Source organism: Aotus nancymaae, unplaced genomic scaffold, assembly GCF_030222135.1.
Source record: "Aotus nancymaae isolate 86718 unplaced genomic scaffold, 86718_ANA_hifiasm-v0.15.2.pri h1tg000003l, whole genome shotgun sequence".
Classification (NCBI taxonomy): domain Eukaryota; kingdom Metazoa; phylum Chordata; class Mammalia; order Primates; family Aotidae; genus Aotus; species Aotus nancymaae.
The window spans coordinates 60944426-61906127 of NW_026988414.1; the positions used below are offsets into that span (position 1 = coordinate 60944426).

Sequence of the window (961702 nt, forward strand, 5' to 3'; positions counted from 1 at the left end):
TGAGCCTTTGTGTATCCCTGCATGTGAGATGGGTTTCCTGGATACAGCACACTGATGGGTTTTGGCTTTTTATCCAATTTGCCAGTCTGTGTCTTTTGATTGAGGCATTTAGTCCGTTTACATTTAGGGTTAATATTGTTATGTGTGAATTTGATCCTGCCATTTTGATGCTAGCTGGCTGTTTTGCCCATTGGTTGATGCAGATTCTTCATTGTGTTGATGCTCTTTACCATTTCATGTGTTTTTGGAGTGGCTGGTACTGGTTGTTCTTTTCTATGTGTAGTGCTTCTTTCAGGAGCTCTTGTAAAGCTGGTCTGGTGGTGATGAAATCTCTGAGTTCTTGCTTGTTCACAAAGGATTTTATTTTTCCTTCACTTATGAAGCTTAGTTTGGCTGGATATGAAATTCTGGGTTGAAAGTTCTTTTCTTTAAGGATGTTGAATATCAGCCCCCACTCTCTTCTGGCTTGTAGGTGTTCTGCTGAGAGATCTGCTGTGAGTCTGATGGGCTTCCCTTTGTGGGTAACCCAACCTTTCTCTCTGGCTGCCCTTAGCATTTTCTCCTTCATTTCAACCCTGGTGAATCTGACGATTATGTGCCTTGGGGTTGCTCTTCTAGAGGAATATCTTTGTGGTGTTCTCTGTATTTCCTGGACTTGAATATTGGCTTGCCTTGCTAGGTTGGGGAAGTTTTTCTGGATAATATCCTGAAGAGTATTTTCCAGCTTGGATGCATTCTCTTCGTCACATTCGGGTACGCCTATCAAACGTAGATTAGGTCTTTTCACATAGTTCCATATTTCTTGTTGACTTTGTTCATTCCTTTTTAACACTGTTTTTTCTAATCTTGCCTTCTCGTTTTATTTCATTGAGTTGATCTTCGACCTCTGATATCCTTTCTTCTGCTTGGTCAGTTCGGCTGTTGAAACTTGTGCATGCTTCACGAAGTTCTCGTGTTGTGTTTTTCAGCTCCATCAATTCACTTACATTTCTCTCTAAGTTGTCCATTCTCGTTAGCATTTCATCAAATCTTTTTTCAAGGTTCTTAGTTTCTTTGCATTGGGTTAGAACATCTTCTTTTAGCTCATGGAATTATCTTATTACCCACTTTCTGAAGGCTGATTCTGTCATTTCATCACACTCATTCTCCATCCAGTCTTGTTCCCTTTCTGGTAAGGAGTTGTGATCCCTTGTAGGAGGAGAGGTGTTATGGTTTCAGGTGTTTTCATCCTTTTTGCGCTGGTTTCTTCCCATCTTTGAGTATTTATCCACCTGTTGGCTTTGTAGTTGTTGACTTTCTGATTGGGTCTCTGAGTGGACGTTCTGTTTGTTGTTGATGAAGTTATTTCTGTTTCTTTGTTTTCCTTTTAACTGTCTGGCCTCTGTGCTATAGGACTGCTGAGGTTCACTCCAGGCCCTGCTTTCCTGGGGATCACTTGCAGCAGCTGCTGAACAGTAAGGTGCTACCAGTTTCTTCTTCTGCTTTGTCCCAGAAGGATACCTGCCAAATGTCAGTCTGAGCTCTCCTTTATGAGGTGACTCTTTGGATATACGGGGGTCAGGAGCTGCTTGAGGAAACAGTCCTTTATATCATCTCAGGTGCTGAGCTGTGAGCCCCATTGTTCATTCAGAGCTGCTGGGCTGGTAAATTTAAGTCTGTAGCAGCAGAACTCATAAACCCCCTTTATTTTTTCCCAGGTATTCTGTCCCAGGGAGTTAGGGCTTTATGAGTTTCCACTGTACTGCTGCCTTTTTTTTTTCTTCAGGGCTGCCCTGCCCACAAGGAGGCAGCCTAGTCACTCTCAGCCTGCAGAGGCTTTGCTGAGCTGCTGTGGGCTCCGCCCAGCTGCTGTGTGAACTTTCCTGCAGTCCCGTTTATATGGGTGTAGTTAGAGCTGCTTCCGCAATGTTGGCCCGCCTCTGTAATCATGGACTTTCTCTGTAATGGCAGGTTGCTGCAGCAATGGCAGGCTGCCTCAGTAATGGCGGATGTCCCTCCCTCACAGAGCTAGACCATCCCGGGTTGAGCTGTGTTTGCTGTGAAACTCTCAACCCAGAGCGTTTCCAATTGCTGTTTTTTTGTTTTTGTTTTTGTTTTTGTGGGCGTGGGACCAGCCGGGCCTGATCTCCTGGCTCCCTGCCTCAGAGCCTTTTATTTTTTCATTGAATGGTCGGCCCTCTCCCAGGTGTCCTGGTCGCCTGTTGAATAGGCGACGAGATCTGTGTGATTTCCCATGCGGCGCCCACTGCGCCGCTGAAACCACGTCTCTGAGATTTGTGGCGCTTTTTTTGCCCGGGAGTCTCCTGGCCTGGCTCCCTGTTTCAGCTCCCCTTGCTGGCTAAGTGGGAACACAGACCTGTTTACTCTGCACTGGGAGCGGCTGTGCCGGGCACAGGCAAAATAGCCGCGCCAGCCAAAACAGCCACGCTGGTGACCCGTGGGGTTTTTCCACCTGTGAATCTCCTGGTCTGTGGGCAATAAAAATCCATCTGGAAATGCGGTGTCCACTCACCCTCTGCACTTTCACTCGGAGCTGCAATCCTGAGCTGTATCTAACCAGTCATGTTGGAACTCTCTCCAATTTTATAGTTTTGAGTCCTACATTTAAATCCTTAATTCACTGTAAGTTGATTTTTATATTTGGTGAGATATAATAATCTAATTTTATTACTCTGTGTATGGATATCCAGTTTTCCCAGCACCAGTTATTAAAGAGAGTGGCCCTTATTCAATATATGTTCTTGGCATCTTTTTTGGAAAATTGGTTCCCTGTAAATATGTGGATTTGTTTCTGTGTTTTCTATTTTGTTCCACTGGATAAGGTGTCTATTTTTATACAAAATGAATGTATTGTAGTTTTCCTCATAGACATTTTATACCTCCTTGGTTAAATTTATTCCAGGGTATTTTTTGTAGCTACTGTAAATGAGATTTCTTTTTCAGCTAGTTAATCATTGGGATATGAAATGGTAATGATTTTTGTATATTGATTTTGTATCTTGTAACTTTACTGAATTTGTCAGTTCACTAAGTTTTTTGTTTTCTGGTGGAAGCATTAGGTAGTACTATGGTTAAAATTATGTCACCTGCAAAAAGGGACAAATTGACTTCCACTTTTCCTATTTGAGTAGCTTTTCAATCTCTCTTGGCTGATTGCTTTGACTAGAACTTCAATATTATGTTGACTAAGAGTAGTAGCAGTTATGTTGTTTCCATTTTCACTTCTGACCTTATTTATTTGAGTCCTCTTTCCTGGTTAGCCTAGCTAACAGTTTATAGGTTTTTATCAAAAAAAAAGAAAAAAAAGACTTTTTGTTTTTTTATTCTTTATATGTGTTTTTAACTCCAATTTTGTTTTATTATTCTCTCACCTTTATTTCTTGCCTTCTGCTAGTTTTGGGTTTGGTTTGGTTTGCTCTTGCATTTCTAGTTCCTTGAGATACCTCTAGGTTAACTTGAAATATTTCTTCTTTGTGATGTAGGGATTTATTGCTATTAATTTTCTTCTCACCACTGCTTTTGCTGTATCCTGTTAGTTTTGATATGTTGTGCTTTCATTTTCATCTGTTTCAGACATTTTTTTTTTAATTTTCATGATTGACTCTAAATTCAGTAGGAAGCATATTGCTTAATTTCAATTTTTATAAGTTTGTTGAGACTTTTTGTGTGTATATTAACACACAGTTAATCCTGAAGAATGTTTTATATGCTAATAAAAAAATGTGTATTCTAAAGCTGTTAGGTGAAATGCTGTGTAAATATGTGTTAGGTCCATTTGGTTTATGGCATAGTTTAAATCTGATCTTTCTCTGTTCATTTTCTTCTGGATGACTCATTCAATACTAAGTATGGAGTGTTGAATTCCCTAACTATTACTGTATTGGAGTTTCTTTTTTCCATATATCTAGTAATATTTGCTGTGTGTTCTGGTTTTAGGTGCATATATATCTAGAGTTGTTATATTCTCTTGTTGAGTTAAGCTTTTTATCATTATATGGTCACCTTCTTTGCCTCTTTTTTACTTCTATTGATTTAAATTTCATTTTTTATAAGTATAGCTATTTCTGTTCTCTTTTGGTTTCCAATTGCATGGCATATCATATTCCATCCCTTCACTTTCAGTCTCTGTGTTTCTTTATAGGGGAAATAAATTCCTTAAAGATAGCATATAGCTGGGTCATGTTTGATTTGTTTTTTAGTAATTAATTCAACCATTTTTTATGTTTTAAGTGGTTAATTTAATGCATTTTCATTCAGAATTAATATTAATTTATTTTCATTCAGAGGACTTGTTATTCTGTATATCCTTTGTTCTCTTCCTTCTCTCTTATTGTTTACCATGATGGTTTGGTGGTTTTTCTTATAATGGTGACATTTGAGTCCTTTCTCATTTGTGTGTCTGCATTACTAGTGAGTTTCGTATTTTTTTTATGATGAGAGATATGATCTTTTCACTTCTAGTTGTAGGACTTTCTTCAGCATTTCCTGTAAGATTGGTCTAGTGTTGATGAATTCCTTTGGTTTTTGCTGGTCTGAGAAAGATGTTATTTCTCTATTAGTTTTGAAGAATAGAATTTCTAGGTATAGTATTCTTGGCTAGCATTTTTTTTCTTTCAGTATTTTGGATACATTATTTAATTTTATCCTGGCATATAAAAGTTCAGCTGAGAAAAATGCTATTACTCTGATGAGGCTTTCGTTTTATGTGACATGATGCTTTTCTCCTGCTATTTTCAAAATTCTCCTTGTCTTTTACCTTTGACAGTTCAACTATACTGTGCCTTTGAGAAGTCCTTTTTAGATTGAATCTATCTAGAGTACTTTGAGCTTCCTGTAATTGGATAGCTATGTCTTTTGCAAGACAGGTGAAATTTTCAGCTGTTATTCTGTTAAACAAGTTATCTATGCTGGAACACATCAAAATTTTAATATTGGGTCATTATATTGTGTTTCATATGTAATGTAAGCTTTGTTCATATTTTTAAATTATGTTTTCTTTTTCTTAGTTTCCTTTCCTGGTCTGATTGGGATATTTTAAAAGACTTGTCTTCTTTCTTCCATCTTTAAGCTCTCTATTGTATTTTTTATTTTACTTAATGAATTCTTCATTTCCAGGATTTCAGTTTGGTTCTTTTAATTATATCTATCTCTTCTATCTCTTATTGAATTTCTTATTTATATTCTGAATTTTTTTTATTTCTTTGTGCTTTTTATCTGTGTTTACTTGTATCTTATGGCACTTATTTAATATTACCATTTCCAATTATTTTTAAGCCATTTCAGAGATTTTTGTTGTTGTTGGAATCTGTTGATGGAGGATTACTATGTTCCTTTGGAAGTGTCATGCTTCCTTACTTTTTCATGTTTCTAGTGTCCTTATATTTATATCTGTGCATTTGGTGTAATAATCACTTCTTCTAATTTTTTGAATTTGCTTTTCTTGCGGAGAACATTTTCCTCAAGATGTATGTATGGTGTTGGTTAGGTTGGCTATTATGGCTTTGATTCTGGGTGTTTGTGGTAGTGTAGTCTGTGTATGATTTCTTTGGCCGTAATCAGTATCAGTGGTGTCTGTGAGTTCCTCAGTGGCTTAGGCTATGTTTGCCTGTAGATTCTGTGATGAGATTTTGCTGGGAATGGGGACATCGGTTGTGCCAGTCCTTGGGCTTCAGTGGTGGTGGTGGCAGGATAAACATGCAGATTCTTGGGCTCCCTTGTGAATGCACAGAAACCAGTGGTACTGGTCTGAGCAGGCTGATTTTTGGAACCTCCAGATAGCTTGCTTGAGTGCCAGCAGTGACAGCAGTGGGTCAGGCTGTCAGGTGGGTTTATGACTCTCTGGGTGGCGTGCACTGCGTTGGTGATGGCAGTTGTGGTGTTAGGTTGGTGATGGCAGTTGTGGTGTTAGGTCACCCCTCAGGCCCCCAGGCAGCACATACTGGCATCAACAGTGGCCATGGCAAACTAGATGATTCAGTCCACAGGCCCTTAGGTGATATGTGCATGTTGGTGCCAGCAGTGGTGATGGCATCAGGCTGAAGGGACTTGGGGACAGAAGGAATGTGCAAATGCTGTCAGTGATGGTTGGGGAAGATTGATCCCCAGGCCCTCAGACAATGTGCATATGCACTGGCAGGGGTGGCACCAAGTAGAGCAGACCCATCCCCAGGGCCCCTAATGGTGTGTGCAGGTTCAGGCTGCAGTGGATTGGGTTGATAAATCACCAGGCTTCTAGCCAGCAGGGCAAGCCCATGCCCAGGTCCCCAGATGAGGCACATGAGCACTTGCAACAGTGGTTCTGGATGGGGATATCCTGTCCTTAACACCCCCTGATGGTGTCAGTGAGCACCAGCCAGTGGCAGGCAGGGTAGATCAATCCTTAGGCTCCTAGATGGCATGGAGGCAGTGGCAGTGAAAGTGGGAAGGGCTGATTTTCAGGCTATTTAAATGCCCATTCAGTTGTGCAGTGTCCCTGAAGCTAGGGGTGAGGGGTGCTGTTAGTGGCAGTAGCCCAAGGCAGGTGGCTCTCAGGCTCTGGGAAGCACATTCTTTGGCTCTTTTTGTCCTGGGGGCAGCCTTTCCAGTGTGCTGCACCTCCCTTTTTCCAGATGGGCTAGAATGCTAGGCTCTTGGCCACATTATTGATTCTGGCCAGCATTATGATGCTGCAGTCTTCTGGGTGGACATGGGGTGATGCCAGCAGGGATCCAGAGACATGGAAATGCAGGGATTCTTAGACCCTGGGGCAGAATGTAGCCTTGTTGGGGCTGGGGTCTCAGAATTACACAATCCTATGGTTGCTTGGGTCTTGGGGGATATGTAGGACCCAGCATGAGCTTCCTCTTTGGAATGGTGCCATTGCATGGACACTATGCAGATCCCTACACAAGCCTCAGGGCCCATGAGGGTCAAAGGGCTCTGCTGGTATAGCAGAAATCTAGAATGGGAATGTGAACTGATGTAGATCTCTCACCTACCTTTTACCCACAGTGGAAAGTTTCTCCTGGTTCTGAGCCGATGCTGGCTAAGTCAACCATTTCACTTCTATCTCTTTCTGTGCCTCAAAGCCTGAAGTTCAGAGCTGGCTTTTAGATGCTGTGTTCAACATGTGAATATCTACTCACTTCTATGGTCCTTCTTTGCAAAGAATGCGAGTGCTGGGTAACTCTAGCCAGCCACCTTGATGGCTCCCTCCTTTTCCTTTTTTATAACATTTTCTTTATATTTGATGATCTAGAATTTTATTAATATATGCAAAGAAATTACTATATTTTTGTGAATCCTGCTTGGCCCCTTTGTAGTTTTTATCTGAAGGCACAGAATATTTTCTTTAATTCTGGATCAACCATTGGGTGAAATATACATTTGTATGATTATAAATTTTCACTGCTTAGATAACTTGCTGGATACTAGAGGAAAAGTGTAATTTTCCCATGGAAAAGATAAAGCAATTACCCTTTAACCCAACAAGCATTGTTACTATCACCAACAGGGAGACAGCCAGACATCACATGTCTCCGTTTGCTCCGTGTTGTTTCTTCTCTTTACAGAGTCCTAATTTCATACTCATACTGTTAATAAGAAAGATGCTTTCCTGAGACAACTAACTGTATAAACAGCACAATCGTTTCATGTGCAGAAAAGTTATCTAAACTTAAAAGAGAGTAGTTTAGTACCTAACTACTTATCCTCTAAAGATGTGATATCAACTCAAAAGCTTCTAAAATTTTGTTCACAAAGTGCTCACTACTCTCATTTTACTACTAACTCAGAGCAACAATGCAAAGAGGCGATTAGGGAGGACTTTATCCTCCAGTGATACCTAAAGCATTCCGTATAGTTAAAAACAATGTGATTCTTATGCAAATAAAGTATGAAGTATCATTCATAGATATAAGAGACATGTCACCAAACTGTTATCACCAAGCATTTACAATACAAAAATAACTAGAAAAAATAGTGCCACCTACATTGCCAGTTATTCATTTCTTATGAAAGGCCTATTATCACTTGAGATCATTTGCATACTCTTTAATTTTACTCTTCTTTATTCCTCAGGCACACTCACAATCCTGATTGGTTAACTTCCAGAAAATTTTGAAGTCTTAAACACGTTTCCTGGCTCCTCACACTTAAGTCAGAACTCATGGTTGCACATATCTTTTCACAGGTTGTACTTTTTTACATAAAGCATGATAAGTGTTCAATATTTAAGAATTTTTAAGCCCTATAAGAAAAAGTAAGTATATATTTTATTTACTACTTCAGTCTAGTGCTTAGTAAAATGCCTGGCACATGATGGGAACTAAACAAATATTTAATGAATAACTGAATGACTCAATTGAAGCTATTGTGAAAAATGGTGTTTTAAATTTTTTCTCTAAATTTATATGTATTGTCCAAATGCTTAATAAAGAAAAGGAGAAAACTCACTGATGCATCACCTAATTTGCAATACATTCTCATTTTTATACAGTTCCAACCATCTCTTGACAATAGGGTGATAAGAATCATAGCTTAGGAATAGTTTACAGTTCACATAATTTTCTCATTTGATACATATTTGAATATGCTTTAATGTCCTATTTTCATGAACTTCAGTAAACTTTGAATTTGAAGCTGGTTAACTGTTATTCATTTTATATACTGGATACTTTTGGTTATTCCAAGTGAGAACAACAGATGAATCTAGTAATGGATTCATCCTTTGTGACATTCATCTCATACGTATCAAGAATCTAGTTCTTATGTAATTTCTCTATTCTCTGAGGGCAAAATACTGATAATTGAAATTATCAAGAGAGTCTTATCTATAACAAAGAAGTATGTATTTTCATAATAATCAAAAAAAAATCTCATGGGAAACAATGAGCAGGCAGTGTTGTGCACGTAGTTTGGCCCCAGGTTTGTGTGTTACTCACTGGGTGCCCTTGGGAAATGGTTATTTCAACATTTTCAACTTAATTCCATCATCTAAGTGAAACATTTACTACTTACATCTTAAGATTGTTGGGAGATTTTTGGTATCACTTTTCTTTTTAAGTTTTAATGTTACTTCAGATTTCATAATCAGCAAATTCATTTGTTGTTACCAATGAAACAACACAGCAAAAAGCTTATAATTTTCTTTCTACCACTACTTTCAATTCCATCCAGCACTGGAAAGTGATTTTCATTCCCTGGTACATATAATTATATGTATATGTATATATGTGTGTATACATATATATGTGTGCGTGTGTATATATATGTGTGTGTATATATATGAATTTATGCCCTGGCTTGCCAAAGTCATTAATGACGCTCATTTAATCTCAAAAACATCCAGACTTGGCTGATAAATTACATAGTCAATTGTTTTTTTTCCAATGTTTGGTTTTATTTACCTGTAACTGTTAGCATAGTACTCACCGTTTGGTAAGCAACAATGGCAGATGTTGTCATTAGGATTTTTGTTTCCAAAGCACCTATAAACCATTTAATAATGCATCTATAAAGGTAGTAGCTTAGTAGTATTAGGACTTACAGTTGAATTGGAGAAATACAAGTTATTAAAATATTTTAGTAACTTTTTTTGAGATTGAGTCTTGCTCTGTTGCCCAGACTGAAGGCCAACGTGGTGTGATCATAGCATACTACAACATCTATCTCTGGGTTCAAGTGATCTACCTCAGTCTCTCTAGAAGCTGTGACCACAGGTATGCACCGCAACTCCTGGCAATTTTTTTTTTTTTTCCTTTTAAAAATGAGATCTCACTTGTGTTACCAAGGCTGGTCTTGAGCTCCTGACCTCAAGTGAACCTCCTGCCTCAGCTTCCCGGAGTGCCAAGATTACAATCATAAACTACTGTGCCTAGCCTTTAATACTTTTAAATAGGTAAAATGTTATGCTTTTTATTAAAAGATGAAAAAGTTAATTCTATAATCATTCATCTACTTTATATTCTTAAATTGAGGGTAGAGAGGAACCTATGTCATACTGAAGTTACAAGGTTCAGAAAAGTTAAGTGATTTTTTTAAGGTTACACAGATCTTAGTGTCATTGTCTAGCTCAGCTCTCTCATTGGAAATACATACCATGTTAGCAGCATAGGTTGAGACCCTTTAATTTATTCAGCGATTTTAAACTAGAATATGACTAATTTAATTGGGCTTATCTTGTGGTACATAGATAACTATGATTTTTTAAAAATATTGTTTTCTGTAGAAGGAGATAGGCATTTTCAGATGAATAGGCAAATCTAAAAGCATGAGATATAAGGTCTCACTTACCAGCCAACCAGACAGTAGCATAAGCCTCTGCAGTAGCCAGGTTTTTCAATTGATTTGAATATTCAGCTGGCCAGTTTTTAGCCTGTGTTTTAAAAGGCTGTTATTTTACTCCATCAACCACTGTTCCCTGCCCTCCAAATATCACTGGATAATTTTAAGGAAAGTTGGAGAGACAGAACTTTTATAAAATAAATTCATACAGTGATTCAAAAACTTATTTTTTTCTCTGCTTGCTTGTATTTTAAATTTTCTTAGTCAATTTCAACTCTACCTACCATATTTTATATGGACTGAGTGTAATATAAAAGTAAAAAGGTATTACAAGGGCAAATATGCTGCATTGAAGTACATAAGAACACATTTTTTAAAAATCAAAAGGAGAGATATAATCAGGGGCTTGCGGATGAAAAACTCATTTTGTTTTGAAATAAGACATATTTCCTCAGTAATTTTGCAAGTTTATTGTCACTGTAGTTAAGAAGATAAGCCATGCTACTGAAGGATAAATAGAAGATATATTTGAAGTTCATATAAAGAGGAAAATGAAGTATGCAACCCTTGATGAAATAAAATGAAAGAAAACGGGGAGAGCAAGTATCAATATTTCAAAGATAGAGAAATAATGAGAGAATGAAAGATCCTCATGAGAAATTTTCAACAGGTTTGAAAGTTCAGGTAAGATAAACCTCTCTAAATTTAGATGCTCTGTGGAATCATATTCTAATTTTTGAAGGAGCTATTTTTTGTCTTTTTGCAGACAAAATGAGCTAACTTCGTATGAAAACCCATGATCTTTTTGCCTTGTTATACTTGAAAATTAACTACATTGTTCAATAAGCTTTCAAAAAGGCCTATCAGCTGTACTAAACATATATTTTTATTAAATATATACATTTATCAGTATGCTTTGGATGTTGATACTTGCATTCCAGGAAATGTGTGAGTCCTAATTATCTTGCTAAAAATGATAGAAATAGTCAAAAATAGTAAGTGTAAGCAAAGGTTTTAAACTTCTTTTTTATTTTTTATGTTTAAGTTTTCCCAAATGTACCTAAGAACAATATTTTTTGAGTGGTAGTCAAAAAATTTTAAGACCATTTGTTAACATTTATGAATACATACTATAGGTTCACATTTTCTGAGCATATAATATACATTGTCTCATTTAATCCTCTAATCAGTCTATGAAAATGAATATCAATTACTTTTATTTTAGAAACAAGGAAAATAAAATTGGATCTAAGTTAAAGTAGTTTCACTGCTGGATCTAGGTCCAGATAATCTGATTCTATATTCCATTTGTAATTATGTGATGTAGTTTATATAATGCAATCCTCCTCTATGTACAAAAGAACCAAAGTGCACATACATTAAGCAAACAACTCCATTGTTTCCATAGCCTATGTTCTTTCCAATATTGCAGAGTCTGATGACATTTTTATTTGTGTTACTTTTTACTACAGAGTGAAATGGATCTGGATATTTACCAAAATCAATAAATAGCCAGAAGACTCCCAGTTTTTAAATAATTGGTTATTTATATAACCTTTCTTTTCAACATTTGAATACATGTTTGTCTTCATAAATACACACATCCACACACATAGAGATATATATGTGTACACATATTCATATGTGTCTGCATATAGACGTATACACACAATGTCTATTAGTCTCTCTGCTCTGAATTATTGTTACAGAAAGAGGAAACTGGTACCCAGTTGCTGCCATCCGTTCCCATCTTTAGTCCCTGGAGTTATCAGGCTATGTAGTGTCAGTCACCCTTCTTCGCATGAGACTCTATGTTACTATCCTAAGTTACTTCATGTTGTTGCTGGATCATTCCTAGATAAGTATTCCACATAACTTTTTGACAACAGTCTTGATTATTCATTGACTTTAATAATTTTAAATAACTTTTATGTGAGTTGCTTTTATATAGTCAATATTTATAAAGTACAGTATTGCAGAAAATAGATAACCACACATCTTTGTGATGTGTTTGCATTTTCTGTAAAACCAATCAATATAGAATAAAATGGTATCAAATTAGGTCCTTTGAATTTATGACACATATATGAAATGCATTTTGCACATATGAATACAAATGAATCTTGTAGGCTATATTCTGGTTAGTTGTTAATGAATAGGCAAACAAGTTTTAGAATGTAATTTCAAATAATATAGTGGGAGGAAGACTCATCTTGGAGTTAAATACCCCTCAGTTTGAATTCTGACTTGGGAAAATTAGTTGATCCTGAGTTTCAGTTTTCTTGCCAACAAAATGGAGAGAATTATAACAACTACTATTCTGGTTTATTGTGTATCGTATAGTAAGATATCATACATACTAACTAAATTTTACCATATAAAATTTACATGTAAATTGTACATATAATAGGAAATAGGCTTGCGTTTGAAGTACTGCAACTCAAATATATTCTCTGTAAATATGCTTCGTCTGAATGCATTTTTTTAACATATAAGATAATATAATGCAGATTTGTATTGTTTGAAGTAATTACTTACCATCTTTTCCTAGATGGAAACCTTCTTGCCCCTCTTTTTGTCTTTGCAAATTTTTCTCAGAATTATAATGTTTTATCTTTTTTAATGTCTGGAAATTTCTTTTCTACAGTATTACTACAATCTAGAGCACTACTCTAAATGGATATCCATAAAGTAGATAGAGGGTGTAGAAAGTATTTGTTTCTTACAATGACCTTATTTTAAATACAACCAGAAGGAACATTTCCAGAGATGCAAGATGATTGTCTATACTGTAGAGGTGATGAGCCATGCTTTTATAGCTTAAAATGTCAAAGCCTTCCATCATAGTTAAGAAGATTAATACATAAGAAGGTCATATGTCAACATTCCAGTTTATGAGAATATATGATCTGTATTAACTAAATAATTGAAATTTTTGTACCTTACAAATTTCTCATGTATAAAGGATCATCATTCAACACATTGAATATTGATAGGATATTTTTTAAAATAAGACTGCTGAAAATGTAAGTTATGGTGTATAAAGAGATTATTTAATATTTCCAGAATTACATAAAGAAAATATGTAAATCAAGGAAATATTCTTAGACATTTATAGAAATTTAAGAGAGTGTAAATATCTAAATTGTCAGAAAGTTTCAGGAAAAATATAAAACATTTTAATAGAAAACTTTTATTTCAAGAATTGTACATGGTTTAAGTTTGACATAAATGTGTGTTCTTTCCCCTATTTTATTGCAGGTTACCAAAATTCTGGCAGATTAATAGTACATTTTGATACAAAACTTTTGGATTTAATATTTTTTACTTGCATCCAAGGAATCAGATAGATAGCTAGCCTGGCAATGCTGGTGGATGTTTTACTAGAATTGTGATGCCCTTCTTCAGAATTGTGTTGGAAATGGTCTTCACGGTAAATGATTACTAAGGTGAGATAGCTAATATGAAAGTTAAGAGCCAAAAATTGAAAACTTGAGCTTTATAAGCCACTTAATGAATAAACTGCAACACATTATATCAACCTAATAAAGTAATAAAGTAATAGTTAATCGGTTTAATTTTAAAAATTGAGTCTTTGTCTATGCTGTCTTCCTTGATACATACGTGTACCTTAAAAAAATAAGGCTGCAATAGGATTAAGGATTTACAATGGACAGCATTTAAGATACTTTTCATGCAACAAAACCATCTGGACAATTTTTAACTTCTAAAATTTAGTTTAAAAACAAAACAAAACAAAAACTCAACATTCTATGAATGCTTTTATATATTCGCTTTCAATACAATTTGTATTTATTTTCAAAACTGTTAAGAACTAAGTGTGTTTCTTTCCTTCATAAATAAGATATACACTATAAGCACCATTGAAATGCACAAAGCCAATTAACTCTATTTCAGAGCTACAGTAAAAATGCTGCATTTTGCTTCTTATATATGGCAACAAGAAAATGTTTTTTCCTTTATCAAAGTTCAAAGTTGTTTCAAAGCAGTGTTGCTATTTTGTAGAATAGAAAAAGCAGTGACCTTGGAATTCTAATTCCAGCACTGGCCTTCATGACTGCATTTCCACATATTAGCAAAATGACCTTGCACTTGTCATTTAAACTTTATGAGTCCTGGTTCCCTTCTGTATAAAAGAGGGATAATAACTGGCCCTTTACAAGATTATGGAGAATTTCAAATGATATAGTGGATATTAAATCACTCTTCAAATTAAAGCCATATTGTGATTATTATTACAGCTCTGTTGTGTTTGTTTTTATACACCTTTAATAAAAGGATGTACTTTAGATAGCCACTGAAATTATGTTACTGTAGTGAAAGAAAAGTTATATATAAGAATAGCTAAATAATCATTTACAATGTTGACATCAATTCTGAATTGATATTATTGAGCATGTAAGACACTTAAGAGAACATTTAAGGATACCTGACAAAACAGGCATTATTATATAATATAAGATGTTTTATTCATGTTAGTTGAGCAATGTTGAACAAGTTAAAAGTGACATTTAAACCAGAGTGGAGGAGTTAAGTGTGAATCAAACTTATATTTGCCAAAATAGGTACCTGGTAGTCTTACAGATTTTATGGATAAAAATAATTTTAAAAGTTTATTCACACTAGATGTATTTTTCTTCATTTAAGGCCATGTTTTAAAGGCTATTACTACAACAATTGTTTGTACTGAGTTCATTCAACATTAATATTATGATGAAATTTTAGGAAATCTGGAAACCCTCTATTGATGAAAAACTGTAGTTATTAGGAAAAATAGTGGAAAAATAAAGAGGTTCAATTAGTGACATTTAGAAAAGACCAATATTATAAAGAAAAGGAAAAATTGCAAGATGAAAATTAATGTAACCTTTCTTTAAATTCAGATTAAGGCTAAAAAACCTGAATATCTTAACTGACTCTAAGTCTAAAGGTATAAACCAGAGCAAATTTTAGATTTGGAAATAATATTGCTGAAAAATGTGTTTGAAATATGCTGCTGCTTCAATTATTTAAAATCAAACAGTGGGTTTGCTTCAGCTAAGTGAATCTGAAAGATTCCCTTTACTAAATTCTAAAAGAAAAAAGAAAACAAAAGAAAAGAAGAAATTCCTAGAGGAAATTTAGGTATCCAGTTTAGATAGTCTGAATATGATGGGTATTAAAAACGCTGTTGCCCTAGGAGTCGATAATTCTATGGAAAAAAATGAATTCTACTTTCATATCCTTACAACTTCAGTTTCTTTGAAGGAAAAAGAAAATCAGTGTAAAGGTTTTGTTTGATTAAAAATGTGTACTTTATGTGTCCTTTCTAAATTTGACTTATTTTCAAGTATCTTTCTTCAAAATAGTTTCATTGTGAGGGGAGCGGATTAGCAAACTAATGCTTCCTTTCTCCTGCTCAATAAATAATTATAATTTCATAATTATATTGACAGTAAATGAAAACCATAATATGCTAAACAACTTGCGATTTTGCTTTGATTGTAATAGACTAAAAATTGAGTTTAATATGCATAATATGAAGAATCATCCTTATTTAACTTTATATCTGTTACTCTTAATTGGAGAAGCAGTGAATGCAACATAGATGGACTATACAGATTTTTTTCTTCTGTTCTACAGACATTTAAAAAATCAAAAGGTATATTTGTAATTAATATGAAATCATTGGTTTGGAGACCGAAAATACATGTTTAAATGTTTTTCTTGCCATTTGAAGTTTATAATTTAAGAAAATTATCTACCTCTTTTTTTTATCATCGGCAAAATAGTGCCAGTGACCTCACAAAGTTATTGCCAATTTTAAGCCAAAAGCAGCTTATAAAATGCTACTGTGACCATTGTAAATACTGACATAAATGTTAGTTGTTGTCATAATATTGCTGTTAGGTGAGTACATAAATAATTGGACATGACAAATGCAAAGACGAAGAAGCAAAACCAGTCCAACATAGATAGAATCCATGTGTTCTGATACCTTGACTTAATGGGATTATGTCAGCCCAATTCCAGCAAAAAATAAAAATAAGGGTATAAATAGGGAGAAGTGTGTGGACATACCTTAGAACAACTGAAACAAGAACGTTAATTTATTGCTATTCAATAAAAAAGTGCTAGTGAGTTGAGAACACCATCCGGGAAGAATCAGCAAAAGAGATCCCGCTCATCTTTCTGTCTTTGAACATCTCTTTACTATATTCAGTGGTTAACCTAAACTTCAGACTCTTCAAGAAAGCACACACACACACCCCTCCTTATAGCTCCTTAAATCTCAGTGTCCAAATTCCTGTCTGTGGCAGGAAACACAGAATGCAGTTTGGGTATGTTCTCTTTCTTTTTACGTGGGAAAAGAAACTTCAGGGATTGCATTATTGGCACAACTGTGCTCTGCATTTGGAGCTGAAGGGTGGCAGAATATGTACCTCAAAATGTGCAACCTTGATATAAGGATTACTTTTACCTAAAGGCATTTGAAAAAGAGCAAATGCAAGAAGGGCATTCTAATCTCTCCTTTCTCTTGTTTTCTTTCTGAAAACTGGAGATAAAAACTCTCATGTGAAAGATGCTCTCCCTGTACCAGAAGAAAAACATTATTTCCTGGGGAGTCATATACAAGAGAATCTGTAAAGATAATGTTAAAGTGAACTTCTTCTTCCCTTAGTATACCCAGATAATACAATTACTTTTACACAATTGACTCTCTTTGATCAAACTAACATAAAACCTTTAGGTTTTGCCACTTCTTTGAAACTTTATTTCCTTATGAGTATTTCCATGTGACATAGCTTGGGGTCTGTGTCCCCACCTACATTTCATTTCAAATTGTAATCCCCAGTGTTGGAAGATGGGCCTGGTGAGAGGTGATTGGATCATAGATTTCCCCCTTGCTATTCTGGTAATATTGGGTATGTTCTCACAAAATCTGATTGTCTATAAAGTGTGTAGCACTTCCCCATCTCTTTTCCTCCTGCTCCAGCCATGTGAGATGTGCCTCCTTCCTCTTTACCTTCCACCATGACTGTAAGTTTCCTGAGGCTTCCACACCCATGTTCCTGTACAGCATGCAGAACTGTGAGCCAATTAAACCTCTTTTCTTTCTTCATAAATTACATAGTATCAGGTAGTTCTTTATAACAATGCAAGAACAGACTAATATACCATGTCACATAAAGCCCATATTAAATAGTATGCTTTTCTCATGTTACTCTAGCTTATGCCAATTTAATTCTCAGGCCCAGTCAGGACCCTACAAGAGTAGAAGTAAAGTTTTGCCTCCCCTATAGAACAAGTAGAAGACTGGTTGCTGTACGTTGAAATAATATTACAGATCACAGTACTGACAGAGAGTGGGATTAGTGTGTTGTGGGGCTTACCAGGACTCCCTTGGGCTGAATTCCGACAAGATGATGTCCTATTTAAGTTATTGAACTTTGAGCAGTAGGATCTTGCCTCATCAGTAAAATAATGCATTATTCCAAATAATTTCAATATCTCATATTTAAAGGGGCTTGAAATTTTGTGACTATACCAATACAATTTGATGAAAGGTTCTTATTATGTCCTCAGAAATGAGAACAATTTACATTTCATCCTTGTGCTATATAAACCAAAATAGATGTGCAGTGGATTCTTCTATCATTATCTATTTCTTTCCTGTCAGAGAATCCATGTAGCATATAACTTAGGTGGCTAAGCACTTAGCCTTGCTTTTTCTGGTTAACTATCGTGCCTCTTGATTCTCTTGCCTCATGTAATCGGTACTCTATCACTTGGTTCTTGTTTCAGTAAAATTACTTTAAAGTATTAATCTTTGTTTATGCTCCTACTCAGAAAACAATATTAACACTTAAAGTCTTTATTAATGTATTTCTCCATACATTTTGGCTGCCTTTCAATTGACTGTTGCTAAGTAGTGCAGGAGATTTCAACTATAATCTAAACCCTGTCAATCTTTGTTTCCTTGAATAAATTACAGTCTCTCCTGGAGTGCTCTTTTGAGTTACAATAGCCATGTATGTGGCATTTAAAGACAGATTCTTGTTGACATGGTATGATCTGTTCAGTTAATACCTGTTGAAAATCTGATATATGCCAAGCTTATCAGAGAAGGAAACAGAAAAAAAAAATTTCTGTCTTGGAGTTTATGTTCTAATGAAGAATAGACATAAGCAAATAATTAATAAAAATATATGCAGACAGCAATGAGGCAATGGGGAATAATAAAACAGAGGAAAAGGATGTGCCAAGAGGCCACAATCTAAATAGTTTGGTCAGAGAAGACTTCACTGCTAAATGGATGTTGTGCAAACACATGAAGGAAGTGATACAGAAATGCAGGAGGATATATGTGACTAAGCATCCCAGGTAGAGGAAATAGAATAAACGGCATCTCATAGATGCATGCTCACAGTAGCATACTCGATATCCAGAGAAATTAAAAGTAATTCCTTACTGATGAGGTATAGCATTCAGAAAGAAATCTACAAGAAGATAAAATTAATAAAGTAATGTACTGGAGAGTGCACTGTAGATTTTTACTTTTACAATCAATGAATTAAGAAGCTATTGAGTGGTCTTGAGCAGAATATTTGTATAATTCATTCATCCATTTAGCAAATCTTTATTGGCAATACCTAACACTATTCTAGGTATTAAACATGCATCAGTAATTCAATAAACGAAAATTTAAGCCATATTAGTAATTACATTCTAGATGAGAGGGTATAACATTTTTATATATTTTTATGCTGTGACAAGTTACTACAACTTTACTGGCTTAAACAAGACAAATTTATTATATTTTATATAAGACAGAAATTCATCAATGGACTAAAACCAAGGTGTTGTCAAAGCTATGCTCTTTTCTGGAATCTCCAGGGTAAAATCTGTTTCTTTTCCTCTTCCACTTTCTAGAGGCCAGTTTTCCACCTTCTTTCCTGGCTAATGGTCTTCTTACTCCATTATCAAAGCCAGCAATGTTGGGCCTCATTTTTCTTACACAGCCATCTCTATCATTCTTTTGCTAATTTCTTCTTCCACACACAAGGACCTTTGTAATTCCATTTGGCCCATTGGATAATCAAAAATAATATGAATATTATTAGATCAGATGATTAACAACCTTAATGCTATCTGAAATCTTAATTTCCCTTTTCTATATAACCTAATGTATATGCATGTTTTTGTAGATTAGTATGTGACATCTTTGGGATGGCATTATTCTGGCTGTCACAGGGAGGAAATAAGTGTAATTCATGGGATAAATAAAACATGCTGATATATCTGTTAAAGTAGATTATAAGGTCAAGTCTGAAGCCAAAAGATTAGTTACCATGAAACTCACATTGCTATGTCTACTAGCCAGATTGTAGTCAACCAGAAGGCACTGCTGCATATTTTTTTCTTTTAAACCTGAGTTGGGATTAGAGTTATCTTGTTTTAAACTGTAGCCTTTCTTCCTGTGTTCTAGGGAAAGCTTCATAAACTTAATACTTTAAATACATTAAATTTAAAATAGTATATTTTATTTTGTCCTGCAGTTGACCTTAGCAAAAGTATTAGAATACTTGAGGAGAAAAAATATACTTTTCATAGGAAAGTGTATTTACATGATGTAACAAATTTACTTATTATTACACTTACAGTAAAATCGAAACACCTTTTCTTGTCTCTGGCCCTAGAAGTTCTCACTCCTGCCTACCCCTTCCTTCTCTTCTTTACACTTGTTTGCTTAATTTCACTCAAAGAAACCTTCCTACTGTTACTGAAACACACTGAGATTGTTCTTTTCAGACCACTGAGTATAAATCTTCCCCTCCCCAACCCAGACCAGTTGCTGTTATTCAAATGACCTTTACATTTTAAAAATTGTTTTTATTCTAAGCACTTATCACAAATATTTCTTACTTGTATAAATATCTTATTTAAATACTCTTTTTCTCTACCCTTAAAAGTAAGCACTGTCAGCACTGCTATCTCCCCAGTGCTTAGAACAATGCCTAGCACATATTAGATGCACAAAATAAATGTGAATGAATTAATGAAGTAATACAAGATTTCCCAAATATCCTATCATTATAAGTGGTTCCGAAATAGTTCACAGTTGTTAAAGGCTTGATGGGCTTTAGAGCACTCCCTGGCAAATACCATTTTCCCCTGACTTTTCTTCCAAGAATAAATGTTGTAGTTAGAGCTGTGGCTCCAGGATTTACTATCATATGAATTTGGGTTAAGTTATTTAAACTTACTAAGCAACAATTTTCTCATTAGAATAATGGTGATAATAAAAATAGACATAAGTGTAACATAGCAAGGATTTAATCGAAGAATATATGTCATATGTGTGTATACACACACACACGTCACTTAGAAGAGTGCATATAGTTAAGTAAATTTTCCAATGTTTTTAATTGCCTTATTTTCTTCCAGTCCAAGAGGAGGAAGTTGAAAGAAATAAGCTCTTTCTTATAACCAAACAGAAAATTGATGAAAAAATGGAATAAGGTCAAGAAAAACAAGAGAAGGTAGGAAACCTCTCAGGCCCTATAGTTAAAGCATATATGTCTTTATTACTATAAAATGTACCACTAAGATCCAATTGGATATAGGCAAGGGCAAGCACAATGTTTATTGAACAAATTAGTGCCACAAAGTTTCCAAGGGACCTATGCTTAGCCAGACCCAACTACTGAGCTACTGAATATGAAACTCAATACATATGATTCACAAACTGTAAAGTACTAGACAAATATTAGTTTTTGTTCTTGAAGCACACACCTGTAACCACTTTATTTCAGCGTCTTTATATAGTGTGCCCTCCGATAAGTAAAATGTTTTAAGATGTTCACTAGCTAGCCTGCCTTGTTTCCCAAAATTCATTTTTGAAATGCACTGAATAAAAATTTTAAATGTAACATGACAATATTCATTAAGTTTCTATGAACCATTCATTCATAAATATTCCCAACTTCTAGGTAGCCAGACAAATTTTTGTTTTGTTTTGTTTTAAACAAAAGATAATATGTTAAATAACACAAATAACATGAATTGTGTGTCAGAGCTACCATGGTGCTTCACACTTCTAAGTTCAAATCCCCAAATCAAAGTGATAAAGATATTACTGATATATTCACTTAATAATGAAACGAGTAGTGCACTAGGACTAGAATTTGGAGAGTTAGCTTAAAATATTGCACACCAATATATTCAGTTGCATGGAACGTAATCTGGAGTTCTATCATATGTGTCCTACTTTAGAGCTGACTAGAAGATGTAAATTTTGCATTTTGCCTTCCTCTGGCTTGTCTCCAATAATTATATCTTCAACAGGGTACCAAATAACTGTTTCTATGTTGTGGAAATATGCAAATTTAATGAAAGGTCAAACTAAGACATGAAAGGATATAAAATTAGTCTTAATCCTTGAAAAATTTTAGTTTTCACAGTTCTTCAAGGATAATCCAAATATGGAGCCAATAATTAGGAACTGTTGATTTTGATGGCTCAGTTATAAATGAGGTTGGAAAAGAATCCAAGTAGCCAAGCAGCCAAAGTTAATTTCAAATAATTCTAGTTAATTTTCCTTTTCATATTTTGAAAAAATAGTATTTTTATGTTTATATATAGACATACCATGTGCAGAAAATATATAAAACTTCTTACAATTCAATAGCTTATAACAACAACAGCAACAACAAAAGACATTTAAAAGTAAATTAAGCAATACAGAAAAATCTATAAAATACCTCAGAGTCAATTTAACAAGAAAAAACAAGGACTATATGCCAAAAACTATAAAACTTTACAAAAGGGAACAAAGAATACCTGAATGCATTGTAAAATCTACCATGTCTCTGAAAGGGAAGAATTAATTTTTTAAATATTTAAGTCCTCTGTACCTTCAGTTAATTGATAGGAAGTATAATTTCAATAATGTATCCAAATTGTTTGTTAATATAAATTTCTTCTCATGTTCAGTTGGAAAAAATTAATATACCAGAATAGAAGATGAGCCAAAAAAAAAAGAAAAAAGAAAAGCAAAAAAAAATTGACAAAAAATTTTAAAGCAGAATTTGAAAACACAAAATGATGGAAATACACTATACCAAATGTCCACACATTATTTCAAATTTGCAGTAAATACAAATAAATCAGAACTTATGAAAGCATTAAGAAATAAATATATATTTCTATAGGAATTTAGTGATTAACTGTGGTAGGGAATATATTGGTTATTCTACAAATGATATTGGGGAAACTATATATATATATATAGAGAGAGAGAGAGAGAAAATAATTTAAAATTCGATTTTTTCTTACACCATTAAAAAGTTCGACTGGGTATGTGGACTAAAGAAAAATTTAAAACCATAGAAGTACTGGAACAAAAAATAAACAATATATATTTTTTCCAAACATGGGTTGGAAAATCCTTCTAAGGTATCAATAAAATATAGAAACCATAGTGGCAAAGATATTTTTGACAAAAACAAAACCTAAACAAAAATAAGAAACTTGAAACTTGCATAAATAAAACTGGAAAGTGCATCAGTTCATATTAATCTAAAAGCAAATACCGAGTCACAGTTCATGGTAGGGTGTTTAGACACCATGCTGGAGACAATGTGAAGAGAAAATAGAGGAGGCTTAGGTAGGAAGAGTCTAATACTTTCACGTATATAGTTATAAGATAATTTTTGCCAGCCTGATGGAAAGTCTTCAAGCCAAAGTCACACATAAAGGACTGGTAATTCTCACTAGAATGAGCCTGGCTTCATAGTCCCTGCTGCTCAGTCATTGGCTAGGAGCAGCTCTTGAAAAGAATCCTATGGGACCAAATGTGGCAGTAGATCCACAGAAGCAATGCCCCCAAATTACCAATAGTAGTCAATTGACTACTATTACCAGTAGTAATCAGTATCGCTCCCCGCAGAGAAGACCTGAGTGATGTATTTTCGTTTTCATCCCAAAAGAGAAAAAAAAAGAGAGACAACTATAGATCATTAGGAAGAAAATAGCAATGGGTAAGAATATGAGCAAATCTATATGTAAAACACATATTCATGTCATTTAAAACTCTATGAAAATATACTTAATGTTTTTCATCCAAGAAAGATAAATTCAAGTGTTAATTGAGTTCAAATGTTTACCTCTCAGACTAACAAAAACGTTAAAAGATTTAAATTAGTCAGTGTCATTTGTGGACAGTAGCAATTTTGAAGGACAATTCTAAAAATTAATCTTATAATTCTTTTTATGGTAAAAATATTTAAGCTATCCTGAAAATCCAGCACTAAAAGAATGGTTAGGTAAATTATTGGGGAAAAAAACTCAGTTTGCCTTGTTTACCCCATCAATAAAAGAGCTACAATATTAATTCTCACATCATAGATTTTTTTGTTAGAATTCATATATTCTGAACACTTTAAATGTAAGTATTCAGAATATTAACCAGCATATAGTATATGCCCAATATTTGGTAGTGTTAATTAACATGATGGATTATTATACAATTTTTAAAATCTGAGCTAATTAGCATATACTACTTAAAAAGAGAAAATTCTTGATTTTTATTGCCTGAATAAAGCAAGTACCAGAGAAATGCTAGTATGATATTTTAGTAGAATCAAAATTTGAGAGTGTTTGAGTATATATGCATATATAAAGAAAAATATCTAAACAGGTATTCTATAAACTTTTAACAGTGACTCTTTCTGGGGGATGAGAAGGTACTAGAGGCTAAGATTTTAATTATTTTACTCAATAAAGTTGAGTAATTCTTTTATTATTTATATAATAAAATATATAAAATGCTTTATTGAGTAATTACTCAATAAAGTATTTGGAGTTGTTTTCATTTTAAAAAGCACATTTTTAAAATTTGATGAAATTTAAAAAAGGATACAATTAGAAAAATTACAGATAATATGGGACTACATTAAATATAATACATATTTACTTAAGGAACATGCCAAAACTAAAAATATGTTCTGAAACTGAATATTTCATTTAAAAATAGGTTGACTATAACCAAAATATAATTTATTTAGCATTTCATTCAACCTTTTGAAGGGACTCTATATTTGGTCCTTGTTTTGTATTTTCTCCCTCTGGGCTTAAAATTTTTAGGTGCTCTGTATATCTAGATCAATATAAGAATAAAAATAGCAAGTGTCAATCAGAAATTAGTGAAGTAGTTCCAAGTTAAAAGATGAATATAATAAATTCTGTAATCAAAAGTTTTAGCAATATTCTCACACAGTCTTTGGCATCTGTTGGTGTGTGTGTGTGCCTGCGCTAGGCTTACCAGTTCTACAAAAAAGTGATTACTGTAGAAACCAAATAGTCCCTCTCTTATTTTGTGAAATGCTTCTTCAAGTCACTTGGTTTAAATGTGTTAAGCTAATCATAGTTCCTTCCATTACGATCGGTTTGGCTGTGTATATGATTTGAACTGAGAAAATAATAATATTACATTTATTTGGACAGCATAATTAAAACATAAATCATTTATGATCCAGACTCAACCAACAGGAGTACTTTTACAGGAATTTTTTAATTTGAAATTGTGGGAGAATCTCTCTTCTAGTTGCTAAGCCTTCCCTGTATGAATCAAACCCAAATCTGGTCATGTTCCAATGTCTCATAACTACCCTGGTTTGAGTGGGATATAAGGAAACCAGTATGTTTTTTCTGTTTTTGCTTTTGTTTTTTAAGTGAGAAAAAGACAAGGGACAGAGATTTTAATGATACTCAAGTTCCTGATTTGTTTCAGCTGAAATTTCTCCTATGTTCTTTTATCTGCTTTGTTTATGAGTCAACACATCTACCCCTTTTCTATAAACAATTGTGAGTTGTGTTTCTGTTGTTTGCAATCAAATGGTCATATAATCCATAGATATGTGTGAATAGAGAAACTTACCTATAATTACGAGGAGTTCTTCAGATCCTTAAAACTTATTATGGAATTCATAATATGAGTCACAGTCATAGTGATTACTCTGATTGTCTATTTCTTTTGTCTCTGATAGATAATATTATTATCCAATATAGGAAGAAATCAATATTCTTCACATCTCTCATCTCTCTCAAATCATGGACTGCTATTCTTATGGTTACCCTTGACTATGATGCTTGTCCTGAACTGATTGTTTTTTCAGCCATATAATCACATTCCTTTAGCTGTGTTTTATATTAGAAAGTAGTCTCTCAAAGGAGAGGGAAAGAAGCAGTTAGGCATATACAGAGGGGGAAAGGCGGAAAAATTGTTCAGAATAGCACAACTCTTAACCCTTCAGAAAATAGATTGGGAACTGTAGGGTTGCTTGCTCATATATATATATGTATGTATGTATAAAATCGCACTTTAGGTTCTGCGGTACCTGTGCAGAACATGCAAGATTATTGCATAGGTACATACATGGCAATGTGGTTTGCTGCCTCCATCCCTCCATCACCTATATCTGGCATTTCTCCCCATGTTATCCCTACCAAACCTCCCTAGCCCCTGCTGTCCCTCCCTTATTCCCCCCACAACAGACCCCAGTATGTGATGCTCCCCTCCCTGTGCACATGTGTTTTCATTGTTCAACCCCTACCTATGAGTGAGAACATGCGGTGTTTGATTTTCTGTTCTTGTGTCAGTTTGCTGAGAACAATGGTTTCCAGATTCATCCATGTCCCTATAAAGGACACAAACTCATCGTTTTTTATGGCTGCATAGTATTCCATGGTGTATTTGTGCCACATTTTCCCTGTCCAGTCTATCGTCGATGGGCATTTGGGTTGGTTCCAGGTCTTTGCTATGTAAACAGTGCTGCAATGAACATTCGTGTGAATATGTCTTTATAATAGAATGATTTATAATCCTTTGGATATATACCCAGGACAACATTCAATCTATAGACTAAGACAAAGAAGCAAACAAAAGCCACTCAGGTGAGTTAAAAACCTTTTGCATGCTGTTCCCATAAGTAATTGGTTAATTTGTCAATCAAACTGTCTGTTGTTTCTATTTATCTTTAGTTTATGACGTTAATGAAAAGAAACTTTGTCGAGGAGTTGCAGTGTCCTTTGAGTTTCAGAAAATCCGAGAAAAAACAAAGGCAAATTCTTACTGGTAAGAACTTTGTAAGTTTCATTGATCTCGTGGAACCAAAGGATGCCAAGGGAACATGCAATGTAAAATATCTCTTTCATCATAATTTGACAGATGAATATATAGCATTAAAATAATCTCCTTTAATATGCAAAGAAATGTCTTTAATGTCTATTGTTATTTTAAAAATTAGCTTTGGAAAGGAAACAAGAATGAATTTGTATTAACTATGCCTTAGTTCAAGATAATTTGCTCCTTTCTATGCCCAAGTGAATGAAGGATTCTAAAGTTACCAATGTGCCTACATGCCTTTATATTCTCATATTTCAATGTTAAAACTCTACTACTGTTATTCATAGTTATCGTTTTTATAGTTTTTTTTTTTTTTTTTTTTTTTTTTTATTGCATTTTAGGTTTTGGGGTACATGTGAAAAACATGCAAGGTTGTTGCTTAGGTGCATACGTGGCAGTGTGATTTGCTGCCTTCCTCCCCTTCACCCATATCTGGCATTTCTCCCCATGCTATCCCTCCCCAATTCCCCACCCCCCCGCTGTCCCCCCAACTCCCCCACAACAGACCCCCATGTATAGTGCTCCCCTCCCTGTGTCCATGTGTTCTCCTTGTTCAACACCCGCCTATGAGTGAGAACATGTGGTGTTTGATTTTGTGTTCTTGTGTCAGTTTGCTGAGAATGATGTTTTCCAGGTTCATCCATGTCCCTACAAAGGACGCGAACTCCTCGTTTTTAATGGCTGCATAATATTCCATGGTGTATATGTGCCACATTTTTCCTGTCCAGTCTATCATCGATGGGCATTTGGGTTGGTTCCAGGTCTTTGCTATTGTAAACTGTGCTGCAATGAACATTCGTGTGCATGTGTCCTTATAGTAGAACGATTTATAATCCTTTGGATATATGCCCAGTAATGGGATTGCTGGGTCAAATGGAATTTCTATTTCTAGGTCCTTGAGGAATCGCCACACTGTTTTCCACAATGGTTGAACTAATTTACACTCCCACCAACAGTGTAAAAGTGTTCCTATTTCTCCACATCCTCTCCAGCATCTGTTGTCTCCAGATTTTTTAATGATTGCCATTCTAACTGGTGTGAGATGGTATCTCAATGTAGTTTTGATTTGCATTTCTCTAATGGCCAGTGATGATGAGCATTTTTTCATATGCTTGTTGGCCTCATGTATGTCTTCTTTTGTAAAGTATCTGTTCATGTCCTTCGCCCACTTTTGAATGGGCTTGTTTGTTTTTTTCTTGTAAATCTTTTTTAGCTCGTTGTAAATTCTGGATATCAGCCCTTTGTCAGATGGGTAGGCTGCAAAAATTTTTTCCCATTCTGTTGGTTGCCGATTCACTCTATTGACTGTTTCTTTTGCTGTGCAGAAGCTGTGGAGTTTGATTAGGTCCCATTTGTCTATTTTGGCTTTTGTTGCCAATGCTTTTGGTGTTTTGGTCATGAAGTCCTTGCCTACGCCTATGTACTGAATGGTTTTGCCTAGGTTTCCTTCTAGTGTTTTTATGGTGTTAGGTCTTATGTTTAAGTCTTTAATCCATCTGGAGTCAATTTTAGTGTAAGGTGTCAGGAAGGGGTCCATTTTCTGCTTTCTGCATATGGCTAGCCAGTTTTCCCAACACCACTTATTGAACAGGGAATCCTTTCCCCATTGCTTGTTTTTATCAGGTTTGTCAAAGATCAGGTGGTTGTAGATATGTTGTGTTGCCTCCGATACCTCTGTTCTGTTCCATTGGTCTATATCTCTGTTTTGGTACCAGTACCATGCTGTTTTGATTACTGTAGCCTTGTAGTAGAGTTTGATGTCTGGTAGTGTGATGCCTCCTGCTTTGTTCTTTTTGCTTAGAATTGACTTGGCTATGCGGGCTCTCTTTTGGCTCCATATGAAGTTTAAGGTGGTTTTTTCCAGTTCTGTGAAGAAGGTCATAGGTAGCTTGATGGGGATAGCATTGAATCTGTATATTACTTTGGGCAGTATGGCCATTTTCACGATATTAATTCTTCCTAACCATGAACATGGAATGTTTCTCCATCTGTTTGTGTCCTCTCTTATTTCGTTGAGCAGTGATTTGTAGTTCTCCTTGAAGAGGTCCTTTACATTCCTTGTTAGTTGTATTCCTAGGTATTTTATTCTCTTTGTAGCGATTGTGAATGGCAGTTCGTTCTTGATTTGGCTCTCTTTAAGTCTGTTATTGGTGTATAGGAACGCTTGTGATTTTTGCACATTGATTTTGTATCCTGAGACTTTGCTGAAGTTGCTTATCAGTTTCAGGAGCTTTTGGGCTGAGGTGATAGGGTCTTCTAGATATACAATCATGTCGTCTGCAAATAGAGACAATTTGACTTCCTCCTTTCCTAATTGAATACCCTTTATTTCTTTTTCTTGCCTGATTGCTCTGGCTAGAACTTCCAGTACTATATTGAATAGGAGTGGTGAGAGAGGGCATCCTTGTCTAGTGCCAGATTTCAAAGGGAATGCTTCCAGTTTTTGCCCGTTCAGTATGATATTGGCTGTCGGTTTGTCGTAAATAGCTTTTATTATTTTGAGATACGTTCCATCGATACCTAGTTTATTGAGGGTTTTTAGCATAAAGGGCTGTTGAATTTTGTCGAAGGCCTTCTCTGCATCAATTGAGATAATCATGTGGTTTTTGTCTTTGGTTCTGTTTATGTGGTGAATTACATTTATAGACTTGCGTATATTGAACCAGCCTTGCATCCCCGGGATGAATCCTACTTGATCATGGTGGATAAGCTTTTTGATGTGCTGTTGTAATCGGCTTGCCATTATTTTATTGAAGATTTTTGCATCTATGTTCATCATGGATATTGGCCTGTAGTTTTCTTTTCTTGTTGAGTCTCTGCCAGGTTTTGGTATTAGGATGATGTTGGTCTCATAAAATGATTTGGGAAGGATTCCCTCTTTTTGGATTATTTGGAATAGTTTCAGTAGGAGTGGTATCAGTTCCTCTTTGTATGTCTGGTAGAATTCGGCTGTGAACCCATCTGGGCCTGGGCTTTTTTTGGGTGGTAGGCTCTTAATTGCTGCCTCGACTTCAGACCTTGTTATTGGTCTATTCAGGGTTTCGACTTCTTCCTGGTTTAGGCTTGGCAGGAGGCAGCTGTCCAGGAATTTATCCATTTCCTCCAGGTTTTCTAATTTATGTGCATAGAGTTGTTTGTAATAATCTCTGATGATGGTTTGAATTTCTGTGGAATCTGTGGTGATATCGCCTTTGTCATTTTTTATTGCATCTATTTGGTTATTCTCTCTTTTCTTTTTTATTAGTCTGACTAGTGGTCTGTCTATTTTGTTGATCTTCTCAAAAAACCAGCTCCTGGATTTATTGATTTTTTGAAGGGTTTTTCGTGTCTCTATCTCCTTCAATTCTGCTTTGATCTTAGTTATTTCTTGTCTTCTGCTAGGTTTTGAGTTTTTTTGATCTTGCTCCTCTAGCTCTTTCAATTTTGACGATAGGGTGTCAATTTTAGATCTCTCCTTTCTTCTCATGTGGGCACTTATTGCTATATATTTTCCTCTAGAGACTGCTTTAAATGTGTCCCAGAGATTCTGGTATGTGGTGTCTTCATTCTCGTTGGTTTCGAAGAACGTCTTTATTTCTGCCTTCATTTCATTGTTTATCCAGTCAACATTCAGGAGAAAGTTGTTCATTTTCCATGAGGCTGTGCGGTTCTGGGTTGGTTTCTGAATTCTGAGTTCTAACTTGATTGCACTGTGGTCTGAGAGACTGTTTGTTATGGTTTCCGTTCTTTTGCATTTGCTGAGGAGTGATTTACTTCCAATTATGTGGTCAATTTTAGAGTAGGTGTGATGTGGTGCTGAGAAGAATGTATATTCTGTGGATTTGGGGTGGAGAGTTCTGTAAATGTCTATTAGGTTTGCTTGTTCCAGGTCTGAGTTCAAGTCCTGGATATCCTTGTTAATTTTCTGTCTCGTTGATCTGTCTAATATTGACAGTGGTGTGTTGAAGTCTCCCACTATTATTGTGTGGGAGTCTAAGTCTCTTTGTAAGTCTTTAAGAACTTGCCTTATGTATCTGGGTGCTCCTGTATTAGGTGCATATATATTTAGGATCGTTAGCTCTTCTTGCTGCATTGATCCTTTTACCATTATGTAATGTCCTTCTTTGTCTCTTTTGATCTTTGTTGCTTTAAAGTCTATTTTATCAGAGATGAGAATTGCAACTCCTGCTTTTTTTTGCTCTCCATTTGCTTGGTAAATCTTCCTCCATCCCTTTATTTTGAGCCTTTGTGTATCCTTGCATGCGAGATGGGTTTCCTGGATACAGCACACTGATGGGTTTTGGCTTTTTATCCAATTCGCCAGTCTGTGTCTTTTGATTGGGGCATTTAGTCCGTTTACATTTAGGGTTAATATTGTTATGTGTGAATTCAATCCTGTCATTTTGGTGCTAGGTGGCTGTTTTGCCCTTTGGTTGATGCAGATTTTTCATTGTGTTGATGCTCTTTACCTTTTCGTGTGTTTTTGGAGTGGCTGGTACTGGTTGTTCTTTTCTATGTGTAGTGCCTCCTTCAGGAGCTCTTGTAGAGCTGGTCTGGTGGTGATGAACTCTCTGAGTTCTTGCTTGTTCACAAAGGATTTTATTTTTCCTTCACTTATGAAGCTTAGTTTGGCTGGATACGAAATTCTGGGTTGAAAGTTCTTTTCCTTAAGGATGTTGAATATCGGCCCCCACTCTCTTCTGGCCTGTAGGGTTTCTGCTGAGAGATCTGCTGTGAGTCTGATGGGCTTCCCTTTGTGGGTAACCCGACCTTTCTCTCTGGCTGCCCTTAGTATTTTCTCCTTCATTTCAACCCTGGTGAATCTGATGATTATGTGTCTTGGGGTTGCTCTTCTAGAGGAGTATCTTTGTGGTGTTCTCTGTATTTCCTGGACTTGAATCTCGGCCTGCCTTGTTAGGTTGGGGAAGTTTTCCTGGATAATATCCTGAAGAGTATTTTCCAGCTTGGATCCATTCTCTTCGTCACATTCAGGTACACCTATCAAACGTAGATTAGGTCTTTTCACATAGTCCCATATTTCTTGTTGACTTTGTTCATTCCTTTTTACCCTGTTTTCTCTAATCTTGCCTTCTCGTTTTATTTCATTGAGTTGATCTTCGACCTCTGATATCCTTTCTTCTGCTTGGTCAATTCGGCTGTTGAAACTTGTGCATGCTTCACGAAGTTCTCGTGTTGTGTTTTTCAGCTCCATCAATTCGCTCATATTCCTCTCTAAGTTGTCCATTCTTGTTAGCATTTCGTCAAGTCTTTTTTCAAGGTTCTTAGTTTCTTTGCATTGGGTTAGAACATGTTCTTTTAGCTCACGGAAGTTTCTTATTATCCACTTTCTGAAAGCTGATTCTGTCATTTCATCACACTCATTCTCCGTCCAGTCTTGTTCCCTTGCTGGTGGGGAGTTGTGATCCCTTGTAGGAGGAGAAGTGTTCTGGTTTTGGGTGTTTTCATCCTTTTTGCGCTGGTTTCTTCCCATCTTTGTGGATTTTTCCACCTGCTGACTTTGTAGTTGTTGTCTTTCTGATTTTGGTAATTTTAAGTCTGCTGTGGCAGAACTCATAAACCCCCTGCTCTTCCCCCGAGGTGTTCTGTCCCAGGGAGTTACTGTTTTCTGATGTTCCCCTGTGCGGTTGCTGTTTTCCCTGCCCACAAGGTGGCGGCCTAGTCACACTCAGGTTGCAGAGGCTTCGCTAAGCTGCTGTGGGCTCCACCCAGCTTCCGTGTGAACTTCTGGGTGTAGTTAGAACTGCTTCCGCTATGTTGGCCCGCCCCTGTAGTGACGGAGTCTCTGTAGTGGCGGATTGCCTTGGTACAGAACAGCAGGGTGCCTATGGAGAACGCCCCTCCTCCACAGAGCTGGACCGTCCCGGTTTCAGTTGTGTTTCAGGTCTTCTTGCTGGGTAAGAGGGGACACCGTCTCATCCGATCTGCCTCCGGAGCCGCTGCGTTGGCTAAAGCCGCGGCTCTGAGATTCGTGGCGCTGGCCTGGCTCCCCGTTTCAGCTCCCCTTGCTGGCTTATAGGGGACTCAGACTCTCTCACTTTATAGAGTGAGCTGTTGCCTCAGGGTGCCGGCCCAGCGGCTGCGCCGTTCAAGCCAGCGGCGCCAGCGGCGCTGGCGACCCGTGTGGCTTCTCTGCGTGTGAATCTCCTGTTCTGTGGGCAGTAAAAATCAGTCTGGAAATACGGCGTCCACTCACCCTCTGTGCTTTCTCTCGGAGCTGCATTCCCGAGTTCCTCCTAAGCGGCCATCTTGGATCTCCCCCACATTGTATTTTTCAATACCAACACTAGGAAAGTGTTGAGTATGTGGGTCATAAAGGCTCCTCTGGTTTACACATTTTTTGAGAAAGCTTTATAGTTATTTTTAATTGTAAGTTGGGAGAAGACAATTCAAGTACTACTAGCAACAGGAAATAAAAGTTGTCCTGAAGTTGACATTTTTTTTCTTAAATAATTGAATTGAATGAAGGTCAGTGGGTAATTCCAGTGCTGTTGTAGTACTCAGTTTTTGCATAATGGATAAAATAAGTTGAACAGTATATTCTTAAAGTTCCTTTTTAACTTCAAAATATCATGATGTGATGATTCAAAGTATACAGTTTAGCAACTGAATAATAATGGCTTCCATATTATTTAGAATGAACACATATCAATCAGTTGATCTTTCAAAAGTGTAATTGTTTTAAGTGGTTTTATCTTATTACATTCTTAATGTAGATTCATGAACTTCATCTGACATAAATCTAACAAGTGATCTTAAATTAATGCAGTAAGCAGATCATTTGTGAAATCAAGTTGGTAACTAAAATATTTACTCCTTACAATCTTATGCAATTTTCATTTTTCCCTTTGCTTTCTTAGATTTTTAACAATCCACAGATTAATAATAAAACATATATGTGTATGTGTATATATATGTGTGTGTGTATAGAGTAATAAAGTAAATGATGAAAATGTGCACATTGCCCTAACAAAGGAAGGGCTTCTGCTTGTACTGGTGTCTTCTATTGGGGAAGCTTAAAAGGAGGGTTCAAACTGAAGCCTGGTCAACGATACTCATGTTGAACCTGACTCACTGATTCTACCCTGTTTTCTATTTTTCTCTTCTTCCTTTGCATGCATGTTTAACATATCTGCAGATTAACATTTTAAATTCCATTCATCTTAAAATATTTTGCATTTTTCTTCATCTTTTTTATATTCATATTATTAAATAACTTTAATAACAATTCACTTATCTCTTGATATTAGAATTTTGAAATGCACTGGGATAGGAGCCGAATTCCATCATGATCTGTTGAGGGTTATTGAGCAAAACATAATCAGATCTGCCTAGACAGAGTTTGTGGACTCAGATGCATGAGTCCAGGAATTCAAGACCAACCTGGCCAATATTTCGTGAAACCCTGTCTCTACTAAAAATACAAAAATTAGTCAGGTGTGGTGGCAGGCACCTGTAATCTCAGCGACTCGAGAGATGAGGAAAAAGATTCACTTGAACCCAGAAGTTCATCAGTTTAAGTGATGAACACTATTGGCTGTAGGCATAAGAATGTTTAACCAACAGTGTCCTACAATGATAAAGACTTAGTTTCTACATGGAACAAGAAGTTAGGAATCTGGCAGTCTAGGGTTGACTCAGTGGTGATAGCAGGCACCAGGATGTCATTTATCTTTTTTTCCCATTGGCCTTTTCTGTATCTTTCAATCTCATGGGCATAGTGTCAAGGTTCCTGACAAGAAGTCAGAGTTGAAAAGGCAGAAGAGAGCATGAAAACTGAATATGTTCTTTTGTCATATATTTCCAGAAAGCCCCACCAGGGGACTCACAAATTTAATTGGCCAGAATTGTTTGCCATGGGCAACAATCAGTAAGGGTGTTTGGAAGATGACCAGTTTTATCTAGGCTTATTTCCCCATCCCAAATGCACTGAAATTAATAAGAAAGAATATGAGAATAAATATGGGGTAGTCAATTAGCAGCATATACCACAACCCTATTGTCAGTGCCAAGGGAACTGGAGTATCTTATTCTGAAAGAAGGGCTCCAAATATAAATTCAGTGACTGGTCGTTAGTCACTGAAAGGCAGATTCTCTCACATTGGTGATTAAGCTTTCATTTGTGGTTTAAGTTTCCTTAATGTGCACAGTGACGTTCTTCTTTACTTCTTCTTTTGGAACATGGTTTTATGGTGAATAGAGAGGACTGAATTTAGAGAAATGGTGAAAAATTATAAAATATGAAAACAAGATTGATTATATAGGCTTTTTGATAAAATTTACCACTTTGAGCTGTGTTTGTTTGCTTTCATGATGGGTAGCTGGCCTTGTAGAGTTTGTAAACATTTCCCAGGATTCTGCTAGTGAGATATAGTTGTCACAAAAATTTGGTGACATAGTAAGAGTTAGTTTTTATTAACCCTACCTTATAGGTGAGGAAACTGATATTAGAGAGGTTAAGTGACACACCCAAGATGATAGTCATTATAGAGCATGAAAGTTATAAAGTTTCTTTTTTTTTTTTTGAGATGGAGTCTTGCTCTGTCACCAGGCTAGAGTGTAGTGACATGATCTTGACTCACTGAAACTTCTGCCTCCAGGGTTCAAGCAGTTCTCCTGCCTTACCCTCCTGAGAAGCTGTGAAGGTGTGTGCCACCACGCCCAGCTATTTTTTTATATTTTTAGAAGAGGCAGGGTTTTACCATGTTGGTCAGGATGGTCTCAATCTCCTGACCTCATGATCCGCCCGCCTCGGCCTCACAAAGTGCTGGGATTACAGGCGTGAGCCACCGCGCCCGGCCAGATTTCTTATAAATTAACTTAAGAATTCACTAAGGATTTAGGACTTCCTTTAAGACATTATGAATCCCTATTATAATTGAACGGAGTAAATGCTGAAACTGTTCATACTGTGAGCAGAAAAGGAGTTATGTTTTAAGTGCGATGTAGGATTGAGAGATAGGCCATTATAAAAAGTGAGCAAATAACCATTACAGAGGTCTGATGTCCCTCAATATCTGATGTGTTATTAAGAAATGTGAGCTACTATGTGGAAAAACAATAAACAGTTTAATAATGAATAATAATTTCAAACAATTTAATAATAAATAAGGAATAATTGCAATAAAATCTGGGCTAAAATCCTTGTATTTTTTGAAGCTTGTTGATTGAAGCTACATCTCCATTTCTCTTTTCATTAAAAAGCTCAGTGATTGGGAAATAATTATAAAAATCATTATAAGAAAAAAATAATGTTGAGCCCTTGTTATGAATCAGGATGGGAACCTGGGTCTTCTTGAGGACAAAGTCCTTAATCTTCCTAATAACCCTCCATGGTAAACATTGCTATTAGGGTGAGAAAGCTGAAATGAAAGTAGAGATAAAGTCATTTGTCTAAGGCAGAATTAGGATTCTGCCCCAAATCTATTAAAAATAACCCTTTGAGTTTTTTTTATATTGTGATTTGCAGGCTTCCTATGATGTTACTGCTTTCACTAAAATACAGGTATCATCATCATCTCTATCATTTTCTCTTCTTGCTAGGCTTCTTCTAAGTCTCTGAGTAAACTGATATGGCCTTGTCAACTACGTAAACATGATGTTGTAGAAGCCTACCTGTTTTAAATTGTCCCTTCTAAACACTTCTATAGCCTTTTTTGCAAACTTTATTTTTCTTTCTGCTTCACAGTCGCTCTTCTTTCTTGGCTTCTTTACAAATATCTATTGTGAATATGAGAGAAACAAATTCTTCAAAAGTTTATTTTCAGCACAGAAATACATGGCATTGCCTGGAATCAACTCACCCCTCCCGTCCTCCACACTTTGTTTATACTTATCCCGTAATGCATTTTTCACAGAATGATATGCTTACAGTTCTGCAATGTAAAAACACCTGTTTGAGGCAGAGATCATTTAGTTGGAAGATACAGAAATCACTCATCCAAGTTCAGATTCATTAGGTGAGCACAGCTTTATTTAAATTCATGTTGAGGAGACAGATTTTTGTCAGCCTTATTACAAGGTTAAATGGGGTAAAGAAGGAGAGTCAGGGGCTGAGACAGAACTCTCAATAACTGCATGGACTCTCTTCTCTCCCCATCTCCCAGGTGCTTTCTTCCTCTTCCCTTTTTGATTATTTTTTTCTGTGAATATATGGATGAATAGGTTTGCCTGCTCCAAGTCCACAAAACTTCAGAGTTCCACAATACATTCCCTTTAGACTATTTTCTGAATCTCTTTAGTCAAATCCTCAGAACATGAAATGTAGCAAATAAGATGTTCTGTTTTCCCGTGGATCAGCTTTCTCTGCCTAGATAATCAGCTGTGACCACCTTGTAGGTGATGCCGATAGAGTTCATCAGCTGGAAATGCTGGTGAGGAGTAATTTCTCCAATAGAATCCCTATATTGGGAAATGCTGCTGAGGAGTAATTTTAAAGCAGAGGTGTGGTTTTGACAGACCCTCCAAATGTTAGCTACTTTGAACACTTAAAGAAGAGTACCAGTGAAAGAGGAAATGTCTGGCAAGGGAAACTGAGCAATATAGTTCCTGCATATTCTTTACCACATCAAGAATTAGCTCTCATATGGTGCTTATCAGTCATCATTTCTTTATATGTTATATTCCTAGCAACAGTCCTGTGACTTAGCTATTATTACTATTCTCATTTTTACAGAGAAGGAAACAGGAACATTTACCATGCCCATTTTACAGAAAAGTTATTTGGAAGCAAAGTTAAGGAAATATACTCTCAGAGAGACCAAATTATTTACGAAGAGTTAAACATCTGGCAAGTGGAACAAGGATTTGAACCTAGGCAGTTTGGCTCCTGAGTTCACACATATACACAGTATATTTCATTGCCTTCCATAATTGTTTTTAAGGAAAGTAATTCTTACTAAATTTGTTACTTACAATTCAATGCAGAAAAGTGAATTATCTTCTGCTGATTCACCTGCAAAATGGGAGCAAGAAACTCTGAATCGCCAGATAATAGGCAGGTCTTGGAACAGATCTCTGTTGATATTATTCAATCTCAAAATATTTGGTTCACTATTTTGGCATTTTAGTGTGAGATCTTTGTATGTAGACCTTAAAATATGGGGACATAACATCAGGCAGAAAGAAAGACTTACAAGCAAAAATTGTGAAACTATATTTTTCAGAGAGCTGAGGTTGATGGTGACTGAAGCCACTTGAGTCTGATGGCTCTTTGGTGGTCTATATGATACATACTGGTGGTTTCTTGCTTGTTACTCCTGGACAAATGTTCGAACCACTAAAACCACTTAGGAAATTGGCACTTGTAATAGGAAAAGTCAGTTCCTTACCTTGGGAATCCTCTACCATGGAGAAGAATTATCTCAGAAAGCTTGCACCCACTGAAAACTTCAAAAGGGAAAAAAAATAGCCCACACATTTTTTTTTTGTTAAGACATCATCTTCCTTAAGAGATTTCCATTTCAACCGGTAAAATGAAATAAAGTAATACAATGCAGATTAACTACAAGGACAAACAAGCCCCACCCCCATTTTTCTCTCTCTTTATGTTTGAGAAAATTAACTACTGCATTCTTAAAATACTGATCTATAACATCTTAACTTTAATGACTTATAAAATTTAAAATTAAAACAAATGAAATTTGTTAGTGTCATTTACCTCATTTTTGTTTAGAAAATATCTCATAGGAGCATATTTTTATAGTTAGAATTATACTGACTGTAGTTTATCAAAAATAAGCTAGAAATCAAGCTGTCATCATATTCATATAAGAAAATAATTATTCAGTATTTTGCTATGGGCTGATTGGTTCTCATTCTGTGCTTGAAAATTATTGGCTTTAGTTCAAGAAATATAGAGTGATTTATAGAAGTTATATCATAGTTCTTCATCTATTCTAATAAAATCTCATAAGCCCAGATCAATAGGTTGCAATCTCCATAATGAGAATTAAGAGTACTAAGCAATAAAATATTTTTTAAAAACCCCACATTTAAATGCATTCCATCATTTATGTGCCCAGTATTAAGTGATCCCTCTAATAATTTAAAATTCTGTTCTCAATTTGGATTTTTAAAATCTTAAATTTTAGCGGGCCACTCAATTTGAAACAAATTACCTTATAAATTTTGAAGTTTATTCCAGTAGCACAATTCTGATTAATTTAAGTAAATTTAGAAAAATAACATGTATGTGAAAAAATTCAAAGTCCACATATTTGAACTTTCTTGAACTATTTTATTTCTGAAACTACTTAGTTATCATTTTGTTCCTTTTAACACTAAAAACAATTTTTGTGAAAAGAAACATTGTGTACAATCTTTACAAATTTTATTATAGAAGGAACATCTGAAGATACTTAAAAAATATACAAAGACTTTCTTCCAAATTTAATTTTGTGAAACTTTTCAAATAAGGTGAAACACTTGTTTTTCCATCTTTTACTATTTAATATATACAGCAGGGTTGAAGGCACAGTGAAAAATAGAGAAAGTATTATGCAAGTAGGCTTATTGCAAACATTTGCATATAGTAATTAATTTAACCTCTCATAAATTCTATATGGATTATACTGGAAGCAATGTGAATATTTTAAAGTAAAAACACCAACTCTCAGAATGTATTACAAATAAAATTTAAAATTATATCAATTTAAAATGTAATTCTGATAATTAAATCATTTTCTTTTAAAAAATACAGACAAAAAGTTTAACATAGCTCTAGATATTGTAGTACATACTGTCTTTTTCTTTGCATGTATATAATAATGATGGATGGATACACACACACACACACACACACACACACACACATACATACCTGTTACATTTTAATTAACACTACAAGGGGAACATATTTCAGTCTTTAAATAATGTTGAGAAATGCATTTAACCAACTGCAATTTTCTGTAGTATGAATTCAACTATTTAGAAGCACTTTGATATCTGGACCCACAAATTTTCATTGCTTTCTTACTCACTAACTAGCATCTGCTACAAAAAGGAGACATGCTCGTTCCTTTGTTTTAACATGCACCAGTGCTGCTTATTTTCAGTAGTGCATTGTGCTCATGCTCTAGGGATTTGTGGAAATTTGAACTTGAGAGTAATGATTTAGGGTATATGGCAGAAGAAATATGTAAGCAGCCAAGCATTCAAAATGTTACCTGGCTGCTTCTAACAACTTATGCTCATATGTGTGAGCAAATAAATCAAACTACATCTGGAACTTATATTTAAAAGGGAAGTAGAGTGTTCAAGTTTGGAAACTCTGTAGCCTATGTAGGAGATAGAAAAGAAAAGCCTTTTTTTAATGAAGGAATTCAAGCTAGCTGCAAGATTTGCATAAGTAAAAAGAAGCCTAGAGCTAATATCTAAGACAACTAGGAAAAGCCCTCAAGGGCATTTCGGAGATATTCATGGCAGCCCAACCATCATAGACCCAGAAGTGTAGAAGAAAAGAATGGTTTTCTGTACCAGATGTAGGGTTCCACCACTCTGTGCTGTCTCTGGCCACTGTTCCCTGTGTCCCAGCCACTCCAGCTCTAGCCATACCTCAAAGGGGCCCAGGTACAGTTGGATCACTGCTTTAGAGGCTGCAAGCTATTAGACTTGGCAGCTTCCATATAGTGTTAAGCCTATGGGTGCACAGAGTAAAAGAGTTGAGGCTCAGGAACCTCTGCCTAGATTTTAGAAGATGTATGGAAAAGCCTGGATATCCATGCAGAAGCCTGCTGCAGCAGTGAAGCACTCTCGGTGAACCTCTAGTAAGGCAGTGCAGAGGGAAAATCTAGGGTTGGAGGCCCCATGCAGAGTCCCCACCTGGGTATTGCCTAGTGGAGTTGTGATAAGAGGACCACCATTCTCCAGCCCCCATAATGGTAGACCCACCAGTAGCTTGCATCCTAAACCTGGAAAAGCTACAAGCCAGCCTATGAGAGAAGTTACAGGGGCTGAACCTTGCAAAGCCACAGGGGCGGAGCTGCCCAAGTCTTTAGGAGCCAACTGCTTGAACCCATGTTTCCTGGATATGAGACATAAAGTCAGGTGAGATTATTTTGGAACTTTGAGATTTAAGGACTGCCCTACTGGGTTTCAGACTTATGCAGAGCCTGTAGCCTTTGTCTTTTGGCCAATTCTCCCTTTTGAAACAGGAGTATTTATCCAATTCCTATAATCCCATTTTTTCTTGGGAGTAACTAACTTATTTTTGATTTTACAGTCTCTTAGGTGGAAGGGACTTGCCTTTTCTCAGATGATACTTTCATTTGAACTTTTGAGTTATTGCTGCAATGAATTAAGACTTTGAGGGACTGTTGAGAAGGCATGATCATACTTTCCAATGTGAAGAGACATGAATTTGGAGGGGCCAGGGGCAGCATAATATTGTTTCCATCTATATTCCTACCAAATCTCATGTAGAATTGTAATCCCCAGTGTTGGAGTTTGGGCCTAGTGGGAGGTGATTGAATCATGGGGGCAGAGTTCTCATGAATGGGTTAGCATCATTTGTTCTATGCTGTTCTCATGATAGTACCTGAGTTATCATGAGATCTGGTTGTTTAAAAGTATGTATTACCTCCCTCACTCTTGCACCTGCTCCAGCCATGTAAGATGTGCCTGTTTTGCCTTTGCCTTCCACCATGATGGTAAGTTTTCTGAGGCCTCCCTAGAGGTGGAGCAGATGCCAGCATCATGCTTCCTATACAGCCTTCATTAACGGTGAGCCAATTAAGCACTCTTTTCTTTATAAATTACCCAGACTCAGCTATTTCTTTATAGCAGTGTGAGAACTGATTAATACACTCTCACAACATATGTTTAGTTAAATCCACTAAAATTGGTACCTCCTTCTAACTATACTAAAAGACACATAAGTTGTATTTTAAGTAAACATATGACAGGCCTGTATGGCTTTTGATCTTATCTATCTGCCACCTGTTATTGGTAACATGGAAATGCAAGAAGGAATGGAAATTGTAACTGGTATCTCCTTTGTCTGGATGAGTATATTCCAAATTTTTTTGTATCATGAGTGTGCATAGGACCTACTAAGCAGAGATCGAGGGTATAGCCTTTGAAAACAAAAATATCTAAGAAGCATGGGTTTAATTCCTCAAAAATAATTTTGCTTTCAATAATTTTTGCATTTCTACTAGAGTAAAAATGAAAAAATAAAGTAATACTTTATTTAAAATTTAATTTCTTTTGTATAAATATAAAAAAGAAATTAAAATATTTTATTACTTATTTGATTATATTTTATTAATATTTATGTGTAAACATTTTGTTTTCAGAAGCAGTATTATAATTGTCACTAAGGATTTTTAAAAATATTATTTAACTAAAACTTCAATTTAGTGTATTTGTGTTATTAAGAAAAAGTACATTTAGGTAAAATATTAAGAAAATGTGATAATTAGAAAAAAATGACATTTAATATAAGTGAAACATTTATCCAATCTATGTTAAAATTATGGTGATATCTTTTAAGGTTAATCACATATTCAAATCAATTTATAAACTATGTAACTTTGTAACCTATGTTTGCTTGCTTGAAAACTATGTAGGTCCCAGTGTGTAATGGTGTATGTGTGTGTGTGTATGTGTGTGTGTAAAATTCCCCCATATTCCAGGCTCTTTAAGGTATGATGTAAAAGCTTTTGATTACCCAAATAGACAAAAAATTTAAACAAAAAAGTAACAGAAATGTGATCCAGTCTTCAATAATGAACCCTTCAAAAAAAAAATTGAGTTCCTGCTTAAGTGATACTTCTATAACACACCATGTTTTTCTTATCTTTCCAACTTTTCCATAGCTTGTGGTTCCTTGAAAGGTTATAACTGCCTTAAATCTTATCTTTCCAATATGTATTTCCAGAAACACCTGGTCTGAGTCTCTTCATACCCATTCAGATTTCTTTCCACTTCTCCAATCTGATTTGCTTATTTCTGCATGAATAACAGAAGTCTGAGAAACAGAAGCAAAAGCCTTAGAGCTCAGGATAGGAGCAAAAGGGGTAAGCAAGGAAAAGTGCAACTTTATTTGCTCTGAGTGTGGATGCCTGGATGTGCATGCATGTGTGTGTCTGAGAAAGTGAGGCCTGATTCAGGAGGAGATATTTTGGGGAGGACACACTAGCATTAATATATCCTTTCCCCATTATCACATTCATATTCATATTGTACATCTATAATATATTCATGTTTTCATAGCTTAGATGAAACTCTGCTAAATAGTCTGATTAATCTTAGGGATAGTGAAAAAGTGCTTGTAAAGATAACTCCTCACTAGGCGTACCATTTTACCACCCTCTATAGAAGACTTCCTGGTAGAAGTCATTCTTGATGCTTTGCTTTTTTTTTTAACATAGCAGCAATTTTTTCATTTCTCATTTTAAATTTGTTTAAAAATTTAATATGGTAATACTTTTTCTTAAAATATGAGAGAGAGGGCTTAGGAAAACACACACATTGTAATTTAAATAACAAAAATTCCCTAAATTTAAATAAGACACATATATTCATATAGATATCTTTAAAAATACATTACATGTAATATGTTTTAAAATTAGTACTATTCTTTAAATTATGATACGAAGAAAGGATGCCCAGAAATAGAAGGGCCTCAGTCACTCATTAGTCATATAAAAAGAAACATTTCACACACACTGCATTTAGTAGCATCAACTGTAAAATGAGGTTAAAGCTTAAGATGCTGGGTAAAATCATCTTTTGTGCTATAATATTGATATATGAAAAATAAAACTTGTATAGACTTGTTATTTTTATTTACTTTACATATCCTTCCATAAAAAGAAAATAAGTTTATAAGTGGCTTATCATCTGTAAGTATAGAATGCTAAAAAAAAACTTATAATGATATGGTTGTCATCTTTGTTCCTTTTACTTACATTTTCAACATTTTACAATTTTAAATATGTAAAATGTACACAAAGCCTGTGGTATATATAAATGCTATTGTATTTTTTTCCTGCCATAATATCATTACATATAAACAAAAGGTCAGTACTAAGTACCTGGAAAACATATTATCTTTCACTAAAACAGGGGGATATCTTATAGAGGTTCCAGAAAAGTTGACCCCTTATTATAAAATAGAGGCACTGGCTTTACATTATTTTTGTTCGCCTGTTTATAAATGAAAGTAGGAAAGAAGAAAATGTGAATAGATACAAACAATTGTACAAAAGGGAAAATTAGCAAATGTAGTAAATTATGGTGATAGAACAGACTTGTAAATAATTTTGTAAAAAAAAATATAAATTTATTTAACCCTTTTCAATATTATTTTCTATTATATCATTAGATATTATGTGGAACACAGAAGATGATTGATTATATGAAAATAAATAAAATACAAAATGACTCAAATAGAAATATGAATTAAACACCCACTTTAAAAACTGAAACTTAGTTCTCTGAGAGGATCCCACAATTGTCCTTTGGCACCAGCCCCACCCTGTAGTCTCCATTCACTGAAGAGAAGTTTTTCACTTTCAGCTAAATTTTTCAGAAGTCTGTGAACTTGAGAAAGAAAAGGCATACACAGTTGAGTGAACAATTCTTATGACATTGAATACTGGTTAAGCATAGAGACTCAGGAGCCAGATTTTTTTTTAACAGTTCCATTTAACTGTTCCATGACCATTAATCAACCTGTTTTCTCAACCTGGGTTTTGATAGGTCTAAAATTTAGATGGCGTAGTGTTAATATACCTGAAAAAGTTAGGCTGGACACAGTAGCTCACACCTGTAATCCTAGCACTTTGGGATGCAGAGGCTGGGAGATTGCTCGAGCTTAGGAGTTCGAGACAAGCTTGGGCAACATGGCAAAACCCCATCTCTACTAAACATTAAAAAAAAAAAATTAGCCAGGTGTGGTGGCACTCACTTGTGTGATTGCCACCACCTTAGGAGGCCGAGGCGGGAGAATTGTTTGACTCCAAGAGGTGGTTGCAGTTAGCTGAGATTGTGCCACAGGCTGGGCAACAGAGCAAGACCTTGTTTCAAAAAAAAAAAGAGGTGAGGGGAAGTTAGAACAACCTCTGGAATGTGCACGTATGGTTGCGATCATCCTTATGTCTCATTTATAGAAGAAAAGGCAAAATTACCCAGGATCAGAAGAAGCAAAATGTACAATGTCTTAAGTAGATATGTATAGGTAAGACCTTGCATTTGATAACTATTTATTAATTTTTAAGGTCAAAAACAGCCAAAAACTGATAGGAACTATTAATTTTTCTCCTTAAAATTATATTTAATATTTTACTTTGATTAAGGAACTTGCCCTGATATTTGCTAATTTATATGATGTTATTTTTAAAACTATTTGCATAAAATAACTTGGTAGATTGAATTTTTTAAATCCATCTCTCATTGTCCTCTTTCTTTTCATAGGATATGCATAATGCAGTGATTTTGGGGTTATCATTGATAACTTAGGCTTCCCTTTAACATCCTTATTGTAGGCTTTTAAAAATAATGGAAAGAATGGATACATACATAGTTTTGATTGCTACTTCAGTTTCTAAAGTTTATGAGAATTAGTGTACCTTACAAATTATGATTGTTTCATCAACTAATAAATACATCATTATCGTAATGTTGCAGTCAGCTACCATAAAATAGTGACATACATGTTTTTAAAAAACTGAGATAGTTTCATAATTTTGATGAATCTGGATCACTTATTTTTATTTTTATTGAGACGATGTCTCACTCTGTCACCCAGGCTGGAGTGCAGTGGCACAATCTTGGCTCACTGCAACTTCCACCTCCCAGGTTCAAGCAATTCTCCTGTCTCAGGCTCCTGAGTAGCTGGGATTACAGGTGTATGCCACCATGCCTGGCTAGCTTTTTTTTTTAGTAGAGATGGGGTTTTACCATGTTGGCCAGGCTGGTCTTGAACTCCTAACCTCCTCTGCCCACCTGGGCCTGCTAAAGTGCATGGATGCATGGATTATAGGCGTGAGCCACTGCATCTGTCCTTGGATCATTTAATATACAGAGACATGACACTTCTGTGGAAAATATTAATACATTGTTATTATTTAGCTATATATGCCAGCTCATGTATAAGTCAGGGTTCTCCAGAGAAACAGAACCAAGAGAATATGTATAGATATATAAGTGGCAATTTAATATGAGAAGTGGTTCATGCAACTATGGAGGCCAAGAAGTTCTACAGTCTGCCATCTGCAAGGTGGACAACCAGGGAAGCTGGTGGTATAATTCAGTCTGAGGTCAAATGGGTGAGAACATGAGGAACCCAATTGTGTAACTCCTGGAGTCTGAAGGCTTGAGAACCAGGAGCTCCAATGTCTGAGCACAGAGAAAATGGGTGTCAGTTTCCAGATCAAGGAAAGATGGGGGGAGAGAGAGAGAGAGAGAGAGAAAGAGTGATATATATATATATCACTCTTTTTATATATATATCACTCTTTTTCTCTCTCTCTCTCTCTCTCTCCCCATATATATATGGGGAGAGAGAGAGAGAGAAAGAGAGAGAGAGAGAGCGAGAGCGAGCACGAGCGCACAAGAGAGGTAATGCACCTTTCCTCTGCCTTTTTGTTCTGTTCTGGCCCCTAGTAGATTAGATGATGCCTGTCCACACTGGTGAGTATGATCTTCATAACTCAGTCTTCTGATTCAAATACTAATCTCTTCCAATTCACCTTTCCAGATTTACCCAGAAGTAATGCTTTACTATTTATCTGGGTATCTCTTAGTCCCCTGAAGTTGACACATGAACTTTACCATCACAGCTGTACCATCAAATATTTTCTTGTGGTATGTTACAGTTATTTTCATTTTGAGTAATGATAATGTTTTGGCACTTCTCAACACATTAGACAATATATTTGTTAAAACTGGGACAATTGGATAAAGATTATATCTTTGAATACCTTGAATTTAAAAAACAGAAATGAATGATTTAGGGTACCAGGAGGAAATGGAAGGCACAATCAGGAATCATTTTAAAGAAAATTTAGATCAGGGATGCTTTCCAGAAGGGCAGCTGGGTTATGGGATCCCATAAGGGATACTGGGTGTTTAATTGCTAGCCATAATGGAAAGCTGAAGGAGCAAGGGATACAATGGGAATATTGGGAGGAAATATGAGCTGGAGCTATGGAAAGGTGGTGACAAGGAAAGACTGTAGCCACCGCCAGAAAGAACTACAGTGCCGCATTATACTGCAAATAGGGAAATGCAGCCCCTCTTTTTCTTTCCTCCTGCCCCTTTCTGGTGCCTCTCATTGACAAAACCCAAACAGAAACCAGGGGACAAGGGAAACCAGGTTGATGCAATACCTAAAGATTAACCCTTAGGGCATGGAAAAGAGCACATGAGGGATCTGAGGTTGGGAATACATAGGGGGGCAGGGATGGAAAACAACCAGCACAGTAAGTGAGAAAACAAGTGTATACCTTATGTCAAAATCTGATGCTTTTGGATTTTGTGCAATTTAGCATTAGCTACATCATGCTTTCCATGGAATAACATCTATACCTTGTACCTACAACCATCACAAATATGACCTCATTCATTAAGACTCATTAAATTGGATAATTATGTAGACACCTCATTGGATAATTATATAGTCAACTCATTTTTCCATTGTGCTGTAAGGTTTCCTGAGCAGCTTTCTTGGTAGCCAACCATCTATAAGAAATTGGGTAAATTATACCCATTTAGTCAATTAGAATTGTGCTCCCACTGGCCAAATAAAAGCTAAAGAGTAGGAGATTATCTTTTCCCACATGAAATAAATATGAACAGTTTGATTCATTAAGTACATGGTTTTCTGCATGATTTTATGATATCAGTATTAAATTGTTTCTACTTGTAGTTTCTGCCAACTGGAATGAATTTAGAAGGAAAAGTGGAGAAAAGGGAGAATAAATTAAATGTACACCATTACTGAGACTGAGGCAAAACAGATTAAACAATAGACAAAATGTGAGAGACTACAGCTGACAAATCCAACCTACCCACAGAGTGGGCTTGGAGCACCTCCTAGATCATTGTTTCCTTTCCAACAGGTTACTTGCTCTTCCTGGCTTCCTTATTACCCTGTTATCTCTTTCTTCAATTCCACAATATGAAGTTATCTTTTTCTTCAATTCTGCAACATGGAGTGCTAGATAATTAGGAAATTTCCTCATGATGCTATTAAACTATTTAAATAACATATTAGAACAGGAAATTATTGCTGCAGAGTTGCTATTTATGTATTGTTATTTCTAATTTAAAAACTGAGTCAAGAAGGAAATTATTTCCCTCAAAAATCCAAAATACAAATGTTGATTTTAGAGATTTCTTCTACTTACAGCAGACTGTTAAAGTTAATTATAAGCCTAAATATAACAAAGCTAAATGTAGATTTGGTAAACAAAGAAATGTGATAAAGAGAACCTCAAAAACAAGTGATATTCAGGACCATGCTTTGTTGGCCCCATTTCACTGACCTTCCTTTTTTTTTTTTTTAACAGGATCTTACATTTATTATGGTTGTTTTAAACACATGGTCCACTGACAACAACCAGTTCAGATATGTTACTGATTTTTAAGAGTAAATATGTGGCAATAACATATTTTAAGAGTAAATATGTGGCAATTCAAATTAAAATTTGAATACTCATTTTCGTTGAAGGAGAAATAAATTATAATGTTACAAGAAGTTTAGATAGTTAGATAATAAAATTTTCCTAACTCCTTAAGCTTGGTGCAATCACCTTCAAGTGAGATATCTCAATCCAATTCTCAGATGGTAATTAATAATAAAATCTCTACAATAAGCTAATCACATTGAACACTTGTGGTATTATTATGTGAGGAAGGGGTGGCAGGAAGGGGGTTGAGTATAATCCTGACTCTTCCATTGTTTGAAATACCCTGTGTTCTTCCAGAGGGCACCAAAGGATAGCTGTACAGAAGCAAGCGTAAATCAGCCCCAGGGAGCACTGTCTCTGTGAGATGCCAGCCTTGAGCTAAAGTAGAGATGAGTTTCAAGTTGCTGAACACCCCCATGCAGCAGTAAAAAGATATGATATCGACACGCTCAGCTACATCTTGTTAAAAGCTTCCTGCGGGTTGGCAGAATGAAATCTTTATTTAAAACACACAAACTATTGTCAAGGGAAAGATGGAAAAGAGAATACAGTAAAAGGGCCAAATGCTTTGCTTAACCCACCAGAAGCAATAGAGAGAAATGGTCACGTTGTCTTGCAACAACTACAGAAAAGGTGACTAACACCATCACATCGGCATCCATCTGCTCTTCCCATGGTTTCGAGATGCATTATTTCTTTTATTATTAATTATATGGGTTTCCAGGGGAGGGAAAACACATTATTCTGACTAGCAAGGGTGGAAATCATTTCTGCTGCCACTTGGCATTAAGTACAGTAGTGTATGTAAGTATGTAATGACTCAGGGATGACAGGAAACAGCCTGGTCTCATTGAGACCAGCCTCCCTCCTACCAATCCACTTCAACTCGTAGTCAGAGGCTGCCTAACAGAAAATTCATGTAAAACCATTATTGAACACTGACAGGAAGGAACTGAGACAGGAGTGAGTGGTGTGTATTTGTGCAGAGAGGGAGAAGGAGGGGGGAGACAGTATGAGTTAGTCATCATCTTGGGCAGACAGCACCTTAAGAGGGGCAAGTGCTTTGTATAATTACAAAAAGATGTACACATGTACACACACTTGCACATATGGTGTAAATTTTTTTCCTTCCTATCATCATTTCCAAGAACGGTTTTAAGTGATAATGACTGCGCATGGGAACCTTCTTGGATGGGTGAGCTCTGTGGCTTTAGGGAGGCTGAACAGGGAACCTAGCAGAGCGTGGGTTCAGGAGAAGGGTCCCTTTTGAAGAGCAAAGGGACATAGCAAGCAATGAAGTAGGCATGAAAAGACAAAGATGAAAGGACCCTGGGGAAAGTATCACCTATATTGATTAAGCTTTGTTTCTCTTCGGGAGAAACTGACATTTCTGCGATTAGATCATGGACATGTAAGGAAAGTAGATGGGTCACTGTTTTCATGTTATTCTTTTTTTATTTGTTTTCTTCTACAGTGCTTACAGCACCTTTGACCAGATGGTACCTGAAAGGCTCTTTGTTGCATTATTACAAACAGGATAATTATTCTGGCTTTTTAAAAAACACACCGACGTGGTGACATTGCTCTCTGTTTAGCAAGAGATAGAGCATTTGTTGCCTATAGCTGTGTGTTCTGATGAGACCTGAAAGATGGTAAAGTGACAAAAGCTTCCTGCTGTTTTTCTCCCATCCTGCCCACCTTCTCCCCCAAGCTTCAGTCCCCATTTCTAGTTTTGCTGGGGATCTAAGTTCCTCTTCCCTTGTCTCCGGAGTCTGGTGCACACCGTCTCTTATGCACTGACCACTCTACCTTGGGATACCGAGGAGATGGGCAAGAATCCGCTCCCCGCATCCATGTCCGGGTCCTCTCCTCTGCAGCGAGACTGATTTTCAGCAACTCCTGTACAGGTTTTCCCTTCTCAGTTACCACCTTGGCAGAGCTCTATTCCTCCCTCAAGCCCAGCCAGACGGCCAAGCGCTCCGAATGAAAACTCCATCCAGTTCAGCTGAAGTACACCCTCTCCGCTAAGCCACCCCTGTGCCCCGGCCCTACACCTGGCTAAAGTCTGTTCTTCCTAAGCATGGATTCCATTGCAAATCAAATCTACAGCCCTCACCTGCCCTCACCCACCACCCGTTAGCTGCTACCGACAGCCTCCCTCGGAAAATAATAATAGCAATAATAACCGAAAACGCGAACACCTGAAGAAGCACAACCAGGATCCGCATATGGACCAGTCCTCTGTGGCTTTAGTGATGGGGAATAGCCTGTTCCTGACATGTCCTCCTGTCCCCGCGCGAACTGCTTTACCCCGGAGCCCTGGAATCGCGCCAAGACCCCCGGGCAGCGGGGTCCGCCCAAGCCGCGTCAGGCAGCTCCGGGCCGGTGGGTGCCGGGTCTCCCCTCCTCCCGCCCCAGCCGGCGCGCCCGCACGCCGCCGCAGCCGCCGCCTCTCTTCCCGTGCGGGCGCTCGGAGCATCCCGCGCCGCGTCCTCCCCGCCCCGGCCCCCGCCCACCCGCCCGAGCGGGGCCCGCACGGCTGGCAGCCATCAAGTGGCTCGTTAAGGAAATGCAGGTGAGTGTGTGCGGCCGAGCGGCAGCTGGTGCTGAAGACGTGGGGTGTGTGCCTGTGTGTGCGAGCGAGCGAGTGCGGGAGCGGCCGCCTCGGCTCCCCGCCCAGCCGCGCCCGCACCCAGTGGCCGGAGCGCGTGGGGCAGCGCCTCGCCCTGACAGAGCCTCGCCTCCTCCTCGCCTTCTCGGCGCTGCTCTCCGGAGCCGGGAGCCGCTCACCGGCCTCCCCCACCCTGCGCTCCCCTCCCAGCTAGAGCCCTCCCGCTCCTCTTTCTCCTCCTCCTCGCGAGCCTCCTCCCTTCGCGCGCGGCGCTGACAGGCAGCCTCGGCGGGGAGAGTGCAGGTACTTTGCCTTCAGAATAATTTGCAGGACCCGAGTCGGCTTTCGGAGCGCCCTTCTTCCTTTGCCCCCTCCCTCCGGAAAAGAAGATCCCACTTTCGAAACAATCAGGACCCGAAGCACCCCACCAAAGCCAAACCCTGACGGGTGCTGTGCATGTGCCGCCCCTTTTTGCAGTTTTTTCTGGGCCTGTGTGGAATAGAAAGACAGACAATTCTTTATTTGACTGGTAGGAAAGAAAAGAGAAGACTCCTCAGGGTTTCCAAGGAGGACTGGAACGGCTGCTTTAGTAAGTAAACTGTGCTTCTGTCTTTCTTGCTAAAGTGAGATATATGCTGATTGCTTTTCAATGTCCAATGTCCAATGCTGTGGACAGTCTATTCAGTTACCTGGGAATAACTTGACTTATATAACTTCAGTAGCTTCTATTTGAGAAGTGGTTCGCTAAGCATCTCTTTGGAGGAGCCCTTAGACGACTTGATATGGGTTCAGAATGGGCAGCCTTACTGATAATCTGATATTTAAACGCTTATTGTTCAAGGGCTATTGGAAGCCTGCTTTGTGAAACATTGGTTGCTTCTAAGATTTAAGGATGGTTACCTTGAAAAAGCTTGAGAAATCGAACCCTACTGGCTCACTTCTCCTGCCACCTTCAACCTCAACCCTCATCCATGCTAACTCCCACCCTACTCTGACTTCATTTGGTTGGTGGTTTTATCTTTAGTTCTGAAAAGCGCTAGCCAAAAAGAAAAAGAAAAGGGAAAGGGAAAGTTATTAACGGTGGTTTGAAAGATGAAGTGAACATTCTGTTGAGATTTCTTTTATGCCTATAAGGAGATAATTCGTGGTGGAAAACCCTGAAGCTAGAATAGTTGGATAATGTGAATGAACTTAATTTGGAGAGAGAATGTGAAAAATGCTTTGGAGAGGGCAGGGGCTGAGACTCTGACTTTGACACAGCAGGTTATAAACTCTGACAGGACTCAGCAGCCAGTGACGGGTTTAAGGTGTCTCCTAAGGCTGAATATCTCTGCATCAAAAACTTTTGCAGGCAGTATTCCTCTTGGGGCTAACATCACCATGTCAGTAGCTGCAGCATTTCTTTTAAAGCAAGCAGGACACTCTTCTTTCTACGAAAGGGTTAATGAGTTATTTATATATACATAGAAAAAAGAGATGTAGTCTAACATTTGCCAACATTTTGTAATATCTAAATAAAACCTTTGTGTTATGTCAGGAAAAATATAGTTGAGTCAGTTTGTTTTGCACAAGAGGGAGAGAATCAATAACATTTCAGCATTTTTTTCTTTATCACTGCCAAATGGATTCTGAATCTAATTCTTCTTGCATTGTTACATATACAGTAGATACAGTAGGAGTTGCAATTTAGACAAATCAGACCTGATTTTTAACAAATCCTAAGTTTTTTGACATGGTAGCACTTATATTGACTAGAGTCTAATAGTGATTAGAAAAAGTTTATCCCTTTTGTCTCTAACAGTCAATTTTCTGTCTAATAACACACTTTTCTAATAAAAACCCTTTATAAGTTAAAAATTGGATTGAAAAGTCAAAGTGCTTATCTCAGAGAATTTCAATAAAACAGCTCATTATTAAATGATACCTGAGGGCTTTCTTGTATTTAATAGTTGAAAATGGTAGAGTGAAATATTTTTACCTCTTTATTTACTTAAGTAAGTCTATAAAAGCATCAGTATTCATGGAGGACTGGTTTTAAAAATTATAAGAGTAAACTAAAGTACAATTGTTACAAAAAGGTAGAGATCCTTTAGAGTTGATAATTATTACTCAGTGTTGAAAGCTCTAAATATCTTGGGCTATAAGTTTTTAGGGTAATGAGACAGAACGAAAGGACAGTTAATGAATTTGTTGACATGAAGTTATCAAATATGAAATCCTTTGAGAAAGATGTGTCATTGTTTCTTGATTATTATTTAATTTCTTATCCAAATGAGTTTTCTTAGAGATATTACTGCTTTTAGCTGACATTTCTATTATTGGTTTAAAAATAAATTTAAATAATTTAAAATGAAGCCCTTGGTTGATCAGATTTGGATTATAACACGTGACCTCTACTCATTTCTGACCTCACATGTCTGAGAGGGTATCTGCTATTTGAAAAAAAATAATCAATTATTGAAAAATAAAGGGGAAAACTGTACCTAAGTAGGGCAAATTTAAGAGTGGTTCAAACATGTTATTACGTATATTAGTATAGGACATATTTTCCACAGTAGAGAAGACATGACAGATTTGTTCATCCTTTTTGAATTTCTGAAAGCAAATATTTGTAAGTAACATTAAAGTTAACCTGAGATACATTCTGCCTCTGTTGTAATTATGTCATAGTGCTAAGGAAGACAGCATGAATGAAAGCTGTTTCTAGTAAAGCTTGCACATGTATTTGATCCCTATCTCTATATAATAGATAAAAATATCAAAGCTGGATGGGTAATTGAATTGTCACATTTTGGCCACCAGCTCTCTATCCTGTACCGAGGTGGTTGCAAGTTTAAAGTTGAAAAAAAGTTGCTAGTGTCAGCAGTAATGTGTTTTATTATGCAATTGTTCTTGTTATTCACATCAGATAATGGCCCGATGAAATACATAAGCAGTCTGCAGGGAATGAATGATTAATTCCTCTAACATGTGCTTACTAAAGGAGTTCTTTCTAATAAAGTGCTGTATACCTGCATTTGCTTACAGTTGCAGTTGGTGAAGGCAAATGTACTTTTCTTTTCTTTTAATATTAACATAAAATTTACAAGTCTACTCTTGTAACTATAGCAACATAAAGATGATTTTGTTGACCACATGGTGTTACATGTTATGGAACTCAATAGATGATTACTATTTGCTAAAAACGCTTAATTTAGAGAGAAAACAATACTGATTAGATGTAATATTGGAAGGTTGAGCTATTCATAACTTTTTTTTGGTTTTATTCTTTATGGAATGCCATTCTATCTTTCCTGTGTATTACTATAGTAGGTTGCAGGAACCCAAAAGTATGCAGATGCAGAGTTCTGCAAATGCACATTTTTCTTTAATAATGCTGAGAGTAAGTGAAAAGCGAAAATATTACTAGTTATATCCAAGAATTAGCAGAATACTATGTTAAAATTTTAGGAATGGCTAATAGTGCACATGACAATCGTTGTGGTTACCACTGGTGTAAACTGTTTTGCACTTAGAGAAGTATGATTAGTATAACTTTTGATATCTTTACATTTCTAAAACTGGATTATGATGAAGGGTGGTGAACAAACAGATTTTATATGATAATTTGAGAATAGGTGACCTGAAATGCATGTTACGTGTTTGAAACTTGCCTCCTTAATGTCTTTTTAGAAATTTCTGAAAAAAAATGCGATTTTCAAAACTTCGTAATTAAATATATCTATCCATATGTCTGTATTGATCTATCTACTGCCTATGCATGTCTCACATTTAATATAGCAAATAACTTTATTCCAAGATCTCTCTGTTGTTTGGAGGAAATACTTTAATTTCAAGAATATATTTTTGGGCTTACACCTATCCTGAATTTAATACACTTTAACAATGCAAATGATATGATAAATATTCAGTAATACTAATTTAAAAGTTATAATGAAAATTAAATGAGTAGAATTTTGTACACAGTTGAATGCCATTTGAACTTACCTTCTTATGTATTAATGTGCATTTTCTTTACCACTACTGTTGGTTCACTGTTTCATTATTTTAGGATTTTCAAAAGCATTTGACACCAGTAAAGAATAAATAAATCTCCCCTGATACAATCAAACAATGTAAATCAACTGTACTTGCAAAAAGCTTTTCAAAACTCTTAAAATTCATTGCTATGAAGAAGAATTAATGAAGAATCAAAAAACGAACTTTACCCATTAGGAGAATACTTATGTGATTGTGGTAACAAAGGTTTTGAGTTTTTCTTTTATCACTACAATTGGAAGTGTGACCCTAAGGAGGTAATCTGGACTCTCTGTACCTCTTCTCAGTATAGAAATTGGTTTAGCAATTTAAAAGTCTTTAGAGCTAAGTGACCTACTGAATATAACTGAAGTAGCATTTTGCAAATCCTCAAATTATACTCTGGCAGTTTAAGAATTCTTGTAGGAGTTAAGGGCGGCCATCTTGTTTGAAAGAAGGCTAAGGAAATTGTCCTGAAGTCAGGTTAGCAGTAGCTGGACACTCTAGTTATATAGATTTAATATTTATTTGGAGTGTTTTTGAAGGAGGATGGAGATTATGGAAGGAAGGTGGTGGACCCAAGTTTCTCTCAACCACCCTATGCCCCTGCCACTGAGAGCATATTACATGGATAAGTATTTTTGGATTTTATTACTTTATTCAATATCAGAAGGATATGAGAATAAAATAAGTAAAAGGGGATGCTTAGAGTCTTTGGTCTTCCTTTTTCCCACTGAAATCTCTGTAGATGCTATTTTACAAGATCACATTTGGATAAATATGCACAATTTAAATAAGTGTATATTATTCCTTACATACATATTGTAGACTGTCAGAGCTAGAAAGAACCATAGAAAATATTTTTTGAACCCTTGTATTTTAAAGAGGAAATAGAGAACTTCAAAAATTAAAAGATATCAAGGTGTGTTGAATTTCCCAGTTTCATAGGGAGGTTTTCCATCCCAGTTCAGAAGCATGTATCATGATATATTGCCAAGTAAATACATAGACAATAATTTAAACACCTCTAGCTACATTATCAATAGAATAGTTCCAGTGATCATGTAGGATACAATACATTAACTTTAAAAAATGTAATAACAAAACTTCTAATCATGGAAAATGAACACAGAGAAGGAATATACACAATGTTAATTTTAAATGCTTGCTTTTCTTAAGGAAAGCCAAGAGTTTATTTCTTAGTATAATTCATATAATGTAATTGATGAAATTGGGAACTTTTTTTCTTCTAGGAAAATCATTATGGCCAATTGTTTTCTTTATGTGATATAAATATTTGAGTTGTAAAAAGTAGGCCTGTGTCTCTCTGAAATGTATACTTTAAATCATTGAAGTCTGGGAGATCATGCTATACTTATATTTTTAAATTGTAAAATATAGTCAATATAGCTGATTAATTGTAAAGATTTTATTTTGTGTTTGCATGTGGGCATTTATGTATGCGTGTGTGTTTAAATACATTTGTTCTCTTCAAAACAGATCTTAGTGAAAATGGTGTATTCAAAGTTTAAAAGTATATGTACAATAATCAAATAATCAAAAAGAAATGACTTAGACTAGTATGCAACATAACAAATTGCTTTCTGAGTAGTTCATAAATCAAACTTCAACAATACACCATATTACCAAAGCCTTGCCTTTTATAAAGAGTCCATATATTTTCTAAATACTGTATTATAATAAGTAAATATTTTAAAGTCAAAATAACTGTAAAGCAAAAAGATTTTACCTCTATATACTAAAATACATTTACTTAAATTAGATGCTAAAAAGGAAGAGAACAATTTCATATTCAATTATGTACATTTCATATGAGATTAGAGATGGCTTAAATTAAATGTATGTATTTTCAACTGGTATGCATATATAATACTATCTGATTTACTCTGCAAAGGAACAATTAAAGTATTGTAATTAAATACAGAATTCACGAACTTTTGAAATAATTCCTTTTTAAGTTTGCAAATATTTAAGTAATCAGCTATAGAAGTCTCAATGCATTCATTATTTTGGAACTTCTGTGAATTACAGATTTTACAAACTGTCCAAAGTTATATTTCTCAAATGTAGTTTGGATTAAAAAGGGGACTCCTTCAGCAGCTACATGAACACAGAATAAAGCCAGGCAAGCTTGTGTTCACATGCATTGTTTACTACTCCACACATGTAATATGACATATGTATCATAGGAATAATTCTGTTCCCTTGTCTGGTTAGATAGTCCTTGGTCACTTTGGACAAAGGCCTAGATATAGCTTCTTTACACCACAAAGATAATAACCCAAATCTGATGTTCTGTCTCCAGTTCCCAGGAAAAGTTAATTTAGAGCACAGAATCAGGAAGAAAAAAAAAAAAAAAAAAGCAAGAGTAATCGAGTGTTTTCCTGTTTCTAAAGTTGAATCAGTGTAGGCCACTTACCAAAGATCTTTATTTAGGTTAGAGGGAAAACAATCAGCTAAGCTGGCATCTCTGGGATCTTTTTCCCAATAATTGGCCTAAAATCTTTATAATCAAAGTTAGAAATTCTACTCAGAGAAAAAGGATGGAGAGGGTAGAGGATAGTACAAGGAGTGACTCATTAATCTCATGCTAGAGACAGAATTCTTTCATTTCTTATTCTTCCCTGAAATGGTTATCAGAATCAAAGATAAGTCTTTTTGGCTGGGCACGGGGGCTCATGCTTGTAATCCCAGCACTTTGAGAGGCCGAGGTGGGACGATCATGAGGTCAAGAGATCGAGACCATCTTGGCCAACATGGTAAAACGTCTTTACTAAAAACACAAAAATTATTTTGGGGTGGTGGCTTGCGCCTGTAGTCCCAGCTACTTGGGAGGCTAGGGCAGGAGAATTGCTTGAAGCATGGAGTCAGAGGTTGTAGTGCACCAGGGTGGCGCCACTGTACTCCAGCCTGGCCACAGAACAAGACTCCACTTCAAAAAAAAAAGCTGATAAGTCTTTTCACCTTGGGGTTAAGTGGTCATCAGATTTCTAGGGAAGTCTGGCTCATACCTTTATCTTGCCACTTTTCCTTTTTTTGCTGTTGATTACATGCAACCATCTGGAACCATTGAGAAGGACAGTTTATTCATGAACCATAGTAATACTTGTTTTATTTTGCTACAGAAATCAAGGGTAGGACAATAATTCAGGTACCATATTCACATTATGCACTACTTAGAAGTTGCACTCTCTTTATTTTCAAACTTGTACGTGTTGTCAAGGCAAAATCACTAGTCAGGATTATGCAATATGCATAATTTGGATTATGCATAAAATATATGGATTATGACAGCATAAACTGTATAATGTAGTCTCAAATAAGTCTTGAGTCTCCTACGTGTCAAGGAGTGCTAAGTAAAACAGCTATGTGCTAGCAATATAAAACTACCCAATTGTGACCATCTTACGGTCTTATGAAACATATTCAGATTATCATAAAATGTTTGATTCCATAGAGAAAAAGGAATCTCTTCCTTATGGCATTTTTCCCTTTATGTGACAGAAAATTTTCCAGGTACATGCTTACATTTACCTTATTGTCCTTTTCCTTTGCTGTCATCCTGAATCACAGGTATTGCTTTTAGAACCTGGGTGGAAGCCGTGTTGCTTATTAGGCAGTTGCAGTCTGTGCTGTTTTTCCACTGGAATTTTTTGGCACTCTTCATCATCTTATCACTCCAGTGCTAATTCCTTATGTCTGTTCAACTCTCCAAAGTTCTAGAAAGGCAGTAAAGCATGATAAAAATACACCTTACTATCCTCATATTGACACAGTATTAAAACACAGATAAATCTCCAGACCACTGTAGAAGTTTACAGTCTATGCACCAGTCCCTTATATTTCCAAATTCATAGAATACAATACCAGTAACAGTCAAGACTCACGTTATTTTCAGCTATAACCAAAGCATAATAGCAGAAGTGCTTTGGTTTTCTCAGGAAAGAAAATAGACAGAGAAAAATGAGGAAATTCTTCCTGTACATTTTGAGGTGAGATATTTTTATAAGAGGCCTTATAATGTGGACTTTGGATCAAATAACAAAAGAGGAAGGGAAAAGTGTAGTTTAAATGTTTAGTAATGTAGTGGAATTGTTAGATATTGCTGAAGTTAATGGCTTACCCTAGGCTCACTTCTTGATTTCTCTTAAAAAAAATCATGGAAATATCTCTGACTTAAGTTTGAAGAGTTTCTCTTTTTATTCCCCCTGAAAACCCTTATCAAAGTACTACTCAACAGAAACTTTGTAAAAAACAGTGCCAGGATGATATATTGTTTTACCTTCAAAAAACTTTTATACTTGTAAATTTTCAAGCTAAATTATATACATCACAAGGATAGAAAAATATTTCCCATTTGTAATTTCATATTTTATTATATAAGACATTCAATTAGTTCTCAATTAACACTTATCTATAGTACCTATTTCAATGGACCATGGCTTATAATTTTAGTGTGTAAGGATTCCGGTGGCTTCTTCTCTGAATAGATGTATTTATTCTGTGACATATGTGCTATCCATTTGTGTTCCCCTAGGAAACATGTGGTCAGCTCTGCAAGAGTGGCTTAGTCTCATCATTTATACCTGTGTGGTTGAAAGCAAAAAGACTTTCTTGCCGTAGAAGTGTTCTCAGGGATTAAGTCTAGTGCTTTATTCTCCCCCTTTCCTGCCCCTCAGGAAGATAGTTCTTCCTTTTTATTTATTTATTTATTTATTTAGGAGCTTGAAGTCTTCTTATTTTCCCATATACCTCTCCCACTGGGAAAACATGTCAGGATTTAATAAAACAAATTACACATTCACTAAGATACATTAATACTGGCCTTTGAAGTATAACATCAGTGCATTCTAAGAGATATTATGATGGTATCATTAATAGAGTTATAGATAGCTATTTTAAGAGAAAGGAATTTCAGGCCATGTTCAAGAAGGTTTTGGTATGAATCAAATGCCTGCTGAATACAGACTTGAAGAAGCTAGGTCAGAAGATATTATATGGTCCTTACCATAGCAGGCTTTTTTTTCTCCCTTACTCATCAATTCTCTTTCTTCCTATTTCTGTTTCTACTGCCAAGTTCCCCTCTTCTGCCCATTTTTTTTTAACTTCATGGGGACCTGTGGTGTTTCAGACACACAGGAATGACTGTGTTGGCCTTATGAACATATAAAAAGGTATGTTATTAACATTCTTAAATAGATAATCCTATTGTCTGTATTGTTCATTTCTCTTACAACTCATTCATCCCTCTCATCAGTATAATAATCCATATTTCACATGTAGTGTATCACTTCTTGTAGTGGAATTAAAAGAAGTATGCAATTACAATGTTTGTTTCCAAATCAGAGATGGTTTCAGGGTCACTATGATTTTTTATTTTCTTCTTGGTTTCTTGAATTTTATGTCCTGTATACCGTCTCATGAGTTCTTGAGAAATCTTCAGATAGAAGGTGATAATAATAGCCAGCACTTATTGACTGCTTCATATCTGCCAGTCAATATTTTAAGTGCTCTCCATGCATTAACTTATTTATTCCCATATCAGTCCAGTGAAGTTAGTACAATCATTATCTTTGATTTATAAATGAGGAAACTAAAATACCTAGAGGTTAAGTAAGTTGCTAAAGTTAGTAACATATTTTCCCAGATGTACATATTAGTATAGAAGTGAAATGTTACAGTTGCCTAGATTCTGTACATGAAGAGTAGAAAAAGTGTGAGATTGTGGATATGCTTTTATGATACAAATTCTTTCAAATGAAGTGGATACAAGTGATCATAAGTAAATAACAACATATGTGAATGCAGGAGGGCAGACAGTGTAAAAGTGCTGCCCAGGGGAACAAAGAGACAGAGGACAATTCACATCAAGGAAAACTAACTCCAGTGTATCTCCTCCCAAAGTTGAGAGTTAGGCATAGCACAAATGCTTCTCAGTGTTTTTTTTTTTCTTTCTTTCTTTCTTTGGGATTTCCAATCCTGCAGAAAGAGAACCCGATGTGCTCTCTCCTTTTCCCTCTGGTGGCCCTTCAAGCTCAGGTCTCTTTGCTTGGGGAGATGAATTCATTTGGTTCCCACCACATCAACCACTACAGCCTCTTAGCCTCAGATTTTATGATATATGAGCTCCTTAAGCACCTTGCTGTACTTGATGATTCATGACCAAAAGCCACAATTTTTGAGCCAACCAAGAGTTTTGAGTTAGTTCACCTTGTATGAGAGACATAGTGGAACAGTACGGAAGATAAGCTCATGGTGGAGTCGAGTGATGTTTAGGATCAACAGGGTCCCATCTGCCAGTTACTATAATTCAGAGTATTTTAATGCATGCCTCACAAAATAATGAAATGAGACTGTTTTGATTAACCGATGCAAAATAAAATGTAAGGATACTCATTATAATCAACAAAGAAATGAATAAGAACCAGAAAACCAAAAATTGGTCTTCTAAGAGTCATTTTAATTGCAATTATTTGTGTTGAACTATTGATTACCTATGCCTCATTGCCATCCATCCTATCTGTTATTAATATCCCTGCATCACATTGTATTAAATTTGTTGAAATTTTACTTGTCACTGTAAATTACTTTTTTTTTTATTTGTCTTTCTTGTATGTTGATCATTGTTCTTATATCTAATATGGCTGCTCTCATGACACAGAGTTACAACATACCTCATGGTTTAATCTTCAGATAACCTGGAGAGAAAAGTTAAACTGTTATTTCTATATTAACCAACATTTTCTAAAATGTTGAATAAAATAATCCTCAGTAAACATTTATTGGGCTTCAATAAATGTATGAGAAATGCTGCATGCATTGAAACCTGGAGCCCTAATTTTGAAAGGACAAGAGAAATGTCTTTGTTATATGAAATTATTAGAATTGTTATATGACTTTTAAAAATTGAATAAAAAATACTAGCTTTGCTCTCACAATGTATTGGATTAACACTTCTTATGTCTCAGGTATACATTTGTCAGGTTACAGTTTTAATTAATACCACAAGATGGCAAAGCACATACCAAAATTGCTTTTCCCTATAGTGGGAGGGACACATAAAATAGATACAAAAGTAGAAAGTTAGACTACACAAAATAGAAGGTTAAAGTTGTTTTGTGACATATATTTCAAGAGCACCAAATCTCTTCCTTTCAAGTGTGAAAGATACATAAACACTTAGTGAACAGGGTAATTGGATTATCTTTTCCCCTATGAGACAGCTCGTTTTTTCCCTAAGGTCTTCTGATTACTTGTTAAGAAAATTCAATGGATTTTCAGTTGTAAGTGAGAATTGAGGAGTAGAAAATATGCCAGGCTGGGCAGTTTTTTATGAGGCAAACTTGTCTACTAGAGACTTCCATAGAACAGCTAAATTCTAAAACTGTTATGAGCTAGAGTTTTTGCCTTCTGTCACTGAAAAGCTTGCAGGGGAGCAGTGGTTAAAAAGACAACACAAAGAAGCCCTCAAATACTTAACACATCAGCAATACTATAATTTCATTTTCTTTCTGTTTATAAAAAAAGAAGATATAAAATTCAGGTCCAAAGTTTTTGTTTTGTATTCATTATTCTAGAAATGTAATAGAATCATTATATGCCATATAATTTGAAAATACACTATATATAGTATAAGATATCTTGGATTAGGTCTCCACAGGCAAACAGATGTAGTAGGCCCTGTTATTTAGCTAAAATAAGCAAAATTTGCAACTGTAAGACAGCATACTACTTTATAAGTCTAAGTTGTCTCATCAAATTTATGGTAGCCTCCACATAGAGCACAGTAGGGGCCTACCATAAAAATAATACCTATTAGTGATCAACCCCTATCAGGCCGTCTTTCTTTCTTTCATTCATTCTTTATTTTTATCAAATTCTTCCCTTTGGACATAACTTTACTTCAGGGTCTTACCAAATATTGCCTGGATGGCTGTCTACTGTCTCCCTGACTCTACCTTACAGTCTCTATTCTTTTTTTCTACCACCAATGTGAATTTTAAAATGCAAATACAATCATGATTAAAATATTATTATTAATTTCACATAGAGTAATGTTAAAAAAATTATTGGTGTGACATAAAGGAATCTTCATTACCTACATTTGCAAACTGCCTTTTCATCTTTATTTCTTGCTACTTTTTCCCCTGTAGAATTTTATAATAAAGCTAAAAACACCTTGAAGTTTAAATTGAATAATTTAGGTAGCTTATGTGAAAATGATGATGATAATGAAGATTTACAATTGCATTTTCTCCATTGGAGGGGCTCTCATGTTTTGTAATATTATATGCATTTTCTCTTGACACTAATTTTGAATCTGATTTCAGAGTTTCATATATAGTACTCTGTATGAGACTTCTTTCTAGTTAATAACATATATACCATGAAATCCAACTTTTGAGGAACTTTCTTGTTTTTTGAGGATTTGCTCATGATGAACCACCTACTATATTATTTCTGCAAAACAAATTGATCAGCTTTCTGTTTTTTCCCAGCAGCAGCCAGTGTCTGTCATACAAAGTAATGGTCTCTAGCAAAATTTTATGTTATGTCTCTCCTGCCAACTCTGAAATGGTCAGCTTCCTTTGGCTCACCATCCTGGAGCTGTGTGGGTTTCTTACTTAGCCTGGCCTTTGGCTCACCATCCTGGAGCTGTGTGGGTTTCTTACTTAGCCCGGCCTCTGTAGGCATGTACTTTGTTGCTCACAGCTTGGTTGAGCTCCAGGTCTTTGTTGCTGGAGATGTTGCTGTAATGTCTGCTGAGTATGGTGTGTATGGAGTTACTCTCATCAATCTTAAGAATTTGGGTGTACTTTCCAGGCTTGTGGCACACATTGTACAACATAAAATCTATCTTGAAGAGAATGTTGCAGATTAAAAAGGTAGAGTATATATGATATGATTTTTTTTAATGTAGCTTGATAGTAAGAAATTCCAGCAAACTCTTTTTTAATATTTATATAATATATGACCAATTTTCTGTGGAATTGCCAATTTAAAAAGACCTTTAAGGAAAATTGGTTTATATAATGGTTTAAACAAATCATTTTAAGTTGATCAATTTTGATTTGTCTTAGGAAAGGTAACCCAGATTTAAAATACTATGTCATAACATAAAGTATGTAATATAACTACAACCTCAATTTCTGTATTTTAAATATATTACATGAACACTTACTTTAGGTAACAAACCAAAAATAATGTGACAGATATAAAAATGTTGATATTATCAATAGTAAAATATTCCTATGATCTAAAGAAACCATAATATTGGGAGACTGCTTCTTTGAGTCTGTGATTAAGGGTGATGATTATTGATGCTGATCTGTTGGGGAGATTAAAATAACTGGGAAGTGTAAAAGCCTCTGATTAGAAGGGGAAATAATCAAGCTCTTCTGTTATTGGTGAAAACTTCACAGAACTAAAGGAGAAAAATAGGCTATTTTTTTTAAATAGAGCAATCTTGAATCATTTCAATCTGTGTAAAATCTTGAAATTGTGTTTTCTGATTAATTAACTTAACAACCAAATGAATAGAAAAATAGTTTGGAAAATTTCATGACCAAGCTTTGAAGAAAAAGTTGCAACATTTGTCCTGCCAAGCAATGGTTCTTTGCTTATTTGTTTATTTATGCCCATAGAATAACGAGTCTAAGAATTCTTAACCATGCACCCCCAAGTTTTGGGGTCATATGTCAGAATTTCTGAGTAATATGAAATCAAATACATTTAAAGTACTTGTTAACCCATATGCTACACTGCAGTAGAAAAGTAAATCTTATAATTTAAATATTCAACCTTCATCGTTGTGTAAGTTAAAGACTAAGCTACTGTAACCATAAGACTCCCAAAACAAATATCTGAAACCAGTAGAATTATTGGTCATTATAATCATTATATTCAGATAGTAACTCAATTATAATCATTTAATGCCTTAAGATGAGTAGTTCAGGCTGATGGGATGACATGGTTTTTTTCAAGGTCATTTGTAGATCCAGGCTTTTGCCATCATGTTGCTCAGTTATCACCTAGGGAATGGTCTTCATCTACAGGGTCAGATTTGGATCATAGACTAAATTGAAATCACGGAAAATAGATAGCTCCAATTTCCTTGCACAAAGCAATTTCCATATCATTGCTATTGAACCTAGATAAGTGGTCACACCTAGTTGCATGTGAAGCTGGGAAATGTACCACAGCTGTTTAGTTATGTACCTAGCTAAAATTTTAGTATTTCTGTTATTAATAAGAGGAACAGGAGAATAGATTCTGGAGTTTGTATTCTCCAGTTTACCTGTTTGCTCCTTATCATATCAAAAATTGGTAGTGTCATACATTCTTTCTCTTCCTTTCTAGCTATCATCTACTAGTCTCCTTTACTCTCTGAATCTATAATATGTGGTTCAGATATTTTGTTAACTACTCTAGTTTGGATTGTCCAATTATGTACCTCTCTGCCTATCCATCTATACACACACATACATATAAATGGTTCAAAACATTTAATTTCACTAGTGAGGAAGAAGAGGCTCCATAATGTTGAATGCCACATTGTTATGGCTAGTTTCTCAAAAGTAAGGTGAAATTAGAATCCAGGTGACAACCTCCAGTCCAGCTTTCTGTGAGATAAAGAATGTAACTGGCCTTTTGAATAATTTTATTTTCTGCACAGAATAACCTAAACATATAACATTTTAGAAAAGGTTTCTAAATTGTTGCTGTGATTTCTTTACCATTATGCCCCTTCTATGCTGTTGTATCAGCATTTGCTGTGTTGGTGATTTCCAAGCAGAAACCATGAGCAGAGTTTTATTTACTTAAAATTTTAATATTAAGCTAATTTTACTTTCTGAAGAAATATTTACTTTGAGCTTGCAAATTCAAAATGCATAATTTTATGTAAAACAATATAATATCTTCAAGTTCTAAGTAACATCTAAGAGAAAATCAAATAATAACAAAAACATAACATTGATACTCTACAGTTGTAATTCACACCTCTTTATGTGTTGTTTTCTGCATTTAGAAAACTGGACCTCAATTTGTGGTTTGCTTGTCACTCCATACGCAGTGCAATTGTCCGATAAGACTATCTAAGTTTCCTTTGAGTCCTGCTGGTAGATTTGATGAAGGCAGCAAATGCCTATATATCACGTCACACCCATCCATCAAGAATGCATTAGCCTTCATGCTTTCCCAGCAAAGAGTTTTTATGAAATTGTCCTGATAATCAAAATACCATGAAAGCTTATAGAAGGCCCACCTGGAAAGACCCAGTGTTCAATAGAAGTTATGTTATGTTCTTAATATAAACTATAGAATTACTCACCAGAAAGTTTATGCTTCTTGCTGACATTCTAGGTGTAAATAATGCAAGAGTAAACACTTTAATAATTTCAATTAATTCTGAAGTGTAGCTTTAATTTTTCTAATTACGGCCGATATTCCTAAATCTGGGACTTCTGGCGGAAGTTAATGAAATCTTTGCTTACCACTGCAGTTACATTATAGAACCTGCTGTTGAAGTGCAGAATGCGTTAATTAAAAATATTTTCCAATCTGAATGAGCTGTTTTAACTCCTTAACAAAGTTTCAAGTCATGCATTATTTTAAAGTGGATATTAAATGAAGTCCAACTGCATTTTTTGATTTCTACTAATTTGATATTTTAACGCTAATATCAGTTTTTCTTTTTGGAGTCAAATGGTGAATCATTACCTTAAGTCAGTAAATTTATTTGAAGAATGAAACCCTGACAGTCCTCAAAGCATACTCATTCAAAGCATAGCTTGCTATAAATTTCCTTTTGATAAATAAAAGCAAATATTGAGTTATGGGATATAAAGATAATCACATGTATATTTGCATATGGTAAACAATTATAAGGGGCAGTCTTGGTACCCAGTAATGTATTTTGGGGAGAAATTTTGTTGGAGTCCTTTAATGTCCTAACTTATTCTTTGTGCTGTTGGCAATGAAGCATTTATTTTCTCCAGCAAACCTTAGTCTCTTATTATATATATATAAAATAGTGGAAAATAAATCCGAGAATATAACATAGATAAGACCCCATAATAACCGTCATGCAAAGATAGTTACATAATGTTTTTACACTGTTAGAGGCAGCTCTTTTAAAAAACATCTATAAATATTTATGTTTTATTTGATTAACTTGGCAAAATTATATATACTACCTAAGACTGGGTTTTTACTACCAGTCATGTCTCATGTATTGAACATATTACTCATGTTCATGCAGTGTAACCAAATGCTATACTAATATTAAAGGCAGATGCTATTAACAACTATGAGACTAGTACCTTAGAGGTCAGCTGGTTCTCACATATATAAATCATATTATCCCTGTTAAGATAAACTTCTTCTCTTTAACTTCCCATTCTTGACTACCAGCTTCTAATTTTTCACATTCTACCAGCTCTTAGGGATGTTTATCATTACACTCAATGTGGAATCATGAGTTAACTTACTTAATGCTCAGCTTATTACAAAATAATTAATGTAATTATTAAATTATGCTATCCCATAATAGTCTACATTTAAATACATTTGCTTATTCTTTGTTTCTTTGTATTTTATACTGCCTTTACAGTTAGTTATTGTTTATAACCATAAAATATTGCTTTAGAACAAAATATACCTTCCTAGTTACTTGACTGTGCATTCTTAATCTAGTGCCTCTGTGTGACAGGGACTCCGTAAATGGGAGTAAGTTAACTAGCATATATGTGTATGTACATGGGTGTAACATATATGTTACTTATAAATATAAAATGCTTTGGGAAATTTTAACGACTTTTACTTTTTTGTGTGTTCAGTATAAGTTCTGTATTGTTACAGAACCTGGAATTTAAAAATAGTCAAACTCAGATTTTCGTTTTAGCTTCAGTACTCACTGGATTATTGAACTTGAGACAATTATTAGTGTCAGAAAACTTCCCTTTTCTCATCTGTAAAACAGACATCCTGTTATCTAACTTAATGTGTTTTTATAGGAATACGTCAGGAGGCAAACATAGTTATAAACACATATATATTTGTGTATATATAACTGGTGGGTTAGAAGAAAAACGATTTGAAATGAAAAGAGCTTTAATTATTTTTTAAAGAAACACATTACAAATCACATGATTAAGGTGTGAAGGCAATGACAGTATCTGATCCTTTCTCTTTTAGACTGCAGTCTTTAATATATACTCAACATTCTTATTATAAGTTTCTTAATTTTTAAAACATCTAATCTTAGATGTATAATGGAAAAAGTACTCTGGTATATAATGGAATATTAGCTCCTTTCCCCCGTAGTAAAGTAGCTAGAGCTTATAGAAAGAGTATTTTATTGTTGGTTTTTTTTTTTTTTTTTTTGAAGAAAAAACAAAAGGAGGAAAGAAAGGGAGAAAGAAAAAGAAAAAGAATGAAGAAGAGGAAGAAAAAGGAAGAGAAAGAGGGAGAGAGAACGGGAGTATTGCTTTATTGCCCAGGCTAGAATGCAGTCTAAAAATAGGAATTGAAAACCTCTTTTATGCCAATAATTGTGCTTAACAATGAAGACAGGAAGGAATAAGGGAAGAAAATAACAAACAAGCAGCCAACCAATATTTCATTTAAACCTATGAAATGCTATGCAATTATTGAGGAGTGATTTACTTCCAATTATGTAGTCACTTTTGGAATAGGTGTGATATGGTACTGATAAGAATGTATGTTTTGTGTATTTGAAGTGGAGAGTTCTGTAAATGTTTATTAAGTTTACTTGTTCCAGGTCTGAATTCAAGTCCTAGATATCCTTGTTAATTTTCTATCTTGTTGATCAGTCTAATATTGACAATGTGATGTTACAGTCTCCCACTACTATTGTGTGGGAGTCTAAGTCTCTTTATAAGTCATTAAGAACTTGTCTTATGTATCTGGGTGCTCCTGTATTGGGTACGTGTATATATAGGATCGTTAGCTCTTCTTGTTGCATTGATCCTTTTACCATTATGTAATGTCCTTCTTGGCTTCTTTTGATCTTTGTTGCTTTAAAGTCTATTTTATCAGAGGTGAGAATTGCAACTCCTGCTTTTTATTTATTTATTTATATTTGCTCTCCACTTGGTTGGTAAATCTTCCTCTGTCCCTTTGTTTTGAGTCTTTGTGTATCGTTGCATGTGAGATGGGTCTGGATACAGCGTACCGATGCGTTTTGGCTTTTTATCCAGTTAATAATATATATGAGTTTAATACTGCCATTTGATGCTACCTGGATATATTTTTGGAAAGGCTGATACTGGTCGCTCCTTTATATGTGTAGTGCTTCTTTCAGAAGCTTCTGCAAAGCAGGCCTGGTGATGGTGAAATCTCTAAGTACTTGCTTGTTTGCAAAAGATTTTATTTTTCCTTCGCTTTTGAAGCTCAGTTTGGCTGGATATGAAATTCTGGGTTGAAAGTTCTTTTCTTTAAGGATGTTGAATATCAGCCCCCACTCTCTTCTGGCTTGTAGGGTTTCTGCTGAGAGATCTGCTGTAAGTCTGATAGGCTTCCCTTTGTGGGTAACCTGACCTTTCTCTCTGGCTGCTCTTAGTATTTTCTCCTTCATTTCAACCCTAATGAATCTGACAATTATGTGCCTTGGGGTTGGTCTTCTTGAGGAATATCTTTGTGGTGGTCTCTGTATTACCTGGAGTTGAATATTGTCCTGTCTTACTAGATTGGGAAAGTTTTCCTGAATAATCTCCTAAAGAGTATTTTCCAACTTGGATTCATTCTCTTCATCACATTCAGGTACAGCTATCAAACGTAGATTAGGTCTTTTCACGTAGTCCCATATTTCTTGGAGACTTTGCTCATTCTTTTTATCGTTTTTTTCTCTAATCTTGACTTCTCGTTTTATTTCGTTAAGTTGGTCTTCGAACTCTGATATCCTTTCTTCTGCTTGATCAATTCAACTGTTAAAACTTGTGCATACTTCATGAAGTTCTCGTGTTATGTTTTTCAGCTCCATTAATTCACCTATATTCCTCTCCAAATTATCTATTCTCGTTAGCATTTCGTCAAAACTTTTTTCAAAGTTCTTAGTTTCTTTGCATTGGGTTAGAACAAGTTCTTTTAATTCACAGAAGTTTCTTATCATCCACTTTCCGAAGCCTGCTTCTGTTAATGGAAAGCACTCGTTCTCCATCAGAGCTCGTTCCGTTGCTGATGAGGAACTGTGATCCCGTGTAGAGGGAGAGGCATTCTGATTTTGGGTATTCTCAGCCTTCATATGTACATAATTCTAATTTTTATTTATTATAAAATATATCATAATAGTTTCGAATCAAGTAAAAAGTAGCCATAAATGTTAAATGATATAGGCAAATTGTATTTAAAGCATAGACATGATTCCGTATCTGTGTACCAAAATGAAACCCCCCAAAAAAACCCGCTTGCCATTGGAAGATTAGCCTATTTGGTATACCAACTGAGAAGAAAACATTTCTTTTTAAAGGGTACTAGTTTGCTTTGCTTTGCAGAAATTTAGAGCCAAGAAGCTTACTGAATTATCACTGATTTTTCCAACTTATTTGAAAGTAATTATTGGTTATTTGAGGGAAAATTTGTGTAAAGCTATTCAATTAGTTGTAAATTGCCTCATTATCTTTTATAGTTCATCTCTTTTTATTTTAATTTACTTTTCACCATTAATTTTCTTTAATTAGCAATTAACACTAAAAAAACTCTTTACATCAGCTGCCTAGATAATTAATATAGTCCTATGGATTTCTGTAGACACAATATGTTAATGAATGCTTTGATTTGACCTAAGCCTCATTTTCACTCTGAAAATTGTACCTCTACAAATTGTACCTCTACAAGTTAGACAAGAAACACACAATATAGCAAATTGGTTATTGTAAATTCTGAGGTTAACATATGGCCTAATTATCTCCTTATAAATAGTTATCATTTGAATAATTAAGTCAACATGTCATTGAGCTTTTGGGGGTAAAATGTTTCCTGAAATTTCCCCCCACCCACTCCTTGACAACATGAAAGTAAAATTCGTATCACTTCTATCTCTTTAAAGTGCAAATGATTCCATAACTATGTAGCATTTTTCATTTAATTTGGTACTGTGACAAAGATCGGCTCAGAAATTTGTATCTGTACTTCAGTGCAAGGACATCAAATATTTTATCCTCAGCTGCCCTTACCACACACCTTTGAACTAGTAGATTTCTTGTGACACCTCATTAGACAGAATAATTGTTGCAAGGGTGTGACCTTGTACCTCTGAAGCCATCTCTCATTCGATGGATAGTGTGAATGACTAAGTGGGTCAGTCTCAGAAGATCATAAGCCATTCGTTCTCATTAGGCTGCCAGCCGTCAAATTCCAACAACATAGCAGGTTGTTTGAGAAATGTAGCAATTTATTGAAGGCATTTCTATATATGTATTTCAAGGCAATCAGCAGTTCAAAGAACATATATTAACTGAAAACTCAGGTATAAATAGCATCAGTTTATTGTTGCTATATTAAGCTCCTTGCTTGTGTTTAAACTGATTTGGTATTGATCATTGATCATAATTCCATAGGTACTTTATCTTTTTGAATTTAGTTCAATGAGGATTGAAATGTAAAAGGGCAATTCTAATGTCACTAATAAAGATAGCAAAAGCATTATCCAGTTCAATTTTACTCAAGACATGTGCAATATAATTTCTCCTTTATTTGTATTTAAGGGAAATAAATAGAGAACAAACGTTTTCTTAAAACTAGAAGTAGAGTCTTCTGTAATTATAGTAAAGTAGATTATATAATCTGCTTGTTCAGGCATATTCTATATAACAGGCTATAATTTCTTTGGAAGGGGATGGCAACTAATATAAATGATCTAAGATAGGTAGAAAAGATTGAAGCACAACACAAAGAGTTTATTTCTTATACCGAGAAAGGGAAAACTTTCAATACTTCCAGCTTTAATAACTTAATTTTGCTATGTGCTGAATAAATGTTTTTAAAACAAAGCAGAAGACTGTAATGACATTGAGAGAGAAATGCTTTGTATGAAAAGAGAAAGCACCATTTGGGGCTAGAGGAAATATTTTGGAAATTTTAGATTTCCTGTGTTCTGTCTATGCAATAAGAAGAAAATATACATTTTTTTCAAGGTTGCAAATAGGCTTAGTTTTTTTGTGGAAAGCATATTTTGCTTCAAGATTTTCCCTTTATTTTAAAATAGTTCATTAACATTTCTCTGGATCAAGATCAAAAATGTTGTCTGTCTGCCAAATTTTTTAGAGAATTCCCAATATCTTTGTATTAGTGTGAGGTCTGTCGTATGTATTAAAACAGGACTATTCATGATATAGCCTTAAATAAATATAGACATATTTAGAACAAGAACACAGTTCTGAAGCCAATGGTGACTTCAAAATTCCTACTCTCTTCTGTATGTCTGTATATTGTTGTTCTAGGTTTAGCCAGTCCATTAATATAAAATGAAGTCATACTTGTAATAATACCCAAATATATATGACTTTGTGCTCCCACTTTTTTAATTCTAGGAATTTAGGTTTCTAATAATGTTCATTCCAATATTTTATTTCTTTATGTTTTCATGAGTAATCACTTTTCATGTGCTGTATAAATTTATTATTCAAATTACAGTTTATGGACAGTAGTATGGGTATCACTTGGGAGCTTTTTAGAAATGCAGAATCTTAGGCCTGACCCCAGACTGTCTGAATTATCACCATTATTTAACAATTATCACCATTATTTAACAAGATCCCAAGTGTTTCCTATTATGGTTTGAGAGGCGCTGTTTTAGGATGCAACTCTATGTTCTTCTTATTTGCTTCACTTTTCAAAGTGCCACATCACATTATATTCTACCTACAGATATATTGGCCACTGCTTGGCCATCTATTACTGACATGGCTGTTACCTGTAGCTGGGTTCCCAAGTCTTTATTCATGAGATGCTGTAATGTTCTGTCCTTCAACACCTTCTCCCAGCCATGAAACAATTTTTTCCACTCAAGAAAGGAGAAACCAAGCTGTCATTTTAAACAGCCTTTTCTAAAGTTTTGGTGATAACAATGAGTAAGTTTACCCAAAGGGTAATTAAATCAGTTGTTGCATTTGGCCAGTTTTAGTCTACTGGCTCACATGTGTAATGCTGGGTGGGACCTTCTAGGACATCGCCCCACTTAGCTCACAGCTCCTTCCCATTAACCTTTTCCATAAGTGTCATATAGCTATGTTCCTGGGGAGTTTAGACCCAATTCCTAGGAATTTTTGGCAGAATAAGATTCTGTCTCACTTCAGTCTTAACACTCAACACTAGAGTTTCTGTGATTTGTTCTAGGTTCAGCCTTCTGTTATTTATCTGTTGTTGCATAACAAAGTACTCTAACACTGAGTTACTGAAAACAACTAAAATTCATTAACTAAAAAGTTTCTTCGAGTGTCTCAGCTGTGTGGTTCTGGCTCAGAATCGCTCACAAGGCTGCAATCAAATTGTTAGCAGTGGGAGTTGGGGTCTGCAGCCATCTCCAGACTGGCTCAGTCTAGAGGATCCACATCTAAACTGCAGCTCCTTGCCGTGTGGGCTTGCTGAGGCTGCCTGTAACATGGTAGGAAATAGAGGTGGAATAAGCATGAGCAATGGAAAGAAATGCCACCCTGCCTTTTATGACCTCGGTAGAATTGAGTCACTAAACACAGCCTACACACAACAGGTGGGAATAAGAAAGTGTGAGAATTCCACGAGGCTGGGATCTTTGGGACCATATTGTAGGCTGCCCAACAAAGTATTTTTCTTGGGAAAGTAAATAGTACTTCCCTCAAGGTGTGACCTCAATTTCTGTTCCCAACAAGGTGATTTTTACCAGATCTTGCAATGAATAAGAAATATGCATTAATGGGAGGGGAGGGTCTAGTTTGCACTGTTTTAAGTAATCTGCAGCATTACATGACAACACTCCTTGAATTCTTTATGAAATCTTTTCATCCCTGTGTTCACATCTCCTGCAAACAACTCTCAACGCAAAACAAGACAAAATTAAGACAGCTCCACAAGAGCATTTGTCTTCTCAAAGCACATGCCAGTAGTACAGGCCTGGTGCCTTTTACAGTCAGTCACACAAAATAAATTAATCTTTATTCTTTAAATTTGTCTGCTACTGTCAAACCATAGACTTACACACATACACATGCATAAATAAAAAATAATAGAAATAGAAATGGAGTAAGCACAAGCAATAGAAAGAAATGCCACCCAGCCTTTTATGACCTCGGTAGAGTTGAGTCATAAAGCAGGGCCCACACACAACAGGTGGGAAAAAGAAAGTGTGAGAATCCTAGGAGGCTGGGATCTTTGGGGCCATATTGGAGTTTGCCCACTAGTCTTTTTCTTGGGATAGTAAGTAGTCCTTCCCTCAAGGTATGACCTCGTTTTTATCCACAAAGAAGTCAATTATGATCCTTTTTTAAAAACATCTTTAAATCAGCTTAACTTAGATATAACTTATATACAATGTAATATATTTATATAATTTTTATACATTTTATATAATTTGCGTTACACCAGGTATTCAGTTTTCAGTATATAATATTTACATTCAGGCTAATAGTGACCTTATGTAGTTTTCCACTAGGAATAATGAGTGGGTTTTTGTTTTACATTTGTGAAACTAAAGAGAGATTTTGAGAGGGTGACTATACAGAGGAGGAGCTTGTTTCAAAAATGAATTTGACGGGGAATGAATAAGCACATTGCTGTATTTCCATACAATGGAATACTATACAGCAATACAAAAGAATGAAGCACTGATACATTCAATAATGAAAATGAATCTAAAAGAATGTACGTTTACCAAAAGAAGCCAGAGACAACATATTATATACAGTATGGTTTTAATTATATGAAGTTCTAAAACAGAGAATATTAGATTTATAGTGTTAGAAATGACATCAGTGTTTGCCTACGGGAGGGGAGATGTGGAAGACTGACTGAAAAGGAGCAAGTGGCAATTTTAGGATAATAAATATATTCTATCACTTGGTGTAGAAATTACCTGGGTATATGCGTTTGAAAAACTGCTCACTTAAAATAGGTACATTTTATTGCATTTAAGTTATACCTCAATTAAGCTGATTTTAAAAATCTACAAAGAAGTCAACTATGACAATCCTTTATTTTAACATTTTAAAAATTATAACTAATACAGTGTATTGTATTGTAACTAATACATAGTTACATGGCATTTTCCAACTTCTACCTGTTATTACTAAATATTGTAGACTTGTTTTCAGCCTGAATACCCTGATTTGTATCATCGTTCTTAAGGCAATAAAATTTGAATCTTGCTAATTATCACTTTGTACTAGGGCTCAGAAGTTTAATTGTGAAACTACGATATTATAGATTGTTGCTGTTTTCAACTTATTGACATGTTATCAAACTTGGAACATTATTAGACTTGGTTTATTTTTATTTTCAATTTGTTTATATACTTTTTAATGTCAATTTCTATGTCTTATAGGTGGTTTCAAATGGAGTCACATTAATAGTAATAACAAATTAAACTTGTTCATAAAATTTTCTAGCTTATGCATTTCTTAGTCTTCTGCAAAACATGCTAAGTATTCTTAGAAGTTCCAGGCAGATATTTCATGTGTTCACATATAAATTCAATCAAAAGTTGTATCAGCTGTCACTGACCTCCACTAATGCTTGCTTTCCTCATCCTGATTCTCAGCCTTCTGCTGGCTATTTCTTTGAGCATCTGCTATTCCATAGATGCTACTGTATCCATCAGTTTCTGCTGTCTTCTGTCAGAAATTTGCTGGGTCAAGGTTTTCTCCTGTTTCATAGTTGAGGCAAGGAAGCCCTTCATAGCTGTTACCACAGTAATTCATTGCCAAGATTGGCAAGAATGCCTCCGACTCTCCCCCTTTAGTTTTTCTTTTATACTTTACTAGAGGGTGGCTACTTATGCTCTAATGCCTTAGTCATTTACTGAAACAGCTTCTTCAGTTTTACTTCCAAGCTCCTTTTCAACTCTGTTTGCTTCACAGGACTCAGATGTGAAACTTAACCCAGATTAATCTGAGTGACCGGTCTCATACTTCACTGATAATTTCCTTTCTTTTCCTGTGACTAAAACATTGTTATTGGGTCAAGTTCAATGTGTATTCTTCACTCTTATAGGCTGTGTTCTCTTTCATAGAAATTCTTAGTTGTTCTTTATAACAGGATTTCTCCAGATCTGTTTGACCTGTTTATCTGACCCACACAGACATTTCTGAAATCCTTTTATAGGTTCATATGAGGATTCCTACTATGTTTTCTGACTTTCAGTTATATACGATTTCAACTTTACTACAGCTAAAAACCTGAGTTTAGGTAACATTCTATATGTGAGACAACTCTATCCAGTTATGACCCTAAGAAGTCATCAGCAAATATATACTCATTTTCTTTTGTGAAATGAGAAGGTTCTACAATGTTACTCAGTAAGTTATCTTCCCCTGATGAGACAGATTCTAGTGAGAGAAATAGACCAAATAAAATGTTAAAAGAAAAAATATATTAGATACTGTTACCTGCTAAGGAGAAAATAAAATAAAACAGTAAAGGGAATACAGGTAGTATGGAAGTAGGGTATACAATTTGAAATAGGGGGCCAGAGAGACTTTTGCTAATAAAGAGGCATTTGACTAGAGCTAAAGGAAGAGGTAACCTTTTAAGTGCCTTCCAGGCCCTTGTTTAGAGAATATCAGAGGTGATAATTTCTCACATTGAAATATAATTAGTAATTTAATATTCAGTAGACATTTTAAAATACTAAGCAATAGTCTTTTACTGAATGTTTATTTCATAATTTTTAGCATTATTTCTTTGAAATATAACTATAGTGATCTTTTAATATGAATATTACGAGTTCTGATTCCATGGCTAGGCCATTTATTCAGATAATTTAGATTGACATTTATTTTTAGGTTTAATTGTTTGGATAACTGTCGTGTGTGTGTGTGTGTGTGTGTGTGTGTGTGTATACACCAAGCCAAAATGACACCTTCATGGTCCTACATTGACTGCTTGCACACTTAACAGAGTTTGTAAGATAGCTAAGCTACTAGGTGGAAAATTCCTCCTTGCAGAATATTTGTTCCTGTCATAAGCATCATTTTACTCATGTATTTTCCATTACCTTACAAAGAACGCAAACCTTGGAGTCACAAAACTGCAGCTATAAAACTGAGAACTCTCATTAATATGTCATTGAGCCGCTCTTTGAACTAGGCACTATGTAAAACACTGGGCATAAAATAGAATCTAACAAGTTATTATTATGGAGCTCCTACTTGTCTGACTAGTAAATTAGTCATCTTATTCCCTTTCTAAAATACTTTTTATATAACACTTTAGAACTTACATAGCATTATCTTCTATGATCAATTAGCTACTTGGTATGAGAGATACTGGAATTATCTTTTGTGAGGATAAGTCTAACATATGATCTGTATTTTCATCTAGCAAACTAGGAATATGAACTTCTTGCCAGAAAGATCTGCTTAAATTCCATTTTTTTGTCTATCTCCTATTTTCAGCTTTCCATGAGTTGTCCTTGCTTTTTCCCTCATCTGTGTTTATACAGCCTTTATACCTACTCCTGAGTTCTGTGGGTCCTTTAACTAGACTAAAGTGTGTAAGGCAGAGACTGTATCTTCAGTTTTACATCTTGAGTACCTTGTTAAGTGCCAAATACATGTTATATATGAATTTAGTCCTTAAGTGAGCAGGTATAAGCCAGAATGGGCTTCTCTGCTGACAAGCCACGTGCTCTTGGCCATTTGGCTTCTCCAAATCTCAGATAATGTTTCTGAAAGAGTGATATGCGCATCAGTGAGGAAATGCAGTAATCTGGATCAGGCATTTTTAACAAAGCCAACTGCTATTAAACTTTGCTTAAACATTAGCATCTCCCCTTCTCCTCTTTCCTTCTGCAACTCTTCCTATTTATTATTATGATTACCATAATTTTCATTCTTAGGATATGGATTCTGTTTGAATTAAATTCAAAATGTTATATATACCATAAATACTCAATAAACTCCAGTCAATAAATTATTTTTATTGAGCCTTCGTTAGGTCCATAGAACTTGTGAATGAATGTAATTTTATCTCCAATATAGTTTAGTGAAAAATGTTTTAGTGTTTCCTGCGCAGGATAAATTTATCCTATAGGAGGCAGGGCAGCAGATGCCTGAGCTATTTTTTGCAGTATCCTCATGGCTGAATATAAGGACCTTTGCTGTCAGCTTATTTGACTTGTATTCACATTATCCATCATAATAGGTCTCTTCATGATTGTACCTTCACCACTTCACTTTATCCGTGTAATAACACCTCATGTGATTTGTAGTTAGTGGTAAATATCACTGTGAAATTTTAACACTCATCTATTTATTAAATGTTATGTTTCTAGGATCTTGATGGTAAAATAGCCTGTCTTTACCATCTACCCTTAATTTTTTAGATAAATACAGCCAGGATATTATCATGTAAAATGCAAAATGATGAGCGAAAGGGTGTTAAATATTTTGCAGAGTTAAAAAACAAAGGAAAATCTACAAAATAAGAGCAGTCCTGAATCTGAAAGCTTAATTATATTGATGACAAAGAAGCATGGTAAAAAAAAAAAAAGTTTTCTATAAAAGAGTGTGTATGTGCAAACACAAAATTTTGAAGAATCGTTTCAGGGTTGACAGTAACTTACACTTTTCTAGATAGTAAGAAGGAATAATTCATTCTCGGCACTGTAGTCATTGCTTCATTTTACTTTTCAAGAAAGCATTATGCCCACAAGCAAACCTTGTGAAAGATATATAAGAACGCAGTTCATTCTTTTTAGATTCTTACTATCATTGTCTGTTTCCCTCATGACTAACTGCAGTAGATTTAGTCTCACAAGGTACTTTATGTAGAATTTCCATGTAATTTTTATGCTTTCTTAAAAAAAGTGCTTTTGACATCTTTTTTGAATATTTTCATTCTCATGAGTATTCTTTTCTATGTCACTTTTTATCGAGCTGAATATAGCAATTTGAGGTTGGCATGATACCAGTCTATATTTAGCATTCTTTCTTGTAAAACTCCTCTCACCATCCTTGTAAAGGCTGCAAAGATGTATGGTTCACATTTTTTTCCTCTTGTCCTCATATTTCATGCTATTTAATTGTCATATAAATAATTATATGCTCTTGTTGAGTGTCTCTGCTATGTCTTTCATTGCAGATTGTGGAGAGACATTTATCTAATAAACAAAAACAGGATTCTCAGAAAAATTTTTGAATGCTTAAATCTCTTATAATTTACTTTTATGTAAATTTCGTTACTGCACTGTGTTTTGAAAAGAATGTATTATCTATCTAGCTTCAAATAAATATCTCATATTAGGTATGAATTTCTCATACAACATTTATATTTATAGCTTTGTATTCACACTATATTACTTTCCATTTGTCAACATTAGATTTCAGGTTTTTCTTGATAACCTAGTTACATCACTGAGTGAAATTCATTTTCATATGACTTTTCCATGCATGTTGTTTTCAAATGTGTAAAATAGGTTATTTTTGTAACCAAAAAAATTTGTTAAAAATATCAAAACTAGAAAAAAAATCAGGCATTATCCTGCAAAGTCTCCATTATTTAATAAGAACCTTTATTCCCCACACACTTTTGTGTGTTATGTATGGTGTGTTTATGTATGTGAGTGTGTATGTGTACTATTTCCCTAATTCTCCTTTGATTGCATTCCTAGAACTTAGAGATACTTTAAATTTCTCCCTTCACTATATTTTTTAAAAAGCAACATATAAAATATTACATATTTTAGGTTCAGTGTATTTATTACTGCTTTATGTAACATGGCATGATGTGAGATTTCTCCACCAACTTTCCACCCCTAAAATTCCTTGGGTTTGAAGTATTCATTTTCTAAAAGCTTTCTGGAGATATGTGATTTTCTTTTTTTTTCTGAGTTGGAGAGTATGCCCGTCTTTTGACTTCTAAAGATAAATTTGTTAACTGGTTATCTCCTAATGAGATGTCTGGATGAGATTTAGAAGAGTGTGAAAAGGTAAAGTATAAGATACATTCTAAATATGGCCTTCCATCAATGGGAGCATTGCATAAATAGCAAATATCTGAGAAAAGGAAGAGCACACAAAAAAATAAGTTATTATTTCAATATTATGAAAATAAGATTAATATTAAAGTGTTAATAACAGTTACTACTGTTTTTAGTGCTTCTCCTTCTTCCATTCATCACTGTTTGTGTGATTCTTACCACTGATGGAAAACTACATTTAATATTACTAAATTATAATATTATATATTTATTATTATTATAAACTTATTTCACAGTTTATTTAAGGGGAGTCAAAAATCACATTACATGACTAAAAAGGAGATAAGATTAGTTTGCCATTTTACATCATCATCAGTTATTTATTGTCTGAAAACTCAAAAATGTTCAATTATATATCATGCTAATTATGGCCTGAGAGTAGTTTGGGTGATGGTTTAAATGTCCATCTAAGATAAGAATGTTCCTTTAGTGATGGGATCAAATTTCTGGTTCAGATATAGTTCAGGAAGCTTCCTTTCATTGAACAACTGGAGTCAGATACTTCTTATCGTTTATTCATATATTCATTCATTGAACAAATGTGTACTGCACACCAACTCTACATCATGTCTTTGAACAGGTAAACAAGATTTGGTTTTTGTTCTCAGTGGCTTATCTCTACTGATATATGTCATTATTCAATTGAGTGACATAAATCTAGGTAGTTCAAGCAGGAAGAGATCATACATAGTAAAAATAGTACTTGTAAATCCTTTACAAGAGCTGGAAGAGGATATGTGAAGAAGTCTACCATTAGTTCTTGGGTTCACCACTGGCTTTTGAAGAATCAGAAATGTCAGCGGAAACCCAGATCTGGAACTACAGTAGACTCTATAAAGTGATCGTGTCAACTTGCAGCACTGAAGTAGGTATTTTATTGAGGAAAATATAGAGGCTACTGCAAATTCTTTTTTGTACTGAAACCACAATAACTATATGCCATTGTAAGAAATGATTCTCTTTCTCTACTGTGTTGTACCAGTGCATCTCACTGGTGGAAACCAAGTTGTATTTTGATGGATCCATGTTGGGACAGGAGCCAAATACAGTTTCTAGGCTTAAGCTTTTTCATGCACTGACCAAGGAGGAAAGAGATAAGAGCTTTTCTTTTTTTTTAATTGTCATGCCAGTCATGCTAGAGCACCTGTGATAAAGGAGAGAGAAAAAAGGAATAAGGATTTCAAGTACTGATACACAAGCATTCATCTCAGGCTTAATGTGAGAAAGACATTTCTAAGAGAAAATGTCTCCTTGTTACCTCACAATTCACCAACAGAGGAAAGCTCCTTTTAGGCTAGCAATGCTCAGAATTGTTACTTGTGTACCCTATACCATCCCATGTTTTCAATGTGAAGAAAGGTAGACATTACCTTAAGCAGTCTTCTCTCAGGTTTCTAGACATTGACTCAATGCTTTGGCATTATTTAATGTACCTCGGACAGCTGCCCTTCCGAATAACATAGCTGTGCTTTCAATGAACATAGGTATCACTACCATTGAACTATATAGAACATCCGGTCCATAACCACAACCACAGGACCTCCTTCTGCATTTCATTTCACTTAATCATTAGTCTCAAGTGTTCCGATATCCTCCAAGAGACTGGCATGAGTGAAAAAAAAAAAGACTCTTCCCTCCTTAGTCAATACAGAGAAAAGCATACCATCTCACATGTTAGCCTTTGTCCTCTTCTAAAAGGGAGGTCACCACTGTTTGTGAATCTGGATGCTGACCCAACTACTCATGAACTTCCTTCTTCCAAAATAATTTTACTTCACTTCCTGAAACTTCTACATTGTGATACTTAACAAACAGATAAACAACAAAAGAACAAAGGGCCTTACTCTGCTGTATCACCCAACTCTTCACTGCTGTGTGTTTTTTTTTTAATGCCACCCACTCCCAGACTTTATCATCCAAAGGCCATACTTGCTGGACTGAATTATAGATTAGCCTAATATAGGTATTAGTTCATGCTCTTTCTTCTGTCAAATACAATTCTATTTTTTTCCTCCCTCTACCCTATATCATTTCACTTTTATTCTTCCCTTATGTGTTTCCTAAATATTACTTCCTACTAAGAAAATATTCTTTGTCACTGAAAACTGGGTTAGGTTACACCATTATTGACTGTCACAGCACCCTGAATTTCTTCTCCACAGTATTTATCCCAATAGTGTGTGTAGTTTTTTGTTTAGTATTATTAATTCTGTAATAATATATGTTTTTTGTCCGTACGCCTGCATTTATCTTTTTATACAATCATCTATGGCACTGGAACACTTCATAAGTGTATATTAAATGGACAGATAGATATTAAATATGCCCTAAAATGGAAATATTCAAGGTTAGATGGCTAGTCATCACAGATAGGTAGTAGAGGAGACTTTTAGGGTGTTGTCAAATCCTGAGATGTGCTTCTGCTAAATGAAAATGAAAGAAAAGTTAACATATCTATTTAATATGGATAAAGTGGAAACATAAGCTTAAAAAATATACAGTTGGGTCATGTGGATTTGAGAATACTTTTAACATTGATTCTAAATTGAGATTAGCGTAACTTTAATTTTACATTTTGTTGAAACCTTATGCTTGGGAGTAGGAAAGAATACCAACAGTACAGGCAGAGCTAAAAGAGAAAAGGAAAATATGAGGACAGAAGTATAAAAAAATCGAGGACAGAAGTATAAAAATATCAAGGTCAGGTATAGAAATCAATCTTCATTCATGGAAAACTGATAATGGTTCATGCTGCTTCTTGTTGATAAACAGTTTTACCGGATGGCCATTAATCCAGGGGCATCTTGAGCTATATGCTAACTCTAATATTTGTTTAGATCCCACATGGCATGCTCTAATTTCTGGGTAGAATAAATAGCAGGACTGCCAAGAGGCACCTGACTAAATTCCTAGAAGAACTTAATTTTTCATGGCTGCTAAAAGAATATCTTATTATCACCCAAGTTTCCCACTCCAGAATTCAGGAATCCTTGAATAGCATAAATGCTTAATTCCAGGTTGTTGTTCTGAATTTATTTGTGATCATGATTGAAGATTCCACTTTCTTATGAGTGATGTAGCTTAATGGTGCTTATCTTGCGATAAATACTATTAATAATATAAGAATCTGTATTTAAAGCATCTGTCTGTGGAGAATTTAAATATCTTCACTTGTTAAAAAACATCATTTAATTTCTGTTTAATACCCAGCTATTCCTCAGAAATGACCTAAACTGCTGAGACAAAACTGAGGGATGGTGAAATTAAAATGGTGATTTACCCAATTAGCACAGCAAGTGAGTTGTCTTGTTCCAGCATGTGGTGGATAATTGTACACAAAATACACAAACCCTGCTATGGGTACTGGCATTAATTTGGTTCCTGGTAACTATCGTTGGGAATAGCATCAAAGTTCTAAATTAGCTGAAATTATGAATACTTCTGCCTCATCAGTCTTTGAATATTAGCTCAAGAACTTTTTGACAAGCGTTTGCTTTCTTAACTGCCCCTACCATGTTATTCATCATAATATTGAAAGAGAAGGTTTAAATTGTTTGTTATAGCTATGAATAAACAGATGAGCAGTCTATAAACTTGTCAGTCTCCTTTCAAGAGTGGAATAGATGTAAGACAAATATTTTGTCCTGCATTTCTTATATATTCTTTCTTTAGAATTTGGAATATAACTTAAACAATCTACTGGTTTGTTTTAATATTGACACAGTTGTTTCAAGACTTAATACTGTTTTTTATTTGTTGAACAAATACTTCTACAGTGCTTAATATGCATCAGGTAGTGTTATAAGTACTTCACAGATATTAACAATTAATTATCATAATAGCCCAGTGGGGTAAGGATGATATTCGTCTTTATGTTAGAAAAGAGGAAATTGAAGCCCAGACGTGGCATTTGTAATTTGCATAAGGTTACCCATCTGGGAAGCGGCAGAACCAACATGGGAACACATGCAGCCTGGATCCTAGGTTTGCAATCTAGGCTCCTGTGTTCTGCTGCCTTTTACTACGAGAGCAGTGCTTCTCTGACAAACATTTTCTATATTTGAGAAAATCAATGAACTATCTGGTTCTCATTAGACATGTACTCTATGATATATTAAGATCTATGTGTGTCTAATGGTACTTTAAATGTGTCAGATAAAAGGATATGGTGAAAGAAAAATTTATTTAAAGATCAAGTACTCCGACTCTGAGACTAGATGTGCTACCAGTGTTTTACACTGCAATCACTTTGTCTCTCTGAGACCTGGTTTATTCTTCTTTGACTGCTATAATTTATAACTTTCATGTTTTATAATTCATAACATTTCAGAATATGGCAGTTATACCCAATACTACTACGATGATGATTATTAGTATTTTTAATACTCTTTAACCTAGATTGCTAAATTCCTGACAGCATGTCTACTCAATCCCATATCTTAAAATAGAATGATTGAAATAATTGATATTAGCAAAAATTTATATAATTTCAAAAAGTAAAGCAAGGGAAACAAGAAAATATAAAGTAATAAAAAATGCTTTAATCATCATTGAATTCACATATGTGCATAAACACATATAATTTACTTTAAAGGATGAATACATTGGTGCAGGTTTATACACTGTTGATTGAAATAAAAGCACATTACCAAGACACAGAATGTAATGTTTTATTTAAAAAATGGCATAGTCATATCAAAATTATTTTCACACTCTAAGATGTGCTGAAATGCTTATAGTGATGCCAATGTTATTGCTTTGAAAGTTGTTTAACCTTAGGTAAGCTACAGATTTTACTAAAATGTGTTATTGCCACTGTTATAGAGAAAAAGAGGGAGGCTAGTTTCTCCTGAATTTAATAGAAGATACATATAAAGTGTTTCATTGTTAGAATTTGTGCTTAATTAAACTAGAACAGCAAAGAGTTAAACCACGGATTTTCAGGTTTCTGTACGTTTCAGAATTGAGTGAAAACTAATATTTAGAATTTATAAGGAACTTAAACAATTTAACAAGCCAAAAAAATTAAAAATTGACAAAGGGCCTGAACAGACACTGCTTTAAAAAAAAAAAGGCATTCAAGCGACCAAAAAAATGCTCAACAATGTCCTTCACCAGAAAAATGCAAATCAATACAACAATGAGAATTATCCCAGCACCAGTTAGAATAGCCATTATTAAGAGTATCAGAAAATACTAGATGTTGGTGAGGTCTTGGAAAAAAAAGGAATAGTTATATACATTGATAAAAATGTAAATTAATTTAGCCACTGTGGAAGGCTGTTTGGAGATTCCTAGAAGAACTTAGAACTACCAGCTATCCCATTATGGGTATATATCCAAAGAAAATAAAATGTTCTATCAAAACCCTCATGCACTCATATGTCAACCACAGCACTACTGACAGTAGAAAGGACGTGGAGTCAGCCTAAGTATCCATCAACAGTGAACTGGATGAAGAAAATGTGATACATATACACCATTAAATACTGTGCAGCCATAAAAAAATAACAAAATCATGTTCTTTGCAGCAACATGGATGCAGCTGGAGGCTGTTATTCTAAATGAAATAACACAGGAACAGGATATCAAATACTTCAGGCTCTCATTTATAAGCAGGAGCTAAACACGTACACATGGACATAAAGATGGGAACAATAGATGCTAGGGACTACTATGCAGAGTGAGAGGGCAAAAGAGCTAGTATAGGGTGAGAATATGTGGTGTTTGATTTTCTATTCTTGTGTTAGTTTGCTAAGAATGATGGCTTCCAGTTTAGTCCATGTTCCTGCAAAGGACACCATGATCTCATTCTTTTTTATGGCTGCTTAGTAGTCCACACAGGGAAGGGAACATCAGGGCCTGTTGAGGAGTGGGGGACAAGGGGAGGGAAAGCATTAGGACCAATACCTAATGCATGTGGAGTTTAAAACCTAGATGATGGGTTAAGAGGTCCAGCAAACCACTATGTTACATATATACTATACCTATGTAACAACCCACACATTTTGCACATCTATCCCAGAACTTAAAGCGAAATAAAATTAAAATAAAAGATAAAATGTGGGTTTAAAAAAATGATTATTGGGTACTATATTCACTGACTGGATGATGGGTTTGTTTGTACCCAAAACCTCAGAATTATACAATATACCCATGTAACAAACCTGCACATGTACCCCCTGAATCTAAAATAAAAATTGAAATTATTTAAAAAATATGAATGAAAGTGGCAGTGCTGTAGTGTGTTACTGATTCACACAATACTTTTTGGCATGACATAATCTCAATTATTTACTTCTATAGGAGAAGAGGTGAGTTTCTGTGTTCCCAGTTATTGGTCAATCTCATTTCTTTGTAATAATATGAATGACTCATATAGCAGCAGAGCGAAGACTAGATAATCAATAATTTCTATTGGACCTTTTCTGTTTTTGAATTACTCTAATGATGTATATCATTTGTATCCCTGGTAATCTGCATTTTTGTATAATACAAATGAAAAATTTGTAAGAACCCCTAAAATAAAATAAAGATATTTAAAACTAATCGTAACTTTTCAGATAATATGTATAATTTTATAAGTATTATCCTGGTTCACTACATACGAGAAACTTACACATATTACAGTGTCTTCCTAAACTCAAATCATTATCATCTGTATATATAATTGTTTTTAGAAATTTTAGGAGACATTCGATAAGTCCTCATTGAAATACCTTGTACTGGGCCAGGAACAGTGGCTCACGCCTGTAATCCCAGCAGTTTAGGAGTCCAAGGCAGGCAGATAACAAGGTCAGGAGTTCAAGACCAGCCTGACCAACATGGTGAAGCCCTGTCTCTACTGAAAATACAAAAATTAGCTAGACATGGTGGTGCACACCTGTAATCCCAGCTACTCAGGAGGCTGAGGCAGGAGAATCGCTTGAACCGAGGAGGTGGAGGTTGCAGTGAGCCGAGATCATGCCACTGAACTCCAGCCTAGATGACAGAGTGAGATTTTGTCTCAAAAAAAGAGAGAAGTACCTTGTACTGAATTGTATATTTAGTTTAACTCATTCCTGCTCCTATACTATAAACATAAATTATAACTATAATGTAGATTGCTTTTTGTACTTCAAAGACCTTCAAAATATGTTAGTGATGATGTAGGTGTTTTATGTGTATAAGTTTGCTTGTTTTAATCAATAAAATATCTTAAGTTCTGTGTTGATTCTTAGTTTAAAGGTTAAGTGCTTAACCAGTCGGTCTGGTAAATCATATCTGGTCAGTGTATTAGTTTCCTATTGCTGCTGTAACAAATTGCTACAAACAGTTGCATAAAACAATTAAAATTCATTATTTCATTTTTCTGGAGTCTTTAAGTCTAAACTGAGACTCATTGGGTGAAAAGCAAGATGTTAGTAGGGCTTCATTCTTTTGGAGGCTCAACAGAATAGAGTGATAAATACTAGATAGGACAAGATCCAGTCCATATCAGTTGAAGGTTTTAAAAGCCAAAGCTGATTATTAACATCACAGGCTCAGATATTTACCTTCAATCTGTAGTTTGATTCACCACTAAATATGAATGATCAGTAGCTCAGCAGTGATAACAGACATTAGTGAATGGATCATAATTAGTTGGTAATTATTAACGTTTTCTGGTTCCATAGACTAAAGACAAGGCATATTAGTTTATAAAACTAAACTAAATATTTTGAATGTTCGTTTGGTATGGGAGTGTCATTTAACTTACTTAGAAATAGATGGCCTTGTTAAAGAATAAAGACATATAGTTTTCTTTATTTTTTCCATAAAAGTTACCCCAGTGTGCATAGTGGTTTAAAAATTAAAATTTACAGTTTTAAAAATAGGAAAAGGATTGGCGCTCTAAATTATTTTGATGACATTTTAAAGAACAATTTATTTCTTTGAAACAGATGTTCTCCATTTCTATTTCAAGCCCTTTAAATGTTAAAAAAAAAAAAGTAGGAATAAAATTGCATGAAAATAAGTACTAGAGACATGGCCATATGAACATATTAAAGATAAGGGTGAGTGTTGGCAATTAAGACATTTTCCATTTGGTAATATCTACCCTTGTTAACAATGATGTATTTAATTTGGTTAATTTTTTGTTCACAAATCTTTATTTTATATTTATAACCACCTGTTGTGTTTATGACAAAGTGAAATAATAATTAAAATATTCCCTTGGAGCTATTGAACATATGGCACATTGAATCCTCTGTTGATTTTACTGTGACACTGGTTCTATTTTTTATATGTTTTCTCAACATGGTTATTTTAAGTTTTGCTGAAGCTTCAGTGATGAGACAATCATTTAGGAGGAAAGAAAATTAGTCAACCTTTACTAAATGTAGCCTAGTCTAAGAGATGAGTCCCCAATGCTCTAATGTCTTTCAGTCTGCAAGGTTACATTTTTGCAGTAACAGTCAGTCTTTTATGTGGACACTTAATTTCTTGCCTAAAATGCATGTTTTGGTTTCAAATATTGAGATGCTATTTTTAAGGAGGGGTAAATTAAACTCTAAAATGCATGAATCCAACGTTTCATTTAAGAATTTAGAGTTCTGGAGAGAGATCCAAGATGGCTGATGACTAACAGCTCAGGATTGTAGCTTCTAGTGAAAGTGCAGAGAACGAGAGGACGCCACAGTTTCAGACGAATTTTTGTTGCTCACGGACCAGGAGATTCCCAGCAGAGGAGCCCCACGGGTCACCAGCATGACTTTTGTGGCCAGCGCGGCAGTTTTGCTGGTGCCCCAGCGTGGCAGTTCCTGGTGCAGAGTAAACGGGACTGGGTCCCCTTTTGGTTGACGTTTGGAGCTCTGGGAAGGCAGAGTCACCTATTCAGCTGATTGAAAAAGGGACTCAAGAAGGAAGCCAGACCCCAGATTCCCAGTCAGAAAAGCACCACGAATCTTAAGGCCACTGGTTTAGCCAGCACAGTGGGTTGCTCAGGTTCCAGAGCTGGGAATCAACAAGTTTGATGTCCACTCAGAGACCTAATTTGAAAGTTGGTAATTACAAAGACTACAGGTGGTTAAATTTACGATGATGGGAAGAAACCAGCGTAAAAAGGCTGAGAATACCCAAAATCAGAATGCCTCTCCCTCTACAGGGGATCACAGTTCCTCATCAACAAGGGAACAAGGCTTGATGGAGAATGAGTGTGTTCTATTAACAGAATTAGGCTTCAGAATATGGATAATAAGAAACTTCAGTGACTTAAAAGAACATGTTCTAGCCCAATGTAAAGAAACTAAGAACCTTGAAAAAAGGTCTGACGAAATCCTAATGAGAATAGACAATTCAGAGAGGAATATAAGTGAATTAATGGAATTGAAGAATACAATACGAGAACTCCGCGAAGTATGCACACGTTTTAATGTCGAATTGATCAAGCAGAAGAAAGGATATCAGAGGTCGAAGACCAACTTAACGAAACGAAACGAGAAGACAAGATTAGAGAAGAAAGAGTAAAAAGGAATGAGCAAACTCTCCAAGAAATATGGGACTATGTGAAAATACCTAATTTATGTTTGATAGGTGTACCTCAATGTCATGAAGAGAATGAATCCAAGCTGGAAAATATTCTTCAGGATATTATTCAGGAAAACTTTCCTAACCCAGTAAGGCAGGACAATACTCAACTCCAGGTAATACAGAGAACACCACAAAGATATTCCTCAAGTAGAGCAACCCCAAGACACGTAATCCTTAGATTCACCAGAGTTGAAATAAAGGAGAAAATTCTAAGGGCAGCTAGAGAGAAAGGTCAGGTTACCCATTAAGGGAAGCCTATCACACTCACAGCAGATCTGTCAGCAGAAACCCTACAAACTAGAAGAGAGTGGGGGTCAATATTCAATATCCTTAAAGAGAAGAATTTTCAACCCAGAATCTCATATCCAGCCAAACTAAGCTTCGTAAATGAAGGAAAAATAAAATTTTTCGTGAACAAGCAAGCACTCAGAGATTTCATCACCACCAGGCCTGCTTTACAAAATCTTCTGAAAGAAGCACTATACACAGAAAGGAACAACCTGTATCATTCATCCCAAAACTTACCAAAAGGTAAAGAGTACCTCATAATGAAGAATTTACATCAACTAATGGGAAAAATAGCCAACTAGTATTAACGATATTAAACTCACAAATATCAATATTAATCCTAAATTTAAATGGATTAAATGCCCCAATCAAAGACACAGACAGGCAAATTGAATAAAAAGTCAAAACCCATCGGTACACTGTATCCAGATTCATCTCATAAGCAAGGACATACTAAGACTTAAAGGGTTGGTGGAAGACGTACCAATCAAAGGAGAGCAGAAGAAAAAGGAGTTGTAACTTTCGTCTCTGACAAAATAGACTTTAATAGTAACAAAGACTCAAAGAAACAAAGAAGGACATTACATAATGGTAAAAGGATTAATGCAACAACAGGAGTCAATGATCACAAATATATATGCACCCAATATAGGAATACCCAGATACATAAGACAAGTTCTTAATAACTTATAAAGAGACTTGAACTCCCACACAATAGCGGGAGACTTTGACACCACGTTGTTAATATTCGATGGATCAACAAGATACAAGATAGAAAATTAACAGGGACATCTATGATTTGAACTCAGACCTGGAACAAGTAAACTCAGTAAATATTTATAGAATTCTTCACCCCAGGTCCATAGAACATACATTTTTCTCAGTATCACATTACACCTATTTTGAAAGTGACCACATAATTGGAAGTAAATCACTCTTCAGCATTTGCATAGCATTTCACAGACTTAAATGAAATATTGGTTGGCTGTTTGTTTGTTATTTTCTTCCCTTATTCCTTCCTGTCTTCGCTGTTAAGCACAATTATGAGTATAAAAGAGGTTTTGAATACCTAGTTTTAGATTGCATTCCAGCCTGGGCAATAGAGCAAGACTCCTGTTCTCTCTCCCCCTTTCTCTTTCTTTCTTTCTTCTCTTTTTCTCTTCCTCCCTCCCTCTTTCTCTCTCTCTCTTCCTCCTTAAAAAAAAAGAAAAAGGAAAGGAATACTACACATCCATAAAAAAGAACAAGATCATGTCTTTTGCAGGGACATGGATGGAGCTGGAGGCCGTTAACATTAGCAGACTAACACAGGAACAGAAAAGCAAATACCCTACGTTCTTATTTATAAGTGGAAGCTAAATGATGAGAACACATGGACACAGAGAGGAAAACAACAAAACAACACACACATACACTGGGGCCTTTCAGAGAGTGGAAGATGAGAGGAGGAAGAGGATAAGGAAAAATAACTAATGAGTACTAGACTTAATATCTGGGTGATGAATAATCTGTACAACAAACTCCATGACACAAATTTACCTATGTAACGAACCTGCACTTGTACCCCTGAACTTAGAATAAAAGTTAAAAAAAGAAAAATTAAAAAAAAAATCAGGTGGGTGATTTTTAAAATCCTGATACCCAGTTATACCCCAGACAAATCAGAATATTATAGATTGGATCCATGCCTCAGTTATTGTTTTTGAAACTCCCTGGTTGACTGCAAAGTGCAACTCTGACACTTAACGGGCCTTTCTAGTGAAACTCAAGTGTATGATAAATAGTTCCTAAATGACCTATCTTTTTGTATAACCCAATTTGCCTCAGTAGTTTCAGTCTCTCTGTCTACTGTCATTTCCCTTGTGTATGAACTCATTATTTTTGTAGTTACTCAGTATAGGTGCCTATAAATTACAAATAAAGTAACACTAGAGTTTGGTTATCTGGCTCTTAGGGTTGGTGTGTGTATTACTTTCCTACTGCCACTATAAGAAATTACCACCAACTTAAAAAAAAAAAAAAAGAATTCGGAGTTCTTAAATGTCCCATATTTTTTTAACAATCAGCCTAAAAAGTGACAGAAAGTTTCCCTCAAAATCACAATATATTCCAAGCAGTTATCATTGGTAAATCATTCACATCCTTTTCCTCAATACTGAAAATTCTTATGAGATATCATTAGACTCTTACAACTTATAATGGAAAAATCAATGCAGTAAGAAAATTAAATTTTACTGATAGCCTTTAGGCAAAATGCAATGTTAAAATGCATTTTAGCTTCCCAAGTGGTTCTTAGGCAAGGGAAGAAATGGAATCTGGGTTAGCTGTCAGTACAAAATATTTTTTTTAGAATCCAACAGGCCTGCCTGTGAACCAAACTCTTTCCTAATGCATTTGTTCCTTGATTACTTAATAATGTGAAAATAACCATTCTAATCTGATCATTTAAAAGGTCAGAAGTCTGTTCTACTCTTAAAAAAAAATTCTGTAGTCAAAATCAATGAGGAGATATTCCATCTTCCCAGGAAGAGGACTTAGCAGAAAGAAAATGGATTCATCTCCTGGGCAATGTAGTAATGATATTGGAACCCCTAGGGAGAGAAAGTGTTAGGGAGAGGAACAGAAAAAGGATGTAGAAGAGAGAGACAGAGAGAGACTGGAGCTAGAAAAGAAAATACATCAAGTGATGCTACCTGTCTCTTGTGAAGATATGACATATAGACTTCAATTGATGTGGTTTGTAATCACAATCCTGATAAGTGACCACTTTCTTTTCTTGGCAGGCAGATATAGCAGGAATTGTCTGTCATGCATTTTACTCATCCTGCATCTAAAATAAAGCCATACTTTATAAGACTGATTTAAAAGAGAACTTTTTTTTTCTTAATTGCCAAGGAGAATGTGCACAGTTAATTTATAGATCATAAACAAAGACACTGATGTTTTACAACTGCTTTTCTACTTTAGATCATGACTAAACAATCTATTTGTTGCCCTCATAAAATTCATTGACTAGGTAGAGCACATCATTCGTTCCTATTTGACTTTAAGAAAGAGCTTTTTCAATGATCCTTTTGAATTTTGTTGTTATTTAATGAATGGCAAATATTAGTATTTTTCCCAACTTTTAGATTCTTCAAGATTATGTGTTTAATTATAATTAGTATTTGGGAAATTGATCTTGATCATCTTTAAATTCTTAATAATGATGATTATTAATCTTTGAAAGTACCTAGCTATTTTTGTTGATGTCTATAGTGTCAAATAAATTATTTTATGTTTTCAGGTAAAATAGCCAGTGATTTCAGTAATCTAAAGGATGTTGGTCATGCTGCCTAATCTTATCACAATCTGAAAAATATTTCTTATATTTTAAAAGTAGTTTTTGTATATTTCTCGATGATTTTTTTCTTTGTTGATCTTTTAGTCTACATTGCACTTTTCTATAGTTCCTGTGAGATTTATTCTCAATGACTTCCTGAAAGGCATGTTCAACTCTTTTTTTGGAGACAGTCAAATGGGAAAAGGTAATTTCTTTAGGTAATTATTTTTAAATGGGGGGAAGAAAGAGAATCTAAGATTTTATATATATATGTATATATGCACATATATATACATATATACATATGCACATATATATACATATATACATATATACACATATATATGTTTGAACCATATATAATTTATCTAATGTAATATGCATTTGATATAAATTAATATAGAAATAAAAGCATGGTTTCTTAGATCATATAAGGATTCATTTTCTCAATTTTGCTATGAAAACTTCCTGTGTAAGCTATTGAAGATCTTAATGAACTTTAACTCACAGATTTATTTGGATCATAAACTTTCCCTGTCTTCGCCAGATCTTAGAAATGGTACAATTTTTCCTTTCTCCCGAGTTGCATTCCCTTTTACTGATAAAAAACTGAAGACAGAGACGATGTGTATTTGTCTGTGGTCACGAATTTGGAATTATACCTGTACCAACTGCCTCAGAGTACAGTAATTATTTCAGTATACTATGCTGCTTTATTTCCTGAGAATGGATTAGCATTTTGAAGTTCAATGGTTCCTCTTAAGCTTTCCTGAAAACCTGGGTAGAATCTCTGTAATGAGAAACTTAAAACTGTTAGTTAAAAAACATAAGATTGGAGGGCAGATATAGACCCAGAAAACTTAAAACAATACACACACACATATACATCTGTCATCTGTCATCTCACTTCTTGCAGACTTCAATGAGGTAGTTACAAAATCATCGTGCTTGTTATACATGTCTTACACAGGATTATTGTCCCCTCATTTGTTTCAGTATCTAAATCTCTATTTGAATTCAGATTATATAGCTCAAGTTACTGATTTTAACATTCTGAATTCTTCCTTGGCAAACTCCACACATGACCCATGCCTGTCCTCTTCCATCCTGCTTTACTTTCCTGGGTTTTTTTTTTAATTTGTCTTTCTCACCCTGCCATGGCTTTACTAAAAACAATTCCACTTCTCTCTCATTTGCTTTTCTTCTCTTTCCCAATCTTTCAATTTTCTCATTGCCTTATTTATTATTATTTCTTATTTTCAGCAAATATTTGAGATACAAATACTATTTCCTTTTCACTGGGTGCCAGGAACGAGTCCAGGTATGCTGTAGCCCCATGCAGGGTTCCCAGCTTTTTCCCGTTTCGGCCTAGCATCTGTGTCTTCTCTCTGCCTGCTCTCAATGCCTTCCCCCTGAAGATCTGCTAGGAGTGTGTCAGTCTTCCTGATGCCCCAGTCCCTTGGTGAGAGACCTTCCTCCTGGCTATGTCTAGCTGGCCATCTCGCCTTCCTCCATACAAATTCTATTTCTTATTCTTAACAAAATAACTGGACCTATGAATACTGTGAGAATATCCGAACCCAAATGTGAATAATTACTGGATATGTATACAGACGTAAATTTGTGGTATTAAGGATTTTGAGTTGGGGTAACTTGCATTTGGGAACATGTATTCAGGAGCAAACATGAATACATTTATTGGGATTAAATAACATTCAACATTAGTGTGTGGTTTTTACTGTTAAAGTAAAAACAATTGAAATGTACATATATAAAATAAGTTTAATTCTTTTTGTAAAATTAGCACATATTTCTAAATTCAGGACTTTAGAATCTTGTTCTATTTTTGTGGGGAAGGTGTTGGAGACATCATATATTGGGGACTACTTGTATACTCACAAGTAAGGTATCTGCTAATTCTGTTGGTGATGACACAGATCTCATCAAATTTCAGTTGATAACACAATGATCACTTTTCCACCAGAAATCCAATAGTATTTCTTCTATACAGTACCTTATCTAGAATGGATGCACCCTGTTAATTTACTGCACATATACTATAAAACAAAAGCATCAGCAACTAGGTTGAAAAAAATTAAAAGTTTTTAAATAGGGAAAAAAATATATGGCAAATGGGAGTGAGCTCTTTGGATGGACACTGGTTCATTCTGATTCTAAAGAGTCATCAGTTTTCCACCAAAAGTGGCATTGGTGATTAGTAAAAACTATTTAGCACACTCATGTCTGGAGTCATTGCATTTACTTGATTCAGTGGAGAGTTGAGTACATAGAATAAATATTCTATGGAAGTAAGTCTTAAGATTTATTTCTTATTCTGAATTAAACACACATCACAGGCATGGACAACTGCTTTTTGTAATTCATAAGAATAGCTCTTCCTCCCCCGTCTACATGCTGACAGCCTTATGCTATGGATTTTGCTTGCAATTAGCTTCTTTCATCACTGTTTTTGGTCTTGAGGACATCATTCTTTGTCCCACTTTACCTCATAGAAACCAGTTTAAAGAGTTGGTCAAATCACTTTTTTTGCACTGTGATATTGAGACTGTTTGTCTGTAAAACAATGACCCTCGATGACTTATTTAATAATACTGTACTTTTTGTTTAAACAAGGGTTATTCTCCTCCAGGAATGACATTTATTAGAGAATATAAATTGTGAGTCCTACATTAGAGCTAGATATACCAGCCTGATTATCATTGTAATGATTTCACAGCTTTAAACCACTCATTTCATTGTAGTTCTTTATATGGCCCTTGAGTCTGGAAGAGTTAATGATTTTTCAAAAATATTATATTTTACTATGTAGGTACATGAGTTCTTAGTCATACATAGTGAGAAAATATGGCTTGTTTCATTGTCTAATAATTGTGCCCTTAGAAATGTAGAGTTCAATGTTTCCTGTCACTGTCTCACATAGAGTCATATACTAGGAAGCATGCACAGTATTTCAAAGCCTCTTATATTAGGGGTCCTCAGTCCCTGGGTTGCAGACTGGTACTGGTCTGTTCTGTGACTTACTAGGAATGGGGCCCCTCCACAGGAGGTGAGTGGTAGGTGAGCAAGCATTATTACCTGAGCTCTGCCTCCTGTCAGCTCAGCAGTGGCATTGGATTCTCACAGGAACATGAACCCTGTTGTGAACTGTTCATGTGAGGGATCTAGGTTGCCTGTTCCTTATGAGAATCTAATGCCTGATGATCTGAGGTGGAACAACTTCATCTGGAAACTGTCTCGCTGCCCCAGTCCTTGGAAAAACTGTCTTCCATGAAAGTTGTCCCTGGTGCCAAAAATGGTTTGGGGAACCACTGTCTTATATGATTGGCTTTTTACATACACAGTTTTATAGTAACATTCTCTGGTGGTGGTCGTGACTACTTGACAGAGAGGGAACTGAGGTTCACAGAAAACAATAAAATTCCAAGATCTGTCATTCCATAAGTAAGGGAACCTAGATTTAAATCCAGGCCTGTCTCTGAAAGCTAGTTTCTTCACTATATCATGGAAACCATTAAAACTTAACACAGCATTTATGATATCTGATGGCAACATATAAAATAAAGGTATCATTCTCTAATCAAAAAGAAAATACCAAAGTGTCTTGAAAATATTTGAGTACTAAAGATAGGTATAATGTAAATGTCAGAGGGCTGTGGCATCAGTTTTTAATTAAGTGTAACAAAGTCAAGTAAATGTTTCTAAATTAATTTTTTTATATCTACTAAAACCCAAATGTGATCTGATGGTGCCTTCATAGATGAAAAATCAGATATAAAAACTGCAGTCAATAATTAACATCACATATTTTAGCTGATTTATTTTCTTAAAAATAACAAAATATGCTGCCTGTTTTCTATAATGCCATTAATATTTTAAAATACTACACTATAATGCAAATATGCATAAAATAGTAAGGGAAATGAATGAAAATGCCACAGAAACCAGCAGCATGATCTTCTGGTATATTCTGCCGCACATTGTTGTGGGTTTGAAGCATTCATTTCTATCCCTTAAAATGCCCTGGAGTAAAAGAGCAATATAAAGAAAGAATGGTAACACAGTAAAAACAAACAAACAAACGAAATAACAAAACAAAGAAACAAAAGCACTTCACCTTATTTGCAACTGGGCATGACTCCAGGAATATTGACTACATAGGAGATAATAAGCCAATAGAGCACTTGAAGCCTGAGCTCCAGGCTTAAAGACAGTGACCTGCAATCTCCAGTAGAGTGGACTAATACTGGACTAGCAAAATGCTAGTCAGGACTATCTGTCAACTCAACTCAGCTCCCTCCTTTGCCTGAAAATTTACAAATCTGATTTTTCCAAATCTAGGACATTTGGAGAAAGGTGGGCCTAGCCATGGAATAAAATTATAAGGTCCCATCCCACTGTGTGTGAGAGTGTGTGTGAGTCTGCATATGTGTGTGCACTTTTCCAGCACCTGATCTAAGTTCTTGAGAATTCCAATCTTGCATAAGGTTTGTTCTATTCTTCTCCTTGTACAATCTCTGTTTATCAGTATCTGTCCTTTCAATATCTTTTTTCAGTAATTATGTTCACTTATTTTAGAATTGAGAGGACACACTCCTGCTATATCTAATCTTGTTTAGCAATTTAAGCTCCCCATAATCATTTATGACCTTTGGGCCACTTTCTTGCAGTAGCCAGGTGGTAATATTCTTTGGACTTCTTAATAAGTCAGTCTGATAATGTATTATTACTTGAATGGTAAGACATGATGGATATCCTTGGAGATTCTAGTTTATAAAAATGGAGAGTATGGATAACAAATGCAAAAACAGATTACATAGAGTCCACTGATTTGTGAAGGAGTACGACAGGTGAGAGAGACCCATGAACAGTGTTCTTAAGATTCTTTTTTTCTGGAAAATCCAGGAATATGAGTTAATAATTTAATTTTGCACTTTATACATTTGACAAAGATCATAGTGTTATATGAAAGTGGTCTATTTAGTATGTATATGTAATGGATTAAGGTTTGCTTATTTTATAGATATATTATATAGCATAAAAAACACATTCAGAGCAAGACATTGAGGATATCTGATGAGTAACCCTGGAATTACTGTGTCACTTTAGAGCATATACTATTTTGAAAACACTTTTCTTTCCATCCATAAATATACCAAGATCATTACTTATATGTATTATTTTAATTTATCCAAGGTAAAACACACCAAGATATAACTTACCTATTGAATTGTTGTTACTTGATTGAGTAAAAACAATGTATATTTAAAGTTTGTATTTACTGTTATAGAGAGTCAAGATTTTTGCACTTTATTCCATTTGACTGTCAGATTATGAAATAACTTTAGAGACCAACTTACGGATATCAAGGGAAGACAAAAGGGTAGGGCTATAAGCACCCACTCTAATACAACCTGACCTGCTTCAGATTGTCTTTCAAAATAAGATCATATTATGGTGGTGTTCTTTGGAAACTGCTTACAGATAATATACTATAAAATTACAAGTGAAAACTTATCACTTAAGGAAATAGTTTTATATTCTACTTATCTTTTGAAGAAAAGCTATAGTATTTACCATATAGTCTCAAAAAGTGAAATCTGTATAATTATGAATATGCGACAGGTTTTTCTTTGAAACACATTTCATTTTCATTCTGAGACCACAGTAATTTAAGATTTAGTAAAATCTGGATTGTAATATCATTTATTTTAAAAATGGTTCTAGGCATATGAAATATAAAGACTACTTACTGTATCTCTGTTCTTAAAGGCACTGGTAGTTCACTGACAGAGGTAATATTTAGGCTTTCACAATACTAATTAATAAATACCGGGAGAGAGGAAAGCAAGCATACTATGTAAATACGTGTGGAGAGTCATGTACCACGGGGATTGCTCAAGAAGGAAAGAGAGAATTTCATAGATGTAGTTATAAAATAAGTAGAACATTTTAACAGAGTCTTAAATTTTGAGTGAGAGATGAAATGTGGAAATGAAAAGAAACTTTTCACTAGTGCTGGAAAAACTGACTATTCCTATGAGAATAAGGGAGAGAATGAATTTGAACCCATTCATTGCACATTCAAATCTGTTCCTGGAAGGTACCTAAAGAAGTTACTTTAAAACTGTTGGAAGATGCTATGAGAGTATCTTCATGACTCAAAGTAAGGGAAAATTTTTTAAGTCATAAGAAAAACCATGAAGGAGAAGAAGCTGACTTCAGCTACATTAAAATTAAGAACTTCTGTCCAGAAAATACCATAATGAGAGTGAAAAGAAACGTCACTGAATGAGAAACCATATTTCCAACTAATGAACTAATACACAGAACATGGAACTCCTACAAATCAGAGAGGAAAACAACTACCTCAGGCATTTCACAAAGAGGAAATCCAAATAACCAATTATTATACAAAACTCTACTTAACTTTTTAGAATTACCTCCCAGAGGGGTTGCAATAAGTCTAATAATACTGTTACTGAGATTGTAAAACAATTGGGAATTTTTATACACTGCATTTGTACATGTAAATTAGCACATCCTTTTTTTTTTTTTTTTTAATTGCATTTTAGGTTTTGGGGTACATGTGAAAAACATGCAAAGTTGTTGCATAGGTGCATTCATGGCAGTGTGATTTGCTGCCTCCCTCCCCCTCACCCATATCTGGCATTTCTCCCCATGCTATCCCTCCCCAACTCCCCCCCCGCTGTCCCCCCCACTCCTCCGCAACAGACCCCCGTGTATAGTGCTCCCCTCCCTGTGTCCATGTGTTCTCCTTGTTCAACACCCTCCTATGAGTGAGAACATGTGGTGTTTGGTTTTGTGTTCTTGTGTCAGTTTGCTGAGAATGATGGTTTCCAGGTTCATCCATGTCCCTACAAAGGACGCGAACTCCTCATTTTTAATGGCTGCATAATATTCCATGGTGTATATGTGCCACATTTTTCCTGTCCAGTCTATCATCGATGGGCATTTGGGTTGGTTCCAGGTCTTTGCTATTGTAAACTGTGCTGCAATGAACATTCGTGTGCATGTGTCCTTATAGTAGAACGATTTATAATCCTTTGGATATATGCCCAGTAATGGGATTGCTGGGTCAAATGGAATTTCTATTTCTAGGTCCTTGAGGAATTGCCACACTGTTTTCCACAGTGGTTGAACTAATTTACACTCCCACCAACAGTGTAAAAGTGTTCCTATTTCTCCACATTCTCTCCAGCATCTATTTTCTCCAGATTTTTTAATGATCGCCATTCTAACTGGCGTGAGATGGTATCTCAATGTAGTTTTGATTTGCATTTCTCTAATGACCAGTGATGATGAACATTTTTTCATATGTTTGTTGGCCTCTTGTATGTCTTCTTTTGAAAAGTATCTGTTCATATCCTTCGCCCATTTTTGAATGGGCTTGTTTGTTTTTTTCTTGTAAATCTTTTTTAGCTCGTTGTAAATTCTGGATATCAGCCCTTTGTCAGATGGGTAGGCTGCAAAAATTTTTTCCCATTCTGTTGGTTGCCGATTCACTCTATTGACTGTTTCTTTTGCCGTGCAGAAGCTGTGGAGTTTGATTAGGTCCCATTTGTCTATTTTGGCTTTTGTTGCCAATGCTTTTGGTGTTTTGGTCATCAAGTCCTTGCCTACGCCTATGTCCTGAATGGTTTTGCCTAGGTTTCCTTCTAGTGTTTTTATGGTGTTAGGCCTTATGTTTAAGTCTTTAATTCATCTGGAGTCAATAATAAACTTAAAGAGAGCCAAATCAAGAACGAACTGCCATTCACAATTGCTACAAAGAGAATAAAATACCTAGGAATACAACTAACAAGAAACGTAAAGGACCTCTTCAAGGAGAACTACAAACCACTGCTCAACGAAATAAGAGAGGACACAAACAGATGGAGAAACATTCCATGTTCATGGTTAGGAAGAATTAATATCGTGAAAATGGCCATACTGCCCAAAGTAATTTACAGATTCAACGCTATCCCCATCAAGCTACCAATGACCTTCTTCACAGAACTGGAAAAAACCACCTTAAACTTCATATGGACCCTAAAGAGAGCCCACATAGCCAAGTCAATTCTAAGCAAAAAGAACAAAGCAGGAGGCATCACACTACCGGACTTCAAACTCTACTACAAGGCTACGGTAATCAAAACAGCATGGTACTGGTACCAAAACAGAGATATAGACCAATGGAACAGAACAGAGGCGTCGGAGGCGACACAACATATCTACAACCACCCGATCTTTGACAAACCTGAAAAAAACAAGCAATGGGGAAAGGATTCCCTGTTCAATAAGTGGTGTTGGGAAAACTGGCTAGCCATATGCAGAAAGCAGAAACTCGACCCCTTCCTGACACCTTACACTAAAATTGACTCCAGATGGATTAAAGCACATCCTTTTTGTAAAATACTGAGACATTCCGTAGAAAAGCTAAAGATAATACACATACTACATACCAGGAAATTCTACATATAAATTTAAAAAACTATTTTGAATAGGCACCATAAAATACACATATATGTATGTATCCAGCAGCATTGTCTTAAAAATCTGAAATGTCATAAGTGCTCATAAAGGTTGAATTGTTGAATAGTGACAATTTAATGTGTTGAGTACCTGAGCAAATAAAATTATCAAATTACTGTAACTCTAAACAAAATTGTTGAATTTTACATGATATGAAATAAAAGAGAGGAAACACAAAGGAATGCACATAGTATGTTTCCATTAACATAAAACTCAAAAACGGGTAACCTTAGACCATAATGTTAAGGATGTAAAATAAGAGGCAAAATTATGAAGAAAAGCAAAAAAAGGTGAAGCAAAAGTCAAATTAGTGGTTAACCTTGGAGAAAAAGGAGGAGTTTGAACATTTATATGTATTACATGTACTGCGTGAGTGCATGTATATGTATTGTATTTTTCTGTGTATTTAACAAGAAAAAAACGATGAAGTAAAGGTGTACCAGAGTTAAGAAATGGAGTGTACAAAGGCTCGGATGAGTAAAAGAGTCAGAGGAAGTCTGAAAAACATTAGGCCTATAGTACACTAGGTTGCTACATTGGGTATAAGTTAGGGATTGGTAAGAAAGGAAGCCTGGTTACTGCTGATGTCTTTACATATTTTCCATAGTGTGTGTGTGTGTGTGTGTTTAAAAATTTATGCAGTTCTATAACAGCATTTTAGAATTTTGTAGTACTTACCACAAACTCAATCTACTAAATTATTTGTTGGGTTCTTTTTCTGAAAGTCAATTTTCTTTACCAGATCATAAACTATATAAAGTCAAGATTGTGTCTAATTCAACATTCTTAATATATTATGCTTGTTCCATAATTTTTGCTACAAAAATTGTTGTTAAATTATACAGATAAATCTTAAAGGCAATGATGAACCACATCATTTACAGTACAAAAAGAGCATTAAAATGATGAAGTTCAGCGTGAGGGAGATTACTTAAAATTTTATTTTTATAATCTAATTTATGAATAATCTTGTTTCTATCTGAATGATTTGATGGATGATAGAGTCTTTTGGTGAAATATGTCTTTAGATAGAAATATGCCCCTACCTTTATATATACAGTCTGGTGTATTTCAAGTGTAATCTTTTACAAATCACATTTATTATATATATCACAGTGTCTGTAGGCAAATAATGAGCAATACATGGCTTATAAGAAATACGTTACATTAGGAAGTCCCTCATATAATAGATTAGAAAATTTGAGGCCTAGAAAGTTTTAAATCTAGCCAAGTCATCACTGTTGGAATTCATGCTCTAATATAGTTAACTGGTTATTTATGAAAGACAAAAGGTGAAGTTAGGTTATTAATTTACCGAATAGCATGTACAACTTTCTCATGGCTATATTCAAAAACAAAATGAAAAAGAATGCCATGTGAGCATTTGTTATGGTCTATTCATTGAAAGGAAAACTATTTTAGGTATTTCAAATAAGAAGGGGGGTAGTTAATACAGTAAATTAGTCATAAGAGTTTGAAAAGATAGAACAGGAAAAGGGAGATAGAAGTGGCAAGTTTGGGAATCAAAAGTAATGTTGGTGAGCCCTTGGGTCTGCACCCAATTTTGTGCTGTTAGTCTTGCAGTCAGCCATGGATTCAACAGGGATGTTACCTCCATTGAGGCAAGAATGGCTCTAAAGGATATGGCTCTTCTCAGGCTATCTGCCCTTGGAAAGAATCACATTAGCCCAGCTAATATGGCCATTTTCAGGAACTATCATACTGCTGAAACCAGAAGCAGAATATTCCCCCCCACCCTTTTTTGACCTTGTTAATTCCTTCCAGTGCCTCCTATTGCCAAAGTTTAAAACAATTCAGTTATGAAGAAAACCTGGAAAATATAGTTCACTGGAATCTGGTTTCATCCATTTTTAAATCACGAATATGAGGCTAGACTCAGTGTCTCATGCCTGTAATCACAGCGATTTGGCACTCTGAGGTGGAAGGACCACTTTATCCAAGGAATTCCAGGCAAGCCTATACAATACAGGGAAACCCCGTTTCTCAAAAAAAAAAAAAAAAAAAGCCCAGTATGGTGGTGCATACTTGTAGTCCCAGCTACTCGGGAGGCTGAGATGGGAGGATTGCTTGAGCCCCAGAGGCTGTAGTGAGCCACGATTGCACCAGTGTTCTCCAGTCTGTGCAACAGAGCAAGACACTTTCTAAAAAATAATAATAAATAAAAAGAGGATGTAGGTTTGGGAAACAACTGGCACAGATGATGTTTCAAAATAAATAGGTTGTAGAGTATGTCTTTTCTATCAAACAATTTTATAGATCTTAGTTACACAGGATGTGTCTCTTTAAAAATACCACAAACCCATCTGGACCTGGGCTTTTCTTGGGTGGTAGGCTCTTAATTGCTGCCTCGACTTCAGACCTTGTTATTGGTCTATTCAGGGTTTCGACTTATTCCTGGTTTAGACTTGGGAAGAGGCAACTGTCCAGGAATTTATCCATTTCTTCCAGGTTTTCTAGTTTATGTGCATAGAGTTATTTGTAATAATCTCTGATGATGGTTTGAATTTCTGTGGAATCTGTGATGATATCCCCTTTATCATTTTTTATTGCATCTATTTGGTTATTCTCTCTTTTCTTTTTTATTAATCTGGCTAGTGGTCTGTCTATTTTGTTGATCTTTTCAAAAAACCAGCTCCTGGATTTATTGATTTTTTTGAAGGGTTTTTTGTGTCTCTATCTCCTTCAGTTCTGCTCTGATCTTAGTTATTTCTTGTCTTCTGCTAGGTTTTGAGTTTTTTTGATCTTGCTCCTATTATAAGGACACATGCACACGAATGTTCATTGCAGCACAGTTTACAATAGCAAAGACCTGGAACCAACCCAAATGCCCATTGATGATAGACTGGACAGAGAAAATGTGGCACATATACACCATGGAATATTATGCAGCCATCAAAGACGATGAGTTCACGTCCTTTGTAGGGACATGGATGAACCTGGAAACCATCATTCTCAGCAAACTGACACAAGAACACAAAATCAAACACCACATGTTCTCACTCATAGATGGGTGTTGAACAATGAGAACACATGGACACAGGGAGGGGAGCACTATACACTGGGGTCTGTTGGGGGGAAATAGGGGAGGGACAGCGGGGAGTGGGGAGTTGGGGAGAGATATCATGGGGAGAAATGCCACATATAGGTGAAGGGGAGGAAGGCAGCAAATCACACTGCCACATATGCACCTATGCAACAATCTTGCATGTTCTTCACATGTACCCCAAAACCTAAAATGCAATTAAAAAAATAAAAATAAAAATAAAAAAAGAAAAAAAAATACCACAAACCAATGCTATTTTTTAAATAAATATATAATTATTCTACTCTAGATATTATATAATACATTTACTTCAAAAATTGTTTTACTCAACATCAAAAGCAAAACCTCTTGTTTATGCAGTCATTTAGACATGTAAAGCAAAGTCTACAGAACTCCCAAATTTAAAAGATAAGAAAATAAAAGATAATGATGAACAACAACAACAGTGTTTCAGTAACAGTTAGGATATTTAAGCATACTTTTGGAAATTGAATTTCTACATTGAAATATATTTGTTTAAATATAACAAATTTATTAGAAATAATTACGATAAAGGTTGGAAAGTCAGGTAGGATTAGCTAAACTATTAAGAGAGAAATACTGATTTCCATACTCAAATAATGAGAAATATGATTTGAGTCTTAGGACTGATGGGGTACGTATCTGTGCCTGTGTCTCGTGTACATATGGCTGGATAGTTTTCTGTCTCTGTTTTTCTCATCTCTTCCTTCTGGTTATTTCCCTGACCTGGATCCATGAGAAATGAAAATTAGGACTTACACTTTCATAACTTTATGTTCAAAAGAAAGGATTCCTTTTCCTAGCTCGATTTTAACAAATCTTAAGGAAGAGTTCTTACTGACTCAATTTAAGTCATGTGACCAACGCTAAGAAAACCACTGCTGAAAGTCAGAAATACGGTATTTGTCCTAGCATCGTTCTGCTATTGAGAGCAATTTTCCATGAGAACTGGGGAATTACACAGATATCATCCCCTAGGGAACGTCTAAAGGATAGGCACTGCCACAAATGGTGTCTAGATTCTGTAGTAGTCTTACTTCCTTATTTGGCCTTCATTTCTCACCATTTCTATGAACTTTTTTTAAATTGTGAATCTTATATATTAACTACATACTTTAAATATAGTTAAAACAATCATGGCTGGGTATCTATATATCGCTTTTTTTCTACATTTTACAAAATGTGATATAAACCAAGTACGCGAGCAAATCTTGACTCTTAAGTCTACAATGTGCTTACAGTCACGTGGCTGAAAGGAGGCTTAGAAATGGAACTGCAGTACAGGCTTTCTGACTCATTGTGCTGTGTTGTTTCCACTACTCTTCGCATGTAGAAAATTTGAGTTAGTGAAATAATACCTGTTTGAGTGGCACATTACAATTAACATTACAGTTTTCTATAAAATATATAGAAAATATATGTAATGACACTTGTATTAACTTTCTGAAAGCATATTATTCATGTATTCATTTATGTGATATCAACATAAATATTCAGGATTTCAAGATGTTTCTATTATTAAAGTTTTGCATCATTTGTATTTCAAATATATGCATGAACTAAAATGCTTCATTAACTTTCAACTTTTGTTTTTATATTGCTGCTCTTCCTTTAACAGACAAACACACAGAAAAGTTTTCTCAAAGAGCTTTTGTTACTTCTAATTGTGGTGATTATAGATGCTGTACATACAGAAAGCAAAAAAAAACAAGTTAACAAACATTTCATTACATTATAAGAGATCCTCCATTACACTGAAGAATAACTTAATACTCACTAGATGTTTCTATTTGAGTTCAGAGAAGTGCTTGTAGTACATAGGTAATAAGAACACTTTGCAAAGTGATTTATATTGCAAGACACTATCATCTTCAGGTTCTTGGATACATATGGCTCACATATAGAATGAAGGGATTCATAATGAGGTACAACAGTAAATAAAGAAGAGATAATGAAATATGTTTCACTCCTTAATGTTATCAGTTTATGTTTTTGCAAGTATTATTCTTTCTTTCCAATTACTTGTAAATGTAGCGTTAAATATTCCTTCTTCAAACAAAAATATATAAGAGCAGTAATACAATTGAGACATTCTGTGGCATTAATTGACCTTTGAAACATAAAATATATACTGTTTTATAAGCCAGAGGATTTTATTATCCTATGTCCTGTGGGATCTGATGTAGTATAAGTGGGGGAGATATTAATATTAAAAGCCAAGAGTCAGAGAATCAGCAGAAGTGCTGATGGATCATATAATCTCAGTTCTTTATTTTACAGAGAAGGAAATTGAATACATAAAGATTATGTCACAAAACAAAAAGTGAATCCTTCTGAGGACAGAAAGATTATATCACAAAACAAAAAAATGAATCATCATCTTTTCCATCATCTATTGCTCTTTGCACTGAATTGCTACCCAGATTTGGGAGTCCTGGGTTATACTCCTGAGTTATATTTGCTCTGTATGGAATCTGTAGCCTTGAATACATATTCATTAAACAAATATTTTTTGAAAGACTGATGTAGGCTGTACAGTATTCTAGGTAATAGGGATATAAAGATGATAGGTGCATATAATCATGTTTAATATGATCAAGTTGTAGTGGAGAAATAACACAAATTATTCAATACTGTTAATTAAAATTAAACAAATTGAATTTTAGGCAACTCCAGGTCAAAAGTGTCATTACATTTGCTACCATATCTCAAATATTATTAAATAAGTGCTTCAGGTCTTTTATGTCCAACTTATAAAACAACCCTGACAGATACATGCTACTGTTCCTACTTTTCAAATGAAAATGTCAATAAGCTGCCCTAACGTTTCACCCAGCTTAAAATAGAAAACATAGATTTCATCCATGGGTCTGTTTAAAACCAAAATCTAGACACCATCTAAAATACAAAGCTACTATTGGTTGTCATTTTTGCATTGAAGACAATTTTATATATTCATGAAATTAGCATTTGGAAGAATTGAAAAAAAGTCAACTTAAGGCTCACTAAGAGATACTCATATTTACACTTTCTCTGAACAGAATCTCTCCTCACCCAATTCACCACATTCACCAAGTTCACACTTCTAGGATAAGCATTCTCTGGGGTCTGTGTCAGCCCTGTCAGCAGAACTTTCTGCAGTGATGGACAGGCTCTATATTTACACTGTACAGTATGGTAGCCACCAGCCTCCTGTTGCTCTTGAACACTTGAAATATGGTTAGTGTGACAGAGGAACTAAATTTGTAATTTTAATTGATTCATACTTCATTTAAATGTCATTTACTCATTCTTCCTTTATTCTGACTGTTTGGTACAGCACTTTCTGCACTATGTTCTGGAGATTGGGTGTATGATATTTCTTTCTGAGTTTTGCATGTCTGTAAATTTCTTTATTCTTACTCCATATTTGATCACTACCACATATATCAAATGCTATACTGGACATCAACCTTCACTTGATTTTTTTTTAACTTTTCATTAAATTTCAGTATTTTATTTTAGATTCAGAAAGAGAGCTTAGTGTATCAGCGGTGTTGTGACTATGAGAGTGTATGTCTAAAACAAATTAAAAAATAATTTTAAAAATGTAATTTGAAGAACTATGTATCCATTAAGTATTTGGAATATGAGTGGTGATGAAAGAACTGAATTTTTAATTTTAGTTTAAATAATCACATTTGGTTAGTGGCTAGCAGAATGGATGAATATTACAAATCTATATACATTTGGATGTACATGAATAAATTTTAGAGGACTTGTGGAACCCCTACAACTGAATACTATAAGTTGTGTGCATATGAAATGTCCTTAAGGTAGATTTTTTTCATCAGATCCTTATAGGATTCTTAAAACTTTTGAGAAACATTTCTCTTCAGGGGAAGCATTTAAGGTCTTCATGTTTTTTATATTCTAAGTCCTGTATTTAACTCATATTACATTTGATTTTACTATCATGAAGTTGATTCTTACTCAACCTTGTCTCCAAGCCTCTGGATATGGAAACCTCACTAACAACATATATAATGTAGAAATAGAATTTTCAGTAATTCTGGTAAAAGGTGATTAGTTTTTCCTTTCACATACATACCTTTTAAAATATAATTCCTAACAAGACAAGTGAAAAGAATTCTAATTCCAAGACTGTTGTTTTTCTGGTGGTTATATCTTTAAGCAAATGTTTTGTTCTGGCTTTTAGTAAACTAAGGAATATTGTTTTTACATGCTTACAAATTCTCATTGAGTGAATCCATTCATCCATCCATTCTTCAAACACTTGTAAAGGTTGAACTATGTGCTGATCACTGTATTTGGCACTTGTGATACAAAAATAACAAAGAAATTCCCCCCTTTAGAAAGAACCTACCAAATAGTCTGGTAGGTAGACAAAAAGTGACACTAATTGTAAAACATGGTAAGTGCTATAATAAAATAGCTACGCTGAGAAATATTAAGTAGATTGCTAAGGCCACATGGCTAAGTAGCTGCACCTACTGTATTCTCAAGCTGGAGAGGTTAGAGAGGGGTCAGAGAATTTTTAGAGAAGATAATGAAATGTATATGAAGGTACATCTCCTTGGTGGATTTGCTAAACACTAGGGATTCAGGAATATTGTCAAGAATCTTATAGTCAAATTACTTTTACCGTGACTCTGAAAGCTTTATTATTTTTTCCTCCATCGTCTACTTATAATTAATATCCCATCTAAATTGATCTATATCAAAGATGATTGGATTCTAATATAATTTAAGATGAATGGTGATACTTCATTATATTGAGTGTATTAGCATAGTTTGAAATTACTGTTTTAGAATGTCAATAACTACCTTTATCTTCTGTTGTTCAGGGCACTGAGTCCGAAGGAGTGAAAAAGAACACTCTTTCAGCAGATTAGCCATGTCCAATTTAAGAAATTTGTGCATTTCAGTAGCAAGGACTGTAGTGAGATACGACCGTAGAAATTATGGGGTCCAGTATGAAATGAAAATGCAGGAGCCATTTGTTCAATTATTATTAAGAATTTCAACAAGGTTACAGCAGAGCACATGTGTTGGGCTCTTCTCTGTGCAGAATGCTGTGCAAGGTCACAGGCTCATGAAACCAGTCCCGATAATAATAATTTTGCTATAAAACAGTTATATGTTTCTTAGAATGTGATATAAATATATGTGCTATGTAGTAAAGAAGTATGAAACACTTCTCCCTCAAACTGTATGCCTTCTCTTTTGAAATGACCTCCTTAGCCTTTCCCGAGGAGCTATCCCAGCTGCCTACTTTTTCCTAAGGTAATTTCCTATGTTGAATTATCTTTTTCTAAGGTAATTTCCAGGAGACTGGTCCAGGGGTAAACATTTAATCCAAGCTGAGCCCATCTGATTTCTCTCTTGAAAATTCGAACCAGGAACACAGAAATATACTCCAAGTTTTGGAAGCACTGAAACTGTGTAAAGGTTTGGAGATTTGGGGACAATGATAGCAGAGCAGCAGTCAAAACTGTAAATAAAGTGTTATGGGAAATCTGATTTAACACTGTTAAGCAGGTTTACATTTTCCTGAGTTGTACAGCCCAGTAAAAGGAAAAAAACAAAACCAAAACCAAAATCAAACATAACAATAATAGAGAAAGGATAGGGAGAGGGAGGACAGAGGGAGAAAGAGAGAGAATGCTGTGTTGGAGACAGGTATTCACTCTCTCTGCTAATCTTTTGACAGTACTGTGTTATGCTGACATTTTACTTTTTTAAATCCTTTCATAGAGTGGGGCATCCTTTTAAATGAGAGACAGAGAAAAAGTAGAAAACAGATGCTTATGACTTTATAATGTCTATGAAATTCTTTCCATCACATGTTTTTTGTTTCCTTAATATAAATCTTCTATTACTCCTGATAATTTGACTGGGTTTCACTTCTTTTAATCAAATGATCCTTTATAGTAAAAGCCATGGTGTAATTTCAATTCCGTGTTTGAAAAACTGAATTAAAAGTAAATTCAGCCTGTTTTTCACAAGTCACATAACCATACAGGAATGTTGCCCACCTGGTATATCCGTAATTTCATAGGATGTCTGCTATTTGACAGGAATACTACTTGTACTTCTCCATTTCCTTTATATTATTGTTTTCAACATTTCTAACCAAGTTAGCATCTTTTTCACTCTTGATTGTATTGGCTAGCAAATCACTTAATCTGTTGCTTAAAATTAGTTGAGGTATTTTTACTGTTTTTTACCAATCCATCTTCCTGCAGTTAATTTATAAAATATAATTAAGTTCATATTTAGATTTTAATTCATTTATCTGCCCACATCTGTTGTTAAATGTGTTTCTTCTGTTTTCAGATTTTCATTAAAAACTCAAGATCTCATAGAAATAATTGTCAACAAAATACATATTGGTGCGATTTCAGGGCTTTGTTAATGTCAACAAAATATGAGCATCTGAATTTAAATTAGGAAAAGTAACAAAGAATTATTAAGGACTTTTAAACTTTTGTGGGCCTTTCTTTAATTAAGAGGTATTTAAACATGTGACTTTCAGTGTTTTCCACATTTGTTCTTGCATTTTAAATAGGCATGTAAGTAATGTATGTTCCCTATAGAAAATACAAAATGTACCTAAAATGATATAGCATCATGGAAAAACACTCTTTTCATAATATCCCCCATTTGTAACCAAGTTTAGCATATCTCCAACCATGGTTTTTTTTTTTCCTAAATATTTACCACTCTATTGAGATCACATTCAATGTAAAATTTTGAATTCTTCTTAGAATTCAAAAGACATTCTTGATTTTGTATAGCTATTATATTGAAAAGAAATGATCTACTTAATAATTTCTCTAAAGTTTGACATTTAGATCAGTCCTTTTCTTTGTTTTTACTACCAAAATACTTTTGGGTAAACATCTTCGGTTGCAAATACTGATTTGAATCTCAGATAACATTTTAGGATAAGGCCTCAGAAGTATAAAAACCAGTTGCAAAAGCTGTTTAGATTTTAAATACTATTTTGTTAGTTATTAAAGTTTGTTGTATTCTGAAGGTTTATAATTAACATGTATTCTCATTAACTATGCCGTTTCATTTTTGCTTCACTAGCATACATTTTCCACCTATTGTCTTTCTCCTCTTCATGATCTTTATTCCTCTGCCCCACCGTGGCCTTGTAATTTTATTTACTAATTTGGTATTTTCTTAGTACTCAATCTTTACAATGTCTTTTACTTGAAGGAGTCTTAGAGGGATTTAGTTGCTTATTTCTTTAGCAGTGTTTATTCTAATGATTGAGTTTAGTGTTTTTTTCTAGCATTTGTCTGTAAAACTTATTTTCAATTTTTTAAATTATCTCAGCATTTGAAATTTTAGAGCATGTTTGTTTTCATGTAATAAAAAGATTTGTCCCTATGCAAAAAGGAATACATTTTCAAGGCTAGTAATTAGAATGTTGAGGATTCTGCCTTTAGTAGGAGACTGGTTTACTCTAATCTTATTTGACTGAATGTATTTTTGGAGGTGAAGAAAGGGATACTTGGGATGCAAAAACCCAAGTGCCCCTAATAGCTTGGCTTTCCGCCCAGAACTGCAAGGGAATACCCCCAATCAAGTTTGAAACACATCTGAAGACTGCTATTGTATAATAGGTAACATTTTCCTTCTTATTGATACAATTTGAAGTAAGTAGGAAAACCATTCTTTCAGTATATGATAAAATGTTTTGCTAATTTTGTTTGTTGTACCTATAACTGATGAGTTTGTCTTTTTCTTTTCTTCTGGAAACACTGCAAAATGCTCCTTACTTTGACAAATATGTAAGACTTGGTTTTATGTATGTAAAACTGGATAACATATGATTTGGAATCAGGTCATTTTTAGATATTTTAGGTTGCAGTGGGAAGGTTTTCTGACTGTAGTTAAAAGGTTTTTGGTATGTTGTTTGTTTTTGACTGATCTTTTACAAAGACTCTAGCTGAACCAGTCAAAGAAAATATACCAGTTTCATAATTAGGTCAATGAAAATGGGTCGCAATTTAATCACTATTCTAATACATTCTTATCTAAATGGTAGACACTATCATCTTTAGAAATATATAAACCTTTTAATCATCTTTAGAGATGTATAAAAATATTAATAGCAATGGTTAAATAATGTATTATCCTGGAAATTGGAATTCTTAAATACCTGATGCTATTATGAAAATAAAGGGTTAAAGAAAAAACTGTGATATTCAATAATCAGAAAAATTAAGTTGGAATATTTAAATTAACAAGGGAAGAGAGTAATTACTCTGAAAGTTTCTAAGGATATTTTAAAGCCACACAGATATGAAAAAGTATGGAGCTAAGAAGTTTGCACCTGGAAATTGTCCTGGAAATTATTTATAGTTTCCATCTTATATTTTGTTCAGGTAAAGAAGCTAAAGGTCCATAAGATTATTGAATGACTTCACCAGAAAAGTAAAATTCATTGGCAGAAAAATAGCATCCTGAAAAAGAGCCAGTTTAAGTGAGGAATCATATTTCCATTTAAGAGTTAGTTAGGAACAGTAGAGTTTAAAGGCATGCAGAAAGGGTTGAGTTATACACTAAAAGTTCTCATAATTAAAAGCTCTTAATCCAGTATATTTGGAATGAGTATTTGCATGGGATTAGGAGTTTTTAAAAAATTAACTTTGTGATTTTCTCATATGGAAATCAGGTCAAACTTGTTTCCCACTCTACTTCTCCAAGAAAATATAATAAAGGAGATATCAAAAGAACAATATTGGTAGGAAAAATTAAAAAGAGCAGTCTTCCAGAAATTGATAATACCAAAATGTAAATTTTTAGCATACAGCAATTTAAACTCTATAAATCTAACAGATATACCTGTACAAGTTAGTAAAAACATATATTAATTGCATTCATTGACTGATTTGTGTAACTGTAAGATTTTAAAACACTATAAACATTATTAATAGGAAAACTAGCTATATAATTCTCTGTGTATATGTATGTGTGTGTGTAAACATTTATATTCACAGTTCTTTAAATGAATTGGATTTATACATGCCACTACAGAAAGAGTCCTAAAATATATTGACAAGTAAATAAACCCAGGTGAAACTCAACTGCATATGAAATGAACTTATTTGTGTTATAAAAACAAAGTACACAGTGGAATGTCTATCCTTGTAGGAGAGGATATGTACATACTTGCATATTTTGGAAAAATCTCTGGAGGTGTGTAAAACAAACAACTTATAGCTGTTTATTTTTGAGATACAATTAAGGGATGAATTTTAATTATTTTTTGTGAATTAATTTATTTGTAGGATTTTTTTCAGTATAACCATTACATGTTTAAATAAAAAGATAGTTAATTCATGAGTCTATGACTTGAGCCATCTCAAGCATAATCACAAAAGTTTCAGCCTTCTAGGGGATTTTCATTTTCTGCTAGGACCTAAGATATCAAATGATCTTCCACATGCAGCTCTTACATTGCTAGCTGCTGCCTTCTGCCTGGCTGAGGACTGGTCTGTATCCTACTACATTCTCACCTCCTTAGGCTGTATAGACCGGAATGTAACAAAGATGTGCTTCTGTGATTCTCAGCCTGGAGGTATTGCTAGTGATGACTATGATGGGCTCAGGAAATGCCCAGCTGGAGGCACATACTCCCTAAGCTGAATTCTTTGAACTGTAAATGAATCTACTGTAGGACACTTTGTATTCAAAGTATTCACAGCTGAATACTTTGAACTGTAAACAAATCTACTGTAGGACAAATAGTCATCATAAACCCCATCATCAAGAATGACTCTATCAAGCAACTTGAATTTCCAGTAACTGAATTATATCTATTGGGAGAGACATGGGACCCAATCCAGGACAAGAATGAGTTTCTCTTTCCCCATACAGAGAAGATAGAATGCCTCAACCTCCGCTGTTGCCATGTGAAGATCATGCTGCTTATCCAATGTGAGGGTATTATTCCTCCTGTGGGAGAGCAGAATGGCCAGTTCTTTTTCCTTTCTCTAGAATACTGAAAGAAAATAGAAATCTCTTGCATTCAGATATATTATTTTTTTAACAACAAAGTGGAAGTTGGAGGGAGGAAAGAGGAATTGTTTGATCCAGAGTCCACAGTGGTAGGGATATAAATGTGATGCATTATGGGATTCTAAGATGGCTAGAGATAGGAGGAAAAACTGAAAAACTTGACAAAAGGGTCAAGAGACTGTTACATGTAGTCATGTAGGAAAAAGATAATAGATGAATGAGAAGAGTGTGAAATGTTAAGTTTGGGTCAAGAGCATGATGGAGTTTCAGGTTTCATAATTCAAAAAAATTCTCTGTGATGTCAAAATTAAGAGTATGGGAATCAATAGGTATCCAAAAACATGGTGTGATAGTTCACTGATATTTAGAGAATTTAGAAACTTTTGGACTTTTAAGAAACTTTTTAATAGAAAAAAGCCAACCATTAGTTTGAGCCAAATGATATCAAATGAATCCTTTGAAAAAGTAAAATTTGTGGGAGAGATGTTTGTTTGAATTCTCCAAAGCGCCTCCATAGAGAAGTGAGTTGGGATTAGGTATTGAAAACATGCGTGCAAAGTAGAAAATTAGACTGAGTGGATGAATGTGCAGTAGGGAGTACTTCTATTAGTACACAAAGATGGTAGAAGTAAAAGACAGCATGTTTCCAAGCTTAAGATTCTGAATAACATAAAGTCATTTTTGACTAGTTTTTTTTTCCTGCTTAATATTTTTTTATTATTATTAAACTTTAAGTTCTGGAATACATACATAGATCTTGCAGGATTGTTGTATAGGTACACACATGCCATGGTGCTTTGCTGCTTCCCTCCCCACGTCACCTACATCAGGCATTTCTTCCAATGTTATCCCTCCCCAACCTCCCCACCCACCACTATCCCTCCCCTAGTGTGTGATGTTCCCCTCCCTGTGTCCATGTGTTTTCATGTTCAACACCCACTTATGAGTGAGAACATGTGGTGTTTGGATTTCTGTTTTTGCGTCAGTTTGCTGAGAATGATGGTTTCCAGATACATCCATCTCTCTACAAAGGAAATGAACTTATCTTTTTTATGGATGCATAGTATTCCATGGTGTACATGTGCCACATTTTCTTTATCCAGTCTATAATTGATGGGCATTCGGGTTGATTCCAGGTCTATGCATTGTAAACAGTGCTGCAATGAACATACGTGTGTTTGTATCTTTATAGCAGAACAATTTATAATCCTTTGGGTATATACCCAGTAATGGGATTGCTGGTTCAAATGGTATTTCTATTTCTAGATCCTTTAGGAATCACCACACTGTCTTCCACAATGGTTGAATTAATTTACACTCCCACCAGCAATGTAAAAGTGTTCCTATTTCTCCACATCCTCTCCAGCATCTGTTGTCTCCTAATTTTTTGATGATCGCCATTCTAACTGGCATGAGATGGTATCTCAATGTGGTTTTGATTTGCATTTCTCTAATGACCAGTGATGATGAGCTTTTTTTCATATGTTTGTTGGTTGCATAAATGTCTTCTTTTGAAAAGTGTCCATTCATATCCTTACCCACTTTTGGATGGTTTGTTTGTTTTTTTCTTGTAAATCTGTTTTAGTTCTCTGTAGATTCTGGATATTGGCCCTTTGTCAATAGGGCAAATAGTAGATCCCAAAATTTTTCCCATTCTGTTGGCTGCCAGTTCACTCTAATGATAGTTTCTTTTGCTGTGTAGAAGATCTTAAGTTTAATTAGATCCCACTTGTCTATTTTGGCTTTTGTTGCCAATGCTTTTGGTGTTTTAGTCATGAAGTACTTGCTTATGCTTATATCCTGAATGGTTTTGCCTAGGTTTTCTTCTAGGGTTTTTATGGTGTTAGGTCTTATGTTTAAATATTTAATCCATCTGGAGTTAATTTTAGTGTAAGGTGTCAGGAAGAGGTCCAGTTTCCGTTTTCTGCACATGGCTAGCCAGTTATCCCAACACCACTTATTAAACGGGGAATCCTTTCCCCATTGCTTGTTTTGTCAGGTTTGTCAAAGATCAGATGGTTGTAGATGTGTGGTGTTAATTCTGAGGCCTCTGTTCTGTTCCATTGGTCTCTCTCTCTGTTTTGGTACCAGTACCATGCTGTTTTGATTACTGTAGCCTTGTAGTATTATTTGAAGTCAGGTAGCGTGATGGCTCTCCAGCTTTGTTCTTTTTGCTTAGGGTTGTCTTGGCTATGTGGGCTCTTTTTTGGTTCCAAATGAAGTTTAATGTTTTTTTTCTAATTCTGTGAAGAAGGTCATGTCTTCACAGAAGACATGGGGTAGATTAATGGGGATAGCATTGAATCTATAAATTTCTTTGGGTAGTATGGCCATTTCCATGATACTGATTCTTCCTAACCATGAGTATGGAATGTTTTTCCATCTGTTTATGTACTCTCTTATTTCCTTGATCAGTGGTTTATAGTTTTTCATGAAGAGGTCCTTTACATCCTTTGTTAGTTGTATTCCTAGGTATGTTATTCTCTTTGTGGCAGTTGTGAATGGGAGTTCGCTCATGATTTGACTCTCTGTTATTGGTATATAGAAATGTTTGTGATTTGGCACATTGATTTTGTGTCCTGAGACTTTGCTGAAGTTTCTTATCATCTTAAGGAGACTTTGGGCTGAGACGATGGGGTCTTCTAAATATACAATCATATCATCTGCAAATAGAGACTATTTGTCTTTCTCTTTTCCTAATTGAATATCCTTTATTTCTTTCTCTTGCCTGATTGCTCTGGATAGAACTTCCAATACTATGTTGAAAGGAATGGTGAGAGAGGGCACCCTTGTCTAGTGCCAGTTTTCAAAGGGAATGCTTCCAGTTTTGGCCCATTCAGTATGATATTGGCTGTGGGTTTGTGGTAAATAGCTCTTATTATTTTGAGACATGTTCCATCGATACCTAGTTTATTGTGAGTTTTTAGCATAAAGGGCTGTTGAATTTTGTCAAAGGCCTTCTCTGGATCTGTTGAAGTTATCATGTGGTTTTTGTCTTTGGTTCTGTTTATGTGATGGATTACGTTTATAGATTTGTGTATGTTGAACCAGCCTTGCATCCCTGGGATGAATCCTACTTGATCATGATTGACAACCTTTTTGATGTGCTGTTGCATTCGGTTTGCCAGTATTTTATTGAAGATTTTTGCATCTATGTTCATCATGGATATTGGCCTGAAGTTTTCTTTTTAGTTGAGTCTCTGCCAGGTTTTGGTATCAGGATGATGTTGATCTCATCAAATGAGTTGGGGAAGATTCCCTCTTTTTGTATTGTTTGGAGTAGTTTCAGAAGGAATGGTACCAGCTCCTCTTTGTATGTCTGGTAGAATTTGGCTGTGACCCATCTTGACCTGGACTTTTTTTGGTTGGTAGGCTATTAATTGCTGCCTCCACTTCATACCTTATTCTTTGTCTATTCAGGGATTCAACTTCTTCCTGGTTTAGTCTGGGGAGAGTGCAAGTGTCTAGGAATTTATCCATTTATTCTAGATTTACTGGTTTATGTGTATAGAGTTGTTTGTAGTAATCTCTGAGGGTAGATTGTATTTCTGTGGAATTGGTGGTGATATCTCCTTTATCATTTTTTATTGCATCTATTTGATTCTCCTCTCTTTTCTTTTTTATTCGTCTGGCTAGCAGTCTGTCTATTTTGTTGATCTTTTCACAAAACCAGCTCCTGGATTCATGATTTTTTTTTTCAGGGATTTTTGTGTCTCTATCTCCTTCAGTTCTGCTCTGGTCTTAGTTATTTCTTGTCTTCTACTAGCTTTTGAATTTGTTTAATCTTGCTTCTCTAGCTCTTTCAATTTGATGATAGGGTGTCAATTTTGGATCTTTCCTCGCTTCCTATGTGGGCATATAGTGCCAAAAATTTACCTCCAGATACTGCTCTAAACGTGTCCCAGAGATTCTGGTATGTTGTGTCTTCATTCTCATTGAAGAACATCTTTATTTCTGCCTTTATTTCATTGTTTATTCAGTCGTCATTCAGTGGCAGGTTGTTCAGTTTCCATGTGGTTGTGCAGTTCTGAGTGAGCTTCTTAATCCTGAGTTCTAATTTGATTGCACTCTGGTCTGAGAAACTGTTTGTTATGATTTACATTCTTTTGCATTTGCTGAGGAGTGATTTACTTCCGATTATGTGGTCAATTTTAGAGTAAATGTGATGTGGTGCTGAGAAGAATATATATACTGTGGATTTGGGGTGGAGAGTGCTTTAGATGTCTATTAGGTCCACTTGGTCTAGATCTGCATTCAAGTCTGGATATCCTTGTTGATTTTCTGTTTTGTTGTTCTGTCTAATATTGATGGTGTAGTGTTATAGTCTCCTATTATTATTGTGAGGGAGTCTAAGTCTCTTTGTAGGTCATTAAGAACTTGCTTAATGTATGCGGGTGCTCCTGTATTGGGTGCATATATATTTAGGATAGTTAGTTTTTCTTATTGCATTGATCCTTTTACGATTATGTAATGCCCTTCTTTGTCTCTTTTGATCTTTGCTGGTTTAAAGTCCATTTTATTAGAGAGTAGGATTGCAACCCCTGCTTTTTTTTTTTTTTTCTTTCCGTTTGCCTGGTAAATCTTCTTCGCTCCCTTTATTTTGAGTCTATGTGTGTCTTTGCACAAGAGATGGGTCTCCTGAATACAGCACAGTGATGGGAGTTGACTTTTTATCCAATTTGCCAGTCTATATTTTGATTGGGGCATTTAGGCCATTTACATTTAACATTAATATTGGTCTGTTTGAATTTGATCCTACCATTTTGATACTAGTTGGTTGTTTTGCCTATTAGTTGATGCAGTTTCTTTATTGTGTTGACGGTCTTTACCATTTGGTCCATTTTTGCAGTGGCTGGTACTGGTTGTTCCTTTCCATGTTTAGTCCTTCCTTCAGGAAATCTTGTAAGGCGGGCCTAGTGGTGATGAAATCTCTCAGCAATTGCTTGTCTGTAAAGGATTTTATTTCTCCTTCACTTATGAAGCTTAGTTTGGCTGGATGTGAAATTCTAGGTTGAAAGTTCTTTTCTTTTAGGATGTTGAATATTGGCCCCCACTGTCTTCTGGCTTGTAGGGTTTCTGCCAAGAGATCAACTGTGAGTCTGATGGGCTCCCCTTTGTGGGAAACCCAGCCTTTCTGTCTGGCTGCTCTTAGCATTTTTTCCTTCATTTCCGCCCTGGTGAATCTGATGATTATGTGCCTTAGGGTTGCTCTTCTTTAGGAATATATTTGTGATGTTCTTTGTGTTTTCTGGATTTGAATGTTGGCCTGTCTTGCTAGGTTGGGGACGTTCTCCTGAATAATATCCTGAAGAGTGTTTTCCAGCTTGGATTCATTCTCCCCATCACATTCAGGTACACCTATCAAATGTAGATTAGATCTTTTCACATAATTCCATATTTCTTGGAAGCTTTGTTCATTTCTTTTCACTCTTTTTTCTCTAATCTTGCCTTCTTGTTTTATTTCATTGAGTTGGTCTTCAATCTCTGATATCCTTTCTTCTGCTTGATTTGGCTATTGAAACTTGTGTATACTTACTGAAGTTCTCGTGCTGTGTTATTCAGCTCCATCAAGTCGTTGATGTTCTTCTTCAAGCTGGTTATTCTTATTACCATTTTGTCTAACCTTTTTTCAAGGTTATTGGTTTTTTTGCATTGGGTTAGAACATGTTCCTTTAGCTCAGAGAAGTTTGTTATTACCCACCTTCTGAAGCCTGCTTCTGTCAATTTGTCTAACTCATTCTCCATCCTGTTTTTTTCCCTTGCTGGTGGGGAGTTTTGATCCCTTGGAGGAGGAGAGGTGTTCTGATCTTTGGTGATTTCATCCTTTTTGTGCTGGTTTCTTCCCATCTTCATGGATTTATCTACCTTTGTTCTTTGAAGTTGGTGATTTCTGATGGGGTCCCTAAGTGGACGTCCTTTCTGTTGATGTTGAAGCTATTTCTTTTTAGTTTTTAGTTTTCTTTCTAACAGTCAGACCCCTCTGCTGTAGGACTACTGGAGGTTCACTCCAGACCTTGCTTGCCTGGGAATCACCCACGGGGGCTGCAGAAAAGCAAGGATTGCTACCTGTTCTTTCCTCTGGTTGCTTCATCCCAGAAGGGTACCTGCCAGATGTCAGCCAGAGCTCTCCTGTGTGAGGCATCTTTTTGGTTATACGGGGGTCAGGGAGCTGCTTGAAGAGGCAGTCTGTTCCTTATTAGAGCTCAAATGCTGTGTTGGGAGCTCCATTGCTCCCTTTACGGCTGCTTGGCAGGGACACTTGAATCTGCTGCAGCAAAACACAATAGCCCCTTTTCCCAGGTGCTCTGTCCTGGGAAGGTGGGGTTTTATTTATAAGTCCCAGACATGCTGCTGCCTTTTTTTCATAGATGCCTTGCCCTGCAAGAAGGGAGTCTAGTCAGTCTGCCTGCAGAGGCACTGCTGGGCTGCCAGGGGCTCAGTTCAGCTGCCGTGTGAGGTTCCTCTGGCTTTTGTTTACACAGGTAAGATTAGAACTACCTCAGCAATGGCGGACACCCTTCCCCGCAGCAAGCTCGATAGTCTCAGGTGGAGCTTGAACTGATGTGCTGGCTGTGAAACTCTCAAGCCATAGGGTTTCAGTTTGCTGGTCTTTGTGGGGTGGGATCTGCCAGGCCGTATCACTTGGCTCCCTGCTTTCAGCTCCCCTTCTTTCTGGGTAGAGGAAACTCTGTCTCGCTGGTGCTCCAGGCACCAGCCAAACTGTCCAGATTTGCACTGACAGTCCGTGGTGCCGGCCAGAACAGCTGCTCAGATCTGTGCTGGTAACTCACACACTTCTGAGCCCAGCGCGGTCTCCTGGTCTGTGGGTTGTAAAGACCTTGGGAGAAACGCAGTATCTGAACCAGAGTGCAGGAGAGGAAAAGTCCCTGATGGCCTCTGTTCGGTAGGAAGGGAGTCCTCCAGCCAGTTGCACTTCCTGGGTGAGGCAGTGCCCTGCCCTGCCTTGGTTTGCCCTCGTTGGGCTACACCCACTGTCCAACCAGTACCATTGAGGTGAAGTGTGGAGATCACTCATGCCTTCTGTGTTGCTGTTGCTGGAAACTGCACTCTGGAGTTGTTTCTATTCGGCCATCTTGGCAGAAGTCTCTACTAGTTTGTTTTCTGGGAATATGCTGGTACTTTCTCAGCCTGGATCTTGCCAAAGCCCAGCATGAATGGTCTGGAAGCAATAGTGGAAAGCAAATTGTCTTAGTTCATTCAAGGTGCTGTAACAAAATGCCATAGACTGGATAACTTGTAAACAACAGAAATTTTTTTCTTTTAATTGTATAATAGAGTCTGGAAAGTTCAAAATCAAGGTACTGGCAGATTCCATGTCTAGTTCATAGATATAGACTTGCTGTGTCCTTGCATGTGGAGAGGGCAAGACAGCTCTCTGGGGCCTGTTTTACAAAGGCACAATTACCATTGATAAGGGCTTCTCCTTTAGGACCTTAATAATCACCTCTTAAAAGCCCCACTTCCTAATATTGTCACCTTCAAGGTCAGGATTTCAACATATATATTTTAGAGGAATATAGACATTCAAACCATAGCACAAGGAGCATGAATCATGGTGGTAAATGTGCAATTTTTATTTTTATTTTTTCTATTTTTTGAAACAAACTCTCCCTGTGTAGTCCAACTGAAGTACAGTGGTGCTGTGATGGCTCACTGCAATCTGGAACTCCTGGACACAAGGGATCCTCCTGCCTCAGCCTTCCAAATAGCTGGGACTACAGGTGTGCACCACCATACCTGGCTAATTTTTAAAAGTTTTGCAGAGTTAAGGGTATCACTCTGTTGCCCAGGCTGGTCTTGGACTCCTGGCCGCAAGTGATTCTTCCACTTGAGCTTTTCAAAGGACTGGAATTACAGGCATGAGCCACTGTATTCAGCCTACTGTGTAATTTTAATTGCAGAGTCGTATCAAATCCCTATGCTATCAAGGGATACTGAGTTACAAAAGGCAAATTTAGAAATGTTTGTATAGCCATAGGAGAGTGAAAGTTAATACTGAAGTGAAAAAGGCCATAGAAACCATAGCAATGTACACAATAATATGTGGAATGACATTTAGAAAGAGAGGTAGAGGTGGAGAAAAAGCTCTCATCTGGCCACCAGTGGCACCTTTCGTTTGCCCAACCAATTTCAGAAGAGCTGAAGCTGAGGCAGTTAGTTCTTTGCATCTTTCCAGCATCCCAGCTGAACCACATACCATGGAGTATTTCTGCTTTTCTGCCTTATGCTTTCTCTAAAAACATACTCTCTCAGCTGCAAAGTGTGTGTGCCTGTGGGTGTGTGCACATTAATGCACCCAAGGAGCATCTTCAACCAATGGGGGAACGAGTCTGTAGATAATTTTAGCAGCCTTCCTGTCTTTTAGTGTGATAATTCTAAGGTAGGTTCTACAGGACTCCTTAGGGGGGTCTCCAAAAAGATTGATTTCCATTTGCCTAAATCAGCAACCAGTTTAATGAAGCACACTTTGTTGTCTTTCATCCTTTCCTACTCCCCCACTTCTGTTTTCTGGAATTAAATCTCAGTCTTACTTCACCCAAATCATCTTGTCAAACTCTGCTTAACAGAAATCTAAATTATACCTCAGCATCATCAAAATACCCATGTAACAAACCTGTACGTGTATCCTCTGAATCTAAAATTAAAAAAATATATATATATATATATAAAGAAAGTACTTGATTTATTTTGTCAGTTAATAGTTTAGCAATGGACGTTTGTGGATCATAAAGAATGCTTGCAATAGAGAACTATATTGAATGTTATAGGAAATTGATTAGCAATGGGTTATTGTCAGGAGCAGCTTTGCATTTGCGTTTATAATCTGACAGTCCCTTGAGTCAGTTTTCTTTCATCTGTGATGCACTTAGATTTCATTGTTCTGAAATTGTCACTGATGTGATCCAACCTATCCATCTTCATCAATCCTGCCAGAGGGGTGAAATGCTTGGAAACATTCAAGGCACTATGCTTAAAGGAAAGATGAGGATGGGTAACTCAATAAAGTTGGGAAAACAATTTTGAGGAATGACAGAAGAGACTTTGGTAGGGAGCAGGGGATTGTTCTAATGAACTATTATCTTTCCATTACCTTTTTATCAAAATTTTTAAAAAAAGTCTTTTAAAACCTTGTCTATTGCAAGTATAGTGGAATACTCCCAAGAATTATCAGATAGTTTTTATGAAGAAGACAAAGAACATAAAAGTACACATGGCTTTTCCTAGATCTAAAGATTTATACTCTCAGACTAGAAGCTCCTTAAGGAAGAGAGATAATCCTCTGTAGTGGATATAAACTGATGAATAGAGACTTGGCCCTCAGGGGTCTAAACATAATGATCTGTGTTATGTTCTCTCTGTAATTCTCAGCCTGACTCTTATCTTGCTACATATGTATTCCAAGTCGCACCTAATTTCTGCTGGAATGAGTCCTGCTACCTTCTTCCTATAGCATAGCCACTTTCTCTTGCAAGGATAGTGGAGAAGGGGATTAATTTAGACTAAATGATAGATTTTTTTTCCATTTTCCAAAATTTCCCCTTCCTTTTTTCCCTTCAGTTAAAAACTAAGCCTTCGTTAGAATCACCTCCTGAAACTCTAGAGTCTGACCAGTGATTAGAGGACTGCTTGGTTTGGATGTAGAAGTCTAACAGGGTTATTTGATGCAACATTGCATATGTTCGACTATTTTAAAAGAAGTACTTACATTAGTTAATAATACATTGTTAACAACTAGGAATATCAGGAGAGAGTTTTTATATGCTATCCAGTACAATTATTCTATAATCCTGAGTATTACACAGAATATATATTGATAAGAAAAAGTGGCAATAAGTTGATATAATTAATATAATAACTTTCCTTTAGAATTAAACAAAGCTACACAATGTAAACTTGCCATAATTGTCTCATACATGAAGTTGTTTGTGGGAAATGTTCAAAGCAGACACATGCAATTTTTTTTCTCTTATTTTCCTGTGCCATTTATTGGTTATGTGTTCACAGTTGGTTAATATCCAGAATTTTATGCACATTAACAGTGTCCTAAAGATCATTTTCATTTCTCTAGTGAGATACTGTGCTTCTTTCCCCCATGGAGACTTCATAATTATGCTGAAACCTTTTGTCTGTGACATTGGCAGTTCTCCTGGAGTGCACACTTCTCCCAGCATTCTACAGATGTTGCTCAAAAGTTAATCTGGTGGCAAATGATACCCGGTTTTGTTCACATTCTGGAAATCACTAGTGAGAATCTCAGTGCTACCACTTTTATCTTTGTCTTTAGAATTTGCACAAGTTATTCAACTCCTCTGTGTGATGCCAGGAGCCAGAAACACCACGTGGTCAGTGCTTATGATGAGACTCTAAGCTATATTTTTAGGTCTTTCAGATGTTTCACTTTTCAAGGCTTTCACAGAACAGCTGAGCCTTCATTGGTGGTGGCTGAGCCCCATGGGTTCCCATTTTCAAGTACTTAAGCTCCTATAGTGATTGATGCCATAGATGAAAATACATCAGTAGGCTTGATATATGAAGTAGAAAATGTACATTTCTTCATTTAATAGCTGTGTGGCAGACAGTATCTCCTTCTATGTATGATTGATAGCCAAGGTCTCCTTATTCTTAGGAGGAAAGAAAGCAACAACTTCTGTATAGAGAGTAAAAGTTCCTTACGTTTAAGAGGAGAGCTTATTCTGTATATGTTCTAATATTGAGTCAATTAATATATGAGTTTCTGTCACTTCCCAGACTTGTGCCCAGCTTTAAATATGGTTAAGTATTCTAATTTAAATTTCGTTTACCCCTTTTTTTCAAGCTTTTTAAAAGCTGAGGTTAATTGTCTCAGAGCTTGGAGAGGCTCATAAAATGTTTTGCCTTACACAGCAACTGCTAGATCTCTGTCTTTTCTCTCTCTCAATAGCCCATCAGATTAATCTGAATTATCATGATTGTAAATATGTCTTTAGCTCCTGATTGATTGCAAACTTAGAGAAATCCATTACCAAAATTACCATGCTACTACATCTCTATTAAAACACTATCCCAACCAAACAGCATATTATTCCTCATATAATACCAAGAGATGAAAGATAAAATACCAGCATTCATCTCTTGTTTAAAAATAAAACAATCTGTCATTGTAACTTCCTCTATTGCTTTGCATCTTCCACCTCTTCTATATTTTTAAATTTACTAAGCGTTGCTGTATGTACAAGTGTTTGTTATGTCTACAGTTTTGTGAAAAAAGTCTTGATGGTATACAATACTACTTATTAGAAAAATATACCAGAATGAAGCATATAGTATAAATACATTATTCGTATATGAATTTCTTATTTGTAATGTAGGTATCAAGGAAAAGGGGAATGAGGTCACAGATCAAAGTTGCGGTAAAGAAATATTTAATAGACAATGCTTTAACATCTGAGAAAGTACCAAAAGACTAATGTTTTTCGCAGACTCTACAGCATGGTTAACATCTTCATGTATCTACTATAGGCCAAGGTCTGGTGCTAAAGTTTTGTAGGTCTGGAAACAGACTTAGCACCAAATCTAGCAGTGATTAAAGAAGTTGTATTGCTCTCTATTACCCGCACCTTGCCCCAATTCTTCTACTGATACTGAGGTATGTTATAGGTTGACTTGAAATAAGAAAGTTCATTTGTTAGCCTATATTTAGAGAAAAAGTATCATATGACCTGTAGGACTATTATATTGAAGTCTTAGTGAGGCTTAATGAACCGTACAGCAGATGAACTGCCTCCATTGACAGCTTGAGTGGTCTCTCACGTGATTCGAAAACTCTTACCCTAAAAGTCAAGCCTGGTCAAATTTTGCTTCAAGAACTACGGCTAATATACTTAATATATTAGTTAGAGTTGTAATGGGGAATTTTCTATTTTTCCCTATTTTACTATGTATCTATCTGGCCATTAAAGTTTTGGTACAGTGTAAACATTGTAATTCATATGTATCTCTTGCAAACAATGCTTTTATATGTTGCTAGAACCCTTTCTGTAGGGCTCACATTAATATTACTAATTGAATATCTATTATGCTTCATTGATAATGATGCAACATTCAATATAAATGGATCCTATCCTAGAAAGGCATAGAATGCTTTCCATATTTTGATCCAGGAAATTGTATCAATTAGTATCAATTGTTTGCACAACATTTGTTCTTTCCTCACTTTTAACTTACAAACTCCGATGTTTCCCTAGGTGACAATATGTGAAATTTAAAAACGTTTTATTTCCCAGACTTTGCAGTAAAGATTTCTCTGTGACTTTGCTGCAACCAATGAGCAATAAACTAAAGTTTGCTAAGGCTTTTTCAGAAAATTTTCTTTCTTCTCTGTCATTTTCTTTTCTCTTTTGCATAAAAGACTGATTTGATAGCTAGAGCTATTGCTTCCATCATGGAAACATGAGGAAATTGCTAATGTAATATCACATATCAAGGCTTTAATATACACATGAGCCACTGACCTCAAACTAAGAACAGCTACTTTCCAGAATTTTTGTTACATAGAAAAAAACAAATATATGCACATATAATTTGCTTATAGCTCTGTTTGTGTTTTCATTTACTCATAGGCCAATACTCTCCCTCACTAATAGAGTAATGTTGGTCCCAAGGGATATTTAAAGTTACTGGTAGGATAAAGCTAATGATAGTAGTATCCCTTTACTAAATAAGAGTTGCTGAAAATATTTGGGGTTTAAATAATGTTATTTGTTTGTGTGACTTCTTACATAGTCTAATGTGCTAAGATGCATTCATTCCTGAAGATGAGGCTCAATTATGATATTCCAGCCTGATTTGATCAGTTTTATCAAGGAGGTTCTACTGTGCCTTGTGTTCTGTGGAATAATAGTACAAATTTAGGAAAACTCTGTATAAAAATAAATATAAGAGAGGAAATGAAGAGATAAATGCAAATAATTCTATTGTCAAGCAATGGGAAAGAGCTTGGCTCAGCTTGGGGTTCTTCCAGAGAAACCTTCTGAAAAAGACAGCTCCTCAACAGAACTATTTTTCCTTTATTTATACATCTACATTCAGTTATTTCTTTACACTAGTTTGTGCAAGTTTCTCTTAGTCTATATGCATAACTTATTTTTTGAATAGTTGGCCAATTAAACATGATATGCTTTGAATGGAAGAGCAATATTACCTGGAGCAAAATAAAGAAAAAATGAATAAATAAATAAATGAACTAGGAATTAAAATAAACTTTAGATTTATAATCCCTGTGCTACAATCAGCTGAACTAATTAGCCATAAACCAGAATGTATTAAGACCTGTGTGTATAGTGTAAATAGCCCTTTTCAAAAGCATGCTAAAATATCTAAATAAATGACCCCTCAGTCTTGAAAACTATGTATCTAACTTAAATACATCTATACACTTTTCATCTTCATAGTGGTCTGTGAATATATCCAGGCATGCAGGGAAAGGAAGGAATTCCCTCTCCCCAGTTTGCATCCTCAATCACTACCTTTTGAGTAAAGTTCTAAAGACATCCCTGACATGTAGCTTCTGGACAAGTACCATATGTAGACCTTGAATGAAAGTGGGGTTCCATAGAAACCACAACCTTGTGGGAATTTGCTTTGCCCAGTTGTCTTAGAAGTCTCTCCATATTTAAAGTAGAACAGTAAAATATGTCTCTAATGCAGTTCAGTTTCTGGACATTTCTACCTATTACTTATCCAAAGCTTAAACTTTGGATAAGTTAAAAAAAAGAGAGATGCAACCATTTCCTGATATGGAAAAAAAGCACCTCACATGTTATTTATGTGTTTGTTTTTCTAGGTAAGTATGGGACAGAATTTGAGTTCTGAAATTTTATTATATATTTGAGGAACACTTCCCTATTTTTGTGTAGTAATGTACAAACTTATTTTGTCATTGAAATATAGGACCATTAGCCATTTTGCTAATAAGCATTACAGTGAAATACACTCGTGACTTTGGCTATTCCTATTTTCAAGCTGCATTTGTTCAGTAGGAAGGAAACATGCTTTTCAAACAGAGGATGTTGTCAGATTACACACTTGATATTGAAGATTCTTTAAATTGATTGTCAGAGCTGATGAGCATTCCAAAGTATAGAGTGGTTATAGTCTTAGAGCTTTAAATACTGGTTGCTGGTTAGCAAATGATGGATAATAATTCTTTTTTCTTCAGATGTAGGATAAATCACTAAAGAAAAATTGCTTTATCCCATTATTGAGAGATATTTAAGTCACATTATCATTTAAAATGTGTTTTTAAGTACACTATTGAAGAAAAAAGCAAAAATGAAAAGGAATTCTATTATAGTAGTATGCTGATAAGCTGTTGTATCACTTTTGCTTCTGTTAAGATGGTACATTTTTCTCTTCTCATTTATATAAACCTCTTTCAAAATAACATATTTTAGACCATCTTATGAAACTGTGTCCCTGTGACAATTTTATCCTTAGCACTTTATTTCTAGGGACACCATACATAATTTTAAAGATATATTTATGATATATAAAGATATGTTTATCTCAGAAAACTTATATATGGAAATGGAAGTACATAAATATGTAGAAAGAGCCTACTTATAAAGTAAGGAAGGACAAATATTTTTTTCTTATAAACAGTAGTCCTATTTGTTTTTCAAAGTTATTAAGACTATGATGATATAGTATGTTAGAGGAAGCAGTTTGAAAAATGTGATTGAAATAGTGGTCAGATCTTGAGACATGCATTCATTGGATGTAACTTATCAGTATGATTGCTGCCCTCCTCTGCCTTCAATCAGTTTCCTCATTGGATCTTTTCTATCACAAGCAGATTCCCCAACATCTTAGCACTTGGATACACCTCTGATATGGTTCAAACACTGTATTGCATGTTTCTGTTAAGATGTTGCATTGTGGTTATATACTACTATCATTTATGCCAACATTGGAAGGTTGTTGATTGTGATGCATTAATAGCTCTTGGCCCCAGAGCCAGCCTTCTCTATCCCCTTGCAAGTTATGTTGCAAAGCTTGGAGGTTACTATAGTTCAAATATCCTACTTCTAAGGAAGAGCCCATCTAGTGTTTAAGCATGATGATTTACGATAACATAATTTCTCAGCTTATTTTCCAATAATGCTGATAGATCAGGAATATATCTGTGGTCATAAATATATATACATATATGTACATATATATATATATAAATGTATATATATATATATATAAAAATGTGTGTGTATATATATATATATAAACTCTTCAAACTAGTAGAGTTAAAGAAAGGAGGGTTTTAGATTTACTAACACACAAATTCTATGACTAATTTTTTCAGTTCTGGAAAGAACTCTTAGCAATTGGAATTTGATATTGTTATAAAGGTGTCTCCAAAATCAAATTATAAAAATAAATTATATAATATTACATAAATTGTTTTAGACAAATTTTTAGCTTAAAAATAAAGTTAGACAAACTTTTAGCTTTATGCCTTCCCCTTTATTATGTTGTTTAAAATGGAATATCTATAGTGAATATTTATCAGCTACAATATTTCACTATGAAAATATGTATTATCAATATAAAGGTAAATGATCAATAACTATTATAACTCTGAGAAAAAATAAATAAGAGTTGCTTATAAGGTGAAATAATCACAATTAATTATTTCTAGCAATAAGAAAACATTTGTAGGTATTTAAGTAATTTTATCAGATATGAGCATGCTTTTAAAAATTTAACAAAGTGTATTTATAACTATATAAAGTATTAATGGTCTTAGTTGAAAATGACCAAATTCTAATATAGTGTACTTGACTTTAAAATATTTTAGATTTCTGTTGTGTACTTTTCTTTAAATCCTTACGTATCAATTAAAGCCAAGCAACAACTTAATAGTAAGTAGAATGCCATCTTTCAAATCCTTTCAGTGAACTTATAAAAAATTCATGTTGTTTTATAATACAGTATGAGCTGATGCAGAATTACCAGGGATTGGCAGGAGGAGGCTATTCTTAGTACAAAGCAGCTGTGTTTATTAAGTAAAATTTGTCATTATAACTGCAAGTATATTTTGATTAAATTTATTATATCTGAAGTCTTATTAATCTTTCCAGATAAGAAAGAATTACAAAACTCTACTTTTTAAGACTTTATTTATCACTTTGAGAAATAATTGGCCACGTGCATTAATTTATCAATGGCTATGTTTATAAATGAGGTTATAACCTGTTAGGATACAAACACTTTAACAACATAATAATTATGCCTATTAATGGAACTTCAGTTTAATCTGACAGGGGAAGATATACAAATAATTGATGAAAGTTGTCAACTGTCTAACACTTTTATTGGTAAAAATATCATTTTTTATTTTTGAGACAGAGTCTTGCTCTGTCACCAGGTGCCAGGCTGCGGTGCAGTGGTGTGATCTCGGCTCACTGCAACTTCCGCCTCCCAGTTTCAAGCAATTCTGCCTCAGCCTCCAGAGTACCTGGGTCTACAGGCATGCACCACCATGCCCAGCTAATTTATATATTTTAGTAGAGACGGGGTTTCACCATTTTGGCCAGGATGGTCTCAAACTCTTGACCTTGTGATCCGCCCACCTCGGCCTCCCAAAGTGATGGGATTACAGGCATGAGCCACCATGCCCAGCAAGAATATCATTTTTTATTAAATATATTTAACCCATTTTGGAAGTGTCTTCAGTTGCATGAAATAGGTTACATGTTATAAATGTATCTTTATGTTACCTTTTATAGAATTTATATTTCCATAGAATTCTCTTATTAAAGAATGAAACATGTTATTATCTTTTAAAAAACCTGTGGTGATATGTTTATTTAAAATTATAGTTGTCAAGACAAAAAATACATATAAAGAATAACAAAATTATATTCAATTAGAATGTAATAATGCTATTGAAATTTTTCTTTATTGACATGATTCTTTTTATTTGTGTATTATATAAAAATATATCTAAAGGGATAAGAATCAGAAGATACACACAATGCATGGATTTATGATGTTAACTCTTTAATAATCAATAGACAATTATTGAAAATGCATTTGCTTTAAGAATTTGGAACATATAATCCTTTTAGAATTAAATGAAATAATATATATAAAGGTCTTGGTGACCATATAGTACTGGAAATTTATAACAGTTAAAAAAAAGTTTCATTAATTGGATAATCTTTTGTATGGAAATGGCAGGAACTGACTTCTTTCCTTTTGGTTGTCCTGTTCTTTCATAATATCTTTAATCAAGGCAGCTTAGATTGATGTTGCAATCCTTTCCTTATATCAGCATTTAAAGAATCAATCTTACAGGGCACTATCTATGGGAATAAAATAGTATAATTAAGTCCTGTTTTATGCTATAAAGCAGAGAAGTAAAGGAAGCATATGGAAAATAGTCTCTTTTTCATCCTTGGGTCAATGTGTACTGCACATTAATGTTTAATGGTTTCTTTTTTTACTTGGTTCAATTTTATCGTGCATGAACATGAGGGAGTAATTGCAGGAGCTAAAACCAGGCAAGCTTTCCCATATACGTCTGCCAGTGCACTGACCTGCAACACCCCTGGTATTTCATTCCTTGGCCTCTGCTAAGGGGAGCCTGCCAGTCATTCTAAATTGTGCCAAGCTGCATAGTAGTTTTATGATGTGAAAAACATCCATTAAGTTCTAGTTTGAGTCTACACACCACTTCATATTACTTGTAAGCAAAGCCAAATTTCAATCTCAGCCTTGAGAGTTGTATGCTTAAACAAATAAACAAATAAAAATTACCATATTCTTTTTTAGCAGGGAAAAATGCAAACACCTAAACACTGGATTTGGAACACATTACAACTTTTAACCTAAATTATAATATTAATATAAACTACAAATGTAAACTGAACATGTAGGAATAGATGAAAAGAAGCCAGCAAAGTGAGGTATTTTCAGATATATTGGTTAAAAACTCTGAAATGACGACTTAGCATATTATACATGGGAAAAGGAATAATAAAAGATAATTTAGTGGTTTGGGGTCTTTAAATCTTCCTCATACAAGATTCAGAAAGATGGTAGGCACATGCAGACTAATTGAGGATAATGGAATTTAGGAGTGACAATCCCAAATTTCTGACTTTTACATTGAACCCTAATTTAAAAGAATAGTTTGGCTGGGTCCAGTGGCCCATGCCTGTAATCCCAACATGCTGGGAAGCTGAGACAGGTGGATCACTTTAGGTCAGGAGTTCGAGACCAGCCTGGCCAACATGGTGAAACCCTGTCTCTACAAAATATACAAATTAGCTGGGCATGGTGGTACACACCTGGAGTCCCAACTACTCCGGAGGCTGAGGGAGGAGAATTGCCTGTACCCAGGAGGTGGAGGTTGAGTGAGCCAAGCCCATGCCTTTACTCCAAACTGGGCAACAGAGCAAGATTCCGTCTTAAAACAAACAAACAAAGAAACATAGTTTGCCTCGGTATGTTGATTTAGTTTATCTGAACATGAAGAGTTCCAGAGAAATATTTAAAACATTGTTGCTTAATTGGCATACAATAGTAATAATGATTGTTGTGGATACCCCTCAGAGGCAAGATGAGCCCCTTGCCTAAAATTTGAGATGTCAAGATTGATGATGCCACACATATAACAACAAATGATGAAATTCTTATAACTCATGTTATGAGGCTATTTGGGAAATGGAAGGCTGCTTCCAAAGCAGGTCTGAAAATATCTTGACAGAGAACAAAGAAGGGCCACACCATGGGTTTTCATAGTGGTTAGTGGGTAGAACCAAGATGAGGGGCTTTTGTGTTCACAGATTAGGGCTTTTGTGTAGTTTTAACTTCAAGTTGGCACCAAAAAGGGAGCACACAGACTTTCTTATCAGTTTGGCCCTGTGTGGGGCAGAAGGGTGAAGGGAGTGGTGGGATTTGAAAGCTGTCAGCAGTCAAACATACAAGATGGAGTTAGACTCTTTATTAAAATGATAAACAATAATGATAAATTCAAATGCTGTTTTCTCTTGAAAGGATCGTCCCTAATTTTACCTATATAAATAAGTGCAAAATCTGGATGGAGAGAAAGGGGTATTTTCAGTTCTCAGGAGTATTTTCATTAATGTGGAAAGAGTAATTCTTTGGACCTAGGGAATAGCCAATACTAAAACTCGACTCCCTGGGTAAGGTCCTCCAGGTACAGGCTGGTGACCCAGAAAATGACTACATAACTGAGTGTTAGAAGTTTAGTATTAAACTTCTGAGAAAATAAGGTAGAAGAAGCTCATTTAATAAAGTCCGTGATACTACATATCAAGATTCAAGATATTTATCAGGATTTTCAATGTTAAGATCTGTATCCTCAAAACATAAATTAAAATACATTTGTTACGCATTTTAAGAAAAAATAAGATTATGTCTCAAGTCCTTTATATGATTTGGATTGGAGTCTAAAAGATAAACAGGATTAATAACTTGAAAGAATTTATTAAGTACATCCTATATATGGGAGAACTTAACAAAATGCGGGGGAGATGAGATGGGAAAATCAATGTTTCTGTCTTAAATAATTTATAGTGGGGTCAGAAAACCAATCATATAGGAGAATTGGCATGGAATCATCATAAAGAAATCGTATAAAGATTGTATTTTTCAAATGTGGCAAAATTGTGTATATATAGAGAGGTATTAAAGAAAACTCCTGAAAATAACTGATTTTTATTCAAGTCTAGAAGAAAGTAAATAGTTACAGATGCTTAGATGAAGAAAAGAGAGAGGGAAATATGAACAAAGCCTTTGAGAACAGAAAATGTTTTTCTCCACCATCTCCTTCTTTACAGAAGCACTCCTCTTCCTTTTCTTGTGAACAAGATAGGGCTTTCTCACCTCTCTATCCACAGTGTAGTCTCATGGCCAGGGATAGATAAGCCAAACAGATCCTCCTATTATTTGAACACAGCGACTGGGTAGGAATAGGCTCTGTGATTCAAGCTGGGATAATCAGAATTAAGCAATTTGATTAAGACTATGCAAGTTGAAAAGCCTAAACTCAGATTCAGGTCTGTCCGACATCAGGGAGCTGGGTTTTATATTCTACACCAGAGGTTCCAAATTTTAGTTAGAAGGCTTGTTAAAACATAGATTGAGAGGTATCATCCTCAGACTTTCCAATTCAGTTCCACTGGGCTGGGGCCTGGGAATCTGTATTCCTAACATGTTTCCTGGTTATACTATACAGGTACTGATCTGGCAACCATCTTTAGAATGCCTGTATAAAGGAATAAGGAAGAGCCTGAAATGCTCATTTCAGTTTAAGTCATGTAAGATTTAGTTATTAGGAAACTTTTATCAGATTATAAGAGAGAATTTGAGATATGATGATGACAAATATAAATATGGATATAATCAGAAACTCACTGAAGGCGTGTTCACTGAAGGAGAAAAACGGATACATTAGCTAAATAGTTGAAGGAAAACATGTAAAGAGAAGCACAAAAATTTAATGAATAAGAGAAGTAATAGTCAATGGGGTGACAGCTCAAGAAAAAAAAATTTAAAGAAAGAGTTGAAGTAAATACTAAAAATCATTGCGGTTTCAATTTTAACAATTTTTAGTTTATATTAATGCACAGTTTTATGTAGCTATTTTTTAGCCAATTATGATTTTACATACTTGATCTCACATTATAAAAATAAGTACAACACAAATTAACAGCAGCAAAAACAAGTTCAAGAACAAAAATAGGAAACAAACAGAATGTGCTGTTGAGCTCTTCAACAGAATTTGGAATTCGAGCTGACATTACAAATCAGTGTGTGAAGAAGGCTGAATTGTGAGAGATAGCAGTCAGCTCTAGAATAAACTCTCTTAAGCCACTTAGATTTTTAAAGTCATTTCTTTCACATAAGAAATACATTGTTAAACCATATGACCTAATTTAGTGATTATAATCTGATCGATTTTGCTATGTATTTGGTGACAATAATCCTATAGTTTTTAGAATTATTTATTTCTAAAAAGGAATGAATGCTGTTCATCCCACAAAATGCTATTTCAGAGCTGGAAAAGAAATGCCCAACTCAATTATGAGAGTGTTTGAGATTCCCCAGAAGGAAAAGGAGCTTTGAAGCTTTCATTTGAAATACTTAATAACGTACTGCTTTACTATTAGTTGCTGGCTTAGGTGAAACTCTAATAGCTGGAAATAAAGCATTGCCAATTACTAATTAGATTTAAAAGAAAATTGGTATCATGAAATAGGGCATGATCCGATGGTTACATTCAAACCTCAGGTAGAAGAAGAGGAGTTCTGAGGTATTAACCTCACATTTAATGAGATAGTTGATTTTTTGCTTATGTTATTTTATTCTCTGCAGTTTACCCTGGGCCAATATTTATGCAAGCAATGCGTTCTTTGTTAAGCAGGAACAGGCAGTGCTTATCAGTGTGGAGTGTGCATTTCTAACACTTAGAATTGCATAGTTCCAACAAAACATAACCAGAAAGCACATAGATTGAGTCATTCTTAATCTACTTGTAATGGATGGTATTTAGGTAAACATACCTAGTAGGCTAGGGAATTTTATGAAATTTACTTAAAATTACTATTATGAAATTTCTCTTAAACATGAAAATAATAAATGTATGAATTAGTCTAGATTTTAACTTAAAACAAGTTGTATTCTTATGATTGAGTCAACAGCAGCAGAACAAAAGAAGAAATATTGAAAGGACAAGGAAGAAAGGGATAAGGCAGAAATGAGAAGAAACCAATAAAATTCTATGACTTCAAGAGAATCTCTCTGAATCACCCGATTTTTTAAATATTCAGTATTTGTGCACAGATGATGTTACATTTATATTTATACTTTTTTCCTATATTATTGCATTAATAATTCACCCATATGTATGTATCACAGTAATATTTGGAGTTTCTTAAACAGATATATTCCGTGGTACTACCTCTGAAGAATTTTTATTCTATGGATTAGGATTTGGTCCAGGAATCTACATGGTAGTCTAGCACTCCAACCGCTCACTCACAAGTAATTTCTTTGTAAGAGGTTTTCTAACCACTGGGAAAAAACTCTTTTATACTCTCTTCACTGTTATCATTTCCCCAAATACTTTCATTTGATTTTTGAAGCCCAAAACCAACTGTTTGAGTATTAAGACAAGCATACCTGTGTGAACCTTATGTCTGTTTTCCCACTGTGTGACAATAGAAGCATAAAAAGGTAAAAGGGTATCTTGGGACGTATTATACCGTATGCTTGGATTCACCTACAACAGGGAGAGTTGCTGACATAATGTTAGATATCAATTTTCAACTTGCTGCACATGGTTTTATGAGACTGAGATGAGCTGCTGTTTTCCCTTATAATAATGTTTTATATGTAATGAGCAAAGTCAAATGTATTATACTTACTTAATGCTTATCAACCATGACATCCCTGTGAAATATTCCTGTGGCTTTATGTATTGGCTTTTTTTTTTTAAAGAATGCTGTAAAGACTCTTGCTGTGGTGACTTGATTATTTCATTTTATGGGAAACAATATACATTTTCCAATGCCCATTATCAAAGCACTTTTTCATTAGACACATTTTTTAAAGAAGTTGGCATACAGTAAGCTCACTAGATCACAAATAAATGGCATTGTTGAAACAGCTCATGACAGTAAGTAGATGTAAATTTTCTAATGAATCAGCCCCAAGCCATAAAATATTTAGTTTGTTTAAGAGGGAGAATGAGTTGTTAAAAAGGATTTTCTATGCTGAAATTTGAGAATCATCAAGATGAAGCAAACACAAACAAAATAACATTTGGACTTTTCCCCTCAATTTTTTTTTTACTTGAAAACCTGACTGAAATCCACTATTCTACATTAAAGCAGCAATCTGCTGCAGAGTGGATGAATTTGTGATAAATGGTGCCTTGGGGTTTATAAAACATATTCTCCATAAAACAAGCCACAATATGTTTCTTCACATTAGTCAGTTCCTGACATTCAGGCTGCTGAAGCTCCAGTCCACTGTTGGTACCTGCCATCCCCCAGCTGTAAACAACTCTTTGTTTATAGCAGCAAAGCTCATACATCCATTTCGAGGCTTTACAGCGATAAAAGGCTGACTGCCTACATAAACTGAAGTGGGCTGCAATGTTGTTATTTTGTTTATTGCTCTTTTATTGCAATGGTCAAATAGTTCCTTTGAGACCAGATACCAGTTTTGTGCCATCTGCACAGTCAGTGTCAGAAAACTTGTATCAACTGAATCACTGTGGAAAATATTTATAATGAGAGGTCTAATTAAATGAAATGTTGTCTTTCAAATTGAAGTGGAAATGTAGATGATTAATAGCAAATTAAAAGTAATCTCCTATCTTTTTTTTCTTCTTAGTAGATAGTAACATTTGCCTTTGGGGATCTTGAAAGGCATGACTTGTGTCTTCCACCCTAACAAGGACCAGTTAAATAAAAATTTGGTCCTATTGTGTTAAGTTTTTCTGTTTCTATTGTGAAATTTATATCTAAATGCTTCTGAATAATTTTAATCACATATTTATGTTAATGGGCTATACATACCTACCCAGGAAGCTAATATCAAAACTTTTGTTTTGCCTTCAAATATGTTGTCTGAATTAGAAAGATCAAACACTAAATCATAATTTTAAAAGTAAAATTTAGTCACACAGTTATATTTAAATAAAATATTTTATCATGAAGGTTAATAATGGATGACGTAATATATTTTCTTGCAGACAAAATCATTGCATTTTAATTTGAAATAGGGAAATTTATCTAATATGCTGTATTTTAAGTTTTAACTTTGGAAGATGGTCCTATAGTGTATTTTTAACATCTTTTTAGAACTCTGATATTAACATTTAAAAGATACGAAAAGAGTATTGCCATCTTTGAATCATATTACAATACAATGCTGACATAATCCTTAAACAATCTGACAATAATAGCAAGGTTTTCCCTTAATAAAATATTTTTTAGAACTCCTCTAAAAAATTTAAAACTTTTAGTGGAATTGGTTTTAAAACTTTCAGTGGAATTGGTTTCAAATAAAAATACATTTTACTATGAATATTGAAAAAGGATAACAAATATTTCTTATTTATTAATAATATAAAGTCTTCCCTTAGAAAAACAAAGAGTACAAATTTAACTTTTAACTGAACAATTTTAATCAAAAATGCTTCCTAATTAAAAAGAAAGATGAAACTAGTTATATATCATGAAATGCTTATAAAACAGTGTTTTCATTATAAAAGAGGGCACTAGTTTTCAGATGAAAGTATATATCAAATATGGCTTTAAAAACATAGATAATAATGAAAAGTTTTTAATTTAATATTATATTCATACAAGTCTGTCAATTCTTTAAAAAAGCTCCTAATCCTCTGATTTATACAATAGGATGCATATTAATAAAGATGGAAGTGTTCATATTATAGTTATTTATTATTACTTATAGGTGTGTGATATGAAGTTTATGTGTACCACACTCTTTAATACATTACTGAAAAAAAAAAAAAAAGTAAACTAATTTCAACACAATGGAAATAATCAACAAACTAAGACTCAGGGAGATAGCTGAGTGTATATAGCCACTCTATGATTGTAAATTTCACCCCCAAAGAATTTTCTCATGTACAAATGAAGACACAATGTAAGGATATTTTTTCTTGTCAACACTTAAATACATAAGCGATGTACACTGGCTGGATTGTCTTAGTTCAATTTGTGTTGCTGTCACAGAATTCCTGAGACTAGGTGACTTATAAAGAAAATAAGTTTATTTAACTAACCATTCTGGATGAGGAGGTTTACAACTGAGCAGTGACATCTGGTGAGGGCCTCAGTCTGCGTCCACTTATGAAGAAAAGCAGAAGTGGAGCCTATGTGTGCAAAAAGATCATGTGGGAGAGAGGAAGTCAGTCAGCAAAACCCAGGATGCCAGACTCCTTTTAATAAACCAGGAACGAATCTATTCCCAGGAGAACTCACACCATCTGGGGGGCATTGGAGGGCATTGATATTTTCATGAAGGACCCTTATGACCCAAATAATTTCCTCTTTGCCCTACCTCCCAACACTGCCACATTGGGAATCATGTTTCAGTGTGAGTTTTGGTGGGGACAAACTAAAAAAATAGCAAATGGCTTTCTGAAAATTTACATGAGGTGCCATAAAACTGAAGAATCAGATAAATACATGAAAACCACAGCCTAAGAGAATTTCAGTCTTGAAGCATTACATTTTGTTCCAAGAGTCCTTACAAAGTAAAAAAGAAAACTATTATTTATTATGCAATGCTCATTGCTTAAAAGAATAAAACCTGTTTTTTAAGAGAGATTCCCTGGTACAATATTTTTTAAAGAAATATCTAGTATTATATATCTACACACACACATATATATATATAGCGCTAAGGTTTTATACATGTATGTTATATAAGGGATTTTTATATCACAACCATGGATTTCAACAGGTCATACAAAAGGTGCACAAACACTTCTTCTGGCCATATGGGGAGGGTCATTTATATTTATTTATTTATTTTAGTAACACTAACCAATGTGTCATTTGTTCATTTTTTGCATTTGAAGTACTTTCCAGTGACATTCTTGCCCTGAGATTCTTTGCCATACTTCTTAACTACTATACAACTACAACCAACCACTTTATGAGGTTGGCCCTCTCTGTCAATTTTACAGAGACCTACTCATTTCCTCAGTTTGTTGTTGTCATGGACCTTAATTAGAGTGATTTGAAGTTCAGCTCACAGGGCCTCCACTAACTTGACATACATCAATTCATCATAGTAGGATGCAAACACATAAAGATGAGTGTGACACTAAAGTAATCTAAAAGCTTATATGCTTCTGCAACACACATCTACTTAAAATTCCATTAATTTAAATCAATGCTTGTTTTGCAAACTGCTAAATGAAATTAGGCTCCCCAACAAGTGGGAGAGTCATTTTAAAATAAAGTATTAAATCAATTACATGGCATGTAACACAATTATTCCCATTATTAAATAAGGGGTTAACTTTGATCACTTGGTTAGGGCAGGTTCTGTTGGAGTTCTCCATGGGAAAGTTACCATTTTCCACTTTGCAGTAAGTGGAAAATTATTGCACTTCTTTGAAAATGCAAATTTGTTGCAATGCTATTGATACATCCAGAAATTATTCCAGCACAACTACAATTGTGTTTGTTTATTTGTGATTTTTGTCATTGAGAAACACTAAATGAACGCAGAAAATTGCACCAAATTGAGTCAGAGTATGTAGGAAGACATAAAATGCGTACATGCATACACCTTAAAGCCAGCCATATTTGATATTACAACTTTGTATCCAAGTCAGAGAACTTTCCTTTCACCACTTCACAATGATTTACAAGCTACAATTCTTCAAACACCCATGACTATATGTAAATTTCAAGTCTTTTTCAAGGTAAAGTGCCATATTTATTGTAGTTCATGTATTTCTTCATTATTTAGTGTGCTACCATTTTTATTAGACTCCCATCTATTTTAATCTGTCACTGATGCTGTCTTTGAGTGTTCTGTCTCTAATTCACTTCCCTATTATCCCTATGTTTTTTATTGTGCATTTTTGCATAGTACGGTGATTTTTAGAAACACTTAGTCTGTTATAGCAGAACTGACTGTAATATGCTATAGGTGCTTTAAGGCTGTGTATATATCCTATTTTCTATCAAAATTTTATCCACTGGCTGGGCACAGTGGCTCATGCCTGCAATCCTAGCACTTTGGGAGGCTGAAGAGGGTAGATCACTTGAGGTCAGGGGTTTGAGACCAGCCTGGCCAACTTGGTGAAACCTCATCTCTACTAAAAATACAAAAATAAGCTGGGCATGGTGGCTTGCAACTGTAATTCCAGCCACTTGGGATACTGAGGCAGGAGAATTACTTGAACCTGGGAGGTGGAGGTTGGAGTAAGCAAAATAGTACCATGGCACTTTAGCCTGGATGACAGAGATAGACTCTGTTTAAAACTAACTAACTAAATAAATAAATAAATAAAAATTATCTACTGATTTTAGCATCCATTGCCTGTATCGATTAATTATAACTATGGTGGATTTCGCAGGGAATTTTTTTCTAATATCTTCTACCTTTGCTAGTGGTAGTCTGCTGTAAGGATGAACTTTCACTATTCTTCTGTTTATTTATTTGATATCTGTGTTAACATGTGAATTATTCTTCTAGTTCAATTCTTTTTAGTTCACTGTCATCATTATTTATTTTTGCTTGGCAGATTTCCTAAATTAAGCCTGAGAGTTCTTTTAATCTGGCTGCTATTATTATTATCATTTTGCCATATTCCCATTATTTACTGAGCTCTATGTGACTTTCTCACACCGCTTACTATTGCAGGCTCATTATATGCTTTCCCTGAATCAGCAATGGGATTAGTTGCTATCTCTTATTGACTTCTTTTTCTGACAATAATACTTAGCATTCAAAACCTGGTAAGTGTGCGAATTGCTATTAGGGGCAATGTAGAGGTCACTTGTTCTGAAAAAGTACACTTTTTGCAAGACAAAAGTGAGTTTGTAGGAAGAATGCACTCCATTTGCATGGGGTTTAAGCTTTTTCATTTCTTACTTTTCATAAGCTGTAATCATTTTAGAATTTTTTCCTGTAAAATGCCTAATTTGGTACACCCCTATTTTGCCACTAGACACCTTTAAATAATGAACTGAGTATAAAACCTACTCTCGAACCCATGGATATATAAATTAATTTTGAGTCTAATATCAGGCCACAGGAATTTCAGGCTGCAAGAAAAATGTAATTTTACTATAGACTTTATTTTAGAAGTTGTATTGTCTAAATATTCTTAACTATGAGTGGCAATCACTGTAATAAAGTTTTTTAAAATTTTTATTTGACTTTTTTAAAATCTTACTTTAACTTCTGGGATACATGTGCAGGACTTGCAGGTTTGTTACATAAGTATGCATGTGCCATGGTGGTTTGCTGCACCCATCAACCTGTCACCTAGGTTTTAAGCCCCACATGCGTTAGTTATTTGTCTTAATGCTCTCCCTCCTCTTGCCCCCACCTCGTGACAGGCCCCAGTGTGTAATGTTCCCCTCCCTGTTTCCATGTGTGCTCATTGTTCAACTCCCACTTATGAGTGAGAACATGCAGTGTTTGGTTTTGTTCCTGTGTTAGTTTGCTGAGAATGATGGTTTCCAACTTCATCCATGTCCCTGCAAAGGACATGAACTCATCCTTTATTATTATTATTAATATTATTATACTTCAAGTTCTGGGATATATGTGCAGAGCATGCAGATTTGTTACATAGATATACATGGGCGATGGTGGTTTGCCGCACCCATCAAGCCGTCATCTACATTAGGTATTTCTCCTAATGCTATCCCTCCCCATCCCCCAGCCCCCGACAAGCCCTGGCGTATAATGTTCCCTTCTCCGTGCCCATATGTTCTCGTTGTTCAACTCCCACTTATGAATGAGAACATGCGGTGTTTGGTTTTTGTTCCTGTGTTAGTTTGCTGACAATGGTAGTTTCCAGCTTCATCCATGTCCCTGCAAAGGACATGAACTCATCCTTTTTTCTGGCTGTATAGTATTGTATTCCATGGTGTATATGTACCATATTTTCTTTATCCAGTCTAACTTTGCTGGGCATTTGAGTTGGTTCCAAGTCTTTGCTATTGTGAATAGTGTTGCAATAGTGCAGGTGTCTTTATAATAGAAAGAGTTATAATCCTTTGGGTATATATCTAGTAATGGGATTGCTGGGTCAAGTGGTATTTCTGGTTCTAGATCCTAGAATAGTTGAGTTCCTGCATTTAAAAGAGATATGTGAACGCATCAGCCAAAATAAATCAAGGATATCAAAGTTCTATTCCATTTTCATTGTCATGAAAATGAATGATTTTATAGCATGAACAATTTTAAAAGAAAAAACTAAACTAGGAACTTCACTAAACCTAAACCATAAATTTTTTAGGCACATCTATAATTCTTAATTAAAAAAATCAGTCTCTCTCTTTCCCTCCACCACAAAACTAACTCTATCCACACAAACATATATAGATATATATCTGTTTTAATTATGTTTAATTTCTTTTAAAAACTTGAATAAGTAATATGAATGTATAATTATAAAAGCATCATTTTATTTTGGATAAACAAGCAATTGTTAGAAAATATTTAAAGACAGTTACAGTGAACTCTCAATTGCCTTCAGAAGAAGCCAGGGTTATAAAAGCAAAATATATGCCAATGTTAATTAATGCCTAAATTACTGGACAAGGAGTGTGTCGACTTATGTGCATACCAATTAGGTGATAAAACATCTATTTATACAGCATCAGTTGTCAATGTGTGCTGGCCGTTGGGCTAGGCCCTGAGTATACGGATAATACAAATGCCATACTTTGTGTATATTTTAGTAGAATGCATATTCCTAAATTTGACATTCTTGTGGTGGCAAAAGATGTTTTAATATACTGTAACAGGTTCCATAGTGGAGGTGGTCTCCACATTAACAGTAGTACCTAACAGTGTAGCATGTATTATGTGTCAGGTACTGTTTGAAGCATTTATGTATCTGAACCCAATTTACTCTCTTGACACACCTACGAGGTAGATTGGCAGATGTGGAAACTGGAGGTGGGAAGGTCCAGAGAGTCCGACCAACTCATGCACAGATGCGCAGCAGGTCTGTGGTAGAACTTGGAATCAGACCCGGGATATCTGGCTGGAGCATTCTGTTTTTAACCGTTTCTCTCTATGGCCTCATGATGAGAACAATAAGAAAGAACCATTTCTTCTGGGGGGATTAAGAGCAGGATTCATTGTAGAGATCTGCATCAGGTGCCTGCCCTTGCTGAGCTTTCAACTCAGTGTGTGTGTATATTATAGGGTGTGATTTGAAGAACTCTTGTCAAGGTTTTGTGAGAAAGGACATTGATTCAATGGAAGGTTTAGGCTATGGTTAGTTTTCATTTTGAAAATTATTATCAGTATTTACTATGGATTATTTAGAATACAGTGTATATAAAAGCTAGAAAACTATAATCAAGGATAATTCACTTGAAAGCCACATAATTATCTTTCTCATAATGCCATAAATATTGAATATTCAACTGTTAACTACGCAGAATTAATTACATCCATAAGTAATTATTGCTAAAGAAAAATCCCATTCTTTGATATAATGACTCTACATGTTACATAAACTTAGAAAGCAAATCGTTCTAGTTAGTGTTAACAAAATTATCAGTGTGAATCTTCTTATGGTGATTAAATTTCCAGATCCTTAAGAGTTGATTGAATTTCAGGGGAAATTCTCAAATTAACCTCCTGTTGTTTACATCTCTAGTATTGTCTGTGTTTTTAAGCTATTTTACATGAATTTACCTTAATGCTTTTTAAATTTTATGAAAATGTACCAGCCATTTATGGCTTGTCTTTGGAATTGTCTTCTTCCAGTCTACCTCATGCATATGGAATTAGCTTATGCTTTTATTCTCAGTTCCTCTTTGTTACTGGATATATCATCTGCATTCAGTAGTCCATGTGTTTTAAAATAGACCCCTCAAGCTGTGTCACTAGTTATTGCTACCTAGTCTCTTATCTTAGTTGTTTGAGACAGGCTGTTTGAGGCATTCTTTATTGCATCAGTCATCAATGCTCCTGCCTTTGTAGTGGAAGGCATAGCAGACTTGGGAGCATATTTACTTGTTTTAAGGAAAGGAAGAGAAATGGCAAGCCCTGAAATCAATTAAATTGTTTATTCTTAGTTTCTATCCATTCACACCATAGCCTGGTGATAAATAACACTCTTTCCAGTTGTATTTATCTTTTGCCTAATTTATTATTCTGAAGTTGGTGAGAGCTATGTTAAGGAAATAGAATTGCTTTTCAATTGTACATTTATATTAAGTAAGACTTTCCTCGGAGCAGGCTAAGAGGAATAAGAATAGTAGTTAGAAAGGAGGAACTAGATTTTTGGACTCATGTTCCTCAATTTGTTGCCATCCTGCAGATGAGGATGAAGACATAGATCATGAGGCTTTTCCTCAGAGACACATAATATGCTTGACTTAGCCATTCCCTTGTTTCTGAGGTTTACTAGGCAATTCTCTCATTGAGAATCGACAAGTTAATACAAATTCCTTTTTCTCTACTGCACTATTGTAACTGTAAGGAACCTCAATACTATATCTATTGCCAGTAAATATGGGTGGAAGAAATTATTTTAAAATTTGGGTGACTCTTTTATATAAATAGTATTGAAAGATAATTAAATTAAAGAACAGGAGTTAGGAGAGTAGCTTGTAGAAACTTATTAAGAGTATCCTAGAATAAAGAGATTGGGTATAAGAGACTTCTGGTGTGAGAACTAAAAGAAGTTTTGTATAACTACCTTCAAAATGTTCTCCTTATAATCTCCTAAAATAATTTTTAAAAATATATACCTCCTTATACTTATTTAGCCTCAAATCTATCATTTTCCTTATAAGATGAAATTGGCATCAGTATGATTTTCAGTAATTATACATTTGTTTAAAAATAACTATTATACTTAAAAATGTATTCAATGATACAGCCACAATTTAGCGATATAATACTCATAGTCATCCGTTTTTGAAATATGTGCCCAAGGAATTATTGTGAGAAAGAATACATAATTTTCTTCTTTAGTTTGCATTTCCTTTTATTTCTCAACAGAATTTTATCTGAATGAAATGTGATATTTTATTCTTCAAAGACTTAGTTGATACTGACCTGTAGTTGGCAGTGTTGGTTTATATTGCCCCTCAGAGGGACTTTATATCTTAGAACAGTGTTTTTCAAAAGAACTTTCTATGACAGGAGGAATGTTCTAATCTTCACTGCTTAATACAACAGCCACTAGTCAGATATGTCTATTGAGTAACTTGAAATGTGGGCAGTAGGCTGATAAACTGAATTTTTAACCTTATTTAATTCAATTAATTTAAATATAAATAGCCATATAAGGTTAATGACTATGTCTTGGATAGCACAGTATTAGGGCAATGCATTTAACACAGGATGTTTGAGAAGTGAGCTGTACTTTTTGTTAAGTGGGCGAAGAACAAATGTAAAACCAAAGGTGGAAAGCGAGAACCTTGTGAATGACTCTATGGCAGATGATTCTCCAATGTATCAGTTTTTCTGGGAAATACACACACATACACACACACAGCCTTTGAAAATCTTTGTGGATCCTACCCTGACTTGTGAAAATTGCTGGCTCAAGCTTTCTAGACATGTGTGGAGAATATTTTTATCCATAATTTAATTTTACGATTTCTAAAATGGGTTAATTTCCTGAAGAATCTGGAGTAAAACAATAAAGAGCCTGCCTAAAGCAAGAAGCAAATAACATCAATTTAGAAGTATATGATTAGAAACTATAAATTGATTACAGTTGTTTCAGTTGTGCCCTGAAATCTTAAGTTTTTGTTGGATTAATTTTCATATCATCTGTAATTTGTACTAAGTGTACAATGATTGGGTGGCTTGATATAGAACAAGTGCTCTGAGCAAGATTAGGATACCAAAACCAAGCAGGTGAAAATTCTCTGCTATTCTTTGCATTGTGGCATCAGGTTTAACCATTATATAGGGAGATTTTATTTGAAATATATCTACATGTTTATAATGTTATTATTGCAGGCTTTCTTCAGAAGTTTGTAAAATGAAATATTAGAATCATTTATAAATTTCTTAATTTATATGGCTCGACAAATCTGATAACTAGAATCCTGAGAAATTAAATAATAATTTGGATAAATGTGCTACCTTTATTCTGTTGGAATAAAAGAACTGTCAAAATCATACTTCTTCCTGACAGTATCCCTTGAGAGAAAGTAAGGACCGCTACCCTGAAAATAGAAACAGAAGCATTTGCCTGCAGAGAAGAGACATATGATTTAGGTCTTAGTATTGTAACCTACCCTACTGTGGGCCCACCAAGAATATATTAGACTTATTTTGCTTTTTACTATCACATTGTAGTTTGTCTTTCCAATTTATTCCTGTCTTTTTAAATTTACCCATAGCTATGATTTAAAAACCTTCTTTTACAATGTAAAAATGAAATAAAAATAGTCTATAATATGAATTCAATTGAAAATTGTTGTTAGTAGTTGTCTATGAATTTGATTATCATTTCTTAAAGTGAGATTATAGGTTATTAGGGCATAAAAAATGCCTCTTGACTGAAAAATAGTTGACTGCTTCAATATAAGCTGAATTCAAATGCTAAAGAGAATATGAGCTCTCAATGGTAACACACATCCTTTTTAAAAAATGGATTTCTTTAAAAGATTTTTGACAGAATCTGACATTGACTTCATAAAAGATTTGGTCTGTTAATGAAATGATTTTTTTTCTGAAAAATATTTTTATTTTGTAGATTATGGTATTAGAATTTCATTTTCCTATTTTATTAAGTTATAGATACGTAGGCATATCATATTAGTGTGTGTATGCTTCAGATGTAGTTGCTTAAAATTAAAAAATTAAACTAGTAATAGTTAAACTTATTGTACAGTGAGCTATGTATAAAACACCATGCCTTTGAGTTTACAACAGCCTCTTATTTAAATACTGTTATTGCTATCATTTTATAGGTGAAGACAGTGAAGCTGATTGATTTAAAATGTACATATTTTTAAAGAATTTGTACGAGACACAGCCAAGTCTCAAACCCAATGCCTCATGCTTCAAAATTTAGGCAGTTAATCCACAACTTCCCTGCGTTTAAGAATCAAGTTAAGTGAAATCAAATTGAAAGCCTCAGTTGTGATGCTTCTAATTATTTGTATAGGAATAGTAAAAATGCACCTATTGGTAAGAGTAATTAATAATTCTAATTAATATTTTTATCTTCTTTCACATAAATGGGGTAGTTACTAAGAATGGAAAAATAATGCTAATAATATGAAATTTCAAAATTACCATTAAGTGAAGTTGTACAGTATTGTCTCCAAACATTTGTCATATAATTTGCATAAATGATTACATAATTTACTTATATGTATGTTTCACAAAAGCAACGATTCCTGCCTATTTTATTTATAAATATGTATAGATTCCTAGAACAGGGTATGCTGTATAGTAGGCATTCAGTAAAATTTGCTACTAAATTAAGTAATAAATTTTCTTTCCATATATGAGGACATTCTTCATAAATTTTTATTCATCCCATTTATCCCAGATGTTTATGTGTGTGACCAATCTGTCATATAAACACAATATAAGCAAATAAATTGAACTTGGAATCAATAAAAATGTACTTGAAAGTAAGTGAAATGAGAATTTATATTTCATCATTGTAATTTGCAGAAAAAAGTTCAATGTAGAATTCAGCTTAGGGTAGATGTTCTTGCACTAGTTTTTATCTCTTGTAAACAAAAAACTCTCCAATATGTTGCCAGCATTATTCCAGATCTCCACATTTTGCACTGCCTCCAAACAAATGTAAATCTTGCAGCTAGTGGTATGACAGCTGCTCCCAAGAGCCTAGTTTCTTCAGAACATGCTAAGGATTGAACGGCTCCTAACACATCACATTTATATGTTGAATCCCTTATGTGACTGTATTTGGAGATAAGGCCTTTTTATAGAATTGGTAGCCTTAGAAGAGGAAGAAAGAGAGATAGTGTGGGAAATCTATGCATGCACCAAGGAAAGTTCATGTGAGGACTTAGTAAAGACAGACGCCTTCTACTAGCCAGACAACTACCTGTAGCATAAACTGACCATGTTGGCACCATTACCTTGGACTTCTAGCTTGCAGAACTGAGGGAAAATATGTTTTGGTCGTTTCAGCCATCATGCCTGTGAAATTGTTTTATGGCAACCCAAGCACACTGAATGAGCATTTTACATTTCATTAATTAAATGGTAAAAATTATTGGTATCTAGAATATATGGTTAGGCCCCTGAAATCAAAATTACTAGCATTATGTTTGACTTTTTTACTTCTACCAGTAGGCACGTGCTGTTTATTTTCAAAATAACATAAAGAGAATCAATAGCCATTTACATAAAATTTCACCTGTGAGCAAACATATTACAGCCATTTGCTCTTATATATATATATATATATATATATATATATATATATATGTATATGTGTGTGTGTGTATATATAAATATATATATATATATGGATAGATAAATATACTTGGAAACTATTGGGAGGATTTTATTAAAAACCTATATTTTTTTCATACAGTTCTACCTGATTGTTTATATTAAAGGGTTAATGTCAGACTTATTTTCAGGAGGATGAATACCTTCATTGTGATTGCAGGGCATGGCTGAGGAAAGAAAAGACTGAAGTGGGAACAGGAGGAGACTTGCTGAGCTAGGAAAAGTGATGCTTAAGACAGTTGATTTGTCATAGATACCTAATATATCAAGGCATGCGGGAAATACACATGCCTTCTAAAGAATCCAGGCAGGCAACACAAGTGTTGATTAAGTGAGCCTCCTATGTGTTACTATGTAGTGGTAAATCATAGCATTTGTTACTTGATTTCATATAGGATTTTGCAGTCCAGATACCCTCTTCCTTAAATTAAAACATCATGATATGTACTTAAAACATATTACTGTATATTTCCCAAATGTTCTAATTCACGAGATCTACCACTCTGATTTTATTTTTCAATCACAGAGAAATTTTGGTGAAGCATGTTGATTAGGCTGCATTAATTATACATGCAACAAACATGAAACAGGTGTTTGGCTGTTAGAGGGATATTTAATCAAAAAATTGATTGTAAACTAGTATTTTATATTATATACTTATTTATGAACCCTCTCACAGAACATGAATGAAAATTATGATTAAAAACCCAGCTTCTCATTTAGGAGATACCCCTCTTAGATGAACACTGTTGTATTTACACTATAAAATAATTAATATTTATACTTATACATTCAGTTTTCATTTTCAATTTTTTTACGTTTAGCTTTACTATGCTAATTTCATCAAAATTGAGGGTTCATAGACTAAAAGAACCCTCAGTTTCTCAGTTTTCAGTCTGAAAACTGAAATTATACTTTAACATGTATCATCATATTGAAAATAAATATAAAGTAAAACATATGGTGGTTCGGGTTGAGTCTACGCTTTATAGTAGGTCACAGTTGGTGCTTTCGGAGTTATAAACTTCTCTCTGTATTATCAGTTCTTTCTGTAAAATCTGGATTCAATTTTTGCTATTACTTTTAAGAGGCACAAATTCCAAACATTCTGACATAGGTAAGTAATCAGGTATGTTTATTTCTTTAGAAAGTTCAAGCTTTTGAAAATTACACCATGTGGTGAGAAATCTTAAAAAATAAAACAGCCTTTCTCAGCCTTTAGTAGAAAAGGATCTCTCAAAAGCTTTGTGCAAATTCTGAGTCATGTATAAACTCCATTGAACAGGATGCTTGTGATGTCCACACCACACACTTGAGGGCTGTGTATTCAGAGCCTCACATTATACTGACCCAAGATTTTGCAGATATTGGCCCTGGCATTAGTTTACAAAGAATAGTCCCTTCAGGGACTCCTTAGTGTTAAAGGCACAATTCCTTCAATATCCATTGTGCATTGAGTAGCACTGGGAAGAGGTAAGTCAGGAAAAGCAGGTTTTTAGCTATTTGAAGTCATGTACCACATGTACCTTTCCTCCAAACCTAATCTCCCTCTTTTCCCTAAATATTATATCTGTCTGTGACTGTGTGGGTATACATACATGTATACATCCCTCCTCTAACAGCTTGTATATTTGTGGATCAAAAAGACAATACAGATGTACCTCAGAGACAATGCAGGTTTTAGACCACCTCAATAGAGCAAATATTTCAATAAAGCACATCATACATATTTTGGTTCCCCATTGCATATAATAATTATATTTAAACTATACTGTAGCCTATTAAGTGTGCAATAGCATTATGTTTAAAAATATATATACATACCTTTATTACAAATAGTTTATTGCTAAAAATTCTAACAGTCATCTGTCCCATCAATGGGTCATGTTTTGCTAGCATAGGGTCCTGCCACCATGCTGATTGCTTTTGACTAATCTGGGTCGTAGGTGCTGAAGGTTAGGATGGGTGACTGTGCAAAGTCTTAAAAAAATACTGATTCGTTGCATTGATTGTCTCAGTTTTTCACAAAGGATTTCTCTGTAGCATGCAATGCTGTCTGATAGCACTTTGACCACAGTAGAAAGTCTTCAAAATTGGAGACAATCCTGTCACACCCTGCCACTGCTTTATTTACTAAGTTTATGGAATATTCTTTTTTTTAGAGATGGGATTTCACCATTTTGGCCAGGCTGGTCTTGAACTCCTGACCTCTTGATCCACCCATCTCAGTCTCCCAAAGTGCTGGGATTACAGGCATGAGCCACCATGCCTGGCAGTTTATGGAATATTCTAATTGTTTATTGTCTTTTGAAAAATATTCACTGCATCGTCACCAGGAGTAGATCCCATCTCAAGAACATTTTCTCATCTCATCCATAAGAAGCAACTGCTCATCAGTTCAGGTTTTAACATGACATTGTAGCAATTCAGTCACATTTCAGGCTCCATTTCTAATTCTAGTTCTCTTGCTAATTCCACTACCTCTGTAGTGACTTCTTCCATGGAAATCTTGAACGCCTAAAATCATCCATGGGAATTGGAACCAACTTTATTCAATCTACTGTTAATGTTGATATTGTGACCTGCTCCCATAAATCACAAATGTTCTCAACAGCATCTGGAATGGTGAATCGTTTCCAAAAGGTTTTCAGTGTACTTTTCCCAGATCCATCAGAGGAATCACTATCTATGACAGCTACAGCCTTATGAAATGTATTTCTAAAATAATGACTTGAAAGTCAAAATTTACTCCTTGATTCATAGGCTACATGTTGTATTGTTACTGAGCATAAAAACATCAATATTTCTGTGCATCTCGATAAGAGCCCTTGGGTGACTAGATTCATTGTTAATAAGCAGTCATATTTAGAAAGGAATATGTTTTTATCTGAGCAGGGTGGTCTCAACAGTGGGTTTAAAAATATTCCATTAACCATGCTGTAAACAGATGTGCTGTCATCTAAGTTTGCATTTATAGAACATAGGCAGAGTAGGTTTAACATAATTCTAAAGGGCCCTAGGATTTGGGGAATGGTAAATGTGAATTAGCTTCAACTTAAAGTCACCAACTGCATGAGCTCCTAGCAAGAGAGTTGGCATGTCCTTGGATGCTTTGAAGCAAAGCATCAACTTCCTTTCTCTAGCTGTGAAGGTCTGAGATGGCATGCTCCTTCTGAGAGAAGACTCTTTCTTCTTAATTAAAAATCTATTGGTTAGTGTAGCCAATTTCATTAAGTATCTTAGCTAGATCTTCTGGATAACTTGCCTTAGCTTCTACATCAGCATTTGCTGCTTCACCTTGTACTTTTATGGTACGGAGATGGCTTCTTTCATTAAACCTCATGAACCAACCTCTGCTAGTTTCAAGATTTCTTCTTCACCTTCTTCACCTTTCATTGTCTTTGTAGAATTAAGAGAGTTAGGTTTGTGCTCTGGTTTAGGCTTTAGCTTAGGAAATATGGGTGGTTTGATTTTCTATGTAGACCACCAGAATTTTCTTCATATCGGCAATAAGGCTATTTTACTATCTTATTATCCATGTGTTCACTGGAGTAACACTTTTGCTTCATTCAATAACTTTTTCTTTGCATTCACAACTTGACTAACTGGCACAAGAGGCCTAGTTTGGGGGCTGTCTTGGCTTTTGACATGTTTTCCTCACTAGGCTTAATCATTTCTAGCTTTTGATTTAAAGGGAGAGATGTGTGACTTTTTTTTTTTTACTTGAAAAGGCCATTGTTGAGTTATTAATTGGGCTAATTTTGTATTTCAATAGTTTTGGAGGTACAGGTGGATTTTGGTAATTGGGCTAATGTTAATATTGTTGTGTCTCCAGAGAACAGGGGTGCCCGAGGAGAGGGAAAGTGATGGGGGATGCAGGTCTCTGGAGCAGTCAGAGCACATGTAACATTAGTTAATTAAGCTTGCTGTTTTATGTGGACATGGTTTGAGACTCACCCAAACAATGACAATAGTAACACAAAAGATTTTCTGATCACAAATCACCATAACAGATATAATAATAAGGTTTGAAATTTTAAAAGAATTACCAAAATGTGACACAGGAACATGAGTTGAACACATGCTATTGCAAAATTGGCACTGACAGACTTGCTCAATTCAGACTTACCACAAACCTCAATTTATTAAAAAATGCAATAGCTGTGAAGCACAATGAAACGAGGTATGCCTGTATGTGCTAAGGCACATTCTATTCAGCTCCAAGAGGGTATTTAAAATGGAATTGACTCAATTTCTGTTCATTTAAAATTCTGCTAAGCATTTTGTTTGGCATATATTGGTTAATTGTTAGATGTTTGAATATCTTTATTATGCTATTTTTATAATGTGTTTTTAATCATCAGATTTGTATAGTCTTAGTAACAGTACCCAAATATTTAATGAAATGTCTAGGGCATGGTACTTTCCACAGAGGAGAATTTGCAGGTCATTAAATTTTGCGAGGTTGCTTTTTTTGTGGAGGAAATGAGAGGAGTTCTTCTAATAACTTTTCCTGCTGAATAGAATGACCTAGATTTTTTTGTGTACTGGCAAAGCTGGAGAAGGATATTTTTACATTGCCATTTTGTCCTCAAGAGTTATCTAACTGTTTTCACCATATGAAATCCCTTTCAAATTTCTTGTCTGACAATAAGGATATGCTGTAGGATTTGTAGTATCAGAAAGCTGGAAGGCAAAAGGTAGGAGTTAGCTGAAAATAGGAGATAAGGTGCAGGTTTCTTCTGACCATTAAAAAAAATTAAACAGAAAAAGAAAATTAGTACGGCATCATGTTGCCTTCATTATCTTTTATGTATAAAGACGATTTATTTTAATTATTTTGAAATGACTTTTAAAAATCTTCAATTATTATTAAAAAACAATGTAAATGATCTCAACATAAATTTTAACCTTGACTAAGCTGTACACATTTGCCTTTTAATTCCTTAAACTTGATGGAATGAAACGTCTTTATTTCACACTCAATTTCCACTGGACTGATTGCCAACATGGTGCTTAATTTTTTCCTACTTGTAAAATTTGCCCTACATGTACATAATTAATAGATATGATGAGTGAATTTACCAGTCTGTGGAAGTGAGATGTACAAGACCATATGCCAGGCTCTTGAGCTTCCCTAATGAAATATTATTCATGATTTATGTATCTGCTAACTGAAAGATATTGAACCATTATTAAAAATAGAAACATAAAAGTATTATCCTTAATATTCTCACATTCATATCAAATTTCAATTATTTGTCAGGTGATCAGTACACGGGTATTCAATTACAATGCTATTATGTTCTGGTAAAAACAATGGAATAGAACAATGAATTGTGGTCATTGAGTCCAGTCACCTATGTGACAGTTTTTTTCTTTCTTCTCTAAGTGGTTATAGAATTTAAACCTATGCATATTTAGTAATAATGAATCCAATAAGTTCCAAAGTCTCTTCAAAACTCTCTACTTTAGAACCAGTGGATCTCTTTCAGCATATAGAAAAGTAAGATTATTCACTTTCATTGACTTATACAGAATCTTTAAACACACATTTTAAATTTGAAGGGTAAATATCTATAAATTAATATTACATCAGTGGAGAAATATATTTATTAGAAAGATTACTGGTGTTAACATTTCCTACTTGGAAGCAAAGACCCTTCCTTCTATGTTTCTATATTGCACTCTCACCAATAATTGCAATAACATTATACACAAATGAGAGGTGTTATATACATGTACATATATATATAGACAGTTATAACTATAGATATTGATACATTCATATATATATACTACACACAATATTAATGTAGTTCTGAAAATTACATTTGACAAAATACTTTGTTTTATTTCATTAATCTGAAAACTAGTAAGAATAATATACAAAGGAAAAATACAAATGACATGATCTTATATATAGAAAACCCTAGAGTCCACAAAAAATGCCTTTAGAAACAATAAATAGAGTAAAATTTTAGTAAATAAAATCAACATGCAAAAATAAGTTGCATTTTGATACACTAACAGAAAAGTATCTACAAAAGATACCATGAAAACTATCCCATTTACCATAGCGTCTACAAGAATTAATCACTTAGGAAGAAACTTAACTGAGGAGGTAAGAAACTTCTACATTAAAAAATAAGCAACACTGATGAAAGAAATTAAATCAGACACAAACAAATGGGGATATATCCCATGTTCATAAATTGAGAGAATGAATATTGTTAAAATGTCTGTACTACCTAAAATTATCACAGATTCAGTGCAATATCTGTCAAAATTCAAATGGTATTTATTAAAGGAATAGAAAAAAACAATTTTAAAATTCATGTGGAACCACAAAGGACCCTGAATACACAAAATAACTTTAAGAAAGGACAAAACTGAAGGCATTAAAATTCCTGATTTAAAAATATGTGACAAAGCTACAGTAATTAAAACAGTATGGTACAGACATAAAGACACATATAGGCCAATGAAATAGAATAGAGAATCCAGAAGTGAAACCACTCATGATTGGTCAATTGACCTTTGACAGGGTCACCAAGCAAACACAATTGGAAAATCATAGTTTCTTTAGCAAATAGTACTGGGAAAACTAGGTATACAAATGCAAAAGAATGAAATTGGGCCCTTATCTTACACAAGACACAGCAATAAACTCAAAATGGATTAAAGAGTTGAACATGAGACTTGAAACTCTAAAACTTCTAAAAGAAAACATAGAGAAAAAGCTTCATGATATTGGTCTTGTCAGTGATTTCATGGCTATGACTCTAAAAGCACAGAGAAAAGAAGAAAAAATAAACAAGTATGTCTACATAAAACTAAAAAACTTTTCTCACAGCAAAGAGGACAATCAAGAGAGTAGAAAGGAAACCTAAGGAGTTGGAGAAAATATTTCCAAGCCATATATCTGATAAAAGTTTTAATTTCTAGTATATATAAGGAAATCCTACAGCTCATTTCCAAAAATCTAATAACTTAATTAAAAAATGAGCCAGGGGTATAAGTAGACATTTCTCCAAAGAAGACATAAAATGGCTAACAGATTATAAAAATATTCTCAACCTCCCTAATTATCAAGGACATGCAAATCAAAACCACAATGAGATATTGCCTCATACTTATTAGGATGACTCTTATTAACAACAACAACAAAAAGACAAGTGTTGACTGGGATATAAAAAAATTGGAACCCTTGAATGCTGTTGGTAGGAATATAAAATGGTGAAGCAATTACGGAAAACAGTGTGGAAGTTTCTCAAAAAATTAAAAATAGAGCTACCATATGACCCATCAATCCTATTTTGGATATTTTTTCAAAATAATTTAAATCAGTATCTTAAAAGATATTAGCACTACCATGTACAATGCAGCTCTATTCACTATAGCCAACATGTGGAAACAACCTAAATGTCCACTCACAGATGAATGGATGAGAAAAATGTAGTATATCCATACAATGCAATCTTACTCAGGCATAAAAAAGAAAATTCTGCCAGGTGTGACAACATGGATGAGAATATTATGCTAGGTAAAATCAGCCAGTCAAAGAAGGACAAGTACTTTATGATTCCACTTATATGAAGTATCAAAAATAATCAAACTAATAGAATCAGTGAGTAGCATGGTGGTTGCTGGGGTCTGAGGGAAAGGAAAATATGGAGTTCCTATTCAACAGGTATGTACAGTTAAAGTTAGCCAAGATGAATAAGTTCTAGAGATCTGCTGTGGAATATCATGCTTAGAGTTAACAAGACTGTATTGTACTTTTAAAAATCAGTTAAGAAGGTCGATCTTATATTAAGTTTTCTTACCACAATACAATTAAAAAAAACAATAAAAATGTAAAAAATGTTACATGGGCCTAAAGTAAATCATACTGAAACTATGAAAAAAAAATTTAAACATTATTTATAAGATCATAGCTCCTGTGTTGTACTTTTTCCTGTCTTCAAGCTAGCAGTAGTCAATAACACCAAATGCTTTACTCTTTTATGGTAATAGAAGACCGAGTAGTCTATAGTTTTGTTTGTTGACCACAAAGGCTTTATCATTAGATATCCAGTAACTTCAACTTTTATCACTTTTCAAAAGACATGAAGCATAGAAATATTATATTTCTCTTCTTTTCTCATAGTTGATGAGAGTTGGTGTCTGAGAAGAATACATTACCATTAGCAGCAAGGATCTATTGAAGTTATACTTTGCAGTGTGTATTTGGTGCTGTGTTAGAAAGTTGGTATGAAACAATGGCTTTTATGTTAAAAGGCCTATAAATTAGACACAGATTGAGAAATTATGGGCTGGATAATATTGTATGTAAAAAAGCTTTATTCTTATTTTGGTAATTTTTAGGTTATTTTACTACATCACTTTTAAAGTACAGTCTCTATTTTTTCATCTTCAGAAAAAAATGAATCAGATAAAAATCATCAATAATTTTATGTGAATTCATTTAATCCACCTTTTTACCCTAGTTCCCAGAAGCATTTGCATTTTTTAAAAATAATGTCTTTTGAATAGTGAACTACTATGTAAACACATATGCCTCTAGTAGTAGAAATTCAGACTTTTTAAAGAACCACGTGGATACATTTTGGGACTACTGTGATGCCTATTAAATCTGGATCCATCCGCAACAACCTATCTTTCTTATATGTACATTTACCTAGTCTCTATAAAGAGTATATGTGTTTTGCATTGCTTTTTTTTAAATCCCCAAGAGGAAAAAGTCACTTGGTTGACTATTCAAATAAAAGTTCTTGAAAAGTTACTGAATTCCAAAACGATGAATAATACAGAAAGATTAAGTATACTTTGGAAATAATTTGAATATTTACTTCAATGAAATATAAAATGTTCATTGCCTAAGAGAAAATCAAATCACCTTTCCATTTATAAAAATGTTTCTTATATATGTATAACTATGTCTATATTTATAACAAACTATGTTGTATATATACTAGATATGATTACATGTTCAAATTATGAATGCTAAAGACTGCTAATGATCATATTATATTTTTATCAACCAAAGTTCTAAATGTAATTGTAATTGTTGAAATTGTGATTTTGCTCTCCAAAGAAGTGATTTGATAAAAAGACACAAAAGAAAAATTAAATATGCAGAGTTTAGAAGTATCTATACTTGTATAAAAATGAACAAGTAAATATATGTATATACGTATAAATTTGTATTTAATGATTGGTAGTTGATTATTAATTTTATAAATATGTTTTCCAAGTTATAAACTGACCTTTACACACTTGTTCCATATGAATAATTTATTTAAAATGTAGATTGGATTTGTTAGATGATATGAATTGCGATTAATGTAGTATAGTACTGATCTACAAAGCTTGCACATCAGGGAACAGTTAGCATTGTCAAGTCACTGTCATTTGATTCTCCATCTGTGTGCCTTCTTTGACGTAGCTTTATTTCCATGGTTTTTCATGGCTAGGGACTCTGAGAATATCATGGCTCATCCTGGTATCATGCTCATGTTTCAGTCAGGAGGCCTAGGTTATGCTGAATTTCAAAAGAATTGCCAATTATCAGTGATTTTACACAGTTTTAAAATTTATTTTGCATGCTGTGTCCAATATGAGTTTCCAGGGAGGCCCTAATCATTGACTACTGCCACAGTGAGATAGAGACTTGGCAAATCAGGTTCTGACTCTCGAAGTATTCACAAGGAAGTGACACACATGACTTTCCCTCACATTACATTAGCCAAGTCAAATCACTTGGACATGCCCAACTTCAAAGGAGATGAAAACTACAATCTTACCAAGTTCCCAGAAAAAGCAGAATTGATTTGGTAACGAGCTCTAATGACTAACTTATCTACCTATTCCTATTTCCTGCATGCTTGCAATTGCCACTGCCCTTCTTTGATGATTCTTCCCAGTCCTCCTTTCTTCTCTCACTTTAAACTATTTTCATTGTATTTTTGAAATTCCATTCCATAGTAAACACTCTTAACCACATCCAAGTTGCTTAACACTTCCTCATAAACTAACAGCTGAGTATCTCACAAGAAAAACTGCTTGTCCTGTTACCCTTATAGTCATTCTCTGTTATATTTCTCATACTGTTGACTACAGTTTGGACATTATCCTTATATAACTTCAAAATGACATTTTAAAAATAAAAGCTTTATTACACACACACACACACACACACACACACACACACTCATAAAACCAAATAATAACTATGACAAAAACAAAAACAAAATACTCATCACTTTCTATCCTTCCCTAATGTCAACTGAAGATCATTTTCTCCCCAGCTTTCAGCAGGTTGCCTTTGGCTCTGCTAACACAAGAATCAATACAATTATGTTCATCTTTCCTCCAAACCATTAGTTTTTTCATTTATTCAAATAATATCTATCTTAGATCTCATGGTAAATAATTTCAATCCTCTTTACAGAACCCTCAAGTTTTTTTTTTCTTTCTCTTTTACCATATGGACAATTTCAACATCAGTGCAATAAAAAGATCAAAGATTTCCCTTCTCTATTTATACTTTAGCACTCTATTCCCTGGTTTGCAACCTTAGGTTGGTCCTCCATGTGCTTGTCAATTCTTTTGTGTGATTTTTACCAGGTAGTTTGGATTTTTCCCCAAAACCTCACCAAAGTCCTCTACTTCCCACCTACCACCTTTCTTCCATTTCCTCCTTCCCTCTCAACAAATTGACCTATTTTCCCTTCAGAAATAAAATAGAAGCCTGACTCACCATGAGAAATGAAGGTACTTAGGCATTCAGCTTTGACTGCTGCTTTCTGTTAAAGTAGAAATTAAATAAAAATCATTTGTCTAAGCTCCATTTCCTTTACCCCGCCCCCCCCACCAATGCATACTTATGGATCATGTAAGCATTATCTCTCTGTATAGCATCTTCATACCTTTCCAAATGCCCTTTCCATTATCATTTACCAGTGGTCAGCATCCTTTATACTATGGAAACCCACCTTTCTTGGCAGTATACCTCCATCAATGATTATAGCTTCTCTTTCTTCATTTCACAGTTTCTTGAAATCATCTACTCACATAGTCATACATTCTCCCTTCCTCTCTTTCCAATTTGTGACATTTCATTACTTACTCTATCAATGTAATTTATCTTGCTGTCCTTTAATTTTTACTGATTCTTTGTTAAGCTAAATAGTATCTTCTTTGTTTTTGCAGGTACATCTAACAGCCTGTCTTCCTATTACCAGGCTGTCTATTGCCTGATCTGGCAACATCGTATATGGTGGTTTTTCTATGTTTTTTAGTCCTAATCATAGTTTTTATTTCATATATAAATATATATATATATATATATGTAAATACACACACACAGATATGTATATGGTTCTATGGTTTTATAAGATGTATATGGAGAAGTTGGGTAAAGGACATATGGTAAAGGGATATATAATCTATAATGAAATGCCATTACACATCTATAGAATGTCTACAAAAATTTTAAAGAAATAGCAGCTGGGTGTGGTGACTCACACCTGTAATCCCAGCACTTTGGGAGGCCAAGGTGGCAGATCACGAAGTCAGGAGTTCCAGACCAGCGTCACCAACATGGTGAAACTCCATCTCCACTTACAATAATAATAAAAAAACAGCTGGATGTGGTGGCACACATCTGTAGTTCCAGCTACTCAGGGGGCTAAGGCAGGAGTATTGCTTGAACCCGGGAGGCAGAGATTGCAGTAAGCCAAGATTGCACCACTGCACTTCAGCGAGACTTTGTCTCAAAAAGAAAAAGAAAAAAGAAATGGCAACAGCAAATGCTGGTGAGGGAAAGTGGTACCGCCACTTTGGAATATAGTTTGGCAGTTTCTAATAACATTAAAGATATACCTATCTTCTGACTTGGCAATCCCACTCCTACGTATCTGAGAGAATTAGAAACTTATGTACACACAAATTAACTTGCCTATGAAGTTTTTTGAAAGTTCATAATTGCCAAAAAATTGTAAAACTCAGAAAAACTTTGAATATAAAATGAGTAAATAACCTCTGATATACATATATATTCTATACATTGGAATTCTTCTCAGTGATAAAAAGGATAGACTATTGATTCACACAATAACATGTATGAATTATAAATACATTTGCAACAACATGGATGGAAGTGGAGGACATTATGCTACATGAAGTAAACCAGTCACAAAAATACAAATGTCTTTTGTTGCCACTCATATGTAGGAACTAAAAGTATTTATCTCATGGAGGTAGTGAATAGAATGTGATTACCAGAGGCTGGGAAGGATAGTGGGGAAGGGAGGATGAAGAAGGGTTGGCTTATAGATACAAAAATGCAGTTAGGTAGAAGGAATAAGATCTAGTGTTTTGTAGCACAATAGGACAACTATAGTTAACAGTAACTCACTCTATATTTTAAATTAACTAGAAGAGTAGATTTTGAATATTCACAACACAAAGAAATAATCAATATTTAAAATGATGGATATCCCAATTACCCAGATAAGATCATTACACTTTCATGCTCTTGTCAAAATATAATGTGTACTCCATAAATGTGTACAAAAATTGTTTTCATAAAAATTAGAAATAAAAATTACACAAAAAGCAAAGCAAACAAAAAAGCAAGATGTCGAAGGAAACATACTACATAATTCCCATTTATATCATGCTCTTAGAAAAGAAAACTCTAGGTAAAGAAAACACATCATTGGATCCTTTATAAAGGTATAACAGTGAAAGTTCTGAGGAGAGAGAACTGTTCTATATGTGACAGTTGTGAACTTTGCTTTTCAAACCATAAAGCTGTAAAATATAAAAAGTGAAGTATGTACATGTGACTTTTAAAGATCAATCAGATTGTTGAGGGTGTACATGGAGTGCAGACGGTGACAAAACAATTCTAACTGTATTGACAATGAATTATAGACCCACACTGAATGGTATGGTAAAGAAAGGAGCAAAACTAACTTTGGCAAAAAGACATTTGACTACAAGGCCCAATACAAAGAAAGAGTTCCGAAACACTGTACTCTAATTGATAATTTCGATTCTTAAAAGGTTATTGGTTTAAATTCTGAAATTAATTTACATGTATACTAGAGATGAGCAAATTATTAAATATATCTTAAGAATTAGGATTTTTCTCTTGTGAAAAGAAGCTACAAATAAGGAAATGAGAATGCTAGAATGAACCTCATGATGCTCATTGGCATTGGAGGTATTGAAATGGAATTATAATTTTAAAATTTATATACAGATAAATGGAGGAATAAATAAATGTGTATATACACGAGTTGGTACACATGCATATGTATCCTAGCTCCATATACTGATAGGTGCTAGAATTTGTAACATTCCCATAACAAGGAATATACTAGCATCCCGATCTTGGTTTTGAAATACTGTTCCTGTATCATGGAACCAGGGCTCCTTGGACATACAGTCAATCATAAGACTGCAGCAGAGACAACACAAGGTGAGTGAAGGCAGAAAAAAATGCAAAATAAATCTGGAGAATCTTGTGATGCCAGAAAGTAAGGGAGTGAAAAAATATATAAATATTATATACATATAATATTTATTAAATATAAATATATATTTATTATGGATAAGTCAGTTGTAATGATCATTCTATCTATCTATCTATCTATCTATCTATCTATCTATCTATCTATCTCTATGTAGAGAGAGAGATGAAAAGGGCACAGGAGTCAACATGAAAGAGTACCAAGTGGATGAAGATGAAACAACTTGAACAGTAAAATAACCATAACATAAGATTAGATTCCAAAGAATAAAATCCGTATCTATGAATCAAATATGATTATAAACAACTGAAGGAATAAATGGCAAATTAATTACTACACACAGGAATCTCAAAACTGAAGGATGAATGAGGAAAATAGAAAACTTTATTACAGCATATTATTCTGCAATAATTTTTAATATGGTGTTGCAGGCAAATTCCTCCTATGGATCTTCAGATAAGTAGGTCAGAATTTATATGCACATATAATATGTGCATAGATCCTTATTATATATCCCTAAATATTTTATAATTACAAAGGAAAAATAGTAAATTTACAGTGGAGAATCACAGCAGGTTTTCCTTTAGCCATGGGATCAAAGTTAGTATCACTAAAAACACAAATCAACATTATATGCCCCCAATTTAATGCACAGAGAAGGGTAAATTACCTCTGTGAATAACTTCCCAGAAATATCTAATCTCAATCTAATCATGAAGAAATGTTGCAAACCCAAATTGAAGTACGTTACAAAAATACATTCTAAAATATAGTTGACAGTGTTCTTTAACAGAGTGAAGGCCATGAAAGATAAGGAAAAACTGAAGAAATTTCACAGAATGAAGGAAACTGAGGCTGCCTGACAAGCAAATAGATTGTACTGGTCTGGATTAGATCTTGGAGCAACAATTTTTTTAAAACTTTAATTTGTGTGGATATATAGTATGTGCCTGTATTTATGAGGTGTATGACATTGACATATGGACATACAATGCCTAATAATCACCTCAGGGTAAATGGGGTATCACCTTGAGCATTTACCCTTTCTTTATGCTACAAACAATCCAATTACACTATTTTAGTTATTTTTTTTAAGTTTGATTTTTTTTATTGCATTTTAGGTTTTGGGGTACATGTGAAGAACATGCAAGATTGTTGCATAGGTACACACATGGCAGTGTGATTTGCTGCCTTCCTCCCCTTCACCTATATCTGGTATTTCTCCCCATGCTATCTCTCCCCGACTCCCCACCCCCTGCTGTCCCTCCCCTGTTTCCCCCCAACAGACCCCAGTGTTTGATGCTCCTCTCCCTTTTAGTTATTTTTAAATGTACATTAATGGAAAAACTGGTGGAAACCAAAGTTCTCTACTTTGGTTAATAGTATGGTACCAAGGCTATTTTCTTTGTTTGACTAATGTCCTATGCTTATAAAAAATGTATATGGAGAAGTTGGGTAACAGGTATATGGTAATTCTTCACACTGTTTTTGCACACCTATTATAAAGCTATATTATCCAAAATGTTTTTAAAAAGTGAAAAAAAAATCTTGAAGCTTTTTTCCCCTTACCCTTTCATTCTTCTGGATTCACAGAGAATCTTTACATTCTTCTATGAAATACGCATTAGAGAAACTTTGCTACTTGCAATAGGAAACTTCATACTATCTATTTGTCTTTTAATGGTACCTTGATTCAATGTTATTTATTTATTTATTTCTCCCATCTTGGGAGAAATGTGAGTAAATGATCATTATAGCTGATGTACTTCAAGACTGTGATCACTGAATTGATTCCCTCATATTTCATACACCTTCTTATTGATTCTTTTCCTGCTTATCTATTGATATATCTAATTAAAATATTGCTCAAATTTTAAGTTAAAGTCTTATGTAAAACATAATTCTATTATGAATCATTTCTTGTTCGCTTTTATACTAGATGAACATGCTTTCTTCCTCAATAGCAATGATATATACTGACTTAAAATAGTATTTCTTTGATAACGTGGAACTATAGCTGGGTTGAATCTGCATTTTTTTTTCCAATTTTTTGTTGTTGCTGTTCAAGAAAGATGTGGCTTTGGAGCATGCTTGCTTTAAGCCATAGTGTGTCTCGTGACTACAGAAGGGAAAGTTTTACAACAATCCAGTATTTCCTAACATACTTTATTCTGGTGTTCTGAAGGTATATCTTTCAGTTGTTTCTTGATTACCTACTGCTGACAGGTGAGAGCTTTACAGCTGTTCGATTCAGTGACTGATATGTCTATTCTTTGAGAACACAATTGGCAGTTTGGCAGTCAGCATTCTTAAATGATCAGTGGAGCTCAAACAGGATCCCTTGTTTTATGCAGCTCTTTCATGAAGACTACAATATGTTTATCAGCTGAAAAATATCATATATAATGAGCCCTAAACTTTAAATCTAGTGAAGCCTAATTGCCTCTCTTCGGAATACTGTTGCCAGTGACTGCAACAGCACTTTTGCAATACCTTACATAAGCTGAATGAATTTGAATTACACTACCTTAATCACGTTGAGAAGTCACAGAGTGGAGGACATTTATATTCTTGTACCAGACATATTACCTGCTACCCAAACTTGAAGCCTGCTCATTTTAAGGTTTTGCCTTTTTTCTTTTGCAAGACCACAATTTCTGACAGTATCCTAGAATCTCTGGCTATAATAGCTCTTGCATTAAGATTGGCATGGTGTTTGAGCAGTTCAAAATTGCTTGTATGTATGTAGAGCCAATGTTGTAGCATATACACTACTGTTACAAGTCAGCTTTATAGGCACTCAGCAACCTGTTTTCTCTGTTAACATTAAGAGCCAGGCACACATCCATCTTCTAATACAATAGCAAGAGAAAATTTCATCTTGGCGGGGAGAAAGCATGTGGGGGAGTGAGGTAAATGAATTGAAAAAAGACATGAATTAGGAACAGGAAGACACAGATTTTGAGACATAGTTATTTAATAGTTAGCTTTATGCCCATGGGGAAGTAATTTTAATTTTCTGAATCTCAGTGTCTTTCTGTTTAAGATGCTGATAGAAGGAATTGTCTTGTTTTCCTCATAGGGTTGTGCCATTGATGAATTTGGAAGAGATGCTATGTAAAATCGAAAGTTCCAAAGAAATTTATCTTGATACTGCTGTTGTTATGCTCTGAATTGATATGGCTCTCCCTCCTGCTTCTAAGTTCTCATCTTTGGCAATTTCCAGCAAAAGTTTCTAAATGTCCACAGTTTCTGAGGCCATAATACCATGTGGCAATCAAAATTACTCTAATTTTATGGAAATTAAGCCTATGCAGAAGTCTACTAAGCAGAATAAACCCAAGTTTTCTGTGAGTTGGAGCTGTGGGTGGATGTTATCTAGATATTTAAATTAAAAGTCTAGAGAGTCAAATTGATTACTAATCATAATACTGGCTTGCAGTGATGTTCATTTTGAGACTGTTTGTTTACATGCAGAAGGGAGAGAGTTCAATGCATAGATCACACTTGTTATAGCAATAGTTACATCTTTTGACTTTAGACTCAAGAATCATTCAGGGACACTTTCCCTTCCTATCTTTTCTAAAATTACAGTCTCTTTCCTTACCCCGGACATCTATTGTCCCCTATTTGGCTTTATTTTCCTTCCTAGCATTTATAATTATCTCACCCACAATATGTTTTATTCATTTATCTTCTTTAATGTTTGTCTGGCCTACTAAAGTATAATAATGTCCAGGAGATAAGATAGTTTTGTCTGATTCTTTACTGCTATATTTTCAGAACCTCCAATATCCAATAGCACTAGCCAAAGCCTCTCAAAAACATTTGTTAAGTAAAAGATAAAGCACTAAAAAGAATTAGGTTAAATATATTTTTCTCTCTGTCCTTCCCCTCTCTTCTCCAATTAAACATTTCAAATGTCTTTAGGTACTATTAGAAATCTTAATTTTAAAAATAAAAAAATTGAATTGATTCTTTGTATTTATTATTTTTAGTAAATAATATTCAGGTATTTATTACCTTTGAAAATTAAATCACTTTGAACTCTAACTTATGGTCTTATAAACAAACCTTCTTCTGCTATGTATAGTTTGTTTAGTAATATTAATGATCGTGACAAAGTGACCGTAATTTATTCACTTAATTCATTAAATTTTTTAAACTTTCCTGGGAAAAAAGATTTTTTTGTCTTTTGTATTGCAGCTGTATCTCAATGAATTCTACACTGTTCACTCTCCAGATAACCCATTATTTTAATTCTGTAAATCATCACAAACTGGGGAGACAAAATGGGTGTATTGGACCCAGTTGTGGTAACCATAGTTCAAAAAGAAAGTTGACATTCTAAAGGAAAACAAGGATTATCAATGATTAAAGTTTCAAAATAAAGCAAATAATAAATTTATAAACTGATGAACAATGCAATGGAAAGAATACAGATACTGAATCTATGACTTTCTGCTATGTATGTTTTAGAAGGAATGCTATGAGTGTGTTAGAATGTTTTAGAAGAAGGATTAACTACATACAAATTATCTTCAGACAGTCAGATTCAGTGATTCTATTACTATTAATATGTTATTCTCTAAAAAATAAATGATTATTTTATGGGTCAAATGCTTTCTCTACTAGGTAACTATAAGCAACAGTGTAAGATACATATTTACATTTTTAAAAAATGCTTACATATATTACAGTTTTTGCATATGTGTCTGTACGTTGTGTACATTCACAGTGTTTCTTTTTTGGCCTGCTCTAGGCAGTGGGATCCTTGAATTTGAGAGGTACTCAATTTATTCTGTATTTTCCCACTAACTTGCTCATAAAAATATATTTAAGCTGGCAGAACCTATGAGAACATCTGACCTTTAATCAAATAGTTAGGTCAAAATTATGTCTTGTGGAGTCAACTTTTGTTACCTTCTTGTGTATAGATATTAAGACTAACAATTTTAAATTTGCAAATAGCTAAATTATTTATAATAAAATATGTGATTCTTGGGTTCTCTGTAAAATCTCTCCTTTATAACTCGTATATACTGCTTGAATTTTCATTTATCAAAAATTTATATGTTCTTTCTCCTTATGATATTTTGATTATTTGTATAGTTACAGTTTCTCTAATATAATTCTAGTTCCTTTTAATTTTCTGGCCATCGGGAGACTATTTTTTCTCCTTCATCATGTTAATATGTTTTTCTTAATTTGACAAAATTTACTTGAAAACATCTCTCTTTGCTAATTTGAACTCTACCATGAAATGTTGGTTTTCTCTTCTCTTTGTAGGGACCTCTTTCACTATTTAAAAAAAAAACAAGCCCAAGTTTCTTCTTACTGGTTCTTCCATAGCAGTGGTTCTCAACTCTGCACACTAGAATCTCCTGAGGAGCTTTAAAAGCAGAGTGATGTCAAAACTCTATAATGGACCATTTAAATCAGTATCTCTCAGGGGATAGGATCCTAGATCAGGGTAATTTTTTAATACTCCCCATGTGATTCTATTGTGCTTCCAGGATTGAGAAGTATTAGTCTATACACTCCGTGTTGAATTTGTCAGCAAAGCAATTAGAGGATATTTTTTCTGTAACTTGAATCTGAGAGTTAATGAATACTTAAAGTCCCACTCCATTAATATATCCGAACTTTATGTTGTTTACTAATCAGCATTAGAAAAAAATCAGTGGAGAGTAAATAATATATTCTTAAGAATACTATACCTTTGTCTAATTTCCCCAAGTTGTTTTCTCTCATGGTTTTATGTAACTTTTAGTATTATTAATTAATGATATGACCTTTAAGTTCAGTTAAATCTGCTGGGTTTGAATGATTAGGAATATCTCACCTTCTTAATTTAATAATTGAAGTCAACAAAGTAAACAGGGAGCCCACAGAATGGGACAAAACATTTGCAAACTATCCATCTGACAAGGGGTCAAGGGGTCAATAACCAGAATATATAAGGAGCTCAAACAACACTGCAGTAAAAAAAAAATCTGATTTAAAAATGGACAAAATGTCTGAATAGACATTTGTCGAATAAAGACATACAAATGGCAAACAGGTATATGAAAATGTGTTCAATATCATTGATCAGCAGAGAAATACAAATCAAAATTACAATGAGATATTATTTCACCCCAGTTAAAATGAGTTTTATCCAAAAGATAGGTACTAACAAATGCCAATGAGGATGTAGAGAAAAGGGAACTCTACTACACTGTTGGTGGGAATGTAAATTAGTACAACCACTAAGATAAACAGTTTGGAGGTTCCTCAAAAAAACTAAAAATAGAGCTACCATACAATCCAGCAACCCCACTGCTGGGTATATACCCAAAATAAAGAAAATGAAAGAGACATCTGTATTCCCATATTTGTTGCAACACTATTCACAATACCCAAGATTTGGAAGCAAGCTGACTGTCCATCAGCAGATGAATGGATAAAAAAAAGTGGTATATATACAAAAGAGAATACTATAAAGCCATAAGAAAGAATAATATTCTGTCATTTGCAATAACATAGATGGAACTGGAAGTCATTATGTTGAGTAAAATAAGCTAGGCACAAAAAGACAAACTTCTCATCTTCTTGCTTATTTATGGGAGCTAATAATTAAAACAACTGACTTCATGGAGATAGAGTAGGATTGTTACAAGAGTGTGGGAAGGGTAGTGAGGGAGGGGACGGGGAAGTTGGAATGGCTAATGGGTACAAAAACGGAAAGGATGAAAAGATCCAGTATTTGCTAGCACTACAGAGTGATTATAGTCAATAATAATTTAATTGTGTATTTTAAGATAACTGAAAGAGTATAGTTGGATTGTTTGTAACACAAATAATAAATGCTTGATGGGATGGATGCTCTACTTACCCTGAAGTGATTATTACCCTTTACATGCCTGTATCGACATATTTCACATAGTCCATAAATATATATACCTACTATGTATTCACAAAAATTAAAAATTAACAAAAGAATCAAGGTTGTCTATGAACCCTCTGAAACTTCAAATTTCTTTGCATTTTTATATTCTTGAGTTTTTCTTAGAAAAAGAGAGTACACTTTTTTTTTTTCGGGTTCTGAATGAAGTCTGTGGCCTTCAAGGAGTTAACAGTTTCAGGGCTAGGACATCTTTCAATGCATTTTTTTACAGAAAGTTAGTTTTCTGACCTGAAGATTGCTTGCAAGAACCAAGTGTAATACATATATATGAAAGAAGTTATAACTGGAAATACTAAACAAATGTATAATTGATACCATAGCTTCTTATGGGATAAATCAGTTAGTAGAAATGTATATATTTGATGACTTAGAAAAATATTCCAATATTGGAAAAAATGTTGTGGTCTTGTAAAGAGATTTGGTTGGGGGACAGAGAAAGAAAATGGTTGGCACAAGCAATACTCTAAAGCTAATTATGAGACTTTTCATCCATCCTCTAGGAATCTGCTTCTGAAAGCAAATTGTAAAATTTTAAAAAGTAACATTTTATTTTTAGAAGATGTATTGATAGCCTGGTAGGATAACCACTTGAAAAATAAAATTCCACCCTTTGCCATGTGAGAATAAATATTATGAAAACGTTTTTGGTTAGTGGAAAATAATAACAAGAGACTTAATGTGAAACATGATAATCTTAAATCAAGGGAAGAGAAGAAATCTACAAATTTAGTTTGAAAATAAAACCTCAAAATTGATTCACATCTGGGATTCTATTACATCTTTAATTCTGGTGGCTTGTGCATAAAATTAGAAACAAGTTCATATCTATTTATAAATTACAGAGCAGTCATATAGGATTTGATCAATCACACACATTTAGAAATGCTTTTCAAACATTTTCATTAGGCAATTCTGGCAAAAGCCTCACAAACAGTTAATAGTTTAGACCTTTTTTGGGAAAAAAATGAAGTGTCCAGTATGATTGATGGTAGCAGATTTTAAGATGTTTTGTGCAGATACAAAAAAGATGGTGGCAGGTTGAGTATATGGTCTTTGTTTATCCCTGGTAATAATGATCTATTGAGTTTAGTAAGGACTTTCTCATTTTAAACACCTCAAGTTTAACATGTATACAGAAGGGTAAAACTAATGACGGCTGGGTAAACAGTTCAGCTTAATTAAATGCTTGAATCTTGCTGAATTTTCTTTGGTAACAAATGTAATATTAACTGAGATATAAAGTTTCCCTAACTTTTCCTAGGGGAATAGATATCAAAGATTTTAAGTATTTTTATCTCATATATTTATTGTTGCGAAAATTTTACTTTAATTGCCATTTATAATATGCAATACCAATTGTTGTTATCTATTTTTTTTCTGTCTCAGGCTGTATCTATTATAGTCAAATAACTGAAAATGTTGGTTCATACAAAATTGCATATATCTTAAAAGGAAGCTTTCTTTGTCATTCTGTTTATGGATTTGAGGAGATATTTGAAACAAAAGAGAAACTTGATGCGACCTGTTTTAACCCAGGTGCAAGGAAGCCTTCCTTTAATGTAGCAGAACCAATTAACTTGAAGCAAATGATAGGATAATTATTAGTGCCAATAAAGCTAACAGTTAATTTTTTTTTGGTATACAAACATAAATACTGTTTCATAGTGCTTATTTTCAATTATAAATTCAGATTATTTTAAAGATAACTTTTCTCATATGCTTTGATAGTTTTGTTCACCTGCTAGGCCCTTAGGAGGAAGTCATAACTTCATTTTAATGTATTGAGACTCCTTTCTTTAAAAAGCTAAGCATCAGAATCTGTGGTGGCATGTTAGGTAGCATGTCATGTCTTGCTACTCATTACAAACAGTGTCCTTAAGGGAGTTAAACCAAATCCATAGAAGAGCTGAATGTTAATTGTAATATTGCTCTGCAGCTCATTTGGTTCAAATAGATTATACATTATGCATGAAGCAAGCAAAACACTAGCAATATTTCTGTTAACTGAAGTCATGACCTTCTTTTAGCTAATCTTTTAATGTGAAGCTAATAATAAAAAAGTCCAGATATTAACTAACAGACTAGATAAGCAATACAGTGTATGGTACATAATGGTTCATTTTTAAACATTTTGTTGGATATTAATACTGTTTTTTATAGTCAGAAGACTGTATTTTTATAAAACAGTAAATATTAATTTTAGAATAAAAGTAGAAGATAACTGTAATAGCAAATCTTTTTGTAAGTATATATTACATAGTTAAATACATGCACACATATTTATATTCTCTTTTTTAAGCATTATAATTTTATATACTCAACAATGAATTTGCTTAAAGTTTCAAAATAATTCAGTATATCCATCATTGTTTATTATAAAAATAAGAATTATCCTTGTACCACAACACATTAAAGAATATCTAAAAACCAACTTGAATTACAGACTTTTAAATGCTCAAATAAAATATGTTTGAGTTATATTTATATATGTCTGAAAAATCAATGACTAACCTCATTGAATCATTCATTAAATTAAGATTTCTTGAGCATGAACTATGTACCAAACAATATATTAAAAGCTGAGAGTACATGGTTAGAAGAGATACGTATACCCTTGGTTTATGGAGCTTACAATCTAGTATACATATGTATGTCATGTGATAAAATATATAGAAAAGAATGCAAGATTTTTAAATTAAAATTTAATTTTAGATACTGGGGTACAGGTACAGATTTATTACATGAATATGTTGCATGATGCTGAGGTTAGGGCTATAGATCCTATCACCCAGGTGGTGAGCATACTACCAATAAGATGGGTTTTGCACCCAAGCCCCCCTTCTTCTTCCTCCCTCAAGTAGTCTGCAGCGTCTGTTGTTTCCATGTTTATGTCCATGTGTGCCCAATGTTTTGCTCCTATTTATAAGTGAGAACATGAGATATTTGGCTTTATGTTCCTGTGATAATTCACTTAGGATTATGGCCTCAATCTGCATCCATGTTGGTGCAAAGGACATGATTTCATTCTTTTTTATGGCTATGTAGTATTTCATGCTTCTGCACAGAAATAACCAGCAATGCAGTAAATAGACAATCTACAGAATAGGAGAAAATATTTGCAAACTATGCATCTAATAAAGGTCTAGTATCCAGAATCTATAAAGAACTTAAAGAATTCAACAAGCAAAAATCAAATAACCCCATTAAATAGTGGACAAAGGACGTGAATAGACACTTTTGAAGAGAAAATATCCAAGCAGCCAATAAGCATATGAAAAAATGATCAACATCCCTAATTATCAGAGAAATGCAAATCAAAACCACAATGAGATACCATCTTACAGCAGGTAGAATGGCTACTATTCAAAAGTCAAAAATCAACAGATGCTGGTGAGGCTGCAGAGAAAAGGGAAAGGTAATACACTGTTGGTGGGAACGTAAATTATTTCAGCTACTATGGAAAGCAGTTTGGAGATTTCTCACAGAACTTAAAGCAGATATTTAAAATATTAATGTTTCATATGTCAACTATTCTTAGTGTAAAAACAAATAGATTTAATAAATTAGATGCTAAATAAGGTTACTATATTTTTCTTGATTTATTATATAAAGCACAGCTTATATATCTTTGCCTGATGTTCCAAAAATGCAAGAATGTGAGTAGTATAGTGAATATTCAGAAAATTTTAACTTTCTGTATTTAAATGTGTTATTGTCTTAATTGGCAGTTTCATGTAATAGCTTCAAGTGCTCTTACAAAAATTCAAAGAATAATACCTGGAATGAGGTCTGCATTAAATACGTTTTTTATATTATTGCTATCACTAATAAACAAATTGTGGTTGTTTTTCTCAATATTAAAATATTACAAAATTATGGATTTTTTTCTCAATATTAAAATGGTAACGTATTATATATTATGAGCAGTTATCTAGATTAAGAATATAATAATTTAAAAATAAATCTTGATCATTTTTCAGAAAACATGTATCATTGATGTTATGAAACATGTAATACTAAAATACAAGTTTGGTCAGGTAAAAACTCAGCCAATTTGTATTTCTGTATATGGTATTAAAATACAATTTAACTGTTCCTCCTAATCAGTGAATTTAAGTGGCTAAATAGTCTGGTTTTAAATAGACTACAGATTCCATGTAACATATACCATTAAGTAATAATTTTTCACGTTTAAATGTTTCACATTTTAAATGCTGTATATCAGCAATCATGTTGTTTCTTAGAATTTATTATTAAATTGTGTATATATAGTTTATACAGTGTTTAGTGCATCTCTGTTTCCACTTAAGAATTATGTATTAGGTATATTAGAATATGTTCCTCCTTTATCTTATTGAAATTTTTAGCTCAATTATATAACTGCCAGAACTTACATGAGACAATGAATATAAGATACCTAAAATAGTGAATAGTACATAGTAAAAGCTGTTAGAGTTGTCAGAAATTATTATCAGAGAGGATAATTCTAGGCAGACCAGATTCCTATAGGAGGATAATAAAAGGTGAATGGGAATTCATTTTAGGTGAGAAATACTATCACTATCAGCTGATATGTGGAAGCCCAGATTTCTCTCTTAACAGCAGAACAATTGTAAAATCAGGATTGGAGTGAATTGGATTTTCTGTTTAAATTCCAGTCTTTATTTACGTCTCTGAAGTGTAGGTGATTTCTGACTTGACTTTGTAGGAAAGAGATGTTAGATCAATAAAGTAACCAAGTGCACTTCTTTAATTCTAAGACACTATTACTGATTTCTGATAACTCTACTCGATTTCTCTATCTTATTCTCTCTGTGATTGAACAACATTGAAAAACTGAGGCATAGGTGACAAATAAACTTCTTTCCTATTAAAGGACTATGTATTTCTTTAATTCACATTTTATCATGTGATAAAATAAAAATCATGATACATGTGAAAATTTAGTTCACATTTTATCATTTATTTACCTTGAGCATGACTTAAAATTATTAACAATATTCTTATTTTAAGACAGATTTTTAGTGATGATTTAGGTATATATGGCAACAATTAATTTGATCACCAAATCTGCATGTCAACAATATGTCAAATGCATCTTCTAGAATTTTACAATACATTATATGCTATAATTTGCCCAAAGCTAGAATTTTTAAGAATATAATTATATCAAAACAATTCTTTTTAAATATACAGTATCTGAAACTGACATTAAATAAACTATGATTAATATAATCTTACAAATCATCAGATTCATCTGTAAAATAATTATATTAAATAATATGTTACATTTGTACTATAATAGAAAATATTTTTTAAGATTTACAATTACCTGTGTTTAAAAACAATTTGTTAGAGTGAAAAAAAAAAAAAAGGCCTTGTACTGAGAGAAAAGACCTGAAATATGCCCTTACATACAGCAGGTAAACAAAACAAAAAAATTATAATGCTAAAATTTAAACTGTCTTAATCAAGTCATCTAACCTCTTGAACCTCAATTTCCTTAGTAGTTAAATGACACTAATACCATCTAGGCCTACTTCCAAACAACAATATAAGGCCAATACTGTTAAAATGCTTATCAAGCTATGTGCATATAATGATGTGGATATGATTGTGTTGACAGAAATTAGAGCACATTATCCTTGTTATGGTCTTATATATCTTTATCAGAATAAAATCACATATTTTTTCTTTTAAAATAGAAATGCATGTAATCAGAGAATTTGATGTTATGTTCATGATAAGTGTTTTGATTATAAAAAGAAGAAAGAATTAAATTTCACCTTAATTTACTTTTAAACTATATTTAGAGAATATTGCTTATAAAAATGTAAGAAGAATGTATAATCTGGGCATAAATTGAACTGATTATGTAAATATATTGAAAATGAGTTGGAGGTATAAATCACAGATGTCGACTTGATGGAGTTCGTTACCAGCAAAATCTACTTCTCACAAATCCCAGCATGTTAATTACAAGAAGGCATCTGGTATACAAATTTATGCTAAGCTAAGAAACATACAGATTAATGTTGAATACAGTGTGTCAAATATATGTGGCATCATCTACCTTCACTTGGTAGATGTATTAAGCCATAATTGTTACATTTGTTAATGTAACTAAAACAGATCATAGTTATTATGTATAATTAATAGTATTATAGGCAAAAGAGGTGTATTTGTGTGTGTATTGCACACATAAATTATAGTTAAAGAGTTGAGAGTCTAGGGAGAAGTAAAAAGATGTTACAGATGAATCTATTCTATGGGAAAAACATTTTTAACTTTATAAATTTCTAAAGCTTTAGAATGTAAAAATTTAAGAATAGGAGTGTTTGATGTCATGTGGTATTAGCCAAACACAGTCTGCAACAATTTATCAAATGCTTTTAAAAGAAACCCTGTGTTAATTTTTGTATAAGGTGTAAGGAAGGGATTCAGTTTCAGTTTTCTGCATATGGTTAGCCAGTTTTCCCAACACCATTTATTGAATAGGAAATCCTTTTTTCATTGCTTGTTTTTGTCAGGTTTGTCAAAGATCTGATAGTCATAGATGTGTGGGATTATTTCTGAGGACTCTGTTGTGTTCCATTGGTCTATATCTCTGTTTTGGTACTGGTACCATGCTGTTGTGGTTACTGTAGCTTTGTAGTATACTTTGAAGTCAGGAAGGGTGATGCCTCCAGCTTTGTTCTTTTAGCTTAGGATTATCTTGGCTATAAGGGCTCTTTTTTGGTTTCACATGAAATTTAGAGTAGCTTTTTCTAATTCTGTGAAGAAAGTTAATAGTAGCTGGATGAGGATAGCATTGAATCTATAAATTACTTTGGGCAGTATGGCCATTTTCACGATATTGATTCTTCCTATCCATGAGCATGGAATGTTTTTCCATTTGTTTGTGTCCTCTCTTATTTCCTTGAGCAGTGGCTTGTAGTTCTCCTTGAAGAGGTCCTTCACATCCCTTGTAAGTTGTATTCCTAGGTATTTGATTCTCTACATAGCAATTGTGAATGGGAGTTCACTTGTGATTTGGCTCTTTGTCTATTATTGGTGTATAGGAATGCTTGTGATTTTGTATCCTGAGACTTTGCTGAAGTTGCTTATCAGCTTAAGGAGATATTGGGCTGAGATTTAAACATAAGACCTAAAACCATAAAAACCCTACAAGAAACCATAGGTAATATCATTCAGGACATAGGCAAGAGCAAAGATTTCATGACTAAAGCATCAAAAGCAATGACAACAAAAGCCAAAATTGACAAATAGAATCTAATTAAACTAAAGAGCTTCTGCACAGAAAAACAAACTATCATCAGAGTGAACAGGCAACCTACAGAATGGGAGAACATTTTTGCAATCTATCCATCTGACAAAAGGCTAATATCCAGAATCTACATGGAACTTAAACAAAATTACAAGAAAAAGACAACCCAATCAAAATGTGGATAAAGAATATGAAAAGACACTTCTCAAAAGAAGACATTTATACGGCCAACAAACATATGAAAATAAGCCCATCATCACTAGTCATTAGAGAAATGCAAATCAAAACCATAATAAGATATCATCTCACACCAGTTAGAATGGTGATCATTAAAAAGTTTGTAAATAACAGATGCTAGAGAGGATGTGGAGAAATAGGAATGCTTTTACATTGTTGATGAGCATGTAAATTAGTTCAACCAGTGTAGAAGACAGTGTGGCGATTTTTGAAAGATCTAGAACCTGAAATGCCATTTGACCCAGCAATCGCAATTCTGGGTATATACCAAAAGGATAAAAATCATTCTGTTATAAAGACACATGCACACATATGTTGATTGCAGCACTATTCACAATAGCAGAGACTTGGAACCAACCCAAATGCCCACCAATGATAGACTGGATTAAAAAAAATGTGACACATATACACCATGGAATACTATGCAACCATAAAAAAGATGAGTTCATGTTCTTTGCAGGGTCATGAATGAAGCTGGAAACCATCATTCTCAGCAAACTAACACAGGAACATAAAACCAAACCTGCATATTCTCATGCATAAGTGGGAGCTGAGCAATGAGAAAACATGGACACAGGGAGGGGAACATCAAACACCGGGGCCTGTCAGGGGCCTGGGAGGCTAGGGTGGTAAGGGAGGGATAGCATTAGGAGAAAACCTAATGTAGCTGGCTGGTTGATGGGTGCAGCAAACCACTGTGGCACGTGTTCACCTATGTAACAAGGCTGCATGTTCTGCACATGTATCCTAGAACTTAAAGTACAACCATAATAAAGAAAACCCTGAAAATTATTTCCTATCTTCTTAGAAATACTACATTTTCTCCAAAAGCAAGCTTCTTTTAATGGGGCCTAAATTTCTTTTTATCTAGTTGTAAATCATCTATGTGGAAACGTTATTGCTCATTTTGCCCTTGATAATTTTAACGATTTTTATGTTTTATTTTGTGCATCATGTAGGTTTGCAATAAAAATGGCAGAGCATCTATACTTAAATAGTTCATGTTAACATTTATTTCCTAATTCTTTATAATTGCTATTACAAATAAAAACTGACTGTAAAATACAGAAAATGTTATATCTTCAGAGATCTAATTCTTATGTCTTACCTGACATTAGAATCCAAAATTATTAGAAACATGTATTCTTCAATGAAAGGAAAGGTGATCTGGTCTATTAAATTTCTGAAATGATAAGCCAATAGTTTGTGATTATAGGTTACATTTTCAAATACAAGAATGAATCCAGTCAATATATCACCTTTAACATTTATTTGTGATTACTCATTTTCATGTACTCATTTATCAATTATTTATTGAACACAAGATATCCTGGGTATTCTTATAGGTGCCAGGTATATAACTGCAAGCAAAGCAGTTCAAATCTTTGCATTCAGGAAGCTTGCAGTCTAGTGGGAATATAAGATAAAATTTTTGAAAAGCAAATAAATTTTTTGTCTTTGTATATGTGTATAAATATAATGATTATGTGTGCAATATTAATACAGAGAAATGGAAAAGTGATTATAACCCCACTTCTAACCTATTCTTCCAGAATTTAAACAGTAGGAGTAGTAGAGTTGTTAATAACTTTTTAAAAAGCAAAATATGCTAAATGACACATAATTTCAAATAAATGTTCCTTGGAGGATCAAACCAAGTATGAAAATGTCTGCCTAAAATGTATAAGGGAATGTTATGGAATTAATAGGTAAAGCCTTATGCATGGATAAAAACTACAGTGTCAGATATGATTTAAAGACTGGAGGAAAACTATAACTTAAGTAAGGATAATATAGAGAAAAATTAAAAAGCAAATTGAGACCAGATTGCAGAATCATTTAAGTTTCAAGCCAAACTAATGACAAATAGACTTAAGAAATGTCAAAGTGCTTTAGGCTGATTAATCCAGTGATTTTATCCCCGGTTGATTTGAGATAGAAAGAAGAGAAGTATCTATAAAAGTAGAACATATAATAGGATGGTTACTGAAAACTCCATGCATAATATGTAAGACCTTCTATTAGGATGATGGTAATAATTATTTTTATGAACACTGACTTTTACATCCTATTTTCTTTTTTTTTCATATTATTGTTGGTAAGTACATATTAGTTGTCAAATTTTTAATTCATTTATTAATATAAAATAAAAACTCATAAATCTATTATTACACACTGCTTTTGCAATTGTATCTAAATGATATCATTGGTTTCCTCATATTGCTTTTTTTCCTGTCTACCAATTTAAATTTCCATATAGAGAAAACAACTATATCCCTCCAAAAGATTTCGCTAATGGATCGATCACTTAGACAATTAAGCTCACTTTAAATTGACTACTGAGATAGGATAAAGATGGGAAAATAGAAGTCTCTACGAATTGTCCTCTTCCCCGACAACAACAGCAATTTAACAACTATTTACATAAACGCACAAAAAAATGCACATTGATAAAAACCAAAAAATTAGGTGAGCACTCAAAGTCCATGGTTTTAACTTTATACTGCTGAAAGAGGCCCTGAATAGGTAAGCAAAATAGTCTGGAATCACCAGCGCCACCCCTCTCTCATGCCCCAGCACCTGCAGCTTGGTGCATGGAGTGTTTCTGTGTGCTGGGGAGAAAAAAGTACACTAATTGTAAAGCATTAAACTCTGTGCTGCCCTATCATAATAGAAAACAAAACCAGACCAAACTCAGCTGATGCCAAACCATGGAGGGCCCATTTAAACCATCCCTAGCCAGAGGAAAATTGCTGATCCCAGTAGTCCGAACTTGAGTTTCTGCAAATCTTGCAGCAAATGGAGAGGTACTACATTGATGGTAGTCTCCCCAAGTCTTGGCAGCTGCAGGCCAACGTGCTCTGGAGCTCTAAGTAAACTTGAAAGGCAGTCTAGGCCACAAGGACTGAAACTTCTAGATGAGTCCTAGTGCTGAATTGGGCCCAGAGACAGTGTACCGGGCTCAGAGACAGTAAACATGTGACATACTGAGGCACTAGCCAGGGCAGCTAAGGAAGTGCTGTCATCATCCCTCCCCTAACCCCAGGCTGCACAGCTTGCAGCTCCAAAAGAGACCTCTAATCTCCACTTGAGAAAACTAGTAGTTTTCTTTGTTTGTTTATGCAAACAATGTTAAGTTGTTATCAGCTTAAAGGGTTATAAGATAATATTTGCAAGCCTCATGGTAAACTCAAACCGAAAAAACACACAGTGTATGCACCAAAAATGAAAAGAAGGAAACTAAATCATATCGCAAGTGAAAATTAACTAAAAGGAAGACAAGAAGGAAAGAAAGAAGAAAGAAAAGATCACAAAACAAACGGAATGGCAGGAGTAAGTCCTTACTTATCAATGATAACATTGAATGCAAGTGTACTAAGCTCTTCAATCAAAAGACAGAGTGGTCTAATAGATAGGAAAACAAGATCCAATAATCTGTTGCCTATATGAAACATACTTCGCCTATAAAGATACACACAGACTGAAAATAAAGGACCGAAAAGAGATATTCCAATGGAAACCAAAAAGAGCAAGAGTAGCTATACTTATGTCATCACCAAATAGATTTCAAGACAAACTACAAGAAGAGAAAAAGAATGCCAGTATATCAAGATAAATAAGTCAATTCACCAAGAGGATATAACAGTTATAAGTATATATGCACATAACACTGGAGCACTCAGATATATAAAGCAAATGTGATTCGAGCTAAATAGAGAAGTGAGCCCCAATAAAATAATAGCTGGAGACTTTGACACCACACATTCCACATTGGACAGATCTTCCAGACAGAAAATCAACCAAAGAAACATCAAGTTTAATCTGTACTAAAGACCAAATGGATCTAATAAATATTTATAGAACATTTTATCCAATGGCTTCAGATACACATTCTTCCCCTCAGCACATGAATCATTTCTCAAGTATAGACCACATGTTATGTCCCAAAAAAAGTCCTAAAGCATTAAAATAATTGAAATAATATCAGGCATCTTCTCTGACTACAAATGGAATAAAAATAGAAATCAACAAAAGGAGGAGTTTAGGAAACTATTCAAATAAATAAAAATTAGATAATATATTCATTAATGACCAGTGGGTCAATGAAGAAACTAAGAAGACATATAGACCAATGAAACATAATGGAGACCTCAGAAATAACACTACACATCTACAGCCATCTGATCTTTGACAAACCTGCCAAAAACAAGCAATGGGGAAAATATCTCCATTCAGTAAATAGTACTGGGAAAACTGGCTAGCCATATGCTGAAAACTGAAATTTGACCACTTCCTTACACCTTATACAAAAATTAATTCAAGATAGATTAAAGACTTAAATGTAACCCAAAACCACAAAATCCTAGAACAAAACCTAGGCAATACAATTCAGGACATAGGCGTGGGCAAAGACTTCATGACAAAATGCCAAAAGCAATTGGAACAAAAGCCAAAATTAACAAATGGTATCAAATTAAACTAAAGAGCTGCTGCACAGCAAAAGAAAGAGTGAACAGCCAACCTACAGAATGGGAGAAAGCTTTGCAATCTGCCCATCTGACAAAGGTCTAATATCCAGAATTTACAAAAAACTTAAACAAATTTATGAGAAAAGAAACACAACTCCATCAAAAAGTGGGCAAACGACATGAACAGACACTTCTCAAAAGAGACATTTATGTGGCCAATAAAGATATGAAAATATGCGTAACTTCACTGATTAAGGAGATACTGCAACTGATACCACAGAAATTCAACGGATCATTAGTGGCTACTATAAGCAATTATATGCCAATAATTGAAAAATCTGTAAGAAACGAACAGATTACTGAACACATACAACCTACCAAAAGTGAACCATGAAGAAATCCAAACTTTGAACAGACCAATAACCAGTAACAAGATTGAATCTGTAATAAAATGTCTCCCTAAACAAAATCCCTGGACCAGTTAACTTCACTGCTAAAACCTCCCAAACACTTAAATAACTAAAATAAATCATACTCAAAGTATTCTGCAAAATAGAAAAGGAAAGAATACTTCCCAACTCATTGTATGAGGTCAGTATTGCCCTGATGCCAAAACCAGAAAAAAATAAAAAGAAAGAAAACTACAGGCCCATATCTGTGATGAGTATTAATGCAAAAAATCCTCACTAAAATACTAGCAAACCAAATTCAACAACACCTTAAAAAGATAATTCATCATGACCAAGTTGAATTTATTCCTGAGATGCAAGGATAATTCAACATATGCAAATCAATCAATGTGATACATCAAGAAAATGATGGAAAAAATGCATATTCATTTTAATTGATGCTGAAAAGCATTTCATAAAATTCAACATTCCTTCATTATAACAACTTTCAAAAATGGGGTATAGAAGGAATGTAACTCAACATAATAAAACCTGCAGATGACAGTTTCACAACAAATATCATACAGAATGGAGAGAAACTGAAAGCCTTTCCTCTAAGATCTAGAACATATCTGTTATTCAACATAGTATTGGAAGTCCTAGCTAGAGCAATCAGACAAGAGAAGGAAGTAGAGTGCATCCAAACTGGAAGGGAAGAAGTCAAATTATTCTGGTCTGCAAATGATATGATCATGTATTTGGAAAAACCTAAAGATTCTACCAAAAATCTGCTATAACAGATAAAAAAAATCATTAAATTTTCAGGATACAATATCAACACACAAAAATCAGACCAGTGGAACAGAGAATAGAATGCAGAAACAAGTTTACATACCTGCAGTGAACTCATTTTCAAGAAAGGTACAAAAAAATACACTGTAGAAAAGACAGTCTGGTGATTAAATGATGCTGGAAAAACTGGTTATCTATATGCAGAAGAATAAAATTAGACCTCTATCTCCTGCCATATACAAAAAATCGAATAAAAATGGATTAAACACTTAAGTCTAAGACCTTAAGCTATGAAACTACTACAAGAAAATATTGCAGAAACTCTCCAGGACATTGATCTGGGTAAATATTTCTTGAGGAATATCCCACAAGCCCAGGTATCTAAAGGAAAAGTGGACACATTGGATCACATCAAGATAAATAGCTTCTGCATGGCAAAGAAAAAAAAGTGAAGCAACAACACACAGAGTAAAAGATAATATTTGCAAACCACACCTTTCACAAGAGATGAACAACTAGAATATGTAAGGAGCTCAAACATCTGTATAGGAAAAAATATAATAATCTGATTAAAATGAGCAAAAAATCTGAATAGATATTTCTCCATGGCAAACAGACATATGAAAAGGTACTCCAAATCATTGATCATCAGAAAAATGCAAATCAGAACTTTTATGAAATATCATCTCATCTCAGTTAAAATGGCTTTTATCCAAAAGACAGGCAATAACAAATACAAGAATGTGGAGAAAATGGAACCCTTGTACACTATTGGTGGGAATGTAAATAATACAACTACTATGGAGAACAGTTTGGAGGTTGCTTAAAAATCTACACATAGAGCTACCATTCTATCCAGCAATCCCACCACTGGGTATATACCCCAAATAAAGGAAAGCAGTATATGAAAGAAACATCTGTATTCCCACACTTGTTGCAGCACTATTCACAATAGCCAGGTTTTGGGAGTAAACTAAGCGTCCATTTGAGATGAGTGGATAAGGAAAATGTGATGCATATACACAACGGAGTAGTATTCAGCCATAAAACAGGGATAGAGAGCAAAAGGAAGGTTACTAGACATAGGTAAAGGCAGTGGGAGGGTGAGATGTAGGTGGGGATAGTTAATGTGTACAAAAAGTAGTTAGAAAGAAGGAATAAAACCTAGTATTCACTAGCACTACAGGGTGACTGTAGACAAGAATAATTTATTTGTATGTTTTAAAGTAAATAAAAGTGTATAATTGGATTGTTTGTAACACAATGGATAAATACTTGAAAGATGGATACTCCATTTAACATGATGTAATTACTGTGCAAGCATGCCTGTGTAAAAATATCTCACATACTCCATAAATATATAATATTTATGTATTATGTACTCACAAAAATCAAAATGTTTTTTAAATAATAAACTGAGTCCTAGTTAACACTAACATCTCTCATATAACATAGATATCAATATATTTTTGCTAGATAAGAATGTATAAAATATGTAAAAATATGTAAGAAAAATAAAACATGAAGGAAGTGATACAAAGTGAAGTTAATCATCATGGCACAGTAGAACAGTTTTATTCATTCTGGAACTCTCAACAGTTGGAGATCTGGTGTAGTTAACTAGGTAGCATTAGATGAAGAGAAAAATGACAGGAAAGATCAAAACACATGTACTACAAAAATGGAATAATTTGAATATAAATTTAAAAAAACCTTGGGAACATGAAGAATATTCAGAATATTTCTTCTAAATGGTTGAATCTGTTGTGAAAATCAAATACAAAAATTTAAAACATTTAATCATACACTGTTTTTAGAAAAGTTGTGAAAAAATCAATACTTAATTTTTGACAGGTTGTTGGTTTATCATTATTATGAGAAATTCCTATTACTTCTGAGTGGAGATACAGGTCTCCTGTTTATATGACTGTTTTTCAGCATTTTGTGTTATTGACATATTTTCTTTCTACTTCAAAGTGTTACATTCATTTATTTCTTGCTTGTCTCTGTCAGTAGAATGTAAGTTTTAAGTGGGCACAATCTTCTTCAGTCCTAGCCATTGCAATATCTCTACTGTCTAAAACTATGCAGGCTTATGGTGTGTAATCATTAAATATTTAATGAAATTTCCTTGAAATTAGCCTATAATATCAATGTAATATAGAGTAAAATTGTCCTAAAATTTATTTATTTATTTATTCATTCATTCATTCATTCATTCTTTTGAGATGGAGTCTTGCTCTGTCACCCAGTTGGAATGCAGTGGTGCAATCTCAGCTCACTGCAATCTCTGCTTCCTGAGTTCAAGCGGTTCTCCTGCCTTGGCCTCCCAAGTAGCTGGGATTATAGGCGCATGCCACCATGAGTGGCTAATTTTTGTATTTTTAGTAGAGATGGGGTTTCACCATGTTGCTCCGGCTGGTCTCGAACTCCTGACCTCAGATGATCCACCCACCTTGGCAAAGTGCTGCGGTTACAGGTATGAGCCACCATGCCTGGCCAAATTGTCCTAATATTTAATATATTATTTAAAAGCATAATTATTTGACTAGCATCTTTTTATATATTCCATTTGTGAATTTCTTAAACGTTGCCCAATTTGCTTTTTTGTTATTAGTGTATTTCTTACTGATTTTTCACAGTTATTTGTTTATTAAATCTATACCCTTAATTTGCCACATCTATTCAACATAGTTGGGTTCCTATAGCTGAAAATTTAAGTGAAAACCTAAAAATTGAAGCAAGATAAATCTGGAGGACAGTTATAATGCTATTCTGATTATGTATTAAAGATGATGGTGTCCTAAATTTTGGCAGTGTGATGGAGGGAAGTGGATTAAATTTCAGGGTTTGCATGTGGCTGAGGATGGAGGAGGGAAGGATAAAAGATAAATTATTACTTTTCTATCTCTAAAAAGGAAGGGAAAAACTTGTAAAATTTTGGAAATTGGTGATGACCAAGAGAAATTCAACTTGAATTATCTGTTATGCAGTCTACAATTACGGCCTGGAATATAAAAACAGTTCTTAGCCAGCAATTATTTTCAGTTTCCTAGCATATAGGTGGTTTCCAAAGTAATTATAGAATATAAAAACACCTAGGGAAGAGATGATAGATTGAGAAGTAAAGCAGCCCAGGGACCAAGTTCACACAAACTTCCACATTTAGAGATTGTGTAAAGAAGCTGAAAACCAGACCATTAAAGAATATATACATATATAAAATTAGATATAGATGCATATATTCTTTTTCCAAACCTGAAGTGTTTTCCACAAAACAACAAGAGAGATATATTTGAAAGAGTTGAAATTAGTCAACTGTGTAAAATTCTGTTGAGAAATGAATTAAGAGGAGGACTAAAAAAATCCATTTATTGTGTATACATGGGAATAGGAAACAGCATTAGTGACTGAAGTAGGAATAATTTCTAAGGATTAGTGGAGGAGGTGGAGGCACTCCTAGAGTGGGTTAAAAATTCAGGATGAATTGAAAGAAAGAAATGGCTTCACATACATAGGCAGTAATGTTTCTATACAGTTGTAGCCAGAACTGGTAGTAGAGAAAGACACTGGTCATATGTTATAATATTTTTGTTGATATTGATGATAGGTCACTTGTTTTTGCTTTTGTCCATATAGCAAATGTCTTGTAAATTTAATCATACCCAAAAGAGGTTTAAGTAAAAATATTTGTTAGTATTCTCTCTCTTAGATTTTTGCCTTTATATCAATTCCATGCAAAATTTTCCCTATGATGAATGTATTTTCTTTTAATGTTATATTTTTTGCATTTATAATTTTTGACCATAAAAATTAATATTTATATAAGAAATCAGATGTATTTTATTTTCTTTTTCTTTTTAAAATTTGTTTATTATTTTTGTTTTGTTGTACTTTAGATTCTGAGGTATATGTGCAGATCATGCAGGATTGTTGCATAGGTGCATACATGGCAAGGTGGTTTGCTGCCTTCATCCCCCCCATCACCTATATCTGGTATTTCTCCCCATGTTATCCCTCTCCACCCTCCCTACCTGCTGCTGTCACTCCCTTAGCCCCCCTCAACTGACCACAGTATGTCCACATGTTCTCAGTTTTCAACACCTGCCTATAAGGGAGAACATGTAGTGTTTGGTTTTCTGTTCTTGTGTCAGTTTGCTGAGAATGATGGTTTCCAGATTCATCCATTTCCCTACGAAGGACACGAACTCATCATTTTTTATGGCTGCATAGTATTCCACAGTGTATATGTGCCACATTTTCCTTGTCCAGTCTATCATCAATAGGCATTTGGGTTGGTTCCAAGTCTTTGCTATTGTAAACAGTGCCGCAATGAACATATGTGTGCTTTTGTCTTTTAATAGAACAATTTATAATCCTTTGGGTATATACCCAGTAATGGTGTTGATGGGTCAGATGGTATTTCTATTTCTAGGTCCTTGAGGAATCGCCACACTGTCTTCCACAATGGTTGAACTAGTTTACATTCCCACTGGCAGTGTAAATGTTTTCCTATTTCTCCACATCCTCTCCAGCATCTGTTGTCTCCTGGTTTTTAATGATCGCCATTCTAACTGGTGTGAGGTAATATCTCAATGTGGTTTTGATTTGCATTTCTCTAATAACCAGTGATGATGAGCATTTTTTCATATGTTTCTTGGCCTCATAGATGTCTTCTTCTGAAAAGTGTCTGTTCATGTCCTTTGCCCACTTTTGAATTGGTTTGTTTTTTTCTTGCAAATCTATTTTAGTCTTCGTAGATTCTGGATATTAGCCCTGTGTCAGATGGGTAGATTGCAAAATTTTTTTCCCATTCTGTTGGTTGCCAGTTCACTCTAATGATTGTTTCTTTTGCTGTACAGAAGCTCTAGAGTTTAATTAGATTCCATTTGTCTATTTTGGCTTTTGTTGCCAATGCTTTTGGTGTTTTAGTCATGAAGTCCTTGCCTATGCCTGTGTCCTGAATGGTATTGCCTAGGTTTTCTTCTAGGATTTTTATGGTATTAGGTCTTATGTTTAAGTCTTTAATCCATCTGGAGTTAATTTTAGTATAAGGTGTTAGGAAAGGGTTCAGTTTCCGTTTTCTGTACATGGCTAGCCAGTTATCCCAACACCATTTATTAAACAGGGAATCCTTTCCCAATTGCTTGTTTTTGTCAGGTTTGTCAAAGATCAGATGATTGTAGATGTGTGGTGTTTCTTCTGAGGCCTCTGTTCTGTTGCATAGGTCTATATCTCTGTTTTGGTACGAGTACCACGCTGTTTTTATTACTGTGGCCTTGTAATATAGTTTGAATTCAGGCATGATGCCTCCAGCTTTGTTCTTTTTGCTTAAGCTTTTTGATTTGTTGTTGCAGTAAGTTTGCCAGTGGCTTATTGAAGATTATTGCATCTATGTTCATCATGGATACTGGCCTGAAGTTTTCTTTTTTAGTTGAGTCTCTGCCCGGTTTTGGTATTAGGATGATGTTGGTCTCATAAAATGAGTTGGGGAGGATTCCATCTTTCTGTATTGTTTGGAATAGTTTCAGAAGGAATGGTACAAGCTCCTTTTTGTACATCTGGTAGAATTCAGCTGTAAACCCATCTGGACCTGGACTTTTTTTGGTTGGTAGACTATTAATTGCTTCCTCAACTTCAGCCCTTGTTATTGGTCTATTCAGGGATTCAACTCCTTCATGGTTTAATCTTGGGAGAGTAAAAGTGTCCACGAATTTATCCATTTCTTCCAGATTTACTGGTTTTTGTGCATAGAGTTGTTTGTAGTAATCTTTGATGTTGGTTTGTATTTCTGTGGAATCAGTAGCGATGTTTCCTTTATTGTTTTTTATTGCATGTATTTGATTCTTCTCTCTGTTCTTTTTCATTAGTCTAGCTAGTGGTCTATCTATTTTGTTGATCTTTTCAAAAAACCACCTCCTAGATTTCTTGATTTTTTGAAACCTTTTTTGTGTCTCTACTTCCTTCAGTTCTGCTCTGATCTTAGTTATTTTTTGTCTTCTGCTAACTTTTGAGGTTTTTTTAAATCTTTCTCCTCTATCTCTTTCAATTTTGATGATAGGGTGTTGATTTTGATCTTTCATTGCTCCTCATTTGAGCATTTATTGCTCTGAATTTCCCTCTGGAAACTGCTTTAAATGTGTGTCCCAGAGATTCTGGTATGTTATGTCTTCGTTCTCATTGGTTTCAAAGAACATCTTTCTTTCTGCTTTCATTTCATTGTTTTTCCTGTCAACATACAGGAGCCAGTTTTTCAGTTTCCATGAAGTTGTGAGGTTTTAAGTTAGTTTCTTAATCCTGAGTTCTAATTTGATCGGACTGTGGTCTGAGAGACTGTTTGTTATGATTTCCATTCTTTTGCATTTGCTGAGGAGTGATTTACTTCCAATTATGTGGTCAGTTTTAGATAAGTGTGATTTGGTGCTGAGAAGAATGTATATTCTATGGTTTTGGGGTTAAGAGTTCTGTAAATGTCTATTAGGTTCGCTTGATCCAGATCTGCATTCAAGTCCTGGATTTCCTTGTTGATTTTCTGTCTCGTTGATCTGTCTAATATTGACAGTGGAGTGTTAAATTCTCCTACTATTATTGTGCAGGAGTCTAAGTCTCTTTGTATGTTGTTAAGGCCTTGCTTTATGTATCTGGGTGCTCCTGTATTGGGTGCATATATATTTAGAATAATTAGCTCTTCTTGTTGTATTGATCCTTTTACCATTATGTAATGCCTTTCTTTGTCTCTTTTGTTTTTTGCTGGTTTAAAGTCCATTTTATCAGAGACTAGGATTGCCAACCCTGCTTTTTTTTGCTCTCCATTTTCTTGGTAAATCTTCTTCCATCACTTTATTTTGAGTATGTGTGTGTCTTTGCATGTGAAGTGGGTCTCCTGAATACAGCACACTGATGGTTCTTGGCTTTTTATCCAATTTGCCAATCTGTGTCTTTTGATTGGGTCATTTAGTCCATTTACATTTAATGTCAATATTGTTATGTGTAAATTTGATCCTGCCATTTTGTTACTGGTTAGTGGTTTTGCCCTTTGGTTGATGTAATTTATTCTTTGTGTCGTTGGTCTTTACCATTTGGTTCTTTTTTGGAATGGCTGGTACTGGCTTTTGCTTTCTGTATTTAGTATTTCCTTCAGGAGCTCTTGTAGGGCAGGTCTGGTAGTGATGAAATCTCTCAGCAATTGTTTGTCCGTAAAGGATTTTATTTCTCCTTCACTTATGAAGCTTAGTTTGTCTGGATATAAAATTCTGGGTTGAAAGTTCTTTTCTTTAAGGATGTTGAATATTGACCCTCACTCTCTTCTGGTTTGTAGGGTTTCTGCTGAGAGTATTGCTGTGAGTCTGATGGGCTTCCCTTTGTGGGTGACCCGACTTTTCTCTCTGGCTGCCCTTAGCATTTTTTCCTTCATTTCCACCCTGGAGAATCTGATGATTATGTGCCTTGGGGTTGCTCTTCTAGAGGAGTTTTGCTGTGGTGTTCTCTGTATTTCCTGTATTTGAATGTTGGCCTGCCTTGCTAGGTTAGGGAAGTTCTCTTGGATAATATCCTGAAGAGTGTTTTCCAGCTTGGATTCATTCTGCCTGCCATCTTCTGGTATACCAATCAAGCATAGATTCGATCTTTTCACATAATCCCTTATTTCTTGAAAGCTTTGTTCATTTCTTTTCACTCTTTTTTTCTCTTCTCTTGCCTTTCTTTTTTCTTTCATTGAGTTGATCTTCAATCTCTGATATCCTTTTTTCTGCTTCATCTATTTTGCTCTCAAAACTTGTATATGGTTCATGAAGTTCTTGTGCAGTGTTTTTCAGCTCCATCAAGTCATTGATGTTCTTCTTTAAGCTGGTTATTCTAATTACCATTTTGTCTAACCTTTTTTCAAGGTTTTAAATTTCTTTGCATTGAATTAGTTCATGTTCCTTTAACTCAGAGAAGTTTGTTATTAACCTTCTTCTGAAGCCCACTTCTGTCAATTTTTCAAATATGTTCTCCATCTTGCTTTGTTCCCTTGCCAGGGAGGAGTTGTGATCTCATGGTGGAGGAGAATTGTTCTGGTTTTTGATGGTTTCATCCTTCTTCCTCTGGTTTCTTCCCATCTTGTTGGTTTTATATAGCTTTGATCTCAGGTAGCTGCTTGGGGATGCGGCCTTTCATTTGTCTGCCTGAAGAGGCACTACTGGGCTGCCACAAATTCAGTGTAGCTGATGCGTATTTTTCCTGCATCTTATATTTACTCAGGAAAATTAGACCAGCTTCTGCAATGGCAGCTGCCCTTCCCCCTGCCGAGCTCAGTCGTTCCTGGTTACTCTCTAACTGGTGTCCTGGGTGTGAAACTCTGAAGTGAGAGTTTTTTAGCCTGATAGGCTTTGTGGCAGAAAGACGCATCCTGCCATATGCCCTGTTTCCCTGCTTTCAGTTATCCTTCCTTCTGGGGGATGGGTAGCTCCGTCCCACTGTCTTTCTGACTTTCTCACCATCAGCCAGTGCTTCCACCTAGATCTATGCTGACATCCCTGGCACCAGTTGAAGTTGCTGTTCTGCCCTGTTCATGCAGCTTGCTGAGGCTTTTCAGCCCGGCAAAGATCTCCCATTCTCTGGGTTGTAGAGGGCTTGGGTGGAGCACAGTATCTGAGTGGGAGATCCCCCAGTCCTCCGGTCAGTTGCATGCACCTCCTGGATGAGGCAGTGCCCCATCTTGCCTCACCTTACCTTATTTGGTTTATACCCACTGTCCAACCAGACCCACAAAATGAACCTGATACCTCATTTGGAATTGTGGAGACCACTCAGCTTCTGCATCTCTCGCTGGGAGCTGCGTTCCAGAGCTGCCTCTTATTTGGCCATCTTGAGACCCCCCTATTTTTCTTATTAGTTTCTAGTTTGTTGCATTATTTAAAGAAGTACATTTTGCTTCTGCTTTGGAAAGTCATTAAGAGTTCCTGAGCAGTATAACATAATGTCGGGCTTTGGTAATATTCAGATGTGATTGAAAAGAAGGTACATATTCCATTTATATGTAGTTAGATTATACTTAGAAGATGAATTTTATTAATTTGATAATTCACATCCTTCATAGGAAAACTATTATATTTGACCCCTCCAGTTTTTGAATGCAGTTTCTACTATATAAAAAATTCTTACTGTTTACATCATTTTGAATTATATTTTTAATTTTATTAGACATGTAAAAGTCCATGACCACTAAAGTTTCAGTTTTTATAGAATGTCTTTGTCCCATTTCAGTTTTACATTTTCAAATTTATCATTTCCATTAACATTATGGTATCTTCTTTCTTTGTATTTGTGTGATACTTAACCTCTCTACTTTACATTCCACATTTTTCTGATTTACTTTATTTTACCTGACTCTTGTATATAACATACAGATTTGTTGTTTGCTTTTATTTTCTTTTCTTTTTTCAATTCAAGTGATAATACTCTATTCCTGCTTGTGTTTTTGTTTGTTTTGGTAAACTCCTTTTTCCTTCCTCCCTTCCTCCCTCCCTCCCACCCTTCCTCCCTTCCTCCCTTCCTCCCTTCCTTCCTTCCTTCTCTCCTTCCCTCCTTCCCTCCTTCCCTTCCCTTCCCTCCTTCCCTTCCCTCTCTCCCTTCTTCCTTCCCTCCCTCCCTCCCTCCTTCCTTCCTTGCTTCCTTCCTTCCTTTCTTCCTTCCTTAGCCCTTCTTTCCTTCCTTCCTTCCTTCCTTCCTTAGCTTTAGGAGTACAAGTGGTTTTTGGTCACATAGATGAATTGTATAATAGTGAAGTCTGGAATTTCAATGTATTCATCACTCACATAGTATATGTTGTAACCCAATAGGTAGGGGTACAACTGTCTTCCTATACTCCCCTCTTGTGAATCTCCCGTGTCCATTATACCACTCTGTCTGACCTTGTGTACCCATAGCTTAACTCTCACATGTAAGTTAGAACATGTATTTCGTTTCTCATTTTTGAGTTAATTCTCTTAAAGACCTCCAGTTCCATCCAAGTTGCTGCAAAGACATTATTTCATCCTTTTTTAAAGACCAAGTAGTATTCCATGGTGTATCTCTCTGTGTGTGTGTGTGTGTGTGTGTGTGTGTAAAACATACATGCCATAGTTTCTGTATTCACTCACTGGCTGTTGGACACTTAATTTGATTTCATATCTTTGCAATTGTGAATTGTACTGCTATAAACATATATGTGTGTTTTCTGATATGATGATTTAATTCCCGTTGGCTAGATTCCCAGTAGTGGGTTTGCTCAGTTGAATGGTAGATTTACTCTCAGTTCTTTGAGAAATCTCCATATTGTTTTCCAGAGAGGTTGTACAAGTTTACATTCTCATCAGCATGTTCCCTTTGTACCACTTCCATGCCAACATCTATTGTTTTTTGACTTTTTAATAATGGCCATGCTGGCTGAAATAAGGTGATATCTCATTGAGGTTTTAATTTGGAATTCCCTGATGATTAGTGATGTTGAGCACTTTTTTTCCCTTATATTTGTTGGCCATCAATATATCTTCTTTAAGAAATGTCCATTCATGTTCTTTGCCCACTTTTTAATGGAGTTATTTGATTTTTGCTTGCAGATTTGTTTCCTTGTAGATGTTGGATATTAGTCTTTTGTCAGGTACATAATTTACAATTTTTTTTTCATTCTGTAGATTGTCTCTTTACCCTGATGTTTATTTATTTTGGTATAGAGACACTTTTTTAGTTTAGTTAGGTCCCATGTATTTATTTTTGTTGCAGTTGCTTTTGGGGTCTTCATCATAAATTATTTGCCTAGACCAGTGTCCAGAAGAGTGTTCCCTAGGTTTTTATTTAGAATTTATGGTTTCAGGGGTTAGATTTAATTTTAATTCATCTTTAAGTCATCTTGAGTTCATTTTTGTACATGGTGAAAAATAAGTATCTAGTTTCATTTTTTCTACCCGTGGCTATCCAGTTTTCTCAGCAACATCTATTAAATAGAGTGTCCTTTCCCCAATTTATGTTTTTGTATGATTTGTTGAAGATCAGTTGGTTGTAAGTATTTGAGCTTATTTCTGGATTCTCTATTATGTTCCATTGATCTGTGTATCTGCTTTTACCAGTACCATGCCAGTACCAAGGTTACTATAGCCTTACAATATAATTTGAAGTTGAGTAATATGATGCCTCCAGATTTGTTCTTTTTGCTTAAGATTGCTTTGACTATTTGGACTCTTTATTGGTTCCATATGAATTTTAGTATTGTCTTTTCTAATTCTGTAAAGAATGGTATTGGTAATTTAATAGGAATTGGATTCAATCTTTCAGTTGCTTTTGTCATTGTGGTCATTTCCACAATATTGATTCTTTCAATCAGTGAGCGTGGAATGTATTTCCATTTGTTTGTGTCATCTGTGATTTCTTTCAGCCGTTGTTTTGTAGCTCTCCTTGTAGAGATCTTTTGCCTACTTGGTTAAGTATATTCATAGGTTTTGTTTTTGTTTTTGTTTTTGTACTTGTTGTAAAAGGGATTGAGTTCTTGGTTTGATTCTCATCTTGATCACTGTTGGTGTATTAACAGTCCTACTGATTTGTGTACATTGATTTTGTAACCTGAGACTTTACTGAATTCATTTATTAAGTCTTTTGAAGGAAGCTTGAGGGTTTTCTAGGTATAAGATCATATTATTGTCAAAAAGATTAATTTGACTTCCTCTTTTACAATTTGAATGTCCTTTATTTCTTTATCTTGCCTGATTCTCACTACATTTATTGGTATAACAGTTATTTTTTATCTTATTTCTTTTCATTTTACTTTTTATTGACTTTTTTCTGTTTTTATACTTCTTCCCTCTTTTTTTTTTTTTTTTTTTTTTTTTAAACTCCATGCTTTCTTTCAATTTTGCCCTTCTGGAAGTCTGGAGAAGATAAAGTCTATCTCTTAAATACAATTTTTTTCCCTTTAAAAATTAAGCTTATATTTTTACACTTAATTTTCAATTGCTATATTTAAAAAGCAAATAGAATTTCCTGGTTGTCCTCTATCTCTCTTAAAAGATAAGAAAATATATGTAGTTACACATTCCCATTTCCTTACTTCAACTCCACTGCTACTGCTCTTCAGTTTTGTCTCTCTGTATTCTGAGATTTTTAGCCCAGTGTAAATATAATTCAAGACATTTTCACTCTATAGCATACCTATGAGGATTTTTAACATTTAATGGTTATAGACTGAGTATTTACAGTAAGTTCATGGATGTCATTATTTCTTTAATCATTAAATCATTTATTCACTTATAATTCATTCAAAAAATACATTTTAACTTCTTTCTCATGAGGCTAAGAGACATTGAAAACAGACAAAGCTGGCAAATTCTTGTCCTCTTAAAATACATCTGTGATTCTTTTTTTGTGATTCATTTTACATTGCTCGGTTATGTATTTCAATAAGGATAAATGGATAATACTATCCCTGAGTCTATGAAATCTATGAATATGTTTTTATATTCAATATGAATAACAGATTAGCTGTAATTTCAATCATATAATTTCTCCATGAAAATGCTATTGAGATACTTTTGTATTGTTTTACTTTTTATTATGAAATATTTCAAATATGCACAAGCGTTTACTAAAGTTAACCCAAAATGCCCCTCACCCAAATGACATTCATTGACTTAATAATATCCACATACCATCTATGCCCTTACCCAATCCTGCCACTGGATTTTTTTTAATGGAGCAAATCACAGACACTGCATCATTTTATCCATAAATATTTCAGCATATTTCTCCTTTTTTCTTGAGCAGGATAGATATGTAGTGATCATGTATATCAAAAAGAACTGTTTTTTTAAAAAACTATATATATGTTATTGTGCTTTAGATTCTGGGGTACATGTGCAGATCATGCAGAATGGTTGCATAGGTACATATATTTCAATGTTGTTTGCTGCCTCCCCCCGACTATATCTGGCATATCTCCCCATGTTATCCCTCCCCAACATCCCTGTCCCAAATGTCCATCCTCTAGTCCCTCCCAACACACCCCAGTTTGTGATTCTCCCCTCCCTGTGTCCATTTGTTCTCATTGTTCAACACCCATGCATGAATGAGAAGATGTGATGTTTGATTTTCTGTTCTTGTGTCAGTTTGCTGAGAATGATGGTTTCCAGATTCATCCATGTCCCTATGAAGGACACAAACTCATCATTTTTTATGGTTGCATAGTATTCCATGGTGTATATGTGCCACATTTTCCCTGTCTAGTCTATCATCAATGGGCATTTGGGTTGGTTCCAAGTCTTTGCTATTGTAAACAATGCCAAAATGAATATAGGTGTGCTTTTGTCTTTTAATAGAACAATTTATAATTCTTTGGGTATATACCCAGTAATGAGATTACTGGATCAAATGGTACATCTATTTCTAGGTCCTTGAGGAATCGCCACACTGTCTTCCACAATGGTTGAATTAGTTTACACTCCCACCAGCAGTGTAAAAGTGTTCCTATTTCTCCACATCCTCTCAAGCATCTATTGTCTCCTGTTTTTTATTTATTTATTTATTTATTATTTATTTATTTATTTTTATTTAGAAAGAAAGAAAAAAAGGAATGAAGAAGAGGAAGAAAAAGGAAGAGAAAGAGAGAGAGAGAATGGGAGTATTGCTTTCTTGCCCAGGCTAGAATGCAGTTTAGTAATGGGTATTGAAAACCTCTTTTATAACAATAATTATACTTGATGTAGACAGGAAGGAATAAGGGAAGAAAATAACAAACAAGCAGCCAACCAGTCTTTCATTTAAACCTATGAAATGCTATGCGATTACTGAGGAGTGATTTACTTTCAATTATGTAGTCGCTTTTGGAATAGATCTGAGGTGGTAATGTATGATTTGTGTATTTGAAGTGGAGAGTTCTATAAATGTTTATTAAGTTTACTTGTTCCGGGTCTGAGTTCAAGTCCTGGATGTCCTGTTAATTTTCTGTCTCATTGATCTATAAAATCGTTAGCTCTTCTTGTTACATTGATCCTTTTGCCATTATGTAATGTCCTTCTTTTCCTCTTTGTTGCTTTAAAGTCTACTTTATCAGAGGTGAGAATTGCATCTCCTGCTTTTTGTTTATTTGTTTATTTTTACTCTCTGTTTGGTTGATAAATCTTCCCCCTTCTCTTTGTTTTGAGTCTTTGTGTATCGTTGCATGTGAGGTGGGTCTGGATGCAGCATACCAATGGGTGTTGGCTTTTTATCCAATTAGAATATATATAAGTTTAATACTGCCATTTGATGCTAGCTGGCTGTTTTGCCCATTAGTTAGTGTAAAATTTTCATTGTGTTAATGCTCTTTGCTTTTTGATATATTTTTGGAAAGGCTGATATTGGTTGTTCCTTTATATGAATAGTGCTTCTTTCAGAAGCTCTTGTAAAGCAGGCCTGGTTGTGGTGAAGTCTCTAAGTACTTTCTTGTTCGCAAAAGATTTAATTTTTCCTTCAATTATAAAGCTTAGTTTGGCTGGATAGGAAATTCTGGGTTGAAAGTTCTTTTCTTTAAGGATGTTAAATATTGGTCCCCACTCTTTTCTGGCTTGTAGGGTTTCTGCTGAGAGATCTGCTGTAAGTCTGATAGGTTTCCCTTTATGGGTAACCTGACCTTTCTCTCTGGCTGCCCTTAGTATTTTCTCCTTCATTTCAACCCTAATAAATCTGGCAATTATGTGCCTTGGGGTTGGTCTTCTTGAAGAATATCTTTATGGTGTTCTCTGTATTACCTGGAGTTGAATATTACCCTGCCTTGCCAGGTTGGGAACATTTTCCTGAATGATATCCTGAAGAGTATTTTCGAACTTGGATTCATTCTCTTCGTCACATTCAGGTACACCTATCAAATGTAAATTAGGTCTTTTCACATAGTCCAATATTTCCTGGAGACTTTGCTCATTCCTTTTTATCATTTTTTCTCCAATCTTGTTTCATTTCACTGAGCTGGTCCTCGACTTCTGATATCCTTTCTTCTGCTTGATCAATTTGACTGTTTAAACTTGTGCATACTTCGCGAAGTTCTCGTGTTGTGTTTTTCAGCTCCATCAATTCATTTATATTCCTCTCTAAATTGTCCATTCTCGTTAACATTTCGTCAAACCTTTTTTCAAGGTTCTTAGTTTCTTTGCATTGGGTTAGAACAAGTTCTTTTAATTCACAGAAGTTTCTTATCACCCACCTTTTGAAACCTGCTTCTGTTATTGGAACACACTCGTTCTCCATTAAGCCTTGTTCCGTTACTGATGAGGAATTGTCATCCCCTGTAGAGGGAGAGGCATTCTGATTTTGAGTATTCTCTGCCTTTTTAGGTTGGTTTCTTCCCTTCATTATATATTTATCCCTCTGTCGTCTTTGTAAATACCGACTTTCTAACTAGGTATCTGAGCAGATGTCCAACTTGTTGATTCCCAGTACCGAAATCTGAGCAATCCACTGTGCCAGCCAAAACAGCAGTGTTAAGATTGATGGTGCTTTTCTGCCTGGGAATCTCTGGACTCTGCACCAAGAACTGCCACGCTAAGGCACCAGCAAAACCACCGCGCTGGCCACGAGATTCGCCCTGGTGACCCGTGGGGCTCCTCCACTGGGAATCTCTTGGTCCGTTAGCAACAAATATTCATCTGAAAGTGTCACGTCCTCTCATTCTCTGCACTTTCAGTGGGAACTACAAGCCCGAGCTGCTAGTAATCCGCCATCTTGGATCTCTCTCTCTCTGTCTCCTGGTTTTTTAATGATTGCCATTCTAACTGGTGTGAGGTAATATCTCAATGTGGTTTTGATTTGCATTTCTCTAATGACAGTGATGATGAGCATTTTTTCATATGTTTGTTGGCCTCATAGATGTTTCTTCTGAAAAGTGTCTGTTCATGTCCTTTGCCCACTTTTGAATCAGTTTGTTTGTTTTTTTCTTGCAAATCTGTTTTAGTTCTTCTTAGATTCTGGATATTAGCCCTTTGTCAGATGCATAGATTGCAAACATTTTTTCCCATTATGTTGGTTGCCAGTTCACTCTAATGATTGTTTCTTTTGCTGTACAGAAGCTCGGGAGTTTAATTAGATTCCATTTGTCTATTTTGGCTTTTGTTGCCAATGCTTTTGGTGTTTTAGTCATGAAGTCCTTGCCTATGCCTGTGTCCTGAATGGTTTTGCCTAGGTTTTCTTCTAGGATTTTATGGTGTTAAGTCTTATGTTTAAGTCTTTAATCCATCTGGAGTTAATTTTAGTGTAAGGTATCAGGAAGGATTCCAGTTTCTGTTTTCTGTACATGGCTAGCCAGTTATCCCAACACCATTTATTAAACAGGGAATCCTTTCCCAATTGCTTGTTTTTGTCAGGTTTGTCAAATATCAGATGGTTGCAGATGTGTGGCATTGCCTCCAAGGCCTCTGTTCTGTTTCATTGGTGTATATCTCTGTTTTGGTACAAGTAACATGCTGTTTTGATTACTGTAGCCTTGTAGTATAGTTTGAAGTCAGGTAGCATGATGCCCCCAGCTTTGTTCTTTTTGCTTAGCATTGTCTTGGCTATGCTTGCTCTCTTTTGGTTCCATATGAAGTTTAAGCTGTTTTTTTCAAGTTATGTGAAGAGGGTCATATGTAGCTTGATGTGAATAGTGTTGAATTTGTAAATTACTTGGGATGGTATGGCCATTTTCACGATACTGATTTTTCCTAATCATGAGCATGGAAAGTTTTTCCATCTGTTTGTGTCCTCTCTTATTTCCTTGAGCATGGTTCATAGTTCTCCTTGAAGAGGTCCAAAAAAGACTGTTAAACAAACAAACAAACAAACAAACAAAAGTCCCAAATGTGATGTAGGGCTGATCCTGCTTGCATGATGTTATTGACTTGACTTGAGTCACTGGAGTAAATGAATGGCTTCCCAGAACAATTTCCAATCTTATTAAAATCAATCAAAGAAGAGTTTAAGCATTTTTATCAAGAATACTAATGTCTTACAGTATGATAGTTTCTCTAGCATTTAAATAAGCTGTGGAAATGCTGAATATGGTTATTTCTGAATTTTGTAATTAACAGAGTTAACTCTCCTTGCAGGTTTGCAGAACTCTATCTTTTATAGTTTGGTTCAATGATATAAATGTCATTCTGTTTACTCATTTTTACTTTTGTTTCTTTAGAGTTCACATTGAAAAAATATTCCTATATTGTGTAAAATTGTATTTATTTAATCTTTTATAAATGTGTTAATATTTTATTCTGTTCTTTGAGCTTTTTTTAAATTATCTTTTTCTATTGTCTTTTGCATGCTATGTTTCTTCATTCCTTATTCCTTCAGAAGTTTCTAAAAAGTTTCTTGCTTTTTTTTCTATTTATTAATCTTTGAGTATGGCATATGATTTGCCATCTAAATAGAATTTGTAACATTGCATTGACTCACCTTGTCAGGTAATACTACATTATAATACGTACTTTATTCCCCTTGTAATACTAGCTGGAGAGTGAGAACATGATGATCTTTATTCTCTGCTCATTTTTCTCAGCTGCCTGGTAGAGAATGAACAGAACTTGTGATCCTCAAAGTCACACTGCAGGAAATTAGATGTGTGCTTGTCTGTTGAAACTTCTGTACTGAGGACAAACCAAGTTGGGCATAGAATAGGTCATTATCTGAATTTGGCACATTTTCCATGGGGTTAAATTTTATCTTCTGTTTTATTTATTCATTATTTATTTTGTTGTTTTGTTTTGTTTTCTCTCTGTCCAGCAAAATAGGGCATAAAACCATTAGCTAGAGAGGCCTATTTATTGGAGTCTACTTTTACAAGGACGAGAACAGGCAGTCATATCTTCCTGACAAAGCTTGCTTCCAGACTTCTCCCTTTTTATTAGGGGGTAGAAAATTTGATTCTTAAACACTAAAAATTTTAAGACCATGGATTTTCTTTAGCATCCCTGCAATAACCAGCCTTTTCAGATTGAAGGCTCTTGAGAGAGTCATTAGGAATATAGTTTTCACCAACACAGCTCCAGAGTTTGTTCTTTTTTTGAGACAGGATCTCAGCCTGTTGCCCAGGATGAAGTACGGTGGTGCAGTCAAGACCCATTGCAGCCTGGATCCCTGGGCCCAAGCAATCCTACCTCAGCCTCCCAAGTAGCTGGGAATACCAATGCATACCACTATGCCTGGCAAATTTTTGTGTTTTTTTTCTTTTTTTTGTAGAAATGGGGTTTCACCATGTTGCCCAGGCTAGCTTAATCTTGGTTCATAGAGTTATAACCTGATTCCTGGAGTCCTGTTCAACATTTTCAAAGGATATTCTATCTGCATGTTACTCTTCAAAATGTGTAGTATGAAGCCAAAGTCATGCCCAGTTAAAGTGCAAGTTAAGTTTGAGTTTCCCTTTTTGGTTTATTTTATCCCCATCCCCACCACCAGTGGCTTTCAAAGTGATGGTGTATTACAAGCATCTCTGTTTGTTTTCTTCTTTCCTGGATGATATGTGTTACTGTTTATTACTATTATTATTATTAACTTCTAAGTTCTGTGTTACATCTGCAGAACTTGCATTTTTGTTACATAGGTATACATGTGCCATGGTGGTTTGCTGCACCCATCATCCCCTCATTTACATTAGGTATTTATCCTAATGCTATCTCTCCCCCAGCCCCCCACCCCCTGACAGGCACCTGTGTGGTGTTCTCCTCCCTGTGTCCATGTGTTCTCATTGTTCAACTCCCACTTATGAGTGAGAACATGCGGTGTTTTGTTTTGTGTTCCTGTATTAGTTTGCTGAGAATGATGGTTTCCAGCTTCATCCATGTTACTGCAAAGGACATAAATTCATCCTTTTTGTATGGCTGCATAGTAGTCCATGGTGTATGTGTGCCACATTTTCTTTATCCAGTCTACCATTGATGGTCATTTGGATTGATTCTAAGTCTTTGCTATTGTGAATAGTGTCACAATAAACATTGCGCATGTGTCTTTGTGGTAGAATGATTTATAATCCTTTGGGTATATATCCAGTAATGGGATTGCTGGGTCAAATGGTATTTCTGGTTCTAGATCCTTGAAAAATTGCCACACTGTCTTCCACAATGGTTGAACTAATTTACACTCCCATCAACAATGTAAATATATTCCTATTTATCCACATTGTCTCTAGCATCTGCTATGTTCTAACTTTTTAATGATCGTCATTGCTCTTTAAAAGCCTGAAATCTGAAAATTAACTAATGATCTACACGTGACACACAAGTAATTCTAAGGTTAGTTGTTGTACCGTGTGTATAAATGCCTAGGGCAGATTTGGAATATCCTGTAACAGAATGTGCCTGGAAATTCTGTGCTGTTATTTCTTAGCATTCTGAGAACTATACGATGATGTCTATTATATTTATTCAATTTATTTTGGCCAACTCAAACATTCTGTATGGAAAATAGGAAACTTTGTTTCTGACTTAATTACACTGTGAATTCTGTGAAGCTTGTATAATGTTTGAAAACACTTAATAGATTTTGAAGGGCTTTTTTAAAACTTTTAATCCAAACCTTAATATTTCTCTTAAAAATAGAATTATGTCTGGAGAGGCATAAAATATTTATATTTTAGGTTTAAAATTTCATTTTAAGATCTCACTGGGAAATATATACTAATATTTTTCTATATTTTTTACTTGTTAAATTTCAGTTATCATAAGGGAAATGCAACATTCAAATCCATAGGCAATAGAATTTGTTTCTGAAAATTTTCTCAAGTTATATGAGTGAATATATATATATATATGTATATGTATATATACAGACTTCCTAAGTGTATTTTGATATGTCATTAAGTTAAAAATCAGCAACAGAAATTGTAAAATGGAAACTTTAATGTACTTCTCAGCTGGAAAAGAAATCAGACAAACTGAATTGCTTCTCTAGTTTACTAATATAATAAAATATGTTAAATTTAATTATATGTTGCTTAACTGTCTCATCTTTATAAAGGACACAGTGCAATAGAAAAATGCATCTTCTAGGCATGAGTCTAATTAAAGGAGTGATATGAATAGCTTCCACTGGGAAATGCTAAGTAGTTTCCAAATATGGGTATTATCTCCTCTGTACAGATGTTAGTGCTGTGGCTCAGAACACTCAGATTATATGCCCCAAATCACATAGCAAATGGTAAGCTTAAAATGAGAACTTTACATTTTATATAACATGGGATAATATGTAACTGAAAAAATGGACTTCTTGCCATTTTACTTATAAGTGTAATAATGTTTATTAGGTATTTAATGGGAAATAATGACTATGTACTTTGTCTAGTTGAGTATACTGTGATTTGGGGTGGTATTCTGATTGAAATGTATATTTTTTTATTTTACTTTAAATTATAGGAAATGTGCTGAGTGTGCAGGTTTGTTACATATGTATACATGTGCCATGGTTGTTTGTTTCACCCATCTACCTGTCATCACAGTTTTATGCTTCTCATGCATTATTTGTCCTAATGCTCTCCCTCCCCTTTCTCCTCACCTCCCAATAGGCCCCAATGTGATGTTTCCCTCCCTATCTCCATGTGTTCTCATTGTTCAACTCCCGCCTGTGAGTGAGAACATGTGGTGTTTGGTTTTGTGTTCCTGTGTTAGTTTGCTGAGAATAATCGTTTCCAGCTTCATCCATAACACTGCAAAGGACATGAACTCATCCTTTTTATGGCTGCATAGTCTTCCATGGTGTATATGTGTTGCATTTTCTTTATCAAGTCTATCAATGGTGGGCATTTCGGTTGGTTTCAAGTCTTTGCTGTTGTGAACAGTGCTGCAATTAACATACACGTACATATTTCTTTATAGTAGAATGATTTATAATTTTTTGAGTATATACCCAGTAATGGGATTGCTAGGTCAAATGGTATTTCTGGTGGTTCTAGATTTTGGAGGAATCACCACACTATTATATTCCACAATGGTTGAACTAATTTACACATCCACCAACAGTTTAAAAGCATTCCTATTTCTCCATGTCTTCTCCAGCATCTGTTGTTTCCTCACTTTTTAATGATCACCATTGTAACTGGCATCAGATGATATCTCATTGTGGTTTTGATTTTTACTTCTCTAGTGACCAGTGATGATGAGATTTTTTTGATATGTTTGTTGCCCACATAAATGTCTCCTTTGAGAAATGTCTGTTAATACCCTTTACCCACTTTTTGATGAGGTTGTTCATTTTTTTCTTGTAAATTTATTTAAGTTCTTGTAGATTCTGGATGTTACACCTTTATCAGATGGATAGAATTCAAAAATTTTCTCCCGTTCTGTAGGTTGCCTGTTGACTCTGATGATAGTCTCTTTTGTTTTGCAGAGGCTCTTAGTTTAATTAAATCCCATTTGTCTATTTTGGCTTTTGTTGCAGTTGTTTTTGGTGTTTTAGTCCTGAAGTTTTTGCCCATGCCTATGTCTTGAATGTCATTGCCCAGGTTTTCTTCTAGGGTTTTTATGGTTTTAGGTTTTATGTTTAAGTCTTTAATCAATCTTGAGTTAATTTTTCTATGATGTAAGGAACGGGTCCAGTTTCTGTTTTCTGCATATGGCTAGCCAGTTTTCCCAACACCATTTATTAAATGGGGAATCCTTTCCCCATTGTTTGTTTTTTTCAGGTTTGTCAAAGATCAGATGGTTGTAGATGTGTGGTGTTATTTCTGAAGTCTCTGTTCTGTTCCATTGATCTATATATCTGATTTGGTACCAATAGCATGCTGTTTTGATTACTGTAGCCTTGCAGTGTAGTTTGAAGTCAGGTAGCATGGTGCCTCCAGCTTTGTTCTTTATGCTTAGGATTGTCTTGGCTATACTGGGTCTTTTTGGTTCCACATGAAATTTAAAGTAGTATTTTCTAGTTATGTGAAGAAAGTCAATGGTAGATTGATGGAAATAGTGTAAAATCTATAAATTATTTTGAATAGTATGACCATTTTCATGATATTGATTCTTTCTATCCATGAACATGCAATCTTTTTCCATTTGTGTCCTCTCTTATTTCCATGAGCAGTGGTTTGTATTCCCCTTGAAGAGGTTGTTCATGTCTCTTGTAAGTTATATTCCTAGGTATTTTATTCTCTGTAGCAATTGTGAATGGGAGTTCACTCATGATTTTGCTCTCTGTTTGTCTGTTATTGGTATATAGGAATGTTTGTGATTTTTGTATATTGATTTTGTGTCCTAAGAGTTTGCTGAAGTTACTTATCAGCTTAAGGAAGTTTTGGGCTGAGATGATGAAGTTTTCTAAATATACAATCATTTCATCTGCAAACAAAGACAATTTGACTTTCTCTCTTGCTATTTGAATACCTTTTCTTTCTTTCTCCTGCCCTGGACAGAAATTCCAATAGTATGTTAAATAGGAGTGGTGACAGAGGGCATCCTTGTCTTGTGCTGGTTTTCAAAGGGAATGCTTCCAGCTTTTGCCCATTCAGTATGATATTGTCTGTGGGTTTCATAAATAGCTCTTATTATTTTGAGATACGTTCCATAAATACCTAGTTTATTGAGAACTTTTAGCATTAAGAGGTGTTGTTGAATTTTATCAAAGGCCTTTTCTGCATCTATTGAGATAATCTTGTTTTTTTTTTGTCATTGTTTCTGTTTATGTGATGGATTATGCTTATTGATATGCATATGTTGAACCAGCCTTGCATCCCAGGGATGAAGCCAACTTGATCGTGGTAGATAAACTCTTTGATGTGCTGCTGGGTTCAATTTGCCAGTATGTTATTGAGGATTTTCACATCAATGTGCATCAGGGATATCGGCCTGAAATTTTCTTTTCTTGTTGTGTCTCTGCCAGGTTTTGGAATAAGGATGGTGAGGGCCTCATAAAATGAGTTTAGAGTTTCTTTTTCTTTTGTTTGGAATAGTTTCAGAAGGAATGGTAACAGCTCCTCTTTGTACCTCTGGTAGAATTTGGCTGTGAATCTGTCTGGTCCTGGACATTTTTTGGTTGGTAGGCTATTAATTCCTACTTCAATTTCAGAACTTGCTATTGGTCTATTCAGGGATTTGACTTCTTCCTGGTTTAGTCTTTGGAGGCTGTATGTGTTCAAGAATTTATCCATTTTCTCTAGATTTTCTAATTTATTTGCAAAGAGGAGTTTATATTATTATCTGATGGTAGTTTGTATTTCTGGGGGATCAGTGGTGATATCCCCTTTATCATTTTTTATTGCATCTATTTGATTCTTCTCTCTTTTCTTCTTTATTAATCTGGCTAGCAGTCTATTTTGCTGATCTTTTTTTAAAAAAAACCCAGTTCCTGGGGTCATTGATTGTTTGAAGGGTTTTTCGTGTTTCTGTCTCCTTCAGTTCTTTTCTGATCTTAGTTATTTCTTGTCTTCTGCTAGCTTTTGAATTTTGTTGCTCTTGCTTCTCCAGTTCTTTAAATTGTGATGTTAGGGTGTCCATTTTTGATCTTTCCTGCTTTCTCATGTGGGCATTTAGTGCTATAAATTTCCCTCCAAACACTGCTTTAACTGTGTCCCACAGATTCTGGTACATTGTCTCTTTTTTCTCATTGGTTTCTAAGAACTTCATATGTTTTGCCTTAATTTAGTTATTTACCCAGTAGTCATTCAGGAACAGGTTGTTCATTATTCATGTAGTTGTGTGGTTTTGAGTGAATTTCTTAGTCAACTTCTAACTTGATTGCACTGTGGTCTGAGAGGCTGTTTGTTATAATTTCCATTCAAATGATTGGCATTTCCTGAGGATGATTTTGCTTCCAATTATGTGGCTGATTTTAGAGTAAATCCTATGTAGTGCTCAGAAGAATGTATATTATGGTGATTTGGGGTGGAGAGTTCTATAGATGTCTGTTAGGCCCACTTGGTTCAGAGCTGAGTTCAAGTCCTGAATATCCTTGTTAATTTTCTGTCTCACTGATCTGTCTAATACTGAGAGTGGGTGTTAAAGTCTTTCACTATTATTGTATGGGAGTCTAAGTCTTTTTGTAAGTCTCTAAGAACTTGTTTCATGAATCTGGGTGCTCATGTATTGGGTGCATATATATTTAGGATAGCTCTTCTTGTTGCATTGATCCCTTTACCATTATGTAATGCCCTTCTTTGTCTTTTTTTATTTTTGTTGGTTTGAAGTCTGTTTCATCAGAGACTAGGATTGCAACCCCTGCTTTTATTTATTTATTTATTTATTATTTTTTGCTTTCTGTTTGCTTGGCAAATATTCCTCCATCCCTTTATTTTGAGCCCATGTGTGGCTTTGCATGTGAGATGGGTCTCCTCAATACAGCACACTGATGGATCTTGACTCTATCCAACTTGCCAGTCTGAGTCTTTTACTTGGGGCATTTAGCCCATTTACCTTTAAGGTTAATATTGTTATGTTTAAATTTGATCCTGTCATCATGATGCCAACTAGTTACTTTGCACATTAGTTGATCAAAATAAGCAAGTTGATGTAGTTTCTTCATAGTGTCACTGGTCTTTATATTTTGGTGTGTTTTTGCATTGGTTGGTACCAGTTGTTCCTTTACATATTTAGGGCTTCCTTCAGGAGCTCTTGTAAGGCAAGTCTGGTAGTGACAAAATCCCATTTTCAAAACTTTCCTCTCAAGGGGACTCTAATATATAATGAAATAATTTGAACTTAATTATCAACACAATTTCCAAGAATGTTTAGCCTCCTTAAATGTCTCTTTAAGCTTTTCAAATGTTAGGATCACTGAATACTTTTGTTTATTTATTTGTATTTGGAATACGTGGTAGGATTTGGAAAATACTGAATTCATAATAATGTCAATCACAAGTTATATACCTACTCAAAATAAGCAGGTATCAACATTTGGTATTTTAGTTACAAAATGAGTAAATTTAATTCTAATGTTACAATTGCATACAAACACATATGTGTACACATACACACTCACACCCATGCATATGCAAGCTCTAACTTGTTCATTGTTCATTAGTTTTTAAATCTGGAACATGAGATGGATAGATTATCTCTTCTTCAAAGTTCACTGTTGTCAATTAATAACACTGAGACATCTCTAGATAAAGGTGAGACATGGTAGTATGCAGACACAACCGTAACTATGGTGGCTTTCCAACTACACAGATATTGAGAGGAATACGTGCTTTTTGGTATGTGAATGTGAGAGATGTTTATACTTTCAACATGAATTTTTTTCTAAGTCATGTCTACCTCTCCATGGTAACCATTCTGGGTTCTGCTTGATTCATATGTTTATTTCCTTAACAAACACAATTATACACAGCTATTTGAATTTAATGTGGCCACATATGTCAAATCACAAGGACACCAAATTTCTATGTAGGCCAGTTTGAAGTGCTTAAAATAATTTTGGGTACTGGAGTGTGATATAACAATTGAAATGTCATATGGTCCTACACATTAAAATTATCTCAATGTACTAAATAAGCTTAATATTTAACACATTAAGAAATAATGTATTAAAAAACAATTTATATGCAAAGTAACCTCTTGCTTACTCTCTTTTAATTGTTCTTAAATGCTAAAACATTTTTATTTAAAAATTTTCTCCTTGTCACTTTTTGAAATATTTCAAAATAACTTCAGTTCTAATTATAATGATTGTTTTCTCAGTAGGTAAAAGATTTAGGTTTGCTATATCAGATACATGTTTAATTTGAGTTTTCTAGGATATCGTAAGTATTCTCCATGTATAAGAGAATTCTAGCCACCTATGTACAGAGGAAAAAAGAAAAAAAAATCTGTTTCTGAACATCTAGAATTTTTCCAGATATTGAGTACTATGCAAAAGAAGGCTGTTACTGTACGTAGCAGTTATCCCAAACATTGTGAAGATGCCCAGGAGCTCCTGCTCAGCCTTGTCAACAGATGACTGAAGGCAGTTTTGATTCAAAACTAGGGAGAAAGGCACTACTATTATCGAAAGGGTAAAGCCAGAAATGTTAAATGACATACAATGCAGAGGAGAACACCCACAACCAAATCCTAGTTCATCCAATTTATTTCCCCTCTCTTTCTCCTGAGAAGTCACCACTATCCGCAAGTTAGGGTAAATTATCTCCCTGGAAGTTTTCATACTTTTATTACATATGTATACACTGAAACATAATTTCATGCATTTATATTTTATGTAGATTGCATCAGACTGATTATTGTACTTAGAGAGTTTTTTTAAACTTGACATTGAAATCCATTTACTATGATAATTTTATCTACTTCAGCTATATAATGGATTTTGATACTTCTCTGGTGAGTTAACCTTTTCTTTTTCTTATATTGCTATTTTTGAGTCTTTACTGTTCCCTGAGGTTTATTTTTTAATTTTTAATTTTTTTATAGATCCCAAATAGTTGTACATATTTATGTGATGCATGTTATATTGTGATACAAACATATAATGTTTGATCATCAAATGTGGGTATTTAGCACACCCATTACCTCAAATCCATTTATCCTTTATTTCTGTTAGAAATATTCCAAATCTTCTTTTCTAGTTATTGATATATACAATAAATTATTGTTAACTATAGGCCCCCTATTGTAGTACCTAAACACTACCTATTAACCAACCCCTCTTCATTCCCCATTCCAGTTACCCTACTCAGCCTCTGGTAACACCAACCTATTCACTACCTCCATGAGATTTTTTTTTCAGCTCCCACATATGAGTGAGTACATGCAAATTTGTCTTTTTTTATTATACTTTAAGTTCTAGAGTACATGTGCAGAACATGCAGGTTTGTTACATAAGTATACACATGCCATGGTGGTTTGCTGCATCCATCACACCATCATCTACATTAGGTATGTTTCCTAATTTATCCCTCCTCAATCCCCCAGCCTCCTGCTATCTCTCCCTGAGCCTCCCAAACCCCTGACAGGCCCCGGTGTATGATGTTCTCCTCCCTGTGTCAATGTATTCTCATTGTTCAATACCCACTTATGAATGAGAACATGCGGTGTTTGGTTTTCTGTTCCTCTGTTAGTTTGCTGAGAATGATGGTTTCCAGATTCATCCATATCTCTACAAAGGACATGAACTCATCCTTTTTTATGGCTGCATAGTATTCCATGGTATATATATGTGCCACATTTCCTTTATCCAGTCTATAATTAATGGGCATTTGGGTTGGTTCCAAGTCTTTGCTATTGTAAACAGTGCTGCAATAAATATATGTGTGCATATGTCTTTATAATAGAATGATTTATATACCCAGTAATGTGATTGCTGGGTCAAATGGAATTTCTATTTCTAGATCTTTGAGGAATCGCCACACTGTCTTCCACAATGGTTAAACTAATTTACACTCCCACCAACAGTGTAAAAATGTTTCTATTTCTCCATATCCTCTCCAGCATCTGTTGTGTCCAGATTTTTTAATGATCACCATTCTAACTGGCATGAGATAGTATCTCAATGTGGTTTTGATTTGCATTTCTCTAATGACCAGTGACGATGAGCTTTTTTTCCATATGTTTGTTGGCCACATAAATGTGTTCTTTTGAAAAGTGTCTATTCATATCCTTTGCCCACTTTTTGATGGGGTTGTTTGTTTTATTCTTGTAAATTTGTTTAAATTATTTGTAGATTCTGGATATTAGCCCTTCGTCAGATGGGTAGACTGCAAAAATTTTTTTCCATTCTGTTGGTTGCCAGTTCACTGGCAACGATAGTTTCTTTTGCTGTACAGAAGCTCTTAAGTTTAATGACATCCCATTTGTCTATTTTTGCTTTTGTTGACATTGCCTTTGGTGTTTTAGTCATGAAGTCCTTGCCTATTCCTATGTCCTGAATGTTATGACCTAGGTTTTCTTCTAGGGTTTTTATGGTGTTGGGTTTTATGTTTAAATCTTTAATCCATCTGTAGTTAACTTTTGTATAAGGTGTAAGGAAGAGATCCAGTTTCTGCTTTCTGCATATGGCTAGCCAGTTTTCCCAACACCATTTATTAAATAGGGAATCTTTCCCCATTGCTTGTTTTTTTCAGGTTTGTCAAAGATCAGATGGTTGTAGATATGTGGCATTACTTCTGAGGGTTCTGTTCTGTTCCATTGGTTTATATCTCTGTTTTGGTACCAGGACCATGCTGTTTTGATTACTGTAGTCTTGTAGTATAGTTTGAAGTCAGGTAGCTTGATGCCTCCAGCTTTTTTTTTCCTTAGGATTGTCTTGGCTATGTGTGCTTTTCTTTGGTTCCATATGAAGTTTAAGGTTTTTTTTTCAATTCTGTGAAGAAAGTCAATGGTAGCTTGATGGGGATAGCATTGAACCTATAAATTACTTTGGGCAGTATGGCCATTTTCATGATATTGATTCTTTCTAACCATGAGCATGGAATGTTTTTCTGTTTGTGTCCTCTTTTTATTTCATTGAGCAGTGGTTTGTAGTTCTTCTTGAAGAGGTCCTTCACATCCATTGTTAGTTGTAGTCCTAGGTATTTTATTCTCTTTGTAGCAATTGTAAATGCGAGTTCACTCATGATTTGCATCTTTGTTTGTCTGTCATTGGTGTATAGGAATGCTTGTGAATTTTGCACATTGATTTTGTATCCTGAGACTTTGCTGAAGTTTCTTATCATCTTAAGGAGATTTTGGGCTGAGACGATGGGGATCTCCAGAATATACAATCACGTTGTCTGCAAGTAGAGACAATTTGACTTCCTCTTTTCCTTATTGAATGCCCTTTATTTCTTCTTCTTGCCTGATTACTCTGGCCAGAACTTCCAATACTATGTTGAATAGGAGTGGTGAGACAGGGCATTTTTCTTTTAATGCCTGGGTAATTACACTTAACATAATGTCTCCTGGTTTTATCCATGTTGCTACAAATGTCAGGATTTCAGTTTGCGTGGCTGAATAATATTCCATTATATATATATATATATATATATATACACATACACACACACACATATATATATATACACACACACTACATTTTCTTTTTCCATTTATATATATATATACGTATATATGTATATATATATATACACACACACGTATATATATATATATATATACACACACACACATACACACACACTACATTTTCTTTTTCCATTTATTCATGGACACTTAGCTTGATTCCTATATTGGCTATTGTGAATAGTGTTATGATAAACATGGGAGTGCAAGTATCTCTTATTTCTTTTATATGCAGTTTTTCCTTCTTTTGGATACATACCCAGTAGTAGAATTGCTGGGTCATATAGTAGTTCTATTTTTAGTTCTTTGAAGAAGCTCCATACTGTTTTTCATAATGACTGTACTAATTAACCTTCCCACCAACAGTGTTCTCTGAACTTTAGTGTGAGCTTTTCATGTTTCATAAAATTTCCTTTGGAATTTTGATTGAAATTGCACAGAATTTTGTAGAATTAGCACATTGTTATCTTTAACGATCTTTCCATCTAATAATGCAATGATTTTTGTCTATTTATGCACGTCTTTCACTCTTATATCATGTTTTTAATGTTTTTCAGTTATTTTGTTAATTTTTTTGTGATATATTTAGTCACTTTTATAAATGCTAACTTTTATAGTATTTTCTGGTATTTTGTTTCTTATGTAGAGGAATGAAAAATTGCTGAATATTCCAAAGGTTTGCTGGGCTTACTTCATAATTGGTTGTTTTTCTATATAGCCAACCATTATATTTGTCTGTTGTTTCTTCCTTTTGAATTGATACACCTTTTTTGCTCAGTATGAAATCTAGTATATTATTCAATAAAGGCATGAGTAGTAAACACACTTACTATATCCCTATCTGTAAAGAGGATAATTTTTACTTTCACTATTAAGTGTTTTATTTACTATAGGTTTGAGTCGTTGTATTTACAATGTTAGAGATTTTTTTTTCTACTTCACTTTCTTCTACATCTATTCCATAAATGGATATTGACTTTTGTCAAACTGGATTTATATATCTATTGGCAAGAATATATGACTTTTCTTCTTTAATATATTACTTTGAGTAGTTAAATGTATTCATTGGATAACATTCAACCATTTTTGCATTCCTAGTGACCATTTATTTTGCTCATAAAACATTATATATGCATGAATATACATAAACATTAACTTCTGAATTTCTCATTGAGAAGAAGGACACACTTTGAAGAGTTTTGTTTTGTTTTAATAAGTCTTCCTCTCTGACTTTATCTTATTTTAATTTTTTTATTATACTTTTAAGTTCTGGGTTACCTGTGAAGAACATGCAGGTTACTTACGTAGGTATACATGTGCCATGGTAGTTTTCTGTACCCATCAACCCATCATCTACATTAGGTATTTCTCCTAATGCTATCCTTCCCCTTCCCCCACCAACCCCTGATAGGCCCCAGTGTGTAATCTTCCCCTCCCTGTGTCCATGTGTTCTGATAGTTCAACTCCCACGTATGAGTGAGAACATGCAGTGTTTGTTTTGTGATCCTGTGTTAGTTTGCTGAGAATGATGGTTTCCAGCTTCATCCATGTTCCTGCAAATGACATGAATTCATTCTTTTTTATGGCCGTGTAGTATTCCTTGGTGTATATGTGACACATTTTCTTTATCCAGTTTATCATTGATGGGCATTTGGGATGCTTCCAAATCTTTCCTTTTGTGAATAATGCTGCAGTAAGCTTGTGTGTGCATGTGTCTTTGTAGTAGAATGATTTATAATCCTTTGCATATATACCCAGTGGTGGGATTGCTGGGTCAAATGGTATTTCTGGTTCTAGATCCTTGCAGAATTGTCACACTGTCTTCCACAGTGAGTGAACTAATGTATGCTCCCACCAGCAGTGTATAAGTATTTCTATTTTTCTACATCCTTTCCCAAATTAGTTGTTTCTTAACTTTTTAATGATCGCCATTCTAATTGGCATGAGATGACATCTCATTGTGGTTTTGATTTGTATTTCTCTAATGACCAGTGATGATGGGCTTTTTTTCATATGTTTGTTGGCTACATTAATGTCTTCATTTGAGAATTGTCTTTTCATATTTTTTACCCACTTATTGATGGGGTTGGTTTTTCTAATTGTAAATTCGTTTAAGTTCCTTGTAGATTCTGAATATTAGACCTTTGTCAGATGGATAGATTGCATAAATGTTCTCTTGTTCTAGATTGCCTGTTCTCTCTGATAATAGTTTCTTTTTCTGTACAGAAACTCTTTAATTAGATCCCATTTGTCAATTTTGGCTTTTGTTGCCATTACTTGGGTGTTTTAGTCATGAAGTCTTTGCCCATGCCTATGTCCTAAATGGCATTGCCTACATTTCCTTCTAGGGTTTTTATGGTTTTAGCTTTTACATTTAAGTCTTTAATACATCTTGAGTTAATTTTTGTATGAGATGGAAGGAAAGGGTCCTGTTTCAGTTTTCTGCATATGGCTAGCCAGTTTCTTCAATGCCATTTATTAAGTGGGGAATCCTTTCCCCATTGCTTGTTTTTGTCAGGTTTGTCAAAGATCAGATGGTTGTAGAATGTGGTGTTGTCTCTGAGGCAACTGTTCTGTTCCATTGGTCTATATGTCTGTTTTGGAACCAGAACCATGCTGTTTTGGTTACTGCAGCCTTGTAGTATAGTTTGAAGAGAGATAGCATGATGCCTCCAACTTTGTTCTTTTCTTAGGATTATCCTAGCCATATGGACTCTTTTTTGTTTCCATGTGAAATTTAAAGTAATTGTTTTCTAATTCTGTGAAGAATAGCAATGGTAGCTTGGTTCAGTGCCAATCCCACCTAGCTGACTAGCTTTAATATCTTCCTTTGGTTTTCCACATTTTTTCCTAGGATATTTCAAGGCATAGTCCTACTTGAGACATAGTTGAAATGTTCATTTGGATAATTCATCATTTTCTTCACTTCAGCATATTCTCTGCCATTATCTCTTCATGTTTCTTTTTTCCTTTTCCGATCTCTCTTTAGGTAGAAAATGTGACATAAACTATTACTCCTTTCCATATTCCTTGTGGACAAAACCCTATATTCTAGATGATTAAGACAGCCCTATCTGTGAATCACAAATTCTCTCTTGAAATATATTGGATTTCAATTTTAGTTATAGGTTTTATATTGAAAATTCTTATCACATTTTGTTTTTATCTTTTAATTATTTGACTTTTATTTCATAGTGCTATTTTAGAATTTTATTATTATCTTAGGCTTTGCATTCCTATTTTTTGTGTCTGCTGATACTAAAGACAGATTACTTTTCTTATTTTTTAATGATATATTTTTTAAAGTGTATATTTTTGTTTCTATTTGCAAATATTTTGTGGTCTGTTGTGGAATAATCCCTTTGGAGTGTATTTGTGTTTTCTTCTACTAAGTGTATTAGAAGAATTTCTATATCAAGATCAAGTTTTATGTTACGTTCTTGACCTGTTGAATTCCACATCAGAAAATAAGTGTTAATGACCAATTTCTACATTGAGGCTTTTTTTTTTCCCCACCTTAGAACTCAGGTAGAAAAGTACATATTTGTTTGTTTACAGTCTCACTGATCCAGAGACAAGATTTTTCCAGTTTAGATTAATGAGGATATCATTTTAAGTAGAAGTTGTTTCAGCTCCCAGCCTATATAGGCTAACTGCTTCATCTCCTGTTCTTATGTGGGCATTCAGTATCAAGGATTCAATCTCTCTTCATTCCACTTCCTCCTCCAAACCTACCTAAGAATATCTGCTCACACATTAATGGCTCTTGCTTTCAATTTCTTTGTTTTTGGCACCTTGGATTTCTGTTTCAAACTCGTACAAAGCTTTGTATGTTTAAAAGTTTTTACTGAGGTTTATTAAAGGATACAGAATTATAGAAGAAGGTTGTAGTATTCTATACCACCATAGGATGATTATGCTTAACAATAATATACAGTTTCAAATAGCTAGAAGGAAGAAATTGGATGTTCCCAACACAAAGAAATGATGAATAACATGCTCACTACCCCATTACTATACTATAAACATGTAAAATTATTAATTGTTGATTTTATATTTTTTAAAAAAGTTTGATAGGTTTGTTCAACATGACTATTTGCTCATTAGTGAGAGAACCCCTGCATTAGTTTTGTTCTTCCACTTTCTGTAGCAGGAACCCTATAGAAAGCAGAATTATTGTTTGATCAGATGTAATCAAATAGCAATGTCATAATATTGTCATTTTATAAAATATAGTTATTAAAAGGAAAATAGAATAAAGCCAAAAATTGTCTTATAAATTTCAACAGCCAAGAATCTATTATTCTAACACAATTATAAGTTAATTTATAATATGGTTTGCATACTTCCTTCCACATATATACTTAATTTATCAGAACTGCAATTTTACTGTATATGGCACCAAATAGTATGCTTTTTAAAACATCATGTAGATTTTTCTTGGCTTCTCATAAGTATATTTAAAACCTGTATCAAAATCAATTTGTAGGAATTTATGGTAATTTATTACAACATCATCTCCTAATGTTGAATTATTTCTTGCATCCGAATTTTGCTATTACATATAATGCTGCAAATAACATCTTTAAAAATTATCTGTTCATTATGTTTAAATTTATTACTTTAAAACAAGATCCTAAAATGAAATTTCTATGTGAAATGACATGATCATTTTTATGGCTCTTCTTACATTTTGCATATATTATATGTCTTTTAACAGTATTGTGCAGATAGAGGTACCACCCCTGAATAGAAATGCCAATTTTCATATATTTTATCTTCAGCATTGACTTTATGTGTTTTACTTGAATGATCACAAAAATAAATTAGTTTTGTTTTTAATTTCTATTTCTTTGCATTAGATAAATATCTTCTATGTGGTTTTCTTTTTGTATTTTTCTTTGTTCTCTCTTCTCTCTCTGCTCAATTACAATTTGCTTTTCAAGTGTGCTCTGTGCACACATATATATATAATCCATTTACCTTTTTGAAATTTATATTTTGTCATACATGTATATATTGATATAATTGAAATTTTTAATTACAACTCCACATGCACACACACACTTTTACATATTTTAAAAATTGTGTAAGAAATAAGTTTGTGTGCATACAGTTTCCCCTTGATTCACTTGATCTTAGCCAAAAGGCCGAGAAGCGATAGTTTCCCCTTAATTCGAATGAAAGAGTGTCTATTAAAATTCATTATTCGTTTTGAGTTTCAGTAATGTGGGTAGGATGCAGAGCATGTGCAGTAAGACTTGTGGAAAAGATGATATTCTTATTGCAGAAGCCAATAATAGTGATTTTGGTTACCATCATATTCATAATAAAATAATAGGAAAACAACTTAATTGCTGTTTCAGGATTTATGCAGATATTTTACAAGCAAATTATTACAGATTCTTAAAACAACACAATAAACTGACAGGATTATTCCCTTTTGGCAGGTGCCAGATCTAACATCCCACAACTGTTGAGAGTAGAGGCAAGTTTTTTATCCGCCCCCATAATAGTGAAATTGTGTACTCTTCTCACTATACTCTGTTAACATTGTGTAGTAGAATACAGTCTTCATGGTGCTTGGTCATAGCACACATCAAAACAATTGGCAATGCCTTCTGAGTGAGGATGGTCACAGATCAGAGTGGATTGGGTAAAGTTTGATGGAGGGTGCCATCATCTATGTGGTCCCAGGGGAACTCTAATATTATCATAGTGTTTGCTATCATAGTTTCCTAGAAAAGAGTGCATCCTCTGGACATTCAGCGTCTATATCACTCTCTCTCACAACTGCTGGGTGGTAAGTTTCATAGTTCAGCCTGAAAATTATTTTAAAGCCTTATGTGAATTGTGCTTCTATTTCTCCCTTTCCTTGAATTGCTCTTTAGGTTTTGCCACTAAGCCATCCAGTCATAATTCCCCCTTTGTATTTGGGAAGCTTACTTTATCATTTTTAAAACTTTATGTGAAGTTTTCGTATGGTTGAAGTCTGAATTCTGCTTTACATGACTGATTTTCACTTTAGTGCTATACATATTGTTGTATAATTTCTTTTGTGATATTTATTATTTCTCTACAAATAATTGAGAGAGAAACAGTCAAGTCTACCTGCATTCAAATCCTGACTCTGTTATTTCCCTAGTATAATCTCAGGCTAGATATTAGTCTTCCTGAGCATCAGTTTTCTCATCTAATGAATAAAACAGCAAAACCATCATACAAGTACTTTCCTCATCTGATTGTTGGAGGATTGAGACAAATACTGTGAAGAAAAGATTTATCATTCAACAAATCATAGGCAAGAGGCATCACAGTAGTATCCCCAGCTACAACAAAATAAGAATTACTATTTTTAATTTCATTCATTCATTTGTCCACATACCTTTTTCTTTCTTTCTTTCTTTTTTTTTTTTTTTTTTTTTTTTTTTTTGTGACGGAGTTTCGCTCTTGTTACCCAGGCTGGAGTGCAATGGCGCAATCTCGGCTCACCACAACCTCCGCCTCCTGGGTTCAGGCAATTCTCCTGCCTCAGCCTCCTAAGTAGCTGGGATTACAGGCACGCACCACCATGCCCAGCTAATTTTTTGTATTTTTAGTAGAGATGGGGTTTCACCATGTTGACCAGGATGGTCTCGATCTCTTGACCTCGTGATCCACCCGCCTCAGCCTCCCAAAGTTCTGGGATTACAGGCGTGAGTCACTGCGCCCGGCCACCTTTTTCAACCAGTAATTATAATTCTAAAACTTTATTTTGATTGTATTTGAAATTTTCCTAAACCTATGTATTTTTATATTCATATAGTATTTACTATTGGGAACTAAGTAGCAGTAGTTAATAGGATTTAGACTGTATAAACAGTAATCCATTGGTTAGCAATGAGGATATAGACTGATAAATGCATAGTTAGGTGAGGTCAGCATTGTGAGAAATTGAGAGTGTACTTACACAAACCTAGATACAGCCTACCACACACCTAGGCTATATGGCATAGCATATTGCTTCTAGGCTACTAGCTTGTACAGCATGTTGCTATACTAATACTGTAGGGAATTGTAGCACAATGTAGGTATTTATGTATCTAAACATATGTAAACATAGATAAGGTAATGCTTTGTAGCATGAAGTTACAATGGCTAAAATATCACCAGGTGATAGAAATTTTTCAACTCCATTATAATCTTATGAGACCACCATTGTATAAGCAGTACATCATTGACTGAAATGTCATGTGGCACATAACTACAGTGTTTAGTATGTGGAATCGTGGCAAGCCTATATATTTACTATAGTGATGCAGTATTAATAGAGTCACCCAAGTTCATTATATGTATTTCCATTTATTTACATCTTCTAGAACTCAAAAACATTTTGTGAACACCTCTTTTATTGGGGGGTTATCTAAAAGAACTTTGTTGCTGCTGGTGTGACAGGTGACAAAGATTTTTCCTATCATGTACATATGCTGTTGTTATAAGTAAATAAATATCTGTTGTTTGTGTTAATGGTCCTGGCTGAATTACATGAATGTTTTTGATTTTCTATTACTAACCTCCTAGGATTCATTATGGACTTTCTTTATTATTATTAGTGGAAATTTATCTGATACCTTCCAAGGCATGCAGTGTTGTTTATAAGTAACAGTATTCACCTTTATAACACATATTTTTATTTGTTCTGTCTTTTAAATTAGCAGGATTCCCTATAATATTTAACAATATTGGTTGTGATTCATAAGCTTGTTTGTTACTGAATTTGAAGGGGTCTTTCACCATCATTTTGTCATCGATTGTAATATTAGTTTTAGGCTATATGACTATTTCTTAAAAAGTATTTTATTTTGTTGTTTAAAAGTATTTTATTGGGAGGGTTGTCAAATTTTCTCTTGAATTTTTTAATGATTAACAATTTAATTTTTTCAGTCTACGGACATATTACCACTGTTACATTGAAGTATCCTTTTATCTCTGGGTTCCATGATACCTTGAGTTTGTTTTTCTTCTATCTTAAAAAATATTAAAACAAAAAAGTTAATTTTTATTTTATAAGATTGGATTATAGTCATAATTAAGTCACTAGGAACTTTATGCATTTCTATTGTAATTTTTATTTTCTCTTTTTTTAATCTCTGATACAGGGGTATACATAATTTTGTATGCTCTTTTCACACATGCACACAAAGTAGCTGTAATGGTCAGAAACTTTTTTTTTTTTTTTAAGATGGAGTGTTGCTCTATCACCCAGGCTGTAGTGCAGTGGCATGATCTCAGCTCACTATAACCTCAGCCTCCTGGTTTCAAGTGATTCTTGTGCTTCAGCCTCTCCAGTAGCTAACATTACGGACATGCACCATCATGCCCAACTTTTTTTAATTTTAATTTTTAATTTTTTTCAGTAGAGATGGGGTTTCACCATGTTGGCCAAGCTAGTTTCAACCTCCTGACCTCAAGTAATCCACCTGCCCCAGCTTTCCAGAGTGCTGGGATTACAGGCCTGAGCCACTGTGCTCTGCTACATTTTTCTTTCTTAATCTAATAACTTTAATATGTTTATAACCATAGCTGTTTATAGCTATAAGTATTTGTACTTATACTTTATGCTAATAGAGGATAATCTTTTTTAAAATAATTTTTCTGATTTTTGTGTATAGTAGTAAATGTCCATGTACAGAAATTCTCTTATTTATTTATAATTTTATTTTATTTTTTCTGCCTCTGCAGAATAAAAGGGGTATTTTGGTAGTAAATTTTATGAAAGTTCACAGGTCTGAAATCATTTTTTTCTGTCATCTTCACATATGAATGACAACTTGCTTGGGTAAAGCAGAATTCTTGGATCACACCTCTTTTTTTCTTGGATCACACCTCTGTTTTTGTAAGACTCTGAAGTTATTCCTCTGTTGCTGTCTGATGTTGTATGTCACAGCAGTGAACTCTGAAACAATAATGCTTTGACTTCTTTGAAAGAGTTTGCTTTTGTTCTCTTACGGAGAGAAAAAAACCTTTTTTTCCTTGAAATTTAAGACTATTTCCTTGGCAATTTTCTTGAGGTCATTGTGAATTCAATCTCAGCACTTTTTTGGAGTTTTGAAAAGTTTTCTTTAATTTTATACCTTCAAATCTTTTTGTAAAGAGTTATAAGCCAAGTGAATTGCAATGAACAACTTATTCTTGTTTATTAATTCAGTTCTGCTTCTGTGTTCTGTGTTTTCAATATCTGTCATCTCCTTTTTCATCCTCTGTGTCTATTGAATTGACTTTTATTTTGTATTCATCATCTGCTTAACTTCGGGTAAACTGATACATATCTAAGCAGATGAATTCTAATATATACTTCTCTCAATCATTTCTCAAATAAATGCTTGTTAAAAATATAACCAAAAAAAGTTTATAATCCCAACGCTCAGGAACAAGTTATAATTATCCCATATTCAGAAATATATAAGCTTGTGATGGTGTCCTAATGTACATATAATATATTAGAGACCTGAATCCATTTTGACTCAGCATATAGCAGGCATTACATACATCATCAAAATGTAGACATTTTAGAAAAGCAACAGGAAAACATCATTTGTGATAACCATATCCAGATAATGACTACTACTAAAATGGGTATGACCAATGAGGACATATATACAATTTATGTAGAGTTTCTATATTCTGTGAATTTTATTGACTTAGCATATTTTAATAATTTCTGTAGCCTTAATTTTTTTTGTATTCATTTAAATGGCTCTCTAATATTATGCTCTTTTATGTACTAGTATCTCTTTATTATATGTGTAAGTATATATGTGTATGTGTGTATATGATATACATATATGTATTATGTATATATAAAGTAAAATTATGCATGAGACATTGCCATACAAAAGTAGATTCAGGCATTTTTAATCATTCTCTTAGCAAAGATTTTAGAAATAGCAAGGTTTATATTGTTCTTGCGGCTATTTCCATATCAGCAACATATTTGGTATATTGTTCTGAGAGTAGATAATCATTCATATATACACAGATATATATTTGACTTCATTTAATTACTAACAGAATGAGATGAAAAGTGAACTATCTAGGTTTGACATCAAGTGACAATTGAGTGAAGTTGGACATGCCTATTGCTATATAGCTAAAGGGCCAGTGAAACCTGTCTTGCATGTAGACTATGGAGAAAGATGAGAACCCACCACCTTGTAACTATGCAAGTTTTGAGCTTCTGCTGTTTGTTCTTCTGGACATTGATAAGATTATTAGCAGTATTTTCTGCATTGGTAGAGCAGGCTTGGGTGGTGCTTTAACCCTTCTGCTTATAAGATCATAGCATAGTTTGTCATTCCAGTAACTGCCTGCAATTACTTTTCCTCACCTAGTATCCAAGGCATATACTTTCTGTGTCACTTTCCCCTTCTCAGTGGAATGGGAGTTTGTGTTAATGTTTACAAGAATCTAGACTTTTAAAGTACTTAAAATTATATTTCAGGCCTGGCGCGGTGGCTCACTTTGGGCAGCTGAGGCGCACAGATTGCTTGAGCCTAGCAGTGCAAAACTAACCTGGGAAACATGGAGAATCCTCATCTCTACAGAAAATACAAAAATTAGGCTGGGCGCAGTTGGCTCGCACCTGTAATCCCAGCACTTTGGGAGGCTGAGGTGGGCAGATCATCTGAGGTCAGGAGTTCGAGACCAGCCTAGCCAACATGATGAAACCCTGTCTTTACTAAAAGTACAAAAATTAGCTGGGCATGGTGGCATGTGCCTGTAATCCCAGCTACTTGGGAGGCTGAGGCAGGAGAATCACTTAAACCCAGGAGGAGGAGGTTGCAGTGGGCCGAGATCACACCATTGCACTCCAGGCTGAGAGACACAGCAAGACTCCATTTCAAAAAAAAAAAAAAAAAAAAAAAGAAAATACAAAAATTAGCTGGGCATAGTGGCACATTCCTGTAGTCCCAACTACTCAGGAGACTGAGGTGGGACTATGGCTTAAGCCTGAGAGGCCAAGACTGCAGTGAGCTGTGATCCTGCCAGTGCACTATAGCCTGAGCAAATGAAGCAAAACCGTGTCTCTAAAAAAAAACATATTTCAGTACATGTTGCATGTTTCAGTGTGTATGCTAGAGTGTATGTGAATTTATTTATATCACATAGGTTTTTACTGGTGATAAAGGAAGAAGGAAAATGAATGACAAAAAGGAAAAATGGAACCTATTTTTCATAGTTTTGTAAAGCTGTTGATAGGTACTCTCTGGAAAACTGTTCTCTTGTCAAATAATTTTTAAAATGTTATATAACACAAATTTAAGACAATTATATAGAGGAATTAATACTCTAAGTTGTGTTTTAATTTCCATAATTCACTTTACAATGTACTACTTTCTCAGAACAGCAAGAAAATACCTTTTGTAACTAGTGTTTCTTTCAACAGAGTTTGTGAAATGGAGTATCTTTTTTTACCTATATTCTTATTTTTCTTTACATAGTCTTCCTTCCTTCTCGATGAAGTTCCAATAATAGCTCACTCTCACTGTTCAGAAAGTAGGACTGGTGGAAATAAGCACATCTCTTACTCTTATCCAGAGAAAAATGTTTCTGATACCTCATTTCCCCCAAGATAGTTTTTCTTATATCCTGGTTATATCTTATATTATGTGCCCCACAGTGTAGAATGCTCTGAAGAGCACAGGCTTTTGAATGAGGCAGACTAAATCTGGTGCCTCCTGAGCACTTACAAGATGTGTGATGTTTAGTGAATTATTTTACCTCTCAGGATCTCATTTTTACCATAATTTAAGTGTAGATCTTATTACCTTTCTTAAAAGTCACTGGGATAGATAGTAGACTCATTTCTAGATTATATAAAATACCTGACACATTAGAATAAAAAGTAAACGACCAATATTCATATGTAAATGTTTTCTACATGAATTCCTAAAGAGAGAAATGCAATCTTATTTTATTTTTTAAAATAAACTTTATTGTGTACTATCGTCTCATATATTTACTTATTTTTGCCCCCTTGTGACAAAAGCAGCTATAATTTACTCACTTACCAAAACTCCTGAATACAATACCCTATTATTAGGTGTCATTTCTCAGGGTCTACATTAAATCTTTCTACATGTTAATTCTAAATATTTGATACTCTATGTCATTTGAACTACATCTCCTATATCATCTATCTCCCACATCCTGACCCTGGTAACCGCTATTTTATCCTCCACCTCTAAGTATTTGATTGTTTAAAAAATTTCACATCCAAGCAAGATCGAGTGGGTGGGGTAGCTCACACCTCTAATCCTAGCACTTTGGGAGGCTGAGGCAGGTGAATTACTTGAGGTCAGAAGTTCGAGACCAGCCTGGCCCACGTGATGAAACCCCGTATCTACTAAAAATACAAAATTAGCTGGTTGTGGTGGCTCATGCCTTTAATCTCAACTACTCTGGAGGCTGAGGCTGGAGAATTGCTTGAACTCAGAAGGTGGAGGTTGCAGTGACCTGATATCGTGCCACTCTACTCCAGCCTTGGAGATAGAGCAAGACTCCTTTGAAAGGGAGAAAGAAAGAAAGAAAAAAGAAAGAAAGAAAGAAAGAGAAAAGAGAAGGAAGGAAAGAAAGGAAGAAAGAGAAGGAAGGAAGGAAAGGAAGGAAGGGAAAGAAAGAAAGAGAAAGAGAGAGAGAAAGAGAAAGGAAGGAAGGAAGAAAGAAAGAAAAGGAAGGAAAGGAAGGAAAGAGGGAAAGAGGGAAGGAGGGAAGGAGGGAAATGGGACTCTTATAAAAGGAAGACTATACAACATTTTTTTTTTTTTCTGTGTCTGGCTTATTTTACCCAACATAGTGTCCTCCAGGTCCATTCATATTTGGACAAGTGACAGGATCTCCTTTTCTAAAGGCTGAAAAATGTTCCAACTTTAAAGAACCTACTATGGTTTCTTTATCCATTTATTCATTAATAGGCACTAGGCTGTTTTCATAGCTTAGCTATTGTGAATAATGCTGCACTGAACATGGGATTGCAGATATCTTCATGAGGTAGTGATTTTATTTTCTTTTGTTTTCTTAAAATTTTTAATTTCATTAGGAATCTGATGCTGTTTTCCATAATGCCTGCACCAATGCAGTACAAGAGTGTCCTTTTCTCCCCACCCTTGCCAACACTTGTTATTGTTTATCTTTTTTTATAATAGTTATCCTAGCAGTTATGAGGCTACATAGCAGTTTTGAATTGTATTTCCCGTAGAATTAGTGATGTTGAGCAAGTTTTCATGTACTTGTTAGACATTTTTATGTCATCTTTGGAGAAATGTCTATTCGAGTCTTTTGCCTAGGTTTAATCAGGTTATATGTTTTCTTACTATATTAAATTGTATGAATTATGTGTAAATCTTGGATATTAAACCCTTATTTGACATATAGTTTGAAAATATGTTTTTTCCAGTCTGTAGATTGCCTTCTCATTTTGTTGGTTGATTGTTTTGTTGAGAAGAAACTTTTTAGTTTGATGTCCTTTCTTTTATTTATGTTTGCTTTTGTAGGCTTTCTTGTGTGATACCCAAGAAATCATTGCTAATGCTAATGTCAAGGAGCTTTTCCTCTATGTTTTCTACTAGGAGTTTTATGAATTCAGGTCTTATGTTTAGGTCTCTCATCCAATTTGAGTTGATTTTTCTGTATGGTGTAAGAGATGGATTCAATTTCATTATCTTACATATGGCAATCCAGGTTTACCAGCAAATTTATTGAAGACACTGTTCTTTCTTCATGTGTCTTTTTGGTGCTCTTGTCAAAAATTAGTTGACTCTATATGTTTAGATTTATTTGAGGACTCTTTAAACTCATCCACTGGTCTGTATATCTGTATGCCAGTATCACATTCTTTTGATTGCTATAGCTTTGTAATATATTTTTAAATCAAGAAGTGTAATGCTTCCAACTTTTTTTTTTTTTTCAGAATTCATTTGGCTCTTCAGGATCTTCTGTGGTTTCATACAAACTTTAAGTTTTTTTTTTCTATTTTTGTGAACAATGCCAGTGGGGTGTTGATAGGGATTACATTGAATCTGTTTATTGCTTTATGTAGTATTAAATTTTAGCAGTTAGTTCTTCTGACATAGAATAGCTTTTCACTTATTTTTGTCCTATTTAATTTTTTATCTGTGTTTTATAGCTTTCAGTGTACAGGTCTTTCACCTCCTTGGTTAAGTTCATTCCTAAGCTTTTTATGCTATTGTAAATGGGATTGTTTTCTTGATTTATTTTTTGTCTAAGTTGTTATTTATGTACAGATATGCTACAAAGTTGTGCAACCATCACCATCATTCATCTCTGTAATTCTTTGACTATACAACATCATGAATGTGTTTAATACCACTTAAATGTACACTTAAAATTGCTAAAATAGTAAGTTTTATGTTGTATATATTACCCTTAATAAAAAATTGGAAAAAATGCAGTTAATATTTGAGGAAAAACTATGCTATTACATTTCTTTTTTCAATATTATTTCTTTAAAATATTTAATTCAATACTAATAAACTTACTTTTTAAAGTTAAATAATAAAAGAGATGATATGATGTTTTGCATGTTGATTTTGTGTTCTGCAACTTTACTGGATTAATTTATTAGACCTAATAGTTTTTCGGTGTGTCTTTGATGTTTTCTACCTGTAGACTATCATTTGCAAATACAGATAATTTTAGTTCTTCTTTTTTTACTTGAATAGCATTTATTTCTTTTTCTTGTGTAATTACTCTTTGTAATACTTCAGTACTATGTTAAATAGAAGTGGCAAGAGTAGGCATCTTTGCTTTGTACCAGATGTTAGAGGAAAAGCTTTCAGTTTCTCCACATTTATTATGATGTCAGCTGTGATTTTTAAATAAATGACCTTTACTACATTGAAGAACTTTTCTTCCATACCTTCACTGTTGAGAGGCTTCAAGAAAGAATGTTGAATTTTGTCCAATTTTTTTTCTGCCTCAGTTGTTATTATCATGTGGTTATATCTTTCAGTCTGTTAATGTAATATGTATCCATTGATGATTTGTATATGTTAAAACAGCCTTTTAGATAGGGATAAATCCTGCTTGATCATGACATATAATCTTTTGATGGGTTGTTGAATTTAATTTGCTAATATTTTGTTGAGTAATTTTTACAATAATGTTCTTCAGAGATACTGGCCTATAGTTTTCTTTTCTTGGGATATTTTTGTCTGTCTTAGGATTCCAGATGATGCTAGCCTACTAAAATGTGAAAGTATGCCCTCCAACTCTATTATAGAAGAGTTTAAGAAGGATTAATATTAATTTTTACTTAAGAGTTTGGTAGAATTTAGCTATAAAGCCATCGGGTCCTGGACTTCTCTTTCTTGGGAGGTTTTTAATTAATACTTCAATCTCTTTTATTGTTATTGGTCTGTTCAGGCTTTCTATTTATTCCTGATTCACTTATTTAAGTCATATTTTTAGTAATGTACCAATTTTCTCTAATTTATCAAATTTGTTTGTGTATAACTGTTAATATCAGTTTCTTATGATCCTTTTTATTTCTGAGTTTATACATGAGTCTTCTCTATTTGTTTAGTTAATCTGGCTAAGGGTATGTCAATTTTATGTTTTCAAAAAAGGTATGCAAATTTAAATTACAATGAAGTAGCACAATATGCCCTGTAATGTGTCTATTTACTGACAACATGTTTTGGCAAGAGTAAAGAGAAATAGGAACACTTATACCTTTCTGGTGAGAATAAAAATTGCCACAACCACTTTGGAAACTTTTTGAAAATTTCTGGTACAAGTAAACATACACTGTCTCTATGATCCAGTAATGGTTAGTTTAGAGATTTAAGTACTCATAGCAGCTTTATCTATCATGGCCCTGAACTGGAAATAACTTTAATGTCTGTTGATAGTAGAAGAAATAAATGAAGTGTTGTGTATTCCTAAAATGGAATAATACACTACTAATACATGAGAAGACATTGAAAGAAGAGTTCTCAGAAAGAACCAAGACGTTATAGACTATATGATGACTGATTTCATGGATATAAAGTCATGAGCAGGAAAAGCCAATTTATGGAAATAGAAGTTCAAATGATGGTTACTTCTGTGGAATGGGGCAGGTATTACTGAAAAGAGGCAAAAGGAAACTTTCGCTATCCTGATCTAGGTAGCCATTTTATAGGTGTATACACATATAAAAATAAATTGTTTAATTGTACACTTAAAATGAATGAATTTTATGGCATGTAAATTATACCTCAACAAAACTGTTACTAAAACTCCAGCTCTGCATTTAAGATATTTGCACTTTAGGTAGTTTCTGAGAATATGCATTAGCTCAATAAAAAATGGAAAAAAGTTATTAATAATGAGATATAATGTGCATAATATATAATATTTGTGCTGACATTTAATAGAATCTCAAGAAATTGGAGCTATTTTGGCATTTATTTAATCATTTAATTATTTTTATTTTTATTTTTGAGATGGAGCTTTGCTCTTATTGCCCAGGCTGAAGTGCAATGGCATGATCTCGGCTCACTGCAAGCTCTGCCTCTTGGGTTCAAGTGATTCTCCTGCCTCTGCCTCTGGAGTATCTGAGATTACAGGCGCCCACCACTATGCCTGGCTAATTTTTATATTTTTAGTAGAGATGGGTTTCATCATGTTGGCCAGGTTGGTCTAGAACTCCTGACGTCAGGCAATCCCATCTGCCTTGGCCTCCCAATGTTTTGGGATTACAGGCATGAGTCACTGGGCCAGGCTTATTTTGGCTTTTATAAGTAATTCTGAAACCAATATACAGTACTTCATATTATACCGTATTTCATATAAAGTCATTTTAAAGAAAAAATATGCTTAATATTCCTAGCTACTGATTTAAAAAATTAGTTTTTGGACTACTACCTGTTTATGAATTGGGGACAGCCTATATATATGCAATGAATTTTCTAACAAGGGAAGTCCTAGATACAGAAATGAGTTCTATTCTGTATCATCTGCAAAGCTGTTTGAAGAAAATTAAGGAAGTATATATAGACTATAAATGTGTTTCCATTGCATTGCCTGTAAGAGATGGTTAGTACAAAAAGAAAGCACACTGAAAAAGATGAATCTCTGAATCTGGGACAAATCTGGTGTGTCTGAGTCTGAATCAAGGCCTGGCTTACTGTTTTGCCAGAATTTATGTTCTTTTTCCAGAGAAAAGTTTTATCTATTTGATGACTGATCTATAACATTTGTTAATGAAAACTAGCAAACAAACAAGAAAAAAATTGATTTTCTTAAACTATAGCCCTAATCTCTGGATTTAATGTGTCTCTAGAGTTAAAGTTCTCACTTTGATCTTTTAAACAAACAAAAGTAAATTGAAATGTTTCCACATCTAATAGTGCTAACCAACACCATCATGCTTAGTGATTGCATTGCAAGTGCAATATGCATTATGCAGAGGTTTTGATTCACTTGGTAAATGGAGCTTCAAAAGTTATTATCAGGTTTTTAAACACCAATAGCTATGAAATGGTGTGTCAAAACAGTGCTTTAAAACTATACCCATTTAATTTGTTCTATTTTTCTGTTACAATTTTATGAGTTCCTATTTCTCCTGCTGCTGAAATTGCTTGGCCTTATCAGGTTTTATGAATGAAACAGAATCTGAAGTAGTTTATTTAATGAGTCCAGTCTATCTGTATTTCATCTTTATGTAATAAGCAAAGACCGCAAGACTGCTTTCTACTTGGTTCTAGTGAGCCTGAGGCATAAACAATTTTTGTTTGGCTCATAACAAAGACAACTATATAATATGAGTATTAAAACAGAAATAGAAGAACAAGGGATTAGAAATAAAATTCTAATATGTTTTTTATAACTTCATTAAATCTTATTTTGTGATTTCCTAGCAGTCAAAGCAAAAAAGGTAACACAATTGGTTATACATATTTTATAATCTATGGAAAGTAATCATATTCAGTAGGAGTAATAGTTTTCTCCTTACAAACAAATGATGAAGAAATATTTACATCATTGAAATTTTGAACAACTTAACGAACAGAGGTTTTACCAATCATTTCACAGAACTTGGAGAACATATTCTGTTAGTTCTCAACAAAAGATGAATGTGTCCCATAAAGTTTCTATCCACATTATAGGCTAACAGATAGAAGAGGCAAAAGGGAAGATGGAGAGGGAGAGAGATCGTGAACAGGAGGAATTAAAAACTACGGTGAAGTAAAATAATCTGGGTGATGTCAGGTTTAAATAATGTTGAGTGCGAGGTGTGGCCAGGGCATCAGAGTGGAGATGAAAAAAAAAGGTCTTTGGACATATAAATATGATTTAAAGGATAGGTTAAGACAAGAATATAGAGCTAGATATTTCTGCATTAAGTGATAGTTCAGGATCAAGTAGAGGACAGTAAAGTTAGGGAACTAAAACACTGAAATTACAGATATAAAGAATTTTAAGGGTCAAAAGGAGGATAAATAACTCATTAACTAAAAACAGATAGAAGAATAACAAAGAGAATTACTTCACCTAAAGTAAAGAAAGAAAAAAAATTAAGAAAGCTCTCATCAGCAGTGCTACAGAGATTCCAAAGGAGACTGAAAAAAAATTGTCAGTTTGCGTCAAGAAGATCATTGGTAAACTTTGAGTGAGCAATTTTCTTAAAATGTGGGGAGACAGAAAACCAATAACAATGTGATAACAGGTTAGTTGAGTGATGGTATAGAATAGAAAATTTTAAAAATTATTCTTTTAAAAAATTATTCTTTTTTAAAAAATCAAATATACACTATGCATCTCTGGAGAAAATATTCTAAAAATATTTTTGTGCTCTCAACTTTAAGTTCTTGCCTCTTACTGAGGTTTTGAACATCTTTATCTGTACACAGTACATTCAATCACATTATTTAATTTAATCTTCACAACAACTCTCAGAGCTTTCTATTATGTGTATGTGTGTGTGTATGTGTACATAACTGTGTGTGCATGTGTGTGTGTGTGTAAACATTTTTAGAATTAAAGAAAAATCTCACATATATGCTTTGGGTACAGGGAAGCAAGTAAATGGATGAAGGACCCAAAGGCAAGAGGAAACAATGCAAATTCTGAATTAAGTTAGGAATGAAAAATGTAAGCACAAAGAATAATTTCAAGGTGAATACATTCTGTTACAAGAACTACGGGAGAGAAGAGATTCAAAATAGGGAATATTTTTAAGGTGGAACAACGATTGCTAGGTAGTGGTTTGTATCTTTTCAGTAAAGTAAGGAGCATAGTCTACTGTGAGTTACAGTAGTGAGCATGGTGGAAGTGGATGCTGAGAACAATATGTCTTGCTACAGCTGTTTTTGGTGATGATAAAGTACAAGTAATCATTTTCCTATTTTTTACAAAAGTATTTTGAGGAATTTCTTGGCTCAAAGATCTTAGAGAAGATGTATTGTCATGATTAGACTGTAAAACCCTGTACTGTCTTCCAAAATCATCAGCACTGTAAGGATTTAGGTGAGGAATAGAGAAGGGTAGTTGTATCTAGTATTGGGAACAGATGGCAAATGTTCAGGAAAGTGAGGAAATATGTGGTCTTTGTAATTAAATAATAACTAGCTGAAATGATAAAATGGAAATCAAGGTATCCAGATTCTGGTTATCAACTATAATCTGTTAACTATGGTTTGGTAGGTGTAGTTTGCTATTTTTTTTGTAGAAACAGACTGTAATGACAGATAGTTTTCTTTATAATAAGGCATTAATAACTGATGGATGCTATCTTGTGTTATGCTTGTTCTCAGAAAATACATAGTTAACTTACAAAAGAACTTTAGATACCAGCCTATTGTTTGGGGTAGCCTCAACATGGTAAAGGCCAAATATGACAAGCCCACCGCTGACTCATGCTTAATGGTGAAATGCCGAAAACATTTTCTCTATTATCTGGAACAAGACAAGAGTTATCACTCTTAACACTTTCATTAAACATAGTACTGAAAATCCTAGCCAGAGCAATTAGGCAAGAACAAAAATAAAAGACATCCACATTGGAAAGGAAGAAGTTACATGGTTTCTGTTTACAAATGACATAATCTTTTATAGAGAAACCTAAACACTCCCCACCCCACAACACACACACACACACACAAATGGTAAGGCATAAAAAATTCAGTAAAGTTGCAGGATTCTAAACCAACATATAAAATTGATAGCATTTCAATACACTAACAATGAAATGTCTGAAAAATAATTTTTAAAAAGTAATCTCATTTACAAGAGCTATAAAAATATAATACTTAGGAATACATTTAACCAGGAGATGAAAGACACTGACAACTATGATGGAAGATATTGATGAGTACACATAATTGGAAAAAAATCCCGTGTTTGTGAATTGGAACAATTAATATTGTTAAAATGTCTATACTATCTAATGTGGCCTACAGATCAGTTCCATATCTACCAAACTTTTTATTTTTGAAATTAAAAAAAATTATGAAATTTATATGGAACCACAAAATATGAATAGTCGAAGAATCTTAGGAAAGAACAAATTGGCAGAGACATCCCATTATCTGATTTCAAACTATGTTACAATGTACAGTAATTAAAACAGTATGGTATTGGTATTAAAACAGACACATAAACCAAAAGAAGAGTATAGGGAGCCAGAAATAAAATCATATATATATATATATATATATATATATATATATATATATGGGCAACTAATCTTTGACAAGAGCTTAAAGAACATACAATGGAGAAAAGATAGGATCATTAATATAGGATCATCAATAAATGGTGTTAGGAAAATTATATATTCACATACAAGCAAATGGAATTAAACTCATACTATACACAAAAATAAACTCAAAATGGATCAAAGATATAAGACCTGAAACCATAAAACTCCCAAAAGAAAACATAAGGAAAATGCTCCTTGACATGCTCTTGACAATGATTTCATGGATCTGATTCAAATAACAGAGAGAACAAAAGCAAAAATAAACATGGGACTACATCAAACTGAAAACCTTATGCATAACAGTGGAAACAATTCATAGATGAAAAGGCAACTGATGTCATAAGGGAAAATAATTGCAAACCATGTATCTGACATGAGGCAAACTCCAAAATATATAAGGAACTCATACAACTCAATAGCCCTCTAAACAAAATGAATAACCTGATTTAAAAAAAAATGAATAGATATTTTTTCAAGATGACATACAAATGGCCAATAGGTAAATCACTAATCATCAGAGAAGTGAACAACACAACACTAATGATCAGGAAAATGCAAATCAAAAGTACGATGAGATATTCCCTCCCACATGTTGGGGTGACGATTATAAAAATAAGATAACAAGGTTGGTGAGAGTGTGGAGAAACTGGAACTCTGCCTACTGTTGATCCGAATGTAAATTGGTATGGCCATTATGGAAAAAAGTATGAACAACTCTCAAAAAAACTAAAAATAGAACTACCATAAAATTCACAATCCCTCTTTAAGGCACATATTCAAAGCAAATGAAGTCAGTATCTTAAAAATATGTCTGGACCGGGCGCTGTGGCTCACACCTGTGATCCCAGCACTTTGGGAGGCCGAGGCGGGCGGATCACGAGGTCAAGAGATCCAGACCATCCTGATCAACATGGTGAAACCCTGTCTCTACTAAAAAAATACAAAAATTAGCTGGGCATGGTGGCGCGGGCCTGTAGTCCCAGGTACTCCAGAGGCTGAGGCAGGAGAATTGCTTTAATCCGGGAGGCAGAGATTGAAGTGAGCCGAGATCGCGCAACTGCACTCCAGCCTGGAGCCTGGTGACAGAGCGAGACTGTCTCAAAAAAAAAAAAGTCTATACACCCATGTTCCCTGAAGCATCGTTCACAATTACTAAGGTATGGAAACAGTCTGAGTATCCACCAATGAATGAATGAAGGAATAAAATAAGCCATATATATTTATATACACACAATAAAGTACAAAGTTTTCCATATGTATTCTCTTATTTGAATGTAATAAACTTTGATAATACCTCTTCAAAATAATTTGGAATTGCTCTTGAACTTGAAGCTTCTTCTATTAGTCTCACTGATGAAATTGTAAATTATAAAGTATGTAAATGAGAAATGTAAGAAATTTTTAATTCAGAAGCTAATGGAAAAGCTCTTTCTTTGCTCCAGAGGTAGGCTTTCATATTTGCTTCTCTTTCTTCCCACAGAAGAAAAAATTAAACTTTAACTGAAAAATAATACCTTGAACTGATGCTATGAAGTTACTGTGGTATGTGACACACAACTAGGGTAAAGTTTAGTGTTGTCTCATTTGTTCAGATGAAGGTTTTAGAAGGAGCTAAGAAAGCATTGGTATTAAGGACAAGTAAATTAAAATGAGCCTAATTTCTAATTGGAAAACACACATAAATACTTTGAAAACCACTTTATTAGCGAAAATTGTTTACAGACTTCAATTTAACAAGGATAAGAACACTTTTATAGTACCTGCTTTGTGCCACACACTGATTTCACTGATCTAGTTGCTGAATGTGCCAAATTCATTTAATCCTCGAAACAACACTATGAGGTAGATAATATTTTAATCATCTGATTACAGATAATGAACTGGGCTGAAGATAAGCTCCAGATCACACAAGTGGGAAGTGGAAAGGGCCAAGATTCAAACCCAAAGAGGTCTCATTAAGGATCTCATCCACAAGGCTCAACTGCATTTCATTATTAAAAAAGAAAAAGCCACAATTGCCATGGGATTGACTTTATTATGTAAAACAGAACGATGACATTATTTGTAGTCACAGACTCAGTCATTTTGTTTCAGAAATTAATTCTCTAGTGAACTAAGGAAATAAGCAAATGTAATTAATAAATTGTAACAATAATTTATTTCTCTCCTTGGCCCCAGCACACCTGAAACTGTTTTGTTCAAAAGAGAGCCTCCAATTTATATTTTATAATGTGTATTTTGCCACTTGAGGTGTTTTAAACTGTGTAGTGAGTCAAACTAATCAGAAATATCAACATATGTAACTTAAATATTTTTACAACCTTTAAAATATGCTGGACTAAAAACATACAAATCTTGACTTCTTGAGTAAAGTGTCAAGGAGTTACATGTAAGTGTGTTGGGGTTTTGACTTCTCAGAGTGCTTAGAGATGTTTATAAATCAAATACCTTAAGAGTGACTAAAAATGTTGAAATCATAAATAACCTGTCTTTTTTCTTATCCAAGATGTAAGTGCCCCCCCCTCAAGATAATAACAACCAACAATTGTATAAGACTTGAGGGTAAAGCAGCTGTCATATTCGCTAAAATTTTTTAAGTCTTCCAAATTAAGCCTTTTCAAAGAAAGAACGAAGGCCAACAGAATGGTTTTAAATAATGACTACAAACTGATCAGTGCATGAACTGGGGAAAGCATATTTGCCAAACAACATGTCAGTAAAATATATGATCAAATTTTAATATTATAGTTATTTTCAAGGGTAATAGCTTAATTTAAAGTGGAACTGGACTCCTCTCTCAGTTTTTGCATACTTAAGTATTCATAAAATATAAACTACAGATTAGGGACTATAAATTCTGAAAGGCTTTGAATAAAGCAATAAATAATTGTGGTGCACATTCTTGAAAATTTCTCTGAATTATTGACAAATAGCATGCCTTAAAGAATACAAATTGCTTATAGTTCTCAAGAGCAAGCTGATATGAAAATTAAAGAAGTTAAGCATATATTTTATTATATGGCATATACATGATGCATTTTTAAATTATGTTGGTCTTGTCTTAAGTTCAAAGATATGAGTAAGTGCTATTTTCATTAAGTAGAACGATTACTAAGTTAATGAAGTATTTGCAAAGACTCTAAATTTGGAAAAGCATGAAATATTAGTAAGAGATAATAATGTGGTAAGTGGATCCATTCTCTATTTGGAGAGAATGAGTTCTTTTGGGCATGCAAAATGCCCTTGGGTGTGATTTGATGCATTCGACAGAGCATTGGGCTGGGAGTACAGACACAGACTCTTCGTACTGTGCCAGCCTAATGGCTGGCTCCTCGGCCAAGTAAACTAAACTTTCTTAGCTCCAATATCCTCAGATGTACAACAGGAAAAGAAGTAATCTCATTTTAATAGATGATATTGAAGAAGAGATCAAATCATACAAATCATGCATGTATGCATGTGTGTGTGTGTGTATGTATGTGTGTATGTGTGTGTGTGTTTGAAATAGAGTCTTGCTTTGTTGCCCAGGCTGGAGTGCAGTGGTGTGATCTTGGCTCACTGCAACCTCCACCTTCTGGGTTCAAGCTTTTCTCCTGCCTCAGCCTTCCTAGTAGCTTGGACTACAGGCACCTGCCACCGTGCCCAGCTAATTATTTTGTATTACTGGTAGAAACAGGGTTTCACCATGTTGGCCAGGCTTGTCTTGAATTCTTGACCTTGTGATCCACCCACCTCAGACTCCCAAAGTGCTGGGATTATAGGCATGAGTCACCGCACCCAGCCCAGGCATGTAAAGTTTATACCATTACTGGTAAGGTATATTTAAGGTGTTCATTACCACTTGCTATTTTACCCACTTTCTATCATATTTCATCTCTATGTTTTAGATGAACCACCTTTTACTCCATATTATCCTTAGCACTTACCTGATTTATATGATTTTGATTAATATGACAGGCAAGGAGCCTTTATGGCTATCTTCCTTTTACTATAGTCTTTTCAGAGACACTCAAAAGCAGCAGCTGTCTGTATATATAGAAGTAGACCTCAGTGCTGCCTTCTGTTTGGCCAGTTTGTCAAGAGCCAGGCTATCACCAACTCTCTAATTACATGTTGTCTGTCATTCAAGCCTTAAAAGTTGCAAGAGTCAAAGCCTTAAATTAGGAATTTTTCCATACTGTTTAGTTATGGTAATATAGTAGAGTTAATGCTGTCATAACACTCGAAACAACTTGAATTTGTAGTTTCAGTTACAATTGTGTAATGATCAATTTCATTATATTGGGGCTCAGTTTCCTCAGTGTAGAGATACTTATACACACACTTATAAACACACATTATAAACAAAAATACACTAACACACACACAAGTAATTGTAATGGGGACTATGTGTGCCAGTCTCAAACTGTTATACAGTGTGATTATTCTCAATATTCTCAGCACATAGGTTGTGCTTGATCTCAAGTTTCCCTGTTAATGTGAAGTCTGAGTAGCCCATTTACCTCTTCCATTGTTTATATTACTTAGCATGTCACTTATACTACTTTGCATAGAATAATAGAGAAAAGAATAGAAAGAATAGAGAACCTGAAGTCTGGCCTTCTTACTTGAAGAATGAGGAAAGAAACTGGATGGTAGATCAAAGGTCTGCTCACATGCTTCGCTGGGATGGAGCTCTCTGGGTTCTTAGTCTTGCACTTCTCTTTTCTGTATTCCTTTTTGATAAAAAGCAAATATTTATATATAGTATGATTAGTTATATTGTTGTTTTTCAGTGCTCTAAAACAATAAATGTGGTGGGTGGGAATAGTGGGACACAATTTGGTCTGAAGAATGATTTAATTTCAGAAAATGCTGGCAAAACCATATCTGATGGCAGAGGTTCAGGTTTCCACCAAGTCCCCAAAAGCCAGAGTGTTCAGAGAGAGTTATGTGGAAAGCTGAGAACATGAACAGTAGCAAATGAGAGCCCGAAGGTACCCTCAATTAAGGAAGATGATGGTGTAGGATCTGACAGAGGATGTGGTTAACTTAAAATAGAGTCTTATTAACTTCCATGACAATTATTTCTCTGTATGCCATGTGCTCAAGTGCGGATTGCAAAATTAGCTGACTTGGCACTAAATTTTGCTGCACACAGACTGAAATGGATCTCTTGTTATCTGCCTGTGAAGGTTAGCTACCTTGCTGAACGTGAGGAGATCTAGAAAGGAGACTCTTCTTCCTAAAAGCTGCTTCTACTACAGGAATTGCCCTGCCAGGATACATGGGATGAAAGCTGGCAAGGGTTTTCTCTCTAAACCACTAAATCTCAATTACCTATGTAAGCAGATTATTGTTATTATATTCTGAAGTGCCTATATTTATCAGAGTATGTTTGGGTAAATCGTCTCACTAAATACCCTTTGCACTGAGATGGAGTTCTGTAAATGTGTCCTTGCTTCTACATATTCTGCGTAACTGGAGGTATATAATCATGGGCGGTATGCTGTGGCACAAACATTAGGCCCATGATTTCGGAAAACCTTTTTACAGTTGTTTTCAAAGTCATCACTCTCTCCATGGATCCAGTTTCCTTTTAAACACACATAATATTAAAACAATTTATCTCTTTGATATGCAAAAGTCTCCTGAGGTTTACTGGTGACTAGGGCTGCAGATTTCCTTGCACGTAGATCAAACATCAAGTGCCGTGGCTTCGTGCCATGTACACAAAATGTCTAACAACTTCACTTAGGCACACTTAGGTCATATTTTATTTAGTGATGTCTTGCTCGTCAGTTTGAAAAGGACACATTTATGATTTTTTGAAATTTAGAGTGTAGTTCTATACTATTTGATTTTCTTGGAATTGTTGAGAAGTATATTGGGTGCCACTAAAAGAGGACAATTTCAGTCTTTTAACTCTGCAATTGTTGTCACAGCAAAAGAATCGTTTTAATAAAATGCTCAGCCAAAGCAGCACTACTCTTCAATAGTTCTTACGTTCATCTCTTCCTAACTCCTTTGAATATGCCATAGAGCTACAGTTTCAGACCTTTCCCACTGTCTTCATAACTCCATTTATTTCCTACACTTCTTTCCCTCAATGTATTTTTAAAAACCCATTATTAAGTCAAAGCTGTCAAATGTGACTCTCCCAAGTTTCCTTCATTTTATCTCAGACTATCTGTATCATCAAATCCTTTCTCCTCTTTCTATTTTAAAGAAGGAAAAATGGTTTTCTTTTACTAAAGGCTGACCATGTGGGCTTGAATTTGGATACGGAAACCCCTGGAATGAGACTGAATCCTGCGTTAAGAATCTTCCCTGAATCTTTGGTCTTACTCTCTCCACTGGGCCCTTTTTACTTTTGAATGCACACACTTTGGTTTACCTGCTCCTAGATGAAAATAAGAAACTAACAAACAAACCAAACTCCTACCACTTATTCAACATGTCTTTTCTGTGTTCTTTTTTTTGTTAGTTTTTTTTTAGCACTAAACTTCTTAAAAGTAGACCTCACTTGCTTTCACTCCTTCACGCTTCTCATCTTGTCTTGACCTCGTTACGCCTGTGCTTCTGGTACCTATGCTCATTTATAGGCATGTTGTTTTTGTTTTACTTTCTTGTTAGTACTTCCCAAATTAAGTGTTCCATCTGCTCAGCCACTGTTCTCAAGCCAGCCCTTGTCCCTGACTCATTCTATCTTAATGGTTTCATTGGTCTACCGGTCATACAAACCAAATTCTAATTATACTTTATTCTCTTCTACCCAATTTCTATTTGGTTACTAAGCCCTATATGTATAGATCTTCTATATATTTTTCAAATGTATTTCTTTCTTTTCATTTCTGTTGCCATAGCAATAGTGTAGACCTCCATTTACTTCATTGCTCCTATTGCGCACACGTCCTCAGTAGATTCCCTGTTTCTAGCTTCTCTCTATACCTAAAAATGCAACTCCACCAGTATTGCTCTTCTGCTCAAGTGCTTTGAAGTCAACAATTGCAACTTAAAGTAGTTCTAACTTCTTCAGAATTGACAAGAACTTCTGTGATCTGGCTATAATTTGATCTTTATGGCCTTAGCTCATGCCATTTTTCTATAATTAGTTCCTCCCGCAACTGCAAGATTTTTTGATTTCTGGTAATTTTATGCTCACTTTTCCTTTTTGTTTTGTTTTTGTTTTTTTGTCCGCAAGACATTGCTCCTTGTCAAACCAACTTATTTATCCATAATGTTTGAAATCCTCAATACCTTTGCTTTTTCCTGAACTTCTCAACTGACCTCTTCATCCTGCCCTTTCAGGCCAGTAGCAGGTGCCCTTTGCTTAATAACATTTGTATTTACTGCTTTTTATCTTGTTCTTCTGTATACGTGTACAGTTTCTCCTACTCTATTTTTCTGCGAGAAAAGTGGCTTTCTAGTTGTTAACATGTATTATATGAAAAAAAATTAAAAATTAGGAAAAGATAGTTAATTTTAAATGCAAATTCTAATTTATTCAGAAAGATTATCTGAACATTATGCCTCCAAAATCATGATACAATTTTATTACACTTTACTGTATTTAAATTGGAAATTTCCTTTAGATCTTTTTTTTTGTCTTTGTTAGATCTCATGGGATCATAAGTTTCCAAATAACATTTCACTTCCATTACCTTCCTAAACAAACTTGTCATTAATCTTTCTTCATATTTCATATAATTGCCATAGTAAGCATGAATCTTGTCTTTAGTGGAATATTCATTCTATAGATCCCATTGATTAGCTCCAGCAATCAAGGATCTATAGAATGAGCATAGAATATTCATATTTATTCTATAGATCTTTGATTTCTGGAGCTACAATAGAATAATATCATGTGTCCTATAATATCAGTAAAGAAAGTTAACAAAAATTGATTACCCATTAATATGGAATTGGAAGAGTTGAATAATTTTGTCTATATATTTTTAGTATTTATTTATGTAAAGGTGTTTTTATCCACTTGTCACTATGGAGCCATATTCTTCTTTATGAGTCATTAGATATCTTTTATTACTTATACTTCAGACATTTTCTATTTTGAAAGCAACTAAATTGCATATACATTAAACCTCATAGAATAAAATATTTCCGAGTAAAACAAAACAGAGGTAATCAAAGTAAGGGGAGAGAGTAGGTGATACAGGTACCTAACATGAACTGATGGCTTTTATTGGTTTTTATTTGGCTTCTGAGTATTCTGGCAGCTACAACAGAAATGTAAGCATGTTGAGTTAAATAGTCACTGGATAATTATTGACCCTTGACTTCAATTTATATAATCTAACTTGGCAAGAATATGAATGTTGGGCATCTGGTTTAAAGAAAGCCACAATCACCACTTAGTGTGGCCTATTAATATAAATAGAGTAAAGCAACTTATAGGAGATACCAACAAGTATATTGAAATTTAAAAAAAAATGAATTCTAGGATATCTCATAAGAGATTGCAAAAACATTTTTTGTGTATTTGAGGTAAATAGTTCTGTGTAGTCCTAAATTCTTAGCTTTTTTCTTTTTTAATTAACATCTGCTGAAGCCAGGCACTTTATGAAATAGCATTGTAGTTAGCAGCTAATGGACTCTAATACTGAGGAGAATTCCTCAGGGAAAGGGAAGCAGACCTCATAGGAAAGCCTTTTAGTAATAAATCTTATTTGATATAAGAATGTCTATCTGCATTCCACACAACGGAAAAAAATTCTGTGAGGCATCAAGTAATGTAACTGTAAGGTATAAATGGATATCTACTGAAGTAATGGAGTATATTTGAAAGGGAATTTCAATTACTTTATTCAGAATATTTCTTTTTTCAGTATTATTGCGAGCTCTTTGTGACCTCATATAAGAGATAATTTCATAGGGGGATACTAGTATATCAAATTTCATTTGATTCAAGGGACATTTGGTGAACACTACATTGACTCTGGCTTGCAGGCTATGTGAAGTTAGTTTAGAAGATTTACTACTATAGATTGAATCTAGCGGCTCACCATAAACCCAATTTATCATCAGACATTACTTTATTTGATAGTTCCACAAGGTAGAAAAATTATGCTGCAGTTTTCATTAATTTTTTGGCATATGTGACTATATTTTAAGAATATATAGTCTCAACCTGAACATTTTATACTGAACTGACTTTATTTCAGATACTCCACATTAACACATGACTCTATCTCTAATTTAAAAAAAACACAAACAACAGACAGGACTTTTTTTGTCTGATATTGCTCAAATTAGAAGACAGAATTCTATTCCTCTCTCCATTTTCTTAATTATCTTAAATGTATAATTGTATGCCAAAGGAGAAAATTCTACCTGATGCTTCATATAAAAGAAATCCAAACAGACATGTGCCTATACATTCTTTTCTAGCTCATAGAACAATTACATAATACATATAAAGGTAGAGTAATTTGGCAGTTATACAAGAAATGTAATAAAGTGGCTCCCAGACTGTATATTATACTCTAATTATTGGTGTATCCAATTTTCTCAGCAAGCAAAAAATAGGACCATACTACTACCAATTTTAACTTCTTATCATCATAAACAACATTTAACAATGGTTTTACAAGCAGAAGTAAAGATTTATGCATGCCTCTTTTTTACCTTTAAATGTACTCTAACCTACAATTTTTTTTTCTTTTTTTATTATATGTTATGTTCTGGGGTACACGTGCAGAATGTGCAGGTTTGTTACATACATATACATGTGCTGTGGTGGTTTGCTGCATCCATCACCCCATCATCTACATTAGGTATTTCTCCTAATGCTATCCTTCCCCTATCCCCTGATCCCCTGCTATCCCTCCCCACCACCTAGTCCCACACCCACCTACAGGCCCCAGTGTGTGATGTTCCCCTCCCTGTGTCCATGTATTCTCATTGTTCAGCACCCACTTATGAGTAAGAACATGCAGTGTTTGGTTTTCTGTACTTGTGTCAGTTTGCTGAGAATGATGGTTTCCAGTATTATTCATGTCCTTGCAAAGGACATGAACTCATCCTTTTTCTATGGCTGCATAGTATTGTATTCCATGGTGTATATGTGTCATATTTTCTTTATCCAGTCTATCATTGATGGGCATTTGGGTTGGTTCCAAGTCTTTGCTATTGTGAACAGTGCCACAATAAGCATACATGTGCATGTGTCATTATAATAGAATGATTTATAATCCTTTGGATATATACCTAGTAATGGGATTGCTGGAGCAAATGATATTTCTATTTCTGGGTCCCTGAGGAATCGCCACACAATCTTCCACAATGAACTCTAACCTACAAATTATAAAATGAACATTTGTTTGCAAGAACTCGACAATGTCAGGGACTAGTAATTTACCTATCTAGAGGAAAAATAAAATGAGCAAATCAGAGATCCCTTTGCTAACCTATCTGTGGCTTTAGAAACGTCTTTCAGAATCAGTTGGATTACCCTTCCGTATGCCTCCATATAAACCAAAATCAGATCAAACTTATTCTTATAGGTCAAACTATCTGTAATATTCTCTTATCCTTCAGACTTACATAATTCTGTAACTTTTGAACTAATCAAATTAAATTAGCAAGGGCCACCAAAACCTATTTACAAATCTTCTCTACTTCCTTCAACACCCTTTTTCCTTGATTGTAGATTTGGTCTCACATCAAAAGGATGATAACTTTACAAAGAAATAATTAAACATTGGTAAAAATAAGGATTTAAGAAACATTTTAAATTACATTTACTCAATCGGTAAGAAATTCTACATTTAAGTTATTTTAGTTAAGGATAATAAGCTCAAATCAAATGTATTTGACTAAGCTCAAGAACTAGATTTTGTAAAATTTTATGAGAGGATCAGCTATAGTTAGTGATTATGTAAGGTCTTCAAACATTTATATTTAGCCTATACTAAAATAAAAAATAAGCTCTAAAAACATTTTCAACTTTTTCCTCCAGTTTTTTTAGTCATCAGACATGATGTGTCCTGTGGCAATAGACATATTTAGTCTTGTCAACTGATAGGCAATGATTGTAATTGATATGGTGGTATGTATGCAAATACTAAATGAATAAACTAGAGAACACCTCTTACATACTAAATAAGTATACTACTAGTGTATTTATTTGCTGAGGATTTATTTGACTTGAACCACTCATTCATTTATTCATTTTGATTTATTAACTACCTGCTGTATGTGCTAGATACAAACAGATATTGCAAATATATTTAAAATTTTGTCACTGACCATTCATTGACTTATGGTTAAATGTAAATACTAACTTATGAACAGATGAATATTGTATAGTGATAATCACAATCATAAGGATAAGTTGAGATGTGATAAGAATAGAAAGGAAAAAATACTTTTGGAAAGGATTGGAAACTTTTTACAGACATGATGACATTTGAGCTGAGGCTTGAAATGTAATAAATATATTGGGTATCAAAGGGAAGAAAAGCATTCTGAATAGAAAATTTGATTTGAAAAGTAAGCAACATGAAAGAACCTGGCACTTTTGAGAAAATTCAAAATATTCAGGTGCCTATACTGCCTGATACATAGGAAAGGGTAGAAGAAGACTATGTTGGTCTCTTAGTACTTATAAAGAGATAAATACAGATCAAATCAGGAAGGGCCTTTTATCCTATGCTCCAGTGTATGGACTTTTATTGTGGAAAGCAATTAAATGATTGTCAGGTAACTAATATGAAAGATTTTCATTTTAAATGCATCAGCTTAGTAACTTTGTGGATGGCGGACTAGGAGAGAGCAAAATTGGAGGAGACTGGATAGGAAGGGAAAGCCAAAATTTGGGTTGGAAATGATGAAGTCCTAAATAACGTTATGGCTTTAGAAATTTGAGAACATGTGGACATTTTCACTATGTAAAATGTTTTTGCTATTTCTTTGAAGTTAAGGGTAAAAAATAATTTTGATTAAAATAGAGATGCTAAGTGTGTGGACACTGGGATTCGGATTCAGAGGTTTCATCTCCCAGAGCCTATATTCCATCTTTCATTATCCTTCTACTTATAAATTAATCATTTAGAGCAATTCATGGCTGTGGAGATTAGTGCTGAAGCCAATGGATCCAGACAGGTTTTGTGTTCCTGTACAAGCTTAAGATTTGTTTTAATTTGAGAAACTGTCCACACCTAATAAAATATAATCTATTACAATTGGCTGTTATTTCATATTATTGGCTATTGAAATAATCTGTCCATACTTGATTTTTCATTGCTTTCAAGTTTGGTCTGCATTTATCATTAACACGTTTACTTTTGCAGTAGTTCCTGATTTTAACCCCTTCTCACCAGCTCCTCTGCTGTTATCTTGCTCTGTCTTTCTCTATTTCCCTTTAACAGTTCTTTCTCCTTCTTGATATCCATTTATTTCCATTCAAATCTTCATACCACTCTTTCTTTACATATGAAATATCAGGAATTTTCCAACTGTTGCTTAAAATATTTCTATGGAGTTTTCATATCTATGCTGATATGATTTATATGATAATACTGTATATTTTATAGCAAATTATATTTTGAAGACATTCTTTTTAAAAATTCATAGCACTAACTTTAAAAACTCAAATGACAACAAAAATAAAGCTTGTGAAGTTTTAGAAAACATTGTTTTAACTTATTGAGTATTTCAAGGCATACCTGATGCTACAAACCAGAAAAATAACCTGTTTGTTATAGTTTTCTATAACACATTCAAGATTATTCTAGTAAAATACATATATTATATTACCAGAGTAGCTGTTATTGTTAATAGTAATAATAGCAATAGTAGATTTTTTACAATTTGTGTAAAAGCTTGATTAGGATGTTTAAGTTGGTAGACCCAAAATTTATATTTGAAACTATTATATTTCTAACGTTATGCAAAAGTTATGTTACAAAAACATACCAACACAGATAACAGATGAGCACTTGAAAGATTTCAACACAGTTTACAAATTAGGGAAGATTAAAAATAAACAGTATAGTATAAATGCATGTACCAACAAGAAATATTATATATTAAGAAAAATGTGGATTTTCATTCTTACCCTATTACCTGCTCCCTTTGCTCCTCCCACCATCATCACAGAGAAAGTAAGAGAGGGAGAGGGATGTGAAAACCAGGGAAAATAATTGTGGAAAATTCCATACAGTCCCTGTCTTTCCTATTTATTTATTTTTTTGTAGTGGTTATTTTGTTCTTTTTTAAAACTCATTTTATAGTTTGCACAAACACATCTCACCTTTGCTTTGGTTCCAATCATAGCAGGCATTCTGCCTGACTTTTAGTGAACTCTTGAGTTCAGAGAATTTCTCATTTGATTCTTCACCCTTAAATATGTGCCAAAGACCACTGCATTGTAAATAAATGTCCAGTATGACTTCAAGCTTAACAATCCTGTTTATATTCCTTTTTCATTCTAGTACTTTTTCCTTGAATAAAATTTAATTTAATAGAAGTAATCCAGATGTAGGCTGTTGTTTGTTTGCTTGATTTTTTACAGCTGGCCGTGTACAGCATGAGTTGCCAGCATTGCTCTAGACTTAGTAGTGACAATGCTTGGACATGCTTTTCCTCCCTAACTGGGTCATGAAAAATCATTCCAGGGGAAGCATTCTCAAACACATGACTGACACAAAACATGCCCAAGTCTGAACCAAGGTCTCTGTATTTGTTGTTTATTGCTGTGAAACAGACTAAATAGCTTAAAACATGTTGTAAGTTGACAGTTTAAGCTGGTAGCAGAGGAATTCTCAGCAGTAAGTGAAGGTAAGCTCCAATGGACCAAGCACTTTTCAAACCTTTGCTGTACCATGTTTGTTAATGTCCCATTGAGCAATCAAGTCACATGGTCTCTGTGGTCAAAAAAGGGGACTGCAAAAAGCATTGATGCAGAAAGATATGACTTACTGAGACCCTTGGCCTCACGTTCTACAGAACCTCTCTCATACTATTTCCTCCACTTTAGTTTGAGGAACTGTGGTCATAAAATAGCAGATAGGTACCCATCAAACACCTAGCAAGTAGATATAACACTTCCTACAAATGATGAAAATCTGAGCTCTCTACTACAAGGAGAGACTGAATTAATGAGCTTTATAGTAAAAATATTTTGAAAGTGTTTATATTTTTTCTCCTTTAGTATGCCAGTCCTTTTACCAAACTCTGAATACAGAGGTCTTGAAAGAGATCCACTTATATTGCTGAAATGGGAATTATATAAATAGAAATAATAACTCATTAAAAATAAGAACTATTATGATAATGGAATGTGAAATCAACCAGTTGTCAGAAAACTTGGAAAAAAATTGACTTGGAGTCCAAAGACTCGTATATTACTTAGTTGAGGTCTATCTCTGATTTTCCTTAATTTTCTCAATATGGTGTTGTATACCACAGTACAGATGCTCCTTTATTTACAATGAGATTATGTTCCGATAAACCCATCGTAAGTCAAAAACATCATAAACTGATAATGCATTTAATAATCTGATAAACCCATCATAAAGTCCAAAAATCATAAATGGAATCATTATAATTCCAGATGCTCCTTGACACATGATGAGGTTACCTCCATCACTAATTAGAATACAAAGTTGTAGACTATCTGTACAGGCACTCAGTAATTGTTACATGAATGAAAAATGAACCAAAAACGAAAATGAAAATTGCTTACTTAATAAATGGAACTCCTTTGCTGAATCTTGGCCCCAGCACTTCATAAATATGCTACTTTGAGTAAACCAAATTTTTCTGAACCACGATTTTGTCTTTTGTATTATAGGAATATGACCTTCACTATATATGTGTGTGTGTGTGTGTGTGTGTGTGTGTGTGTGTGTATCAGATAAAATGAAAATGGAATATTCTATGTAATAGATGGAATTTTTGAAGATAGAACCATGTCACCTTTTTTGAAGATATCTACTTCTTAGCAAGGTCTTACACTGTAGATGTACTCAATAACAGATATTATAAAGTAGACAAACACAGACATGCAAATATTGGCAATATTCAGTGAAATAACCCTCATGCCTTTAAGAAATAGTATCTCAAGGCTTGAAGAATAATCAAGCATCATTCATACATAACCTAGCATTCTTAAGGTAACTTCTGATATCCAGCTACATTCGTTTTTGGATTAATGTTCCATGCTAATTTTGTGCTACGTGATCTGAAAATCAGATTGGAAATACCACATTAGTGCTGATCATGTTTAATTGGCAACACCTTAAACAGTATCTGGAAATTCAGGAGGGAAAAAGCTATCAATTTGAAATATCTTGAATACATGTACTTGTGCAATCTATTTAATTTATGTAAAATTTTTAAAGCTGGTTTATTGTTATTGAAATATACTCCTAAAAAGTGCTTTATCTTAAAAAATATTTGCTATGATTAAAATGTGGATTCCAAAACCTATTTCAAATTTCATAAAGTCTCGTAAGGATTACTAATGACAGAAAGCAAGAATATACGGATGACGGGTCCTGTAAATGTACCATTCTTCAGGGAAACACAGGAAATTATAAAATTAGGTCAAGTTGCTGTGCTAAGAAAGTGGTTATTGCATATCTACTTATCTAAGCAGTTAAGAGACTGCTTCCGAAATGACTACCCAGTTAAGCTCAGCCCACACGTTGACACTTAAGTGACAAGTTGGCACATATAAGTGGACATCTTGCATCCACATTTAGTACATGTTTAGTTCCCTGAGTATATTAGCTCTGAAACTCTGTTTTCAAGACCCTACTGAACCAAGCCTCAGGCATTAGTTCTCCTCCATTCCTCCACAGCAGTCATGAGGAATGTTTGACAAGCTTATGGACAGAAAATCTCTCTGTCAGAATTTTTGACAAGAGATTCAGCCAAATAAAACAGGCAATGGTAGAGACATGATGAGGAATAAAATGTTTAAATATTTTTAATTGGTTAGAACTTATTTCAGGCCCAAGACAGAATAGTAAGTTTTATGCATTATATACATATGTGTAGGGGTGTGTTTGTGTGTGTGTGTGCACATGTATGGAAGAGATAGTAAGAATACATGCATTTCATATAACATATGTACTGTATACATATGACAAAATGTGTTGGAGACTAATTTATAATGCTTTAGTTTATTTCTCAAATGGTGAATGTTAATTCCTGTATTATAAATTGTCACATTGTCTTATCATATTGTCTTATCACATTGCCTTATACAACGTGACACAAACTTTGAGTGAAAGGCATTTATAATGAGGGGTGGGAGAAGCACATAGAGTGTCCTTTTAATTTCTCTTCATTTATAATGCTAATGTGGGTTAGGAAGAATTAATATCGTGAAAATGGCCATACTGCCCAAAGTAATTTACAGATTCAACGCTATCCCCATCAAGCTACCAATGACCTTCCTCACAGAACTGGAAAAAACCACCTTAAACTTCATATGGAACCAAAAGAGAGCCCGCATAGCCAAGTCAATTCTAAGCAAAAAGAACAAAGCGGGAGGCATCACACTACTGGACATCAAACTCTACTACAAGGCTACAGTAATCAAAACAGCATGGTACTGGTACCAAAACAAAGATATAGACCAATGGAACAGAACAGAGGCATTGGAGGCGACACAACATATCTACAACCACCTGATCTTTGACAAACCTGAAAAAAACAAGCAATGGGGAAAGGATTCCATGTTCAATAAGTGGTGTTGGGAAAACTGGCTAGCCATATGCAGAAAGCAGAAACTGGACCCCTTCCTGACACCTTACACTAAAATTGACTCCAGATGGATTAAAGACTTAAACATAAGACGTAACACCATAAAAACACTAGAAGGAAACCTAGGCAAAATCATTCAGGACATAGGCGTAGGCAAGGACTTTATGACCAAAACACCAAAAGCATTGGCAACAAAAGCCAAAATAGACAAATGGGACCTAATCAAACTCCACAGCTTTTGCACGGCAAAAGAAACAGTCAATAGAGTGAATCGGCAACCAACACAATGGGAAAAAATCTTTGCAGCCTACCCGTCTGACAAAGGGCTGATATCCAGAATTTACAATGAACTAAAAAAGATTTATAAGAAAAAAACAAACAAGCCCATTCAAAAATGGGCGAAGGATATGAACAGATACTTTACAAAAGAAGACATACATGAGGCCAACAAACATATGAAAAAATGCTCATCATCACTGGTCATTAGAGAAATGCAAATCAAAACTACATTGAGATACCATCTCACTCCAGTTAGAATGGCGATCATTAAAAAGTCTGGAGAAAACAGATGCTGGAGAGGATGTGGAGAAATAGGAACACTTTTACACTGTTGGTGGGAGTGTAAATTAGTTCAACCACTGTGGAAAACAGTGTGGTGATTCCTCAAGGACCTAGAAATAGAAATTCCATTTGACCCAGCAATCCCATTACTGGGCATATATCCAAAGGATTATAAATCGTTCTACTATAAGGACACATGCACACTAATGTTCATTGCAGCACAGTTTACAATAGCAAAGACCTGGAACCAGCCCAAATGCCCATCGATGATAGACTGGACAGGAAAAATGTGGCACATATACACCATGGAATATTATGCAGCCATTAAAAACGAGAAGTTCTCATCCTTTGTAGGGACATGGATGAACCTGGAAAACATCATTCTCAGCAAACTGACACAAGAACACAAAATCAAACACCACATGTTCTCACTCATAGGCGGGTGTTGAACAAGGAGAACACATGGACACAGGGAGGGGAGCACTATACACGGGGGTCTGTTGGGGGGAGGGGGGATAGCGGGGGGGTGGGGAGTTGGGGAGAGATAGCATGGGGAGAAATGCCAGATATAGGTGAAGGGGAGGGAGGCAGCAAATCATACTGCCATGTATGCACCTATGCAACAACCTTGCGTGTTTTTCACATGTACCCCAAAACCTAAAATGCAATAAAAAAAAATAATAAAATAAAATAAAATAAAATAAATAAAAAATAAAAATAAAAAAATAAAAAAATATAATGCTAATGTGAACACTGAAAACAATTTATGTGATTTATATATGTGTGTATACATATACATATATATTATACATATATTTTCATATGCATATATCTATGTCTATAACTATAGAGAGAATTAATTGTCTTGATTGTAAGCTCTGTCTTTTCAAGAAAACATTACATTAATATTTTGACATATTATCATCTTCTAATGTGTTCTAAAAGAGCAGTTTATTGAGGGTGTTTTTCTTAAGAAACTTAACAAATGGTCACAGTGATACAAATAACTTTTCAGCCTTCTTTTCCTTGTGTTTACTTCTTTCATCATCTTAGGGAATCAACAGTCCAGAAATGGTGTGTTCTCCATACAGTGTATTTGTGTGTGTACGTACATTTTTGAAATACAAAATAGGTAAAGGTCTGAATACATGAAAAGGAAAGACAGCCTCATCTACTGTCACTATATGGGCCATAAGCCACTAGAAAACTCACTTCTGAATAATTGATTTGTTTTAGTAGACTGATTTTTATAACTCGTCCTTTTCTTCCTTTGTCTTGTCTGTGAAGTTGCTGATAGCCAAAATGTGTAACCCTCATTAAATAATTATACAGGATAATAAAACATATTTTATGCATGATTATTAGCTTATTTTATATTCATCTAGATATTCATTTTTCCTGCTGTGCTGTAAGCAGTTCTTAAAGTGTCTTCAAATATTTTTTGAGTGAATAAAATACAATATAAATAAATAAGAATAATTTGAAGTAATGATTTATAACAGAGGTCTAGATCATTGATGAGCACATCGATATAGGAAAAAGAGCAAAGCAGCAGGAGAAAGAAAAATTGGGATTGTAAAGTTGGCTCTGTTCCTCTTTCCTAATAAGACCCTGAGCAAGTCACTTCACCTGTGTGTCTTTTGATTTTTTCTGTGAAATGGAATATATAAAAATACTTGTGAAAATGAGGGTGACATGTTTGAGAAACTTTGCATTCTGTATGAGTAAAGTGCTATTAGGATACCTTATTTCAATGTTGTCAAGACAGCTCCTTGTGGAAGATATGGATTTCCTGCTGGATCCGGTTTATTTGCACTGTTAGCATTGGCTCCAATTGAGGGAACAATTGTTCTTGTTCAGTTTCCACAGATTGTACTTTTGATCTTTGTTCAAATAGTGCCAACTTGTATTGACTTCCTTGACTCCTTGAAGCAATAATGCCTCTTCTTCAGGAAATAATGAGCAAAACTGTCCTTCAAAAATATTCTTACTCTAGATTCCAATAAAATTGAAAAACTTCACAGTTTAGTGATTCATATTTGCTCTCTGAGTTTTTTCCTCTCATTTACCAACTCTTAGTCCAGCACTTGGAGTAAGCATAGAGATTATACATCACTCCCTACATGAAGCCCCAAAATTAAGATGTACTACATAAGTACAAAGGCCAGCAACATGTTAGCTGGGAGCCATGACCTGTCCAGATTTATAAGATTTATGGAAGTTGCAGAAAACAGAGACTTAACAGCACATAGTAAAGTTCTCATTGTGAGGAACAAAAAATAAGCTATTTTTTTTTTTTTTTGAGACGGAGTTTCGCTCTTGTTACCCAGGCTGGAGTGCAATGGCGCGATCTCGGCTCACCGCAACCTCCGCCTCCTGGGTTCAGGCAATTCTCCTGCCTCAGCCTCCTGGGTAGCTGGGATTACAGGCAAGCGCCACCATGCCCAGCTAATTTTTTGTATTTTTAGTAGAGACGGGGTTTCACCATGTTGACCAGGATGGTCTTGATCTCTTGACCTCCTGATCCACCCGCCTCAGCCTCCCAAAATAAAAATAAGCTTTTACAGAACAAATTACATGCAGAGAAAAGAATCTTCTCTACCAATAGCAACCACATGGGCAAGTGTTTCTATTTGAAAGGACAGTTATTTAACTACTGATGTTTTCAAATAATCATTTTAAGTATAGGCTTTGTTGTGATTCTGTTAGTCTTTACTCTGAGTGAGGACATGTTATAGTAGATACTGCTGATCAGTATTGTCAAATAAAGAGACATTCTTTCTTAAGATAAAAAATGTCTGATGCTTCTCTCTTAAACTCTTGAATATTTAGGTTGCTAGAATACATATTAAATGGAGAGCTAAGCAAAGCAAACCAATGATAGTTATTCTCTAATTTAGATTATTTAACTTATTTTCTTAAGAGTTGACTATTAATTTTAGTTATAGTGAACCACAAAGAAGTTGTGAAGATTTAGAGAAAGAAAAGAATAAGACAGAGATAATTTGACTTTCTCTTTTCCTATTTCAATACTCTTTATTTCTTTTCTCTTGCCTAATTGCCCGTTCCAAAACTTTCAATAGTATGTTGAATAGAAGTGGTGAGAGAGGCATCCTTGTCTTGTGCCGGTTTTCAGAGGGAATGCTTCCAGCTTTTGGCCATTCGGTATGATATTAGCAGTAGGTTTGTCATAAATAGGTCTTGTTATTTTGAGATACATTTGATCAATACTTAGTTTATTGAGAGTTTTTAGCATGAAGGGGTGTTGAATTTTATCCAGGGCCTTCACTATGTCTATTGAGATGATTATGTGGTTTCTGTAACTGGTTCTGTTTATGTGATGGGTTACATTTATTGATTTGTGTATGTTGAACCAGCCTTACATCCCAGGGATGAAGCCAACTTGATCATGGTGGATAAGCTTTTTGATCTGCTGCAGGATTTGGTTTGCCAGTATTTTATTGAGGATTTTTCCATCAATGTTCATCAGGGATATTGGCCTGAGATTTTCTTTTTTGTTGGGTATCTGCCAGGTTTTGGTATCAGGATGATGCTGGCCTCATAAAATGAGTTAGAGAGGAGTCTCTCTTTTTCTATTATTTAGAATATTTTCAGAAGGAATGGTACCAGCTCCTTTTTGTACCTCTGGTAGAATTCAGCTGTGAATCCGTCTGTTCCTGGGCTTTTTTTGGTTGGTAGGCTATTAATCACTGCCTCAATTTCAGAACTTGTTATTGGTCTATTCAGGGATTTGACTTCTTCCTGATTTAGTCTTGGGAGGGTGTCTGTGTTCAAGAATTTGTCCATTTCTTGTAGATTTCCTAGTTTACTTGCGTAGAGGTGTTTATAGTATTCTCAGACAGTAGTTTATATTTCTGTGGGATCAGTGGTGATAGCCCCTTTATAATTATTTATTCTGTCTATTTGATTCTTCTCTCTTTTCTTCCTGATTAAACTGCTAGCAGTCTATCTATTTTGTTGATGTTTTCAAAAAATCAGCTTCTGGATTCATTGATTATTTTGAATGCTCTTTCATGTCTCTATCTCCTTCAGTTCTCCTCTGATCTTGTCTTCTGCTAGCTTTTGAATTTGTTTGCTCTTCCTTCTCTAGTTCATTAATTGTGATGTTAGGGTGTACATTTTATATTTTTCCTGCTTTCTCTTGTGGGCATTTAGTGCTATAAATTTCCTTCTAACCACTGTTCTGGCTGTGTCCCAGAGATTCTGGTATGTTGTGTCTTCGTTTTCATTGGTTCCAAAAGAACTTATTTATTTCTGTCTTAATATAATTATTTGCCCAGTAGTCATTCAGGAGAAGATAGTTCAGTTTCCATGTAGTTCTGCAGTTTTGAGTGAGTTTCTTAATTCTGAGTTGTAATTTGATTGCGCTGTGGTCTGAGAGACAGTTTATTATTATTTCTGTTCTTTTGCATTTGTTGAGGAGTGTTATACTTCCAATTATGTAGTCAATTTTGCAATAAGTGGGATGTGGTGCTGAGAAGAAAGTATGTTCTATTGATTTGAGATGGAGAGTATTGTAGATGTCTATTAGGTCCACTTGGTCCAAAGCTGAGTTCAAGTCCTGAATATCCTTGTTAATTTTCTGTTTTGTTGATCTGTCTAATATTGACAGTGGAGTGTTAGAGTCTCCCACTATTATTGTGTGGGAGTCTAAGCCTCTTTGTAGGTCTCTAAGAAATTGCTTTATGAATCTGGGTGCTCCTGCAGATGACATGATTGTGTATTTAGAAAATTCTAGTATCTCAGCCCAAAATTTCCTTAAGCTAATAAGCAACTTGAGCAAAGTTTCAGGATAGAAAATCAATGTGCAAAAATCAGAAGCATTTCTATGCATCATTAATAGACAAAGAGAAAACCAAATAATGAGTGAACTCCCACTCACAATAGCTACAAAAGGAATAAAATACCTAGGAATACAGCTTACCAGGGAAGTGAAGGGCCTTTTCAAGGAGAACTACAAACCATTGCTCAAGGAAATAAGAGAGAACACAAACAAATGGAAAACCATTCCATGCTTATGTATAGGAAGAGTCGATATTGTGAAAATGGCAATATTGCCCAAAGTAATGTATAGATTTGATGCTATTCCCATCAAGCTACCATTGACTTTCTTCACAGAATTAGAAAATTCTACTTTAAATTTCATATGGAACCAAAAAAGAGCCCACATAGCCAAGACAATCCTAAGCAAAAAGAACAAAGCTGGAGACGTCACGCTACCTGACTTCAAACTATACTACAAGGCTACAGTAACCAAAACAGCATGGTACTGGTACAAAAACAGATATATAGACCAATGGAATAGAACAGAGGCCTCAGAAATAACACCACACATCTACAACCATCTGATCTTTGACAAAACTGACAAAAACAAGCAATGAGGAAAGGATTCCCTATTTAGTAAATGATGTTGCGAAAACAGGCTAGCCAAATGCAGAAAGCTGAAACTGGACCCCTTGCTTACACATTATACAAAAATTATCTCAAGATGAATTAAAGACTTAAACATAAGACCCAAAACCATAAAAACCCTAGAAGAAAACCTAGGAAATGCCATTCAGGACATAGGCATGGCAAGGACTTCATGACTAAAGCACCAAAAGCAGTGGCAACACAAGCCGAAATAGACAAACGGGATCTAATTAAACTTAAGAGCTTTTGCACAGCAAAAGAAACTATCATTAGAGTTAACCAGCAACTAACAGAATGGAAAAAAATTTCTGCAATCTACCCATCTAACAAAGGGCTAATATCCAGAATCTATGGAGAACTTAAACAAATTTATGAGAAAGAAACAACCTCATCAAAAAGTGGACAAAGGATATTAACAGACACTCTTCAAAAGAAGACATTTATGCAGCCAACAAACATAGAAAAAAACTCATCATCACTGGTCATTAGAGAAATGCAAATTAAAACCACATTGAGATACACCTCACACCAGTTAGAATGGCAATCGTTAAAAAATCAGGAGACAACAGATGCTGGAGAGGGTATGGAGAAATAGGAATGCTTTTACACTGTTGGTGAGAATGTAAATTAATTCAACCATTGTGGAAAACAGTGTGGCAATTCCTCAAGGATCTAGAAATAGAAATACCATTTGACCTTGCAATTCCATTAATGGGTATATACCCAAAGGATTATAAATTGTTCTATTATAAAGACACATGCACACGTATGTTTATTGTGGCACTGTTCACAATAGCATAGACTTGGAGCTAACCCAAATATCCATCAATGATAGACTGGATAAAGAAAATGTGGCACATATATACCATGGAATACTATGCCGACATCAAAAAGGATGGGTTTATGTCCTTTGAAGGAACATGGATGAATCTGGAACCCATCATTTTCAGCAAACTGACACAGGAACAGAAAACCAAACACTGCATGCTCTCACTCCTAAGTGGGAGTTGCACAATGCGAACACATGGACAAAGGGAGGGGGACATCACATACCAGGGCCTGTCAGAGGTGGGGGACTAGGAGAGGGATAGCATTAGAAGAAATACCTAATGCAGATGACGGGTTGATGGGTACAGCAAACAATTATGGCAGGTGCTTCGAACCTGCATGTTGAAAGAAAAGAATATGACAGTTGTTAAGAGCTAGAGATGCCAGCTCTTGGTGGAGAATTAGTGTTGAGGGAACTAATGAAATTTAGGAAAATAAGAAAATTAAAGGAGAGAATCAATAAAAGAGAGTTTCAGAGCTCTCTTGAGAGTATTATGTTAATGGAGCTGAGAAATGTCTGCATTGTCTATGATTTCAAATATTATTCCTGTTAGTTCATATATACTTCTAACTAGCTTACTCTGTGAAAAGCATTCAATTAACATTCAAATATTCTGCAGTATGAATTTTTTTCCCCCCAAGACAGTCTTGCTCCATCATGCAGTGGCACCATCTTGCAATTCTCCTGTCTCAGCCTCCCAAGTAGCTGGGATTGCAGGCATGAGCCACCACGCACAGCTATTTGTGTGTTTTTGTGTGTGTATTTTTATTAGAAACGGGGTTTAACTATGTTGGCCAGGCTGGTCTCGAACTCCTGATCTTGTGATCTGCCAGCCTCAGCCTGCCAAAGTGCTGAGATTACAGCATAAGCCACCATGCCCAGCCATGAAATCTTAAATAAGGTTATAATTTGTATTTATTTAAATGTATTACTTAACAAATATTTTTAAACACTTTATAATCATGCATGCAATTGTGGAAAATGGGTGTATGATTTTTGAAAGAATATGGTTTTGCTAAAATGTGTTCCCTACCCCATTTTTAGTAAAAAAATATATCAGTTAAGTGGGTTTAAAATAAATAAAATAATTCACATGGAGGTAGGCGGTGGTTTTAGTGGCCAATCACTCATGCAAAATATTTTAGCAAACATTTTCCACTCAAGTTGATTTTTCTGTTTTGTTTTATTTTGGTTTTTATTTGTTGCGATATCCATGGGGAGCTTTCCAGTGAAAGTGAGTAATATCTAATTGGGACAGAAACTACATGTCAGTTCAGGCTTTGATCCCCCTTTTTAGTGAGTGTTTTATGACTGGCATATAGCTCTAGTGAGTTTTGCCTGAATGACAGTTATCAACCATCACTGGACCATATGCTGTGATGGGTAGAATTGCTGTCAGCTGCCAATTGGCCATCTGGAGTAATGCTTACGAAGTAGTCTAAAGATTGCTCAGAAGTACAGCTGAGAGCCAGCAGCCATTGAAGTAGGTCTTGATCCCTCCATACCAAAACCTGGGTGTGGCCTTAGCAATTAAGTCTCTAAAAGGAATTATAAAAGGTTATTTTTCTTGACAGTGTTTGTTATAATCATATTTAGTAAGGCATAGTTTTGACAGTGACATGCTGTGCTACACTGTATTTTTTTGGAAGATATCTAGACATCTTTTATCAGGAAGTTATTCATGAAAAAAATGATAGTATAAATCCTAGCCAAAAGCATGGTCACTAGTTTTTATATGCTGTCATAGCTGTTAAAGGAGAGGCTGTTACTTTAAAACATAGATTTACCTATTGAATCTACGTTTTACTTGCTTCAGAGACAAGTGATGCATATTCATGTAATTAATAAATTAAAAGCAGTACCCCAGAAAATAACTCTTTCCAGCAATAATACAGAGTTCTTGTGAAGAAATCTCTTGTAAGACTCATTTAATTTTCTTAGTATTCATAAATTGGTCCACTTTGTCATCTTTGCTTTCTAAAGCATGTTTGAGAAATGTGTTTACCTTTGAAATTTATAACAATAAAAGATTCAGGAACACCGACAGACCTCCTTTGCCAACTTGTGGACACATGAGCAGAAGAAGAATGGAAAGCTGAGTGATGCTTTTTGGCTATAGTATTAATCAGGCCAAAATCCCAATTTAAGGTGATTTTAAATTTTCTTCTCTGCGTCTGCAAATAAACTATAGTGCACTTTAGGAAAATAGAAAAGTGGCATTGTTAGCATCTGAAGAGATGGCCCTTACTTTGGATGGTTGATGCTGCCGCTGTTTCTGCAGTCGGAGAGAACACCTCTTTGTCAGTGTGAAGCTATACTGCTATCTTACCCAGTTTCCTTAAGACTGGAGCTCTATAAGGTATCTAGAAAAGAGGTGGATGTAAACCAATGGCTTTTAATCAAAGCCATGATTACTGGTTTTCATAGCAAAAACCCTAAAATTTATGCTTTTGGTGATAATCATAGATTTTTCTTAGGAACATTATGTAGAATTATACACTCAAGTCCTTTGAAATTTGGGGGGCTCTTTGAAGAAAATGAGTACAAGCAAAGTGACTGATAGAAAAAGCAGGAATGAGGGCTCAATTAAATGAAAACAAAATAACTCAGAGCAATGAGATTACTCATGAAATGAGAATTGATTACCCTAAACTTGGAGTTTAATTCAGCACCCTTTAACAAAGATGAATTTTGCCATTTTTTAAAAAGCAAGAATTGCTGATTATAGCAATAACACCAAGCTAAAATAGGGAAAGCAATATACACAGGCAAGGGAAGGTATAGAAAGAGATTTCTTAAGTATTGGCTTTAGTATTACATCATTACCTGTTCTAAAAAAGCAAACAGTGGAATGATCCATATCCAAAATGTTACATTTTTAATACAGTGGTATTTATAATAGTGTCAGTGCATATTCATATGTGTGTATAGGTATATATATATATATATATAGTCTTGAATATTTTATATATATACTAAATATCTGCAAAAAGTAGTTCAACTTAATAAGATGTACAGGAAAGTAAATAAAAATTGTATATGAGTTATGATTGTAATCACATGTAATCAGCATGTGTTTTAATATATGTTAGAATAGAGTCAGCCTGCTATTAGTTTAATTAAATTTTTTACACCTTCTTGATTAGACTGCTAGTTTAATGACATCTTCCACACTTAGAGCTGTGAAGTGTGGCTCATTTTAAAGTTTTGTAATGAGAAAGAAAATGTACATCTGATGAACATCTCTACAGACTAAAAAACAAATTTTAGTTTTCACTTGTGGAAAAACAACAGAATCCAGAGATGATTAACATTTTGCTTAAAACAAGATTGAGTATGATGTTATTGACTCTTATGTGGGTAAAAACCTTTATAAGGGATCCTATGCTTTAGGGAAATACCACAGTGCTTGGAGAGCAAAGTAGTACAATAAAGATGATAGAAGTATCACGGGGAGAGAGATAGAGAGAGAAAGCTTGCTTTATCTTTTCGCAAATAATACTATTATAAAGTTGAACAAAATGAGAATGTTCTGGTGACTTTGATAGCTAATACAAGTGGGACATATTGTTTTAATGTATTGTAAAGTATGTGCAACACTGGGGCTAAAACGTGATTGGATTTTTTTTTTTTAGCATTATAACACCTCAGTAATTCCTTTATAAAGCAAACATTTGAATAACTCTAATGAGCTGACTGTAAGCTGCCAACAAACACAGTAGCCGTTTTATATTTACTAGACCATTATCATTGGTCTCTGGGGTTGGTTTTATTTATAGCATGAACCCCAAAACTCTTCTCAAAACCCTGCTTTTTTTATATTGTTCTGAAATACACGGATTTACATGTAAAACTATAAACCCTATATGTAGGTACTCTATTTTCATTAAGCTAAAGAAACTGCAGAATTGGCATTGCCTTTGCATTTTAACTTGGAACGCAACACTAAAGTAATATAACACATGAATTCCTACTGTTTTGGATAGAGTATGACTATTCATTTAATCATTCACATTATGGTTAAAAAAAGTGATTATTAGAGAAGCAGAACCAGCATGCTACTCAGTAATAACTGCAAAAAATATTAGCATCTCTTACATTTTTTAATTTATTTCCAGCAGGGTTTTTGTTTTAGTTTTTAAAGGGAAATATAGCAGTGAATATTGAACGCATAAATCCTTCTAGTGGTCATTTACCATTTATGAACATTAAAAACTCAGCGACTCTGGGTTTCCAAACCCCTTTGCTTATTCTTGGTTGCATTACACAGATCCCTGTCATAGTTTTCCTCATTTTATTATCCACTTGCCCTTTGTAAGAGAGGTGGTAGAGAGGACAAATAAGTGTCAGGAGAGCATCCACATGAGACTATCCCTTGTCTGACTGCTGATGTGTTATTTTTTGACAAATTTATAGTTTTCAATCCCTCCTTTTCAAATGGTGAATAAAGATTTCTATGATAGACCATTGCCACAGAGACTCATTTATGGAAAGTTGCTGTTATGGGAATAATAGTTCTGAGCAGTTACCTAAAAATATAATAACAAATCTCAAAATGCCTGAGAGAGGAAAAAACGGAAACCATATTATCTAGTTTATTTATGGCCATTTTGATTTAGATGTTCTTTTTTTGCCAATGCTTATTAATCATTCTACATGATAGATTCATAGCATAGTAAGTATCAAAGTATCACACATACCACTTTCATCTAATGTTAATCTATTTTTGTTCATAAAGTCCCTGGATATGACCATAATGTTGCCACCAATTCTTCATTTTGAACTTTAATGCATACCTTTAACTCAAACAAAATGTTTTATATAATCTATTTTCTTTCTTCTAAAACAGACAGGACTTTTTTAGTCACTAAAGTAGCTTTTTGCAATTAATTTATTAAATTCTGAAAAAGAACATACCCTCTACTGGATAATCTTAGTGAAAGGTTCAGACTTGAGAATTCAACCTTTCATTAACGTTTTTTTAAATGGAAAAATTCTGCAGAAAAATTATAGGTTCCAACTTATTTCCAAAATCTAGCAGGTGCATCCCAAACTTAAAAACATGCAGCAGAAATCACCATGTCTGTATACTCACCATGGACTGAAACACTGATTTTAAATATGATTTTCCAGTATGAGTAAACTTACATTCAAGTAGTTAACGCTTAAATTTTATTTAGGGGCATACTTTAATGCTACACAATTGCTGTGTCTCTGTGTTAACAGCAAAATCTCTGAAAAACACCTTCTTACTACATGCAATGTTGCTACTTTTCACTCTGCCATTAAAATTTGCTTTGAATGCCACTGGGCACTGTCTTGGAGAAATCTGCTAATAAAATGAATCAAAAGAGGGAATGATACTAGCTTATTTTTGTGTAGAGATGTCACCATATTCTCCTTTAGAACAGGGACTGAGTAGTATTAATCTTTAAATTGCAGTACCTGGAGCATAGTAGATACTCTTTGAATATTTCTATAATGAACACATTTTTGTACTTAAATCATTCTCCATACTAAACTATAATTTTGTATCTGGATCTATCTTTCAAGGTTTCCTCAGAGTTTTTTGGTTGAATAATAAAGGACTACTGTTATTGGCATATAACAAAATTAACCAATGCAGAAAAAGAAATTAAAATAGAAATATATTAATTAAGATTATAGATAAAATGGAGCACAAAATGGAAAGAAAAACAGGAATAAAGTAAACAAAAGTAAAAAGCAAGTTTCTATGAAAGAGATGATTACTGATATTGATAGGGAGAAGAGAAATTTAGAAATCCAATCTGTCACTAATGCCTATGTCAAATGATACCTTTCTAATATATGGTGTACAATGCTTTGTAGAAGTAGTATAAAAAACCTGAACTGGATCACATGAATAAAATTGGACTGTAAAATCTGTTGTTATAATTTATCATTATCTCCTTAAAGTGATTCAGTAAAAATGGAAATGGTATTTTATTATCTTTGGTAGTTTTTATAGCCAATCAGAAATGGCCAAATAATTTACCAAGAAGTATAGTTGATATCTCTTCTACCTGGATATGGTTTTCATCAACAGAACCTTGCTCCATTTAATCTAATGTGGCCAACATTGCTGTCAATATTACAGTAGAAATAAGAATAAACATAAGTGTGTGTATTGCAGGGGTGAGCAAGGAAAAAGGAAGGAAAATATAGTTAAGTATGAGGTCTAAATGGTATGGGCACCTAGCAAGGGAACTTCTCTAGTAATCCATCATGCAGAACTCCCTGAAGTAGTGAATTTTATTGTAGATCAAGCTTGTCTAACCTGTGTCCCGTGGACTGCATGCAGCCCAGGATAGCTTTGAATGCAGCCCAATACAAATTACTAAACTTTCTTAAGACATTATGAGATTTTTTTGCAATTTTTGATTTTTTTTAGTTAATCAACTATCTTTAGTGTTAGTGTTTTTTATGTATGGCCCAAGAAAATTATTTGTCTTCCAATGTGGCCCAAGGAAGCCAAATTATTGGAACCCCTGTGTAGATAATAAATGCAAGTTGGCCTCCTCAGTGAAGAAAGCATGAAACAATTTCTGTAACAATAAAGAAAATGCCAGAGTCTTAGAAATAATATCCATTCATTACAATAACTGATGAAGAATAAAAAAAGGAAGTACTTAACTCTGACAGTATAAAAGCACACTGAATTATGTTAACATATCTAAGTGATAAAGGACAGATACTTTAGAATGAATAAAAAAATGTAGCTCAAATCTGTTAATGTTTGCTGAAGTATAAAACATGTTATTAGTAGACGTTTGAAACCACTCCAGATAAGCAGTAGGAGTTCAATTGAGACTTTGGAATAAGAAAATAACCGAAGGGTATGCCTACTTTTTGGAGAAGAATATAATAATTTACTCCTGGCCCTTTAATCTGGCTCAGCTCACCCATCATTTGTACCTTGAGGGACTAATAAAAACAAATAAACCAAAATGGAGAGTAGTTGCTCAGCAAGAGATTATTTCCCCCTCCAAGCACTCTCAACCACGGCCACCAATCTCTATGTCTTCCCTAATTTAGTTCTATCTCTAAGTATAGATAAATTATATCCTTTGATGATGAAATAATTTAATTGTTGAGCCACTTTTAAGATCATCTGAGAAATACTAAAGAATTTTAAAGGTGTCAAAGGACAAGAGATTACTTGTTTTTCGTCCAAAAATTAAGAGAGAAGATACTCTGTCAGAGACAAAACTCAATGTTAATTCCTGAAAAAAATTATTTAATACATGCAATTTGTTTAGAATTCTTGACACATAGTAAAGACCTCCAAAACAATGACAGCTTCTAATCATTTTCCTCCTTCTTCCTCCTCTTTTTTACTCATTTTATAATAATTATTAGTGCCATTATTTTATCATCATTTTCATCTTTAGACATTAAACAATACAAAGATGTGGAGAGCAGTATTTTTTATCTCTTGTCTCCAATCAATGAATTATAAGCCAGGCACAGTTGCTCATGCTTGTAATCCCAGCACTTTGGGAGGCTGAGGTGGGTGGATCATGCAGTCAGGAGTTCGAGACCAGCCTGACCACCATGGTGAAACTCCCTCTCTACTAAAAATACAAAAATTAGCTGGACATGGTGGTGTGTGCCTGTAATCCCAGCTACTCAGGAAGCTGAGACAGAATTGCTTGAACTTGGGAGGCGGAGGTTGCAGTCAGACAGGCAAGATTGCACCACTGCATTCCAGCCTGGGCAACAAGGTGAGACTCTGTCTCAAAAAAAAAAGAAGAAGAAAAAAAACTTATAATATAAATCTGATTACCTATGCCTAGTAAAGTTGAGCAATTATGGAGCTGAGCCTTCTAGTGGGGGTTTCTAGAAGCAAATCTTAACCAAAGAAATAATAAATATATAAAGTATGTTTAAATATTGTACGTTCTAGTATTAACTAAAGTATCTCATTAAATGAACAGATTGCTTTGAATTATTAATGCAAATAAATTTCATATTGTACATAATAATAATGAGCTCACAGTAAATAAGAAAATGGCATAGCAGAATCCTTTCTAAATTCTAACTGGACCTCTTCATTGGTACCTTATAGGATAAAAATGATCAAGAGATCAGGCTAAAGGTTTTTAAAAAATTATCAAGAAACCTGTTGAAAGCATAGATTTTCATTCATTATTATTAACAATATATCTTAAATGAAGTGTATAGTGTATATTCTGACCTGCTTTATTTACTGATGATAATATAAAGCCATTGCAATTAGACAGCATTTAGAAATATTGCCAATTTATCATTATCTCAAGTCTTTTTAATTTTATTTTTATCTGGTGTTTATAATGGCCATAATATGTCATAAGATAGAGTTTTAGGTAAAAAGAATGGAAGTATGCCTTGTACTCTTTTACAGCTCTGATAATGTAGTAAACATCAGTAATGTTAGGAGAAAAGAGACCAGTGCTAGAAACGAAAGGGTAGAGTCCAGTGTTCTGGAAGTCAAAATAACAGAAAGCTTAAAAGATACATGGTCATCTTTGTTGACCACTGATGAGATACCACAGGACGTGAGGCCTGAAAATCATTTACGGGATTTTGCAACATGAATGTCATTAGTGATTTTTACACAAGTGGTTTCTTTATTGCTATGAAGTTTTGTCCTCAAACAAACATAGGCCCTACATAGGACCATTTTTTGTGTAGGTAGGACTGAGAGTACTGCAGCACTAATACCAGGCTTAGCGCTGTCCTTGACCACTTACCTGCTAAGTCCTCTTTTAAATTGCTCAGTCTCATGAGAGTTCAGGAAAAGGGATACCAAGGAAAAACAAGTGAGAGTAGAGGCAAATCCCAGAGGAGATCCAGCTCTAGGCCCTCTTTCCTTGATGCCATAGTGAAATAAAAGTGAAACAGGAAATTCTTTCTAGGAGGGCTTAGGAATCTAACTCTGCCCCTCCGCTGTTTATCTCTGTTGTCTAATTAATGACTCACCTATAGCAATAATTTCCTTCTTTTTTCCTTCCAATCATTGCTTCCTTCTGCCTCTTTTTCTGCAGTTAATATTAATGAGTACCTATGTGTGATAGATAGTGACCTAGGCCTTGGCAATAAAGCAGGGAACAAAACAATGTTCCTGTTATTATGTTGCTGGATATTCTAATGTGGAAGTGGGAGTGGGAGACAGAAACCTTAACCAAACAAGGAATAGCAAAGATTTAAAATTAACGGGTATGTCAGATGGTGATAAATGCTGTGGAGGAAATTACAGCAGGAAAGAAGGATATGAAGAGTGTGTGTGTGTGTGTGTGTGTGTGTGTGTGAGAAAATTACAGCAGGAAAGAAGAATATGAAGTGTGTGTGTGTGTGTGTGTGTGAAAATTACAGCAGGAAAGAAGAATATGAAGTGTGTGTGTGTGTGTGTGTGTGTGTGAAAATTACAGCAGGAAGGAACGATATGAAGTGTGGTATAAGTGTGTGTGTGTAGAGGAGAGGGTTTCATTTTAAATGGTGTGAAAGGGAAGGCCCAACTGAGTGGAGAAAACTCTCACAATGGAATCCTACTTTCTGTTTAATTAACCAAGGACAAAGGGATACTTAAAAACATTAACCAAGGGCAAAGGGTATATTTTTCATTTATAGACAATGTTTTAAATTATACCATTGTGAAATATATAATGTTGTTATATTTGTCATGAGCTCGATATGAACACAATATTGCTGCATTAATAGATAATGCTTTTGTCACGGAAGAACTTCAAAGATTTAGACCATTAAACTTCTTTATTTTCACTGCCTTTTAAAACAATAGCAAGCACCATATATTTCATTTTGCCCTGTAGTTTTAATTAAAAAAAAATCCTTAATTATTTAATCATTTGTCTTTCCTCAAACAAACATAGGAAATGGAAAAATGGATTTCTTTTCCATTTTTCCTTCCTTTTTTCTGCTTAGGCGATGTCATTAACTAATTTCTTAAACTCCATAAATAAGTAAAATGATATATTCACAGTGTAAATGTTTCAAAACTTAAAAAAACCATCTAGTGTCATTTAATGAAGTCCTGAAGACATGTTAAAAATGAAGTGCTGCTGGGAAGTTAATGGAAGATTTCAATATGCAAACAATGAAGACCAGAATGCTTCTCGCATTAGGATCCAGTTCATATTGGCTATACTCAGAGATCCTTGTCTTAGGTCCTGATTTTCTCATGTATTCTTGCTACTACTATTCCCAATTTTAACTTTAATTCTTTGTTACTTTCTAATATTAACTGATAACATGCATTACTAAATGCTTCAGAATCTACATTTATTTTTATATATTATTGATATATAGTTATAAGGCAAATAAATATCACCATGCTTATTATTAACTATACTATTTAGTTTCTTTTAAGCTAAAATGTGCAAATCATAATAAGCAAAATGACATCATACTTGTTGTTCTTAGTTATATTCACAAACTAAATGTATTTATGTTATAAAGAAAGAGCACAGAGTTAGGGGACCAGGCAAAGATAAAGAGTTTCTTCTGCTATCATTTCGAGGTTTCAATAATGAAGAAAACAAAAAATCTAAGTAACTTTATAAGGTACTCATAACATTTCTAAAAATCAGTGCTCACCCTTTCACTGGAAGAAGGTACACAGATGGATTATTAGAATATGATGAGTTCTGAAGATTTTGAATGTTTGTCTTAATAGCGCTTGATTGACTGAGATTGAACTATGTTTCTTCAATATCATCTCTTCCTAGGAGAGAAATTCATGCTATAAACTAGAAACATACCTAGTTCTATTTTTTTCAAGTGAACGGAGTGAGAGCAAAAACATCTGCAACCCCACAATTATTGTCTTCACTAACACAAGTTTATTATTCTACTCTCTTCATCAACACCCTCTACTATTCAAGGAAACTCTTGCCCAGAAGATAAAAGTTGTTAAAAGCCTAAGGATTTGTTTCAGAAACCTCCTGCAATACCCTTTTGCTGTGCAATAATTGTTCTCCAGGACTTTTAGAACCCTTACCTCAGAACTCTCTCCTTGCTGTGACCATCGATTCTACATTATTATAACAGCATCCTTGCTCAGTATGAATTTAGCCAGTGTATGGAAACACCCACCTTCAGCCAAACCCCCAAAATTATAAATATCTTGACGTCAACATCTCCACAGAGATACTCTTAAGTCTCTGTCAGGGTACCAGACTGCTTTACGATAGTAAGAAAAATCTCACTTTTGCCATACCAAGAGTTGTTTTCCAGTATTTTCTGAAAACTTAGATTTGGCAGTGTTCACTATTTGTTTGCTCGTAAGCTGTTCTTTCTCTAATTGCTTTCTTTTTTAGTAACACATGCTTTATTTTCCCAGTAAAAGCTCTACATTTTCTACCTATTTCTTTTACATTTGTTCTCTTCTTTCATATTCTTTTTTCTTTATATCTCTCATCTTGAGCATTTCATCTTGAGCATTTCTATTTCAAACAATTTTTTTTTTTTGAGATGGAGTCTTACTCTTATCCAGGCTGGAGTGCAGTGGTACGATCTTGGCTCACTGCAACCTCTACCTTCCAGATTCAAGCCATTCTCCTACCTCAGCCTCTGATTAGGTGGGACTACAGGTGACACATCTGGCTAATGCTTTTGCAATTTTTTTTTTTTTAGTGGAGACGGGGTTTCACCATGTTGGCCAGGCTGGTCTCAAATTCCTGACCTCAAGTGATCCGCCCACGTCGGCCTCTCAAAGTACTGGGATTACAGGCGTGAGCTACCATACCCGGCTTATTTTGTATTTTTAAACATTTTTTTCTTATATTTGAAAAAAATGTCTTTGTGTCTCTCAAAATTAATTGGAATTAAACTTCAATAAAGATGTTCTTTAAAAGATGCATCTTGACTGTGCTGCCTAGGCTCTTCTGTAAATGTTCTCTGTCTAGATTTCTTTCTCTCAGCTCTTTCTTCTCACTTCATGCATTGTTTTCATTGTCTTTAGTTTTAAAAATGTCCTTATAATATTCTTTTTCTGTACAAATCACCACCTCTTGGCTCTCTAAACCCTCCTCTTTCTCTGACCTGTTTTCTTTCACAACAAAGAATTGGGGAAAATAAGATTTACATATGTTGCTTCCACATTTCAGCAATGATTCACTGTTTAATACTTTGCAATTTGGCCAAATCATGTCTCCCTATCAAAACCACTTTCAGAGATATCCAATGGCTTTCTAATTGCCTAGCTCTGGGCAATTAGATATCTATAGATAGATATCTATAGATATTAGATATATTAGATATCTATCTATAGATATCTATAGATATTAGATATATTAGGCCTCTATAGATAGGTATATCTAATAGCTATAGATAGATATCTAATATATAGATATCTACATGTATTTATATATAGAGAGATATCTATATATTAGATACCCATAGCTATTAGATATATTAGATATCTATCTATAGACATCTAATTGTCTATTTATAGATGTCTAATATCTATAGATAGATCTATATCTAACAATATCTAAAGATAAGAAAACAAATAGTTTTCTTATCTTTAAGGACAGCAACAGTTAATCAGATAAAGGCACCAAAAAGCTGTTGCCTAAAATTATATTAATGAATCTCTCTCTTCCCTGACTTATTAATACTAGTTTGAATTTAGGAAATATTAAAATGACAACCATTCAAATGGCAAATATAAGAGTCAGTAACTGTTTTTAAATAATAAAACAACCCATTTGTCCTGGGCACATATAATAGTACAGTATCAAAAATTTTACCAGAAATATTATATATTTGTGCATATATATATTTGTATGTATGTGTATAAGACATTCTTCTTCTCTGAGAAACACAGTGCATACATATAGTACTTTAGACTTCATATATATATATTATATATATATATACATAAATCTCAATTACCCTTTACAACAGCATTGTGAGGTATATTTATTTATTTAGTTAGTTATTTTTAAATTTTTTTTGAGACAGAGTCTCGCTATGTCACCAGGCCAGAGTGCAGTGCTGTGATCTTGGCTCACTGCAACCTCCACCTCCTAGGTTCAAGCAATTCCCCTGCCTCAGCCTCCCGAGTAGCTGGGACTACAGGTGCACACTACCACTCACAGCTAGTTTTTTGTATTTTTCATAGAGATGGGGTTTCACCATGTTGGCCAGGATGGTCTTGATCTCCTGACCTCGTGATCCACCTGCCTCAGGTGGTACAATGAATATTCATGCGATGAACATTCATGTGCATGTGTCTTTATGGTAGAATAATTTATATTCCTCTAGGCATATACCCAGTAATAGGATTGCTGGGTCAAAACACAGTTCTGTTTTTAGCTCTTGGAGGAATTGCCATGCTGCTTTCCACAATAGTTGAACTAATTTACACATCAACCAACAGTGTCTAAGTGTTCCCTTTTCTGCCCAACCATGCCAGCATCTGTTATCTTCTGACTTTTAATTCTGACTGGTGTGAGATGGTATCTTACTGTGGTTTTGATTTGCATTTTTCTAATGATCAGTACTATTGAGCTATTTTTCATATGCTTGTTTGCCTCATGTATGTCTTCTTTTGAAAAGTGTCTGTTCAAGTAATTTGTCTACTTTTTAATGGTTTAATTTTAATTTTAAGTTCCTTATGGATGCTAGATATTACACCTTTGTCAGATGCATAGTTTGCAAATATTTTCTTCCATTCCATAGGTTGTTTCTTACTCTGTTGATAGTTACTTTTGCTGTGCTCAAGCTCTTATGTTTAATTAGATCCTATTTGTCAATTTTACTTGTATTGTTACTGCTTTGGCATGTATCATGAAATCTTTGCCCATTTCTATTTGCAGAATTTTTTTGCCTAGGTTGTCTTCCATGGTTTTTTATAGTTTGGGATTTTAAATTTAAGTCTTTATGCATCTTAGGTTGATCTTTCTATGTGGTGTAAGGAAGGGATCCAGTTTAATATTCTGCATATGTCTAGCCAGTTATCCCAGTACTATATATTGAATAGGGAGTCCTTTCCCCATTGCTTGTTTTCGTCAGCTTTGTTGAGGATCAAATGGTTATAGGTGTGCAGCCTTATTTCTGGGGTCTCTAGTCTATTCAGTTTGTCTGTGTGCCTGTTTTTGTGCCAGTACCATGCTGTTTTGGTTACTGTAACCCTGTAGTACAGTTTTCAGTCAGGTAACATGACGCCTCCAGCTTTGTTCTTTTTGCTTGAGATTGCCTTGGCTATTTGGGCTCTTTTTTTGGTTCCACATAAAATTTTAAATAGTTTTTCTAGTTCTTTGAAGAATGTCATTGATAGTTTCATAGGAATACATTGAATCTGTAAATTGCTTTGGGCAATATGGCCATTTTAATGATATCGATTCTTCATATTCATGAGCGTGTAATATTTTTCCATTTGTTTGGGTCATCTCATTTTCTGAGCAGTGTTTCATAGTTCTTATTTTAGAGCTCTTTTACATCCCTGGTTAGCTGTTTTCCTATCTGTTTTATTATTTAAGTGGCAATTGTGAATGGCACTGCATTTTTGATTTAACTCTCAGCTTGGTCATTATTGATGTATAGGAATACTAGTGAATTTTGTACATTGATTTTATATCCTGAGACTTTGCTGAAGTTGTTTTTTAGCTGAAGGAGCTTTTGGGCTGAGACTATGGGATTTTCTAGATATAGAATCCTGTCATCTGCAAACAGGGATTGTTTGACTTCTTCTCTTCCTGTTTGGATTCTTTTTATATCTTTCTCTCTTGCTTGATTGCTCTTCCTAGGACTTCCAATACTATGCTGAATAGGAGTGGTGTGAGCGGGCATCCTTGTGCCAGTTTTCAAGGGGAAAGCTTTCATCTTTTCCCCTTTTGATATGATGTTGGCTGTGGGTCTGCCATGCTGACTTTTTATTATTTTGAGGTATGTTTCTTCCATATCTAGTTTATTGAGAGTTTTTAACCTGAAGGGATGTTTAATTTTAATGTCTTTTTATTTGCATCTGTTGAGATATTCATGTGGTTTTTGCCTTTAGCTCTCTTTATGTGATGAATCACACATTTATTGATTTGTGTATGTTGAACCAACCTTGCATCGTCGAGATAGACTCTACTTGATTGTTATGGATAAGCTCTTTGATGTGTTGCTGGATTCAGTTTTCAAGTATTTTTTTTAGGATTTTTGCATCAATGTTCATCAAGAATATTGGCCTGGATATGTGTGTGTGTGTGTGTGTGTGTGTGTGTGTGTGTGTGTGTGTATGTATGTGTCTGCCAAGTTTTGGTATCAGGATGATGCTGCCCTCATAGTTGAGGAGGTGTCCCTCAATTTTTAAAAAACAGTTTCAATAGGAATGGTACCAGCTTTTCATATGTCTGGTAGAATTTGGCTATGACTATATCTGGTCCTGAGCTTTTTTTTGTTGTTGTTGGCAGGCTACTTATTACTGATTCAGTTTTAGAGCTCATGATTGGTCAGTTCAGGGAATCAATTTCTTTCTGATTCAGTCTTAAAAGGGTATGTGTGTCCAGGAATTTGTCCATCTTTTCTAGGTTTTCTATTTTGTGTGCATAGAGATGTTTGTAACAGTTACTGATGGTGATTTTTATTTCTGTTGGGTCAGTAGTAACATCCCTTTTTTCATTTCTCATCATGTTTATTTGGATCTTCTCTCCTTCTTTATTAGTCTAACTTATGTTGAGAAATTAGTCTTCAAATTCTTCTCATTTTGTTTCAAATATTCCTTCAGGCTGTTTCTAATACTCTTCAGAGTTTACATAAATAGAATTTATCAAGAAATGGACACAGCATTAAAAACATCAAAAATTATGATATTCATTTTTATAGCTGCATATCTAAATGCATGCTAGTTTTGAAGTATAGTATGTTTGTTATATTAAAAATAACAAGTACTTTTCATCCATATGCATTCTTAATTGCCATCATCAACATTTGAAATAGTTTTACCTTAATTTTATTCATAAATATGTGATTATATGCGATATTTAAGAGTTGGTTTTCAATGTTTTCCTCTGATTATCATCATTAAACATCTAATAATTTTTGGCTTTGTTACCTAGCGACCACTGCGATTACTAATGCTTATATGAAGTTCTATTAAACCAATACAGGGTATATTAAAGCGTTATTAGTAGCTAATAAGTAAAAACAAATCAAATATCCAATTACTACAGCAATTTGTTTATTACCTGTTTGCAAATTCAGGTGCAATAAAGCAGAGCAGCAAGTAACTCTAATTCAAGGGGTCAATTTAAGAATATAGGATGATGGTTATTCTGCCAAGTTTAAGACAGTTTCCAAACTCATTCTGAATATCACCATTCTGGACATCAAATAGCAGAAGTGTATAGTCAATGATTTCCCCTTAAGCAAGTGAAAAAGAAATTAAACATAATTCAGTTATACTTTATTGATAAGAACTTAGACATATGGTTGTATCCTTTCGTGATGAACTGGGAAATCCTGTTCCTGACTGGAACAGGATATACTTCCTTCACTACATGAGGATTAGAGGGTTTTGGTGGGTGGAAAAGTAGTAGTATCCTTCAAAATTGGTCTGGGATACAATTGCTTTTCACTAGGTGATTTAGAGGCCTATTGAAAATACAAAATATTCCAGTTTAAAAGTCTTAGAAGTTCACTTAGAATTTTGCATCATTCAAATTATCTTTGTCATAGCTATCTACTATTAATTTTGTTTTGAACAATAATGTAAATATTAAAAATAAATAAATAAATAAGGTAACAGGCAAACATTTGTTCATCTCTTACTATGTGCCAGGCTCTGTACTAGTGCCTGAGTCAAATTTTCTTATTTATTCCTAAATGAAGGAGATAAAACTCATCCCCATATTAATGATAAGGAACTGATGCCTGGAAAAGCTAAGTTGCATCCAGGATAATTCATCTGGTAAGTGTAGCTGTGTTTTAAACTTAGGCAGACTGATTCCAAACACACTAATCTTAACAACACACTAATATAGTCAGTAAAACAGTAGGTGAAATTTAGTTGGCTTTGGCATTTCCAATGAGCAAACTCTCACACTTCTTTATTTCATATCTGTTGATCATACCTATTGAGGTTGGGAAAAATGGTTTCATTTAAAGATAAATCTTTGCCTGAATCAATATTATTATTTAGATTATCAGTGACTGTTTCTTTTTATATCACTTGGTACAAGTACATTTTTATTCAGTTAATTAAATAGATTTGATGTAAGAAGCTATGAATACATAAGAGATGGTCTTATAATTTTATTATGTTTGTATCAATGTCCCTAAATTTTGGAGGCATTTACTACATCAACAGTTTGTGTCTATCACCATCTTGATAAGTGTAATTAAAATATGATTATCAAAGGCAAACTATCAGCAAATGTTCTAGCTTACTGCTGAAAGTCATATTATGGAGCCTCTACCCTTTGAAGATTGTTTGGGTTGAAGACTTAAGATAGAGATGCAAAGAGAGGACTATGTAAAATATATTATAAATTTATATAAAATATGTCCAATTAGTTACCTGATTATTAGCACATTTGTTTAGTGATAGTCTTTAGAAAAGAAGATGAAGTTTATTTGAACTGTCAGAGCTCAGGGCTTTGAATAGAGAGAAAATAGAATCAAAAATTGTTCTATCATGGCATTGATCAATATATTATATTTATTATCTATTGCTGTATAATTATTCCAAATTATCCCAAGAATTAGTGGTTTGATGCAACAATAAATATTTACTAATTACACAGTTTCTGTGAGTCAAGAATTTGGGAGCTGCTAGTTTGAACACTTCTGGCTCAGGGTTTCTTATGAGGTTGTAGTCAAGGTATCATTTGGGGCTGCAGTCACCTGAAGGCTTGAATGGGGCTGCAAAAACTGCTTCCAAGATGGCTCACTCATATGGTTGGCATTTTGGTGCTGGCTGTTAGTGAGAGGCCTTAGATCCTCTCTCTATGGGTCTCTTCAGAGTGTCTTCAACACATAATGACTGGTTTCTCCCAGGGTGAGATGTACAATGGGGAAGGAGCAAGGAGGAAACTATTTTTTTATGAACACAACTTGAAAGCAATATAACATCATTTCCACTATTTGTATTTATTAGAAGTAAATTTACACATCTGGCCTACATAAAGGCAATTGAGACTCTATTCTTCAAAGAGAAAAGTGTCAAGAATGATGTGGTCATGTTTTAAAACCATAATGTATATGCATAAATGTAGTATTTGGAGTACAGTATAGCTGGAATTACATATAAATGCCTTAGAGAAGTAGGAGATAAATATTAGAAATGAGTAACAGTTTAACCTTAAATATTGATGAAAGAATTTGAACTCAGTTCTTTAGTTATGTACAGATTTACAAATGTATTTTTGAAGTGATGTTATAACAGTGATGCTATAGGGTGATTAGTATGACCATAATATGAAGGATTAACTGGAGACGGAAGGAACTACCAGAAAGGATATTAGCTTATTAAAGCTATACAGTTAGTTACAAAACCTTATAAATTTTAGAATTTTACCCAATCATACTAAAGATTTATCAGGAGAGTTTTCTAGATTTATCTCACCAAAAGATTTAAACATAAGACCTAACACCATAAAAACCCTAGAAGAAAACTTAGGCAATACCATTCGGGACATAGGCATGGGCAAGGACTTCATAATTAAAACACAAAAAGCAATGCCAACAAAAGCCAAAATAGACAAATGGGATGTCACTAAACTTAAGAGCTTTTGCACAGCAAAAGAAGCTGTCATTAGAGTGAACTGGCAACCAACATTATGGGGAAAAAACATTGTGATCTACCCATGTGACAAAGGGCTAATAACCAGAATCTACAAAGAACTTAAATTTACAAGAAAAAAAGAGAAACAGCTCCATTAAAAAGTGGGCAAAGTATATGAACAGACACTTCTCAAAAGAAGACATTTATGCAGCCAACAAACATATGAAAAAAAGCTCATCATCCCTCATCATTAGAGAAATGTAAACCAGAACCACATTGAAATATGATCTCACACCAGTTAGAATGGCGATCATTAAAAAATCAGGAGACAACAGATGCTGGAAAGGATATGGAGAAATAGGAATGCTTTTACACTATTGGTGGGAATGTAAATTAGTTCAACCATTGTGGAAGACAGTGTGGCAATTCCTCAAGGATCTAGAACTAGAAATACCATTTGACCCAGCAATCCCATTAATGGGTATATACCTCTTACAGGATTATAAAACATTCAGTTATAAAGACACATGCACACATATGTTTATTGTGGCACTATTTACAATAGCAAAGGCTTGGAACCAACCCAAATGCCCATCAATGATAGAGTAGATAAAGAAAATGTGGCACATATACACCATGGAATACTATGCAGCCATAAAAAAGGATGCGTTCATGTAGTTTGCAGGGACTTGGATGAAGCTGGAAACCATCATTCTCAGCAAACTGATGCAAGAACAGAAAACCAAACACTGCATGTTCTCACTCATAATTGGGTGTTAAACAATGAGCATATAGAGACACAGGGAGAGGAACATCACACACACCAGGGCTTGTCGGGAGGTTGGGGGGTGGGGCAAAGGAGGGATAACAGGAGGTGGGGGCATTGGGGAGGGATAACATTAGGAGAAATACCTAATGTAGATGATGGGGGGATGGATGCAGCAAACCACCATGGTACATGTATACCCTTGTAACAAACCTGCACGTTCTGCACATGTACCCCAGAACTTAAAGTATATAAAAAAAGATATTTCTATATTTTTAACAAGAAGTAATACTGTATACATATAGCAGGAGCTGGCACACTTTTTCTGTAAAATGTTAGATAGATATTTTGTGTGTCGTAGCCCACATATAGTTTATGTTACATATTTTTCTTTGTTTTATTTTGTTTTTTATAATCCCTTAAAAATGTGAAACTCATTTTTAGTTTCTTGGAGGTACACAAACAGGCAGTAGGGCAGATTTAGACCATGGACTGCAGTTTGACAATCTATATCTATAGTCTTGCATTTAATTTAGTTTCATATTAATATTCAGTATATATCTATTGAACAGATTTATTGTCAGAGCACTTTCTAAATGCTAATGAGCAAAAGGATGAAAATAGCAATATCTAACATATATTGAACACTAAAGTTTCCAGTTGTCTTGCAAAGCATTTGACTTTATTTCTTTAATATTTCTTTAATTTCCACAGTGTTCTAAGATATAGAAACTTAGAAAGGTGAACTGAGTCTTAGAAAGACTCCTCTGCCCAAGTGAAGGAGTCAAGGATTAAACCCAGGTTGTTAGACAATAAATACAGTACCACTAGAATGCAAAGAAGAGTCATATCTGCCACTTTATGAGACCTATACTCTGTAAGAGGTAACAATTATCCATAGAAGTGTTATCGTCAGGCAAAGCTATAAATGCAATTTTAGAGGTCCACGTTAGATTAAGCAGGGATGATGAAATAATGTGATGAAATACAGATGAGATTAAGCAGGGATGATGATAAACTTGTGCCTACAAGTTTATCCAGCTAGAAATTAAGTCATTGAAAGTCACTGAAATTCCATTACACAATCTTTGAAATGTACTTTCTTATTTAAGATGCTTTTTATTACAGACCATCAGCTCCTTGACTATCCAAGGATATAGTGAAAGATTTTAGCCTTATATAGCAGGCTAACTCCAAATTTCAAGAGACATAGACAAGCAGAATTTAGCCCATAACCACGTTCTAGAGAGAGAGACTTAAAAATACCCAGTTTAGGAAGGCTTCGTTCTTGGTCCAGAAATCATTACAGGAACCAGAACCTTAGGTTAGTTATTACTTGTTTTCAGAGAAGTGGGAGTCACAAGAAAGGTAGAAGAAATACAGAGCAAAGGCAGCAAGGCAGGGAAATGCCATGGGGTTCATCACCAGAGTCAAATATAATGTTCTACCCCTTGTCTTACCACATATGGGTGTGCATGTGCGATATGTATACACATGTAACATATAAGATCTTACGTATAGCATTTAGATAAAATAAGCTTTTGAGAAATCATCACCTTCTTCCACAAGTTTCCCCATGAAAAAGTCTTACTATAAGTTGATAATTGATATCCAGCCACAATTTGCTAAAATTTAAAAAAATGAAGCATTTGCAATATGTAGCATTCTAGAACAAAATATGTTTTCCTTCTCCTTTATCTAGCAGATTACCATTTTATTAGAAAGATGTCTATACATACATGTCACTTATCAAAATAGGTCATGAATTTAAACATGCTTGTGTAGAAACCCTATCATCAGCAAACTAAGTTCACTAAACAGAACAGTGTGGGCCAAATCACTGGGAGTTTCTGACAGCTTTCTAAAATGTTGTAAACCTTATGACTTAGAGCTTAACCTTTCTTCTACCTAAAGAAAACTTTGGTGGGCCAAAATGGTGTTGAAGCTGTTTGCAGCTGATTTATATTAGGAATGGGGCAAGCCAACCAACTATTTTAGTAGGTAAGATATATATTTTCATTCATTTTTCAAAATTTCATTCTTAGAATAAATGGAAGTTTCTAATAAAATGAAACCCAAGAACATGAGTTATGATGAAAATGAAGATATTCTCACAAAAGTATTCACATTTGTGAGTTTTGAGTGGCATTTCTTCTATGTATATATAACATTCATTCAGTTATTACATCATATGCATTTTAAACCCATAGCCTAAGACATTTTTGGGTATAATAACATAATTATATAGAACAATATTATTTAATTTTATAATCATAAATTAAATCTTCAGACTATTTCAAATGATGAAGTTTCCACTTATCTACATGTTTGCCTTGTAACAGAGGTATTTTGGCAGTTTTTAAAATTTATTGGTGAGAAGAGGTTGGGCATTAGAATATTTATTTGATGAGTTTGTAAGTAATTATTAAGAAAATGCTATAGGAAATAGTGTCTATGGTCTGATGACTTTAATACAAAAATAATTGAACGTTGCCCATTTGTTGTAAATACTGAGACCACTGAAGATGACCATATATTTTTCTAGTAAATCAGTAAATAGGTGATTGCCCCTGTCTATTGCCATCCCTACTCACCATGGGGATTCTGTGAAATCATGAGATTGAAAAGGACTCTATGAACATCTTTAGTATAATACTTTTCAAAATTTTTTTACATCTATTTTTCTTGCTCACCCATGCTGACATGTGAAAACTGGCTCTCACTTTTGATTTTGTGCTGATTAAACTGAAACCACCTTTAGAGAAAATTGATATACACATGCTAAGAGTGAAAATTCTTCTGTCATAGATATTTACAGCTAAAGTTGCAGTGTATGGGCAGACCTCTACACACCAGCAATGTGTTTCATGTTGGTTGCAGATATTTTGTTTTATATTTTATGGTGTCTTTTCTTGCAGTAGAACAGGTGATGCTGAGAAGCAAATTGTTTTGTGGGGTATTGATGTGTTTTTCTAGTTTCCAAAGTCAGAATGTTGTCAAGATTATAGATAGGATATGCCCAATTCACTTTTGTCTTTATACAAATGAAGACTATGAAACTTGTGTAGACATGACATAAACATTCTTACTATTTCTCAATTTTCCTTTGTTACTCTACTATAATTTTAGGTATTTTGTACAAATGTGATATTAGATAGATTTATAATTAAAGCTAGTTATATGGTAACTTAAATGGTTACTTATTAGATGAATGGACTAATAAAATGTTCTCTTTTTAGATTATGTGAACTGCTGAAATTATAACTCTATCATATATAAATAACAAATACCATCTTTATTTCTACTTTTATTCAATATTTCTTAGCTAGAGGAAATAGTAACATCAGTAATTTCTAATTAATATATATTAGAATATCTCTTTGCAAGAAACATTGATCTGAGCTAATGTATATTATAATGGATAGCTTACAAGTACATTTCATGATTAAGCCTCATAATAGTCACATAATAATGTATATTGATATAGTTTAACAACATTAATATGCTGTAGAACTCAACACCTGAGGTAGTTAAATCTTTAAGTTTTTATTCCCTTATTTTTTTTACATTACATATTCCTATAAAATAATTCTTGTAAAATTTATTTTAATAAAATCTTGATGCCCATCAACTTCCTTTGAATTGATATAATTGGCTTCACCAAATCATCTTATTGTTAAGTTGGTCAATATTGACTAGTTGAAGTTATCCTTTTGGTCCATATTAAATTATTGAGTTTCCATTTTATTACATTTGTTTGCAGATACAAACTTGTTATTCAATCATTACAAAATTTCTGTACATACACTTCCTTAATTTTTAAATAGTATAAACTAATATATAAGTGACTGAGAAGATTCTGAACCAGACAAGGAAGAATATAGATGATTTATATCAGTTGCTTTATTTCATTTCCTTGTTAGTGAATTATATTCTACATATGTTGTACTGTGGCAACTGTGATTTTCCCTAACCCTTGCCCTGCTCTTCTGGTGGCAGTATTATTATCTGTTTTATTGTCTCCCCTACAGGACCAGAAAGTTTACTTTTCTTATTAATAGATTTGTAGAAAATAACAGTAAGAATCCCAAGTAACTGTCACTTAAACAAGATGATTATTTTAAACTACAAAGCTGCTTGTTATAATGCTGTAATCGGACCAAGATGCATGATAGCTTTTGAAGGCCTTAGATTCCTGCCAAATTCTCACTATTAAGATAATGGTCTGGCATTTTGACATGAATCTATCTAAGAGCTGACCTCATTTTCTTTTTTGTAAGGTTAATTTTGTAGTTCCATTAGTGCTTGCCTGCCAATTATATGCCAATAGCCAGTTAATTATTGGTTCATCCAAGCATGTGATGAAATTGCTCTTCTGATTGTTCACAAGCAAGAAGGGATGAAATTACATCAGTCTGAAACTGGCCCTTTCCATTGGCACAGGGTTTAGTGGCTCACACATGGCTGTGGAGGATGAGATTAGTGTTATCTTATCGTTGCTGTTCTCTCATTTTTACTAGCCAATTCTCCTCAGTAGTTTAGAGGGTTAAGGAAGAAAGTTATATCCTAGCTCACTACAACAAAAATCAAGTTAGACTTGTTTCTGTAGACACAAATTTTAGCTGATACATGTTTGCGTGTGCTGAGGATCTGAAATTGTCTTGGGAACTATAGAGCTTTCTCTACTTGCAGATATGAAAATGCCTTGTTATTAAGATTTAATATGTAATAGTGATTTTATAAATATACCTTGATATTCCAAATAAGATAGATGCCAGAAGATAAAATGACAATTTCTAGAAGTTTTTATCCAGTAGTTACTACTTGTTATTATTTTATGTTCATTGGTTGATTTTGGACATATCACCAACATGACTTAAGTTTAAAATAGAGCTGCATTTATAAATAAACATCATTTGTGTACTATGATTATTTAAACTGTTTAACAAAGATTATATACTTCTGAAAATATATAAAATAAAAATTGAAATAAAATAAGAACTCATCCAATAACTCTTGACTATCTCTTTGCAAGTGTTCTTAACTGTTCTGGAAAAAAAATTATGAAAGTTTTGAACTTCTCTCAAAACATCAAAAAATGCACCTATGGGTATATTAAACAATTTCACAAAGAATATGCTGAGACCCTTAACCTAAAAATAACTCTTTAGAAATCTTTAACCTCCGGGGCCAGGTGCAGTGGCTCACGCCTATCATCCAAGCACTTTGGGAGTCTGAGGCGGCTGCCTCACCTGAGGTCAGAAGTTCAACACTAGCCTGGCCAGCATGGCGAAACCCTGTCTCTACTAAAAGTACAATAAATTAGCTGGGCAGGGTGGTGGGCGCCTGTAATTCCAGCTACTTGGAAGGCTGAGGCAGGAGAATCGCTTGAACTGGGAGACGGAGGTTGCAGTGAGCAGAGATTGTGCCATTGCACTCCAGCCTGGGCAACAAGATCGAGACACTGTCTCAAAAAAAAAAAAAAAAGAAATCTATAACTACCTTCTACTACCCCTGGCTGAGAATCTCAGCTCTGCATTATTTATTTATTACTTTAAAGTTTTTTTTTTTTGTCAACATTCACAGCAAAATTTGAACGAAAAGTACAGAGTTTCCATAACTGTCTATCTTCACATATGCATGGCCTCTACAACAGAGATCATCCTCCACCACAGTGGTGGATTTGTCATTACTACATGATACATCACTATCATCACCCAAAGTCCATGGTTTACATTACAGTTCGCTCTTGCTGTGGTACATTCTGTTGGTTTGGACAAATGTTATAATGGCGTGTATCTACCTTTATAATATTGCGCAGAGTACTTTTACTGCCCTAAAAATCCTCTATGTTCTGCCTGTTTATACCACCCTTCATCCTAACCACTGGCAACCACTGGTCTTATTACTGTCTCCATAGTTTTGCCTTTTCCAGAATGTCATATAGATGCAGTCATATGGTATGTTGGCTTTTTTATATTGGCTTTTACTTGGTATTATGCATTTAATTTTCCTACATGTTTCTTTATGGTTTGATATCTTATTTCCTTTTAGTGCTTAGTAATATTTCGTACATACATTCTGTGTGTATGTACTACAATTTGTTTATCTGTTCACTCAGGAGCTGACTTGCTGGATCCTATGGTCACAGTGTCTTTAGTTCTGTAAGAAACTGTCAACTTGCACCATTTTGCTCTCCCACCAGCAATGAATGAGCGTTCATGTTACTGCATATCCTGGCCAGTGTTTGCTGTGTCAGTGGATTTTGTCAATTCTAATAGGCGTGAAGTGTTGTTCAATTAGAAAAATTATTTAAAATTAAAAAAAATTAAATTGACTAAAATTTCAAAATATTTAAAGTATAATTTAGCTTATCCTTTCTGTGTACTTACATTTTCATTCAATCTTTACAAATGTTTAAAATATCAGGAGTGACGTTCTTAGGAAATCGATCATTCACTATAATTTTTATTATATATATATTTACACATACACACACACACACACACACACACACACGAAAAACAAAAGCAAATGGAAAAACAAAAACAAAGCCCTGAATGCCAAAGCTTTATTTTTATGTTTGCTTTTGTTTTTCTGTTATTAAAATCTAATACACCTTTATTTCTATATCTAGTGTATGGCAATACCTATTGGTATGGCTGGGTTGAAAATATTTAGGTTAATATGAGGAACCTAGACTGAGAATTGAGTTACCCACCAGTTTCTTTAGTTGTTTCTAAAAATTAAATAATTGATGTCCTGTGAGGAAGTGGTGAAAAGTGAAAGAAGCACACCAATTCAAATAGATCTAATGGCTACATGGGAACATAATAAATGTCTACCAGCCTACTCCTTAGGCCCCAAGGCAATAAAGAATTCATGGTTTTGGAAGAAAGAGAAGCCTTGGTATTTTCCCCGCATTAAATGACTGGAGACCTTAGAAAATTCAGTTTCAATAAAATGAGATGAGTTTAAGGTATATTGAAATCTGTCAGAGATGGAGAAAATTAGGCTGGGAAAAAATGATTTATTCAAGCTAGCAAATAAGATATTTATTTAGTTTAGTTTCTTTATGTAAATTCAGGAATAGATAACAATATTCTTGTCAAGGCTAACATAATTTACAACGTTTATGTTCAGATACACTGCAGTTAATAAAAAGATATTTTACTATGACTTTTACCACAAGATGTTTTTCAGAAATCTTCAGATACTAAATGCTTTACTTTGCTTTATGGATCTGCTATTTTCTCATCTTAAAAATTAAGATTATAATCTGATGCTTAGTAGATATAAGATGTATTTCCAAATGCATTAATATGGGAATCACAGATTAAATTTGCCCTTTAAAATGTATCTTAGAAGTTGGAATATGATTCCCTTCAGAATCCCAGAGAATTCATAGAAGTGTAATTGCTATAAATATTTTTTTCAGTTCTGCAATCTCAAGATATTTAATAAATCCCCATATATTTATTTATTGCATGGGCTTGTCCATAAGACAATCTGAAAATATCTAAGTAATATATAAGTATTTATTGTTTTATGAAACAGTGACTAGCCTAGTATCTGCTCTGTAATGACATAGGAACATCTTTTACATTTTATACTGTTTTTATTTTGATTTTTTTCCTTTAAAACCACAGTTATTTTACTCTGATTTTAAAGTTTATGAATATTTTTTAAATCTCATTTTAGAATTGGATTTCTTATAGGTTATTTTATTCCAGTGCTATATCTCTGGAATAGGCTCAATTTCTACATTTAAACTTTTTATTTTGGGCAAATTCACAAACTGGCAAATATGATTATGAGATGTAAATATATTAAAGTGAGGGTTTGATTCAAACTTAAGAATCTAAAGAAACTGGTGAAAGCCTCATATTAACATACACTTTTATAAGGGTGCAACACATATGAAATTTTTATTTTGTAAATTATCCTATCTCTTTGTAATGATACAAAAGAAGAAATTCTAGGTGACAATTTAATACTGTAGATATACTGTTTTATAATAGACATACTTTACCTTTTTATATACTGTGAGCTTTTGGAAGGCCACACACCATTTTTATATCTAATATTTTTTGTCATAAGACCAATGTTATCCATTTAGGAGTAATACTCTCCCCATTGGAAAAACATGTTCTGGACTATCTCTCTAGAAACTCCTTTTTTTCAGCTAATGTCTGCTTAATAGATTTATCATCTAGCGATCACTTCAAGTAAATTACTGCAAGCAAGACAGAACCTAGCCCCTGTCCTAGACAAATTTATGATTTCCAGTGATGCTACTGATGTATTAAATAAAGTGCATAATTGCCAGTGCAAAGTAAGATGGTTTAGGCAAAATTGAACAAATGGAAAACAGAAAATGGTCATTTTTAGATAGAAACCTTAAGTTTCAAATTAAAAATTGGTATGTAGAGTGAGGTACCTAATTGAGGATTAAATTTAAATGCCAGGCAAAGCATTTTTTATTTAATCTAGTTAAACATCTAGGCCTATGTAAATGGGCAGTAGTAAGTTTTGTTTGGGTCTTGACCTGACTGGAAATTGCTTTGTGAGGAAATAGTTAGAGTTGTAATGGATAGTGTTTGAATATTTTTTTTATGGAGTAAAGAAAGGAATTGGAGGAACACAAAGAAATATAAAAATAGCATTGAATACAAAGAGAGCATAAAGAGAGAAATACCATTGAATACACTTTCAGCTCCTAAGTAAACTATCAGATCATTGGTTATGAGGGACAATAATATATAATTTAAAAATATACTATCAGTGAAAACTAAGAAGGAAATAGAAAAACACATTTTCAATTATTTTAACATGTATAAGTTTAAAATTACACTGATTAATTTGATTTAGAAATTTGGTTGACATTTTAATTCAGGGAATTTTTTACTAATCCTTTCAAACTTGCTAAATTTTCGTCAGTATTCCATTTGATGTTTCTTAGTTTGCCTGGAGTGAGGCAAATTCAAAAGCTGATTTTTACAGATTTATTTCATTTTCTACTTTGATCCCCAGTGAATGCATTTTAAAACAATTTGATTACTTTTGGTGCTAGCTATGGCTTACCTGTTATTAATTTGCAAAAACACAAGGAGTTACATTTCTATAAAGAAAATAAGTCAACTAATTACATGAAAATTGTATTTCTTTTAAACTTTAAAGTACTTGTATTGACTAGAGAAAATGATGATAATAATAATAATAATACAATAACCACAATAATTAACCCCATTTATTGAAGACTTTCTCTGTTATAAATATTTAATATGTGTTATCTCAATTAATTCTTATAACAGGCCTGTGAGTGAGAACTTTTATTATCCTTCTTTTAGAAATGAGAAGAGTAACTCACAGAGGCTTCAGTTGATTTGCCCAAGGACATAACTACTACATAAGTAGAGACAAGAATTAAATCTATTTCCTCTGGCTTCTATGAACACATGCTTAACCACTATATCAGAGTTATAATCTATAAAATAGGAAATAACTAATTTTTTTGTCTAAAATGTAGCTTTTGAGAGATAGGTATTTCTGAAATAAAAATCTGATGTTACTCTCCTACTTTTAATGATTTATGGTTTCCCATTGCCAACAGGATAAATCTAACATCTTTAAAATGGCACACAAGGCCTTAAGGTCCTATTTCTATTTCCTTAGTTATGCATCCTCCTGCTCAAAGACTCCTTTTCTTCCCAACACTTGTAGGTTTCACTCTAGAACTGAACTATTTTCAGTTTCTTTAATATATCATGCTCTTTCTTATATTCTCACTGCCTGGAATATCTTTCTCCCACATATCATCTGCCTAAATATTCTTGATCAGTTTTTAAAACTAGTTCAGATGTCACCTCATTTCTGAAATATTCTCTGAACAAGCCTCCATCTAGGTATAGTTAACTTTGTCCTCTTATGCCCCTTACATCTATTTCTAATGAATTATACCATCACTAGATATTGTTATCCAAGAACGTGCATCGCTTCATGAAGCCTCTTAAAACTAGTTTCTTGTATTTCTTTTTTTACATTTTCAACATCAACACCACTGCCTGAACAAATTTTAGGAACTCAGTGTTTATTGTGTTGAATAACACTTATGGAAATGTTTTGGAGTTTTTAAAATAAAAAACACACTCAAATTTTAATGTTGTATTTCTGCTTAAAATCACTACTGTGTTTCCTGTGAATAGTAACATATAAGTTTTCAAAGCATTTATATAAAAGTGTTTAATAGTGGAAACATTTGAAATCAAAAAAGTATATCTAAACTTTCCCCATTGTCTGTTAAATACAGTTTTATCAGTTGTCTCATCTTTGCATATCATTCTCTAATTTACAATCTAGGAATCTTTCAGTTTCTCACTGCACAGGTCTTGATGAGTATATTTGGTTTGGTAATATCATACTGTTTGACAATCATTCTATATTTAAATGAAGACCTCATCTCTGTGGGAGGCAATCACTCTCAATCTCACTTTAGATAATATTCTGAATGAGATCCTGCAAAAGAGAAGTCAGTCTGACATTTATTAGGCATTTTCAACATGCCAGACACCATGTTAGGAGATTCCCATGTGGGAGATAATCAAGCACAATTTTTGGCTCAAATAGCCTAAAGTCCCAGTTTCATGATTTCCTAGCAGTGTTATCTTAGATAAGTTACTTATTCCGTTTATGCCTCAGTTTTCTCACTTCTAAAATGAGGATAAAAATAACCTCCTCATAGAATTGTAATGATTATATGATGTAGGCACATATCACCATGCCCGGCTAATTATTTTTAAATATTAAATATTTGTAATGACAGGGTCTCACTGTGTTATCCAGGCTGGTTTCAGACTCCTGGTCTCAAGCACTCCTCTGGCCTCCACCTTCCCAAGTGTTGGGATGACAGGTGTGAGTCCACTGTACCTGGTCCTGGTTAAGATAGTATATAAATTGCTAAATGCACAAGCAGAGGAAGGCCAGAAAATAATGTTTTGATTTGAGAGATGGTAGAACAATGGAAGATGCATGCAATTCAGTTAATGTATGAATATTTACCTGCTGCTAATGAATGCCAGTCATGTGTCATTCATTGTGTCATGTGCCACTTAATGACAGCAATACATTTAAGAAATGCATGGTTAGATGATTCGGTCATTGTGCAAACATCATGGAGTGTACTTACACAAGCCTATATGATATAGCCTATTATACAGCTAGACTATATGGCATAGGCTATTGATCCTAGGCTACAGGCCTGCACAGCACATCCCTGTACTAATTACTGTAGGCAATAGTAACACAAGGTAAATATTTGTGTCTTAAACATATAAAATATACAGTAACAATACAGAATTTTAATATTATGGGACCACTGTTAGATATATGTTCAGTCATTAGCTGAAATGCTGTTGTGCAGTGCATGACTATATATGTAAATAATTTTAAAATTATGTCAATTATTATTAGTCCACTATTATTTTCCTTTTTGCCTTATTCCCTTTCCAAAAACAAGAGGATTGAGGTCAGAATTATAATAGATTTACAAGAACAACGACAACAATAGCATTGCTGAGTAACAAGTACAGCACTTTCATGACCTAGTTACTTGCTGGGACATTTACGTGTTGTTAAACTGACACAACAAATGTGTGATGGATGTACTCTGACCATGTCCATTATACAGCTATGGAAACTACAACAGAGTCATTAATTTGTGACAAGTCACATAGGTGTTAACTGGTCAATCTGGTGTGCAAATGCAAGAAAGTTCCTGTCATTATTTAAATTTTTCCCAATTATCTTTGTTGGCTTTTAGAGAGAGAGAGCAAGCTGTTAATCCTAAAAAGGAGGCACATTTTCTGGAGTACAGTTACCCAGTGGTGGTGTTGGGAGCAAGTGGTACATATTTCTCGGCTATTTTTAAGAGCCCCCACATCTGCCTTTAGTTTCCCCAGACGTGTAGCTAGGTATATGACCTGCAATTGTCAGAAAGATTGTTTGACTGAATGTATTAAGTGTCTGATTCCTGAGATTCAAGTATGGAGGTGGTGCCTGCAATGTTAGCTATGTAATTTTGTTCATAGCTCCCTTCAATCTATGCCTGCCTCCCCACTGGGCCAATTTATACCGCAGTGTAAAGTAATGAACAGTTACAGTGTCCCTGGAGAAAATCAGCAAGTTTTACTCAGTATTGCATTACAGAAAATTGTTATGTATACTTCCCCATTAGTCATGTTGAACAGACATAAATGAAATCTGCAGTTATTTCCCAAATCTCATTAAGACAGCGCTTTACCCTTATTTCCACCAAATCTTTTACTAGGTGCCTAAGAGGTAACCAGATAGATTGATTTCAGTTACACTGTCGCTCTAATTCTCTTCCCAGAATCTGGCAGAGGGATTAATAGGATTAAAGCTAGTTTTGAAAGAATTGGCAGAAGAGTAGAACTAGGGAAGGAGAAAAAGAAAGGATGATTAATAACTTAGATAATTAGATCCTAAATAATCAACATGTTTTACAACCCTTCCCAACAGTTTGAGTCCAATAGGCCAATAGATCTTGAAGAATTGCATGGTCTATTGCCCAGTCAGCTCCCTCAGGCTTCCTCAGCATCTCCCTCCTCAAAGCACAGCTCATTCCTCCACCTTACCAGTGATCAGAAGATTTTAGGGAAAGTAAAATAACATTGCTATTTCTGAGATAAAGTCTAGAGGCTCCTAATATCCTTATTAGGTCATATGTTTAACTAAAATTATTGTTTGTAAGTAAAGAATCCATCTTCCATTACACAGAGTAAAAAAGGTGAGGAGGTATACCGATCTGAGGGTTTTTCATGGAGTCCAAGGACAGGGATGCATTCAGGCTCATGAAGGATTGGAACCAAAAACTAGAATGTCCTAAAGGTGCCAGAAAATCATTACCCCTCTCCCTCTACCTCTCTCTCTCCCTCCCTCTCTCTCTCTCTCTCTCTCTCCATGTCTCTCCATGTCTCTCTGTGGCTTCTTCTTTCTCTGCTACTTCAGGACCCCAATGTTTCCACATCCTTCTCTAGGAACAAGCAGTTCATTGATTCTCCTGGGAATTGCACCATTTTTCGCTGGTTTGTTTGCCTTTTCCTTCCATACTTGTGATTACTACACTTCATTAAGCTATTTAAAATTAGGATTTCTACATCCAAGTGTAAATCTCTGGAAGGGAGAACTTACTTGGTCCCCTTGGATCAGTGTATGTGTATGAATATAATGAATTTGGCCCTCAGAGGTGCATGGCAATCTATGGGATGGCAGGACAACAATTAGTCATTAGTTATATACACATTTGTTTCTCAAAACATGAATATCTTTGTGGTCAATAATCATCTTATTTCTCATTGCTTTGCCTAAAATCTGACATAATGTCTTGTACTGGATAAGTTTGATTGAATGTTTTTGTCAGTAATGATAATATTTTGAAAGAAATGAAGGGGATGATCACTGCCTTTAGAAAGCTTGCGGAATTTGAGGTTTCACTAAGAGATATTTCTCAGCATTTACCAAGCAGTAGGAGAACACATGTACACTGATAACGTGAGGCAGCAGAACCCAATGTTACTGAGAGCTGACCAAAAAAAAAGAAAAAAAATGGTGACAGCACCTAAGTGAGTTCAGTAAATGCACATTAAAATCACATTCATCAGCACCATAAAAGCGTTAACTTTGTAGTGACCATCTTCATACCTATAATAGATTACATCACTTAAGTTTCTAATTTTATTTGATAAAGTTTTTATTGACAGTTTATTTAACAAAAATCTAAATTATTAAATAGTTAATTTTAAATCATTATATGTTTACTATTTAGAGTAAACAAAATTATGCCCCAGATGTCGTTAAAGCCTATTTGTATGAAGGTTATTAATCACATGACATTGAGTGACTCTTAGGTTGTGTGTGTTACTGACTTAAGGAGTGTTTGTATAGACTATGTGGTTTTGGAAATTTATTTGCATCTTGAGGTTACATGGGAAGCATTCTCTTCTATACAGTGTCACTTAGTTTGTGTAGCAGTTAGTATTATTGATGAAGATGTGTACTCAGAATTGGTGGGTAATTTTGCTAAGATCATACTGCTTCTGAGTGACAGTGTTTGTCTTTTGTATGTTCATAGCTAAGAATACATTATTCATTTATTGCCCAATTATTCAGAATAAAGGCTTGATCCAGTTGTTGAAAGCTTAAATTTTATCTAAGTTACTAAACTAGCTTTCAAGTTTTCAAAAGAAGGTATATTGAAGCAAATGATAATTTTACTTATGTAAGACAAATACTTAAATTTTCTATATATTATATAAAATAGAAATAGAAATATATAGTATATATATTCTCTCTCTATATATGAATAAGACCTCTCTATATGTACATATATATATTTTGTATATATATAGAGAGAGACACTCTATTGGGTCTCTCTCTCTCTCTCTATATATATATAAGCAAGAACTCTCTCTCTATATATATACACGTATATATACACATATATATACGTGTGTACATATATATGTATACATGTGTATATATACGTATATATATAGTGTCTATATAGTGTCTATATAGTGTCTATATATATATACGTATATATACGTATATATATAGAGAGAGACACTATATATACACGTCTATATATACATATATATATACACATATATATGTATATATATATACACACACATATATATATACGTATATATATCTCTCTCTATATATATACTTATATGTACATATATATAGAATGTCTATATATATATGTGTGTGTATATATATATATAGAGAGAGACTCTCTCTATATATATATATACACACGTATATATGCATATATAGAGAGAGAGACACTCTATTGGCTCTTGCTGTATTGCCCAGACTGGCCTTGGATTCCTGATCTTAAGCAATCCTTCCTCCTTGGCTTTCCAAAATGCTCGGATTAGAGGCATGAGTCATCATACCTGGCCCCATCAGTTTCTATATTACACATTTCTCTTTCTCTTTTGCATTTTTCTTGATATTAAAGAGAAACTAATATAACAAATATAAATCAGAACCCTAAAAGAAATGGGTCTAATTTATTAATCTCATTGTGATATGGATCATAAGAAACATGTACTTATACATAGTTTCTGCTCTCTTTGGTTCTAACCACACACACACACACAAAATAGCACACCAATTGTTTTTTCCTTTTAGTACATTTTTTACTAGTGATCATATTTATTCTCTACAGTACTTTATTACTATGGGATACTGTATCAAAGATTTTCAGATCTAAATATTTTATAATGGATATTTTGAGCATCAAGATAGATGAATTTCTAGTGACTATATGCGTGTCACACTACAAACTACAAACACCGTTGTATAGAAAAGACTAAGGGTGAGCATCAGGAGTTCAGTGTAAGAGTATTGACACAGCTAGAATTTGGCTTACAGTGGAAGGTCCCAATTCCCAAAGCTCCAAGACTGCTCCACTCTGCTACTTTGAGAACTGAGAATCCAGCAGACCCCACTGTGATGAATCACCAGATTCTATACCAAAACCTGCCTACTCCACCCACTGAAGACCTCGAGAATCTGCTCCGTTCTTTCTATTCTGGCAAATGTCTGAACTTCCCGAATAGCACATGCTCCCTTACATATCCAAGCTTTGCCCATATTCTTCCTTCCACCTGAATGGTCTTCTCACCAATCTCCTTGCTAATTTTTCAGTGAACTCCTGCTCATTCATAAAGCCTCAAATAAGACATCATATTCTGGCAGAATTCAGAACTCCCTTCTGTGGATTCCCATTAAAATGCATGCTCTAATTCTGTGAGGGTATTTTCATCCCATATTATATTGTATAGCCATCTAACTTGCATTCTAACTTATATTGGAAGAGACCACTCTTGCTGTTAAGTGGTGACAGAACTTTCTGGGGAAACCAACTAGAGGCAGAGATCCAAGTAATCAGTAATGTTGATTTGGAGCAAGGAAAGATTTGAGCAATGGTTAGATTCAGGATATATTTTAAAGGAACTGTTGACAGCGATTTACTATTGACTTTGCAGGCACTCATATCTGTCTTAGCTATAAGAAAAAGAAGCAGCTTCTAACAGACAGGAACTGTCCCAGTAGTGTCAGCCATTCCTTTTAAAAACTTGACGTTTCCCTAGCACTTAAGGCAAGACCATGCTCAGCAGGCTGTTCTGTTTAGCATAAACAATATAACAGAAGAACATTACATTAGACCACTCTCTGACTTTGACGGATAAAGATTAAAAAAAAATCACATTTGAATGCAGATAAAAATGTGAATATTGTCCAAACCACAAAAATAATCTAATATCTCTTATCCTGACATGTTTCTTCTTTACCAGTTACAGCTTTGGCCTAGCTTTGTTCCTTCTGCTTCCATATAAGAATTTTTAAGATACCTAATAATATAATTACTCCTGATTTCCAAATGCATCCAATGCAGAGAAAAGGCCTACTTTATTTAATATTTCCCCAAGTAATTTAACACAATCCCCGATACTGTAATGAGTCTTTCCAACAGTCTTTCAGTGAGACATTGCACAGTTCTTCATGGTGAGTGTTCTCCCCCATTGTGAAGTCAAGGGACCAAACTTCATCAACCATTTTATTATTGGTGACCTTTGCCTGAGGACATTGACAGGGATTGATAGTGGACCAATAATATTATAACATTTTGAAAAATTTATCTGTCTATTTTAAGCCCCAAATTCTATAGCACAATCCATATTAAATATCTTAACAAAATAAGTTTAGGCTCAAGTCTAGAACCTGCAGAAATATGTCATATGAATAAATCAGATAAAACCAAGCCTGGGGAACTAGTCTATTCCAAGAAATTGCTATATTCCTAGAAGTGTTTAGTCTCAGAGAGCCCCTTTCTTGCACTTATTTCCTCATCCTGAAGACAGAAGTATGTTCTGATCTCAGAGGTCATGGCCAAAAAGTGAAAATGATTTCATTATCATTCTTCCAAGTTTCCTTAAGCTTCGTAGTCAAACACTGACCACTCTATTAAGATTACCTTAGGTTTCACACACGGCATGTACATTCCTTAGGAGAGACCTACTGTTACTGCAAACTCATGGGCAGGGATGAGCCTCCTTTTAACAGTTTTCCCTGAAGACTGTGTTTCAACTGCCTTTACCCACCCTCAGGTAACGAGCATCTTCACAGGCTGGTGTTAATCCAGAAAAGAAGAGATGAGGCTGGCAAGCTGAGCCTCACTTGGATTTTAAATTATGCCTGTGGTGTATTGATTATAATGAGGTGATGGAGGTGATGTGGTGAAAGCGAAGGGTGTGGCAGAGTCTAAGACCACATGGTATGATTTTGGGTGTAAGTCTTTTAGCTATTTTGAATGTTGCTGTTCTTATCTGTAATATAGTGATAAGTAAAATATGTAGCATACGAAATAATATATATGTACAAAATCAAGTTGTATTTAATCTATACTGTATATGTGTCCTTAGAGTACAACCATATTTATTTCTGTATTTGCTCCTAATGGGTGATTTATCAAGAATTAATTGTAATTGTGAGCCACATAAAGTCATCTAAAGAAAAAAAGAGAAAATTATCTTGAGCTCATTAAATATCAGCTGTGCACCGACTGTAACATCTATAGATTCTCTTAATTAATAATAGAATGATTAGATAAAAATATCCCTTGTCAGCAATGGTGAGCTCCACCTGTGTTCTACTTCTAAACGTGTCTTCAAAGTCAAATAAGATAAGGAAAAAAAGGATCTGGAATAGATGACTGCTAAAAATTTAAAATTACATGAGGAAACTGAAAAACTAATATGAATGCATGTTTTAAAGTATTTTATGTTGTATTTGTTATAATGATGTGGAGGTGGTGTCCATGATGTGTGATATGGGGAAAATCAAGGATGTGGAGTCAGAACAGAGGCCATGTGCTGTGATTTTGGCCGCATGTCTTTTAACCATCTGAATGTGGGTTTATTTATCTGCATTACAGATATAAAGACAGTGCAGAGCATACACATAATGTATATGAATTATTTTGTCCAACAAAAACACTATTGAAATGTTAACAGAAGACTTCTTGGCTGTGTGAAACAAAGGGAACAGTTAAGGGTGATGCCAAATTATCGTGTGTGGATTGCTGGCATTGACCTCTGTAGATGTTTAGCTTAAATAGATAACAGTAACACGAGATGTCTTGAAAAATAGTTTGTAATGTTATATTAAAATAGCACTCTGATAAGAAATCATCTAATTTCCAAAATGTCACATCTATTCCTAGGGAGTAATTCTCACATTGGGAGCATTTCATTGTGTCAATAATATTTAAATGAGTCACTGTTATTTGTAAACCTTTCATTGTGATTGCACAAAATAACATGTAAAAAACATGATTATATGGTTACCATTCTGTTTAATAGGGTTTTTAGCCTTCATGTACACATAACAGCTGCTGAAGCAATGCCTCAATTAATTTTACATAACAGGAGCAATTTTACACAATTACTTGAAAATCTTTGGCTGTGTTCCATTTCTCTGACATAAACATATGGGTCCAAATCACAAGAAATGATTACTGTGATGGGATCTCTTATAATAATACTTATATTGGAGTAGTTATTTTTCTCGATTAAATCTTTCAACTTCTATACAATTTCATTTGATGTTTAAAAGCTTTTTTCATATTGATAATACTTACTGGTTATTATTAGAGCTAACCTTTATTGAATGCTTACTAAATTCTAGTCTCTTTGCTAAGTATTTCAAATGGATTTCCACCTCTAATCCTCACAGTTCCAGAAGAATAGGTTCCAACATTATTTTGACTTCTTGATTGGAGGAAACTAACTTAGCAAAGTTAAGTAACATGACTAAGGTCACAGTGACCAATAGGCAGGACTCAAACTCAGGTCTGATGGTGTCTACAGCAAATTTTCTTAAGCCCAAAGCTTCTGCTTTCCTTTTGTCATTATAGCATGTTATTTGTCAAAGATAAATTCAATACAAGATTTTTATTTCTAACTATAATTGCAAATTACTTCAAAATGCATGTGTTTATTAGCCATGGTGATTAGTAAAATCATTTAGGCACCATTAGCTTTTTTTTTTTTTTTGGCTAATTATCCATTTAGACATTCGTTCCACAAGTATTCATTAAGCATCTACTATAGTCAAGTCTCTCCTTGAGTTGACAAATTCAGTCACTTCTCCTGCCAAGAAATGCAGACGTGTATTCCCTAGTCAGGAAGCATGTTTCTTTTTAATCATTTTATCTCAGGATGTACTTCCTTCCCATTTAGGAAGAGAATAATTATAGTTGAGTCCAGATTCTATATATAGAATCACACTTTTCTGTTACCTTCCTATTTCCTTACCTTACAAATACCCACATCATAGCATCTTTTGTGCTGAATTGTAATTTCTATTATGTTTCCAGTTTCCTTTTTATTTCATTAACTCTTTAAGGAGAGAAATGGTGTTTCTCATGTTTTCACCATGAAGATTACAATTCTCTGCTTAATGAATTGTACTGTCTGAATGCATGAATGAATGAATGAATGAATGAGTGAAGTTCCTAGTGTACTCCAGAGAATTTAGGATCAATCCTGGAGACAACTCTATAAAGAAGACAAAATCGCTGGGCATGGTGGCTCAATCCTATAATCTCAGCACTTTGGGAGGCAAAGGTGGGCAGATTGCTTGAGCTAAGGAGTTCGAGGCCAGCCTGAGCAACACAGTGAGACCTCCTCTCAAAAAACAAAAAGAAGACAAAATCTTTTTTTTTTTTTAAATCTTATTCACCAGGTATCAGTAATGATTAGCTCAGCTTTAAATGACAGAAATGGCCTCAAATGTGCTAAACTGTCATGCAAGGTAAGTCCTTTTGAAGCTTCCATTTGTCATGTGCCAAGCTCTCAGGATGAATTGTACAGTGACACAAAGTATGGTTTAAGTAATAGGCTTTAGTGGGGAAATCTATTATTTAAAGGGAAGCAAGAGAAGACCTGGTGAAACGGATCTACAATGTCATTTCCCAGGGAGGAAAGGTGAGGCCAGGTCCATTGCCAGAACACCTATTCTTACCGTGTCCAGCCAGCCCCCTTTAGCCTCATGGTGGGAAGCTAATGAGGATGAGGAGAGCTATACTTTCCGGTACAACTGAATCCTGGCTTACGCATTTCCCCAATAAAGCCTTTTCCTTAACCCAAACTTAGTTCTAGTCCTAACTGGTAAACTATAAGGCATCAACCTATAAGACATAAAGAAAAAATATATGTCTCATGCCACTAAAAAGACACAGGCATTATTGGAAACTATACAAAGAGTTAAACAACGGTGTTAGTTTCCTATTGCTGCTATAAATAATTACTGCCAACTTAGTGGCTTAAAACAACATAAATCTATTACCTTGTTTCTTGAGCTCAGAAATGGGTCTCACTGGACTAAAAGCAAGTATAGGTAGGGCTGTGTTCCTTTCTGGAGATTCTTGTGATCAATCTTTTTAAATTATTCTCCTTTTCCAGCTTCTAGAGGCTACCCCCATTCCTTGACCCATGGCCCCCTTCCACATTGACACCAGCAATGGCTGATAGAATGTTTGTCATATTATATTATTCTGACACTGACTCTCCTGCCTCCCTCTTCCATCTTGTAATGACCTTTGAATTACATTGGACCCAAGAGGATAATCTTTCTATCTTTATGTTAATTTATTAGCAGCCTTAATTCTGTCTGCAGCCTTAATTCACCTTACATCTAACATAACATATTCACAACTTCAAGGATGTGGCTATTTTGGGGGATCCATTGTTCTTCCTACCACAGAATTGTCTCTCCTCTCTTCTTTTGTATGTCTCACTTTTTTTTTTTTTTTTTTTTTTTTTTTTTTTTTTTGGTCCTAGAGCTTTTTTAAAAATTTCTAAAAGGCAGCAAAATGACTACTATAAGCTAATGGTCTACAACCTCCTAGATTCAGGTTCAACCAGGAAGAGAAAAGTGTCTTTCCTTCCAATAACATGAACTTGGTTACTGTACTTACCATTTTCTGATTTGTTTCATGTGCATAGTCCATGTGGACAGCAAAATACAATGCCCTTTATCCCCAGATTTAAGTCGTTTCCTCAACCTTATGTGATAAAGATTGATGATGGAGGAAGAGATAAACATAGGACAGGGAGGTTTCTTCAGGATACTAGTTAGGCTAAAATATAAGAGAATGAGAAAACCAAAATATCCATTGTATAGCAATGTGGAAAGGAGGGGAAATTTCAGTTTCTACAGAAAAAGATGTCCATTGGGCTAAATAAGGTTTCTCTACACGTGTGTGTTGGTGGTTTTTCCACCCACCATAAGTCAGAAATATAAACTTACTCTAAACCTTGGGTCTGAACTTGGCTCTATGTATTTTATCATATCCAATGTATTTTAATTTCTGGATAATAAAATCTGCTTGCTAAGTAAAGACTGGATTTCATGCTTTAGATTTTTAAATTAGTTCAAAAAATTGGGTCAGCATATTTTTCTTTCTTTCAAAGAAAAAAAATCCAAAGATAAAGAAATATGCCAACCTAGAGAAATAATTGTACAAAAGATGCTGTTTTAATAAAACAAAATATGTGATATTTTTGCTAGTATTATTTTATGTGTAAAAATGTAATTATCTCTTGTAATCATAAAATGTATTATTCTAAGCTTTACTTTAAAGAATTTAGTGTTTACATTATGGACCATCTATCAACTTTCACCAGAGAATCTCATAATGTCCATTTCTTTTGTGATAACCTTCTGTGTCTCAGTTGGTAAGCTGAACTGTTTTATATTTTCAATTTGCCATTTACGATAAACCATAAGTTAAGTATTATCTACATTTTATAAGTGAATGAACTGAAGCTGAAAGAGATTAATTTGCTCAAGACCACACAGCAGTTAAGTGGAAGTCAGGTTTCTCCAAGAAAAAGTCCTTCATATTCCACAATAATATCTTTCATTTCCATGAAATAGAATATACTCAAACTTGGAGCTTACATTCTTTGAACTTACTTACCGTAAGGGTCACTGAAATGTGCATTCTTTTTTCTTGGTCTCTCAGTAGATAGACATTTTTGCTGAATAAATGAATTAGATATGTTATGTTCCCATGATTCACAGATTTGTGCCCTCCACTGTGAAGAATATATGCTAGAGCCTACAGGGAAAAAAATAACCATTAATTAGACTCTAATAGTCTTAAGGAGCTTATAATTCAGTGGGAACGACAAGACACACATACACAGTCCATGTATATAATCAGAACATGAGAATATGTATGATATTTTCCCAGTCAAAGGCACAAAGAACTTTAAAAAATCAAAAGGGAATAAACTTAGTTTTGGCTGAAGTAATAAACTTTTTGAAAAACAAAGTGGTATTTGTGGTTAGCTTTGAAGAACACCTAATATTCCAATATGTAAAAATGCAAGAGGGGACTAATCCAGGTTGAAAAATAACCCATAAGGTTAGGAGTGGTGAGAGATATAGATGGAAGAAGGAGAAATAACCCTGTGAGCCATTTACATTGTAAACAGAGAGAGAAGTCAGGGAATTGGATATTTGGGGCTGAGAATAATGTTAGGATCCCAGTGAGAGTCAAGATTTAAGTTATAAATCAGAGTTTAAGTTATGGTTTAAGAAACAACAAGAACAATTATATACATCATTAAAAATCAGATTATCCTTTGCAATTTATTTTAATTGAAATTTACCTCTTTAAGATGGAGAAGCAGGGTTTTTTTTGACAAATTTAGAGATTATCCTTTTTTCGTTTTTAATTTTGCATTATATATGCTTACAGGGTTTCTGCTTTTAAATCTATCTTTGACAAATTTTCTTATTTCTTATACTATTTTTTAAACTAATTCCACTTTTTAAAAATTTCTGTTTTTATTTTTTGGCAAATTTTGTGATATTTTATTCTGTTGACTAGGAGAATGATGCCTACCATGTTTTAAAATGTTTTATATTTTAATTTTTGTGGGTACCTGATAGATATATATATTTATGGGGTACATAAGATGTTTTGATACAGGCATGCAATGCATAATAATCACATCATGTGAAATAGGATATCCATTCCTTCAAGAATTTATCCTTTGTGTTATAAACAATCCTATTATACTCTTTTAGTTATTTTTAAATGTACAATTAAATTATTATTGACTACATATAGTCTCCCTGCTGTACCATCAAATACTGGGTCTTATTCTATTTTTTTGTTTGTTTGTTTCCATTAACCGCCCCCATATCCTCCCCACTCCCTGCACTATCCTTCCAGTGTCTGATAACCATCCTCTTTAATGAAGATTTTGAAATGATATTTTCAAACCTCCTTGGTAGATTAAACCTATGGTTAATATTCTTAAGATGGATAAATTCTCCTTTGCTTATGCTGTAATCATGATTTGTTGATGTTCCCATTTCCAAAAGATATCAGCTAAGCATACTCTCCTAGTTCCATCATGTCTATTATGCTCACTTATGATTAGAATCAGACATTTGAATGCCTGTGTTTCTTTTGAAGTCTATAGGATGACAATGACCCAAAATCTTATTACTAAAGATTGTATCTTGTCATTTGCAATGAATTATTACTTAAAAATGGTGCAGATGAAAGGCATTCAACACTGTAACTCTGTTAATACTGTGCTTTGATGATCTGATAAGGTGTCATCCATTTTCAACCTGAAACTAAAAAAAGAAAAGAGGTTAAAATAAGAACAGCTGAAGATGTCAACTGCATTGTCTTCCCAAAACGTACTCCTTTCCATTTGAAGTAAAGCATAAGCCTTATCAACCATATTATTTCCATGCATTTATTGCAAAAGAAAGGAGCAAAGGAAACATGAGATACAGTTACATCCTTTGAAATGTGTTGTAACTGAAATGAGAACATTAGGGCATGAGCATAAAACATTATCTGTTGAAGGTGATTTTAATCAAAAGCATTCTCTTTCACCTCAAATTGCTTGGTTATTAAGGACTATCGTGGTTCTTGATGTTTAACTAATATTTTGAAAATGGTTACCAACATTTTATCTGGTAAGAATGTCTTTAATAACTGAACAGAAGATATTTAAATTGTGAATAATGCCTAACAGTCAATACCTGTAAGTTTATAGATTCTATTATTTTTAAGATAAAAATATAAAGACAAGCCAAGTGAATATGTTCACAATATATTTTCATGTCCCTTCATTATGTGACTATTTAAAAATATGACCAATGTCTTAAGACATCACTAGCCCATAAATACCAATGTGATGATATTAACAGTAGTAATCTAAATATCAGTGTCACTTTCGAACTCATTCAGAAGCTCACTGTCCCTGGGAAAACTAAAGGGAAGGTTTCTCTCCTCACTCTACACTACATTTGCACACTATAATCCTAAGGAAGATTCTGTAAGTGGCTTTTAAGTAAAAAATTTTAAAATAGCCCCATTATTTTTATTTGTGCTTTGCATTTTGTGCAGGGGCCATCTTTTTGACAAATGCCATTATATTTCTTTTACTCATGCAATTTAATGGATAAAACTAGATATCTTAGGGTTGCCTGTTTCATTCACTATCTCAGGCATACTTGTATGAATTCTGCTTTAATATGAAACCTCCTTCTATGATATATACTAGTATTCTGATTAAGAACTTTATTTTAAGCAAACTAATTGCTCAATATATGTCATCTGGGACAGTAGACATGGGGGTATGATGGTGAACCTGTCATAGTCTCTATTTTATCCTATTCTACAACATAAAAGCAGGAATCATCCATTCAGATTGTATTTCAGTAATTCTTCATAGATGAGGTAATGTTTCTGTTGTGAAAATAAAAACGGGTAATGGCTAGTCACTTCCAGAATCCAGAAGTTCCATGTAAACAATTACAATGCAGAGGCACTGGTGTGAAAAGTAAAGCATGTAATATAAAGATAACTAGAAATTCAATAAAGCTAGATTCATGTGTGTTTATGTGTCACCCCATAAAAGGAAGAATACAAACAAGAGTTTGAGAAAGAAAGGCTTTAAAGGGCTTTACTAGAAATCTGAAGTTTCACATGAAGTTGTTGAAATTAAGTGACAGGGTTAGTTATTATGTATTAGAAGGATCAGTTTGGCATCATTGTTGAGAATTAAAGCAGTCCATACTCAGATTTTATGACCAAATAAGTACAGTTTTAGAAATAGCAATGACAGTTAATTGCAGATATTAGATGACTTACTGGATTTGTAGAATAAGAAGTTAGGTGTAAGAAAGGTTGGTTTTTCACTTGTGAACCAGGAAGATGGTGAAACTATTCCCTGTTACAAGAAACAAAAGAAATAATTTTATATAAATTATATATATTACAATAACCTATGGATTTAGATATTACTATTATCACTTTTTACATGGGGAAAACTGAGAGCTACAGAGATTAATTAAGTTATCCCCCAATAACTCCACTTGTGAAATACCTAGCTGTCATAATAAATCATTCTGTATGACATAATATTATTTTCCTCCACACTAGTGATACACAAATATAATATATAAAAGTCACACAATGCCAAAAATCTGTAGATCACTTTGTATGTGATAAATAACATCCTAGTTTCCTGAAAGAATTAAGTCCTTCAAAAAGTGAGAGAATAAAGTGATCCCTTTCCAGTGTTAATGTGTGCTAGTCTTTTATAGCCAGATAACAGATTAGACTAACAGAAGCAAAATAGTTGCTTGGTTTGTGGGACCATGAATATCAAGAAAATGATACTCTGAGTCATTTTGGGAGTACCATAATTCTGTGCTTAAGCTGTCTGGAAATCTGTTTGACCCATTTCACTCTATTGAAAGCATGATATGGTAACAAGCCAGTTGGCTAGAGTCATGTGCTCTGCTGAAGACTTCTGCAATATAGAAATGATGAATCTGGCTTACAGAGGGAATTTGGTGGTTAAATGAATTCCTGCTATCGCAGCAAAACCTTTATATGTTTCCTAGGCAACTAAAATACTTAAGAAACGGTGGCAGTTTAAGTAGAAAAGTACTTTACAACTAAAGAAAAGATAAATTTTCTAAAGGTGATGTGTGGTCAGAAAATAATAAAAAAAATAGCGAGTAATCATCCATGATGTTTAATTGGTAGTATTTAAAAAATAATACAGCATTTGAGTTACTGTGTCTTATTTTTATATTTTAAGTCTTTTGTATTTGTGTTGATTTAATAGACTACTTTATGATTACTGAGTTTAACTTCCTACTAATCTCTTTCTATTCTAAGCAGCCTGTGGATTTTTAAAAATCACTACCATATGTCAATTCTCTTTGGAGTAACTGTCTAAGTGTGAAATATACCTGTGAAAAACTATTTCCAATGTGTGAAGTGCATTTTTCAAACTGGCAAAGATGATAAAACTATTCTGATCATAGCATAATGGACTCATCATAATTGAACTCAAATATATTTGGCACAGAATATCTGAAAATCAAACTAGGAAAAAATGGAAATTTGTTGTGGTATTTATTTGGACTGGGGTGACAAGGGTTGCAGAAATAATTTTTCTAGGGTTATGTTCCTATGTCAATTTTCAAACTTTTTTTTTTTGCAATTACTAGTGGATTTTGTTCCATGGACTTCAGAATACTCCACTAATTTCTCAATTTTATAAAATGCCTGAGGTAAATTGGATTAAACAGTACTTTCCTTTTGAATAAAAACTGTGGGACAGATGATGACAATTTTTGTTTCAGTCCTGTTAGTAGAGACACATTTTGCTGATTGGTGAAGGATACTATGACACATCCTTAGTTTTCAAAGGCCTGCTAAATAAACCTTTCCTTTGCAAGGAAGCTAAAAATATTATTCCTAACATTTGAAGGATAGAACTGCAATTGAAAACCCTGTTCAAAACCATCTTGCTGTCATATTTTATTCTTAAGATTTATATTGACCTATAATGTAGTATACACGTTTTGCTCTCATGGATCATTGATTTCCAGAGAGCATCCATGAAATCTTAAGTTTGCATACCAAAGCATTGTAGGAAAGACAGTGTTTTCCTTTTTGGTATTATGCTTTCAAAAAATGCAACATCTCTATGTGTTTCTTTCTGGTTGTCGTTGAAGGTTAATTAGAAATCAAAGTGGCAAAGCAGCTTTATCAAAAGAAAGAAAGAGATCAGTGGCTCCTGCCTGTAATCTCAGCCACTCTAATGACTGAGACAGGAGGACCACTTGAGCCCAGCATTTCCAGCTTGCTGTGAGTTATGATTGTGCCACTGCGTTCTAGCCTGGGCAACAGAGTAAGACCTCATCTCTAAAAATAAAAAAGAGAAAAAGAACAAAGGATAGTCTTATATTTTATACCAAGATTTTGAGTATATAAATAGAAATAAAATACATTAAAAAAGAATCAGACATAAAATACATTGTCCATAGCAACACTCAGATATTTGGCAATTTCTACACAAATTTATGAGTAATGTACCACATAGTTCAAACTACATTATGTTCCTCTAATATTCTTGATCATAAATAAGTTAGACATAAAAGTTTTAATGCACAATCATCAAACTAGTGCAGACATTTTTATTTATAGTTTTTAAAGATATATTCTTTTTGAACTGTTACACTTTAACAGAACCAAAAATGGCTAGACATAAAAATGTATTTCTTTAAGTACTTACAGTAGAATTTCATGCAAGTATTATCATATATTTAAATGTTGGAATATTTGCATGATGTTGAAAAATTCATATGGAATAAGTAAAAATGATACCTAACCTAAGTGAACCTCAAGAATCATCCATTTTTAAAGCCTTTCCTCTAAGATCTGGAATGCAACAAGGATGCCTACCTTCACCACTATTAATTGACATAATACTGGAAGTCCTAGCTAGAGCAATCAGACAAGAGAAAGAGATTAGGGGCATCTAAATTGGAAAGGAGGAAATAGAATTATCCTTGTTTGTAGATTATATGATTTTATACTTGGAAAAACCTAATAACTCCACAAAAAACTATTAGAACTAATAAACAAATCCTTTAAATTTGCAGGATACAAAATCAACATACAAAAATCAGTAGCATTTTTATATGCCATCAGTGAACAATCTGAAAAGAAATTTTAAAAGTAATGCCATTTACAATACTACAAATAAAATTAAATACCTCCAAATTAACTTAACTGAAGAAGTTAAAGATCTCTATAATGAAAACTATTAAACACCAAGGAAATAAATTGAAGAGGACACCAAAAAATGGAAAGACATTTCATGTTCATGGACTGGAAAAATCAGTATTATTAAAATGTCCATACTAACCAAAGCCATCTACAGATTCAGTACAATCCCTATGAATATACTAATAACATTCTTCACAGAAATAGAAAAAAAACAATTCTGCGATTTATATAGAACCACAAAAGACACAGAATAGCCAAAACTATTCTATGCAAAAGGAACAAAACTGGGAGATTCACATAACCTGACTTCAAATTCTTATACAGAGCTATACTAACCAAAACAGCATGACAGTCATAAAAACAGAGCTATACTAACCAAAACAGCATGGCAGTCATAAAAACAGACACACAGACCAGTGGAACAGAATAGAGAACCCACATACCTATAGTGAACTCATTTTCGGTAAATGTCCCAAGAACATATGCAGGGGAAAGGCAGTCTCTTCAATAAATGATTCTGGGAAAACTGGATATTCATATGCAGAAGAATGAAACTAGAGATAGGGATCTGCTATCTGTTTCCCTACACAAAATTCAAAGTGGATTAAACATGTAAACCTAAGACCTCAAACTACAAGGAAACATTGGGAAAAATCTCTATAGAACATTGATCTGGGCAAAACTTTTTTGAGCAATACCTCACAAGCCCAGATGACCTAAGCAAAAATGGACAGAAGGGATCACATTAAATTAAAAAGCTTCTTGCAGCAAACTAAACAGTCAACAAAGTGAAGAGACAACCCACAGAATGGGAAACTATATTTTCAACCTGCTCATCAGACAAGGGATAAATAACCAGAACATATAAGAAGCAGGCATATGAAAAGGTGTTCAGCATCACTGATCATTGGAGAAATGCAAGTCAAAACTGCAGTGATACATCATCCCTCTCCAGTTAAAATGGCTTCTATCCAAAAGATAGCCTATAATAACAAGTGCTGGAGAGGATGTGGAGAAAAGGGAACCCTTATTCACTGTTAGTGGGGATGTAAATTAATACAACCACTATGGAGAACAATTTGGAGTCTCTTCAAAAAAATAAAGAAGTACCATATGATCCAACAATCCTACTCCCACGTTTACAACCAAAAGAAAGGAAATCAGCATTTTAAAGAGATCTGCATTTCCATGTTTGTTGCAGCACTGTTCCTAGTAGCCAAAATTGAACACAACCTAAGTGTCCATCAGTAGATGAATGGATAAAGAAAATGTGATACTTAAACACAATGCAGTACTATTCAGCCATAAAAAGAATGAGATCCTGTCACTTGCAACACCATGGAACTAGAGATCATTATGCTAAGTGAAATAAGCCAGGCACAGAAAGACAAACATCACATTTTCTCACTTATTTGTGGGATCTAAAAATCAAAACAGTTGAACTCATAAATAGAGAGAGTAGAAGGATGGTTACCAGAGGCTGGAAAGGGTAATGGGGGGTGGGGTGGGAGGTGGGGATGGTTAGTGGGTACAAATAAAGTAAAAAGAATGAATAGGACCTAGTATCTGATAGCACTACAGGTTGACTATAGTAAATAGTTGTACATTTAACAATCACTAAAAGAGTATAACTGGATTGTTTGTAACACAAAAGATAAATGTTTGAGGGTATAGATATTCTATTTTACATGATGTGATTATTACGCATTGCATATGTGCATCAAAACATTTCATGTACCTCATAAATACTTACTATAGATCCAAAAAATAAAATTAAAAAATAAAGTGATAACAAGTGCTATAATTGTTACATTTACTTTTTGTTATAAGTAATTATAATTGTTATAATTACTTACATAGTAAGTATACTTACTATGTATCCAAAAAATAAAATTAAAAAATCAAGAATCTAAAAAATCATCTGCTTTGAGGATTTATATAACCAAAGTAAATTTTAGAGTTATCTTCTTTGACCACAAAATTACGTGGCTGTGTATTTAAATAGCATTAAAGAATAATAAATAGATTCATTTAGGTCATGATACTCTGTTTATGAAAATAAGGGGATGAGTTTTCTGCCTGTCTTAATTCAAGTAATAATTGTTTTCCTCCAATCAACTGGTTATGTTTATCTTATGGACAAAATAGGTAACCAATTGTGTTTCCTTTTATGTATTTTTACTACTTACAAGTTTAGAATGAATTTTGAGGCCCCTCTAGAAAGCAAGCAGAATATCAAGGCATCCATTTAATGTACTAACATTATTTCTTAAATAACAATATTTGTCCTTTGCTCTAGTTTTCTTATTCTGTACATATCAGTTTCTTTATTGAACAGGATAGTGCACAGTAGCTGCATTGTTCGAATACGAAGTTTCCAAGGTAATATAGCAGAGAATAGAAAAAAAAAAAAAAAAGGTGGCATATCAGCAATTAATAATACCTGATAAGGAACGACATCATTCGTTTTGGCTCATCACAGTTCAATATTAACTAGTCTTATAACCTCTATCTAATTACAAGATATTCTTAAAAATGTAGAAAAGCATATTAAATATGAGGTGAGCACCACTTTCTCAACCATAGTCCTTTCACAGAATAGGCAAGCCAATAAAATATCTGTGACAAAAATATTGTGTGAATAAGAGCATATGACATTATAAAAAGAGGCAGAGATACAATGTTAATGAAGAAATCGTAGAGACTTAAAAGAACGCTAGTTAATATGCAATAGATTTGAAACAAATGAAAGGATAAATGCAAATTCAAAATAGGACATGATAAGCTAATCTCAATATTTAGAAAAATTTGAAAAATAGTAATTGCTCCATATTGTGAACTCTCTCTTATTCTGAAGAGACTACCCAAGATTTTCAGTCACTTGGTAAAGAATCTCAAAGGTTTTCCAGAGATTCTATCACCACACATCATAACTTCAAGTACTCTTCTCCTCAAAGGGAAAGTAACAAAGCAGAATTATTCATTGGGGATTATGGTGATAAAAAATTCACAGTTCCCATTAAAGCAATAATGTGCCAGTTTTTAAATTACTGAACTATTCTGTTTGTTATTTCCAAGGGAATCTTATTAGCAAAGATAGAACATACTAACATGGTTTTGCTTTGGGATTCATCACATGTCTGATTAGAGAGTATTTAAAAATGTATTTCAGATATCTTCTCCTCATTTTCTATAAACAGACTGAAATGACAATTAATAATCTCAGGGTTATTAAATTCAGAGGACATGAAGGTACATTGTAACTTGTGAAGTTGAACCAGCAATGCACGTAATAATGTAGACAGTAAAAAGAAATAAAAGGATCAGACTCATAGTTTTAAAATAGATCTGGTTCTGCATGCATAGAATTATCCCCCAAAGTATTCTGGATATAATTTTAAGCATACAGCATCACCTTTGTCGAGCAACATGATAATGCAAGTCCAAGTCTCCACTTTTCTATTTTTTTCAAATTCTTTGAACCTTGTTTATTGATTCAGCCAATTTACATAAAGAACCCATTCTAATATAAGCAACCCAGTTCTATAAACCTGTAGTTAACAATAATTTAAAGACATTTTATCTAGTTCTATGTTTCCATAGTTTAGCATAATTATGTGAAATAAATATTCCATGCTGCTTTAACCCAATGTTTCATAGCAGTTTCAAATTGTTGAGCATAGGATTAATGTTCAAATTTGAAATTTTTAATTACTGTTTAGTGAGAAGTCACAAATTACATCAGTACTGTTTTCAAATAGTCACATGTACCACCCTACCCCCACCAAAATCAACTGATTATAGAAGATGGATCTTCTACTTATGAATTAGAAGAAGTTCATTTTTTTTAAATCAAGTGGGTCTTTTCTGATCATAGAGAATATGGAGCTAGCAAATATGTGGAAAACAACATTGTGCTTTATGTTACCACCTCCCACTTCTTTTAAAATAAAGGGAGAGGGCATTAAATGTAGGCAGGATTAGGTTCTCCATTTAAATTCCAATTCATGTATTAATTTAACGATCTGTGGGTTCGAGGCATCTGAGTGTGGCTCCTGTCGCTGGGAGCTCTCTCCCCAGTGGGATGTGTCCTGAGGTTCTTGGCCTCCCTTGCCCCAGGAATGGGGAAGAGGGCCCTGGCACCTGGTGAGCTTACCATTCAAGTAAATATTGGACCCAAAGAGTTTAGTAGAAAGCGATTTATTAGGCAAAGAGAGAGAGAGAGAAAGAGAGAAAGCTCCCGTGCTGCCATGAGAGGGGAATCCGAAGGGGATATCGGCACAGGTAGAGAGGGAAAGATAGCTCCCACGTTGCTGTGGTAGGGCATCCCAGAGAGGGAAATACGCGCAGGTAAGGTGCAGTGGGGTTTTAAATTTGAAGTTATTCCCGCCCCGTTCATGTTCTTGTACAATGAGAGGAGTTCTTTCAAACTTCCTCTGGAGTGATTGATCTTCAACTTTGATGCTGGATTGGCTGTCTGGTCCAGAACAGAGGCCCTTCCAGAGTTTTTTGAGGGCTTTTTTTAAACAAAGGAGCACACCTGAAATTTTACCTAGTCTGCACGAGAAAGTTAGACAAAGAACTCTAGGTTCTGGAATGGGGAGGTGGATGAAGGCATGGTGCTGGGAAGTTCTTGCCTTTGAAACCACACCCTTTGTGGCCCCAGAAAGAGGAGTTAACTTAGTCCCTTACTATGATCGGGAAAGAATCATTCTAGGGCAAGTTCTAGCAGGTGGAACAGGACAAGCATGGACCAGAGTGCTTGTCTTGTTGCATTAGCCTTTCCCTGAAGGAGTATCAAGGGAAAAGCCTTTTGTGTAGTCAACTGGTCTACTTACGGTGTTTATCAAGAGCAGCCAAATATTTATATGCACATTTGACCCTTAGATAATGCACTGTAACTTAAATACAGTTATAATTCTTACATTGCACTTGCCTGCAAATTCGAGCCTGTATTTTGACACAATTGCATCTACATCTTTATGACTTAAAGCCTATAGCATCAACAAACCCGCGAGTAATTTTGATGACCAGAGAAGGAAACTTTAATAACTAATAACTATGTTGGTATTTGCAAAGAGTACATAGGACCCTCAAAAGGGCTTTCCTAAGGATTCCTATTTATACATGACTACCTCCCAGCTAAAGAGGCATAAAAAGTATTGGTACTAAATTAAGTCCTGCAACTGTTGATATAAACAGATATTTCTGGGGATGATCTAACCAAACACCAGTCAGGTGGATATGCTTGTGATTGATGTAAATAATATAAATAAATGAAGTGGATAGGGAGTAAAATAGGGTAAAATGAGGAGCGTACTTTCTGGCTTCAGGAGTCCACTGCTATTAAGCTCCAGCTAATTGTTGACATGTTGAAACATGAATTTGGTATTGACAAATCTTCCTTTTTTACACAAAGTGAGAAATATGGCAAGGCATAAAAGTGGTATGTCTAAAGAAAGGTAAGAAGAACAGATATTGGAAAGAGAAAGTGAGAAAAGAGAAACTGAGGCAAAAATCATCAAGGTGCATATAGTTGGAGAAAAGGCTCAGGTTTCTGCAATAAGGGTCATAATTTTCTATTTTCCTTTGACTTCACAAGGTGTTGAAAGGGATCAGCTTAACTAATGATCCAATGTCCAGTTATAGCTACTTATTTCAAACACTTGTATGCTGTTTCACAAGGTGATGATTCAATTAATGGTGGATAAATAATAAGGGAGGCCAAGAAAGCTCATAAACTAAAAGTTAAATTGTATTCAAATACAAAATAATCTGAATGTTAGATTCCAGGAACTGTCCAAGTGTGGAGAACAAGGAAAGTTCCTTGAAAATATAAATAGGTTTTGCATAGAGGCTAAATTCCAATCAATTCATGCAATGAAATTTTTTATTTGACTCTATAAAGTTGATTGCTTTTATTGGGTATACTAAGAATATGAATAGATTGACCTCATTTTTAACTCATTACATATATGTATGCTTTATGTTGAATTTTTGTAAACTTCATCAATTTTTTAAAGTATAAAGACAGGCTGGGTACAGTGGCTCATGCCTGTAAGCCTAACACTTTGGGAGGCCAAGACGGGGCGGGGGGGACTACTTGAGGTCAGGAGTTCGAGACCAGCCTGGTTAATATGATTAAACCCTGTCTCCACTAAAAATACAAAATTTAGCTGGGAATAGTGGCAGGTGACTATAATCCCAGCTACTTGGGAGGCTGAGGCAAGAGAACTGCTTGAACCTGGGAATCGAGATCTCAGCACTGCACTCCAGCCTCAGTGATAGAGCAAGACTACATCTCAAACAAACAAACAAAAACATAAAGTATAAAAACAAATATTTTGTATACTTTTGTTTCTACCTTTAGGCCTACATGCTAGTCACATTTTGTAATGAGATTTTGTGCATATAAATATTAATAAGAATGCTAGCTAATTCCAAACTCATGAAGTGACTGAACTTACAATTGATATATTTTGTAACATACTGTGTACTCACCAGGAGCCAGGCACTGATGGAGGCTCTAGGATGCAATGGAACATGTAAAGGTTTAGAGTAAAAGGATAGTCAGCAATGCAAATGTAACAGAAAATGTCATAGGTATGAAAAGTGATAGTGGCAGACAAAGTTAAATTTAAGGTAAAAATCTGAGGGAAGAAGCAGCAAGACGGCACCCTTTTACTAATAAGTGATATGAGCTACAATTCCGACATGTGTCATTGACATCTGAAGTCTTGAGTTACATGATAAATTATCTAAGCAAAAACCTTCCAGGCACAAAAGGAATGATAATCAGAAACATGAGGACATGTGGCACCTTTACAACCTTCCCAATACCTGCCAAATAATGCGAACAACAAAATTGAGGGCATTGATAAGAAAAATTTAACATATAATTGCTTATTACTAATAAGTTTACATGGAAATCTAGAGGAGAGAAAGGGAGGTCATTTTAATAAAGCAGTTATTAATGAATTTCAAATTGAAAAGAAAACTGAATATATTGTATTAAAGTATGTTTTAAAAATTACCCTCCTTTTCCTTCTTTCTATTTTCAGCTGACTTTGTGTTGGCCCCATTTTCTCCTGTCATTATTGGCTTCCAAACTCCTTTACAAACTGTGCCCTACTCCCCACTGTACATGTGGTTGATAAATAGCTGTTAGCCATTAGCATCACATCTTTCAACTAAGATGTAGTGGGATCATTTTCATGACCCAAGAGATAAAGTAGATCACATAACAGGAATGAGAATCAAAATGGACTCAGCTATTTTACCAGCAACACTGAGAGGTACAAGACAGTAGGTATGCAATTCTGGGATATACACCATATGCTCCCAAAATATTCCAAGAAAACGGTTTCTATACTAAATTTATACACTCATCCAACTTTCTAATCATGTAAATGATCAATTTCCTCTATGCTATATTACCAAGTGTGCACATTTACTTCATGTGCATATTTGCCAGGAAGATGTTCTGAGATGACCTCCCCCAAAATGGAGTAGTGTGACAAGAAGGAGAGTTGGATTAAGGGAATTGGTTATTCTCTACAAGAGAAAAGAGATGAAATTTCCAAGATAATGATAACTAGAAGTCTGAAGAGGACTCAATAGATAAATAACTTGTTCAGTTTGGAGCAGGATAAAGTGCTCTGGTAGCTAATAAGAGATGCCATTAATTTTAAAAGTAAGATGTAAAAAATAGAGCAAAACAGTGAGTACAAAGTTGTACAAGAAAAGAAACATCATACTAATAGGCAGTTCAATTCAGTTTTATAGCCAAAGACACTAGCATAAACCCTCAGTAGTAACCTGACCTGGTTATGTCACTAGACTACATTGGCTAAATGGAGGAGAGCAAGTATGTGTGGATGAGAGAGTGCAAGATATTTAAAATATATATTATTAATATTAAGTATTCAATAGACAATATCGAACATTCAAAATTTTTGAACAAGAACATAAGCCTATAATTTATAAATATAAAGATATATAATAATCGAAAAAAGCTGAAAGTATTGACAAATATGATCACTGGGAAGCATGAATTTGGTTGGATAGGGAAACTGATGCTTTTCATTATAACTTTAAATTGTAAACTTACCCATATTATTTTGGGAAAAATATTTAAGTTATTTTTGAAAAGAGAGAACTTTTCTGCTAGCTCCATCAAACAGAAATACTTCAGGCAAAGATCACATGCCTAACTCCTCTGAACACTCACTCAGACCAGGGGTGAGGATTATTGATCAGAGAGAAACTCATTATATGTCTGCATCTGTGATCTTAGGGGAGAAGAGATCTTTTATCAAAGACAGCATTAGGTAGGAGATGAAACCATCACACTGACCTTTCAGACTAATTTAAAAAGGGATGCATGTAGGTAGAATTTTTTAATATTTAAGAAAAAATCGAGCTTATAATTATGAAATATTATTTAGACACAGTATATTTTTAAAGATTTTGAAATATATTAAGTGAGTAAAATATTCTGTCTGCAGAAATTTTACAGAAAGACCTCAATGCAAATTCATTTTTATTTAATTACTGATTTGACTAATTCAGTTTCAGTGTATTTCAAAATTCTACATAAATATTTCCCAAGGCCAAACACGTAGAAGTTTAGTACAGAACCATTTGATTTTCAGGTTGACATGAAACAGTGAATATTGTACTATGTCAGAGAATTCTTACCCTAAAAATAGAATAGCCTCAAGAAAGGAAAATATTTCACAGTGTTAGAGTCTTTCACTGAAAATCAAATTAATGCATTCACTCTTCAGTTGAAAATTTTAGTAAAGCACAGTTAAGTAGCTTGCTTGTGAACATGTGTTATATTTCCTTTCTTTGATTATTTTCATTCCTTTTTTTTTATTATACTTTAAGTTCTGGGGTACATGTTTAGAATGTGCAGGTTTGTTACACAGGTATACATGTGCCATGGTGGTTTGCTGCATCCATCACCCCGTCATCTATAAGACTGAGGTTATAGAACATATAAAGAACTATGTAAAGAAATAACGTTCTGAAATATGTGACTTAACAACACCTTACTGAGAAGCAAACCATCATATAAGTGATGGTTTAAGTCTCTTGTTTCAGTCTTTGTTCCATTGCGAGCTGTGACACCTCATTAATGTACTTGATCTTTCTCTGTCCCACTTTCAACATCTGTACAACAGGGATAATAGTGCCTGCATGATAATATGGCTATGACTACCAGATGAAATAATATATGTATACTATTAGGACAATGCCTGGCATATAATTAAGCACAAGCTCACTACTTGTTCTCATTATTGTTCTTTTTTTTGACACTATGTTTCTATTTAATATGACATGCTATTTATGCTTTCTTAAAACTTAACTGAGAGATAGGTAGTTTTTGTTCATTCAGAAATTCTAATGTGCTGTGTAGCTCACTTAATGTCATTCTTTTGGAAAATATTGAAAATTGCTTTCAGGACTTACTGTCTGATCCAGAAACCTTCAGTCTAGTGAAATATTCAGTCTACAGAAAATGAGAATGGGGTGAGTAGGCAGCAGTAAGCAATTACTTAGAAGAAGCAAATTAAATGGGCTGATAGTTAGAAAAGGAATTTTTTCCTTGTGGGGTATTTCTTTAAAAATCATCTAGTTTCATTTCCACTAGCCTCATTCTTATACATACTAGAAAACACTTGGCTTTCAAAGTTGTTTTTAGGTACTTGCTATTACAATTGTGGCTGTTCATATAAATGCACTCAGATGTCTCACCTGCTTTCTCTGTTCTCTCCCCACTGTCTTCACTCTGTCCTCGCCATTACCACAACACCAGCAGGACAAGAACACTTGATGTCTGGCTATGAGAATTGAAGCACACCTGTCATTTCATGTTTGATATTTTGGGAAAATAGATGTGATGTGCTAATTGAGTAGAAAACAAACGATAATGGTATCTTGAACTGTTAAAACTGCTAAGAATTTTAGAAAGTATTTTCTGAGGCCAAAACTCCTTATTTTATCATTAAGTAAATGAATCCTAAGAGGCAAAATACTTTGTATAAGTTTTATTAGCTAGTAAATGGAGAAACAAGAACTAGTCTTTTCATCTTTAACTACAAATTTAGCACAATTTTTTTTTTTTACCATGGTGCATACCTAAGTTGAGAGACTTGGTACTGTATTCTTGTTTTGCTTAATTTTATCAAACATAAAAAAATACACATATTCCCCACAATAAATATGACTGAAGCCATTAAAATGGGTAAGATAGCCCTGTCCTGTGTATTTTGCTGCTTCATCATGTCCTCTGGCTACTTACTCTTTTTAAAATCAAAAAAATCACTAATTTAGTTAGGTAATAATGTTCATGAAATGTCCTTTTATGAACAGGAAATTTTTGTATCATGATTTGCCATATGTCTTTCCATTACCATTCCAAAATAGATCTAATTATGCCAAGGCTGAGTTTTGTAATATTAACATGATCATATGTTTAAGAAAAGATTAGGCTAAGCTTGATCATAAGTCTTTTTAGTTCCTTCCCATAAGTAAGATTAATATCTAGTAATCACAGCCTACCTTTAAAAGGACAAAAACTACTCAATTACAATGCTCTGTATTCTTTCTAGTATTTCTGTATCCTGCATTAAAACTCTATTACTTTAATGACATTGCTTTCAAATAAACACCTCTAACTGATTGATTTAAACAAAATTTATTGCATTGAATGTATTTCTGAGAAAGGTGAGAGGTATTATTTACTGTCCATCATGTGTTATTTCATTTTAGTAGGTGAACATGGAACAAAAATAGAAGGACAAATAAGGTGTCATCATTGTAACTAGAAAAGAAAATCCATTTCTAAGTCTCCCATTAGGTATCTTTAGAAGATGTTGTAGATCTGCTATGTCTGAGTTAGTAACTTCTTTTTGTATTAAATTTCCCCTATTTCTTTCAAAGTACATTGTAAAATTAATCAATATCAGTAACATACACTACTGAAAACAAGATATAAAGAAAAAAATTCATCATTTTTATCTTACGTATTTTAAAGGAAACTTATCAATATGTGTCAGAGTCAGCACATGTAGCCTCTAAGGCTATTTCTGCTTGCACTCGAATTATGCTTGTCTGTGGTTGAAAACACCTGCGATAGCCTTAGCTTATTTCTAGGTACAGATACAATACTAACAAACATAAAAATGATAGTAATTAATAATAATAATGGCTGTTACTAATTGATCACCAACAATGCGCTGATATTTAATTACATATTTTGTCTCTAATAAGTGAAATATATCTGAAAAGCAGATTTTCTTAATCCTTTTTCGTGGCTGAGGGAGCTAAAACACAAGGAGGTAAAGTACTCTCCTACAGGTTCCAATCAAGATCTGTCTGAATTTAGAGTAGGTAATCTCTGTATCCCATTTTGCCTTTCTTGACATAAAATAACACTTTGAACACTCTAAGAGCTCAGAGGAGAGGAGAATCAATGGAGTAGTAAAGAAAGGCATCTGTGGCAAGTGAGAACAGCTTCTCATATACTCTCTTCTCCCGCCTTCTCATTTTCCACTTTTATTCATATCGACTTGCCTCCTTTAATTCTTTTTACTTATACAGTCATTGCACTTTTATTTTGCCTCTGGCTTATTATTTATTTCCCCATTGGGCTTTCAGGATGTGAAACTTGCAAAATTACTTTACTCAAGTATTTGTGTTCCTTGTATCCCCGCAAAGCTGCAAACCACCCTAGTAGCAGTGGCTGGCTTGGAGGATAACACAGTAGGTAAAGTTGTAGGCAAGGAAGTGGGCACAACTCTTCCTCTTATGGTTATGACATCTTTCATTTAAAAAAGATCTGATGACATCTTGAGTTCTTAAGAGGGTTTTGTAAGGTAAACATCAAGGATTTCTTAATTACCCTTTGGGTAAGAAAGACAGTGTAGGGTTTTGACACAATGAATTTTCTCCTTAATTTCTCTCTTAACTTCCAAGTTAAATATATTTTTGTCATTATTCTAAGTGAGTCAATTTATCAATAATGACTAGCTACTCTATACTGTAAACCTATATCTATCAAGAGGATGGAATATATAAGGCACAGGTCTTTTTTTTTATTTTTATCTGTGTTTTTTCTTTTGTGAAAATAAACTATGTATACAGAAAAGTACACAAGTTATAAGTCTGCATCTAGGTGAATTACAACAAAGTAGACCCACCCATGTATTCACCACCCAGGTCATAAAATAAAGCCAAGGAACTTCCTTCTTTCTAATCATTATCCTGGTGGTCTTTTCTTTTTTTTTTTTTTTTTTTTTTTTTTATTGCATTTTAGGTTTTGGGGTACATGTGAAAAACATGCAAGGTTGTTGCATAGGTACATATGTGGCAGTGTGATTTGCTGCCTTCCTCCCCTTCACCTATATCTGGCATTTCTCCCCATGCTATCCCTCCCCAACTCCCCACCCCCCTATATCCCCCCCTCTCCCCGCCAACAGACCCCAGTGTATAGTGCTCCCCTCCCTGTGTCCATGTGTTCTCATTGTTCAACACCCACCTATGAGTGAGAACATGTGGTGTTTGATTTTCTGTTCTTGTGTCAGTTTGCTGAGAATGATGGTTTCCAGGTTCATCCATGTCCCTACAAAGGACGCGAACTCATCGTTTTTGATGGCTGCATAATATTCCATGGTGTATATGTGCCACATTTTTCCTGTCCAGTCTATCATCGATGGGCATTTGGGTTGGTTCCAGGTCTTTGCTATTGTAAACTGTGCTGCAATGAACATTCGTGTGCATGTGTCCTTATAGTAGAACGATTTATAATCCTTTGGATATATACCCAGTAATGGGATTGCTGGGTCAAATGGAATTTCTATTTCTAGGTCCTTGAGGAATCGCCACACTGTCTTCCACAATGGTTGAACTAATTTACGCTCCCACCAACAGTGTAAAAGTGTTCCTATTTCTCCACATCCTCTCCAGCATCTGTTGTCTCCAGATTTTTTAATGATCGCCATTCTAACTGGCGTGAGATGGTATCTCAACGTAGTTTTGATTTGCATTTCCCTAATGACCAGTGATGATGAGCATTTTTTCATATGTTTGTTGGCCTCATGTATGTCTTCTTTTGTAAAGTACCTGTTCATATCCTTTGCCCATTTTTGAATGGGCCTGGTGGTCTTTTCAAAAATTAGTAGTCTGTACTCATAGTCTTCTCGTCAAAGATTGATATCAAGTAAAATGTTTTCACAAATTCTATTTTGTCAAGAATAATTATGAGGTTTCTTAGTGCATGTGTATATGTGGCATCAAAATGTGGAGCAAGTAGGTGGCAATAAATGTGAACAAGATAGGTTGTGTCTTGATAATTGCTCAAGCTGAGTTGTGAGCAAATGGAGGTTATGACATCACTCACCTACTTTCAGATGTGTTTCACAACTTGAATTTCCATGATTATAATTATAAAGATAGCAAAAATATAAAATGTGGCCATTTTATATTGTGAGTCTACATACATCAGTAAAAGCTCTATTTAGTCTTAAGCATAACCATTCGCTACTTTACAGCTCTGTATTTGCTTATCTCAAGATGACTAACTAATAGAGTGTCTCCCACTTTGTCTGGGATAGGGTGCTCATTCCACAGTTTCTAGCTGTCCTGGGAACAATGTAGTGGAACTCCAGCAATGAGTTATAGTGCGATATCAAACCAGTGCACCGTCACCATCTATAGATCAAAATTATAACTGCAAACTTTCTCACCTTTATGAGCCTTCCATATTCTGTATAAGCTTTCCAATCTAAATATAGGTAGCAGTTTCTGTGAATGTACAGAAAATAATGTTTGCTATTGTTTTCTCTTCAGTTGGGCTTCCAGAAAGAGATCATGGCACAAATCATGAACCACCTGTATTTACAGATGGCATAGGAAAGCATACATCGCAGAGTCATATATCAGCAGCACTACAGCATGTTTCAACCAAAGACGAGCCTCCCACATGTCAGACAAACCACCTACAGTGGGACCACAGCAGTGACAGTGTTTTTTAGCACATTCCTGATAATGAAATCTATGTTGAACTCAACATGAATGGCTTTTCCTTTCTCTTGGCAGTCAACAGCCTACACCATTCTGCATTTGACTGTTTAGTTTATTCCCCCCTCTGAGGAGGCATGACTATGGAAATACAGTACAGGATATTTTGGGGATTTATGAAACTATTAATAGAATTTATTCCCATTGCCGTGCTCTCTATAAATATCGCCATTTTCCATCCAAATTGGAGAAATTATTGACATAGTGATGTGTGAGAAAAAAATGCCTTATTAATAGAATTAATATTATTTGTATTATTAACTATTTAACTATTATTTAAGTCTTAAAAGTTATAAAGTAGAAAGTAGAAAACCATTGGTTAAAACTAATGGTTTTTGTTTATTTATTTATTCAGTAAATGTTGACTGAGCTCCTCTTATGTGCCAAAAACTCTGAGAGACTTTCTTACCTGCTAGAAGTCCACAATCTGAAGTGTCTCAGAAAATACATTTAAAGTACAATAGAAAGTCAGTGATAAAGTATATTCTACTTAAGGAAATAGGAAAATACTTCAAATATAAAGAATCATCTTGAAGAATGCATAAAAACTGTCAAGCTGAAAATATGGACAAGAACATTCTAGGCAGAACAAAAATGTATGTGCTAAGAAGATTTTAAAGGGCATGGTTTGTTGAAGTTAGAAGCTGATGTAGCTGCTTGGGAGAAGAAATAGTTGGGACTGTGCTGGAAACATAGTCAGGGGTTACATTAGAAACGCCTTGTATATTTTACTAAGTAGTTTGGGCTTAAATCTATAAGCAGAGTGAACAACTTAATTTCTTTTTAGCCTGCAAGTGGAAAGACTGTCTATCTGTGGTTTAAAAAAGCGTATCTGATGAGAGTATCAAAGAATAATTGGAGAACTGGGAGTCATGAGAAGGTCAGGAGGTACTGCAATAGTCTAAAGAAGAGATGATGAGTTCTTCAGCTAATGTAATCTCACCTGAGGTATAATTAATGTTGGTTGGTACACTTTGATGTAATACAGTAAAAAACAAAGGGAGAATTGTGAAGTTGTCTGTAAGATTCCTAATTAATGAGCAGATGGTAACATCATTATTCAACACAGTTATTATTGGCTTATTACAACAAGGAATATTTTTGCAGGAGAGTGATGTGTTGACTTTCTCTTACCATTGTACAAAGGTGAGTGGGGATGTCTAATGCACAAGTGGCAATATATTTCTGAAATTCCAGGGAGCTACAACAATATAGATATCATATGGTAGTAGTGATAATAGATCAGCTTATTATAGCAGAGTATCCTCAGTGAAAATAATTGTGAGCCTAGGAGATATGATGGAGAGGAAAGACCATGCCTCACTTCCCTTGGCAATTTTGTAGGCCCGATGGTTTTATATCTTAATTATTTGTTGATATTCTATTTGCGACATGTAAGTTGCTAGAGGAAGTCTGATTCTTGAGGTTAATTAAAGATATAGTTGGATATAATATTTCAACTCTTTGAAAATTTCAAATATATTTTTCTAAGAAATACATAGAAGCAGGCTGGAGTACAGCAGTTAAGAGTACAGATTTTCTAAATTTGTATGAATATATGGGTTACAAGTATAATTTTGTCACATGCACGGATTGTATAGTGGTGAAGTCAGGGCTTTTAGGGTACAGATGCTGAAGCCAGGCTCCTTGAGATTAAATCCTGATTACCCCAACAAATAGATGCTCTATCTTGGGTGACATATTTAACTTTGCAGGGCTTTGGCTTTGTCACCTAAAACATGGAGGTAATAGTAATGGCACATATTGATTGGGAAGTTATACATAGGAAGCCAATTAATATTTATATAATACTTAGAATATGTCCAGATGCAATTAAATATCATTAAGAGTATTTGCTAAGTAAATACTGATTACTTTCTTTAAACTTTCCATAACATCTGTCTATATGTGTGAAATGAATGGAGTCAAGCCTGACCTTTTCATTGCAAAAAAACATAAAGGATCACATTTTCTTGGTTTATTTGACGATGGTTATCTATTTAAATCCTGGAATGATGAATGAATCCAAAAAATGTTGATGTGGATGATTTTGCATTTTTCCATTCTAATCTTAACTGTAAGATAGCTTGCTTTTTCAAATGGTTAAATATGTGTTGATTTGTGTTTAATTCATAGAAAATGTCACACAAAAAAAAACATTTACACTTGGAGATACCCAGACAAAGCATTACAGTATGTCCCAAAGTGAAGCTTGAAGAATTTAACATCACATGTGACAATTCCAGTAGCAGTGAGAAATGTCACTTTTCAGTTTTTCCTAAAATAATAGCAACAGTGTAAATAAGAAGGGGAGTGTGTAAAAAATATCTCGATGCACACAGTGTTTATTTTCAGTTTCTTATTATAACCTGTATCGTAGCTGTGACTGTAAGTCACATCTATTATTTACTTATAAGACTTTGATACTCAAAGAGTTATCCTTGAACCAATAGCCTTGACCTCACCAGGTTAAAAATATGGAACCTCAGGCCTCATTCAAGACCCTCTGAATCACAATCTGCATTTTAGCAAGATTCACAATTTGTTGTATAAATATTAAAATTTGAGAAAAACTGAATAAGGAAATCTAGAGATTAGCAATAGATTGATAATAGAGTTGCCGGAGAATCAAAACTAAACAAAAAACTTCACCTTCCAGCTCTACTTCACTGAATTTCTGATATAAACCTACTTTATAAATAATAGACTTCTTATTCCAAAAATATTTATTAAAAGGCTGTTCTGTGCTAGCCTTTGTTCTGGGCTCTAAAAATACAGTGGTGAAGAAAGTAGGCAAAGTTATTTTACTCCAGTTGTTATCACTCGATTGTGCTCTGAGAGAGGTAGAGAAAATTTGTGAGTAAGAGTAAGAATTTTAAGAAGTAGGCTTCTCTAAACATATGGAAATTTTTCTAGAAAAACTTGTACATATTCAGGTTGTATATCTTTGCCCAGATTCAGTCATTGCTCAGTTCCTTTTCAGCTACTGGAGCCAGACTGCCTGGGTTTAAAAGTTCTTTTCCTCGTTTCCCTCATCTAGAAAAAAAAAAATGCCTCTATCAGACAATTGTTACGAAAATCACTGGGGCTGAAATACACAAAGGACACAGGGCAATTCCTGATATATAATAGGTTCTATGTAAGTGGGAGAGATTGTTACTGTTATTGTTATTGTTATTGTTAGCGAAATAAACATTTCACTAGTACCTTTATCTTCTCTGAATTTGATTTTTGAGAAATTGGCTCAAACTTTGGAATACGTACAAAATTTTTGATGAAATCAGTCACCAGTGGATCCTGAACCACCTCATTAGTTAAACTGTGGCAGTTGCTGACTAGATGTTGATGGAGAAGACCCCATTCTCCAGATTCTGTCCTGGACTGAAAACATGAACATGAAAATACTGACATCTTAACCATGATGCATTTCCTACATTTTTGCATAATCAGAGATTACTTTTTTCTGTTGTTCTCCACACAGAGGAGATATGTGTGCCCATCTCTCATATCTTTAAGCCTTGCTCATGTCTCCAAGCTCTTTCTCCTTAATCTCTGCTTCCTCAGTGCAGTTTATTAGTACATGAGCAGGAATTTTGCTTACCTTGGTTCCTTATCATGAGTGTTAGTAAAAGTGGTGACTCTTATCCTTTGATATAATATAATACTATTCAAACCTAACAGGAATGGTAAAACTTTATAAATAATTATGTAATAGTAAGTGTTCTCAATAGTGATTCTAATCATAGAATTTTGTTTCCTACCCAAGTGGAAATGGGTATCAGTTAATTCAGATCCTTTACTGACTCTCCATGCACTTTGAATGCTTATTTCCGGTGTATAGTAGACACAACTGCATACTTGCTACCTGTGGTCAGGGATTGGCCTTTCGGCCCCTTTTTTTCATGCCCTCCACCCACCCGTCCACTCCACTTCTCAAAGCACAGCATTTTGTAACTTACCCCTGTGCCATTGCCTCTATCAGTGGTTCACAAAATGTGGTCTGAGAACAAAACTCTTTCAGTGAAATCTGTGACATCAAACTGTATTGACAACACTAGGGAGTTATTTGCATTTTTCACTCTTTTCTCTTAGAGAGTACAGTGAAGATTTCAAGAGGCTCCATGACATGGCATACCACAACAGATTGAAAGAAGATGGAAGAATCTACCTGTCTTCTATTAAGCCATACAGTATAGAATTTTTAAAAATGTAAAACAATGCCAATCTTCTCAATATTTTTTGTCTTTCAGAATAAGGGGTTTTAATGACAAATTTTACAGGACTCTAAGGAGATTACTTTTATCGGTTGATACAGTGTAAATGTTTTCAAAGCTCCTCATTTTAATACTTAATACAGTAAATATCATTAGATACAAACCATGTGAAAGAAAGCTTTTGAGGGTCCTCAATAATTTTTATGACTCTAAAGGGATCCAAAAAACAAAATGTTAGAAAACTTCTGGTCTGTAATATTTTCTTGACTGCTTAGGACAAGAGAAAAGGCGGTGCTTGCCATGTAGTCATTTATTTCTCGTGCTCTCTGACAACTCTATGTACTTGCCAGTACTTTGCCTTTGCAAAGTGAAAGGGAAGGAGAATGATAGAGGAAACAAAATCTGTTGTGGTATCCCATGTCATGGAACCTCTTGAAATCGTCACTGTACACTCATAAGAGAAAAGAGTTAAAAATGCAAATAACTCCCTAATGTTATCAAAATAGTTTGATTTCACAGATTTCCCTGAAAAGGTTTTGTTCTCAGACCACACTTTGTGAATCACTGATGTGGCACAGGGGTAAGTTACAAGAGATGCATGTGGATTAAGGTCTTTTTTCTAGACAGTGACGTGGCTGCAGAATGTCAAGCGATGACATGACATTATTATCTGATTTAGTAAAATACATGGAGTAGCATATAAAACTAATCGTGATGAGTTTTGTGATGTACTTAAAAAACCCTTTCTAAGCTTTTATAAAAAGTGTTACACTGTGTTTCAAAGCAACTTAAGCCAGGATTGATAATCCAACTTGCTCTGAGTGACTGCCCTGTTAGTGTCCAAATCAAGAATCAGAACTCAAATTTCCAGCCTCTAGTTTTATTATACTATCATTATTCACACAAAATTGAATATCTCTATTCTTCAGTAGGACAAATTATGACAGTAGTTATGTAGAACTCAATGCATAATGCGATTTTTCCTAATGAAAGCCTAGCATGTGAACTAACAGATGTGAAAAGTAACATTGAGAAAAATGTAAAACTGTAGCTGATATTCAGCAAAAATTAGGTATAAAAGATTCAACTGCAGCTTTCAAAACAACATATACAATTCTCCCTGTAATTTGGCAAATTATTCCAATAGCCTGTAACGCTCTTGATTTGGAGCTTCTATGGGGGTTATAATTATGTCTCAACTTTTAAAACCATATCATTATCCATTCGGTTAATAGAGTACATTGATAAAAATCACAGTATCCCCTAATGTACACTAAAATTGTTAAGCAGAATAATTTATGCAAATTACTTATAGAGTTAATATATGTTAAATAGGTTTAATTACACTGCAGAACATAGTTCGCTGCAGCACACACAATTATTTTTAATTATAAAAACAGATATTTTTGAGATTTATGTTCAACCCATTACACTACCAGTTAATACTGCTTTTCTTCTTTGCTTTCAGAAATAAAGAGATTAATAATTTGTGCCAAAATCTTCTTGTTACCGAAATGTTTATGTACATATTAGTGTTAGCATTCTTTGAGATTTAAAAGTGACAAAATGTTCTTGGGCTTTATTTAAAATATATACTTATTACCAAGAGATGGGAAGGAAATTAACAGAAGAAACAACTTAAAGATGTAATAATTTTTACAACTGGGGAGCAAAACTGGAAGAACAAAGGAGAGGAGAGATGCAACTGTTTTAATTATAAACTCTTCTTTATTACGTAACTTGTAATCATATATGTATTAATTTGCTTAAAAAATTAAATGTACATGTACATACACCACATTCACCCACAGTCTTTGCCCCTACATCTTCCCATTATTTTGATTTATGTAGAAAGGATGGCTGAACAATGAATATTAAAATGTTAAGGATAGATCTCATGATATAAATAAAATTAAGGATTTCCAGATTTTTGGAAAAAAATCCATTTGCACTGGTACTGTTGTTCCACATTGTGACATTAGGTATTAGATTTGTAATATACATACACACATAGGCAAAGAAAACACAACATAGCCGAACTCATTTTAATAATAATATTAAGGCAAGATGTGACTTCTATGGCAAAGTATGAGTTTATAAATGACCTTTGCATCTGCCTGCAGTATACCAACCATAAAACATGGAAGATACACATATTCGCTAACTAATTATATGGAAAACAATATACAACATCATCAAATATGCATTACTCAGTGAAGCTCAAATATATAATTTTAGTGGGCTTATTTTTAATGATACTAGTATTCTATCAAATGAACAAGCAATTCTGTCAGGCACAGAATGCAATTATGTTACAATGTAACATTTTAGATTAAAAACTGCTTATATATATTTGTGTACTTTTGTTAAGATAGTGTATACTGACCTAATAGTAGAATGTAATTAAACACAGAATATCTTTTTCTAACTCTAAAACCTTCAGACAGTTTGCTATTTTGAATGTGATGCTAATCAACACAAATCTTCCCAATTTAATTCAGAGACATTGCAGCTATTTAATAAAGAAGTTTTATAAATATTAGGGAGCCAAAGTAAATGTAAAATCTAATATTTTTAATTAGATGTTACAATAAAGATTGCTTCTTTGATCAATAAAATTATAGTACTCTACAAAATGTAGAATGCAGAATAATTAATAAAACTTACACATTATTTATTTGCTATCTTTATTCCCGAATATGTTCACCATGCATTAAATTTATTCTAATTAGCATGATTAAAGATGTTAGTTTTGTATCTGAAGAGTTTCTGGACAAAAATATCTTTCGATTAAGACAAACCTCTGTTAATTAATTATGTGGAATCTTATCTCACCATGCTATATTTTCATAGATGCATAATATATATACATATTTGGGGGTAGATATGACAATATGATACCTTAGATAATCAAATCAGGGTTTTGTCCTCTATCTGATATATAGCTTTCTTGCATTTTTAAGACTGGTTTTCTTATGAGGTTTTTCTCATCCAAGTATTGAGCACTATAGTTAGTGCTTTTAACTACAGAGTATCTGGAGATGTATCATTATTGCTATTTTATCAATTCGATCAGTATTGTTGTTTCAGTGGCTTTAGCTTGCAAATATCCATCTGATTTATCTTCATATAATTCTCTCTTTTTCTTTAATATACTAAAGCACTAAATGCCAAGTTCTGATTTACCAAAAAGTCCCTAGTGACCTTATGGGTTTATTCTAGATTACAATGCATTTTAATGTCAAGGAAAATTCTTCACATCATCGCATATAGTCGGTGCCCATCCTGGCACTTGATGCATAGTAGTTATTTTTTTAAATATTTGAAAATCATCTCCAGCCATTCTGCCTATGGAGTAATCATTCTTTTGTTTCTTTACCTCTCTAATAAACTTGCTTTCACTTTAAAGAAAAAAAAATCATCTTTCCTACCATCGGAAAGGAGATAATAAGGCTGATATCAAACCAGTATGTTTTCAACATTTACTATATGCCAAGTTCTGTTTTAAGCACTTTACATATAAGCTGATTTATTATTCACAACTCTATCATGTAAATGCCAGTCTTATCCCCATTTTACAGGCACTGAGTAGAGGTTAAATAATTTGCTTTTTGATATACAGCAAGTAAAAGCCAAGTCCTGAAATCAGGGCATTGAACACTAGAATTCATTCTGAATAATAGTGCTAATTATTATTAAAGAGTGAATCCAAGTGAAAATACTTTCTTCTAGTAGAGAGTTCTCAAAAATGTGGTTTTGTGATGGTTAAATCAAATCAAACACAGACGAATCTAATATACACACACCCTTAAGCAGTGTTCTCAGAAATAACTGGTGTACACTGCTGGAGTATATAAAATGATCTACAGGGTCTGGGAGAAATAGATGAGGATTTCTGTTTCTATTATATTTGTTGGTTCTTCTTTTCTTGTTTTTTGAAGTGTTTTCTGCTTTGTTTTAAAGACATACACACTAATATAATTTTCTAGTATATTTACATCATTTATAAGTAAATAATGCACTAATATTGGTGGTGCCTATGTACTTTTTAACGTTTTTATCAATACACAAACCATAAGTTTGGAAATTATTGTTTCAAAAAAACTCTCACAATATAAAGAAAAATGAGATGTAAGGTAAAAAGGTGTGATATTCCTCTCTGCTATAAAATGTAACTGTAATTAGATATCCTTTTTCTGAGTCTTCTTTTCTGTATAATGGAAATATTAAGTGCCTATATAGTTTTATTTAACAATGACAGAATGAGTGAAATTTGTGTGAATTTAAAAGCATACGTCTCTACAGAACAACTAAACTCAAATATCACTGGACAACACTTTCAAATAGAATTTTGAGTATATAGAACTAACCCAGTTGAGATAAACATTTATTCAGTGAGTCTTCTGTACCCCATCATGGTAAAGTCATCAGATTGATCTTTGACTTGGGTTGCATGGAACAGACAGCTCCTGAGAGACAAATAATCTCCTTGAGGTAATGTCTTCACCACTTTACCTCCTGTTTCTGATATTTCTGAAGTGCATGAATAGGCTTTTAGGAAGCCACACTAGCCTCTGGCAAGGCAGGTCTGAACTTGGTTCATACAAACAAAACAAATAGCTGATTAAAAAAAAAAAAAAGGTAATTTTCTCTGTTATTTAAAGCTCCCTCCAAACCCTGACCGTCAAAAATGGAAATCAAATGAATTAAAAATTTAGAATGTTAATATCGTCAGTTAATAGATATTAATATTTTTAAGTATCCATATCATTCCCGGTGTACAACTCAATGTACTCTCTAACAACTTTAGATTTTAACTTAGTAAACACAGTCATTCAATTTCTCCTGACAATATTTACTTACATTTTAACATCTCAAATTTACATGCTAGTTAAGATGAGTATACCATAGAGTGTTTCTTCCATATTCTGTGCTTTAAGTATATACTTAAAGGATTGAAACATAGCAGCATTTCCTAAAGTGTGGTCTATAGAACAGCATTCTATAAGCTCTCAATTGTTAATAACACATTCAGTGGTACAATATGCTTCAGATATATAGCAGTTCACATTAGCAATTTATTTAATTTTAATAGTTATCGGTTGTGTTTTTGTAATAATTTTCCAATGTAATGTGGAAAAGAAATACCAAACCATATTTTCTAATAAATCATTCCAATGTCCTTTTTTTGGACATAAGTTTAAAGGTAATGAATAGAGTTTAAATTATATTTTGGCATAAGTTTGTTACAAAGTTTAAATTCATTTCAAACTGCTTGCTCTCATTTTGTGAGAGGTAGTCTTGATTTTTAAACAGTGTAAGATTATTTTGACTCTCTAATCTTATTTGCAGTCTTTAAGAGACTCTATATTAATAACTTATAAATGTCTTCCTCTGAAAAGTTTTACTCATCCTCCCTATCCCTCCAAATCCTCTCTTCTCCCATGCAGAGGTTGGCAGGAGTGATAAGAAATGTTGTATTGTTGAGAACATAATTGTGGTGATGCAAACCAAATATTCAATTAATATTGATGACTGAAAAGTGCTCTTAGGGGGTGGAATAAACAAGCTCTGGAATAGTCAAATGCCAGGAAAAAGAAAAGCATTAGATTTTCTCCTTCGTGGTTCCATTATTATCACAGGACCATTATTGTAAGCTTTTCACAGAGGATTTGGTACAAACATTAGGACTATCTCAACAGCATTAATATGACCACAACTTCACCACCGAAATCATAATTTTAAGAGAGGAATAAATTCAAATATAAAGTGATTTAACTGAGCGTATGGAGATGATTATTTTAAAGAAGATTATTCTATTTTGAATTCAAGTAAACTAGCTGATAAGTTGTTTGCAAATTTGATTTTCTGGTAATTTTAAAGGTCTTGTTAAAGGCAATTTACCATATATACCTTGCCTCACATACACACCCTGTGTGACTTCTCGATTTTATGAGGATTTAACTCAACCAAGAACTGTTGAATATGTTAATCTTTCTTTTATGATAAAAAAGCCACCTAAAGATATTGCAGCATTTAAGAATCAGTATTATGCTTAAAGAGTGGCAGAGAAGTGAGAGTTAATGAGGATTTCACTAGATAAAATCCTGCATAAAAGAGATTTTAGCCTATTTTGCAAATTGTACTTACCTTTAGTCACTTAGATAACATATTAGATTTAAATATTATAGTGAGTACACAGTGTAATAGGAATATAACCATTTCATCATTGAATAATAAAATAATAATAGATTGTAAGAAAGGCTTATATCCAACACCTCAAAATGCTTGAACAAGCAATACATTCAATTACCTATGCTCTTGGAATTATAAATACACATGTTCATGCATATATAGCTATTACTACTTGTGATCTATATTTCATTACTTTGACCTTACATATAAGACAATTGTGTGTTTTATATGCAGGAGCTCAGCTGCTCTGTCTACAAAGGTGATGTAAAATTTCGACTTGAATAGCAATAAATCATGTTAATTCAGCCCTAGTCAAACAAAATGTGGTAGAGAGGATGGAAGAAGAATAGGGATGAGAATGGTCAAGACAAAAGATCGAGTATAAAAATCTGCCCGATACAAGTGATGTACTAATATTAAGTCAAGTACTTCCAGCAGTGAAACAAGGACTCAGATCAGCAGGAGTGTTTGGATAATTGAAATAATCTATTGATAGCAAAACAGGATAAAGTAATTTTATATATTTTGATTTTAGTACAGTGACTTCTTAAAAATCCACTGAAGAAAACTCAATTAATTTTTAAAATGTGGTGAAAATGAACTGCCTGTCAAAGGTTAATGAGGTAAATATGATTTGTTTTAGAACTACAAGCCAAGTCCGGAGATTGGTGAACTAAGAAGCCACTTTATTCAGTCCTCTTTCTACTACATGTGGTTCTCAAAATGAATCTTCATGAAATAGGATTTACCTATCAATGCCTTCAAAGCTAATTAGCATACATACCTAATACTGACTCGAAACTCAGTCTGTCTTGTAAGGCACATTTTCTAAAGGAGGTTTGCTGATCTATCTATGCCCATCTCCACTTTTGACCCATCCCCTTTTACTATCAAAGTACCATCATCTGGGAAATGAACCTATTCTGTTCTAGGCTGCTACATTTTCCTGGGTTTTCAAATTTTCATTCCTCTTATACCTAAGAAATTAAGAAACAAAGAGAAAAAGTTTACATTTTTTTTCTAGTGCAAATGTGACACGAAATTTTAGGCATCCTCTCTGTCATAAAAAAGTTAGAATTCAAAATATTAGAGGTACTAATCTCTTATTGCCCCGTATTATATCTTGGATAAATTATAGCTTTTGATCCTTGCTTTCCCACAGTTAAAGGCTAAGGATTCCCTCTATGATTGAATCCATCGTGGCTATTCAGCAGCCAGTAATCAGTTCATGCCCCCAGTACAATATATTTTCTTACTGGTGAATAAGAGGTCCCATTTGAACAAATCCATTCCCTTTTCTACAAAGAAGGTTTGTATGTGACTCTTAATCTCCACCAAAGTGTAACTGGGCACTAAAAGAAACAGATTGGTTATCGTCGACTGTGTGATAGGCAATGTGTGGATCCAAGAAAAGACATGATTCACTGATTTTAACAATGTTCAATACTTAGTCAACTCGGTATCTGCATAAATAGAGGGTGACGGTAATTTAGATAATCCACTAGAGTAGATGATTCATAACAACTTACAACTGAGTTTACAAAGCATATTTTTCTGTAATACATTTGTCACAACTGTCTTTTAATGCTTAATGCCTCATATATTACAATTCTTTAACACTTTATAATTATAAAGTGATTTTATGTATGGTGACTTCTCTTTTTGGTATCTGCCTAGTGAACCTCCTTATATGTATCTTAGCTCAAATGCCATCTCCCTAAAACTGACCTTTGGTTCCTTTCTTCAGGATTGTATCTCTGTCTTCTCTGCTAATATCATAGCTCACTGTACTTTCTTTTTATGCCAATTGTCACCATTTTATGGATCTAAGGAATTATGATGTCTTTCCATCTATCCTGTAAACTCCATAAGGCTAGACACCTGTCTGCTTGGTTCATAGCTGTATCCCACCAGGCTCAGTATTTAGTGGGCACGTCTGAAGTGCACAATGACCATTAGTTTTATGAATGAATGTAAGAATGAATGCATGGATGAATTTAATCCTAATTGTTGTTTTGAGAGACTGCACAGTAGCCTTTATTATCCTTTTATGTACAGTATAATACAGTGTAGACTATTTTGGCAGATGGTACATTTAACCACTAACCAATATCCTGATCTTAAAAAATTACTTATCTTTTGGTGCCTCTGTTCCATCATCTGTAAATTAGAAATAATGACAATATGTTTTGCATATTGTAATGAGGATTAGATGATACAATATATGTAAAAAGCTTAGCAGAGAGACTCAAAGTACATGCTCGTTTTTTTTTATTTTGTAAAATAATGGTATACTATTAATTAAAAGTAAATTGAAATCTGGAAAAGATTAAGTGAGCCACCCTAAAGTATATTATTTCAAATAAATATCTTGTAAAATAAAGGTAATATTTTAGATAACAGAATTGTTTAGAATGCTTATTTGCAAGATTCCCTTGACTATATTTTGACAACAAAAAGAGAGTCTTTGCTAATTAATGCCTGAAACATTTAAAAACTGATAAGTCCTCTATGCTGCATCTTTCTTAAGATGTAATCCAGGGTGCTGAGGAGTAAAAAATATGTATACTCTGCACACTGAACAAAATGGGTCTATGTTAATTCATGAAGTATTGTCTAATCAATAGTGTCCCATAGACTTTTCTAGTCTGTGAACTTGTATTTTCCTCTAAGCTAGCTTGACCAATCTAGTTGCCTTGACAAGCATTGCTGTTTCTCTTTTATTATTATTATTTGAGATGGAGTTTCGCTCTGTTGCCCAGGTTGGAATACAATGGCGTGATCTCGGCTCACCACAACCTCCCTCTCCCTGGTTCAAGTGATTCTCCTGCCTCAGCCTCCCAAGCAGTTGGAATTACAGGCATGAACCACCACGCCTGGCTAATTTTGATTTTTAGTAGAGATGCGGTTTCTCCATGTTGGTCAGACTGGTCTCAAAATCTCAACTTCAGGTGATCTGCCCGTATCCGCCTCACAAAGTACTGGGATTACAGGCATGAGCCACTGCACTCGGCCTCTCTTTTAACTATTTAAAAGAAAAAGGATCCTGGCTAGGCACAGTGGCTCCAGGCTGTAATCCCAGCACTTTGCAGGGGCTGAGGTGGACAGATCACCTGATGTGAGGAGTTGGAGCTAGTCTGGCCAATATGATGAAACCCCGTCTCTATTAAAAATACAAAAATTAGCCAGGTGTGGTGGGATGTACCTGTAATCTCAGCTACTCAGGAGCTGAGACAGCAGAATTGCTTGAATGAGAAAGGAAGGGAGGGAGGTCCAAATGCTGAGTTGTTTTTCAACAAAATGATCCTAAAACTTCTCCAATCTTACCAAGATAAATTTCTGATGGCATCAAATCACGTCCTCTGCTTGTCTTTTCTGTCCAAGTCCTCATTATATTAAAGATCTACAAATTCATTTTCTGTACATGAGATAAGCCCATTAAATAGTGTCTATCCCCTCTAGGAGCAAATAGCTTTTCTTTATTAACTATTTTTAAAAGATATTAAATATGGACAAAGATTGTGAATAGATATATCTTCAGGGAAGATATATAAGTGGAACAATATAAGCTCACAGACTAGAAAGAGCTACGGGGCACTATTGATTAGGTGATACTTCATGAATTAATATAGATCTATTTCATTGGGTGTACAGAGTATACGTGTTTGTCCCCCTCAGCACCCTGGATTATATCTTAAGAAATATGCAGCATAGAGACCTTATCAGTCTTTAAATGTTTCAGCTAACTCTGGATTAGCTGGAGATGAAGTCATTATGTTGGATTACTCAAGTGAGTCCAATATATTCACTAGGGTCCTTATAAGTGAGGGAGAGAGGGGTAGGAGAGAAAGAATCAGAGTGACATGATGAGAAAAACCCCACCAGCCACTGCCATTGCTGTCTTTGAAGATGAAAAGAAGATATGAGCTATGGAAAGTGAACAACCTGTAGAAACTGGAAAAGACAAAGGAATGGATTTTCTGCTACAGCACTTGGAAAGAAATGCAAGTCCTTCATGAACATTATGCACAAGTTTTTTTTTTTTTCATTATTATCCTTTTTTTTTTTCTTGAAATGTAGTCTAGCTCTGTCGCCCAGGCTGGAGTGCAGTCACGTGATCTTGGCTCACTGCAACCACTGCCTCCCAGGTTCAAGTGATTCTGCTGCCTCAGCCTCCCAAGTAGCTAGGATACAGGCACGTGCCACCTTGCCTGGCTAATTTTTGTATTTTTAGTAGAGATGGGGTTTCTCCATGTTGGTCAGGCTGGTCTTGAATTCCTGACCTCGTGATCCACCTTGCTCAGCCTCCCAAAGTGTTGGGATTACAGGCATGAGCAACCATGCCTGGCCTACACATATTTTTTTATATACCTGGGAGTGAAATTGCAGTAGATGGAATATAATAACTCTGTTTAATTAGCATTTATAGAAGCTGCCAATCTGTTTGCCAAAGTGAATGCAAAATTTACATTCCCATCAACAATATATGAGGATTCCAGTTGCTCTATAACTCACATACTTGCTATTGCCTTGCTTTCTTATCATAATCACCTTAGTAAGTTTAAAGTGGTGTTTCATTGCAGATTGTTTCATTTTTATTTTATTTTTAGTTTTTTTTGTGTAGATAGCAGGTATATATATTTATGAGTTTCTTTAAATGTTTGGAATCAGGCATGCAATACATAATAGTCACTTCATGGAGAATAGAATATCCATCCCCTTAAGCATTTATCCTTTGTGCCACAAACAATCCAACTATATCATTGAAGCTTTGATTTGTATTTCTCTAGTGACTAATGATGCGAGCATTTTTATATACTTATTGGCCATTTCTATATCTTCACTGAAGATATGTCCATTCATATCCTTTGTCCATATTTAATATCTTTTAAAAGTGGTTAATAAAGAACAACTATTTGCACCTAGAGGGGTTAGATACTATGTAATGGGCTTATCTCATTTATACAGAATAAAATTGTAGATCTTTAATATGATGAGGACTTGTACAAAAAAGACAGGATGTGATTTGATGCCACCAGAAATTTTCCTTGGTAGGATTGGAGAATTTTTAGGATCATTTTGTTGCAAAACAACTCAGCATTTGAACTATTTTTCTTTTAAATAATGAAAATAAAAACAACAATGTCTGTTAAGGCTGCTGGATTAGTCAAACTAGCTTGGAGGAAAATTTAAGTTCACAGAGTAGAAAAGTCTATGGGACACTATTGATTAGACAATACTTCATGAATTAATATAGACCCATTTCACTGGGTGTGCAGATTATGCGTGTTGGTTCCGTTGATTAGGTTAACTGATTTTAATTTCATCTACCGCTTTAATTTCTTTTTGCCATGTAACATAAGATATTCACGGGTACTTAGAATTAGCATGTGAACCTCTTTGTGGTGCCATTATTTAGCCTACCAAAGGTGATTTTTTATTTATTTTAAGTTTTTATGATTATTTTAAAATTAGGCCAAAATTCAACAGATATTATGAAATGAAAATGACGCTTTATACTTTTTTATGTATTCACTCAGTCAAAATTAATTTTAACTTAATGCTCTATTCAAATGACACTAAAAAAATACTGAGGAACATGAAAACAAATCCACAATATATCAAATAGAGAGGTTTATGTATATGCATTTGTGTGTATGTGTCTGTGTATGTTTCTTGTTTAGCAACATATTTATTTAGGTATGACAGATGGGAACATAGGCCACAATGTTAACTGGAATAATTTATCTGCATGGCCTGTAATTAGAGCTAGAAAATATGTATAAATATGTGTTTGTATGCTTGTTTGTGTGTGTATGTCAATCAAGGAAAATGACCCAGGCAAGTCTCATTTTAGGAGGTTTATTTGTCAAAGTTAAGGATGTCCCTCCACTCCCCTGAGACAGTTCTATGACTTTCCCCAAAGATGATTTTGAGGGCTTCAATTTTAAAGGGGAAAGGGCAAGATATTGAGAAATACACAGTTATCATGTGAGATTGGGATGGGGGGAAATATTCATGTCTTTGTCCTGCTCAGTGAATCTGCATTTTTACATAAGATAACATAGACAATAGGGCAGAGAAAACAATCAGATATACATTTGTCTCAGGTGGCAGAGGGATGACTTTGAGTTCTGTCCTATGTCCCCTGTACCTGCAATAATTGATATTTTTATCGATTATGTTGCCATGGTGAACTTTGACTGATATGCTTGAGGGTAAAAATCTTGGGGCCCACAAGGAATTTACTTATGGGCAAAATGCGTGGAAGGTATGTAGCTTTTCATCTTTGTAGCCATCTTAGTTAGGGACCAAAGTAGCAGGCAGGTTTGCATGACCCACTTCCCAGCTTGACTTTTCCCTTGAGCTTTGTGAGTTTAGGGTCTCAATATTTATTTTCCTTTCACACATATATCTAAGTTCTGTGATTGCATTTTACTCACATTATTAGAAAAACTTTATAAGATTTCGAAAATGAAATAATGTACCAAATGCTATATGCAGCAGGGGAGGTAAACTTTTCTTCATTTTTCAATACCATATACTAAAAGGTAAATTTTTAATACAGGAAAGACAAGTTTTATGCTTTATCTGACCAAGGGAATATTACTTAGAGGATTCAGAGGCTGCATCCTTGCCCAGAGGGAAGGAATTTTGACTGAGTGTTGAGGCGCACCATGTAAGGGGCAATGTTTTACCACTTGCAGTATATGCTTGTTGTCCCTGTTTTAAATAATTGTGGTTGTTTTTTGTCCCTCTAAATGCCGTTTTCTGACATTCATTTTACCTAAAATTTAAACGGCCCTCTTAGAAACTTAGGTAACAACATTTCATATTAAGAAAGTAGATCATTGGCATAGGTGAATGGATATTTTAGAGTTTATAGTTAAAAGTGCAGACCAGTCTTAACATTGCCTTATAAAAAGGTAATCCTACAGAGGCCAGGAAGGGCAGCAGGAAAAGGGAGAGGAAGAGAAGTTGATTAATGGGTACCAATATAAGGTTTGACATAAGATAAGATTTAGTGTTTGATAGATCAGTAGTGTGACTATAGTTCACAAGAATCTATTGTACATTTTTTCTTTTTTAGAGGGAGTCTTGCTCTGCTGCCCAGGCTGGAATGCAATGGCATGATCTCAGGTCACTGCACCCCCTGTCTCCCAGGTTCAAGCAATTCTCCCTGTCTCAGCCTCCTGAGTAGCTGGGACTACAGGCACATGTCACCAAACTTGGCTAATTTTTGTATTTTTAGTAGTGATAGGGTTTTACTATGTTGGCCAGTTTGGTCTTGAACTCCTGACCTCAGATGATCTGCCCCCCTCGGCCTCCCAAAGTCCTGGGGTTATAGGCATGAGCCACCATGCCCGGCCTGTTGTACACTTCAAAATAGCTAGAAAATAATAATTAGAATATTTCTAGCATAAAGACAAATAGCTAAGACAATCAATATCCCATCTTTACAAATTATACTAGTGAATTAAATTATCACATATATTATCACATGTATTATGCATCAACAAAAATTTGTTTACAAAGAAATAATTTGAGAGAAAAAATACATGGAGAAAAAATAAATGCTCATAGTCGCGAGGTCGAGACCATTCTGGCCAACATGATGAAATCCCGTCTCTACTACAAATACAAAAATTAGCTGGGCGTTTGGCACGCGCCTGTAGTCCCAGCTACTCGGGAGGCTAAGGCAGAAGAATCGCTTGAACCCGGGAGGCGGAGGTTGCAGTGAGCCGAGACTGTGCCACTGTGCTCCAGCCTGGCGACAGAGCAAAACGCCGTCTCAAAAAATGCTCACAGAGGCAGGGCTAGTCTAGCCCCACTGAAAAACAGTGGCAGACATTGAAGTGTAAAGACAGGAGTGAGAAAGGAAGAGTAGAGAAAGAAAATTGGGTGTGTGTGCGGAGATCTGGGCTGAAGAGAGTGAAATTTCAGGGAAACTAGGAGAGAAGGTGTGCTTTATACTAAGGACAGAAAAGAGAATTGGTTTTTGTTTTTATTTTTGTTTCTTTGTCATGGTCTAGCATGTGGCCACCTGAAAATTAAAAGTATTTAAACATTTACTTTATTGTAATGACATCATAATTATGCAACTCATAAAACTATAATTCTTTATTGCAAGATTTCTAACAAATTGATAATTAGACAGATGGATTGATCTAAGATTACTCAAAGCTATGACACTTGCTGTAAGGCCTATGTCAGATCACATATTCTGTGGAATTACATTACCTCTTGTTTTGAGACCCACACCTGTGCATTCTTTTCCACCTATTCACTTCTCTGAATTTAACACAAGGACAGGAAAGCAAGATATCCCCTCTCATTACCAAATCAGTTTATAGGCATAGGGAAAAAATGCTGTCAAATATTAACTACAACTTGAATCTTAGGTCACTGACCTTAGAATGGAAAAAGATAATGCCTCTTCATGGATATTTAAAAATCTACCTATGCAAACATACTTTATTTTTTCTGAAATTCTCATATCACATGCTGTTTAGAAAAAAAAACATAATCTTTTGAAACTGCAGCACATACATAGTTTTTTGGTATTAAATTGCTGTATCATACTTTTTATGTATTTTTTCGGTCTTTGTTTTGTTCTCCTCATATTTTATGCATCAATTCCTAAACATTCTGAACCTCATAGTTGATTGATTCTTTCATGAAGGCATTTAAAACATGAATTGAAGTCTCAAAATGAACCAGGTGTCATGTTCATTCCTGGTCATAAAAAGGTCAATAAGACATATATTTTGCTTTCAAGGAATACAGTTTCTTGTTTTAGATAACATTAAGAACTAGGGAATATGTTTGCTTCTAATTCTTTTCATAGACTTCCACCAGTTTTTATATGGAAACATTTATTTCAGCATTTTGAGCTTATAATCCTATTTCTTTCAAATACTTCACTGGCTGTACTGTTTTAAATTGTGTTCCAGTATAATTGCTTAAATTCCATATTTTTTTGTGTTGTCATATACAAAAGAGGTTAAAAGATTGCTATAAATTTATGTTCATCGAGGCACTGTTTATAACAGCAAAGACCTGGAACCAACCCAAATGCTCATCAATGATAGACTAGACAAAGAAAATGTGGCACATATACACCATGGAATACTATGCAGCCATAAAAAAGATGAGTTTATGTCCTTTGTAGGGACGTGGATGAACCTGGAAATCATCATTCTCAGCAAACTGACACAAGAACAGAAAATTAAACACTGAAGTTCTCACTCATAGGCGGGTGTTGTACAATGAGAACACTTGGACACAAAGCGAGGAGCATCACACACTGGGGTCTGTTGAGGGGGCTACGGGAGGGATAGTGGGAGGGAGGGTGAGGGAGGGATAACATGGAGAGAAATGTCAGGTATAGGTGATGGGGGGATGGTGGCAATAAACCACCGTGTCATCAATGTACCTATGCAATAATCTTACATGATCTGCACATGTACCCCAGAATCTAAAGTGCAATAAACAAAATCATGAAAATATAAATTGAGGTTGTCTGAAATATTATCAATTAAAATTTATAATCATTTTGATTATTTTAAATTTTGATAATTTTGAATTTGCCCTACAAGTATTTATTGACCACTTGCTATGAATCAGATACAATGGTGGGTAACTGAAATTCATCCGCATACCAAAAAGATAAGTCTTTTTTAGCCTTAGCCTTTACCACATTTCCTTTCTATGAGAGGAGAGAAAGCATGTAAGGCTCAGAAAAAAGAATTAGATTATTACAGTATAATAGATTTATATGATTTTAGATTTATAATAGCATCTAAAATAAATGACATAAATATGAGACAGCATAGAAAGCATGGCATGAGAAAAAATTTTATTTGATTCTGATTTTGGTTTACTTTTTTAAAAAGTGTGTAATGAACAAGAGGTATGGAAGTAGGGCTATTTAAATGGAGAGGATATTTTACTTTTAAACAATTATTGTCCCTTTTCAGAAATTCAACCTTTTAAATTTGTTCATTCAAAACATTTATTTAATCTCTGGATGGACATATGCTGGTAAGTAGACATATAGAAGAAGAAAACACAGAGCACATTATTAGTCTTAATGGAATTTACAGTCCAAGGGATTGCTTAACTTATTTTGCTTTAGTCTCTGAATGTCTTATATTCATTCAATAGTTATACAAATTGTGCTGGAATTTATTACATACAAAACACCACATGGAATAGAAGGTACTGAAATTAAGAATAGTAAACTAATATTGCACTCCAAGTAAGTGTATTTCTATATTTGAGCATAATGGTTTGGCTCTCTTTTACAGATTAATTCAAATAATTTGCCATGAAATATCTATCCTGTTGTGTTTTCTTGTGTATAAATTAGTTGTTATATGAATTTTTCTAGTGCTACAAAGATTCATTAACAATCATCATTCTTTACAATGTCGATGCCTTTGTTATTTCTGAATTAAGGTATATTTTATTAAGTGTATAGAAATGTAAAAAGGCAGGCGACAGTATTGAGGTTTTCAAAGCTGTTAGAGTGCTTATTTACAAACATGTTGAATTTCTTCTATATTCTAACTTGATTAGAAATGCTGACTATAATCTTGAATAAGCAAAGTAAACAAATGAAAAGGATTTGTTACCTGTAAGTGACACAGGTCAACATCAAGGGCACACTCCTGATGTGGATAGGAGTCAATACGATCTGATGGTCTCCCAGTGAAATGCAAGTGAAGTCCATACTAATTAGCTTATGAATCAGACTGAAACTCAAGTTTATTTGGGCCAAAAAGACTACCTACTGTCAAGCAATCAAGCGCTATCCCTTTAATTGCAATTTATTCCAAGAACCACAATTTATTGATCCTAGCATACACTTAAGCCACAGCAGTATCATTATTTGACTTTATTTTAACAGCTTCAAAAGGTTAGAGAGTTAGAGACCACTGTGAAAGATATCATTAAAAAGTTGGGTTGCTAACATTGCTTAACACTATGCTGAGTAATATTAACTATATATGTGGAATTTCATAAAAGGCAAGGGAAAAAATAATATTAATTAGGAATTCAATATGAGCTGGTGCTTTCTATACCAAATATTGTTTAGTAATAACAAAGCAGATGAAAAGAAGATCAATATAGCTATATGCATTTTACAGATAAGTAACAACTTAGAGTGGTTTTGCAAATTGCCCAGAACTGTAATGTTAAAATCTTAAAACCATCTATCAGACCCTAACGCACATGTTTAATTTCTTACAGAATTTCTTGCGTAGTTTTTGCACACTGACCATTCTACAGTACTGTGCCATCTTGACACACACTTAACAATATTAAAAATGTGAAGACATGACTCATCCATATGAATTTTGCACCCAATATTGTCTTTAAAACACAAAACGTTAATGTCTGATCACTCTTATTTATTTGGTGTATTATCTTTTATAAGCCACGTTTTTTTCTTTATTCAATCATCAAAGTTGTATAATTTCACCTTGTAATTTTCAGCTAATTATAAAATGTAGTCAGCATAGTTCTTGTAGCTTCAAAGACTATTTTTCTTTAGGTAATATTCAGTGAGTATAAAGAGTGGCTTAGAGTCTGACATTTCTTGTATGTACTTTCTGAGTAAGCCTTAGTAACTGATTAACTATCACAATTCTTCATGAGTCCTCTGTTAACCCTGGACTAGATTTATATAAAAAGGCGGAGGCCCTAGATTTTCTCTGTATTACTCAGAGCAACTTTGCTTTTAATGCTTTCACATTTTGTACTTCCATAAAATTTTATTCACAGAATGAACAAACCAATACTTTTACAAAATTAATGTAAAATAATGGATCTAGCCCAATGTTCTCATTTTTTCAGGTGAAGAAATGAAGAATCAAAGAAGTAAAGGACCTGTCTCAAAGTCACACAACTAGTAAGTAATATCTGCAAACTAGAAATAGATAATAAGAAACTGAATTCTATCCATTGCATAATAATGGCTTCTCATTTCCGAAATGACATTTAAAACATGAAACTATGTTCTTATCCCTGTTTAGATCACATATGGTCAGTGCACTAATGGTGTGCCACCTGGGTTCAGTCTTGCTATATACTTTGGAGAAATCTTACAAAGAGAATTATGGAATCTTCTGACAGTATAGCTCATGAAATGTTGGCATCCATTTGAGGACTTTCCATGTCCTAGATTCTTAATATGAATCATCTAATTTAATCCTCACAAAAATATTGTTAAAAAATGGTTTTATTTTTATTGTAGAAAGAAACACTCTATGGTGGTTGGTAGTTTATCCGTATATGTAGGGCTATTTAATATCTGAGCTAGTTGTTAATTTTTAATATCTCTGACTTTGAAGATGCTCACCTTTGGTATCATACGATTTTGTACTTAAACCAACAAAAAGTAGAGACCAGTACAAATAGTATATAATCTCACACTGGTGTGATTTAGCCAGCTGTAAGATACAGTGCATAGTTCAAGGTGCTAAGAGAAAACTAAATTGTGAAAGATCCACTTGGGTTGACACTGTATACACTGTAAAGATCGATGTGCTCTTGCTATTGACTCCAGCTAGCAATTCTTTGAAAACTTACATATAATGATATTTACAGACATGGGGAAAAATATTGACAACAAATATGCCTAACCGTATCACAGGTAGACACTGAGAACTTGTCCAGATAATGTGGAATAACCATTTAAAAGATAGAGGCTACTTTAGCTCATGTAGTGCAAAATAATTATTGAAAGAGGTAATTAGCATTTTTTGCTAGATGAGATGTACATAAGTGGAATTAGATGAAATCATTTTCCTTAGGAGAGTATGAACAGAAACATGAATGTGGAAAAAAATAGGGATATATTGTCAGTATGGCATATGCTAAATCATAGAATATAGTTATGAAGAATAAGGTGTTATTTCAGAAGGTGGGAGTGGGATTTGTTGATGGAAGCTTTTGCAGCCCAATTTTCAAAAGGTATTTTTACTTTATAAACAGTAAATAGACATTGAAGATATGTTTTCTTCTTATTGTTGTTCATTGGTTCTAATGTACATTGCTATCATTAGAGCAATGTGGAGAGTGAAAAAATAATGAGAGCAAGGATTCCTGTTAATCTCTGAAAGATAACAGGACTTCTCCCCACCCTTGTAACTGTAATCACCCAGGTTTCTATAGTAACTCTGAGGAGGATCCACTATCCATTTTCCTCCCAATTGCCCTGTTCTTCATAAATGTTTGTTGAATGAATGAATTCCCCTTCTATCTTGCCCATCCACCTTTAAAATCCCTGTCAAATAAGGGAGAGAATAGACATAATGATAGCTTTTTATTATCCTGGAATCGTATTTCTTCCAAGATAAGAAGTCTTTCAGAGTGAAAATCTTTTTGTGCTTTGAAGACTCCTGTTTACCTTAAATTTGCACTTCAGATGAAGGGAAGGAAAAGTAAGCTTACTTTTTCCTCAAAAGCAAAACAAACAGGAAGAAGGCGATTGTATAACAAAAGAACAACAATGAAAAAGCCTTTATGCTAAGAGTTATTTAGCTCCTAAAAGGTCAACTGCTTGGTTGTAATGCTCAGATAGAGAAGAAAGTGGTCTGAAACTTTTCTGCCCTAATGTTAGATGACCAACACTGGGCAACTTCTGCTCCTAATGAGGATTCCTTTTTAATCTTTAGCACTCTCCTCATTTTACAACCTTTATTCCAGGACTTATATTTATCCACTAATAAAGCTAAACAATATCACCTCAATACTCTGCTGCTTATTAACTATAATTTTGCAAGTAATGACAGCTGCACTCTGAACAATTTACTTTGTTCTTGCTTAGTTGAATTTATACCCATGAATCTTTCTTCTGTGTTGAGTTTTTTTTTTTTTTCTTTTGGTCTATATTATATTTATGACCTTGGGTCCTCTTTAGCAATGTACTCTATTTAATTTATATTCAGTATTCCAATAAGCTATATATCTGCAAAGATTATCCATTCTATATTGAATCTCTGCTCTACTTTCTTAAAGAAAAATGTGTATTTTTTCCTCCTGTTCCGAACATGGGCTATCTCTCTCAAAAGCAATACCTTTGCCATTAGAGTTCTTTTTGCTAAGTCAATACATATTAACAATTTTGAGCTTCTAAGAAAGCAGCACTTTGATGTAGGAGCTATTCAAGAAAATTCTATATATAAGGTTTGACATTTCCTTTGGCCAGGTATTTGCAATAAAAAGATGAGTACAGTTTGAGGTGGGAAAGAAAGATAACACTATACCTTTATCTATAGATGTGATAAAAGTCAAAATAGGCCAACCTTGTGAGGGTTTGGTGTGAACACTGAATACCTGCAGTATGTGCCTGACACACAAAACATTACTTGTTGAAATGCATTATTGGCTTGTAACTGACAGGTCTTTTGTCAGTTTTATTTGTCTGTGTGTGGAAGTACTATCAGTTGAAGGTTCTATTGGTATGGATAGAAATGTAGCATTAAATTTCAGGCACCTGTCTCAGGAATCAGTCCTCTGCTTCCTAGAATGTCACTCATTAGCCGAAAAGGTGAATTTGTGTAGGCACTGAGCTATTGCACTTACTCTACATGACTCCTGGTCGCCGATTGTGCTGAGAACTGGCAATGAACATGGTTTCTCAGCACTGTTTCCTTACATAACTTTGATACTGCTAGCAAGACCCAGTGGTATTCCATATATAGTCTTCTTTTTATGCATTCTCAATTGGTCTTTAAACTGAAAATAGAATGAAGCTCATATGATAGAAATAAACTTACTTCATGACTCTTTAATACTTGATATGGAGAAATAAGTGAAAATGTCTGCATTTTTCCCAACAAGATAAATTAATAAATGTTTGAAACTGTGAAAATTTGAAGAAAATGCAATTGTTGAAAACATATTTTAATATAAAAGACAAAATATGAGAAGCAGCTTGGCAAGGAGATCAAAAGCATGGATTCTGAAAAAAAAAAACAACCTTAAAATGGGTGAAATTGTGGGTTCCATCATTTACTATTTGTACAACCTTGAAGAAAAGGGCTAAGCCTCATTTCCTGCACCTGTAAAAACATCTACCTCATAGATTGGCTCTAAGTGTTAAATAAGTTAATGCATGTCAAGTTTCTGACACATATGTATAAATAAGAGTTAGTTTTGAGTATTACTAAACAGTTTTATGACTTAAGCATTATTTTAATTATATATAAAACTGCTGGTTTCTTTAAATTCCGAAATTACAAAGGAAAAAAATGAATGAGTGAATATACAAAATATTGTTTTATATTAAAGATTGCAAGAACATAACCTCCATATGTTAAAATGTTATAAATTTCTTTAGGACCTATTCAATTATACTATCTCTGTTTTGTTCACATAAATTTCCTATTCAAATGCATGAAAAGTGAATAGATAGATAGATATGATTATTTGGAACTATATCTAAATCTACTTGGTATAAGTCATTAGGAAGAGTAAAGTGTGCTATACTGAATAGTGTATCTGTATCTATATCTACATGTATGCTCACCCTTCAGATTAACATTGTAATTGGAATTTATTATAAAATGTATACCTATATAATAATGAGGAGGAAAATTCTGTTTTATAAATGGTGTTATCAAAAGTGATTTAAAGTAATTTAATATAATATCTTCCCACATTTAAGAAACCAAAACTGGGCCACTCAGTTTTAGGAATATAAAATTGAAAAGGAAAGGTTTTTTTGGTTGGTTTGTTTGTTTTAATAAATTAAATAAGCAAGGTTTTGTAGATGCCAATATTTGCTGAAGTTGCTGCAGTTGCAAACCAACTCATCTAGTCTAGTTTATCAGATGGTTCCTTGACTGTGATCTTGAATGGATACCGTCCATTCGGAATTTCCTAGGCTATTTGTTTCTCGTTGCACGTCTGGAAGCACTTCGACTCTGTCTATAGAGAATGACTTTTATGCGTAACTCCAGTTTCCAAAGCTCCAGTTGTCCTTCACAGTCTAGTTGTAGTATTACTTCCCAGATTTCATAAGTGGTACTCATACCCTATTCCCTGTGTTCCCTTAGTACTTTGTTTCCAATATAGCTTTTAATAGTGCCTACCTATTGTTATTTGCCAACATTTTTGTCTCCACTTCCCCCCCCCCCAATTTATTTCACTCATTCTTTTTATCTTCAACCTTCCAACCGTCTAAGACAGACATAAATATTGCGTAGACCTAACATTCTTGGTTATTGGAGCACCATTCTTGCTGATCCTTGTTCTTTTCCTGTTATATTTTACTTGTGACTGAATTCTGGCAAATGCAAAATAGGCAAAATTATGTGTACCTGTTCTGGCCCACAAAAACTCCCACCAATAATTCTCATGCTTGTTTGCTTGTGGTAATAACTTTAGGAGCCACGCAAAACTGGTGTTCTCTTTCTACTTACCAATCCTCTTCTATCCAAACTCTGAGATTCAGTCTTGGCTTTCACTTATTTTAGTGTTCATATTTATTAGTTAGAAGTCTACCATATGAATGAAGCTACTATAAACATCTTATGAAGTTTTCTTTTGTGCGTGTGAACATAAGTTTTCAACTCCATGTGGTAAATACCAAGGAGAACAACTGCTGAATTGTATATCAAAAGTATGTTTAGTTTTGTAAGAAACTGTCAAATCTCTTCCGAACTGGATGTGCCCTTTGCACTCCCACCAGCAAATGAATGAGGGTTCCTGTTGTTCCATATCCTTGACAGCATTTAGCGTTTTCAGTGTTCTGGATTTTGGCCATTCTAATAGGTATGCAGTGATGTCTCATTGTTGTTTTAATTTCCTTTTCCCTGATGACATAGTGACCATCTTTTCACATGCTTATTTACCATGTGTATATATTCTTTGGTGAAGTGTCTGTTAATGTCCTTGGCCCATTTTTTAATGAAGTTGTTTGTTTCTTAGAGTTTAGTTTTAATTTTTCTTTATATATTTTAGATAACATTCCTTTGTCAGATATATCATTTACAAATATTTTCTCTCAGTCAGTGTCTTGTCTTTCCATTCTCTTGACAGTGTCTTTTTCAGCTGGAATTTTTTATTTTAACTAAATCCAGTTTATCAGTTCTTTGTTTCGTGGATCATGCCTTTGTCATTCTGTGTAACATCATCGCCCAAACCCAAGATCGTCAACATTTTCTTCTGTTATCTTCTAAGAGTTTCATAATTTTGGATTTTACACTTGAGTCTGTAATACATTTTGAGTTAACTTTTGTGAAGAGTGCAAGATTTATGAGTAGATTCATTTTTTGGTTTGTTTTTGCATAATGGTGTCTATGTACCAGGCACCATTTGTTGCAAATGTGATCTTTTATTCATTGTTTTGCAATTGTTCCTTTATGAAACCTAGTCTGTTTCTAGTCTAATCTGTTTCTAGGTGCTCTACTGTGTTCCATTGATCCATTTATCTATTCTTTTGCCGGGACCACACAGTCTTGAGTACTGTGGCTTTATATTAAGTCTTGAGGTCAGGTAGTGTCAGTCCTGGACTTCGTTCTTCTCCTTCTATATTGGCTTGGCTATTCTGGGTTTTTGCCTCTACATATTAGCTTAGCAATCAGTTTGTTGATATCCAAAATATAACTGGCTGGGATTTTGATTGGGATTGCATTAAGTCTTTAGATTAATTTGAGAAGAACTGATATCTTGACATTGAGTCTTCTTGTTCTTGAACATGGAATATTTCTCCCTTTACTTAGATTTCTAATTTATTTCATCAGAGTTTCATAGTTTGTATCATGTATATCACCTACATATTTTGTTAGATTTATGCTAAAGTATTTCATTTTGGGGGGCACTAATGTAAATGATATTGTATTTTTAGTTTCAAATTCTAGTTGTTAATTGCTGGTAGATAAGACAGTGATTGACTTATCACTGTCAATCAAAGAAAGATTGTCTTTTCTTTATTGACCTTGTATGCTGAATCCTTGCTACTATGGTTTTTTAGTTCCATGAGATGTTTTTGTTATTGTTTCTTTTGTATTTCCTACATAGGTGATCTTGTCATCTGCAAGCAAAGACAGTTTTATTTTTTCCCTTTCCAACCAATGTAAATTGATTTCCTTTTCTTATAGTATTATCTGTGATGTCCAGTATATTGTTTGAAATGAATGGTGAGATAGAATATTGTTGCTTTATTCCTGGTCTTAGAAAGAAATCTTCAAGTTTCTCACCATTATGATGTTTTCAGTATTTTTTTTGCAGGGAGGGTAGATATTTTTTTACCAAGTTGAGGAAGTCCCTTTTTATTCCTAGTTTACTGAGAGATTTTATCATAAATGGAAGCTGGGTTTTGTCAAATCCTTTTTCTGGATCTATTGGTATTATTATGTTATTTTCTTATTTATTCTATTAATGTGATAAGGAAGAGTCACCTTTTAACATTTGATATAACATATTGGTATATTTTCCTATTATCTTAAAGCCTTTTTTCAGAGTCTTCTTTGTTAACTAAGTTGAGGAATTATTTTCAGGCCTTCCTCTATCTTTAGTTTGTACTTACTTTATACACAATACTTACCTTTGGCACCTGGTTATTGATATAATAATGTTTTATGTACTAAGTGTATTTCTTCTACTATGTACACTTGCCTGTTTAGAAATTTAGTATTTCATTTTTTATGTTAAAAAAAAATGGGTAAACTTTAATATGATTCCTATTACATTTGGAATGAGGGAAATTTTCTTCAACAACAGAAAATATAAATGTAATTTTATTTAATTCCTAAGTTCAAATATTGAGAAGGTAGCAAGTCTCAGTCAAGGGCATAGATGCAAGATCTAATTCCACAACAATCCCAGAGAACTAGGTAGACAAAACCTGAAATGTACAGAAGAAGAAATAAGACTTTTCTAACAGCATCGTGCTTCTTTAATTTTAGCAGCATTTTCACAAGGATCAAGTAAAATCTTCATAGGTATCCTGGTGTATGCCATGGAAATAGCAGATGTTAATTAAGTGGGCTGAGTTTAAAATTCCTTGCTAAGATTTTACCTTTTTAAATGGAAGTAAATATTTTCTTTTTTCTAGCCTTTCCATATTCTCAAACACCCTCAAAAATGAAATTAGAAAACAGCAGATTCCACTTCTTCAGGGCAGCCAATTAAATGGCTGAGGGTATCTGTTTCTGTGTTGTTTTCAGAAATAATTGTATCATTAAATTGCTGAAATTGTAGTGTCAGCAGGAAATAGAGAAAATATCTGCCAAAGGAAGAAAAAAAATATGAACAATACAGCTACTTTGATGTCTTCTTGCCCTCCTTTCCAGTGTCTAGTGCTGAACAAGCTATAAACAAAATGTGAGGGACAAAAGGCTCATGTGATTGTTCCTGGGTGACTTCAACCTCCCTTTTAGGGAGATCTGCTCACTGATTTTTCTGCTCCCACCTGACACCTTAGGCAAACTGCACTAATCAGAGTCTCAGAACAAAGCTGCTACTTCCATGCCTCTGTTTCTCTCCCACTTACTGTTCACTCACTGAGTATCCTCTCTTCGTATTTTACAGAATTCAGTCATTTATTTATTCAGCAAATAACTATTAAAGTCCTAGCTTATGTCAGGCATGATTCCAACTGTTAAAATACATCCATGATCAAAGCAGATTTAAAAATCTCTTCCTTTGAGGAGATGACTTCAAGGTAGTAGCAACAAACATTATATTATATACATTATAAATATGACAATTATATGTTAAAAAGTGATCACTACAGCTTAGAAAGGGAAATCAAGAGTTAGGTGCTGCATCTTTTAATCAGGTGACTAGAGATTTCTGACAAAGCATTTTGCTTAAACTGTCTTAAGAGACTCATGACATAGTGGTTAAAAGCACAGACTCTTTCACTGGACTACAGGAGTTTGTAATGCAGCTCTGTTGTTTATTTATTAATTGTGTGACCTTGAAAAACTTACTTTATTTTTCCAGTTCTCAGTTTTCTCATCCCTAAAGTGAGGTTAGTATTAGTACCTACTGAGTTTTATTTTACATATAGGATTTAGAACGTGGGATGTAGGTAGTACATATTACATACCGCATATAGTATGTCAGACTAGGTGAAGTCTTTCAATGTTATTTCCTGAAAAGAGCGTACACTTCAATTTAGAGGCATATGGGTTCAAAAACTCAAAAGATATTTTTTTCTCTCCTCACTAATCTGAACCTTAGTTGTACGATCAGGGAAATGAAGATAATTCCTACTGCTGAAAGCTGTTTTGAGGATCAGAAGAAAGTTCATATTATATATGGGTAGGAGATCCTTGCTGAATGTCATGCCTCTTTGCTCTCCTCTTCTAAACCCTGTTGAAATTCTTTGTAGTCTTCTTATATTATCTCGGCTGGTGAAACATTTAAGTCTCCTGGAATCTCTCATGTTATTTATTTCATATTAACTTGTGCAATATTGTAGTTTCTCCTTTCTAAGACATTATGGATGATTAGAAGCCATTGTCGATTTACTAGCAAGTTTTCAAGGGAAAAAAAGAAACACTTTCACATGAAATGCATCCATCAGTTATATGATGTGCCTTGATTTTAAAACAATTTAAATGTAAACAATAAATGCATTATAGAATCAAGGAAATGTGTTAGTTTCTGTCTACATGTCTCATTGCTGCCAGTATGTGATTACTCAGAAAAACTGTGATTCTATGTATCCTTCTCCCTGCTTAAACCCCTGCCTTGCACATTAAAAGAACTCAGTAAATATTTCATAGATGATTTAATGAATGACTGCATAATTTATTGAACAAAATAACTTATTTAGGTTTATACAGAAATGCCAAATGAAAGTGATCATGAGTTTTTATCTAAGAGGCATTTCTTCATCTAAAATTGCATAAAAATAAGTAAGGACACAGTAAAGTAAATTTTTTGGCATGAATATGCATGACAAAAATTTCAATTATTTCTGATTGGTTAGAACTGTTTTTGGTGGCAAGTTACAAAAACCCAGTTTGGCCTAACAAGCACAAAAGGAGATTTTCCTCTAAGCACACAGGTTTCTAGAAGCATAGTATATAACTCAAGAGCAGGAAAGCAGATGCAACTCTGACTGCTCCACTTTCAGCACCAAATTCTTTATGAACCATCTCTTACAATTTCACCAACCACTCCAAGACTAGTTAAAAAACAAAAATCCTGTGGATCAGAGCATTCAGACAGGGAATGGGGAAATGTTTTGCCTCTGCTCCACAGTGTCTGGGCTTTCAGATGGAAAGCTTAAGTGCTGGCTTCTCTTCATTTCACACCTGACAGCCTCCTTCAAGCTAGACAAGCTTCTGTTAATAGTCTTCTCAATGCCCTTTTAGCTTCTTCACACTGCAGGGGTCCAAAGCCATGGCCAGATGGTTTTACTGCTCCAAACTATGCTGTTTTTTATTACAGTAGCACTCATCTTCCAAACCAGTGTCTGCATTAGGCAGTATTTGGTAAGAGAAGCGGAATCACTGTGATGATACACACTATGGGATTTTTTTTATAGAGATTAGATCTTATGGAATCGTGAGAGTTGATGGAGTAGTTTACACAAGGCTACTGCCTCTGCATCTGGTGTTAAGAATGACATTGCTGTAAGTTGGCTGAACCATTAGGAAGGAAGAATGATTGTGAAGTAGAGGAGAACAAGGACAAAACTGAAATCCATCAGGATGAACTGGGACCCATAAAGATAAATTGGAATTCATGTATGTTTCTCGTCACCACCAATATCAATGGTATAGATGACCTGAGAGAGAAGTTGGCTAACTTTACCAGTGACTTTATCATGGACTTGATGCAAACTTAGAGAAGTATAAGAAGGAGAATCAAAAGAAGCTTAAGGCATTACATGGCTTTTTGCTGCCCTCTGCCTATATGTTAAGTCAGTAATAGGCCAGGGATGCATGCCAGCTGCTCCTGAACCTAATAGCCTACATCCACCTTTGGAGAGTAAAAATTACTACCAATTCTCTACCTACAAAATCATGTGCAAATTTCTCTTGTGGCCAAATCTTACTTCAAACCATATAGGAATGAAATGATGGAAAATTCAGTTCCAGTGTAGTTGTGACACAATAAAATACACCACAAGCACTATGCATCAATAGCCTTTAAAATATTGTTATCCTTTGATTATAGGCTTTTGAAGTTATAGAAACCGAATATGGAAAAAGGAACAAAAAATGTATTGGGGGGCGATTGTAGTAAAGATAAAATACTCCTCAGTTATCTTATAATAAAACACAGTCAGGAATGCAAATCTACCCAGGAATGGGTCTCTGTGAGAATCTGCAACATGCTTTTATTCTCTGTCCTTTGTTACTGTTTCTCTTTGTATATTTGTTTTATTATTTTTCCTCTAACACCAGACATGTTTCCTCTATACACTCAATCCAGATGTTGGAATACACCATCATTAGCTGTTGAGATATATAGTACAAAAGCACAGAGCACAGTAAGATCAATCTCACAGACCCAGTTAAAATTCCTCAGAAAAGTATTTAAGTTTACCGTGACAGGGGGCAAGTTCTTGTTATGCAAATTGACAGTTGCCACCTCAGCTATGTGGATGAAATAAGGTAAATACAATTTCCATAAAAAAAGGTAAAGGAATACAGAAAAAATGTTCAATAGATTTCTACTAGAGTAGTGAGATTACTAAAATAAAACTTAGTTTTATCATCAAAAAGCAAGAATCTGACACTGAAGAACTGATATAGCATACATTTTGCACAGTGTAACCATATCTGTAGAAGGTAGAAACTATCTCAAGCCACGTTAATGAAGGTGCAAAAGATGGATTGGTCAGAGATCTTCCATCGAAATGACATTTTGTTCCATCAGAGTTGAAAGCGAGCAAGATGCCATAAAACCAAAAGGAATCACCTTCTGATTCTAAAGTTCCCCAATGAGTTGGACTTCTGTCTTCACGTTACCTCTATTTCTACTGTTAATTAAGATATTATTCTTTTACTGCATAGAGATTAATTTATTCCCATCTGAAGGCCTAAACTTATGGAACATATAATCAAGTATTTTCTCCAGGTGTGTAACATTCTTAAGGTTTACCTCCAGCAAGTCATTCACAGTCTCAGGAAAACTCTTTACAATGCTACATTGACTCGATTTCTGGAGATAAAGTGTCTTTGTTTCTCTATGCATTTGTTTAAGTTGCTAACAAGTTCCTATGGGCAAAGAGAAGTTTGTAGGGGGTGTGCAATGCACATTTTTAAAAATTATTTCTCTACTCTCAAATCTTGAAAAAAATATAAAAGTTGCTCTTTTTAAAGTAAGAGCACCCCAGAAATCCCCCCTACCAGTTTAATAGTCTCCTGTGCAAATGCATTTTCAAGTACCAGGTGTAATTCAATAGACATCATCATGAAAAATAAGAAAATAAAAAACTGAATCTGTGTCTCTGAGCTACTAGAAGAGTATTCAGGAATAGCCCCAGCTAGATATAAATCATTGACCAAAAAAATGGCTCTCAACATTCCTTAGGATTTCTAAAATTTTCTGACCTGTATAGGGTCAATTGAATCAAGGTTTTTCTGTTTGTTTAGTATTGTTTTGCTTTTAAGATGGAAGCTCTTCTACAGGAGCAGGAAACTTACAACAGGAATGGAAGTCTTATCTCTTTATTGTGTATCTCAACTTACAGATAGATTTTTTAATAATAAAAACTCGAGAAATTTTAACTGTCGTGTACAGTTGCAAGGACCCAAGTCTTGTCCTTCTAAACAGATATCAAAGAGTAGACCTGAGTTCTTCAGGAGCCCTGGGACTACCAGACAGCCCTTACAGCGGACCCTCTCAACAAACTTGTCTTGGTTTGAGTTCTAGAAATTACTGTACTGATGTGAATGACAGGAAAATGAGTGATCACTTTTTTGTACCTTCTTCATCAGGAGGTTTGGAAAGGAGAAAAAATAGGTTCAAATATACTTCTTGTAAATATCCTGAGGTTTTGCCACTGAAATGTTTTTCTTTTCCTTCAAATTTGTTTAAAAAATGTTTTAATACATATTTACTTTATGCAAGAGCTCTAGATTTTGTTATGTCTGTCCAGCAAAGTGTTTCCAAACCCAATGATATAGAATATTCTAGAGATTGGTTAAAAAATGATAGTTAATTTTATTAAACATTTCTGGTACACATACAGGTAAGACCTGATAATAATTCCTTTAATTACCAATTATTAGGAAGTGATAGAGAATAGTATTTAGAAACACATATATTTTATGATCAATTTATCTCAAAGACTTAGGTTAACTCAACAAATGATGAATGATCTTGTCATTTCTGTTAGATAAATCAACTGCCACGAGAGTAAGTATTTTATTTAGGGGTCACATTAAGCTCTAAATAAAAATGATTGTCTTGTTTTTCATTTCCTGCTGAACAGCAAGATTTACAGAATAGTATGCTATCACATATATATGTGCACAAATGCACATACATACATATATATCTGTAACATTTATATATGTAATGGATATGATAAATGTGCATGTTTACTTGTCTTCAGTGCCTAGTAATTGTCTAGTAGAAAATCAGTTAATTTATCATTCAAACAAATTAAACAACCACAAAAAAATTCTGAGGTTATTTGAACATAGATTGTCAGGTGTGTAGATGTTTCCTATCAAAGTGTTCATTGAAGTTTTTGTTCTAATATTTCTATTGTATTCCAAATAAATTTCAGATTCAGAGAATGGACATTGCCTAAAAGAGCTTGTCATGTTGATATCTCATAACCATAATTAGAAAAGTACATTTTAAAAGTTAAAAAAGCATAACAAGCCAATATAGAGCCCCTTTTCCTATTTAGAAATATTGTAATGTACAAAAACATAAATACTTTAAAAATGGATGAAAGAGATGTTTTCTGAGAGCAAGATGTATAGGTGATTTTTTCTTCATGCTTCACATTTTCTAAGTTTGCAAAAATTATTATGTATTATTTTCATAGCATGCAATAAAACCAAAATGTGAGGCAATTTGAAAGTGAAAAAATGGGTCTGGTATCAATTTATGTATAATGGACTAGAGATTTAACAAAAATAACAAACAAATATTCAACTTTTTGGCTTTGGCTTATTAGCGTACTTCATAATATCCAACTAATTTTTATTATTATTTAATCAAAATTTTATACTAGGAGGATACTTTAAACTTTGCTTAGTTAATAAATCAATCTGTTCACACAAAGAATATCAAATTAGGCCGGGCGCAGTGGCTCAAGCCTGTAATCCCAGCACTTTGGGAGGCCGAGGCGGATGGATCATGAGGTCAAGAGATCAAGACCATTCTGGTCAACATGGTGAAACCCCGTCTCTACTAAAAATACAAAAAAAAAAAAAAAAAAAAAAAAAATTAGCTGGGCATGGTGGTGCGTGCCTGTAATCCCAGCTACTCAGGAGGCTGAGGCAGGAGAATTGCCTGAACCCAGGAGGCAGAAGTTGCGGTGAGCTGAGATCGTGCCATTGCACTCCAGCCTGGGTAACAAGAGCGAAACTCCGTCTCAAAAAAAAAAAAAATAATAAGAATATCAAATTAATGGATTACAAATATAATACACATGACTTTCTGTGTATAGTCTGATTACTAAAATGACCATGTCACCTTAGAGGACCTTTTATTTGGACATTTGGCATTTGACATTTTACCTGAATTATGTGGCAGCTTTTTATTAAATAAGACAAAAATTGCCTAGTCTAGCTGCTGGCTTTTCTTATTTAAACTAAGAGTTTTGAAAATTGTCCAGTCAAACGTGGTAGATTGCTTTTTAGTTTAGTTTAGTTTTTATTTATGTAAAAAAAAAGTCTACCTTACAATTAATCAGTAAATCAAAAGCTAGGTTTGGACAAACTTATCTTTTTAGACATTTCCTCAAATATATTTATCAATGTGAAAACAAAATGATCTGAAAACAGTTTCTGTTTGTTGCATAAAAAGTTATTTTACTGGGGTGTATATTTTATATTCACTTTAGTGAGTTAAACTACTGAAAAACTATCCTTATCATTTTATAAAATTGTTACTATACATCTATAGTCTATCCAAAATCAATTTTCAACCCAGGCAAAATTCTTCCTTTAGTTATTATTTTGATAAATCAGGCATCAATTAACTAATTATTGGATACGATATGTATCTTACAGGTTAAACAAATTTAATCAGCTTGGAGTTGGTTTTGAAAGGTCTAGCTTTTTTTTTTTTTTGATGTATTCAAACAATTAAACATATTTTAATGCCTCATGACTTCTCTTTTATTTTGTTATAATAAATCTTTTAAACTACCAAAAAGTCAGCAAACTAAAAATAAATCAGGGACGTTGTTTAGCAGTCTGCAATTCCTCATCGTTACTCTCTCTTTCCTTGTAATTAAGAGATAAACCTAACTTAGTGTTAACTGTTTAAAGACGGTAGGGTTAAAGATTTCATGTAATATGAAAAATAGTCTGTATTGGTATATTTGCTCAGAATTCATCATCCCCTCCAAAACAAAAAGAGGTATAGCCAGAATGGGGACTTATGTGCTGCCTCAGTAGAACACTAACCTTTTTAAAATTGTCTAATGTATAACTAGGCCTTGTATCTCAACTTGTGGCCAGCATAACAACAGTATCAGCAATTCTTGGGTGCTTATCAGGAATTCAGAGTCTCAGGCCCACCTCACACTCATTGAAACAGAATCTCCCTTTTAAAAACAAGACCCCCAAACTATTTGTTGGACCTTAAGGTTTGAGAAGCACTCTTCTAGAATACTTGTCTTCATTTTACACTGAGTAGTACATTGGGGAAGAGGTGAAATCTAGAGCTATCTGGACCTGAGTACCAGCTTTAATGCATAGTAGGGAAATATCATGTTGTTTAACAATAACAACTTAAAAAATGTGTTATGAGCTTCATTTAAATAAAGTACTGAAAGGTACTTTATATATTGATTAAGATGGTATATGTGTTGATAAAATTTGAAATTTTGATTTGCTTCGTTGACTTATACGTTTGATTGTTAAATCGTTCTAATCTTTGAGAACATGTAGAGCTTTCTGATAGGAAATCTTATAGTAAGTGAGGTATCATTATTGGTGAAGTATTTCAGAAGCTTGGCATAGAGTTTATGTTTTCAAAATCTAATAATGGTTATACAAAAAGACTGAGCGTTTCTTTGAAGGCAGGGATGATCAATAGGAATAACCTAGATCATGGCAGATTCTGTCAGAAAATGTGCTACATTTGGCAAAATATAGGGATCTTGGAATACATATGAAGCCATTGAAAGAGTGTCATCTGACTCTACAGTCTGAATCAGCTCAATGAACTCTGGAATCAGTGGAGTGACAGCTGTCTCAGGCAACTACTCTGCATATCCTTTTAATAATATTGATACTAACAATATTAACTGTCTACTTGTTGGCCAAGCAGAAAATATAACTTGTTTTTGAATTTCATTTTTGCTATGAAGTCTTATCTTATAAGACCTATAAGACTTATCGTCAATCATTTCTGCATCAAAAATTAATAAAATCTTCTAAACCTGGTGTGTTAAAAATCTTTATTCAAACTACTACCAAGGAAATATTATAAGGTATTATTAATATCTACATTGATATTATTGGTTTAAAGTTTGGTCTAGAGAAGGGATAGGATATCAGTATCAAATAAATGGGATTTATTCTTATAAGGGGTTACATATTGATGAAGTTCATTTGTGAAATCTGTTTTCTCTCTCTTTAGAGAAGAGTCAATTCTCACTGTTCTTATACTTCATAATTACAGGAGAGTAAGAGAAGAGGCATTATAATTTGCGAAGGGTTTGCTTTGTTTAAAAAAAGACATGAATCAATATCAGTATCAAATAATTGGGATTTATTCTTATAAGGGGTTACATATTGATGAAGTTCATTTGTGAAATCTGTATTCTCTCTCTTTAGAGAAGAGTCAATCAATTCTCACTGTTCTTATACTTCATAATTACAGGAGAGTAAGAGAAGAGGCATTATAATTTGCGAAGGGTTTGCTTTGTCTAAAAAAAGACATGAATCAATATAGCAACTCGTTTTAAATGTTTCCAGGTTCTGCTAACTTAATTCAATGGAAGGCAATTATTCAATTTATTTTTAATTTCTCTTAAAAATTCTCACAAGTGAATTATCAGAATTTTTTTTTCTTTAGAGAATAAATGCTCTTCTAATCCGTCCCTCCATAGCTTGTCTTAAAATCATGTTTTGAGTAGCTGCCCTGATCACTTGTAAATAAGCATGTTATCTCTTCTTTTTGATAAAATGTGGAATAAGTAATATACTTATTAATATACTATATCCCGATATTAAAAATCTCCAGACAGGAAAGTATGCATAAATCATCTTTCACTAGACAAAATTTAAGATTAGAACTAAATAACAACTACACATTAAACTGATAATATTTATAATTCATATTAAATTGCCAGTTTAAGTCATTCAATGAACTCTCTCCTTCTTCTTTATTGATGCCCCTCCATCTTTGCCCAGATGTAGAAAGATTTTAAGTTACTTTGGGAGGCCAAGGCAGGAGGATCTCTGGAGCCCAGGAGTATGAGACAAGTCTGGGCAACATAGTGAGACCTTGTCTCTAAAAAAATAAAAACAAACAAAATTAACTTGGCATAGTGGCTTGCACCTGTAGCCCAAGCTACTTGGGAGGCTGAGATGGGAAGATTGTTTGAGCCCAGGAGGCTGAGATTGCTGTGAGGCAAAATCACGCCACTGCACTCTAATGGAGTGAGACCCCATCTGAGAAAAAGAAAGAGAGGGAGAGAATTGATGTATATTTAGATTTTAACTAAATAATTAAAATGTTTATTTTTCCTTTTTAAATGTATTTTCAAGTAGATTGTTTAGAAATAGAAGCAATACTTTCTTCAATAACTTGTTAGGTAAAATTATGAATCAAATAATTTTATTGTATTGCTTATTTTTAAGAGAATCCATATCCTACTCATAGTTACTTTTTTTCCTGAACATTCCCCCACATTATAATTGGTTTTATTCAGACCACTACCCTAGGTAACACACATCAACATCTTCCTTCCCATTCCCAGATGAGGAATTCCTTCTTGATGGCATCTTGGCACTTGGATTTCTTTACCCTCCACAAGTTCCAATGTGTTTATTTTAGTCCTTTAAAATGTACCGTTGCTGTCTCTCTGCTAAGTGAAATCTCAGATACAAAACCAGTTGGTACCAATGTGCAAGTTGGTTGATATGTTAATTGCCATCTCCCCTCTTTTTGAATATATTTTTGCTTTTTAATTTATTTCTGCATATTTTAACCCAAAGAATATCACCACGGAAACTAGACTTATAGTAGCAAACATATATTAAGGTTTGAAGGAGAAAATTGATCTGGCATTTCTTTATTAAAGCTCAATTGTAGATGCAAATATGTAAACTAGGTTTGAGTGTCCTAAAATCACTGTATATTATAGGTTTGATATATTGTCCCAAGATAACAGAAAAATCCTTAGTTTCTATGTGAAATAGACCTGTAACCTCCTGACTCAGCCTGCAGTTGTCTTCCGAACATAGCTTATTGTATACTAGCTTTAGTTTGCACTTGTTATTTTGTGGTTTTCTTCACCTTTTTTTAATGCAGTTAGGATGTGCCAACACTGCATTATTTTATCATGCATAATCTTTTTTATGGGTCTGTCATGCATTAAACTGTCTGCAAGATGTTCATATTCATGGTTGTGAAGAGTACATGCTGGTCTTTCACAAGCTGATCAAATATTTAATGGGGTGTTGGTTTGAGCTTGTGGGAAACACTAAAATAACCCTGACACGGATGGCTCAGAGCATAAATTTTCCTCACTGTTTTTATTTGAATTTGTTTTGAAATCCTGGGACACAGTCTTTACTATACTACCATTTCTTCCATTATATTTAAAATTTCAGTTATATTAATATGCATCTCTAACTAACACATCTTTCTTGGCTTTTTGACACATTTATTTCAAAGTTAAAATGCTTAAGAGAGTAAAATGAAAGTTTTTCATCTTCAGGAAAAAATTGAAACATTTAACCATGATATTAGGTAATGTATTTGCAATGATCCTTTGAGTTCCATAGGAGTCAGCCATTCTAATTAGCTGGTTCTTAATTCTATATGTTAATTTACTTGGATGGAAGTTTCGAATGTAAGTGTATCCTACATAAATATTATCCCACCATTTTAAAAATTTTTAATAAACAGAAGAGTTGCTTTTGTTTTAATACTTAAAAATTACCCCTTCAAAGTCATTTCATTGGTCTGATTTGAAATGAAATCCATACTCAGACAATTTGCAACATTCTACTTGGTGTTGTTCTTTTTCCAATATAATCTTGTTCATCTTATCTTCCAGACCATATTAAGCTTCTCTAGGTTTCTTTGATGCTCTAAGTTTCTTTTATTCTCTTTGTAATTCTGTTTTCTGTTTGTTGTACCTACTACTCATTCTGCATTTGCAATTCTTTCCTCAACTCTTCATTTGACCAATCCATGCCCCTCTCTTCTGAATATTGCAACTTCAATATTATTTCCTGAGATACTTTTTCTCTGACTCTGCAGTTCTGACTCTCTAGTTGCTGTTAGAAGTATGCCAGACACTCTTACAGCAGTTCTCATTTTTTTTCCTTTGGAGTAGTTATTATTATTGTAAATGATTGCTTAAATGATTATTAATGTTGCTGAAATCCTTATTAGTATAAAATATGTCACTTTACTAAAGCTGTATGAGGGCTGAGGCTGTCTATCTGGATTTCCACCCAATGTCTAAATTTTAGCCAGTACTCTACATACATTTGGTGAGAGAATCAATGGGCCAGGTGCAGTTCCTTACACCTGTAATCTCAGCACAGCACTTTAGGAGGCCAAGGTCAGATTACCTGAGCCTAAGAGTTTGAGACCAGCCTCGGCAATATGGAAAAACCCTGTTTCTACAAAAAATTGTTAGGCATTGCTGCACACATTTGGAATCCCAGCTACTTGAGAGGCTAAGATAAGAGGATCACTTGAGCCCAGAAAGCAGAGGTTGCAGTGAGCCAAGATCATGCCACTGCACTCCAGCCCGGGCAACAGAGTAAGACCCTGTCTCAAAAAAAAAAAAAAAAAAAAAATCAATGAATGAATGAAAGAAGCCTCAAATCAATATTCTCTGTAGTAGTTTCTAAAAACTGGTGAAGAGAAAACAATAGCATTAGTTGAATATTAATGATGTTATTAAGATATGGGACCTCTGTGGGTTATAGGATTGAATTCTTTGGGTGATAATAACCTAAATTTTACACTAACAAAAGAGATGTTGCAATATCAGAAGATGCATTAGTTTTTGCAAAAAGTGCCTGCCAAGCACATGACAAAGCTGCTGCCTAAAAAAATTATGATGCTTTATCCTATCTTTTAGGAGGAAACATGGCCAAGATTTGCTAAATTCTCCATCCATATATTAATAAAGGTTACTGTGATTAAAAGAGGGAAAATATTCAAGCTTACGTAGTCAGCTTTTTTTCTCTCAGCTGTAGGCTTTGCTGACTTAAGCAAGTCTGAGACATTATTTATCAATATTAAGTGCAGAACTCCTCAATTGCTAGTTCTTCATAATGCAGTGTACATGTGTAACTGGAATCATTATTTATAATTGAAATTGATGTTCAGACATCCCTTGCTAAATAGTTGTATGAAGATGTAAATTATTCTGCAAAAAGTCAAGATTTTAGAACAGAAGCAGAAATCTATACCATGTAAAGATTTTAGAATTTCAATTGGCAGGCTACTTACTGATCCACTGAAATGTCAGATAATGCATTTTCGGCATTTTATTAGACTTTCCGTGAGAGATGACATTTGGTGTTTAGAAATAATTCACTGAAAAATATATTTTTTAGGTTGGCACTGTTTGAACTGAGTAGGTTGATGATAATATGCATTAAATTATGGTAGGAAGGGAAAAAATGTTATTACCAAGCATTTTAGCTAAACTGCTAGCCTGACATCCTGTGTTGTAACAGAGTGAGTTTTTGTACATAGCTATCTCTCATAATCTCTCTTTAAGTATTCTTCATTGCTATGAATTAGTTTTTATTAATATCAATAAGAAAGTAAAAGCATAGCTTTTACAAACACCAGATGAGTAGTTATACTTCTAACTGCATTCATCATTCATTCTCAATTCTGTATATCCATTCCTTTATTTTAAAAACAGTGGTGAAAACTGATTTTATGTTAAAATGTGACTTTCTTTAACAAAAACTAATTCAAAGACAGAGAAGATATCTTTACCCCACTTCCTTGGTTTTCCTTACAAAAAATATAATCCAGAGATATTAAAAATTAGTTTGATAGTTGAGGGTGTAAAATGAGGTTCTAGAGAACACCCACAGAAGCTGTCATCCATATAGTGGAGTAGATAGTGCCTTGCACATATTTTGAATTTCATATGTACTTAGTAGTTGAGTGAATCTCAGATAGGAAATCTAATGCAATAACTGACTGTAAACCACAATTTGAAATGAGCACTAAGTCATCTGCAGAGGAGAAGGCTGTTAAGTGCAGTTGTTTGCAAGCTTGAAGAGACAGAATCAGAAAGTAATTACAGTTTCAGAGACTGATTAATAATGCATTACAGCTTAGGTAGGCACTGTCCCCTGCCCATCTTTTTGAATCATCATGTAGTAAGTAGCTTATGCTGGTGGTGGCTTGCCAAGAGACACAGTATGAGTTGCCACATTTATTTCTATTTTTCTATAATGAATTATTTCTTAAGAGTTGGTCACATGATTCCATAAAAGAAGGAAGGGGAGAAAGGAGAAAAAGGAGAGGGAAAAGCCGCAGCAACAACATGTTTTTGTTTCCTGGCCGATAGCTCTCAGAAGTCTTGCAGTTCTTAGCCTTACTTTCAGACTTATGAGTAGAATCACCATGGCAGGCAGATACTGCTCAATGCCTGACAAGGAAACATTGTCTCCTACTACATAATGTAATCTGATTTGAGGCAGCAATGTTCCCATTAAAGACAAATATAGCTGGGTGCGGTGATGACTCTTTCTACCCCCAGCTACTCAGGAGACTTAGATGGGAGGATCACCTGAGCTGGGGGGCAAAGTTTGCAGTGAACCGAGATGGTGCCACTGGACTCCAGCCTGGGTAATAGAGTGAGACCCTCCCTGTCTCAAAAAATAAAATAAAATAAAATAAATATAAATGAACTTTCTTCCCTGGACTCCCACATAGTTAGCAATGAATCTATAACCCATTTCTGGTTGGTGAGAAGTGAGGGAGCATCCACAGAATACGGGTCCTAGGAAGGCAATTAATTTTCTGAGTGAGAGGCACTGATAAGGCCTGACAGGAACCTGAGGCCCTTCAATATGTCCTCTGTTTTACTTCCTTTTACCCTGATTCCACACCTGGAGGTGAAGTAACTATATTACAGGCATAAAGATTAAAGTTGAGAATCAATTATACACATGAAGACATTTGGTCTAGTCTAGACCCCTGGTAATTTTCTAAGCAAATGCTGATGCCCATCTTCTGATTTCTTGTTATGTGAGAAAAACAGTATTTTGTATCATTTTGCCACTAGGATTGGCTTAACCAAAGGCAGTCAAGTGCAGTCTTTATGGATGTAAACAGGAGGAATGCAGAAAGAGCAAGCCTCCATTTTGCAATAGTCATGACTTCTAAGTAGATATCTATTCTGTCAAAATATTAGCCAAAGTTTGTAAGTTTGATTTCATTCACTAGGAGAAAAACGTACCAACAGAACAGGTAGTAGACATATGTAAAATGACTAAATAGTTAAATTTTAGATTTTAAAAAAAGGCATGAAAAACTAGATTTAAACAGTTATTCAAGTGTTGTATCTATTTTGAAAATTAGAGAAGTGAAGCTGGAATTTAGTAACTACCAAGTATTAAAAATCGTCATTTTCTTTACATATATCACATATATGAGCCAAAGGTAAATTTTCTAGTTTAAGTAGAATAGTCAGATGTTGTCTGTGGCCAGCTTAAAGATTACACTGGGCCCAAATGAGATTGACCTGAAAGTAATTTATTTTTATTTTTATTTGCTTTAAAAATTTTGCTTTTTAATTTTAAATTTATTAGTATGCTTCATCATTTAAAAATTAAGATTGCTTATTAAAAGATATTTTTTAAAATATTCTCTCAAAAACATTAAAATGTTTAGCAACATGGTCCACCTTCCAGTAAAGTTGAGTTGCAGTTGAAGAGCAGCTGCATGTTCTTTTAAACTTGCTGTGTTATCTCATATTTCCTATTACTTTAAATTCTCTTCTTCTTCCTTCTGACTCTAGTTTCTAGACATTATACTTTACTTTTTTTGCTCTATATAAAATATTCAAAGCTGCCAAATTTGTTTGACAAAAGAAATTTTTACCTACATGTGCTATTGAAAGTTTGGTCTATGAGCAAATGTAAAATTAAAACATAATCTGTGTGGTTTCACATTATCTTTAAAAAGGAGAAACTAATTCAAATCTACTTTCAAATGACAGCATAAAAATTTAATTAACTAATTAAATTAGGCAATATTGGCAAAAATTCCTAACCCTCAATTATATTTTTGTTATTTTTTTAACCTCTACTTGGCAAATTATATAGACTAGCTTTTTGCATTAGTGTTTCTATACAGCTCAAAATATTAGGCTTAATAGCCAGTGTCACAAGGGAAATATACCTATTGTGTATGGAATTACATTTTCTATACTATGTATTAGCAAACCAGTAGGGATCTCTGTTCAGAAAATAGAACTGCTTACTTTATGAATGCATACATGTTTTGTTTTTGATTTTTAAAAAATATTTAGAGATTCCTTAAAAAGCCCTTGGGATTAGGTTTAAGATCTATAATTAAAACATTCAGCCTACAGTGTAAATTGTTAGCTTCTTATTCACTTGGGAAATTACTTTGCTGTTGTTGAATCTGTGTTTACCATGCCAAGATTGAAAATGTTCTGGCTGCAATGGTAAGATTTGTTTTTAAGATTAGAATAATCTCTTACTAATATCTAATAGCAATTGCTGTTAGTAGTATATGTGAAAAAACGTAAGTGTATGCCAGAAAAGGTACATTAAAGAGTTTCTAATTTAATATTTTGAAATTGTGTTGATTCACTATAAAGCTGACTTTCAACATAAAACAGTAGTGAATTTTCTGGGAAAAGACCAAATAAAAACTTTCACAATTAAAATATGAAAATATAGACCAAACATATTCCTTTGGCTTTTCTTTGTGTTTTCTGTTATTTATCCAATATTATTTAATCTTTGATAACCTGAATCATAATACATAACCCACTCATGCAAGGACTATTCTGCAATGGGATTTTTCTGCCATTTGCCCCTCAAGTATTAGTTTGTTAGAAAAGTAATTGTGATGTCTTCTGTTACTATAACTGCAGTTGTATTTTCCAAATGTCGAAGACCCTTTACTGTTATAGTAGAGGACAATATGCTAAATTATTGAATTATTGGGAATACTATACTAATTTTTTTCCCACTTTGTATAATAGTATGCAATGGTCTTTATCATATATGTGTGTGTGTATATATATATACACACATACTCATTACCTTAGCACCATATATATATTACAGCACCATTGTAAATTTAAAACCCAAATACTATGTTCAGCTCACTTTGTGTGTTAAATTATTTCTTATTTTCTTATGAATTCTAAAGTGGCTTATCTGGATCCAAAAGAGATTTTCAAGTTTTATGATAAACCCAGAGAAAAACATTGTGAAATTGATGCAGCATGAAACTTTCATGAGAAAAAATCATCTCTTAAAATATACTACTATTAATGGCATAAGCCATCAGCTAACAGCTGAGCCACTCTCTAGCGACCAACCAGCTTGAATGCAAAATTGGTAGAGGCTGCAAAAGGAAGGTTAATTCTTCTTAATAGTTCCATGGGGCCTACTGCTGTGCCCTGCTGAACTGTAAAGGGCTAATGGAGCAAGGTATGTTTTACTTTAACCCACACAAATTATTTGTTGTATCTTAGGAGACATATTAAGGAGAAATCAATGTTAAACATTTATGATAGTAAGATTGAGACACTCTAAAACATGCATAGAAATACAATGCAAATATATTGTTTAAAAGTTTCAGAAATTTGGCTTTGAGTTACTACTGTCAATATTACATATAATAAATTTAAAAACAACCCCCAATTATTAATCTAATTATTTATTTCATATCTATACCTATAGTTTCATATAGCCATTCCAATTTCAGAAGAGGTAAGTATGTTGATAGATGTAATAAAGTCAAGACATTTATGATACTAGGTACTGAAGTTTAAAAAAGTAAAACAATTTCTTCTGCTGGTGATTTAGATTTATCTCATATTTTCTAAGTGTGCATGCATTGCAGCTGGCTGCCCAAATCATGCAATCTGGGATTGACCTTATTTTAAAAAAACACATGTTTTTTAGATGAATCTGAAAGTTCAAATGATAAAAGTAACACAAGCGTAATAATCAAGCCATTTATTCTAGATCTCTCATATAAAAATGAATCATAATTACATATTTTCTAATCATGAAAATGAACTACATGTACATACATTTTAATGTCAACTTGCCATGTGTCTTTCTTTTATATATGTTTACAAATCTTTTCTATCTACTATCACATCATTCCCAGATGTATTTAAATGGCAAGGAAGTAGAGTTAGGAGGTACAAATCTATATTATCTTGTCCCAGAACCCAGAAGAAATTTATTACCAAGTCCTCAAATGCCAGAGGAAACCTGCAATTCTGAAAGGATGAGTGTGATACTGGGCCATGTAATCATTTCAAAAGAGAAAACTTGGGATTCTAGCCATAACTTCTAACCCTGCCTCAACCATTCACTCAAAATAGTCTATCAATGTGGTTAGTGGATAGTACTGATCACAGTTGTTATCTTGATTGTTTCCCCCCTTAGCTTGTGTCATGTTACAGGTCCATGATTATATGTTTATCTGTATCATCTATTATCTATCTATATATCTAATCTGTAATCTATTTATAATTTCTCACTGGCACAATGAAACATACTATCAAATATATATTTCAGCCTTGAGCTCTCTCCCAAACTTCAGGAATGCATTTCCAATTGCCTCACAGTCCCTTCTAATAACATGTACCAACATAAACTCAAATTTTTTATGACAAATCTAAACTCATCATCCACTGCCTACCCAGGAGTTCCTAATTCTTATTTGTTTACTTGTTCCTGCTGTATTTCTTTTCATTGAGACTCAAAATCTCAAAGTCATCTTCTCACTTCTTAAATCTCATCTTTCACATTTAAAAAAGTGACAAATCCTTTTTTTCTGTTTCTAAAATATTTCATCATTTTCATTCCAACCTTGTCCTAGTTGGGGGCTTTTTCTCCTGTCCTATCATAATAATTTTCAATCTGTTCTATACACTTCCAGTATACCCTTTCCCATACAAATGCATTTTGTATGTCCATATTAATATTTCTACAGAATAATTCTGTTTCTTTTCTGTTTGGTAATATTCTGAATATCTTCTCTACCTGAAGATTAAAATTCAAATTTTTTAGGCTAATGATAAAATTCTTTTAAACTATCTCTCACTTATAAGCTTCTTTTTCCACTACTCTATCATCATGTCCATTTATCAAATCTCCATAGCTTAAAGACCACTACCTCCATGAAGTTGAACAGAAAGCACTGGAGTGATAAATGATCTGTCTAGTCTCAACCATGAGACTTTCCTTACCTCTTTCCCTACACCTCTCTTATGGCACCTATCATAATGGCCCTTACATAATTGATACATCTCTGTCTGCATAGTAAGGGAAAATATTATGGAAGGCCTCTAACAGGTGGTGTTAGTTTAGCTAAATTTTGAATGATGACTGAAATTCAACACACAGCAAAATTCAGTAAAAACACACTGGAAGCAGATGAAAATACATCCAAGTAGCTTGTCCTGGGAACTGGTAGTAGACTTAATGGCTATGTATATAGATTTGGGTGGAGTTTATGCCAGATTCCAACCTAGGAGCTACACAGAGATGGCTTTGCCTTCCTTGCTAAGAAATAACTACTTTATTTTCAAGCTGATTAAGAGCTATTTGCAGGATTTTAAATTTTTGAAATCCTATGATAAGTGATAGTATTGTCTTGGGAAAACTATTCTAGTAGCACTACAAAGTGAAAATGAACAAAATAAGGAGTGTTAGGGACTTTTCAAAAAAGTTGGATGCATGTATATATATGTCTCTGTACATGTTGTACATTTTTAGGTTCGTATACTCTCTCTTTTCTTCAAATATATAATTATGAGCTACAGCAACCTATATGAATATATATGAGAGAACGAGTCCAAATTAACCCTGTGAAACTGTATGTAGTTATCTGGATGGTTTCCTGGACTGAACTGCCAAATGCTGGAAGTTCTGCTCTTACGTAGGCTCCTTTCAGCATTACTTTTCAAATTCCTGTTCCAATCTGGTTTTCAGACACATTTAGCCTGTGGAGATTGCTCACAGTAAAGCCTATGGAGAGAGGTAGAATAGAGAGAACATACATCTAATCATTATTGATAATCAAGGTTGTGTCTGGTTATCTTCAACAACTATGTTTTCATAGTGTCAGGACCATTGACACACTAAAGGTTAGGTTTGTTTTTCTGTGTACATATTTATAGTTACCAAGAGTGTGTTTGCTCTTCACAAAAAGTAATATAGATGACAAGAAATTCTATATTTCATAAAATTACGTTTCAAACCTTTCACATTTGCTCCTGAACTTTAGAACAAATACAGTAAAATTTCTCTTTCCAAGGTCAGTGAAATTGCACCTTTGAATTTCCTTAGATTGTTTTTTGGTGACTTGCTACTTTAGCGTCATTTTAATTTTCTTACTCTGCCTCTTTTCTGTTTATATGTTTGATGTGCTTTTATATATCAAGCTCTTATGTTTTAGAAATAGGTAATATATGCTATTCAGTTACACAAACATATACAATAAGAATGTTACTAGTCATCCATTTTCATATCAGGTAAAGGATGGAAACAAATCTTTTCTTTAAGTAGGAGTTTATAAATTTTAAAACTTCTCATACTAGGTTTTTATAAAATGCCTTATTAGAGTTTTCTTCTTGAAAATCCATTTCTAATCCAACAAAACTAAAAGGAAGCTATGTATTCTACTTCATGTTAGTAGTAATCAATACTTCCATATTCCTACAACACTAAAATACTATTTAATTGTATATGTGCTTACTTTATCAAAAACAAAATCAATGTTTTAAGAAATCAATGTTCTTTACAAAATAGCCTTAAATGGATGAGGAAGAGTGAATAGCCCAAATATGCAGAAAGAATTGACTTTGCCTTTTTATTCCAACGTTGGCACGGGAGTATGTAATGAAAAATCAATTATAACATAAAATCTCATAATAGGCATTCAAAGATTCTCTCAGTAAAATGACAGTACAAAATCAAGTCTGACTACATTCCTTCTCACTAGACTGTGGTTATTTGTATTTCCTTTAAGTAGCAACAACTGTCAAAGGTGAATAATAACAACGAGGTGAGATGAGATCTTCTTACTGGTCACTGTGTGAGAAATCCAAGCAGGTAACTGCCAGAACCAGATGTGTCTGTGAATGTTGGAGGCAGGGAAAGAGAGAGAGAGAAAAAGTGGTAAATAAAACTCTATGACATCTCTCCCAAAGGGCATTCCTGATAATTCTATCTCACACCAAGCTCACCTGAAAAAGCATTTTTGTCATCAGAATTACCGCAAGTGGTTAACAGTGAGGATGGAAAGCACCTTATGGTTAACCTAGTTACCTTTGTATTGTAAACTGATCTTATACTTCCTAGAGTGGAGTCTGATTATATAAGAAATAATACAATGCCACTACTGTCAGTAGCCTGAAGAAATACGCATAACTTGTCCTTTTTCTTTGGGGGTGGGAGTGGGGGAGGATGTTGTTGTTTCATTTTGTTTTTTTGAGAAGGAGTTTTGCCCTTGTTGCCCAGCCTGGAGTGCAATGGCGTTATCTCGGCTCACTGCAACCTCCGCCTCCTGGGTCAAGCAATTCTTCTGCCTCAGCTTCATGAGTAGCTGGGCTTAGAGGCATGCACCACCACACTCAGCTAATACTGTATTTTTAGTAGAGAGGGGTTTCTCCACGTTGGTTAGGCTGGTTTCAAACTCCCAACCTCAGATAATCCACCCGCCTTGGCTTCCCAAAGTGCTGAGATTACAGATGTGAGCCACTGCACCCAGCAACTTTTCCATTTTAAAGGTAGTTTTATGTGCTTTAATTATCATTTGATCCTCACGGCAGATTAGTGCCTGTTGAGTACATAGCAGGTACTCAATAAATAGTTGCCAAATAAATGTGTTAATGAAAGACAGAATGAGCATACAATATCCCAATGAAGTAGAGAGTGCAATTATATTTATCTTGATTTTGTGGAAGAGAAAACTGAATTTCAAAATAAGATGAGGGTTTTCTGAAAATTATTTGGCAAAATAAGTAGCAAAGCCAAAACTAATACTTAGGTCTTAGATTCTTAGAGTATATTGCATTTTTTAGATTTTTTTTTATCATTTTTAGTCATTCAGATACATATAATTATAAGCCTTCTTAGTTCTTTCTTGATCAGTATGATTAACTTTAAGTTTGGAAGAAAGCATTGTGAAATCTAAATTTTTTTTTATGAGTTAGCAATATTAAGAAGGACAAAGATAAGACAGTATAAGTAAAACCAGCACCTTGCACTAGGGAAGAGGAAGGGAAGGCTGAAGATTGCATACCAAATATAAAGCATAAGTAAAGTAAAAAAAAAAAAAAACCTCAATATAAATATTCTCAATTTGAATATGCAAAATTGGATCTTGCCTCCACATTTATAGGAAAGCGGCCAAAAGAAGTTTGCAATCAAATTGGTTCCCATTTACCACACATGCTCCTTCTGTGACAAAGAAAGTTTGAAAGCATAGGTACAGCAGGTGACAAGAACAAGCAGATTATTCTCAGAGCTCTTTTGGACTCAGCTGTTCTGCCCAGAGCAACAACATATTAATGGAAAAATCATCTTTGCAGGCTTTTGTGTTTAATAATTATTCAGATATGTCAAAATTTCACTATAGTTGTCTGTATTCGAAGACCACGTTACAAGGACGTCTATTCAGGAATGCATAAATATACCAAAGGCTTATCTACAAAAGGAGACAATGGAGTTTCAGCCAAAAGCTTTAACGTCCATTGGGATTTGTGGAAACACTTTCCCTAAGCACCTGGGAAAGATCCAAACTTCCATTATTCCTTTCCATTTAAAATTACTTTTTTTTTTCTGACTCTCAGTGAATATGTTCCTTCATTTTCTTTTGTCACAGAAACATTACATTCCTCATCAACCTGTTTCCTAAACCTTTCATTTATTTGCATGATATTTATATTCTTAACTAGATTTTATACTTCCTTATTGAAATAGGCATGGCTAATAACGATAATGCTGAACGTTTTTTATTCTTTCGATAAGCCTCTGTACTTCTGGAATTATGTTTTCTATTTTTGTATCACTTAGCAGAGGACAGGAGAAAGTATATGTATGTCTTGACATTCTTTTCCTGTATGCATTAATGAACAATTTTTTCCTTTTATTGGCTTTTTTCTTAAGTGCTACATACATTTCTCCTCATACCATTTTAGAATCTTCAGTTTGTACCTGAAACAAATTAGAAGAGTTGGACATAGATTTTATTGCTTTTCACTATTCTTACTTGATTTTAAGTCTCCTTTAAGGCCTCTTGTTCATGTGGGCAAAAAGAGAGTAATTGGTTAATAAAACACCATTTTACTAATTGTGAAGAAGAGTTCCCAAATTTGATTGTCTGATACCTCAGGGGATCTCCAGTTATCTCAAAAATTAGTAGACTCTGAACATAGTATTTCATTAAAAGGTTTATGCCATGCTGTCCATTTTGGAACAAAAGAAAAGTGACAGAATCAACGATAACTGGTGATAAGATGCTAACACAACTCAAAGAATGTTGTCAAATACTGCAGCAGCTGGCAAAATTGTGCCATTCTTAGTTTAAGTTTCTTCTTTAAAAAATATTTCTAATGATTTTTTATGTTTAAAGTAATGTTGAATTTATCATAGTCAACATATATGTATGTATCTATATTTACAAAGTAGATAGGATAGTGTTGGTTGTGATAAAGATGAAGAAACAGTTTTCAGAAAGAAATCAGTTGGGGCTGGGCACGGTGGCTCACACCTTTAATCCCAGCACTTCAGGAGGCCAAGGTGGGCAGATCATTTGAAGTCAGGAGACCAGCCTGACCAAAATGGTGAAACCCCATCTCTACTAAAAATACAAAAAAATTAGCCAGGCATGGTGGTACCTGCCTGTAGCCCCAGATGCTCTAGAGCCCCAGATACTCTGAATCCCTTGACTCCAGGAAGGGTAACTTGCAGTGAGCCAAGATCACACCACTACACTCCAGCCTAGGCAACAGAGTGAGACTCTATCTCAAAAAAACAAAAAATAAAAATAAATAAAAGAAAGAAATCAGTTGGATTTCAAAGGAATAATATTTATAAAGTGAATAAGCCATTTTTAAAGAGAAGAAGAAAATAAGAAAAAAAGGAGAAAGACAGTGGAAAAATTACAAGAACATAGTTTTTCATCCCTAGTTCTCTTCAATTGTTTAAAAGTTTGAAGGATCAAAATGGAGGTGAAATTCACCATCTCTAGGTACATTTGAAAAGGATGCTGAGTTGCTTAGGATTTGTTAAAACTAGTACCCATATATACTATTGATAGGAGAGTGAGGTGATAAAATACATTGAGAAAAATGTGGCTTTATATATCAAAACTAAAATATATTTCTTAGACCCCGCAATTTCACTTTTATGATTTTTCCCCATAATATGTTCACAGAAACATGTAACAATTTTAACCTTAAGCATATTTATTGCAGTATTTTTATAATAGTAAACAGTTGGAAACAATCTAACTGCCCATTGACAGATAAAACTGGTTAAAACAATTCTTCTACTTCTGTGTAGTGAAATATAGTGCAGCTATTAAAAATAATGATAGAAATGAACTGCTTGGGGAGGTGAAAGAGCCCTGCAAGGAAAATTACATATCAGTAATCAAAGAAATTGAAAAGGATACAAACAAATGACAAGACATCCCATGATAATGAATCAGACAATGTAATATATTAAAATGACTATGCTCCCTAAAGCAATGTGAAGATTCAATGCAAACTCTATCAAAATTCCAATGATATTACTCACAGAAATAGAATAAAATCTTGAAATTTTTATGAAACCACAGAAGACCCCTAACAACTAAAACAATCCTGAACACAAAGAACAAAGCTGGAGACATCACACTATGTAACTTCAAAATATGCTACAAAACTATAGTAACCAGGACAGCATGGTATTGGTATAAAAACAGACACATAGACTAATGGAACAGAAAAGATAACCCAGAATTAAATTTATGTATTTATAGTCAAATATTTTCAACAAGAACACATATTAGGAAAAGGACATTCTCTTTAATAAATGGTGCTGGGAAAATTGGATATCCATATTCAGAATAATGAAGCTAGATGTTATCTCTCACCATGTAAAAAATCAACTCAAAATATTAAGGTCTTAAATGCAGGATCTTAAATTATAAAACTATTAGAAGAAAACATAGGAAAAACACTTCAGGACATTGATGTTGGCAAAGATTTCATGGCTATAACCTGAAAAGCATTGGCAACATAAACAAAAGTAGACAAATACAACTATCTTAAACTAAAAAGCTCTGCACAGCATAGGAAAAAAAAATCAAGAAAGTGAAGAGACAACCTGTTGAATGAGAAGAAAATATTTGCTAGCTATTCATCCCATACGGAACTAATATCCAGAATACAAGGAACTCAAACAATTCAACAACAAAAAATCAAATAATGCCAATAAAAACTGGACAAATGATACAAACAGATATTTTTCAAAATAAGACATACAAATGGCACAAATTTAAATTTTAAAAAAGTGTTCAGCATCACTAAACATTAAAGAAATGCCAATCAAAACCACAATGAGATATCATCCTACCCCAGTTAGAATGACTATTATCAAAGGACAAAAAATTAAAAATGCTGGCAAGAATGTGTCTTATACATCTAGTATATAAGGGAACTGTTATATACTGCTGGTGGGAATGTAAATTAGCATGTTCATTTTGGAAAATAGTATGAATATTTCTTTAAAAAAACAAAAACTAAACTAAACTAAATAGCACTACCATATGATCCAGCAATCCCACTACTGAGTTTTTATTTGAAGGGAAAGAAAGTTGTATATAAAAGAGATATCTGTACCTCCATGTTTATTGTAGCTCTATTTATAACAGTAAAGCAATGAAATCAACCTAGGTACCCATCAATAAATAAATGGATAAAGAAAACATGATGGAATACTATTCAGTCATAAGAAAGAACACAGTCCTGTCATTTATAGCAATATGAATGGAAATGTAAGTCATTATGTTAAGTGAAATAAGCCAGGCACAGAAAGACAGATGTCATATGTTCTCACTCATATGTGAGAGCTAAAAATGTTTATTTCATGGAGGTGGCATGATAGTTACATTCTGGGAAGGATTTGTGTGTGGAGGTTCAATGGTGGATGAAAAGACTTTATTTAATGGGTAAAAACATATATTTTGATAGAAGGAATAAGTTCTCATGTTTGATAATAAAGTAGGGTAACTATAGTTAACAATGCATTATATATTTCAAATTAGGTAGAATAAAGGACTTGAAATTTTCCAACAAATATAAATGATAAATGCTCAAATATCCAGACTTGATTATTACATTTTCTATGCAAATAACAAAATATCACATGTACCCCATAAACATTTACAAATAATATAAAATGAATTGCTTGTATTTGTACTGCAGGGTTTTATTATTTTGTGTAAAAATAGTTTGAGAAGAGAAAAAATGAATTACAGCAGATTTATAATTAGGATGCCAATGGGATAGTACTAGAACTTGCAGAAACTGGACACCTGAATTCATTTAGAATACACACATTGTATCACAAATTAGCTCAATGAGGAGCTATTGATATTTGAAGCAAGTGAATTCAAGGCAACAGGTAATATTTTGAGACTGGTTGGATCTAAAGAGAAACACATATTCTTATGGAAAACTGAGAAATTAAAGGTTCTTAATCTTAATATTAAGTTTTTTGAGAAAAAAATGATTGGGGAACTTAAACTCAAGTGATTAGGTTAAACTCTCATTATTACCTTAATTTCTACATATTGTATCACATATTTGAAAAACTTTGCTCTGAGTGATGATGGGAAAATTATTGAGAACTAATTAGAAAAGTTACAAGCCATATTTTCTCATTAGAATTTTAATCATACTATGTGAATTTTATGCTTTGTTGTTTTCTCACTTCTTCTGTTTATCAAATGATTAATCACTTACTGATTCAGACTATCAGGATGGAATGGAAACATTTAGAATTATATACTTTTTTTTAATTTATTTTTTATTTTTTATTTATTTATTTTTATTACATTTTAGGTTTGGGGGTACATGTGAAAAACATGCAAGGTTGTTGCATAGGTGCATACATGGCAGTGTGATTTGCTGCCCCCCTCCCCTTCACCTATATCTGGTATTTCTCCCCATGCTATCCCTCCCCAACTCCCCACCCCCCCGCTGTCCCCCGCAACAGACCCCCGTGTATAGTGCTCCCCTCCCTGTGTCCATGTGTTCTCCTTGTTCAACACCCGCCTATGAGTGAGAACATGTGGTGTTTGATTTTGTGTTCTTGTGTCAGTTTGCTGAGAATGATGGTTTCCAGGTTCATCCATGTCCCTACAAAGGACGTGAACTCCTCGTTTTTAATGGCTGCATAATATTCCATGGTGTATATGTGCCACATTTTTCCTGTCCAGTCTATCATCGATGGGCATTTGGGTTGGTTCCAGGTCTTTGCTATTGTAAACTGTGCTGCAATGAACATTCGTGTGCATGTGTCCTTATAGTAGAACGATTTATAATCCTTTGGATATATACCCAGTAATGGGATTGCTGGGTCAAATGGAATTTCTATTTCTAGGTCCTTGAGGAATCGCCACACTGTCTTCCACAGTGGTTGAACTAATTTACACTCCCACCAACAGTGTAAAAGTGTTCCTATTTCTCCACATCCTCTCCAGCATCTGTTGTCTCCAGATTTTTTTTTTTTTTTTTTTTTTTTTTTTTTTGAGACGGAGTCTTGCTCTTGTTACCCAGGCTGGAGTGCAATGGCGCGATCTCGGCTCACCGCAACCTCCGCCTCCTGGGTTCAGGCAATTCTCCTGCCTCAGCCTCCTGAGTAGCTGGGATTACAGGCACGCGCCACCGTGCCCAGCTAATTTTTTTGTGTTAGTAGAGACGGGGTTTCACAATGTTGACCAGGATGGTCTCGATCTCTTGACCTCGTGATCCACCCGCCTCGGCCTCCCAAAGTGCTGGGATTACAGGCTTGAGCCACCGCGCCCGGCCTGTCTCCAGATTTTTTAATGATCGCCATTCTAACTGGCGTGAGATGGTATCTCAATGTAGTTTTGATTTGCATTTCTCTAATGACCAGTGATGATGAGCATTTTTTCATATGTTTGTTGGCCTCATGTATGTCTTCTTTTGTAAAGTATCTGTTCATATCCTTTGCCCATTTTTGAATGGGCTTGTTTGTTTTTTTCTTGTAAATCTTTTTTAGCTCATTGTAAATTCTGGGTATCAGCCCTTTGTCAGACGGGTAGACTGCAAAAATTTTTTTCCCATTCTGTTGGTTGCCGATTCACTCTATTGACTGTTTCTTTTGCCGTGCAGAAGCTGTGGAGTTTGATTAGGTCCCATTTGTCTATTTTGGCTTTGTTGCCAATGCTTTTGGTGTTTTGGTCATAAAGTCCTTGCCTACGCCTATGTCCTGAATGGTTTTGCCTAGGTTTCCTTCTAGTGTTTTTATGGTGTTAGGTCTTATGTTTAAGTCCTTAATCCATCTGGAGTCAGTTTTAGTGTAAGGTGTCAGGAAGGGGTCGAGTTTCTGCTTTCTGCATATGGCTAGCCAGTTTTCCCAACACCACTTATTGAACAGGGAATCCTTTCCCCATTGCTTGTTTTTTTTAAAATTATACACTTTTATTTTAGAGATTTTAGCAATGTATAGGATTTATTAGTGCAATGAATGTAAGATTCCCCTTTCAGAGATATATTATAAAATGAAAATAAAATGAGTCAAATTAGTACACCAAGTTTTCCAGATGAGAGAGAATTGACACTGGACTGGCAATATTTGATTGTGAGTTACTTTATGTATTAATAAATTTAATGGGAAAAGACATCAATTTTGATAGAGATAAATCATAGCAATGTAAAGATAACAAATTATTTCCACCAGAGTATGTACCTTACCATTCACATGCAAATATTTAGTTTTCTCGACTATTTTATCAGTTCTGAATGTATCTGCTTCCAGCAAAAAAACCATCTGTTAAGACCTTTGGTGACTCCGGGCTACCAAACAATCTTCTGATGAATTGCCTAATGTGGTTGATGGTCTACAGGGTGAGAGAGCACTGCTTTGGCCAATGTGAGGTCTGCTTTGCAATTATAATGTAAAATTTACCTTTAGGAAGTCAGTATTCTTCCCTTACAAGAACCTTGACTTCACAACCCCCCACACACACATTTCTAGAAAGATCTGCACATTCAAGATCTCCAATTTACATCTGAAGATGTTAAATTCTACATATGTTAACATTTTTTTCATAATCATATAGCTAGTTTGTAGGATAGCTAAAATCAACATCTCAGTGCTTTACCTCCCAGGAAAATTCTTTGTCCTATCCATTCTGATGTTGAAAGCACACAAATTACAGCTTTCTGACTATTATAAGTTAGAAAAATAGACAATAGTCCAAAATATTCTGCAGTTAATAAGTTCTCAATGATTATCTATTGTTGATGATAATAATGGTAGTTCTACCCAATATTTATTGTGATTTTACTATGTAAAAGTAAGTTATAAATGTGCATAATAAAAACGATAAATGTATATTACATTTACAAATGTAAAACAGTAAGCCAAAAAAAACTGCTGACCAACATTTATTGAACATTTACTACATATTGGGCACTCCACAATGCCATTTGCATGTATTCATTAATTAACTGGCTTAACAATGTAATGATAGTGAGGTAGCTTCTATTTTACCTTAGTTTACAGATGAAGAACCTGAGCCTTAAGAAAGTTTCTAGGTACTCTCTAAACAATGAAATGGATGGGCAAAAGATGATTAAAGTATCTCTTTGCCTTCAGGAAGTGGCTGGTGTCTGTTTTCAGTGCTCAAATATACAAAGTCTTGTAATGCAAGTTAGAAATTAAATGTCAAGGAAATAGTAGAGAATGCCTTTCAGTGACAGTAATACAGCACATTATTATATAATAGTCTAACAATCTAGGTCTTGCTACTCATTGTATATTATTATATTTGTTAGATATGGCATGTCTTTCAGACTGTGCTAAATATATACATAAAAATATATATTTTAAAATATATATAGTCTCCTCTCTTCTGCTATATATATTTCAGAAATATATAGTATATATATTCATAAATTTATTTATATATTTATATGATTCAAATATTTATGAAAAATAATGTTATAGGCAGTGCCACAAATTAAAAGTGAAATTCAGTTTTCTCATGCAGACTCTCCAGTTGTGCTCTATGTTCCCTGGAAACTCAAATTCACCGTGCTTTATTATTAAGGGCTTATCACTCAAAACGTGTGAGTAGCAAGGGTTGAAGTGGATGGGCATTGTCATATATACATAAATTTATATATATGAAATATATATAATATGTATTTATAATATATATGATATATATATTTGATTGTGAGTTTATGTACATATTTCATATATATGAAAATTTTTATTTCTTTGTTTGAAAGAAGACGTCACAATCATGGGAAACAGGTATCCCTTGTATTTTGTCTATAGCTTCGTATTTTATTTATTGTGTGATAACAAAAACTAATTATTTTTGTCTGAGAATGTTGGCAATTAAGTGAAAAGTATAAAACAAATGACTGTACAGCAGCAGAATGTAAAGGTACATTTTAAAATCCAGTTTGCAAAGTTCTCTTTGAACTTAACATATTCTTTTATCGTTATTGGAAATTGAATTCATGACTTGGCAAGGATCATATGTGTGCTATAATTGGAATAAATGGAGCTCTAATTTGGCAAATAGCCTTCTTTGTTGAGTAATGGATATTTTACAATATATTAGTATTGGAAGCTGTAATGCATTCTTAATTTTAACTTTTCAGGAGAGGCAACCTGATTTCTATTTTAGGGTATAAGCAGTTACATTCCCTGACAGGGTAAAAACCTATTAAGAACTATTGCAGAAAATAAAGATGATTGGTGTTCGATTTAGTAGTGACAAAAAGGAAAATTCATGAGATAGGATTTTATTATTTTATTTTTCTCTTTAATGCAAGAGCCTCCAAATAAAAGGACAACCTTGGACTGCCAATTTCTATGTTTTGCATATATCTTGTCACTCTTGGGAACCATCTTTTTCTGTCTGATATTTTGAAGCATTACACGTAGTCATGCACATATTCTTTAGACGTGTTTGCTTTAGAAAATTCCATAGGAAATAGCCATAGGAAATAGCCATCATAGTAGTAGAGCTTTTTAATATGAAGGATGTCTTGGGAATGCCGTATTTGTATGTCTGAAATGTTTCCAATAGTTGGACTAGAGCTGACATAATCAGACATAAACATTCAAGGAGATACTTACTGTACCAAAATTCCTGTCATTTTCCAGTAGCTGTAATTAAAGAGCTAGAGCTGAAACTCGTAGTTTTACTTTCAGTACACAGCCAAGAATTAGTCACACTACTCCATATGAATATGATTTGTAAATTGACTGATTATTCAGTTATGTATTCACACATTAACCTATTCTAGAGTGTATATCAGCAACTTGTATATTTTTAGAAAAAAACAAATAATTGATTATAGACGTGGGCCATCTCTGTAAGCATCACTGTTATTCAGGCTCACCCTGGGAATTTACTTTCCCTACTGGAACAAATGCTTGCTGGAAGAAAACCTCAGGCCAAACAGAGTATGTTTACCTAACTTCTGATTTTTCTTTGAATTAGAAGGCAAGTGAAAGAAAACAGTCTACGTCTATGCCTCCCACACTTGGTGTGCAAGGGGATATATAAAATTGGAAGACAAAATGGTACAGCTTCTTGTAATTAATTTTTATTTATATGATTCAAATATTTATAAAAAATAATAATATAGACAGTGCCACAAATTAAATTAAAAGTGAAATTCAGTTTTCTCATGCAGACTCTCCAGTTGTGCTCTATGTTCCCTGGAAACTCAAGTTCACCGTGCTTTATTATTAAGGGCTTATCACTCAAAACGTGTGAGTAGCACTGGTTGAAGTGGATAGGCATTGTCATACTTTTCTTCTCTAATGGAGAATAGGAAATATTGCAGCCTTAATTACAGAAATAAAATCAATAAATTTAGGGAATTCAGAAGAACCTGAAGTGATCAACAAAAACTTGAGAAAGGAACAATCTAAAACAGGTCAATCATCACTATATTTATTCTTGCTACTGGAAGCAATGTCAGTGAAAATCATGCCTGGATTTTGACTACAGTAAACTGAGGATTCTGCAGAGGCTGAGCTGCTTTATCTCATTCCCAAATACCTGAGGTGTCCCTTCCTGTGCCAGTGACACCTGTTATTGAAACGCTGCTGGTTCAATCTAGGTCTTGCAACTCATTGCACAGAAAACCAATGACTGAGACAAGGAGTATAGTATTGCCAATAAAGAAGGCCTTTAATAGGGTGTTGCATCCAAGGATATGGAAAAGTAGTCTCAACTCTGTCTCCCTAACTGACTCGAATTAGGGGTTTATATAGCAGGGAAGAAATGTGACCATGTATTAGAAAATAGGAACTAGGTTGGAGTAAAGAAACAAAATGAGATGTCTGGCATCTCATTGTCTAAATGAGTGATCTGGTGTGTCTTAGTTCTTGCATGCTTTTTGGGAGGTATGACTGGATGGAGGAGGAGGGGTCCTTTCCTGAAGAAGGAACTCAGATAAAACAAATGAAAGTTTCAAGCTTCAATACCAGAAGGGTCAATTTCTATTTTTATCCAAAAGAACCACTTATGGGATTATTGGGTGGGCTTCTATATTAATTAATGAAGTAAATAGAAATTTAAAGAATCCATAAGTTATTTTTACACAGAACAAGAATGAAATTAAGTAGAAAATAGTTTATTTAATATTAAATCAGCTGATTGTGTATACTTTGAATCATGTTTATGGGCATGAACTTGTGCTTTCTCCCATCTGTGGTTCATGTTTAGTGGTGATAAACAGTTGTGTATACTTGTGTATTAATGTTGCCATATGGTTCTGTCTGTCCTTTAGAATCACTGTCTGTAAGGAGCCTTACACTGAGAAAATGTAGATTATTCTCTTGGTCAATGTGAACAGTTAGTCTGAGATCTGAGAAAATGGTTGATTGCTCTCCTTACCCAGAGAGTCAGCCTTGAAGGGTAGTGGCAGTAGGTATGTTAACATCCCCAAAATTTCCTAAACTTAATCTGGTTGTTAACTTGGATAATCTAAACATTACAAACCCAAGACGCATCACTTTAGCTTCTCTTAGGTGCATTTAAAAAATATATTTTTAAAAAAACAGCTTAAACAATATACCTAAACATTACAGAGGGCTGACAAAGAAATAGTGATATATGTAATCCCTCTGCTATATAATACAAAAGATAATTTTCATTATAATGTTCAGTGCTGTTATTTATAAGCCTTGTATAAAACTATGCGCTTTTCTTGATGAAATGAATAGTGTAATATATCTAGATGATGAGACCTATATATGACATTTTTTTTTTTTTTTTGCTTTGCCTGACAGAATGTCCAGTGTTAAATTTGTTTTCAGATAGTGTAACTTGCTCCATCCAGTTAGGGCCACACCCTTCTTTTTATCCAAGTTTTTTTTTTTTGGTTGGTTTTGTCATGGGGCCTTATTTTACATTGCTTTTATTGTAAGTCTCCTTATATTATACTTGAAAATAGTTAGATTTTAAATAAAACAACTGAAAACAAGATGACAAGAATGTAAGAAGACGGAGAATTATCTTCAGTCAATAAATTGTACAGATCATCTATTATGTGAGAGATACTGTAAGAGATCAAGATAATGATCATGATTAGAAATTTTCTCTGACCATGAAGAAGTAGGTTTATTGTATTTAGTTATATTTTTAAAACTTAATCTAGTTTTCTATGTTGCTGTAAAATTAGCATAAATTTACTAGCTTAAAACAACACAAATTTGTTATCTCACAGTTTATGTCAGAAGTCTGGGTTGGTTTGATTAGTTCCCCTCCTTTAGTCCTTAAAAGTTCAAAGTCAAGGCATTTTCCCATCTGGGCAGTTCTCTCGGGACTGTGGGAGATAATCCGTTTTTCAAGCATTCAATTTGTTGGAAGAATGATGTTTCTTAGGACTGTAGTGCTGAGGCCTTCTTTTCCTGCTCATTATTAGTTGGGGGACTTACTCAGCTTTTTAAGGCACCTAGATTTCTCATCACATGGTCCCTTTCATCTTCAAAACAGCAAAGGTGTAGAAAGCCCCAATACGATTCAAATTTGACTTCTTCTGCCACATCTCTTCTGCTCCAGCCAGGAAAAGTTCTCTGCTTTCAAGGCTCAGGTGAACAGAGTGGGCCCACCCATGTAAGGGTAACGTAGGACGATGTCAATAATACATCTGAAGAATTTAATTATATCTGAAGAATTCCTTTTGCCATGTAAAATAGCATATTTACAAGACCCAGAAAATAGGATATGGATATACTGAAGGGCCATTCTGGATACCATACTAAAGAAAAAGAGCGTGATATAAACAAGTAAGATATTTAATTGAAGTATGTGCATGCTGTGCAGTCACAGAGAGGGAAGAAGTTGGAGAACCTAAGAGGAAGCGGGTCTTACTCAAACTGGTGGAGTTGGAACTGGTTTGATTTTGTTGCTTTGGCTTATCACAAATACTTGAACAACTCCTTCTCTAATTGCTGGTAGTTGATATTCTTGGTAATTTCTTAGTGTGCTAAAAGCAGTCACCTCAGTTTTTAATAAATTTGAAAATCACCTACAGATTGGGTGAAGTTGAAGCTTAGCTGTTATGGCTCATGCTCTTTTACCAATGAAACTAATTTTATGTTTTTAATTAGTGTTAACTGAAATCTTAAAATGTCCAGAACTGTTTGATAGTTTTTGTTTTTAGGAAAAAGGGGCGCATGGCACAAAACATAAAAGTGTGTGTGTGTGTGTGTGTGTGTCTATACACCCATATACCCTTTACCTTTAGCATTTGTATATACATGTATATATACACACACACACATGCTAAAGTAAAGGATATAAAGTCATTAAAGTGATACATTTATACAATGTCCTTTTAGAGATTTTCAACAATTAAAGACTTTTAACACTGTTTTTGTAAAGACGTTCAACAATGAAGTTTTCCTCTTTTATCAGTATGTTATATTAAATCATCATAAATGTATTAAGAAAAATTCATCTGACTAGAATATCTTACTACTGTAAATTGAAGTCATATTTATTCTTAAGGAAAATAAACAGATGTCAAACTATACAATAAAGAAGCATGGTGTTCCAAAACCTATTTTCCATTATTGCTAATTCATTTAGTATTAGTAAATACACATTTAATTTGTTATTTACATTACAAATAAATAGCACTGGGCTTAAATGAAAAGATAAGAATTACAATCCACCTGCTTTCTGATACATTCTACCTACATAATTTACCTCTTAGACAATCTGAGTCTATCTGCTTATCTCTACAAAATAGAGGTTAAATTAAACAGTCTCTGAGGTCTTTTCCAACTATAAATATTTAAAATTTTCAAATGAGATAAGAGAAGTTCCAGAAAAATGTATGTATAAAATCAACACAAATTGATACATAAATCATTTTTTGAGAGTTTGACTGTTTTCAGTTAAAAATGCAAATGTTTTCTGGGAAAAAAAATGAAGGCTTTTGAGTGGACTTTGATTTACAGTCATTGTCCAAATTGTAGAAAACACCACATAAAGTAATTGCTTTTAATGGGTTTTATGCTTTAGCTTGTAACCATCCAATAATGTGACTATTTTCCTTATCTTTTTGCCTTTTCCAATTAGATATTTTATCTTAATGGAATTTTTTTCTTCCTGTATTTTCAATATGAGATGAACATCTCATTGTATTTAGAACCACTGAATATTATCAATTCATTTGAGGTTTAGCCTGGCTGGTCTCTCTCTTACTCTCTATCAATAAACTTAGAAAATTAGGAGGAAAAAGTTGTTTGGGCAATGTTTACTGAAACCCTCAGTATAAAAATGAGATATGGACAATTTCCTATCAAGACACCAATTCTAGCCAAATGTTTCATATATTTTACGATAATGTTGAGAGAACTTTGTAGGTTCCTGGACACTTGTCATGCTCAATGTTTATTACTGGATATGTTGTAAGTAATGGAAAATCAGTGAAAATCTGTCACACATTTATATTGCGGGTTTGCAGAAGGCATATTACTGAGCAACCACAGTAAGAAGGGCAGAAAACATTTTGCCCACAATATTTATTCCATGTTCTTCTTCAGAACATTTCAACAAGTCAGTCCTAAGACCTATCTAACTCCATGTCTCACCTTGTTGTCTTTGCAAAAGTCATTTAGCAGTCACCATGGAGACAAGTGGCTATTTTTTCCACCAATGAAGGCTAGAGTTATATCTCAAAACATCCCCAGTAGCATAACTTATCAGTGAATTTTCTCAAACTTGGAAAATGGATATATAATTTCAGCATTTGCCATCTTCGGGAGAAAGGCGATTAATAAAGTTACTGCTCACTTTATAATGGAGTACTTCCTTTCATATTCATGTTAGACTGTGTAATCTCTCAAGGAATGCCCTAAACTTAATGATGAAGCAAGTGCGAATAAAGTTTTTCTAACATGATTTAACGTCCTTCATGCTTTACTTTTTTAGCCTTTATGTTTGTTTTGTCTGAAGAATCTACATTAAATCAGATAAAATGCTGGATCTTCCTCTCCAAAACATTGTTGATTCTGTGTATCTTGAAACAACATCCGTTTCCAATGCGTGCATCTGTTTTTAAATTACTATATAGAAGAAAAGCTACATATTAGTATAAGGAAAAAAATAATAATTTACAAGTTAAAGAAGTACAGAAGTTCCCAAAGTTTTTTCTATACCTCTTTCAAGGAAACTCCAAGATTTTGTTGAACTTTCTAGTTGTGTACTTAATTTTGATTTGGAAACAGTAAGCAAAGAATTCAAGGCTAGAGATTTCAAGAATGAAGTTCTGTATCAGCCATTATCTGCATGATCCTGGTTATACTACTTACATTATAATATTTAAAGTGACATCAATAAAACTTCCTTTGTGGAGTTCTTATTATTTCCTTCATATGTCCAATTTATGAGAAATTATTCATTCACTCAACAAATATTGAATGAACATCTTAATATAAACAAGATCATCTGGAATACAGAAGTGGGTAGTATTGGCCATTATTTATAGTCATTTATTCTTTTATATAACTTATTAACTAATGTAATATTAATTTATATACATACATTATAACACTCATTAAGTGTTCCTCACTCAGTAACATTAAATGGGAGAAACTGCATTTTATGTGTTGGGGACTTAACAAAATAGTGGGAAAAAAAACCCAGAAAAATCCTATAGTCATTCATCAGGAGAGTGCCAAAAAGTTACATAAGTTAATTACTGTATGATTTCAGGTGGTTAAAAAAAGAAGAGAAAAGGGATCTTTTTGACATGTTTTGTTTGATTTCACTAGATTTTGTTGGGTAGAAACCAACCCTAAGATTGCCCAAAAATAACAGTTGGTTCCTCTCTTATGTTACAGGTTTTCTGTGGGCTATTCTGGGTCAGTCTTAGTTCTGAGCTTAGCTTGTGTCTTCCTCACTCTGATATCTGGGCTGTACAGATCATGTGGGCTTTGTAGACAATTTTTGAGACTTTTGCTTTTATTCCAGGAGAGATGAGAAGGCATTGGAAGGTTTCGAGCAGAATGACATGATCCATTGTATATATTTTTTTAAAGGATCACCCTGCATGCTGTTTTATAAGGGTGATTTCGGGAAGAGCAGCTGAAGGCGAACACTATTGTGTAGATAAAAATAAGGTGTTTTGGACTAGGATGGTGGCATTAAAAATGGGGAGAGACAAGTAGTCTGATTTCAGAGACATTGAAGGCAGAGCTGAAGGATGTGCTGACATTACAGGTTAGGTGCGAGATAAAAATAGATTCAAGATGTCGCCTCTGTATCTTCTGGGCAATTGAAAATATGGTGCTGCCTTGCATGAAGATAGCTTCCAGGATTAATTACAATAAAATTGCAATGAATGATTTAAATTTTTCCTGGGTTATAATTAACACCTTGGAATCTTTCATAATATAGCAACCAAAATTATTTAAAGTAATGGGGAGTTTAAGGCTACTTTGTGCATGGAAATTTAGAAGGTTCAGTAACTTCAGCAAAAATGTAAACCCATTAACCGGATCTTTACAGTATCATCAATGCCACTCAGATAATTTCCCAGTGCACCTGTCAGAACTACAATTGAGTAGCTCCAAGGTGCATTAATTCAGTGGTTCTTTCAAATTTCCTTTCCATCTCCATTAGTTTCCTCTGGCTTCTGCAACAAATTTCCACAAACCTAATGCCTTAAAACAGCACAAAATTATTTGTGTACTGTCCTGGAGACCAGAAGTCTGAAATTCGTTTCACTGTGTGAAGTGACAGTATCTTCAGGGTTGCTTTCCCTTCTGAGACTGTAGAGGAGAATTTGTTTCTTTTTGGTTCCCAGATTCTAGAGCTGCATTCCTTAACTTACGGCCTCTTCCTCCATTTTTAAAGCCAGCAATGTAGCATCTTCAAATCTCTCTCTGCTTCCATCACATTATATTCTCCTCTCTATGGTAAAATCTACCTTTGCCCACTCTTTATTAAAGACACTTGTTAGTATACTTAGGGTCCACCCAGATAATCCAGCTCATCTTCCATCTCAACATCTTAACTTAATCATCTCTGAAAAGTTTCTTTTGCCCCATAAGGCAACATTCAAAGATTCAAGGATTAAAATGTTGACACATTTTGGGACCATCATTCCATCTACCACACATTCTTTCTACTTTGCCTCTTGCAGCTGGTTGACATTGTCCTCAACTGTCACTCCTGATGACTGCATGATGGCTGCTCCTTTTAGGAAACTCATGTAGACTCTAGTGTTCAGTGGAAGAAAAAAGGCCCCATCTGTCTATGTGTCTCTACTATTCAGTGAAGAAGCCTTTCTCAGAAGCCCCTCAGGAAGTTTTTCTTCATATCGCAAGAGGAATCTCACTATATGCTTGTTTTTAAAGAAATTACCAGTAAGGAGCAAAAAAAAAAAGGTAGACTCTCTTAACAATGGAATTTGTTTTTAAAAAAGGAAGTTCAGTTAGATGGGTCAATATTAGCTAAACGAAGAACATTTCTGTAGCTTTAGCCTAGCACTTGTAGATCAAGAGGGTTTGTTTTATATTCAGCAGTATCTGTAGGATTTTGCATGTGTACTGCCTTTGTTGAAGTAGTTTTTATTTAATTATGATGCTAATTTACAATAATTCCTCCCAAATAACAATGATACTTCATGACCTTGACATTTATTATACTTTGTTATCTAGAGAATGTTCCTTTTGTTTTTTTGTTTTTTTTTTGTCTCTTAAACATAATACATGTCAGCTGTAAATGCATTGTTAAATAACACATCTCCTTTGGTCTCTTTAATTAAAATAAAAAAAAATAGCATAAGAAAAATTAACCTATTACAGGAGTCAATAGTATAATTCCTGATTTCTTACTCCATTTATATATTATAATATATATCATTGGAGTCTGTAATTTTTAAACATATGGAGGAAAGTAAAAGAGAAACTTTCCAAAATTAAGCTGCACTGTGTTACAACTACAGCTTTCTCGTGTAGTACCGTAATCCTGAAAGCAAATGTCTGACGTTCTCTTTCTTCAGTGGGAACCTGATTTATGGGTTTACTCCTGCCGCAGTGCCTCCTTTAGATTGTTGCAGTATGAAAAAGAGTAAAACAGGCAGCTTAAGATTGTCTTTGTCAACAGTTCTGGAAAAATAATAACCAGCCTGTCACACAAAGGGAACAAGATAAAGAGTACTGAGGGAAGAAAGATTTTGACCACTACTGAATAAATGAACAGTATTTTGGATACTTTCTGATGTGCAATTTGTGGATAGCAGCAACCACCCGCTGGAAATCCGTTTAATGTAGTTATTTTTACACATCTTTCGGGAAGCTCCTGGATAATAGTTTGAGTATTGAAATTTCAGTAATGTATCATGGTCATCCTATCAGCTCTTCTTTGTTAGTTTAATACATGATAGGCATTTAGGATAAATCCAAATTGACCAAAATGCCAATTTTTAAATTTCACTGAAACAAATGAATATATGAAAGTTTAGCTAGAACCCATTTTGCTCTACCGCTCCTCGCCACCGGCACATAAAGGATCCCTTTTTCTCTGAACACCCCTTAGGATTTTATCTGTAGCTCTCTTTCCCTCCATTGTATTCTATTCTTTATTACAATTTCTGTGTGCATATCCTATTTACCTTACTATATTTTAAACCTCATATGCATAACAAGTACTTAAAAATACATATTGAATAAATGCTTAATGCCAAATTATACTGCAAGATTTCCTGTTCAGCCATACGTTTACAATGTCCTAGAGTGTTGTGATGAATAAAGAACCTTCCAATATTAGAAGTAATTTTCTTCTTCTTTTTTTTTTCCTCTTTTTTCTAATTAAGGGTCAGTTGAAATATTAGCACAAATGATGGTGGGGACGGTGGTGAGAAGCAACTACCAGGTTATTTTCACTCATCTTTCAGATTTCAAGACAAGCAAATTTCTCCTTATAGTGACTATAGGTGTTTTGGGGACCAACTTTGCCTCAGTACTGTCTTTGATGTTAGGCAGTCACATCAACTTAAGCAGGGTTCTCCTCTGCATTCCCCTGTGCATCTCCTGCACCTCAGCTGGAGCTTGCTCTGTAGTTTACACTCAGTAGATGTTCATTGAAAGACACATGAGAAACAAAAATACAGAAATTGCTGCCTTGCTTTCTTAAACTGAGGGAAATGATACATTGATTCTGTTAATAAATACATAAAATAATACATAATATATAAATAAGCCCATAAATTAGAAGGTTGTGAATAAATCTACCCAACCTTTGCATAACCTACCTCATTTCTAGAGCCTTTCAACTTTAAAGCGTACGCTTTTATACTCATCCCATTCCTGGCAGCCTTTTCATTAAATTTGAATTTGGCCTTTGGCTTTCCGGAGAATATAAAAAAGAAACCAAAAGAAAGGAAAAACAAAAATCTCCATCTGGATTCGGAGTAAGTTAGGGAGCATTGTCTTGGTTGTTCCACATCTTATATTCCCATTTGAGTGCCTTATTGGTGCCATATTATATAGTCAGTTTTTTTAAGTACAGATTAAAGCAAGGTTAGACTCCTCTCTACTTTATGGTATATTTTCGTATAATCCAATTTTAGTGTCTCTGAAATAAACCCTTCAAAAAGGAGAAAAAAAGTTTTTAATTTTCCAATTCTAATCTGGGCTATTGCCATGCCTATATTTTAGAATTTGTAAAGTAAATGAGGCAGTGATAAAGCTTTCATGCCAGAGATGCTTTTAAATACCAAAAGCATGTCATTACTGTGGAGCTTCATTTTTCTCCTAATTCTTTAATTAGATAGGATAAGAACTGCATGTGTTAAGCAAATTCTCTTGCTGTTCTTTCCTGGCCTCTAGAGGATCTTATATATATCATATTTTATTTGTAGTGAACTTGTAGATATTGCAGATTTTTGTTCTTTCATGCTATACTTGACCTATAAGTGAGTTCTAGTTCTGTATTTCTAAAAACAAAAGCTAAGTTGTGTTGTTTCTTTACTTGAGTCATTAAGGTAATAAACTAGTGTTTATAATCTTATAACATATTTGAGAATAGGCAATGGTATAATTGTTTTTAAACTAATAATCCAGCTGATGATCAAAGAATTAGGTACAACAAATAGCATTTTTAAAAAATCTAGGATAGTTTTAACTGGATAATACAAGTAAGTTTTGCTTTTCTTGGCAGTTATGGAAGCTTTAAGTTAATTTTTTTAAAGTTTTTCTGTTCTTAAGAAAATGAAGACAAAATTAACTACCATTCCCACCCGACCCCCAAATTTTTTCTGCAACTGATTTTGTGTTTCCAAGTCTTCCAATAAAGGTTTGTGGTCAAATTTTTTAAATATTTTAGAAAAAAATTCCTGAATTCTTAATTGATTCATATTCATCTCCCAACCTTAAAACTAGGATTGCTTTAGTCATTATTGAATTTGAGGCTTTGCAGGTTATTCAAACTTCTTAAAACATAAAGCATGCAACGTAGGTACAGGAGAAATACAAATTAGGGGCTGGAGGCAGAGTGCATCTTAAGAGAGAAAACTCCCTGTTTGGCAAAACACTCTGTTGGTCATTTTGGCTGAAGAGTAGCTCTTGAACTATTGGACAGTGATTTAAAAGTGACAAGGAGATAAAGCTTTTCTGCCTAAGGAATGCTCCTAAAGAGCGACAGTTGCTAGTTAATGTATTCAAGAATAAAGGAAACAATATCAAATGTGAGAGAGTGCCCAGCAATATGGCAGAACCTGAAGCCTAAACAGAAAGGATAAGCAACAAAAGCCTGTCCAATAGAAGAGAGAACAGCTTCTACCTGGCACTTGAGACTTCCTGGTTGAGCTTGTGTTACTGCATTTCTTGCAACTCTGCCTGACACCTTGATACTCTCCCAAGGGAGAGGCCTGTTTTTAGGATACATGCAGTAGTAGAGGTGGCATCATTATGTAGATGCTTTCCATGGCACTCAGATTCTCAGGGTGCATGGGGTCATTTAACCAGAAATGGTCTTTGTCGGGGAGCTGAATGCAGGAAGAATATGACAGCTATGAGACATCTCATTTTTGCTATGAGACATCTCATTTTTGCTATGAGTGTATAGGTTTTTGCTATGTAGAGGCATGTTATGTAGGCAAGTGGTTTTAAGCCAGTTTGGCCCTATTCACTAAGCTACAGGGTCTAGGCCTCTGCCTGCATAGATTTTGAGAAATCTTTATCTAAAAATATCAATTAGCACACATACTCCATGTACTAATTGTGACCCGACCCTTGTCAATTTTTACCTATGGCTCAAAGGTGGAATTTTAAAGGTCTAAACTATAGAAACCATCTTTGTTGTGTAATTAATGAGCTCCTTGGCTTCGCTAATAGGTTAGTAACCTGAATAAAACATCCTTTATATTGGCAATGCTTCCTATCTTCTCTTACTTATTTGTTACCCTGTTTCCCACAAACTCTAAGTTTACTTTTGCATTTTCAAGTTTGTTAACCTTACATTCTGGTTTTTCTACCATGCTTGAGATAGCAGTTTTTGTGTGTAAGTTGATCCTAACATTAAAAACAAACATTTATAGTAGCTTGAGTATATGAATACTGTTGGCTTCAACAGCGTTCAATCTTACGCACTTTTTCCTGGAGATTTAAGGCTAAGAACCGTTTATATCAGGGATTTTAAATTTTTAAAAATTTTAAATTTTTAAAATTTATATATTTTGAGATGGGGTCTCACTCTGTCACACAGGCTGGAGTGCCATGGCATGATTATGGCTCACTGCAATCTTCGCTTTCTGGGCTCAAGCAACCCCCCCACCTCAAACTCCTGAGGAGCTGTGACTGTAGGCACATATCACCATGCCTGGCTAATTTTTGCATTTTTTTTTTTTTTTGTAGTGATGGGGTTTTGCTATGTTGCCCATGCTGGGATATTAGAGAGTTTTTACAACAATATTGCTATTATTGTTGTTTTTGTGCTTTAATAGCTATTTACTGATATCCTTATTAGGTACACACATACACAGCACACATCTAGAATTGAAAGGCATAATTGTATGTATGGATTAAAAATACATAATTATATATTTAACACAAACACACATGCATACACATACACATATATACCCATATCAATGCTAACTATTAGGCTCTTTCTCAGTATATAGAAACAAATGTACCTAAAAACTTAATCTTCTACATAATCATATTGAGGCCGGTAACTATTATATGCTTATTTTATTGCTAAGAAAGATGAGACCCAAAATAATTTGTAACATGTCCAGTGTCATATAACTGGTTGGTTATTGATGGCACTGGGATTCAACCCAAACAGCCTTGCTTCAAAGGCTGTGTGTGCTTTTTAAAAATCATCAGATAATGTGTCTATAAGAATAATTAACTTCAGACACAAGTTAAAATGTTACTTATAGGTATTTTGCCACAAAGAATGAAATTGGAAGTGAGAATATACAACATCTTGAGGTACTGAACCTCAACAAAATGCTTTTTAAACTTCATAATGTAAAAGAAAAATAAATAAAAATACAGACATTTTGTAGATATTCTTTCTAAACAAATAAAATCTCTTGCTAAGTTTTACAAAAGTTGTATTTTTACAGTATCATATGCAAGTGGTAAAGCAGGTATTTAGGGGACTAGGTTATTTTACATTTTAACTTAAGACCCTAAGTTTCAAGAGATTCTTAGAGTTAATAACCGATGAAAATATTTATTACGTTATTAAACCAATTAAAAGTAAATTTTTAGTTCCAGTAAGCAATTAAAATTAAATATTAATGACTTTCATAAAATGTTCAAAATGGGAGTTAAAATTAAACATTAATACCATTTGGAATGGTGTCCAAAATGAAGTGCTGATATAGAAAACTCATATTCAGATTATGTTGTAGACTATGTGTGAATGTGGTATGCAAAATTCTAAGATGAATCTCAATTCTTTACACCCATGCATATTCCCTCTATCCTTAAGTGACCTTACCAGGGGAATCTTTAAAAGGATTCACAAGATAAGAAACTAGAAGCAGCAGATATTCTCTCTCTCTCCTCCTGGCCTTGCAGAAGCAAGGTTTCATGAGTTGTACAGCTGCAAGGAAATAAATGCTGCTAACAATCAAATGAGCTTAGAAGACCCTGAGCCCCATAAGAGACTAAGCCTAGCCAAAACTGGGTTGAAGCCTTTTGAGAACCTAAACAAAGAAACCAACTAAGCCATGCCTGTATTTCTGACCCATAAGAACTATGAGATAATAAAATAGTATTATTTTAAGCTGCTAAGTTTGTAGTAATTTTTTACACAATAGAAAACTAATATGTTATCTCTTACAGAAAAATATAGAAAGTTTTCCAAATAAAAGCACTTTCCGACTTTGATAATGTTCTGTCATATGCACGTATATGGTATTTCTACCATGCTTGATACATCAGTTTTTGTGAATAGGTTGATCCTAACGCTAAAAACAAACATTTATAGTAGCTTGAGTATATGGATACTGTTGGCTTCGGTAGTGTTTAATCTTATGCATGCTTTCCTGCAGATTTAAGGCTAAGAACCTTTTCCAAAAGAGATTTTTAATTTTTTTTTTAGTTTTTAAAGCTTATTTGTTTTGAGACAGGGTCTCACTCTGTCACACAGGCTGGAGTGCCAATTATGTGCACATATACATGTAAGACTAGGACACCTAACTCCACAGAATTTGTAGGAAAAATCCAAGCTCAACAATTATGTGTAAGTAATCCTAATAATCACAGAATGTCAGGGATAAGCGGAGCAGAGATTACATCCAGTCTAAATTATTTCTTTTTTAATTAAGAAATAAGAGCAGGAAAAAGACTGAGAGCTTGCCAGGGCCACACAAACCATGAGAGAAGGAACTGGCGTAAGAGTCAATCCTGTGCCCTAGAACCAGACCCAATTTCCTCATGGTTCAACATACAGAACTTGTGAATTCTAGTCAAACTGCCCCTAACTGTTTCAGAATGGCAGATAACTCAAAGATCTGCACATGTAAAATTCTGTAATCTTGCAATGCATAAGGATTTAAATGACTTTACTTCAGAAGATACACAAACCTAAAGGTATTAGGTCAATCAGATGGAAGTTTTTATCCTATATGGCAGCTTTCAATGAAGAACTGTACATTTTGATACCAGAGACAGTTTAAATTTCACCTGTATCAATGGAGACCTGACCTCTGTTTACTGATGAATAGATTACTGGACCTGAATGAGTCTGGATGATTATATAATAGTGAAACTAATTCACAGAAGAAATTCATAGCACCAATAAACATAATAAAAGCTGCACAGGGGCCGGGCACGGTGGCTTACGCCTATAATCCTAGCACTTTGGGAGGCCGAGGTGGGTGGATCACGAGGTCAAGAGATCGAGACCATCCTGGTCAACATGGTGAAACCCCGTCTCTACTAAAAATACAAAAAATTAGCTGGGCATGGTGGTGCGTGCCTGTAATCCCAGCTACTCAGGAGGCTGAGGCAGGAGAATTGCCTGAACCCAGGAGGCGGAGGTTGCGGTGAGCCGAGATCGCGCCATTGCACTCCAGCCTGGGTAACAAGAGCGAAACTCCGTCTCAAAAAAAAAGAAAAAAAAAAAGCTGCTCAGATTTACTAATAACGAAATAAGCCCAAATAACAATAACAAAGAGAAAATTTAACTGTCAGTTAACTTATTCAACAATTATTTATTGAATGTTTATTGTGCTGAGGACTTTGTCTTGTTTCTAGGGATGTATAGCAAAAACATTGTCTTTGCCGTCATGGACTTCACATTCTAATGGTGGAGATCTATGTTAAACAATAGATCATAGAAATAAACCTAAAATTGAATTCTTGTTTCTTAGTGATGAAAGGACCAGGGTCTATGAGCACATATATCAGGACATGTGACCTAGTTTTGGGAAATTCAGAGGAATTTTACTGGGAAAAATAATTTTAAATGTAAAATATAAATTAATTCGTTGAGTGGTTGTGTGTGTGTGTGTTTGTGTGTGTGCGAGCATGTGTGCAGACAAGTGTTGAGGAATTATGATAGAAGAGAAAGTCTTAAATTTCAAGCTGGAGCTTAAGAGATCTTGAAAATTTGGAAAATGGCAGTTTTCTTAATAGAAATGAAAACCATGCAAAAGGACAGATATTAATGAAAAAATGAATTTGATTATGAACAAATTGAGTTTGAAGGTGTTATGTGATACACAGACTCACAGAAATAAGAGAATAGCGTTTTGGTGAGGGACTTTGATGAAGGACTCTTTGAGGTACACGTGTATCAGTGTATTCTTGGCCCAGGAAACAGAATGGGATTCTTGCTACTTCTGATCTTAAAGTCCCTTATAGCTGTCATATTTATGGCTTTCTTTGAAGCTGGTGGTTCAAAACCCTGACTAAAATCAGAATCACCATGCAACTTAAAAAAAAAAATCAGTGTAAAAGCCATACTTCTTAAATATTCTGTGTAATTCGGGAGGTGTATTTTTTAAACCTGCTCAATTGATTCTAATGTACAGCCAGGGTTGAGAGCCATAGCCTTCAGATATTTCACAGCTAACATTAGGGTAATTTATCTGCTACAGAATCTTAATATCATTTAAATTGGAAATTTCTTAGAGCAGCAGTTTAGAATATAATAGAATAATAAAATAAGTGCCCTGGGAAATCATCTAACTCAACCCCGACATTTTATAGATTAGCAGACTGAAGGCTTATCTTGTCTAAATGACTTATCTGGAGTGAAAAAGTAGCCTTGTTTCTTTTCAGTTAAACCTATTTTAATCATAGTCCACATACAAAGTTCTATATTGAACAATTAACATTCATTCTCAAAAAGCATGTCCATGTTCATTATGAGTCAGACACTGTGCTATGTCAATTAAGTTACTGTCTAATCCTCTAAGGTAATTGTTATTATTTCCATTTTAGAGAGCCAAGGACATTAAGCAAATTCCCTATATCATGGAGCCGATAGGTGGCGGAGTCTGGATTCAAACCCAGTTCCACCAGAGTAGAAAGTCAAGACATACATGAGGCCAACAAACATATGAAAAAATGCTCATCATCACTGGTCATTAGAGAAATGCAAATCAAAACTACATTGAGATACCATCTCACGCCAGTTAGAATGGCGATCATTAAAAAATCTGGAGACAACAGATGCTGGAGAGGATGTGGAGAAATAGGAACACTTTTACACTATTGGTGGGAGTGTAAATTAGTTCAATCATTGTGGAAGACAGTGTGGCGATTCCTCAAGGACCTAGAAATAGAAATTCCATTTGACCCAGCAATCCCATTACTGGGTATATATCCAAAGGATTATAAATCGTTCTACTATAAGGACACGTGCACACGAATGTTCATTGCAGCACAGTTTGCAATAGCAAAGACCTGGGAACCAACCCAAATGCCCATTGATGATAGACTGGACAGGAAAAATGTGGCACATATACACCATGGAATATTATGCAGCCATCAAAAATGATGAGTTCGCATCCTTTGTAGGGACATGGATGAACCTGGAAACCAACATTCTCAGCAAACTGACACAAGAACACAAAATCAAACATCTGATGTTCTCACTCATAAATGGGTGTTGAACAATGGGAACACATGGACACAGGGAGGGGAGCACTATACATTGGGGTCTGCTGGGGGGGAGTGGGGGGACAGCGGGGGGTGGGGAGTTGGGGCGAGATAGCATGGGGAGAAATGCCAGATATAGGTGAAGGGGAGGAAGGAAGCAAATTACACTGCCACGTATGCACCTATGCAACAATCTTGCATGTTTTTCACATGTACCCCAAAACCTAAAATGCAATAAAATATAAAAAAAAAAAAGAAAGTCATGATCTTTCTATGAATGCTTTCATGGTCTCATTTGGTATCTCCTCATATGCCTAAAATCATCATTGGAAAATTAGTCGATTCCTACAGTCTTTCATTAAAGGCTTATTTTGCACTTTTTTGATTATTTTAATTACCTGGGCCTCCAATATTTTTTGGAATTGTATAATCATGAAAGATAAGCTCAGGTTTCACATGAAAAATAGGTCTAAAATAGTTTGTATTACATGATAAATGCAATAGAATGCTGGTCCTTGTTCTAGAAAATTTCAGTATGTTCACTTAAAAAATCTTTTGAGTCATTTTTTAAATTGTAGTTCTGACCTTTAGTAAGTGTTAAACAGGTTTTTTCAAAATTTAATGAGGATGAGTTTTCACATGATAGTCATTTTAATTCAGAGTATTACGAAGGATTCAACAATTTTAGTATAAAATAGCAGAACTTGTTACATATGTATAGTCTATTACTAGCTCGGGCTAAATTTTGCGCAACTATGTCGTTTAAAATTCAGTTGGGATTACATCCAACTTTTTGTTTAAGTAGCATAAGTGAAAAAAAATATAGTCTAAAATGAACCATAGTTTGAGATTCCATTCTCTTCTTAGCCACTTTCTGGCTTCACAAGAACAACTGTAACTTTTGGGTATTAGGTGAGATTTGGAAATTTCCATAAAGCAAAGCATGAATAGAACGCTGACCACCTTTCACCTGATCTCATCTATTAAGTGTGAAAGTTGAGAGCCAGGCTTATTTTTGTAAATGTCATGATTTCAACATGTAGTAAATGATCCAACTGAAAACTAATTTTTGATATCTACATTATGTTTAGAGTTAACATCTAGACTAACCACCATTTTCCACTAAAATATTTATTTAAATCCCTGGAAAACTTTAACCATTATTGTTGACTTGTTTTTATTCATTTTCAGATGTTTCTTTTTATTTATTATTCACTGATTAGAATATTCACTTTGTGTAAGGAGAGATTACTGTTCCTGGAGATATGAAGACTTCAAAGAGTTTACAGATTTGCTTGGGAAAATTAGAGTATCATAAATGAAGCAAAAACTGCTAGATGAATGTGCTGGTTTAGGTATAGAATTTGTTTATTTCTAGACCAATGGTTCTCAGTGATTCCTGAACCACTAGCATCAGCACATCTGGGAACTTGTTAAAAATGCGAATTTGACCTGGTGCATGTGGCTCACACTTGTAATTCTAGTACTTTGGGAGGGCTAGGAGAGAGGACTGCTTAAGCCCAAGGTTCAAGACCAGCCTGGACAACAAAGTGAAACCTCATCTTTACAGAAAACCAAAAAATTTGTCATGTGCTATAGTGCATCCCTATAGTCCTAGCTAGCTACTCAGGAGGCTGAGATAGGAGGAGCACTTGAACTTAGGAGGTCAGGGCAGCTGTGAGCTATATGACCTGATTGTGTGACAGCACTCCAGCCTATGTGACAGAGTGAGACCCTGTCTCAAAAAAATATGCAAATTTGGGGTTCTATCCTAGACCTACTGAATCAGAGGCTCTGGGAGTGGAGCCCAGCAACAGGATCTTCAGGTGATTCTTGTTTGAACACCTGAAAAATAAAGTATGAGAATCACAAACACTCATTTATTTATATTATTTAATTATTCTGAACTCATCTTTATTGCTGTAATAATTTGGTAGAGATGGTCTATGTTTTTAGGCATCTTAGAATATATGTCTTATGTATATATGTGTATGTGTATATGTATTTAAATATTTTTCTCCTACTTCATCTACTTCTCATCCTATTAACTATGTTTCTGAGAATCTAGAAAAAATTTCAAGCTCAGGTAATTGATTATTAGTTAATTTAACTATATTACCCTTTATTATTAAAACTTCTTAGGTAATGATGAAAGGAAATTTCTACTGGAGACAATGGTAAACAAAAACAAACAAAAAGAACTAAACTTTTCAAGCTAGATCTACTGATCTATTTGAGTCTCTCAGCAGTTATGTATATATAACTGTTCATTTTAATAAACATATATTTAACAATAAAAATTACATTGCTTTCATTCCCATAGTATCATAAGGGACTGAGAACGCTTATGATAATTTTAAAAACTGGAGATTTCGGATGAGCTATATGTCAGTACTGTCGTTCAGAGGAAAGGCTTTTTTTTTTTTTCTGTTTTGCACTGTATGCTCATCAGCTAGCACAGTGTCTAGCATATAGTACCTAGGTACCTCATAAGTAGTTTTGAACACATAATGAAGATTGAGTAGGCATTTGAAAGTAGCTTGAGTAGGATATAAATGATGAGCCACTAGCAAAAGAGTTTAGGTAGTATTCTGAAAGTTTTATCAGTGAAATGATCAAAGTGATATTGTAGGCATGCAGATCTAGCAGGAAGGAAGATTACAGTAGGTAAAGAAGGGACACCAAGAAATCATTGAGGGAACTGTGAGAGTTGACCAAGCCTTATGAGTGAGGAACAGGTCTAGGGCCAAAAAGGTCATGCATTTCTGTTCTATTTCCTAAATCACCAAGCTATTATGTTGATCATGATGAAAAAGCACATCTGTTTTCATGAAGGTGATGTCTGCTTTTTCCTCATTTTCTACATTCAATTTTTTTTTCAGTTAAGCTCTGCTATATGTGGATGATCACATGCCCTTGAACTACACTTGTTATATGTCCTAACTACTGACCTGAATAGATGGATGAATCGGAGAATAGTGAGAATTATGACTGATTATCAAAGAAGAAGTGAGGATCGAAGCAGAGAATTACATTAAAATCTTTTACCATATATGAAGATAAGATATAAGTTTACATAAATATTCAAACCTATGGATTGGCATAAAAATCGTATCTTGGAATCAGTAGTAACATTTTATCTGATTTGAAAATTTACGGTGTTTTGTTTATATTCTAAGTGAGGAAAATGTGAAACCTAGATCAGCAGTTTGAACTTTCTGGAGCAGCATCTCACACACACACACCGACACACACGAGTTCTTTCTTTCCTGTTCTGCAGTGGAATCTTACTTAGAATCTTATTACTATGTACAAATTAGATGAAGCCAGAAGTTGTCTGATTTTGGAGGAAGGCAGTGAAGCAAGTCTGAGTCTCTCCCTCTACTGACCTCAAGTTCACCTCCAGGACCTCCTGAACCACTTTATTTATACACCAGGCTCCCAGGAAGTTGTGGAACCCTGTATTTTCTTATTAAGGAAAGGTATAGACTGTCATATCTTCTCTATACTAATGAAACAAAATCCGAAAGATGAAAAGTGTGTTATAATTATCTTCTCATACATATTTTCTAATAACTTTTTTTCATATTTGTTCCTAGGGGCCACATGTTGATCAAAGCACCCTTTTAAAATATCTCTAATGTACTTAACCTGTGGGCCAGTTGCCAGAATCTCCTTAGAATCTACTTCAGGAAAGATTTAGTTTTCATGTAACTCCACTATGTAGGTGATACTTTGACACTTGAGGTAAGCTCTACATAGAGTACAGAAACATCACAGAAGAGTGTATATTAATTGAATCATGTGGATTTCATTACTGTAGGGTGAGAACTCAGATACCAGTAGTTATACAAGAACCAAGAAACTTAACTTTCAAACATAATCATGACATTATCCGGTAGGTATTCAATATTCTGTATCAGACACTCAGCTAATCAGTTTATATAATTATCTTAAACCTACAGCTTCATATGTTAGGTTCTATGATTATTCCCAATCTACAAATGAGAAAACTTGTACATAGAGAAGCAAAGAAATTTCTTTAAGTTACACAACTAAACTAGTGGTACAGAGAGTCAGGGCTGGCCCTGGATCACTGTAGTTTTTGGTCTTCTAAAATTCCAAATTTTGGTGGAAGATTATTTTGGAAAAACAAGTAAGAAACATGGATTTGTGATAAAGGCACCAGACGGTATATATTGTTCAGTTTGTTTAGAACTCAGCTCAGGTTTTGTTATTGTTGCTTTTTCTGATTTCAATAAACTAATCCAATAGGTCAAGTTTATAAGACTTAAAGATGATATTGCATCAGATACTAACCTCTGGATCAGCTATAACATGACTAGAAGCATGATGAATCAGAGGCTTTTGTCTGCCACCTGGTTCAGGGTAGCCCTCTGCTACTTCCTTTCTCTTACTCTCCTATGCCTGGCCTTTGGATATGCTGTGAGGGAGGTATCTGGGGCAAAATAATTGGATTATTCTTTTTTTTTTTTGAGATGGAGTTTCACTTTTGTTACCCAGGCTGGAGTGCAGTGGCGCGATCTCGGCTCACCACAACCTCCGCCTCCTGGGTTCAAGCAATTCTTTCTGCCTCAGCCTCCTGAGTAGCTGGGATTACAGGCATGTGCCACCATGCCCAGCTAATTTTTTGTATTTTTAGTAGAGATGGGGTTTCACCATGTTGACCAGGATGGTCTTGATCTCTTGACCTCGTGATCCACCCACCTCGGCCTCCCAAAGTGCTGGGATTACAGGCATGGATTATTCTTTACCACATCTCACTGATAAGTTCTCATATTACATTTAGACTCTGATTGTACCAAACTTTGTATAAATTGTGTACTCAAAGAAGGGTAGAGAAAGTCAAGGTGATCTGGCCAACAACTCTAATTTGGGTTGGCTTTTTCTCAACTTGAAAAGGATTAGACCTACAACTTTTAACAATAAGTGTACTTTACTTTCTCTTCTGCCTGGCCTTCTGGTCTCACATGATTAGTCCTACTATTGACAACCATAAGAATAATTTACTTTCTAGGCATATGCCAGGTGCAATATATGTGCCTTTTAATCAATTAGGTAGATGTATGATATACAAGACTGAATTTTATAGGCTTTAAAAGTTGTATCTTTATCTACTCTGACTTTCTATATTAGATTATAGAAGTACCTAGAGGCTAATGCAGTGAATTTGTCTGAAGATTTGTTGCTCAAATGAATTTTTTACAATAATTTTAATGGCTTTGTCTTGATTTACCAAGATACTATACATATTGAGATCCAGTCATTTCTCAAATGGCTGAAATTACTTGTCATTTTCAACTAAGTTCTCTTTTAATGAGCAAAGTAGCTGCTCTTCTCTTGTATTGTCCTTGGGGGCAAGTAATAGGAGCATCAAAGGAAAGAAAGAAAGTGCAGGATTGTGTAGCTGTGTCATGTATTTGTTAATGAGCTGAACGTGTGACATTTCCTAAAGAAAATTAAATATGCAAATGAAAGCAGTGTCTGGATTGACGCCTGTTCATATGTTTAACCTGAAATCCTCTACAGCAATTATTTTTTTAAATGACTGTTTTATAATATTCATATTTTATGGTTATTATATGTCCAGGTGACATTGCTGTAAAAAATTATTGAGAAGTTTAGGTGTCTCCAGCAATCATGTGCTGAAAAGATTAGTATAGGGTCACTAATGTCCAAATGAAAGGGGCAAGATACCTGAATATTTGTCAAATACTTTTAAATGTATTTAACACTACAGCCTGAAAGAGGAAATGAGTCACTCATTAAAAATTACCCCAAATTACAGTGGCTCCCAAACACCTTGTGCCATATTGATTTTGAGGTTCTCTCCTTTCATTTCTATGTCCCTCAGGGATTTTTCTCCACTTGGAGCATCACAAGTGTATTTCTAAGGCCTGCTATACTTCTGGCTCTACCATTTCCTGGCTCTATGTTGCACCTCTCTGATTTGTCAAAGTGATACTTTATTTAAATGCTTTTAAGAACCATCTCTGCAATTCTAGGACATGTGAACTTAACCTAGTTTCTAGCAATTTCTACCTCTATTTTAACTTGAAAGAGAGGGAATGGATGTTAACCCCCTTTTTGGTAGTCTATCCCGATAATGAAATAGAATCTTCCCTTCATTTGTTTCCTGAAAATGATACCAAATATTTATGATCAATACCTGATTATAATACCAGTAGGTAATATGACTTAATCTTGAAATAAATTTATAAGCACATTATCTCTCTCTCTCTCTCCCCTCCCCTTTAATTTATTTACTTATTGACAAAGGATGAAATTAAGTTTCAAAGAAGTTAAACTATCTAAAGATTTAGATCTCAAAAATAGTGTATCTCAGATGCTGGACCACTCTAGCCCATATGGTATCTTTTTATAAATAAGAAAAAAAAGAGTTTCTTTTACTTAAGAAACTTCTATCTTTCAGAAAATTATCAGAATATAAAGTTTTTTGTAAAAAGAAAAAAGACACTTAGCTGCCACCTAGAGGAAGGTTTTGTTGTAATTTGGGAATCTATAATGACTGTGATACAGTGTCGCCTTAGATGTACCATCTTTGTGAAGATAAGAGTTTGCACAAACACCGTCCTGTTGCAATGTGAAAACTAGTGCTCTGATTTCCAAGCCCTTCTGCTTAACTGTATCATAAACTTAGAAATATCTAAGCAATACCTAGTCACATGATATTTGTAAATTTTCTAGGTAGAACTGTTCAAGCTTTGTGGCTCCATCCCTAGTCACTACAATGCACAGTTGCCTTCTATTCCACCATCATTACTCCTGAGGGCACATTTCCATTGTTGCTGTCTAGATCCTGAATATCCTAAGGACAAAAGGGACTTTAGAAGGAGAGGTGACAGAAAATAAATGGAGTTACAGAAAAATGTAAATGTAGCTTCTAAGTCATTTAAAAATATTTAAATGGAATAGCTTTCATTTCAAAACTTACCGCACAATCGGAGAAATGAAAAAGAAAATTAAGTTCCATTGTTCCTTAAGCTACTAGACATATGTAACTATGAACAACATCTGAAGACAAAGTTTGTGAAAGGTGGTGAATGCAGGCCCAATATTCAGGGCATTTGGTTTCTGTTTTAAATTGTCTGCATTTTGGCCAGACCCATACTTGTCTTCTAATTTAACTATCAATTTAGATCATACTAGCTCAAACCAAATCCTCCTTTTTTAACTTGAAGAATGTAGATGCACTAATGGTTGCAGGAAACTATTTGGAGAATGTCGTTTTTGAGGCACTATGTTTAGAGACAGCCTCCTGTTGTCATAGCACTCCTGGTTCGAGTCCAACTGCCAGAGGATTCAGTCGCTTGCTAGCTATAACCCTTGTCCTCAGAAGGGATTCCTAGCAAGTCAATCTATTTTCATTTCTCCCCAATCTCACATGCAAAAGTTATTAATAAACAGTTGAAATTGCATTTCTGTCTGATACGATCCAGTTTTAATGGGCCTTACCTGCCATCTAATTTTATACCATGCTTTTCCCTGCAATTGGAGCACTAAATATCAGAGTTGGACAGAACTTTAGTGGTTAACTGGTGCGCAGAGCTTTCATTTACAGTTGAAGAAACAAAAACCCACAGCCATTAAATGAATTTCTCAAGAATGAAGTTCTGTTAGGAGAATACAAACAGAAGTAGCATATCTGTCTTGTGACTTAAAGCATAAGGATTTATAAAATTGCATAGTTATTGTTACACTGAGTCAGCTAAAAACTTTTGTTTTCAAAAAGAAGCACAGTGTATTGTTAAATAAATATTTGTAGCTCCAGAAATGCTCCATTATCTCAATAAAGTACATCAACATATAAGCAAGGCCACTGTGTTTTAACTTTGTGGCATGCTATTACCTGATAACCATAGTCTACACTATGACATTTAATACTGATTATACAAATTTGACTACACACCAGGAATCAAAAATAGTCTTCTGACAGCTAGGCACACTATTCCCTTCATAGTGATTCTTTGGACAAAGAAGTCATTCTGTATTTCTATCAATTTCTATACTGTGGATTGTATATATCCTTGGAAAAATTCTGATATACAATTAGGAGTCACCCTAAGATAGTTTTGACAAAATAAATGCATTTCTAATGCATCCAAATTTTTGGCTTGGACTTCAGTCAGGTTAAACATTAATTTGTACTCATCTACTTTTTTCTTTCTTTAAATTTTTTATTTATTTTATTTTTTATTTTTATTTTTTTATTCCATTTCAGGTTTTGGGGTACATGTGAAGAACATGCAAGATTGTTGCATAGGTACACACATGGCAGTGTGATTTGCTGCCTTCCTCCCCATCACCTACATCTGGCATTTCTCCCCATGCTATCTCTCCTCAACTCCCCACCCCCTGCTGTCCCTCCACTGTTTCCCCCTGACAGAACCCAGTGTGTGATGCTCCCCTCCATGTGTCCATGTGTTCTCATTGTTCAACACCGACCTATGAGTGAGAACATGTGGTGTTTGATTTTCTGTTATTGTGTCAGTTTGCTGAGAATTGTGGTTTCCAGGTTCATCCATGTCCCTGCAAAGGACACAAACTCATCATTTTTGATGGCTGATAATATTCCATGGTGTATATGTGCCACATTTTCCCTGTCCAATCTATCATTGGGTTGGTTCCAGGTCTTTGCTATTGTAAACTGTGCTGCAATGAACATTCGTGTGCATGTGTCCTTATAGTAGAACAATTTATAATCCTTTGGATGTATACCCAGTAATGGGATTGCTGGGTCAAATGGAATTTCTATTTCAAGGCCCTTGAGAAATCGCCACACTGTCTTCCACAATGATTGAACTAATTTACACTCCCACCAATAGTGTAAAAGTGTTCCTATTTCTCCACATCCTCTCCAGCATCTGCTGTCTCCAGATTTTTTAATGATCGCCATTCTAACTGGTATGAGATGGTATCTCAACGTAGTTTTGATTTGCATTTCTCTAATGACCAGTGATGATGAGCATTTTTTCATATGTTTGTTCGCCTCACGTATGTCTTCTTTTGTAAAGTGTCCGTTTATATCCTTCACCCACTTTTGAATGGACTTGTTTGTTTTCTTCTTGTAAATCTGTTTTAGTTCTTTGTAGATTCTGAATATCAACCATTTGTCAGATGGGTAGACTGCAAAAACTTTTTCCCATTCTGTTGGTTGCCAATTCACTCTAATGACTATTTCTTTTTCTGTGCAGAAGCTGTGGAGTTTGATTAGGTCCCATTTGTCTATTTTGGCTTTTGTTGCCAATGCTTTTGGTGTTTTGGTCATGAAGTCCTTGGCTACCCTATGTCCTGAATGGTTTTGCCTAGATTTTCTTCTAGGATTTTTATGGTGTTAGGTGTTATGTTTAAGTCTTTAATCCATCTGGAGTTAATTTTAGTGTAAGGTGTCAGGAAGGGGTCCAGTTTCTGCTTTGTGCACATGGCTAGCCAGTTTTCCCAACACCACTTATTAAACAGGGAATCCTTTCCCTATTGCTTGTTTTTGTCAGGTTTGTCAAAGATAGGATGGTTGTAGATGTGTTGCATTGCCTCCAATGCCTCTGCTCTGTTCCATTGGTCTATATCTCTGTTTTGGTACCAGTACCATGCTGTTTTGAATACTGTAGCCTTGTAGTATAGTTTGAAATCCGGTAATGTGATGCCTCCTGCTTTGTTCTTTTTGCTTAGAATTGACTTGGCTATGCGGGCTCTCTTTTGGTTCCATATGAAGTTTAAGGTGGTTTTTTTCCAGTTCTGTGAAGAAGGTCATTGGTAGCTTGATGGGGATAGTGTTGAATCTGTAAATTACTTTGAGCAATATGGCCATTTTCACAATATTGATTCTTCCTAACCATGCATGGAATATTTCTCCATCTATTTGTGTCCTCTCTTATTTTGTTGAGCAGTGGTTTGTAGTTCTCCTTGAAGAGGTCCTTTACGTTCCTTGTTAGTTGTATTTCTAGGTATTTTATTCTCTTTGTAGCAATTGTGAATGGCAGTTCATCCTTGATTTGGCTCTCTTTAAATCTGTTATTGGTGTATAGGAATGCTTGTGATTTTTGCACATTGATTTTGTATCCTAAGACTTTGTTGAAGTTGCTTATCAGTTTCAGGAGATTTTGGGCTGAGCTGATGGGGTCTTCTAGATATACAATCATGTCGTCTGCAAATAGAGACAATTTGACTTCCTCCTGTCCTAATTGAATGCCCTTTATTTCTTTTTCTTGCCTGATGCTCTGGCTAGAACTTCCAGTACTATATTCAATAGGAGTGGTGAGAGACGGCATCCTTGTCTAGTGCCAGATTTCAAAGGGAATGCTTCTAGTTTTTGCCCATTCGGTATGATATTGGCTGTTGGTTTGTCATAAATACCTTTTATTATTTTGAGATATTTTCTGTCAATACCTAGTTTATTGAGGGTTTTTAGCATAAAGAGCTGTTGAATTTTGTCAAAGGCCTTCTCTGCATCATTTGAGATAATCATGTGGTTTTTGTCTTTGGTTTTGTTTATGTGGTGAATTATGTTTATAGACTTGTGTATGTTGAACCAGCCTTGCATCCCAAGGATGAATCCTACTTGATCATGGTGGATAAACTTTTTGATCTGTGTTGCAATCAGTTTGCCAGTATTTTATTAAAGATTTTTGCATCTATGTTCATCATGGATATTGGCCTGAAGTTTTCTTTTCTTGCTGAGTCTCCGCTGGGTTTTGGTTTCAGGATGATGTTGGTCTCATAAAATGATTTGGGAAGGATTCCCTCTTTTTGGATTGTTTGGAATAGTTTCAGAAGGAGTGGTACCAGCTCTTCTTTGTATGCCTGGTAGAATTCAGCTGTGAACCCATCTGGACCTGGGCTTTTTTTGTGTGGTAGGCTCTTAATTGCTGCATCAACTTCAGATCTTGTTATTGGTCTATTCAGGGTTTTGACTTCTTCTTGGTTTGGGCTTGGGAGGAGCCAAGTGTCCAGGAATTTATCCATTTCTTCCAGGTTTACTAGTCTATGTGCATAGAGTTGTTTGTAGTAAGTCTGATGATTATTTGTATTTCTGTGGAATCTGTGGTGATATCTCCTTTATCGCTTTTTATTGCATCTATTTGATTATTCTCTCTTTTCTTTTTTATTAATCTGGCTAGCGGTCTATTTTGTTGATCTCCTTCAGTTCTGCTCTGATCTTAGTTATTTCTTGTCTTCTGCTAGCTTTTAAGTTCTTTAGATCTTGCTCCTCTAGCTCTTTCAATTTTGATGATAGGGCGTTGATTTTAGATCTCTCCTTGCTTCTCATGTGGACATTTATTACTATATATTTTCTCTAGCGACTGCTTTAAATGTGTCCCAGAGATTCTGGTATATTGTGTCTTCATTCTTGTTGGTTTCAAAGAACATCTTTATTTCTACCTTCATTTCATTGTTTATCCAGTCAACATTCTCAGTTTCCATGAAGCTGTGTGGTTCTGAGTTAGTTTCTGAATTCTGAGTTCTAAATTGATTGTACTGTGGTCTGAGAGACTGTTTGTTATGATTTCCATTCTTTTGCATTTGCTGAGGAGTGATTTACTTCCAATTATGTGGTCAATTTTAGAGTAGGTGCAGTGTAGTGCTGTGAAGAATGTATATTCTGTGGATTTGGGGTGGAGATTTCTGTAAATGTCTATTAGGTTTGCTTGTTCCAGGTCTGAGTTCAAGTCCTGTATATCCTTGTTAATTTTCTGTCTCATTGATCTGTCTAATATTGACTGTGGGGTGTTAAAGTCTCCCACTATTATTGTGTGGGAGTCTAAGTCTCTTTTTAAGTCATTAAGAACTTACCTTATGTATCTGGGTGCTCCTGTATTGGGTGCGTATATATTTAAGATTGTTAGCTCTTCTTGTTGCATTGATCTTTTTACCATTATGTAATGTCCTTCTTTGTCTCTTTTGATCTTTGTTGGTTTAAAGTCTGTGTTATAAGAGAAGAGAATTGCAACTCCTGCTTTTTTTTGCTCTCCATTTGCTTGGTAAATCTTCCTTCCTTCCCTTATTTTGAGTCTTTGTGTATCCTTGCATGTGAGATGGGTTTCCTGGATAGAGCACACCGATGGGTTTTGACTTTTCATCCAATTTGCTAGTCTATATCTTTTGATTGGGGCATTTAGCCCATTTACATTTAGGATTAATATTGTTATGTGTCAATTTGATCCTGCCATTTTGATGCTAGCTGGCTGTTTTGCCCATTAGTTGATGCAGTTTCTTCATTGTGTTGATGCTCTTTACCATTTGGTATGTTTTTGGAGTGGCTGGTACTGATCGTTCCTTTCTATGTTTAGTGCCTCTTTCAGGAGCTCTCGTAAAGCAGGCCTGGTGGTGATGAAATCTCTGAGTACTTGTTTGTTCATAAAAGATTTTACTTTTCTTTCACTTATGAAGCTCAGTTTGGCTGGGTTGAAATTCTTAGTTTGGCTGGGTTGAAATTCTGGGTTGAAAGTTCTTTTTTTTAAGGATGTTGAATATTGGCTCCCACTCTCTTCTGGCTTGTGGGGTTTCTGCTGAGAGATCTGCTGTGAGTCTGATGGGCTTCCCTTTGTGGGTAACCTGACCTTTCTCTCTGGCTGCCCTTAGCATTTTCTCCTTCATTTAACCCTGGTGAATCTGACAATTATGTGCCTTGGGGTTGCTCTTCTTGAGGAATATCTTTATGGTGTTTTCTGTATTTCCTGGACTTGAATATTGGCCTGCCTTGCTAGGTTGGGGAAGTTTTTCCTGGTTAATATCCTGAAGAGTATTTTCCAGGTTGGATTCATTCTCTCCATCACATTCAGGTATGCCTATCAAACATAGATTAGGTGTTTTCACATAGTCCCATATTTCTTGGAGACTTTGTTCATTCCTTTTTACCCTTTTTTCTCTAATCTTGCCTTCTCATTTTATTTCATTGAGTTGATCTTCGACTTCTGATATCCTTTCTTCTACTTCTTCAATTCAGCTGTTGAAACTTGTGTATGCTTCATGAAGTTCTCGTGTTGTGTTTTTCAGCTCCATCAATTCACTTCTATTCCTCTGTAAGTTGTGTATTCTCTTTAGCATTTTGTCAAATCTTTTTTCAAGGTTCTTGGTTTCTTTGCATTGGGTTACAATATGTTCTTTTAGCTCACAGAAGTTTCTTATTGCCCCCCTTCTGAAGCCTGATTCTGTCAATTCATCACACTCATTCTCCATCCATACTTGTTCTCTTGCTAGTAAGGAGTTATGATCCCTTGTAGAAGGAGAGGCATTCTGGTTTCGGGTGTTTTCATCCTTTTTGCACTGGTTTCTTCCCATCTTTGTGGATTTATCCACCTGTTGTCTTTGTAGTTGTTGACTTTCAGATTGGGTCTCTGAGTGGACGTCCATTTTGTTGATGATGAAATTATTTCTTTCTGTTTCTTAGTTTTCCTTCTAACAGTCAGGCCCCTCTGCTGTAGGACTGCTGAGGTCCACTCCAGGCCCTGCTTGCCTGGGGATCACCTGCAGTGGCTGCAGAACAGTAAGGGTTGCTGCCAGTTTCTTCTTCTACTATCTTTGTCCCAGAAGGATACCTGCCAAATGTCAGTCTGAGCTCTCCTTTATGAGGTGACTCTTTGGATATATGGGGATCAGGGAGCTGCTTGAGGAGACAGTCTGTCCTTTATAGGAGCTCAAGTGCTAAGCTGTGAGCTTCATTGTTCATTCAGAGCTGCTGGGCAAGTATGTTTAAGTCTGCTGCAGCAGAACTCATAAAACACCCCCCCTTTTTTTTTCCCAGGTGCTCTGTCCCAGGGAGTTAGGCCTTTATTTATAAGTTTCTGTCATGCTGCTGCCTTTTTTCAGGGCTGCCCTGCCCAGCGAGGAGGCAGCCTAGTCACTGTCTGCCTGCAGAGGCTTTGCTGAGCTGCTGTGGGCTCTGCCCAGCTGACATGTGAACTTCCCTGCAGTCCTGTTTATACGGGTATAGTTTGAACTGCCTCAGCAATGGCAAACTACCTCCATAGTGGTGGACTGCGTCAGTAATGGTGGATGACCCTCCCCCACAGAGCTGGACCATCCTGGGTTAAGCTGTGCTTGCTGTGAAACTCTCAATCCAGAGCATTTCAGATTGCTGTTTTTTTTGTGGGGGTGGGACCAGCTGAGCCTGATCACCTGGCTCCCCACCTCAGACCTCTAATATACCATATGTAATGTAGTTTGCCACTGGGAAAGCATAAATTTCTATTACAGTTTTAAAATAATGTTCTTACAGTCTCAGAAAATGTGTTCTTTACAATATTCCTTCATTTATTCACTCAATAAATATTTAAAATCAATATGTACCCCATGGTGTGGCAATATGAAATCAGAGATCTATAAACTGAGGAACTGAAGAGGGACACAGGTTCTAGAGCTGTATTTCATCTATAAGGGCATTTCCAAGCTCTCATGTGCATCATAAATCCTTAGTGATATTCCCTTGTGGGATTATGTATTGTCGCATTACAGGTACATCATCTGCAAAAGGTAAGTTCTCTGAATATCAGAACTGGAAATTAAAGGAAAACAGCTGCATACACATTGTGCCAATCATCAGAGCATTTCTGGGAAAAGACAATTTTTCCTATGGGTTTGCTCATCAAATCTTTCTGAGTATGTTTGACAGTGACATCAGGCATTTTTCATTTCTACTGAATTGAGACAGAATACTGATGGACAACATTTCAATTGCTCACCCCACAGAAGAAAGACATTTATAGAAGTTAAAAGACTTCAAAAATTCACACATGACTCATGTGTGGTATTCACTCAGTTCTCTTAACCATATATTAGAGTTTTAAATAGGCAAATATTTCTGTTTATAGAAAAATGTCAAGTTGAATATGGCTTACTTAATTTACTGACTGTCTAAACAGGTTCTCAGATGAAAACAGTGGATAAACCATTACTTATGTGAGTTCAAACACTAGGGGGATTTGTGAAATGGAAAGAGAAAGTTGTCGCTTTAAATTATGTTTTACAAACTTCACAGGAACAAAATGTAGTGCTGTCTCTTAAAAATATATATATAGCTTTTTTGTCAGCTATTAAGAAAATGAAAATTACATGAAGCAAATAGGTTACAAAAACTATGTGTTTAACAGTGAGTTCTTCTGTTTTCAAAAGACAAAGCATTCCATGCCTGGTTATATATTCAAGAAAAATGAACATATACGTCCACACTAAAATTTGTACATAAATGTTCACATATGCACTATTTACAAAAGCCAAAAAGCAGAAATAACTAAAATATTCATCAACACCTAAATGTAAAAATAAAATATTTTGTCTATAAAATGGAATATTGCTGGCAATAAAAAGAAGTGAAGTAGTGATACATGTTGCAAGATAAATGTATCTTGAAAACATTATGTTAAGTGAAAGAAAACAGTCACAAAAGGGACCACATATTATATGATTTTGTTTATGTGAAATATCCAGAATAGGCCATTAGATATAAAGAAAAAGCAGGTTTATTATTGCCTACTGCTGGGAAGGGATTGGGGGAAATGGTGGGTGACTGTTAAAGAGTATGGGGTTTCTTTCTATGGAACAAAAATGTTCTAAAATTTCAAAACTCTGTGAATATAACAAAAAACATTGAATTGCATATTTTAAATGGATGATTGGTATGGTACAAAAATGTCATCTTCATGAAGTTATTACTAAATAATGCTTATAAAATAGACTGGAAGAGAATTCACACACAGACAAATAAAATAAAAAGAAATAAAAGAAGAATTCAATGTTATAAGAAACAATTGAGGCCCGGGCACAGTGGCTTATGCCTGTAATCCCAGCACTTTGGGAGGCCAAGATGGGCAGATCACCTGAGGTCAGGAGTTCAAGACCAGTCTAGCCAACATGGTGAAACCTCCTCTCTACTAAAAACACAAAAATTAACCAGGCCTGGGGGCAGGTGCCTGTAATCCCAGCTACTCAGGAGGCTGAGGCAGGAGAATCGCTTGAACTCGGGAGGTGAGATTGTGCCACTGCACTCCAGCCTAGGTGACAAAGCAAAACTCCATCTTAAAAAAAACAAAAAGAAACAATTGAATTTATCAGTATTGGTTAGTGATGCTTATTAATTTATAAGAAAACACTTGACATAATTAAGATTTTTTATCATTGTTATTTTTGTGACGTTCAATGGTCTTTGAAGTATTAGATTCTTAGAAGTCATAAAGAGACTCTAAGTAGGTTACTCTTTAAATTTTAATTACTCAAAAATAAACAGTAGATTTAATGTATTTGTTGGTGTTAAATAGTATTTGTAACACCTAAAAATGCAAAAGTACATACATTGTTTTCTGTTTCAAAAACATTTCAAAAACAGGCACTATTTATAAAATAATATTTTAAGGAATTAAAAATAGTAAATATTAAAAGACTTTAAATGTAAGTATGGAAAAATATGGCTCAAGTGTCTCTACAGTTAGTTTTATCTATTAAAATATTAGGTACAGGCCAGGCACTATGGCTCAGGTCTGTAATCCCAGTACTTTGGGAGGCCAAAACAAAAGATCACTTGAGACCAGGAGTAAGACCAACCTGGGCAACATAGCAAGACCCCATCTCTACAATTTAATTTTTATTTATTTTTATTAACTGGGCATGGTGGGGCACTCCTCTAGTTTTGGGAGGCTGAGGTAGGAGGATCACTTGAGCTCAGGAGTTCAAGGCTGCAGTGAGCTATGATTACCCCACTGCACGCCAGACTACAAGAGAAATATAAATAAGTAAAATAAAATCCTGTGATAAAGAATTTACCTAATGTTAGAAAAAACTGTACAATGTATATTTCAGATAATTTCTTATAGGATCAGAAAATAGTCTATATTCTGGTCTTACGGTTGAAAGAAAAATACATTTAAGTCAAGATACATTCCATATATATTCAATACCACATTTTTTATGCTGCAGAAAACTTCCATTTGAATTTAATTTTCATTATTGAGCCCGAAATGTTTTCCAAGGAGTTGAAGATCAAAAAATCTGGTATGGAAGTAAGGTTTTTATTTTGGTTTTGTATGGCAGTTCCGCATTTTACATCTTATTCAAATTAGGCTTTCTCAATATCTGGCACAGCCCTCTCTGAAAGATAAAAATTGATTTGTAGAATTATAGGAGGCAAAAAATATATACAACAAGGCTCATTTAGTTTGCTTTCGAACTCTTTAAAATCCAACTTGAAATTATATTTTCTTGATTTGAGACTAATGCCCTGAGCTTGAAATGCATTGCCTTATCACATTTTATTTTACCAATATGTTATAATATGAATGCTACATCAGCACAATAAATTTTTATTTTCAAAAAAAGTATTGCAACCATTCTTTGAAAAAGCATTTATGATATAATTACGCTTTTTGATAATTTAAGGAAGATGAATTAAAGATTTTAGAAATATATGTATGTAAGTATATTTCCATAAGTTTAGGTATATTTGTTGACACTTTTTACTATTTAAAACTTACACATGCATGTATATACATGGATACAAACAAAACTACTAGTCATTAGGAATCATTTTTATCTCATTATTGGCTAAGTATTTAGCACCATTGTAATATGTATTTCCTACTCTCAAAATGCTTACATTTAATATTTTATTTTGAATTTCCCCATTAGTATCTTATAATTTCTATCATAGTATACATACTTGGATTTAGATGTCAAATTTAATATTTACTGAAAAAAATTAATAAAAGTATTAAAACAGTTTTTGATTTTTAAAAGTTTACTTTTTAGAATTATGTTTTACTAAATATAATTTTTCTTTGTTCAGAAGATTTTTATAGAATTGTAAAGATATGTTTGTAAAACACAAGTTCTGAGAACATTTTATTCTCAGTGATTTAGAAAGTTTCGGCATGTCATGTGCTTTTAAAACTTGCAGTTAATAAGGACTATATCTTGAACTTTGTACAAGACAGCACTCTGGAAGGTGGGTGAATAAAAGATGTTGACAACACATTGCTTGCCTTTAAGCAGCTTACAGTCTTATTAGGCAGAGGAAAAAAAACTGTAAGCAACGGTAGGGCAGCCTCTCTTTTCTTAGAAATCAAAGGGCTTTCTTTCTCAGGTAGTTGAATGATGATGAAAGCAACCCTCTGGACAGGGTAAATATGTGGCCCAGCCCTTGCTTGGCTTCTTACATGGATCAAATAGATTAATTCTTGGTTAGGGCAATTAGAGATTGCATTAGACTTCTTACAAGAGCTAGAGCTATTATTTTGAACAATGCTTATTTTTTTCCCTGGAGTGTTTAATTTGGTATGTTTAAGGTATGAGGCTGACACCAGTCAGCTTATGGAGTGAAAATCTTTTGATTGGAGGAACAAAAGGTTTGAGAATGTGAACCTTTATGTTTCCTCTTAAAGCCCTGGTTCTCAGCTAGGGAAGATTTTGTCCCCGGGAATATTTGGCAGTGGCTGGAGATATTTTTGATTGAGACACTGGAGGGCGCTACTGATTTTTGATGACTAGAGGCCAGGGATGCTGCTAGGCATTCTACAATGCACGGGACAGCAAATAATGCCAATGTTGCTGAGACTGAAAATCCCTGCCCTAGATTAGCAAATATATTTAGCCAACCCTCTTTACCCCTTCTCTTTTTTCCCTTTTTGTAAAGGCCAGTTTAAGTTTGTTTCTATCTATCACTTAGAGTTGAAAAGGTAGCATAAAACAGATGGTAGATGTTAAGAGAGTCGTTCACCACTGTGGTTAAATAGGGATTCTGGGATGAGAGGATACAGTACTGGGAAGGGGATTTCAAAGGTCAGGAATGAGACAATGGGAGTAACAGCTGAGGTGTTTTGCACAAATGGAGCTCAGCAAACTCCCTGTACTAGAGAAATACAAACTTATGGTGAAAGAAGAAAGATCAGTCTATCTGCATTAGGTGGAAAGGAAGAGTGGGAGAAGGATCAAAAGTTGCTTAATAACAGATTGTTAGCCTTGAATGCCAAACTAAGGAGCGCTTTAGAGTTTTTGAGTTAGAAGGAAAAGTATTTTCAGAAACCTTATTTTTAAATTCCTAAGAAAATTATTAGTATAATACATAGTTACAAATTTAGAACATTTTAAAATAACAAAGAAGAAAATGCTACCACTCACTTGTAATTACTATTATCATTATTATTTATAGCAACAGAGTCTCACTCTGCTGTGGAGGCTGACTACAGCCTCCAACTCTTGGGTTCAAGTAATTCTCCAGTCTCAGTCTCTTGAGTAGCTAGGACTAGACAGCAGACTATCACACCCAGGTAATTATTTTTTTAAAAATGATAGAGACAGGCATTTGCTATGTTGCTCAGGTTGTTCTTGAACTCCTAGCCTTCAACAATTCTGCCAGGCATCCCAAAGTACTGAGATGATAGGGATGAGTTACTGAACCTGGCTGTTAATCACTGTTATTTTAGCATATTTTTTACCACATTTTCTCTATGAGTATATATTTTGAATTAAAAAAACTGTTATATATTTGTGATTTTTATTTCACTTTTACCATATTCACCTAATAATAAGCATAGAAACTATTCCAAAATTTTAATGGCCAGATAGTTTATTAAATGTATATGGCATTTTCTTATTGTTGGCCTTCCTGTTTTCATCAATTAAAAAAAAATAAGACCTTAGTGAACAATTTTGTGCATAATATTTATATTTACTATTATGAAGAGCGTCTGATTAAATATATAAGCATGTAAGACTCTTGATAAGTAGTGTTAAAATGTTTTAAGAAAGATTGTACCAACTTATATTCCTTTTACCAGTCCAAAAATAAACTCTGGTTATTCTTAAAATGTAAGGTAATTCTTAACCAAGAAATGCCTTGGGCAAGAATATTCTTTCTTTCTTATATCTTGATACTAGGTGCCAATCATTTGCTATTTGTGACTGAAAAACTTAACATTAAAAACCAATATGAATTCTTCTTTTTATTCATAAACCACAACTCTAATAAAACATTAACATACATTTTTTTCATTCCTTAAACCATAGTTGCTTCCTTTATAAATTTGTTCTTAACACCAAGTGTTAAGATGTTAGCGTAACTGAGATACTACGTGCCTATCATTTGTATATTTATTTTTTATTTACATTCAACCTACTTCCAAAAGGGTTGATAATAGGCTGCTTCTTCTTCTTTTTTTTCTTTTAAACCGAGTATCACTTGGTCACAGGGGCTGGAGTGCAATGGAACAATCTCGGCTTACTGCAAAGTCAGCCTCTCAGGTTCAAGCAATTCTCCTGCCTCAGCCTCCCGAACAGCTATTACAGGCACCTGCCACCTTACCCAGCTAATTTTTGCGTTTTTAGTAGAGAAGGGTTTTCACCATGTTGGCCAGACAGGTCTTAAACTCCTGACCTCAGATGATCTGCCCACGGCCGCCCAAAGTGCTGGGATTACAGGCAGGTGTGAGACACGGCCCCCGGCCCCCTGACTACTTTTAAAGGCAGGAATTACTCCCTAGTTTCTTCATGAAGTCTTCTGACAATAGTTTGACAGCTTCCAGAATGTTCTTGATGGCCCTTATACTCTAAATTTTTTAAACCAGGTAGATTGCAACAGTAAGTTAGCTAGGTTAGAGATTTTTTTTTTCTAAAATTAGCCTGCAATGCAGAGCTATTCTCACTCTTCCTGAAGCTATAGTTTCCTCTCAAACTCAATTCAAATTGTAGTCTTTGCTAAGTATTCTCTTTCCACTCTCTCCTATCCGCTTTGCATACCCCATCCCACGCACATACACTTGATATTATCAGTTCACTTTCACAGTAAAAATACTACCCTCAGTTAATAACATTAAGTGAATTTCTTTAAAGATATATTCTGCATAAATTATAAGTGACATATTTGGATCAAAATTATCCTCATGCAGTATCCACTGACATCAAGGTCTTTTAGAGTTACCATGTTCCTTACCATTCTCTTCTTGCTGTCTCTTCACTCTTACATTTTAGAACTACGTTTACATCTGGCATATCTTATGAAGGACTACATTTGAAACTTTATATTAAATAATAATATAATACACATACTAAGATACTTACAAATTTTTGTTTCATTATTAAGGGCTATTTTAATTCTTAACACTCCTTAGATTGCTTGGTTTATAATTTTGCTTAGCATTTTAAAGCACACTTAACTAGTGCTTTTTAAAATTTTGTTCTAACTTGGATCTGTGTGTGTGTGTGTGTGTGTGTGTCTGTGCACGTACATGAGCACGTGTGAAATGGTGTTGGTCTCATGGGGCCATGAAAAAGGTACTGGGTGAAGTTTCAGTTATATTTTTCTAGTTAATATAAGTATAGTAATATATTCAAAGTTTTACATGTCACTTGCATTAAAAATAAATTTGGAGAAAAGCAAGCATTTTCTATTCTATTCGGTGATGAAAACTTGATATTTTTGTGGGACTTAAACTGGATTGCTTTAATGCCAATTTCACTTATAATGCAACTTCTAATGACAGAATTTTAATACGCTCATCTTGATCAAAGTATCAGTTAGCTTTTGATATATAACAAACACTCCCAGAACTTACTGCCTTAAAACAAGTGTCAGCAAATTATTGTGTATGGACCAGGTCCAGATGCTGCCTGCTTGTTTCCTTATTTATTTTTTCTGTCTGTTTTTGTAAATGAAGTTGTATTGGAACACAGCCTTGCTCATTGATTTACTTGTTGTCCATGGCTGCCTTTGTGCTACAATGACAGAGTTGAGTAGTTGTGGTGGAGACCACATAGCCCACAAAGCCTAAAATGTTTACTCTCTGGTACTTACAGAAAAAGTTTGTGTACCCCTGAACTTAAAACAATAAGCATTTGTTAGCTCATAATTCTGTCAGCAATTAGGGCTCAACTCAACTGAGCAGTTATTCTACAATGGTTTTTCCTGGACTCACTCATGCGGCTACGGTCAGCTGGTGGGTTAGCCAAGGTTCTTGGTTGAAGAGGGCGTCAATTACATGTCTAATGGTTGTTGCTGGCTGTCATTTGAGGCAGTCAGCTGAGTCATATGTTTTGTATAAGCTAGCCCAGACTTAGTCATAGAGATGCTGTTGTAGGACTTCCAGAAGCAGCAAGGGAGAGTAAGCTCCAGAGGCAGGAAGTTTTCAAGCCTCTGATTGTTTCATATTTGCTATTTTCTCATTGGCTAGATCAAGTCACCGTGTCACATTGTATTAGTCTGTTTTCATGCTGCTGATACAAACATACCCAAGACTGAGTAATTTATAAAGAAAAATAGGTTTCATGTACTCAGTTCCACAGGACTGGGAAGGCCTCATAGTCGTGGTAGAAGGTGAAAGCCAAGTCACATATGATGTCAGGCAGGAAAGAATGAGAGCCAAGTGAAAGGGAAAACCCCTTATAAAGCCATCAGGTCTCCTGAGACTTACTAATTACCATGAGAACAGTATGGGGAAAACTGCCCCCAAGATTCGATTGTCTCCCCCTGGGTATCTCCCACAACATGTGGGAATTATGGGAGCTATAATTCAGGTTGAGATTTAGATAGGAACACAGCCAAACCATATCATTCCACCCCTGGCCCTTCCCAAATCTCATGTCCTCAGATTTCAAAATCAATCATGCCTTCCCAGCAGCCCCCAAATGTCTTAACTCATTTCAGCATTAACTCAAAAGTCCACAGTCCAAAGTTTCATCTGAAACAAGGCAAGTCCCTTCTGCCTATGAGCCTGTAAAATCAAAAGCAAGTTAGTTACTTCCTAGATAGAATGGGGGTACAGGCACTGGTTAAATATAGCCATTCCAAATGGAAGGAATTGGCCAAAACAAAGGCCCCATGCAAGTCCAAAATCCAGCAGGGCAGTGAAATCTTAAAGCTCCAAAATGATCTCCTTTGACTCCATGTCTCACATACAGGTAATGCTAATGCAAGAGGTGGTCTTGGGATCTTGGGGACCATTCCCATGGTCCTGGGGAGCTCCGACCCTGTGGCTGTGCAGGGTACAGTCTTTCTCACAGCTGCCTTCATGGACTGCTGTTGAGTGTCTGTGGTTTTTCCAGGTGCATGGTGCAAGCTGTCAGTGGATCTACACTTCTGGGGTCTGGATGATGGCAGCCCTCTTCTCATGGCACTGCTAGGTAGTGTGCCCCAGTGGGTACTCTGTATGGGGGCTTCGATCCCACATTTCCCTTCCACACCACAGAGGTTCTCCATGAGGACTCTGCCCTGCAGCAAACTTCTGCCTGGACTTCCAGGTGTTTCCATACATCCTCTGAAAACTAGATGGAAGTTCCCAAACCTCAGTTCTTGACCTCTGTGTACCCACAGGCTCAGCACCATGTGGCAGCTGCCAAGCTTTAGGGCTTGCACCCTCTGAAGCCACGCCCTGAGCTGTACCTTGACCTATTTTAGCCATGGATGGAGCCTCTGAGATGCAGGACACCAAGTCCCTAGGCTGCACACAATGTGAGGGCCCTAGGGCCTGGCCCACAAAACTATTTTCCCTCCTATGCCCCTGGCCTGTGATGCGAGGGGCTGCTGCAAAGGTCTCTGACATGCCCTTGGGATATTTTCACCATTGTCTTGGTGATTAACATTGAGATCCTTGTTACTTATGCAAATTCTGCAAATTTCTGCAGTGGGTTTTGCTTTTCTATTGCATTGTTAGGCTGCAAATTTTCCAAACTTTTATTTTCTGCTTCCTCTAGAATACTTTGTCACCTAGAAATTTCTTCCACCAGATCCCTTAAATCATCTCTCTCAAGTTCAAAGTTCTACAGATCTCTAGGGCAGGGGCAAGAGATCTGTCTTTTTTGCCTAAGAACCGTGATCTTTACTCCAGTTCCCAACAAGTTCCTTATCTCCATCTGACACCACCTCAGCCTGGACCTTATTTTCCATATCACTACCAGCATTTTGGTCAAAGCCATTCAACAAGTCTCTAGGAAGTTCCAAACTTTCTCACATCTTCCTATCTTCTTTTAAGCCTTCCAAACTGTTCCAACCTCTGACTGTTACTCAGTTCTGAATTCACTTCCACATTTTCAGGTATCTTTACAACAGCACCCCACTTTACTGGTACCAACTTTATTAGTTTGTTGCTATGCTGCTGATAAAGACGTAACCAAGATGGGGTAATTTATTAAAAATAAAAAAGATTTCATAGACTCACAGTTCCACTTGGCTGGGGAGGCCTCACAATCATGCCAGAAGGTGAAAGGCACATCTTACATGGTGGCAGCAAAGAGAGCATGAGAGCCAAGTGAAAGAGGAAACACCTTGTAAAACCATCAGACCTCCTTAGACTTACTCGCTACCATGAGAACAGTGTGGAGGAAACTGCTCCCATTATTCAATTCTCTCCCCCTGGGTCCCTCCCACAATGTGTGGAAATTATGGGAGCTACAATTCAAGATGAGATTTGGTGAGGAGACAACCAAACCATATCACACATCAAGCATCAGTGTGCAAAGGATCTATGCAAAGGTGTGGATACAGGGAGGCATGGACAAGCTGTGGGCTATTGCAACTATCTATCACAGTTGGCTTCCTAATTTTACCAATAAGGAAAATGTGTGTCCCAGAAAAGTGAAGTGATTTATTCATGCTTAAATAGCTAGTTAGCATCTAAGCCTATATTTGACCCAGAATCCTCTGCTTTGCAGTAGTAATGTCTTTGTTTTTGTTATTTGTCAATACACTTGAGCTTATCATCAGTGAGCAATTATGTAGCCTACATGGATGGTATAGTACAGTAGTTAACAACCTGAACCTGGATTTCAGAGCTCAATTTTAATCACGGCTTGCCTATTTCTTAGGTGATTTTGAACAAATGACTCAAAGCTTCTGAACATATTTCTCCCCTGTCACATACAGATGACAGAGCCTACCTCATAAACATGTCTAATGAGTAAGTGAGATGCACTCTGTAAGGTATTGTGATAGTATCAAACTGGCATATGTGCTCAAAAACGGTAGATAGCATTAGTGTTATTATCCCATTTCATAGTTTATAGTCTCTTCTTTGTATCGAATATATTTTTTGTTCTTTAACATTTTTACCATTTCTTGAAAAGTACAAAATTAAATTTTTTACATTTTTCTTTTACTTTCACCTTTCTAGACCACTGATTTTTAAATAATTTCAGTCTTAATCTTTACAGCCTCAGTTGTCAGTTAAATGCTTTAATATACATATAATAGATAGCCTTGCCATATTAAGTAGCATCTTTAGCCTTCACTTATCTTCCCTGCTTGATTGTGGGGCATTCTCTATGGGGGAGACAGATGAATTCCCTAAAGCTATATATTTAGCTTCAAAACACTCTAAGAATAGCTGTCAAATTGACTATGTTCTAGAAGATAGAGCTTGTTTTTTTATTCCCAGCAGGCCAGGATACCTCAAGGCTTCCCATCAACTTTGATACCTGGTGTAGAAACAATTCTATTTTCTTGGTCCTATATATTCACTATTGCTTTATGCCATGACCACTTTTTGTAAGACAGCTGAGTTCAAGGAGTGATCCCATTCCTTTCTTACTCTGTTAAACCATGTTATTAGCATAATTATTTTAGATTAACTGACTTGGGTTTTTTAAACACTAGAAATTATACTGTATCATTATTTTCTCTGAAGACTATATAAACATACTAGTATAGTCTTTCTTAGAAGCTTAGATTGGATCAAATTGACAACTCTATATATGTGTGTGTATATATATACATATATATGTAAAAAACGTTCCTTGACTTTGTTCTCATTATTTTACTGAGCATTTATATTGTTTTATTTTTATAAAATTATAATGTCTTTCTTTCTCTGTATCCATGTCTGATTTTAATGTCCTCATTCCAGTACTCCATTAGGGTAGCTCAGTATCAAATGTTCATAACATTAGCAATGCCAGTCATTGAGATATTATTCTTTAACATATATTATTTCAAATGACATTTGTCATTTCATTTTTTTTCCATTTGAAAAGCATGTGTCACATGAACTCTAAGATTCGTTTTATAGCATGTGTCTAGTTTCTATGATCCTCTAGATTTTTTGTTTTGTTTTGTTTTCTCCAAGTTGTTTGGATCTTTTGGATCCAGTCTTTAAAAGTTAGTTTCATTTAAATAACAGAGGCTTGTAATTTATTCAGAAAAATGACTCCATATACATATACATATATATATATATATATATATGCCCTAAATAATATAATTCCCTTGACTGTATGAGAATTAAAAAAAGCAGCAAGAAAATCACACTTAAAATGGTAGTTTCTTTTCAAAACTGCTGGCAAGGGACACACAAGGCTATTAGTACAGACTTGTAATCATGTGCAGGATAATACTGCCATAAAAGGAGATTTACAGGTGTAAGTACAATCTCCCTTTTGTTAATTATGTTAATGGGAAGTTACATGCTCTTTCTCTGTCACTAAAAACTTAAGGAATGTAGAATATTCTCATGTCATCAAGATAAGTATCACCTTGTAGTGACACATTCACTACCACACTAACGCATGACTACAGATTTAGACATTCTTAAGAAGCTCAACTCTTGAAGACATGAAAATATGAGATCTAAGGATTTAGGACCACTAGATAAAACTGGGTTTTCTATTCAGAAATGCTGAGGTTTTAGGGAGAAATAAATCTTAATATAAAATGTTGACTTGGAAGACACTTTAGAGATTACCTGCGGAAAACTCTTCATCTGTTGATGAAAAAAACTGAGATCTGGAGTACAAAAATGTTTTCCATAAAACTTCAGTGTGAACTACTGATAATAAGATACAATTAGGACAGGACTGTGGAATTTAGGACATGACTGTGAAATTCGATATTATATTTCAGTGTTTTCTTGGGCTGGGTAAAGTTCTGAAACTGCCCAAGGGATTGTGTGTATTTGGTGCTGACCCACATTCTGCACATGACTTCCCTGGGGGTAATATAGGGTCTAAGTAACAGTCTAGCCACATTTACACTTCCCACAATTAACACATAATAACACAGGGAGCCTAGTTAAATGCTGATTTCAGATAAACTGATTTTTTTTTTTTAGTATAAATATATGCTAAGATTATTTTAGTATAGCAGAGAGTTTCAAATTAAACCTGCAGCTGTCACCACCACAAAGGCCTGGTGGGAGGCAGAAGGTGTTGAGGACTGTCTCAGAACCTGAGGAGGTTAACTCAGCTCCACTGTGAAAGGGAGCGTGGTTGAAACGGGCCTGATGCTTGTGCACATCCACTCTGGTGGGTCAGTATGACAGAGGGAATCCATTATCTGCAGACCATCTTCAAAAGTGTGACATCACATAGTAAATTCCCAGCCTGGGACTTTGAAAAGCAAGACCTGAGTGTCTGAAAAAGGGAGCTAACAGGAACCAGGCAGATCATCAGGGCCTGGGCTAAAAAAGCTGAGCTTCTGGGCTGTTTTATAATTCAATAAACAGAGGTGTTTGATGAGGAACTAAAGTTGATACCCACTTTTTATTAACTAGGCCAAAATGATGACAGTTTAAAGGAAAATTATAGAGAAAGTGTATGAATTAATTTATTGAAAATGAAAATGATCACCATTGACACTTTTCCCACTTGGTTCATATTGGGCCAGGAACTGTATTGGGCTCACCCTAAAGGTGAAAACCAGCAGCAACTCCCATTTGGAGGATTTCTTAAGTCCAGAGTCAAGAATAGAAGCAGAAGCCTTTGTGTATGCCAAGTTATTATCCATGGCTTCCATGTGAAGGGTGTGAAGGAAGTCATCAATCAAATGATGACCATGTATTGGTGAGGAAGAAAAAGAACGTCAGTCACTACACATAAGAAGCAAATATCTTTAAAAATGAAAACAAATAAGTCAACAATACTGTTTTAAAGTTGAATTTATCATATTTTATGTATATAAATCCATTCTTCACCATACAGCAAATGATTTTATTGAATTATAAATTAAATATAAAAAATAACTATAGTATATTCAGTTGTTTTCCCTACTGTGAATTTTAACCACTTGTTTTTCCTTAGGATTTGAAAGAGAGAGATAGAAAATGACACGACTAAAAACTGAAACCACTAAAAACTGAGTGCCTATGTGTATACTCTATACAAATTTGGTATTTCTATAGGCAATACCAAAAAGGATGTATGTACAGATTAATATACAAAAGTGAGTATTCAGATGATTATTGGCTTCCTACTATTTTGGATAAAATTATGACTTTTTTTCTGATTTTTATAAGCATTGCTAAATGAAAGTGTATGTGTAAAAATACCTCAATTGCTTACATAAATCACATCAAGTTTCCTTATCATCTAAACACATTATTAGTAGTCAGCACTCTCAGATATAATGATAAGCTAGCCTCTTATAAGCCTATGTTCCTCTGTTGTCTTATATCATACTATTTTACCTTCACCCCTTCTCATATTTCAACCTGGTGAAATCGCATTAATGCAACATTTTTCACTCTCCCAAAAGCCCTCAGCTCCCATAATCAGGCATAGGGAATCAAGTAGAGGGCTATCTAAGCAGAAATGTGTCAGAACCTGAGTTCTGAATCACTACCTCAATTAATGTTTGAATTCTACCCAGTCTTTCCTTACTCTCTTGACCCAACCACAACTAGTTTGGACAAGAAAGGATATCTGTTTGGTTAATACATCCAGTCTTTGGAAGACCATTAGTGGAATTGGCTGAAGCATGGCTAGAATAAGGGACAGTGAAATCTACCAATTGACACCTTCCTGCCCACTTCTCCCCCACACCTTCCTTCCCCTGCCACCTACCTACTCCTTCCCTTCCTTTCTTTTGTTGTTGTGCCTACACACACCTACTTCTTACTCTCTATGAATGCTTCTATTTATTATTTTCTGCCACAGAAAGGGTGTTTTTTTGTTTTATTTTAGTTTTTTTAATACCATGGATGCATATGATCATTAGCACCTTAAAGTTTTAATTGACCTTTTATTATTTAACCTATTTACCTTATCCTGAGTTTTAAAATTCTCAGAGGAGGATTCAGCTTGGCCTAACTTGGGTTACATGCCAATGCATAGACCAGTTGAGGTGGTTAGGGGGTTGAGCACCTAACTGGTCCAGGTGGGGTCAAATGTCTCTCTTCTCAGATATTACAGCTATTCTAGCAGAGAGAAAGTGAAGAAAGAAATGTATATGGCATCAGGTAAATCATTTTGATCTAGAAAGTCAGCCTAAATTGTACCCTTTGTAATCTCTGTGATATTCTTATCATTTCTCTTTTATTTCTGTGCTTGCCTAACCAATTGGATATGATGCATACTGTTTGCCTCCTGGCTATAAATTTCTGTCTCTGATGGTGATCTTGAATCTGCATAGCAATTTTGCTTGGAAGGATGCTCCTGGCTTGCCTTAGCCCTAGCAGCCTTTCTCTACCAGTACCTCCTCTCTACTTGGAGGTCGAATATGTAATTACTTAAAGATTTGAGTGGAGCAAGCAAAGTAACATTGTGCCCAGGACCAGATACAGGCAAATTGTAACTTATAAGCAAACTTTTCTCCTTGTATCACAGGCAGTTAATTGAGAAGCCGAAACCTATCTAAAACCAGTATATTCAGTCATTAATTTATCTTCCTATTTTATTAACATTTATTGAACATTAGGCCAGCCACTTAACTCAGTGAAGAAAAATTAACATTTTTTTCCCGTGCTTATGGAGCCTTTAGTCTTGAGGAGTAAACAGATACTAACCAAAATTCACTCAGATATATTTGCTCCATGGCATGAAATTGATTGATATGAAGAGTACATAATGGGGTATTTATCATAATTTGTGCAAAATGAAGAAAGAATGGTAGAGGAAGTGATGGAACTAAGATGTGAAGAACCAACAGGGGTTAAGTAAATAAAGTAGGGTATTTGTAAGAAGTGGGTGGGGTAGGGCTAGAAATTCTCGTAGGGGAAACATCATGTGCAAAGATGCTGTGGCAGGAATAAACCTGCATTTTCAAAAGGCACATGATGAATTCTGATCCTGGAGAAGCAGGTAGAACAGATAAAATTTTGGCTGACACCTTAGGGGCAAGGGTGGTCACTTAAGACTTTAATGGGGAGGAGACTTGGTCAGTTACCTGATACTGATTAGTTGAATTTCTCATATCATTGACACGACACAAAGTGTAAGGCAAGGATAGCTCAAAGGAAATAATAAAAAGCCACTTGACAAAATTGCAGTCAAGTGCCATATAATGACATTTCACTCAGTGATAGACCACATAAACCCCAATGGTCCCATAAGATTATAATGGAGCTAAAAATTCTCCATAACCTTTTATATAGTATACTATATTTTCATTATTATGTTAGAGTGTACTCCTACTTACATAAAAAAAAGTTAGCTGTAAAACAGCCTCAAGCAGGTCCCTAAGGTGTTATTCCAGAAGAAGGCATTGTTATCATAGGCAATGACAGTGGCTTGTGTGTTATTGCCCCCGGAGACCTTCCAGTGGGACAAGATATGGAGGTGGAAGTCAGAGATAGCGATGATACTGACCCTGTGTAAGTCTCAGCCTGCAGTTTTTGGCACCAGGGATTGGTTTTGTGGAATACAATTTTTTCATAGACAGAGTAATGGGAGAGGGTGGGATAGTTTCAGGATGAAACTATCAGGCATTACATTCTCATAAGGAGCACACAACCTAGACTCCTCACATGTGCAGTTCACAGTAGGGTTTGCACTCCTATGAGAATCTAACGCTGCCACTGAACTGATAGCAGGCAGAGCTCAGGGAGTAATGCTCCCTGCCTCACCTGCTGCTCACCTCCTGCTGTGCAGCCTGGTTCCTTATGGGCCATGGACCTGTACTGGACCAGTACCAGTCTGTGGCCTGTGGGTTGTGAATCCCTGGTCTAGGCTACTCTGTGTGTTTGTGTCTTAGTTTTTAACAAAACAATTTTAAAAGTAAAAAATAATAATCAATAGTAATAATGATTAAAAATTTTTAAATGTATAGCATAAGGATATTTAAAAAGAAATTTTTATACAGCTGCACAATTTGTGTTTTAAGCTTAGTGTTAACCCAAAAAGTAAAAAGTTTAAAAAACTTGAAAGTTTATTATCAAAAGGTTTTTGTAAGCTAAGTTTATTACTGAAGAAATAAAAATACTTCTATATAAATTTACTGTAGCCTAAGCTTTCAGTATTTATAAAATCTATAGTAGTGTAATGTCTTAGGCCCTCAAATTCACTCACTTCTTACCTAGAGCAACTTCCAGTCCTATAGGCTCCATTCGTGGTAAGTACCTTATGCAGGTATATCATTTTTATCTTTTACTCTATATTTATATTGTACCTTTTCTTTGTTTAAATATGTTTAGGTTCACAAACACTTACCATTGTTTTATAATTGCTTATGGTGTTCAGTAGTACCATGCTATGCAGGTTTGTAGCCTAGGAGCAATAGGTAGGCTATACTATATAGCTTAGGTGTGTAGTAGGCTGTACCATCCAGGTTTGTGTAAAAGCACTCTGTGATGTTTAGATAGAGAATAAATTACCTAACGATGCATTTCTCAGAATGTAGCCCCCTCCTTAATCAACATTTGACCCTATTTTCAATCACCTTGTGTGAAAGAGCAACTCTTTGAGGTTACCAGAGCCAGATATAAAACACTCTGTACTGTACCTGGCAAATTAAAATTTCTTGCTAATTGTTGTTGTTATTGTTCTCTTCCTTTTCTTTGCATCATATCTACAAAGCCATATTTTCTAAAGATATATTGGAAGTACCAGGATTTCAAAAACAGGAGGTTTTGTAGAGCACATAAGAAGCAAGTGAAAAAATTGTAATATATATATGGATTTCTTAAAAGTCATCAGAGAACACAGATTTGATCTTTTTATCTACTAGACACTACAATTGTTGATAAGTCTCCTGGGAGACAGGCACCCGCCAAAGTAAATACAGTTGATAGAAATTCTGTCCACGTTTGAGTCTTTGTGACCCCAGAGCAGGACAGAAAATGATGTCAGCATAGGTGTTTAGAAGGATATCCTCTAATCTCATTCTTTCCTTCCCGCATTTGGCAGTCAAAAGGATCCCCATCCTTTTGGAAATCTTTTACTCTATTTGGAATGTGAGGACTGCAAAGATAATTAAAAGTCTTCAGTCATCTCGATTGTCACTGAGCACACACTTCCTTCCTCTAAATAGCTGATGGGGCTAAATCATCTTTATGCTTTATTCCTTTGCCATCTACTGAAGATATTACAACACACAGAGAGAGATGGCCATCAGCCTGGTAACAGGAAAAAATAAAGTCTTGGCTATTTGACAACTAGAACATTCACTGTGAATAATAAAAAGTTGGCCCAAATATTAAACAAAGATATTTTATTATGTAATTCATATTGTTTATTACCAGGAGAAAAAATCCAAAACACTATTAAGCATGTCTTGATAAATCAAAGCCTTACAGTTATTACTTTTGGATTTTAAATAACTTATTTTATATATCCAATTACTTACTTTTATATGCATGCACCCACAAATGATTTGCTAGCTTACAATAAATACCCATTTGTAAATGATAAAATATAAATAAAAATTTAAAACTATGGAGAAAGCAAAGGAAAGTATATGATTGTGAGTTAACTTGTTCTATATGGACAGTATGATAATTAGTATGATAATTAACTAAATCTCTCCTTTTCCAAAATTTGCTCAGAAAACATGCTTTCTTTAAGATTAAGGGGAAACTTATTATTATCTTCAACATAATTACATATATATTTCTATAGAATTAGGGTTAATTAATCATAAAAGGTTTTTTGGGGGGAATTTTTTAAAAGCTGCATTGCCAACAAAAGTGATATTCTACTTTATTCTACTTCATTGAGTTATCGTGGGCTTCTTTTCTGACTGAAGAGCAACCGTTCCTTATAGCCAATGAATAAAAGCATTTCATTCCCTGTGAATTAAGTTTGCCTATTACAATGTACATACAGCTCTACATTCAAGAAATTCCTTTTTCTTTTTTTCTCATCAATGTATTTAATGCAGTAAACTTCTCTTTATAGAATTCCACTGTATGGGGGCTGATACTCCCCAAGCAAATGCCACTCTGAGAGATTTTTCTTACTTTGTCCGACAGATTTTTCTTGAAACAGTTGAAAGCCTATAGCCCTTATAAATAAAGCTGAGTGATGAAACTCAATTATAATTAGCATCTGGAATTCAGACATGTACTATGTTTAAATTGGAGGAGAAGACTTGGCTTTTAGTTTTATGTGTTAAAAGAGTTGGTTGGTTACATTTTCCTGAGCAGCTGAGCCCCTGAGTGGATGCTTATCGTCAAAGTTTCTGGGCAAGTTAGCTACTGCATGCCTTGTCCTGTTTATTAAAAGAGTCAGAACTTTCTCCAGCTGGCCCCGTAAGAGGAAAAGCATGAAATTCCTGGTACTATGGCAATTGCTGATGGAGATACTCGTTTCTTGGCCTTAGAAGAAGGATTCCATTCTATGAAGACCCACAGCCCCTTAAGATATGTATTTGTGGTTGGGTGCAATGGCTCATGCCTGTAATCCCAGCACTTTGGGAGGGTGAGGCTGGCAAATCACAAGGTCAGGAGATTGAGATCATCCTGGGCAACATGGTGAAACCCTGTCTCTACTAAAAAATACAAAAATTAGCTGGGCGTGATGGCGCGTACCTGTAATCCCAGCTACTTGGGAGTCTGAGGCAGGAGAATTGCTTGAATGAGGGAGTCACAGGTTGCAGTGAGCTGAGATCACACCATTGCACCCAGCCTGGTGACAGATTGAGACTCCATCTCAAAAAAAAAAAGTACGTATTTGTCATTTTTGTTCATAATCTTATGCCAGACCTCAGAGTAGTGATGGGTCACCCCCTTTATTTCTATATATTAGAAATTATTTTAATCATCAAATTTAATTGTGAACCTCTGTATGTGTAAAAGGTCTATTCATTTAGGAAAAAAAAAATAGAATACAAGACCAGGTGCAGTGGCTCATGCCTCTAATCCTAGTACTTTGGGAGGCTAAGGCGGACAGATCACCTAAGGCCAGGATTTCAAGACCATCCTGGCCAACATGGTGAAACCTTGTCTCTACTAAAAATATAATAATTAGCTGAGCGGCCGGGCGCAGTGGCTCACGCCTGTAATCCCAGCACTTTGGGAGGCCGAGGCGGGTGGATCACGAGGTCAAGAGATCGAGACCATCCTGGTCAACATGGTGAAACCCCGTCTCTACTAAAAATACAAAAAAATAGCTGGGCATGGTGGTGCGTGCCTGTAATCCCAGCTACTCAGGAGGCTGAGGCGGAAGAATTGCCTGAACCCAGGAGGCGGAGGTTGCGGTGAGCCGAGATCGAGCCATTGCACTCTAGCCTGGGTAACAAAAGTGAAACTCCGTCTCAAAAGGGGAAAAAAAATAATAATAATTAGCTGAGCATGGTGGCGCATGGCTGTAATCCCAGCTACTTGGGAAACTGAGGCAGAAAAATCGCTTGAACCTGGGAGGTGGAGGTTGCAGTGAAATGAGATCATACCACTGCACTCCAGCCTGGGTGACACAGTGAAAGTTTGTCTCAAAAAAAAGAAAAAGAAAAAAATATGCTTCAGCTTTGTGACTGTGTATGTATTTGTAAATCAAACTAATCTGAAATAGAATTAGTCTTTTTAAAGTAAAAAATAGTGAAAAAGAAATCTTGGTGATGGTGCTAATTTATTTATTGCTAAACAGTTTCTTAAAACAATACTGGTCACTCATTTGTGTCTCTTATAATTCTGGGAGTGACTGGGTTGGGCTTGGTTGCTTTCCCTCAGGGTTTCTCATGACAATGGAGCAGACAATAGAGGAGGATGGTGTTACTTTAAAGGCAGTTGATGATGGCAGCTGGCTGGAAACTTAACTGGTGTTGTTGGCTCGAAAGTCTACACATAACCTCTATACTTGTGGCCTGTGATTACTCACGGCATGGTGACTGGATACCAACAGCAAGAACAGTTAGAGATGGAGATGAAGGGGCAGCACACAGACACTATTGCATTTTGTGGTCTAACTTTGCAGGACACATAACTTTGTGTCCATCATGCTATATTGATTGAGGCTGTCACAGAGTTTCATGCAGCTTCAAGGAAAGAAGACGGGCTCTTTCTCTCTCTTTTTTAGTTTAAAAAATATTTTTATTTTTAATTGGTAAATTATAGCCACCTTACTCTACAGTAGATACCAGAAATTCTAACCCTGAGACCAACATTTCCCCTTTCCCTAACCCACCCTCTCAGCCTCTAGTAACCATCATTCTACTATTTCTATGAGTTCAATTTGTTCAGATTCCACAAATAAGAGATAATATGATGGAGAAATGGCAAGGTCACATTGCGATATGAGCAGGTGGACTACTGCTAAGGTCATATTAGGAAACTATAATCTGTTCAAAGTGACTCACTAAGGATCACAGAGTGAATTTGTAGTAATATTAGCTAACATTTATTCCATGGTTGCCATGTGCTCCGTGGTGTTCTATATGATTTATTATACATGTACTGTCATTCACATTACACAGGCTCATTCATATAATGTGGATTTTATTGTTTTTTTCATTTTGAAGATTAGATAACAGAGCTAAGCAACTTGTTGAAGATCACATAACTTGAAATGAAGATACCGAAACCAGCACTTAACCTCTATGTGATACTGCGTCTCACTAGAAAAAATAGAATGAAAAGAATTTAATATCTTTTTTTTTGGAGACGGAATCTTGCTCTGTTGCCAGGCTGGAGTACAGCAGTGGCGCGATCTCAGCTCACTGAATCTCCACCATCAGGGTCCCAGCGATTCTCTTCACTCAGTCTCTTGAGTAGCTGGGACTACAGGCACATGCCACCAAGCCCAACTAATTTTTGTAGTTTTAGTAGAGACGGGGTTTCACCATGTTGACCAGGATGGTCTTGATCTCTTACCTTGTGATCTGCCTGCCTTGGCCTCTTTTATTTTAGAGGACCTACTGTTTAGCCATATGACCCTGATTTACTTAATTTTTACCTGTGCAAGGTAGAGAATCATGTCTAAAAATCTGAATAGTGATAATGAACTTTTAGTGTGATTGTGAAGGCTAATTTATAATGTTCATGTGAAAGTGCCTACCATAGTACTGGTCACATAAAGGTTCCCCAAAACTGACTGTTTTCTAACATGTTTTTTAATCAATTGAACATGTTATTTAATTAATGGGATGTTTTGTTTTTCTATTAGTTTTAAGTAATTTGATATTGCTAATTACCAAATTTGGACAATACCAAACTTCTTCTTGTTCAAAGACCCCTATTTAGCCCTACTAGTTCAATTAATGATAGGTAATACAAATGATAATATAAACAATTGCGTTTCTGACAAATGAAAAACTTGCATTTTGTAGCACTAAATTTTGGTATGGCATATTGTTTTATAACCAAATATTTTTCAGAAAAAATGTGAATACAAGTATACAAACATTTTACCCCATAATTTACATATGATCATATATATACAAATATATATAATTATGTATAGATCTTATTCCATATATATTATTATATATATATAGTAAAACATAAACAGTTTCTTCCCTGAACCCTTGTACTTCTTAAAGCATATACTTGAGAAAGTGAACCAACATGTAGCCTACAGTTCCCTGGCAGAATTGAAGTGAAAAGGAATTTATCTGTTTTTTCCTTTGACTTAGATTTTATTTTCTCCTGTGTAACTAAAATGTTGTATGTTTAATGAGTGTTTGTTGATTGATCAAAGGATTTTAAATCTGAGATTAAGCTTCAAGAGGGATTATTGCTTGTCTCTTGCTAAATATCATTTTGGGAAAAGCTTGAAAATAACCGAACCCATTTAAGACTCCAAATGTGATTTGATGCTAATTTAAGCTTTATAAAGAATTTCTAGGCTTTTTGACATTGCAAAATTTGGTTCCAGTATGTCTTATCTTGGCAGGAATTCAAAAGCATATAAACTGTTCAGCTGTCTTATAAAATTATTGAGGTTAATTTAAAATTTGATTATATAAATGAATAAAGGGTCAGAGAACATACATGGCATATATTTTATTACCCTAAACTGAATTTTGAAGGAAATTACTTGCTTTTTTACTTTTTTATAGTCACTTTTATCAGATTCTTCATCACCTCTTAAAGTTAATGCTTTAAAACAATAAATGTTCACTTTTGCTGTGCTAAAGCTATTATAATCCTCAGATAATATATACTAAGTACTTTCATTTAAATAGAATATGACAAGTACAGTAACTAGAATAAATGCTGAGGTCCTATCTTAACAATATTCCTTTTGGACAAATTTATGACAGATTTAGGTATCGTCATTTTTGTCATTAACAATCAAAATCAACATTTTTATTAATTGGCAGATAGATGCATGTGTCTCTAATTGTGTTTAGAGAAAAATATTTAAGGGTTTTATTTATTTTTATTTTTACATTTTTTCCAGTGTAGCAGTCATTTTTGTAGCTTATTGCAGGCCCTGACTCTGATGCTGTCACCTAAATGTACTTGAATTCATAGATAGCTCTGTATGATATTTGTTACCAGACCTTAAAAATGCAAAACAATGGCATTTATGGTAGGACATTAATATATTGTCTAACTGTAGAAACAGGAAAAAAAAATTGAACATTAGTGCTTCTCATAAGAGAAACCAATGGGAAAATATGTTGGGAAAACAAAGCAATAAAATATTCAGAGAAACTATTCATTTTTAAATCTGGGACATAAATAAAATTTCAGATAAGTTTCTCTACCTAATTTATAGTTGGCCAAATGGCATGCTTTTCTTAATTATCTAGACAGTGTGCTTTTGCCAAATGGTTCGATCTTGGCTATTGCCAGGTCAAAATTTAAACTCTTTCTCATGGTTCCTGCAGATCTTGAAACAAGAGAGATGCTGAGAACTACCATACCTGTTAGTCATGGAAAAAAATCAAGTACAATGATGTCTTTTTGTTGTTGTTGTTGTTGTTATGGAGAGCATGCTGACCACAACACGAATGAGAGCTAAGTTTACTTTTCACGAGGGGAACAATCACTGGATCTTTTTTTAGTGACTAATGGCTGTAACTTTTTTTCTAGCTCCTTCTCAGTGCAAGCATAGGATGGGAGGTAACAGCAGAGATGTCTCAAAATCACTTTTAGTCACTTATCTGTTGGTGAAGATTTTGAAACGCAGGTCAAATTTGCTGACTTAAGATATATAGGATCTGCAGAAGAAACATCTTTGCTTAAAGTCGAAGGAACAAAGAAGCAGTAGGGATTCACTGTCTGATTTAGGCGATCAAAGTTCTAGGCTACTACTTATTACTGACCCCTGTAACAGACTATAAAACTGCATTTGAGTAGAAATCCAGTATCAATATTGCTAAGAAAGATAAACTATCACCCCTGTGCATAAGAAGCTTATGTACAGGGATCATATTTTAGTCATCTTTTTATTCTCAATGCATGGCACATGGTTTTGGAGCTACCCAAACTCTTCCAAACAATTTCTCACCCCATGGGAGAAGAGCATGCTATTAGTTTAAAGAAGGCACATTCAAATTACATTCTAAAGAGCTTACATCTCTCAAGCAACCTCATCATAGACGTTCAGATTGACTCTCTTATTCATGATTCTCACAACTTCTCTGGTACAGAAACTGATTTTGCTTATCCTACAATCTCCAAATTAATTTGGTCAGATAATCTATCATTTTGGTTTTTCATTTTTTTCTATATGTACCCTTTGACATTCTGTAGAACTAATGTCTAACATGACCCATGTTGGAAAGTAACATTTCTTGTTTTGATGAATAGCTCATTTTTGCCCATTCCCTAAGTTTCTTTTCCAAGTTTTTCTTCAATAAGTGCTTTGTCTGCCAAAAATTCCTAACTTAGAGGCTGTAGAGTGGTATTAATTCATAATTCTTTATGTATGTTCTTAAGTATGAGGCATAATTATTTACAAATTTCTTAGGGTCACCCCAAAAAACATCGACTCAGAGCCTCCTCTTGACATGATTTAACCCTTACTGTTTACCTCAACTCTGTATATATTAGTCCATTTTCACACTGCTGATAAAGATGTACCCAAGACAGGGCAATTTATAAAAGAAAGAAGTTTATTAGACTTACAGTTCCACATGGCTGGAGAGGCCTCATAATCATGGCAGAAGGTGAAGTCCACGTTTCACATGGCAGCAGACAAGAGAGAGAGAGGGCTTATACAGGACAACTCCCGTTTTTAAAACCATCAGATCTTGTGAGACTGATTCACTATCATGAGAACAGCATGGGAAAAATCCACTCCTGTAAGTCAATTATCTCTCACTGGGTCCCTCCCACAACACATGGGAATTATGGGAGCTACGAGATGAGATTTGAGTGGGGACCTGAGCCAAACCATATCACTACATTACTTCCCATTGCCTCCTCATTTTATTTATTTGCCTTCTTTCTTCCTCTGCCATCAGGGACATAATCCTCTTATCTCTCTTGCCACTTCTCTCTTCCCTCTGGCTCCCAGGGAAGTCAGCCAAAACAGAAAGCAAATAAACATGAAAAACAGTGAAATGTCTGAATTTTCTTTTGTTTCTACAATCCCATAAAGCAACATTAAGTGCAAAAATAATGTTAGGACATTTAGGGGAAAACATCTGTGGGAATGACACAAATGTGACAGCAACTATAACTGGGAATAATGCTGAATTTATAAAATGTTGGATCATAAAATGTTTGCAGTATATAATAATTGTGTAAATTATGAAAATAAAAATTCCACTAAAGCATGTTTAAAAGTTACTGTATAAAACTACAGTTTGTCTCTAACTTATTGTTTGGGTATTAATTTTTCAGATAATTAATAAAGCTTTAATAGGGACCTTCTTATTTTAATATCTCTAGGAGGAAAATGTACATAGCTTTCCTTTCCATTTTCTGAAGCATGAATCTTAATCATTTCTGATTAAGTTCAAGTTGCATTTATGAAGTCTGACTTTGGGAGTACCATTTAGGCAAATTTGAGATGCCATTGTCTCTCTAGGTATATAGGTTTCTCATTAATATGAGCAATTAACAATTGTAACTAATCAAACTATTTTTACTTTATGTAACACCTTGTATTCAAAGATTGAAAAGGTTTAATTTTCCAGTAAAGTTACCTTACATTTTATGCATATGAAGATTGTTTTCTTTTTGCCCTTAGAACCATTCTGTATCTTTACACAGTGCTCATAAAGTTAATGAGTATTTTGTGCTCACAGTACATCTACCAGCATTAACTGCCTTACGATATATGTTTTATTTTATTTATTTATTTTTTTTGAGAAGAAGTTTTGCTCTTGTTGCCAGGGGAGTGAAATAGTGTGATCTCAGCTCACTGCAACCTCTGCCTCCCAGGTTCAAGCAATTCTCCTGCCTCATCATCCCAAGTAGCTGGGATTACAAGCACCCACCATCATGCTGATGAATTTTTATATTTTTGATAGAGACAAGGTTTCACCACGTTGGTCAGGCTGGTCTTGAACTCCTGACCTCAGGTGATCCACATGCCTCAGCCTTCTAAAGTGCTGGAATTACAGGCATGAGCCATGGCACCTGGCCAAGATATATGTTTTAAAATAGTTCTAATTCCTGCAGAGTTCAAATAAACAACAACTTAGAGCAGGAAGATTGCTAAATGATGATGGTGATGAAGAAGAAGGAAAGGAAACTAAGTCCACTTTTTGGGTTTTAGCTTGTGCCTGGGACTGTTTACTTATCTTTTAGATAATCCTTAAAGCAAAATTTTCAAAGCTTATATATCTAGTAGTGGCATAGCTGTATTTAAAAGTTAGGTTAATGTTTTAATCACTGTTGTGGACTATGTTATGCAAAAACAGGAGAAGAAAAAAATCATGCTCAGGAGGCCAAAAGAAATACAAGTGAGGCCGAGCGTTGTGGCTCCCTCCTGTAATCCCAGCACTTTGGGAGGCCGAGGTGGGTGGATTTCCTGAGGTCAGGAGTTGGAGACCAGTTTGGCCAACATGGTAAAACCTCATCTCAACTGAAAATACAAAAATTAGCCAGGCATGGTGGTGCACACCTTGTAATCCTAGCAACTTGGGAAGCTGAGGCAGGAGAATCACTTGAACCCAGAGGCAGAGGTTGCAGTGAGGCAAGATCGCACCATTGCACTTCAGCCTGGGTAACAAGAGCGCAACTCCGTCTCAAAGCAAAACAAAAACAACCAAGTGAGTTAATACTAATGTTTCACTTTATGAATGCAGAGACTCACACTTGAAAAAGTTAAATAAATTTCCAAATTGCATATATGTAGTAGTTGCATAGCTGTATTTGAAAGTTAGTTTATTCTTTTAAACATTATTGTGAACTGTGTGATTGCTAGAGGGTTTAAAAAATAAGAGAAGAAAAATAAAACATGCTTGGGAGGCCAAAGGAAATACCAAGTAGGAAATTTTTGTTTCCTAATGTGGTTTAATTGATTTCATGTTCAATTCTTGCTTTTTGATAGAAAGTGTTCTATCACTGAATTGACTAAAAGTATGTGTCAAAATTTAATTCTTCGAAGTATCTCACACGCCACCTCATTCTTGAAGCTTTAAAAAAGTCCTTACTTGATACTATCTCTTCCCTATTTGAGCTTAGGTAGCTTGCACCCTTTGTAGACTGCCTCGTCTACTTCATCAATTTCCCTGCCACGTCCGTTTTCTCCTGTCCTCAATATACACACAAATGCGCACAGATTAAATGCCTTCAGGACAGTTTCTTATTTCATAATTTGTTTATTCATTTCATTATTCACTCACTAATTTATTCATACATCTCACATACCTATACCTGTATTAACCACACACAAGAAACAAGTAACTTCTTTTTCTATCAATGTGCTTATGGTCTATTGAAAGAAAAGAGCGAGTACACCAATGTTTATAATGTAGTGCTTGCATCCAGCACTCTTGAACATGGTAGACCTTCAATGAGTATTAATATCAGTTAATATTGAACAGATAGGTATGCCTTGTGTACAGAGTCATTTTGTTGAAAATACTAGTGTAATTTTGTTTGAGAAATTATAGATAATATGATGTGACTAAATACTCTAAATTATTAAACACATTGATTATCAGATTACCTATGCACTATATGGCTTTAAGTTGTAACTTCAGGCCATTCTGTATGTAAAGGAATATATATGGATTATATTTAATGCTTTCTCTGCTATACACAGGTTTTTATAACATATGATTATCCTTGGGGGAAAATAGGTCCAGAGTATGTTGCAATCTACATTTTGCTCAGCTGAGTGATGATGAATTTTCATTTCACTATGTTTAGGGTAAAATGTCTGTCAATAATGTGGAAAATGCTACACTTTATGTCATAATTAGGAATAATATTTCTGTTTGAAAAATTAGGTACACTGTGTGAATGTTCTAAAATGCTTTCATTATTGTTTCATTTTCATTATTAATGATTAAGAAATGGGAAAAATGAGAAGAGTTTTCCAGTATACTTATAATCAAAATAAATTGTGTAATAAACTCTCAAGGCGACTCATGTCTGTAGTCCAAAAGATTATGCCTTGGGCTTAGACAAGTCAATATAGAAGCAGCTAGAAAACAACACGCTCCAAAAGCAGAGCCTTGAAAAGAAGGGCATGCATTCTAAAATCACTGTTACATTAAGGAAGATGCAAACCTAGTTTTCTGCCTGTTTTAAACATTGTTTGAACGTCAGTTCCTTTAGCCAATTTTTTTCTAAATGGGCCATTATGTTTTCAACAGGGTCTCAATGAGATTTGAACTGGTATGAAATAATGTTTTAGTTCCATCTTAAGCATGGTAGGATGATTCCCTGCTCATACCCAGAATTCAAGAGGAATTTTATTCCCACTCAACCTAATAAACTACTTTTAATATAAAAATGAAATCTGAATTGACTATAAACTCAGATCTTTCTGCCTGTATCTCTTCAGTGTCCACAAAAATGTTCTCAATTGGCCCTCATGCCACACACTTCAACATACTTGTAAAGATGAATTCAGCAGCCAGGGTCTAACAGACCTTTATCAACCATCTACCATGTGCAGTGCATTGTTGTGGGCACAAGAAATGCAGACTGCATAAATCAATATCTCTGCTCTCAGGGAGATTACAGTTTAATGAGGATGCATTGAAACAAATATTAGAGCCCAGTGAAGAGATAATGAAGATATATGTTTGATGTAAAAGAATAGAATGACTAACTGTAAGGGAGGCCAAGTAGTGATTCACAGGCAGGTTGATTTTGATTCAGAGCTTAAAGTTTGAGTGGGATACCATTAGATTACTACAATTAAAAAAAAGTGATTAGTTGTAAACAGTGCTTGTAGGCTCTCTATAGTCTCATTCTATGCATTTACATATATTACCTCATTGAATCCTCCCAAACCTATGAGAAAGCAAAATTATTATCTCAGTTTAGAGATGAGCAAGCTGTAAGGAGGTTAATTTACCCAGTGTTATACAATAAATGATTAAACTTTGATGTAAATCTAGCAATTTGGTGCAGGGATCTGATTCTGGACAGAAAAAATTGATTATTCCAGGACATAAAATATGCATAAATATATGTCTTTAGGTTTGGGAGGATAAAGGTTCAAAGGGTGGATGACTTCTAAATATGGCAGGTGAAATTGGAGGCTCAAATTAGAGGTTGGAGCAAGACTGTAATTAGAGGTTGGGGCAAGATTGTATATAGAATTATATATCAGGTGTTTGTAGTTACTACTGTTACTATGTATATATCCAACAATAAAGAAATTATGCAAATCTTTTTTTCAAATATCACAATGGGATTTCAGAAGAAAACTGTGGTAGCAGTGTGAAGGGGGATCTTACAGGACATAGAATATAAAATGTTTATTGGAAATCCGTTAAGTGGAGTTATGCAATTGTATAGGTGGGAGGATACTGATGAGGACTCAAACCCATAAATATAAATCCGTAGTATTATAGAAATACAAGTTCTGACTAATAAAATGATCTTACGGTAAAACCTCCACAACCAAGAAGGAATTTTGCAATATACAAGGTAGACAAAATGGTAAACATAAAAACATTAACATTTAACATGGAAAGAAAATTAAACGGGTCTCAAAAGCAATAGCCATTTTAGCTGTGGCCAAATGCTTATGCAAGATAGCATATAAATATGGAAACCATTCAGTTTTCATCATCAAAGGAAATTTATTCTCAAAGCAGTAACTTTACATAGAAATAAGCAACACATTAAAGAAGCCTCTCTGAATAACTCCCTCCTCAAGAGTGAATATCCTTGGATTTTGACAGGGATCTGTTAAATTGTTCATAAAGTGCAAAAGGATGATGGAGACTAAAGTGCCTCTGGCTGTGAAAATGAAAGTTCTAGTTTAGAGGCAGTTACAAAACCAGAAATTTGTATTAACTATTTAAACTTTCCATTTTCGAAACATAACCCTATCTTTGTCTTTGGCTAGTTCTCTCTCTCTCTCTCTCTCTCTCTCTCTCTCTCTCTCTATCTCTCCCCTCCTTCCTTTTTTTCTTAAACTACAGCAATTTGCATTTTCCGCTAGAAAAATGTTATGTCAAATTTCTTGGTCACATCCAAGAATATATGGTCACATCATATATTACAAGTAGCAAGGTTGTAATATAATCAGCTATTGGATCACTTAATTAGTGGTAAATTGTGTTGTTTCCTCCACCACCAGAAGGACAAAAAAAAAAAAATCAATTGATCTCATCCAAGCCCTAGAAGGAGGAAAAAGGAAAAGAAAAATTGTATTCTAGGCCTGTCTCTAACACTCAATCAAAGCAACACATCACTCTATCCCTGGATCTAGCAGAAAGCCTGGAACATAGTAGGGAGTTACATATTTCTGTTGCATGAATAGTGAACATTGATCCTGTGATCTAATTCATATGAATTGTAGTATCCAAATCTATTATGTGAACTGAGTGATTATACAAAAATGTGTTTAAAATGAGTCCTGGCACTGCCCTATTCTAATCTCTCCTTTGGCCTACTATAGTCAAATGGCTTTAACATTTCAGCCTAAAGTTATTTGGTCAGATGAAATTTATATGGGAACTTAAAGAAATCAAACAAATGAGAAGCAGGTACTCTGTTACTGGGAACAGTTTAGAAAACTGAAAGTGATCCTGTCCCCTGCCCTAATTTCCCTGCAGCCAGTCATAGGGTTCTGAAAAAATGCAGTTAGAAAGCTAATGGTACAGACGATATTTATGCTAGATTGATCACATTCCTTTTATAGTCTTATATTTTCAGGTTTTCCTTTTCACAGGTTGTATAGTCTTTAATTCATGGCATCTTTTTCCTCTTGTATAAGTTTCTTTAGCCTTTTACTCCACTGCAGACATGAAAACAGCCGTGTTGTTTAAATTAAGTTTCAACAAGATGAGACAATTTGTTAATAAGAAATATAACTTTGGTTTCATGTGTCATTTGTTATTTTAACTTGCTGACTTCTTAACAACTTACCTTCATAGAATATCAACTTTACAGCTGTATTGCAGTATCGGTGACAACACAATGAACTGTTCCTATTTAAAGTGTATGCAGTTGGATATGTTTTGATGCATATATTTATCTATGAAATTATACCCACATTAAAATAATAAACAGATCCATCATCCTCAAAAGTCATGGTGCCCCTTTAAAATAAGCCTTCCTCCACCAACCCTAGTTTTCAGGAAAAACACTGATCTACTTTCTTTCACTATAAAGTAGTTGCACTTGCTAAAATTTTATATGAATGAAATAATACAATATGTTTGTATTTTTCTTTCAGTAGTCATCATTATTTGAATTACCTACATTGTTGTATTTATCCATAGTTTGTTAGTTTTTGTTGAGGAGTAATAGTTCATTGTATGGCTATATTATTATTTGGTTTTCCTTTGACTTGTTGAAGGCCATTTACTCTTTTCAGTTCTTGCCTATTTACAAACAAAGTTTATGAACATTTATTTACAAGTCTTTGTATGGACACGTTTTTTTCAGTTCTTGTGGGTAAATTTCTAGAAATGAAATGATTGGATCATATGATAGGTGCATTTTAAAATTTTTATGAAACTGTTAAAATATTTTACAAAATTGCTGTGCCATTTTACATTCCCACTAGTAGTATATGACAGTTCCAAGTCCTCTGACTCCTCACTAACAGTTGATACAGTCAGTTATTTAGCAAATGTAATCAGTACAGAGTAGTATCTTATCATGGTTTAATTTGGAATTTCTTTAATAGTTAATGATATTGGGCATCTTATTATGAGCTTATTTGTAATTGATGTATCTTTTTTGGTGAAATGTCTGTTCAAACCTTTTGTCATTTTTTTTTCTACTCTGGTGTTTATTTCTTTCTTTTCAAATTGTAAGATACAAGACATTTGTTGCCTATGTTTTACAAATGCCTTCTCCTAATTTGTGTATTGAATTTAAGTAATGTATCTTTTAATGAGCAAAAGGTTTAGGTTTTGAAAAACTCTAATTGTTTTAATTTTGATGTAGTCTAATTTAATTTTATAGTTCATGAATCAAAAATCCTATCTAAGAAACCATTAACAAATTCAATGCCAGTAGGATTCAATGTGTGTTTTCTTTTTGTAGATTTATCGTTTTAGCTATTTTTTTTTTTTTGTTAGGGGTTATTGACTTATATCGTAGTTAGCCATCGATCAATTTTAAAAATTAACATTTTGTCATGTTGTATTATCCTTTTAACATATTGTTTTATATATTTTTATAGACTTCCTAAAATTGTGTAACTAAGTTTACATCTATGTTCATGAGTGAAGTATGTCTGTGGTTTACTTTTGCTGTAAGACAAAGAAGCTGATTTCTTACCCACTTTATAGCACAGTGTAAAGGTGATCTTTTATCATGCTTTCCTCAGTCCCAGCTCTGATTCTCTTTTCCTGCACTTTAAGTCCTTTTCCTCACCTTTCTGTCCTGGAGTTTCTGTGTCTCTAGGTGTGAAAAAGGGATGATCTCTTTCCTCTCTATTATAAGGGTCATGGCTGAAACACCTATATCAAAAGACAGGTCAAAAAGGTGAAGGCATAAGAAGTGTATTTGATAGTTTTACATAGCCTGGGAGCCTTCAGAATGAAGACTCAGAGATACAGAGAAAACTATCTGTTTTTATTTTAGTTATATGAAGTATAAACAGCCACAAAGAAATAGGATTGTACAAAAAGTAGATAATCTAATGCTAATAGATTGGATGGGAAAACTCAGCAAGGCCTGTCTAGATGTTTCTTTGTCCCTCTGTGTGACACTTTTCCCTCATCAGTATGGGGTAAGATCCTTCTGGAATGAGGGTCTTAATCTCTTAATGGCCAGTTGTTACTCAGAAAGAAGTGGAGAGAGGTTAGAGTAATATTTTTAGGTTTTATAGCTGGCTTTGGGGAAAAAGGGTTCTACTTTCTAAGATCAACCTTGAGGAAGCAGATTCTATAGCTTACCTCAGGGGAGACTGAGGGGCAAGAAGCAGGAGGGTAGGAGATCAGAGAGAAACTGCTTCTGAGGCTGCTTTTTAGGCCTTCAGTTTGGGGTATCATCTTCTGAGACTCCACATATCCATAACATTTTCACTATCGTCTTTTTTTTTCTGGACTCAGTAGTTACCGTATTTCCTGTAGGTCACACCACTAAGCTCTCAGCAATGATATGCACAATAAGGTGTTCATTATTATTATTCTGCTATCACAGCTGTTCTCAACCCTATTAAACTTATGCATTTTATTTTAACATATATTTTGCAATTCCCTTTCACTATCTGGAAATGAAGTATAAGTTCAATCGTACCGATACAAATCCCCCACTTATAATGAAAAGGAGAAATAAAGGGTAATTTACAATGAAATAATTAAATTTATTTTATTGTGCTCATGCTTGCTTAGGAAATACTACTATGAAGACCTAATGAAGTAATTATATGCTTGTACCTATACATAGAATGCCTTTAATGGGTCAGCTACAAATACAGATTTATTTTATCACATTTATTACATCATTTTAGTCACATTCATTATATCATTATATCAAACATCACAGCAGTATTTCTATAGAGGTAATGTGAGTTTGCCTAAGGGAAAACAACTATTGATTTAAAGGAAAGTTTTTCTAAGATTAATCTTTCTTGTATTTAGATAGAGATTGCTTCATGGAAACTTAGTCTATAAGTTAAAATGTATCATAATGCTTTGCGTCTTATGTAAAACAGGGTTAGGATTAAGACTCAGATAATTCTAAACAGATTTTTTCTTCCTCTTGTTGCCCAGCCAGATATTCAAAACCATATTGGACATGGAAGCCTTCTTTAATGTGCAGGACTTACCTACTAAAATTCCCATATTGTCTTAAATCAATCTGACAAACAAAACACACTGCCTCCCAAGTTGTCAAAATCTCTCTTAGGAAGTGGTACTGCTTTTGTGAATAGTCACCAGAATAAAGTTTAAATAAAAATTACATTTGACCTCACACATTATTCAATTATCCCATCTGTCATTTCTTCAAAGCTCATAATTAACAAAATGAGCTTGGAGAATATTATTTCTAGGCATAACATAGTTTGCTATATATTATTATCTGCCATTTTTAGATACGATTTTTACATCTACGTATTAATCCCATGAATATAGGTTAATTAGCCTCTTTGGGAATCTCAAAGAATTTGTATATATTTAAGGAAAAGTATATGCTTTCAACAGCTAACGTCAAAGTCAAAATATAGAGACAAACCTATACATTTTAAATATTGTATTTTGGAAGCAAGTTTTGCATTTTGTGGTATATACACAGACTGGATGATCTTTGTTATGTCCAAAGAACAAAGAAAGGTTGGAGATTTTATAACACAGAGAAATGTTGCATATTGTTTTGAAAGAAAATCCATTGGCACTAGTAAAGTCTTTGAGGAACTGGCAAGTTCTCATTGGTAAGTGATGGTGGTGGGAAAACTAGTCATAGAGTCATAGTAGGTAGTTTCAGTAGCTGTTAGATTGGTTTCAAGTTACAACAGGCAGTTTCAGCAGCCAAATTTGGAAAGAATTACATGATTGAAGCAATGCTATGTGCCCTGAGTGCTTTGTCTTCCTGCCCTTTACTCTAGGTATGACAAGAATGACCCCAATTTGTATGATCAGCTTTCACACTGACATTAAAACAACTCTTTCTCTCATGTGAAGTAATACAGAATTGCTCTATTACCAGTTGTTTTCATTTGAGAATCAGAGACAGGATTATAAAAAGAAAAGAAAAGAAAGCAAATGAGAAAATGGGAACTTGGTTCTTTTGCTGCAATTAATAGGTAACCGTGTTGCAAATGCATAATTTTTGAATGTATTTTAAAAAAGCATTTTAAAAAATAGGTTGAACTTTCATAAGCTATTCAGAAATACTGCTTTTAAGGCAAGATTTTATCTATTTGGAAGTCTTTGTGATAGGTGCTAATTTGCATGATGAAATTTGTTCCAACATGGACACTATACTATGGTAATGCTAAGTTGCATCATGTTCTCCTTAATGGCAATATGATTTCTCTTAACTGTCTTCTGGATTTTGTTTTTCATTTAACATGTTCCATGTCAGGGGCAGAAATCAGATGCTGCAAAAGATTTGCAGATCTAGGAAGAGAAGGGTCAAGGAAAGAGGTGTTGCACTTAGGCACTATAGTACTTAAAGCAGTTAAAAATTTGGAGGTTTGTTCAAGTCATGTTTCTTTTGAGTAGTAAGAAATCTTAATTAGAAGGCTTGCTTAAATTTTTAAACAAATAAGCAGTCAATGTTGCTGAATAAATTGTCTACAGTCTTCCTTCTCCCTGTTGGTATGTACCTCTTAAGAAATTTTCAGTCACAATTTCAGGAACAGTAGTCTGGAGTTCTGTTGTTTAGTTTAAAACAAATTGTGGCTTTTCTTCAAGACTGTTTTTTTAGAGCACCTTTAAATTCACATCAAAACTGAGGGGATGGTACAAAGATTCCCAACACTCCCTACTCCAACACATGCATAGCCTCACCCATTATCAACATACCCCTCCAGACTGGCATATTTGTCATAATTGATGCATCAATACATCATGATCATCCAAATACCATAGTTTACGTTAGGGTTAACTCTTGGTATTGTACTTTGTGTGGATTTGGACAAATGTATAATGACGTGTATTCAACATTATTGTATCATACAGAATATTCACACTGCTCTAAAAATTATCTGTGCTTCACCTATTCATCTCTTCTCTCCACCCCACAAGAATGATGTTTTTAATGCTTAATGGTATAGGTATTTTTTATAGGTTAATGGTCAGTTTTAAACAAAAATTAACCTTAAAATATTAAAAATTATACATAGTTATTGGATTATGCAATATCCTAACATAAAAATATATTGTGAAGTATTTTTTAACTAAAACATGAAGGCTTATTTCAAAATAGAGGTATTAAATAAGTTTAAGAGATAACATAGTTGAACTTAGAGTGTGGTAATTAATACATTTTCAATAAATCCTAAATGCATAAAGCTTCCAGGAATTTAGGATTCTGCAAAGAGATCCACCATATAGAAAATATAATAACAATATATGTTGTGTATATTTTTCAAAATGAAATTATAAGGGAAACCTGATAGACTGCAAATATAATAGAATGTGCTGGGAAAATGCAATTAAGAAAACTGTGGTAGTCAAGTATGCAAATTATGCCCATCTGTTGAACAAACCCTTGGGATAACATGGAATTGATGGAAAAAAGTGAATGATTATATTCCAAGCATTCCTGTCAGAAGTCATCCATTTTAAACCTAACTGTGAAGACAGGAGCCTTTTCTAAACATTCTTAGCCAGAATCTTTCCCTGGTCTGAATGACTTAACAAGCTCAAAAGACAGAACAAGAACCAGATATAAATTCGGATCCATTTGTTAATTAAATCTGCATCAAAGTTGAGCCAATTCACTCTCTTAAATGGCCTTGGCAATAACTTAGCTTCCTGGCTAGAACTCTCTGTAGAGTGCAGGTATATCTATTTCTCAGATAGTCAGAGGTTAGGACATGAAATGAGTTGTAGGAAAAAACCCTGGAGTTTTGAAAAGGTCCTTTTTGAAAAATGACTTTAAGACCATTTTCAAGGGTCAGAAAATTATCCTGTTTTCTAGTATAAATCCACATTAAATCACAGCTTTCCTCACCCAGTTGCAAGTAGGCTAGTTCCCAGAACCATTTTATTTGAGAATAACTACAGACCCTGAGGTTCTGAAATGCACTAAAATAATTCACACACCAAAGGTTATGTCTCACACAAAGAAGAAGCTATGTGAGTCAGACTGCTAATACTAGAATTGCTTAATTTGTCTTTTAAGTGGCCCTATTATAGGTCATTTTCATTTTAAAATTTCATTTCAGTTGCTCATTAATTACTTAAGCATGTGTACACTTGTTAGGATGCTTTTTTTTCTTATATAATCTGTAAAGTAAGATCACGAGTAGATAAAAGACTTTAATGACAGTGGAATTTCTCACATATAAGACATATTATGAAACGCCAAGAGCTCATAAATGTTGACTACCAGACCAGCTGGTGTTTGGCGGTTTTCTTTTGTGCCAGCATTTGTTTTCCTGCAGGAGTCCAGAAATAGGCTTAAATGATATCACCAAGTGTCTTCTAATTTAAATCTCTCCACAATATGTAATGGTTAATGGTTAAACGGAATACCATAGCCTTCCTGGTTCCACCCTTTCTGACATGAGCAGTTAAATGTACTCTTTAGTGTACTGAGACTTTCTGATACACAACACGGGAATTTTCCTTAGTAAATGGAACACAGTGATAACTGTTTTTAAGTGGTCCTGGTACATTTTGGCATACCTACATGATTTCACACTGGGTTTATCATTGTCTTTTATGTGGCAGTGTTAAAATAAAATTATGGAAATTCAGAAACTGCTTAAGAAAAATGTAATCCATTTAGCTAAATGCTTCACTAATAATCTGTAATTGATTAAATTAATAATTGCAATATTTAAACATTCTACCATTGAAGGAAATTTATTGTTAAAACAAAATAGAGGGTATCGAAAGGGTAAAAAGTAAGGGCTACCTAGAAAATTAATATTATTGATGATCTCAGTACAAAAGATATACTTCTAATATTGTGTAATGATGAAGGCTAAGTGTTCATATATATAGCCTTATATATAAACATACACATAATAATGAGTGTTGCCTTAAAATATTTTAAGGCTCTAACTATTATAATCTTGCTTCATAAATTAGAAACATGTATTAAGGGTACTATATAAGAAGAATTGCAGACTTAGTTTAGTAGTAAGTTATTTAATCTCCCAAAGTATATTTAGAAATCCATTGTAATAAGTAAAGTATATTTCTGTTTGGCTCTTCTTATTGTTGTGAGATAAACAGGAATCACTTCATTCTCTACCAAACCTCATCTTGATATTAGAAGCAAAATAAAAGATTTTTATCATTTATTTATTTAAATAACAGTTAAACACATTTTAAAGTATTAGTTAACAACATTTGTAGCTTTGAAATTTAGTAATGTATTTCCAGAAATTTTCATCTCTTCACTCGAATTTCTTGAATAATTCTTAATTGTTCCTTGTTTTGTATTTTTGGTTAGTAAATTTTTAACTGCTTTGATAATTCCATATACCAATTTTAGGTATACATGTAAACATTTCCTATCCTCTAGGATTTCATTCTCTAGTTATCAACGAACTAAAATAAAATGATATGTCATATCATATTATAGTTGAGGGAACTATATATGTTAAGGAAAAGCAACAAAATTCAAGTTTGGGCACTTTAGGGCCAGTAAAAGCCATTAATTTAAAAATATGTGTTCTGCAGATCTCTGTTAGTGTTCTTAATAGGTCTATTTAAAACCATGATTTTGTAAGATAGTTTATTTTAAGATTGAAGGGTATCTTCATTTTTTAAAAATTTATTTTTATTTATTTATTTATTTCGAGATGGAATCTCTCTCAATGTCACCAGGCTGGAGTGCAGTGGCCCAATCTCAGCTCACTACAACCTCCACCTCCCAGGTTCAGGTGATTCTCCTGCCACAGCCTCCCAAGTAGCTGGGACTACAGCGGCATGCCACCATACCCAGCTACATTTTGTATTTTTAATAGAGATAGGGTTTCACCGTGTTGGCCAGGATATTCTCCATCCCTTGACCTCATGATCCACCTGGCCTCCCAAAGTGCTGGGATTACAGGAATGAGCCACTGCACCTGGCCTTATTTTTCACTTTCTATTTTTATTTTTTGAGATAAAGTTTCACTCTTGTTGCCCAGGCTGGAGTGGAATGGTGATCTCTGCCCATTGCAACCTTCACCTCCTGTGTTCAAGAGATTCTCCTGCCTTAGCCTCCCAATTAGCTGGGATTAGGGGCACCTGCCATCATGCCTGATTAATTTTTGTATTTTTAGTAGAGATGGGGTTTCACCATGTTGGCTAGGCTGGTCTCAAATTCCTTATCTCAGGTGAACCACCCGCCTCTGCCTCCAAAAGTTCTGGGATTACAGGGATAATCATCGTTCTTTCATTCTGGGTGTTTATTAAGAGTAAAGGGAAATTAGAAGAATGCACATGGGCACTATTTCAGTGATTCCAATTAAAGCTAAAACTTTTTATTTGCCCCTGAGTCCTCTTTCTAGGGCTACCCATTTTCAGAATGATATATTGATTCAAATCATGATTTTCTTAAATATTCAAATATTTAAAAATGGTCAAAGCATTTTGTTGCCTGTTATATGAATTCCCAAGCTGAATATGAAAAATATTATCTTTCATTATTTGAAAAATTAGCTTAGGCTTTCTCAATTTTCCTTCACATTTGTGACAGAACTAATAATGTCTACATACTGAACTGTAGATTTTATGAGTAGCTTGTTTCTAATTGGCAAGTAAAATATAATGAAAAAAATCTGTTCATTTCTTGGTATTGCTCATAACTTGGCTTTCTTGAATAAAAATGTTCATATTTTATTTAATCTTTTTTTTTCTTCCAAATGGATGAAACTAAAAAGGAAAAGAGACAGAGATCTCAAGCTGTTGGACTTTGAAATTTTGGCAGAGAATTATATTTTATGAAAAAATTGTTGGATGAGAATTCAAAACATCCTCCTCTTTAGCCCTCTTCAGGCTTCCATAATGCTGTCTCAGAGAACACAAAACAATGAAGGACCTAGCTTATCTTGTTGGGAAATTTATTTGAAATGTTGGCGTGCAAGCAGAAAGAATTTTAGCAATCCCCGTGTACATCCAAGCCCCTCACTTGCCTTCTTAGACCTTAATCACTATCATTTCTATGAAACTAACAGAATTATCTTCATTGGTATGCAAATGAATGCACCAACAGTAGCCACACTATTCATTTTCCATGTGCTTTGCAAGCCAGAATTCTGAAGGGCTTCAGTAATGTAATACACAACACTGTCAATGAATTTTACTAAAAACAGTCAAGGAGCTTCACATTATACTACAGTAGTTTGTGGAGACCTTGACATAGTCCTGATGCTTGTTTTGTTTTAAGTTTGTTGAATGCCACTGAGGTTTTTTCCTTTTTTTTTTTTTTTTCAAGTCACATTAAATGTATAGCATAGTTGACATTTGAGCTATAAGATCAAGTGGAAAATGTTGGTCCTGTTTTGTGTGAGTTGAATTTCTTTTTTAGCAGAGCAATTAAATTGTCTTTCCAATCCAGACTACTCTCACTCCCTATCAGCTTGTTGTACTCTTCCAAGAGTAATGAAAATTGAAACGGGATACAGATTATGATAATGGAGCTTAAAAGGAGGGGAAGCAGAAGGAATTTACTCCTCTTCTTTTCTATTTTCCTTCTCCTAATTTTTAAGGTAATTATAAGACTCTGGAGATGCAAACATCTTTATTTAATCTATGCAAAATGCCATCTGCTGGAAGCATATTTTGCAAACCTGCAGGGTCTGAATATGATAAAAATCAATTTAGTAGAACTGATGCTTTGTTGTACTGTTCCTCTACTCAAGTGCCAGACTTCCCTTAGGTATCTCAAGAGCTCTGTTTCTAGGAAACTCAAAGGGAAGTGGGAAACATTTAGAGATTTGACTTCATCCAAACCCCACTGTCATATTCTCCTTTTACTAATGTTTTAGAGCCGAGTATAATTTCTGGATTAGTGGATCGTTTCAGTTATCTCATGAAGAACCTGTCTTAGTCTGTTTAGTGTGGCTATAACAGAATACCTGAGCCTGGGTAACTTCTAAAGGAAAAAAGTGTATTTAGTTCAAGGTTCTGCAGGCTGGGAAGTTCAAGGGGCATGATCCTGTCATCTACTCAGCTTCTGATGAGGGCTTTTGTGGTAGGGCAAAATATGATAGAAGGGCAAAATATGATAGAAGGTCAAAGGGGAAGCAGACACGTGGGAAGAGGGACCAGACCAGGAGAGGAATCTCGCTTTCTAACACCCAGAGAGCAACTCACTCTCTCTCTCTCTCTCTCTCACACACACACACACATATGCATGCCCACACACGTGCACACATACACGCAGGTTCTCTCTCTCTAATTCATTCCCAAGAGCAATTATCTCTCTCTCTCTCACACACACACACACACACACACACACATACACACACACACACACACTCTCTCTCTCTCTCTCTCTAATTCATTCTCAAGAGAACTAATACAGTCTGGGAGAGTGCAAGAGAACTAACTACCAAGAGAATGCCACAAAGATGTTCATGAGGTATCCACCTCCACAGGGCCCTGCCTCCCAATACCACCATATCGGGGATCACATTGAAATGTTTTGGTGGGGACAAACCACATGCAAACCATAGCAGAACATTTCTTTCAATGATTTGCAAATTATCATGAAGTTAAGAACTGTAAATGGCTAGCCAAAAAGCACTCACTCAAAAAGCATTTAGTAAACCCTTGCTATTTGTCAGGCAGATTGCCTAAGTGTTGAGGATGCAGAGAGAAAAACACACAGGCTGATACAGGCATGTGCATGTGCACTGCCTCCTCCCTAACCCACCTCTGTCTCCACCCCCATCCCAAACATTCTGCTGTCCAAGAACTCACCAATTAGATCAGCAGAGAGTATACAATAATTTCTAGAAATTTACAACCAAAGTGATAATAATATGTCCTTTTATACTTAGCTTGACTGATTTTTAGGTAACTGCATTTTTTCCCACTTAACTGACTTACATTATCCCTTCCCGCAAACACTTCCATTGTGTTTCTTTGTTCTCTGAGTGTTTTTCCTCCTCACAGGCTCTCTCTATTATTCCTCATGCTGTCAGTCTTGTTCCTTTTCCTCTTTTCTCTTTTTTATTCTTTCATATATTTTTCCATCTTCCTCTACATGAAACCATACATTTCTACGCCATGCTTGATTAAAATTGAAAGCCTAATCTGAATCAACTGTTACTTCTGGTTTATAATTTATCTCTATAAGAATCCCTAAGACTTACCAGATTTGGCTTTTGAAGATTTTCCACTTCAGACTAGGTTCTCTGTCTTCCTTTTGATCAGTCTGGTGGGTATTTTGTCAGACAGATGACTAGCAGCCCCACGCCCTCCTCATAAGCATCTTACCCAAAGGAACCTCAAGCAGATAAGATTCTCAATAATCTACCAATGTATGTGACAGCCAAGAGTTATTATCATAAATATGTAAAACAAACTTTAAATAATAGAACCACTCTAGGCTGGAGAGTGCTCCTTCTACAACCAATCCAAATAAGTAAAAACTTAGGTAAATAACTACTTAAGTAAATAAATACATATAAGTAACAATGGTAGAGAACTGAAACTTTCTATTATAGGTCGGTACCCATATTGAAAACGGTTTTATATCCTGTATCTTAAAAGCAAAAGCAAAGATGAACAGACAAAAAAACTTGGATGAAACTTCAAGAACAACGACAGTATTTTAATTTGGATTTCAAAGCTGAAATGACTAAATGACTTCACTTAGTGTTTAGGGCATATTAGGAAAAAGAAAAACAAGTATAAACCTCTGGGCGCAAGGAACAACAAATACCTTTCTCTGATCTCAGTTCTAGATAGATAGGTAGGTAGGTAGATAGATAGATAGGTAGATGATAGATAGATAGATAGATAGGCAGATAGACAGATCGATAGATAGATTATATTTTGGTAAGAAAAGACTAAGAAGATCAGAGAGATCTCAAAGATACACATTATATTAGTTTGTTACAGCTGCCACAACAAAGTCCCATAAATGGAATGGCTTAAACAACAGCAATTTATTGTCTCAGAGTTCTGGAATCTGGAAGCGAAAAATGAAGAAGTTGGTAGGGTTGGTTCCTTTCAAGGACTGCAAGGGAGGGATTTGTTCCACCCTTTTCTCCTAGCTTTTGATGATTGACTGGCAAGCTTTGACATTCAGCTGTTGCTAAATATACTGACTATCCTCACTTCAATGTATTATCCATGAGGTCTCTGACTAATAAACCAGTTTATATATGAAAGATATTACTATCAAGAGCCAAACTTGAAAATTGAAATGTATACAGATGCACGCAACAGTTTGCCATCCATGGGCAAACCCCAAATATACACCAGCATATTAATTATATATGTAATAATTGTTCTTTAATATGAACTTGTGAAGTGCAGTTAAAAATGATCTTTGTCTTATTTCTTATATCAGAGTCATTGCTTATAACTGGTTGATGTTGATCTCATATACCTGCAAAATATCAAGCTTTGTTCTTAGTGCTTCTGAAATGTCAACACTGAAGAATTAAGAAGCAATGCCTTATTTAGTGTTTTTACATTCTCACAGTAGACACTATTTTGCAATTACAGTTTGAATATAGTCTGAGGTTAACAAAGCTAGCAGAATTTTAATTTGGAAATATCTACAAGTGAAGATAAACTTTTGTATCTATATAAAGTTATATATAAATAATATAATTATATATCATTCATATTTATACACATAATATATGAAATAGTTATATATACTATATAATATAACATAATGTACATAATTTATACATAGAATATATATTCTATCAATAGCTTTATTTACTTTTACTTTTTTTTAAAAAATTACCCTCTTTTTATTTTAAAGAAATACAGAAATGATGATAGAGCAGATGAAAAAATATACCTTTACAAGAATCGTGAGGAGTAGGTAGTTGCTGGCAAATATTTACTGTGCTCTAGGGGTAGTTCTGATGGATTTTCTTATATTTGAAAAGTCACTTTCTACCTAACACATGTTTTATGTTAGAGCTAATTGTAGTTTTTAAAGTTCTATGATAAGCAATGGACTAATGCCCATTATTATCCAGGTAACAATCAATATTAACCTGAAGGCTGGCTAATGCTAAGCATTTAATATACACAAATATCCTGTGGATGTGGGAACACCTTCTCAATCTTGAATGTGCCTTTTCTAATTGACTTAAGCAAACAAAATGTGAAAACAAAATATTCAAACATTAACAGGAAAGCTTCCTGGAGGTTTAATGTTGTACATAAGCCCATTACTTGTGCAGTAATTTCTATAGATGCACAGATCTCTTCCCTTCCTTTTAAATGAGTTGTATTCCAAGAGTTTATTTGAAAACTAATTATCTAGAACTTTGGATATTTCCTCTATTTTTAAAAAAATTTTAAGTAGCTAAATTTTCAGGTACCTCAAATCTCATTTAATCAAAATGGGCCTAAAGCATATAATGAATGACCACCTATATTACAGTCAGAATTTTTACTTTAGCCTTTATGTAGTTATATTAACATGAAAAATTTCTAGGCCTTTCTGAATTTTAACTGGAAAGAGTTTTCAGTATTTATGGATTGAGAAGTTTTGATGATGTATAGGGAAATGTCTTGCCAGTCCTCAGCCAGGTAGGGCCAGACACAGCAAATAATAACTCTGGCCTCAGATAGAAAACATATGCCCATTCTCTCATTCACTCTTTCATTCATTTAGTATTGAATGAGTGTTTTCTATTTTCTGGACACACTAATAAACACAGATGAAACAAAAACAAGCAAGCAAATAAACAAAATATACAGATGTATGTTTTTCCTGAAGTTGCTGATAATCAGAAGAGAGCATTATGAACACTTACAGCATAATTTGGTAAGGATGAATGAAAGATGTACCCAGGACTCCAGGCAACATTGAAGAAGATCACCTTATCTAGCCTGGAAGTAGAGAAAAACAGACAATGCAAATAAGGAAAGTGATTTTTGAGCCAAATCTTGGATAGCTTAACCACAGAGAGATTGTATAGGAAAGTTTAGTGGGAAAGAATATTTTTAAGTTGAATTAGGTAATAGAACTTATTTAAATTATTTCTGCCATGCTTCTCCAAAAAGTACCTGACAATTGATTTGTGTATTTGTGAAATCCCTTACAACATGTTTTTAATCCAACTTCATTTTTGACCTTGCATTATTTAAATGGTTTTGTAGAAGCTGAAACTCTCAACTTCCCATACCATTTTATATAGAGGGATTTTCATCATGCAATTTCACATCCCCTCACACTAGACCAGAGATGATGGTAATAGTAAACAAGTCTGAGCAAATGATGGCCACATGAAAAATATCTGCAGCTTTGACAAGCTACAGTATTAACTTTTATTTTATAACTTTTTCAATAAATTTCTCATGCGGTAGTCAATATTGAACTTGAAAACTTGAAATTATGTATAGATGTTGTCATCACCTATTTGTTGATGGGACAGAGTTTTGATAATTTTGCCAAGGATGTTTATATTTCATAAGTCCTCTATACAAACGTTATATTCCTTCTATCTATTTCTTATTCTAACTTTATATTTAACCCCCAAGTAGTTGAAAAATAAGGAGTATATTATGAAACATTTTCCATTAATGTAATGAGTGGTAAATATATACAGGCAATTAGACATAGGAGAAAAAACCCAAGTTAGAGTTTAAACTTTTGATCTATCCCTGTCCCCTGATCAGTCCCTGCAACACACACACAGATTTTATCTCACATTGACAAACAGACTTTGGGAAATGCTATAATTTGTAAAATGGGAAAAGGGCTAACTTCATGGGCAAGTGAACAGTATGGTTGCACAGGGCCAAGTGCTTAGTACTTGGGATTTAATGCTCCTTGGTTCTCATCTTGAAATTCATATGATTTTATCTTTAAATTCTTGTTTAGCAAGTTGAGCTTTTAGGGAAATGGAGTATGCTTTGAGTGCTTGGAGCCTCATTCCTGCACTGCTCTACCTCATGCAGCCTCTTGGCCTCTGGATCTAGGAGAGTTTCTCAGCTGCCTCCTCCTACTCAGACTCTTTTTCCTCTGTCCCTTCCTGTAGCTGTTGCCACCCTCCACCTGGGGAGAAAACTGGAGGGAGGCCTATGTTTCATTGCTGTCCTCCACTCTCATTGGGAATACAGACATGGTCACAGGGCAAGGAGGCATTCATGAGCTCCATGATGTTTTGGAACAGAGCAAAGCTGTGGTCATCCCATCCATTGGTTGACTGCCACACTGTACGTTCAGTAAGTGAGTTGACAAAGGCCTCTTAGACCCTCATCTGGGTACTAAGTGCACCCCAATAGGAGTTGTAATTTTTTTGGAGTCATCCATCCACCATCCATTGGGGTGACTGGCCACTGGAAAAGGGACATTGACTTGCCCATCCCAGCTAGGGTCCTGTGTCTTAATTTTTCTCTGGAACCTACAGAGCAGGCCTGCTGTGTAGCAGGCCTTGAATGGAAATTATGCAAACCTTAAACTGCAGTAGGAATTAAATAAGATAGATGTACAGTGCCTAGCATAAGGTCTGGCATAAAATAAAATAAGTTCTCAATAGAATTGTTATTCTTCTCAATGACTCATTTCCTTTCTTCTTTGCTTTCGTTAGCTAAATTAGATCCATCTATATTGGTGGATAAAGATCTCTTATTCCAATCCACCTTAACTCATTGTCATTGAGAACCACGAACATTAGCTTTTCAAAAGGAAATAACATTGTTTATGGGATTCATTTAATATTTAAGTAATGCTCTTGCAATGGAGGCATGTATCCACAGCATTGAATATGACAGTTAATGAATAAGATGTTGTTCCTCTTGGAGTAGATTTTTCTTGTTCCTAGATTGGTGTATTCCAAAACTTTTGCAAAAGAGAAAACCAGGAGTTGAATCAAGTCTCAGTGCAATCATCCAAATAATCAGCACACCACAGCAGCTTCTGTTCATGGTGATATTTAGTTTTCTCATGCTCTACTCCCTAGCCAATAAAAGCAGTGCCTATTTTTCACCCATATATCAACCTCTATGCTCTTACATTGGAAACACAAGCTAACTTGTCATTAATGTCTCTGAAAATAAAATAAGTGGACAGTTAATTGATATCACCTCTTATCTTGCTTAAGAAGGCTACATACATTAAACTTAGGAAACAAATTATGGTGTTTAGTACTTCAGAGTTGTATAAAGTAGTTTGTTTTCCTTTATCAATGTACTTTAAACTTACAATTATGGTAACCATAAAATCTAAATATTGTTCTATTTCTTTAAAACTATCTGTTTATTATAAAATACTAAAATATAATGATACAAGACTGTATTCATCTCTTTTTATAATAAAATATAAATTTTAAGTTAAAATTTTGCAACATAGTGTTACAGATTAATGTTATAAAACAACAATACAACTGTCCTTTGAACAATGTGGAGGTTAGAAGTGCTGACCCTCATATAGTAGGAAATCTATTTAAAACTTTTGACTCCCCAAGAGCTTAACTATTAACAGCCTACTATTGACTGGAAGCCTTACGTATAGCATAAACAATCGATTAACACATATTTTGTTTATAATTTGTATTATATGCTGTATTCTTACAATAGGTAAGCCGGAGAAAAGAAAATGTTATTAAGAAAATCTTAAGGAATAGAAAATGTATTTACTAGCTGTTAAGTAGAAGTGGATCATCATAAAGGTCTTTATCCTCTTTATGTTCATATTGAGTTGGCTAAGGGGGAGGAAGAAGAGTGAAATTGGTCTTCCTGTCTCAGGGATAACAGAGGTGGAAGAAAACATGTGTCAGTAGACCAGCACATTTCAATCGCATGATGTTCAAGGGTCAATGGCACATTTATTTTTTTCTAAGAAAAAACTGTCATGTCAACATTATATTTTAAAAATGGAAAATGGCTTCAGATTTTAAAGTATCACAAAAGGATAGGCATGGAAGAATTTTGACAATTCTGTAAGTGTTTAAGTAGAGAAAAATCATATGATAATTTAAACAACTATATAGAGTTGTAAAAATTAACATTTTTTTCCTACCATTTAAGAATAGACAATAGTAAGTTCTAGAATTAATCTGACATAGGCATGAGTCTATCCTCTCTTTAATCCATTTGAATTTGTACACATTTTATAAACTCTTTATTTGAGTAATCGGTTCATGTGAAATATCTACCTCATAGGGTAGATAGTATAGAGTAAATATTATCTTATTTTAAATAATTTATATAGTGGTTTGCATAATGTAACCATTCAACAAATAGAATGGATTCTATGATTATCCTTCTTAATATTTGTATTGGTAGTATTATTCTCAAGAGGCAACTGAAATTAACTTCATAGACTTAATATTATATGAAGATTTGTCACTTATTGTCATTTTATTTTAGAATATATGATTTAACCTATAATATTCAAATCAACCTAATCATATGCTATATATTAATAGAATTCTTCAATAAAAAGTTTCTAGCCTACGAAAACCATTGGATAGTCTAAACCAGTATGTATTTGCTGTGATGAAGACTAATATGTATAGATTAAGTCATTTATTTTTTCTTGTAGCACTTTTCCAGGATTTGCAAAAACCTGTTTCATGTATATAGAAGCTATTATTAGAAATAAATTGCAATTTTCTTTCACTTCTGTTACCCAGAGGTGTTATTGTTTGTTTTAATGGAATACAGTGCTTTAACTACTCTATTTTATTATTACTATTATTTTTGATACAAAGTCTTGCTCTGTCACCCAAGCTGGAGTACAGTGGCATGATTGTGATCTAGGTTCACTACAACCTCTGTCTCCCAGGTTCAAGTGATACTCTCACCTTAGCTTCCTGAGTAACTGGGATGACAGGCCCACACCACCACACCCATATAATTTTCCTATTTTTAGTAGACACATGGTTTTGCCATGTTGGCCAGGCTGGTCCTGAACTCCTGGCCTCAAGTTATCTGCCCACCTTAGCCTCCCAAAGTGCTGGGATTACAGGTTTGAGCCACTGCGTCCTGCTGGGTTAACTATGTTAATAACCAAGACATCCTACTTAAGCAAAACAGGAGGTTCTGACTTTCAATCTAGTATTAGTTTAGTGCCAGGGCATGGGGATAAAAGGAACAAAGGCAATGGAAAATAGGGTAAAAGGCATAGAAGAAGCAGAAGTAGGAGAAGGAGGAAGAAGAAAGGAAAAGAGAAGGAAGGGAAAGAGAAGGAGGAGAAAGAAATTGACTAGCGAGAGAGGACATATTAGGAAAATGCATGAGGAAAAGAAGGAACAAAACACAAAGAAACATAGTAATTGAATAGAGCAGAAACAGTGAAAAGAGAAGATAAAGAATTTTAAGAAAATAAGCCCCTTTATTTTCTAAAATTGTTGCTCATTTGTACTGTTCATTCTCTGTCTTTTACTTCTTTCCCTCTGGCTAGACGTAGAACCGAAACACCTCTCCTGACCCCACCACCACTGCCCTTCACTGAACACACACAGAGACACACAACACATTTTCATCTTTCTTTGAGATTTTCAAAAGCTTTAGTTAATAAGACTCTAATGGGATGGAATAAGTATCTTTCCTTTTCTTTCTTTATTGTCCTTTCAGATCACAAAATTTCTACCTATTTTCATATACTGAAGAACAATACCCATTAGGAATTGCACAGTCATTTGACCATGGCTTTTTAAACTCATGTCTATATTTACCTCGATGAGCCACTGATGGTTTACCTCCATGAGCACTTACAGTTTCTGTGCCTTGGGCTACTCCAAAATAAGTTAAGGATATATATACAGTATTGATAAGGATGATACATAATACTGAGTAGGAAAAGTCTATTCTACATTGTAAGATGTTTCCAAACATCCACTCATATTAATTCACTGCATAAAATGGCTTGACAGCCGGCTTTGTTGGAATTGAAAATAAGAACTGACAATAAAGATATAGAATGCTGTTAAGAAGGTTCAGAAAACTGAGGTAAAGTTGACTCAAAGTATTGTTTTATTTGTTTTTGTTTTAGAAACAGTGGCCAATTTCTATTTTCTCTTTTACACAGATTTATGATTATTGTATTTTAATAATAAAACAACAGATGAACACAACAAAACACTGTAGTAAATACTTTTATATAAAACTATTCTTGTGTGAAATATGAACTTTCATAGCAGAAAAAGTTGTCACAGATGAGAGGAAAAGTTCTGAGTTAAAAATAATTTTATACAAATATATTCACATCTATTTAATTCTGAAAACTTTCAATTTCAGTAATAAATGAAAACCAGACAATTTTGCATACTATGATTTTATTCATTGGATAATTGGTAATTTACATTTCTGTAACCTGAAAGTTTAGCTGGCATTTTTTTTTCTCACAGTTTTCTGTCTCTGCTATAAGTAACAAGTGTGGTCGGTTGAAGAGGAGTGTTGTTAGCCTATCTAATTGTGTTCGTTATAAGATTTGTTTCAAGCTTAATAATTATAAAAATAGCATTTTCAGATGAAGGTAATACAAAGCACTCATGTTCTACTGCTCAGTGTTTGTTTTCACAAGTGCTCGTGTTATAATGATATACCAGGTAAGAAGTGAGATGGGAAAATAACAGTATGCTAGCCATGAACACTAGTTTAATAATTTAGTTGCAATACATTGATTTATAAAAGTGAAAATCATTGGTTAAAAAAAATTATAGATGTACTTAATACTTCTTAAAAATACATCTGTTTATACACACCAGAAGGGAGCAATCCCTCAACTCTAACATAAAGACATTGTATGCAGTATTATTTTTAATGTATTCATAAAAATAAATACATACCTATTGGCTCCAGGACTCTTAAGGAATAGTGGATAAATAATTTGATATTACTACTTCACAACTGCAGAGAACCTTAAAAATTGTTGTGTTCAATATATACATTTTTATTGAAAATACAAATTAAAATTGGAAGCTTAAAAAATTCCTTAGGAATAAGGATAGTTCTAGAATCCACATTTTTAAGATTTTTAGCCTAATGTTTTCTCTATTATATAAAAGTGATATTGATTATGCAGAAGTGTGTGTGTGCACATGCACTCAGGCATGAGTGTGTTTGTATCTGAGCTCTTTTTCAGTACCCTAATTCTGTGATTTATTTCTGCACACATTTATGTATTGGTTGGAAACAATAACAAAGGGAAAATACTTTCGCCTTGCATGTTTATGTTCTATACAGGAAGACATTGACAGGGAAATATTTCACCAACTTGTTTTCCTGGTGAGCATGGACTCCATGATAACATAGGCTTATACAGCTCACTGAATCTGTATGGGGGAAAAGGAAACAGCATCTCGACAGCTCAGTAAAACCCTTCTTCCTCTGGGAATTCTTCCTGCTATTCACAGTGACCTTATGTGCACCATTTTGTTTTTATTTCTTCATATATTTATTCCTTTGTTTTATTTATTTACTTTTTCTCCATTGTTTCCTTGTGCCCTTTAGCCTTCTCCCTTCTTTTCTGACTATCTCTTAAGCCCGGATCTCATACTTCAAAACTGCATAAATTGAATGCTATTTAAAAAATTTATATATTTAGCGAAAGAGAAAATTCCTTGTATCAGATAATAATGTGCATATATCGCATATGCTATCATACATAATAGATAGCATATGCAATATATGCACATGCTATTATCTGATACAAGGAATTATGTATGATATTATGTATGATATGCACATGCTATTATCTGATACAAGGAATTATGTATGATATTATGTATGATAGCATATGCAATATATGTTTTATAATAATATAAAAAGGTATGATTTTTACAGTGCACCTATGTTCCTAAGAAGTTTTAGGCTATTTTATGTCTCCTAGGCAGGTACAAAATGTATTATATTTATATAAATTTAAAAATGAATATAAGAGGACAGCTGTCAATTAACATTTTTAGTTTGTAATGACAGCTTATGATTTATTAATCATTTGACACAAAATGTTTTCACTGTTTAACTTTCACAAGTATAGCACAGTGAAAATGAGCTTGACTCTCGAGTTATACTTGTCTGGGTATTCTTTTTGTTCCACCAATTACCATGTAAACTTAGGTGACTGGCTTAAAGTATTTGGTTCAGTTTCTGAATCTATAAAATGGGCATAATTTCAGTGAATAGTTTGTAGGATTGCAGGGAGAGCTTGTATAATTAACATATGTAAGACTAATAATAGTGCCTGTAGCATAGTAAGTATAAATATTAGTAATTTATCATCACTTTTAAAACTTAAATTATGTTAATTTTCTTTTGTGTTATACTGTAGTCTATTATTCACTACCTTTATAAATGAAAATAATCTTGAAAGTGATATTTAAAAAATTTTAATGCCACTCTTTTTATAAAAATTGAGATAGTATTTAAGATAAACATGTTAATGGGGATAAAAATATGTAAAATTATTTTCCAATCTGTTATTCTGTGTGTGTAAACCTTCTTGTTATAATTGTGATTTTTGTATTATTAATTTCTTCATTTTATTAAATTATAGAACTCATAGATCATACTTCTATCCAGATTGTATATTAAGATATAGCTCTTTTGCTACATTCAAATTATTCATTTTTGGTATTTATGAAATGAATCTTTAGGGTTTTTAAATTATTTTGTTACTTCTGTGTGACTGACAGCCACAAACTAGTAAAACAAGATAATGAAATAATTTTTAAAGTCAACTTAACAATATTTTTAAGCAATGTAGTAAGGATATTAAGCTCTTACTAGTTAAAAAGAGATTTAAAATTACTTGTGATTGACTGGATCCAAGATGGCTGAATAGGAACAGCTCCAGAGTGCAGTTCCCAGCAAGAACAATGCAGATGGTGAGTGCCCACCAAATTTCCAAACAAATTTTCACTGCCCACAGACCAGGAGATTCCTGGGCCGAAAAGTGCCACAAGTTTTCAGCATGGCCAGCGTGGGTTGATGCACAGAAACTCACACAAATCTGGGCGGCCATTTGAACTGGCACCTGGAATGCCTGGGAGACAGAGCTGCCCATTCAATTGAAAGGGAGGGGGCAGAGACAGGGAGCCAGGCCATCTGGCTCGGCTGGTACCACCCCCACAAAACAAGCAATCTGAAATACTCTGGACTGAGAATTTCACAGCAAGTGCAGCTGGACCCAGGGTGGTCCAGCTCAGTAGGGGGAAGGACAGCCACCACTACTGAGTCAGTCCACCAGTACCAAGGCAGTTCATACAGCAGCTGGGCAGAGCCTGGGGCAATTCAGCAACACCTCTGCTGGCAGACTGTGACTAGACTACTCCATGTGGGGCAGGGCATCTATGAAGAAAGGCAGCAGCATGACAGGAACTTATAAATAAAGCCGACCTTCCTAGGACAGAGCACCTGGGAAAAGAGGCAGTTATAAGTTCTGCTGCAGCAGACTTAAAAGTACCTGCCCAGCAGCTCTGCATGGAACAATGGGGCTCCCAGCACAGCGCTTGAGCGCCTATAAAGGACAGATTGTCTCCTCAAGCAGCTCCCTGACCCCCGTATACCCAAAGTGACACCTCATAAAGGAGAGCTAAGGCCAACATCTGGCAGGTACCCTTCTGGAACGAAGATAACATAAGAAGAAACCAACAGCAATCCTTACTGTTCTGCATCCCCTGTGGGTGATCCCCAGGCAAGCAGGGTCTGGAGTGGACCCCCAGCAGTCCTGCAGCAAAGGGGCCAGACTGTTAGAAGAAAAACTAAGAAACAGAAAGAAATACCTTCATCATCAACAAAAAGGACATCCACTCAGAGACCCCATCTGAAAGTCACCAACTACAAAGACCACAGGTAGATAAAGCCACTAAAATGGGAAGAAACCAGTGCAAAAAGGATGAAAATACCAAAAACCAGAATGCCTCTCCTCCTTCAAAGGATCACAACTCCTCACCAGCTAGGGATCAAAGATGGACAGAGAATGAATCTGATGAATTGACAGAAACAGACTTCAGAAGGGGGGTAATAACAAACTTCTCAGAGCTAAAAGAACATGTGCTAACCCAATGCAAAGAAATTAAGAACCTAGAAAAAAGGTTAGATGAGATGCTAACTAGAATAAACAGCTTAGAGAAGAATATAAACAACTTGATGGAGCTGAAAAACACAGCACGAGAACTTTGCGAAGCATACACAAGTTTCAATAGCCAAATCAATCAAGTAGAAGAAAGGATATCAGAGATTGAAGATCAACTCAATGAAATAAAACAAGAAGGCAATATTAGAGAAAAAAGAGTGAAAAGAAATGAACAAAGCCTCCAAGAAATATGGGACTATGTGAAAAGACCTAATCTACATTTGATACATGTAACTGAATGTGATGGAGAGAATGAATCCAAGCTGGAAAACACTCTTCAGAATATTATCCAGGAGAACCTCCCCAACCTAGCAAGCCAGGCCACCATTCAAGTCCAGGAAGTACAGAGAACACCACAAAGATATTCCTCAAGAAGAACAACCCCAAGGCACATAATTGTCAGATTCACCAGGTTGAAATGAAGGAAAAAATGGTAAGGACAGCCAGAGAGAAAGGTCAGGTTACCCACAAAGAGAAGCCCATCAAACTCACAATGGATCTCTCTGCAGAAACCCTACAAGCCAGAAGACAGTGGGGGCCAATATTCAATATCCTTAAAGAAAAGAACTTTTGGATACACAAAGACTCAAAACAAAGGGATGGAGGAAGATTCATCAACCAAATGGAGAGAGAGAAAAAAAAGCAGGAGTTGCAATTCTTGTCTCTGATAAAATAGACTTTAAAGCAACAAAGACCAAAAGAGACAGGGAAGGACATTACATAATGGTAAAAGGATCAATGCAACAAGAAGAGCTAATGATCCTAAATATACATGCACCCAATACAGGAGCACCCAGATACATAAGGCAAGCTCTTAATGACTTACAAAGAGACTTAGACTCCCACACAATAATAGTGGGAGATTTTAACACCACATTGTCAATATTAGATCAACGAGATAGAAAATTAACAAGGATATCCAGGACTTGAACTCAGGCCTGAAACAAGTAAACTTAATAAACATTTACAGAACTCTCCACCCTAAATCCACAAAACATACATTCTTCTCAGTATCATATCACACCTATTCTAAAAGTGACCACATAATTGGAAGTAAATCACTCCTCAGCAATTGCATAGCATTTCACAGGTTTAAATGAAATATTGGTTGGCTGCTTGTTTGTTATTTTCCTCCCTTATTCCTTCCTGTCTCCATTGTTAAGCACAATTATTGGCATAAAAGAGGTTTTATAATACCTATTTTTGGACTGCGTTCTAGCCTGGGCAGTGGAGCAAGATTCCCGTTCTCTCTCCTTCTTTCTCTTCTTTTCTTTCTCTCTTTCTTTCTTTCTTCTTTTCTTTCTTTTTCTTTCTTTCTTTTTTCTCTAAAAAAAAACAAAAGAACTTTCAACCTAGAATTTCATATTCAGCCAAACTAAGCTTCATAAGTGAAAGAGAAAGAAAATCCTTTATGGACAAGCAATTACTGAGAGATTTCATCACCACCAGGCCTGCCTTACAGGAACTCCTGAAATAAGCACTAAACAAGGAAAGGAACAACCAGTACCGATCACTCCAAAAACGTATCAAATGGTAAAGACCATTGACACAATGAAAAAAATGCTCAATCAACAGGCAAAACATCCAGCTAGCATCGAAATGGCAGGATCAAATTTACACATAACAATATTAACCTTAAATGTAGATGCCCTAATCAAAAGACACAGACTGGCAAATTGGATAAAAAGTCAAGACCCATCAGTGTGCTGTATTCAAGAAACCCATTTCACCTGCAAGGACACACATAGGCGCAAAATAAAGGGATGGAGGAAGATTTATCAAGCAAATGAAAAGCAAAAAAAAAAAAAAAAAAAAAAAAAAAGGCAGGAGTTGCAATCCTACTCTCTGATAAAATGGACTTTAGACCAACAATGATCAAAAGAGACAAAGAAGTGCATTACATAATGATAAAAGGATCAATGCATCAAGAAGAACGAATGATCCCAAATATATAAGCACCCAATATAGGGGTACCTAGGTACATAAAGCAAGTTCTTAACGACCTACAAAGAGACTTAGACTGCGACACAATAATAGTGGGAGTCTTTAACACTCCACCGTCAATGTTAGACAGATCAACAAGACAGAAAATTAACAAGGATATCCAGGACTTGAACTCAGACCTGAACCAGCAGACCTAATAAACATCTACAGAAATCTCCACCCCAAATCCACAGAATATACATTCTTCTCAGCACTGCATTGCACCTACTCTAAAATTGACCACATAATTGGAAGTAAATCACTTATCAGCAAATGCAAAAGAACAGAAATCATAACAAACCATCTCAGACCACAGGGCAATCAAATTAGAACTCAGAATTAAGAGACTAACTCAGAACCACACAGCTTCATGGAAACTGAACAACTGGCTCCTGAATGTCAACTGGATAAACAATGAAATGAAGGCAGAAATAAAGATGTTCTTTGAAACCAACGAGAATGAAGATACAATGTACCAGAATCTCTGGGACACATTTAAAGCAGTGTCTAGAGGGAAATTTATAGCAATAAATGCCCACATGACAAGCAAGGAAAGATCTAAAATCAACACCCTATCTTCAAAACTGAAAGAGCTAGAGGAGCAAGATCAAAAAAACTCAAAAGCTAGCAGAAGACAAGAAATAGCTAAGATCAGAGCAGAACTGAATGAGATAGAGACACAAAAAACCCTTCAAAGAATCACTAAATCCAGGAGCTAGTTTTTGAAAAGGTCAACAAGACAGACCGCTAGCCAAATTAATAAACAAAGAAAAGGGAGAAGAATCAAATAGATGCAATAAAAAATGATAAAAGGGCTATCACCACTGATTCCACAGAAATACAGACTACAATCAGAGATTACTGCAAACAACTTTATGCACATAAACCAGTAAACCTGGAAGAAATGGATAAATTCCTGGACACTTGCACCTTCTCATGCCTAAAACAGTAAGAAGTAGAAACCTTGAATAGACCAATAGCAAGGGCTGAAGTTGAGGCAGCAATTAATAGCCTACCAACCAAAAAAAGTCCAGGTCCAGAAAGGTTCACAGCTGAATTCTACCAGATGTACAAAGAGGAGCTGGTAGCATTCCTTCTGAAACTATTCCAAACAACACAAAAAGAAGGAATCCTTCCCAAATCATTTTATGAGATGAACATCATCCTAATACCAAAACCCAGCAGAGACTCAACAAAAAAAGAAAACTTCAGGCCAATATCCATGATGATCATAGATGCAAAAATCTTCAATAAAATACTGGCAAACCGATTGCAACAGCACATCCAAAAGCTTATCCATCACCATCAAGTAGGCTTCATCCCAGGGATGCAAGGCTAGTTCAACATATGCAAGTCTATAAAGGCAATCCACCACATAAAGAGAACCAAAGACAAAAACCACGATTATCTCAGTAGATGCAGAGAAGGCCTTCCAAAAATTCAACAGTCCTTTATGCTAAAAACTCTCAATAAACTAGGTATCGAAGGAATATACCTCAAAACAATAAAAGCTATTTACAACAAACCTACAGTCAATATCATACTGAATGGGCAAAAAGTGGAAGCATTCCCTTTCAAATCTGGCACTAGGAAAGGATGCCCTCTCTCACCACTCCTATTCAATAAGTATTGGAAGTTCTAGCCAGAGCAATTAGGCAAGGAAAAAAAAATAAAGGATATTCAATTAGGAAAAGAGGAAGTCAAATTGTCTCTATTTGCAGACAACATGATTGTATATTTAGATGACCCCATCATCTCAGCCCAAAATCTCCTTAAACTGATAACCAACTGCAGGAAAGTCTCAGGATAGAAAATCAACGTGCAGAAATCACAGGCATTTCTATACACCAATAACAATAACAGAGAGTGAAATCATGAGCAAACTCACATTCACAATTGCTACAAAGAGAATAAAATACCTAGGAATACAACTAACAAAGGATGTAAAGGACCTATTCAAGGAGAACTGCAAACCACTGCTCAAGGGAATAAGAGAGGTCACAAACAGATGGAGAAACATTCTATGCTTATGGTTAGGAAGAAACAATATCGTGAAAATGGCCGTACTGCCCAAAGTAATTTACAGATTCAACACTATCCCCATCAAGCTACCAATGAACTCATATAACTGGAAAAAAACACCTTAAACTTCATATGGAACCAAAAGAGAGCCCACATAGCCAAGACAATCCTAAGCAAAAAAAAAATAAAGCCAGAGACATCATGCTATCTAGTTTCAAACTATACTACGAGCCTACAATAATCAAACAGCATGGTACTGGTACCAAAACAGAGATATAGACCAATGGAACAGAACAGGGGCCCTGGAGACAATGCCACACATCTACAACCATCTGATCTTTGACAAACCTGACAAAAACAAGCAATGGGGAAAAGATTCCCTGTTTAATGAATGGTGTTGGGAAAACCGGCTAGCAGTGTGCAGAAAGGAGAAACTGGACCCCTTCCTGATACCTTACACTAAAATTAACTTCAGATGGATTAAAGACTTAAACATAAGACCTAACACCATAAAAACCCTAGAAGAAAACCTAGACAAAACCATTCAGGACACAGGCATAGGCAAGGACTTCATGACTAAAACACCAAAAGCTTTGGCAACAAAAGCCAAAATAGACAAATGGGACCTAATTAAACTCCAGAGCTTCTATACAGCAAAAGGAACAATCATTAGAATGAACTGGCAATCAACAGAATGTGAAAAAAATTTTACAATCTACCCATCTGACAAAGGGCTAATATCCAGAATCTACGAAGAACTAAAACAGATTTACAAGAAAAAAACAAACAAACCCATCCAAAAGTGGGCAAAGGATATGAACAGACACTTTTCAAAAGAAGACATATATGAGGCTAACAAACATGAAAAAATGCTCATCATCACTAGTCATTAGAGAAATCAAAACAACATTGAGATACCACCTTATGCCAGTTAGAATGGTGATCAGTAAAAAATCTGGAGACAACAGATGCTGGAGAGGATGCGGACAAATAGGAACACTTTACACTGTTGGTGGCAGTATAAACTAGTTCAACCATTGTGGAAGACAGTGTGATGCTTCCTCAAGGGCCTAGAAATATAAATTCCATTTGACCCAGCAATCCCACTACTGGGTATATACCCAAAGGATTATAAATTATTCTATTATAAAGACACATGCACACATATGTTCATAGTGGCACTGTTTACAATAGTAAAGACCTGGAACCAACCCAAATGCCCATCGACGATAGACTGGACAAGGAAAATGTGGCACAAATACACCATGGAATACTATGCAGCCATAAAAAACGATGAGTTTGTGTCGTTTATAGGGACATGGATGAATCTGGAAACCATAATTCTCAGCAAACTGACACAAGAACACAAAATCAAACACTGCATGTTCTCACTCATAGGCAGGTGATGAACAATGAGAACACATGGACACAGGGAGGGGAACATCACACATTGGGGTCTGTTGTGTGTGGCCAAGAGAGGGACAGGGGGTGGGTGGGGAGGTTGAGGAGGGATAACATGGGGAGAAATGCCAGATGTGGCTGAAGTGGGGATGAAGGCAGCAAACCACCTTACCATGTGTGTACCTGTGCAGTAATCCTGCACGATCTGCACATGCACCCCAGAACCTAAAGTACAATTTTAAAAAATTACTTGTGATTTTTATGTATGAAAAAACTATAAGATTAATGTGTTTTTTTAAAAAATTAAAAATGTTTTAAATTTTTTTTGATTAATAGGAAATCCAGAACCAATTTAAGGAAACCTTTATCAAAAGCTTTGCTATCCAATTTACTTGGACCTTTCTCTCTGACATTTTACCTTGAAAGAGTTAACTCTACAAAAATGCGCCTCTCATTCTTGCTAGAATTTAAATTACATTTCCTTGCTGGTAAATCAGAAGGGGGTAAACCCAAATAATGCCAGTGACTTCAGCATGAGTAGAAATTAACTCCCAAATCTCAGGCTGGAAGAAGAATCTTTGATAGACTCATGCCCAAGAAAAATTTCTATAAGAGCAGGTGTGGAGCAATATTTACCTGTAAGAACTCATAATCTAATGCTTAGAGAACTTGCAACGAAATTGGGATAGGCTATTTGAAATACCTCCTTCTTTAAATTACGTTAACTATAAACCTTTACTTGCTATTGAGGGTTTGATTTATTGGAGTATTCTTTTGGAGAATATACATAGGTTTACTTACCCCTCTTCATTTTGTTTTCACTGAGAGATAAATGAAGGTATCTATCAGACCTCCCTTCATTCCTTTCTGATTTAGTATTGTTTGAATACATCTTTTATTAAGTGGTTACCGTTTGTGGCAGAGCTTTGAATTTGGGCTTCTAACTTTCATATGGTGCCTCAATTTGTTATTAGTGCAATGTTAGTGGGTAAATAAAATGCAGCAACAATTTTTCTTCTTACTTTTAATTTTCTCCCTATATATTATTAAATATATCAAATCCAATATTCTTACCATATTGTTTAACTTCAAGACTTGTCTTATATGCATATGTCATTTTGCTTCATATTAAGAACCTTAACTGTTTTTGTAATAAGTATATTACTATTATTAACAATTCAAGCCACATAGAAACAACACGTAGAATGTTATAAATCACCAAGACCAACGCTCCCTATTTATAATAGCCAGTGTATTTGGTGAACATTATACCAGACATTTCTTTATGCCTATTAATGGAGTATACTCTCTAATTATTTTGTGAATGGACTCAGACTACATGTTCTTGTAAGTTTTCTTATTCTGATTTCTAATTCTCTCTAATCCAAGGTTGTATACACTGTCTCTCTTAGAGGGAACGTTAAGTATGTGACTTTGCTTATAAAAACCACTAGAACATGACATTTATATTGAATAAGGTTTATCAAATGCACTGCCTAATTAAAATACTAAAGGCTAAAAATGTTGAAGTGACAAAAGTAATACTGCTCCCATAAGATAAATATTGCACTTTAAAGTATTTTATTCTAAAAACTAAATTTTAAAATTAAAGGTAACTAAATTTCTTTCAAACCTCTTGTGTGGTGAAAATTAAGAAACTATAGGTAAAGGTGAGACAGATACAGAGAAAATAATTTACTCTTTGGATTTTTCATTTGTTTGTGTGCTTGCTTGTTTTTAATGTGTGTTACATTATTTGTATTTTTAAGTCTGCCTTTACCAAGACCCTATACATAAGAAAGAATATTCAGAAGTCTGTGCAAAGGCTGTTTCCAAAAGCAGTCATTCTCCATGTTTTCCTTCTTTATTAATAAAATTATAATAGTTTCTGGTAAGAATAGAGTCTATTTAATAATCGTGTCTTCTCAATCACTAAATTTGTTATATTAACAGAAAAATAGAACTAACCCCCCCTGAAAAAAATTACCACAGGTTTTGTGTGTGTTATGTCATAGGCCTTTAAACAGAAGCATCTATGGGAAGAGAGAGGTTTTCAAAGCTGTTGCCTGCTCAATAAGATTCCAAGGGCCAATGGAGCATCTTGAAACCTCCTTAAGCTGCTCCACTTTCTTAAGCACAGGGTTTTCCACAATCATTATTCCCCTTGCATCCCCTTCCTAAATGGAGCTTTGTTTTGGTTAACTCCCAATGGCCTGGGCATATGATAGGCCATTGTTATACATGTGGTTAAGTTTCTTACATCATGACTACTGTGAAGATTTGACCTTAATATGACAAAGAGCTTTAGACTGTTTAGTTGAATGAAACTTGTGGTGGCCTCCTGCAGTAGAGTACTTTGATACTCTTTTCATGGCTAAATGGAAAGAATGCTGTGCTCAATTTTAAATGTGTGGTATGCTGAGGAAAGATCAACAGAAATATACTTGCCTTCTGTTCACAACCCTCTTTCAAGACCTCAGCCCTGGGAGTACAAACCACTCATTAACTAGTTTTGAGCTTTGCAGGAGGAGGAGGTTGAGTTAGGTTTCTAGTTTTCTTTCAGGTCTCAGAGGCTAATCTTTGTGTAGTGTGTGTGTTTGTATGTATTTGTGCTACTGTGTATGTGTTGACCTGGAAGAGGCCAGTAAAATGTAATGTCTGTACTAGATGTGCCAAAAATAGAGTATAACTTAAATCTAAATCATTTACACGTTTCACAAGCAATACAACTTCTATAGAAATTTGGGGTAAAGCAAAGTAAAATCTGGTAGAAAGCTAGTTTGAGTCCCACTTGAGCACTTAATGGAAATAAGGAACAAGAGCTTCAAGTAAATGAGAATGAAAAAATTCTATACTATATTGTAATATTATTGTCCTAATTGTAGGATTACAGTTGCAGGCCAATAACAATAAAGAAGAAATGACCTTGTAATGAATATGTTCTGGATTTTTATTTTTCAACTAATAGAGGAATGAATGAAAAGCTATCACTAGAGTGAACATCCCATGGAAGACAGAAATTGAATACATGAAAGATGCCTATTCTTCTAATGAACAGAAGTGCTGGAGAATTTTGCTATTGAAATAGAAAGAGATAGAAGAGTTGCACTTACATGTCAAATCACTGCTTTTCAGGATTCAAGAAGTAAGAAACCACAGTCGAAGTGAATTTACTCCTTATACTTCTGATACCATCAAAAAATTCAAGAGAGCTTTATTGTGAACAGAAGTAAGTTAGGTGTTAGAATAAATTTTATAAGCATCTATAACATTGGTGGATTTATAGGAGAAACATAAATATGTGCATTTTTAGTGTTCCCTTATTATTGGCCCAAACAAAAATCATGGGTGATGTGTGTATACTATTTAATAATAGACAGCAGATGTCTAATAGTTGATTTGTAATATACATTTAGAGCATGTAAGTTAATCATAATTAATTGATCTTTTAAATTCATTTTAGTTTTAATTACATATATAAAAACTGTGTATAAGATATATGGAAAGTTTCATAAAAAATCATTAAGTGAACTCCACCTGTATCCATACCTCAGAATAAGAAATAGAATATCAACTTTTTTTGTTTTAAGATAGAGTCTTGCTCTGTCACCCAGGTTGGAGTGCAGTGGTGCGATCTCAGCCCACTGCAACCTCCGCCTCTCTGGTTCAAGGAATTCCTTACCTCAGCCTCCTGAGTAGCTGGGACTACAGGTACCCACCACCACACCCAGCTAATTTTTGTATTTTTAGTAGAGACGAGATTTCACCATCTTGGCCAGGCTGGTCTTAAACTCCTGACCTTGTTATCCACCTGCCTCAGCCTCCCAAATTGCTGGGATTTCAGCCATGAACCACCGTGCCTGGCCAATATTTCTGAAGCTCTCTATCCCCTTCTATCCTTCTCTCTGTCTCCTTCCCTGAGGCTGAAACTGCAGTGAGGCCAGGTAAGCTCACTCTCAGGCCCCAAACATTAAGGGGGTGCCAAAAAACAGTAATCAAAATCAGTAATGTTTTAATGCAATATGTTAAAATAATTATAATCAACTTAGAAATACATAATGAGGCCGGGCGCGGTGGCTCAAGCCTGTAATCCCAGCACTTTGGGAGGCCGAGGCGGGTGGATCACGAGGTCGAGAGATCGAGACCATCCTGGTCAACATTGTGAAACCCCGTCTCTATTAATACAAAAAAAATTAGCTGGGCACGGTGGTGCGTGCCTGTAATCCCAGCTACTCAGGAGGCTGAGGCAGGAGAATTGCCTGAACCCAGGAGGCGGAGGTTGCGGTGAGCCGAGATCGCGCCATTGCACTCCAGCCTGGGTAACAAGAGCGAAACTCCGTCTCAAAAAAAAAAAAAAAAAAAAAAAAAGAAATACATAATGAAAAAGATATCAACATTTTAAATAAAGACAGCATTAGTAAAAAGAAAAAAGGGAAAAATAAAAAATGCTAATTCCATATTTTAAAATTTTCCTAAAATTGGTATTAATTATGCTTTCACTTTTCTTTAGAAAAAGTTTCTCCATCTTGCCACCATTGATATTTAGGCCTAAAATGTGTTGTGAAGGTCTGTCCTGTGTATTATAGGCTATTCAGCAGCATCCCCAGCCTCTATTTTGTTTTTGAATCTTATATAAATAACATCATAATATATGTTTTTATGTAATTTTCTTTTTACTTCAAATTATACTTTTTAATTTTAAGGATGTTGATATACTTTGAATTGAACGAATATACCTCAATTTAATTAATCATTCCAGTATTGACAGACAACTGGATTGTTACCAGTGTTTGTTACAAATAAGACAACTTTGAACATTCTTAAATATTTATTGATATGCATATGCAAAGCTCACCCCTGGTATATATCTAGGTGCTTAATTCTTGGGTAATAGGGTGTGTCTATGTTGTAAATTACTAGATAATATAAATTATTTTCCAAAGTTGACATGCCAGTTTTCATTCTCACTGGTATGTAGGAGGGTCACTCATTGTTCAGTATTAATTAACTTAATGTTGCCTGACTGCAAAATTATGTTAACCTGATACATATTAAAATGTATCTTACTAGGTTAAATTTACATTCCCCTGATATCTAAGAAGATTGAAAATGTTTTCATATTTTAGTACCTATCCTTGTTTCTTCTGTTGTGAAATGTCTAATGTACTGTTTAACCCATTCATTTAGTATATCATTTAATTATATTCTTCATTCCTAGAAGTTCTTTGTGGTTCTTTTTTTTTTTTTCCCCCAAATCCATCAGTCAAATCATACAGTCTCTTGTTTTGTTGTCCTATCTTCAGGCTGTTTAACTCTTTAATGTTCTATTTTTCTCACTGTCATTTATAGTACATTGTTTTCTCATTTGTTTTGTAATTTGTGTCCATTATAATAGCTATCTTAGAGACGTTTTAAGGATTAAATGAGAGGATATATGCATAAATAACAAGATTATGATTACGCAGCAGGTAATAAATTAATGTCACTTTTGTTTTTTTCTGTCTAACTTACTCAATCCCACCACCAAAACATAGGCCATCTATCATTAGTATTATTATTAGGTGTGTATATTTAAGATATTTTAATGTGTTAATATACATATTTCTAAAAATTTTGTTCATCTTCTATGGGATTTATTCTCTGGTTTAATGAGTACAAATTACAGTTCTACTTATTTGAAACTGATAAAATGTTTCTGAAAATAAAGTTAAAGTAGAAATACTTCATGCATGGGGGATATCTTAGAATCTTATTTTCACTTGCATTTCATGCAGTGTCTACATCTAAGCCCTTTGCTGCAGATCTCTCTTAAAATTTTGAGAAAAAAAAGATTGTGCTTGGAGACAAGGTAACATTTTGGGAAGAGCACAGGGTACATTTTAAGACTAGAGTATGGAATCACTTTCTACTGCATTATGCAATGTAAGATTCCACCTATCCAAAATATCTCATCCAGCCCCTATCCATTTCCCCAGAGATATCTAAAACTCAAATTTCAACAGACATTCCTGGAGTAAAGTAACCAAGATGTGTGAATCCCCTTAGAGGACTCAGAGCCCATTCACGTAAATGTGAAAGCATCAGACCAGTCTCGTCCCAACAGTAAAAATCCAGTTTAATATATTAGCTACATGTTGGCAAAGAGACGAATAAAAAAGGGATAATGGAGAAAAATATTTGCACAAAATTTTTCATTCTGGCTGCTTTATCTGAATTGTGATTCTTCATAAAATGCTGGACTGAAGGATTACGTAGAGGCAGGCCTTGTGTTAGGTGATAAATATGTTTTTGTAAAGCAATACCTAAAGCTAATTTTCCTACATGGAAGCAAAATTTCCAGTAAGAATTAATAGTTGGCTGTGTGTGCATAATCCCAGCACTTTGGAGGCCAAGGCAGGTGGATCACCGGAGGTCGGGAGTTCGAGACCAGCCTGACCAATATGGTGAAACCTTGTCTCTACGAAAAATTTAAAAATTAGCCAGATGTGGTGGTGTGCACCTGTAATCCCAGCTACTTGAGAGGCTGAGACAGGAGAATCGCTTTAATCCAGAAGGCAGCTGTTGCAGTGAGCCAAGAGCTGAGATCATGCCACTGTACTCCAGCACTCCAGCCTGGGTAGTGACAAAGGAAGACTCTGTCTCAAAAAAAAAAAAAAAAAAAAACAGAGGGAGGAAGGGAGGGAGGGAGGAAGCGGGGAGAGAGAGAAGAAGAAGAGGAAGAGGAGAAGAGAAAAGAAGAGAAGAAGAGAACTCGAAGTGGGCCAGGTATGGTGGCTCACGCCTGTAATTCCAGCACTTTGGATGCTGAGGCAGGTGGATCACCTGAGGCCAGGAGTTCGAGACCAGCCTGGCCAACACGGTGAAACACCCTCTCTATTAAAAATACAAAAATTAGGAGGGCATGATAATGGGCACCTGTAATCCCAGATACTCAGGAGGCTGAGGCAGGAGAATTGCTTGAACCCGGGAGGCAGAGGGTACAGTGAGCTGAGACCATGCATTGCACTCCAACCTGGATGACAAGAACAAAACTCCATCTTAAAACAAACAAAAAGAATTAATTGCAAATGAAGACAGTTGTGGATGTCACTGATACGTGAAAATGGGAACTTTTTTCTAGCATTTTGCAATATAATTTCCACATTTAAATGGAATGATTACGTATGTTAAAATAGAAATTAAAGTGATGCACACTAGTAGAATTCCTTCAGATTTAAACATAAGAACACACCTGTAAAATGTCCTTCTTTTACATATATGAAAGGCTTATTGGAGGATTTGATGAAGATATGCTTTTACAGCTGTGGGGTTAAAGAGACTGAAATAGGGAAGGAGGGATCCAGCAGCCAGAGTTTTTTCTTCCCAGCAATATGCTGTAAATGTAACCATCAAGACAGGAATGAAAACATGTTATGAAGCTTGTATAATCTCAGTAAGTATTTCATAAATTAAATGAATAAGAAAAATAAAGGTGATAACATAGGAAGTCTTACTCATATGGAAAGAGAAATTACACCCTTGTATTTTGGCAACACCAAGAGTGTTATTTTTTATGCCCAGGACTCATTCCAAAGCAGAACTTACGTGGATAAATAATGTAACACTTAAAATAAGAGGAAATAAACTTACGTTATTTTCAAGGGAAACAAAGAAAGTCAGCATTAAGCATTTTTGTTAGAAATATGCAAACTGGCTTAGTGTATAACCTCCAACACTTTAGTGGTTTATCATATTGGAAGATTATGTCTTGCTTTCGTAACAATCTTGTTAGCAGGTAGATTTCCTCAGACATGTGATCCAAACGTCCCCACTCTGCGTTATTCCATCTCTTAGGACCTCAAGCCCTCTGCATCCACCTGGCGGATGGTGAAAGACAGAATATGAAGGAGGCAGAGATGCTTCTTTTAAGCCTTGGTCCGGAAAGGACACATGCCACTTGTACACAAAATTTACTTCCTCTCTGAAGCATTCCCTGATTTTCCTGGGCCACAACCATCCTTATTCTCTCAGGATTTCAGGAGTAGTTTGTTATAACTCTATTTTATAATGTTTTGACTTGCTTACTCTGCCATCTAGTGAATACAATACAGAAATCCAAGTAAAAAGTAATCTATTTTGTTAAAAAACTAAAGTACCAGGAAAAGAAAATGGTTTTGTTAAAAATAAAAGTGCATTTTTCAAGATACAATAAACTTACATCTCTATGGTGCTAACGGTATATCATCACCTGAAAACTTGTGTAGCTTTAACCTATATTTGTTGTTATGCATTTAATAGCTTTTAAAAAGCCAAACAATGATATAAAGGGTAACTATTAGAAAATGGTAGATTAAGCTTACTTTGTGCAAAATTCTAGCAATAACTTCATTGCATTTCTGAGAGAACTGTCTGAGACAAATAGCACTGTCATGCACATCTGCCAGAATTCCTTAATAGTCTCAGACATGCAATCACTCAAGCCTGGTGGGAAAGAAAGAGTAGGTTACAAAAGTAGGCTTCTTGATTCTGTAGGTGAAACTTTGTAGGACTCTAGCAGGTTCAGCTGTGAAATCACTGTCTGCCTCTTGACAATACAGTAACAAGATTGTAAAATGTTTTGAACAGAGGCTATCAATGGTGACCTGGTTTATGGGAAAAAGATTAAAGCACACATCTAGAGAATGATTAAGGGATTGCAAACACTTATTTTTAGGCGGATAATGAATGATAATATATCTATGCTTCTGAGTAAATATTTGAAGCATTTAAACTATAGGAAGTCATTTTTATCATGATCTGTATTAAAAAAAAACTGTTGGAATAAAGGGAAAAAATGCAATCAACTGAAATTTCATCTTTAATATTGTCTTCAAACTGACTTGATCATATGGAACCTACATATTCTGCTCTTTTGGTCTAACAGCCTTTTATTTCATCATAATTTATTTATTACTATATAAGACTTTTGTCTTATAAGACATTTATGCTTAGCTGCTACCAAATGATAAATTAAGATGCCTTGATATCAATTTTGTGAGTTCCATTTTTTTATAGTCTTCTTCTTTGTTTCCATTTTTTTATAGTCTTCTTCTTCATTTTCAAAATGCTTGCACAAACATTTTGTTTATATTCATCTAAGAAGGCTACTTGATTTATGGTTTATAGTCATATTAAGTGAGTGTCAGGGCTGTGAGAAAACCTCTGAAATTGTCACTGAGAGAATGGCACCGTATAAATTGAACAATGACTGCTAGATAGAATTGGAAAGGTCATTCCACTGGTTACTGTCCTCCAAGTCATATTTAGTCTTTCTAAACAACATCTACTCAAATTTTATCCAAACATTCAATAGTATGGATGAAATTGACCTGCTATATTATATCTTTTAAAAAAATTAAGGGGTACAAGTGCAGTTTAGTTAAATGGACATATTGCACAGGAGTGAAGTCTGGGCTTTTAGTGTAACCATCACCTGAATAATGTACATTATACCCATTAAGTGATTTTTCACCCCTCAGCCCACTCTCTTCTTCCTTCCCTTCCAATTTCCCAGTGCCTACTATTCTACACTCTATGTCCATGTTTACACACTGTTTAGCTTCCACTTCTAAGAAAGAGTATGTAGTCTTTGAGCTTCAGTTTCTGAGTTGTTTCCCTTAAGACAGTGGCCACCAATTCCATCCATGTTGGGGCTGAAGACATTATTTCATTTCTTTTTAGGGCTGAATAGTATTTCATTGTATCTTTAACATGTTCTGCTGTGTTCTGGAGCATTTCTGTTGGCAGAGATGAAGCAGCAGCAGATCTGGTGGGAATTTACCTTTCAGTATATTTATTGAGTGACACATGCTGATATGATCATTTTATGCCTCACTGCTTCATCCATGGTCCTCTATTCAAGAACTACAGCTCCCAGATTAGCTCTAGGTGACCAGCTAAATGTTTTGACTTTTGAAAATCATATTTGAAACACTAGTGTAGACTAAGTCATACCTGAAATTTTTCATAGATTTGTCCTCAGATGCTTTTGCCCTTGAAGATGCATTATTTTTCTTTGATTTAGAATTTTAGAGTTTTCCTTTCAAAGTACTCTTCAGGCACTTAATCAAAGGCTTTTATTTCTGTTACTATGAACTTATATTTCTTCCATGGATGGCATTACGATAAAACTAAAGGAAATATAGAAATTAATTACCCCAAAGCATCAGCTGTTTTCATTTTTTATTTTTACCATTCTCCCTCTTTTCCCCAAGATATATTAAATATTTAGATAATTGTTTCATATAGTAATTTAAAACTTGTATACTATGTCTTTTAAGCATATTTTGTCATTTATTTATTTACACAAAAATGTGTATCTTTTTCTCATTTATCTGTTTGTCATTGTGTATAGGTAAATTTTATGGAATAACCTAATTTGTTTAGCATCAGCTCTGTACTTGCAAACCTGGAAAGATACATCACAATTGATCAAGCAGAGTAAGAAGTAGTTTGAATGTATATGCATATATATATGCATATATATATGCATTGAGAGTTTCTAAATATCCTATCATGACATGAGTAGCTTTATTGAGTCCTTTTAAGTAGTAGAAATTGATGACAAATATTCAAGAAGCCCCCTCCTTGGCATTCTTTCCCATACCCCAAGAGCTAGAAGATATTGGTGATCTCTTCTAAGTGGTTGATTTAGTGTCTACAAGATGCTACCTTAGTTACTGATTCATGGATAATTGGTCATTGTTTCCACATTTTCTGGATACCTATGAAAATGCCTTAATTGTGTTTTCATATTATTATTTCTCCATCTCTTCTCTCTTTTGTCTGAGATCTCGACATTTTTTTCTCTCCTCTGTATGGCTTTGAGAAACAATATATATAGATGGAATTCACAAATGGATATTATTCCCTTAAATGTCAATTGGTGAATCCCAATAGTATAAGTTACATATGGTAGTTGATATTTTTCAATGCTGTATTTTAATAGTTGGCATAAAGGTCATATGAATTGGTAATTCATTTGAATTTTTTTTAATTTTTAGAAATTATTTTAATTTCTTAAACTTTTTAATTTTTCAAAAATAAAGTTTTTCACCTTTTAAAATTCTTTCTGCATAAACTTATAGGAAGGAAATATAAACTGAAGATCTGAATTGATCTTCAGCTGATTCTTGGTGCTGATTGATCTTTGATTGATTCTTGGTGCTGATTGTTAGATTGTTTTTTAGGAAAATTGTACTTATTTGTCCTAATCAAAACAAAAGCACCAGATTTACATTATTTCTGGTCTTTAATGTTCTCATATTTGGAAGAAATAAACTTGTAGATAATTTTTACAATTTTTCCTATTTTGATCACTGATGTAGAAACTATATTTCTCATTTAGTTCTAATTCCATTTCTCCATTATATATGTTTGTTCATTGTCTTTAAAAGACTTCTGTTTTTTTTTTTCCTTTTGAGATAAGTAAGATAATTGAGAAATATGAGATCAAAGGCCCTGGTGTACCAGTGCACAATTAAATCCAAAGAAAATCATATAGTATAAAAAAATAAAGTCAGGTAGAAAAGTTATAACAACTTAAAAAAAAAAGCTTAGGAGCTACGGATCAACTGTCAATCAATGTTATTGGAATCCAGTTCTATGTGGGAACATGGGAGCACAAGAGGAAAAAAAACAAGTTTGAATTGATTGGACTTCCCTCGTGGCCCATTATCAAATTGCCTAAATGAAGAAATTCAATTGTCACTAAGCTGAAGAGAAATATAATTTAAAAAATGAGATGGATTAGTCATCACAGAGTCTTAAAAGAAGCCACTTAAATTTTATTTTTCATTTTCAAAAAATTTACTGTTATATAGATTTGCTGCAAACAATGGATTAGTGGATTTGTGTTTTCATAGGTTTTTTTCTCTCTCTAGATATTTTACTTCTTTCCAAATCCTGGCTGTTATTATGGACTCTTCGTAAAAGTTGATTCTATACTTAAAGCAGAGCTGTATATCTTCTTTGCATATTATGTGCAATAAAACTTCATAAATAATATTGTAGTCATACAGTTTCCAGTGGAAAAAAACATACTATAGTGTTCTTGAAACTTAAACATAGAAGTCAGATTATTCCTTAGAAGAGCAGATAAAACCAAACCAAGTAGTGTTCAAAGTTTAGAAAACTGAAATCTTAGCTCTTTTATCATTTTGTTTTGTCACCTTTTCTACTGCATAAGGTGTCTGTTGCATAATAAATAAATGGTCTGGTAGGATAAAAGCTGTCTAAATTCTTCACAGCTGGTGCAATATGTCTCAGTGCCTTGTCATCACCTGCCCACACTTAATTAATAAGCATCTGTTTCATTTTTATATTTACTCAAGATAGTGACTTAATTTTATATTCCTGACTTTCTACTTATTTCTAGTAATAAACAGATATTTTCTCTTTCCTATTCCTTCCCAAACAGCTTATATTGATGAAAATTCAGGGCATGTTTGTTAAAACAGATTGGGGGAGCAGACTACCAAGGATTTAGAATTCTAGAAATTAAAAGATGAAATAACTTCTGGATAAAACTGCAGTGAATTTGTTTGCATTTTATGTGTTCACAGTTTCTGTTCCTGTTCAAGCAGTTTTAGTCTTATACCTCTTACCAGATGCAGAATATCAAAAATAAAGTTTATGATAAATTACAAGGTAGCACAAGTGTTTCCCAGAGAAGGCTTTAACAGCAAAGTCCTCATTAAATAGGTTTTGTTGTTATTACTCCTGGGAACCAGAAACTTGACAGCCTAGAGCTATATTTAGGTTTGTGATTGACAACTTCTGATGCTCTGTTTATGTTGTGTATATGCAGGTCCGGTGGGGAAAATGTTAATAATACAAAGCTTCTCCAAGAAAACAGTTCTGAATGTGTGGGAGTTGATGTGCTCCTAAATGTAGTAACATAGGTAAATTACTTTCTTCTTTTTTTTTAATTAGTTTTTTTCCCTGTTTTTTTCGTCTCCATATGAGAAGGTATAACACGTTTTGTTAGTGTTTTCTACTTCCAGAAAATTTTTTGACATTTATACTCACTCTTATACAATTGATTCAAGGGCTTGTGAGTTACTAAATATATATATATTTGTTGTAACAGTGTGAAAGAGAACAAGATATAAATGACAAGTTTGTTGCTCTTCATCAAAATATTAATTTGTAAAAGGGTATTTAAAAAACTACTACGAACATATATTCTGAGTCAAGTAGTGTTTTAATGAAGCTAATGTTTTTATTGAAATAGAATTACTATTTAGTTACATAATAAACTTTTTTCTTCATTAGTGAATTCTATCACATATTTTAGAAGGAATTAATACCAGTTCTTCCCAAAATATTTTTAGAAACTAGTGGGGAAAGAGTGAATCTTTCTAGTTCTTTTTATGAGGCTAGCATAACCCTAATGCCAATAAATATCTGATAAATACATTAGAAGAAAATGAAATTAGAGACCAATGTCTCTCATGAACATAAATGCAAAAGACAATTAACTGTTGATACATACAAAACCATAAAGCTCAAAAATCTTATGCAGAATGGATGAGCCCAGACAATGCATAATGTATAACTCTGTAAAAGTTCAAGAAAATAAAACAAATCTAAAGTGGGAAAAATTAGATGTGAATTTCTTATGGAGTGAAGAAAAGAGGTGGTCTTTGGCCAGGAAGGGGCATAAAAGAACTGTTTGGGATGCTGGATATTTTCTGTATCATGATTGAAGTGATAATTATATAGATATATAGATAAAATGGATGATAAATAGAATGAAGCTCATCAGGTCATATACTTAAGATCTCTGCATTTATTTCCTTCTGTATACATTTGACCTCGGTTTTACAAAATGAACTTTTATAGTGTTGTCTGTAACTGAACAGTATGGAAATCTGATAATTTTTAAAATTTTTAAATTGTGATGATATGCTCCAGTATTTACTGGTATGCTTTTTCTCAGTTTCTAGTCAGAGTTACACTCAATCTCACCCATTTTCCTATTTCTATTCCTTTTTCAAAATGTATGTAGCTACTAATGATTTATAAGTCTGTGTCCACTCTATAACTTTTTGCTATGATCAGGACCTACATATACCAAACTGTGAATGGATAACACCATCTGGATATCACAAATATAATTCAAAATATGTATTTAAAACTGAGTTTGTTATATTTGCCTTACAAAACTTTTTCCTTGTCTCCACCATCACTGAGATATAATTCTCCGTGGCTCCCAATAAGAACATTTAGAACTGTTCCTGTATCTTCACTTTCCTTATCTAATACATTCAGTAGTTTTCCAAAGTTATTAACATCAAAAACAGATAGTCTTAATTCTTTTCTTCTTATTCTAATTGGTTTGACTCTCCTGAGGACTATTTCAATAGCCTGATATATAATGTCAGTAGTGTGGTTTTATGAAAGGTATGTCTACTGGGAGGGAGGTGGCTTTGCTTGATTACTTCAGATGACTATCTAGTGCCCTTAAAAAAGAAAGCAAGAGACTTTTTGGTATGAGATATAACACTAACCCTTTGTGGTCTGGCATTTATGTACATCCCCAGCACCCTTTACTACTACTTGGCTTTCATAAATACTAAGCCTCTTTGGGTTTCCAAGACATGCTGTGATATTTTATTCCTCTTTGATTTCACATGTGCTGTTTCTCCTTACGGGAATGCTGTTCTCCTCTTATCTACTTGCAAACTCCTACTTTTTCTCTGAGACACAATTAAAGCTTCATGTCCTGTAATGTCCTCCCTAGTACCTCTGGGTTTCTAATACTTTTTTTTTTTTAACATAAAGCTATTAGTGGAATTGTTGATTTGTATATCTGACTATCCCACCAGATTAAAAGCTCATTGTGAGCAGAGCTGTATCTGATTCATCTTTGCTTTCCCAGTGCTTAAGACAGAAAAGGCACATGCCATTCAATCAGCATCTTTGCAATAAATCAAAAATTGAACCCAAGGTTAATAATACAGTTAACCCTATTTTTAAGTTATAGTGTTTCTTTTAGTATTATTATAAAATAGTTGAATTACTTTTAAATTCTCTCTCTATATATATTATTTCAAATCAATTACCAATGACTGTATTGCCACTATTTATGCTGATGTGCTATGTTTCAGTTTTAAAAATGAATCAGTCTGGGCATGGTGGCTCATGCCTATAATCCCAGCACTTTGGGACCAAAGTGGGCAGATCATTTGAGGTCAGGAGTTCAAAACCAGTCTGACCAACATAGTGAAACACTGTCTTTACTAAACATATAAAAAATTAGATAGGTGTAGTGGCTTACACCTGTAATCTGAGCCACTCCAGGGGCTGAGGCAGGAGAATCACTTGAACCCAGGAGGCAGAGGTTTCAATCAGCAGGGATCATGCCACTGCACTCCAGCCTGGGCAACAGAATGAGACACTGTCTCAGAAAAGAAAGAAAAAGAATAATAATAATAATTGTGGCCACAAAAAGGAATCTTTTACAGCTTTATTAAATTAATATATCTGACCTTTTCAAATTCACTGTTCATTTATATTATATAAATTTAAAGTTTTTGTTGTATTTTTCGCAATTCAGAAAAAAAAATCTGAAATAAAACTTTAATGATAAATCCTACATCAAAGATTTAGTATTCAATACTAAAATTTATAAACTTGATAAAATTTGTAGTTACTTCTACTGAGAATTTATAAATAAATACACATATACATAGATACAGCATATGGCTGACAGCTACTTTAAAACAAGTACAAAGCTTCTCAAAAATAATGCAGTTTTGCAGAGCTTGTTAGAATAAAAATAGAATTATAACATTCAAAGTTTTAGTTTGTACTTAGATGTTCCTTATTAAAAAATCATAGAATAAAGTAATTATATTAGATTTGGCACTTCACAGACTATAGGCCTTTAGTAACTAATAATTTTAGAGACAAGTCCTGACTGTTGAATCCCTGTGTGCATTTGTTACTTTGGGGCCTAAAAATTGTTTATAAATTTGGCATCTAGAGACTTGTTTCTAATTTGAAAATATGTTTTTTGATAGAATTACATGTATTAGATGTTAATTTTTCTAAATATAAACTTTATTCTCAGATTGCACACATTTTTTTACAATGAAATCTTCCTCTAGTAAGACAGTCTTGACCAGTCATAATTTTTAGATTATTAGTCCTGCCTTTTTCATAGCTAAGCTTGAAAAAATTGAGTCTAGACTTATGAATCAGAACAAATAATATGTTCTTTGTATTTATTGTACCAAACTATCATCTTGATGTATCTGCTTGTTCAATAAATATTTAATGCTAGCCAACTAGATGATGGAGATTCCATTCTCTGGAAATAGCCATGAATGAGGTCCTTCTCCCTCAGATGGGAGTGATAAAACTTAGTGTGGAAATACCTGGATTTTGATGTATTTAGAGGATTTTTCAAAATCAATAATGCCATTCTCTAGTATTATAAACTGTCATGATGTGGAATGGATACTCTGAGACAGAGTTGACCAAGACTGAGTTGGTTTTTTTCAGAACACATAGAAGGAAGCAAACTCAAAGAAATTTTCATGTAGAGGGGGAAGTCTGACAGTCTGCTGCGCACACTGAAAAACTGAGCGATTGGGAAAAGGAAGGAAGAACATTCAAATCTCATAGAGGTCAACTCCTTCAAAATTAAGGCATGGGAAGGTTACCAGGAGAGCATCTAGAAAGCCAATGATTTAACAGCAATGACACAAGCTGGCAGATTGGGAAAAAAAAATTAGAAGCTGTTTTCTTTTTTCACTATTGGGGAGTGGGGGAGGAAAAACATGCATCTGATTCACAGATTCTGCCATCAAATCCTAACAAAATTGAGGCAGAGATAGAAATGATAGGATTTAGCTTCAACTTTGCCCCTGCAAATTTGTTTTCTTCAATTTTCATAATTTATGGGTTAGCAAAATCACAATGTGATCTAATAGCTTAAGATGAACTCATTTATTTTAATTATATGTTATTACCAGACTAGGCTGAGACATTTGTAATTTTGAATGGTTCTGTATCTGTCACAGACATATACAAAAGCAATTCTTTTCCATATTAGGTATGTGCATGCACTAAAGATAATTTTTAGTAGGGAGAAGCAGAATTGTCCCAATTAAGGATCTATATTTCTTGGAATAGTGGAATAAATGATGGAATCCTGTATCCAGAGAGCTTATCTAGCCCCTTGTTTGTGAGCATATGGCTATGAACAGAACTGATTCTAAAACCACAAAATTACCAGAATGAATGATAAATCTATTAAAATATAAATGCCTTATGCTCTACATTGGAGTTTCTGTTTCAAAATTTGAGTGTGGCATTTTCATCAATGATACTTTACCAAATCTCTACCAAATATCCTCGTGTGTAGCCACAGTTGACAACTGTAGTGTAAAATACCTGTAATAGCTGGTGTTAGCTAGTGTTAGGTTTATTTTCTTGTGAACTCCAGGAAAGTCAATTAATTTTAAGCAGCTTTCAATTTATAGATCAATGATTTATTGAGTGCTTCCTGTGTGCTATCCAACAAGCTATCAGGTAAAAACCAAAATCACATAGTCACTTCTTTCCAGAAACTCACAATCCACATAAAAAAGAGGGAAGACAGTAAACAGGAACTGATATCTCAGGAACTCACTTGGATAGAAATCCACAGTGTCCCTCCTCTCTTGTACATCAAGTGAATTACAAGTATATCCAACTATAATTTATATCTTATCTGTATCTATATCTATGTATCTTAGTTTAAACTGCTGTAACAGAATACCATTGTCTGGGTGGCTTAAACAACAAATTATTTCTCATAGTTCTGGAGGTTGAGTGGTCCAAGGTCAAGGTACCCATAGATTCAGTGTCTGGTAAGGACCTGCTTCCTGGTTAGCACCTGCTACCTTGGACATCTTTTCTTTGTATCTTTACACTGGCAGAGAGCAGAGAGAGGAGAGAGGAGAGAGAGAGAGAAAGAGAGAGAGAGAGATCAAGCTTTTTCTTTTAAGTTTTGGGTTAGGCTGCTTGTGAAAGATGAAACTGCATCATACATTGACACATAATTAACACATGTTAACTCTTCACTGGCGCATACATATACCCATATGAATTTTTATAAGTAGGCAGCCAGGTGCTATGGCATTTGAAGCACCTCAAGACAGCCCTTTTAACTCCCTACATGACAATTTAAGTCATGCAGTCAAAGGACAGTTTGAAGAAATGCACATGTTGTAAAAAGAAATGCAAATAATCATGGCAGCTAAATAAAGAGATGCAAAGTTATTTTTTTCATTTTATTTAGTCTCCTTTTTAATGCCAGTCCTGTACTTACAGTAGCATTTGGAAGTGGGAAAAGCATCTTCGACTAAGGCTATCTCAATTCTATTCCCATAAGAAGCTGGAATCTGTGCAATAATATTATAGGCAGAGGGTCAGTAGTCTCTGTTTGAAAATTCTGGTTGTAGAGACACTCCTGCTTTCCAAGAAATCTGAGGATGCTATGACTGTATTATTAGAATGTTATTTTTGTAATAAGCCAAAGCTCTCTTTGTGTAAGCTCTCTATTGGAGGCTATGGTTTTGTTCTCAGGAGCAGCCTACATTTTACTACATTCCTTTGAATATAAAAGCACTGTAGAAATTTGAGAGCAGCTACCATTTTCTACATTGAGCTTCTCTTTCTCTGCCTAAACAGCCTCTATTTGAAAACACATCTAGTTTTCTCACTGTTCTTATTTCTTTCATCAGAATGATCACCAACTGGTCAAAATACATTGGAAAACATATTGACCATTAATTGAAAACAATAATTCAGAAGTGGCCTGATCCATGTAGAAAACTTGGAGAACAAAGAAAACACAATGGAAAAAAGAAAAAAACACAAAGTTTACTGAAAACTCCACCTCTCAAATTTAACAACTGTTAATATTTCTTATTTCAAAAATAAGATTTTGATGTATTTTCAATGCATTTATTGTTTTTTTGTTTTTAAAAATGTTACAGTTGACAAATCATAATTGCATACAGTCATGGGACACAGTGTGATGCTTTGATATGTGTTTGCTTTGTGAAATGATTAAATCGGGTTAATTAACATATCCAGCACCTTGCATTATTCACAATACCTAAGATATGGAAGCACACTCAATGTCCATCAACAGATAAAACAGATAGAGAAAATTTATACACACACACACATGCACACACACACATATGTGCACATATATTTAATGGAATATTATTCAGCTTTAAAAAGGCAATTAAATGTACTCCTATGCATAAATAGCATGTTACATTTTATCCCAAAATGGCATTATATAACAAAATCATTTGTAATTTGTTTTATTCATCTAGCAAGAACTATGCTTTAAACATTTGCCAATGTTGAAGGACTTTAAGTATGCCAATTTATATTTGGATAGATTTTTTTCAACTTTTGAAAACCATTTTTTATCATTATAACTAATGCCATAACTAACACATTTGTACATATTTCTTTTAAGTGACTTTGTCTTATCATCAGATTTTCTAAATCCAAGTTTCACACTTTTATGGCTTTCTATACTGTGTTCCCTCCAAATGTTCCATGTTGAAATTTTTTCCTTCACAGAAGCATAAGAGTATGTACTGTTTTCTTTCAACCATTACACTGCACTGTCTTTTCCAAGCAAGAGTCAGATGTGCCATTATGTATACCATTTTTATAACTCCAAACATTTTGTAAGTCCAAGGCTATGATCATCTGATATTTGCCTTTTTTATGCCTCACTGTTATATGTTCCTAGGCATGCCACCTGAGCTTAGTTCTCTCAGGATTCCAGGCATCTTTCAACTCTTTTCCATACATAGTGTTGATTCTCACTAGAATTGCTTTTCTGCTCCTCCTCAAGTAGTCTCAACCTATTAACTCGAATGACCTCAGGGCATAAATCATCATTGTATATAATTATTCATTATGGTTTAGAATAATTGTAATTTCTCCCTGTCTATCAAATTAGCTCTTTGAGTACATAAGCTATGTCTTTTATTTCTAGGTGCCAATGACTCATGATTAATAAATGCAAGCTTGTTTTAATTTATTAAAAATTAGAAGGAAAAGTTACTTAGTTTCCTGGTTCTTCTTAGTCTTTTACAACCATTTCTGCAAATATGCTAGATGTTTTCAATTGACAATAATTTATGTTTACTTTTTTCTCATGTAAAACTCTACCGATAAATTGAACAAATAAGTAGTATCTTAGCTGTAACATTCTGCAAATATTTTTCACCCCCTTCCTCTACATGGCTGTAACTGTTTACAAACACCTTCTAAGTCCTTTCTGTAATAACTTCCCTTGGGAATATGTCTTTGTGATTCTGCTTATTTGCCTTCTTGAGAAAACGCTATGAATCTGTTTCGTTTGTTGTAACTAGATAGCCATGAAAGTTAATCACATCGTCTTATCCTTCTAAAACGATGTAAGCATTAGCATTTGGTTTTTCAGCTGCACTATTAACATTTTGGCCTAGATAATTCTTTGTTGTTGGGGATTCCTTATGCCTTGCTTAGTGTTTAGCAGTATTCCTGGCCTCTGTAAACTGTCAATAGCATCTTCCTTCTCTCCTCCACAGTTGTGACAATAAAAAACGTCTACACATATTACCAAATTTGCCCTAGGTGGAAACAATAATTCCCAGTTGAAAACCACTGTTCTACATGTTACCAGTCAGCCTAACAGTCTATGGAAACAGAGTTAAAAAATAGATGGATACATACACAGAAAGACAATTTTTCTTAGTCTCTTTGTTAATTAGCATTATGTCAAAGAGGTGAATTACTGAAACACACACACACACACAAAAGAGGGAGGTAAAAGAAAGCATGAGCCTTTCAAGGGTTCAGAAGTAGACATTGCATGTCACACAATGTGTTGACCACTAATATTACATGATGTAAAATTTTTATACATCTATAGAAGAAAAATAGTAAAAAAAATCTTAGTATGCTAGAATAAATTACTGTATTTTAATTCTAACTTAAAATAATCCTTGAAATATATTTGTTATTTCCTCATTATGAAGGATATGTGTGTGTGTGCACACAAGTGTGTGTACATGTGTGCTTGTATTAAGTAGTAGTAATGTTGGTATTGCCTCTACCTTTTTACTTTAATGATGTCAATGTTTATAGTTTTGTTGGAAAGATAGGGGATCAAAAACATGGACCAATGTGCCAAACGATCTGGTGGATCCAGGCTTTGAAGTCAGACTCAGGTAGGTTAGAAATTCAGATTTGCTCCTTACTGGCTTTGTGTTTTAAAGGAAGGTATTTAGTATCTATTCTTAAGTAATAAATATTGTATTATCCACATCTGAAAAATAAGGATAATACAATATTTAACTTCCTAGGTGATTAAGAGAAATAAATAAGATGACCTGTATAGAGCCCTCACCCATTTCTTGACACATAGTGGGTTCTCACTGTTTCTATTTCCTGGTCTCTGTTTTGATTAGAAGATAAAACAATAGTGTCTGATGCCTAAAGCTTTCCTGATAAAGGACAGAGGTGGGCAAGTATCATGTGAATAATGTCAGACTGCCCATAAACATTCATCTGTCAATACTGATTGTGGAGTTTCTGCTATCATTATATGTAGATCATTTGTAGGGATGAGAATAGTGAAAATCTGATTTCTCAGTGATAATTGTCATATGTTAGAAAGAACTAAATATACACTAAGTAATTATGGTAAGAAATAGGATGCTTTAGATCATATATTGATTTTTAACAAATATGCAAGGAGATATAAATTATAAAATAAATGAGAATCAGTTCAAATAGAGCATATTGTGAGCACTGCATCCACTCTTAAGAAGTGCCAGAATGTGATCTCTCTTCAGTGCCATGAAAGAGGATTTGAAAGCCTGAAAAAACAAAAATTGGAAAGAATTAGGAAAAAGAAATTTCTATGTAGGTATCTTATGCCAACATTATGGATTGTCTTCTCTTAACTCTGTGAACATCACTTAGCAAAATTTGAACCATTAAAAGCTTAAAAGGACAATTCTGAAAAATAGTGACTCTTAACCCTCTTTAACATGTGTCTTTTTATTGTCAACTTGTATAAAATGAGCAATTAAATATAAATCTCATCTTATACATTTGCAATGATAATATTCAAGTCAATTTTAGAAACGTATTGCTATATGATAAAATAAATTATCACTGGGCACAATGAAGTCATTTTTTTCTATCTTTGAGAACTAAAAAAGCTTATTAATCTATTGCAGAATAGGTATAATATTAAGTACCTTTTTAGTTGTTTATCTGCTTCCAAAGTTTTGATTAACCACCATCAGTAAAAAGGAAATTTCATTTTATCTTTTCAATGTTACCTTTGTCCTTGCCTCTAACAGTTCTGTAATGGATTTTGCTTCTCATTTTTTCCAATTATGCCCATAATGCTAATGCCTTCAGGCATCAAATGTCCTGTGAATCTTTTTTTGATCCACCTCTTCAGGCAATCATTGCAACTTTCAGCTTCTATTACTGTACTCCATTTGTTACTGCTGCTCATACTTGGCCATTGGTTGTCAGACACTGCTGAACTCTATCTTCCTTTCAGGCACCATCATTCATGCCTGACCACTACTCCTTTTTTTTCACAGCATATACTCTGACCTGTCAGTATTAGTACTGTTAAAATTATCATATTGTACCTAGTCTTTCTCCTTAACTATACAGTAATGCATTTCTTCGAGATGCATTCTTGCTGTTAGTTCTTCTTATAGGTTTAATTCGCATGAAGTTAATCCCTCAAAATATTTTATTTTTAAGGAAAACAATGGGTATCAATATGCATACAATATGAAAGTGCTAATTTTAATGTAAGATAGGTATTTTAAAAAGAGGTATTCTTCTATTCAATCAAGAAGCTTTTAAAAACTATATGTATAGAAGAAATAAGTTTAAAAGATTAAATTATCTCTAGGTGAGAAATAATTTCAATGTTCAGAAAACTTTTGAAGTTAGGAAACATGGCTTAACTTCATAGATGTTTTCAGACATATTTTGTTATGATTCTGAGATGCCATCGACTTTATCTGAATGCTATTTTTTGGGTCTTTGCTTACTTATCTGAGTGCTTGTTCTTGTCTCTACTTACTTCTCTGTTCACTTTCTCCTCTAAAACTGCCTTACAGACCTATTCCTCCCATGGCCTACCAGGCCACTGAAGAAAAAGTCTTCTCAAGTGCATGTCTCAGCTGTCCCATAAAAGCGTTCACACCTCTACTTTTTCTGAAGCTTCTACCATGGCAAAGACTACCTACTGGTGAAATATATTCTTTGATTCCTGTATCTGTTTGTGCCTAATTGTGTTACATAAGACCACTGACTCTTTCAAAGGGCTGATTTCTTCCATATAAAGACAGTCATAACATACCTTTTATTTCTTACAGAGATATAGTTACCTGTTATAAGTAAAGCAGGAATTTGTTAAAAGGAAAAATATGGTAAAATTATATAGATTTTTTTTCTTGGTGGCTCTCTCCTATAATCCCAGCACATTGGGAGGCCAAGGCAGGTGGGTCATCTGAGATTGGGAGTTCAAGACCAGCCTGACCAACATGGAGAAACCACATCTTTACTAAAAATAAAAAATTAGCTGGATGTGGTGGCACATGCCTGTAATCCTAGCTACTGGGGAGGCTGAGGCAGGAGAATCCCTTGAACCTGGGAGGTGGAGGTTGTGGTGAGCCAAGATCATGCCACTGCACTTCAGCCTGGGCAGCAAGAGCGAAACTCCATCTAAAAAAAAAAAAAAATTATATAGAGAGTAATGCCTCCTGTTGAATTGTTCAAGCAAAGTTTTTATTGCCCTGTCAAAGAAAGGAATGCAATTCTATTAAAAGGAATGATCTCATATCTCTATTCTGTCAGAATTGATTCATATCCTCTGTATACATGGCTGCTGTCATACCTTAAACTCAGTTTAATTCCTACCCAGTTTTCTCACTGACTAACTTTATAAATAGAGTCTCTGTCTTATCCAAAGTAAAAGTAAGTTACTTTAAATGGAATGCATCAAAAGAGGAAAGGTCAGGCTAGAGCCAAAGGGAGTGGTGGGATGGGAGGCAAAGTGCCAGTCTTTCAACTTCAAAGTCTTGACTGTTTGGCAACACGATGAAGTTTTATTTCTACTTCTGTGCATCTTCGTTCATTCAAATGTCTATAACAAAATAGCATAAACAAAGGGGTTTATAAAGAACAGAAATGTATTTTTCATCATTCTGGGGACTGAAAATCTGTGATCAGCATTCCAGCATGGTCAGGTTCTGATGAGGGCCCTCTTCGTTGCTCACTGAGAACCATCTTCTCACTGCAACCTCACATAGCAGAGGGCAAGGGATCTCTCTGCGGCTTCATTTATAAAAACACTAATCCCATTCATAATGGAGGGGCCCTTATGGCCTAATGACTTCCTAAGGACCCCACATCTTAACACTATCACCTCACAGATTAGAATGCTGACCTGTAAATTCTCAGGGGAAGCAAACATTCGGTCCACCCTACTATGAGGTTGTTTGTTTCATGTATATATTAATCCTGATGTAAATGTGGCTACCATGATGTATTTTATTCAGATTGTTGGGTTGAATTATTCTCATTTTTTATATGCATTTTCCACTGAAGGCAATTCCTTTAAATATACTGCAAATTTTGGCTAGCCATGTGTAGAGAGCAGAAACTGGACCCCTTCCTGACACCTTACAGTAAAATTAACTCCAGATGAATTAAAGACTTAAACATAACACCTAACACCATAAAAACCCTAGAAGAAAATCTAGGCAAAACTTTCAGGAAATAGGCATAGGCAAGGACTTCATGACCAAAACACCAAAAGCATTGGCAACAAAAGCCAAAATAGACAAATGGGACCTAATTAAACTCCAGAGCTTCTGTACAGCAAAAGAAACAATCATTAGAGTGAACCAGCAACCAACAGAATGGGAAAAAATTTTTGCAATCTACTCATCTGACAAAGGGCTAATATCCAGATCTAAAAAGAACTAAAACAGATATACAAGAAAAAAACAAACATCCCCATTCAAAAGTGGGCAAAGGATATGAACAGACACTTTACAAAAGAAGACATATATGAAGCTAACAAACATATGAAAAAATGTTCATCATCACTGGTCATTAGAGAAATGCAAATCAAAACAACATTGAGACACCATCTCACACCAGTGAGAATGGCGATCATTAAAAAATCTGGAGACCACAGATGCTGGAGAGGATGTGGAGAAATGGGAACACTTTTACACTGTTGGTGGGCGTGTAAATTACTTCAACCATTGTGGAAGACAGTGTGGCGATTCCTCAAGGACCTAGAAATAGAAATTCCATTTGACCCAGCAATCCCATTACTAGGTATGTATCCAAAGGATTATAAATCGTTCTACTATAAGGACACATGCACACGAATGTTCATTGCAGCACTGTTTACAATAGCAAAGACCTGGAACCAACCCAAATGCCCATCAATGATAGACTGGACAGGGAAAATGTGGCACATATACACCATGGAATACTATGCAGCCATAAAAAATGATGAGTTTGTGTCCTTTATATAGATGATCCTGGAAACCATAATTCTCAGCAAACTGACACAAGAACAGAAAATCAAACACCACATGTTCTCACTCATAGGAGGGTGTTGAACAATGAGAACACATGGACAGAGGGAGGGGAGCATCACACACTGGAGTCTGTAGCGGGGATATAGGGGAGGGACAGTGGGGGGTGGGGAGTTGGGGAGAGATAGCATGGGGAGAAATGCTAGATATAGGTGAAGGGGAGGAAGGCAGCAAATCACACTGCCATGTGTGTACCTATGCAACCATCTTGCATGTTCTCCACATGTACCCCAAAACCTAAAATGCAATAAAAAAAGAAAAAAAGAAAAACTTCCCACAGCCTATCCTGCTGAAATGGATGCCCACTCTTATACCACATAGCTTTTGCTGAAGCATTTACTATAGTGCATGATCCATCATAAATTTTAATTTGGTAATGACTGTATAAATCTTGAAATCTTTCATAGGTGTTATAGTCTTCTTTGGAATCAAAATTCTAATGCCAATATCACCAATTGTAGAAAAACAGAGTGGACCTTAGAACAAATAATTTTGATGTAGAAGTTAACAATTATTTTGGAATCGAGGAGGATTCATTCTAATCATATCTAAGAGGGTTTCCCTGGGCCAGTTTTGCTATTTCCTTGTAATCTGCAGCAGCTTCCTCATGATTTGGGGGCCCTTCATAACATGAGTGACGTAATTTGACTGTGTCCCCACCCAAATCTCATCTTGAATTGTAATCCCCATAATCCCCACATGTCAAGAGAGGGACCTGGTGGGAGGTGATTGTATCATGGGGGGCGGTTTCCCCTCTGCTGTTCTCATGATAGTGAGTGAGTGAGTGAGTTCCCATGAGATCTGATGGTTTTTTTTTTTTTTTTTGAGATGGAGTTTCGCTCTTGTTACCCAGGCTGGAGTGCAATGGCGCGATCTCGGCTCACCGCAACCTCTGCCTCCTGGGTTCAGGCAATTCTCCTGCCTCAGCCTCCTGAGTAGCTGGGATTACAGGCACGCGCCACCGTGCCCAGCTAATTTTTGTATTTTTAGTAGAGACGGGGTTTCACCGTGTTGACCAGGATGGTCTTGATCTCTTGACCTCGTGATCCACCCGCCTCGGCCTCCCAAAGTGCTGGGATTACAGGCGTGGAGATCTGATGGTTTTATACATGTTTGACAGTTCCTCCTTTACACACTCATACTCCTTCTGCCTTGTGAGGAAGGGGCCTGATTTTCCTTTTGCCATGATGGTAAGTTTTCTAAGGCTTCCCCAGCCATGTGGAACTGTGAGTCAATTAAATTTCCTTTGTGTGTGTGTGTATATATATATATATATATATATATATATATATATAACAAATTTAATGCTAATTTATCACCTTACTGTAACAGATTGGTAGTTGCTGTCTTTGCTTATAGGAAGTGGTAAGTCATTAAACCAGTACCCAGAGTCCACATAGAGAGGTGATACATAACATTTTCTCTTTTGAGGAATGTTCAAGTGACCTAAGAATGTAATTTAAGAGTCATAGTAGTGGCAACTAATACTTCTGACACTTAATTTGTGCCAAGTGTTTTCAAAGCACTTTATATGTATGTTGACAAATTTAATATTCAAAATAAAACATTTTGAGTGAGGTCCTCTTATTAGTTACATCAAAGATCTTGTAACTGATTATATGTCAATCTCTACACAGAATTTAAAAAAACTCAGAGGGAAATGGTGATTCTCAGCTAAATAATGTTGCAAGATATTATACTTTATGTCATATTATTAAAACATTACTTATGTACAATAGAGTTCATACTGTTTAGATATATGGTTCAATGATTTTTCATAAGTGTATGGGGTCTTATTTTTCTATAAGTTTATAGAAAGAGCTACTATAAACTAGTTATGAAGTATGTTCATCCCCCCATAGAGTTCTTTTTTGCCTTTCTGTAGACAATCACCCTCCTCCACTTCCAGTCCTTGCAAATCACTGATTTCATTTTTATCACTGATTTGCCTTTCAGCAAAGTAGTACAAATGTAGTCATACAAGGTGTAGTCTTTTTTGTCTGTCTGCTTTTACTCAATATAATGCTTTTATGATTCACCCATGTTGGTAGATACATCAAGTGTGTCTCTTTTTATTTCCGACTAGAATCTTATGTGGAACCTAGCTTAATTTTCATAATTAAATTATTTCTGGCTTCATCTCCCCCACCCTTCTCCATGACTTCTTCATTGCTTTATATATATTTTTAAATCTTATTTGGTACCATATCCATCTTTGCAAATGACCTTGAATTATTTTTGGTGCAGGTGAAAAATAGATGGTTGGATGACAGAGGGATAAATTATACCTTATACTAAAGTTGAGCTTTCAACAAGTATTTTTAACAGAATGAATAAAAACTGAAGGGAATATTGTACAATGCCAGGCATGAGCCTTAATGTCTCTATGCCTCATTTTCCTCATTCACAAAAGGAGGATAATAATTGAGCCTACATATTTAGAGACTGCAGTTAGTTTTTCTCAAAATCCTTGCCTTCTTCTGTTTTGTTAGAGCTCTCAATTTTACATGGTTAAATGGCCTCTTATAATCAAGATTGCATTTTCTAACTTGTTTGCTGTTACCTTGTCCATGTAACTGTTTTCTGGCCAATGAGATGTGGCAAGTATGTACCAGTTTCTGGGAGCCAGGGTCTTTCACATGAGACTATTCTCAGACTACCTACCCAGATATTTACTTGAAAGGGAAATACGCTGGGCATAGTGGCATGGTGGCTCAAACCTATAATCTCAGCTCTTTGGGTGACTGAGGCAGGTGGATCATGAGGTCAGGAGTTCAAGACCAGTTTGGACAACATAGTGAAATGATGTCTCTACTAAAAATGCAAGCAAACAAAAAAAATTAGCCAGGTATAGTGGCAGGGGCCTGTAGTCCCAGCTACTTGGGAGGCTAAGGCAGGAGAATTGCTTGAACCAGAGAGGTGGAGGTTGCAGTAAGCTGAAATCATGCCACTGTACTCCAGCCTGGGCAACACAGCAAGACTGTCTCCAAAAAAAAAAAAGGAAAAATTTTAAATGAAAATTCTTGTCATTTTTTTCTTCTGTCAGTGACTGCTGAACTTAAGTCTAACTAATAATATAACATCTCATTAGAGTTGTGACTGTGAAAGGAAATGATACCTAAAAAGTATAGAAGAGTGTTTGAAATACTGTCAACTGTTATAATCAATGGAACTAGAAAATTATTAAGATATAGAAAAATACTTTCATATTCTCTTTAATGTTTAAGTTCTTTGAACATTGTAACCAATGTAATTGTGTAGGAAGTATTTTTAGATTCAGTTCTACATAGGAGAAATAATTTATAGTGCTCCTATTAGCATATGTGATATGACTGAAGTGAGTATAAGGTCGGTTCATGTGTTAACAGATTGAACCAGAATAGGATAATTAAAATATATACCAGTTGTATGATTTTGCAAATAATTTAACATCTTTCAGCCTCAGTTTCCTAATCAATAAACAATTCTGACTTTATACTTATATAATCTCTAACAGCCATTCTGCCAATTATAAAATATGAATGAGTATAGATAGCTATATATGTATATATATGTATACATATATATATACACACATACATATATAGTAGATGCTCAGCAAATGGTAGTTAATTTGGTTGCTGTGTAATTTATTTGATATTTTCTAAAATGATGGTTAACTACAGTAAATTCTGATAAGGGACAGTCTAGAATAAAGAGGATAAAGTGAGAAGCATGAGGGGAAGAGGCATCAACGGTAAACTAAGTGTAGAAAAATTATATTGGTGACTGATTTTAATCCTCCAAAATTGTATTTTGGCTGAAATACTTGCTTTGAATACTGAATATGTATTTGTGTGTTATCATTTATTTTAGAAGTATTTTGAAGAAATAAGTGAACATCAGTAAATAGGAAAATTTACAGTTTCTTTCTTTTTTCTAATTTTGAGCACAGCAATAGTTGATCACTAAGCATCTGACAAAGCATGTGATTCTATGTTTTCTTAATTCAACTTTTTTCTTCTTCAGTGCCCCTACGAGTGCCAAGTTATTTATTCTTTAAAGTAGTTGAAAAATATATTACTTTGTGTATCTGAAATATTCAATTACTTTCCTAAATCTCCTTGTAGATACTATGCATATTACCCAAAATAGGAGAACCTTTGCTACAAGAAGAAGTGCTAATAGAATCTTACATAAAAATTTTGCAGCAGGTTATTGGCATCCTGAAAAGAATCTTTTTGAATGTATTCAGAAACACTACCTCTTGACATTTTAAACTGGGAACAACCCTCATTCCTGTATCCATTCACAAAATACTGCCAATACTTAAAGGTGTTGGTTCCCCACCACCCCCAATTTTACATTTGTTTGCCTTTTGATAATTACTGTGTTCCATGCTGATAGTTTATTTAACTCTTGACCTCTCATGGGTAATCTGCAAGTTTGTACTTCTTTAATAGATCCTACTCTACTTCCTTCATCCTAGCCCCAACACACACAGAGCCTTTAGATTTTAAACACAATCTAGGTGGGATGTCTGAGCAGAATTTTTTCCCCAGGTCAAGTTTAGAAAGTCATAAATGAAGTAAACATTTTCACGAAAAGAACCTGGAAATGCAACCCATGTAAAATATTATGTAAATAACATAAAAGTTTAAAAAGGAAAAAAAGATAAAAAGACAATAATAGTCTCTAAAGACCAGAGATCATTTAACAGGGGAGGAGATTGATAAAGGAGGGAGTAGGAAATTGAAAAAAAAAATCTCTGGAAATTGACAAAGCTATTTTTGCTTGAACATACCTGCTGAAAAAGAAACAAAATTGACCTATACTATAATAGAGAAATTTGGATTTTATGTAAGGCAAAGGGAAAATACTTAAATATTAGAAAAGGACTTTTATGATGCTTTTGGAATTCAATTCACAGAGCTCTTAAGAAATAAAGTAGATGTCTCCCTGCTTAGGAAGCTTTAGGCTCTTATCCTTCTTAGAATCGTAAGTATGGACTCACACATCCCTATTGTACCATTTTGCTCTTGTGATTCTGAAATCCTCATTAACATTGGTTTCAGGCTAAGCTTATTTCTGTCTACTGGGATCCACAGAAAGTGGTTATGTCTCTCTAGCTGAGCTATTCCTTTCCAAGCATGTGTTTTCATAATCTGAGAGCAAGGTTAGGATTTGGAAGGTGGCAAGGGATACAAAAGACTAGGTTCAATGTGGTCTTCCTATGTAAATCTTATCCAATTTGAGAACATAGTCATTTGAATAGTGCAGAAAACATTTTGCTTTAAGCAGCATCATTATCTTCCTATTGAAATCACTAAGTTGTTGGTCTGCTTCTGTACGGTATTTTAAAGAAAGGAACAGTAATGCTAAAATGTAACAGACTTCTTTTATTTTTTTAACTTTATTTATTTATTTTTTCTGAATCGTGACCTTGCCAATACATTGACTTCTACCCAGTGATACTCATCTGGGTTCTGGCCTCCAGAACTGTGAATGAATAAATTTCCGTTGTATTAAGCTACCAAGTGAGTGGCAATTTGTTATGGCAGCCATATGAAACTGCTACAGAGTTTTTACATAACATCACAAGCAATTGAGTGAGCTCCATTTATTCACTCCACAAATCTTCACCTCCTTTCACAGTGCTGTGGATATCTGCCTATTAAAAAATAAAAATGCCACCAGCTTATTTAACCTCAGGGTCATTACTCTTGTTACTTTGCACAAAATTTCTTTTGAAATTCACAAATGGGTCAGTTATGATAAGATATGTATCACTGGACTTGGCTAAGGTCATATTCTTAGTTGTTTTATCCATCTTTCTTGAGGTGTTCATTTGATTACCAACAAAGCAGTTCACAGTAACTCAATCCGTACCTATGATTTGCTAACCACCATCATCAGCTTTGCGGACACACTGTTCAGTATATCTTGGGAACTTACACATTGATACCCTGTTTCTACTAGAAACTAATGAAAAGAAAACATCTAAGTAGTTTTGCTGAAGTCATATAGAGTAGAATAGAAAAATAAGCTAATTGATCAGAACAATGTAATAAATGCTTCCTACTACTGCTACTGCAGTTGTACATTTTAAAAAAATACTGTAGGGACACTGCAGAAGCCACTAAGAGCCTGGGGAAATCATAGAAAGATTCGCAGAGGAAGTGGAATGAGAGGGTCACTAAGTAACCCTCTGATCAAGTATATTTTGATGGACATTTCAGGGAAGGAGAGAAATACAGACAAATTATAGGGGTATCTAAAAACTGAATTTGTGTGTGGGATGGTTTTCTATTTTTAGAAAACTAAACTTTGGAATGTGTTGCAGAAATTTATGGAAGAATAGAAATCGCAAACATTTTTTCCTTCTGCTGAACTTGATTACCCTTACAATTCCTTCTTTAAATTTCTAAATGCATAAAATAGCATTAGGCCCTCCAGGAACCCTTTAATTTCTATATTAGTAGTAGTAGCTGTAGTAGTAATTAATACTTAAAACAATGTCTATTGTTTGTATTGGTCTTATAAATTGGTTGTAAAAGAAAAAAGAGAATATATATTTTTTCTTTGTTTTTAAGGAAAATGATTCACTGATATTAAGAGATTTCTGAAAGGTAAAAATTATATTTAAATTTATCCCTAGCTTTCTCTTTTTGTTTTAATTCTCCAAATGTGTAAAATATCTTTTCTCTCTTAATTCAGTTGAGCATAACTTATGAAAAAATGTCACATAAATTTTCAACCTGATGTTATTAACAGTCTGAGTCCTATTCTTTTCTTTTGTAATTACTGGCACCCAAAAAGTTGAGAGGCCAATTATTAGTGAAGTGGTCCAATCTCCTTTGGCAACTTGTCTTCCATTTACTAAATAAAGGGATCTTATAGTATGTTATTGCTTTTCCCATTCCCAGTAACAACAGTTAGCTGGTGCCTTAATTAGATTCACATTTACTTAGAGCCTGCTCAAGACAGAGAGGCTGCTGGCTGCTGATAAACCCCATATCCTCTGTATTACTTCAGTAGTCTACTTATTTTGTTGCTAGACTCATAAACCTCACTTTGTGCTCCAAACTCCATCTTGAGTGGTTTTTCTAAAATGCTGATCTTAACATCACTTTGACTTATTTTACTTTTTTTTTTTTTTTTGAGACTGAGTTTCCCTCTTGTCACACAGGCTGGATTACAGTGGCATGACCTCGGCTCACTGTACCCTCTGCCTCATAGGTTCAAGAGATTCTCCTGCTGCAGCCTCCCAAGTAGGTGGGATTACAGGCACCTACCACCACATCCAGCTAATTTTTGTATTTTTAGTAGAGAGAGGGGTTTGCCATGTTGGTCAGGCTGGTCTGGAACTCCTGGCCTCAGGTGATCCCCCTGCCTCAGCCTCCCAAAGTGCTGGGATTACAGGAGTGAGCCACTGTGCCTGGCCTACTTTAAATTCTCTCTCTTTCTCTCTCTCTTTTTGTTGCAGTTTCCATCATTCAGGCTAGAATGCTGGAGTACAATAGTGCGGTCTTGGATCTCGGCAGACTCAGCAACCTCTGCCTCCTGGGTTCAAGCAATTCTCCTATCTCAGCCTCCCAAGTAGCTGGGATTATAGGCACACATACCACGCTCAGCTAATTTTGAATTTTTTATAGAGCCGGGAGTTTCACCATATTGGTCAGGCTGGTCTCTAACTCCTCACCTCAGGTGCTCCACCCGCCTTGGCGTCCCAAAGTGCTGGGATTACGGGCGAGAGCCACCACGCCCAAACCCATTTTGACTTTTCTTTTTTTTTTTTTATTTTTTATTTAATTTATTTTTTTTTTAATTGCATTTTAGGTTTTGGGGTACATGTGAAGAACATGCAAGATTGTTGCATAGGTGCATACGTGGCAGTGTGATTTGCTGCCTTCCTCCCCCTTCACCTATATGTGGCATTTCTCGCCATGCTATCTCTCTCCAACTCCCCACCCCCTGCTGTCCCTCCCCTATTTCCCCCCAACAGACCCCAGTGTAAATTAGTTCAACCATTGTGGAAGACAGTGTGGCAATTCCTCAAGGACCTAGAAATAGAAATTTGATTTGACCCAGGAATTCCATTACTGGGTATATATTCAAGGGATTATAAATTGTTCTACTATAAGGACACATGCACACGGATGTTCATTGCATCACAGTTTACAATAGCAAAGACCTGGAACCAACCCAAATGCCCATCGATGATAGACTGGACAGGGAAAATGTGGCACATATACACCATGGAATATTATGCAGCCATTAAAAACGAGGAGTTCACATCCTTCGTAGGGACATGGATGAACCTGGAAACCATCATTCTCAGCAAACTGACACAAGAACACAAAATCAAACACTGCATGTTCTCACTCATAGAAGGGTGTTGAACACTGAGAACACATGGACACAGGGAAGGGAGCACTATACACTTTGACTTTTCTAATCTGTTGGCATCTTCCCCTAATTCTCAGAGTTCAACTCTTTAACAGGATGGCAATGCTCTTTGGATTCTGGTGTCCTCTTTTTATATCTCTTACCTCCATTTTCTGATGCTCCTTGCAGTGAACATCCTCTTGCTTTCTCTTCCATGCTCTGTTTCGTTTCCAGGCCTTTATGTATGCCCTGATGTCCCTTTAATTCAGAAAACTCTCTCTCCCATTTCCTCATTATCTGCCAAACTAACTCCTACTCCTTCTTTGAGTCTTGGTTTATATATGACTTTTCTAGAAAAAATTTTCTGATTTCTCAGAAAATTTAGTGATGTACTTTTTCTACATTGTCTTATAGTGCCTTGTAATTGCCCTTTTAAAATATTTGTTACGGCCCTTGTTTTTTTGTTTTTTTTTTTCACTTGCTTTTATTCCTTACTGCTTTCTGTGAGGGCAGGATTCATGTATGTCTTGCTACTAGTTGTGGAACATTGCAAAACATGCTACAAATTCCTCCCATGCACACCTCCTTTTTTAAAGTAAAATTATACTAGCTCTCTTCCAAGGGCGGAATATATTGCTCCATCCCATTGAATCTGAGCTGGATTTGTGACTTAATTTGACTTATAAAATGCTGCAGAAATTATAAGGTCGGGCCTTAAGAGGTGTTATCATATCACATTTAATCCTAACTCTTTCTGCACGGATAGACCCATGTAAGGAATTCTGGGCTGGCTTCCTTGAGGATAAAAGACCCATGCATATTGAACTCAGCCAGCATCAACTCAACATGTGTGTATGAGAACATGTTTCCTCCTGCTGAGAGATGGCATTTGACATAGAAATCAAATGCTGTGCTGTATTCCGTTTCAAAAAAGGGTGAGAGAGCTGATTCATCTATTCATCCTATTTCACACACAATGCTGTGTTGCGTGCTATGAGAGACAGAAAGGTGTAAAAAACCACAGCATTTTAACTGTGAAAGAAAAAAGATCAGACAATAAAATTAAGAACAATTTTTAAAAGAGCATTTATGTATTATTAGCAAGAAGAAAATTGTAAAAATTGAATAAAACTTGTTAGAATTTTTGTGAAGTGCCCAACCCTTTCCTAGATGAGACCAGGTGGGATTCCAAAGAAAGACTCACTAAACTCCAGGGCAATCAGTCCAAAGCATTTACTCAGGGAAGTTATAAAGCGAGGGTGCAGCACGTCCTCACAATGGACATCAGATGTGCTACCTGGCAGGTAAGAGAGTGGCCAAGGCACTTTCTATTTCTCAGTCAGGACACAGAAAAAAGTAATGGAAACGTTTTTCTGTAGACCCTACATTTTAAGACTAGCCACTATCTGCTTCAAATGATTGCAGCAGCCTGAGTGACCCCAGGTAAAACAAGTTAATTTGCCAACCCCCAGGATCATACAATTATTGTGTTAAGTTCCAAGTTGTGGGGTTGTTTTGCCTCATAACTAACTAATACAATTATTGTATTCACAGTGCCTTTTGTATTCACAGTACCTGGTATATTGTAGTATAAAAATTAATCAACCTATTTGCTTCTGATGAACCTTATGTCCTCATTCTCTAAATAAAACCTCCCATGCAGTGCCAATGACATGTGAATGCTCATGCACACACCCATGGTTTCTACTATTGCCCATTGAGATATATGCTTTCCAAAACATTGCCATTCCCAGAGTTAAGAATGACAGTTCTACTTATAAAAATGATATTATTTCTCTAAATATTATAAAAATGAAAAAATATGATTAAAAAAAACTAGTTATTTCCAAGAAGACTAAGTTGAATGATTTGGAAAGTCAAAAAAGTAAAAAAGTTTCTAAGATGTTATAAATTAAATCTAGGAATGACAGCTATAAAGGATTCAGGTGGAATTCCAAAAGTGGTGAAGGATTTTTCATTCAGATTACTTTACTAGTAATTTCTCACTCCTAATAATTTGTATATTATTTAAGATTAAACAGAATGTTAGGATATGCCATTATCATGCTTTCATGAGTTATGTTTTAATACTGATTTTCAATTAATAAATCAATTACAATTATGTCATCTAGGATATTTGACTTACTGAATGCATATCCATAAAATGAATGAAAATAAGTAGGATTGGCAGGAAAAGGATGAATAGCGTTCCTGATTGGGACAAACTGCATAAATGAAATAACCATAGCATGAAATACCATGGGTTTTCCAAATAATGTTAAATAATGTTAGACAGCAGAGATATTGAACATGAGAAGAAATAGTGTAGTAAAGTGTTTCCAGAAAGATGCAATGGACCTCTTTTGTAGAGATCTCTCTATGTCAAGCTAAATAATTTAATATGGATTCCTCAAAGAGAAAACTACCAATTTTTGACAAGTGGAATAAAGTGACCAATCTCAAACTACATTTAGGAAAGATAATTCTAGCCAGACTGTAAAGTATGAATAGGAGAACCAGGTTAGGCCAGTTGGGGGACCTTTGCCACAATCCTAGTGAGAGGTGATGAAGTCCTGAGGTCAGCTACAAAGAGTTATTTCTACAGATGTGGCAGAATAACCGATGAAAGCAGAGGAGCATCTTTCTAAAGCGGGGAGCCTCTGCTGCACCTGGTTCCACCCCAAGGGCAGATTTTCCTTCATGGCAGAAGGGAGAAAACTTTCAGTATTGGAGAGTGATGTACCTACTGTTTTTGTTTCAGATTTAATGGTGTTCACAACCATACAGGTACTCACTGCAAGTTAGAACTGGAAGGAATTTTAAAGGTCAAGTTAAAAACTCTCAGTAACTAAATGGGACCAGTTGGGAGTCCAAAGAAAGAATCACTAAACTCCAGTAAACTCTGAAGTAAATTTTTGTTGAGAGTCTTCCTGAAAATGACTAATTGATGATAATTTGGAAGCTCCTAATATAATAAAAGTCATGATCCTAAAGATATGTAGGAAATGTAGATAGTATTGGTTACATCTCAGTTTTTGGTAAACTGCATAGAAGTCAAATGCTGTTCTATATTCAGGTGTAAAAAAGGGTGAGATAGCTGATTCATCTATTCATCTTATTTCACACATGATGTTGCGTTGCATGCTGTGAGACAAAAAGGTGTAAAAAGATACAGCATTTTAACCATGAAAATGAAAAAATTTAGACAATCATATAAAGAACAATTTTTAAAAATTTTTTAAGAGCATTTATGGATTATTAGCAAGAAAAATGTGTTTAAGTTGAATAAAACAGCATAGAGTTTTTCTTATGTTGATTACTTAAAAAATAAAATACCTTTTCTCTCCTGGTATGATCTGTGAATATTAAAGCAAAATACCTTTGTCTACTGGTATGATCTGTGAATATTACGACTGTTACTGCTTTCAAGAACATTAATCACGGGGGTTTCTAAACATATTAACAACATGAAGTCAATAGGTTTCCTAATTGTGGAATTATTTAACGTGGATGCTAGTATTTTAGAGTTTTGTTTTTGTTGTTGTTGTTGTTTTTGAGCAGTAGTCTTTCCCAGATGTTAAAATAATCTGAGAAGTCAATTTTCTGTATCTTGTGACAGTAGTCTAGGCTCTGTCATACGGTTAAATAATTTATACATTTGAGAATGCCATTTTGAGTAGTGTACTTAATGTTTCACACTTTAGTGATTCCTGATACTGCATTTTTATAGCATTCAGTGATTTTATTTTTTTCTACTAATGTTATTTATGAGCCAAAAACCTATCTTGGCAAGGCTAGTCATTTTAGAAACCTCGCTGGAAATGGTTCAGTGTTAATTTTGTTTAGGGAAGGATGCGTAAAAGATGATAAATGCATTGTGTTATAATAACCTCATGCTTTCATCTATCATATTTTAAATCCAATTGCAAGTGTTACATTAATGTGATAAAATGCTTTTTTCTTACTTTTTCTTTTAGTCATTTAAGAACTGAAATCAAATGAGAAAATTGGTCCCATGTAAACAAGATTGCAAAATGTTTAATCTATACAATAATAAATTAAAAGCAAAAGATTGATTATATATCTTTAAAGTCACAAATTATGCAGAGAATATTAATGCTACATTCCGTATAGGCCAACTGTGGGAGAATAATTGACTCTCAGGATGATTTAATTATGTTTGACTTTTCCAATAGTCTGAATTGCATCAAAAGTTTGTTGAGGTTGAGTCCCTTACTTTCATATTCCCCTCAATAACAAAGAATATTGTTTATTTCTACCATAACTATCTTCCATCACTGTGCATGTTCTGGTATACAAGTGAAATTGTTAAAAACCTGAGCCATTATTTTGGAGAATGATGTTCAAATGTTGACAAACAAAAGGCACTGCTAGAAATCACTCTGGAAACTCTTTTCCTTTATGCTGAAGGCTTTTTATTAAACACTTGCCTTCTCCACAAGAAATAGACATGGCAGGTTTTATTATCTATTCCTGCATCATATTATGATAGAAGGTTACTATGCTTCACAGGAAACAAGTTAGGTCATAACCCACATATGTAGATTTCAAGAGTAACAACAGGGAAAGAAAACTCCTGCTTCTACAGTGAATTTATGTTAAAACATTAATTATAATCTGCACTATAAATATAAAAAGATGATAAATGACATTTAAAAAACACAGGTTTTAGAGTCAAATTAGCCTGTTTTCTAACTGTTGTCTTGCACATATTAGCCATGTAACATTAGACAAGTTATCAAGTCTCCCGGCAGTGTTTGTAAAATACAGATAACAGCCATTCTGTAAGGATTATGTGAGGATTAACTGAGATAATTAATAAATGTGAAGTGCCTAGGAGAGTTTACTACAAAGGAGGGAAGATATAAATGCTAATTTTCTTTCTCCCTTTTCTTCAGGAATAGTGACAAGACTCCTCAAAGCAGAAAGCAAATTTCTCATTGTAATAAAAGGTTATGTATCATTCCAAACTGGAAAATACCATTGAAATTATTCCTTCAGGTGTTTAGTGGCTTTTATTTACTTCTCTTGCCTTCAAATATATCCTGGTAGTTGAAAACCACCTTGGGTACTCTAATTAAATATAGGAAATCTTAGGAAATCAGAGTTCACTAACATCTGGGACCTCATATAGAAAACATTTTCACATTCTGTAAAGATTAACAGTGAGATCATTTTTAATACTGTTCTGATAATAGTGTTAGAAAAGAGCTGGTAGATTTCTTAAAAATATATTTTTACATTTTCGTGCTGTTGTTTATATTACATTAATCTCCTTGACTTGGGAAATATGGTGTCTGCTTTTTTACACAAAAGGTTATGAATGTGGCAATAATTTGCACTTTCACAAATATTGCTGTGGTTACAGAACTTTATTACATGTGCTTTAAGTCTTCCTGCCCTTCAGGTGTGACGCGTGAAAAGGAATAAAAAAGCTCACTGCAAATTACAGAGTTTTCTCTATGTCAAATAGAACAGCAAGGGTTTCACATGCCTTCTCTTCTTTGATCATCAGAAAACCTCCCATTTATCACTTTGACTTACTGAAGAGATAGTGCTTGTTCTGCCCCCACATATTAATTTTTTATAAACCAGAAGAGAGGTGATAGCAATAAATGAAATGGGGGAAGAAACTAAGAGTATGCAAGTACTTACCAGGGAAAGAGGTGGGCATAATTCTACTATTCACCAAAACCTTTATTTAAATAATGAAGGCTAGCAAAATGCAGAAAATATTTTCCAAACATATACTGTATTCTATGTACTGGGCTAGTGCTGGGGGTTCACACATCATTGTACCCTAATTCTTGTCTCAGGGTTTTAGTGTCTAGGTTAATTCTAAAATTTATTTTCCTTCTTTCCTTCCTTCCTTCCTTCCTTCTCTCTGTCTCTACTTTTTAATATGCATTTGCTTTTCTTTGTTTGCTTACTAGTTTATTCATCACTAAAAAGACTGATTTTCTTGGAGCTTTTTCTTTGACATTTTATTTTCTGTGAAAAAATAACTTTACAATTGTTTCTTGTGTCTTCATTTTGTCCCCTTCAATTCCTCTCATTTTTCATCTCTCCTCTCTACCTTTTTTTAATTCCAGCCTTAGATGCTGTCTAGATCCAAGTCCTTGAGAAAAGGCAAAAAAAGAAAAAGAAAAGAAATCAAATAAATCAAAACACCTGCAACAGCACTGCTTCTTCTCATACTCTCTGTCTCTTTTAAACAATTTCTCATGCTGATCTAGTTATTTTATCTTAAACAGTAGTTAGATGAACACATTTAAAAAACATTAACTGTCTCTGCAGTTACTCAACACTGTAATCATTCAGAGATACACAGTCCTTCTCTTAAGTACTTCCTTTGCACAAAAGATTGTAAATATAAATTGAGCATAATCCTAGTTCATGGAACAGTTATCATCCATCCATGCAATACAACTCTTATTATTATTGTTTTCTTTTCTCCTTCCCTTGCTCTCAATCATAGTCATCTGTTTTCCAGAGGTACCCATTCTAATATATTTAGTATATCTCCTCTCCATTAAGGGTTGATAAAATGTGTATTTTTTTTTTTTTAAAAAAGACTAACATAAATTGATCACTTTACTATGTGCTACAATATGAGCTAAGAAGTTGTCGTAGCTAAAACCTGTAAGAACTCTAACAAGCAAATATCATTATTCTTATATTCTTATTAACATCATTATTATTCCCACTTACCTTTTTCTTTCTTTCTTTCTTCTTTTTTTTTTTTTTTTTGAGACAGAGTTTCGCTCTTATTGCCCGGGCTGGAGTGCAATAGTGCAATCTCCTTTCACGGCAACCTCAGCCTCCCGGGTTCAAACGATTCTCCTGCCTCAGCCTACCGAGTAGCTGAGATTACAGGCATGCACCACCACTCCCAGCTAGTTTTGTATTTTTAGTGGGACGGAGTTTCACCATGCTGGTCAGGCTGCTCTTCATCTCCCGAACTCAGGTGATCACCTGCTTCGGCCTCCCCAAGTGCTGGGATTGCAGGTGGGCCACCGCGCCCAGCCTTCACTTATCTTTTTTATTTTGTTCTTTGTTTGTTTGTTAGTTTTTTTGAGACAGAGTCCCACTCTGTCGCCAGGCACCAGGCTGGAGTGCAGTAGCACAATCTCGGCCCACCTCAAACCTCCGCCTCCCGGGTTCAAGCAATTCTCCTGCCTCAGCCTCCCCAGTATCTGGGTCTACAGGCACCCAAACTACACCCAGCTAATTTTTGTATTTTTAGTAGAGGTGGAGTTTCACCATGTTGGCCAGGATGGTCTCGATCTCCTGACCTCGTGATCCACCCATCTCGGCCTCCCAAAGTGCTGGGATTACAGGTGTGAGCCACCGTGTCCAGCCCTTATTTTGTTTTAATTTAGACAGCAAGAGATTAAGTAACTTAGCCAAGAACAGAAGGCAATATATGGAAAAATACATTAAATGAGTCAAGTAGTTTGGTCGAGAGCCTGTGTTTCTAACCAAGTATGCGAGGTCATTTAAGTGTTGTCTTCATATTTTAGTGCATAATAGCTGGTAGGCATGGAATCGTTGGGTGATATGCATATGTACTGTCATGAAGTATTGCCATATTATTTCTAGGATGACTACACCAATTTATAGACCCACTTGAAGTGCATGAGTCCCAGCTCCTTCTGTATTTGGAACTTAATATTTTCTTCTGTTACATTTTTTGCCAAACTACTGTTTATAAAGTGAAAATCAAGAGTTTTAATGTGCATTTATTTATTTCCTAGTGTGTTAGAATATATCTTCAAAATATTTATTTTGGTTTCCCCTTCTATAATTTTTATATTCATAATATTAAACAAGTAAATAGATATTAGACACTTAGAGATATTACCGATAAATAAGAGCTCTGCATCTGTTGTTGTTACTGTTATTATTATTGTTATACTCATTATATTTTTCAATTTGATTTCCCATATTTTCCAGAGAATTGGAAGATTCACTAATTCCTGTAATTTAGACATTCCAAGTATATTCTCTGACTCTTTTAATCATACATTTATTTCATGATGCCCTTTGGTTAAAAATCTATAATTTGGATGCAATAAATGCATTCCTTCTTTTTAGTATTTATGATACATAGTCATATTTAAGAAAGGTTTTCTGCCTCAGAATTCCAAACAGAGTATCTTATACTATGTTTTGTTATCAATGTAGGTTTTTCTTTCACGTTTTACTATTTTATCCATTTAAAGTTAATTTTCATATATGGCATGAGATCAGGTATTTTCCTCCATGTAATGAGAAAATTTTTAAACACCATTTACTAATAGTTCTTTTTTTAAAAATATATATATATTATGTGTTTTTAGGCCATCACTTATGCTACTAATTAAGAAGTACAATGCTATCTTAATTACCAAGCTTTTTTTAATATGCCTTAGTATCTGACAGAATCAGCTCTCTATTTTTGCTCTTATATGTCAAAATTGTTTTACCAACTGATGATCTTTAACTGAAAAAAAAAATGTTAGCATTAGTGAAGTCTCTTAAAACATCCTGAGGTTTAGACATGAATTGAATTAACTGATAAATGAATTTAGGAAGACAGATATTCACAATGTTAAGTCATTTCAGCTGTGAATATAGAATTGCTCTAAATTTGGGGAGTAATTTTACGCCTTCTAATAGAGTTTTAAAATTCTATATATGCTAATCATATCCTCTACTAGGTTAGAAAAAGCTTTTTAAAAAGCTTTTTTGTAGTTTCTCTTGTAATTGTAAATGATAGCTTACATTTTCTGGTTGAAAATTGCTCATATAATATTATATTATGGTAAACAACCTCCTATGTTTAGCTCTAAAGATTAGATGACTGTCCTGAATTGTATATAAGAATCATAATTATTAATTAACTTTTTATTTCATCTCTTAATTTCAAACCTGTATGATGTATTTGTTTTTCTTGACTTGCCACATTACCTAGGAACTTCAGTTCTGTGCTAAACAATAGGGGTGATAGAAGACAATCCTGATGCTATTCTTAATCTTAATAAATTCTAAATTTATTCATTGAATATGATATTTACTTGAATTTTTAGAGTATTTTATAGGGTGATGGAAGATTAATTCTAATCCAGTTTTCTATTTTGCTTTTCAATCATTAGTATTTTTTAACTTCATAAAATCATTTTTCTTTTGCACAAATGAGATGATCATGTGATTTGTATCCTTCGACTTATAAATGTAAAGGCAAAGGTGACTCAACCTTTGATTTTACATTTATAGATAATCAAATGTTGAGTCATCTTTGCATTTCTGGGATAAAGCATATCGTTATGATGATGTTTTAATAATATACTGTTGATTTGGTTAGCTAATCTATTTTTTTAGCATTTTTAAATATAGTTCATAAATAAAATTAACCCATGAGTTTTTTTTTTTAATTTCTATTTTTTACTTTATCTGGTTTTGGTATCAAAGTTAAATTACTGTCATTAATTTAGGATAGGCAATTTTCCTCTTCAAAATTTCTGGAACAATTAGACGGATTCTCTTGAGAAGTTTGTTAGTGTTCATCCGTGAAATGATCCACCAAGAATATAACATTTTTTCTGGGTTTTCACATTTATTTGAGCTGGTGTGGCTCAAGCCAACTGAACAAGGGGAAGAGTAGAAGGAAAGGAGGTGGGTGATGAAAGGGAGGAGGTGTTGCAGATCACATGGGCTGCTTTTATTTCTTTGAGAACTTTGGTTTTTATCCTCTTGTTTCTTTTAGCAATGTATAAGAAACATCTTTGTGCTTTATGTCTTTTTGTTGCCTTAAATTTCCTGTTACTTGAAATAAAATGTCTATTCTACATATAATTTGACTAAAATATTTTCTGATATTTTTAAAAAGTATCTTTTAAATTTTCAAATATTGTATATCTTTTGGAACTATATATGAAGGTTAACCTATGAGTTTGTTTTAAGAAGGTAATTGTGAAGTCTGTCTTCTGAGATAATTTAGTCTATTAATACTTATTCTAATTGCTATCATGTTATTATATCTGATATCTTACTTTATATTTATGATGTTTTTATTTTTTAAGACTTTTCTTTCAATGAAATATTCTAGATTATCAGATTTAATATTGCTAGCTAAAGAAAATAATATGCTTATTTTTCCAATCATTATCTAAACCTAAATAATAATATCATCTAGTCACCTGTAGGCTTACTACTGAAGACTGTGGGCTCTTTAGCCAGGCTGGCTGGGATCAATACTAACCCTAGCCAAGTTAATTAGTCTCTGCTTCAGTACTTTATTTTAAAATAAATAATAATACTTATTACCTTATTGTGTTTTAATGAGAAATGAATGGGTTAATATAGGTGACACATTTTGAAAAGTGCACTGCATGCAGTAAACCTGTAATAAATGTAGGTTATCATATCCCTTAAGTGTAGGTTATCATATCCATTAAGTAACAATCTTAATATGCTCTTACTTCCCTGTCTAATCCCTTCTCCTCAAAATAATCTTCTTCCCAAGGAGTATATAAATACTATGTTAGTAAAATTTGAAATTAATATTCTGGACATTTATGGATATATTTTATCATTACTGTTGTTAATTTAGACAAAAGCAAATTTACTAACTTCTTTATTCACCTTGTTTTCCATATCTCACTGAAGTCTTTTAGATTGATTGCTTCTTATGTTGGCAATATCTGCTAAGAGTTATTTTAAAAAGACTTTTGATATTTGTGCTTTGTAAAACTTTTTATACCAGATACATCTATGTTTTGAGCTCAAATTTAATCATTTTCTTTTAAGCTAAAAAGAACTCCTGGCTAAAAGTTCTTTTTCTTCAACATTTAAAATGTTATTTTATTGTCTTCTTGCATTCACTGCTGTTGATATGAATGATTCTATATGATTCTATATTTTAGGTGACCTACTTTTAGTTTTTGAAAATTATGACCATTAAAAATTTGGTTTAATATTTAGCATTTTACCTATAGCATACCTAGATATTATTTTTTAATCTAACTTATTTGATAGTTTATGAACTACTTCCATAATATTTCATTTCTTTTTTAATTTTAGAAAATTATTGTTCCCTTTTCTGTATTTCCTCACCTGTATTTATTATTTTGGTGAGACTCATTAAAGTACATTTTACCTATAAATCTTAGGTTCAGTTGGGACATTTTATCTCCCATTTGTAAATGTCCGAAAACATCTTTGGCTGTTATAATTTGAGGGGTACTCCTGACATCTAATGAGTAGAGACCATAATGTTGCTAAACATGATATAATGCACAAGAAAGCCCTTCACAACAGGCCAGCCGTGGTGGTTCATGCCTGGAACTCCAGCACTTTGGGAGGCCAAGAGGGGTGGATCACCTGAGGTCAGGAGTTCAAGATCAGCCTGGGCAACATGGTGAAACCCCATCTCTACTAACAATACAAAAATCAGCCAGATGCGGTGGCACACACCTGTAATCCCAGCTACTTGGAAGGCTGAGGCTGGAGAATAGCTTGACTCCAAGAGGTGGCGATTGCAGTGAGCTGAGATCTCATCACTACACTTCCAGGTGACAGAGTGAGACTCTATCTCAAAAAGAAAAAAATGCCCCTCACAGCAAAATATTACATGACCCAAAATATCAGTGGGACCAACTTTGAGAAACCCTGATATATCTGAACTCTTCACTTATTTTGTCATTTTTTTCCCATTTCATTGTGTAGAAGGCCAGCAACTTGATCTTCCAACTTAATAGTTTGTTCTTTTTTGGTATATATTTTGCTATACTACTCATCTGTTGAAATCCGTATTTCATCAATTACATTTTTCAGATCCAGTTTTCTCTTTTATCACCTGGAAGGCATTCAAAAATTTTTATCCTTTCCTACTAATTTTAGCTCCTCTAATTTGGCTCCTCTCTTTTAAAACAAATTAATCAAAGTGCTCAGAACCCTCAGATGCTTTGTATTTTTTTCATGTGATTCCATCTTTTATTTCCTTAATATCAGCTGCCTGGCCCAGTGATATATGGGTAGGGAAGGTGGAGAGGAACAATATCCTGGGCCCTGGATTTTATACCTCTAAGTGAATATGGGAACTTGGGGAATACTCTAGGTTTCCATTGGCACAATCCTTCCATGTGCCCCAACCCCATTCCAAGTCAAGTAATGTCTTTTACAACTTAGAAACTCACAGTCTCTCCATTCCAGGCATTCTGGTGGACAGCCAGTCTTCATTGTAATTGCTCACTAATGGAGTCTAGAGGATAAATAAGAGAAGTACAAGGAAAACAGCGCAAGTAATGATCCACTAAGTGGAGGAAAGAAAAAATTAACAACTTGAAAGCTCTCCTCTAGTTTAGCTCTTACTAGCCACCTGTCTCTGGACTGCTCCCGTTTTGGTTTGCAGTTGACTATTTCTGGTACCTTAGATCTGAGGGCGATAATCATTTTCTTATCATAAAAGGAACTGGATAGTAGAAAGCAACCACTTTGAAATGTACAATGAAAATAACTACTGACTTGAAATTTACAGATGAACCAATATTTTAATTTGACCCCTCCTGAACATAGGCAGAGCTAAGAGAAGAAAGAATAATGGTCAAAAGAAAATACCCCAACTCAGAAAAGAGTTAACAATCAATTATTAAGTCCCATTAATTCTACCCTTTAAACTATATCTCCAATTCATTCACATACTTTAATCCCCATTGACACTAGCCTAATTTGGTCCCCTATCATAGTTCTCCTCAAATATGAGAAAGCCTCCTAATTCATCGGTTTTTCCTCTGATCTTCCTGTCCCGTCTACTTTCCATTTGTTTTCTATACTGCTGCCAGTATGTTCTTTCCAATATGCAACTTTTATCATGTCACTCTTTTTTTGTACAACATTTTAACAGCTCTCCTCTGTTCTGAAGTACAAACTCATTATTCTAGCATACGACGCCATTTGTTATAGCCCCTTGGTTTTCTACCTCTTCTACCTGTCCTTGTCCTCTTCACCTGTGCCCCTCTGGATTTATTAGGCATCTTCAATTTGTCATTCTCTTCCCTGAGCTTCCATATTTATGTTCTTCTCTTTCAACATTGGCTTCTTACTCACCTCCCCTGGAAATTTCCTACTCATCCTTGGACTCATTTTAGATACTGGAAGCACTCCACGATGAAACCAAGTACACTACCCCTCTAGAATATTCTTCACAGTGTGAAGCAGCTTTCATTTCCATTTCTTTTTCTCAATTCTTTTTTAAAGTATAGGATTTGTGAAGGCAGAGACTCAGTCATATTATATCCCATGTACCTAGCATGTTTGTTGTAACATGTGTAGGTTATATAAATGAGTAAAAAAATGAAACAAACATCAACAAAACTGCATAAGAGAGCTACCATGCAATAAATATGCTGTGCTTGCTGGTTGTCTTTTGTAAGAATGTGCTTCAGTGAATAAATAAGAAAAACTGATCCCAAGAAATTTCTTGATTAGAAAAAAAGTAGACATTAAATATTTATTCCCTATCAGTGGTGCATTGTTTTAACTTTTCTGTTCACAGTTTTTCTTCTTTGGAATGTAGCACTTACATGGTTTACTCAACTGGAGCTTGTCTTTTATAGAGATGACTGTGAGGCTCATAAACATGGTTGAGGATCTCTGGAGGCTACTCTTAAAGTAGTTCACTTCCTAAGCCCCTGTCATCTCGGAGAGATAATTATTTGTATGATTTATGTGCTTGCAAAAAAACCTTTGTTCAAGATAACCTCTTCCAATCACTTTTATTATGTAACTGTCAAAGTACCGTGAGATTTGGGATTTCTTTCTGCCTGCATGGATCCTCTTTTGGTTTACTTACAGGTCTGATAATTGATTTGATTTTTGATATATAGGTCAAAATGTTGCCTTTTTCTTCCTTGTATTAGTTCTGGACAATTTTATGGATAATCTGAGTGATTTGATTTAGACTGTTGAAAGATAAACTGCCTAAAATTTTCTGTTTTTAAAATGTCTAGCTTTTTATATTCTTAAAGTATGATTGAGACTTCCACCAAATTTGAAGTAGAAAAAAAAACCCATTAAAAATCTTAGTTGAAACAAATTTATATAAAAATAGTTATTTGTACACATAAATGACGTTCAAATAAAATACTGGATTTACATGTAATATTAAAAGATTAATACAAAGCATTGTGCTATTTTGAATAAGAAGTATTTAAAGTAATGTAACAATTCATGCTCCTCAAAGAAAAAGAATCTTTGCTTTTATGGCTATTTTCCACCAAATAAAAGAAAATATCCCTAATAAATATTGTACACAATACATTGCATTTCAAAGGAACAATAACAGGCCATTTGCCGTTTAGTTTTATGTGTATTGTTACTCTAATTTGCTCCAAAAGTATAAAAAGATGTTGGAAAATGCTATTAAAAATAGCCTTCCTTTATATTTTATATTACCCATGTTGAGTTTGTTTTTAATTTTAATTTGTGTTCTCTTTTCAATTCCAATTCCAGACAAAGTTGTGTTATTGTGTTGAGTATGACATTATTTATAACAATCTCATGCATCAAGGCTATATACGGTCATACTATTCCACATACTTTAATTTAGTGGTTTGCTTTAAAGAAAGTTTTTTGGAAAAAAAAAACTTAGAAATTAAATCAAATAAAAAGAATATTTTAACATACCTCAATATTTAAATATAACAGTCTGCACCTCAGGGTGACTTTAGTTTGCTAATGAACCTATGACCTGTATATTAAGTAATTGCAAGGTTTTCCATTATATTCAAAGGTAACAAGTAAAACGTCTTAGGCCATCACTCTCTCTGTTCAGATACCTACTGCAGAAAAGTATTTAGTATTCTTAATCATTATATCTTAAAGTGTCCATATTTAATATGTCATGTATATTTCATTTTTCTTATGTTTTTAAATTTAGATAAATAATTGATTTGTTTGTTGATAGGATGTAGACTCAAATAATAAGAGCTACCATTCATTAAGAGCCAAGGGTAAACCAGATGCTTTTTCTTAACATGATTTCTAAACCTCCTATTTTCCTTCTGATAATAGATAATAGTGGTATATTAGTTTTACAAAGGAAGAGACTGAAATTTTGGTGAGGTTAAGTGACCTTATTAGATTTAAGAGAGCTAGTAAGTAGCAGTACTATGGCAGGGACAGCATTCCGATAATTTTTGGTTGATCCGGCTTCTTCCATTGAAGTTCTTATTTCTGTTAACCCAAGAGGTAATAATTAAGACTATTGTCAAAGTAAGAAAAACCATTTTTCATCACTAACTTAGCAAATGAGTCTAATCCTCACTATTAATTGCTTGTTTTCAGAAACATATTCAATAATACTTAATCTCAAGCTAGCTATTTTCCCAAATAATTTCAAACATTTATTTTTGCTAATGTAATTTTACTGATTATCATTAAGGATTTCTATATTTTAGAATAGCTGTAACAATGTCTAATTCCTGAATCAAAAGAGAGTAGAATAACTTTAACATTAAGCATAGAGGTAAATTTACTATGGAGTTACTTTTTTTATTGTTGGTTCTTAATAAATTATGCCTCTTTTATGGTTATTCTATCAAAATTTGTTGAAATTACCATAGACATCTGTATATATATATATATATATATGCACTTATGATTAGTTGATTTCACTTTTTTTGTGAACTACATACATAGAATACTTAAAAAATGTAAAAAAAAATTAAATTCCAAATCTTCGGAAAGAAAGCTAGAAAAAAGTATCTTCTGCTGATGTTTGATAGTTGGCATAGCAACATTGGTGTTGCTAAAAAGACATACCTGAAACTGGGTAACTTGTAAAGTAAAAAGTTTCTTTGGCTCACAATTCTGATGTCTGGAAAAGTTAAAAATTAGGCCTCTATATCTGGTGAGAGCCTCATGTTGCTTCCACTCATGGCGGAAGGTGAAGGGGAGCCAGCCTGTGCAGAGATCACTTGGCAAGAAAGGAAGCAAGAGAGAAATGGATGAGTTTGTTTCCAGGCTCTTTTTAACAGCCAGCTATCATGGGAATTAATTGGGTGAGAACTCACTCAGCTACAAGGGAGGACGTGAGTTATCCTCCCCCATGACCCAAACACCTCCCATTAGATTCCACCTCCTACTTTGGGATCCAATTTCAGCCTGAGGTTTAGCAGGACAAACATTCAAACCATAGCAATAACCAAAAATTCAAAATATTTCTGTGAGCAAAATTTTTAACCCTCACCTTTACAACATTAGGCAAATGGTCTTAATTTAGTAAGTGATGCCAAATAAAAGCTAATTACTGCTCAGACATAGAGTTCTAAATAGATTACTTAATTGTATATGCATACACATATGGCTGACATTTATTTTTGCGCACGGTAGGAAAGAATTTTCCTCAAAATTGATCAACACTAGTATAGTACTAAGTCAAACCTTGGCTATCTTAAATCTAACATTCGAGGTTTCACTGTTTGTGTGAGACTACAAAGCTCAAGGCTTGTTATTACTTGTAATTGTCCTGAGATTCAGCATTCAATCTAGTGTGCTATGAGAGCAGCAGAAACAAAGGCATTTACCTCAAGAATGAGGCCTGACAGCTGCACAAGCACATGCATCTCTATGAGTCTTTGTTGTTTTCTGTTTATACTTAGGTGTGAGATATTCTCTTGTAAAGTACTAAAATCTCATTTTGTGTGTTAAAAAAAATGCCCTGGAAATATTTTAAGGCCAATTGTTATTTGGAAATGGTAGGATAAAGGAGAACATTCCTATATAAATAACAACACTGGTCAATCTGGGAATGTGCAAAAATCTGGTGACATTATCCTTCTGGAACATGAATGACTTCAGTTTTGATGAGATCATAACAGTATGTAATAACCTATAGGGGAATTCTGACCTTACATCTTACTAGCTGTGAGTCATTATAGGCAAGTCACTGAAACTTTCCTTAACTCAGGTTTTTGTTCTTTACAATATTAAAAATTATACATTAGCCAATTTAATAAGTATCCTGTAACACTCCATATTTATACTATTTCGTTTTCTAATTTCAAAGGATCTTAAAATTTTTTTGTTTGTTTGTTTTTGTTGTTTTTTTGAGAGGGAGTCTCATACTGTCACCCAGGCTGTAGTGCAATGGCACAATCTCGGTTCACTGCAACTTCTGCCTCTCGAGTTCAGGCAATTCTCCTTCCTCAGCCTCCCTGTTAGCTGGAATTACAGGCACCCGCCACCACGCCTGGCTAATTTTTTATATTTTTAGTAGAGATGGGTTTTCACTATGTTGGCCATTCTGGTCTGGGGCTCCTGATCTCGTGATCCACTCACCTTGGCCTCTCAAAGTGCTGGAATTACAGATGTGAGCCACTGCACCAGGCCTAAAGTTTTTATACCTAACAAACTTTAAAAACAATACCAAAATATGCTAAAGAGCAAACTCCAACACTTCACAATAAATATCCCCTTCACAAATGCATGTAATCATCATAAAATATTAATATATAATTCTGCCATCTGGAATCATATTCTGATGTTATATTCCAAATAGAGATAAAAATGGCCACATTCTATTCTGTAATATGAATTTGTTAGGTAAGTAATACTCACCAATCCATGGCTTCACATTTACAAGGGAAAAAGGAGACTCCAGTCATATTTATGTGACAATAGAACCTTGACCTTTTCACTATTAGTTTTATTTAAGTTAACATTTGTATTTATAAGCTATGCATGGGTATCTCCTCTGTAAGTTTCAGCCATCTAGTTAGCTGGTAAGCTTTATCTCTGATTCCCTATACATTTTAGTTTATTCCTCCTACGTGCATACCAGAATACAACACTGAATGCTAAGTGGCCCAGATTTCGCTAGCAGTCCTGTGATAGGACGTAATCAGCAGATAGCAGAACACAATTGTTCTCTGTATTATAGGTGTTCTTGGAAAAGTTCCCAGCATGTGTCATAGCCACTTTGTGCTCCTGTTCTCCTAATTCAGTTCAGCATTAAATGAGTTTGAAGAAGAGTCAGCTATGAATAGGTTAACCAGCCCCATCAAATATGACAGAATTAGAATGTCAGGTCCCACCAAGGCGTGATGTGGTGGCTCACATGGAGAATTGTGGATGGAAAGCAGTTAGGTGTTAGGACAGATTCAAATAATATCACTTCCAAGTAATTCAGTATGTAATATTTCAACTACTTGATTTAACTTTTATAAATTTGTATTATTAATAACATAATATTTTATTAACTGTCTTTAAGAAGATCAAAATACAATGTTATTCTTAGAGGATCTCTCCATATGGGGCAGTGATACTAGTATATGAACATTTATAAGAGATAGCCTATAAATATATTATAGGCTACAAGAGATTTTGACTTGTCCTTCAGTTGAGATTTTAGCATTCACAGTCTGACAAAAACTAGAAGATCATTTATACCACTACCTACAAACAAAAATCTGCCACTAGAACCAACTAACTTTTTCAGTTGATCATCCTTTAGATTTTGACTCCTAAAGAGGACCATCATGTGTATATGGTATTCAGTATAAACATATTTTGATTGCTCCATCATTGAAATAAATTTACCAACCAATCTTTGGAACTTGAAATAAATTCTTATGAGGCTGGAATGATATCATTTGTCTCCTTGGAATACTGACCAAGGAAAACATAACACCATGTCTTGTCATTCCTAAATAAAAGAATGATTCTGTCCTTTCTACTGCCTACTATTCCTGCGTTAGAAAAAATCAGCATGATGGATTTATTAGTCCGTTTTCACACTGCCAATAAAGACATCCCAGAGACTGGATAATTTATAAAGAAAAGGAGGTTTAAGCCAGGGTTCCAAGTGGCTGGGGAGGCCTCAAATCATGACAGAAGGTGAAAGACACTTTTTACATGGCAGTAGCAAGAGAGAATGAGAGCCAAAAAAAGGGGTTTCCCCTTATGAAATGATCAGATCTGGTGAGACTTATCAAGAACAGTATGTAGGAAACCACCCAATGATTCAATTATATCCCACTAGATCCCTCTCACAACATGTGGGAATTATGGGACCTACAATTCAAGATGAGATTTGGGTGGGGACACAGCCAAACATATCAATGGGTAAAATGCATGTTTAAGAAGCTGAACAGTACAACTCCCAGGTATAGATATAACTCCCTAAAGACTTAATTCACTTCTGCAGTGAATAAGCCTTTATAAATGTTCATAGTTGCTGTTGGGGGCATTTGACTCATGTATTTCAACAAATATCTATAGACTGCCTAGTATGTGCCAGGCACCAAAGTGTAATGGTGCTAGACGGCAGAAGTAATTATTGCAACTTAGCGAAATCAAGGAAATGGACTTGATGAAAATTGTACCGTATACAGAAGAGTAATGAGGGAGTGTTCTTGAATTAGTGTTCAGTCCTAGTATTTAAAAAATATTGTTATGAATGTTTCCGCATCCGTAATGTCTGTTAATGTGATGATATACTATAGCTAATCAAAAAGAAATATAGAAAGGCAACTAGAAGATAATGGGTTGTCAAAACCGATAATGTTTGTTTCTGGAATAATACAAGGTATGACTAACTGTATTATTTAAAAATGATTTCTAAATTATGATTTTATGTCTTCTTTCAAAGAATATTTTCAGTTGAGAGTCCTCTAATGTAAAAAGCTTCCTCAGTAAAATATGCCCATCAGAAGGGACCTTGCCATTTCTTTCAATGGCTGCTTTGAGAAGAAAGAAGTCTGTGCAAATGAGGTAGTTGTCTATATTCTCAATAATACTCCCTTCAGCAGCTGGAGATTAGATCCTGAGCTAATGCTTTTAGAAGCTTTGTCCAGTGATGCCTGCATATCATAAAAGTTTTGGCACACTTGATGTACTATAGTTTCTCTATCATTCTTTGAAATTCTTGATATGAAAAAGTCCCTTCTGTTTTCTGTGTTACATGTCAAATTTGAAGAACGTCTCCTTGTATTTTGTAATAGGAGAGTATCATATTGAGAACATATTTTTTCTTAATCATTTGAGTGTAATTATCTTTTCTTATTTGAATATATTTATTTTAGCTGCTTTGAAGACTGTAAGCTAAATCTAATATCTGGACTTAGAATCACCTTCTATTGAATATACTAGTATGGATTTTACTTTCTTATTTCTTTGCCTGTCTACTAATTTTTGATTGAAAACTGGGAATCATGTATTATACAATTTGGAGATTTCCAGCCTGAACACTCATCTACAGCACCTTTTACTGGCAAGGATGTAGAGTTTTGTTCTGATATTTCCTGCAGCTATATATGTAGAAGTTGGACAGTGACCTTAGGTCAGAAAGCCACACTCAAGTAGAGTTTCCTTTGGATTCTCTCTACAATGGGTATTTTACAATATCTTTAATTAGTTTACCTATTATTTTCACATTAGAATTGTTATTTGTGGAAGGTACATCCGCCTCAGTTCTGTCATTGCAAGAGATGTGTTCCTACTCTTTTGCTCTTTTCCATAGGTTTCTCTCTATTCGTTGGATTTGGACACCAAAACATCAGTGTGGGTGGAAGTAAAAGGTTAACCGTTATTAGTAACATTGCTGTTTTCAGGATTATCCCTCCATCCCGAAAGATATCTGTATATTGAACCAAGCTGATTTCCCACAATTTTTAGGATGAATTATTTCCCAGAAATTACCATTGTTCTGCAATAAACTCCTGACAGGTGGATTGGCTTCTCCAGTCTGTAAGACATGACAAATCTTAGAGGAAAACAAACCAAGAATTAAATTCTGTTTGCCCTACTTCTAGATAAAGTAAGCATTTTTAGATTTAATTGCTAGGTCCATATATATATATTTCATTTTTCTGAAAGAGAACTGAAATTTCTAGTTTGTTTTACTTTTGTCTGATACTCAAAGTGAAAGTAAGTTTAAACTTGTGTAGTTAGTCATTGAATTAGTGAGTGACAGATCTAATTTCTTTTAATAAATACACTTTTGGCTAAAAACTTTATATTGAAAAATGAAAGATTAAAACATTTCTTTCTTTCTTTTTTAACTATGGGAAGATACACTGCTGCTTTGGTATTTCCAGAGAAAGAGAAGCACAAAAGATGCTGTTCTTGTGATTTTTCTGTTAGATCTCTACAGAGATTTTAAAAGGCAAATGTTAGGAATAAGAGCCCATGCCGAGGCAAGGTATCATAAAGGACATGGCTGATTCCAGCCATACAGCAGCTGTGAAAGCATCATTTGTGCTGCAGATAATAGTGTAGATCGTTACACAGACATTTTAAACCATACTACCTATTATAATGAACACTGGATTTTTAAAAACAAATTAGTATAGGAGCTCTTTTACATCTCATGATCTATATAAACTTCATGACAATATCTCAATGTGGATAAAATGACTGAATAAAATTATAATTTTATACTATAGATTTTATTATATTACTATGTAAGATCTTTGATTTATTATGACAAACACAATGCTCTTTTCATATATTTTGTAATAATATTTTAGAAAATGTCATCACCTGCAAAGATAAATATTCAGTACTTCAAGATGTTTTAAACATTTTTAAAAACATAGCTTCAGGAAAAAACATTGGAATTGTCTCCTTTCACTTCCTACCCTCACTTCCAAGGATAATGGTCACTGAGGTACAATGAGCTCTGTTCATACAGCTCAGATTGAAACTCAAGTCTCAGTGCACTGCAGGCTCCTCACAGGGTTGTAGCTCTGCACAGTTTGGTCTCTTCCATCACACAGTAGCAACTCTTACAGCTGAGTTGGGAGAATGTGAATTCGGGCTTTATCTAGCTTCACAAGAAGCAAAATGGATAGCCTCAGAGGCTTTGGAAGTATGCTAAGTATAAGTATTAACAGAAAACTTCATAAATCATCCTGTTTTAAAACTTAGTACAACCACTTCTAATAAGATATCCCACATGTGTATACATAATACTTTCCTAAAAATTACAGTTCATAAAAGAATATTCGGTTTTCTGATAGATTAAACAGATCATGGAATTCTCTTTCCTGAAGAGGACTGTGGATCACCTGTACTATGGAATACATATTCGTATTTTTATATGCTGAATCCAAAGAGCTTTGAGTCCTCAAGAAGAATTAGTAAAAGGGAACTATGCAATTTAGCATTTCGCTATGTTCCTTTGTTTCTAACCTACTGATAATTTATTTAGACATGCATGCATGAGCCTAAAAATCTCTAGCATCAGATATAATCTTATATTGCCAAGGGTGCTCAAAAAATGGGTGAGAATTAGTTTCACTATTAGAGAAAATCTCTGGATTCTCTCTGAAATACACATCAGCCTCCATCCTACTCCATAAACCTCTGTTAGCCTTAGATTTGCTATGAAAAAAATGTCTAATTTTAGAGTGTCTAAGCACCTGTAAACTCAAATAGGTAAATTCTGTATTTTATATTAATAGGAATGTTGATTTTGAATGCTTAATAAAAATCTTGAAAGTGAATAATTTGTTTTAACCAGCAATTCCATAAATAGTTCAAATCTTTTAGCAGAAAGGTGGTAGAATAATAGTCTTATAGAATTTGCACATGTTGTTGGGTATGGTGAATAGCTGATTATTTTATACCTGCAAGATATAAAAGAAATCACCATTATATGATGGAAATAAAACTACTAAAATATTACAGAAGCTCTTAGTGCATGGACAAAGCATCTGATATTGTGGAAAAATTTGACGCCTTATCATCTTTATTTTAATTCAGTTAAACATATTGCTATCCTGAGTTTCTTGAAAATGTGTTATTATTATCTACTTGCAAGTTCTAGGGAAGAAGAACAATTTTGTTTACTCCCAGGTGGTTCAACTTTGATTTGAACTCACAGCAGAATTTACGCTGATGAATAGCTTTTCATTGAACATGAATAAATTGAGAAATTCAGATTAGTCAGCCACTTTTCCTTCATAATTTAAATTCCAGAGAAGAAGCATTTACCAAAAATAGAACACAAAGGGTTGTACAATTGATGAATTGCACCTGATGACTAGCTGAATTAATAAAACTATTAATGAACTAGACAGACACCAAAGCTGCTTTTTGGATATCTATGAAAATGATGTTTTAAGTAAACAAACAAAAAAATCAGCATTGGCATCAAAAAAGAGCAAGTGCTTTGTTCAGTTAATATGCAGGATAATATGATGTTAGACAGATTTAGGCTTTCAAACACACATTTTTTTTCTCAGAGTGTGAGTGGTTTTTTAAAATTTCTGAGTCTCTTCATTACTAGACATCTCTAACAATCAAAATTAAAAATTCAAACAGTATCATTCTCTATTAGTAAATGATATATATTATGGATATATCTTTTTAAAACACAGTATATATGTACATATATTTTAATACATGGGTTTACATGTTTATATATTATGAATTACTTATATATGCATACATGTATATATATTTAATATATATGTATGATACATATTATATATTATATATAAATACTTATATATTTTAATATATAGGTTTATATGTTTATATAATACATAGGTTATTTTACATAAAACATAGACCATGTCTGCATAGATCTATAGATTGAAAAATACATATTTATATATTTAAACATTGTTTTATTTTACAGAATTCATGCCTTTAAAAGTTTCAGATTTCTACAAATATGTAAACATGATATTATATTCAGATGGATATAATTATTTAGGGCATTTTTTTAGAGAAAATATTTCTATAAGTATTATAAATATTTCAGAAAAGTTTGGCTCTATAATAAACATTTAAATTTATCTTCTATTATTTTAATTCATCAACTATTCCAGGTGTTATTATTGTAATGCTAAATTTGGCCATGATTTATTCTTAATTTGAAAGCACTGAGTCTTTTAAAACATTAATCTTTTACTATTTGGCAACTAAACAAAACATTTTACTAGCCATATTTTCATATATAAGAGTAAGTCATTGTTATACAATGAAGCTATTTATTTTCCATGCAGAACTAAATATTTTTCTATATTTGACACTACTAATTTTTTTCAGTATTTGATTCTATCTTTTATTGTATATATTTCATTCTGTTTTAACTTAGAAATCTTACAAGTTAATACGTTTTGGTGATTCTTAGTTGTGACTTCATGTTTACTTAAATTCATGCATTCAGACTCTCACTGAAGACAAAAAAAGTTAGTCAAATGCTCTGAAAATCGCTCTTGGCAAATAAAAATCAAATGTTAGCTGTCAAAGGATTAACTTTATGTTGCTTCCAAGCAAATATAAGACATAATAGCCTGTTACTGGGTGGTAATCTTTTGAGCTATGTAAATAAAGCCTATAGGTTAGGACTGTGGGCTGTTCCATTGAGATTACTGAACTGTGCTTTGATTTCTGTAGGCCACTAGACCCTGAGAATTTCTTTAGTTCTGAGATATTTCCTATGTCTTCTAATTAAACATGTGATTCAGTCCATCAAAGATGAGGCAATTTTCTTCCTCATTCAATAAATTGACTTCATTTCTATTTTTAGTGTGTAATCTTATGACCCTCTTGAAGCCATTTAACTTAAGTGCTAAAATAGATTTGTAGGTTTTGTGGAAATGAAACCTAAAGATATTATTTTATCTGTTTGCTGTTCTGTATTTTATAATCCCTCAAGATTATTACTTATTAGTGTAGGTATTTTCATGCACTGAAATCCAGATATCAGTTGAACATTGTTTTTAAAATTGCATTTCCCACTTGAAAGGATAGTGATAATATTCTTCTATCCTGTGCTTCAGGCCAAGTGATTTTTTTGAATTCTGTGTCTACGTTGTGTGTGTTAAAAATAGTTCATTGCCATATAGATTAAAATACATATTAATTTTGTTAATATTTTGAAAATAAGCTATAAAATATGAAATAAAAAGGACTATTCAAGTTACAAAAATGATAATATGCTAAAGGACTCTTCAAAAAGAATGTCAATCAATTTTTTGTCTTATTGTTGAACATACATATGACTTGGATATTTGGCATTAACCTGCACAAAAATAGCAATATCCAGGCACACTTGATTTTCGATATATTTCTGAAGAGGATTACCAAGAAGAATATTCTTTGAGAATATATTGTACTTTGAGCTGTTGACCTTGATCAGCTCAAGTAAAAATTGTTGTTCTAACTTGCCTACCATTTGAAATATACTGAGTTGATTTTCAATCTTGTCTTTGACTCTCTATATAGAAAATAAACTGATGGCTTGAATTTGGAAATGGCTTATGAGATGAAAAATATATTTTAGTATATAAAAATAACAGCAGCTTTAATGGAATTGTGGCTGATTGAGGCATATCTATTCTAGTCAGCTTAGAAACTCACTCTCACTTTATAAAAGTGAATATATTCACATAAGAAAAAAGTCTAATGTAAGTATTTTAGAATTCTATAACAGTTAAAGGATGTTTTTTGTCTACATTTATTTCAAATGATGGCAAAAGTATTTCTAAGTTATATGTGGTAAATTTTCACAGACAGTAATTAAAATCAGATTGAAATAAAGGGGGGATTTAAGGTCCAGGGAAAAGAGGGCAATAGTAAAACTGGCCTCCATGAGAAAGTTATATACTTGGTAAGTTAGAGAATATAATTTAAAATCATTTTTTAATTAGGAAAATCAGAATTTACAAACAATGACACTCAGTAGAGTAAGGGTTATTTAAATAAAAATAATCACTTTTAAAGTTTATTTCATGGTTCCTTTTCTTATTTTTTTTTCCTTTCTTTCTGTGTTTTTCTCTTTCTCTATAGAGAGATAGACATGTAGATAAGTAGTAGATAGATAGATACAGATATAGATTTGCGTTATATATTCCTTTTGGAGCCGATGTAGTTGTTGACATTAATACATCCTGCTTACATTTGCTTCCCTGAAGTACTGGCTAATGAAAAACAGAATAATAATATGCATGTGACAAAATCAAACAACCAAAAAATGTTTGTATGTAAGATGGCTTATTAAAGTAAAACTATACAGTATTGAGGGGTGATTAAGGCCACCGGCTCCAATGCCAGACTGCTTGGATTTGAACAAAAAAATCTCTACTCACTGAACATTTGACCTTGAGAGCATTTCTTTGTCCATCAATGAAACTAAGAAAAGGGAGATAATTATATGATGATTATTATAGTCTCTACCTCAGGAGTTCTTGTTAGTGTTCAATGAGATAATGCATCTATTTGGCTTGATAATTAGGATGTACTCAATAAGTGGTTGCTGTTAGTAGCAGACCTCCTTTTAAATCTTGAACAAGCATTAGACAATCTTGGGAAAATAATTTTATTTTCTGAGCCTAAATGTCTTTATTTTAAACTAAGACAAACAACTATTTCAGGAGTATTGTAAAAATTAGAAATGAGAGGTATGTAACCGATGTCTGTTACATACTCAAATATTTTGGTTTATTTATATTCTTCTTCTTTATTGTTATTATTTTGACTCTCCTCATTACTGTATAGAATAAAGATAAAAGAAAACTGCCCACAGAACATTGTTGGAAGTGGTTTCGTGGGGGAAGAGCTACTTCTGAAAATTGGAAATAAAAGAATAATACTGAATATGAGGTGAAAAATGGAATGATACCTTCAGAACAATAGATGGACAAGAGTTCAGAGGACAGTGCCGGTAGTGGTTAGAGATATGAAAAGTAAAAGATTCAAAATAGGTTATTCAGTGGACAGAGAAAACTGGATCAAGAGAGCTAACGTATTGGAATTTGAAGTGGTAATGCTAGCTTTAAGATTGTAAGCAGAAGCTGATCTAATAACCAAGCAGTGGAATGGTCTCTTTAGTTGTCTCCATCAGCATAAAGATTGAAGATTTATTAGACTCACTTAGGGAATGCTAAAGCATCCACAATTTTTTGAGCAGCAAGAAGGTAAATCAATAAATAGTGAAGTAGACTTTTTTTTTCAGTTGCTTATTCCTTGATTGGCTAAACAAAATAAATTACTTGTTTGATTCATGCTTATTTGCAAAGGGCAGACAGGTAATAGTGAATGCTTATTATATAATTTATGCAACTTTAAAAAATCAAGGGGCTTATAAATATGAATTTTATGTTAAGCTTTTGAATTACTGTAAAGTTTTGATTAAAAACATTCATTAATATTAAAATTATTCCACTATCTAAGTTTGTGACTTGAATTATTTATGTTGAATTGGGATTTTAAATAAATTGTTTTTAGAGTAGAGTACATGTTACTTTATATTTATTGTTGCAGTTAGTAGTCTCATAAATTCCAAGATAGTGGACCATATAAAATCGACTTATTTTTCATGTTTTATCTATAGGAAAATGTATACCATGAACTTGCCATTGCCTTTATTAAATATATAAGTACTCCATGTTTCTCATAGGAAATGGAGTGTGTACAGTCATTAAGGAAGTAGAATTTCAAGAGTTAAATGGACTGTCCATCCAGATCTTGTTAGAAAAAGCTTTGTAATTGATGGTAATAATTATTGTGTTCTTCCAACATTCTCTCTTTATTTTCAGGGATGTTTAAAACTAATCTCACCTAAATCCCATTCTGAGCAAAGCTAAAGTCAACTGAACACTGGACAAAATAGACAGCATGTTGTGAAAAGCTCAATCTTCTGTACACTTTAGTTTTCCCTCACTGAATTTTTTGTTCCTAGCCCAGATATGATACCTTCTTTTGTGTTGTATCAACAGCACCTATTGAAATGTACTCTTAAATTTATTCTTAAAATATAAATGAATACTTTGATGGATGGACAGAACAGTGAATAGATTAATAAAACACAAAGGAAGGAGAACACCAATAAAATGGATAAACTCTAGCCAGAATTCTAAGTAAAAGTAAATAGACGACACAAATTGCCAAGATCAGGAACATAGACACTGGATCACTGCAGACTCCGCAGACATTAAAAGAATAGTAAATGATATGATGAATGCTTTAAGCCAATAAATTCTGCAATTTAATTTTGCAAATATTTGAAAAGGGTAAAATTACCCAAATCTCACCCAAGAAAAAATTGTTAACATGAATACTCCCATAGCTGTGAAACAAATTTGGGGGTCCAAGTGGCTTCACTGATGAATTTAACCAAACATTTAAGGGAAGAAACAGTGCCAGTCCTACACTAATTATTCTGACACATCCTGTGATAAGAGCTTTACCCTGATACCAAAACCAGAGATTGATAGTTCAAGAAAACTATTGTCTAATATGCCTAATGAACATAAATGCAAAATTTTTAATTTTATTTTTTATTTATATATAACATGTACATATTTTCAGAATATAAATAATATATGCATATATTGCAAACATTGAATCCATATAATTGAAGTATTCATCACCTTTAAATATTTGTCTTTTTTATGCTAGAAGCATTCAAACTATTTTCTTGAAGCTATTTTGAAATATACAGTAAATTATTGTAAACTATAGTCAGCCTACTGATCTATCAAATACTAGGTGTTATTTCTTTTATAAAGCTGTTAGTTTGTACCCATTAATCAATCTTTCTTCAACTCCTTCTACTCCCTACCCTTTCTGGTCTCTGGAAAATACCTATTTACCATCTAGCTTTATAAGATCTCCTTTTTTAGCTCCCACATATGAATGAGAATATGTGATGTATGTCTTGCTCTCCTTGGCTTATCTCACTTAATATACTGATATCCAGTTTCATTAGTGTTGTTGCAAATGACAGAATTTCATTCTTTTTATGGCTGGATAATATTTCATTGTGTATTTGTATCACATTTTCTTTATCCATTCACACATTGATGGGCAATTAGGTTGATTCCATATTTTGGGTATTGTGAAGGGTGCTACAATAAACATGGGATGCAGATAATTCTTTGATTTACTCATTTTTTTTCTCTTGGGTATATACTCAGTAGTAGAATTGCTGGATCATAAGGTAGTTGTAATTCTTGTTTATTGAAGAACCTTCACACAGTTATCCGTATTGGCTGTACTAATTTACAATTGCACCAACAGTGCACAAGTGTTTCCCTTTCTCCACATCCTCACTAACATCAATATTCTTCTTTTTTTAATAAATACCACTTTAATAGGGTAAAATATTTCATTATAGTTTCGATTTGCATTTTTCTGATGATTAGTGATATTAAACATTTTTTAAAAATATACTTGGTCATTTGTATGTCTTCTTTGAGAAAAGTCTATTCAGATCTTTTGCCCATTTTGCAATTAGATTATTATATTTTTACGATTGAGATGTTTCAGCTCCTTATATATTCTGGTTATTACTCCTTGTCAGATAGATAGTTTGCAAACATTTTCTCCCATTTAAGTTATGTCTTTATTTTATTGATTGTTTCCTTTTTTGTGCAAAATGTTTCTAGCTTGATATAATCCCATTCAGCTATTTTTGCTTGTATTACCTGTACTTTTGAGGTCTTACACAAAAATTCTTTGCCCAGACCATTGCCCTGAAGCATATCATTATGTTTTCTTCTAATAGTTTCAGTGTTTCAGGTATTTGATTAAGGTTTGCAAGTCATTTTGATTTTATTTTTATATATAGTGGGAGATATGATCTAGTTTCATTCCTCTACCTGTGTTTATCCAGTTTTCTCAAAACCATTTATTGAAAAGATTGTCCTTTCTCCTGTATGATTTTGGTACCTTTGTTAAAAAAATGAATTGGTGATAAATGCTTTGGTTTATATCTGTGTTCTCTTTATTCTGTTCCATTGATGTATGTGTCTGATTTTATGCTAGTACCATTTACTATATCTTCCTAGTATGTTTTGAAGTCATGTAGTGTGTTGCATTGTTCTTTTTGTTCAGAATTGCTTTAGCTATTCAAGGTCTTTTTGTGATTCCATAGAAATCACAGAAATTTTAAAATTTGTGCGAATAATGTTGGTATTTTGATTGGGATTGCATTAAATTTGTAAACAACTTTGAGTAGTACTGTCATTTTAACAATATGAATTCTTCAAGTTCATGAACATGAAATATCTTTCCACTTCTGTGTGTTCAATTTCTTTCATCAGTATTTTGTAGTTTTATCCTATAGGATTTTTGTATCTTTGGTTAAATTGATTCCCAGGCATTTTATATTTTTTGTAGCTACTGCAAATGGAATTGTTTTATTGATTTCTTTTTCAGATTGTTAACTGAAGAAGTATATAACTGCTACTTTTTTTTTTTGATGTTAATTCTGTATCCTCCCACTGTACTGAATTTATTTGTAAGTTCTAATTTTGTTGGATGTCGTCTTTAGGTTTTTCTAGGTATAAGATCATGTTATGTGTAAACAAGACTAATTTGAGATTTTTCTTCCCAATTTGGATGTCTTTTGTTTCTTTTTCTTGACTAATTTCTCTGGCCAGGACTTCTAGTATTATGTTAAATGAAAGTGGTAAAAATGGGTATCCTTGTTTTGTTCTAGATATAAAAAAGGCTTTCACTATTTCCCTATTCTGTACAATGTTAGTTGTGAGCTTGTCTTATATAACCTTTATTTTCTTGAGGTATGTTTTCTCTATATTCAGATTTTTTGAAGGTATTTACCATAAAGGAATATTGAGTTTTGTTGAATGCTTTTTTGGTATCTATTGAAATAATCGTATGGTGTTTGTTCTTGGTTCTGCTATGATCTTTGAGTAGAATTGGTATTCTTTCTTCTTGAAATGTTTGGTAGAATTCAACAGTGAAGCCAAAAGATTCTGGGCTTTGCTTTGTTGGAAAACTTTTTGTTATGCCCTCAATCTCATTACTTGTTCTTGGTTTGTTGAGGTTCTCAATATCCTCATGCTTCAATTTTGTCAGGTTATACGTGCCCAGGAATGTATTCAATAGGTTTTCAAATTTATTGGTGTATAGCTGTTTCTAATAGTCTATTTTACTCTAAGTATAGCTGCTGCTGCTCCTCCTCTTTTTTTGTTCTAGTTGTATGGAATATCATTCTCTACCCATTCATTTTCAGGCTACATGTGCCTTTATTGGTGAAGTGGGTTTCTTGTAGGCATTAAATATTTAGATCTTGTTTGTTTTTAATCCTTTCAACCACTCTATGACTTTTAATTTAAGATTGAGTCCTATCTGTTCCTGGATATTTATCACTTTGTCAAATTTTAAAATGTTTTATATTATTGTTTATGTGAAAAACTTTCCTTCCCCTCATTCTTGCTCAAATCCCTTTTGAACACCAATAATTCTGAGATTTGGCCTGATGAGGTTATTTTCTATATCTTACAGCTTACTCTCCTTAATTTTCTTTTTTTTTCTCTAACTGCGTATTTTCAAATAACCATTCTTCAAGCTCAGTAGTTATTTTCTCGGCTTGATCCATTCTGCTCTTTAGGGCCTCTAATAAATTTTTTAGTCCAGCAAATTTATTTCTCACTTCTGAGATTTGTTTGATTTAAAAAAAATTATTTTTTTTATAATTTATCTGATACATTTCTGAATTATTTTTCTATGCTATATGGGAGATCACTGAGTTTCTTTAAAATGGATATTTTGAATTGTTGATCAGAGAGTTCACGTATTACTGTCTTGTGAAGGTCAGTGATTGATGCATTGCTTTGTCTGTTTCTGGAGGTCATGGTTCCCTATTTGCTGTTATTTTTTGTGCATGCACATCTATTAATGTGCATTACAAGATTATTTATTCCAGACTTCTCTGTCTACCTTGTTTTATTTTTTTCTGAACATACTTGCTTAGAGATTCTTTTTAATTTACCTGTTGATTCTCTTATTTCATTTTTATTTTCATTAATTTATTATTTCTTCTTTCCTTTTTCTCCAGAATTTGTTGTCTTTTTTTGCAGTAGACAGTACCTTAAACCCGTGTTTGCCTCAGTTCTAGTAAGTAATTAGAATATAGTCTGTCTGGAATATGGGATATTCCAAAGACAATTTCCAGGTAGTGTGAGAAGGCTTGCTAGGTGTTCATGCCCAGGGGACCAGTGGAACAAACCTGCTACAGCATGGTGGGCTGCTGAACAGCCACTCTGTCCTGGGGTCTCCTTTGACAGAGTTATAGAGCAGAGTTTCCAGGGCTGAGGATGGTAGTTCCATCTCCCCAGGTTGTCTTTGGATATCCTCAGGGATATTTTGCCCTTTAGGCACTCCTGATGCTTCTTGTGGATTGAGGAAAATACAGATATCCTGCCAGTGAACCCAAGGTAGTGGGAAGGCTGGTTGTCCATCTCAATCTCATTTTTAACAGCGTAGAAACAATAAGTTAGGGGGAAATTTTCCATGCAGTTAATGCCAGGCAAATTTGGACAAGGGGTCATGGATATTTGCTGTGTCTGTCCCACAGACCCTGGCAGACCAACAGATAATATGAGTACTCAGACACAGGTATGCAGTGTAAGAACAGCTAGGGAACTGCCTGGCACTAGTGGCCAAAGGGCAGCAGCTGCCCGAGAGGCTGGAGCTGCTTGCTTTTATTCAGTGCAAGCATAATGCCAAAAGTCTGGAGCAAACACAACCTGTAGGTAATTAACATTATTGGTTCCCTGAAAGGGAATGTTGCATGGATGTTCAAAGGTCAGTTCCTGGTCAACATAAGTTAACAAGCCTGTTTAAGATAAATCCCCCTACACTCCCTTGTACCTACTCCTTGCCCTCTGCATCAGGGTTAGAGAACAGCTGACTTCAGCTATTTTGCCCTGATGCTATGCAGAACCTTCCAACCTTTCAGAAGGCCTGCTTCTTTCCCTATAGTTCCTCCCACCACTCTGACTGATCTCCTACAGATATTAATATTTGGTTCTTTTACCATATGCTCAGAGTACTTATACTTTTCTGTAGCCCAGGGAACTGTTTCCTCCCTGGTTTTGAATCCTGTGATATTGATGATAATAATCAACATTATATATTTGGTTTTGGTTTTCTGTGAGTGGCAGTAAAGCTAGCTTGCTTCTAGGCTGCTATTTTGGTACTAGAACAGAAATTCCTAACAGAATTTTAGCAAACCAAATCCAACAGTGTATTAAAAGAGCAATGCATTATTACAAAATGGGGTTTATCATTAAAATGCATGGCTGATTAAATGTTTAAAAATTAAACATGGTAAAACCATACAAGAGCTGACAGAAAAAATAGCCAGTGTAGAAAAGAACATAAACAACTTGGTAGAGCTGCAAAACATACTACAATAATTTCCCAATGCAGTCACAGGCATCAGTAACAGCATAGAACAAGCTAAGGCAAGAATCTGAGAGCTTGAAGACTGGATTTCTAAAATAGACAGCCAAATAATAATAGAGAAAAAAGAATAAAAAAGAATGACCAAATCAATGAAAAACATGAGGTTATGTACAGAGGCAAAAACTATAATTCATTTTTGTCCCTGAAAGAGATGAGGAGAATGAAGCCAACTTGCAAAACGTATTTTGGAATGTCATCCATGAGAATTTCCCAAACCTAGCAAGAAAGGCCAACATTCAAATTTAAAAATGTAGAGAAACCCAGTAATATACCTCAGAAGAAGATCATTTCCAAGACACATAATTATCAGATTCCCAAGGGCAAAATGAAAGAAAAAAGTTAAAGACAGTTAGGGAGAAAGGTCAGGTTACCTATAAAGGGAACCCCATGAGACTAACAGCAGACCTCTCAGCAGAAACACTACTATTCAAAAGAGACTGAGGGCTGATATTCAACATCCTTAAAGAAAAGAAATTCCAACCCAGAACTTCATATCTTGCCAAAATAAGCTTTATAAGCAAAGGAGAAATAAGATCCTTTTTAGACAAGCAAATGCAGAGGGAATTTGTTGCAACCAGACTTGCCTTACAAGAGCTCCTGAAGGAATCACTAAATATGAAAGGAAAGACCTTTACCAACCACTACAAAAACACACTGAAGTATACAAACCAGTATACTTAAGGAGCTTCACAAAGCAACCACAAACATAAGTCTGCATAACAACCAGCTGACATCATGATGACGAAATCAAATCCACACATATCAATACTAAACTTGAATATAAATAGGCTAAATTCCTCCAATTAAAAGGCCCAGAGTGGCAAAATGGATATAGAACCAAGACCCAAGGGTATTCTTTCTTCAAGAGACCCATCTCAAAGGCAGTGACACTCATAGGCTCAAAATAAAAGGATGGAGAAAAATCTACCAAGTAAATGGAAAACAGAAAAAAAAGCAGGGCTTGCAATCCTAGTTTCAGACAAAACTGACTTTAAACCAAAGTTTAAAAGATAAAAGACAAATAAGGGTATTACATAATGGCAGAGGGTTCAATTCAAGAGAAGATATAACTATCCTAAATATATATGCACTCAACATATGAGCACTCAGCTTCATAAAGCAAGTTCTTAAAGACTCTCAAAAAGACTTAGACTCCCATGCAACACTAGTGGGAGATTTCAACACACCACTGAAAGTATTAGACAGGTCATTGAGGCAGAAAATTAACAAAGATATTCAGGACCTGAACTCAGAACTGAATCAAATGTACCTGATAGACATCTATACAACTCTCTACCCCAAAACAAGAATACACACTGTTCTCCTTGCCAGAGGGCATATACTCTAAAATTGACCCTTCAGCTGATAAACAACTTCAGCAAAGTCTCATGATATAAAACCAACATAAATATATCACCAGCATTCCTATGTACCAATAACAGTCAAGCTGAGAGCCAAATCAGGAATGCAATCTCATTCAAAATTGCCACAAAAAGAATAAAATACCTAGTAACACAGCTAACCAGGTAGGTGAAGGAGCTCTAGAATGAGAAAAACAAAACACTTCTCAAAGAAACCAGAGATGACACAAACAAATGGTAAAACATTCTATTTCATGGATAGGAAAAATCAGTATTGTTAAAATGGCCATACTTCACAAAGCAATTCACAGATTCAGTGATATTCTTATTAAACCATAAATGACGTACTTCACAGAACTAGAAAAAAAAAATTCATATGGGACCAAAAAAGAGCCTAAATAACCAAGACAATCCTAAGCAAAAAGAAGAAAACTAGAGGCATCATGATACCTGACTTCAAACTTTACTACAGGGCTACAGTAAACAAAACAGCATGACACTAGGAAAAAAACAGGTATACAGACCAATGGAACCGTGAGCCTAGTAATAAGGTCACTCTGCTACAGCCATCTGATCTTCAATAAAGCTGATAAAAGAAATGAGGAAAGGACTCCCTATTCAACAAATGGTGTTGGGATAGCTAGCAGAAGATTGAAACTAGAACCCATATATAAAAATCAATTCAAGATGGATTAAAGACTTAAATGTAAAGCCCAAAACTGTATGAAGTCTGAAGACAACCTAGGCCATACCATTCTAAATATAGGAATGCATAGAGATTTCATGAAGAAGACATCAAAAGCAATTGTAACTAATGAAAAAAATTGACAAATGACAGCTAATTAGACTAATGAACTTCTGCACAACAAAAGAAAGTATCCATAGAGTAAATAGGTAAATAACCTACTGAATGGCAGAATTTTTTTTCAAATTGTACATCCAACAAAGGTCTAATATACAGCATCTATAAAGAACTTAAACAAATTTACAAGCAGAAAGCAACCTCATTAAAAAGTGGACAAAGAACATAACAGGCATTTTTCAAAAGAAGACATACATGCGGCCAACAACCATATGAGAAAAGCTTAACATCAGTGATCATTAGAGAAATGCAAATCAAAACCACAATGAAATAACATTTCTCATAAGTCACAATGGCTATAGCCAAAAAGTAAAATAAAAAAATTACAGATGCTAGTGAAGTTGCAGTAAAAAATGAATGCTTATACACTGTTTGGGGGAGTGTAAATTAATTCAACCATTGTAGAAAGTAATGGTAGACTGGCTAAAGAAAATGTGAATGGAAGGCTATGCAGCCATAAAAAAGAACAAGATTATGTCATTTGCAGAAACAGAAAACCAAATACTGCATGTTCTCATACGTGGGAGCTAAATGAAGAGATCACATAAAGGAGAACAAAAGACACTTTGGCCTCCCAGAGGGTGGAGGGTGGGAGGGAAAAATTTAGGAAAAATGACTAATTAATACTAGGCTTAATACATGGGTAACAAAATAATCTGTACAAGAAATCTCAGAGATAGTAGTTTACCTATATAACAAACCTGCACATGTATCTTGAACTTAAAAAAATTGTGATTCATCATATTAACTGATATATATACAAATACAAAAATTTTATAAATATAGATTATATACCTAAAAGTAAACACTAGAAGTGTAAATGTTCTGGAAAGATAAAATTTTTTTAACCTTGGGTTAAGCAATTTTTTTTTTCAAACAGAGTCTCGCTCTGTCACCCAGAGTGGAGTGCAGTTGTGTGATCTCAGCTCACTGCAACATCTGCCTCGCAGGTTCAAGCGATTCTCCTGCCTCAGCCTTCCAAGTAGCTGGGACAACAGGAGTATACCACCACGCCTGGCTAGTTTCTTGTATTTTTAGTAGCTATGGGGTTTCACCATGTTAGCCAGGATGATCTTGATCTCCTGACCTCCTGATCCACTTGTCTCATGCTCCCAGAGTGCTGGGATTACAGGTGTGAGCCACCATGCCTGGCTAGGTAGAACAAATATTTTTTAGATACAATATGAAAGCAAGACTTACAAAAAAAATTACAAATTTTTTATCGAAATTAAATGCCAGCAATTTAAAAGACATTTTTTAAATATTTATTTTTAATTGACAAAAATTGTGTATGTTTATGGGGTACAATGTAATATTTTGATATATGTATATATTATAGTATAATTAAATCAAATTAATTAATATACCTATCACCTTACATGCTTATTACTTTTGGGGATGAGATTAAACTATTTTCAGCAATTTTCAAATATACAATATATTATTAATAGCTATAGTTTCCATGCTGTAAAATAGATGTCAGAACTTATTCCTTCTGTCTAATGGAAACTTTTACTCTTCAACTAACATCTCCCCATTCCTCACACATCAGCCCTGATAAATACAATTCTATTCTCAACTTCAGTTAGTTCAAATTTTGAGATTCCACATATATATGAAATTATGTAGTATTTGTCTTTTTCTGGCTGTTATATTTCACTTAGTCTATAAAATATTCTCCAGCTACATCTATGTTGTCACAAATGTCAGGATTTCCTTCTTTTTTTAAGGCCAAATAATATTGCACTATATATACATGCCACATTTTTCAAAGACATTTTTATGAGAATATGAAGACAAAACTAAAAGAAATTTGTGAATCACATATCTAATAAATGATTTGTAACCAAAATATATGAAGAACTCTCAAAACAATAATAACAAATCACTAATTAAAAATGAGCAAAATGTTTGCATGGAAACTACCAACATACAAATAACACATAACCACATAGAAAAATGTACCCACAATTATTTTTCACTAGGCAAATACAGGTTGAAACCATGAGATAACTACACCATTACTAGAATGGTTAAAACTTTTAAAACAGTTACACTAAATGATGCCAACAATAAGTCTCATGCTTTGTTTGTGAGAATGCAAAAAATAGTACAGTCACCTTGGAAACAGTTTGGCAGTTGATTACATAGGTGAACAGAATCTTACTACAATATCCAGTAATACCATCCCTAGGTATTATGTAAAATATAAACATAAATGCAGGTGTTTATAGCAGCTTTAGTCATACTTGCCCCAAATTGAAAACAACCTAAATATCCTTCAGGTCATGACTCAATAAATAAATTGTGGTATATCCATAGCATAGGATAGTACAAATTATTGATACACACAACATAGATTTCAAATGTGTTATATGAAATGAAAGAAGCCTAGCTATTATAGGATTCTGGAAGAAGTAAAAACAGACCAATAGTTTCCTGGGCTTAGAGGTGAAGAAAGATCTTAACAACAAATAGCTGCAGCAACAATTTTGGGGGTTGGGAACTTGGGACAATTTAATATCTTGATTTTGTGGTAGTGGTTGTTCAACTATATGCACTTACCAAAACTCACAATATTTGATGCTAAAAATCGTAAACTTCCTATATGTAAATTAAACCTTAATTTTAAGAAGAGACTTAAAAGTTAACAAAAAAGTCTAGAAAGTATACACACATACACTCAATTATACTTATATTATGCCCACAACTCACCTCATACAATGCAGTATTGATAGTTGAGTGACATCAAGATTAAGATTTTAAAGTGATCATTTCCTTTGTTTAAAAGCAAATTTAAAATTTTTAAGAGAATTTGGGGATACTATAAAATTTTTATTGGACTCTGAATTTGTGGACTGAGTGTTCATTTCAACAAATTATCTTACTACCCACAGTAAAAGTTCTGAGGGGAACTACATCATGTTTTCTAATAAATACCTCGGACTCCATGCCACTGATTTATCAGGATTTATTTAAACATTTCTTATTGGTAAACATTTGTGTTACTTTTTGTTCCTCACTATTATAGATAATTTTTGAAAATACCTTTAAACATAAATATTCTGAATTTCTGAAATTAGATATCTAAAATTCAGTATGCAGGTTTAGAAAATATAGGTAGCTTTTTGCCTGACAAGTTTTAATTATAAAAGTAATGAATAGGGCCAGATGCCATGGCTCACACCTGTAATCCCAGTACTTTGGGAGGCCGAGGCAGGTGCATCATGAGGTCAAGAGTTCAAGAGTAGCTTGGCCAACATGGTGAAACCCCATCTCTACGAAAAATACAAAAATTAGTCAGGCATGGTGGCAGATGCCTGTAATACCAGCTACTCGGAAGGCTGAGGCAGGAGAATTGCTGAAACCCAGGAAGCGAAAGTTGCAGTGAGCCAAGACCATGCCACAGCACTCCAGCCTGGGTAACAGAGCAAGACCTCATCTTGGAAAAAAAAAAAAAGTGACAAGGTATTGTGCCAGGTCATTCATTTGAATTGTCTACTATTTTACAGATAATAGTGAGCTGGAATTATAATCTATTCAGTCTGGCTCCATAGCCCTGGTCTATAATCAATATACCAAAGTCGTAGAATTCCAGCAACCATGGAGACCAGGTGGGGGTATGATAAATGGTGTGTGCCAGGTAGAGGACAGAGGCGAGCTGGAGGGCAGTGCCTTGCCTAAATGTGCCATCTGCTATTCATCTAAAGCCAACTCTTGTCATGTAAGGACACAGACTGTCTAAAAAAAGGTGGAAACTAGGATTTGTTCATGTTGCACATGCATAAAATCACCAAGTTTCAAAACTTTTTGTACACACAAAACAAGAAACACCTCTTGGGAAGATCTGGTCCAGATTCTCCCAGTTTATGCCTCTAGTAGCAAAGTTTGCTATCTTGAGCTGTTGACGTTAGATTTTAGTAAAAACATTGGATGAAAAAGTGGCAAATAGAACTTGTGTTGCAACATGACTGCCATAGGATATATAACTTAATGGCAATAAATTAATATCTACATTCATTTTTATGTTTGAGTAATATAAATACTGTTTCTTACTTGAAGTTTCTACATGGTCATGATATGGAGATAGTTCTGCTTCATTTAAATGTAAATCATATATTCTCATGTCCTTCTATTATGAATGAACTGCTTTTCTGAACAAGCTGCAGGAAGCACACTGAAATGCCATTAATTTATTCTCAAACCACATTTCTGTTCTCACATACAACACTCCCTGCTACTATTCAGCTCTAGCAGTATATAGAAAAGCTAAATGTAGACCCAATTTTCAAATGTCAATATTCAATAAAGAATGCTTATTTAAAATGTGTCTGAGGTAGTGGGACTCAAACTTGGCTGCACACTGGAAATACTTAAGGAGCTTTAAAGTATACAGAGACATGGTTCTTACCCCAGAGATTGTAATTTAATTGGCCTAGGTGTAACCTGGGCATCAGAGGCATCAGAGTTGTTAAAAGCCCCTAGGTGATTCTACTATCAGCCAAGATTGAGATTGACTTGTCCAATGTATGTTTTGCAACATAATATTTGATGTATGGTAACAGTTGAGTTAATAGCACCTATTTGTAGAATTGGTAATTATTAACAGTATTTTGATCTCTTCCTCGAATCAGTGTATCACATTATTGGTTTTCCTTGAATCTTCTTGAGAAGTGATACATAGCATACTGTGATGCCATTATTTTTTAAAATTAGAGAGCTGCCTAATCAAGTTCTATTTCTTTCATTGTAATCATTTTCTAGACTATAATCTTTTTGAAGAAAGGGACTCATTGTTGTCTTTTTGTACCCAACACTTAGCATTATGCCAGATACATGCTATGTACTTTTAAAATTGTTAGTTGAATAAATGATTATTAATAGATCTATTTGTTTCTCATAGATGAGAATAGTAAAATAGATTAAGAATAGACAGATACCATCTGTGAATGTGGCCTTAGTTCCCTGAAAGCCACTAAGAACTAAAGGTACAGGAGCAAGCACACCAGCAACTCCATCGATTTCTTTGGCTTGTTTATCGCACTGTATAGCTGTCACATAGTCATGCACATTCCTTTCTTCCTAGTTGAAAATAAGGAAAGGTAGAAAAACTGAATTTAGAAAATCCTATTTCTCTTGACTTTTGGATATCTCTGAAGAAACAAAATGTGGATCAAAGCCCTTAACCGTACACTTTACATTTTTGAATGGGCTCAGACCTTGTTACCGCAATATTCACATGTGCAAAACAAATATGGCTTATATATCTTTTATTTTTATTTATTTATTTATTTTTGAGATGGAGACTCCCTCTGTCTCCCAGGCTAGAGTGCAGCGGCAAGATCTTGACCTACTGCAACGTCCGCCTCTTGTGTTCAAGCGATTCTCCTCCTCAGCCTCCTGAGTAGCTAGGGCTATAGGAGCCCACCACCATGCCAGGCTAAGTTTTGTATTTTTAGTAGAGACAGGGTTTCACCATGTTGGTCAGGCTGGTCTTGAAATCCTGACCTCAGGTGATTCACCTGTCTCGGCCTCCCAAAGTGCTGGGATTTCAGGCGTGAGCCACCATGCCTGGCCAGCAAATGTAGCTTTTTTTAAAAAAATATTTTATTGTGTTTCAGGTTTTGGGGTACATGTGAAGAACACGCAAGATTGTTGCATAGGTACATACATGGCAATGTGGCTTGCTGCCTTCCTCCCCATCACCTATATCTGACATTTCTCCCCATGTTATCCCTCCCCAACTCCCCACCCTGCAGTCCCTCCCCTAGTTCCCCCCAACAGACCCCAGTGTGTGATGCTCCCCTCCCTGTGTCCATGTGTTCTCATTGTTCAACACCCACCTATGAGTGAGAACATGCAGTGTTTGATTTTCTGTTCTTGTGTCAGTTTGCTGAGAATGATGGTTTCCAGGTTCATCCATGTCCCTACAAAGGACACCAACTCATCGTTTTTTATGGCTGCATAGTGTAAGGTATATTGCCGAGTCAAAATGAGGAAACTGAGGCCAGTGTGAGAAAATGAGAATCCAATTTATTCAGCTCCTGGGCAAGGTTCTGTGGTCCGGGAAGGGGCCAGAGAAGTCGCACTGGGCTTCTCAGGGTGCAGGGTTTTATAGGGAGTGGAGGTAATTGATTGGTCTTTAGGGAAACAAAGAGCAGACAGTTTCATTGGTGAGGAGGGTTGACTGATTATTAGGGAAACAAAGAGTAGACAGTTTCATTGGTGAGAGGGTTTGATTGATCACTAGGGAAACAAAGAGCAGACAGTTTCATTGGTGAGGGGAAGTCAAGGTGCCGATAGGGCGAGCTACCATTGGTTGCCAGGTGGGACTACTGGTGGGTTGACCGGCTGGGGAGGTCAATGTTAAGCTGCCGTTGGACAAATCTTTGGCGGGCTTTTTAAATTTTGAAGGGGTCAAGTGAGGAATGCAGAAGTGGGTGTGTGGAGCCTGCATAGAGAGACCAGATAGGAGTGGGTGTGGGGAGCCAGCATAGAGAGGCTGGCACGGGGAGAGATAAGTGTGTCAGCATGGAGAGGCCAGCACGGGGAGAGATAAGTGTGTCCATTTATCTCCCGGCATGGCAGCCGGCCTTACACATAGTATTCCATGGTGTATGTGTAATCTCTATAACTCTTCTTCCTTTTAGACCTTTCTTTTGGCTGGGAAAAATCAATTTTGACTAGGGGAGTAAAACTCAGTGTTATTTAAAAAGTAAAGGCATTTTTAAAATGTAACTCAGGCTTTTAGAATTAAATGTTGTTTTATGGATTTTTGCCTCCCCCAGTATTCCTCTTTAAAGCACCTTCAGAGTATATAACTAGTCTACTTTGCACTCCACGGACAGCATATTAGAGAGATGGAGAAGGGTTCATTCTCCACATGGAATACTCTAGATCCCTTCTGGTATCCACTGTAAGTAACTGGGTTAGTTTGCTCTTATTAGCTCCTATGACAATGTTAATGATCTCATTTTGGCACAGGGTAGAATATTCCATCGGCTGTGGTCCCAGGCATTTATTTTCAGACTCAAAGTCACCGCCTACATCTCTGGACCTAAGGTCTGGGCTCATCAACTGTTTCTGTCAGCCACACTTTCATACCACCATTGAGCGTCCCCAAATCTATTAGATATTGTTGAAGGCTTCTTGAAATTCTCAAGGTATTGCTTGGACTCCAAGGTATTGCTCCAAGATGTGGAGACTAAAACTTCAGCGTCTTAAATCTCCATTCTCCCTAAGTATCTTCTTTTCTTCTCACATTCCACCAAGGGTGGAAAAAAATAAGATTTATAATGCTCGGTTTCTTGGCCTGACTTTCCTCTCCCTAAATGAACAGGGCCAAATAAGTATAACTCTAAATAGCCCAAGCTAAAGGGCTTTAGAAAACCCTCCCCTTTCCACCTCACAAAAGATCAGCTTTCAACACTGTTTTTTTTCCTAGGGACATGTTAATACAACTTACCTATGATCTTTAACTTCTCACCAAGATCTGCATTATTATGCTCTGAGGTCATAATTCAACCCATTCCTGGAGTGGTTACTTTCAAAGTAAATATCATTATCTGAATTTTTTTTTATATATTTGTCTATTTATTAGTTGTCTCGCTCCCTGAAAAACTGTAATTTATATGAGGACAGGGATTTTATTGGTCTTATTCACCATGCATACTTACCACTTAGGATAGTGGTTTTTGGCATAGATAGTATCATTAAATTGTTCATTGATTTACATATATAAAAATAGATGGATGATTTTACTAATTTACTTTTCAGCTATGGGCTGAGAAGAAACTAAGAAAATAAGACATAAGGAAAAAATGAAATGATACAGGTTTCATAGTCTAAAAATATGACATGCATACTTTTATTTGCTATTATGTTAAAATAAATCCAATAGAATATTTGATATTTAAGGTTTAGAACATATAATTTTATTTTAATTAAGTATTTATAAACATGGATACATATACATTATGTAATAAATATATTTGTATTTCTATATTTGTTTAGATAAATTATAATTAATTTGGATGAGATTTTGAATAATTTTAATTTGTCATTGTACTTACATGAATTTTTCAGATTTTCTACCATCATATTTTATTATAACAGAAACAAGTAAAGCATATCATATCATACTTTGACTTGTTTCTGTTATATATGTCTGTGTGTGTATACATACCTGCACTACATATATATAAGCACAAACACACATGCTGTTGACTGTTGAGCAAAGCAGAGGTTAGTGGTACCAATCTCCTGCACTGTCAAAAATCCAATATAATTTTTGACTTCCCAAAACTTAATTAATAATGGGTTACTATTGAGTGGAAACCTTGTTGATAATATAAACAGTTGATTAACTCATATTTTATAAGTTCAATATATTATATTCTATATTCTTCCAATAAAGTAAGATAGCGAACAGAAAATGTTATTAAGAAAACCATAAGAAAGAGAAAATACATTTACAATTTATCAGGTGGAAGTAGATGACATAAAAGTCTTCTCATTCCTTGTCTTCACATTGTTTAAGCTGAGGAGGAGGAAGAATAGGAAAGGTTGGTCCTGGTATATCAGGAGTGGCAGAGGCAGAGGAAGATGGACCCATGCAGTGTAAAACTGTGTTCTTAAAGGGTCAAAAATACATATAAACACACGCAAGCTTTCATTTTAATATACCTAAAATTATATGTGGCTTCATCAAGAAATTGATGTGGTCTTAAATGAATTCCTATGGAAACTAAAATATTAATTTTTACAATGTCTTTGAATAGTTTTTAAAATATAATCTAAACCCTCTGATATTCATTGTCATAGGGTAACTGTAAATATTTTGGGGGGGGATTTTGAATACATATAATAATTTTGTAAACACTGGATGTGTTTATTTTCACTTTTTTTCCCTGAAAAATGTGGAGACTTTACATTTTTTCTGTAGGTGAGCTGGCTAGTTTTATGTACTTTTCTTGTTGATTGAGTTATAGCACAATACTGTAGTTTAACACTAATTTTATTTTTCAAATTTTAGCTAATAGAAGAAAAAAAATCAATATTATCCCAGATATGTATAAACTGCATGCCAAATTTTATTCTGAAGTGAATTTTTTGTTAGCATTATAATCCATTAGAGAGAGATTTATAATGGGAATGCTGACAGATCGCTTCAGCAGCCATATGGAAGCTCCTTAGCTGATTCATTAATATCTAACGAAGCTAGTCCCATGTCTTTACAAATCAAATTCTTCCTCTCCAGTGGAGATAGGTCAAAATATTGAAGAAGGCTTGTGCTCTCTATAGAAATGAAATAGATGATGCTGACACCTCCATTGGTTTAATGAGAGTGTGGCAGCAGAGTGCTGCTGGATAGAGTGCTTTGTCAAAGTGGACTGAGGTCTATTTTTAGACAATGTGGGTTGCCTTTTATATTCATCCTACCTAAAAGCAGGGGGAATGCAGCAAGTTCCTGGTTACTGAAATAGAAAAGGCAGGATTGAAAGCAGCTCAAATTTGATCAGCACCTAAGTCCACCTAAGTGTCACCAATTCTTCATCTTACCTTAAAAAGATTTTTTTTTTGTTGCTATTATGAGACTTCCATTGTCTTTCATTTAATATAACAGCAATCCTAGAGTTGAACCTCATTAAAATAACCTACTTTGTGATTTTGTTGCTTTTTTTCTCCTATAGTTCCAGGTGTCTTGTGAAAAATTCAGGTTGGTTTGACAATTTTTATATATCTTTTCAGATAGAATTGGGTATGTTGTCTTAAGGAGATTTTTAAAGTGTTAAAAATTATACTGAAATTTGCTCACGTACTAATTTGTATTAAAAGTACAAACAATTTAGAATCTGTGCAATCAATATTGCTAGTTTGGCCTTGCTTTTAATGGCTTGTGTATTAACTTTTGCATCTGTGGATATATGTGCCATTCTTAGGAGCTTTTACTTCCTGATCCTTCATTGTGCATAAGTGGGAAAATGTAATTCTATATTGAGATATCAATAGGCTTAAGAATATATACATTATAGTGCCTAGGTTCAAAACCAGTTTACCACTTACTAAATACATGATCTTTTGCAAATGATTTGACCTGTCTTTGTCTTGTTTACCTAATTGGAAAAATGGAGATGTTAATAAATGAATACATGAAAAACACTTAAAGTAGCGCATACTTCATCCTAAATACTAAGTAAATATGACCTTTTAAATTCAAAACTGAATATTATTACACCAGTCACTATGTAAGATAACTAACATGCAATGTGAATTTTGTAAAATAATTCTCATGTAAAATTTAGTTTCCCATTTTGAATAAACTAGCAGTAGTTTACTGGGTTTTTTATAGTTGTTGTTGTTGTTTAGTTTTGTTATTCCTTTTTGTGGAGATGGGGTCTTGCTATATTGCACAGGCTGCTCTCACACTCCTGGGTTCAAGCTATCCTCCCACCATGCTCTGTTGTTTGTTTTTACTATTTTGATTAACAACAACTACAACATGTGCCCCACAAGTAGGACACAATTTTATAATTGTAATTATTTTCTCCAAAGTATATAAGTAAATATTTTGAGCAAGAATCAAGTGTCACATTCCAGGTACAGACATTTAGCTGTGAGATTTCAACTAAGTAACTGGATTTACAATGTGCTTTCTTAATCTGAAACTGGATTAAAGTGAAGTTTTAACATTTGCCTGTAATGGTCATCAGTGAAAGCTCATAAAAATAGTGCATCTCTCCATAGATGCAAAAATTAACATATGTACCATTAACAGCAAGATTAATGAAGCAATATTTATTATGTGCATTCTAGTATTTAGTTTTTATCCTACATTAAAAGTGATCTATCTTTCCTAATGCCTAGTAAATGAGGATGGAATATAAAATGATTAACTAATTGTGTTTGATGTTAATTGCTGCATTAAAAAGTCCCTACACATATTGACTTTAAACAATAAAATCATCCTCCTAGTTTCTGTGAGTTAAGGGTTAGACAAGGCTTAAATGGGTAGTGTGGCTCAGAATCTCTCATGAGTTTGCACTCAGATGTAACCTGAAAGCTTTGGGAAGGTATAGGGTTCTATTACAAGGTGTCTCCTTTGCATGGCTGGGAAACTGGTGCTGGTGGTTGAGGGGAGGTCCCACTTCCTCACCACGGCTCTCTCCTCACACTGAGTGTGTCCTAATGACATGGCTTTTGGTTCCCCCTAGAGTAAGTGGCCCCAAAGTAATCCAGATATATATATTTATATTTTCTAACGTCATATAGTAACACTTCTGCCATATTCTATTCATTAGAATCAGAAGACTAAATCTAGCCTGGGTACTGTGGCTCAAGCCTGTAATCCCAGCACTTTGGGAGGCTGAAGCAGGCAGATCACTTGAGGTCAGGAGTTTGCAACCAGCCTGACAAATTTGGTGAAACCCCAACTGTACTAAAAATACAAAAAAATTAACCAAATGTGTTGGTGCATGCATATAATCCCAGCTACTTGGGAGGCTGAGATATGAGAATTGCTTCAACCCGGGAGGTGGCGGTCACAGTGAGCCAGGATCACACCACTGTTCTGAGTCTGTCTGACAACAATAACAACAAAAACAAACCAAAAAACAACAACAACAAATAAGTCCAGCCTACATTTTATGGGCAGTCAATGGGGGAATAGTCTTTATAGTCTTTACCTTTTGGAGAGAAGAGTGTTAAATAATTTTTTGGAATAGTGTGTAATGACTACACTAATCTAATTGTATTAAACATTGCAAATAGTTTCTTAAGGTTTGTTGAAAAGGTAATTTGTGAAAACGTTGACAATATAATATATTTAGTTATTCTCATTTTATTTATTTTTTAATTACTGTATATTTTTCTTTAGTAATTAGAAATGTGAATTTTATTAATTTATTTTTTTCAACTTTATTTCAGAATCGTAGGGTACAATTACAGGTATATGATAAAGGTTTATTACATGATGCTGAGGCTTGGAGTATAAAAGAACCTATCTCCTAGCTAGTGAGCATTGTATCTAATAGATAGTTTCTCAACCCTTGCCCTGCTTCCTCCCTTTACCCTCTTGCATCCCCCAGTGTCTGTTTCCATCTTTATGTTCATGTGTACTCAATGATAAGTTCCCACTTACAAGTGAGAAAATGCAGTATTTAACTTTCTGTTTCTGTGTGAGTTTGCTTAGGATAATAGCCTCCAGTTGCATTCATGTTGCTGCAGAGGACATGATTTCATTCTTCTTTATGGCTGCATAGTATTCCATGGTGTATATGTACTACATTTTCTTTATGCAACCCACTGTTAATGGACACCTGGGTTGATTCCATGTCTTTGCTATTGTGAATGGTGCTGCAATGAATGTACAAATGCATATGTCTTTTTGGTACAATGATTTTTTTTTTCCTTTGTGTATATACCGAGTAATGGAATTGCTGGGTTGAATGGCAGTTCAACTCTTAGTTCTTTGAGAAATTTCCAAAATGCTCTCCATGATGATTGAACTAAGTTAGATTCCCAGCAACAGAGTACAAGTGTTCCCTTTGCTCCATAGGATTAACATCTGTTAGAGTTTGACTTTTTAACAAAAGCCATTCGGACTGGTATAAGATGATATCTCGCTGTGGTTTCAATTTGCATTTCTCTGATGATTAGTGATGATGAGCATATATTCATGATTGTTATCTGCTTGCATGTCTTCTTTTGAGAAGTGTCTGTCCCTGTCCTTTTCCCACTTTTCATGGTGTTATTTGTTTTTTGCTCATTGTTTCATTTAAGTTCCGTATAGATTCTGTATATTGGTCTTTATAGATTCTGGATATGGTATAGTTTCTGAATATTCTCTCCCATTCTGCAGATTGTCTGTCTATGAGTTTCTCTTGCTGTAAAGAAGCTCTTTAGTTTAGTTAGGCCCCACTTGTTAATTTTAGTTTTTGTTGCAATGGTTTTGAGGATTTGGCCGTTAATTATTTGTCCAGGCTGATATCAATAAAGTATATTCTAGATTTTCTTCTAGAATTGCATAGTTATAGTCTTACATGTAAGTCATTAATCCATTATGAGTTAATTTTATGTATGATTGATAGGTAGGGATTCACTTTCATTCTTCTGCATATGGCTAGCCAGTTATCCTCACACTGTTTATTGAATAGGGAATCTGCCTCATTCCTTATTTTTGTTCACTTTTCTGAAGATCAGATGGTTGTAGGTATAGAGCTTTATTTATTGAATTCTATTCTCTTCCACTGGCCACTATATCTGGTTTTTCTTCTAGCCTCATGATGTTTTTGTTCCTGTAGCCTGGTAGAACAGTTTGAAGTCAGGTAATATAATATCCCCAGCTCATTTTTGGTTCGTTTTATTCTTGGAAATACCTTTTGCTATTCAGGTTTTTATTTTGATTCCATATGAATTTTAGAATAGTTTTTTTCCCCTAATTTTGTAAAAAATGACATTGATAATTTGGTAGGAATAGCACTGAATCTTTAAATTGCTTTGGGTAGTATGGTCATTTTAACAATATTGATTTTTTTCTATCCATGAGCATAGAATGTTTTTCCATTTATTTATATAATCTTTGATTTTATTCAGCAGTGTTTTGTTATTCTCCTTGTAGAGTATTTTTTTACCTCCTTGGTTAGCAGTATTCCTGAGTATTTATTTTTCATAGCTATTGTAAAATTTGCATTCTTGATTTGGCCCTCAGCTTGACTGTTATTGATGGATATAAATTCAACTGAATTAAATGCATTTAGTTTGTATCCGGAAGCTCTACTGAAATAATTTATCAATTGTAAGAGCCTTTTGACGGAATCTTCCTGGTTTTCTAGGTATAGAATTCTATCACTAGCGAAGAAAGATAGTTTGACTCCTTCTTTATCTATTTGGATGCCTCTTTCTTTTTTATCTTGTTTGATTTCTCTGACTAGGACTTCCCATACTATGTTGAATAGCAGTCATGAGAGTGAGCATCCTTGCCTTGTTCCAGTTCTTAAGGGGAATGGTTTTCAGTTTTTGCCCATTCGGTGTGATGTTAGCTATGGGTTTGTCATAGGTGGCGCTTACTGTTTTGAAGTATGTTCCTTTAGTGTCTAGTTTGCTGAGGCTTATTTCATGAAAGGATGTTGGATTTTATCAAAAGCTTTTCCTGCATCTATTGACATGGCCATATGTTTTTTTTTTTTAATTTGGCTTATGTGGTAAATCACATTTCCTGATTTGCATATGTTGAACCAACCTTGCATCCCAGGAATAAAGATCATTTGGTCATGGTGAACTAATGTTTTGACGTACTGCTGGATGCAGTTTGCTAGTATTTTGTTGCAGATTGTTTTGTCTATGCTTATAGGGGATATTGTCCTTATATTGTGTCTCTGCGAGATTTTAGTTTAAGGAAGTTACTGGCTTCTAGTTAGAGAAGAGTGCATCCTTCCTTGATTTTTTTGAATGGTTTCAGTGGGATTGGTATCAGTCTTTGTACATCTGGTAGAATTTGGCTATGAATCCATCTGGTTCTGGGCTTTTGTTGTTATTGTTGTTGTTGCCAGAGTATTTATTACTGATTTAACTTTGGAACTCGTTATTGGTATGTTAGATTTTTAATTTTTTTCTGGTTCGATCTTGGGAGGTTGTGTGTTTCCAGGAATGTATCCATGTCCTCTAGACTTCCTAATTTGTATGCATAGAAGTGTTCATAATTGTCTTCGCAGATCTTTTGTATTTCTGTGGGATAGGTTATAATACCATCTTTGCCTTTTCTAACTTTAGATCTTCTCTCTTTTCCCTTTGTTAATCTAGCTAGGGGTCTAGCTAGATTTATTTTTTCAAATAAACTTTTGATTTTGATTATCTTTTCTATGAAATTTCACATATCAATTTTCTTCAGTGCCTCTCTGATTTTTGTTATTTTTTTTCTTCTGCTAGCTTTGGGATTAGTTTGCTCTTGTTTTTCTAATTCTTCTAGATGCAATGTTAGATTATTAATTTGGAATCTTTCTAAGTTCCTGATGTAGGTATTTAGCACTATACATTTCCTCTTAATCTTGCTTTAGCTGTATCCCATAGATTTTGATATGTTGTGTTTCTGTTTTTATTAATTTCGAAGAGTTTTAAAATTTCTGCTTTAATTTATTGTTTACCAGAAAGCATTCAGGTGCAAAAGTGGCTTAATTTTCCTCTAATTGTGTAGTTTGAGATCTTCTTAGTATTTATTTCTATTTTTATCATATTGTGGTCTGAAAGTATGTTTGGTATAATTTTGATTTTTTGGAATTTATTAAGACTTGCTTTATCATTGAGCATGTGGTTGATCTTAGAGTATGGTCTGTGTGCAGATTAGAAAAATGTGTATTTTGCAGTTGTTGGGTTGAGTATTCTGTAAATATCTATTAGGACCAATTAGTCAAGTGTTGAGTTTAAGTCCAAAATTTCTTTTAGTTTTCTGCTAGTTTCTATCTAGCACTGTCAGTGGAGTGTTGAAGTCTCCCACTATTATTGTGTATCTGTCTAAATCTTCTTATAGGCCTAGAAGTACTTGTTTCATAAATATGGGTGCTCCAGTGTTGGTTGCATATGTATTTAAGATAATTATGCATTCTTGTTGGAGTGAATATTTTATTATTATGTAATGTCTTTCACTGTCCTTTCTGACTGTTTTTGGTTTAAAGCTAGCTTTATCTAATATAAGAATATTAACTGGGTGCAGTGGCTCACACCTATAATCCCAGAACTTTGGGAGGCCAAGGCAGGCAGATCATCTGAGGTTGGGAATTTGAGACCAGCCTGAACAACATGGAGAAACTCTGTCCCTATTAATAATACAAAAATTAGCCAGGCATGGTGGTGCATGCTTGTAATCCCAGCTATTTGGGAGGCTGAGGCATGAGAATCACTTGAACCTGGGAGGCGGAGGTTGCTGTGAGCCAAGATCACGCCATTGTACTCCCACCTAGGCAAAAAGAGCAAAACTCCTTCTCAAAAAAAAAAAAAAAAAAAAAAAAAAAAAAAAAAATTAACCTGTGTTCTTTTTGGTTTTCCATTTTCCTAATAGGTCTTTCTTCATCTCTTTTCAGCCTGTAGGTGTCATTACATATGACATGGGTCTCTTGAAGGCAACAGCTGGTTGGGTCTTATTTCCTTTTCATTCAGTTTTCAATTACTTGATTTTTAAGTCAGGTTTTTAGATCATTTCCATTAAGTTTAATGTTGATCTGTGAGTTTTGATCCTGTCATTGTGATGGTAGCTGGTTGTTTTTGTAGACGTCATGGTGTAATTGCTTTATAGTGTTTGACTGCTATGTACTTAAGTGTGTTTTCATGGTAGTAGGTACTGTTCTTTCATTTCTATTTTTAGTATTCTCTTAAGGACCTCTTGTAATACTAGTCCAATGGTAACAAATTTATGTATTGTCTGATTGTCTGAAAAGGATTTTATTTCTTCTTCCCTTATGAAACTTAGTCTTATTGAATATGAAATTCTTGATTGAAATTTTGCTTCTTTAAGGATGCTAAATATAGGCCCTCTATATTTCCTGGCTTGTGATGTTTCTGCTGAGAGGTCTGCTATTAGCCTGAGAGAGTTTTATTTGTAAGTGATCTGACACTTCTTCTTAGCTGTCTTTAACATTTTTTTCTTTCACATTGACCTGGAGAATCTGATGACTATGTGTTTGGGGGATGTCCATCTTATATAGTATCTCATGGGGTTCTGTGAATTTTTGGAATTTCAGATTGGCCTCTCTAGTGCAATTGGGAGATTTTTACGGACTGTATCCTCAAACACAGTTTCCAAGTTGCTTACTCTCTACTACTCTCTCAGGAATGCCAGTTTGTCTTAGATTTGGTTTCTATCCATAATTCTGTAATTTCTAAAGGATTTGTTCATTTCTAAAAATTCTTTCTATTTTTGCCTGACTGAGCTTATTCAAGATCTGCGATTGTCTTCAAGATCGTGAAGATTGTCTTCGAGATCTGGGATTCTTTCTTCAGCTTGGTCTACTCTATTGTTAATGCTTCAGACTGAATTATGGAATCCCTGTAGTGAAAATTTTAATCCAGGAGTTCAGTTTGGTTCTTTTAAAAAATGTCTATGTCATCTTTCAACTAACTCTTCGACCATTTCCTGGATTCATTTGATTGGGTTTTGACTTTCTTCTGAATCTTTGAGCTTTCTTGCCTCCCAGATTCTGAATTATATGTCTGTCATTTCAGCCATTTCAGTGGTTGAGCTATTGTGGATCTATTATATTATGGGGAGCTATAGTGATTGTTTGAAGGTAAAAAGACATTCTGAATTTTTGAATTGCCATAGTTAATGAACTAAATTGTCCTCATCTGAAAGGGATGGTGTTCTCTTATCTTTTTACAGCTGCTTTTGTTTTCATGGGGCTTTTTGCAATAAAATTTTTATTTCTCTTAAGAGTTTGTAGTGTAAGTTGAGTATAGACAATTGGCTTCATTTCTGGATACTTTCAGATGGCTAAGTATCTGTACAGGATATGTATTTGTGGTTAGATTCCTGCATTGGATTTCACAGATGATGTATGCTGGAAAAATTGGTTTTGGTGGTGTAAATCAGGCCGTGTCCTGGTAGGCAGCATTTAAGAATAAGACCTGGAACCAACACAAACGCCCATCAATGATAGACTGGACAAGGAAAATGTGGCACATATACACCATGGAATACTATGCAGCCATAAAAAATGATGAGTTTGTGTCCTTTGTAGGGACATGGATGAATCTGGAAACCATAATTCTCAGCAAACTGACACAAGAACAGAAAATCAAACACCGCATATTCTCACTCATAGGCAGGTGATGAACAATGAAAACACAGGGACACAAGGAGGGGAGCATCACACACTAGGGTCTGTTTGGTGGGGCAAGGGAGGGAGAGTGGGGGTAGTGGGGAGGTCTGGGAGGGATAACATGGGGAGAAATGCCAGATGTAGGTGATGGGGGGATGGAGGCAGCAAACCACATTGCCATGAGTGTACTTATGCAACAATCCTGCATGATCTGCACATGTACCCCAGAACCTAAAGTACAATAAAAAAAAAGAAGAACAATGGCCAGCAGTTAGGCATTTACATAGGTGCCTGCCTATCTTGTATTTCAACACATTTGCAGCAGCGTTCTGTGGTTGGGGAGAAGGTAGTCAGTTGGGGATAGATGATCCCCTTATCGAGTTCATCCATGGGCCTTAGGGACCCCCCAGTCACTGGTGCCACACTCATATTTCCTTAACCCCAATGAAAGACCTGTCAGACTATGCTCCTTTCTCTCTTGGGGACAGCCAGAGCCAAAGTTTAGGTCACCGGGAGTACTGCAGCTCTCTGGAGACCCACCGGTCCTCTTTGCTTGGCAGAGTCAGAGTGGGTTATGGTGTATGTCTGTGGGTGATGTACTGATGCTCAAGGGTGGGAGATTTCTGGGCAGGATAGTGTTGCTATGAGTGTGCAGCAGGGGTGGCACTCATGGCCTGTGGTTTTTTGCCCAGTAGATGGCTGTGGAGACTTCCCAGCCTGCATTCCCTCAACCAAGTATTCCCATTTTATATACTAGTTTTGACAAAACAATACTTGAGCGAAAAAAAGTATGTAATATAGCAACACCCCTCATTTATATGTCACTGTGATGTATGAAAAAAGTAATTAAACTCAACACATTTTACCAACAACAAAAAAAATCACATAATAAGCACTAAGCACAGTGATGATTATGCAAATACTATCTTTCCAGACCATGTATTTTTCAACTGAAGATTAGCATATCATTTATCAAATTCATTTATGAAATTTAAGCATTCTTTATTCAAAAATTGTTTAAAATGGTTACATATTAGTTAACTTTATTTGTTACTATCTATTGGTCAATATATTACTTGTTTTTCTACTTTACATATTATTTACTTTTATTATAGTGGACTTATGATAGTTATATTTCATACTATATAGTCATTAGTGATTTTATATTACAAATTATATATTAGTTTATATTCTGATACCACAGACCTTTTATCTGTTATTTATGCACTTACATATTTATGTACTTATATATAATGTACAAGTATACACTTTTATATTTTAGTCTTGTATTATAGTCATTTATGCATCTGCTTTGCCCTTTCTGAAACTGGATGTGAGCTAGGACCACTCTCACCTGCAGAGTTAAACATTGGACACAACTCTAGTTTTTTAGCTATAGGAATCTAGTCCATATTTGATGTTCTTTCTGCAATTTCCCAACAACTTTTTTTCTTATTTTCTTCTAACATTTTCTTAGTCTCTTTGACATCTGTGAGTGCTGTTTCAATTCTCCTCTGTATCGCTTGGACATATACCTCAGCCCCTTTAGTGACCATTCCCAAAAATGCCAGCACCACACATGTTCTAGGTTATCACCTTTACCAAACCTGCTAAACAGCCTCAGTGAATGTCATCATTGGCTGTGTGCTGCAGGTTCAAATTCTTTGCTTCTATATCTACATGGACTACCTGAATGTTCTCATGCCATGGAAGCTGACTTCCTCTAGAACAAGTAACGAGAAAAGCATGAAAGAGAGATAATGCCAAGGCAGCAGCTACCAGCTTTTGTAACAATCTTGGGAGTGACACATCATCACTTCTGTTGTACCCTATTGGCCATATAGGCCAAAGTGGGAGGGAATTGAATAAGGGAATGAACACCAGAAGGAAGAGCTCCTTGGAGTCATCTTAGATGCTGGCTGTCATAGTCTGGCCTCTGGTCCTCTATATCACTTGTATGTGCAGGTTATATTTACCTCATTCTAAGGTTACAAGGAGCAGGAGCATGAACTACTAAAATATTCTGCACAGAATGGGCTTCCATGTACCTAATCTCTTACTCATTTATCTTCTGTTCTCTACTTTCTCCTGGAATCAACCAACAAATTGCTCCATATATTCTGAGCATTGCAGAGCTGTTCTTACTGTGGACGTGCCAAATTACTAATTCCTTCTCCGAGTATGTGTACCAAAATTTTTCTCAACACAGGTAGCTATCTTCTTAAGAAAGATTCTGTATCTATCTATTAAAATAATTTGTTCCCATTTCAGTATATTTTGATCTCCTCATTCCCATGTTTAACATAATCCTCATCATATGGCAGGTGTTTGTTAAATTAAAGTGAATAATTATTTTCAAGAGAGTGAATCTCAAGTAATATATAAAGTTTTTTTATTATACTCTGAGAATCAAGTTGAATTAGCATAACTAATGATATATTAATATTAAACAATGGTACATTAGAATGAAGTGGTAGGATGTAAGCAACATTTGGTACAAGGAATCTTATAATTTCTGAAAAGTCTCAAACAATTTTCATTATTCTGTGTACAGCTTTTTTTAACCTCATAATCTATAAAAAGATCACAAATTACCAGATGTCTTAAGATCAATCATTACTGCCGGGCATGGTGGCTCACGCCTGTAATCCCAGCACTTTGGGAGGCCGAGGCGGGTGGATCATGAGGTCAAGAGATCGAGACCATCCTGGTCAACATGGTGAAACCCCGTCTCTACTAAAAATACAAAAAATTAGCTGGACACAGTGGCGTGTGCCTGTAATCCCAGCTACTCAGGAGGCTGAGGCAGGAGAATTGCCTGAACCCAAGAGGTGGAGGTTGCGGTGAGCCGAGATCGTGCCATTGCACTCCAGCCTGGGTAACGAGCGAAACTCCGTCTCAAAATAATAATAATAATAATAATAGTAATAATAATAATCGTTACTAGTAGTAACTGCTGATCACTCATAGAAACTTTGTCAGCGATGAGTTTTACCTCAATACTTTTAATTTACTCTATATCATTGTCAACTTTTATCACTGTAGTTATTGTAAACAGCTAACCAAATAGTGTGTAGTTGAAGAGAGGCTAACCCAGAATACAGCATAACCTTTTTCCTCACCATCTCTTACTTTTAATAGGGTCTATGTTGTTTGAGCATATTTTTTGATTTTCAGTTTGTAATTACCTGTATTGATGTCACAGAGTGATGGAAAAACCTCCAAATCGGTGTGAATTCTAAGGTCGGTGATCAAATCCATCTTTACTGCATCCTAAAGCTAGCTTTAGACAATTGTGACGTAGTGCATCTTCCATGACTTCCTACCGTTATTGTACCCCTCACGATTCCACACACAAACGTTTCTGAGTTAAATATTAGATTCAATTATGAAAGATACTGAGTTGTGGAGAAAGTGCTAAATAACTTACATCTTCTTTCATATATATAAAATAAGGAGAGATATTTAATATATAATGTAAAATGGCACTCTAAATATTTGCAAGTTGTTTGGGACTTCTGAGACATTACATGTATTATTTTATTAGTGTATTTTTACATTTCTTTTCCTTATTCAAAACCTTGACTGTGGTATCTTAGACATACTTTAAAGACTGAAAATAATAAGCAATATTTGTTAAGCACTTGAAAATACGGGCTTTATGTGAAACGGTTGAATACCCTCTCACTTTGTTGAAATAGTGCACTGAAGGAAGCGCTGCGACTGTTCCCATTCTACGGAGAAGAGTGCTGATTCATAAAAGTCACACTACGATGTCTAGTGCCTAAGGGGCAGAACTTGGAGATGCATCCAGTAGACTTTCATCTCAGAGCTTTGACTCTTTAAATGCTGTTTGATAGTAACATCAGATGACCAAAATTAAAACACGACAGTTGTTTTTCTTAGAGATTTGCTCACTCCTCACTCTTTTTTCCTCCCAGAAAGCACACCCAGTTTTCCATGACCCCCTCTGCAGCCCAGCCTCCAACAAATGCAATACTTTTTGTTCTTGTTTTGTACTGCTTGACATTGCTATCACCTTATATTTCTTTTAGCTTGCATCTGATGGTAGCTTATAGAGCTTTAGGGATCTATTCTTTCCTTTTTTTTCTGAATGTTCTGTGCTCCCAGTCTCCTCTATTCTAAGAAGAGCTGGATTACTTTGTACAGTTCTTTGTAAAGGAAGGTCTGAGAGCCTTGTTTCCCAGGTCACTTCAGTTTCCATTTCCAGTGCCTCTGCCTAACGTAAAGTATGATTTGGCTTTGAGGAAAGGATCATATCTGCACACTATAGTTCTAGCTTATTTTTTTTCAGTTTTGTCTTCTATATAATACCTTTTCTTGTTCTGATGTTCTATTACTTGTACTATTTCCATCATTCAGTAGTGATTTACTAGATTTGTTTTTATTTATAATTGCTAGACACTTTTTCCTATTTTGAAGCGTGTAACTGTATGCACAGAAGACAGACCTTTGTGTTTAATGCACTTCAGTTCTGCCAATATTTGATTGATGCCTAAGTTATGCCCTGTGTTTGGTAACATGAGGTAGACATTAATATTTGATCTCAAAAAACTCATAGTTAAGTAGAAAAAATATTTTCAATAACTATACACATGGTATCATTATCATTTTAAAGAGAGGGCAAATATTACATAGGTTAATGGGAAAAGATCAATGACAAAGTGGGCTTTGTGCTAAAATTTGGCACAATTTGTGATATCAGGAACAGAAAAAAAATGGGATGTTATTCCACATGGAAGATCTTTGAAAACAATCACAGATACTGAGGTAGGAAATTCAAATATTTGTATGGTTGTTGAATAAGCTATCTCAATTGGAGTGTAAATCTTATGGCCCAGTAGAGAAGAAAGAGCCAAAAATATATATTTGAGTCAGATTATGGAAAGCTGTTAGTGCTAGTTTAAGAAGTTAAAATTTATACAAGAGGAATGGGAGCCATTGAGGTTGTCTGACGTCTATAAACATCCTTATCAAAATCAAAAAACAAATCAAACTATACTTTTCAGTGCACCTAGTTTTCAGCCATCTTATTTGCAAGTGACTATAGCATAAAAGTCAAACTGTGAAGGGACAGAATATTAAAAAAAAAAAGTTTTGGTTATTTCTGCCAAACAAAATGATAATTTTTATTTTCAAATAAGGTTTTGTTTAGATATGTTTTCTCTGATGATGTTTTAAGCTAAAGATAGTAATTATTGATTATTATTTATTAATAATGTCAAAAGTCAGCCAACTTAGCTAATTAAAAATAGAATATTTAGGTGGAAAAATACACAAATGACATTTACATGCAAAAGAGTTTACTTTACTACTGACGGGACAATAATTATAATGTACCAGCTTGTGTACTGACTAAGAAACCATGGGAAAAATGTATCTGGAATGAATTTGGAGTCAGAGGTCAGACCTGGTTGTCACCAGCATTTATTTGGCTACTGATTTCTTGATAGTAGGTGAGATGGTAGGCAATGGAGAAGGAGCAAAGAAAAGAAAGAAGAGGTCAGATAAGTGAGGAAAGAAAAAAGAGAATAAAATCCAAGTGAGAAAGTAATTTGTGGTCTAGAGAGTGGTCAATCATGTCAATAGCTTTTCTGATTCAAGTAGGAACAGCAGTGAAAACAGAATATTAGATTTTGAAATTAAGAGGCCATTAGGGATCTTAAAAAGGACACTAAACAAATTTTGATGATTAAAGAAAAGGTTCTCAAAGTGCTCTTGAAAATCTGTACATGCCATTAGTATGCATGGACTTTGTGAAATCTGTCAACGATAATTAGGTACTTTTGTGTTAGTAAAACAAAAATTATGTATAAACAAAGCGAGATGAATATCACCAAATAGTAGGCTTTTAAATTCATACACAAACAAGAAACAGAAATGTCCAATTGCTTTGTTTCTCAATTCATATCAGGAGTTGAAATGCATTATTTATTACATTAGAAAATGTCTTCTCTACCCTCGTTGATACTAGCTGTTATTTTATTGTCTTGCAACACTTATTTTATGTATTCCCAAAGCCAACATCTGCATTCTCATTTACTACAGGTATTCTATGTTGAAGATAGCAGCCACAATGACACTCTAATTCAGCTTTGTGTTGAAATATGTAAGACTGTATTAAAAGTCTGGCTTTTATTTTTAATTAATAAAGTCACATGTAATATCCTCCAGGGGACTTATTAAGTACTCTTAGGTGTTTCAAAAAAATTGAAGTTTTCCAAGAGCTCAGGCAGCAGAAAAACAGTTTGTGATGGTTGTGAAACTTGGACTAGTTCTTAACAGTGAGGGAGTTCCTAAAGAAGGCATTGCAGGGAGGAAACAGGCATTGAAATCACCATGTGCTTAGTGCGTTTAAGGATTTTATTAGTTTGCCAGAATGCCATAACAAAATGCCACAAAATGGGTGGCTTAAACAACAGAAATTTACAGTCTCACAGTTCTGGAGGCTGAAAGTCCAAGATCAAGATGTCAGCAGGATTGGCTCCTTCTAAGGGCCGTGAGGGAAGGCTCTCTTTCATGCCTCAGTCATAACTTCTGGTGGTTTGCTGTCAGTCTTTAGTGTTCCTTCTGCTGCATCACCCTGATCTTTGCCTTAATCTTCAATGGTGTGCTCCCTGTGTATATGCAATGTCCAACTGTCACCTTTTTTTAAGGGCACCAGTCATATGGGATATGGGTCCCATCAGTATGGCCTCATCTTAACTATTCCATCTGCAATAGTCTTATTTCCAAATTAGGTCACATTCTAAGCTATTGGGGGTTAGGACTTCATATGAATTTGGGGTACACAATTCAACCTATAGCAGAGCTCAATGAACCAATTATTTTGACTCAAGCAAAGGACCTGTGTGGACGAGAAGTGATACAGAATATTAGAATAAAAGTTGGGGCCAGAATGGAAGAACCTGGAGTTGAAAAGAGATCTAACTTCATCCTGAGTCAGCTAACACTAGTGCTTTTACAGACTTATTGTAGCTACCAAGGCCTTTCTCCAAACATGATGTCAAACAGAAGCATAATATAAAATGGATAAAAAGCAGAGTTTTTCTGGGGATCATATGATTTGCAATCTACCACTCTCCACACCCTACACCACATCGATCTCTGAGATAGTGACAGGGTATTTTAGGGCTACCTGTTACAGAGTTTAAAAGCTTCCACTTTGGAAGATTGATCTAGAAAAATATGTCAGGCAGAGAGGAACAGGAGACCAAAATAGATTATTGCAGTAGTTACAGATGAGAAAATGAGGCCAGACTGGGGTGTCACAAGTGGGAAAAGGGAAGAGGTTAATGACTTTACCAGTGTAGGTCATACATTTTATATAATATTTGATAAATAATAACAGGATGGTAGAGAATAAGGAATAATAATATTATTAATATCATAAATAATTGCAGTGTATTAAATTTCCATTCCGTGCCAAGCTGTGTCCTACTTGCCTAAGTTCATTAAACTAATACATTGGGATTTGAATTTAAAGATGGGATAGAAATATGTTTGATTTCAAAACCTCTCTTCTTTATATAGGTCTGTTGTTCTCTCTAGGATCACCTTAAAATGTTGAATATAAGTGAATACCCTAAAGAATACTAATATCATTTTTAGAATTACAAAGTGCTTCTATTAAATTAAAGGGCATTATTTTCTTTTACCAAATGATTTTGAGATAATGGCAAGACATCTAACAAGAAATGTCTTGGAGGCCATTACAGACAGAGGAATCATCCTCAGGACAGAGGTCTTGTGTGCCTGTACTCTGGCACCATTTTTGTCAGTGGTCCCACTACTATGTGAAGTTCAATGCTTTACTAGAAGAACACATAGGGCTCAGCATATAGTTGTACTCATGTATGATATTTATTACAGCAGCACAATAGGGATACACAGCTGTATTAGTGAGGGAGAAATGCATATTGCACTGCTTGAATGAATTTATGTGTATGTTTCCCATGCTTTCCCTGAAGAGGCCACACTGAGTGTCCCCCTAGCCAGAAATGAAATGTAATAGCACATATGCAGTGTTTCTGCAAAAAAAAAAAAAAAAATTCCAATTGAGACTCGGTCTAAGGCATTTTGGGAGATGTTTATATGCAATTTCTACCTACTACTACAAAATTCTAGAATGCCGGGAGAAAAGCACCATGAATCCCATTGTTTGTACAGTTTTGGCAAGCTAGAACAGTGAAACGACCGTATCAGTTAGTGATGGAGGGAACAGTTCTAAAGCAAAGTTTCCAGATGACAGTCAATAGCCATCCCTGTGAGCAGGCCCTTCTGAAGATCTAGACAGCTATGTTAACTTTTTCCTGAACATATTGAAAAAAAAAATCTGGTGTTCTGGTTGCCAATGAAAGCTAAGTGATAAGCAACCAGTAAGGGGGAAATAGAGAAGGGTATAAAATAATTATTGGGTTATAACCACACTGATGTCATATATCTATACAAAATTGTAACAAATTGATTCTAAAGTTTTAGGTGGCTAGGAGATATATAGATATAGATATAGATATAGATAGTTTTAGATGGCCAGGAGATATATATGTAGATAGATAGATATAGATATAGATATAAATATAGATATAGATATATCAATATTAAGGAATCAAATTAAGAAATTCGATTCTTTAATACATATATATATAAAATACTGATATATACTGAGATATATATATATATATATCAGTATTATTTAAGGAATCAAATTTCAGGATTGAATCCTTAAAAATGAGTAAAAGACTATGAGTTATTAAAAAAATTAAAACAAATATGGAAATATGTGATATTAAATATTAATGGAAAAGTTTAACTGGTACAATATGTAAATACCATGTTGTGTAAAACAAGGTGGTAATTGTAAAGCAAGTAGAGAAGGAGGTCAGAAAAACCAGGCTCACTTTTACTCAACTTTAGTAACAGAATGAATATATACTCATGTTTGTTTCACAATCTGATTACTGAATTGTTGGACTGTTAGTTGAACCACTAATTTTGGATACATGTCAAATACTAAAGAAAACCACTAATGCTGAATACCTGCCAAATACTAAAGCAATATGCATATTGCTTGAAAGCTTAAATTAAAAATTTCTATTTCTATTCTCTTCCTAAAATGTGTTTCATAGATTTTAAATTAACAACATATTTTACCATCATATTGTTATAGTAAAATTATTTATGCACTTTAATTGGTTTTTGAGTCACACAATATATTATAAGTTTCAGGAATTTTACATGCTACATCTATATTTACATCTATAACCACATTTATATCTATATCTATATCAATACCAACATCTGATTTTCCTGTTGCTTACTTATAGTTTTGCTAAAATAAAAAAAAAAGAAATGATTAATTTATTTTCCTTTGGTTCACCACATTCTTCCTCACAACCACTTTACATAGCACAACATGTATGTATAAGGAAGTATGAGGCAATAATGTGGATTGAGAAAACAGCTAGGGACTATGAAGATGGTATAATAGTATCCTAACAAAGATAATTGATTATATTGTCTTGCACAGAGCTCCCACCTTTAAAATTGTACAAATCCTACTTGTATTCAAATCAGTTCTACCTCCGAAAATCATCAGCATATTTACCAAATGAGACCCTAAATACAGTTTGTAAGGTAGGCTAACAACCACCTTCACTTTCTTAGCGATGATTATTCAGTCATTGCCTTGATGTATTTTTACTTTTCTGCCATGAGCTATGTGGCTTCACAGCCACTTGCAAGGGTCCTCCACCATTTCTGAAGATGGTCTTTTGGAGACCAGTGTACTCTTTTGACATTCTAGCCTTTAGATTACCCCTCCTCTAAAACATCCACAGATGTATCTGTTTCTGCTATAAAATCATACAAAAATTTCAGAAAAAACACTCTATAAAATGATGATCTAAATAAAATGATTAATCAGAAAAATACATTGAGAGCAGAGCACTCAAAGCCCATGCAGCTTTATTATTACAGCATTAGCAGAAATAATAATAATTAAACAATAATTCCAACAAAAATGGTGTTAATAGCATAGTTAAAAAGTTATTCTAACTCCCTAATAAACAAAAAAATTACAGTGTATAGAAAAAGTATAAGAGACATGTATATGGCTTGATAAGAAGGAGGACTAAGGAAGGGCTAAGACCTAAGAACTATGGATATGAGAAATAAATATTAAAATCTTTGGATATCTATCCACAATAAGCACTTGCATTTCAGAGCATGTGGCCAAACTGAGGCAAGAAAAGATATGTTGGGTGAATAAACATGGTGTGTTGTATTGTATTCTTCCACAGATTGATGCATTTAGCTGCATAATGTATTTTTACTTTCAGGATCAATACTTGGTGGCACAAACTATTAATGTGTTAGGAAAATTGTAAATTAAGTAATACCTTTAATTCACTAAATGTATATGAACTAATTCTTATTACTTGAATATGCATGAAACAAGTAACTTCCCCTAACTTGTGTTTTACATTATATTAAAAATTCAATTTACAATGTATCAAAGGCTTTGATTCATTTTATTAGAGTCCTCCTACAATAAAACTTAAGCATGAATTCCAAAAGATACACAAGCACCCTATCAAAGAGCTATCTCCGAAATAAACTCTATGTGTAACCAATTCTTGTTCCTTGACCTTAATCCTCAACCCTGTCTTCCATCAAAAGACCCCCAGGCTCCTCAACTGAGTAAATGGGTTTCAGGTTAAGTCTGACCAGTTCTCTAAATGCAGCTTGGGTGCATTGGAACTTACAGTAGTAATAAAACAGATGTTCCTTCCACGGTTTCCACTCCACATTCAAAATTAGCTCCATACCGACATTGTTTGGCAAATTGTTATAAATAACTAGTAACATGAATATCAGTATCATTCAGTCCACAAACATTCACCAGATACTTGCTATGGCCTTGGCACTATGGACATGGCATTGCATACACAGAAGGTTACTCTCTGGCTGGCTTACCTAACAGTTTAAGCCATAAAGTAACTAAAACACAGTACTGGCAATAATGCAGAATTTAACACCATGAGCATCATTTTGGGAAAGATATACTCGCTATTCCAACTTAGAACTAATGCGGTCATTTTTTTCCATTTCTGTTTTCCAAAATGACGGTGTTCTTTTATTGGTCCGCCCACGTTCTTCTCTCACCTTTTTAAAGTCTCTATGAGTTGCTGGTGGATTCTTTTTCACAAGCTACTTTTGTCAGTAGTTATATAAAAAGATGGTTCATGAAGGACAGGGATAGAGATCATAGAGAATAATTAGGAGAGAGGCTTTAGAAAATCTAGGGTCAACTTCTAAGACATTTCTTCACTGGTTTTCCTGTAACAAAAGAAAAGGCAAATAAAAGCAAATACTATCTTTTATAATTCAAGACTTCATAGAGATGACTGCAAAATACAAAAGAGCTAATATAGCCGTCTAGAAAATGTTAAATGTTTCTTCATCTCATAAGCTCACACACTAACAGGCCATATATTAATCACATAGATAATTTTTATAATTAAAGTCTACTGAGTCTAAAGGTGGCCATATCCTAGAAGCAAATTTAAAGGATAGGAAGGAGCGCCCATGTAGCTTCAATTCACTGTGTCCCCTTTCTCAGTATCTTTTTGCCTTAGGGAACTTCTACTCTCAGCAATAGAGTCCTGTGGGACATGCCTCTGCTGTTCGTTGCTTTAAATGTTCAGCTTTTTACTATGCTTTGTTTAGCCAGGTGTTTCACTTTAATTCTCCTCCTGGGACTGAGCGAACATGCAGACAACCTCATCAGCAGATGTGTAAGTTAGGCAAGCATATTTGTTAACAAGAGAGCTGCTTGAAGGAAGCTCTGCTTGCTTTATATCTGCCACAGTCTTTTTTTATCTGTTTCCAGGCTGCCTCTGTTAAGGAAATTCCTCTCACCAACAGGTTTCAGTTTACAACTGCTATATAATCACTGTGGTTAGCCAGCTGCCAGGTGATGGGTAAGTCAGGATTGAAGGTGTCAATATGATTTAGATCCCTTTCATGAATATGGCTAGTGAGGCCTAAGGATATTTGAAAATAACTATTTCTCTCTATATGCAAACTAGAGCTGTAATTTAGATGCAGAAATTTTAAGGATAATTTAGAAAACTGAAGATTCTCACTAATGTTTAATTGAGCCCAATGTCTGGTATGATAATCAAGTGTTTATTGATATACTAATGTTCAGTAGGCAAACATAATTTCCATTTCAGCATGATATCAACCAAAAAGATTTTTTTGCTTGTTCTTCATAAACTTCCAATCTTTCTCTGCATTCTGTTGTTCTTAAACATCTAAACTCACACTTCTTGATACCTGTTAATTTCTATTTATTTGAAATAAAATAATTTTGATTTTATAAATTATTTTGATTAACTTTCTAAATGTGGTATTTCATATATGATAATTACATAACTGAGAAAACTTAAGGTTGCTTTTTTTTTTTTTGAGTTGGAGTCTTGCTCCATCTCAAATTGAGTGGCACAATCTTAGCTCACTGCAGCCTCTGCCTCCCTGGTTCAAGTGTTTCTCCTGCCTCAGCCTCCCAAGTAGCTGGGATTACAGGCAATCACCACCATCCCTGGCTAATTTTTATATGTTTAGTAGAGATGGGGTTTCACTATGTTGGCCAGACTGGTATTAAACTCCTGACCTCAGGTGATCTGCCAGCCTCGGCCTCCCAAAGTGCTGGGATTACAGGCATGAGCCACCACATCTGGCCAAGAACTTAAGTTTAAGTACCTAAAAGCCTGAAGCTATTGTGAACATCTAATTTTACTGAAACTTAAGGACTGATAGAGGAAGACTAAGCAGATGTAGCACCAAATTAAAACATAGTATTGAAAAAAATTAGTACCTTTTTCAGAGAAATGTCTCTCTGGTAGACACAGCTCCAGATTTTCTAGGGCCTGAAGCTAATACAAATTGTGTACCTTTGTAAAAAATATAAATAAATAAATAAAAATAAAAACAAGAACACAAAATTATGAAGGCAAATTTGCCCTCCTGGTGTTGGCAGAGTCCTTGCAGACAGGTTGCCCTGATGCTTGTTCCATTAGCTTCTTTCTCTGCTCTCTACTCCTTTTTGCCCACATCTGTCAATTTCAGAATCCCCTTGGTCCCCTTAGAAACAGCTGTGTTGGGAAAACTCTAGGATTTCAGTTTCTCTAGTACACAGAATTACTTAACATCTTTGCCTCAAACCCTCCCATTGAAACTAGCCCTTCCCTTTTATAAGATAGTATTCCAAAAACAGTCCCATCTATTTTTAAGTTACTCCTGGATCTCCATAGTAAAAAAATAAAATACAGATGTACGCCTTATTAACTGACATGTTAAAAATTAATATGAAACTATTAGTGCAGTATCCAGCATATAGTACATACATGATAAACAATAAATGATGGTGGTGATCACATTGTTAGTGGCAATAGGAATAATAGTTATTATAATGTATCAATAACAGTAATTATCACTACATTTGCTGAATGGAATTTAATTTCATGTTTTTCTCTATACCTCGATTTCAGCCCATAACTATATTTTCTGTTTAAATTTTTTTATTGTTGGCAACTACAAGAAAACAGGAAGTAATACAACCCTTTGTAATGCCATACTTTTTCACTATTTCATCACTAATTAGAATGACAAAGTCCATACTTTGAGATACACACTACTAAAGTAGCAGACATTTCAGAAATACATCGAGTGTGAGATTTCTCTTAAAATTTTGTAACGTGTTGGTATGGCAGGAAGGATGTGAAATCAGATCTAACTCAGAGTGAGGATTATTTGGGAGATAGCAGTAGAGAATGTCACACTTCACCCTCAATCCTCATGGTTGGAGAGAAAAAACATCTTGGAATTCACTCTGGAAGTAGGATGGTACCTAGATAGGGTGAACCAGAGTTATTGCTTAATAACCAATGTAAGACATGAAGCCTACTTTGAAGATCGTGTAAGATGCACATAAGTGAAAATGGAAGAGTCTCATAGACAGAAACAACAGCAGCAGAGCAGGAATTAAAGATAAGTTAGACCCAACTCTAACTGATGCCATAAATTGAATATTCTTGGATAGGCTGTAAATTTCCTCCTTATATATTTTTGTTGTTGTTGACATTATATTGCTCATGTTTTGTTATGTGTTGTTAGTAGAAGAATCTACAGCCCAATCTGACTTGCTCTTACCAAGGACAATGTTTTTGGCCACATCAATTCCTTATTGAATACTATTTGCCTATTTTAATTTTAGCCTAAGCAAATGTAATTAGGAAAAAAAAATCTGCTTCCAAATTAAAATGTATCCCAAAGCCAACTCTAAAAATGTTGGAATCATCAGTAGTTAGAATTATCCATGCTACCACTTCCTTCCAATTACATGGCTAAAGAAAGACAACTTAAAACACAGCCTCTATAAACATGGCATATTTAATCAATAAAGCAGTGATTAGATTAAATTACCTTTGATGATCAAAACTCTTACCCATAATACTGTACAAGCTAACAGTCAAGTATAAAGAAGAATATTGAAAATATTAAGGGTATTGTTAAAACACCTTTGACCTCTTAGAATGATATATTTTGGTACAAACCATAATCATAATACAATTCTACAACCCTATTTAGTTAATAAAAATAATAATTATGCTTTATCAAATATAAATAAAATTTTACTGCTAGTAATGTATTTTGAGCCCCTCTTCAATGTCTATGTGAGCTTTGTCTATTTTTTCTTTCTTTTGAAACTATTGAAACTATTACTATGGAAGAGGCATCAAGGAATGATAGGAGAGACTGACAGCAGGGTTAAACATTTGGTCTGCAATTATTATGATAAGTGAGTCAGAGAAAGCTCTCTGCTTTCATAGGATTATCGTTGGCTCCTTGAGTAGGATTTCTTGAGGAAGAAATTTCATATTTGGTTATGAATTCTTACTAAATATTTATGTTTTTAAGCAAATTTTATTTTCAAAATTAATATAATCATTGATAGATGTATAGAACTATAGAATCTTTTTGAAGATCTAACAGATTTAATATTTCTCTAAATGTCTAAGACCATCATAAATATATTTGCAATAAATTTACTTCAAAATGCACTGACATTATGACTGACAGTTTAGTTTAATATAATAATAATTATGAGAGACAGTTTGTAGAGGACCTAGATTGGGATCTTATGATTTGTGTGACCTTGAAAAATTAATTGAACTCTTTAGTTCTCAATTTCCTCACCAATGAAGTGAGAATAAAGAGTACTTAAATCAGATCAGTGGTTGCTTAGATTAAAAGAGATAATACTTAAACAAATACTTGCGTTTCAGTAACCATTTAACTACAAGGAGATATTATTATTTCTTTTACTGATGCTACTGCTATTGTATTATTATGACTAGTAGGAAAAATTATATGAAATAATGCAAATAAGTCATTTGCACAAAGCCTTACATACAGAAAACACTGTAATTATTCTTTGTTGTTATGAAGTGTAAAATTCTGAGCACCAAATGTCAGTGCAACATACAAACATCACCAGGACACTGAGTAGTTTAGTGTAGATTGCCATTACCTTTCCTGCTACACAGAGCTAAGTTTCTATCACTATCCTGCGATTTCCAATTTATGTGACTTGCACAATCATAATCATAAACACTTAAAGAAAACATTATGAAGGATTTCGAAGTGGGCCAAAATGGTTGTCTTCATTGGAAAGCTAGATGTTTTCTAAGCATGCCCCCCTATGTTTTCTGATTCAAATAGGCCTCGGTACCTCTCATTATCTTGGAGCTATTTTACAACTCTGTACATTGTAGATAACGGATAGCAATGCACATGATTGTTTTTATAGACAGGAAAATAAATTCTTGTTCTAACAAAAGATGATGATTTCCCTTCTTACTGTGGAACATATCAGTTTCGCATCTATTTGTAAATTCTTTCATTATTTCTCTTTGTGTCGGGGGGCTTGAATTATCACAATCAGCTTTATCAACCAATATCTTACTGGTTTCCTCACTAATAAATGACTTGAATAAAATCTTTGACACATGTTTATTTTATATATGAATGAGAGTTATGATTGTATTCTTTTATAAAAATTATCCTTTTACACATTCAATATTGTATTTTAGCAACTCTTACTACCAGGACTGTTTTAAACATTTTTTATGTACTAACCTTAGAAGTCCGATGTACTACAGTCTAGAACGCATGATATCCTTTTAAAAGATTCTCAACAGATGTGGTCAATCCAGTGTACCATAGAAGGTAAAGACTATGGAGGTGGTTAAGACAGTAAGTTTAGAATATTTTTTTGGGTGATCATAGGCAAATCATTTATATTTCCTTCTCCAGGGTATAAAGATAATAATCTTTGCCTTATAGGATTATTGTGATTGATCGTAATAGTTTAAAAAGAGGGGATTTTAGCTGTGTTAATCAACAGTATTTGTCATTCTTATGGAAATTTAGTGCTGACAAGGTAGTCAGTTTCACTGCTCGGCAGGACTATTACTTAGAAAGTGTTTCTTACATGGAACTCTGTGTTTATTGTAACACTCATGCCCTGGTTTATTTGTCTGTTTCATTTGGTTTGGACTTGTTTTACTATTTTCTAAATGACCATTATTCAGATTATTGAAAACAGCATCAATTTTTATCCTAAATATCTATCTCAAGCTAAATATGCCCTCTTCCTTCATCTGAGACATATATAAATATATATATAAATTTATATATATAATTTATAATTTATATATTTAAATTTATAATTTATATATATATATAAATATATACTTGATCTAAGTGCATAAAACCACCCACTCTAAAGATGCCTAGAACTCAATATCAAATTCTAGTTGTGATTGGACTAAAATGTAGTGTTGAGTCACCAACGATTAGGGCACATTTTTCCAATAATTTAACCCAACGATGCATTAGTTTTATATTATATTACATTCTTAGCTAATTTTGAGCTCATAACCAACTAAAATCTTCAATTCTTTTACTCTCCTTTTTTTAACTTGCATATTTACACTTTTGAATCAAAAATCTAAAATTTATGTCTCACTTTTGATAACAATGATAGCCTATAATATTAAGTAATATATGTTGAGTGTTTATTATGTGCCAGGTATTATGTGAAGTATTTGGGGCTCACTATTTAATTTTTTAACACAAAACACCTCTTTAAATTAGGTGGTTTTGTGCATTTAGATCAAGTATATAGGCATATATGATTTCTCTTGATGCTTACTAAAAGATATAAATGTAAATATGTTATATATTATATGAAATCTAGAGATATAGAGATAATAAATGTTTTTATATGTAGATATAAGATAATAGATATATGTAGATAGATAGATCAATAATAAATGTTATAAGTTTCCTTCAGTCATTGAGTAATTACACTCTAATTTAATGCTTCTCTTATCATGGCCATTGTAAATCTCATAGGAAGGTGAACTTTTGCTTTGATATCTCCATGTGGCTGAGACAAGTGAACTATTGCCCCTCTAGAAAGAAAGTGATATCCATTCATTAAACAATTCCTGTCACATTTTTTCCAGGGGGAATATTATCAGGTTATAGTTCCAGGTTTATAGATAGTTTACCTCTGGCTACAAATCATTTTGTTTTCCTTAACAGCTATTAGAAGTTCCTCCAGAATAATAAGGCACATAATTCTATGAAAGCATTGGGAAGACATAAATCTCCTTCTCTGGAGACAAAGGTAGATGAAAATATCAGTTTCTTTAGACAGAAATTTCAAGATAATTTTAAAAAATATTCTGTCATTAATTGTTTCACCAAAATATATGTCCAAACCTCACTTGTAGTACTAGTGAAAATGCCCTTATTTAGAAATATGGTCTTTTCTCAAAGTGAGATCATCTTGGTTTAGTGTGGGTTCTAAATCCAATGACTGTTATCCTTATAAGAAAAAAATAGGGGGAGATTTAATCCATACAGGGAAGACAGCTAAGTGAAGGAGGCAGATGGAAGTTAGTACTGCTGCAATTAAGGAATGCAAAATGTACGTGTGCATGTGTCCTTATAGTAGAATGATATATAACCTTTGCGTATTTACCCAGTAATGGGATTGCTGGGTCAAATAATATTTCTAGTTCTAGATCCTTCAGGAATTGCCACAATGTCTTCCACAATGGTTGAAGTAATTTACACTTCTACCAACAGTGTAAAAGAGTTCCTATTTCTCCACATCCTCTCCAGCATCTGTTGTCTCCAGATTTTTTAATGATTGCCATTCTAACTGGCGTGAGATGGTATCTCATTGTGATTTTGATTTGCATTTCTTTAATGACCAGTGATGATGAGGTTTTTTTCATATGTTTGTTGCCTGCATAAATGTCTTCCTTTGAGAAGAGTCTGTTCATATCCTTTGCCCGCTTTTTCATGGAATTTTTTTTTTCTTGTAAATTTGTTTAAGTTCTTTGTAGATTCTGAATATCAGCCCTTTGTCAGATGGATAGATTGCAAACATCTTCTTCCATTCTGTAGGTTGCCTGCTCACTCTTATGATGGTTTCTTTTGCTGTGCAGAAGCTCTTTAGTTTAATTAGCTCCCATTTGTCAATTTTGGCTTTTGTTGTGGTTGCTTTTGGTGTTTTAGTCATGAAGCCTTTGTCCATGCCTATATCCTCAATGGTATTACATAGGTTTTCCCCTAAGGTTTTTATTAATTAGGTCTTATGATTAAGTGTTCAATACATCTTGAGTTAATTTTTGTGTAAAGTGTAAGGAAGGGTTCCAGCTTCAGCTTTCTGCATAAAGATAGCCAATTTTCCCAGCACTATTTATTAAATAGGGAATCCCATCCTCATTTCTTGTTTTTGTTAGGTTTGTGAAAGATAAGATGGTTTTAGATGTGTGACGTTATTTCTGAGGCCTCTGTTCTGTTCCATTGGTTTATATATCTGTTTTGGTACCAGTACCATTCTGTTTTGGTTACTGTAGTCTTGTAATATAGTTTGATGTCAGGTAGAGTGTTGCCTGCAGCTTTGTTCTTTTTTGCTTAGGATTGCCTTGGCTATATGGGCTATGTTTGGTTTCATATGAAATTTAAAGTAGTTTTTTCCAATTCTTTGAAGAAAGTCAGTAGTAGCTAGATGGGAATAGCATTGAATCTATAAATTACTTTGGGCAATATGGCCATTTTCATGATATTGATTCTTCCTATCCATGAGCATAAAATGTTTTTCCACTTCTTTGTGTCCTCTCTTATTTCCTTGAGCAGTGGTTTCTAGTTCTCCTTGAAGAGGTCCTTCACATCCCTAGTAAGTTGTATTCCTAGGTATTTTATTCTCTTTGTAGCAATTGTGAATGGGAGTTCACTCATGATTTGGCTCTCTGTTTGTCTGCTGTTGGTGTATAGGAATGCTTGTGATTTTTGCACATTCATTTTGTATCCTGAGACTTTGCTAAAGATGCTTATTAGCTTAAGGAAATTTGGGTTGGGACAGTGGGGTTTTCTAAATATACAATCATGTGGTCTGCAAATGGAGACAATTTAACTTTCTCTTTTCCTAGCTGAATATCTTTTTTTTCTTTGTGGCACTGTTCACAATAACAAAGACTTGGAACCAACCCAAATGCCCATCAGTGATAGTCGGGATAAAGAAAATGTGGCACATATACTTCATAGAATACTATGTAGCCATAAAAAATGATTAGTTCATGTCCTTTGCAGGGACATGAATGAAGCTGGAAACTGTCATTCTCAGCAGACTAACACTAAGAGAAAACCGAACACCACATGTTCTCACTCATAAATGGGAGCTGAACAGTGAGAACACATGGACACAAGGAGGGGAACATCACACACTGGGGCCTTTAATGGGGTGGAGAGCTAGGGAAGGGATAGCATTAGGAGAAATACCTAATGTAGATGACAGGTTGATGGGTGCAGCAAACCACCATGGCAGGCGTATACCTATGTAACAATCCTGCACATTCTGCACATGTACCCCAGAACTTTAAGTATAGTAAAACAAGAAAAAGCCACCAAAAGCTGAAGGAAGCATGGAAGTAACCTCTCCTAGAACTTTTGAAGAGAGGATGTTCCTGCTAATGCTTTGATTTTGTACTTCTAGCCTCCAGAACTGTGAGAGAATAATTTTTTCTGTTTTTGTAAGCCACCAAGTATTTGGTAATATTTTATGGCAGCACTAGGAAGTTAATACATTGTCCATAGACACTTTCAGTTAACAAGTATGCTAAAGGAATAACATCAACTTTCTGTCTAACTTCTCAGGTTCTACATTTAGCAGTTCTAAAAATGAGCTAATTTGCTGTCATGCAGGCAATTTACTCTGTTTTCTTCCCATATTGTAGGTGCCATTTACTTTTACATATCATTCTTTTATTCCACGAATGTTTATCGAGCACCTAAAATGCATTATAATATTGTTGTGAACAAAACAGGAAAAAAAAGAAGATATAAATTCCTGCTCTGATGGAGTTTGTATTCTAGGAAAGGGTAGATGTAAAATAAACATAGTAAATTATGTAGTATGCTTAGCAGCATAAGGGAAGCAAGATTGTATGGAGGAATGTGATTATGAATAAAAGAGTTAGCTTAGATCTAAATGAGAAGGTGACATTTCAAAGAAGTCTAGATGGATGCAGATGAGTACATCATGCATATATTGGGGAAAATAATTCCAGGCAGAAGGAGAGCAAGTACTAAGGCTGTCAGTTGGGGATATGCTTAATATGTTTGAGAAACAGAGTGATGAGTTTGGGGCTAATAGTGGTGGAATCCAAAGGGCTGCAGAACTTCACCATGAGTCAAGTTAATGGGGAGCTTTGGAGGATTTTCAGAAGAGCAGTAACATGACCTGACCCCTGCTTATGACAGGTGCATTTAATCTTTTGTGAATTCCTGCAGCACTCTGGACTGTTTGAAAGAATGTTTTAATGTACATTAAATTAAAATGTATAGGGAGTACAAAGTAATCTATTTCACAAATTTGAGATACAGTAGTTTATATTTCACTAAAAAGCTAACAATGTGTGTGTTCAATGCTATAATATTGAAATAGCGATGAATATAAATGGTATGTTAACATATCTGTGACAATATTATTTGATATGAAAATATCTGTGATTTCTTTTGGTGACCAAAAAAGATACTGTTTATGTGACTATGGCTTATTGCCTATATTCATAATCAATTAAGTGACCCCTGAACAAATTCAAAGTTAATGACCATTTGTCTGTATTAGTATTGTACTTAGTCAACAATAGAAGCATAAACAGTAATAATCCATGTAGCATACAATCTAATTCAGACTGATATTTACCAGTTAGAAATAAGATGATGTGGCTATTTCAGTGTGCAACCGCAAACCTCCTATGGTCTTAATATTCAGATATTGGAAAGAAAAAAAGCAATTATGTTTTTTATGTTGAATTTTACTCCTGTTTGTTAAGTCTGATACAATTATAGATACAAACATAAAGACAGGGTGACTTTGTTCCCTAATAAACTATAATATGATTATGTCTATATCTAAGTCATTCATCTCTCTTTTTTCTATCTTAAATTATGTGTTGCATGTTTTCATAAACAACCAGTTATTCAAATTCTAAGTCATACATGCTAAAAGATATTTGTTTTTACTTAGGAACATATTTACTTGGGATACACACATACAGTGTGTATTTTAGTATCTAGTTTTTGATACAGATTTATCCTCCTATATTTAAAAGGAATCTGGACAAAAGTAACTTATTTAAATATGTCAATAACCCTATTGTATCACACTATTCCAGTTATAATCCAAACCTAAACCAGTTTAGTTTTCGAAAGGAAATACAGCTACACAAATTTACATTGAATCTTTTTCTTATGCGGGTCAGAAAGAAAAAGAAAAAAACACCTGTAAAATTTTAACAAATATAATTTAACTTGAAATGCCTTATCATTATGTAGGTCTTAAAACACATCAATCTTGAAAGTATAATTGTGGACATTAAAACACGGAAAGTTGTGGGTTAACTTTCAGTGTTCCTTGGCCAAATTGTAAAGAAGCAAAGAGATCTGGTTTTTAAATTTCATAATGTAACTAATAATTCTCAAATTACTTTGGTCACCTAATTACCTATAGGCAACATAATTTTATAGACTACATTCAAACAATTCACTCTCAGAATGTGCCACAATGCACTACATTTTATATTCCACATTATAACTCTGTATAATTCAATACATATATATTATATTTAACCATATTCACAGAAAGACTGTGATAAATGTACAACATTAAACATGGAAAAACTTATTTACTTGATTGTGAATTTCATATTTGAACTGTTTGTGTGTACCTAATCCACATTTTAAAATCTCTAAATACACCCAAAGGAATATAGTGTGTGTCTTTTCTTTTTAGTCCTCATATTTTTAGTGCTTCTGTACTAGGCATTGACCTAAACCTTGTCCTTGCCACAGGCTGTGAGAGATAGCACTTTGAAGGCTTTTTTTCTTTCTTATCCAATAAGTCATGGTCTGAAAAAGAAGCCTTCGAACCCCTCCCTTTAAAAAGTAATAAACTTTCAAGCAGGGAAAGGCACAGTGATAACAGCAGACCACTATAAATCCTTAGAAAAATTTACAATAAAATTCTGTATCTTTCCATATTGCTATTGATAGTCGAAAGCAGGGCTTGAGATCTAAAAGTTGGGACTATAACATATGAATCAGCTTAACACTTAACAACATGCATTATTAAAAATGTGTTGTTAAAATGTCATATTGTAGGAGCTACATTAGCATTGTTTTAAAGGTTAGCGATATTACGTATCTTTAGATTCTCAAGGAATCTATAAAATTTATCTATATATGCATATGTGAATATTTCATATTGGTAAGCACTTATATTTCATATCTACAAACCTCTACATATATGCACAAATATATGTACACATTTATACATATACACATCTATATAATACAAGCATATATATATATATGTATACATGTATAAGTTTGTAGGAATAGAATTCATATATACAGAGAGTGAGAGAGAGAGAGAGACTATAATTTTATAATAATGAACAGGTATTGGTCCTGCGTAGCTAGTAAGTGGACAGAGTGAATGTAGTGATTTTGTAAATTGCCTTTATAACCTAAGAATCAAGAAAATATAGGAAAGCTTTTCTGCTGCTTTGGCCGACAGTGGTTATTTGCTGGATCCATATCCTATTTCCTTTGACCCCTTCAATAGGGTGGCTCAGCTGTTCTTTGCTTTCATGTCTTATCTCATTTTATCCTAACAGCTCTATAAACGCACATATTATTCTCGCCAGGTTGTGGGTGATAAAACCAAGGGATTGGATGACTTATATAATGGCACACTGCTGTTCTTTCCACCTTCACAGTACTTTGATTTCCACAGCATTTTCTGTGTTTATCAATGGAAAGTGGGGCTGAGAACCATCTGTATCAGAATCAAATCACTTGAGATTACTTATTTAAAAAGTAGATTCCTGGGATCCCAAGGTGACCGAATAAGAGGCGGCTCCAGAAAGCAGCTCCCAGCAAGAGAGACGCAGAAGCTGAGTGATCTCCACAATTTCAAATAAGGTACCAGGTTCATTTTGTGGATCTGGTTGGACAGTGGGTATAAACCAAATAGGGCAAGTTAAGGCAAGGCGGGGCACTGCCCACCCAGCAAGTGCGTGCAACCAACCGGAGGACCAGGAGACCTCCCCCTCTGGGACTTCAGTTTGGATACAGCACTCCACCCAAGCCCTCTACAACCCACAGAACAGGAGATCTTTGCCAGGCTAAAAAGCTTCAGTGAGCTGCCTGAACAGACAGAACAGCAACTTTGGCCAGAGCCAGGGCTGTCAGCATAGATCTAGGCAGAAGCACTGGCTGATGTGAAAGCCAGAAAGCCGGAGAGACAGAGCCACCTGCCCCCCAGAAAGAAGGGGAACTGAAAGCAGGGAAATAGCCCATAGGGCAGGACGGGTCCCTACCCTCCCCACCACTGCCCTGCACAAGGCCCAGCAGGCAAAAAAACTCTCACTCCTGAGTTTCCTGGACACTTGGACTCTCCCAAGACTAAACCAGGAAGAAGTTGAAACCCTGAATAGACCAATAACAAGGGCTGAAGTTGAGGCAGCAATTAATAGCCTACCAACCAAAAAAAGTCCAGGTCCAGATGGGTTTACAGCTGAATTCTACCAGATGTACAAAGTGGAGCTGGTACCATTCCTTCTGAATCTATTCCAAACAATACAAAAAGAGGGAATCCTACCCAAGGCATTTTATGAGACCATCATCATCCTAATACCAAAACTGGGCAGAGACACAACTGAAAAAGAGAACTTCAGGCCAATATCCATGATGAACATTGACACAAAAATCTTCAATAAAATAGTGGCAAACAGAATGCAACAGCAAATCAAAAAGCTTATTCATCATGATCAAGTAGGCTTCATCCCAGGAATGCAAGGCTGGTTCAACATACGCAAGTCTATAAAGGTAATCCATCACATAAACAGAACCAAAGACAAAAACCATATGATAATCTACATAGATGCAGAGAAAACCTTCAACAAAATTCAACAGCCCTTTATGCTAAAACCCTCAATAAAGTAGGTGTTGATGGAACCTATCTAAAAATAATAAAAGCTGTTTTTGACAAACCCGTAGCCAATATCATACTGAACAGGCAAAAACTGGAAGCGTTCCCCTTGAAATCTGGCACAAGACAAAGATGCTCTCTATCACCACTACTATTCAATTTTGTATTTGAAGTTCTAACCAGAGCAATCAGGCAAGAAAAAGAAATAAAGGTTATTCAATTAGGAAAGGAGGAAGTCAAACTGTCTCTATTTGTAAACAACATGATTATATATTTAGAAGACCCTATTGTCTCATCCCAAAATCTCCTGAAACTGATGAGCAACTTCAGCAAAGTCTCAGGATACAAAATCAATGTGCAGAAATCAAAAGCATTTCTATACACCAATAACAGACAAACAGCCAAATCAAAAGTGAACTGCCATTCACAATTGCTACAAAGAGAATAAAATACCTAGGAATACAACTAACAAAGGATGTAAAGGACCTCTTCAAGGGGAACTACAAACCACCGCTCAACGAAATAAGAGAAGACACAAACAAATGGAGAAACATTCCACGCTCATGATTAGAAAGAATCAACATCATGAAAATGGACATACTGCCCAAAGTAATTTACAGATTCAATGCTATCCTCATCAAGCTACCAATGACCTTCTTCACAGAAATGGACAAAAACACTTCAAACTTCATATGGAACCAAAAGGGAGCCTACATAGCCAAAACAATCCTAAGCAAAAAGAACAAAGCTGGAGGCATCATGCTGCCTGACTTCCAACTATACTACAAGGCCACAGTAATCAAAACAGCATGGTACTGGTACCAAAACAGAGACATAGACCAATGGAACAGAACAGAGGCTTCAGAAGCAACACCACACATCTACAATCATCTGATCTTTGACAAATCTGAGAAAACAAGCAATGGGGAAAGGATTCCCTGTTTATTAAATGGTGTTGGGAAAACTGGCTAGCAGTGTGCAGAAAGCAGAAACTGGACCTCTTCCTGACACTTTACACTAAAATTAACTCCAAATGGATTAAACATAAGACCTAAACACCATAAAAACATAAACATAAGACCTAACACCATAAAAACCCTAGAAGAAAACCTAGGCAAAACCATTCAGGACATAAGCATAGGCAAGGACTTCATGGCTAAAACACCAAAAGCAATGGCAACAAAAGCCAAAATAGACAAATGGGATCTAATTAAACTCCAGAGCTTCTGTACAGTGAAGAAATCAATCATTAGAGTGAACTGGCAACCAACAGAATGGGAAAAAATTTTTGCAATCTACCCATCTGACAAAGGGCTAATATCCAGAATCTACAAAGAACTAAAACAGATTTACAAGAAAAAAACAAACAAACCCATTTAAAAGTGGGTGAAAGATATGAGCAGACACTTTACAAATATGAGGCCAACAAACTTATAAAAAAAAAATGCTCATCATCACTGGTCATTAGAGAAATGCAAATCAAAACCACATTGAGATACCATCTCACACCAGTTAGAATGGCGATCATTAAAAAATCAGGAGACAACAGATGCTGGAGAGGATGTGGAGAAATAGAAACACTTTTACACTGTTAGTAGGAGTGCAAATTAGTGCAACCATTGTGGAAGACAGTGTGGCGATTCCTCAAGGACCTAGAAATAGAAATACCATTTCACCCAGCAATCCCATTACTAGGTTTATACCCTAAGAATTATAAATTGTTCTGTTATAAAGACACATGCACACATATGTTCATTGCAGCACTGTTTACAATAGCAAAGACCTGGAACCAACCTAAATGTCCATCAACGATAGACTGGATAAAGAAAATGTGGCACATATACACCATGGAATACTACACAGTCATAGAAATTGATAAGTTTATGTGCTTCATAGGGACTTGGATGAATCTGGAAACCATCATTCTCAGCAAACTGACACAAGAACAGAAAACCAAACACCACATGTTCTCACTCGTAAGCGGGTGTTGAACAATTCAAACATGTGGACACAGGGAGTGGAGCATCATACACTGCAGTCAGTTGGTGGGGCTAGGGGAGGGACAGTGGAGGGTGGGGAGAGTGGGGAGGGATAACGTGGGGAGAAACACCAGATATAGGTGATGGGGAGATGAAGGCAGCAAACCACCTTGCCATGTATGTACCTATGCAACAGTCCTGCATCATCTGCATATGTGCCCCAGAACCTAAAGTACAATTTAAAAAAAAAAGTAGATTCCTGATATAACTGTCCTTGTCCAATCAAATCACAATATATAAGAGTAGACACTGGAATTTGCGTGTGTTATGAACATTCTAGGTGATATACGTGCACACACACACACACACACAAACACACACACACACACGTATATATAGCCAAGTTTATGGCTGACAGCAAATGAACCTCATATCCTAGACAGCTGAGTCTTTTCCCAGAGCCTTGCTAGTCAAAATGCGGTCTGTGTATCAGCAGCATTGGCACCACCTTGCAGCTTGTTTGAAATGCAGAATCACAGGCCCCACTGCTGCATTTTAATATGATCTCCAGGTGACTTTCTGCACATTAAAGAGTGAGAAACATTGTCTTGAAGACTTTTTTTCATTAATTACCCCTATTTGGTGTTTGCTAAACTTAACTGATAATAAGAATGAATGTTCTGGAGGCGCTTGAAAACTGTCACTTTGTCTTCATCTCTCACTGGAGATTGTTTCTCTAGGTCTGTATGTTTATTAAGTACCCCACATGATCATTATCATTGGATAAGTTTGAAAAACATAGCATCCTTTATCTTTAATAAAAAATCTCTGGCATATTTGATTTGACTGCTGAAATTGGAGGTTGGTATTTGAATTAATGAGCAGCAGTTTTAGCAACTTATTTGTATCTGTGCAGAGGAAGCACAGTGTGGGGATGATAAGTACATGGCTTCATCGTGAGCCCCATGGCCTGAGAGTGAAACTAGCGATGGTACTTCACTTCTCTGTCTCTCAGTTTCCTCATTTGTAAAATGAAGACAATCATCAGATATAATTCATAGGGTGACTGTGAAGAATAAATTAATTTTATGAAAAGCACTGCAAACAGTTCCTGTTTACTTATTACAAATATATAGCCTCCCCCATAAACCTTTTTGTAACGAGCTCATGATTTTTGTACTTGCATCCTTTTAAAACACTGTAGACAAAAGTTGGCTTGATAAAAGTGAGTGTTGAGAAGGAACTTTGAGTGTGACACAGAAATTGTCTCACTATAACCCAGATGATGGTTGGCATCGGCAGACTCAAGCCTTCCTGTGTCTGGGCAGGATGAATCGCCACTTTTGGCAAGCATCCCTCACACCTTCCTTCCAGCTTTAAAAATAAGCCATGTGGCTTAGAACAGACTAGCTCTAAAATATCAGAGAACTGGTCTATACTAGTCTCATATAGGTAGGGAATTCTATTTTAAGAGAAGACGTGAATGTTGGTCATCCTTAGGAATCTACAGAGAGGTAAGGAGGTAAGGGGAAACACGTTTGAGAATCATTGCTCTGGTTCTTCCTAGCAACTGAATTATCTTCTGGCTCATTTGAATTCGGAAAACTAGCCTGTATGTATTTTGTTTAATTTTAGATTTTCTGTTCCCTTACTGTGACTTTTAGAATCTGGATCCAACAAATTAACTTTATCTGAGAAGTCTGCCTCCTCCACAACCTGGGCAGGGTTAATCATATGCTGTTACACATCTAGCATTCATCCTGGTTGTAAAACAGTTGCATGTCTACTCCTCTTTCATTATGATTCGATATTCCTAGAAAGCAGTGACCTTCATTTACTTATTTTTAAAAAAATCCTCAGTGCCAAGATGAAAGCTTGACCAAAAAAAAAAAAAAAATACAATAGATAATTGTCAGTTGGAAGGTACATCACTGAACAAATCTTTAAAAATAATACGCCTGTTTGTTTTTGGCAAGGGAAACACAGAGTATCTGTCACTACTGAGCCTCATATTAACTCCATGCATAAGATAATAAGAATTAAGCTGTTCTGCAAACTACATGCTCCAAAAACTCTGGAAGCTCAGATGTGACCGGCTGTCTTCCTGACTAGTCTGCTTCTGGTGGCATAAAGACCATTTCACAACTGACCATTCCAAAAAGGGAATTTGCTTGTCAATTCCAGAAACTCAAAAATGCACTTAGGGCAAAAGAGGAAATCTGGCATGCTTCTTCTCTTCAGGTACCTGGGTATTCATTGGCCTACCCATATTATTGTTTATTCACAATTGATTTAAATGACCACAGTCAATCAGTCAATCAGTCAATCAGGCCTACCTGGCAAAACCATATGGAAAGAAAGTACATCTGCTGGATTTAGCTAAAATGCAAAACTGATAGAAAATAAAGAAAAATACAATGCAGCTAGTCTGGGTGTACCACTGTCTTTATGTACGCTATCTTTCCAAATTCTCGTGCTTCCGATATATAAATGAAGTGAGCTTGGGGAGGCTAAATGTGTCTGCCACCATACAGCTAAGGGGCGGCAGTGAAATTTACTTGCAGATTTCTTTGATTCTAGAATCTATAACCTGTCTGATTCTAAAATCCATGATATTTTTATTACAACAAATTTAGAATGAAAAGTAGAAAACCTACAAACTCCTAGTCATTCAATTGTCAAAATTACCTAAGAAAGGATTGATTAAAGAGGAAGAAAACTTAGAGGAGTCACTGAAGTGAACAATATTATAATAATACAACTGAACCTTCTATTGGTGTAAGAAATTAAACTGGAAGCTCACAGATTGTAAACGCCGTTTTCATTTGCATAGAATTATTTACAAAATGTCATGGCATTCATTATCTAATTTTATCTTAATAAAACCGTAAAGCATTGTATTCTCCCCTTTTTACAAGTAAGTTAAAGGTGGTACAGAAACTCGAAGAATGTGTATAAGGCCATAGAGAAAGTAAATAGTTCTAGAACCCAGCACTCTCTCATGTGCTGAATCCAGTAGGGCAAGTCTATCCCCAAATCAAAAATCTTCATATGTCAAATACAAAAGGAATAGCAGTACAGATTGTGAGGGTCTCTTTTAAAAAATTCACTAAAATTCTGATTAAGCTTCAGCTAGTCTGAAAGTCAGCTAAATGAGACATTATGAAATTAAGTCTCATAATAAACTCTACCTAATATTTCAGGAAAAGAGGCCATCAAATTCTAACTGCTTTTTCTCTAAAGTAGCCAGAAGCTATTTCTGTATTAAGTGACTTTCCCACATTAATTTTTGCTAATCTTTTACTGATTGAATAGGCACAGTCATTAAGCTTTCTTTTGGCAAGCTATAGCCCCTAATTGACCTTGATTAATTTGGCAAATTGAGGCAAAATTGCTCATCTCTTCTCCATTAACCACATTGCCATGTATGTACCTATGTAACAATCTTGCATGTTCTTCACATGTACCCCAAAACCTAAAACGCAATAAAATAGATATTTAAAAAAAAAACTCAGGCAACCAAACTTTCTCATGTTTCTTTTTTCCCTTTCTCCCCTCATTTTCTTTTCAAATTCTGTCGGTGATTCACTTTTTCATTTATTAGTGTTTGCTGTCGTTGCTGTTGCTGGGGAGGAAGGCAGCTGGGCTGTAATGGAGAGCTCATGCCTTTAGCGTCAGACAGAAAACCAAATGTAAAAGTACCGTGACTGCTTTTTAGTCATGAGGTGTTGAAGAAAGGACTGAACCTGAGATACAGTTTTCTCATCCTACAGAATGACAGCAATGATAACAACTTCACAGGGAGGTGGTGGAGAATGAAATTCTGAGTTTGTGCAACTAGAGCACAGAGCCTGGAATGTAGGGGCTACTTCATAATTAGATTTAGTGCTGTAGATGAAAGAGAGCTGTGTACGTTTGCTTTTCAACTTTGCATCAATAAGTACTTAGCAGAAGGTTTGTGTCAGAGTGCTCTGTCTTATTAAGAGGAAATTTAATCATTCCTCAGAAAGATTGATAACAATACATAATAGCCTCTACATTTTTCCTCACACAATGCACAGATATATTGACATCATTTTTGAGAAAAGAAACTTTTCTTCTTTTTTTTTTCTTTTGGCATAAGACATCTGCATATATCAGGAGACAGCTGAAAAATGCTAGGATTTTGACAGTTTGGGGCTGCTTGTCCTTGTCTTTTTATTCCTGTCACAATCATTCTCGAAAATAGTCTCCTTGCAACAATGAAAAAAATATATAACCAGGTAGTTCATTTCCCAACTCCTATTTTTCCCCATGAGTTTCAGAAAATTGGACCCTAGAGGCCTGGCTTTATCAACCACTAGTAATACTGCCATGGAAATACTATCAGACACCCCATCACTCAACCCTTTGTCAGGTACCAATAACAGCAGTGAACACATTCACTTAAATATGACTTGGGTCAAAGAAGATGAACATAATAATAGTTAGGTAGTCAGCACCTTATAGAAAATCTGAAATAGAATTGCCTGAGTAAAAGTAGATTATTTATATTTGCCCTGGTTTATGGCTTTCAAACTTGCTAAAGAATTAGTTCAGAAGGCATTTATTTAAAGTAGTAGATACCTGTTAGGAAATTTCTTGAGTACAATAGGATTTGGTAATTATGTAATACATTTTATTTTATTTTTCTTCTTACACCAAACAACTTAAGAGCTTTTATAAGGAAAAACTACTTAGTTGCCTAAAATATCCACTAGCCAGCCAACTTAACATCAACTGCTTCATTATTGGCTGTAACATCATTCACCAGCTTTAATACCAGTCCTATTCTCTGCATCTCTATGAGAATACGGTAGTCATCTATCAGAAAAAAAACTTTGCAGAAGCAGGAAATCAAAACCCAGTAACAGAAAGAAGTTGCTTGTGGAAAATCTCTTTTTAGCCTCCTGTGTAGATTTTTAAGGAATCAATTTTGCTGACTCCTTAAAGAATATGGTAACACATTTACATTCTTTCTTTCTTTGTTTTTATGCTAGTTGGTTTCTGATACAGTAGTCTGTTTTAGTGCCTTAGCTCATCCTTAAAGTGTGACGTGTGAATGATATGCCAATCCTAGTGCTACTGAAGGTATGGAGGCTTTTCCGCTAGGGAATCTGGAAAGGACTTTCTCAACAATAGGTTGAATATATTATTATAGTATGGCATAAGTTATGCTGAAGTAACAGAAAAATCCTTCTTTTCATGCCTGACTTAATTCACTTAACATAATGTCTTCCAGGTTTATCTATGTTCTTATACATAACAGACTTTCCTCTTTTTTAAGGATGAATAGTATTCCATTGCATGCATATACCACATGTTTTCCCATTTATTCACCGATGCACATTTAAGTTGATTCAATATCTTGACTATTGTGAATAATGCTGCAATAAATATGAGAGTGCAGAGATCTCTTCAACATACTGATTTTATATCTTTTGGATAAATACCCAGTAGTGGGATTGCAGGATCATATGGCAGTTAGATTTCTTTATTGTTCGAGAAGCTCATTTATATATTGTATCTCAGAAGGTCAAATTCACAGAAGCAGAAAATAGAATTTTTTAACTGTCTCTCTAATCCCCAGCCCATCCCACCCCAGAGGCAAAAATATAAAATTTCGGTTAGACACAAGGAATTAGATCAAGAGATCTATTGTACATCACAATGACTATAGTTAATAACAATATACTGTACACTTGAAAATTGCAAAGAGAGTAGATTTTAAGTGTTCTGGCTGCAAAAAGAAAAATACATTTGTGAATTTATGTATAGGTTAATTGGTTTGATTTAGCCATTCTACAATGTATAGGTATATCGAGACATCATGCTGTCTACCATAAAACTATGCAATTTTTTATTCTTCAATTAAAAAATAAAGACAAAACAAAAAAAAAAACAATATAACAAATTCCTAGTGTTCTAAAGTGGGAACATTGGCTTCACTCCAAGAATCAGGTTGATTGTACACCCATGAATGTTAGTTATTCCCACAGCATACAACCTCTCTCAATCACAGGGCAGCCAAAAAGTGCAATGCTGCCATTTGCCTCAAAGTGCAGAGAATCATCCATCTGAATGACCAGAACCAATGACTGTTACAGTAAGGAAATTATTAATAATGCCAGATATAAAGGGCAATATTTGTGAGTATGTTGAACTAAGAAAGTTAATAGTAACTTTAGGCCATTGAGAAAATGTCTTCAGGGAATTATCCAGGATGGATGATGAGTTTAATCATATTACAGTTGACATTCCAGTTGTAATGTCTATCTTATCCCAGTCCTGAATGCAACAAATGTTTATTTAGCACATACTACATATAAGTAATTTACCAGATACTGTGGAAATAATTAGAGTAAAAAGCAATGAATCTGGATTCAACTTATATTTATTGAACACTTACTAGGAATGGTACCAGGTACTATTATGTGCATTATGTTGTGTATTCTCGTAACCAACATGTGCACTTGGTGTCATCATTCATGTTGGATGGATGAGATTGGTTAAGAATAGGCAGTAAACTTGCCAGGGCTTACACAGCCAGTAAGTGGCAAAGTCAACCAATAAACTCTGGGGGCCATTCTAATGGCAATTCCAATGCTGCTTCTGTAAAATATCTATTTACAACAAAAAATGAACCATGTGAAAATATAAACTAAAACCAAACAATTACGCACTCCTGCAGCGTGATCTTTATAACCAAGATTTTCCATACACTGATTTGATTGTTTCACATTTTTATTGGCGCCTCCTCTTCCTCACGTCTCCCAAATGTGAACCTTCATTAGATTTCTTAGATTTCGCCCATTTACACAACATTGCTGCCCACATCTAGGAGAGAGAGAGAGAGTTGTGTGTGTGTGTATCCATTCATCTCTGACCAGTATTTTCTTTACTGTTTCCATCTGCCAAGCCCACTTTCAGTTTTGTTATCCCATTACTCTTAGTGTTTTAAAGGTAAACACATATGTTTTTCCCTGAAACCCCCATGTTCCCTCATTTATATTTTAGTTAGCGCTCTGCATATTTTCTAGTTCCTCAGGCTCAACCCCATAGTGTCATTGTCGATTTCTTCCTCATGCTTTCGTTCAAGTTGTTAATAGCTCTTCCCTCACGGTGGCTCTTACCTTTTCCCCTTCTCTGCCAACCTCCCTGCTAAAACTTTTCCCCTGATGACCTCAATTCCAAACTTTGGCGGTAGTTTTCACACTCCCTTTCCTTTCTGCATGTCATTGACGAAAGTTCCAATTAAACATATAAACCTTTTACATGTTTTAGCTGACCTTAAATTTTCTGTATATTTTCCCCTCATGTTCTTCCTGCTTTTTTTCTGTCATTTTAAAAAAGAGAAAGAAAGACATATTTTTATTTGAATTCAAATGGTCAGTTATTTTCTTCTAAATACATGTCAATATTTCTTGTCACTATCCTTCTGATCATGTTGATTGTATCATCTAGGTGGTCCTCTCATACCCTAAGTCTTTTAAAACTCTATCTATTGTTAGAGGCTGAGATAAATTCACTCTTGTGTTTCATTTTGTTTGGAAATTTCTGTGTCTGTCACTTTCACAGCTCAGTAAGTTCTTTCTTTCTTTGTGTTACTATAGTTTTCCTCTTTCTGCATTACCGTTTCAGTAAGCATGCCATATTCTGCCTTGAACCCAAAGCTTCTAGGCCAAGTTCTTACATACAGTAGGTACACTATAAACATCAGTAGGTAGTGAATAAATTATTAAATTGTTAGACTTTATGCAGGCCAAATGTACAGAACTTATCAAAAAAATTAAATGTGGACTATCTTTAACATCAAAATGTCATTTCTAGGAGGTCCTTGAATAGTATATTACAACATGGAAAGATGGGAATTAACCTTATTTTCTACATGAAATAGTGGTACAGGAGAGGGCTTGTTAGCACATCTGTGGTCTGTTCACAAAATTGAATTCAAAAACTTATTGGAAATGCTGTAATACTTTTAGTGCCATGGTAAAATATGCACAAATTAGGCCAGGGAAAGAGGAGCAGGTTACAAAAAATGTCCTTTTTTTTGGGGCGGGGGGGGGGGGAATATGCAACAGATCAGGATTCTTGTTTTGTCTCTTTTTGGGTATTCTTCCCTTTGATGACCATATGACTTGCTTTGGCCAATAAAATGCAAGTGGAGGTGAGGTGTGTGTTTCCAGGTAAAAAGCATATTCAATGGCATGTAAGAGAACCTTGGCTACCTTTCCCTACTGCAGGGGTCCTGAAATGTGTGCCTCAGTGGTGATATCATGAAAGACTGGTGTATCCATCAGACCAGCCCCTGCAGAGGCTACAGTTTCACTTGTGCTGCTTTTGAAATAAAAATAGAATAGGGTTTTCAGAAGCTTCTTATTTACAATAATAGGAACACAACCAGCATGTTAATGATTGAGACATCTTTCGGTATTCAAAACCTGGATTTTTAGAAAATAGCAAACTGGTCCAGTTCAGGTTGGCACAGGGAGTGAGAGATGGGCGAATTACCAATTGTTAGAATCACAAAGCCGCAAAAATTTGAGAAGTCATCTAACTGAACTGCCTCATCTCACAGATGAGGAAATAGAAAGTTGTAGAATATAGAGGTAAAAGTACAGGGGTAAGAATCATGCTTTCTTGCCTTCTAATCCCATGCACTTGCCATACAACACTGCCGCTGAAGGAATAACATTGCTCTCTACATTTAGCTTTCTACCTAACTATTCTTATTAAAAATTATGTTGCAACAATCATAAAAACAGTAGCATAAAAGGAACTACGTGATTAGACAATTACTTCAATAATAGATATTAACTTATACTGCAGGATGGATTAATGTGAGTTTCAAATATGAGCCATTGACTAATATTAATCCCTCAAGACTAATTGAATTCTTTTTTTTTAAATTGTACTTTAGGTTCTGGGGTACATGTGCAGATCATGCAGGATTGTTGCATAGGTACATACATGACAATGTGGTTTGCTGCCTTCATCCCCCCATCACCTACATCTGGAATTTCTCCCCAAGTTATCCCTCCCCGACCTCCCAACCCTGCCCCTGTCCCTCCCTTGACCTTCCCACAACAGACCAGTGTGTGATGCTCCCCTCCCTGTGTCCTTGTGTTCTCTTTGTTCATCACCTGCCTATGAGTGAGAACATGTGGTGTTTGATTTTCTGTTCTTGTGTCAGTTTGCTGAGAATTATGGTTTCCAGATTCATCCACGTCCCTACAAAGGACACAAACTCATCATTTTTTATGGCTGCATAGTATTCCATGGTGTATATGTGCCACATTTTTCTTGTCTAGTCTATCATCAGCGGGCATTTGGGTTGGTTCCAGGTCGTTGCTATTGTAAACAGTGCCGCTATGAACATACATGTGCATGTATCTTTATAATAGAATGATTTATAAACCTTTCGGTATATACCCAGTAATGGGATTGCTGGGTCAAATGAAATTTCTATTTCTAGGTCCTTGAGGAAGTGCCACACTGTCTTCCACAATGGTTGAACTAGTTTACACTCCCACCAACAGTGTAAAAGTGTTCCTATTTCTCCACATCCTCTCCAGCATCTGTTGTCTCCAGATTTTTTAATGATGGCCATTCTAACTGGCATGAGGTGGTATCTCAATGTGGTTTTGATTTGCATTTCTCTAATAATGAGTGATGATGAGCATTTTTTCATATGTTTGTTGGCCTCATATATGTCTTCTTTTGAAAAGTGTCTGTTCATATCCTTTGCCCACTTTTGGATTGCTTTGTTTGATTTTTTCTTGTAAATCTGTTTTAGTTCTTTGTAGATTCTGGATATTAGCCCTTTGTCAGATGGGTAGATTGCAAAAATTTTTTCCCATTCTGTTGGTTGCAGTTTCACTCTAATGATTGTCTCTTTTGCTGTACAGAAGCTCTGGAATTTAATTAGGTCCCATTTGTCTATTTTGGCTTTTGTTGCCAATGCTTTTGGTGTTTTAGTCATGAAGTCCTTGCCTATGCCTATGTCCTGAATGGTTTCACCTAGGTTTTCTTCTAAGGTTTTTATGGTGTTAGGACTTATGTTTAAGTCTTGAATCCATCTGGGGATAATTTTAGTGTAAGGTGTCAGGAAGGGGTCCAGTTTCTGCTTTCTGCACACTGCTAGCCAGTTTTCCCAACACCATTTGTTACAGTTTCTAATGTAGAGAGTAGTTTGGTAGGCATTAGAAAAAACAGTAAAATAATTAATGATAGTAATTCCCATCCTCAAAGAGTCCTCATTCCAATGGTAAGTAATAGAGGCAATATCTATAATAAAATACTGTATGTGTAGTGCTATTTCAGAGTTATGTAAAACAAAAGAAAGGCTAGTTCAGGAAAGATGTCCCAAAGGAGACATTACTGGACTGAAATTTAAAGCATTATTGGGAGATGTTTTCACGTTTTCCAGATATTCAAAGGCAGAAAAATGTGTTGTGAAAGCCAAGCATGTGCAAAGACATTGAAAAGTTGAAAAGTATGATACAGCTGCCACAAAATGAGTGTGGCTGGAATATGTAGCAGGAATTGCAACAGGAGACTAAGGCAGGAACAAATCATCATCTATGCTAAGGAGCAGTATAAAGCTGTTGTTTCTTAAATACTTGGATTATTCCACCTACATGTTGGATTTTAAATATTTTTGAACAAATAATTTTGACCATTTTATTGTATTGACTTTGAATTTAAAAGAATGATTTTCAGAAAAACAGAAAATTTAATATGGCTTATAAGTACTGATGTTTTAATATAAAATAACTTTTAAATAGCATACATGAGAACAATCAAAGAAAATGTTATTACAAATTGCATTATAATGTAATGACATAATATATACAATTACTATGCTAAACAATTCCTTTGTAGTTATTTTCATAATTTTGACTATGAATTACATAATCATATTGCATGTAATTTTAACTTGTCATATAACAGATAAAATTTGTGATTTCTATTATTATAGACCTGCATCGTGTGTGTGTACATGTGTGTGTTTGTGTGTGTGTATATAGGAAGTTGAACAGAAATTTTCAAAGAATTCATCAAGCCATTAAATTCTTTAACTCCACTTTTAATTTTTCTAAAATCTTGAGAACGCCAAGCAAAAACATGATATATTGCCCTGTGGAAGAGCGTCTGGATGAGTCCTCCCTCTGCTCTCTGTAAGGATAAACATCCCTAAGACTCCAGAGCTCCATTTGGGATGAGAAAGAAAAGATCTAATAGAACTTGGTGGAGGGGAGGGATCAAGGAGAGGCAATGAACCCTCAGAACTTCACACTGGGAGTATCAAAATGAAGCCTAAGACAAAAGCACAACCATATAACCACAAAGGGCTTTAGGGGGATTATATTGTAGAATTCCCTTTCTCTAATGAGGCACTTGGGTAGTTTCCATTTTGCTCCAGATATTTGAGGTGAAATTTTTTGCCTATTTTTTGCTAATTAAACCATAGTGGAATGGGATTTTTATTCATTTTTAAGGCTTTCTTACTATAATGCTCTTAAAATATTTATATATATTATATTATACAGCTTAAAATGTCATAACCCAATGGCAATAATCTTGTCAATGTCTATCTTACTTCCTGGTTTTAGGAAGAAAATTGTGATAATCAGGAGATGTATAGATGGTTATGAAAAGGGAATTCTAGTTTTACTTAAAAAGGACAAGCTATATAAAGTAACTAAAAGCATGTGCAGAAGTTAGTGCTGTGTAAGTAAAAATTATTTGAAAACAATTCCAAGATGTGTGCTCCTTGTTCAGCCGTTTTTCTCTCCCTCAGCTATACTAGGTCTACAGACCTATTCCCTCAGCCCTTGGTAATCCCTTTAACATGTCATTTACATTATTAAATTTAACTTGTTTAATTGGCTTCTAAAGATTAAGTCCTACTCTTATTCTTCTTGACATCTGACATAAAGTGTGTGTTTTGAAGAAGAGATGTTGAAGTGGTGAATGAAGAAATGAATTTAATTTTTATAGTAATGAATGTGAAATATATTGGGAAAATTATCAGAAAAATATAGCTTTTATTTTGTGTGTTGTTTTCCATTGTAAGAATTCAACTAGAATATAAGCCTAATGTTTTTGATATTTTGTAAACGTAGTTTTGAAAACCCTTTTTATGAGATAAAAAATTTTTCTTTTTACTCATTTTGAAGCACTTATTGAGTAAACTGAAGACGTATGTCAAAGTGAATTGGCAAAATTAATAGACAGTGCTACTAACAATATCATCTTAGGGGAAATATTTAGGAAAACATCTAAAATCCAGAGGCTAAAACTGTACATAAATTAAATATTTTATTAGAATCTTATTAATGTTTTATTATTTTATTTTTGAGCATTTTATTAATATAAGTAATATAATAATAAACCAGCAAAGGATGGTAGATGTTATGAACTGTTTTGTCTATCTGAGATTAATAGGCAGAATAATAATATTGATATTCGTTCTAGGGAATTTTAAAATTAATAATAAATTTAGTAGGGTTTTTATATTGATATCCTTCTAGCAATAATCTGAAGCTTTTTGTATCTGATTTTTCTTTACAGTTGTTTTTGTTTTCTACTCACAAGGAATGTTTCATCAAATTCAATACCCCAGGCAACAGAATATATTGAAGGATCTATGGCAAATTTTAGATGGAATAGCTTGATCCAATGTGAGTCTCAGAAAATAATGCATATTATAGAGTGAGGGAGAATGAGTAGCAATTTTACAAGGCATGAAAAGAAAACCAGTCATGTAATTAGTGTAGGGGAAACAACCAATTTTAAAAAGCTCTCAAATATGTTATTATATGCATTTGTATTTATTTAAATGGATAAAAATCTAATATATCTGTGATTAATCAACATTAAAATCTAAATTACAAATGCACTTCCATTTTAGAATTTCTATAAAACATGGCATGTATATGGCTGGCCAATTGATATATGGCTTGTCTTCTTGTAGCTAGGAAGTTAACAGTGTATCCTTAAACACATGTTTCCAATGCTGTCCCTTACAGCACCTAAAACCAGGTCACTCAGCACTGTCCCCAGAATGGATTTGCAGTTGTTTACAAATGTAATGTGTAGCCTCTAATATACTGCAGCTGTGGCTAGGATTTATGATTTTATATAATTCTTACTGAGTACAGTTGAGGTCACCTTTCCATTGCACAATACATCTTCCCATATAAAATTAGCTTTTATTTGTATATGGTTGCTTTGCCCTTAAAATATACCATATAGGTGGAGTAATAGGAACTGTGGCAAAGCATCTGTGGAAAAAGCTGACTATATGACCTGAAATGGTGGTAAGAACAATATCTATCATTGAAGCTGATCCTTCTATGGTAAAAGCCTTAGTGGGCTCACCTGTAAACCTTAAGTTGGCTCCTCATGTCCAAGGACATCTCTTGACATTGCTCAGTTTGTGCCCTGTTCAAAGGTATGTAGCAGAGGAGGGAAGCTGAGATACTAGCCACACTACTTGCCTGGTACTACATGCTAGGATGACAGTATATTAGTAGTGAAAGGACTGTCATATTGCAATTTATCCTCTTGCAAACTGGGTGACTTTTTGCATTTTATCTACTTGAGGAGGAATTTTTTAAAGTTCACACCTACATCAGTTTCCGCACCTTCATTCCGTGCTTTCAGCAAGTCTAATAGTAAATCTACTTTTACTTGCCTTGTAGGCTAACACCTACTCCACTTCTTGGGATTCCTCTCACTCGTGAGTCAAGCACGGTTTCCCATATGCCCCACTTTCTAAACTATGTTATAGGGGAAACTTTTCAGTCAGACCCATCCGAATGTAAAACTTGCAATTAAGTGGAATTGAGGTTTCTGGCCAGGCTGTCTAGAAACAGACAAACTTTGTAAGATTTTATATGAATGATAATGCCAACTTAAAAAGCCCATCCTAAGCAAATGAGGAGGCAATGATGTAGACCAAGTGAAAATAATCTCACAGACCATAGAGCTTTCTGGTTATCTTAGTATGCCGTCTGCCCTTTTTAGTGTTTGTTTCTTTACTATTGTTTGATTCATTGGCAAGTTACCTAATAGTTTTAAGCTTCAATTTTCTCTTCTGCCAAACAAGGAGGATAGCCTCCAGCTTATAAGATCAATAGGTAACATAAGACCATGCAGGTCATAGAGGAACAGAACATGGCACTTAGGAAGCACTCAATATATATTCATTCTTCTTCCTTCCCTACCTGTGCCACTCCAACATGTACATATTTGAAGGTTTTAATTTCTTTTACCATTAGTGTTAAAGCTATAAATAAAAGCAAAGAGTCTCAGAGTTATAAAACTCCTATGAAATTTTCATTGTTACCTATTTCCTGTGGTTGCCGACTTCTTTGCAAATGACTTCCAGTGGCTCTGAGATCATCCTCCTTTCTAAATATATTTCTGAGTGTCTAGTTTATCAGATATTCTTGATTCTTGCAATTGCTTTCTCTATCTGGAGAAATAATGGAGATTAGACTAAGAGAGTAGGCTTTGCAGCTAGACCACTGTGGTTCTGAGGGAATGTGTTCCCTTTCCAGGTCCATGAGGGGGCGGAGTTTTAAGGGCAAGAACTTCCCAGCACCATGCCCCACTCCCATCTCTCTCCATCCGGGAGATTCAATGGTTTATATTTGAATTTCGCTGGCATGGTAAGAAACCAAACGTCAATCACTCCAGTGGAAGTTCTAAGGAATTCCTTTCACTGGCCGGAGGAACTTGGGAAGGTGGGAATTTCTCCCAAGATAAATTCCTCTGCTCCTTCACCTATGCTGGTTTTCCAGCTCTCTGGAATCCCCTCCCACATGGTGGGAGCTTCCTCTGGGATTTCTCCTCTGAAATCCCCTTCCACACTCTTTGTGGAAGCCTTTCTTTTCTTCTCCTTTCCTTCTCTTTTCTCTACCTAAATAAAATCACCTTTCTGCAACACTTCTTGGGTCCAGTATTTACTTTTATTAGCATACGGTGGCCCCACCACTTATCCTTTAAAAGGTTGGAGGCCAAAAACCCACAAAACATGTATCTGGCCAGCACTCAAGAAAAAGCCCGGTTACAGTTCAAATTTCCCTTCTTTATAGCCAACTAAACTTGGGATGGATATTTAAACTTTCTCTATCTATAGATTGAGGATAACATGGTATTTAGACTTTGCATCGTTCTGTCTATTAAATGAGATGGGTGAAAGGTGCTCAGTGAAATGCTGTGTACTAAACATTCTCAGTTTGTTGCTGTTATCATTTTCTACCTCATTCCTTAGGAAAACCCATCTGTTCAATTATGGAATTAAATCTAAACTAAGAAATAATACTTGGTGTAAACTAGGTGCAAGCATTTCTCAAAATGTATCCTATGGAAGAACAGTTAATAAATGTTACTTATTAAGGTTTACCCATATGCATACTCTCTCAAAAAACACATACACATTTAGGAAAAGATGGATTTATAAAATCACACATGCTTCTATATGCTGGATGAGTTTCAAATCCTTTAATAAGTTAATGTGCATTCGTAGATTATAGAGGATGCAGTATGTCTTATACTAATTTACATATGCTATTATTTTATTCTTATAAACTCTCTTTCATATAATGTCTTCCAATCTTTTTTTTTTTTAATTTCTAATCTTACCCAGTCTTCTTTTAACAATCAGGAATGAGTAAACTTGCATCTTTAAGACAAATTACTCCACTTCCACACTTTTATTACTAAAAAGAGCATACCCGACATACTATAATAGCCGAAAAGCTCTACAGACTGTGAGATCATTTTAACTTGGCCTTCATTGTTTCTACTGTATTTGCTTAGGATGGCCTTTTCGACCGAGCATTATAATTAGTATGAAATAAATCAAAGTTTTATTTGTTCCTAGATAGCATGCCAGACCTCAAATAATTTCACTTAATTGCAAATTTTGCAAAATAGAAAATAATATCAAACACTTCAACTGTATTTACTACATGCTGGGAATTTACATATATTAACTCATATAATTTACTATAACTCATGTAGTAGTACAGTATTTAATTTTTATTCCTGCATTAATTTGCTTAGGATAATGGACTATTTTATTAACTCATGATTTTCACCAACCCTTTTGAAGATGCAATTTTATTCCTACCTCACAGGTGAAAAAACCTGCATCATTGAGAGGTTAGGTAGTTCGCTGAAAGTTACACACTGCCCTTAATGTAGCTTTTCTGGGTTTGTACCCATGAAGTCTGATTTTAGACCCCAGGCTCTTAATAAGTACACTTATGCTGACTTTCAAAAAATAACCTTGAAATTAAAACCATAACAAAAACTACTAGTCTCAATAAGCTTCTATGGAAGTCAAGAGCAAAGTCATTTATTAATGAAATTATGACAGGGCTACCACATATTTGTGTAACTGAACACAGCTTAGAATGTTCCAATGGATGATATTGTCAAAAGAGAGTACACTCGTTGTTCTAGTTTGATCAATTTTGCTGTCTATGAAATTTTATTTGACTTTTGCTCTACTTTTTAACCTGTAGAAATGAGTAAAATATTGTATATTGGTAGCTGAAATGGTGAAGTGCAGTGATCTTTAATCATATGAACAGAGCTCAGATTTCAAATCTGCATGCCTTTGCCATTCAGCTGGTTTTATGTGCAGTTTCTTCATCCACAAAGTTAGGATCATAGGTCAGGGCTTGAATTTAGAACATTCAAAATGCACTGAAGTAGGAAAGCTACTTGAAATGACCAGTGTCTTTCTCCTAAAACAAAACTGTGTTCTGCTCTTTTACTCTGCTAGTTTGAGAAAACTATGTCTCAGAAAGACACCCCTACCTCTTCCCACTGAAATGTGAGAATGTGTGCTCAAGCAGGGCAAGAAGTATGATTTTTTAAACAGCTTCTGTCAGCCAGTTAGAGAAAAAGGGTGATGTATAGAGAATGTTTCTCGCTACTTGGTTGTTTTACAGATTCAGTTTTAAAAGATAGCTATGAAAGAGAGTTGCAGATAACCTATATGTATCTCCATTTTTATTTTAGTAGCTTTTTCTGTTGTTCTATATGTCTGACCAGTACCCAATTCTAGTAGTGTACCATAGAAGAAATAACATTATTGCCTGAATGACATTTCCTCCATTGTTCAAGATGGTGCTTATGGTGGTATGTAATCAGAATGGTCAATCCAAACTTTAATGCTGTAAGCCTACTGAATATTACTTGTGGTTCAAGGTCTCCTCAGATGCGGATATAGGGCAAAAAAATATACAGAATTCATAAAGAATGGAAATAGATGTGTTGACCCCAGCAGTGTCAAATCCTAAGCATGAGATATTAGGTATACTGGCAAGAGACCTACTGGTTTTTGATAGGAAAAAGTACATATGACTGTGCTTTAATATGATCAATGTCAGAGGTCTGTGTAGATAGGGATCATGGCAATTTAAATCATTCAAACTATCATGTATACATGTATTTATCAATGAAGGAGGATGCATTTTGGTTGTATAAAATAATGCCATTGATAATAATTATGTGGAGACTAATTAAGGCTAATTATTATGTAACATGTAATGACTTTAAAGTTTAACTGTTTCAGATTAATATTAATATGTTTATGCGTTAAGTTAATAAAATCTATGCATGTCATCTCAGTCTTCATTATTTTATCAAATGTCATGTTTGTTATTCATGCCATCTGGTATATAGAAAAGGCATCACTGTCTAGTGTTCTATATTGAAATGCAGTTGGTGATTATGAGTAATGAGAAGGGATAAGACTGCATTCATGTCAGCAGGGCTGATCTATTTTCTGTAATGTTGCATTGCCAGTATCAGAGATGACATGCAGGTATGGTGTGGATAATGCATTCATAGATTCTGAAGTAAAATATGGAATAATTATGGATTCCTGACCACCATTTCCAGACTCTAGGAAAAAGTATTGAAATAGTCTATATTATTCTCCATCTATGGAATATTGGGTACTTTTATCTTATCTATCTTTCACTGTGTTTTTCGGACTTAGCATTGAAAAAAGAAAGAATATATAAAGTTAAATCCAGTAAAGTAAAAGAATTCCTCTACTATTTGAGGTATCAGTGTGAGATTCATACATATAGGATTTGTTTTTTGCAACAAAAAAATGAGAAAATATCTCACCTATGCCTCTTTCCTCTTTGTAAATTGCGCATGGTTTTCTATTTTTTTTTAATTCTATGCTGATACCTTAAGCCTTGTAATACCCTGCTTAGAAGTTTATTATTATTGTAATGAATCCTAAAACAGCATATAGGACACTTTAAAGTGTGAGAAACCTTTATGTGAGAATGGAAAACAAATCAGTAATGCTAATATTCTTGCATTTGAAGAAATCCATGATTACTAATGCATAAAAACCTGGCACTTAGTGTAAGACTGAAACAAGGATGAAAGCTTTTCACTGTTGATTGTCAAAACATTTTTTGAAATTCTTAGGCCTGGAAAATTAGCTTACTGTCATCACAGCAGTATTTTGCCATGGGAGCCATTATTTTAATTCCTTACTTCAATTCCTGTTGAGAAGTCAAGCTCTGCAGTATCTTGTTTTACATAAACCAAACATGATTATAGATATTGTATGTCTCCCTATGACAGATGTGGGTAATGTCAGAAATGGGAAATTAGATCATGTATTTTTCTGAACAGTTACCCTGCCCTACTTCACACACACAAAAATAAACTTTCGTGTATTTGTCTCTAATAATTTTAATTTTGCTCTGGTTTCTTAGGTGGGTTAAGACATGAATGATTATTTAGGAAAGAAGGAGCATGGAATTGGTTTTCAATGCCTTTTCTTCAAGTGGCTCTATGAATTGGGAAAATCATGTCAAATTTATATTAAGGACCTTCTCTTCTCATTCAATATCCAGTGACTTTGAGTTGTGAGTAATTTTACATTAAAACCATCATAATAGGTCTCTTAGGGGTCAGAATTTACTAAGAATATTTATATATGAAGAAAAAAGGAAAAATTATTTTAAATAAATAGGAAGATGGAAAGAGTAAAATATTAAAACCAAGACAGCTGTCAGCTGATGCTATAATTCTGGAAGCTTTAAAAATGTATTTCATTTTATTTTTTAACTTTGATTTTGGATTCAACAGTTACATGTGCAGGTTTGTTATGTGAATATATTGCATGATGCTGAGGTTTGGGGGTACAGATGATCCTATCACCCACGTAGTGAGCATAGTACCCAATAGGTGCCTTTTAGCCCACTCATCCCCCTCTCTCTCCCTGCTCTAATAGTCCCCAGTGTCTAGTGTTCCCATCTTTATATCCATGTGTAGTTAATGTTTAGCTCCTACTTATAAGTGAGAACATACAGTATTTACTCTTCTGTTCCTGCATTAATTTGCTTGGGATAATGGCCGCCAGCTTTATCCATATTACTGCAAAGGACACAATTTTGTTCTTTTTTGTGGCTGCATAGTATTCCGTGATGTGTATGTATATTTTCTTTATCCAGTCTACCATAGATGGGTATCTGGGTTGATTCCATGACTTTGCTATTGTAAATAGCACTGTCATGAACGTATGAGTACATATGTCTTTTTGATAGAACAATTTATTTTCTTTTGGATATATACCCAGTAATGGGATTACTGGGTCAAAAGATAGTTTTAAGTTCTTTGAGAAATCTCCAAACAATTTTCCACAGTGGCTGAACTAATTTGGATTCCCACCAACAGAGTATAAATATTCCTTTTTTTCTGCTGTCTTGTCAGCAGCTGTCATATTTGGACTTTTTAGGAATTGCTATTCTGACTGGTAGCATGAGAAAATGTTGCATTGTGAATTTGATTTGCATTTCTCTGATAATTCATCATGATGAGGATTTTTTCACGTTTGTTGGCTGCTTGTATGTCATCTTATGAAATGTGTCTGTTCCTGTCTTTTTCCTATTTTTTAATTTGATTATTTGATTTTGCTTGTTGATTTTTGTAAGTCCCTTGTAGATTCCAGATATTAGACCTTTGTTGATGCATAGTTTGCTAATATTTTCTCTCATTTTGTAGTTTTTCTGTTTAGCCTGTTGATAGTTTCTTTTCCTGTGCAGAAGTGCTTTAGTTTAATTAGATCCCATTTTTCAGTGTTTTTTTTTTGTTGTTGTTGCCATTGCTTTGGGGGACTTGACCACAAATTATTTGCCAAAGCCAATGCTGAGACAGGTATGTCCTAGGTTTTCTTCTAGGATTTTTATAGTTTGAAGTTTTACATCTAAATTGAGTTAATTTTTGTAAATGGTAAAAGGCAGGAGTCCAGTTTCATTCTTCTGTGTATGCCTAGTCAGTTATCCCAGCACCATTAATTGAATAGGGAGTCCTTTTTCCATTGCTTATTGTTGCCAACTTTGTTGTAGATCAGGTGGTTATAAGGTATGTGACTTTATTTATGGGTTCTCTATTCTGTTCCATTGATCTGTATGTCTGATTTTGTACCAATACCATGTTGTTTTGGTTACTATAGCTTTATAGTATAGTTTGAAATCAGGTAATACGATGCTTCCAGGTTTGTTCATTTTGCATAGGATTGGCTTGACTACTTGGCCTAATTTGAATTTTAGAAGTGCTTTATTTTTCTATTTCTGTTGAAAATGGCATTGTATTTTGAAAGGAATCATGTTGAATCTGTAATATTTTGTATAAAATTTAAAATTTGAAGTTTTTATGGGACACATTTGGCAAATAATGATTACAGGTAATTTTGACCACAATATAATATAATTTAAACCATTTCCAAGTTTTCTTAGCAGAAAAATTACTTCAGTGATGCTTTTAGAGAAGCATTTTGTGGCAGTTATATAATTAATGAATTAGTCTACAGTATTCTGTCAAGTTAGGCATTCTCACCTGTTCAGAATTCAGTACTTATATGTGTGCTATCTAAAATTAACTAAAGAATAACAGAAGCAGATATGCAACTATATATCCAAATGGATGTTTTGCTCAGAAATGCATGCTTATTTATCGCTTGACACACAGGAGGCTAGTGTTTCTTTTCTTTTCTTTTCTTTTCTTTTTTTTTCTGAGATGGAGTCTTGGTCTTGTAGCCCAGGACAAGAGGAGTCCAATGCCACAATTTTGGCTCACTGCAACCTCCGCCTCCTGGGTTCAAGCGATTCTTCTGCCTCAGCCTCCCAATTAGCTGGGACTACAGGTGCACACCACCATGCCTGGATAATTTTTGTATTTTTAGTAGAGACGAGGTTTCACCATATTGGCCAGGCTAGTCTCAAACTTCTGACCTCTTGATCCGCCCACCTCAGCCTCCCAAAGTGCTGGGATTACAGCCGTGAACAACTGTGCCCGGCCATGTTTCTTAGATCAATATTTACATGAGACATACGTGGTGTGGTAGACACAGCTATTCTTTTAAGCTCTACTGTCGACTTTTTGCCTCTTTACGTTATATAGTTTCTTCCTTTAATCAGCACTTCCTTCATTTTTGACCCTGTGGACAGGAGTCAAGTGTAGGCCAAAACATACCATCTCATTATAAACCCTAAATTGTCTATGCTCATACACACCTTATACTGTAATACAATTCTGAAGCCAAGGTCATTAGGAGTAGTATTTTAAAGGATTCATTAATAATTTCCAGGGGGGAGCAAAAGGACAGGTCCTGGTAACCAACTGCTTTTGAACTTGTTTCTTAATAATGATGATGCTACTTTTGAATAAGCTGGATGCCTTCCTTGCTTCTTCTGGAAAATGAGAGATACATGTTCTTATTTATGAAGAATATATGGATTTATAATCATGATCTGTAACATTCTTATTAATAAATGACCCTGCTTTCTAACCTTTGCAAAAAATTGTCTACATCAAGTATTCCGAAAATATATTGTTTTGGGAACTATTTCCTGTCGTTTAATTGACATGCAGTTGACAATTCCAAGCAGCAATTATTTTGAACAAACTTGAAAACATTTAGACTGTAAGCCTTTGTGATACCAATCAAAAGGAACAAATATTTTAAATTTCTATTTTAGGAAGCAGTATTATAATCTCATTTGAAATGTGTATTTTTATATTTTCCATATATAACTCTACTTGCTAATATTTTCAAAACAATTTAAAAATCAATTTCCAGTACTGGATAGTTCAGTAATGAATTGGTCAGTAGAAGGATATATTTTAAATATAGTGACTAAAATTCATAACTATTCCCAATGATACATTTTCAAGTAATTCTCCTTTTACTATTGAGACATCCCAGTCTTGCCGGAGAGACATAAATCACTGTTTTCATTTTATGAAAGAGAGTTAAAAGATTATCTCAAATTATGCAGTAATTAATAATAGTACTTGAATACCTCTTATAAATTCTAAATTCAAGTTCAAATCTTACATACTTTTTATAATCTATGCATTTTAAAAATTGCTCATTGAATTTTTTCTGTTGAGAAATTAAGCTCTGCCATTATTTGCTTTACATTTACAGCAGCAACTAATGTCAGAAATAGAAAATGAGGCAACATTTTCCTCTGAACATTTACTCTACCACGTGTGTGTGTGTGTGTCCTTAGATTTGTGTAGGACAAAAATTACAGTTTAAGATATAACATGGTGATTGATACACTAAGATTTTATATTTTTCTAAGAAAATTGCTGCCAATCAAAAGATGTCATTGATTGTAATATGCTATTCTATTTCTGAGTTAACGTGTAAATAAGTTTGGAGCCTGAAACCAACTAAATGTAATATGATAAAGACTTCTTTCTACATTTAAAGAATTATTTACTTTATTTAATCTAATTCTTAGTTGATGATTTTTTATTTAAATATATACTTTAATCTTTTGGGCTCCAAGTGAGTATTTTGCCATTTACTATGAATATGAAACTTTAAAAATATATATCAAATGAAAATAGTTGACTAAAACCAACCAAAATGAAGTTGTTAAAATCATGCTGCATGGCTCTTTTTTCCCCAGAAGTTTTAAAGAATTACCATTGCAGATTTTTCCCTTTAAGAATTGACACAAATCAATATACATCCTTCACTATAGTGTTTGAGACCTGAATAATTATAATTCTTTATTTTGTCGATCAAATTCTGCTGAATGGCTTAGTACTTTGTGAATAAGCTAGTCTGGCTGATTCCAAATTGTCTCAAGTTCTTGATAGTAGAACAAATAAGGACTAAATCATTAGTCAGTGAAATTTAGATTTTGCCACTGTTCTTTAGAACAACCATAAAATTTTTTAAATATGGAAACGGAAAAGCAGATTTTAAAAAATGAAATAACAGTTACTTAGATGGAAATTCCTACTATACTATATGGATATGCTCAGTTTTACTCAGAAGTATGTTTTGAACTGTCCATAATTTCCAGATAACATAAGCAATTTCTTGTACAATCTTGTAGATATTATCCTTTACTCTATGCATGTGTTGACATGTCTTGTGAAAAATAGATCTAAATAATAGACTATTTCATTAATAACCTTAACTTTTAAACACTTTCTCAGGATATTTTTAATGACATTATATGTTTGAAATAGTAGGTTAATAGCTCACACAGTCAGATGTCTGATGGTTCTAACTTTGAACTAATAGATTTTACGAAGTTTTCTGGCTGCTCCCATGCCCCTCACCTAGTTCATTTAATATATGTAGAAAAGTTAGAATTTGGCCCACGTACAATCTGAATTCCAAATATTGGGTATTATTTAAATTACTAACTTTCCAATGACACTGGGTTTTTTTGATTGTTTGTTTGTTTTTTGAGACAGATTATTGTTCTGTCACCAGGCTGGGGTGCAGTGTCATGATCTCAGCTCACTGCAATCTCTGCCACCCAGGTTCAAGCGATTAGCCAGCCTCGGCCTCTGGAATATCTGGGATTACAAGCGTGCACCACCACACCCAGTGAATTTTTTTGTAGTTTTAGTAGAGACTGGATTTTACCTTGTTTGGCCAGGATGTCTCAGTCTCCTGACCTGGTGATCTGCCCACTTCAGCTTCCCAAAGTGCTGGGATTACAGGTGTGAGCCACTGGCCGACTACTTTTTTAATAGTAGCTCAATTGGCTTAGAAGCTATACCTTATTCTATTGTATGACTCCTCAGTATTGACTGCTTTTAGCAATATACAGGTATACTTAATTACCTAAATCATGATCATAAAATCATAGCAAATCTTTTTAACTCAGTTGACTTCGTCATTGTTATCACATTCATCTAATCCTTCCTGTTGCCAACTCCACCCACCATTATTACAGTTTATGGTATAATTGTAATAATTCAATCTTAGGATAGCCATTACTGTGTCAAAACAGTTTTTACAGACTTACGTGCCATACTATTTTAAAGCAAAAAAGAAGGCAAAATAAGTCTATGCCACATACAGGATATTTTGAATTACTAGCTTGTATTATCATAAATACTCTCATAGCTAAGCATTTTTGTTTTTACTTGAGATGTAATAAAATTTTGCGTAAAATGAAATTCACCATTTTATTTATTTATTCATTTATTCATTTATTTATTTCTTTGTTTATTCTGAGACTGATTCTCAGTCTGTCACCAGGGCTGTAATGTTTGGCAGAATCCTAGCTCACTGCAACCTCAAACTCTTGGGCTTAAGCAATCCTTCTACCTCAGCCTCCTAAGTAACTGGGACTACAGGGACACCATGATGCCTGGCCAATTTTTAAAAATTTTTATAGAGATGGAATCTCGCTATGTTGTCCAAGCTTGTCTGATTCCTAGCCTCAATTGGTCCTCCTTTCTCGGCCCCTAAAATTCACCACTTCAGGCGTCCAATCTATTGGTAGTAGTATATTCAGAAGGCTGTGCAGCCATCACCACCAGAATATTTCCATCACCCCCAAAATTCCATAATATTTCCATCACCCTAAAAGGAATACCATATCCATTCAGAGTTAAACTTTATTGAGTATATTTTGCGATTAGCTATGATGCTGACCAGCTTATGTGTATTATACAAGACTGATAACATCCAAAGATGTAAATAGGAAAAATGTTTCTATTTTATAAACAGGGAAACTAAAAGAGAGACTGATTAGTTTTGCTAAATATCAGTAATGCTTGACTAATGCCCCACCTTACAGACATCTTATGTTCAATAAAACTCCAGTTCCTTTATCTTCCTGAAGATGAAATGTACCTAAAGAGTCACCTTCTTCCATATAGACAGAAAAGATATTAATAAGTTATGGAACTCATTTTTCTTCATCTTTATACTTCAAGAATGTGTATCTTGTATTTTCTAAGAGGATCCTAATACTAAATCATTTGTCCTGTTGTCTGATCATAAGTCTGAGATGTGTACTCGGGGTCCATAGACCTGAAAGTCTTATATATTGAAGAATTGTTTCTAATAGAGGTATATTCAGTTCTTTCAGCACAGCTGGAAATTCCAATTACATTTTCCTATGAAAAGCCATGGTATTTAGGTAAAGACGAAATTTTCTACTGGTACAATATACTTTGGTAGGTATAAAGTTCATTTTGTGGATTGTCATGAAGATATAATCTAGCCTGATGCTATTGCAATAGAAAAAAAGATGGCTGTCTCTAACTGCAAGTTTGGAAACAATGTTTTTTTTCTTACTACAACTAGTTACTTAATAAGTATTCAGTGAATAAGTAAATTCATGAATGGATGAATACATAAATAAGAAGTCAGAAGTTGCCTGTACTGTCATAAAGTGATTCATCCTAAGTTTTGCAAACATATTAGGACACATAATTGAAATATGCCTGATTGTATCTTGGGAAAAATTTATACTTTGCCAAAACAGTAGAGACTGATTTCGTAATCTGCAAAATGATTATACTTACAGGAGAAGTATTACATTAAAATCTCAGTCTTATAAATTTTCCACAAGGACAAGTTTACACTTTTGGATAAAGTTACTGTGATAGTTTCTATTTTCCCTCATAGTAAATGCCTGTTTGTTTGTATAGTGGTGCCAAGGGCGTCCCATAATAATTGTTGCAATACTAAGCACTCATATTCTATTAGTACATTCAGTTATAAAACATTGAATCTCCCGTTTCCACCTACAAAGCAAGATGAACACTTAATTTCCTCTGGGTGCTCTGTGAAGGGATGTTTTGGAGAGTTCTCATAGCACTCCGGAAGATCAGTTATTATAATATTAGTCTCTTAGTGTTACCAGATTTCTTCCTGGTCCCTCTCTGCCTGATAACACTTTATTCAGGTTTGATAGGAGGCTGTAGTTATAGTGATATAATGGATGAACTACACTCTGAAGGATCAATATTGAAAACAGAAGTTTCCCATATCTTCAATAGATACTGTAAAAACACTTAGCATTATTGGAACATCTAGTAATAATACTTGTAGGTATTACTTTTATGTAAATTCAAAATTTTAGTGACTTAAAATTCAGTCCTAATGCTATCTTTGTACCAAAGTGAAGATGAGCATTTCCATTTGGGAGAATTTTAAATATAAAATGAATGCAATATGCATATATGTATGTATAAAGTTTAGTTTAAGAAAAGTGTAACTTTTTGCTAACTCTTCATTATGCATATTACACTACTTTTCGGTTTCTAAAAAAAAAACCTCTAAAACATATTTGAGGGAAAAAAAAGCATTGTTTGATTCTTTTTTTTTTCCTTAAAAACATTTCTCCCAGAAATTTTTAAAAGGCTTATAGCAGATTAGTTCAATTATCAGCAAATGATACTGCTGAGGCCTAAATTAAGTGAGTCCTTTTGGAAGTCAAAAATCACAGTCTTATTTCCTAAAAGTAGAGACTTCGATAAACTTTTTATGTGTATTAATTGATTAAATTTTATAGATTGTTTTATAGATGGATATACACATACACAAAAGGCATTTAAGTTGTAAACAGTAGAGCAGAGATTTGAGCCCGTCTCCTAAAATGAAAGTGAATTATTATAGAAAAGTTGCAACAGCTAAGTTGTGTTTGGATTTTTGTTTCATTTGTCTTAAACAAGATACAATAAAGAATAAATTAGAGAGCTCTTCCGAGGGCTGTAGTTGATTGCTTCAGCATTGCCTCTATAGTTAGACATGGGACCTGCACGCTTGAACTTAATCTCAATCCTCATAATTAGCAAGGAACTCTTATTCACTTGCCTAAAATGAGGATCACAGCATTAAAAGTATTTGTCCAAGCTCATAACAGCTGGAGAGGGGCAGAGATTTCAAGTCAAGCACAGACCTGTCTAATATGAAATGGATTCTCTTTCCACTCTATACCACTGAGAAAGGCAATAGTGTGAACTAGGACTTAAGGGACTGAGCTCCGGATTATGGGAAATTTTCCTTTAGTGGCAATCACAGTGGCTGAAAAGGAGACAGTAGTTGAATTGTTCTACTATTGATAAATTGTATGGTACTATGGGAAACAGACTCCCAGACAGTGTAGTACTGATGGGGGATCAGGCATATACTATTTTATGTTGAAGTTCACATACATGCATCTAAAATTGCAAATAAGGCTACAGCACTGTTACACAAATGATATATTTAGGATTTTTACTATTAGATTTTGCATTTTCACTATGAAATTCACCCATTTTTAGCTCTCATTAGATGCCTCCAATATGCCAAACCCTTTACCAATTCTTACACATTTATAGTCAGATCATTTTTAAAGTGTTTTCCAGCTATCCTAGCAATTAATTTCTATTTCTCCAATTAGATTGGTTATATAGTCATTAAATTGCACCTCCACTGGTTGCTTAATATGCTACTAGAATTTTATTTTGTTTTTATCTATTTAACCTCATATCATATTAGATTTAATGGATCAGAGACTTATAGAGTAGGGTCGACAGCTCATCATACTGCCATGAAATATACTTGAAAAACATTTACCAATGTTACAGGTGTCCTCTAAGGAAACTGATAAGACAGAATGTTTCTACCTAAAAAATAAATGGCAAAATGATGATTTTACCCCTACTTGTTTTTCATCTGGGGAGTTGCTGCTGAGCAAATAGCCATCTTTGTCTTTGTGCATGTGTGTATGCGTGTGTGCATGTGAATTGTGTATTTGTCTATGAATGTGTATGATTGTTGTGGGAGATGTGCACAGGCAGGCACCAGTATTCTTCATCAGTCTTTCACTTTTCTTCTCTGTGTCTTGTTTCCTGAGATTTAGCTTATGATCAGCATCTCTTTCCCTTTTCTGTTTACATCTCTCATGACATATTTTGCTGCCTGGAGTCTTATTTCTCAACACAGAAAGATGAAATGACCAACAGAAACAAGGTGTCTCAGTGAAGAACCCAATCTTTCTGTCACAGGCTTAAGATCCTGAATGCTATTCCTATTGCTTAAAAGTATTTCTGGAAGTTATAAATAAATTTATTACCTCTCATATTCAAAATTATTTTGGCCATGATGTCAATATTAATTAGGAACTTCAAACTAATTTGTTATCCAGGCTCCACTGATGTAGTGTTTTAAAAAATTCTTGCCACATCAGGTGAAAAAGGCTGTTGTGTCCTGCAAATTAGTATATAGTTACTTAAAAAATACACAAATATGATTCATATAATACTGTACAAATAGAAATGTTAAAAGAAAATGAAGGAGAAATTGAAATATTTTATAACCATTCCTAATGAATGCTCATATACTAGCCCACCATACCATACACCAAAGGACATCCTTCGCTTTAAAAGACATTGATATTGGGCCAGGCACGGTGGCACACGGTGGCTCACACTTGTAATCCCAGCCCTTTGGGAGGCTGAGGCAGGTGGATCACAAGGTCAGGAATTTGAGATCAGCCTGACCAACATAGTGAACCCCGTCTCTACTAAAAATACAAAAATTATCTGGGCATAGTGGTGGGTTCCTGTAATTGCAGCTACTCGAGAGGCTGAGGTAGGAGAATCACTTGAACCCAGGAGGCAGAGGATGCAGTGAGCCAAGATTGTACCACTGCACTCCAGCCTGGGTGACAGAGCTAGACTCTCTCTCTCAAAAAAAAAAAAGACATTGATATTTATTTCTCTGGACTATTTCTAGTCATTACTATGGTTTATATCTGTGCACCTTCATGCCATCATCCTGTGTTTTTATCTAACAGAGCTGAGACTTCTGTTGAGATTTTGTATGTATGCTAGGGTTTCTGTAAGATTTATGCATTATGTTCTAAGTATGCTGTGTTGAACTAAATAGGAGCCAGGAAACTAAAGCCTGTAAACCAAATTTAATCTACTATTGAATTTTGTCAATAAAGATGTAAACACAACCATGACTGACGTTTCACATATTATCTAAGGCTATTTTCACACCATGAGGCAGAGTTGCAAAGTTGTGTGTCTTGTAAAACCTAAAAAGAGTTTGTTGACTCCCAAACTCAATAATCAAGTATTCTTTCCAGCTAGTGATACATATAAGGAAATTAATATCAATATCTTAAGAACTCCAGTAAACACTGCCATAGCTACTAATGCCAAATAATATGTGAGTGGATTAAAACTCTGGTGTAGTTATAAATAAATATATGATAAACAAAAATTGATTTAATCATGGATTTGATTTTTTTTTTCACTTCCATCATTTTATTTGTAGTATAGATTCCTATATTTTCTTCAGTTCTTCACAAATTTAACAGAGATACAATTTGGTGTATCTCATTATTTGAAAGTTTGCCATAGATTTCCAACATAGTAACTAAAAAGTAGGCTTCATATTATCTTTGGAGAAACAAAATTTAAAAATATACTTTCTGTGCTTCTGAAAAGGTAGCTACACATGAAAATGTTATAGCTGAAATAATCACTCAAACTTATTTCTAACAAATCAACACTTTAAAAAATTGTGGAACATTATAACATACTAGTATTTTTACTTATATCGCTTAGTACTTACAACCTAGGAGATAGTTACAATGCTTATTATTAACTGTGTTTCTACAATTAGGATATAGAGGCTTAGGAGATTTTAGGAAGTTTAAATGATCTATCCAAAGTCACATGGTCATTAAGTGACCAAATTATAATCTTGAGCTTGGTTCTTTATTCAGGGTTCCGCAACCCCAGGGCAATGGACTGGTGCAGGTCACAGGCTTGTTAGGAACTGGGCCACGCAGCAAGGGGTGAGTCTGCAGTGACTGAGCATTACTGCTTGAGCTCCACCTCCTGTCAGACCAGCTGTGGCATTAGATTCTCAAGGCAGCATGAACCCTATTGTGAACTGCACATGTGAGGGATCTAGGTTGCGTGCTCCTTTTGAGAACCTAATGCCTGATGATTCTCATCTACCCCCAACTCCTTCCATGGAAAAATTGTCTTCTATGAAGTTCATCTCTGTTGCCAAAAAGGTTAGTAACCACTGCTCTAGATGAGTATAGATTTCTGTTGGTCTGGTGTTGACCCATTTGTGAGGGCTTCTTCTACTATGTCATCTTCCACTGTTAAATAACCTGAATTTGCATTTATATACTAAGTTCTCATTAAAACTTTATGCTTTTATTAAAATGTGTCTTATAGACATGAATTTGCTGATAAAAATTAGCTCTCTAACAGTTTATCCAGGCTTTGAGAAGCAAATGGTTCTGAAGTATTACCTATTTCTCTTTACAACAAGCATTGTGTATCATGTGATGTCCTTTTCATACGGTCATATGTTGAAAATCTAATCTGTGTATATGAAAATCTACGCAGGCATTGAGAATGCTTAAGAGTTATAAGGCTAGGCACCTACCTGTAAAAGGACTTCTTATCCAAATGGAGACCAAATTTAATACAATGTAAAATGACAAGCTATTACAATAAGATATCATATATGAGTGAGTTATATAGGCTGTATTATAAGAAATCAGAAGAGAACAATTTCTGGGGACTAAGAGGATCAGGGAAGTCTTTAAGGACAGAGTATGTTTTATAAGGTACAGAATATCACCATAAATAAAGAAGCAGAGAGAAGAAAGAAAAAGGTATTATAGATGTGGAATTTAATTATATAGGTTCAAAACTTCAAATAAGAAAGAATTAAAGAGGGAGAAAATAATCTTTAATGTTGACATTTGAGTCTTTGTTGTGGTTGTTGTTTTCTTAAAGTAAGAACCGTTGATTAGTTTCCTTCTAAATAATCATTAATGGGAACAAATAATAGACTTTTCCTATTGACAACCCAAAAAAATATGTAAGGTGTGTGTCTGTGTGTGTGTGTGTAGACGAGGAGGATTAGATGAAAGGGTTGGGCTTTCCTTCCTAGTACAGACTCCCTGCTTTAATTTAATAAAATACTTTCTCTCATGGTTAAATAAACATCAAGCAACATATTCAGTTTTTCAGCTGTTCTTAAGTCCACATATTTAAGTGGACAAGTAGGGCTCAGGCATCATTTTTGTCTTACTTTTTGGCCTTATAACCTCTCAAATGCTCAAACTTGAAATGCATAGTAAGTTTCTATATAACTTCACATCTCTGTTTCTTTCCTTCTCTTTCTCTTTCTGTCTTGTAATTTGTAATTCACAGTACTTGCTAATTTCTAGTTGATAGAAGTATTTGCTGGCACATCCTGCAGCCATATAAATCAGTAGACCCACACTCTACAACATAATTGTGCACATGCCTTGTCAGCGTCAAAGCAGCAACTCTTACATAAGATGATTGCTCTTATGATATGCTGGGCATCCTGACCACATTTGGGACATCCCCAAGTTACAGGTCAAATGTGTCAATCCATTTGATAAATGTGAAAAAGATAATTCTAAATCTGTACCAACTAATCAATCAAATACTATATTTACATACTTTAACATTTATTATTCTAACTTAATTAAGTAATTAATTCCAGGAATGTGGATTTGTGAAATTGCTTTGAAGATCTATGCCGTCATTGGATGTTGGATTATAATGAAGAGGTTCATTTTGTATGGAGCCAACATATTTGTGTCTTCCAAACCAAGTCACTTACACACAGATTTATTGTTGGTATTTTAAGGAGATATAACCTTTATAGTCAGCCCAACGGAAGCTGAATAAACTTAGCTTCTCCTAAATTCCTCTGTGGCGTAAGTGTAGATTTTTTAGCTTATTACAAAACACTGGTTATGCCTACATTATAGTATAAATAATCAGATGAGAGGTATATGACTGCATTATACCATAATCAGATGATTAATAAGTACCAGCTATTTTTATAACTAAGAAAAAATTTAAAACCTGCATAAAATTGGTGAATTTAGAAACTCCATCTATTTGTGATACCAAAACATCACAACAAATGCTATTTCCTTATGGCGAATATCCAATAACACCCCTGTCTTACTTTAGCCATTGCTTTGGCTGCTATAACTAAGTACTATAGACTGGGTGGTTCATAAAAAACAGAATTTTTTTTCTCAAAGTTCTGAAGGCTGAAAGTCTCAGATCAGGGCCCAAGCATGGTCAGGTTGTGGTGAGGGCCCTTTCCTGGCTGGCAGACAGCCATCTACTCACTTGGCAGAACGAGGGCAAGAGAGCCGTAAAGGTCTGTTTTATTAGGGCACTAATTCCAGTTATGTGGGCTCCACCTTCATGACCTAATTGCCTCCCAAAGACTTCACCTTCTATCATCACATTAGGGGTTAGGATATCAAGATATAAAATTTGAGTAGACCCAAACATTCAATCCAATTGCAACCCCCATTTCCTTTTTCTTTATAATTCATTCAAATCTTTAAAACAAAGTCTTGGTTATCTAGGTAACAATTTAATTATTGATGTATATCAGAATCTTAAACAAGCACCCTGCTGTATTACAGTAGTAGTATTTTGAAAGTTATTCATAATATTTAAAATAATGTCTATAAATTTCAGAATTAATAGTTCTTTCAAAGAATTAACTAGAAGCATGTTTATTTATCCTTATGACTTAACTATAAGATGAAAATACCAGGTTTAAAAAAAGAGAGAAAGAGTAATATTCTTAGTAGATATTCCATATAAGTAATTTGGGTGTTATACTTTAAGAAAAATTATCATTTACTCAAATGGTATACCTACAGTCTCTTAAAATAAGAGATAAATGTTCCTGAGAATAGGCGAGAAACAAATCTATAGTCATAATTTATTTTAATTATTACCAGATGTATTTGTTCCAATACTCATGTAATGTTTTTAGAATAGTCATACCAATCACAGTATGTCTAATTTGCCAGAACTATAACTTTCAAGATGATAGCTTTTAAATGATCAAGAGCATAAAAGAGTATTTTACCACTTCTCTTTGCCTCCCTAGTTAGGAACCTTTACAAAGAAAAGAAAGAGGTTTATTTTCATTTTTAGAAATACATATAATGTGTATGATAATAGATTCTATCTGGCATTTAATATTGAGATAAGGCAAAGCCTTTTATGTTAACTGTACTGTTATTTGTATGTAGAACATGATTCTTAATGGTTTCAGACAAATAAATATGAGTCTTCTGCAAGGCCAGGGCTAGGAGTTTAAGGAGTTTAAGCAGTTTGAGCTTGTCAGTCTTCACATTCCCCATGTTCCTGTTTCTTCTAATGCATTCCTAATTTCTCTACTTTTCTCCTTGTGTCATGATTGAATTAAAGTGTAGCAATGACAAGTGGTTTGAATACCAATGCCTCCCTATCACATGTACTCTGCATACAGTGTTAACATTTCAGGTTTAGTCTAATAAAGGAGATACAGCATTTTGTCCTCTGGTGAAATTGTCATTACTTCTATTTCTATTTCGGGTTTGCCTGCTGCTGTCTGATTTTCCTTTAGTGTGAACTGTTTTGCTACTCTGTGCTACCAGCTATAATGGTGATGATTTGAAACTAGTTTCCTTTAGAGGATGTGTAGTCAGGCTGTTACCGAGAGCTTTCTTAACTTATCATTTAAATGTATGCTGTTCTCTTTGCACTTAGATTTTGCTTAGGCCATTAGTGGAATTTTTCCTTTCTTCTCTGCTTGTGGTTGTTGTCTCCTAAGTGGTGTTCTCTACTCTTACAAAATGCCTTGTTTGTTCTGTCCACACATTTGACAGTGACATCTGTTGGGAAGGGGTTGTGCATACCAAGCTGGAAAAAAAAAACCAAGGATTGAATTATCTTGCATACTCTGAAGTTTTATTCATGTATTCACTGACAATTATTCATAGTAAACATCTGATCATATGCACTCCCTATCCTTTAGGGTCGGTGACAATAGACCTATTTGGCAGTAGATTTCAGAATGATTTTGCATTTGCTGAGTATACATCACAAAGGTGGGGAAAGGAACCTTAATGTTTCCAAAGCCAACTCACAAAATAACTAGCATGAAGATTTACAGCTGTAAAAGATCTTGGGGTTTAAGAGAAAAAAACAATTGAAATGAGGGAAATCAGGGTTGGTTTCAAGGTACCATATTTAATTCAATATCATAGTATTGGCAGCAAGGCGAGAATTAAAATCCAAATCTCTATCCTTGATGCCTGCACTCAATGTGGCAGTGTGGTGGCATGGTGAAAAAGAGCTATGTGAAAAACAAAGGGTCTTGATTCTGGAGTGCCTCCTGCCTGGATGCTTCAGGGAAGGGGAAAAACAAAAAAACAAATGAAAAAACAACAACCCAGGGGTGGCCTCGGGCTTTCATTCCTGCCAATACATATTTGAGTTTAAAAGGAGTATTATCATTTGTTTTAATGAAATCCCTGCATACATGGCCAACAGTGAATTTGCCATCTGGAAGAGTAAAGCCATCAGAGTAGCTGCAGTGGGATGCCTGTCTGGATCAGATCAGCCTAGATGAGACAGGAAGGCACAACCTTAACCTGCAAACATGGAGTTCAGAAGATTGCCAGTGCCATTTTTACCTTTCCAGAATGGGTACTTGAAATCAGCTTAGAGGGAGGCATAGCAGTAAAATAGTTTTTGGTCTCTTAAGGGAATATTTTAAGCTTTAAAATACAGGTACACTCAGGTGTAAAATACAAAGATCTGAAAGTTACTGCATGTAATTACTTGAATTTCAAAGAAAAAAGAAAAAGAAAGAAACATTCTATTTATGTTAATGATTGAAAGTAGATTTATGCTGGATAATGTGCAACCAGAAAAGTTTCAGAAGAAGGCAACCAGATGGTGAGGAGTCTGAAAACCATGTCTTATATTTAATGTTGTCAGGAGGAAATGTGTAGGGGGAAAATACTAAAACAATCTCTAAAATATTTGAAGAATTTTCACCTGAAAGAGGAAGCAGACATTTTACAGAAGAAAGAATAAGAAACATTGAGTATAAATTTTTAGGAGGCAAATTTTGAAAGAGTAACCAGAAGAGAACTGTGGAGATTTGTTATACAGGCTATGTTATGAAGTCGGTAAATGATGATTAACTCACTGTCTGAAAAGTAAAGAAGATACTAGATGACCAAACACCCCTGTTTGGGATATTTAATGATGTCAACAATGAGTAGAAGGCTAGATAGGATTATATGGGTTTATTCTTTTTTTTAGACGAAGTCTCTGTGTTGTCTGTCACCCAGGCTGGAGTGCAGTGGTGCCATCTCGGCTCACTGCAACCTCCGCCTCCCAGGTTCAAGCGATTCTCCTGCATCAGCTCCTGAGTAGCTGGGATTACAGGTGCACACTACCACGCCCGGCTAATTTTTACATTTTTAGTAGAGACGGGGTTTTACCATGTTGGTCAGGCTTGTCTCAAACTCCTGACCTCATGATCCACCCGCCTTAGCCTCCCAAAGTGTTGGGAATACAGGCGTGAATCATTGTGCCTGGCCCTGGGTGGGTTCTTTCTAACCTTGAGATCTATGATTTTACATAATTATTGGTATAAGATATTTGCTTATGTTTAGAGATTTATTCTTTAAGTTTACAGATTTTTTTTTCTTTTTTTCTTATTTTGGAGTTACCCACTAGGTTATTTTCTAACATTTCTCAAGGTCCTTGGAATTAGTCCATCTGCAGTCATTTCTCTGTAGATAGTTCATTCTCATTAAAATTGAGAATTTACAATATATCAATTACTATTTGTAAATGTAGAGGAGATACAAAGATTAATGTGGTGTCCACAAGTTACTTAGAATATAGTAATACTAAGATTATGGTAGATGGATGACCAAAACCGAAATTAACAGAGAAGGCTATTTAAAATGCAGATTCCACTGGGCAACCATTAAAAAGAAAATGAGATCACGTTCTTTGCAGCAACATGGATGGAGCTGGAGGCCATTATCCTAAGTGAACTAACTTAAGAACAGAAAAACAAATACCAGAAGTTCTTACTTATAAGTGGGAGCTAAAGATTGATTACATATGGACACAAATAAGGGAATAACAGACATACAGACCTACTTGAGAAAGGAGGAAGCGAAGATGGTGAAGACTGAAAAATTGCCTATTAGATACTATGCTTATTACCTGGATAGCAAAATAATATGTACACTGAACCCCAGTGACATGCAACTTACCTGTATAATAAACCTGCACATATACCTCTGAACCTAAAAGTTTAAAAAAGTAAGAAATACTTCAAACATACTCTTTAAATGCAGATTCTGAGTCTGAATCTAGCTCTAATTTTAGAATCCTAGAGGTAAAGTTTAAAAAACTACGTTTCTAAAAGCTTCACAAGTGAATCTTAAGCAAATGAATGTTGATAACCACAAGTTAGGAAGCTAGAGTACATTTGCATGAAATACTGGAAATATGTGAAGCCTGTGACATATTTTACAGAAAAGTAACATGTTTACATATGGATGGTAGGGATAATGGATAAAAGGGGTGAGCAGGAAAAGGATGATAAAATATTACAAAAAAAAAAGCAACAGGTATTTCTATGTCAGTAATTCATTCACATAATTGTTACATAACATTCTGTCAAGCACTGTGTATGAGGAGTGGGAAAGAAAATGAATGTGAAGTTTTATTCAAACCACAAGTTGCTTAGTGTTTATAGTAAGTCTCTGGTTGTAATGTGTTTTATTTTCAGCTGTGGACATCAGAATTGGTTTTGCAAGGAAAAGGAAAATAATGTTGAAGTCAGGTTGGACACAGTATGTACCAAGCTATATGGATAAGCAAGGAAAGAATCACTGGTGCTGGTGCTGCGACATGTACCCTACAAACGCAGCAATGGTCTTGGTTTCAAACTGACCTTCATGTTCACAGGGCAGCATCAGCTGTAATGTGTACTAGTCTTCTTTAGGAGTAAAAAAAGAATTTAAGACTGGAAGAAGAGCATGTTAGCATGATTTTATCAAATACATTTTCCTCTGGAGTTCTTACAGCCATCTTGGCACTTCGTCCCAGATGGCACAGGGGGCATGCTCAGTTTTAAGGGTTGAGACCCCACAGTAGATGATGGTCATTTCAGCCTATGCAAGGCTCCTATATGACAGCCCGTGAGAGGAGCTAACAGACCTGCTCAATGACCATGCTTTTTCCAAGAAGCACCATAACAGTGAGGTTAAGGCTTCCATTTAGTGCATGTTTCTGTAGAGTTTTGTCATGTAGACCTTCAGGGTCTGTATGTCCATTCACAGTCCTCCCAGTACAGATGCATTTCTCCAGTCAGACTTAATAAGCAACGATGCCTAGTAACACAGTTTCCTGTTCCTATATTTCCAAAGAAACATAGCTGAGAAAGGTAAATCTGAAAAAATCTTTCCACAGAGATAAGGTTTACACCTGCTCTTAATCCTTTCTCCCGAGCTGGTTTTTAAGCATTATAGGATAATGAGTACTGTGGTTCAAGAAGACAGCTTGTAGCAGTATATGTGGAAGTACTGGAAATAAAACTGGAGATGACAGGCATAGAGGTAGCAGGCAGTGATGACATAGACACTCAAGCCTGAACTCAGGAAACAAAAGGGCCACATACAGTAGTTTAAATGACAAATAATGGGAATATGAAGATGTTGGCAGTGACAATTGGAAGAGGGAATAGATCTGGTACCATGATGGAGGTATTGAGGCCAGAATTTAATAACCTTTGTCAGGATCTCATAATGGGCTATTAGTTAAACTGATTCAGAGAGATACTGTGAGTAGAATATTTTTGCTACTCCAGAGAAAGAAAAGTGAATATGAAGACTTTAAAGCATTTATGTAGAAGAAAACATATTAATAACATACTACTGTAGAAGATGAAGCAGATATCTTGGATAGATGATTATAGAAATGAAAAGAACCTCAGCCCTTGGTTATTTGTTAAATTAGTATGGTTAAAATTTAAGGTAGACTCTAAAGCTTTAATTTTACAAAGATCCTTGAATTGTATGTCTTATATAATAACTCACTTTTATCCTTAACCCAACCAATTCCCCCCCGAACCCCAAAAAATGAGAGAAACAAAGATGTAAACAATAATGTATTCATTCTGCAAATATTTATTGCGTGCCTTCTATATACAAAGTACTGTCTAGACACTTGTGATTTATCAGTGAACAAAAGTAATGAAAATCTCCTGTAATCATAATAAATAAATGATGAATTAATATAAAATGTTATTTATTTCATAAAATAACCAAGTGTATAAATTAAGTAAATTATAAAAAGTTATGTCAATAACAAAATGAGAAGTACTGTGAAAATGAATGAGCATGCAACCAAGTGAGTAAATTTACTTTCATAGTTGGCTTGGATATGTTTTGAATCTGTTTTTTACTTAAAATAAAATCATCCTGGATACTATAAAAATAAAATGGGGAAAAAGTAGGTATCAAATAATTTACTAAGTTTTTGTTTGTAGTTAATAATAATTATGCACCTTTGATGGGGGGCCTTTTCTTTAACAAGTAGGTTTTCAGTAATAAAAAATAAATGTAGGTATTACAAGTACTCAACAAAAGATACAAGCCTTATTTCACTGTATTTTATTCCTTGGTAGAAATGAATATAACCCACTGGAAATCTTAATGTGATGCAAATATTAATATTTGCATCAATAGCTTATTTCTCCATTAAATCCACTTAGTATATATTCAGAGAATGAATATATAAATTTGGGATTTATTCAACTTTTCTTTTTCTCTCTCTTCCCCTACCTATCTCCTCACTTAATTAAGGGAAGGGAAAGAAAACCTAAATCGTTTGACTAAATAAATATCTCAAAAACTCCTGAAGAAATAAAAATCCTCCATAAAGAGGTTTAGGGAAACAACGCTTCCATCATTACTGGAGGCCTGAAATGGTGGCTACATTACAACATTTCAGATGGTTTCAGATTGATGCTATATATACTGTGTGTGCTTCAGCATAGCTTATCATTTCCCTCCCACTACCCTGGTTTGGAAACATAAGCTGAATGCACAACATGTGCAGGAAGCTCACAGGAGCCCACTCTTTCCTCTAAACCAGAGCTGGTACAGAAGAATTTCTGAATAACCTCAAAAACTGGTGACATTAACTGCTATCCATGGGCTTTAGTGGGATCAGAGAAAACATCATGAAATCAAGTGAAAAATATACTGTGTCTGTGCATTATTTTTTTCTGAAAAGAGCATCCAAAACATTAATCAGATCCTCTAAAGTTCTCACACCTTTTAAAAAGGATAAAAGTACTATTCTTCTGGCAGCTTTAAAAGTTCCAGAGATCCAAACTGAGCCAATAACACCCTGAATACATTGGTGCGTGATGAGGGACTGGAGAAGAGCCATATTCTTTTATTTCTGTGTTTCTAGACATGGCAGGGGCTTTGGATTTGGGCTGACAAACTACAGGCTATTTTGCATTGCTGTGGATATTATAGTTATCTAAATGTTCTCAGGCCACTATAGGAGCCTGCAGAGATGAGAAAGAAGCCAACTGGCCCATGGTCTTAAATGGCACATAAGCAGGCCAATGAGAGGAGCCAAATATTTTATGATGCCATGATTCTATCCAGTAAATAGCAGCAGAATTGAGTAGGCCATTTGAATAACTGAAATTGTGGGGGATATCTGAAATACCTCCATGCAAATTCTGTGACAGCTTCCACCAGGTAAAGGTTCACCCTGGAGGATATTTAGTTGATGATCATAAACATGATTATAAGCACTACAGTATTTTATGTGCATTTTACCTCTTAGCAAGAATAATTGAAATTTCTCTTTAATTTAATTTTTTACCTATGCTGGTTTCAAAAGTTATATCAGTCCATAAAATTTACAAAAGTTTTCATGTATATTTTAATAAAATTAGTCTCTTATTGAAAAATCTTTCAAAAATCATCTGAACCCAATATAGTGGTTCACTCACGAAAGGGAGTAGAGGATAAATGTGACATCATCTAGTTGAATAATCTAGATCTTGCCAATAAGAGGCTTTTAGTTCTTCAACTATTTGCAGCCATCAACGATGTAGAAATGAGGCATTGTCCAATGCATGCTGTTGAGGCCTCTTCCCTCAGAGTAGGAAGAGCACTGTATTCAAAAGCAGAGGAACAGGCAGGGGAACTAGTCACCAACCATCTTCCAGCTGCCAACCTTCAGCTCTGGGATTTTCGAGAATTTAAAAATTAAAGAAATCCAAGTAAGAGGCACTTTCCCTTTTATTAACTAAAGTGCCTCTTACTTGGATTTCTTTAATTTTTACCTAATATCATGTCTCTATTCTACCACCCCATCCAGAATACCATTTTTAATTATCATGTCTCTGTAGGCCTCTCTTAGCTGTGACAGTGACAGACAACTTTATCAACTATTGAATAGTATTTATGTGAAATTTCCTTTGCTTTTAGTTTTAGAGACAACATTCATTTCCTAGGTTTCTTAGGTCAGCACCTTCTGCTCACCCCATGCCCTTCAATGAGATTGTTTCATAACTTTGTAATACAATCAGTCTTATATTACATATATTATATTTATATTTATATTATATTTATCTTATATTATATATATATATATATATTTTTAAATTAGCCTAAGTTAAGGTTCACTCTTTGTGCTGTGAAGTTCTATGAATATTGACAAGTGCATATGGCCACACATCTACCAATACGATATCATAAGGTAAAGTTTCACTTCCTAAAACCTTACGGGCTTCATCTATCAACTTTCTCCTCTCCACTAACCCCCATATAACCACTGATTTCTTTACCATTGCTATAATTTTACCTGTCACCATTTTGGACTGGTTTGTTTCACTTAGTAAAATGTATTAGTCTATGTTTTGTATGGCTTGATTGTCTATTTCTTTTGTAATTGAAGTTTTCTACTCTATGGCTATACCACAGTTTGCTTGTCTGTTCACCTACTGAAGGACATGTTGGTTGCTTCCAGTTTAAGGAAGTTATGAATAAAACTGCTTTAAACATTTTTGTGCACATTTTAGGGGGCTACATATTTTCAAATCAGTTAGTAAATAACTAGAAATGTGATACCTGGATTGTATGATAAGACTTCATGTAGCTTTGTAGAAAACTACAGAACTGTCTTCCAAACTGGATGTACAATCTTGACTTTCCACCAGCAATGAATGAGAGTTCATGTTGTTCCATATCCTCACTAACAGTTGATATTATCAAGATTTTTTCAGATTTTAGCTACTCTGCTAGATATACAATGATGAGTCATTGTTGTTTTAATTTGCATTCCCCTGATGGGAAATATTGAGCATATTTTCATATACTTACTTGCCACCTATATCTTTTGCATATGTTTTGAATGGCTTGCTTTTCTTATTGATGGGTTTTCTTATTGTTGAATTTAAGAATTCTATGTGTATTTTATATACAAGCCCATTATTAGGTATGTAATTTGCAAGTATATTCTGCCAGTCTATGGTTAACTTTTTTCTTCTTACAACTTACCAGTTTTTTCTTAGGCCATGCTCATGGTGTTATACCTAAAAACTCATCACCAAATCATAAGTCGTGTAAATTTTCTCCTGTTTTATTCTAGAATTTTTAGAGTTTTATCTTACATTTAGGCCTATAATCCTTGTTGTAGTTAATTTTTGAGTTGTGAGTTATAAAAGTTATTAGCTCTATGTCTAGTTGTTTTCCTTTTTTGTTTTTTGGCATATGGACATATACGTTTCAGCACCATTTGTGATAACAATTTTCTTCCACTGAAATGCCTTTACTCTTTTTTCAAAGATGGGTTGACTATATTTGTGTAGATCTGTTTCTGAGCCCTCTATTCTGTTCCATTGATATGTGTGTATTCTTTCACCGAAATCCCACTGACTTGGTTGTAGTAGCTCTATGGTAAGTCTTTAAATCAAGTAGGATAAGTCATATAACTTTGTTCCTCTTGTTCACTGTTGTGCTGGCTATCCTATCCCTTCTGCCTTTCTCCATACATTTTGCAATCAAGAATCAGGTTGTCCATATATACAAAATATCTTGCTTGGATTTGGATGACAATTGTGTTAAATTTATAATCATGTTGGGAAAAATTGACATCTTGGCAATATCGATTGAAACTTACTACACTTACTTGTTAGTTCTAGGGATTTTTGTGGATTCATGACTCTTTTTTTTTGAGATTGAGTTTCACTCTTGTTGCCCAGGCTAGAGTGCAATGCCACAATCTCAGCTCACTTCAACCTCCACCTCCTGGATTCAAACAGTTCTCCTGCCTCAGCCTCCTTAGTAGCTGGGATTACAGGCATGTGCCATCATGCCCAGCTAATTTTATATTTTTAGTAGAGATGGGGTTTCTCCATGTCAGTCAGTCTGGTCCTGAATTCTCGAACTCAGATGATCCACCCACCTTGGCCTTCCAAAGTACTGGGATTCAGATGTGAGTTACCCCAACCAGCTCTATTTTTTTTTTTTTAATCTACAAAATAAGGTAATAATAATCTCTTCCTAACAGTATGGCTTAAAAATTAGCTATAATATATATGATAGTAGCCAGGGCAGAGTCTCACACATAGTAAAACTTAGTAAATAGTAATTGAAAACATCATTTTAACAAGAAACATTGATGTAAAGACTGATTTCATAATTTTTTGAAAAATCCAAAGCAAAATATTTTCTTAATTATTTCTATTATTAAAATGTAATCAAAGAATTATATAGTAATGTGATTTTATGTTTTCCATAACTGATTGTTTTAATTTTATTCAAATATAATGCTGTTAATTTATGTATGTTTTAATTATTCTTAGTGTTACTTTCTGTCACAGCATTTCTCATGTAAAGAACTGAAAATCTTTCATAGAAATGCATAAATTATTGTGCTAAACATTACTCTTAATGCTACAAAAATGCTGAACCCAACTTAAAGAAATTGCAATCTATAATTAATTTTATTAAGAGGTACATACAAAGGTTAGAAATAAACTTTATAATCCTCTTTCTTTGACTTTGTCCAGTTTCTTTGAATTCTGTTTAAGTAATTAAACAGCAATGAGGGAAAGAAAAAGCTTGAAAAGCTGCAGGGGTCAAAAATGGTGCAATGGACAAAAAAGTGGATAAAAGGGACAGTTTATTGCCTAAGCCAGAAGAGCCAGCATAAAAACCGGTTTCCTCTCTGTACCCAACTGACCCACATATTAGTCCTATATTAGTAATTTCCTTTTCTATGGAGCAAGGGAATTACTTTTTTGTTATTATGAATCTTTCACATTCCCATGCTTCACACTAAAAATTTGGAATCAATAGGTCTTTGTTTTACCACAAGAATATATGTTTTAACAATAATCAGTGTGTTCATGGGACATATTTTGAAAAAGTATCCTAAAGCATCATTTATACTATGTGTACTAAGTATCAAATACACAGGATCTCTTCCTTTACAGAATACCTAATTTAGTAGACATTAATTATAAAAAAAGAAGAAAAAATTGAAGCAAGATACAGAAACATATCAACACATATCAGCTTGTTCATTTCACAATTTTCATAATTGTCAAGGTTTATGATTTCTGATTCTTGACTATCTCTGTTTTTTCTCCTGAAACTAAGAATATGAGCCATTATACATATGAACTACTTTTATTTTTTTAATTTGAAAATTGAAATTCTTTTGTATTGGGGTCAAAGGTGAGTCTCAGTGGATAATTATGTTGAGTGTTGAGCTAACTGATCAAACACCAGACTTGCGTACCATAATTCTGAATAACTGTATCTGGTTTTGCGAGAGAAAGAAAAAGCATTATTTTCTCTAGAGAAATCCTGGGAGCAACTCCGCTGGAGCTATTCACAATTGAAAAATGGTCAGGCAGTTTGGAAAGGTATGTAGAGGAGAAAATCCAACTCCAATAGGGATCCTGGCATAGTATAGCAGTACAAACCAGCAAGGGGCTAATGTTCACAGCCTGATTCCTGCAGGTGCTCAAACTCCTGGAATTGTAATCGAGTATCACAAAGGGAGCAACTTCTTGTTTGCACTCTGCTTAGTAATGAGACTCATTGACCTTGTTGTCTTCTTGTAGTCTAGGGTTCTTATAGTCTGGGTTGCCCTCTCCAGCCTGTGTCTGTTCAGAAGATTGGGGGAAATGTCTTATCTCCCTTCCCTGTCAGATAAATGGAGGTTACACAATGCCACAGGGGTAGGCAGAATAATGAAAGCCATTTTGTGAAGAAACCATGGGTTGATACAATTAAACCAAGCTGCCAAATCCAAAAGGCTGAATAGGATCTGGCAGCCAAAAGAGGACAAAGAACTAATTTTGCTGATGGGTAAAGATTATAATGATAAACAAACTGGCTAATATTGTAGGAATAAGCTGAACTTGAAAGAAGTTTGAAGGCAGTCTACAAAAGCACAGGATGGCTTTTATTTCAAATATCACTTCTTCTTTGTAGAAATGTTGGGTGCATTTAAAAGGGCCAAAAATACAAAGGCAACATGTGTACTAAACAAAGTGCAAAAAAGGGAGAGTATATTTCTGTGCTCATTCTTCTTGGCATTTCACTCTCTTTTCACTGTTAGTGGCCTTCCACCTGGTCCAACTTGGTAACAGAAATGCCGGTTCAGTAGTAGCAGAGGTAATAGACACAGAGTAAAGATACATCAAAAGCTCTGGTGGTTACATCAATTTCTATATATTAACCTATGAGACGTTGATCTCCACCTGCGGAAGTCTGTCTTGCAAACCCTGACTCAGCAACGAAGGAAAAAATACACTCACACACGCAGTCCAGTGAATTGAGTGGGCTAGTGAGGTCATCAGCTGCTCTCAAAGAGCGATTGCAACTAAGGGACCCCTACTCACTGTTCCTCCTCACATTTATTCAGTATAGATTTAAAACAGAGGATCTAAGTCAACATGCTTGCGGATAATTAACATGATTAAAAGAGTGGTTTTATGAATGATAAAAGTTTTTGTTTCCAGGGCCCAGAGTAAACACCATTAATGGGTAATCCCCCTTCGATCTCCCTCTGAGAGGGCCATCTGGCACCAAGGTTAGTGAGTTATTCAGATAAAGTCCCACACAAACCCTAACTATTTGCTTTTCTCATTAACTAAATGTTAAGGAAGTTTCTACTGTTTTCAGCCGAAACTTCTACTGAAACTAATGCAAACCCCTCAGCCTTCCAAGGAGGTTCATTCCTATAACCTATAACTATCTCTTAATATTTTGCCACCATCCTAAGTGAATTCCCACAAACCTAGAGAAGCTGAAAAAAGAGGGGTGAATATGGTTCAGTGGTTGGAAACACAGCCCTCTCCATTGTATTTCTTGCCTCTGGAAACTCTGTGTTATTTCTGTGTTTTTTTCTTATACTACACAGATAAAATTAAGTAGTTTGTGTGTAAAAGAGCATGGAATGTGTAGCAGACCAATCCAAAGGACCAGGAGAGTATCACCAATATCATTTACACTCTATATCTTCTTCACATTTTTATATATAAAATACTTCAGAATGGATTATCTTATATGATACTCACCTTGAAGGCAATTAATATAGGGTTACTATATTCATTTTTATGATGAAAAAGCCAAGTTCCAGGAAAGTAAAGGCTTTTCACCATATTTTCTACATTCAGTTATCCAGCAAGTGGTGGATTTGGAATGTAAGCTGAGATCAATTCGTACTCTTTGTCTGATATGCTTTCTCCTGCATCCAATTGTCCTTCTCACAAATCAAAAACAACTCTATAAACAGTGTTCCTGGATGTGTTGACAATTTAAATATACCTGTTGAATCCATTTTTTTTTTTTTTTTTTTACCAGAACTGGAAGGCCTAGAGCAAAGGAACTCAGGGTTGTATCAGAAATATAGAAGGAAAAGTTTGAATTGAGATTCAGTATGGTGCTAGAGTCAGCTAGCATAGAATCCCAAGAGCCATCTCTTCCCAACTCCAGGTTCAGTAACATCACATGAGTAGCTTGAAATTGATCCTAATGGGAATATTTACACCAGAGAGACTGGCAAATGCTACAATCCTGGTTTTTTCATCCAGAAACATAGTTATTAAACATTTATTAGGTCATCACTGCATCTATCTCGCTTGTGCTGTTGGGGTGAGAGATAGGGATATGAGTAATGAATAATGATAAACCATGGTCTTTAGAGTAAAAAAGGCTTTGGTTTGAATTACAGCTTTACCATTATATAATGAAGTGACGTTGGCCAAATTACCTACCTTCAGAGTCTCTAATCCGTCCTAAGTATAATCATACTTAACCGTTAACAGGAGATAACAATACCATCTCACAGTCTCAGGATTAATAATCATGTATGTAAGTGCTGACATGTAAAAAGCAGTCAATTTTAAATGCTAGTATTAGAATGATTAGATATCTCACTGCTTGTTTTCCTTTTGTGTCTAAGTTTCCACACGAGTAAAGTTAAAATTACATCAGTGCTCTGTGAAAGATGTATGACAGTGGGGAAAATATTTTTGAAAACCGATGACAGTTCTTAAAATCTGTAAGACTCTTTAGAAACAGGTACGGTTAGAATTTTAGCTATTTACTGTTAGCACACAATACAATAAAATATCAAATCCAGCTAGGAGAGAGCTTCATTTGCCAAATTGAAGTAACAGGAGGTAAATGGTACTGCTCTCCTCCAAAGGAACTATGGATTTATAAACTGGTAGGAAACATAGGATTTTGATTATTTTGTTTCATAAGATTCACAGTGCCAAGCACTGCAATCCTAATTTTATCCTGGACCATCCATTTAGTACTTACTTGGAGAGAATAGTGCCGCCAACATCGTCCTCATAAGCACACCAAATGCCCAAGTTTCTTTTTCTTGTTTGGAGAGGAATGTGCTCTAGAGAGCATCTTCTGAAGCCTAAGCTATTATTTTTTTTCCCAGAGGGACAACCAACTCTTACATCAAAGCAGCAGTTTAGGCAAGGAGTGAGATTTCCATAAGATATATTTTACTCTAGACTTAAGGATGAGACAGTACAAATATTGTGAAATCTTCAAGAATATATGAGTAAACACAGTAGTATTGAAACCGGCAACAATCCAGAAGCAAAAACAAGCACACAACAATAAAAGAATAAAAAATTGCTTTTGTTTAGTGAAAGTGTCCAAGAGTGTGTCCTGCTCTGAGTATCTCAGACTTAGGGAAATCTGGCACCTTTTTGGTCCTTCGGGCTTATTGTATTGAAGAAGTTTAAAGGCAGCTATGGTACATGCCAATGCCATGGAGAATAAGCTATGCAGTAGGAAGTCCCCCCATGGAGGCATGATTTCATGTTAAAAACAACACTTTTGAGCTACTCCATTTCACCTTATTCCGTGAAAAGAGCTATTAAGTATCAAGCCATGTTGAAATGACTCATATATGTGGTTATGCATACATTTTTTGAAACTTGGTAATGAAATTATAAATAAAATTACAATTAATGCTTTGATTAATGAAGTGGTTAAGGAGCCTCTCCTCAAGAGAAGGAACCACAGTTGTAAATCAGGAATCCATTGAAATGGGTGTTAAATTTGCCACTGCTTCTTTTTATGCAAATGGAGAAACATAACCACAGGACAGTGGTTTGAATTTTGAATTGTGAGGCTTTATTGGTAATAATAAACTTGTTTATTATTCATGACAATAAACAATAAACATAAGGTATTTTTTATTGTGGCCTTTTTAAAGAGCTGTACCAAAATTGTTGCCTTTAAAAAGAAAAAAGTATCCTGGAGAATTGCCAAAAAGCCCAACAATCCACTAAATAGGCTATTCACTTTACTAGGAACAAATATTTCACTTTAAGTTCCATGGGATATGATATTTTGCTGGAAGATATTAGCATCAAATAATCTGAACATTTGTGGATGATAAAATTTAGCTAACTTTGTGCTATCTCCAAAATAATTTCTTAAGGAAATTTTGTGGTTCCTTAATTTGCTTTGAGATATCAGTAACATCAAAGAAATAACTAATAAAGAAGAAATTGGTTGCAAATAGATATCAGCTTTCTCAGCCCCTTCCTCCAGTATAATTGGTCATGATTAATTTCCTTTATTTTCTTAATTACTGAAAAAATGTTTTTCTTTTTTTTCTTTCTTTTTCTTTTCTTTTTTTTTCATATATATATATATATATATAATTGCATTTTAGGTCCTGGGGCACATGTAAAAAACATGCAGGATTGTTGCATAGGTACATACACGGCCATGTGGTTTGCTGCCTCCATCCCCATCACTTATATCTGGCATTTCTCTCCATGTTATTGCTTCCCAACTCCCTACCCCGCACTGTCCCTCCTCTAGTCCCCCCAACAGACCTCAGTGTGTGATGCTCCCCTCCCTGTGTCCATGTGTTCTCATTGTTCGACACCCACCTATGAGTGAGAACATGTGGTGTTTGATTTTCTGTTCTTGTGTCAGTTTGCAGAGAATGATGGTTTCTAGGTTCATCCATGTCCCTACAAAGGACACAAACTCATCATTTTTTATGGCTGCATAGTATTCCATGGTGTATGTGTGCCACATTTTCCCTGTCCAGTCTATCATCGATGGGCTTTTTGGTTGGTTCAAAGTCTTTGCTATTGTAAACAGTGCTGCAATGAACATATGTGTGCATGTGTCCTTATAATAGAATGATTTATAATCCTTTGAATATATACCCAGTAATGGGATTGCTGGGTCAAATGGAATTTCTGTTTCTAGGTCCTTGAGGAAGCACCACACTGTCTTCCACAATGGTTGAACTGATTTACACTCCCACCAACAGTGTAAAAGTGTTCCTATTTCTCCACATCCTCTCCAGCATCTGTTGTCTCCAGACTTTTTAATGATCGCCATTCTAACTGGCATGAAATGGTATCTCAATGTAGTTTTGATTTGCATTTCTCTAATGAACAGTGATGATGAGCATTTTTTCATATGTTTGTTGGCCTCATATATGTCTTCTTTTGAAAAGTATCTGTTCATATGCTTTGCTCACTTTTGAATGGGTTTGTTTGTTTTTTTCTTGTAAATCTGTTTTAGTTCTTTGTAGATTTTGGATTTAAGTCCTTTGTCAGATGGGTAGATTGCAAAAATGTTTTCCCAATCTGTTGGTTGCCGGTTCACTGTAATGATTGTTTCTTTTGCCGTGCAGAAGCTTTGGAGTTTAATTAGGTCCCATTTGTCTATTTTGGCTTTTGTTGCCAATCCTTTTGGTGTTTTAGTCATGAAGTCCTTGCCTATGCCTATGTCCTGAATGGTTTTGCCTAGGTTTTCTTTTAAGGTTTTTATGGTGTTAGGTCTTAGGTTTAAGTCTTTAATCCATCTGGGGTTAATTGTTTTCCCAGTTTCTTTGGGAAAGCATTTAAGGAGCAATAAGAGGGCTATTATATTGCTTTGTTTCTTGACTGGATTTTGCAGTCCTTCTATCTGAACCTTCCAGCTCTTTCACAAATTGGTTGATATTTGAGGTTTGCCTTTATAACTACAGCAACTTGTAGCTAAGAAAATTTTTTAAATGAATATTTTCTCTCAGGCCATAGGGAACACAAATGTATCAGACCAAAAATTCCATTTTATTTGTACTGAAAATGGTAGAGCACCATAACAAAAATCAAATGGTCTAGTGGTGCAAGCAAATAAAATAGGCCTTCTCCCAGGAAAAAATAAGCCTAATGGAGTTATTGTTTCAAAGCATGAAAAGTAAAGCCATTTGACCATGACACACCTGCATGCTATTTTGTTTTGTCAAAAAGTTTGACTTTTATAGGGCTGGTGGCCAGTAACAGAAAGCAACCATGGATCCATTGACTAACTTTGTGCAACTCTGCACCAGTTACCTTGGATTAGAGTTGTCTTCTCAGGGAATAAATATGTGTACAGAAATGATAAGTTTCTGGATCTCTGCCAAGCATCCTTTTCTTTCTTTCTTTCTTTCTTTCTTTTTTTCTTTCTTTCTTCCTTCCTTTCTTTCTTCTAAATCCAAGTCCCAGCAGAATATTAGGCAGAAGATTTTATTTAAAAATTTCCAGAGACAGTGTAGCATTCTAGATAAGGCACATTATTGTGTATGTTTGGAAATATCTTTTTATACCTAGTTGGATTTCTTTGGTTCTTAATTAAGTGTTACAATTCAAATCACTATTGGTTGAATAAACTGGAAATTTGAGGAAAGTAATTGTGGAGCTGTTAAATTTAGTGCAGCCTTCTCCTTTAATATGTAAGATACTGGCCTAGACCATAAAATAGCAACTCCAGTTTTCTTTTAAATAATTCAACATTTATTTATTTAATATATAATTTCAACTTTTATTTTAGATTCAGGGAGTAAATGTGCAAGTTTCTTACATGGGTATATAGCATTACGCTGAGGTTTAGGGTATAAATGATCCTGTCACTCAGTTTGGTGGTGACATATGGTTTTGGTCATATGGTTTTGTGGGTTAATTGCTTAATGTCTCTAAAATACATCTCCCCTTTTGTAAGAGGGAGGGTGTTTGGGAAATAATAAGACCAAACCTACCCTGAGCTTCTTGGAGAGAGTCAAGCTTGTAGAATTTGTTATGATGTTGTTTAAAAATAATAGACCATTAACCACAATTCCCTGATGGAAAGGAGTTCGATTTCATTGGAAGACAAAAGTAGATATCAGAGATAAATACATTTTCCTGCCTTCAACAACATGAAATAACAGGATGTCTATATAGATTTGATTTAAGTCTTCTCATGATTTTCACCTTTTTTGAGGTAGTCTGGGTATCATAATATCTATTATTCAAATTTAGTAAACATTTGTTGTACAACTAATTAAGGTTCAAGTACTCTGTTGGGCATTAAGGGTTTAAGTTAATACAGCATTGTCATGCCCCTCAAAACAACTCACTGTACTATAATGCAGAATTAAATAAATGCCAACTTGTGGTATACAGAATTTTTAAGAGAAGCAAAGAGGAATAATTCTGATAAGGATAAGACAGAAAAAGTGAAAAAAATGTCTTTTGAATTATACATTGAAGACTAAAAACAAACTAAATAAATGAAGGACATTCATTACATGCTAAGAAAAGTATTCTGAAAAAAAACCCAGAAAGTTTACGAAGAGTTAGGGAACACATTTGGTGTATTTTTACTATTGTGTTCTATTAATAGCTGTGAGGGAAGGTTTTTAGTCATAATACTGGCCAATAGTCATGCTCTTTGAACTTGGTAATTTGAGGACTATCCGCTGGAAGCTAGAGATTCTGAGGTGTCATTTTTGTTTTTTCCCTCAGTACTGCTACCTGTAATAGATGTTTCACAGTCTAGTTACCTCGGAACTTGCTGGTATTGCTACATTGCAAGAAGTGTGGGGTACTTTTCACCTACCTTCGTACCTCAGATTCCATATGTGAACGCCATAGGGCTTTCAGAGCATAATTTACCAAGTTTTATATATTTGTAATCAAGTACCTATGATGTTGATATGTTTTGTATTAGAACTGATGATTCTCTTATTACATATGTGATATTCTGCCATACAGTAGATATCTGTTCAGTTCAAAGATGTGAAAGCTAGGACTGAAGGAAGTTAAAATATTTCCAAGGTTCACCAACTAGGTGTTTATAGATTAGATCATAAACCCCATAATTTCTCCTTTTGCTCTTCATAACATTTTTCTCTTAAATTATACTTTTAAAGCACCTATTAATGAAAAAAAGAGTAATAAAATAAAAGTATAATTAAACACAATTTGATATTGACAACTGATATATAGTGGAACATTTATTTCTTAGGAAAGGATGAGAAATGCTTTATTTTCTCTTGTATTGATAGGTTCAGTTTTATAACTGGACTAGCTATGTCAGTATGAATTGGTTAAAACTTTGACAGAAGTGGAACAATTGAATTTTGCTGAATTTACACAATTCTTTGCAGAACTGACCTTGTTGCATAGAATAACATATTAGTGTATTTGCTGTATTTGGTACCGTAGATTCCTACTGCTAAATGAGCAGAATTTCACTTCCATGCGCATATCTGAAAATGACATCAATTTATTGGTTATACTAAATATTCAAAAGAATGGTATTCTATTTTCACAATCTTTTCTTAACATATTAATTATTAGGGCAATAAAATGTTCACATAGTACCTATAAAATAAGACAAATCATTTCATCTCTTTCATTCCCATGTTGTCTTAACTAATTGATTAACAGAGATAAATTGGGAGCAAGACTGAGTCATGGGCTTAAAATGAGTATGTTGAGCTGGCATGACTCAGAAATTCCAAGATGAAGGATGTTTAACCATAATTAGCCTTTGGGAAGCATAAGTTATGTAGATTGCCAGGAAAAAACATATGAAAGATGTTGAAATGGGCAAATGAGCGAGAAAACAAAATTACTGTCCTAAGTAGGGTACCTCTTCCTAAGCGCCATTGGCTACTTAACAACTCTGTTGTCGAAGACCAATACTTTTTTTTTTTTTTGAGACTGAGTTTTACTCTTTTCACCCAGACTGGGGTGCAAAGGCACGATCTTGGCTCACTGCCACCTCTGCCTTACATGTTGAAGCGATTCTCCTGCCTCAGCCTCCCCAGTAGCTGTGATTACAGGCTCCTGCCACCACGCCCGGCTAATTTTTGTATTTTTAGTAGAGACAGGTTTCGTCATGTTGGCCAGGCTGTTCTCAAACTCCTGATCTTAGCTAACCTGCCCACCTTGGCCTCCCAGAGTGCTGGGATTACAGGCGTAAGTCACTGCACCTGGCTGAAGACCAACAATTTTATAAATGTGCCATAGAAAGGCTAATGGATTGTGCTTGGTGGAATGCAATTGATTATCACCCTGTGGATAGAACAGTCTTACATCTTATGTAAATTTATTTCAGCATCTTTTATTGCCTAGATATGTGTAGTTATTTGAGTTCTCCTTTGAGCTGGTTGTAACATCCTACCACTCTCCTCATTAGTGACTTAAGTAAACTGACACATGATTATTGAAAATTGTATGAGAATCTTGATTTTAGTTATTTATTAAATCTTTTAACAGTATAAATCAATGGTTCTCAAATTCTGGTGTGCATTATAATCCCCTCGAGGGCTTGTTAAGGCTTAGGTCACTGGGCTCCATTTCCAGAGTTTCTGATTCAGTATTTGTGGGTGTGGCCTAAGAATTTGCTGCATTTCTAGCAAGTTCCAGGTGATAATAAAACTTCAGGTCCAGAGACCATACTGTTGAAATCACTAGTATAAACTGTAGTCACTTAGGCTGATAATTAAAATTCCCCAAAACCTTCATTTTACATACGTGAAAAGATGTTCATTCTAACATCTATTCTGCAGCCCTCAACTATTTTCAGATTCCTCTGTGAAAAAGAATGTTTCTAGCCCTTTCATTTTTCCCCTTCTGGCTGGATAAATCAGCCTCTTGAATTTCCTGATTTGGGCATTAGAAATAGTGGCAGCTTTGATCAAGTGACATGATGGGGAATAGGAAGGTATCATAGAAGACAATATAAGATTCACTCTAGACTAATTATGTAGTTAATTACTCTAGTGTGTGAACTTAGCCTTCAAAGCAATCTCATTTGAGCTGAGGAAAAAGCTACCACAGACAATTATGGGATGTGTGTCATGTGAGAAGGGGAAGGAGAGCTATTGCTGGAAGAACAGTGTAAATGCTAAGCAATGTAATCTGAAACAAACGAGTGAAACTGTGTTTTCCCTAAGCTATAAGCTTCAATGCATAATAGGTCCTTTCCATTCTAATTTCTTGATTCATTTGCTCATTGGGACGAGTTATATATTTTTCTTCTTTCTCCTTTCCTGTTGCAGGATATGCACTGTCTTTCCCTATTATGGCTATAGAACTCATTACGCATTTTCATTGTCAGATAGGAGGGTTGCAGTGGAGAGTAACTTAAATGAGCAAGTGTCTCTTTTCTATTTAAATCAAAAGGAAGATATTATACCCATGGGCGAACACCATATATCTGACCCCCAAAGTTACCGTTGTTTTTCTTTTGTATTTTTATGTTCTGAGAGATAGAGAGAAAAGAATGAGAGACAGAGAGCTGGAGAAGAAAGACTGTAAGAAGATGAGAAAGAGAGAGAGAGAAAGGGAAAGAAAAAGAAAGAAAGAGAGAAAGAGAGAGAGAAGGAAAGAAGGGAAGGAAGGAAGGATGGAAGAAGGAAGGAAGGAAGGAAGGGAAGAAAAAGACCTGTTATTGGGATGCTGATAGTGGGAAAAATAGAGAATGCGCTTTCAAATATAATACTTTTTAAAAGCCTTTGTGAACCTATAAAACATAAGGTAAATTAAATCTAATTTGCATGCAATTTGTCATGTATTTAGAGGTTGGTGGCAATTAAAAATGCAATTTGCTTTTAACACTGTATTTCTCTTTTACGCACATTAAAAAACATGGACACATTTCTGTCATGTTCATGAGATTACAATAGTGCGCTCTAGTGGACAAGTGAAATTATACATCATATATTTGTAGAGTTTTCATAATTTTACAAACATGAGCTTGACCTATATTTAATTCAAATAAGAAGACAGTAATGACACTTTAAGTAGGCAGAAAATGATGTGTTATTTTAATGGGAAGGAGTTTGTGGATGGGACAATGTATCTGTGTGAATTTGCATTTAGAAAGTAGTTTTCTTTCTCCCCCATTCTTTTCTTTTCCTCCCCTTCCATTTTTAAAAATATTCTTTTAAACAATAAACCTTCAATTTAACATTATAAAGCAAATATAAAATTGGTACTTGAAAGCTGAGGACATAAATGAAATGTGTTATTATCTTCAAGTTTAAGTCCATTTTAGGAGGTTTTGCTTTGGTAGACAAAGCTATTTTAGAAAACGCATTATGCAGTCATACCTCCTCATATTCTTTGAATATGGGTTGTCAGGGAAATAGAATATCAGAAGCATCTAACATAGAAATTCATAAAGATTTTTTTCACTGGTTGATATTCAACCCTAATATTAGAAGGAATAAAAATATCTGTGCAATATAATAATCTTACATTTTTATGTCTGAATGCAGCAATATTTTGAGAATAAGATTTTTGCCATTGTCATTCTCAATTATGTAGTAATGAGGCATACCTTATTTTAAATTTTCCAAAGTAACCTAATTTTCCATACTTTTTAAAAATAGTCACAGGTAAAACTGAGTGTTTTTTTTTTTTAAATTTCTAAAGTATTATCTTACAGTCCTTAACCAATAAGATATTTTATGTTTATGATACTTTCATATTAAAAATGATTTGAAACATAGTAATTTGTTAATTCTCACATCTTTTGTATCCATAGCTAAAATATGAGAAAAATAGAGAAAACAATAAAAGACATGAGTTTTACAATCTGTTCCAATACTAAGCACCTAAATTCTCTAACTCAAAGTAAGGTCGTAGTCCATAAACAAAACCTCTTTCTCTTGAGCCTTTGATATATACCAAGGCATGCCTCCGAGAAGCAAACTACACCCTAAGTGACTTACCTCTTTGCATATTACTGTAAGGAATGGTTAGTACAAGCAACTGCCTTGTAGAATAGAATGGTCCAATGGATGCTGGAATTGTGACTGTGGCCTCCCAGGAATACATGTAGCCATATGTTTCTCTTAAACTTACCCGACCGAGGTTGATATGCAAATCCTTGAGAAGCCCATGAGTATTCTATAACATAGAAGTTGTAAATATTGGCAGGCTGCTGAACATGAGTATGTGAAGAACATATCTAAACTAATCCCCTATTCCAGTTCAGGCTCACTCTTGAGACTCAGCTGGCACTAAAATAATCTTAAATTTGAACTTACTGCTTCAGGCCAACACATAATGCTATTAGCCAGGGAGGTAGCTGCCTCTGCGCATTCTCACTGATCCACTTCTATGGAATTTTGTCAAAATCAACTTAGTATGTACATACCTGTTCAATGTAAATAAACTTATTTATATGTTTTATTTTGCTGACTTTAAAACAGCTCTAATACTGAGTCAGTAAAAGGAATTCTGACCTATTTCAGAGAACCAGATATTATGCTATGTGCTGTCTCAAAGTTATTTTATTTCAAACAATAGAAACAAAGCAATAGACATGTTAAATATTTAGAATTAAAATGAGGTATATACTAGAATAATTCCAAAATTGGAAAAAAAAATGGTGCATAACCAGTGCCTGGGAAATATCAGTGCTGTGACTGAGCAGGGAATATCAGTGCCACAAATTTATGGACCTTCTTTTGAATTCTCCATTAAATAACTCAATATGAGAAGCTTTTCTGTCTGGAAATGTTTTAAATTCCCACAAGAGAAAATCTAATTGGCCCATCTTGCATCAAACACTACCACCTTAGTGCAATCTTCATGACTCAGTTGATAGCAGGATCCATGATATTCAGGTTCATGGCATCAATCTAAAAGGAAGAAATAGAGGCAAAATTAACATAAGTAGAGAGTTTATTTGGGATAGCTTGAAAATTGTAACCTGGGAACATAGATTTAAGTTGTCTGGAATATACATTTTGATGAGTAGCAGTTACAAGTAGTTTTCTTTTCTTTTCTTTTCTTTTTTTGAGACAGAGTTTCGCTCTTGTTGCCCAGGCTGGAGTTCAATGGCGTGTAGCGTGAGCTCAACTAACTCAAACTCCATCTCCCTGGTTCAAATGATTCTCCTGCCTTAGCCTCTTGAGTAGCTGGGATTACAGGCATGCACCACCATGCCCAGCTAATTTTGCATTTTTAGTAGAGATGGGGTTTCTCCATGTTGGCCAGGCTGGTCTCAAATTCCTGACCTCAGGTGATCTGGCAGCCTCGACCTCCCAAAGTGTACAAGTAGTTTTTTAAAGAGAAAGGAGGGCCAACTCTTGAGTTGTTTACCAAGAATTTACATCAAAATAACATAAGCTATTGATTGGCTACACATTGTTAAGCTATAATGTATGGGTTATAGTGTCTGGTGTGGCATTATTAGGTTCATTTATAGTTACTTGTTTATAAGAACCAGTTTTGCTGACTTCCAATTTAGTATCTTTTAATTTCTACTTTGCCTTATATTTATAAACATTATATTTCTGCTTATCTTTACAATTCTCTACTTGATACAAATTTACCTATTTTTGTAACCAAAAATAACAATCCCAAAATGAATATGTAGGCGGAAATTTCAAGGTTCAACAATTTATACATTTTAAGATGGATTGTCTGTAAGTCCCTGCTTCCATGCAGTAAATAATACTCAAGTGACCTATGAGAGTTAATACAGCTTGCAAAAGAGCTTAATTTATTCCCAGGATATAACCCATACAAAGGGAGAATGTGGCTCATTAAATCCCTTTCAATGACTCCCAGTAGAGAAGTTTGTTTTTGGATCAATATCATGCCCCTCTGGACTTAACTGAATCACTATTACTCTTGGGAATATACTAGCTTTTACTTTTGGGTGTGGGCCTCTTTGCAAAGATGGATATTGTTCCTATGGTTATTCATAGTCTGTTTAAAAATCAAAAATACTTACTATTAAAAACAAACAGAGAACAGAGTAAAGATTTTTTTAATTAAATATAAAATAAAAACACTAAGACTTCTTTATTCGATAGTTTTTTTTTCTTTCCAGCAGCTAATAAAAGAAGTTATCCTTCTGTTGCTATCTTGCCTTATTGCTATTTTTTGCAAGTGAAGAAAGATACATCTTCAGCTAGTCAGATTTTTTATTAGAAACATTGTATTAAATGATGCATTCTTAAGAAGTACTCTCAGAAATCAAAGACTACAGTGCAGGAACAAGTGTGCTTCATTAGAGGCTACTTTATCTTATTTCTCTTTCCTTCATATTAATCAGATGTTGCAGCATGCACACACACATATGTGTGTATACACACTCATGTATACATTATACATTATATATACATAATGTATATGTTTGTATGTACATAATGTATACATTATACATTATATTTATATATAATGTTCCTCTGAACTTAACTGAATCACAATTACTCTTGGGAACATGCTAGCATTTCCTTCTGGGTGCAGGCCTCTTTGCAAAGATGGGTATTGTTCCTATGGTTATTCATAATTCAGTATATATACACACTGATTCAGTATATATATACATAATTCAGTATATATATATACTGCAAAATAAAACTGTGTTTAATGATATTGGACAGTTTGATGAAATCTCAGATATTGTGATAATTGCCCCCATATATCATAATGAAGTGATTGAGAGGGAGTGTAACTGGGTTGCGGGTTGGGATGGGGCTCAGCTCCCTTTCCTAGGATGTGCCTGAGGTTCTTGGGCTCTCACTCACCCAAGAATGGGGAGAGGGCCCTGGTGGCATGGTGAGCTCATTCAAGTAAATATTGGACCCAAAGAGTTTTGCAAAGAGCAATTTATTAGGCAGACAGAGAGAGAGAGAGAGAGTGACAGAATTAGAGAGAGCTCCTACACTGTTGTGAGACGGGATCTAGAGATGGAGTCCATATAGGTAAGGTAGTAGGGGGAGATTTTAACCCCAGAGTTACTCCATCCTCATTCAAGTTCTCATTCAGTGAGAGGAGCTCTTCCAAACTTTCTCTGGAGTGGTTGATCTTTGACTCTGATATTGGATTAGTTGCCTGGCCCACAATCAAAGCCTCCTCCCTCAGAGCTTTTGGTGGGCTTTCTAAACAAAGGAAGCTCACCTGGGCTTTTTACGCAGCCCACATACGAGAAAGTAAGACAAAGAACTCTTAAGTTTTCCTAAGTTTCCTGATGGGGACGTGGATGAAGGCCTGTCGGGCATGTCAATGGGAAATTTCTGCCTTCGAAACCACGCCCCTTGTGGACTTGGTTTTCATTGACACAATTCCTCAGGAGGACCCTAAAATCAGATTCCTGTGTTTAAATCCTGGATGGACCATTTATTAGATTTGTGGCCTCAGGAAAGCTATTTTGTGTTTCCAAGTCTCAGTTTCCTCATCTATATACTGAGCTTAAAAATAATATCTACTCCATTAAAATGCAGATGAGAGGACTAAATTAAGTGAAAGAGTATATGGAAAAATGTCTCATATTCATAAGTATTCAATGGATGGACACTATATTTATTATGCAGATCTTTGTAAACCCCATTATTTTCAAATGCACAAGTAGAAGCTCATTACTATAGTGGGTGTCAAAAAAAAGTTGCACCAGACCAGTAAAGCAGGCAAGTGTCTTAGACAGCATGTACTTCTATAACAAAATACCATGTACTAGGTGGCTTAAACAATAGACATTTGTTTCTTACCATTTGGAGGGTGGAAAGTCAAAGATCAAAGATTAGGCAGATTCAATTCCTGGTGAAGACTCTCTTCACCTTGAAGAGGGCCACCTTCTTGCTGGGTCCTCACATGGCAGAGAGAGAGAAAAGGAGAGGGAAAGAGAGAGAAATCTCTTTCTTCTTTTCTTATAAGGACACGAATCCCAAGATCATGACCCAGAACTCATGACCTCTTCTAAACCTAATTACCTCCTAAAAACCCCACCCCCATATACCATCACACAGGCTATGAGGACTTCAACATATGAGTTTTGAGGGGACAAAAATATTCAGTTGATGAGGGCCAAGATGACTTTCTTTAACACTATTTGCAATAGGAAAAAGACTGTACTCAACTTTACTAAAATGAAAAGTAGGAGGATTTTTAAACACTTGACATTAGGGAAAGCCTGGTCAGTGTGATTAGGCCATCTGTGTTTGCTAATTCCTGCATATTGAAGTTAGATTCCGACTCTCCCAGAAAAACAGAGAAACAGGGGCCCTGTCTTGACAGCATTTCAAAGGAATGGCTACTGGGTCCTTGAAAAAGATGTTTCTTGGTTGTGGGAGATTTACATGTCCAAAGGTCCAGGAAAGAATTTACAATTACAAGTTTTCTAAAGTAAGTGCTCTAAGAAAATGGAAATCAGGGGAATGTAGTTAGAAGGAAGCATTTCTATAGTGTAGTCAATGATGGGAAGCCTTAAGGCCACCTTGGTTCTTGGCAAATGTTAATATCCTAACAATCCCATCTTTAAAAACAAATCTTGCAAATTTTACAGATCATGTAGGTGAATGAGGGACACACAAAATTTCTCTATTGGTAGCTACTGACTGCCTCTTCAAATTACAGATATTACGAAGACAAATAATATCTATAGTTTATTAAGCACAGTATCATTTGTGTCATTACCACGTATCTGTCAAATATTTTGTTTTCATCATTCGCCATTGGGGATATTTTGTTATGATTCTGACTAGTTTAAAATAGGGTAGACTGGTGACAGGCTTTTATATTTGAAAAATTAAACAAAAACAATATTTGAATCAAAATTGTAAAGTCACCAGGTGTGGTGGCTCATGCCTATAATCAAAGAGCTTTGGGAGGCGGCGGCGGGAGGATCACTTGAGGTCAGGAGTTTCAAACCAGCCTGGCCAACATGGTGAAACCACGTCTCTAATTAATACACAAAAATTAATCCGGTGTGTTGGCGTACACCTGTAATCCCTGCTACTCAGGAGGCTGAGGCACAAGCATCGCTTGAACCCATGAGGCGGAGGTTGCAGCGAGCCAAGATCACACCACTGCATTCCAGCCTGGGTGACTGAGTAAGACTGTTGCCAAAATTAAAATTGTGAAGTTGTACTATTTCCTATACAGAATGAAGACAGAACTAATAGCATAGCTTTTTAGTATCTTCATAAATTAGAATGATAAAATGCATCAAGTATTCTGTGATGATTATAAGATATGAGATATTGCCTAAAAACCTCAATGAGCTATAAAGAGTTGCCAGGGTTCAACTGCTGTTCATGTCTGAGGTCATTGCTTCTTGATGGGATTAATTATCGATAGTGGGTATACAAATATATGCTTCCAGTATTTACCTGCTGAGAATATCCATAGCCTTATTCTTCTCTCTTTAATTACAATACACCATGACATTTCACATTCCTCATGAAATATTTAAACTTCTGACCAAATGCCTCCGTCCAGTTCCCTCACTTGTAAAACCCACTGATATCCATGAGAGACAAAAACTCAGCCTACCTCATCTTGGACTACTAAGAACAAAAGAGAATATGATTGCAGAAATAAGGCATTGGGTTGCTTTGTGTTTTCTAATATGTGCAGCCAAAATATTAAATGCCAAACAGCTTTCAAGGCTTATCGTACACTTAAAAGTCAGATCAGCTCTGCTTATTAACAACAAAGCATCCTTTTAAGCATACATGAATCATAAGTCAATCTTTCTTGAGTTTCATGAGGTTTGTCTCTATATGTTGCTTACATCAGCATCTCAAGGGCAAAACATTCGCCTTATCTGTTTTGCTCATGAGAAAATTTGTTAATATGCTGTATATGTTCGTTCATTATATGCATTATGCACATCTTACATCAGTATGCCATTTAGTTATTTACATGTAAATATATGTAAAGTATTATTAAAATATAATATGAAAAATATATTCTTCACAGTGAGTTCCTGATATTTAGTGTAGTAACTGGTTCAGAGTAAATGTTCAGTATGTCTTTGCTAGAGGAATAAAGGTGAGACAGGAAATGGAGAGGGAAAGAGGGAGAAAGAAAGAATAAGTAGATGAATAGTTGGATGGGCGGACACATTTTGAAAGAAGAAAGTTTGTGATATTTCATTGGGAAAAACATAGACTTTGAATGAGATACATGTGTTTGAGCCTGGATCTTTCTTTAGCTGCGTGACCTTAGCCTTAGTTTTACACCTGTAAAAGAGTATAAATAGAGATGGTAATAACTATCTCATGTGTTTTCAGAATTAAATCAGATAATGTGTGAAAATACCCAGTTTTACAATACCTGAAATATAATAGGTGCGCCATAAATGTCAGTTTCTCCTCTTTTGCATAGCTTGGCCTGATTTTACCTTAAAGGCAGGTTTCTCAGTATTCTGGTTACAGTTGAACAGATGATTCGAAGGTGGGGAATGACACAATTCCAACTCTTAGCACATCTCCCTCCTGTGCTGCTTCTTTTGGGAGTTTGCCACTAAGCAGGCGCCTTTTTTAACCTCAGTGTTTGAATGAGCTCATCTTTAGAGAAAGTTTCCTTCTTGTACTCTACTTTGTTCTGTTAGCAGGCAATAAATGATTTGTAAAGGCAGGTGGAGCAGCCCCTGAGGCATATGACAGTGCTATATGAAGATAGGATTACAATGTAAATAATAACAGCTCTTGACCAGCCGGGGCAACATGGGGAATATCTGTCACTACAAAAAAAAAAAAAAAGAAAAATTGGCTAAGCATGGTGGCACCTGCCTGTGATCCCAGCTACTTGGAAGCCTGAGGCAGGAGGTTCACTTGAGCCCAGGAGGTCGAGGCTGCAATGAGCTGTGATCACACCATTGCACTCCAGCCTGGATGTCAGAGCAAAACCTTGTCTCAAGAATAAAGACAAAAAGAGAGGAATCTAAATAATTAATTAAGTAAAACATGTGGTTACTCTGGTATATCTTTAAGTAATAAATGAATTTCAAAATTAAAATTGTTTAGCATTTCTTATCTGAAGAAAAAGAGAATTAAAATGTAACCATATTTGAAAGAGAAGAGTAATTGTGTCCATTAATGAAGATAATGTTCTTTCTGGACTAGAGAAAAGGGGTAGAGGATGCCTGGCGTAAACCAGGCAATACACCATTCCTTGACCTAAGAAAAGAAAGATTATAATATCACAGATATCATGGAGGATAAAAAATTCTACAGATGACTAACAGCAGGAGAAGATGAATTAAAATGTACTAGCTGTAAGAGGGCTCACAGTAGGAGAAGAATGAGTACTGGTTACTATTTCTAATACTTTAAAAAATACTACTAAGCAGTAATTACCCAGTGATAGTTAAGTCATGTTTTCCTGAAACAGAACTCTTTTCTTCAAAATTATGGATATTCTTTTCTTTTACTTCTCTAACATAAAAAATGAACTCTTCACTTAAAAATAAAAATGACTTCATTCTATGCTTGTAGAAAGTAATATATTAGGTACCCAGAATTCAGTGGCTTCTGCATTTTTTTTTTCTTTTCTATGTGGGTGTCAAATCTGCTGTGAGAATATAACAACTTTTATTATGCTTAAAGTACATTTAGCATAACATGGGATAATATATATTGTACATTATTTAGGAAGTTTTAATATTTATGAAAAATAAGCATTACATATGCTTACCCTTTTCACAATGTTGAAACAGGAAAGTGAATCAACATTTGACTTTATGTAATTTTCTAATAGATGGTTAGAGCATTTTTCAGAGCCCATTGTGTATGGAGACCCACAACTCACCCAAAATTGGACAGAAAATTTAAGGTTAAGAATGAAAGGTTCAGGGAGGATCTGTACTCAGATTAAAAAAAAAAAAAAAAAAAAGAATGAAAGTTATGGTAAAATAAAATAAGGTAGGGATATACATTTGGGAGAGTTCCATGGATATTTTTCTTATTATTGGTTTATTGGTAACCATTTACTGGAAATATAATTTTGCATATTTTGAACAATTCTTTAAGGTTTGTTAATTTTATTGTACCCAATCAAGTCAGTTTTTAAATTGACATAGAGTCATAATTTCTTAAAGGTCATTGCAGGGACCTGCAAGTGTGGCCAAGCACATCCCCACCTACTGCCTCTGAAACATAATTGCTTTGTCTGCCTCTTTTCTTATCACTCACCCTCATTCTTGGGGATCAGCTCAAGCCTCATGCCACAATCTTCTCAAATTCCCACTGGTCCTTTAATTTAACAGATATTTATTTTGAACCTACTATTCCAGGTGCTGGTAAATAAGGAATGGCACTAACAGATAAGATTTCAGGCTTCACAGAACCTTCATCCTGATGAAAATGTAAAGCAGCACATAAAAAAGTTTGTCATAAGTGCTAAAATTAGATTGTGATATGACAAAATAAGTCACTTGATTCTGAGACAGGTCATGCTATCCTGAGATGAAACTTGACTAATTGACTCACACCAAAGTCTTTGTCAGCTGTAAATGTTTTGCCATTTTAGGTGAGTACCCGTACAGACTTGGCCTACAAGCGTTTCTACTCATCAAGCATGAACATGTCACTAGAATGTTTACAGATAGCACTGCTATAAACATTTTATTTAAAAATATTTGAAATAAAATCAGCCCTACTTGGTATTCACTAGTCTTTCCGAAGAATGTCTGAAGATTCTTATAAGCTGCAGAATATTACTGTTGGAAAACTATGAATATCTTTCACATAATATATATAGCAAATTAACTTTCTCTTAAAAGATTCCCTTATAACTCTATTAACAATGACCTCAAATCTTTTGCAGCATTACATCACTTGATATAAAAAAAGGGAACCTGACTTGAAGTGGAAAAAGTAACAGATGGCAAAGTGTGTTCTACACACATATAGAAGGGTTTTTTTCTTCTTTTTTTCTTTTCTTTTAAAAAAAAATACAGAGAAAATGCTTTTCCTTTTAATCCAGTTCAGTGTGTTCTAAAGAACCAACTATTTCTGAAAGTATTGAACATGCAGGGCCAGTTTCTAAGTATGGACCCACAACAAGCAGAAAAATAATGATGTATGTTAAATGTCTGTCCTGGAAAAATGAGGAGGCTGCACTAAAGGATCGCAGAGATCCCTTCCAGCCCGAGCAATCCATGCCTCCTTTTTCCGCAACGCCACATGGAACTGGTATCAGTGTCTGCTCTAGCTTCCAATTGACATCATTCCTTTTTTTTTCTCTAATGCTCAGCTTTTCTCATTTCGTTTATGCCACTTACATTTTAAACATCTCCATCTTTTCCTCAAACCTCATCTATATCCAATTCAAGAACTGCGGCTCTCTTTTACTCTGAACTAACCTAGTGTCAGGCCTCCTCCCTAATCACTCAAATACCTTATAATTCAAGGCATTCTAATCCTACTTAATGATCCCACCACCACCACCTTTCTGTTCTTTCTGCTTACTGAACTTGACTCTGTTAAAAAACAGATATTTTTGGGGAGTTTACCATTTAAGTTACTATAAATTGTTACCGTTTTAGTAAAAGAAATGCTTGATAATAGGATTTGTTTTGGGAAAGGGAGTTGATGGTCAACATTAGTTTTCTGTGTTGATAAGGAGCTAAGAGGATTGAATATATGAATGGAAAGTTATAAGAAACTACTTTCCTTGTCTTACATGCTAATGGTCATAAATCCTACCTCCTTGAAGAGTTCCCCCCTTCAGCAGTTTCTAGGGTGGTTTTAGAGTATTAATGAAATTAGTAGTATAAAATATGGGAATCAATCCCTGGAAGAGTAGGGATACAAGATATGTAATAAAGCTGGAAACCAAAATAAATCAGTGAATATAAAGACAAGAAGAGAGCTGGAATGAATTCAGATAGCAACGGTCAGAAGCATAGGCCAAAGATTTTAAGAAACTAGTACCCAGGGTTTACACCAAAGTGGAAGGTCACTATGAGGTCATGGGTATAAACAATATAAGGAGTCAGTAAGCAGACCTGAAGTACTGGGGACTAGTGAGCCTTGAATATTTATTGACCAGAACTGAAACAGAGATTGGAAGTAAGAATCGAAGAAGGAAAGGTTAGCAAGTCAGAACAAGGAGTACAAAGGACAGGAGGGCTGACGTTAAGGCAAGCAATAAAACAATGCAGAAGGTCAAGGAACTAGTCCCTGCTAGATGTTAGAAAACCAGGCAATGAAAATGTGGCAAACATCTGTCTCACGTAGGATACTGTATATATTTTCTGCTTCGCAGCAAGAAACAGATAGCTGGATTCAAGAGCAGAGCTAGCACACAACTCAGAGGCAGCTAATGCTTAGTTAGGAAACTTTGTTGTGATGGGAAACTATCAGAAATGAGGATTATTTGGCAATCCTGTTGGAATAACAGGAAAATACATAGAATAAGGTGGGTAGTGAGAGAAGCTAATATTTCTGTGCTAGGCTTTTTACCTCTATTAGCCCATTTAACCATGCTTGCACCAATTTTGAGAAATTAGTAGTTGTCTTTGGTAGATGAAATAACTGTCTAAGTAAAAGTAAACGAATTGCCTATGGTCACCCAGCTGATTTTTTAAGGAAGTCAGCAAATTAACACTGAAGGAAAAAAATTAATTTCCCAATATTATCCTTTTTATAGTGATATGGCACATGAAAAATGAAATTTCAATGTTTTCATAGTTATAGAGTCAAAACAAAATTTTGGCAGGGGTATAAATTTTGGAGCCGCAGTAGTGGAAAAAAGAAGTATGTGGGCAGTGTTGAAACAAAAGACCAGGGATGCTAAATTGCAAACATAAGAAAGATATTTTCCTTGGCACATTTTGTAGAACCTGATTTGCTCTTTAGAATTTTATTTCTTCAAACTAATAAAATGAAATAAATAATTATAATGTATATCTAACAATCACTGTGTGTTCACTAAATGCCAGATATGCTAAAATCTCTACAGGCATCACATACACACACACACACACACACACACGGATAGTTGCTATTATTATCTTTATTTTACAGATGAGGAAACTGACATACCTATAGATGAGGACACAATCCTAGATTGACGTCTTTATTAAAGGTTTGGAGCAGAGATTTGCACACAAGTACCACTCCTTCACATTGTAGTCGTCAGATATTGTAATTTTATGTTCACAAAATAATATTTTTAACTTACATATGTTATAGGTGGAAGTATTCAAACTATAGGTGAGCTGACTCTTAAAGATCATTCTTTGTTATACAAGATGGCAAAAGATGTTTATGTAGTAAAATATTCATGGGAAAAAAAATCCTAGTCATTTGAAATTAAATATACAATTTCCATGCATATTTGATCTACTTATTATCAATAAAATATTTCACTTTGGATGTTCACTGAGTGTGAAAAACAGATTTTATATGACAGGTGTAGTGACATTTTGAGACTAGAACAGTTTTTGTGGTATTTCCATTTTTAAACAAGGAAGGCATTTGTCTACACTAACTTGTCTTCACTATAGAAATATTATCCTGAATAACAGCATATACTTGTGAATATTCATTAATTGAGTGAGGAATATTAATTGCTCTCTGAGTGGAATCATCCATCTTATCATTTCCAATAAATGGTCCATGTTTAATTGAATTTATTTTTCTCTAAAACAAACCATTGCATAGTCGCAAGTAAGTAACATCTATATTTAGATATGCCTTGTTTTCTGAGAACCATGGAAGCATCAGAGGCAACTTCCAATATACTTTCATATTTTTCATTCTGTTTTTCAGACTGTCATGTACCTTGAAAAATCAACATAGTGAATTTTGAAATGTAATTTTTTAAAGGTTAAAAAAAGATTACAGGATTATTTTGGTTTTAAATGTGCATATTTTTTCTAAATCCCTGGAACAATTTTGAATATTATGGCTATAATTTAAGTTTCTAAAATTCCTCAGTGAACTATAAGAAATTTTTCTGAGATAAAAGGTTAGAATTTCAAAGATGTAATAATTGTGTTTTACCTAGGGAAAGCTTACAACTTTTATGGATAACTGAGAAAATAATTACATAAAACAGAATATAATATTAAAATGATCTCTAATGGTTTGTACATTTTTGAGTTCATCTGTAGTCACTAATGAAGTCATCTGGAAAAGCCACTTAATGATGGTTTGTTAGTAATGTGTGCAAATTAGTTGATCATTAGCAAAATCCAACTGCTAAAATATTTTTGTATAATATATCAAAGGAAGGTATTATTTTGTAGCTTATCATGCTTCATATTTTCTAATTTAACAATAAGTATTAAAAATGCCATCTTTCTTGGATTTAGAAACAAACAGGACCATTGATAGATTTATATTTTGTTTTAATTGAAGATTTTCCCCAATATCATAGAAAATAGAAAACATAATTAGGTATCATACAGTTGTGATTCTTAACACAGAATAAATGCAGCTAACTCCTTAAAAAAAAAAAAAAAAATCATTTGATGAAAATAAATGTTTCTTATACAACAGCACAGACTAGTGGCAAAACATTTGTAGCAAATGTTTGCTTAGTTATAAGATGTCTGAGGTAGTCATCCTTATATATTATGCAATTTTATCAAATAAGTTATATATTTAAAATAGTAGTGATTATAATACAATATAGTTTTATGGATCTTAAGAGTATATTAGCTAAATCTATTTTATTCATTCTATTTTACCTTTACTCTGAATACCCTAGAAATTATTCTCAAAATGATAGCTGAAAAATATATGCATAAAGGCAGATAGTGAATATAAAAAGTATCTTATTGTTTAGATAGATACATCTGAGGTCATATTTATTGTTTTAAAGTTGCAATATAAACAATTCTTTATAAGCAAGGCTACTTTTCATTCAGATTAAGTACTATAGAGTAGCCTTTATATTCTGCAACATGCAAGAGATTCTGGAACCGTAACTATTAGTTGACTCTTATTGTAATGACTCATGGACCGTAAAAGGGAGAGATAATATTGAATGGTCCCAAAAAATTAGTGGGTACTAAGCCCATGATAACTAAAATCATGTCTATTTTCCGAAGTTGCAAAACCTATCCTATAACTTCTGAAGGTTTGCATTGCTCTATGATTATAATAATAATAATGTTAATTCGGGTTTCAGTGTCAGCTCTATTACTTATTCTCTCTGAAAACTTCAGGAAATTGGCCAGACTCTCTAAGCTTTAATTTCTTAGTCTGTGTATTGTGCATGATATTAATGATCTAATAATGTTCTAGTGAGAGTAGAGTGAGATAATGTTTGAGAATACCGAGAAAGGCAAAATGAGAGCAAATTATTTGATTATTCTCAAATCTAGATTATTTGTATTTGTGGCTACTTTGTTTCTACATTTGTTCAGATAGCAGTGATTTTAACACTTCTGTCTGATGTCTTTTTATAAAGAAATATAAGTATCAACTAAGTTTGATCCCATTTTTATACCTGCAAACATATACTACTGGAATATAGAGCCAGCTCAATAAATTAGAACAAAGACATCATTGCGGCACAATTTTTTAATATAAAGAAAACTTTAGTAGCATAATTTATATCCTCTAAAATTTAATAACAATCTATTATGTCCTCTGTATTATTCAATCACAAAATATTATTTTAGAGAAAAACTCATAAACATTATTTCTTCTTCCTGTTAAGTAATATTCATAAACACAATTATAGGGAGAATATTCATTCCACACATTCACAATTCCAGTGAATTATAGATGTCTTCAACAGTAGATGGCCAGGGTGTTGAACAAGACAGAAGTTCTCTTGGTACCTTCCATGACGTTCCGAGGCGGACCTCTTCTCTCTCATGTTAGACTCTCTTCAAAGAGAACTGGGGGGCCTAAATATTTGTTACAAATTCTGAGCTTTTGTCCCTGTGTTATAAATAATAAAAAATACCTGATAATCAAGATAGAAGAGTTAATATAAATCAAAATTGTCGTAGCTTATAATCAAAATACTTGTTTTAGAACAGCAAGCCATTGTGCACACTCACTACTTTGGATATTTCTCTTACTAAAGATAAAATAGATTTTGGAATTTTTCAGCTATGTGCAGGCAGATCCTACATGAAATAATCAAGGGATGATTCTGCAGCACCAGTGGCTTCATCGTTACCTAGAATATCTCCTTGGAAACATTATATTTCTTCTAGTTTCTTTATGTCACTTTGATCTTCAGGTGTGAACCATCACCTCAATTTTTTACATCATAAACCACTCTGAATTGCAGACCTAAACTACAAAACATCTTTAAAAAATGTACATATGCAATTCACACAAAATTTTACAGACTTTTTTGGAAGGCTCATAGGAACTCCAAAATAACCTCTGAATCCCATAGAGTTTCATTGAGAGAAGGTAGAGATCTCTAAGCTATAGGATTTTACTCCTTTACCAGTTGGTGATAACCAGCCTTTGTTACTCCTCATGGATAAATTATCACATTGAAAGAGAGGGATTTATGGTTTGAATATCAAAATGGCTTTCTTTCTCAAACATCATTCTGATCTCTAAGTAAAGCAATGGATGTGCTACCTTTCAAACCTATATTCACTTTGATTGTTTAACTTCTTACATATATAGATTTCAGATTTTGTAAAAACTAATGCCTAAGTGTATCAGAGAGGCAATATCAAATTTGTATTTTTAATTCACAACCAGAAAACATTTTATTTTCTGTAGCTTTGTGTCTTTAGAACTTTATTGTATCTTAGAGATTACCTGCTCTTACTGTCCTGTCTGTGTAGATAAGAACTTAACTCTAATTCAGAAATATCCAATGAATGACCACATTTGATTTGTGTTAGAACTCAGATTCCATAGATAGATAGATAGATAGATAGATAGATAATATATATATAGTATATATATATTATTATATAATAATGGTAGAATTGAAGTATTCTCAGTTAAAATTCAGATTCTTTCTTTACTGATCTCTTAAACTCTTCAACTGTTTACATGCTACAGGGATTCAAAGACTTTCACAAATGCATTCATATTAGGTAAAGAAATAATCTCCTGGAAATTTTCTTTTTGTTTGCAATAAAATATTGTCAAGATTTTTTTTAAATTCTGGATAATTACTTGTCATTTAGATTTATTTGAATGAGGTCTGGTGGGGAGAAAAACAGTGTACATGAGTGTTGGTGACAAGCTACACCTACCCATGTAGTCTTCAGTCCTTCTATTTGCATCTCCCTTTCTGGTGGTTCTCCAATGGTCTCAGGTTCTCTGTATTTTAACTTCCACAATCAGCATCATCTCTGTCAGTTTCTTCACCAACACTAATGTACTTAGTAGTCCTGTTAGCAGCTCTGCTTGTTACCTTTCCCGAAAGTAACTGCATCTTAATAAGGATCCCAGCATACGGCAGTAGTGTAAAAGTGCTGAGGGTAGAATTCTACCCCAGCGCAAGGATAATAACATTCTGGGCTCTCAGGAACTGGTCTGGACAGATAGGTTTCTTTTCTGCAGCTCTGTAGAGCTACTTTTGTGTAAGTTGGCAATCTATGGTGCTTTAATAGATTGTATTTAATAGATTAATCTACTTTGAGGATTCATCTCTGAGTCTTCTATCTCCGTATGCCTCTTTATGCTGATTCCTCAGAACTGCATAATAGTAGGGCAGAAATGGAAAAAACTTTAAATTACACATAGAGACATGACCCCTGTGGCAGCTGAACAGGTGAAAAGGGGGTTGAATTTGCTCTTATCTTTTATATGCCTACAGGGCCTTATTTGCTGGTGTTTAAATCTCTGGAAAAAAGCAGTAGAAAGTTTTAGTATTTTGCTACCTCTGCTACTGTGTTCCCACAGGGGCAGTGCCCTATTTCTTACCATTATTCATTGTCGTTCTGCTTCTAAACAGCAATACTTCTGAGGATGATTGTGTAGTGCTGCAGATGCTGCTTTACTTCAGTTAAGAATACATTCCAGAAATTCTGTCACTGAAGATGTGCTTCTAAGGAGGATGTTATTTTGCCATGAGCAGATGAGATCATATGTTATATTTAGGATACATAGGGAAGGCAATGTATTGTTCAAATGGGTTACAGCATAGATCTAAAGTTTATATCTTATTTAAGTTACATTAACTTTAAGAAATGAATTTTCTTCTTTGTCCAAGGTAAAAAATTTTGTAAAACTGCTTAATCATTTTCTGTATATGATTGTGCGAAGAAAATTATAATTTCAGCAAAATTCAACCAGTTAGTGACATTTCCATATCCTTGATACCTAGACTGCTGAGAATTTTTTGTTGTTTCTTGCTCATATTACATTTTTTTAGTGAATCTAATAGAGCCTCTAATATAACAAGACAATTAAAGGATTTTGCACCTTCTCCATGCTTTAATTTTATACAGCAGAAAATAAAAAATTTGAAATAGTTGCTCTAAAATATAATATGCTTATTTCAGTAGTCCTATCTTATTTTAGATCCTTAAAAAGCAAGTTATTGACCTACTCAGAAAACTATTTTCTATAGATAAGATCTAAAAGTATGTTTTTTTTTTTAAAGCCTTATTTTCCTAGAAATCAATTCCACTGAATTTCACATTTCTATTTATTTTCTTTCTAGCACATTCAAAATTAAAATGGAAACATCTTCGAGGATATAGTCAGTCTTTCACATAATTTCAAACTACCTCAAGATACAACTACACATTTCTCAAATGACAAATTTTTGTGTGGGCATGAAAAAACAAAATATCATTTACAATAGTTATATTTAAAGCTGTTTTCTTTCACTAGCTGTGTAATGTGCTTTTGTGAGTTGTTTAAATATATATTTCTTTTAGAGAAAGCATGTGCTTTTTATGAAAAATTATGTTTTTCCATTCTTGTTTTTCAAAAACAGTGAAATACATTTACTTTAAGCAAAGGAAAAACATTTTAAAATGTATCACTCTTCAAAACAACAAATAGAAATTGTGAAAGAAAAACAATCTCGCCCACATTACAGTAAATTTGGTTAGCAAGAGGGTGGAGTTGCACAGTAATAGCTTTTAAGCAGATTATCTCATTTTCGAATAGCACATATTGCACTTTGTGTGAAACTGAGAAGAAGAATACATTTCAATTTGATTACATACCTTTAAAAGTGAAGTTTATCAGTGCTCAATTTAATTTTGCATTTAATACATTTTTACTTGACTCTCATTTTTTCGCTCCCATTTTGAAAATAATCTTTTCTTGCAAGGGAAGAAAATGCTTAAGCCGTTTTAGCCTATGACCACTGATTTAGGAAAAAGTTAACTATGTGAGTTCCATAAACAAGCCTGCAGAAACCAAATGTAGCCTCTGGTTGCTAAGTAGTTTGCTGTTGATTCTCCCTACATAGCTGGATAGTCTTTAAGTTGATAGGGTCACTAATGTTTATTTGGAAAAACAAGGGTGAATAAGCAGTGATTGTATCCCACACTCGGGGTAGTGGCAATTAGGTTATAGTAATTTGGCTGCCTGTATAATTGGAATTCTCAGTATGTAGTTTGGGCAGAAGCATATCTGTTCCTTGGAGCCCTTATTAGGTGTATCTAAAATGTTTCTGCCAATTGTTGAATGTGCTGGACAGCTATCCATTTATTCAAAGCTACATTCAGCATGCATAAAAACTGTCAGTGTTCCTAATTCAATAACATCAAACTACAACCAAATGGGAAGACTTTTGGATTCTCTGGTCAACAGTGCATTCATTTTTATAAATCCATTTAACAACAACAAAAAACTTGCTTATCTCACTTCTTTTTCTAATTTGAGCTTATTTTTCTAGATAAGAGTTTTACCTACCAAACACTGGTTTTGCTGCTGTCATTCACTATTTTCATTCCAGTCGTATCCTCACTTTGCAGCAAAGACATGCATTACTGAGAACAACGAGCAGCATGCCTTTGAAATTCTGATTGCTATGCACTTGAACTAAAGGCAATTTAGGAGAATGGCATTTAAGCTTCTGAATTTTTTCCTTAGAAATTAGAATAATTAAAATTGTGAAGCTCAAATTTTAAATCACAGATGTCTCATATTCTTTGTTTGCCAAACAGACATAACATTGTTTTATTGTTTACATCTTTAAGTTTTGTCCTCTCTATGTTTCACATACCAAAGAAATTGCATCCAGTTTGATAAATTCATCTGAGTCAGAAGGTTAGAGTAGAATAAAAAAAGGTCTTAGGATTCATGTAGTACAATCCTACCCCTTTGTAGTTTTCCCCCAGAAAAGAAAACTGAGGACCATATTTAGTGACTTTCCTTAGAACACAGATAGATAGGACATTTTAACCCAGGAGTTTTAGTTTATAAGATAAGCGTTCTTTATATAAAGAAAATGTTTTTCAGGTGGAAATTAAAATGTGTTTAATTCATAATTGTAATCTAGCTTACTTGGGTAACTTTCCCCATTTTGTATTGCAACTTCTATTTTATATATGTAAATATACACAGATAATAGAGACTTATATACCTTACATTTTGGTAGAGAAAACTCATAAGCCCGTTTTTCTCCAAATTTTATTTTGTCATAGCATTCAAATAATTGTCTATAGGGACATGGACAAATTGGATTTTTTAGTCTTTATGTGACAAATAAATCATTCTTTGTATTCATTTTCTGTTGATTCAAATGAAAGTTTTAAATTGCCAAAGTAGAAATAGGATTGTAACCAGGTGCCCCAGGTTCCTGGCTTCCCCTGCCCCAGGAATGGGGGAAGAGGCCCTGGAGGTGCAGTCGGCTTGCCATTCATATAAATATCACAGACCCAAAGAGTTTTGCAGAGAGCAATTTATTAGGCAGAGAGAGAGAAAGAGAGAGGTAGAGAGACAGCTCCCACACTGTTGTTGGAAGGGATCCCTGAAAGGGAAATCGGCACAGGCAAGGTGCAGTGGAGTTTTAACTTTGAAGTTATTCCCACCTCATTTATGTTTTTGTCCAATGAGAAGAGTTTTTTCAAAGTGATTGGTCGACTCTGATGCTGGATTGGCTTCTTGGCGCACAATTAAAGCCTCCTCCCCCAGAGCTATTGGTGGGCTTTCTAAACAAGGAAGTTCACTAGCCCGCACGTGGGAAAGTTATACAAAGAACTCTAGGTTCCTGGATGGGGAGGTGGATGGAAGCATGGCACTGGGAAGTTCTTGCCTTTGAAACCATGCCCCTTGTGGACTCGGGAAGAGAAGGTAACATAGTCCCTCAGTCCCCACTCAAAACGGGAAAGTCCAACTGCTGTTGGAACATGGGTGTTGATTGCTCTTTAGCTGCTCCTGCTGAAGTGGGGCATAGAAGGGGCCCTGCAGTTGAGGTTTCCTCCAGAGGGGAGTCTTCCAGGGGTGCAGGTAGATCCAGAGGTCCATGATAGAACTCACGATCAAGGACATCCGGGGGTACCATTTGCAGGATCATTTGTGGCCTTATGGCTTTAATTCTAGAAGAAACAAACTTGACAAGAAGGTTAAAGATGAGAGGCCCGAAGACCAGCAATAACAGAATGGTTATAAACAGGTAAAGGAGAGGGTAGAGCCAGGACAGCCAGTTGTTAAACAAGCCCCACAATTTTGTTTCTTGAAGGTCTTTAGTCCTGTGTTTGATTCGGTCCCTGAGTTCTTTAAGACAACACTTAATTGGTTTATAAAGTAGCAGCATTCCTTTCATAGAAAGAGACGGGTTCCTTCTTTCACTGCTGTTAGCAGATTTAGGGCCCTTCTACTTTGAAGAGCTATGGCAGCTAAAGAGTTAAGCTGTTTTCGCAGAGTGAGATGCCTCTACAGAGAGAATTAGCAACCTTTTCCATGTCATCATTTAACTCCTGAGATAGCTTATAGTAACTGACCAGAGGTAGTAACTTTTCTAATGCCAGTGCCAATTTTCCTATTTTCCACCCCCACCCACCACCACTATGAAAGAAATAATTGTGGTTTGAGAGTCCGGTGGCAGATAGCAAAGTTAAAAGCGATAGTCCTATTAATGCTAGGATGTAAATTAGACTCTTGAGTAGTTACTTTACTGGGGATCTTGCTGAAGGAGCAAATGTAGATCCTCTAACGCTTGCAGGTGTGTGAAGGGTCATCTCCTGGGACTTCAGGCTGTGGAGTGGAGGGCCTATGATTTTCTTCAGGAGGTGTCCAAGGCTTCAGCCGAGTGTGATGAATCCATGAGTCAATTCCCACCACATTAAGTGCTGTTAGGGTAGACAAAATAACCAAAAATGGTCTTTCCAAGATGGGCCTAGAGAGGGAGAGCCTGAGGGGTGAGACTTAACAAGCACCAAGTCTCCAGGGCAGAACAACTCTTTCCCTTTTTCTCTAGGGTGTCCTTCAGGTAAGGTTCTAAGAACATGTTGGTACTTAGCCAAGGAGGTTATATCTTTTATTAAATCTGCTGTTTCCTTGTCTAATACAAGATCATTAGTAAAAAAGGCTGTTCACAAAGCATCTCATAGGGGCTGAGTCATATATTCTGAGGAGAGTTTGGAGCCCTTAAGAGTGCTATTGGTGATAGAGAAGGCCATAGGAGGTGAGTTTCCTCTGCCAGTTTCTTTACATATCTTTTAAGAATTTCATTCATCTTCTCCACTTTCCCTGAGGACTGAGGCCTCCAAGCACGGTGATGATACTGTATTCCTAATGCCCTGGAAATTCCTTGGGTCTTTGCAGCTTTGAAGGCAGGGGCATTATTGCTTTGAAGACAGGGAGGGAGTCCGAATCTAGGGATTATTTAATTAATCAGGACTTTTATTACCTCTTGGGCCTTTTCTGTTCTGCAGGGGAAAGTCTTAACCCAGTTAGTGTAGGCATCTACACATACTAGCAGATATTGTTATCCCTAAGACTTAGACATATTGGTAAAGTCCATTTGCCAGTCCTCACCTGGATAATGACTGCCTCGCTGTTCCCAGATTTGTGATGTGCCAAAGGATTATTTTTCTGTCATATTTCACATCATTTGACTATGTGTTGAACAGCCTTGAAGAGACCTTTTTTTGGTAAATATAGATTTGGCCATCCGACATGTATTCTCTATACGCATATGGAAGGTTTGATGCAGGGTTTTAAGTACTTTCCACTGGCTGGCAGCAGGTAGGGGTACTTTTTCTTCCTCCGTAGCTAGCCATCCTGAAGGAAGAAGATTATGTCCCTGGGAGGTTGCCCACTCTACCTCTTTGGATGAGTATTGAGGTCTAGCTCCCTGGAGAGGGTTCTCCCATATTAAAGGTCCTTCTCTAAAATTTCCTTCTGATATTTAATGGGAGTTCCCACTGAGGTTAGGAACTCTCTTTCCTTCCATATGGCAATATGAGCGTGCAGAACCAGGTAAGCATCTTTGGAATCTGTATATATGTTTATTCTCTTTCCTTTTCCTAATTTTAGAGCTCGAGTGAGGGCTAGTAGTTCTGCCATCTGGGCACTAGTTCCAGGAGGAAGAGAAGTACTTTCAAGCACTGTTTGATCACTGACTACTGTATATCCTGCCTTTCAAACTCCATTCTCCATAAATGAGCTTCTGTCAGTGTATAGGTTAAGGTCAGGATTGGCGAGAGGAGTTTGTAAGAGATCCTCTTGAGATGCCTAGTTCTGGGCTATAACCTGCTGACAATCATGTTCTGTGTCTGCTCCTACCTCAGGAAGAAAAGTGTCTGGACTGAGGGCTGCACATGTGTGCAGCTGAAGTACAGGCCCTTCGAGCATTAAGGCCTGATATTTGAGTAGGCGGTTGTTAGACAGCCATAAGCCTCCTTTAGAGGCCAGAATTCCAGTTACATCATGTGAAGTCCATACAGTTAGATCCTTCCCTTGCCCTATTTTAACAGCTTCTGAGACCTGTATAGCCACTGCAGCCATGACCCACAAGCAGTGTGGCCAGCCTTTTGCTACTGCACTAATTTTCTTACTTAGGTATGCCACTGGTTGCGGTGTGGTCCCCGGAATCTGGATGAGAATCCCCAGTGCCACTCTTGACTTTTCTGTAACATATAGGGAGAAATTGTTCCCTGTAGGAAGGCTTAGATCTGGAGCCTGCAGTCATGCCTGCTTTAGGTCTGAAAGGCTGCCTAAGCTATAGGGTTCCATTGATTGGATGAGTGTTAGCTTTTTGGGTTTCCTTAATTAGAGTTTATAGGGGTTAGTATATTTTACCCTATCTGGGAATCCACAATCAGCAGAAACCAGTTATTCCTAAGAACCTCCACAACTATTTTAAGGTCTTTGGATGAGGGAAGGCCAATATGAGTTGGAGACGCTCATTTTCAAGGGCCCAAGTGCCCTTAGACAAGACTAGCCCTAGGTATTTTACCTCTTGTCTACAGAGTCAGGCTTTCGGTTTGGAAACTTTATATCCACAGGTGACAAGAAAGTTTAGGAGGTCCTGGGTGGCCTGTTGACACTGGATTTCTGAGCTTGCAGCTACAAGTAAGTCATCCATATATTGAAGAACCAGGGTACCTGGATGTGAAAAATTACTAAGGTCCTGAGCCACAGTCTGGCTAAACAAGTAGGGGCTATCTCAAAAGCCCTGGGATAACACTGTCCAGTGAGTCTAAAGGGTCTTCAAAGGCAAACAGAAACTGGGAGACAGGATGTAATAGAACACAGAAAGGCCGGGCTCAGTGGCTCATGCCTGTAATCCAAGCACTTTGGAGGCCAAGGTGGGTGGATCACCTGAGGTCGGGAGTTCAAGACCAGCCTGACCAACATGGTGAAACCCCATCTTTAAAAAAAAAAAAAAGAAAGAAAACACAGAAAAAGACATCCTTAAGGTTCAGGACTGTGAGCCATTGTGCCTCGCCTGGTATTTGAGAGAGCAAAGTATAAGTGTTGTGTCCAGCTGAGTATAAAGGGATTACAGCTTCATTAATAAGCCTGACATCTTGCACCAGCCTCTATTGTCCATTAGGTTTTTGTACTCTTAAAGCTGAGTATTACAAGGGCTATTACAGGACTTTATTAGACCCTGAGCTTTCAAGTTCTTTACAGTGTTCTGTAGCCCCTTTTTGGCTTCCAGTTTTAGGGGATACTGTCTTTGGTAAGGAAAAGAGGTGGGATCCTTTAGTCTTATTCGAATTGGGCAGGCATTCTTTGCCTGTCCAAATTGTTTGACCATTGCCCAAACCTCAGGATTAATCCCTTCTTTAAATAATGGGAAGCATAGAGGGATATCCTCCCTGATGATGTTCACATAGATAATGGCTCCTGCTCTGGCTAAGAGGTTTCACCCTAGTAAGGGAGTGGGACTTTCTGGCATGATGAGGAAGGCATGGGAGAAGAGCATATCTCCCCAGTTACAGCTTAGGGGCTGGGAGAAATATCGGGCTCAACCTCCTGGACCTCTATGGTTAGCTTTACCTGGGGCTCAATAAGGGTGATAGCTTGTGCTGGTGCTTGCCCTGCGCACCCTCAGTCCTGCTGTTAGGTCATCTGGTTGGCCATCTCAGGCCCTGGGAACCTTTGTCCCCTGGGACATTGTGCCTTCCAGTGATCCCCTTGGCACAGTGGGTAAGGACGAGGTGATGGTCCCTTTCTCTGGGGAAAATATCTTATAAAATGTTTCATTAGACAAAAGTGGTAGCAAGCTTTGCCAGACTAGTGGCTAAACCCAAGCCTTCTTCTCCTCTGAGCCCCTTGGGTCTGCTTGCCTGAAGGCCATGACGAGGGCTGCAGCTTTTCTCATCTCTCCTGTTCCTTTCAGCATGTTCCTCTTGGTTTCTATTATAAAACACCAAGGTTGCTAGATTTAGTAATGATTCTAGGTTCTGTTCTGGCCCCAGGGCCAGCTTCTGGAGCTTTCTCCTAATGTCTGCTGCTGATTGTATAATAAATTTGTGCTTTGTATTAACTGACCCTCAGTGGAGTCTGGTGATAGGGGAGTACACTTTTTTAAGGCCTCCCATAACTGCTCAAGGAAAGCTGTTGGGTTTTCTTCCTTTCCCTGAGTTATGATGTATAACATTGCATAGTTCATGGGCTTCTTCCTTAATCTCTCAAGTACACAGGTTAATAGGTGCCTACAACTCCAGTCCCCCTGTTCTGAGTCAGGATCCCAGTGACGGTCTGTGCTAGGGACTGCCTGTCTACCTATAGGGAATCTATCCTTCTCCTCTGGCATCATTTGGTCATATATTTGACTAAGGTACTGTGTGTCCCCAAACTCTTGACCTGCTACTACAGCAGCCTCTCTCCCATTGCTGGTTAGGGTTTGACTAAGCAATAACATATCTTTCCAATCTAATTCAAAGGACTGACCCAGGCCTTTAAATTAGATTGGAAAGATATTATGTTATTGCTTAGTCAAACCCTATATATATGCTTGTCAGGGTCATCTGAAAATTTTCCTAAGTCCACCTTGATTTGCTTTAAGTCAGAAAGTGAAAAGGGAGTATGTACCTTGGTTGGGCCAAATTCTCCTACTGCCTATAGGGGCAAAGTTGGGACACCTCAGTAGCTTGAGGTGCTTGGGCTGCTTTGGCCTTCCCTGATTTCTCTTGGGTGGCAGGAGCTGAGGAGACCTGGTCAGCTTTAGTGGAGGGAGGAGCTACAGGGAGTCCTAAATGTGGAAGTAGTCCTGAGGAGGGGCCAGTAGGGTATGGGATACAGGCCTTACATAGCTGAGGATTATTCCTTACAGATAAGAAAACTTGCACATAGGGAACCTCAAACCATTTACCTTCGCTCTTACAGAACAGGTCTAATTGTACAATGGGGGTGTTGTAATTTCTACTTTCCTTAGGAGGCCAGGATTCTCTACTTGGAAGAGGGTATCACAGCCACGCTGTTTGGCAGAGAAAAATGAGCTGCTCCTTCTTCAAGGATCATGTGCCACATTGGTCCCAGTTATCTAGGATACACTTTAAAGGAGACTTTGCCTTGGGAAGAGTAGTGCCCATCTGCAACTGAACACAGGAATGGCCACATCCCTGGTTATTCCTTGCAACTGCCAGGCCTCTAGTATCCCCCATTTATGGTGATAGCCCTGTGGATTCCCCCAATTATAGCACCTTGTAACTTCCTTGGCCCAAGATGCATGACCATCTTCTGGGGCCCTCCTGTGCTGGGTTTAATCATGCTTACCAGCATCATGGCACACGCTCACTGTCTACATGTCCCTACTGACCACCATAAGGACATGGAGACTGCCTGGATTAGTGGTCCCTACTGGCATTTCCCTGAAACCTAGGCCAGTGAGGCTTGGGCAATGGGTACCAATATTCCCCAGCAAGAGTTGAATTAACATAGGTCTAATTTTAAAACTGCCCTAGGAGGGTAAGCTCCTAGGGAGGCACCACTAAGCACAACAATCCTAAAGAAGGCTGGATGGCCACATGGCCAAGGCCAAAACAATGCCCTCAGGACTTGGGCCTCCTCCCTTACCCCACTCTCCATTATAGGAATATGGCCTAGGGTTATGGGGCCTGTGATTAACTATTTGAACCCTGGACCAGGTCTGACTATGGTATTCTAGATAGAGAAGCTTTGACATATGGAGAGCTGATCCTAGGCAATACAAATTGTACATTATTAGATTCTGGCACCATTCAGTTGGATTGGGGAATTTGTGGATGACAATAAACAGAATGTTCTATAGCCCCTTAGTATCCACTGATAAGACTCTAACTCCATTAGGACTTAATCTAGCACTGCAGACTAAGGGAACTGGCTCTGTGCATTTATACTGCAGGAGGTTCTCATAGGCATAAGCCAAAGGGCACTGCAGTCATGAGTCACTGGGCTGCCACTGCCGGGCCAGGGCCAGGGCACCAAAACCATGCCCACCCCACACAGTGCTGCTGTTCACCATGGTCATGTGCGTGTATTGGGCCCATCCCTGTGCCTTTGCCTCCTCCCAAAAACGGGCTGCAGGCCACTCCCTCAATGCACTGGGAGCAGCCAGACTCCCTGCAGGCCCTTCCCTGTGGGCCCCTCCCTGCGGACTGGATTGGGTTAGTTTGCCCACTCCACTTCTCCCGGAGTGGCAGTGGCACCTGTACCTTTCAAATGCTGGCAGCCACGCTATTTGAAAGTGGGTTTCACAGCACGTGTGGCACCCTGCTCGGGGGCTCAGTTCATGGCCGGGACTGCACGGCCAGTGAGCCAGCAGGCCTGGCATTCCTGGGTTAGTGGGCCAGCTCAAGGGGAGCATGCTCCTGCTCCACTCTGTTCAGGTGGTGGGGAGCACTTCAATATGCAGAGCCCCTGGGCCTGGCCTGTCACACCCCCTCTCCCTCATCTGTGCCCTCCCAACCATAGGCAACTGGCCCAGAGAAAAAGTACAGCCAGAAAAGGAAGCTGGTTTGGAGAAGGCTGAGTGATGTGCCTTTAAAATTTGGCTGGTATTTAGAGGCTGGGTGGAGCCTTATTGGTGACCGTGCCTGTCTGACCCAGCTGTGGCCACTTGGAGCATGCCCACCTAGCCCAGCCACTGCTGCGTGCATGGCCCAGCACGGGCCTGGCCACTTGCTTTCTGCAGACAGCATCTACCTGGTCCCACCTCCAGTACTGTGTGTGGTCCCATGCAGTCCCGGCAGCCCTGCACTGGATGCTCTCCCCCAGCAGATTCAAGAGAAGTGACTAGGACAGATGGGGGTCCCAGGCACTCACTGCTCCAAAGTAACACAGTCTCCCACAATGTTTCTCCTGGCTGGCTCACCATAGATGTAACTGGGTGTCCCAGGTTCTTGGGCTCCCTCGCCCCAGGAACGGGAGAGAGGCCCTGGCCATGGTGAGCTTACCAGTTAAATAAATATCAGACCCAAAGAGTTTTGCAGAGAGCAATTTATTAGGCAGAGAGAGAGAGATAAGAGAGAGAGAACTCCCATGCTGTTGTGAGAAGGGATCCCAGAGAGGGAAATCTGCTCAGGTAAGGTGCAGTGGAGTTTTAACTTTGAAGTTATTCCTGCCCCATTTATGTTTCTGTCCAGTGAGAGGAGTTTTTTTTCAAACTTCCTCTGGAGTGATCTTCGACTCTATGCTGGATTGGCTGCTTGGCCCACAATTAAAGCCTCCTCCGCCAGAGCATTTGATGGGCTTTCTAAACAAAGGAAGTTCACCTGGAATTTTACCTAGCCCGAGCATGGGAAAGTTAGACAATGAACTCTAAGTTCCTGGTTGGGGAGGTAGATGGAGGCATGCCACTGGGAAGTTCTTGCCTTTGAAACCATGCCCCTTGTGGACTTGGGAAGTGAAGTTAACACAATCCCTCAGGATGATCCCTTTTATTTCATAATTTTTGTAGATGCTTTCAAGTTTTTTGATAATTAAATTATAATTTTGATTATTTGAATTTAATTCCATAGGAAATGGAGCTACAGAGGTAGAAAGAGTTTTGTAAATAACAAAACTGTGCATATGCCTATACACCTTTTTTATGTAGCCAATTGAAAACTAAGATGGCATTTAGGGTAAGGTTTTTCATAGTCACACATTTTTTTACTTAGACACATTATAAACAACAGAAGAATAAAGTGTTTGGAATCAAGGTCAGAGATGAAAATTTATCATCAGTTGTTAGGGGTGAGTATAAAGGGCAATCATTGTTAAAACAATCTGGGAGAGAAGTGAAGATCTAAACCAAGGTCAGGGCCATAAGCATGGAGGAGAGGGAATGGATACAATAATAACACAAGATTGTATCCCCATAATCTAGAGAAGTAAGTGACTACAGTTCTCTGAGAATAGGTGAATAAAAGAAAAATATAAAGTGGGTCCAAATTATCTGATTCGTGCAACCGGGCAAATATTCCAAGGTGTAATGGTGAAGTGTATGGGCATTCTGTTTGAGTCCCAGCTCTAATAATTATTAGCTGTGTGAATTCAGACAAATAACTTTATCTCTTTGAGGATCATTTCTGTCATTTTCAAAATGGTGATAATATTACTATCTCCCATATGAGGTTGTGGAGTAACTACATTAAGATATTAGAAGTGTATGATGCATTATAAGTGTTTAATCAATGTTATCTATTGTTATTGTTCACTGAGATAGAGAACACAAAATCAGATTAGTAGAATAAGGGTAATTGGATATTTTCACAAGTTGAATCAAGGGTGTCTTTGGGACATTCACATAAAAATGTTCAATTTGGGGGCTATAGATTTGGGATTTATCAGGAGTAGGTTATTATTCAAGGCATGGCTTTGTATTAAGCCATTATGAGAGATGTTATAGAATGAAAAGGGCAAAATGTTAAAGATGAAGTCCTGAGAAAAAATATGAGATACACATGATCGATAATTAAGAAGGCATAAACAGAGTTATAGAAAGAAATCAAGAGAAAAGTAGCATCATGGAAGTCAGGAGATAAGTTGTAAAATGGTACCAGTGTTCAGTAGAACCAAACATTAGATGATATCGATAAAATAAATTTAAATCTGCATTTGGAATTATCAATATGAAGGTCATTGGCAATTTCAGACACATGAATATCAGTAGAAAGACTCTCATTTACAAGGTGTGATGAAAGGATTTGGAAATAGAGGTATTGAAATTAAACTACTTTTTGAGATAACATGACTAAAAAGCAAATGGAGAGCATAATAACCATATAGGCTGCAAAGCCTATAAGAGCTTTGTTTGTTTCCTTTGTTTTTCTTTCTCATTTAAGATGAGATATTTGAGCTTTCTTTAAAGCTGCCTTCAGTGGAATTATTTTCTAGATATTAAAGTTGCAGGTTAACAAAACAGCTTTTTGCATGTAAGATAAATGACATAGTTTCTAAGAAAATAAAGATTGTTGCTCTCTCAAATATTAATAGTCAATTCCCATGGAAAACTTTTCTTGTTTAAACCATCCATTAAATGTAAAGTGAATGTGTGTTAGTTTCTTAATTAGCTTGTTGTCTCAGTGCAATAAAGAAATACTCAAGACTGGGCAATTTATAAATAAAAGAGGTTAATTAGTTCACAGTTTCACAATATACAGAAGCATGACTGGGGAGGCCTCTGGGAGCTTTTACTCATGGCAGAAAGCAAAGCTGGAGCAGGCATCTTCATATGGTTGGAATGGGAGGAATGGTACGGAGAGGTGCTGCACACTTATAAATGACCAGATCTCATACTTACTCACTCTTGCTGCAATACTGCCAGGGGAATGGTGTTAAAGCATGAGAAGCCGCCCCCATCATAATCACCTCCCACCAGGCCCCACCTCCAACACTGAGGATTATTTGATATGAGATTTGGGTGGTGACAAAAATCTGAGCCATGTCAGATTTTATTTTAAATATTATTTTGTGGGGCATAGTGGCTCACTCTTTTTTTGTTTTGTTTTGTGTTTGTTTTTGTTTTTTTATTGCATTTTAGGTTTTGGGGGTACATGTGAAAAACATGCAAGGTTGTTGCATAGGTGCACATGTGTCAGTGTGATTTGCTGCCTTCCTCCCCTTCACCTATATCTGGCATTTCTCCCCATGATATCTCTCCCCAACTCCCCACCGCCCGCTGTCCCCCCCACTCCCCCCAACAGACCCCAGTGTATAGTGCTCCCCTCCCTGTGTCCATGTGTTCCCATTGCTCAATACCCGTCTATGAGTGAGAACATGCGATGTTTGAATTTGTGTTCTTGTGTCAGTTTGCTTAGAATGATGGTTTCCAGGTTTATCCATGTCCCTACAAAGGACGCGAACTCATCGTTTTTGATGGCTGCATAATATTCCATGGTGTATATGTACCACATTTTTCCTGTCTAGTCTATCATCGATGGGCATTTGGGTTGGTTCCAGGTCTTTGCTATTGTAAACTGTGCTGCAATGAACATTCGTGTGCATGTGTCCTTATAGTAGAGTGATTTATAATCCTTTGGATATATACCCAGTAATGGGATTGCTGGGTCAAATGGAATTTCTATTTGTAGGTCCTTGAGGAATCACCACACTGTCTTCCACAATGATTGAACTAATTTACACTCCCACCAGTAGTGTAAAAGTGTTCCTATTTCTCCACATCCTCTCCAGCATCTGTTGTCTCCAGATTTTTTAATGATGGCCATTCTAACTGGCGTGAGATGGTATCTCAATGTAGTTTTGATTTGCATTTCTCTAATGACCAGTGATGATGAGCATTTTTTCATATGCTTGTTGGCCTCATGTATGTCTTCTTTTGTAAAGTATCTGTTCATATCCTTCGCCCATTTTTGAATGGGTTCGTTTGTTTTTTTCTTGTAAATCTGTTTTAGTTTGTTGTAAATTCTGGATATCAGCCCTTTGTCAGATGGGGAGGCTGCAAAAATTTTTTCCCATTCTGTTGGTTGCCGATTCACTCTATTGATTGTTTCTTTTGCCATGCAGAAGCTGTGGAGTTTGATTAGGTCCCATTTGTCTATTTTGGCTTTTGTTGCCAATGCTTTTGGTGTTTTGGTCATGAAGTCCTTGCCTATGCCTATGTCCTGAATGGTTTTGCCTAGGTTTCCTTCTAGGGTTTTTATGGTGTTAGGTCTTATGTTTAAGTCTTTAATTCATCTGCAGTCAATTTTAGTGTAAGGTGTCAGGAAGGGGTCCAGTTTCTGCTTTCTGCATATGGCTAGCCAGTTTTCCCAACACCACTTATTAAACAGGGAATCGTTTCCCCATTGCTTGTTTTTATCAGGTTTGTCAAAGATTGGATGGTTGTAGATATGTTGTGTTGCCTCCGATACCTCTGTTCTGTTCCATTGGTCTATATCTCTGTTTTGGTACCAGTATCATGCTGTTTTGATTACTGTAGCCTTGTAGTATAGTTTGATGTCCGGTAGTGTGATGCCTCCCACTTTGTTCTTTTTGCTTAGAATTGACTTGGCTATGTGGCTCTCTTTTGGTTCCATATGAAGTTTAAGGTGGTTTTTTCCAGTTCTGTGAAGAAGGTCATTGGTAGCTTGATTGGGATAGCATTGAATCTGTAAATTACTTTGGGCAGTATGGCCATTTTCACAATATTGATTCTTCCTAACCATGCACATGGAATGTTTCTCCATCTGTTTGTGTCCTCTCTTATTTCGTTGAGTAGTGGTTTGTAGTTCTCCTTGAAGAGGTCTTTTACGTTCCTTGTTAGTTGTATTCCTAGGTATTTTATTCTCTTTGTAGCAATTGTGAATGGCAGTTCGTTCTTGATTTGGCTCTCTTTAAGTCTGTTATTGGTGTATAGGAATGCTTGTGATTTTTGCATATTGATTTTGTATCCTGAGACTTTGCTGAGTTGCTTATCAGTTTCAGGAGAGTTTGGGCTGAGATGATGGGGTCTTCTAGATATACAATCATGTCATCTGCAAATAGAGACAATTTGACTTCCTCCTTTCCTATTTGAATACCCTTTATTTCTTTTTCTTGCCTGATTGCTCTGGTTAGAACTTCCAGTACTATATTGAATAGGAGTGGTGAGAGAGGGCATCCTTGTCTAGTGCCCGATTTCAAAGGGAATGCTTCCAGTTTTTGCCCATTCAGTATGATATTGGCTGTTGGTTTGTCGTAAAGAGCTTTTATTATTTTGAGATACGTTTTGTCGATACCTAGTTTATTGAGGGTTTTTAGCATAAAGGGCTGTTGAATTTTGTCGAAGGCCTTCTCTGTATCAATTGAGATAATCATGTGGTTTTTGTCTTTGGTTCTGTTTATGTGGTGAATTACATTTATAGACTTGCGCATATTGAACCAGCCTTGCATCCCAAGGATGAATCCTACTTATCATTGTGGCTAAGCTTTTTGATGTGCTGTTGTGATCGGCTTGCCAGTATTTTATTTAAGATTTTTGCATCTATGTTCATCATGGATATTGGCCTGTAGTTTTCTTTTCTTGTTGAGTCTCTGCCGGGTTTTGGTATCAGGATGATGTTGGTCTCATAAAATGATTTGAGAAGGATTCCCTCTTTTTGGATTATTTGGAATAGTTTCAGTAGGAATGGTACCAGTTCCTCTTTGTATGTCTGGTAGAATTTGGCTATGAACCCAACTGGACCTGGGCTTTTTTTGGGTGCTGGGCTCTTAATTGCTGCCTCGACTTCAGACCTTGTTATTGTTCTATTCATGGTTTCAACTTCTTCCTGGTTTAGGCTTGGGAGGAGGCAACTGTCCAGGAATTTATCCATTTCTTCCAGGTTTTCTAGTTTCTGTGCATAGAGTTGTTTGTAATAATCTCTGATGATGATTTGAATTTCTGTGGCATCTGTGGTGATATCCCCTTGATCATTTTTTATTGCATCTATTTGGTTATTCTCTCTTTTCTTTTTTATTCATCTGGCTAGTGGTCTGTCTATTTTGTTGATCTTTTCAAAAAACCAGCTCCTGGATTTCTTGATTTTTTTGTAGGGTTTTTCATGTCTCTATCTCCTTCAATTCTGCTTTGATCTTTGTTATTTCTTGTCTTCTGCTAGGTTTTGAGTTTTTTTGATCTAGCTCCTTTAGCTATTTCAATTTTGACGATAGGGTGTCCATTTTCGATCTCTACTTTCTTCTCATGTGGGCACTTATTGCTATATATTTTCCTCTAGAGACTGCTTTAAATGTGTCCCAGAGATTCTGGCATGTGGTGTCTTTGTTCTCATTGGTTTCGAAGAACATCTTTATTTCTGCCTTCATTTCATTGTTTATCCAGTCAACATTCAGGAGAAAGTTGTTCATTTTCCATGAAGCTGTGTGGTTCTGTGTTGGTTTCTGAATTTTGAGTTCTAACTTGATTGCACTGTGGTCTGAGAGACTGTTTGTTATGGTTTCCGTTCTTTTGCATTTGCTGAGGAGTGATTTACTTCCAATTATATGGTCAATTTTAGAGTAGGTGTGATGTGGTGCTGAGATGAATGTATATTCTGTGGATTTGGGGTGGAGAGTTCTGTAAATGTCTATTAGGTTTGCTTGTTCCCGGTCTGAGTTCAAGTCCTGGATATCCTTGTTAGTTTTCTGTCTCGTTGATCTGTCTAATATTGACAATGGTGTGTTGAAGTCTCCCACTATTATTGTGTGGGAGTCTAAGTCTCTTTGTAAGTCTTTAAGAACTTGCCTTATGTATCTGGGTGCTCCTGTATTAGGTGCATATATATATTTAGGATCATTAGCTCTTCTTGTTGCATTGATCCTTTTACCATTATGTAATGTCCTTCTTTGTCTCTTTTGATCTTTGTTGCTTTAAAGTCTATTTTATCAGAGATGAGAATTGCAACTCCTGCTTTTTTTTGCTCTCCATTTGCTTGGTAAATCTTCCTCCATCCCTTTATTTTGAGCCTTTGTGTATCCTTGCATGTGAGATGGGTTTCCTGGATACAGCACACTGATGGGTTTTGGCTTTTTATCCAATTTGCCAGTCTGTGTCTTTTGATTGGGGCATTTAGCCCGTTTACATTTAGGGTTAATATTGTTATGTGTGAATTTGATTCTGTCATTTTGATGCTAGCTGGCTGTTTTGCCCATTGGTTGATGCAGATTCTTCATTGTATTGATGCTCTTTACCATTTCATGTGTTTTTGGAGTGGCTGGTACTGGTTGTTCTTTTCTATGTGTAGTGCCTCTTTCAGAAGCTCTTGTAAAGCCGGTCTGGTGGTGATAAAATCTCTGAGTACTTGCTTGTTCACAAAGGATTTTATTTTTCCTTCACTTATGAAGCTTAGATTGACTTGATATGAAATTCTGGGTTGAAAGTTCTTTTCTTTAAGGATGTTGAATATCGGCCCCCACTCTCTTCTGGCTGTAGGGTTTCTGCTGAGAGATCTGCTGTGAGTCTGATGGGCTTCCCTTTGTGGGTAACCCGACCTTACTCTCTGGCTGCCCTTAGTATTTTCTCCTTCATTTCAACCCTGGTGAATCTGATGATTATGTGCCTTGGGGTTGCTCTTCTAGAGGAATATCTTTGTGGTGTTCTATGTATTTCCTGGACTTGAATATTGGCCTGCCTTGCTAGTTTGAGGAAGTTTTCCTGGATAATATGCTGAAGAGTATTTTCCAGCTTGGATGCATTCTCTTCGTCACATTCGGGTACACCTATCAAATGTAGATTAGGTCTTTTCACATAGTCCCATATTTCTTGTTGACTTTGTTCATTCCTTTTTACCCTGTTTTCTCTAATCTTGCCTTCTTGTTTTATTTCATTGCGTTGATCTTCGACCTCTGATATCCTTTCTTCTGCTTGGTCAATTCGGCTGTTGAAACTTGTGCATGCTTCACGAAGTTCTCGTGTTGTGTTTTTCAGCTCCATCAATTCACTCAATTCCTCTCTAAGTTGTCCAGTCTCATTAGCATTTCATCAAGTCTTTTTTCAAGGTTCTTAGTTTCTTTGCATTGGGTTAGAACATGTTCTTTTAGCTCACGGAAGTTTCTTATTATCCACTTTCTGAAAGCTGATTCTGTCATTTAATCACACTCATTTTCCTTCCAATCTTGTTCCCTTTCTGGTGAGGAGTTGTGATCCCTTGTAGGAGGAGAGGTGTTCTGGTTTCAGGTGTTTTCATCCTTTTTGCACTGGTTTCTTCCCATCTTTGTGGATTTATCCACCTGTCGACTTTGTAGTTGCTGTCTTTCTGATTTTGGTAATTTTAAGTCTGCAGCAGCAGAACTCATAAACCCCCTTTTCTTCCCCCCAGGTGTTCTGTCCCAGGGAGTTAGGGCTTTATGATTTTCTGCTGTGCTGCTGCTGTTTTCCCTGCCCACAAGGTGGCAGTCTAGTCACACAGAGCCTGCAGAGGCTTCGTTGAGCTGCTGTGGGCTCCGCCCAGCTTCCGTGTGAACTTCCCTGCAGTCCTGTTTATATGGGTGTAGTTAGAACTGCTTCCGCTATGTTGTCCCGCCCCTGTATTGATGGAGTCTCTGTAGTGGCGGGTTGCCTTGGTTACGGCAGATTGCCCTGGGAACTGCAGGGTGCCTCCGTAATGGAGGACGCCTCTCCTCCACAGAGCTGGACCGTCCCTCGTTCAGTTGTGTTTGCCGTGGTGCTTGTTTTTGCCCGTTGTTTTTGCCCGTTGTTTTTGCCCGGGAATCTCCTGGCTTGGCTACCTGTTTCAGCTCCCCTTGCTGGCTACGAGGGGACACCTTCTTATCTGCTCTGCCCTGGGAGCCGCTGCATCAGCTGAAGCCACAGCGCTCAGATTCGTGACACTTTTTTTGCCTGGGAATTTCCTGGCCTGGCTCCCCATTTCAGCTCCCCTTGCTGGCTTAGCGGGGACTCAGTCTTGCTCACTCTGCACAGGGAGCCGCTGGGCAGGGCACAGGCCAAGCGGCCACGCCAGTCAAACCAATGGCGCTAGTGACCTGTGGGGCTCCTCTGCCTGTGAATCTCCTGGTCTGTGGGCAGTAAAAATCCGTCTGGAAATGCGGCGTCCACTCACCCTCTGCGCTTTCTCTCGGAGCTGCAATCCTGAGTTCCTCCTAACCGGCCATCTTGGATCTCCGCCACACTCTGTACCACTTCATGCTCTTGTCATTGGTCAGTAGAAACATATATCAGAGGATGAATGACAGCTCTCTGCTAACCTCCATCATCTTGGAGCTCCACTTTTAGCTACTCTCTCCCACATAAACCTCTTGTGTGGAACCTGCTGCTCCTCGGTGTCTCACTCTTAAAATCTCAGCACTTTGGGAGGCTGAGGTGGAAGGACTCCTTGAGTCCAGGAGTTTAAGACCATTCTGGGGAACATAGTGAATCCCCCTCTCTAGAAAACAAAATATTAAAAAATTAACTAGGCATGGTGGCGCATACCTGTAGTCCCAGCTACTTCAAGGAAACTGAGGTGGGAGGATCCTTTGAGCCTGAGAGATCGAGGCTGGAGTGAACCATGATTGTGCCACTCCACTCACCTTGAGCAACAGAGTGAGGTCCTATCTAAAAATAAATAGATAAATAATAAAAATTATTTGTGCTGTTTGTGGAATCCTGGCAAAGTGTGTGTGTGTGTGTGTGTGTGTGTGTGTGTGTGTGTGTGTCCTGCTGCTGTTCAATTTGATATCTGAGTGGTCAGTTCTCATTTTATGGTGGGCTACAATCTGAGTGTGATGCTTAAATGCTGAAAAACTTGGTGCTCAATAGGCACATGGGCTTTAGAATGTTTATCCAGGCTTGGCAGTCAAAAACATCAGGGAATCAAGCATGTATGTAACACGCTGATGCCCATTTACCTGTCAACAAGCTATTATTTATGTGTCATAGATGTCAAGGAGAAAGGGATCCAAATAGGGCTGAGAAAGCAGAGATTCCACTGGTATATGTAAACTGTCAGGACTAACCTGTCCTGACTTTTATTAAAATAATTAATAAATTCATATCTTTCTTTGAAACACCTAATACTGCATTTATTTGGGAGATAAGCAGTGTGAGTTTCAGTGGGTGTACTGCCAGATACCATTGTTGAATATATCTAAGAGTGAAGCTTATTTTAGACCTACAGGCCAGTGGGAATCTGAAATGATCATTGGTCAGGTATGTTCCACTTCATTATTTAGACAGTCACCTATGTCCTGCTAAGTTTTAAACAAAAACAAATGAAGATATAGGCTTTCTGCTTCCTGAACATGGGCCAAAGTTAGCTGTCAGAAGCATGCTATCTTGCTGGTATTTATTCTTTATCTTCTGCCTAATTTTATATTAAGTAAATTGTTATTAATCAGGAAACCATTAAAGGAAATTTCATTAATAAGGAATTAAAGCTATCATATTTGGGCACCATAAAATTTGGGATGGGGGAAATGGACTGTAAGATTGGTCTGGAGTTGTTAATTAGCAGGATGGTGAGACCGAAGGAAGGCTGAAATGATGAGGGTGTGGAGCGGTAGACCCAGTGTCAATCTGGATAGGGAACTAAGAAGAGCAGGAAATTAAAAGCTTAAATATAAAACCTAAAACCGTAAAAACCCTGGAAGATAACCTAGGCAATACCATTTCAGACATAGGTGTGGGGAAATATTTCATGAGAAGATGCCAAAAGCAATTGCAACAAAAGTAAAAATCAACAAATGGGATCTCATTAAACTAAAGAGCTTCTGCACAGCAAAAGAAATTATCAACAGATAGACAACTTACAGAATGGGAGAAAATTTTGGCTAACTATTCCTTTGACAAAAGTGTAATATCCAGCATCTATAAGGAACTTAAACAAAATTTATAAGAAAAAAATACCACTTTAAAAAGTGGGCAAAGGACACGAACAGACACTTCTCAAAAGAGACATACATGCAGCCAACAACCATATTGAAAAACAGCTCATCATTAATCATTAGAGTAATGCAAATTAAAGCCACAATGAGATATTATCTCATACCAGTCAAAATGTCTATTATTAAGAAGTCAAAAATAATACATGCTGGCAAGATTGTGGAGAAAAAAGTAATGATTATATACTGTTGGTGGGAGTGCAAATTAGTTCAACCACTGTGGAAGACAGTGTGGAGACTCCTCAAAGAACTGAAAACAAAAAATAACATCGACCCAGCAATGCTATTACTAGGTATATACTCAAAGGAATATGAATTGTTCTATTGTAAAGACACATGCATGTGTATGTTCATTGCAGTACTCTTCATAATAGCAAAGACATGGAATCAACCTAAATGACCATCAATAATAGACTAGATAAAGAAAATGTGCCACATATATATCATGGAATGCTATGCAGCCATAAAAAAGAACAAAATCATGTCCTTTGTAGGGACTTGAATGGAGCTTGAGACCATTATCTCTAGAAAACTAATGTAGGAACAGAAAGCCAAATACTGCATGTTCTCACTTATAACTGGGAGCTAAATGATGAGAACATGTGAACACATAGAGGGCAACAACATACACTGAGGCCTATTGGAGGGTGGAGGTTGAGATGAGAGAGAGGATCAGGAAAAATAACTAATAGGTATTAGGCTTAATACTCAGGTGATGAAATAATCCTCACAACAAATGCCCATGACACATGTTTACCTATGTAACAAACCTGCACATATACCCATGAACTTAAAAGTTATTTGAAAAAAAAAAAAAAAAGTAAAGCCAGGAGTTGAGACAGAATGCAAGGAGAAGAAAGAGTAAAAGTCAGGAATTTATGTGGAAGAAACAATTTAGAGGTTAAAGAATTGGAGGTTATTGGAAGGAAGATAGAATTTCAGTATGATAAATTTAATTTTAGCTTTATTTGTGAATTGAAGGCAATTGTTTGCATTATTATATTTATGATTTTTATGAGGAGTTCATAACAGGCATTTTATGTCTCTTCATTATGTGCATAAAATTTAGATAATTAGGTATATTTCATATCTGTTTACAGAATTCTTTTGTTTACAAAGCCTAAAAGATTTTGAAGAGAAGCGTACATTTTGTCTTTTCAACTTTTTTTATAATTGTAGACCTTTATAACCCTCAGAAACCCTGCCTTTTATATAATTTATTTGGCAATTAGAGCAGAAAACATACTTTGTAAATTTTCCTTTTTTCCCAAAATTGCATGTCTCCTTAACTGCTAGTGTTTGTAAAATATTGCATACTCAGCTCTAGTGTTCTAAGAATTAAAATTAGTGGCTATGGGATAGGATTTATTTTGTGACTTAGTTGCTCATGGAAGTTTTGAAAATGATTAGTATGAATGAAGAATGATAAATTGGCTTCGAAATTTGTAATAACAGATCTTATGTAAGTAGTGACTTTAAAGGTAAACAACACTTTTTACACAACACATGTGTTCTTGTGTGTGTTTGCGTGTGTGTGTGTGAGAATCTGTTATTCACTTCTTTTTGTGAAAGCTAAAAGCAAAGTATGAAATGCCAAAAAATCAAAACAATACAACACAGAAGAAATAAAACGAAAAGAAACAGCAGGAAAGCCAACTTATAAGAGCAGAGAGTGAAAAAAAAAAAAAAAATCAAGCTCTTCTAAGAGTAAACTGTGTAACATCAGGCTGTAATCCAACCTGCTTAAGACTTGTTTTCCTAACCCTTAAGTGGGGAGGGTGCTGTAAGCTATATCCATCTCTAAATTAAATACATCCTATAAATATTGATAAAATGATTTTTATAATAAATCTAATAACTTGTGAAACATCTTCCAGAAAGAAAAAGAGTATTCATATGCAAAAGCTTCAAATACTATTAATATTAAATATTACCTTATTTCTGGAAAATAAATGGCTGGTTTAGGAAAAAGGAATGGTTTGGGAAAATGTGAAGTTTATAGCACAGAAAGCTCAAAATTATATTCAGGTCTTACAAATACCATATTTGTTAATGGTAATACACAAACACTGAAGATGTTCAAGAACAGAGCGATTAACGTAGACGTTCAAATTAAGAGTCATTTAAAATCTTACTTAAAGGCTGGGCACAGTGACTCAAGCCTGTAATCCCAGCACTTTTGGAAACTGAAGCAGGCAGACCAGGCAACATGGAGAAACCCTGTCTCCACAAAAAATAAAAATAAATAAATAAATAAATAAAAATTGCGACTCACACCTGTATTCCTAGCTACTTGAGAGGCTGAGGTGGGAGGATCACCTGAGACTGGGAGGTTGAGGCTTCAGTGAACTGTTATTGTATCATTGCATTCCAGTCTGAGGCAGAGTGAGACCTGGTGTCAAAAAAAAATTTTTATATAATTAAAATTCTAATGTATTATAAAGAGATGTTTGATAATGTTGAATGCTGATATAGATATTCAGATCTTATGTAAGTAGTGACTTTTAAGGTAAACAACACTGTTTACACAACACGTGTTCTTGTGTGTGTTTGGAATGTCATTTTTCTTTTAAACTCCCCAATACAATCCTATATATTTATATAAATACATATATATGTATATGTGTATATATACGTGGATGTATAACTTTTTGGCCTATTTTCAAGGAAACATTGATTCTAAGATTGCCTGAGGTATGTTGGGGGAGAGTTACAAAGGGCAGAATCCTTTATAAATGGCTACTTTTAAAATTTTCAGTTCTGTGCTTTGATGATTTGTAAAATTATCTTTCCCGCTCTTTCCTTCTAGCATTCTTTTCCATTTAGTAGTATATGTAATTTGTAGACACAGCTAGCATATTAGTGTAGGTGGAGTGAAAGGCTCTCAGTCAGATTGCCTGTTCTACCAATTTACAGACCAAGAGGCTTTGAGCAAGTAACTGAAATTCTGTTTGCCTCAGGTTTCCCATCTAAAAAAGAGAGAGAAAGAGAGAAATAAAAGGAAATCAACAGTAAGTCCCTTCTACCACATTAGGTTGCTCTGAAGATTAATATGATATATATAAAGCACCTGGCACATGTTAACTGCTCAATAAATGTCATTTGGCTTAGGTTCTGAAAAAGTCAGCAGAAAAGTATAGTAGTACCTTGCACTTTTTAAAACATTATTCATTAAAGGCCTGTAAAAATATTAGATTTCATTTTCTACTAGTCCTAAGCAAGAATTGCAGTATTTTCCTTTGAAAACCTTAAGTCATTTATAAGTCAGTCAATGGATATTTTGGCAGTGATCATTTCAGGCATGGGTAAGTAGGACTCTGACTCTTCAATTAATATATGGGCATGAGTAGATCTTGCCCTTGCTAAGTAGTCACAATACCAAAGTTCTACTGTGTTTTGAATACACACAGAAGAGAATCAGATTGCTGAATTAAAAATTTAGTAGAGGAAATAAGGCAGATCCATGAAAAAAGCTAAAAGATAGATGATGGAATGTGGTTAATATTAGAATAAACCTATGAGTAAAATAGAAATTTAAAAATTATGGCTTTCTGAATAGGTGAAATTAGAGCATGGTTTAGAAAGAGTAACATTGGAGAACAGGCAGCAAGTGAAGAGTCTAGGAAGAAAGAAACGTTGAAAATGTAGGTGTCTGTAGAAAAGGGGTCAGATGTGGATAATCACAGTGAACCATAAAAGTTCATTCCTTTATTGTCAGTATTGACTTAGATGTGACATAACTGTCAGAAAATGTGAATTAAAGCTATCTCTCATTTTTCCTTTCAGGGAAATCTTGAGGAGTTTGATACTTTTCATCCTCCAGCCATAAAATCATCTTGTAGGGGGAGGCTGCACATTGGTAAGTCTCACTCATTCTAATTTTTCTTTTTAATGCTCATTTTAATACAGTCTTTGTCTTTGTTGTAATGTACAACTAGCATGATTCAAAAGACGTCAACATCATTGCTCAGCTAATTATAGAATAATTATTTTTAAAAAAATGGCCAGGCACAGTGGCTCACACCTGTAATCCCAGCACTTTGGGAGCCCGAGGTGGGCAGATCACGAAGTCGGGATATTGGGACCATCCTGGCCAACATGGTGAAACTCCATCTCTACTAAAACTACAAAAAAATTAGCTGGGCATGGTGGCACACACCTGTAGTCCCAGCTCCTAGGGAGGCTGAGGCAGAAGAATTGCTTGAACCCAGGAGGCAGAGATTGCAGTGAGCTGAGATCGTACCACTGCACTACAGCCTGAGTGGCAGTGCAACACTGTCTCAACAACAACAACAACAAAAAATTTATAATATCATGATTTTACTTTTATTTTTAATTACTCTAGTAATAGGAGTGCTATTAAAACTTGTAGATATAAAATTAAGCTAGAATGGAAAGTAGTATTTTTAATTTTAAAATCGTGTTAGTATTACTTATAGTTAATGTTTAGAATATTATATATATTGACACCTTGGCCCACAAGCAATAGTTGAGTGAGCATCCATGAAGAGATCTGAAGTCACAATTTTAAAAAAGCTAATAAATTATATTTATTATTTAAATGTTATGTCATAGAACCAAATATGTAGCTTTTATGCTTCAATGCATTGTTTCTCTGTTACCAGTAAATAGCATTAGTATTTCTTGGTATCATGTTTCTGAGCAACACTCATCCCCATTTGCCAACTCTCTCTCTCTCTCTCTCTCTTTTCTACAGGTACATACACAGAAACACACTTATACACACATACACTTACATAATCCTTAAAATATTTGTCACATCCAGGCTACTATTAGTTAATTTAACTTTCCCAATTCATATAAACTACAGACTCAGCAGCACTTCTATGCCCTCACTTTCTGATCAGTGGGAGGTTTTGATAGAACACTTCATCAGTTAAAAATGCTCAATCTGCACTCAAGGTAATGTGTACATTGCTATAAAATCACATAAATTTACTGCTATCTTTATAGATAAATATTAGTAAAAAATATAAACTGCATACAATTGAAATGTAAGAAGATATAACAAAAACAGTTATGTACAGAAATTAGTTAAAATTAAATTTTGGGAATACCAATCCTAAAAATCCTCTGATTTTCCTGATTTTTATCAACTTCCATAAGTTCTATTGGACATGCAAAGACTATACAAAAACACTAATTCTAAGCATTAGATTGAATATATTGCATGTTACAAGGCAGCCAGTGTGTTTTTACATTTAGGCTTGTACATGTGGCTGATGTGGAAAAAATTCACTGGATCAAGAGTTTGAGGAGACTTAGAAGAATCCTCAGGGATCTTATCTGAATATTCATGTTCTGAAAAGTTTAGGGAGTGAATTTCAGGGAGGTAGTTATAGAGAATCAAAGAGCCAAATAATAGGGATGAATACCTAGTGTCCCATAGAATATCTCCAAAGATACCTTTGCAACCTTTTCAAGTTGCCATCTGCTGACACACCCATTTATGATTACTGTATTGTAGAATCCCTTAACCATAGATAAGCTTACCAATTTTTTTCTCAGTAGTGTCTTTAGTTTTGGGCTATCAGATGTTATACTGTGAGAAGAAAAGAGGAAAATTAAAGGCTATAGTAAGAAACTATTTAACCCAAGTTGTTTCTGCAGTTGTAAACCAACAATTCTATAAAATAGTTGTTTTTCACACTGTATCAGATAATTTCCTGTGACTGTTGAGTATTAATCGACATCTCCCATTCCTACTCCTTCCAGTAGTAGCTCACATTTAATCAACTCTTAATTCAAATCCAAAATCAGGCAGGTAGGATATTAAGTGACAAATTCAAGACATTCTAGACTAGCCAGCCTTCATTACATCTTTAATATAAAGGCATTCCTAATTCCTGATTCCATTTATTTGGGACTTCTCATTCAAAACCTAATACTGCTGAACCAGTTCAAAATCCATTTAAATGTTCTATTATCCAGGGACCAATTCACCATTTCTTGTCTTCAAAAAAAAATGCATACCTTTCTGAAATACAGATACATTGTGTCTACATCATTCCTTTGATCTACAAATCTAGTAGACTGTATAAAAAGAATTAGGCTCTGCTGGGAAAACTCTGTGTATCTTAATGACATATCTGTATTAGGGTTCTCTAGAGGGACAGAACTAATGGGATCTATATGTGTGTGTGTGTGTGTGTGTGTGTGTGTGTATATATATATATATATGAGATTATTAAGTATTAATGTACTGATCACAAGGTCTCACAATAGGCTGCCTGCAGGGTAGAGGAGGAGGAGAGCCAGTCTCAGTCTCATAACTGAAGAACTTGGAGTCTGATGTTTGAGGGCAGGAAGCATCCAGCATGAGAGAAAGATGTAGGCTGGGAGGCTAGGCCAGTCTCGCCTTTTCACATTTTTCTACCTCCTTTATATTCTCTGGCAGCTAATTAGATGGTACCCACCAGATTAAGGGTGGGTATACCTTCCCCAGCCCATTGACTCAAATGTTAATCTCCTTTGGCAACACCTTCACAGACACAACCAGGATCAATACTTTGCATCCTTCAATCCAATAGCATTGACACTCAGTATTAACCAATGAAGTATTGATTATGACATTTTCACAGGTCACCCAGCTGTTAGATAACTCATTTACATTCAACTATATTTTGAGGATCAGTAATATGCACTGAGTCATAGTGCCTATTATTTAGCTTTCCTTAAAAAAATAATTACTACCTGGCACTATGTTCTCTATACTTGGACCCTGGAATTGGTCCATATTTTTTCTCTACAGAAAGACAAGGACAGACAGATTAATTTGTTTAGCTTCTTCATTTTGTATTGGATTTTTTCCCTGAGTAGGCATTCCCTTCACAAAGGTATCTGTGTTGTCTACTATCTACCAAACACTTAAATAGGGGAAAGTTAGTTTGCTACCTTCCCAGAGCACAATGAAGACTTAAGCAGCTTTGTACTCAAAGTTCAAGGTTGCTTGTGAATAAAATGACAAACCGTAGAGTCCAAAGGTGAAGATGAAGCAGGATGTAAGTATGACAAATTACTTGATTTGTACCTTCACTAAATAGTTCATGGGCAGTGTTCAGGACACAGGACCCCATTGATCAAAACCAGAATTTTCTCAACTGGAATTTTTCTATGGGATAGATTCTCCACATGGACTCCAGTCTTTTTCTCACCCATCACCAGGGCCCTGATATATTTGACCCTTCTCATTTCCCCAAGCCTTCCCTGCAACCAGGTATCCCTCTTAGGAGTTCACATTAGTCTAGTCACTCATGTTTCTTTTCTTTTCAGTCTATAGTTTTTGTGGTAGAACTTATCTACTCTTGTAGCTTCAAGGGTCATTTCTATCTCATGGCACTCTGATCAATATGTACACCTAAGGCCTCAATTCTGAGAAACAAATCAACATATCTATTTGATAGCACATTAGCTTCTTACCTTCTAATATATGAAAATTGAATTCACAATGTTCTCCCACAACCCCCCTTTTGTTTTCCCATTTCTGTGATTTAAAGGGTCGTCTACCCAGTTTCCCCCTGACAAAAAACCTAGAGATATATTTGACTCCTTTCTCACCTATCTTATCAATTCACTCACAAAACCTTATCAATCCCATTGTATTAGTTCATCTTCATGCTGCTGATAAAGACATACCTGAGACTGGGCAATTTACAAAAGAAAAAGTTTTAATAGACTTATAGTTCCACATGGCTGAGGAGGCCTCACAATCATGGCAGAAGGTGAAAAGCACTTCTCACATGGCAGCAGACAAGAGAAGAAGGCTTGTGTAGGGAAACTCTGTTTTTTTAAACCATCAGATTTCATGAGACTTATTTACTATCAGGAAAACAGCACAGAAAAGTCTTGCCCCCATGATTAATTACCTCCCACCTGGTCCTTCCCACAACATAGGGGAATTCAAGATGAAATTTGGTTGGGTCGGGGGGAGACACAGCCAAATCATATCTTTCTGCCCCTGGTCCCTCCCAAATCTTTATGTTCTCATATTTCAAAACCAATCATGCCTTTCCAACAGTTCCCTAAAGTCTTAACTCATTTCAGCATTAATTGAAAAGTCCACAGTCCAAAATCTCATCTGAGACAACCTAAGTCCCTTCTGCCTATGAACCTGTAAAATCAAAAGCAAGTTAATTACTTCCTAGATACAATAGGAGTTCAGGCATCTGGTAAATATAGCCATTCCAAATGGGAGACATTGACCAAAATAAAGGAGCTACAGGCCCCATGCAAATCCAAAATCCATCAGGGCAGTCAAATCTTAAAGCTCCAAAATGATTTCCTTTGACTCCATGTCTCACATCCTGGTCATGCTGATATAAAAGGTGGGTTCCCATGGTCTTGGGCAGCTCTGCCCTGTGGTTTTGCAGGGTATAGCCTCCCTCCCAGCTGCTTTCATAGGCTGGCATTGAGTGTCTGTGGCTTTTCCAAGCACACAGTGTAAGCTGTCAGTGGATCTACTATTTTGGGGACTGGAGGATGGTGGCCCTCTTCTCATAGCTCCACTAGTTAGCACTCCAGTGGTTACTTTGTGTGGGTGTCCAACCTCACATTTCTCTTACACTGTCCTATCAGAGGTTCTCTATGAGCACCCTGCCCCTGCAGCAAACTTCTTCCTGAACACACAGGTGTGTCCATACATCCTCTGAAATCTAGGCAGAGGCTCCCAAATTCCAATTCTTGACTTCTGTATAGTTGCAAGCTCAACATCACATGGAAGCTGCCAAGACTTGGGACTTGTACCCTCTGAAGCCATGCCTGATCTCTACATTGGCACCTTTCAGCCACCACTGAAGCAGCTGGGACACAGGGCACCAAGTCCCTAGGCTGCAGATGGCCAAAGGATCCTGGGCCCCACCCACAAAACCACTTTTTCCTCCCAGGCCTCTGGGCCTGTGATGGGAAGGGCTGCTGTGAAGACCTCTGACATGTCCTGGAGACATTTTCCTTATTATCTTGGTGATTAGAATTTGACTCCTCATTGCTTATGTAAATTTCTGCAGCCAGCTTGAATTTCTCCTCAGAAAATGGAATTTTCTTTTATGATCTGCTTTCCTTATAAAACTGAATGCCTTTACCAGCATCCAAGTCATCTCTTGAATGCTTTCCTGCTTAGAAATTTCTTCCACCAGATACCTACTGGTATTAATTGACTGTATTAGCCCATTTTCATGCTGCTGATAAAGAGATACCCAAGACTGAGCAATTTACAACAGAAAGAGGTTTAATGGACTTACAGTTCCATGTGACTGGGAAGGCCTCACGATCATGGCAGAAGGTAAAAGCAATGTCTCACATGGCAGCAGAGAAGACAAGAGAGCTTGTGCAGGGAAATTTCATTTTTTAAAAACCATCAGATCTCCTGAGACTTATTCACTGATACAAGAACAGCACAAGAAAGACCTGCCCTCACAATTCAATTGCCTCCAGCCAGGTCCCTCTTACAACACATGGGAATTCAAGATGAGATTTGGGTGGGGACATAGCCAAACCATATCACCAATCAAGGGGCAGATGTGAAATATTACAGGAAAAAGAAAAAATATATTCCAATATATTTTTAAACCATGTTTAAAATTTGTCAGTGGAAACAAAATCCATTAGGAAAACCAAAATAATCACCCTCATCTAATGGAGAAAAAGGCAATTCATATCAAAGTAAGAGGTAATGCTGTCACATTTTAACATTTCGTTCAATGCCTTTTACTGGAAATTTCAATCTCTATTATTTTATTTCATTAACAATTTAGCAGTTTCTACTACATATATGTGCATATATATAAATATTTTTAGAAACATTATATTATTTGCCATAACCATGACAAGTTCAATGCTCAAAACTTTTCAATAGACAATATCAGAGAGAATAAACTTATGTGCCCTATATTATCATAACAAATGCTTCCACATATATTGAGTGAACATGTATGTTCTTCTCTTATCCTTTTATATTTTATAATATATGTGACATGCTTAAACTTGACAAGATATTAATCATGTTTTAGTATTTTTGTACAGAAACTTAGTATAGCCAAAATATTGTTGGAAGGATGTACCTGTGCATCTCTCTATGATGGCAGGCCATGTTTGTGAACTAGGGAATCTTTGTTTCCCTGACAGCTTGGTAAAGGTCAAATTCTATCTACCTCTCTTCCCCGCCAGCTTTAATGCCTGTGCTTTTATCTCAAACAACTATTTTGAACAACATGATGAAAAGTTCCCATTCATTCACTCAACATATATTTTAATTACTGGAAGATGAAATTATGGTTACCTACAGACATATGATACAATAAAATCATTCACATTGTATTTCACTTTCTCTTTATTTATAGTAGACATTTCCCCCTAAGTGTAAGATTTTCAGGAATCTGACTCTGATTCCTATCAATGGCCAGAGTGAGCTGAATTAATAGAAGGAATTACCCCTTTTTATTTATTTTACCAAGGCCAAGTCTCTAGAGAAATGCTTCATTATTGCAGACAATACATTCTCTGGTTTGCTGGCTGGCTTTAATGGGATGTTAAAATCGATTGGAGCTATCTCTCTGTCACTTGAGAAGCACTGTAGGTTTTGTGGTGTGTTGTAATTTTATATCCTTCTCACATCTTTTTTTAAAAGACACTCACTAAACCAAGTGTCTTACTTGCTTGTGAGACCACAACTTCCTTTTTCTGAGGAAATAATTATTGTAAATGTATAATGTATCTGGAATCCAGGTCCCACCATGATGGTTGTGTCAAAGTCATGATAGGTAATATTGTATACTGTGAAAACTACACGGAAATTGTGGGGAGGTTCAGATTTTGCTGTTTGCAATTGCTAACAGTGCTCCTCTATTGAGAAAACAATGCCCCCATGTGATGGCAGGTTTATTATTGTAACTGTATTGTAACTTCTCCAGAGGATGAGCACAGATTATGGGCTAAGATAAACAAAAATGATTTTTTGTCTACCATTATCTTTTTTGATTCACTCTATTAAAACAGTTGTTTCCATGACTCTTGAGAAACTTAGGCAGGCAACTTGACTTTTCTGGTAACTTTTAGATTCTAAAAAAAAATGTTCACAATCATTTCAAATCTTTAAAACAATGTCAATTTATTTCCAGTGCCATGGTTATTTAATGTTGAGACCCCTCTTCTCTGCCAAGTTGGTACCATTTGTAGGCTAGTAGTCCAAGAAGGATGGAGTGATCATCTTCTTTCCCTCTCCTTGTTCAATCTTTGTACTATTTCTCCTCCTCCAGCTTGCCCAAGGCAATGTTTGGCTTCAGGGCATGATGAGAGAAATATATGAGGAGCACTCAAATTCTTAGTTAAATGGCATTGGCTTGGACTGGTCATTATTTAAAGCTGGCACTTTCTCATCAGTACATTTGTTTACTGAGATATATTACAGCACCATTGGCTATGCAAGTGGTGAACTCTACTGAGATCCATTGCTTAACCCTTCCTTAGCCCTGAGTTAACTCTAGTTTTAATTTCTTTCTTTCTTTCTTTCTTTTTTTTTTTTTGAGACAGAGTCTTGCTCTGTTGCCACACTGGAGTGCAGTGGCGTGATCTGGACTCACTGCAACTTCTGCCTCCTGGGTTTAAGTGATTCTCCTGCCTCAGTTGCCTCCCAAGTAGCTGGGACTACAGCTGCACGCCACCATGTCCAGCTAAGTTTTGTATTTTTAATAGAGACATGATTTTACCCTGTTGGGTAGGATGGTCTCAATCTCTTGACCTCATGATCCACCTGAGCATCCCAAAGTGCTGGAATTACAGGCATGAGCCACCTGTAAAGTTTCTCTTTCTTGAGATCTGTTCTTGCCTGCCTGCTCTTCCTTTTGTTAGGATCTTTTCTTACCATTTGTATTTCTCAAGTGGTGAGGTTAAAATGTTCCATGAACTGTAGCACAGGTGTTTATTTAATCATCCACATGGTTTCCTCAGAGTCTTTCTATGTTGACTTGGGATGAGTAGGTTACACCTCAAATTTCTTTAAAGTCAGTGGGGGTGGCACAGCTCTCTCCAAGGAAATCGTCTTTAAATATCATCTAATTCCTTATTTCCTAAAAGTGGGTGAGGGATTTAAAGGTTATCTAATTTTTTTAAAGTTTCTTGGATTTATCTAAATTTGCATCTTATTTGAAATGTGCTTAGCCAAACACCTATTCTAAATCTCTTTTACATGCACCAAGAGAGTCGGAAAGAAATATGAATTCTCCTATGATGAAAGTTGGCAAGATCTGGTAAAACCAGCTCAAATCTGCCTGTCAAATGGTTTGTATTATGGTTATGTATGTGTATACATATTTTTATAATTATCATTCTCAGGCAAAATTGCTTAAAAATCATACAATTTCTAAATTTCTTGAAGGATTTGGACAAAAGTGGAAATGTGTAAGCAGTTCGGAAATGAAACACTTGAGACTAGTGAATTAGGACATCTGAGTATGGTGTTGAATACAACACAGCATGTCATCTTTTCCTTAAGTATCACATTATGAGAGTTAATTATACAATTACTATAAAAGTGTCCAGTTTGTCACAAAAGACTTATACAATATGAGCTTCCATTTTCTCAAGACTCTAGGCATTCACACTGAGCAATAAAACACAATAAACAACAAATAAAAATGATTTTCAGGGGAAAATTGCCTTCCAGGTTCAGAAGCAGCTAGAATTTATAAGTCTTTATTTATATAATAGTGTGCAAACTTACTCTAGAATAAATTAAATGCATTAATTAAAATACTAATAATGTAACTATTTTTAAAATGCTTGCCATATTCAAATTATACAATACTGAAACATTTGTTATCTTACATTAAATACATCTTATGACAGTGGCAAAGCAAATATGACTTTCACATGACATTTGGAAATATATCTAAAAACGATTGAAAATATATCAAGTGTTAATATAAAAATATAGAAAGTATTCATGATTGGAAATAGACAATAAACTATTTTGTTAAAATCAGAATAATTAGAACATATCAATTAAAGCTGTCATTGTGAAAAATATGTATTTGAAGTGATTCGTAATCGTTATATTGCAAACCACTGAAGTCATTTTGAAGCATAAGATGAAAGCAGTATTTTTCATAACAAACACTGGCATATCTATCATGATTGTGAAGAATGTTTTACCTCTATTAAGTGAAGTTTATTTTTTCCCAAAGCTCTTTTTTTTTTTTTTTTTTTTTTTTAGGACTTAATATCTCTGTAGCATTTTTACTTAGGCCCTAAATTGTAATTCAGTATATAATTGAATGTCAGAGGCTAATAAGAAAGCAAACTTAACACTTAAAAAATAGGAAAATAAATTTCTCATACTTCTGTAGTAACTCTCACACTTTATTAGAAAAAAAATGTGTTCTATTTGACATCTGACAAAATACATGAGAGATCATGATCATATGGAGACAATAAAAGAAAAAAAAGAAGTGAATACAAAGGTTTGTGAAATATTTGACGATACAGACACAGAAGTTAGTTTTATTTAGAGAAAACATACAGAAATTTACTTTCTCAAGTGCATGGAAGAAATTATGTGCAGAATTGATTTTTACTTTCACAAAAGGTTGGACAGGAGTTCTTACTTTTCAGTTTATAATACCCCATTATTCGGGCACGCGTGTGTCTGTGGCATGGCTGGAGTGGCTGACTTTCCTTTCTCAGTGGAAGCACTGAGTTTTCCTTTATTGGAAAAATTTGTAGATAAATTGTTGTCTATTAATTTATGATTGGCTATCCTCTTAAAATGATTAATTCTAATTTGCTTAGTCATAACAGAGATACATTTATGTATATACACACATATATATGTAGAAATATATATATATGTTTAGTGATTTACAGAAATCTAATTAAGTTTTGCTTGTGATCACTGTGTGAAAAATCTTCCATGTGAGAATTTGTAGTATATATATAAAAATAGGTAAAATATCATTTTAATTTTATTTTACATTTTAACACTTGGACAAAGAATATATGCATCAGTACAATATTTTCTGAGGCAGAAGACAATTTCATTTAAAGACAGCTTTATATAAAGCCAGTAGAAGATGTTTTGGAAGCATAAAAATACTGAGGCATAAAACATGCTAAAGGAACAGCCTAATTATAACCATATAATTCAATGGGCGATCTGCTCTATAATGTTGAATTATTGAGAACAGGAAAACAATTAATGGAAGAAATCATTTTTAAAATGGGAATTCAGCATTTTGACTCTCCTTTATAGCACTTTATTCATTCCAGTGGTGAAAATAAAACTTAGTCAATGTAAATTGTAACTGCTACCCAATCTACATAAACTACAATAAATTAGTTAAATGATTTTTTTCTATAGTTTACAATGAAATATCCACTGTGTAAAAGTTGTGTAGGTTGTTTTTTACTCTGCACTACAAGTGCCTTTTGGCCTTATTTTCTTTCCAGTTATTTGTTAAAATGTAATGCCATTACTTTCAATGGCCAAAAACTGCAACTGCTTTTGTAGCAACCTAATACTAATATTCCTGTTAGGTAGTATCTGAATATGAAAGGGAAAGTGATTCTCTATTGCTTTCGTTCAACAAACATGTATTCATTGCTTTCCATGTGTGCCAATAAATTAGAATGCTATGTATGAGAGCAGTGTATCAGAAATAAGAGCTATGAGACCCAAACTGCCTTGTGTCAGAGGGGTTTATCATCAAATATAACAAGAAAGGAAGTTCAGATTTCCAGGTTTAGTTAATCCTATGACACACGTCATGGAGGATTCAGGAAACGTCCTTCTTGTATGTAACTCTGCTTTCCTTAGATTTGTGTTCTTGGGTTTATTTCCCCACAGTCACAAGGTGACTGCAAGATGACTGCCACAAAGGCACTGATTTTTCTCACACCTTCAGAAATGTCCAGGCAGGCTCTCTTAAGTGTGACCACATTTGGAAAGCAGCATTACAAGATCAAGCGTCTCACATTTCCATATTCTATAATGGAAGGCAGACCTATTAGAAGGGAATGCAAGTGTATGTATGTGGGCATGGGTTGGCTGTTGATGAGCAACCAGAAAAGTTTGATATAGGCGATCTTCACAATTTATTTTTATTTTTTGGCAGAGCTAGCTGAGGTTTTATTTTGGAACAACAACAACAACAACAATTGAATTTTTTGTAGCTGGAGGCATGGGCAAGGGGGTGTCCCTAGGCAGCAACTCCCCCTCGGGTGGGTTGAGGGCCAGGGCTGAGCCTCAGGTGGGTCTCCCATTCCCCGGGCTTCCCTGCACAGTGGCCTGCCTTCCAGGCTCTGAGGCAGCCACAGGAGGGGCAGGCTAGGAGGGGCTGCTGCAGCTGTTCACTTAGGCAAGATGTCAGAAGACTCGGACACCAGCTTCCCATCGTGAGTCTTGATCTTCTTCACAGCCACGACCCTGGTGGAGCTGGTGCAGCTTTAGGAGCTGAAGCAGCTTTAGGAAGACCACCTGCATAGCCACTGGTGGCCTTTGTATGGATACCCATGTTCCGCATCCCAGACTCCAGCTGGCTCTCCTTGCCCTCCAGCAGCTTCCTGTAGGTTGCGATCTCGATGTCCAGGGCCAGCTTGATGTTTATCAGCTCCTGGTACTCACACAGCTGCTGCACCATGTCCTGCTTGGCCCACTGCAGGGTGGCCTCCAGCTCCGACAGCTTGGCGTTGGCATCCTTAATGTCCAGTTCCCCACGCTGCTCAGCATCTGCAGTGGCGGCCTCCAGGGAAGACCTCTGGCCTTTGAGGCCCTCAATCTCAGCCTGGAGCCAGCTGATATTTCAGTTCATCCAGGAGATCTGTCTTTGTATGCTGCAGGTCATCCCTGTGCTTCCCAGACAGCATCTGCAGCTCCTCATCCTTGATCTGGTGCATGCTCTCAGTCTCAGCCCAGGTGCTGTTAGCGATCTCCTCATACTGTACCTTGACCTCAGTGATGATGCTGTCCATGTCCAGGGAGCAGCTGTTGTCAATGGACAGCACCACAGATGTGTCTGAGGTCTGGGACTGCAGCTCCCAGGTCTCCTCCTCATACAGCTGCCTGAGGAAGTTGATCTCATCTGACAGCCTTTCCAGGCAAGACTCCAGCTCTGCCTTGTTCATGTAAGCCTCATCCACATCCTTCTTGATGAGGACAAATTCATTCTCCATCTCCTTACGCTTATGGATCTCATCCTCATACTTGTTCTTGAAGTCCTCCACCAGCCCCTGCATGTTTCCAAGCTCCACCTCCAGCTTCAGCTTCTCCTGGCCCAGAGTCTCCAGCTGCCACCTGAGGTTGTTGATGTAGCTCTCAAACATGTTGGTCATGTTGCTTGGAGCCGTCTTATGCTGTTGCAGGAGTCTCCACTTGGTCTTCAGCATTGTGTTCTGCTGCTTCAGGAACCATACCTTGTCGATGAAGGGGATGAATTTGTTGTTGAGAATCTTGATCTGCTCCTTCTCCTGGGTGCGTGTAGCCTGGATGTTGGGTTCCACCTCCAGGTTAAGGAGGCTTAGCAGGCTCTGGTTGACCATGATGGTGGTGATGCCTCCCATACCACTGGCCCTATCATAGTCTCTGCTCAGTCCACCCTGGAAGCTCCTACTGCCCACTTGGGAGAAGCTCAAGGAGCTGATGTGGGCACTGGCCCCACTTGTGTAGGAGTGCCTGCTGAAGGCCCAGGGGCCAGAGGTGGACACCTTGTAGAACTTCTGGGTCACCCTGATGGACATGGTGGAGGCAGGCAGGCTAAACCAGGCGGAGATTCTAGAAGGAGTGAAGAAACTGCTTCTTGGTCCAATTGTATTTTTACAGAGTTTAGAACCATACTGGTGTGTATAAGCCTAGCAATTTTCACAGAGAAGGTCATGCTTACCATGCAGAGGATGAGTAAGAGTTTTCAGATAAAGCAAAGGATTCATAAGTGAGCAGTGATGATTAGAATTATAGGATTTTCTAGTCACATTCATATAAGTCACATTCATATAAGTGACTAGCATCTATTTCTAAGAATATTCTAGTGGCATAATAAATGCGAAACAGTATTGATATGCATTTAAACTAGGGGAGGGTATTGTGTCACACCGAATTGTTGGTTCATTTTAAGCACAGAAAAAACAATGTCCAAATAAAATAGTAACATCCTGTTTTGAATACTGTTTGGTTATAAAATGGTTCCTCTTTCAAAGTAAAAGATACTATTCTTATTATTAATAAATATTTAACTCCTTAATGACAAAAGTAAGATTGTTAAGAACTTTAATCTTTCTTCAACATCTGAAGCTGAGTTACACATAACAAGAGTTAAAAACATTGTGCCAAACATTGTAATAAACCATTTATATACATTAACCTTTATATGAATTAACTCACAGTGCCACTAAGAAAGCACTATAATTTTTCTCATTCTACAGATTTGAAATTTGAAGTGCAAAATAGGCTTTATCGGAAGTTGGCATTTTCTCTTTTTTTAGTTCTTTTAGTTTCTAATTTATATCTTTTAGTTTCTAAATCAAATCTTACCTCTTAGAAAACCTTACTGAGAAATATTTAAATAAAATTAGTCTTACAGATTAACTGCATTCAAATAGCATTTCCTTAAGGGATAAAATTTAATACTTCAAAAGTTGGTATAAAAATAAATATTTTTGTAGAAAAATACCCTTAAAGTATTGTGCATTGACAATGTGTTTATTAGAAATGTATTTCTTAAATAAATCATTTTAGCAGAGTAATGGTATATTTGAGAACATATTTTTTTTTAAAGCTTAAAATATAAAAATCTTATCTGGTATTTATATCACATGATAAACATGAAATGTATAAGGGAACATAGATGTAGGCAGTTAAGAAAGCTCTGACACTGGCAGGTACACTGAGACCATCTACCTGTATCTCGTGACTTATTGCTTCAGATTTCTTGGAATATACAAAAGAGATAGAAGGGGAAAAAATCCCAATCAAAATCTTTAAATTCCAGGAATTTTTTTCCCTTCCTTTTATTTTGTCTTCCTCCCCTTCCTCCTCCTGTTTCTTTCCCTCTCCTGCTCTTCCCATCCCTCCCCTCATATTCTTCCTCTTTCTCTTCTGATTCTGGTTCTTTTGTGTTGTGTATTTGTGGATGAGATGGGAATTCATAACCTAATAATCTGGTAATGAAATTACTATTCAAAAATAAAGAGTCAGGAAAAGACAATACATAAAACCTAACTTATGCTATTAAAACTAAAAAAATAGCTCTACTTGGGTAGGTGCTAAGTGCTAGAATGTACCATGGGGAATGTTTCTGGGGAGGCTTGCTGTTCTGGGACTTCATTTGAGTGTTGTGATAAGTGAGGTTATTCAAATGTTTTTAGTCTTCATTTGAGTGTTGGTTACAATTGTACATGAGGACATTCAATTGGAGAAATTTCATCAAGACGTACTTGAAAAATTAATTATCTCAGATATCAAAATATTAATTAAGTATAATAATTAAGAAAACGTGTCATTGGTTTAGTAGTACACAAATAAGTGAAGAACAGAATACAGTTTCCAGAAAGAGATGTGATTGGCAGAGAAAAGATGGATTATTTAACATATGTACTAAGGACTGGCACGGTGGCTAACACCTGTAATCCCAGCACTTTAAGAGGCCGAGGCGGGTGGATTATCTGAGGTTAGGAGTTTGAGACCAGCCTGGCTAACACGGTGAAACCCTATTTTTACTAAAAATACAAAAATTTAGCCAGGCGTGGTGACACGCACCTGTAATCTCAGCTACTCAGGAGGCTAAGGCAGGAGAATCACTTGAACCCAGGAGGCAGAGGTTGCAGTGAGCCCAGATCACACCATTGCACTCCAGCTTGGGCAACAAGAGCGAAACTCTATCTCAAAAAAAATACATATATATATAATATATGTACTAAGATAACTGAATTTTTATATGGAAAAATTAAAATTGGGCTCCAACTTCTCACCATTCGGTCTAGATGAACTAAAGACTTAAACCTGAAAACAAGAAATCTTGTTTTATAAATCTTCTGTTTATAAAACATCTTTATAGTCCATAAAGAAAATAAAGCCAAAAAATTAAGTATATGCAACAAATATAACTTAACGAACAATAAAACCTACAAAAAGGACTCCTGAAATTGACAAACAAAAAGAGAAAATAAATGGACAAAGAAATGAACAGGAATTTTACAAGTTAATAGCTTATGCCTTTATGAAAATATGCTAGCAATAAGATAAATGCAAATTAAACACAATAAGAAATATTTGATGCCTACCAGACTGACAAAACTAAAAACATCTGGCATATGACTACTTGTTAGTAAACATGTATATGATTGGGAACTTTATTCACATTACTGGTGGGAATGTAGATTGGAACAGTTTGGGAAACAACTTGGTATTTTCTTATGAGACTAAATATGTTTCAAACATGACACAAACTTCTCACTACTAACCTAAAGAAATGCTTACAAATGTACGATAGGAGGGCATGGTGGCTCACTCCTGTATTCCCACCACTTTGGGAGGCCAAGGCAGGAGGATCTCTTGAGCTCAGGAGTTTGAGACCAGCCTGCGAAACATAGTGAGACCCTGTCTCTACAAAAAAAGTCAAAAAATTAGCAGGCATGGTGGTGCATGCCTGTTGTCCTTGCTACTCTGGAGGCCAAGGTAGGAAGATGGGTTGAGCCCAGGAGAATGAGGTTGCAGTGAGCCACCATCGTGCCACTACACTCCAACCTGGGTGACAGAGCAAGATTCTGTCTCAAACAACACCATTGGAGACATTTCCGGTAATATTTCTAGTAGCATTGTTTGCAGTGGAAATACAGACAAACTTGGAAACGGTCTCCAAATTTCTCCACTTTAAAATTCCAATTTTCCTTTAATAATTAACAAGTATCTTATAAAGACATGTTTTAAAACTAGATACTATGTTTTCTCTACTTTCCTCCTAGTTTTATCTTTCTGTGATGATTTACAGACTCCATCATTTTATCTATATTTCTCAGCATACTGCAATAAGAAAGAATTTCCCTCTCTCCCTCCCTCCCTCTCAATCTCTCTCTCTCTCTCTCTCTCTCTCTCTCTCTCTCACACACACACACACACACACACACACACACCTCTCCCTGGACACATGGATAGCTACTTTATTCAAACAGTTATAACTCACTACTGTAAATTTGTTACTTAAACAAGTGGATTTTAAAATAAAACAATGTCATTAGCAAATTTTTTAAAAGAAGCATTTTTCTAATACTTGCTAAAATGAAGAAAATAACAAATGTACATATACAAACCTCCCAAAATTGCATACGTATTTGGGGAGATCACATTAGGCCTTTACCAACTACATATGCTTTAATTCAGATTGATAGCCAGTATATTTCCAGATTCTGAGGGACAAAGACCAATAGCGGTCATTAAAGGTGGTTGTAGTCTGGTGCCCACCTCAGGAGAAGTCAATTCAAGTGTATTGTCATGTAAGCAGGGTGTGGTATCAGTCAACTGGTAATTAGAGAGAGAGGTTTATGAGACACACAGTACAGACTCTTAAGATCAGGAGAGCAGTACTTCTCAATGTGATCCTGAAATGAAATGTTTCAAAATGACCTTGTAGTATCTAACATTATAAAACCTGCTTAGTTTCTAAATCCTACCAGAGGAGAAATAATTTTCTTAAGATACTGTAATAATGGTGGCAGCTGCTGGCTAATATCATGGTACCCCCACCTCTTCCTCTTCTTTCTACTACTACTCTTCCTTCTCATTCTTTTCCTTTTAATAATACATCAGAAGTACCTGGCTTTGTGTTAAAGGCTTTGCAAGTACACAATTTACATCTCACAGTGATCCCCATTTTAAAGTTGAGGCTAGGATTGACTTCATCTTCTTCAGTATCCTATAAAAAGCTAACTGCCTTTATATTTCTACTATGTCCTATACATTGTCACAGTCAATTGTTAGTTGATTGCAGTTTCATCTTTAATTGTTCCCAAAGGGTTTCTTTCAAAAGAGGCATAATTTGAGTGTAAAGTATTTTCACATAGACACACTGACTTTGTGCTACTGTGGATGATTTTGCTCTACAGCCATGGTTTTCTTAACTACTTAAATATTTATCTAGTGTAATAATAATTATAAAATCTAAGTCAGCAGCTGTTAGTGCACATATTTTTGTTGCTGGAAATTCAATTAGAAGCATTTCTAGCTAAACCAATGAAAAAGCAGGTAACTCTGAAAAGGTCAATTCTGAGTTATTGTTGCCCATAATCATTTCCCAAGCCATTAAGCCTATAAAATCCAATTGAAACTGAAAGCCATAAAAGTAAATTATAGAAAAGATGCCCAGGTAGGTGGTGAGAGTTCCATACATGTGAGTAAGACACTTGTCTACAGAAATTACTTCAACTGGATTATCCATGATAGAACTACTCTAGTGGATGCTATGTGGCTATTACCATTTACAGATTCCATATCTTGAAGACATTTTAATTACTCAACCCCAAATAATTCAGTGAGGTGAAGTGCTGAGGCAGTTTTTAACTGCCCCATTAAGTGGGGCAGCAAGTCTCTTCAATTTAAGGATAGAAGAAAATGCACAGTTAAATATAGAAATAACTATGCACTGAATCACATCAAAGGTCTTTTGCTGCAATAGAGATTTATGCCAAAATAGGTCTATATCATATAATTTTAGTGGATAATTAAAAATATGTATTTGTTCCAAATCAAAGTGTTTCTGTCCTTTCCTTGTTCTATTCTTATTTCATGTTTCATTTCTCATCTGTAAAGCCAGCTTCCTCTTATCATTTATGACTTGTCGAGGCTCTGTCTTTTCATTAAAGTAAAATATACTGAAACAGTGTAAATGTCCTGTAAATAAAATATAATTTTGTAATGAAATGCATTATTTCTAGAGTGAATACAATTGTCTCTTGTGATCCCAAGTCGTTAGAAAACAAGCATTTGAACACAGCAATAACTCTCAAAGTCAAAGTGCATCTAGAATGCTTCATGGTCACTGGATCTTAGGCAGTTAACAGTCTACTTAATAAAATGTGAACAGTAAATGTAACATTTCTTCTTGGAAGAAAATGGAGAAGTGGAAAGATTCTGGGCTTTGCAACCTAATTACCTGAATTGGAATTGCAGCTCAAATTACTTAGCCTCACTGAGCCTTAGTTTCCTCATCTGTGAAGTGAGGAAAACATTTTCCTATACTTTAAAGGACATTTCATCATCATTACTGATTGATGTCAGCAAATTGGATTGTATTATATTCAGGACTGAATTGTTATGTAACTTTAAGCAAATGACTCTCTAATCTTTTAAGGTATCATTTTTCTAGTTGGCAACTAAAAATGGATGATAGAAGAGCTGACGTGAAGATTTATTCATTCAGAAACTCTGAAAACCTTGGCGATAACTTTAGGGAATAAAATAAATAACACATGTTTAGAATTACAGATTTGTCCGTTGTTTCATTCAATACTATTAAGCAGAAAGATGTAAAACCTCAATTTTGAGAGCCATACACAAAGGAAGAAACAACAACAACAAAAAAACCTGTGAGATGACTATGCATGTTAACCAAAAATGTCAAATTCTATAACATTATGATTTGAACCAAACAATAAAATAGCTAGCAGAAATTTAAAACATAAACAGTTGAATATATCTTTCATTGAAACAGCACCTTGAAAAACAATTCTCAAATTGTCATCAACATATCTACATCTATTTTTATTAAAAATCCAATGAAGTATTTCATCCATGTTTACTAGAGTCTTTGTAAAATTTATTACACTTAAAGTAATTGCCATCAATTACTTGTCTATGTTGAAAAATTTTTTTCAGCTACTACTACATTTTCTCTGAAATAAATGATCTTCTGCTTGGTATACTGACTTTACCTCTGAAATTAATTAGTAAAAAATTCTGAGGTGAATCTCTCTTTCCTGCCCTTTTGGTGTAACTTGTTATGAGAGGAAAAACGGAGTACCTATATAGTCTTAAGGGTTTAAAAAATATATAAATAACATAAATCAGGACTATTTATTCATAAATGGAATATTTATTTAATTAAACTTATGTTTTAATGCAAATTAAATTTTGTTTTTTGATTTCTGTGATAATTGTTTTTCACCAGCATTAGCACAGTAAATTTCTCTAACTAGAGGTCAGAGACCTGATGTCTCTTCCAGTGCCCACCTGTGGCCTTGGAAAAGTCATTGAAAAAATTCTGTTGGTTTTTATTCTTTTATAAAATTATGACAATAAAGATTTATTTTAGATATACTCACAACATAACATGGTAGAAATAATACTGGCTTTCAATTTATGTAATTGAAGTTCACATCATTTCTTTGCCACTTCTCATCTCCTACGTTTAAATAAAGTATTTTAGGTTAGTGAATTTAACATCCCTGATAACATACTGATAATAATAATGGCACAAGATTGTTGATAATCAAAGAAATCTATTCTCTAGTGGATATGCTTTTCTAACAGATCATGGAAATAAATAACAAAATATTGAAGTATTTTATTTATCTAGTCATGATCTTGAAAATTGCATCGATCATTTCTAGGTAATAATTTAGTCTCACACTCATTGATTTGACTCTGTTTGCTGGATTGTATGTCTTCTGTTATTTTGTGTTTTGGAGTTTACCTTCTAAGCAGCTATCCCAATTACATATAATTCAATACCTATGCAAGCAATTTGGAAACCTTTCTATCAGGAACACACTTGGGGTTTTCCTTTTCTCTATATTTAACACATGACTCAAGTATTGAGCATTGCAGTGTTCTTATGATAGGTTTAAAACCTTACACTGCAGAATTATCATGTTCCAGTAACAGTGCTAGGCTTGGGTGATGAAATTGTGAGTAAAATCTGACATTTTCCTTTAGTAGTCTCATCTACTAGACTTTTATAGTTTATGATCTAATCTATGTGATTATTTATTTTTAAAAAATAAATACCTTCTATAGTTATATGATGTGGTGAAGGGATTGTGGAGAATAACTATTTTGAGAAGATGGGAATTACTAAAACTTTAAAAAATAATCTCACACTTAAGTGAAAACTTGCAACTATGAACGTACTCAAAAGAACAGTGGAAAACACGATTTTTTTCCATCCACTTTTTTTTCTTCCAAATATTTTTTTCTTCTTGCCTGAATCTTCCACCAGTCCTACTCCTTTTTTGTTATCTCTTTCTTCATCTTGTGATTACAACCTCATTTCTCTTTGGTCATATAGATGATTATCCCTTTAATATTCTATTACGTACTTTTTTACAGTTCTTCCAAATTCTTGCAAAGTTCCATTTGTATACCTCTTACAATGTTTAACAACTTTGAAGAGTTTGATAAATATTAAAAATCATTTGATGAAGGGAATTCTTACATATGTTTATACTTTTTACAAATAGTTATACCTACAGGTTACCTGTCAATATCAATATTTATTATTGAAAAGGAAGGATTTAGTGTGATAAAAAGTTAATTAGCAAAACAAAAGTGAGTTTGGGGAACATACAAAGACCAAAACAATACCATTGACCAGACACAATGGAAGGGACTCCATGAAGATTTATCCTCACTGTCTCTCCATCCTTATCTCCAAAACTTGGGGTACTGATTACAGATTAAGTACAATTCATTTTAGGAGGTGATTTATAAGACATAAGAAATGCTTCTATAAACTCAAATTAATGTTTTAATAGAAAACTAAGAGACTGAAGGATTCAGAAATTCTTCTCAAACTCGTAATCATAAATTACTATTTCAAATCCCCAAATGCCCAGAGTTCAACATGTTACAATGTATATTTTTTGTAAGAATAAGCATATAACCATTTTTAAGTAAACCAAATAATATAATATGACATATAACTAGTATATATAATATAACATAACTTACTATGATTTATAAATGTCAATTAGAACTAAGAACATAATTGTTCTTAGGTATAGAAATATGATGAGAAAATAAATATATTTTTCTTTAACATGTCATTGATCTTAATAGAATAACTTAAATTTTACTGAAGTAACTATTGGCTAATAAACAAAATTTGATTGTTATGCATCAGTTGTAGCAGATAATTTATTTCTAACAAGTTCTGATTTTGGACAGCAGCTATCTAAACCAATCTTGCACTGGGTATTTGTCAGCAGTGAAGGCATTATGTTTTGATGCTAGTCTATTTATTATTGTGCCTTGACTTTTATTAAATAAAGTAGAGGAATCAATGAAAACTAATTTAAGAAATTTATGCATTAGACAGGTAAAAGTGAGTTAGAATAAGCTCTTTTTAAATTTGTTTTGTTTAATTTTAAGTTCCATATTGCTAGAAAATGCCAACTTCTTGATGTCTCTTTAGATATGTAGTGAGTTAGCTATCAAGGGAAGGAAAATTGGATTGAAGTTAACTAAATTCAATCCAACCAACCAATGTTTTACAATTAAATGCTTTTCCAACGATCAGATCTTCAGTTTTTAGTACGTGAAATAAAAGTTAACAGCTTGGAACACTGTCAACGTTCTGCTGAACCTTCCAATCCAAGAAAAATAATCTGTGTGATTATGTTCTTTTAAAAATAATTGCCTTCTATAGGTATAAGGTGTGCTGCAGGGATTGTGGAGAATGACTTTTCTCTTAAAGCAATGGTTTATGTATTCATTTATTATTTTTATGAAATAAACAACTTTGCAGAATTTGCAGAATTTACTGTATATCCATGTCCCAACCAGATGAAAGACTTTGGTATTGGTTTCTTGTCCATATCTAAGTTTCCTGATAAAACTAGAATATTTAAAATATTACCTATATATCTTTTTTCTTTTGATTAGAACAATTATTGCCTTGGTTTGAATGCAAAAACATATCTAATGATTGGGAATGTGAAAAATGTTATTAGTGTTAAGTTAGTTTTAAAGCAGATGTTTCATAGCATTCCCTTTGGCCTCCCCATAACCATAAGGATCTAAATCAGATTGTCTTAAAACCTAAATTTTTTATTCCATTGATTTCTCAAAATTTCTCTATTTATGTGCACTTGTGTGAAAGAACAGAAGGTGGGACCTAATGGTTACCTCTGGCTTGGAAATCCAGCCATTAGCTGAGTTGAGTATACAACTAACCTGAGTATTACACATGGCCACTTGAGGGTACACCACACTGACCCAGGTATGGAACTCAGCCTGTGGAACTCATCAATGCTTGAATAAGTTCTCTCTCATTTTCCACCAAAAATTAAATTAAATTTAATTTAAAAATGAACACAAACAGACATTACTGATAATATGAGGCAAATAGGGAATTATATAAACGAACACATTAGAAGAATTGTATACATCTTGCTTATGTATTTTAAGAAAATTACTATGTAAATGTATTACATTTTAAAATAATTTAAAATCTATACTCAGTCTCTTTCCTCTGACGTCATGGTGTTTGGAGACATGTGGATAGCAGTTTCTCTTCTAGTTTCTAGTTAGGTGAACATGGACAAATAAGTTTATTTCCTAAATTTGATTTCTCAACTTAAAATGAAGATAATAATACCAACCCATTCGATTGTTCTAAAGATTAAATGTGTAAATAAAAAATAAAATTCCAAGACTTTCAACCAACTGAATGGACCCCTCCTCTTGGCCAAGCGGATTGCAAAGTATTCCTGAAAAATTAATTCAAGCCATGATGGGAAGGGGGAATTGAATATGCCTCATTATACTCTCCTCCCTTTAGAATTTAGGCACAACTGACCAGCATTACCATTAAAACAGAGATCTTAAGACTGAAAGAACAGACTGTAGCAAAAAGATACCAAATTCCAAGCAGACTCTATTATAGCATTACATGAGAGCTTTGCAGGCCCTGAAACAAATTAAAATGTTTTATCCCAAAAGGTACTTTGACATATTTTGAAATGGGCTTACAAAGCTGTCCTTTGTGGAACTTTCATTCTGTAGAGAATCCCCTTCCCTTTCCAGGTCTTTTTCTGATCCTAACGAGACTAGCTGAGAGTCTAGCACTGTTTAAAGATCTAAACAGGAAACATTTACAATCTATTGGCTCTAAGGGTGGGCACCTATGAGACTTCATCTACGTAATGAGAACCTTGGTTTCCACAACTCCTTACCTTAAACCGTACACTCCTTTTTATTGCTTCTAGGTCTATAGATAATTACTTAACTCTTTCAATTGCCAATCAAAAACTCTTTGAATCCACCTATGACCTGGAAACCCCTGCATTGAGTTGTCCTGCCTTTCTGGACAGAACCTATGTATACCTGTAGATATTGACTGATATCTGCCCATCTCCATAAAACATATGAAATCAAACTGTAATCTAACCACCTTGGACACATGTTTTCAGAACCTCTTGAGACTGTGTTTTGAGCCTTGGTCACTCAAATTTGACTCAGAATAAACCTTTTTAAATATATCACAGAGTTGGACTCTTTATTGTTGACGAATGTATAGCATACATCAAGCACCAAGCAAAAGCTTTAAGATTCTGAAGGCCTTCCTTATTGCCAACAGAATTGCACTAATTTAACTTTCTATGACATTAGATAATTGATTTTTTCAAAGCAAGTTTTCATTAAAGAATTTTAAAACCTTTCTTCATGCTTCATTATTAGAGAACAAGATTGATTTGTCAATCAGCAATCAGAGAAAAAAAGCAAAATAAAATCCAACCATTTATTATTTTCCATTAACTAATATTGATTGTTAATTATTGTTTACATTATTGTTCATCAATGTATTTACTCATTTTCAACCATTTTCTGATTTTTCACCAGAGGCAAGAGTGATTTCTTTATTTTGGTCTTTCTAGAATTTGTCATCGGGAATTACTGGTTGACTAGAAATTAACCTTTATCAATTGAAGTATCATGATCTTTTTAAATTTGTAGAGAAAGCTTCATTCCTACAATGGGTTACAGCCTAGAGGCTGTCCATCCTGCAGACTGGGAAGCTTAGCTTCGGGCAAAAACCAGATGCAGACTCTTGAAATAAGGAAGGATCAGACAGGAATTTAGCTGAATGGATTGGCTAAGCATATATATGTCCAACAGGCTATAGGAGGAGCTATGAATATGCATGGAATGGGGCACACACATGCATGCTTAGCAAACATACATGTTATACATACCGAATATTCACTTTGGGGTGGAGACTTAACATTTAAATATATTAAAATTAGGCTTTATATGTCAAAACGTGAAACAAAGGCCACAGAGGTTTCCTATGTTCAGTCTTAAGTCAGACACAACTAGTCCACAGTTGGTGGTCTTTCATCAGGAAGGAATGGTGGTTGGTTATCAAGTTGAAACCACAAAAAGGAAGGGGAGTTCAGCAAATCTTTTGAAAGGGCTGGTTTCTGTTTAACCTTTAGGAATGAAAGCCTACTGATAGTGAGAGAGGGGAGATAGTGAGGTATGTGTGACCCACCATTCCATTTTAAGGTTTCTCTGGGGTTCTCTGGACCAACAGGGAGTTTGTTAAGTTGGTTGAGGGACTTAAGATTTTATTGTTATTTCTCACCTTTTGTCAAATTGGAAATGCCAGCTCCCCCAGATTTGCAGGATTGCCTTATGAATGTTTCCTCATAATACAGTTTATTACTTTATAAATTTACTATGATTTATAAATGTTAATTAGAACTAAGAACAAAATAGTTCTTAAGTATAGAAATATGATGAGAAAATAAATATATTTTTCTTTAACATGGCATTGATCTTAATAGAATAACCTAAATTTTACTAAAGTAACTTGGCTGATAAATAAAATTTGATTGTTATGCATCAATTGTAACAATAATATCAATTGTAACAATTGTAAATAATAAAATTGTAATTTATTTCTATCAAGTTCTGATTTTGGACAAACACCTAATATATATTTTAAATGCTGAAGCTATTCATAATTTTATTTAATATTTTAGCCAAAACCTTCCTCATATGCATGGCATTGTAGGTGGCTTATAAACAAAATCTTTGCCTGTGTCATGTTTCTCTCAAAAGAACAATTTTGATGTGAAAGAGATAAACACCACTGAAATGGAACCATATGACCAGAAGGCATTCAAGAGATGATATGGTTCAGCTCTTTAATACTTTGCAAGTTAGTACCCAAACCATCCAAACAGATGGCCTTTCACCTTATCTAACTGGCCCCAAGGACAAGTAATTCAGAACACCTTTTGGTAGCCTATTCTCACTGTTATAATCAGAACATTCTTTACTCTTCCTCAGTGTTGTTTTTAGTGTAGTTAAAGCACTTTACTGTTTATTAGGTCATCTTCCAGAGATATAAATAAAACTTCCAATTTTTAATGAATTTTAAAACTCAAACTACTTATATTCTAGATTTTCCCTCTGATCTATTTTTTTCAAGATGATAAAGTAAAAGGAATAAAAATGAAGCAAACTGATGTGATGTCATTGACAGTATATCAAAGGTTTATATAGTTTAGCACAGAGATACAAACCTACATTTGAATCCTGGACCATATCATTTCTGACTGTATGTCCTTAAATAAGTTAAACTCTTTGATCTTTAATGTTTTATTTTTTAAAACAGAGACAAACACTTCTACCTTAGAGTGGTGTTGAGGAGATGAAAAACTATAACGTTATTGTCAGGATGGTTGATATAGTGTGGGGATTTGTTACATTAAAATTCTTGCTATTATAACCAATAGTGATTATACCAGCAATAATATCATTATTATTGGAAAATAATTTTAAAAGATATTTTAACTATTGAATGTCAAAATGAAAAGTGTCAGAATAGCCTTGTTTCATATTTTCTTAAGGTTATTATACCACTAGATAGAATGGAAGAAAGCTGTCAATAGAATATATCTAGATTGTAGTAAGTCTTTGACCAGTATTGTTTGGTGTTTTGTTGATAGACTAGAGCAATACTGTATAAATGGTAGGAAAGATAGAAGAAGTCCTACCTAATCAAGTAAATATATTGGCTCTGATTATTGGTTCAATGTAAAGGGAACTAAATAATGTCTGACATAGGGATACACCACACCCTGCTCAGTTATTTGAAGAAAAATGTTAATTATATTCTGATTATATTCATGCATATTCTTTCCACTCAGGAGAAATGCTATTACCCTAGATTCTATAAAACAGGAATATGATCCAAATATAACTTCTTCTGACATTGGGAGGATATATGGACTAGATCATAAAGAATCAGTAAGAGTTTGCTAATATAAAAGAATTAGAAAGCTATAAAGGAAAAGTAAATTTTAAGGACTTGGGATTAGCATAAAGCATAGTTTTCAGTCTCTATTTGTATTAAATCAATGAAAAAAATTATAATAATGGGACTAGATCTGCATGGACTAGTCACATCATCCAGGACTTGTATCAAATGTTAAGTAGTTGAGTTATCCTGTAACTAGCAGGGAACCGATGCAAATCATCGATGTATTAAAATGATTAAATTCTAGGATTATTTTCCCAGGTTTTACACTTATTTACATTTTTAATGTTTCTCTTAAAATTCTGAAAGCTAACAAGAGCAACAGGAAACCATCAACTGCAATATTTATTGTTTCTCATCTCATTTTTTGTATAATATCATCATTTATTTGCATAGGTACCTGTGCGTATATTTCTAATTGCATGCCCTGCATTTTTCTCATGTCATAAGCATTTTTGATATTATGTTTACATTTTAGAATTTTAATTTTATTGCCACATAATAGTTCCTCCTTTGATTATTTAATTATGTATTTACCATAATTTTTTTATTTTAGTACAGTTTTGTTCTTTTATAACTAATACTATAATGAAATATCTTGTGAATTTGTGTGTATTTCAGATTCTTAAATGAGGAGAGGGTCTCTCTAAGCGCAATGACTGGGTTAAAGACTATGTATATTTAAAATTTGTCAATATGTATTACAAGATAGCTTTCCGGAAGGCTTTATAGTGTCATGCCAGAGCGATCACATAGGAGAGGGAAAAGCTGAATTTGATTAATGACGGCACATACCCATCTGCATATGCATTTCTGTCCCAGACACTTCTACTATTTCTTTAGGAAGAAATAGGAAAGGAAATTAAGCCACACTCTTAAATTCTTGACTTTCTGATAACCATTTTTGAGCTGTCTGAGAAAGAAAGAAAAAGCAGAAACAATAATAATTTTGACAAAGTTTTACTACTTGTCCAGACTTCCTGCCAAGGAGAGAGGGAACTGCAACGTAGCCAAGCAGCAGTCCCCAGGAACTGAGCACAGGAGGCCTACAACTGCTGTTTGACAATCTTGGTCTTAACTATTGGCCTCCAAAAGAAATCGCCATCATGATACAGAAATAAAGCCTAGTATCAGAATTATCGAATGGTAGCATGTTTCAGGGTCTCTTTTACTTTAAAAAGCTGGTGGTTGTGTGCTTTAGAAATGCCAAGGTTAGCTTTGTGCCTTATCTGCTGCCCTAGGACAGTAACAGTTATTATAATCCTCCAAAGGTTATAAAGGTTATGCAATGACCTTTAAATGGGCTGAAAATAAAAGAAAAAAAAAACTCTTAGGAAATATTGTCCACACTTTACACTTAGGTATTTATTTTTCATTGCAAAAAAATATGATCAAGCTAAGAAAAATAAAGTGTTTTACTAATACTAAGCATGGCACCCAACTAGCATTTACAGATGGACTCCTTTTGGGTTGGTTAATTTTAAGACCTTCTGCTAGAAAATACCAACGTGGAAAAATTTGCTAGATCCAGCCCTTTGAGGGAATGAGTGAATGGTAAACACTGATCTGCTTTTAAACAGAACTAATCTCAATTTGACAACTTTCAGTTGATAAATTCCATCATTTATTGAATATACTACTGTAAACTTAGTTTGCTTACTGAAAGACTGTACTTAGGAACTATTGATTTTATAAAATTTGGTGTTTATAGAATAAATGACACCGGTTGCTATTTTAAAAATAGAATTATCTAAAAACATGTTTCCTCGTGTGTGTGTGTGTGTGTGTGTGTGTGTGTTAAAATGTGAGCTAAATGGCACTGTATCAGAATATCAGAGAGCTAAATGGCACTGTAAAGTTATTTATTTATTTATTGAATTATTTGTGGCTTAAAAAATATTTTGTTTTCTGCTTATATACTTATTCTTTTGACTGGTGGGTAATGACTGCATATTTTTATGTGAAAAGAAAGGGATGTGAATAATCTGCCATACACATATAGAAACATTACATTTTGGGGACTTGGGTTCTGAAAATATTATTTAAATACAAAATTTATTAGTTTGCTGATTGTTCAATAAATAGTTTTTTGAAATGAGTTTCTCCTTTATTTCTACATGGTAAGTTCCTTTTTATCGTTCATTATGAAGCTTTAATATACCCTGATGATTGCTTTTATTCTTCAGGTATATCTAAAAATATTATCTTCTGGAAAAACAGGACACATATATTTATACACCCTATACAAATTTTTTTACATGTATTTTACATGTTTTCTCCATCAAACTTAAAACGTTTTTATGTCAGGGACTATAAATTTCTTTTTTTTTTGTAGCCACATGCTAAGTATAATATTTGATGAATACTAGTTCCAAGATAAATATCCATTTTTTGAAGACTATTAATGTACCAGGATCTAGGCAAAAGTAACCTTTGAGTTTTCTCAATTCCAATCTTTTTTTCCTCTTATTTATAGAGAACTTACTATTGCAAGGCAATAATTCATTTCAAAATTATTTTGAATACTTTGTATTAGGGTCTGTAAGCAAACAAATCAGATATGTCGGCTTATTTTATTTGGCCATTAGGATGTTAAAAAATAATTGTAGAATTTGAAGTTTAAATTCAAATTGGGAAAAATAACAGTAGCTATTTTATAAGCCTGTTGTGAGGACCATATGAAATGTTATATGTAAAGTACTTAGAATAGTATTCACAAATGGCTGTATTATCATTAAACTGTTTCATTGCTGTCATATGTTTTATCAGCCTTTTGGATATTAATCTTATTGGGTTATTTTAGTATTAACTCTATCTTATAAAAAGACTTAACAGGCCGGGCACGGTGGCTTATGCCTATAATCCCAGCACCTTGGGAGGCCAAGATGGGCAGATCATGAGGTCAGTAGTTCAAAAGCAGCCTGGCCAACATAGTGAAACCCCTCTATTAAAAATATAAAAATTAGCTAGGCGTGGTTGCGGGTGCCTGTGATCCCAGCTACTCAGAAGGCTGAGGCAGGAGAATGGCTTGAAACCAGAAGGCAGAGGTTGTAGTGAGCCGAGATTGTGCTGCTGCGCTCCAGCATGGGCAAAAGAGCAAAACTCTGTCTAAAAAAAAAATCACTGGATTAGGTTGAGATTCTGTCTTTTAATAATAGCACTTTAGCACTTTCTCTTCTCTAGTTTCACTATCTCTTATATCGTCTTGGCCCTTTTTAATCTAATTCAGAACAGACGATTGTTCTCATAACTGGATTCATATATATCCAATCAACTCATCTCCAACACGTTCTCCTTAATATCCCCCAACTTCAAATTATCTTCTAAAATGTAATTTTGAGTCTATTGTTTTATTGCTTAAAAATTATTCCATGGTCCTGCATCACCTATGCATAAAATCTAAGCATCTTAGTAGTTTGTCTTCCTTTCTAACCTTTGTCTCTCTTCCTCATTCCTCATCATCCCCATAGATCCAGTATTCCAGGCACATAAATATACGTAAGTCTGTGGATGTGTCATATCCTTTCAATTCCATAATTTGGCAATATTCTTCCTTCTGTCTGGAATTCATTTCTCATGTCGCTTGATGAACAGAAGACTATTCTTTAAGACACATTTTTTATGTCACCTTTTCCATAGTGCCTTTATTTCTACATGATTATTAACTGTTTCTCTTGTAATTGATTTTTAATTTTATCCCATTTTAGTTGGAGGTCATTTAATTTAAATTTTAATCGTTTTAAATATGTTGAGGCTTACTTTATGATATAATTAATAATGTCACATCCTGGAGAATATTCCATGTGCACTTAAGAAGACTGTGCATTTGACTCTTTTATGAAGTATCTTCTACAGATTTTCGCTAGGTCTATTTCATAGTGTTATTGAAGTCTTTTTTTCATCATCTACTTTTTCATTTTATTTATTATTGAAAGTAGAGTATGAGAGTACCTAATAATTGTTAAATTTTCTATTTCTCTCTCTGTTTCTGTATGTTTTGAGACTCTGTCATTAGGTATATATATATATGTTTGTAGTTCTTATGTCTTCCTTAAAGAGTGACCATTTTATTATTATAAAATATTCTTCTTTTGTGATAGTAAAATTTGGTGTGTTTACATCTATTTTGTCTGATAGTAGCTATAGATGCTTTAGTTTTCTCTTGGTAACAGTTTTCATGACACATATCATCCTTTTATTTTCAACTGATTTGTGTCTTTGAATTTAGCATTTCTCTTTTAGATAACATATAGGTAGATAAAGTGTCGATTTTTAAAAGTAATCTCCCAACCTCAGCATTTAAATTGGAATTCTTAGTTTATTTATATTTAAAGAGAAATTATACAGTAGCATTTATGTATGCCATTTTATTATTTTTTAATGTCTTGTATCTTTTTGTTCCTATGTTTCTCTAATATTGCCCTTTTTTGTAATAAACATTTTTAGCATACCAGTTTAATTCCTATATTATTTATTCTATTAAATTTTTTGCGGGGGGAACATGGAGTCTCACTCTGTCACCCAGGCTGGAGTACAGTGGCGCAATCTCAGCTCACTGCAACCTCCACCTCCCAGGTTCAAGCAATTCTCTTGACTCAGCCTCCCAAGTAGCTGTGACTACAGGCACACACCACCATGCCTGGCTAATTTTTGTATTTTTAGTAGAGAAGGGGTTTCACTATGTTGGCCCAGCTGTTCTTGAACTCCTGACCTCATGATCTGCCCACCTCGGCCTCCCGAAGTGTTGGGATTACAGGCATGAGCCACTGCACCTGGCCTATTATAATTTGTTTTAATCTTATTTTCTTAGTCATTGTGCTTGGGATTACAATTAACTTCTCAATGTAAGACAATCTAGTTCAGGTTAATACAATTTAATTTCAATAGTATACAAAAACATTGCTCCCATATAGTTCCTTTCTTTAGCTTCTCATTTGTGTTAACATTGCTATAAAAATTACATCTTTATAATTTTTAAACCCATTGATAATAATTTTGTAGTCTTTGCTTCATGCCATTGTCTCTTAGATAGGAGAATAAAAGTTTTTTAAACAAAAAATATATTTACATTATCTTTGATATTTCCCTAGTTGTTTGTCTGTTCTCGCTATTCCTCCATGTGGATTCAATATGCTGTTTAGAGACTTTTCGTTTTAGCCTGGAGGACTCTCCAGTTAGTATTTCTCATGGGGCAGCTGTCTTAGTGATTAATTCCTTTAGTTTTTCTCTTTATTAGCATGGCGTATTAGATTAATTAACTTTTGTGTGTCAAAGCATTTGCTTTATTTTATTATTTCTCCTATGTTTTAAAAAATAATTTTGTTAGATACAGAATTCTTATGTGATACTCTGTTTCTTCAGTGCTTTGAATATGTTATTCCATTGCCTCTGGCTTCAGTGATTCCTGAAGAGAAGTCAACTTTTAATCTTATTGACAGTGACAAATACATGGTAAGTCCCTTATCTTTCTGCTTTCAAGATCATCTCTTTGTCTTTGTCTTCTGGTAATTTGACTATGATGTTTCTATTTGTGGATCCTTTTCAGTTGATCCTTAGAATTCATTAAGCTTCTCGGATTTATACATTGTCTTCTTACCAAATTTGGGGAACTTTTGACTATTATTTCTTCAAATATTCTTTCTGACCCCTTTTTCTCTCCTCTTTAAGGAGTTTCATTTTATACATGCTGATAAACTTTATCTCACAGGTTTTGGAGGATCTGTTCATTTTTCTTTACTCTTTATCTTTCTGCCCTTCAAAATGGATGAGGTCAAATTGATTCATCTCCGATGAATGGAGGAACACCAGGGTCCTTGGTCTCGTGCCAATTTTGATAAATGACACGGACACATGAGGAGTGGTTTTAAGGAGTGGAGAATTTAATAAGCAAGAAAGAAGAAAAATGCTCCCCTGTACAGGGATAGAGGGAGTGGGGCTCTGAAAGAGAAACCCCCTGTGCAGCAGAAAAGTGGTCCATAATATTGAAAGGCTGAAGGAGGAGGTGTCTGATTTGCATATGGCCCAGGAGATTGATTTCACCAGGTCTGTTATTCATGTAGCCCAGAAAAATCCTTGCCCTCTCAGCCTAGCCTGTTAATATCCTAATACCACTACCATGCTGTCCTACACATGTGGAGCTCTCTGGGGGTGGCCATATGCCTGGCACACGTGGTGAGAAGGAGAAGAGGGTGAGAATTATCATGTTGGCCGTGTTGGGTGGACCTAGTTTCTAATCACCAGCATTAGCATATCAATACTGGCCAGCCTGGTTTTTCAAGCTGCCTTTCTGTTAGACAAGAAATGTTTGGGGAGCTGTTTCTATGAAAATAAAAAGCCTTATTAAGAACTCCTTTTACCCTTTCTATCTACCTAGAATTATTTCTTAATAACTCCTGTATTATTCCTACCTCAAGAGAGAGAAGTAAATCTAACTATTGTAAGGGGATGTTGGACGAGGATTCTTTCTGGCTACTTCCTTCTGAAAAGGGGCATCGTGTGGAGGAACAGCAGTTGGGCCTTCTGCTGAGGTTGATTTAAGGGATCTTTGAAAATGGTGTGTCCATGCGGGGCTCTGTTTGTAGCACCATTTTGAGTTTAATGGCTTCTAGGTGAAAAGAGATACATTTTACAAGAAAGTTAAAAATATAGGGTTAGATTATGAATATTATCACCGTTAGTGGGGGTCCTATAGACTATGACTGACAGTAGAATTTGACACCTGTTAGTTACACACATGGATAGCAATATGTGTGCCTCCACTAGATGTTTCTGTACATTACCAGAAGCATTAATATAAAACTAACATTTTCCTTCAGAAGAGTATACATTTCCCCCTTTGACTTGCCATTAGAGAATAACTTTAGGCTTAGGCAATTTTTATAACTTGCAATATGATTGGGAGAGATCCGTTATTGGGTGGCTAAAATAACTTTAACACTAATCTTGACAATCTCTTTCTTTTAATTATTAAACCTTTTCATGACTTTCACAGACCCTTTTATAAGATACTTAAGCTTTCTGACTTGTCCTAAACATTCTTCCTTTAAACAACCGATCATTTCCTTTTAGGACAAGAATTTACTGTACAAGATCCTTCCTTAAAAGGATAAAATCTCTTTCTTTATAACCATCTTTTCATAGGTTAAAGTGCATCACATTACCACCCTTCTGTAAAAAGTTCCATCAAATTTAATGAGAGTAAAATACCATTACTCCTGCTGTAAGCAAAACACCCTTGACTAAATCTTTCCTGAAATTATTAATCCTGTTCTAAGTATGATAATTAGGCAAATATTACAGCAATTAGAATTTTACAGCCAGAATTCCACATTATGGGTACCACAGTGTATGGTTCTATTGCAAATAGTAGCGTGACTATAACAATCCCCATGAGAGTGATGTAGTGAATCATTTCCGTTTAAAACTTTGCTTACCAAGACTACATTTCCCTTTGGGGATCTGCAAAGTTACAAAAGCAATTCCATGTATAGTTAATTCTCCCTGCAAATATATGTTAAAAAGAAGTTTTAATATTTGGTGGCAAATTTTGAGAGGAAAGGGCAGAAATAATAAAAAGTATCTGGTGAGGTAGGAGTGGGACTGGGTGAGTTGAGTAACAATTCCTCAGTTACTTACCTTTTGTGATTTTCAGCTTGAGGTCTTCTGTTTCTCCACACTGAGATTTGTGGCATTCCTCTGGGCTGTCAGGGGTGGCTCCGTCAGTGTTTTAGGCTTTGACTTGAGTGCGATGCATCCAGGAGTTGATTCCTGTATATTTTATTGCCAAAAAGATCAAAAGAAGAACAATGTAGGGCCTTTCTCAGCGTGGCTCAGGAGAAGAGACAGAAATGAGAATTTTCACTAATACCAAATTTCCCAGGTTAAATAAACGTGTTTTTATTTCCTGGGTTTGGGCTTTTGCTAGTTGTGCTAATGCCTTGAGGCTTCCTTGCAGCTGACTTAGCTGCCTGATTAGCTAATATATTTCCTCTGGCTACCTCATCTATTTTCTTTGGATGTCCCCTGCAATTCATCCCTGCTATTTCTTGTGGAAGGAGAAAACTGAGGATAACAACCTGTTAATTTCCTGGTGCTATTTTATGGGAGATTCATTGGTGGTAAGAAAATGTCTTTTCTTCTAAATGGCAGCATGAGCATGGAGAATTAAGAAAGCATACTTGGAGTCAGTATAAATGTTAGCTACCTTTCCCTTGCTTATTTCAAGTGCTCTTGTAGGAACTATTAGCTCAGCGAATTGAGCACTTGTGCCTGGGGAGAGACGTTATTTAGAGCAACTACTGCTTATCCTGCCTTGTGTATGTCTTGCTTTACTGGCTGTTTGTTAGCTTAGAGCTCCCCCTAGAGGACAGTGATCCTACCACATGATGTTGAGAGTAAACAGTTAAATTATTTCCTAGGGTTAAATTGTTGTTGTTTTTTCTTTTTGACTAGTAGAGCTATCATGATAATGGCTTGGAAGCATGTGTCAACTAAGGTTGAGAAAAATATTGGATTAGGGTTTTTCCTGAGACACCCCTTACAGTCATGCTATGGGAAGAGGGAAGCCTGGATTAGAGAGGAGAAAACAGAGCCTGGCTCTAATGTTTAGAAGGAGGTCCACTTTCTTTCCTTCAATTTCCAGAATCACCCAGGGCTCCTGTGCTATATGGCAGTTTGCACCACTGGAACCAGAATTTGAGCCCCGGGACCCATGAGTCCGGCTGGACCATCTGTGAGACTGGTCCTGATCCCAATGACCTCCACCCCCAGAGGCAGTTCTGTCTCCAGTGGTCTCTGCCCCAGGCTGGACATGGTCGAGATGGTTTTGTCTTGCAGCCTGGGCATTCATTCTTAAGATGTCCTGGCCTGCCACACTGATAGCAACCAGTGGATGCGTGTCAGGGATCCTGGACTTTGCAAGCCTGCGAAGCTGCTGCCAGAGCCTCTGTCCTTTTCCTGAACTTGCTTTCTTTTGGGCCTCCTCCTGGTCCCTATTATAAAATACTGAAGTGACCACCTTCGGGCAGTTCTCTAAGGTGCTATCTTGTCCTATAGCTTGCTTCTGTAGTTTCCTTCTAATATAGGGAGCTGCCTGTGTAACAAACTTATCCTTCCCAATGAGTTGTCCCTGGACTGAATCAGGGGATAAGGAGGTGTGATTTATTAGTGCCTCCCTCAGCCTTTCTATAAAGGCTGCAGGATTCTCATCTGGCTTTTGGTTATCATAGACCGTTTAGAGTAATTGAGATTTTTGGCCCTGGTTTTCTGTAGGCCCTCTAATATACACCTTAAAAAGTGCTTCCTTTTTCCACTCATCTTGAGTTATTAGGGTCCCATTTAGGGTCGTTTACCAGAACTGCTTCCCTCCCAATTGGGAATGGTGTTTCTGCTCTTTCTTCACTTTCCCTATCTGCTTTTTTCCCTTTTGGTGTGCTATAGGAGATATATTGCTCATCTCCAAAATTCTCTGCTTTGTGCAGAGCTGCCTGCTTTACAGCTGCAGTGAGGGGTTGGTTCAGGAGCAGCATGACATCCTTCTGTGTACTGAATTCCACTCAGGTGACATATCTGAGTGAAATTTTGGAAAGCTTCTCTATAACTATCAGGGTCTTTGGAAAATCGGCCTAATTTTCCCTTTATTTGTCTGAGGTTCTGTAATGAGAAGGGAAATTAAAGGCACCCCAAATAAGGGAAATCCTCAGACAGTTCCCCTGGTAGTTCCCTCTTTAACTTTAGGGAACTATTTTCTTTGGGCCTACCTGATATGATTGCTAAAAGAGCTGGGTTGACCTTATGATGTTTGCAAAGGTTTAGTAAGAATATCATGCCCTTGTGGAAAAGAAAATAAGGCACTTTTCTCTTCAAAGTCCTGAGGTTAAGGAAGTTCCACTGCTTCAGGGTGCACTCCAGAGGGGTGCAAGCTAAAGATAATCTGTTACCCACTAAAAAGAGAAGTGACAATAAAAGCTTCCTTTTAGTCTCTTTCCTTTCCACATGACCCAGGGTGGAGAAGAAGGCAGGTCCCTAAATGGGACCCGACTCTTTTCCTCCCAGGTTCCTGGGTCCCAGCACCCTGTTAAATGTGCCATCCATGGTTGTTGGCATGATCCTCAAAGCCACAGAACTGGATGAACTAAGTGATGGGACTCACTACACCTTACCCACACAACCTTAGCTTATCCACTTTGTGTGACTCCTCTTTGACTTCCTAAACCTTTGTGATCTGTCTGGCTCCCCAAAAAGTGGATCTTCAGAGAGACTGTGTCATTTTTGGGCAAGGCTCCTTTAATAGAGGCAATGTGCTATATTGCCTGCTATTATGGCCTGTGCTAAAGCATTTACCCTCAGAAAAATGGCTCTGGTTAACTTCTGAACTTAAATCCTCTTACTAATTAAATGCCATTTAAATAGGAAACAGACTAGGTGTCTTAAAAGAGCATAGGAACCAAATGGCCATTTTTCTGCTTACGGGACAATATTGAGAGTAAAATTTGGCTACAGAAGACCTTTCATTCCTAACTGCTGAAGACAGAACTCTCCCGTTAACAGGAGTAGCTTAAAGCCTGATTTCTAGTGGTCTATAAGGAAGCTCACTGCATGGCAAAGGACCACCAATGGGCCTCATGAAGAGGATTTCTATTTCCAGTAGGTGGTGCTGTTGGCTTAGAAATACCATGAGCTTGCCAGCGAAACCATAGAGAGTGACATTTATTTAGAGTTACCTCCTGCCACATTTGCCAATCTTTCCTAACAGACCTGTTTTCCTGAACTGTAAAAATTCTCACACATTTCACACAGAGAGAATAAGGGACCATGGATGGAGAAAGAAAGAAAGTCTGGCGACAGGATAATAGGAAGAGAGCCTTGAGATTAAAGGACAGATTTGAGGTTGCGGTTCACTCCTTACTCACCACTCCCGTGAATGAATTCCCGGCCGCGCACCAAATGATATGGCTCCGATGAGGAGGAACACCAGGGTCCATGGTCTTGCACCAATTTAGATAAACAACACGGACACATGTGGAGTGGTTTTAAGGAGTGGAGAATTTACTAGGCAAGAAAGAATGAAAGTATCTCCCCCATACAAAGACAGAAGGAGGGGGACTCCAAGTCAGAAATCACGTGTGCTGCAGAAAAGTGGTCGGTAATATTGGGACGCTGGAGGAGGCGGGGTCTGATTTGTATATGGTCCAGGGGATTGGTTTCAGCAGGTGTGTCATTCACATAGCCCGTGAAAAAGGTGGCCCTCCCACCCTAGCCTTTGAAATATGCAAATTCAGGCCACCATGATGTCCTGTACAAGTGGAGATATCTGGGGGTGGCCATGATGCCTGGCACACATGGTGACAAGGAGAAGAAGGTGGGAGTCGCCATGATGGCCATGTTGGGTGGACTTCGTTTCTAATCGCCCACATTAGCACATCAATACTTGTAAGCCTGGCTTTTCAAGCTGCCTTTCTGTTAGGAAAGAAATGTTTTGGGAGCTGTTTCTATTAAAGGAAAAAGGCTTACCAAGAACTCCTTTTACTCTATCTGCCTAAAATTATTTCTTAATAACTCCTGTATTAAAATTGAATGTCTTCAAGTTTGCTGATTCTTTCTTCTGCCACTTCAAATGTTAGGTCTTTCTAGTGATTTTTTTTTTTTTTTTTTTTTTTTTTTTTTTGAGACGGAGTTTCGCTCTTGATACCCAGGCTGGAGTGCAATGGCGCGATCTCGGCTCACCGCAACCTCCGCCTCCTGGGTTCAGGCAATTCTTCCGCCTCAGCCTCCTGAGTAGCTGGGATTACAGGCACGCGCCACCATGCCCAGTTAATTTTTTGTATTAGTAGAGACGGGGTTTCACCATGTTGACCAGGATGGTCTCGATCTCTTGACCTCGTGATCCACCCGCCTCGGCCTCCCAAAGTGCTGGGATTACAGGCTTGAGCCACCGCGCCCGGCCTTTTTTTTTTTTTTTTTTTAATTTCAGTTCTTTTGCTTTCAATTTTAGAATAGCTACTTGGGCTCATATTTATAATTTCTAACTCATTATTGAGGTCCTCTATTTGGCAAGATATTATTTTTAGGGTTTTCCTTAATTATTTGGATATGGCTTCCTTTAGCTCTTCAGTTATGTTTACAATAGCTAATTTGAAGTCTTTGTCTAGTAAATCCAGTGCCTGGGCTTCTTCAAAAATAGTTTCTACTGACTGCTCCTTTTCCCGCATATAGGCCATGCTTCATGGTTTCTTAAATGTTTCCAAATATATGTTTTTGATAACTGGATATTTAATCTAATATAACGTGTCAACTCTGTAAATCAGCTCTCCTTTCTCTGAGGGTTTGTTGTTGATGGTTGTCTTGTTGTCATTGTTCTTGTTGCTATTATTTTATTAAGTAAACCTCCTGGATGAATTCTGTGAAGTCTGTATTCCTTGCCATATAAAGCCACTGAAATCACTTCTGAGGACCTTATAGTGGTCAGCTAAAGATTAGACAATAATTATCTTAAATGCTTTGAATTAATAGGTCTCCTAACTCTTGCAGAAGGCCTCTCTGTTTGTAATATAGCACAGCTTCAACACTTAGCTAGGCAGTTTACATCTTTTCCTCACCTTCACTTCCTGCTTGCACAAAGCCTCCAGGTCAGCTAGAAGTAAGAGATTAGGGACCTCTCAGGTCAGTCCTAGGCATTTACACTGCCTTGCCCATGTCCAGGTCTTCCTGATCCCAGGCACGTTTACATTCTCTCAGTGCTCTCTGTGGACATTTCATTTGCCAGTATTTTGTATTTTGTTTTCTTTTATTTTTGGCAGCCTCTCCCATACTGAGAGCTTATCTTATTTATTCAGTATCCCAATTCACTATGGTAATATTGTTTAACAAATTCCTATTTTGTCTTCTGAGAGGCTTTTGAATCAATTTAATTAATAATGATTAGATATGAAAACTCTCTTCATTTACTAGAGTAACTCCCAACTTAAGTTATGAATTAATATCAGGGTAGGATATCAGACCAATATAAGGATATCAGTCCTTTATTTATTTCTGGGCAATACATTCTATGACATATAGTCACAGTAGAAAGATAATATGTTTTAATAATTTAATACATGTGTCATGAATTTCAAATGAAGGAAATGGAAATATCTGGAAATAATGAGACTTGAGCTGGAAAAGTAGGTAAAAAATGAAACAGCAAAACATTATGGTATAGTAGAATAAAAGAAAAAGATAACTTTATAGAATTAAGAGCTGGTAGAAGTAAATGGATTGCTTTGGGAAGGGGAAGTAGTGGGCTCCCAGTCAGTACTTCCGGTTGTTCAAATGAAATCTAAATTAACAGTAACTAATTAATAGGGGATTTAATTGTGGGTTTTCAGAGCATTTTAGGACCTACAAATATAAGAATATAATCTGGGCGCAGAGAAGTATCAAATAAAGTAGCAAAAATAAACATGTCTGTCAGTGTCTCAACAAGAAACACCATACACTGTAATTGGGTAATAGGAGGTAGGTAGAGTGAAAAGAAATCATTCAGAGCTGGAAACAGCAGGGAGTTACTTCTAATGCCTAAGAGGAAACAGGAAGAAACAGCTCCTTGAACCAGGAGGTGTAGGAAAAGGCCATCTGATTAAAGTGGCCACTGCCAAGCTGCTGCCCAGAAATCTTATGTATAGAGTAGGGTGGAGAAAGGGAAGAGTGGATCTGAAGAGGCAGGTAAGTAGCACATATGTCCGTGTGGGTGATTTATAAACTTTTATCCCTTAGATCATTTTTAATCTCTTCACAGGACATGTACACCTCAGGAATTAGGATCAAACTAACAACTTTTAATTGGAGTTGATGGAGGTCTTGTTCTTATTTGACTGTTCATTTTTATTTTCACCATCTACAAATAATGGGAAGACAAAATATCTTAGAGAATGCTATAAAAGCCTTATTTTACCTAAAGAAAAGTGAAGTATGCTGCCAAACCAACAGTTCCATGGCCTTTAAATTTCTCTGGAGGCGTTTAGCTTTTGCTATTAGAAAATAGAATGATAGCCTTAGGCAAAAGGTAGCCGGAATAACATTTTCCCTTCCATTGTATGTTTCTACATAGTAAATGGATTAGATTAATTCATAAAAATCTAAATTCAGTTTACAAAAATAGGCTTAAACTTAGTAAATTCATTTTCCTTATATATGTAAATATACCTGTTTTTAAGCTTTCAAATTTTAAATGTACTAAAGAAATATTAATTTAAAAATACTAGTAAATATTGTGGTATTTAAAAAGTATGGACACAGTGTCAAATATTAATGTTATATGTAATATGCTATTTGGAGACTTAACTTTACTCACCTAAAAATATTTTAGATGAAGCAAGAAGTTTTCATCACTAGAAAAACAAAACAAAAAAAATTGTTTGCCTTCTAAAATTAAAATATAATACAATTGATAAATACTTTAGCTAAATGTTTGTTCACTTGTAAATATATTTTGTGATTTTTTTTAAGGTTGCACATGGTCTTTACTGAGTATTAATAAACTGGGCATTTCATAAATAGCCCCATTTTCTCTCTTTTATTTTTAAAATTTTGTGTTTTTTTCTTTTATACTTTTCAGTTTTGTTCTTTTTGACAAAGGACACTGTTCTTTGTTCACAGATTGTATTATAACAGCTGAGTTCAAAACAGTTATTTATTGGGCATCTATGATATACCAGGCAAAACAATCTACAGATGGAGATAAACAGATAAGATGACAGTTTTGAATTTTAATATAGAGTATGGGAGAAGAGATAAACATAAACTATTCTAGAGAGGAAGTGAAGTTTAAATAATAAAGTACGTTGGTGCTGAATGTTATCTTTTTAAAGAAACCATTTTATAATTTTAATATCCATACGATAGAATTGATTTCAAAAGATAGAACAAATGAGGAAAAGGGGAGGATACAGAAAAGAAGCATCCAAGAAGGTGAGCTCTTAAAATGTGTGTAATAAAATCCCAAATACTTGCTAGAGCAACAGATTAGCTCCGAGGTTACAGACAGTGACTTTAGAGCCAGACTTCCTGGTTTTAAACTCTGGCTAGCTATTATCTGAGGCAGTTATATTAATATTAATAATTTTGTATCTGTTTTCTTATGTATACAATGGGGATAAATTACTCCCCACTCAAAAAATTGTTGCATTAAAATGAATACATATGATTTATAATAGTGTCTGGTGCATATATATAGATTGTACATATTTGCAACTTGTAGTGTAGTACTCTTAAAGGTGGTTTATACATCTAGCTCTAAGCTTTCTTTGCCACGATCACCATGATCAGTTACATGATTCACTGTGTCTGTATCATTCTTAAAAATATTGTTGGTGGAGAAAGCAGACTCTGATTTACTCTTAATTCAAGTATAACCAAAAAAATTACAAAAATCACAGATGTTCAACTCATTAAATTTTCACAAAAGTGACCAGATACATGTAATTAGCATTTAAGTCAAGGAGTACCATATCACTCTTGTTATATTAGCTCTGATAATCACAACCTCCCGTTTCCTCTCCAAAGTTAGTCTAACTTCCAGCATCACATAGCAATTTTGTGTTTCTAAATTATATATAAAATGAATCATATAAAAAGTATTTTTCCTACTTTGGCATCCTCAATGTTATAGAGCATTTATCCATATTGTTATACATGGTTGTAGCCCATCTATTTTCACTGCTGCTTAATATTTTATTATAAAGTCGTCCCACCACTACTTATCCCTTGAAATACTAATGAATATTTGTGTTGTTTCCAGTTTATGCCTATTAAAAAGAGAAATACAACCTTGAACATTCTTGTACACACTTTGATGCAAATGTTCATTGTTTGCTCTTTGGAGGGAGATGACAATATATGTACCTAAGAATGAAGTTGCTAGGTCATTGTTTATGCATATGTCCACATTTAATAAATATAACCAAATGATGTCTAAAGTAATTAGACCAGTTTATACTCCCACCAGGAGAATATGAGAATTCCAGTTGTTTCACATATTTGCCTACTCATGCTACTGATTATATGCCTAAGAATGTAAAGGCTGCGTCAGAAGAAAAGGCTTTTCAGCTTCAGTTGATGCTTTCAAATGTTCTGAAGTGTTTATTTAACCACCACCTGTGTATAAAAGTTCACATTGGCATCTAATTGTTATTTTACTTTATGATGACTGATAAACAATAATACATTATTTTTCTTTATCATGCAATTTTTATTATTATAGTTTTTTATTTTCATTCCACCTTTAGTAGCTTTATTGAGATAATACAATTTAAAGCACATAAAGTTCAATCATTTAAAACATACAATTCAATGGTTTTCAGTATATTCTCTGTCATGCAACCATTATCACTATCTCATTCCAGAATACTTTGATCACCCCAAGAAAGAAACCTTTACCCATGAGCAGTCATGTCCATTCTACTGGCCACACCCTCCAGGTCTAGAAATTCACAAGTCTACTTCTAACTCTTATGGATTTGAGTGTACTGGGCATTTCATATAATTGAGACAATGAAAATCTGTGGTCTTTTGTAACTGACTTCTTTCACTTAGTGTAGTGTTTTTGAGGTTCATCATGTTGTAGCATGTGTCAGTACTTCATTCCCTTTTACTGCTGATTATTACTCCATTGAATGTGTATACCATGTTTTCTTTATGTTAATGGCCATTTGGAGTGTGTGTGTGTGTGTGTGTGTGTGTGTGTGTGTGAAGGGCTGTTGAAGTCCCTTGCACATTTGTTATTGGAATTGTCTGGTTTTTGGCAATGATTGGTAGAAGTTCTATTCATTTTGTGAATATGAGACCTTTGTTATATACATCACCCATATCTTTTCTTTCTCTCTGACTTGACTGTGCACTGTTTTAAAATTATATTTTGATAATGAGAATCTCTTAATTTTAATGTTGTTTGGTTTTTTAGTCTCTGTTTGGGTTAGTGCTATTTGTGTTCTGTATAAGAAATTTTTCCAATCTACAAATTTATGAGAATATTTTACTCAGTCGGCCGCAGTGGCTTGTGCCTGTAATCCCAGCACTTTGAGAGGCCGAGGAAGGCAGATCACAGGAGGTCAGGAGTTCAGGACCAGCCTGACCAACATGGTGATACTCTATCTCTACTAAAAATACAAAATTAGCTGGTGTGGTGGTAGGTGCCTGTAATCCCAGCTACTTGGGAGGCTGAGGCAGAAGAATTGCTTGAACTCTGGAGGTGGAGCTTGCAGTGAGTCAAGATTGAACCACTGCACTCCAGCCTGGTCAGCAAAGTGAAATTCTCTCTCTCAAAAAAAAAAAAAGAATATTTTACTCATTTCCCTAGGTTTTACTTTTTCATTTTAGAAAACTATTTTGGTACTGAGACAATATATCTCTCCTGAAGACCCTCATAAACTGGGCAATATATGTGGACAGTATCTCATGTGGTAAGCACATCTTTTCTAATATACTTAGAGTAACATGACAATAAATGTAATGGGGATTCTTGTAATAATGCACAATGTAAGCAAATGCCATTTTGTCAAAGTAAACTTCAAGAAAAATCAATGCAACAGGGCTGAGTTGGTGGGTGGCTCGCCCCTCACAATCATCCCAGCCCAGAGCTAATCTACTTTCTACTTTCTAAGAACAAGTTACATTTCCAGCCAACTGTGTGGGGGCCCTGGCCTCTGAGATTTCCCTGGGGCCTGGGTGGTTTGCACAGCTTACTTCCACTCTGCTTGGCCACTGGTCACAGTACATGCATGGAGTGGGCCCACGCAGATGCTCAAGCCGGAAGGGGAGTGGGTGAAGAAGAGAACCACCATGCCCCTTAGGTGTCTGTGGCTGTTGGAGTGAAAATGGCACCTCCAAGAACAAACAGAAATCACATTGTTCTGAACTGCACATCTGATGGCTGAGCCAAACGTACATTGTACTTAGTAACATTTCAGTAGTTTGCAGCAAAACCCTTAACATTATGAAAGAAGAGATGGGAGCCATTTCAAACCATGAGAGAAGGAAGGAAAGATACCATAAGAAAATCTGGGGACCTTGGCTGACACCTTCAGTTGCCCCAGGACCTTGTCCTGGTACCACGTGACAACTAAACCTCTGTGAAGGGAATCTGAGCCAACATTCCTTTCACCCATAGAAAGAGAGAGATGGCAGGGTTTCCTCCTGTCTCCTGTAAGTGGCATAGCTCAGAGGGAAGTCTGAGGACAAAGAGAGACAGATCTGAATGTTACTCACCCATCTGATGAATCCCAGGAAAGCTCCCAGTTGAGATGGGATAGTTCCCTTGGCCCCTTTGTGGGACTCATGAAGGGGTGGCTTGCTTTCTTAGCCCACAATGTTCAATACCTTTGCGGAAGAGGGAGCATGCAGGTGAGCAGATGCGGGAGCTGTGGCAAATGACTTTGGGCACCAGCAAGAACAAACGCTGTAGGGGCCCATGACAGTGCCTAAGCATTGCCCACACCCCCTGGAGACTCAGAGTATCACAGTGTGCTCCTTTAGCTTTGCCATCCATGGACAGCTTAAATGTTAAACAGTTCAGTGGAGAGGCAGTGTAACAGCCTCCTGCACCCACACCTGGGTCCTTGTCCAACATCTAGGAGGAATGAGGTTGTGTGAAAAAATTGGAGGGTGGTGAATGTGGAGGATTTTATTGAGCAGTGGAAATTACTCTCAGCAGGAAGGGGATCTAGAAGGGGGATGGAGTCGGAAGCTAATCTTCCCGTGGAGTTCGGTTGTCCCCTGGCTGAACTCTTGTCCAAAGACCTGTCATCAAGCTGATCCTCCAAAGTCAGGCTGCTTCTCTCCAATTTCTGGCTGCTGCTTCTCTTTTTTCCTTCTAAGCTGCTTTACTCTGCTCCTCTGCCAGTGGAGCTTGATGTTTTATGGGTACAGGATGTGGGGGCAGGGCAGGCCAGGATGGTTTTGGAAAACGCAACATGCAGGTGGGAGAACATGAACAGATGTTCTCATTTAAGGCCATGGGTCCAAGCTTGAGGGTGGAGCTCTCACCAGGGACCCTACCCGCTTCTACCCAGAATTTCCCTGCTTCCTGTCTGTATCAGCACTTTCTATGTTGATACATGTAAGAAATATTTTTTAAAAATGTAGAATCTACAAGTGAACTTCTTAATTTTGGTAGAGGATGTAACTCCTACCCAGAGCAACTCGTCAGGTGCAGCTGTGTAGTATTTCTTTTTTTTTTTTTTTTGTCGGGGAAACCAAGGGCTCTTCTGATGTTTGGGAGAGAGACACATTGACAGTAGCTATTTTATACAGGCATTGGTGCAGAAGGCAATTGGTCCCATTTTGGTTTTCTCTTTATTTCTCTAGATTTCAAAGGTCAATGGTTTATATTTCCTTATTGAAAGTAGATTAAAAGAATATCCCTCCTATAAGGTGTGGCCATAAAAAGGAAATAAAAGCCTTCCTTTTAGAACTAAGAAAATAAATGTATGTATCTTAAAAGTTTATTAATATACTTTTTAGAGTTTTTATATACTGAATTCTACTATATCTAGTTATGTAAACATCATTTGTTATTAAAAATTACTCTGGTGTTTTTTAATAAAAGCAAAAGAACTGACATCATTTGGGCTATTTTACTTTGCTAGGCAGAAAAAATGTTTTAAAATTAGGCATTAATGTAATGATACATTTGTGATTGATAGATTTAGGTCTGGCACTTTATCTTTGAGACATATATTCTACATGTCCTTAAAATGTAAACCTAGAGGTACAGATACCAAATCCAACTTAATAGATAATAACATCAGTTCTCTTCGAGTAAGTCAGTTTGAGCTGCAAGGTTGGAGGTCAAGGAACTCCTGAACTGATCAATTTAATAAAGACTAGAATGTTGGCATTCATAACAAACACAGTTGTCAAGTCTGAGCTTCTGATAGAGAAAACAAAATATTAAATAACAGACAAGAAGAAATTAAAGAACATAAGTTCATAAAATATAATTTTTGAAAACTAACCAATATGTACAATATATTTTTCAAAGCAGTTTTGCTTTATCATATTGATGTTCAATAGATGATTATGTCTGTTTTGTAGCAGAGTATAATCATTGTTTGTGTAATCAATGCAAGCCATTTACTCTTGAAATAAGAGTTATGATAAATTTAGCTCTCAAACACCCCCAAATAAATATTCTTGTATTTTCAGATACCTGTTGTAAAAGCAGATAAGTACATAACTGCTTTGTTATTGATATCTCTTAGAAGAAATGTTTTGACTTGATTATAATGAAACTGCTGTTACTGCAACTATGCCAGCTTAATGTTACCATAAACCCGCTTGATAGTATTTTATCACTTATTATAGTAAATAATACTCCTTCTGCAAAATGGTAAAAAATAAAAAGTTTAAATGAACCAGATTATCTTCATCCAATTTGCAATTAGCATACTGAAAAAAATATATAAGAAATAATTTATTCCATACATTACTATGCTGCTGGGCAAACTGAGTATGAACAATTAAATACTATTTTGAGATATATACAGAATATTAAACCTTTACGATAAACTTAAGTGACATAACTGAAGGAATTACTTTTGGGAATGAATCTTTATTAAGAAGTGATAGGTGTAATCAGTTTTGCATTTGATATCGTTTGGCTTGTGTCCCCACCCAAATCTCATCTTGTAGCTCCCATAATTCCCACATGTTGTGGGAATAGGTCTTTCCTATGCTGTTCTCATGATATTGAAGGAGTCTCCTGAGACTGGATGGTTTTTAAAACAGGAGTTTCTCTGCATAAGTTCTCTCTTTGCCTGCTGCCTCCCATGTAAGACATGACTTGCTCCTTCTTGCCTTCTGCCATGATTGTGAAGCCTCCCCAATCATGTGGGACTGTAGGTTCATTAAACCTCTTTCTTTTGTAGATTGCCCAGTATCCAGCATGTCTTATCAGCAGCATGAAAATGGACTAATACAGCATTACTAATTCTAATCTATGAAATTATTATTTAATGTTAATATATAAGTACTAATCATATGTTTTAAAACTAGGTTGGAGATTCACTACCCATGTTTATTATTTCCATTAATAGTCAGCCTACCCAGAAAAAAGGTTGTTGGTTGGAGTTAAAAAAACATAATTCTATTTAGTTACACTCTAATCTCTGTTTAATCATTGCTATATAGCTTCCTCCCCAGCCAAGTTCTATAGATTTCACTTTTTTCATCTGTTATACCTTAGCTACTTTTCTGAATTACTCTCCTATCTCTAAGACTGAATTCAGTTAAAAGTTATTCCTGTTAAGGAAATATGGACCAGTTTAAATATTCAGAATTCCAGAGATTATCTTTCATTTACAGTAAAAAATATATAGTATGAAATCTATACTATTAACATATTTTAAATGTACAGTATAGTACAGTTAACTATATGCCCATTATACAGCAGATCTCAGGACCTGTTTATCTTGTAATATTGAAACTCTATATCCATTGTACGGTAACTCTTGAGAATGTTTTAATTACAAAAGAGAATTAATTATTTTCTAAGTGATAAATTTTAAAAAGTAAATGTGTTAACCCAGGTGAATGACTTCTTCCTTAACATAAATTTACCTTTTGTTTATTATAAAAATAACATTTATCCAACCTAAAAATTTAGGTAACATAAACACATATCAAGAAAATAATAATAGCTTCTCATTGCCCCACAAGTGGGAGGTAACTATTGTTAATCATTTAGAGATTATGCTTTGAGGCTTTTGTGTTTATACAAGCATACCTTTTACTTACAGCAATGATATTATTTTATAATTATAGTTTCTAATCTCATGTCACATCAAACTAAATAATATTATTCTACAATATTATTTTAATAGATTCATAGTATTCTGTCAATAACTTATAATTTATTTAATTTCCTGTTGATAGACACTTAGTCTATCTCACTTTGTCGTTATTATACTAATAGCAAAAGGTGATGTTTACACCTTTTACTATTTAATTATTTTCTAGATGTGGAATTTTTGGGTCAAAAGAAATACAACATTTTAAAACTTTTGACATTCTGCAAAATTCCGCTGAATTTTGTACCAATTTTTATATCTCAGCAGTGTAAAAGTAGGCTTGTTCTCCCAAAACCAGCTAACAGTTAATATTCATTCTTTGTAAATTTTGCCTAATAAATAAAGTTGTAATTAGTGAAAAGTTTGGAAGGGAGATTTTTGAATTACAAAATTCCTGGGTGCCTGTTGCTGTCCTTCTTATTCCCCAAACCAAATTAAGTAGTCTTCCAGTGTGTAAAATGAATTTTCTTTATTTTTAGAGTTTTCAACTCTACCTATATGTTAATTTTCATGGTTATAAACAATTACTGGCTTGTTCTAACCCAGTGTTTCGGAGAGGGAGAATAAAAGTTTGCATAGCACAATAGTATTCTTTCAAATATAATAACTCATTAACTAATAATGTAAAATGTTATTTACCAATGTTTCTCATAATAAAAAACTGTTGTTGTAAATAGTAATATGTTGTCAATTTTTCTAATATCACTTATTATATTTATGCCATTTGGACATAATATTTTAAAAATATAATTGTTCCATAATATAATGAAAGATAGTGTATCTTTAGAATCTCCAACACAATAAGTATTTAAAGTTCCTTTTATTATAAATCAGTTGTTTGGATTATGAATGAGTCTTTAAATGTAGAAATCATTTTAACTACCATCTGGATCACTAGCACAACATTTACTTAAATATTTGAATATTTTCTGTAAAAGAACATTTCCCAAAGATTATAGGGCATGGCCTCAGCATGCCATTGATGAAAGAGTTTGAAACAGCTTGTCTAGCAGGGTAGTAATGGCTACAGTTCAGAGAATGGAGAGGTATAAAAAACTTAACTGTATTGTATATTGCTAATTATTAATGATTGTTCCATTTTAACCCCTCAGTATATGCTGCGTGATAATGAAATTCCTTTAAGCATCTCTCCTTTATAGTGAGCATGATGTTAAGCTTCCTCGGTAGATGACTGTAGGGAATGTTGCAGGAGGAAGGGGCTCTCCTTTGGTCTGTGGATGTGCATGGTGGGTCAGCAGTGTGGGAGTGAGGACACTGATGATGCTTGTTCAGCCATGCCTTTAGAATGCACTGTCTTCCTGACATGGATACTGGGTATTCCAGGCCTCCGGCAGATAGCAGCACCCTAATTCTCTCTGCTGCCTCCTGTTTGTGTCCCAAGGTCTTCAGGACACTGTGGTCCTCCCAGCAGAGATATTGTGTGTCAGTGCACCTTATGTACCGGTTCCCCAACTCCCTTTAAATGTAAATATCCATGTGCCCCTCCTCTAGCTATAGCTTGCCTGACATCATTTGTATTTCAGAAGGTTGCCACTGGGCCCAAGTCACTCTGTGGCACCCACATACCCACCTTCCAGTTGTGGCTCACCTGCATCCAATCTGCACTCTGAGTGTTGCTTTCTACTTGTCTCATGACTACAGATCATGTCCATTCTGGGCACACCCATAAATTTCTCTATCATCCAGTGGGTTACAAGTTCATCTTCTATAATAAGGTCTGAACCCCAGCCTTGAGAAGGGAGTCTCTTTCCAAATTTGTCCTTCTGTGGTACTTTTCCCCAGTCCTAGTGTACCAGAGATATAAAAGTTGTATTATATTCTACAATCACTCTTTTATTATGATTTAGTAATTTTTGCATTAAATGTCCCCTAATGAAATCACTGTGTGGTTTCTTTCTCATGATCAGAGTGAGACTATTATATGTAATAATCTTTAGTTTGCAGTTTAATTATTAATTAATGCTATTTTATTTTTGTTCACTTCTATTTAAAAATTTGTAATAAGAAAAAACAATATGAATAAAACAATGAAAAAGTCACTTTTTCAATCACTGCTTCCTGCTTCTCAATTTTTTTGTTTTACTTGGATATCTGATCTTCAATTACAGGTTGACTCCATGGAAACAAAGAAATAGGCATACTAAAGCAAACCTTAGTTCCGTCTCTGAGAGGGCACTAGAGAGTAAGTGGTGGGACAGGATGATACTATAAATGAATGATTAAATGAGTGAACTACTACCTGTGTCATTACCCTCCAAAGATTAGAGTTGTTATTCAAATGTTCCTAGTTCTCAGTAATGCTCGACTAGGCATCAATTAAGAAATTTAAATCCTGCATGGACTTTTTATGACAGTATTTTTCAAACTGTCAATCACATTAATTAGTTGTGAAATCAACTAAGTATATTGCAATCTTTTTTTAACGTAAACAGAATTAAAGTAGAGAACATATAAGTGTTATTTCATATTATTTAACTTTTCAATTTGTATTTGTATGTGGGTGTATGTTTTGGTTCCCATGTGAAACATAATTAAAGAAATAGCTGCCTAGTGGCTCTATACATAGGGCTTACTGTGTAACTGGTACTAAGTGCTTTGCCTATATTTTATTGTTGGTTGTAATAAAGGACTTTACAAAATACTTGCCGACTTTTGGCTGGCAAGTATTTTGTAAAGTCCTTTATTACAGCCAAAATGACTTTGCATAGTTTTACATGCAGAATGTTTGTTCTGTTTTTCCCATCTTTTGGAATGACACTTTACTACAGTGTATTTATTCTGTAGCTTAGAGATTCTTAAGAAAGGCAGTGGTGTTGATTCTGCACTGAGATTCCAAGAACTCTGGCAGAAATGCTGTGGAACTCTTCTAGATCCCCTTAGCAAGGAGGCTGCTGCTGCCACCATGACTCTACCCAGAATGGGGGTCACCTGTGGGGCTACCAGCACTAGCAAAATCAAGGCGCTCTTTCCCACTGTAACCTATTCTGAATCAAAGTCTAGCATAGATACATTTGATTTGCATCCAAATCACCTATCTGTACTCTAGTAACAAGTGAGACCCAGTAATACAATTTTTTGTTTTGGTTTTTGTTTTTTGTATAGCACATTTAAAGTATTTGATTTACACTAAAGGGAATCTATTAAACTATAGAATATTCCATTGATTTTAGGCAGCCGTGTATCCCAGATACTCACCACATCACTTTGTTTTCCTATACAGAAAACGTTAGAAGTATACAGAAGTCATCTTTTTCAGAATAATGTTTAGCACATGAATCATTATCAGGCTTGATTTGTAAGGAAGCTGAATATAAAACAGAAAAGCATTGTACATAGAAAGCTATGATCAAGAAGTGACATCTTGTCCTCCTTGGCCAATTAAGCTTATATTTTATTTTATTTTTCAATTTTTAGGTTAATTTTTAATTTTTAGCTATCTGTTGCTCTAAGACCCTAACAGGTAGCATCAAATACAAAATAAAAAACTAATCATGGGAAAGCCTTGATCTAACTTCTGGCTTCTTGCATAACCTTTAATAATACACAATGCAACTGGAAGTGTTGATTCTTATCCTGAGGGAAGAAAGAAACTTACCTAAAAAGTCACTTTTATGTGATCATAAATAAGAGAATTGCAATTAGTTTAACAAACACAGACACGTGAAACAACAACAACAATATGTGTATTTATGTATCCATATTTGAATATAAAAGAGATTTTTGACAACTTACTAACAAATAATTTGTGTAGCTTCCATAACTAGCACATGAATAACTGTGGCCTAAGAGTGCTGTCTTAGCTTAAAGACAATATGTTGCAATATTACATCCATATGAAAAATATGAATGTTGTTTGGTCCTTGTGATCTGTTCAGTGACTAAGATGAATATTAAGACTACTGGCTAAGTCTCTCCAGAAGCCTTGTCAAGCTTAGGAAGCCAGAGGTTTATTGGCACAGCTCTGTATTTTGGCAACCCTTTCTGAATTACAGGAAGCATAGATGCCGTGCTTCACCATATGCTCAGCTCAAGAAGCTATCCACCAAGGAGAGGCATATTGTTTCCACTGAGCCTGCTTAGGGGAAGTAATCTGGTAAAGCAAATTATGTTAAATTATTATTGCTCATTTACTGATGATTCATCAAGTAATTTTCACCACGTAATAATGTGTCATGCCCTGTGGTCATGCAAAATATATTTGTGTTTGAGACACCTTGAAACACAACATAAAAGCCCTATCTTTATGGATCTTTCATTATAAGAGAGACATATATTAAATAATAAACAAGTAAAATAAATATGATTTTAGATAACAGTTGTTATGGAAATAAAGGGAACAGAGTATGCTACAAGTCAAAAAGACTCCTTTTAAATTTCTTCTCCACATTCCTGATGATTACTTCTGTTTCTTTTCCCCATTGGCACCCAATTTAATGCGTCTGCATCCATATTAAGAATGTAGAATTGTTTAATGTGAGTATATGTTTTAAGTTTACCTAAATGTTATTGGCGATAAATGTTGTTCAGCATCTTACAATTTTAAAGTTAAATTTGTGTTTGACACATATCCATCTGACTGTGTCTGTTCATTTACTTGCTTCTACCTGCTGCCTAGATTTCCATAGTATACATCCTCTGCATTTTATTTATGTCAATAAGTAAACTTGTATTAGATGTTTGGTTTGCTACGAATTCCTCCATCCAAAAATAATAACAGGATGTAGTCTTTATGAAGGTTGATCTTACCATCAACCTTTTGAGAACTTCATTAGGAAATAGATCTTGGAATGGAAATCCTGGTCCTAAACATACTCAACTTAAATGAACAGTGTGAGATTGTTCTGCAGAATGACTGTACCGATGGATACTATTACCAGGAGTACAATGAATTCCCTTTGCCCTCAATAACTTGCTATTATAATGAGTGTAAGATTATTAAATTAGCATTTTTACTGCAAATAAGCTTAAACATTTAAACTCCTTTTCTGTGAACTACCTAAAAATATGCTTTGCCTAATTATCTACTAATTTTCCTGCTTTTATGTGACCCTTTTCTCTTTATCACCTTTTCTGTGAAGCTTTTAGAGACCATTTTTTCCTAACAATTCTGATCCATAGATCTTTTCTTTTTCTTTTTTCTCTTCTCTCTCTCTTTTTTTTTTTTTTTTTTTTTTTTTTGAGACGGAGTTTCGCTCTTGTTACCCAGGCTGGAGTGCAATGGCGCGATCTCGGCTCACCGCAACCTCCGCCTCGTGGGTTCAGGCAATTCTCCTGCCTCAGCCTCCTGAGTAGCTGGGATTACAGGCACGCGCCACCATGCCTAGCTAATTTTTTTTGTATTTTTAGTAGAGACGGGGTTTCACCGTGTTGACCAGGATGGTCTCGATCTCTTGACCTCGTGATCCACCCGCCTCGGCCTCCCAAAGTGCTGGATTACAGGCTTGAGCCACCGCGCCCGGCCTCTTTTTTTTTTTTTTTTTTTTTTGACGCAGAGTCTCACTCTGTCACCCAAACTGGAGTGTGCAGTGGCGCTATCTCGGCTCACTGCAACCTCTGCCACCCACCCCACTTCGATCAAGCGATTCATCTGCCTCAGCCTCCCGAGTAGCTGGGACTACAGGCATGCGCCACCACACCCAGCTAATTTTTGTATTTTTGGTAGAAACGGGGTTTCGCCAAGTTGGCCAGGATGGTCTTGAACTCCTGATCTCTGGTGATCTGCCAGCCTCGGCCTCCCAAAGTGCTGCGATTACAGGCATGAGCCACCACACTGGGCCAATACACGAAGTTTTAACACCACAGATATGTTTTCTATGTTCACATATCACAAATACATCTGTGATTTATATATTAAAAAGTATATTTTTTTCTAACTAAACTACCATTTTTGGCTATTATAGTGTCAATATCAACCCTATTGAGAATTTATGCTGTAATCAGTCACTTACTGGTTTTAATATTTTAAAGTAACTTTCTATTATGGTAATCCATTAATTTTTGTTTATCAAAATAGCTAATATTTTCATATCTGTTAAATTTTGTTGAACAAAATGCTTAATTTTGAAATATTGAGTTTTTCCAATCTTATGAATTATCTTTTAGTTATTGTTTAATACGTATTTTCCCATTTGTCATTTTATTCAATTTATAATTTTCCTTTCACACATAGACTACTAATACAATAAGAGTCTATGGTCAATATCCAGTTTTACTTTTCTCAATGTCATACTGAATTTTTTTCAATTCAATTTATCAAGCATCCTATGTTTTGCCGATTGCTGTGCCCAATCTCTTATATGTATCTAATTTTCACTTGTATAAGGACCTATGTCTAAGTTAGCTGGGTTTTCCCCTCCCCCATCAATCTGTACTCTTTAATACTGTGTGTTTGCAGCATGTTTTAAAACCTGTTTGGGTAAATTCTGACTCGTTGCACTCTTTAGTCAGAATTTACTTAATTATTCACAATCTATAGATTATTCTCTATTTTCCATAGTTTGTTGAGTTTCTCAAAAATTTCACATAAAATTCTGATGGAGATTGCTTTGAATTTGCCAATTGAGATAATTGTTTTCCTTATGTGTTATGATTCCATCTTTGAATTTTATATATCACTTTAATTTTTCAACCTTTATTTTTTATTTTAATATCTAAAAAAATTCAAGAAATAGTACATTTATTAAAATGTCTCTCATTCTCTCTCCCCCTCCTTATGGACAACCACCACTATTCAATTTTTGTATATTTTTCCAGAATATTCGCACTTAATTGTTAAATTTTAAAAATCTTATTGAAATTATTATTGGTTTTATAAAAGTTATTCATCTGGAAAAGCAACATACATGAAATTTCACTTTAAAATATTGCCTTAATCATTCATAATACTTAGAATGAGGACAAAAATTTTAAGTCTTTTATATTTATACCCATGTTTACCATTTCTGAACTCTTTATTTCTTTGTATAAATCCAAGTTTATGTCCCATACCATATTCCTTCTGCCTGAAGGACATCCTTTGACATTTCTCATAGTACAAGTGTGCTAGCAATAAATCAGCTTTAGTTTTTTCTGAAAACTATTTTATCCTTATTTTAAAAATGTATTTTCACTGAGAATAGAATTACTGGTGGATAGCTTTTGCTTTCTTTTAGTACTTGAAAGATGTGACTGAGTGTTCTTCTGGCTCGTATGGTTTCCGATAAGAATTCTGCTGTGATTCTTTCCTTGTTGTTGTTTACATTCCTGTATGTATCATGTGTCCTCTTTTCTTTTTTCTCTGGCTGCCTCAGTGATTTTCTCTTTTGGTTTTCCTCAGTGTGACTGAGATGTATTTCAGCGTGTACCTGTACTCTTCTATGTTTATTTTGCTATTTACTCTGCTTACTGGTTTTCTGAACTTCTTGGTTCTATAGTATGCTTTCTTTCCTTCATTTCCTAAGATTCTCAGTCATTATATCTATTCATTTGTGCCTGTATTATATACATATATACACGCATGCATGCATTTGTTCTGTTCTCGATCAGTTCTCTCTGTGGGACTGAAGGATATTTATGATATATCATTTGATGGTGTCCCCTGCCTCTTGATGCTCTGCTCTTTTACTTATTTTTTAAGTTTTATCTTCATCTATTTCTGTCTATGTTTCAGTCATTTCTACAGACATACCTTTTATTCTTTCCTTAGCTAGATGGAGTCTGAACACTTATGTATCCACTGAAGAAATTCTTCAATGCTTGTGTTATGCTTTTACTTTTAGCATTTCCATTTGATTTTTCTTATAGATTTTATCTCTCTGCTAAAGTTCCCCATCTTTTAATGTATGTTCTCCACCTTTTTTTTTTACTAGATCATCAACAGTGTTCACATAGTTATTTTAAGGTTCCTACCCAATAAATAAATACATTTAGGTGATCTACGAGTCCAGTCCTGTTGATTGTCTTATCTCTTTTCACTCTTTTGTGTAGGTTTTCTAATATTTGATTGAATCATTCTTACACACTTATATGTTACCAATCACTTTCTCCTAAGTGTGTGTGTGTGTGTGTGTATGTTTTACTTTTGTTTAAGTGGTTGCTTTACAATATCAGTTATCTGATGGACTTAGGAAAAGTTATACATTGGTAGTTTTCTTTGACTTTTTCTCATTGTTTTGTTGGAAGCAACAGTTTTTCCCACTGTGTGCTAGATGAAAGCAAAAGCACACAACATTTCCCTGCCCCCCAGAAAGATATGTTAAATATACTTTTTTTCAAATGACTTATTATGTCAGAAGAAATATTAATTAGTTTAACATTTAAATAGACCTTTAAATGTCTGATTTTTCTATTGCCTCTTCAAACCAGCTTTGGTTGCATTATAACCACAATCAAATAAACCCTAAGTTCCCTTCTTTCTCACTTTTATCTTTAAATAACTCAAAGCAAAATAACAATGAATTCATTCATGCTGGATAATTATTAAACATAATGAGAATCATCAAAAACGCATTGATATTTCCTTGTCAGTCATATTCATGGCAGTTTTCATTGTATTCACTTATCATTGCTAAGCCAAGTTGTTGTATCTTAATATCTTTTAACAAAGGCTTGGAAACACCTTAATAATCACCAACCTCCTTGTTTCATGGTGTTGAAGTCTTGCTACTTATGATAATGCATTTATGCATTTTTTTAACATTAAAAATTTAAAAATAGATCTGAGAGTATAAAACTGTGCTTTCTACATGCATCTAGGCTCTTTTCCTTCAGAAATGTTGTTGAAATCTGACATATTTATAAATATATTAGGGTGCCAGTAGGGCCTTGAGGTTAAAGACATATGCCAAAAACTGTTGTACTTTCTCTTTTTATTAAGCCAAGGATGCACTTTTGAGCTTCAAATTGATAAGCTCTACTTTAGACTCCCCAGTGTCTTACAGTAGCAGGGCTGGGAGTCCACCTATCAAGGTCCTGAGCTGACATCACCAACGTGCAATCTGCAAGCTTCAGAGATTAAAACTTAACCTAATACTCTTACATTTTTAGATTGACATCTGAATTTTATTTATTGTTGGTTTACTAGTCATAAATATTCCATTTTGCAAGTACTATATATTTTTATGTGGTTAAAATATATCTGCAAAAACTTTTTATCTTCAGCATTAGCTATTCAATTTATGGAAAAATATCCTAATGAACAGCAAAATTAATCCTTAGTGCTAAACCAGTCGCCAAATCAAATGTATTGTCAGAAAAGACTGACTTCACTCTTTAAAATTTATATTTAACTTGTTATTATTCATCACGCAGACAGACATCTCATCTCAGGTGTGAACTGTTTGCCTAAGATAGGTAGCCAGAGAGGTAGCTAGAGAATAAGGACAGAGACTTGCCATTAATAGTCACTCGGTGGCTGGGTGTAGTAGCTCACACCTGTAAGTAATCCTCGCACTCTGGGTAGTCAAGGCGGGTGGATCACCTGATGTCAGGAGTTTCAGACTAGCCTGGCCAACATGGTGAAATGCTATCTCTACTAAAAATACAAAAGATTAGCCAAGCATGGTGGCGCATGCCTGTAATTCCAGCTACTTGGGAGGCTGAGGTGTAAGAATCTCTTGAACTCAGGAAGCGAAGGTTGCAGTGAGCTGAGATCATGCCAGTATATTCTGGCCTGGGCAACAGAGCAAGTCTCTGTCTCAAAAAAATAAAAATAATCACCTGGATAATGCATGAAAAGTGTCTTTGTGGTGACAAAGTATTTGTTTTGTGTGTTTTAAATTCAGAGCAATATACCAGACTAAAATTTAAAATGACTGGGAGTTAAGTTTCTATTTTGTAAATTAGGAGGAGGACCTTTGTGAAAGAAAAGTTGGAAAAGGAAAAGAAAGGCAAAGCTCACACACTACTCAGGCATATCAAATTTTAATTTTAGATGAATTACAAATGGATATTGGGGATCTGAAAATGTTCCACTTAATATGAATGGTTCCTATGTTTCATCTGGAATTTCTTTAGAAGTGTGTGGGCCTCATTTGAAGACTGCTGTTCTAGTTTACTCCAATTATCCAAAGCTGATAATGACTTGAAGGGAATGCCTTCTACTGCTTTTCAGATCCAGTTGACTTAACGTTAGTAGCAATAACTAACTTTACTGAGGGACACTGTATGCCAAATGATGCTGTACACCTCATAGAAATCTTACAGATTTGGTTATCAGTATCCCCACTTCAATGCAGTAAACTGAAGTTTAGGCATAACAAGTAATGCAATCAAGGTAACAGAACTAATAAGTGTTAGAATCCAGGTGAATTGACTTCTGAACCTGTGTATGCATGGGCTCTATTTCCTCCTCCAGGAGGCCTTCCTTATCTTAACAGACATCTCTCCGTTGGTGCTGGTGTGTATTTTAGTAGGTTGATATAATGTAGAGCATTCCATCACAAACTTTAATGCATGTGGGAGTTACATAGAGAATTTTGTTAAAATACACACTCTGTTCAGGAAGTCTTTGGAAAAGTCTGAGATGCTGTGTGCCTAACAAGTTCCAGGTGATGCAATGCTGCCAGCCCGAGATCCTCTCTCAGAGTGGCTCAATAGTGCAAAATCCTAAATACACAGCAGAATCGCTTACTGCATTGTCCACTACCGAAATTTGAGGAGAGGTGAAAAGCAACTAAATTTTGAAAGGCTCTCATGTGCTATTCAGGATAACAGTGAGAGCAAAGAACCAGAGTTAAGTGTTTATGTCTGAAACTATACGAAGGGTTGGTTCAAAGAGGGAAACTAGAGGATTTGTCTTAAAACTTACCTGGGAATCTAGATAGAGAAAAATAAAGGAGTCCATGGAAATGGTAAGACTGAAGTCCTCCATCATGTCAAACCACATTCTTACTGTGTCTACCGCGCACAGCTGTCAACATAATAATGTGCACTCTGTAAATGGGAGTGCACATTTACAAAAAGATAGTGGGAGAATGGGTTAGAAAGAAATCCCCAGATGATTCTGAAATGACCTTCTGCTGTGCTTAGAAAATCTCACATTTTGAGCATTTATTATGCTTGCTTTTCAATTGTATGTAGTATTTTAATTTTCTTCCCCAGTTTTACTTCTCTCTACCCTTTAATGTACTATAAATACCTCAGAAATAAGGCTTATGAAATTTTCTCCCCTTCTCCCACTGAATGAAAGAACTCAGCAAGTTCTCACTCATTGCACGCTGCACTTATTAATTTATGAATTCAACAAGTATTTGCTGTGTCAACAGATATTTTCCATGCCAACCAATAGGTAGGAAATTAACTGTGTAAGACCCAGTCTCCATCGTCAAAGAGATCACAGTCTAGTTAGGACAGAAGGAGGAGTAAAATATGCTTTGATAACTGTGTATGGAAATGTTTTGAGGAGGTTTTCAAAGGATCTCAGAAGCCTCAGAGAAAAGCCCTCAGCCTAAGAAATTTATCCTTAAATTAGTGGCATAATTAGGTCTAGATTCAAAGATTAAGCAGAGGTTTATTTAAATGTCATCTTCAAACAGTGAAAAACATAAAATATCTTTAAGTCAGGTGACCTTATTGGTCAGAGTTGTTGATCTGGAAGTCAAAGCTCTGCTGTGGAAAGGGGGACAAAATGCACTATTTTACTTGTTAAGTGAATTTTATTCTCTGTCCACATGAGCCCATAGGCAGTTTCTTTAATAGAAAAGGAGAAATACGTTTTGTAAACATTTTGGCATCGTTTAGTATTAGCCAGCTGTGCATATTTCTACAGAAAAATAAATGTTTTTACTTGGTGATTGTATAATTTAAATACCTCTGGAGACTTAAGCAGTTTAAAATCAAACATTGAGGGTGTGTAATCATGACATATATGTCATAGATCACGTAAAACAAAACAAATCTCTGATACATAGAATAGAAATTGAGAATGGCTTCTTCATTTTTTCTGCAAGATGTTAACCAAGCCTAATTCTAGCTGCCTGAAATAAAAGCTGCATACATAATATAATTGGAAGCAAATTGTCCCAGGAGTCACAATTTCTAAATTCCTATGATGGGAACAAATCTATTTACAGAGCAATCAGAATATGTGCTCTCCTTCTTTAAAAATATCAGAGCAATGCCACTGGTATAGAAAGCTTGTGATCGCCTCTCAATTTTCTGTGAGCTCACTTAAATGTCTTTCTATCAGAGCACATTTGCACTTACTGGCTAATTAGAAAATTGCTAAAAATAAGATGAGGAAAAATACAAATAAAACTCCCTACTCTGTACCAAGTAACATATTTTTACACGAATATATCCTTTCTTAGCTCAAAGTAAAATGCTTGCTCCTAAGCTATAAATTTGCCACAGAGGGCACCTTGCCTTAGACTCATCTATCTGTGAGTGCCTCACGTACTTGGTTTTTAAAGAGATAGAAAGAATGCACCTTTTTCCTTTCCAAGCCAAGAAAGTTAGTTTTAGAATGCTAAAGTCAGTGAGGAATTAAGGCAATTTTCTGAATAAAAAAGACTAAGTCAATCTCCAGTTGTCATGAAAACATCTTTTTTTTTTTTTTGAGACAGTGTCTCTGCCACCCAGGTTAGCATGCAATGACATGATTTCAGCTCACTGCAAATTCCATCTCCTGAGTTTAAGTAACCCTCCAACCTCTGCCTTCCAAGTAGCTGGGATGACAGACGCAAGCTACCACACCTGGCTAATTTTTTTTTTTTTTTTTGGAAAGACAAGGTCTCAGCACTAAGTTGCTTAGACTAGTCTTGAACTCCTGAGCTCAAGCTATCCTCCTGCCCTGGCCTTCCAAAGTGCTGGAATTACAGGCAGGAGCCACTGTGTCCAGCCACATGTACCAATTTTTAACTTAGTAAATTTAACCATATTAGGGAGAGAGTGTGTGTGTAAAATGACGATTCCATTCTCGTAGGAGTAACTAAATACTAGACTTATTGGAACTTTCTAATTTACTTTCCAATATCAGTTTTGAATGTGTTGTCTCCTTCTCTTTGGGCGTGCTTGCATTATGTCCTGGAAAAGTCTATATCTTAATTTAAGAACCTGTGAATATGCTACCTTACAAAGGCAAAAGGGGCTCTGCAGATGTAATTAATTAAGGATCTCACAATGGGCAAGCACGATGGATTATCCAGGTGGGCAAAATGTAATCAGGAAGATCTTTATAAGAAGGAGGCAGAGGCTTAGAGTTGGTAGTAGGGGTTATGAGAAAGGAAGTAGGAGCTAGAAATGATGTCAGAAGCCACAAGACAAGAAACACGGGAAGCCTCTGGAAGCTGAAAGAGGTAAGGAAATATACTGTCCCCTCAGGACCTCCAGAAGGAACCAGCTTCGCTAACACCTTGACTTTAGCACAATGAGGCTGTTTTTGGAATTCCGACCTCCAAAACTGTAAGATAACAAAATTGTGTTCTTTCCAGCTACTATATATGTAGTAATTTGTTATAACAGCAATAAGAAACAAATTCACTTGGACATTGTGCAAATAGGCGCTCAAGTAACTTCTATAAAATGAAGGGAATGAACGAATTTAAATTCAGATTGCTAACCCGAAAGAGTAATGTGGGAATAGGAGTAAATTTCACCATAGCCTTACTATCACTGTCATGAGAGTTACTGAAACGGAAAAGTCCAAGGGGGTTCTCATGATTTTTTAATTTGATTCCTCTTGAGAAGGGTAAAAATAGGGGCAAGCTTTCACTCTGGAAGAGAGGTAAGGAGGAAATGTGCATATTAAACACTGCATGTTTACTGTTTAATGTGGCAAAATAAAGTGAGAACACTACTGGAAATGTCAAAATACACTTGATCATTTTCTTGCACTAGATCATGATTTAAAGCCAAATTTTTGATGTCAAATTCTATGTAAGCAGATAAATAGGATATACTTTAATTTTTGCATATTGTCAAATGCTGCAAACGTGGCTTATATTACCGGAAAAAATGCATTTCATTCAGATGAAGAAAAAGCTTTTTAAAGTCAAGAACTTAATATATATATATTTTAAAATTCCATTTTATTAATGGATAAATTTTGTTACTAAAACTGAAGCTCTGATATGTTGCCAACAATGTTTCCAAAGAGAGTTTTACTCATGAAATACTATTTACAAAGTGTGAATTATTGACCCATCCCAAATACGCCCTGAAAGCACTAAGTAGTTATACAGTTTAAAATTTAAGTTCACAAAGAGGATAGGGGATAAAGTTACATTTTTTGAAATTATTTTTATTCAGTTAATGTGAGTCATAGATGACTTCTCTCTAAATAAATCATGACAGCTGCTTGGTGGTGCTATTCACACAGCGCAGCCACCACCAAACCAGTGCAAAGATCCTTGTCAAAGCACGTTGAGTGTTTTTCTATACAAATACTAAAAAGCAATTCTCTAATTTTCTTAGAGAATCCAACACAAATCAAATTCTATGCCATAATATAACTCATTAGTTTCTAAGCCTGAATTCATCATAGTTGAGAAGTTTTGTTTTGTTGCTGTTTGTAACAGCTTCTTCTTGGAAAAATCAAAATACAAAAGTAGAGAGAATTACACTGTTTTCAACCTGATTTTATTATAAAATTAAAATAATCTGCCTTCAAAACTAACAACTGTGAACTCATGGTGGCCTAAGTCATTTCAGCTATTGTTCTTCCTCCAAATAAGCCACACCTGTTATGCCTGGTTTCTACTCCAGACCTAGTGAATTAAATCCGTCTGTATTTATTTCAATCTGTTCAGCTGCTTTTGATAATCAGACTTAATAATTACCTCAGAGGAACTTAATCTTACCTGATGTTTTTAATTAGCTAAATTAGTTTATTGTTAATCACATGGTGGTTTTATTTTTAAAAAATATTTCTTTTTGAATACTGAATTTATAAACATTCTTTAGGCAGCGTGACAAATAGAACCAATTAAAAATTTTCTATCTTAGATTGGTACCTAAGAATTTAAGATATTCTAAATAAAAACACCTGAGATTCTTGAATAACATTCTATATTTAAAAGGATATTTCATTAAAAATAGCAACAAAGCTGAAAGTTTAAAGTTTAGAACAATAAACTGTCTATATTTAACTAGCAGTCCCTTAGAAAATAAGCAGATTGTTTAAATTGGCACTGTGTTCCCGTGTGATATTCCAGGCTTATTTGTCTCTAAGTCATGGTTTTCTGTGGCCCAGAGCAATGCAGAAACGGTGATGCAGATATTCCAGAAGGCCTGCCTTTGCATTTAGCTAAGCCCAGCTGCTGAACTGACCAGGAGTCTATTCAGTCAACCAGCAGAAGGCCTCTTAGTGAATGTCCTTCCTTTTATGTTCTCTGTAACTACCTAAACAAAGGACTGTTTTACAGATCCATACAGATTTTTTGCAAACATTTTTAGCCTGTCTGCCCTGTGTGAGGAAGGAGGACAAACGTTTTTCTTACTGGACATATAGCTGCTAAACGAAGAGCCATGTCTGATCGATAGTCTCCACCCAACCAGATGAAGTAATTAAACGACAAAAGTAATTCTTTCAAAATGAAAACATGTCTGTGACACCCTATGACTAATACCATTTGCTGGTTTCTTATTATCCTTATAATTAAAACTCCTTAACATGGCCTTATAAATACCAACGGGCTCCTTTTCACCTTAAGGCCCATGTAGGTGCCACTGTCCCCATGCACCCATTTCTACGGAATGACAGTTCTCCAGCCACATCTTGAATCAAAGGAATGGACAGAGATAAGAAAGCACAGCACAGTTAGCAAGCTGAGGAGGCTTAGAAATGCTAGAGACCAAGAAAAAAATGTATACAAGTTCCTGCTTCCCCACAACAGCTTTCTGCAAGCAATAAACTGGGCTTTCTGCAAGCAATAAACTAGGGAGACATGTTAATTTTTAAAAAGTTTGAAATAAAAAAGGTTGATAACTTTAATTACAGATTTGAGAGGCATTGCCACTTAAAATGACTGTAGGAATTATTTCTATTCAAAGTTGAACAGAGAAGCCATCTGGGGTAGTAGAAGCAGCCCCAAGGAGCATATTTAATGAAACCACAAAATAAAATGTAAACTTGTTCTCTGATGTCATTCCATGCTTTGTGTTTACAATATAATGTCTACACTGAATTAGACTGAAAAGTCCTGAAAGTGACTAAAGCTTTTTGCTTCTAAGACTTGAAACTGTTAAAAGCAGAGGTTGGGGAAGTTGCATTTCTGCATACCTGGGGTTTTTAATAAGAAATCAATTCCTGTCACTTTTGACAATAGTGTCCTCTATCCCCTTGGCTGAAACCTTTCAAGGGCACCCTATTGGTGGGAGTTGGAAGAAGAAGTTTAATGAGGCCACGAGATCTTAAAGGAGTTGGTCCTTCAGAATTTGGAAAGAAAGGGACTGATAACTGGATCTGGAAGACTATCCCTTCCTTCCATTCTTGAAGCACACCACCACACTAAAGCAAAGACCCTCTTTTTGGTGCTTTCTGCTTCTCTCCCAAGTAAAACATTCTCTGGACCACTGTGTCAAGATAGACTAGGTGTTCTTTACTTTTGCATTTAATTCTTTATTGCCAATTTGAATGGTTATAATTATATATGAAAATATATTTTCTTGATTATTTAACAGATGTATTTTTTAATCTCTTGCTGTTACATTTACTCAAAGTATGTCTTGAAATTTGTGTTCCTTAACAAGACAGTGCAAAATGACATTTTAGGGATTGTGTTACTGAATGAGGCTACTAGAAATGTCTATATCACTTTTAATCAAATCCGATCTGTTGCTCTCCAGCTTCACTAGAAGTTGAAACTTCTGTGGCTTTCAGATGTCCTATCAAATGGGACTAGCATTTATAAGATTTTGTGGAGGCAGTATTTAAAGGGGTTTATTCAGTGCCTGTTAGAATGGAGATGAGGAGTAAAAGTGAGCTATTTCTGTTAATGGTTAGAAACAGCCAGTTTCCTTTCTTCTCTTCCTCTAAGGTATGTCTAAAGCATTTCTAAGTTTTTTTGTTTTTGTTTTTGTTTTTTTAAGTTAATCTTTTTCCCTTCTCCATGATTCCTCGGGAGCAGTTAACAATGACTGAAGGAGTCTACAACTGAAATCTAACATCATTCAGATGATGGACTTTGTCCCAATACCACTTAACCTCATTCATGACTTTTTTTTAAAAACAGTTTGCATGGCTCAATGTGACTACAAAATACTTAAGTGAATTCAGGTAATAAGCAGGACATATCTCTTTAAAATGGTTTGCGATACTCTTGTTGTGGAGATCCTTATTTTAATAGCTCAGGATTTCATGGAGAGTTATTTGTTACTCACTTTGAAACCCTTTAGCTCTACAATGGAAGCAAGAGCTTTTACTGATAAGGTAACTCCTTGCTGCCATAGCACATGCCTAAGTTAGAAATAGTTTTAGTAAAATTTACTTTTAACAGAACATTGGATGTGTCACAAGGAAAAAAAATCACTTGGTCTATGAACCTGGAAAGTCTGGAGATTTGAGTAAATATGACTGACAATATGATCTTCGGTGATTCCATAAAATATTTTCTTGATAAATTAGAAGTGAGAATAAATTTTTCCTTCTTGTGTTGCTAAAAATACCCTTTGGTCTTTATTTTTTGTACAGGTGTGCAAATAGAATTGTCAATTTAAGATGGTATCCTTTTATCCTTTATTAAAAAACCAAAAGCCAGCAGAGTCAAAGGCATAGTTTCTCTGTGTAAATACCAAAGGGGAAAACGGCAGGGTTCCATGCAGTCCCAAGCCTCTCTAAAATGAGTAATAAGAAACTGACTTTTGGTATTTGCTTTTAGAATATACTCAAAAGCAAACAAAAGACAGCATACATACATGCGATTATCTGTTAATATGTCAAATCACACAACATGCTCACTAAGGAAAGAGACATGCTAATAAGCATAAACAAATAGTATTCATTGTATACCTACTGTATGCCAGGCTGTCTTAGATAATTTTTAAGAGCTATAAGTTTTAATCTTGACAACCTAGCATAAGTGTTATTAATACTTCACTTAACAATTGAGAAATCTGAAGAGTGGAGGAGCTTAAAATACCCAAGTCACACAGCGCAAAGTTAAAAGCAGATGTTTCAACTCACATCTGTGCGGCTCCAGAGATTAACTTTTTAGTCTCTTAGAATCCATAGGAAACAAGTGGTAGGTCAGAGGAGAAAAAACAGAGTAGGTAATAGCCTTTCTTTAGTAAATACTATTAGAGTCACAGAAAGCTGACTCCTTAGCAACAGCATAAGGTCTTTTTGAATTGGCCTGTTGTCTACATATTCGATCTCGTTGCCTAACATTATCTCCTGTCCCTGTCAAGCGCTCTAAGTCCATCCTGAGCTGCTCCCTTTTCTGCTAATCCATGTATAAAGTCTTTATACCTACCTGAATTCCTCCTTTTTGAAAACCTTCTCTCATTTGACAACCAACTCACATACCATTACTTCTTAAAAGTCTTCCCTGTTCCTTCTCTTAAATACACCTGTTCCATTCACTCCAAAGTAAAATTGACAACCACCCCTGAGGTTCCACAGTACGTTTTTTTTCATGATTGTATGGTTCTAGCATTTCTAGAACTAATATTCTTTCAATTTTTAAAAGCAGTTTGAGTTTATCCACATGGTGAAAAATTTGCTAATTTGGACTCTGTCGTGTGTGTGTGCGTGCGTCCTCATTTTTGAAGGTCTATTGTAAATAACAGACTTCTTTTATTACACATTGTAGCAATAAGTTAGAATCCTAATACCAAAATAAAATTATGAATTTTTGTTAGCATCCTATTTTTTAATGGACTTATTTTCCTTTCCAAGTGAGAGAAGAGAAACCAGAACAAAAATAAGTATTATTTATTTCCTTATATTTCAAATGAAAAAAATGAGTTAGATCCTGGAGTACACATTGTACTTCCTGGTTTGAACACAATGCAAATTCTGTATTTATCTTGACAAACAAAGCCTTTAATTGTTGATTACATTTTTAAAATGTTTCACTTTTGAACACTAAGTCATAAGCAATAGAGATAAAAACAAATATATTTTTCCTGAAGAAATGTGAATATCATCTAGCCTGCTAACCATAGTTCAAATAGGCTTATAAACTAAAGATTCAAAAAAAAAAACTTTATAAACTAAAAAGAAAATCAAACCCATTGTAAGATTCTAATGGAAAAGCAGGTTTGCCCCACTCCTAACCCACATCAAGAGGATTTACTCACATTTCCACTATGAGTCATGATTAAGTTAAAATTTTCTGTTTTTTCCTGCTAAGAAAATTATTGTCCTATCCTACTAAGCTTCTTTAGATTTTGCTCTACATCCTTAAATATATGTGGAATTAGACAGAAAGAAAACATTCTCATTCTCTCAAAACTTTTCTAAATCTTAAGCAACATATTTACCCCGTGACCTGCACCTATCTTCAACATACATCATGCATGTTAAAGTAGAGAACATGTTTCTAACAAGCCTCCTATCATGTTATTTATTGTCCTAGTAGCAGTTAAATATTTGTTAGATGATTCCCTCACTCCCAAACTAAATTGAGTATTAACCTGATGACTCCTTTTCCCCCCAATTTGAGAAACCCTCAAATTGAAGTAGATATATTTATGGTCATATTTCAAAAGCCCAGACAGGCCCCTCTCTCTGCCCCTCTCCCCTCCCCCGGTCTCTTTGTATCACACTCACTCACACACACTTTAAATCTCTGATGTGCCATATATATATCCATGAAAAAAAATGCTCATAAAAATGGAAACGGGGACATTGTTTCCTTTGGAACAAGCAGAATCATTTGTAAGTAAGAACTTCACTTGGGCTTAAAATGTTTGTGAATCCAAGTGTTTAGTTCCCAGTGTTGCTTTGGCAGCTTTCTAATTATGGTGAGGTAGGGCATGGTCCCCTTCAGGAATTAAATTGAAGCCTTAAGTTCATCTCTATATATCATCTCTAAAGCTTTCAGTTGATAATTGCTTTATCTTGATTTGAATTTGGAGTTTTCATTACCAAAAAAGAAAGATTGTTACACGTTTAAACATCAACTGGCTCTACGTATCCAAATATCATTGTTTGACTACATAGTTAGTTCATGCTGCCTTTTTTATAACAATAAACTCTACGTTCGTGGAAAGTGATATTGCCACTGTATTTCCTTGATTTATTCGATGATGCTACAGTCTGGTTTCCGTTACAATCCAGTCATTCTCGTTGAAGGAATTAAAACATCGAACATAGAAAATTGAGTAGAAAGCAGAGCCTAATTATAAGGGAGAAAACTGTTTACACTTAGAGGCATTTCTTTTTTCTCAGTGCCCATAGAATTCCAATTACTGTTAATGGGACTTATGGGGATCTATTGAGTGGCAAATAGATTTAAAGTTTTAGATCTTAGTAATAGAAAATGAAATTTAGATGCATATGATTCAGTTTAAAGGAGTCAAATAAGTTTATCTGAATTTGACAAGGATTGTTTATATCTCAGTATTAGGGATTTTTTAAAAACATTTTATAAAAAGGAAGAAGACATTAAATCTGCCTGATTGACTTTTCTACCAAACTTGTCGCTAAATTCAAATTCGCTGGCTGTAATAATGAATAAGAAATATTTTAAAAATCCCTAGGCTCATCAGATAATCTTTGAATACTATTATTGTATATAGTACCACTATATAAAGTACTGCTGTACTATTACCCATTATAGACTCCCATTATATTTTTAGTGTTTGTTGTCAGTTTATTCATTTTCATTCAGTTGCTTGACTCAAGTTATGATGCATTACAACTTGAAAATCATGTTACTATATTTTCTTTTACTTTCAGAACGATCTTTATTGAACTCCTATATTTCCACTAGGATTCTAAGTCAGATATATAAATAGGAAACTTGTTGAATGTGTAGTTTCAGCCAGCAAGAGACGTTCAGCTTCATCTGAGGTGACAAGATATGGATATATAAAACAATTAGAGCATAAGACAGTTTATGCAGAATGAAGTATAAAAGGTGGCTGAATTGACATAGTATTTATGTCTACCTTTAATCATAGCTTTTAGACAACTGAAATAATGCTGGCAGTTGTAGAAAAAAAGGGCTACAGATTTTACAAAGACAATTTTCTAAACATTGACTGTGGCTTAATGTTTGAATGGATTCCTCTGGCTTAATGGCTTAATGTTTGAATGGATTGTGCTTTAAATGTTCTCACACAAGTGAGAACATTTATATAAGGTTCAATATGCTCAACCTATATTCACTCCAATTTTCTTTATAAAGGACTTGTTTAGCTGGATGGATAGAAAATCAATTTTTTGGTTGGTAATTCTTTAATTAACTGCTGCCTTTAGCTTCCTTTATTGTGTTTGTCTATAACTTAATTATTGTTTATTTGTTACCACTTTCTCACTTTGGTTGTCTTAAAACGAACCTCAAACTTAACATGCTTTTCTTTCTCCTAGGATAATGTGACCAGTCCTAAATTTCTGATACACTTTTTATATGTTCTGTCCTTCATTGCTTGGTTTGTGATTTTAGAAAGCTAACAGTCTTCTTTAATCAACAAGTTTTTATAAAGTTGTTTCTGCTGTCAGAAGCAAAACCCAGGATGTTCTGCAACTTAGGTAAACTAAAATTTGCTTATACCTGTTTCTACATATTCTTTTCTTCTACCTGATTCTAAGATATTTTCTATGAAATTCTTTTCTTTTCTTATTTTTTAATTGATACATAATTGTATAAATTGATGGGTCAAATTAGGGTAATTAGAACATTCATCACCTCAAACCTCCATGAAATTGTTTTTAAAAGCACTAGTGGAAATAATACCATGACTAATAAGAGACATGTATGATAATTTTGTTTTGCATGTTAATGGACTGTGACTTCTAAATTTTAATGTCGTTACATTTTTATAATTGAATATCATATTTGCCAAGCACTGTATTACAGTGCCTTATTTCATCATCTTATTTTATTGTTAGAGTAAGTGAAGGCATGGAATTGCCCTCGGTGTTGCCAGCATCCTGCTTCCCACACTCTGTCATAACATTTCCCACATTCTACTGGCAGTTAAGTAATCATCGTCAGGGCAAAAATACTCCTTTCTTCAATATTTAACCGCCAAAATGAAGCACACCAATTGCTAATAGCTAGCTTCATTTGATGGTCCTTGAATGAATCTTTACTAATGCTCCTGGGAACTTTCAACCTTGTATGCAAATGAGCAGACTTTATCATATTAAATAAAAATTCAAAACAAAAGGTTCATAAGAAATTATTCTTATTTGTTCTCAATTTTGGTTATTTATTAAAAACCACTGTTTCAGCAAATACATTGCCTATTGTTAAGGAGAAGATGATCAAAGCATGTTGTTCCTGCCTCAAATTTCTTGGTTTCGAAAGTTCTAATTCCAGGTTTTCATAGAGAGCAAGAAACATATAGTAATCCTTATTCTTGAAAGAAGAGAGTATGTATCTGCCTGTGAGGTATATTTAAATAAATACATTTTAAATATATGCATACATATGTATATACAAGTGATAGCAGTTATTCATTTAGCCTAGTTTTAATTCATCTTTGAAAGGAGATATGGGTCCTACACTGATAACAGGGTTTTTGAGGGTTAAGATAAAACACATGCTAAGCCCTCAAAGAATATAATTGGTAATATCTGTTATAATTTATATTGATACATTTTCAATGGATAACAATCATGAGTTAAGGTCAAGTTCCTCAACATGACACTTTTTATATTTCTATCATTTTTCCCTCTCTTCTGTCTCAAAATGTGTGTTCTAGGAACACACAACTGTTTGTTGCTCCTGGAACACGTCGTGATGCTTTTTATCTTCCTGTTCTGATCATGCTATCCCGTTTACCTGGAATGCCCTCTCCTCTATAGTCACCATTTCATTGTTTAGTAACTAGTTAGAATACCTTATGCTGCTGTATATCTATTGCATAGTATCTTTGCCTTGCTCTTATCACGGTGTACTATATCTACATAGCCCTCCATCACTCTTAGCACATTATACTATGCTATTTATATGATTGCCTGTTTATGTGGGTTTTAAGGGAAATGATGTCTTACTCATTTTAATGTTTCCTACATCTATATATGCTCAATAAATGATGAATGAAAATATAAATGACAGATGAAAGGTGGAGACATTGTAATATCCCTTGATCTTATATAATTCTAACCCTAGGGATAATGTCTGAACTTTGACCTTGACTGTACATGTGAGACAGTTAAGGTTCACTGATGGATCTCAGAATACATCCAGTATTTCTGGTTACAGTTTATTCTGTATTCTTAACATATAATATGACTATATATAGCATTGAATATAAGGACATATATAAGGATGTATGGGCATACAGTTGAAGCAGTAGATGGTGAAAATTCTTAAATCTTGTAATACTTCTTTAGCTCAGTGTGGTTTCCAGATTAATTCATAGTATGGAAACACTTTGCTTTTAGACAGTAGAATTATATTCAAAGGGATTTCCCAAATAAACTCCAGACTTCTATGCCTCATTTTTTGAGTTTATCTTTCTTTGTGGGTCCAGCATTTTAGGTGTACCAGAAAGAGAAGAGACGTAAAGTCCTTATTTGGCATAATAATAATGAGAAAAATAATAGTGTTAATATTAAACCTAATTGAGAAAAATATTAAAGCCATATATGATTAATCTGCTTCTTTTCCCATGTGGAAAAAAAAAGTAATGTAAAAAGAATTGCTTTTTAATACAGTTATTAAAATCTTGAAAGAAGTGGTGACAATGTGAATGCAAATTAAGAAAGTTTCAGAGCAATGACATTTTGTAAAGGGAAAATAAATGTAGGGCTAGATGAGTTTAATATCTGTTACTCCAATCTGGAGTATCTGTTAATCTATAATAAATAATTTTCACATAGAAATGTCATAGAAATTATAGACTAAACTTATTTGGGAAATTAAATTAGTTTCAAGCAGGTATGCCTGAATTTATATTTTTATTCTAAGATACCTATGTTCCTCCGTGCAACTAAATGTAAATTATAGTTTAAAATGTGAATAACTTATTCAACCAAATAACTGATAGGCTTTGTATAAATTCTTCGTCCTTGAGTTCCTGCCATTGCAATTGTTTTTGACAGGATTTTTAAAAATTTCTTTGAAAAATTTTAAATTAGAAAAATATAAAAATTGTACAGAGAATTTCCATATATTGCACACTCACTTCCCATCTTAGGAATATCTTGCATTAATAGGTCATGTTGTTGCAGTTAATAAAGAAATATTGATACATTATTATTAGCTAAAGTCCATGTTTTATTTGTATTTTCTTAGTTTTTGCTGAGTGTCCATGGATATTTAGTTAATGTGTCTTTAGGGTCCTCTTGGCTGTGACAGTTTCTGAGTTCTTTTCTTGTTGAGTATTGATCGGTCAGGTATTTTGCAGGATGCCCCTTTGTTTGAATGCGTCTTACATTTTTCTCAATGTAAAATGAAGATAATTGGTTGTTGGGAGGAGAGATCACAGAGGTAAAGTACTATTTTCATCTCGTCCCATTAAAGGTACATGCTATCATACTGATACTGGCCTTGATCAGCTGGCTGATGTAGTGTGGGTCAGGTTTCTCTACTGCCAAGTGTGTCTCCTCCTGTCCCCACTTTCCATACTGTACTCTTGGAAGCAAGTCCCTACGTAGAGGCCACACCTCAGGAATAGAAAGTTATGCTCCACTTTCTTGAGATAGAGTAGCTGCATACATTACTTGGAATTATTCTACATGGATGGTTTGCCTCTTCACCTCTTACTTATTTTGTTTTTCAAATTGTCACAGCTTTGGCCATTGGGAGCTATCTCAGTTGCTCCTGGGCTGCTTTGACATACCCGCTTGATCCTGGGCTCCTTTGACATACCCCCATCAATGAGTTCTTTTTTCGTTTTTTAAATTTTTTGAATATGTCCTTATATTCTGCCACTACAGATTGTTCCAATGCATGTTTCCTGCCTTAGACCTAGAATCAGTCATTTATTTAAGAAGCCCTAATTTCTTTTATTAGAGAATGTTACTAGAAACCAGAATCGGAGTGCTAGGCATGTTTATTGCTACTGTCTGCCATTTCTTCTAGGCCCTCTAGGCAGAGAGAGCAAAGAATATATATGCTTAATAGTAACCCATGGATAGACATCTCTCTCTAAAATATCTCTATGTAAACATCTGTGTATTAAGCATGAGTTCATACCACTGTCTACAACTCTAATCCATCATCACATGTGTCAGTCTAGCTTCCTCTTTTTGTTTATCTGAAAAAGCTCATTCCTGGTATTCACTATCCATTTATTTAGTTGTTTCATTCTAATACATTCACATAGCAGTATCAGACTGTTAACCTGTACCTTATGGAAAACAACTTGATCAAGTACACTGTTTCTGTGTGCCTCCTTTGCCTTTAGCATTACAGACTTGACTTACTTTCATACTTAGGTCAGCATCTTTCTTCCTTATTCTCTTCAGTGAGGTTTTTTCATATATTTGTAATACAGATAGATTTTCTTGTTGCAGTATGGTTTTTCTAGGATCATCCAACCTGCTAAATTTTTTAAATGTCTATACATTAAATTTTACTCTGTGCTATAAAATTCCATGGGTTTTGACAAATACGTACTGTCATGTATCCACCATTACATCATTTGGAATAATTTTACTGTTCTAAAAACCCCCTGTGCTTTACCTATTTACCCCTTTTCTTTCCTTTCGAGGCTCGGGAAACAAGTGATCTTTTTATTTCTATAAGTTTTGCCTTTTCCAGGATAACAATTTTAATCATAAATATGTCAGCGTTCAATATTGGATTATTTCACTTAGCCATTGAAGGTACATTTAAGATTTCTGTGGCTTGATAGACTGTTTCCTTCTATTGCTTAATAATATTTTATTATACAGCTATACAACAGTTTGCTTGTCCATTCACCTGTTGAACAGCTTAGTTGCTTCCTGTTTTTGGAAATTATGAATAAAGCTGCTGTAAACTTGCGCAGGAAGGTTTTGGTGTGAACATAACTTTTTGGAGTAACTGGGTGTACACCTAGGAGTATGACTGTTTTATTAAATGGTAAGACGATGTGTAGTTTTGTAACAGCCTGCCAAATTGTTTTCTAAAGTGGCTATACCATATGCATTCCCACCTATTGCCCTACATTCTTACTAGCATTTGGTATTGTCGGTATTTTTAGTTTTCACCCTTCTAGTAGGTATATTAGTGTCTAATAGGTGTGAGGTTTTATGATACTGAGCATAATTTAATATTTTTGCCATCAGTATATTTTCTTTAAAGTATCTGTCCGGATATCTTAGGCATCTTAAATTTGTTTGTTTCCTTGTTGCTGAGTTTTAAAAGTCCTTTGTATATTTTGGATAAAAGTTCTTTGGCACATACGTGTTTTCCAAATAAATGACCCAAGCTGTGGCTTGTCATTGATTATTTTACACAGCATAAGCTTTTTTTCTTTTTTATTTTTGAGATGGAGTTTTGCTGTTGTCATCAGGCTGAAGTGCAACGGCACAATCTCGGCTCACTGCAGCCTCTGCCCCCTGGGTGCAAGTGATTCTCCTGCCTCAGGTTTCCTGAGTAGCTGAGATTGCAGGCACTGGCCACAACACCTGGCTAATTTTTTGTATTTTTAGTAGAGATGGGTTTTCACCATGTTGGTCAGGCTGGTCTTGAACTCCTGACCTCAGGTGGTCCACCTGCCTCAGCCTCCCAAAGTGCTGGAATTACAGGTGTGAGCCACCACGCCCGGTCACAGCATAAGTTTTTAATAAAGTCTCATGTATCCTTCCTCCTTTCGTAGATTGTTTTTGGTACTGTATCTGAAAACTTCTTGCCAAACTTAAGTCACTTATATTTTCTCCTGGGTATCTTCTAGTTTTTTAGAGTTGACTTAATATTTAGGTGTTTGGTGTATTTTGAGTTATGCTTTATGAAAGGTGTAAGCTCTGTGTCAAGTTTCTTGTTTTACACACACACAGAAACGGACTTCCAGTCATTGCAAGATTTGCTGAAAGATACCTTTTCACCATTGAATTGCCCTTGCTGTTTTGTGAAAGATCAGTTGACTGTATTTATGTTGGTCTGATTCTGAGATCTCTTCTATTTTTTTCCTCACTTTGTCTTATGATGCTGATCTTCTATTCTGTTGTTCCATGTATCTTTTGTTTCGCTAATACCAGGCTGTCTTGATTACTGTAAATTTTGAGTAAGTCTTAAAGTCATGTTGTGACAGTCTTCCAACCTTATGCTTTAATACTGTATTAGCTATTATGAATCTTATGCCTCTTCATATAAATTTTGGGATTAGTTTGTCAATATCACTAATGTTTTGTTAAGGTTTTTTGCTTTTTGTTTATGAGAGATACTGGCTTATAGTTTTATTATTATTATTTTGCTATGGTTGTGATGACATTAGAATGAGACAGAAAGTATCCTCTCTGCTTTCCGTTGAATTTTAATTTCAATGTTTTTAAAAAAATTTTCGATGTTCAGTGTTGTAATTTTTTGTAAATATGCTTGCTCTTTTCAGAATTAAACCTTGTTTATCCGTTTTCTCCTTCAAAACATTAATAATTTTAAGTGTTATTGTCTGCATCTGTACAGGTCCTTTCTTGTTAAAGTTAGTATCCTATGTCTTTTGTAATTTTAGATTGTACTCTGTTTGGCAGGATTTTATTTTTGAGAATTGCATATGCTTTGGATTTTTGAGATATCTTAGAGTTTTCTTTGCCTCTGTTAACATTCCCATAGATAGTAGTAGCCCTGGATGACTTTTTATGTGTTTTTTGTTGTTGTTTTGTTTTAACAAGGGAGGTATTTTTTGCAGTCAAAATGAATAGAGTGGGCATACTTTTTCTCATTAGTGGGTATGCTTTTCTCAAACAATTTTTAATTAGATGTATATTCTCCATGAGCTTCAGCTATATATGGAGTTCTCAAATCCAAATTTCAACTTAACTTGAGCCCAATGTTATCTCTTTTCACGTCTGACCCTTAGCTAATTAGGGACCCTGATTTCTTTTTCTACCATTTATGGGTAGTTATAAATATCCACTTTTCTTTTCATCCAATATGTGTTTAAAATTGATATTGAATAGTTTATTAATGAATTTTATGTGTGTTCTATTTTAGTGATGTGGAGAAGATAGTTATTTAGATTCTTCAGTGCTAGAAAATAATCTCATTGCTCTCTAATTTGTTAATACTAATACATTGATCTGTCTGTATTATTAGGTAACTAGCTCCTGTGAGCCATTCCTTTGTCTGAATCATCTATGTCCCACCTCAATTACCTGAAATAACTATTTGTGAAGAATAGATACTTAAAAGAATACAAATGTGTGACAAAATGATAAAACACATAATAAAACATAAGTATCTTCTGTATTAATTTTGAATCTTTTTAATATTATGGGTTTCTCCCCACTTGAAACATAATCCACTGATTTTGAAAACCCATAAGCACATATTAAAAACAATGAACTGGATTTCTGAACTCAGGTAGCACTTACTTATGATTTTTAAGCTTTCAGGTTCATGCAGAAATAAAAATTTCTGATCATCTGACTCACAGTCTTAATTGAATCACTATTCTACTTTTGTCTTGTAACACTTTAAGCAATTTGGTAGTTTTGTTTTGTAAAGTTTGACTTTAATCAGGCTGAGGTAAACCTTACCACAATCTCTTTCTCAATCTCAATCTCAATTTTCTTTCCTAAAAAAGAACAAAAAGTAACTCAAGTTGATGGCAAGAAAAATACCTCTACAAAGGAATATGTGTTATATTTATGATGAATGGAGGACTGTGTATTAGATTGGACACTTCTAAAATATGAGCAAAATCGAACTTTTTTAAAAAGCTTGAATTTAATATGTGATCAACAGGTGATGTGTTGGTACATTTGCAAATAAATGTGGCCTTCATCAAATATCTTGTAAGATTTTAGTCCCCCACCCCTGCAATACTGCTGTTATAATTTAAAAATTTCTTGATTACTCTTTACTGAATAGTGCTTCTCATACTTTTTCAGGAACATGTAGTTACATTCAGTTTTGGAAAATCTTTATTCTTTGAGAGTAATATGAGTATTTTCTTAACAGCCCAAATATGCAGAGTTCAAGGTTGTGGCCAATGTAAAGTTGGGTACCAAATTGATAAGAAGACAGGACTTTATTTTAAAATTCATAAAATGTTAACCAAAAAGAGAAAGTAAAAATTTATTTAAGAATGCAGATTAAATGCACACACACCCTTTACTGCTTTATGTTCTTGTGGTTTCTTTTAGCAAGGTAGTCATTTTACACTTCTACCATTTACTACTCATTCACCTATGCACTCATTCATTCATTTGTTCTTTATCAACTGCAGCTTCCCTTCCAGTGTTACGCTGGAGATAATTTCCTTTGTTTGCTGTCGGTACTTCAGAGGACCTTAAGCTGTTAAGCTTTCTATGTCTACTATATGATGCGAGTAGATTGCCTCTCTATCTTCTTCATTCATTGCTTCACTAAACTTTGGTATTTAGTTTGATCTTTAATCTTCACTTTTTAGTGGAGGCCTTTCACTTTCCTTCCGCAATTATTTATAAAGTGAGCTGAAATGGGATCTTTATCTTAATAGGATTTATATTAAAACTGAATTTTGTTTGTTTCAGAATCTCATTCTGAATAAGATGCAAGTTGATCTCATCTCTTTGTAATATTTTTCTAGCTAATCAATATAGCCATTTGAAGGAAAATTCTACTTATATTAAATTGTATATATAGTTACTTGTATCTAGTACTCTATTAATCTATGTTTCTATATACAAATAACCTTGTGGAGATACAGAAGTTGCTATGAAAAAGGAACTGCTTGTTTCAGGTGGGAGGGAGGATTACTATTTACTTCATATGTATAATGATGTTTATTATGTAGATGTTGTAGTATTCCATTTCTAAAAAAACTAGTTAATATTCATGGATTTCATATTGTGCTGTCAAAAATGACAGATTTTTCTATTTTGCATTATTTTATATTGTTTTAAACCATGAAAAATTTGATTATATTTTATAAGTAATGTTTTTATTAATAGTTCTCATATGAGGCATTTTCATAATGTTAAAACATTTAAAGTTGTTTAAAGTTAGTAATTTTTAGAATAAGTATAGAAAATAGGAAAAAGAATAAGTTAATAGAAAAAAGATGATACAATTATATTACATGACTCTCTAAATGGAAGTTTATTGGTAAGATAGTTTATTGTCTATAAAAATAAAAAAAATAAGCTTAAAAAATAAGTTTATTGTTTATAGGACAATGATCTACACACACACACACACACACACACACACACATTTTTCCTTTGAGACAGAGTCTCACTCCGTCACCCAGGATGGAGTGCAGTGGCACGATCTCAGCTTATTGCAACCTCCACCTCCCAGGTTCAAGTGATTCTCGTGCCTCAGTCTCCGGAGTAGCTGGGATTACAGGCACACAACACCACACCCAGCTAATTTTTGTGTTTTTACTAGAGTCATGGTTTCACCATGTTGGCCAGGCTGGTCTCAAACTTTTCTCAAAAAACATTGGAGGGTGCCGATTTTGACAGGAGGATTCAGAGGAATTTATGGGTTCAAAATTCTTCATCTACTCAAATGTCCCTTTCTCTAGGACATAGTTTCTCACGTGTTTTTTGTTTTTTGTTTTTTCAGTAAGAGCCATAGCTTTGTCATGGATTTATCAAGGCTAGATGGTGTTTACAGTTCTCCTACCTTCATAATTAAAACCTAGGCCTAATTTTTAGCACAGTGGACTTTTTAATTATAGGAGGTAAGAATATCTTCAAACACTGCCATAGAGGCCCTTAGGCTTCTACAGCTTGCCTTGGATTGGAGGTGGATGCCTGCAGACTATCACTTTTTTTTTTTCCCTCAAAGCTTCTAATTCAGTTAATAGAAGCTAGAACTCATTATAGTTCCATTGTCCCTGAATTTATTCTAATTAACCAGAGGTGAAAATTCCTAGTTCTTGTGATGCATTTACATTCCATGGATTATTACCACTTCGGCTACCACCAGAAATGGAATCTGTGTTACTTTCATACCAGTGAGTAATCCAGCCCCAAAATCATATTTTTAAAGTTAACTTTCTTCTGCTATGCCCGATTTCAAATGCCTTAACCTGGTTTTGCCAGAAATTAGAACAGAAACTATGTGCTACTACTGTTATTTGGGACCATACTCCCATGTAAGAGGAGAGAGGGAAGGAAAAGAGGAGAAAAGAATAAGAAGCTGCATTATTGATTCAGGGGTACAAAGACAGTTTGATCCTCTACTTTCTTCTTAAAAGCCAAATAAACTAGGCCTTAAAACAGTTGTTCCGGCCGGGCGCGGTGGCTCAAGCCTGTAATCCCAGCACTTTGGGAGGCCGAGGCGGGTGGATCATGAGGTCAAGAGATCGAGACCATCCTGGTCAACATGGTGAAACCCCGTCTCTACTAATACAAAAAAAAATTAGCTGGGCATGGTGGCGCGTGCCTGTAATCCCAGCTACTCAGGAGGCTGAGGCAGGAGAATTGCCTGAACCCAGGAGGCGGAGATTGTGGTGAGCTGAGATCACGCCATTGCGCTCCAGCCTGGGTATCAAGAGCGAAACTCCGTCTCAAAAACAAACAAACAAACAAACAAACAAAAAAAACAGTTGTTCCAAGGAAAGAAAAGAGAAATTTCTCCACTAGCTTCCCTAGCTCATTTGTCAAAGTTGTGCCTCTTGGGAAATAAACTCCTCACAATTCTATATGGCACATATGTGCTGTCTGAACAAGATTTCACAGCATCCCCATCTGGATGTCACATGGAAGTCCCAGAGAGAAGATGAGGGATGTGCAGCACAGGTTTAAGACAAATTATGAGGTTAGGTCAGCATAAAGTCAGCCACAGTTCACACAAAGGTCATTGTCACAGTGACAACTGGGACAAAAAAACTAGGCTGGTGAAACCTGAAGAGTGACACAGGAAATGTGTCTGTTATCTATGGGCTGGGCTATGATGATGTGTTAAGAATAACTAAGACTTTAATTACGTCAAGAGTCAAACTTAGGGAAATAGTTTGGTTGTGGGAACCAAAAATCAATTTCACATGGACTTACAGAAAAAGGGAAATTTATTGACCTTATAAACAAATTTTATGATAATACCAGCTTCAGAAGAGCCACTATCCAGTAACTCAGTGGGGTCATCAAAGATCCAATTTCCTTTTTTTGACCTCTACTTGCTGCTCTTCAGAGTGTTGGTTTCAGTCTAAAGTTGATGTCACACCTGATTGGAAGATAAGACATGACCTAAATCTACATACTTGCTCCTTCTCATTCATCAGGAATGAGAAAGCGGGTTTTTCACGAGAGTTTCCAATGAAAGCTTAGAAATCCAGATATGCCTACCCCTTAGATAGGTAGGACAAGGAGTCTGGTTGTAGTGATTGACTTAGTGTAGGTCTATGATTTTTCCCTTTGGTATGTGAGTAGCGTTATCCCTAAGAAAATATATCAGTAACTCCCAACTAGAGCTGTTGTAAAGAAGAAATGTCTACATGAACACTGAGGAAGGAAAACAGGAGTGATTTTCCCAATCAGTAAGTTGTTGCTAATTGGTAAAAATCAACTAAATAAAAAAAAAAAAAATCACAGAACGTGGATTTCATCAAATAATTTTTAAGAAGGTGTTAGTGGGAGATAATTTTTTAAGTCTTAGAATGCTTCAAAGGTTAGGAAGATGCTGTGCTTTAGTCTCAAGTTTAAAAATCTCTGAAAAGTGTTTAGAAAATGGCTAGCATTTTGCCAAAAATATAAAAAATGAGAGATTCATAAATATTAATGAAACACTTTTTAAGTGAATATTTTCCACAGATCATGGAGGAGATCATTAAACATAACAGAAAATCACTGCTTCCATCTGTTCTCCTTACATTTGAACTTTCTCTGATTTTGAGACATATGAACTATTCTTACAATATTTGCTATACATCTTGTTTTCTTGTATTGTTCACCCTTCATCCCACCACAGAAATCTTAGGCTCCCCATCCTGACATTGCATCACATGTAGTGTTTCTCATTACACTGTAACATTAATTTATTTAGATAACTCTACCGAGTGTTTTATTTTTATTTCAAATAGCTTTTAAAATTTATGATTGCCATATCTTGTTCTTTGCTATTTTCATTGTCATAAAATTTGTCTCTACTCAATCTTTTTCGCCCTTATGCCTACTGTTGAGATCGGATCTAATATAATACTACCTATTTATTCGATTAGGCTAATAACTCTCCTTTCTGTAATACTTTTAACAATGCTCCTAGAGTTACTGCCATTGGATTACAGAAATTAGGTGAATTCACTTCTTGGAGTTTTGGTTAAATATTGCAGACTTACCCTTAAAATTCTACCTTTGGGGAAAAAAGTTTTAGCAGAATATTATATCATCAGATATATAAACCAGTCACCAAAGAGGTGAGCCTAAAAGTGTGTAGCTATTTGACTTTTAACTTACCTCTAAATTTAACTTTTACTATCCTTTGTGTCTTACACTTTTAAAATGTTCATCATCTGCCATTTATTCATCAAACATTGAGTAAGACTTCCTTTTTTCCAGGCACATTGTTTGATACTGGGAGTGACGTAGGATGAGGCCAGATTTGGGGAGAAAAGAGTGACGGTGATAAGGAACACACAGTCTTTCCTAGAATGCCCCAATCTAATGAGGAAAGATAGACATACTTCTAAAAAACTGAAATACAGTGAAAATCGTGTTGACAGAGAATGGCAGTGCAGTTCATAAGGATAGTGATAGAACAACATCTGTGCGTTAGGGAGGATAGCCTCATCTTCAGAAGGAAAGTGACTTTGAATAGGGTCCTGAATGATGAGCAGGCCTCCACAAGGCAAACAAGTGTGACACATTTTATGATAAAAAATAAAAATCTTGACTACTCTTGATGTTCTGAACTTTATCCTTTTTCCTTTGTCTTCATTTTTACTTTTCTTCTTCATCTATCTCCCTTCTTGATAAAGTCAAGAAGAAAACAAAGCTTTAGTTCTATATAAAAATAGATACATTCACTCTCGGATGTGGCTGATTTAACAAAATAATCTTAGTAGGCAGCATTACTTTTTTTTTTTTTTTTTTTAAGGTTCATGTTACAGGAAAAAAAGTCTCTTGGAAGATGAACTACTCACAACAGTGTTAACTTCAAGTATTTTAGTTCTTAGAACCAAGAACGGGAATGAAAATTTAACTTGACCTTTCACTACCTACATGCCATGGTATTTTTTATCTCCAGAGCACATGTTAAGTATAACAAGAAAAGAATTGGGCTACCTAAAATTTACCATTATGTTCCAAGGTTTCTTACTGAAAACTAAGTGAGAAAATATCTGTATAGTTGAGCTACTCATTGTACTGAATAAGCCTCTTGTACATGTAGGAATACATGATAAAGGAATGTGTCAACTTTTCAGTTGTTCCAAGTTATTTTTTAAAAAGATCATTTCTTTTGTAGTACTTTGGGGCTCTTGGGATAAAAATCTCATTTTTATCAGGCACTTTCTGATCTTCACAAGCAAATAGAACTCTATGCATGGCTTCCAGAATCAGGATTTTAGTATATATAATGATCATTCAGTCTGTCATTTGCATTATAAAAATGATAATGTGTCAGCACATATTCGTAGTTCTGCCTCACGTAATGCTGCGCTTCGATTAAAGCATATTTTAAGTTTCAATGGAACCACTTGAGTTTTTGCTTTAATTTTCTCATGGAAATCTCTTGATGTTTTAGGGGTAGGTTGAAGTAAAACAACATTTTGCTCTCAGAGCTTAGATGTCTGTTACTGCATTAGAGGGTCTCTGTATTTCATGAGATAATTCCCAGTTTTTCCTCTGATTAAGCTGTACTCCCAGAAGCCAGTATTAATGCAGGAGGGTTGGGGGAGCAATGGCCTGGAGACCTACAATAAGGAAAGAATATTTCCCTTTGCAACAAGAATGTGCCTTGGTAAGATCCAGGCAAAAAGGCCCAGCTAGCCTTAGAAGTGGATCCCTTTGGGGGACTGACAAGCAGCTATTGAACCCTGCACTCTTTCTGTAAGTTTATTTTGCAGCACTTTGGAAAAGGAGTTAATTTTTTAAATTAATTCAACACAATTTAACTTAGAAGCTCTAACATCCCACCACTAGGCTAAATGTTTTCAGCCATATGTAGCGCTTTGTGATCACTCAACTATACTTATTGTAATATGGTTAATTGTCCATACGTTCATTTACCCAATCATTAGATAAGCAAGTGTTGAGTACCTCCTATTTGCTAGGTATTTTGCCAAGTGCTGGGAATGAGCAAGATGTATAATTGCTTGTGTTTAAGCTGCTTGTATTCTAGTGAAGAAAATAAGCACAAGGCCATACTGTCGTAGGAAGAAGGTGCAAGAGAATGATGAGTATGCATGGCAGATTTTTTAAGTACTCTTCTGTAAACAGTATCCAGCTTGGGAAAGTGAAGGATGACAAGTAGGAAAGGATCTGAAAGGCTTCCTCAAGTTTTAACATACAGTAGTTTTTATATCATTTAATTTAACTTCTTTCATTATTTACAAATGTAAATAATAAATGTAAATAACCAAAAATTAAATTTTCAGGTATGTATAGATTTATTTGTGTGTGTGTGCACTTTTTGTTTCTGATTTTTAACTTATTTTAATCATGGTCAGAAAACATGGTCTATTGTATTTCAGTTTTTGGAACTGTATTAAGGTTTGCTTTTCAACGTAAATCTGGTTGACTTTAAGAAACGTTCTATTTGTGCATGAAAATAATATGTGTAGGTACTCTAATTTCTCCCCTCTCAAATTATCTTGATTACAATCTAGCATCCTCCTTGGTATTTGAACTAATAGGGAGGTAGATAAATAAATCTGAGATTAAGGGAAAAATATGCCTGGAAGCATAAATTTGAAAGTCGTTAGGGTATCGGTGGTATTATAAGCATTGAGATCACATGAGGTCATCAAAGGTAAGTAGAAAAGAAAAGAGGTTTAAAAGAAAAGAAGTTTTCCTGTCTTGCAGCTAACAGGCTAGGCCTTTCTCCTCTATATCTACTAGTCATGGGGCTCAGGCTACCCTTGAGTAAGACCTTGGTGAAGTAGCATGGACAGCTTAAGGCAATTTGCAGGTTGGGGTGAGAGCTGGCGCTAGTAGTCCAGCACCACTCCCAGCAGCTGGGAAAAGAATCCTTTAATCCTAAAAGGGATTTTTCAGTTGTCTACTGTACTTACTAAGCATGCTATGGCCGTAAGGCTGTTTCTACTTCCTGGAAGGCTCTTCCTCCAGAGAACTGCACAGTTAGCTTCTGTACCTCCTTCTAATTCTTACTCAGATGTTGCTTTCTTGAAATGACTACACTTTTTCTCTTTTAAATTTAAATATCCCCATCTAACAGCCACAAACACACATCTTCTAATATCTTCAAATATAGCATATTATTTGCTTAATTACATGTTTGCTGTTCATTGTCTGCTCCAACTAGAAGATATGTTCCATGAAGACAGTAATTTTTGTTGATTTGTTCAGTAACGTAAATAACAAATACTTAGAACACTAAATATAGTATTCCAAATATTCTGGGAATGAATGAATGAATGAATTACAAACTTCTTTACTGACCTGACTTTGATATTTTGAATACTTAGAATTCCAGAGACTGATGATAGCCCTTTTAATTTTACTGCTGTACAGGGAAGAATGAAGTAGAGCCTGACTGTCTAGAACAAACTTCCACTGTAGCCCACTGACAAAATATTCCAAGGCCATCTTTTACAACAAATAGGAAGGAGATAAATCCTGCCTATTACGACATCTAACGAGTTCCAGGCACTGACCTGGTTCTTCAAGGATTAAAGCAGATCTAATACTTCTTCATTTTGAGTATGATTATACTACCACATTGTCTCAGGACCAAGGAGACTTGGTTAGGCTAATAGCCTATGCAAGACTGACATCAAGCTATATCCACCTTCAGCTTTTGCCCCAAGAGTCAGTGCAGGGAAGATGCAATGGAGCACAATGCCACCAGAGGGCAGTGTGGCACCTCTTTGTGCTGTTCCGCTTTCATGTATGGGATTGCAAGAAAAGCTTGGGATAAAAGCTCTAAAAACTCAAAACAGAGTAATGTTTTGCTGATATAGTTAATGGCTTTCACTCATTTTGAAAATGCATAGGATAATAAAGAATGTTATAAATTGCAACTTAGATAAACAATGGCAAAGCTGTTAACAGAAAAGTCACAGAAAAAAATACGCAAATGTCCTTTAAATGTTATGAAAACATGCTCGACCTACCTTACAATTTTTTAAATGCCATTTGAAATGCAGTGATGTAGAACTTTCCACCTATCAGATTTGCAAAATTCTAGAAGTTGGCCCACCCAAGCAATCTTGTAGATGGCTAGTGGAAGCACAAACTGCTTTGATTCTCAAGGAAGGAAATTGGGCACTATATCTGATAGTTAAAGATTCCTTTGTCCTGTGACCTTCCTGCACATAGTGATAGGAACCTATTCTATGGTTGTATCTCTTATATACAAATTCATGCATAAATAGTAACTTACTATAATTTCTTTAATAGGTAAAGGGATTTTAAAAATCATTTTCAGGAGAATTCTGGTTAAATTTTGGCATATCAGAAAAATAGAAAAACAAGCTGAATATATGATGAAGGTGCTTTTTATCTACTGATATAATACACCTCCTGATTTACTTTAAGTGAAAAAAGCAAGGGCCATAAAATTGATAAAGCATGCAATTCTTTTTTTTAAAGAAGGTGGAGAATAAGAATATACATACGGTCCTATTCATTTGTATTTGCAGAAGGAAATTTTGCAGGGACACAGATGCCAATCAGTGTGATTTTAGTGAGGGTGGGAAACGGGGAGGATGGAGGCAAGTGTTGAGAGTAAGATTTTGTCCTGTGCACTGTTTCCTGAGGCGTAGATTCATGACTCACAGGAATTCATTACCTAGTCACAAAGCGGAATAAAGTTTTAAAACAATTGTTGGGTAAAACTTTTAGCTGGGCTTTCAGAAAATGTTGGAGGTTCAACTCTTTATTTTAAATCATTCAAATACAAGAGATACAGAGAAATACTTGTCATAGTTAGCTAGTAACTACTGATTTTTTCTTCTGGAAATCAATTAATTCTAGTGTTTTTGGCAACCTTGGAATGAATGAATTTTCTAGCAAGACTGCCCAGAGAAGTTATAAAATGAGTGGAGTTTCTTTTGGGAACCTCTTCTCGAGAGTCATTCTACTCTCCACCGTGCATCAGTTGTCACAGGCTGATCTGCTCTTAGGGAAAAGAGGAATAAAGTTACTGAACCCTTTCCTTACACTGTGACAAACTTATACATATGCACATTGGCCAGGAGTTGTGGCTCACACCAGTAATCCTAGCACTTTGGGAGGCTGAGGTGGATGGATCACTTGAGGTCAGCAGTTCAAGACCAGCCTGGCCAATATGGTGAAACTCCATCTCTACTAAAAATACAAAAATTAGTGAGGTATGGTGGTGGGTACCTATAAACAAAGCTACTTGGGAGGCTGGGGAAGAATCACTTGCACCTAGGAAGCAGAGATTGCAGTGAGTCGAGATCATGTCACTGCCCTTCAGCCTGGGCATCAGAGTCAGACTGTCTTAAAAAAAAAAAAAAATAGATTTATCCATTCACTTTGTTTTTTGAATACTAAGAAACTGGCTGTGAACCACCTGTTGAGGATACAAATGTGTCGGACATAGCTTTTTTTCTTCCCTCATAGTCATACAGGAAGCCAGGCATGATCTAAATTAAACCTTTACATCCTGTGGGCCACAGGTTGGTAGCATGAGGCCCAGGACAGCTTTGAATGTAGCACAACACTAATTCATAAACTGTCTTAAAACATGAAAAACACGAGATTTTTTCATAATTTTTTTTCTGATCAGCTATCATTAGTGTTAGTGTATCTTCTGTGTGGCCCAAGACAACTGTTTTTCTAGTGTGGCCCAGGGAAGCCAAAAGATTGGCCACCCCAGTCTATGTGATTTGTGGAGTGCTATGTGCTATGGAAGAACAAAGAGGGAATGGTCACCTTTTTTTTTTTTTTTTTTTTTTTTTTTAATAAAAAGCTGGAAAAAGCCTTCAGATCATATTTCATCGACTGGAAAATATGAGTAAGAGTTTTCTAGGCAAACCAGGGTTGAGATGTAGGAAGATGAATCAATCTTAACTGGAGAGAACAACCCTTATAAAAGTGCGGAAGTTTGAAAATACATGACCAGTTAGAACAAGTGGTGAAGAACTCAGCATGACTGGAGCGTATTAGTGTGTGTTGATTTATTTTTGTATTTGACAGGAGAGCTACTTCCACTATTAATATTATGGGCTTTCTAGGTATGTTATGCCATTTAACCACAAAACTCTGAAAAATGTATTATCTCTATTGTACAGATAATGATACCAAGATTTATAAAAGTTGAGTGATTTTCTAGAATTATACATCTAGATGGAGGTAGGACTCAAATCCGATTTCAAACCCCATTCTCTTAAGTATGAATAAGAGTATTAACTAAATATCTTTTATTTTTCCTTTCAAGTCACTCTTTATCTTTTTCCAACCTGTACCTTAACCCTGGCAAGTAGCCTGTTGGAGTTCATCAACAGGCTCCAAAGGACTTGGGCTTCCGGTGAGGTTTGTCTCGTAGGTAGTCTAGACAACCAGAGGGAAGGGAGAAGATGAGAGGCGTTTGTCCTCACACTTCCATCTCTGCTGCCATCTTACGCTACCTACAACTCCCACACCGAGATCACTGCTCCTCTCCAGGAGGCCCTTTCTTCATGTCTGACTTTTAGATGTTGGTAACTGCTTCCTACCCTCATCCCTGCAGGTCTAGAGGTGGTATTGGCTCCATCACACCTTCCTTGTGGTTTCACCACATACAGCCCACACTTTTGTAAATGGGATTTTTATTAAGCTCTATCCAAATTACCCTAATTTAAAAGTACCATCTGTTTTCAACTGGCACAAGATCCATATTCAGGAAGTTTTTATCTATGTGAGAACTGACGAAGTCTATTGTGGCAGTAGCAGAAGAAATGAAGGCGATAAAGTAGATTCCAGAATAATCTGAGATTAAAAAGGGCTCCAAGGAGAGAACAATATTTGCTTTTAAGGTTTGAGTTACATAAAGCAGTACTGGTGGGAATTTCTTGAGCCCTTCACGTCGTACTGCATAGAAAAAAAAAACTCTTAAACTAAATGAATAATAGCAAGATGAAACAAAATAAGTGGTTCCAAGATTGACACCAGAAGACAGATTTCACTGCATTTGTTAAAATACACGGAGCCACATGATTCACAGAGGGTGTTACCACGCATCAGGTGATGATCCAAACAAGCAGTTAATACCGAGTAGGTACAACAAGAGGTAAATGGGTACTTTGGCAGGTAGATCAAGAAATGGGGTTTATTGACCTGGTCAGTCCTGGTTTTGAAGATGAGCAGTGAGCATCAAAAGGAGGTAAGCAAACTGCAGGATCTTCATCACAAATTCAGCTCAGTGCCAAACTCCAAATCTTGGGGAGGAGGACATAGACAAAGCAAAGACTGCACAAACCACAAAAAGACTGCAACAGTGGCTGCATCTCCTGCATTTTTAGGGTGCCTTACAACCATCTAGCTGTATACCAAACTGGAGCAAGGCTAAAATACTAAATGTCAGTAGCTCTATTTGTGGGCAGTTGGAGACCCCACCTGGCACACTCCATTCATACAGGAGCCCAGCTTTGTGGTTTTTGTCAAGCCAATAATTTTTATCATGAGGTCAAACTGTCTATTTCCGTCTTAAGTGCATAGTAGCAACACTCTGCATTTGAGAAAACATCAGTGTTCTTCATCAGTGTCTCTCAAGTTGAGAAATAAAAAAGCACAGGCATAAAACTAATGGAATTGCATTATTACATTCTGTTTCCTACTGAGATTCCTTTTCATGGTTAAAAAAAAAAGGAACTCAGAAAATGAATTATTTTCAACATCAGCTTCTCTCTGGAGTTTAAAAATGTATTTTGATTTGCAGTTTGCAAGGACACTATATAGAAAGTGGCTTCATAAATTAACACATCAATTACTTAAACCAGATGGATAGGAATGATTGTGCTCCAATAATAAATAACCTTTTATAAGGAACATTTTATAGGAAATAAAATATAGATGGTCCCTTTGACTTATACAGGTGCTATATTAATCACTCAGGTGTAAATTACAGAGGTGAAGAGTTTATGCTTCTTTCCTTTGTGTTGAGCATTCTGATAAATGAGTATCTAATGTGACAGGAAAAGATAACATAATGAATATCTTATCATGCTTCAAGGAACATGAAAAAAAATGACTGACACTATATTTTTTTCCAGGTAGAAATAAAAGGCAAGCAGTTCCTGGCCCATGAGATTCCAGTTAGAGGTATCTGACTGACAGCATGTTGGCACCAGCACCGAGGGAAGCGATGGGCTTCAGCTCCAGGTAAGTTCAGTATGACTGAGTTTGCTGGTTTTCTTTGACACAAGGTGTGTGTCTTTCAGATGTTTATCTACAGAATTAATGATGTACTTCCATCAACCTTTTACTCTTTCAAAATATAAACACACTGCATTTCTTTAAAAGATTATAATTTAAAAATTTGATAGTGTCTTTAAGTCAATGCATATACTTTTTAATCCACCTAATTTGAAGTTGTAGAATAGGTAACTATGAATGGATTTCTTTCTGAACTGAGGATCAAAATACTGGAGCTACAAGTACAGTAAATGATGAAACTTCGTAAGCGTGCAAGCTGTTTGTAGTAGTGATCAAGAGTCGGAAAACCAGTTACTTTTAAGCATTTCAACTGGCACACTGTTCAGTGCCACCTTAATGATAATAACCTGAGGGCTGCATTACCCTTCAGGACATCAGGTTTTGTCACTTCCAGAGTTGGGCAATAAGGGCAAGCAGATAATCCAGTAACTCAAAAGACTCCTCAATTCCCAGTCTTAGCATTACAAGAGGTAAGAACTCTGCCTCCAGTTCCAATTATGATCCTCTCCAAATCTGTGCCTTCAGGAATCCATATCCAGAATATATTCATCACATCATGTAGAGACATTAATAAGAAACTTTGGTAAACTGAATAGAATAACAGTTTGGGGAATGACATATACATATTATACAGCCTTTTTTTTTTTAAGACTTTTATACACTGTAAGAACTACATGGTAGGCCTATACATAACTTATGCATAATTCACATGAAATCTGTCTTCCACAGTTTCAAAGAATAGTAAGGAAGATAAACTTATCAACACCATTAGGACAAATGCTATAAAGTAGATACAAGAAACATGCAATAAGTGTTTGGTCTATGTATCAAATACCTCAGTCCCTTCTCAACAACAATTCTGTGTCTTGTGATTTACTATAAGAAAATAACTAGGAATGTCTAAAAATATTTAAATAAAATCAAGGTTTTTATAGTCATTTTAATGCTAGTGAAAGTTAATAAATAGCCCAAGTATATACTTGTATAAAACTTATAAAAGATTATTTTCTAATAGTAAAATTTTACAGAACTAGTAAAGCACATGCTTGAGAAAAAATACTTCTGACATGAAAGAAGGAGCAGGCATGTATTTAAATTTTGGAAATCAGGTTAAAAAGTCTTTATAACTTTTATGTGTATATAGAGAAAAAAGATAAAAGGAAAGATCAATATAGTAATTTTATTTTTAATTCTCTATTTTTAAGGCGTTTTCACAGTGAAATTTTTTATAAGAAAAAAATTTAATTTTGAAAATGGTCATTGAAATTGTTTCATAAAAATAGGATTATAGAAGAATAATGAGGTCATGAAGAAATAGTCACCATATTTTTAGAGGTGTTAAAATCAAATTATACAGAATTGGAGTAAAATTCTGTATTTAGGTAAAAAGCATATTTAAACATTTTTATTTTGTACTAAGGAAAAATAAACTCTTGTTTAAATAAGAACATGGGAGAGTCAAGATAATAATTCCTATTTGACTGGGTGCTGTGGCTCACACCTGTAATCCCAGCACTTTGGGAAGGCAAGGCAGGTGGATCATGAGGTCAGAAGTTCAAGACCAGCCTGGCCAAGATGGTGAAACCTGGTCTCTGCTACAAATACAAAGATTAGCCAGATGTGGTGGCATGCACTTGTAATCCCAGCTACTCAGGAGGCTGAGGCAGAGAACAGCTTAAACCTGGGAGGTGGAGGTTGCAGTGAGCTGAGATTGCACCACTCTACTCCAGCCTGGGCAACAGAGTGAGACTCCATCTTAAAAATAAAAAATTCCTATTAAGTAAATGTGCAAACTCCTTTTAAAGGAATGAAATTTGAGTAGGGCCTTTAAGGGTAACTATACAGAAATGTGTGCTTTTAATAGTATTTATAATAATTAAAGGTGACCAGTTTAAATGGATAAACATACATATTATGCTCACTTATATTGCTACACTTCATTTTGTGGAAAAGTATAAATAATACATGTTTCATAAATTTAAATACTGTATTTGTGTCAAGCTTAAGCAGAATAGCCATTTTGATATACTCTGCGCTATGTTTTATCATACACTTAAACTTTATAATTCATTTTTAATAAAAATTACACCATTATATAATCACAAGAAGGTACATTCTTCATCAAATGTTGAAAGTTACTTCTGTTTCAGTGCTTTTTATTTCCTGCAATTCTTTCTTTAGACTGTGGTTTCCAGGTCCATTCTTGCCCTTCTTACTCTCAGTGTGTATTCCATTTGAATGATCTCATCTATGTCCGTGGCTTCGATATTCCCACTTCTGTGACTCTAACCAAATCCACACTCTAATTGTGTACTAGATCAGCATACCAAATGAACAGCAGGTATCCTAAACTATTTCCAGTGCTGATGTCTGGTTATTCCTTCCTCCCTTGACGTCTCATTCGTGTATCTTCTTCAGGAAGACTCTTCTGGAGCTCCCAGCCCTAAATGGAGCATTTCTATAGCTCTGCTTTATCTCATAGTACTGCTTATGCTCTGCGTTTTTGTTTCTGTGGCTTTTGTTTCCTACAGACTGAGTATGTGACTCCTGAACTCGGTGGCAAATAACCTCGATTATGAGTACTGTCCATTACCTCTGGGTGTCTTCATAAAATTGTGACTTGGGTCATCCAAAATCTAGAGCAGTACTATGACAAAAGAGAACAGCCCAGCTGTAATTTTAAAATAACTCATAACTCATATTCTCTTTTTTGAACATGATGTGTTGTACAAGTAGACCACGTTCATCATGTAGCCCGGTGGCTCACACCTGTAATGCCAGCACTTTGGGAGGCCAAGGCGGGCAAATCATGAGGTCAAGAGATAAGGGACCATCCTGGCCAACATGGTGAAACCCCGTCTCTACTAAAAATACAAAAATTAGCTGAGTGTGGTGGCACATGCCTGTGGTCCCAGCTACTTGGGAGGCTGAGGCAGGAGAATCACTTGAACCTGGGAAATAGAGGTTGCAGTAAGCTGAGATCGTGCCACTGCACTCCAGCCTGGCGACAGAGTGAGACTGTCTCAAAAAAAAAAAAAAAAAAAGTGTTTTCTCCTTGGGCCTTCCCCATTATCAAGTTTCAAAAAGCAAAATACTCTTTGATAGTGAGAGGTGTAGATGAAGGGCTGCCCAGGCTGATTGAGCAGGCTCAAGTTATCCTTAATGGTCAGAAAGGCAAGTTTGTGATTATGAGCATATTAATTGTTCTCCTTTTCTTTCTGTGTAATTAGTGAACTTACTCTTGATAATTCTTCATTCATTCTTCTGTTCTTCTCCCCTAATATGCACATCATAAATGTGGGACCTAACAAACATTCAGTGGAAACTAGAAGGATCACAAAGAAATGACTGCAATTATAGTTTAGAGTTAGTGACATAGTAAAATGGGTGTAGCGGGCAGATATGGTATCCATTGCTGAGGCTCAAATACCTACTCCACTATATATGAGTTACACAGACCAACGCATGTGAGTCTTTTCAAACCTCTGAGACTTAAATCATTTATTTGTTCCAAATTGTTTCCATTTTATGAATCAACTAGTATATTTGTGAAAGCCTCTTACAAATATAAATGTTGAAGCATTTTATAGGTGTGAAAACTAATTGGTATTACCAAGTGAAAGTAATAGGTTACCAAAGCATCAAGTTTAGAGAAAATAAGTGTCTTCGAAAAATAAATTTTCTTCCAAAATGCAAATTGTGTGTGTGTGTGCATGTCTGTGTGTATATAGAGAGAGCTGACTGCTACTGAATTAGGTGCAAAATTAACTTTGTTCTTTATTTTCTTTCACCAAATACAAGGTCAGCTATCACTAGTCAAGTTTACAAACAAAATATTCAGATGAGTTAATATTCTAATAATGTTAGTAGCAATGGATTTTTCCATGTTACTCATTTTTCCACTTTATGGCACTGTGAGTCTGTCTTCATGGTTGTTGTTCCCATAGTAAAATGTCTCTTTACTTTGTGTAAAGGATCTTTATGTATTTGCAAAGAAATTCAGTCCTTTTCACTTTAATGTAAGTGGTCTGCCCATTAAATCAGCATGGTTCAATAGTTCATAAGGTGTCTCTCTGTTCTTTGATAACAAAGGGAATTCGTTTCTGGACAAAAACCCAAGATAATGAGCTTGGCAACAGAAAGCAACTTCCTTTTATGCAATCCACTCACAAAATAAATGTATGAAAACTAAAGGCACAGAATATTAAGATAGCATTGATTCATTGATCTGGAAATTAATTCTAACCATGTAATATTAATAACATTCCATGAACTGAAATTTAAGCTGCAGCTAACATCATGCAGCAACAAAAGTTATTTAATATTGCCAACAACTATAGTGAGGTTGAATTTTAACAGTTGACATTGTATTTTCTGGAGCACTATAATATTTTTCAAAGTATAATAAAATATTGAAAATGATCAGAAGATGAAAAGTTGTTCACATGAAACAGAGTTCGTTAGTCATTTAAGAATATATGCCTAGAATACATAAAAACAAATTCTATGTTAGTTGTACTCAAACAGCTTAGACTTCCAAACAGTATGTAGTAAAATCTGGGTGAATTAGCTTGAAACTAACCATCCTTTCAATTGCATTTTCTTTCTCTGTATCTTTTATTCACATATCTCAAGAAAATGCAAATGACATGAAAATAAGCTAGAGCTGGAAATATCAGGCTGACTCTGAAAAGGATCGCTCTCAATGACAAAAGAAAGATAGAATATTTCAAACAATATTAAGAATGTACTATGAACATTGCACTGCACTAGATGTGTGGGAAAATGTAGATATTTATAATATACTTCATCATGTAATGTATTATCAATCATAGTGGATACTCAGTGTATTTAGATACTAAATACTATGTTATGTACACACACACACACACACACACACAAACAAACACTCCTTTAAATAACTATACTGTTAGTGTTTGGTGTTAAAGGATAAGGAGAGAGAAAACGCCAATTGTTGTCCAGAAGACAGACTACTAATTTGCGTTAAAGCAACTGAGAAAGCTTCTTGAGGGAAGTTGAATTTCATATAAAACTAATAGGGCAGATGTTTGTGCTGGGAATGGCATTGCAGATGTTGGAAACAGTACATACACAAATAATGAGTTTGAATGTAGAGGATACGTAGGAAAGGACAGCTAGCAATGTTTTCATAATAAAGGAAATTAATTCTGAAAAGAAAGCACAGAGATTGATTTAGGTTGGTCTTAAGTGTTCACCCAAAGAGTTTTTCTTTCATGCTCTTCCTCCAGCAATGGGTGTAGTTTACATTGTGTTATACCCTCAGTGAAATCATAAGTAACTTAATATAGAAATACTCAATATTTTATACTAGTTAGGTATATAATGTTTATTCCCCAATCTGTGACGTTTATAGCAGTGCTTAAATATCACAAAACTAATAAGCAAAATTATCTCCTAAGGCATATAAAATATAAACTTCAATGAAGACTTTTTCCAACAATAATTATATTTAACTTTCCACAACACTAAGTCTCAAGGTTACAAATCAACAATTGTTGAAACTATTACAACAAATCTTGGCGTATTACAGGAAAACTTTTTTTCATTTGTAATAAACAAAATTCCAATTTATGATGCTGAAAATGTATAGCTTACAATACAAATTTTATTTCAGTGACCTTTATCTTTGTAAACAAATGCTAATGAGTAAACTATATCTTTGCTTTATCAAAGCACTTGGATCTGTACATCTTTATTAACGTTTTTCTTGAAATCTTCACATTAACCCTAGTTAGAAACTTTGACTTTAGCTTTCAACTATCATTTTTGTCAACAATAAGTCATATATATTTGAAGCTTACAATTTTTATTTCTACCATTTCTGTTAAAGATAAAATAATCTTCACATTCAGCAAAATTTTAAATCGAGTGTTTTTTCTTTGTCGTTTCTGTTATTTTCCTCTGTTGTGTGCATTCAACTTGTATTTCCTGATGAAAACATTGTTCCATGATCCAAGTCCTCTTTCACAGCCTCTTTTATATCTTCCTTTTTTCTTTTGTTAATTTGCACTATCATATAGCTACCATTCTCAAAAAATATTCATGTTTCTTTTGCTCATACTGAGTTTTTGAGAGCTTGACTTGGTGGGAAAATACTAGGTAAATATACGATAGATAGAATTTAGAACTACAAGCCTGAAACTTACATGAGAAATCGACCAGGCTCAGTGCTGACACCTGTAATCCCAGTGCTTGAGGAGCAGGAAGCCAGAGGATCGCTTGAGGCTGGAAGTCTAGACCAGCCTGGGCAACATAAAAAGACAGCATTTCTAGAAAAACTTTAAAAAATTTGCTAGGCATGTTGTCCACCTGTACTCCCAGCTACTTAAGGAGGATGAGGGAAGAGGATCTCTTTAGCGCAGGAGGTCAAAACTACAGTGAGCCATGAGCATGACACTACTCTAGCCTGGGTGATAAAGCCAGACCCTAACTAAAAAAAAAAGTTGGAGCTTAGCACATAGATTTGAGATTGTTTCTCACAAATAATTATGTATCTAGCATTATAGTGAAACAAAAGGAAAAAACATGCTAGAATAAAATTGTTTTGAGACATGGACATTAGAATTTAGCATAATGAGCGAGAGAAGGAAGAATCTCAGTTTAGAAATGCAGATTGGTTAAGGTAGAAGAGTTTTTAAAAAAAGTATTGTCATCTGAATGTTGAAAAAAATGAGAACTGAAAAAGATCACTATATTTAATATTACTGTTATAATAAAAACATGCTTAAAAAAACTACTGATGTGAAGTGAAGCAAATAATTTTTTACTTACCCAAAACCATAAATCACTCTTCAAAGATTATATAATATAGAACTTTTTTAATTACCAAAAATTCAGCAGTCACCCTCCTATTCCCTAGATCTATGCCTGGTAGAGATGATGGACTACCTTAGAAGCTCGACTTTGACTATATTAAATATAGACAGTTTTGTTTTCCTGGAAAGGGAAATTGGTGAATTTCTATTTAATAAGGCAACAATTTCATCTGACCCTGTGATAAGAACCTCCTCACATTTTTAGGCAGCACATGGGCAATTACTGCCTTTCTATAGTATAATAAGTGATCATTGCCACTAAAATTTGTGAGCTAATTGTAGATGTGTGATAGTTTAATTTTGTAGTGTTACAACCTGCTATAATAGTTAAATAACACTATCTGTAATATATATTATTTATAAGATAAACACTGTAATATAGTCCATTATATACCAGCTGCTAAAGTCAAAGGTATTGCTACTGGATATTGACTATTTAGATATTATAGTAAACGTATTTTATTTGTGGAAATTTACAAATTCTGACTAACACATGAGGTGATTCCTATTTCATGCACTCTAGGTAAGAGTTAAAAGCAAGGACAGAAGGTGCTTCATTCAAACATATTTTTAACATTAGTAGCAACATACTTCATAAAACGTAGAGATACGTGGTATGCCTATCTTCGTACTGAAATCCACAAAACTTTGACTTTCGAGTATCTGTCAAAAGGTATATCCTAATTTTTAAGGCAATTATTTTTAGAGATACAAAGGACAATACGAACATCTAGGCTCTTTTTAAAAACTCCTTTTGATAGGAGATGGTTTTTATTTCAAAAGCATGCTATATATAACTTGGGACCATGTTTCTTTTAAAAAGTTTCTAAACAAAGAACTTGGGCAAGGAAAGTGTCATCAGTGTACTGTATTGTTGTAATGACTTTAGGGCTTTTGTAGCAACATGAATTGTTTTAACTTTAAAATTTGTTTTTATTTTTATAAATAGAAGCTCATGCTCTAGTAATCAAATAGTATTAAGAGGCATAAAAAGTAACAGCCACAGAATAATGACACCTAGCTTGACACTTCTCTATACTATAGTCCTGTTCAATAGAGAAAGCAACGTTCAGCTATTGTATCTGGTTCTTTTGGTAATTACCTAAATTGTTTTTAATTTAATATGCTTGTATTATCTTGATTAATCAATTTTATACATTACCTGATAACTTCCTATTATGATACCTACATAAGAATTAGAACAGGTACACTGATTACAGGACTCTCTTCCCACTATTCTTTCAATGTATTGTTTCTGGTGAAATCAGTATTTCCTATATATATGATTATAACTTTGTAAATACTGTTTTCTAGCTTTACATTTTTTAGCGTATTTTTGTTTTTCCTGAAGTTTGTAAGGTTGTCATTGACTATTTCAAATTTCAAATAAACAAAATCAAAATATTTGAGTTCCATTCTTCATATGTTTAGATTTCACTTCTCTAGCCTTTCATCCTTCTGCTCCCATCTCACTGGTTGCTCTCTAAGACTAACTGTCTTTGCTTTTCTCTGTTGGACTTCTTGTTCCTAGATTGCATTTCATTCTTCTTGATTTTAGTACCTCATATTTGCAGAAGTATAACTTCTAGTAGCTTTCTAAGAAATATGGTACATGAGAAGTGTACATTTTAGATGCATACTTGTGTTCAAAGAGCTTGCCTCCAGCCTTCCATCTACTTGATTGAGCATTTTCTTGAGATTGTAAGTTGCAGATTATTCTTGCTCACAATTATGAAAGCATCACTTTGATGCCAGCCTGATTGCCTTTTTGTTTGTAGGTGACTTGTTTTACTTTTTAAATTGTTTTGTTGTATAGTTTTTCTTTGTATGAAACTTTTTGAACATTTCTGAATTTCTTAATATACCTCTGTAAGGAACTAATTTTATTTGGAGATGGATTTTTTTATGTGTGCTCAGAAATTTTCTTCTGTAACTTCATTGATTCATTGATAATTTAGTCCTACAACTGTCACAATTTTTTTTTTTAAATCAGCCATTGGACCTTTTGAATTGCTCTCCTTTTCCTGTCTTTTATCATTTTCCATCTCTTTGTGTCTTTGTTTTAACCTTTTAGATTTTCTTGACTTTTATTTTCTACTCTTCTACTCATTAAAAAAAATTATTTGAAAAAAACCTCTAACCTACAGAAAGGATGTAAAAATATACACCACTGCCTCACTACCCTTTACCCAGATCACCTGTAGAGTTAACATTTGCTTTATTTGCTTCCTTTTTCTGTATACACACACACACACACACACACACACACACACACACACACACAGAGTCCTTTTTTTCCCCTTAGTGATTGGTAAGTTACACATTTCATGGTCTTTCACTGCTAAATATTTCAATACGTATTTTCCAAGAATAAAGATAGTCTTACTTAACTATGGTAGGGTAGTAAGATTCAGCAAATTAACATGTATACAATACTTTTAAGTAATACACTGCTAGCATTCTATCAGTTGAGCCAATTCTTTATGGCATGATTTCCCTCCAGTATGGGGCCCAACCTAGAATCATGGATTGCTATTAGCTGTCATCTCTTCAGTCTCCTTCGATCTGGAAAATCTCTTCAGCTCTTCTTGCCTTTCAAGACAATGCCATTTTTTAAAGATATAGTCCCCCCTGTTTCTAATAGAATGTTCTCCTTTTTGGTTTGTCGTATATTCTACTGGTTTTTACATTTTATTTATCATACTTCTCCGATAACTTTTCCTGTCCCATTTTTTTATAACATTCATTTTTGATGCATTATAACACATACTGTTTTCTCGTTCCAATGTTGGTTATGTGTAATTTTTCCCTGTTCTTTGATTCTAGACATCATCTCTGTCTCAGTCCTTTTTAGTTGTTACTGTAGGTCTCAGCTACTCATGCTAAAATTTTACATCAGTGACTGATGATCTGTGGCTCTTCATTTATATTTCACAAGGGAATTTTAGGATGGGACTTGGGTAATGTAATTGGTGTTCTAGAAACCAAGAAGGGAAAGAAGGTTACAGGTCCCTTGATTATGTGAACTCCTAGTAATAGCTCTGATCGAAATCTAATGTTGACCAGGTTTAATTTCTTCACAGAATAGTATACCTCAGATTCAAGGGATTCAGAGAAAGGGAGGTGATGGGAATGGAGAGGTAATTGCGCACTGTAGAGGAAGAAAGAGCAACCACTTTAGAACTTAGGTGTTTTACTCTCTTCAGAACTGTACTTCATTCATGCCTTCCAAAGCACTCATTTTTTCCAAGTGGTGAGCTACTTGAAGTTTTTCTGAGTGATTTGCTAATTTCTTATGGTGGCTCCACACTGTGGGCATATAGGCAGTACTTTCTCAGCCCTGCTGCATCAATCACTTCTCCATCTGCTTCCCGTGCTCCACAATTTATTAAATTACGGCACAGGGCTTGAGTGTATGATTTTAAAACGACACTTCTTGGACTTGAATACTAGCTTTGCCACTTACTGAATATGTGATAATCAGCAAATTGCTTAATGATTCACCATTTCCTCATTTATAAAATGGAATTAATGGTAAGAATGTTATGGATGCTAAATGAGTTAGAAAGTTCCCGACGCACAGTGTCAGCTGCTCTCAATTACACTATTGTCTTTTCTACTATCTTTAGTTTTTTTCACCTCTATAAACTGGCTTATTAAAAATTATTTTGCGATAATTTTTCTGAAGTTCAGAGAAGAAATAGAGATTGATACATCCTGTTAATTCATCAGTCTTTGTTAAAAAAAAAAAAAACAGGGCTTTTAATTTTATTCTTAGTCTACCATTTTTTTCCCTGAGCACTAAAACTATTATGTAATTTGTAAATTCTCTTGAATATACTCCTTTTCATCTTGAGAGCAGAAAGAATCAGGACTTTCTTGATCTACATGTAAAAATTAATTATTTTCTTAAGATACTTTGCTAGAATTAATTACACGTGTGAGAGTCACAACTCTTAAATCATTGATCATTGTTTTGAGATACCACTATTCATGTGAGAATATATGTTAAGGATGAATTAAGGACACATTCTTAATATTATATGTAACATTACAAAAAAAGGATTTTTATTTTACTATGTATTAAATGGGCAAACAGAATCCCTATTTTCTGTGCGCAGATATTTATGTTACAGAAATTCAGTTATTTAAATATTTATAAAATAAGAGCTGAAAGCTGCACTTTTGAAAAGCAGTTAATAATGAACAGACATCAAGGGAGCTATCATTACAACAGCAAAGTGCTTTGCAACTCCAATAACTTCAGTGGTGCAGAAGCAGGCCATCAAATTTAATTAAAAGCAGTCAAAAATAAACTGAGAAATTGAACTGTAAAAGGCTGTCCTTTGCCAGGAGCTAAAGGCAAAAAGAAAGCAAGGTAGAGCCTTGAAAGTAGTAATGAATTGATAAGCCTTACTGCCTGCAACTTGTAATTCGCTCTGTCAGATTTTAGTATCAGTTAAACTAGATTAATAGAGCAATCACTGATTCTCCATCTTAAATCCTCCTTCGTCATCACGTCATAGGCACCCATGATAGATGGAAGCCGGAGTGGGTCAAAATTTCAATTCATTTCTCTGCTTAATCAATTTTTAAATAATGCTGGCATCTACATTTGCTGGACACTAAAATTCTGATATGTTAAAAGCAGGAATAAATTTAGTTATTGGCAGACTATAGCTCTCATTTCCAAAGAGGCTTACCTCCTTTTTATTCCACTGAGGAAGAAATCCCCCGGAACGTGAGCAGTGAGCAACTGACATCTCCTTCTACCACTAGGGGCTATCATGGTGAAGTGAATGATAAAAAGGACATAACAAATTTATTGTTGCTTTAAACGTTCAGATTAATGTGGATCTGCAGAAACAGTACCACAAGGACAAAAACAATTTGCCCTCGATCATTTTATTTTTATAATAATGTTCTTTAATGAAGCTAAAGCCTCCCTGCTGTGACCTTATTATGTTTTTCAACATCAGTGAGAAATAGATTCCTCCCAATTGTAAGAGAGCTCATGAAACAGCAGGGATATTGAAGTAGAGGATCAATTACTTTTTTTGCAGTAATTTTGAACTTTAAATGGCTATAGCACAGCCTGTGTAAACAAGAAGACAGACCAGCTTATTGAAAAGCAGTGTGCAAATTATCTAGACCACAAAAAGCTGAGGTAAACAAACTGTTCTGTTTTCTAATATCCTTCAGTGTTTGCACAGTGTCTCATCAAAGAGCAAGTACCCGAGACACTGTTTTAAAAGACGCAAACCAAAACTGAAAATAAAATTTTGTTTGTCACTGATTTAAATGTAAACCTTAAAACATGTCTAAGAAATTTGAAAATTGATAAGATTGCTGCTTGTGGGTGAAATCCCGTTCACTGTAACCTCAGGAAAAGACCTTTGATATGATTAAAAAGTCAAGGTATATATGAAAATAGAAAGAGAAAAGTGTGTAGGTGTTATAAATGTAAAAATTACTGCATTTATAAAATATTCTAATTTCTGAAGTGCCTTTATATCCACATGTCACTCAACCCTGGCAGCATCTTAGTAAGACATGAGTTCAAACAGACTTGATATCTTATAAATGCTGCAGTAACGAAGACTGAGGCTCACTCAGGCAAGTTAAATAGCACCAGGTCATACAAGCACCTGAAACTATCTAATATAGCCCGTTGTTCTTTCTCTTTAGTATATATGAGAACTCCCAACTTTTGAAATGCAAATCATTAAGCTGCAATATAGTCTGCCTTATCAGAGTCTATAATTTCCATTTCCATCTGCTGCATTCAGGCAGGAACTTCTCATTTGTGCTGATACTGGAGTTACATGAATCATTGGGCCTTTAAACAATGCAAGCTCTTAAGTGTACTTCATTTGAATAAAATTGTCTGTATGCGGCACATGCAGGACTCCACAGCCATCTAAAGGGTAGGAAACTGAGATCACTGATAAGGGAGCTGTCTGAAAAGCTTCTGCAAAAATGGCACATGAGTTGAAAGACACATTCCGTCCTGTGTGCGGACTTAGTTTCCTGCTGGAAGAAGGATGAGGGTGAGGTGAAGTTTGGACCAAGCCACCAATTCACCCAGCTCAGTGGAACTGACCTAAAGAGAGAGATGACTGGGTGTCAGGGTAATAGAGTCCTGAAACCAGTTAGAAGGAAGAAAGGGGTATGTTTTTTGAAAGGTGCTAAGGTATCACTGTGAAAAGTAAAGAAATGAAAATTAGGAGCAAGAAACCCAAGAAACCCCTAAAATTTAAATAATATGATTCTTATTCATTTTATATAAATGAAAAATTGCTATTGATTTGGGTATTGTATCTTTTTTAAAGTTATTTTTAGTTGTTTAATATTAGCAAATAAAAGGCTGCCAGATACTATTCTATCTCCTCAGCATCAAAATTAGTATGAATAATTAAAATGCTAATGAAAATAATAATGGCATTCATTGAGTTGTAACTGTATGCCATTTTTCTGAGGACTCTATTGGTATTAACTGTTATATACATAAATCATTACTCTTATTTTAAATGTCAAGACAATAATGTATAGCAAGTTTAAGTAGCTCTCCCAAAAGAAACTACAAAACTCTAATAGGTGGCAGATTCAGAAACACATAGCTCTGCAGAATTCACTCTTACCATTTTTCAGGCTACGATCTGAAAATAATAATGAATCTGCTTGCTCATTTACTAGGGTTTTGTTTTTTATATGCATTTAAAAATTGCATTTTGGTTAACTCAAGAGTTAATGTAAATTCTAAATCCAAATGATACTGCTTGAATATTTCCAATTTTATGTCGGAACAAAGACTGTTTAGCTTTATGAGATAATGGGATGTAAACAAAAAAGTATCCAAGACAGGGCTCAATCAGTTTAGAAGTTCATTTAGCCAAGGTTGTTAAAGACATGCCCAGGAGACAGACCTGTGCCTTTCTCCAAAGATGATTTTTGAGGGCTTCAATATTTAAAGGAGATAAAGTTGGCTGAAGGGAAAGAGGAGGGTATGATCACATGACTGAATCTACATGTTGTAAGAGAAAAGGAGCAGGTAGGGGAACAGTCAATTATGTATGGTACAGGTACAGACTAATACATAATTTACATTAGATAAGTGAACATAGAATAACTACCTGTGGAGATATTTAACCATTCGTTAGTAGTTATCTGCTTAGGAACAAAAACAAAGACGGTGTCTTTCATGACTTGGCTTTCAGCCTAACATTTCTTTTTGGCTTAGTGAATCAGCATCCCAAGTTTTTACTTTTCTTTCACAGGGAATTAAACAAATTTTGCATTCTTATATTGTGATTCTTTTAATTTCCTAGGAAATTCATCTAATAACACTGCATAATCTTATGTAAGAATGATTGCCCTGATGCATAAAGTGGTATAGAAAAGCCTATAGTCACATTACCTCTTTAAACATGGAGTTAAATTATTACTACCTACCAGAACATGGCTTTCACCATGTTATAGACTCTTATTAAAAAAATTTATATAGATAGATCAACTTTATCTACATGTATACATACATGCCTATGTATGTGTATGTATGCACATATACAATTGATCTTCATATGTGTAAATTTGCCTGCTTGCTATTTATTGGTAACTCCAAAACCAGCACTTAGGGCACTTTTGTGGTCACTTGTGGACACACACAAAGCAGTAAAAACCTTGAGTCAGTGAATACACATCGCCAACTAAGTTGACAAGGTGACACTCTGCCTTCCTGTTTCAATCTTCATATTATTAACAAGTATTTTGAAAATTTAGTGCCACATTTTTCACATTGTTGTGTTTTTTAATGGTCTTTTCAGTGCTTACAAAAGCCACCAAGCATAATGAAGTGCCCTAATGTGCTTTATGGAGAAAATACGTGCATTAGATAAGCTTCATTCAGGCATGAGTTACAGTACTACTGGCTGTGAGTTCAGTGCTAATGAGTCAACAGCATATTAAATACAGCATCTTTAAACAGAAACAACTGTAAAACAAGGTTAGGTACAGATTCGTTGATAAAAATACTGTGACTGAGGCTGGCAGGAACCCAGTCCTATGTTTCCCCTAGGAGCAGTGCTTCAGTTTTTACCAGTTTAGTGTTCCCGTGACTGAATAGAACATGACTGCTACAAATAGTGATATATTCTGGCCAAAAAATAGTACCTCATTCCAATCCATTCCAATGCTAGTACCTTTCTAGAGGGTGTCCCAAATCACCTCTACCATCATGTCAGGGCCCTGTCTCCGTTTGCTCTCTGGAATATTGTATAATTTTCCTTTATAGAATAATCTCCATTACAGCATAAAATTGTGTTTTCTTCCAAACAACTCGACTTTTGTCATATAACCCCAATATCTATGCAACATGGGTTGTGTAGGCAAGCAAAATGAGGGTCATTTATCACAGAATTAATGTATTGGTATATGGCCCACATGTTCAGGTTAAAGTAGAGAAATGAGGGAAGGGGAGGAGAAAGAAATAGTTAAATAAGGACCTAGAAGAAAGCATAATGAATGAAATCTATGGTACAGTACAGACATCAGCCCCAGAAAGGAGGACTGTATTTTCCTTAAGACAGAAAAGACAAGGAATGGAGACAGAAAAAATGAAGAAGTAGAAAATACAGAAAACAAAAAACTTGCAAGTAGATAACTTACAGGAGTTTGGATTGGGTGATTTTATTTCCAATTAAATTAAGGGCAAAGTCATGTACAGCTTCAATATTTCTTGAAAACCTACATTGTACATTATAGATAACAGATGAAAAGAAACATAAAAGCCTATGATGATCTTTCTGAAAATACAGTTAAACATTGTCCTTTTCATTATTATAATTCAGAAGCTCATAAGGGAATGCAGTTCTCCTTAAAAAGTATGTACATGAAAATATGCACTTGGAAAGTGAAGTCATTTGTGATAGCTCTTAATGTTTCTTAAAACTTAAGAGTGGTGAAAGGCTTGTGTACCTTTTCTATCATTTTAATTCTATCAGTAATTATAAAAAGCTGATGAATTTTGGGAATTGTAATGAAATGGGAAAAAAGATTATTTTATGAAAATTCCTTAGAAAAACATAAGCTGAAAAATTTTATTGTCCCTGCAGTTTATTCTTTGCAATTTACCATAATGTGTTTTTAAGTTTAAAAATGTATTTATAAACCAAACTTACTGATACTAAAAATATTTAATAAAATGAATATTTTATAATTTACCTTTATTAACTTTTAAAAACGTGCTATTTAGAGAAATATAGAAAGTAAAAATAAGCAAAAATAATACTACAGTATAAAATTCTTCTAAGTTCTTAGAGATTACTATGGATACTATTGATAGTTCTAGATTTCTGTGCATGTGTGTGTGCATGTCTATGTATGTGTATATGTGCATGTGTGTACATGTGTGTATGTGTGAATGTGTGTGCCCGTGTGCCCGTGTGTGCGTGTGTGTATGCACGTGTGTGTGCGTGTGTGCACGCACCTGTTTTTGCTTCATTGTCATTGCTAGCATTTATTTAAAGTGTTTGGGAAATTTACTCAACATTATTTCACCTGAATAGTCTCATTTTATCATATATAAAATGATATTTAAATGTACTAAAATTATTTTTAAATAGACTGAATATAATTGATGGAAACTAGGAAAAAAAAAACACTAATGCCTAGGGCTGTCTAAGCCCCTGTGACAGTCACTTGGTAGCAGAAGTAAGATTTAGACCAGACTACCTTAAACCTGTGTCTGTACTTTTCATCAATTTCTCTTTTCAATAAGAGCACATTGTGAACATATTCCTATGTCTGTTATATAAAATAAATTCCTAATGGTTTAATAAAACCCATGGCCAAAATTTATTGCAATTTTTAAATTAGTTCCCTTGATTAGGTATTTTGATTGTTTCTAATTTTTCTTTATTAGACAGAGTACTGTAATGAGAAAACTTACATGAATGCCTTTGTTAATTTGTCCTTCTACTTTCTCTGGATAAATTCCTAGAAGTAGAAACACAATTGCTGAATTGGAGTCTGTGTACCTCTTACCCTGTCAAATTGCCCTCTAGGTGACTATGCCAGGTTATACTCCAACAAAAAGTCTATATAAGTGTCTCTCTCTCTACACTTTTGCTAGCTCTGGGCATTACGTTTCTTTTCCATCTTGATCCATTTCATGCAATTCTATTTGAAAATAATAATAATGTAAATGCACTCTTCCCCTAAAATGTTAAGCACTATCTGAGAAATTACACAGAGTGAGGAAGGAATTCCTGAAAACCTTTTCCAAGTAAGACTTGACATTCTTTAGAGATCAGTTTTTCACCAATACTGCAATAAATCCAGACATTTCAGATTCGTTCATTTTTATGTCCACCAGTTAGTAGTTCAGACTAATAAAACTATACCCCTGTTTGGGAGGGGAATATCACACATTGGGGCCTGTCAGTGGGTGGGAGAGCTAGGGAAAGGATACCATTAGGAGAAATAGCTAATGTAGATGATGGGTTGGTGGGTGCAGCAAACCACCATGGCATGTGTATTCCTATGTAACAAACCTGCACATTCTGCACATGTATCCCAGAACTTAAAGCATAATAAAAAAACTATACCCCTGTTTGACTTATTAAATAAATGACAATTTTCCTGATATAAAGTTAAAAATATATATTGACTAATTCGATTTTAAAAATTAAGTGCCAATACATCAGTTCATAAGACTTTTTCCGATGAATTTTCACTTAAATTGTGTTACTTCAATGACATAATAAAGAAGAAAAGATTTGACACATTTAGAAGTGACTTACTGGATTATAAAATATTACTCAGTTCCTAAAGGTCCCGTTGTACCATTCTGAATCTGTTAAACAGTAAGAGTGAAAAAGGTAATTCACAAACTAGTTCAGATTACTAAAACAAGGGTGGATCAACCTTGGCCTGCCAATATATAAGTATTTCCAAGAAAGAGGAAATTCACATAGATTGCTTCTGATTTTTGCATTATCCTGGCAATCTTAATTTGCCATCTGCCATTATTACCATGGTCCATTCTCTTCTATCTGACTTGTAACATTAGTCAAATATTTCTTTTATTACATGAACAAGAGTATTGATATTCTGGTCATGTATAACTCACAATCACCTTAAACTCCATTCCATTTTAGGTACAGAGATGTGCAACTATTTTTTGAGAATAATTTAAGCCAAGACACAGGCTGTTCCAGAAATGTGTAGTAACTAATCTTCCCAAATTCTTCTCAAAAGTTCTTTTGTGAAGGAAAATATAAGCAAAGTAACACTGCAAAAAATTCTAGTCAGTTCCCCAAATACTCTACATTTTATGTTTAAATAAGGCCTGAATTGTACTATAAATCACAAGATACACAGATAGTCATTATAAACGACTCTATCAATCTCCTTGCCACATTTCACTATAAGTGTCTACTGGACTATTTATGTAACAAAATTAATCTCATTGGCCTTTTATGAAGGCCATTGAGCTACAATTAAGTGAGATATAGCTAAGTCACTGCATCATAGCCTGGGTGACAGAGTGAGACCCTATCTCTGGCGTTCAGTCTCTTAAACCCAGTCCCTTTTATAAAGGCCAATGAGATTAATTTCTCTTGGCCTTTAGTGCCACATAACACTCTCTTCCCTACATAACATGAAAGCTGGTGTTTTTTATGTTATAGATATTATGTATCATGTAATTGATATTTCCCTTTTTGAGTTTGCTACTAGGACACCCTAAAACAAATTTACAATTTGTTTGTAAAAGCATACAGTGCCTAATGACGTGAGTGAGTGGTATTAACCTCAAATTTTCTTTACTATTCTACTCTTGTTTTTTTTCTTCTGCACATATGATTACTTATAAGGCACCTCAAATCCCTTTGAAAATTAGTGGGATATGAATACTTTTACAATAAATTTATTAACTGTCTCATTTCAATGTTGAACATATGAAGCATTTTTATAATTCTCTTTAAAAGAAAGGGAAAGTAAGGTAAGAATATTGGATTAGGAAATTAGTTTAAAGCACCAACCGTGTATATAGAAGATCGCATGGGAATTAAAAATAAAACAAGTATAAAAATCTGACTTGCAGTTTGAGACATTTATAAAGTCCCATAAAAGCCAGTGGGTGACAATCACTTGAGTACCAGGAGTTTGAGACCAGCTTGGGCAACACAGCAAGACCCCATCTCTACATAAAAAAATTAGCCAAGCATGATGTTACATGCATGTAGTCCCAGCTACTCAGGAAGTAGAGGCAGGAAGACCAATTGAGCCCAGGTGGCGGAGGCTAAAGTGAGCTATAGTTACATTACTGCATGATAGCCTGGGTGACAGAGTGAGACCCTATCTCTAAAAAATTTTAAAAAGGAGAAGGGGAAAAATGAGAACAACACTGGCATTTATTTGGAAATATGAAAGGACAGCTGTAATTAAGATGAAGAGACCTCCAGGGAATTCTGGCATTCAGTCTCTTAAACCCAGTCCCTAGGAGAATGTCACTTGACTAACTTACTCTGCATCTTGTTTCCTAAAGCCAGGACCTCACCTGGAAACCTCCAGGGACAAATTAGACAAAAGGCAAGGCGAGTAATGGAGTCAAAGTTGTAATTAGGGCCTGTCAATAAATTATATTAAGTACCTAAAAAGTCTATTTCAGGACGGTTTTGACAAGGTACTGAAGTGAAAAGTATCTCAAAGCCCTCTATGATAATGAATGACTGCCTCTTACCTATCTCTTACTCTTTCTCACTGCCTCCTAGAGCCGTTCAAGTTACATCTTAAATAGGGAGCCTTTGGAAAGGTGAGAGAAACGTGGACAACCAGCGCCATCCCTGTAAAATGACATAGGATGGTACAGCCAACTGAATAGCCTACCAGCTGCTAAAGTGTGAAAATAGATTGAGGTAGAATAGGGGAATTCTCCAAGGCTATATTCTGTGCTTGGCAATGGAAGCAGTGTGTCTAATCAAAGAATACCAACGTTTTTAGTCTGCTAAAAGCTGTATCATAATTCTCTCACTCTTTAAATGAAAGTTTTTAGTCACTTAACCTCTTTGGATGTCACGTTTCTCATCTATACAGTAGAATACATAAAATACGTGAAAAGTATCAGGTACCAATCCTAGCAGAAAATTGGTCTTCAAAACAGAAAATTAAAAAAAAAAAAAAAAAAAAATCATTCCTTTTATTCCTGTTGTTTCCAGTCCAAATTTTTGCAGCTAATCAGATTTCCTAATTACACTTTAAGAAAGCACTGCATTTAGGGGAATAAGCTTACAATGCCATAATTCTAATACTCCTTAAATGAGACAAAAGAGTCAATATATTCATTTAGAAATCATTGGTAATGTCTTCATTATAATTTTTAGTGTAAATTTCCAAGGCTACACAAATGGGAAAAGTTTAGTAATTTATATAGTTAACAAGTTCCCTAGGTACTGTCTGAGGAAGGCATTTGGGAGGCACTGATTCAGTTAACCACACTGTAGTAGTAAAGAGAGCTGACACTTTCACAGTGTAATTTAATGGAACGAACACACACACACACACACACAATCTTGTCTGTTCTCCAGAAAATGGCAATTGACCAACCCTTTCTGTAATTCATTTTCCTTCTTTTTAGTGTCTCCTTAATCTTCTCAAACGTTTTCTGCATCTTTATCAAGTTTCTATACTGTCTTCTCACTCAGCATTCATTTACTTTTCCAGCTGTAACTTTTGTCTCAATGCAAATGCATATTTTTGTCCCAACTTTTCTCCTAAGATGCATTCTTTATCTCTGAATCCATATTGTACACTATTTGCTTCATGTCCCACCATCTTTTCAGACCTTGCAGTGAAAAGCTGATCTCTTCCCTTAGCATGATCTTGACACTGCTTATTATTAGGACAGAATTTAAAGCAACAAGTGGGAAAAGACTATGTCCAGGAGGTGTTTAGTAGGAGGACTTACCAATCCAGACCAAAAGGACTTGGTTGGCAGGCCTGACAGATGAGAATATTTCTAGGGAAGATTGTAGCTCTATAACTTGATGAAAATAACAGACTTTGAAGACAAAAAAAATAGTATTGTATTTCAAAAAAAACCTGTAAATTCTTTAAAAAACTTAAAGTAATTCATACTCAGTGAATAGTCTGGGGGGAAAAAATACCACAATGAAATAAAGGAATAAAGAGAAAGTCAGTTTTCTTTCCACTTTGTCTGTTCCCCCAATTCTACACTCTGTCGTTAACACTTTTTTTTCTATTTTCTTACACATCTTTTTTTAGAAATAGGTTCTGCATATAGAAACATCTGTATAATGATAAACTTTTTGTTTTATTTATAATTTTTGTACCCTATGCAAATTTTCTTCATCTGATCTTAAATCTCTCAGAAAAAAGGATTGACCCTTTATGTAATTAATAATAATCGAATGGTCACAGTTAATCTTTGTGAATTGCTTGTTACTTTGTGTCAGGCACTATCTAAATCCTATATGTTAGTATTTAACTTTCCCTAGCTCTCCCAAAATAGAACTATTATTACCTATTTTCTGTCAATGAAGAGACAGAATCCTCAATAAACTAGTTGTTAAAACTCAATCTGTAAGGGCAAAGCCAAGGTTGAAAGCAGGTAGTAGGACTCTAGATACTACTCCTTATCCATCATCCACTACAGTACACTGATCTGAAGCAGATTAGAGAAAAATAACATAGAAATTTCCTGAATTAAATATCTTTAGTAATAGTCTATCCATTGAGTTACAATAAATGGTGAACTTTAAAAGATGGGCAGTGTATACATATATATATATATAGATACACACACACACACACACACACACACACACACACATATACATATACATAAATATATACACTTTCTGTCCCTGGCACATAGAGATTTTCTTTTTTTTCTTTTTCTTTTTTTTTTGTTTGAAACAGAGTCTTACTCTGTCGCCAGGCTGGAGTGCAGTGGTGTGATCTCAGCTCACTGCAACCTCCAGCTCCCAGGTTCAAGTGATTGTCCTACTTCAGCCTCCTGAGTAGCTGGGACTACAGGCGCATGCCACCCTGCCCAACTACTTTTGTATTTTTAGTAGGGACAGGGTTTCACCATGTTGGCCAGGATGGTCTTGATTTCTGGACCTCGTGATCCGCCCATCTCAACCTTCCAAAGTGCTGGGAGTACAGGTGTGAGCCACCGCACCTGGCCTTAGAGAGTTCCATGAAGATACGTAGCACCATCTCCTTTTGTAAAGAAATCTTTTTTGATGTTGAGATCGCAACTGCAGTAAGTTGGGGCAGCAGGAAAATGAGAAGTAGCAGGAGAGAGAGAATACATTTTTAATCACCAGAGAGTGTGGATAAGGATAAAAAGATATAAAAAGAACTTCAGGGTTAATTAGGAGTCCTCTGGAAACTAACTAACTTGTTTTTAATGGGGAGCAGCTTTTGTGGAGTGGGTATTAATGGAAAGAGCAGGCTCATCCAGTGTTCGCTTTCAACATCCTGGGTTTTACAAAATAAAGAGTTGCATTGATAAGGAAGTATAGTAGAAGACTGGGGTTAGCTGCTGATTGAAATTGTAGAAGTATGAAAAATTCAGTATTCAACTTACTGTCTCAAAATACTTTATCACAGATCTTAGAAGTAGGAATTTAAAAATTAAAACTGATGCTATATTCAAACAACATTTGTATAGACAGAACACGAAATAGGTTCAAATTCCAGGCATAGAGCCTTCACAGATTGTGTACCTGGATGAGATTTTCAAACCAAACCTACAAAGTCATGGGAAATGGTAGAGTGGCTGGAATGAGTTGGGCAGTTGAAGTGAAAAATAGCAGTTTGGCAGACTTTACCGACATAACGGTTGTGGCTGAAGGTAATATGACCTATTGGAGTTAATTCCAACTTTTGAGAGAAATGGGTTTCTCTGGATACCTTTTTGTTTTTAGAGAAACAATATTTCATAAGCATATAGGATATAGGGTAAAATAAAAGATTTAACAAAGTCAGATTGTATATTCAATTGTTACTGGCTAGAACATAAATAATATGTAATTTATAATTTCCAATTGTAAAATATGCTACAGAACATTTGAAAGTAAGAAAAAAAAACTACTGAAAATACCTGGGAATTTATTCATGGATAGAAATATCTATAGATCAGGTTACTCTGTATCCGATTAATAAAACTGGCCAAAGTCGAAGGAGTTATCTACTCAAGTTGGGAGACACTTCAAAGCAAAACAGGCAGAAAAAGAAGTGAAGGGATACAAAATACGACCAAATATATCTTTGACGGGATTGGACAGAGAATTCAGCCTAGTCAGAGAATCAAATGAAACCAAAACGAACTGATGAACAGCAACAGATTACTATGCTACTGAAGATGAGCATGAAAAAGGCAGAAGGATAACCAAGTCCTTTCAAAGGACAGTTTGAGAGATTTAGCATCTTAGAGGAGGAGAACTTCTCAGCATTATGTTCAAGCATGTAAACATTCTGGGAAATTTCTGAGAGGAGACAAGACAAGATACTTAATTTTAAGCATTATTAAGGATACTTTCACATATCTTAGTATATTTAATCTTCATAGAAATTTTCTAATATGCTTATTAATGTCTCTGTTTTACAAATGAGAATACTTATACTCAGAGAAAAAGAGAAACTTCCCTAAGGTTATGTAAATATTGAGTGAAATAACATTGTTCCAAAAAACCTATTATGTCCACCAAAGTTCATGTGAAATGAGAGTTTTGAAAGGCTCTCAAGTTGAATGTTAAAGTAAGTGTTCAAGTATACCTAATAACATGAGCCTGTATTAGTTGCAGAGTTGACATTGATGAAAGAATGATAAGGTAGATAAATAGAATAGGTCACGCGTGTATTGAAGGCCAAGTTACATAGGAAAAGCAGATTTGTTCCTATATAAATTGGCCTTCAATACATATGAGCCTATGGTAAATAAGGGAAGCAAGATACTCTGATACTAAATTCTAAACTTCAATTTTAAAAAATAATTTACTCCAGAAAATAAAATTTATATATATATATATATATATATATATTTTTTTTTAATATTTATCCCACAAGAACACATGCTCTTGGAAATGTTAATCAGTGTTCTGTAGTCTAATGGCTAAATAGGTGGCAACTTGATTTGGAAGTGAGATTCATAGTGCACGTTAGCTTAGTAAAGGTTCTGAGAGGTCCTATGGTAACAAATTTGTTGAAATGATTTATCTCATAATTGTCCAATGTATTTGTTCATTTTTTAAAAATTAACAAATAATATCAGTACATATTTATAGGGTTCATAGTGATATTTTGATGCATGTAATGTATAGTGAGCAGATCAGAGTAATTAGCATATTCATCTCAAACATTTATTCGTGTTGGGAACATTCAGTATCTTCCATGTATTTTAAACTATGTTAACTACAGCCATTCTACAGTGGTGTAGAACACTAGAGTTTCTTCTCCCTATTTAGCCATAATTTTGCACTTCTTAACAAATTTCTCCCTATCCCTTTCTTCCCAGTACTCTTCCTAGTTGCTAGTATCTTGTCCCTCTGTCTAACAAAACAGGATGTTTTTGCTATGATTTCATTAAATATGATTTTCTCACCTTTCTTCTTCTTTTATTCTTGAATGTCTATAATAAAATATTTGTTCATGCTAGGCACAGTGGCTCACATCTGTAATCCCAGCACTTTGGGAGGCCAAGGTGGGTGCATCATCTGAGGTTAGGAATTCAAGACCATCCTGAACAACATAGTGAAACCCTGTCTCTACTAAAAATACAAAAATTAGCTGGTTGCGGTGTAGTCCCAGCTACTGAGGAGGCTAAGGCAGGAGAATTGCTTGAACCCGGGAGGTGGAGGTGGGGGTGGCAGTGAGCCAAGATCATGCCACGGCACTCCAGCCTTGGTGACTCCATCTCTGAAAAAAAAAAAAAAAAAAAAATTGTTCACTTAATGGTCTCCCATAAATCCTGCAGGCTTTCTTCATTCTCTCTCTCTTTTTTTTTCTTTTTGCATGGTTCACTTAAAAATAACTCTTCAGGCCGGGCATGGTGGCTCAAGCCTGTAATCCCAGCACTTTGGGAAGCCAAGGTGGGTGGATCACGAGGTCAAGAGATTGAGACCATCCTGGTCAACATGGTGAAACCCCGTCTCTACTAACACAAAAAATTAGCTGGGCATGGTGGCGCGTGCCTGTAATCCCAGCTACTCAGGAGGCTGAGGCAGGAGAATTGCCTGAACCCAGGAGGTGGAGGTTGCGGTGAGCCTAGATCGCGCCATTGCACTCCAGCCTGGGTAACAAGAGCGAAACTCCGTCTCAAAAAAAAAAAAAAAAAAACAACTGTCTTCAAGGTCAGAAATTTGTTTCTTCTGCCTGGTTTAGCCTGTTGTTAAAGTTATCAATTGTATATTTTTAAAATTCATTGAATTTTAGTACTTTAGCACTTTAGTTTGGTTCTTTAGTTTGGTTCAGCTTTAGTACTTCTGTTTGGTTCTTTTTTGTGATATCTACCTCTTAGTTTAGTTTCTCATTCGAATAGTGAATTGTCTTCCCGAATTCCTTGAATTGTTTATACATATTCTCTTATATCTCATGGAGTTTCCTTAAAATTTATTATTTTGTATTCTTTTTCTGGCATTTCATATATTTCCTTATGTTGGTGTCTGTTCTCTAGAGAATAATTATTTCTTTTGGAGATGTCATGTTTCCTTTATTTTTTATGTTTGATCTGTTCCTACATTGATTTCCATGCATTTGGTAAAAAAGTAACCTAGTTTAATTTTATACAGTTAATTTCATAGGGAAAGATATTCTTACAAGTGGGTCTTGGGGTGTCAGTTTGGTGGGGTGTGTTGGTCTTTGTTCTAGGTAGACACATTTTGTTTTCTCCATGTAGTTTCTATAGCTGTGACCCATGTTAAAGTCATTTGCAAGTTGCTCAGTGGCCTATGCTGAGAGAGTTTGTGGTGATAATGAAATGGTTTTGCTGAAAATTAGCTCACTGGGCTATTTCTCAGGTTAGAGGTGTATGTGTGCACACAGTGGGTCTGACAACTTGGTGTCTGGCTCACTGGGTTTCAAGCCACAGGGCTCTTACTCTGGCTAAGAGCATGGGCATGCAGTTGTTCAGCCAGCCTGGAAGAATGTCTTCCAAAGGCAGCCTGTGGGGCTGTTTATTCAGGCCCACAAAGGAGCAGTTTCGTAGCTGGCTTGAAGGCATACTTCCCTAAGTGGCCCACAGGGCTACTTCTCAGGCCTGAGCTATAAGCTCAAGCAGGCTCAGCTGGCCCTGGTGATGTCTGCTGGTGGTCAGCCCATTGGGATGTTTTCCAAGCCCAGAACACAATCACGTGCTTTCTGGGCTGGTCTGGATGCATGTTTGCTGTGAGTGGCTTACAGTGCCAGAACAGAGACCCTGAAAACAGGTGCTCAGAACACCAGCACCCAGCTGCTCAGCCAGCTTGCATGTGTGTCTTCTAGGGGCAATCTGCAAGGCTGTAATTCAGGCCTAGAATGTAAGAGAAAGGCTGTTTTGCCTCTAGTTGTGTCTGCTAAGCACAGGCACAGGGCTATTTCTGAGGCCCCTGACATGGCTACATAGCTACTGAGCATGTCCACTAGGGGCGGACACCTGAAGCTCAAGGTTCAAGACTTATTCTTTGCTGTTTAGCTGGCCCATGCATGTGCCCACTGAGGGAAGCCTTTGGGACTGTTTCTCTAACCCTGACTGCAGGCACAGGTGTATTGAGCAAGCCAGAGACATGTCTGGAGCAGGAGGGGTTGCTGTGGGGCTATTTCTCAGACACCGAATGCAGGAACATAGCTGCTTCACTAGTCCAGGGTTATATTAGCTGCTCAGAGCCTCTAAGTTCTTTCCTGCTTTGGGAAAGGGCATGCAGTGTTTGGCTAGCTCAAGGGTGGATTTGCCCAAGGCAAGACTGTAAGATTATTTATCTGGCTAGAAGGGTGGTGCCAAAGATTGGTTTCTCTACTGTATAGGACCAGAGTCTCAGTTGATCCTGGGCCCACGGTCCACATAGCTGGGATTGCAGCATTCAGTCACTGTTGTTGGCTTGTCATAATGAAGATGGTGCTCTGTGTTGGAGAGGTATGGTGGCTACTGGACCCCAGAATAAGGCATATTCCAGAGGTGGCTCTGATCTTGAGATGGCAATATGCTGCAGCAGCTTGGCTCATTGTGGGGAATGAGCAGTGGGGGGTGGAGGGAGAGAGTACACACTTTGTGCTCCGAATCCAAGGTAATGAATTCCCAGCAGCTCTCCAAACCGGGCTCAGGATTTGTGTGGATTGTGGGGTTCTCTGCTTGTATGAGACTGTAGCTGTTTACATCAGTAATGGGGCTTCTGGGGTTGTTCTTACCTTTTCCCTGCAATAGGAAGTCCCTCTTGACTTGGCAAATTAGATCAGGGTTGGGGAGATGGGACTGCAGAGTCTAGGTGCATCCATGCCGCCCTCCTGAATCTCCAGTCACTATGGGTGCATCTTCATTGCCCTTTCCCTTTGACACTCCAGTCCAATCTTAGCTGTTTACTCATTACCTTGGTCCTTTCTTGTGAGAGAGATGAATGCCAGGCAGCTATAGTCAACCATCTTTATGACATCACTCTGTTTTGTTTTTTCCCTGTTTGATCATAAAGCATTCTATTCCTCCTGCAATTTATATAGCTATTTATTTATTAGTATTCTTTTACTCTGGGATATACTGATGCTGAATAAATTCACTATCACTGTTGACTAATATCAAGACTCCTTATGGAAGATTAGGAAATTTATGTTCAGTTTGGCTCTATAGCTAACCACATTAACAGTCAAATACTATGCATAACATACTTTTCTTTTTTTCCTAAAACATGAGTTTTTGTAGCAATTAGAATGTAATTTGGAATTATTTTTCATTGGAACTATACTGTCACCTTCTCTGTTAATGTCCCAGGAAATTTATGATCGGTCACATATTGATATGATCTTATAAAATGAAACAAGCAGACTTTAAAAAACTTAAAATTTTAAGAATTTTTACAGCAAGTCTGATTGTTATTTAATGTGCTTGTGTTTATTTGCATTTATAAAGAAAGGGAGAAAGAAGGAAGAGAAAAGAAGTGTCAGTTTTTAGGAAATTGTAAGATGCATTGGTTATATACTCTATTTTTATATTCTTTGCTATGGGGAAGTAGTTAGGACATTGGCAAGATATAAAAACTCTTGCAATATTTTGAGTGCTATTGAATTACATTTGTTTACAAAAAGAAAAAATCTTTAAATTTGGAAAGTCTAGGGAATATCATTCACAACTTGGGGTTATTAGCTTCTGGCATCATTTTATTAGTGCAGTTGTAATTATGAATTATAATACCTACTGGCTTTTCATTTCTCTCTGCCACCAGAGGGAGATGGAAACTCACTTGTAGGGCTTCAGCACTGATTGCCAGTGATAACATTTAATATTATCCATCTCTCTCTCTCTCACAGGGAGCTTCACTATCAAATTATTTCTAGGCATGGATAAGGTAAAGCCTGTGCTATTGAGGAGTGTTAGTGCAATCTCAAGCTTAATTCATATGACAAAAAGAACATCATTTTATGTAGAACAGTCTAAGAGAAATGGTGGAATTTATGGCGTAATCAAAGTTGGTGTTTGACAAGGGAGACCACTACCTCATAATAAATGAGTTGACTCTCAAAATTTTGGACACGTGTTACTTTCAGTGTTGCAGTTTGCATTCTGTAACTCAGCAAATAATGACAGTGCTTTGTTTTTTCAAGTTGAGCGGCAGGTTTTCCAGAGGGGCTGAACTGCTCTTTTAACTTAATTTTAAATTAAAGGATAAAAAATTCTGTGTATTTATTTGCTTTCACTTTTACTTCTAAATATACTTGATGGAAATTTACTGAAATTTCTTTTTACTGAATATTCCTTTTTAGTATTTTCCCCCACATATAACATATTACAGATAAATCAGCAAGACTGTAGATTATTTACGTCATCTTTCTTATTCTTGCTCGACATTATTAAATTCATAAATGAACGTTATTAAGATCTCTTATTTTTAAGTCTAATAATGTATTACAGTAGTATAAGCTGGTTCCACAACATTGACAAAAAAAAAAATCTTGTGTTTTAAGTAAAAATGACCTAGCCACTTTTGAAGATTTAGCTCTCCAAATGTGCTTTTATTAAACAATAACACGGCAGGAAATTTTTAAAAATAGATTATTAATATTTTCTTTATTATCCTGAGAATTTTACTTAAAAGTAGAAATAAAAAATTATATTAATTTTGCTTCCTATATCCTACTGTTACTTAGCCCAGTTACTTGGCATTTTGAATGTTATGAAAGTTTATATCTAAATGGAAATACAAAAGCAACACTTTTTGGAAGTCTGGTAAAATGCATTTATAGATGTGAAAGTTTATGTGTCAAGTAAGAAACTTTACCAAGATGTCAAGAGAGTAGTAAGCAGTTGAGCTAGCATTTGGACCAAAGGCTATGACTCCAGAGACCCTGTATTTGCCATAAAATAGTAACACCAAGGAATTAGAACTCTTCTCTAGCTGGTAGGATGATTTTGTCATTTGCATGCATGCCTTTTCTATTATCTGTGTTTTCTACAAGGAATCTGTATTACTTTTCTATTAGGAAAAAAGTATACAGCTAGCTGCATGTTAGGGAAATAAATGATTGCACTTATAGGCAAAAACAGATGTTGAGTCAGGTCTATTGAATAGGGCATGCCTATGACGAGAAAACGTTGAATAAACAAATAATAATGTCCCAAAGGCTCACATGTCTGTATATTGAAGTGAACTTAGTCAATTTCTTAATTAGTTCATTGAAGTATAAATGGAATATAAAGAAAAGGAAGTCTAACAATATCAAATTGAGAAACTTAAAAAATAGTTTTACATTTTGACATATTTATACCAATTAAACTGCCTCACATTTATATCTCATTTTACAATGATGTCTAAGATAGTGCCTAATAAAATTCATATACATATATTAACCAATTATGCATTTGGAGTGGAGGGGTTAAGGCCTATGTTTAACTCAATAGTACACTGCTTTTTTCAATTGTCATTTTTAATATATTTGCATTTATATATATGTAAATATTTTTAAAGTCCTTCCAACACTACTTCCTAGCAGCTGCCCCATCTGCAGCAAACTTGTTAGTTAAATTAATAGGAAAAGCAGTAAAAAAAAAAAATAAACTTCCCGATTGAAAACTAGACCTAAAATCCCATTCATCAGCATGCTGTTCATCCATAACAATATATGAAAGAGAAAAAAATACACACTAAGCACACAACTGACAAATATGCCATTTCAGGTAGAAATGTGCTGCTTCATTTAATTTTTGATGAACAAAATATGTACATCAGCAATCAGAAATCATTAAATTTACCCCCTCCTCCATAATTAAAAAGAAATCCTGAGCTCTGTAATCTGGAGTTGGTTTTCAACCCTAGAAAATATGTGAAGAAATCCTTTATTTACCTTAGTGATATTGACAGAATATAATGTTAATATATGATCATGTCAGTCTTAAAACCACTTGCTATGTAATAGTTTCAGATAAATTGAGGAATATAGCCTATATCTTCTGTCTGTATAATGTTTTGGTTTAACTGACCATTAAACTCCAAAGAAGTGTTACTGATCTAGATACCAAAGACATAATAGAGTTTGATTCTTAGACCTAACATTTGTATGAGTGCCTGTTTTCAAAAATTTCCCAAAAATAAGTTTCATAAATGTATATGTTATCATATTGTGTTTGTCCATCATTCCTGAAATACTCAAGGTATTAGTTAAGCACTCAGTACAAAAAAATATAAGCAAGAAAAATTCACATATTAAATAGCAAATGAGTAGAAAGTATATATTTTAAAGACTGCATTGGCAACTAAATCTTTAAATCCCATTTCCCTCATCCAAAACATTTAATTCTTCATTTTATCTCTGAACTACCATTTGAGAAATACTGTATGTTAACACCCCTGTGGATGACACATACTCCCAGGGAAAAGGATGCTTAGCAAGTATAATTCTGTTTCCTTTCAGACCCACAATGAAAATGTCCTTAACAAGGTGTGGATCCAGTACTTTCAAAGGACTAGTCTTAAGACAGTCCTGACAGACCCCTCCCCACTTGTTCACCTGTTCTGGTTGAAGTGGCCTCTTTCCCCTTCCTTGGCACTCCCCCTTTATGCCAGCTATTGATACTATTAGTGTGGAAGAATGCTGAGGTGATAAAGCAACCACTGCCAGCCTAGGCATATTGAGTAGGAATGTTCTATGTGCTAAATGCCAGAGAGGTGTTAAGCTTAATTTTTATTCCAGAATTCACCATCTTCTCTCAATCTCTATGGACTTTTCCTTTGCCCCTCTATATACTATTTTTTCTGTTCATTTTCTTTTCTCATTTCTATTCTGAGATTTTTGTTTTTTTTGGTCTTAATGTTTCTTGTAGCCTAATCTCTGTGTATATGTTCTTATATTCTAATCTTACTGCATGTTATATGGTCCTTGAAGTATGAGATGCTATAGGTCAGGTACATGATACATTAATACATTACACTGAAATAATTATAATTTGCAAAAATTGTGAATTGTTATACCTGTTTTCCATTGTCTTAAAATAATTTATAAATTCTGTAATACATGTTACTGATATGAGGGAAAATGACAACTATTCATTAAGTGATTCACTATTTTCATTATAAGAATTAGAAGAGTTTTGATTTTAAAGAGTGCTTATGGTTAGGAGAATTGCATGATTGTTGGGGGCCATGTTAGCAGGGATCACATTTTCTGAAATTGGTTAGTGATCATTTTTATGGATTGAATTGTGTATCTCTGAAATTCAAAAGTTGAAATCCCCAATGTGACTTTATCTGGGGATAGGTCTTTAAAAGAAATAAGGTTAAATGAGGTTAGAAGAGTGGGACTCTGATCCAACATGACTGGTATCCTTATAAGAAGAGGAATAGACGTCAGTGATGTGTGCACACAGGGTAAATGCCATGTGAGGACATAGTAATAAAACAGCCATCACCAAGCCAAGAAGAAAGGGAGGCCTCATGAGAAACCAAACCTACCAACACCTTGATCTTGAATTTCTAGCCTCTTATATCTGTAAGAAAATAAATTTCTATTGCCTAAGCCACCCAGTTTGTGATATTTTGTTATGACAGCTCTAGCAGACTAATGTAATAATAATAGGATGTTTTCTGCAATAATGCTTATATAAGAACCCAACAAGAGAAATAACAGACTCCAAAACCTCCGGGTAATCATCATGTATATGACAATTGCACATGACCTAATTAGACTGTGTTTATCACTGCAAAACAAAAACAAAAACCTGAGTTTGGGGGATAGACAAAATAGAACACAGAACTCTTGCTTGGCATAGGGTAGCTGAACCCCTCTTAGCATTAGGAAGTGACCATATAAGTATTTGGTGTGTGTTGGGAAGGACATTTAGGGGATGAGATTTAAAATAAGAAAACTAAGGTAATTTGTGCTAAATGTCTGCTGTGTTCATCTTAATCTTGGGAATGAGGCTTTTTCACTTTTGTCAGCACAGCTGAAATCTTGGAGGGCCGTAAGTGTAGCAAATTCAGAGTATGTTTTATGAGCCAGATCTCAAATTAACCTATCAAGATTTTTGATTCAGAAAGAATGTATTAGATTTCTTGAAAGAGAATGATCTTATGAATGTACTTTGAAAATTGACAGTGGTATGTAACAAAAAATTCCATCTGCATATACTTTTGAACAATGGGTTTTGATTTAATTAAAAATACTGAGTTTTCCCCGCCTATGAACGGTCTACATATAATACATTCTAAGCCTTGAGAAATGCTGATTATATGATAGGTGAGTTTAAACATCATAAATAAATTCTTTTTGGAATTATTTAAGTGTAGTATTTGATCCAAATGTCTCATAGAAATGTCTGTCTTGAACTAACTTAATTCTTTATTAAGCGTTTATGTAGGATGACCAGTATTAACTGTCATCATGTAATAAAAAATAAACAAAAAGCTTCAACCATTTGCCGACTGATTATGTAAGCACCAGGTTAACCAGGGTAAGATAAGATAAAAGCAATGATTATCTGTATAGTGTAGTCTATATAAAATAAAGACAATGATATTAATGAGTATAGAGTGAAGTTGAAATTACTAGAGGGACCTAGAGCTGTATCACATAAGAACAAAAGCACCCTTCTCACATCCAAGGTGAAAAATTTTAAATGAACTCACTTTTTCCTTGTCTTAGTATTTTATAACCAATATGTCATGAAACTGCTTGTACTTTGAAAAGATTCTCATATCTTTTCTTTTCTCTTCCTTACTGGGGCCTGACGCTCTCTTCTTTCCCCGGGGCTAGATTACTTGAAAAACATGTATGACTCCACAAAACTCCAGGAGTCTGCCTCTCAGGCATTCTGTATTTTTCCTATTCTGTGCCCTCCTAAAGCTTTACATCATGCCTCTTAGCTGTACTTCAAGTTAGGAAGACTTCTATTGCCTAGAGTGCCAGGTTTAAAATTTTCTCTCTGACAACTAAACCCATCCTAATCTTGTCCCACCTCATAATAGTCTGTGAATTCTATACACACATGCTCGTCGAGTCAAGGCGGGTTCCTCATGAGTTTGCACTTAGACCTCAGGCCCCTAGGTTCTGTTTAGTTCTCTCATTTGTCCTTGTTGATGTACTTTTTCCTGACTGCAGTAATGTCTGTATTTTTTGTCTGCTTATCTACTGTTCCAGTTTTGGTTTACTTTTCCTCTTAGTATCTCGAATTCTTCTAACCTATATTAATATTGAACATATAGTGATAATTATGCATGTAGAAATTTAATTACATGTTATCTTGGGTTTTGTTCTGATTTTTATAATATGTGATTTATAAAATCTCTGAGAATAGGGACCAGTCAATTGTTTTTGTGAAATGTGTTTGTATAGTTATTTTATAAAATTTCCTTTATTGATTAACTTTTAAAATATCTGACTGGCTTGATAACTAGTATATAGATATATAGAACCAAATTTTTGTATGTAGCCATAAACCTTGTTAATGTATATGAGGATGACATATGTGACTATATAGTTATTTGCAGACTTAGATTTAGAATATATTTTACATGCTCTTTAGAGTGTTCATTTACTAGTCAATAACAACAATTGAGCTAATTATTTAAAACTCTACCTGAAATATGATTCTGGTTAAAAACAAACCAAAGCTGACTTTCAATAATCAAACTGCATTTAGGGTGACTATTTGTTTGCAAAGTAAATGAGGAGCTATAGAGGAAGTGTAGATATAAAGATACATAAGTATATGTAATAATTAAGAAAGAACTTAAAAAAAAAAAAAGGCCTGTTCAAGTATGAACCAAATTTGCTAAGGTCAGGCACAAGAAAGTGAGTTACTCAGACGGTATGCTGTCATTAGAAAGGAAAACTACTGAGTAGATCACAATGAATATTAAACAGAACATTGATAATATATGCCTCACTGATTTGCATCTTTAGGAAGGTGATTTAAGCACACAAAAAAAATCCATGTTTATGCATGTTGTTTTTTAATGAACTGAATAAAAATATGGGACAGATTAAAGGCACTTTCAGCATGAGAACTTAAATCCCTGCTTTGTGATTTCACTAAGGCATATCACTTCCCATCTATAATTTCTTTGAGTTTTATCTTGGGTGAACAAAACTTAAGTGAACTTCTTTTATGTCATCTATTTTCCAAATAAATTTGGACGTATCATTACATTTTTTCAAATTAAAAAGATGTTTAGGCTTTATTCTCTTTGTCTTTTTAACCTTATATTTTGCCTTATGTTTATCTAATGGTTTGCCTTTTTTGGAACATTTTTAAAATGCATTGTTGCATTTAATCCTTTTGGAAACAAGATTTTTCTGTTTATTTTGTAGGTGTGAAAGGAAGCTAAAGCTAAAAAAAATTACTTGTGGCCATTTTTAGTGATACAGTTGAGAGCATAACCTTTGGATTGTGATCTTTCTCTTCGAGATAATTACAATCCAATTGAGGACTCAGAATAACAAAAAGTGAATAAACTTTAAAATATTAAAATAACAGTACAAATATTTCAGTTACAGAACAACTGTAGAAGAGGTAGTCCTTTTGCCCCAATCTTCTAATCCCAAGTGTTTTTTGTTCCCTTTCCTGAAATCATAATTGTCATATTTCAATAGTTGGTGCAAGATAATTTTAGAGAAGTGACCTATCTTAGTGAGCATCTGCCTTCCTGAATCTCTTTTCTTGGAGTTCATCGAACGTTTAGACTGAAGACGTATTTCAGATTTAGAAAACAAAAACATCTCCAGCGTTAGACCTAGACATACTGTTCCACCCATTTTTGTCTGACACAGAGATTCTTTGTGAGAAGAGAGAAGTGAGATGATGAAAGGAACAAGCTATGTTTTGGGAAACTGTCATTTCACTATCATCAGTGCACCTGGAGGTCTGAACTTTGCCAGCTGTGACTCCATGGTTTGCTGATGATCCCAAAGGTGAAGCAGGTGCTTTGACCCAAGATAGAGGCTAATGTTACTACTAATGTCTGTATGTTTGTGAGTCAATGACCCTATTAGTTGATTGACATATTTTGAAAACCAAGTTTATTGTCATGATCAAATGTAACTTAGAACACAGTTGCTCTGAAACACATTGAATAAGATGCATAGTCATGATGGTGCTGCATATTAATTAGATAGGGTTAGAGAGGTAAGATGATCCAATGAAAAGCTTCAAGTACTTTAGAATTTCCTGGCATTCCATATCCTAGGGTAAGATGGAAAGAAGAAAGAGATAATGTTTTTAAACTGTGGACTTCCACAGACATCAGTCATATTGATTTTTTAAATTACATCTTATTTTTCTTGTATAATGCTATTCTTTGAGCAAATATTCACAGAGCTGCTTTTCTGTCTCAGGCACTGTGTTCTATGCTGGATATGTAAAGTCAGTGATACAAAGCTAATCTGTTTCATGAGAAATGCCTATTATTTATTGGGTACCTGATCTGTGCATAATGGAATACTAAGTGCTTTATCTATATTTTCTCATGAACTCATGAAATTGCTTCTATGATTATCGTAGGTTTACTGATGTGGCAACAAAGGCACAGAGGCCTGAGGAGAAACTTAAATCCAGACATTAATTAAATGTATTTATGGTAGAAGATCCTAACAAAGTGCCCCATATGTTATGAGTATTCAATAAATAATAATAAATGCTAGATTTAAAAATTGATATGGAAAATTAGAGGGGTAGATTGAGGATTTCTGAGGTTCTTACTAGATTATGGGTGAATAGAATCTGTAGTCAGAGTGTTTTTATTCTACTTCTAGTTGTGATTTGAGCAAGTTGTGGATCCTCTCACAAACTCATTTTTTTTTTTAATGTTTATAATGAAGGAATAATTGATGTCTTGTAGTGTTTTTGTGAAAAATGATGAGAGGTGATATAAACAATGTTGTTGGTATAGACTATATCCCTAATAAATGGTGCCTATTCTTATTACTACATTAGGTTTACAATAAACTTTCAATGAAATTTGGTGACTGGACTCGATCCACAGATACGGTGTGTTTTATACTCCATTTTGTTGATTTCCTTATGAATGTGCTTCCTCCTATTTTTATTTAGTTATTAGGATTGTGTGATAAGTAATTTTCTGTTTAAATCTATTTCACAGTTTATATCATATGAACTCTTTGAAATCACCCTTCCTAAAATTTAGCTAATAGGTCACTGTTTTCATGTAGTTGATATGTGTTTTCCATCAGCCTTATTCTTGATCCCATTTTATAATCCTAAGCTTGTGTGTGCGTGCATTGGTGCCTATGTATGGATGTCTGTATTCTTTATTTCTTTCTCATCTACTTTTAATTTACAGTTATCTCACAGTGTTCTAATTTACGTATCTTTGTGAGCACTTAAATAATTTTTTAACATGGTGTAAACCAAAGAAATGAAGAATTTTAGTTTCCTGTACCATTAATGTAATGTTTTCATTTCCTGAGTATGATGCTTTAGTTTCTTTTTCTACCCATGCTTTACTTTTGAATAAATAATCATATACCAATCACTAAAATACGAGAGTTGTGCATCTGAAGTCATGTATGTTGATTACATAACAGTGTAGAAATTTGGTCTTAAGGAAACCACAGTACTTAAATCCTTAATTTTACATTTAAATAAAAAATAAACTAGTGCATTTAGAAACATACACTTCAACTTTGCTCACCTGACTAGCATTACATGTCTACTTGTTTACTTGCTGGCTTGTGAAGGTATTACTGATAACACATTCAAAGTTGGGCGTGATGATGAATTCAGATACAGATCAGTAGGTAGGATGATAGATACATTAGACAGATACATAGATAAAACTCAGGTGCACTTGGATATGTAAAGATGAACTAGAGCCACTTTCATTCACAAACTTTTCCCGAGTACACTGTAGTGAGTATGAGTTGCATTTAGACATTTAGGTAATAGCAATTTTTCAACACATAGCAACATTTTCTGCATGTATTTATTAGTGTAAAATCTAAAATGCGACTTTGGCTAACAGTGAAAATAAAACTGTAGGTCATTGTAATTCTGTCAAAATATCCTATATTTTACTTCAGAAATAGGGCTCTGTCTCATACTGGTTTTTTAAAGGAAAAATTTTGTGACCTCAGATTGCCACATAAATGTTATAGATTGAGGGCATTTTACCTAGTGAAAACCATCTAAAATTCTAGTAAAAATAAAAGATTTTACATATGTACATGGGTATTTGTAAAAGGGTATTTGAGCTAAAGACATATACTTATTTAACCACCTATAGCATAAAATAAGTAATCAAATGTGGAAGAAGCCACTAATTTATTGAATCAAACAATTTTCTTCCAATGATTACATATCTCACATAGCATAAAGATTGTATGATAAATAAATGAATGTATTTGCCTCACTTTATTTGCCCCTTTCCCACTTAAATCTACATTTTTCTGTTTTCTTCCCTATGTCATATTTAATTTTTTATTTTCTAAGACTGTATGTGATCATGAACTTCAGTTGTATTTTAAGCTATTGCTTTAGATGCTTAAAGACCGTTACCACTCTAACAAAAGTTGCCATCATCATTATTTAGTACACACTTGCCATTGCTGCATTTCCAAGGTCCATATTGTGCCAAACTGGTGTAATGTCAACCTATGTTGAGTTGTGCTTGAAAACAGGCATTATAAAAATACTGTGGTTAGTAAATAAAATTAATGTGCTTTAACATTAAACCATTGTTAGACCTTATGTTAATTAAACTGATTTCTCATATTCCGTTATTAGTTCATCTGGCTTGAGTTTGTTAACAACTCAAGTGCAGGAAATGCAAGCTCAATGGGTATAAATCTGGCTAAGATAGGTCTTGACCTAGAATTCTTTCAGCATTTCCTATGTAAACTCATCATGAATGATACAGTTTGTCTCTGTATCCTCACCCAAATCTTACGTTGAATTGTAATCCTGACATGTTGGGGGAATTGCCTGGTGCGAGGTGATTGAATCATGGGGAAAACTTCTCTCTTGCTGTTTTCATGATGGTGGGTGAGTTCTTGCAAGGTCTCCTTTTTTGAAAGTGCATAGCACTTCCCCCTGCTCTTTCTTGCTCTCTGGCTCAGACATGTAAAGTCAGCTGACTTCCCTTTTGCCTTCCACCATGATTTTAAGTTTCCTGAGATCTCCCCAGCCATGCCTCTCCTACAGCCTGCAGAACTGTGAGTCAATCAAGTAAATTTCTTTTCATTGTAAACTACCCAGTCTCAAGTAGTTATTTATAGCAATGTGAGAACTAACTCAGTGAACTCACCACTAACTTCAGAAAAAGGAAGAAGTCAAATTTCTCTTGTTTTTTAATTAAGAATTTATTAATTTCATTAAGAATTAAAATATTCTGACATATTTTAAACAAATGGCCTTATTCTGATAAATAAAATATTTAAGCATTAACAACTGTTATTGCTTAAATATTTAAATTTTTTTATAAATATAATAAATATATTTTGTTTATCAGAAATTACTTAGTGTAGGATCATCTTTTTGTGAAACCATAATGGAAGGATTATCTTTGCAATGCTTTTCTTAAGATTTTATCTCATCCGTAATTATGAAAACTTATTCCATGAGTTGTCTCTAGGTTTTAAGCACTATATCAGGAGATTGAACATTGAAGGTCTATTGAGATTCACTCAGGGTGGCTGGCAAAATAATAGGGAAATACTAGGAAAATTACAGATTCATCCCAAATCTTTTGAAAGGCCAAAAGAATTTACTGAGACAGGTTGAAGATCCATCCATTACATTAGGGAAAAGACAGGGACCGTAAAAGGCTTTCCCAGTTTAAATCTGTTTACCCCACATCCCTTTGTCTATACTCTGCTCATGTAAACTTTGTGCTAGATGGTCCTCTCAGGGGGAGGTCAAAAGGCAATTACCTGTTAATGGTGTTTACTCTGCATCCTGGAATCTAAAGTTTTTATCATTTGTAAAATCACTCTTTAAACCATGCTAATTATCCACAAACATGTTAACTTAAAACCGCTGTTATAAAATTCATACTGAATAGATTTGGTGATGGAGAGGGAGTCTTGGTCAATTGGCTGCAGTCACCATCTGAAAGCAGCCAATGACCATTCCTAGCCCACTTGAATCACTGGACCAGATGTAAAAGTGCATTTATTCATCTGTCATTGAGTCAGGGTCTCCAGTACAGACCTCTGCAGGTGGTAATCGACATCTCAGGTGGTAACCTCAACATGATTAAGGTCACAGGTGGTGCACTGTGTGAGGAGAACCATGTGGGGAACCCGGTGGGAGGTGAGCCAGTGTGAGAAACCTGGTATGAGGAGACCCTTGCCACAGCTGGTCCTGCAAAAATCGCCTCACCTAACAAACTCATGGCTAAACACATGGGTAACTGGCAATCAACAAAGCCTAATTTCATTAAAAAGAAAAAGAGAGAAAAGCCTAATAGTTTTTAAGAAAACATTAATGAAGAACTCTGAAAATTGTTTTATAATCATAATGACAGAACTTCAACAATATTGTGTGCTAAGCTTCCCTAAAACAGTGACCACTAAAGGGTAGTCAGAGACATATAATTGGATGGTTATATCAGCAAATCCAGTCTTGCTTCCTATCTTGCCATGTGATGCACTGGGTCCCCCTTTGCTCTCTACTGTGACTATAGGCTTTCTGAAGACTCTCCAGAAGATGGGCAAATGCTGGTGCCATTTTTGTACAACCTGCAGAACTGTCAGTCAAATAAACCTCTTCTCTTTATAAAGTATTTGGTCTCAGATATTTCTTTGTCACAATGCAAAATGGACTAACACAGAAAATTGGTACCAAGGAGTGGGATGTTGCTATAAAGATACCTGAAAATGTGGAAGTGCCTTTGGAACTGGGTAACAGGCAGACTTTGGAAGAGTTTTGAGGGCTCAGAAGAAGACAGAATGAGGAAGGCAAGTTTAAAACTTCTTAGAGACTTGTTAAGTGGTTGTGACCAAAGTAGCCAAGAACTTGGCTACATTTTGTCCATGCCCTAACAATATGTGCAAGTTCGAACTTAAGGGTGATTATTTAGCATATCTGGTAGAAGAAGAAATATCTAAGCTGCAAAGCATGCAGTATTTGGCCTGGCTTCTTCTAACAATTTATGATCAGTGATGGGAGCACAAAATGACTTAAAGTTGGAACTTTTACTTGAAGCAGGGCATAAAAAATTGGAAAATTTTGCAGCCTGGACATGTGGTAGGGAAGGAAAGAGTATATTCAGGAAGAGAACTCAATGAAGCTGTGGAACAACCACTTACTAGAGAGATTTGCATGACATTAACTGTTTCCCTCCACGAAAACACAACATTTCTTCAATATTTCTTTTTGTTTGTTTTTCAACTAGCCTCTGGTATCTATTTTGCTACTCTCTGCTTTTATGAGTTCACCTTTATTTAGATTCCTGTCTTTCTGTGCCTGGCTTATTTTACTTAACATGATGTCTTCTAGGTTTTTCTATGTTGTCACAAATGACAGGATTTTTTCTTTCTTAAGGCTAGTGTTCCATCAGTATGTATAATAAATCTTCTTCATTTATTGATGGACGCTTAAGTTGTTTCTATATCTTTGCTATTGTGAATAGTGCTGTAACCAATGTGGAAGTACAGATATCTCTTCCACACACTGATTTTATCTTCTTTGGATATGTATCTAGTACTGGGATTGCTAGTTTAGATGGTAATTCTATTTTTAATTTTTGAGGAATCACCATGCTGTTTTCCATAATGGCTGTACTAGAATTACCACCAAGAGTGTTGTATAAGAGTTTTCACATCTTTACATCCATACCAACACTGGTTATTCTTTATCTTTTTGATAATAACCATTCTAACAAGTGTGAAATGATATCTCACAGTGGTTATAATTTGCATTTCCCTGATGAACGGTGATACTGAACATTTTTTCATATACTTGGTGGCCATTTGTGTATCTTCCTTACAGAAATATCTATTTAGATCCTTTGCCCATTTTTAAATCAATTATTATTTTGCTATTGAGTTGTTTCAGTTCCTTATATATTGGATATTAACCCCTTATTAGATGCATGGTTTATAAAGAGTATTTTTTTCCCCATTTCATAGTCTGTCTTTCACACTCTGCATTATTTAGATCTTTGATTTCTTTCATCTGTTTTATAGTTCTCTACATACAGATTCTCTACATATTTTGTTAGATTCATTCCTAAGGACTACTTCTTGGGGTATGCTATTGTAAATGTTACTTATTAAATTTACAATTCTAATTGTTCATTGCTGGCATATGAGAAAGTAATTTACTTTTGTATATTGACCTTGTGTCCTATGACTTTGCATAACACATTAGTTACAGAAGATGATTTTGTTTTCTGGTTTTTTCTTTTTTTTTTTTTTTTGAATGCCAAAATATTACACTTACTCTTTTTTCTTTTTCTTTCTTTCTTTCTTTCTTTCTTTCTTTTTTTTTTTTTTTGAGACAGTCTTGCTCTGTCACCCAGGCTAGAGTGCAGTGGCATGATCTTGGCTCACTGCAACCTCTGCTTTCCAGGTTCAAACTATTCTCCTGCCTCAGCCTCCTGAGTAGCTAGGATTACAGGCACCTGCCACTGCGCCCTGCTAATTTTTTTGTATCTTTAGTAGAGATGGGTTTCACCATGTTGGTCAGGCTGGTCTCAAACTCATCACCTTGTGATCCACCCACATTGGCCTCCCAAAATGCTGGGATTACAGGCATGAGCCACCGCGCCTTGCTCACTTATTCTTAAATGATTTTGAAAACAGTAATGACAAAGCCTTGGACGCATGTCAACTGGGCTCTTCATTATTTAGTTCGAATTTTTATGTCTGAAGATACTAGTTGCTGTCTTCGGTCATCTTTTCTTCCTTTTGTAATATTCTTCCTGCTGCATTTAAATTCTTTAAAGAAGATCTATTTGTGACATGCTTTAACATCTAACTTTATCTTGATATGTAGCTTATATTTTGTTTCTGCTGCTTTTTCTTTTTCTTTCTTTATTATGCTTTAAGTTCTAGAGTACTTGTGAAGATCGTGCAGGTTTGTTACATAGGTATACACATGCCATGGTGGTGGTTTGCTGCATCCATCGCCCCGTCATCCACATTGTGTATTTCTCCTAACAGTATCCTTTCCCAATCTCCCCACCCACTGCCATTTTTCCACTAGCCCACCTCCCTCCAGGCCCAGGTATGTGAAGTTTCCCTCCCTGTGTCCATGTGTTCTCATTGTTCAACACCCGTTTATGAGTGAGAACCTGCGGTGTTTGGTTTTCTGTTCTTGTGTCAGTTTGCTGAGAATGATGATTTTTGTTAGATAGATTCTTTGAGATTTTTTTACATAATCATGTATTTCATGAATAAAGACAGTTTTGTTTTTCCTTTCAAAAGGAAACAAGAAAATCCTGGAAAATATGGGATATATATAAACTCATAGTCACTATGCACAGAGATTTTAATCCAGTGAATTTGGATATAGGCTAATATACGTCTTTTTAAAAATCCACTAAGAAATTCTAAAGAGGAGATATGAGGACCAGAGTGAGAACATTGGCCAAGTGGAATATATTGCAGTATGTGGTTTCTTAAAATATATTTAAGAACATAGTGTTTCTACGCTAAAAATCTTAATCCATTCCTGAAGTTCATATAAAGCATATGTGACATTATAAAAACATTACAACACTTCAGTGCAGCAGCTGCAAGTATCTTTTTGTGATTTCCTGTCTCTAATGTCTAAGGATTCCTTAATTTGAAATAGCATGCAAATCTAGAACATAATCTAAAGCTTCATATGAAATCACATGAAGTGATCCTTGATGTTGTATCTTTCCCTGTTACGTAAAATGGCGCTGAGTGCGGAGGCTCACGCCTGTAATTTCAGCACTTTGGAATGCGAGGCAGGCAGATCACCTGAGGTTGGGAGTCTGAGACCGGCCGATCAACATGGAGAAGGCCCATCTCTACTAAAAATACAAAATTAACTGGGCATGGTGGTGCATGCCTGTAATCCCAGCTACTCAGGAGGCTGAGGCAGGAGAATCGCTTGAACCCGGGAGGCGGAGGTTGCAGTGAGCCAAGATCATGCCACTGCACTCCAGCCTGGGCAACAAGAGTGAAACACTGTCTCAAAAATCGTATATTAATTAAAAAATAAAAATGTCAATAAAACATCATTAAGTGTTTGAAAAAACTTCACTGGGAATGAAAAGGTGTGAGTCCCGCTTTTATTAATAATCAAGTGGTACTGACATAGCAAGGCATCATTACCATGTATCTAAACAGCTAACTAAAATACGTTACTTTCATTAAATAGGCTATCACACCATCAAATAAGGAATTCACTACCTCCTGTCCTAAAATGGAATAGTTTTTTAAATTTACTGAAATTTTAATTGTCATATTGATAAAGACCTCTATATTTGTGTGTCAATCTCTTAATATTGGTGACCTATTTTATCCCTAAAACCTATTTAAAATTGTAGAAGTTTTATACATTATGAAAAAAATTAAAAACAGTAGAAAATAGACATTTCTTATAGTTTATGCTGTTGAAGTTAGAATTCTTACTGTGTCAAAATTTAGATCAGAGTTAAGTAAACTAGAGCTTGTGCACCAAAGCCACCTGTTTTTATAAGTAAAGATTTATTGAAACATAGCCACACTTAATTGATTACCTATTTTCTGTGACTTTTTAATACTGCAGTCAAAGTTGAATAGTTGCAACAGAGACCATCTGACCTGTGAAGGCTAAAACAAATACTATCAGGCTTTTACAGAGAAAAGTTTACCAATGCTGAATTTAGCTAAGAGTCAAAAAAAAAGGGTCAAGTATATACTGTCTACATTAAAAAATACTAAGTTTAAAATAACAAACTCAAAAGTAGTGTAAAATACTGTTTTTAAAAAGAATAATATATGTGACGTTATACTTGTTTTTGAGTAAAATCCTATCAATAAATAGGTAAATCAACAGCTATAATTTAAGTTGTCCATATTACATTGTTTGCAATGTTGTATATATTCTCAACATAATCAGAAAGCTTATTTTATAATAAAGTACAAGGATATTCCCACTGAAGTATTTTAAAATAAGTTACAGATATTTTAAAACAGATATAGTTCTACTGAAGAAAAAATAGGTGAAAAATAACTATATTGCAAATAAACTTTTTTTAATTTCTTAAAGATATACTGTAGAGATAAACTTTCCCTCAAATATGTTTTTTTACTTATAAAATATAAATAAATATTTTTCTTTTAAAAACTCTTGGTGGAAATGTGTAGGTTCATAACACTGTCTTTATATAGTCTTTGGTTTAAAGTATATGGATTTGATCTAATAAATCAGTAAGTCAGAGACAACTGCAGGCTGTTTACTTTGAAAGCTCATACCTCTGCCTGTAGATTTAAGCAATAATTCTGAAGTAGGCACGAGACATTACCTTTACCACCCCCCAGGGGGTGTTTAACCATGATGTGTGTGTGTGTGTGTGTGTGTGTGTGTGTCTGTCTGTCTGTCTGTCTATGTGTGTATAGGTGTAAGAGATGTTTTTGTTTTTATGACTGGGAAGACTTTACTTCCCAGGAAGGAGAAATGTCAAAATTGTTGTGATATATGGCAAATCCCAAAGGGAAAAATCGTTCTCCTGAAAATACCATTAATGCCTCTATTGAGAAACTCTGTAAGTGTAGAGATTATTTATGAGAAACTACAGAAAGCTTTGAGATTGCAAATATAAATCTGCTCATGTTCACTCAATTTTTATTATTGTCTCTTAGTAAATGGATCTTCAGTTAATGATTTTTCTAATATGTTATTAAAAGTGTTTCTCATTATAATCCAAATAAATGGCAACTGATGTCAAATTTACATTATACTTATATTTGAAAATGTACTCAATTATGATAATTGCTCATATTTCAATTAATACCCAAAGCAACTGTACTTTCTGATACATCCTTTAAAATATTCTTTTGTAATCCATAAGTCAGTTAGCTTCTTACGCTGATCCTCTTAAAATTGAATTCCTCAGATCTAATTCTTTGGAGGATATTCTTTTGTAAAAGAAATATAAATGTTCTGATGATTTTTGTGTTGTTCTTTTGCTAATCATTGTAGATTTTCCCCTGCCTTTTTAAAAAAGTGTTTAGCTATCAAACTGTACTAGACCATTTCTCAGTAGTTACACTAATAAAATTCAAAACACTGTCTAAGAGTAAACAGGAGAGGCCTATTCCAGTTTCACCTGCTTCAAACCTGGCAATTGTGAAGATTTACTCACCTTAAAAAATTACTTGAAGCTGAAAAAATAAATTTGAAAGGTTTGACATTCTATTTGAATCTTTTTCTTTGCCCATGACTCTTTTCCTACTTTGTCTTTAAAGCTTTGCAAAGTCTTTCATTTGCTTCAGCAAAATAGAGACCCTGATGTCATGGAAATAGTCACATGTTAGGTGTGTGTTTTTAATAAGACTTTCACATTTTCACATACTGTGTATGTGTGTATGGTTGTGTGTGTTTAGGGAAGACTTCAGCCCCCTTCATTTGTAAACTAAACTTCCAAAGAGAAAATAAAAGATGAAAAAAGTTAATCTATCTCTGTAAACAAATGGATGGGCCCTAAGCTTTGCAGTCATCTCGTTTGCAGCAGATGAACTGTGACAAACAGACCCTTTAGCTACCCATCATTCATGTTCTGAGTAAGTTTAGCTTTTAGCTACGTACCATATAACCTCAAGACAGACAGACTTTCCATTATAAATGAAAAATGACTTTATTCATCACCTTTGTGATAGACTCAATTTTTAAGTTATTTATCGTAACTATTAAAAATACCAAGTGTATAAATCAATGAGATTTTAAGGAACTGCATGCCATGAGTACTAAATTGAAATTTAGCTGCTACCAGTCCTTCATTTTACAATTTGAAAAAACAAAAACAACCACTCCTTCTTACCATTTTTCAAGACTATATTGTTGTTAACTGTAGTCACCATGTAGTATAATAGATCTCTTAAACATATTCCTCCTAACGGTAAATGCCTTTGACCACCATTTTCCAAACCGTCTCCTCTAACAGTCCCAAGTTCTGGTTATCACTGTTGTATTCTCTACTTCTTATTTTCATTATGCTGCACATGACAGTCTATATGTTAATTTGAAAAGTTACTTAAAAACTTATTCTCTATAACAGCAAAAATTTAAAAAAGAAAAGAAAAATTTATCACACATTCTATGGAACTATTCAAATACATGTAAGGTCTCAGGCTCTGATATAAACGTGCCTTGCCTCCATCTCTTTCCTCTCAATTTAAAATTCCTTGGTAGAATTCTTCCCCCTTCCCACTGTTACCACCTAAGGTTTATTTTGTATTTTATTTTCTGTTCCTTTTTTCTCTTACTGGTAACAACCAGAATCCCTGGTGTTATTGGCATATATGTTTCTTCTTGAACTTTAACCCAAATGCATCTTTTGAGTCAGGAACAAGTACTTGCAAGGAAAGAAGACAATTTTAATTTTTATCATCTTATAGCCAGCCAAAACCTCAAATTGCTTTGTAACTCACATCCCTCATCTGGATGAAATTTAGAAATATATACGCATTGTTTGCACATTGTTTCAACCCATTGTGTACCTGAAGACTGTACTTTGTTTTTTTCTAGAAGTATTTTAAAGAAAACATAAAAGATTAGTGATCAAGACAGAAATTGAAACCCCTTTTGGCATTTTCTGTTTTTTTGTTCTTAGAGTTAAAAACACAGAAACATCTCAAAAAGAAACAGAAGTGTCAAAAAAAAAAAAAAAAGACATTTTATTCAAAAACATTTATTACCATGTATATACCAGGTACTAGTCTGGCACTAGGGTTACAATACTGAGAAAAAAATTAAGTCTCAAAATGCATATAATATGTAGGGTAATAAAAAAGATAGATATTATTTAACTCATCACCCAAATATGTGTGAAATGGTAACTGTTATGAATGTTCTTAGAAAGGCATGCAGTGTGATGAGGGAGTCCAGAGGGAATTTAAGGAACTCATTGAAAAATCTTGTGGAAAAAAAAGATGGTGTGGAACTGCAATGCAAAGGGTAAGTGAAAGTTGATTAGGCAAATTTGGGAAGAAAACGGGTGTATCAGGAAAAGGCAAACTGTGGCAGGAGGGGACATTAAGTGTGAGTTAAAAATTGAATTAAAAAAAATCTGATTAAAGCACAATGAACTAAAGTCGAATTGTAGAGGCAATGAGTCCTGAGAGAGGTAGTAGAAAGATCACACAGGGCCTTGAGGAGCCTTTAAAGAATGTTGGTTTCAATGTGCACATGGAGAAAACTGTGAAAACGTTTTAAGTATGAGGAGTTACTATAATCTGAATTACTTTCCACAATAAATCGGGGGCTAAGTGGGGAACAGATTAGAGAGAACCATAACAGAGGCAGAGACCAGCCAGAAGGCTGTTGTGGGAGTTCATGGGAGAAATAATAGATATTAGCTTGGAGGTATAGAGGTGTGGGAGGTCATGTGACATATTAAAAAATAAAAGGGTTAGGAGTGGTAGCTCATGCTGGTAATCCCATGGCTTTAGGAGGCCAGGGAAAGGCAGGAAGAACAATTGAACCCTGGAGTTTGAGACCAGCCTGAGCAACACAGTGAAACCTCTTCTCTAACAAACAACAACAAACACAGGGTGTGGTGATGTGCACTTGTGGTCTTAGCTACTCAAAAAGCTGAGGCAGGAGGATTGCTTGAGTTTAAGGTTACAGTGAGCTATGATTATGTCACTGCATTCCAGTCTGGGCAACAGGGAGAGATCTTGTCTATAATAAAAACCTCAAAACTTAAAAGGAACAGCCTAAAAGAAACAAGGTGGTAGCTACAGGAGGTAACTAAGCTTGAATAACCAAACTTCTGCTGTTTTTAACATGATAAGTGATCATGTTTAAAAGTCATTGGGAAGGATCTTAATGGTATTTCAAACTCCCTTTCTCTCTCAACTTGGTCCTTTTAATAACTTTTAAACATGTTCAACTCTGCGGTGTCACAACAACAGAAGCAGCTTATTCAGTACTAGCTATTCAGTTACTATTAGCCCTTGCATTAATTATATATAAACTTTCATATTTGCTACATGTAAGTTCTATAGGAATTTGGCATTTCATTATTAAAAGCAGAAATAATTCTATTAGACAATTTTTTTTCTGTTTTCTATTTGCTTGGTAAATGTTCTTCCATCTCTTTATTTTGAGTCTGTGGGTGTCATTGGATGAGAGATGGGTCTCTTGAAGACAGCATACCAGTGACTCTTGGTTCTTTATCTAGCTTTCTACTCCGTGCCTTTTAATTGGGGGCATTTAGCTCAATTTACATTTATGGTTAATTGTATTTACAGTATATTTATTTTTTATAAATTGTATTTATGGTATATTACATTTGTGGTTACTTGTATTTACAGTATATTTATTTTTCATAAATTGTATATATGGTATATTACATTTATGGTTAATTGTATGGTATTGTTATGTGTGGATTTGTTCCTGTTATCATGATGCTAGCTGGTTATTTTGCAGACTTGTTTATGTGGTTGTTTATAGTGTCACTGGTCTGTGTACTTTAGTTGTGCAGTCATACAAAAGAACAAGATCATATCTCTGGTTATAGTCTATATACTGATATTCTCCAAATGTATATATATCTCAGGCTTGAAGCACTCTCCTGAACTTTATACTCTTACTTCCTGCTGCCTACTCAATGTATCTAATTGAATGTATGATGTCCAAATTTATCTTGTCCAAAACCAAACTCATGATCTAACACCCTTATCTAACTCTACTCCTACAAATTTTCTCAACATAGGTTATAATGAATCTCTCCTTTTGTTTTTTCAGACTGAAAGCTTTGAGTCATTCTTGACTCTTTTCCTCTCTTATGTACTATAACCAGTACTTCTGTAAGTCCTTTTAACGTTACCATAAACTAGTATTCAATATTATGCCACTCAACCTCTCCATTACTATTTCCCTGAACAAGACACAATTATTTTTTGCCTGGTTATGATAACAGGCTCCTAAGTAATGCACCTCCTCTCTTGCTCACCCTCATGCTTCACCAGAATCTGTCTCTGACCAGCAGATCGTAGGATCCTTTAAAATATGTAGTGAGATCATTTACCAATTATTTGGCCCAAAATGTTCGACTTTTCATCCCACTAGTAAAAGCCAACATCATTACAAGTGTCCACAGTGTTCTGAATCATTTGGTTTCTATGCTAGATCTTCAAACTTCTCTACTTTTACTTTTCCTCTGGCTCACTGTGCCCTAGATCTACTTTCTCTTCCCTGAGCAGAGAAAGTACACATACCCTCAGGATTTTTGCATTTGCTGTCCATCAACACTTCATCCCCTCCAGGCATAGATTGCTCTTCTTCTGAATGCCAGCAGGGACTGTTCCTTCACCTCTGTTATGTCTTTGTTTAAAAGTTATCTCTATAAGGCCTTCTCTGGCTATTTTTTTTTAATTGCATTTTAGGTTTTGGGGTACATGTGAAAAACATGCAAGATTGTTGCATAGGTGCATACGTGGCAGTGTGATTTGCTGCCTTCCTCCCTCTCTGGCTATTTTATTTAAATATCCATTCCTTTCCTTCTTTATCCCTTTTCTTCCTACTTGTTCCTTTTGCTTATTAATTTTTCTTCATAGAATATCATCAGCACCTGCCCTAAAATAAATTTTACTTTATTATTTGTTTATTTACTATGCCTGGAACATGATAAACACTCAATAAATATTCATTTTATAAATGAATGTGTAAATAGAAGAAATTAAAAGTAAATTTTAGTTTAGTGGCCTCTCAACTTATTTTATAATGAATTGAGAAAAGAGGGCCATTTCTGTTTTCTAGCTTAGGCTTGGAACATGGTGATAGGTAATAAAATATGTGTTACATCTTTTAGTTTTTAAACTAAATTTATAGCTCATTACTTCCTGTTTAATCAAAAAGCTAAAATTGCATACAAAATACTTTGTTAATGTCTAAATCTTAGGACTTAAAAGCTTGAACTGAACTCTTCCAGTCATATGTAGTTGATATTTAAAGTAGGTTTTATGTGCCTATGTACATAAAGTCCAGACATAAAATTCTTGAAGCATCTCGATATTTCTCAACTTATAAACAGAAAATAGTGTATATTTGACCAGTGACCTGTGTTTGGAAGTCTGAAAATAAAATCCTGTTACTCTAAATAACTATCAAACTCTAACTGATGAAGTAGAATTGACTTGTATCAGCATTCAAAAGTAGAGAAATCTGAAAATACTGTCAAAAAAATAAGCTCTTATGTATTCCTAAGCGTGAAAATATGCAGAGAAATATACATACCATTTATATGACAGAAGAAATAGCGACCTATGTATTAGTAATGGCTTCCTCTACATGCTAAATGGTGGATTGCTCACAGCTGCCACAGAATGATATCTCTGTGCTTAAAAAAAAAAAAAAAAAAAAAAAAGTGTGTGTTTTCCTGATCCCCTTTATTACTTTGAAACTTAGTATTGGTATTCATTAATTGTTGGGATCAAAAAGTCTAAAATAATTGGAGGTTTATTACCTATTTCATAGAGAGTTTTGTCTCATCCCCATCCTCACACCACTGGCAAAGTTAAATCAGAGTTAGATTGGAGAAGAGAATAGGAGATGTATACATAACTGTGCATATACCGTTTGCTGGCTGACTATACTCCCTCTACACTTCCCTTTTTCCTAGCCATATTCCAATAGTTGCACAAGACATGACCATGTGATCCAGCTTTGGTCAATGAAAGATAATCAAAGCTTCCATGAAAGTTCTCATAGAGGGGAATAAATCAACTTGCATTTCCATTTTTCATTTTTTCTTTTCTACATCTTACTACCAGCAATGTAAAAATTACGACTTCAAATCTAGTGTAATCTAGATTCAACTACTCTGATGGTCTCATGCAAAATTAAATTTGGAATTAATTAGGACAAGAGAGAAAAGATTCGGGAGTATTTGAGGAATACAGTGTTTTATGGGACATCATCGAAGACATAGTATATTTGGGAATAGGCATCTGTTTCCCCTTCCCATGGATGGAAATTAAACATGTGTTTCTGGAAATGGTACCAGTAACTTCCTGATTCCCCACCTTTTGGGCAGAGTCTCCGTGGATCAGTTCTGCAACATGTTTTGGGAGTCATTCATTGAGTCCCATCCCAGAACCTGCTCTTTACTGCTTCTGATGATACTGTAAAATAATTCTGGCATATTGCATAAATCAAGAGCCAATCAAGAGGCAGAAACCACACAGCAATTTTAATAGAACAAGTTTAATATGAAGAATTATTAGCTGGTCATTTGTAATCTGAGCACTTTGGGGGCCGAGGCAGGCAGATTTCTTGAGTCTAGGAGTTTAAAACCAACCTGGGAAACATAGGAAGACTCCCATCTGTATAAAAAATTAAAACAAACAAACAAAATAACCGGGTATATAGGGCACGCTTGTAGTTCCTGGAACTAGGGAGGCTGCGATGGAACAATTGCTTGAACCTGGGAAGTGGAGGCTACAGTGAGCCGGGATTGTATGAGTGCATTCCATCCAGGGCCAGAAAGTGAGACCCTGTCTCAAAAAAATTAAAAAAGTATCAATTATAATAGGATATTTTAGTAACAATTTACTAGTAAAGAGTAAAGTCATCTTTAAAGTTATTATCTTACAGTTCAGGACATCAGAAGCATAAAACGGGTCGGCAGACTATTTTCCTTCTAGAGGGGATAAGGTATTCCTTTGCCTTTTCTGGAGGCTCCCCACATTCTTTGACTTGTGGCCCCAGAGCATGCCCAACTCTTCTTCCATGGCCATATCTCATTTTCTACCCTCCCTTCTCCTCCCCTCATAAGGACTGTTGGGTCTAACTAGATAATTCAGAATAGTCTCCCCATTTCAGAATACTTAACATATTCAAATCAGCAAAGTTCGTTTTGCCATGTAAGAAATATATCCATCTATAGGACCCCTGTGAGGCTGCTGAGGGAAACTCCTAAGATCTTTAGCAGTCCTGTGGTATAATGAAGGAGATCTGAGATGCATGCCCTTGAAATCTTCAGTGAAACTTTTGTATATGTTAAAGATTCAGTGAGGCACCGTCTTAAATCTTTCTTATGTCTTAACAGAGGAATTTATCTCACTTTGGCCCTTGCTTACCTTGAGAAACTTCTGGCTTAGAGGACTCTTCTGGGCCCTTCCATTATAATTTAGTGATTTCTAATTTTTATTCAATAGATTAATAATTCTTTAATTTCTTTTTTCTTCTTATATTTTATTAGAAGTAGCTAGATGAAACCATGTCATACCTTAAGCTCTCTGCCTGGTTACTTAGCCATATCATTGAATTTTTAAGAAATGTATTTTATTTTTTTGTGTTATTACAGACAACAGTTTTACTAACCTTTCTGCCACTATAAATGTCTCCTTTCCTCTAGATGCCAACAGCATTTTCGTTGCTTTCCTGAAAGCCCTCCTTGTATTAGTCCATTCTCACACTGCTAATAAGGACATACCTGAGACTGGGTAACTTATAAAGGAAAGAGGTTAATTGACTCATAGTTCCATAGGGTTGAGGTGACCTCAGAAAACTTATAATCATGGTGGAAGGGGAAACAAACATGTCCTTCTTCACTTGGCAGCAGCAAAGAGAAGTTCCAAGCAAGTGGGGAAAAGCCCCTTATAAAACCATCAGATCTCATGAGAACTTACTATCTTGAGAATGGCAGGTAGGTAACCCCCACGATTCAATCATCTTTCACCAGGTCCCTCCCATGACACATGAGGATTATGGAAACTACAACTCAAAATAGAGTTGCATGGGGACATAGACAAACCATATCACTCCTCAAGGTTTATCAGACTTCTACAAATAGTATCTTCAAGGCCTTTCCAGCTTCCACTTGCCATTGATTCCCAGAGCTTATGCTGTATGTTTTAGGAGACATATGCCACATGTTTTAGTTTGGTGGTGGTAAATGTTTGTAAGCAATGAAATATGCTGCAGTATTGAGGAAGGGCTTCCTTGCAGAGATAGAATCTGAGAAGAGGTAATTTCCTCACTTACATGTACACTGAAGGTGAAAGAATTGATGTTGTTGCTTGCTTTAAGGGTAGGAAGAAAATCATAAATAAAAGCAAAATTCTGGAACAACTTAAAGGTATGAAGTTGGAAGGACTGAACTCTGTGTCTTATCCCTCATTCCATTCTTTACAGTGTCAAATGTTGGTGCCCTGAACAGAGTCCATGGTCAGTGTTTGACGGATGATGGGTAGGCTAAGAGGGACCAAAATAAAACTTCACCTACTACATAGTTTGGAACACTAACAGCCATATTCTCAGCTGTGTTTCCTGCATATCCTTTAATTCATTCTATCTAGGTAAATATTTGGAAATAAGTCTAGATAATGTATATCTTGCAAATAAGTATATGTACTCAGGAATAAAACAAATAATGGAAATGCCAGGTCTTAAAAAAAAAAAAAAGAACAAATGTCAAATACCCACTGAAAGTATAGAGTATTCAGCTTGTCTTTCCAGGCGCTACTAACAGAATGATTTCATTGAACGTTATTTCTGCTTCATGACATTGGAAATGCACTTTGGTACAGTTCTACTTCAATTGCTTTCCCTTGAGTATTGAAAAGTTTGCCCTGGAAAATGAGAAAACCAAGTGATGGGAAAATTTCACAGTGTATGACTAAATGATAAATATGTTTATTTTAATGCTGGTAATAAAAACTGGCTAAGAAGTTAGAGTACATGTGAGGCAGTAGTTGTGTGTCACCAAAATATTTTTAGAATTGTTGTGATTGTTTCACTTTTAAAACAGCAGAGATATGATTGCCTGACTTTGGTAAAAGATGATCTATTCTTAAAATTCATAACTGATTAAGAGACCAGGTAACACTGAGAATGAAAACCAGAAAGTACCTGAAACATCTTTGCACATTTAGTATTCCCTGATTACCAGACATCATTTATACTTTCCTGTTCTCCTGGCTGACCTTCTTTTCAAACCTTGTTCTCTATTCTTTGAAAACTGGTTTCTAGACATTTTTATTTTTCTTTTTCCTACAGCCTGTTCTGCTGATTCAAAAATCTCCAGCTTTTCTCTTAGAATAAAGAAATGTCAGTGACCATCAATTAATAGGAAATAAGAAATCTGTGTTTAGATGTTTGCAGAGAGAAGAGAAGCTGAAAAATAAACTTATCTGGGGCCTATCTTTCCTGCATATTATCTTTTATAAGTGTAAACACTTTCAAGGATGGTACTTCGTCTCCTGGGGGATTGGTTCATTTTGTGTTGCTGTAATGGAGTATCTAAGACTGGGTAATTTAAAACTAAAAGAGGCTTATATGGCTCATAGTTCTGTAAGCCGTACAGGCATCATGACAGCATCATCTTGGCTTCAGATGAGGCCTCAGGTAGCTTACAATCATGACAGAATGCAAAGGAACAGCCAGATCATCACATGGCCAGTGAGGGAGCAAGAGAGAGAGAGAGAAGGGAGGTCCCAGACTCTTTTCAACAACCAGAACTGTGTGACCTCATTACCACAGGGAAGGCATCAAGCCATTCACAAGCGATTCACCCCCATGGGCCAAACACCTCCCATTAGGCCCCTACCTCCAACTTTAGGGATCACATTTCAACATGAGATTTGGAGGGGACAAATATCCAAATCATATTAGGGTGTGTCTTGGAGTGTGTAGCGGGCTTGGGGGAGTCCTGTGCACAAGACTCCTTGTTTAACAATAGGAACATAAAGACATTTAATGTACAACCTAAGTGGAGAATTGGACAGTTGCTATCCACCTTACAGTGGGCTTACAGATGATTCTCAGAGTCTGAAATGCCACCAAGAAAAACCTCATTCTTATTTTTTAGAAAAGTTAATTTAGATCAAATATAAATTCTGTGCCTAGCACTTCTAAAGTAGAGCCCTTTTTATAAGATAAAAATGTGTCAGTACCTTTCCTCCTCAAGCCTAGAATGGTGGGAGTATTTATTTCTCAGCAGAAGAAACAAACGACCATTTGGATCACAATATTGACCACACGTTGACCAAATATAGATGGTATATAAAACAGATACAAGCAAAAATGGTGGGGAAACCTCTTAAGGGTTTCTCTCAGTTTCAGCTCAGTGCTTACTGAGCCTCTGGAAAATGTTCTAATTTCGATCCTTCTGCTTACCATCAAGAAAAATGAGAGGCATGATAATGATGGGGAGAGAGGTTTTAAAAATGCAGAGATTGAAGGGCATGTTGGAGGACAGAAACGATGTTCATATTTGATATATGTTTTATACCAATAGATATTAAAGCTGTGTGTGTAATATTAAATATAGGTCATAGGAAACCTTAATCTACATTAGTCTGTCTACATTCGTTTTTCAACTACATAGATGTTAAAGAACTTGAAGTGTCACACTATGCAATCCATGGTGGAGATGGAGAAGAGCAATGGTAGCTGGATGGGGTTTTACAGGCCCCAGGGGTTGACTGGGTGACTTGACTATGCCCCTATGGTCTTTCCCATTTCTCCAGCAAGCTAGCCCAGGCATGTTCTTGTGGTAAATGTAGAGGTGTAAGAAGATGCAAATCTAGTCATCCTGGCAAGCTTCTACTTCTACTAACATCCTATTGGCTGAAGCAAGTGATATAGTTACTCTGAAAATCCAGTTGCAGAGCCCTGGAAGGTCACAGAGTGAGATATGTGGGTACTGGGGAGAGAGGGTTGCAGTAAAGTGACACCTTAACACAACTGATCTATCATGCCTGGGTACATAAATCCCTCGAGCTCTTTGCTGTGCCCTCAAAACAAACTGAAGACTCTGAAAGTTCCATGCATAATCGGAAATTCTTTACATGATCATCCCAGTTTATTTTCACATCAGCCTGTAGGATAATATTTTCTGTTTATAAAAGATGAAGATGCTTGAGGAGGAGCGATAATGTAACTTGCCTTAGTAGACTTGGGCTCAAACCCAAGTGAGACTGCAAAGCTCTTGATCTTGTTCCAAAAGCAGAGAACTGGGAAAGTGGGAATTATTCATAGTTTGAGACAGGAAAAATAGTAATCATAGAAACATCAATGATGAGAGAAATAAGTTGATGATAGAGAATCTGGTATTAAATAGCTGATCATCAAGTTGTAGTTATGCATCCAAAAGATGATTGAATGTCCCAGAGTAGCTGTTTACTCTTATTTTTCTATGAATGCCCTAGCACTTTAGAAGTGCTAGGCACAGAATTTATATTTGATCTAAATTCTGCAGTTAGCCAATTAAAAAATACCTACTACTTTTTATAATATAGAACTTTTTTTTTTTTAATTATTGAGTGAAGTTTCACTTCACTGCTCAAGGATTTCCAAAATATATCCTTCTAAAATGGCTAATGAGAATTTTCCTAACATTCTCATACTTTAACTAGAAATGTTTTTCAGTGCAGGGTTTCCAAATGCGACTATGTAAGATGATTTGTGACTACACATAGGTACTAGTAAAAGGAAGGATTTTTGTTCACTTATTTAGAAGACCTACAAATTTCTAATTATTTTCCCAAATAAAACAACCAATAATCAGTTTTAGAGAACAGAAAAAAAAGTGAATGACCAGCAAAGGCCAAAGCAGCATCAGTCTGAGGAACTCTCTGAGGGCTAATACATCAATAGAAATACATGCTTGACTGACTTTAATAGTCTCAGCACTAAATAGCATCTGCTTAAAAAGATCTTTTACTATAGTTACAAAAGATGAATTGTAATAATAATTAGTGCTCAGTGTATATAAAATGCTGTTTATCACCCACAAGTGTGCTACATACACAGAGTCACAAAGAAACAAATTAAATTCTCTTCTAGTGCATTGAAGTCAAGGTAAAGTATACTTGAGACTCAAATCTGATACAAAAAAAGTAAATATTAGAAGATTATATATAATTTGTTTGTATATAAATTCTATACTATTTACAATTATATGCAATACTAATGGTGAAATCTGACTTTAGAAATTTTAAAAAAGTAACATCTGAGGAGTACATTAACATTTTCACTTAAACACTAGCCATTAATCATATAGTTATCTTTTAGACATCTGTTTTAGTCTATTCTCACCATGCTGTAAAGATAGTACTGAGACTGGGTAATTTACAAAGAAAAGAGGTTTAATTGACTCACAGTTCCACATGGCTTAGGAGGCCTCAGGAAACTTACAATCATGGCTGAACAGGAAGCAGGCATGTCTTACATGGCAGCAGGCAATAGAGAAAGAATTCACAAAGTGGAAAGAGCCTCACACTTAACCAGATCTTGTGAGTTCACTAATTATTACAAGAACACCATTCAGGGAACTGTCCCCATGATCCAATCGCCTCCATTCCTGGGACTTGGGGATTATAGGTCCCTCCCTCGACATACATGCATTACATTTAGAGATGAGGTTTTGGTGGGGACACAGAGGCTATCACACTTCAGATATGTTTTTACTTCAGGCATAAAGCATATACACAGCTTCAAACTTCCAATATAATTTTCTTGTAAAAACCGACCCAACTGGCAGTGATTATTCTTTATCTCCAGGGTCTCTGAAGCAAGATGAACTGGAAACTCAAGCTGTTCAATATTAAGCTGATCAGAAAAACCAAGAATAAAGAAATGTTCCATTCTTTCAAGCTTCTTATCTCTGGAGATGATCTGATCTTGTTTCAGAGACATCTTATCTCTTGATCTTGAAGCTTCTGTTCTCTAAATCAGAAAACCTAAACTTTCACTTAGTTTACCTGTCAATTTCAGTCAATATGTTCCCAGTTTGACAGATACCAGTAGAGAGTTGGTTGTATTGGGAAAAATGTATAATTTTTGCAGTATCAAATACTCACAAGCCTAAATTTTAACTTTTCTTCAATCCTCAGAATTTAACTCCTATTTTCCAAATAAAATAAATTGATCGCTTTCTCTATGATGCACGCTATTTTGAATGGAATGTTGTTTATAGTATAGTTCTGTTTCTCACTGGGGTAGGAGATAGGCAGATTCGTTTCTACCTAGAACATTTTTTTTCCTCATCACAAGTGGGAGTGAAGTAATATAGACATCTCATAGATAGAGGCCAGGGATGCTGCTAAACTACCTACACACAAGATAGCCCTTCATCATACAAAATTATCTATCTCAAATGTTAATACTAAGGAGGTTGAAAAACCTTTAGAATAAACAACAAAAGGGCAAATACTACTGATTTCAATTTCTCTAATCCTTTACTCTTTGTTTCTCTGGAAAATGGAGCCTAAGGCTAACTTATAGGTTCACATTTAGAAAGAAGACTTAATAGTCATCATAGAATTATAAAACACCATAGAAAATGATGAAAAAGTTTGCGGGTAGATAAAATAATCTATTTTGTGGGCAGGTAGAATAACAAATCTCCTCCCATTTATTCATTCATCCATTCATTCAAAACCTATGATGTGACCGGAGCCTATAATAGAGTCCAGACTGATAAGGATGGAGTAGATATACTATGAATCGGTTATACACAGTCTCTATTACCATCAGTGCTTATGGTTGGTTGTGGAGGGAAGGAAGAAGGTAAAAGGAGAAATGCTTCTTCCTCTTCATGTTTTGTAGTTGTGGAAATTCTAATCATGCAATAGAAGTCATGAAGACAGAAGAATGTAGATGGAGAAAAGTTAAGGCAAAAATTATCTAACAATTATGAGAAACCCACCTGCACTCTATTTGATAGGTTATGTGTAAAGACAGTTTATTCCAACAATGCTATTTGAAAATGAAGAAACAAGCCAAGAGTTGTATAATTCATCCAGCAATGTAGCCAGGACTTAGGTTGATAGACCTTACTCTCATAGGTTTATTTATTTTCTCACCTACCAAGTCTCTTACATTCAGCTTAATTTGTCTATTACCTTCATTTGCCCCTCCTGGATAATCCCTATTCATCCTTTTTAAATCTTTACTTAGATGACTCTCATTAGTCTTCTCTGCAAGTTTGCAGGTGCCCCCTAATTGTGCTGTCCCTGTGCTTCTCCCACCATAGCTAACATTCCCAGTGATTGTGTTGGCCTATGTCTGTTCACATTTCCACTACAATGTAAGCTCCTATTCACTTGAACTCTAAGTAACTAGCATAGCATATAATAAGTAGCATAACGCATTATAGCTAGTACATGACATATGATATATGTTCCTATGTGACTAAATAAATGGCTTTCTGCATGATACTTTTCCAGGTATTTTGTATAGTTTTTAAGTATATTTCAATAAAACAAAGCATACCAAAAAAAAGAATTTCTATACATAAAGCCACTATTGTTCTCTAGCTGGATGTCCTAAGAGGTTGAATTCTTTCATCTCTACCGCAATTGGCAGGTTCTTTATCTGATCAAACCACCAATGAGATCATACTTGAATTTTAGAGGGCAACCGATGGATATAGTGAGAGGGCAAACATGCATTTCTTCAAGAGTTCTTGCACTTAATCAAAACCTGTTTTCCTCTCTTGGTGATCTAGAATGTACCCAGCAGAATAATTAAGAATTCCTTTTATCTTCAACTATGAAGTCTTAGAGGAGAAAACATTCTTATTCTTCCTTTTCCCTATGATACACTCTCACTTTGATCAAGTGAGTCATAAAGAATTTCCAGCTCATACAGTGGTTCTAACATATCATTCAAGAGTCCCTGATTCATTACTGATCCATTTCACTAATTAAAGATTTCTTTTCTTGGACTAAAGAATGAAGGGAAAGTAGCTTGAAGTATTTGCCTCAAATCTTCCTCCCTTATACTCCCAATAACATTGGACTGTGGAAGAACAGAGTATATTTATGAAACTAATATTTATTTATTTTGTCCCAAGACAGTTGTTCTTGGGTCAGTATCTGTTTTACAAAAGAAACATAGAATTACTTGAATTACCTGTTACTTGGGAGATGCATGACTCACTAGTTAACCAAATTCATATTGAAGTGCTACCGCTATATCCCAAGAATTACTATGATAAATTTCAAATGACTGCTAAAATATTTCTCTGTCATTACGTCTTTTTGGTGCCTGGATGGTTGAATTCTGTCACATCCAGGCATCTAAAAGCTTAAATAAGTGCTTAAGCAATGTAACTGAACCCTAAGCTTTAGCAAGGGTAAATAATTCAGCTTATTCATAAATGCAACTTGCGTTTTCTTGTCTCTTAAAATGAGTGTATTTAAATAATGTATTTGATGTGACACAAATGAGTAAAAAACCTATAATTTGTCTTTTAAAATGACAATTTGTCACAAAAACATGACTTAAAGTCATCCTTAATGGATGGCATGCCATCATTTATTTTGAATTTCTTGACTTGAGTATGTTTATGTCACCACAGTTACATAACATAGTGTTATTTTATGATGTTTTCTGAGATAGGATTTGTATAAAGCAAATTTGAGAAAGAGCTTCCCAAATGACAAATTTATGTGAAAAGAAGATGTCACCAAGGGTGAATGTTTTTCAAAAATAGTGCCACTGTACTAATTCTCATATAATGAGCATTAAGAAATCCAATGATCTCATATTTGTCTTATTGTTAAAACTGCAGAGGTGGTTTAACAAGTGTTTTCACATTATGTGTGCTTTGTTAGTTGTTAAAACAGTTTTTTTTTTGAGGTGGTATAATTAAAATAGAATTTTAGGTGCCCCGAAGAGACGTTCACAGCTCTGTTTAAATATAAGTGAAATTTCACAGATGTTAGCCAAAATTTCTAAATGTATGCCTGCTACTGAAGTCCTACTTTAAAAAGAGCGTTTCAAAGTATTTTTCCCAAGACCGTTTCAGTAATTGTTTCATTTAGTAGGATTCTTTATTAAAATAAAACCATATATTCCTTTTTATAAAGCAAGAAAAATTTGATTGTGTATGACTACATTTCCTAAATATTTATAGCAAATGTGAAATCTAACTCTATGCCTTCCCCGACTCACCTTTGAAACTCAGGTACCCATAATCTTCTGAATGATAACCCTTGGTTCAAAACACAATCATTATTGGCCTATCCATGGCCCATCTTCCTCCCTTCCTTCTAGCTATCTTTCATTCCTCCTTCTTTGCTTCTTTTTCTTACAATAATGAATTAAGCACCTGCAAACTCACTAGGCAAAACAGAGCTAGGATCTCCAGATTATCCTATATTCAGTCATATGTTTCTCTCATCCATCTTTCTGCTTTCATCCACTAGAGAAAACAGTTATCTTGGACCTTTTGTTTATCAATCTCTTCATTTCCTCTTTTATAGTATTTCAACTTTTATCAGTTACATAAATTAATACTTATCACATTTTACTAAGATTAGCTGATGTTGTAGATTGTTATTTTGTCTTAATCCTGGATGTTTTTGATTTATATAGGGTTGATATTCCAAAAATTCTGCTTTTAGGTCAGCTGTCTAGAGCATGGATCCATAGAAACTATGTTATTACTAGGTACTAGTTTTCAGGTTATGTTTCCAAATTGATGAGACATTGTTAACCTACAATAATTTTAATGGTAGTTATCTAATGTGGTGGTCTTGAGAGTAAAGCATCTCCAAAGTAAAATAAGACAATGTGGATTGGTCAGATACTCTTTGGTTTGCATCCTACTTAGGTTATTAACAGATACTCAATGTTCTTGAAATTATCTAGCCTTTTAATTTTTAATGTTTACCTTTTATTTTTATTTTTGAACCAGGGTTTCATGCTGTCATCCACGCTAAAGTGCAGTATAGACTTTATAAAACTCATTTTTCCTCAGCAATTTAAGAATATCAGTACTTAACTCTGCATTTATAGTGACACACAATTTTGTTCCTCTGTAAGTTAAAAGCAAACGATCTCAAAAGATACATAATTTTAAGAAATTATTTAGGACCCTCAAGTTAATAGTGTTCTAGCAAAGGTATAGAGAACATTGGGGAAAATGGGTTAGAGAATGCAGGATCTGTGTAAGAACTAAATATTTAAGAATTATAATAAAAAACCTTATTGATGTATAGGTTAAACATTTATCCATTTTGTTCATTTGAGTTATCTAATCATTCTCAGAATCCTTTGTTGCAGGAAACAAGTGGTTGTGCTCTTTAGTCAAATGATTGAATAAAAGCTCAGAAATTTTAAGGTAATCTGTCTATTATAAAACTTGGAATCATAAAATTGTATTCTTGAAAGTATTTTATTTTTCTAGCCTATAGACTACACCACAAGATAATGTCTCACTAATCTCAAATTCCCTGGACACAAAGTATTAAGGTTTAGATCTATCCTGCATACTTTTCCAAATTTATAGGAATTTCACAAGTACATGCGAATAAGCATCAGTTCTATGATTTAGGAAGACTGTCTTGTGCTGAGTAATTAATAAAAGTCATTTAATGTTTTAATGAAGGACTGTGAACACAGTTCTTGATAGAAAGCAAAAACATATTTTGAGGTTTACTGTTTAAGACAAGAGAGAATGAGGAATTATGTTGATGTACGTTGAGTTCTTTTTCTTTACTTTCAAATTCAAATAAATTTCAGTAAATCCAGCACCTGTTTTAATATCTCTTTGGATTTGGTGAAAGGCATCCTTACACTTCAATATGTGGAGATAACTTCCTGTTCCCACCAGTTCTGCATTTCATCTGTTGTGACTATCCCTTTCTTTCTGACCCAAATGTATCTAATATTGATATCTGGTACAAAACCACTCATGTAAGATAGTTGAATGTTTTTAAGACACTTTTAGTTAAGATTTGGAGGTTATGGCTAGGGATTATATAATCAAAATTTAGATCATTTAAAAATGAATAATAGCCAGCTTTGCTAGTGGAGCTCCCCTGTATATGCCGTCTCCCTCATCTTCAGCCTGCTGTCTCCCGCCACAGCCCACTGGCATGCCCCTTTGACAGGTGCCTGTTCATTTATTATGCATAGTAATTTACCCCTCTTTTTGTTTTACTCTTGCTCATCCAGACCACTCTCTATTCCACAATTGCAAGGTTCTTTAAAATGCTTGTTTCCTGAAAACATTTTAAAATCCTAAAATCTGCTTTAAGAAGAAATTTGTCTCTTGCTCATATTTGTTTCTTTCCTTTACATATAATAACGTACACTATTGCTACTTCGATACATGTCAGCTGTTGTTTTACTTTAGTAAATAGAAACCCATTAAAAGGATATACTAAGTTCAAGCATGTCTTCATTTTTTTTTCCATAACACTAATTCCCAATAGGTCTTGAGATATGCTTTTGTAACTTACTTTCCTACTGGGATACTCAGAAATATGAGCCTCAGGATGTAGAAAAAATATTGTAGTTAAAAGAAATAAGAATGTTCATTTATTATCTCAGTTTGGAACATTTACATAATTTGAGTTATTTAAACAGCAAACTGCATTCTAATTTGCTTTTATATTTTAGATATTTAGATAACCATAGGCATGGCATTAATGGAGATGTAGCATGCAAGAAGGGAGCAGTATTTCCTTTAATGAATTTTGTGCCCTCCTCCATGGACTCTGTGGTAAATTACCCAGAGAGTCACTGTTACTTTTTTCTTCTATAAGGTAAGTTAATAAGAGGTAAAGTAAGATCTAGGTTTTAGTTAGAGGTTATGACTTTTTGGCTAATTACTTTTTTTGTAAATGGATGGGAAATATATTAACCATGCTTGTACTATAAGGATTATTTCATTCTTTAATTACTCTTTTGATAAAATAGGAAGGAGAGGAACAGATCAGCCACCCAAAGCTAATGCTTCTGCCATTGAAACCAGAGAGCTCAAAGAAAACCTTTATTTACGTGAAAGAGTAGAACAGTTTGTCTTTCCATGTAAAAAAACAGTGATGAATGCTCCAAATATGTTGATGATGAGTCTTTCTTTGATAATATTTTTTCTTTCTGCTCTTCCTTCACTATGGTAGGAGATGCAGTGAAATGCACTCACTTCATGGAATAATCATTAAACACTTCACATTTCATATCTTAATCCTATTATATGGATTATTTGTTATTTTAAAAAGGATTATCAAAATTATATTGATCTAACTCTTCTCAATTCTAAAGTGCTTAGACATTGATTGTTCAGTTATTTGGCAAATGCTTATCAAGCTAATACATACTATTAAGCAGGCCCCCTGCTTGGGGATATAATTGAATACAGGCTGTCTTCTACTTAGCTGATTAATATTGCTACTTTCAGTTTCTGCCCTTCCTCCATCTTCTCTTGAAGATTTCTTATTTGGGAACATAATTACCTTTTTACAAACTACTTGAGGCTACTTCATTAAGTAATGTACTATCATGATGATATCTAGCATTTAATGTATACATTCAATGTACCAGTCACTGTGCTGTGTCCTGTAAGTATACCTATCTCATGTAATTCTATCTTTTTGTAAAGCTGTGTTATCTCCATTTTATTAGTGGTGGTGGTGGTGTTTTGACACAGGGCCTTGCCTCTGTTGTCCAGGCTGGAGTGCGGTGGCTCACTGTATCCTCGATATCCTCAGCTCAAGCAATCCTCCTACCTCAGTCTCCTGAGTAGCTGGGGCTAGAGATTGCACCACCATGCCCACCTAATTAAAAAAAAAAAAACAACTTTGTAGAGACAGGGTCTCACTATGTTGCCCAAGCTGGTCTCAAACACCTGAACTCAAGCAATTCTCCTGCCTTGGCCTCCCAAAGTGTTGGGATTACAGTGATGAGTCTCCATTGTATTGCTGAGGAAACTGAGGGACTGTGAGGTCAAATCACTTGCCCAGGGTGACACGGATAGTATATATTTTAGCTGGAATTCAGTTTGCAAGCTGGCTGCCTTCAGAGCCTACACTCTTAATCGTTACGCTGAGTTAGACACAGGAAATGATATCTTTCATTTATGGGAACATGGTGATTGCCAGCTCTGATGGGTAAGGGTAAGATGAAACTGATGAGTGATTATACTGTGAATAATGAGACAAGTGAGCCATCATGACCCCACCAGTTACTGTCTATGGGACTATTGTCAAGTCAGGAGGATACTAATACTTACTCTTGAATTTGTAGTGAGGATTAAATGAGGCAATAAATGTAGGGTGTTTAGTTCTTTGTCTGGCAATTGTAAAATGGGCAATAAACTTTAGCTTTTGTTATCATTATGACTGATTTAGAATAGTCAGACTTATGTATTCCTATTGTTAAAGGAAATGATCAAGCCAAGCCCTCCCTCTAGGCCCCTTTCCAGAAGATAATCTTACAGTCCAAGGAGGTTAGGTTGCTTACCCTCTGCTCCTAAGCTTCTCTGAAGAGCTGGAGTTAGCACTATAGCAGCTCCCCTGAATCCATTCTCTCTTGGTTTTCACTCATCCTTTAATATACTAAACCCAAGAGGATATTGCAATAAAATACCAGAAAATATTCAAAATGGAGAATGGACAAGGCTCCATCAAGGATACAAGACTACATGAGATTAAACTTCTCACAGATTTAGTGCCAATGGATCTCTCTTGTGGAATTGTCATTACCTACACTTTTGGCCTTATTGTTATTTTTGCTAATTCATTAAGCTAAAATTATATCCATATTTACTCTCGTTTGTCTTGTAATTGGTTGATTCTATTGTTTTTTATTGTAATTTCTTAATATAAGGACTAAATTATTTTCTTTCTAATTTTTGTAGGCTTCAAGTTTTCATATAACAGCTTTTGTTGAATGGGTTAATATTTGTATAAAATGCTTATTAACCTAGAGATAATATGAATTAATAATTTTATCCTTTGCTGATTCAAGGGATCAATTGAATACATTTCTTAATTCTCAGAGTAATAATTGGTTCATTAAATGTTTTAGTATTAATATGTCTTAGTTTCTCTCCCCAACTTTTTACCACACAAGCTTCCCATGTATGGAAAGCTAAATGTATGTTACATTAACATGTGTATACCCCTTATCACTGCATCCAGCTGCAACAATTGTCGACATATTTCAGCACTGAGTTTCTCTCCCACATTATCTCTCTCTCCCTTTATCTGCGATCTCTCCTGGGGTGTGTGTATACAATTCCTTGGCTAAATTATTTGCCATTAGATTGCACACATCAGTACAATTCATCCCCAGATCTTTCAGAAGACATGTCTTAAGAACAAAGCCATTCTTGTACGTGACCAAAATAGCATCAAATCCAAGAAATTTAACATCAGTGAAATAGAAATAATATAAATAATATTATATGAGTAATTCTTATGCAAATTACGACAATTAACAACTTTTTATAAGTGTATAATTTTTATTTCAAATGAAATGCATTGTGGCCAAAGAAGGTGCTATCAAACCTCAACTTTTTGAGCATGTTAAAGGGTGCAGGCAACTTACAGTTTATTTTGAATGTTCTGTGGCTATATGAAAATCTCCATCAAAGTAACAAAGTTTTCTGTCTATAGTAAATATAGATTGTAGACTGCCTTATTTAACTTCACTACTACTAATTCTTTGTCTAATGTATGCATTGAGATTTTGAAGAAGCATGATATATTGAAATCTATTATTATGATAGTTTTTGTATCAAGATTCTTTGACTTTTAAAAAATCTTTTTATTAGGGAATTTTCAAACATATTCCAAAATAGAGATTATTGTATAAGTTGTCTCCACAAATGCATCCATCCATCTTCAATGATTTCAACATTTTACCAGTCTTAGAGATAACCTATTTCATTTGTTGTATAATATTTTAAAACAAGTCTAAGATATAATCATGTTATTTTACCCTTAGATAATTCATTATGACCTAGCCTAACAGATAATATGATATATGCTAACAAATATTTGATATGTATATACATATACATACATACTACAGTGCTATAGCCAAACTTTACAAAATTAACCACCATTGTTTAATGTCATTCTCTAATTGTTTTCTCTGTTGTCTAAATCTATGTATTGTTACAGTTGGTTTGTTCACATAGTATCCAGACAAGGTCTACATGTTGCATGACTCCTTTCTTTTCATTTGTATTTTTTTTCCATGCAGTTTTTCTTGTTGAAACCCATTTTTGTGACCAATTTGTAGAATTTTCCACATTCTAGATTTTCCAGCAGGCTGGCTCTTGATGACATTTAAACCATCCTCATTCACCCAGGTTTTATGTTTGATCATTATATCTAGATGTTTGGTTAGATTTAAATACTTGTCTTTTACTTTTTCCAAGAATACTTCATTGGTGACATTATATAGTTGCTATTCCATCCTATCAGGAGCCATACAATGTCAGATACACTCTGAATGTGGGACAAATCCAGATTATGGAACATACTACAATAACAGAGAAGTTATAGGTGAGTCCAGGTGGTGACAACAGAGATGATACAAGTGAATTCAGCTGGTGTCAGCCTAGACCGTTCTTTAATAAGTATCCCGTGAACTTTCACCTGATAATTTTGAAATCCATTAATCATTGTCTAACCACATTGTTTTATTAGTGGCTGTAAAATGGTGATTTTCTTTCTTTTATTATACTTAAAGTTCTGGGGTGCATGTGCAGAAAGTGCAGGTTAGTTACATAGGTATACACATGCCATACACACGTTGCTGTACCCATCAACCCGTCATCTACATTAGGTGTTTTTTCTAATGCTATTCCTTCTCTAGTCCCCCACCCCCCTGACAGGCCCCAGTGTGTGAAGTTCCCCTCCCTGTGTCCATGTGTTCTCATTGTTCAACTCCCACTTAGAAGTGAGAATATGTGGTATTTGGTTTTCTGTTTTTGTGTTAGTTTGCTGAGAATGGTGGTTTCCAGCTTCATCCATGACCCTGCAAAGGACATGAGCTCATCCTTTTTTACGGCTGCATAGTATTCTGTGGTATGTATGCACCACATATTCTTTATCCAGTCTATCATTGATGAGCATTTGGGTTGGTTTCAAGTCTTTGCTATTGTGAACAGTGCCACAGTAAACTTACATGTGCCTGTGTCTTTATAATAGAAGATTTATAATCCTTTGGATATATACCCAGTAATGGGATTGCTGAGTAAATGGTATTTCTAGTTCTAGATCCTCAAGGAATTGCCACACTGTCTTCCACAATGGTTGAACTAATTTACATTTTCACCAAGTGTAAAAGTGTTCCTATTTTTCCACATTCTCTCCAGCATCTCTTGTTGCCAGACTTCTTAATGATCACCATTCTAACTGGCATGAGATGGTATCTCATTGTGCTTTTGATTTCTATTTCTCCAGTGACCAGTGATGATGAGCTTTTGTTCATATGTTTGTTGGCTGCATAAATGTCTTCTTTTGAAGTGTCTGTTCATATAATTCACCCATTTTTTGATGGAGTTGTTTGTTTTTTTTCTTGTAAATTTGTTTAAGTTCTCTGTAGATTCTGGGTATTAGTCCTTTGTCAGATGGATAGATTGAAAAATTTTTCTCCGATTTTGTAGGTTGCCTGTTCACTCTGATAGTTTCTTTTGCTGTGCAGAAGTTCTTAAATTTAATTAGATTCTATTTGTCAATTTTGGCTTTTGTTGCCATTGCTTTTGGTGTTTTAGTCATGAAGTCTTTGTCCATGCCCATATCCTGAATGGTATAGGTTTTCTTCTAGAGTTTTTATGGTTATTGGTCTTACATTTAAGTCTTTAATCTATCTTGAGTTAATCTTTTTATAAGGTGTAAGGAAGGGGTCCAGTTTGAATTTTCTGCCTATGGCTAGCCAGTTTTTCCAACGCCATTTACTAAATAGAAAATCCTTTCCCCATTGCTTGTTTTCTCAGGTTTGTCAAAGATCAGATGGTTGTAGATGGGTGGTGTTATTTATGAGGACTCTGTTATGTTCCATTGGTCTATATCTCTGTTTTGGTACTAGAACCATGCTGTTTTGGTTACTGTAGCCTTGTAGTATAGTTTGAAGTCAGGTAGCATGATGCCTCCAGCTTCGTTCTTTTTGCTTCGGATTGTTGTGTCTATTCAGGCTCTTTTTTTGGTTCCATATGAAATTTAAAGTACTTTTTTTTTTTTTGAGAAGCTCTTGAATGTTTCTTTTTTTACTTTTTATTTTTTATTTTTTTTAGGTTCTGGGGTACATGTGAAAAACATGCAAGATTGTTGCATAGGTGCATATGTGGCAGTGTGATTTGCTGCCTTCCTCCCCTTCACCTATATTTGGCATTTCTCCCCATGCTATCTCTCCCCAACTCCGCTCCCCCTGCTGCTCCCACACTCCCCCTCAACAGACCCCAGTGTATAGTGTTCCCCTCCCTGTGTCCATGTGTTCCCATTGTTCAACACCCGTCTATAAGTGAGAACATGCGATGTTTGATTTTGTGTTCTTGTGTCAGTTTGCTGAGAATGATGGTTTCCAGGTTCATCCATGTCCCTACAAAGGACGCAAACTCATCGTTTTTGATGGCTGCATAATATTCCATGATGTATATGTGCCACATCTTTCCTGTCCAGTCTATCATCAATGGGCATTTGGGTTGGTTCCAGGTCTTTGCTATTGTAAACTGTGCTGCAATGAACATTCGTGTGCATGTATCCTAATAGTAGAACGATTTATAATCCTTTGGATATATACCCAGTAATGGGATTGCTAGGTCAAATGGAATTTCTATTTCTAGGTCCTTAAGGAATTGCCACACTGTCTTCCACAATGGTTGAACTAATTTACACTCCCACCAACAGTGTAAAAGTGTTCCTATTTCTCCACATCCTCTCCAGCATCTGTTGTCTCCAGATTTTTTAATGATGGCCATTCTAACTGGCGTGAGATGGTATCTCAATGTAGTTTTGATTTGCATTTCTCTAATGACCAGTGATGATGAGCATTTTTTCATATGCTTGTTGGCCTCATGTATGTCTTCTTTTGTAAAGTATCTGTTCATATCCTTCGCCCATTTTTGAATGGGCTTGTTTGATTTTTTCTTGTAAATCTGTTTTAGTTCGTTGTAAATTCTGGATATCAGCCCTTTGTCAGATGGGGAGGCTGCAAAAATTTTTTCCCATTCTGTTGGTTGCCAGTTCACTCTATTGACTGTTTCTTTTGCCATGCAGAAGCTGTGGAGTTTGATTAGGTCCCATTTGTCTATTTTGGCTTTTGTTGCCAATGCTTTTGGTGTTTTGGTCATAAAGTCCTTGCCTACGCCTATATCCTGAATGGTTTTGCCTAGGTTTCCTTCTAGAGTTTTTATGGTGTTAGGTCTTATGTTTAAATCTTTAATCCATCTGGAGTTAATTTTAGTGTAACGTGTCAGGAAGGGGTCGAGTTTCTGCTTTCTGCATATGACTAGCCAGTTTTCCCAACACCACTTATTAAACAGGGAATCCTTTCCCCATTGCTTGTTTTTATCAGGTTTGTCAAAGACCGGATGGTTGTAGATATGTTGTGTTGCCTCTGATGCCTCTGTTCTGTTCCATTGGTCTATATCTCTGTTTTGGTACCAGTACCATGCTGTTTTGATTACTGTAGCCTTGTAGTAGAGTTTGATGTCCGGTAGTGTGATGCCTCCCTCTTTGTTCTTTTTGCTTAGAATTGACTTGGCTATGCGGGCTCTCTTTTGGTTCCATATGAAGTTTAAGGTGGTTTTTTCCAGTTCTGTGAAGAAGGTCATTTGTAGCTTGATGGGGATAGCGTTGAATCTGTAAATTACTTTGGGCAATATGGCCATTTTCACGATATTGATTCTTCCTAACCATGCACATGGAATCTTTCTCCATCTCTTTGTGTCCTCTCTTATTTCGTTGAGCAGTGGTTTGTAGTTCTCCTTGAAGAGGTCTTTTACGTTCCTTGTTAGTTGTATTCCTAGGTATTTTATTCTCTTTGTAGCAATTGTGAATGGCAGTTCGTTCTTGATTTGGCTCTCTTTAAGTCTGTTATTGGTGTATAGGAATGCTTGTGATTTTTGCACATTGATTTTGTATCCTGAGACTTTGCTGAAGTTGCTTATCAGTTTCAGGAGATTTTTGGCTGAGATGATGGGGGTCTTCTAGATATACAATCATGTCATCTGCAAATAGACACAATTCGACTTCCTCCTTTCCTAATTAATTACCCTTTATTTCCTTTTCTTGCCTGATTGCTCTGGCTAGAACTTCCAGTACTATATTGAATAGGAGTGGTGAGAGAGGGTATCCTTGTCTAGTGCCAGATTTCAAAGGGAATGCTTCCAGTTTTTGCCCATTCAGTATGATATTGGATGTTGGTTTGTCGTAAATAGCTTTTATTATTTTGAGATACGTTCCATTGATATCTAGTTTATTGAGAGTTTTTAGCATAAAGGCTGTTGAATTTTGTCGAAGGCCTTCTCTGCATCAATTGAGATAATCATGTGGTTTTTGTCTTTGGTTCTGTTTATGTGGTGAATTACATTTATAGACTTGCGTATATTGAACCAGCCTTGCATCCCTGGGATGAATCCTACTTGATCATGGTGGATAAGCTTTTTGATGTGCTGTTGTAATAGGCTTGCCAGTATTTTATTGAAGATTTTGCATCTATGTTCATCATGGATATTGGCCTGTAGTTTTCTTTTCTTGTTGAGCTTCTGCCAGGTTTTGGTATCAGGATGATGTTGGTCTCATAAAATGATTTGGGAAGGATTCCCTCTTTTTGGATTATTTGGAATAGTTTCAGAAGGAATAGTACCAGTTCCTCTTTGTATGTCTGATAGAATTCGGCTGTGAACCCATCTGGACCTGGGCTTTTTTTGGGTGGTAGGCTCTTAATTGCTGCCTCGACTTCAGACCTTGTTATTGGTCTATTCAGGGTTTCGACGTCTTCCTGATTTAGGCTTGGGAGGAGGCAACTGTCCAGGAATTTATCAATTTCTTCCAGGTTTTCTAGTTTAAGTGCATAGAGTTGTTTGTAATAATCTCTGATGATGGTTTGAATTTCTGTGGAATCTGTGGTGATATCCCCTGGATCATTTTTTATTGCATCTATTTTATTATTCTCTTTTCTATTTTATTAATCTGGCTAGTGGTGTGTCTATTTTGTTGATCTTTTCAAAAAACCAGTTCTTGGATTTAATGATTTTTTGTAGGGTTTTTCATGTCTCTATCTCCTTCAATTCTGCTTTGATCTTAGTTATTTCTTGTCTTCTGCTAGGCTTTGAGTTTTTTTGATCTTGCTCCTCTAGCCCTTTCAATTTTAATGGTAGGGTGTCAATTTTAGGTCTCTCCTTTCTTCTCATGTGTGCACTTATTGCTATATATTTTCTTCTAGAGACTGCTTTAAATGTGTCCCAGAGATTCTGGTATGTGGTGTCTTCGTTCTCATTGGTTTCAAAGAACATCTTTATTTCTGCCTTCATTTCATTGTTTATCCAGTCAACATTCAGGAGAAAGTTGTTCAGTTTCCATGAAGCTGTGCGGTTCTGGGTTGGTTTCTGAATTCTGAGTTCTAACTTGATTGCACTGTGGTCTGAGAGACTGTTTGTTATGGTTTCCATTCTTTTGCATTTGCTGAGGAGTGATTTACTTCCAATTATGTGGTCAATTTTAGAGTGGGTGTGATGTGGTGCTGAGAAGAATGTATTTTCTGTGGATTTGGGGTGGAGAGTTCTGTAAATGTCTATTAGGTTTGCTTGGTCCAGGTCTGAGTTCAAGTCCTGGATATCCTTGTTAATTTTCTAAGTCCTTTTGAAGTCTTTAAGAACTTGCCTTATGTACCTGGGTGCTCCTGTATTAGGTGCATATATATTTAGGATCATTAGCTCTTCTTGTTGCATTGATCCTTTTACCATTTTGTAATGTCCCTCTTTGTCTCTTTTGATCTTTGTTGCTTTAAAGTCTATTTTATCAGAGATGAGAATTGCAACTCCTGCTTTTTTTTGCTCTCCATTTGCTTGGTAAATCTTCCTCCATCCCTTTATTTTCAGCCTTTGTGTATCCTTGCATGTGAGATGGGTTTCCTGGATACAGCACACTGATGGGTTTTGGCTTTTTATCCAATTTGCCAGTCTGTGTCTTTTGATTGGGGCATTTAGTCCATTTACATTTAGGGTTAATATTGTTATGTGTGAATTTGATCCTGTCATTTTGATGCTAGCTGGCTGTTTTGCCCGTTGGTTGATGCAGATTCTTCATTGTGTTGATGCTCTTTACCATTTCATATGTTTTTGGAGTGGCTGATACTGGATGTTCTTTTCTATGTGTAGTGCCTCTTTCAGGAGCTCTTGTAGAGCTGGTCTGGTGGTGATGAAATCTGTGAGTACTTGCTTGTTCACAAAGGATTTTATTTTTCCTTCACTTATGAAGCTTAGTTTGGCTGGATACAAAATTCTGGGTTGAAAGTTCTTTTCTTTAAGGATGTTGAATATCGACCCCCACTCTCTTCTGGCTTGTAGGGTTTCTGCTGAGAGATCTGCTGTGAGTCTGATGGGCTTCCCTTTATGGGTAACCCGACCTTTCTCTCTGGCTGCCCTTAGTATTTTCTCCTTCATTTCAACCCTGGTGAATCTGACGATTATGTACCTTGGGGTTGCTCTTCTAGAGGAATATCTTTGTGGTGTTCTCTGTATTTCCTGGACTTGAATATTGGCCTGCCTTGCTAGGTTGGGGAAGTTTTCCTGGATAATATCCTGAAGAGTATTTTCCAGCTTGGGTGCATTCTCTTTGTCACATTCAGGTACACCTATCAAACATATATTAGGTCTTTTCATGTAGTCCCATATTTCTTGTTGACTCTGTTCATTCCTTTTTACCCTGTTTTCTCTAATCTTCCCTTCTTGTTTTATTTCATTGAGTTGATCTTTGACCTCTGATATCCTTTCTTCTGCTTGGTCAATTCAGCTGTTGAAACTTATGCATGCTTCGCAAAGTTCTCGTGTTGTTTTTCAGCTCCATGAATTCACTCATATTCCTCTCTAAGTGGTCCATTCTCATTAACATTTTGTCAAGTCTTTTTTCAAGGTTCTTAGTTTCTTTGCATTGGGTTAGAACATGTTCTTTTAGCTCACGGAAGTTTCTTATTATCCACTTTCTGAAAGCTGATTCTGTCATTTAATCACACTCATTTTCCTTCCAATCTTGTTCCCTTTCTGGTGAGGAGTTGTGATCCCTTGTAGGAGGAGAGGTGTTCTGGTTTCAGGTGTTTTCATCCTTTTTGCACTGGTTTCTTCCCATCTTTGTGGATTTATCCACCTGTCGACTTTGTAGTTGCTGACTTTCTGATTTTGGTAAGTTTAAGTCTGCAGCAGCAGAACTCATAAACCTCCCTTTTTTTTCCCCCAGGTGTTCTGTCCCAGGGAGTTAGGGCTTTATGATTTTCTGCTGTGCTGCTGCTGTTTTCCCTGCCCACAAGGTGGCAGCCTAGTTACACTCAGCCTGCAGAGGCTTCGCTGAGCTGCTGTTGGCTCCACCCCACTGCCATGTGAGCTTCCCTGCAGTTCTGTTTATATGGGTGTAGTTAGAACTGCTTCCGCTATGTTGGCCCGCCTTTGGAATGATGGACTCCCTCTGTAATGGCACGTTGCCTTGGCGATGGCAGATTGCCTCGGGAACTGCAGGGTGCCTCCATAATGGTGGACGCCCCTCCTCCACAGAGGTGGACTGTCCGGGGTTCAGTTGTGCTTCCCGTAAAAGTCTCAACCCAGACCGTTTCCAATTGCTGGTTTTTTGTTTTTGTTTTTGTGGGGGTGGGACCACCTGGGCCTGGTCACCTGGTTCCCTGCCTCAGAGCCTTTTGTTTTTGAGTTGAACGGTCGACTCTCTACCAGGTGACCTGGTCGCCTGTTGAATAGGCGCCGGGATATGTGTGATTTCCCGTGTGGCGACCCACTGCGTGGCTGAAATCGCGGCTCTGAGATTCGTGGTGCTTTTTTGCCAGGGAATCTCCTGGTCTGGCTCCCTGCTTCAGCTCCCCTTGCTGGCTAAGAAGGGACACTGTTTTGTTTACTCTGCACCAGGAGCTGCTGCACTGGCTGAAACCACGGCTCTGAGATTCGTGGTGCTTTTTTGCCTGGGAATCTCCTGGCCTGGCTCCCTGTTTCAGCTCCGCTTGCTGGCTAAGAGGGGACTCCATCTTGTTTGCACTGCACCGGGAGCCACTGCGCCTGCTGAAACCGTGGCTCTGAGATTCGTGGTGCTTTTTTGCCTGGGAATCTCCTGGCCTGGTTCCCCGTTTCAGCTCCCCTTGCTGGCTAAGACGGGACGCAGTCTCGCTCACTCTGCACTGGGAACTGCTGTGCCAGGGTGCATGGCAAACAGCTGCGCTGGCCAAGACAGCCGTTCTGGCAACCCATGGGGCTCCTGCACCTGTGAATCTCCTGGTCTGTGGGCAGTAAAAATCCGTCTGGAAATGCGGCGTCCACTCACCCTCTGCACTTTCACTCGGACTTGTAATCCTGAGCTCCTCCTAACCGACCATCTTGTCTCCCCAGCTGTCTTTGGTTCTCTTTACATGATGGATTACATTTATTGATTTGCGTATGTTAAACTAGGCTTGCATCCCAGGGATGATCATAGTGTATAAGCTTTTTGTTGTGCTGCTGGATTTGGTTTGCCAGTATTTTATTGAGGGTTTAAAATGGTGATGATATTCTAAAAGCACATTTCTTCTCCATTTGTTAGTAAGACTTACATAAAGAAGACCTTTCCTTTGTCAACCGTTTGATCATATGAATATCTGCAGACTTTTTGGTTTGTTCAGAAAAGTCAGGATAATGCTTGATTCATTCCCTTTATCAATTTATTAAAAAAGTAAGTATTTATCCTCATTTTACCTCCAATGGTGAATTTCTTACATTTTTGATAGTTTTGGTTTTATGTTATTAGTTGACGTATGGCTGCTGCATGCAGGCTTTTAACTATCATACCATATTCTCAAATTACGCCTTTTAATTAGATGCATTTGTTAGGTGAAAGATACAGTCTCTGAATCCTTGTATAACTGCAAATACTCTTTTGTTTCTTGCCAGTGGTTGAAGGCAATCTTTCCTACCTAAAGAAATATTTTGTTTCGGATATTTTCTCTCAGGAGTTTGTAGCAGTTTCTCTATCAACTTTTAGAATCTGGTATTGTAGATGAGCAATTGAGTAACAGCTAAATTCTTTATTGTTTATAAGTCTGTTGTGCTTTCTATTGAAAAGTTTTTAAGATTTCTTTTTTCCTTTGTTCCAGGCATTTACATATCTTATCAGAACATTCCTAGGTGTGTATCTTTCCTCATAAACCCTGTTTGAAACTAGCCTAACTCTGTTAAACTGCACATTAGAGTATTCTCCTACTTAGGGATTTAAAAAAAAAATAATTTGTCTTACTGTCATCTTTCTATACCTACTTTTTCTTATTATAGAAAGCTTTTATTCTCAAATTTTATTTCCTGAATCTACCTCCAAATCTCTTATCTTTCTCTCCTGACTACAATCTCTTTAAATTTTTCTTTGACCTTTGACTTGATCTTTCAGACTAATAACTAGAGTTATGACAGGAACTGTGTTCTTCTTCAGTGTATATAGCAAATTTTAGTTAAAATATTTTTATTCCAGAAAAGCATTTTGGACTATATTTCATTTAATCTACTTATATTATTTCAATAATATAATAATTATAATATCAAGTTATTTTCTGTCCTCTTCAGTATTTCACATTAGAGGTTTGTTTTGATTATTCTCTTTGATCTTTCTCTGTCTACTGAACTTTTAACAGAGCTAAAACTATTTTTGTTCTGCTCACTAGGACTCAGCTGCTTGGAAACCTGAAGCATAGTGGTCTATCTGCACTTGTGGGCTGTAGGCACAGCATCAATAAGGCTGGAGCACAAGAAGGCCATTTTGCTGCCAAGTCCCTTTATGCTCCCCTGACCTTGTGAGGGGAAAGATACTGGTCTATCTATTCAGCTCATGTGTAGCTCTTTGTAAAGTAAGAAAACCATTCTTATTCATGTTTGGCTGGTTCCGGATTTCTTTTTGGGCATCAGAATACTCACCATCCCAACCCTGGGGCCAAGATCTCCTCAGTTTCTGTTGCATTTTGAATCTTCTTCATTGGTTGCCATGCTTTTATACTAGAGAGGAGGAAGTTGCTTATTAATATTTGACCTTAAACCTACTTAGCTGCCAACTCTATAATTTCTTGACCTAAGTGAAAACAGTAGGCTTGAGTTGAGAATTGAAGGGACTTCGGATGCTTTTCTCCACCTAGATTGTGGGAGATTGTCCCTTTATTGAAGTATCAGTTAGCTTTATTTTTCATGTGAGCCAAGAGTTTTTCATTTTTTATTCTCCTGTGAAATAGCAGCTGGTCACGTTTATGAGAAAATTATTTTGAATCTCAGTTCCTCTGAAATTTATCCTTGATTAATATTATTTGTAGAAGCAATATGTTGAAGAAAATATGCTTATTATGTATCATATTTAATCATGCAGAATATCTTGAATCTATTTGGAAGTCAGTATCATAATTTAGTAAAGGAATTTTTAATCCCACCCAAAATTGAATAGGAAGAAAATCTGAGATCGTATATAATGATTTGATTATTCATAGCTACCTCAAACCTCCCATTTAAAAAACAGAATGAATTGTGTCTTTGAGTAAGCCAACTATGTGATCAGGAAAATAAGTAATTCAACTTACCAGGAGACTTGGGTTCTAATCCTAATCCTTACCAGTTAAACTTTAGGGGAAAAATTAAAATAATAATTATATCTCCTCCATTAACTGGAACAATAGCATAGGTGAACCTTTACTCTTCTGTATAGACTCCCTTTTGTTTCTAAACTTTGAGCCTATATACAGAAAACCCTGAGTCTGAGTACTAAGTTTGAAAACTATGAAAACTATAAAGGCAAAAGAAATAACAGGACTATACTCAAACAAAATATAAAAGAACAAAATTGCATAAGCTTTACTTACCCCCCTCCACAAAAACAAAGCAAAAACTATTGCTGTTTAATAGGAACTTTGTTGTTCTATATACATTTGAAACACTGTTTTCCTGTTAGGTTGAGTACCATTACTGAAGTTCTGTTTAGGCATTAAACTTAGATGCTACTTAAAGACTTGTTTCATGGTATTTTATAAATGTAAAATATTTTATATTTTTGTATAAATGCTGTCATAAAATATAAAAGATGTTTTCCACAGGGACATATTCACAATTATCTAAGAAACATAGAAATCAACCCAGAAATCTCAATAGAAGCTTATGCTAATTTCAAGAAGAAAATTTGAAACATATTGTCCTTCCACTTTTAATTTTGTTTTATTTTCACTATTATTCCCCTCTTTAAATTTTTGAATGTATAGGTACTCTATATAAGTAATCTTATTACCTGTTTCCTTTTTATGTAAATAGCACCAAAAGAGCCTCCAAAACTTGTAAGAATAAGAGCTTTATCTAGAATATTTGCTTAAGAGACCAAAGTTTCTAGTCATACTGTATAAAAACATATTATGGTCACCACATTACATGTCTTGGGAATTTGTGGCTACTTACTTAAAATTTTTTAAAGCAGTCAAATTATTCCTAAAACTGTAATACTATAATAAGTGCTATGAAATACTTTTCTAAGTATGTAATTCACTTTCAAGAAAATAACATTAATAAAACTAGAACTGATTAAGGCTAGGACATATATAGCAGATTTTAAAGTGTGTGGTACAAATTGCTGACATTAAAAGCAGTCTAGGGAATAAAAGTCACCTTAGACACATTTTAGAAAATGGATGTAACTAACTAGATATTAAATGATAGATAAATTTTAAATGAGAAAGAAGTAAGTTTTGGGGGCACAGAGCCACATGTGTGAGTGCATATGTACAGAGGAAGGCAAGTGTAGGAGCATAGCCATGAGAAGGGAACAAAGAGGTTAGAAGGGAGCAGTATCTGGGACTCTTAGTTGGATTGTTCTGTTGGAAGGAACACACTGAGGGCCGCTGTCTTCCATCCACAGACAATGGGAAGTCATTATAGATTCTTACAAGCAAAAACAACATGAGGAAATTGATGTTTTGATACTTGCTTTGAAAAGAGCTAAATTATCTAAAATTTGCTAAAATGGAATGTTACTTTTGTTATCACATGTTATAATCAATAGTCAAGATAGCTTAGATTTCTTAGTAAGGAAACTGTTCTTTTAGCAGAAAATTACAGAGTATTGACCAGGAACCACCTGATGATCTTGGTGCTAATTACAGAGAGCTTGCTTATTTCTTACACTATTGTCTTAGTCCATTTTCTGTTGTTTATAACAGAACATCTGAAACTGAGTGACTTACAAAGAAAATGAATTTCTTAGTTATGGAGGCTGAGGAATTGAAGGTTGAGGGGGCACATCTGATGAGAGTCTTCTTACTGGTGGGGACTCTGGTGTCCCTAAGTGACACAGAGCATCACATGGCAAAGGGTTAGGGGCTGAGTGTGTTCAGGAGTTAGCAAAGATTTCTCTCTGTCCTTATAAAGTTACTAATCCCCCTCCCATGATAATCCATTAATCCGTGAATAGATTAATCCATCCATGAAGGCGAAGCTCTCATTATTTAATCATTTCTTCTTATAGGCTCCAATTGTCAGTACTGCCACATTGGGTACTAAGTTTCAACATGACTTTCGGAGGAGACATTGAAACCATATCAATAACCTGATTTTCAAATGTAAATAGATTTACTGTTTGGGACACACAGGCTTGAAATAAGAATATGTTTTTGTCATTCATCCCAGTGCATACATTAACTTTTACAAATAATATTTTCTATGATATTTTAGAAACAGTAGATTTGAAATTTGTAGAGGAAAAATTTGAATATAATTAATAAAATACATCACACTTCAAATACACAAGAATATAGAGGTATTTTTGTGACATAGAGATCTGTCTAATAGATTAATAGATAATTATATATCTAAAAGATTATTCTATTAGAGATTATCTAATAGAATCTAATATATCTATTATGTACCATAATATCAGAAACACATTAAAAAGCATTATTTTATAATTTATCCTAAAATAATCTAACTTTAAAAGACTACATCTTCTAGAAAGTATAAAAGGTACAATACATCTTAATTTGAATAATGCATCCTTTTGTATGAAGTGCACAGAAACTGGGTAGGGAGTGGTGGTTCATGCTTAAAATCCTAGTGCTCTGGGAGACTAAGGTGGGAGAACTGCCTGAGCTCAGGAGTTCAAACCTAGGCAACAAAGTGACACCCTGTCTGTACAGAAAATTAAAAAATTAGCTGGGCTTGGTGGTGTGTGCCTGTGGTCCCAGGTACACAGGAGGGTAAGACAGGAGGATCACTTGAGATTGAGGCTGCAGTGAGCCATGTTCATGCCAATACATACCAGTCAGTGCAACAGGAAAAACAAAAGCAAAAAGAAAAAATAAAAATAACAACCACCAAAAAACCTAAAACAGTAACTGTATAATAGCGCTTTCTGTATTTCTGATCATACTTTGCAGACCACAGGGTCTATGTCACACACCCCATGTATTTCCTTCAGTTCTAGACCTCTATTCCCAACTGCTTGCTTCATAGCTGTATCTGTATATCCCACAAAGTTTTTCTTTCTTTTTTTTTTTTTTTTGAGACAGAGTCTTGCTCTGTCACCCAGACTGGAATGCAGTGGCACCATCTTGACTCACTGCAACCTCCATTTCCCAGGTTCAAGCAATTCTCCTGCCTCAGCCTCCCAAGTAGCTAGGACTACAGGCACTCACTACCATGTTCAGCTAATTTTTGTATTTTTTATTAGAGGAAGTGTTTCATCATGTTGGCCAGGTTGGTCTTGAACTCCTCACCTCAAATGATCCACCCACCTTGGCCTCCCAAAGTATTGGGATTATAGGCATGAGCCACCGCACCCGGCCAAACCTTTCAAACTTACCGGGCTCCACAGGTAACTTTCTTTTGGATATTTTTAGCAAGTAAGAAATGAGAAATGAACCAACTGAAAATAATGTACATAACTGCAAAATTTAGAGACTAGACAGGGATCAGGTATAGTTCAATCAAGTCTCTGGGTCCATTTCCTTATTACAGCTTTGTCTGGTTTCCATCTTACATTAGGTTGGCTATTGAAATAACAATTTTTGTACCTTGTTCACTGACAGAAGAGAGTGTCTTTCTAGTTTGTTTATGGTAGCTAGGTTAATTCTGTCTTACATATCTTTTCATCTTCAACAAATCTCTCACAAATATTTCAGTGACATAAAAGGGTCACATGTTCCTTCTTAATAAATCTCTGGGGAAAAGGAAAAGAATGCCTTGCTCATTGGGCTCAAGTTTGCCTCCTCTGAAGCCATTACTTTGGCAAGGAAGATGCCATCATCTTGATTAGCTTAGATTAATCAAGGTTGTCTCTGGACATTTGACCAGTACCCCTAAATTGTTTAGTTGCTAAACAGATACGTTGAAAACTGACCAGTCACACTCGATGTTCACTACACCACGCTCACTTACATTCTTGATTTTACATTTAAAAATATGACTGTAGTGTGTTGAGGTAGAAAACTTAGATTCATTCTTGATTCTTTCCCTTACTCTATCTAGCACCAACTTGTTTAGAATGTATCTCAAATACATATTAATCCAACTCCCCTGCACCCCTTCCATTCTGTCTTTGTCTTAGTCTGTGCACCATGAATCTGCTTTAGAATTTGCAGTGGTTCCTCTCTCATCTTTTCTGTGGATTGCTGTCAGTTTTTCAAGTGAATAGACTGTGTCCAATTTATCTTTGTATTTCCTAATTCAGCAGCATTTTCTAGACTCAAATATGTGACTTCAGGCACTAAAATATTTTTGTTGAATGACTAAAATTTAAAAATCTCGTAACTATAAAATGCTTTTTTGTCTTCTATTATCATTTGTTCTTACGTCTCCTATATTAGTGAAGAAATAATTGTTGAAAAGCTTACAATTTCGATGCCCCCAATATTTTGTTGTGTTTTCTACTAAAACATAACAGAAAAGACCCAAGAAAACTTGAGACAGAACGTATATGGAAGACTTGAATAGAGGCATCTTAGAAAATTGTAGATACTTTTTTTAAAAATCCAAAACATACTTCGGTGAAGTGTTACAGTTGGTATTTGAGGGACCACCTCTTTAGTTTTAGTGGGAGCTTCTTTGTTTTATTTTTTAATATAGGACCTGCTGCAAAATGTCTTCAGAGACAGACAGAACTTGGGAAACTCAGTTCAACACACCATAACAAATATTTCTACATACAAATAATTTCTCTTCTGAGTTGTATTTCTTACCTCTTTTTCAGTCAGAAGCGGGTGTTGCTAATTCTCAGTTTCTGAAGCTTTTGCCATGTCAGAGAATTAAAACAGGAGTGAGAAGATATGGGAAAAGCTTTGAGAAACGTTTCCCTAAGCCCGGGGAGAAGGCTTTTTGTTTCATTTTGATTTCACTTCATGTCTTGAATTAGTGACACTTACCAGGCAGATTTGGATATAGGGCAGTTAGTTATAGCAGTTAGCTTCCGCGTTTGCATAGATGGGGGCAGATTTTTCATTAACCTAATTTGTGTTGCCCTTCTTTTTGCAGAATGCAACAAAACTTTTAAATGGATATTGGCAATTTGTTTCGTCTAAATGTGTCTTTGCTTTTCAAAATGGTAAACATTTTTTTTTTCCAATGATGGCACTCAATACAAACAGGGTTGGCAAGAGGTGCCTTTATATACTGCTTGTGGGAATAAATTGGTGAGAAAAAACTTTTGAAGGAAACTATCTTGTAATATGTAGGGAGAATTAACAAATGTATGTATCATTTAGCCTATAATCTTATTCTTTCAAATCTATTGTTAAGCAAGAATCAGTGACTTTCTTGAACATATATGCAGACAAGGATGGCCATCACATTGTTACTTATAATAATAAAAAAATGGAAATAACAAAATATTCCTGAGTCTCACATGGCAAATTCTTTGACCAGAGGATGTACTACTATTATAATCAAAATAGGTAATGTGAATATGATGCAGGGAGGGGGTAAGAAATACACCTCTACATGTACACGAGATAGACTTATTTGTGAAAATTCCTCCTTGTTTTTCTTGATTGTCATTTCCAACTTAGTCTTTTGAAAATAATTTTATAAATTTATTTACTCTTTTTAAACTAGTGCTTCTATATATAAGCTCAATATATTTCTGATTCTTCTACAAAGATATAAATTAAATCATTACAAATAAAATATTATACTGTATGTCAATAGTTAATAAACATCTAAATATTCTTTCCAAGAGTTTTGATGAAAAATAACTTTCAATCTTAATTACTTTCATACCATGAGAGTCTCACTGGAGTAATAGAATATTTATTTCTCCCCGTACACTCATGTGATTGAAATGTGGTCAAAATGTGGTTATGAAGCAATATTAATTCATTATAGATGCTAGAATAGGATAGCAAAAAGCCAACTGGGATTCATTTTACTGTTGAAAGAAATAATGATTTCTCTTTTTTAAGAAAATAATTGCATAATTCAAAAAAATCTTTCAACTATAATGTCTATTTTACCAACAGTTCTGTTATTTTTCAGTAATCCAATACACAATTTTAGCTTTTTCCCAAAACAGCATTTTTCTTAAAGAAGAGATGCTAGTTTTCTAATTCACACACTGAGTGTAGCAGTTTTGTGATGCTAGTTAAAGAAAGCAACAAAACTAACATCTCTGTTTTGTGCTTTGGTAGTAAAAGCCACAAAGAAATCTTTGACCAAGGAATACCACTGGATACAAAACCACTGTGGTGGGGATCGGTAATGAACTACGATTGTTAGTGGTCCTAGGAAAGCCTCACGTATATATTTACAAAATGGGATAGTCTAAGTGCCATTGATATTCTGCCTCACCATTCAGTCTAGCTTTTGCCTGTTTTCCTTCAGAGTGTGAAATGTTAAGTGTATTTGTCATGGTCAGAGGCTGGTATTCTTGCAAGCTAGGCATAAGGGAAGCAGTCAAAGGTAGTGCCAGCAGGGAATGAATGGGCAACAACAACTATCTGGAAAGATCAGTAAAAAATTGCTCAATATCTTTATCTTCTTGTAAACACATGTGAACAATAAACAAGAAACCATGAAAAGTGATGTTTTGTCTCTCCTTATCCCACATAAGGCTAATGTACCTACTTTATATACAGACAACAAACCATTTGTTCAAGAAAGAAACAGAATTCCTCCAAACTTAGCTCAGATTGTCTTTTGGTTGCGTTTTCCCATACAAGGAGTTAACAATGATGGTTTTTGTAGCTGAATTTGTAATTCTTTTCCATCCCTGTGTTGTCTTCAGTGACTCCACAGTAAAAAATATTTATGACACACTTCAAAAGCAGGTCTTATGAAATACCATGTACCATCTCACTCTAAAATAAGGAACAGTGTTACATTAGCAATTATTTGACTTTTGTTTTATAATAGATACTCTTGATGGCCATGTGAATTTTACTTTATGCAGTGTGTGTATATATGTTACTAAAAAGTTATTTTTAAACAATTCAGGAGAATCAAATCTTATTTTAATTGTTCCAGAGGAGTTTGTTATTATTAGAGATCTTGTGATAAACACCTTTTTAAATGTAAAATACCCTATTTTCTAAGTTGTGATTTTTCTATACTGTTGACTAAAATTAGGTGTAAATATACTGGTAGAAAGTTTGAAGAAAATAGTACACGGTACAGGAAGAAACAGAGGCGTGTTACAAGGAAAAAGTCAGCTGGCTTTCCCCCAGAACAAATTACTTTGGTAAGGATACCATATTCCAGAGTCCGACCTTGGAACTTGCAGACTCAGAAGTTTAAATTTGTCAGCAGTATGAGACTAGATCTCAGGAGCATTAACTAAGATGACGGAATTGTCGTATTAAATCAGAATACCAGCTTATTTATAGCTATTGAAAAATACTATTTTCCTATGAACTAGAATATTTATACAAACACGACAAGAGCATTCTCTCCTTGAAGGTGGAAGGAGTTATGTGGGAATCTAAATCATTATTATAAAGTTATTTTGGTGCAGTTGGGCTCAGGATAAGGATGTTAAATAAGGCATAACATACACTTTGTTTTTTTCTGTCCTTCCTTACCCACGAAGCCAAGACAAATTATTGGTTGATCAAGGCACTCTTTTCTATTAGGCTCAGACTCAACTTTAGAATCTTTCTCAATGCCAACAGTCCAGGAAGCCATTGCAATTTATTGGGATTGGTATATGTATTAGCCTGTTTTCACATTGCTATAAAGATACTATCTGAGACTGGGAAATTTATAAACAAAAGAAATTTCATTAACTCCTAGCTCTGCATGGCTGGAGAGGCATAAGGAAACTTAGAATCATGGTGGAAGGCAGAGGGGAAGCAGGTATCTTCACGAGGCAGTAGGAGAGAGTACATGCCAGCAAAGGGGAAATGCCAGACTTTAAAACCATCAGCTCTTGTGAAGACTCACTGAGGAGCACTAGAACAGCATGGGAAAAACTGCCCTCATCATCCAATCACTTCCCACCACGTTCCTCCCTAGACAGGTGGGGATTACCTATTTGAGATGAGATTTGAGTGGGGGCACAGAGCCAAGTCATATCAGTATGAGAGTTGACACCTATTCTTAGGCAAAGTTTTCCGCTCTGAGTTCTAGTTTCCACATCTGTGAAATTAATGGATTGAATTAATTTTTTCCCCAGGGACCTTTTCTACACTACAAATAACTCTTGATTTGGATCTATAAATAACTGTTGATTTTGGTAAATCACTTACCTGTTTTGGCCTTATTTTCTGTATCTGTAAAATAGGATTATACTAACCAGATTTTTAAAATTACGTTTTCATTATATCATACTTAATTTTATATGCAACCCTCTAAGACAGAAGGTTTGTTTACCTATACAAATAATTAAGAAACTGAGACAGATCAATGGCTAGCTGCTGCCTTGTGTTCTTTTCTGAGTCATCTGGGTGCAAATATTGGCTTGGTGGAAAAGGTGCCATAATGAATTAGCTGTGTCTCTTCTGAGAGTAGGATGTGAGAGTGTTGGCACATTTGCCAGGTGTTTGTCATTCTTCATTGATAGATTGCTATCCTAATTATTTGTCTAACTAGAACTGTCATTATGTGCCAAGTCTGAGAGCAGAGAAAGTTGAAGCAGGTTTGAAGTCATAGGTACTGTTTTCTGGAAAGGTGTTTCTCTCTGCAAAATCAGGCATGTTTCCATTATGCTGGTTAAATACAAAGCGTAATTATTTTATGCCATTGTGTTTATTGTCAATATTTATCTGCTACTAGCAAATGCCTTTTAGTTATAGGGCCTTCAGAGAATCATGAAATAGTCCATATTTTAATGATGAAAAAGATTTCTCATTACTAAAATGTATTTTTATAATCCAGGGCCTGTGGCTCTCTATTCGCTAAAACAATTGCACAGACTATATATCATAGTTCCTGAGTGTCTGGTTAAAGAAAAAAAGTATAAAGTTCTGATTGGTGTTAAGGAGTGAATCTTTTGACATAGATAATGGTTTATTATAGGATGATAATGCTTTCTTCATATCTTCACTTTTCACTCACTTAAAATTATTTCTTTCCATTTGAATTTTTTCATTTACTTTAATTAGAGTATTAATCAACTATGTTCATGCAAAAGATATTAATGTTCTCTTTCTTCAACAAGACTTTTACTTTCAGAAGACAGATACTAAATGTGATTAGAATGAACACAGCCATATTAGCTTCTTAATAAATATCTGTACAGTCTGTGAGGAGTGTTAGCCCTGAAATAGACATTTAAGACATCTCTGCTCAAAAAGTAGCCAACTTCTGTCTGCTGCCTGACTGAACTACCATTTACATTTTGTATAATACGGGTGGAAAGCAATTTTAATTTAATATATAAGTGTAAAACTTCAGCTTCCACTACCTGTAATATGAACTCCATGATTTTATTTATTAATTTATTATCAGAGCCTGCATCCTGTGAGCTCCTGTGATGGAAATGCACTGTGTGCAGAGAGTGACTCTATTAGGCTATAGGAGAGGATGAAAATGGTTTGAGATAAATAAAAAAGCAATTACCTAGGCCTGGGAAAGAGATACTGCACATTTATTCAGGAAGCATTTAACTTACTCAGGGTTCCATTCCAATGAATTGTTGTTCTCTTCTCCATTCTCCCTAATATATGCCAAGTCAAATTGGAAGAAGCAGAATGAAGCTTCACACCCTGACAACAAGAACTCAGAGAATTTCGAGGACTTGAGAAAGCTACCATTAGGGGAAAGACAAAAACGTGAAGATGGCCTTCATTCCGTTTTCAATGCTAGACACTGAGGGCAAAGCATTTGAAATTGTGACATAAACAAGTGTAATAACCACTAGGCAAATGGCTTGGAACTAAGTACATTTCCACAAAGCTGAGGATTAATGTGCTATGGCCTTGAGGGCTGCAACCAAGGTGCCTGCTTCCAAGGCTCACAACTGACCTTGAGAGGTCAAAATGAGGAAAAAGAATATATTGGTCCATTAACAGTAGCCACTATTTTCATTTCTCATTTTTGAGTAACCTATTTCACATTTTATTCTAGCTCATTTTTCTAAAGATCTCTTTTCTTATACATTTCATCCTTGTAGGTTCCTTTCTCCTTCTCAGCTCATTTATCAATAGAGCTCTTCCAGTTCCATTAAGCAATATCATTTTCAATGGGGCCATCTATTCAAGAAAGAATGGGGGATACAGAGAGTTCAACTCAGCAGAGAAAGGTATCCCTTCTGCTACAGGGTCCATCAGAAAATTGGGACAGCTATAACAGATTCTATAACAAATTCCCACTAAAGGTTTTGACTATAACCATTTTGTAAATTTTCTTTCTTTACAATTCATCTCCTCTTTGATTGCTCGGAATTGTCACTGATCCCATTTCATACCTTGAGATCCTGTCTTATGACTTTACTCCTCTTGCCATTCTCTCGCTAATCTTGAGGCATGAAGATTCTGTTATTTTGCTTTATACACTAGATACATTTCTTTTTGCTATTGTACTTTTGATATAGACAGGAGGCAGAGAAATTCTAGGCAGAAAAGAATGGGTTCCTGGTGAATCCCCACCCTCAAGCCCAAAACCCTGAGACTGAGGCCCAAAGTGAGAACTCATATCCCCTTTCCCCATTCTAAATGTTGCCTTTTCCTAAACCACCCATGGCCCCAGCCTGCGCCATCCTGTGCCTATAAAAACCCCAGGCTCAGCTTGCAGAGAAGAGGAGTAGCTGAATGTCAGGGACTACAGCTGGACGTCAGAAGCTGCTTGACTTCAAGCAGCCTGACAGTGTAACTTCAGAGAATAATGTTGCTGGAGATGGCTGGACTTCAGGGCAAGATAACCTATCCACCCCATCCCTTTCCCAGCTCCCCTTCCCGCTGAGAGCCACTTTCGTCGGCAATAAAATCCCCTGCATTTACCATTCTTCAATTCATTCTTGCGATCTCGTTTTTCCTGGATGCTGGACAAGGGTTCAGGAGCCACGACTGAGGATACCAAAGGCTGTCACATTGGCCCTTTACCCTCACTGGCAAAGAGCAGCTGCCTCCACGAAAAGGCAGAGGGTCCACTGAGCTGCTAACACAAGCTGTCTGTGGATGGCAGAGCTTAAGGAGCACTGTAACATGCCCTCTGGGATTTCAGGAGTTGAAGGCAGCCCTCCTGGATGCTGCCACAGGGCCCACACAAAGTCTGCTCCTCCCAGCACCCAAAAGTGCTCCCCACCCCTCCTGTACTCACTCACCTGCGTGTTTTCTCCTGGAGGCGTGGAGTTGACTCCTGCTGGTGCAGAAGCGGTGGGCTGGTTCCAGTGCTGTGCACTCCAGTTCCTGCCTTGTTTACTTGTGTGCTCCCTCCTGCAAGGAGTTGAGAGCAGGAGGCACCTCACAAGTCCCACGAAAGGGATCAGGGAAAATATCCTGCTTCACTTTTAAAGTAGGTTTTTGTTTCCTAGGACTTCAAGTAGTATTTTCTTTGTGCAATTCTAGCTTCTCCTTTTTGTTTCTTACAATCAACTATGATGTGGCAAAGTAAAGAAAGCCTCTGCTGTTTTAAAAAAGATTCTTCTCCTTTATTTTACTCAGCATTGCTGTGAAGTTCAGCTGAGGAGAAGTTTGTTACAATATACTGAACACGTCAAAGCTTTGTATAAATGACAGTCATAGATCCTTTGGCTTTAGTTGTTTTTTTTGTTTGTTTGTTTGAGATGGAGTTTCACTCTTGTTGCCCAGGCTGAAGTGAAATGGTGTGATCTTGGCTTACAGCCACCTCTGCCCCCTGGGTTCAAGCGATTCTCCTGCCTCAGCCTCCTGAGTAGCTGGGATTATAGGCATGTGCCACCACGCCCAGCTAATTTTGTATTTTTACTAGAGACGGGTTTCTCCATGTCAGTTAGGCTTGTGTGGAACTCCCGACTTCAGGTGATTCGCCTGCCTCTGCTTCCCAAAGTGCTGGGATTACAGGCATCGGCCACCATGCCTGGCTTTTATTTTTACTTTTAAAAATTTCCTTCCTGTACTGTTTCATTTTAGCTGCCTGTAAGTTAAAAAGTAAAACATTATATATGCTTTGCTCTTGTAAAGAAGAAAGGTTACCTTGACTTGGGCTTAAAGCCATCATTGAATGATGACAGTAGGTTGATCAGGACAACTCCGATGTTGAATCACTTAGATGTCTGCAAAGCCACAATCAGCTATGGGGAAAGCTTGAAAACATGTTGTTACAAGATTTGTTGATTTTGCTTGATTTTGTAGCCCTGTTTGACAAGCAAAAGAATATATAATGTTTCTTCCATTAATTTTAAAGCTTAGTATAAAAGTATCCTAAATTCATCAATTTGATGGTATAGTTGTTGGAATAAAATAAAGTTAATGCTACTGGTATCTCCTGGAAGTTTTTGAGTGTTATCCATTGATACACCAAAAAGTACAGTTACACCCAAGACACTGTCAAAATGAGCAACAGGTCAGATATTCTGTTTTTGTTTTTGATGGTTTTCTGGGGGCATTGGCTTTGCTGAAACGATGAAGTTGAAAGGGATTTTTAAAAACTGGATTATAATTCAAATAACATTTTAATTTAGATAAGTAATCAAAAACAGGTAAAAAATATGGTGGGCATCATTTCTTGAAAAAATAAAGTACAAAAAAATGCATAAATAAATTTATCTGTGATAGTTAAATGTGTATGTACTAGTAGAAAGCTTCTAAGAAAAGAGTAGATATTTTATTTCTTGGGAATCTTGTAAGTTACTCCCTGACAAACTTTCTGTGATTCATAGGATAAATATTTCCAAACCCTCACTCTTTCAAATGCAAAGAAATTCCCAGTGCTTTTCTCCTTGATTTCAGGACCTATGATTAATTTCTAATCATGGCAAATACAACTTAGTTTCACAGATAAGTTCTGCCTTGTTCCTTATATGACCATGTGTTGCTTAAAGTGTGCAGTACGGGTATAACTAATTGTATCACCTCAAAGCTGCATAGTACCTTAAAAAGACTACACAAAATAGTAAATTAAAGCTTAACATTTAATGTAAATAGCAGGACAGAGTAATACAGGATTTTATGAGATTTGTCAATACGTACAAGGCTGCAATTAGGAGAAGTTGTGATGTTGTGTGTTGTATGGTGGGATGGATAAAATTAATAATGTATATTTTAAACTGGCTAGAAGAGAGGTTTTTGAATGTTCTCATCACAAAGAAATGATAAATATTTAAAGTGATGAATATGCTAAGTACCTTGATTTGATTATTATGTAATGTATACATATATAGAAACAGCACATTGTGCCCCATTAAATATGTACAGTTATATGTCATTCATTAAAAAAAAACTCAAATGTTGATACACAAGTGCATAAGCTACTACCCATAAGTCCTGAATCACTGTAGAGCTAGGCATTAGCAGACTATATATTGCCTGTAGTCAAATCAGGTCCATCACCTGTTTTCATATGGTCCCAAACCAAGAATTTGTTTCTACATTTTCAAATGGCTGAGAAAAAAAATAAAAGAATGTTTTATGACATGAGATTATATGAAACTTGAATTTTAGTATCTGTAAATAAAATTATACTGTAACACAGCCATGCTCAGTTGTTTCTGTGTTGTCTATAGCTCCTATGCTGGTTATAACCATAGAATTGAATACTTCCAATGAAGCCTGCTGGTCCCCAAAAGCCTAAGATATTTACTAGTTGGCCCTTTACAGAAAATGTTTGGCACTCCTTTTGCAGAGACTAGAGATCTTCTGTGCCATAGGGTACCTTTATATTGCACTTGAATAATGTATGGTACTTCCATGCATGGCATAGAATTAGACCATGAGAAGTGTAGTACATGATGCTACGAGGGTGGTCCTCTTTAGTGTGCTCACTTCTGGGAACCAAACCCTTGTCTGTGGGACACCATTAGATATCCAGCTGATTCACTCAGGTATACTGCACTGATCAAGAGCCTCTGTCTGATCTGCTGCTGTGTAGATTTATGCCTGACTTATGTGATTAGAGAAATCACCAAACTTCCCTGGACTTCTGTAATACTATTTGAAAAAAATGAAAAAAAAATGGTATCTATCTCATAGTATAATTTAAAACAAATGAAATCTTGCCTCTGCTTAGCATGTCTGATACACAATAAATGTTCAATAAAATTTGGTAATGATTACTTTAAAAGTTATAAATAAAAGAATAAGAAAGGACTCTTTATCTTATAATTTGTAAAGACAACAAAGGATTACATGAAAATTATCAAATCTATATGAAGGAGTGATAATTATATCTAGTTTTTATTTAATTAACATATATTTCTATATAACTCTAGATACTATAGCAGGTTTCTGATTCTACCTTTTAATCATTTTCATTAAATGTGTTAAAAGGAAAAATAATTTTTATTAATTTTCTTAATCTCCATGTCTAATAATATTTGTCTGCTGCTAGCATTTATTCTAGTTCCACATTCTTTCATGTCTGGGTAGCTTCCTTATTGATGAGACTAATAGCTAACAAGAAATTGTTTTTCATTGTCTTGGCCTACACAATTTTTTATTCAAAATTCTAATTTTAGATCAACTATTCTCATCATCTCTAAAGAAGATTCTTCTACTTTCATCTCTAAATTTATTTTATGCAAAAATCCTTTTCATTCCATATTTCATTTCCAAGGCAAAAATATTTTTTAAATTAGATTCACTTGGCCATAGAATTTTCTTATCTCTTTCCGATAACATTTTAACACATCTATCTTCCCTTGTTTTGTATGTCAGGCCTTGGTTCAATGCTCTGTAGATGAGAAGAGTTATATTCCATTCCATATTTCAGGAAGTGAAATTTCCACGTTAAATCTGAAATTAAGAACTTTGTAGAACTTAATTTGCAAATCTATTGACATTTTCACTGAATATAAGTGTCTCACAGACTTTGTGATTTCTTTTATGACAATGATGTTGTCAATGTTAAAGTAAGGAATCATGGTTCTTGTTATGATAATGATTTGTAACAAGCAACACAAACATATGCGCCCAGTGAAATTATACTTAGTTGTTGTTGTTGTTAATTGAGACAGGGTCTTGCTCTGCTGCCCAGGATGGAATGCAGTGGCACAAACGCGGCTAGATGCAGGCTTTACATCCTGAGTTCAAGTGATTCTTCTGCTTCAGCTTCCCAAAGAATGGGGACTACCGGCGTGTGCCACCATGCCCAGCTAACCCAGTAAAATTATAAATGAATACATATTACAGATACATCCTACAAAAGTACTTGCACTAACCTTATATTTATACCTTTTGTACAGAATGCAATTAAATATTATCATGAAGATAGTTGCTTGAAGAATGTGAATCTTTAAGCCCTACAGTACTTGCTGTAACTTAACTTGATTGAACCAAAAAAGAGGCAATATTCACATCTTTATAATGTACATTTTGAAGATATAACTGATCCTCCATTGACTCTATGGAACAGATATCATAGTTATTTCTATGTAGAAGCTGCCATGCCAAGGTTGGCCTGGTGAGAGCATTTCACCTCAAACTTTGAATCTTGCAGTCAGGAATATGATCTGCATTAACCCACAGAAGACAAGTTTCATTCAGACACACTTTTGGAGTGTCTGTAATACTAATTCTACTTTTGCTTATATCATTTGTAGTAAAATAGTAGAGGATAATATAGAACAACATAGAAAGTTTACTATATGCTGAGCACTGTACTTTAACTTCACCATTTCATTGTATCCTTAAATAAGTTTATGATTTAGGTATTGTGATCCCAAGTATACAGATGAATAAGCTGAAGGTAGGTTAAATAATTTTGTCTAAAATCACGTAGCTAGCAGGTGGCGACTAAGGTCTTTCTGGTTCCAAACATAATCATTGTACCTTTGTTTATTTAAACATTCTCCAAAGGTTTTTGCTTAAGACTCAATCTCTCCTTAGTCAAGAAAAGGTCAAATTCATAGAAGCAGAGAGTAAAATGATGGTTACCAGTGGTGAGTGGCAGTTGGGGGTGGAGGAGGTTAGGAGGCGCTGGTCAAAGAATATAGTATTTCAATTAGGAATAAATTTAAAAATCTGAAATACAGCATGGTGACTACAGTTAATAACAATGTGTTTTATACTTGAAAATGGCTTAGAGAGTAGATTTTAAGCATACTCACAACAAAAAATATGTGATGCAATACATAATTTACTTAGCTCGATTTCATCATTCCACAGTATTTTATATATTTTACAACATAATTTACACTACATATAAAATTTTGTCGATTTAAAAAATAATATAAAAATGAAATATTACATTTTCTTTTCCCCCATCCATTTAATTGTTGTTTTAGTTATGGATTATCTGAAATTCATCACACGATTCCAGAAAACGTTGCTTAAGCTCTTGTATATGTGGTGGTGGTTCAGTCATCTATCCAATCAGTAAACCGAATAGTTATTATTAGCATGGCTATTGTCTCAAGAACAAACATTTACATGTTAACTCCACTTCTTTACCATGTGATTAGCCAGAATTCTTTCCTACCTCCACCATGATGTCTGATCTGCCAAGTCTCAAGGTTTATAAAGCATCTGAAACCCACAAAGCATCACTGGAACGATCAACGTTTGAGTATCTAGAAAGAAAGGCTAAAACCCAGCTTTTAATATCCTCGAAGAAATAAATACCTGTCAGTGTTAACTTTATGGTCTAGAGTTAAATCTAACTGATTTGGGTGATGGGGCTGAGGTGTGAAGGACTGGTGTTGGTTGATTTGAATTATCTGGGTAATGACTCTGTTAGCGAGTTCACTGCATAAGCACCCTCTGGCTCTGGTGTTTATCAATGCCATCTCTCTGTGTAGTTATTTTCACATTATCTTCATGACCGCTTTGAGCTACAAGCTAAGTTGGTGGATCTTATTCCATTGTAGAACCATGCTCTTCTCTGACTTTACTATGCTAACCCCTAAAATGTACCTAACTACTACAGTTTCAGTGTATTTCTGTATTCAGGAAACTCATTTGAAGATTTTGATTTGGTTCTTAGAGGCTTGCTGGTTTGGGGTGGGGCATCAGCTGGATACAAAAGTCCACTCAAATTAGCACAGTTAGTATTTCCTTAGCACTGATTCAGTGGGGACTGACATCTGAAGATCATAGACAAAGATACTAAAATGCCAGTCAAGAGCTTAGCAATCACACCTGACCTAAGTGCTGCTTCTTGAATTCTAGAATGATTCACAACAGTTCATTATGTTAATCGTGGAAATTCTTCCCTTTCCCGGCTCATCGTCATTCTTTTCAAAACTTGGAATGGACAATAGCATCACCGTCAGATTTCTGTATATAAATTTAAGAATATATTAATATCTTGACGTTTTGTTCTCATTTAGCCAAACTAGCACAAGTTAAGTTAATCAGCAGCTTTTGTGTAAAAACTGAAAGAGGACATTGATAATCAGAATCTTCTCAAATGGTTTTTTTGATGTGATGCCTGGGTTAATTGCTTTATTTTTCTTTTATTACCTATCTTGTAGAATAAATTCAGGTATACGTTCCTTTCCTAAAGCTCTCCTCATACAGGTTGTAGATTATCCCTTCACAAGGTGGTCGTTTAGGATCTGATGGAACTCACTGTGAGTAGTCAAGGGAACCAATTTCCCCAATAACTGTTTCCTTCATTGCAATTTTTAACAAAGTAAATCAATAACTGTATTTGTTAAGTGACCACCATCTAAATATAGACACACCCTGTTTCTCGGGTAACTGGACCTGTTCAGACACTTCTCTGTGTCAGTTTAGAAAATATCTTGGATTCTCCAATAAATAGGTTATTAATTAGAAGTTTTAGAAGTTACCAAAGTGTTCATTTTTTATTAATTGATTTTTTAAAGTAGGTAAAAGTAGGTTATCCAGGCAATTGATTTACATTTAGTACTTAGGAGTCTTGAAGATCAAATGGCTTTTACTTTTTTTCTTGCAAGAAACAGAAATAAGGCTGTAATGGGATGTGTCCACACGAGCACACTTTTGAATATTGTTTTTCTATTAAAATAGATGAAGATAGAAGGATATATTTGATACTTATCTGTTTTGTGGGATATATTTTCTTCTTAATCTCTTTAACATGTGTTACTGGAAAGGCAAAATATAATTGAAAGCACAGCTCTCTGGGGTAGAAAGGTTGGGTTTGAAGCTTGGATCTATCACTTAAAGCCTGCGTCATATTGAACAAGGTCTTCAATTCTTAAAGTCTCAGTCTTCTCATCATTTTTCTCTTGAATTAAGAGAATTAAATGAAATAAGCCATGTAAATCCTTATTAACGGATAAATGTCACTATCTCTATTTGTTCTATACACATCTAAGCATTTACCATTATTTTACACAATTTTGATTCTACTATTGAAATGCATTTCTGGCCCGCAGGAAGCATATGGTCTAGTGGTCATGTTTATTTACAACCCCCAAGCTAAGATATAGAGTTAATGGCATATATGTTGATATACATGAACATAACAGAAGTGGTACTGGGGAATCTCGGGCTTTAGAGCTAGTTCCTCTGAAAATTACAATGTAAAATCTATGGGTTAATACATGAAATTAGTATAGAGATCAGACAGAAAATAGAAAACTCTGAAGCATGTTGTAGGTGTTTAGAGGCCCTTTTAAAGTTTTCTCCCATTCCGCTGCTCTCAATTTGGCATCTCAGCTCATCTGACTTGTTCACAAGTCTTTCCTTATGAGAAAAGTCCTCAATGCTAATTGTGAATCACGTGGGCTGCCACTACCTTTGTGTGATTTTCATTTTCTGGCACTTCTTGCTGGGGGCTGCTCTAGCAGGATGTATCTTCATCATGTGGATCTGACTTTTTTAAAAAGTGTGATGTACATCACCTACAGGCAGGTACCTCAGCTGAATCAGTGAAAAGGCAAAGCACTTTCAGTTCCCAGCCTGAGGGCTCAGCTCCACAGATAGCCCTACAAGCTCCTCTTAATGCTCCAAGATAACTTCACAGGCACTAGATGGTTCTGGTAAGTCTGGGGTAATTAGGAGGTTTCCTGGTCAAGAGCAACAGCATGGCAAGAAGACTTGGCCCTGCCTGGAAAGCTCCCACAGAAACAGAAGGAATGGAATAATGGGATGAGAGTACTTAGCTATTGTATGAAGGAAACTTAATTTCTGTCTCTGTGTTTATGTTTAATGAGAAATTATCAAGTACTTCCAGAGGGAAAAGTCCTTTTACATACTTAGATAACTAGTGAGGTTTGTTTTGTTTTGTTTTGTTTTGCTGTAAAGTGGCAAGAATATGTGAAACGTAGCGGGTATTGGTGAAGAAGGGGGGCACCTTGGGGTCAGAGAATGGGGACATTATTTTCAAAAGTTAGTGTGAATTAAACTGGGCATACATTTTATAATCAGTCATTTAAGCCATTTCTCAGAAAAAAACATCAATTGTATAAAACTGCCTGAAGCATCAAAATATTTTACATGCTTGAAATCCTGCAGATGGTACTCACGAGTAAAATACATTGTATTTATTTTCAAAATACCATAGAACACATTAATAATTTCTTATGGATGAGATTATGTGTACCATTGAAGTGAAAATAACAAAGTAATCACTTTTGGGGTATAGAGTCAAATGTGATTTGTTTATTTTAAATCACAGGGACAAAGAAAAATAGGGCTTAATTTTAACCACTCTGAAAGGACATTTGGAACTACATTTAGTTATTCTTTCTACTTAAGAGCTAAGTTAAAGACATTTTCTCTGGCAATTTAATAATATTTTAAATCTAAAACCATTCAGAAGAATAACTTAATTACTTGAACGTCTGGATGCTTTAGTCTTTTCTGGCATACTCAAAAAAATTTATATTTTATGGCATGATTTTCTCCCAGCTAGTTTTACACATCACAGTACAGTCACTCCAGTTTTGTTCAAGATAAAAGCTTTATCATAATCCTCTACTCTCTTTAATTCTCCTGTGGGCTTAAACATAGCTTCTTTGAAAGATAATTCTGGCAGTTTTTAGTCAAAAGGAAATTCTCCTTCCTCCAGCTCTCCGTGTTTCATTTCTACTATCCAAGCAGTGTCAGCACTAACACCTTTCAGTTTCATTTTTCTTTCATCTGGTTTATTTGGTGTTTGGCAGAATAACAAGTCTTGTAACTTTCTTAAAAATAGGTTTCCACGCTCTGTCTTCAAACTACAAAACTAGAATTCCTTGACATAGTCCACAGCTCTGCAATCTCATCTGGTCACTCTTTATGCACACCACGTTTTGATACCCATTATTGCTGTATGTGGAAAGAATTTCACTCTCATGAGCGAAGTTACCTGAAAAGAATTTATTTTATAAAAACTTACGCATTTAGCAACAATTATTTAAAGTTGTTTTAAGGGCTTAATTTCTCTAAAGATACAGTCTCAAGAGAGAGTAGCTATGCATCTTCATACAAAAGTTGCTTATTTGTCCTAAGTCTGATTTCTTACCTAGACCGTGGATGAATTTTGTGAAAACTGAGTATAGCATTGGAGAAGACAAGTAATTTTGATTGTAAATCCTGCAGGGTACTGAGTTTGTGAAATATTCATTGCTGCAGTGCTTTGCACATAGGTGTAAAGATCTGTAATCTGTGGGTGATGTGGTTAAAAACAATACAGTGTTAAGTGGAGAAATGAAATATCTTGCTTGGGGAGGGAGGAAGTGTATTAGCTATTTAACTTTTAGATAACTGATAAGTAGCAAATATTAAAAATAGAAAGTTACTTTCCATACTTAGCTACGTAATTTGTGTAACACTAGGGATTACTCTTTCTTGAGACACAAGTAGATTTATTTCCTGCCTGCCTTAGTCCTTCCAAGTTGGTGGTACTGACGAGCATCAAACTGTTGCTTTTTATTTGAGTTCTTTTGCCCCTTCCCTGCTCCAAGTGTATGTCATCACCTTCCCCTGGACCGGAACTGGGAATCACTCCATAATTGACAACCTACTTACCTATTTAATTGCAGCCTTCTGCTAACCATTGCCGAGTTTGCATAGTGAGTCCATAAGATTGGCGTTATGATTTACTTTGTCTTGTCTGTGCTTAGCATTTTAGATTTTCTCTCATATGATTGATTTCTCGTCCTCTTGCTGAGGGCTTTCTTTAGAGTATGGGTAGATTCTTTCTACCTCAAGCTTGTTATTTAGACCTGCCTCAATCCAACATGTCATAGAGAACAGGACATAATTTTGAATATCACCACTAACTGAAGGATTCTATGATTTGGAGTCTCCAGCCCTATTAGAAGTCCTTAGGTATTGAAAAGAACTCAAATTTAACATGAATTGATGCCCACCCCCCGCAACCTCAAAACACATACACATATATACTCAAGAGATTCTGTAATTCACTTAAGGCATACCCTCTGTAGGTCACTAGGTCTAGTCTTTGTCCTGGTGATCCTTGTCTTCAAATCTGTGTGTCAGGGCCACCGCCAAAGTCTTTTGTGGACAAGATCATTCATGTTATGTCAGATAAGCATTTTTGACTTTGTAATATATCCCTTTCTGTCTTTTCTCTTTGAAAATACTGAAATATGTTTCTAAACAGAATTGTTAGGATTACTATTGCTATAGATGAAAAAAAAAACACCCAGTAATTTAGTAGCTTATTAAAAAACATATTTAAATATTGGTAACGTGTATAATCATCTTAAAATAGACTGTCCAAGTTTTAATGTCTATGTTAAAGATTTTCTATGCTAACAAGCCTGGGAATTTCTTTTATTTATTTATTTATAAGTTTATAAAATGCCACAAATTTTGACACTTTAAAAATTTTGGACATTCCAGATGCTCACCTCAATAACAGGTTTTAAGTATTCTAAAACTCCTGGATTTTTCTGCTAGGAACTTGTGTCCTGAACAAATTCTAGTTAATGAGACATATTTATACATATATAATATTGATATTTAAAAGATATTAAATAAAGCTAATAACTGTCAATTTGAGTAATTTGTGGTAGTTATGAATGATTACTTTGTCCTTTCTCCCATATTACTTCTAATTAATATGTTATATCAATTTACTTTTAATTTACGCTATAAATATTTACTTGGAATCTAATTTTTTCTAGGCACCCAGCTAGGTATTAGGATTATAAAGATAAACATCCATTGTTCCCTTTGATCAAGATCTCGTTTCCCCCATGCCTCAGCCCTGGCAACCACCAACCTACTCTGTTTCTTTGAGTATGACTCTTTTAGATTTTATATATAAATTAGAACATGTAGCATTTGTCTTTTCTGGCTTATTTCACTTAGCATGATATATAATGATTTTATGATGTAATGTACAGCATTGGTGATGATGGATGTGTTTCTTTATGACAAATCACATTAAACATCTTGAATATATACAATCTTTGTCAATTAAATATTTTCTAATGCAACAAAGTGAAACTAGAAAAAAACAATAAAATGTAAGGCAGTAAACAAAGAAAAACAATTCATTGCTGCTTTAAGAATATAGGTTTTTATTAACAAAATCCAAAGTCATTAAAGGCTCAAAAGAACATGGTTGAAACAAAGCATTATAGCACTGGAACTACAGCACTAGAACACCTATATTTGAAGACATATACATAGGTATATGTTTCTCATTAAAACTGTTAAATACAGTGAAGCTCTTCCCCAGTGAATCTTAAGCCCGCAAGTTGAGCCATGTTGTCATGGTCTAAGCAAAGAGATGACTGGCTAAAATCCTAGCTAAATTCCATCAATCAGTTAACCATTAAAGATCAGCCACAGATTTCCTGTACTTTTATTTATATTTCAGTTCTCCTTTTAATATTATTTAATCAGCAATTTACATCTTGTTTTTATACATATTTATTTTTGCTAATGCTGATTTTCTAGATAAAAAATTTATATAAACACAAGCTTAATATATGTGTTTTCAAAGATCAATAAATACTCATGTATTGCTGTTACTTTTATTTGAGTCAAATCTACATGACATACATCCTGTCAAAATAGGTGGGTGGAGCATTTATCATTTACTGAGGGCTTATTTTCCAAAGTTGGGACATATGCAGCATTATAATGCTTACAAAACCATTTAAGATAGTATTTGTTTTAATTGTCTTATAGGTAAACTAAGGCTTAGAGTATATAAATAACTTGGCCAGGGTCATTAACCTCCAGCAACAGAGAAAAGGCCTAATTTGAGAAATAGATAGAAAGTGTGCTTAGCATTTATGGTTTAAAAAAAAAAAAGTGATACATTTGCATCTTTTTCTGCTAGCTGAGAAAATTTCAAGGTGTAACAACTATTTATAAAGCCCGGAACCAAGTCACTAAGCGATATTATGATTTCTGCCTTGTCTACAGACAACTTTGACCTGAATTCTTGTCTCTTTAGAGCAGTGAATAGCAGACTTTTTCTGTAAATGCCTAGGGAACAAATATTTTAACATCTAGAAGCCATAAGGTTTCTGTTGTAACAACTTAACTCTGACATTATAGGACAAAATCCTTTACGGAAAATATGCAAACATAGCTGTATTCCAATAAAACTTTATGAAGACAAGTGTTAGATGTTGAATTTGGTCCAAGGGCCATATTTTGCTAACTCCCGCCTTATAGTTTAGTGATCTCTAAACAACTTACATACACAATCATAAAGTTTTACATGAGTACCCTGATACGTGATTTTACTCATTTATAAAATATCAGTACTATAAGTACTACTGTTGTAAAACATTTATGCTCAGTATGAAACATGCACAAAAATATCGACTAAAGATCAAATAAAATACATAAAAAGAGATTCCCTTTTTCTCCATGTTATGTGGACTGTGCGGGCCACCACCTGGTGTGTGATTAAGAATCCTGCCCAAGATAAAGCCAATGAGTCAATGATCTGGGGGAAAAAAAAAAAAAAAATCTTTTGGATAGTTGATGAGTTTTTAATTGGTATGTTACCTAAAGAACGGTTTTCTTCACAATGAGAATATCAGGTTTTAACAACTATACTAGTTTTAGAATTAATACTGGCACCTAGTCTCTCTTTTTTGTTCCCAAATCTTTCTTTTCTCTTTCCTCCCACCCTCCCTTTCTTCCTTTTTTTAAATTTCTTAAAGTCCCTTTAAATTAGTAGCTTTGATTAATACCAATCAATATTATCATGGATTTAATCCCACTTTTCACTTAGGAAAGATAAAATGAAATGAACACATTCTATGGTGTTACTACAGAGCACCATACTAGATTTTTGTTTCTTGGTGTCCATGACCAGGAAAAAAAAAAGAAAGAAAGAAAAAGCAAAAATTGCCATCCTTCAGTAGACTTTCAATTTTTTGTTGTTAGAGTTATTGCCCTTCATAATTGCCCCAAAAAGACAACTATAAATGTGTTGGTTCCAAAGAAACTGACTTGAAAAGCCTTCTAACTCAAAAAATTTAAGCATAAATTTTCAGTATTATTCTTTGTTTTCACTCATGATTTAAAATATAGATGAGTGTATAAATATGTATATTTACATCCAAAAATATCCTTTAGCTATTTTAGCAGAAAAAATAAGCAATTTTTTAAATATTAAAAATGTATAGTCTTTCATAGACATATTAAATATTTATCCTCCTTGTCCAAGAAAAGATAAAAAATGAAATGTTTTTAACATGAGTACTTAAATGTACTTTCCAACATATGTAAGCAACTAACAAATGTCAAAAAAAAAAAAGTCTAGCAGATATCTCTTAAGATTTTACAAATGCAGTCTAAATATTTTTGCTAGTAGTTAACCTAAGGTACATGCATGTCCTTATGGCATATGTGTGTGGGTTATGCATTTGTACAGAAATCTGAGAAGCCAAGATATACCAGATAGAGAAAAATAAGGTAAAATTTAAGAAAGTCAGATTCTATTTTTAGTTTTTCCACTAAAAATATGTGTAACCTTAAGTAACTACATACTATCTCCAATGCTAACAACTTCACCTTTAATGTTGTAAGAGACATGAAACAAATGCTTTCTGAGGACAATTCTATCACCGGGTCCATCTTCTAACATATATATACTAATAGCAGCAATACATAAAAATAGTATTAACTAAAATTTATTGAACTCCTACTTTTTGCCATGAACAGAGATAGATTTTCCTCATGGATTATCTCATGTACTACATATCCCAAACCAAAGAGTTACATAATTATTTTGCTTATTTTAACATCAGGAACTGAAGACCTAGAGAGGAAAAAAATGTAACTAGCACAAGTTATATAGCTAGTAAGAGAAATTACGAATAACTAAACAGAAAACTCAGTAATTCATCAGTCCATTACACTTCAACTCTTTTGTATGTGTGTGTATTATATTTATGTAGATAAATATGAACATTATATACCTTAATTATTTCTGTTAACCCTACTACCACTGCCCTATCCCCGAGTATGATTCGATGATGCAAAATAATTATATATTTTTGCTGGTAAATATTTTAGACAACCTTTAAAATTTAGTCAGCTCAAATTTAACAAGAAAAAATAAACAGACAAAAGCACTTTGTGTTGTTCAAAGATACTTTCTCTAGTTCCAGTGCAGCTTCAGAACCCCTGACAACAACTTCCTGCTAAAACCTGGTGTTTGGATCTAGCTCAATGGTCCTTTATTCACTGTCACTCATAGTTGGTTGTCCGTCTTTATCTGAGAACAGTACAGATCCCACGATCTGCTGAATATAAAAATTGAACTCTATTTATCACCAACCAAATTGGAAGAAATATAAATAAATACATACATAGTTTGCATACCACTGTTACTTCCCTTCCCCTTTCTTTCCAATTCACAATTGTTTTTCTAATACGATTTTATAATTTTATTTTACTATTGGCTACTTCAAAGAAGTGAGCAAACATAATGTAAGAATAAACTCAGGCATGCCATTATCAGGCAAATCATGTTTACAAATTTACTTCGTCATTTTATACCCTCTGAGAAAGTTAAGCTTTGAGATTGAAGGATAAGGATTCAACAACTGGAAAAAAAAAAAAACAAAGTATTTTTCAAATTTGATAAATTTTGTGTTATCCTTAACTAAATTTAAAAGTAATATCCTGGAGAAAATAAGAAAATACAGGTCAGGTGTAGTGTCTCATGCCTATAATCCCAGCTCTTTAGGAAGTGGGCGTATTGCTTGAGACCAGGAGTTTGAAACCCTGTCTCTACAAGAAATAACAAAAATTAGCTGGGCATGGTGGTGGGTGTCTGTAATTCCAGGTACTTGGGAGGCTGATACAAGAGAATCACTTGAACCTTGGAGGTGGAAGTTACTGTGAGCTGAGATCACACCACTGCACTCCAGCCTGTGCAACAGAGTGAGGCTCTGCCTCAAAAAAAAAAAAAAAATAGTAATAATAAAGTCAAACTATAAAATTGAAGCACTCTGAGTTAACTACTATTAGTATTTAGATGTATGGCTTTTCATAATTTTTTTACTATTTATATATACAAATTTTCAACTTACATATGTGTATGTTTAAAGATACATATTAATATATGTTTGAATACATACTAGATTTCTTGATTAGCAGCAACATAAACAAGGATATTGAGGAAACTAGAGATCTAGGCTTCTTTAAAAAGTGCAGCAAGGACGGAGAACAGAAAACACAACCAAAGTTATACCAGTCTGGTTAGGATGCTACCACTATCATCACAGCCACTCTCATGTCATTGACACTGTAGGGCCTTCGACGTTTTCATAGATGCTTTGATTAATTTTCCCAAGAAACTAGGTCTTTGCTTTAACCTATCAAAATTCAAAAGCAAATCAAGGTTTTTTTGCTAAAATATGCCTCTATCGTCAGCTATGTGGCCCCTTTGGCTTTCCTTTGCAACACTGGACCTACTTCTCATCAAAATTAATACAATAGAGAAGGCTTCCAAAAGGAAAAGGGAGCCTAACGTTTGGTTATTGACTAAAATGCAATTAGTTCTAGTACATTAGCCATGCAGTCTCTGCATCCATCTTATCACTGCTCCTGTGTTAGATATTGTAACTGTCTCTCATTAAACCAGCCTCTCAAAAAAAATAGTCCATATTTTCATCACTCACCTAGTGTCAATGACAGTATACCTGGACGATGCCCATTTCTTTTCTTATCTATTATGATCCATGCAAACTGTCGGCTACATTGAAAAGTTTACCACCACACACAAACTTAATACACAAACATGCGTTAACCATTGGAGAAAGTCAAGTGAATATTTACTCTTATACATATAACATAGGGAAAAGAATGTAGATAGAGCTACTATAGACCTCATTTCTGCATCTATGAGGATAGAATTAGTATTCATGCATTCATTCACATTTTGTTTTTATCTTCAGCTAATACCACACATGGGTGAGGCTTTTTACCAATTGGTGTGCCCCACACATTCAATTTTGAAAAAGGTATATCAGTGATGTTATAATCTTCTATTAATTTATCTACCTGTTGATATGGTAGTTTTCTATTTATTGAACCATTACTTACATGGTGTTTACTATATATCTTTCACTGCCCTAAGTGTTTTACAGATAGCAAGTCATTTAACAACTCAGAGACATAGGTAGGTTTTCTCCTTTATTTTATAGATCTTATATAACTTGCTCAAATTCACACAGGTAGTAAGTAGTGGAACCAGGATATTTACCTATCGTTTATGCTGTGTGAAATAATGCTCCATAGAAGCACGTGGATTTTATCCATGTTACTCTCTATATCCTTTGAAGAGGAGCAATATTACTTTGCTTTGATAGGTTCAATCACCCCACAAACTAGAATGCTGATATCTATTATTGGCAAATTTGGCATTTATCAGTGGCTGTAGTTAGGTGAGATTTGATGAGAGCAAGTTCAAGTTGTTGAGGGTGTGCCTGTCTCTATTACTGCAGCTGTGACCATGTGTGTAATTAGCCCATTCAGCAATCCCATCAGAGACTAGAGAATGAAAGCAGCTGAGATCCACTGAGCAGGCCATCTTGTTTATCTGATATTGTCTACCTAATAGTAAGAGTTTCCTCCATTCTGGAAATATTCAAATGAGCCTTAAACTAACATTTACATAAAGCACTCATATTCTCATATCTGGGGCTACTCTATAATATCCTTCCATATGTTTCTTCCCCAAGCTGCCTTGTTACTAATTCTTGACTCTTTATATTCCTAATTCCTTAAACATTTGTGCAAAGCATTGGGTTCTGTCCACGATTTAGTGTAGATTTTTGCTTTAGGCCATCATCTCTTCCAGAAAGATGTGAGCAAGAATATACACTTGTAAAAGTTGCTCGTACTAGAAGAATTACCCTCTTTTATAGTGTTTCAAGGAAAACTGATAATATAGTTCTACAAGAGTAATTTGCAGCTAGCACTAGAATATCATTCATCACTTAATGTAAAACTGGCACCAGCATTTTCTCCTCACTGAATAATGATTGACTATGCTCCATACAATTGAGTATTATAGAAGGGATTACAATATGGCAGGAGAGTGGCACTGAGAATGTGTGCTATCTGCTTAAATCATTCCTTTGGTTGATTCTATTCCTGTGTTATGATGGAGTCCTGTTCTGGTCGCTCTGACCTTCAGAATAAAGTAGATCAGGTAATACTTTGGTAAGGTCACAATGTCATCTTCTGTCCTGTCATTAGGTATTTTGATATTCAGAATCTGTCAAATTCCAGCGCAGGCCAAGAGCTGTTTGTCAAACAAAGATAAGCTAGTTGCTAAAGGAGGCATGAATTTGTTTCTGAACCCCATTTGTCTCCAGTGTAATTCTCATTTGGGGGGTTATTTCTGCATGCTTCATCCAATGTGCCAACAATACAGTGTACATCACTGTATCTTCTCAGTAACAGAGATTCTTGCACTGCTGTCTTCACAAGTTAGAAAACCTTCTTTTGCTCTGAGCTTTCTTCAGAAGTGGCACCCTTCCAGGTAACTGGTTAATGGTTCAGATCTAAATGTACCGCTTATTTAATTCAAAATATAAAAAAGTCTCAAGTGTTACAACTGCTTATCTAATGGCAGAGGAACAAGTGGCCTTCATTTTGGAATGTATTATCCTTCTGGAGCCACGATGACAGGATCCTCAGAAACATCACTGAAATTGTAGGTACTTGTATTTTGTACTAACACTTTGTATTATATTTAGATATCTAGGATATACTCCTTGCTACTTTGGTCCTGGCAATATGATGCCGTCAAATAGCAGAGCAGTTTATGCCCTTTTGGATGATTATATAACTAAGTACCCTTTCTACTATATAACAATAAAGGAAGGTAGTGGAAGTACTGTCTTGCTACCAGATAAAGCAAAGTGAACCTGCTCTTATTTGGACCAGAATGAAAAAACAAAAGGATTTGTTAGGTTAACATTTATTTACTATGACCAGAGGATACAGTTTTTGCTCTAGGAAAGAAACCACATCTGGAATTCTGATAATCACTAATTAAATATACGCTAATCCAGTGTCCCTCTTCAGCAGCTATCTCCACTAATCCAAATGGAGAATTAAATGAGGATGCGACAGGAATCACCATCCTAGGTTTTTAAAATCTTTGGTGGATGTACTAATGTTTTAGTCTTCCTAGAGATGTGTAATTAACTTTCATTAACTGTTAGAGTAAGATATGACCCCAGAGGCTTCGGTTGTTCCTTCCTGCCAAAGCAGTACTTAACTTCAGAAACCAATGGGCCAGTAAAAGAATCCTGCTGGTGGCTGTTATCTTTTCTAAATGCATACTTAAGAACGGGTAGAATAAACACAGGGTGAATTGGAGATCTCATTCGGCTGATTATGAGGCAAACTTGGGGGAAAAACTCCACCTGACCTCTATAAACTTTCCCACTGATTGGTGAATTTGTGGTGGTCAGGGCTCTCAACAGTTAATGCTAGTGTCAATCAGAGCCACTATGTAATGAATCCATGGTAGATCTGGGCTTTCTTCTTTCTTCGTAGCATGAAGATTATGGTAAATTCCTACACTATGTACAGTGAATGACTGTTACATAGTACCATAATAGTACTTGTGGTTTAGAACTCTAATGGATTGTCTGTTTATTTTGTTCCTTAGAAATACATCTGTATTGCTATTACATGGCCTTGCCACTTCTCTTCATTATAGAGGTTCTATTTTTGTCAGGTATTATGAAAGGAACCATGAATTTCCATCATACTAGCTCTAGAAAAGCATCCTATTCCAGTAAAACAGGCCTGGAATTATTTTCCCAGAAGTGTAAAGCAATAGCACTTAATTTTATAAAACAATAAGAATTCTGTTTCCTCTCTCATATGGGAAAAAATCCATAGAAAAAAAGGCTTCCCATTCATTAATTGAATTCCTACAAAAAGTCATTGAGGAGTCTTTGTATATTTTTGTTCTGCTTCATTCAGCATGTAATCCTGGTCCATTGGCTAGTTGCCTCATCATCACTGGATGGCTGCTGCACATCTAGGCCTCAACCAGAGAGGTTATGTTCCAGCAATAGGAAAGTGTCTGTCTTCCTTGTATTTCTTTAAGAAACCATTTTTAAAAGCTTCCTTTCCAGGAAATTCTAGAAGTTTTTTCTTGTGTTTCATAATTTTATCACAGACCCCCAAACCTAAATTACACTAGCAGTATGAATGAGATAACCATATTCATGTTTATGTCTGAAGAGGACACAGAAAATAATTTTTAAGAGTGCTATGTACCTGAAAAATTTAGAGTTCTGATAATATGAAACTCTATGTAACAGTGAATGACTGTTACATAGTCCATTAGTAATAAGTGCTATATAGGAATTTAATGAATTATCTATTATTTTGGTCCTGAAAAATACACAATTAGTTATATATCTTCAGATATCCATCCCTACAGATAGGAGTATTCTTCGCAGGCTGTGTTGCCTACTATGCATTGTCTTCTTTGCTTCTGGTAGTTCATTGTTATTCTTTTCTTTACTACTCCAAGATCTACCATTTCCCATTGAAATCAACGATCCGTTTTCAACTACAGTGTTTTTTACTGGCCTACTAGTCTTCAAAATAGCAGGTATCGCAACACCAACTTGGCTCACCTGTGCATTTTTCAAGACTGTAAGCAAGTTATTACACTTATATACTGGAGAGGTGTTTTTAGGGAGTGAATGGTAGGTTGAAGATTTAAAATGTCATCTCCAACATTTCCATTTACTTAACATTTTGGATTCCTTATTCTATGGCATATCAAGTAATGTCTGGCATTGAAATGCCATTTAATGAGGCTCATGGTTGGGTCCACATTTTTTCCAACGAGCCACACAATCTAATGCAATCACCCAGAGGTCCAAATTAGCATAAAGAATATAGAAATGCTGGCAAGTATATCCATATTAATAAATTGAGCCTGATCTAAAAATATGTCCTTCCACCTTGGTGAAATAACATTAAAAGCCAAAGATTTACTAATTTTCAAAATTCCTTATTAATATAAATTAGGAAAATTATGCACTTTGTCTATGGATGAAATGGTTCAACCTGCAATCAGCTCTTAGGGTTATTCTGGAATCTGATAGTATGGATAAAGAACATTGAGGGGTGGTTGGCTAGGAAGCATGTGGATTACTGACTTTATATTGCAAGTCACCTCCTACAGGGAAAAGAATATCATCTTCAATCTGATGATGAGCAACCATATCGGACAAGTTATAAAATGTTACTTGTCAAGTAAGAGGGAGCAGAAGCTTTAAATGATTGGGGTATTCCCATTTCACCTTTAGGTGAAATTATTATTATTTCCAAATTAATACTCTCTCATCTCAAAAATGTAGTGATCTTGTGAGTTCAGCTGACACTAAAAATCATAAATAATAGGATTTAATTTTGCTTTTGTATTTTGGTTACCTTAGCCTGAGGCTACAAGAGATAGGAGATGCTTTAAGCAATGTCAAAAAATGTTTGTAGCTTTCAGTCTGTTCCTTTGGCAGAGAATTTAGAACTGTGTGTGCTATTCATTTTCTTTATGTTATCCAGTGCATTTTAATGTACCTACTCAACCATCCTGTCATTAAATTCCTCTTAACCTTCATAGTACTTAATGATTACATCAGTGCTACACCCTGAAGCTTTGCTTCTAATGGGTGACCATAGGCTATAATGAATAAGGCATTTCACCTTCTGTGCTAAAATGCATGCACTTTAGGATTCCCTTCTTAAACTGCTAATGAAATTTTTCTGTCTTCAATCCTAATGCTGTCAACTAACAAAATTCAGAGTTCTTGCATATTCTTGAAGTTCTGATACCTACAATCTATGTGTTGGATAATTTTGGTTGTAAGAAACAGTAAAACAAAACATAATTAAGCAGAAAAGGAATATGTTGGATAGATTTTGAAAACAAGGCTAGAACTAAAAGAGTTGGTAATGGGTCACAGTTAAGGACGTGCCTTGAAAGTCTGCTAAGCCTACACTACTGATATCACATCACTAGACTTTACGTCATTTTACTGCCAGTCTTTCAATATTATATTGTTCTGATTTATTTGTGCCAGTCTGTCTACATGCAAAGATTATGAAGGATCTTGGCTAACATGCTCAGGTTCTAGATGCAGTACATAGGGAGAGGAAGCTCTGTTTCCTTTGGCTGGCTTCCATAGATAGAAATGAACTCTGTTTTTCAAAGATGTTACAATGCTAGGAGCCATAAAAACAAGTAAATATACAAACAGTTATCTATCAAAAATAGGATCAGATTTTATGTAATGTTTTATAAGCTGCTTACCTTCACCTCATTTAAGAAATATCAGGTACATTTTCTATGTTGACACATAGTGACCTGAATAATCATTTAAAAGTGAAATGAAAACTAAGAGATAAAAAACAAAAAGGCAAGTAAAAATAGGATGTGGTCATGAAGATACATTTATAAGTGAAATAATATATTTCAAGTAGACATATAAAAGATAATCTATTAGTAATAAAACTTTTTAAAAATCTTTGATTGATTCTACTTTTTACTTTGGATTCTCAAAAGCCACACAAATATTAAAGTTTTAAGTAAAAAGATATATATGAATTTTTAAAAATAAAAATATAAAATGATATTTTTACTTAATGTGAAGAAACATAGATAAAAGTTTAAGGAAACTTATTGAGGATCTTAGTTGCTATCACATGGAACTATTAACCTTCTGCTATACTTTAACAGATAAGTATGCAAAAGAAAGTCTACTCTTCTATAAGCGCTAAATAAAAATTTGTTGAATGAATATGAGCTCTATGATTATTACTTATTAAACTCAAAATTTTTATAAACATAATAGAAATAGCAAATACTCGACAGAATATATTTTCAAAACAATGAATCTCTTAAAAGTAATAATTATGATAATGATAATGTAGGTTTCTAGAATTGAAAGTAATTTCCAAGTCTGTTGTGTGCCAGATTTACTTCTGAGCTAAAAATAAAGAAAAAGAATTGTAACCTGCATCTGAAATATTCAATGTCTAAAACTGAGCCTCATTTAATGTAGTGGTTTTGTTCAATGTTGTCCGGTATATGGAAAGACATGTCACATTAATTTTATGGCTAACTGCTTATCAGAATAATAGGTAATATCCTACCAAATAGCCATCCATATATTAAAATTTAAAATCTTTATTTTTAAAGATTTTAAAGGATTACAGATATTATTTTAGAGATTTTTCTCTAGGATCATCATTTGACCACATTAAAGTCAGAGGAAATAGGATCTTAAAAGCAGAAGAAAATGAATTCCACAGCACCTGTGCTTTTATACATTTATTACAGATTTTACTGTATATGCTTAATACCCATGAATAAATATGGACTTGTTTTATTTTTTGTATTTATCACAGATCAGTTCTTATTCATAGATTAGTAAAAATCAAAAAATCTTTTTTTTTGGATTATCTGTAAACATTCTGAAGATGAACATCACTGCAGGTATTATATTATACATGCTACAAGTTTATAGAAATATGTCAACTCCAATTTGATCTTTCCTAACTTTTAATAGTCTTCTACATAATATTTTTAGTGTGCCTTATAAATATAAATAGCAAAGTCATAGATAAATGTAAAATGTTTAAATATTTTATTCCCCACTATATCTCATCCATTTAAACATCAGAATGCATTAGTAGTAAAATAATCTAATAATTTGTATCAACTCATTTCAGATGTATTAGACAGAATAAATCTGCAAGGTGATATTTTCTTACAACTTGAAATTTATGTAAGCCTACATTTATAGCAAAAATTTCCGTTGAAAAACCATATATAAAGACGGAGTTAAATGGAAGTGAGCACCATAAAGGTTGATCATCTTTTTTCTATCATTAAATGCTTTTAATTACCAATAACTGGATGATAGTATAAGCGCTACTTCAAGTAGCTATATTGATTGTTGGAAGGTAAAGCAACTACAAGCCAAGTTAAAAACATTTTTGCTTATGTTTTTACTTTTTAGATTTTCATTAGCAAGTAAAATAGCAAAATATGTTTTTTAAAAATTTTTATATTTCTGTCAGTTATTGGGGAACAGGTGGTATTTGGTAATGTGAGTAGTTCTTCAGTGGTGATTTGTGAGATTTTGGTACCTATCTTCAGAACAGCATACCGTGTACCCAATTTGTGGTCTTTTATCCTTCACCCCCTTCTCACCCTTTCCCACTGAGTTCCCAGTGTCCACTGTGTCATTCTTATGCCTTTGCATCCTCATGGCTTAGCTCCCACTTACGAGTGAGAACATATGACATTTGGTTTTCCATTCTTGAGTTACTTCACTTTTAATAATAGCCTCCAATCCCATCTAAGTTGCTGTAAATTCCATTAATTCATTCCTTTTTATGGCTAAGTAGCATTCCATTGTGTGTATGTGTGTGTGTGTGTATACACACACACACACACACAAACCACAGTTTCTTTTTTCACTCATTGATTGATGCATTTGGGTTGGTTCCACATTTCTGCAGTTGTGAATTGTGCTGCTATAAACATTTGTGTGCAAGTGTCTTTTTCATATAATGATTTCTTTTCCTCTGGGAAGATACCTAGTAGTGAGATTGCTGGATCAAAAGGTAGTTCTACTTTTAGTTCTTTAAGGAATCTCCACACTATTTTTCATGGAGGTTGAACTGGCTTACATTCCCACCGCAGTGTAGAAGTGTTGCCTTTTTGCTGTACCGACGCTGACATCTGTTATTTTTTGTTTTTGATTACAGCCATTCTTACAGGAGTAAGTTGGTATTGCATTGTAGTTTTGGTTTGCATTTCCCTCATCATTAGTGATGTTGAGCATTTTTTTATTATTATACTTTATCTGGGGTACATGTGCATATCTTGCAGGATTGTTACATAGGTATACATGTGCCATGCTGGTTTGTTGCCTCCATCCTCCCATCACCTACTTTAGGTATTTCTCCCCTTGGAAGTAATGCCACACTTCTACTACCATCTGATCTTTGACAAACCTGACAAAAACAAGCAATGGGGAAAGGATTCCCTGTTTAATAAATGATGTTGGGAAAATTGGCTAACCATGTGCAGAAAGCTGAAACTGGACCCCTTCCTTATACCTTATAAAGAAATTAAATCCAGATGGATTAAATATTTAAACATAAAACCTAACACCATAAAAACCCTAGAAGAAAACCTAGGCAATAGCATTCAGGACATAGGCATAAGCAAAAAATCTTTTTTAAAAGATATTTGAAAATTACACATCTGGTCTAAAGTTTTATAAGAGAATATCACTACTGAGGACACTATACTATGAGTACAAGATAGTGGAATATGTATGCATTTAATTTTCCATCATTTTATGATCAATAATGGTTACTTAAGGAACTGAAAGTTTCTATGTTTTCATAACTGGTAGTGTCTCTGGAATAGCTAATTTCATGCTCAAAATAACCCTATGACTGAAAATAAAATCTTGCCAGAAAAGCATGCCTACAAAATAGTTCAAAATCATAACATATTTTTTCAAAATAATTGAAAAGCAATCAAGAAAATTAAACAGTAGTGAACAACATTAATCAGTATTAGAAAATCTCAGACAGCAGCTGACGGAGCTCAGGAAAGAAATAGAGATAATAGAAAATCTTTTCAGAAATGACTAAACTAGAAAGAAGACAAGAGCAAACAAATATATCTGATGGATAAAGCATTAAGAAAAAGTTAAATGAAGTCATATTTTAGAAAGCAAAAAATGGTGAAAACAATTAAAGACAAATTAATAAATATTAAAGATACATAAGGAAGACCAACATACAAACAGTAGTCCCTGCAGAAGAAAACCAGACAAAATAGAACAGAACAGATAACTCAGAATTACAGTCACAAATACTTTCCTGCTGATGTTTGAAGCTGTGTATTGAAAGATAATCTAATCACATATACTTAAGGATATAAACAGGAATTATTAATACGGACAATATTATAGTAAAATACTAGATCTCAAAGAAAAAAGAATAAACAAGACATTTGGACACCTATGGAAAAGAATAAATTGACTAATAGAGGGAAGAAAATAAATGATCATAATTTAAAAAATATAAACTCAATTCTAGAAGAAAATGTGGTACCATAATTGAGATACATGAGGAAGGAAAATGAGAGTTATGTGAATCAAAAAGGTTATATTCAGAAAAACTAGCTTTGAGTGTTAAGAGCACACAAGATCTGTTACAATTGAAGAACTCCTTTGTGTCTTTAAGTTTTTCCTCAGAATACTGCATAGAATAAGCTTCAGACAACCTGTTGACTAGAGATACAAGGAAAGATTGGTGGTGAGCATTTGAAATGTGATTACTTGGTAACAAACAGATTGGGAAAAATTTTTTTTGCAATCTACCCATCTGACAAAGGGCTAACATCCAGAATCTATAAAGAAATAAGCAGATTTACAAGAATAAAAAACAAACCCATTCAAAATTGGACGAAGGATATGAACACACACTTTTCAAAAGAAGACATTTATGAGGCCAAAAAAAATATGAAAAAATGCTCAACATCACTGATGATTAGAAAAATGCAAATCAAAACCACATTGAGATACCATCTCACACCAGTTAGAATGGCGATCATTAAAAAATCAGGAGACAACAGATGCTGAAGAGGATGTGGAGAAATATGAACATTTTTACACTGTTGGTGGGAGTGTAAATTAGTTCAGCTATTGTGGAAGACAGTGTGGCAATGCCTCAAGGATCTGGAAATAGAAATTCTATTTGACCCAGCAATCCCATTACTGGGTATATACCCAGAGGATTATAAATTGTTCTATTATAAAAACACATGCACATATATGTTCATTGCAGCACTGTTTACAATAGCAGACTTGGAACCAACCCAAATGCCCATCAATGATAGACTGGGTAAAGAAAATGTGGTACATATATACCATGGAATACAATACAGCCATTAAGAAAGATGCATTCACGTCCTTTGTAGGGATATGGATGAATCTGGAAACCATCATTCTCAGCAAACTGACACAAGAACAGAAAACCAAACACCGCATGTTCTCACTCATAGGCGGGTGTTGAACAATGAGAACACATGGGCACAGGGAGGGGAACATCACACACTGGAGTCTGTTGGGGGGTGGGGAGCTAGGGGATAGACAATGGGGGTGGGGTGGTTGGAGAGGAGTAACATTGGAAGAAATGCGTGATGTAGGTGATGGGGGGATGGAGGCAGCAAACCACTGTGGTGTGTGTGTACCTATGCAACAATCCTGCAAGATCTGCACATGTACCCCAGAACTTAAAATACAATAAATAAAATAAAATATGATTACTCATAGAAATAAAGCTAAGTGATGGTTACAAGTAAGAGACAACAGTATGTAGTGGCTATATGCCCTCTCTCTTTCGCTCTCTCTCTCTCTTTTTCTGTCTTCCTTTCTTTCTCTCCTTTCCTTTCTTTTTTTCTTTCTGTCTCTATTTCTCCTTTTTCTCTCCTTCCTTCCTTGTCTTTTTCTTTTCTTTCTTTCCTTTCCTCTCCTTTTCTCTTTCTTTCTTCCCATCTACCTACCTACCTACCTACCAATACATATTTAAATATATTTCAGAGGATGAGAAGCTCTTAAATCTTTATTGTTAAAACTAGTAAATAAATTAAAATCAAGAGTTTATTCTATCTTTCCTATATGAACTCCACCACTGAGAAGAAACAAAATAGCAGATATGAAAATTGTCTTATTATACAAAAGTATTACATCAAATAAATAACATAAAAACAGCAGTGTCAGATGATTACGTTTGAAACTAGTCATTAATTAATGGATTTAGGAACTGAGTATAAATGACTGCTAAAAAATAAGAAACTGAGACTCAGATGTATTCAATTTTACAAGATTTCACAGCTAGTAAGTACCAGTGAGAATTCAAAAACAGATAATCTGGTACCAGAGCCCATTTTCTATGCTCTTAATTCACGGTTTCATCTGGGTCTTTCATTTTTGTGCCAGGACATGAATACTGGTATAAAGCAGTTTGTATTGTGTGATAAGTTTTGTCTTACCAAGCAAGGTTTTAATGATGATTAATACACCTTTTATTCAAGACTTACAAAATCATCTCAGTAAATTTAAATAACATATTGAGAAAGTTTATCTGTTTTTCAGTTTTTCTGATTCTTAATAAAAACATATTTTCATAATAATTCTTTTATGACTCAAATATTTTCCCATGGTTTTGTTTTTAAGAAAGAAGAATTCTCATCACAAATTGATCTAACCACAATTTATTATTAATATGCTTGGGTTTTAATTGTATTAATTTTTACAGTTAATTCATGACAAAATTTATATTGGCTTTTCATTACAGAAGTAACATAAAGCTTTGTTCATGTAATAAAACACTGAAAGCATTAAGCAAATTGTAGTATGAATGATAGGTATGAATAAATGTAGTTATCAAGTAAACAGCATGTGAAAAATGCTGTGCTAGGTCAAATTCAATTCAGAAATTATGTTTAGTATAAAAAAAATTCAGTCATAAGTAATGAAGAAAGTAGAAATAGTACATTTGGGAAAAGATTAAGGATAAATAAAGGTATCCTTATCCAAAATGAGTATCCCTTATCCAAAATGCTTGTCATCAAAATGTTTAGGATTTCAGATTAAAAAAAAAAAATTGGAATATTTGTGCATAACATAATGAGATCTTTGGTATGGGTCCAGGTCTAAACAAAAATTCATTTATCATTTATATATACCTTATACACATAGACTGATGGTAATTTTATATAATTTAAATTGTTTTGTGCATGAAACTAAGTGTTGACTGAATTTTTTTTTATTTTCATTTTCATTTTTTTTTTTTTTAATTTATTTTTTTGAGACAGAGTCTTGCTCTGTCTCCAGACTGGAGAGCAGTGGCACCAGCTCAGCTCACTGTAACCTCTGACTCCCAGGTTCAAGCGATTCTCCTGCCTCAGCCTCCCATATTTTCACATATTTATGGATTTAGGAACTGAGTATAAGTGGCTATACTATACATAATAGTTGTACATATTTATGGTGTACATGTGATATTTTGATACAAACTGTGTAATGATCAAATCAACATAATTGAAATATCCATTATCTCAAACATTTATTGTTTCTTTGTGGTGAGAACATTCCAGATTCACTCCTCTAATTGTTTTAAAATATTAAACACATTATTGTTAATTATAGCTCTCCTATTGTGCTACTGAACACTAGGTTTTATTCCTTCTATGTGACTGTATTTTTGGACCCATTAACCAATCCCTCTTTATCACCCACTATAATTCCTAGCCTATGGTAGCCATTATTCTACTCTCTACCTCCATGACATCAATTTTTTAACTCACACATATAAGCGAGAACATGTAATGTTTGTCTTTCTATAACTGTATTATTTCATTTAACATAATTTCCTCTAGTTCTATCCATGTAGTTTCAAATGATAGGATCTTATTCTTTTTTATGACTAATATCACATAGTATATTGGCATAGTTTGGATATTTATCCGTAGCAAAATCTCATGGTGAATTGTAATCCCCAATGCTGGAGGCAGAGCTTAGTGGGAAGTGTTTGGGTCATGGGAGCAGATCCCTCATGTCTTTGTGCTGTCTTTGTGATAGTGAGTTCTGGTCATTTAAAAGTATGTGGCACCTCCACCCCCACTCTTTCTCTTGCTCCTGTTTTCACCATGTGATATACCTGCTTCCTTTTTGCCTTCCACCATGATTGTAAGCTTCCTGAGGCCTTCCTAGCAACTGAGCAGATGTAGGCACTGTGCTTCCTCTCAAACCTGCAGAACCATGAACCGATTACCATTTTTCTTTATAAATTACTCAGTCTCAGGCATTTATTTATAGCAATGCAAGAATGTCCAAATGTATGTATATGTACGACATCTTCTTTATCCATTCATCCACTGATGGACATATAGGTTGATTCCATATATTGGCTATTGTGAATAGTGCTGCAATAAATTGGAGAGTATAGAAATCTCTTCAATATACTGATTTTCTTCCTTTTGGATGAGAGCACAGTGATGGGATTGCTGGAACAAACAGTAGTTCTATTTTTAGTTTTTGAAGAACCACCATTCTGCTTTTCGTAGTGGCTGTGCTAATTTATATTCACACCCACAGGGTATGAGCATTCCCCTTTCTCCACATCCTCACCAGTATTCATTTTTATTTGGCTGAGAATTGTCACATGAGGTCATGCCAGCACTCAAAAAGTTGCATATAGTTTGGAGCATTTTAGCTTTCAGAATTTTGGATTAGGCTCAACCTGTAGTATGTGTAGGTTGTGATTATTTTTTGTTAACATGAACATATATTTCAAATGTAAATTTAAAAATATTTAATGATCCAGAATATCTTTTAAAATTAACATTACAAATAATTTAACAAGAAGACAGAAAAAAAAGAGAAATGGATGGTATGATACTATTTGTAGTTGGTTATTTTAACTATATAAGGCCAATTTTCAAGTAAGCTTATATGATAAATTAGGCAAATGTACAGGTAAGGTGATATTTATTATCAGGGAGCTGAGTAAGACTTCAGTCATAGGTTTGAATTATCTTAGCCTATAAAATTTAAAGAGAGATATATATGTATATGTCATAAATCAAGAAAAATATGTAGTCACACACATGTATATAGGCATGCACATGCATGTCCTTTATTTTTGGAAATTTTAAGTGAAAAAATGTGAGACCTTATTTAAATTCAGATCCTTGCTTTACTGTGTGTTATCTCTGGTTCTGGCCAATGTAGTTATCTCTCAAAGTCATCAGTAAACTGACAATAATAATAGTAATCTATTTCAGAGGGCTCTTCATAATGCTACATTTAATAATAGATCCAAAATGCTTAAAAATGCATGTGGTAACAATGTCAGTATTTTTATGCCTAGAAAGAAAATACATTAGAAGCAGAGAGAATAGCCTGTGCAATAACCATTATAATATAGATAATATATATTTTCTCTTCAGCCTCTCTTGTATAACTATATATCTGGAATATTCAGAGAGGTTTTGAAAGCTTTCCAAATATAATGGGTATATTGGTCTAGACAGACTAAAAGTTGGCTAAAGGGAAAGCCACACACATGGGGTGGAAGGGACTGTACATACCTATCACATAGTCCACAAACACCATAAAATTCAATTACATTTGACATTTCATTGGTTAAATGTCTTAAAATATTGACTTCAGTGAAGTTTCAGGATACAAAATCAGTGTTACAAAAATTAGTAGCATGTTTATGCACTAATAACATTCAAGTTGAGAGCCAAATCAAGAACATAACACCATTTTCAGTAGCCACACTTACACACACAAAAATACTTAGGAGAAAGCACAGATGACACAAATGGCAAAGAATTTTATGCTTATGGAATGAAAGAAGAAATATCATTAAAATGGACATACTACCCAAACCAATATACAGATTCAATGCTATTCCTATCAAACTACCAACATCATGTTTCATGGAACTAGGGTAAAAAAAAAACTTCTAAAATTCATATTGAACCAAAAAAGAGCTTAAATAGCCAAAGCAATCCTGAGCAAAAAGAAAAAGTCCAGAGGCATCACATTACGCAGTTTCAAACTATACTGCAAGTCCGCAGTAATCAAAACATCATGGTACTTGTGCAAAACAGACATATAGATCAATGGAACAGAATGGAGAACCCAGAAATAAAGCCACACACCTACAGCCCACCTAATATACAATGAAGGTGACAAAAATAAGCACTGGGAAAAGGACTCCCTATTTAATAAACGGTACTGGGATACTGGCTAGCCATCTGTAGAAGAATTAAACTGGACTCTTACCTTTTGCCATATATAAAATTAACTCAAGATGGATTGAGAATTGAAATGCAAGCCCTCAAGCCACAAGAATCCTAAAAGAATATCTAGGAAATGCCATTCTGGACAGGGTCCTTGGGAAAGAATTTATACTTAAGTCCTCAAAAGCAATTGCAACAACAACAAAAATTGACAACTGGAACTTAATTAAACTAAAGAGCTTCTGCATAACAAAAGATACTAGCAACAGGGTAAACAGACAACATACAAAATGGGAGAAAATATTCACAACCTATGCATCCATCCAATGCCTAATATTCAAAATCTAAAAGGAACTGAAACAATTGAACAAGCAAAAACAACCCCATTTTAAAAATGGGCAGAAAGCATGAACAGATACTTTTTAAAAGAAGACATATGGCTGGGCTTGGTGGCTCATGCCTGTAATCCCAGCACTCTAAGGGGCTAAGGCGGGCAGATCATGAGGTCAGAAGTTTGAGACCAGCCTGGCCATCATAGTGAAAACCTGTCTCTGCTAAAACATACAAAAAATAAGCTGGGTGTGGTGGCTGGCACCTGGAATCCCAGCTACTTGGGAGATTGAGGCAGGAGAATCTCTTGAACACAGGAGGCAGAGGTTGCAGTGAGCAGAGATCACACCACTGCACTCTAGCCTGGACGACAGTGCCAGACTCCATCTCAAAAACAACAACAACAAAAGACATGTAAACAGTAAACAAACATCTGAAGAAAATGCTTAACATTACTAATCATCAGAGAGCTGCAAATAAAAACCATAATGAAATACCATCTTGTACCAATCAGAATGGTCATTACTAGAAAGTCAAAAAACAACAAATGGTGGAAAGGTGTGGTTAAGAGGGAATGCTTATACACTGTTGGTAATAATGTAAATTACTTCAGCCACTGTGGAAAGCCATTTGGAGATTTCTCAAAGAACATAGAACAGAATTATCATACAACCCAGCAATCCCATTACTTGGTATGTATCCAAAACAAACTGTTCTACCAAAAAGACACATACTCCCATGTTCACCTCAGCACTATTCACAAAAGCAAAAATATGGAATCAACCTATGTGTCCATCAACAATAGACTGGACAAAGAAAATGTAATACATATGTGATGCAATACTGCACAGCTGTAAAAGAAAAATTTATGTCCTTTGCAGCCACATGGATGTGCTGGAGGCCATTATCCTAAGGAAATGAATGCAGGAATACATTCTCACTCATAAGTGGGAGCTAAATATTGGGTACTCATGGACGTGAAAATGGCAACAAGATAAACTGGGGATTACTAGAAGAGAGAGGGGGACAAGGGATGAAAAACTATTGGGGACTATGCTCAGTACCTGGGTGATGGGATCATTTGTACCCTGATCCTCAGCATCACACAATGTACACAGGTAACAAACCTACACATATACCCCATGATGCTAAAATAAAAGTTGAAAAAGTGATCTCAAAAAAAAATTTCTTAACAGAAGTAAGTTATATCATACATTGCAGCAATATATGCAGTAAGAATTAATGATCATTAGGCTTATATCCTTAAACCAAAGGTAGAATCACATCAAATTTGCAAAGTGCAATTCTTATTAAACCTCAACCAAAGTTTACTTGTGGTTTATCTCCTTTCTGGAGGAATTTATACTGTAAAAGCCTTTAAAAATAAATAGTTGGAGAGACCTGTGATTTCTGCTGATACTCCAGCAAAACTCAGCATCAGCAAAGACATTGCCTCACATTGGGGAGAAGTTATGAGGGGCAGGAGAGGCTTAAGTTAGTTTTCCTTAACAATCTCTGCCTCCAGCCTCCCAAAACCCCAGCAAGCTCAGTAGATCATGATGTGGGACTGCATCATTCAAATGTATGTTACCCATCAGGGAACATTTTGGCAGTATCTCAGGTTCAAGTAATAAGTGTTGGTGAAGTGCTTCACATTTAAATGAGAAAATGATAAATCTTTGTCAGTTATTACAATCAAATAACTGAAAGATATACCAACTATTTTCATTTTCTCTTCTTTTCTTTTTTTTTTTTGAGACAGTGTCTTGCTCTGTCTCCCAGGCTGGAGTGCAGTGGCACAATCTCAGCTCACTTCAACCTCTGCCTCCCAGTTTCAAGCAATTTTCCTCCCTCAGTCTCCCAAGTAGCTCGGATTACAGGCGCACACCATCACACCTGGCTAATTTTTAGTAGAGACGGGGTTTCACTGTGTTGTCTAGGCTGACCTCAGACTCCTGATCTCATGATCTGCCCATCTCAGCCTCCCAAAGTGCTGGGATTATAGACCTGAGCCGCCTTGCTGGGCCCATTTACTGAAATAATAATGTTTGTTCATAGTATTCTAATGGCAATCAAAATTACAATGTAGTTTCCCTAAATGGTCTCTCTATCTATCTCTCTTTCTCTATCTCTCTCCTCCCCTACCTACATTTCTACTTATATATTGTTTGTCCTAATTACATCAACATTGCTCATAAACTAAACAGTGTTCCTGGAATGTCTGTAAGAGGAAAGATAGCCTCCAGGAGTTGTGTTCCCTTACCTGTCACACCAGCTTGGTTAATGAGCAGAAGAATCACAAGGCTTAAGTGCTCAACTGATAAGAAGGGTTATCTCCTTCACCAGGCTTTAAAAGGGCTGATATTGCATGTTGGCAGCTATGTAATGTTGCCCTGGGGATATAGAACAGTGTACATTATCTACTGCAGTGTTAGAGATTCCACCATTTAAAGACCCATTTCTTTAGGTCTAACTGACCCTTTCTGTTGGTGTGGGTCCCACTGAAAAGATGTATTCTTTCTAAATCTTTGTCATTCTCCATCTCAGCGATACTCAGAGGGCAGTTAGATGAGGTTAACAACTAAAGAAGTGTCATATCCACACATAAGCCACTGTGAAAGAACCAAAGTTAAATACAACATATTAACTTGTTTTCTCAAGATCAGGCCTTGGAATTGGATTGAAGAAAGTCCCTCCAGAGATGCACATTTTAACTCCATACCTAAAATGCCTCATAGGAGTCCTTAAAATGGTGGAGTATCCTTTGCATTGATTTTGTCAACTAGCTCTACAGTGGCAGACACAGCTCTTCTGGTTTCAGTGAGACACACAAGTTTAAATTTCTTTAACAGTCTTAAAAACCTGTGACTTTCTGACATTGATATAGCACCTGTTGTGCTTTGAAGGCACCCTTGTATCAGGACACTTACCCTCTTTGTTTTTCTCTCTGTAATCATCACAGAAGACCCCCTAACCCTTTAGCCCATTTGTTTTATTCCCTATGGACAAAGGGTGGACAAAAATAATGTAAATAATAAGATGAAGAAACAAAACTGTCTTTAGTATTTTACATTAAGTTTTGTTATAGACATATCTGTGTAAATATAGGACAAAAACTTGTCAGGATGAGGAAAATTATATTCCTTGTAGATTTGCCCTCTAAAGACATACCTGAAGCAATTTTTGAGTAGTTAGCCAAAGTAGAAATAAGCAGTTAGCTTGTAGTTTAGTAAATATCTATAAATAACCACATTACTTCCACTGTTCATGTTGAAAGTCACTCTTTAGTCTGACCTACAGGAATGACATGTATACTATCTAACGTGATATTATATAATCATTAATGTTAATCAAAGAAACAAAAAATCACAAGTCATTGAAACATAGTCTAGTTTTACAGTAGTCCATAATCACTGTAGTTGTTACAAGATTTAGCAATGAGTTTTAAGATTTATTTTTGTAGTCTACACAGACAGAATTAATTTAAAATTGGTTTTATTTATATGACTCGTCTCCCTCATGATTCATTTTTGAGCCAGCCTTCAGGCAAAAGCAATGTTAGCTTGCCTGGGGGAAGCTCATTTAATTTGATAGTGATAATTTTTTTGACAGCTGGTAATTTACTTATTTACAGCTTCCTCATTATGTTTTCTAATGCTGTAGTTACTCTCATAAAATAACAATCTTCAGTTAAAAAATCTTTACATTCTATTAGTTGTTCCACTAAGAAAAAACAAACTTTAACTCTTTATTATCGTTATTAGTGTAACGATAATAACACCTTAGTGTTCTCACCTTAGTGTAATGGTGAGTTCTCCTTGAGAACTCCTTTTATTTTATTTTATTTTATTGTATTTTTTATTTTTTTGAGACAGAGTTTTGCTCTTGCCCAGGCTGGAGTGCAATGGCATGATCTTGGCTCACTGCAGCCTCCACCTCCCAGGTTCAAGTAATTCTCCTTCCTAAGCCTCCCAAGTAGCTGGGATTATAAGTGCATGCCACCATGCCTGGCTGATTTTTGTGTTTTTAGTAGAGACAGGGTTTCACCATATTGGCCAGGCTGGTTCTCAAACTGCTGAGCTCATGTGATCTACCCACCTAGGCCTCCCAAAGTGCTGGGATTATAGGTGTGAGCCACCTTGCCTGGCCACGAACTGCTTTTTATGTTGCTATTTTGACTTACTCCCATGAATCACAAGTGTTCTTATCAGCACTTAGAATGCTGAATCCTTTCCAGATGGTGTTTGATTTACTTTGCCCAAATCAATCAGAAGGATCACTGTCTATGGTAGCTACATCTTTTAAAAAATGGATATCTTTAATAATAAGATCTGAGAGTCAAAATTACTACTTGATTCATGGGTTGCAGTATGGATATTGTGTTTGCAGGCATAAAAACATTGTTATCCTTTATATCTTCATCAGAGAGCTCTTTAGGTGACTATGTGCATTGTCAATAAGCAATAGTATTTTAAAAGAAATCTTTTTTGTGAGTAATAGGTTTAAACAGGTCACTTAAAATATTCCATCAACCATGTGATAAAGAGATATGCTGTCATCCAGTCTTTGTTGTTTTATTTCTAGAACACAGGCAGAGTAGATGTAACATAATTATTAAGGGCCCTAGGATTTTCATATGATAAATCAGCATTGGATTTAACCTAAGGTCACTAGATGCATTAGCTCTTAACAAGAGAGTAAACCAGTGCTTTGAAGCTTTGAAGCCAGGTATTGACTTCTCCTTTTTAGCCATCAGAGTGCTAGATGGCATCTTTTTTCAATAGAAGGCTATTTTGTCCACATTGACTGAGAAAGCCTTACCAATAACATAAACAGTGGATTAACACACATTTTGTATAGTCTGTGTATTATATATTCTTACAATAAAGTAAGCTAAAGAAAAGAAAATGCCATTTAAAATATCATATGGAAGAAAAAATAATTTCCTTTTTTTACATGGAAGTGGATCATCATAAGGTTCATCTTCATCTTCTTCATCTTCATCTTCACATTGAGTAGCCTGAAGAGGAGACACAAGAGGAAGGGGAGGTGGAAGGGTAGGTGGGAGAGGCAGGTACACTTGGTATAACTTTAATTGGAAAAAAATCCACATATAAATGAACCTACACAGTTCAAACTCATGTGGGCCAAGTGTCCTTCAACTCTGCTATTGAATTTATATTGATACCTCTATTGTTGATTGTCACTTGATACGTATTTAATAATTTCCAACCTCCTGAATGTTTTGCTGCAACCTCAAATTTCTGTCCAATATCCCTCATCATTTTCCCTTCTGATTTCCTGTTCCTGATCATGGAATGTCACATGTCTTGGTCAGGCACATTCTGAATGTCATTGTTAGCTTCACATTTCCCTTTTCCTTCTCTTCTAATATTTAGCCAATTATTTGAAAAATTCAACTGATGTTACATTCTCACTCCTAATTCCATTACTCCTCTGATGAACAACTGACAAGATTCTTTCAAACTTCTGTTTATTTACTCTGCATAAATCATTGTAAAATCACTTAATCCTTTGATCTTCAATCTCTAATTGCCCTTACTTTGTAGGGGTTAAGGCCCTTTATCTGATGAAGGTTCACTGCCGAAATGAACTGACAATAGAAAGACTAGACAGAAACAAAAGCATACAAACTTATTAACATGCACATTGACATGGGAGACCCACAAATATGAAACCCAAAAGAAGGGCCAGATAGTTGAGGATTAAATGCCCTCTTCAGGCCAGGCGTGGTGGCTTCTGCCTGTAATCCCAGCAGTTTGCAAGGTTAAGGTGGGAGGATCAATTGTGGCCAGAAGTTTGAGACTAGCCTGGGCAACACAGACCTTATTTCTACAAAAAAATACAAAATAAAAATTAGCCAGGCATCATGGCATGCACCCATAGGCTTAGATTCTCAGTGGATATGGTGGGAGCTTGAGCCCAGGAGTTCGAGGTTACAGTGAGCTATGATTGAGCCAGTGTATTCCAGCCTGTAAAATAAAGCAAGACCCAGTATCTAAATAAATTAATTTTAAAAAATTAAATAAACTAATACCCTAGTCAAAAGGGAGATGGAAGTTAAGTCTGCCGGAAATTTTAGAGTGATAGCAAATAATTTTTAGAGGAAACGAATGGATCCAGGAGGCAGACACTATCTTATAAATGATTTTATTTAGGAAACTGATTGGGATGAGCAAGTTAAAGGAAAATGAGGGGCAGAACTGCACTATAAACAACAATGGTCTTATTTTATATAGCTGAAATCTCCCAGGCCGTCTCTTTGAGTTGCCTTCAGAAAAATACAAAGCCTATCTGGGTATTGATATTTTGTCTTTTCTCCAGTGGTTAATCTTTTCTGGTTATTTGATGAAGTTCCTAGAAAGGGGGTTTTAAGAAAATTGCATTTCTATGAAATGAAGTTTCCTGGTCAGATAAGGAAATTCCAGACAAAGTTCCTTTCAAGGCTTCTATGGAGGTGGGGAAGAAAAACAAGAGATTAAAATGTTCTTGTGGCGGGGCATAGTCGCTCACGCCTGTAATCCCAGCACTTTGGGAGGCCAAGGTGAACAGAACACGAGATGAGGAGTTCTAGACCAGCCTAGCCAACATGGTGAAACCCCATCTCTACTAAAAATGCAAAAAGTAGCCAGGTGTGGTGGCGGGTGCCTGTAGTCCCAGCTACTCAGGAGGCTGAGGTAGGAGAGTTGCTTGAACCTGGGAGGCAGAGGTTTCAGTGAGCCAAGATCGCACCACTGCCCTCCAGCCTGGGCGACAGAGCAAGAGTCCAACTCAAAAAAAAAAAAAAAGTTTTTTTTTTATCTGAGGAAGCTTTTAAGGCCTTCCAATTTAATTTAATTGCAAATGATCATCAGGCCAAAGCACTATACTTTCAGGAATCGTTCTCTGTGCCCCAATAACTTGTAAAACATAATAGTTATGGAGTAGGCAATAGTTACAAACAATTTCAAACATAAGGATTAGAGAATCTGATGAAGGGTGGTTTAAACAGGGAGGGATTCATAATATCCTCTAGCTGGATAGTTGCCTATGTTGGTTTCACTCATTTCTCATTTAGAAAAACAAAAAGGGACAGCTCACCATCAACTCATTTAATTTTTCCATAAACACACTCTTTGGAGCTGAAGCAAATCTGACTAATTTTCAATATGAAAATACAATGTAAAAACTGCTCTTAGAATTATTTCTAAACAGAACTAGCATCAGAATTATCTGAATCATCAGAATTATCTGTTTTGGAAAACTCGGATTCTTCAAAATCTTCAGCCAATAACTGTTCCATAATGATGTTAACATTCTGCATAGAAATCCTACATTTTCTAGGATTTGAAATTTTCCAGCGATCAAGAACCACTGTAATTTTGTAAATGAAAATACCATTAGTAAGTACAGAAAGCTAAAAATGGAATGATGTCTTTTGTCTCCAAAGTGAATATACTAGAGCAATGTGTAAATACAATAAAAGTGAGATATTTTCACCAAGTTATTTCAGAGTAAATACTGTAGCTGCAAGCATTAATGGTGAGTATTCTTGGGGTATATGGGAAAATGGTTAACAAGGGAAGAAGTCAGAGCAGAAGGAATCTAGCTCTTCACACTACTATTGCCTTTTCTCTGAAATCTTTCCACACACTTCCTAGCCAACATCTCATCTTGTTTGATAACCATAACTGAACTCATGCCCACCTCTTTCCCGAAATCAGAGAATTACCAGTACTTACTTTCACGTAACTATGCATGTGTTAGCAAGAAGAGGACAGGGGATAGGAAACATATATTGGGTAATTAAGAACATTTGTAGGGTATTTTCCACCGCACCACTCAGATTGTTACCTGCTTGCTCAAAATCTTTAGTAACTACTGTACCAACTCAATTCTTTGCCTCCTCAATGAAAAGATTTCTCCTGAGGGGCATAAGATAGGGAGAGACTGAGGCAAGTTTTAGAGCAGGAGTGAAAGTCTATTAAAAATGTTTAGAGCAGGAACAAAAAGAAATACACTTAGAAGAGGGCCTAGTTGGTGACTTGAGAGATCCAAGTGCTCCATCTGATCCTTGTCTTGCGGTTTTTGTGCATTGGCATTGTTCTGAGGTTTGCGTTTATTTTTCCCAGGTTCTTCCTTTGGAGTTGGCTGTTCACATACTGAGTGGCCTGCCAGCACCTGGGAGGGGCAGCAAATGCAGTGCTTTTACTGAGGTTGTATGCATGCTCACGTGAGCTGATTTTCTCTTACCGGTCGAGTGTTCCTAGAGGAAGATCAGATACCAGTTAAACCTCGCCATTTTGCCTCTTAGTGTGCATACTTGAGCCCACTAACCCAACTCTTGAGATCTTATTGAGAAGCTGTTGATCACCAGCTTAAGGTTTTTTCTATCTATCGAGAGACTGCCTTTTTTTTTGGCACTGTCTGCCACCAACTATTATTTTAGAGAGACAGTGTAATAACTGGTTGCCTTTGCCTGACATCCCTAGGGGTGGATTGGGGTTCTCTTGCCTTGCTCATGGTTGCCTACCTACTCTAACACAAGCAACCTTTAAATAAGACCCCTGCATCCTATAATTCTTATGCCTCTGTAAATTTACCTCATCTCATTTTACTCTTTTCTTTAGTGATCCTTTCTATCTAATGTCTGTTGCATTGTAAACCATTTGAGGGTTAGGATTATGGTTCTCTCTAAAAGCTACTTCTGTGTAAGCTACTATTTGTTGAATGAACATATTTATTTGGTTCACTTTAAGGTTTGGTTTTTTTGCACTTCTTTTCTACTTTGTGCCTTTTCTTCTTTCTGTTCTTCTTACAGAAGTCTGTTAATGTTGTTTCCAAGCTCTATTTCTCACTCAATGAAAGAGTATTTTTCTGAGTTCAAGGGGAACGTTAATGTTCTTGAGCAAGAGGCTGATAAACATACATTTGAAAGGTCATTCTTCTTTCAAGAATAGAGTAATTAGGTACCATGTTAACCAAACTGCTTTTTAAGCTGAAAAAGTTAGGATCTAGCTCTCACTGAAGAATAGCTTTTCTAGCACCAATAATAAAGGCATAAAAGTATACTTTAAGAAATCTCAATATGTATAAACCCTGAGTTATAATAGAAAAAAAGCTTTAAATATTCAAATTTGCTTTTTTATTTTTGTAAAACTAATCTGAAAGGGTTTCTTCACTTAGCAAATATTTATATTTGATCTGATTTCCACTTAACTGAACTGGTTCAGTGTTAATCTAGGAATAAACTTGCGGAGTCAAACCACCTTGCATTTGAACTCTTCCTCTGTTCTAATTTTGCTTCCTACCTAGTCACTTAATTGATAGCTCAATCTCTCATTAATGACAATATCACTATAATGACTGATGCTAATTATGAAATCATTATTGTACATTTGCCTAACAAAGGGCACTAAGCAAAGCACTTGATATATTATTTCTTCTAATACTAATAGGTCATTGTGAGGTTGTTAATATCATTCATTTGGGGACTGTAAAGACGTTTGCTTGAGGCCACACAGTAAATGGCAGAATTTGGGTAAGCCTGGCCTCGGAACTCATTCTCCTAGCCACTGTGGTATTTATTTTTTCTCATTAAAAGAGAGTGTTCATACTTAGCTGCAAAGTCTCTATGAGGATTGTTAAGTCTCCTAAATATGGCGGCACTATGGTCAAGCCATTATAAACCCTGTGACCTGCACATTTGCCTCCAGATGGCTTCCTGGAGCACAGGTCTGAAGCAACAGAAAAACCTCAAAGAAAAAAAAGAACAGGTTCCTGTTCCAGCTAACTGATCAACCCATTGAGTCAACAATGACCAACCCTGTGCTGTAACTTTCCATTCAATACCCCAGCCTATAAAGCCTACTCTGCTGCATACCCCCACTCTGACTCCCTTTTCATACTCTGCCCACTTGCACCTGGGTGAATAAACAGGCTTGTTGCTCACAGAAAGTCTGTTTGGGTTGCCTCTTCAATCAGATGTGCGCTCAACAAGAATCAATTTAGATATTACACAATTGCACTATATAAATTGTATAATTTTTTACAAATGTAAGGTATTAATATCACTAATTTTTAAACATATTTTATACATGATCATATTTTCACCTTTTGGACAATAATACAAAATGATAATACTTAACAAAAAAATTTCTTCTATCAGGTAAATATTTCAATTGCTTGTGTAAAATTTAACATATTATAAAAATTCTATTTTGAATAATCAGATTATAATCAAACATTTTATATATAAAAAGCACACTTCATATCTCTGCCAAGTGCATGGTATGCTAAAGAAGTAAACTTTGTATTAGCGCAAAGTCTTGTTTAGATTAAATGCCTTTATATTCATGAGTTTCATAATATGATTTCTCCCCCTAAATCATTTAAAATTTTATGTATGTATTCAGCAAATACTCATTCAACACCTACTATGTGCCAAGCACTGATTGACATAAAATCTGAGAGCCTTCCTCAAAAGAGTTAAGGAAACATAGCAGTTTCTTTCTGGTTAAAAATTTATAATGTTGTTAACAGCCATATAAATTTTTTTGTTCACAGAAATTTTAGAACACATTCATAAATTCACAGTTTTAGTAGATACTCAATTTACCCTTCTAAACGTTTGGATTAGTTTCCTGTGTGCTGATACCTTAATATGTGATTCAATGGCTGGATCCATATTTCCAGCCATTTCCAAGTAGGCTTTAGGGATGGGAAATGCAGTGCAATGTACTGCTATAGTATGAACTATTACATGATTACATATTATCTTGTCCTGTTTGAGAGTCAAAGCTTCTTTCAGCTAAAATAGCTCTATGGGACCGAAAGAGAGAAATGTAGAGGGGTGAGACTGGACATACATAGCAGTACTTGATTCTAGTGAAAAACAGTTTTTCCTGAGGTTAGAAGCTGATAAAAAACAGCCATCAGGTAACCTTTGTGCATTAAAACAATATATAACTCACATGCTACATTTCTGATCATGTACATTTTAACATTGGAATGCAGCAATGTGGGCATAGATCTTGTTCGATTGCTCCAATAAGAACTCAGTTAAGATAGGCACCCACAAACTTCTATTGAGATAGTGAAATTCTAAACAAAATCTAGATCTCTTGTCTGCTCTAGTGTATTGTAAAACTACGTTGTCAAGATATTTCTGATATTTCATTAAAATAGTTCAAGCTCGTTAACATAAAACTCACTAAAAGTGACATAAAAGTAACTAAAACTAAAACTCACTGAAAATAACATAAAACTCACTAAAAGCTCATTAACATAAAACTCATTAAAGCTTCTCTTTAAATGATGCATTCATTTTTTATTTGATTGTTACATATTTTTACCGTTAATAATGGCATGTATAAGTTTGAGAGGAAAACCAATTTCTTTCCTGAAAGACAAGAGAAAAAAAACTGCATTTGTAAATTAAAATTTTGTTTTCCCCTTGTAGACATCATTGGTATATTAGACAGAGATACTAGACATCAAGAAGGACCAGTTACAATTATATTTATCTGTCAGATGCCTTATTAAAGCAGTACTAAGTCTGCTGGCAATGAAGTTTCACCTATTTGGGATGATCATTATGATAAGTTAAAATTTCACTGATGTATTTAAAAATGAGAAAAGGCAGCAAAACTATTGTTGGAAGTAATACCTCATTAATTTAAGAAAAGAAGTAATTATTTCTGAATTGTAAATACTAAGAGGCTATCTAATGAAAAAATATAGTTTCTTCAATTCTGTGGCTATATTGAGAGTGATTGAAAAATTTCGTGTTTCTGATAAGAGTTTGACATTTTTTGCTACCAATGAAGGTTATCACTGAACCGTTTACTGGCTTGCTTTTTTTTTTTTTTTAAATTGGAATGTGTGGTTAAGTGAGGGGTAAGGTAACATTAGTATTTTCCCCAGATTATTCCATTATTAGACCACCAACATTTTCAGTGGTTTAGTGTATATCTTTCTACTTGCATAATTCTTACATGTCTGGCAATACATAATTATAGATTTTAAAATTTATAATAAACAGTTACGGATATGCTACAAATTATGTCTTAGGTTTTGCTGGATCAGATTAAAATATTTTGTAAAACTAGATTTTCCAAGCAAATTCCATGTAGTTCAATAATAGTAAATTTGATCATCTTATCATGCTTAAAATTAGTATCAGTGTAGTATTTAGTACTATTAAAATAGCTCAAATCATATGCATTATTTATTTGTTTATTATTGTTTTTGGGCTCTGGGGTACACGTGCACGTCCTGCATCCTTCAGGATTGTTGATCATATGCATTATTAATATAATGCAAAATAAAATGTATGTAGGTGAGAAAGAATGAATACAAAATTGTGAGTTTGTTTTATTAGAATTTTTTTTGTGAAGGACGTGAAGATTGACAGCATGTGTTAGAGGTCCTAAAGGATAAATGGAGAAAAAGCTGATAGGTATATTCATTCAACAAGCATTTGTTGAGATCCAGCTATAAGCTAGGTCCTGTCCTGCATACTAGGTATGGAGAGTTGAATTTAAAAAAAAAGTTGCTAGCATCTTGGGCTTTGTGTGATGTGAGTTAGTATATGGCTAAGCTTTCCCATAAAAAGTTTCTGAACATAGGTTTATTAGAGTTCCCTAGGCTATAGAGCCAGAAATGTATAAAGTGCAGATCATCCAAATGTTAGAACAATAAGATACTTCATATTTGGAACCCAGAGATTAAGTTTGGGTTATGTGGCTAATTTAGGAGCGAATTATTGCCTTATATAAGGTAGTGCATTAACCTCACATTGTAAGGAGGCAGGGAGAGAACTATGATTAATTCTGTGCCCTTTTGACCTAAGGACATCTTAGTTTATACAATTGCCAAGAATACTAAATGTGGACATACTCAGATGAAAAATGAGGAAAGCAACAGAAGTCCTGTAAACCCACAGGAATCTTGATCTTAGACATTTCCATTACATTATTTGCATTTCAGGAGTAAAGTAAAAACAATTTTAAATGAGTGTAAATTATCATTATTGGACCTCACACCTGGACCAGAATGCATCTGCACTAATTCAAGGAGATGAAAGATAATATTCAAATAACCTAGACTACACCTTAAGAAACTTGAGTCACAATTAAGCAATTGGTATTAATAAATTCGATTCGAAATTCATAAGATGAAACAGACTATTTTTTTCTCAATACCCATCAACTTGTCATACATTCTTATATTTTGAAAATTATCTTGGCTGACTCTATTCTCATATAAACAGAACAATAACCTTTATCTTTTATCATGATGGTCTTCAGATTGTGAGCACTGCTTACCTGAGTTTTGTGCCAACATGTATCCTGATAGAAATGCATTAAAGAGCGTCCTTCTGACTGACTTATAGACAATGGAAAAAAGAATTTACAGGCGTGGCCAATTTCTTGAGAGGCAGTTAATTAGTATTCTTCTGTTTGGTGAGTTTAACCTTTAACAGTTAGCTGAAATGTGTCCTCCAACAGCGAAATTGTTACCCTATAAACTCAGTTATCGACCAACAGTTAATAAAATGAATTGTTGAATTGTCAGCATTTCAGGTAAAACTACTTTTCTTAGTCCCACAAAAGTTTTGTTCACTTACTCTCCAATGGTCACAGAAATATGCTCTCTTTATAGATACTTTGGTAAACTTGCCTTTGTACAGATTATTAAAAATTACCAACTAAAGAGGTATAATAAGAGCCACAGTGAGATTAGTATGCTTTATAAACTCAGAACAGGTTATAGAAGGGGAGCCTTTAACAAAAAGAAAATACCATTGGAGTTTAGGTACAGTGCATTTTTATTCCTGTTCTATATTGAAAGATACTTTTTTTTAAATCCTCTTCACCTTGCTTATACCTGTGCAGCATAGAGAAAAGTGGGTCGACTTAAATCTGGTAGCTTTACTTCATCAAAGAGGACTTATATATATGAAAGCATTTTCCTCTCTATGAATGTATACAGGGTACTCACTATTTAAAAATTGCATTTATATTTGTCACTAAAAAGACCTCTAAAATCAAAGTTGTTAGATGATGGAAGTGCCTAATACTGACTCTTGCTATAAGATGACTTTTATTTATTTTTCATTTTTTATTTTTTTATTTTTATTGCATTTTAGGTTTTGGGGTACATGTGAAGAACATGCAAAATTGTTGCATAGGTGCATACGTGGCAGTGTGATTTGCTGCCTTCCTCCACTTCACCTATATGTGGCATTTCTCCCCATGCTATCTCTCCCCCAATCCCCACCCCCCACTGTCCCTCCCCTATTTCCCCCCAACAGACCCCAGTGTATAGTGCTCCCCTCCCTGTGTCCATGTGTTCTCATTGTTCAAATAAGTGATTCTTTTTTCCTTCTCAAATGCAAAAAAAAAAAAAAAAAAAATCAGTTGAGTGGCTCTTTAATTTATAACATTTTCTTATTTAAATGTATTCTAAACTCTCAGCATAGAACCGAGAGATTAGTGCTTGGACAGTTGTCAGAAAGCTCGAATAATCATTTATCTCCTTACGTTAGAAATGTAAATGCTTGTGTTGCATATCCCTTGAGAAATGTTCATTAAATTTTGAGTGGTTATCGTTTGACAAGCTTTAAATTGCTTGGTATATGTACTGCTATTAGCTAGAGATGTGGATGAGCTCCTTTACTGACCCTTAAACACCTTTCAACATTACATAAATTGGGCAAATATAGTGAAATACCTAATACTAATGAAGTATTCAATCAGTCAAAATACATCTATCAGGTATTTACCACGCACTGACAGAGCTACAAAGATCAAACAAGTGCTTTCTGTCTTCAAGTAACTCATGGTCCATAGACAATGATCATTCCTTTCTTCATCTATTCAGTTTCAAATAATCTATTCTCTCTTTACAGAATTATAATTCATTACTTATAAACCATTTAAAGTTCTTTTAAAATCATTTAATCAATTGGCCCTTTGCTTTTTCTCCAAGGAACCTGCAATAACCTGCAATTCAGGATCACACTAGTCCCCTTTCTTTCCAAATGTCTGAGTTCATATACATTTATGAACTGTTAAATAAAACAAAGATTTTTGCAAAACTTGGGAATATCTTAAATATTTTATTTGTTTTTTTAGAGACAAGATCTTGCTTTGTCCCCGGGCTAGAGTGCAGTGACTCAATCATAGCTCCCTGCAGTCTGGAAATCCTTGACTCAAGACATCCTTCCGCGTCAGCCTCCGAGTAGCTAGTACCTCCCTGCCTGGCTAATTAAACATTTTGTAAAACAAATTGGGCATTAATATAATCCCAAAGGAGTCTGGTATGCAGGACTGTCAAAATGTATGTCACTTTGGAAACTTTATTTACTTATTTTGACAGAAATCTCTTCTGGAATTCAGTATTCTTTCTTTCTTTTTTTTTTTCTCTTGAAAAGAGTGTTAAGTGGCTCATCCACCTTTACAAATAGTTGAAAATGAAAATTTGTAGGCTGCAAGGAATTTCTGTCTGTACTTTGAGGCAGGGTAAATCCTTGTCCTTTTTCTCTATGTTTCTAAGTACTTTTGTCTTTGTGATTAATCAAAGTTCAAAATGAAAGCTCTCCATTTAGTCTCTCTCAGTTTGGATTCCTTTTAGTTGATTTTTTCTTCCTTGCTTTGTTCTTTTGTTATGGCCTCAAACTCTCTTCTTACTTTTATCTATTTATTTATGTTTATTGGGACATCATTTTATTTCTAACATTTGACTGAAGCTGAACCTTCCCCTAATGCCCACCCACCTTTTTAATTGTTTGCAAAGAGACAGTTCAGTCTTGTGAATTTTAGCATTAGCGCTTGTTGGCTTTACCTTGGTTCTCATTAGTGTTTATGGAATATTGAACTGACAACACTTAGCTTATGACTCTTAGTTATCTTCCCTAAGGGAAACATAGTGTATCATTCTTTCAAAAGCTATGCTTACTGATTTGCAAGTTGTTACTTTCATTTTTAAAGGACTTTGGCCTGGACTTTAGAGTCCCTTCCTGTCCTTACGCCTTCAAAAGATTGTGAGTAACTTCAGTATCCTCTGAATAATCCATTCTGAACTCAAGACTTTCAAATTCAAGTGGTCTTCAATTCTATTCTATTGATTAACTCATTTAAAGAGCTACATTCTGTAATTGCTCTCTACGACATCTTTAATTTTTAAGTTTAACTCTCCTTCCAAAACATAAATCTCAACCTAATCTATTAGCATTTAATGTAGTCTTCAACCTGACTGCAAACCCTTCTCATTTATTTCCTATGTGGAAGTTAATTGCATTTATTTTTAAAATATGTAAATTGGAGGGAACATCATGATCAAATGACTTTTAAAATGTGTCTATGAGATGTGTAAGTTTTGATTCTGCAGTCATTCTCTTCATAATAAAAAGAATAATGTTCTGATGCTTTGTTAATTACTAGAATGGGAATCTAATGTGCAAAATGTCCCAACTTTCAAAATATTTTTGAGAGCAAAACATTTTTTAAAACATTAAATGGGCTGGGTGCGGTGGCTCACGCCTGTAATCCCAGCACTTTGGGAGGCCGAGGCGGGTGGATCACGAGGTCAAGAGATCGAGACCATCCTGATCAACATGGTGAAACCCCGTCTCTACTAAAAAATACAAAAAATTAGCTGAGCATGGTGGCGCGTGCCTGTAATCCCAGCTACTCAGGAGGCTGAGGCAGGAGAATTGCCTGAACCCAGGAGGTGGAGGTTGCGGTGAGCCGAGATCGCGCCACTGCAGTCCAGCCTGGGTAACAAGAGTGAAACTCCGTCTCAAAAAAAAAAACAAAAAACAAAACATTAAATGAAAAAAACAAAATGTTTTACTTCTATTATGACTCAGGATTAGAGATTCCCATCCACTACACTTTCATAATTTGGGTGATATTGTCTAATCTCTGATGATATCTTTATTTCCAAGACCTCTACCTGATTTTGCTTCCAGTTTGCTGTGTCTGTCTCATAAATCAGTTTATTTTACCTGCACTTTCAGCAATGACTTTACTTCCTTCTTGTCCTCTTCTCTACATATGGCTTATTCCAAACAACCATTTCTTTCTCCATTTTTACTTCTAGGCTGCTGCATGCTGATGGAATTTAGAACATGATACCCCAAAATATGGCTTCTTAACATTTGAGAAAAATAGCAGGAGTAGAAAGGTCATTCTCTGATCTCCCATGAAACAGGTCTTAAGATTCTTATCTGAGAAGCCCCTTTCCTATCCTTGGAGGAAAGGAATGTACTTAGGTCTGAGGACCCAAAGACACAGTGAGAAATCTGAACAAACAAACCTTGCTAAATTCCCCCAGTTTATTACCATTAGATCATATCCCCTTTGTCCAGTCATACTTCACAACTCTTTACTTCATCAAATTTAGCATAAAAATACACAGGTTTCTCTATTTCTTTGAGTCTTCATTTCTGAAGGTGCCTGTGTCAGTTAAAACTCATATTAAATAAATATAATTTCCCTTGTTGATCTTTTATTATATATGTCTCAGCCATAAATCTAGTGAGGAGTGAATAAAGACTTCCTCCCCTACAATGTTATTGAAGAAAATAACAATATTAATTTATTGATTTGTGCCATTAAGACTTACGATTATCAGACACTGCTTGGGCCCTCAGTATCACTTGGTAAATATTATATGTCCCTTCCTTGTCCTTTCTCCCTGGTGGCTTTTCTGTGAGATTCCAATCCTCTTTTGACTTTTTCATATTTTGTTGAAATATGAATCTCTAATATGATCAAGAACATTAGTGTATTCAGACATTAACCCTGTAACTTTTATTTCACCCCAAATTCATCATTTTCTAACTGCATTACTTCCTTCCCAACTTTATGACAGAAGATGATTCTTTTCATCAAGTCTGGCCTCATCAATTTAGGATTATTCACCTCTTCTTTCTCATTTCTCTAGATTTTTACTCCATTTATTATCTTTGATGTTTATCTTATCTTCCAGAACCTTCTAATCTTAAATATTACTTTCTTCCTAAAACAATAATTACCTTCTTAAATTTTGTAAATTTGTTTTACCTATTTTAAATACGTAATTTATAGTATTTTCTTATAAAATAATTTTATTTTTTGAAAAATTTGGAATAAATGGAAAAAAAAAACTAAACTGCCTGAAATTCTACCACCTAGGGTATTACTACTTTGGAATAAATCCAGATATTTTATGAATATGTTATATTTCTTTTTAATTAAGCTAATTCTCTACCAAATACTTTGTAACATTCTCTTCTAAAATGTGCTTTTTATTCCTTCGCCATATATTTCTTTAAAGCATGTGGCTACTGTCTTTGTCTTCAGATACCCCAACTACTATTCAGGTAACTATGTTTGATCCTCCAACTCTATTACTTGATAAAAACTTCTTACATTTAGTTTACCAGCATCCTTTTAAATATCACTATTCGGGTGATGGAAAGGTTTATGGCCTTGATTGTGGTGATGGTATAATGGTGTATGTTTATCTCCAAATTCATCAAGTTGTATACATTGAATATATATAGCTTTCTATATGCCAAATCATACCCCAATAAAGTGGTTTAAAGGAACCCCAAAACACTAGCATCCTTTTCTCAGCCCTCATTGCCCTCGGATTCTTGAAGACTTTGCTATTTTTGAATTTTTCACGAAGTCCTTTCTGACTTTACCTTCCAAATTCAACTTTCTTCTGATTCTTACTTACTTTTTGAATGCTATTATTGTTCGTTTTCCTTCTTGGATATGCTTTGGTTCCTCATCCTACTCCACACATTTATCAGGCTACAGGTACCTCTAGTTTGTACCTCTATTCATTTCTTCCAACTGAAAAGTTCCTCCTTGAGCATTCTCATCTACATTCTTAGCTTTAGTTGTCAACAAATGCTTAGTTCCCTTAAATTTACATGACTATTTTTCAATTTTCTCCTGACCATCAGAGCCATCATTTCAACCTTCTCCTGGATATTTCTTCCCATGGTTTCACTGATTCTTCAGACATCACATATCTAAAATTGAACTGTCTTCTATGCAAACCTAGAATCCTTTTCAGTATTCTATCCAGGATAGGCACCATGGAATTTTATCTTACTCTCCCTGCCACTGGATTAAAAAGTATTAGCAAGTTTATCTTTAAAATGTTTCTCAGATATCCCAGCCTCTTTTTCTTCCTCTTCTTTTAACTGAGGAAAGGGTTTGTGTTTTAGAACCAAAACTTGGTATCAATTTGGGGATTCTCTTTAAAAATACAGCATCTGTTTAGAAGTGAATATTTGATTAGAATGTATAAAGAAATCACAATAAATTGCATATTTAAAAAACTGAAAAATACCTTAAAATTTAGAAGAATAACTACGTTTTTCTTAGCACAATTCTATAATTCTGTATATTTTCTTTCTTTTCCTTGTGGGGGCGGCTCATAGTCATTGATCGCTTCTTCACATAAAAACAATCCTGTGATAGTTTCTCTAGAGATAGTAGAAATCTACTTTTTTTTTTTTTTCTAGTATGGTTAGATCATTTTGCTATGTCGGTGGCAATTTTACTTTCTGTTTAGTTTGGAACTCCCAGACTTTGTCAGAAGAAGATGTGTCAGATGTGGTAAGACATAATCTGATACAATGGGAAACATAAAGTATGCAACTTCATACACAGGCATGTTTGCAATCTGAAATACTGCTGGAGGTTTATGTCCTGCAACAAAGAAATACTGGCCGGGCTCAGTGGCTCATGCCTGTAATCCCAGCACTTTGGGAGGCTGAGGCAGGTGGCTCATGAGGTCAGGAGATAGAGACTATCCTGGCCAACATGGTGAAACCCCATCTCTACTAAAAAATTTTAAAAGATTAGCTGAGTGTGGTAGTGCATGCTTGTAATTCCAGCTATCTGGTAGGATGAGGCAGGACAATTGCTTGATCCCAGGAGGCGGAGGTGGCAGTGAGCCAAGATCACGCCGCAGCACTTCAGCCTGGAGACAAAGCAAGACTGGGTCTCAAAAAAAAAAAAAAAAGAAAAGAAAGGAAAAAAAGAAAAACTAATCAAATTATTTTATGTTATTTCCATCAAAAATAATGAAAAGGTTAATGACATGTTTATAATTGCATATACTTCATTACCTAGTTTGTATATTCCTTTTTGACATCCCTTTTTGATTAAGTATCAATAATAACATAATACTATGCATATAATATATTTGTTTGATGATCCAGATTTTTCCCCAGACATGTTTTTGGTTCCTTAAAATTCAAACCTTGTTTTTACTTCCACCATCCAAACACCCTCTTGGCTGGGTGGCAGTGACCCTCAATATTGTGATCAGATCTCTAGCCCTATAACAGTATTTCAAAGCTGGATGAGTTAACATATGGGTGATAGTATTCCTAAAAACTTTTCCTACAATGGGATAGTTAAGCCCCACTATTCTAAAACTCAATATATCCCACTATTTCTAAACTACATATATTCTCAAAATATTTCCCTAGCCAGATCTCCAAATACATGTGGCCTTTCCAACACCATAGGACAGGATCAAAAGTGTGACAGATTGGAAGACAAACTGGAAAGAGACAGAAATCTTAACGCTACATAGTTAAAGTATTTTCACATTTCACAAACATATATGATCATGTGCAGCCCTTACTAGGGCTCCTCCCAGGGGCTTGTTGGTGGCTGTGCCAGTGAGGACACTGAAGCTCAGGGTTCTTGGTTTTAAGGTAAAGCTTCTGCCTCTGCTCCTTCCACTCCCCCACTCATTTAGACCTGTGATATTTCTGGTTTAGATTATTGCAGCATCTTCTAAACCGTTACCTTCCCCTTTTAGTTTCTTTTCCCTTCAATTTATTTTCATTTAGCACTGCCAGTAAAGTTACCTTTTGAAGCACCATTTTGGTCAGGTTGGCAGTTTAGCAGAGGAGATAAGACCTTTATAGAGATAGGCAGGTTGAGTTACTACAAGTTTGATTCCAGACAAAATATTTATCTTCTGTAAGCCTTGGTTTCATTATCCGTAAAACTGAGAATGTAGTAATTCTTACTTTTCAGGGCTCTTTTGAAGATCAGATTAAATCTCACATGTACAAATATTATTATTCATTATTATCATCAAGACTCGTCTCTTGAAAGAGTCTAAATTCTCCTTGTTTGATTAGCTTATCATTCAGTATCCCTCACTTACCTCTCTATTTTTGTCTTCTACATGTCTCCACATTCCTTCTCTGTTATAACCACATTGATACACTCACTTTTGCCTCTGCTACCAGCGCCCCAAATACATAAATTGTTAAGTCGCCATACCTTTCACTATGTTACTCGTGTTTCTTCAAATGCCCACTGATTTGCCTTGCAAAAATCTAAGCATCCTTTAAGGCCTAGTCCTTATGTCATTTCTTGGTGACACCTTCCATGGTCAACATGGGCATAAATAATGGGTCCCCAATTTGTACTTTTTGGAACACCATATATATACATTCATCATAATCATATTTTTTAAGATGGAGTTTTGCTCTTGTTGCCCAGGCTGGAGTGCAATGGCATGGTGTTGGCTCATTGCAACCTCCACCTCCCGGGTTCAAGTGATTATCCTGTCTCAGCCTCCCGAGTAGCTTGGGATTACAGGCCTGCGCCACCACACCTGGCTAATTTTGTGTTTTTGGTAGATGGGATTTCTCTATGTTGAACAGGCTGATCTCAAACTCCCAACCTCAGGTGATGTGCCTGTCTCAGCCTCCCAAAGTGCTGGGATTACAGGCATGAGCCACCGTGCCCGGCCTCATCACATCATATTATTTTAATACATGTTTACCTGTCTAACTCACTTGATGAGCTCTGAATGCCTTGAGGGCAGGACATATGCCAAACACATATTTTTTAACCTAGCCCAGCCAGTGCCTCACATATGACAAGAGATCAATACATGTTGGTAGAATCAGATTAAGTCTATTTCTTGCTCTTTTTGATTATTCTTTAGCTCTTTGATACTCTTATTTTTTAGGAAATAGTACGTTGAATTTCATAAACTATTTTCAATACCTTACAACTAAAAGTCCCATTTTATCCTCAAAACTTTTATAGTGATGAATGTTTTAATCTTAATATTGTTACCTATTTTATACTTTTTGTTCATTTACTTAAAGTTAACTGGAATTTGGATTTTAATCTAATGGAAACCAAATAGGAACTATGTAGAAAGAAGAACAAATAAGATATTTTACCATTACATAGTTTTTTTCCTAAGATTATATATTCTGAGCTGAATTTGAAACTTTTGAAAATACTGAATAAAAACATTTCTCCCTCTTGATTCAGGTTTAGGATGTGTATAACAGGAGTAAATGTCAGATAATCTTTCTTACCAGCATAAAACACATTTAGGAAACACATATTGACCCTCATATATTTCTAACTGTTCATTTGTTTGTCTACTTATATTGATAACATATACATATGTATGGCTATTTTAATACATTTAGTTCTGCTTTGCTGCTGATAATAGAAGATCATGAGTTTGACTATTAAGAGTTTTACTTTTGCTTGTGGATATGAAAAAAGATTATATCTTTGTAATTTGAAGAAAACAAAACAAAGGAATTCAGATAAATGGATCAAACAGCATATATTATAGATAGATACATCCATTTTATTCATAGTAAAGCTATGGGATGATAAAATTTCCATTCAACTGGCATCTGTCAACTTATGATAACAATAATTTTTGTGAACATAGGAGACTAAAAGTGATTTTGTCATGGCAAAGTAATAATGGGCATTTCAGGTTCTATATTTTAGTAAACAAATAGTTATCAACCATCTAGGTATGGTACAATCCATATCACACACACAGTATCCAGAAGTTACAAGGTTGTTTTTGTGCCCACAACTAATGGGCCAATTGTGCCACTTAAATTTGGCATATGCTCTCAGAGGTGTTGATTATTCAAAATACCTGTTTGCCCAAGTCTATTAAGCTTAAAAACTCGATTTTAATGCCCCTTAAATTTAAACCATGTTTATATGACAAATGCTTCAGAGCTACTTAGAAACACCATTAAATTTCATCACTAATTAGTAATAACAGGAATGAAATTAGCACCTGTCTCAGCTGCTTTAGATTTTGGATTGCTCTTAATAAACAGTTGAGAAAATCCTCTGTTGCTAAACATTTACTGGGGCCATTTGCATTCTGATTTTCAACGAGCTATTATGATTTATACTCTCATATAGTCATCTGAAAATAGCACAGAGCTTGAAGCCACTGAATGTACTTCCTCATTTGAATTTGAAGCAATGTATGTAATATCTTACATTTTAAAATCAGTTTTCAGCGTGAGACTTCAATTTATCTCATAAAACTGTTCTATTTTTCCCTCAGGGTTACTAGGATGAGAATGCCAATGGAGTAAATGGGAATTTTCACACATACAAAAATTGAACATCATTAGGTTACACTAACATACAAAAAAAGAGTGCTATAAGTCTTAATGATCACTTAAAATGAAAATGCTCTTAAAGATATGTGAAACTCTCATTTCCTTCCACACTTCCTTTGTAGGCCTTTGGCGTGCACCATAGGTACTGGCAGGGTTTTCAAATGAAAATAAGCCAGTTAAATTGGCAAATAGTTCATTGCTATCTGAAACAGCTGAAACAGCACTAAATAACATATAGTGTGACATGGTAAAAGCCCCATAAAACTGCATACCTCAGGCCAGGTGCGGTGGCTCACGCCTGTAATCCCAGCACTTTGGGAGACCAAGGCGGGTGGATCACGAGGTCAAGAGATCGAGACCATCCCGGTCAACATGGTGAAACCCTGTCTCTACTAAAAATACAAAAAATTAGCTGGGCATGGCGGTGCCTGCCTGTAATCCCAGCTACTCAGGAGGCTGAGGCAGGAGAATTGCCTGAACCCAGGAGACGGAGGTTGTGGTGAGCCGAGATCGCGCCATTGCACTCCAGCCTGGGTAACAAGAGCGAAACTCCGTCTCAAAAAAAACAAACAAAAAAACAAACAAAAAAAACAAAACTGCATACCTCAACCATACCTCGGCTTTCTATTGAAACTGCTCTCTGTAACCCAAATGTGACAGGCAAGCAGTCCAAACCCATGCGATCTTGGCCCCTGCAATTTGTAATAAGTAATTAAGGACTGGTAATTTCCACCCTACCCAGACAATGTGTATACAAATGCTAATCTTGACTTTTGTGAACCACTTAAGTAGCAATCAGAATGTCCAAAGTCCCCTGGCCCTCAGAATGTCCAGAGCCCCTCACCCTCATCTCCACCCAGGAGGTGATTTACAGAATCCACTAGCCCTCAGAACCTCTGAAGCCCCTCACCTCCACCCCTGCCCCTCACCCTCACTCCCGAGGTGGTTTTATGGGTATAAAAGGTCTTGACACCCTCCTTTTGGGGCCACGGGTTGGAGAGATGCGAGTCTTCCGTGGCCACCGGCAATAAAGACCCTGCAATTTGGCATACTTTTGTCTTGGTGTTGACTTTCTGTGCTTGGGCCAGTACAACAATAGTACTAATATTAACAGGAATTGTGGATTTGGAAAAGTTTCATACTCATTGAGAGAATGGTGGTTATTTTGCTGCTACACTGAAAAGCTGTGAAAAAAATGAAGTAAAGAGTAATATGATTTCAAAAAAAAAAGAGAAAATCTCACTGGCCTCCAAGGTAACTCATCATGAGATAAAACAATTTTTTTATCTTTGGAGTCCCATTTGATTATAATATTTAAAAATATAAGACTGAAGTTTTTATTTGCTATAGGACTTCAGGCCAACCTAACTCTAGATTCAGTGCTCTGATTATTCTAATATGTGTCCTTCATTTAGTAGATATTAAAAAAAATTCAAAGTACATCAAGGTGAGTTTTAAAATAAAGCTTATAAGCATAAGAAAATTCTTACAACATAACCAGAAGATGGCAGCATGGATGCTATTTAGAAATTGGATAGCTTATAACTTCCCATAAGCAAAAAATGGTTTCTCAATTTTTGTAAATAGTATACTATTTCCAATCAAAATAATTTCTTAATATAGGAAACATAATTAAAAGAAAAGACTGTCGGTAAGATCTAAATGATAGCTTGACCAAAACAAAATTACAAAGGAACATAAATGGGTTCTTCCTCACTGGAAATAATGTAGAAGAAAGATGAAAGGGAGAAAGAGAAGGCCAAGGCTCTTAAAAAAGTGCTTTCAGAACATGTTAAAAAAGCTTGATAGAACCCATTATGAGAAAGAAGAGACACTTTTAAAATTCCAAACAAGATGAGCCCTGATATTGAAATAACCAATTAATTCCATCTAGGCCATTAGGAAAGAATTAAAGGTCATTGTTATAATTGCAAAGGTTCAAAACAAACTTCTTAAATTTACCATCTTTGAAAGTCTATTTCAGCCTAAAAAAACATGATTCTTTGATCTTATGAATTTCTTAAAGAACAAATGTGTGCAGTTAACAAATAATTCCAGTACACCTTTTTCATTTTTAAAGGTATAATCCAATTTTAGCCAACATAATTAACTGAAGATATAACAAAACTGAATATACCCAGCTGAGAATACCCTTAATTATGGCTATATGCAGCATAACAAAAAGGTAGTGGAGAAAATATTTTATAGTTTCTAAAAAAAAGTCTGCAACAAAATTTTACTATAGTAGAAATTTTCAGGAAAATGCTGCAACACATTCTATTACTGTTAAAATGAATAGTGCATTCAACTGTTACATTTTCTGGTTCATTTTATATATTTATGATACGTACTAAACCATCTGTCTTCTAAAATACCATAGGGCCTGTTCAAACTGAACTAGTTACCATGCTTGTTATAAGGCCAGTTAGGGTTTTTACATGTATTCGTATATTAGTGTAGATCCCTTTATTTGTTTATTCAAAATATATTTATTGCCTATTGTAATACTTGGTCCCATTCTAGGCAACTACTGAAACACAGTACAAGTTTTGAAGAAATTCATTAAACAATTTTAACATGAAAATAGCCGAAAATATGAGAACTGAATTTGACAGCTAAACATTTGCATCAATGTCTATAGAGTCATAATTTCAAGCAAATGTAATTGTTAATGTACATTGTTTAAGTCCTTGTTATTTTTATTAGTTATTATGGATTTAATAGTTGATCAAAACATTTATATCTATTAAACTAATATTGAATTCATAGGATGAAAATATCTATAAATGAGATTCTTTAATTAGTAGCAGAATAACTAACAAAACACTTGAGATAAAGCCACTGAATTCAGGCAAAAAGGAATTGATTTATTCTCCTCTCCACCTGCAGTGGGCGGCAAAGCCTTAGTTAGGTTTTAAGATTTCATAGAGAAAAGGAAACAATAAGCAGGGAAGCAAATCAACTGCTGCAACAGTGGACAGGTGTCATTCTCAGAGCTCCTGGGGAAGGTGGCTTTCAGGGGTGGGAAACAAATTAGATGATGAGGAGGATAAATATCTTATAGAATTTTTTGCTGTATTTTTTTTCTCATTTAAGAAAACTTGTCCAATGTCAAAGACAGTATGTCGAGAAAACAAAACATTCAGTTTTTACGGCTATGCAATTTGAGACTTGGGTACATTAAATCTGAGGACAGAGAGCTAATGAATAGTACAGTCTAGATTCCCAGCCAGATACCACCAACCCTGCATTAAAATTAGTGGAAATTGGGACCCGATCAGAAAGAAGTTCTGGCCTGCTGAGACCATCTTTGATCCCATGGAGTTAAGAAGTTATATGTGTTCTTTTAGTTGTTTCACAAAGATAAAATATTCACTCAAGTGCTTAACCTTTGTTTTTGATGACCTGGATATACTTGAAGTACATCCGGGGAATTTATATTATGAGAGATATATCAGTACCTGGAATATTTTACCTTAAGTTTGATTTCTATTTCTCATGATAAATTCTGACTTGAGTTAAAAGGTTTTAATCACCTAGGTAAGATGTTGATTATTTCCCTCTCAGCAGAGTGTCTTGGCCCGTGAACAGGGAAAAAATAGTTCAGAATAAAATATTTTGGAGCAAGTAATTTATTGTTTGGGTTTATTTATATTCTATGAACTTCTTGTGTGACAACCAGTGCACGCCCCGTGCTTGAATAGATGTGCACTGAAAAGCTCCTATGCTACGGGAACTTGCCTACAGGCTGAGTCATTCTGCTTTATGATGCTTATCTTGGATTTATATTAGTGCTTTCTCCACCAAAGATAGAGCCTTGGTTGCTGAAATGTTTTAACATGTAATTCCTTTTTAGAAAAATATATAAACTCATACAAATATGAATATCAACTCAAAGTAGACTACATTAAGTACTATGTATGGGAAGGTGAAAGAAAACATTACAAGTTCCATCCAGATGTCCATGTAGCCACCTGGAAAATATTTAAACATGTATAGTATGTCAAGTATGGATCTAGATGATGGAATATAGAAATAAACATAAGGAATTTGAATCAATTTCTGAAAGTGTTAGGCACTGGAAATGTTTGAGTAAAGCAATCACTAAAGCAGAGGGTTCTTTACTTGTTTCCACTTTAGATCTAATTTTGACTCCAGAGGAAGAATATGGAGGAAGAGTTACATAGCTGTTAAAACACTTCACTGATCATTGCATGTCAACTTCAGGCAGAAAAAAATAGTGATTCTTTAAAATACGGCCAGATTTGTTTATCACGTTGCCTAAAATGTTACGCACCTGGAGCTCGCCTGGTGGCTTTTGGGCTTTTCTTTTCACTTCTTACTTTTTAACTAAACTTTTTTTTTTCTGTTTCATCAGATTAATATTATAGTATCTATGAAATTTAAATAAAATTCATTTCCACCCCTTAGCTATTTGTATACCTTTTTTTTATGACATCCTTTTTGTGACAGAAAATAATGGCTAGGTACTATTCCTCTGAACAAAAAAAACACACAAAAATATACTATTTCATATTTTTGTTCCTACTTATGAATAAAAGGAAATATTTTTAGAAAAATTGTAACTTCCTGATTTATTTATATTTCCTAGGTGTCTGCTGATTGTAAAAGTGGTATACAGGCTGGGCACAATAGCTCATGCCTGTAATCCCAGCACTTTAGGACAAGGGGGTGGATCATCTGAGGTTAGGAGTTTTGAGACCAGCCTGGTCAACATGGCAAAACCTCGTCTCTACTAATAATACAAAATATTAGCCAGTTGTGGTGGTGGGCACCTGTAGTCCCAGCTACCTGGGAAGCTGAGGCAGGAGAATTGGTTGAACCTGGGAGGTAGAGTTTGCAGTGAGCTGAGATCATGCCATTGCACTCCAGCCTGGGTGGCAGAGCAAGACACTGTTTCCAAAAAAAAAAAAAAAAAAGTGATATACATTGTTCGGATTCAAAATTTTCTACCTTGTTTCATTTCTTTTGGATCTTTAATCTTTCCCAGGTCTCTGACCTTTTTTAATAGCCTTGTTTTGTCTTCTTTTCCTTTATCGACCTTACTGGGTATTGGGTGTCCCAAATCCCTTTTACCCGGTATGTTTTGTCTCCATTCCACAATCTTCTTTTTCGTTTTCTGAAATCTAATTTAACCCTTTGTTTGCTTTATGAAATGATGTATTTAGGAGAGTATATTGGTTAAAATGTGGCAAAAAAAAAAATTGGCAGAAAAAAGTAATTAATATCAATTAATTAAATTTTGGACTGTAAAGGATTTGGCCTTTTTTACATAGTTGACATAAATAATTCCTGAGTCATATATATACATATATGTATATATGCGTGCAAATGCATGTATGCCATCATATATCATAAGCCAAGTGGACCTTCACCTGGAAGCTGACAAACATTTTGAGCTTGGTGAGGCAGCACTATCACCCATCTATTTTACTGTTGTACAGTACTGTTTGTTTCTTAAAATGAAATACGTTGTAAAATCTAGTTAAATGAGAATAGAAAATGATTTATTTTTTAATTTTTAATTTTTGATTTACTTTTTATTGAGATGGACTCTCGCCCTGTTGCCCAGGCTGGAGTGCAGTGGCGCTATCTCTGCTTACTGCAACCTCCGCCACTGGGTTCAAGCAATTATTGCGCTTCAGCCTCCCGAGTAGCTGGGACTACAGGTGCGTGCTGCCATGCCTGACTAACTTTTTTGTATTTTTAGTAGAGTTAGGGTTTCCTTATGTTGGACAGGCTGGTCTTGCACTCCTGACCTCAGGTGGTCCTCAGCCTCCCAAAATGCTGAGATTACAGACATGAGTCACTGTGGCCAGCCAATTTTATAAGTAAAAACATGAAGTTAATAAAATTAGTATTAAGATAGGAATTTCTAGAGTGCTACTTCCCTGTAAGTGATTTTAAAGTACTTCTCTTCTAGTAGCCGGGGAATGTCCACTGTGCTCTACTTCTGTGTCTACAACATTCTATTGTGCTTCTCACATGCTGTTTGCTGGTATTCATGGTCACGGTACAAAATGCCGATTATATGATAATTTATTTTACTCCTATGCTTATATGACCTTATACCATTATATACAAATCTAATTACAGTAAAATTCTTCAGGTTTTTGATAGTATCTCGATGCTAACAAAGTTTTCCACCATGAATGTAACCGTGAAATGCATTCAAATGTAGCAATAATTCTCAAAAGTTTTAATATAGATTGGGTTAGAGTAGGCATAGAAGATGTAAATTACATAAACTTTTTCCTAGTTTTCATTAGTTTATGCAGGCAAATGTATTGTAATCTTCTTATAGCTTCTTTAGTGCATGGCAAACAATGGCAACCAATAAATGCTTGTCTTGAGTTTGATGAAATACTATAATAGACAAAAAAAATTTTTAGGTTAGGTAGGTAAAATGATAATAGAAAACAGGTTTAAGTTATTAGTTTCTATTATTGATAATGAAATATGGAGAAGTAATTTATTCTCATTGTATTTGGAGAAAAAACTAGGATAGCAAATAATTATAAAATTAGCAAAGGGTGATAAATAATTTAGTAATTACAAAGAAAGTTTTAGAGCATGTTGCCTTCATTTACATCATGACCTAGTTGAAGCTTTGGCTTTAAAAAGTTCTTTGAATTATTATTGACTAGCAGAAAAGGTGCAAAATGGTTCATTTTGTATGTACCCCTTATCCAGCTTCTCAATATTAACTGACATAGCCATAGTAAAATTTATTTGTATAATTTTATAATTAATGCTGGTATAATAATAAGTAATATGAGACATTATTGGAATTCTGCTTGATTTTTCACAAATATCCTTCTGTTTCAGGACTCAAGCTAGTATATCAAGTTGCATTTAAATGCTCAGTTTCCTTAGTTTCTGCTAATCTGTGATCATTGCTAAATCTCTCTTTGTCTTTCATTGTCTTGAAATATTTTATGAGTAACATTTATTTGTTCTTTGGACTTTCTCTCACTTTGGGTTATGTAATATTTATGTAGGATTAGACTAAGGTTCTGAATTTTGGGCATAAAGGCTACAAAAGTTGTGTTGTTATCAGTACATCGTATCAGGTACATGATAATGATACATATTTTATCTGTGGGAAAGTAGCATGTACTAGGTCTTTCCACCATAAAGTTAGTATTTTTCCCTTCGTAACTAATAAATATACTGGAGGAGATACTGTGAGATTATGCAAATACCCTGCTTCACCCAGTAATTTTAGTATCCCTTGCTGAATCTTGCCTGTAATCAATCTACTATGGTGTTTCCTGAATGGCAATTTTGTATTTTTCTTATTCTTTCTATGTTTATTATCATATAATAAGCTTTTGTTACTTGAAATATTATTTGCTATCAATATTGTGCAGAAACAACAAAAAGATACTATTTCATACTTTTGTTCCTACTTATTATATAGAAGTTTTTTTTCATTTTTTCTAAAGACTTGAGCTAGGTTGGACTAGAGTTTTTTCTCCAAAATATGTTTTTAGCTAAACTGTGTTGGTGAAAGCAGTTATATTCATCCAAACCATGTACATAGCAAACTCTGTTCAAACCATATACGATTTATTGATAAAATGTAGGAGAGATTATATGTGTGTGTATATGTATATGTAATCTATTAGATATTATGCATGTATGTATTATATACATTTTACGATATAGATATAAACATATATACAGTTTTAAATGCTAGTAATAAATGAACAATATATTTTGACATTGAACTTCACTTCAGATTTTAAGCTTAGCACAGCTCCATTAATGAACCAATACTTCGTAATGGCTTTGAATGAGTCAGTATGGTCTGTTAGGTTATTGATCTGCTAATTAAAAAAATTAGCCTGATATAGGTGAAGGGGAGGAAGGCAGCAAATCACGCTGCCATGTGTGTACCTTTGCGACAATCTTGCATATTCTTCACATGTACCCCAAAACCTAAAATGCAATTTAAAAAAATCTTGAAATAAGATGTGCCAAGATAGCTTAATGAATTTGACTTCAGAGCTCCCTTATGGAAGTTTACCATGGCTTTGGAAGGAAATTTATAAAACAGGAAAAAGAAAGTAGCAAAATAAATTGTAGTTCCAGAATGTGAGATTAGAATTATTTAAAATAATATTTCTCCTTCAGTATAATTGTGGATGCTGTGGTTCAAAGTTTACTTATACTAAATAAACCATAAAAAGCTCATGAGGTTAAATAAAAATTATGCCACTAGATTTTTTTCCCCAAATATACACTTAAAAAGTTTCCGTAGTATATTCTGTAAATTCCAAGTATTTCCCTGATTTATGAGTGCTTTGGAGTTGGGAAGAATGCTTTACGTATCTTACATTTCTTAGCCGTACAAAGAATCTTCTTTGTACAGCAAATATGGCTTTGATTATCTTACAGGAAATCTTTTGTACTTGTGTTAGCCTTCTGTAAATCTATCTCATGACATATTAATGTAAATTACATTGTCTTATTTTGTGACTTCTGCAGTTATTGTTCAGCTTTATCACGGCTCACCAAGAATTTTTCCTCCGCTATTTAAAATCACTAATGGATTTGCAGCTAACCTATGGCTTTAGTCTCTGGCAGTTGCCTTCAGTATCGCTTGTGTATGCATGGAGCTGATAAGTACTGTGGTTCATTTTACTCTTGAGCAAACCAAGTTTAAGAAAATAAAAAAGGAAGCAGGAAAGAAAAACAGATGAATAATTACTTTAGCCTGGGATAAAGGTGGTGAAAAATCACTTGATTACTTTCTAATCCTTGGCAAGATACATTAAAATAAGGCTTGGGAGGGGAGAGCCTGGCAACAGAAGGTAGAGGAGACAACGAGGGTTACAAGGTAGCTTTCTTGGGCTCTTTATTAGATTTCTTTGGAGTTCTCCAACTGTATTTTATTCTGTATTATCAGTTTGATAAAATTATAATTAAAATGTACATCTTGGTTTAATTATAGATCCCTTCCCATATCAGTGGCTCTTCCTCAATATTCCCAGTGCCATCGTTTCACGTTACATTTTAATTTGTAAGTTCATTAGGAAGAACAGCGTACCCTAGCATATAAAGGATTACTTGTCATGACTCAGTAGGCTAACAAAGCTTTTGTTGAAAAGAGAAGTCTAATGAAAATAAAGATTCTACTTCTCCTAGTCCAATTATTAGCTCAGATATGTCATGCAAGAGAGAAATTGGAAATTTTTCTCACTGTACTGTATAATTCACTTTAAAACCTTGGTAAAAAAGAAATATACAAATGCACATCTCCTATCATGGGGAAAATCATTTGAGGATACAAAATGTGCACAGAATCCAAAACAAACAGCTTTACTTTTCTAAATAATCTTTAAGAATTACTGTTACATGGGAGAAATGCTTAAATATTAGTCTTTTTTTATTTTAAAAGAATGAAAATCACTGATAATCTTGGAAGAATTTAAATAAGATAATTAAACATAAATATAAAGGTATAATAATAAATTCCATGATGATTTGGTTATATACTTTCATGTATTTAAATTATGTCACTTTATAATTTGGACTTATCTATCCAGATATCTTAAAACAAATACAAAATAAGTCAGTCAACATGTATTTATAGAATACTGGAAGAATAGCAGTAAAGTAGACAAATTCCAAGGAAGCAGACATATCTAATCACAAAACAGTAAGATGAACTTTTATTTCATGGGTTTCCTGAGTATTGAAAATACCATGCTCATTTCAAATTTTGATAACTTGTTATACACTGGAGTTTTATTATAATAACTCTGAGGACTTGATAGAATGTTATAACTAAGGAGGTCCCACATCAACCTTTTGTTTCATTCTTTTATTTTCCACATAAATAACTCAGAACTATCTATACTCATTGCAATAATTTTTTCCCAAGAACAGCATGGTTAAATCGAAAGATCACTGGGCAGGGAGTTCAAAGATGAGGGAGTCCAGTTTTATGTTCCTTAAATTATCACAACCTAGGGTTTCCTCATCTGTTAAATGAAATATTAAGAAAATATTCTTTCCATTTTCCTCAGTTAATAAATTGGTAATGTACCTCAATGATTCTCAACAATCACTTAAAGATGCAAATATATTCCTCCAGTCAATAGACTGCCAATCAGTGAACTATCGTAGCAGCAAAAATTGTGATTAGTAACTTTTAGGGATTAGGGATTCTTAGAAAATCGTAATCTAATTAACATTTTAAATTGTAATTTTAGTTAGGACTTAAAGATACATGTAAGACAGTCTGTCTTATGACATCCAGGGAGTGTTTACTGATATGCTTACCACGTTAATGCATACACATGCACACTGTGTTGAGATGACTGTAGGATATTACTAAAATTCCTGGAAAAAGAAACCAAGTATTTCTTGACTTCTGGAAGTCAAGAAATACTTCTGGAGAAAACTATCAAAATTGAGTCCAGACAACAAATGTTAGACAAAAGATAATAGGGGGAAGATGGGTCTTAACAAAAGGGATTGTGTAAAAACCTACTGAATAGAGAGAGAATAGTCTTTTTGAGAAAGACTATTCTTGAAGTTCATTAAGGCTGAACTCCAAAGGTTTCAGCATAATTCAGGGAAAGGAAACAAACACTAGGTGGGCACCTACTGTGTTTCAGTGTGTTGGTGCTTCAGCCTTGCTATGTTGCATTCCTTCACAGGTCTCCAGTAGCCACATCTAACACTTCAGTTAGTCAATTATTGATCAGATCCATAATTATGACTTTACTGATTTGATCAATTAGATCTTACTGATTTGATTAAATTTGGCTAGATTTTCTTCTTCCAGTAGCACCATTGCCTTTCCTTTTTCCCATTAATAGCATTTCACTTGAGCATTTTGGTATTTTTTAATAGAATGTTTGTAAAACCATATAAACTCAAATTATTTTAAATTACTGAAGTTTATTTTTAGAACAGTGTTAGGTATACAAAATATAGAGTTTATAGCAAGGAGTTCCCTCTTCCCACTGTCAAACCCATTATTAACATCTTTAGTTTTATATATTTATTATACCTGATGAACCACTGTTGATGCATTATTATTAACTGAAGTCCATCCCTTACATTTGGGCTCGTTCTTGGTCTTGTACATTATTCGGGTTTTGCCTAGTACCTAATATCCACCATGAAAGCATCACACAAAAGTGTGTCACTGCCCTGAAAATCCTCTGTGCTCTTCCTGTTTGTTCCTCCCTCCCTACCCTCCTGGCCAACCCCTGGCCATCACTGATCATTTTGTTGTATAACTTTGCTTATTAGAAGAAGTCACGCTTGGAATACAGAGAGTACAGACTTTCTAGACTGGCCTCTTTGACTCAGTCATTTGTTATTCAGGTTCCTCCATGCTTTCTCTTGGCTTGATAGTTCGTATCATTTTATTAGTGAATACTATTCAACTACATGGATGTATTAAAGTTTGTTCATAAACTTCTCTTTTCATAGATATGTTGGTTGCTTCCAGTTTGAAAGAATTATGAATAAAGCTGCTCTAAATATTAAAGCACAAGTTCTTGTCAGGACTTACATTTTTTAATCATTTTGGTAAATACCTACATGTGTGATGGTTAAATCATACCATTTAGCTTTGTAAGAAACTGTCAAACTGTCTTCCAAAGTGGCTGTGCCATTTGTGCATTATTATATCAGCAGTTAATAAGAGTCCTTGTTATTCCGTGCTTGCTAACATTTGGTGATAACTCTTTGTTACCAATTATATATGATCAGCATCTTTTCATATGCATATTTGTCATCTATTTATCTTCTTTGGTGAGATGTCTATTCAAATGCTTTGCTTATTTTAAAATTAGGTATTTCTTATTTTTTAAAAAAAGTCTTTATTTTTTATTTTTAAAATTTCAACTTTTAACTATGGGGGAAAATATGCAGGTTTGTTACATGGATATATTGCACTCAGGTAGTGAGCATAGTACCCAGTAGGTAGTTTTTCAAACTGTGTTCCCCTCCCTCACTAGCCAGCTTAGAGTCTGCAGTGTCTGTTGTTCCCATGTTTATGTTGATGTGTGCTTAATGTTTAGCTCCCACTTAAAAGTGAGAATACACCATATTTGGTTTTCTGATCCTGTGTTAACTCACTTAGGATTATGGCCTCCTGCTTCATCCATGCTGCTGCAAAGAACATGATTTCCTTCTTTTTTATGGCTGCATATTTTTCTGTGGTGTATATGAACCTATTTTTTTTTAATCCAATCCACTGATGAAGGACACCTAGGTTCATTCCACGTCTTTGCTATGATGAATGCCACAATGATGAACATATGATTGTATGTGAATTTTGGCATAATGACCTATTTTCCTTTGGGTACATACCAATATGGGATTGCTGAGTTGAATGGTAACTCTGTTTTAAGTTTTTTGAGAAACCTCTAAACTGCTTTCCTCAAGTGGTTGAACTATTTTACATACTAATTTACACAGCTTGTAAAATTGTGGAGAAAAGGGAACACTTATATCTTGTTGGTCATAATGTAAATTAGTGTTCCTTTTTCTCCACAATCTTAACAGCTGTATTGTTTATTGACTTTTTAATAATAGCCATTCTGACAAGTATAAGATGGTCTCTCACTGTGGTTTGATTTGTATTTCTCTGATGATTACTGATGTTGAACATTTTTAAAATGTGTTTCTTGGCTGCCCGTATGTTTTTTGAAAGTGTCTGTTCATGTGTTTTGCCCATTTTTTAAATAAAGCTTTTTGGTTTTTGCTTGTTGAATTTGTTTAAGTTTCGTATACATTCTGTGGATATTAGACTTTTGTTGGTTGCATAGGTTGTGACTGTTTCCTCCCATTCTGTATGTTGTTTGTTTATTTTATTGATAGTTTCTTTTGCTGTACAGAAGCTGTTTAGTGTATTAGGTCCCACTTATCTCTCTCTTTTTTTTTTTTGTAATTGCTTTCAGAATTTAGCCAAAATTTCTTTGTCAAGTCCAAAGTTTGGAAGGGTATTTCCTAGGTTTTCTTCTAGAATTCTTATAATTTGAGGTCTTATATTTAAATCGTGAATACATCTTGGGTAAATTTTTGTATATGGTGAAAGGTAAGGCCCTCATTTCATTCTTCTGCATATGGCTAGCAACATCATCTATTAAATAGGGAATCCTTTCCTCATTGCTTGTTTTTGTCAGTCTTATCAAAAATCACATGGTTGTAGGTGTGAAGCTTTATTTAAGTTTTCTGTTCTGTCTCACTGGTGTGTCTCTGTTTTTGTACCAGTATCATGCTATTTTGGTTTCTGTAGTCTTACAGTTTTTAAAGTTGAATAGTGTGATCCCTCAGGCTTTGCTCTTTTTGCTTAGGATTGCTTTGACTATTGCAGCTCTTTTTGGTTCCATATACATTTTAGATATTTTTGTGAAGAATGACGTTGGTAGTTTGGTAGGAATAACTCTGTACTCCCCTGCTTTGTGCCATAGTCTGGAGGCACCAGAGCATCCCATGGCCTTGAACAGGTTCCAGCTGTGTTTGGGGATCTGATGTGATTCTGGATCACTAGGAATGTATGAACATAGAGCACTCAGGCTGGGCTGCAATGGCTACACTGTGTACACACGCCTGCAGCATGGCTATGCGTAGGCCCTAGGAGGGGCAGACAGGCAGCATGGGAGGGACAGACAGCAGGGTTTAAAAAACAGACATACCCTAGTCCCATGGGGAAGCCAGCCCTGTTCTCTCCTGACTTAAAGCTCAGCTTGGAACAATGCCTCCTAGAAAGGGGGAGTTCTTGGGGATGGTCATCTATGGCTATTGTCTGCTGGAGCACACAAACATTTCTGTGTTACCCACCACCTGAAGGCCTGTCTCTGCCTATTCCCCAGGTAGATCCCCCTGCCAGCTCACACATCCATGGAAGACACAGCTTACCCTGTAGCTAGGATCTCAGGGGTCCACAGAGAGAGTGAGCCATCCCTTAGTTCTCTCACTCACCCCTTTCTCAGGAGCCATTCATGGCTGGGAACTAGCCCTAGCATTTCTGTATGCAGTGCAGGATTCTCAACTTCCTTCCTCTTCAGCCTTGCCTTTAATGTTGCCTCCCCATCTGCCTCAGCTTTTAATTTCCAAAGATCTGCCCATATTATGGTGGTTTAGTCCATAACTGGATCTCTCTCAATGGGAGTGTCACTTCCTGGCTGCATCTCTTCAGCCAAACTTGTCTCCCCTCTCTACCATTGCCCTTCTTGAGGAATCACAGCTAGTGCTCGTCCTATTCTTGTAATATTCTCTTTGTCCAAGCTTTTCTAGCATTTTCTTTCTGTTATTCAGATAACATTATGGACAATGTGTCATGTATAAACCCTTTTGGGGAAATTATGAGTATGATGTTTTCACTTGATGACACTCTAATTCTCATTACAGAAATTTACAAATTTTGCATTTTACAGATTATAATGCATTTTACAAAAAAAATTAAACCCTTTATTATTAGTAGTAGAGAATATCAGCATGTTTCCAGAGCTTTTTATTTTATTTTATTTATTTATTTTTTTTGTTGATACAGAGTCTCGCTCTGTTGCCCACGCTACAGTGCAGTGGTATGATCATAGCTCACTGCAGCCTTGACTTCCTGGCTCAAGCAATTCTCCCACCTCAGCCTCCTGAGTAACTGGGACTACAGGCATGTGCCACCGTATTTGGCTAAATTTTGTGTTTTCTTCTGTTAAATCAGGGATTTTTCATGTTGCCCAGGCTGGTCTCAAACTCCTGGGCTCATGTGATCCACTCACCTCAGCCTCTCAAATTGCTGAGATTACAAGCATTAGCCACTACATCCAGCTAGAATTATATATTTGTTTTGAATAGTTGAATTTATTCTTTGACAGCTAAACATTTAGAGGTATATGTATGTGTGTGGGTGTGTGTATGTACACATATATGTGTGCATATTTTCATTTGTGTTGGGGATGCTTTAGACGAAATTGGTACCAGATGTTTATGAGAGATTTTTCTCCTCTAAAATAAGTATCGTAGACTTACGAAGTTTTTAAAAATGTATTTTGATCACTTAATTTTTTTGAGAAAGATCTGTGGACCAAAAAGATAGTAGTGTTTCTAGTTTTTTACTTTCCAATGTTCTTTTTATGATACACATTAGCCATAACAGCTAGCATATCTGTTACAAAATGTAAAGTTGTACATGGCAAGCTATGTGTCTATAAAACAACTCAATGGTACCTAGAGTGTCCTCACATGGATGTTCAATTTAAAGGTATTTTTAGTGAACGACTAGCAAATTGATCCCCCAGATTTATGCCTTTCAACCCAGAGGATAGGAGAAAGTATGTCCTGACTGGAAAATGTGAGAGTAAAATTAGCTGGCTATTATCTAGTTAACAAATCTGCTTTACTGTCTGGTGTGCTATGAAGTGGAAGTGAGCAGTTGTTCGAAAGAGAATATAAATGGTGCTTTATGAGGCTATGTTGATCTTCCTTTTGTTTTCAATTTAGGATTTTGAAAAAAAAGTAATTTTAAAGAAAAGGAAAAGTTTAATAAAAGTCACCATCTTCATTTTAACATGTTATGGCTGATTATGTTGTTAAACTAGCATGTTCCTTTTTCTGTTGTTAGCTAGAAGGGAGTAGACCATATTTGGGATTCAGCACATGCAAAAAAAGCAGCAAATAATAAATTACTCTATGAATCGTATTGTTTATTTTTTTCATGCATCCATTCAACAGATGTTTTCTGAGTGTCTGTTGTGTGCCAGGCTTTATGCTAGATGCTAGATGAGAAAAATCAGAAAGCAAAGTTTCTTACGGCTAGGAGCTCACACGTATGATGGAAGAGATAGACCAGTAAAGCAACAACTTTAGGAAAGGCTTATGACACTCGAGTTCGAGAGGTACAAAAGGAATTGGGAGCATATAACTAAGATGAGGATGAAGATGGAAAGGGGTATGGCATAAACTGAGTACTGAAGGACTTAGCCTAAGTCGGATTTTAGGAGGAGAAACAAGAAAAGGATATTCCAGGAATGAGGAATAGAAGCTAAACATTCAAAAATGAAAGAGAACATACATATTCACTAGACAGCAAGTGGTTTAATTTTCCCGCAGCAGAATGGGGATTTGGCTAAATGTGGGGAGATAAGACTGCTGAGCGAGGCAGGAGCCACTCACTTTATGAAATCCCTTACCAGAATGTACTTAAATTAACCCAGATGATGAGAATGTCTTTAAGAACTTTACTGGGGGTTACATAAAAAGAATTTGCTTTTTAGTAATCTCCCTATAATAGAATAAAAGGGAGATTGGATGAAGATAAAATTGAAGGTGGGAAATTAATTTATAAATTCTAGCCTCCGAATGCTGCATGAATCTTCTGTCTACTTCTTCTCTCCAAAAGAAAGTTTAGGTGTAAAATCCTAGAAATATAGAACTGAATTTTATTGTAATTCTAATTATTTTATTCTATGATGAAGGAAATGAGGTCAAACAGGTTAAATAACTAGCCCAAAGCTGGAGAATTTCTGAGAAAACCAGAATTTAGGACCCTGATCTCCTCCTTCTCAAAACCCACAGATTAAAATTCACAAGGAGCCAGCCCTTCATCTTTAGAGAAATATTTTAACTCAAGTATTAATGGTTATACGGTCTGTGTGAGAGGTACAATAAAGCAAGTGACCTTCATGGATAAAATTCTCTGTGGTTAAAATTAAAAAGACAAAGGAAAATGGGATTTGATTATTAATGTAATTAGTTGATGATCTTGTGGGGTGACAGATACATAAATGCCTGTTACTGACTGATGATAATGGAGCGTTCGACTCTCCAAACTGGTGCTCAAGTTTAGCTCTTAGAAATAATGAGGGGCTTACTTCTTTCATCTTGCCTCCTTTTCAGGTGCTAATGCTACATTTTGATAATAATGTACAAACCCAGCATATTGTAGGTGCTGCCATTGCTCCACATTAATTCCATTATTTTGTTTTCTGTTGCTGTAGCTTATGATTGTTTTGAAGATCAGGTTTTTATGAGATAGTATCATGAATAAAACAGCAAGAGAATATAACGATTAACCCTTCTGGAGACTGCCAGGTCTACAATATGTTAACAAAGCTGAGACAAAAGAAATATGTTAAGGGTATGACACACTGTAATGCTTGGCAGTTACTTAGAATCTTTAAAAAAAAAAAAAAAAAAAAAAAAAACTCCCTCAAGGCTTCTATATGAATGCTTACATCACATTTAAAAGTATAATGGATCCTTCAAACTAAAGAGCTCAGTGACTGGTAAACGGGACTAGTATTTCATACATAGAAAGAATGTTTTACAGGTACAGATATTTATTCCGGCTTGTGACCTTTGCAGGCTGTTGAACTTGATGGTATTTACTATGAGGTTAATCAGACAACAATTCCCGGTGAGGACAAGTGATTTCCTAAAGAACATGGGTTAATAAATGATGGAACCTGGTACTCGAACACTAGGACACTGAGCCCAGATCATCACCCTGTCCACTGTGATAAAGAGAATTTGCACTTTCACCAGTGCACTATTATTGAGATAGTAAAATAAATCTTAAAATATGAATATATGTAAATCTGTATCAATATTCTCCCAGCCCCCAAAATTCTAAATTTAGGACATTTGAATTTTTGATAAAAAGTCCTCAAAGAAGGTAAAAATGAAAGTCAAACTCCAAGTATTTTAATAATCTTGAAGAGCCAAAGAGCATATGATGATTCGGCATTTCTCGCTATGGGGCGCACTGTGACCTGGAACTCTGGTTCCCGATATCCTTTAGCATTGTCAGTATAACTTGTTTTGAGCACTATGACTTGAACAAGGCAGACCTCCTTAGTGCAAAGACAGAGTACATGTCCACTTACCTGAGTGAGTCCAGCCTGTTTTTCATGTTTGTAGAATAAGAGATTAGCACTTCGCTCCTCTGGAATAAAACATTGACATTACCTGTATAGACAATACAATCTTATGGTGGAAATAGAAATTTAAAGATACAGAAAAAAGAAAATCACCACTGAGAGATGACCACCAAGAATGGTGGTTATCTTTTTTCCCCTAGATTTCTATGTGTAGACTATATGAAAAGGATCTTATACCTGTCTGTTCACAGTTTATAAAAAGAACTGGATGTTGGAATATTCCAGGCAGCCTGGTGTCAGTCTTGCTTCAGCAGCATAAATTTGCATTCATGACCAGGTGCCCTTTACACTGCTTTTTTTATTTGTAAAAATATGAACTTCCTAAACTCTCACTTGGAGATCATGATACAATAAGTCTTAGACTGTTTTATTCTAATATAACGGTGTATATACCTTCTAACAAGGGAATGGAGCAGAGGATGGAATGCTCTTTATTCTTTATGTCTTATGTCATGAGATAGTCTGTAACACCTCTCTTAGGGAATTAAGGAAGATTACCTTTTGATCCTCCAAATAAGAAAGGAAAAGGTTTAATTGGATGTCATCGCTGTCAATCATCATGAATATAATAGAGAAAAGTAGGAGACTTCAAGAGTGGAAGCAGTTACCACATTGTATTCACATATTACAACTGTTGAGGGGGGAAGTGCTTTTCCCTGGGCTTCCTAAGAGGTTGGAGAACTCTGCCAAAACACCCTTGTGAGGCATATATCCTTCTTTAATCTAAGTGTTTGATTCTGATTTATGAAAAGAAACTATTCATTTGGAGGAATGAGGAGATAAAGGAGGCTGACGGTAAAGGGACTGATTTTTTTTTGTGTTAATATAGTTTAACACAATGCAACCATTTTTCATCTAAAACTGAAAAATTCACTTAATATTCATATGCCGTTAAGTTATCTTTGAAAATATGGTTTACAAATAAAAGCACAATATTTCCTATATGCTATGGGAGCACTACAGTTTGTTTATTCTGTGATAAGACATTTAGTTAATTTTTTGAAAGAAGGGAACTAGCATAAATAGTACTGAAATGGATAATCAGAATACAGAAATGTTTGTCAGTATCTGTGAATATGTCCTTCTGAGAGATTCCTAGAAGTGTAATAACTGGATAAAAGGGAGCAAATATTTTTTAAGACGTTGATACGTGTTTGTAAATTGCTTTTCAATTTATAGTGCCACCAGCAATAAGTGAAGATGGCAGTTTCATCACACCTGCCCATTACTATCAAAACAACACAAAAGACTTGCTACTTATAAAAAGATAATATTTACTTTATATAGACAGATATTCTCAGAGACAGATATATACTAGGCTATTCTCAGTAGCTAAAGTCTTTGTGATACATTCTTTTTAGGACAGTAGATTGCTTTAGAGGGTGTTTACAGAGCAGGAATGGGAAGCCTGTGTCCACTGATGGACAACCCTTTGAGACCTAGGAATATCAAGAGAGCTTTGGTTATATCGGCCCATGAGAGATAAATGTTAAATGTAAAATGCAACAACACTGAGAATAAAATTTACCTCTGTCACATTTTTGTGTAAAGTTATACTACAACTGGAAATTACCAGCTTTATTAGTTTGCTAGAACTGCCATAGAAAAGTACCACATGCTGGGTAGCTTAAACAACAGAAATGTATGTCTTTTATGAATTTGGAAGCTAAAAGTTTAAGACAAAGCTGTCAGCAAGGTTAATTTCCTCTGAGAGTCTGTCTCCTTGTCTCGTAGATGGCCATCTTCTCTTTGTGGCTTCACGTGGTCTGTCTTCTGTGTGTCTCAGTGTTCTAACTTCCTTTAAGGACACCAGTCACAGCAGATTAGGGCTTAAACTATGGCATTATTTTAACTTACTGAGCTTTTAAAATACCCTATCTCTAAATACACTGACATTCTGAGGTACTGGGGGTTAGGCCTTCAACATATGAATTTTAAGGGACACAGTTCAGCTCATAACACCAATATGTTGAACTTTCTAGTTTCTTCTTAAAATGTAATGCAAATAAACAATGAAGCTTACCTATTTATTCACTAATTATTGTAGCATCATTACTGTCTTTTATGAGAGTAAAATATGTTGCACACTATTCTGAATTTATTTTGAAGTTACTCTGTTTACAACACATCTGGCTTTACAATAAACAGATACAAAGACATTAGATTTAATAATAATTTTATTTGATCTCTTAAATTCAGTTTACACACTGTATAGAGCATCTTTCACTGGAATACAAAAGATCTATTGAAACATTATACATCAGTATGGATGTATCCTCTTGAAATTGGGTTGTACGTCAGTAGGGAAATTAAAATGAAGTCAAAAGTTTCTCCAAGATAGGTTGAAAAAGTAAGTCATTTTAAAGACTTAAATAAGGTGACGTGGAGTAACTCTGCTGCCTATCCTTATGAACTTCTGCCAGCTTTGACAGGGAAATAAAATGATACAACTCAGAGAAAGGCTACCACGATAAGCTTAACTTCTTATGCTTATAAACATGTCATGTGTGACATGGTTAGTTCCATTATGGTAACAAGATGGATACACTGAATTTTGACCACCAATGACATAAAATAATTATATAATTCACAATATGAATTAGGTTTGGAAATATGTTTTTTAACTGCAGCTTATATGTACATACACTTACGTATGCTTGTGTTAACTATCAGGTACCTTTAAAGAAATAGTGATAAGAAACGATATAAAAACATTAACTTTTTATGTGCATCTCAGGAAATCATATAGATATATTAGGTAGTCAAATTTATTAGACACTAATGGTGAAGTTGGGAGAAAGAACATAATCTTGAGCAACTTTACAACATTCAGATTGGGCATAAGGTGCACAAATCATTGTGACGATCATTAATTTGTTTTGGAGTAAAATAGTGATTCTGCTGTGGTAAAGTAGTAATTGTTGACTTCCATCTGCTTTTGTAAGAATATCTTTTATTGTAGTCAAAACATAGGAAGGATTTGTAGGTCTAATGATACTGCATTACTATGCATATTTGACCATTTCCAAGTAGGCTCTAAATAAGGACCTTCCTTTTAAAGCAGAATAACTATAATAACAACAACAAAAACAAAAATCCCCTCACCTCCTGCCCTTGCCCTTCTCATCTCCTCTCATCCCATCTCATCAATATACTGCTTTAGCTCTAGAAATCCATCTGTAATTAATGAACTGTTTTATGGAATTAATTGTTTCTCCAGATTTTCAGCCTTGCAGAGAATATACTTAGAAGCGATCAACAAACAAACATGGCATGTTTTTTATGTTGTCAACCCCACTAAATCAAAATTAAGAAAACATTGGTATTTTACAGGTTAAGTACTCTGAGTATTACGATAGTAATGAGACATTTGCAAACAAGAACAATGAGAATAGTGGAAAATTCCATTTTAGATTACATCAAATGGTGACAATAATACTGTGTTCAAGGATTAGTTTTAGTTCAAGTCACTGTACGTATTGCATCTTTATATAAATAATACCAATACAAATAGATCTTAGCTGTGCTTATGGTAGTTCAGTTGTTATTTTGGTGTAAATTTTAAAAAAAAGTAAGATTAAACCACCACACTTTTTATAAAAATGATTTTGGTTATTACTTATTGAGTTATGAAGTAATATAAAATTTCTCTCACACTAGTTAGAATGGCAATCATTAAAATGTCAGGAAACAATAGATACTGGGGAAGATATGCAGAAATATGAACATTTTTACACTGTTGGTGGGAGTGTAAATTAGTTCAACCATTATGGAAGACAGTGTGGCAATTCCTCAAGGATCCAGAACTAGAAATACCGTTTGACCCAGCAATGCTATTACTGGTCATATACCCAAAGAATTATAAATCATTCTACTATAAAGACACATACATACCACACATGCACCCATATGTTTATTGCAGCACTATTCACAATAGTAAAGACTGGAACCATCCCAAATGCCTATCAATGTTAGACTAGATAAAGGAAATGTGGCACATATGCACCATGGAATACTACACAGCCATAAAAAGGATGATTTCATGGCTTTGCAGGGATGTGGATGAAGCTGGAAACCATCATTCTCAGCAAACTAACACAGAAACAGAAAACCAAATACTGCATGTTCTCACTCATAAGTGGGAGTTGAAAAATGAGAACATATGGGCATAGGGAGGGGAGCATCACACAGTGGGGTCTTATGAAGGTTCAGAGGCAAGGGGAGGGATAGCATTAGGAGAAATACCTAATGTAGATGACAGGTTGATGGGTCCATGGCACATGTATACCTATGTAACAAACCTGCACGTTCTGCACATGTATCCCAGAACTTAAAAACTATTTAAAAAAATAATAAGCAAATAGTCTGTCTTTATGTCAAATAGAATAGTGTCTGGCTTTCAACTTGATTTTTTAAAAATAAAGTAAGATTATATAGCCCACCAAAATATATTCTTACATTGTAAAACATTTTTTTTTTCTTTTCTTTTTTTTTTTTTTTATTTGAGACGGAGTTTCGCTCTTGTTACCCAGGCTGGAGTGCAATGGTGCGATCTCGGCTCACCGCAACCTCCGCTTCTTGGGTTCAGGCAATTCTCCTGCTCAGCTTCCTGAGTAGCTGGGATTACAGGCACGCACCACCATGCCCAGCTAATTTTTTGTATTTTTAGTAGAGACGGGGTTTCACCATGTTGACCGGGATGGTCTCGATCTCTTGACCTTGTGATCCACCTACCTCGGCCTCCCAAAGTGCTGGAATTACAGGCATGAGCCACCGCGCCCGGCCCTGTAAAACATTTTTTAAAAAGGAGCCAGGAATACAATCATCTATAGGGTCTTGATTGGAGTCATGTAAAAATCTTGGTGACTAGTACCTGTCTAAATAACCTATGTTTAATCCATAGCTACATTAAGTACTAGATGGTAATGTTTAAGTAGAATACTAAATAGAATATCCTTTGTCAGGATCCTTTACCAAGGCTGGTCCTTTTTTTTCTGGAATATTCACTCTATGAAAATGACATGTCTCATAATTTGGGGGTAAGGGAGCTGTGAAGAGCTGAGGAAGAAAGAGGCCCCTGCCTCTCCCACTGAGTCAGTCAGGGTTTGTCAACCTCAACACACAATTGATGTCTCAGCCTAAATAATTCTATCTCGAGGGAGCCTGCCCTGTGCAAGGTAGTATATTTAGTGGCATCCTTGACATTGACTCAATAGATGCCGTACCTCCAGTGGTGACAAACAGAAGTCTTTTCAGAAATTGGTGGGTGTGTATAGGAGTGGGTGGGGAGGGAAACCACTCCTGGTAGAGAATCACTGAATTAAAAGAATGAAATGATGTGGCCAAATTGCTACCCCTCCCCTGGACCACAACCACCACCACCACTAGTGTATAAAAGAGCTTCTGGTTATCACAGTTTACAAAATATATTGTCCACCCTGTAAATTTGACTTTTAGAACTTTTCTTATTAAGCCTGTAGTTGTTTTATTCTTTTACTTTTTTTCTTTTCTTTGTAGTTATTTTGTTCATTTTCTTTTCATCTTCTCAAGTCTTATTTCCTCCTAATATTAGCCTATATTAAAGTTTAGTTAAACCAATCTTAAATAGTAAATATGTCTCCTCCTTTCCTTCTTTCTGTAACTTATTCCCATCCTGGGTATATGTGCCTATCAGAAAAATTAGAACAAGCAACCTTAATCCGATTATAACATCCAGGCTATTCCTAATTGCTAGAGGGATGTGCACCTTAGAAACTGAAGTTTGCTTACTCTTTAAGCTCAACCCCGGTTATGTTGATACCATGTTTCTCTGTGATAAACTCATCATATCCTGGTAGTAATGCTGACTATTCAGAGGTTATACAATCCCTTTACCCCATACTTTTATTTTCATGGCTATTAGGCAATTGGGTTCTTATTTGACTTGTGGAAAACTTTGTTTCCTTGTCATTTAAGGAGATTATCTGTTCCTCTAGTCATGCCAGACTACAAGTAAGCATAGAACATGGAATTATAGCTATTAGGAAGAACTTAAAATGCCTCATTTCATCCCTGCCAAAAAAAAAAAAAAAACTACCAATTCTACTTTGACCTCTCTGATGCAAAATTCCTGAATAAAGGGTATCATCCATACTTGTGTTTCTCAATTATTTTGCACATAATAAGAAATCAAACACAAGCTAAGGTTTTTATACTGATGGGTGGTAGAGTAGAAATATCTGTCATGAATAAGACATAAGTGTATTTAAAGTATCAAAATTATTTAATATTTTAGAATGATTTTTACTTTTCAAATGTTTATAGTTTTAATAGCTAACATCTATTAACCACCTTCTATGTCCCACAAAATGCTCTAAGCAATTTATTTGTAACTACTTATCTAATCTTTACAACCACTTCATTATACAATGAAAATTCAAGTCTCAGAGAGGGTATGTAAATCGTCTACAATCTGGGCCAACTAGTTATCCAAGAAACCAAGATTCAAATTAAATCTAGGAGGTGTGAAATAGACTAGTTTTGGCTATAAAAGAAAGAAGCTGGCCCAGGTGGTTTTATATATATAAAATATACATATTTTAAGCAATAACATCCTGTTGCTAAATATTATATGACATAAGTGATGGTGTACGTATGGCTGCACATGTACTTTGCTCTGTTTCGACAATAGCATAGGGAACATCTAGAACATAGTAACCTGACTTCCTTCCATCACCCAGTAGCTCCATAGGCATCTCCATATAACAACAACCCCTTAAATCATAAGTCTGAATCCAGTTTACTTGGTTATCCACTCAGGTTTCTTCTAGAACTGAAATTCTTTGAGTTTGAGAAGATTAAATATGGAAGAAAATTGCTTATACTTCCACTTAATGGGTGTTATTTTTCATTCACAGTAAAATTTTTACTCCAAAATAGTGGTAGAGATCACAAGACAAATAGATGTTTTTCTGATCTTTTTCTTACATCTGAAAATTTTAGGCAGATAGAATGTCACAATATCTGAACAAAGTTCATGGTTTTATTCCTTCTACATTTAATTGAAATTCTTATAATTAGATTTATCGCATTTGCAGTGTGAGCTCTCAGATTTAGATAATCTGTGCCTTTTGGTAGATGAGTTTCTGAACATATTTAGAAATGTGGCACTGCATCTAATAGAATAAAAAACTAGATATAATAGAAACTTGGGGCTTTTGCTTAGCAATTCTGTTTTCTCTTTTGATGTTTAAAGTACTCAAGTTCATTAGAACATATTTAAATCTATTATCTGTGCCTTCATTCTAGATTCATTGTCTAAAAGTTTTTGAAATATTATTACTGTAAAAGTATATCTCTGTTAACTTTAATGAGTGTTTCACTGCCACTTTTTGATGAACAAACATTATAATGCTTTTATTATCTACTTACTCTGCTTCATCTTTCTGATTTGAAGCTAATAATTCATGTAGCGCTTTTGAAAAGTGATAAGTTTGAGTTTTTGCATAAAATTGATATCTGTATATATTCTTTCTTTCTATATTTTTTTCTGGAAAAGTTTAAGACATCAAGGAACAGAAGTACTTTGGGTTCAAATTGTGAAGTGTTACAGAATATTTGTGTCCTGTCTTTTTTGTGTTAATGAGCTTTAATTAAAAAGAAAAAAGATAAGACTTCTTTTTGAAGTTAGTGGGAAGATACACAGTATGAGCAATAATTGAGGTTTAACACTTGCTCTTATTTTAGTTTCATATATTGGTATTTCTCAATCTGTGTATTTATTAAGTATATTAAGAGAAATATTCTTTCTTTTGTATTAGGTTCCTGTCCTGAGACCACAGCAGAATGTGCCTTGGACAAAGGTGAGTATGTTTAAAAGATATTTCAAATTTTTTCCATGAATAAAGTATAAAAATATTTTGATAATTATATTACTGTTGCATGCTTAGAAATATGTTATAGTTCATGTTTATATCATAGGAAATGCACTTTTTGTCTAGTAATATGTAACAGTGAGAAAACATCAGAATTAGAAATCTGGTTATCAAATGTATATCATTGCCCGGGTACAGAAAGCCTTAATCCATACAATCTATATTAAAATAACTCATGGCCAAGTGCGGTGGCTCATGCCTGTAATCCCATCACTTTGGGAGGCCAAGGTGGGCAGATCACAATGTCAGGAGATTGAGACCATCCTGGTCAACATGGTGAAACCCTGTCTCTACTAAAAATACAAACATTAGCTGGGCGTGGTGGGTGCCTGTAATCCCAGCTACTCAGGAGGCTGAGGCAGAAGAACCACTTGAATCTGGGAGGTGGAGTTTGCAGTGAGCTGAGATTGCACCAATTGCACTCTAGCCTGAGCAACAGAGCAATACTCTGTCTCTAAATGAATGAATGAATGAATGAACTGTTATCACTAATGCCCTTGCAAGTTAAATAATCTAACATTCAGAGTTTGATGGAAGGTGTTTAACATGTTTTTAGTGACTCTGATGATGAAATTACTGAAATGAGACATATTTAAGTTAAATTATCAGGCAAGAACTACCTAGAACTATTTAGGTTTTGGGGGAACAAATAGAGAAACACATATAGAATTAAAATCAATTTGAAAAGAGGAAGGAATCAGGAAAATAAGCACATAAACAGCTCAGTAAACAGTATATAAACATAATACATAAAAGATAGGGGTAATAGTTAAAGGTTAATACAGGATGCCTGTTGTTTCAAACTGGAATGCTATTATGAAAAAAGATGTTATCGAAGATTCTCAAAAAGATCATGAAATATAACCAAATTGTAAGAGAGTTGAATAGAAAATGAATAAGACAAATTAATGTTACATAGAGAGAAACCTGTGAGTTATGAGTAAGGGAGGTAAGATTCCTGAGGACAGTGGTAAAGGAGGATGACAACTGACAAAATAAGTATCACATACAGGAGCTATTAACTAACAGGCCTTCTCTAAAGAGAAATTAGCAAGGGAAAAATTGCTTGAATTAACACGTAAAGAACTTACTTAAGCTTCAGGATTGGATAGTGAGAGAAGGTTAGGTGTCATTCTTATAGAGATATTTAAATATTGAATAGATTCACAGTGTCTGATAATGGTTTCTCTAAAACTTCTCTAGATCAGCTGCCCTATTCAAGGTTCTTCCAACCCCATGCATGACTTGATGAGTCACTGTTCTTTATTTTTCCCTGTCTTAGAGTAATTTTATATTGAAAAAAATGTTGGGCATCAATAGGTTGTAGTTAAAAGAGAAATGTAGACATATATACTATCATTAGTAATTGATGCCTATTCTATTTTATGCAAATATAACATTTGGGTAATTACAGTTATATGTACATAGTGATATTTTTAATTTGGCTCAAAACATACTGTACATGTTCTGCAGTGTTAGTCATATGAAAAAGAAAGCATCCTATAAATGCATATGTTAATAATTTTCTGAGATCGTAAAATTGAAAGCTGTCCCACATATTTTCTTGCCACTATTTTTCATATAATTTTTTGGTCATTTTCCCTATCTGTAAAGAGACTAATGTGACTTTAGAATATCCAGAGAAAATAAGCCAGCTGATGTGCATGCCAGACAGGGAATGAATGGCTCCAGGCACAAATCTCTGTTGTGTCAAGGCTTTGGCATGACATTTGGCAGGGACTAAATCAAACATAGCACAATGCAAATAATCTCAGTTTCCCATGGATGTGCAGCTTCAACCTCGAGCCTGCTGTTAGTCAGTACTACTCTTTTCTCCTGATATTCCAGAGAATGACATTTCTGGTAATAAATTAAAAACTAGAACATTTCCTAGGTGTTCTTACAGTGTGAGGCAGTGGGGTGATCATGGCTTTAAAATTGGACCTTCCTGGGTTTGAAGTATGAGTCTGTCACTCAGTAGCTGTGGAATCCTGGAGAAGCTACCTAAGACATAAAATGAATTTATCAAGAATTATCACAGGGGTTGTGGTGGCATTAAAATGATAAAATTAGTCTAAAGCATTTCTTATATCTGTTATGTAATAAACATTTAATGAATATTATTTTACTTTTTCCTATTTCTGTAATCAGATTTTGTTTTAAACTTCTTAATAATCATCTCAATCATCCTATTAATAGAAGAGGAATGAATCTAATATACATTTGTAAGTTTTGAGTTATGTAAGCACATATGATATTTGTCTTTGTCTTTAGGTGGGCACTCTTTGAAGTTGGGAAACAGTTTTTACAAACTTCCTGATTATTTTTCAAAATTGTATTTCTTTTTTAAAGAGTTACATGTCATACATAAATGGTCTTCATGTTTCACAAGCATATCTCAAGTGCATTTGATTTAATTTTAGTTTCTTTTTCATGTGATCAAGGATGGAACACTATAAAATGTAGAAGGATTAGAAAAAAATTATAACTCCATAGCATGCTTATTTTAGTTTAGTTCAAATGTTTCTTTCAGCTCTCATTAATAAATGATTATATGTCATATGTGGTACTAGGTGCTAAATGTACAAAGAAGAAACAGATATATTCTCTGCCTTCATGGGAATTATAATCTTAGATGGGAAGAGACATGTAAATACATTATTTTTAACACAATGTGATAATATGCTACAATGGAGAGGTGCTCATGGGATGGGGGTTGTGCAAATATAAATTTTAATCAATCTGGCTTCTTGGAGGGGTTGACACCTCACGTGTTTTAAAAGATGATGAGGAACTGGCCAGATACCAGTCATATATAGAGGCATGAGGGTGAGAAGTTATCAAGAATGCATAGTATTTAATTATGGGATTGCGTCTATTTAAAAATATATAATTTACAATTCATTCTGTGATATGATAGAAAGAATTAAAGCACCGAGGGAGTTAATAAACTTGGTAATCTGAAACTATCAAAAAAAGAATAAGGGCAGTGAAATCAGGAATCTTTTGTCAAACAATGATAGTAGCAATAAATGTACAGATTTGAAATTGGGGAGCTGAGTCCTCGTACTTTGTTCTTGAAGGTAGATTTAGATTATAGTTAGGTTATTTTTACAGAGCTAAGATTTACGAATGATGTGTTTATCATATTGTTATTTTTAACATGATAATGGGAAACAATAATAAGGAAGGTTTTATAAATGTTGATAAAATGTGGGATATTTTACTGTTACTAAAATTATAATTTTGAAGATTTTTTAAAGAAGACTGTGTTCTTAAAAAATTATGAAATATTATTGTAATACCATACCTCTTTTATACATATTTATGTAAAACAGATATGTATGGGTTTCAGTTATATATTTGATGTGCTTTTGTTAGGTGACAGGGTTCCAGGAAAGTGCTTAGAAAAAGATTGAAAAGAAACACACCCATTATTATTAACAGTGATTATCTCTATGTGATGGGTATACATGGTGGGTGGAAAGTCTCATAAGTGCTGAAGCAGGAGACTGAAGCCTCGGCCAGTTCCTGTTTAATAAATAGAATTCACAAAGAAGAATATAGTTAGGAATAAGTAGCATGAGTGATTAGATATTAATCTTATTAAACATTAAGCCTTGATGAAAGCTTTCTTGTACTTTATGCATGATCATCTAGGAACCTCGGGTTGTTGTGATCAGGGACTGATAGGGAACACTATGGAATGTGGCCACGAGACAAGAACATTTATACCTGTCGAACATCAACTGGTGGCGATCAGCAGGGACAACCCGTTGAATGCCAAAACCAAAGCCCTCTATCACACCCGCATAAGGGTTGCTGGAGGACTTCTAAAATTTCTGCTGTAGTGCCAGTGTTTGGGGAAGCACCCACTACTCGGCAAACATGGAAGGAAACATCCCCTGTCCTTGGGCAAGTGGGAGAACACTCCACTCCCCCACGCTCTTGAGGAAGGACTGGTATCAGTCAGCCCAACCCTCAGCTACCTGAGGGCTTCATTGTCTCTGTGCGGCGCTGTGCTATATTGGTTACGATCTGTGTCTGCTTTCACTCCAACTTCTGCACTGGTTCTTCTTCTGTAGATAGTAAGAAATAGCATAATTCCTGAAGTGTTTGTTCTTTCTTGATGGGCGTAACATAAACTGCTGATGCATTTTATTTTCCCCTGCTTCGGCTACTTGCAAGCCTTGGGCCCCTTGTTCCTTAGACGTGTGATTTGCTTGACCCTGTGAAAAACTGTGGAGGACTCACCCTATGTACCCTGCCTCACTGTTTTGTACCGAATAAAAGTAAATGTCCAGGCACTCGGGGCCACTATTGGTCTCTACGTACAGGTGGTAGTAGTCCCCTGGGCCCAACTCTTTTTCTCTTAATTTCAGTGTATCATATCTTTATTTCTACAGTCTCTCATCTCTGCACCTGTAGAGAATACCCTCTAGACGGAGCAGGGGTGGACCCTGCATATGTATGTGTGATTTCTGTTGTTTCTTGAAAGTTTCACGTGTTTTATATTTTATATGATGAATCCATTGAATAACCTCCAACACAGCTCCCGTAACGCTTGCCTGATGATGCTCATAGCTTTGTGTAATCCCCTCTCCTTGAGTGGGAGCAGAACCTCTGACTTGCTGCTAACCAGTTGACTATGGCAAAGGTACAGGATGTCACTCCTGTTAATATGTCATGTTAATATGGCAAAGGTGATGGAATGACAATCTCCTATGTTATGTTATGTGAGACTACATCTTGTTAGTAGACACATTCCTGCTCTCCTCCTGACCATGGAGAAGTAAGCCACTATGTTGTGAGATGGTCTGTGGTGAGGGCCACATGGCAAGAAACTGGCTTCCTCTAAGAGATCAGAGTGGCCCCCGAGAGTGGCCTTTAGCCAACAACCAGCAAGAGGTGTGAGGGCTCGTAATCCTACAGGTATAAGGAAATAAATTCAGGCAATAATCTGAGTGAACTTGGAAGTGGATAAATTACCAGCTAAGACTCCAGACAAGAATCTAGTCTTAGCTGACTGACACTTTGACTATAGTTTTGGAAAGGTCCCAGCTAAGCTGTTCCTGGACCTAACCACAGAAACCGTAAGATGATAAATGTATATTGTTTTAAGCTTCTAAATTTGTGGTAATTGTCATACAACAGAAGAAACTAATGGCTTTGGACATAATTGTGTCCCTTTACAATTCATATGTTGAATCTCTAATTCCTAATGTGACTATATTTGAAGACAGGGGTTTGAGGAGGTGATTAAGGTTAAGTGAAGCCATAAAAGGAGGGTCTTAATTTGATAGAATTGGTGGCTGTATAAAAAGAGAAAGAGCTCTCTCTGTCTCTCCTTCTCTGTGTACACACAAAAGAGAGATCATGTGAACACAAAGCAAGATGGCAACCACTAACAAGTCAAGAGAGGAGGCTTCAGAATAAAATCTACCTTGTTGTCACCTTGGTATTGAACTTCTCAGCCTCCAGGAATGTGAGATATAAATTTCATTTGTTTAAGCCACTTGTTCTGTGGTATTTTGTTATGGCAACTCAAGCTGATGAAGGCAAATTTTGACATCAAGAAATAGGGTACTGTTATGAATAATGCCAAAAAATGTGAACATGGCATTGGATCTTGGTAATAGGTAAAGGCTAGAAGAGTTCTAAGCTGCATGATAGAAATATGTGAGGTTCTGATAAAGTCTTACATAGAAATGAGGATCATGTCAATGGCATCTGGAAGAGAATCAATCCTTGTTGTAAGGCAGCAAAGAACTTGGCTGAATTGCATTCTAGTGTTTTGTGGAACTTGTGAGTAATAAAATTAGATGTTTGGCTAAAGAGATTTCAGAACAAAGTGTTGAAAGAGTGGCTTAGTTCCTCTTGATTGCTATAGTGAAATGTCAGAGGAGAGAGAGGAATTGAAGAACAAATTGTTAAGCCAAAAAAAAAAAAAAGAACCAAAACTTAAAGATTTGGAAATTTTCAGTCTGTTTATATTGCCAAAATGAGACCGCATGCTCTGAAGAGAACACCCAAGAGTGTGGCTAGACTGTCATTTCAAAAAGAGCTTTTGGGGTTATACCAGCTGAAATGCTGCCAGTTTTTCATTGAAAGAACACAGATGGGGCAAAATGAAGAAAGGATCTTGGACTTGACAGGACAATAGGGCATTTTGTCTGCAAACATGCACTATTCTTCCATGAGGGAAGTCATCAAGGCCGCTGCCTCAGTTTCAACAGGCCAGAAAACCTCTGTTTAGAGACCTGAGGGCAGGACTGCCCTCCAGAGATGTAAGGGTGGGGTCTTCTACAGCCTTGGAATTCAGACCCTGGCCTCTAACTATAGAAGTGGTGCTGCCACACTTGATCTTGGACTTTCCAGCCTCCAGAACTATGAGAAAATAAATTTATGTTTAAGTCATTCAGTCTATGGTATTTTGTTAAGGCAGCCCAAGCAGACCAATATACCAAAGCAATGAACACAGAAATACTATGTTTCACAAACTTGAAAGATCAAAATACAGAGGAAAGGGGAGGAGCATGGAATAATTCCCCAGATTTTGATGTAGGCAGTTGGGAGTAATTCTGTTCAGTTTATGTAGAAATAGAGAGAGAAAAAAACAGCTGATTTGGGGAATGATAATGAATAGTTTTTTAAAAAATTTCATTGAAATTTTGATTTAGATAATTTTACATTCACATCCAGTTATAAAATAAGAGTCTTTGTACACTTTGCCAAGTTTTCCCCGATGGTAACATTTTGTGAAACTATGTACAATATTACAACCAGCATACTGAAATTGAGATAAACCACCAATGTTGTTCAGATTTACCCTGTGCCCATTGTAATCATTTTTGTCTTTATTAAGTTCTATAAAATGTTGTCACCTTGTAGGTCTAAGTATCCTTCCCCACAGTCTAATCTCTAGAAGTCCAGACAATCAGGAGGCTGTACATAGAAGTCCGAAGTCCAGAGAAGCAATAAAGGATAGAAATAAAGGTTATGAACGTGTGAAGGTATTGGCGTAGGTCTTGGAGGGAGAAAATATCAAGGCCTCATGTCTCCTTGAAATACTAAATAACGTTTACCCTCAAAAACATTACTGTATGTAAATAAATACTTTTGTATTTCCTAGACTTTGTCTTATGTCAAACACTAAGGTTTTCTCACCTATCATACACCTTAAATACTACCAGCGTTTGAGTTGTTTCAGTCAGGTGTATGAATGTTTTCAATATCAAAGAAACTGAATGTATTTTTGGTATGTGCCATAGACACAGGGAGACAGAAAAAACTTGCTGAGGCTACAATCTGGAACTCAGATTACACACAGAAATAGGGTAATGATATCTACTTTGTAACGAGATCCTTCTCAAGACACTGTGAGAAACTTCAGAGGGAAAATGCATTATCTGGAATGTCAAGCAGTAGACAGTCTTAGCAATCTAGTTTAGCGGGCAGTCCTGGAAGTTTAACATGGGCAAAATGTACACCACCAGGTTAGAGGAGAAGGAAAGAAAGATAAATTTGAAAGCACAGACAGAATAGAGCACATTTGTCTATAGAGGAGATCCAGTGACAAAGTAACAATTTATCATTTAAGACAGACCTTGACTGTTTGAAGAAGTTTGCATCATTTTCTGAATTTTATGTTACAGACTGAATTTATACTTAAAAGTTAAAACTAATAAAATACTGGCACTAACCAAACAGAAGTCCACTCAATAGAGCAGGGATTGGGAGGCTTCTTAGCTGTACTGGCATTAACACTTTAATTGCTGAGTTGCGGGGGGCTCCTGGAGGAGAGACCAGGACTACAAGAGCAGTGGGGGATGGGGTTTGTGTCAGTCAGTGCCTGTTTACCAATGGTATATAAGTTGTTTAATATTTTAATAACCAACGTAGCCATTACCAGTGCAGACTGACTGAACACAGGCTGGACCATATGTGTATTACTATAGGATCTCAGGGGCATCAGGCCAGGAATAGTTGACTGTGAAAAAGGAGCTAGGGACCTACTTGCTCAAAGATAGAAATTAAGGAATAGGTTATTTTTGAAAATTATTTTACTACGGGAATCATCAAAATTAGTTTGATAAAAAGCCTAAAATCTTGAGCATGTAAAATGACGACTTTTTTTCTTTAAGCACCACTTTCCATTCTCTGACAACATTCCTTTCTTACTGAGTAGTGTACTTGCTACCTTAATCACGTTAGATAATTCTATAGCTTTTCAGTCACTTTTTGTTATTGAAGTGTCTTATTGCTAAGAATTGGTTCTGATTATTTAAAAAATTCAACCTTATATTTGATTCAGAGATATTCCCCTTGCCTGGACACAAGAGAGACTTCATGTTCTAGTTGTTTTGAATATACGGAGGGTGGGAGTAGTGGGATGGGCTTGAGGTGAATGGGGATCAGGGCATGGTGGGAGGTTCTGGAGCATCCTTGCTTTCTCACATCTGTTTCTGCTTCCCTGCTATCTGTCTTGGTTGGGGCAAGGGAGGAAGTAGGGATACAGTTCTTCCATATGTCACTGTCCTTGGCAAGTGCTGACCCTCCTTTGTTGGTTGTCACCACTGTCCTATATTTGGTCTTATGTGCTTTCCGAGAACCTGAAGCTCACGTGCTGCCTCTCTCACAATCATTTGGTGATTCTTCAGATTACTTCTTGAAGGCGCTTTTGTAGTGTTGCCTAATGTGGCAAAGCTGGCTGAGGTTTGACCTTCTCCTGCCCATCCCTACCCCTCATCAGCCACCATCACAGGTCGCCATGTAACAGTCTTCACATATGAGAAGGTACATGGTTTCTGTTGCTTTAATAAAGTAAGAATTGCCTTAAAAGTAAACATTAATAAAAATATACAAAAGCCAAGTGAATGGAAGTAAGAGCTACATTTAATAATGTCTGTTTTCTTGTAAGGAAATAAGTGATGTTTTTGTTCAGGAATACAAAGAAAGTCTGCTATGGGAGAAGGCAACTTTTTTTTTTTTTGGCCACTTACGAGAACTTAGCAGTTCAAATACAGCCCACAGGTGTAGGGTGTGTTTACAATACACCCAATCAGAATTATTTGGGGATTTTTCCCCACCAATGTGAAAGGCTCAGCAGCAGATATGGCAATGGAACTATCCAAATGTAAGCACTGCTAAATTGGTAATAATTATAACTTAGATCAGAGATTGGAGGATTCTACCAAGAGCATCCAGGAAATGGCTTCACTTGGGCTCCACAATGTGCAAAGAAGGAAGTGAAGTCAATAGTGACAGGGTGGCAAAAATTAGGAGAGTCAAAACTCTTAGTTATGATGAGCAAGATGCTTAAAAGTACATACAGTTGTGGAAGAATGGCTTAACATGGATATCTTATGAATTTATGATGAAGATTCTACAGGATAGGCGTATCCTATCTTATATTTTGATGGGAAACTGAATAATAGAACGCATAATATGTGACAGGCAAACTCAGTTTTAGCTAATCCCAATTCCCTTATCCTTTCTATAAAATTCTGGTGTCTAACATATAAAAAAGAGAATGGGAAGATTGGGTTATAAGGTGGTTTTGATCAAAGAAGAAATAATTATGTTATAATAAATTGTTTTTCTGAATTTCCAAGTGCTAAAACTTTTTCTGAAATGTTTTTGTTCCCAACTGAGAAAGTAACTTAACAAAAATGATACCACAAAATTTACATAAAATATCAATTTGTTTTTTTCAAATTCACAAAGTTAGTATTTTCAGTTGCTTATGAAAGACTTCTTTAAGCCCAGAAGCTGCTGTGTTAAAAATTGCAGATGCCAGTGTATACTTCCTTCCATCTTTTGTGTTTTATTAGTTTTATGTGCAAATAGCAGAGCTACTATTTGCATGAAACTTAACTGAAGAGTAAATATTCAACATTTTCAAGCAGAGAATAAAAGGTGAAATTGATTAGCCTCCTTTGAACTTTTACTTTTTCTATTGTGAACAACTGCTAAGGAATGATCAGAAAGGGCATCTTGGTACACTGCCCAATCTTTATTACAGGGCCTGAATTCCTGTTAAGTTTTCCTGTCAAATTAAGTAGACCATCTAAGATAAAATAATTCTGTAATAAACATTGTTTTCATTGATTTGAGGAAAACAGTGATTCTATAAAAATGTTTTATGAAACACATTCTTGTAGAAATTTTCCAGGTAAAATGAGCTTTTTCGAAAAAGTAATTCGAAAACCACCACTTCCACACCCGTATGTACCACATGGTCCTGTGGGAGATGTAGCATGTTTTTAGTACAACAAAGACATTGAAAACTTCTTCAGTAGAAAGTTAATGTTTTATCTGGAAAAATATGGAGCTAGCATTACCACACAGGAAGCAGCATTTTGTAATTTTTAAGAGTGTGGTCTCTGGAATCTGACAGGGCGTAATTGTCTGCTGTACCAATTTTATTATTGAGAAAAAATTCATATATCGTAAAAATAACCATGTTAAAGTGAACAGTTCATTGGCATTTAGTACATTCACAATGTATTCACAAACTCAGTCTAGTTCCAAAACATTTTCATTACCCCAGAGGGAAACTCTGTATACATTAAACAGTTGTTCCCCATTCTTCCAACGCCCACCCCCAATCTGCTGCACTTGAATAAATGGTGTGGATGTTCTGCTTACCCTCTTTGAGGCTCAGTTTCCCACTTACTTCTATATAGATAGAGATGGCTGTGACCTTATATGGTGGTTGTAAGCATTCAGTAAAGTTACCAATAAAATGAACTTAAACCATTGCAAAAATTAAATGAATGTTAAAATGTTAAATTTGTGTAGCTCTCTTTTGAATCCAAAGGAACTAGTGTTTAGAAAGCACTCTCCAGGAAGTGTGGACCAAAGTCATCACAACAGGCAACTACTGAGAGAGAAGACATAGACTTTGTGTCTTATTTAGAAGCTAAGGAATCTCACATAACGCTCTGATGCTCCTGAAAACTCACAGTTAGAACCCATGTTCATCTGTCATTCCTTATAATATTTTTACTAAAGTGGCTCGAGTCAGTATTAGAACAGAGAGGTGTTAAGAGAAGGAGAGAGTTTTCCAGGTATTCTCAATCCAAAAATAAGAGGAATATAAAGATTTTATGAAGGGGAATGCATTTCTTCAGTATTAGAATTGAAGGAGATTAAACAGCTGACAGCAGCTCTAACCTAGGTCTAATTATTTTTCACTTGATAAGACTGGTTTTCATGATTATAAAATTTTTAAAAGTGTCATTGACATGGAAAAGCAAACTATAAAATGTTTAATAATTATTTAATTTAATTATAGGTATTGTTTTATATAAATTGAATATTATTAGACAGTGAGTAGATAGGTCTAAAAGTATTTTTACCGAAATGAGAGCAGTAATTCTTATGCTGTATCAGAACCTTGGGTGTTTTTCATTTGCCTATGTATTCTTTTATATAATTGTTTAAATTTGCACATGTCTATATGCTACCTTACTAACAGAAACAAAGCAATCGAGCTGTATCAAATAATGGGAACGATGGATTACAACTGTACTGTATTTGATATTTTACCCAATTTTTCTTCATGGTTGCTGGAAGCACAAACTTTTAGAAAAATATCAAACGATAATGAACTTTAAGCAGATCAGCTTGCCTCCAAAAACCTGAAGAAGAAAGAATAAGGCAGAATTTCAGGAGCTCTGCCTTATTCTTCCAAAAATACAATTCACCCTTAAACTCTGGTAACATACGACAAACCGAAGCTGTCAGTTCCTTTTTCCTGTCTTTCTAGTACAATCGTTCCCAATCTTTCCTTTTAAAACAATTAATTGATTTTGAATTCCTTCCCAAATTCTACAAAAGCTAACAACTCAGTGATTTTAAAATGAGATGATGTACACTGGGAAGTTCAATTTCCTTCTCCTGATTGTCGTCTACAGTCTGTACTCTTTCCATTTGCCTCCAAAACCAAAAGATGCAAGATCTCACTGGGGTTCTCAAACCTGAGTCATCTTGAGATCTTGTTTAATATGCAGATGCTTAGATATCTCCTCCAAGTGTCTTATTCCTTACATCCAGAATGGGCTCTGTGACTCTGCAGTACAATGTTCCCGGTAATATCAAAGCAGATGATTCACAGATTATCCTTTGAGAAACACTGAGAGCTTTCAAGTCCTTAAAGTCTAACCTGGTTTGCAAAAGTTAAAAAAAATAATTTCTTCCATCATTTTCTTCTAAAAGCATCGGTAATTCTTCTTAGCACCTTTCCTTGAAAATGTGTTTGGTGATTTAGGTAGAACATGACAGCTTATCCAGCATACCAATCACATGGACTTTTCCCACATGCTAAATGTAGAAACAATTGAACAATCTACTTTACATACATTTTCTTTTTAGAATAGATATAGTCCAACTACTCACAACCAGTAGAAGAATCAAATCTTCTAATTATACCTTGCCATTAGATTAATGTGATTTCAACAAAATAGTGCTCTTAAAAATAAATTATTTAGTACACAGCATGCAATATCAGTATATTTATATGTAACAGGTACAGTTTGTTATTTTCAATAAAATGTCTCAAAGATGCTAAAGCATTTTTCTCCAAACATCCTTGTGAAGCAGTCAAGAACTATTATTTATCACCATTTGCAGAGAGATGGAATCACTGAGCTATTAAGTAACTTGAAGAGGGTCACAGAGTCAGTGACTAAGCCAGAACACACACTTTATCTCCTAGCTCCTTGAACATTAATTTTCTCAGCAAATCCCATGCATGTATTTCTTCCTGTAAGAGTTTACATGTCATCCAATTTTCTGGGATATTCTTCATTACAAGGCATGTAAGAATTTGTACTCTCTGAAAGTCTGAAAACGAGAAACAGGAAGTCATGTGAAAGGTAGTCCATTTTTCAAAGACTCTTTCATTCCTCTAGTTCCCTTGTCATTAACTTGTTTCATAGAACACATATTCCATCCATCCATCCAAGCAACCAGTTTTTACTGAGCATATTTAATATGTCTAGCATTCTGCTGATAAATAGGTTAAAGTTCTTGTCCTCAGATCATCCAGCCTGGTAAAGAAAAAGACACACAGACAAATGGTATAATACAACAATGGCCGTATTGGATCTGGGAGATCTAATGAGCTTACAGGAAGAACACCTGAGTCTATTTGAAGACATCTGAGGTGTTTTCTTAGAAAATAGGAAAATTGAGCTGGGTTCTTAAGGGAAGAATTCACATGGATTCAACCTAAGGATAGGGGCATTAAATCCTAAACATAATGCAACCATATTCCATCCAAGATATAAATGGAGACCTCCAAATTTAAAATTTAGGGGCCCAAGAATTACAGATGGCATCTTCAGCGAGCACTTGCAACACATTGGGCCTCCGTTTTTGAGGCCTTGATACCCTCTGAGATGAACAATGTTGATCACACGGACTCTTATGAACTTTCATACCCTAAGCTCACCCCATTAAAACAACCATCACTCCGGCAGCCTGTGGATTTATAAAACTAAAACTTTCCATATTTAAAAATGTGTAACAAGCAAACACAAAAGAGAGCTAGTGTTTTTAAATGGTAAAAAATAAGCAAAGGGAACAGTCACTCCCCACATTGGCCTTGTATGCTTTAGCCTGAAGGGTATTTTTGCAACCAAGAACAAAGGCCTCAAAATATAATGGAAACACTGACAGACACTTAACTATACCAGCTCTGGTGGGTCCAGCCATAATTCACTTCATAATATGAATTGATATGTTGTCCAGAGGGGTCCCTGTATTGGTGTTATTGAGTGTTTTTTGAAAAGTTCTGCTTCTGGGCTGTGAAGCCACAAAATGAAACTGAATGATTCTTTCTGGAATAGATTCTGTACTGGGCCCCTCAATTACAGTGGTGATATCCTTGAGGCAAGACAACATGGAAATGTCCTATATAAGCTGAAAATATAAAATAATAAACCGAAGTGAAAAAAGCTAATGCAATGAAACAAAGTTTGCTATATTAAGAGTCTAATATTTCTTCTCATAAGGCATACTTAAAAGCAGAGCACACCAGAGGTGAATGGGGGCAGCTTGCTTTAATTTAAGTGGGGTTAGTTGTTAAGTAGAGAACAAGTACACTCTGTATTTGCAAAATCATGCAAGGGGCCAGAGTTCAGCCATTCCAGAGAACTTGCCAAGCAAAGTATGCTGTGTGTTTTATAATAGAATGCAAATGACCTCAATCTGAGGTAGCAGCATTTCTAAATACCATTTAGGGCTTTAATGGCTTGTCCTAGAAAGGTCGTGCCAGGCCATATTTAATGGATCTTCTAAACAATGTAAAAAGATTTTTCTAAAAGTGTATACAGCTAATAATTTCAGTGTAAAAATAATCGCCCTCTGTCCCCACTGTATCTCCTTCCTCAAATGAAACCTTTGACGTTTCTTTAGTTTAAATGTTAAACAATGTCATTTTCTTCTCCCTGGATCTGAGTCCCCTCAATCTTGGTCTTAAGGCTCCATGTGCAGAGTTGAAGTTCTGATAATTTAAAAAGCCCCACAGGATTCTGAAAATCACACTTACAGAATTTGGAAAGGCACTCCTCGTTTTTATAAGAAACCAGTAACAAGGATTCTAGTGTCAGCTTTTCAGTGTAGACTGTATAGCCTTGAGTTCATTATAACCTCTATGGGTCTCAATTTGTTCATCTCTAAAATGAAGGTCACAGACTATCTTTTACGTTCTTTAATGTTGTTCCATGATAGCATTTAAGCCTGCTAATGAATTACTTGAATAGCGAAGTCCACATTAAGCCTTATGGAAAAGCATAACTGGCAAGATTTTCCTCTCAATTAATTGTGCTAATAGGGGCCAAAATGGCATGGATACTTTAAATTCACAGATAATCCCCAAACTTCAATTTAGCTAAGTGTTCCAACCTCCTCTCCTGCCAAACCATTTACAGGGGATTGAAACAATTAGCACACACTGGTGTGAAATGTATCTCCCCTTTATGATTTCTTCTTCTCTACTGCCTTACCACTGGGATATTTTCATATTTAAATTCCTAAAAATAGAAATGAAGAATAAATTGAATATAGTTGTTGTGTAATCTACCAGTTGGTTGTGTTTCAAAATATCCCACCACTGTTATTATTTTTACTAATAATTTATTAAGAGCTTATCCTTTGTCACATATTATAAATCACTTTATTTAAACCCCACAATCACCTTTTGAGTTGCATATCAGTTTTCTAAGCATGCTATAGCAACATAGTACAAACTGAATGGCTTAAACAATAGACATTTATTGTTTCATAACTCTGGAGATGAGACATGCCCCCTCCCAGCTCTGATGCTGTGCTGGCAATCTTTGGCATTCTTTGACTTGTAGATGCATAATTCCAATCTCTGTGTTCATTTTCACATGGCATTTTTATTGTGTCTCTGTTCTTCACATATTATTCTTTTTAAAGGGACACTAGTTATATTGGATTAGCGGCCCATCCTATTTCAATATGACCTCATTTTAATTTGATTTCCTGTGTTAAAGTTTCTCTTTCCAAAGAAAGTCACATTCTGAGGTACTGGTGGTTAGGACTTCAAACACATCTTTTTTTGAGGGTGACATTATTCAATTCATAACAGGTAGTCATTCCCATTTTAGAGATGAGTTAACTAAGGTTCTAATGTTGGATTAATTTGTCTGGAGTAATTAAGCCAGACAGTAGTGAAGTTGGAATTCACATCCACTCATCAAAATTCTTAATGTCTCCAAGCTTTGAGCAGTGATTAAAAAAAAATGAATAAATAAGCCTGGACCCAAAGTCATATTCCAGGGGACCTATAGTAATTTTAGGAAGTCTAATAATGGGGTTTACTTGTAAAAATATATATTTTCTAAAGTTCAATACTTAGTGGAGATTTTAAAACAGCACCTGTGAGCACTTTTCTGTTGGTTTTATTATGTGGATGTGAGTGTGCATGTTTTGTATCTTCATTCAAGGACCCATCTGCTGTGGCAGAAGAGGGCCCATGAACATTCTGAAGTCATGTAAGAAGTTGCACTGGAAAATCAAAATTAAGCACCATATTTCTGATTTTTTTCTCCAGTGATTTAATGTACTTTAATGATTGCTACATGTAAAGCAGACTGGCTGCTCATTAATCTTGTCCTGCCCTGAGCACCTCCATTAGATGTCCTAATCAGAAATGGAATCAGGAAGAACATTGGACCTTTGGAGGAAACATATAGGCTTCAGGAATTAGGGAAGGAGAAACAAAATTTAGAGATTAAAATAAAAAAGTTTCTATTAAGCCCTGAGTCCCTGGAGTTCATAGTTTTCCTCACCTCAGGATATCTTGTTAGTGGTTGAAATTGTTTCACTTATTTAAGATTTCTTATAAGTTGTTAAAGGGCAACCTGCAGAAGAAACTGCACACACATGCACACACACACACAGACACACACACCCTTAGTGCAGTCCTCTGTAGGAAGTTACAGAGTTTCACGTTACAATTGAATGTTAATCTGTTTTGCTCACCCTTTGCTGCTTTAAAGAACTCTTGCTGAGATTAGTTATGGTAAAGCAAGTAGAAGTCTTTTCGCAGAATTGGGTAAAACAGAGAGGAGTTTTGGACCATGTTTTCTCATCAAAGAGAATGTATGGTAGAGACATCATGGTTTGCATATGTCTAAGCTGAGGGAGTCTATTAATTTCTCTGTAATGGTGCTGTAGATTAAATGCTTAATCTCTATTTCCAGCTATATTTTTTGGATTGCTTGATGAAAAAAAAAGACAATTTTTAAAATCTGCGATTGCCTTTCACATTATTTTTGAGCATTTCAGTAATACTCAGTATATAATTGCTAGAATAAATTTAAAACATTTAAATAATTGTCACCTTTGATTGCATTTAGGATATGCACTAGAGAGAACAATAAAGGAGTTGGCATATTGGCAAAACCTTTGCAATTTATATAAGTAATGGTGTAATGTTAAGTAAATCTGATTTGCATTAATCGTACAAAAATTGATTTTTCATAGTTGTTACCAATTAAAATACCCATCTCCAGAATCCCAGAGCTTTTGTTATGAAGGCTGTGCAAGTAGTTCCACACACATTAGTCAACATACGAGCATCTTTTATTATTTTATATAGGCAGTGAAAAAAATATTGCTGGTTATTTCAAGTGACCTTAGCTAAATCCAACTTCAACTTTATGAAACTTGGTTTTTCTTCTTCTTCCTCCTCCTCTTTTTAATGGATGATGGGAGAACAGAGACAGGAAGCATGACTAATCTGAGAACTGTTCTAATAACTATACTCCTAACTTTTGCCTTATGAGGTTTCCAAATGAACTGTCAGACTCTTAATAGAAATCCCTTCCTGAGGCCTTCCTTCCTTAAAAAAATTGGAACACAGAAAAAAATGATTATTAAAAAGGCATACCTCTTTGACCCTGCGGTGTGTACATTCTGTGGATTCTATATAGAATATTGTCTTGTTATGGAGTCATGAAAGGAATTAAGACTGTTAAACAATGATTGATCTGATAATAATACATATCTGATGATGTCATCCAGTGTTTTATTATAGTCACTGCTCTTAGGGTTTAGGGGATCAATAAATAATCCCCTGTTCTTCCCCTCCCGAGCTTAGAATCACTTCAGAATTAAGACTCAGGGGACAGACAAATGGAGGTCACATAGTTTTATTATAGAGATGATTGGAAAATGTGGTTTTAAATGTGTGGGCAAAAAGGCCGAATACCCTACCACTGAGTTAAGCTGACTTACCAACCTAATTATTGCTGTGGCTGAACAAGGAAAGGCCTCCCCAACAGGACTGAGTTGCCCCCTTCCTGATCACATGTCAGCAGAGAAACTGAGATGTAAAACTGACAGGCATGGGGAGAGGCTGGAGTCAAGAGGGGGCTGAACTGGATGCGCTCAGGGTCTTCTGCCAAACTTTAGAATCAGAGAAGTGAAGAGAAGAGAAGACCAGGTGAATGTTTTAATGGAGACATGAAAACCAGAGGAAAGAGGAAGAACGGAGATGATACTCCACAACCTGCAGGTAGTGGTTCTGTTAGTCTGTTGGGATTTACCATGCTACTGATTTTTCCCACCTCAAATGATCACCAGCCATGTTGTCAAATGTAGATTATAATAGTACACAATAAATGAATATCAGTATGCAGACAATAATATAATGCCACTGATACTGAAAGAACCAAATGTGGCCACTGTACTTCTTTCATTATTAAATTTCCAGAGGTTGACATAATCTCCAAATGAAATCACTTTGCTATGTAAAAATCCAATCAAATCAAAGACCAAAGTAAGTTAAAAGCCAAAGAAATTAAAGTCTAAAATAATTTTTTTACTTGCTCAGCCAGCCAGCCAACTGCTCTAATTCTTAAGTAGTGTGGGTGACTTCAGCAGCTGTCACTCATTGAAATTGATTATAATTCCTTCAGTACCTCAGCAGTCCTCCTCCTCTGCTTTTCTCTGTCATTATAATTATTTAAGTATGTATTCCTTACAATGTGTTGTTTATTTTTCTGTTTTCAAAATAGATTGAATCACACTGGACAAATCTTCTAATTTCTTTATTTTGATTGCCTTGATTTCTGAATTGTCTATGTTAATCTATGTAGCAATAGCTCATTGATGGAATATGGCACAATTTATTAAACACGTCTATGGATCATTGCCCCTTTTTATTGTTTTTGTTTCTAAGAACAATGCTGATGTGAACATTCAAGCAAATATACAAAGATTTTAGTGTAGGATCCCACTGTTTAAAAAGTCCAGAGGACAGAGAAGTAATAGAAAGTAAATAAAAGTAATAGGACATAGAAGATCATTACCACACTGTCTTTATACGCACCGAATGTAGAAAACACAGTAACCCACTATTTTATAGCAGTGAACCAGCTATTCACTGGTGAATGGTAGAAAGAATATACCCTAGGAAAATCTTGCTTGGGCCACCCTTGCTGAGATGCCATTCAGTTCATGCCATTTTTCTGGATTCCAACAACTGTGATCACCTGTGTGATCTCATTCTTCTATCATAAGGTTAATCACAATATTGCATGGACCATGACTCTGAGGAAATCCACTTGTTTATACATTCCTTTGTCAAAGAGTGTTTTGAAACTTATCAGCCATATTACTAAGTTTAGAAATTTGTAAAAATGGCAGACTCAGTCACCAGGTATAATCTGAGGCACTATTTTTTCCCCAAATAATATATTCAAAGCCTTTTAGTTTTCAGCCCCATTGTTGTAATGAATGAGGATTCTGACTTGTAGCCTTGCTCACACACTCTATTGTGAGCAGATAGATAAGTTCTGTGCTGTACCAATTGCTCCCATGAACTCTAGATAGGGAAATCCTGAAATCTGTGAAACATACTTTCTTGAGAAGATTCCTCCTTTAGCCCCACATTTATTTCATGTGGGAGATCTTGAGCCTGGACAGACACAGTTGATAGTCCTGAAGCAGGCATTCCCAAGTGGTCTGCCAAGCCCAATACCTATATCAGGGCCTCCTGCTCAGAATGCTTCTTCCCTCTTTTCCAGGCTTTGAAAAACTTGTACTCTTTTAGGGACATAAGAAACTTCTTTCTTTCTACAATATATTTCTCTCTAGCAATGCAGAATGACTCCAGTATTCTATTTCCTGCTATTGTTTCCTTACAGATTCCTAGAAGGCTCAGGTGAATTTTTAACTGTTTAACATGTTAAACCTTTCCTAATACCTACAGGGCTGCTGCTGTTTGCAGTTTCAGAATGTTCTGTTTCCCTTTTATTCAACTTTGCTTGCAGTCCAGGAATTCATATACTTGTCAAAATTTTGTCTTATGACAGTTGAAAAATAAATGAGTACTGCATCTGTCAAAAAAAAAAAAAAAAAAAAAAACCAAAGACTTTGCAAACACATCTTGTATATCTTCACACCCTAAAGTTAAAAACTCTAACCCAAGATGTACATTCCTGCAGAGCATATAACCTAGCCCTGGATTCAATATATTATTGCCTGCTGGGTTCTCCCTTACTATGTTTCATCTTTTTTATGCCTTCTCTTATTTCACTTGTCATCCAACTTCTTAGAATCCCTAATGGCTAAGCAACACTCATATCCCAATTTGTTATAAATTATGCCAATTTAGTGAATATCAACTCACAATATTCACTTGATACAATTTTAAGAATTTTATATTGATCTCTTTAGCAATTTCCCTCGATACAGATGTTCAGATGCCATGTGGTCTGATGATCTAAGTCTTGGAGAGGTGGTTCCCCATTGTGCTAATTATTCTATCTGCAGATTTGCTCCCCTGATAGATTTGCATATGTTTTCTCCAAAAGAGTTGAGTCTCTGACTGCTTCCTTTCTTTGGTTGTATTTGTTGGGCACAAGTAACTTTCTGATTAAAACCTCTTTTACTGTTTTCTGAAACCCTTCTCAAAAGTTTGACCTGGGCACACCTTCTCTTTTATTTTATAAGTGCTTAGCTTACCATTTAAGATCACAACGTATGTCTTAAGAACAATCTTTTTCTTCTTCAAGACCAAGCGATCTTTCATTTTATTTTTGTTTTATAATCTCATTCTTTTGGACAGACTGAAGTACATTTTTTAAAGCATTGCAGGGTTACTCTTATGTTTCCTAAGCAAACTTGGTTTCTCATAGTAGAGTATTCATATAAAATCTTTTCATTTAATTTGCAAAGTTAATTGCAAATTAACTTAATCTTTTTTTATCCCAACCAATGAAGATGACATTTTTAAAATAAGAAGGGCCTCCATTTTGTTTATGTTTATTATTAAAGTCCATTATACTGTGATTTAAGTTGTTCTTTTGTTCTAAAAACAACTTATGCTATAACTAAGTGGGGGAGGGGACAAATTGAACAGACATATAATCCATGTGAGGAAAAAAGTTGGTCTTTTAACAGTTTTCTTACCTTAAATCAGTTGAGAAAAACAAAACCTGGAGAGCTATTCTAGCATTTAGCTACCTTACTATACGATATGCAAAGCACTGTAATGGGGGCAGGGGAACACAATTTAGAAACTGAAATATGTCCTGTGTAGCTAGAGTACAGGGA

At 34.9% G+C, this 961702-nt stretch overlaps 1 long non-coding RNA gene and 1 pseudogene across 1 annotated transcript; one reads left to right on the plus strand and one right to left on the minus strand.

Annotated features, from left to right (window-relative positions):
• Window positions 1-50998: 50998 nt before the first annotated feature.
• Window positions 50999-940532, plus strand: LOC135276776 (uncharacterized). The gene is made up of 5 exons (XR_010344329.1): window positions 50999-51287; window positions 340951-341005; window positions 680577-680649; window positions 770407-770515; window positions 940490-940532. It is a non-coding gene; the product is annotated as an uncharacterized LOC135276776 (long non-coding RNA).
• On the minus strand, window positions 692148-693533 carry LOC105718044 (keratin, type II cytoskeletal 8-like; annotated as a pseudogene).
• Window positions 940533-961702: the final 21170 nt, after the last annotated feature.